We start from the raw sequence: 1,153,433 nt of genomic DNA on the forward strand, positions 1-1,153,433 counted from the left end.
TGCTCCTTGAGAAAATTAATAAAACCTAAAAAAAATCTTGGAAAGGAGGCATAAAATGTTATCTGCAGAGTTAACCACATTGTAAAATAAAAACCACTTCTGGCTTGCAAAGTTTCCCAGCTGACCACTCAGTAACTGGCCTACTGAAATTCAGCCTCCAGCATCCAGACTTGTTTAATTGTTCACAGTGGAGTGATTTACCTGGAGGATTAAAGAATGGGCTCACTAGCTAGGTTTGTAGACACCAGCCAAATTGGCCAAGGAGAGGTATACTTACCAATCAGTTTGAGGTAGAGAAAATCAATAAGAGTAAAAATAAAATAGAACTACCATGTATTAAGCACTTAACCATATGTCAAATAGTGTGTTCAGCACTTTACATGGAGGATCCTTGGACTTGGTATCTAAGACCATGTTTATGTCTCTTCTTTTACAATCTGTGACAGTGTGACTTTTATTAGGCCACTTAACCAGCTCCTCTATAAAATCAGGATGAAGAGACCTGACCACCCTGCTTCCCAGGACTATTGGAAGGATTGATATGATACTGTAAGTAAAGGTACTCTGTCAACTATAGGTTGCTACACAGAACACATTGTTTTATTTTGGTTACTAGTTCTTTATCAGTACCTGGAAAATCATTTATGAATTCTACTGGTTCAGTAATAGATGCTCATTAGAAAACACTAAGGTTAAGACGGCCGAATAGGAACAGCTCCAGCCTCTAGCTCCCAGCGTGAACAACACAGAAGACGAGTGATTTCTGCGTTTTCAACTGAGGTACTGGGTTCATCTCACTGGGGCGTGTTGGACAGTCCGTGCTGGTCAGCTGGTGCAGCTCAACCAGCGAGAGCTGGAGCAGGGCGAGGCATCACCTCACCTGGGAAGTGCAAGGGGGAAGGGAATTCCTTTTGCTATCCAAGGGAAACTGAGACACATAACACTTGGAAAAGTGGGTAACTCCCACCCTAATACTGCGCTTTACCAAGGATCTTATCAAACAGCACACCAGGAGATTATATCCCACACCTGGCCCGGAGGGTCCCACGCCCACAGAGCCTCCCTCATTGCTAGCACAGCAGTCTGAGATCTAACTGCAAGGCAGCAGTGAGGCTGGGGGATGGGTGCCCGCCATTTATGAGGCTTAAGTAGGTAAACAAAGCCGCCAGGAAGCTCAAATTGGGTGCAGCCCACCTCAGCTCAAGGAGGCCTGCCTGCCTCTGTAGACTCCACCTCTGGGGACAGGACATAGCTAAACAAAAAGCAGCAGAAACCTCTGCAGATGTAAATGTCCCTGTCTGACAGCTTTGAAGAGAGCAGTGGTTCTCCTAGCAGAGAGGTTGAGATCTGAGAACAGACACACTGCCTGCTCAAGTGGGTCCCTGAATCCTGAGTAGCCTAACTGGGAGACATCCCCCACTAGGTGCAGACCGACACATCACACCTCACATGGCTGGGTACACCTCTGAGATGAACCTTCCAGAGCAAGAATCAGACAGCAACACTTGCTGTTCAGCAATATTCTATCTTCTGCAGCCTCCGCTGCTGATACCCAGGTAAACAGGGTCTGGAGTGGACCTCAAGCAAACTCCAACAGACCTGCAGCTGAGGGTCCTGACTGTTAGAAGGAAAACTAACAAACAGAAAGGACATCCACACCAAAACCCCATCAGCACATCACCATCATCAAAAACCAAAGGCAGATAAAACAACAAAGATAGGAAAAAAGCAGTGCAGAAAAGCTGGAAATTCAAAAAATCAGAGCACACCTCCCCATCCAAAGGAACGCAGCTCATCGCCAGCAATGGAACAAAGCTGGATGGAGAATGACTTTACGAGTTGAGAGAAGAAGGCTTCAGTCCATCAAACTTCTCAGAGCTAAAGGAGGAACTACATACCCAGCACAAAGAAACTAAAAACCTTGAAAAAAGAATGGAAGAATGGATAACTAGAATAATCAATGCACAGAAGACCATAAACAAATGGATAGAGATGAAAACCATGACACGAGAACTACGTGACAAATGCACAAGTTTCAGTAACCAACTCGATCAACTGGAAGAAAGAGTACCAGTGATTGAAGATCAAAAGAATGAAATGAAGCAAGAAGAGAAGTGTAGAGAAAAAAGAGTAAAAAGAAATGAACAAAGCCTCCAACAAATATGGGATTATGTGAAAAGACCAAATCTATGTCTGATTGGTGTGCCTGAGACTGTTGGGGAAAATGGAACCAATTTGAAAAACACTCTGCACCAACCTAGTAAGGCAGGCCAACATTCAAATTCAGGAAATGCAGAGAATGCCACAAAGATACTCTTCAAGAAGAGCAACTCTAAGACACATAATTTTCAGATTCACCAAAGTTGAAATGAAGGAAAAAAATGTAACGGCAGCTAGAGAGAAAGGTCGGGTTACCCACAAAGGTAAGCCCATCAGACTAACAGCAGATCTCTCAGCAGAAACTCTATAAGCCAGAAGAGAGTGGGGGTCAATATTCAACATTCTTAAAGAAAAGAATTTTCAACCCAGAATTTCATACCCAGCCAAATGAAGTTTCATAAGTGAAGGAGAAATAAAATCCTTTACAGACAAGCAAATGCTTAGAGATTTTGTCACCACCAGGTCTGCCCTACAAGAGATCCTGAAGGAAGCACTAAACATGGAAAGGAATAACTGGTAATAGCCATTGCAAAAACATGCCAAAATGTAAAGACCATCAATGCTAGGAAGAAACTGTATCAACTAACGAGCAAAATAACCAGCTAATGTCATAATGACAGGATCAAGTTCACACATAACAATATTAACCTTACATGTAAATGGACTAAATGGTCCAATTAAAAGACACAGACTGGCAAATTGGATAAAGAGTCAAGACCCATCAGTGTACTGAGACCCATCTCACATGCAGAGACACACATAGGCTCAAAATAAAGGAATGGAGGAAGATCTACCAAGCAAATGGAAAAAAAAAAAAAAAAAAAAAAAAAGGAGGGGTTGCAATCCTAGTCTCTGATAAAACAGACTTTAAACCATCAAAGATCAAAAGAGACAAAGAAGGCCATTACATAATGGTAAAGGGATCAATTCATCAGGAAGAGCTAAGTATCCTAAATATATATGCACCCAATACAGGAGCACCCAGATTCATAAAGCAAGTCCTTAGAAACTTACAAAGAGACTTAGACTCCCATACAATAATAATGGGAGACTTTAACACCCCACTGTCAACATTAGACAGATCAACGAGACAGAAAGTTAATAAGGATATCCAGGAATTGAACTCATCTCTACACCAAGTGGACCTAATAGACATTTACAGAACTCTCCACCCCAAATCAACAGAATATACATTCTTCTCAGCACCACACCACACTTATTCCAAAACTGACCACATAGTTGGAAGTAAAGCACTCCTCAGCAAATGTAAAAGAACAGAAATTAAAACAAACTGTCTCTCAGATCACAGTGCAATCAAACTAGAACTCAGAACTAAGAAACTCAATCAAAACCACTCAACTACATGGAAACTGAACAACCTGCTCCTGAATGACTACCAGGTGCATAACGAAATGAAGGCAGAAACAAAGATGTTCTTTGAAACCAATGAGAACAAAGATACAACATACCAGAATCTCTGGGACACATTTAAAGCAGTGTGTAGAGGGAAATTTATAGCACTAAATGCCCACAAGAGAAAGCAGGAAAGATCTAAAATTGACACACTAACATCACAATTAAAAGAACTAGAGAAGCAAAAGTAAACACATTCAAATGCTATCAGAAGGCAAGAAATAACTAAGATCAGAGCAGAACTGAAGGATATAGAGACACAAAACACCTTTCAAAAAAATCAATGAATGCAGGAGCTGTTTTTTTGAAAAGATCAAAAAAATCGATAGACCGCTAGCAAGACTAACACAGAAGAAAAGAGAGAAGAATCAAATAGAGGCAATAAAAAATGATAAAGGGGATATCACCACTGACCCCACAGAAATACAAACTACCATCAGAGAATACTATAAAAATCTCTATGCAAATAAACTAGAAAACCTAGAAGGAATGGATAATTTCCTGGACACTTACACTCTCCCAAGACTAAACCAGGAAGAAGTTGAACCCCTGAATATATCAATAGCAGGCTCTGAAATTGAGGCAATAATTAATAGCCTAGCAATGAAAAAAGTACAGGACCAGACGAATTCACAGTCAAATTCTACCAGAGGTACAAAGAGGAGCTGGTACCATTCCTTCTGAAACCATTCCAATCAACAGAAAAAGAGGGAATCCTCCCTAACTCTTTTTATGAGGCTGATATCATCCTGATACCAAAGCCTGCCAGAGACACAACAAAAAAAGAGAATTTTAGACCAATATCCCTGATGAACATCGATGCAAAAATCCTCAGTAAAATACTGGCAAACCAAATCCAGCAGCACATCAAAAAGCTTATCCACCATGATCAAGTGGGCTTCATCCCTGGGATGCAAGGCTGGTTCAACATATGCAAATCAATAAACGTAATCCAGCATATAAACAGAATCAAAAACAAAAACCACAATATTATCTCAATAGATGCCGAAAAGGCCTTTGACAAAATTCAACAGCCCTTCATGCTAAAAACTCTCAATAAATTCGGTATTGATGGAAAGTATCTCAAAATAAAAAGAGCTATTTATGACAAACCCACAGCCAATATCATTCTGAATGGGCAAAGACTGGAAGCATTCCCTTTGAAAACTGGCACAAGACAGGGATGCCTTCTCTCACCACTCCTATTCAACATAGTGTTGGAAGTTCTGGCTAGGGAAATCAGGCAAGAGAAAGAAATAAAGGGTATTCAGTTAGGAAAAGAAGAAGTCAAATTGTCCCAGTTTGCAGATGACATGATTGTATATTTAGAAAACCCCATCATCTCAGCCCAAAATCTCCTTAAGCTGATAAGCAGCTTCAGCAAAGTCTCAGGATACAAAATCAATGTGCGAAAATCACAAGCATTCTTATACACCAATAACAGACAAACAGAGAGCCAAATCATCAGTGAACTCCCATTCACAATTGCTTCAAAGAGAATAAAATACCTAGGAATCCAACTTACAAGGGATGTGAAGGACCTCTTCAAGGACAACTACAAAGCACTGCTCAGTGAAATAAAAGAGGACATGAACAAATGGAAAAATATCCATGATCATGGATAGGAAGAATCAATATCGTGAAAATGGCCATACTGCTCAAGGTAATTTATAGATACAATGCCATCCCCATTAAGCTACCAATGACTTTCTTCACAGAATTGGAAAAAACTGTTTTACAGTTCATATGGAAGCTAAAAAGACCCAGCATTGTCAAGACAATCCTAAGCCAAAAGAACAAAGCTGGAGGCATCATGCTACCTGACTTCAAACTATACTACAAGGCTACAGTAACCAAAACAGCATGGTGCTGTTACCAAAACAGAGATATAGACCAATGGAACAGAACAGAGCCCTCAGAAATAATACCACACATCTACAGCCATCTGATCTTTGACAAACCTGACAAAAACAAGAAATGGGGAAAGGATTCCCTATTTAATAAATGGTGCTGGGAAAATTGGCTAGCCATAAGTAGAAAGCTGAAACTGGATCCTCTCCTTACTCCTTATACGAAAATTAATTCAAGATGGATTAGAGACTTTAATGTTAGACCTAAAACCATTAAAAAACCCTAGAAGAAAACCTAGATAATACCATTCAGGACATAGGCATGGGCAAGGACTTCATGTCTAAAACACCAAAAGCAATGGCAACAAAAGCCAAAATTGACAAATGGGATCTAATTAAACTAAAGAGCTTCTGCACAGCAAAAGAAACTACCATCAGAGTGAACAGGCAACCTACAGAATGGGAGAAAATTTTTGCAATCTACTCATCTGACAAAGGGCTAATATCCAGAACCTACAAAGAGCTCCAACAAATTTACAAGAAAAAAACAAACAACCCCATCAAAAAGTGGGCAAAGGATATGAACAGACATTTCTCAAAAGAAGACATTCATACAGCCAACAGACACATGAAAAAATGCTCATCATCACTGGCCATCAGAGAAATGCAAATCAAAACCACCACGAGATACCATCTCACACCAGTTAGAATGGCAATCATTAAAATGTCAGAAAACAACAGGTGCTGGAGAGGATGTGAAGAAATAGGAACACTCTTACACTGTTGGTGGGACTGTAAACTAGTTCAACCATGGTGGAAAACAGTTTGGCGATTCCTCAAGGATCTAGAACTAGAAATAACATTGACCCAGCCATCCCATTACTGGGTACATACCCAAAGGATTATAAATCATGCTGCTATAAAGACACATGCAAATGTATGTTTATTGTGGCACTATTCACAATAGCAAAGACTTGGAATCAACCCAAATGTCCATCAGTGACAGACTGCATTAAGAAAATGTGGCACATATACACCATGGAAGACTATGCAGCCATAAAATAGAATGAGTTCATGTCCTTTGTAGGGACATGGATGCAGCTGGAAACCATCATTCTCAGCAAACTATCGCAAGAACAGAAAACCAAACACCACATGTTCTCACTCATAGGTGGGAATCGAACAATGAGATCGCTTGGACACTGAAGGGGAACATCACACACTGGGCTTATTGTGGGGAAGGGGCAGTGGGGAGGGATAGCATTAGGAGATATACCTAATGTAAATGATGAGTTAATGGGTGCAGCACACCAACATGGCACATGTATATATATATAACAAACCTGCACGTTATGCACGTGTACCCTAGAACTTAAAGTATAATAAAAAAAGAAAAAGAAAGAAAAGAAAATACTAACGTTGAAAGAAGTGAGGAATTTCTACCTGGAAAGGGAAAAAAGTTTCTTTATTATAATAAATAATAGTAATATAATAATATAATAAAGAAACATTTTCCCACCACATATAGAATTTATGAAACATCAGCTTGAGGTTGTATAACCCTGGATAAGTCCGGTGATTCTTAAAGTCCTCATCTTTAAAGTGAGGATGCTATCACCTGTATTCCAAGATTATTATGAGAAGTAAATAATATATGACATATAAAAGCAAGTTATAAAACTGAAAAACATCCCAGAGTTATATGACATAATTATTATATCCATGTACCTGAATATTCAGTTTCTGTAATATAAAGAATTTAGACTTCAGAACTTCTTATAACTAGCACTTAAGCTGCTTCCATAAAGGATGTATTTTATATTCCTTTCAAGAAGGTATTTTTCTTAAGTTTTAATAGTCTGCAGCATTTCTAGACAAATCCAAACTGGGTTACAAAAAATGTATTATGTCATAAAGTGTTCTGCAAAGACCCTACCAAAGTAATATTTGCAGCTTGATTCCATTTAATACTACTAAGTGACACTAGTTGGAAATATCCCCCATTCCACAGAGGGAGCATTATAATTCTGCTGACTGAGACATCCCATTTGCAGGAAAAATTGCAATTGAGAAATAGTGGATGTTATCCTGTGTCCCCACCCAATATGCTTTTTAGGTTTATAAAATATGCTTTCCATGAAAATCAATCTTATAATGCAAAATTAGCTTTTGGAGGGTCACTCTGTAGCTGTTTGCCAATAAATATCTTTAGAGTTGTCTTGTACTGATGTTGCAATTAGTAAAACAAAGAAAGAGAAAAAGAGGGTAGGAGGAGAGAGAGAAGAGAAAAAAGCTGTAACAGCTTTTGATACATAAATTTAAAATAATTCTCTAAATATATTTCCTTTTTTTATATTTACTCTGTAATTTCTACTGCAGAAGGAGTATGACATAGCAGAAAACATATAAGCTTAAGTACTTAAGACCCTTGTTTGAATTTCACCTTCATCTCTTCACCTGGAGGCAACCTGTTAAATGCCCCAGCTCTAGCCTCATCTGTACAATGGAAATTGTGATCTTTTCTCCTTATTGAGAAGATCTGAATAAGTCATGTGAGCTCCAGCCCACAATCAGGGACAAATGAGTATGCATTATCATCTACTTCCCCTCTCTTTTTTCATTCAGTCATTACCTAATTATAACTCATCCATTTACTCATTTGCTATAAAGCAAGCCAAGTACAATATGTGGAGACACAAATTCTAATTTTGTTATTTACTACCTGTATGAACTGGCTCTGAATCTCAAATTCTTCATCTATAAAATGGTGATCCATGGAAGTACCTCTGAGGTTGTCTTAGGGTAATGTCAGGGTATCTGGAAGAGAAGGATGGATGAATGGTAAAGCTCTGGGCTCCTACCTTCTTGCTTCAACCGCAGCAGCTTTGCATTTATCTACTTTACAATTTGAGGTTTCCTGCAAGATTTTCTTGAAAAGAAATAATTCCATATATGTGAAATAAAGAAAAGAAAGAAAATATCTGGACCAGCCAAATAGCTAAACATAGGTTTCCATTTTTACTCTAATTTCTAATGTTTTTAAGTGTTCCTTGGAGGCTTATTTCGTGCTCAATCCTGAACACCTAGTTTTTCAGGGAGCTACAGAAGCTATGGGGTTTAAAACCTGGTTCCTACTCTAAAGGAATTCAATCTCCTAAAGAAGATGAGTTTTCTGCCTACATAACGGTTGAAAAATTATGGGATAGTGCAAGTACCACTGTGAATGATAAAGTGGTGAGGTATGGGAACTCAGAGACAGGAAATTTCCTCAAGGCCTGGCATGATGAGGGTTTCAGCTGGGCGGGGAAGGGAATGAGAACTAGGATTACAAGAAAGGAATAGGAAGGCCATATGCATAAAGAACATAGTATAAAGCAAAGATGTGGCATAAAGAACATAGTATAAAGCAAAGATGTGGCGTGAGAAAAGAACATGGGAGGTGCGGGAAACTCCAGGAGGCTGGCCATTCCCTGCTGGAAAGTGATGAATAGAGATGCTTTGCAAGGCCTTAAATGGCAAATTCAGGCATTTGGCGCTTCAGTGTATGACAATTAAAACCAACAAGAGTTGTTTTGAGTAGGACATGATAAAAAACATGTTTTAGAAAACTAAACATAATGATAATGAGAAAGTTGGGGTGGGAACACCAGGTTTCTGTTCAAGAAACCTTTCAGTTATCCTCATCTTACTTTGCAGCATTTAACAAAGTAAATCTCTTTCTTGAAACACTTTATTTGCTTGGCTTACAGGACACTATGTTCTGGTTTTCCTCCCACCTCACAGGCTGGTCTGATTTGCGGGTGCCTCTCATCTCTCCAGACTCCAGACCTTAGGACACCCTGGGGCCCACCCACTACTCCTCTTCATTCTTTCTTTCCATTTCTTCTTTCTATTTAATGCTCTTGATGATCTCATCCAGTCTCATGACTTTTAATACAGTCAATATGCTGACTCCCAAATGTAAATCTCCCACCTGAACCTCACCATTGAGGTCCATAGTGTTATAAACAGTTGCTACTTAATATTTCTAATAAGCATCTCAAACTTAAATGCCTCAAACATACTCTTCTTTCAAAATGACAGCTCAAATTTTCCAACTGCTTAGGCCAAAACCCCTGGCAATCATCCTTGAATAGATTTCCTTCCTCACACCCCATGTCCAGTCTATGAGCAAATCCTCTTGGCTCTAACTTCAAGATACATGCAGGACCCCCTGATACTCCTTACAGTCTCCACCAATCCTACTCTGGTCCAAGCCACCATTGTCTCTCACTCTGGCTACTGCAATAGCCTTCTAACTGGTTTCCTTACCTTTTTTACTTGCCCTTTTAGAGGCTGACCAGAGCAGCCAGAATAATTCTGTTAAATTATAAGTTAGATAAGGTCTTTCCTCTTCTCAAACTGTTCCAACAGCTGTGGCTCTTACTTAGCCTAAAAGCCAAAGTTAATGGCCTTCAGGCCACTGCCCTGCCTCTCCCATTTCCTACCACCCTTCCTCAGGCTCACTTCAGAGATTTTGCTATAAGTTGCTAACTATCCCTGGAGTGTTCTCCCACTAGGTATCTACAGGACTTGCTCCCTCAAGATTTTGAAGTTTTTAATGCAAAGATTATCTTCCTTTAAAGATAATCTTTATAAAAGTAAAGATTTCCGCCCTTAAAATTGCTACCCTTACTACCAGAAAAGGTATTCCCAGTTGACCTTCCCACCATGATTTTTCTCCATGGTTTTTAATTCTCCCCCCAGTTTTTTATTTGGTTTCTGGTTTACTTACGCTAGAAAGGAAGCTTCATGAAGGCAGGATTATATTACAGTTTTATTAATTTCTCTTTCATTTATTTTATTTTTTGCTGCTGCATCCTTGTGTCTAAAACAGTGACAGTGACAACAGTACAAACTCTATAAACATTTATTGAGTGAATGGATGTTTTTATGTTGATAAGAATTTGGACTGTGGTGGCAACAACTGTTTGAAAAGGAAGAAAGGAAAAAAATCAAAGGAGAAGGGAAACAGATGGAAAAAAAAATCACAAGTACTAAGTGGTATGCTGGAAAAAAGCAGTAAGGAAGGAGAAAGACTGAGGTTGTCACAGGAGCAGCCCATTGTCACTCATACTTCTTACTATAATTGCACAAAACTAACTCTCACACAGGCACCCCATCCCCCAAAAGTAACAATGACACAAATGAAGGGAACAAAAGCCTCCTATCATCAAGAAAAGATCACTTCTCAGAAGGTAAATCCTCTCAACACATTAAGGAAGACAAAAAGAAACTCAGCATGTCTCAATTTCAAAAAGGTTTCTATTTTTAAGCAAGACACAATTATTGGTAGGAAAATAGGTCTGAATGTTAAATGACTTGCCTGAAAATAGTGTAACCATTCCTTGAGCACAGCCAACTTGATAATTTTCTTGGTATATTTTCTAGTACCCAGACAGAGCCTAGCATTTAATTGACTCCTGATACATGCTTAGAGAACTGAGTAGGACTAAAATGCAAAGAGGAAGTTAAACATTCATCTAAATTGCTCTCAAACCTCTATGATCCCTGCTACTTTAGTTGTTTGACAAATAAGAGTTACATATTTTTAGATGATGTCACATACTACTCAATTTGTTGTCAACAGAGAGTTTTGGGAACACCTGAAACCTATGCTAAGTGCAGTACAAAAGATACAAATAAATTATACTATGTATCATAATCATAAAAATTGGTCAATACATATGTATTGAACTCAAAAGCCTGCAGTCTTTTGACCTCAAGAAACCTCCAGTCTAGTGGAAAGGTAAGAAGTGCATACTAAGAAAAACTATAGAAAAATCTGATATATAGTCCAATTACATTATTTTTAAAAGGAGAAAGTCAAGTTGTACAGATATTCATGTAAAGAAAAAAATAATGTAGACAGAAAAGCTTTATTTAGGTTGCGAAATAAACTAGCCCCTTTGGGGAAAACACAGCAAGGGAGAGTTAGGAACTGATCAAATGGCAGGTGGGGGAGGAGGGTTAAGATAAGAACATTCCAGATGAGAGGATCATTAAGGAAGGGTAGACTGGGCACAGTGATGCATACCTATTGTCCCAGCTACTTAAGAGGTTGAGGCAGGAGGATCACTTGAGCCCAAGGGTTCGAGACCAACCTGGGCAACATAATGAGACCCTGTCCCCCCAAAAAAGGGTATTCCAGAGATGTCACAAACAACATAATGAAAAAATATGACTCTTCCTCAATTCCAGAGTAAGACATAATAGGCAAGAAAACATAATAGGCAACACTTACTTGAGAAACAGCCTCTGGATCCTCAAGTCTTGATCATCCCCTAGGAGAGTAGATGATAGTCAACTCTTTTTAACTTCTCTGTGTTACAGAAAAGAGCCAGAGCCACAGAGAAAGATAAAGAGAATGGCTCTCTGAAAGTCCTTCTACAAACTACAGGAAATAAAATCATTGAGAAGGGAGGAAACGAGAGCTGTACACTTCTAAATCTTGACATTGCTCAGCAAAGCACCTTGCCTTAATAAAAATGAAATCTTCACAAGTTATACATATTTAATTTACTGATTCAAAGATGAGTCAGAAGAGGAAAACAATAGTTGTGAACCTTTCAGTGGGAGGAAGAGATGTTTTCTAAAGTGTTCTCAAAGCCTTTCCGAGGTCAAGCTTGTCCTGAGGTTGCAGTAAATGCATAGAATTTGTATTCATAGATGTGGCTTGATGAGACCAGAGTAGTAATAATTCTTACGTAGTAGATGTCATTAATCAATAGGAGGGGATATAAAAAGTCGCACTTCTCCCTCACTGTGCCAGGAAAGAGGATGGCAGTCCATTTCTGGGTGTATGCCACAGCTGGCAGTGACTCATCCTGTGCCAACATACCACAGGGACGTGAGGGGAAAAGGAAGAAGTGAGGACTGTGACAGCCCAGGAAAACAGTGGCCACCATAATCAATCCAACACAAGCCTTTTCTAATAGCTGCATTAATAAGGGTTTTGCTGAATCAGAGGCCTTTAAGCTGGAAGAGGCTTCAGTGAGCATGTAGTAAAAAATCCTCATTTTACAGATGAGCAAACTGATTCCCAGAGGAAGGCATGACTGCTCCAAGGACAGAAAGCAAGTGAATGGCAGAGCCCAACACAGAGCTAAGAGTCCTTGATCACCTCTCTGTACTACTACTCCTTTCATAACAATCACAATAACGATGAAAACATCCCAACTATCTGCAGTCCAGAAACCATTTGCAGGTTGGTTGGGGAGCTTATTGTCCCCATAAAAATCATGATGTGTGAGATGGGACTTTGGAGAGCAGTGATGAAATATTTAAGGGGGCTGGAGTTGGGGCAGGGGAGTAATGACAGTTTCCAGATTAGTCCTTAAAGCTTACTTCATCTAAAATCTATTGGAATAGCCACTCTACAAATGAAACATGATTACAGCCAAGTCCCTTCCATAGCATTCCTATGGAATAATGCAGTTGGAATATTGGTGCAGGACAAAAGCATGTACATTGTACCCTGAGTGCCAATGGCTCTTGCCAGAGAATCATGGATGGAGTATGGATGGAGGAGCTGTGTTTCAGCAGCATTAACGCTGCACTAATAGGAAAGGCAAGTCTTTCATTCAGTCACTCGCTAGTTGTCCTGATAAGAGGGTAAAAGGGAAGCAACAAAGGGTAGTGCTTTACTATGCCACTCCCCCATTCAGATGTAGGCTTTTTTAAGTCTGGTTCTCAAGATCCGGGTGTGTGACTGACCCACTGTGTGAGCTTTGCACTGAACTGGATTCTTTCATATGGTCTAGCTTGTAAACAAAGACTGACAGTTGCTGAATGGCTAGGGAGGATTGGATATGATTGCACTGACAACAGCAATAAAGATAACAGATAGCTAAATGTTACTGTTTATATATTACTATGTGCTAGGTAATAAGCTAACAATTGTGCATACATTGTTGATGATCTTTACACCATTTAGGTTGATATTATTCTCACTTTATAGAAGATGAAACTGAGGCTTAGGACAATAAAACAACTTATTCAGCACAGTTGATAAGTAAGAAATCGAGGATACTAACACAGGATTGTCTGACTCAAAAGTTTAGCCTTGCAAAAATGCCATAAAATAAAGCCCTTCAGGCCATATTGGATTCCACTTTGGGCATAACTAGCACTGGCTACCAGTCAAATGCCACAGCCTCAGGTGTCACTGAGCTAGGATGTGGCAAGGCTAAAATGTGACATATTTTCATTCATCAAATACATTTATAAAATGACTATCTATAAGGAAACATGCACCATAGAAGGCACTAGAATAACAAGATGCATAAAGTCCCTGACTTCATTAAGTTTCAGAATCATATATTTGCCAGTTGTGCCCACCAATACCTTCAACAAGAGCACCTAGATCATGTGTTTCTTTTTTAATTGACAACAATCATCTACCCCGGATTTTTTAGGCCAGTTTATATTCTAAAAAGCTACCACTTGGTCAGATGACTTTATCACCTTTTGTACACTGAGATCAGTTTCTCAACTGGTCCCTCAACCAGCACTTTCTCATTCCCCTCTAGACTATCATAATTATTTCTGCCAAATTTATTCCTCTGAAGCATAGCTCCTTATTATCCTGTATTTATAGCTGAAGAAACTAGGCTTAGAAAATTTCAGGAGCTTGGCAAGAGTATCACAATCAAGAAATGGGGGAGCATGATTCAGAGCTAGGTTCATCTATCATTGAGTCCACGTTCTTCCTCTCACTCCCTATCTACATTTTGGAAGCTGAAGCTGAATGGTCATAAAATCACCAGGTCATATTTCTTGGAGGAGCAATGTACATGAAGGAGTCTATTTTTAGCTGATTGGAAGAAGTGCACCTGTAACTTTTCAATAGGCCCACAATCTACAGGGAAGTTGCAGCAAGCATCAAACTACAGCATGGAAAGATAGAAGCTTCCTGGAGCAATAAAGAAGGAGGGGCAATGGATCAGCCATTCTCAGAGAACAAGGGATGGAACACAAGATGGCAGCTAAAACCTGTCTGAAAAAACGATCAGCATACCTCTGTTAACAAGATGTCACAGAGCTCTGTCAGAACCTTCATACCCAGCAGCCTGCCCTAGAAGCTTTTTGACCAAAGAAATTCACTGTAGCCTATTTAGCATCTGAAGGCAAGCTACTGAATCTCTGAGATCTGCATTTGACTGCTAAACCCAAGTGTTCTGTGGCTTCCAATGTTTATGTTTTTTTATGTAACAGTGTTATTATCTGTGTCACATCTTCCTGAGACTGGGGACTCTGCCTTTCACTTCTTTGAATCTCCATGATGCGAAGTTTACACAAAGTGAGGGAAAATTCTCACTAAATATTTGTTCTCTGATTTACACATTGATCTATTCACATATCAGTCAACATATGGAGCCAGATTATGCTCTGAATAGAAATACAGAGGTGGTCTACCAGCAATTATACAACAATGACCCTAACTTATTTAAAGATCAGATTTTTGGCAACGTCATCTGTCTGAAATATAGCCACAGAGCAGAACTTGGTGGAGACAGGGCTGAGAGAATAGTTCTCACAAAGGCTACATGCTGTCTGCCACAGGATGAAGTGAAACAAACCTAAGGTTACCATAAAGGGCTACAGGGTGTCAGAATTTCAAACATTTTTGTTTAGTATTATGTAACATAAACAAGAACATTGGTTTCCGAGATGCGGAAGTTTAGCATCAGCAAATAAGAGGTGGGAGAGGGGTGAAGTGAGAATGGAGAGCTAACAGCTTATCAACAGGAGACAGAAGTAGTAAAACTATCAAATAGGGATATAAGCATCAATAAAAATCACTCTAAAATCATCACTCAAACCAGAGGGCTTTTAGCATTGGTACAACTAGTTCTGCTTTACTCGGTAAAATCTGAGAAGATTATACCTGTGTACAGTGATTTTTAAAGTGTCTTAGGTCCTTGGAGATATGCTTCCTCCAGATCATTATGTAGGTGATAAAAATGAAGGTCAGAGGCTGGGAGAGGTGGCTCACGCCTGTAATCCCAGCACTTTGGGATTCCGAGGCGGGTGGATCACTTGAGGCCAGGAGTTCAAGACCAGCCTGGCCAATATGGTAAAACCCCATCTCTACTAAAAACACTAAAATGTATCCAGGCATGGTGGTGCACACCCGTAATCCCAGCTACTTGGGAGGCTGAGGCATAAGAATTGCTTGAACCCAGGAAACAGAGGTTGCCATGAGTAAAGACTGTATCACTGTGCTCTAGCCTGGGTGACAGAGTGAAACTTCATCTCAAAAATTAATTAATTAAAATTAATTATAATGAAGGCCAGAAATATAAGGATCTTATCCAACATCATCCTCCTAGTTACTAAGTCTCAGTATACTTTTAGCACAAATATACCACACACTGATATACATGTTAGATAGAGACACAAAAAATTTAAAAGTGAAATGCCATCTTTGCCCTCTAGGGGCTCAGGTTTGTTCAGCTGTGCATTTATACTCTTATACAATGCTCTGGCTAACAGTTTGGTTTCAGCATGGAGGAAGTGATGGTGCAGCAAGGAAAAAGCTATGAAGAAAAGGAAAGGGATCACAAAGCCATCAACAATCTAAATTCATGCAAAACCAAAGTAATCAACAACTGTAGCATTTCACTAATACAGGCTAGTAATTCTCACTTGAACTAGATGTACCATATGACCCAGCCATCCCATTACTAGGTATATACCCAAAGGATTATAAATTATGCTGCTATAAAGACACATGCACACGTATGTTTATTGCAGCACTATTCACAATAGCAAAGACTTGGAATCAACCCAAATGTCCATCAGTGACAGATTGGATTAAGAAAATGTGGCACATATACACCATGGAATACTATGCAGCCATAAAAAAGGATGAGTTTGTGTCCTTTGTAGGGACATGGATGCAGCTGGAAACCATCATTCTTAGCAAACTATCACAAGAACAGAAAACCAAACACCGCATGTTCTCACTCATAGGCGGGAACTGAACAATGAGATCACTTGGACTCGGGAAGGGGAACATCACACACCGGGGCCTATCATGGGGAGGGGGGAGGGGGGAGGGATTGCATTGGGAGTTATACCTGATGTAAATGACGAGTTGATGGGTGCAGCACACCAACATGGCACAAGTATACATATGTAGCAAACCTGCACGTTGTGCACATGTACCCTACAACTTGAAGTTTAATAATAATAAATAAATTTTAAAAAAAAAGAAAAAAAAAAGAGAAAATATTACAAAAAAAATAAATAAATAAAAATAAAAATAAAAAAAATAAAAAGAGATGGAAAGAGAAAAAAAAAAAAGAATATGGGGTTATTGGTGTTAACATATTTCATGTGTATATAGAGACCTATTGCTCCTCACAAGATCATTAGGTTTTTTTAAGTACACACAAACCACACTTTTAATAATCCACTTTGAGATTTTGCTGGGAATTAATGTGACATTATTTAATGTATACTTTCTAGAATCTATTTCTCTTTCTGTAGCGAGAACTAATACAAAATTTGAATGTGAGGGATTAATGCACACCACAAAGGGTTAAGGAGAGCACATTTCCCCTCCCCCAGTTCAAGTAGAGAGGTACTGTCACCAGATGCCAGCAGGGGGCAGCAAATAGCAGTTGAGGCTGGGAATTTAGGGAATTCGTTCTTGAATGAAGGATTAGGTAGAAATTTGGGGTACCCAGAACACTGTAGCTATTTTATTGCAGAGAGTGAGATGGAAAAAAATAAGAAAATAAAAACCCAGAGTTTAGGGATGTGTCTCAAAGTAATAACTTTTTAGTGGCAAAACTATAAAAGTTAAATTATATTCATCACACTTTGTTTAAGAAGGTAGAAAAGTGTGCCCAGCATTTTAGGAACATTTTCACTAACAGCAGTTAAGCTTTGTATAGAAGTTACTAAGTGACAAGCGGAACTTCCTGTTATCTAGAAAACTCACTTTTCTGGAATACTCCTATTTAAGTGAGGTTTCACTGAACTATGGCTCTATATGTGTGTAGACATGTGTGTGTGTGGGGGGGGTAATGGGAGGGGAGAGATGTAGAAAGAGAGAGAGAGGGAAAAATGAAGAGATACAGAGTTACAGATGAGAGAGAGAGAGGAAAAGAGGGAGAGAGAAAGGTGATGGAGGCAGGGAAGTGGGGGAGGAAGAAATCCTTTTGGGAATAACATAAAATAAAAGAGATTATTCACCCCAAGCCTATTTTCGAAGTTTTCCCATAGTCTCCTTAAAAATCAGTCCTTTTTAACCTAAAGATATCCACACTTCCTCTGAACTCTAAGGTGAATTTCTTTTAAAAAAAAAAATTATGGGAATTCATTCAGCTCCCTTCTCGGCTACATCAAGATAAATAAAATAAAATTTTCCATTCTATAAAAAAGCCTGCAATGATTTTTCTCCCCACTCTCTGAACTTAACAAATAGTCAAGGCTGGAAAGTTCAAGGCTAGCAGGATCTTAGCTCTCCTTGAAGAAGGAAAACCACATCAAATATTAAGAAAACAATGGTTATGTATTTTTAAAATTATTAATGTTCAAAATTCTAGATCTCCACAAAGGTAGAACACTGCCTTCCTGGTGTTGTTGCGGACCTTCTGTAAAGTCAATTCTGCTGAGATGTTCCATGGTTAGGGTGTCAGCTATTCCGGTAAAGTGCTACTAAAAGAAAAGGACAGAGATACTAAAAACAAATAATTTTAGGAAGGGCTGTCAATTGTGGATTTGCTGTGATAAATTGCCTTCATTTGGTTTCCTGAAATTATGAAAGCAGAAACATCTTGGTCATTAAAGATTTAGGGAGTTGTGGGAAAGGATCAGAGGTGAAAGGGAATTTGAAGTTGTTCAAAATAAATCCCCAACCTGCCCTTTCTGTTTTGTCTTCTACCACTTGCCCATGCACTCTACATTCTAACCACATTCCTCTTTCTTCCCACACTGTCACAAACTTTCCTGCCCTCTGGTTTTTCTCTGTATCAGTATCTAATGCTTCCTCCCCCAACAGACTCCCAGGGCTCTCTCCAGAAAACCCTGGAAATTCCTATTCATATTTCAAGAGCTAGTCTAAATGTCACTTTTTCTGGAAGAATTCCTTGATTTTATTGAGGCAGAAATAACCAAAGAACTCTAAATACTCCTTTATTATAATACCTAAAATAGGTTATTACAGTTATCTAGATATGTTGTCTCCCTGGTTAACTGTAATCAGTTTGATGTCAGAATTTTTGTCCCACAAATCTCTGTATCATCAGTATTGTATCCTGTGGTATGGCACACAGTAGGTACTTCACAACTTTTAAAATTATCCTGTTAATTCCTTAGTCTAAGTGTATAACCATGCAAATTCTATCAACCAATAATTCTCAACCATATTGGTAAGATTGTATATTATTAATATAATAGGAATTAATATTCAGCATTTTAGGCAGATGTCATTGCATCTCTCGATGAGTTGGATGGCTTCTTAGAAGACTGTGGTGATCTTGAAAAGTAGATGATCATATTCTAGTATGTAGAAGACTGAGGTGACCATATCCAGCCAAGATAGAAAACTTTGCCATATGTAAGGAGCATAACCAGAGAAGGAAGGTGGAATAAAGATGGCCTTGAATCTACACCCATCTGATAGAGGAAGCTCTTGTGTTCCTCTGCATTGCCGTTTCCCTGGGTGAACTGTCTATTTCCTTTTCCTTGCTTTACTTTCCTCTCTTTGTGCCTTCGATACTTCACAACACTTTCCAGTTTGCCAATCTGTCTCCCCTCCTCGATTTAATCTAGCACATATTAAGGGCTCCATAAATGATTGATGAAGGACTTAGATGCATGACTAGAGAAAAATCTGAGGAGACAGAGCCCTCTGTATTTTCTTCCCAGCCAGGAATCTAGGCAAAGATTCTTATCGTGGTCTTTGCACAAGATCACTGGCAAATATTTTGAACATTTGTCTGGCAAAGCTTTAGAATTCACCAGCAGAACTTGATCTACCCATTGAAAAGTCCTCAATGTACAATAGATGTGATCATGAAAACAGAGGATTATCCAAAATAAACTAGGCCAGAACCAAATAGGACAATGAAGTGTTTCATGTTAAAGTGTGAACTTGGGCAAGTCATTAACATCTCTGAGCAAAGACGTTCTCATGTGTTAAGAGAGCGCTAATGATATTAGCTAATGATATTAGGTTGGTGCAAAAGTAATTGTGGTTTTGCAATGGTTTTAAATTAAATTAAATTAAATTAAAACCATTGCAAAACCACAATTACTTTTGCACCAACCTAATAGTAAGGTTTATTGAGAACTAACTGAGAAAACCCATGTAAAGTTAGCACAGTGCCTGAAATACAGTGAGTGCTCAAGCAATAGCCAGTCTCACATTAACAATAATAATAAACCTCAGCTCTGAAAAATGCCTCTAATAGTTGGTGTGTCCTACAAAATAAAGCACAGTTGTTTTTATTAGGCATCCCTCAACAATATAATCCCAGTTTTCCTGTCATTCTAGGATCTGCTAGAATTGAAATGACTCCACTCTTTTGATTCTTTTCATTGACATGAACCTGAAGTTTCACATCACCACATGGAAACAGATTAAAGAGTTTCATGAGCCCTTCATTTTCTCCTAAATATGATTCCAAGTGCCATTGATAAGAAGGTGAGAATCCTCACCAGCTTGTATTGCTAACTGGGTAGTGGACTACCCCTCCAGCAAAAGACAAGGTTGTTTTTTAGTGTCTCTAAAAATCTTCCTTGGGGCAAACATTATGGGCCCGTAAACTGAATTTTGTTTTCACTTCCTATGGTGAAATTTTATTCCAACTTCCCTTTAACTTACAGGCATACCTTAGAGCTATTGTGGGTTTGGTTCTAGACCATCGCAATAAAGTAAATATCGCAATAAAGCAAGTCACACAAACTTTTTTATTTCCCAGTACATATAAAAGTTAGGTTTATACTATACTATAGTCTATCATGTGTGCAATAGCCTTATGTCTAAAAAATGTACATACCTTAATTGAAAAATGCTTTATTGCTGGAAAAATGCTGACACCTCTGTGCCAAAAGTGAACACATGCTGTTGAAAAACCTGGTGCCAATAGACTTGCTCGACACAGTGTCACCACAAACCTTCAATCTGTAAAGAAAAAAAAAAGTTAAAATAAAATAAAACAGTATCTGTGAAGTGCAATAAAGCAAAATATGATAAAACAAGGTATGCCTGTATTTGCTTTATGTATTTGGGAGTCAAAGAAACTGATTCTTCTTTGTATACTTAAGGAAATATATATACAAAAAGCAACTTAAACAAAGGAAGCTCTGCCAGGCGAGGTGGCTTATGTCTGTAATCCTGCATTTTGGGAGGCCGAGGCGGGCGGATCACCTAAGGTCAGGAGTTCGAGACCAGCCTGGCCAACATGTTGAAACCCCTTCTCTACTAAAAATACAAAAATTAGCTGGGTGTGGTAGCGGGCACCTATAATCCCAGCTACTCAGGAGGCTGGGGCAGAAGAACCGCTTGAACCCAGGAGGCAGAGATTGCAGTGAGCGAAGATTGCGCCATTGCACTCCAGAGCCTAGACGACAAGAGCAGAACTCTGTTTCAAAAAAAAAAAAAGGAAGCTCAAGTAGGGAAATGTAATATGTCACACATTCTCCTTTTAAGCATACCATATAGGAAAAAACATAATAACCACAGCCTGTTTAGCTGAAGGTATCAGTTAAGGTGGTATTCAGTTGTGTGTATGAGAGACCTGACAATAGCAGCTTAACTAAATAGGACATTATTTCTCCTGTAACAAGAAAAAGGAGGTTGGCAGGTGGAGTGCAAGTGCCACTCTTCAAGAACTTCATCAAATATGTGGGCTTATTCAAGAATCTTGCTCCATCATTCATAGTGCATGACATTTGTTTTTATAAAGCAAGATGGCTATTCCTCTGGCATTGTTCTTTTGTTCAGGGTAGAAGCAGGAAAGATTGGGATGGGGTAAGTGTAAAAAGTTCTTGCCCCATGAAACTATCCCTTTTTTGTCAGGAATATAATTGCTTGCCCAGAATCCTCCCCACCCTCTTTGGAATTTTGTTTGACTTTTATTGTTCTGGAACAGGGTCTATATAGCCATCTCTAGCTGCAAGGGATTAGAGGAGGTGAACATTTTTATTTATTTATTTATTTATTTTGAAATGGAGTTGCACTCTTATTGCCCAGGCTGGAGTGCAATGGCGCGATCTCGGCTCACTGCAACCTCTGCCTCCCATGTTCAAGGTATTCTCCTGCCCTAGCCTCCCAAGTAGCTGGGGTTACAGGCACCTGCCCCCATGCCCAGCTAATTTTTTGTATTTGTAGTAGAGATGGGGTTTCACCATGTTGGCCAGGCTGGTCTTGAACTACTGACCTCAAGTGATCCACCCACCTTGGCCTCCCAAGGAGGTGAACACTTTTAACTGGGCACACTGACACCCTTTACTAAAACATAGTTCTAGTGGTAAAGCAAGAGAAAGAAGGAAAATAATGAAATATGGTAGGCAGCTAACGGTATCTGATACACTTAAGAATAATAATCATCCATTTGTTCTGTAGGAAGGAAAAATTTTACAGTATAAGTGTTACTTGTGCAGTTTCCCTAGGATCCCCAATAATAGCCACCTTCTATTCAAAACAGAATGACTAAATGATGACTTTTCCTTATCTTGACATTCGTAATACTGGTCTCCTCCTCCTGAGAAGGTTTTTTCTCTCCTAGTCTCCACTGAAATCTTTCTCATGCTTCATGAGCCAAATCAAAAACAACTCTGAAGCCTTCTGCAAACATCTTACCCCGCTCTATTCATGGGGTCAGTATAAAGCTTCCCATCCTCTGCAGTAACTCCAGAACACACTAACATCTCACCTACACTGGGATTTTATTATAATTATTTGTTCATAATTAATTATTAATAGCTAATATTTACCGAGTGCCACATTCTGCTGCTGTATGCTTCATATGCATTGTTTTATCTTCACAACAAAAATTGGATACTCCAATGTTCATTACTGCACTATGTCCAAAATGTAAAAACAACCTATATTCCCATCAAAAAACTGAATAAAGAAAATGTGGTGTATAAACACAATGAATACACTATTCAGCCTTAATGAGAAGAAAATTCTGTCATGTGTGACAACATGAAGACTGAGGACGTAATGCTAAGTGAAATAAGCCAGTCCCACAGAGACAAATACCATATGATTCCACTTACATGAGGTGTCCAAAATAGTCAGATTTATAGAAACAAAAAGGGAAATTTGCAGGGGCTAGGGGGTTGGGGTAATGAAGAGTTTCTAATCAGCAGGTGTAAAGTTTCAGTTATGCATAATGAATAAGTTCTAGACCAGCGGTCCACAACCCTTTTGGCACCAGGGATGGGTTTTGTGGAAGGCAACTTTTCCATGGACTGGGGAGGGGGACCACATGGGGAAATTTGGGGATGAAACTGTTCCACTTCAGATCATCAGGCATTAGTTAGATTCTTATAAGGAGCATGCAACCTAGATCCCTCACACATGCAGTTCACAATAGGGTTTGTGCTCCTATGAGAATCTAATGCTGCCGCCCATTTGACAGGAGGTGGAGCTCAGGTGGTAATGCTGGCTGGCTGCTCATCTCCTGCTGCGCAGCCCAGTTCCTAACAGGCCATGGACCCGTACATGCCCGTGGCCCCGGGGTTGGGGACCCCTGTGCTAAACAACATTTGTACCTAGAGTCAACAATAATGTATCATATACTTTAAAACCTGTTAGGCAGACAGATCTGATGGTAAGTGTTCTTACTACAATTAAAAAAAGAAATACTTAAAGTAGTCCATTATTTTCTCGAGACAGAGTCTCCCTCTGTCACCTAGGCTGGAGTACAGTGGCACCATCCTGGCTCACTACAACCTCCACCTCCTGGGTTCAAGTGATTCTCCTGCTTCTGCCTACTGAGTAGCTGGGATTACAGGTGCCTGACACCACACCTGGCTAATTTTTTGTATTTTTTATAGAGATGGGGTTTCACCATGTTGGCCAGGCTGGTCTTGAACTCCTGACGTCAAGTGATCCACCCACCTTGGCCTCCCAAAGTGCAGGGGTTACAGGCGTGAGCCATCACGCCTAGCCCATTATTTCCATTTTATTGATGAGTGGTAGGTCTGAGTTTTGAACCCAAGTTAAACCGACTATAGGATCTAAGATCATCATCACTATACCATTCATAAATGTCTGAGAAAACTATTATCCTTTTTGAAGACAAAGACTATTTCTTAAACTTCTATTTCTTTACTAGATTCTTTATAGCACTGGACTTTGTTCAGTACAGGGGATCAATTAATGTTTCATTTCACAGACAAACAAATTGAGAGTGAGGGAAGTTATTAGTCATAGAGCCTGGGCAAGAACTATGTTATTTTTGCCCTGCTTCCAGTCCACTTGTCTTTGCACTGTAATCTACTATCCAATCTTTCAAAAAATATTGAACACCTATCATGGGCCAGGCAGATGCTATGTTTTGCCTAGGTCAAAGGTCCTAGCTTTAAGGACTACAATCTTGTTTATTGAGAAGAAACAAATACTGGAAAGGATCACGTGAAATATTTTCATCTTTCAGCCTGGGGCTGTGTGAAACTGTTGCTAGATCTGGGTCCAAGGGAATGCTAGGATGAAATCCATCAAGTCTGTCATCATTTATCATTTTGTGGGGTTTCTGCTCCGGTTTCTCCTCTGCTCCTTACAGACCATTTCTGATGTCATAACAGCAGCTTAGCTCTACAGAAGACATATGTCTGGAAATCCTCTGCTTTCATTCTCCTGGGTTCTGAGTCACACCGCTTCTTCTACCAGCTGAGGGATAAGTCTATCAGAGAACCTCACAAGACTTTCAATATGTCAGAACTGTCATTATTTGCTGTGCAAATTTTTTCTGGGCTCTGCAGTCTTTGAAACCATTTGCAAAAAAAAAAAAAAAAAAAGAAAAAAAAGAAAAGAAAACATAAACTTAAGATAAATCTAGATTTTATGATAGTGAAAGTATAGGCGTGGCACAGTGGCTCACGCCTGTAATCCCAGCACTTTGGGAGGCTGAGGCGGGTGGATCACTTGAGGTCAGGAGTTCGAGACCAGCCTGGACAACATGGTGAAACCCTGTCTCTACTAAAAATATAAAAATCAGCCGGGCGTGGTGGCATACACCTGTACTCCCAGCTGCTTGGGAGGCTGAGGCAGGAGAATCGCTTGAACTGAGGAGGCAGAGGTTACAGTGAGCCGAGATCATGCCACTGTACTCCAGCCTGGGTGACAGAGCGAGACACCATCTCAAAAAAAAAAAAAAGAAAGAAAGAAAGAAAAAGAAAGTGTAAAGAAAAAACTTTGCCCCTTGTCTTTGGGTAAGCCAACCCCTCCATCGCCTGTGACATTTAAGTGTGCCCCTCACCAGAGCATGGAACTCTGTCTGCAACAAACACTTCATGGCAGGGGATCTTGCTGGCACTGAAGTCAGCAATGAGGTTGCCCATTTTTTCATATCTGCTTCATATCTGCAGTAAATGCCCAGGTACACAGGGAGAAGGAAAGAGGGCGAAAGTTAGCCATGGCCAGTGGCTACCTGTGGCCCCAAACTTCATCTAGAGAAAAGAAACCAACCTAGACCAGTGGGCTTAATCAATTATGAAAATGACCTTCAAAGATCCTTTTGGGGCCAGTGCATAAGCAATAAAAATGCACTTCCTACCTCTACAACATAGACAAACTCTGACTTCTTTCTCCTGGCTTTTTTGTTGTTGAGAAGCTGAGGTGATATAAATGACCCTTGAAGAAGACATATTGAATTATTCATGCTTCTAGAAGTTCATTTTAACAGTAACTCTTTTCTTTGAATCTTTACATCCACTTCTGAGGATACAGGGATGTTTATGCAAGGCCAGTGTAGATGATTTTCCTTCAAATGACTGGGTTTGATTTGGTGCTTGCTCTGAGGGAGAAGGCATAAATAAGATGTGTAAAGATGAAAGTGCACATGTAGATGTCTTTGGTGCCCCTCTTCCCATGTCATGGGTATACCTGTGATTTTAGCTGCAGTTATAGTGCATTATTTCAAGAGAGCTAAGACTCTTCCTCTGCAAGTATCCTCTGTCTTCAGCTCCGTCTAGAGGTCTTTTCTGAGGCAACAGGAGTCCATTCAGCTGGAAAGGCAGCCCAGAAATGCAGGGGGATTCATGTCTGTGGGGGTAATTCTCAACCAATGAGGTCAAGAGTTGGTGGGTACACAAGCCAGCCTTCCTCCCCTAGATAGACAATTCTGGGAGACACTCTCACACCTCTCAGGAGGATTGAGCAGCTACCTCAATGCTTTACCCTTACGTTGGCCTTTCTGCCTTCCCTGTCTCTCTCTCTCCTGGTCTCTCCATCCCTGCTTCCTGGAACTACCTTCCCGGTTCAGAAGTCCCTGTATTAGGAGGTACTTCTTTCAGTGAAATCCAAACTCAGATGCTACTGATATCAAAACAGCTCATTAGTAGATTCAAGTCAGTCAACTGGATAAATTTGAGAGAAGAAAAAAATCAACTCACACTTATTGACATTATATAAGCTTAGGGAAAAAAAGTGTTTGATTAATTTTTTAGTGATTACGTTGACAGTGCTTGAAAGCAGACTACAGGTGATATCATACTTGAAACAACTGGTCTACTTTAACAAAAGGTTATGTAAAACTTATTAGCACAAATATTGCATACACTAAGCCTTCCTATCTCCTTTCTGTTCTTACCTAACGTAGACCTTTTTGCCAGGCAAAATGTCCTCCAATTTGATGGTCAGACAACAACAAAATCATGGCTCCTGAAATTTAACTAATTTCCATAGTATAGACATATTCTAGACTATCAATATATTTGCAGTTCAAAGAAGAAAATGCAATAGGCTTCACTTTGCCATGATCAGGCCCCTGTCACATGCTGGTATCATGCTCTAGGACTATGATTTAGCTGCAGCCTATCTGACAACATGTCATAACAGAGTGATTAAATGTGGTTCAGCTGGATATTGATAATTGTCATAATCTGGTCTGGTTTGACATAGTTATAGAAATATTATAATTGTCATACATAATTGAGTCATAATACATTGAAAATCAAATAGATCATGTATTAGTTAGGGTTCTCCAGAGAAACAGAGCCCATTGTACACACAGTGTGTGTGTGTATAACGTATGTGTGTGTATATACATGTATGTGTATATATATACACAGTTAGCCCTTGAGAAGCTGAACAACACAAGTTTGAACAGTGCAGGTCCACTTATATTATACTTCAATAAATATATTTGGAAAATTTTTGTTGATTTGTGACAACTTAAAAAAACTCACAAACTCTGTAGCCTAGAAATATGTTTATAATTATGAAAAAATTAGGTATGTCATGAATGCATAACATATATGTAGATACTAGTCTATTTCATTATTTACTATCATAAAATATACACACATCTATTATAAAAAGTTAAAATTTATCAAAACCTATGCACACAAACACAGACAATATATGGTATGTTATTCGCAGTTGAGAGAAATGTAAGCAAATGTAAAGATGCAGTCTTAAGTTATAACTGCATAAAAGTAACTGTAGTACATACTGTGCTACTGTAATGATTCTTTAGCCACCTCCTGTTGCTATTGTGGTGAGCTCCAGTGTTGGAAGTATTCACTTAAAACCCCCTGTGGTGCTAATCATCTCCAGTAAATGGTGCATTGCAGCAAAAATGATATTTCACAGTTCTTGTGTATTTTTCACTGTGTTTAGTGCAATACTGAAAAGCCTGAATAACATCATGGGACCCATATGAAGTGCCACTGGTGATGCTAGAAGACTCCCAAGAAGTGGGGAAAGCTCATAACATTACAAGAAAAAGTTGGGTTGCTTGATAGTTACCATAGACTGAGCTCTGCAGCTGCAGTTGCAAACCATTTCAGGAAAAACGAATCCAGTGTAAGGACCATTGTAAACAAACAAACAAAAGGCATTCATGAAGCATTTGCTAAAGCTAGGCTAGCAGCTATGAATACCTTGCACTTTTTACAAAATATCTTTTTAACTTGAATTGAAAATACAGTTCTTTTTGTGGCTGCAGGATTGCTATAAAAAAGCCATGCCTATAGACTCTAGTATGACTTGAGAAATAGTGGAGTCATCATATGACAACTTAAAGTGAAAGGGAGGTGAGGGATCTAAGCCTGGATAATTTAGTGCCAGTAAAGGATGGTTTGATAATTTTAGAAAGATGTTTGGCTTTAAAAATATTAAGATAACAGGAGGAGCAGCTTCTGCTGACCAAGAGGCAATAGAGTTCCCAGACGCCATTTACAAAATCATTGAGGAGAAAGAATATATGCCTAAACAGGTTTTAATGCAGACAAAATACCCTATTCTGGAAAAAAAGAAAAAAAGCCACAAAGGACATTTATTAGTAAAAAGAAAAGCAACCACCAAGATTTAAGATAGGAAAGGCTAGACTAACTCTATTGTTTTGTGCAAATGCAGTCAGGTTTACAATCAGGACTGCCTTTATCTATAAAGCTGCTAACCCCAAAGCCTTGAAGAGAAAGCATTAGCACTAGGTGTCAATCTTTTAGTTGTACAATGAGAAGGCCTGGACAAAGGGAACCCTTTTTCTGGATTGGTTGCATCAAGTCTTTCTCCTTAAAGTCAGGAAGTACCTTTCTAGTAAGTGACTGCCTTTTAAAGTTATCTTGATATTGGGCAACGCCCATGGCCACCCAAGTCCCCATGAGTTTAACACTGAAAGCATCAAAGTGTTCTACTTGCCCCTAAATAAAAACATCTCTAATTCAATCTCTAAATTAGGGGGTCATAAGGATCTTTAGGGCTCATTACACATGGTACCCTACGGAAAAAATTGTCAATGCTAAGGAAGAGAGCCCTGATAGAATATCATGAAAGTCTGGGAGGATTACACAATTGAACATGTCATTGTTATAGAAAAAGCGACAAAAGCCATGAAGCTCAAAACAATAAATTATTGATGGAGAAAACTGTGCTCAGATGTTGTAAATGACTTCAGAGGATTTATGGGAGAGCCAATCAAGAAAACCATGAAAGACATTGTAGATATGAGGAAAAAGGTGAGGGTTGAAAGGTTTCAAGATATAGATCTTGGAATAACTCAAGAGCTAGTAGACACTACAGCAGAGGAATTAACAGAAGATGACTTGATGGAGATAAGTGCTTCCAAACCAGTGCCAGAAAATGAGGAAAAGAAATAAAAAGGGAAGTACCAGAACAACCGATATTAGACAATCTGTCAGAAGAGCTGTGTTTATTCAAGATTGCTTTGAACTTCTTTTGTGACATAGATTCTTCTAAGATATGGGTACTGAAACTAAAGCAAACAGTGGAAGAAGTGCTACCATATAGAAAACATTTTTAGAGAAATAAGCAAAAGAAGTCAGAAATTACAATGTATTTCCATAAAGTTACACTGAGTATGCCTGCCTCTCCTGCCTCCCCTTTCACCTCCTTTGTATCTCTCACCCCTGAGACAGCAAGAACCACCCCTCCTCTTTCTCCTCCTCCTCCGCCTACTCAAGGTGAAGACAACAAAGATGAAGACCTTTATGATTTCCACTTAATAGATTATCGTAAATATGTTTACTCTTCCTTATGATTTTCTTTTCTTTAGCTTACTTTATTGTAAGAATACAGTGTATAATACATAGAACACACAAAATATGCATTAATTGGCTGTTTATGTTATCAGAAAGCCTTCCAGTCAACAGTAGGTTATCGGTAATTAAGGTTTCCTGAGCCAAAAGTTTTATGTGAACTTTTGATGGTGCAGCAAGAGAGTAACCCTAACCTCTGCATTGTTCAAGGGTCCACAAATATGTATGCATATATACATATGAGGAGATTAATATGGGAATTGTCTCATGTGATTATGGAGGCTGAAAAGTCTCATGATTGTCTGGAAATTGGAAAACCAAGAAAGCCAGTGGTGTAATTTAGTCCAAAATTGAAGGTCTTAGAAGCAAGAGGGCCACAGGTATAAGTACCAAGCCCCAAGAACTGGGAGCTCCAACATCTGAGGGCAGGAGAATATGGATGTCTCAGCTCAGAGAGAGAGACATTACCCCTCCTCCACTTATTTGTTCACTCAGAGGCCCTCCACAGATTAGATGGTGCCCACTCATGGTAGTGAGGGTATGTCTGATTCAAATGCTAATCTCTTCCAGAAACATCCTCACAGACATACCCCAAAGTTATCTTTTACCAGCTTAAACCTTAACAACAGCATTAAAGGGCATCCATTAATGCAATCAAATTGAAACATAAAATTAACTATTACAGACTAAAAAACGGAGACTAGTCTGTACGTTCCAGATCCACCTGTGAATGGCATTCCATAATATTAACACAATACATTTTAATAATTGTATTTACCTATCCTATATCACTAGATGCATGTTGAAGGACAACATGTTTTAGATGAAATTGGTGCTAAATAAATATATGTTAAATGATAAATCAATCCATCAAATACTCATTACACCAAAATAGAATTAGAGGAGCCGGTTATTTCATAAAAGATTTGGAAAATCTCAACCAAGTTCTGGATGATAAGAAAGAGTCAAAATTGCTATAATCTATGTATTTTTCCTCTACAGAGTAAGATGCAAAGTCTCCAGAACTCAGTTTCTCAGTCAAAGCACCATTTCCCTCCATCCAGAACTGCGAATGTATGTTCTCATCAGACCACAGAGTCTGCTCCCAGGCTGCTCAGTGATCCGTGGGCCTCCTTTCCCCCCTGACCCCAGGCCCTGCCCCCGCAACCCTCCACCCTGCCCTCCCTTGGAGCCTATCTGTCTGGGACCAAAATTTAAGTTAAATGAAGCCAATTGGCAATCCATTCTGCTACCGGCATGAACAGCTTTGTCATGTCAAAATGGTTCCTCTGCTTATGTCTCCTGAAAATTTATTTCCTTAAGTTTTTGTCAGTCTGGCCAAATCTGCTGATCTGGGAAATGCTTGGAAAAAACTGGGAGGAATGTTTCAACTCTACTACTGTTGAATTTTGTCTCCACTTAAAAAATCAAGTGGTATACCCCAAAGTACAGTATGCACATGAGCTTCTTGTAGCCACAGTGTAAAATCTGATTTTATAATCAGGTTACCAAATCCCAACAAGAAGTACAAGGGCCAAACAGCTCAAAAATCATGACACTTCATTTTCTTGCCATTATTTAGTGCTAGTCATAGCTCAGAGCTGAATGAACTTAATAAGCTGTATGGCTTATTCCATTTAATCTTCACAACAATCCTATACATTTTTTCAGTTCTTATTATTTCCATTTAGAAAACCCAGGCTGACAAAAATCAAGGTATTTGCCTAAAGTCATACAGTTAGAAAGAGGTGAAGACAAAGTCATGATGAAAAGGCAAATTTTAAATATTCTATTTTTAAAATATCACTAAAATAACCCATTAGTCAAGCAAAACTGGGTTTATTGCTCAATGCTGTGAGAATTTACTACCTTGACAGAGATACGGTACTGTTTCAAGGTAGGAGGGTAAAGCTAAGATATTTATGAGGTTGGGTGGGGTGGTGCTAGTTTAAGGTGGGCCTTTGATTTGATTGGATAAGGATTATAATACAATGGTTTATGATTGGTGAATAATATATCAAAGTAAGGATTTTAAAAGCAAGAGTATCAAGGAGTCTTAGAGGAAGTAGTTGTTTCATGCTATCTATTTAAAAACTGAGCAGTTTTAAATGAGTTATGGGTAACTTGCTGAAAGAAAGAGAAGTCATTCTTTGGAATTTTTATATTTATGGGAAAAAGTTTTCCAGAGTAGTAAAATTGTGTTGGAGAAGAATGTGGAAGGAAAAAAAGGCGTATTGATGTAGAACAGTAAGGTGTGTGGGTGCTGATGGTTTTGGTTCTCCTCCCATCAGACAACGGTCTTGACTTATATTTGGAAAATATGGTAACAAAACTTATCCTCAAAAGGTTAAAAAAGTATAAGGAGATGGAAGTTGCCTAGGTTTCAAGCTTGCCCCAACTACTCTGACTGAATTTACATACCAACCTTCAGAATGAAGATCCTTCATGGGAGGAAAAGGCCGTCTAGATTGAAGATTGGAAATGAATAAACTCCTGAGGGAGAAGGAAGAATTTATTGGATTCATTGAGGATTCCCAGACCCTACAACTATGCCTGCCATACAAGTTGTGCTTGATAAAGATTTATTGAATAAATACTATATTATTATTAAACAATATAATAATAAATAACAAAATTATTAATAAAAGTTCATATTAATATCTAATGAGTTCTTACTCTGTATCAGGTACCAGGCTGATACTATCTAATTCCCATTATGCTGGGGACAAACTTTCAAAGCCCACACTCAAAGATGCAGAGCCAGTATTGGAACCTGGACTGCAGAGCTGAGAATGCTAAGCCCAACATCTTACTCACAATCCTGTGAAGAAAAAAAGAAAGAAAAAGAATATTAGATTACAAATTGGGAAGAAGAAAATTATAAAGTGGAAACTTTGACTGTAGGATTGCTAGATGTGTTTGGAATGTGTGTAAATTCCCAGCCTTGCTGTTTCTATCATGACATGTTTGCTTTGTTTTTGCTTTTTAACTTTTCTTCACACTTCGTACAGATTTATACTGTTATACCGAATATCATAGCATAAGGAAATTCCTGTTTATGTGGAGTCCCACCTACTGACTCCTAAGTTCTTTGAGCTTATCTTTGTATCTCAAGAGTCTGGCATAATTCTGGGTACAGATTTGACACTCAACAAACATATCTGCTGAATAAATAAGTATCACTTTCTCATATTAAATAGCAATAGGCACTTTAAGTGCAAATGCTTAGGGCGTTTCTATTTTGGGAGACTTAAAAAAATTTGGGTCTAACAAATAATACAACTCTTCCACATCCCAACTCTAGAGACACTGACAAATAAGACAAAATAATACGGCAGATAGACACCAAAATATGATCCTTGTATTTGAGAAAGCTGATTTTGGAGAACATAGTTTACACCTGCTGGTGTGTTGGTTTCTTCATACTAAACTTCAGAATTAGCAGACATCTATGTATTCATAGATAGTTCTGGAAAGCTGCAGTCATCTGCCTGTAGGAACAGGGTCTTTGTTACTAAACCCATGCCGTCTGCAAGCAGGTAGTCTCCCCTGGAGGTAAAGGAGAGAAAGGGGCTGAGTTTTTCAAAGTCATCCATCAGATGAAGTCTCTCCTCCACCCTAGCCAGGAGTCAGTTAGAAGCAGGAGGACTGCACTAGTAACATTGCATCCATGTGAAAGAAAACATTAAGAAAAGGATGTCTGTGGTATCTCCCAACTGTATTCCAAGACAGCCAAGATAGAGGCCATCTTGAGATTACAATGAACTATGCAGCTAGCCTGATCAATCATAAGAAAATCAAGGAAAGGCTGACAAATTTTTTTAAAAGAAGCAGCCACTGAAATTCTAAAAGTTTGAGGAGGAAAGAAAACAACAATGCAGTTTGCATTGTAGGAATGGGCTCTTTTACAAATAGAAGACCTACGTAGTTTCCTGATAAAGCTAATTATCTATCAGTGCAATTTCCGACACTATGAGGCTTACAGTAAAGAGTTCCTCTTTAAGATTTTATATAAATTGCATAAAGGGGTGCCAAACCTGCCCTTTCAAGACTATATTCTCCCCAAGGTTATAGATGGTTTCCTACTCATCTTTATTGTAGGTGCTAAAGGAATCCAGAAACCAATTAATCCATCATTCAGTAGGCCAACCTTGCTTGTGATGAAAATGATCACAGACTAGCCTAGAGCTTGTATTTTCTCATAAGAGATGCTGCACAAAGAATTTGACCACTCTCCAAGATGATTCCCCATGTTTTCACAGCAGTGGCTTCAGACTGGGAAAAGCACTGGTACCATTTACTGACATTTCAGCAATTAAGTGAGTGAAGGAGAAAAAAGCAATTTTATTTTTAAGTTAGAAAATCCTAAAGCCAGCATCACAGAGAGACTTAGAATTCAACTGTTTGCCTTACTGGAAATCATCTCTTAAATAATGCAAAGGGAAAGCTGCATGTACATCCTCAAAGAGTGAGTGTTATGAAAAGGCAAGAAAGCAGGCCTACCAGATCCCGGAAAATCCCAGTGCTGCTCTAGGGCACACCCAGGCTGTCAGGTGGGCTCCGCCTGGGCAGAAGGTTGTGCGAAGGAGACAAGCCCAGGGCTACAGCCTGGAGGTAAAAAGCTCAACTCAAGCATTCTTATCACCTCAAGGTATAAGAGACATATGAAATTAGAACCACATTCTGGACACATCAGCCTTTGTTCTTGGGGTTGGTTTCTTTGTTCAGAGACTGTACCTAACACTTTGAGATTAGAGACATAAGAAGTCAGCACAGAGGAGGAAAAAAAAGCAATTTGGAACTCAGGATCTAAGTTCTGCCTATCTGTTGGAACTTGAGTAAATCTTTCACTTCTTTGAGTCTCAGTTTATACATACACAAAATGGGAATACCAGTTTCTGCCATGCAGGTTTATTGAGATGAACAAGTGAGATAATTATGTTGGTACATTTTGCAAAAGGGGAAGCAGTCAGTGTTCAGGGAAGGCCAAGAAAGCAGCTGCCTGAGAAACGGCCTGCAAACAGGTCTGAAGCCACAGCCAGCTCTGTCTTTAGGGATAAATGTAGTTGCTTTGTAGTAACTTTGATCTTCCCCCCTTTCCCTGCCTGTGACTGTCTCTACTTGTTTTAGCCTTCCTACACTTCCCTTCTTTCTTCATACACTTCTCTTTTTCAGGATCTGCTACCACTACCGCTTTCCCTCAGGGTTTTCATTAGGTGACAGCATTTTATTTTCATTGAGTAGCTTTCCCTTCTTTCTTTTCTTCACTCCATTTCCTCAAAGGTTTTATCCTTTGTTAGGAAGGGGGAAGGGATGCCTGACACGAAATAAGCTACTCACTAAACTAGACACTGTACTTATATTACCTGATGTAAGAATTCTCATAGTGACCAAGAGCTCAGCATCTCCTGGGAACTTGAGAAAAAATGCAAATTCTCAGGCTGCATTCCTGACCTGTGAAATCAAGAACTCTAGGATGGGGCCAGGACTCTGTGTTTTCACAAGTCTTCCATGTAACTCTGTGCACCCCTCAAATTTGAAAACCACTGATCAAATGCAATCCTCCCAACAAAATAATCATGATTAGCATTATGCAGGTAAGAAAATTGAGTCTGAGAGGTTAAGCAACTTGCTTGAAGTCACACTGCTTATAAACAGCAAGGCTGGGATTCAGATTAAAGGCAGTCTGGCCACAGTCTGGCTCAAGTCCACGCTGCCTCCCATAACACCATAATGACCATGACTGAAAATGTCATCTTATTCCTAAGAGAGAATAGTTGTATTCTAGCAGCCACACAGTACTGGGGCTAGAACACAGGGTTTGGGATCATTCAAACATTCAAACCCTGATCATGTATCTCTTAGCTATGTGACTGTGGGAAAGTCATCCTATATCTAAGACATCATTTCTTCATCTGTGTATATTTAACTTGATTTAATTTTCATAAGCTTTAGCAACAAAGATTCCAGGTAGTTCTCTCACAATTCATGCAAGAATGAGTGACATTTGAGGCACTGACATTATCTTAGCCTTACTCCTACAGGTAAACCTTTTGTGTTTTGAAGCTCTGGGCCTCTTTAGACTCATTCAAGTTCTATTGTCTGAGAGAGGGAGCATGACCAGCTGTTCTGTTTAAAGGAAAAGGAGAGGAAGCTATAAAATAGATATGTTACCCAACCCCCCATAGCCAGAGTTAAGAACAAACAAACTCAAGTCCTTAAGGACCCAAGCTCAGTTGGAGGCAAAAAGATCTCTTATCTGAAATGAAAACAAATGGAATAAATACTTTTGTGCTTAAAAACTGAAAAGGAAAATAGCCCAACTATTAGTTGAAATCAGAGAAATTGTGTGCCTGAGTCTGTAGTGGACACATACCTGAACGTAGTCTGGAAATAACCAGTCATATTATTTCCCAGATGGCTGGTCCTGTGGAGCTTGACCCTTAGACTCAAAGACTTAAGTTGTCATCTTGGGGAAATAAACAGAAGCACATTTTTCTTAGCTCAGGCCAAAGTGAAAGAAGTGTAATCTTTCTCCTTCAGTGAATCTCAATTTCCTCATCTGTAAAATAGGAATAAAACGAATGAATGTTTTTAAAATGCCATTAATAACAATAACATTTATCAATTCAATTTCATTGCCAACTTCTATTAATTTTTAGTGGCAACCTTAGAGAGTTATGTTTAGAAGGATTCTGAAGCTCAGTGTCACAGTTGATTAATAATGAATGGCATGGACATGGGGAGGCCAAAGGGCTACTTTTAAGATACAATCCAAATTCCTCAACATGCCTTAACACAAAGACCTTTGTGAGAGGGACTTCTCCTGTCTCACCTCATCTCATCTCTCAATCACTCACCTCATCTCTGACCACCAAATCTGCTCTAACCAAAATAAATAATTTTCACTGTCTCAGAGATAGCATTGTAATATTGTTTCTTCATCCTGGGATATGCTCTCTACCTTTTCTCCTCCCAAGCTTTATCATAGCCCCACTCCTTCTGCTCATGTGTGTACACATACACACATCCCATATTTTGCAAGAAGTTATGATATCCTCCTGTGATATGTTCCTTAGTATCCCATCCTAGCCTGTAAATTTGATTGGGTGTGATTATCAGTTTTCTTGTCTTTCACTGGATTATAATTGCTTGTGGTCAACAGTACTGATCTAACGAGTATTGTGTGTAAATACATACAGAATATTTAGAAAGTGAGTGGCATATAGTAAGCACAGCACAAATGTCAGTTACAACTGTCATTATTTGGTTTTAACCTGTTATTTTGAAATCACCAATATCTGGACAGTTTCTTAAATCTTGACCATAACAAATAATTATATTAAATATGTGAAAAAGTCTTTAAATTTAAGAAGTAAAACCAGGAATTACAACCTCAGCACTTAATTCTTAAGTCTGAGCTCTCTCTACTGATATTATAGCTGTAATAACTGGAATACCTCATTTCTTAAGCACTTAAACATGAAATATGGATCCTGTAGTAAACTGAAACTAATTACAGCATACTATATTACACATAATACAAGTACAGATGATTTTATTAACATTGAAACATATTCTAACTTTGCCCACTCTAGACTGATAGACAAAACTTGTACCTCCTATTATATACACTATACTCACACATTAAAATATTAAATAATTGTGACTGGCTATGACCAACAAATTATTTTGTCTGGCATATAATGCATTATTTATTATAACTTGCCTAATCATCATTTTGATATTTTTAAAAAAACAATTTCAGAACAATATTGAATACCTAGACCTACCTATTTATTTATCTAGTTCTAAACTGTAAAGAAAGTGGTTTCAGAGGTCATGACTGAAACTTGGTCCACATTTAACTCTCTATGGCTTTCCTTGCTTTGATGCTCAAATTCAGAACACATCGAAACTCTGTATTAATAACATGTTCTCACCTCATACAATACAGGTAAAAGAGTATCAGTTGAGAAGTATGGAACACCAAGATCTTTATTAAGCTTAAACTCAGAATAAGATTCTCATTTTTCCCTAAACCCACGAAAAATGACATAATATTCAGGTTCTCTGAAGAATCAGAAGTCAATATTGCCTCATATACCAACAACAAGTGAGTTGCTCAAATGTAGATCTACTCTTGTAGATCTACAAAGATTGCAGATTGTAAAGACTGTAAGAGAATGAAAACTAATGTTGGCTGTATATAATTGATAAAGCTATGAATTTATGCACTCATAACAGTATCTTTGCTTTAAGTAAGTATTTCTAGAAATAAGAGCTGTTGCCATTTTGTATACGTCAAGGTGTTGGAGAGAACTACTAGTTTCAAAACAATGATGGACAACCCCATAAACCTTGGGCAGAAATTATCTTATTGATCTTTAATTGCATGCCTAGCAAAGGAAGAGACACAAAGTCAGCCCTCTGGAAACATCTGTTGAGTTGATCTGAGCTGAAACAGAGCTGTCATCATGGAAGATACCTGATTCTTCACAAGTTTAGTCAATTTCAATCAAATATATATTTTATTTCAAAACATCTCTCAAGCATGTTTAGTATCATATACAGCCACATTTTATTTAGGGAATTGCTTTCCACTTGAAAATCCAAGCCTAAATCCAAAGTTCCTAATTTCATGTGAGTTTTCCTTAAAACAGCATAAAATGAACCAGAACTCATTGGCAGCTAAGGAACATAAGCAGAATTCAACTCTCAGAACAATTGTATTTGTAAAGGAAAATGCCTCTGCATCTGTACATTATTAAAGCAAATACTGTCAGGTAAATAAGCAATGAGTAGGGGATACTGATATTGTTCATGGCACCCCAGGAAGAAAGAATATAGAAGGAGAAGGATTGAATGAGTTTACTTCCTCAGAACTCTGCATATGATATTGACACCAGCTTAGTGAACACAGGACAAAAAAGAACAAAAGAGCTGTTTATTAAAAAATATCTGTGAGCCTGCAGTACCCTGCAGATCCTACAGAATCTACTTGAAAAGGTGCCGAGTAGTGACTCTGTCACCACACACACTCCAACGACATATGGCCAATAGGTTGTTGGTAAATATTTAATACACTGAAACTAGAGACTCTAATGCCAAACCACTAGGGTTACAAAGAAGGAGAGCCATCACGACAAAGCCTGGGCCTGCTGGTGACAGTGGTGCTGTGTTACTGAGCTCTGATCTGCAGACTAAAATTAAAACTCACTCCATTCACATAACACAACTCCCTGCAGGAGACTTTGGTACACTTTCTCTTTAGTTAAAACTGTCTTCTATGGTTCGGCAGCTTTAGTACAGAGGGAAATTATATTGTTGGACCTTCACATCTGTCTTACATACTCTACAGTGACTGAAGTTACTGTTTGGTCTTGGGGTTCCCAAATCCCCAATGCAATAGTAGTGTTTACTTTTTGTCAAACTTGTCATGCTCCCCTTATTCTGTTAATGTGGGATATTTTCTGTGTTAGCTAGTCCAACGTGAGGGAAACAAGATATCTGATTAGATATATACATATAGAGAGATATTTTTTTAAATCAGAGGTCTGAATTTTGGTAGATAACCATAACTCAATTGTTGCATAGTCCTGAAGAAGTTTTTTCAACAATCCACCAAATAGGAGCATTCATTCCTACTTCCTACCACCCAATACTGTTGACTCACACCAAAAATTCAGGTCATCAGGAAAATAACTGGAGAAGAGAAATGTTAATAATATTATTAGCTCCTATTTTTTTGACTGCCTATTTGCACCAGGTCCTGTGCTAAATGTGGTTTGTACATTATTTCCTTTCAACTTCACCATAACCTTGTACAGTAGGTATTATTATCTACATTTTGTTGAAGAGAAACTGAGACTCAGTAAAAGTCATCTGTCTCAGAGGGATAAGCCCAAAATTAGAATATAGGTTCCTGTGATGTAAAACCTGTGCTTTCTGTCACCAAACTATGATAACAGGTCTCTGAAAAGTCCTTCTAGGGGAAGGGTCCTATGGGACCAGGCAGGTAATACAGTGAGAAGCAGGATGAGAGTAAGACAGAGGTGTACCTATAAAAAACTATTTTTCTCTGTTGTAATACTAAAGAGGAAAAAGATTAATTGCAATGGACACTTTGTCTTTATATCAGGGATACATCAAAGGAAAGAAAAGTTTAGAAGTTAGTGAAGGGATATATCATACCAGTAATGAACTTTGGCCGTCCTGGAGGGGCTGGTCTGTACTTGATGTTGGAGGACTCTGCTGCACAGTCATCATCTTGTTTTAAGGAACATTTCCCAGGAAGGTCACTATACAGGGGCAATGATGTAGCCATGAGATCTTTCTTTAGAGTCAACCTTCCTTTGTTTATTGGGTACCAAATATTTGTAAGACACATATAAATGCATGAAGCTGCTAGTGGATCATACTATAGTCTTACATTGTATTGGACATTTTAACTTAATATTTTCATAAGCATTTTCATATACATGTTTCAAAACTTATTATTAAATACCTATAGAATATCTCATCAGCCTAGGACCACCTAAATGGATGAAGGCCATTACTAATTATATGTGCCCATCTTAATGTTTGGCCTTGGCATCTGTTCTGATCTTATTGTAAGGCACACTATTCTCCCCACCCCTAATACACACATGTTAATGCACTTATGCCTGAACTAGTCACCTCTGGTCAATGCAGTGGTCTTTAGGACATAATTTGATTTACAGTCTCAACATTTTCACTGGGATTATAGATCCTCAAAAACCAGAGTGTCTGCTTGGAGGTCAGGTGACCAAGTCTGTGTTGCATTACTCATTGTCAAAATTTCAGCCAAATGAGGAACATATGTAAAATTTATAGACATTCTGGCATCACTCTTAATTAGTAACCACGATCTGAGCATTTGTTATTTAAGCTCATTTAATTCCAGCCAGATTACAGTGTGTTGCAATGCAAGCTGCCTTCTGCATCATCATGCAAGGTTCCATTAGCAAGCTTCAGGGAAGCATGAAAAGTCACATTCAATCAGTTCTCAGAGCATACTGTCGTGAGCTGTGGAGGCAATGTGAGCTACCAGGGGCCACAGCTCTGGCATGGTGGACCACCAGGTGGCGCTATCAGTGAGGGGCTACTGGCCGGCACACTGTAGTGACTGCCACAGGCCTTTTTAATTTTCTGCCATATGTTACATAATAAACATTATTTAGGAATCATGCGTTTGTGAGTGTGTGTACTCATTCACCCATGTGAGCAGGGAGAAAGAAATTTTTTTTTTTTTTTTTTCCAGTGTAGATGGTGTGGTCTGGAAATGCCATTGTTGACCTGGGTGGAGAGTGGGATGCTTAACGAAGATGAATGGATTTTTAAAAATGAAAACAAGTGTCAAGTTATGGGTTCAAAGGTTCTCAGTGGCCATGTGGTTGCATGTCAGAGGGCTTGATGTACTGTGGTCGAAGTGTTACAGCTCTTTCTAATAAAACCTAAAACTTTTGAATGCAAAATCTGGCAGGGTTTGTCTCTCCACAAACACGCAGGGCAGTTTGTGCCAGTATGTGCAGAAAAGCGAGCAGAAGGGATCAGGGAAAAGAAAGATGTTCAGTAAACGAATGATCTCTCTCTCTCTCTCTCCTCTCTTTTCTTCTTTCTTCTCAGGGGGAAAGGAGGTTATTTAAGGACCTTTTGCATATAGGGGAGGACTTGGCGGGAAGGTCCGTGTTTTGGACTATAAGGAAATAAAAAGAAAACACTGGGGAAGCGTGGGGTGGAGCCCAAGGGAAAACGATGTCATCAAAATGTGGTCAGGAACAGTGCACTGTCATCCAGGCCATCTCAGCTCTCACCTGGGATTCTAGTCCCGATTCCCCTCCTGTCAGATTTGGGCCGGGACTGTATTTCTCGGGATCTCATTTTCTTCACTGATCCAATAAGGAATTGAATGACATGACCCTACAGATCTCTTCTCAATTTGAGTATTCCATTATTATTTTATGTGATGAAATCTAACTTCTCTGCAATTCTTATTGTTTGAAATAAATCCCTGTTTATTTAGACAAATTTCCTCTATTTTAAAGCACAAGCAGAAATATGTTTAGCAACAACTAACCTTTTAATAAAAAGCTTTGTTATTGAACTTAAAACTTGTTTCAATGGATCAATGTGTGTTCAGGACCTTTCTTGGGCTCAGTCCTCTGGTGAGAGCTGCTGGAGATATGAGACGTAAGAAGTAACTCCTGCCCCCAAGGAGTTGGCAGGTCAGTGGAGAGAAGACACAAATACACATGAAGCAATGAGTAAATGGGACAGCATGGGATACAGTGACACATTGTGAGGGGTCCTTGAGGGGAAGAATCTTAGCTAGATCTTGGAGGATACAGAATGCTACTGAGCTTTGAAAAATTTCTACAAAAGGGTAAAGGCAGGGGATAGCCTAAACAAAGAAAAGGAAGTCATTTATAATTTACAGGATGTATCCAAGCAGGGAAAGGGGCAGAAGGGATGGAGCAATAGCGAGGGCACAGCCTAGACTACGGAGAAGTAGTCACAGAATGCAGCAGTGGGAAATATGAGAACAATACTGAATCAAAAGACCTTAAAGGCCAGCAAAATGTAAAATATATACTATATCTGTCTATCCATTAGATCTATGCTAGCTTTTGAACATAGCCTTTAATCACCCTATAGTCTTACATTGTATTAGGCATTTTAATTTAATATTTTCCTAAACATTTTTATTTAATATGCTTCATCAGCTTATTAAATACCTATAAAATAGCTCATCAGCCTAGGACCACCTAAATTTGAATCTTTGCCTTACCATGTGCTACTTGGGGCTGACCTTGGACGAGTTATATACTCTCTTTGCCTCAGTTTCCTCATCTGTAAAATTAGAATATTAATAACATTTTCATTAAAGTTATACACATTAAGGTATCAAAAGTGTCTAGAGCAGTATCTGGCACAGGGTTAGTACTCAATAAATGTTAGTGCTTAAGTAGATTTACCCATAATTTATTTAATCATTATCCAGTTTTAGGAAGTTACATTATTTTCAATCTTTCACTACTGAAAGAGACATCACTGTGCACCAATTTGTGCAAAAATCTTTTTTGTTATTTAGAATTAGATACTTCTTTAGAAGAAAAGTTCCCAGAATTGGAATTAACAGAGTCAAAGCATGTGAATATTTGAAGATGCTTGTAACATATTGCCAAAGTAGCTCCCCAATGGACTGTACAGCCTTGCCTGCATGAGATAGGGCCTCCTTTAAAGAGAAATAGAAAAGTCCCCAATTTGAAGGAGGAGACTAGTATATCAGTGATGTCAGTTTGATTTGTATTTCCTTAATTATTAGTGAAAACCAACATCTTCCCATCTCTGTAAACAAACAATATTTTCACTTTTGTGAATTATCTTTCAGAATTTTTGCTTATGTGTCTGTTGAGGTCTTGATCACTTTAACACTGCTTCCTCTTGGCATTATGTATTCAGTTTGTACTTGGATGATATTTAACAGGCACTGATACATTCCTCCATAGTTGTCCTCATGTCATTTAATCCATATGTGTTTCCTTTTTGGTATAACAAGAACATTATCTCATTCCTTAGCATCAGTTTCTGACAATTCTTAGTACCTGAACCAATGCTTTGTATACAGTAGGTATTCAATAAATACCTGATGAGCCACCAGAAGAATGCCATTTTTCCACACTACTTTGATCAACAGTTTTCTATAATTTTAAATTCAGTATATATATATATATGTGTGTGTGTGTGTGTGTAATGCTCAGCACATGACTCTCAACTATACTCACATACTTTTATTAGAGAAAATGCCACACTTGTGCCTTTTTACAAACTGTATTATTGAAGCTTGGTCAAGGAAGAATAGTATTCATTGATAAAGCCCAACAGTACAATCAGATGATCTTGAACCAGGGAACCATTTCCTCAATCCAAAATCTGAACTCCGTTTTTCAACAAGATCTCAGACCTGAAAAAAGGAAAAAAGAGAGCGCACTGTTTTCCCCTCATACTTTTTGACCATGGAAGGTTTGATGGATAGCAGAGGAGTAATGAAGTGCATATTCTTCTGGACAGTCTGACGTCAGCAGGGAAAGCAAAGTGGCCTATATTTCAAGAAGCGAAACGTTGACAAGGGCCAAACTGCAAGCTCTCAGCACTCAGGTCATTTAATTAGCATTTGTTATTTTTATACATTGGGAGTTATGGATGTCAATGGCATTTTAATATCCCAGAATGGTCATAGCACCAGTACACTCACTCCCACTAATATTTCATGGCTCATGGATCATTTCTAAATCAAGAGCCTGGTTCGTAATATATTTTAACACTTTCCATAACAGAGCTAGAAGGAAGCAAAAAATGATACTCCCTCCTGAGTACACAACATACTCTCTCCCACTTAGTTTATGATAACTAACCTTATTTTTCATTTATTTTTATGAGATTTATAGGGCGTATTTGCTCCAGAGGATTCTGTTCAGAATTACAAGCAGTTAGGTGATTTGCTTGCATGCTATTAATTTTTACTTATTCTGTTATAGCTTAAACATATTTTAGACTCAGGAACTGATGCATCATATCCCTCTTAAACACCCAAATCAAATATTAAGCCTCTCTGTGAAGTCTTTGTTTTATGATCAATACTTTCTTAAAAGCAGAATTAATATAAATTAAGCTCTCTTCCCCCACTCTATCATATTGTTACATGATATGTAACAGCATAATATTAAGGGAGTTTAGTTCATGATAATTCTCCCTGTTTTGTAGAAGACATCTCTTGAATGGTCTACCCAACTCCTTACTATGTTAACCAACATCTTAGAGAGCAACAGATCACAGGGTAAGATGGCGAATGCCACTTTTTAAGTTGTAGCTCACCCCAATCTACTGCTAATTGGCTCAAAAGTAGCTATCTGACAAGTTAGACCAAGCAGAATCTTTCCTAAAAATATGAAATTAGGACCGAGGGTATGGGGGTTGCTTTTTGCCCTTTTAGCTAGGATCAAGTGGACAGAGAGGAGAGAAGAAGGAAAGACTGTGAAAGATGAGGAGGTGGAAGACTGAAGAATGGAAAGAAGGAGAGATTCAGAAGTCCAGTAAGAAATTTGACTGTGATTGATATGGAATAAAAAGCGGTGTGATAGGGCTACCCCTCTTCAGTCACAGCTATCAGAGGGGCACAGGTGCTGTGTGTGCAGGAAGAGCAGAAGAAGCAGACAGGTAGGGAGGAGCAGAATCCAAGGTAGAAAGAGGTTTAATGGCTCTCTAGATCATGTCTCCAATCTCCTCTTTAGTCCCAGTTATGTTCTTTTCTGCTTGTAATACATGCCCTGTTTTAAACTTAGATCAGATTATTAAATTGGTTTCCAACACTTTTGACTACAGCATCCCAATATTATAAGTATAAATGTCTCCCTAGTTCAACTATGGTTTCTTAAGGGAAGGGATTCTACTTTACCTGTCTTGATTATATCCTAAAATGTCTAAAGGAGTGCCTGGCAATAGTATATACTCAATTAATATTGGTTAAAAATGTTGAATCACTGAATCATTCAACACACACCCAGGAATAACACATGAAAAAGACCCATTGTGAATATTTTGGGATAAATTTAGCAAGTATTTTAACAATTGCCACTTCAGTTTAGTATATGCCACCCACCTTTGAATGAGATAGAGACTAGATAATTTCAGATTATTTCAAAGTTTCTTTCTGGCAAAAAAGGAAATAATGAGCCACAGCATCACAGTTTTTACTTTTCTCAAAATGCTCCAGTCTAGTGTAAAGTATTTTGAACCTAAATATATTTTTTTAAAGTAAGACTTTAAAATTTTCCAATTCATAATAGGTGGATAGCTATTCATTTATTCTACAAACATATGCTGAGCCCCTTATACTAGGTACTATGTCAGGTACCAAATTGGAAAGGAAAGAGAGTAAGAGTCTCTCATCTTGAATCTGTCTAGGGGGAAAGATAGTTATCAAAATACGTGATTGTACTATTTGACATGGTTCTACAGTGGAGGTCTCTATGAAACATAATGGAACGCAGGACTCCGTGGGGGAAAGGATAGGAAAGCCCTCCCAAAGGAAACAAGTTCTGAACTGGATACTAGATGATAAATAGTAGTTAGCACATCAGCAAATAAAAAATTATTTAGATTAAGTTGTACAAAATAGAATATAAAATAGCAAGGGTTGGGAAGTTGTTTGGGCCAGATTGTGAAGGCCCTATTAGAAGATATACCCAGAAGTTCAGATGTTCTCGATGACAAAATAATTGAGGGTATAAGACTATCACACATGTGTTTAAGTAATTATTTAATAGATACCATTACTGAGAATTTCATAAGTGACAGATACTGTGGTAAACATTTTGTAGATGCAATACTATGAATCTACAGGGAGAAATACAACTTTTGTAGAACTCTACGTGGTATGATATGAAATTATATACATAACAAGAATATATTAGCCCCCAAATGTTATTTCCCTTTTCCTTGGTTTTAACCTTAGAACCAATCCACTAAATAGCAAACTCTTAAGAGTAAGTGCCATGTTTTATTTTTCTTGGAACTGAAGGTACACAGTAGGAGAGTAATAAAATTTTTGATGAATAAATGGATTAACAAATTATACAATCACTAGTGCGTCGGGAGGCACACTGGAGGATGATCTTATTTAGAGTCAGAAAATCCTCACATCTGACTTAAAGCCCTCTCTTCTATCTTCTGCAATAATCCTTCATTCCTCTCCAAAAGACACTGCCATAATGATAATAGCAATAAAGTATAAAAGAAGGGGCAGCTCTTATGGGTCATCAGTGACCTTGGCTGTGATAGTGACCACTCTGGAAGTATTCCTTCATTCATAGGAGTTTGCTTACCATGGGGGTGGGAAAATTTAATAGTGTGAAATGTAAGGTATGGTATAAATGATAACAACTGTATGAAATGGTAAAGATTGAGTTAAAACAGACAGAATCATTATTAACCCAGGGCATTGAGTGACGCAAAAATAGGAGGAAATAATGAGGAGAAATAGGAGGAAGTAGGAGGAAATGAACAGGAGAAAACAAGATTTTAGGCATTTCTCAAATCTTCTACTACCTGTGTCTTTTCCTTCATCCCCAACTACAGGATTTCACCAGTTCAGACTCCATATTCAGGGATGAGATTTAACTAATACAATTTTTCCTACAAAATGCTTACAGTAGTGCCTTTTGGGGGAAAAGTCAAGATTAAAATAACATAGCTATTGTACCTCTTCAACCCAACCATCCTCAATCAATACTTAGGACTTATGGATGACCACTGGCTGTGGCCAGAAAGTATTCTCTCCCCATAGGTCTGGCATATTGGGCCAGGTGCACCAGAGGAGGAAAGATTCATCTTCTTTAGAAACATCTACAATAGGCACTTGCCAGAGGCAGGGCACCAGGCTGCAAGGCCCGTTGGCCTCCGAAATATTTTGAGAACTGATAGAAAATGTGTTTGCAAATATGACATTGGCCTAACTTTCAAAAGAATCTAGAAAACCACATTAAGGTTAAACAGAAAACTGAGGAACCATTTGATAAAGGCAACAGTACTTTCTGCTCATCCTTGAAACCAAAAGATCTAGAGTCCAGGTCCAGAGCCACCACTTATTTACCAGGTGTCCCTAGTCACTGAGGGTTTCCGGGACTCTGTTACCTCTTGTGCAAAATTAAGGTGTTGGAGTGAAAGTTGGGTGTTGGGATAAAGGACAGGAGTAGACTCTGGCTAAATTCAGTTTAAAATAAATGTATTAGAAGGATTTGGGTTGCTCACAGAATTGAAGGAAGGCCCAGATAACCAGGCCAGGAAAGGACAGGGACCAGAGATGCTCTATGGACCCCAGGAACAGGAACTCCTACAAAGCCTAACTAAGATGACCATGCCAGAGAGAATAAGCATCAACTTTTCTCTTCTTTTTTTTCTGTCTTTTTATCACATTATACAAAGTCTAGAGGGAGAGAGCCCACTGACCTGGCTCCTGACTCTGCCTGTCTATTGGCTAAGAAGGAGCCAAAGAAGTGTCCAATAAATCCAATTGAAGCTGCATGTGATCAGGGAGGGGTTATTCCCCAAAATGAAGTATGACCAAGGCTGAAAGAAGATAGGATGATCTCTGAGTTGCTGAAAATCCACGTTTCCAGTTCAGAGGGCATTAGATTCTTATAGAGCAGTAATAACCTGGCATTTCATTTAAGTTTTATTATACCATAAAAGAATATTGATACATAAGTGAAGGTAATCAACAACACAAGGGAGGTATATATTTAAAGGAAAATGGTGACTTTTCCAAAGAGTCCGATTTAGAAAGTCTTGGATGGGCCCATGAATGTGTATTTTCAGAATGTTCCCAAGGGGATTCTGATGCCAGGTCAGATTGAGAGTTACCACTCTCGTTTCAATGTGTTTAGATGGAAACTACACACACACACACACACACACACACACACACACACACACACACACAATTTCCCTTCCAAGAGTGCTTTTACATATTATCTAATGACAGCCAGAGTAACAGCCATACAGTCTAACATCACAGTTCCCTAACCTCCTCTACCTTATACTCTAGGCCTGGAGGGCAAGAGAGCGCGGTATTACACAGTACAGTTTAGCCCAAGCAAAAGCAGCAAATACTCTCCCACTCTCCTTTATTAGAAACACTCAATTTAGCAATCCTCCTCCCTCCTGCTGTGCTCACTGCTCCTTCTCCCCACCTCATACGCCATATGCTTTTAATCATGCCCCCACGGTTTCTCTTCCTGCAATGTCCCGGGCAAATTAAACTTGAAAAACAGAAATCTGAGAACTTGGAGCAAACATGGAAACTCGTGACAATGGTGGGAATCAGCAACCAGGCTGAAATCTCTAGCCTACAGGCGAGGAGATTGTTTTGGCCCTTAGCATAGCTAAACCCATAGTATACAGACTTCCCATGAGAGGGTTTAATTGTACTTCTTGTGACTTCCCTTAAAGATTTTCTTCATAGGCCTCTGAAAATTCATTCTAAAAGGTCCTCTTAGATCCTTACTCAAAATTTCACAATTTTAATTTTGTATTTTTTCCTTGAAGTTCCATTTAACTATATTTTAGGGGGTCTATGAAATCTCTGACACTGCCCCCAGAATATTGAGGGATATAATCATGCGTATTTTTCTAGGGATTTTCACAAAGACTTATCCACTTCAGAAAACACAAAATCCACCCATCTTAAAGGTTATAAATTAATGACTAAAGTGTTTAAATCTATAGGTCAGAGAAATCTGCTGCAATTCCTTTGTTCATCATTTCCAAGATATGAGACCCTAGGCAAGTTACTTCTAAATCTATGTGCATAGTCATTTGGCAATAAGAACATCTGGTTCATCACATTGTCTTACAAATTAGATGAATTAAAAATACAAGTTATCACACAGAACCTGCTACTCCATAAATATTGGATTTTAATATTATTATTAATATTATACATTTTTATTATTATTGCCAGATGCAGAATCTGAAAGCCACAGATGTCCAATATCATCAGGTGCTCACAAAAAAAAGAACATGAAAGCAGGTCTTTCAATTTCCAGGGAGATTCACCAATGGGAACAGATTCCTAATTACTTTGGATTTATCTGGATCCTCTGGCCCAAGAAGGGGAAAACGTTATTTTATTAGAACCATGTTTGCAACATGGCAAACATCAAATCTGACAGGCTTTGCTTCTGTTAAGGATGAATTAAACTAAAAATCTAACTAATGAAATTCACAGCTTCACAAAGATTCATGGCACCTTGGGAACCATTAATCCCAAACATTTCATTCCTGGGTGGAAAACCAAGGTTCAAATTGGTCAGGCAACTAAGAGACAACCGAAGTCAATTTGAAAATAAGCCACGGGGCCAGTTTATTATGGGCTAAAAGTTAATTCTGCATCCTCATTGCATTGCCTAAAATTATACCTGAGAGTCATAAGAATTGGATTTTAATTTTCAGCTGTAATATACATACTAAATGTTTATTCTCAGAGTATTTAGCAAGTACCAATTAGGTGTAAGGCATTGTAAGCATTAGGGAATTCAGCAGTGAGTAAAACAGATCAGATCTCTGACCTTACAGAGTTTACATTCTAGAAAAGAAGATATATACAATAAACAAGTTACAAATTGATGGTTTAATTATAATTGTGCATAACAACTCCGCGGATCTAAACACACCTGCCTCACACACAGGGCTACCATGATTACAATGTGAACAAATACCTGTTGGGCACATAATACAGTGAGTGTTTCATACTCATTAGCTATTATATCATCATATCAGCTTCCCCATTCCCTACATTGTTTGCCAGATACCGCTTTGTGTGTAAAATACAAGTCAAGAAATTTCATCTCACAAAGTGCGTTGAGTTTTGACTCCAGTTTGGTGGAGGTCACCATGATTTTTTTCACGGACACCGCTGAAACACTTTCATGTTTTAGAATACTTTAGTGATCTTCTCCAGGTTTTATTCATTTTTCCCCCAGTTCTGAGAAAGCCTTTGACAGGTAAAATCATGAGTGACTTAAAATGAAATCACTTTTTAAAAAATTTAAACACAAAAAGATGTTTCTTTTTCTTCACCATTTAAAGAGGTGGGGCATAGAGCGATGTTCCGGGAGGTTCTTTTCTTCATGCTGACCTGAAAGGCCAGGACTCTGTGAAGTTAAATTGTATCCTCACTGTATCTCTAGCAACCAGGTTGAAGCCCAGCCATCCCTGGCTCTACTCACCTTTAACCATCTCCCAGCCTCTCCTTTTTTCTCTCTGCTCCACACTGACACCACATATTCTTCCAATTCTTCTTTTGTGAAATACCCTGCCCCATGCCAGCCCCCGAGTTATCTCCTTATTATTGAAGGATCAAGTTGAACTTCTACTGACTTTCTAATCCCAGCTCTGCCTTGGACTCACTGTGTGGCCTTGGGTGAGCTCCTAATTGTTCTAAGCCTATTTTCTACGCGTGTAAAACGGGCAAATACCAACAGCAGGTGATTGCAGGATTAAATGAAATGCCATGAATTAGCTCCCAAGGCCACATTCAGTAGGTGTCCAAAAATGTTATGTCCCTTTTCTTCCTCTAACAGGAAACTTAGCCAATGACTGGGGTTTTCTGAGGGTGTTTCGTGGAGCCCTAGCTTTCTGCAGAGGGGCCTCAGGATTACCATGGCCAGTGAGAGGAGAGACAGCCAGCCAGATACTGAACCTGCAGCCCTGCTGCATCTAGAGCAACTTCTTTTACATCTGCTCTGTGTATTGTATTGGGATTCTGAAAGCATTTTGTTTTAATAAATAATTTTAAATGAGTTGAAAAGTGAGAAAGTTAGCCAACTGTAAATTTAGAAGGAAGAGCCCACAAAAGACTCCACTCACTTCTGACACCAACTGCAAGTTCATTGGGTTCTCAAAACCACCCTCAGGTACAACAGTTCACTAGAAGGACTCAGAACACACTGAAAGAAATTATATTCACAGTTATAGTTTGTTACTGATACAGGATAAAGATTGAGATCAGCCAAGGTAATAGGCACATAGCACGTAGGGCAGAATCCAGAAAGTATCAAACATGTAGCTTGAAGTTGTCCTCTTCCTGTGGAGTCAAAGTTATGTTATTCTTTTGATTTCATTGTGTGACAGTAATCCCAGAGTACTGCCATCTAGAGTAGCTTACTCGAGCCTTGGTGTCCAGAGTTTTTAGTGGAGTTTCATCACACAGTCATGATTGACTATACACATGGAGATGGTCTCAGTTTCCATGCCCTGTGAAGTTGGATTAATACTGTGTGACCCAAAACCCACACCCTAAATCTATTGTTGTCATCTGGTATGGGCAACCACCCCCTAAATCACTTTGTTAGATTATCTAATATGACCTAAGGCCCTAAGGCAAAGACACTCCTATCAAGCATGACATTTCACATGCTTAGAGATTACCTCCCAGAAGCCAAGGGCAAATATCAGAACTCTCTTTGAGCCAGGTTAAATTCTTTACTATACAAAAAACTATTCTCAAATGCACCCTATCTACTCTAGATAAGTCTGTCAAGATCTGCCTCACCTTGATGTTTTTATTCCTTCCCAGCCTAGAATTCCCTATCACCTTCATTCTGTTTACTCCCAGATCAAGAACTATCTCAAGTCATACCACTGCCGTCAAAGCCCTCCTTGACCACACTGGTCCATATTGACCCTTCACTTTTCTTATTTCCAGGAATGCATTTTATCTATGTACTTTCTAACTCTTCAGTTCAACAAACATTTATTATTTGTACAGTGATCTAGAAAAAAGGAGAGACAGAAATGACCAACACATTGATCTCTGATTTAAGAAAGTTTCACATCTAGTAGGACAGGCAGGTTATTTTCATTCACTTATTTAATAAATATTTATTGAATATCTACTCTGCACCAGGACCTAAACTAGTTTAACTAAGTGAAGTAACTAGTGAAATAAGTGAATGAAACCTAAATACAAGAATATATAGTTATCTATAATTACAAACAGAAAAAATATCAGACCTAATGAGAGAAGATGAGAATGACAAAATCTGATTCGTGTAGGTCTCAGTATCACATTATTTCATGAATGGTGAAACATTTACCCTAAGATGATTTTTAAAGTTAGTAGTTTTGTATTTATTTTAATGAATCTCTTATAACAACACTATGTGACCAAAATATTACAACCTGTGATTTCAGTTATTATGGTTTAAAACAAGGCAAATTATAAAGAGTAATTTTTGATTATTTAACAATTACTATGGCCATATTGCTGCATACCAGATGAATCATAGTTAATCTGCAGCTATGATTAAAGTCATGTAATCAGGATTAGAAAAGCTGGAGTTTGGAAATTGCTACATTGGTAAAGGGAATGACATGCTCAGATACGGCTTTCAGTAAAGTCTCCAAGGAACTGCCACGAAAAAAAAATGGATCAAGTTTGGATAAGCCAGTAGCTAGGGAGACCAGTGAAGATGCTATTGGAACAGTTCTGTTCAGAAATGAGTAAGATACAAATTAGAGCAGAGGAGGGGGATTGGAGAGGAGGGGATAGATTTTTAACACTCTTTAGGATTTTGAGGATGGACCAGAAGTAGGAGTTAAGAAAGAAGGGAAAATCTAGGATGACACCTGGGTTTCTAGCTCATAAAACTCAAAAGATTATTGTGGCGACCAAGATAAGAAACATGAAAAGAGAAACAGGTTTGGAGAGTAATCAATTGAGTTTTTTAACAAAGTAATATGAGTCTTCCCTATATTTAAATGTATGAAACTATCTAATTGTTTCATATGTATAAATTATATCTCTTCAATTAAAATTTAATCAAAAACAATAAATAATTTTTATCGTGGTACTCTTTATTCATAAAAAATAAGAAATGATATTCCTTTTTTATATTTCTCAGGATGTGTTTGGTGGAAGAACATCGTTTTTATTGGAAGGCTTTTAGAGTCATTCCCAATTAGCTGTGTGATCTAGACAAAGTTGCTTAAACTCCCTGAATCTCAGTTCCACATCTCCAAAATGAGATAATAACATTAATACCTGCCACCATATTGTAAAGAGCTGCACAAGTTTTAGTTGAGTCAGGGATGGGAGGTGGTCTTGTGCTGAATAAGAATTCCTTCTTACTTGGTTTGAATCTCTTATCAAAATATCAGTAGGGAGAAACTATCTGTGAGGAGGCCTTGTTCAGTAACCACATGTATAGTATTTTTCTTCCAATATAACTTTCAAAGAGCAAAGCTGTCTGATGACTGTATCTAGACATCAAAAGGAAATAAAGATTTTCCTATCTAACCCCATGTTTCCTTCATCCTTGAGAAAAACAAAGCTCCACACCTCACATTCACTTGCATGGTCAAGACGGCTTTCTGCCTTTCTTTTCCCTCATCCACTTGCCTCAGTCTTCTCATGCTATACCCAAGCCTAGTTGTGATACGTATTCTATATTTTAATGCCTAACTGCTGGGTAATTCTGTAATGTACAAAAAGGTTAGGCTCTCGAAGTGCAAAATGAAATCCACCAGGGTACAACTTAAACAGTGTGTTTCCAAAATGGGGAAAATGTCAATAAAAGGCTTCCCAGAGCTTCTACAAGAAGACAGAAGGAAAAGAACAGACTACAAAGAGAGAAGAACAAGAAGGTTTCAAATACCTCAGTGCTGAAGAACACAAGTGATTTCTAGTTGCCAGGTAAGTTGCACTGGAATTCTTTCACTTGACCCACCAGATCTGTGGTCCATCCTCCTACATCTGACCTTAGTAGATTACATTAACAGGCTGTCTCACCCTCTGGCTTCCTTTTGGGTCCAGTCAATGGGAACCCAAGCAGGAGATGGGAGGGAAAGAGAAGATTACTATGGTATTTTATTCTTTTGGCTTTCTCTCTGGGGAGGCAGGGAAAGTGGGGACAGCAGTCAAAGTGGCTGAATATCCTATCAAGTGCTCCTTTCTAAAACATTCTCCTCTGCCAGTTTCTATTAATCACTCTCTCCCCTTTCCTCTTGAGGCCTGGGGGTGGCAGCTGTGCTTTCTATGTCCTGCTATTGAGTAGTAAGTAGTATTTCTTGGGGGCAAAGCACTCATTCCTCATCTTTCTTTGCTGCATCCTTCAGTCACTTACCTACTTCAGGTACCTTTGCTCTGTAGATAACTCCCAAATCTTTGTCTCTAGCCAGAAATTATCTTTCTTAACATATTCATCATTCCTTTATTACTCTTTCAACAATTTTGAGTATCTACTATGTATTAGGTTTTCCATAACACATGGGTAAATAACAACATCAGCCTTAATAATGGCTCACAATTATGTGGTAATTTTATATGGCAGACACTGTTCAAGGGCTTTACATACATAACTCATTTAATCTTCATACAACAATGTAAGTTAGGGTTATTATAGTTCCCATTTAAAGGTAAATAAACAAGCACAGAAAAATTCAGCAATCACCAGAAGCCACACAGTTAGTAGGCAATACAGCCAGCATCTGAACACAGATATCCTGGCTCTAGAATGTAAGCTCCTTAACCATTATGTTATACTGCCAGTGTCACACTTCTGGGGTGGTCTCCATCTATCTCATGCCAGAAACTATGTTTTTCTTTTTATTATTTTTATTTTATTTATTTATTTATTTATTTATTTATTTTATTTATTATTATACTTTAAGTTCTAGGGTACATGTGCATAACGTGCAGGTTTGTTACATATGTATACTTGTGCCATGTTGCTGTGCTGCACCCATCAACTCGTCAGCACCCATCAACTCGTCATTTATATCAGGTATAACTCCCAATGCAATCCCTCCCCCCTCCCCACTCCCCATGATAGGCCCCAGTGTGTGATGTCCCCCTTCCCGAGTCCAAGTGATCTCATTGTTCAGTTCCCACCTATGAGTGAGAACATGCGGTGTTTGGTTTTCTGTTCTTGTGATAGTTTGCTAAGAATGATGGTTTCCAGCTACATCCATGTCCCTACAAAGGACACAGACTCATCCTTTTTTATGGCTGCATAGTCTTCCATGGTGTATATGTGCCACATTTTCTTAATCCAGTCTGTCACTGATGGACATTTGGGTTGATTCCAAGTCTTTGTTATTGTGAATAGTGCCACAATAAACATACGTGTGCATGTGTCTTTATAGCAGCATGATTTAGAATCCTTTGGGTATATACCCAGCAATGGGATGGCTGGGTCATATGGTACATCTAGTTCTAGATCCTTGAGGAATCGCCATGTTTTCCATAATGGTTGAACTAGTTTACAATCCCACCAACAGTGTAAAAGTGTTCCTATTTCTCCACATCCTCTCCAGCACCTGTTGTTTCCTGACTTTTGAATGATCGCCATTCTAACTGGTGTGAGATGGTATCTCATTGTGGTTTTGATTTGCATTTCTCTGATGGCCAGTGATGATGAGCATTTTTTCATGTGTCTCTTGGCTGTATGAATGTCTTCTTTTGAGAAGTATCTGTTCATATCCTTTGCCCACTTTTTGATGGGGTTGTTTGTTTTTTTCTTGTAAATTTGTTTGAGTTCTTTGTAGGTTCTGGATATTAGCCCCTTGTCAGATGAGTAGATTGCAAAAATTTTCTCCCATTCTGTAGGTTGCCTGTTCACTCTGATGGTAGTTTCTTTTGCTGTGCAGAAGCTCTTTAGTTTAATTAGATCCCATTTGTCAATTTTGGCTTTTGTTGCCGTTGCTTTTGGTGTTTTAGACATGAAGTCTTTGCCCATGCCTATGTCCTGAATGGTACTACCTAGGTTTTCCTCTAGGGTTTTTATGGTATTAGGCCTAACATTAAAGTCTCTAATCCATCTTGAATTAATTTTCATATAAGGAGTAAGGAAAGGATCCAGTTTCAGCTTTCTACTTATGGCTAGCCAATTTTCCCAGCACCATTTATTAAATAGGGAATCCTTTCCCCATTTCTTGTTTTTGTCAGGTTTGTCAAAGATCAGATGGCTGTAGATGTGTGGTATTATTTCTGAGGACTCTGTTCTGTTCCATTGGTCTATATCTCTGTTTTGGTACCAGTACCATGCTGTTTTGGTTACTGTAGCCTTGTAGTATAGTTTGACGTCAGGTAGCGTGATGCCTCCAGCTTTGTTCTTTTGACTTAGGATTGTCTTGGAGACCTTCTATGAGATATATTCACAGTGTACCAGAATCTAGAGGCTCTTATTTCCTTTTTACAGCTGTCTAGAAGCAAAAATGTCTGAATTAAGGTTAAATGTAAGAGTTTGCATGCATGGCTTTTTTTTCTAAAGTCATTGGTAATAAGTATTATTCATGTGGATCAAACCCACTCTCTAAATCTCAGAAAATAGTATCTGCACAGAGAAATCAGACATCAAGACAGAGAGGGATGATAGAAGGAATCCACCTCTTCCCACCATGGAAGGCAATTTGCACAATGTCTAAAAGGCTGTAAAAATATGCACATTGTCTGATTTGGCAATTCAATTCTAGTAATATATCCTGAAGAAATAATCAGAGAAATGTAGAAATATTGATAAAAAGCATGTTCATCTGGAGCATGAATTACAAGAATGTCAAACTTGAAATAACTGAAATGTGTAGCAAAAGGAAACTTCTTATCCATGGACTGTATATTAAACAGTGACTAAGAATGAATATATGTGTATGTTCACAGAGAAAATGCTCATAATGTGTTTATTTTTTAAAGTAGTTTAAAAAGAGTACATATAGTGTAATCACATTTTTTGTTTGAATAATTACACATATGTGTAAGATAATTTTAAGAACTTGGAAGCATATACACCATGTTGTTCTCTCCAGACTGTAGAGTTGTGGATGGTTGGTTTTTATCCTCTTCTCTACTCTTATCGCTACTTCCAATGTTATCTCAATTAACCTTTTTTTTTTTAATAAAAAGTCGCTAGTTTCTTTAATAAACAGCATATTAAATTTTCTCCCACAGAAGCCAAATCAGAAGTGGGTATGTTAGTATTTATTTGCTAGAACATGATTATTTCTAAGAATCATGATTCTCCAGAAATCAAATGCAAGTCTATTTATTGTACATTTACAGCCACCAATTCCATGATAGATTTCTTTTCTATTTAAATTGTCAGAGTCTAATTTACAGGTAACTCTTCTTGCCTTTTTCCTTAATTAAAATTTGATAAAGGAAGGTAGACCATTCCCTGATTGGATGGATGATGAAAGAAATAAGCATACACAAATAAATAAATAAAAACAATGGGAATACAGATCCCTGTTCTACTGTTTGCTAGATAAATGATCTCAGAAGAAGTTAATCTTTCCTCATCTCAAGTTATTTTCCCTATATGTGGGGATAAAAAATGATAAATAATTCAAATAAACTTAATGAGAGTTTAATAAAATATATGGAAGAGGCATTCTGTAAATCGAAAGTGTTATGTAAACGTTAATCAGGGATAGGTGATAGTATTTTGTCTGTTTTTCTGTCACTAACTCATTGTGAGACCTTGTGCAAGTCACTTAATCTCGATGACTGTCAAGTCCTTCATCCTTAAAATGAGGAAATGAATGGTGTTAGTGACCTTTTGAGTTCTTTTTGACTCTGTTATTCTATTACTTTGTGACTCTACTGGGTTGTTTGTGAGTCGTGACAGATGCTTGCAGAGCCCTGGAAAATGATATAAACATTGAAATCACTGAGTTTGGCAGGAAACACGAGGTGGCCTTCAGTGCTGATGTGGTGATGGGTAGGATGGCTTTAGAAGAAATGCTCAGTCCTGGTTCCTCTGAATCATTTTCTCTCCAAGTGAGGACAAAGATGAAGAGTGAAGAGATTCTGCAGCAACTGTATACATGGAAAATGACCCAGAGTAGATTCCCAAGGAGCCTCTTGGGAGCAATGCCCAGAGGACAAACTCTGTCCCCCTGGAGGTCTGCCGCTGCCTTCCCAAAATGCTCTGGCTGACTCTCCTGCACTGCCTGTCTTGGAAAGCCCTGTGGTAAAACTGAGTGGTAATGACTCTTTAAATGTATTTATGGTAGCAAAAAAAAAGTGTGTGTGAACACTGAGCAGAAGAATGCTCCTGACCAGAGAAATGTGTTACTTATAGAAAATAACTTCTGGAAAAAACATGCCATTTTTCTCACAGTGAAAGGTACAAAAATCTTCAGAAAAAACAGAATATCAGAAGCACAAAGGGATTTAATGATCAGTTGATTCAGTTCAGTCTACTCTAAAGGTGGAAACGGAGTCCAAGTAGGAAGAAGGGGGAACAATAAGGGAGAGGAGTTACTTAATACCTACTGTTTTCCACTGCTGAGCAAGATCTAATTTTTATTTTCTCCCTCTCTTTCTCTCTCTCTCTCTCTCACACACACACCTGATATATATATACCCATACATACGCATACACATACATACATATATACACATATATAATAGATACATATTACATATAGTATATTTGTGGGTATAATACTGAGATATATAAATAGATTTCATGATACCAACTCATGAAATGGATATAATTCATTCTCCATTTCTTTAATAAGAAAGCAGAGATTAAGCTAGATTGAATGACTTTTCAAGGTCACAAATATAATTAGTAGAAGAGCTTGGGCCTTTTGTCCTTGACAATCAGAATCAGAGGAAAGAAAAACTTTTTTTTTTCCAGCTTAGAACATCCGGCCCAGGGATGAGTAAGCAGACACTAAGGTACTTTTTTAACTTCCTAAAGATATAACAACTTGGATGCCTCTAAGTATCAGCCAGTTATTCCTTTATAGTCTTGCTTTCTATCCTGGCCACTGGCAAAGTGGCATTATTATCCTATGAGTCATCATGCTAATAAATATATCTAATTTGAAGATAACCCCTTCTTCACTTTGCAGCATGATTTAACCCTCCCTCCTCTTCATCTTTTTCCATTCCCAGCAACAGTCTCTCATGTCTAAAAACAAAATGTCACTGAAGCCAGTTTCATGAAATGAGGAGAGGATGATAAGATCCTAAAATATTTCAAAACCATGACTTTAGAATGGAACTTTTGGAGCTGTTTAAAATGACTTACAGAGTGAGTGCCTTTGATGACAGAAAGGATGCAGGAAAGAGTATGTTCAAGTACATACTAGAGTTTGCAAAGAGACTGTCTTCTGAAAATTACTGGTAGTGGTCAAGGAGTGATATGGAAGGGAAGCGGTCAGGTAACAAGTCTGTATTTTTTCAGTTCTTCTTCCAGTCTCCCAAAGCAATTTGTACCTTGGTTTGTGATTGCATTTATCTCCCTGCCTTTTGGCTGTTTCTTTTCATAACTGTATCTTCAAGGGCAAAAATTATTGATTAAAAAGATAATACTCAGGGACTAGCCCAGAGCTTGGCATAGAGAACATTTTTGCAAACATTTGCTTACTGGAAGAATAAGGTTCACAGAAGTAGAAGTTCGGTGAGGTTGTTGAATGGTTTTTATCTGTATAGCATTTCTTCCTCCTCTCTCCAATTCTAAAATAATTCTTCTCACTTTGAAACATTCAAGTGGGTATCACCCTCACCCACACTGAACCCAGTGATGAGCTTCTGAACCAGGCCTAACCAGCAAGAGCTTGCTACCCCTAGGCCTACTAGGTCAGGTAAATGTGTATGATTCACGCCAGACCAATCAGGGCTTTTCCCTAACATTCTGCCAGCATACTTGGGAAAGTTGGTTTTTTTCTTTTTCTGACTGCATGTGCTCTAAAGACCAAGACCATCATGGGGCCTCTTGCTAATGAGAGAGAGAGAGAGAGAGATTATATGAATATTCAAAGGCTAACAGAGTTGAGAGAGAAAACCTTAGTGCCATGCTATAAACACTGGAATCTAGCTTTTACATGAATTTTCCCTCTTTGTCTTTCCAGATACAAGAACCAGTAAATTATCTTACAATTTCAGTTGGTGTTCTTTCACTATCAATCAAAAGAGACATTTCCAAGACAATAAATCATGTGACTTCTCACAGTCCCTTTCCAAATGTTAGATTCTTTCATCCCATTAATGGAAAGGATGAGCTACTGGTTCATAAAAACTCAACATAAAGGTACCAACTAGGGGTTTCATGGGTGACCTATGTTAAAGAAAAATTCATATTAATGAGAGTTTTCTGGTTTTGTTTTGTTTTTGTTTTTGAAACAGTCTGGCTTTGTTGCCCAGGCTGGAGTGCAGTGGTACAATTATAGCTCACTGCAACCTCCATCTCCCAGGCTCAGGTGATCCTTCCACCTCAGCCTCCCAGGTAGCTGAAACTACAGGTGCATGCCAACATGCCCAGCAAATTTTTGTACTTTTTGTAGAGACAGAGTTTCACTATGTTGCCCAGGTCTTGAACTCCTGGCCTCAAGCAATCTACCTGCCTCAGCCTCCCAAACTGTTGGGAGCCATTGTGCCCAACCTTAATGAGAGTTTTCTAGGCCTGTAAAGAGATTCTCAGTAAAAGCAGTAAAAGAATATTTTCTTCCAGAATTTCAAGTTCTGGCACATATATTTAATCTCTCACCTGCTTTCCTTGTTACTGTTTCCTAGAACAGCCCATGTGTAATAGAATTATTATCAGGAGTGGACTCAGAAACCCTCGGCTTTATTATCTACCATGCAGTACCTCACTGCAACCTTGAATTAAGTCACACTAATCTTTCCATGTCTCACATTCCTTATTGCTAACAAAGGGATAATAATAGCTATTTCATGGATGGTCATAGGAGTTAAATGAAATTAATTACATACGAATATGGAGGCCTGATGTCAGGCATAAAATATCATTTGTGTTTTTTCATTCTAGCAATTGAATCATGCAAAAAATATTTAGTGAATGCCTACTATGAACCTACTGTGCTTACTATTTTATTTAGTTTTTAAAAAATATCCAGTGGACATTGACTAACATTTTCATGTGGACAAAAGAGAGAGGTTCAATGAAATTTTCCAGTGAAATTTCATCAAACAGTCTTCATTAGTTAATCTTGATTCTCTTTTTGTACCCTCATGAGATGGAAGGGCATCAGCTCCTGCCCTTCCTAAATAGCGCAATTCCCTCCAAATCTCTTTCCTCTCTGGAACCGTTTACCTTTGTGAGATTCTGATGTCTGAATCCTCACACTTATTATTCTGATCAGTCCATCAAAGATTTTCATTTATATCCCTACTTTTTAGAATAGAGAGGAGATGTATATAGTAATTTTTTTCCACTGTCACATTGATTTTTATCACATCCTTCTCAACTATTCCTACCATAGGTCTTTGAACCTAAGGTCTATAGTGTATCTTTTCCACAGACTTCTTGAGCTGGAGTTTTGTAATTATTACTATTGACTTATTACAAAACAATGACAATATTCCTGCTATCATAATTAAGTTATCAACATGATTGATACTCTTTTTTCAGGGTCTGGTTTAGATACTAAAGCCATGATCAAACCAAGACTGCTCCCTTGTGATATTTACATACCATTGTGGAAGTAAAAAAAAAACAAATATATAATAATATAATATGTAACAATATATCAAGAATTGATAAGCTTCATGAAGAAAAATAAAGCAGGGTAAAAAGTTACCACTTTAAATAGAGTAATCATGGAAGGCATCACTAAAGAGGTGGTTTAAGCAGAGAACTAAATGAAGTGAAGTGATAAGCCATATGATTATCTAGGGAGGAACATTCCAGGTGGAGAAAACAGCCACTGGCATGATTGAGGACCAGCAAGGAGGTCATTAAGACTGGAGTAAAGCAAACAAGGAAAGAGTGGTAAGAAACAGCATATATGTCTGGTTTTAATATAATTGTCCATTTATATATCTGTTTGCCACATTCAACTCTACTAAACTCCTACTAAGCAGGGCAGCATCTTTTGCATCCACATTTCCAGTGCCCAGCATAATACCAACAAAGAGTGGATGCTAAAATGCTCAGTAAATATTTATAATAAATGATACAGGCATGATTGAATTATTGGGAACTCTATAAGTGACTGTCAGATTTGGAATCGAATAATACATTCTGGTTAGGCCAGATGTGACATGTTTTAAACACATGTAACTACAGAAACTATATTGCATGGATAATAAATAGCAAGTCTTGTGTTTTGGTGCTTTTCCGTCAAATGAGATCACTCATGTGAAAAGTATTGAGATGTTGCAGAACTGCTATTGGGCATATTTTTGTATGTGACTCCTAATTAATTTCATGTGCTAAATGTGCTAAGAATGTTATCTTATGACTTCTGTGACTGAGAAATCTGAAATACAGGAGAAAACAGTGATGAAGGGTTAGGAAGTGAGTGAAGCAAATCCATTGTTGAAAAACAAACATGGTAATGACACCAGTGACATCTTTGGCATTGAAATGACAAAAGAAATTATTACTTGCCAAATTTTCTTGTTTTAACTAGATACTACACAAAGACATTTTTCTAGACACAATAAGAAATAGATAATCTTTTATACTTTTAGACATTTTGAAGTTTTCAATAATATTATAGTTAAATATCAAAGTATCCTTCATATAAAACACCCAGAAAAGTGATGTCACATGACTAAGGTCACAGGTGTTAGGGAATAACTTCAACTCAAGTCTTATAATTCTAAATCTAGTGTTCTTTCCACTTCAGAAGGATTCAGCCACTAATAAGAATTTAAGAATCATTTAGACTAAAGCAAACATGGAATTAAAACTTCTAAAACTGGCAAACTGTGTTTTCTTAAAAAAATGTCTGGGACAGGACTACTTTAAGGAGGAAATAGTCTTAATTTCATAATCGTATTGAACTAGCCATGAAATATATAAACATATATTGCATGCAAAATATAACAATTTACTTTTATTCGGGATCTTAACGGAACACAATAAAGTCAAATTTTAGTTCATTTTGAGGACATTTTTTTTTTTTATCTAGGCTAGACTTTCATGAATTTGCATGATTCCAAAACAAGAAGATGTAGAAGGTCCTCTTTATGTCAATATACATAATTTAAATCCCTATAATTACCAGACTATAGGAAAGAAATCATCATACAAAGGAAATACACACTTATTACCACAGGTAAAATTTTCTTGTACTTTAACGTCCCCTCTTTTTACTAATAATGTCTTTCCTACCCTTCACATTATTTATGTTAATCATTTTTTATTGTTTGTAAGATACTCAATATCCAAAAACATAATGTAAACACAATGCAAATTAACTAAAAATAAAGGTACACATCTTGTAAGAGATTTACAGCTCTATGAAGTATGTTAAATTTTCAGTGCAGAACTTCTCAAATCTTCCCACAGTCATTCATTGACTCAGGAGAATATAGTAAAACTAGATCAGCTAATTAATACAGAAGAAAAATCAGCAAGGATGATGAGATATGCATTTCAAAGTAGAAAAAGTTTAATACTAAAGGATTAAGAGCAGTCCTATGGAAAATTAGTGCCATTACAGAATATTTTTATAAAAGTGACCCTCTTAATTATCATGTTATAAAAGTCAAATGCAAACTAAAGCTTCTAATATTGTACTGTCATACGATTATGCTGAAAAAACTTGCAAAATGAAATCAATGGTCAGTATACTCTTTGTCCTAATACTGAGCACACAGTCGCAATAATAATTTAAGCATTATTAAGTGTAAGATAAACTGTTTTCAAGCTCTAAAATTGTAGAAAATATACAGTGGCTAATTTGTGATTCTTTTATAAATCACCTCCAAAGCAAGAAAGGAACAAAAAACAAGAACACAAAATCCTTCTTCACCAAAACTATAGCAACTAGAATGTAAATAGTCTACATATGTAAACTACACATATAGAATTCTACATACATAGAATGTAAATACAGAGAAGAATGATAATTGAAAATTATCCTAGGGTATGGAAAGACAATGAATGAAGATATCCATAGCTTTAGATCTCAAACACACACAGAATAGGTTATTTATCCAAAGTATGCGTCACATCTAGGGAAACAAAACTCATCAGAACAAAAGGTGAATGGCATGGGAAGCATGTAAGTTGTAGTGGGAGCTTCCTTAAATCAATTTAAGCATAAAGTCTAGATTAGCTGGGAAAACATGAGAAAATATAAAATATATGGAAAGCAACCTGTCAGTGAGACATAGAAAAGAGATACATTCTAAATTATCAACAGTATTAGAGTACAAATTTAAGGCTAAGTAAATTCACTCTTCGTTCTTGTCCAGACTAGAACTTTTGTTGCTCTCTTACATTAACCACCTGAAAAAATCTCCTAAGACCTAAAGATGCTACACGAGAAAAGGAGACAAAGAATAGGACTTTTGTAACACAAGAAAATTGTAACAAAATATATCACTATGAATTGTTTACAACATAATATAGCAACAACTTTTATAAAACAGGAGCACAAAGGAGATCTAAAAGAGCTCAGGAATGCTACAAAATGTAAGTAGAAAATAAAGCATTAGTATAAATAGCACAGAAAAGTGGAAGAAAAATGAAAGTCAAACTGGGCCAAAAGGAAGTTAGTTCTATGAATTCCAAAAAGTAGAAAAAAGTAAAGATAATATTCCCTAATCAAAGTATTAAAAAAGCAAAGCAGGGAAGGAGGGAAGGAGGGAAGGAGGGAAGGAGGGAAGGAAGGAAGGAAGGAAGGGAGGAAGGGAGGAAGGGAGGAAGGGAGGAAGGGAGGGAGGGAGGGAAACTATAAATTGACAAAAAGAAAACAACAAAAATCTACCTCCAGGAAATTCTAAACTTCTCTCGAACAAGTATTAGATGAAAGAAGAAGATGAAAAAAGTAAAGCTAAAAAATATTGTTAAAATAACCATAATTTAAAATAACCATAGTCTACATTTTGAATTTATGAAATATAGCTAAAACAGTGCTCAAAGAAAAAAATCATAGTCATAAAAACTTATGTCAATAAAGGGAAAAAATAAATGAATCATTGGGAAATAATCATTATTTAATAAATAATAATGAATAATAACATACAATAATATACAAATAATAAGGGTAAAAATGTATAATTATTTCCATAGATGTGGCAAAGGTGGGTTCATAAAATTTAACACCCACTCTTGAAAATACCTCTTAATAAAATAGGAATAGGACTTGGAGCTAGCATGTTAATTAATGAGGAAACAGTGGGACTAGTTGCATAAAGTAAAAAGCTAATTGAAAATGTCTTTATCGTCATTAGTATTTAACACTCTGTGGAGAAATTAACCAATGTGATTAGGAAGAAAAGAGGTATATAAACATTTAAAAGATAGAAGTAAAATTATTTGTACATATAAAAAATGATTTCATAGGAAAGTCAGAGCATGAATAAGAAACTATTACAAATTTAAAATAACTTAGTATGGTATCTATATACAAAATTTATATACAGAAAATAATAGGCTTAATATATGCCAACAAATTAGATGAAAATATCTCCATTAACAAAGGCAACAACATAGATAAATTTCAGACTTAAGAAAGCACATATATGATCAATATGAATACAACTTAAAAATGCTAATCATTGGCTCAGAAGTAGTAGACAAAAACATGAAAAGGTTTGTCATGATCTTGGATGAAAAATTCAAAATCACATACTTCAGTTGTGCTTTAATCAATAAACTTAGTGTATTTTCAATTTTTAAAATGGCAACAGATGTCTTTGGGAAATACAAAAGTAGAAAAACATTATTTTTATAGATAATAATAATCAGTATTTTTAATAAAGAGTATGAAAAATAATAATTGTATCAGATATGATATGTTATAGAGCTGCAATAATTTTAAAATGTGCTATATTCAGTGAAAAAATCATTCCTGGCTCTTGTCTTGGAAGTAGAATGAACTAGCTTTAGATTCAAATAAGCTGGGATCCATTTAGAAGGAACTCTGGGACTTAGAGACAAATAATTCCCAACCTTTGAACTGTTGTAGCTTTAGAGTGACTGCTGAGTTTGTTGGAAAACAAAAAAGAAAGAAAGTCAGTAGAGCCAATGATTACTGAGGAATTGGGTCACTTTCTTTCAATAATTATTTACTAAACAGTAGTAAGCCCCCATGTCAGGCTCATGTTAAGCACTAAGAGATGAGTTTTATGATATATTCTTAAGTCACCTATCCTCACAAAGCCTATTATCCTTCTCTCTTTTTTCAGCCTTTTGATGTTGTTGTTTTGCTGTTTGTTTGTTTGTTTTTAAGAATCAGGGTCTTGCCCTGTCACCCAGGCTGAAGTACAGTGGAGGTTGAGTGCACTGCAGCCTCAACCTCTTGGGCTCAGGCAATCCTCCTGCCTCAGCCTGCCAAGTAGCTAGAACTGTAGGCATACATCAACATGCCTGGCTAATTTATTTTTATTTTTTGTAGAGACAAAGTCTCATTATATTGTCCACGTTGGTTTCAAACTCCTGGCCTCAAGCAATCCTCCCACCTTGGGCTCCCCAAATGCTGCAATTAGAAGCATAAGCCACTTTGCCTAGCCCTTTTATATCTTTTATAAAATTGAAAAAGTCTATTACAGATTTTCTTAACCTCCCTTGTAAGGGCATCCATGAGTCATCATTAGGGGAAGGACAATGGGATGTTCATGAAAAGACACTTCTTTCCCAAATAAGAAAATGGCAAATGAGGAGAAAGGCTCTCACCACCATTGCAGTCCTCTTGCTTTCTGACTGTGAATGAATTCATGACTTCTGGATCTGTTGCAGCCATCTTGAGAGCATAAGTGATAACACTATGGTAGAAAAGCTCAAGAAAGGTAGACCAGAAAAATAAAGAATTGTCTAGGTTCTTGTTAATATTGTCAAATAATTGAACCAGACCAGCAGCTACCTATCTCCAAACTTATGAGAGAAAAATACTCCTATTTAGTTAAGCTACTGCTAGTAGGGCATTCTGTTATTTGAATGGAATGCATTTCTAGTTGAAAAGATGAATGTAAAAAGCAATAACAACTGAGCAGATATAGTTCCTGCTTTTACAGAGTTTAGAGTACCAAGGAACACTAAAATACAACGTTAAAATTGGTTCCAATTTTGTTAGTAACCCTTGTCTAGAATTTGCCTCTTACTGCCCATTGTTTAGAAATCATTTTTTATCTATTTATTTTGACTCACACAAACTCCACGAGTTAGTCTAAATGATGGGTGTATGTGTATGTTTGTGTGTGTGTGTGTGGATGTGTCTTTGTAGGTACATACACATATGCACTACTGCCATGGAACACTAAATTGAAAGACTAGGCAGGGAGTAGAATGGATGTGTGTGCCCCTAATTAAAATGGCATGGAGAAGATTGCAACTCTTAGGTTCTATCAGATGAACTCCAATTCAGTAGTTAGTGGGTAGCTAGAGAATTTGTCACTGAATTATCTGAAGGAAAAGATAGAGGCTGCCTTACATTTCATGTCTGTCATTAAAAAGGCATGATTGAGTAGTTCTAACTTCAAGCTGGTTTTCCTTCACATATGACCTGAGACTCCAACTAAGATGCTACAGTTTCTTGATTCTCACTGGACAAAAGGATTTGCCCCCAAGAATACAAGAACACTCATACATATGGGCAAAGCCAACCAGAATTCTCCATGTAAAAGTCTCCTCATATTCTTTGTCATGTTTATTAATTATCCTTCCATCAGCTGGAAGACAGTGGGCCCCCTGGAACGCCAAGTTGGCTGAGAAAGGCACCGCATTCATCACCGGACAACTGGTGGAGGCTGACATAATGTATACAGATGCGATTCCAGACAGAGATAACCTTCCGTCGCAAATGCTCACAGCCGTATGGTTTCCTAGACACCTAGTGCCTAAAAGACAGGTTGACCTTTTCAAGTTTAGATTATCAAGGTACTTGTTCACCTCATCAGGAAAAAAAAAAAAAAAAAAGAAAAGAAAAAGGAACATTCTGCCTATGAGTTCAACACAGGAAGTTTCTGCCTTACCTGTGGATATACCATCCGTCTTCAGATTTTTAGTATGAAGTGGAGCCAACAAGACACTACCTTGCATATATGGCTCAAAGTTTAATTCACTCACTTGCTAAAGCACATATAAAATATGATCATATATTTTTAAAAACCTTTATAAACACTAAAATACTGTCTCTATATATGATATGAATATTAGGAGTCCTAACATAAAACAGTGACGGTGTTATGACCTTGTTCAAAAAACATAAAAGTCTTCTATTTCCTACACAGTTAAGTTTTAACTCCTTATCATTAAAAGAGAATGGTTATTCCCCTTCCCATGGTCTCTATAAAAAAATATGAGGGTACTTTGGGTCTACTTTCCAAAAGACAGTCATACTGGAGGCACATTTGCTGTCCTTCTCTAGTAAAGTGATTAATATAATTGGTGAAAACCATAACCAGAGAGTGAAGCCACCCCACTGATCAGTTGGCAACAGATCCCGGAACCCAAGGGGAGACTTCTGCTTTTCTGCTCCAGCTTCATCTCCTAAAAACAGATGGAGGGAAATCTGGGTCATGTGGCCTCAAGATATAGGCTTCACTCTTTTCTATCTGTTTTCAGAAAGTCCTATCTAAAAGTGGTCCCTTGCCCCATCTGGCTCTTCAACCCAGAAACTTGAAAGTAAAAAGGGTGAGTAGGTGGAAATCAAGCACCAACCTACACTGAGGCCCCAACATCCTCAGGGCCCTCCAAAGTCCCTGCCTATGTTTCTAGCCCCATCTGTCCCTACATCTCCACAGGTTTTTCAATGCTATGATCATGCTGGATTAGTCAACATTCTGAAGTCGTGTCTCTTCTTTCCTTCCCATTGCCATGGTTTATGCTGTTTCTTCAACTTAGAATTCTCCTCCTTCTATTTCTGCTTTTTGAGGCTGTGTGATTCTCAATCCTGGTTGCATATTAGATTCACCTGTCAAACTTTGAAAACTGCAGAATTTAGAGCCTGTCCTTAGACATTATGATTCAATAGGATCAGAGTGGGACCCAGGCACTGGGTGTTTTTTTTTTTTTTTTTAAGTAAAGCTCTCCAGATTGTTTTAAGGTGGAGCTATACTTGAAAACCACTGATTTGTCTTTGCTCAAGTCCTACTTACTCTATGATGCCTTCCCAAAAATGCTTTTAGCCAAAAAAAAAGTAACATCACTTATTACAGGTAATAAATGTTGATATTTATTGACATATTCCATGTTCCAGGCAAGGATTATTCACAAGGGTTCTTCAAGGGTTATTCACGCAGACAAATTCTTTTTTGTTGTTTTTTGTTTTGTTTTTATTATTAATTTTTATTTTATTTTATTTTATTTTATTATACTTTTAAATTCTGGGGTACATGTGCAGAATGTGCAGTTTTGTTACACAGGTATACATATGCTATGGTGGTTTGCTGCATCCATCAACCCATCACCTACATTAGGTATTTCTCCTAATGTTATCCTTCACCTAGACCCCCACCCCCTAACAGGCCCTAGTGTACGGTGTTCCCCTCCTTATGTCCACGTGTTCTCATTGTTCAACTCCCATTTATGAGTGAGAACATGTGTGTTTAGTTTTCTGTTCTTGTGATAGTTTGCTGAGAATGATGGTTTCCAGCTTCATCCATGTCCCTGCAAAGGACATGAACTCATCCTTTTTTATGGCTGCATAGTATTCCATGGTGTATATATGCCACATTTTCTTTATCCAGTCTATTATTGATGGACATTTGGGTTGGTTCCAAGTCTTTGCTATTGTGAATGGTGCCACAGTAAACACAGGTGTACATGTATCTTTATAGTAGAATGAATTATAATCCTTTGAGTATATATCCAGTAATGGGATTGCTGGGTCAAATGATATTTCTAGTTCTAGATCCTTGAGGAATTGCCACACTGTTTTCCACAATGGTTGAATGAATTTACACTCCAGCCAACAGTGTAAAAGTGTCCCTATTTCTCCACATCCTCTGCAGGATCTGTTGTTTCCTAACTTTATAATGATTGCCATTCTAACTGGCGTGAGATGGTATCTCATTGTGATTTTGATTTTCATTTCTCTAATGATCAGTGATGTTGAGCATTTTTTTCATATGTCTGTTGGCTGCATAAATGTCTTTTGAGAAGTGTCTGTTCATATCCTTTGCCCACTTTTTGATGCAGTTGTTTCTTTTCTTGAAAATTTGTTTAAATTCTTTGCAGATTCTAGATATTAGCCTTTTGTCAGATGGATAGATTGCAAAAATTTTCTCCCATTCTGTAGGTTGCCTGTTCATTCTGATGATAGTTTCTTTTGCTGTGCAGATGCTCTTTAGTATAATTAGATCCCATTTGTCAATGTTGGCTTTTGTTGCCATTGCTTTTGGTGTTTTAGACATGAAATCTTTGTCCATGGCTATGTCCTGAATGGTATTGTCCAGGTTTTCTACTAGGATTTTTATGGTGCTGGGTCTTACATTTAAGTCTTTGATCCATGTCGAGTTGATTTTTGTATAAGGTGTGAGGAAGGGGTCCAGTTTCAGTTTTCTGCATAGGGCTAGCCAGTTTTCCCAACACCATTTTTTAAATAGGGAATCTTTTCCCCATTGCTTATTTGTGTCAGGTTTGTCAAAGATCAGATAGTTGTAGATATGTGGTATTAACTCTGAGGACCCTGTTCTGTTCCATGGGTCTATACATCTGTTTTGGTACCAGTACCATGCTGTTTTGGTTACTGTAGACTTGTAGGATAGTTGAAGTCAGGTGGTGTGATGCCTCTAGCTTTGTTCCTCTTGCCCAGTATTGTCTTGGCTATGCAGGCTCTTTTTTGGTTCCATATGAAGTTTAAAGTAGTTTCTTCCAATTCTGTGAAGAAAGTCAGTGGTAGCTTGATGGGGATAGCATTGAATCTATAAATTACTTTGGGCAGTATAGCCATTTTCACAATATTGATTCTTCTTATCCACGAGCATGGACTGTTTTTCCATTTGTTTGTGTCCTCTCTTATTTCCTTGAGCAGTGGTTTGTAGTTCCCTTTGAAGTTACTTCACATCCCTTCCAAGTTGGATTCCTAGGTATTTTATTCTCTTTGTAGCAACTGTGAATGGGAGTTAACTCATGATTTTGCTCTCTGTCTGTTATTGGTGTATAGGAACGCTTGTGATTTTTGTACATTGATTTTGTATCCTGAGACTTTGCTGAAGTTGCTCATCAGTTTAAGGAGATTTGGGGCTGAGACAATGGGGTTTTCTAAATATGCAATCATGTCATCTTCAAACAGAGACAATTTGACTTCCTCTTTTCCTAATTGAATACCCTTTATTTCTTCCTCTTGCCTGATTGCCCTGGCCAGAACTTCCAACACTACGTTGAATAGGAGTGGTGAGAGAGAGTGGCATCCTTGCCTTGTGCTGGTTTTCAAAGGGAATTTTTCCAGTTTTTGCCCATTCAGTATGATATTGGCTGTGGGTTTGTCATAAATAGCTTTTATTATTTTGAGATACGTTCCACTGATACCTAGTTTATTGAGATATTTTAGCATGAAAGGCTGTTGAATTTTGTTGAAGGCCCTTTCTGCATCTATTAAGATAATTGTGTGGTTTTTGCCATTGGTTTTTTATGTGATGGATTACATTTATTGATATGCCTATGTTGAACCAGTCTTGCATCCCAGGGATAAAGCCAACTTTATCGTGGTGGATAAGGCTTGTGATGTGCTGCTGGATTCGGGTTGCCAGTATTTTTTTGAGGATTTTCGCATCAAGCATCAACGGTCATCTGGGATACTGAACTGAAATTTTCTTTTTTTGTTGTGTCTCTGCCAGGTTTTGGTATCAGAATGATGCTGGCCTCATGAAATCAGTTACGGAGGATTCCCTCTTTTTCTGTTGATTGGAATAGTTTCAGAAGGAATGGTACCAGCCCCTCTTTGTACCTCTGGTAGAATTCGGCTGTGAATCTGTCTGGTCCTGTACTTTTTTGGTTGGTAAGCTATCAATTACTGCTTCAATTTCAGAACTTGTTATTGGTTTATTCAGAGATTCGACTTCTTCCTGGTTTAGACTTGGGAGGGTGTATGTGTCTAGGACTGTATCCATTTATTCTAGATTTTCTAGTTTATTTGCATAAAGGTGTTTATAGTATTCTCTGATGGTAGTTTGTATTTATGTGGAGTCAGTGGTGATGTCCCCTGTATCATTTTTATTATGTCTATTTGATTCTTCTCTTTTTTCTTCTTTATTAGTCTGGCTACCGGTCTATCTACATTGTTGATCTTTTCAAAAAACCAGCTCCTGGATTTGTTGATTTTTTGAAGGGTTTTTCGTGTCTCTGCCTCCTTCAGTTCTGTTCTGATCTTAGTTATTTCTTGTCTTCTGCTAGCTGTTGAATTTGCTTGCTGTTGCTTCTCTAGATCTTTTAATTTTGATGTCAGGGTGTCAATTTTAGATCTTTCCTGCTTTCTCTTGTGGCATTTATTGCTATAAATTTCCCTCTACACACTGCTTTAAATGTGTCCCAGAGATTCAGGTATATTGTGCCTTCATTCTCATTGGTTTCAAAGAATGTATTTATTTCTGCCTTCATTTCGTTATTTACCCAGTAGTCATTGAGGAGCAGGTTGTTCAGTTTCCACGTTGTTGTGCAGTTTTGAGTGAGTTTCTTAATCCTGAGTTCTAATTTGGTTGCACTGTGGTCTGAGAGACTGTTTGTTAGGATTTGTGTTCTTTTGCAATTGCAGAGGAGTGTTTTACTTCCAATTATGTGCTCAATTTTAGAATAAGTTCAACGAGGTGCTGATAAGAATGCATATTCTGTTGATTTGGGGTAGAGAGTTCAGTAGATGTCTATTAGGTCTGCTTGGACCAGAGTTGAGTTCAAGTCCTGAATATCCTTGTTAATTTTCTGTCTCATTGATCTAATATTGAAAATGGGGTGTTAAAGTCTCCAACTATTATTGTGTGGGAGTCTAAGTCTCTTTATACGTCTGTAAGAACCTGCTTTATGAATCTGAGCGCTCCTGTATTGGATGCATATATATTTAGGATACTTAGCTCTTCTTGCTGCATTGATCCTTTTACCATCATATAATTCCCTTCTTTGTCTCTTCAGATCTTTGTTGGTTTAAAGTCTGTTTTATCAGAGATTAGGATTGCAAGTCCCACTCTTTTTTTTCTTTGCATTTGTTGGGTAAATGTTCCTCCATCTCTTTATTTTGAGCCTTTGTGTGTCTTTGCATGTGAGATGGGTCTCCTGAATGCAGTACACTGATGGGTCTTGACTCTTTATCCAATTTGCCAGTCTGTGTCTTTTAATTGGGGCATTTAGCCCACTTACCTTTAAGGTTAATATTGTTATGTGTGAATTTGATCCTGTCATTATGATGCTAGCTGGTTGTTTTTCCCGTTAGTTGGTGCAGTTTCTTCATAATGTCAATGTTCTTTACAGTTTGGTATGTTTTTGCAGTGACTGATACCGGTTGTTCCTTTCCATGTTTCTTCCTTCAGGAGCTCTTGTAAGGCAGGCCTGGTGGTGACAAAATCTCTCAGCATTTGCTTGTCTGTAAAGGAGTTTATTTCTCCTTCACTTCTGAAGCTTACTTTGGAGGGATATGAAATTCTGGATTGAAAATTCTTTTCTTTAATAATGTTGAATACTGGCCCCCATTCTCTTCTGGCTTGTAGGATTTCTGCAGAGAGATCCACTGTTAGTCTGATGGGCTTCCCTTTGTGGGTAATCTGACCTTTCTCTGGCTGCCCTTACCATTTTTTCCTTCATTTCAACCTTGGTGAATCTGACGATTATGTGCTCTTCTCGAGGAGTATCTTTGTGGTGTTCTCTGTATTTCCTGAATTTGAATATTGGCATGTCTTGCTAGATTGGGGAAATTCTCCTGGATAATACCCTGAAGAGTGTTTTCCAATTTGGTTCCATTCTCCTCGTCACTTTCAGGTACAACAATCAAACATAGATTTGGTCTTTTCACATAGTCCCATATTTCTTGTAGGCTTTGTTGGTTCCTTTTTATTCTTTTTTCTCTAATCTTGTCTTCTCTCTTTATTTCATTAAGTTGACCGTCAATCACTGATATTCTTTCTTCTGCTTGATCGATTCAGCTATTGAAATTTGTGTATGCTTCACAAAGTTTTCATGCTGCATTTTTCAGCTCCATCAGGTCATTTATGTTCTTCTCTACACTGGTTATTCTAGTTAGCAATTCATCTAACCTTTGTTCAGGGTTCTTAGCTTCCTTGCATTGGGTTAAAACATGCTCCTTTAACTCGGAGGAGTTTGTTATTACCCACCTTCTGAAGCCTACTTCTGTCAATTCGTCAAACTTATTCTCAGTCCAGTTTTGTTCCCTTGCTGGCCAGGAGTTGTGATCCTTTGGAGGAGAAAAGGCGTTCTGGTTTTTGGAATTGTCAGTCTTTTTGTGCTGGTTTCTCTCCATCTTTGTGGATTTATCTACCTTTGGTCTTTGATGGTGACCTTCAGATTGGGTCTTTGAGTGGACGTGCTATTCCTTTCTGTTTGTTAGTTTTCCTTCTGACAGTCAGGCCCCGCTGCTGCTGGTCTGCTGGAGTTTGCTGGAGGTCCACTCCCAACCCTGCTTGCCTGGGTATCACCAGCGGATGCTGCAGAACAGCAAAGATTGTTGCCTGATCTTTCCCCTGGAAGCTTCTTCCCAGAGAGGCACCTGCCAGATGCCAGCCAGAGCTCTCCTGTATGAGGTACCTGTTGGCCCCTACTGGGACCCTTAGCAGAGCTTGAATGCTGTCCTGGGAGGTCCACTGCTCTCTTCAGAGCCATCAGGCAGGGACATTTAAGTCTGCTGAAGCTGCGCCCACAGCCTCCCCTTTCCCCAGGTGCTCTGTCTCAGGGAGGTGGGGCTTTTATCTGTAAGTTCCCGACTGGGATTGCTGCCTTTTTTTCAGAGATGCCCTTCCCATAGAAGAGAAATCTGGCAGTCTGGCCACAGCAGCCTTGCTGAGCTGCAATGGGCTCCACCCAGTTTGAACTTTCCATTGGCTTTGTTTACACTGTGAGCATAAAACCACCTACTCAAGCCTCAGCAATGGTGGATGTCCCTCCCCGCACCAAGCTCTAATGTCCCTAGTTGATCTCAGACTGCTGCAGTGCTGGCAGTGAGAATTGCAAGCCAGTGGATCTTAGTTTGCTGGGTTCCATGGGGGTGGGACCCGCCAAGCCAGACCACTTGGCTCCCTGGCTTCAGCACCCCTTTCCAGGCGACTGAATGGTTCTGTCTCACTGACTTTCCAGGCACCGAACCGCTGGGGTATGGAAAAAAAAAAAAAACTCCTGCAGCTAGTTAAGTGTGTCTGTCCAAATGGCTGCCCAGTTTTGTGCTTGAAACCCTGGGCCATGGTGGGGTAGGCACGGGAGGGAATCTCCTGGTTCTCGGGTTGCAAAGATGGTGGGACATGCTCAGTATCTGTGCTGGAGTTCCTCAGGCTTAGTCCCTCACAGCTTCCCTTGGGTAGAGGAGAAAATTCCCCACTCCTTGCACTTCCTGGGTGAGGCGACACCCCACCCTACTTCGGGGGGCCCTCTGTAGGTTGTACCCACTGTCCAGTCAGTCCCAGTGAGATGAACCAGGTACCTCAGTTGGAAATGCAGAAATTATCTGCCTTCTGCTGTCAATCTTGCTAGGAACTACAGACCAGAGCTGTTCCCATTCAGCCATCTTGCCAGCAATACCCAACAAACTCTTTTAAAGACAGGTATCATAGTGCAGTCAGTGAGAACTAGGATCCGGGTATCTTGGTTTGTTTCTTAGATCTTCCACTTAGTAGTTATAAGACATTGGGTAAGTTATTTAACTTCTCTGTGCCTCGGTTTCTTCACTTATAAGTAAGAAAAACAATAGCTTCCATCTCATAGGGATGTTATGAGGATTAAATGAGTGAATATTTATACAGGGCTTAGAAAAGAACATGGCATGAAGTAAACTGCTATATAAGGGTTTGTTTAAGAAATAAATTTAATTATTTAAAATTCACAACAATCCTATGATACTGCGGTTATTATCTCGATTTTACAGCTGGAGAAATTGAGGCAGTCTTACTTTAGAATCTGTGCTTTTTAACCACAGTTAAGCTACTCCAAACATAATGAATAGGAAGAGTTTCAGACCAGGAACTGAAGGAGAAAAAAGCATAGGGAAAGGAGGAGACAAATAAGAGCAGAAAGCAGAAGTGGGAGAGAAGAAGCAGAAAACCTAAGACAAAAATTAGGGGAATGCAAAATCAGTTTACTTGTTAAAGTCTCAAGAGGAAAGAAAGTTGTGGGAATGACCAGGTTTCCACTGTAAACAATGCATGGGTAACAATGGTATGATGAACTGACTTGAAGTTTTCCTTCTCCAAAAGTTCTGCAAGAATGCAGGGATTACAATTACTAGAGGACTCTGTTGTTTTCAATAATAATTTCAGGGGAATGCAAATATTCACCCCATAGCAGAAGGGGAAGGGTGTACTTTACAGAGTTCTCCCCAGAGCCACTTCAGGGAAAGTGCCCTGAAAGCATTGTGTAGGAGTGTGTCTGAGAGGAGCCTGAAATCCCATTTCTCATTGGGACATCCAGTTACTGTCTAGTTTTGCTAATTAGTTCCTGAGTTATTGAGATAAAGTAAAGAGCACAGGGAGATGATATAGTGATCCAATCTGGAAGAGGGTCCCAAGATTCCAAGAGGCACAAAATAAATATCTCATCCTTGCCCCAGGGTCCCTCAAAGGGTAGATGTTAGGCTGGAGATGCAAGCTTGCTGGAGTCTACCTTGTGGAGCAAAGAGGAACACTCATCAAAGGACTGTGCCCTGAAGGCACCAGCTGGAGGTTACCAGAAGACCACGTGGAGCTTCCCAAGTGGCCATTAGATTTCCTTAGAAAGATCATCGGGCACAGTGACTCACGTGGCTCATGCCTGTAATCCCAGCACTTTAGGAGGCCAAGGCGGGCAGATCACTTGAGGTCTGGAGTTTGAGACTAGCCTGACCAACATGGTAAAACCCTGTCTCTACTAAAAACACAAAAATTAGCCAGGTGTGCTAGCATGCACCTATAATCCTAGCTACTCAGGAGACTGAGGCAGGAGAATCACTTGAGCTGGAAAGGCAGAGGTTTTCGTGAGCCAACATTGTGCCCGTGAGCTGAGACTGAGCTACTCCAGCCTGGACAACAGAGCAAGACTCCATCTAAAAAAAAAAAAAAAAGATGAGCATTCAGTACTTAAGGAACAGAGACTATAAAACCTTTAAAGTAGACACTATTCGTATTTCTATCCTTGATATCTGATTAAACCAGTACCCAGATAGCTCAATAACTTCAGCCAGCTCATGCAGCCACCCAGAGACAGTCAGTGCTAAACCCATCTTCTGATTCCTCATTTAGTGCTAACTTGTTTCATTCCTACTCTTGGGGTCACCTTGTCTCCAGGTTGGAGCTACTGAAAGAATTTGGTAATTTATGTTATTGCAGCCGAGTTCTAGAGCAGGTAGTTGGACAAGCAGAACTGCATCCACTAACTAGAAATATTCTCCTCAAAGCTAATTCTAGGCTGCTGAGTATCTGGTCATAGCTACACCTCTCCATCATGCTGCATTACAAAATACAGCAGTGTGAATTATTTTCCTTTCAACAGCACCTACCAGGAGCTAAGTGGCAGTAAAGAATAGGCTCCCATCATGGCCATCACTGTGAAAATGCCAGCATCAGGTGCAGCTGGGGTGGAACTCATCAGGAAAAGGCAATGTGACCAGAAGCTGAACTTCAGTTCCAGAGTGGTTATGCATAATTAATTTGTGTTGAAAAATAAGGGAAACTTTTACCATATTATGTTGTTACCCAAACCATGGCAGTCTTCTGAGTCAGAGAACCAAAGAGAAAGCAGAAGCAGGATTTCTTTAGGCACCTAAGTATACCACTAGCCAGGCATTGCTAAAATACCTGCAAGTTATCTTCTAGACTTCAGGAGGGTAGGAGAGAGGGGCCAACGATAAAGGTGTGAGCCATATTAGTATTTTGATTTCTATCATTTATCTTATCTTTGAGGAAACTTCATAAACCAAAGCTATGTGGGAGGATTAAGTAATCTGACGTTGGAGCAGGATACTGTTCCTGCTGCCACTGCTACCACTGTACACCAAGCCCCACCAATTTCACTGAATAGTGGACACCGTCACTGGCATCACTACTGCCATGACTGGATATTGAATGCCATTTCCACCATTGCCATTGGCAGAATAAGTTCTAAATCACTGCTGCTTCTCTGTAGCATCTGGTTGGTCAAGGTTTAGTCACATATCATGGTCCTCAGGTGGTTACCAGATTTAGCAAATAAAAATACAAAATACACAGTTAAAAATTTTATATAAACAATGAATTTTTTCAGTGTAAGTATTTGCCATGTAATATTTGGAATATACTGAAAAACTGTTGTTTATTTGAAATTCACATGTAACTGAGTGTCCCTTAATTTATCTGACAATCCCACCCCAAGGGGCCAGCAGAAAGGAGGAGTGAATGTCTGGCTTTTCATGTCTGGCACGTAGGATGGCAAACCCAGACTTCTGCAAAGATGCACACTATGATGAATTTTCCAAATATAGAAAAGAGATTATTTTGTTGTGCTGCCAGTGACAGGGATATCTACTTTTCAAAGTCAAATTAATATGTCATCCCTTGTCATAACCAATATAAAAGAGTACTTAGTTATTCTAAATTCTCAGGGACACATTTTTAACCCAAACACCTAGAGGATGGGATGAAGCAGGCAGAAAGCCATGTTCATGTTTGCTTCTCATGAAAACTTTGTATTTGCAGATGTGTAAGTACAAGGCATTGGATATTTTACATATTTTTTAATGTCCAAGTCTGGGCTTCAGCCAGGAACAAAAACATGCAGAAGGCACAGATGTAACTGACTACAACTGCATCTGTGAACTCGACTGGGCTGTAGGGTTTTTTCTCAGTCATAGACCTTTTAAAGAATTTCATAGACAGAGAGCATGGATGCTTTGGGTAGGGGCTGTTACTCAGAGACTGTGATGAGACCATTTCAGTAAGCACCATATATCCATAGTGCTTCAGCAGGCCCAGCAAAAGCATGGCCTTAAGGAACCCTGCTCCAGTTTTGATAGAGAGGTGCTTCCACTAGGAAGGGCCATGAGCCCCTCTGATATATAGCCCAAATAAAGGGGAGGTGTTATTGTCCTTGAAGGCACCATCTCCCAGATAACCAGAACCATATGTCCCATGCCTGTGGGGCTTTGTTCTCAGCAGGAAGTCAGATGCTGTCCAGCCTTGGAATGTAGTTGCTCCATGCAACCAATACCAGGTGGGAGGAGGAATTCTCACTGAGCCCCTCCCCAAGGTCATCGCAGGCTTCAAAGTCACCCCAGGGCAATCAAATCATTCATCTCTGTCTTTTACACATCCCCTCCATCATCCTTTTCCAAACAGAAAAAAGGAAAATGATGTTTTCAAAGTGTTACCCCTTCCTACCTGACACTTTGTCTAGACAGTTTCCAAAAGAGCCTCTTTTTAGAGTCCTCTTTTGTGTGCTAGATGGGGAAAGGAAAAATATTTTCTAAAAGTCTCACTGTGATTTTACAAAAATGTTGAAGATCATTCTATTGCATAATATCCTCCCTACCCCATCCCCAACATACACACTCAGCACTCACCAGATATTAAATCATTTGTTAGCTTACTTTTATTTGTAAATATTTGTTAAGTATGTTGTTATCATGAAGTGCCAAGTATTATGCTATGCATGAGTGATATAAAGATGAAAAAGATAAAGTGATCTTGGCCTTCACAGAGTTTTCTTATTTATATACCCCACAGAAGTAAATATAAAGCTTTACATATAGTTCATTTCAATTAAACTAGTATTTAATGAGTAATTGGAATTCCTTGAGAGAATAAAGTCACTAGGAGAATTAAATTTTATTGAGAAGATAGATGTCCGTCCTTCCTTCCTTCCTTCCTTCCTTCCTTCCTTCCTTCCTTCCTTCCTTCCTTCCTTCTTATACATATTTATGAAATGTTCATCTTGTGTCAGGTGTTGTGCTAGAGGCTGAGTATCCAAGAATGAACAAACTCAGAGGAGTCACTCTTGTAATCACGATTACAGCCTAGTGGGGGTTAGGCACATTAAAAGATCATCTCCAAAATGAAATTATAACTGTAAACGGCAGTAAATTATGATCATCTCTGTTGACTGAATGAATAAATGAATAAAGGGTACTATGAAAGTATTCAACCGAGGAGTCTAGTAAAGCCCAGGGGGTCAGAGAGCTTAGACTGAATTCAGCATATGACAGTATCACGGTCAAGTGAGGAAGAGGAAGGAAAGTGGGGAGAGCTTACCATACACCAGGCACGGTGCTATGAACTGACAAATTTTGTTTCGGCTTTTTGAAGTATTCATTATTATCTGCATTTTGCGAACAAAGAAATTGAAAGTCAGAGATTTGAAGTAATTTGTTTACCATCATAAGGCTACTTAGTAATGGCAGAGCTTAGATTTGAAATCAGAACTGCTTGACTTCAGGATTCACATTGTTTTCATCACACCACATTCCCTCTCCCTACAGCTACTAGGGCACCACTTTTCAGCAGATAAGCAAAAGGGTAAACACGATGGTCTCATGTGCTAGCAGCCTGTGCTTTGCACACTTGGCTCCACCTTGGCCTTTGTGTTCTTTAATCATGTTCCCATCTCAGGGCCTTGCACTTTTCTATGTGTTTTTGTATCTCTGTCTCTCCCTTAGTCAGATGTTTGCTCAGCAGTGACCTCCTTAGAGAAGACTTATCTGACCACATCTACTAAAATGGTGCCTGTCACTCTGTTTACTCTGCTTTATTTTCTTTTATACCACTTATCACCATATAATAATGTATTTGATATTCATTTGTTGGTTGTCACTGCCCCACAAAATGTAAGCTCTAAGTAAGTTAGGGACTGTATCAGGCAGGGTCTGAGCAGGACGGGAATTCTACTCTGATAGTTTAAGTGAAAGGATTTTAAAAGAAAAAGAAAGGTGGACACTTTACAGAGGTATTTAGGCAGGTTTAAAGAAAACAAAGAAAAATGTCAAGACATCTGAAAGTGTGAAAAAAAAGCGGAAGTCAGTACTACCCCTAGGCTTAGAGGGAGGGGTAAGAGGAGGAAATACTGTTCCTGAAATCAGTTATTGCTGGAGTTTGAAGGAAAGCCTGGCCAACAGCAGCTGTGGTCATAGAGGAGATGGCCAATGCTGGGGCTATGATCTCTGAGCAGAGAGAAACCCCAGTCAAAAACTCCAGTCTCTCACCACTCCATCCTCGCATCTTTTGCATTGCCTATCACTGGATAAACCCAATTGGAATCCAGCCAGCAAGGTTACACAGGTGCAGTCTACAGTAATCTGACTCGCAGGCACATAGCAGGGAAGAGAAGGTAGAGAATAAATCTGAGACTAGAAGCAAATAAGGAATAACCAAATATAAGGACTTCATGTGTTTTGTTTGCTTCATTTTCCCAGCATCTAGAACATTACCACCCATACCTTGAATGGTCAATAATGTATGTGCACCAATTTTAAAACAAATGCCCTGTAAATGAGAAAGACATGAGATGGACATCAGAACACAGATTTGGTTCCATGAGGACTTCTAACCAGATGATGATTTTGAGCATGAAATGGAAAACCATACCTGAAAGCTGCTTCTAAAAAGTGACTAGATTTCTGTTTGTTCAGCGTAAAACACTTCTGTAAAGTCTAAAGGTCATATAAATCGCGAGACACAGATCATACCTATAAATGTTAAGGAATGCCTTCTGCATGCAATATAAACCAACATCCACCCATTCAGTTGGTCTGAGCTGGTGTCCAGGTAGGAAGGAGAAGGGAGGAGCTGAGGTTAAGTGCTCATGCTGGCTGGTGCCTCAGTTGTGGATCATCAAGATGCAAGTAATAGAAATGCACCTCAATGTGCTAAAAAACCAAACCAAGAATATATCATGAGGACACAGGGCTATCTAAAGGAACCTAAAGAAAGGAGATGTAGAAGAGGGACCACTGTAATTACTCTTTCCACCTCTATAAGGCTAAATGGTCTGTCAGTCATTCAGCAAATATTCTGAACTCCTACTGTGTGCCAGGCACTGGGTTAGATTCTGAGGTAAATACAACAAAGAGTCTCATCTCTACTTGTATGGTCATATTTAAATACTCTCATGTTCTCTGCCACTCTCTCCCTCTCTCTCCCTGTCTTGCTCCCCCACCCACTCTCTCATTGGCTTTACCTGGTTTTGTGCAGACAGCCTAAACTAGCAACTCTCACCCCTAACATATCTTTACTGCCTTCTGAAGTCTAGTGCCTGCAGAAATATGAAGTTTCTGTGTTTTGATTCTAAGCTCCAAGCAGAGAGACTCTAAGGAGCTAATTGGGGGTTCCTATTGTCCAGTCAAGCCATCAAGCAGACCAGTGGTGATTCCCGACCCATTCAGCATGCATAACAGAAGCATATTCTCTGAAGGGAACATGGGCAGCCTCTCCAAGAGGAAACTGGAGGGAGGAGATATTATTAATAAGATAGGACATCTCTTCTTCATCTCCACCCATTCAGCCTTCCCATGCCTTCTTTATTTGTACACTCCACAGAAAATGTATAAGGACAGAATTTGTAAGAGGATATGGGAGGGTACATAGGTGAATATAATGTGATAGCTCTGTTTATGAATGCCTTGTGAGTGGAACCACATCCTCTGATGATTTATTCTTCCAGCTTGTTTGTAGAATGTTCAAGCATAACTCATCAGATGACCTATCTACCCACAGACTCTGCTCTCTGGGACTGTCACCAACAAAACACAGCATGATATGTGGCAAAATATGAAAAAAGGAAAGGCATTTCTGCCTCTGATTTAGTTCTGACTAAATGAGCAACTACAGTGAAGACAGGCAGATCAAACAGAAATTTCTGACGTTAGTCCATACTAATGAAAACATCTATAGTGTAATTAAAGATACAAAAAAAAAATCTCTTGTAAAATGTGGAGCCCATAGAAAGATGAGGTGATTCACACTAAACCAGATATAAAGCAGTTTAGAATCTGAGTCATGTGGTACTGAGTTATCAATTCTTGCCAGTGGCAGTAGTGGTAATGTTCAGAAAGTTTAAAATATCAACTTTATTTAGTTCATTTATGCCTTGCCTTGAAAAAGCTGGAGAGAGGCAGAAATCCAGAGAAGATCAGAATCACATGCGATTGTGTCCATTTTACTGCTTTATTCCATTCAGGCTGCTATAACAAAGTACCAAAAACTAGGTAGTTTATAAACAACAGAAATTTATTTCTCACTGTTCTGGAGTCTAGGAAGTACAAGATCAAGATGCCAGCAAATTCAATGTCTGGTGAGGGCTGTCCTCTCATTTATATATGGTGCCCTTTCACTATGCCCTCACGTGGTGAAAGGGGTGAACAAGCCCTACTGGGCCTATTTTGTAAGGGGATTAATCCCATTCTCACGGGATGAAAAGACCCCCTCATAAGGCCTTAGCTCCTAATACTATCTCCTTGGTGATTAGGTTTCAACATATCAATTATTAGGGAAATAAATATTCAGGCAATAGCATCCACATAAAAATTGGCTCCCATAATGCCCCTAACCATGATAGGTGTCACCATGATAAATGTTCTCAAGATTAGAGGAGTTACAGCCATGGATGAACAGAATGGTCCATATACGTTTCTTCGTCTATGAAAAGAAGCTTACACACCAATAGGAAGTGGGCAGTGGCACTGGAATCAAAGGGCTTCACGTGGTACTGCAAGGGCAAGAGTGGCCCACCTGTTTCACCCCCAATCAGCCTGACCAGGAGAACCTTCAAGAGCTTCCAGAAGGCAGTGGACACAAATATGTTTCATATGAGTTCCAAAGACTCATAGAACCAGCAGCAACCTTAGCCTTATCAACAACAGCTCCTTCATTTTATAAGTGAGAAAAATTGGGACTCAGTGGTAAAAGCATATCACCCAAGGTTAGAGGTAGTCACAGGTCTGCCATGAGAGCTGATTACCCCCACTAGCATATGCCTTCTGCTATGTAGAATTCTTGGATGACCTCCAACGATTCTCATCTCTGTATAATCCCCTCCCCTTTGGGTGTGGGTGGTACCTGTGAAAATGATGAGCTATCACTCTCATGATTATGTTACATTTTGTGGCAAAGAGATATGATCCTGGGTGAGCCTGACCTAATTAAAATGCTGGCTTCTGGCTAGTGGCAGAAAATAAAGTCAGAGATGAGCTCTAGGTGGCCTAGAAGGAAGTATCTACTTGGTGAACTGCCTGTGGGGACCATGTGGCAAGGAACTGCCAGAGGCCTCTGGTAGTTGAGAGAAGTCCCTGGATGACAGCTAATAGGAAAATAGTAACCTCAGTCCTACAGCTGTAAGCAAATGAATATTTCTAGCCAACAAGTTAGACTGGAAGAGGACCCAAGCCCCAGATGAGAATCAAAGCCCCAGCCAACACTTTGATATTCAGACTGGTGAGATATTAAGCAGAAAATCCAGCCATGTTGTGCTCAAACTTCTGATCTGCAGGAATTCAAAGATAATAAATGGCTTATGTTTTAAACTGCTAAGTTTGTGGTAATTTGTTATGCAGCAAAAGAAAACTAATATACTCCCAAATGAATTTATCTGGGCAGGACTCTTTTGATTTCAAAGAACTGAAGCTTTATCAAATCAGCTTGAGTAGAATAGAAAATGGGAAAAGAGATAATTATTGTAAAGACAGAAATTGCATAGAATCCAAGGACAAAAACAAAATAAAAAACTGAAGACTAAAAAAAAATAAACTAAAAAGACTAAGTCTGAATTCTTGCAAAACTTTTACAACTGAATCAGCCACCCTTACTGTGAACCCCATGTTCCAGATACATGAACTAGTCAGTTATTTAAACTACTTGCCTGCTGCTATGTCAGGGTAATAAATACATTTTCTCTGGATGCCCCACCCATTTGACTAGCCATAGCTGTCTGTAGTGCTGCAATGAGGAAGATTACAAGATTGACGTTTGGGATCAGCAAGAATGATGAATTAGGATAGCAGGCAGTGGCTGCCTGAGCAAGGGAGGGACTAATAGCCTGTGGCCATCTATTTGCCAGCCCAGTGGTCTGTCACTTTTTATGCTCTCTCCAGTTTGAAATTGCTCTTCCTTATTTTATCCCTGCTAGCCCAAATTCTACTAATCATTCAAAGCTTCTCCAAGAAGCCAATCCCGATCACTCCTCACTCTATCCATCCACAATTAGAATTATTCCCTCCCTCCTCCTGGTCCCAGAGTACTTAAAAAAGTATTTAAATAAAGCACTTTCCTTAAAGTGCTGTAAATAAAAATAACTCAGTTTTTAAATGTAATACTGGTTGGAGTTGAATTATGTCCTTCACAAAGATATTTTGAAGTCCTAACTCCCAGTACCCCAGAATGTGATCTTAATTGGGAAACTGGGTCTTTGCAGATGTCATTAGTTAAGATGAGGTCACACTGGAGTAGGGTAGGTCATTCATCCAATATGACTGTTGTCCTTACTAGTAGTGAAGGAACAGAGACATGACACCCTTATGGAGAGATGACCAAGTAAAGACAGAGACAGAAATTCTAGTTATGCTGTCAAAAGCCAAGGAAAGCTTGCAACTACCAAAAGCTGAAAGAGGCAAGGAAGGATCTTCCTCCAGAAACTTCAGAGGAAACTTGACCCTGCTAACACCTTAATTTTAGACTTCTATCCTCTAACTGTGAGAGAATAAATTTCTCTCATTTTAAGCCACCCAGTGTGTGCTACTTTGTTATTGCAAGCCTAAAAATCTAATACAGATACTCTATTAGGGTTTTTTTGTAAATTTCTATCTCCTTTATTAGAGTCTAAGCTCCCTGAACACAAAGTCCATATTGTATTTACCTTATTTCCTTACACGATAGATATTCTCAGTAAATTTGAGATGGGGGATAGATTTTTTAGCACATTTGCTGATTCAGCAAATATATATTGAGTGTCTATTATGTGTCAAATACAACTCTAGGCCATTGGACATATAGCAGGGAACAAAATCAGTTTTTAAGATCCTGACTTCAAGAAGCTTTTCAATGAATGAATTAAAGACAAATGGATGGATAATGAGCAACTATTATATCTTCCAGTCTGGCCAGGATTGGTTCAAGTATCTGAAGCAAGCCAAATATGCAGAAGGAGTTTAATAGTTTAATACCTTCATCTTCTAAGGTTAATGCAATGGCACCTAACAGGGCAATTTTAACCCCCAGGGAATGTTTAACATTGTCTGGAGACATTTTTTATTATTACAACCAGGAGAGAGGGCTATTGTCATCTAGCAAGTAGAGGCCAGGGTTGCTGCTAAACATCCTACAATGCACAGGACAGACCCCACAGCAGAAAACAACAACAATAACAACCAAAAAAAAAACCATCATGTTGCCCAAAACATCAAAGATGCTGACATTGAGAAACCTTCAATTAGAATATACAGGGTAACCAGGGAATAGGTAGGAAAGCAAATGAATCGTAACATCTCCCATCAGCTAAGCACTGTGCTGAGATAGTTAGATATGTCAATATACTTCATCTCACTTTATAGATGAAGAAACCAAGGTTCAAAGTTAAATAACTTTCCCAAGACTGAACATTTAGTAAGTATTAATGCCAACATTAACCCAGGTCTGACTCCCAATGTTCCTTCCTCCACATCACAGCTGCTTTGTTCAGTACAACTTCCCTGACTTGAAATTGAATTGAAGTTGATCCCCAGGCGTGAGGACATTGAATCCCAATCAATAGACATAAAGGAGACTCCTGGGGCCATTGTTACACTGCCAGGCCTTCAAGAGAGCTCTGCAGGGACTATGGGTATCGTGGAGTAGAGAGCCCCATCTGGGGATCAACTCAAAGGGTGCATGGGGAGATTGAAGAGTTGACCCTCCCCTAAACTCGTAAGCTAGATAGAAACATAGGTAATGAAAGGTTATTCTCTGGTAATACAGGAGTTCCATAAACTAATGAGGACAATTGGGAAGTGGGGGCAGGAGAGAAATATCTAAAATGAAATAATGAGAATATAAAAACTACAGCAAATAGAAAAAGATAGAGACAAGAAATACCTGAAAATGGGGGGTTAGAAACACAGTTTTTTTATTTGTCCATTCAACTGATATTTACAAAGTGCCTACTTTGTGCTAGGTAATATGCAAACACTGGATTGTATATTGGTGAACAAATGGATGTGGTTCCCTTTATCATGAATTACAGTCTGATGGAACACGTCAAAACAATCCCATAATAGGGGTGTGTGTGTGTGTATACACATAGATTTAGATTTAGTCTCAATTACATTTAGTGGCAGTTTGGAGAATCAAGAGTCTATTATGTAACATTGAGTTTCCATGTTTTCTTAAATTATGCATCCTCTGTCAGCCTCTTTACATGCTTTCTTGAAGGGTAACAGCATAATGATGATAACGATCTTCTTTCTTGTGTTCAAAAAGATTGCTCAGCAGCCTCTGATGAGGCTTAAGCAGTAGGAGACAAAAGAAAAAAAAAAGAGGATTGGGTTTGGAGTGGCACATTAGAGAAAATTAGCTGGGAGGATTAAGGCTTTTCAGAAACAGAAAGGCTCTTTCTAGAGTGACCTAGTTGAAATGATTTAAAATATATCATATTTGGCACTCTAATAATTTAAAATCCTATTTTTCCTGTTGTTGTTACCATCTTCATACTCCCCTCTCACAGAGAGCTTCACAACAGTCAGCTCTAAAACAAGTGACTACAGTAACCTACAGATTATTGTGGGGAGGTCTCTGTTAAATCTTTGAAGCAGGTAAATTCTATCTTCAGAGTTCATTCATGCCCAATGCTTAGAATAGTTCTAGCCCATAGTAATTACTCAATAAATATTTGCTGAATGAATGAGTGCTCTTTTCTTTCAAGACAACCTCCCATCCTTGCAAGGTACTCAGTACTCTCTCTTTCTTTGATGACTGTGGGGGTCACCCTTGTAGTTCCTGATACCAGTCATCCATTTACGTATTTGATGAGTACTTACTATGTGTCAGACACTGTTCTACCAGACACTTCAGGACAGAAGTATTATTATAGTTACTACTGTTATTGGGTTATTTATCATTATCACCCAAGAAATAATATGAACTCAATGGAAAACATCAGTTTTTTAAAAGTTAATATATTTTAGCAAAAGATTCTATATCATTCAATCAACCCATTTACCTCTGCTCCTGATTCAAATGTCAGTTCCAAGGAAGGAAAAAACTTGCCTCTTTTATTTACAGCTGTGTCATCACTGTGTGAACACAGTCTGGCATATAGCAGCTGTTCAATAATTATGTATTGAAAGAAAAAATAAATGAGTAAATTTGTAAATGCATAGAAAGAATTTTGGAAGAATATAGTGGGCAGGGAACTACATAGATAGAAAGAAGGAATGAAGAGAATGTATCTCTTTACTTAATACACTTTTATATTTTTTAATGACCCACAGGAAGCTTGTATTATTTGTAATTTTTTAAATAATAAGGTTGTATAAAGATTTTTATAGCAAAGTTTGATCAGTTTATACAAATATTATAACTCAACTTTCTGCAGTTCACATGAAGTAAACCACCCTCAACAAAACATCATAGGATAAGAATACTAGGTACACAAATAAGACAAGACAGAAAATGAGCAGGGAATAACCCAGACTGCATTTAGTCATTGCTATGGTCTGAGTGTTTGTGTGTCCCCCAAATTTATATGTTGATATCTTAACCCCCAAAGTAAAGGTATTAGAAGGCGGGCCTTTTATGAAGTGATTAGTTCATGAGGGTGAAGTGTTCATGAATGCAATTAGTGCCTTTTATAAAAGAGGCCTCAAAGACTTGCCTTGCCCCTTACACCATGTGAGGACATAGTTAGAAGGCACGATCTATGAGCCAGACATTAAGTCCTCACCAGACACTGGTGGCACCTTGATCTTGGACTTCCCAGCTTTCCAAACTGTGGGCAATCAATTTCTGTTGTTTATAAGCCACCCAGACTAAGACATTTTCTTAACACAACCAGACTAAGACAGTTATCATCCACTAATAATTTTGTCATTTTTAGAAATTCTTGTGTTAAACCTTCTAGAGAAGTGGTTCCTTCTGCACTGCTATACAGAAGCTTCTAGAGCAAGAAGATGGTTAAAAAATATGACTGTCTTTTAAAGGCTTAATTTTGTCTGAGTGACACATTACATACATACATACATGTGTACATTATACATACACATTATACTACATACATAAGTTATAAAGGTATGTAAGGCATATCTTTCCTGTTCCCAAGAAAGAGCTGCCCCAAGAAAGAGTTTAAGGTTTGATGGGTAAGACAGATATGTGAATAGAAGAACTGTGATACAATGTACCAATATCTGAACAAATTGTTCTTGATAGGAGTTTGCTTGTTAAAGAAGTTAGGAGAGAACTAGGGGAGAAATATATGTCTAGTAGTTCTTGGTGAATAATCAGTCTTTCTCGTAGCAGCAACCAATGCTGTTGAATTTCTAACACACAAACATTGCGTGGTAACCTAATATGTGTTTAGCAGGGATGGGAGAGTATTAGAAAGTAATAGTTGAAACAGTATTTCACTTCCTCAAGCCCTGCTTGTTTGAATCATATGTAATTAGCTAATGATAAGGAATACATAACAAAGGCTAATAACTACCTTGATGACTACTCGCTTCAAGATAGTATTTCATTTTTGCCCCAAACCCTAGTCTTTTACCCATAAAATAAATATTATAAGATATTGAATAGGTAGACCTGTGGAGGAATAAAAAGTTTGCTTTTTCCCAAATTATATCACATGGATAAGTGGCCATGCTGCTACTTAGAATAAGTATTATCAATGGACAAAGCATCTTGCCAACACCTCTGACATTTTGTGTTCTCATTATACAGAGCTACTTGCAATTCTGCAAACACATCCACACTACTTAGGATTTTCACTCCCTTCCCACTTGCAGCAAAACCCTACTTAGAAATCACCTTCTCTCTGACTTCCCCAGCTCTCCAAGAGTCTGTCACCCATTCTTTCCTTTGAATTAATTATTTTCCTGTTATGTTCTTCTCTTACAATAACTAACTCATGATAGGGTAGTTTCTGGTTGTTATAGTTCTCCTTTCCTACCACACTATCAGCTCCTTGAGAACAGAGAGTATCATGGCTCACTTAACTTCACATTTTCAGCATCTAGCATCTTGTCTGGGACAATGGTGGTGTGAAGTCTGGACAATAGAAATTCTTGAACCAGAATAATCAGTAAAGAGATGATGTTTGTTTAAACAAAAAATCCAGGGGCACAGTTCATCTTTTCTCCACCCATCCTAAATATCAAATTCTTATACACAAAGTTCAAATGTACTAAGCCATTGTGTTTTAGACCTAATTATCAACCCCTCTGCTATGGTTTGGATATATCCCCCCAAAAGCATTTGTTGAAAACATAATTCCCCATGTAACAGTGTTAGGAGGTGGGGCCTGGTAGGAGATATTTAGGTCATGCGGGTTCCACCCTCATGAACAGATTAATGCTGATTATAAAAGGTCTTGAGGCTGCCAGTTCAAGACCCTTTATACATATATATGTGCTCTTCCTCTCTTTTGTTCTCTCTTTGCCCTTCTCCCATGAGACGACACAGCAGGAAGGCCTCATCAGATGCTGGACTCTCAGTCTTGGACTTCTCAGCCTCCAGAACAATGACCCAATGAATTTATGTTCATCATAAATTACCCAGTTTCAGGCATTCTATTATAGCAGCTCAAATGGACTAAGTCATGCTCCTACACTCAAAACTCACAAATACATTCCTATTTCTGCAGTTCTGATCTCAGTGAATGATACCACCACCCACAGTTACCCAAAACAGAAAATAAGACATCATATGAGGTGGACATCTATTGTTTTATCTACCCACTAGCTCCTTACTCTCATTCTGATGACCATGCCATGAACTCTCTTTGGAGGAGCTGTCCATGGCCAACTCTTAGCTCAAGTGCTTTGGGATAACACAGTCTCTAGGGGAAGTACACATACCTTGTCAAAATCAGGCATACTCATTTCACCAGTCACAGTGATTGACTCCAAGAAGGACAGTGGTCTAAGTTAGACAGACAACATCCATAAGGCTCAGTTCCATGACTGTTGTTTGACCCATTGAAGAAGTGGAATCTCTCTTCCTCAATCTCTCTTCTTCGGCTGGGTGCCGAGATAATGTCAGCCCGAGGTTACTAGGGGCATCACACTGAGCCTAAGAATAAAGCCTGGAGAAAACAGTGGACAGATGGTCCCTGAGAACATTTGACATCAGGAAGTTACACCTGAAGATTGTGTAGTTACTTGAGTCAAAACATTTCCTATTTGTTTAAGCCAGCTTCAGTTGGGTTTTCTGTAATTTGCAATAGAAATTTACATCATTATGGACTCTCCCTCTCTTATCCAATCAATCACTAAATGGAGTCCATTGCACCCATTTAATACCTCCTGAATCTGTCTAGTTTACAAGTAGACAGTGCCATATCCACTGGCAGGAGATGCTTGCTATCAGCATTGCTTACTGAATTTTAGCCTCAACTTTCCACTCTTGTTTATACCCTCTCCAAGCCAATCTCTATACTATAATCGAGGTGATTTTTCTAAAGTGCATAACACGATCATATTACTATGCTGAAACCACCACCTATGTTAAACTTTCCCTTACTCTTTCAGTCTACCAGGGTCTTTCTTTCTGTCCTGTCAACATGCCACTCATTGGTATTGTGTGCAGGCCACTTTTCCACAAACAACTCTAGCAGTTGCATGACTTTTTCCTCAACCTTCTGCCCTGGTCTTGTTCTTCCCCAGTCCAGTCTCTATACTGCCTGTATGAATTTTCTAAAATATGTCATAGGATAATATTATTGTCTTTCTTAAAAACTCTTCCATATGTCCCCATTGCCTGCAATATAATATCTGAAACTTATACTACATACAAGGTCTATGCTTACTTCTCTAGCTTTATTGCTAACTACTCCCCTAACCTGTACTCTTCTCTCCAGTCATACTAAACTCTAATCAATTTCCTTAATGCACTGACCTGTCTTATCTCCTGACTTTTGTTCATTCAGTTCCCTTGTTTTGGAAAGATTTTTCTACCGCTTCCTTTTTCCCCATCTGACTCCATCTAGCATCTCCTACTTGTTCTTAAAACAAGTGCTTAGGCTTCATTCTTAAAACAATCCTTAGACATTAGTATATCTGGAAGCCTTTCCTACTGCATCTCACCCAGGTCTGGGTGAGGCATACTCCTCCCAGGTGGTACGTAATAATCCTATGCATACCTCTCTTGTAGCACTGAATTGTAATTGCCTAGCTTAATTTGTCTGTTTTCTGCCTATATGAAAATCCCAAGAAAGCAGGAATTGTGTCTTGTTCAGTGTCATATCCTCAGCATCTGACACAGAACTTGGCACAAAATCAATGACCAATAAATATCTGTTGACTGCATGGTAAGTGTATAGTAACTTGAAAAAATATTCTACCCTAAAGTTGATAAATATTTTCTCCTAAAGATGGGAGTCAACCTTAGCTGCTGCCTCCCCCAGAGCTGAGAACAGGTCTCATTGCAGCAGAGGGAAAAAATAAGCAAGAACAGATGATGCGGCATATGCAGCTCCTTGCTCTTTTCCTGCAGCAAGAATTCACTTTCGCTTTCAGGTAGGCCCAGGCTGCTGTGCAGTCTATTCCATGGCCTCCTCAGGGAGCCTAGAGGAAAGACAACTTGGCACTGTGTGAATGAACTGCGTTCTGATGAGAAAGTGTGTGTTGGGGGGATTTTCCATCGCATTATCAGTCCAGCAGACGGCTAAGTGGCTGCATTTGTTGGGTGATGGGGAGGAGGAAGGAAGACTAATAGACCAACCCTGGCCAGTGGTGCAATGCAGCTTCCAGGAAACAGAACGCAGTGAATTTTCCCCGGCCACACACCGGGGAAGAGAAGGGAGGTGGGGAGGAATGGGTCCTTTTTGGAGGCTGATCTCGTCCCAGATCTGAGTAACTCCAGCCTTTCCTTACAAGTCTGTCCAAAGAGTGCCCTTTTCTACATGCCCACCCTAAACCCATTGCTTCAATTAAACCTTCCCTAACTCTCCAACATACAGCAATCTCTCTGGCTCTCCTACCAACCACCATACCACTTACTGACCATATATCCATTGGTACTAAGTACTGACCACTTTGCCACAAACTGCTATGGCTGAGTCGCCATGCATTTTCTTATTTAACAATAGAAGCAAGCCTTCGCTTTCCTCCCCAAACAAATTGAAAGGTCAGGGATTATACTGTACTTCTGTATATGTGCTTTATACTTTTGCAGCATTAAGTACAGTGCTGTTTGTGATTACGATATCAAGAATCTTGGTATCTCCTGCCTTTAATCCCAATGTTTTGGGAGGCTGAGGTGGGCAAGGTACTTGAGGTGAGGAGTTAGAGACCAGCCTGGGCAACATAGTGAGACCCCATCTCTTTCAAAAAACTTTTTTAATCACTGGGTGTGGAGCCACAGACCTGTAGTCCTATTTACTCAGGAGGCTGAGGCAGGAGGATCTCTGGAGCCCAGAAGTTCAAGGCTACAGGGAACTGTGATCCTGCCACTGCATTCCAGAAGGGGTGACAGAGAGAGATCTTGTCTCAAAAAAAAAAAAAAAATAGAGAATCAATCAACAGATGAATAAATAGATCAAGTCTGGCTCATTCATGGAAAGACTCAGTGTAAAGGAATCTACTAAATGGACACAGGTAAGGCTTCCTACAGGAATCAACTTCTCCTGACCCGAAAACCCCAGAGTATCAGTGGCAGATCTTCACTTTACCCTTAGTCAAATGACATTTGATAGACAGGATCAGGTGCTGGCAAATATGAGCTTCCATGGATTCTGTATCATATGCTATCTATCTATGTCCTCTTATATCTACACTTAGTTCATAATCTGCAATGCTATCCCCAGAGCTCCTGGGGTTATGTTTAGTACCACAGCTACTAGTCCCTATTTGGTTTAAATGGGATTGAGATGTAGGTTAAGTTGTAGTGAAGTGCCTGTTGTTTCAGAGAAAGAGTTTGGCCTCTGTGCATTTGACAAGTACCAGTGCACCCCCTTTCCTGTGATATGGGAATCAATGTAGAATATTCACAGTTACTATCACATTCAAGGAAAGATATTATAAGCCCTTAGGGCTTCAAGGACAATCAAGATATAAGTCTTCACTCTCAAAAGAGATTGCAGTCTAGAACTTGTGTTCAGCAAAGGGTCAGTTCACCAAACAATAGGAGTTTGGAAAAGGGAGTAAATATGTCAAAGGAAAAGGAACTTGAGTTGAGCACCAGTGTATCCATGGGATTTAGTCAGTGAAAGAGGTCAGTTAGTGTGAAGTCATTCTAGGCTAAAGAAACTGAGAAAGCCAAGTATCAAGGCAGAAATGTGCCAAACTCTTTAAGAAACAGTGTGAAAATCAATCATTTGCAAAACAGATAAGTAAATGGATAGTTATTCACATAACAAGACTCACAGTAGCAGTCTCTTTAACACAATTTGAAACCTATTACTACAGTTGTTTTAGAGAGTTGTTGGAAATCTACAGTTGTCTTAGGGAATTATTGGAAATCGGCACTGTATCTTTTTGGATTGCAGTATGAAGCTGCTTGTGAGGCTGCATTCATTGCTGAGAGCTGGAACAGTGCTTCTCGAATCTTAATACAAATCTGAGTCATCCAGGGATTGTGTTAACATGCAAATTCTGATTCAATAGATAAGGGAGGTAAGTCCTGAAATTCTATATTTCTTTTTTTCCTTTTTTTTTTTAATTATACTTTAACTTCTAGGGTACATGTGCACAATGTGCAGGTTTGTTACATATGTATACATGCGCCATGTTGGTGTGCTGCACCCGTTAACTTATCATTTACGTTAGGTATATCTCCTAATGCTATCCCTCCCCACTTCCCTCACCCCATGGCAGGCCCCAGTGTGTGATATATTTCTAACTAGCTCCTGACTGACATGGATGCTACTTGGCCCAGGAACCACAGTGTTAGCAGCAAAGTGCTAGAATACCTTTCACTTTGTTGAAGAAATTCCTATCTATCATTACAGATATTTCATTAAACATTCTAGATGAGAGAATCCTTGGAAGAAAAGATTATATGTAGCAAAATGTATAAAAGAATAACTGTGATCAACTTTATCCCCTATGTTGGTTCATACAGGGGCTGCTCACCATCAAATGTGTATTTCAATCAGCACAACAATGTAGGACTTTTACAGCCTATAACAGGGATCAGCAATCTACTGCCTCTGGGCTAAATCCAGGCCCCCACTTGTTTTTATAAATAAAGCTTTATTGGAATACAGATACACCCATTCATTTACACATCGTCTATGGTTACTTTTATGTTACAATGTCAGAGTTAATTCATTGCCACAGAGACCACATGGCTCCCAAAATCTAAATTATTTGCTATCTGGCCCTTTTTCTGTAATGCTTGCTGACTCCTGGGCCGGTAAGATTGAGGACATGATTTCTGACTGTCTTACTAGCTATGAATTTACACACTTAGCTATCCTTTAAGATTTCTGCCCTGAAAATCCAAATGTTCACTTTCTGCCCTGAAATCCAAATGTCTAGGACAGTGCTTAGAAGAAATATAAAAGTTCCCCCAAATTATCTTGTCCAGAAAATCCCCACATCATCTGGCTAGTTGGAGAGATCACAGGAGATCTGAACCAAGAGGGCTCATGTAAAACTCTTGGCAAATGCAAAACACTTTCAGCACAATTATATCCTTGGTGTTGGGTATGACCTGTGAATGAATGGTGTGCTGGTTCAGGAGTAAATTCAAGCAAAGGCAACATTAAACTGCAGGTATGTGGTTGTTTTCACCCATCCTGGAACCCAGATCAGATTTTGGGGTCTGACCCATCTTACTTGATAAAAAGCGAATCCTTTTGAGAATCCTTGTTTCAGTGTCTATTCCAATCTTGTCATAGAATTATGAGAGCTTCAAAAACACAGGAAGCAAATCTCTGCTAACTACCTGGGGAATTTAAACTGTCCCAGAAAAGAGGCATTTTCCTGGATACTCTTCTAACCTGTTCCATTGGCCTGGATTGGTAGATCATGAAGATCAAAAGGAAATTAGGAAGGATGCATGTGAAGGAGTGACAAGGGCAAAAGTAAGGTGCCCTTAAAAGTTCGGCATGAGGAAAGTAGAGGCCTCCTGAGAATTAAACTGTAAAATCACCAGAAACGAATCATACCAAAAATATGAGAAGTCATGTTAAAGATTCCGAAAAGCACTTCCAGGCCTGTAAGACTTGACATTAATCCAGACGAAATTATTTTCCCATTTAAAGGGGGAAAAATGTGCCTGACAACAGAAAAACTGCTCAGCAACAGAAGCCTGGAGTGGAGAGGAAGATGTGGGGAGTTAATATTTGTGGCACCCTTCTTCCCCCAAACCAGAGAAGAGGAGGCTCAGGACTTGTCTCTTTGGGGATTTCTTCCTTCCTTTCTCCCTAACCTCTCTCCTTCTCTCCCCTCTCCAAACCTCCTCTTTCCCTTTCACCCATTCCCCTCTTTCTACCTCCCTGTCTCTCTCTCATCTCCCCTTTTTCCTTTCCACAAATATGTATATAATAGATATTCTGCATTAGGCCCTGTGCTATACAGTCTGGGAATATAATGTGGAAAAAAAAATAGACATGATCTCTACTCTCAGGAAGCTCAGAAATCTAGTGGAGGAAGCAGGCATTAATCAAATAATGGTACACAGAAATGTATAATTGCTTTAAGTAATGCACGAGGTAAATGCTATAAAGCAGTAGCACAATGCAACCTTAGGGTCTTCGGGCTTGCTATTTCTCTTATCTAGAACCTGCTTTTCCTAGATACACTTAAGGCTATCTCCTTACTTCCTTCAGGCCTCTGCTCAAACATCATTTATCAGTGGAACCTTCCCTGATAACCCTGTATGTAAAACAGCAACTTCCTCCTTCCTCACATCCCTTGTGCCATTTACATTTTCTCCATCATATTTATTACTTCCAGATATTACATATATGCATATATTTCATATTTTCTTTTGGTGGTTATTCTTTTTTGTATGGCTCTATTCATGTAAGGAAGGAATGTTAGCTTCAAGAGAACATAGGCTTTGCTCTGTTACATTCCTAGTATCCATAGTAGACACAGATACATGTTTATTAAAAACATGAATAAAAAATATATCAGATCTCAAAGTGTTATTACTCATTTGTTAAAAGAGTAATAGGAGTTAACCAGGATAAGGAAGAGGAAAGCCATTGTAGGAAGAGAGGGGCAGGTCAGACCTTGGAGACTAAAAGCAAACCATGAAGCTAGAGGGAAGATGAGGCAAAATCATGTCTGACTTTATGGAACAAGCTCTTTTTTTCACTTTTATTTCAAGAGCAATTCAAAACAATGGAAGGTCTTAAACTGAGAGATGACATGTTCAGATTTTCATTTTTAAAATGTCACCCTGGCTACCAATTGGATGGTGGATCAGAGGTATCAGAAAAATGCCATAAAGCATTTGAATCATACAGCAAACTCCCCTTTCTCTGATTCCATGCTCGCTAAACTCTTAACTGATTTGAATTTGGCTTTCTGGAATTTGACAGAGAGAGACCATGACATGTGCTTTCGAATGTACATGAGGGATACGTGAGTCAATATAAAGCAGTAAATGCATATTCTGTGTTTCCTGTCAGTCTCTTCAAACCCAGGTTCTGTGAGACTCTCCTGTGAGATAGATCTTGCCTCTGCAAGCTGACATGCCAGGTTTCTAAAGCAGTAAAGCTAAGGGTCAGCCCTTAGGTCTCACCCACAAGGCTAAATTAAATATCCATCTTGCAGTGCCTCGGCAGTCCCCCAGAGAGCCTACCCTGATAAATCTCCAAACTCAAACCTTGCTGTCCACTCAAGTCTTTGGGCTACTAAGCAGAAAGTCATTGTTTAATTCTGAAATAGGCCTTTGAGGGCTTACATGAAATTCCAAACCAGTGCAAAACCCAGCTTAGCTGGTGGCTGATCTCAAAGAATGAGCAGTTATGCACAAGGAAATGTAGTGGCTTGACAACTCTGAATTTTGGGGGAGCAACTATGAACATCTACAAAGATCATTGTTTGAAGTGACGACAAGGTAATACATAAGGCATTTGTCTGAAAGCAAATAAAACTGGTCACTTTGAGGTTCTACCAAACTCATTTGGAAAGAAATTTGCCTGCTGAAAATGTGAAATGCAGCCAATGAACCAACCATACCCGTTAAAGAAAGGACTAAAAGGGACTTCCAAACAATGAAGTGCAAATGAAACTTCTGAAAAGTCAACAGCTTGTTCCCTTAATACAACCCCATTCCACCAGGTTTTTTCCTACTCAGACATCTGAAGAGCCCAGCCATCACACAGCTTCCCAAATGCCCCCACACCCACTCCAAATATTGCTCTAAAACCAATTTTTTCCAGGCTGGCAGTATAACCACACGGTCTCCTATAGAAAGTAAATAAAACAACATTATTTCCACATGTCATCCTTGACATTTACTTTTGTGGGTTTTTTTGTTGTTGTTGTTTTTGTTTTTTTTTGTGGCTTCTAATTTCTAACGAAAAAAGTCACTTTCTCCAGGATTCGGTGTTAAAGACATTAATTCTACTCCCAACTTTGCTACTAACTAGCTATGAGACCTTGAAAAGGATCTGAGCTATAGTACATGACATTTATTTGTTTATTCATTCAACAGACTTTGATACTTTACACAATGCCAGGCCCCATGCTATGCTCTTAAGAAATAAGGTGGACAAGAGAAATCCTTTTATAAGCTGTTCCGAGTTCCTTGGGGACAAGGAAAGCATTGCAACAACAGCAACATGCTGTTGCAGAAATATGCATGGAGTATTAAATGGGCTTAGAGGACAATGCAACTCTGCCCAAGGGAAACTGGAAATCCATCCAACAGGAAGCGGCAGCTGAATTAAGATTTGAAAGAAGAGGTGGAGTTCACCAGGGAAGTGGGGCGGGCCTCCTCTGGGGATAGAGGATATTGCAAGCAAAGACACAGCATGAGCAAGGGCATTAAAGTAAGAAAACAAATGTTTTGTTGCAGGAAACTGCAAATTTTCAAGAGAACCAAGGGTGCTATGAGTTGTGCAGGATAAGAATGAACAGAAGATAAGGGATAGGACATTGTGTCTTATACTGCCAGGCCTCTGACTGTATCCACTCAGTACTCATTGTTCCCATACATGCTGACTACTCTTTCTGCCAGCACCAGTGAATGTTTTCCAGAGTGCTTTCTCTGATCTCAGGAGCATGTTCTTCCTATTCACAGGGTGAACTGAAGTACTGAGGTGTTGAAGCCACACACCAGTGAGGAATGGTAGTTGTTTGATAAATACTCAACAAGCTCAGCCTCTGAGACAGTTTCTATATAGTGCCCTATAATTCCCAGTGTGCTCGTAAGCACACATATTAGCTTTCTTCCCTTCCCTGTCTCATTCTCCACTTGCCTAACATTGCTTCCTAGGATCACTCCCTGATATGGCTTGGCTGTGTCCCCACCCAAATCTCATCTTGAATTGTAGTTCCCATAATCCCCGTGTGTCATGGGAGTGACCTAGTGGGAGGTAATGGAATCATGGAGGTGGTTACCCTCATGCTGTTCTTATGATAGCAAGTGAATTCTCACGAGACCTGATGGTTTTACAAGGGACTTTTCCCCCTTTTGCTTGGCACATCTCCTTCCTGCCACCATGTGAAGAAGTGCATGTTTGTTTCCCCTTTCACCATGATTGTAAGTTTCCCGAGGCCTCCCCAGCCATGCTGAAGTATGAGTCAATTAAACCTTTTTCCTTCATAAATTACCCAGTCTTGGGTATGTCTTTATTAGCAGTATGAGAATGGACTAATATACTCTCCAAATAAACAAACAACTTGTACTGAAATTTTTGTCTTACTTTGGGTTTTCCTTAAAGATTTCAGTACAAGGAAATTATTTGGCATGTGTATGCCAATTGTGATGCATGTGCTGCATCACAATTACTAAGATGTTCATATCCTGAGAGTTGGGATGAAATGCGGGTAGAAAGCTTAGGCATTAGCTCTAGGATTTTAAAGACAGGAATGCAATATTAAGCATAAAAATGGTGAAGTTGTTTTGCTGTTTTAATGGCAACAGAAAACTTGAAAGTACAATGACAGATCAGCCAACTATCAACTCAGGGCATAATGTGAAAGGTGGAGGGGCTCCATGGCAGCATGAAAAAAGACTTAATTTCCTGCAGCTTGAAGGTAGTCTATGGCTGAAAATAACACCCAAAATCTGATTGTAAAAATGACAGAGTTAAAAAGGAGGCTAAATTCACAGCTCTGGCAAGACCCTTATGTGAGAGTCCAGGTCCTAAAGGGAAGGAGTGGGTTCTTGAGAACAGGAGTGAGAATATTCGGTGAATCTGCTTGAGAATATTCAAACCTCAGATTCTCCTCACCCTTCTGGGCTGGCAGAAGAGGCTGCTTCCCCATGGATAAAGAAGAGCATCCCTCCATGGCCTGGAAACCATGCAAAGTCCTTCATATGAGATAGACTCATTGTAAGATAATCTTGGCTTCTTCAGGATCTGCCCCTATCTTCCCTCATCGTTTTGAGATGAGTGAGAAATATATTTGACTAATTAGAAAATTTATTGTTAATTAACTTTTAGCATATGTGTGCCTCTCACTGTGTACACTTAAAATAACTCTTATACTTTTAAGTGTTTTATGTGAACTTACTGAATTTTAAAATAGATTTCATTATAAAGATTTATGCCCCTGTGTTTTACTTATTTTGTAAAGGTAGAAAAGGGACAAAGATAAACAAAATCTTAAGAAGTTTATTTTTCAAATAAGGTAGTGCAATTATGGCAAATATATAGAACTTTCAATCAATGCAGAAAATACTGGATAGCAGTGGCTCTAGACATATAGGATATATAGGACCAAGTCACAGCATGACCCAGGCAGAGACTTACTGAAATGAGAAACAAGACCAAAACGGCAACCATGATCCTTGAGCCACAGGGATCTAAGGTGACTGCTAATAGACCATGCATGTGCCAAAGGCAAGGTAGATGGGCAGCTAACAAGAACAAAGCTTAACCCATATAGCAAAAACATAAAAACAAAAATATGACTCTCAAAATTCAATAATAACTTTCAAAAGAAACCAATAAAACAGTGTACAAAACATTTGAACAGATGCTTTGCCAAGAAAGAAACGCAGATGGCAAATAAGCACTTGAAAAGATGATCAACATAATTAGTCAATAGGAAATGCAAATTAAAGCCACAAGGAGATACCACTGCAAACTTACTAAAATAGCTAAAATTAAAAAGACTGACCATACGAAATGTTGGAGAGGATGTGATGGAACTAGAACTCTCATAGAACAACCACTTTAGAAAAAAACTGGTATTTTTGTAAAAGGTTAAGACACACCTCTCATGTCATGCATCCATACACTCCTAGATGCTTAGTAAAGAGAAAAGAAAGAATACATCTATACAAAAACTTGTATGTGTATTTTTAAAGCAGCTTTATTCATGAAAGCCAAAAACTGGAAACAGTCTATATGTCCATCAATAGGTGACTGGATAAACAAAGCATATTATATACTTATAATGAAATATATAGGTGAATGAATAAACAAAGCATGGTATATCCTTATAGTGAAATACCAATGAAAAGGAGTACATTATAAGGACACACAACATAGATGACTTTCAAAATGATTACACTGAGTAAAAGAAATGGGGCTATATCTACCCTCACACAAAGAGCAGAATTGCTTTTGCTTGCTACAAAAGAAGTAACTCCCCAAGCTCAGTGTTCCCCAACCATGTTGCAAACCTACCATATGTGCAGCATTTACTCAGGCCTCTCCACATAATTCCCATGTGATTTTGAACAGTGGTAGTGGCAGGGATAGAGACTATGCATGAACCCAACACCATGATGTCCCACTCGCCAAGGCTAATGTAGTAATCCCCACTGTCAAATATTTCACTTGTTGGCTAATGCCAACAGGTTGGGATACCAACACTGAGCCCTTCATATAGTACCATTCCTCAAGGAAACCAGCCAGCCATTTGTTGGTAAGTCAATGATATTGGTCTCCGCTCTAAAAGCATAGTGAATCATCCTGAAATTGATCACATATTCTGTTTATGAATTTTCCTTTTCTGCCTGTAATATTTTGGTCAGCATCACTATTTGATGGTCCAGAGAATGTCTGTTTACTGAGATCCCATATAATATCACTTCAGAAAAAAAATGACTCACTTTAAGACACAGGAGATGTGAAATGAGCATGTGATGATGAGACTAACTTTTCCTATCAATACTGCATTATCTGGAAGCTGCTGGCCTGATAGAATGTTGGAATAGCCTCTAGAGATGTAGTTAATACACCAGCTTAGGGATTAACCTTGCAGAATTGGAGTACTGTTCTTCAAGATACAGTATATTGTTCTAACAAATGGTCATTATGTAGTGCTCCATTTCTAACAGAATATCGGAATCTGGGAACTCAAGGGTGAAACAACTATTTCCAGTGATCTGCTAAGGGCATTTGTGTTTCTCTTTTCCACAATTTCAGGTTCTACTGGTCTCCATGGGGAGGCACTTTTGCCAGCAGACAGTAAAGGTCCTTCTAATCCTAAAGCTAAACTTGCTGCCTGATCATTTGGGGCTTTCTATTGGTAGGAACAACCGGAAGTTTCTATATTGCCAGCAGTAGCTAACCCTAGGAAGCATGAGAAGGCTACTACTGCAGAGTTGGAGAGGTAGAGAGAATTGTATGGAACTTAGGGGATTCACTCAGGCATCTCTTGGTATTTCAAGACTGTTGATAAGCGTGAACTATCAATTCCAGATGCTACAGACTGACCAGGGCCAGTAATAAGGAAGTTGACCCTCTCAAGGATAAAGGTCTGGATTACTCAATAGGCCAAGCAACCTAGAAAAGCAGAAGTTTTGGATGAGGATGAGGGAAATCGAGATGGATGGTAGAGGAAGGAGACAAGTATCAATAGTGGCTTCAGGACGATCCACAGCAGTGGGTACTGTAACTTATGCCACTAAATCTCTTTTTATTTTTTCTTCCAAGAAATTGTAATAATCCACTATAATGAAGAACCAGTAAGGGAACAGAATAAACTTAATATGGGGCACTAGTAGATATCAGAGGGGAAAGGAAGAATCCACCTGGTGGGCTAGTAGCTATCAGAGCGGAAAGGAACCAATTCCACCTGGTCTCCTGGGAGCCCCCTTAGCCTTGAGCACAATTGCCTTGCAGCAGGAAGCTTCTCATTGATCAATCTTATGTTATCTTCCTTTCCCTCCTTCTCTCATTTTCCCACTAGATGAGGAATGCGAAAGAGTATATGACAAAAGTCGAACTGGATGTTTTCCACATTCACTTTTATTCTAAAGTTCTATACTTTGAAAACCAAATCTGAGACTCAACCCCTTTGAGATGTTTCCCCTCATGAGCCCCATATCAAATTGAGCACACCTTAATTCTTCTGCTTCTCAGTACTGGCAGTTTGGATGACAACTTTAATTCAGATTTACTTTACTTTCCAGTTGTGGAGTCCCAGTGTGGTCTCCACAACTAGATGCCTCGTCAAACCATATCATCTAAAGTAGTTAGTTTCTAGGTATTTTATCCTCAAAGTAATAATAATAACTTCACCCAAGTACTCCCAACAACCTTGTGAAGTAGGTTCTATTATTATTGTTCCTATTCTGTAGAAACATGAACTAAGACTTGGGGATATTAAGTTATTTCCCCAAAGGCACTCGGCTCATAAGTGGAAGCATCAGGCTTTGAACTCAGACACTCTGTCTTCTTAACCATTGTCCTCTACCACTTCTCAAGGACTATTGTTAGTCATGTTTTTCCTTTATGAAAACCTTTTTTGAAACATTTGTCTGTATAAACTAATTAAATATGAATTACCAAATTTAAATAATGAATTCATTTTCTTTTTTAATTAACCAAAGATGTATAGAATTTCCAACTATAAATTTGAACAAGTTAGAATAATAACAAGAATATAATCTCTACAACTGCTCTTTGTTGAATGAATGAATGAATGAATGAATGAATGAATGAAAAAGCTTAGCTTATATAATTCCAGCAAAAGTTAAATACACTTGACATTTAAGTTAGCCGCCTCTGTAGCTTAGTGGGGGGTATTTTCGTGTTAAGTTATTCCAGATATAAAATATCAAAAACAAATTCAACAAACTTCATTGTCACCTGCTGGACTCTAAGTGATCTAAGGATTCCAAATGGTTCCTCATCTGCTGAACTCTTTCTGGAGGGGTTTGGAGAAGAAGTGGTTGTTGTTTTGTTTTGTGTTTTTGATCTTTTGCTCTATTGGAAAGCCTTAAGACTCTTTCTCTGCAAAACAAAAAAAACTGATTCCTCAGTAATGTTTGAGCTACAGTGGTAAGGAATAGAGCACTCAATCTCATTCGGACTACTCCTGATACACTGATCTCTCTGGTTTCACACTTGTCCCCATATGTCACAGTTTTAATCATCACTTAAGAATACAGATCAGATCCTAGCTCTCTCCTACACAAAACCCTTATGGAGCTGCCAATGTTTACCTTAAATTAAATCTCAACTTTTTACCTTGGCCTATAAGACTCCATAAGACCTATTTTCCAAGAAAAATACTATATGTTTCTTTTTTTCCTCTTGTAAACTGAACAATCCCCAGAAAATCCATGAAATTTGGTGGATCGTCCTATTAAAATGTGTCGCTCACCATTCAATCATCTGATAGTAGTTCACTAATCCATTCTCAGACACAGAACTTTCAATTGGTCTCTTGGTGCCTCACACTTGAGTGGGAACTGACAGCTAAGGATCAGCAGGTGTTTTAGGAAGGCTTCCAACATGAAAGAAAAAGACTCAAACAGGCAAAAAAACAGAAACAAATCCATACTTAATAGCCTCACAATTAACAAAGGATAATGAAAATTTTGCATCCAAATAAGAAGAGGATTCCATGAAAACAAAGAAACAAGTAGCAAAGAAGAAATCACTCCTGGTAATTCAAAGCAGCCAAAATAAAACACACAATAGGAGGTTTAGAAGAAGGCATCAAGGAAATCTCTAGGAAAGTACACAAAACGACAAAGAGAAAATAGGAAAGAAGAAAAAAAACAGGAAAGGAGAAAGAGGGTCAAACAGGAAGTTTAACATCTCTCTAGTGTGAGTAGCAGGGAGAGTAAAAATACATAGAAGTGATAAATTTATTAGAGAAGGGATATAGCAAAATTTCCCAGAACCGAAAAGGAAATCTCCAGAAAGAAATGGAAAGGGGGACTATAGAAGAGGTAAATCTTGATTTACCTCAACACCGGCAGTTAATAACTAATGTCTAAAGTTAACAAGCATAAACAGCAGTATAAGCATATTATTTAGAAACTTGGAGGTAAATACCCAAATCAATAGGTATGAGGGTTGAAATGAATCCCTCTGAGAACAGGATCTGGAGGATAAGGTAGAACAGGGAAGAGTAAAGCAAGGGAGTGCTATTTATACGTATAGATATAAAATTACATATACTCTTTGGTATCTTAAAATATGCACATGTATTACTTTGACTAAAATATAAAGCTACAGTACATAAACCATGTAATAAATATTTTTTTCCAAGGCATGGTTTTTGTCCTGGGAATTTTGGCCTTTTGGCAGCACCTTTCAGGAATATTTTCCTCACAGTATTCCTTTCAAACTGATGTGCTTAACGTTATTTGTGATATTGTCCTGATGTGAGTTTTATGGAAGTGATCCAAGGACCATGCTTTGGGAAACTGGTCTATTCCAAAGGATTCCCTGCAATTGCAAGCATTACAGCTCAGCTAGGGGTACTGCAAGGCAACTTAAGGAAAAAACAAACAAAACCAAAAACAAAATAGTTAAGTGTGACTTTGGTCTTTTTCTTTGTCCTATATCTTCCATGTCAATTGTGGAATTCGTTGTGATTATCAGAAATGCTGGTTGAGTATTCAGGCCCCGGGGTCCCCTCATTTCTCCTATCTGTTCCCCATAGATATGGCTTACAGCATCCAACACAGTGGTTTGCCTAGTATTAATAACTAAGAAGGTACCTAATAGTTAGGGAAAGAAGGAAGAGACAGGAAGAATGGGATAGAAAAAAGATATGCAGGACAGAATCAATTTTTTATATCTGAAATACTGTACAATGAACAACAGTAATTCATTAGTTGGTGATTGGCTCTACATATAGAATGTAATTTAATTGTTTTGACTTTTATAATAAAAGACCTTCAATCTATAGTTATTGTGCATCTAAGCCAAGGACCAGCACAGGATGTAGAAAGAAAAATATCATAAGCATTGACTAATGTCCATAAGTACTTTAAATTCTCCTCTGGGATACAAAGTTGAGACACATGAAACAAACAAGTGTGTAGCTATTATGTGATGTCATTTGGTCAGGGAGTATAAGATAACTCATTGCCTCTCAAACAGACCAGAAATTATTACTTGAGTAATGAAACATGTATGCTACCTATATTGTAGCACTTTTCATGTATTCTTTTACATGCTACGCATAGCTGCTTTATAAGTAATTATTATTACTGCCTCCATATTAAGAAAGACTTGGAGGAATTACATATGTCGGATTCACACAGCCAGGGTGGTGATGGAGTTTTAACTGATTCTGGACTTAGGTCGGCTCACTTATTGTTCTAAAGAGCAGATAACACACGGAGAGGTGCAGAAGAGATGGGAAGCCATCATAAGTGAGAAAAAAGAATCCGAGCTGGGATGTGTACAGGAGGATGCACCGCAGAATCAGTGCTGAGAAAGAACTGACTGGGAGGGAGCCTGGACTCAGGCATTTACAGGCTTTGGAACCAGACAGAGTGAGATATAAATTATTGCTCTGTATCTTACTGACTGTACGGAAGAGCAGGAAACGTCTTCAGCCTCTGTTTCCTCATCCATAAAATGGAATAACTGCTTCTAAGGTTTCTTGTGAGATTTCAATGACACAACTTCTATTTTTAAAGAGCATCTCTCATAAATTCTTATTTCTCTTTTTTTTCTGATTGGAGCAGAGTATGATTGATGGTAGAAAATAGTGGTGGATTGTTGGTAACAAACACCTGGCCTAATCTATCATTCAAAACAATCACCTGCACAAAAGCAGGGCTGTACATTCTTCACTGGATTTTGACAGGTTCCTCAGTTGTTTTGTTTTGACCAGCTCGAGTCAGTCCAAACAGTTCGTACAGTTCTAGGAAACAAGCTGAGTTTGGCCTGTGCATTTTGGCATCCTGAACCACAGGATCATGGGGGGGAAGGGGAGAGGAGGGAGGATGGAAAAGTACCCGGCAGTGCCTCCTGAATCCAACTTCCTGCTGGCGAAATCCACCTCTCGCTGACTCTGAGTCACCAACAGCATGCCTTCCCTCCCCTGCGGCCCATCCGCCCATTAGGCCCGGCAGCTCCCCTCCTATGCTGACTTCCCTCGCTCGCTCCCACACGTGTGCTCAAGGTGGAGGCAACCCTAATGAGGAAACACGAGGCAGCTGCTGTGGCAGGCGTTTCTTCCTTAGCCAGCAAAAGGAGGCCTGCAGCAGCCTCGCCTGCAGGACCTGCTGGCCCACTGCTTTGCAGGTCACCCCTCAAACCCAGGCTCCCCTCAGCCCTGTAACCTGGAGCTCACCCCTAGGATAGGGAACCATAGGAATTCTGGGCTGGGCTCATAGACCCCAAAGACACCACAGCAGCCTCTGTGGTGAGGAGAAACCCTTAGACACTTGCTTTTGGGACTTTTCTCATGGATTAACACACTGGGAGACCTGAATGCCGTGTGATATGATGAGCATCAGGAAGACATTCACTGCAAACTCTTCTTGAAGCTACTGTCCATCAGCCTGATATCAACATTCTCTATAATCTGCCTCTTCAGTCTATTTTCCAAAATGGACCTCTGCTCTAGCACAGCATTCATTATGAACTTGACTAATCTATCATGACTGCCCTACAGCACTTGATAGAACCACAGACTGCAAGATTCTGATTCAGTAGATTGGGGTGGGGCTCAGGGATTCTGTATATAAGAAAGACCTTAGATGATTCTCCTGATCCAGCAATATGGGGAGTCGGCACTGGCCCGGTGGTTTTCAGTGTTCAGGATGGGCAGTCCTAAGGCTCGGTAAAGGTGCCTCAATGGTCACCTTAGAAGAGGGTACCAGTTGAAGCAAGGGGAGCTCAGAATCTCAAAAACCTTCCCTGTCATGGGTTGAACTGACAGTTTGAATCAAAATATATGTTCTAACACCAGGTTGCTGTGAATGTAATGTTATTTGGAAAGAGTTACTGCAAATGTTATTTGTTAAGATTGGGTCATACAGAATTAGAGTGTACCCTAAATGCAATATGACTGGTGTCCCAATAAGAGGAGGAAGTAGGAGATTTGGATGCAGATACAGACAGAGGCACAAGAAAGAAGGCCATGTGAAGATGGAACAGAGATTGGAATCAGATTGCCACAAGCTAAGGAGCACCAAGAATTACTGGAAGTCACCAGAGACTGGGAGAAGTGAGGAAGCATTCTTCTCTAGAGCCCTCAGAAGGAACATGGCCCGATTAACACCTTGATTTCATACACAGCCTCCAAAACTGAGAGAGGATAAATTTATGTTGTTTTAAGCCACCAAGTTTGTGGTAATTTCTTATGGCAGCCCTGGACATTAATATGTTTCCTCTAGTTGTCTTCTATCACACACAAACACACATATGCGCACACTCACACACACACACACGGATACATATTTACCCCTCATACACCCTTTAATTAGAGCAGCTTTGTTATTTTGATTTATGTTATATTTTGGAGTTCAGCATAACCTTTAATTTGGTGAAGGAAAAAAAAGACTTTTATTACTAACCAAAAATTGAAAATCTATCACTTTATCCAAACTGAACCATGACCTATTCCCCAGCCGCATAACCTGTAGTTTTTTAATGCTATAATTGTACTCACAACATTCTGTATATCTGGTACTTTACCTACTTTTCTCTTGTTAAAATATCTAACCATGAAGCTCAGCTTCAACATGATCTCCTTCACTAAGTCATTCCTGATATCCCTTGAATTACATGTGACTTCTTTGGATTTGAATTCCAACTGAATTTTGGGTCTTCTCTCATAGCATCTATCTTATTCAACATTGTACTCTAGCTGCATGGGAAATATCTTGGTCTCCATCTTGACTGCATCTTGGGTTCTGTGTTTTATCCATTTTGTATCCTGTTCTCCACTCTGACCCAGTGCTTTCTAGAGTATCTTTCACAGTGCAACTGTTATTCAGTGATCATTTAATCAATAGAAGTTGGTGGGAAAATTTCACAAAAGGCCCTATTCATTTGGATTACTTGTTTTGTGTAGATGTGATTATAATCACATGATAAAATAAAACTTTTGCAATGTTGCTTAACTAGATATTAATTTCAAATTCCCAAGCACCTTTTTCCCCCAAAATATGCCTAGCCCTCAAAAAGTTTCCTTAGGCCATATTCTTTGCTAAGAGATGGCTTGTTTTATCTTACTTTAAAAATGGCATATTTGATTTCATCCTAATAATCCAGGACAATGTGTTCTTACCATAGAAATCATGCAAGTAATAAAAAATGTTAATCCAAGAAATGGTAAGATTGCACTTGAATTTGATAATATCTTTATTATAGTTTGATATACACTAAACTGAGCTTTCTTAGTCCACTTTCAAACTGCTATAAAAAATACTTGAAACTGAGTACTTTATTTAACAAAAAGAGGTTTAATTGACTCAGTTCTGCATGGCTGGGAAGGCCTCAGGAAACTTACAATCATGGTGGAAGGTGAATGGGAAGCAAGGCAAGTCTTACATGGTGGCAGGAAAGAGAGTGCAGGGAAACTGCCACTTTAAAACCATCAGATCTTGTGAGAACTCCCTCACTATCATGAGAACAGCATGGGGGAAACCACTGTTATGATCCAATCACCTCCCACCAGGTCCGTCCCTCAACACATGGGGATTACAATTCAAGATGAGATTTGGGTGGGGACCCAGAGCTATTTCATCAGCCAACCAGAATCTAGCTTACTAGAGTTTTCAATCTGACATATTTGCTTCTCATATTTAGGAGACAAGAGTCTGATGATCATAAAAGATACTCTCTTAGGGTTCTTACTTTAGCTTCCAGAATATGGTTTCTGTTTCAACCTGCAGTCATCTCAATATGTTTCAGGTTCAATGGCTACATTTAATGTTCCTTGAATGTTACAAAGCAGGCTCCTTATCTTAATCATCTTTAAGATATCTACACCCACCATAAAACCTGCTATACTGCAATTGCTCGATGAAAATCGAGCAATTGAATGGATAAAGGAACCTTATTAATCCAAAGAAATCTTGCAGCATAGCAAGATTTTCAAGCATTCATTAGAAAGGCAGAAAATGAAATTTGGACATTTGTGAAACAAGATAAAAAATTAAACAAATAATCAGAAAATATAACTGTCCGGAATCCCACAAGCTTCAGACATCTGATTGTTTCAGATTTTCCATTACTTAAAGATAAAGAAGGAAACTCCAAAAGGCCTCCCTATGTGGAGAACACTGTTTTACACCAGCGTGCTACATAAAGAAAAAGAGGTCTATTCTGGTCAGTTGGCTGACAGCACTATTTTTCAGGTATCAACAATATTCTCTATTTAGTCATCAAATGATCTCCATCAGGTTACCACGTCCTGGTGCTATTCTATTTTCATAAGTGTTCTTTCGTCACCAACACATTTTCATCCTTCTTAATATTTCCAATGGCATCACTGCACTCCACTAACGTAAAAAAACAAGCAATCTAAAAATTACCCTCTGCTGTTTCCCACTCATCCACAGAGAGTGAAGTTGCCATTTATGGACACTTGCTGTTGCCATGTTTTTCAGAAAGTTTGCCATTCCACAAGCTGTTTTTAGCCCCCATACCCACGACACTTCTACAGGCATTTAGTATTTCTTTATCTGATGCTTTTCCAAGGCAATACCTCCGCCTCCTCATTGAATCATGCGGGCTGTCTCTTAATCAAATGATATTTTTTGAAGTGTTTCCTCACTGGAACCCACAAGGTTGTTTCTCATGTTTTCCCCCACACCTGCTTTGTATACTAACCTAGGGAGAACTACTTACGTGGTTTATTGTCTTTTTTGGAACAGAAATACGATATTTGTCATTTTCCTATTCTCCACAATCTGGCCCAACAGTTGAAAATGTCTAAAAATACCAACTAATACTTCGTTATTTTCATGCTCTCCAGAAAATAATATATTTTCTCTGTTTGTATCTGGTGTTCTATAAAAACTTGGCCAGATTCAAAACTCAATGGTACAGTAAAAACAGCTTGAAAATCAGCAGCAGAAAGATGGATTAAAATCCCGTTGATCAGAGATGTGACTTTGAGTACAATGGCACATAAACCTCAATATTCTTGCCTACAAAATGGGGATACAAAGATTTATATAACAAAGTTAGTTAAGAGTTAAATGAGATAATTATTCTGCAGTTCACATATCAAACACACTGCCTGACCCATATTAGGGAACCAACAGTGTCTCCAAATATAGAAAAGTCACAACTGTGGCAAGATCGTAGAGCAGGTACCTGTGCATAAGATGGTTGATCACCACCCAAGATATCTTAGTAAGATAAAAAGAAATTATTAAGATTAGAAATGGAATTCTTCTTAAGAGGAAGTAGTTTTTGTTTAAGAAAAAAATATTGATACATCTCTTAGAGAGTAGCAGTTGAAACCTATCATACAATGGCAGAAAGCAATAAAAATGTAGCTTAACTACTTAGCAAGATGAAGGAACCGAAATTTGGGGATGGGAGAAAGCAGAGAACTGAAAAGAAAAAAGAGAAAAATGAAGACAGCAGAGCATCATGGTGAGAGGTTAGAGTTTAAGTTAGTCAATGAGTTCAAGGGAATTTTTAAAGAAGAAAAATGGGAAATGTCCAATGATCAACTTGAAGCTATTGTTTTAATGTATAATCCCCCTCCATATCCTCAAAGCCTAACTCTTACACAAAGTTCTGGAAGAATGTTTCATCACTTGGGTTTTTCCCTGCAGTGGTTATGGACGTCAAGCAGTGAAGATAGAATTCTCCATCTGAGGTAATACAACAGGGAGTACACATGTGAGGTGGTGAAATAATCCTTTTGTGAGTACAAGAACTTGGATTTGGAGAGAACCATGAGAATATAAGCCTCTGGAAGATTGCAGAAAATTTAGGGAAAGTAAGGTCCTTTCCATAGGACAGGAGAAGGGGACTCCAGCACTGTTATCTAGACCAAGGTTGGCAAACTTGTCTTCTAAAGGGCCAGCTAGTAAATCACATAGACTTGTGGGACATATAGTCTCTGTTGCATCTGCTCAACTCTACATCATAGCAGGGAAGCAGCCATAGACAATGTGTAAACAAAGGAGAGTGATGGTGTGTCAATAAAATTTTATTTACAAAGACAAGCGCTTGGCTGGATTTGGTCCATGGACAATAGTTTGCCATCTGCTGATCTTGACCAAGGTTCAGCAAACTACCTTCCAAAGACCAAGTGTAGTCCCCTGCCTATTTATGGCCCTGTGAGCTACAAAATATATTTTACTTTTAAAAATGATTACATTAAAATGATTATATAAGTGCCTACATAATATCTACTATTTTGTTTCTTGTACCGAAAAGTCTAAAATTTTTACTGTCTGGCTCTTTAAGGAAAAGGTTATGCTACGGATTGAATAACTGTATCACCTCAAAATGAATATGTTGAGATCCTAACTCCCAATGTGATTATGTTAGGAGATGGGGACCTTGGGAAGGTAATTAGCTCATAAAGGCTAACCCTCATCATGGGATTTATGCCATTACTGAAGAGGAAGAGGCATGAGATCTTGCTTCCTCTCTCTGTTCTCCATCATGTGAGGATGTGAGAAGACAGCCATCTGCAAACCAGGAAGAGTGGCCTCACTAGACACTGGATTTGCCAGTGCCTTGCTCTTAGACTTATCAACTTCCAGAACTATGAGGAATAAATTTATGTTGTGTATAAGCCACCCATCTGTGGTATGGGTACAGTTTGGGCATAGTGTCCTGAAACAAGGCAATTTGCCAACACCTGTTCTTAACCATAAAAGTCAGTTGATACCTGTACTATACTGCTTTTTATACTGCTATAAAGAACTTCCTGAGACTGTAATTTATAAAGGAAAGAGTTTAATTGACTCACAGTTCAGCATGGTTAAGGGAGCCTCAGGAAGCTCACAATCATGGCTGAAGGTGGAGGGGAAGCAAGGCACTTTATTCACAAGGCAGCAGGAAGAAGTACCAAGCAAAAGGGGAAGAGCCTCTTATAAAACCATCAGGTCTCATGAGAACTCACTCACTATCACGAGAACACCATGGGAGATACAGCCTCATGATTCAGTTGCCTCCACCTAGTCTCTCTCTTGACATGTGTGAATTATGGGAATTATGGGGACTACAATTAAGATAAGATTTTGGTTGGAGACACAGCCAAACCATATCAACACCTGAGTTCCATGTACATTAGACAAGAATTTCTGTGCCTTTTATTAAGGCCCAAAGTTTACATCAGAAGGAAAACATGAAGAAAAAATTCTTGTTAACTTTTAAATATTCTCCAAAAGCCATCTCTGCATATCAGCAAAAAAGGCCAGTATATACGCAGTTACAGAAGCACATAACCTGGAAGTCTTCATTAACTGTCTCTCGAGCCCTCACTTAAGGATCCGCAAAGACCTGTCAGTTATATTTTGAAAATATCTACTCTAATCCAAGTTACTAAAATTATCGTTGATATTATCCCAGTCCATGCTATCATCCACTTCTCACCCAGATAACTACCACAGCCTCCTTCCTATTCTCTTCCTGCTTTTCCTTGCACTCCTACCACCGTATAGTTCATAATAGAAGTTGGAGAAGTGTTGTTTTAAATTTAAGTTCCATGTTACCTTTTTACATAAAGTCCTCCAATAATAGTTCCCCTATTTCATTTGGAACAAAAATCTAAACTCTTGACCATGGCCTGCAGCGTCCTGAAAGATCTGCCTCCCAAACATCAAATGATGTGATCTGAGCCCACTTCACTTGGTTCTTGTCTCCTTTACCTTCTCTCAGTCTCTAGGACTGGGCAAAGCTCTTTTTCAAAACAAGTTCTTTGGGCTTTGCTTTTCCCTCTGCCTGATATAATTTTCTCCTGGATTTTCACATGGATGACATATTTTCATCATTCAGTTCTCAAATATCACCTCATCAAAGAAGACTGTCATATCTCTCTAAAGGTGATCCTCTACCCCATTATTCTGCATCCCACACCTTGTTTAATCTCATATAATGAATTTACCTCATTAGTAAGCTCCATGCATACTATGCATTGCACCTGGCACAGTGCTCAGCACTCATTAGTAAGCACTCATAAATATGTGCTGAGAAAAATGACAGAATGCAACAAAGTTCATATTAATAATCACAAAACAACCCAACATTTTATTGCAATTTGGCAATTCATGAAACCTTTTCAGATCCATTAACTCACTTAATCTTCACAGAACTCTGTGAGGTAGTTATTTTATGATTATTTTTTAGATACGGATAATGAAGCTCTCAGAGGTTGAGTAAATTTTATGAGATCACACGACAATTAAGGGAAGAATCCAGGCATGAGAAACATATTCTCTCACTGTACATTTGCTGCTCTTTCCAAGACAACCATGTAAGTATCTACTAAGAGTCAAGTACCACTAACATGCTGTGGCTTCAGATGTGGTTCTTTGCAGTTACAGTTTTGCAAAGGCTAAGGGGTGAGACTCCTCAGGGGTACAAATCCTAGTAGGAGAGATGAAAGTAACCAAGTGCAGTATATTTTGTCAAGAGAGAAATAACTTCTGGGTTTAGGATCATTAGGAAAAGTATATTTGTTTCCTAAGGTTGCCATACCACAAACTGGGTGGTATAAAACAGTAGAAACTTATTTTCTCACAGCACTGGAAGCCAGAATTCTGAAGTTAGGTGTCAGAAGGGCCATTTTCCCTTTAAGACTCTAGATGGAGTCCTTGTTGGTGCCTTCCTAGCTTCTGGTAATGCCAATTAATCCCTGGCCTTCCTTGGCTTGCAATTGTATTACACTGATATCTGCCTCTGTTTCTACAGTATTCTATATCTCTATGTTTCTCTTTTTCCTTCTTATAAGGACACCAATCAAATTCAATTAGGGCCCATTCTAATCAAGTATGACCTCATTTTAACCTGATTCCATCCGTAAAGGTACTATTTCCAAATAAGATCACATTCAAGGTACCAGAGGTTAGAACTATATCTTATATTTTTTGGGAACACAATTTAACCTGCAACAGAAAGCTTTCCAGGGTAAAGAATAAAGGCAATATTTTAAAGTTAATCATTCTTAAAGTGGTATAAAAGAGGATTTTATCAGTTAGGTTTCTGCTAGGATAAGCCGCATAGTAAACAACCCCGAAATCTCAGTGACATACAAGAAATGTTTTCTTGCTAATGAGGCTGAAGTCTGGCTAGGGTAGCTTTTCCCACAAGTGTCAGGTCAGATTCAAGCCTTCTTTAAGTCTTTCATTATAGAACCAGGGGTCATCTTCTTACAGCGGATGGCCAAAATGCAAGAAACCAAGCAATCCAGGTAAGCACACATAAAGTCTGCTTGCCACACCTCTGCTAATGTTCCACTGACCAAAGAAATTCACATGACTTAGCCCAACATCCAATGGAGCCAGGAAGGATACTCTGTCCACTCTAATGAAAGGCATATGGCAAAAGAAATGAAGAGTCGTGAACAATTATCCAATATTTTACAAAGTTTATCACCAAATATTTACTCACTGGGGCTCTGATATTTTCAAGGAGCTCAGAGGTAGAGACAGGGACTGGGACTTTCTTCTAGGAGCCCTCATGAAGGTCTTACATATGGAGATTTTTATTTATACTGTGTAACAATTACATGTATCAGATATTAATAAAAATGTCCCAGGAATTTAGGTATCATGGAAAATTCTCTAGAGTTAATGAGAAATTAGTTTCCCCAGGTACTCATGCTCTATGTTTTTGTTTTCACAAATGGCAAAAATGGGTCCTGCTTGTATAAATACAAGAAGAATATTACAGGGACAATAGTCCAAGAGGCTGAAATGAAGGGAAAGATATCTTATGTGAGGTCACTGGGAAGAGAACAAGCCAAAGAAATAAGAGCCAGTCAAAGCACTTACAAGAATATTGAGAGTCAGAGCTGAGTGAAAATTACAAGAATCAAATCTAAAACAGGGCATGAGGTCAAGTGGAGACTAGTCAGGAAGAGTAACGGGATTCCTGGAAATGCCAAAAATCTCTCTTTCAAGCATCCTTGGCTTCCCTTCAGTGACTGGTATGTGTATGGCCTATTGGCACATCAAATAAGGTGAAATACACGTGTTACATCTGAATACCCAGACTGCAGAGTAACATGCAAAATTAATTTTGTTTTGTTTTGCTGCAAAAACCTGCTCCACTCAGGGAAAGAATGTACTATTGAAAGGTATTGACAGCATAGAGCTACAGGGGCGGGGAATGCCCCATTAGTATGAAGTGAGTCAAAGGGGCCTGAAATGGTTCAGTGAAGACTTTGTATTTAATTAAGTAGAAAGTTATCATGTCCCTATATTGACAGAGGTGCTTCCTAGAGCCAAATGAGTGGGAACCTCTAGGTTTTCTCAGAATATTTTCAGACGTATCAGGAGAATGAAAGTTCTTGAAACTGTGGCATCTGAGAAATGCTGAAGTCCCAGAAGATTTTTTAGCCATGGGGGCGCACAAATATTTAAAGTGTTTTCTGATAGACGGTTCCACATGTCTCCAAAAGGTAGCCCAATGTATGAATACTATATTATCAGTTCAGCCTATGGAATGAGAACTAGTGAGCTTCCTGTAAAGCTTAAAGTGGGGAGGGGCAGGAAAGGTGGGGCTCAGGAAGATAATCTGGTCTGGGTCTCATGTCGAAAACTTTTGGCTTTATTTCTATATGAGGTTTTGTGTTTAATTGTTGTGTTATCTTCCTAGTGTTTTCTCTATATCTGTCAAAAAATTAACATAAACATGACAAATGTAAGATAACTCTGGCTTGGCATTAAAAAAATACTTTATGAACCTAAAACAGAGAAATTACTCAGATCTCTCTCAACCTGTAAGAAGTTTTGATTCCCTGCCACTTACATCGTTTGAAAGGGAGAGGACATCTATCTAAAGATGTGGGAATTTATGTACTGGACATAGTATTGTACTAGATGTCTAAGACTCCATTCAATGTTGGCATTCTTTAATTCTAACTTACCTCGCATATATTTTTCTTGTCTGTAAAGGTGGTTGAGAAATTCTTAGCATTTCTCAATGTGGAGTATGAAACAACATTATCTATTCCTGGAATGCTCTTTGCTCTCTCCCCATCTCCAACTCCACAACCTCCACTCCCCAACACCCCAGTAAAGTTTACTAACTCATACTCCTCCTTCTGGTTTTAATTGGAATTTTAGCTCCTCATGATAAACTAATTTATTGGTTTAGGTTAAGATTTTTGTTTTGTTAGACACACAGCTACCTCACTTAAACTCCTTGAGGGGCTGGAATCATTTATCATTTTGCCAATATCTAGTACACAGCACGATGCCCTGTGAAAAACAGAGGCTCAACAAATAGTTATTAAATGAATAAATGAATTATTTGTAATATTAATAGGTATCAAATGAGAACAGCTGAATTAACTATTTTTAACAGGCTTCCTTTTTTTTTTCCTGAATTAACTATTTTTAACAGGTTTCTCTCTTTTTTTTTTTTTTTTTCTTTTGAGACAGAGTCTCGCTCTGTCGCCCAGACTGGAGTGCAATGGCGTGATCTCGGCTCACTGCAACCTCTGCCTCCCGGGTTCAAGTGATTCTCCTGCCTCAGCCTCCTGAGTAGCTGGGATTACAGGCACACGCCACCATGCCCGGCTAATTTTTGTATTTTCAGTAGAGACAGGGTTTCACCATGTTGTTCAGGCTGGTCATCATCTGCCCTCCTCAGCCTCCCAAAGTGCTGGGATTACAGGTGTGAGCCACCTCACACGGCCTGTTATTAACTCTTAATAATTATTTCCTACATTAGTGGTATCATAGAATTAAGGAAATCCGTTAGTGTACAATGCTTCTCAAATGTGGTTGATTGTGGAATTTTTTTATTTTTTATTTTTTTTGAGACAGAGTCTTACTCTATCACCAGGCTGGAGTGCAGTGGTGCGATCTCAGCTCACTGCAATCTCTGCCTCCTGGGTTCAAGAGATTCTCCTGCCTCAGCCTTCCGAGTAGTTGAGATTACAGGCATGTGCCACCACACCCAGCTATTTTTTTTTTTTTTTTTTGTATTTTTATAGAGATGGGGTTTCACCGTATTGATTGTGGAATTTTTTTTTTAAAAAGTTCTCCTGGGACTAGTGTTCTGTGGTGTACATTTAAGAAAACACTGGACTAGAACAACACTTCCAAATTTACTAACCTTTGAGTCTACTGGCCAGAATTGGGAAGCAATGTGCTATACATGGAAAGAACAACAAACTATAGCTACTGAGACTTGAATATTTCTCAGCCTGTTTAGTAACTCCAAACAACTCCTTTAAGCTCTCTGAATCGTGAGTGTTTTATCAATAATAGAGGGACAATGATATCTGCCCTGCTTACCTCATAGAGGGACAATGATATCTGCCCTGCTTACCTCATAGGACTATTATGAGAGGATAACAGGAAAATAAAATGTAGAGAGGTCAGATTCTGGTTAAAGATATTAGAATGAACAAAGAGTTTATATTCTCCTTTTCCCAAAAATACACTGAAATGACAGTAAAGTGATCTTTTTAAAAGGGCTAAGCTCACAAAAATAAAAAAAAAGGAAGAGGAGAATAAAGCAACATTTTGGAAGCTGGAAGGCAGATGGATGAGTGATAACTGATTCAACAGATCCTAAAATACTGAAACCTAAAGAGGAAAACAGATAAGTAACTTAATTTGCACTCCTCAGCCCCAGAATATAATTGTAGGAATGAAGTCTTTGAGAAGGCAAGAAAGAGAAATCTAGAGCTAAAACAGGATGTGAAGGTCTTCCCACTTGAGGAGAAAACACAGAGGAGGACATTACCCCCTCCAAAAAAAAGAGAGAGAAAGTGAGAATATAAAACAAACGTTCCAGAACTGACATACGTTTCCTCACTGAAAGTTCCTACTGGGTGCCCAACACAATGAATAAAAGAGAACTACCACCATAACACATCATCATAAAAGTTCAGAACTCAGCAGATGAAGATAACTGAAAAGTTTTCTGGGGTGGGGATAAGGAGACAGAATCAGAATGGAATTAAACTTCTCAATAGCAACAATTAGGTTGAGAGTTTGCCTCATGTGTTTGACCATATTTATAACAGAGTTACACTTATAAAGAGAGTTTGATGATGAATTAGTGATTGGTATATAGAAAGCAAATCAAAGAAAACCAATAATCCTGGAAAATAAAAATTTTGAAATAAATGAAATGTAACTGTACATACCATATCACTCACCTGCAAAAATGTGTTCACAAAATTATGACAGCATAAATATTGAACATAAATATAACCATAATTTTTATATATCTATATTCAAAGAATGGTTTGTTATTTTTCTATTGTGGTTATGAAAAATTATCATAAACTTGGCATCTGAAAAAGGTGCACATTTATTCTGTCATATTTTTGTGGGTCAGAAGTTCAGGCAGAGCTTAACTGAGTCCTCTGCTCAGCATCTTACAGGCTGTGATCAAGGTGTCAGCTGGGCTGCATTCCCATTGGGTGGCTTGACTGTGGAAGAAGCCACTTCCAAGCTCATTCATATTGTTGACACAATGCATTTGTGTTGACTATAGGATTCAGGGTAGCTTTCTTCTTCAAAGCCAGGAAGGGCCTTTGAAGACAAAGAGATGAGTTTGCTAGTAAGATGTAATCTTATGTAATGTAACATAACCAAGGGAGTAACATCGCCTCACTTTTGTCATAGTCTTTTGGTTAGAAGCAAGCCCACACTCAAAGGGAAGATAGTAAACAAGAATGTAAATACCAAGAGGTAGAGATCACTGGGGCCTCCTTAAAGGCTAAAATACCAAACCCAGTACAATGGGCAACCTCTTCTTTTTTGATACCACATAGTTACATGGTCTGGTGGAATTAGAGATTTTGATAGAATCTTAGTTGTTCCATTAAAAAAATAACTTCAGTAAATTTACAGAGTTGTGTAACCATTCTCAAAACCCAGTTTTAGAACACTTCCATCATATCAAAAAGATCCCTCATGCCCATTTACAGTTAATTTCTGTTCTCATCCTCAGTCAACTACTGATATGCTTTCTGTCCCCATAGATTTTTCCAAACTCTTCCATTTTTTTGCCATCAAAATGAGGCAGTCCTTCTGCACCTCTTTCCTTTTTTCGCTCTAAGTTGCAAAGAGCTAACTCCTGCTGCCTGCATTCTTGAGGTCCCTATATCACCAGCTTCTCAATCAGCTCTTGAGGTTCTTCCATAAGTCTCCAACTGGCACTTGACAAGCCCACTGGAGTTTCAGCTTTCCTCAAGGAGCCTTAATCCCTAGCCCCCAAGAACATAGCCTCCTTCCCTTCTGGCCCTGGGGGCAATTGTGTGCTGGAGTTGGCTCTTGCTAACTCATGAGAATCAATTTTGAAGTATTTGGGAATTTTGCAAGCCTGTTATTAAACCATTGGTAGCTTAAAATTGAACACAGTAAGAGTATTTATATCATGAAAACACTACGATCAGGATATTTTTGTTTTATTTTTTCAGAGAGCTGGTTTATTAGCACACCACTGCTTGGCTTCCAAAACTCGCTAATCTCTGGATTACCTCCTGTTGTATCCAGTCTTCAAGATGTCTCACAAATATCTTTGTATCCTAATATTCACACCTTTATTATGGGAGGGACTCCTCCCATAATAAATAGGGCTGATTTGTGTAACCATTAGGTTATTGCAGAAATAATGACACGTGACTACCAAGGCTAGGTCACAAACAGCCTAATGGCTTCTGCCTTACTCTCACCTGAATCACACTCTCTTGGAGAAGTTAGCTGATATGTTATGAGTAGTCTCAAGCAGCAGTATGGAGAGGTATGTGTAGGAAGGAAATGGGGCCTCCAGCAACAAGTCATTTAATTGAGCCAGCTTGGAAGCAGATCCTTTGGCCATGTTCAGCTTTCAAATAACCACAGTCCAGACTGGCATCATTACTGTAACCTAATGGCAGACTCTGAGCCAGCACCAAACAGCAAAGCTGTCCCTGGATCCTGACCCACAGAAATTCTATGAGACAATGATTATCATTGCTTAAGCCATTAAGTTTTAGTATAAATTGTTATGCAGCAACAGATAACTAATGAAGATTTCAGTACAAAGAATTATGTGCTACCATAACATAAGCCTAAATTATGAAAATGGCTTTGAAAATGGACAGTAGATGGCAGCTGGAGAGAATGTTAGAAAAATGTCAGTGAAATCCTGAAGCATCTTTAAGGGTCCACTACTAGAAGACTCTGTGGAGGCTGAAGGTGAGAGCTTATAGCAGAGTGAGGAAACTATTACTAGAACTTGGGTAATGGGATGCTTGTTATATAATGTCAGGAAGTTTAGAAGCACCGTCCCCTTTGATAACATGAGAAAAGGGAAATATACCTAATGAATTGGGTGATATAGTTGAGGAGGTTTCCAGGCAGAGTGTTGAAGGGGATACCTCGCTTCTTCTGCTGTTTATAGTAAAATGCAAGCAGAGAGTGAAAAGCCAAAGGAAGGACTGATTAGAAAAGGAGCCAAGAATTGTTGGATTTGAAAATTCTCAGCCTCTCTAGATAATTTATGATACTAAAATTAAGAAACACCTTCTGGACAAAGATCAAATCCAGGACACTTTCAGGAAAACAAAAGATGAAGCCAAAGATGTGACTTGCAGAAACATTCAAGCCAGTGCCTCAAAGAGCCATTCAATCAACTGAGTTTCTAAGCAGCTGAAGGATATTGACCCTTAGCAATCTCAGCAGCAGTCCAAGGAAGAGAAAGCCTCATCTCAAAGAGATTTGTGGATATACCTTGTGTCTGTTTAATACCTTAGAAATAATAAATAAAAGGACATCTTTGCTTCTTGGTCCCATAACAGTGCTTACATCAATCCTGACTCAGTACATTGGCCTAGAGGCTTTGCAATCCCTGAGAGATTTCCATCTCAAAGATAACTGAACATTGTATGCCCTGAGTGACTCCAGTGGGTATCTGGCCCAGAACAAGTCCCTGTACCATAAATGTAAACTTGCTTCTCAGATATGCTTTTGGAAATGTGTTTTTAGCTTGTTATGATAGTCTAAATTCACCTGCAGAGGAGCTTCAGTTCAACCACTGGCCATTCTTCCCTCAACGGCCCCATTTCCACATTGAAGGGAATGGACCCAGCTAGTATGGCAGAAGGGTCAGTTCCTGACTACCATATTTTTTTATGCACAAACACAAACTAGCATCCACAATGTTCCCAGAAATGACAAGAATAATAGGATAAAGAGGGAGTGGAAGAGAGACTGCAGATTAGGGGTTCCTGAAAATTTAAAAATAAACTGTCTTATCCCACATCCCCAATATCTTTCCCATACACTAGGAGTCCTTGAAAGAATAAATCAGCTTTAATCTAAGAGGAATTAAGTAATTCAGTGCAGTTTGAATTTCAGTGGAATAAGGGAGGAGTTTTTGGAGAACGTACAGGTGAGTGTAGGGAGGCATTGTTTTGTCATAGCAAATCATTACAAAGAATAGAAAGTTTGCCTTTCTTGGCGAATACCAAGACAGAAGGCTACTGAATGCAGGGTCAGTAAATTACCTAAACTGAGTATCTACTGTGGAGCAGATGTCCAAACCTATTACTTCATTACAATAGCAACTTAACCACCTAGCTATGTATAGAAGACTCTCTATTAGATAGAGAGTTAAATAAAAATGTCCCATGTGACTAACATAGCTTCTCTGAAAAGAGGGTATCTTGTCCACAGAATACAGAGTTTCATAAACACAAAATAATTCATAATTTTATAAATATATTATGATACTAAATTACCCAAGGATAGGCTCAAATAAGTATAGAGGTCTACAGGTAGCTCATGGAACAAAAACCATAGTGTAAGACCATGAAAGAGGACACCCCTGGGCTGCTCAGATCATTTTCACAGTCATAAATAACAAATGATAGACATTTGGGAAGGCATCCTCACAACATAATCTCATCAATTTTCTACAGATAGTAATAATAGCAACAGTTAACACTTAATGCTGCAATGAACTAAGAGCATGCACCAACTCATTAATTCTCACAACCACACAATAAACTAAGTGTCATAAGGATTCCCAGTTTGCATACAGGAAGAAACTTAGATGTTAAATAACTAGCCAAACATCACATGGCTAGTATTATAAATGGCCAAACCAAGCAAGGTACTTAAGATCATGCTCTTAACCGCATGAGACAGGAACTTAAACAAAGGTAAACTTTGAGTAATTAAAAATAAAAATATGAAGCCATTTCTATAAATAAAATTCAGAGCTGTGGTTTGAGAAGGTAGAAACCAGTATGAATTACGAAGAAGATGAGCCCTCTACAGCTTTTGCAACTGTTGGATGTAAATTTTAGTTAAGTGCACTGTGTAACTACAAACATACAAATATTTCATTCCAACACACAGATTCGTTTATGTATACACAGTTTGTTTTTTTGCCCTCATAAATCCTGTGTTCAAAACCATGCCAGACATAAGCATCTTTACATCTGAAATGGATAAAATAAGTACTGCTTAATTATTACAGTAAAAATAATGCTGCCCACAGAGGGCAAAACCAAGAAAGCAGCTACTTCTTACAGGACATTGTTTCAACAAAGTTTAGTTTTGTCTCAGGATGTAAAAGCAATGCAATCTAATCTGGTGTGACTGAAATAAAGTACTTAGTGCTCTAAGTTTATTTAACTGAATGTGCTCGGACCACTTACATGAAGCATCCTATTCTATTTTTACTGGTTATTTCCACTAGTGACACTTGCTAAAGTTGAACAATAAATCTAAAAAAGTCTAAGTAAATTCCCAAATGATCTGGTTTTTGAGTTATCTTCAAAATTCATGACTCTATGATTCTAAGTTGTTATATCGCTAAAGAAACATTCCATAAAAGTGAGACTGTTCTTTTAAATATACCTGTCACATTCTTCAAAATGTACTTTTGTACGTACCTTCCCTGACCCTGATGATCACACCATTTCCCCTTATAATTGAATGGACAAGGGAGTAATACACAGTCTCAAGGAAACACTCTCAAGAGTTTCATTTTACTTCCCAGACCTAACTGCTAGAGACTGGATGATTTGGAAAATAGCTGAAATAACAGTTGAGGGTTTTGGAGAAATTTTTGCCATGTGGAAAAGAAACAAACTGCAAAAATGATTTTTATCCCATCCATTCTGTTTAAGAAAAAACAACAACAACAAAAAGGATTGGGGTTGACCTTGTTCTGACAGAATGGTGTGAAAATTTCTTTGCTGGGGGAAGTAATAGTCAATGTAGATTCTAGTGAAATATTAAACTTTCAAATAGGACACCCAGAGACTTAATAGACACAGGAATACAGGTTTCAATTTCTTTTCTGTAAAATACTATAGATATGCTAATGCAAAACTTACATAAATCTAAACATCTAATTCTTTTATTCTTTTTTCATAATATGCAACTTTTTTTTTTCATTTAAACAAGGAAAGGCCTTAAAAAGCATTATATCAGTAACTGTTGTCCCTTCAAGAGTCACGTATTTGTTGCTGTCTTTTGGAGTTCATTCATTCTATCAGAACTAACAGCATACATGAGTGAATGAATGAAATGAGGAATGTATAAATTTAGGCAAAAAAAGCAAATTTGAAGGCAATGAAGTATATTGTTTTCTGTAGGCAAGTTACGGAATCCCTAATCCCTAAGCCCTTCTACTCTGAAAGTCTGTTGAATAAATACAACAGTTTCCTGGCCAGAATTTGATTAGTGACACTGAGTGGTCAGTGTCACTTAGTGACCATTCTTTGGTTGCATATTATATGTCAGGTATTGAGCTAAGTGCTGATAGCAATGACAACCATGAGCCAGTGAACTCTTTAAAGGTAAAACTATAACTGATACAATTTTGTATCCCAAGTGTCTAATATGTTGCTCCAAAATGTTTAATGAAATAAATGAAATAAAAACTTTTCTAAATTTTAAAACATCTGGTTATAATATTTTTTTATTGCTTTAAACACCAGATGGATGTTGCTTCTTTTACAGATAAGTCTTCATTGGACCTTGAATCCTTTGACACAAGAAAGGACAATCTAAAAAGTTGACAAAATTGGCCTCAGTAAGATGCAAACCTCAAGGCATATTAAGATGGATAAAATTATATTTTATCTTTCTTAAAACACAAGTGCTTAAAATAATTTGGCCTTGGGAGATTGATAGTAAGATAAGAAAGTCCAGCTCAAGAGGCTGACTCTTGACACTTTGGGATGCCAAGGCAGGCGGATTGTCTGACCTCAGGAGTTCGAGACCAACCTAGGCAACATGGTGAAACCTTGTCTCTACTAAAATACAAAAAATTAGCTGGGCATGGTGGCTTGCACTTGTAGGCCCAGCTACTCGGGAGGCTGAGGCATGAAAATTGATTGAACCTGGGAGGCGGAGGCTGCAGCGAGCTGAGATCGCACCACTGCACTCCAGCCTTGGTGACAGAGTGAGACTGTCGCAAAAAAAAAAAAAAAAAGGTTGACTCTTGGGAGGACATGTAGGATAGGCCCAGTCCTCTGTTGCCTCCCTCCTATGCCCCATTGGGAGCCTAGATATCAGAGAAGCCACTAGAGGAGCCAGGATGCAGTCAAAAGACCCCTGTCTAGAGATGAGGAGATATGAGAGGTATTAAGTGGAATATTCTATGGACATAGAGAAGAAAAGAAAAACCAAATGTTTGTGATTTTGAAAAGTGGGAGGAGTGGGGAGGAGCAATTGAAAGGGAAAAAGGTCTCAACCATGACATTTCTTTGATACGTGGATTTTTTTGGGGGGGCGTAGGTAGTAAAGCTTTGTTGTATAATTACTCACTCTTACTATTGTAAACTACAATGCAATTATCTATTCATCAGGTTGGGTCCCAAAGGGACATACAATTGAATATACTCATTAAGACAAAGGAAATCAGAATTATATAGCATCTTTGCCGTGACTGCAGTTATTTATATATTTAAGATTTACACTCCATTGAACCCAAAATGACTGAAAGCAACTTACTGGCTAGTATACAATGTGACTTAAAGAAAAACCAGGTATTCCCTTCACCAAGAGCAATTTCAAGGGAAAGATGTTCCTGTGTACTTCAAGCAATAGATTGGGCAGACTTTCCATTAAATTTCACAAAATTTAGCTCTAAATAGTCTAATAAATTTGACAAAAATGCAAAAAAAAAAAAAAAGAAAGAAAGAAACGCCATGAAATGATAGCAGTCTTATTTACTGCCATAAGGAAGGACTTAAATCTAGGTGCAGTCAAAATTTACATTTAGAATAAAGAATGTATTTATCCTAGCAAAAAGGATGCTGTTTAACAACAGTATTATGGGTGCTATCTTTAGCCTCAGTTCTACAAAAAATAGAGAAAGGCTACATTAAGTGGATAAGTTTAATATCAAATCTTTATAAAGTCATAGAGTATCATAAACTAAAAGTCACCTAGGATATTTCTACAGAATAATATAAATAATATAGTTCAAATAATTTGTTTGACTTAATATAGGGATAGAATATAAAGCCTCCAGTTCCACAGATAATTGACATGTTTATTTAAATGTCAGCTGTCTTTGGAGAGCATTTGGCTGATGCTAAATTTATGATCAGATGCCCTAGTAATTGCCAATAGCATAAACAGTCTATGTTGCTAATTAATGACAATGGCAACTAACAAATGTAGAACTTTTTATCAGTTTATCAAGCATTTTTATATCCATTATCACATTTCTTTTTTACTATAATAACCCTGTAAGACAGGTTCTAGCATTGGTCTTCTTTTAGGGAAAAAAAAAAAAAATCAGAATTGCTAAGGAGCAGGCCAAGACAGTGCACACAGTAGGAGTAGTCAGAACTCAAACCCACGTTTTCTGACATAAAATTTCATGTCCCTTCCACTAAATATTTTCTTGTCACTTCTAGTTAAATATCAACCCAAAGTAAAATTCTCTTACGGAAGAGGTAGCTTTGGTTTGGGGGCCTGATAAAAGTTTTATTTCAGCAAGCTTTAGTCAACAACATAAAGGAAGATGGGAAGAGGAAGGAAGGGGTGACCCGAAAATACAATTTTCTTGGATGCAGGCTGGATTCTGCCAACCTTAGTGGCTATTGTAAGAAAGAAAATTGGCCTCTCCACGACCATTTATACTAATCATTAAGAAGCCAGAGTTTGACATCATAGAATATATACCAAAATATTTTCTCAAAATGCCTAGGGGAGATTTAGAAACTACCTTTTTTCCTTAAAAAATTTCATCATTTTCATAATTCTATGTTTTTTATTGCCATCAAAACATCCCTTCCAGGCAGAATTACTAGAAAGTCCTCGTGGGGAAGACATAATTTCCTAACTCTCTTCTATTGGTTGGGGACAAGAAGGTTCTGCCAGGTGAAGAAGACTCCACTCAGTGTCACTAATCTAATTCTGGCCAGGAAACTGTTGTATTTATTCAGCAGACTGGCAGAATAGAAGGGCAATTAGGGATTCTAGAACTTGGCTACAGAAAATAATAAACTCATTGCCTTCTAATTTGCTTTTTTGCCTAAATGTATACATTCCTTATTTTATTCATTCACTCATGTATGCTGTTAGTTCTGATAGGAAGAGTAACTCCAAAAGGCAGCAACAAATATGTGACTCTTGAAGGGACAACAGCTACTGATATACTGCTCTTTAAGGCCTATCCTTGTTTAAACAACAACAAAAAAAACACTTTACCAGTGTCAAAGAACTTAGTCTTCTGAGGAGAGAATGTGCATGCTGGGCATATTAAGCCTATATATTCCAATACTATAAGTGCCAGGGACTTAAGGATTGATTTATCCCTGGGCACAATGACTCACACCTGTAATCCCAGTGCTCTGGGAGGCTGAGGTGAAAGGATCACTTATTAAGCCCAGGTGATCAAGACCTGCCTGAGCAACACAGTGAGACCTCATCTCTACAAAAAATAAATCAGTAAGTTTAAAATATGTATTTTATGTATATTTAAATATATCTAAATCTATGCATACATATTTTATAAAAATAATTTTAATTATTTTATATAAATAGAGAGATTTCATATAGATAGATATAAGTATAGATGATATAAATACAGATATACCCCCAAAAGAGAGAACGAAATACATTCTGCTGAGCAGTCCAGGGAATAAATACCAAAAAATATAAATAAGTAAATAAATAAATGGATTGATTTATGCATATTAAATAATGTTGTAATTCCTGAATTAAAGACCATTCTATAGACAAACTAAATTTTTTGACAAGGCAAATAGTAGAATGAGAAAGCCAAATGACCTAAGAAAATTTATAAAAATTTTCTCCAGTAAAATACCGTAGTCCTTGTGTATTTCTGAGAAAGCTTTAAATAAAGTCATTTAGGATGACTGAGGTTTTCTAGGTGCAAGTTAGTGATATTAACATTCTTTTCTCACAGGCTGATGGTGGTGCAATCTGAGGCACATGACTTTGTTATTTACCTGAAAGAGAAACCACTTGATTAGCTTGATACTACAGAGTGCCTTAACAATAGGTTAGAAAGAGATTGCATTAGAAGAGACCACTGTAATATTTACAGAATAATCATTTGTCAATCCAATGAATAACTATTGAATGGATGGCCATAATGAATGAGGACCAACATTAAGTGCTAGGGATATAGCAGTAAATCAGAGGAGTAATTTGCCCTCACTGAGCTTATGGTCTAGAAGGAAAGAGAGACATAAACGAATCACAGAGAAACTATATATTTAGAATTGCTCTGGATATTTTAATGGAAAATTAGAAAGGGGATATTAGCAGATAAGACTTGGAAGACAAAAGTCTGGAGGTCTTGGGAACTGAGTGGTCAACACAGGCTTCCTAAGTTCCTGAAACAGTGAGTAGGAGACAACTCAGTAAAGACTACAGGGATGTGTGTGTGCCCATGTATGTCAGGGCATGCCTCATGCAGAGGACGAGATGAGCATTCCAGAAATAGGGGATAGCAATGTTTAATGACACAATGGAAGAAAGAGAGAAAGTCTATGGGGCTGGAGTAGTAACTTGGTATCTGAGGGAAGAGAAGGTGGAGAATAGAATATAGAACAGATCCTGCCAGCCTTATAGACTGTTGTAAGAGTAATGGGTATCAACCTAAAAGCAGGCATAAACCTTTTAAGGATCTAATTAATGTCATCAAATTTGTATTTTAAAAAAATTACTCTAGCTGGAGACTGGATTGAGGAAAGCAACAGTGAACACAAAGAGACTAGTTGGAGTCTATTGCTGGAACCTATAAAAAGATTAGAGTTTGGACTGAAGATGTGGGAGTGCAGATGGATGAAAGTGGATGGACTGTACAGGACCTGGAAAATGATTGCCTATGAAGGTGGAAGACTTGTAGGTTTTGCACTAGTGACTCTTTGGAACCAGGTGCCATTTACTGAGATGGGAAACCCAGCAAGAGACATTCAGGGCTTAAAACAAGTCTTGAAAGTAAATTACACACACACACATGCACACACAAATTATAACTCTGGCAAAGTTATAGGAGGATTGCATGCAAAAACGAGCAATACTTAAATGTAAAAGTAAAAGTATGTCAATATATCAAATTTCTTTAAGGGTACTTCAACAACTAATATTTATGAGCAATTTGCTTTTTAAAGTGCTATTCTAATATGAATATTGGTTTAAATTTTCCAGGCACACTTTATAATACTCTCATAGTAAAAGAAAATGAGAAAGAGCTTTTAAACCTGTATCTCAGATATTGGCTTTCCAGATAAAAGAGACTCGGTCTTGCCCGTATTCAACAGGAATGGCAGATGTAATGTGAGAAAGTTCAGGCTGGTTTGTCCCAATGAGTATTTTTAATTATCTTGTTCCTCTCAGGGATGTAGATCCTAAAGAGCTTCCATCATTGAATGTAGCATTTAAATTTTAAAACAATGTACATTAGTAGGTAGTCATCTGACAAAATGACTAGGATCTGGAAAATGGATGTGAGTTGGGGAAGATTCCTAGGTTTTGATCATGAGTAAAAATGACAGTAACTTTATAGAAATTTTACAGTTTCCAGAACACTTACATCTTCATAATCTCATTTGATTACAGTTGGTATATTTCTCACAGGGAAAACATGATGATAAGCTAGAATCCTACAAAATGCAATGAATTTTAGAGCTAAATAACTTATGTGCCCCCTTAAAGCTTAAGAAAAAACAAGTAAGTTGAAGATAATTTAAAGACGTTCTGCTTGACGCAGTGGAGAGTAAACTTTGCCAAACCAAGAAACACTTTCTTCCCCAAGAAATAGCCCAAGCCAACATTTATTTAAAAGATTGAAATAAAAGATGACACATCTACAGTGACTTATTAAGGGAAACCCAGGATTTCGAGGGCATAGTCCCTAACATTTATGGTGGATGCCAAGGAAGATTAAAAACCTACTCTCCCACAACACAGCTGTTGATGACTCTGTCATCGATAGTTTAGGCTGGATGGACAAAAGGTCTGTTCCAAATTGGCAAGCCTTATGTTCTTATTATGTGTGTTTCATCACTGTGTTCTAGAAGAAGAAAGACCATCACCACCAACCAACATCCTCTCATTCTGGTGTCATCTAAAAATACCTGCAGACAGTATTACCCTGCGATTACCTCACACGCCTGCCCATCAGCCATAGCCACCTCCTACCTCCCGCTCACTAATAGCACAGTCCTGTATCACCTCCTACTCAGCCAAGCAACACTACTGTAGCTGCTTTAGATACACTCATATCTATATATATAGTCTCATATATAAATATATATTCAGACATATACTCATGTGCACGCAAAAATGCTTTTACAAAAGAAAAAGGGAAAGCTAGTTATGTGAAAGTAGCTGCACTTTGGAAAGTTAGTGTGATATGCCATTTGGAAAATAGTTCCTGTTCTGTCTGGGTGTTCACCCAAATGCCTACAGAAAAGCATTTAATTATCTCAGACATGAGCAGTATTTGGTTTTATTAACTCCTGACTCTTGAGCAATTGGAGCCCCCATTTTCTAAATCCATTGTATCACACCTTACATTTCCCTCTTTCAATATTATAATATTATGAACTTAATATTTATAATATTGTAGTACAATTTTGAACCAGTCTTTCTATTTTTAGAATGTATTTATAGATACTGTACTCATCATTCAACAAATATAGGTTCTACTGCTACCTGTTTTTACCGTTTTTTCTTTATTATTATTTAGTAAATCCCTGAGGTAACAGTGTATCATTTTGAGACAGAAATTAGTGAGATGGAAAGGAATCAGGAGCAGGCACAGGGGAAGGGGGAAAGGAATGAGGAGCAGGCACAGGGGAAGGGAAGCAGAAACAGGAATGGGAGAGATTTGTCTCTGATAGCAACAGCAGGCAAAACCACTATTAGCATAATCAGAGCAACCATGGCTTACAGCAGGGAGCACGGAGCCTGTGACTCTCAGCTCAGCTGCACCTAGCAACAAGCCCAAATGAGCACCATGGAGTAGCACCTAGGGCTGTGAGCAGGAACCGAGATCACAGCCGGGGAAGCACTTTGAGGGTGAAAATGGCATCAGCATGCAGGCGAAAGTCTCCATGATGGTCCCATAATATAATTTGTAGTGATCATTTGTATAATGGTGATTGAGCAGACAGTAGAATGGGCACTGTGCAGAGAGGACTAGGCTAATTGTCAAAAAACCCGGGACTCAAATCCTGACTCCGACACTAACTGGTTCCGTGATTTTGAGCAAATCTCTTCAAATAGCTGAGCCTCCGTTTTTCCCATCTGAGCAATAGCCACCTCTCCCATCTGCCCTACAAAGTCATTGTAAACAATTAGAATTGTATGTGAAATGTTCTAGAAAGTATTACATTTATGACTGAAAGACTATTAATCCTGAAAGACTCTGCATTAGTCCATTCTCATGCTGCGTGGGACTGGGTAATTTATAAAGGAAACAGGTTTAATTGACTCACAGTTCAGCATGACTGGGGAGGCCTCCGGAAACTTACAAACATGGCGGAAGGGGAAGTAAACACATCCTTCACCTGGTGGCGGGAAGGAGAAATGCGGAGTGAAGGGCGGGGGGGGCGGGAAACCCCTTATAAAACTATCAGATCTTGTGAGAATTCACTCACTATCACGAGAACAGCATGAGGGAACTGCCCCCATAATCTAATCACCTCCTAAAAGGTCCCTCCCATGATTTGTGGGGATTATGGGAACTACAATTCAAGAGGAGATTTGGGTGGGGGCACAGCCAAACCATATCAGACTCCTTCTGGATACCATCCCTATCCCAGACTAAAGTAAGTATCTTCCACTGCCCGCAGCTTTTCTCAGTTAATGACACCAAGTTACTAGAATGTAAGCTCCACAGGGACAGGTATTTGGAACAATGCCAGGCATATAGGGAGTCCTCAATCAATATGCATTGTATGAATAAATGAATCAACTCAATTGCCCAATAAGGGCATGTTATCTGTGATGTATTCTTGTTCTTCATTGTAACACATCTAATAAATCACCTCCAGGTGGCTATAACACCTGGTTTCCTCAGTAACACACAGTGGTGTACTAATAAATGCTTAACAACTGGCTCTCAGGGAACTATTTCTGGCATTTGCCACTTTTTATGGTGTATATTCCCACTATAGCTGAGTTCAAGCTACCACCATGATTACATGTGGAGTTGGGAGGAGACGCCCCCCATCGACGCTCGTGGGCTGGTGTGAGTCAGCTCCAGCTCACCACAGCCTCCGCTGCTCTCATCCTAGTTAAGACGCTCACCTCTAGCAGCTTGGCTTGACTCCTGGATGTTCCTCATTATACCCAACATCCACACGGCCGTCAGCATGGTCTTTCAAACACAAACGCCTGATCATGTTGTTTTCCTAATTAAAAAGCCTCTGGCTAACATAATAAATCTCACATACATAGTATGACAGACAAGAGGCTTCTGAAGGCAGTTTACTGAGCCTCTTCAGTCCCAACGTGGGTGCTAGCCACACTGAACACAGTTTCTGTATTTTTACGTCTCTCTGCTTTTGATCATGCTGTTCTCACTTCCAGGAAAAGTACCTCCCTTTCCTCTCCACCTGATAGAACACCTACCTATTTTACAGACCCAAATCAAGGAGCACTTCCATATCAAAGCTTTCTCTAATCATTACAGGTATTTCCTCTTTACCCCTCACCTATCATCCCCAGGTAGGATGAATTTCTCCCTTACTTGCATCTTCATATCTTTGTAATCCTACTTCAATGATAACAAGTATCAGCTTTTATTATAGTTACTTGCTTATTTCTCTCTCCCTTTTGCTGTTCTATGAGCTCCTCTTAAGCAGGACCTCGTCCTCTATGAACACTCAGCAGGTACTGAAGCACTTGGTTGAGGTCTTTCAATGCTTTGTGATACAAAATTCTCTGTAGTTCAGCAGCATCAAGTCCACCTAGGAACTTTTTCAAATGCCATGTCTCAGGCCTCACCCAGACCTACTAAGGCAGAATTTGCATTTTAAAAAGATAAGTTGTTGATTAATAGATGCATTAAACTTTAAAAAGTTCTAGTTCAAATAAAAATAACTAGGGCCGATTATTGATAAACTTGACAACTAGGCTAAGGTATTAACGTCTTTGGGAAATAGAAATCTATTGACAGTTCTTGAAATGAAGAAATATCGTAGCAAAAATACCATTGATTGATAATCTCTCAGCTTGGTGAAATGATTTAAAACAATAATATTAGAGCAATGGTTCTCAACTGAGGAAAATTTATTTCCTCCTCCACCCACCAGAAACTATTTGGCAATGTTTGGAGACATTTTCGGTCGTCACAACTGAGGAAATGCTCCTGGGATCTAGTAAGTAGAGGTCATGGATGTTGCTAAACATCCTAAGATGCACCCTTCACAATAAAGACTCATCCAGCCCAAAATGTTAATAGTGCAGAGGCTTAAAAGCCTCGGAATAGAGGAAGGAAAAACAGGAAGCTGATGAAATAATGCAGGCATATAGTTATGAACCAACATCAGTGTCAGGGCAGTGCTCGGTCAGCCCAAAGGAGGAAAAAGAATTAGAGTTGCTTCAAATAAATTGGCAGAATTTAGTGACAAAGGCTGAAAGAGAGGAAGCAGAAAATGTCTCTGTGTTTTTTCCTTTGGGTAAAAGCAAGAATGGCAGCAACACTGGCAATAATAGGAACAACTGTCATTTCTCTTTTGCACAGGAAGAGATGCGTTGAAGCGAGATGCAGAAAAAAGTTTACTAGGCAAGTCAAAGGATTCTGGTTTTACTACACTTATTTATTGAGCACCTACTATGTTACTGGAGCTGTGCCCTTTAATTCATGTGACTATATGCAATCCTCCTACAACAACCCTTAAAGTCGATATTGATAGCATTTTCCTGCTGAAGCAACTGAGGCTCAGAGAAGTTACTTAACTTGCTAAAGAAAGAATTAGGCCTCAAATCCACAACTTCTGACTCCCAACCCCAATATAGTCTTCTCTCTGACAGACATAGCAATAGAATTTTATCAGTTGCTGCTGATTAATCATGGTATGGCTGCCTATATGAATAGGCATTCAGAGGCAGGTCTGCGCTCATCAGCAAAGACCATAATTATTAATTAGACACACCTGTCATGAAGCAGGAGCGAGGCACAGTACCACATCTACTGCATGTTTTGGGTACTCATTCTGTACTATGAGCATTCAGAGTCAGAGATGGTAGACTCACTCTGTCATTCATTCAAAGGACCAGACAGAGTGTTTTGAATTAAAATTGTTATAATTCTGACAAGCAGTAAAATGTTTCCCTTTCAATGGATCATTAACTCTATAACCTATTTCTTCTTAGAAACCAATGAAAATGTACTCAAAAATGTGGCATTGAACACATTATTAATGTCAATTAATATTAATATTACTAATATTCAAAAATTATTGTCATCAAGCATCCACAAGGTTCTAGTTGTCTTTTTGTAAAAATAAAATCAAAATTATTCTCAGCTTATTTCAAAACTGTCGTGATAAAGTGATATTACACTGGTACAGAAGTGATCGCGGTTTTCCCATTGAAAGTAATGGCAAAACGGCAATCACTTTTGTACCGATGTGGTATCACTTTATGGGAACATAGATTGCCGATTGTGAGACCCATAGAGATCTGAGTCAGCATAAAGGAAGGGGAAGGTTAAAGTCATTTTCTTTTTCTACCCTTCCTTGCCCTAACACACTTGTACCTCAGTTCCCTGCCTGACAATCCCTACTGAAAGTTCAGGACTAAACAAAAATGATAGCTCCTTTCTGTATCCTTCCTTGATTTTTCCAGATAGAATTAGTTTTTCCTTCATCTGGGTCTCACAACACAGAATATACTGTTCTGCGTAACACACTATTCATATTAAACATGTTAATTATTTATTGACATGTTTATATCTTTCCTAGTACATCATTTTATTGAAATCAGGGCTGTTTTTTATTCAGTTTATAGCATTAGCACATAGAATAGTGCCTGACTCCCAGTAGTACTCAATAAATGCTTGTTAAATTTAATTAGCATAAACTCAGTCCTAGAAAGTGAGTGTTTTAGGTTGTATTTTTTGCTGCATCTTTTGTTCCTTTCAAATGTATTTCATCTTCTTAAGCTGTCTGTGTTGATGTACACTGTTAAAATGGTTTGATGAAGTATAAAAGAGATGAATATCTATGTTTTTAAGCTTAGAATAATGTTTTCTAGGTTCATCCACATTATAGAATGTATCAGTATTTCATTCATTTTTATAGCTGAGCAATATTCCATTATATGGACATATCACATTTTGTTTATTCAATTATCTGTTAATGGGCATTTTGATAATTTCCAGCTTTTCCCTATTGTGAATAGAGCTGCCATGAATATGTACACTTTTTTTTGTTTGAACACCTGATTCCATTTATATGAAATATCCAGAATAGGCAAATCATAAAGCAGATTAATGGTTTCCAGGGCCTGGGAGTAGGGGAAGGGAGAAATGGGGAGTGACTATTTAATGGGTATGGAGTTTCTATTTGGGATGATGAATAAGTTCTGGAGTAGACAGCGATGTTACTTATACAATGTTATCAATGCCACTGATATTACACTTTAAAGTTATTAAAATGGTAAATTTAATGTTATATATATTTTATCACAATACAAATATTTTAAATGACAGGTAGAAAGATAACATAATTGGGCCAGGAGTAAGATTCTTTTGTACATAAAAAAACATTCCATCTGCTGTTCTGCAATTCATCCAAGTTTGCATTCAGAAACTGAGATGCTATTGCCAATGCTGATCAAACCCTCATCTATTGCTGTGAGTGGTGTCAATGCAACCATCTTTTATAGTAATTTTATAATATATGTCAGCACACATAACAATGTTCATGCCATTTAAACTTGGAATACTTCTAGGGATTTATTTTAAGAAAATATTTCACAAGAACAACATAGCTGTGTGCATAAAAACGTTTATTACAAATATGCCTATATTAATTAAATGTTGGGAGGAAATCTTTGCCAACAGCATAGAGAACTGTTATTTAACACATGCAATATTAACATAATAAAATACATATGGAAACTATTTAAAGATTTAATGTTAGGTGAAAATAAGGGAATACTAAGTCGTAACTCAGTATGAATATGACTTATTTAAAATGTATGCAAGGGATTGATTGACATTAGAAAGTTGTATATTAATATGAAAAGTGTAATAGGACTTTTTTTCTTTTAAAAACTTATTTCCTATTCACTCATACAAAAAGTTATTCATTCCAAAAAGGAGTTTTGAGCAGCTGGAGTAGGCCAGGCACCGTGATAGGAGTTGTAGCCACCAAGATGAACAAAACAGGTTTTCTGCTCTCATCAGGTTTCCATTCTAACACAGAAGACAGAAGCAAATAATTACAAAAGTAATTGTTTAACTGCAATTGTGACAAGTGGTGGGAAGGAGATGTACAATGAGTCTTAAAAATATGGACATATTTTATTTGAAGTCTCTGTTGGGTATTCCGTGGAAATGGCTAGTAATGGTTGAATATAAATATCTAGGGGTGAGAAGAGAGGTCAGGATTATCAATACAATTGTGGGAGTTATTGGCCTTTTGATGGTAATTTAAGCCACAGGAATTGCCACAACTACCTGGAGAGGAAGTACAGACTGAGAAGATAAGAAGGTTTAGGAATAAGAGTACGAAGAATTTCAATTAATGGAAGCAGTTTAGTGTAGTTGTCAAAAACAAGGATGCCATAATTATATTTCCTAAGTTCAGATCCCCAACTCTAAGAGTTATATGATTTTCTTGGGTCTCAATTTCCTTATCTGTAAAGCTGGGATGACTTCTCATGGGCTGTTAGGAGGATTTGCTGAGATAATGTATATAGGGTGGTTTGACAAGTGCCTGATATATATTAAGCGCTACATAAGTGTTAGCAACATGAAGGTCAGATATAAGATGAAAATAACCAAAAGAACCCTGGGAAAAAAATAGGCAAGGAAGTAGGAGGAAAATAACAGGAGAGTAGGGTGAAAAGGAAGTGGATAAGAGTATCAAATGTTGAAAGTTTACATAGAATGAGGACTGAAACAGCTATATTTCATTAGGTTACAGAGATGCTGATGGAGCAGAGGATATGACAGCAAGAGTTGCATGGGATAAGAAAGGAACTCTAGCTTGTTGTCTCCTTTTCCTAACAACAGTAATAATATTGTCATGATGTTATCATTTTTTAAAGGAGATAGAGGGGGGAGCAAGGGAAAACCCACAGACAGCGTCTTAGAGCGCCATTGTGGCCTCCTACCCCAATCTCACAGAGGCTCCCACAGCATGGGAGAAATTACTCTTCAGCATGTTCTATGGGATCATAAACTTTTTTCTCTGCCACCAGACCCAAATGTAAAGGCTTAAATATTTCCAATATTGTCTTTAAAGGCCAGCCCCTTAATTGCTGTCCTGACTCTTCCCTGAAGCCCTTACCAATTCCCTTTGTTAGTGTCCAACTGATTGAGTTACAGAGGAGCTGGCCAGATTTATCATCACAATTGCTCTCACTGTAATCACATTTAGACCCAAATCTGACTGGAGTGAAAGTGTGAGTCTTAAGACCCTTGTGCTAATAATGAGGAGTGCTTTGGGCGTTTCAAGTTTGAAAAAGAAATGCTAACTGTTGACTGCCAAAAAGTAAAAGAGGCTCCATAACATGACAGTGGTAAATAGTGACTATGATGGTAACAGCAATGGGCAGTTACCATTACCTTCAGGACAATGGTGCTTAGGTCAAAAAGGCCACTCAAGTGTCCTGGGATGGGCAGTTCTATAGGGAGAGTAAGGAACTAGGAGCAGGTAATTCTGGATCTAGCATTACCATCAACATCGCAGGTGATGGCAGAGAACAAAACACTCGCAGATCTGATTAATTAAAAGAGTGTAGCAAATATGGAGTCCAAAAAGGCACTGAGAAACAAAGTCTGATTCAAAGTCTTTAAAAAATGCAATGAAATGGAACGGAAAGGAAAAGCAAGGGGAGGAAAAAGAAGAAAAGGAGGAAAAGGAGAAGAGGGGAAGAAAAAAAGGAAAGGGAAGAAAGAAGAGGAAGAAAAAAGAAGAGAGATGGGGGAAGAGCCAAAGCTAAAAAGGGCTTAGACTGCCTGGTAGCTTGAGCAGCAGAGTATTGTTTGTTTATTACCTAATCCATTTCCTCCTCTGTAAAATAGGGGTGATGTTAATGACTGCTTCAGAGGATTGCTATGGGAGAATTAAATAACGTAGGAAAAGTACCTGGCCCATAGCAGTTGCTCCTCAGATGTTGGTTTTCTGCCTTCCTCAATGACAGGTATAGCTCCATAAGCTGCCTGGGGATTTTAATGTTGCTATTTTTATCGAGGCAGTCAGGCCTACCTGTTGGGTCTACCCAGAAAGCCAAAATTTTAGTCTTAGAAAAGCTTTAACACAGATAAGGAATTGGCTCTCCTAGCTTCAAAAAACCTAATGATTTTGACTCTCTACCCCTGAAGCACTCCAGTCTTCTCAGCTAAGACTCCTTACCCCCACTCTCAGTTCCATTGCACCACAAGCTGGGACCGGGAACAATTCTATTCCTACTTAAAGCCATCTTAAGGATCTCTAGATAAGTAGCTTAGAAGTTCAATGTTAAGTCCTCCTGCTAATGATCATGCTTTAATCCTGCATCTAGAGCTCTTCAACTGTATCCTGGTTTTGCTTATCTTAGCTTTGGTTTTATAAGGTCTTCAATGAACCAGAACTTGTATTCATTTTCTCAACATCCATACTTTCTTCTTAGAGAACCATACAGCCTACAGTCATGGACTCCTGATATTCATAACCATGTCATCTTTCTTCTTGATCATGACAACTTGGACCAGAAGCAAACACTTGCCCAAGACCAACTACTCGTATTTCCTCTTCTATGTTTTTGGTATCTGGACATTAAATGGTTATGACACTTTGAAGAAACCTAAACAGAAATGTCATGGGGAGCACAGACTGCCAACTAGAAAATATATGAATCATTTGCTATAAGTGAGTGAATAGGAATAACCAATTTAAGAAAAAAGGGATAAAAAATTCTCAAGAGAAGAAAAGATGAGCTCCCATATGCGTTCAGAAACAGAGCAAGGACAGAGAAGAGGTGGCTGATGGTTTTCTGGGTTTCTTGAGGCTTGGCTGTAATTCCAGCATTTTATTTATGGGTGATTTCCCTATAATTATGCAATGCACTTCCTTGTTCTTAAGTTGTGTGAGTTTCTTTCTTTTTTCTGTTTTCCAACATGGGCAAGAATTCTATATTTGAGTCAATATCTTGAGGTAGAGTGTTTCCTACCAGACTATCTTAATTCACCTCCCACCTACCTGCAACAGTTTCTGTCCAAAGACAGCCTCTGCCCTCCAGCTGAGATATTTGCATTTGTCCCCAGACCTTTTTGACACAAACTGCCTACTTTCTAGACTTACTACTGTTGTCTGCTGTTTCAGTCATTCTGCTAACAAGGCTATGGATGACATTGGACCACATTTTTTTAAATAAAGTGGAAACTTCTGAGAGTTTTCAGGATATGGAAAGAAATGATACGCGCACACACACACACACACATTGTGACTTTTTTGTTAAGGGGGAAATTTTGAGAATTGGAAGAGTGGTTTTTGTTCTCTTTCTAGCTCTGCTGCATCCAAAATAATGTGATCTTGGACAATCACAACGTAGCAAAAGTTCAGCCTCTTAAACTTAAAAATCATGGATAATATTACCCATCCCATAATGTTACTCTAAGGATTAAATGAAGAAATGAATATGAAAGTATTCTGTAAACTATTCAGTGCTACACAAAAATAGAGAACCACCATTTCCTTTACAGAAAATAAACTTTAAAGGCCTGGACTAAAAGAGGCATCTCAATTTATAATGCAAGTGAACTTAGAAGCTACATTTGAGAATCCTTTTGTAGACACTTTAAGAGCAGCACATTTACTTTGCAAACAGTAGAGACAACCTTCCTTCCCCTCCCCAAAAAATCGATATATTCTATGAACATACCAGCCACTATTTTGCTGTTTAGACAGAGATGAAAAGGAAGGAGAGAAACTGGGCTTTTGTGCTGGTATACCATATTCCTGCACTATACAAATTACATAAAATATGTATAAAGCTTCATTAGATAGCGATTTCTATGACCTGTTCATTTATTCACACATTCATTCAATGAAGATATTTATAGGGGCTTAATGTTAGCTCAATACCATCATAGGCATAATAAGGGTAAAGAAGGAAATCATCCAGTTCTAGCCCTCAGTGAGCTTTTGCTCAAAGTCAGAAAACAGACAAATTTGCTTTAATTCAGTACTCATTCATGTACTCATCACTCATACATTCAATCATTCATCAACTGACATCCATTAAGATTCTAGTGTGTGCTAAGCTAGAAACAAACTGATTCAGCTAAAGTGATTTTTTGAAGAACATCCCAGTCCCTATCCTTAAGCAGCCAATAATTCTGCCAGGGATACAGGTGAAGAAATATTTTTTTTTTCTTTGTTTTCTCTGCTTCTTCCTTTCTTCTCTCCTTCCCTCTCTCTCTCTTCTTCCCCGACCCCCACCTCCTTCTTTATCTTTTTTCCTTTATCTTTTGGCTTCCGTCACTATTTATAGAGCTTCTACTATTCAACAAGCATTGGGGTCCGTGTTTGTAATCAGCAAGACAGACAAAGGCAAGTACAGGCTGTGGTAGCCAGCCTCCAAAATGGCCTCCTGGTAGTCACACACTAGTCCCTCCCGGACTGAATAGGAATGATCTGTGCAGCCAATAGCATATTGTGGAAACAATGGTTTGCATCACTTCCATCTTGCTATCTTGAATCACTCACTCCAGGGGAAGCCAGCTGGTGCTTCATGAGGACACTCAAGTAGCCCTAAGGATGGAGCCATGTGGCAAGAAACTAAGGCCGTTATCCAACAACCAGCAATAATTGGCTGGGTATGTGAGTGAGATCCACTGGAAGCAGATCTTTCAGACCCAGTGAAACCTTTAGAAGGATATAGCCCCAGCTGATATCTTGACTTCAATCTCATGGAAGACTCTGAGCCAGATATACAAAGAAAATGAAGGCCTTACATACGTAATTGCAAGTACAAGTAAGTAGACACATTATGAAAAATGTCATTGTGAAGATAGCAAGGTAGTGCACACATGCAAGTGAGTTACTCAACCTGGTGTAGCCAAATAGGAGACCATTTCCTGGAGTTAAAGAGTTTGTCAAGTAGTGTGACTAGTATATGTAAAGGCAAAGAGTTGTGAGAAAACTTGGAGGAATCCAGGTTACAAACTGATCAACATTGTTCAAAGAAAAGAAAATATAACTGTTCTCCAGTCATTAACCAATAAAATCCACACATTATGAACTGGAATTGAGACATTCAAAACAAACTTTAAGAGAAAGAATGACTCCTGTATCTGTAACCAGATTAAGAGTACGAACATAGATCAAGAAATAATCATAGGATATTCCCACAGATGAGTAAGGCAGTAGTAGTAATAGGTCAGTGCCAATCCAAGCCTTGTCTCAGAGTGGTAAGGCGAGGAGGTTGTTAGGCAAACGAAAGCACCCTGTCCACCTCAAAGGTATATCCTAGTAGTGCAGATGAATGAAGTAGGCTATCAGAGCTTGAAGTATAAAGCATATGAGAATTATATACCTATTTATCCTCCTCTGATACTGCACTTACAAAAGGACGATGTGTTTCTATGGTCTATCTAGTTCAATGGAGAGTTGTAGATCTCATTGTAACTTAGTAAATTGGCATTCTGGCTTCATAAATCAGGTCATTGTGAGTGTGGGCAGGAATAGCATTGAGATCAGATTTCTGGGCCTACAAGGATGTAGACCAGACTATGCCCTCCTTAGGCACCTGATTGGGTAGAGAGCTGATCTTTCTTTAAATACATTCTCACTTCATCAGCATACCCTACTTGCTTTTCCAAGCATGTTGGCAAAGAGCATACACTCTGGAGCCAAGACTACTTGGATTTAAATTTAAGTTGTGTGAAATTGGGCAAGTTACTTAATCTTCTTTGCCTCAGTTTGTAAGCCACTTTGTGCCTTGTGTGTAAAATAGTAATTACAGTAGTATAGACCTCATAGGGTTGTTCCAAAGATTGAATAGATTCATAACATACATAAAGACCTAATACACTACCTAGTTCCTTCATTATTATTGTTTTTCTATCCACACTGCCTACAGTGGGAATTCTGGTAACTGCACAAGTAATTCAATTCACTTATAAAGTAACAAATAGGGAAAGTAAGAGACAAAATATGAGAGGCCACATGATGGAGGACCCAGAAACATGATAAACTAAAGATTAATAATAACTGTGCATCCTAGAAAGGTCAATGTTGTAGCAGGTGGAGGATAATTTAGAAGGGGTGAAAAATTAGAGACAAGGAAAACAATTAGGTGATTGTAGCAAATTTCTAAGAAATGGCAATGGGAATTGGAAAAAAAAGGTATGGATTAGAAAACCATCTATAAAGTAGTATAAGTAGGACATGGTGATCAATTAGAAATGGGCCTGAGGATAGCAGTGGCCAAGCTGAGACCACATGCCAGTTACTTATTCAGTTTGTGCCTCAGTTTACTCATCTCTAAAATAAGTACATACCTCACAGGATTGTGTATTAAAGTTTAATCAAAATGTAGAATGTGAATTATAAGGATACAGACCCCATAAGGTTTTTATGATAAAGTGCTTAGGTTTTTAAATAAAGTGTGCAGCACCATAGTGTGTGCTATGGTAACAAGTTGTACCTAGGATGCATCTGATGTTACTGGCTGGAGTGAGTGGGTGGGTGGTAATGTGAATAACTGAAATAGGGGAGAAAAGAATAGGAGCTGGTGTTTCAAAATGAGTTTGAAGTGCTTGGGCTGCCCAAGTACATAGTTTCAGCATATATATATATATGTATATGTGTGTGTGTGTGTGTGTGTGTGTCTGTCTGTCTGTGTGTCTGTGTGAGGATGTCTATGTGTGTCTGTGTATCCATACAGGCCCACATATGCATACTCACTCATGTAACACACTGTGACAAATTTTTTGCATATATCATCTTATTTACCCACGAGGTGGCTATTACTGAAATCACAATTACTCTCCTCGTTTTACAGATGAATAAGTTAAGACTTTGACAAAGCAACAGAGCATCAACCTCATAAGGTTGTTACAATGATTGAATAAGAGAGTATGCATAAAATACTTGCACAATGGCCTGGCACACCATAAGAACTCAAGAAATGTTCATTATTAACACTGTTAGTGTGGTTGTGCTGTTGCTATTGTGATTTCTCAGGGTTAGACAATTATTGAATCACACAGCTGCGATTCAAACCCAGGACAGACCAACTGCAAAGCAAATGCCCCTAATCATTATTAGTGTTTAAGGCTGTGACCCCTACCATGTAAATGTCTGGCAACTAAGTAGTATAAAGAATACAGGCTGGGCGCGTTGGCTCACGCCTGTAATCCCAGCACTTTGGGAGGCCGAGGCGGGCGGATCATGAGGTCAGGAGATCAAAATCATCCTGGTTAACACAGTGAAACCCCATCTCTACTAAAAACACACACACACACACACACACACAATTAGCCAGGCATGGTGGCACTTGCCTGTAGTCCCAACTGCTTGGGAGGCTGAAGCAGGAGAATCGCTTGAACCCGGGAGGTGGAGGTTGCAGTGAACTGAGATCGCGCCACTGCACTCCAGCCTGGACGACAGAGCGAGACTCCATCTCAAAAAAAAATAAAAAAAACCAAAAAGACCTTACAGTCTTAAACAGTTGCAGCTGGATGATCTGGTTGAAAAGAAAGACTATAGTATGGGATGAAGATTGCCTAGACTAGAACAATGAACTAGGTTTTAAAATTCAACTGGTTAAGGAGAGCTGGGAGAGTACCCCAGGCAGGAGAATGCGAGTGAGCAGCGTCTTGGAGGTGTGGACAAATGGAAGGAAAGATAAAGATAATATGGAAAAGCCATGCTAGAAAGTGTCAGTTTCCCAAACGCAGATTTGCAGACAGGCTGGGTGCGAATCTAACCATTCCAACTCTGAAATGCCTACAATTAAGCCCGAGCATTGCCTCTAGGTTTGATTTGGAATGAAACCTTAGTTGTCAAAAGGAAAGCAGCCAGAGCTGTGTTTGCTTGGTGCTGCCTGCAGGAGTTACACTCGTAAGAAATCGTGGGAGGTGCACATGGGACTCCCCACCCACTGGGGTTGATAATCCGTGCTAATTGTACACATTTCCAAAGCCTCCCGTGTGAGAAGGAAAAAATAAAAATGTTCTCTTAACATTTTTGAAGTTCATAAATGTGGCAAATGTTCAATAACTATATTTAACTCCTGTTGCATATTCCTTAGCTCTTAAAATATGTTAAACCAACAATTTCATGCACTTGACAGTAAAGGCATACTTTCCTGCTCTTTTCTCCCACCTATCTAGGTGACCATGCATGTCCACCACAGCTTTGAAGAACTAGCTCAAGATTTGTTTTTTCCAAAGTTGTCCCTGGCCTCCCTGTCCCTTCCTTTGCTTAGCATTATACATTTGTGTTTGGTGTTGGATTCAAATGAGGTCCTGGGCAGCTAGCAGGGAGACAGAAGAACTGGAAGAGAGAGTGCAAAGTGTTTAGCATCCACAAGGCAGAAACTCAAAGGTGAACTCAGCAGAGCCTGCTGCCCCTTTATTTGCTCTCCACGTACCTATACATCCATTGCTCTAGGTTCTTGCTCTTCAATGTACTGTTTTGGACCAGCATCCCTCATCAATACCTGGGTGCTTGATAGAAATGCAGATTCTCAGTGTTCCCCTGCCAGACCTACTGAATCAAAATCTTCTTCTCCTTTTTTTTCTTTTAATAGATTTAACCTTTATTTTAGATTCGGGGGGGTGGGGACAGGGGTACATGTGCAGGTGTGTTACCTGGGTATATTGCAGAATGCTGAGGTTTAGATTATGATTGATCCCATCACTCAGAGACTGAGCATAGTAACCAAGAGTTAATTTTTCAGATCTGGGCCCCACTTCTGCCTCCTCCCTTCTAGCAGCCTCTAGTGTCCATTGTTCTCATTTTATATTATGAGTAACCAATGTTTAGTTCCCACCTATGAGTAAGAATATGCAGTATTTGGTTTTCTGTTCCTGTGTTGATTCACTTAGGATAATGGCCTCCTGCTGCATCCATGCTACTGCAAAGGACATAATTTTGTTCTTTTTTATGGCAGCATAGTATTCCATGTTGTATATGTACCATATTTTCTTTATCCAGTCCAAAACTGATAGGCACTTAGGTTGATCCCATGTGTTTGCTATTGTGAATAGTGCTGCAATGAACATATTAGTGCATGTGTCTTTTTGGTAGAATGATTTATTTTCTTTTGGAATATATATTCAATAATGGGATTTCTGGGTTGAAATGGTAGTTCTGTTTTAAGTCTTTGAGAAATCTCCAAATTGCTTTCTACAATGACTGAACTAACTTACATTCCCACCAACAGTGGCCTTCGCCTTCCCATGTCTTCACAGCCTCAGCATCTGTTGTTTTTTAAATTTTTAGTAATAGCCATTCTGACTGGTGTGAGATAGTATCTCATTGTAGTTTTGACTTGCATTTCCCTGATGATTAGTGATGTTGAGCATTTTTCCACATATTTGTTAGCTGCTTGTATGTCTTCTTTTGAGAAGGACCTGTTCACGTCTTTTGCCTACTCTTTAATGATTCTGTTTCTCTGTCACCTTTTTTATTTTTTTATTTTTGCTTAGTTAAGTTCCTTATAAAATCTTCAATTTAAAAAGATCCCCAGGTCATCCTAATGTACATTAAAATTTTAGAACCACTATACTAATATAGGCTTATCACCCCCACACTACAATTGTTTGTTTCCTTGTTTGCTTCTCCTTGCTCTGTGAGTTCCTTCAAGGAGGAACTGTGTCCTATGTGCCCCAGTAGCCCAGCACCTAGCCCAGTGCTCAGTACATAGAAATCAAATAGCTGCCACTTGTGTGCTTATTATTTGCCAAGTGCTATATATACATTGTTATCATTTAACCTTTGCAATAATCCTTTGAGAAGGTCACTGTTATATTCATTTTGCAGATAACAGGGCTCAGAGACTTTAACTCACCTAAAGTCACACAAATAGCAACAGAACTGTCATTCAAATCCAGCTGTATCAGATGCCACAAGATGTGCTCTTGATCGCTATTTTATATTATACTACTTTCATAGTAGACGTTTAATAGATATTTATGGAATTAAGCAGACTTGGGGCAGCAATGATTGAGCCTTTCCTTTGCTTCTTTCTGTCATGAAGTAAAAGGACAAGGGCTACAGTTTTAATCTGCCATGCAATTTCCAACGTGCAGAGGCATAATGTCTGCGTTCACGGAAATGGCCTGTAACTATACTAGGAATTCCGCATCCCCCACCCCTCTTCTCTTGGAAGATCTGCAAGTGTTAGTAAGCCCTGCAGACAAGCAATCCTGTCAGGCAGAAGGCAGCCCAGAGCCCTTAAATAAAACATTCTCGCAGCCTTCCGCGGAGAGCATGGAGACAAATACCGCGGATGTGAAAGGTGTCGCTGGGATTACCAATGACGTGCTAATGGCTGCTCAGGCAATCTCCGAGCCTCCTGCGCTCTGAGTCACCCGCTCCCTTTGGAGCCTGCGCTCACGTCATTAAGGGACCGAGAGCTATTCACAGATCACTGACTAATGGCAAGCTTGAGCCCGGCCTGCACTCCCCCCACCAGCCTTCTCCAAAGCACTAAGGTCATGGACAGGAGGCCCTGGAGCTTTTTATCACGGCCACAATGAAGAGAGAAGGAAAAGACAAAGTCTTCTGCCTTCCTTCTATCCATTCTGCTAGCTGTACTTTTGCAAATGAGGAACTTTCCTCGTGTTCCAGAATGTGTTGGAAACTCTTTGCGGGGAACGAGCAGAATCTTGAGTAGGGCGGTTTACTTTTGACAGTTTATTATTCTAAAACATCTTTCTGATGTTATTTTAATTCCACAGGCATTTCATTACTAATCAACCCTGGGGCTTTCAGTTTCTAGAGTACATACACATATTTCCTTTTTTGGATTATTTGTGTGACTGCTTGCTTGAATTTATTGTAATTTTATTTGTTTGTTTGCAACTGCCATAATGGGAGCATCTAAAAGACTAGGAAGTAATAAATGTAAAATTTTCTTTCAGACACTGCATTTTTCCCTAGCCTGCCTAAATCCTTTGAAATATAACATCACTTGGTTTTCCTGCCAGGCACTTCTCCCTGAAATAAAGTCACAGGTCTGCTTTGGTCACTCTGTCAATATCTGTGGCAGATATTTCCAAATTAACTTTTAGGAAGTCACAACTTGGCAAGTTTAAAAAGCACTATATTTAGTTGCAATTCTGGAATGATCTGGGAAAGAAAATTGAATTTGAAAAAGCAAGATGTGGTGGAGCATTTTGTGGAACAGGTAACAACCACAAAATTATTTTTTCCTGAATAAACCATGATCTGTTTGGTGGCCACTTCTATCCTTTTCCAAAAACAATCCAATTACTTACACAAGTTCGAGTTCTTCAAGATTAACCCCAGGCTTTATCCTGGAAGATAATTGTCTTGATTGGTAGAAGATAAGGCTATTCATGTATAAGGCAAACTGGTTGGAGATACATTTGAGCTCACTTTGCTTTCTATGCTAATATCGAAACATGAAGTTTAAGCATTTGGTTAGTGAAGAAAATATCTCATGCTGGAATCATGAAAATCAGTCATCAAAACGATAAAGGCACAATATTTTTTCCAGAATTCTGGAGCTCTGATACACAGTTTGAGAGTACATTTCTCAGCATGAATTGCATTGTTCAGTCTAAGAATGACCATGGAGCAAAAAATGCAACATGTTTCCCATTTCTGTTAAAAGTCAGGTTTAATACAGACACAGTTCCCTTAGATGTGGTCCACAGAATATCTTCTTTGGGAGATATCATTTGGAGAAAGCAAGATTTGTCTTTTTGAACCAATACAATTTTGATTGATAAAGGAGCTTTTATAATGGCATACTGGGATCAACATTGGTTGTGTTCATGAAAATAATCAGACTATTTAAGGAATTGGGAAAATCTAGTGTGTTGGAGAGCCATAAGACATTTCTTATTGCTTATACGCATCTCAAACTTTGGTTCTTGAGTTTGTTTAAAAACACGCAAACACTTATACATCTAAATTGTAAATGTTAATTGCTTCGGAGTTATATATGACTGTTACAGAAGGTCACCACAATTTATGTTCCTTTCTGTTTTCCCAGGGATTGATAAATCCTGGGAATAAAGCTTTGTTAACAGGCAGATTCGGACTATTCAGGAGTCACCTTGAGGATGATATCCAAGTGGTTGAAGGGAAGATGACAAAGCAATTTTGCACAACTCGTGGATTGACAATGAACTAATTTCAAGAGGCTCCTTGAAATTCCACTAGGATGGTGGGAAAATGGAATATCAACAAAGTTTTCTTAACATGTGACACCAAGGAATCGCTAGTAGGACCCCAAGGTGCTTGTCCTCTGTGAAGATCAGAGAGGGAAATCATAGAGAATATTTGCAATATGCAGACACTGTTCTAAACTCTTAACCACATCACCTTATCCAGTCTTTACAATAACTTTGTGAAGCAGGAATTATTATTCCTATGTCACTCATTAGGTCAGAAAATTTAAGTAATTCACACGTCATAGATAGTGAGCATTTCAAACCTACTTTGGGAAATGTGTGTATGTATGTGTTTGTGTGTATAGATAAGGGTACGGATAATGGGAGGTTGTTTATAGAACTTTTTGGAAGGACCTTGTCCTGCAACCCAGCCTTTTGCAAGTGCTTCTCTTGAAAAGAAATCAGATTTATTACAGTAGTTGTCTAGAGTATTTTTAACATATTTAAATATATTAGCTCAGGAGAGGAATTTTCCTGCTACTTTATTAAAAAACAAAAAAAACTGAAACTTACCATCAATCTATTTTACTATTTACCATACTTTCTGCATATTTTGTGTCTATTCTTTTAAATATGGAAGAGGAAGTATCTGGGTAAACGAACACACTTGTAGCTAGTCAGAGGCCTAAATAAGTAAATATTAGATGGCAGGAAAAAATGAGGCCTTGGGATAAGACAGACCTGGGTTCTATGTAAACTCTGCCACTTATATCTGAGTGATCCTGGTGGAGGTTATCAACCTCTCTGAGTAACAGCCTCCTCATCTGTAAAACACACAAAGACATAATACATATTCATGTATTAGTTATGAGGATTCATTGAGAAAAAGGTATATTTTTAAGACCTGGCATCATGCTGTTGCTTGACAAATGTCAATTCTCTTTCCTCCTGCATGAGTTTTTTTTTTTTTTTTTAAACTTTGTTTTTACCCAGTGATTGACAGAAGTCACAGGATCAGACCTAAGAGATAGCATTCAAAGAAACCCTGACAGATTCATGTCCAACTATGCCCAAGCTGAGTTTTAAGACAAAATTCACCCCTAACAGAGCAGAGTCCTGGAAATACAATAATATATGTTCTAATTCCTAAAGAACTTACGACAGTATCTTGAACTTTATATACTCAAGTTCTTTTAGCTGTTTTGATAATATTTTGGATAATAAATAATTGGAAATAATTTTGTCAAGGACTCAACTCCAACATACGGACTGGGAAGACTGACCATCTTTTTTATGTTATTGTTGTTACTATAATTAACACAGCAAAAGTTAACTTGGCAATAAGAGAGAAAAATATGTCTTAAAATAATTTATCCTCACAACCAAAAATTGATGAGAACCCATACATGGCCTAAAGAGAAAGTCTTACATTTCCAATGATAGAGATACTGTCATAGATCTTTCAGTCATCAGTTCTTCATTGTTTAATTCCACAATGAAGATTGATATTTTGGGCCAAAGCAAGAGTATTTGTTTACCTCTTCAATACACTGGGAACTCCATCATTACTGGCTTAAAGTGTGGTCATGCTCATTGGTCAAAGAGGCCATGAAGATAAAGTAAGAATCACTCCATTTCCTAAGCAATGTCATGAATTGCTAAAATGAAATTGTTCATGCATTCTTCCATTCAATCATTTAAGAAATAATAAGCACTTAATATTTCCCAGGCATTGTGCTATGGACTCTTAAGAAAATCAGATCCCCAACCTCAGTGAACTAACATTCTAGAGCACTTCTCTAAATCAGAATTTCTCAAAAATCGTACTATTGACATTTGGGGCTGGATGACTGTACTGTAGGGTGTGTCCTGTACAGTGCAGAGTGTTTAGAAGCATCCCTGGCCTCTACCCACTAGTGCTAGTGGCAACTCCTTTCCCAGCTTTGACAACCAAAAATGTCTCCAGATATTGACAATATCCCTTAGGAGAGGTTTGGGGACAAAATTGCCCCTGGTTGAGAACCAATGGTCCAGGCCTACATAACAATAAGTAACTGCAGTCAGTGGAAGTTCCTTGTACTATTCTTGATCTAGACCACCAAAATTCAAAAATGAATCCTAGGCTATTTTTGGCTTCTAGAAAAGTTGATGATATAACACCTTAATAGAATTCAGATGAAGTCGCTCTATCTCTCTCTCTCACACACATAAACACACACACATATACACACACACAAACACAAACACACACAAATTTGTAATCTATTATTTCCAGAAAAAAAAATAGTGTTAGAGTCAATTGCCTAGGAGGCTTTGGTATCTACCAGATTCAGTAATGAATACAGTTTAGGTGGCATTTTTGCCTACAGCGTGGCTTTTGTAGGAGGCATCACAGAAGAGCAGGTGTACTATGATCACTGGAGAAATTGCTTTACTCACCCATACAATTCTATAATGATCTATACATATCCCTTACTGGGTTCGGGAAGTTTTACATAACTTAAAATATGTTATTAGTCACCTGAAACTAAAACTAAAAGACCTTGAGAAAATTCCTCCATCATGTAGAATCATTTAGATTTGAGATATACCTTGTATATCAACTGGTAGTGATATCTGGAGTGCTGGGTTAGGGAAAATCCTAAGATCACACCTGTTGGTGGGAAATAATGTCAGGTTTGATGAGTGATGTCTATTCTATCTACTGAATGCAGAAACAGAAGTGCATGTACCTGGTATATGCCATCCTTGATCCAGATACTATGTTCAGTGGTGATGCCTATATTTGTCTGTTTTCATGCTGCTGATAAAGTGATATCCAAGACTGGGCAATTTATAAAGAAAAAGAGGTTTAAGAACTGACAGTTCCACGTGGCTGGGGAGGCCTCACAATCATGGTGGAAGGCGAAAGGCACCAACTTACATGGCAGCAGGCAAGAGAGAATGAGAGAGTCAAGTGAAAAGGAAAGCCCCTTATAAAATTGTCAGATCTCGTGAGACTTATCACTACCACGAGAACAGTATGGGGGAAACCGCCCCCGTGGTTCAATTATCTCCCACCGGGTGCCTCCCACAACACATGGGAATTTTGGGAGCTACAATTCAGAGATCTGAGTGGGAACACAGGCAAACCATATCAGTGCCTGTTATTTATATAGGCTGGATAACCCCATGAATGAAGTCTATAAATGGACTTGCTATATTCAGTTCCCTCCAGCTCTTCAATATTATAAATGTGATCGTCCTTGTTTCTATTCAAAAATTTGTAGGACTATGTTTTTTCTAATACATTATATGAGGAACAAGTAAAAACTAAATTTCAGATGTATATACAAAACCATTTTGAACCCTGATTAATTTTATATCTGAAGAAAATTGTTAGGAGTGATATAAGGCTTGTCACATGATATATTGATTTTTCTTTCATTTTTGGTTTTGTAGACAGGTATAATCTGGGGTCATGGATATATTCCATCAATATGAATTCTAGGGTCTTCTAGGTTAACAGTATTTTATTAAAATCTGTATATCTCTTCTTCCATTTAAATATTTACCTTTTAATTTATTCATTTAGCAAATGTTTATCTAAGGCCATCAATATACAGGTAAGATGCCAGATAGTAATTGAGTCAGACATAAACCCTTCCCTTAAGGATCTCAAAATCTAGCAGAAGATATAACAAATATACATAACAAATACATTATAAAGTTACAAAAGGTAAAATTACCAATGCCATTGCAGAAATTTTAAAAAAGAAAAAGAATTGCAGGAAGACCCAAGAGATAGAGATTTCTTTCCAAATGGGAGGTCAATAAGGAGATTCCCTTGAGTGGGCCTTGAAGTATTACTGGAATAACATGCATACTAGGCAACAGAGAAGGCATTAATAAAAGCACAGAATGGGAAACTTTTGGGATGTAGATAGAAAATAGCAAGCAGTTCTGTGTGAATGGAATGCAGTTAAAAAAAAAAAAAAAAGAGGAAGTAGCCAGAAATAAATTTGGAAAGACAGAGTCTAAAATCAGAGTAAGTAGACATGATCTTTTAACAGATGAAATTCCAATTATATTTAATAAAAGAAAGATTTGGGTCATAACCTCCTGTTTTTATTGATGCTTCATGAATATGATTCAGCTGTTAGAAAAATGGGCAGCTTGCTCACTTACGAAATGAAACAGGCAGCATCCTTTATGCTAATGATAGTTTTATTTTTTATAAACTGGGAGTGGCCTTTAAAAAAGAAGAGATTCATTGGCTAGTTACCAGAAACTTCCTTTTAAAAAATACTAGAAATCATTTTATTTGGTATTCATTATTTCATATTTAAATGCAGAGTTAAATGTTGAGTTAAAGAGTCGTACCTACAGGAAGGTTTTTCAGTTATTGGGGGCACATTTGTGGTCTGCTCTTGCAAAATGTTGGAGCCATTAAGACAAAAGTGTACTCAAACTGGTATTCTTCAGGGAATAAACAGGTGATTTTATGACTCAAGCAGCTAGAAGATAATAGTGGTAATAGCTACTATGATTGAGAGCCTACTATGTGGAGATGTTCTGTAAAGTTTTATTTGATTATTCATTCTGCAAATGTTAATGAAACATCCACAATGTAGAAGATGTGGTGCTAAGCACTGGAGATAGAGTCAGCAAAGGCAAACAGTTTCTACTTTCACACAACACAGAGTCCCCTGGAGGAATTAATCATATGACCACGGTAATAATGTACACAGTTATTCCCTCTTATCCAAGGAGGTTAAGTTCTAAAAACCCCAGTGGAGACCTGAAATAATAGATAGTAGCAAACCATATACTAATACTATTTTTTCCTATTTTCTATTTTTTTTCCATAGATATATACATATCTATGTTAAAGTTTAATTTATAAATTAGGCACAGTAAGAGATGAACAACAGTAACTAAATGAAATTATTATGGCTAAAGCATTATTAAGTAAAATAAAAGTAACTTGAACACAAGCTCTGCAATATCACAACCAGTTGATCTGATAACCCGGACACTTATGAAGAGACTCAAGTGCAGGGGGTGTATATAGCATGGATACACTGGACAAAAAGAGGGTTCACATCCTGAGCCGGGTGAAGTGGGATAGTGTGAGATTTCATCATGCTATGCCAAACGGCGGGCAAATGGGAAGCTTATGAATTGTTTATTTCTGGGATTTTTTTCATTTAATATTTTCAAACTGTGGTTGGCTGTGGATAACTGAGACTGCAGAAAGTGAAACCGCAGGTAAGTGGGGAATGCTGTAATTACGAATTGATAGCAGAGCTCTAAAGGGGTAACAAGATACTGAGAAAACACATTAAAATAAACTGACATAGGCTGTGACATAAAGGCTGAATCATGCAGGTCCCTAAATGAAAATGGGGTGGGGGGTGGGCGGAGGCAAAAGCATTCGATCAAAGGGAACACAAAAGCTCTGAAGCAGTAGGGAGCATGGTGTGTTTGAAGAATTCAAAGAAAGTGAGTTGGAAAGCAGAAAGAAAGGGGTGGGGAGAGAATCCATGATGAGACAAGAGAGTTAGGTAAGGTGGGACAAGGTATAGATTTGTGTATATATCTGTGATCAAAGAGAAAACAGTGAACGATATAAAGTTGTGAGTTTAGAAGAAGGGAACTTGATCATATTTTCATCATAAGAATGTTGTTTCAACTGCAATATGGAAATGAAGAGAAAGAAGGACAAAGTACAGAAATGAATCCACCTTTGAAGGCTATTACAGTAATCTAAGCAAGAGTTGAGAATCTGTACTAACAACAGTAGAGGAGACCCAAGGAGAAAAGATGGAAAGACGTAGGTGGCTTTGATAGATATGTAGGTGGCAGCATTGGCAGAATCTAGGCATGGGAAAGACAGAGAAGGTGAGAGAAGTGCTAAGGATGTGGCATAGGTTCTAGAATACAAAATTGGATGGATGGGAGTCCCAGTCATTGCCTAAGATGCAGGAAACAGGGGAACGGACCTAATTTCACAGGAAAGGAGCAATTATCTCATCAAAATCCCCTCTGATATAATCTGGTTGTCAAGTCCATTTTACAGGTGAAGAAACTGAGAATTATATGAGGGAAATCCCCTTAGTTTGTCTTTTTTTATAAATGACAGAGCCAGAATTGGAGCACAGGTCTACATGATTGTAAAGCCTGTACCCTTGAGGTTTTCTTTTCTTTTCCTTTTCTTTCTTTTCTTTCTCTTCTTAGATTAAAATAGCGAGTTCTGGTTTAAGGTGCAGAAATCTGGGAACTCGACCAATTACTTGTCTAAATTCTTGAGCAGACAGAAACTCTCTTTAGAAGAAAATGTGTGTATTTCGGTGTGGGCAGCTCGGGGCGGGGCATGTCTTTCCCATCCTTGTATTTACTTTTATGTGAAAGAGGAATAACTTGCCACTGTTTCATATTCATATATAATGTTGCAATAAATGCCATTATGCATAGTTCTTTATTCATAATTAGGATTTTATATAGGTGCCATATCATGGTCAATTTCTGATTGAATAGTCTGGTGTGTTCTCGAAAGACCTGTAATCTTTATCATATCATTGCTGCTTGTCAAAGTGAAGGCTGTCTTTTTATATTAAACATGCAGCCAGTGGGATTAAACCAACATTTAGTAGTAAAACTGTAATACCAACTACCCACGAGCATTATTATAAGAATTAAATGACTTAAAAAGTGAAGCAGTACCTGGCACATATTACTCAATAAACACTAGAAATTACTAATAGTTATTTATAGGGTCTGTGTCTCGCTCACTTCCAGCTTGTGTCTTTATTGGAATTAGCTCCCCTTCCAGAAGTGCTTCATTTTTCTCCTCTATCAATCCGAGCTCATCTCTTCATTCAAAACTTAGTGTAGGACTCACTACTTCAAAATGAAAGCCCTGCCAGAAAAATTTCATTTTTTGGGGGGGGGGGGGCGGATTTTATTAATCCCTTTGATAAATACATTTCCATTCCTTGTTCTAGGTACTGAGTGCTTCCGTCAACAAAACAAAGTTCTTGATGTCACATATTTTACTTACATTTTAGTGAGGAAGGACAGTCACTCGACCAATAAACATATAAATACATAACATGTCATTTGCCATGCAGGGTAAATGCTATTTAAAAATTAAACAAAGTAAGATCTCACTATTATTTAACATTTAAGTAGACAACCAAATGAAGCAACAGTGTAAGAAAAGAAGAGAAAAGGATGATGGAGTGCACTTTGTCTGTTCAAGGAAGAGCAAGGTAGTTGATGTGATTAAAGTAATATGAAAAAGTAGAAAAGATTGGAAATGAGGTCAAGGATTCAAGCAGAGCCAGATGGTATGCCAAGGGAAGGACATTAAAAGTTATTCTGGGTAAGATGGGAAGCTGCTGGAGTATATAAAGAAAGGAGTGATATGATGTGACTTGGGTTTCACATTTAAAATGAAATCACTCTGGCTGGTGTGTGGATAATAGACAGTAGCAGGGTAAGAGTGTAGACAAGGGGTCCATTCAGGGGAAGACATGGTTTTGCATTATTCCAGGGTGATGGCATTGTGAGTAGTGAGAGATGACCAGATCCTGGAATATCTAGCCCATGTGACTTGTTAATAGGTGAGATGTAGGGTGTGAAAGAAAGAAAAATATCAGGAGTGACACAAGGTTTTGGGTCTGAGCAGCTGAAAGAATGGAGCAACCGTTTACTGAGACGGAGAAGATTGAAAGAGCAGCAAGTTTGGGAAGAAAAAAGAAAAGTTCAGTTTGGACACAGTAGGATGGAGCTGGCTATTAGAAATGGATGTAGAGATGTACCAATGGCAGCTGGATAGAAATGACAAGAGTTCAGGGGAGAAATCAGGGCTGAAAACATAAACTGGAGAGTTATCACTCTAGACACGGCATTTATAGCCAAGGGACTGAATGAGATCAACAAGAATTAACGTGGTTCAGGAGGGAATTCCAAGGACTAGGTCCTGGGGCACCTTGGCATGCAGAATTGGGAAGAGGAGGGGCAAAGGAGACTGAAGTAGGAACACAACCAAGGGAGTGGTGTTCCAGAGAACATGTTTCAAGGAGGAGGGAACAATTAATTTTAGCAAATGCTGGTGATGACAAAAGAAATGAAGAGTTTTAGCACCACGTGCCTCAAATTCTGTCATTTTTCTACCTTATTTTTTCACCAGTTTTTAAAGAACCTATCTCAAGGCTCACATCTAGCAGCCAATGGGTCATATTTTACCCACAAGTATATTTTGTTTGGCCAGCACAGACTTTGTTTTAAAAAAAAACTGAATTTGAAAGGCTTTATGTTGGTCGTGTGCTCCACAGCTGACCAAAGTCCTCCCTGTTTTGTTTAAAACATGTATATATTCTTAGGTCTAATGGGCATTTATGATCATGATATCAAACACACACATGCAACAACAACAACAACATAGTTATTATTGTACTTAAACTTATCTCCCCAGTCATAATGTAAGAAATTCAAAGGTAGATCCTTTGGAATTTCCCATTCTGTCTAGTTCTGTGGGTATGGAAGGGAGTATTATGACCCCTACTCCCACCCTCCCAAGCATATTTCATGCCTTAATATCAGTACTTGGAATACGTTATCACTTACTTGGCAAAAGCAACATTGCAGCTGTGATGAAGGTTAATTGCTTGAGCTTAAAATAGGATTTATCCTGGATTATCTGGGTAGACCTGAAATAACCCCGTAAGCACCTAAAAACAGAAGAGAGAAGTTAGAGAGATTCAGAGAATGAGAAGAATTTGCTCTCACTAGCTTGAAGATGAAGAAGGCCACATGTCAAGGAAAAGGGGACCTCAGACCTATAACCACAGTGAACTGAATTCTGCCAACAACCTGAATAAACTTGGCAGCAGATTCTTCCCTGAGAGCTTCAGAAAGGAAAGCAGCTCCTCTAACACTTTGATTTTAGCCTTTGAGACCCTGAACAGAGAACACACAGTACACTGAACTTCTGACCTAGAAATCTGTGGAATAATAAATGAACATTGTTTAAGCCACTAAATGTATAGTAATTTGCTACCTAGCAAAATGTAACTAATGTAGTTAGTGTCCTTAATAAAGTATCAATATCAAAGTATATGTATGGTTATAACAAGTCTATCTTTTTCCAGAAAAAAACTTCTTAGATTACTGATTCTCATCCCTTAAAATCAGAACTTTTATCTGTACCATCTTATGGTCTGTCTTTTCTATTTAATTTTTGTTATTTAACTTCTCATGTGTATATTTATGACTTCTATTAAACTACTGAGAGCTGCTTGAAGGTAGGGACTGGGTCTTCTATCCTCAAAATTAACTTCTGAAAATCTGATTTGATGAGGTCACAAATGCCATTAGCACAAATAGTGTTTTCTGGGCATGGCCAACAAAGGTACAGAGCATGATTTGGCCCCTCTCACCTCCATAGTTTCGTAAGACATCATGGCACCCTCCTGCTGGAGCTCCAGCCACAGAGGCATCGTTGCAGTCTCTCTGAATGGCCATGCTCACTCCTACTCCAAGACCTCTGCATATGCTCTTCTTTCTTCGTGGGACTCTCCTCCCTTCTGCATCTGGTAAATTCCGAATGCTCCTTTAGATGTCAACTAAATGGTCACCACTTCCTGAGAGAAGCATTTCCTGGCCACTTTTACTAAGTCAAAAAATCTTTTTATAGTGTATTAATTCATTTTGTGTTGTTATAAAGAAATGCCTGAGGCTGAGTAATTTAGAAAGAAGAGGTTTATTTGGCACATGGTTCTGCAGGCTATACAAGCATAGCACTACCATCAGCTTGGCTTCTGGTCAGAACCTCAGGAAAATTTTCCTCATGGCAGAAAGTGAAAGGGGAGCAGGTGTGTAATATGACAAGAGAGGAGGTAAAAGAAAAAGAGGGCGGTCCCAGATTCATTTTAACAATTAGCTGTCACATGAACTCATGGAGTGAGAACTCATTCATTGCCGAGAGGACAGCACCAAGCCATTCAAGAGAGATCCACCCCCATGTCCCAAACACGTAGCACTAGGCCCACCTTAACATTGGGGGTCACATTTCAACATGAGGTTTGGAGAGGACACACTTCTAAACCATATTATACAGTGTATCATAATATCACTCCTTCCTTATTATGGTTGCAATTTAATGCTCATCTGTGATAAGAACCCATGTCATATCACTTCTTTATAAATTTCAACATGTCAGAGAATATTTCCATTTTTGTCCTTCTAGTCCATTCTCAGTACCTAACAAGGTGCCTGGCATATAATAGATGTTTGGTTTAAAAAAAAAAAAAAACAGATAAATGCATATATAACTGTCATAAATAGAATAATATCATCCCCTCAAAATATCTACATCCTTATTCCTGGAACTAGTAAATATGTTAGATTACATGAAAAGTGGAATTAAGGTTGCAAATGTAATTAAGGTTGCTTATCAGTCAACCTTAAGAAGATTATCCTGGATTATCTGGATGGCCTCGTATAATCACAAGGGTCCTTACATGTGAAAGAGGGAGGTAGAAGAAAAGAATCAGTCAGGAAAATGTGAGGAGAAAAAGAGTCACAAACAAAGATACAATGTTGCTGGCTTTGAGGATAGAAGAAAGGGGACATGAGCCAAGGAATGAGGCAGCTTCCAGAAGATGGAAAAGACTAGGAGATGGATTCTCCCCTAGAGCCTCCAGAACCAGCATAGCCCTGCAAATGCCTTGACTTTATTCCAGTGAAACCTATAAAGAATTTCTAACCTACGTGACTGTAAGACAATAAATTGGTGTTATTTAACCCTCCAAGTTTGTGGTAACTTGTTACAGCAGCAATAGGAAACTAATGGAATAACCTACACCATTTCTTTGCCCACAGAAATGCACTATACTTCTTGATTGACTTCAGCTCAAACAATGTTCATTGAGCAAAACTGAATTGTTAACAATGTAATGCATTGTGACAAAATATATGTAATTTAGAGCTAGAAAAAAAACTTTAAAAAATAGCAAGCACCTCTAACTTATCTCCCCCATTACAGATAAAAGCAAAATGAAGCTCAAAGATGTAAAATAACTAGCAACAATGTACATATCTAGCTGGTGAGAAAACTCCAGGGAGACCACCTATGTTGTAAGACAGTGAGAGAAAAAATTAATGAGAAGAATTAGGGAAACAGCTTTGGATAATCTGTTCTACATATGGTGATCGCGAGGAGTAACAAGTAGTGCAGCATTTTTCTGCCTTGCAGATTAAAAGGCTAGGAGGTCTCTACCCAATTTTTAAAAAGAATACTAAATAAAAAATACAATAACAAATAACAGATTGGCTGCAAGAGGAGAAAAAGTACTCTTTGAGTAGGATTTGCCACATGGGATTAGTAGCTGTCTCATTATCTGTTGCTTGAGTTTTAAAAAATTGCTCACATTGTATAAATAGATTCCTTTACTCTTTAGAAAAGAAATTATGTGTGTTTAGGTTGTAAAATGTAATAGAGCTAGCTACTATGTTAACAAATATCAGTGGTTTCTTTGTGTCATAATATAGTAGGCCATTGGTTCATGTCACTAGTGTGACTTGCTTTTTCCAACAGAATTTATGTTAAATTGTACTGTTCGAGGCCTAAATGCATGTCTTCTGTTACCTACTGGATCTGGAGCATTTTAAGTAGAAACTAGTGCAAAGCATCATCCTGCTCTGTGAATGAGGTAAAATAATGAACACAGAAATAATTTGCACATCAGTGACCTTTGATGTCAGCAGTGGACTTTAGTTGGAAACGGTCGTGAGAAGGAAAAAGCACTGGAACTTCCAAACAGTACACCTTCTAAATGAAGACAACCAGTCACTGTGTGTGGAATATGAATATTGTAGTCTTGGTTTTTCTGTTAAATTATTCGCTTTTTTTAACCTGTGACAAACTTTGGTGGAAAAGTTTCTCAGGTTAATAACAATCCTGCCATAACACAGGGGTTTTGCAAGTCTCATTAATGTTAGTAAAACCAACTCCAGTTAATAGAAAGTGCTATGTAAGTGCAAATGGTTATTAAAGAGACTGTGTACAAATTAGAGAAAAATGACTAATAGTAACATATTGTTCTGGGATGTCTTCCCCCAGGCAAGGCAAAAAAATATCAGTCAACTAGTCAGCCAGCCTTTATTTAGTACCTAATCTGTTCTCAAAAGTATCCAAGCCTAGGGATGCAAGAGAAGCAGGTGGCCAACACACTAACAAGAACAACTAATTCTGATGGCTAATGTTTATTGAGAACTCACTATATGCCAGAAAATTTTACCTGGATTAGTCACAATCTTCATACCAACTCTGCAACATGTAAATTTCCATTTCCATTTACAAATGAAGAGTCATGGGAAAATTGTAAAGAAGTTAAGTATCTTATCAAAGGCTACACAACCAGTATTGTGGAGTCCAGACTCACTCCAATGCAGATCTTCCTTCCGCTCTGTCATGTTTCTTTGGAAATGGTACAGCAAATTGCCAAGAATCATAGAAATAGGAAAATTATCAGAAAGTAAACTGTACACAAATGCTTGCACTGTTGGTCCCATCAGCAAACATATATGCTATCTTTAGAGACTAGAGCATGGTGGTTAAATGCTCAGACTTTGGACCAAGATTGCCCAGGTTCAATCCCACTTCCTCCACTTAGGAAAGTTGCTTGATGTGACTCAGACTTTTATCTCTACTACCACCCTCAGGCGGTTGTTAGGAGGAATCTCCAGCACCAGCTTCCTTAGAGGGTTGCAATGAAGAAACACATACACAGCACTTAGAACAGAACCTGGCCCAAAGCTGACACCATGTGAATATCAGATATTCATGAATATCTAATACTCATGTGAATTAAAGCATGAGGCGGCACAACTGGCAAGAGTTTTGATAGGCAGCATTGGATGAATAAAGCAGAAAAAAATTAAAAGATTGATAAATCTGTTATTTTGCTGGGCATTCATTGAGTGTGAGCCTAGAAATTAATGGAATAAATTGTTGGGCCTACCCTCAAGAGGCTTTCAAATCTTCATGCATTTATCATGGAAGCTAGACTAGGACAATGAGTTTGATGTCTGGTCTCAGGTGACTCAATCACACCCAAATATCAACGCTATGCTTATTTTTTACCTTCAGCCTATAGCTTATAGCCTGATTACCCTCTCCATTCTTCCTTACCTTCTTTCTGGAACATCCAGTTCTCTTCATCTATTCATATCTTCCAGTCAATCAAAATTGCCACCTTGAAAATTATAAAATACTTTGCAGTCCATATACAGAATTATTTTTCTGGTTATCTCCCAACCCAGCTCTCTCATACTCAACAGGTCTAAGTGATCTAGTTTTCTAAATACATACTACTTTTTTTGTCTCCCATGCTTTCTGATATCAGGGCTTTTATTTTTCCACATCGTTCTTTTGCTGTATAATGACCACTCCTTCCAGAACCAGCTCAAGCAGAACTCCTAGGCAAAACCATCTATTATTGTTCAAGGTAATCTCTCACTCTTCTGTACTCCTTCTAGCTTATATTTATAGCTATGCTTCCTTATCAAGTTATAAAGAAGCTGATGTTGATTTCTTCTTACTTCTAATACCTTAAACATGAAGATTATCCCTAATATCTGGCATTAGCATAGTTATTCAGACCATTTAATTAATTTCTACTGCACTCATGTTTTACACCATAAAATTTAGCCCTTGGCTTTGCGTATACAACTTGATAGTATTATTGCAGGGCCAAGACTCATCACTTGAGCAAAATAATAATCAGTAAATCAACAAATAGTTGATGGAGTCATTTCCAGCTTTCTGACTCAGTTCTCTAAAGCATACAAAGACAGTCTACTAAAAACTTAGTATCTAATTGGAGGAAAACAATACTGATCTAGACGTAGGTGACTAAATTCTTAATTATAAATCTCTTTCACACGTTTTTTCATCTGATACATCATCCATAGTGATGGTGCTTGGGAGATAAGCCCTAAAAAGTTGATTTATATTTTATGTCCTCCAGTTGGTTTCATTGGAGATAAAATTTTTCTGTGCTTAGAAACCAGAATTACAGGATGGCATGCGTATGCACAGATGGGTGAGCAACTATTAGCAAAGGAAGACTTTGGGGAGTCATTTTTAAAAACAGGATGAATTCTGAATGGAAAAAGGAAATTACCGTAAAGGGTAAGTATTAAAAAGCAGCATGAATGTTCCTTATATGAAATGAGAACATTTTATAAAAGGATTTAGGGACTAATAAAATCCAATCTTACACATTTTATTATTTTACAATCATCCTTTCTCTTTGATAATAATAGGAATATTATCTACAATCATTATTTAGCTCATTCATACAGAGTTTCCTGGAAAAGGGGGACAGAAGACACCTGAGCAAAAGTATACAAGTTTATGCCTTTATTCAGCCTTGAAGAAACTGTTAAGTATTTTCTGCCACACAGGAGACTAGAAAATCCTTCTCTGATTTCTCCTCTGGCTCTCAAGAAATCAAGATAACTTGCTAATGAAAGCTATGTTCTCCTCTTCTAAAACTGTATGGTCCATGGTAAATTCCAGGGTGGAGCTTCTAGATAATTAATGGTGACCTTCACCCTCAACTCTGAAGAGTAAAGTAAAATACGATGGATATCAATGAGCATTTTTTATTCATTGATTTATTCAACAATTATTAAACATTTCCTAAATGCAAGGCAGTATGCCAGTTGCTATAAATAAGAAATGGAAAACTTACAAAGATAAATAATACTAGTTAACTACTAAGTGCTAAGAACTTTACATGAATTATGTTAAATCTTGTGACACTCCTTCAGGTATTAGTATTCTCCTCATTTTACAGGTAAAGGAACTAAACCTTAGAAAGACTGAATAAATTTTCCAATGTCTCATTACTCACAAAGTGGCAAATTTAGGATCCAAATCCAGGGATATCATATTATAGAAATAAAAGATTTTGTAGAAGAAATAACATAAAATTGGGCTTTGAAGTATAAACAAGTGCATTAGTCAACGTATACTATCATGTGCTATGGTAACAAACAATCCCCAAATCTCAACAATAATTTCTTTTTTCCCTCCTGTATTGCATGTCCATTGTGGTTCAGCTGCATATCTTTTATTCTGCAACTAACTTGACGGAATAGGACCTATGTGGAACACACATGTCTGATGGCAGAGGAAAAAGAATAATGACAGAACCATGTAATACTTCATAAAGCTGCTGCTCAGAAGTGACTTAAGTAACTTTCCTTCACATTTCATCAGTCAAAGCAATTTACAGGTCAAGTTTGCCGTCACTGGAGTATGGAGGTAAAATTCTCTTATGGGGAGAGGTAGCAGTTCTTGGGAAATCTATTACAGCAAGGTTTAGACAAGTGGAAATGAGGAAGAACATTCTAAATAGAGAAAATAACTTGATTTCAATCACCATAAAAAGTAATCGTTTATGTATTTATGGCAAGTGGAGTTTCAAGTCAATATCGAACATTATTTAAGAGGTTCAGAAAAGGACAATGGTTTGGAAATATTTGTAGGCTGATCTGACAGAGTTTGTTTAACAGGGAAGCAGTTGAATAAAAGGGGAAGAGGAAAGAGAGACTGACTCAGGCTTGCAGAAGAATAGAAAATTTTCCCTCTCCTACTGTGTGCCTAAATGTCTGGCAATAATATCTATACAATTTAGACAGTGACACCAAACACCCCCATCTAGTTTCTGATCTACTCTCATGACTTTGAGCTGGGCTGGGCATTGAAAACCACCTGTCTATGCTCACAGCCCTCAGGTCTGAGTAAATTGGCCACTCACTGTCCACAGCATTGAAGTAAGAAAGGCAATTCTTCTATTAACACCCTTTTTTCTCTAAAGCAACCTACACAGCTGAAGTGATTTTCCCTTGGAGAGCAACTGAGCTCCTGAAGGGTTGAGATTGCCTTAAGGTTACTTTCTGAGTTTGATCCTGGGATCAAGAATAAAACACGGCTGTTTTCTCTAATTTTACAGTGAGCTTTCATTTCCAAGGAGACTTCATGTAAGCTGTCCATACAATGCCAAAATATCCTGTGAATATAGTGGAAATGTTAGGGAAATAGAAGGTTGGTTTTGACATAAGGTAAATCTGTGTTATCTACCTGGTGACTGATGACCTGGGATGAACTTCAACTCACCTTACCATGTTAACAACTCCTTTAACAAAATCAAGACCATCTCACTTAGAACTTTTCAAATCTCCTGCAGTAGCTTAGGTATATTTTAACACATTAGAAACCAAAAAAAACATAAAGTTTGTCATTAGAAAATCACCTGACTTCTTGGAAGTTCCATGGTCTTATTTGAAAGCAGCAAAATTGAGACTTAAGGCTAGGTAACCTGGGTACCATTTTTATCCTTTTTGTTTACATGAGAGAGAAGACCCCAAAGTGTATGTCACTTTGAGAAAGGTTAGTTAAAAATTAACTGTCCAAAATCTCAGTGATCAAACAAAAGCAGAAATCATTTCACATAAACTTCTAAAAAGAAGGAAGTAATATTAGAGGGAAAACCAAATGCCTAGGACATTGAAATGTCCACACCCTCTTCTTCAATCTGAGAGGAATTGCTTTGGATAAATGATGATTGTGACAGACCATTGGGGGAAACTTTTCCAACTCTAAGACTTCCCTTGAGCTTACCAAACAAGCAAAGCATTTGATAAAGAAAAAAAAAAGTAAAATAACAATAACAACAACAAAAATGGCCTTTACATCTGAGGCCCTCTGAACCTTACCCACAGAACAGTGTTCAAATCACAGAATTTTTAGATGTGTATTTAAACTAGAAATTCTATACCCTTGACTTGAAGGAACCCTCAGAAATACCATTTCAAAGCATCTTCAAGGTTTCCCAGTGAGCTCCAAGCCAGTGGATATCAAACATCTTCCCCTATGTCCCTGGATGGGGAGAGAAGGGAAAGCCAGGATTCTCAGAATCTGTTGTGTCTCTCCATCTCTTCCATCAGAGTATGCTGCTTTTATATGTAGTATTATATATTGAACTTTCATGAACTATTTCTCTCGAAGAATGAACTCTAGTGCTTTGGGGAAACAAAACAAAACAAAAAACTTTGAGAACCACTGCACCCAGCAGGAGAGATTAAAGAGAAAGCTTAACATGGCAACAAGGTCCATTGCCCCTGAGCTCCACCAGGCTTTCAGGAGCAGGGAGGGTAGGAGAGTGGTAAAATAATCCTCAGGAACAAAGGCAACAGGGAGGAGGAAAGAAAACAAATTCACCACCACATTGCTCTTGCTGCACTCCAGCAGGCTCTGGCAGCAGCTTAGAAGGGTCCTGTTCTTTGCTAAACATTGTAGGAACCCAGCTGGGCTTGTCATACCCACTTAATAGCAGCACTTTAAGAAAGTGTTGTCATTTTCTTGTCGTACTCATTTCTCTACCCTCTATTATCTTTTCAAAATCATATTACAAAATATTATGAGCTTCCTGTATCAGACACTCTGGGTCTTAGTCACTCAATTATTAAAATTGTATGATTTTTTAAATTGCCATTATGTGTGGGCTGTCTTTACCGAAGCGACAAAGCAATTGAGTTAACCCAAATGGTGCTATGATTGCAGGATCAGAACATGGAAAATTATAGCATTGAAGAGAGAGAAAAAAAAAACAGCTATTTCATATCAGTGCCAATAAAATCCTGGGAAACTCACCATGACACCATTATGTTAGACAGAGCAGAGCAAATGCTCCCAACGTATTACCATGCTGGGTCATAGAAAAACAAAATCATTTAGGGTTGTTAGTTTTATACCAAGTTCCTCGTCTATAGTAAACGAGGCCCTCTGGTAATGTGATGTGCTCCACGTGACACAACAAGGGCAATTCCGACCTGCTGTCAGCCGTTTCTCATTTCACCTGTGCCTGTCACCACACAGTCTGCATATGCCTGCTGTCAGAGCTGCCTCTCTCAATGAAGAACTGAGAGCAGAGCTCCATGCAGCCTGGGCTGTGCAGGAGTCTTCCATGCTGGCTCTGTGACATCCACTCTCCTGGCCTGATGAGCTACTGACAAAGCCAACTTGAAAAGGAGGTGGAATTTACAGGTGCTGCCCCAGGCTGATTTTTTTTCAAGAAGCCAAGCAACAACTCCATGTCCCATCATTCCGCAGATAATAGTTAGTATATGATCTGTAGAATGGGAACAAGGGTCCTGGCTCCCTTGTTTCTCCAATATAGACATCTGTGCTGGGCTCACCTAACGTTAACTTGCACGTTCAGCCTAAACCCAAACTATGGAGCCAGTCAGGTTGCTTGTCAGAGAGGATGATCTACAACAGTTCAGTCTAGGAACTTAAACACCAAAAGTGGTACATGGGATATAAAATTGGAGAAAGGCTAGGCACAGTGGCTCCAACACTTTGGGAGGCCAAGGTGGGTGGATTGCTTGAGCTCAGGAGTTTCAGACCAACCTGGACAACATGGTGAAACCCTGTCTCTACAAAAAATACAGAAATTAACTGGGCATGGTGGCATGTGCCTGTAGTCCCAGCTACTCAGGAGGCTAAGGGAGGATTACTTGAGCTCAGGAGATGGGGGCTGCAGTGAATGAAATCATGCCACTGTACTTCAGCATGAGCAACACAGCAAGACCCTGACTCAAAAAAAGATACATACATAAATACATATGGAGAGAGATGTCCCAATAACCACGACAATAGAGTGTGATAAAAACTCTGATGATATGGTTTAGATTTGTGTCCCCACCCAAATCTCATATCAAATTGTAGTCCCGAGTGTTGGAAGAGGGGCCTGGTGATTGGGGCCTAGGGAGGACTTCCTCCTTGCTGTTTTCATGGTAGTGATAACAAGATCTGGTGTTTAAAGTGTGTAGCACCTCCCTCTTCTCTCTCTTCCTTCTTCTCAGGCCATGTAAGCTGTGTCTGCTTCCCCTTTGCCTTCTACCATGATTGTAAGTTTTCTGAGGCCTCCCCAATTATGCTTTCTGTACAGCCTGTGGAACCATGAGCCAGTTAAACCTCTTCCCCAGGTGATTCTTCATAGCAATCCAAGAATGGACTAATATGTCTGAAGTCCATGCTCATCCAAAGGACACAGCACAGTGCAACCCAAATTACTCTTCCTAGGACAAACATAATACTAGCCTTGCCAGATGTTTTTAAGATATCAGACACAGAGACTTTCATGTGAAGTGAAATTTGTTTACGTTGCCAATGCTCTCTGTTTTTGAAAGCAAAATATGTTTGTTCATGACATTAATTTCCAATTAATGCTGTAACAAATGATCACAACATTAGTAGTTTAAAACAGCAGAAATAGGTTATCTTAAAATTCTGTAGATCAGAAATCCAAATTTTACTCCTGGGACTAAATCAAACTGTTGGCAGGGCTGTGTTCCTTCTAGAGGCTCTAGGAAGCAACTGGGGTTTTTTTGTTTTATTTGTTTGTTTTCCAATTTCTAGGGGCTATCTATGTTCCTTGGCTAATGGCTGTTTCTCTCATCTTCAAATCTAGCAGGAAAGCATCTTCTAATCTCTCTCTGACTCTGACACTCTGGTTTCTGTCTTATAAGGACACTTATGATAATAATGGGCCCAACTGGATAATCTAAAATAATCTCCACATCTCAAAATCTTCAACTTAATCACATATGCAAAGTTCCTTTTGCCGTGTAAGGTAACAAATTCACTAGTTTGGGGGATTAGGGTGTGGACATCTTGGGAGGCCATTGTTCTGCCTATCATACCACCATTTTGCAATGTTCTAGAAACTTTAAAGAGCTCAGACACTTGTCCTCAAGTCAGCCTTGAGCTAGTTCTCTTGCCTTTTATTTAATAACTAGATTCTAGTATCCATAATCATGTCTTTATTCTCTGCTCCCAATCTCCTTAACAACATTGCCTAGCTTTAAAGGTTCTACAGTGATAATCTTGATCCATAGTGCAGGGTTGAGGTCACACTGGTTAACAGGATCTCAGACTTCAAACTCCTAGTACTAAATTTGTCTACACTGCCTGGATTACCTCCAGAACCTGTCTTCTCCTCCCTTTACTAAATAAATCCCTGTCCTAGGAATTGTAGCTTCATGTTTTTGCATTCTGAAGTCAGTTACTCTCATCTTCAAAGCTTTGAAATTACGTATATTTTGTGAAGGATTATACCTTTTCATTTTGCAGACACTCATTAACTATCACTTGAGAGCTATAATAGAAACTAAGATGGAAGCCAGGGCCTGAGAAGTTGCCATGAAGATGGAAAAATGAGATGTTCAGAGAGCTGCTCCAAAGATACAGATTTCACTGCCTTTATCACATTGACTAGGTGGACCCAGATTTTGACTACAGTTTTCAGAATGAAAGTATTGCAACAGTAGATTCCTAGGCATGTATATATCTCTTCGAAACTAATGCAGGATCTTGCTTGGACCTCCCTGCTTATAGCAAAATCCTAGTCTCCTCTCAGGAAAATGGGGAAATGTAGAAGCTAAGCAAAGACCTGATTCCTGCAAGGGCAGAGAAAAAACAGTAAGCATTGCCAATGTGAGGTTTGATTTTCCCCTCCTAGTGGTGAAGAGTTTACTAAAAATTGAAGCCCAAGGCCATGGTATTTAATTTAAGAGTGCTGGATTTCCAGAGTGATTGAGGCCATAGCAGAATTTAACTTTGCCTAGGGATGGACAGAATCCTGCCTTCCCAGTCAGAGCAGGAGACTGAACCCTAAGTAGAGGCAGCTCCATACCATTTTCTCACTTTCTCTCCCTTCCTTCTACCATCCTTCCTCCTTTCTCCTTCCTAAATTTTTTCGTTGGGAACTTCCTCCTGTCTACCTGGGGGGTAGGAGTGCCTAATTGACAGGGAACATTTGTATTTGTATTGTCTCCATTTGAAAGTTGGTTTTGTTAGATGGCCTTTGACCTGTAGCCTGTCACTCAGAACATAGTTGTGCTTTCTTGGAAGAGCCTGTTCAACCCCATGAATATTCTTTATCTCATTCAGCCTATGTGTACAAATAGCAAAGACTATACAGAGACCATCACAGAATGCCGGATTCTGTGCTGCATCTGCCCCAAAGACATGTTTGGCTGCATTGTTTTACTTAACTGTCAATGCTTTGAAAATCAAGGCATTCCACAAGAAAATTCAGACAACCACTCTCTCTTAAAGCCTTCAAAAGATCTGGCTTATCTGGGTCTGCAGTTTCACAGACAGAGCACATCTACAACTAGGGAGCAGCTTACTCTTTAAACAGGTGCACCTCCTCTAGCTTAGGCCAGCAACCTGACTACCCCAGTAGTCATTTGAGTTTGTAACCCATGTGGTATCATGCAGTAAATAAATGTATGGAATCTGGCTGGCCTACATCTGATTCTTGACTTCATATGTAACAGCTTAGGCTATTCTTGACTCTGCATGTAACAGTTTAGGCTTCTGAAGGCACTGCTAAAGCCACTGGTAAGGGATCAAAGCCCATTTCCACACAATAGGAGACTCTAAATTCTTTTACTGCATCTGAATATTCTTGCAGTGAGGATTTCTAAAAACAAGCTGGCCATCAATTGGTTCTTTGAGATCACTTTGTCATCTTCAGATTAGTGATTTGAAATTGCTTCTATTTTCAATTGTATTTATTACATCTGGCCCACCTCCAGTGTTCCACGATGTGGCACCGTGAGTGGGCTGTTGCTTTTTCTGTTTAATACTTGCAAACTCATAGCATGGCCAAGATGATCATTTAGTAGTGAAGGATACAGTAACAGGGCCAGGTCACCTCACCCACACCACTGCTGGTGTCAGCTTCCTGGGGTATGGATTCCATTTCAGACACAGCATCTGTTCAATATCACTTTCAATACAGTCCTAAGATGCAGGAGAAACATGTTAGTGCCAGATAGATGTTTAAAATTTAAAAAATAAATGTTCTCAAGAGACTGTTCATTGAGCCATTTTATTTTCAGGATGCACAGGAAATGTTTGTCTTACCAATTTGAAATAAATGTAATTGACCTTTTAAACACAGAATCTGAGTGATTTAGAGAAAAGAGAGAGAAACAGTTCAGCCTAATCTTATTAGAATGAATAACAATGGTGACTCTTCTATAAGACCTTCAGCTAATAAAAGCAGAATGTCCCTTCTAATGGTTGTTAAAAGACTGGATATATAGATATATGAAGATAGAAGAATTAGTAGCAGGAGTCCAGTTACCGTATCCCAGAGAGAGACCATGAGAGGAGCATGACATTGCTAGGCAACGCTGTGCAGTTAAACAAGTTTTCACTGGCTCAGTGTGGTGTAGTAGGTAGGAAGCAAAATTCAAGAAAAGCACAGGGAAGAAAGAATGACATTGTTTATTTTAGTAGGATAGGGATGGAGGGAACAAAGGCAGATATACGAGTTAGTCACAGTCAAATTTTCCAGGATATGAATGTGAATTCTAGAAAAAATAAGAATTCTGGAAAATTTTAAACATTTATTTTACCAAATTAAAGATAATTTTTTAAAAAATAGAGTTGGAGGCATTATGCTTTATATACATTACATTATGGTAAGAGTAGTCGTGCTATTTTAAAGACAAGGAATGAAGTTCAGAGAGATAGGTTCAAGTACCCAGCATTTGATACTAGAAACAGAAGAAGCCAGGATTTGAATACACTCCTGTGTGATGCCAGAGCTCATGCTCTTTCCATTATTCCATCCTGGGGTTCTTTTACTGAAGAATAATTCCTTAGATTTCCTGAGTCTTCAGTTGAGGTTTCCAACAAAACCACATATTTTTTCAAGGAAAACACATTGGTGCAAATATTTATTTGTTTTATTCAATCATTCAACAAATACTACCTCTTCTCTCCCAAGCACTGTTCTAAATGCAGCAACTACAGTGGTGAAAAAATGAGTTCCCTGCCCTCTTGGGTTCAAGTGGAATTTGGAGAGACTAGCAATAAATGAGGGAAAAATAGATTATAATATTTTAGGTGGAGATGAGTGCTATAAAGAAAAATACAGCATGATAGGGGAATAGGGTAGGGTAGGTTAGGCAGACATACACAACCTCGCTGAGACATTATCAATCTACATTCATGTCTAAGGAAGACTGGCTTATAAGTTTGTTTGTTGTTTGTTTTTGCTATTATTCTGTTGTATTTATGTATGTATGTATTTTTTCATTTGCTTGTTTTTGCATTTCTACTTCAAGGAATTATAGCAATGTGTTTCTCTTCTAATTTATTGATTTCATCCTGCAAATGCATTACCCTTCCCAAATGAATATACTGAAACTAGGACTGGAAGTTCTTTGAGAGGAACTGCCTTATGTTAGTCATTGCCTCTTAATTGGTGCCTTGCTTCCATTCTTACCAATGCACCTTTGTTCTCCACACAGTCATCAGGGTCATGGTATCCACAGCATTCTTCTGCATGAAACCCTCCAATGTACCCCATGGAACTAAGAAGAAAATCTGCTCTCCTGAATTTGGTGCCGTGATCTAGCTCCCATCACCCCTCTAGTCTCATCTTGTACTTTTTCCCTGTGTCTTCTACCCTATTATTAGTCACTGCTATGATTAGAGGTTTTATTGTAACAAGGGGATATCATTGAGCTCATATCTAAATTGGTCATCTTAAACATCTTTCCAAGCTGCTTTTTCTTTACTCTTCTAGTAAAAAAAATCCTAGGGAGTAAAATTGGAATTCAGCATTCTATCTCTCCACCCTTACTTCTTACCTCCCTCTTATCACATAACATTCTTGCCACCCAAACTAACATATCATATGATCTATTCACACCTCCCAATCCCCCTTCATTCTTTTATTTCTGCCTCCGAGACATTTACCAACTCTCTGCCTCTCCAATTTCTAATTACCTATGTCTTATCTAATTTTAAAATATATCTGGCTCAGTTATTACCTCCTCCAATAAAATCTTCTTTGATTATCTCAAAGGAACAGAAGTTCTCCCCATCTCTCACATGTTACATCTCACTTTCCAATTTGTATTGTAATTTTCTGTATTTGTCTTGGTAGCTACTGTGCTAAATAACCCCATAATTTCAGTGGCTTAATAAGATAAAGATTTATTTGTGGCTCATATCATAATTCAGTGTGACTCAGTGGGGATGGGGCTGGGGGAAAAAACTCCAGGTTTCCCTGTTATTTAGGATTCCATGTTTCCCCTCAATCAAGTAATTGTGCCATCTCCTTGGACTCCTCCAAAGGACCCTCTGAATTTGAGTAGAAGCAAGAACAAAGGGCATAAAGAAGACCATACCCACTCAGCAACCTTGGCCTAGGAGTGACACACATTTCTTCCCACTTTCCATTCATGAGAAGTGGTCACATGTCCTTACCTCAGGAATAGTGAGCTGGGAGGATAAGCTAGCAGTGCATCCAGAAAGAAGAGAAAGTGTGTTGAGTACCTAGACAGTCTGCTAGTCTCCTAACTACAGATTTCACCAGAATCCCCCCAAAACCCATCGTATTGTCTTGAATAAAAATATATTCAATATTTATCCCCAAAATGAAAAGATTACGATGGTGAGAGGACTTTTGTGATAAACCTTTCATTTCCTATTCTCTAGTCCTGCTGCTTCTGTAAGCCTCAGATTTCCTATCCTTCCACATGGAGAAAGTTTGATTTCTAGCTTTCTAATTACTTATGTCCTTCCAGTATGGGCAATAGAGTCAGCACCATATGCGGATATTCCCTGAGATCTCTTTCCCTTGTCCTCTAGTATGGTGCCTCAAATGTATATGTTAGAGTCAATCACTCAGTTATGGTGGCTAGAACCAACATCACACAATCATATTCCTGTGAATTACCAGGATGTAATAAAATTAAAAATTAATAACAAATGATTTTTATATAAAAGACAAATATCACTAACTTATTCTTTGGTAAAGGAAAAATCATGACAGAAATTTTATAACAATTTGAGCAGAACTCAATAAAAACACTATATGCAACAATCTGTGAAATGTAGCTGGAGCAGTACATAGAAGAAAATGTATAGCTCTGAATACATTAATTGGGAAACAAGAAATATGACAGAAAGAAAACAACCAGGATGTTGAAAGAGACAGTCTGTGATAATGATAGGTGGTAACAGGAAGTGAATAAGGCTGTATAATCGACATGTTTGACTATCCCATAAATCAAGTGAACAGTATGGAAAGTAGCTGAGTGTGAACCACCTTACTCAGAAGGCCTACCTGCCAAGTTAAAGTGTCCTCCGGCAGGAGGCTGTGGGGTATATTTTGGAAAGTACAGCTGGGGAGGGTCAGATTATGTCATAGCATAACAAATATCCCCAATCAAGAACTAGTTCAGTGAGAAGCACCTTGTAGAGCTTCTGAAGAACATAAATAAGCAATTGAGAAAGAGGAAATAAGTATAAAAATAACAGAGATGTTCTTAGCATCATGAAAAAAACTAAAACTATAAACCACTCAACAGTCATATTGAACTATATTTTTAAAAATCTAGATGAAATTAATAAATGTATTGAAAAACATACAAAAGTCAAAATTAGCATAAAAAGAAATAGAACCCATGAATATGCCAAATCATTCAAAAAATATGACAGAAATTTAAAAATTTCCTTCTCTACCAACCCTCCTACTACCACCTAAGACATTTTAGGCCTGGAGAGTTGCATGGGGTGAGTGTAGCAAACAATATAAAAACAGATAACCACCATATGTTGTTCCAGAAAATGTAAAAGCAATAAAAGTTATCTAACTCATTTTAAAAGCCAGTTTCACCTCTATATTAAAACCAGATAAGTTCATAATAAGGACAAAAATTTAAGCCAATTTTACTTATATAATAGATACAAAAACAATCCTGGGAAAACTAACCAAATTTAATAGTATACTTAAAAAAATTATGACAAGATTTATTTTAGAAACTCCTGGATGGCTCAGTATCAAATAAACAATGTAATTTACTACATTAGCACTACAGAAGACAGTTCATATGATCACTTTAAGAGATGCAGAAAAAGTGCTTGATAAAATTAATACATTTTGTTTTATAAAAAATTCATAGAAACAAGAAATAGAAACTAATAATTTGATTTAAACAATAATAAGGATAATAATAGCCTATCAAGAACCTAGGAAAAACTATTATGATAAATTCTTAAATTTATATTTTTTAAAGTTAGGAAGAAGAAAAAGATGTGTGCTATCATTTCAGTTGTTTGACGTGATACCAGAGGTCCTGACCGACACAATAAGATGACAGTGAGAGAGAAAGAGAGAGAGAGAGGAGAGAGAAGGAGATAAACAGAGATAGAGATGGAAGGAGAAAGAGAGAGAGAAAGATAAACATAGTGGAAAGGAAGACACAGTGTTGTTACTATTTTTTATTTTTATTTTTACTTATTGTTTTGAGCCAGGGCTTCACTCTGTCACCCAGGCTGGAGTGCAGTGGCACCATCTCGGCTCACTGCAACCTCTGCCTCCCTTGTTCAAATGATTCTCCTGCCTCAGCCTCCCAAGTAGCTGGGATTAAAGGCATGCACCACCATGCCTGGTGGCTGATTTTTGTATTTTTAGTAGAGACAGGGTTTCACCATGTTGGCCAGGCCGGTCTCAAACTCCTGGCCTCAAGTGATCTGCCTGCCTTTGTCTCCCAAAGTGCTGGGATTACAGGTGCAAGCCACCATGCCCAACCATATAAGCTGCTGCGTCCGATCTATTTTTTAAAAACAGAATAGTACATTTCCATTAGGGACAGGGAGACAACAAGAAAATCCATAGCAGACCATTAGAATTCATAAGATTTGACCAAAGTAGCCAAAGGCAAGATCAGTTCCCCAAAATCAGTAGCATCTGTCTTATCAGTCATAACCAGTAAATAACATGGCAATTATTTACTAGGAATTAATCTAATAAAAGTGACCAAGACCTTTATGGAGAAAAATTTTAAATGTTTTAAAATGACTCATTTCTCTCCCCATAAAACTTGAATAAACAAAGAAATATACTTCTTGGAGGAGATAACAGCACTGTAAACTTGCTAACTTTAAACCAAATGACTATACACATTTAATGTAGTCCCAGCCTAAACAACACTGAAGACTTCAACAAGTTTATCCTAAAAATTTTTAATAAAAAATAAACATCTGTTAATAAAACAATAACAAATCACAGTAATCAACAGTGTGGTTGTGATACAGAGTCAACAAGTAGATCAATGAAACATGGTAGAATACTTAGAAACAGATTCATTTGTATGAGACCCTACCCTATGGTAGAGATGGCATCAAAGATCACTGGCTGATGCACGAATTATTTAGATAATGATGTCAATAAAAAATGTTATATTTCCCACTTCATATTATGCATCAAAATTCACTCCAAATGGATTAAATGCCTAAATGGGAAAGGAAAAATTATAAAATGATAAAAATTGAGGTAGAAAATTATTTTTGTTACTTTGACAATAGAAAAAGTTTCTTTATAAAGACTCAAAAATCAAAAGCCATGAGCAGAAAAACTAATGAATTTTCATAAAAATTAAAGATATCTGTTTAATGAACATCATTGTCAAAGTTGACAGATGAGTGGCACACTGGGACAAGATATTTGCAATATCAAAATCTGACAAGAATTTAACATCTGAAATATACAAAGAACTCCATAGAACCCACCAAAAAAAAAAATGGACAAAAAACACAAAGCTTAAATGGTCAAAATTTAAACTTGCACAGTTTGTGTGTGATTCAGATTTAAGATAAGTGAACAGGCATTCAGTCTCTATAGCACTTAGAAGAATCCTGAATAAAGCAATAATTATATTCCAATTTATACCCATAAGATTGAAATAAATTTGGAACAATGGATATGTAAAGTGTTGCTGAGAATGTCACAAATCAGAAGAATTACCAATCTGCTACAGGGAGGGTAAACTGGTATATCCACTATGAAGAACAATGTGTACAGTCTAGCATTCCAGTTCCTGAGTATATAAGCCAAAGAAATTTGCACAAAGGTTCACAAAAGATCAGTCCAAATGGGATAGCAAATATGATCCTATCCTATATCTAGAGTGAGGAAACTGACATTTTTTAACAGTCCTAATGACCATCATCATTCACCTTTATGAACTATGGTCACAAAAACTGGGTTTATTCTTCTTTCTACAAACAAAATACCTTCCAATCTCCTTCAGATGGGGGAACTTAAAGGTCTTATCTAATCACAACATCAGTTTCTATTCACAATAGGATAGGATTTGCTGCAGTAACAAGCATTTCCCAAATCTTACTGACTTCTATTAGCAAAGGTTTATTTCTCATGTATACTACTAGAACAACACTGTGTGACAGGGTGGCTTTGATCATGGGAATCATCTTGAACTCAGGACTCAGGCTAACAGAGCAGGAATTATCTGGAACATTGTTGGTTCCAGGTAAAAAGCCATCTGCAGACACAAAGACAAAGTACATGCTATACACACCTCCACCTGGAAGTGACATGTGTCACTGCTGTTCACTTTTCATCAACTAAAGTAACTCATGCCACTAAGTCTAAGTCCAACATAGTAGAAAAATACTGTCCTCCGCAAGAAGAGCCAATTAATATTGATGAACAGTGATAGTCTACCTCAGTGGATAATCACTGCAGCATTGTTTATAGAAGTAAAGAGTTCAAGTTATCCCATGTGTCTATCAAGAAGGGGAACAAATGAGTAACATGTGATATACTCATCTGTTATTTCATATGGCCCATAGAAATAATGATACATTTTAATATATCAGCAAAAATATATCTAAGTTTAAATATAAGAAAGAAATCAGAATTAAATATATAACAATATAATTTTTGTGTTTAAAAAATTCATTCACAAGGTAAGATATATTTTTCAAAGACAAATATACAGTAGTTCCCCTTTATTCATGGTTTTATTCCGTGCAATCTCAGTTACCCACAGTCAACCAGGAACTGAAAATATTAAATGGAAAATTCCAGAAATAGACAATAAGTTTTAAATTGTGTGCCACTCTGAGTAGCATGATGAAATATTGCATTGTCTCACTTGGATGTGAATCATCCCTTTGTCCAGCGTATCCACGTTGTATGGGCTACCCACTCATTGGTCATTGAGTAGTCATCTGGTTATTACAATAGAAAAACACTATATATATATATATATATGGCTTGGTACTATCCATGGTTTCCAGCATCCACTGGAGACCTGGGAAGGTATCCACTTCAGATAACAGGGCCTTACTGTATATCCAAATAAACATATGGAAGACTCTGTCTCAAAACAAAACAAAGCAAAACAAAAAAACCATGCCTTCCAATGATTGATGATAGTGTTCTATGTACTGAATATAATCAACTCAATTCTGTTCAACAGGTGTTTATTAACAAAAGCCTCTAGGTCTCTGTTCAAGTGAAAATATACAATTTCAGAGAGACAGTTTAAGACTTTTTAATATTTAATACCTCACACATATACCACATATGTACATCCCCCACAATAAATTACTAGATATGACCTTGGCTCTATCAGAATCTTAAGGAAATGAGACATTGGGCAATATATGTTTTTTATAGGGGAGAGGAGTGTCATGAAAATGCCTGGCACAGGATGGGTGTTTAATAAGTATTATTGGTTTTTGTACAAATAGTGTTTTGCTATGTATACATTACCTTATTTAATCATCATAATAAAGTAGATGATTTTAATTGCAATTTCATATACGAAGAAATGAATAGAGGGGGATGGTGAATTGTTACAAGTGTGCACTGACAGTAAGAAGTCAAGTGATAATAGAAATTCTTAACTTGTGAATTCTTGTTTAGTTTTCATTTGCCTCTTAACACTCAGTCTGACACAAATAAAAAGAATTCTTTGCATCTAAGGAGAATGTGGCTTCAGTCTGGTATCACAAGAGCCTCTAAATAGCCCTCAATCCTCTTTCTTATCAGCTCTTCCCACACTAATGTAGTTAGATGGGCATACAGACAACTTCCAGAACTTTTCCTTTCTACGCTCTGTGAAACATTGCCTGGAAATACAATTTATCCTGGTGCAACTTCGCACAGACACAGACAGTAAAGGCAACATGTATAAGCAGCTCACGTAGTTCAGATACTGCCACACCCTAACAGGGGAAAAAAGGTGTATACTGCAGACTGTTAAAAGTCATGCTACCAAACTTTTTCGATACATAAGAAGTTTTTTTTTTAACAGAGAATAAATACTTTTAAGGCAACATTTATGACAAAATGCTAAGCTAATTAGGCCACACAACGTACTATAGGATGGCATATTACTTGCAAGGAATAAAAGACAAAAGATATATATTATCAAGCTGGGACCAAAGAAAGATTTGGTGTTTATTAGAGCATGAGAAAGCCTTGAATTGTAAATATGTAAGAGAGTAAGTTCAGGGCAGTAAACAAATTCTGCTCAGATAGCCACACTATGCTGAGGAAAAACCAAAAAACTGTAGGTTCAATTTAGTCCCTTGAAGTGTGCCACCCAAATCTCTAGTATTTAACCCAAAAAATTTTGAAACTACTCTTCTACATCAGAGGTTACAGAACTATAGACCATGGCTTGTCTTACAGGGTCTGAAAGCTGAGAAAGTACTTTATATATATATATATATATTTTTTAATTTATTTATTATTATTATACTTTAAGTTGTAGGGTACATGTGCACAACGTGCAGGTTTGTTACATATATATACTTGTGCCATGTTGGTGTGCTGCACCCATCAACTCGTCATTTACATCAGGTGTAACTCCCAATGCAATCCCTCCCCCCTCCCCCCTCCCCATGATAGGCCCCGGTGTGTGATGTTCCCCTCCCCGAGTCCAAGTGATCTCATTGTTCAGTTCCCACCTATGAGTGAGAACATGCGGTGTTTGGTTTTCTGTTCTTGTGATAGTTTGCTAAGAATGATGGTTTCCAGCTGCATCCATGTCCCTACAAAGGACACAAACTCATCCTTTTTTATGGCTGCATAGTCTTCCATGGTGAATATGTGCCACATTTTCTTAATCCAATCTGTCACTGATGGACATTTGGGTTGATTCCAAGTCTTTGCTATTGTGAATAGTGCTGCAATAAACATACGTGTGCATGTGTCTTTATAGCAGCATAATTTATAATCCTTTGGGTATATACCCAGTAATGGGATGGCTGGGTCATATGGTATATCTAGTTCTAGATCCTTGAGGAATCGCCATACTGTTTTCCATAATGGTTGAACTAGTTTACAATCCCACCAACAGTGTAAAAGTGTTCCTATTTCTCCACATCCTCTCCAGCACCTGTTGTTTCCTGACTTTTGAATGATCGCCATTCTAACTGGTGTGAGATGGTATCTCATTGTGGTTTTGATTTGCATTTCTCTGATGGCCAGTGATGATGAGCATTTTTTCATGTGTCTGTTGGCTGTATAAATGTCTTCTTTTGAGAAATGTCTGTTCATATCCTTTGCCCACTTTTTAATGGGGTTGTTTGTTTTTTTCTTGTAAATTTGTTGGAGTTCTTTGTAGGTTCTGGATATTAGCCCTTTGTCAGATGAGTAGATTGCAAAAATTTTCTCCCATTCTGTAGGTTGCCTGTTCACTCTGATGGTAGTTTCTTTTGCTGTGCAGAAGCTCTTTAGTTTAATGAGATCCCATTTGTCAATTTTGGCTTTTGCTGCCATTGCTTTTGGTGTTTTAGACATGAAGTCTTTGCCCATGCCTATGTCCTGAATGGTACTACCTAGGTTTTCCTCTAGGATTTTTATGGTATTAGGTCTAACATTTAAGTCTCTAATCCATCTTGAATTAATTTTCGTATAAGGAGTAAGGAAAGGATCCAGTTTCAGCTTTCTACTTATGGTTAGCCAATTTTCCCAGCACCATTTATTAAATAGGGAATCCTTTCCCCATTTCTTGTTTTTGTCAGGTTTATCAAAGATTAGATGGCTGTAGATGTGTGGTATTATTTCTGAGGGCTCTGTTCTGTTCCATTGGTCTATATCTCTGTTTTGGTACCAGCACCATGCTGTTTTGGTTACTGTAGCCTTGTAGTATAGTTTGAAGTCAGGTAGCGTGATGCCTCCAGCTTTGTTCTTTTGACTTAGGATTGTCTTGGAGATGCGGGCTCTTTTTTGGTTCCATATGAACTTTAAAGCAGTTTTTTCCAATTCTGTGAAGAAGCTCATTGGTAGCTTGATGGGGATGGCATTGAATCTATAAATTACCTTGGGCAGTATGGCCATTTTCACGATATTGATTCTTCCTATCCATGAGCATGGTATGTTCTTCCATTTGTTTGTGTCCTCTTTTATTTCACTGAGCAGTGGTTTGTAGTTCTCCTTGAGTTGTAAGGAAGAAGATGGAGAAGGAAAAGAAAAAGTGACAGACAATAGGAGGCTCACAAGTGATAAAACATTTAGTACCTGACCCTCTACTGAAAAAGTATGCTGACCTCCGTTCAAAATCAATGAAGAAGTTAGTTGGCATGCTCCTACACTGGCAAGGAAAAAATGAGACCCACCCCCCCTACAAGAAGACTAACACAGTTGTATAGTATCTCTTACCTAAAAAGCAGGACTCAAACACCTATAGCAAATTAATTAAAGTTTACTGCGGCACAGATATACTCACTTGTTTACATGTTGTCTGTGGCTGCCTTTGAGCTGTAACAGCAGAGTTTAGTAGGCAAAAGTATTTACTATTTGTTCATTTAATATAAAGTTTTCTTGCTCTGCCATAAAGGACAAGTGGAAAACTTGCCACTCATTATGTGATGTCCCTTTTAGTACTGGTAGACTCTGACAGCTCAGAACTGAGGGACTTTTAAGCTTTTCCTAAAAGTTTTTTTGCCCATGATGGCTCTATTTCTTTTAATGGTTTTGTGCTTCTAACTACTCCTGTTCTGTGCTCCATTATGTTGCTCTATTCTTTGATACTAGAAATGCAATTAACTGTGAAGCCACAATCCTTGTTGACAGACATCAGACTTTTGTTAATCACATGATTGGTAAAATTCAATCAGACTTAGATAATGTCTACCTCAGGTAATAATCGATTAAAATTCTTTAGTTGAAATATTATGTGAATAAGACTTGCATTGAATAATTTCACTGCAGATAGACTGGTATGAGCATATTGAGAAAGGTACTATATATATATACACACATATATATGTATGTCTCACGTACATACACATGTACATAAATACAATACAGTCATCTTTTCTACATGGATTTTGTTGAAGACAGTGTTATTTACATCACAATATTACATCACTGAATGTCTCCTTAAAGGGGTTTTTATGAAGACACTTGAGAAAAAATGTATTAGAATTTTGTACTTGGAATGCATTTATTGTGTGCACAGTGTATATATTGTAAGTGATTGTTCTAGGTATTTATTTATCACCTCAGCTCTAAATTCATCATTGCCTGTTCTGCAAAAGTGTATCTAGGCCTTTTAAATGTTTCCTTTGCTTGCCATTGTTACACTTTGTCAGTAGAAGGCATTGGAGGGGCATTGTGGGAAGAAGGGTTTTGCTTTCTGGTTCCTGGTTTGGGTTTTTGGTTCCTGGTAGGGCTGCCTTGACTATGTACTTCTCATGATGTGAGCAGTTTTGTTTCCTGCAGGGGACCCCATCACTTAGATAGGAAAAGAAGTGGATTTCTCCAAAGATGCTGAGAGGAAAATAATCACCAAGGAATAAAGTAAACCCTATTTTGTGGTATTGTTTCTCCCTGTAAGATATACTCTGGTTACAACAAATGAGCCAGCTGTCAAAGCAACACTTATTCCTTTACCTTTCTTGCTGTTGGCTCTTTGGGAAAGGACATGCCAAGCAACCTTTTAAGATCACCAAATTCAGCAGCAGCATAGCTGTAAGTTCTGAGTCCTGTGCTTGAGAGAAGACATCAGGAGATTGGAGCAGCCCTGCATACTTCTACCTCTAAGCCATAAATTTAAAACCAAGCACCAACTCATAATCAAGAACAAGGATATACATCTCATCATGTTTAAATAGTAAAAATGGGAAATACTGTAAATGTTCAACACAATTAGTCAAATAAATCATGGTCTCTCCCCACCAGACACTGGCATACCATCACTAAGAATGAAATCACGGAGGAATATTGAAAGGCACGAAGAAATGATCTTTACCTATTATCAGATTAAAACAAAAGCTTTTATGAAGCAATAAATACAAATTTTATTTTTTAAACATATTTATACCCACAGATATACACATGTGTACTAACACCATGCATACACACATACATAGGAAATATGTGGAGGATTGTTTTCTCTGGTTTAAGAGTGATTTATAATCATTTGCGCTTTTCTGGAGAGGTTTTCAAACTCTATATTGTAAACTTGAATTATTTCCATAATTAGAAAAATTCTCATCATTTTAAAGGCACAGAAATAATTGAATTCTGACAAAATTTCCAAATTCAGGGAAAAATCACAATCCCTGGTATAGCTATGGAATAAAAATGTTCCCTTGCTTTGCTTTCTTGGTATTCATTTCTTAAAATATACACCTTGATCAAGACTGGTTGCTGATCTCATCAACAAAAAGTGATCCACCAAAATCCAAGGGTTTAATCAATTAGTTTGAGTTAATCAGTAATTCAAATATGTAAGTCCCTGAAAGTACAGACATCATGGAGATGGTTTCATCCAACAAATGGATGGATATAGATTACATAGCTGATGCCAGTGATGATGGTAGGTAGTTAGACAGAGAAAGACATGCAGTAATATAGTTGACATGGGCTATAAGAACAAAAAATTAATGTTTTCTAAAAGAGCTTCATGTCCATGGAGGCAGTGCTGCATTTACCTAATGTGGTATTTTCATCTATGAAAGAAAGATAAGATAGCCATGGAAATGGGTAAATGAATGCTAATATACATGCAATACTGAAAGGAAGCTAAGCATTTCAATTATTACTAAATTTTAATTTAATAACAATTAATTGTGAAATATTATTACTACTACCATTTTTCAAGTGTTCACAATATGTCAGGTATTTTAATAAGCATTTAATCAATACCATCTAACTTAGTGTACTCAACTTTACTGTGAGGTAGGCATTATTATTTTCAGAAGAGGAAACAGGATTAGAGAGATTCAGTGACTTGCTGAACGTCACACAGTAAGTATCTGAAGCAATATTCAAATAAAGATATTCCTGATTCACCAATCTGTTCTCCTTTCACTGTCTTAAACTTCTGATTTTCACATGGCTCAGTGGTTTGGGGGGGTCTTGAAGATACTAAACCTAGTTATGTGAGTTCCTTAAGTTCAAGGATATGAGGATGATTGGCAGAAATTAGAGTTATCAAGGATTTTATCCGCATTGCTCGAACTAATAAAAGCATGACACAAAGGAAAAGATAGTATAGAAAATATAATCAGACCCTCCTCTTGTTTTCTAGGTCCATGGGAGCTGGGATGGATGGTGGTTTTTGTCCTCATTTTAGAGTATAGCAGTGATAGCATAGAATTATATAGTAATCAGTTGCTTTATAAAATCAGAAGTTTCTTGAAGAGATAGCTTCAGATAATCCTTTTCTGCTTAAAGCAGAGTAAACACCACAGTTGAATGAAAAGCACAAATGCAATTAGAAACCAGCAATTTCAGTTGTGAATTTGCCACTTAGTATGTAAAACAAGGAAATAAACAGCTAAAAAAAACTAGAATTATAGCACTAGTTCTATAAGTTGCTTAAACCTCCTTAGACTTAATATTCCTTCCCTGTCAAGAAGCAGTACAGATATCTATTTTATCTACATTACAGAGTTTTTAAGAGAGACATAGTAAGTTTTGAAACATTGTAGACTGTATTAAACAATTTTTGTTAGAAATAATTTCTTCAGTTGAGGCCAATTTTTAAAATAACTTTTGAGTTTTTCTTTCATTATTACAAAAATAATATATATTCATGGTCCAAACTATGAAAGTTACAGAAAAAAAAATTCTAAATCTCTTATTTAGTGGCATTCTAGAGCTGCACTGTAGTGGTTCATTCTGAAAGTCAATTGTGCGCATGTCTTTAGAATAATATGTTCAGTGATGTTATGTTGGTAGCTTTAAATAAACCATGATGATATCATTTACATGATGGAAATTGGTAGATATTACCAAGCAGGGCTTTCTTTTTTGGAAACGGTCGTTATACATTTGTCAGTACACCGCTGCCCACAATTCTACAGCTTTGCCAATTTGGTAATTTAAATTAGATTGCTATCCTTTAAGTCAAAAATTGAAGGAGATTTAAAATAAGCAGATAGTCTGCATTCAGCCTTTAATGTGTCATTCTCCAAATAAGAAGATAGAGTCTGAATAAATGAGAAAACATGCTTTATAAGCCTTTACTGCAAAGACCTGCATTGTTTTATGTCTTTTGCATTATTTGGGCATGTAATAGTTTATACAACCCTTGTGGTTTTCTCTCTCTCTCTTTTTAAGAATTTAACCACCAAATGCCAACAGTCATAGATCTTTAGAGACTTTGCCTGTGCTTATGTTGTTTCATTAATGTCTCCTTCTTAATGAGAGCATTTCTAATCTCTGCATAGATGGCCTTAGACATTTGAGTTCCTCTTCAACTTCCTAATTATGTATAGTTCCAAGACACTACTTTAGTAGTAAAATAGGACCAGGAGTACCCACCCAGCTTGCCTTTTATCCTCTTATTTTATGGAACTATTTTCTGCTTTCACGACGCTTGAACATCAGAAGCTAATTTTTTATGGATTTCAGAAGTTCAATGAGGACTTTTGAAACATAAGACTTATTTTCTCCATACTTACCCATGTTCAGTCAATATACACAAACATTTTAAATGACATTTTGTCCACCAGAGGGCACTCATATTGTTTCAAGTATAGAGCTAAGGATTATGGCAATTTGAGGAGTTGGAGAAATGAAAGAACCCCCAGGACTCATCAAGTCTTCACTAAATGCCGAACAGAGCAATACAAATCAATTTTTTATTTCACTTTATTTCCACTCCTCCCACATTCCTACACACCCCCCCCACCCCCTGCTATATACACCAAAAGAATCTGGACAAGTATATTTCTCAATTCACAAAAGAAGTGGGGGGAAAAGGGAGAGAACAGGGTGAATTTCTGCATTCCACATTTTCAAGTACCAGCTTTGCAAAAGGGCATATTTTTCTTTAAAAAGTGGGTGTATGGAGAGTGTGGAAGAATAACAAGAAATTGATTTTCATAAAGTTACATCCTTTGTGCTTTAAAATGATACATCTCAAGTTGTTTTCCTGTATGAAGCTGATGAACTGCATGCTTCAGATGACACAGCTTCTGCCCTTCTCTGGGAACTTGACACTTCTTAAGCACTAGAAAATCCAGAGGCTGCCACAAGGCTGCGGTCTAGTGTGCTGACAGCTTCAGCCACAAGTTATTCTGACTTCTCACAAAAGCAAAATAAACTTGTGATTTCTGAGACATGTTGTATACCTCATTAGTGGTTTCAACTAAGTGCTGTTTATTGATCTTAAAGTCTTTCTCTTCTCAATGTAAGCAGATTTCCACCTATGTCTTCATCCTTGCTGAACGTTTTAGGATTATGAACCCGCTCCATTCATGGACCCTAGTAATTGCTAAATTTAAGCCATTACACCTGAGGTAAGGATTCTACCTCATTCCAGTTATATTACTCTTCCATGTCAAACATTTGCCTCATGTCATTTTGTTTCCTACAGGGCATTTTTTTGTTCATACATTTCAAAATTAGACAGATTAAAAGATGCATTACAATATTTCTGCTTCAGAATGGCTCATCAATTAAGTGTCTTAGCATTTTCTCTATTTTAAAGAGTGCTCAGTTAAGCCATCATGGAACTGAAATCTAGCTTTCAATATTTAGTATTTATGTAACACAAACAAGCATACCACAAGTACTATATTAATGGAAGGAAAAAAATAAGGTTTTTGTCCATTTGGAAAATCATGGCAAAGTAATTACCAAAGAATGACTAATAAATATTCATAAACCTGATCTCTACAACATGGCCCAAAGTGCTAGGTACTGTAAAATTTTGAAAACATTGGACTGTTGGCATTGCAAAGACCAAAAGCAAAATTGACCTCCCTTCCCCAATTCACATCTGGGTTCAGTTTGTTCTCAGTAAGAGCTTAACCAATCATGCTGACTTAGTCTCGGTTCAGATGGGAAAGCAGCAATGTTATATGAAAGGAGTAGGAAGAGGTGACTATTCCTTTAAGTCCTCCCCTGAGGGAGAAATGCTGTTTTATTATGTTTGGACAGTCCTTACATAATTGCTTAGTATTAGGGAATCGGCTGGTTTGTTGCTGAGTGGTGCCTATTGGGCTTAGATAGTCCCTTTTTGAAGTATGCAGTTTACTGGTCAGAAGCCTTCAAAAATAAAGTACATTATTACAAGGGCTTTGTACTGGGTAAGATTAAGCTGAAAAGAAATAACTTTCTTTCCAATACATGAGATAAAATGCAGAAAGAATTTCATAATTCAGGTTTAACATGGGAAATATAGTTGATATAAAAGTTATTATATAATATAGGCAGAGAATGGGAAATAGGTACAAAATTAAGAAAAATGTAAAATAATCATGATTTACACTGAGCCTTTTTTTTATGAATTTTTCCCGTGGATGCCACAGGTCACAATTACTTTGAAAGTCAGAATTTCTGTGGGCATATTATCTTCAAGTTTGAAAAAGTTTATTCCAGACAAGGAATTATGAAATAATGCCAGACCTGGAATTATCATAAGACTAAGTGTCACTTCACTGATGAGATAAAAATGCTAAGAAGGTCTCTATTAAATAACAGTAATGTTAGTAAGAAAATAGTAGCATATTTCATATCTGTTGCCTTGTTTTTAATCCTCTCAGTCCTAGTTAGCACCTACTTCTTTTGTCAGATCTTCGTTCAATTATCATTTCCTTGGGGAGGCCTTCAAATACCTCCTTGATTAAGTCAAATCCCTCTATAATATGCTTTCAAAGCACCATGCCTCTTTCCTAGGAGATAGAAAAGTTGCAATTTTGCATTTATTTTTATAGTTATTTTATAAATATCTATGCTCTCACTGTATTAATGCTCCACAAGGATACTGACTGTGGCTGGTTTTGATGTCCATTGAGTCACCAGCATCTAGTATAGTGCCTGGCATGCAGGGGGTACTCAATGCCTAATTATTTATTAAGTTATAAATGAATGGTCAAGTGAGGCAATGATAAAATTAACGTCATATTACAAAGTAGCTAACAAACTCAGAAAAGCCAGTTAGCTAACCCAAGATAACAAAGTCATTTAGTAACAGGGCTGGGTGGGATTCAACTCTGTGCTACTTTCTTTACCCAATGTGTCTTATAAGAAAAACTATGAGTCAAAGCATAATGCTTCAAATAAACACAACAAAAGGTAAAGTAACTAACTAAATTTGTTTTCCAACTAAGGTAGTAAAATAAATTGAGTGTTCTTTGCTATTTGCACATACCATTAGCAATATTCTGGGTGAAGAGCTATTTGCAAAGCTGAATTAAACATCATTCAACCAAGTGAAAATGTCTCCTCAGAAAATAGGTATGTATTTTTTGAAAGAGCTGAGAAAAGGATAGTATTTTATTTTGTTAAAAAAAAATCTGCATCTGCTTAAACATTTCCATTTAAAAATGAGTAGATCCGTTAAACAAAAACAAGGGTGTTGGTTTTCTTTGCTCATCTTTAAACAATAATGTACACATTCACACAGTTAATTTTCATCACTGATAATTAGAGTTTATTATAGAGGAGAAAATCATGAGTGAGAAAGGAGAATTAAGTTGCATAAAGTCTGTATCAGGGCTTGCATTAGTCTGCTTGGACTGTTGTCACCAATACCACAGACCGAGTGGCTTAAATAACATTTATTTCTCACTGTTCTGGATGTTAGACCCCAAGATTAAGGTATCGGCAAGCTTTGTTTCTTCTGAACCTCTCCCCTTGGCTACAAAAGGTTGTTGTCTCCACGTATCTTCATGTAATTCTTCTTTTTTCTAGACCTGGGTCAAAGACAAAGAGAGAATCTTGAGAAGAGCAAAAGAAAAGCGACTCATGTAACAGGGACTCTCGATAATGCTAACAGCTGATTCCTCATCAGAAGCTATGAAGGCCAAAAGCAGTGGGATGACATATTCAAACTGCTAAAAGAAAAATTAAAATAATCATAAAGAAATGCTATGAGCAATTGTATGTCAACAAATTAGGTTACCTGGATGAAATGAACAAATTTCTAGAAAGACACAAGCTACCCAAATCCTCTCTGTAACCTTTAAGCCCTGTATGTTCTTGTCCTTACCTAATGTCCTTCTCTCTCATTAGGCTCCCTTCAATTTACTGTATCTCAAATATATTTGCTCTCATTCAGTTCCTAACTTCAAGAACTACACAATGTTTTACTTCTTTACCATGGTGATTATTCCATTTTTAAGGACTCAGCTTAAATGCAATTTCCACAAAGACACTTCCTTAAAACCTTCACACTAAGTAACTACTCATTAAGGCAATACTAATGCTCTAACGAAGAAAATGTCTTTGACGATACCTTTCCCTCAAATACTTGTTGGGCTCCTTGGTAGGCTTTTAATCTAGTTACTAATCAGTTCCATGTTCTAGTGACTATGCCCAAGGTTATTTCCTAGATAAAATTCTCAAGCCCAATTTAGATATTTGCTTTCCATCTTCCAAGGCAATCTCTTTCACATTAATAGATGATATCTTGAGACCAGTGAAATCATAGACTTGGGCAGGAAGGCCACATACCTTTAATCTGTACTTCCAGAGCTCTGTCTAAATGAGTCACTGTTACTCAAAACCTCTTTAGATTTCATCTATTATGGTTCATGGTTGAAGTGGGACTGTTTAAAGAATCAAACATTTTCAGTATTCTCTTATTGTCTGGCAACTATCCAATTATTTCTGGATTTAGCTTTATTTTCCCAGTAACATCTTGGTAAAAGGTGGAAATGAAAACCAATTTGTGATTATTCTGAGTTTTTCCAATTGTATCCCCCAGAATATAATTTATCAACCCCAACACTATTGACATGTTAGATCAGATAATTAAGCATTTTAGGCATCTATCCTGTGCATTGTGGGATATTTGTCAGCATCCTTGGCCTCTACCCACTCTGTGCTTATAGCACCACCCCACCTTAGTCATGACAAACAAAAATATCTCCAGACATTGTCATATATGTCCTGGTATACAAAATCACTCATCAATTAATAACTGAAACCACAGGCTGAATAGGTCCATTTTCTGCCTTCAAGTTATCATAGCCAATAACTTTACCAAATATTTGGTCAAATTCATAGAATGGGCCTTCATTTATCCAACTTTTAAGAGTTTTACGGTTGCCTAACTTATTACCGATAGGTCAATGTCACCTATTTGAAATGTTTGTTATATGTAGATAGTACCTCATTTCAAGTTTATGTTGCATCGTAACTTCAGAATTAGTTTCTATATTAATTATTGCAATTCTAGCTTCATAATGAGCAAATATCAGCATCACTGTGGCTAAAGCCAATATAAAGTTATTTTCCACATGTAATAGTCCAATGCTGGTGTTTGGTAGGTGACTTCTGTGTGGTGTTTCAGAGAGCCAATCTGCTTCCAATATGTGGTTCTGCCATTTTTAACACATAGGTTCAAAGGTCATCATGTTCATATGTTTCAAGTCAAAGCAAAAAGAACACAGAATATTGTATAAGGGAGAATTTTATAGGCTAGACTGTGTAATGGCATATATTATTTTTGCTCACATTTTATTGATTATAATTCAATTATATTGTCATATCCAACTAAAAATGTGTCTGCATTTGGGATGGAAAATACAGATTACTTACGTGCCCAAGAGCACAAGGGAATAGGTTTGATGATGGCTCTCAGTGCCTGCTATTTTAACTAGTTATATCCTCTCATTGTACCATACCCTTTTTTTAACGTCACTTATTAGAATTATAATAAAGTAATTATTTAAACAACTATTGGTTTATTGTCCATCTTGCCTCTAAATCAGTATACTCCATAAAGGCAAGAACCGCATCCATTGTATTTAATGTTGTATCCTTAGCAAAGCTGCTAGTTTTCTGAACCTTGCAAAGTTCTTGGCATTTAGTACTTTTTCAATAAAAATGTATTAAATAAATAAATAAAATAATGTAAAAGTGGATGAATAAACAAATGATGACTTGGTCCTTGACATAGAACTAGCCTAGCAAGTTATCCTTTGCCAGAGACATATCTAGCTTTCCTCCTGACTTCATGGTTTCATGTTTATTCTGCTTAATTCAAGTAGTGGCAACTGGTTCTGTCCTTGTAACCCATGGTGAAGAAGTGAGATGGTCATGTAGTCTCCAGAGCCCAGCTTTTCCTAACTGTGTTGGTTCCGGAGGCTCCTTCTGCCTTCTTGTGATGGTGAATTTTATGTGTCAACTTGATTGGGCCATAGTGTCCAGATATGTGGCACCCAGATACATTATTCTGGGATTTTCTATGAGGGTGTTTTTGGATGAGACTAATATTTAAATTGGTGGACTTCGAATAAAGTAAGTTACCCTCTGTGATGCTTCCTCTAATCAGCTGAAGGCCTGGATAGAACAAAAGACTAACCTCCCCCAAGCAAGAGGAAATGCTGCAGGAGACAACCTTTGGACTTGAACTGTAGAGTCAGCTCTTCTTCGGGTCTCCAGCCTGCTAGGCCATTCTGCAGATTTTGCACTTGCCAGTCTCCATAATTATGTCAACCAATTCCTTCAAATGAATCTTTCTATGTACTGTATACATACATCCTATTGGTTCAGTTTTTCTGGAGTATCCTGACTAATATACTGCTCATATACATTATCAATTTTAGACTTCACTCTAAATAGAAGTATTGACCTTATAGTTGGCATGAATACCTATTTTCAAACAGTCTTCACAGAGTTGCATTCATGACCAAGATCAAAAGAAGTCTTTAAATCTGTAGGAATTAAATTACATTTACATATTCCCATACTTATTTATTTCACTTGGTTTTAAGCCTTACAAAGGCAAATACTGTATTATATCTTTTTCTGCATCCCTAGCATCTAGCCCATAGTAGATTTTAAAAATGCGTATTGAATGAAATAAATGAATAAATTTTAATACTTATATGCAAAAATACAGGACTTCATCCCAAACCATTCCTGTCATCTAGCACAAAGCAAGGGAAGTCCTGGTACAATCCTCGAATCATCACCTTTATCCACTTTCCCATGTTATTAATGACATTCTATATATTGTGGCTGCAGAGAAGTCTTTCACTGTGTCCTCCCAGCGACAAGCTCGGCCAGTCACACACATAGGGTGTGGGTTTGTTTTCCTATAGCAATGCTGTGAAGAGCCAAATAGTAAAGCACAGTTTGCCCACATAGGATGACCTGAGTTTAAGTTCTAGCTCTACTACTTATTAATCATGCAAGCTTCCTCAGCTGTAATGTGGGGAAAATAATAATACCTATATCATGATGTTGTAGTGTTGATGAAATAAAATTATGAATATAAAACATCTACTAAAATGCCTGGCCATAGCAAGAATACAACACACATTAACTATGAATAGTGATTATTGTGTCCTAAAGAGGTCCCAAGGTCAAAGTTAAAACAACACTCTAAACTGACTTTAATCAAAGGTAGGTTAAGAATAAATACTGCACTGTAATGGCATGTCAGAAGAAGAGGTGAAGGAGGCTGAGGAATGAAAAATTAGAAACTGAGTAAAATAGGCAAATAGAGGATGGTCTAAAAGAGATCCAGAAATAGACCATTATTGTCCTGATATTTCTATCTAGGGAGCCCTTATTTGAGCAAACCAGTCTATCTAAAAAGACCACAGTTAGATAGATTGTCACAGTGCTCTAATCACTTCTAACAGGTTATTGGGAGGGCTGGGCCCAGGGCCTAATATCCCCCAGATTCTCCTGTTCATATTAAGGCACAGAGCTTTCCTATTGTGTGTGCTCAGTTTCTGACCAAATTTTTAATGATACAGCATTAATTTCACTGCCTCATTACTACACACCTGTATTAGTCAGGGTCCCAACAGAAAACAGACAGAACACTCAAATTGGAAAAATTAAGGCAAGTTTAGTAAAAGGATTCTTGCTAGAGTTGTGGACAGTATATAAGGAAACTACAAGAACAGTGCATTACCCCCAAGGTGAGTAACAGATGATCACCTCCAGGTCTGAAGAGGCAAGAAAGGGAGTCAGTGGAGAACCTGGAGAGACAGCAAGAGTGGGGCAAATAAGGATACCGAAGAGCTATGACCTATACTTGAGAGAAACTCCCAGAGTAGGACATGGAAGGAACCAGGATAGTAATACACTGACCCTACTCTGCTTTCTCCTACCAGTCTTCTAGCAATGCCTTAAGCAAACCCAACCAGAAGCAGAACATGAGGGACCTCAAGGTCAGCTCTGGAGTTTATAGCAGGGAGGGGAAAAATAGAAAGTGAATCTGGTGAGGCCACAAACATCAAATATCCAGCACATGGCCCTACCTTCCTAAATGTCTGGCACTGCCCTAGAAGGAATAACTTCATATGATTTCTTCAAGATAAAGCCAACAGTCTGTCTTCTCTAATAGCCTCATCTACCTCTCAAACTTACACACTCAACTCTTCCATCAGGGAGAAATCCTTTTGCAGCTGGTATAGTGCTCTTTTGGCTTTTCTTTTCACAATTACCTTGTTTATTCATAGAAATAGTGCACTAGAGGGCCCATCCCTTCGGGCCTTTGAACAGGCCCTAACATGTCAGAACTGGCTGGACTTGTCCATGCCTGGAGCTCTATGACACAATAAAACCCAGTAAGATATACTTGGCACTAAATAGGGGCTGATTAGAATGGAATCCTCCATTGATGACACAGGACCTCAGGTTGTAATTCTGAATGTCAATAGTCATTATACAAAACTGTATAAAATACAATACTGGATTTTTTAAAGGAGTTGATTATTTGCATCCTGGGACATGCATCACTGCATATTCCATGTTAACAGTTCCTGAAGTTAAAAAAAAAAAAAAAAAAAAAGAAGTTTGATAGTTTTGTAAACCAGCCTTGAAATTCTTAGTTCTTAAAACTGGCCAAGACCCAAAATGGAAATAGAGAACAAAGAAAATAAACTGTTTTCATAAGTCAGAATCCAGCAGCATCAGAAATCTTGAAAGAGGTTGCAAAACATTTTTAGACTGGTTTTACAACTCCTGTTAGCCTAATTAATTGATATCACCACCCAAATTTACTTTAACTGGGCTTTGAAAACTTTTGAAATTCATCTTCCTAAACGAATACAGTTCTAAACTCTGTGAAGAATGGTGTATTTTCCTGCCCACTATTAAACAAACCTGAAATTTTATAGCATGCTAGAAATTCTAGTCAAATCTGAAGAATCACCTTGAAGCCATTAATTACCAGATAATCCTGAAACCAAAGAAAAGACTCATATTTATAGATGAATAAAAGAACTCCCAGGGTGGCCTAACCATAAGTTATTTTCTTGGGACCTTCTTGAAGGTAATATCTCTTGGGTGGCAAGACTGGCACCAGACAAAGTGATGAAGCTGTTTTCATTGCATGGGCTCCAGACGCCTTTGTTGTTTCTATCAGGCTCCCAGGGCAGCCTCGCCCAGGTCTTCCTGATTACCCAGTTCCCTTCTAGTTTAAACATTCCTAGCCCTCTGACTCTTTCTTTTTTTCTTTTTTTAAGATGAAGTCTCACTCTGTTGCTGAGGCTGGAGTGCAGTGGCCTGATCATGGCTCACTGCAGCCTCGACCTCCCCAGGCTCAGGTGATCCTCCCACCTCAGCCTCCTGAGTAGCTGGGAATACAGGTATGCACCACTACTCCAGGCTCACTTTTCTTATTTGTGGAGATGAGGTCTCACCATGTTGCCCAGGCTGGTCATTAATTCCTGGGCTCAAGCAATCCACCCACCTCAGCTTCCCAAAGTGCTAGGATTACAGGCATGACCTACAGCATTGGGCCAGGAAGTCATCTTTATGTGACTGAGTAAAAAAGTTTAAATACTTCCTATCTTCCTTCCCCAATGATATGCTAAAAACTGGTGCTTTAACTACAGTGTGTAGCTTTAAGGAGAATCAGCCGTGTTGGAAAACGCCTGGACAAACAATCAGGGGGCTTGGGTTCTTGCTCCTCCCCTACCACTAAAAGCTAATGTGACCTTGACAGTATCCCTTTACTTCTTTGGCCTTAGATTCCTCTTCTATAAGAAGGTAGTTGAATTATGTTAGTGATGTCCATGCTGTTTTTTTAGCCTTTCTGCAAAATAGAATATTACATGGGAGCTCAGTATGTGAAGCAGAAAAAAAGTAGAGCTGCTCTAGTTTGAAGATGATTTCTACTAACCCTGTGCACTTGACCGTCACACTTCCCAATATGTCTTAAGTTTACTCTCCTTTCACAGTAGGACCTTTGATTCATGCATGTGGCTCATGATCTCTGAGGTTCTTCTTCTTTTTTTTTTTTTTTTTGAGACGGAGTCTTGCTCTGTCGCCAAGGCTGGAGTGCAGTGGCGCGATCTTAGCTCACTGCAAACTCCACCTCCCAGGTTCACGTCATTCTCCTGCCTCAGCCTCCCGAGTAGCTGGGACTACAGGCACCCGCCACCATGCCTGGCTAATTTTTTGTGTTTTTAGTAGAGACGGGGTTTCACCATGTTAGCCAGGATGGTCTCTATCTCCTGACCTGGTGATCTGCCCACCTCGGCCTCCCAAGTGCTGGAATTACAGGCGTGAGCCACGGCTCCCAGCCTCTTGAGATTCTTCTTTGAAAAGCAGAACTCTGGATCCCACTCCAAAATCTGCTAAATTAACCTGTCTAGAGGTAGGGCTCGGGAATGTGCATTTAAACAAGCATCTCAGGTGAATTTCATCTACACAAAAGTTTCAACACAGCAAAGCAATTTGAAAAAGGACTGGGTCAAATATTTCTGATGTCCATCTCTACTCTAAAATTCAACAGTGGTTTTCAGTATTTAAGACTTAGAAAAATCCTTTAAGATCTGATAAAAGCAATGACTCTCCTCCCTGAGAAATATGCAAACAAACAAATATGCATACACATACATTCACAGATACATATATGAAATGTTCCTAGAATTTTAGCAAGCTTATGTACTCAGTTAATTATCCCTCTGATGTACATCCATGGACACCCTATAGCCTCATAGTTAAAACCCTTCCAATATTCATGACTTAATAGCGATATTTCAGGGTGAGTGTAGTGATTCACAGGAGCCCTTCTGGGGGGCTTCTGACATTGCACTAAGCCAAAGGTTGCCTCTAACTTAGGACTTCTAACTCAATTTTCAAATTGTTCAAAATAATTGGTATGTCCTTTTTGTTTGTTTTTCTTTTTTTTTTTTTTTCTTTTTTTTGAGATGGAGTCTCGCTCTGTCGCCCAGGCTGGAGTACAGTGGCCGGATCCCAGCTCACTGCAAGCTCCGCCTCCCAGGTTTACACCATTCTCCTGCCTCAGCCTCCCGAGTAGCTGGGACTACAGGCACCCGCCACCTCACCCGGCTAGTTTTTTGTATGTTTTTTAGTAGAGACGGGGTTTCACTGTGTTAGCCAGGATGGTCTCGATCTGCTGACCTTGTGATCCGCCCGTCTCGGCCTCCCAAAGTGCTGGGATTGTTTGTTTTTCTTAACTACCAGGATAGTGTTACCCTGAATTTTCCTTAAATACTTACTTCACCACAGGTATGAGGATGACATGGCTAACCCCTAGGCAAACAGCTGACACTTTCTGAAGACCCTTGCTGTAAGGGCTGTTCAGTTCCCAAACTGTTTCAATTATCAAATTATGCTTATAGACATTCCTGCCCATGGAACAAGAGGGTCATGTCTTCCAACAGGAATGATGCAGCCACCTCACTGCTGGAAATCTAGACATTCTTTTCAGAGGACCCGGGAGTGAGCTTGGAGCTGGTTTTCAATCTGCCAAACAATAAAACTGTGTGGTGGCGCCTGCTCCATAAATATTCATGGACCATGATAACAACCAGGATATTCCTTCCCAAGTCTGTCTTTCTCACAGTGACCCAGATGTGTCATGTGGAGGGGGGTCTCTAGCATCCAACAGAGATGAGGTCCTGTACTGCCTAGAAAATTTCTTTACACTTTTATTTTTAAAAACCTTTCTCCTGCAATCTGAGTGATTTTGGCTTTCATTTGCTATTGGCCTGCCAGCAGTAGCCCCTCTCCAAGTCAGCTCCCTACCTACTTCCTTCCAGTCGATAGGGAACCATCTTAACGACATGAACATTAACTAATTTGAAGTTTGCTTTTCATCCCAGCACTAATAGGAGAGGAGGAATGTGTTTCTGTTTGCAAGTTTTCCATGTGGGTTAAGTAAAGATTGTTTGCTCAAGTTTGAAGCTTGGAAGAAAAAGGAAAAACAAGGACCATGCCTCATCTTGTCCTTTGAAGGTAGGCAGAAGAGCCATTGTTCCCCGTGCAGCTGAAACTTGTGGGCTGAGAAACCACTGGAGTCTCCTCTCTGAGGTTTCTGAAAAATTCCCCACACATATCATTGTCAGTAACCGTGGCGGGCTGTTTTGTTTCGCCTTTCATTCCTTATTTATTGCCAAAGTAAATGGCAATGACAGTTGAGAATGGAAAGAGTGGCAAGGAGTGAAATATAGAAATAAGGCATTGATATAAACAAGAGAAGTTGCTAAAAAGGGAAAGGAGTCCCTTCTCTGAGAGCTCAAAAATGCGTTTCAGCATCCAGCAAGGCTGGACAGAAAGCAGTTATTTTTAAAGGTAAACAGGTAAGAAATGAAGCAGTGAGTCAACCAGAGCTCCAGGGTGGATGCCCACCCCTCTCACAATGAAAGGATTGCCTCTTAGTTCTTTATAGGTAAAACAGGGCCCAGAACAATGGAAAGAAATATGTTTGAAAATAACAATTAGGACATATCATATTGAAGCCAAAGCTAGATGGATTAAAAAATAAATAAATAAAAAAGAACCTACCTTTCAAAATCTCAAGGGAAAACAAACAAACAAACAAACAAACAAAAACACCCTTGGAGTGATTCCCTCTCCTTAGCTGTTCAACGGCCAAGCTAAGGATGCCACAATTGATCCGGGGTTTGTTGGAGATTCTGACTTCAAGCGTGGCTTCTTTGTTTCATGGAATATGCAGCATTTTTCATGCTTCTCCTTACATTGTGGTTTTCACAACAACTCAGCAGAACATTCTATTCTGAATGCCCTGAGTCTGTCCCATTTGCAAAGAAAGGGCAACAGAGAGATGAAGTGTTTCAATGTTCCCATCACTGAAAGGATACAATCAGAGGTCTTCAACATGGTCTAACTGGATCTCTGTCATCTGACCCTTGCTTATTGTTCCAGCTTCAAGTTCTAATACTTTGCCCCTTGAACTTTATGATCCAACAATTTCAGAAACATTAATGTCCTCCAAATCACTGCACTGTTTTAGATGTCTATGGGCATTCCGATGACATTCTATCTCCCTGGGCAACCCTCCCTTAGTGCCTTCTCTTCTCTCTGCCTAATCCTTAGCTATCAAGGCATAACTCAGGTGTCATCACATCTAGGAAGTTATTCTTAACACCCTAAACCAGTCCCTCACATGGGATTAAGCACCTGGGCATGACATTCACAGGAGAATTACCATATTTATTTAAACTATTTCTGTGTTTATCTCCTCCACTAAATCATATGTTCCTCGAGGGCATCTTATTTTCTCAGTATCCCCACTGCCAAACAAAAGGTAGGCACTTAATTGAATTTAATCAAATAAAGAGTAGTATAGAGTAGAGGAAAAAGCACTGAATTTAAATTACAAAGGCCTGATAGGCAAGTTTATCTTGACGCCTCAGCTCACCAGCTGAGGCTAGTTTTATTGCTGACAACTTCAATCTTCCTTCATTGCCAGCACAGTTCTTTGGTGAGCTTCATGGCATCGCCCATGTAACCTGGATCTCCATGCCCACTGATCCCCAATTCTGACAGTCTCTGCCCCAAGTCTTATAAGCAGAACAAAATCATTCTCCAATTCCCCCCACCACCCACCTGGTAATAGCCAATAGCTAATATCTAGGACAGCACTGAATCAAGAACCAGACTCCTTTCCCCAACCAGCCCATCATTCGCTCCACAATCCTTCTAGATGACTGTCTTGAATTTGAATTTTCTGTAACAAGCATGAAATAAATCTATATATGTGGTTTCACTTATTGGATTGAGTCTTATTCACCTCTCTTTGTAATAAGCCAACATGTTCAAAACATAGGGTACACTTGATGAATATGAACTAATTAAGTATAACTTCTGTGGTTCCTTTTGGGCTTATGATTAGATGTTTTGTGACAGAAACAGATAGTTGTCTATCAAGATGTATGTCTCACCCTTTCTGATGCTGAGATATTTCTGAGAAGAGGCTTAGCTAGAGACTGACTTAGAGACTTTCTAGCACTCCTTGCATCTATAGTGGCTATGTGTTTTTATCAATGAAATGGAAATAGAGGAAATATATGTCTTGCCTGATCCAAGGCTTTAAAGAAGTGGTTGTAACTTCTTCATGCACTTCGATTTCCTGCTGGTTCAATGTAGATGAAAAATGGGCCCTATAGCAAGCGTTAACAAACTTTTTCTGGGTAATAAATTCTTTATGCTTTATTGCCATATGATCTCTGTCATAACTGCTCAACAATGCCTTTATAGTGCAAAGTAGGCATGGCAATACATAAACAAGTATTTGGAACTGTGTTTTAAAAAATTTTTATTTACAAAAAAAAAGATGAAGGGCCATATGTAGCCCATAGGCTGTAAGTTACCAACTCCTGCCTTAGAGGATAGCAGACCATGAGATAGAAGGCTGAGTTCTTGAATCCCTCATGGAGAAAAATCAACAACACAGATCAGGATTGCCTGTCTTGGCTTGTTACATGAATATAATAGGAAAATTCTATTTTATTAGGCCATTGGAATTTTAGTGCTTATTTATTAAATAAGTTAGCTTTGCCTTTACTAATACATGATGCTAGTACAAGGTTTATAACTTGAGGATTAAATATGTAGAGTTAAAAGAGCCACCAAGATAAGCTTAAAGCAGAGCCACATGATTTGGTTCTCCTACTTACCAGTTCCCTGACCTATGCTGGCTCCTAGAATCATTTATTCTTTCTCATGTTTTTCCTCCTTTGCTACTTTCCTGTACCCTCTCTCATAGCTTATTAGGCAGTCAATTAAAAAGTGGTAAAACATGATATATTTTATTCCATAGGCCTGTGTTAAAACTGTACTAGCCATACTTAATGTACATAGATATCATTATATCTTTAAATTTAGATGTAAGATGTCACAGATAACCTGGTAAAGAAAAATAGCCACTACTTGCTCTTCACAAATGCATTGCTATCCTCTATGGCCAAAGCTGTGTGGATATCTATGGGCACAGTAAAAGATCTAGCCCCTTCTTTTGCATTAATGTCCATTAGATGTTCTTAAAGCAATGCAGCTTGAACCCAATGTGCCCCAGAGTGTAGTAAAATTCTCATTTAACTTCTAGTTACAAAGCTATCTCAGCCTAGGCATCAAACATGTGTCCAAATTTTGGTGGTGGCAAGGTGGACGGGGCTGGGATATAGAAGGTTGTCAACACTTCAAAAAGGAACAAGTGTAAGGGACAGGTACATTCTGATCTCATAAGCATACCTGTCCTCTGACAACTAAAGGATTGTAAGTGCGGGGGACGGATTTCTTAGCATGCTTTTAGTTGCAAGTAATAGCAATTCAAAACTCAGATCAACTGATTTAAACCACAAAGAGAATTATCTTATTTGTGTGAAAAAAGCTAGTATGGAATTTAGAAATAGTTCGTTCAGGACTCTGCCTCCATTTCCTTGTCATTCTCTTTTCTCTATCCTCCTATATATGACATCTATATCTTCAGGTGACTTCCCTTGTGGCTGCAGCAGTCTCAGATCTTATAAACACATATCATATCATTCAAGGTAAGAGAGGGGTCCTATCCTTTCTCCAGTCATGGATAAAATAATCCCAGGTTCTGACTTGACTAACTTGGTTGGGTGGATGGCATTTGTTGATTGGCTTAGACCTATGGTTTCTGCCCATCCCTGACACAATTACTGTGCCAAAGGGGATGAATGAATGCTGACTGGCTTATGTTACTTAAGGCCCACCCAATCTGCACGCTAACCGTGTAATGGGGGAGGGGTGGAATGGCTCTGGGAAGATAATTACAATGTCTACCACACTAAGCGAAGGTCAACGCATCATGTGCCTTCCCTCGAGTTTCTTTAAGATCCTCATGCAGGTAGATTTCATACTACTCTACTCTACCAACTCACCAGAGTCCCGGCTTTGCTGCTTTGTAAGAAATCAACCCCATTTTGCTGCTGAGGGAACTGATAATCAGGGAGTTAAATCAGTTTCCTAAGACGTTGCAGCTGGTAAGTGGTATAGCAAAGGCATAACCACAGCTCCACCAGACTCAGTCTCATTTTCTTATGCCCCACCCTGTGTCTCCCACCTAAAAAATACGCTGAAGTTAGAGGATGGCCTGCACATTAGGAGATGTCCCAGTCATATGCAAGCCCTAGCTGAACAGTGGGCTCTGTTCTGCTCTCTGACATGCAATGTTTACTGCGAGTATAGAACTTACAGTTTGAGTCTGGAAGAAAATGCGTAGTGAGTTATCGTAATCATCATTTCAGTGTCTAAGTACAGTTGACCTTTGAAAAACATGAGTTTGAACTATGCAAGTCCACTTACATGCAAATTTTCTTCTTCCTCTGCCACCCCCCAGAAAGCAGGACCAATTCCTCCTCTTTGTCTTCCTCCTAAGCCTACTCAACATGAAGACAAGAACAAAGACCTTATGATGATCCACTCCTACTTAATACATAGTTAACATATTTTCTCTTTCTTATGATTCTCTTAATAACATATTCTTTTATCTAACTTACATTATTGTAAAAATACAGTACATGTAATACATGTAACATACAAAATACATGTTAATAAACTATGTTATCACTAAGATTTCAGTTCAACACCGGGCTATTAGTAGTTAAGTTTTGGGGAGTCAAAATTTAAACATGGAGTTTTCTACTATGCAGGGGGTCAGCACCCCCAACACTGTGTTGGTCAAGGGTCAGCTACACCATCTTTGCATTGAATAGAGAATGTGTGTATATGAGTATGTGCATGTGTGTATAGTTTATTTCCCAGTATTTTTAAAATATTAACAACAGGTGGCCTTCCTGGGTTCTCTTTAATTGTAAAAAAAACTTTCAGAAGTCTATGATACATCACTAGCCTCCCTTCAGAAGCCCTCCAGTGTGTCTTATAAAATTATCCCAGGGTTGTAACATGCACCGACCCCAGCCTGTCCAACTTGTCATTTCCAAATTAGTGTCCAGACAGACCCACACTTAACACAGGCTTAGTACTTGAGGAAGGCTGAGATTATGCACCCTGAAACCTTCTCCAGCTTTTAACTGCATCATCTGCAATGATCTGGGTAGTAGTATGATGTGTTTAGAGTATGTGAGTACAGATTAAGGCTAAGTATAAGATGTGAGAGAGAGATAATCCCAAACTGGCTACTCAGTTTGCATACTTAACATGATTTTGGGCAGGTCATCAACCTCTCTAAACCTCTTACCTGTAAAACTGGAATAATAATAATAACATACACTTTATGTGTAAATCATAAACATAATGTCTGACACATAGCATTCAAAATTGTTCACTGATACTATTATTATAAATATTAATGCTTATTACTCATGATTATTTATCAGAATTGGCATTTTACTCAAATGACCAAATTCACTCCATTTTCTCACTGCTGGACATTAGCTAGATATAATTTCCTTCTGCTTAATATACTGCCTTTGGGAATCTAATCTTTAATTTAAATAAAGTTCTATTTTCCTCTTTCATATTGAAGGAAAATAAACAAACAGATGCAAAACATATTTTTTAATATCTTGGCTATTTACTTTAGTATCTAGTACTGTGCTTAAAGTTTTTATTCCATTTCTTTTTTTGTTAGCTAAAGTAGCAGATCTTCTTATAATTTCCTTCAGCAATTTCTTTTGATACTTATCAAGTCCAAGCAACTAAGACACAGGCCCTGTAAGGAAAATGTCATCTCTATATAGTCAATAGACCCAGGTTTCAATGGGCTTAACCTGAGCTCTGGCCTGCACAGCACTTCAGTGTTACATCCCAAGGGCCTCGGAGCTAATGAAACATGTTGCAATCCTAATATCTACTTAAGCAAATTGAATGTGGCCATCCAGGAAAATTACTCCGTTGTCATAGTAACTCTTTTACTACTTAGTTCAAGAAGAATAGAAACAAAGAAAAATAAAACCTGGCAGCCAACTTCACAACCCAAAATAAAGTTGCGGGAGGTACAAAGCAGAGACAAATGAGGGATTTAATTCAATATGGGGGAAAACACCTGAAATGCAATGAACTCCCCATAACACACACTACCTTAGCATGCTTAGACATAAGGTTGAGGGTGTCTAAGCAAGAAGCTCACAGAATGTGAAACATGGAAGAGCTCTTAGGAGATCTAATTTGAGCCCTTCATTTTACAAATAAAGAAACAAAAGTCCAGAGAGGTAAAACAACTTACACAAGTTCACACACTCCGTTATCAGCCCATACTGAAGCAGAAACAAGGTCTCCTGCTTTTCTGCCCAGGAATTTTCTGTCTTATCATTCTATGTCTGGGATGTAAAGGCAAAAAAAGTTGCATCCAAAAGATATTTTGGAGTCTTTGCTTTTTTTTTTTTGAATTATAAAGGATTGACTCAGTCAGTGCAGCAAGCGGAAAGCAGGTTAATTTTAAACCCATTCCAGAACTGAGCAGTTATTGAAAAAGTTAGAAAGACCTCACTCATCATACATCAATTACCCATTGACTTTGTGCTAAGCACTATGCCGGCTTCCTGAGATCAAAGATGATTTGGTCAAAATGCTTAGTATATTCATAGTTCTTTCAAAAGTAGAATACCTTATGTTTACACTGAAAGCCAAAAGTTTGAAAATCTCCAGCTCCAAGGGATTTATTCTCTATTTCACAAACCTTAGAACATAAGGCAAAGTTATGGTACTAACAAGCAACAGCTGCAGCCTGATTTTAACTCTATGATGCTTTCAATATCAAGAAAGCATAGAAATTGCAAACCTGTGCCAGAGAGGCCTTTTAACATTATCATTGATGAAAAGGGGGACAATACCTAGTCAAAAAAAAAAGGAGGCCCAGGAAATTTAGACAGTAAATATCATGGTCTAGAAACATGAAAACTGGCTCCTTTATGCACAACATTGCTCAGTCTACAGGTTAACATTACTATGGCATGCCCATCTTGACCTCATGCCAACCCATTTGATTTACCAACCAGGACCAGGCACTTTGGTCTTATCACTAAATGATGTCCCTTGACTTTTTGGTTGAACAATTTTTTTTTTTTTTTTTTGGGGGGGGGCAAGAAATAGTCCTTAAATTCTAAGTGATTGCAGAGGAAAGAGGTCTTGGTATCCCATTCTTAAATCAGCATCCCCCAAAGCCAGAAGCAACCTGATGATTATACAGAATTAAACCCAGTAGGCATTGCAATAATTAAGAGAGAGCCTATTAGTTGGTGGTCATGGAGAGAAGTGACTAAGGGACAAAAAGATCCCATAGAGATGTGGAAACATCAGTTTATACCAAGTGAAAATATGCTCCTGCCTGGGACTTGGTGGTAGATTTTGTTTCTCTAATTAGGCTATCAGTGGAGCACAAAATTGGTGCCAATCAATCTTCTTTGGGTGGATGGATAAGTAGGTAGTTGGATAAGAACAGAGTTATAGTTAACAGTGATGGTGTTGATAAATTCTAAAATAAGGACGACGGATGGATACATTCATGCAGTCATTCATTCACCTACTGAAAAGTATTTGTTGAACAGCTATTATGTAACAGATTCCGCTCTAGATGTTAGTTACAGCAATAAAATTGACAACGTACTTCTCTCATATAAATTCCAGTAGGCTTTACATTCTACTGACAGGAAGGAGAAAACAAAACCTGACCAAAAAACATTCCATGCGGTAATAAATGCTATGAAAAAAAATAAGGAATGAAGAGGGATTGGCTGATGAGGGTAGAGGCAGGGTTCTGAGCAGGAAATAAGTTTGAAGTGTTTTAAAAGCAGAAGAGCAAGCATTTTACAACTGTAGTAGAGGACAGGGAAAAAATGATGTTAGAAATTAGGCAGACACAAGAGTATGTGTCACTTTAGGGGACATGATGAGGATTTCAGATCTTTTATAATGGGCTGGGAAACCACTGGGAGGTTTTGAGATGATAAGTTGGGTGACTTGATTTACATTTAAAAGTATCACAATTTCTTTTTGAAAAATAGGATGAGGAGAACTGGAATGGGTTGAAGGCGCAATGTGGTGAAGAGTTATGATAATCCAGGAAAGGTGTGATGGTCTCAGGGACTTGAGAAGTAGCAGTTTGCAGGACAAGAAGTGGTCAGAGAAGAAAATAACAGGACCAATTGATTAGATATGAAGACAACAGAATAATTCCAAGATTGTTTCTAGGATTGGGAACTCAGCACATCTGAAAAAATTATGGTCCCATTTCTGAGATGAGAAAGACTAGGGGAGAGTTTTTGAAAATGAAAATCAAGGTTTCCGTACTAGAAGCATTAAGTTCAAGAAGCCCATTGAATCAAAGAAGAGAAGCCTTGTAGATGGCTGGATATATGTCTGGAGTTGAGGGAAGTGGTAAGGTCTAAAGTGATGATATAGTTTGGATTTATTGCCCTGCCCAAATCTCAGATCGAATTGTAATCCCCTGTGTTGGAGGAGGGGCCTGGTGAGAGGTGATGGGATTATGGGGGGTGGATTTTCCCCTTGCAGTTCTTGCAATAGTGAGTTCTCAGGAGATCTGGTTGTTTAAAAGTGTGTAGCACCACCCCCTTCACTCTCTCTTCCTCCTTCTCCAGCCAAATAAAACGTGCCTGCTTCCCCTTGGCCTTCCATCATGATTGTAAGCTTCCCGTGACCTCCCAGCCATGCTTCCTGTACAGTCTGCAGAACTTTGAATCAATTAGGCCTCAGGTAGCTCTTTATAGCAATGCAAGAATGGACTAATACAGGTGGTAAGGTCTAATTAATGTAGAAATTTAGAAGTCAGCAATGCATGTGCTGACTGATTGGTAATGGCTGCTGAAACACTGTGTTAAGAAGACTGAGGGCCAGGCCCAGTGGCTCAGGCCTATAATCCCAGCACTTTGGGAGGCTGAGGTGGGCGAATCACTGGAGGTCAGGAGTTTGAGACCAGCCTGTCTAACATAGTGAAATCCCATCTCTACTAAAAATACAAAAGTTAGCCAGGAATGGTGGCGCATGCCTGTAGTCTCAACTACTTCAGAGTCTGAGGTGGGAGGGATCACTTGAGCCCAGGAGGCAGAGGTTGCAGTGAGACAAGATTGTGCCACTGCACTCCATCCTGGGCAACAGAGTGAGACTGTCTCAAAAAAAAAAAAAAAAAAAAAAAAAGAAACTGAGATTGGTTAGCAATTCAGGTACCAATAAATCCCATGATTTTGGCACTTTGAACACAGCAAAAGGGATACAGGATACAACTAGGAAGTCTTACAGAATACATAATATTAAGTAAGATGTTTTATATGACAAGATATACCCTAAGATAAAAGTTTGGGTTAGGCATAAATATTGAACGAGGAATCTTTTATAGGGCAGGATATGTATAATAATAGTTACCACTCTTTGAGTGCTTATTTTATGCCATTTACATTATGATTTAATGTAATCTTTTTAATCAGTTTGAAAAATAGGTATTATTTTAAAAGTTTGTTCTCCAAGTAATAAAATGAAAATTTCAGCAACCAAGTTCATAAGGCTAGTAAGCAATGACACTGAAATTCAAAATCAGGTTTGTCTAATTTCAAAGTCTATGGTTATTCTGTTACATCACAGGAAATAACAAAATAGGGACTGAGTCATAATAAAGACTGGGCCAACATGGTGAGTAGAAACAACTTCAAATCAAAAGCAATGGGGCCTTCCAGGGATAGAGACCCCATGTCATTTGGATAACAGAGGCAAGGGGAGAGTATATGCTGATAACTCATTTTCATTTGTTTATGCAATTAATCTATTAAATTCCAAAAGGTAGTGGGGGAAGGAAGCCAGACAAAGACTGAGTTTATGATTTAGATTGCCTTGAGTATGAGGAATCAAAATGAGGGCTCTCACAAACTTATAGGGAAAGAGGGTTCTACCAGAGTGAAAGAAAATCATTTCCCTAACTATACCTTGCCTTTACAGCTGGAAACTGCAAAGGGTTAGGCACAGAAGTGTGTACTCTCTTTCCCAGTGTCTCTTCAAGGAAACCCTAGGAGCATACTAACACTCAACCCATCGTCATTACACAGTCAGTCAACTTTTTATAGGCCAGGAACCGACAATAATTTACAGATCATACCAGCTGAGTTATGGATCCACCCAAACAGTGAAATTCAAGACGGCAGATACTAAATTAAGTATCCAATATGTACCAGCAACTACCAGTGATTTCCAGATGAGTAAGACATTTCTGCTACCCTCATCAAGTTTATTATTCTATAAAGAAATGATATAATATATATGCACACATACGCATACAATTACTAAGAGGCATAATATAAATGTCTTCAGAGAGCTATGAAGAAAATGTTCTCAGAAAAACTAAAAACATCCTGTGAGGATTGGGAAATGGTTTATGGATTTGCTTGTTTGTTTGTTTTAATGGGGGGAGATAATAAGCTAGACAGAGCTGACCAGAAAGAACATTCCAGGTAAAGAAAAGCAGCGGGAAACTATGACCCATGTTTACACATCAGCGTCAGTAAATCTTCCTGCTTGGAATGCTTAGAAGATGGTCTGGAGATACTTCTACCCACTACTTGATGAGTTTCCAGCCTGAAAAGTTTGTTGGTGAGTATTTTGGAGGTGGCAAACCTATTAGAGAATTTCATGAAAGTGAGAGATCTTCACTCAAGAAAAATATACCCGAATCTCTAGGTTAAAAAAACACATACACATATACATATACACCCTGAGTTACACTTTTTTCCGGTTCCTTCAAAAATTCCAGTTATCACCTTTCCAGGAAAAGCCATGTCCAGCCAGTTTCCCACCAGGTCCAGTCCTGGCTCTTTACACCAGAAGCCAAGGCAACTAGCTTTAAATAAGACTGGGAATGGCCCTACCATTTGTTCAGTTGTAATTAACGCATGTCAAACTACAGGGCTACTTAGTCTGGTGGTGAAGCATAAACTGAACTGAAGGGCACTGAGCCACTGCCTCCTCAGCAAGGCTCCCTAGTGAATAATGACAGCTCTATACTAGCCAGAGAAAGAAAGAATTAGTGCATGCTACGTGGCAGCAGCTTGCAAAGGAAAATTGCTCTGTGGCTATTTAAACATTTGAATGAGTTCAAAGTAAAAATGTGTGCATACAACCATGCCCTTAACATATGTGCATCATGATTACCATTATTTGAATTCAGTAATTCAGCTTTTGCCACTGTAATTCTGTGGCAAAATACAGCCAGTAATTCTGGCTCTGCTGCTGTAGCCATGGGCATTACCTAATAATCTGAGTAGGTTTTTCTCAGTTTACTTGTTTCCCAGCAAGCTGGTTAGACTCTACCAGAAGACTTAGTTAAGAGATTGCAAACGATTGGTCTTGTTTGACCCATAGGTTTATTTTATTTAGCCTATATATATATTTTTTTTTAAATCTTGGATTTTCTTTAACATTTTGAAATTAGGAGATTATGCATGAAAATCCAGATTTATAATGACTTTTTAAAAATTCTGGAGATCTGACAATAAATGGCCCATTGGACATATTTCTTCATGGCAACAATTATCTTAAAATGAATTACAACTGCTCCTTTTAGGAATAGCATGGGTTATGTGGTTTGCCACAGCCCTACCAGCTCAAGTTGTGTTATGTTCAACATGCTTCATGCATTTATAGTACCTGCCTTGTCCCTGAACATTTAAGTATGCAATTTTTTTTCTTGTCTCTCTCTTTTATTATTATTATTATTATTATTATTATTATTATTATTTTAGACAGAGTTTGACTCTTGTCACCCAAACTGGAGTGCAACGGAGTGATCTTGGTTCGCTGCAACCTCTGCCTCTTGGGATCAAGTGATTCTCCTACCTCAGCCTCCCAAGTAGCTGGGATTACAGATGCCCGCCACTGCGCCCAGCTAATTTTTTGTATTTTTTAGTAGAGATGATGTTTCATCATATTGGCCAGGCTGGTCTCGAACTCCTGACCACCTGCCTTGGACTCCCAAAGTGCTGGGCTTACAGGTGTGAGCCACCGCACCCAGCCTAAGTTTGCAATTCTTAATCTAGTCAATACATCATAAATTATTGGGGCAGTGATATTTATGAATATGAGCTATAGAATCTGGCCTACCCAGGTTTGAATCTTTTTTTTATTCCCCTTGAGACGGAGTCTTGCTCTGTTGCCCAGGCTGGAGTGCAGTGGCACGATCTCAACTCACTGCAACCTCCGCCTCCCGGGTTCAAGCAATTCTCCTGCCTCAGCCTCCAGAGTAGCTGGAATTACAGGTGTGTGCCACCACGCCTGGCTAATTTTTATATTTTTAGTAGAGATGGGGTTTCACCATGTTGGCCAGGCTGGTCTCAAACTCCTGACCTTGTGATCTGCCCCCAGCCTGGGTTTGAATCTTTACTATCTGCTAGCTGGGTGAAATGAGTTACTTAATTTCCACAATCCTCAATTTTATCACCAGTAAAATGTTGGTAATAGTGTCTATCTTATACAGTTTCTGAGTAAGAGTAAAGTTAGCTATGTTTAGCACAACGTTCATTATGTCCTTACCTGGAAATAGTGGTCAAGGTATATTGATTTACCTTTCACTAATTACTGTTCCTCCCTGGGGAAGGATCATACTTTTACACCCCACTGAAACCAGGCTTAGTCATATGACTACTATGGGCAAATAAAATGTGAGCAGAAGTGAGGTGTGTCACTTCCACGGGAGTCTTTAAAGACAGTTTGTACTTTACCAATGCTGTATACCACTGCAACTGATGCTGCTTCAGATAGTGACCCATCTAACGCCTGGGTCCTAAGAGAAGTTCAAGGACAATGTGGAGGAGAGTCCCTAGCTGACTCTTGGCAGACATGGAGAGCGAGTGAGAAATAAACCATTTTTACTTGAAGCCATGGAGATTTCAGAGTTACTACAGCATAACCTGACCTGTTTTGACTGACATTATAGTGGTAATTATTATTTTATCATTATCATAATAATGACTACTATTCGAAGTGATTGCTCTCACCAAACCCTACCTTCCTTTTTTTCCAGAGCTCCTAGCAGAGAGAACAGAAGACCCATAAGTTCTGCTCTTTTTCTCGTCCCCTAATTCCATCATGTACCCTGAGCTGACCTTGCAGGTATCCACTTCTCACAGTCCTCAATATCCCAGTGGTCACAAGCCTTCAGAGAAAGGGAAAAAAAATATTTCTTTTTACACTAAGATTGCGTCTCCCTTCTCAATGTGCAAATAACCAAAATTGTATTCATATCTTATAAAAATATGCAAAGAAAATGTCAGTTTTTTCCACTTTTTATTTCATCTTTCTCCAAAGCTGCTACCCTTTTGGCTAGTAGGAGAAAATTCTCTTTAGTTGAATCCAGGAAATTTAGCCTGATTCAGTAATGTAAACCTAAAGGTGGCAAACTAGGACCTAAAAACCCACCATGGGTTTGTGTGTATAAAGTTTTGTTAGACCATAGTCACCTGCTCATTTACATATGGTTTATGGCTTCTTCCACGTTACAAGGGTAGAACTGAATATTGGCAGTAGAGTCCGTATAGCTCAAAAAGCCTACAATATTTGCTCACTAGCTCTTTGTAGAAAAGGTTTGCTGGGCCTCAATTAAAAACCTCTTTTTAGTAAATTACCAGTCTCTTTTTGGATAAAATTCTTAATCTTTCAAATTTCTCTCTCCTCATTTAACTCCTCTCTAAGAAGATAGCTAGACATAAAGAGGTGTATGGTGTCTGTACCCTTTTGGAAGAGCCTGGGTTCTTGAGTGCACATGGTACCCTCAGGGTTCTTGCTCATATCTACTGCAGGGTGGGTGATATGGACTGCTCTCTGGACTAAGGACCACTGACATGAGACTGGTCTTATTCCTGGGAGTTCTGCTGACATTCCAGGCTGAAGTTTGTGCTGGCAAAACTCATGTCTGTTCTCTTTTTGTCTGTCATAATCTGGTATCTTCCCTGACGGAGTGACTGTAGATGATGCTGAAAGCTCCACCAAAAGCCAGTTGTAACTTCCTTGCAATCATCCACTACAGAACCACCTTTATTTAATGCCAGGAATATTTTCTGGCAAACTCTTCAGATAAAATCTCAAGTAACCTCTGCATCCTGTCCCAAGCGCATATGATAAACTCTTCATGGGAGATACGGGTGGTTCCGAAGGGCTACACTCAGGCTTTCCTTCCACTTAACCATACTGGGATGCCATGTTTCACATTAGGTAGACTACCTATAAGGAAATTATCTTCTAGAATCTTAAGCGGAAAAGAGGGAGCAGGAATCTCTCAGCCCTCAGCGTTTTCTTTAAATCACCAAACATTCTTCCTGTCTCTGATATTCAATTCTAAAGGTAGTTGGGCACATAGTTGCCCATCTACTGTTTCTACCCCAAATGTCTTTAGCTGATATGAGTATTACCATTCTGCTTTTGCTGTCTATTCAGGATGTCTACTACTAAAACTACATAATCAAGCCTGCCAGCCAAGGCTCTCAATATATTAAAAGGCAGGATAGTGGGAATATGAGAAAAAAAGATATTTAGTGTATTAGTTCCTCTTAACAAACTTGGGCTTGAAGAACATAATATTGTTGCAGCTTTGAAAAATCCTAATGGGGTGTCAGAACCTAAATGTTATCTTTCTTTTCATTCCTGCTGAAATGTGATAGATATAGCACTTGGGCTTACTGAGGAAAAAGTCATATACACTGAAAATCAAAAGAGAAGAACACATTAAAAGCATTCAAGGCCAGGTGCGGTGGCTCACGCCTGTAATCCCAACACTCTGGGGGGCTGAGGAGAGTGAATCACTTGAGGTCAGGAGTTCAAGAACAGTCTGGCCAATATGGTGAAACCTCCTCTCTACTAAAAATCTAAAAATTAGCTCGGCTTGGTGGTGAATGCCTGTAGTCCCAGCTACTTGGGAGGCTAAGGCAAGAGAATCACTTGAACCTGGGTTGCAGTGAGCCAAGATCATGCGACTGCACTCCAGTCTGGGTGGCAGAGTGAGATTCTGTCTCAATAAACAACAACAAAAAAAGGCATTCAAAAAGTATTGGTCACATTAAATATGCACAGGATCAAACTCACTTGAAGAGAGCAGAATACAAGAGAAATTCATTATGAAAACCCTACCTGCCAATGCAGTAGGACCACCCTCAAGCCTGTTCTTAATCACGGTTGTTGGATCCACCTCAACAGATGTGGAATAGGCATTTTACAAAGGGAGATTTTCATTCATGTAAATGGGCATTTCTTGACCAGGGTCTTCCCCCACTTTAACCTGAAGTGGTTGGATTGGAAGCTGATCGAGGTCACTCTCAATTCTGAAACCAAGATCAGAATCAGGCAATGCAGCACAGTAGTAAGAGGACAGTCTTCAGGTAGTACAGCCCTGGATTTGAATCCTGAGTCCGTCCAAAAAAAAATTAGCAATTCCAACCACCTGCCCTTTAAACAAACAACAGAAAAAGTTATTACTTTTAACTAAAAGGACAATTGCTGTATCCAGAATACTACACGGATCAGCAAAGTTAGATTCCAGTTTGGCAGGCTGTCAGAATCTCATTGAACACACCCCTCTTCTTATTTTTTCTTATATGACTGTTGAAGGTCTAACCCAGTCCCTGGGTTTGAGCCACCCAAGAAATGTGGACACTGAAATTTTTGAGAGTCCCTGTGCTTACAGTTCCTGACCTCTGAAATGACCAACAGTGTCTTTCTTTGTGATCATTTTATGATTTCTCCAGACTAAGAGGCCATAACTCAAAATGATGTCTGGTCACTTATTCAGCAGTCACTCTCAGAAATATTTTTGTTAAGTACTGACAAGTTTGGAAGAGATGATTAAGTTACCAAACTTCAAGCCATGGAAAGAATCTCAGATTGGCTACAATTTTGATTGGTATTAGATCTTGGTACAGAAATTGAAATGATCAGTATTATCTAGGAATAAAGACAACTAATGGAACAATATGTCTGTTTTGTAGCTGTTTCTTAAGCATACCTAACATATTTATTTAGGTTATATATATAATAAATAAATAATATATTTATTTAGGACATATTTATGCCATTTGCATAGTTACAAAAACTTCTTATTCTTAGAGAAAAAGTGGATGGAAGTGTCATACCTAGAAGTTTTAATGACAATTATTGTATGAGTGTGTGTGAATGTATGTATACACATGCTAGCTAAATGTGTGAAATACCCCTCAAGTAGTATTACCCTTTGTGATCTTGGGCACACTGTACCTAAAAAACAGGTTGAGAAGAACATCAGTTATACAAGGCAAAGGTCCAAGGGGCAGGTTTCCTTGAGATCAGCAGACCCCTGAGAAAGACCCCTGAACCTGAGCAAGGCAGAAAGCTAGAGTTAGACAAGGCAAGGCCTATCATAACTAGATCTCATTTATTCCTCACACCAACCCTGTAAGACAGGAATAGACAAGTTCAATATCTTGTCCGTCATACAGCAGAGTTAGGGCGTATTAATACAATCAAACAGTCAAACTCTAGACCCTGCTTTTCTACCACTCTGAATATTCTCTTCTCCTGTAATCTTGAATACAAAATCATAAGAGAAGGAATAAAAAGTAGGAAAGACCAGACAAAAGTTGAGAAATACAGTAAAAACTTTAAGGCAAGATGCACCATGAACAATATCTAGGTATTAATGAGTGTACTTTGCTTGTAGGGATCTTACCGTATCACGAAGAATCTGAAATGAACTAATGATTAGATGATAGTTATTTCATAGACATTAGTCCAGGAACTATTGCCTTTAACCAAAGGACGCTGGGAAGTAGGCAGTGCTTACATAAAGGGATGAATCTCTAAATAAGGGGAATTTTATTCAGGTCAAAAGGAAGAGGACACATAGGGGGAGGAGGGAGATTTGAGGAATTGTTATTACTTTGACAATTACAAAGATAATTGCTCAGTTTTTCTGGATATATAAATAATTCAGAAAATGCTATTGAACTTCTCTGTTAGATCCCTGAGTATAAGAATTTGGAGCAAAAATTAGTAAGTAGTTTCCCCTTGCTACAGTCTAAATGTCCCCCAGAATTCACATATTGAAATGTAATCCCCATTGTCGTGGTATTTAAGAGGTGGGGACTTTGGGGAAGCGATTAAGTCATGACAGCTATGCCTTCCTGAATGAGTTCATATCCACCCTCTTTTTTGTGTGTGGAAACAAAACTTCACTTTAATGTCCAGGCTGGAGTACAGTGGTGCAATTTTGGCTGACTGCAATCTCTGCCTCCCAGGTTCAAGCAATTCTCATGCCTCAGCCTCCCAAGTAGCTAGAAACAAAGTCATGCACCACCACGCCTAGCTACTTTCTGTATTTTTAGTAGAAATGGGATTTCACCATGTTGGCTGGTCTTGATCTCCTGGCCTCAAGTGATCTGCCTGGCTTGGCCTCCCAAAGTGCTGGGATTACAGGTGTGAGTCACTGCATCCAGCCTTAATACCCCTATAAGAGAGGTTTCAGAGAGAGAGTTTGCCTCTCTTGCTCTTCTGCCATGTGAGGAAACATTGTCTATCTGCTCTGCAGGATGCCATCTTGGAAGTAGGCGCCAAGCCCTCATTAGGCAAAAAGCCTACCGGTGACTTTATATGGACTTCTCAGCATCTAGAATTGTAAGAAATAAATTTCTGTGGTTTATTAGTTACCCAGTCTGTGGTATTCTGTTACAGCAGCACAAACAGAGTAAGACACTCCTGCATTCAAAAGACTTATAAGCCAAGGAGACACATATAACCACAGAAAAAGCATCTGAATTTAATTTTTTTCTTTGAAAATGAATATATAGAAGGTTATTCAAAGTGTGTAGAATGTCATTCTTTCCCATTTTGGAGCACCGATGGAAATTAAGCTCCTTTTGCCTCAACACATAAGCTTGTATTACAGTTTCCATGCAGATTAAGAATTTATGTTGTGGCACCATGTCATTAGATTTAAGAATCTTTGTGCATGAAGCAAACACTCATATTTGCAAGCATTGGAGCCAACAGGAGAAGGTTTCTTGTAGATACAAAGCTAAAGAAAAAGTGAGCAACATTTCACTGCATTCCATAACAATTTGTCCTTTCTCTGAACTCTGAAACATGATTTAGCCCTTTATCATAGTGCCTGCTAACTATTCCCCAGTTGTTAAGTCAGTCTCCTTTATCCCTAAAACAGGTTACAAAATCCTGAAGGGCAGAGATGGAGTCTTCAGCTTCGTTTGTACTAGCCTCAATGTCCAGCTCAATGCCAAACCTGAATATGGTGCCTGGCACTGGCTCCCTCGAGTTGACATAAAGAAAAAGAATCTCAGTCAAGAAAGAGAAGGGGAAGGTTCAAAGGCATTTGGCTAAGAAAGACTGGAATAGGTTTTGCAGTTTTAATGATGCAGCCTGATATTTTGGAAAGACCTGAATTTTCTGAGAGGACCATACGGATTGCATACATCATAGACAAAGGTAAAGGCTGCCTAGAGTCAGTGGACTGGCTGAGCCTCAAGTTCATACTTACATTGTTATTTACTGGCATACATAGAGTCTATTGGCTTTCCTTTAGTGCTGTTTTTCTGTAGAAACTATTAAGCTAGAAAGGAAACAAACTAAGAAACTGAAATATTCACTGAGTCCCACAGATCCCCAGCAGGGCACTGATCATATGTCCATAAAACTCTCTGGTGGCCCCAGATGGCAGTAGAAGCCACAACTTCTGTCCTTGCAAAACCTGTAAACTTTATGGTGGTTCAGACAGCTTTTAACATATTCACCTGTGTTTCCCTCTGTCTTTCACTCACTCATTTATATGGTTTGTCTGTGTCCCCACCCAAATCTCACCTTGAATTGTGATAATCCCCAGGTGTCCAGGGCGGGGCCACATGGAGGTAACTGAATCATGGGGGTGGTTCCCACATACTGTTCTCATGGTAGTGAATAAGTCTCATGGAATCTGATGGTTTTAAAAATGGGAGTTCCCCTGCACAAGCTTTCTTGCCTGCCACCATGTAAGACATAACTTTGCTTCTCATTCACCTTCTGCCATGATTGTGAGGTCTCTCCAGCTATGTGGAACTGTGAGTCTATCAAACCTTTTTCTTATATAAATCACCCAGTCTTAGGTATGTCTTTTTTAGCAGTGTGAGAACAGATTAATACACTCATTAATCATTTATTTTTGCAGCATATTATTGACAGTCTGTTTGTGCCAGGATCAATGATTATGCCACATGACTAGGTAACACTAAAAAAAAGTTTGAAACTGACCCCCAAGCATTCAGGATATCTGAAGAATTCGCTTAGCCATGAAGAAAGACAAGCAGGGTCCAAAGGAAAGAAAGTGCGGCTGTATTTGGGTTCATTTCTCAACATGGATCTTTTCATCCCTAAATGTATTTTTCCTTTTCTCTGAGCTTTCCAGCATAGTCTCTTCTTTAGGCCTGGATTTTGCCTGATTTTTTTTTTCTATCAAAAAAACAGCAGAGATTCTGGTTTGAGGGCTTCACTTGGCTTTCAGAAAGATGGCTTATTTGGGTTTAATTTTTATTAGAAAAGACTATGGGTCTTTTTGCTTTTCTTCCACCCTCTCTTTTTTTCCCATGGATTTGCTTGGAAAATGTCTGAAATCTCAGAGTTATATGAATAACTGAAACATATAAGCAAACATAAACTTTCAAGCCCTGACTTGGCAAGAGGAAGTACATTATAATTCCTCACAATTGGATAGGAAAGCCAAGCATGATGAGAGGGAGGGGCCGAGGTGGTAGTGGACACCCCCCTTATCAATATGCTCAGCATCATTTATAGGGGAGAGCTTGCAAATTAGCTGGACTCTCCTTATTGAAGATCAAACCTAGTCTGTCCTTTTCTTCTTTTTCCCTTTCTGTCATCCTCTGGCCCATCCTCCAGCCCTTCTAACCTACCAAGAGATTCTCAAAAACCTTTCATGAGTTGTTGTCTCTTTTGCGTCAGCTCATCCCTCTGCCTATATTTTCACCTCCCTCAGAACTTAAGCACAAGTTACCATATGGCTTTACAAGCACTGTTACTTGTCTGTCTCTATGGTTTATATTTCCTACTAGCCTCTGATGTTCATGAGGGTTGGATAATGTTGTTTTCACTTTGAATCTCCGAAATTTAACACAATAACTGATGTAATAGATGCACAATAGATATTTGATGAATAAATGAACTTAAAAATAACTGATATTAGTTCAGCACTGACTCTGTGCCAGGTACTGCATGAAGTGTTTTATACATATGAATTCGTTTAGTTATCACAACACCTTATGAAGCAAGAACCATTATTTTCTCCGTATTAGTCTGTCCTCACGCTGCTAATGAAGACATACCTGAGACTGGGTAATTTATAAAGGAAAGAGGCTTAATTGACTCCCAGTTCCACATGGCTGGGGAGGCCTCACAATCACTGAAGGTGAATGAGGAGCAAAGTCACATCTTACATGGTGACAGGCAAGAGGGCATGTGCAGGGGAACTGCCCTTTATAAAACCATCAGATCTCATGAGACTTACTCACTGCCATGAGAACAGAATGGGAAAGACCCACCCCCATAATTCTATTACCTCCCACTGGCTCCCTCCCATGAACCATGGGGATTATGGGAGATACAACTGAAGATGAGATTTGGGTGGGGACACACCTAAACCATACCATTATCTGTCTCAACACCATTTCTATGTTTCAGGTTCTTCATCTGTAAAAAGGCAATGACAGGACATATGGTGAAGATAACTCAGAGAGAGTTATCTTCTGAGATAAGATGATAAAGCACAGAGAGGTAAAGTGATTTGCTCAAGATACACAGTAAGGGCTTGAGACAGGATTTGAACTTGAGTCATCTGACCCAAGAACCTACACTCCAACTCACCATACTATACTAAATGGGGATAGAATTGTAGAATCAAAAGAAAGATTGAAAAGTATATTGTCCAGTGGTTTTGAAACTTTCTTAGCAGTCAGACTTTTCTTTCCTGGGAAAAATCTTTAATAGCTCAAGAGGTAATACAAATGACAGTAGATAATCAAAGTGGTTGGTGGTGGACAGATCAACCCCTGTTGCATGGCCTTCTCTCCCTGCTCTGTGGGTGCCCCTGAAGCATCTCAATGAGTGCAGAGAACTGAGTTTGAACATTACTGCTCTAGCCCAGGTTCCTTCAATTAAAAAATGAGATATCCTTCATCCTAATTTGTTTGCTAAATGTTGTATATTTGCTAAATATACTAAATCATTTGTTCAAGGACACACAGCTAGTAAGTGGCAGAAACCGGGTCTTCTGGCTCCAAGGCCAGTGTTCTTTCCACTATATCATGCCAATGTAATTGATTTCCAATCCTAGTTTCATGCCAACGAGGCTGTCCTAGTTCTCTCATATTGCAAAATACGTAGCAAAATTCTCAAAGCAAAAGCAGCCATTTATTTTAAGAAAATTTATTGCCATATTTTTGTTGTTAATGAGCAGCGAATGGGACAAACTTATATAATCAAATGATAACAAGATAATGTCACTGCTAAGATACTGCAAATCTAAAAAGGTTGAAGTCCAGAGTGATATTCAACCATGCAAACTAAACCCATACATTCAGATTCTGACCTTGAACAACTAATCCTTAGAAAATCCACAATCTATTAGCTTTATGCAGTTGTATTTGGAGGGAACAGCAAGTGAATTGATGTTTTTCAAAACAAGGTAATGAAAGCCCAGTGTTTACTGTACTAACATGGGATCCTCTCTGCCCAGAATTTTCAGAATTTTAATAATAACCAGCGTCAATGTTTAATTTAAAGCTAGAGCACACTGGTTAAGAAACTGCTAAAAATAGTCTGCTTCATATTGATGGCTTTGGCTTTGTTGACTCATAAAATGTCAGGGTTGGAGAAAAATAACTAACGGAAGCTTCAGCTATGATTGTACCTTTAATTATTGATGCTCCATTCTTAGTCTTCAGGCCCAACAGCTAAGATGAGACATGACAGAACAGAGGCCATATGATGAACTAAGCACAGGGAGGCTCACTCCTGATCCTGCCCTCAAGACTCCCAAACTTAACAATAAAAACCCTGGGGTCCAAGACCAGCTGATTTCTTGGCATTCCTTCACATTGGATATTAAGAAAAAGGAGAGCAATGGGCATGATTTGTCAGATTTGGAAGGTAGAGGAGAACTAGGAGATGCCTGCGTCCTGAGCACTACCACACATGAAGGTCTGTGTTTGTGAATTCACAAGAATGCTTTTCAAACAAATTCCTCTTGTTTACAACAAAGACTCCAGAATCACCCAGGATATTTGGGATGTACCACTGTTGACATGGGACCCTTATGGGATTAAAAGTCAGGATAACTGAGTTCTAGTCCTGGTTTTGCCTTACACCAACTATGTATGCCTGAGCTACTCAACCAAATAGTATGCCTACTTCATTATGTACCTGATGTACCTGAAAAATCCTTACTGATCTTCAACTATCATTTCCTGAGGCTAGACGCCATGCTAGGTGCTTCACATACATTAAATTATTCCAGTCTATACTTACATAAGATACTAAGATACTAGCATTTTGTTATATTTTTCTCCAGATAATGCTAGTCAACTCTACAAACGCTGTACTTGCACTCAGAAAGTGAAAAGTTGGAATTGATTTCCAAAAATTACAAATAGAGACATGACATAGGCTTTCCAGGAGGTATCAACATGCAGGCGAATCACAAATTGCTCATGACAATAGGAATAAGTCAGCATTCAAGGTTGTCAAAGTTGTGTGTGTGCGTGTGTGTGTGTGTCTGTGTGTGTGTGTGTGGCTCCAGTTGCCTTTTCTAAAATTTTTCAATTTCTGACATTTCCACACAGCAAGAATACAAAGTCAAAGGAAACCTATGCACTCACCACCCCCCACGGGACCTGATTCAGTGGTTTTCAGCTTTGAGGTACAGCAGGCAGATAGAAACTTTGGACATTTCAACAGCAGTAAAAGAAGCACCTGCCACAAGATGTGCCTGTCAACTCTGCTGGTCTAACAATCCAATCCCAGACCCTCCATGGGGCAGGAAGACACCACAAACTGCTTCACTTTGCTTCTAGAAAGCTAGAATGGAGAGGGTGGTTCTCAATTACAAAGCTTAGACTAGCCCCAGAAATGTTTTCATGTAACACCAGTGTCAGCTGCACATAGAATTGCTTCTCTGATAGCAAAAAATCTTGTTCTAAACTAGCCACACTTTTGTGCTCAGACATATTTGTTGCCATCATCATTCCACTCAATTAACTTTTCCTGACAGCTTACTTGTGCCAGGCTCCTAAAGGCCTGTACCTTATGCAATGCAAAGGGGGTAAGGAAAGTTTTAATAGCTAATAGTGATACCAGGTGCTAAGTCCCATGTGAACACAGAAGAAAGGAAACTAAGGTAGATTATGGGGGAAAGGGAGTTCAGGGAGTTTAAAAAATTAAAATAGAAGGCATCTAGTTAAATTTGAATTTCAATAACATAATAAATACTTTTCTCTAATATAACTATTTTGGGCCAAAATAGGACATATTTATACTTTAAAGGTATTTGTTGTCTATCTGAAATTCACATTTAACTGACGTTCTGTATTACATCTGCTAATCTTTCAAGAGGAGGTTACCTGGCTATGTCTTACTTTAGGAAAAGGTTGGAGATGTTTTACTCATGGATTTGATTTCATTAAGGATGAGTCAGAAGTACTTCCTGACTATACACAAGAGTGACCTGTCACATTCTGCCCCTCTATTGTTGCAACTGCTGGTGCTGAATCGCATCCCCATTTATCAGCAGAGTCAATAGCCCAGGTGACCTAGCATTACCAGTTTTGCTATTGGCTCTGCCTAGACCATGCACCTGACATGACCAATAAAAGCTTTGTGGGATATAAGAATGAATGAGGGTCCTAGTTACTACCTGGATTTTTTTCTCTAATTCTTGTGCTCAAGCTCCTACCCTGTCCCTCAGTTTCAATAAGCGGGCTCCTTCTAGAATCAAGAATGAAATGGACATGCAATAAGCATTAAATATTTAATTCAGCAATATGACGAAATGGACTAGTTGGTCAAAGCTGGACTCCGGCTTTGTACTCTTATGCAACTTCTTCCAGTCCATGTCCTTGGTAAGATTATAGGGTCCAAACAGACAGCCAATCTGTTTTCCCAGCCCCTTTTAAGGCAAATCTCAGCTGTCTTGCCTATGGGTATATCCAGGGCCAGTTCTATATATTAAAAAGTCCACAAAGCTCTTAAATTTCCTTTTTAGGGATGCCAAGATTTAATGTGTAAAGATAATATTGAGCAATAACTCATTGGTAAATTACTTTTGCTAAACTTAGACAGTGTTTTTATTTCATAATTCAACACAAAATCCTTCCAAATTTTTAATCCTGGGACCAGTTTCAAATCCTTGGAGTGTCTCTATCTTTATACAATGCCCCAAATAATCAGCCAAACCTTTTGACAAAAATGTCTATTTATGTATAGTCTTGTCATGAATGTTGCCTTTTTAGCCTAGCTATTTTAAAAGGCTAACACTTGTTTCCAACAGATAAGGACTATTTTTTCTCCTTTAATTTTCTTCAATGTTTCTCTTTTTTATATATATTACAGTTGATAGGCAAATTAAGACTGAGGTTTCCCTCTCAAAATGTATTCAATTAAATTAGTGGTGCTCGACCCTAAACTGCACATTAAGAATCACCTGGGGAGCTTTAAAAATGACTGAGGCCAAGATCTACCCTAGATAAATTAAATCAAAATCCCAGGGGGAGGAGACCCTGCTTTGCTAGTGATTTTAGTTTGCAGCCAAAATTGTGATCTACTGAATTAAGCCACCAAACGTGTTTCCATGGCATTGGAGCTTTATATTATTCTTGCAAAATATGTGAGGCCAACAGTAGGTCATCCAGTCTGGGAGCATTATTAAGAGATGGATTTGGGGAAAAATCAATGTAAGAATGAATCTGAGGGTCAGGGAACATAGCTATCATGATTATTGGGTGCAGATGAATGTTCACTGAGAGGCCTCTTGGGGTTTAGGATGAGAACAATTCTACCACCATCCCTGGCAATGCCGGGTGAGAATGTAAGAGAAGTTAACATCTCTTTCCATGGACCAGATTGAAGAACCCCTTTCAAAAATCTTTCTCCGCCATGACACCTCAACTATTGAAAAGATAAGTAAAGTTATTCAAGAAAACTGATCTTCCTCGCTCTTTATCCATTGCAACTTCCTTCTGCTTCCTCCCCATCTTCCCTCTCCTTCTATTCCTCTTCTACCCCTACCACTAGCACCACTACACATGCTTCTGAAGGGAGAAAATGCAGTGATGGAGGAAGAGGCAGGAACAGGGTCAGCTGCACAGGGTGACCAGTAAAGAGAAGTTTCTTTTCTTTCTTCTCATGGTCTAACTCCAGGGACGCTCATATAATTAGCATTTATTGAACACTTACAGTGTGCCAGCTTGAATTTCTCTTCATTTTCTTCATCTAATCCTTCCTGAAATTCTTTGCAAAGTGACTAATATTATTCTCACATTATAATTGATGAACCTGAGACTTAGAGAAGTGAAATAACATGTCTAAGGTTACATACCTAGTAGAAGAGCCAATGTGCACCTCAATTGCTACCTTTCCCATGAGCAACTTCTCCAACAATGAGGGGAAAATGATCTCTCTCTCTCTCTCTCTCTCTCTCTCTCTCTCTCTCTCTCTCTTTCTCTCTGGGCTTCCATAGCACTCAGTCTCCCTTTCTAAGGCACATGGTTTGTTCTGCTTCATATTGTGATAAGTTTTACAACCCCTCCTATGGATAGCTCATGAAGTTACTACCTCTTTGAAGGTAGTAACTACGTGCTGTTTATGTGTGTTCCCCATTATGCCAGCACTATATTTGGTTGACATGTCCAGTCGATAACAGGTGAATGCTGAATGGATTTGGGAGTGAAGGAGTGCATCCTTCAACAGTTGAAAATTTTATTTAACAAGTCATGCTCTAAAGTACTAAGGAAGCTTTCGAATAAAGAATTGTTGAATAAGGAATCTCTTGTTTTAGAATCACAAGTTCAATTAATCAAAGATATCCACTGCATGGGAAGGGGCTGGGGCACCAAACATGTGGCCTGTGCTGGACTGATCTCTAAAGGCTTTAGAAAGGATATTATACCAGCAGCTGTCCAGAGCAAGAAGAGCTAGGAGCATCAGCCCAGAAATGACAAGTAGATTTTTGTCACACACATCTCACCCATTGAATTGGTAGTGATTGCTTGAAGAGCTCTATTGAGAGACTGCATTAAGGCTCAGAAGGAAAAGTGCCATGATGATTAGTAATGTCTGCCATGGGTAAGGTAAAAGAAGAGAGGGTTGTAGCCATAACACATAGTTGCTACCTCTAAGCTTATTCACCTTAACATCTCTTAGTGAAGGTCTGTTTGGCATTTGATTCACCACCAACTATAAACGCTAAGAACTAAGATCCAGAAGATTAGAGCTGGGATTCAGAAGCAAGACATGGAATAAAGAGGAAGTAGGAATAGCAGGTCTAGGAATATTCATGAAAAAAGTATTGTGGGGTCAGACCTATTTAGAATCAGTTGAGGTATCTGGGTGTATCTGACTGATTTAAAGGAACAGAAACAGAAGGGACAGGAATTATTCAATGCAAATTACAGTTATGTCACAACACAAAATCCAGCCAAGCTGGGCAAAGTAGAGCTACATCTTGAATTTGCACATCCCAGAGACCATCCCAGAACTGAGAATTCAACTCTTCACTAGGATAAGCAATGTAGTGTCAATGATGACATAATGAAATTAGTCCAGTTAACTTTAGTGGGTGGTAAATAGATTAGATCCTGTGGAGCACTAAGCTGATATTCATTTAAATTAATTCCAGATGAGAAAGTAGAAGTGACAGGAAACAGCACAACACTCTTATTACAAAACTGAGTTGTGTTATTCTTTAGAAACACAGAAATGGTTTTAAATAAATATAAGAATAAAAATAGCAACAGGATTTGAAGAATTTGTTATTCCTTGGTTTGAGATCACAATACTGTAAGTTAGCTCATGAAGTGTGCTTAATTTTAAACTTCTATTCTCAAAGCCAAAATTTTAAAATAGAGTAATTTTGCTTTAATTGGTCTTGTTACTGCAAAATATTTTCAGACTTGTTCCAGCAGGGAAATATAATTCATTTCAGAAATATGAGTGAAATAAGCATATTTTCATTGCTGAGTTGGAAACTGTTGTGTAAATAAACAATAATTATGGATCTACTAGTCAAAGTAGAAATCTAATTTATAGAATTCCTTATTGTCCTGTCCTCAGTGTAGACACTAGCTAGAGTTCTGATGCTAGCCACAATTCTCTTCTATACCTAAAAAAGTTACAAATTTTGGCTTTTTGTGATACAAATAAAAAAAGGTTTTCTGTTTTGTGGTTCCCTGCATTTAGTAAATGTTTGCTTCTTCTTACTTCCAAACTATAGATTCATGAAAACATTTCTAATACTTCATGCAATTCAACATTGCAATGCCACAGATGGCCAAGGAAAGGAGCTAGTGTCTGAGAGAAGAAATAGAAGATAAGACAGAGGTAGATGGTGATAAGGCAGTAGATTGGGCTAGATTCTGTACCTACATCTGTGGTCCTGTCTACCTTCTAAGCAATTGTTTCTTTCTACAGTTTAAAATAAAACTTTTTAAAAAGTTTAAAATAAAACTTTTTAAAGTAGATAAATGAGACTGTTTATTATAGGAGAAACATAATAGAAACATAGGAAGGCAATGAAAAACTGTGATCATATGCCTCTTGAACAATTTAAGTATATAATTTTCTGGACTTTAAATATCTAATACATATAGTATGCACAACAAATTATAGGGTATATACTAACTTGTAACCTGTTTTTTAATTTAAAATATATCGCAAGTATCTTTCTAGGTCAACAATTACTTAATATGTCAGGTTCTTTAAGTCTAGATATTATTTCATGGTATTAATGAACCATAAATTACTTATCTATGCTATTATTAGCTTTTAGTTATTTCAGTTTTCACAATTATAAAGGCTGAGATGAACGTCCTCATAGCAAAATATTTGTGAAGATGCACGATTCTCTTAGAATACATTTCTAAAAGTGGATGTGCTTGTTTCAGAAGGTATGTGCCTTTTAAAGATTTTTGAGACATGATGCCAAATTGCCCCCCAGAAAGGCTGTGCAAATAAATGTAATGAGATTTCACTGCAATCTCACCAAAGCTGAATATTTGAATATCTTAAAAAAAAAAACAACCTTTGCCAATCTAATAAAGAGAAAATGGCACTGTATTTTTTTCTTAATTTGCATTTTATGTGTACCTTTTTAAAGGTCGGTTTGCAGGAGATCTATTCTTAGTTTTCATGCCTGCCTGTCCACACCTAGCACTGAAAACATGTGGCCACGGCTGACCTCACCTGGTGCTTTCTTGTCTTCCTTTTCTAATGGAAGAACTGATTCTTCCTGACAAGGTGAACAGTGTGCACATGCATTCTTTCAGGCTGAATGGATAAAGAAGATAAGTTATCAGCTACCATATCCTGGCATGGCAAAATGACACTCTGAAGATACATTAGGAAGAAGACAGTTGAGGAGGTAAAAGTCCTTTCTGTCAGACAGGCTTCCAGCTTGGATTGATTGTCACAGACAATGAGAGGTTACTTCTGGGCAACCACATAGATGGCCTAAAGAGCAGATGGCCACCACTGCCACTAGAAATGTGCAGGCTTTATTAACAAACCTGGCAGCATCGGTCTAAACAGAAACATTGAAAGGTTTGTTCTCATTGGCACAGACAGTAGAAAATCATAGAAGTCCACTCAGTATCTCCAGAGTCTGCCAATTTCTCTAGAAATGGACAGAACATCTGTTTGGGAAAGATTAACATGGGAGCCTGATCCAAGATGTCTCACTTGGTCTCCAGGACTACCAAGGGGTCTCAAAGACTTTCCCATACCATCCCCCTTGAGTGAAGTGGCCTACGATGGAGGAAAGCCCAGGAATCACAGCTTCTGGGTTTGAACCTGGCTTTTCCATCCATATCCTAGATTTGCAGCCATGGACAAGTTTATTACCACCTCTAAGTGTTAACTTTCTCATCTAACAACTAAAATTGATAGTCCCCTTCTCATAGTGCTAGTTATGTACTAAATTGTGTCTCCCCAGAATTCATGTGCTGAAGACCTAACCCCAATGTGTCTATATTTGGAGGCAGGGCTTTTAGGGGACATTTGAAGTTAAATGAATTCAAAAGAGTCGGGTCCTAATTGGTAAGTTTAGTGGCCTTATAAAAAGAAGAGGAAGAGAGATCTCTCTCTACATGCACATGCATGGAAGAAAGGCCATCTGAGGACATAAGCAAGAAAGCAGCCATGTGCAAGCCAGAAAGAGCCCTCTCTGGGAAATGAATCAGCCTGCACTGTGATCTTGGACTTTCCTTCAGAATTATGAGAAATAAGTACCCGTTGTTTAAGCTACCCAGTACATATTTTGTTATGGCAACCTGAGATGGTTAAGACAGTGTTGTAAGGGGTGAATTAAATGAAATTTCATGTAGAAAATGCATATCACATATTAAGTTCTCAATAATGTTTTGGTTATCTTTTCTACTCTCTACTCTCTCTGCTCCCCATAACCTGCTCACCCCGATATTTGCCCAACATGTATCTGAGTTTCCAACAGTATGATTTATTCTGTCCCTGCCTCTTCTCTCTCTGCCCCTGACTTTAATGTTTCCATACTCATCCTGGTAACTAGTGTGAATTTCTGAATGTTCCCTCTTCTTAGCCATTTGGTTTTTATGTTTTTAATGCTGAGTCGCACTTGATCTTGACTAATGAATTTGTCATTAGTAAGAAAAGACTTTCAGTACCTTAGAACTGTGACTTAGAACAGTGCCTGGCACGTAGTGAACCTTGTAAGTATAGTTATTGTCATTATTATTATTCAGCATCCTGACATTATAATTAAGCTATTTTTCTTTTCTTTTCTTGCATTCGATAACATTAAACACAGTTAGTCTTACTTTCCCTCAAATGAACAGCTGAAACAAGAATGCCCATGCCAGCTATGGCTCTGTGGGGTGTTGGGTAGGGGGGTGGTGGGGGAAAGGGAAACTTCATTTTGGATTGTGGGATGTCACAGATCAGGAAACACTTCATTACCAGGAACTTAGCATCATAGCGAGGGAGAATCTGAAAATAATTCAAGAATAATTCCTCTCCAGGCCTCAGCTTAGCCCTTTATTTGTCTGGAAGAGATAGAGAAGCCATCAGATATACCTGACTCATGAGCAGGCACAGCTCTAGGCTGAGGCATGTGACCAACAGCAATAGAAGGTAGGCCGTTAAACCCTGGCATGGGACAGCTAGACTGTTTAGAAACCCTTTGCCAATTATCTTCAGGAAATCCTAGTTGAATCCTGGAGTCGAGTCTCACCTTCTGTGTTTCCCACAGCTCTACTCAAAACGATCGCATTCTCAATAAGAAGAGCAGATGAAGAAGTGAATGAGTTGGTAGAAGCCAGCATAAAGGTTGTCAAGATCATTATCAGAGCACTGAGGATGTTTTGAAATCAAGGGAGATACAGCTAGGATGCAGAGCCAAAAGCAGATACCCCAGAGGAACATCAGACTAGATGGCCTATATAGAGACTGCAAGGGAGAAAAGGAGGGGCAAGGCAACAAAGAAAATGGAAATCCCAAACAACAGCATACTATAGGCAGTCTGGGGTTGAAGGCCATGTAGGCTGGGCATCCACTGGAGCATTTCTTCTCCACAGTACTCACTGGGTGTCATCAGGGGAGTGTTGCATTTAGGGAGGCACTGTCGCCCAGTGGTTAGGAGAGTTGGCTCTGAAACAAGACTGCCTACATCCATATTCCAGTCCTGCAATTTAGAGCTGTGTTATCTCGGGCAAATTACTCAACTTCTGTGCCTTGATTTCTTTGTAATAAAATTAAGCTAAAAATAGTTCAGACCTAACAGGATCGTTTCTGAGAACTGAATAAGGAATAAAAGTAAACAGCCTAGAATAATTCCAGATTTAGAACAAGTACTTAATATGTGCTATTGTTGTTATTATTATCACCATCACTGTTATTATATAATTATTGCTTTGTTCTATATACATATATATCCTCTAGCTCCTAATATGGTAGTTCATTAAAAACAAGATGTAGAATCTTGTTTTTACTCAAATTGTCATTCCTACCATCTCACTCTCTATTTTTAAATATATATCAATATGCCATTTAGATATAGCTTATAAAAATAATAATACCAATTGTTTAGTAACTACTTTACACTAGGTACTAGGTGTACACATTATATTATCACATTAATCTTCATAATAAATCTAAAAAGAAACACTATTAGCACCTCCTCTTAGAGCAGGGTTTCAGTACCTTAGAACTGTGAAAACTACCTTAGAAAACTACCAAATGCAGTGCAAATCCAGCCCACTGCCTGTTTATAAGTAACATTTCATTAGCACACAGCCATACCATTTATTGACATATTGCCCATGGCTGTGCTCATGCTACAATGGCAGAGTTGATTAGTTGAGACACAGGCTATGTGGCCCACAAAGTCAAAAATATTTACAATCTGGAACTTCACAGAGAATGTCTGCAGATCCCTCCTTTAAAGAGATGAAGACATTGAGACTCAAAAATAAACCCTGGGTCCAGGATCATGTAGCTAGCTGCAGGGAAAAAAAAAAAAAAAAAAGATTCAAATCTAAGTCTGCCTGGCTTACAGCTCAGGCTTGATCAGTATCATAAGCCTCCAAAGTTACTGATCTTAATGTCAAGGCCAAAGGAAGTCTCTGAGGTTTGATGAAATAAGCAGATGGAGCTATGAACATCAATTAGTCGTCTAAATATCCGACATCAGGTCCATGAGTCAACAGTTTTTCCCGCCATTGCCACCCACCAGATATGGTGGCTGTCTTCTGTTGTCTTGTCAAATGCCAGGCAACATGTAGTGAACTCAAAGTGCATAATACCTCCCATTATGCCCCATGCATTGCTGCAGCATGTCTCTCTTTTTTGGTATTAAATCAAGCAATGAAATTCCTATTCGTGCTTTTTTCTATTAAAAAATACAGTTCCTGGTTTGGGACTGGTTAGCAGCATTTTTTTTCCACGTTCACTGGAGTATGGTTCTGTGGGGGCAGGAAAAAGGGAAGAAGAGGAGAGAGGCTGATCCGGATTGTGTCCCACAGTGGTCAGTCTTATCCTATTGTCGAGAAAGAAGGATGTCTTTGAAGTTGGGGCTGAGATGGCAGTATGCTATATTGATGAGAGCTCTCTGAATCACAGTTCAAACAGTGCTACTTGAAGTTTGGTGTGCCCATAAATTACCTGGAGAACTTGCTACAGCAGATTCCTGGGTTTCATCCTGAGAGATGCTGACTCCGTAGGCAGGACCAAGAAATTTGCATTTCTAGCAAGCTCCCAGATGATGCTGAGCCACACTTTGCATGTAGCCCTGAGCCAGACAAACTGGCTCTGGTCAGTGGCACATTATCTACTAACCAAGTCACTAAAACATCTGGGCTTTACCTTCCTCATCTGGTAAGTGGAGCTAATAAACTAATACACAGTGGAAGAGGAAACTGTAAATACAATTTGTTTTAATATTTACTAATAACGAGAATTAGGATTTCCTGAGCAACTACTCAGTTCTGTGCCAAGTACTGTGCTAGGCACTTTACATGACACACCACCTGTGATCTTCAGAAGAACCCTACAAGGAAGATATAACCCCCCCATATAACAGACAAGAACTCAGAGGCTCCTAAGGGTATCTTGCCTAAGATGTACAGCTAGGAAGTAAAAGAACTGCAATTGCAACCATGATATGAATGTTACCAAAGTATGCTTTTCAATCCCCAAATAGGCATAAATGAGTTGGTTATAAATTGCTTAAGTGGTAACTCCTATCCAGTATGCAGAAAAAGGCTAGGGCTTCTGATGACAAGTAGTAGCCACAGCTTCCAGCCATTAGAGAAGTGAAGACAGTTTCCCCACTTGCCTTCTGCTGATGATGCTATTTGACAGAGTGCTTGAGACCAGTGATTATCCACTCTTGAAAGCAATCATTTTATTCTTCATCCTTCAACGGCCTGCAGCTGGGGTGTCTAGGGCTGAGAGAGCTTGCAGCCAAGGGTGGAAAAAAAAAAGTTCAAAATCCAGGGAGCTCAAATGAACACCTCTTGAGAAAATATATTTTGGAATTAAACATTTAATGCTGGGTTTTCATTTTGTAACAGCAATGGGCTGTGGAAACAAGTGCCAAAAATCAGGAGGAAACTTGCAGCGACCCCGCCAATAACAGAAAATTATCTGTTGCTTCCCAAAGTGGTATTTGAGCCCAGCGGGCTGCACTTAAGATGTGACTGGATAATGGCTGTGTGATACACCCCTCTACTGGAACTGTCACACAGGCAGCGCTGAGCAGCCTGAGCTGCGGCTTTGAAGAAACTCCCTCCACTACCAGGCTTTTGCTCGGGTACCTCTGGGCCAGGATGGGATGTGATCCTGCTGGCCGCTTCAGTGACTTGGGGGGATATTACGCCTAGGTGCCAAGAAAAGCTACCCCTCCCATTGGATATGTGGGAAATCAGAGAGGAAAAGTCAGCTGAAGTCACCAAACCCAGAGATGGAGACAGAATCCCTTTGCAGGGACACTGAGTGTGCCCCCAACAATAGGAACAATTGGGAAGTGGCCCCATTGACAGTCTCCTACTGCCTTTTGTGTTCTTGGGGAGCCTACACATAAAGTCCCTGCAGAGGGACCAGAAGGTGTATTTGTTTCCTATGGGCTGTAACAAATTACCACAAATTCAGCAGCTTAAAACACTTTTATCGTCCTGTAGTTCTGGAGGTCAGAAGTCCAAAATGGGTTTCACTGGGTTAACATCCAAGTGTCAGCAAGACTGCATTCCTTCTGGAGCAATTTTCCACATGGATATGAGTTAGGGAGACTAAATAAATTCTTCTAAAGTTCAGAGCGGGAGGTAACTTTAGTGACATCAGGGTTACAATTATATCAATAATGTGACACTTCCTCCCCAGAACTACCTGATTATTAGTGCATTCCTTAGTCATGCATTTTCAAGTAGATCGAAATTATGAAAATATAACATTTCTAATATTAGAAAATAATACCTTATTCCTTCTCTCTCTTCTTCCTCCTAAATGTTACCTTCTTGATCAGGTAAGCCCTGCCCTCCCCATATGCTATGACTCCTTTTTTGTCCCATTAAAGGGACAAGGCTTCAAAGATCTCCTCAGGAGCCAAGATCTATGCAGCAGGGGGGTAGGAGTGTGCAAATTGAATCCACTGTCTTTTCCTTCTTTCTGAAACTGCTGCAAGGTGAAAAGCTTACTATCAAGAAAGCACATCCAAAGTCTCTCTACATAGCCTTCAAATTAGAATTATGAATAGCTTACAAATTGGAATTCTAAAACCTTAATATCTCAATAGCGGAATGAAGACGTGAAACGATAATATATGGTTGCAAAGCCTTACCCCTGACTGTAGTCCTCTTATTCATTCTGCTCACCAGGATTAAGAGCCAGGAGCACCGCTAAAACCAAAGGGCTACTTGCAGTAGTCAGCTGGAGCCAGCTTGTACTGCTTACGAGAGCTGTCATTACATTTCCAGGTATTGGTGAGTCGATTGTTAAACACAGCCATTAACAAAAATTTTATTATATAGATTTATAGTTTAACAAGAAACAATAAAAGCAACATAAATAAATACTCTTCAATAAATACATGCTCTTAAGGTTATTTATATCTATTGTATCTGTAAGATGGAAATACTATATAATGGTACACTAAGGCACATCCCTTTCCAATTCTGCATTCAGTAATGTTGTGTTGGTAGCTTAAAATCAGTCACAGTGGGAGTATTTACAACATAGAAAATGGCAAATGCTACAAATCAGTGTTTGCTGTATTGCTTTGTTGAGTATATATACTTAAGAATACGATGAAGAAAATGTTAACAATGCAGATTATACTTTAAAAACATGTCATGTCTGTAATGGTATGAGGAAATAATCTTCCAGTATTCTGAAATTTTTATCTAATTCAGCAAATAAGCTACACATAACACTGACAAATGAGTAGAATTCTAGCATGTTTTCATTTTTTCACTTTCATCTTAATAGTTAATGTAGATGGCAATACGAAGCAATATTCATGTTGGAACTATACTCATTCATCAATAACAATAGGTCGGGTGAGGATAAAAGGGTTCAGCAAAAATCAACAAAAGCACTTTCTTAGATTTAGTCAACTAAACGTCATTTACAATAAAGAGTATTGCATATTCTATTATGTGTAGTGCACATACTTATGTTAGTAAAATATTTAATAAACTTATAAACATGTACATATTTATATCCAAATATACACACATTTTTTTGATAGAGCTGATGATTAAACATTTATTGCCACATGGCTGGTTATGTTCTTCAGAAAGAGGAACTTGCAAAGTAAGGCTAGTGACAAATAAGAGAATACTCTAAGGCCATATCATTTATCACTATTTGAGGCTGATGAAGATGAACCTCAAGATAGGAAAAGATATTACAGGCAAGCTGGATGGAATCTATATCAGGATTACTACAAAACCTTTTGTATGCAAAGCAGGCAAAGTTCAAGAATATAAGAGTATGACTTGGAATAAAATCTTCTCAGGGCCCAAATACTAAGGCTCTTCGGAGAGACAACTCTTACAGAAAAAAAAGCCAATGGGAACCATACAAAGATCTCTCAGTTTTTAGTCCATTAATTGTCACTTCTCTCTTTGGATTGGGTCACTTTTACATTACTCTTTTGGCTGTCTGTCCTTCTTCCTCAACTTGTCCTATAAAATATTTGTGGACTGAAAATTCCACAAGGGCAGGGCTTCTATCTGTCTTATTCATTCTGTTAACACTAGCATCTGACATAGTCATGACATATAGTAGGCACTCAATAAATATTTATTTAAAGAACGAATAGATAAAACAAAATCGAAACAACTCTTTCCTTTATTCTTAGTTCAACTGATCATGGCTGGAATTTTATAACAACATTACAAAAGCAAACACACACACACACACAGACACACACACACACACACACACACAATGAGAAATAAGCAAAAAACTAGAGTTTTCAAAGTACGAGTTTACATTCTTATAGTAGTAGTAAGAATGCCTGCCAAATACAACTCCCTGTTGTTTTCATACTCAGTCTGCACCTTAACCATGTGGTCTCCCTTGTCAAGTGTCATGTTGCTTTATGATTCCTAGGAGCTAATGGAATTTAAGCTTTTCACAAGTCAAAAAAATATCAACACCAAAACTCCATTCTGTTCCGAGTCACTTATGGCCCCTAGGAACCTCCCAAAAATTAGAAGATCATTTGTAAAATGGTAATAATAGCATATTGACCTTTCTTCAAGTTGCCACTGTTGCTTACCGCTTCATGTTTTTTTGTGTTTCTGGAGAAAGGGGAGGTGAATGAACGCCAGGTGGTTACCCTGAGCATCCAGGAACAAAGCAAGCCAAAGAATGCAAGAGATGTTCCCAGGCATCCCAAGCATCAAAAGCGGGGATACCAAATCTGCTGGCACATTTGAAACATAAAAAAATTGGAGGTAAAGACAAGAGGCTCTGGAGGAAGGTAACACTGAAATTTGGTAGATACAAACAATACAGACAGAAACCATGCAAGAGAGGTGAGATAATCACCATGATTGAGGCCACAGACTCGCCTAATATTTGTCTTCTGTTGACTACTATCTGAGTGATGGGGTGATAAATTGTCTAATTTAAAGGCACGAGGTTATGGTAGGCATAGACTTATAATCACCGTCTCTGTGAGTGGTCTTTAGGTTCATAGCTTTAGGATATAAACAGAGCTTGAATTCATAAAAACAGCATGGTCAACATTTTTACCAAGATAAGAGGAAATTTACTCCTTCACAAGGTATCTCCTTAGGATTTACAGCTTATTTAATAACTAGAGATTCCAGGTTCTTCCAGATGGTCTATTCTATTCTTTATCTGACTAAAGTTTTAAGATCATGGACATATGTCTAAAATAACAAAATAAAATATAAAATAAAGTTTTATAGCTGGGGTACAAGAGAGTTTGGCCATGATAATAGATAGGTAAAGGATAAAACAACTTTGAAAAGAGAACTTAGGATCTGGTGTTAGTATGTGGTCAACAGAGACCACTAACATGTAAGAACCATAACTATATAGAATCAGTTTCCAGGGGATGCATTCTAAAATGGAAAGGAAAATTAAAGGCTAGCAGCAACTTGAATTTAATGCTCAAAAAATTCCATACAGAAAAATTTTAAGTTAAAAAATAAATATTGAAGAAGAATTCAAGGATAACGAATGGCTCAAGATGAACACTAAAAACAATGGAGGGGCTGGATAAGTTGATAATGGCCTCAAGATTGACTCTACAAAATTATTTAAAATGAAATGAGCATTCTTATAATATAAAACACCCAATCTTTGGGTCTTTAAATGACAGTGTATAGATTTTTTCCAGGGATGCTACAAGGGGAATCCTTATATTGGATGAGGTAGGAAATGAAGAAGGCTACTTTAGTTAGTTGCAAGACAGAGTTCCACTCAGGCTAACTCATGTTTGTTTAAGGACAGTTGTGGCAATACAGTTATCCTTACAACAAATAACTTGCCAGATATTCAAGAATAGAAATTGCAATATGCCCAGCACTTTGGGAGGCCAAGAGGGTGGATCACCTGAAGTCAGGAGTTCGAAACTAGCCTGGCCAACAGGGTGAAACCCCATCTCTACTAAAAAAATTATAAAAATTACCCAGGTGTGGTGGTGCATGTCTGTAGTCCCAGCTACTTGGGAGGCTGAGGCAGGAGAATTGCTTGAACACGGGAGGCGGAGATTGTAGTGAGCCAAGATTGTGCCACTGCTCTCTAGCCTGGGTGAGATGCTGTCTCAAAAAAAGAAAAGAAAAGAAATTGCAATATGACCATACCTAAAGAAACTGGAACATAAAGTTATTCTGTATTTATTGAAGCTCTGGACCTCAACAGCACAAGTTTGGGGATTTTAGTCACAGGCAGGCTCTCATTAATGCGGCTAAGCACTATGCTACCCTCTCTTCCTGCTTCTCTTTCTGTCTCTTGCTTCTCCTATTACTACTTGACTTCTTTTTCAACCCCATTCTCAATTTATCAGTAATTTCTGCTGCTTCATAGTTTTAAATTACTCACAACTTTGCTCACTCATATCTGTTATGGTCCTTCTCTATGATCCCACTGTTCACAATATGATTTATTCTACAGTACTAAGAAGTGTAGTACAGAGAGGTAACTGATTATCCCGTAAGAGTCATTGGTTGAACTTTTAGCACTAAGCTACATCATAGATCACTGGTTAGCTTAAGGTGTGCCTAAAGTCAGATTCTCACATCTGATGCCAACATGTGACCAGGGTAGGATCCTGGGTCCTGTGGTAACAACACAGCATTCCAGGGCTTGCCTTTCAACATGGTCTGTAGGAAAGACGGTTTCTCTTAGGAAAGAGCAGGGATATCTTGATTAACCTGTTTAGAATAATAGGAAGGAATAAAACGGAATAAATAAGCCTCTAAGGTCTGTCTCAACTCTCAGTATATAATTCAGACAAATGGAAACTGGCATGCAAGGAAGATGAATACAAATACCTCACAGCCAAGCTCAGAAAGGAAACTCATCAATAATATCAAATAAGAATTCTGGTGGTCTTGTTAGAGTCACCACTATTGCCTTATCTGCCATCTGGGCCATTTCAACAACAACTCAACACTCAGAAAAATGAGGTTTTACCCATGAATGATAGAAAGCATTCCCTCTTCCCAGGGACAAAAATAAAGAGGCAATAATCAAACCCAGCAGCCTGATATTTCTGTCTGGTTAATATCTCAGTCAGTGTGAAGAGGGGGACAATGGGCTGGGCTTGGCACATGCTCTCACACTGAGACAGCAAGCCAGGAATATTTTTCCTAGAAAGCAATCCAGTGGGGAGCCTCTGTGAGAGAGTCAAATATAAATTATTCATTTTCTGTTCTTTGTCTACTACCCCCAGCAAGCCTGATTCTGCAGAGGCAAACAGAAGTCAGATGAAGGTATCATGACAGGGTGCCGTGCACTAAGCCCAGCTGAAGATCACTGTTTCCCAAAAAGTGTGCATGCCACAGAGAACTGCAGGAAGCCTAGGTGGTAGCAGGAGGAGAGAACAGTCACTGTCTGATTGAGAGGTAGGCCCCCAAATTTGCCATGGCTCAGCCACTTAGTGGATAGGCAAATTCTTCAATTATGTGGAACTAAGTTTTATTAAATGTAAAAAGATGGTAACTGAGGGTGATCTGGAAGGTTGGTTTTGGAAACGCATACGATTAAGGTTGCAATTTCCTTCTGACTACTCAGGTTTCCTAGCTCAGGGGAATGCTGTAAGTAGAAGAAAATCTCACCTGGAGAACTGCAACCTTGGGAGCCTCAAAAGGGAATACTCTGAACAGAACATAACACTAGAGGCAATGAAGAAATTTACTCTTGAAGAGTGACTACAGCCTGTAGAAGATCTGGACCACCAATGGCAACACTGAACAAGGGTACCAGGATGTGTCAAACCATGAAAACCATTTTTCAGCACCCACACCATGAGGCCATGACCAGACGAATCATTTTTCTAGTTTTCTACTTTCCTGAAATTTAGAAATAGGACTGGACTCTTTGGACCAAGTTAGTAGAAATCTTGGACAATAGATGGAGGGAAATCTCAGAATAATTCTGTGATACCTGAATATTAAAAAGGAAAAAGAAGTGACTTCACACCACTAAGTTGGTGAAGAGGATCATGCAATTTTCATTTGATCATTTAGATTATCAACATGAATTACCAACATGAAGCTTGGCTGTGAGCTTAGCTTCATGGTTTCCACTCACTGTCAGAACCACAGTCCCTAATAGGGCCTCTAGCCTTCCATAGCTTCTTTCTAGCGGGTTTACCTTCCCTCTACACCTTCCAGAACCTTTGTTCAGATCAACTCTGGCGCAGGTGAGTACAACTGCTTAACTGACCCATAGGTGTCTTGCTTACCCAGATCCAGTTCAAATAATCACCTTTGGCTATAAAAATGATCTGATTAAATAAGAGAGAGACTGGATTGAGGATCTCTGCTTCTTAGTCACCTGTATCACCAGCAAGTCAGGTTGCCTTCATGGCCTCCATGTGTTAAATATAGGGCACTTATCCTGAGACCCAGGAGGGTCAATGATCAAGTACCACCATTAGTGACTGCATGGGAGTTTAAAATGGTATTGACACATTCACCCTCACTTGGATTATGTAGAGCCCACTCTTCATTATCTGGTCAAATCCCACATATAGGGAATATTTGTGTTAATAGCATTTTCAAACCAAATATGGACTTTTGTCACAAAAACGTGATGTTTGTCTAAACTTTTGCACCATCTACTCTTCTCTTGGTGTGGGGCCTTACCAGGCTACATCATCCTTGAATACCTACAGATTAGACCAGGAGTCTTCTCATAGTTTCATTTCTTAGTAACCTGCCATCCACTTTAAGACTGTCAGGCTGTTTGTGAATATTCTCCCAAAAAAGCTGGATTTTGCTACTTGGATCACCTTCAACTATTTTTAGGAGCTTACTTTCTCATGAACACATATATATCCAAATTCATGAATATCTATTTATTTCTATAGCATTTTGAGGGTGCTTGCTCATATTTTTCAACAAATAGTCATAGTGACCTATTTTACAGAGAGGCATTATCATTATTTCTTGGGTTAAAGAAAGGAGAATTAAAATTAGCACCTTAAATTAGTGTATATTTATCACAAGGGGGGAAGACAGCCAGAGAAAAATGGAGATAAATATTTATAATAATATTTTCTCTTATATAGACATATTTAGTATGTATTAAATATTTGTAATAAATATTTTCTATTATTAAGGATAGATTTATAAATATTTATTATAAATATTTATATTTACACTTGTATATACATATACATCTATAACTATGAACATACATGTGTATTTGTGTGCATATCTCCATGTACAATATGTGGCAGTAGCTGCCTTGGTGCTCACTGCTACTGGGAGAATAGATAGGGAAACAAGTGACGTACTCTAGAGTCTTTCACAGAAGTAGAGTAAAAGCATGAAGAGGAAATATCAGTTCTGCCCTGGGGTATGGGAACGAAGAAAAGGAAACGGTGTGGAATAAAAAATTCAGATGAAGTGGTGCAAAGAAGTTGGGCCCTGAAGAAAACATAGGTTCTCACCAAGCAGACAGAGCTGAAATGCAAACACCCTGCGAGGTTAGAGTCTGCAGGTGGTCTTTAGCATTAGATGAGTGTGAGGGTCAGGCCAAGGAGAAAGATAAGGTTGGTGAAGCAAATGCAAAATTGTGGAGAAGATTGAATGCCATTCTTTATCTCCTGCGGAGAAGTTCGGATTCTATGCTTGGGACATCCAGAGTCCCCATTCTGATTGGCCCATAGTTGCTGCTCCAAAAATTGCACAGTGAGGGGGATTATGTGAACTTTTCTGAGCTCTCAAGAGAAAAGAGTCATGACTTCTTGTAACATGAATGTATCCACATCCAGCATGAATGCAGGAGCCAAGTATGGCCACACATCTGCCAACTATTGATCTCTGCAGCTGAGACAGGTTAGACATGTAATAAATATGCCTTGACTGGGGGACAAAAACAATGTCATTAGACTTGCTCATCCTAGAAACATGAAGCCGTAATTAGCCAGGATTGGTTTTACGTGCAGGACCTATTACCCTGCAATTTTAACTGTATTCTCCCAGGTGATTAATTTTACTACACTTGTTGGTGGCATACTACCATTTTCCAGGCACTCCTGGGAATACTGAAATTCAGGACCAATATTCTCTCCAGAAAAGCCTATTAAATATTAAATGGAATAAAATTCCTAGGTAACCCATACTTTAAACAATACCATCTATGTTACACACAACCATGAGTATTGAAGAACCATCTCAGCTATTGCATGCCACTCACACCACTCTCATCCACTAGCACTAGACGCTCTTTCCTAATTTAGTCTCAGAGGAAACTTGTTAGCTGGCCTGTCTCCTTTATCCATTTATTCCTCTACATTTAGTAAGAACTTATGAAGTACCAGACTCTGATCTTCCAGATAAACAGACCTAGACCTAGTCCTCTTGGAACTCAAATTTTAAAGGGAAAAGCAGACATTCAAGCAAGGAATTACATTTTCTACTGAGTGCTCAGTCTCTAGAATTCTCTAAGGTTCATGTCAGGAATAGCTTCACAAAGAATTTCTTGTTTATTGTTTTCTTTCAACCAAATGAACTCTTATTCATTTTATTGGCAGTTGCCATGATTTTTGTTTTCTCTCCTATTTAATATCTGCAATACCCTCTTGGCTTTTTAACCTTGAAAGTGACATCCAATCTCTCCTTGAGATTATTTCCCCAGCTAGTCTTCCAGAGGCCTTTCTCTGTGTAATTTTTATTATTATCATTACTGGCCTGATATAGATTGATACATAGTCCAATCCACATATTCTTTTATTCTTGTTTTTAGCCCTGTTGGACTAGATGTTTGCCTCTGATGCCTCTGGGAATCTGTCTTTTGAACTTCCTCATGGAATCTACTTCAGAAGTACCCTAGATAACTTCCCTAGCCCTGTAATACCTTAGGTAGAATACCTGACCCAGCATGCCCCTTGAAATCCAACACCAAGTTGGCCTTCCTGAGCCCCTTAAAGATAGGGATTCACGTTGGGTAAATTACAGTTTTATTAGGAGATTGATGACTGCCTCATTAAGTGCTTTGGAAGCAAATAAGCCCCCAAACTGTAATCTATCGGTGGTGAACTTCCAGGCATGCTTGGCCTCTAGTATGAAATATTCAAAGTAAATAGGAGACCAAAGACTTATAACAATTCTATTATCAAGTTCTAGTTAACACCTCCATGTGTTAATTATGGGGACTATTTCTTTTATTCACTGTCTCAATTTAAATGGCTTTACTTTCCCTGGAGAACTTGTACTTCAAAAAGATCATATTTTCTCAAAGTTTCTATTGCCAACCTGTGACTAGCAGGAATCCCAGCTGGACATTTTAGTCTTTTTCAACATCTTAGTCTCTTTTGCCAGATTTGATCTGCCTCTCCCGAGCTCAACCTTGCGTCATTCAGAAAAATCATTCAAATAGCTTTCACCTCAAAGTGGTTCATTGAGAGAGTTTTCCCCCAACAGAGAATGATGTCTGCTCTGATTAGCATAGAATCCAGCCAGTTCTTTTTCTATGACCAAGGACATTTTTTTTTTCAACTGTGCCAGGAGATTTATAATCTACCAGCTGGAAATATTTTTTTTTCTAAAAACAACAATGTTAAAATCTACAAGGGTGGGGTTATAAAGAAATACCTAGCACACCCTCAGAGAAGCTTGCATTATATCTAGACCTTGGTTCAGAATGTGTTATGTTCTGTTCCAGAGATGACAAAAGATTTAGCAGAAAAGCAACCTTGCATGATGGGGGAGCTGGAAGGCCGTAACCCCCACATAAAGAGAGGGCTACAATTGGAAGCATACAAATCACAGAAGTTCTTTCAACCACTTGTGTCTAAATCTTGCCTTGCAACTCAGAGTAATGACGAGTTATTCTACTGATTCAGATCATAAAAAGGAACTGGACTTTTCCTGAGAAGAAAAATGGAAAAAAGAAAATTTGTAGCAGCCAGTGTTTAAAGACGTCCCACAATGAACCACACCTTTCAATATCCATGTGTTCATGAGATCCTTTCCCCTTGAATCTGGATTGGGATTTTGATTTGCTCGAAGCCAGTAAAATACAGTGCAAGGAATGCTGTATGTCTTAGGAGGCTGGGTCAGAAGTCTTGCAGTTTCCAACTCGGTAGACAATGTGCTTACTCTGGAGGAAATCAGCTTTATACAACAGGTCTGACCTGTTGAGAAAAGAAGTCACCAACTTGTGAGAAAAGACCCAATTAGGATGTCCAGTCTTGTTGGGTCTTCTGATGGCTCTAGCCCCAGGTGACGTCTGTAACACATTGAAAGAACCAAGTGAGAACTATCTTGAACCCACAGAAATATTAGAGGTAAGAAGTTGCTGTTTTAGGCTACTAAAACCAGCATGGGAAGAATGAGGTGATGGGGTAGGAGGATTGTGGTTACACCAAAATAGATAATAAGGAGAAATTATCTTAAAATGAGGGATGCTGACTCTAGATGTTACATCACATCAGCCCTACATTATACAGGAATTTTTCATGGAAAATGTCAAAAACAAACATGTATGGTCTTAAGTAACAAAAAGGAAATTTACTGGCTCAAGTAGCTGAACATGTTAGTTGTGTGGAGTTAAATGGAGTGCTTATATTAGCTAGGATACCACTTCAGTTTCCAAAAATTAAACATGGCTTAAATAATAAGCCCATTTGTCTTTCACATGTAAGTTCAAGGAAGATAGCACTTCTTTTCCTTGAAGGCATCAGGAACCCAGAATTCATTTATCTTATTGCTCTGCCATTATTGATACAAAAGTCTATCTCTTCTGTTAAAATGGCTGCTGCAGCTCCGTTCATCACAGTCACATCCCCTTAAGTAGGAAGGGGGAGAAAGGGAATGAAGGATGTGTTTCTTCTCTTTAAGGGCAGGATATAAAAGTCACACATATAACTTCTGCTGACATTCAGTTCACTATAACTGAGTCACTTTGACACATCTGGCCACAAGAGGGTCAGGTAAATATAGTCTTTATTGACGGACTTCTGCCCAACTAAAACTTCTATTACTATGTAAAAAGATTTCTGGGAGACAAGTAGCAATCTCCAATACATGCAGTCCCCAGTATAAGGGCGTAAAAGGACTGAGTAAGGGGAAAAAGCATTCACTGCAAATGTATTGATGAAATTTTTATGATTCTAAGATTTTTTAACAATACAAAGATTGTTTTTCCCTTGAACATTATTACCAATGGCATTGCTACCACTAATTACCTTCCATTTCTCTAATAAGAGAGTCTACATTGTGATTCTGAGGTTTTTTCTTTTCTTGCTTTTGTTTTTTTTGAAGTTGTGCATGACTTTTCAATTAAAAAATGAGTTTAACAGGTAAGTTAGAATATATACATGAATATATTAGTGAGCTTGACATTTAAAATTAGTAAACACTGCTGGGCACGGTGGCTCATGCCTGTAATCCCAGCACTTTGGGAGGCTGAGGGGGGCAGATCATGAGGTCAGGAGATTGAGACCATCCTGGCGAACACGGTGAAACTCCGTCTCTACTAAAAATACAAAAAATTAGCCAGGCGTGGTGGCAGGCGCCTGTAGTCCCAGCTTCTAGGGAGGCTGAGGCAGGAGAATGGTGTGAACCTGGGAGGCGGCGGAGCTTGCAGTGAGTGGAGATCACACCACTGCACTCCAGCCTGGGTGACAGAGCGAAATTCTATCTAAAAAAAAAAAAAAAAAAAAAAAAAAAAAAAAAAAAAAAATTGGTAAACACTAATACGTTTTAATAGAGGCTATAGACCTTTTCTCTTTCTTTAGAAAGTAAAATATTACATATACATTGAAAACCTCTGCTACACTCCCCTGTCCTGTTTGCCTCCCTTCCTCTCTAAATGAATCTCATTTCATGAATTTTCTGTGTATCAATGCACATCATCATACTTTCCCTAACAATAATAGGAATTATAGCAAACATAGTGTTTGTTATGTGTAGACATTCTTGTAACAGCTCTGCAAACATTAACTCATTACATCTTTATAATAATGAAGAGGTAGTTATCGTTATTATACCCATTTTACAGATGAAGAATCTGAAGCATATAAAGGTTAAATAACTTTCCCAAGGGCACACAATCAGTAGTTCAGTGGTGGAGTCAACATTCAAATCCATGCCTCCTAACTCTAGATCAAATGCATGGTGACTACAGTTAATAATAATATATTGCATATGTGAAATTTACTAAGAGAAATCTCAAGTGTTCCCACCACACAACAAAAAGAGACTACTATGTGTGCAGATGGGTGTATATATGCATACCTTAAATATATACAATTGTTACTTGTCGATCATAACTGGGGGAGAAAAGGTCAATCAGAAGTGACACAAATTTGTTGTAAGTGTTAAGTCAAAAGCTAGAGACTCCAAGATGGAAGCCAGTTATCAGAAACTGACCCAACCAAATAACATCTAAAATATTATCGCCCAAAAGTTGTATCACATGGCACTAAAAATGCAAGATCACACAAACACACACACACACGAAATAAGTCACTGAACCCATGAATAAATTTGGAAAATGATGTCTGCTACATCATTCTTTTAAAATCTTTTAAAAGGTCCTGGAGCTTTTGAAAAAGTTACATTATCTGTACAAAGTAGAAAAAATTAAAATCAATTCTCAGCCCAATTTTCTATCTATGCCCCCAAATTGGTCTTGTCTCTGCAATGTACAATAGAGCTCCAACTGAGTGCCGCCTGGGATTCAATCTTTCATTCAACCATGAAGCATTTATCGATCAAAAGACATTAAGATACAAAGACAATTAAGTGAGGTAGAGCCCTGGAATCATATGTAAATTGTGTGCTAAGACCATGGCCTGTATGAATGCCCCTATCATGAAGCTCCCTTTGCTGACTTTGGGACCCAAGGAGTTATTTGCAAAGGTTCATAATAATCCTCTCTCACACTCCAAGAAACCTACACTAGAGGCACTTAGAGAAATTCAAGTGCTTTGGCAATTTATGACTGTATATATTATTAAATAATACTGTTTTGCATAGAAATAGAATTTCTTCACAGATTTATGAACAATCCCTTGGCCTCTTAAAAAGACATGCACTAGACTAAAACAATATTATATAAAAATGTAGTTGATAAACCAGTTAAATTAGGTGGCCTGACATGCTTTGCTGTCCCAAATTTTCATGCTTCTAGCTTCTCTGGGAAACAAAATTGTGTTTTAATGAATGTACTGTCATCTCTTCATTTCTCCTCACTGTGTTTTTATCCCTGGTGCTCTTTCCTTGGAGTTACCCTCAAGTTGTGAGGGAAATATCTCAATTATAGAATTTGTGACTAGAAAAAAAAATCCTAATAAAATATGTAGTTTAATTTCCTCATTTTATAGACTAAGAAATTAAGACAAAAGAAGGCTGAGGGGTTATCTGAACTTCCTAAAGCCAATTAGAGTCCAGGGCAAGACTGGAAAACAAATCACTTGGAGTGTGTCACCATTAAGATGCAAGAGGATGTCAGCAGCATTGGAACAAAATGGCTGAGATGTGGTTTAAGTTTTATGCTTAGATTGTTATGTTCAAGCATTTGAGGGGTGGTTCATGCACCATCTGCCAGCTAGACAGTCCAGTAGCAAAATAACCATTTCCTAAATCTTGATTTATTTAGAATGGTGAAGTGCAAGAGATAAATATATTTTGGAAGGGAAATTAATATCTCTGGTTCCTTCTCCTTTTTGGCCATGCTACTAAAATATCTCCCATGGCTCTATAGTTTAGTATCCTCTTTATTTCCTTCATTGTGCATATTGCACCCAAAAAAGTTAATTTATTTACTTATTTATTGTCTTTCTTCCTCATCATTCTCCATTGGAACAATTCTTCCAATTTGTCTATTTCATCATTGTGTGCCTGGTCCCTACTATAGCACTTGGTACAGAGAAGACACTCAGTACCTGAGTGGGTGAAGCCAAATCCAAGTGGCAAATGGGAGAGAAGAGGGCAAGATAGCTACAGAGCCCTCTGTGGTTTCTGCTGGAGAGAGGTGCAAGGAGCGTGTTGAGGAGGACTTCCTGACAGTGAGGCAAATACTTAATAGAATGTGAGCAGTTGAGAATAAGTTAGACAGCAGTAGCTGCACTGGAGGGAGATTAGATACATGCAGAGTGGAGTAGGAGGCAGTTTGGAGCCTCTTGTCAAAGGCCTGGGAGCTGAGCTCTTCCTGAGTCAGCTGGGTGGGAGTTGCCTACGGAGGTGTTATGCAGCTTGATCTTTGTTTAGGCTGAGAATAAAACTGAAACACCAAAATCCTTTTATCAAATCTTTCTGTTGCCACTACCCGGGTCCCCTTATCCCCTACCCCTCTACTCCTGCCATTATAAGAAGCCACCATGACCAGAGGGAGAAGTCTAGATGGTTAAGATGAGTCCAGTCACATTTCAACTTTTCCGCAGTGCCTCCTCCATGAGATGCCCTCTGCAGCAACTGAAATAACCAATGACACTGTGCTAACGATCATTTAAAATGGTATCTAGGGAGATTCCGAAAGGCAGCATGCCAGAATCTGGGAAAGGGATATTTCAGGCCAGGCCACCAGAATTCATGTGCACTTTTCCCAAAAAGGACTTCAGGTTTAAAACAAACAAAAGAAGCCTTCCTAGGGCAGAAAGTATGTGTGCTGTTGTAGTTTTCTGTACTCCCTCCTCCCCAGCAGACGAAAGGCTCCACATGTGTTGCCCAGACAAAGGCCCGTTTTGTCAGTATCCAAACCATGGAGACTAGATGCTTCTGTTTTGACCACCTCCAATGGCATGCATTCCCCACACCAACCCTCCTAAAAGGATAAACTAGCCTGCGGCAGAATAGAGGAGTAACAATTTGCAAATAGCTGAGGGTAAATGAGACTGTGGAGTTGCTGCAAATATGTAGACAATCAGGCGCCGTGTGATGTACCGAGGCAGCCGCAGCACCTTAGCCGGATGGAAGGAGTGAGGCTGGGGTTGACACTGGTTTTGGATCACAGAATTACATAGTTACTGCAGACAAAAGGCTTTCTTGCCTGTTAGAACTGCGCTAACACTTCCCACGTATCTTGTGGAATGGGTTGAGCTGTGGTGTGGCCATGGTCTCTGTGCTGCTCTTGTTAACTGATGCCTGATGGCTGGGCCCCAATATTCAACTTAAGAGAACAGTTTTTTCCACTCAAGGAAGCTATCCTGCTTTCAAACTCTTTATTAACTGAATTTCTTTTATTGTGGGTTTATCTTATGGAAAGTTTTGTTGGAAACCTATTATATATCTGCCAGGCACCTTCTTTTAAAAAGTCTTCCAATTTGGCCATTTGTCAATTTATCCACCTGATTCCTGCAGAAACTCCCCTGCCGGATCCTGCTTTCTGACACTAATCACAGCTGACTGATTCAGATGTAGATATCTGACCCAAACTGGTGTTTGGCTAACAATGTTGTTGGCCTGGCTGTTCCTGAGACCCAGCCAAATTCATATTCTTGAGTTCCTTAAGATCCCCCCCACTTCAATTGAAGGTAGCTCAAGCTAAGTTTCTGTTCCATGCAATAAAATGTTGTAATTAATACAGGAGAGAAGGGGAAGAAAGAATTAACATATACCTACCATATAGCTATAATCAATGAGTAAAGATGTTTGAAAATAGTGATTCTCAACTGGGGGCTATTTTGCCCTCTTAGAAGACATTTGGCAATGCCTAGAAATATTTATTTTTGGTTACAAGTGTGGAGCGTGGGTGATACTGGCTTGTAGTTGCTGCCAAACATCCTACAGTGCATAGGAGAACCTCCATAACAAAGAATTATCCAGCCCAAAATGTCAATAGGAGAATCTTGCTGTAGTACAGGATAAATCAGGAGAGAAACAGATGAGTAGTGAGTCAAGAGAGGCACACAATGATCTGGGGCTGGGGGATAGAGGCAAAACACCTGCTTACTAGGTTTCTGATTGGCAACGATTAGATGGTGGCTCCATTCACCAAAAAAAAAAAAAAAAAAAAAAAGTTTGGATGCAGAGCAGGTTTGGGTTTTAGCCTTAGAGATACTGAGTATGAGAGGCTTCTAAGTTATGTAAGTGGAGATGTCTCAGAAGCAGTTAGTTTATAGGTGTGGAAGTCAGAAGGGAAACTAGGCAAGAAAAATAGATTTAGAGGTCATCAGGATATGGAAGTCGATTGAAGATATAAAGGTAATAATATTGCTCAGGAAAAATGTACAAAATAAAAGGACAAGACATAGGACTCCCGAAAGAGCATCAACATTGAAATGACAAGAAGGGTAACAGAAGCAAGGAGACTGAGAAACAATGAATGAAAGAAGAAAAAACACTCAAGAGAGTGTGGTACCAAGGAAGTAAAAGAGTATATTTCAGAGGGAAGTGGTTATTATCGTTGTAAGACTGAATCTTTCTTATCTGAATAAGGAAAGAGCAAATGGTTGACTTCTCATAAGAACATGCCAGTGGGAAATTGTCAAGCACGAGTTCCTTGGCCATGTGTTAAGGGGAGGTTTAGGGTAATGGTGAAGGTAGGATCCAGATCATACTAAAAAGATGAGTAGACAGAAGAGAAGGAAATAGAAAGAGTGAGTGTGACTAGATCTTCCAAGAAGCTTGTATGTGATTAGAAGGAAGATTGAGGTGCATCTCTTTTTTGTTAGGAAATGAAATTAAATCCAAGACATTGTTCCTGCCTAACTGCAAATCCAGCAGGAAATACAGCACTTATCTTTTTCTATAAGGCAAAGAGACATCTGAGCCAGGGAGACTGGAGTTTGGAGGAAATAGTTCTCATTGGTGATCAGAGTCTTTAGGGGAAGATTAAAAGAGGTAGTAGAACTTAACCTGGTCCCCAAAGAAGGAGCAGAACTTAGAAGCATGGAATGCAGATAAAAGCACAGACATACAACAGCATTTGAGGAACAGAAAATAGCCTATTTTGGCTGGAGCAGAAAGATAGATTTAGGAAGGATTCGCATATCATCTGTTTCATAGTTTTCAAAATGTTCTCTGGGGAGCCCTAGGGTTTCTACAGAGATGACCACAAGTGAATTTTGTAGATTAGAGATGGTAAACTATGACCCTTGGGTCAAATTCAGCCTGCCATACATTTTTCTAAATCACGTTTTACTGGAACACAACCACACTCGTTTATTTACATACTCTCTGTGACTGCTTTCCACACTGCCCTAGGCAAGTTGAGTAGTTGAAACAGAGACTGTATGGCCCACAAAGCCAAAAATATTTACTATTTGGCCCTTTTCAGAAAAAGTTTGCCAGCCCCTGTACTAGGTAATGGAAGCCTTCCCATTCACATGATGTATTTTTTTTTAGTTATTTTCACCATTATTGGTATAAACTTTTGTAGAATGCATTAAAAGGCTTTATGTAAACACATGATGATACTGTTACATGAACTAAGGCTTTCTGCATCTTACCACAAATAAGTGAAATAAACACTTTATATTCTTTCCTTTCTTCTAAGGTAAAATGTAATCAAACACAATTCAACTTTGCTGAGATGACGCCAGCACTGTTGTGAAGTTAAATCATCACCCTAGGTCATAGCGCAAGAATGACTGCAAGAAAGCTCCCTATGCCCACTCATCTCTAGCTTTACTTTGTTTCTGACAGGAGAAAGGATTACATTTGCCTTCACTCTGACAGGGTTGTGTTTAGTTCTACCCAGTGGTGGAAGTACACGTGTTACTTTTCCCCTGCCATGACATTCAGTGATGAACACGTTGAGAATCAGGTGTCACATATGCAGTAGTATAAATTAATGAGCTTCTGTGTGGAGGTTAGTATCCCACAGAAGCCACTGACACCAGAAGTAGTCTTTGCATAATAAATCATCTTTTGTGGTACTAAGTCCCTGGAATTTTGGTATTGTTTCTTAATATAGTATAACCTACCCTATTCTGATAAATACAGTGGCCTCTTGGAGTCGTTATCTGCATAAGAATGCTTTCCTCATGCTATACAGTTTCAGAATCATATGCCTTAGAGCCCTTCAGTATTCAAAACTTTGTATTTTCTCTTTCTTTAATATAAGGTTATCATTTTAAACAGTTATCAGCATGTCCCACATTCACATTCATTTATAATTTGCTGCTCCTAATCTTCTATAAGCTAAGTAGTTACTTATAATTATTATAATCATTCTAAAGTAAAATTAGTTGTCTCTGAGAGATCTTGAGGGGATTTCTTGTGACTAAAATGTTTTCGTAGCATGAGTTCTATGATACCAATTTTGACATGCAGAGGTCCTTTTGACTTCATTTCTTGTTTTGGGTGGTATTCTAAATAAGAGAGGCTCTTGACCAGTACTTTTTGGATAAGACATGTATGGATTACCACGTTTAATAAAACTGCATGGAATTGTTCTGGAAATTTTCAGACTTATTTGTAGGTAGATGTGATATATATGTGTTTTAAAACTATGTTTACATATCTGTGATACATCTTCACCCTAAATATATGTTTAGCTTTTCATAATAGACTTGTCACCCTCCTCTAACACCTATCTCAGTTACAGGTTTCATTATCCACGTATTCATCTGAGGCAAAATTCCGTCATTTTCTTGGACTCCTCCCTTGTCATTCCCCAAACAAACAATGGACCATCAAGTCTTGTTGATTCTGCCTCTACAATATGTTTCAAAACTCTCAGCTTACATACAGAACCCTTCATAAATTGGCACTATCTTACTTGTAATGGACATCTGATATTTTCCTTACCAATAACTGTTCCTTACTATTTGAGTAACAGCAACCAAGTTTGATTTGGGAACTCTAACTTTCTTCCATTGTTACAGCTTGATAGGACTCTCTATCAAGGGATTTTTGTTCTCTCTAAGCCAAGAGGTGTCCAAGTTGTACCATTCAGATGCTGTCCCACTGGTCTTCAGTGTTTAAATGAATTCACTGAACATAATTCATCCCATGAGGCTGCCTGAAGAGACCACCATCAGTTTCTCAGGGCCCACTTCCTGTCTTTTTTGGATCCTGGCTCTTCAGTATTTCCTATAATTCTGAGTAGTGCTAAGTTCTTACAATAAATTGTGTGTATGTGTAAGTGTGTGTGCTTGCAGATGTGTGTGTATGTGTGTGTGGTTGGCCTATTTCATCAGTTTCTGTTGCTTGTAACCAGAGAATTCTAACTGATAAGCTACCTTCCAGTCTCCTCCCAGTCCTCTTTTTCTCACACCTCCTAGATTCCAGGACCGTAAGAAGCTGAACAGTTTCCATAGCATGCCCTACAGTTCCTTTCTTCTTGCATTAGCCAGTACTCTTCCTTATTCCCATAACAGCCTTTCTTCATTTCTGGAAAACTCCAATTCATTATTAAAGTATTAGGTCAGATATGGAAGTATTTCTATGTCAAACCCTTCTCTGGCCCTAACAGGTAAAATTAAGCATCCTTGTCTTTATGTACTCATAGCATTGTATATATCTTTCTGACTTAAAACATGGTATCATGGATAGTGAGTCATGTGTTCAGTGCTTCAAGGAAATGCTGAAATCCTTAAGGGTACCCAGGCAAAGTTCAACAAATATTTGTTGAATTGAATGAACTGAATCACATCTACAGAGAATACAGATTTTTTTTTCTCAAAAGATGGAACTCATTTTATTTATGTTTATGTGTTTTAAAATTTCCAATCCTGTATGTCTTTTAAAAATTGTTTCCATTTTACTTAAAAAAATGTATTGTCCTTGAGTGATGGACACCCTGAGTACCCTGACTTGATCATTACACAACATAAACATGTAACAAATCTTCTCTTGTACTCTATAAACTTATACAAAAAAAAGGAAAATTGCACTATTAATGCTTTATAAAGCTTAGAATTAATAACTGATGAGAAGTAGAAAACAAAAATAGTTGCCCCACATCTCTTTTTTTCTGTAATTCTCTGCCTCTCCCTTTTCCACTGACACATCACATTCCAATGCTATGTTTTGTTTGCTTCCAAACTTCCTTGGTCTCTATCTTTTCAGAAATATGCATTGACCCATTATGCAATGAGCTACATTGCATAATAGACAGGATTTCCCTCCTGTCTTGAGACCCTGTGGAAGAAGGAAAAAACATGAAATCCTTAATAAAGTTGCTAATGTGAATAAAGGACAAGGATGCAATTTCTTAGGAAATTCTGGAGATGGATACAGTTTGGTTCCTTATGATAAATCAATAGTGGGCTATTCAATAAAAACAAAATATAGAGAAGAAAATGCCAGACGTCCCATCTACTTCCCTAAGAAGACTGATACAAAGCCCCACTTGTCAATTGTTAAAATGAATTAACTTTAATCAGGGAAGAAAAATGCTAATCAAAACGAGGGAGAAATAAACGGAATTGGGTGTATCTTTGTCTTATCTAATGATGCCAACCCTATCTCACCTGCTGCCCTTCCTAATTGATCAGAGGGTTAATAAATATTTCTATGGTATTATCTGTCCCCATTCTTGGGGAAAAAAGGGAAATAATCTTCCTCTCTTGACTTGAATCTCTGCATCCTAACCCCTCTGCCTATGAAATGAATTCTAAATTCCTGACCTTGGTGCACAAAGCATATAATAATTCTATCTACTCCCAACCTACCTCCTCTTTCTCTCTCATTGTAGTCCAAAAGACTGTGAACTTTTTCAGGTTATCCATATACTTTTTGTTCCTCCTACTTTAGAGGATCCTCCTACTTTAGAGGAGCCTGCTGTACCTCTTAACTAGGAAACCTAATCCTCTTTGTCTACCAGGAAAATCTTCTCCACCCTTGCTTACTCTTTTCAAATATTTAGCCCCTCACTCTTCTGAGCCCCCACAGTGTTGTAAACACATCTCCACATCATGTGTAATTTATCTTTGATCTACTTCTCCCTATTCTGAGCTGCTTGAGGGCAGGGAGCATATACCAGTCACAGTTTCCAACATATAGTAGATATTCCAATATTTATTAGATGAGTTGATTACTCACTTCCAGAATAAAGCCACAGAAGGTTGTTGCTGAGGGAAAGATAAATGTCTGGTTAATTATAACATATATATTTTTCCTTTCTTTTCATAATGTTAAAGGAAGCCAAAAGTTAAGTCTTGTAATACAAATTATCCAGTTCTGTGCTAGGCCCAGTTTGGACACCTCCTAGCTTTGGGAGAACACAGTCCCATGATAGAGTTCTATCAAGCTGTAACAATGGAGGAAAGTTAGATTTTTCAAATTATGTTTTTTTCCTATTACTGAAATAGGTAGAAACAGATATTGGTAAGAAAAATGACAAATGTCCATTATAAGTAAGAAGGTGCCAATTTATAAAGGATTGTGGATATAGAGATACAGTCTCACATTTGAAAACTCACAGTCTAGTGAGGCAGAAGCCTCCAATTGGTAAATGTTATAAAATAATAATAAAATATTATTTTAATGATAAATAATTTATCCTATTTAAATAAAATGAAATGATAATAAAAATGTGTTTATTTAAACCTCTCTTATTATGGGAAAATAAATTTGCTATCTCCAAAGTTCACTAAAAACACTTCAAAGACACATAAATAAATGGGCCTCACAGTACTAGACAGAATTTCATTCATCTTCACCATGCCAGTAAGCAATCATGGTATCTAGAAATTAACACCAACAGAAGCCACAAGAAATTTCTCTACATACACATAAGGGCATAAAAACAGTTGATCCATAAAACCGTTGTGGACACCAACAATAAATGACAAGGGACAAACATATACTTATCTCCAACTGGTTCTGTTTAAGGGAAAAAGAAGAAAAACGAGGTCAATGATTTCACTCAAAAAGCTATTCTAGGTTAAGCCTTTCTAACATGAGCATAGATAGAAATTGGTTTTTTCAGCCCAGATTCCAACAGCTTTAAAGAGCTTTTCTCTTTAGGGTAACATTCATTTAAAGGATCTTTCAACCTATACCATTTCCCAACTCCTAAAATTGATCATAGGAGTAACTTGATTCCAAAAGAAGATAACATTTCAGCAATGATGGTGGGATAACAAATAAGGAATTGCTACACATTATTTTACTGGCCCTGAAATTAAAAGGTAAGATGGCACTATGAAAAAGGCATAGGCTTTAGAAAGACACAATTTCTTCTCCTGATACTGTTTCTTCCTGGCTGTCATATTTTTGCCTGTGGGACTTTGTATAATATTTAAATCCATTGGGCATCAGTTTATCTTCATCTATAGAATTTAGATGGAAATATCCCACTCCATAGAGGCTTACGAAGATTGAAAATGATATTGTAAGAGACTTAGCCCAATACACAAAACATGTAGTTACATATCAGCTAATATATATGAACTTTATAAAAGTATACTAATTACTCAACTGCAATTAATTTGCTTGCTGAATTACCATTTTGGGTAGAAAATACCAAAAGATATGGAAGACAGTTCCATTGCTCTTGATATCAGGATATAAGGACACAGTAGAAGCAAAAGCTAGAGATAAAGAGCCAAGGTAAAGACCAAGACACAAAACGACAGACTGAGAATGAAGATACGAGAATTTCAATAATGCTGGATCATTGGGAGGAGGTATATAAACATGTCAGGTCGATTAAAAAGATCACAGTCCTTTTTTATGGCTGCAGAGTATTCCATGGTGTATATGTGCCACATTTTCTTAATCCAGTCTGTCACTGATGGACATATGGGTTGATTCCAAGTCTTTGCTATTGTGAATAGTGCCGCAATAAACATACGTGTGCATGATGAGTTTGTGTCCTTTGTAGGGACATGGATGCAGCTGGAAACCATCATTCTTAGCAAACTATCACAAGAACAGAAAACCAAACACCGCATGTTCTCACTCATAGGTGGGAACTGAACAATGAGATCACTTGGACTCGGGAAGGGGAACATCACACACCGGGGCCTATCATGGGGAGGGGGGAGGGGGGAGGGATTGCACTGGGAGTTATACCTGATGTAAATGACGAGTTGATGGGTGCAGCACACCAACATGGCACAAGTATACATATGTAACAAACCTGCACGTTATGCACATGTACCCTAGAACTCAAAGTATAATAATAAAAAATTAAAAAAATAAAATAAAATAAAATAAAAAAGATCACAGTCTTAGGGAGAAAAAAAAGTGACTACATAAAAGAATAAATTTCTCAACATTCTAGTTGAACTTTCCTTCTACCAATGGACATTCTTCCTTTCTTCAACAATAATCCTCCAAATGTCCTGCAACTACACTGGCATAAGAAAAAGACAGATTTATCTAGCCATGGATGGCTACACAAATGGATGGGAATACCCTCTGGATAGATGTGGGCTGTGTGTTGTTCAGAATAGCATCAGATATAAGTAGTACAGGCAATCACCTTGTGGACCCAAGTGGAAGAGTAGTTCAGGATTTCCACACGGTGACACATGTTTCTGCAGTAAGGCCCTGGGCAGATGAGAAACAGCAGTTTCATGAAGATAGCACATTGTGCCATGAACTCTCCTATAATTTTCACTTGAAAGAGATGCATTATTGTCTCTCAGAGCAGCAGTGTTAAGATCTCCAGGCTTTGGAGGAAGAGAAGACTAGGTTCAAATCTTTCCTAAGCTACTTGGGAGCTATAAAATATTGGGCAAGTTTTATGGATATTTAAGTCCCAGTTAAATGAGTAGAATAATTACCTCACAGAGTTATGATAGAGGTTAATAACATAATTATATAAATTATATATCACAACCGCCTAGTAGTTAGAAAATAACAAATGGTAGCTGTGATTTTATGTGGAAGAAAAAAAGAATAGATAAACACGGTCATTTGTTCATTTCTGCATTCTCTACTAAATCCTACAGAATACTACAGAAAACTGAAGATGAGGCTCCATAAAAATGTACCAGTTACAGTTTATACCACCAAAGCCAAAAGATGTATTTTCTGCAAAGGCTACCAGAGAATATTAGACTGGAGAGGTTTTACTGGGCACATCCTCGAAAGTCACCCCATTCCCTCACGAAAGATACGATATATTCAGGGGTGGTGATGTCCTTCTGCCTCTACAGGGTGAGGTCTTGCCAGCTGTGGGATGCCCTGAGGGGGAGCTTTGCAACATTCCTATATTCCCAACTACAACACTCTAGAACTCTAGCATAATTGACATACATAGTCACAAAAACTGTCAGCTAAAAATGACATTAGGTCTAAGTACAAATCCTTATCCTGCCACCAGCTCACCTCACTTCATTGTCATCAGATTATGTTGTGATGATTCAGCACAACTCTTGCCTATCTCTTGGCAATTATGCAACAACGTCCAGCCTGTGGGCGTGTACAATAAGTGATCTCCTCCTTACAGCACCTAAGAAAGGCAGAGTACCCTGATGACGGCCCAGTGACCTCAGCTCTGCAGGTGGCTGTGGCAGTTGATTCCTACAGGACATCCAGAAGATAAAAATGCTATACGTGGTGGTATCAGAGCCCTTATTTGCCGTGTGAGTTTTGGATGAAGTCACGTAGCAACTAAAAGCTTCAGTGTCCTCACTTAAAGTGGGGTAGAAAGTTTTGCCCTATCAACCTTTCAGACTGCTTGAGTGGATCAAAATATAAATAGCTAAAATTTGCGCTAGTTCTGTATAAATTATAGAGTGCTTAAGGATTATGATAATATAAACAGTATTGTCATGATCTTCTCATAGGTGCTTAAAGATGTCTTAGAGGATTTTTTTTTAAACAACAACAACAACAACATACAATGCTGCATTCAAGTAGGAGGATTAGACATATGTAAGGATGAAATCTATTTATTTAAGTCTTTTCTAAACATTCTATCAAACCCATTTGCATGTTGGGCTTACACTGCACATATGCGCAATACCCTTTCAATGAATTCCTTCTATGCTTAAAACATCCAGAGCCAGTCATTTTTTTCTTACAACTTAGAACCCAAGAACTTTGATACAAAAAATTAGTACCAAGAATAGTTGTAGTAACATTATCTAGTGTTCCAGGTATTTATTGCTGTGTAATAAATCAGCCCAAATTCAGTGGCATAAAACAACCATGATTTCCTTATGCTCACAGATTCTGTGGGCCAAGAATTCAGATAGAGTACAGCAAGGATGGTTTGTCTCTGCTCTAGAGTGTCTGTGGCTTCATCTGGGAAGAATCACATGGCTTAGACTTAATCAGGTCTTGAAGGTTAGAATCATCGGCCGGGCGCGGTGGCTCAATCCTGTAATCCCAGCACTTTGGGAGGCCGAGACGGGCGGATCACGAGGTCAGGAGATCGAAACCATCCTGGCTAACTCGGTGAAACCCCGTCTCTACTAAAAAATACAAAAAACTGGCCGGGTGTGGTGGCGGGCGCCTGTAGTCCCAGCTACGCGGGAGGCTGAGGCAGGAGAATGGCGAGAACCCGGGAGGCGGAGCTTGCAGTGAGCTGAGATCCAGCCACTGCACTCCAGCCTGGGCGACAGAGCGAGACTCCGTCTCAAAAAAAAAAAAAAAAGAATCATCTGGAGGTTTCTTCACCCACATATCTGGTGCTTAGGTTGGGATAACTTAAAGGCTGGGATTAATTGGGACTGCCTACCAGATTACACACATGTGGTCTTTGTATGTGGATTGAGCTTCTTAAAACATGGGGGCTATGGCTAGGTGCAGTGACTCATGCCTGTAATCCCAGCACTTTGAGAGGCCAAGGCAGGTGGATCATGAGGTCAGGAGTTCGAGACCAGCCTGGCCAGTATGGTGAAGCCCTGTCTCTATTAAAAAATACAAAAATTAGCAAGGCATGGTGGCATGCACCTGTAGTCCCAGCTACTCAGGGACTGAGGCAGGAAAATTGCTGGAACCCAGGAGAAGGAGGTTGCAGAGAGCGGAGATCATGCCACCGCACTCCAGCCTAGGTGATAGAGTGAGACTCTGTCTTCAAACAAAACAAAATAAAACAAACAAACAAACAAAAAACAACCCTGGGGGCTGTGACATAACAAGTAGCATCCTGAACAAAACATCGGTCAAGAGACCAAAAGAGAAGCTCAAGTGCTGCTTCTGACCAAGCACTAGAAACCGTGCAGTAGCAGTGGGACACGACAGTCCATGCCTGTAATCTCAGGCCTTAGGGAGTCAGAGACATAAGGATCACTTGAAACCAGGAGCTCGAGACTAGCCTGGATAACATAGTGAGACTCCATCTCTACAATTTTTTTTTTTTTTAATTAGCCAGGCAGGGTGGCATGCACCTGTAGTCCCAGCTTCTCAGGAGGCTGAGGTTGGAGGAACACTTGAGCCCAGAAGTTTGAGGCTATAGTGAACTATGATCATGCCATTGCACTCCAGCCTGCATGATAGAGTGAGACCTTGTCTTTGAAAAAATAAATAAATAGGCCAGGTGCAGTGGCTTATGCCTGTAATCTCAGCACTTTGGGGAGCCGAGGTGGGCAGATCACGAGGTCAGGAGATCGAGACCATCCTGGCTAAGACGGTGAAACGTTGTCTTTACTAAAAATACAAAAAATTAGCTGGGCGTGGTGGCGGGCACCTGTAGTCCCAGCTACTCGGGAGGCTGAGGCAGGAGAATGGCAAGAACCTGGGAGGTGGAGCTTGCAGTGAGCTGAGATAGCACCAATGCACTCTAGGCTGGGTGACAGAGCGAGACTCTGTCTCAAAAAAATAAAAAAAATAAAAAATAAAATAAAATAAAAATAAATAAATAAGAAACCATGCACTATCACCATGGCTAGTCCAGTTTCACAGGGACAGGGGCAGACTATAACAGCAGGTCACATTGCAAAAGGGATGTGTTAGAATATTAGATATTTTTTACAACCATCTCTGGAAAATACAATGTGCCATGCTGTAAGTGGGTAAAATCAAGGATTGGTTCTCTGGCCTGAACAGGGCTGAATGACATTTTAAAAAATCAGCTAAAATTATAGGACAGGTTTTTACAGACACAATACACAGGGACAAAATGGCCTTAATGCATTGTCTATGGTAATGTGGAATAAATTTTCCATTGAAAGGAAGATTTTGGGGAACCAATTGCTATATCATGGAACAACATGAAGGGCATAAAACGTTTAACACTGTTGGGATGAAGTGGCTACTTCCCAAAGACTGATAAATTGATACCATTGGCTAAAATAATCTCTGTCTTGCTGCTTCACTGAAGAAAGAAAAAAAAAAAAGCTGAACTCATTTGTTATTGAGTTATATATATAGTCAGTTGAGTCCATTACCTTGCTAGTACTCTTGTATGAATTAGAACACACACCAGGAAGTGATGCATGATGAAAATCCAAATGGATACATATGGGAGGATTCAGGGGACTCGAGTACCTTGGAACTCCAATTCCCACTGAATCACTATTTCCTGAACAAATACCACCTCTTCTGTCTCTTAAACCAGTCTCTGACTCATTTTAAGGCATTCTAATGACACCACCCGAGAGAGTTACCTTGCAAGGGATAGGCAGTCTTCCTCATGCTCCACTCCAACTCCCTCTCCATCCCTTGTGCTTTCCAAATCTTTAGAGTCATATTCCAATGTGCTCCAGTGAAGGAAATTACAAAATCAAACTCCAGAGAAGAAAGCTTATACAACAAGATGATTTCCATATATGGCTAGTTTATGTTGGTGAAAATATGAGATACATGTAAGAAGAAGGAAAGAAGACAGTTGTTGTTCAGTCTGAATATGTTGATAAAAGCATATTTACCAAAGACTATAGGTTAAGTATGTTAACTCCAACAACCAAGAGAGGTTCTAAGTATTGGTTTGGTGAGGAGACCGAAACCTGGACTCTCATTAGTGGCCCACGCTAAATGACTTCGGATGGCTTAAATTTCTGGTATAATGTAGAGAAAGTAATCCTAAGACATGGGACCTGAAACATTGAAATGGGTATTTTCTATGTGACTTGTACACGAAACCCTAAATATGTCTCCCAAGAGGCCTCAGAAGGACTTCTATTAACAAGACTATTAAGAAATACACTGATTAGAAGCACATCAGTACAGCTGAAAATTACTTTTGCAGCTGTTTTCTATAAGCCAGAGATGTTGTTGAGAGATACTTCAGTGGACTCCTTAATTCCAAGATTCTGAAGGTGGCAGATGTCAAGCGGCCATTAAAAGTTAGAGTCAGTTTTTATGTGGTCACCATAATACCGTTAAAGCTGGAGGATTAATTGGAATGACTTACACTTACAGAAATCTTTGGTATTGGCTAACTGATCAGGGGTTCCTGGCTCTGAAATAGAACTAAACAAATTCTACTTGAGTGATACAATGAAACAATTCCAAGTCCAAGGATTTACTTGGGGCATCACAATAGAGTGACATCCCCTCATCAAATTCTCAGTTTACTCCTCCAGAACCACTGAATGAAGAAAAGTCCAGATATTCTCAATAAAGGACCCCACAGTATGATTAAAATTATGTACTGAAGTGTGACACTTCTTCCTACACCTTCCCATGGAATCTGTGCCAATTAAAGTTGCAATGGGGAAATGAAAACAAACAAACAAACAACAAACAGATTTTTCAGGAGTGGTCTAACACTGGATCTGTGCTAACACTAATCCTTGAATCCCAGAGTCAGCTGTAGTACTTGCACATAGTGAAAGCTAATGACGGTGAGGATATTAATGGAATTTCGATAAAAAACCATTCCCATGAATAAGCATAGAGAGAGATCCAAAAGCCATCTTGTGTTTTTTTTTCCTAGTTCTTGATTATGTAGTTAGAAGGGATGTCAACTATTGAAATCTTCACAGAAATGCATGGTAGAAAGGCCCAGTAGAAACACATGCTCTACTGAAAATAAGTAAATCTAAAGTAATACCATATCCCTGGAGGAAAGTTACAGATTAGTGCTATCATCAAATATGCAGGAATAAAGATTTTTTTTTAACACATTATCATTTAACTCAAGTGTCTGGCAGAACAGAAGAGAAGTAATACTTAAAGACTGATAGGAGGTTAAGAAAAATGTATCAGCTATTGTTTCCATTTGCTGTTGCTGTCCGAAATGTGGTCTCTTTATTGGAGCAAATGTATTTGGCTCTTGGAACCTGGTAACTACAATCCAGCTGGATTTCTTTTATGGAAGGTGGCAGGCAGAGCCGGAGGATGCTATTCTCTATGATGAGTTTACTGACTGAGTAGGAAAAAACTTAGGCGTGGTTTACATAAGTTGCTACATACACAATATTCTGGCAGCAGTCATAAGTGCTTTGCTATGGCGCTGTAAAGGAGTAGAGTAGGGAAATTTTGGCATTAAAAAGAAAAAACATCTCATTGTTTACTCTGAGGAGGTGTGGCATCATGTAGGGATCCATACTGTATCATGGGAAGGCGTCAGTAGGCTGGTCAGGTGAAAAATGGCTTCTAAGGAGCAAGATTAGAGAATCTATGACAATGTGATTTAGTAAAGAGGTTAATGAATGGATTTTTCAGAATGGGCCACAAGTATAGTATTTGTGTTTCACATCAACATTCACCAAAAAGCTCCACTACAGAATCAACTCTTGATAAACAAATGGATAAGACAAACAGCTTTGTGGACGTCAATTGTTCTGCTTTCCCAAACACTCCAGTGGCTACTCAAAGTGCTCAACAATAAAGCACTCAATGGGGGCAGTGATGGAGGCTATGCATGAGCTCAATGATATGGACTTTCCCCCTCACTGTCTGGCCTAAATCCTGTAGCTGGGACAAAATTGAATCTCTGTCATGGCATCATAACCCTAGATCCCAGTGAGTGCCTGGGTTACATAAAGATGATGTGATTTTTTTTTTCTTTCTAAAGTAGACATGTCTTCTAGATTTGCTTTTCCTATCTATCTTATGTCTGCAAACATTACCACGATGTGATCTTACTTAATGTTTTATATCCTGTTATGTATCACATACAGCATTGTTTCTCACCAAGTAAACCACTTTATATATATAAATTAAGATACAGTTGCCCTGGAATTGTATTGCTCTCATTAAATATCACCCAAAAGCAATTGATCTTACAGAATCAAGGAATGGGAAACTGAAGACCATTTATAACACCAGCTGGAAGAAAAACACATTGTGAGGCTGGGGTGCTATCCCGAAGAACGTAGTAAATAATATTGGACAAGCAGTCAGAATATAATGTCTCTTTCAGGTTGAAGACAGGTGCTGAAACCAAGGTGTGAAAGTAGAGAAGCACCTCTTCCTATTATTCCAAATGGCTCTCTCACAAAATGTTTGCTTTCTCTCCCCTTGACTTTGGACACTACTTGCTTAAAGTTTTCTGTATTCCAAGGTGGAATATGTCTACCAGGGTCCCCCAAAACACTTCCACTCAACCATAAGCTAAGACAGCTAAGTGGTCATTCCAGGCTCTTCATTATACCAACTAACCACTAACAGGCTCATAGGCTTACAGGGCTGGTTGAAGCCACTGATCTGACTATTCAGTCTACATTATGAGGGCAGATGGGAGTTTGGAAGAACAAACAAACCAAAACCAATAACTCTCCTGGGCTATCTTCTGTCATTGTAATGTAAGTCAAAAACTTTTGCTTGAAGCCTGTCATAACCCATAACCATCAGGAGGTTCAGTCTCTCCAGAATGAAGGGATCTTGGCTAACCTCACCAGCAGAAGCTGCATAATAGAATGAGCAGTGAAGGGTAGCCATCAGAAACACCAACTAAGGTGCATGGGCTAAAGCAGAAATAAGAACTATAAGCTAGCTGTATTTCCTTATTTACCATGCCAAATCCATTCACTATTATACACACTGTATTTTCTTTTCTTTTTCGTTTTTGAGATGGAGTCTAGCTCTGTCACCCAGGCTGGAGAGCAGTGGAGTGATCTCGGCTCACTGCAAGCTCTGCCTTCTAGGTTCATGCCATTCTCCCACCTCAGTCTCCCAAGTAGCTGGGACTACAGGCGCCCACCACCACACCTGGCTAATTTTTTGTATTTTTAGTGGAGACGGGGTTTCACCATCTTAGCCAGGATGGTTTCGATCTCCTGACCTCGTGATCCGCCTGCCTTGGTCTCCCAAAGTGCTAGGATTACAGGCGTGAGCTACCGCGCCCGGCCTGTATTTTCTTTTTCAAATTAATTTTCCTTTCCTTTTCTCTCTTGTTAATCTCCAATTGATGTTGGCAGTGTAAGCTAAAGTAGCCATTCCTCAGACACTGTGGTAGTCTGGGACATGATTTTGGTTCTCCACTCTTCCCATAAGCTTTTTGAGCTGTGGTATCATCCCAGTGCAATTTCCTTTTTGATTAAATGAGCATAATTGAGTATTGTAGCTTTCAACTAAGAATCCTGACTGATACATATGGTGCAGTAGAAAGACCTTTGGAGCTGAACATAGCTGACCTGGAATCCCAAGCCCATCAATTACTAAACTTGGATAAGTCGCTTAACCTGTTTGAGCCTTGGTTTTTAATCTGTACAATGGTGATGAGAGTCCTCACCTCACAAGGATTGTATAGATTAAATTAGTATAATGAAAATACTGAATAGGTAGTTGGCTCCTAGAACATGTTTAATACACTACAGTTGCCTTTATTCTATAGAGTAATGGTTCTTTACCTTTCAGGATTACTATCGCCTTTGAAACTCTAATGAAAACATTAAGTTTCTAATAAAAAATACATTGTGCATATACATATCCACACAACTTCTGGCTTATCATTTCAAAAGTTTACTGGATCCACTAAAGTCCAATGAGGAGCCCAAAACCAAAACCAGATTAATAACTCTTGCTATAGGTAGTTACTTATGACTTACACATAATGTATTCTCACTTAGAGTGTTAAATACCTGCTTTAACTTAGCTCTTCTGCTACCGCTACTACCATCAACACTCAATAAGCTTTCACCTTTATAAAGGATACATACCAAAGGCTTTTACATTCATTATATCATTTAGTCATCACAAAAGTCCTGTGAGATCAGTATTATCATATTTTATAGATTAGAAGAAGAGAATTTACTTTGCATTTCCCCATTGTAAATAAGCCTCATGAGGACATTGTTTTAGTCACCACTGTTTCTTCAACACTTTATACATTGCCTGGAACATGGTAGGTCCTCGATGTGTTTGAAATAAATGGAAACAAAAATGTTAAAAGGGAGTCTCATTTCTTGAATAAGACTCCATAATTTGATGCTAAATCAGGGTAAAGCTAAGAACTTCTCTGTTGGCTTAGCCCAGTGTCACTGCAAATACAATGAACTCTTGGTAAGTTGTTTGGTGGATGAGTAGGTTGATAGATCAATCAATAAATAAAACCTTATTTCTAAAATGTTGAACCTTGAATTCAAACAAAAGTTTCCATTTCTTTTATTGATTACTGCCCAAAATATAGCAACTTAAAACAACCATTTTATTTTGCTCTCAATTTTATGGGTCAAGAATTTGGGAAAGTCTCAACTGGGTGGTTTATCACTAGACTATGTGACATCAGCTGGGGTAAATGGGACTGGAAGATCATTTTCAAAATGACTTTTTCATTCACTTCCCTGTGCCTTGCCAGGAACAACTGGAAAGCTGGTCTTGGCTGGGCTCCTCTCCCTTTTCATCCTGTGTGGGTGTCTTCCCACATTGCCCCTCTAGAAAGGTAGTCAGACTTCTTACACAGCAGTTCACGGCCCCAAGATGAAGAAACAAAACCTTCAGATCACTTAAGAGCTATGTCTAGAACTGAAGCATCACTTCCACTGTATTCTATAGGTCAAAGTAGTCACATACTAGCCTGTGATTTGAGAGTGGAGAAATAGATCCCATTTCTGTATGAGATGACTATCAAAGAATATGCAGCCATCGTTAATCTGCTACGGTTTCCTTAACCAAGGCAGAAGATTCATAAACAGTAAACTATGGAGTTGCTCTTGTTGCCACCCTCAATCAGACTTTCCTCATGGAATAACTTGCATTTCCCAAATATCAGTAAATAGTTCTATGAACCCTTACATTAAAATTAAATGAAGCCTGATGCATATCTGAATTAATTTCCATGCTTCAGTGAGCATGTCTCAGGGGTAACATAGGAGTGTCTGTGTTCTAATTATTTAAGGTAATTCAAACTTCTCCAAATCTGGTGGGATCAAACAGCCCAAAATATCATTACAGCTAAAAATTTACTCTACAGTAAAGTGTCATTACAAATCAACCCTGCACTATCCACCTCCTGGGCATGCAAAACTTTAGCACTGCCACTTTCAGGATATTTTAGCATCTCAACAGGGAGTATGGCTAAGTAAGAGCTAAAATAGCACAATGATCCCAGAAACCACATAGAAGAAAGAAAATACAAATAGCACAAACAAGCACAGGGCATCTCAGACAACCTCAAAGAGAACTGAAGTTTATTCTCAACACTAGTTTCTGGAGATTCCATATTTTAAGGCATTTTACTTCAGAAGGTTTTGGCCACTCCAACCCTCCCAAATGCAAATTATTTCCACAGGCACAAAAATTATTTTCTCACTGTGTTATGATCTTAACCTCTACCTGTAACAAGCATAATAAATATTATACATTTGTTTTCAATGACCTGGAGCTTTTGCCATCTATTAACTGATCCAAAAAACAGTGGTGGGGGGTGGGAACTGGCTGGTTCTGTCAAATGCAAATACGCATTTGGATCATTTTGGCCCACAGGAACTTTCAGAAGAAGGGATGCACATGCTGAGGAAGAAAATATTCTATAAATGCAAGGTCTGCCATAACTTAGGTAGATTTAGAGACAAAGCATGTGAGAAAATGTAGAATACAAAAGCAGAGGAAAATAGAAGCAAGATGAGATTGGTGGAAACTACCAATGTTAACCCCAGAGCAAGTAGCTGGGAAAACTGCTTGGTGTCTGATGGGGCATGATGGTCCCAGTCCAAACATAGCAATCTCTCATTCCTGAAGCATCCACTAGAATGCAAGACCCATGAGAAGCAAGATGTTGGTCCTTTTGTTCACTCGCATATCCTAGAAACCTAGAATAACACCTGGCACATAATGAGCACTCAATAAATATTTGTTGGCTGAAAAGAATTCAGGAAGCTAACTAAAGGTGGGTGTAGTCACCAGAGGTTCATGCAGCAGGAACCTGCCCAAGGCATAAGAGAACAGAACAAAGATACCAAAAAATACTGGGAAAATCTCAGGGTCTATGCCCAACAGGTACAGTATAAGAGAGGATCTACCATATTAAATGGAGTGACCAGCCAGAGATGAGAAGAGAGGACCCATGCAGAAACCCTATTCTGTGATGAAAGTGAGAAGGATGAGCAAAGAAAGTAGTTATGAGGCTGCTGCAACCTTGTTATCATTTGGGCACTCAGATCCCAAGCCTGATGAGCAGAAAGGGGCATGGGGACAGAGTGGAGGGGGGAAAATGATCCAAGGTGTGATTTGTGACACAAATTCCAAGATTCACTATACTTAAAGGATATGAGTTGTGTGGAGAACATTACTATTTGCCCTCTTTTTCTCTGGATTGTCTCAGAATACTGGGCACTGTGCCTCAGTCCACATGAAGGGGTGGGCAAGCATAGAGAAACTGATATGGCCATCCTAACCCCTAAAGCAAGGCATTCACAGTCTCCCTCTCCCTGAGATATTCTGAATCTGAACAATTTTTCAGCAAGACAGTACATAACAGCCATTCCGTAAAATTTTGAATGCATCAAGAAGAAATGATTTGAAAAATTATTCATGGAAAGTTTTGCATCCGAAGACTCACAATGTAAAACAAGAGAAGAAATAAAGTCTCAAAATCAAGGTAGACCACAAAATAATGAGATTCAGCCGTTGGTTTCTGTGGCACAAAAAAAGAAAAACCCACTAAACTGTGAAATAAAAAAGGAGGTCAAGGTTCATGTTTTTGTTATTCAATACTTTATTACCAGGACTCCCCACAGTGATGACTTAGTAACAAATGAGGAATCTGGCCTTAGACATAGAAGACACTGTCTTAATGCTATCAGAAGACCTGTTCATTGAGTGGTTTATAGGTAATAGATGCTGTGTTCCCTTTTAGGACATCTGTTGCTTCCTGGAAATACTTCTGCATGCCTGGTCTCTTGACTCTGCCAGTCTGTTGTTTCTCTACTGCCTTTCATAACCTAATCTCATCAGATAATTTCATTCAGTTGGGTCCCAAACTAAGAAGAAAAACATTAAATAGCCTAAGATGCTCAAAGTTAATCCAGGAAGAGAATAACATTAAAGAAACTAAGTGGTAATACACACGTATTAAAAAGAAGTCTAAGAAAATATCCAAACACTAAAGAGGTGAGTGGTGGAATTATGGGTGTTTCAAAAATAATCTCTTTTGTGCTCTTTTTACCTTTTCCACAGAGCACGTATATTATTTTTAAACTCAGAAAACATCATCAAATTTAAATACATATATATGATCCCATTTTAATTTTTATAGCGTGTGTGTTTCTGTGTGTGTATATATATGTGTGTATGTATTCTTGTATTTCTATAGAAAAATATCTGGAATTGCAGACATAAAAACTATAAATAGTGGTTCAGTTTGGGGAAAGTGATTAGGAGTATGGAAGAAGAAAGGAGAAGGAATTTTCTTCTTTTCTTTAACTCATCTATAATGTTTGAATTTGTACTTTATAATAAACATTCATTATTTTATAATAAAAAAGAAAAAAAGATGACTAAAAAAATGTTATAACATATCCCCTTGGTAGTCAGGTCTATGGAAAACAAATCCAATGCTAAAATCAAATGAGTTACTGCTATGATGATGTGTAATTACTGATATGACAATATATTGTTAGTACACAGGTAACAATACTTTACCCTGTATGTGTGAGGTTTTTTTTCTTTAGCCTAACCTAAAGAAACCTGAGGGCGAGTGATAAAATACAATTCTTTATACGGAATGAAGGGCTCATGTCTCACAGACAGCCCTTCCAGAAAACAGGATGAGAAAAACGTGTAAGATCTGCTCCTTGAGGAAGTTAGTGATCAACAGAAAAAACTTCACACAGCAAAGGCGAGAGCACCAGTGTGGAAGCTACACACAGAATTACTTTCCCTGGAGGGCTTTAAAAATAGACTGGCACATCTAGAAGAGTAGAAATGTTCATTTCTGCTGAAGTCCAAGCAGATAGCCTTGGTGACCCCTCAAGGATCCTGCCAGTCCACTGACGGGAGCTTACACCCCAGCTCAGGCACAAGGGTCTCCACCCCACCCTACGGCCTTCACCCCTTGCATTCACTAGCTGCTTTATGTCCAGTGGTTACAGATGCTCCACACATCCTGCTATATCAAGAATTCTTGAGCCCAGCTCAATCTGGACAGAGAGTCTAATTGCAATGTCTTGCAAGAGACATGTTATTCAAAAGCAGATTTAAAATACGAGCTTTGCAAAATCCAAATTCAGGGACATAATATAAAATAACAGACCAGGCTAGGCATGGTGGCTAAAGCCTATAGTCCCAGCACTTTGGGAGCCCAGGCAGGAAGATTGCTTGAGCCCAGGAGTTTGAGACCAGCCTGGGCAACATGGCAAAATCTCATCTCCACAAAAAATACAAAAAATTAGCCAGGCATGGTGGCACATGCCGGTAGTTCCAGCTACTTGAGAGGCTTAAGTGGGAGGACTGCTTGAGCCCAGGAGGTTGAGGCTGCAATGAGTCGCGATCATGCCACTGCACTCCAGCCTGAGTGACAGAGCAAGACCCTGTCTCAAAAAAAAAAAAAAAAAAAAAAAGAAAGAAAAGAAATATAATAACTGGTTTATAATCTTCAAAAATGTCAATATCAAGTAAAACCAAGTAAGGACAAGACATATTCCTGTTTAAAGGAGACTAAAGGGACATGAACACTAAATACCCTGCACAATCCAAGACTGGATTACAAAATGTTATAGAAGGCATTATTGAAACAATTAATAAAATTAGAATGTGGACTATAAATTAAAGTGTTGTATTAATGTCCATTTTCCTGAATTTGATAACTATACTGTGTTTATATAGGAGAAAATCTTTCTTCTTCAAAAAGACACTAAGGCATTAAGTAGTAAACACACACACACATACACAGAGATGAGACAAATATGACAAAATGTTTAAAACTGGTTAATCTGAAAAAGGGTCTATGGAAGTTCTTTGCACTATTCTTACAAGTTTTCTACACATTGGAAATGATTTCAAAATAAAGAGTTTTTAAAAGTGGACGTTGTTTTTTAATGATTGCCATTCTAACTGGTGTGAGATGGTATCTCATTGTGGTTTTGATTTGCATTTCTCTGATGGCTAGTGATGATGAGCATTTTTTTCATGTGTCTGTTGGCTGCATAAATGTCTTCTGGATGTGGAGAAATAGGAACACTTTTACACCATTGGTGGGACTGTAAACTAGTTCAACCATTGTGGAAAACAGTGTGGCAATTCCTCAAGGATCTAGAACTAGAAATACCATTTGACCCAGCCATCCCATTACTGGGGATATACCCAAAGGATTATAAATCATGCTGCTATAAAGACACATGCACACGTAGGTTTACTGCGGCACTATTCACAATAGCAAAGACTTGGAACCAACCCAAATGTCCATCAATGACAGACTGGATTAAGAAAATGTGGCACATATACACCATGGAATACTATGCAGCCATTAAAAAGGATGAGTTTATGTCCTTTGTAGAGACATGGATGCAGCTGGAAACCATCATTCTCAGCAAACTATCGCAAGAACAGAAAACCAAACACCGCATGTTCTCACTCATAGGTGGGAATTGAACAATGAGACCACCTGGACACAGGAAGGGGAATATCACACACTGGGGCCTGTTGTGGGGTGAGGGGAGGAGGGAGGGATAGCATTAGGAGATATACCTAATATAAGTGACGAGTTGATGGGTGCAGGACACCAACATGGCACATGTATACATATGCAACAAACCTGCACGTTGTGCACATGTAGCCTAGAACATAAAGTGTAAAACAACAACAACAAAAGCAAAAACAACAGAAAACCATTAGGAGAAATAGCTCAAGACTTTAACCCTGTGCCAAAAGCACAGTAGACCCAGCAGGAATCCCTGGCTCTGTGTTCTCAGGTCAGAATGGAGAGTGGCTGGATGTCTGAACTGTGTAAACAGATGCAAAAACAGTTGAGGAATAAACATCAACTGAAAAAATAAGTGGCGACAGGCTCTGAATCATAATCAAGATCTCCAATAAAATCAAATTCCCAACCAAGGAAAACATCATCAATATTTCAAGCCAAAGAGCCTTCTACATGGAAGCTGCCTGAGCTAAAGCGAAGGATGGAAGGAGGGTTTGGTCGTTTCACCTCCTACATCATCATTTCCATTCAGTTGCCACCATGTCCTTATAATTCCCCGTGACACTATGATAGACTATCTCCAGGGAGTGATGAGATCCAATGTTTCTGAAGACCACTCCAGCCATGATACGGAGGATGGACTGGAGGACTGGATGGACTGGCTAAGCTGGAGGAGTTGTAAGGCAGGGTGCTGCAGAAGTCCAAAGTAATTGCGGCCACAAAGAATGGCGATGAGAATGGAAAAACAAAAAGACATCTAGGATGTGGCAGCTGAGGGTTATGTTGAAAACTGCTTGAATATGGGAGGAAGAGAGAGCAGGATGAGGACGAGTCTCAAGTAATGATAAATGGTGCAGGTTGTAAAAACAGAGTACGTGAATCCAAAAAAAAAAAAAAAAAAAAAAAAGTGGACGTTAATGTTGGTACGCTGACTTAGGTGTGTTGCTCCAGGATTCCTGCCTTCTCATCTGTACCTCACCACTAGGAATAGCATTCATCTTAGCCAGCCTCAGACTCCTGCTCCACTTCATCCTCATCTCTGGAGCTGTCACAGTTGTGCCCCTCAGCTTGTCTCTCCTGTTTGCCCCTTCCCCTCTCTAACCCCATCTTCTCAGTGTCAGGACTCCAGCCAGCTCTTCGGTCCCAGTCCTCATACAGCAAGCCCCACCTGATGCTGTTCACATCTTGAAATGACACTGTTTATCTTGCACTGAACAAAGCAAAATAAGAAACTCTTACATTCACAGGAGTTCAGAAAGCCAAGGAGAAATGACTTGCTTACAGTTTATTTCCATGTAGGCTAGGGTGAGAATGTAAACCTAGGACCGGAGATGACTTTGGAAGGGAGGATAGAAACTATTATTTATGAGAGCCACCCTCATGTTAAGTGATTTATGAACATTATCTCACTTAATCTTTGCAACATTTCTGCAAAGCAGCTTTTATTATCCCTATTTCATAGATGAAAACATGGAGGCTCAAAAATGGTAAGTAATTAGATCAAATTCATGGCTACTAAGTGATTAAGCCATTAATCAAACCCAGGTCTTTATGTTTCCAAACCTCAGCAACTTTACTACATGGCATCCCGATTCTGTGCCATACAGTTGAGTAGTACTATTTGCACTAACTTATAATTAATAATAGCAAATGGACTCTAAATTAATTTATGTAATATATTTTGTTAAATTCCAATAAATATAAGCCATGTTGGATTCATCTTTTAGTTATATTTTCTATAAAGTTGTAAATAAAATTCAATCTATTTAGGGAAAAAATATAAATGATTTTGTTGTTAGTACTACTAGTGGGAGTATACACTGGTCCATTCCATTTGAAAAGCAACTCAACAGTATGTAGCTACAGCCTCCAAATGTCTATACCCTTTAACCCAGCAATTCCTGGCTATGGATCCACTATTATAACCATAAGGGTTGAGCAACTTTGTGAACTAAGATATTCTTTACACTATTATTAACAATAATTAAAGGAATAGTCAAAATGTCCAATGATAATGAGTTGTATAAACAAATCATGGTGTATCTCCCCATATAATAATTCAGCCATTGAAAATTATGTTTATAGTTTGTAATGACATGAACAATTGAAATGACATGGAATTGAGTGAAAAAAGCAAAATGTAAAATTAAATATAAAGAATAATTACAACTTTGGAGAACCTTTAATATTTTAAAAGACTGTGTCTACCTGCTGCATGGAAAATAAATTACAGAGTGGCAGGTCAAACACTTATAAAACTACTACATTAGTCGAGAGGAACAATGATGAAGGTGGATTGGATTCAAATGTTAGTGTGATAATCACTAAGAATCTGTCAGATTCTCTACACACTCTGAAGTGGAGTGGACAGGATTTCCTAATGGGTTTGTCACATGTTATGAAAGAAAGAGTGGAGTCAAGAATGCCATCATACCTTTTTTCCAACTGGAAATCTCATTTTCTGAGATGAGGACTTTGAGGAGCAGGTTTGGGGTGTAAACATCACGGCTTAGATTTGGAGTGTGTTGTCTTAGAGGTCTGGTCGGTTAGACATTCATGTGAGAATGTGAGGAAGTTCTTGGGTATAGTACTCAAGTTCAAGGGAGATATGAGAGTTATGGGTAGAAACTTGGGAACTGTCTACTTGGAGATAGCACTGAAAGCCGTCTGACTTGATGATATTACTATGAAGAGCGTACAGATGGGGAACAGAAAAGGGCCAATTGCTGACCCTGTTCAATTAGAGGTGAGAAGATAGGGAGAACACAGCAAAGGACCCAGAGAAGTAGCAGCCAGGAAGGTGAGCAGAATAATGAGAGAAGACTGTGCCTCAGAAGCCAAGCCAAGGTATGGAATTACAAAGGGAATAATCAGTGATGTCAAAAGATGCTGCTAGGTTAACAGTGATTGATTGTCGAGTGGTGGGACTTCAGTACTTTTTCAAATCCTACTTTCCTAATAAAAATAAGAACAGAGGTTGCCTGGAGTGAGAAAGGCAGGATGGAGACAGATAGAAAACTGATGTCAGGGTGATGGCAACGTTCTGCATCTTGACTAGCATATGGGTTACACAGGTGTGAACACTTTTCGAAACTCATCAAACTTTACACTTAAGATCAGTGCATTTCACTGTATGCAAATTATAGTTCAATAAAAATAAAAATAAATTATATTTTTCATATTTCTGCATTTTCCAATATTACTATAATGAACATTCATTACTTTTATAATAAAAAATAAACATTTAGAAATGGAGGTTGGATTACTGCATATGTCAAACTTCTTTGAATTGTAAAGGTAAGAATTAGCAGGATATTATTTTTCCCCCAACCAAAAACCAATGTAAATAATATTTGAATAGTGTACATAATGAAAACTTTGCCATGGATTTCCCAGGGGAAACTCACCTCTGCAAGTGAAAAGCTAATTCTTAAAGATAAACCAGGAAACATCTACTTCACAGGTCAAGACTGGACAGTTCAGGCAAGGAGTGATTTTTGCATTGTGCAATGTAACACAATATAAAGAACACTGAAATCAGCATTGGAAGGTAATATCAAAATGTAGCTTTGTGTTATTGAAAAAGTCGGCTAAATTCTGTGTATATGTGTTCTCCAAAATGGCAATAATATTGTCCATCATATGTCACTCATGGTCTTGAGATAATTCCATGAGCTAGTGATCAGGGAAAAAAAAAAACTATTTAGAAACCATAAAGAGTTTCACAAGTGCAAGGCCTCAGAAATAATTCAATTTGAGGCCATAGGCAGTTCCATTTATCCCCATCACCCTTCAGGAAATATGCCCTTTGAAGGTAGACATCAAAAACTCCTTCCTTCCTGGAAAAATAGCCCAGAGAAAATCCCAAATAACTCTAAACCTGAAACATCATCTTTCTATAGTCAGTGCATTTTGGAGAGTAATCAGAAGCTTGTAACTTGAGGAACTGTCCAATGACTCTCCAGTCTTCTTTTTCTATGCCTCTTCCCCTTTCTCAAACCCATTATAGCAATAACCTCTTGTCTTCCTCAGGTAAGTTGGTTGAAAAGAAAATTTTAACTTATCTAAAAGGCATATCGACTTCCATATGTCCACAATTGAAATCTCTTCTTCCTACACTCAACCGGTAAAAATCTATTTCTTTTCCTGTGTAAAAAGCATTTTGGAACATTTTTATCATCTCCATAAGTTATGTTTGAAGGCTAGAGAGTAATTAGTATTTTCTAGAATGAAAACCTAGACCAAGAAATTAGAGAGAAGACCAGAATGATAATCTGGGTTGATTGGAAGGGCCCCAAGTACCAAGCTAAATGTCATGGGTTTTATCTTATGGAAAAATGACTGCCACTGAAGGTTTTCCACTTTTTTTTAATAAGTGATGTTTTAGCAAGATTAGTTTGGATTTGGTGAGCAAAATGAATACAAATGGAATCAAGTGATAGGAGAGGCCCCAGATGAAAATCTATTGCTGTCATTCAGGAAATTGAAGTGAGGTCATAAGGACAGTGAGAACAGAACTGAAATAGGAAAATCAGAAATAGAACACAGTTGTGAAGAAAATAAAAATACATTTTAGGATATTATCAGTTTAAGGTGACAGTAGAATCCAAACAGAAACATCAGGAAGTTACAACTGAAAATTCAGGAGTAGGAAACAGAAGTACTAGAGTGGCTTCAAACATAATTACGTTGGGAAGAATATTCCATTCAATGTTGTCATACAGGGTTTGTGTCTTTGCCTTTCCCCCAAAATTGTGATTAATTTATTGTTTAATAACATATTTAACCTAATCTATCAGAATATCAAGACCAGTCTGGCCAACATGGTGAAACCCCATCTCTACTAAAAAAATACAAAAATTAGCTACTCAGGAGGCTGAGGCAGGAGGACTGCTTGAACCTGGGAGGCAAAGGTTGCAGGAAAAAAAAAAAAGTAGACATTTTCTACGTTTTTCATACTGTTCAATAAAATTTTTGTTAATGTACCACATTATTATATAAACCCTACAACTACAAAAAAAAAGTAGTGTCATCAGTAAAAGCCACCCAGAATGCCTCCTGTACCACCGCCACCCCCTCAAAAAAAATTGTTTCTATAGTTTTCAAAATCCAATGTGAATTTTGTACTTAACAGTACATCTCAGTTTGGGCTGGCCATATTTCAAGTGCCCAGTGGCCACCTATGGGTAGTGGCTATGGGACTGGACAGTGTAATTCTTGATGGTACCTTTCCTCCCCTCATTGCTTAGCATTAATGGCAGAGGGCTGGAGGAGAAAGAAAAATTGATTATCAAGACAGAAAATGTTTCAACGAGACATATAAAAGAATGTCTGTGTGTGTATTTATGTGTGTGTTTGCACTTATGTGTGCACGTATAATGACATTTATCAACCTTTTATTGTGTACCAGGCAATGAATTGAGCACTTTAGATAGATAAGCACCTTAAATAGTTGAAATAAGTCTATGGAGTAAGTGCTATGAACATTATTTCCATTTTATAAATTTAAAAATAGTCTTAATAATGTTAATCAGCTTTTTCAAATCATGCAGCAATTAGGTGACTTTGAGAAAGTTACCCAGGCTTTTAAAACAAGGCCCAGTCTGAATCCAGAATCTTTAAACTTAATTTATATAAAGATTTATGAGATTTATTTTACTTTTTTTCCTGACAAAAATGCCACTCAGAATTTTTTTCTTTTGTGGCAAAAAGTTAAATGCCATAGATATTACTACTTAATAATTCATAGTAAGCAATTTTTATATTATTAAATAATATTCAAAGTCATTATTGTAATGATTGTGCACTAGATATCATATAGATGTACAACTACTTAACCATTTCTCCTCTAAGTCTTAGTTCCCTCCATATTTAGTAATACAAATAACTTGTTCACTGGTTTAATTGGGCATGCAAGAAGATACAACAAAATATATGCTGAAAACGACATCCATCAGTTCCCCAGTCATAGCTTTCTATGGGGACCACCAATACAGTCATACTCCCTCCTGCCTCATGCAAATTGCCACAGTCAGGGTCTTAGCCAAGGTAGCTAAGAGACTTGGTAAAAGCCTCCATGTCCACCCAACACAGAAACAGCTGACAAATAAAAAGCCCTAGGAGCAGCCTTGAAGACAGTTAAGCCAACTAAATGCCAAAATTGATGCCAAGTCAGAGCATTCTCTTGTATCTGTCAACTCCACAGGTGAGCAATGAACCTACACACTCTGCTAACATGTGGCAAGTTTCCAGACCCAAGGCATCTTCTCCAATTGAGAACCAATTAGGCTGAAAGTACTTAACAATTAAATCCCTCCCCTTGGTATGTCCACAGTCCTATAAAATTCCAACAGATAATTGCAGTAGGAGTGAAAGAGATCAAACTTAGCAGGGCTTATAAAACACATCTCCAGTGACTCAAGGCTATGTGATGTTAGGATTATTTAGTACTCACAGAGTACCTTTTTTCCTCCACCCCGCACTGGGCCCACCCACAGGGATAATGAGGGAACACAAATATAGAGCTCTAAGTGAAACTGCACCATAAGTCCAAGTTTAGGTACATGATGAGACATGATACTCAATAGACAAAATTTGGTTTTTCTAAATTGCATTGACTGCTTGACTTGGAAACAGAATTTTCTTGAGATCTCATGAAGCACATTTGTCCTGCGTAACCCTTTCATTTCTGCTGTCTTCATCCTGGGTACGTGCTCAGCATAGTGAGCATTTATTATTCTTTTGCTAGCAGGAAGGTTAGTGGAGATATTCTCAGAACTATATAACAGACAATGGGCACCCTCCTGGGATTTTTCTAGGAAAGAAGTAGCCGTAACAAAATTGTCAACCTCCACACATATCCTAGTACCTTTAGGACTTCAATTGTTCCCTCTATGGATTCTAAAATTGTTACAAGTTATTGCAAAAGGGAAAATGCTCATTTAAGACTGAACGAAAATCCAGAGATCTCTAGCAAAGGGTAACAGCTTCTACTTTTCTGTCTCTGTTGGATCTTACACAGACATCCATCACAGCACTTATAGCACTTTTTTTTTTTTTTGGCATTCTTCTCATACACACACAATTAATGTTTTCAAAAATGTGGTCTGGCCGGGCGTGGTGACTCACATCTGTAATCCCAGCACTTTGGGAGGCCGAGGTGGGCGGATCACCTGAAGTCAGGGGTTCGAGACCATCCTGGCCAACATGGTGAAACCCCGTCTCTATTACAAAAATTAGCCGGACATGATGGCATGCACCTGTAATCCCAGCTACTCAGCAGGATGAGGCAGGAGGATTGCTTGAACCTGGGAGGCAGAGGTTGCAGTGAGCTGAGTTCGTGCCACTGCACTCCCGTCGGTGCAATAGAGTGAGACTCTGTCTCCAAAAAAAAGAAAAAAGAAAAAAAAAAGTGTGGTCTATGAACCACCAATATCAAAATCTTGGGAGTGGGTTGGTTGATAAAATAGTTTCCTGGGACTCGGCCCCAGGCCAACTAAACTTGAATGTTCACAGGGTGGGAAGTGGGATTCAGTCAGATGATTTAAAGTCTGACAACCACTTCACTGAACCCTAAGTCTCTCAAGCACAGGGAATATGTCCCAGCAAGAGAGAAAATATTTGGGACCAAAAGAAGGACTAAGATCTACTAGACAACCAGATATAGGACACAGGCACTGGCCGTTTCTGCCTACAAGGACAAGCCCAGTCCTACGTGGCCTGAAAAGACTCTAACAGCCCATATGCCTTGTTATAAACTCTGAAATAGTTCACTTTATAAACGAAGCTCCTGGAGAGAATAGTGCACAATTTCTCTTTCTCACTGCCTGGGAAAAGGTCTTTGAGCAAGAATGAAAACAAGGATAATAATAGAATTGAGTTCCTGGGCTGTTCTAAGGAATTATCATTAAAATCAATCATGAAATTATTTTCTAATATAATGTGAAGTGTAACTTCTTAAAATAGGAATAATAAGTCTGAATTTGCTTTTTCCCCTACTTTGTTCATTAATTCATTTAGTTATTCAATGATTCATTTTCTTATTCAGTAAATATTTATTGAGCACCTACCATGTACCAAGCACTGAACTAACAGCTAAGGATAAACAAGATAGACAAAGTCTCCACCCTTGTTTGGTAGAAATTTGTTTCATTTATTCACTCATTCATTCAACAAATGTAACTAAACACATCATTTGGAAGAAACTGGGCTGGGTACTGTGAAGAATGTTTAGACAAATGATGTGTAAACCATGTCCTCTAGCAGTTTTCAATCTAGCTGGGATGTCAGAGACCCAGATAGAAATGATTCATTCTAGTACTAGGCAAAAAAAATGACCAAGTAAAAAATGAGATTGCTTCTGACTCAGGTTGACTGAAAAGGAGGGACTTAAGCAAAGTCATAAACTGAGGCAAATTTTGACATTCAGGTATGAAAACAGCATATTCATCTGCTGAAATCACAAGGGCAAAAGCAAGTATGCCCATCTAAATATCTGAGAAAGTGTAACAAGCTGAGTGCTGTATATGGTGTGTTTAAAAACTGAGGAGAAAAACATCTGACCAGTTGAAGGATACCTGGCTAAAAATTTGGTCTATGTTGCATCCCTATATGTGCATCTTCCTTTTCTATTTATTTATTCAATTATTTATGCAAAATATTTATTAAGCACCTAATATTTGTCAGGCATCATACTAGGTGAGTGTATTAGGGTTTTCTAGAGGGAAAGAACTAATAGGATATATGTATATATGAAAGAGAGTTTATTAAGCAGAATCGACTCCCACGATCACAAGGTGAAGTCCCACAATAGGCCATCTGCAAGATGAGGAGCAAGTAAATCAGTAGTGGCTCAGCCTGAGTCCTCAAACCTCAAAAATAAGGAAGCTGATAGTGCAGCCCTAAGTCTGTGGCCGAAGGCCTGGAAGCTCCTGGCAAACCACTGGTGTTAAGTCCAAGGGTCCAAAAGCTGAAGAACTTGGAGTCCGATGTTCAAGGGCAGGAAGCATCCAGCATGGGAGAAAGATGAAGGCTGGAAGACTCCGCAAGTCAGCTTCACCCTCCTTCTTCTGTCTGCTTTATTCTAGCCATGCTGGCAGCTGATTAGATGGTGCCCACCCAGATTGAAGGTGGGTCTGCCTCTCCCAGTCCATTGACTCAAATGTTATTCTCTTTTGACGACATCCCCACAGACACACCCAGGAACAATACTTCGCATCCTTCAATCCAATCAAATTGACACTCAGTATTAACTATCACACTGAGCATATATAAATGAGATCTCTGATTTCTACCCTTGAAAACCTAGGAAACAAGAGAGAAATAGTGAGCACATGGCGTATGTGCTACCTTTTCTATCTCCCTTGCCCATGGCCCAAATCACTAATTAACAGAGTAGCCTTTTCTGCTGAGCCTATATACAGCCTCTGAACATTTAAAAACAGTATTCCAAAAAAAAAAAAAAAAAAAACTCAGTATCAGAGATATGTGGAGGAGGGCTGAAATTTCCCAACCAAGGCGACCTTGGATTAGTTTTGCTAATGGATCTGCCAGCTGACCACAGATGCATGAGCACTGATGCATTTGGCTTAGCTCAGATCTGCAAAATCTTCTATAAATCCATAGACTTGTGAAAAATAATATACAGTTGTTATTTTAAGCCACTAAGTTTTGGAGTGGTTTATAATGCACAAGAGCAAACTGATAAAGAACTTGGTATTGCACTTTGGTTCTGTCATAACTAAAACTTAAAAGATGTGACATTGCCTTTGGGTCAGAAAAGTTGGCAGAAGCTAGAATAATGGTGAGGAAGCTGTTAAAGGAGACTGGAGAAATGGCGATCCATTTCATATAACGGTGAAACCACTGTTAAGACTGCCACCTGTTATAACTAAGACAATTTTAAATGTACTAATGAACTTTTGGATTTAAGCAATAAGATTTCCATGCAGAATGTTGAAAGTGCCAGCTGGCTCTTATTGACTGTATTTGATACACTACTACAAGAAAGAGATATTCTAAAGAAAAGACTAGTTATTCTACAAGGAGAACATAGAGAAAATATGGAGTTCATGATTTTCTGGGAGGGACATAAAACTATTTTTTATCTCTAGCCCCTCTAGGGAGCAATATAATTCTCAAAACAAATTTAAGCTTGGGGACAAAGATAAAATCACAGGCATGGCTATAAGATCTTTTTTGAAGATCTGTGAAGGAATTCAGGCAAAGTCTAATAGAGCTTCTCTACTATACAAAAGAGATTAGAATAATAGTAAAAGTGTGACTTTTATCTCATGAAGTAGAACCCAACCATATTCATAGGAATTCAGAATATTTTTAATTCATCTAGATGGGCAACATTTTGCCAGCCTGGAGGAAAAAAGAATTGAGACTCTATAGAGGTGTCTCACACTTGTAGAAAGACCTCTCTGCCCCTAATTTTCTATACGCAGGAAGCAGGAAAATCTTCCAATATTCTTTTCTGAAGTGGACAAGAAAAGTGGAAGACACATACCAACAGCCATGGAAAACAATGAACTGAGGAGCATTCCCAGAAAGCAGAATGAATCAAATAACATTTCCCAGCTCCAGAGTAGGGGAAATGGAAAGCATCTGCCCAGAAAGAGTTCAGAGTTTCCATGGACCAGTGACTGCTATGTAGTTTCAATTCATCTCCTTTCTAAATGAGAATACTTATATAAGTTATTCTGTCCTCATTTCACCATTCTATGTTGAGTATGTTTAAAGCAAATTTTTGCCAGCAAATTTTGTTATTTTTTTTGCCAGAACTTAACTTTTTTGATCAAGAGGAGCATGTAATGAACCTAATATAGATCACAATGCCCTGGACTTCAAGTAGGATGCCCCAACTTGAAGAGATTTTGGAAGGTCCTGGGATAGGAGGAATGTATTTCACAAGGGGAAGCATGTTAGTAATCATGCTCAGAAGGCAGAATATGGCAGATTGAGCGAATTAGGGGATCCAGGTTTTCATAACTGCTATATCTTTCCCCTTTGGTACTACTGTCACACTCTAACTCTAGGCTTAACCAAGTGACTGTTTGGATGAGTGAGAAAAACTTGAAACCAGCAGAGGCTTGAAAATTTGCTTGTGCATTTCTGCCTTTTGTCTTTGATTCCTGCCGCTACCATGAGAACCTACCAGGCTAGCCTGCTGAAGGGAATGAAAGACACATAGAAGAGAGCCAAGTTGTTCTAGCTGAACCTATACTAGACTAAACCATCCCCAGTCAACTTGCCAGCTAACTGCAGATGCCCAAGATGGCAAAATGAGCTGAGCCTATCCTAGATCAGCAGAATCTTTCAGCCAGACAGTAGACCCACAAGACATAATGATCACTAAGTTTATGTTACACAGCAAGAGTGAACTGATACAGACAGCATGTGTGATGAAATCTATTTACCATCTCAGTAGTAGAGTTCCTTTTAAAGAAGTTGGAGGCACATTTGAAGGATATTCCCTCATTAATAGATTCGTCTTTTTAGTGATATTCATAAAATCTCAGCTCGATGGACATCTCTAAATTGACAAACAGATAGAAAGAATAGCAGTGAGGTGATACCAATATGAGAATTCAACAAGTCAGTGTCTGAATCATTGAAAACAGCCTTGGTCAGAGATGTGATTATGCCATCTGCCTTAGTCTATTCTCACATGGCTAATAATGACATAACTGAGACTAGGTAATTTATAGAGGAAAGAGGTTTAATTGACTCACAGTTCAGCATGTCTGGGTAGGCCTTAGGAAATTTACAGTCACAGTGGAAGGGGAAAGAAACATGTCCTTCTTCATGTGATGTCAGGAAGGAGAAGAATGAGAGCCAAGTGAAGGGAGAAGCCCCTTATAAAACCATCAGATCTCGTGAGAACTAACTCACTATCACAAGAACAGGATGGAAAAAACTGTTCCCATGATTCAATTATCTCCACCTAGTTCCTCCCCACAACATGTGGGGGTTATGGAAACAACAATTCAAAATGAGATTTGGGTGGGGAAACAGTCAAAGCAGATCACCATCATAGACCAGCTCAGCCTCTTAAATGCAGAATGATGCCCAAGGAGACCACCCTTCACTTAGGAAGGAGTCTAGTTTAATTACATTTGATAATTAGATAACGCTGCAATTAAAAATTACACGTTAGATGAATGGGGGGATTCTCAGTGGTATTGGAGAAGAAAGCACTGATCTATGAGATGAATCAAGGACAACCCAACTAGTTGTAGGGTCTAGTTGTAGATGGGGAAATGTGAAAAAGGAGGCATCAAAGGTCATCACAACCTAGTCATTAATCTACTTAAAAACCTTCAATAGCTCCATGAAAACTTACGTGATGTCTCTACTAAAGTCTAAGTTCCATGAAGAACCAAATAATTAAAGATAATCGTCATCATCATCACCATCATCAAATCTAACACTTATTGACTGCGTATTCTTATTACATGTCAGGCAGTGTACTAAGAAATTTGCCTTCATTAATTATCTTGTTTACTTTTTACAATATCCTTGGAAAATAGAAACTGATATCATCCCCATTTTACACATGAGAAACTGAAGTCTAGGGAACTTGAAGTGATTTGCCCATGGTCAGGCAGTTAAAACACAACGGAGTCAAAGTTCAAACAGAAGTCGTCCTCTGACTTGAAAACATTCATTCTTAAATATTATCCTATTCTTCCTCTCTTATTGGGATACGTGCTAGCTCCCCCGTGTCAACTCCGCTTTGTTATGGTATATACGATACATATTTGTTGAGTTAATGAATGAAGAAATGAGAAGAAAATAAATGAATAAAAGGATAAATTGACCACAAATGAGTAAGAGAATAATAGTACTAATATTACCTCTCCTAATTAACAAGAACAGCTGAGAATTCATTGATTATGTCCCTATGTGTATTACTCACTCTGCCAGACCCTTGATAATGGAATTCATAATTTAATCTTCATGGAAACACTCTGAGTTTGATATTATTATTTCCATTTTACAGATGAAGTTCAGTGAGAGAAAGATCCTTCTGCTAAAAATGGTGGAGAGGTACAAACTTAGATCTGTCTAACACTAAAACTCTTACTCGTTTTTCTGTATCGGGCAAACAGAACTGCCAGACCCTGACTGAAAGAGAGCATTCACCCCTCTTGCCTTCAATGGACAATCTCGAAGAAGAAACTTCTTTTTCCTCCAATACATTTTTCCAAGGAGAGAAAGAGTAATAAACATGAATGACCATTTCCAATCATGTGTACGTAAGTAGACTTAGTTGAATGATTATAGCAATAATTATTGATTCTTTTATTTAATTCCTTAAAAAGAAAGACATATACCTAACTTTGATTGAACTACCATAATATCATGAAGACAATATAAAACAGTTTAAACAGCAGTAAGTTGCCTTTTCTTTTCCAGCTCAGTGTCTTTATTCTTTTCCATCCTCAATAACTATCTATACCATTTTTGTCCATGTCAGACTATAAGGTTTGACTAAGAATTTGGTCAGCCCCATTATAACTCCTTGCGTGGCAAACAAAGGTATTCTCCATGAGATGGAGTCCAAGTCACAGAAGGTTTTGCAGTGGAAAGTTGGAGTCTTTTCTTCACCCTTAGTTACATACTCTGGTGTTAATGGAAGGATTCCTCCATTCCTAATAGAATCTGGGAGAGAGTTAAGAATCTTATGATGGGCACCATGTGGAGACACAATTTGCTTGTTGTCCAACTAGCTGTTAGTCTACCTCTTTTCTGGAGTGTGAGTATAGATTTCACCAAACAAAAGCATTATCTTTCCCCTGTCTAATTCCTGTTTACTCTTTAAGGTTTTATAAGCAGGCACTTTTTACCAATATTTCAAGTTACTCCTGACTTTTGATCTTCTTTAATTGTCATCTAAGGATATGCATTATCTCCCCCAAGACATTGCAGTTTCTTGTAAGCAGGGATGCCCTAAACACGAGTTTGGGTGATGGCAAAACAAAATTGAGAAGAGAGACTCAGATTGAGAAACTTATTACACAAAATAGGGTAGGATAAGTAATAGGAGGCTGACCCAGCTATACTCTGAATGTGTCAGCAGAGCTTGGTAACCATGCAGGACAGAGGTAGCAGCAGTCCAGTCAGGCAGGCAGTGTAACAGGGGGTTAAAAAGTCAGGCAGGGAGAACATGGTGACGAGCCTTCCAGATAAAGGTAATATGAATAGGTGGTCAGCACCAGAGGATAAGAATGGCTCCAGCAGGGCCTGGGCTTTATGAACAGGACGCCAGGTATCACGTTATAGGAAGGGGATCTGCCGGTGACAGATGCAGGCTCCAGAAGCATCAGAGTCCTGGAAAAGAAATAAAGACAGGAGAAAACAAGACAGAAACTCTAGAAGTTATTGAAGCTCAGAAATTTGGAGAAGTTGGACGAGGTCAAGGAGAATATGCCACATCAGCAGTCAGAATGATAGTCTTGAGCCCCTATGCCAGATATAGAGCAAAGTGCCTCCCATGTTAGTGTTAGTACCCAGATTGTCTCAGGGAGCCATTGATGAGGTTTACAGAATTTAAGCCATAGTACCCAGCTTGTCTCAGGGAGCCATTTATGAGGTTTATAGAAATTAAGCCAGTCCCTGAAATGACTGTAGATTACATATTTTTAAATTCCACCATGGGTTTACATCTAGAGCTCTGCATGTAGAAGACACTTGATTACAATCACATAGAACTAAGTGTATTATATGTGCTAGACACTAGTCTAAGTGCTTGACATAAGTTATGTCATTTAACCACATCCTAGGATTGTATATACAATTATGCGCCAAATAACATTTTGGTCGACAATAGACCATATGTGACAGTGGTCCTAAAAGACCATAACATCACATTTTTACTGTACCTTTTCTATGTCTAGCTATGTGTAGATACACATATACTTACCATTGTGTTATAATTGCTTACAGTATTCAGTACAGTAACCTGCTATACTGGTTTATAGCTTAGGAGCAATAGGTTATACTATATAGCCTGAGTATGTAGTAGGCTACACTATCTAGGTTTGTGTAAGTACACTCTATAACGTTTGTACAAAATTACCTAATGACACATTTCTAGAAATGTATCCCTGCCATTAAGCAATTAATTATTGTACTATTATTCTTATTTAATAGAAAGAAAGCCAAGGCCCAAGCAGATGAAATAAATTGCCCAAGAGCTGGAAGCACTCCCCTTGAAAACCAGCACAAGACAAAGATGTCCTCTCTCACCACACCTGTACAATGTAGTATTGGAAGTTCTGGCCAGGGCAATCAGGCAAGAGAAAGAAATAAAGGTATTTGAATAGGAAGAGAAGAAGTAAAACTATCTTTGTTTGAAGATGACATGATCCCATCTTCTCAGCCCAAAAGCTTCTTAAGCCAATAAGCAACTTCAGCAAAGTCTCAGGATACAAAATCAGCATGCGAAAATGGCTAGCATTCCTATACACCAACAACAGGCAAACTGAGAGCCAAATCATGAATGAACTCCCGTTCACAATTGCCACAAAAAGAATATAATACCTATGAATACAGTTAACAAGGAAAGTGAAGGACCTCTTCAAGAGGAACTACAAACCACTGCTCAAAGAAGTCAGAGAGGACACGAACAAATGGAAAAACATTCCATGCTCATGGATCAGAAGAATCAATATTGTGACAATGGCCATATTGCCCAAAGTAATTTGTAGATTCAATGCTGTTTTCATTAAACTACCATTGACATTCTTCACAGAATTAGAAAAAACTATTTTAATATTCATATAGAACCAAAAATAAAAAGCCCAGAGAGCCAAGACAATCCTAAGCAAAAAGAACAAAGCTGGAGGCATCACGCTATCTGATTTCAAACTATACTACAAGGCTACAGTAATCAAAACAGCATGGTACTGGTTCAAGAATAGACACATAGACCAACGGAACAGAATAGAGAACCCAGAAATAAGACCACACACCTACAACCATCTGATTCTGACAACCTGACAAAAACAAACAATAGGGAAAGAATTCTCTATTTAATAAATGGTGCTGGGAGAACTGGCTGGCCACATGAAGAAAATTGAAATTGGACTACTTCCTTATGCCACATACAAAAATCAACTCAAGATGGATTAAAGACTTAAACATAAAACTGGAAACTATAAAAGCTGTGGAAGAAAATCTAGGCAATACCATTCAGGACATTGGCATGGGCAAAGACTTCATGACGAAAACATCAAAAGCAATTCCAATAAAAGCAAAAATTGACAAATGGGATCTAATTAAAGAACTTCTGCACAGCAAAAAAAAAAAAAAAAAAAAAAAAAAAAAAAAACCTATCATCAGAGTGAACTGTCAACCTACAGAATGGGAAAAAAGTTTTGCAATCTATCCATCTGACAAAGGTCTAATATCCAGCATCTACAAGGAAAAAAAATAAATAATGCCATTAAAAAGTGGGCAAAGGACACGAACAGACACTTCTCAAAAGAGGACATACATGCAGCAAATAAACATACGAAAAAAAGCTCAAAAGCACTGATCATTAGAGAAATGCAAATCAAAACTACAATGAAATACCATTTCATGCCAGTCAGAATGGCTATTACTACCAAGTCAAAAAACAAAACAAAACAAAACAAAAAAAACAGATGCTGGCAAGGTTACAGAGAAAAAATAATGCTTTTGCACTTTTGGTGGGAATGCAAATTAGTTCAACCATTATTGAAGACAGTGTGGTGATTCCTCAAAGACAGAGAGGCAGAAATACCATTTGACCCAGCACTCTCATTACTGGGTATATACTGAAAGAAATATAAATCATTCTATTATAGAGATACATGTAGCACTATTCACAATAGCAAAAAGATGGAATCAAACTAAACACCCATCAGTGATAGACTGGATAAAGAAAATGTGGTACATATACACCGTGGAATACTATGTAACCATAAGAAGGAATGAGACCATGTCCTTCGAAGGGACATGGATGAAGCTGGAAGCCATTAACCTCAGCAAACTAACACAGGACAGAAAATCAAATACTGCATGTTCTCACTTATAAGTGGGAGCTGAACTATGAGAACACACGGAAATGTGAGAGGGAATAACACACACTGGGGGCCTGTCAGAGTGTGGGTGGGGAGGAGAGAGAGCATTAGGAAGAATAGCTAATGCTGGGCTGAATATCTAGGTGATGGAATGAACTGTGCAGAAAACCACCATGGCACACATAATCTATGTAACAAATCTGCACATCCTGCACATGTACCCCTGAACTTAAAATTAAAAATAAATGAATAAATTGCCCAAAGTAATGCATTGTGCAAATAGTGAAGCTGGAATACAGATTCAAACAGCTTGTCAGTAAAACCCAGTCTTAAAACTATATTGCCAATCTTGGTCATACAATTTTATACAAAAAAAAATTTGCTGAAGTCTTATGTGGCAGACTCTGTGCTAGCTATTAGTGTCTCAACAACAAAAAATATATATAGGTAACATCTATGCCTGTAAGGAGCTTAAAGTATAATGCATATACGATGCATTAAAGGTAGAAATACTTACTACAGCACTCTGATAGGAGGCTAGAGGGTGCTATGAGAGCACTTAGCACAGGAACCAAATACTCCCCAAAGGTGAGGCCGCTTAGGTGAAGTGATGAATGATTAGAGGTCATAAAAGCAAAGGATGGAGAGGAAGGGGAAAGAACAACTTGTTCAAAGCTCCAAAGGCAAAAAGGAGCATAATTCTTTCAAGTTACTGAAGGTCACTCTGCATGACAGAAGTTAAGAGTATATAAAATGATAAGAGAAATCAAACAAGAGATGTCACTAGAGAAGTGGACAGAGGCCCGATTATGATTATGCAGGGCCAAGGAGGTGACATTCAGGAGTCTGGACTTCACGTTGAGGGAAAAACTAGTAAAGGATTTAAAGAAGGCAGTAATGTGACCAGATGTGTATTTTGGAAAAATTACTTTGACTTCTGTGTGGAAAGAATGAATAGATGGAAGAGTGAATAGATGGAGGGATGGACTGATGGATAGAAAACCAATTCTTGTTCTTCCTACTTCATGAAACAGATTTAAGTTGGTTTCATTGTTCCTACAGCCCATCTGCCTCTCAGTCTTCTGATAGAAACTAGAGCCCAGAAGATATCACCAGAGGCCAAGTCTACCAGCAGGAAAATGATCTTATAAAAAAAGAATGGTTTTCACTTAACGGTGGGTTATTTCCATGCTCTGTATGGACTCTTATGCTCCCATCCCAGCAAGGAACTTGCTATAGTTCCAACAAGTCTTCTACAACCAACCACTGCTATTGCAGTAACTGTAAACATATGTTTTCTGCTTTTCCCACATGTACCACAACCTGTACCACAGGTTGAAGCTCAATGCAGAGAAAAAGGGGCACAGAGGAAGTCTGGAATGTCTGGTGTCATAACGGCCATGCAAAAGGTCTTGGCCTTATGTGATAAATTATACTTTCCACATCTGTTGGTGGGAGAATTAAAAGAGGGCACATCTCTTCTGTGTGTGGCCTAATGGTTCTCTTCCAACACTAAACAAGTCCATTTAAAGCACAGGCTGGCAGGGGTCACCTTCACCATGACACATGTTTTAACAATCCAGGTGCTCATAGAACATAAAAGTTCTGTGACTGTAAAGAACCAAACAGCTTTGAAGAGCCTATGCTAATGCTTTTCTGAAGGGATTATGTGTAGACAACTCTAATTGTTGCATTGAACCTATGCCCCTCTTTGCTTCCCTCCTACCTGTCTTTGTCATATGTACATGCCTTCTCTACCCTTTTACCTCAGGTTGTCCTCCACGCAGAAAACTAAGTGGGAGAGAGTGGCCTATAATACTGACTCACCTTAAGCACCAGCAGACAAAGCAAAAGGTGATTATTTTAGATCTCTTTCACAAGAAAATGTGCAGCCTAGAAACAGAAAGGGCAAAAGATCAGAAAAAAGAAAACAAGAAACATGCTAGACATTTTTACTTTTCTATAAGATGAAGTTAAGACATTTTTACTTATTAGCAAGACTAGTTTAAGAAAATTCTTCAGTCATTACGTCTATAAAAATGATGCAATATTAACATCATACCAAAATGACAGATGCAGATGTCAGTAGGGAGAACATATTAAACAGTATAAAGGGCTCTAAAAATGCAAAGCATTATGGCTAGGTTTTGTGGGGTTTTTTTTTTGTTTATTTCTTTGGGTTTCCATAAAAAATATTTTATGAGTACATAGTAGGAGTATATGTTTATGGGGTATATGGGATATTTTGATATAAGCATGCAATGTGTAATAATCACATCAGGGTACATGAAGTATCAATCACTTCGCACATTTATCTTTTGTGTTACAAGCAATCCAATTACACTTTTAGTTATATTAAAATGTACAGTTAAATTACTGACTACAGTCATCCTGTTGTGCTATCAAATACTAGATCTTACTCATTCTTTCTATTTTTTTGGCCTCTTTATCCCCACTACTCTCCATTCCCCTGGTACCCTTCCCAGCCTTTGGTAATCATCCTTCTACTCTCTATCTCCATGAGTTCAACTGTTTTAATTCCTAGGTCCCCAAAATAAGTGAGAACATGTGAAGTTTGTCTTTCCGTTCTTGGATTATATCACTTAACATAATAACCTCCAGTTTTATCCATGTTGTTGCAAATGACAGGGTCTCATTAGTTTTTATGGTTGAATAATACTCCATTGTGTAAATATACTGTATTTTCTTTATTCATTTGTCTGTTGAGGGACACTTAGGTTGTTTCCAAATCTTGGCTATTGTGAGTAGTGCTGCAGTAACCTTGGGGGTGCAGGTATCTCTTCATTCAATACATTGATTTTCTTTGTCTTGGGGGGCGGGTATCTACCTAGCAGTGGGGTTGATGGATCATATGATAGCTCTGTTTTTAGTTCTTTGAGGAACTTCCAAAATGATCTCCATAGTGGTTGTACTAATTCACATTTCAACAACAGTGTATGAGGGTTCTCTTTTCTCTTCATCCTTGAAAGCATTTGTTATTGATTGTGTTTTGGATAAAAGTTATTTTAACTGAGATGAATTGAGATGCCATTATCATTTTGATTTGCGTTTCTCTGATAAGTGATGCTGAACATTTTTATATGCCTCTTTGCCATTTATACGTCTTCTTTTAAGAAATGTTTATTCATATCTTCTGCTCATTTTAAAAATTGGATTATTGTTTTTTTCCTATAGAGTTTGCTTGAGCTCCTTATATACTCCATTTATTAACCCCTTGTTAGATGGGTAGTTGCAAACATTTTCTCTCATTCTGTGGGCTGTTTTCTTTACTTGGTTGATTGTTTCCTTTGCTATGAAGAAACATTTTAGCTTGATATGATCCCATTTGTCCGTTTTTGCTTTGGTTGCCTGTGCTGGTGGGATATTACTCAAGAAATCCTCACCTAGTCAATGTTCCGAAGAGTTTCTCCAATATTTTCTATTAGCACTTTCATAGCTTGTGGTCTTAGATTTAAGTTTTCAATCCATTTTGATTTTATTTTTGTATATGGCAAGGGATAGAGGTTTAATTTGATTCTTCTGCATATAAATATCCAGTTTTCACAGCATCGTGTATCACACAGACTGTCCTTTCCCCAGTGTTTGTTCTTGGCACCTTTGTGGAAAATGAGTTCACTGTAGATGTATGTATGGCTTTGTTTCTGAGTTCTCTATTCTGTTAATTTCATTGGTCTATGTGTCTGTGTTTATGCCAGTACCATGCTCTTTCTGTTACTATAGCTCTGTAGTGTAATTTGAAGTGAAGCAACATAACTCCCCCAGTATTGTTCTTTTTGCTCAGGATAGTTTTGAATATCTGGGTCTTTTGTAGTTCCACATAAATTTTAGAATTTTTTTTTCTATTTCTGTGAAGAATGTCATTGATATTGTGATAGAGATTGTAGTAAATCTATATATTGCTTTGGGTAGTATGGATATTTTAATAATATTAATTCTTCCAAACCATAAACATGTAATACCTTCCATTTTTTGTATCCCCTTCCATTTCTTTTATCAAAGTTTTACAGTTTTCATTGTATAAATATTTCACTTCTTTTGTTAAATGAATTCCTAGTTATTTAATTTTATATACAGCTATTATAAATGGAATTACTTTCCTGATTTCTTTTCAGATTGTTTGTTGTTGGCATATAAAAATGCTACTGATTTTTGTATGCTGATTTTGTATCCTGCAACTTTACTGAATGTGTTTATTAGTAATAGTAGTTTTTTGGTTGGGTCCATAGGGTATTCCAAATATAAGATCATATCATAAGCAATAAAGGATAACTGGACTTCTTCCTTTCCAATTTGGAGGCCTTTATTTATTTCTCTTGTCTGATTGGCCTAGCTAGGACTTCCAGTACCATGTTGAATAATAGTAGTGAAAGTGGGCATCCTTGTCATGTTCAACATCTTAAAGGAAAGGGTTTCTGTTTTTTTCCCATTTGTTATGATACTAGTTGTGAGTCTGTCATATATGGTTTTTATTATGTCTATGCCATTTTTTAGGGTTTTATCATGAAGATGTGGAATTTTTTTCAAATGCTTTGTCAGCATCAATTGAAATGATCATATGGTTTTCATCCTCCATTCTGTTGATATGCCATATGACACTGATACATTTGCATATGTTGAATGATTTTTGCATCCCTGGGATAAATCCCACTTGGTCATGATGAATGATCTTTTTAATGTGTTGCTGAATTCAGTTTGTTCGTATATTGTTGATTATTTTTGTATTAATATGCATCAGAGATATTGACCTGTAGTTTTCTTTTTTTGGTGTCTCTTTGGTTTTGGTAGCAGGGTAATATTGGCCTCACAGAATGAATTTGGAAGTACTACTTCCACCTCTATTTTTCATAATAGTTTGAATAGGATTGGTATTGGTTCTTTAAATGTTCAGTAAAATTCAACAGTGAAGACACCAAGACCGAGGGTTTTTTCTGCTGGGAGATGTGTTTTATTATAGTCTTGATCTTATTACTTGCTATTGCTCTGTTCCGGTGTTGAATTTCTTCACGGTTCAATCTTGGTAGGCTGTGTGTACCTAGAAACTTATTCATTTCTTCTAGGTTTTCCAATTTATTCACATATAGTTGCTTAAGTAGTCTCTAATTTGACCACTAATTTGAGTTTCTGCAGCATAGGTTGAATGTCTCCTTTTTCATCTCTAATTTTTTGGGGGTCGTCTCTCTTTGTTTCTTAGCTAATCTGGCTAAAAGATTGTCAATTTTGTTAATCTTTTTCAAAAAACCCAACTTTTAGTTTCATTTATCTTTTCTATTGTTTTTCATTTCAATTTAATTTATTTCTGCTCTGATCTTTGTTATTTCTTCTACTAACTTTGGATTTGGTTTGCTCTTGCTTTTCTAGTTCTTTAGGATGCATTGCTGTGTTGTGTATTTGAAGTTTTTCTTCTTTTTTGATATAGGCACTTACAGCTATAAACTTCACTGTTAGTACTGCTTTTGCTGTATCCCATAGCTTTCGGAATGTTGTGTTTCCATTACAATTTGCTTCAAAAAATTTTTCAGTTTTCTTATTAATCTCTTCGTTGATCTACTGGTTATTCAGGAGTACATCATTTAATGTCCATTTATTTGTATAATTTCCAAAAGTCATCAATATTGATTTCTAGTTTTATTTCATTGTGGTCAGAGAAGATGAGAAGATACTTAATATTATTTTAATATTGTTGAATGTTTTAAGACTTGTTTTGTGGACTAGCATATGGTCCATCCTTGAGAATGTTCCATTTGTTAAGGGAAAGAATGCGTATTCTGTAGTCATTGGATAAAATATTCTGTAAATAACTATTAGATCATTTGATCTACAGTGCAGATTAAGTCCAATGTTGCTCTGTTGATTTTCTGTTTGGAAGATCTGTCCAGTGCTGAAAGTAGGGTGATGAATTGTGTAGTTATTACTGTATTGGGGGTAATCTCTCTCTTTAGCTCTAATGGTACTTGTTTTATATATCTGGGTGTTCCAGTGTTGGTGTGTATATATTTTCACTTTCTTGTACTTGAATATTGATATATTTCTCTAGGTTTGGAAAGGTCTCTGTTAGTATCTCTTTAAATAAACTTTCTACCTTTGTCTCTTTCTCTATCTTTTCTTTAAGGCCAATAACTCTTAGATTTATCCATTTTACGCTATATTTTCTAGATCTTGCAGACAGGCTTCATTCTCTTTTATTCTTTTTTCCTTGTCTCTTATGTGTATTTTTGAATAGCCTGTCTTCATGCTCACTAATTCTCTCTTCTGTTTGATCAATTCTATTAAGAGACTTTGATACATTCTTCAGTATGCCAATTGCATTTTAAATTCCAGAATTTCTGCTTGATTCTTTTTAATTATTTCAATTTATTTGTTAAATTTGTCTGATAATATTCTGAATTCCTTCTCTGTGTTATCTGGGGTTTCTTTGAGTTTCCTCAACATAGTGATTTTGAATTCTCTGTCTGAAAGTTCACATATCTCTATCTCTCCAGGATTGGCTTCTCACACTTTATTTAGTTCATTTGGTGAGGTCATGTTTTCCTGGATGATATTGATGCTTGTGGATGTTTGTTAGTATCTGGGCATTGAAGAGTTGTGTATTTATGGTAGTCTTTATAGTCTGGACTTGTTTGTATCTGTCCTTCTTGGGAAGGCTTTCCAGGTATTCAAAAGGACTTAGGTGTTGTGATCTATGTTTTTCGTAACTGCAGCCATATCTGTTTTAGGGGGCACCCTACACTCAGTAGCACTCTGGTTCTTGTAGACTTGTAGAGGTACCTCTTTGGTGGTCTTGGACAAAATCTGTAAGAATTTTATAGGTTACCAGGCAGAGACTCTCGCTCTCTTCCCTTACTTTTTCCCAAACAGTCTCTCTCTTTCTCTCTGTGCTGAGCTGCCTGGAGCTGGGGGAGAGGTCACACAGGTGACTACTCCTGTGATCACCACCACTGGGACTGCACTGGGTCAGACCTGAAACTGGCATAGCGCTGGGTACTGCCCAAAGCTTGCTGTAATCACTCAAGGCTCTAGGGCTCTATAATCAACAGGTGATGAAGCCAGCCAGTCTTGTGTCCTACCCTTCAGGGCAATTGTCTCTCCTCTGGCCCAGGGTATGTCCAGAAATGTGATCCAAGAGCCAAGGCCTGGAATTTGTGACCCCAAGAGCCCAGCTGGTACTCTATCCCACTAAGACCAAGCTGGTAGCTAAGCTGCAACACAAAGTCTTCTTTAGTCTCCCTTCTTCTTTTGTCAGTCTGAAGCAGTCTCGTCTTGTAGCCACCACAGCTCTGAATATGCTGGGTCACACCTGAAGCCAGCACAACTCAAAGTCTCACCCAAGGCCCTTAGTTTGTACTACCTGTAACCACTGTTGATTATTCAGGGCCCAAGAGTTCTTTAGTCAGCAAGTGATGAATCCTGCCAGAACTGGGTTCTTCCCTTCATGGCAGCAGGTTCCCTTCTGGTCCAGGATATATCTAGAAATGTTGTTCTGGACCTAGGGCCTGGAAAGGGGGCCTCAGGTCTCTGCCTAGTGCCCTGTCCTATTGTGACTAAATGGGTATCCAAGTTATAAGACAAGGTCCTCTTTACTCTTCCCTCTCCTCTTCTCACATGAAAGGAAGGGGTATCTTTTGAAGCTGTTAGCTGTACTGCCTCAGGTTCAAAGAGGTGTGATACAAGCAGTCCTTTAGCTACCTTGGCTGGTGTCTCACTAGGTCGCATGCCCCCTGCCCCAAGTCCATTTGCTCCAAGCAAAGCACAGCACTAGGACTTGCCTAGGAGTTGCAGTCCTTTTTGGCCTAAACTGCCTTTCAAGTTTATTTAGAACCCCAGAACACTTTAGCCCACAGTGGCAAGGCTTGCTGAAACTTAAGTTCTGACTACTAGAGTGGGTGATTTCCCTCTGGCTAGGGCGGGTCTAAATGTTCTTTCCATAAGTCTTGGCTGAGTTCTGCATGATATTGGCAGCACTGAGTTCCAATGCAAAGTCCCACATTCACCACACTTTCCCTGCCCTAATTGCCACAGATCTCTTTCTGCACCATGTAGCCACTGCAGGAGGATGGGGGAGGGGTGGTGTTGACAATTCAAAACTGTCTTTTCTAACCTTTTCAATGCATCTTTCAGGAATATAAAGCTAAAACCAGGTACTGTGATTGCTCACCTGATTTTTAGTGCTTATGAAGGTGCTGTTTTATATAGACAGTTGTTAAATTTGGTGTTCCTGCAGAGAGGACGATTGGCAGAGGCTTCTATTGAGCCATCTTCCTCTGTCTCTGGCTAGGTTTTTCATTAGCCCCATCTAACTATGGCATCCAACCTCTAGTCAATATTCTATCATCCATCTTCAAAATAGACCTACTGAAAAGAAGCACTTCACCTACATGAAACTCAGTAATCCAGCAATCCCATTTTACTGAGACATAAAGAAAGAAAGTAAAATGGGCCACTGATCAGGCAAAGGTGCTATAATAAAGCTCGTGGACTTTTCTCACAGGAACGCTCCTGGAGGTAACAGTTGGAGTCAATTTGCTTGTATTTTAGGCACAAGTTTAACGAGCGTGATTGTCTGGTTTTCCCAGTTCAAGGAATCCCAGAGGCAGCAGGTCATCAGAGAGATACACACTGGCAGTATCAAAGAGTGACAGCTGGCAGTATCAAAGACTGACAGCTGGCAGCCTGAGAGTTGATGAAGAGGACAGAAAAACTCTGAAAAGTTGATACCAGAACTCCAAACCGGATCCCCTACAGGTTCAAACACAGAGCCCTGCACTCAATAGGCTCTATTAAAGCCTGTTAGAATAATTTATGATTGAGTCATCAAGACAAGATCAAATTAGAATGTTCTATTTAATAAAACAGGGAAGTATATATATATTTTCAAAGATGTTCACCAAAAATAGTGTAGATGAACCTATTTTTATACAGATGAACTTTGCAACCAGAACAACTCATTTCCTTAATGTTCCAGATAGATAGTTGACATTTGACTGTACATTGGTCACGTTCCAATTTTAATCCTGAGCCACCTGCCCCTCAATGGCCAGGGAGCCACACTCAGGAAACACAAAGGCATTATGCTAACACTATCCTAAGTTTAACAAAATTAGGTAGGTAAATCTGCCACCCCCTCCAAGAAAAATTACACACTGCCACTCTAACCTCAAACATATGACTCCAGAGTTATCTATGCTACTGCCTGCTGCCAATCATATGTAACGTATGTTAGCATGTGTGCTGACCAAGTTTAAATCAGATTTCAGCTGACCACTTAAGAAGACATTCTTCTAATCTAACAATCTGAGCTTTTTGTGATTCAATTTATCTTTGAGTCCCTTGAGCTAGATTCTCAAGAAATCAAATAATTGCCATCCCATATTACTGAACTCTTGAACCTGAAAGACAAAGACAATAGATTGGGACTTAAAATATGGAGCAAAGACTACCATAAGTGATATTTTATTTTGCATTATTCTTTTTGCAAATACTAACAATGGAAAAATTAGGGTCACTAAAATCAGAGCAAACTTGAGATAAGAATTTTGTTGGACAGAATGCTTTTTATGCCTGTTACATATGTCTAAGACATAGTTCTGCCTCCAGAGATGGCATGTGCAACACTCCTGCTCTCTCCCATAACCATGGAAGATATTAAAAAATCAAGAAACTGCTTTTTCTCACTAAGTCCAGACATAGCCTCAGAATCCTTTACAACAGAGTTCTCCAAATAGCTGTGATTAATAAATCCACAGTGGTGGTTTTATTACAGATTGCATGGGTTGGGAGGTAAAGCAGTAGTATCCAAGTTGTTTCTATTTTTATCTCAACAAATGATTCTTTCCAAAGATGTTACAGAGGTTTGGGTTTCCTGTGGTCACACATTTCAATCTATGTCTAATGTGTCTTCCTAAGTAATAGAAGCTGTAAAGCCCAAACTGCATTTTCAGCTATGTTTCCACCCTGTTTTAGGTTCCTTCAAGAGATGGTGGCCTTGCAGGAAGAGATTGAAACTCCTGGCAAACACAGGGTCAGAAGAGGTTGTTTCTCCTGAGGCAGCTGGGAGCAAAGTTTGACAGTCCAGTCCCTGGTATCAAAGCTACAAAAGAGCAAAATATCTGTGGCAGCCAGATTTATTTTTAACAAGTCCCTTATGGTGCTTGGGCAATTCATTGGGCTGCATTATTTCTGAATGAGCAATTCACCTATACTTGGTTTCACTCTTAGATACAGGCAAGAGAGGCTCCTGTTCTGGTCCCAACATGTTAGAGGTTCCTCACTGACTTGACCCTTTACACGGAGTGAGGAGTATGTGAGACTAAGGGAACATACTTAATTGGAGCTCTAGCCCCAGATGGTGCCCCGGGAAACATGGACCCATATTGTTTACCCCAATGGCCCTGAGCTTGCTTCCATGGTCTGTGTGGATCTCTTTCCTGGGACCATTTTTCTCGGAGTGTCCCACTCCACCAGTGTGGGCATCTTTAGATCTGACAGTGATGACAGGGCAACTTGTCGCCAGGCATATAGATAGAGCTTGGACACGTGAGCTGTAGTTTCCACACACAGGCACACAAGGTGCTTGCAGCACAGAATGAAGTCAGAGATGGGCAGAGAAGGGCTGGGAACCTGGGTTGGGAGCTGAGGCTATGCTTTCCCCAAGGCACTACGCTTTGGTAAGAAACCCAGAGAAGTCTATTGTAAGGTCAGTCTGGACTTTCCAGGTCATTTCAGAGGTACCTTTCTCAAACGAGAATAGTAAATATTTTATTTAATTATTTGAAGATTTGATTTAACTTTTAAGTATTTAGACATATGTTATGTGGGTCTCTACTTATATCACAGGCCCCACAAATTTTACAAGTAAGACTGCTTAGTTCTTTCTCCATCCTGTAAATTCTGTAAGCTACCTTGTACCCTATAATAAACCCTGTTCTGCCTAAGCTACCTAACATGGATTCTATTTTCTAACACCAAGAATCCTTGCTACTACAGCTCCCTAGGTGTTTAAAAGGAGATGCTATTGTCCTTTTCCTATACCTAAGTCTATATCAGCTCAAGGAATTGATGTAGATTTCATCAAATCAACTCTTCCAGTATCAACTGTAGCTTCTATTTGTTGTGAGTGACTCTTCCCATTCCCAAGGCTCTGTACTATAGTAGAAAGAGTACTGAAAGTTGAATGAGAGACTGGGTTGGAGACCTAGCTCCAACACCAGTAGTGCCACTTTGAACAAGTCATTTTTAACCTCTCTGAAACTGTTTTCTCACCTGAGGATTGAATAAGATAATGTGTATACATATTCTTCATTGAAAAGCACTGTGAAAATGTAACATTTCCATTTCTAATGCTGGAACTAAGAAAATAGCTAATAATAGCTGGATTCGTAGGTATATGCCCTGCGGTGTGTTCTCAGATACCTTTTCTTTTATTTCCTTCAAAAACTGCTCTAGCTACTTTCCCCTAGAAAGCCAAATCTACTGTCCTAACTATGACTCCATTAGAAAATATTTCTAGAAAGTCATTCAGATGTTTCCATTTGCCAATTCCATTTTGGTACTGCAAATTCTAACTCTATATATTACAGAAAACCATTTCTCCCGTGCTTGCTATTTAAAGTCTTCAAGAACTTGTCAAGCATTATTATGTCATACTCACCCTACTCTGGGATTTAATCATATACTTCATCTACTTCAAAACATATTCATTTTCTGGAGTGCCCAATGACATGATCCACAATAGCAGAGATAAGGATTCAAGCATTTAAGTTCCTCTTGGGTTTTCTTGGTTTTCTGAATCTCAAGGAATCTTCTGCAGTTAGTCCTACAGCAATGCAAGCTTCAAATGGCTTTCACAACATAATGTATAGAATCTACTACAATAGTAGTCTATGCTAGCAAGAAGATGAGTTTTCTGTGGCTTATAATCTTGGAAAAAACACTTCAAAAGTCATTTTGATGGCATCTTTTAATTAAATGCCTAAGTGTCTATGATATCAGCAAGAACTGCATTAGGTAATTTCTATTTTCAAAAGATTTGTCTAGTTTCCAATTTTCTTCACCAGATAGTTCTGTGAAGTTCTCAAAAACAAAAAGTAAATGATTAAACAGAAAATTGAAATTGTAGAACCATTGAAACATGGCATCAAATAGTTGAAACTACATAGAACCTCTGAGAAAATGCTTTAAACTTTGAAACAATTAATATTGCCATAGGTTCTGTGGCTGGGAGCTTGCGTGTGTTGGCTCTATGCCTTGCCTCTCTTCAGATCTGGTCTCTATCATAGGGTGGGGGAGAACCGAGCCCTGCAGTCTATATTTTCCAGCATCCTAGATAAGCTGTTTTCTAATTGAGTTTTAACAAAGGGAGGCACGGGCAGGAGATTGAACAGGTTGGGAAAGAGAAGTTAGGGTATTTCTCTTTCTGTTTGCTTGCATTAAGTACCTTCTCAGAAGTTGCTTCCCCTGTGTGTTTCCTGCTCCTTGCTTTCGTTGGTTGGCAAGTTTGTCTTAGCTCCAGGTTCCATCAGGTGACCCCTGCTCCTGAGCAGTAACACTGCCTGCATCTTTTATCTTTCCAGCATATACATGTGGTTTCTGCTGTTTAACTTTGGTTTCCCTTAACACTCCCTCTTTGGTCCTCACCAACTTCATCACCTGTATAATAATTTCTCCAAATAAAATTCACCCTGTTGAAAAGTCTTAAAGTGATTTCCACTTTCTTGGTTAGACTGATGGTAATATAATGCCTTGAACTTTGAAACAATGCATATAACTATTAGTGCACAAATAGGAAAGTTAAGAAACTCTGCACTACATGATATGGAACATAAGTTTTAGAAAATCTGCCACTGCAAGAAGACTAGATCAGAGGGACCACGGAAAAGAATACGAATCTAGAGATTTGATTGTCTTTTTTTTTTCTCTCTCTCTCTCTCTCTAGGTGAAACAATATCTAAGTAAGTACTGAGTGCACTGATAGTCACTAGCTATTTTAAATTCTGATATTAGGCCAGTAGGTTTATTGTCTAGTATGAACCACATTAAGATGTTCATTAGAACAGTTAAGGGACATTGCCTCCTATTCCTTCAAATTCATCTGACCAACCTTTTCTCTTCCATAAAAATGACCACTTCTAGAGACAGGAGAAAAGGGGTAGTACAAATGCTCAGCAATTCAGAAGTCATTAGTATTAGAACGTGAGACCCATTTCATCCTTTTATTTCAATAAGAGTGTTTTCTATGTAGGGAAACCACTGTGCAGATTTGCATACACGTTATTTTGTTTTACCTGTAAAAATTATATCTTGCAGGAAACGAATAAAATCTTTGTTTAGGTGGAAATATGTCTTTCCAAAATCAGTTTATAAAACATCTTAGTCCAAAAGTTTAGTTTGTTAAAAGGAATTTTAAACAATTTTAGGGAAGGAATACTATCACTTTCAGGGAAGCTAAAATTAAATGAGGAAGTAAGAATGGTAATTAGAGGGCAAAGAAGAAAAACTACTAAATATCTGTTTTAATGAAATAGATATGATGGGTAACTGAGCTCATATATAAATGGTATTAAATGGGTATAAATGGGTATGTCAGTTTGAGACAGAGATGGAAAACCACTTATTTAATAGTATTTTTTTGTCTTAAAAGGAAAACATATTTGTTCTAAAAAACTTTTAATGAATTTTATTGTGTATAGTTAAAGCTTACAAATGATATTATGGGATGTATTATATTTTATGCATAGATACATAGATACATATAGATAGTATAATGGTTACTATAGTGAAGCCTATTAACATATATATCATTTCACATAGTTACTATCATATATGTGACAAGAGCAGTTAAAATTTACTAATTTAACAAGATCTTGAATACAATACAATTTTTTTAACTTGAGTCCTCATGTTGTACTTTAGCTCTCCAGACTTGTTCATTCTATGCATCAGCTATTGTGTATTCTTTGACCTAAATCTCCCCATTTCCTCCCCTCTGACCTCCACCCATGGGACCAATGTTTCATTCTCTGTCCCTGTGCTTCTAAGCAATCTTTTAAATATATTTCACATATCAGTGAAATCATGCAATATTTTTCTTTCTGTGTTTGATTTATTTCACTTAGTATAATGACTGCCAGTTCCAGCCATGTTGTGGCAAATGTCAGAATCTCCTTTTTTAAGGCTGAATAATCTTCCATTATTCCATATATATTCTGATATTATGGAAAGTGATATATGTATCACCTTAATTGTATATCACCATAACAAAAAATGTGAGCTTTCTCTCTCTCTGTGTGTCTCTCTCTCATATATATATAACATTATCTTTATCCATTCATCTGTTTTAGGCATTCATTTCCATATTTTGACTATTGTACATAATGCAGCAATAATCATGGGCATGCAGACATTCTTATGAGGTGGTAATTTCATCTCCTTTGGGTATATATCCAGAAGACAGACTGCTGGGTCATAAGGTAGTTTTATTTTTAATTTCTTTGGAAAATTCCCTACAGTTTTGGCTATATAATGGCTACATAATGTACATTCCCTACATAATGGCTATACCAATGTACATTACTACCAGCAATATACTCCAGTTCCCCTTTCTCCATACCCTCATTAACATTTCTTATCCCTAATCTTTTTAATAATAGCCACCCTTACAGGTGTGAGGTGATATCTCATAGTGGTTTTAATCTGCATTTCCCTCCTGACTAGTGCTGCAGAGTACCTTTTCATATACCTGCTGGCCATCTTTATGTCTTCTTTAGGGAAATGTCTGTTCAGGTCCTTTGGCCATTTTAAAATCAGGTTATTTATTTTCCTGCAATTGAGTTGTAAGAGTTCTTTATAAATTTTGGATATTAACCCCTCATCAGATAGGTGGTTTGCAATTATTATTTTCCAGTTCAGAAAGTTGCCTTTTCATTTTGTTGATTGTTGTCTCTGCCATGCAGATTTTTAGTTTAATATAGTCCCATTATTTATTTACTTATTTATTTGGTACCTGAGCTTTTAGTATGATATTAAAGAAAAAATCATTGTGAAGGCCAAGGTCAAGGAGCTTTTCTCCTATGTTTTCTTGTAGGAATTTTAGAGCTTCAAGTCTTACGTTTATTTAGGTCTTTTATCCATCCATTTTGAGTTGATTTCTGTGTATAATATAAGGGTTGAATTTCATTCTTTTACATGTAGAAATACAGTTTTCCCAACATTATTTATTAAAGAGACTATTGTTTCCCCTTTGTGACCTCTTGATGCCCTTGTTGAAAATTAGTTGTCCACATATGTTTGAATTTATTTCTGGGCTTTCTATTCTGTTGCCTTGGTCTATATTTCTGTTTTTAATGCCAGTACTATGCTATTTTGATTACTATAGCTTTGTAATATAATTTTAAATAAAGACGTGATGCCTCCAACTTTTTTTTTTTGGTATTAATTTTGCTATTGGTGAATTTTTGCAGTCCCATATGAATTTTAGAATTTTTTTTTTTTAGAATTTTTTAGATTTTTTAGAATTTTTTTTTTTAGAATTTTTTTTCTATGAAGAACACAATTAGAATTTTGATGGGGATTATGTTAAATCTGTATATTGCTTTGGGTAGTATGAATATATTAACAATATTAATTCTTCTTATTCATGAACATTGATATATGTTTCCATTTATTTGTGTTCAATTTCTTTCATTAGTGTTTTATAGTGTTCACTGTACAAATCTTTCACCTCCTTGGTTAAAGGCATTCCTGGCTATTTTTTGAAGCTATTATAAATGGAATTAAAAAATTTTTTTCTTTAGTAAGGTTGTTCATATCTATTGCTACTGATATTTGTATGTTGATTTTGTATCCTGTAATTACTAAAATCATTTATTAATTCTTACAGTTTTTTATGGAATCTTTGGGGTTTTCTACCTATAGAATCATGTCATCTGAAAATAAAGACGATTTTGCTTCTGCTTTTCCAATTTGCATACCTTTTATTTATTTTTCCTGTATAATTTTTCTTGCTAGTATTTCCAGTACTATGTTGAATGGAAGTGGTTGAAAGCAGACATCCCTGTCTTGTACCTGATGTTAGTGGAAAAGCTTTCCATTTTTCCCTGTTGATTATCACGTTAGCTGTTAGTTTTTCTTAAATGGCCTTTACTATGTTAGAAATATTCCTTCTATACCTAAATTGTTGAGTTTTTATCAAGAGAGAATGCTGAACGTTGTCAAATATTAATGTTTTTTCTGAGTCAATTGAGATGATCAAGTGTTTTTACTTTTTATTCTGTTGGTGTGATATATCACACTGATTGATTTGCATATATTAAATCAGTCTTGCAGGCTAGGGATAAATCCCACATGGTCATGATGTATAGTCTCTTTGATGTGTTGTTGAATTCAGTTTGCTACTATTTTATTCAGGATTTTTGCATCAATGTTCATTAGAGATATTGGCCACGTGTTTTTCTTTTCTTGCAATGTCTGTCTAGCTTAGGTATCAAGGTGATGCTGGCCTCGTCAAAATGTGTTTAGAAGTATGAGGTATTACTTCTAACTCTATTTTCTGAAGGAGTTTTGAAATTATTGGTAATCATTCTTCTTTGTATGTGTGGCAGAAATCAGTAGTGAATCCATCTGGTCCTGGGCTTTTCTTTGTTGGAAGGTTTTTAGTTACCTCTTCAATCTCTTTATTTGTTATTGATCTGCTCAAGCTTTCTATTTCTTCCTGATTGAATATTGAGAAGTTACATTTTTGAGGAATTTATACATTGTCTCTAGGTTATCTAATTCATTGGCATAGAGTGTTTCATAATAGTCCTTTATGATTATTTTCTGATTCTTTTATGATTTGCTTTCATTTCTGATTTTATTGAGTGTTCTCTCTTTTCCTTAGTCTAGCTAGGGTTTTGTTGATTTCATTTTTTCCAAAAACCAACTGTTGGTTTTGTTAATTTTTTTCTATTATTTTTCTATTTTCTATTTATTTCTGTTCTGATTTTTATTATTTCCTTCCTTCTGCTAACTTTGGGCTAAGTCTGTCTTTCTTTTTCTAGTGCCTCTATAATGAGGTGTAACATAAGGCTATTTATTTGAGGTCTTTCTTCTTTTTAAATGTAGGAATGTATTGCTATAAACTTCCCTCTTAGACTGCTTTTGCCGCATCCCATAGATTTTGATATGTTGTGTTTCCATTTTCATCTGTCTTAAGACACTTTAAAATTTGCCTTTTGGTTCCTGCTTTGATCCATTTGTTGTTCAGGGGCATGTTGCTTAATTTCCACATATTTGTGAATTTTCCAATATTCCTCTTGTTATTAATTTCTAGTTGATAACATTGTAATCAGAAACCATATTAGATATGATTTAAATATTCTTAAAATAAAAATTGTTTTGTGGTCTAACACATGATCTATCCTGGAGAATGTTCCGTATGTACTAAAAAAGAATGTATATTCTGCCGCTGCTGGATGAAAAATTCTATATGTTTGTTAGGCCCATTTGGTCTAAAGTGTAATTCAAGTCCAGCATTTCCATGTTAACTTTGTGTCATTGTTGAAAGAGAGTGTGGTAAAGTTTTCTTTAAAAACACTTTAAAATATAAAGGAAAAATTTAGTTTGCTCAGAGATACATACCTGATCATCTTAAGGTATTTACTTCAAGATTTGATATATTATGTATATGTGTGTTTGTGTTTGTGCATGTGTTTGAAACCATATTTATATTATAAAATTGAAATGATGCTATAAATATAATGTTGTGTATTACATATGTCAGTAAAATATTACATGGGCTTTTCCACATCATTAAGTAGTCTTTGAAAAATGTGATTTTGATAGCGATATGACATTTTATTGTATGATCATTTATTTATCCATTCCCCCATTATTAAATATTATGTTTTTCCCCATCTTTATTAACTATTTTTATAATTAATACATTTAAAAATTGGTCTTATACATGATTATTTTCTTATAATGATTTCTGAAGTGGAAATGGTAGAGTGAAGGTTGTAAATAGACTTAACCTGACAAGACATCAAGCCAGTTTAACAGAGAGAGAAAAGCTTGAAATAGAAATAGAGGTGGTTTTAGCTAGCATGGTTTTCTTGTTATTTTTTTTAATTTAATGTAATTATATTTTACATTCTGGGATTCATGTACAGGACGTGTAGGTTTGTTACTTAGGTAAACGTGTGCCATGGTAGTGTGCTGTACCTATCAACTCATTATCGAAGCATTAAGCCCTGCATGCATTAGCTATTTATCATGATGTTCCCCCCACCCCACTCCCTGCACCAACAGGCCCCAGTGTGTATTTTTCCCCTACCTGTGTCTATGTGTTCTCATAGTTCAGCTCCCACTTATAAGTGAGAAAATGTGGTGTTTAGTGTTCTGTTCCTGAATTAGTTTGCTGAAGATAATGGCTTCCAAGCTCCATCCACGTCCCTGCAAAGGACACAATCTTGTTCCTTCTTATGGCTGCATAGTATTCCATGGTGTATATGTGCCCCATTTTCTTTATCTAGTCTATTATTTATGGGCATTTGTGTGATTTCACATCTTTGCTATTGTAAATAGTGTGGCAGTGAACATATGCATGCATTTATCTTTATAATAGGATGATTTATATTCTTTTGGATGTATATCCAGTAATGGGATCACTGGGTCAGATGATATTTCTGCTTCTAGGTCTTTCAGGAATCAACACACTGTCTTCCACAATGGTAGAACTAATTTAATTCCCACCAACAGTGTAAAAGCTTCCTATTTCTGCACAGCCTCACCGACATCTGTTGTTTCTTGACTTTTTAGTAATTGCCATTCTGACTGGCATGGGTATATCATTGTGGTTTTGATTTGCATTTCTATAATGATTAGTGACGTTGAGCTTTTATTCATATTCTTGTTGGCTGCATAAATGTCTTCTTTTGATAAGTTTCTGTTCATGTCCTTTGCCCACTTTTTAAAGGGGTTTTTTTTCTTGCAAATTTGTTTAAGCTCCTTATAGATGCTGGATATTAGACCTTTGTTGGAAGGATAAATTGCAAAAATTTTCTCCCATTCCACAGGTTGTCCGTTCACTCTGATGATAGTTTCATTTGCTGTGCAGAAGCTCTTTGGTTTAATTATATTCCATTTGTCAGTTTTTGCTTTTGCTGCAAATACTTTTGACGTTTTCATCATGATATCTGTCCATGCCTATGTCCTGAATGGTATTGCCTAGATTTTCTTCCAGGGTTTTTATAGTTTTGGGTTTTACTTTTAAGTCTTTAATCCAGCTTGAGTTATTTTTTGTATAAAGTGTAAGGAAGGAGTCCAGTTTCCCTGATGAACATCATTGCAAAAATCCTCAATATAATACTGGCAAACCGAATCCAGAAGCACATCAAAAGCTTATCCACCACGATCAAGGTGGCCCAGAATGCAAGGCTGGTTCAGCATATGCAAATCAATAAACATAATTCATCACATAGTACTAAAGACAAAAGCTACCTGATTATTTCAATAGACACAGAAAAGGCCTTTGATAAAATTAAACTTTCCTGCACGTTAAAAACTCTCGATAAATTAGGTATTGATGGGACATACCTCAAAATAATAAGAGCCACTTATGACAAACCCACAGCCAATATCATTCTGAATGGGCAAAAGTTGGAACCATTCCCCTCGGAAACTGGCACAAGACAAGGAAGCCCTCTCTCACCATTCCTATTCAACATAGTATTGGAAGTTCTGGCCAGGGCAATCAGGCAAGAGAAATAAAGAAAGCATATTCAAATAGGAAGAGACGAAGTCAAACTGTCTCTGTTTGCAGATGACATAATCTTGTATTTAGAAGATCCCATCATCTCAGCCCAAAAGCTTCTTTTATTATTATTATTATTATTATTATTATTATTATTATTCTTTAAGTTCTAGGGTACAAGTGCACAACCTGCAGGTTTGTTACATATGTATACTGGATTAAGAAAATGTGGCACATATACATGAAAAGCTTCTTAAGCTGATAAGCAGCTTTAGCAGTCTCAGGATACAGAATCAATGTGCAAAAATCACAAGTATTCCTTTACACCAACAATAGGCAAGCAGAGAGCCAAATCATGAATGAACTCCCATTCACAAATGCTACAAAAAGAATAAAATACTTAGGAATACAGCTAACAAGGGAAATGAATAACCTCTTCAAAAAGAATTACAAACCACTGCTCAAGGAAATAAGAGAGGACAAAAACAAATGGAAAATACTGTGAAAATGGCCATACTGCCCAAAGTAATTTATAGATTCAATGCTATTCCCATTAAACTACCATTGACATTCTTCACATGATTAGAAAAAAAAAAAAAAAAACTATCTTAAAATTCATATGGACCTAAAAATAGCCCAGCTAGCCAAGACAATCCCAAGCAAAAAGACAAAGCTGGAGGCATTGTGCTACCTGACTCCAAACAATACTACAAGGCTATGTTAATTAAAATAGCACGGTACTAGTACAAAAACAGACACAGAGACCAACGGAACAGAGTAGAGATCTCAGAAATAAGATTGCACACCTACAACCATCTGAACTTTCTTCAACAAACCTGACAAAAGCGAGGATGGTTTTCATAATTGATTTTGAGAGGTGGGTATGCCAAAGCAATAATACTTCATAAAATAGTGGCTATGTATTTCCAACAATCATTTGAAATGGGAGCTTAGACTAAAGACTTGTAAAGCTACAGCAGAGTTCTACATAGAATGTGCTGCAGAATATTCATCATGTGAGATTTTCATAGATACTAACATTTCAAAAGTGTTCTGAGGTATAGTGATTTTAGAGTCAAACAGAATTTGTTGCTATTATGGTTTACTGAAGGTCTTCCCAGAGTCCTTAATGTTCTTATATACTTTAGAACACACCAAAAGGAGAATATTATATGGAACATGTTCCAGATTTATTTGACCACAAAAACTTCTGTGCACTAAGCACCCTGAGAAAAAAGTGTTCTGTGGAACAGAGGATTGAGCAAAATTACTCTGAATGGAACTGAGAAAAAGTAAATTATAGTTAAGGCCAAATGGGAAAACCATGTCAAAATAAGTTAGATCAAGTTTAATGATCATATAGCAAGCATTGCATGTCTTGAAATCTTGCTTTTAATTTGAATTCCTTATTTATCTCTTTTAAAACACTGATTGATCTATATTCCTGTTAGTGCATAGCTCTAAATAAAAGTAATATTTGTCAGACTGTGAACTTAATCTCATCATGACATGCTTTTGAGGAGGGCACATAATATAGTGAAAAAGTCCTGGACTAGGAGTTAGGACAAAGTGGCCATTAGCTAGTTTTGTGAGCTTAGAATATTAGCCCAAGCTCCATGAGCTTTTGTTGGCACACTGTAGCTGTACAATAAATGTTTGTTCAATGAATTATTTAAACTAAATGTTCAGAAACTTTTAAATCATTCTTATTTGGTATCATTTATGGGCTTGAAAAAGATCTAATCAGCCTTTCTATGACTGGTCTTACAAATATTAAGTTCTGATATCTCTACTTAAGATTCACAGTATTTTTAATAATGATGCTATCAAGAGGAAGACAGATCATTATTCAACTTCTTATTAACAATACAAAAATAAATGTGCCTCTGTCCTCTCTTTTGCCTGGACAGACATTTGCACTCCAAGGATCAGAGGCCTTGCTCATCTACATTTTTGCATTATCTTTGCAGTGCCACATTGGCCTACGGCTTATTTGTCTTCCAAAATATAGATGTTTAACCTGGGGATACTAAGCTTCAAAGGGTCTGTTATAATCTGAATGTCTGTGTCCCCTCAAAATGTATATGTTGAAACCTAATCACCAATGTGATGGTGCTAGGAGGTGGGCGCCACTGGGAGATGATTAGGCCATGACAACTCCACCCTAATGAATGGGATGAATGCCCTTATAAAATCGGCCCCAGAGAGCTGCCTTGCCCTTTCCACCATGTGAACATACAGCAATAAGATGCCATCTGTAAACCAGGAGGTAAGCCCTAACCAGACAACAAATCTGCTGGATCCTAGATCTTGGCTTTCCCAGCCTCTAGAACTGTGAGTAACAAATATCTATTATTTATAAGCTATTCAATTTAGGGTATACTTTGTTATATTAGTAATAACAATTTATGGTAATTTTCTGTTATAGTAGACAGAATGAAGTACAGCAGGATCCTTGGACCCCACGGAACTGTGTGTAGCAATTTCTTTTTATATGGGCACATTTATTTTTCTGGAGAGAGACTCCATAGCTTTTAATAAATTTCCAAAAGGTATCTTTAATCTCTCAAAAAATTAAAAAATATTGCTTATAGGTTTTTTTTAAGGTTTTTTTTTCCCTGTAGACCTTCTCTGTGGTCATGTTTTCTAGGGTTGAGGGAATACATGAAGAACAAAAAAGCCACAAACTAAAGCTTATGTTTAACACAGTGGTCTAAGTTATTGCTACAGTAATTTACCCATCATCAGAATGTATAAGAGCAGAAATCATAGGATACAGAAATCAGCATGGTTTAAAAAAAAAGAAGCGGCAGCGATTTAGAGTCATTTTTACTCCTCTTTGCTTCCCCAAACATGAGGAAAAATAAAACTTGCAAGAAAAATGTCCTAATGATATGTTATAAAAACAGCTTTGCCATTATTGGCAAAAAATGAGATAACAACATTAACCCATTTCTTAGTCATGTTCCTGAAGTCCTTAAAGAGAAACAGTTATGTGAAATTGTCTTGTGTCATGAGAGCATCTATGACATGGTTTATTGTGTGTGTTTTTTATGGAGAAGATTTCTGGGAAAACCTATGCATGGGATAATTGGGCAATATTCCACCTAATCCTGACTAATGTTGGTCATATATTGTTTTCTGTATGCTCCTGAGCTCCAAGACCCAAGTTATTAACCCTATTCCAGATTCAAATCCCACATATACATGCACCTCTGAATATCATTGTGTGACACTGATGACGATAAAATGTGGATGACAATGATAGCTAATACTGACTTAGTATTTAATATGTGCCTCAGAAAGCTTTTGAGGTCATTACTATTATTAAAAAGTTTACAGACAAGGAGATTAAACTGTAGAAAAGTTAGTTAACTTATCCTGGAGCACAGAGCTAGCAAATGGCCAATGCAGGACTCACACTTAGTCATATTCCAGCACTTATCATGCTATTTGGCCCAGGTCGGTAGTGTCAGACTTGAATTGAATTAAAGAACACCCAAGCCAGTGTCCACTGGAGAATCCACTGGAGAATTGCTTGGTATGTCGGGAAAAGCCCCATACATCTGCTGTCAGAAATGTCGAATGACTGAAAGCAGAGATCTTGCAGTAACATTTAAATTGATTCCTGAACTATGAACAGAAGATGGATGAGCAATGAGTAAGAATGTTCCAGGCAGAAACAATGATTTCTTTTCCTTTGGGTGGATGGGACTGCAGGCCACTGAGTTATTTCACTCAGAAACAGAAAATAAAATATCATATGTTTCACTTATAAGTGGTAGCTAAAAAATATGTACATAAAGACATAGAGAGTGGAATGACAGACACTGGAGACTCAGGAGGCTGAGAAGGTTGGAGGGGGTGAGGGATAGGAAGTTACTTAATGGGTACAATGCACACTATGTGGCTATGGCTACACTGAAAGCCCAGACATCATCACTATGCAACATATTCATGTAACAAAACTGCATTTGTATCCCTTAAGTCTAAAATTAGACTACAAATTGAAATTTTAAAAGGTTAGAAATTTTAAAATTAAAAAAAATTAAAATTAAAAAAAATTAAGCATTTAAATATGGCTCTGCCTCTGAAAGTGACAGATGCAAGGGTCCAGAAGCAAGAGCCATATTTGGGAAATTCCCAGTGATGAGTGTCACTAGATTTCAAGATGGGAGTGGTAGTGAGAGACAATGAAAAAGTAGTAAGTAGGGTGTAGATCCAGAAGGATTTGGGGTGACATTTTAGGATTTAAACTTTATCCTGAAGTCAGAGAAGCACTGGAAACTATAAATTGGGTCCAGGGAGTAGTGATTGGACTTAGCTTGGCTACAGAGCAGAGAAGGAATGAGACAGAGCCAAAGCTGAATGATGATAGCAAGGGGATCAGCTGGGAGACTGTTTCAGCAATCTAGGCTAAGGAAAGGAAATGTACTGGAGAGATATTTAGGAGGCAGAATCCACAGGTTGGATTGACTTGTTGCCACTGGTGAGGGAAAGGAAGGAGGCAGAATGACATTCCAGGTTCTGGCTTAGTTGGCTATTGTATAATGGTGACATTCCCTAACATAGAGACCTGAGTAATACAAACAACTGTTCGCAATGTTTTTGACCTATCTAGAATATTTCATAAAAGTTATAGAAACTACCAAAACACTCTTGGATAGGTTTTAGAAGGCTTCATGCACATGAACTGAATGCTTGCTTTAGGTGAGTTTTTATGTTAATTTTATATACACTAACAAGGAAAAAAATAAGTCACTAAGTACATTTATTAAAGTACACTTTTGTAGCTTAAAATTATAATTTTTTTCATAGAGACCTTGAATTACAATGAAAGTAAAATAAAGTTGTTGCAGGAGTGACTTCTCTGAGCTATCTTTGAAGTATCTTGCTATCGAAGTAATTTGGCCTCAAGAGCTTACGAAGTACAAAGGAGTAGTGGTTTCTTTTTTTAGTCACTCTTAACTAGCCAAATGAGGATTGAGATCTTCATCAAAGCCAAATAAGTGCTTCCCTCTGGAGTTCAGCAAGGGCCAAATGCAGGCCTGCTGTGCACTCTGAAGGCATTCAGTTATTTATCCCTGTGTGTGGGCTTGTATGGGCTTCACTGGTATTGCTACTTACAGTCCTCATTGAAAAGAAGAAGGATTAGAAAAGCTAAATACATGAGATAGAAATCATTAAAACGATTGCTCACTAAAAGCACAGAGATAAAAACAGTATGGTCAATAAAAGGAAAAAAAACATAAATCACACACATATGATAGAGGACCAGAAAGTTCTCTAAATTTGAAAAAAATTAAAATGATGAAACAAATTCTCAGTAATAATTACTAAAAAACAGATTAAGGGATTACTTCTTAATGGAAGTCTATGGGTAAAGTCCCCTCCAAATGATTACCCCAGGAAGGTATTTGTGGACAGTAGCCATAGGCAGCTGATTCTTTCTCCAGGCAAGTCATAATGATCGTAGTGAAGATAATCAATTCCCTAACTTAGGCATTTTATTAAATTGAAACCACAAACAGCACTCTCACATCCACTGAAATCAGTAGATTTTTGACAAAATTAAAATGACAACATTTGCCACTGGCATGTCATTTATTTTAGGAAGAATTATGCCAAGTACAAATCTATCTTTTGCTCTAATGAAAACTTGCTGGCTATTTTTAAAACAGAGATTGATAATGACTTCTTCTTGACAGCTGTTCACATGCACAAATTTTTGTACACCACATAGACTTAATGTTCTTTGTCCAATGGAAATCTTGCGATTAACAAGACAAATAAGTCACTGCTCTTCAGTGTTTTCAATTCTGTTCAATTCAATGGTGATTGAGGCTGGTTAGGGGGAAATTGCTTGTTTTTCCAATTTCAATGTTATGAAAACACACTGTTGTGGTTAGGAAACATTACAAGACCCATCTAAATTTAGCAAACATTTTCAATCCCTTGACCAAGCCCACCCACAGTACTGGATGAAACTTTGATTTTATCCACACTCATGTGAGTAATGTAAACCCCTCAGGTTCTGCATAGCCCACTGAGCAAGAAAGCTGAATGCAGAAATGTCAGGAAAATATGTAACCTTTGGACCTAAACAGGGGTGAGGGATGGGGGGAACAGAGACCCCATTGACAAATTCAAGTTGGTTTTAAACTGTTTCTCAACTTATCCACATCAGATCTCCTTTGTTTGCTCAGAAAGCAGCTGGAAGGATGACTAATTAAGGGAAGCCAGCTTGATGTTTATCTGAGGTGCTGGACTCAGCAATCTCTATGGCTAACATCTGAGTGGGAGGTCAGTCCAAGGTGTCATATCTCCCCTCCATGTTAATAACTTTGAGTGCAGTCATGCTTTCTTAAAGGCTTAAAAAATGTGTAAGCTTAAAATTAAGCGTGGGTGACTAAAGTCGAATGGAAGTTGCCTTGTGTGGTATAAGACTGCCACAGAGAAAAAAAAAAAGAGAAAATTTGCTTTATAAAATGCTACACATAGTAGATGATCAATAAATGATGGCTGAATAAATAAAGTGTAACCATTTAAACAAAAGGCCAAATCTATGATCCCAAATCAAATCTGTATGGCAAGATTTCCCTTTCTTTACTGCCTAAGTACAGTGAAGAATGTGAGAAGGGGGAGAAAGAAAGGGTGATCTAAGATGAGGCAAATCCAGCTAATTGCAAGAATTGCTTTAAAGTCTTATTATCTTAAAAGTTCATACAAATATTACATACTATGTTGAGGCATATAAACATTTATTTTATGGCTTCAGGTATTCCCTTCCTAAATAGTATGAGAAGCATGACAAACTGTTATTCTCCCTGATTATGTTAACCCAAGAAAAGTTTAGAAAAGGACTTTGGGAATGACTAAATACCTAACTTGAATTTATACATCCCTATATTTGTGCAAATTATATATAAATATTTTTTTAAATTTTATTTTTGGCATTTCATTATCAATAAGCAAATGTATTTTGATAGTAGATTAGAAAGATTTCATATCTAAAAATATGGAATTGTATATTAAGGGAGAAAGGCATGTGACAAATAAATGTGTACTAACCACTTATGTGTGTATAAGGTGTGTATATGTCACTACTATACTGTAGAATTAGAGGTTATAAAAATTAGCTAATATTCTAATATACATGCTATGATGATAAATGATTATTTAAAAACCCTCTTGAAAATTAGACACATTGCTTTATGATCACACTTTATGCAAATATGAGTGTGTCTTATACAGAAGTTTTCTGCAGAGAGATGAAAGGAGAGTTTCATTTTCCCTAATAGCCACTACAGGTAAAAGAGATTGAAATTTCCTTAGCCTTGATGCATGAAAAATAATTCTAGGGTTTTTATGGTTTTAGGTTTTACATATATGTCTTTAATCCACCTTGAGTTAATTTTTGTATAAGGTGTAAGGAAGGGGTCCAGTTTCAGTTTTCTGCATATGGCTAGCCAGTTTTCCCAACACCATTTATTAAATAGGGAATCATTTCCCCATTTCTTGTTTTTGTCAGGTTTGTCAAAGATCAGATGGTTGTAGATGTGCTGCATTACTTCTGAGAGCTCTGTTCTGTTCCATTGATCTATATATCTGTTTTGGTACCAGTATCATGCTGTTTTGGTTACTGTCACCTTGTAGTATAGTTTGAAGTCAGGTAGTGTGATGTCTTCAGCTTTGTTCTTTTTGCTTAGGATTGTCATGGTTCCATATGAAATTTAAAGTAGTTTTTTCTAATTCTGTGAAGAAAGTCAGTGGTAGCTTGAGGGGAATAGCATTGAATCTATAAGTTACTTTGAGCAGTATGTCCATTTTCAAGATATTGATTCTTCCTATATATGAGCATGGAATGTTTTTCCATTTCTTTGTGTCCTCCATGAAAACCCTAGAAGAAAACATAGGCAGTACCTTCAGGACATAGGCATGGGCAAATAATTCATGACTAAAACATCAAAAGCAATGTCAACAAAAGCCAAAACTGAGAATGGCATCTAATTAAACTAAAGAGCTTCTGCACAGCAAAAGAAACTATCATCAGAGTGTACAGGCAACCTACAGAATGGGAGAAAATTTTCGCAATCTACCCATCTGAAAAAGGGCTAATATCCAGAATCTACAAAGAACTTAAACAAATTTTCAAGAAAAAACAAACCCATCAAAAAGTGGGCAAAGGATATGAACAGACACTTCTCAAAAGAAGACATTCATGCAGCCAATGGACATATGAAAAAAAGCTCATCATCACTGGTCATTAGAGAAAAGTAAATCAAAACCACAATGAGATATCATCTCATGCCAGCTAGAATGGTGATCATTAAAGTCAGGAAACAACAGATGCTGAAGAGGATGTGGAGAAATAGGAACACTTTTACACTGTTTGTTGGAGCGTAAGAGCGTAAATCAGTTCAACCCTTGTAGAAGACAGTGTGGTGATTCCTCAAGGATCGAGAACTAGAAATACCATTTGACCCAGCAATCCCCTTACTGGGTACACACCCAAAGGATTATAAATCATTCTACTATAAAGACACATGCACACGTATGTTTATTGTAGCACTATTCACAGTAGCAAAGACTTAGAACCAACCCAAATGCCCATCAATGATAGACTGGATAAAGAAAATATGGCACATATATACCATGGAATATTATGCAGCCATAAAAAAGGATGAGTTCATGTCCTTTGCAGGGACATGGATGAAACTGGAAACCATCATTCTCAGCAAAATAATAGAGGAATAGCAAACCAAACACCACATGTTCTCACTCATAAGTGGGACTTGAACAATGAGAACACATGGACACAGGGAGGGGAACATCACACACCAGGGCCTGTCAGGGTGTGGGGGGCTAGGGGAGGGATAGCATTAGGAAAAATACTTAATGTAGATGACAGGTTGATGGGTGCAGCAAAACACTATGGTGCGTGTATACCTTTGTAACAAACCTGCATGTTCTGCACATGTATCCCAGAACTTAAAGTATAATAATAAGAAAAAATTCACACTCAAGCCATAAGTACTGAGCTCTAATACTAAAGCAGTATTAGGTATACCTTCAGTATTGAGTTCTAGTACTGAAACCTAGGCAAGTGTAATACATATTAAAGCAAATAAATTATATTTCTACTCTTCAATTAGATTATGTTTTATTAGTGTTACCCAAAGTTCTTGGCTAAACTTAGGTTCTTCCCTTGAAATATATATAAAAAGATTTTAAATGAGGCATAAAATTAATACATATTTTCATGGTTTAATCCCATTGCAGGAACACTAACTGTACTGACTTTTATAGGTAATGTTCACTAAGAGGCAGAAAACGTGATTTATTGGGGAATGCTCTCAAGGTCAACACTTATGAGTGAGTTAAGAAAGCAGAATATAGCACAGGGAGATGTTGAACACCAAAGCAGTCACAACAAAGGCCCAGTTGATCCCACTGAGGGTTATTCTACAGCAGGAATGACACTGCAGAGTTGTCCCACATCAGGACCCAGGAGGCAGACCTTTATACTTCTATATTGACCAGTCTATAAACATTGGCTTCCCCAGGAAAGGCGACATAACCTTGGATGAGGCAGCTCCCTTTAAGATTAGGCCAATCTCCCAAGGGGCCTCCGTCACAAGCTATTAGTCACCAACACTCAGTAGATGTGGGAATTATTGCTTTACTCCTGAAATAGGTGAAGTGAAGAACCTGGGCAATGCACTACAATGTCTACCACAGTAATCTCTGTTCAGTCTCCAAGGATTATACAGGAACTCACCGTCCCTCAGAAAGTAGACACAGTATTAATTATCTGGCCATCCCTATCCCTTAACACAGTGCCTGACTCCAAGCAGGTGCTCAAGAAAAGTTTGCTTACTGGCACACCTCTGAAAATCAGAATCTAGTCTCTTGTGCTTCACCGAACACTAAACACAAAAGACAAAAAATCCTGAGTCCCCAGATTCTGAAAGCAAAATCAAGTCCCTTTCGAAGCAAAAGGAAATTGTGGGCAAAAGATAATTGTCAATTGATGGCAGAGAATTCTGCAAATACAATAAACTCGTGGAAGAAACTATCCAAAAATTGATTTCATTAATTTTTATTGTAATTATGACTGATTAGTAAGGATCAGTTCATCATTACTTCCAATTTCAAAAACTGTTGTGTATAGTAGGGAGAAATCAGTTATTGTGGGATCTTAAATATGATCGTTTTGAACGAATGTTTTAATTCATTAGGCTTATACTTAATAAGTGTCTACTATGTATCAGACATCATGGTGTGTAAATAAAGGTAAGTAACACATGACTCTTTCATAGCCCAGCATAGAGACCAGCACAAACTAAGAATTACAGAAAAGGAATTAAAGGAAAGGTAAGGATTTTGTTGGAAAAGTCATAGGAGCCACTTCCAGTAGACAGCGGCAATAATGTCTTTAAAAAGATAAAGAATCATTAGTGTCTTTATGTATACAACTCTTTTTCAGTGGAGAATCTTGTCATAAGATAAATCTAATATCTTCAGTGCATGTGGACCTCCCAGCAGAGGAAGATTTGAACTGAAAATGTCCGTGAAACATTTTAAGATTTTTTTAGTATTGAGAACTTTCATTCTCTGCCACCTCCAAGACCACACTCCTTTTTACAACTTCAATTCCCCCCAGCTTGTGAGCCAGAGTGTGAGTGAAATAACAAAAAGAGGACAGAAAAGAAAATTAGGCCTAAATCTAGACTGCTAGGCTGTGCAAACTGAATGATGCCGAAGTTCACACACATTCCTCAGCATTTGTGTTGTGAATGAAAGCTTTTCTAACTCTTCCTGCTCCTTCTTAACTTCCCTTATGGAGATATTTTTCTTTGTTAACCATCTGTTAATTAACAGAAATGGAACTCTTATATGTCATCGACCCTGTGACAATGAAATATAACTGCTCAAGATTATTCCTTCCTTCCCTTACTGCCTTCTCTTCTCCCCTCTCTGCCCTGCCACTTCTTTCATTAATCTTTGGGCAAAACATGACGCACAAAAATAATAAGGCACAAACCCTACTTAGAAGGTGCTCAGCCTAATGGAAAAGTCAGACACATAAAAAGGTAATTATAGCACACTGTATAGGATGCAGCTGGAAACCATCATTCTTAGCAAACTATCACAAGAACAGAAAACCAAACACCGCATGTTCTCACTCATAGGCGGGAACTGAACAATGAGATCACTTGGACTCGGGAAGGGGAACATCACACACCGGGGCCTATCATGGGGAGGGGGGAGGGGGGAGGGATTGCATTGGGAGTTATACCTGATGTAAATGACGAGTTGATGGGTGCAGCACACCAACATGGCACAAGTATACATATGTAGCAAACCTGCACGTTGTGCACATGTACCCTACAACTTAAAGTTTAATAATAAATAAATTTTAAAAAAAATAAAAAATAATAAAAAAAATAAAACTACACATACAAACAGAAACACACACAAAAATAATTTTTAAATCAGGAGTATGGATGGAGGAGAAGCAGTTGTGCAATTTGGGAGATAATTTAAAGGAAGGCTTCCCAGAGGAATAACACCTAAGTGATAAAGAATAATGTGGTTGTAGCCAACCTTCAAGACGACTTCCAATGATCTTCATCTTCTGGTGTTCACATCCTTTTATAGTCTCTTCCTACAGTGAACCAGGGCATACCTAAGTGACCAAAAGTGTACTGAAGAAGTAATGATGTGTAATTTCCAAGGGTAGATCATAAAAGGCATTACGGCTTCTGCCTTGGTCTCTGAGATCACTTGTTCTGAGAGAAGGCAGCCTCCATGCTGTGAAAACTCTTGAGTAATCCTGTGGGTAGGCCCAGGTAGAGAGGCTGTCTGCCAACAGCCAGCCCCAGTTTGCCAGCCATGGGTCATATTATCATTTTGGAGCTAGATCTTCCAGCCAGCTAAGCCTTCAGATAGCTCCAGCTGGCATCTAACATCAACACCAAGCCAGAAATGCCCAACTGAGTCACTTCCAAATTCCTGATCCATAGATACTGTGAACAACAATAAATGATTATCACTTCTTTAAACCACTAAGTTTGGGGGTAATTTGTTTTTCAGGATTTCCATTTTTAAAGGCTAAATATTTCATTGTATGTATATACCACATTTTCTTTATCCATTCATTTATAAATGGACATTTAAGCTACTTCCACCTCTTGAAACTTTTTTGAATAATGCTGCAAAGAGCAAGAGTGTGTAAATACCTCTTCAAAACACTGTTTTCAATTCCTTTAAATATATACTCAAAAGTAAGATTGAAGGATCATATGGCAATTTTATTTTTAATTTTTTGAGAAACTTCCAGGCTGTTTTCCATAATGGCTGCACCATTTTACATTCCCACAAAAAGTGCACAGGCATTCCAATTTCTCCACATCCTTGCCTGGTTTTCTGTTTTTGTTTGTTTGTTTGTTTGTTTGTTTTCAGTTGTCATTCTAATGAGTGTGAGGTGATATCTTACCATGATTTTGATTTGTATCCCCCTAATGATTAGTGATGTTGAACATCTTTTCATAAGCCTGTTAGTCATTTGTCTATCTTCTTTGGAGAAATGTCTATTCAAGTACTTTTCCCAGTTTTTAATTGGTTATTTGTTTGTTGTTGTTCTGAGTTGTAGATCTTTATATATTCTGGATATTGATTCCTTTTGAAACAATGTGGTTTGCAAATATTTTCTTCCATTACATAGTTTGCCTTTTCACTCTGTTGTTTCCTTTGATGTGCTAAAGTTTTTAAGTTTGATGTAGTACCATTTGTCTGCTTTTGCTTTTCTTGCTTTTACTTTTGGTGTTATATCCAATAAATCACTGCCAAATCCAATATCACGAAGCTTTCCCTGATATTTTCTTCTGGCATAGTTTCACATCTTACGTCAAATCTTTAATCTGTTTCCCATATCATTTGTTGATGAGACTGTCCTTTCTGCATTATATAGCCTTGGCACCCTTGTTGAAGATCATTTGACCATATACCAAAGGCTCTATTTCTGGGCTTTCTATTCTGTTCCATGAGTCTATATGTCTGTCCCTGTGCCAATTCTACACTGTTTTAATTACTTTAGCCTTATAACTTGTTGTGAAATCAGGAGTGTGAGGCATTCAGCTTTTTCTTTCTCAGAATTGCTTTGGCTTTTCAGGGTATTTGTGATTCCATATGAATTTTAGAATTTTTTATTTCTTTGAAAAGTGTCATTGTGATTTTGATAGAGATTGCATTGAATCTGTAGAATACTTTGGATAGGTATGGACATTTTAACAATATTTTCTTGTAATCCATGAACACAGAATGTATTTACATTTACATGTTTCTTTTATTATTTCTTTCAGCAATGTTTTGTAGTTTTCAGTGTAAAATATTTTGCTTCCTTGGTTAAATTTATTCCTAAGTGTTTTATTCTTTTGATGGTATTATAAGTAGTATTATTTTCTTAATTTCCCTTTTGCCTTGTTCTGTGTATAGAAATGCAATTGATTTTTTGTGTTGATTCTATATCATGCAACTTTCTTGAATTCATTGATTAGTTCTAACAGGTTTTTCTTGTGTGGAATCTTTAGTGTTTTCTACGTATAAGATTACATCATTTTTAAATACAGATAATTTCACTTCTTCCTTTTCAACTTGCATAAGTTTTATTTCTTTTTCCTGGTTAACTGCTGTGGCTAAGACTTCCAATACTATATTGAATAGAAGCGGTGAGAGTGAGTATCTTTACCTTTTTCCTGATCTTAGGGAAAAAGATCACTAGAGGAAAGGATGCTAGTTTTTCACCACTAACTATTACGTTAGCTAGGAGTTGTTTATATATGGCATTTATTATGTTGAGGTAATTTCTATTTCTAGTTTGCTGAGTATTTTTATCACAAAAGTGTGTTGGGTTTTCTCAAATGCTTTTTCTGCATTAATTGAGATGATCATGTAAATTTTGTCCTTTGTTCTATTAACACAGTATGTTACACTGAATTGACTTTCATTTGTTGAACCATATTTGCATTGCAGGACTAAATCCCACTTGGTTATGCTGTAGAATCCTTTTAAAATATTTGCTAGTATTTTGTTGAGGAAATTTGTCCCAATATTCCTCAGGGTTATTGGTATGTAGTTTTCTTTTCTTGTAGCATCTTTGTCTGATTCTAGTGTCAGAGTAATGTGGGCATCAAAAAATGAGTTTAAAGCATTCTTTCCTCTTCAGTTTTTTGAAAGAGTTTCAGAAAGATGGGTGTTAATTTTTCTTTACATGTTTTCTAGAATTCTCCAGTAAAGCCATCTTGTCCTGGGCTTTTCTTTGCTGGGAGACTTTTAATTACTGATTCAATCTCCCTACTAGTTATAGGTCTGTTCAGGCTTTTTTTTTTATGATTCAGTTTTGGTAGTTTGTATGGTTCCATAAATATATCCATTTCTTCTTGGTTATCCAATTTTTGGTTTATAATTATTCATAGTATTATATCATGATCTGTTTTTTTTTATTTCTGTGGCATTAGTTGTAACATCTCCTCTTTCATTCTGGTGTTTGTTATTTGATCTTCTTTTGTCTAGCTAAGGCTTTGTCAATTTTGTTGCTCTTTTCAACAAAACAGCACTTAGTTTCATTGATTTTTATCTCTTGTTTTTATATTGTCTATTTTATTTATTTCTACTCTAATATTTATTAGCTCATTTCTTCTCTTACCGTTGGGCTTATTTTGTTATTTTTCTCTTTCTCTGAGGCATAAAGTTAAGCTGTTGATTTAAGATCTTTCTCTTTTTTAATGTAAATGTTTATGACTATAGCATTCCAGAGCTCTTAGTACCGCATTTGCTGCATCCTATAAGTTTTGGTATGCTCTGTTTTAATTTTCATTTTTCTCAAGATATTTTCAAATTCCCTTGGTATATGTTCTTTGATCCAATGATTCTTCAACAGTGTTCTTAATTTTCACATACTTGTAAATTTCATGGTTTTCTTCTGCTACTAATTTTTAGTATTATTTCACTATAGTTGGAAAAGATATTTGGCATGACTTCAATCTTGTTAAATTTCTTAAGACTGATCTTGTGATCTAACATGTAATCTATTTTGGAGAATGTTCTGTATGTATTACAGAAGAATGTACAATGTGTTGCTATTGGATACAGTGTTATATATGTGTCTGTTAGGTGCAACTGGTCTATAATGTTGTCCAGGTCCTCTATTTCCTTATTAAGCATCTGTCTGGTTGGTCTTTCTACTACTGAAAGTAGAGTATCCTAATATTAATTATTCCCATTTATTTCTCCTTTCCATTCTGTCAATATTTGCTCATATATTTGGGTGCTCTGATGTCAGATATGTATGTATTTATCATTGCTATATCTTCTTGGTGAATTTATTTTTATATCATTATATAATGTTTTTCTTTGTCTCATGCAACAATTTTTATCTTAAAGTCTGTTTTTTTCTGATGTAAGTATGATCAGCCCATTCTCTTTTAATTACCATTGTCATGGAATATCATTTTTCACCCTTTTGTCAATGTTTATAGTGAGTCTCTTGTAGACACCTTATAGTTGGATTTTATTTTTGTTTTTATCCATTCAGCCTGGGGCATTTAATTTATTTACATTTATTACATTTAAATTTATTACATTAAATTACAGTAATTACTGATAGGGAAAGATTTAAAACTGCCATTTTAAACTGCTTTTTGTATAACTTGTTATTTTGTCATTCTTTACTCTCTTACTGCCTTTCTTTGTGTTTTGTTGATTTCTTGTAGTGACATGCTTGATTTCTTTCTTTTTTTCTGTGTACATCTTCTATAGGTATTTATTTTATGGTCACCATGGAGATTATATAAAACATTTATAGTTACAATAACCTATTTAGAACTGGTAACAACTTCAATCAGATACAAAAACTCTAGTCATTTATTTCCCCCATACTTTGTTTTTTATATATATTTTGTATTCATTAACATAATTTTGCAATTACAGGTATTTGTTAGCTTTTATCTTTTAAATTCTATACACAAATCAAAAGTGATTTATGAGACTTCTGGTTCCAAAATGGCAGCATAGAAGTACTGGCCTCATTCCCTATCCCCTCACACACACACAGAAAATTAAAAACAAATATATACTGCAAAGAGTATCATCACCTAGAAAGAATGAATATTGTTAAAGTGGCCATACTGCCTGAAGAAATTTACAGATGCTATTTCTATCAAACTACCAATAACATTCTTTGCAGAATTAGGAACAACGATTTTAAAATTCACATGGAACCTTTTCTAAAAAAGTTCAAAAAGCCAAGACAATCCTAAGCAAAGAGAACAAAGCTGCAGGTATCATGCTACCCAACTTGAAACTATACTACAAGGCTACAATAACCAAAACAGCATGGTACTAGTACAAAAACAAACACATAGACCAATAGAACAAAATAAAGAGCTCAGAAATAAGGTTGCATATCTACAACCATCTAATCTTTGACAAAGCTAAAAAAACAAGCAATGGAAAAAAGACTCCTTATTCAACAAATTGTACTGGGATAACGAGCTACCCAAATGCAGAAGGTTGAAACTGGATCCCTTCTTACACCATATACAAAAACCAACTCAAGATGCATTATGGACTTAAATGTAAAACCCAAAACAATACAACCCTGGAAGACAATCTAGGCAATACCATTCAGGACATAGGAATGAGCAAAGATTTCATAACAAACATGTCAAACGCAATTGCAACAAAAACAAAAATTGACAAATGGCCTCTAATTAAACTAAAGAGCTTCTACACAGCAAAAAAAACTATCAACAGAGTAAACAGACAACCTACATAATAGAAAATATTTGCAAACTATAAACCTGACAAAAGCCTAATATTAGCTTCTTTAAGGAACTTAAACAAATGTACAAGAAACAATCAAACAATTCCATTAAAAAGTGAACAAAGGACATGAATAGCTACTTTTCAAAAGAGGACATATATGTGGCCAGCAGCATATGAAATAAAGCTCAACATTACTAATCATTAAAGACATGCAAATCAAAACCACAATGACATAACATCTCACACCTGTGAAAATGACAATTATTAAAAAATCAAAAAATAACAGATGCTGGCAAGATTATGATGAAAAAGGAGTGCTCATACATTGTTGGGAGTATAAATTAGTTCAACCATTGTGTAAATCAGTGTGGCAACTCCTCAAGACCTAAAAACAGAACTACCAGTTGATCCACCAGTCCTATTACTGAGTATATACCAAAGAAATGTAAATCATTCTATCATAAAGACACATGTGGCTGGGTGTGGTGGCTCATGCCTATAACCACAGCACTTTGGAAGACCAAGGTAAACGCATCACCTGAGGTCAGGAATTTCAGACTAGCCTGGCCAACATGGTGAAACCCCATCTCTATTAAAAATACAAAAATTAGCCGGGAGTGGTGATGTATGCCTATAATCCCAGCTACTTGGGAGGCTGAAGCATGAGAATTCCTTGAACCTGGGAGGCAGAGGTTGCAGTGAGGCAACATCATGCCACTGCACTCCAGCATGGGTGACAGAGTGACACTCTGTCTCAAAAAAAAAAAAAAGAAAGAAAGAAAAAAGAAAAAGAAAGAAAAACAAAAACATCTGTATGCATATGTTTAGTGTAGCACTATTAACACACTATACACAATAGCAATGACATTGAATCAAGCAAAATACCCATTAATGGTGGACTGAATAAAGAAAATGGGGTACATATATACCACGGAATACTTTGCAGCCATAAAAATGAACAATATCTTATCCATTGCAGGTACATAGATGGAGCTGGAGGTCATTATCCTTAGCAAACTAACACAGTGATAGAAAACCAAATAACACATGCTCTCACTTATAAGTGGAAGCTAAACAATGAGAACAAATGGACATACAGAGGGAATAACAGACATTGGGGCCTACTTGAGGGTGGAGGGAGAAGAGAGAGAATCAGGAAAAATACTAACAAATACTATGTTTAGTAACTGGGTGACCAAATAATCTGTACAACCAATCCCCATGACATGAGTTTACCTATCTAACAAACCTGCATTTGCATCCCTGAACTTAAAATAAAGTTAAAAAAATAATAAAAGTAAAAGTGGTCAAAGGACATGAACAGACACTTTTGAAAAGAAGACATACACATGGCCAAAAAGCGTAAGAAAAAATGCTCAACATCACTAAACATTAGAGAAATGCAAATCAAAACCACAATGAGATACTATTTCACACTAGTCAGAATAGCTATTATTAAAAAGTCAAAAATAATAGATGCTGGTAAAGTTGTGGAGAAAAAGGAATGCTTATACACTGCTGGTGGGAAGGTAAATTAGTTCAACCATTGTGAAAAGCAGTGTGGCAATTCTTCACTTTTGCCATTAGTGAATGGCAAAGACTTACTATTCAACCCAGCGATACTATTATTGGTTATATACCCAAAGGAATATAAACTATTCTACCAAAAAGACACATACACACATATGTTTATTCCAGCACTATTCACAAAACCAAAGATGTAGAATCAACCTAAATGCCCATCAATGTTAAACTGAATAAAGACAATAAAGTGTGTATACAACATGGAACACTACACAACCATAAAAATAATGAGATCATTTCCTTTGCAGCAACATGGATGGAGCTGAAGGCTATTATTCTGAGCAAACTAACACAGTAATAGAAAACAAAATACTGCATGTTCTGACTCATAAGTTGGAGCTAAACAATGAGAACACATGAACATAAAGAAGGCAACAATAGATACTGGGGCCTACTTGAGGGATAAGGGTGGGAGGAGGGAGAAGATCAAAAACTACCTTTTGAGTACTATGCTTATTACCTGAGTGATAAAATAATCTGTACACCAAACCCCCAAGACATGCAGTTTATCTATATAACAAACTTGCACATGTATCCCTGAAACTAAAATAAAAGTTAAAAAAAAATTGTCACCATCATCAATATACTAGAATTCAAATCTGAGGATGAGACAGGACCCAGGGCCACAGAGAAGTATAAAAACTCCAAAAAAGCATAAGATAATTGACCTTTCTTTTTCCTTTTGACAGAGTTTCACTCTTGTTGCCCAGGCTGGAGTGCAGTGGTGTGATCTTGGCTCACTGTAACCTCTGCCTCCCGGGTTCAAGAGATTCTCCTGCCTCAGCCTCCCAAATAGCTGGGATTACAGGCATGTGCCACCATGCCTGGCTAAGTTTTTGTATTTTTAGAAGAGATGGGGTTTTCTCCACATTGATCAGGCTGGTCTCGAACTCCCAATCTCAGGTGATCTGCCCAGCTCGGCCTCCCAAAGTGGTGGGATTACAGGCGTGAGCCACTGTGCCAGAGAACTGAACTTTCACATTCACAATACCCCTCCCCTCAATCTGCTGGCTCCAAGCATATGCTAAATTTCCCTCTGACTTACAGTTTCTACATGGAAAAAGTGAGAACATGGATGACAATCATCTATCCCAGCCATTTTGGGTTTTCTCATAGGATACCTGCCTCACCTCACCTACAGGAAGCATCACAAGCGCCTAAATGGAGAAATATCCCTGAAGACAGCCAGAGAGAAAGTGTGGACACAAGACTATCATCCCCAGACTTGGAAAATCTGCTCTGTAACTTGTACAAATGCATGCCAAATCAGAGTGGCTGTTCAGTGGCACCACACTGTAAGCAGTTTGCTCGACATGTTCCCTCAGCAAGAACCCTAGCCAACCTTTTGGAATGGGTAACAAATTTGGAATGGGCAACACTCTGATTGTTTAGTATAACTGAAGTAAACCTGGGCTTAAAGAGGTAGTGATCTATTGGGGAAAACACCAAATAAACAAAAGAAAGAAGATCCAAAGGTAAACTGCAAAGAATCTCTAAGCAAACATATCCAATAAAAATCAAAACAAGTCAGACAGAGAAGACTTGAATAAATAATCCTCCAGTGCAAAGACATAAATGTACAACCACAAAAAAACAAAAGGAAACAGGAAACCATAAAATTTGACCTTCTCAAATGGCAAAGCAAAGAAACAGTGATTGGCCTAATGAGAGAGTGATATGTGAATTCTCTGACCAAGAACTCAAAATACCAGTTTTAAGGAAGGTCAGTGATTTCCAAGATAACACAGAAAAGTGATTCAGAAATTTACCAGAAAATTTTAATAAAGAGATTAAAACAATTTAAAAAATTAAACACAAATCTTAGAACCGAGAAATGTCACAGGAAGTCAGGGACCCCGAACGGAGACACCGGCTGAAGCCATGGCAGAAGAACATAAATTGTGATGATTTAATGGACATTTATCAGTTCCCCAAATTAATACTTTTATAATTTCTTATGCTTGTCTTTACTGCAATCTCTGAATATAAAATGTGAAGATTTCATGGACGTTTATCACTTCCCCAAGCAATACTCTTATAATTTCTTATGCCTGTGTTTACTTTAATCTCTTAATCCCGTCGTCTTTATAAACTGAGGATGTATGTCACCTCAGGACCCTGTGATGATTGTGTTAACTGTACAAACTGTTTGTGAAACTTGTGTGTTTGAACTATATGAAATCAGTGCACCCTCAAAAAGAACAGAATAACAGCGATTTTCAGGGAACGAGGAAAGATAACCATAAGGTCTGACTGCCTGCAGGGTCGGGCAGAATAGAGCCATATTTTTCTTCTTGCAGAAAGCGAGTAGGAGAAATTTTGCTGAGTTCTTTTCCCAGTAAGAAATAACCCTGGGGAAGGAATGCATTCCTTAGGGGAGGTCTACAAATGGCTGCTCTGGGAGTGTCTGTCTTATGCGGTTGAGATAAGGGATGAAATACGCCCTGGTCTCCTGCAGTGCCCTCAGGCTTGCTAGGATTGGGAAATTCCAGCCTGGTGAATTCTAGTCAGACCAGTTGTCTGCTCTTGAACCCTGTTTCCTGTTAAGATGTTTATCAATACAGTGCATGCACAGTGGGTCACGGACACTCATCAGTAATTCTAATTTTGCCCTTGCCTTGTGATCTTTTATTGCCCTTTGAAGCATGTGATTGTTGTGACCTACTGCCTGTTCGTACATCCCCTCCCCTTCTAAAATCCCTAATAAAAACTTGCTGGTTTTACAGCTCGGGGTCGCCATCACGGTCCTACCAATATGTGATGGCACCCCTGGAGGCCAAGCTGTAAAATTTCTCTCTTTGTACCCTTTCTCCTTATTTCTCAGACCAGTCGACACTTAGGGAAAATAGAAAGAACCTACGTTGAAATATTGGGGGCTGGTTCCCCCGATAGAGAAATACATTTGCTGAACTTAAACATTCATTAGAGGCTCTCAACAGAAGAATGAACTAAGCAGAGGAAAGAATCAGTGAGCTCAAAGACAGCCTATTTGAAAATATTGTCAGAGGAGAAAAAAGAAAAAAGAATGAAAAAGAACAAAGATTGCCTATAAGATATAGAAAATCACCTTGAAAGACCAATGCTAAGAATTATTTGTGTACAAGAAAGAGTTGAGCAAGAGCAAGTAATAGAAAGCTTATTCAAAAAAATAATTAGGAAGACTACAAAACTTGCAAAAGAGATAAATATCCAATTACAAGAAAGTCAGAGAACACCAAAGAGAATCAACCAAATAAGAGTATCCTAAGTCATATAATAATACAACTCTCAAACAACAAAGACAAGGACTGAGCACAGTGGCTCATATTTGTAACCCCAGCACCTTGGGAGGCAAGGATGGGAGGATCACTTGAGGCCAGGTGTTCGAGACCAACCTGGTCAGCATAACAAGACCCCATCCCTACAAAAATAAAAAATAAAAATTAGCCAAGCACATGCCTGTAGTCATAGCTACTTGGGAGGCTGAGGAAGGAGGATCTCCAGGCTAACTTCTTTAGCCTAGGAGTACAAGGCTTCAGTGAGCTATGAACATGCCACTGGAATTCCGCCTGGATGTCAGACCAAGACCTCATCTCAAAACAGAAAAGATCAAAGACAAAAGGGACACTAAGAGTAACAAGAGAAAAGAAGTGAATGAGATATGATGGAACTCCAATTTGTATGACAACAGACTTCTCAGCTGAAACCATACAGGTCAGAAGGTAGTGGAATGACATTTTTAAAGCGTTGAAGGGGAAAAATAAATCTTTCATCTAATAATACTATGTCTAGCAAAGCTTTCCTTCAAATGTGAAGGAGACAGAAAGTTTCTCCTAGATGGACAAAAGCTGAGATAATTCACCAACAGACCTGTCTAACAAGAAAGGCTAAATGGAATGATTCAATGTGAAATAAAAAAAATGCTAACATACAAAATGAAAACATGTGTAGGTACAAAACCTACAGGTAAAATTAGGTCAATGGACAAAACCAAAATACTCTCATACTGTAACTGGAGTAGGTATGCAATCCACTCATAACCCTAGTATAGTATGAAGCACAAAAGGCAAATCTGTCAACAATTACCTCTACAGGAACCTATTAAGAAAGAGGCAAATTTAAAATATGTAAATCAAGATGACAGAAAGTCAAAATATGGAGAAATACAGTTAAAGTGTAGGGTTGTATTTTTGTTTTCTCTTTGTATATTTCCATTCTTTTTAATCCAAGATGTGCTGTCATCTTTTAAAAATAATTTTTATACCAATAAGATGTTTTAAATAAGACTCATCACAATTACAATGCCGAAACCTATAATAGATTTACTAAACATAAAAAGCAACTAATTAACAAATTAAAACATGCTGCTAGAGAAAATACTTATCCACAGATGAAAACAGTAAGAAAGAAAGAAAGAAAGAAAGAAAGAAAGAAAGAAAGAAAGAAAGAAAGAAAGAAAGAAAAGAAGATACGAGTTACAAAACATCCAGAAAGCAAGCATCAAAATAGCAGTAATAAGTTCTTAATTATCAATAATAACACTGAATCTAAATTGATTCAATTCTCCCATTAAAAGGCATAAACTGTTGGGAGGCTGAGGTGGGCGGATCATGAGGTCAGGAGATCAAGACCATCTCGGCTAACACAGTGAAATCTCGTCTCTACTAAAAATGCAAAAAACTTAGCCAGACATGGTGGTGGGTGCCTGTAGTCCCAGCTACGCAGGCTGAGGCAGAAGAATGGCGTGAACCCAGGAGGTGGAGCTTGCAGTGAGCTGAGATCATGCCACTGCACTTCAGCCTCGATGACAGAGTGAGACTCTGTCTCAAAAAAAAAAAAAAAAAAAAAAAAAAAAAAAGGCATAAAGTGGCTGAATGGATAAAGAATAAGATCTAACTATATGTTGCCTACAAGAAACCTATTTCACTTGTACAGATACACATCGACTAAAAATGAAGAGTGGGAACAAATATTCTATGCAAATAAACCAAAAAAGAGCAGGAATAGCTATATTTATATCAGATAAAAAATATTAGAAGTTAAAGACTGTAAAAAGAGACAAAGGTTACCATATAATGAAAAAGACAATTCAGCAAGAGAATATGACAATTATAAATATCTACACAACCATCACTGGAGCACCCAAATACATAAGGCAAATATTAATACATCTAAAGAAAGAGATAGACTGCAATACAATAATAGTAGGATGTTCAACAATCCAATCTCAGTAAGGGACAGGTCATCCAGACAGAAAACATCAACAAAGAAATATTGGAGTTAAACTACACACTTAGAACAAAGAAATCCTAACTGACATATTTACAGAATGTAACTGAAATATTTACAGAATATTGCACCCAACTGCAATAGAATAACAATAGTTTCATCAGCACATGAAACATTTTCCAGAATGGAACACATGGTAGGCCTCAAAACAAGTTCAAATAAGTTATAAAAAGTAGTAATAATATCAAGTATCTTTTCTGATAACAATGGAATAAAACTAGAATTTAATAACAAGAAGAATCTTGGAAACTACACAAACACATGAAAATAAAACAACATGCTCCTGATTGATCAATGGTTCAATGAAGAAATTAAGTAGAAAATTAAAATATTTCTTAAAACAAATGAAAATTGAAATACAACAGATCAAAATCTATGGTATAGAGCAAACGATGTACTAAGAGGGACATTTATAGCAATAAACACCTATATCAAAAAAGCAGAAACACTTCAAATAAGTAGCTCATGCACCTTAAGGAACTAGGAAATAAAAAATGAACTGAACCCAAAATTAGTGGAAGAAAATAAATAATAAAAATCAAAGCAGAAATAAACATAATTTAGACTAAGTGAACAATACAGAAGATCAATAAAATTAAAGGTGAGTTTCTGAAAAGATAAAATTAATAAACATTTAGGGAGAAAAAAGAGTACAACAAAAATAAATAAAATCAGAAACAAAACGAAGACATAACCACTGGAACCACAGAAATACAAAGTATCATTAGAGACTATTATGAAAATTTATGTGCTAACAAATTAGAAAACCTAGAAGAAACGGAAAAATCCCGGACACATGCAACTTACCAGGATTGACCTATGAATAAATAAGAAACCTCACCAAACCAAAAACTAGTAATGAGATAAAAGTTGTAATAAAAAGTCACTTATTAAAGAAAAGCCCAGCACCTGATGGCTTCACCTGAATTCTACTAAACATTTAAAGAAGAACTAATACTAACACTATTCAAAATCTTCAAACAAACAAACAAACAACAACAACAACAACAAAAACTGAAGAGGAGGGAATACTTCAAACTCATTCTAAGACACTAGCATTACCCTGATATCAACACCAGATAAGAACACAACAAAAAAAGAAAACTACTAGCCAATGTACTAATGAACACAGATGCAAAAATCCTCAACAAAACCAATCAAATTGAATTCAACAATAGATTTAAAAGATCATTCACCATGATCAAGTGAGATTCTTCCCAGGGATGCAAGTAGGGTTCAACATATGCAAATCAATTAACATAAAATATCACATTAACATAACCAGGAACAAAAACCATATTATCATTTCAATAGGTGCTGGAAAAGTATTTGATAAAATTCAACATCTCTTTATGATAAAAATCTCAGAAAAGGAACATACCTCAAAATAATAAAGGCCATATGTGGCAAATTCACAACTAACATTGTACTGAACAGGGAAATCTTGAAAGCATTTTCATTGAGATCCAGAATAAGATAAGAATGCCTACTTTCACCATGTTTATTCAACTTAGTACTGGAAGTTCTCACCAGAAAAGTTAGGCAAGAAAAAGCAAAAAAGGAATCCAAATAGAAAAAGAGGAAGTTACAGGATCCTTATATGAGAATAACATAGTTTTATAATTAGAAAAACCTAAAGTCTCTAACAAAAAATTGTTAGAACTGATAAATTCAGTAAAGTTGCAGTAAACAAAATCAACATACAAAAATCAGTAGCATTTGTATACACCAACAGTGAACAATCTGAAAAATAAATTAAGAAAGCAAACCCATGTACAATGGCTTCAAATAATATAAATTATCTAGAAATTAATTTAAGCAAAGTGAAAGTTCTATACAAAGTAAATTATAAATGACTCATGAAGGAAATTGAGGAAGACATAATAAAATGGAAAGATATTCCATGTTCATGAATTAGAAGAATTAATACAGATTCAATGCAATAGCTTTCCAAATATCAATGTCATTCACAGAAATAGAAGAAAACATTCCTAAAAAGTATACGGAACCACGAAAGAGCACAAATAGCCAAAGCATTACTGATCAAAAATAACAAAGCTGGAGGCATCATGTTACTTGACTTCCAAATATGCTACAAAGCTATGGTAAACAAATAAGCATGGTACTGGAATAAATACAGACACAGCGACCAAAGGAATAGAATAAGTAACCCAGATGTAAGTCCATACATTTATAGCCAACTTATTTTTCACAAAGGGGCCAAGAACATACAATAGTGAAAGATAATCTCTTTAACAAATGATGCTATGAAAACTGGTTAACAATATGTAGAAGAATAAAACAAGACCCCTATTTCTCAAAAATCAAATCAAAATGGATTAAAGACTCACAACTATGAAACTATTAAAATAAAACATTGGGGAATAGGTGCTTCCCCAATTGGTCTGAGCAAAGATTTTTCATGTAAGACCTAAAAAGCACAGGCAGCTAAATCAAAAATAAAAAGGATTACAACAAGTTAAAAGCTTCTGTAGAGCAATGAAAACAATGAATAAAGTGAAGAGCCAACCCACAGAGTAGGAGAAAAAAAAACTGCAAATTATCCATCTGACAAGGGATTAATAACCAGAATACATAAGGAGCTCAAACAACTCAACAGCATGAAAACAAATAATCTAATTTAAAAATGGGCAAAAGACATTGAATGGACATTTTTCAAAAGAAGATATATCAATGACCAACAGGTATATAAAAATGTTCAGCATCACTTACTATCAGAGAAATGCAAATAAAAATGACAATTACATCTCATTTCACACTAGTTAAAATAGCTTCTATAAAAAAGACAGGGAATAATGTATGCTGATGAAGATGTGGAGAAAGGGGAACCCTAGTACACCATTGGTGGGTATGCAAATTAACACAGTCATTATGGAAAATGTATGAATGTTTCTCAAAAAAACAAAAATAGAACTACTGTATGATACAGCAATTCTACTATTTGGTATATATCTCAAAGAAAAGAAACCAATGTACCAAAAAGATATCTGTACTCATACATTTATTGCAGCACTATTCATAATAGCCAAAATACAGAATCAAAATAAGTGTCCATCAGTGGAAGATTAAAGTAAATATGATATATAGACATCATGGAATATTATTCAGCCATAAAAAGAATAAAATCCTGTCATTTGCAGCAACATGAATGAGACTGTAGGTAATTATGCTAGCTAAAATAAGCCAAGCAGATAAAGACAAATATTCTATGTTCTCACTCATACGTGAGAGTTAAGTGGATCTCCTGAAGCTTTAGTATAGATTGGTGGTTACCAAAGGCCAGGAAAGGTAGGAGAGATGGGGGGATGTAGTGTGGTTGATTAATGGGTAGAAACATACAGTTTGATAAACAAGACATAGTGTTTGATAGATCAGTATGTAACTACAGTTTATAATAACTTATTCTATATTTTATTTTATTTATTTATTTATTTTAAATTTATTTATTATTATTATACTTTAAGTTGTAGGGTACATGTGCACAACGTGCAGGTTTGTTACATATGTATACTTGTGCCATGTTGGTGTGCTGCACCCATCAACTCGTCATTTACATCAGGTATAACTCCCAATGCAATCCCTCCCCCCTCCCCCCTCCCCATGATAGGCCCCGGTATGTGATGTTCCCCTCCCCGAGTCCAAGTGATCTCATTGTTCAGTTCCCACCTATGAGTGAGAACATGCGGTGTTTGGTTTTCTGTTCTTGTGATAGTTTGCTAAGAATGATGGTTTCCAGCTGCATCCATGTCCCTACAAAGGACACAAACTCATCCTTTTTTATGGCTGCATAGTATTCCATGGTGTATATGTGCCACATTTTCTTAATCCAATCTGTCACTGATGGACATTTGGGTTGATTCCAAGTCTTTGCTATTGTGAATAGTGCTGCAATAAACATACGTGTGCATGTGTCTTTATAGCAGCATAATTTATAATCCTTTGGGTATATACCCAGTAATGGGATGGCTGGGTCATATGGTACATCTAGTTCTAGATCCTTGAGGAATCGCCATACTGTTTTCCATAATGGTTGAACTAGTTTACAATCCCACCAACAGTGTAAAAGTGTTCCTATTTCTCCACATCCTCTCCAGCACCTGTTGTTTCCTGACTTTTGAATGATCGCCATTCTAACTGGTGTGAGATGGTATCTCATTGTGGTTTTGATTTGCATTTCTCTGATGGCCAGTGATGATGAGCATTTTTTCATGTGTCTGTTGGCTGTATGAATGTCTTCTTTTGAGAAATGTCTGTTCATATCCTTTGCCCACTTTTTAATGGGGTTGCTTGTTTTTTTCTTGTAAATTTGTTTGAGTTCTCTGTAGGTTCTGGATATTAGCCCTTTGTCAGATGAGTAGATTGCAAAAATTTTCTCCCATTCTGTAGGTTGCCTGTTCACTCTGATGGTAGTTTCTTTTGCTGTGCAGAAGCTCTTTAGTTTAATTAGATCCCATTTGTCAATTTTGGCTTTTGCTGCCGTTGCTTTTGGTGTTTTAGACATGAAGTCTTTGCCCATGCCTATGTCCTGAATGGTACTACCTAGGTTTTCCTCTAGGATTTTTATGGTATTAGGTCTAACATTTAAGTCTCTAATCCATCTTGAATTAATTTTCGTATAAGGAGTAAGGAAAGGATCCAGTTTCAGCTTTCTACTTACGGCTAGCCAACTTATTCTATATTTTAAAATAGGTAGAAGAAAATAACTCAGGTGTTTCTAGCATAAAGACAAATATTTAAGGTGATGAATATCCCAATTTCACTGATTTGATCTTTATAAGTTAAGTAAATCTATTAAATTGTTACATGTACCTCCAACATATGTATACCTATTAAGTATTAATAAGGGAATAAAATTTTCAAAAGTGATTTATGCACTACCATTATGGTATTACAGGATTCTGTATTTGTTGATGTATTTACCTTTACCAGAGATCTTTATTTTTCTCTTATGCCTTGGTGTTACTGTCTCATGTCTTTTTCTTTCAACTTGAAGGACTCTAGCACTTCTTGCAAGGCAGGTCTAGTTTTGATGAACTCCCTCAGCTTTTGTTTATCTTGGAAGGTCTTTATTTCTCCTTCATCTTTGAAAGACACTTTTGCCAGTTATAGTATTCTTATTTGGCAGGTTGTTTTCTTTCAGCCCCTTGATTATATAACCCCACTCCCTAATGCCTCTGCTGAAAAATCTACTAATAATTTACAGAGTAACCTTGTATATGACAAGTCAATCTTCTCTTTCTGTTTTCAAGATTCTCATTGTCTTTGCCTTTGGACGGTTTGATTATAATGTATCTTATTGTGGACCTCTTTCAATTTATCCTAATCAGGTCCTTTGAGCTCCTTGAATTTGGATGTCTCTCTCTCTCTCTCTCTCTCTCTCTATATATATATATATATATTTTGCATATTTGGGAAGTTTACAACCATTATTTCCTCACATAAGCTCACTATTCTCTCTCTTTTCTCAATGTATAAGTTCTATAATGCAATATTTATTCACTTGATAGTGTCCCACAAGTCCCTTTGCTTTTTCTTCTTTATTCTTTTTTCTTTTTGTGCTTTTGACTTAATAATGTCAAAGTACTTGTTTTCTGAGTTTGTTCATTCTTTCTTCTGCTTGATTAAATTTTCTGTTGGACCCCACTAATAAATTTTTATTTATTTTTATTTATCTTAAATTATGCTTTAAGTTCTGGGATACATGTGCAGAACGTGCAGTTTTGTTACATAGGTATACAGGTGCTATGATGGCTTGCTGCACCCATCAACCCATCACTTACTACATTAGGTATTTCTCCTAATGTTTTCCCTCCCCTAGTTCCCCACCCCCTGACAGGCCCTGATGTGTGATGTTCGCCTCCTTATGGCCATGTGCTGTCATTGCTAAACTCCCACTTATGAGTGAGAACATACGGTGTTTGGTTTTCTGTTCTTGTGATAGTTTGCTGAGAACGATGGTTTCCAGTTTCATCCACGTCTCTGCAAAGGACATGAACTCATCCTTTTTATGGCTGCATAGTATTCCATGGTGTATATGTGCCACATTTTCTTTATCCAGTCTATTATTGATGGACATTTGGGTTGGTTCCAAGTCTTTGCCATTGTGAATAGTGCCTCAATAAAACATACGTGTGCATGCGTCTTTATAGCAGAATGATTTATAGTTCTTTGGGTACATACCCAGTAATGGGATTGCTGGGTCAAATGGCATTTCTAGTTCTAGATCCTTAAGGCATCGCCACACTGTCTTCCACAATGGTTGAACGAATACACACTCCCACCAACAGTATAAAAGCGCTCCTATTTCTCCACATCCTCTCTAGGATCTGTTGCTTCCTGACTTTTTAATGATCACCATTCTAACTGGCATGAGATGGTATCTCATTGTGGTTTTGACTTGTATGTCTCTAATGAAGAGTGATGATGAGCATTTTTTCATGTGTCTATTGGTTGCATAACTATCTTCTTTTGAGAAGTGTCTGTTCATATTCTTTGCCCACTTTTTGATGGGGTTGTTTGTTCTTTTTCTTGAAAATTTGTTTAAGTTCTTTGTAGATTCTGGATATTAGCCCTTTGTCAGATGGATAGATTGCAAAACGTTTCTCCCATTCTGTAGGCTGCCTGTTCACCCTGATTTTAGGTCCTTTTGCTGTGCAGAAGCTCTTTAGTTTAATTAGATCCCATTTGTCAATTTTGGCTTTTGTTGCCATTGCTTTTGGTGGTTTTAGACATGAAATCTTTGCCCATGCCTATGTCCTGCATGGCATTGCCCAGGTTTTCTTCTAGGACTTTTATGGTCCTAGGTCTTACATTTAAGTCTTTGATCCATCTTGAGTTGATTTTTGGATAAGTTGTAAGGAAGGGGTCCAGTTTCAGTTTTCCACATATGGTTAGCCAGTTTTCCCAACACCATTTATTAAATAGGTAATCTCTTCCCCATTGCTTGTTTGTATCAGGTTAGTCAAAGATCAGATAGCAGTAGATATGTGGTGTTATTTCTTAGGCCTCTATTCTGTTCCATTGGTCTCTATATCTATTTTGGTACCAGTACCATGCTATTTTGGTTACTGTAGCCTTGTAGTATAGTTTGAAGTCAGGTAGCATGTTGCCTCCAACTTTGTTCTTCTTGCCCAGGATTGTTTTGGCTATGTGGGATCTTTTTTGGCTCCATATGAAGTTTAAAGTAGTTTTTTCCATTTCTGTGAAGAAAGTCAGTGGTAGCTTGATGGGGATAGCATTGAATCTATGTATTACTATCCATGAGCATGGAATGTTTTTCCATTTGTTTGTATCCTCTCTTACTTCCCTGAGCAGTGGTTTGTCGTTCTCCTTGAAAAGGTCCTTCACATCCCTTGTAAGAGGAAGATATTCACCAATCAGTCTGGCTAGAGATTCTAGGGTCCTCTCAAACATTTTTCATGAATGTGTTTTCTCTTATCTTGTGCATTTACTTTCCTAATTAGAGAGGTTTTCTGGTTTCTTTTTTAGATGCCCACAATATATATATTTTTCCATGGTATCTGTCTGTGTACTGCAGGTTTGTAAGATGTAGCAACAAGCTGCCTAGCTCTGTCTCTCTTTTTCTTCTTTTTTTTCTCAGTGGCTCCGAGACATCTAAAGTACACCAGTTCCCTGTCAACAGTCTGAGTCAGATGAGACAGAAACCAGTCCTTCACACAGTCCCCTGAAAAGCTGAAACATTGGACTACATTTCAGTCTTCTTTCCTGAGACAGAAGCCACAGTTTGGACATTTTTTTTTTTTTTTTCCTGATTACACTAAGCACTTGGCTGTGCTAGCTTGGAAGGAAGGGTTATCATGAGTGAAATGCAATGGCTTTTATTATCCATTTAAATACAGCTATTCTTGACTTTATGCTTACTTGGGGTACTGTAACTTCTTAATTGATTTGTGGAGTTATCATAAAGACCTTTTGGACTATATATTGTTGTCAGGGTCTCTGGGGAGGAATGAAGTCTGGGGCATTTTATTCTGCCATCTTGATCTGACTTAGAGCTTTAAGATAAACTCTATTTAAATATGGGTTGGCAGAGCATGCTGTGCCAATTTAGCCCCACCTTCATTCCTCCTCTTGTCTTATATATAGCCTCAAATGATACAGAAAATTCTTACAGGCTCCTACAGACATTTTATATCCACATTTTTTAGTCTTTGAAAATACAGTATTAAATACTACTTGCAGGAAGCCCTACTAGGTGGGCTCCTCTCTTCTTATGGGTGAAGGGACTCACTGCTTCATGAATGAGCTCATTCAATTGATGGCAGTCGTAGTCTTCAGAAAACGAATTTTTTTCTTCTTTATTGAGCTGTAATCTGGATCTTCATAGTTTCTACTCATTGCTCGTAGTTCTACCCTTAGTAGAAATGAGAATGAAACTTATTTGAGGTTTTATTTTTATTGTTAATTACACAGGGCAGTATTTTATTTAAAGATGGATATAATGCCTCACCATACTCTGGTCTGTTTTTGTATTAACATCCATAAGCTCTTCTGCCATATGGACTCAAGGCCTTCTCTCCATTCTTTACCTCTCCACTGAGTCAAATTTGCTCCTGTTCTTAATACTTTTTTTTTTTTTTTTTACAAAAGAATCCCTGAGCTAAATCCAAGATTCCAGATGATGTATGACCACTGCAAAGTGGAAAGGAACAATTACTGTCTGAAATTAACTCATTGTGCTCCTGACAATGGGATCTTTATTTATTGAGATGGAGTCTCACTCTGTTGTCCAAGCTGGAGTGCAGTGGCACAATCTCGGCTCACTGCAAGCTCCGCCTCCTGGGTTCATGCTGTTCTCCTGCCTCAGCCTCCCAAGTAGCTGGGAATACAGGCACCCGCCACCATGCCTGGCTAATTTTTTGTATTTTCGGTAGAGACAGGGTTTCATCATGTTAGTCAGGATGGTCTCGATTTCCTGATCTCATGATTCGCCCACCTCGGCCTCCCAAAGTGCTGGGATTACAGGCGTAAGCCACCGCACCAGGCCCATTTTTTATTATTTCAAAGCAGTTAGCTCAAGTTAAATCTGCTTTTTCAAAAATCCCTAATACATTTTTTTCACATACAATTATGCCAATTCAAGTCTTCCTCATCCTATACTTATGAATGGATTCCCACAATTTCTAGACCCAGAATCCAAAATGAGGAACGTAATTAACACAGAAAGCAGGTTTAAAGAAAAAAAAAGAGAAGATTCAAACAAGTGCAATCAGATATGACAAAGATGACATTTCAGCCAATCCCACAGAAATACAAATGATCTTCAGAGACTATTATAAACACCTTTATGCACACAAATTAGAAAATCTAGAGGACATGCCTACATTCTTAGAAACATAACCTCCTAAGATTGAATCAGGAAGAAACTGAAAACCTGAACAGGCCAATAATAAGTTCAGAAATTGAATCAGTAATAAAAAACCTACCAATAAGAAAAAGCCCTGGACCAGATGGATTTACAGCTGAATTCTGCCAGGTGTACAAAGAACTGATACCAATCCTATTGAAACTATTCCAAAAACTCAAGAAAAAAGGGTTTCTCTCTAACTCATTCTATGAAGCCAGCATCATCCTAATACCACAACATGGCAGAGACACAGTGAAAAAAGAAAACTTCAGGCCAATATCCCTGATGAAAATAGATGTATAAAAATCCTCAACAAAATACTAGCAAGTCAAATCCAGCAGCACATCAAACAGTTAATTCACCATGATCAAGTAGGCTTTATTTCTGGGATGCAAAGTTGGTTCAACAAACACAAATCAATAAATGTGATTCACCACAAAAGCTCATCAAAAATAAAAACCTTAAGATTATCTCAACAGACATAGAAAAAGCCTTCTTTAAAATCCAACTTTCCTTCATGATCAAAACCCTCAACAGATTAGGTACTGAAGGAATATACCTCAAAATAATAAGAGCCATGTATGACAAAGTCCAACATCATACTGACTGGGCAAAATCTGGAACCATTCGCCTTGAGAACTGGAACAAGACAAAGATGCCTACTCTTACCCCTCCTATTCAACATAGTACTGGAAGTCCTAGCCAGGGGAATCAGGCAAGAGAAAGAAATAAAAGGCATCCAAGTAGAAAAAGAATAAGCCAAAATATCCCTCTTTGCTGATGCTATGATTCCATACCTAGAAAATTCTAAAGACTCTGCTAAAAGGCTCCTGGATCTGATAAATGAATTGAGTAAAGGTTCAGGAAACAAAATCAATGTACCAAAATCAGTAGCATTTTTATACACCAATAATGTTCTATCTGAGGGTCAAATCAAGAAAACAATCCCATTTACAATAGCTATGAGGAAAATGAAATATCTAAGAATCCATCTAACCAAGGAAGTAAAAATCCTCTACAAGGAGAACTACAAAACACTGCTGAAAGAAATGAGAAGTGACAGAAATAAATAGAAAAATAGTTCATGCTCATGGATTGGAAGAATCAATATAATTAACATGGCCACACTATCCAAAGCAATTAACAGATTCAACACTATTCCTATCAAAATACCAGTATCATTTTTCACAGAATTAGAAAAATATATTGTAAAGTTTATATATAACCAAAATAGAGCCCAAATAGCCAAAGCAATCATAAGCGAAAAGAACAAAGATGGAGGTATCACATTGCTTGACTGCAAGCTATATTAGAAGCCTACAGTAATCAAAACAGCATGGTATTAATACAAAAACAGGCACATAGACCAGTGGAACGGAATAGAGAACCCAGAAGTAAACTCACACACCTACAACCATTGGATCTTTGACAAAAATCAACAAAAATAAGCAATGTGGAAAGGACTTAACATTCAATAAATGGTACTGGGATAACTGGCTAGACATATGCAGAATAAAACTGGACTCCCACCTCTCACTATATGAAAATGAACTCAAAATGGATTAAAGCTTTAAATCTATAACCTCAAACTATAAATATCATAGAAGAAAACCTAGGAAATACACTTCTTGACATTGGCTTTTGGCAAATAATTTATGTCTAAGTCCCCAAAAGCAATTGCAACAAAAACAAAAGTTGACAAATGGAACCTAATTAAACTAAAGAGCTTCTGCATAGCAATAGAAATTACCAACAGAGAAAACAGACAACCTAGAGAATGGAAGAAAATATTTGCAAACTATGCATCTGGAGAAGATCTAATATCCACAATCTACAAAGAACTTAAAGCAACAAGGTAAAACAAACAATCAAATTAAAAACTGGGCAAAAGACATGAACAGATTCTTCTCAAAAGAAGACATACAAGTGATGGCTGGATGTGGTGGCTCATGACTGCAATCCCAGCACTTTGGGAGGCCAAGGCGGGCAGATCACAAGATCAGGAGTTTGAGACCAGCCTGGCAAACATGTGAAACCCTGTCTCTACTAAAGATACAAAAAATTAGCTGGGCCTGGTGGCACAAGCCTGTAATCCCAGCTACTCAGGAGGCTGAGGCAGAATAATGGCTTGAACCCAGGAGGCAGAGGTTGCAGTGAGCCGAGATCACACCACTGCACTCCAGCCTTGGTGACAGGGTGAGACTCTGTCTCAAAAAAACAAAAACAAAACAAAACAAAACAAAAATTACATACAAGTGGCCTACGAACATATTTTAAAAATGCACAACATCACTACTCATCAGAGAGCTGGAAAAAAAATCACGATTAGATACTATCTCACATCAGTCAGAATGGCAATTATTAAAAGACAAACAATAGATGTTGGTGAGGCTGCAAAGAAAAGGGAAAGTTTATACTACATTGGTGAGAACGCAAACTAGTTCAGCCACTGTGGAAAACAGTTTGAAAATCTCTGAAAGAACTTAAAATAGAACCTCTGTTCATTTGTGGGTATATATACTCCAAGGAAAAGAATTCATTTTATCATGCACCCATATATGCACCCATATGTTTGTTGCAGCACTGTTTACAATAGCAAAGACATGGAATCAACCTAAGTGCCCAACGACAGTGGATTGGATAAAGAAAATGTGGTATATATACACCATGGAACACTATGCAGCCATAAAAAAGAACAAAATCATGCCCCTTGTGCAATATGGATAAAGCTAGAGACCATTGTGCAATATGAATAAAGCTGAAGACCATTCATTATTCTAAGTGACCTAATGCAAAAACAGAGAGCCAAATACCACATGTTGTCACTTATAAGTGGGAGCTAAATATTGAATATACATGATCATAAAGATGGGAACGATAAACACTGGGGTCCACTAGGTGGGGGAAAAAGGGATTGTGGCATGAGCTGAAGAACCACCTTTTGGGTACTATGCTTATGACCTGGGTGATGGGATCAGTAGGACCCAAAGCCTCAGTGTCACTCAATTTACCCACGTAACAAATCTCTATGTGTACCCTTTAATCTATACTAAAAGTTGAAATTTTAAAAAAAGAAAGCAGTAGGTTTTAATGTTTCACTGATACCCAGTGCACTATGATATGTGATCTTCCTGATACACCTTTCCTTCTACTTTTGCCTTCTGTTTTTCTTAATATCACAATCAGGACTGTTTGTTTAATTGCAATTTGTGTAATTATTTGTCTAATGCTATTTCTACCTGGCTGTAAGCTTCATAATGAAAGGAAGTATATTTTGTTTGCTGATACAACTGGTGTTTAGGATAGTGCCCAACCATTATCGACAGCCAATATGTATTTAGCAAATAAATGAAAATGCTCCCTCCACTTTTCTTTGAAGGCCATCCACGTTGTTTGGGTCTTCTAGGAAGCTGACACTGAGATGAAGTTGGAAGAATAAGTAGTTTATTGGGGGAAAATGCCTTTAAAACATAAGAAATATAAGAAAGAAGCAGAACTGCACAGGGAGAGCCTCTGATACTAAGGCCAGTCTTACAAAGGTTTGTCTAACCCATTGAGGAGCTCTAGAGTGAAGACTACTCATTAGAGGAGTCCTGTGTTCAGGGGAAATGTGTAAGCTCTAGGACTCCAAACTCTTGGGAGCCATGAATGGTTTGGTAGTCTTTACTGATATACAATAAGTATTAAATAAATATTTATTAAATAAATAGCAGTACTATGGGGCTTTTATACCCCTCCCCCTACCCAGAAAAGAATTATGTGATTAAAAGGAGAAATTTCAGGTAGTGTATTTATTAGAACTCCTCATTAAGAGGTAACAGAAACCAAATCTAGCTAAAGTAAGAGTAAAAGGCAGAGGGAGATATTTTCTTTCTTTCTTTCTTTCTTTTTTTTTTTTTAGAAATCAAAGTTCACTTTATTTTAAATAAAATTTCTGCGATATATCAGAAAATTAGGCAGGATGTTCTCAGATAACTGACATGACAGTTTGGCGATATTTTCTAAGGATAAAGAGACACTTTACACTTCCTGAAAGCACCATGAAATCAGGCTTCCTAGATTCTAGAGAGCCTCTGGAACCCAGGCAGTGTTCCTTCTCTAAATCAAGCCTGAGTTTCTTTCTGTAGCTCTGACTCATTCCATTTCTCTGCAGACTAGCTTTCTCCACTAATTGTCTTCCAAGGGGAAGTGACTATCTCATCGATCCTTGGTTTACATTGTATGGTTATAGGACAAACTAAGGAGCTGCCTCTCAGTTCCACATATCAATTCTTATCAGAAGGATTAGGAAGAAGAATCTGCTTGGCACCTCTTGGGCCCTGTTTAAAACCTGATCCAATCTGCCATGGCTGGGGAGTGGAGTGGGATGGGAGGTGAGGTGGCAGAATAATGCAGTGCAAATTTGGATGGTAGGCCCATCTTACACTTGTGTATTGGGAAAGCACTTTTAAGAGAAGGCAAATAGCAAGTGAAAGAATGAATGGACCACTGTAGATGAGCTAGGAAGGAATGTTATACTGTCTGTATCCCCGGAGATTTTAAAGAAGCCGATCATGTAGTTTAGTTACTTCCTTAAAGGCAAAACACTCTCTTAAGGCCCCTTCCAGTTCCATGATTTCAAGAATCCTGCATTCTCTCTCCTGAGGGGGTGGGCTTCTTTTGTAAGTCCTTTAACAACATACCCAGAATTAAATTTGTTTTGTACCCAGCAGGTAAACGGACACAGGCATCAGAGTAACAGTTTTGAACCTCTCAAAAACCACTCAAGTGAAATGATATTAACGCAGCTTAGAAGTTAATATCTATATAAACAACTCATATAATTAAAGTTACTTCAGATCACAGTGCAAATGATCTGGTAACACTACCAGAGTTATTATATTACAGAAAACATACTTGGGCATGTTTCTGATGGGCTGCAAAATAGAACACAGCATTTAAGAATTTCTTGTACAAGGACACACAAGTGTATGAAAAACTGCTCATTGTCACTAATCATCACAGAAATACAAATAAAAACCGCCATAAGATACCATCTCATACCAGTCAGAATGACTATCACTAAAAAGTCAAAAAATAACAGATGTCAGCAAGGCTGCAGACAAAAGGGAACAATTATATACTGTTGGTGGGAATGAAAATAAGTTCAGTCACTGTGAAAAGCAGTTTGGAGATTTCTCAAAAAATTAAAATTACAACTACTATTCAACTCAGCAACCCCATTACTAGGTATATACCCAAAGGAAAATAAAACATTCTGCCAAAAAAATACATGCACTCATATGTTCATTGCAGAACTATTTAGACATGGCATTAACTTAGGTGCCAATCAATGGTATATTGGATAAAGAAAATATAGTACATATACATCATGAAATACTATGTAGCTATAAAAAATAACATTATGCCATTTGCATCAACATGGGTATGGCTGGAGACCATTATCCTAAGCTAATTAATGCAGAAACAGAAAACCAAATACCACATGTTCTCACTTATAAGTGAGAGGTAGACAGGTGGCACCAAGATGGCCGAATAGGAACAGCTCCAGCCTCCGCCTCCCAGCGTGAGTGACAGAGAAGACGGGCAATTTCTGCATTTCCAACTGAGGTACTGGGTTCATTTCACTGGGGCACGTCAGACAGTGGGTGCAGACAGTGGGTGCAGCCCAACGAGTGAAAGGCAAAGCAGGGCGAGGCATCGCCTCACCCAGGAAGCTCAAGGGGGAAGGGAATTCCCTTTGGTAGCCAAGGGAAACCATGACACACAACACTTGGAAAATCAGGTTACTCCCACCCTAATACTGCACTTTACCAAGGGTCTTAGCAAACTGCACACCAGGAGATTATATCCCGCACCTGGTTTGGAGGGTCCCACACCCACGGAGCCTCCCTCATTGCTAGCACAGCAGTCTGAGATCTAACTACAAGGCGGAAGGGAGGCTGCGGGAGGGGAACCCGCCATTGCTGAGGCTTAAGTAAGTAAACAAAGCAGCCTGGAAGCTCGAACTGGATGGAGCTCACCATAGCTCAAGGAAGCCTGCCTGCCTCTGTAGACTCCACCTCTGGGGACAGAGCATAGCCAAACAAAAGGCAGCAGAAACCTCTGCAGATGTAAATGTCTCTGTCTGACAGCTTTGAAGAGAGTAGTGCTTCTTCCAGCATGGTGTTTGAGATCTGACAACGGACAGACAGCCTGCTCAAGTGGGTCCCTGCCCCCGAGTAGCCTAACTGGGAGACATCCCCCACTAGGGGCAGAGTGACACCTCACAACTCACATGGCCAGGTACACATCTGTGACAAAGCTTCCAGAGGAACGATCAGACAGCAATGTTTGCTGTTCAGCAATATTCACTGTTCTGCAGCCTCTGCTGCTGATATCCAGTCAAACAGGGTCTGGAATGGACCTCAAGCAAACTCGGACAGACCTGCAGCTGAGGGTCCTGACTGTTAGAAGGAAAACTAACAAACAGAAAGGACATCCACATGAAAACCCCATCTGTACGTCACCAACATCAAAGACTAAAGGTAGATAAAACCACAAAGATGGGGAAAAAGCAGTGCACAAAAGCTGCAAATTCTAAATATCAGAGTTCCTCTTGCCCTCCAAAGGAACGCAGCTCCTCGCTAGCAATGGAACAAAGCTGGATGGAGAATGACTTTGACAAGTTGAGAGAAGAAGGCTTCAGACGGTCAAACTTCTCAGAGCTAAAGGAGGAAGTACACACCCAGCACAAAAAAACTAAAAACCTTGAAAAAATTTTTGACAAATGGCTAACTAGAATAACCAAAGTAGAGAAGTCCTTAAATGACCTGATAGAGATGAAAACTATGACACGAGAACTATATGACAAATGCACAAGATTTAGTAACCAACTCGATCAACTGGAAGAAAGGGTATCAGTGATTGAAGATCAAATGAATGAAATGAAGCGAGAAGAGAAGTTTAGAGAAAAAAGAGTGAAAAGAAAAGAACAAAGCCTCCAAGAAATATGGGACTATGTGAAAAGATCAAATCTACGTCAGATTGGTGTACCTGAAAGTGACAGGGAGAATGGAACCAAGTTGGAAGACACTCTCCAGAATATTATCCAGGAGAACTTCCCCAACCTAGCAAGGCAGGCCAACATTCAACTTCAGGAAATACAGAGAACACCACAAAGATACTCGTCAAGAAGAGCAACTCCAAGACACATAATTGTCAGATTCACTGAAGTTGACATGAAGGAAAAAATGTCAAGGGCAGCCAGAGAGAAAGGTCGAGTTATCCACAAATGGAAGCCCATCAGACTAATAGCGGATCTCTTGGCAGAAACTCTACAAGCCAAAAGAGAGTGGGGGCCAATATTCAACATTCTTAAAGAAAAGAATTTTCAACCCAGAATTTCATATTCAGGCAAATTAAGTTTCATAAGTAAAGGAGAAATAAAACTCTTTACAGACAAGCAAATGTCGAGAGATTTTGTCACCACCAGGCCTGCCCTACAAGAGATCCTGAAGGAAGCACTAAACATGGAAAGGAACAACCGGTACTAGCCACTGCAAAAACATGCCAAAATGCAAAGACCATCAATGCTAGGAAGAAACAGCATCAACTAATGAGCAAAATAACCAGCTAACATCATAATGACAGGATCAAGTTCACACACAACAATATTAACCTTCAATGTAAATGGACTAGATGGTCCAATTAAAAGACACAGACTGGCAAATTGGATAAAGAGTCAAGACCCATCAGTGTACTGAGACCCATCTCACATGCAGAGATATACATAGGCTCAAAATAAAGGGTTAGAGGAAGATCTACCAAGCAAATGGAAAACAATAAAAGTCAGGGGTTGCAATCCTAGTCTCTGATAAAAGACTTTAAACCAACAAAGATCAAAAGAGACAAAGGCCATTACATAATAGTAAAGGATCAATTCAACAAGAAGACCTAACTATCCTAAATATATATGCACCTAATACAGGAGCACCCAGATTCATAAAGCAAGTCCTTAGAGACCTACAAAGAGACTTAGACTCCCACACAATAATAATGGGAGACTTTAACACCCCACTGTCAACATTAGACAGATCAATAAGACAGAAAGTTAACAAGGATATCTAGGAATTGAACTCAACTCTGCACCAAGCAGACTAATAGACATCTACAGAACTCTCCACCCCAAATCAACAGAATATACATTCTTCTCAGCACCACATCACACTTATTCCAAAATTGACCACATAGTTGGAAGTAAAGCACTCCTCAGCAAATGTAAAAGAACAGAAATTATAACTGTCTCTCAGACCACAGTGGAATCAAACTAGAACTCAGGATTAAGAAACTCACTCAAAACTGCTCAACTACATGGAAACTGAACAACTTGCTCCTGAATGACTACTGGGTACAAAACAAAATGAAGGCAGAAATAAAGATGTTCTTTGAAACCAATGAGAACAAAGACACAACATACCAGAATCTCTGGGACACATTTAAAGCAGTGTGTAGAGGGAAATTTATAGCACTAAATGCCCACAAGAGAAAGCAGGAAAGATCTAAAATTGACACCCTAACATCACAATTAAAAGAACTAGAGAAGCAAGAACAAACACCTTCAAAAGCTAGCAGAAGGCAAGAAATAACTAAGATCAGAGCAGAACTGAAGGAGATAGAGACACAAAAAAACTCTTCAAAAAATCAATGAATCCAGGAGATGTTTTGAAAAGATCAACAAAATTGATAGACCGCTAGCAAGACTAATAAAGAAGAAAAGAGAGAAGAATCAAATAGACGCAATAAAAATAATAAAGAGGATATCAGCACCAACCCCACAGAATTATAAACTACCATCAGAGAATACTATAAACACCTCTATGCAAAAGTACTAGAAAACCAAGAAGAAATGGATAATTTCCTGGATGCATACACTCTCCCAAGACTAAACCAGGAAGAAGTTGAATCCCTGAATAGACCAATAACAAGCTCTGAAATTGAGGCAATAATTAATAGCCTACCAACCAAAAAAAGTCCAGGACCAGGGAGATTCACAGCAGAATTCTACCGGAGGTACAAGGAGAACCTGGTACCATTCCTTCTGAAACTATTCCAATCAACAGAAAGAGAGAGACTCCTCCCTAACTCATTTTATGAGGCCAACATCATCGTCATACCAAAGCCTGGAGGAGACACAACAAAAAAAGAGAATTTTAGACCAATATCCCTGATAAACATCGATGCAAAAATCCTCCATAAAACACTGGCAAACCGAATCCAGCAGCACATCAAAAAGCTTATCCACCATGATCAAGTGGGCTTCATCCCTGGGATGCAAAGCTGGTTCAACATATGCAAATCAATAAACATAATCCAGCATATAAACAGAACCAAACGTAAAAACCACAATATTATCTCAATAGATGCAGGAAAGGCCTTTGACAAAATCGAACAGCCCTTCATGCTAAAAACTCTCAATAAATTCGGTACTGATGGAACGTATTTCAAAATAATAAGAGCTATTTATGACAAACCCACAGCCAATATCATACTGAATGGGCAAAGACTGGAAGCATTCCCTTTGAAAACTGGCACAAGACAGGGTTGCCCTCTCTCACCACTCCTATTCAACATAGTGTTGGAAGTTCTGGCCAGGGCAATCAGGCAAGAGAAAGAAATAAAGGGTATTCAATTAGGAAAAGAAGAAGTCAAATTGTCCTTGTTTGCAGATGACATGATTGTATATTTAGGAAACCCCATCATCTCAGCCTCAAATCTCTTTAAGCTGATAAGCAACTTCAGCAAAGTCTCAGGATACAAAATCAATGTGCAAAAATCACAAGCATTCTTATACACCAATAACAGACAGAGAGCCAAATCATGAATGAAGTCCCATTCATAATCACTTCAAAGAGAATAAAATACCTAGGACTCCAACTTACAAGGGATGTGAAGGACCTCTTCAAGGAGAACTACAAACCACTGCTCAATGAAATAAAAGAGGACACAAACAAATGGAAGAACATTCCATGCTGATGGATAGGAAAAATCAATATTGTGAAAATGACCATACCGCCCAAGGTAATTGATAGATTCAGTGCAATCCCCATTAAGCTATCAATGACTTTCTTCACAGAATTGGAAAAAACTACTTTAAAGCTCCTATGGAATGAAAAAAGAGCCCGCATTGCCAAGATAATCCTAAGCCAAAAGAACAAACCTGGAGGCATCATGCTACCTGATTTCAAACTAGACTACAAGGCTACAGTAACCAAAACAGCATGGTACTGCTACCAAAACAGAGATACAGACCAATGGAACAGAACAGAGCCCTCAGAAATAATACCACACATCTACAACCATCTGATCTTTGACAAACCTGACAAAAACAAGGAATGGGGAAAGGATTCCCTATTTAATAAATGGTGCTGGGAAAACTGGCTAGCCATATGTAGAAAGCTGAAACTGGATTGCTTCCTTACACCTTATACAAAAATTAATTCAAGATGGATTCAAGACTTAAATGTTAGACCCAAAACCATAAAAACCATCGGAGAAAACCTAGGCAATAACATTCAGGACACAGGCATGGGCAAGGACGTCATTTCTAAAACACCAAAAGCAATGGCAACAAAAGGCAAAATTGACAAATGGGATCTAATTAAACCAAAGAGCCTCTGTACAGCAAAAGAAATTACCATCAGAGTGAACAGGCAACCTACAGAATGGGAGAAAATTTTTGCAATCTACTCATCTGACAAAGGGCTAATATCCAGAACCTACAAAGAACTCAAACAAATTTACAAGAAAAAACCCCATCAAAATGTGGGCAAAGGATATGAACAGACCTTTCTCAAAAGAAGACATTCGTACAGCCAACAGACACATGAAAAAATGCTCATCATCACTGGCCATCACAGAAATGCAAATCAAAACCACAATGAGATACCATCTCACACCAGTTAGAATGGCAATTATTAAAAAGTCAGGAAACAACAGGTTCTGGAGAGGATGTGGAGATATAGGAACACTTTTACACTATTGGTAAGACTGTAAACTAGTTCAACCATTGCGGAAAACTGTGTGGCGATTCCTCAAGGATCTAGAACTAGAAATACCATTTGACCCAGTCATCACATTACTGGGTATATACCCAAAGGATTATAAATCGTGCTGCTATAAAGACATATGCACACGTATGTTTACTGTGGCACTATTCACAATAGCAAAGACTTGGAACGAACCCAAATGTCCATCAATGACAGACTGGATTAAGAAAATGTGGCACATATACACTATGGAATACTATGCAGTCATAAAAAAGGATGAGTTCATGTCCTTTGTAGGGACATGGATGAAGCTGGAAACCATCATTCTCAGCAAACTATCTCAAGAACAGAAAACCAATTACCACATGTTCTCACTCATAGGTGGGAACTGAACAATAAGCACACCTGGACACAGGAAGGGGAACATCACACATCAGGGCCTGTTGTGGGGTGTGGGGAGGGGGGAAATATAGCATTAGGAGATATACCTAATGTAAATCACGAGTTAGTGGGTGCAGCACACCAACATGGCACATGTATACATATATAACAAACCTGCACGCTGTGCAGATGTACCCTAGAACATAAAGTATAATAATAATAATAAAGGTGATCTTAGGAATAAAAAATAAGTGAGAGTAGGTACACATGGACATAAAGATGGGAACAAGAGACACTGCAGATTACTACAGTAGGGAGAGGGTGAAGAGGGCAAGGGTTGAAAAACTACCTATTGGTTACTATGCTCACTACCTGGGTGACAGGATCATTTCATACCCCAAACCTCAGCATCCTGCAATATACTTGTCACAAACCTACACATGTACCCTCTGAATCTAAAATAAAAGTTGAAAAAAAACAACCACCAATAATCTTTATGCATGTAAATTTAAAACTAACATTTTCTCTGTGACCCTAACACATGCTACAAATACTTTAGCTTTTAGGGTCTTGGTTTGTATAGTTTATTTATCCTTTCACATATTCATTCATGGTTTCATTTGACAAACACATCTTGAGTATCTTTACTGTGTGAGATTCCGTGACAGATTTTGGAGAGACAAAAGGAAATCACATAGTGTCTCCCCTTAAGACATTCATACATTGTGAAGATGATCACATAAATAATTACAAGAGACTGAAAAGTACTACACTGAAACTACATAATGGTATTGAGGGAGTTCAGAGGAGGCAGTAGCAAAGAGTAATGGGAAGGTTTCAAAATCCTAATCTCTGGGAATCTGGGTAGAAGTGTTCCACTGTCCACCTCAGATCCAAAGTACTACATTCATCCTGGGACAATTCTCTGTTCTGTTTAATTTTTCATTGTTATATTTTATGCTTCCGGGAGTTACAAACGTGGTGTATTTGGTTTTCTATTGATTCAATACCAGATTATCATCAACTTACTGGCTTAAAAACAAGAGCCTTTATTACTTTGCAGTTTCAGTAGGATAGAAGTCCAGCATAGTATGACTGGAGTCTCTATTTAGGGTACTACAGGGGTAAAATCAATGTGTCAGCTGGGGCTGTGGTTCTCAGTCTCTCCAGGACCAGAATCCTCTTAGAGGCTTATTGGGTGTGACAGAATTTAGTTCCTTGTGGTTGTAGAATTGAGGTCTCTATGTCTGTGAAACATGTCTCCTTCATCTTCAAGCTAAGAACAGTAGATAGAATCCTTCTCATGTTTTTAATATCACAGATTTCCCCCTCTGCTTGAAAGGAATCATTCAATCTCTCTATCTTAATATCCACTGATTAGTAACCTTATTTAAATCTGTGAAGTCTCTTTTCCCACATAATGTTAACATTTGCATGAGTGTAACACTAGATAGAGAAAAGGTCATGGGGGTCCAAATTCTGCCTATAACACTTGACATATTACATTGTTATTCTCTCTTTGCTCTTTCATTTCTTTTGAATCACTACACACACACATACACAAAAAAAGATCAGGGCCTTGGAGAGAGGATATACTAAATCCAAGGCAATGCCTAAAGAAATGAAGATTTCTGTGCACCAGATCAGAAAATCAAAGCCACTTACTCCTAATTTGTAGTTTGCCTTCATTAAAGTCTCCCTCCATGTCTTTGGATAGTCAGTGAAGGTACAGGTTGGGGACTGAGATGACTGATATTTATTGAGCACTTTGAGTCAGGCACCTCAAATCATGAGATTCTTAGAATACGCTTATAAAGTAGGATTATCACTGTGGTTATCTGACCGAGAAAACAATGAAGGTACAAAGAGTTTAAATGGCTTGTTCAAGTGTGTAAGCTAGGATAGAAAATTTTGGGATATAAACCAAAGTCCACTTGGCTTGAGAGCCAAAGTTTCTGACCACTACCCAATGCTGTCTCCTGGTAATCAGAAAGGAACTTTCTTTTATGTGAAAACTAGGTGGAAAAGAAAGAAGAAAGGGAGAGGAGAAGGAAATATTTATGTGTCAAGCACATTCACATGTACTATCTCATTGGATCTTCAGAAGTATTCTATTTGGTAATATCTTCTCCATTTATTGAGGAGAAAACTGATACTCAGTAAGGTTAAGTGATTTTGCCAAGATTCTGGAATTCATACGTGGTAAAGCCAAAGAACTGTTTGTAAACTGAAAGTATACTGTCCTTCCAGTCTACTCTCTCAGCCTTACAAGTGACACACCCCTTCCAAAGTAAAAAGCAAAGGTTCTGCGTACCAAGAGCAGGAAATAAAATGCAAAGAACTGTTCTGTGTGCACTGAGCCAGGATGTTAATAGCAACTGTGAGGTTCTGGATATGCCTACGGAGTCAGGCCCAAGTGTGTGGCTAACTGTGCCCAGTCTCCTCGAGAAATGAGTCCTGAGGCCAGCACACCTTGGCCTGTGTCAGCCAGGGCCAACCCAGATAATGCCTCTTCTTCCCAGGAGCACATCCTGGTTCAGCCAGGATGCCATATGGGTCTCCGATTAATTTGAAAATGAAAAATTATGGCTTGAAGATGTTTTAGCTCCAAATACCAAGAAATGATGGTATTAACCTGTGAAATAATTTCAGCTTGTCCTATGAAATGACATAATTCAAATGGTGTTTTGTTTCTAGGCCTCCGGTTTGGCATAGTTCATCTGGTCTGAAAATGTTTTGCCAAATGAGAATTCATGCCACTGCCTTGACAGAGTCACCTTTGGGGTCAGAGAATGCCAGGATATTGTCTGCCCCAATTAGAATGGCTGGCTTGGCTTTCTTTCTAAACAAATCCTGGCCTTTGAAAGCTTTCCTGCAGAGAGTTTTCTTTTGCCTCCACTTTGTGCCTCCATATAAATAAGCTTGAACAATTTTTCTCCCATATTTCTTAACTTGTTGACTATTTTGAAATGTTCAATCTAACCGTCCCATATCCTTGCATACAGAGAAGACTCATGCCACTCATTTGACAAATGTTGAGTGTCTACTGCAGGCCAGGCACTGTGCTAGCTACCTTGAGCAGTAGGTAAACAAGATCAACAAAGTTTTTATCTCAAAGATCTTGAAATCCAGTGGGGGGAGACCAAAAATAGTGAAGCAAATACATAAATGGACAAAATAATTGGACTGTAAAACAACACTAGGAGAGATATAAGCAAGGTTATGAGATACCAAATATCCAGCAAAGGCAACTTTAGGTAGAAGATCAGGGAAGACCTCTTTGAGAGGGTAACATTTGAGCTGAGAGACAAGAGGGAACAAAGAGCTGAAGTCACAAAATTGTATGTTCCCTAGCAGCCTAGTGGTTAGGAACAAAAAATTACATGCAGAGACAACACATGCAACAGCCCTGAGGTGGAAAATAGCTTTGTACGTTTGAGCAAGAGAAGACAGCTAGAGTTCCAGGAGGATAATGAGCAAAGGAAAAAGATGGTATAAGATAAAGTTGGAAAGGTATGGGGACTCCAAATCATCTGAAGCCCTGTAGCAATGATATATATTATTTTATTCAATCCTTCCACAAACTTGTTAAGTACAGTTGTCCCTTGGTATCCCTGGGGGACTGGTTCTAGTACCACCACCCCCTCCCCTGGCAAATGCCAAACTCCAACAATGCTAAAGTCCCTTATATTAAAAAATGTAGTACTGCATATAAGTTATGCAAATCTTTCTCTATACTTTAAATCTCTAGATTACTTATAATGCCTAGTACAATGCATATGCTATGTAAATATTTGTTATACTGTATTGTTTTTAATTTGTACATTTTACTGTTTATTTCCCAAATATTTTCAATCTGTGTTTGGTTAAATACATGGTTATGGAGCTCATGGATACACAGAGCCAATTGTATTAATATATCTTTTCTTTCAATGAAAAAACAGAGGTGTGGGGAATTTAATGTAATGGTGAATTTTCTCCAAAGACCAAGAAGACCTGGCCTTTGCAGAACTACTATTAACCTACAAAAATTTCCAAACTGACATACTTTAAATAAAATTTTTCCCTCAGGCTCTTGGATTGAGTGGGCCTAGAAAAACCTCAACATTTATTGAAATGTATGAATTTTTGCAGTTTTTCAAAAGAGCCACCTTTAGAACAGTGACCTAGGGATAAGGTTATATGATTAACTTCTACCTAAAGGTAGTAGCTGAAAACAGTAACACAAGTTGGGATAAAGGGAGAAGGTGCCATTGAGCCTTGTCTTTGTGTAGTAGCAGGCAAGTACTTTGGGGGTGACCCAGGAACATGTGGACACTTTGTGCTCTGTGGGAGTGCTTTTGTGGGTCCTTCAGAGTTCTCCTGTAGGGACCTTTCCTACTCCCAGAGATGCACTCTTCACCTGCTCTCTCATTATTTCTTTGTTAAGGGAAAGGTCCTCCCACTCACCTCTGTACTGATGATTTTAAAAAACTGCTCAGCCTCAGTATCCCACGCATTTCTAGTTCCATGTCTCCTCCCTTCCACAGTGATTCTCTACACATTTTTGTTGGCAACATACTTTGACATAATTCAAAACATACACGAAGGGATTAAAAGTTCAATACTGGATTTAAAATAAGTTTTGTAAATTGAAAACATAAATTTACCCAATTATTACACCACTCACCGATTTCCCTTAAGCTTTATGTCACTATGTGAGTAGAAATATTCACTGCCCTGACCTTTCTTGCTTCTGTTGTTGAATGAGCTGAACTAAGTAGGATACAATAAAGTCAGGTTTTTTTTTCATCCACTGCTGCCCTCAAGCCATTCTGCCAGATCTCTATTCTCTGTCCTCTCAGACGAATTCAATAAGCTTTTTTAGCCGTATCTGAATAATAACAGAATAGAATCATTTCAGATATTAAAAATAAATCTAAAATGACATCCAATCTCTCACACAATGTTAGGTTCCTCTCTTAGTGTGCCATGACCCAAAAATTCTATAGATTAGCAGTTAAAAAATTGGCAAAGCCCACTTTTCCACTGCTCCAACATACTATTCTCCCCCCCAGTATGTTACTCTTGGTAACACCAGGTTGGGACAGGGAAAAGATGAAGAGGCAAAGGGGAGAAAGGTTTCATCCATGGAGAGTGCTATTGTTATCCGGTACTGGTGTGCTCTGCGGATATTTTGTGCTCTATGGGAGTGCTTTTGTGGGTCCTTCAGAGTTCTGCTGGAACGTTTCCTAGCCCCATAGATGCATTGTTAACCTATTCTCTCTATTTCCCTCTCAGCTCCTGCTCCAATGGTACATTCCGTAGTCTCATTTCTTTGCTGCCTTTTGGAAAGTACTGAGATATGTCCAGCTTCTCTCTTAGAATATGGGGTTCTTCTCAGCCATTGTCTTCAATCGCAATTGCAAGATAGAAAAAGTCTCGCTTGACATCTTATTAAACTTACATACTTATGAGGAAAAGATCTCTTGCATCCCAGTTAAGCCCCCCATTTTTACACAAAGATTATATACCTCTTACCTCATCTTTCCCTCATTCAGTGGCTACCTGCTGTTTATCACATGGTAGGAACTCTTATTTTGATACTTCCTCAGACATAATCATATGAGCCTCTGTTAGAGCTAAGTAAATTTTACACATTAATAAAGGTCTGGTGGCACACCCTTCAAAATTTTGATGTACTCCTGCCCTCCTGTATATTTCCACTTGGATATCTCTTGTCACTTCAAACTTAATATTCTCAAAGTAAAACAACATTCTTCCCTTCAAAATGGCTCCTTGTCAACAGGTAAGATATTCTTCCAGGCATTTATGATGAAAAACGGTCAACTTTTTGAGCCTTTTGCTATCTGCCAAGCGCAGTTGGTCATCACCCCCATTCATACTTCTGGGGCTCTTCTCCTTTAGGCCTCACATTACCTCACTCTGAAGAGCTGCAGTAATCTTCTAACTGGAGCCCCAGAATTTGGGCTTTTCTTTTCTAAGTTAGGCTGAATATGGCTGTATGACACTTAAATCCTGCTTTCATAGTGATGTTCTAATTTTACTGCTCAAAAGCCTGTTTTCCTACTGATGCCTGACAAAATTTCTAGACTCATATCTGACTGTCTCTTAACACTTTAGCCTTTTCTCCTGCTTTTCCATATCATGCAACTGATATTATAAACTAGGCCATTGTTCTATGAATACATATTTTGATGTGACCATTTTGATTCTAGGATATTTTACTGTAAACATCGAACCATTGAGCTGTCAGTTTTTGCTGTTGCCTGGATGCCCAATTATCTTTCCTCCCTCAATGAGCTTCACCTCATCTTGACCTCAATATATCCATGACCCTTGGCGGTGGGGTGAAGACTGGGGTGAGGGAAAGGAAGGGCTGAGGTACTGGGAGAAATCAGATTCTGAGATAGAAGAGTTCAAAGACAGGGCAAGGAGCAGGAATAAGGTGAAACTTTGGGATGGGAAGAGGAAAAGGAATGTATATAATATTCTGTGGTTGAAAAATGTTAGAATGGCGATCATTCAAAAGTCAGGAAACAACAGGTGCTGGAGAGGATGTGGAGAAATAGGAACACTTTTACACTGTTGGTGGGATTGTAAACTAGTTCAACCATTATGGAAAACAGTATGGCGATTCCTCAAGGATCTAGAACTAGATGTACCATATGACCCAGCCATCCCATTACTGGGTATATACCCAAAGGATTATAAATTATGCTGCTATAAGGACACATGCACACGTATGTTTATTGCAGCACTATTCACAATAGCAAAGACTTGGAATCAACCCAAATGTCCATCAGTGACAGATTGGATTAAGAAAATGTGGCACATATACACCATGGAATACTATGCAGCCATAAAAAAGGATGAGTTTGTGTCCTTTGTAGGGACATGGATGCAGCTGGAAACCATCATTCTCAGCAAACTATCACAAGAACAGAAAACCAAACACCGCATGTTCTCACTCATAGGCGGGAACTGAACAATGAGATCACTTGGACTCGGGAAGGGGAACATCACACACCGGGGCCTATCATGGGGAGGGGGGAGGGGGGAGGGATTGCATTGGGAGTTATACCTTATGTAAATGATGAGTTGATGGGTGCAGCACACCAACATGGCACAAGTATACATATGTAGCAAACCTGCACGTTGTGCACATGTACCCTACAACTTGAAGTTTAATAATAATAAATAAATTAAAAAAAAAAAAAAAAAGAAAAGAAAAATGTTTCACATTTGACTCAGTATGTAAAAATGTCTGCACTAAATTTTGTTCTTTCCATCCTGGACACATGAAGTTTATGATACTTCTAAGCCTTTGCTGTTCCTTGAGTGCCCTCTATTCATATTCAGGTTCACAAATATTTACTGAGTGGCTCCCCTACTCTCCTGCCCTAGTTGTTAGAGTGATAGAGGTGAGTAAAACATGAGGGAAAGTCTTTCCCTGAAGGATCTCACAGACTAGTGGGTAGACAGGTCGGCTATTAAGTTTAATATGAAAAATGCTTCAAGTTGTTGTGGGAGCACCAAAGTGACACAGCCATGTTGGTGGCTGATTTCATGGGTCACTCATTTTTGCCTAAACATACCCTCTTCCCAGCAGAAAGGTCAGACAGAATTTTCTTGCCTATGGTGTGAAGAGGTGCAGGTTAAGCCTTGGGACATCTCCAAAAGAGTTTAGATTCTCCAATGCAACCTGCAAAGAAAGTAAGTAGATTTAAGGTAAACAGAATAATAAGTTACATTACCCAGAATCACAATACCTATACTATATATACTTGCCTCACAATTTTTTTCTACAGTGCCTGTTTTCACCTTTGTAACTATGATACCTGATTGGGGGAAATTAAGGCAGAATGGGTAAATGATTTGCTTCATGGTTTCAGGCAAAGTGAACTGCCTAGCTAAGTTTATAAAACTTAAACAGTAAAGCTGCAAAACTTAAACTTGTAAGCTTTGGCTTTAAAGCCTTCCTAGCCATAAGCTTTCTTTATTTAAGACCTGTCAATACTGCCTATGATTTTGCTCAGCTGTAAATTTCCTGCCACATCTTATTTCATCATTACACATGACTGGTGAATGTTGTTCTTGTCATACTTAAATTGCCTTAAGTTTACACTTAATTTATACTCAAATGCAAAGACACATGTACCATACTAGGGCATGGGCAGCAAGCTGTTCAGACTCATGGAATTGTGTACAACCTTTCACTTGGATAGTATGGCAAGGTTTATAAAACACTTTCTCACATGAATTAACTCATTGACTTCCCAGTGAAGCAGATATTGGTATAGAGATGTGGGGCAGGGAGCTAAAAAGAAGATTCCAGAAGTTTATGCTCCTTGTTTGTGTTGATAAATAATTGTTTCTAAATTCATAGCTTTGGGCCAGGTGCAGTGGCTCACACCTATAATCCTAGCACTTCGAGAGGCTGAGGTGGGCGGATTGGATTGCCTGAGCTCAGGAGTTTGAGACCAGCCTGGGCAACATGGTGAAACTCCGTATCTATTAAAAACACAAAAATTAGCTGGGCATGGTGGCGCGTGCCTACAGTCCCAGCTACTCAGGAGGCTGAGGCAGGAGAATAGCTTGAACCCGGGAAGTGAAGGCTGCAGTGAGCTGAGATTGAGCCACTTCACTCCAGCCTGACAACAGAGCAAGATTCCGTCTTAAAAAAAAAAAAATTAATTTTTAAAAATTCATAGCTTTAAGCAATCTATCTCAAATTCCATTTAGTTTACAAGTAAAGTAGACCCTGCTGCTATTGCCCTACCCTCCAGGGAGAAATTAATGGAGCTCATTCTACTTTCCCACTGGATAAACTTCTCAAATCTGGGTACAATATGGGAGAGTGAGAGATCCTTGCTCTGAAAAGTTGCTTGGTAACCAGTGACATAGCATAAATATATTTTAATAGTTAAGGCAAAGAATTTCTATGTGGGAGTTTGTCATTTCTGCTTCACGAAATTCCCCAACACAGCAGAAGCTCTTGGGGACAGAGATTTTTGCCTTATAGTGCTCAGTCAGTGAGTACCTATTGATAGCATCAATTTTTGAATTATATTTATCCCTTTTCACAATGTGCCAACTGCAGTACAAAACGAATTCCCTATTTGGGGTCAGGTGCTTGCCCATAAAAAGACAAGAAGTCAAAAACAAGTAGAGAAAAAGGAGTGTATTAAAATTTAGAAAGACCAGGCTCTTATCCAAAAGTCCTCAACCCAAAGTAATTTTGTTTATAACCTGATTTTTCCATTAGAGGAACAATTGTTTTAGTTTACTTGGATTGATTCAGTAGTTAACGTGCTCAAATTGTAGAGTATGGGTGGCCTTTTTGTTTTGTTAATGCCAGATGTAATTTTGTAATAAAACTATTTTTGTTTATTTAAAAACCACATTCAAATTGTGAAATAGGAATTCTACCCTCTTTGCTCTTCCTTTTTCTCATTTCCTTCAAATTTCTCTAAAATTATCCTCTTGCAAATCAATGGATTTGTGAATTTTGGCCATCATCCATAAGGAAGCAACAAGAATTTGTGGCCCAGATTTGTAAATATTCCCATGGATGAGATAATGGTGGCCATCTCTCTTTTGGATACAGGAACTGTTTCTTATTTTTCTACAGGCCCTAGAGCACATAGCATACAGAAGGTATATAAATAGTGCTTAAAAGAAAAGTATATATGGAAAGAGTAGAGAGGAAAGGCCAGAGCTTTTATTTAATAGCATGTCTAATATGGGTGGCTATCTCCACTTTAGCAACAGAAATATTTTTAAGGGAAAGAGAAAAACTCTGTAAGACATCCATGAAACAAGTCATTGTACCCAACTCTCATCATTTATGTAACACCTTCTTGCAATTCTATACTGCTTAATCATTGTTACCATTTGTAATTTTGTTACCATTTGTAATTTTATTTAATATTTTTATTAACTTTTTTTTCTAAAAATATTTACAAAGGAAGCAAAAGCAATTCTGACACAAATCAGAACAGTAGCTGCCCACAAAAGATGGAGATTGACCAGGACTTTCTGGGGAGATGAAAATGTTCTAAATCTCAATGTGGAAAATATACTTGTTAAAACTCATTGAATTATGTGCTTAAGAACTGGGCAGATTAAATAATTTAATTTTTTCTGCAATTAAAATATATTTAAGGTAAATAAACAGATCAAGTAACTAAAGATACTCACAATTAAAGCGAATAGTGTTATTAAATTCTAGATACTACTCCTTAGAGAAGGCTCTAAATCTGATACCTGCTTTCTCTTTTTAAAACAAATTAGTAAGCAAGTAAAAAAGAATAAAGACATGTTAGTAGCTCTATATCTTCTTCTTCCCTTTCCTTTATTTAGGCAATATATTAGTATCTTGCCTTCCATTGTCAAATAGCCCTATGTGAGGCCGGAAAAGGTAGGCTGCTCAGATAAGGAAGGCAGACCTGTGCAGAGGAGGCTAATCTGAACACAGGGCAAGTCTGCTTGCCAAGAGTGTGGTGACCTAGCACTATCAGAAGATTGGCCACACCCAAGGAGATTGAGCAGTTAATAAACATATTGCGAATAATGAGAACAAGGTTTTTCACTATTGGAAAGGGAGTTACAATTAAGGAAAAGATAAAGCAATAATAAACCCAACCAATACTAGATTAAAACTGAAGGTACCAGAGTGAGCTACTAGTTTTAGTTGTAGATGTATATAGAGATAAATATAAATACAAATGTGTGTGGTTCCTAGTTATCTGCAGAAAAAGCCTAAGAGTAATGGTACTCCAATAGTAATGATCACCTAATGCTCATATCTTCGTTTGAAATACTGAAATGAACAAAGACTCCTTGAAGAAATGCCTGAATCCAAGGCTGCGGCTGAGAATGTGATGAGCCTGGAACACCTTTCATAATAGAAAGAAAGAAAATACTCAAAGAATGCGGATGTATTAAAAGAATACAGAAGCAAGCTTGAAGGAACTGGCTCCCAGTGACCAAAGTACAAATGAAACATTAAAATAATGCTAAAAGAACAAATTATAACCCATTGAATAATCTAGTACCCCATTGATATAAATAAACAAATACATATATACATACATACATAAATGGATAGACCAGGTGCAGTGGTTGCTCATGCCTGTAATTCTAGCACTTTGGGAGGCTGAGGAGGGAGTGTAACTTGAGTCCAGAAGTTCGAGACTAGCCTGGGCAACATAGTGAGACTCCAGAATCTACAAAAAAATAAAGTAACTAGCCGAGCATGGCAGCATGAACCTGTAGTCCCTGCTACTTGGGAGGCTGAGGTGAGAAGATCGCTTGAGTCCAGGAGGCTGAGGCTGCAATAAGCCATGATTGCACCACTGCACTCCAGCCTGAGTGACAGGGTGAGACCCTGTCTTAAAATAAGAAGAAGAAATTAAATAAATGGGTAGAAGAGTAAGCTCTTCCTCACAGCAGAAAGCTTCCAATAAGATGTGGAAGGAATATTGTTTTAAAAATTCACCATTTGGCAATAAACATAATAATAATTAACCCAAGCAAAAAACTTCAACAGATACTAAAACTAGTAGGTCAAAATGAGGTAAAGAAAGAGTTTTACATAGTCTCAAAGTATCTCAGTTCAAAATATTTGTTAATTACAAAGGGAACAAGAAGTAGAGAAACCTGGTGGACGTAATCTTAATCAAGTGACCGAAACAAACACCATCAGTAATGGGACACATAGATATCATGTGCAATCTGATAGGATGGTAATGAAAATAAAATAGCAAGTGTGACAGTCTGATCAAAACCTCATAACCTGGGTCTAACCATGAGGAACCACTGACAAACTCAAATTGAAGGATATGTTGAAACACAACTGGCTGATCTTCAAAAATGCTAAAGTATCGGTTCAAGAAGAGAACACTGTCTAAATTCTGCTTAGAGATGTTAGGAAAGGCATACTAAAGGAGATAACTTAGATATATAAAATGAAGCAGTTGTCATAACTTAAAGAGGAAGTCATTCTAGGCACAGGAGACAGCATTTTCAAAGGTGTGGAATTCTGGGTACTATAGTGAGTTCGGTACCTAGAAAGCATAGAAAGATGGTAGCTGCAGCCAGGGAGATGGGCTGGGGCCAAATTATGAAGGATCACTTTCCTCTGTATTTTGCACAGTGAAATGAGTACACAGAAATTGAGTGATTAATTCTGGAGGAGTTGATGGGTTAGTCCATGTCTGAGAAGCAGTTGCCCAGTCAGGATTGAATACAGAAGCAGTTTATTAAGAGAAATGCATGCATGAAAGAATATATGATAGGAGCTGGAGAGGGCTGGAAGAGTCATGAGATTGTAATGTAAGTCTGACCCCAAGTGAAGATGAGAGGTAAAGATGGTTGGGTCGTATGTTCAGCAAAATCATTCATGAATCCTTCAGCCAAAGTAAATGACAGAGTAGTCCCCTTCTCTCCCAAGAATCAGGCCGCCTTACTATTCCTACCTCACTTTATCATTGGTAGCAACTACCCCTTGGTAGGCCTCAGTGGCAACACAAGACTGGACTTCAAAGTGCAGTAGCAGGTACCGTTGGTCCATTATGCTGTCTGCAATAGAAGGGAAACAAAGCACATTCTCATTACCACCACTTATTTTATTTATTTATTTATTTATTTATTTATTTACTTACTTATTTATTATACTTTAAGTTCTAGGGTACATGTGCACAATATGCAGGTTTGTTACGTATGTATACATGTGCCATCTTGGTGTGCTGCACCCATTAACTCATCATTTACATTAGCTATATCTCCTAATTTTACCCCTCCCCACTCTCCTGACCCCATGACAGGCCCCAGTGTGTGATGTTCCCCATCCTATGTTCGAGTGTTCTCATTGTTCAATTCACATCTATGAGTGAGAACATGCGGTGTTTGGTTTTCTGTTCTTGCAATAGTTTGCTGAGAATGATGGTTTCCAGCTTCATCCATGTCCCTACAAAGGATATGAACTCATCCTTTTTAATGGCTGCATAGTATTCCATGGTGTATATGTGCCACATTTTCTTAATCCAGTCTATCATTGACACACATTTGGGTTGGTTCCAAGTCTTTGCTATTGTGAATAGTGCCACAATAAACATAAGTGTGCATGTGTCTTTATAGCAGCATGATTTATAATCATTTGGGTATATACCCAGCAATGGGATGACTGGGTCAAATGGTATTTCCAGTTCTAGATCCTTGAGAAATCGCCACACTGTCTTCCACAATGGTTGAACTAGTTTACAGTCTCATCAACAGTGTAAAAGTGTTCCTATTTATCCACATCTTCTCCAGCACCTGTTGTTTCCTGACTTTTTAATAATCGCCATTCTAACTGGTGTGAGATGGTATCTCATAGTGGTGTTAATTTGCATTTCTCTGATGGCCAGTGATGATGAGCATTTTTTCATGTGTCTGTTGGTTGCATAAATGTCTTCTTTTGGGAAGTGTCTGTTCATATCCTTTGCCCACTTTTTGAAGGGTTTTCTTTTTTCTCCTAAATTTGTTTGAGTTCTTTGTAGGTTCTGGATATTAGCCTTTGGTCAGATGAGTAGATTGCAAAACTTTTCTCCCATTCTGTAGGTTGCCTGTTCCACTCTAATGGGAGTTTCTTTTGCTGTACAGAAGCTCTTTAGTTTAATTAGATCCTATCTGTCAATTTTGGCTTTTGTTGCCATTGCTTTTGGTGTTTTAGACATAAAGTCCTTGCCCATGCCTGTGTCCTAATTGGTATTGCCTAGGTTTTCTCCTATGGTTTTTATGGTTTTAGGTCTAACATTTAAGTCTCGAATCCATCTTGAATTAATTTTTGTATAAGGTGTAAGGAAGGGATCCAGTTTCAGCTTTCTACATATGGCTAGCCAGTTTTCCCAGCACCATTTATTAAATAGGGAATCCTTTCCCCATTTCTTGTTTTTGTCAGGTTTGTCAAAGATCAGATGGTTGCAGATGTGTGGTATTATTTCTGAGGGCTCTGTTCTGTCCCATTGGTCTATATCTCTGTTTTGGTAGCAGTACCATGCTGTTTTTGTTACTGTAGCCTTGTAGTATAGTTTGAAGTCAGGTAGCGTGATGCCTCCAGTTTTGTTCTTTTGGCTTAGGATTATCTTGGCAATGTGGGCTCTTTTTTGGTTCCATATGAAATTTAAAGTAGTTTTTTTTTTTTTTTTAAATTCTGTGAAGAAAGTAATTGGTAGCTTGATGGGAATGGCATTGAACCTATAAATTATCTTGGGCAGTATGATCATTTTCACAATATTGATTCTTCCTATCCATAAGCATGGAATGTTCCTCCATTTCTTTGTTTCTTCTTTCATTTCGTTGAGCAGTGGTTTCTAGTTCTCCTTGAAGAGGTCCTTCACATCCCTTGTAAGTTGGATTCCTAGGTATTTTATTCTCTTTGAAGCAATTGTGAATGGGAGTTCACTCATAAGTTGGCTCTCTATTTGTCTGTTATTGGTGTATAAGAATGCCTGTCATTTTTGCACATTGATTTTGTATCCTGAGTCTTTGCTGAAGTTGCTCATCAGCCTAAGCAGATTTGGGGCTGAGACGATGGGGTTTTCTAAATATACAATCATGTTATCTGCAAACAGGGACAATTTGACTTCCTCTTTTCCTTATCGAATACCCGTTATTTCTTTCTCTTGCCTGATTGCCCTGGCCAGAACTTCTAACACTATGTTGAATAGGAGTGGTGAGAGAGGGCATCCCTGTCTTGTGCCAGTTTTCAAAGGGAATGCTTCCAGTTTTTGCCCATTTAGTATGATATTGGCTACGGGTTTGTCATAAACAATTCTTATTATTTTGAGATATGTCCCATCAATACCAAATTTATTGAGTTTTTAGCATGAAGGGCTGTTGAATTTTGTCAATGGCCTTCTCTGAATCTATTGAGATAATCATATGGTTTTTACCTTTGGTTCTGTTTATATGCTGGATTACATTTATTGATTTGCATATGTTGAACCAGCCTTGCATCCCAGGGATGAAGCCCACTTGATCGTGGTGGATAAGCTTTTTGATGTGCTGCTGGATTTGGTTTGCCAGTATTTTATGGAGGATTTTTGCATCAATGTTCATCAGGGATATTGGTCTAAAATTCTCTTTTTTTGTTGTGTCTCTGCCAGGCTTTGGTATTAGGATGATGCTGGCCTCATAAAATGAGTTAGGGAGGATTTCCTCTTTTTCTCTTGATTGGAATAGTTTCAGAAGGAATTGTACCAGCTTCTTCTTGTACCTCCGGTATAAGTCAGCTATGAATCTGTCTGGTCCTGGAATTTTTTTGGTTGGCAGGCTATTAATTATTGCCTCAATTTCAGAGCCTGTTATTGGTCTATTCAGGGACTCAACTTCTTCCTGGTTTGTCTTGGCAGAGTGTATGTGTCCAGGAATGCATCCATTTCTTCTAGGTTTTCTAGTTTATTTGCATAGAGGTGTTTATAGTATTCTCTGATGGTAGTTTGTATTTCTGTGGGATTGGTGGTGATATCCCCTTTATCATTTTTTATTGCATCTATTTGATTCTTCTCTCTTTCTTCTTTATTAGTCTTGCTAGTGGTCTATCAATTTTGTTGATCTTTTCAAAACACCATCTCCTGGATTCATTGATTTTTTTGAAGGGTTTTTGTGTCTCTATCTCCTTCAGTTCTGCTCTGATCTTAGTTATTCCTTGCCTTGTGCTAGCTTTTGAATGTGTTTGGTCTTGCTTCTCTGGTTCTTTTAATTGTGATGTTAGGGTGTCAATTTTAGATCTTTCCTGCTTTCTCTTATGGGCATTTAGAGTCATAAATTCCCCTCTACACACAGCTTTAAATGTGTCCCTGAGATGCTGGTATGTTGTATCTTTGTTCTCATTGGTTTCAAAGAACATCTTTATTTCTGCCTTAATTTCATCACAGACTAGCAATTGCTTCGAGATTTTGTTATCACCAGGCCTGCCGCACAAGAGGTCCTGAAGGAAGCACTAAACATTGAAAGGGACAACTGGTACCAGCCACTGCAAAAACATGCCAAATTGTAAAGACCATTGATGCTAGGAAGAAACTGCATCAACTAATGAGCAAAATAACCAGCTAACATCATAATGACAGGATCAAGTTCACACATAAGAAAATTAACCTTAAATGTAAATGGGCTAAATGCTCTAATTAAAAGACACAGACTGGCAAAGTGGATAAAGAGTCAAGACCCATCAGTGTGCTGTATTCAGAAGAATCATTTCACGTGCATAGACACACATAGGCTCAAAATAAAGGGATGAAGGAAGAGCTATCAATCCAATGGAAAACAAACAAAGGCAGGGGTTGTAATCTTAGTCTCTGATAAAACAGACTTTAAATCCACAAAGATCAAAAGAGACAAAGAAGGCCATTACATAATGGTAAAGGGATCAATACAACAAGAAGACCTAACTATCCTAAATATACATGCACCAAATACAGGAGTACCAAGATTCATAAAGCAAGTCCTTAAAGACCTACAAAGAGACTTAGACTCTCACACAATAATAATGGGAGACTGTAACACCCCACTGTCAACAATAGACAGATCAACGAGACAGAAAGTTAACAAGGATATCCAGGAATTGAACTCAACTCTGCACCAAGTGGACCTACAGAACTCTCCACCCCAAATCAACAGAATGTACATTCTTCTCAGCACCACTTCACACTTGCTCCAAAATTGACCACATAGTTGGAAGTAAAGCACTCCTCAGCAAATGTAAAAGAACAGAAATTATAACAAACTGTCTCTCAGACCACAGTGCAATCAAACTAGAACTCAGGATTAAGAAACTCACTCAAAACTGCTCAACTACATGGAAACTGAACAACCTGCTCCTGAATGACTACTGGGTACACCACCACATCTTTTAGAAGAAGAGGTGAAGGAAATTCCAGGGAAATGTGTGAAAGAGTTTAAATGCAAACATTTGGTATTTCACCTTTGTTCTTATTTAAGTATCAATTTCCTCTTAGTTACAAGAGTCATAGACATTTTTGAGTTGAGCCGTGACTACATTTGTCCATCTGTGGTTAGTAAACACGGACATCTAATCTGGGAGAGTCTATCATTTTGCTTTGCTTAATATGGTTAGTCTTCTGTTTTTAGTCTTTGGTGCACCTGTGGAGGCTAACCTCAATAATACATAATTCTCTTTTCTCTGGAGTTACTTGATGTATTATGGAACACAAGTTGTTGTACACAAAACACATGCTGGTTAGTAACTACATATGCCTTAAATAAAAATAGGAAAATAAATTCGACTTCTATTTAGTAGGAAGACACATTTCTTCTTAAATGTTGTTATTGTTGCAGAGAAAAGTATTTTTGATTTTGAAAAGGTTGAGAAAATTGAAATCAACAAATTTTGTTGTGATTCTGATGTTGAAAAGACTATAAATCCATAACAAAATTTCAAGTTGCTTTAACCTATTCTTAACTGCAAATTTTCTAAACCCCATTAAAGAAATGGTCTTGCTAGACTCATTTTATCAGGTTTGGAGTATCTTCCTTCTTTATCAAGTGCCTAAAAAGTCCTCCAAATTGCATAAAAAACACCCATAAAATATGACTCATTGCATTTTTGGTGAGTAATGCAATTAACACTGTAATATGGTAGCTACATTTAAAAAATTTTTATTTACATTTATTAACTGCTAGCGTTGGGAACTTTTTTTAACTCTGAGAAACAGATTGAAGATGCCCAGTGTAGATTCAAAAAAACTTAACAATGTGCCCTTTCCTCAAAAGATAATGTGTCTGTTCCAAATGATTCCATTTAAAAACACAACAGAGCATTTATTTGGGTAAAAACTGGTGCCTAAATTTCAGAACATATTTTCATTCAATGGCAAGAAAATTGTTATTCCAAAAATGAGATGCATATAGGAGGTAGCTTAACTGAGGAATCATGCTAAAGATGTGTCTTTAAAATAGCTGCTGCATAGGAGTGATAGCTTTGACATTTGGTCTTCAAGACTACTCTGTTAAATGCTCTACTATATCTGAATAGTGTAGCAATATTTTTTGTGTGATGAAGGCGGTGAAGAATTTCTATGTTTTAGAAAATAATCATTTAATAGCTTTCATTATAAATGTCATTCCTGGCCTCATATATGCTGTGGTTACTTGTTCCTGGTCAGGAATGCACTGATTTATGCAGAATAGACACTCATCTTTTAATTCGAATCTGAAAAGCAATCCTGGTATGGTCAGCCTGAAGCAATTTTTAGAGGATGTTGCTATGAGTTTTCTTGATTTTGGATGTGGGTACAAAGGTCTGCTTTGGTCATTTTATTTTAAAGGTTGTCTTGTAGGTGCACCAAATCCACTGGTCCTTTACAGAAAAGGAATGAAAAGATGCAGCTTCTTCATAGGTCAGGGTTGCTGCATTGCAGTTCAGAGAACACAGATTCCATCTTATTCCATGTGTGATGCAGCAAAGTATTATACTCCTTTTTCTTCAAGCTAGAATCGTATTTCCCAAAATTACATATGACTATGCTGAGTTAGAAAAGATAAACTAGGCAGGGTGCAGTGGCTCACATCTGTAATCCCAGCAATTTAGGAGACAGAGGCGGGCGGATCACCTGAGATCAGGAGTTCGAGACCAGCCTGGCCCACATGGTGAAACCCCATCTCTACGAAAGATACAAAAATTTAGCCGGGCGTAGTGGTGCACGTCTGTAGTCCCAGCTACTCAGGAGGCTGAGACAAAAGAATCATTTGAACCTGGGAGGTGGAGGTTGCAGTAGGCCAAGATCACTTCATTGCACTCCAGCCTGGGTGACAGTGAGACGCTGTCTCAACTATAACAATGACAACAACAAAAAAAGAAAAGATAAACTATTCATTTATTGCCAGATACTTATGGTGGGGGAGTGGAATTATTTTCAAAAGGTGAAAAATTGATTATTTCTTTAAGAAAGCCAGATATACCTGTAGTGATTGAGTTATTAAAATGTAGTCCAAAATGAGATGTGCTGTAAGTGTAATATAAACACTGGATATTGAACCCTTGAACAAAAAAAGAATATAAAACATTCCATTTTTATATTGATTACATGCTGAAAAAATTTTGAATATATTAAACAGACTATACTATTAAAATTTATTTCACCTGTTTCATTTTACTTTTCTCAATGTAGCTTCTCAAACATGTAAAATTACAACGTCGCTAAAATTTGTGGCGTGCATTATATTTATATTAGACCGCATTAGTCTAGAATATTCAGTCTATTCAAATCCTGACATCACTTAATCTCTTCCATTCTTTGTGCCCAGCACAAAATTTCTGTGAGGGTCCAGCTTAGCTTTGCAGGGACACTGGCCATGTTAATTGATGACAAAATGGAAATCCTCTAAGACAGTGTATGGAGCTTGAAGCACCCAGGTATGAAAGAACCAGATGAGGTTAAAAGGCAGAAATCTTAGCCTTTGCTCGTTGACATATCACTGAGTCACATGTGGGGAATGTGACTTGAATTGAGAGAAGTTTCTCTAGTACAGGAGTTATTGGACTGGAGCCCATGATAGAACTGAAGAGTTTTCATAAACCTCTTGATATTATAAACAAAATTAGTGTGCATGTGCTGTTTTCCTTAGTGAGCCTGTCCTTTCAATTAGATTTTTCAAAGGTTCAGGAACTATTGCTTCAAAAATATTAAGAATCTTACTTCCAGGAAGATATGGCTCATTCAGACAGGTTATTATCTCATAATTACTGTTATATAGTCATCCATGTCTCTGAATATTAGTATTCTTAATAATGTGAATATATGCATTCATATGTCAGGGAGACCTAAATGGTGCTTGGTCTTCCTAGAGAGAGCATTTGGAGAAAACTATGTCATGGAAGTCAAAGTGCATGGCTATTGGTGAATAAGAATAACTAACAGTAAGGGTGAGACAAGTAGACTATCAATGGCATTACAAGAAAAGGCCACCTCATTGAATTATGTACCAGGAAACTAAGCTATTGATGATTCAGCAAAAAACTTATAGTTCTCACCCTAAACAAATGTTATAAACCCAGCTCTTTTTGGAAGAAAACTTCATTCATTTCTTTATTTGGGCTGTCATAGTACTTACCTTGTATTACAGAATTTTCCCTGTTTACATACTACCTTTTCAAAATTGACATATCTGTCTCACCCTATACTAAACAAGGGTCTTCAAGAACAAGAAGCACTTTTTTTACTCTATTGTCCCCAATGCCTTGCAAATAGACACTCAACAGAAGTTGAGTAAAATAATAAAATAATGGTTGTTGCTTGATTTCTATACATTTCAAAATAAAAGACAACCTATGAACAAATACAACTTTAAATATTAGAATTTATTTGGAAGGCTAAATAAAAGGCTAGAGCTGTATACAGTTTTAGTAAAACTGACTAGATTTAGCATTTGACCCTGTTCAATGCTCAAAAATTGAACTGATCTGAAGAAAGATTGCACGCAGGACTGCAGCTGCGATACACTTCTCCCAGGCCCAAACAGCGTTGAGTCATTCACCACAGTTAGTTTGTGAGTGAAGGAAACAATTTTTTTTTTTTTTTTTTTTTTTTTTTTTTTTTTTGAGACGGAGTCTAGCTCTGTCGCCCAGGCTGGAGTGCAGTGGCGTAATCTTGGCTCACTGCAGCCTCCCGGGTTCATGCCGTTCTCCTGCCTCAGCCTCCCGAGTAGCTGGGACTACAGATGCCCGTCACCACGCCCGGCTAATTTTTTTGTATTTTTAGTAGAGACAGGGTTTCACTGTGTTAGCCAGGATGGTCTCAATCTCCTGACCTCATGATCCGCCCACTTCGGCCTCCCAAAGTGCTGGGATTACAGGCATGAGCCACTGCGCCCGGCCAGGAGACAAACTTTTAAGTTAGAGAAGTATAAGCAGTCGTAGATCTGGGAGTCATCAGGAAATGTTTGCTACTTTAAAGAACTGACTGAAAGTTAAACAGGTTAATGTGACATTTCAAAGGGATTTTGAAATTCAATAGCTTTCTCTAGCAGTTGATGTTTATTCTCTGGTTGTAAGGCAAATGTTGAATTTCTTCTAAGGAACAAAAATAGATTCTAGAATAACTAGATAGGTTCAACATTCACCATAAATTTTTTTTTTTTCTTCTCCCTGACCTTCCCCACTCCATGAAAAGATATTATATATGTATGTTTACAATGGGAAATGAAAACAATATCTGGCTGGCATTTAAACATGGTTTTCTTCATCATCAAAGGGGTTTGTATGAAAACAATAATTTTACAGTTAGAAGTACATTTTCATCCAAAAGAGAAAAGCAGAATCATAAAGAATATACATAAATTCAGGAAGAGGACATATTCTCTATTTCTTACCAAAACAGCACTCCGTAGGAATGTAAGATGTTTGCCATGATTAAGTGAAAGTTGTATGAGTCAAATAATCTCTTTCAAAAGCACATTATCAAATGTTGGTTAGTAAGGCTAATGACAAAGATATGTCACGGAGCATACTGTATTACTTACAGACTAGGATATGAATTGTACACCTGTGCATACAAAACAATTTCACAAAGCTTTATTAGGATACTGAAAAATTCCCTTTAGGTGAATCAGTTACCAAGTAAAGGTGAAGAACATACTTTAACTTAATATTCAGATGAAAGAAGGCTTTAAAGTCATCTATTCTAAACCTGTTATTGATTTGGTTATAAATAACAGAAATCCAATCTGAACCTATTCCATTTTCTAAACAGGGGGAGAGAGGACAGAGGAATTTCGTGGCTTATAAAATCTAAGAATGGGGCCAGGTGTGGTGGCTCATGCCTGTAGTTACAGCACTTTGGGAGGACAAGGTGGGAGGATCACTTGAGCCCAGGAATTTAAGACCAGCCTGGGCAACATAGAGAAACCCTGTCCCTACAAAAAATTTAAAAAAAAAAAAAAGTTAGTCCAGCCTGCTGCCACATACCTGAGAGACTGATTCCAAAATCTGTGCTTTCAAAATAACGCTGAAATTAGACTGCTTTTGTAAAATGGATATATGTTCACTACAAACATTTTAAAACAGAAAAACATTTTCAAAGAATGATTAAACATACCAAATCCCTCCACCTAGAATTAAACATCATTAATAAAGAATATCTTTCTTGTATCACTAATGCCAGAAAAGTAAATAGAACAGCAAATTTTTTTTTTTTAAATTATACTTTAAGTTTTTGGATACATGTGCAGAACGTGCAGGTTACATAGGTATACATGTACCATGATGGTTTGCTGCACCCATCAACCAGTCATCTACACTAGGTATTTCTCCTAATGCTATCCCTCCCCTAACCCCCCAGCCTCCTACAGGCCCTGATGTGTGATGTTTTCCCCCCTGTGTCCACGTATTCTCATTGTTCAACTCCAACTTATGAGTGAGAATATGTGGTGTTTGTTTTTCTGTTTCTGTATTAGTTTGCTGAGAATGATGGTTTCCAGCTTCATCCATGTTCCTGCAAAAGACATGAACTCATCCTTTTTTATGACTGCATAGCATTCCATGGTGTGTATGTGCCACATTTTCTTTATCCAGTCTATCATTGATGGGCATTTGGGTTGGTTCTAAGTCTTTGCTATTGTGAATAGTGCTGCAATAAACATACATGTATGTGTGCCTTTATAGTAGAATGATTTATAATCCTTTCGGTATATGCCTAGTGATAGTATTGCTGGGTCAAATGGTATTTCCAGTTCTAGATCCTTGAGGAATTGCAACACTGTCTTCCACAATGGTTGAACTAACTTACACTCCCACCAACAGTGTATAAGTGTTCTTATTTCTCCACATCCTCCCCTGATCTGTTGTTTCCTGACTTTCTGATGATCGCCATTCCATCTGGCATGAGACCATATCTCATTGTGGTCTTGATTTGCATTTCTCTAATGACCGGTGATGATGAGGGTTTTTTCCGTATGTTTGTTGGCCACATAAACATCTTCTTTTGAGAAATGTCTTGTTCATATCCTTTGCCCACTTTTTGACGGGGTTGTTGTTTTTCTTGTAAATTTAAGTTCCTTTTAGATTCTGGGTATTAGCCCTTTGTCAGATGGATAGATTGCAAAAATTTTCTCCCATTCTGTAGGTTGCCTATTCACGTGATAATCTCTTTTAGAACACCAAAAATTTTTATAGAGAGGGCACATTGGAATATGTAGCTTATTTTTGAATAGAAGCATAACTTTTAAGTTGAATTTAACTGACATTAGAGAGTAATGGATTGCTGAATCTAGATTTTTAGTACAAAAATGACTTGTCACAAAAATTATAAAATGCACAAAGATGTTGGAATCATTTTTAAACATTTAAAAAATTTTAGATTATAAAATGTTTAAAAATGATTCCAACATTTTGACAGAATTGAATCCTTGCTTCCTAAAAATAAATTAGTGTACATTTACTTCTCTATCTCCTGACCCTTCAGCTTCATAATTTCAGTGAGTTGTTAGTTTTGTATTTTCAAGCCTTATGTATTTTGTTTTGTAACTGTAATTCTTGTGATTGTTTACTCTCATTTCCATATTTACAGGGATTCTGAGCTTATCACAGTTCCTTTTATCAGACAACTTCTCCCTTACTGACTTTTTGTTTTTCACATCTTGATTTGCTGGATTTCATCATCAAATAGTTCCCCTCTCCCTGCCCGGCTTTCTCCTCGTCATGGCTAATGTGACTTATATTCCTTGAGAATGCCTCTTGCCTTTCCACTCACAGGGTTTTTTTGTTTGTTTGTTTTTTGTTTTTTCTTCAACTTTGATTTCCAGCAGGTTTTACTATGCTGTTCCTCGAAAGTTTGGGAGCTTCTCGGATCTGTAATTTGATGTCTTTCATCAGTTTTAGGAAATTCTGTCACTTTCTTTCCAAATATGGCTTCTGCTACATTGTTGCTGTTGATTTTGGTCATCTCTCTTTTTGGAAGGCCAATTACACCTGAGTTAGACTTCTCATTGTAACTCTTATGTCTTTTGTACTTTTTTTTTTTTCCTTTTTCTTCATGTCTCATTATGCTTTATTCTAGATATTTCCTTCCAAAATATCTTTTAGTTGATGATTTTTCATTGTGTCTAATCTGCTCTTAAATCAATCCATGGAGTTCTTAAAGTTGAGTACTACTCAGTTCTAGAATTTTTATTTTTTATAGTTTTCAGCTTTTTAATTTCCCTGAACATATTTACAGCATTGTGTGTGAATCCCTCATGGGTCTCTTTTTTATTACATGTATTCTTCATCTTTTAAAAATCACATCACATTTCTTCGTGACTGGTCATTTTTTTTTTTATTTAGTGATAGACATTAAATATGAACAATTACAGAAATTATTTTAGAACTTTTCCCCAAAAGAAGATTTTAAATAGCTTTTGAAGGCACTTAGGGACTCTAGCATCTAGGATCAATTTAATCCAACTTCAAGGGCTAAGACGATTTAAAACTGAGCTGCAATTCCTTCAAGGTCCAGTTTGGTTGCAAGTTTACATGTACTTCCCAAAAGACTATCAAAAGTTCCTCTTAGTTTCTCAGCTGCCTCTTCTGAAACTCACAACTGGCAGCTACAAATGCTGATCTAACCTCTAGGTTTTTTCCTGCTCCAAGATCTTTTTCATTCCTTATTAGCTCTCTGATGCTTTCACCTAGACTTCTTATAAAAAATATTTTGTCGAGGGTTTCTAGTTGTTGTGAGATGGTTAACCTGAATTACCTTGTCATTACCAAAGTTGAAGTCCTGGTTTGTAATTTGATGTCAATTTTAACACCTTGATTCTTGCTGGTTTAATACCTACACTATAATAAAAAGTTTCTTTTATTTAAATCTAGGAAGACTCCAAACTGTTTCTTCCATTATTGTCTTGATATCTCTCATCCACTCTTTGGATGATCATGAAGGGATTTCACAGTGTTACCCTCACTACATGCCCATTCCTAGGACTAACTACCTTGTAAACAATTCACATAAGTCATGGTCTGGCTATGAAATAGAGAGAAGATGATTCCATGAAAGAATCGGTGTTAGAGAGACAAACTGATTTTGGAGGATGCAATGGAATAAAACATTTTTATGGAAGGATAAACACTATCAAATCTTGTAGAGATCAGGTAGCTAAAGACGGTGATGAGGGTGTTGGGCCTGGTAATTAAAAGCCAACATTAACTATTAAGAGAACATTTCTACAAAGAACACCCTAGAATGAATTAAAAAATAGATGAAGAGTTGGAGGCAGTGTAGATTCTTTAAGAAATCAAGTTATGAAAGAAAACAGAAAACAGGTGGTATTTTGGTAAGAAAAACAGTCAATGGTTTGCTTTTAGCATGGGGCCCTTTCGAAAATCTTTGCAGACTGAGGGAAAGACACTAGCAAAGAAAGGCTTAAAGACTGTAGGCACAAGTAAAATGGACTGAACCAAGTCTTGGTGAAGACAGGGAAAAAAAAAAAAAAAAAAAAAAAAAGGAAGCAAAGATAGCTTTCTGCTGAAATACAGGAGTACAAAGTAGGGATAAAGAGATTTATAAATGCCCAGATGAAGGTTAAGGGGGTGGGAATTAGAAGAATCCAGTTCGATAACATTTATTTCTGTGGTCTGTAAAAGGAAAGATCAGCTTTAAGTATAAGTACAGGCATGTATTGCTTAATGATAGGAAATAAATTGAGACATGTGTCATTAGACAATATCATTGTGTGAACAGTATACTTACATAAACCTAGATAATATAGTCTTCTACACACCTAGGCTAAATGGTATATAGCCTATACAAACCTATACAGCATGTTCCTGTACTGATAATGTAGGCAACTGTAACACAATCGTATTTGTGTATCTAAACATATTAAAGATATAGTAAAAATACTAAAAATACTGTATAAAAGATAAAAAAAGGTGCACTTATTATGAATAGAGCTTTTATGACTGGAAGTTGCTCTGAGTCAGTGAGTTGTGAATGTTAAGGCCTAGGTCATTACTACACACTACTGTAGACTTTATAAACACTGTATACTTAGGTTACACTAAATATATTAAAAAAATTTTTTCTGGTTTGGTGTGGTGACTTGCAACTATAGTCCTAGCACTTGGGAGGCTAAGGTGGGAGGATTGCTTGATTGTTGATAAGGGTATTGGGCCTGGTAACTGCTTTACATGCATGTCTCAGTCCATTTTTATTTCTACACAAATTTTATTTATATAAAACTCAGGAGTTCAAGACTACAACAACCTATGATCCCACCACTGCACTCCAGCCTGGGCATCACAGCGAGACTCTGTCTCTTAAAAAAAATTAAAATTAAAACCTAAAAATTTTATTTCCTCAATAATAAACTACATTAGCTTAAAGTAAGCTTTTTACTTTATAAACTTTTTTACTCTTTTGTAATAACACTGAGCTTAACACTCAAACATGCTGCACAAAAACATTTTCTTTATATCCTTATTCTATAATTTTTGTATTAATTTTTAAAATTTACTTTTAGTCTATTTACATTTAAGGTTAATATTGTTATGTGTGAACTTGATCCTGCCATTATGATATTAAAAAACTAAGCCACAGACACACACATTAGCCTAGACGTACACAGGGTCAGGATGATCAATTTTACTATCTTCTACCTCTGCATCTTGTCCCACTGGAAGGTGTTCAGGGGTAATAATGTACATAGAACTGTTACCTCCTATGGTAACAATGCCTTCTTCTGCAATACCTCCTGAAGGACCTGCTTGAGGCTAACAGTAACTTAAAAAAAAATATGTAAAGGAGTACACTCTAAAATATGATAAAATATAGTAAATACATAAAAAAGAAACATAGTCACTTATCACCAAGTATTATGTATTGTACTGACTGGCAATGCAGGTTAACAGCAGCATCATCATAAATATGTGACTATTACATTGCCCTGTCACATTACAATGGTTAAGATGTCACAAGGTGATAGGAATTTTTCAGCTCCATTATAATTTCATGGGGCCACCATTGTATACGTAGTCCATCGTTGACTAAAATGTTAAGTGGTGCATGAGTGTAGTCCACCTACCTTTCACCAGTTATTTTCCCTTTAAGACCTGCAACACACACTTTTATTGGTCTTTTTTATTGGCCTCTTCTCACTGGCTTTAGAGTACAGAACTAGAAAACTTTTTCATAGTCCTGCAACAATCTTCCATCTAATATCTCACAAATCACTAATTTCCTTTTCCCCCCTCAATATGTATTTTGGAGAATCTTACTATAAAGACTCTGTAGGTTGGCCACTTACTGATATGAAGGTGTAGGAGGACAAATACTTTCTCTTACCTAAATGAATGCCAAATAACTTCAGCAGTTGATTCCTTCTATCCCATTTTTTTCTTATAAATGGAAACTCCACAAGAGCAATGACTGTGTTTTATATACCCTGTCAAGGTGTAGCAAATACTGGGAGTGTTTAATAAATAATAAATAGGAGTGAAATTCCCAAATAATAAAACAGACTATAACCCTATCAATTGCTGCTAGTGATGCAGGGGCTGCACTTAAAACTACCAAGGAAAAAAGAAGACATCCTTAACCATAATGTTCAGAAATGTAAGTTACATTTTGGTAAATCTTTTCCAGCAAAAGAATAGCACTATGTACTCACTGAGTATTTACTATATGCCCAGAATTGTGCTAACTGCTTTACATGCGTGTCTCAGTCCATTTTTATTTCTACAAAGAATACCTAAGGCTGACTAATTTACAAAGAAAAGAGATTTATTTCGCTCATGGTTTTCTAGGTCATACGAGAAGCATGGCACCATCAGTTCCTGGTGAGGGCTACAGGGTGGATCCTCTTATGGCCAAAGGCAAAGGGGAGCTGGTGTGTAATCACAAGGCAAGAGAGGAAGTGAGAGAGAAGAGGGAGGAACCAGGTTCTTTTTAACAACCAGCTCTCTGGGAACTGATATAGCGAAAACAATTGTTACTATGAGGAAGGCATTAAGCCATTCATGAAGGACTCTTTCCCATGACCCGGACATCTTTTATTAGGTCCCATATCTAACACTGGAGGCTAAATTTCAACATGAGATTTGGAGGGGTCAAATAAACCATCTCCAAAATACAGCAGTGCATTATCTCATTTCATTCTTACAAGTTTCAGTTCATAAAAATTTATCTTCTGTTTGATTCACAGAAACATGAGAAAGTACCAATAATATCCACATCTTAAAATGAAACAAATGAGAATTCAAGAGATTAAATAGGATGTCCAAGTTCATACATTCAGCTATTATATGCAGACCCGAATTCAAACCCTGTGTTTTCTGAGTCCCCAGTCAATAGTGTTATTCACAATACTACACACTCTTCTCCTCAACTTAGCACCTATAACACTTGAATAATAATACTTTTCCTTGTGAAATTATGAGGAATCATATCATTTGATGGCTTAATAATACAAATCTTCACCTGTGCAAGGCAGACAAGTATTATTGGTCAAAGCATAAAGATGGGGTTTAATGAACAGAAATAATTATTCAAGAATCAGAAATGGAGCATGTCCTCTTGCTTGATTTCAGCTTTGTAGTCTAACATTTGAGCAATGATATATTTGATAGGACACCTGCCAATGGTAGAAAACTTGTTCAGTATTTAAGGTAACATTACCAAAGAGACAATCTTCTGCTGTGAATATTGAAATATTAAATTTTCCTTACTTTGTTGCCTAATAATTTGGGCAGATTATAAGAGAAGGAAGTGAGGTGGTCAAAAAGTCAGTGAAAAGCTTTATAAACTATGACCATTGTATGTTGTGCAATTCTGCATTTTAAATGTTTTTTAAAATTTATGCTGTAACTAGACTTTAAAAAAATAATTTATATGTAAACTTTCTCTTAGCATTCCTGCAGATCATCCTGTGTTACCAAACATTAGCTGGAGATAGTAGCTATAAACAGATAAAATTTGAGAAAATAATATAAAAATAGTTGTGTTTATTATACAACCCAGCATCTTTAGAATAGTGTTGATTTTTACAAACCATGCTTCAATCTACATCAAACATATGACATTGTGGTTATGAGAAAAATATATCGTTGATCAGAGTTTCAGATTTATATTTATCAAGCACCTCACAAAATTCTCTTTATGTTTAAATGCTTATCCCTCTCTATTATAGAATGCTGCTACACAAAAATATCAATTAGAATATTGAAGCAGTTATGAAAACTAAATAGAAAAATAATTGCAATACAATAAATTTTACAAAATTTTAACCAGAAGCAATTTTTAATTTAGTTTTTAATCTATTAAAAAGATTCTAACATGTAAGGCTTAGTTTGTCATGGTATGTGCCAAAATTACCTAATACTTCTTTTTCTAGAGATAAATTGAAACATAATTAATGTCACCTCAAATTTACATACCAATGTGAACAGAGAAGGAGAAGGGATGGTATATAAAATGAGGGAGAGTGGTTAGAAAGGTATTTTTAAATTTTTTTCCTAAATAGTTAGCTTCTAATACATGCTTGAGTATATACATATATTTTTCTCTTTTTTAGCTATTAAGTCCCATTAAGAACTGTCCCATACTTTTTGAATGAGAGATTTCAAATGAAAGTAAAATTATTTTTTAAAAGTCTGCAGTACAGACTCATTATCTCTACTTCTTAAAAACAAAAATTAGAAACAAACATTTTAAAAACCTCTGGTACGTAATACTCTGCAAAGACTAAAGAAAATAAGATTTTCAAATATTTGCAAGTGAATTTTAAGAAATATTAGTTCATTTCAAAAGTCTAATTAGGCATACTGTATTCTCTTATAAACTACTGCTTGTAGCACAACAAATAGTTTACTACAAATGAATTTAAGCACAAATAATATATCATATACTACATGAAATAGAAAAGACATATAGATATAATTATTGTCTTTCAAGAACACCTCTACAAACTTCAAAGAACATAGTAATTAATAAACAATTTTAAAAATAAAACAAAAATAGAGATATTATCTAAAAATTGTAGTTATTAAATTTTATTTCTTAAGTAATGAACTAAAAACTGTTAAGAACTGATGTACTACACAATGACACTGATATTATGTTAAAATGATTCATAGAAGGCAGTCAAGACAGAGATTCAGAACTATTTTATTAGAAAAGTAATGCGCATTCATAGCAACGTTAGCTTTTATTTCTGTGTACTGTATGAACTTCCTAAAACCATTCTCCAAAGCTAACCATTTAAAACTCATTCATGTATTTTATTATGCATCCTACAACAAAGACTAAGAAGCAGGCAAGAATTACTATAAAACACAGTCTAATTACAGAAAAGTTAATTTATTTTTACAAGAAAACATTTTGAAACCAATTTTGTGTTTACTGAAGGATTTTTTTCATGCACATTATTCAAGATTTTTTTCTGTCAGAGTATTAGCTTCCTAGGATTGCTATAACAAATTACCACAAACTGGGTACCTTAAAAGAGCAGAAATATATTCTCTCACTGTTCTGGATGCTAGAAGTGCAAAACCATGTTAGTAGGGTTGGTAACTACTGGAACTTTGAGGGAGAATCTATTCCACGCCTTTTTCCTATCTTCTGAGGGTTCCCACAATGTATCACTCCAATCTCTGCCTCCGGCATCATGTGGCATTCTCCCCTGTGTCTCTATCTTCTCTTTCATTCTTTTTCTGTTTTTTGTTTTTGTTTTTTTTTGAGACAGGGTCTCGTTCCGTTGCTCAGAGTGGAGTGCAGTGGTGTGACCTTGCAACCTCCACCTCCCGGGTTCCAGTGATTCTTGTGCCTCAGACTCCTGGGTAGGTGAGATTACAGGCACACACCACCACGCCTGGCTAATTATATTTTTAGTACAGATGGGTTTTCACCATGTTGGCCTGGCTGCTCTTGAACTCCTGAGCCTCAAGCGATTTGCCTGGCTTGGCCTCCCAAAGTGCTGGGATTACAGGCGTGAGACACCATGCCCGACCTATCTTCTCTTATAAGGGACACGAGTCATGTTGGATTAAGGGCTTGCCCTGCTCCAATATGACCTCATCTTAGCTACTTGCAACCACAATCACAGTATTTTCAAATAAGGTCACATTCTGAGGCTCCAGGAAGTAGATGAATTTTGGGGATGACACTGTTCAACCCAGTACCTTCAGTTTCTATTTAACATAAAAAATAATTCCCATACTATACTGGATGAAAAAAATGACTTAAGAAATAGGTGAAAGATTTTTGAACATACAAATATGATCTTTTATTTTCCAATCACATAGAGATAAGAATTTTTTGGGAATATGTCTCATTCACAAACACGTATTATATGCAAAGAGAAATTTATATATTGTTCAAGTAGGATTCAGGGAATTAACCTAGGTGCATTCTCTTGTTTCTCTTTCAACCATATTGTTCTCCAGACTTTTTTTCGAATTCTGATTTCCCTGTAGGATTGTTCAGATTTAAATAAAGCCTGTAAAGCAGAAGTAGTAAACAAGCCTGGGTACTAAAGTTAAATATTACAGAGGTAGATAAAATAAGTCTGAGGAAAATTCATGTATTTAATTCTTATCTATTTTGCCAGTGCAGTTATGCTGATATTTCATTCACTTGGATTCACCAACCAAAAATTTGTAACTATAGTGGAGAATCTTTTTTCTGTATTTGAAAAAAGCACACTGAGCAAATTAACAGTATAAATATTATTTCAAGGATAACTATTTAAGAGAATATTTATTTCTATGTATGGTTAATCAACATGCCCCTTCCATACCCCATGTGCCCTTTGACTAATTATCTCCAACTCATCTTTCAGGTCACAATTCAAGTATCATGTTCTCATACCTCATTTCTGACAATGGATAAAATCCTTACTAGATGCTCTTACAGTACCATATACGACCTGTTTGTAGTATTTACCACTGTGTCCATTTTATATTGATTTTTGTGGTTATAACTAACATAATTTTCCCCTACTAAACTCTATAGGACATGTATTGTGGGCCATGTATATTGTACTTACCTTTGCTTTTCTAATGACAAGTGCAGTACTTGCTGAATTGCTGAATAAATCAGAAGTATATATTACTATAAAAAGTTGACATGTGAATTATGAATCAATCTCATCAATTTGTTAAAGAATCTTCTACCAAGTACTCTTTTCTTAAATAAACTTATACCCTTATTACAGTTATAATATCTTTGTAACAACATTAAGGGAGCATTGATTTTATTATATTAAATAGATAGTTTTCTATTTCAAATAGACTTGGCTGAATTACTTTGATTAGCTCAATTAAAAAATACAAGATTGTAATAAGAGACTTTATTACTTACAAAAGGCATTGTGAGCTATTATTAAAATAAATACAATTGACATGAAATATAAGTTTTGTGAAACAACTCTTTGTAAGGATTTGACATGTTTACCTTGAGATATACAAACAAAATGGCCCATATGATATGGAAAACTCCCTTTAAAATAATAGACTATAATTTGAAAGATGAAATTTTATCAATATAACACATAGTTAAACTAATATTTTAAAATTTAAAATTTGTAAAAAGCGTACATTTGAGAAAACTATAGTAATTATTCACAAGTAGGGACATTAAAATTCATTCCATAATCATCATTATTTGAGCCAGAGAAAGACTGATGCAAATTGGAATATCTAAATTCAAAATTTAGGACATGCAGATATGATTATAATATCTTTCTCTTTGGCAGCTTGAGTTTACATATTTAGATAAACCCAACTATTATTTTTTTAAAATGTTCCTGGCCAGAGGAAGGATTGCATTTCAAGAATCCAATATGATGCAAAGATTAACACATTTTTCCAGTCTTGAGGTGCTGCTGCTCCCTGAGTGTAACTTTCTCTGCCATGTATTTCCTACAGTTTCTTTTTGAGGGGAAAAAAATGCTAAATGCTATCAATTTTCAGACTGTCCCACACTTAAACCTATATCAAGACATTCAGGAACACAACATGAGTAAAGATTAGAGAAATTGTGAGAAAAAATTTGAAGAATAAGATGATTGTAACTTATAATTTGACAGCTGCTCTAAGCTTGGCTGAGCGCCCTCTGGGGTTATCTTGTACATCCTGATCTTGTGGACTAAGTACCTTCTTGTGTATCAATTCCCACATTAAAGGAGCTCTTCTCATAGAGACTTCTTCTGTGTTTTCGTGACCAGAACCCAACTGCGATGTTTTCATCACTTGCTGTCTAACACTTAGGTTAAATCTTTCTGTCATGCTTATTCCAAGCAAAAATCTTTTGACGATGCGATCCTCTAGTGAATGGAAGGAGAGGGCAACAAGACGACCACCAGGTCTCAGAAACTTCTGAGCTGTCTTCAGTCCTGTGTAGAGTTCATTGAGCTCATTGTTCACAAATATGCGAAGAGCCTGGAAAGTCTTGGTGGCAATATGGGTAGATCGCTGTAGTAAGTCTTTCCGTGCATAAATAGCAGAGGGAGGAAATGCACCTAGGAACACATTTTGTAAAGATAGGAAAAGAAGACCGGTAATATTAATATTTTTCACTGTAAATCTAATGAATTGTGTAATTGTGTGCATATTTAGTGAGCTAAGTTTTCTTAGAAAATTGTGGTGGCATTTCATTCATACTTTACCCTATTATTCCCAAGCATTCTTCCAAGGTTTAAAACTATGTGGCAAAAAAAAACCTTTCATAACTCATAAGGATAATTGGAATTTAATAAGGAGCACAGAAAGAGAAATGGTGGACATACATTTAAAGAAATGATAACAAAATCCTTCTCAAATTTGGTGAAAAACATTAACTCAAAGATGGCTCAATGAACCACAAATATAATAAACAAAAAAAGGCTGCACATAGGCACATCATAAAACTACTACAGCGAAAGATAAAAACAAAAAAAAAATCATGCCAACAGAAAAAATTCATTACCTAAAGAAGAACAAAAATATTATTAACAGCTAAATTTTTATGAGCACACTGGAGGCCAGAAGATAGTGGAATAACATAAACAGTGTTGAGAAGAAAACTGTTTACCATGAAGGCTAAGTCTACTAAGATATTTATTCAAAAATAAAGGTTCGAAGACATTTTAAAAGAAATAAAAAGTGAGACAATCCACTGTGAACAGGTCTGCATTCAAAAAATTGAAAGGAAATACGTTAAGCTGAAATAAAATGAGGGCAGGTGATCATTTGGATATACAGATGAGAATGAAGTGATTAAGGCCATAGGTGTAAAACATTTTTGAAATAAATTAAAGACTTATATAAATGGAAAACTACTGAATGTTCAAAGATGGGAATACTTAACTACTGTATGTTCAAAGATTGGAAGATGGCAATACTACACAAACTGATCTAAGATTCAACGTAATCCCTATCAGAATTCCAGCTGACTTCTTTGTACAAATTAACAAGCTGATTTCAAAATTCATATGAAATTACAAGGCATCCAGAACAGCCCAAATAATCTTGGAAAAAAAAAGAATAAAGTAGCAGGACTTACATTTATGAATTTGAAAGCTTACTACAAAGCAATGATAAGACAGTGTGGTACTGGCAAAGCAGTAGATATAGAGAAAAACAGAATGTAATTGAGAGTCAAGAAATAAACCCATACCTATACAGTCAACTAATGTTTGACAAGAGTGCCAAGACCATTCAATTGGGAAAAGCCTTTTGAACAAACAATGCTGAGAAAATTGGATAGCCACATGTAAAAGAATGTAATTAGACTCTTACATCACATACAAAAACAAACTCAAAATGGATCAAAGACCTAACTGTAAAAGTACGAACTATAAAAATCTTAGAATAAAACATAAGGCTAAATCTTCATGACTTTGAATGTTGCAAAAGATTCTTACATATGACACCAAAATTGTGATTAACAAAAGAAAAATATAGATAAATTGGACTTCATCAAAATTAAAAACTTTTCTCATTCAAATGACACCATCAAGAAATGAAAGACAGGTCAGAGAATGGGAAAATATTTGCAAATCATAAGTCTAATAAGGGACATATATCTAGAATATATAAAAGAAGTAAACTGCAGAATACATGTATATTATTTATATCATATTTTAAAACATGCATATCAAAATAGATATGTTCCATCTACTTCAATAATTGAGATAAGAAAAAATTACTAATTTCTAAATAAACCCATAAATATAATTTTCCTTAAGCTTATAACCACTGGCACACAAACAAGATATTAAAGTATAATGTTCAATATACACAAATTTTTCCTTGATTTTGAACCATATTCCTGAAGAGTATTATCCCGTAGAGAAGCAATGTTTCTAGTACAAATTTGTTCTTAATGAAGATCTCAGAAGATAACTTCAATCTTGGCATTTTAATCTCCTTAGCATGTTTCTTAAAGAAAAGTTAATTATACAAGGCTGGCACCTTAGTTCACATTTCAGTAATCTAAACACCTAGTAGTAAAGTTCAGACATAGCAGATTAATCTTCTATGGGAACTAAATCAGAGAAGGAGAGAAATCTTGCATGTATCAGAGAACTGAGAACCTGGTGGTTTAAAGTAAACCAAATTGGTGTGATGGTTTTCTCTTTCCTCTACAAGAATTACTTTGCCAAAAGTGTAGAGAATGTTAGACACTAGGGGATTTATCTTCCAACAACAAGGTCTCTCAGGAACATGAAGTCAACATCAAAACTGAAGAGGAAGGTCAGCTTCTTACCACTTGCTATTCAATTCCTCCATTTTCCTGATAGAGTATGGGTCACTGGGAAATGTGTTTCAGAGTATTCTAAGAATCTGAACAAACATGCAACTATTTACATTTTGAAGCCTGGACTCAGAGGAAGTGTCAGAAAGGTTGCATTCCTTTCTTTATTTATGTATTGTTATTTTTATTATACTTTAAGTTCGAGGGTACATATGCACAATGTGCAGGTTTGTTACATATGTATATATGTGCCATGTTGGTTTACTGCACCCATTAACTCATCATTTACATTAGGTATATTTCCTAATACTATCCCTCCCCCATCTCCGCACCCCACGACAGGCCCTGGTGTGTGATGTTCCCCTTCCTGTGTCCAAGTGTTCTCATCGTTCAATTCCCACCTATGAGTGAGAACATGTGGTGTTTGGTTTTCTGTTCTTGCGATAGTTTGCTGAGAATGATGGTTGCCAGCTGCATCCATGTCCCTACAAAAGACATGAACTCATCCTTTTTTATGGCTGTATAGTATTCCATGGTGTATACGTGCCACATTTGCTTAATCCAGTCTGTCATTGATGGACATTTGCGTTGGTTCCAAGTCTTTGCTATTGGAATTAGTGCCGCAATAAACATACCTGTGCATGTGTCTTTATAGCAGCATGATATATAATCCTTCGGGTATATACCCAGTAATGGGATGGCTGGGTCAAATGGTTTTTCTAGTTCTAGATCCTTGAGGAGTTGCCACACTATCTTCCACAATGGTTGAACTAGTTTACAGTCCCACCAACAGTGTAAAAGTATTCCTATTCCTCCACATCCTCTCCAGCACCTGTTGTTTCCTGACTTTTTAATGATCGCCATTCTAAATGGTGTGAGATGGTATCTCATTGTGGTTTTGATTTGCATTTCTCTGATGGCCAGTGATGATGAGCATTTTTTCATGTGTCTGTTGGCTGCATAAATGTCTTCTTTTGAGAAGTGTCTGTTCATATCCTTTGCCCACTTTTGGTGGGGTTGTCTTTTTCTTGTAAATTTGTTTGAGTTCCTCATAGGTTCTGGATATTAGCCCTCTGTCAGATAAGCAGATTGCAAAACTTTTCTCCCATTCTGTAGGTTGCCTATTCACTCTGATAGTAGTTTCTTTTGCTGCACAGAACCTCTTTAGTTTAATTAGATCCCATTTGTTAATTGTGGCTTTTGTTGCCATTGCTTTTGGTGTTTTAGACATGAAGTCCTTGCCCATGCCTATGTCCTGAATGGTATTACCTAGGTTTTCCTCTAGGGTTTTTATGGTTTTAGGTCTAACATTTTAGTCTCTAATCCATCTTGAATTAATTTTCGTATAAGGTGTAAGGAAGGGATCCAGTTTCAGCTTTCTACATATGGCTAGCCAGTTTTCCCAGCACCATTTATTAAATAGGGAATCCTTTCCCCATTTCTTGTTTTTGTCAGGTTTGTCAAAGATCAGATGGCTGTAGATGTGTGGTATTATTTCTGAGGACTCTGTTCTGTTCCATTGGTCTATATCTCTGTCTTGGTACCAGTTGCATTCTTGAAGACCTTGCATGATTCAAATTTTGCATAATTCTAAACTACTTTTCTCAAAGAAGAAATGTAATATAAAATACATTTTAATGTACATATATTTTCATGTAAAATAGGAAGTAAACATTCATGGAGCACATAAATTAATAAGTACTGTAGGATTTTTTTGCTATATATATACTTTTAATTTCTTAGCATTATCTCTAACATTTTGCAGAAATTAAAAGCATGGTTCAACATAACTGCTTAACTTTCTTGACATTTTAATGCAGAATTTCTTAATTCATAAAATAATAGAAAGGCAGAAAGCTCAATAAATGTTTGCATACTATTGTCAGTAAATATGTTTTTTAAAATTAATGAAAATGGAATGTTTCATAACAAAACCAAAAAAACAACAAAAATTGTCTGAAATCACTACGTAGTTCTAATATAAACAACAGCATTGGTTAATTTGACATTAAAGTTTGTTAGACATTTTGGCTTACTAGCTAAAATAGCACCTTCTTGTGGCAGAAGGATGGACATAATTTATAATTCATTTAGTTAGCTAGCTGTGAAACTATGACATTCCTAATTCCTTTCATTTGATGAAATCGATTTTCAAAGCATTCACCCAAAGTGAGATTTTATTAGTATTTTATATTACACAATTTCAAGTTTATATAAATCATGTTCACATTAAGTATATCCCCTAGTATATATGAATCTGCAGCTGACAAAACCACTGCAATCAGAGAAGCTTTTCTTTATAAGATCTAATTTGGCCTTGCCAATGTCATAAAGTCATGCAGAATGGACATAACAACTCTCAGCTATATTTGGGAATAGATAGTCTTCAGGATAATAGGGGAACCTTAATTTATGAAGCTTTCCTTCTGGGGCCTTCTTACTCTTATTTGGGGAATTCTGACCTGGATTATGTCTGATGGATTTCCTGGAAGATATTTCTAGATGTGGTCTTGTCAACCTCGCTAAGTCTCATCTTTAGGGACCAAGAGATGACAAGAGGTCTGCAATGAGCAATGTGTTTTGTGGAGCTTTTTCGGTACTTCTCTGGGGGGATCAAAGGCACATATCTTCCCTTATTTTAGATAGGTTAAATTTCCAGGGCCATCTTTCCTTTGTACTGGTACCTCATGTCTCTAATTTTTAGGAAGAAAGGTTGTCAAAGCAGATCGTGTAAAATGAAATTAAAAAGAAACAAAAGAATATAAACAGCATGTGATGCCAGGCACGATGGCTCATGCTTGTAATCCCTTTAGGAGGGAGGGATTTGGGAGCACTTTGGGAGGCTAACGCAGGCAGATGGCTTGAGACCAGGAGTTCAAGACCAATCTTGGGCAACATAGTGAAACCCTGTCTCTCAAAAACAAAAACAAAAAAACCAAAAAAACAAAATAAACAATAAAAACACCTACAATTTAGCCAGGCATGGTGGTGCATGCCTGTAGTCCCAGCTACTCCAGAGGCTGAGGCGGGAGGATCATCTGAGTCTGGCGAGGTTGAGACTGCAGTGACTATGATTGCACCACTGCATTCCAGCCTGGGCAACAGAGTGAGACCCTGTTTCAAAATACATAAAAATAAAAATAAAATGGCATGTGATAATGGAAATTACAGTAGTAAGAACAAATCATCAACTGGCAATGGGACACATGGATAAGAAAAAACAATCCAACCATAAAAGATTAGCAAGGTTCTATGAATTATTAAGCTTAAAGACAATAAAAGTCCTGTGCCTCTGAAGAAGCAAAAATGGTTTTCTTGTGAAAGTCACTGTTCAGAGAGCAAGGAACAGAGTTATCTTAGGAATGCACAAGCTAGGTAAGAACAGCTGGCTCCTGATTTAATCAAGAAAACAAGATTAAAAAAAAAAACTAACAGATTCAATGCCTACTCTTATGCTGGACTCTGAATGAGGCCACAGGGAGAAAAATATTAGTAAGACAGAAAAATGGTCCCTGCCTTCGAGGAACTCACTGTTTTGCAATTCTTCACTTCCTTCTCATCTCTCATATGCTGCTATCAGAAATAGAAACTTGTTGTTCTGCTTTTTCGTCTGCTGAGTTTCACTACAGAGTCTAGTATGGCTAATTCATCTGATTAAGGAATAGAGTAGGTAAGGTGGAAAATCACAATTTGTGTCATTAGGTTTGATGATGAGAGAAAATCTCCTTTTTGTGTGTTATAGTCCATGAATGGACTTAGTTAACCTAGTACCAATGTATATGAGAATAGGTGTGCTTACCCCTAGTAGAGCACTTACCATACTCTTCTGTAATTACTCATTTACTTGTTTATCTCACTCATTTGACTCCGATCTCCTTGTGAATAAGAACTATTTCACGTTTACTCTTATAACCCTAGTACTTGACAGAGAAGCTTGTGATTCTTAATTCTGACTGTGCATCACAGTCACCTGTGGTGCTTTTGACAAAAATGCCTGGCTCCACTCCAGATCTACTGAATCAGTTTCAGGGGTTTATTACTCAGGAATCACTACTTTTAAAAAGCTTCACAGAGAATTTTGACATGCAGCCAAGATTAAAAACTACTTTAGAAAACACTCAATAAATGTTTGTTGAGAAGATAATGAATAGATAATAAATTTAAAAAATGGTAAAAATCCACGATCATTAGTGCAGTTTCATTCACATCATCGGGTGTGTACGCCCTGTGTGCCAAGCCTGTATATTAAACCTATGTGCCCAAAACTTATGTATAAAGCCTGTGTGTGTCTTTCATACCTATGTACTCAAAGCTTATATATATAACCTGTGTATCCAAGACCTATGTCTTCCTCAGCCTAGAGGGTAGAGTTTAAGGAACATGGCTGTGCTTTGGTCAAGGATAGGCCGAGGTAGGATGTTTACATCCTGCATTACTCAGTGAGTTCAGGGAAAACGCGTATAACTCCACTTATTATCACAGCCATGTAGCCGTAACATGGGAAGGCCATCACTTGGTTCTATGCTAATATTGTCTGTAAAAGGTATAATTGCACTGCTGATACTGCGCAGGTGTAGGCACCCAGAGAAAGATAGAGAGTCAGAGCTATCCATCCTTGCAGACGGACAGAGGAGAGCCAGGACAAAGCTCGGCTCACTCGTGCCCAGAGAGAGAAAGAGTTAAGTTGCTGACCCTGAAGCCAAGGGAGAGTCAGCCATGCAGCTGCAGGCATGGGGGCAGCAGGAGCCACAGAGCTGGAGCAAACAGCTGAAATAAAGGCGAACAGTGTAGAGTGTGAGTATAAGAAAGCTATCGATGAGAGCTGCTGCTAAATAAAATCATCTTTCACCTGCCTACGGCTCCGAGTGTTCTTTCTGCTTATTCACCCACTCCCTTCAGACCTCAACATGACATTTGGTGTAGTCGTGAACCTGACAGGGTGGGTCTATAAAGAGCATAATATTCAGTCATATCAGTAAGTGACTAAATGAGCAGCATCATAATTTTAGTCACAAAAAGCATTATGAAAATACTTTTTAAATGTCATGATATAGGTCCAGTCTTCTATGCTACTTTTTGGATAAATGTGATCATGGGAACCAAAGTATGATTTTTGTTGGAGCAAGTGAACTCTCAAATTTGCAGCAATTTCACTGTCTCAATATAACTGATTGCATGCACTTAATTATACCTGATAACGATTGAGAACATCCTTAATTAATCAATTATTTGTACATGCAACGGAGCACCTGCAAATAATTTTAACCTCAGAAAATCCAAGCGTGGAAGCCTTTATTACCTGACATAGGGGAAATGTGCAAGGTGAACTTTAGTTTTGCATATTTCTTTTGCAGAATAAAATGAGACATGATAATATAATGTTAAAATTTGGAAATTTAAATTTTAAAAAGTCCTCAATATCTTCAGTGATTTAAGTTCAAGTTTTTCCCCAAAGATTAATGTACAATATTGTTAAGATTTTATGTAAACTCTTTTCACTTAACAACTATAAAATCCTAAACCACAAATTTTCTCAATTCTTCAAAAGAGCAGAACTGTTTTCCTCCTTATACTTTAAAATAGAAAAATTTGTTAGTAAAACTGACTACAAAAGGAAATTAAAGGCTAAGGAACATTTAATGGGAAGATGCTTTCATGTTAAATACACTTTCAAAAGAAAGTATACACTAAACCCAGCATGGGAACAAGTTCTAATTTCAATACAATTTTGAGACATTATTTGGCACTTACTTCTCTCACAGTAATGCTGGGAAAATTCATGACATAAGGGATTGATCCTAGCTGTGAAAGAAAATTGTTAAAGAGTTCTGCCTTATTAGAGGCACTCCATTCTCACATTGCAGATCAGGTTTGTTGATGGTGGTGTATTTTAAGACTCTTGACAGTTTGATATCCTTTCTGTTTTCTTTGTCTCACATCAGCAAATTGTGATGCCTCTCTATCTGGGATATATCCAGAACCCCACCACTTCTTACCAGCTCTACCACTATGACACTAGTCCAAGCCGTCATCATCTTTTCCACACATCCACCACCAGACTGATCCTTTTAAACATAAAAATTAATCATGTCAACAACTCCAACATCCCCTGACCTTGCTCTTCACTGAACCTTGGCATGGTCCCACCTAAGTCCTTTGACCTGTACTTAGAAGATCTACCTTCATAGCCCTGGGTAGCTTACTCCCTACTTTATTCAAGTATCTTTTCAAATACTACATAATTCAAAAGGCAGTCTCTAACTATGCTTATGAAAAACAGCTCCATGTCACTAGTCCCCTTACCTTGGTTTAATTTTCTTTGTAACACCTTATCAGAAACAAATATTTATTTCTTTGCCATCTGTCTTCCTCTACTAGAATACAGACTCAGGGAAAATAGAGACTGTATTCACTGCTATAAAACCTTTGCACCAAGAACAGTTGGTGGATTGAAAGAATGACTACATTTGTACTTCCAAGTTATAAACATAGTCATTGTTTAAAAAAAGAAAAAAGAAAAAAAAAAGCCAAAGGAAATCTTATCATTTGTATATGAAGTCAACAGTTAATGTCACTACCCTTTACATTCTACCTCAAGAGGCAACCAAAAGGCATACTTCCTTTTTTCTTCATACACATGTATGAAAAAAAATATATATATGTGCATATATAAAAAATATAAGCATATATTTATAAGAAGAGAATCATCTGTAAAATAATCTACAACTTAGTTTACTTATCTTTACAAATAATTTCAGTTGTATAAATGCATTATAATTCATTTTGTTTGTTCATTTAACAAATGTTTGTAGTGTCAAGCACCAGCCAACTGGAAACACAATAGTAAATAAGATAGAAGTGGTCTCTGGTGGAGCTCACGCTGTCACCACAGCAGGAACATTTAGGATGGTTTTTATTTTTTCCATCACACACAAAAAATGATGCAATAAACAGGTGAACTGTACATTTTAAAATTCTACATAACAGAAAAACTCTACAAAGTAAAATGACAGTCACAGTCTGGGAAAAATATTTGCAACTGTATGTGAATCTTACAGGTCTCTTGGAGCTGTTAGGTCAAAGGGTAGTTATGTCCACTTAAATTTGGATCAATATTTCTAAATATACTCTCTAAATAGATTATACCAATTTACTTCCTTCAATAGTATATGAGAGAGTCCTTCTCCTCACACCCTTACCAGTACTAGAAGCTATCACTCTTTAATTCTGATAGTAGGTCTATCAGATAGATAGTCTGATAGTAGGTAAGTCTTAGCTTACTACTGTTTTAATTTTCATTTCTTTGGTAATTAGTAAGGTTGGACATCTTTTCAAATCTAATAGCCAGTTGATTCCAGCTAGAAACTGCTTGAACAAATCCTTTGTCCATTTTCTTGATGTGATGTTGGTCTCTGCTTTATTGATTTGGAAGAGCTGTTTATAAAATAAGGATATTAACCCTTTGTCAACTATTTATATAGTTGAAAATATTTTTTCCTGAACTGTGAATGTCTTTTAATTTTGTAGAGTTTCTGCCATTCAAAAATTAAACATTTTTATACAGACTTTTTTTTATAGTAGTTTTAGGTTTTATTAAATTTAGGAAGGCTTTCCCCACTCTAAGACTACAGATATAATCAACTCTATTTTTTTATGTATTTCTGGTTTTATTTATTACATTTGAATATTTAATCCACACAAAATTTGTTTTTTAGTATATGAGGTTCAAATCTAACTTTTTTTTTTTAAAAATGACATAGTCAACTATCCTATTTATTAAGCAGTACATTCCTTTTGTACCGATTTGAAGTACCCTCTTGATCATATACTACATTTCTATACATAGATGGATCTGCTTCTGGATTTTCAATTGCATTCCATTGATGCATTTCTTCTATTTTTCTGCAAATACCAGGTTATTTTAATTATTACTAAATATTTTTTCCAGTAAGTTTTGCTATCAGGTGGGACAACCTTCTCCCTATCATCTTCTCCGTCACCAGCCCACAATCATCTTTCAACATTCTTTTCAAAATTATCTTGGGTATTCCAATATATTTATTGCTCCAAATTAAATTTAGAATCAAAGTATATAAAAATAAAAATTTTGATTGGAATTATAGTAAGTGGGTAAATTTATTTGTGTAAAATTTAATTATAATGTTGAAGCAATGCATCCAGGGAACATAGTATTTCCATTAATATTTTATGTGTCTGTTACTGAAGTTTAATAGTTGTCTTCACTTAAGTCTTGGTCATGTTATGTGCAAGCGCTATGTTTATGCATATACATTTTATTCACTCCTATGAAAAAGCATAAAAAATGACAATACTTCTGCTAATAAAACATTGTGTAATGGAAATGTCGCTGACCTTCAGAGAAAGGGCTCTAAGTTCAATTTTCAGATCACTCACTTTTTCTATGGCTATGTGATGTGGGGTAAAACACTTTACTTCTGAGTTTCTCCATTCTAGGATGAAATCATAACACTTCTCACAGGATTATTGTGAAAATCAGGTTAAAAAATGTTCAGAAGCATTTGGTGCATACTTGGCATAAAGTAGTCATTTTATGAATGGCATAATACAGTTACTCTTCTCAGTTGTAAAATGGAGTAGGTAGGAAGGGGATTTGATATGTTAAAGGTTCTGCCAAGCTTATTCCACTTTCAGCCTGGACTAAAGAGAGTGGGTAAGATAAAGGGTTATTGAAAACCCCTGAAGTATCTGAGTAATGCTTATTCAAGTTAGGTATTGGACTAAAAGATTTCAGCATCCGAAATGAAGTATAAAATTTTCCTAATGTATACAATAATGGAACATTCTCGAATTTACAAAGTAGTACTTAGGTTCTAAAAATATAAAGACTTAGAATGACTTAAGTATGAAAAAAATTGTCTTTAAAAAAAAAAATGTAGGCCGGGCGTGGTGGCTCACGCCTGTAATCCCAGCACTTTGGGAGGCCGAGGCGGGTGGATCACGAGGTCAGGAGATCTAGACCATCATGGCTAACCCGGTGAAACCCGTCTTTACTAAAAATACAAAAAATTAGCAGGGCGTGGTGGTGGGTGCCTGTGGTCCCAGCTACTCGGGAGGCTGAGGCAGGAGAACGGCGTGAACCCAGGAGGTGGAGCTTGCAGTGAGCGGAGATCGCGCCACTGCACTCCAGGCCACTGCACTCCAGCATGGGTGAGAGCGAGACTCCGTCTCAAACAAACAAACAAACAAACAAAATGTTAGTTTTATCCTATTTAGTAACTGATGCTAAGGATTTTAACAGACCAAATTTCATCAGCCTAAACCTTCCAGGCTGTATTTAAACCATCTAGTCAGAAGTTTATTTTCCACAATTAAACTTCTAGATTTCTCTTGCCACCTGAGTTATACAACTTGTATTTGGGCATTTTAAGAATGCATTTTTGTTTTTTCTCTATTCTTTTTTTACACCTGTGTCTAGTTTTCATAGAGCACCTTTCTGCACAGGTACTTTTTTTTATACTAAGAAACAGGGTCTCACTATCACCCAAGCTGAAGTGCAATGGCATGACATAGCTCACACTGCAGCCTTGAACCCTGGGATCAAGTGATCCTCCATTTTAGCCCCCTGAATAGCTGGGACTATAGGTGGGCACCACCACACCCAGCTAATTTTTAAATTTTTGTGTAGAGATAGGGTCTTTCTATGTTGCCTAGGCTAGTCTTGAGCTCCTGAGCTCAAGTGCTATTCCTCCTACCTTGGCTGCCCAAAGTGCTGTGATTATAGGAGTGAGCCACCATGCCTAGCCTTACTTTTTAAGCACGTTCTACAAGGCTAAAATATATTGGAGTGATTTTAAACCACTCCCTTTGTTTTCACAGCTCAAAAAAAAAAAAAACCAAAAAAAAAAAAAAAACTATTTATTTAGTAACTGAATTGCATCTGAGGTTACCAGAAATTGTATAGACTAAAAAAGTGTATTACCCGCAACGTACTAAACACTGGGGATTAAAACATTTCTGAATACATAGTCCTTGCTCTCATGAAATTCAAACCTAATGAAAAGAATGATATGTAAATATTGTGATAAGTGCTATAAAGAATTTTACATGCTCTTATGAGAGTGAAGAAGAAAGAGAGAAGAACATTGACTCTGTATCACACAGCATTTTCCAAACTTCAATCCCCAACCAAATACCAGTGTATCTGTTGTCAAGTAAGTTTGGGAAATGCAACATGTTACACTCCTTTTTCCAGGATTCACAATGCCCCTTAACATGGTAGAGTTCTTAAGATAACTGTATAACTTTGTTTACCCAGAATTTTCCAACTTTTTGATAAGAAACTTTTAATTTTAATAACCATTCCATAGTATTTATTTTCTGGATAACACACTTGGGAAAATACTGGAGGTAAACTTTGTTTTAATCACGTTCCACGTATTTAATTCTTACAAAAATTCTGAGAGGTATGAAATAGATGTTCTAATTTTCATTCAAAGGCACCAAACTGAGGGGTTAAATGTCTCTTCTCAAGTTCGCAGGGATTGTAAGTAGTCTTATTTGACTAGTTCATCTCAGATACATTCTAGGAAGTCTAGATCAGTATGAGTTTTCTCACCAAAAAAACTCTTATTTATTTTATACATATATATATATATTTTTCAGTGTCCTAAGAATGTTGTTGAGCTTCTTTCTGTTTATAGATGCTCAAAACAAAGCAACAATTTTAAGATGATATGTTCACCAAGCCATCTCATCTTTTTCCTGATCAGAATTTAAGGAAGTTAAGATGAGATCACATGGCTTAGAGTGATTTCCAGAAGCTCTAATTCCATGTCTGCTGTTTTACACAATGATCTCATTTTCTAGGAGAAAATGAGTGTGGAATCTTTAAACCTGAATAGGCTTTTACTGAGAGATGTTTTAATGGAAGCCAAATCACTATGCATCGAATTGCAAGAGTTTTGCTTTCTCCCTACATTTCCCTTGGGGAGATGTGCATTGTCAGACCTAAAGACAGCGCATCTGGTGAAGGCGGCAAGCACCCTGGTCTCTCATTCTGGGAATGGTAATGAATACCTTTGGCTTTTGTCCTTTTTGCTCTATTGAAAACAACTTATTGTTAGCTCAGGTTATTGACTGTACATTTGTCTCTTTTTCATCTGCTTTCTTGATAGTGGGTTTAAAAAAGAATCAGCTGCTACTGCTGCCATTGTCAAGATTTTGGGGCAGGTAGTGATTACATGTATTTGACTAAGAATCTAGACTCATCCAATGCAGTACATATGGGCTTTTCTTGACTCACTTACTAGGAAGGGAGCCTTTTACAGTTGTTTTTATATTTGAAAATTGAGTGCTTAATATTCCCCAGTTAAGCAAGATGAGGAGAACAAGCTTGTATACAAGTGTAATAAAAGGTTGAGATGGCTAAAACCTTAAAAAATTAGGCCCAGCTTCTTATATTTTTGTTTTATTTAAAGCTTCTTAAGAAATGTTGATAGATAAGACTTTTAAAATACATTTGTTGTTATACATTTCTTATACAGTATTTTAGCAATGAAAGAACAGTGCTTCTTGTTCTCATTTCTGTGCTTCTGCACATACTGTTCCTTCAGCCTAGAATGTTTCTCTTCTTGTACTTTACATCACTTAATACTCAGTGATGTGCTGTCTTCTCCAATTTGCAATTTTTTATATACATAATATATATTATATATTACATATAATTATATATTATATAAATTATATATATGATATATATGTCATATATATAATATATATATAATCAAATTATGTACCACCGTGTACTACTTGTCTATCAATGTCCACTAGGCTGTAAAAGGCCCAGAGATCTTTTCTTATTTTCCTTTACTTCCCCAATCCCAGTTTTAAGGCCTAGTGCACAGTAGGTGGCAAAGAAAAAAGTCCTCTCAATAAGGGATACCCTTCCAGTCCCAGACAAAGATCAAGATGTATCATAAACAATATTCTGAATGTGAAAATTCATGAACTCCCTGAAATCTTCGTAAGATTTTGCTTGTACATGCAATTTTATGTGGAGATGCTCTGCTGCTTCCATCAAATTCTTAAATGACCCACAGTAGGTAAATTTCTGGTAAACGCAAATTGGGAGTTAGCTGAGTTTTTAGCTTACAACTTACCACTTCTAATGATATCACCCAAAAATCTTCTGTATTTGCTTAGTTTTGTTTTTCTTTACCTCCAGAAATATTCTACCACTTAGCATTACTGGAAGCACTGATTGAAAACCCTGTTTCATGTATGATATCAGAAGTTGGAAACTCTATCAGTGATTCCTTGGCTTTCTTATGACTCACAAAGAATTTCACATAAAGTAAGAGAAAATCTTGCTTAGTAACAGTCTGCACTACATATAATAATAGAACACAATTAGTATGTGAAAGTAGTAAGATATATTTCATTCATAAAAAGCACCATGCTTCTGGCTAGATAAATGATTTGAAGTCCCAGAAAGAAATTATAATTTTTAGTTCTGGGATACCCTTATGCTACTTACACTTTTTAAAATTTAATACATTCACGTGTTTAAATGTATTGAGATTTTTAAGCTTGTGAATGAAATTAGCAACGTGCTGTGGCTGTCAACGTGATGCATTGCAATTCCCCCTGAGTGGTACGGTTTAAATATTAATTCAGCTCTTGCACCTGTTTGCCGGCATTCAGCTGTTGAATTTCCATCACATTTAATAAGTCTTGGTGACGCAACTCATGTCCTTTTGCCTAGGCTCCTTTAATATAGTGTTAAATTCTCACCCATCTGAAATTCAAGTAATATTACAAATTTCAAACTGTTAATTAAAATTTGTGAACTTAAATGGTTCCGGATAAAACTGGCTTTACTCAGTGAGGTTCTCTGTAAACTTCTTCAGAGTCTCATCTAATCTCCAACTCCTACCAGGTTAAGTCTGATGACAACATGATCTCACTATGGGTGGTTGAGATTTACAAATCCTCATACAATAGGGAAAAAAATAAAGTCATAAGTTTGAACAGAAAGGTAATGAGGAACATTAACCAAGTCCTGGCAATGTACAAAAGAAAAAGGTTTAATTGGACTTACAGTTCCACGTGGCTGAGGAAGCTTCACAATCATGATGGAAGGCAAGAAGGAGTAAGTCATGTCTTACATGGATTGCAGGAGGCAAAATGAGAGCTTGTGCAGGGCAACTCTCATTTTATAAAACCATCAGATCTCATGAGACCCATTCACTATCAGGAGAACAAACGGGAAAGACCCACCCCCATAATTCAGTCATCTCCCACCAGGTCCCTCCCACAACACATGGGAATCATGTGAGTTATTAAATGAGATTTCGGTGGGGACACAGAGCCAAACCATATCATTCCACCCTGGCCCCTGCCAAATATCGTATCTTCACAATGCAAAATCAATCATGCCTTCCCAACAGTACCCCAAACTCTTAACCTATTTCAGCAGTAACTCAAAAGTCCACAGTCCAACGTCTCATCTGAGAAAAGGCAAGTAAGTCCCTTCTGTTTATCACACTGTAAAATCAAAAGTAAGTTAGTTACTTCCTAGATACAATGGGAGTATAGGCAATGGGTGAATACAGCAATTCCAAATGGAATAAATTGGCCAAAACAAATGGGCTACAGGCCCCATGAAAATCCGAAAACCAGTAGGGCAGTCAAATGTTAAAGCTCCAAAATGTTCTCCTTTGACTCCATGTCTCACATCCAGGTCACGCTGATGCAAGAGGTGGGTTCCCATGGTCTTTGGCAGCTCCACTCCTGTGGCTTTGCAGGGTATAGCCCTACTCCTGGCTGCTTTCACAGGCTAGTGTTGAGCGTCTGTGGCTTTTCCAGGTGCATGATGCAAGCTGTCAGGTGGATCTACCATTCTGGGGTTGGAGGATGGTGGCCCTCTTCTCACAGCTCAACTAGGTGGTGCCTCAGTGGGAACTCTGTGTGGGGGCCCCACATTTCTCTGCTGCACTGGTCTAGCAGAGGTTCTCCATGAGGGCCCCAGACCTGCAGCAAACATCTGCCTGGGCATTCAGGTGTTTCCATACATCTTCTGAAATCTAGGCAGAGGTCCCCAAACCCGAATTCTTGACTTCTGTGCACCCACAGGCTCAACACCACATAGAAGCTGCCAAAGCTTGGGGCTTCCACCCTCTGAAGCAACAGCCTGAGCTATAACTTGGCCCATTTCAGCCATGGCTGGAGTGGCTGGAATGCAGGGTACCAAGTCCCCAGGCTGCACAGAGCAAGGGGACCTTGGGCCTGGCCCATGAATCCATCTTTTCCTCCTAGGCTTCTGGGCCAGCAATGGAAGGGGCTGCTGTGAAGACCTCTGACATGCCCTGGAGACATTTTCCCCATTGTCTTGGGGATTGACTTCTCATTACTTATACAAATTTCTGCAGTCAGCTTGGATTTCTCCTCAGAAAATGGGATTTTATTTTCTATCACATTGTCAGGCTGCAAATTTTCCAAACTTTAATGTTCTGCTTCTAAAACTGAATGCCTTTAACAGCATCCAAGTCACCTCTTGAATGCTTTGCTGCTTAGAAATTTCTTCCCCCAGGTACCCTAAATCATCTCTCAAGCTTGAAGTTCCACAAATCTCTAGGACAGGGGCAAAATGCTGCCAGTCTCTTTGCTAAAGCATAACAGAGTCACCTTTGCTCCAGTTCCCAACAAGTTCCTCATTTCCAACTGAGACCACATTGGCCTGGACTTTATTGTCCATATCGCAATCAGCATTTTGGGCAAAGCTATTCAACAAGGCTCTAGGAAGTTCCAAACTTTCCCACATATTCCTGTCTTCTTCTGAGCTCTCCAAAGTGTTCCAACCTCTGCCTGTTACCCAGTTCCAAAGTTGCTTCCACATTTTTGGGTATCTTTTCAGCAATGCCCCATTCCCAGTACCAATTTATTGTATTAGTCCATTTTCATGCTGCTGATAAAGACATACCTGAGACTGAGTCAATTACAGAAGAAAGAGGTTTAACTGGACTTACACTTCCATGTGGCTGCGGAAGCCTCACAACCATAGTAGAAGACAATGAGGAGCAAGTCACATTTTACATGGATTGCAGCAGGCAAAATGAGAGCTGCAGGGCAACTCCTGTTTTTTAAAACCATCAGATCTTGTGAGACCCATTCACTATCACAACAACAGCATGGAAAAGACCTGGCCCCATAATTCAATCATCTCCCACTGAGTTCCCTCCCATAATACATGGGAATTATGGGAGCTACAAGATGAGATCTGAGTGGGGACACAGAGCCAAACCATATCAACTACCTGTGTCTTAATTTGCTCAGCATAGATGGGATACCTCAAATTGAATCATGATTCCTATTACCTATTTAGGTGGTCACAATTATATTTAATTACTGGATATTTACGGAGTAATTGAGGTCTATTTGCCAGATGCAGAAGTCTAACCAGGAGATTCTAGCATATTTGAGACTCATTACAAAATATTTTATTTGCACCTTTTATGAATATTCTACAGGGCATGCATTATTGCTCCCAGAGTTGGGCCATTTGCACTTCCCAGAGTTGGAAGATGGTAACACACAGGTGATTAACAGTGCTGCCTTTTTCTTGAGGTTAGCACATAATCATAATCAATCCTTGCACTCAAAGATAAAGTTGTCTGCCTTTCTGTAGCATACTTACCTGCAATAGAACACTTCTCAATTGTATTACAAATGTTCTTCAAAAAGTATTTATCTCTCCTACTGACATGTAAGCTTCCAGAAGGTAGAGGTCATAGGTTTTCATCATTTTTCTCATAACAGGCTTGTTGAAAGACCAATAGACTATCTGACTGAATTAAAGATTACATATAAAATTCTCCAACATCCAATAGCATATGGATTTTAATTAAATCATAAATTATAAATATATTTTTTCACTCACATCCAAATTCAATACTGAACTTCCTCCTCCAATTTTTATTTTTCTACCTGCTCTATACCACTAAATTGTTCTAGAAATAATGCCCAGTAAAGGCTTTTGGTTTCTAGAGGACATGTATACATTTTGAAAACCATGTTTCAAGGGCTAAAGGCATATATGTGCTATTAATTGCACTTTGGGAATTCAGCTTAGAAAATATCCTACTTCCCAAAAAAATGCCTTAAATATGCCCAAATTATTTATTATATGGCTTTTAATAATAGCTCCCACTTGGGGGCCAACTATCTAATGATAAGTAAATGAATAAATTATGCTATCTCTACTGATATCTGGTTTATTAGCATAAAATTTAAGTAATACAATAAAATAGTATGTAAAGAAATCTAAAATTATATACATCCAATCATTCACAAAAAATGTGAGAATAAATAAAGAGATAAAAGTAAAATGCAAAAGCATATTTACGTTTTGGTGGTAGAATGGTATTACAGGTTTTTAAGTTTTTTTTTTAAATTTTCTAACAATTTTCTATGACATATAAACAAAGATACTTTTATAATAGAAAAATAAAACTCCTGTACTTTATAATCTTGAATTTTAATTACTAAATCATACATTCATTACTCATTAATTATTAATAATGAATTCATATTTATGAATTCATGATCTTTATGATTATGAATTCATGATCTCAATGATCATGAGTATTAATTATTTTTGCATATGTTTGTGATATAGATTTTATGCACAACTAGACAAGGTAAATTCTTTATATTGTTTTTCTTTTGTCAAGTACCTATCACATGCCCAGAACTAGCATAGGTAGTTTTAAAAGATAATCTCTAAGCATTACAATAATCTTGTAAATCAGAAACCATTATCTTATTTTAGAGAGGCTTAGAATAGTTATGTCATTTGTTCAAGTTCACAAAGCTAGTAAATGGTTGAGATGGAATCTGAACTTAGGTTTTTGTATGACTCCAAAACTAACTTATTTTTCTATTACTCAGTGATATAATAGAAAACAGGGACATGAACTTTGACTAATAATACGAGAGTGAAGGGGCTTTAAAAAAATAAAAAACAAAGACAAATCCTATGGTTGGAATGTGTTCCCCAAAGTTCATGTGTTGAAACTTAATGCCCAATGCAACAGTATTGAGAGATGAAACCTTTAAGAGATGATCAGGTCATGAGACTCTGTCCTCATGAATGCCACTATCTCAGGAGTGGGTTAGTTTTTGAGGAAGTGAACTCCTGATAAGAGGATGAGTTTGGTCCCCTTTCCTCTCCTGCATGCATGCTGTTTTGACCTTCTGCCTTTCTGCCATGAGCTGACATAGCTAGAAGGCACTCACTGGATGCTGCTCTTTGATTTTGGACTTCCCAGCCTCCAGAACCATAAGCCAAATACATTTCTTTCAATTATAAATTATCCAGTATCAGGTATACTGCTATAGCAGCACAAAAATGACTAAGACAACAAGAGAAAAGAACAAAGCAATAAAACAATACAGCATACTGGCTTGGTAGTTTGAAGGAAAAGTCCATTTTTCATCAAAGGAGTATACCGATGAAGTCAACAACTTTTAGGTCCTACCTGGTAGATTATCATTCACAGCTTTAACTTCTGAGATAGACACCTGAAGCCCACAGGGCTCTAGACTAATGTTTTCCAGGAGACTAGGCATAACTGTCAAAATTTTTTCTTCTTTTTAGGAAACAAATGTAGTAATTTCTATATCATTGTTATATATATGCTGTCTCTAAAACAGTTTAATGAATAATAATAATTGGGCAACAGAAATCTCCATTCAACAATCATAACTTAAATTATAATAAATAATAAACCACATTATCTTGCCAAATTCCAAGCTTACAGTTTATTGTGTGAGGTTTAACATGTTAACTGGGTAATGAGCTGCTGGTGTACCTCAAATGAGTTGGCAGCCCATCCTGAGTTCTTTAATGTGATGAAGAAAAGGGTGGGGAGGATAAAGTAGCAGCTGGGAATAACAACTTCAACAACAAAAAAAGGAATGCTTTCCTCTGTCTTAGTTTTCTTACATTGCTTCTTAAGATTTAGGTTCTCAATCCCTTGACTGCCACTGATACCTCTGCTTGCTGACATCTTAACCATCCCTTCAAAGAGCAATGTAGCTGCTAGTGGTATAGGAAGTCTTTACTGATGAATCCATTAATGAAATTTGTATAGCACTATCCAATTCACTCAATTACCCACTAACTCACTCCTTCTTATGTGTTCATTTGACAAAGGTTAAAAATAAAAAGATATCTGTAGACATCTAAAATATGTTATCGGATTTAGTTATCCAAGAATCATTTGAGGTAGCTATTACTATCTATATTTTGCACATAAAGAAACAGATTCAGAGAAGATAAATTTACAAAGCTAGTAAATTACAGAGTCAGCTCAAATCTATGTGACTCAACAATTCTTGCTTTTTCTAGGGCAGTCTATTGATTCCTTTAACACGTGTTCTAAGAGATGTAAAGTATTCAAGTAAATTACATATGATTGCTCTATCCTTGAAGAGCTCACACAGTTTATAAGGTAGACAAAGTGTAATGAAGCAAAGGCTAGTTAGGCATATGAACACATAAAGAAAAAGTAAGCAACTTCAGAAGGATGGCAAGAAGGTAAAGTTTAGGGCAGGATCTAAAGTAATAATATATTAACTGAATCTTGAAAGTGAGTATGAATTTCTCATTTACCCTGTACTTTTTGTTCATGACATTTCCACAATTGATAATTATACATTTATTTGAATGATGATTTGAATGTTTACTGCCTGTTTCTCTCACTGAGAAAGAGAACGGATTAAATAACTTTCCAAAGTCACATAACCATTAAGTAGCAAAACAAAGATTTAATTGCTGCTCTTTCTGATTGTATAAAGCCTGCCATGCCACATTGCCAAGAGAAAGATAAAAGATAAATAAACTGCTGTGCTAGTTTAAATCAAAGACCATGCCCAACTTGGGAAATAATGGATGGAATCTCTCTCTCTCTCTCTCTCTCACACACACACACACACACACACACATATACATACACACACACACCACTACCATCACCACCACTAGCAGCAGCAGCAGCAGTAGCAGCAGTAGCAGCAGCAGCATTTAAGCAAGGTCTTAAAGATGAAAATGTTTTCAATGGTGGAGACAGGAAGATATTTTTTTCCAGGTGGAAGATATATCACAATCAAAGATACATGAAATACAATGTAAGACATGTTTAGGGGAAAAGGACAGAACAATTAAGCCAGAATGCAGGAGAATAATAACAGAAAATATGAAACGAGAATAGCTCAGAGTAGAAAATAGGCCTTCAAACATCAAGCTCAGGAGTCTGGGATCAAATGCATCTGTAACTGGAGTCATTGGAAGTTTTGAGCAAGTAAATGATATGATTAGTAAAGCTGTGATATCTTAGGGAATTGGTTGGATATTAAGGAAAGGAATAAAGCCCACTCAAATTAAGTTAAGATTCTAAAAAATTGTTAAAAGGAGGTACAGGGATCACAAAAAGCCAACTGCAGGAAATATTACTAGGCCTTTAGGGAACTGAGCGGCAATCAGACAAGCACTCTTTCCATGCCTGTGTTTGGTTATATATTCATGGGTGCATGCGTGTGTGTGTGTGTGTGTGTGTGTGTGTGTATCTGAACATTTCCTCCATTTTCTAGACATTTATTCTTTCCTCAAACTAATTTCCTCCATTCTGCTCTTGTCCCAGTTTTCCTAACTCTGACTTTCACCTTGCTTTGGACTGACAATGAGGCAATTCTGTCCCCAAATCTGTATTTCCAGTATCATCAACTTACAGTTTCTAAGTTTCCTGGCTCACATTTTGAGAGAAGTATCTAATTTACATGACTCTCCAATTAGTTGCTTCTGGAGTAAACTGGTATAAACATAGGTACCTAGGTTTCTTTATCAGGTAGCAGGAGTTGATGGGGGGTGGTCTATGAAATTCAATGGGAAGAAGATATGTGTTTGGTAGAAACTCTGAAATATGTGTAATGCAGATGGATCTGAGAGGAAAAAGTGGATGTGAATAGGCCTCTAAGAAGTCTATTGTAATAGTCTAAATAACAGATAAACAATGGTAATGGTGGATATGGACAAGAGAAGACTGAATTAAGAGTCACCATCAGGACAGAACTTAAGTGATCAAATGCAAAATTGTGGAGGAGGGGAGGCACAGAAAAAAAATTACTCAGGGATATCTCTGGTTTCCATCCCAGAGACTAGGAAAATGCTGTTGTAGCATCATAAAACACAGGAGATTGAATGCTCTAATAATACACTTACCCCTTACAAGAAAGAAAATTAAATGAGAACCAGAGAGAAAAAGTTATTTGTCTTGAGTACTAGTTAATTATTGGCAAAAGAGGAATCAGACTTAGGGAAACTGGACTTGGCTAGAGGATGGTGATAAAAAATCTGGACCACGGGTTATGGGTTGTGCTTCAAGATCCCCAAAGCAATGGAAAAGAATACTACTCAATGGGAATAATTTAAAATGCAAAGTGAAAGGTACCCATGTTAGTAAAGCAAAGATGAAAGGTAATAGGATTAGGCACTAAATAATAAGAGATGAAGTAGAAGTTGGTCAGGACTAGAGCTAGTCACAGTTGGGCAGGTATAGAACAAGAGAAAAAACAAGTTAGCTGGGAACCAAGAACAGTTTTAAAGAGGAGGTTTGTCAGCCAACAATGGAGGGGTGAATCAAAAGTGAGATTTGTGATGAGTCAAAAGAGAGATTTGTGTGATCAGCCAGGCAGGTGGCAGCAACCAAATGGAAGCCAGATATTACTGTAAGGACACCAAAGCCAGGAAGAGATTATTTTGGTGGAGAAGATAATGAAAATTTCAACATTATATATTTTGAGATTGAAGTATTGACATGGAATTTCGGCACAGAGCAGGCCACTACAAATGAAGAAGTACAGCTTGGAAATGTAAGTCTGAACCAGAGTCATTTATCTATTATCTATCGATCTACCTATGATTAATCTATCTACTGGCTGATTGATATAGAATGGCTATCCATCTTGCCATCCATGACTGTCTGTCTATCTATCTAATCTTTCTTTTTGGTGAACCTGCTAAGGGAGACATTCTATCTATCTATCTATCTATCTATCTATCTATCTATCTATCTATCTATCTATCTATCTAACTATCTATCTATCTATCTATCTATCTATCTATCTATCCATCTATCTATCCATCCATCCATCCATCTATCTAATCTTTCTTTCTATCTGATGAACCTGCTAAGGGAGACACTTCAGTGATGAAGAAGCTTCAATGCAGCCTCATATATGGTAAACAGTGGGGAAAGAGAGTGGTTTTCTGCCCCTGGAGATTTGAGGAAACTAAATGTTATCATGCTTTGGTGATATACCATAACAACTGTCATTTAAAAAGCTCTGTCAACAAAAGATTACTAAAAAAGACATAAATTATAGGGTGCATCTGGCTCATATAAGAAAGTTGAATTATTTTAAAGGAGAATAAGAACTTTATGATCAGTTATAGCTAATTTCAAGAACTATCTCTTCTTTGAAGCACTACATAAACAATTACAACCCTGGGGAGGAGTCCATTCTATGAGTGGAACTGTATCAATTAAACAAATTAACAAATGAGTCAAACAGTAGATTAGATACATCTTAAGAGTGAACCAGTAAATTATCTTACCTAGATTATAACACAGAGATAGAAAGACATGGGAAATACAAGAAACTAAGTGTGGCAAAAGAGTAGAGAGAATGAGAGGAAAAAATATGGCTAGAAATAAAGTCCAACATTTTCAGGAATATAGAAATATTAAAGAAGCTCATTCTGTTCCTTGAAGGACAAATAAAAACAAAGTCAAAACCAAGCACATCACAATTAAATATGAATGACAGGAAAATCTGAAAGGTAACCAGAGAAACAGAAAGAATAACTATAAAATAAAGACAAGCAGACTTTTCATTAGCCATAATAGACGTCAAAAGATAATGAAATGATATCTGCAAAGTACTAAGTGAAAATAATCATAAATCTATCAATTCTATACCCAACTAAGCATCATTCAAAAGTTAGAGAAAATAAAAATACAGTTAGACAAATGTAGCAACATACTCTCATAATTTGTCTGTATCTTTATCTTCATTGAAAATATCTGGCCGGGCGCGGTGGCTCAAGCCTGTAATCCCAGCACTTTGGGAGGCCGAGACGGGCGGATCACGAGGTCAGGAGATCAAGACCATCCTGGCTAACCCGGTGAAACCCCGTCTCTACTAAAAAATACAAAAATCTAGCCGGGCGAGGTGGCGGGCGCCTGTAGTCCCAGCTACTCGGGAGGCTGAGGCAGGAGAATGGCGTGAACCCGGGAGGCGGAGCTTGCAGTGAGCTGAGATCCGGCCACTGCACTCCAGCCTGGGCGACAGAGCGAAACTCCGCCTCAAAAAAAAAAAAAAAAAAAAAAAAAAAAAAAAAAAGAAAATATCTTAAAATACGTATTTGGGTATGAGGAAAATTAATTCCAGAAATTAATGGGATTCATGAAAATATTATAAGCTAAGAAATCAGTAAACATATATATGTAGCCAAATAAATACTATGACGTCTGCTACGCAACTAGGAAAGATCATTTTTTGTTAATTCTTAGAAAGTAAAACCTTTGTCTTCATCTTCATCAGTGCCCAGCACAAAGTTGACTTAGAATAAATACATGATGGCTAAATGGATACATAATGTGTGTATGAAATAGGTGTTTCTAGGTCAAATTCACTATTTTGCTACTGAGAAAACTGAAATTACAGAAGACCGATCCTGTATTTTATGACATATTTAGCTTCATTTGCCCTTTAAGAGAACAGGAAAGATACTACAAGTGCAAAGACAATTATTACATTTTCTCTTCCTTTTGTAGGTATGAGTCTACCTAATAGTAAGTGCCTATACATGCTGCAGAAACTAGTTGATTAAAAGGCCTTCTTTACTAGTTGTCCCTAGTTGAGCTCATTGTATAAACATCAAAACTATGAAAAAAAGGCTATTCATTTATTCATTAAAGAAATATTGATTGAGCATCTATTTTAAGACAAATAACATATCAAGTTTTGATGATGCACCAATGAAGAAGTCACATCTAATCCTTCCCCTCATATAGTATTGTAGTCCAATTGATAAGAAAGTCATTAAATAACTAATTATGTATTAGGAGAGGTAGGAAGTCAGCAAATATTTCTTGTTGTTTACTGTGTTCTATATGCTATCGCACACAAAAAATGTAAAGAGAGGTGATCTATTCTACAGTTTATAATACAGCAGAAGTGACTCTAAGTGATTAGAAATATTTGAGGCAATATACAGTCATCTGAAGATTACAGTGATAAAATAAATTAAAATTTTTGGGAAATTATGAAACTGCTAATATTTTTGACAAAAGTGAAGAGTTACAAGAAAGATAAATACTAAAAGTTAACAAATTTCTATTTTAAAAATTCTAAAAAACACATTTCCTAGATATTCCATAATTTTTCAAATTCAAAAGATACAATATATAAAAGATACAAAGCAAAAGACACAATATATAATAATTTGGAAGTACTATTCTTAATTTTTAGTAACAAAGTTTAAACACCAAAACTATTCTTTCTTCCATTATTCCCCTCCCAGCCCCAAAAATATAATCTTTGATCTTTGTCAATCCATTAAAATTGGGAATTCTCTCTCTTTGACATAAATAACTTGAACATTTTAAACTTTAAAAATGAAAGCATATGCTTGTCTTCAAAGAACATTCTGAAACATACAAATATAATAGCTGATGCGTGACACTACTACTTTAAGGAGTGGAGCTGCATACTGTTGATTCAATATTTTTGAGTGAAGAGAACATGTTATTGTATCTACCACCTAGACAAGATCTCAATCCATGTAAATATCAAAAACAAGATAGTACAAATAACATATAAACCTGCCTGATCTAAATTCTCAAATGGAGAGCTCAGATAAATATCTGCCACCAACTTGTTAAGCCTTCTGAATAACTAGTTATGGAAACAAATAATCTTTCTTCATTTTTAGCAAATAAAAAGGAGAAAAAGGTGGCCTGGCTAGTCATATTTATCTTCACAAAATTAATATCAATGTGAAAACTGCTGATGTGTCAAACATACAATGCCAGCAGGTCCCTCTAATTTTCACTTGCAGAAGTACTAAAAGTATAAAATAACAAGAAATGGAGCAATGAGGTAACAGGATGCATTTTCTTTTCTCTTTCCCTAGAAGCAGTCTGAAATTCATCCAGAATCAAGAAGATCTAGAGTACGTGGTTACTGTCCCAAAAATCTGAGCCAGCTCAAGGTGACATTTAGAAAAAGGTATTCTAAGATAATGAGGAATTTTAGGAATTTGGAATTATATTAGGTCCTAGAATCGGACTCTGATTGCCTGTCTTCTACTCTCCTCAGCCCCCTGAAATCCCACCTATTTCTTCATTTATTTGTTCATTCATCTTCTCATGTCTGCAATTCATGAGTTTCTATTAGTTACCAGGAACTCTTCCAAAAATAGGCATCACTTCTGCCCCTAAAAGGCCTAACTCAAAGGTCTCCTTGTCTATAACTTCTACTTGACTCCTCTCCTCATTAAGTCCTCTCACTATATTAAAATAAATTTCTCTTTTTTCTGGGTTCCCATACCTTTTTGTTCATGGCTCCATTATTTATGGTATTTATCACAAGATACAAAGTGCTGGAAGTATGTGATATCCTTGAAGACTGAGCTGTCAGCATTCTCCAGCAACACTGCCATACCTTAATCATAAGAAAGGGATCTAGAACAGAGTTATAATCAAAAGCACAGAGTGTAAAATGAGATTACTGGCTTCTAATCCCAGCTCTAGTTGAGAAGAGGAAAGTAACCTAAGCTTTTTATACTTCAGTTACCTCATCTGTAACATGGGGATAAAACCAGTACCAGCCTCATGGATTACTATGAAGATTAAGTGAGTTAATACAGGAAAATGATTTCACATAGTACCTAGTATTTGCTCAGTAAGTGGTAGCTAGCATTACTATTTAACATTATTATTATCATTAAATTAGGGTTGGGCTACAGTCAGCTGCGATTAGAACATTCCCTGCTCCCATTTGGTGCTACAAACTAAGAACAGCTAGACTTTTTTAGGAAAAGTTATTCAGGTTTTCTTTCTTTTTTTTTTCCACATTCCATTCCCTTCTGAGTTCATGTACAGAATGTCTTTTGAACGGATTACTTATTAAAATAAGAAATAAAACATGAGTTTACTTAAGAAATGCCATTTGCTAATTTAGTTGGCATGTCACTATATACACAGTGTGTAATAGACTGAATTTGAGAAATTTGAAATGACAGAAGAATAAGTGTAATTTTCATAGCAGCGGCAATGACAACTATGATATATCGGCGATGGCGAGCCATCCAAATTTAACTGTAGGTTTGACCATACCATTTTCCATCAGAGTGATAACTGAACACTCTAACACTTTTCCTTCCACTTCTTAATCAAAGCAATGTTAGTGTAAAGAGTACTTTTTGAGAAAAATGAAGGAAGCAACATGTAAGTTATTAAACAATAAAAGGATGTCAAATTATCTTGATCAGGAATAAGTTTATGTTCCAACCAAAATGACAATGACTATTTCTTAATAAATGTTATTATTTTATTTTCTTATTTTTGAGACAGAGTTTTACTCTGTCACCCAGGCTGGAGAGCTGTGGCACAATCTCAGCTCACTGTAATCTCCAGCTCCCGGTTTGAAGTGATTCTCCTGCCTCAGCCTCCTGAGTAGCTGGGACTGCAGGCATGTGCCACCACACCTGGCTAACTTTTGTGTTTTTAGTAAAGTCAGGGTTTCACCATGTTGAACAGGCCAGTTTTGAACTCCTGGACTCAAGATCAGTTTGCTTTGGCCTCCCAAAGTGCTTGGGGTATAGAGTGAGCCACTGAACCTGGCATAAATTTTATCTTATCATTGTCTTTTATTTTGAAGGTTCTCTCTGGATTAACAAAATGATGCTGAAAACAGATGATGGTTTCAGATACAGGTTGAGGCATGAGCCATCAATGCCACTGTGGAAAGATATACCTTACATGTCCCAGTGCAGAAAAAGATAATTATTCTTCTCTTTCCTACAAGTCACATAACTCCTAAGGGAAAAGCATCTTGGAATGAAGTGATCAATCTATCACAAATCACACTATTTGGTTATGGACAGGAAAATAGAATTGGAAATGGAAGTCCATACTCAGAGTTCCAACTACCGCATTCCTTTACTGTCTGAATTACCTTAGTTCTGAATACAGAGGAGCAAAAAAAAAAAAAATGCTTACAAGAACATTTGCATTTTAGATTTCACAGATAACATTCCTATATGCCATCTCATTTATTAGTCATAGCAAGATTTGTTATTCCTATTTTCCAGATGAGGAAATTGAGGGTCAGAGAAGATAAGTGAACTTACTCAAGTTCACAGAACAAATAAGTGGTACAACCAGAAACAAAACTTGAGAATTTTTGATTCCATGTCCTGGAGAGTATCACCTATTCCTCAAGCTGTTTTAATTTATACTGAAGACTTTGATGCTCAGGTTGTCTCCCTCTTCAACGTGAAGGAAAAAGTACAGTTTATCCTCAGTAACACCTAAGAACTTATATATTTGTTCCCTTGAATTTTCATTTTTACTTTGGCTGGGAATGTACGCATCTTTTTACTGATTTATTTTTTCAGCAAGCATTCATTGAGCTCTGGCTATGTACCCAGTTCATGAGTCAGAATAAAGGTTACACAGAAGTTTCGGGAAAGGAATCAATCTATACATTAATCAACATAAGTCACAAATATCTAAAAAGTGTCTCCCCCTCTTTTCTCTCATTCAAATAATTATATTATAAGCCTTTTGTCACTTTTTGATTGTTTAGAGATCAATTATCTATTTTATCAATTATTTCATTTTTATTTAATCTAAATCTCAATGATCTGAAAAGTGATTGGTATACTTCTTTGATTTTTAACATAAGCTCTGAGACTACAAGTGAATTTCAACATTGGTATAAGCAAAACATAAATGGCATGGTTATGTTTATTAAAGAAAAATAATGATTATTATCATAACTATTATTTGTCTCCATTTTAAGATGAGAAAGATGAGGTCTAGAATTATACAAGTTTACACAAACAGCAAGTTGAAGAACCAGGACTTGAACGAAGATGTTTTCATTAAACTAGTTAGCATTTAACTGGTAATTTCCTTGATGTAACTGGAGAATGAAAAGAGCACTAGAATATGAAAAAGCTCAAATATAAAATATGGACAGCCAGCCTCTTGAGGAAAATACCCATATTTCTTTATTCAAAAGGATGTCTAGAATCCATCTCATTTTTAACACTATGCAAAACATCAATACGTCAAATACATCAATTCTGCAAAATCCAGACCACGGCCATTTTTTCAAAATTAAGTGCATAAATTTTCTTTCTCCTGAAGAGATCAAGAATTTTTATATGTGTCATTCATCATATGAATGATTTTTAATTAATAAAAATTTCTATCAAAGCATTATTATTCTTCACAGCATTCCTAAAGAATAAGATAGGAATTGCTATCATTTCAACTTACAAAGATGAATAAAGTACTAGAGGGCAATGGAGTTTTCCTAACTTACCTGCATATGTTAGTGTTAATGTTGTGGGGGACGTAGTAGTCATTTTCATGCTGCTGAAAAAGACATACCCAAGACTGAGCAATTTACAAAAGAAAGAGGTTTAACTGGACTTACAGTTCCAAATGGCTGAGGAGGCCTCACAATCACTGCAGAAGGCAAGGAGGAGCCAGTCACCCTTATGTGGATGGCAGCAGGCAAAGAGAGCTTGTGTTAGGGACTCAGGTCTCCTGAGAGCCATTCATTATCATGAGAACAGCACAGGAAATACCTGTCCCCATGATTCAGTCATCTCCCAGTGGATCCCTCCCACAACACATGGAAATTATGGGAACTACAAGATGAGGTTTGGATAAAGACACAGAGCCAAACCATGTAAGAGGACATTTGCTTTTTATGACCTACAAGACTGAACATCAATTTTTAAAATTAATGTTGAAGTTATTTTACTGAATCCAAACATTCTAAAAGCAGAGCTTTTCTGACTGAATGTGCATTTTGTTAACTGTATAAATTAACAATGAAAAAGTATTGCCAGGAACAGTTGCTTACACCTGTAATCCCAGCTACTCAGGAAGTTGAGCCAGGGGGTTGGGGATCACTTGAAGCCAAGAGTTCCAGACAAGCACAGGCAACATAGGGAGACCCTATTTCTAAAGATAAAAATTTAAAAAATTAGCCTGCTGTGATGTTGGGCACCTGTAGTCCCAGCTACTCAGGAGGGCAGCTTGAGCCTCACAGCTCACTGTAGCCTTCAACTATGATTGCCCACTGCACTCCAGCCTGGGCGACAGAAGGTGACACTGTCACTTGAAAAAAAGGTTTTTAATAAAAAAATCTTAAAAAATGTATTTACTAAATACCTTTCAAGTGTTAAACATTAGGCTAAATGCTAGGACACAGTGATTACTATAAAAGTCACAGCAGCGCTTATAATCTTGGTGCTTATAGTCTGGAACAGTATTGTCCAATAAAGATGTAATGTAATTCATGTTATTTAAAATTTTCTATAGCCACATTTAAAAAGCAAAATATTAATTTTAATACCATATTTGACCCAATAATGGTAATATCTAAAATATTACCATTTCAACATGTAATGAAGATAAAATTATTTTTGTAATTTTTTTTTTCAAACTAAGTCTTCAAAATCTGGTGCATATTTTAGATTCATGAAACCTCTTAATATGGAGTAACTACATTTCAAGTGCTTTATAGCCACATGTGGCTGTTGGCATTGGTGTTGCACAATATAAATCTAAGGGAATATTTAAATAGTAAGCAAGCAATAAGATATAGCATAATAAGTGCCAGACAAGGGAATGCAGTGCAATGGCAGCACATAGGAGACCATCTCAACCAATCTGAGTAGGGTTGGAAAAAACTTTGTGAGGAAGTGGCATTTCAACTGAGCTCTAAAGGATGAGCTGAAATTAGCCAGAGAAAAGGGTAGGGGTAGGGCAGGGAGAGGAGAGAACAGGAAGGTCAATATTCCAGGCAAAAGGACATCCAAGGCCTGCAGGTGAATGACTATGGTGTGCTGGGAAGACTACAAGAACTTCAATATGGCTGGAACAAAGACTATTATGTGGAAAGGGGAAGATGAAAAGACAGGTAGGAGCCAGTTCATGGAGGAAGTTGCAAACCATGTAAAGGAGTTATGCTTTTATTCTAAGAAATCTATCCTTTCTAAAGTCTCTAGGCCTGTATTATATGTATGCAACTGGCAACTTCAGGCTGAAATGTGCTCGTCTTCACTGGAATACAACGGGGAGTAAGAGAGATGAAGATGAAGAGGCTAAAGCTAGATGACCATTTATTAGAGGTGATGAAGAATCTAGTTCTGGATGAGATGAGTCCCTTAGGCCATTTTCAACTCTTAGATTTTACAACTCCAACTCTTTAGCTAGAACATTAGAATAAACATTATGCTTAATAAAATGTGGATTTGTTATTTATGAATCATTTTTGGAAGGAACACTGTATCTAACACTGCATTTGTGTTAAGTATTTATATTAAGATTCATGGCTGGTAGTTCTGAATAGTGTATGTATAAACATGTGTGGTAGTAAGAACAGTGAAATCCTACAGGTTGTTTTTGGAATTCTCTTTGATATTACTGCTTTGATAATTTGCAAAGTAATTCATAATGCTTGTAAGTGCTCTGTTCCAACTTGGAGCCTTGAACCTGTCTTTTGGAACTCCCATGATATGGAAGAGTACTGGAACTGTAGTTATTTATACCAGCAAAAGGCACCAAACTTTAGATTTTACAATTTACAACTTAATCGTGTGACTGACAGGATCCCACTGAGGGTGTGATTCCAAGTGTGTTGTTCTTCCTTGTCCTACTGAATTATTAGTTTTTGGAAAGCAAAGAAAGTGATTTATATTTCCATCGATATGGATTTTAATATGTGTCAGGAACTGTGCTGCATATTTCCTAGAGTGCTTGATAGTTTTGAACATATTTAGTATGAATTTATCAGAATCAGAAAACACATTTAAATATAGTCATTGCATATTATAGCTTGCCAAAATACATATTTGTTAAACAAAGATACTGCTTAGGAATTGTATTGGGTTTATAGAGTCCCCCACAATTCATGTCTACCCAGCACAATTCATTTCTACCCAGAACCTATAAATGTGATCTGACCTAGAAATAAGGTCTTTGCAGACGATTTCAAGTTAAGATGAGGATATACTGGATCAAGTGTGGGCCCTAAATCCAACATGACTGGTGTCCTTATGAGAAGAGGGAAATCTGGGCACAAAGACAGATGCCCAGGGAGAACGCCAAGTGACTATGGAGGCAGAAACAGTGACAAGCCAAGGAACACCAAGGATTGCTGGCAACCACCAGATGCTAGGAATAGTAAGGAAGGATTCTCCCCTAGCTCCCTTCTAACATCTTGATTTCAGACTTCACATCTCCAAAACTGTAAAAGAATAAATTTCTGTTGCTTTAAGGCATGAAGTTTGTAGTACTTAGTAACAGCAGCCCTAGGAAACCCATACAGGAACCTGTGCCCTTCCAATTACATCTCATATTTTCTTTATGTAGTACCTCTTGATTTATTGGACTTGACAGATTTAACCCTTTTCTCTGTTAAACAAATTGTGTGAGGGTTGGATTCTATTCTTTGGATTCTCTGGTACTTCTATACAGTTCTAGTCCCATCAAAAGAGCTGTGCACTTACAGCCCAGAATGTTCACTGTTGTCATTACATAATTTAATTACATATTACATAAACTGAGGAAATATGAATGTAAAAGGAAAGACAGCTGCAGTGTCCAAGAAAACTAAGTTGGAAACTTTGGAAACTCTTGTTAAAGGTGAATCACTTAAAAAAATTCAATCAAATTACGTATGAGTGAGGCAATTGTAAAAGACTAAAATGAAATCATGAAAATCTAGAAAAACTTCTCATTCAGATGGATTTGCAAATGCCTTTCAAGTCTTACTTCATTTTACTAAAACTATAACCAGAACTTATAGGACATATGCCATGGGTGTGGTTTGTTAAGAATGAATTTTGTGGAACTGCAATTAAAACCCAAGCATACAAATATATGTAGATTTGTATAGGTTCTATAAATCTCTGCTTTTATCAAATTTTCTATTGACCATACTATCACAACTCTTGATTACAATAAATAGGAAAGAGAATTTTCACTGTAAATACAGGTTATTACATGATGTTTTCATTCAGTTCCCTGACTGTATAATCTATTAGTCTATAAACTTTGTAAGCACAGAGGTTATATCTGATTAGCTCCTTTTTTAACTTTAGTGTTTAGGATAGTGCCTAGTATAAAGCAGCCTCTCTCAAAATATTTTTTGAATAAATGAGCACAAAATGAAAACACATTTTTGTTTTTTCCTTTTCCAAAAAATCATATTATCATTAACAAAGTTGTATTATTACAGACTGATATTTATGATATAAAAATGGACTTGTTCCAGATAACTCAGTGTTTTAATGGCACTTACTAAAATGAGGTTTTATTTACCATATATGAGTATTTTCACTTTTACTGTATCATTTCTCATAGCTCTAATATGCTTTTCATATCATAATCTTTCTGAAAGTACTTAAATTGTTCCTATTGTGAACCTTCACATAATTTCTACTTAATGCCAAAGTGTTATTTCTGCAAGTTTACAAGGTAGGATGCACAGACAGAAAAGGTAGCTTAAAGGCAGATTCCCAGTTATGCCTCAAATTCATGAGCTTCCAAATTCTAGATTACTATTGCAAACTACTCCCTGAGCCTCAGTTTCCTTAGTAATCAGAAGAGGTTTTCTGACTAGATAATTTCTAGGATGCTCTCCAGCCCCAACCCCTCATTTTTAGCATGAATTTTAGATTTGCTTATAAATAAAAAGTATCACTTCTCACTGCTTTTCTTTCCAGTACAGGAGACAGAAAATAATACGTAGGTAAAGAATTACAGAAAGGATATGGTGGAGACATGTTAGTGAGTACGGAGTGGTTAAAGGAACATCAGACAGAAGATGAATTTAATCAGCATGCTGGTATAAACTCTTTTTCAGGGGGGAAGAAATGAAATATTTTATGTTCATATAACCACAAGAATTCTCCTCTTAAGCTTGCATAAAGAAATCTCAATAGTAAGTTCGAAGGGCCCTGAGATATGTGGCTTAAAAAATTAAAGGCTAGCCAGCTCTTTATATTTCATTATAATAACTAGGTAGAATATAGTCTTATTTAATTATATAATAAAACAATTGCTATGTGATCTGTAAATACTAAAGATCTAAATGAATTTATAATTAAGTTTTACTTTTTAAACTATGGATAATATTAAGAAAGAGACAGTCAATATCAAGTTCTATTTATAAGTTACACAAATATTCCTTTTTAAAAAACTTCTTAAAATTTACTTAAGTAATTTAATAGGAATCACTGGAAACAAATCTTAATACATTTGGTAAATAAAAATGATACAGGGTTTCAGATGGTCCAACAAGACGAAGAATTTATCATTGGAATTCTGTTAAATAACTGCAGGAGTTATATTTTTGCCTTGGAAAACTTTCATCATGGAACACAGCTGTGAAACAACTTTGGCTTCAAATAGAAAGGCTATAATAAAGCGCCTCCTAGCTAGAGTTAGGTTCAAGAGGTTTATGGTGGTGAATAGCGAAATAGCAGAAAAGATGAAATGTTTCAATAAGCCCCTCAGGCTGATTTAGTTAGCATTCACAAAGTGGAATAACCTATACATCATATACCCTTTGTTAGTTGGTTGTTTGGAATAGATATATGAGTCACTGGATTTTATTTTAGCACTTGGGCAATGCAATTCTCCTTTTGCCCACAATATTAAAATGCAGAAATGTGAAACTAAGAGAAGTAATGTCAGATCTTGTACAGGGTGCTTATCAACCACTGTGATGGATCAAGAAATCCTTTCACTCATCATTTCATGTTTCACCTTGGTAGGCACAAATGATAAATTATCTTGTGTAAAATAAAAATCTACTATTACACAAATTAGTAAGCTACAGTATACTTTTTTAAAAATTGTATTTGGGGGAGAGGTTTTGAAGGGGAGAAGCTTGCACAAGCAAAAGAAAGCTGACATTAAAGAAAGATAGGCAAGACTCTATCCTGCATGATTTCAAGTACAAATGAATCCCTCTGGGAGTTTGGGGGATTAATGCACACACACATGTGCATGAGTGCACACACACAAACACATGCACACACATAAATATAATTTTTTCTCTTAGACACTGTTGAGAATTAATGAGGCTACCTGCAACGATGCTGGCAAGCTGCTGGGTTCTGGTGATGGGGTAGATGCTGCGTGCCTGAACAATTGCTGAAGCGATTTTCTTGGCATGCTTCTCCTCCCCATATGTTCTTAGGATAGATGCAAGTGCCGGTTGATCTAAAGCATTCACAACATCAGCAGCAGTGGGCATGTCAGGGTACCTACGCACAAGAAGAGCCAATTAGTTCACTGACGTCAGTTTTCATTGACAAGAGGTGAAACTTCAGAGTACTGAGACATAAAGTCAGACATATACACATAGTCTAGGAGAACTGAGGTTTTAAAGTCAGAGACTGAAACACTAAATAAATGAAATAGACTTTCTATTTCAAATACCCATCATTATGGCAAATGGTGATGGTTTGTAACATTCATCAAGGTCAAGGCAGCAGGAAGTTAAAATATTATAATAACCTTAAACTAATAATTCACAAAGAAATGTTTATTGTTTTCCGTGTATTTTTCTTGAACTAAAACACTGAAAAATGGTTAAATTTAAGTTGTTCAAAATTTAAATTACTGCTTGAATGTTTTTTTCAGTATAGAAGATACAAGGTTTGCTGATGATATTTAAACAAGGCTAAATCTCAGTAACTTGACTAAATCTGAGGCTGTAAAATATCTGATTACCTGTGAAGACACAAATTAAACTTAGAAAATCTATTAAAAAAAAAAAGATACTGCTGGTCAGTTTCCCTCACAAAAACTCATACAACCTTAATGGCAATAATGCATATTATTCAAATGTTTAACAATATTTGGTCATTCATCCATAACAAAGGTCACAATATGACAAAACCAGGTAATCAATAAGCAGTATTGAACAAGCCTAGATAGTAATTTTAGGTGGAGGAGGAATAAAAATTACCAACTTCTAGTCAAATAGAATAAATTATAGTTAGACACAGCATTTACTCTGTTCAGACCATTCCTGTTTACCTTAGGGAAATGGGCCAAAGAATTCTAAGTGATGAGCTAATTGTGACTTTACATATTAGAAAAATAGCTTTGCTAATGGTGCAGTTACTGCTCTTACAGTTAATATGTTGGATTGATTGTTGGTAACATACTGTGAGGATCTGTAAGTAACAACGGTATGGTAGCTTTAAGAACTGAGGGTCCAACCAGAGTGGGGCTGCCAAGAAACACCTGAAACTCTCCTTAAAAATACTAAAATATACATTGTTAACATGCTTAGTGCCTCCAGGAGAAAATCTTTTTGCTGTCTTTGGCTTGTCCCTAGATTTGTCATGACTTTCATCTCTTCTGATGTCTCTTTGTCTCTTTTTTTCATCCATAGCTCGCTTTTCAGATTTTTTTTTTTTTGAGACGGAGTTTCGCTCTTGTTGCTCAGGCTGGAGTGCAATGGTGGATCTTGGCTCACTGCAACCTCCGCTTCCTGGGTTCAAGCGATTCTCCTGCCTCAGCCTCCCAAATAGCTTACAATAATTGTTTTTATGTCAGTCTGCCATTAAACTCACAGAACAATGAATGTCTTATAAGGTAGCCCTATTTCTATCTCAGTAGGCTTTGCTTCTTCAGCTTTCAGGATGAAGATCTGGTTTTTGGAGTTCAATTGATCTGGATTAGAATCCTGGCCTTTTTACTCATATTGAGTAAGATTTTTAACCTATTAGAGCCTGAATTTTTAACCTGTGAAATGAAAGTAACGATTCTTAACTCACAGAATGGTTTGGATAATTATTGGTGCACACAATTGCAAAACAGAAATATAATGCCTACAATATAAAAGATGCTCAATGCATGCCACTGTCCTTTAGATCTCCCCCATTCATAAATTTGCAAAGCATAATTTGTGGCTTAAATGACAAAATCCCTGCTAAACCTGACCTATTTGTGAATTCAACTGCTTAAACCAGCGAGCATCTGAATGAACTGTGTTAATGACGGGAAATTTAGAAATTTATCCATGGGATACAGTCCAGTTTACCAAGAGAATTTTATGATGAGTATAGATGTACTTAGCAGTTTTTAATGATATTTTTCTATCTTTAAATAAGAAAATTAAAAAGCATTTTGTTCCATACACATAATTTTACTTTAAACAAGTAATTGGAAAATACACATAATTTTATTTTACTCTTATATTAACAATGATTGATGGTGTAGAAGTTTCCATAGTGCTACAGTGCAAAAGGTGCAACACTGGAAGGTTTGGCAGGCTGCTAGGCAGCTTCAGAATAGGCATTCATGTGGTAAACGAGTCAAGATCCAAGAGCTGCCCCCCGACTAATATATTTGATCTTGTCAGTCCTTCAGAGTTCACTGACTTACAGTGACTAAACTTAGAAAGAAAATATAAACACAAGTGATAATTAATTACCTTCTAGTGAAGACTATAACTGCCAACAGAACTAGACTCTCAAATTCTTGAAGCTATGAATTTCTTTCTATGGCTTCTACATGAGAAACCTTACTATAATCTGAAAGCTGCTGTTGAAATTACAATCAGCAAAGAATAAATTATGTTTTTTAAGACTCCAGTGTTAAATGACAACTGGTTAAGAAAGCCTTTTGCATCCGTCTTCATCACACGGATAATCTCCCTTCAGGAACTAACAGGCCATATTTTTTTGGCCTGGATTAGCCAAGGCAAACATATACCACTTGGATTAGCATTGCACGTGTTTGAATCTATGACTTTTCTTCTTCAATGAATTCATGTGAATCAACTCCCCCTTTTCAAATGTTAAATATTTTCTTCAGAGCTGTTAAAATCTTTGATTAAGTTACAGTCTATACCATCTACCCGAAAGCCATTCAACATTTTAAGATATATTTACTCAATTCTAATTTTCATCCATTAGGTATTAATTTAAGAGTTTAATTCTCAGTGTCAACATTATTTTCAAGCTCTTGGGAAAACCACAGGGACCCTGATTCACAAACTACAATTTGCTGATAAGTCTTTAAATTAACAATATGGGATTTACTACTAGTAACTAGAAGTTTGGTTCATTGTATTTCAGAAATTGGCTTGATGTTTTATTACCTCTGCACAACCACTTCCATCTCCACACGTGAGACTATATTTCACTTTTACTATTAGTTAGTTGTTTTTAAGGGATTTTTATTATTTTCTTTTATCATTACATTCTTCATTCTGTGAATGCCAACAACATGTGCAAAAGAAGGTATAACATTTAGGAACAACAGAGTCCTAACAAATATAGGTCACAAGCCAAGTTAACAGGTTGTATCACAACATAGGGGAAAAGGCTATATGTGAATAATTACCACAAAACAAAGCAGTTTGTGGTGGGGCATGATATGAGAGAGAAAAACCACAGTTAAGTTTTACAGGTATAGGCTGTCCATTTCCTAGGTCAGTATTGAGAATAGACACAGGTCCTAATCTAAGCTTTTAACATTAATTTAGACAATTAATATAAAGAAATTGTTGGCCAGTAATGGTGGCTCATGCCTATAATCCCAGCACTTTGGGAGGCTGAGGCAGGTGGATCATGTGAAGTCAGGAGTTTGAGACCAGCCTGGATAATATGATGAAAATCCGTCTCTACTAATACAAAAATAATTAGCCAGGCATGGTGGTACATATCTGTAATCCCAGCTACTCAGGAGGCTGAGGCATGAGAATGGCTTAAACTCGGGAGGTGGAGGTTGCAGTGAGTTGAGGTCATGCCACTGCACTCCAGCCTGGGTGACAGAATGAGACTCTGTCTCCAAAAAAAGAAAGAAAGAAAGAAAGAAAGAAAGAAAATAATTTTTTCTATACTTTCCTAGAATATGATTGTTTTTGTGTTATTTAATCTATTTGAATAATGGAGAATAAATGTTGGTATTTCCAGGAAGAGGAAGTGTGGAGGATATCTTATTATAGTACTGTGTTTGATATCATATCATAAATTACAGTTTTTCTGGAGAAGGTTCAAAGTGATTGTATAAGACAGGACAAAACACACTTACTGACTCTAAGATCTTGCCTTTTTTTTTTTTGTATTCTAAAAGAGGATGCCTTAAATATATATAGTTCTTTTTGCTTCTCACAAGAGGCATAGTTGGGCATGAATAAAAATGAAATAGTTATTGCAGTATCGTGATATTTACTGATATTGGTTAACATTCTAAAACCCATATTGTATAAGTAAAAAAGATAATCAGTATGAAAGTTATACTCTTCACTATTTTGTGTAAAGGCAGTAATTGTTTTTCTTTAAAAATCCTAAATCCAGAGAAATACTGATGTGTATAATGAGTATCAAACAAACTGGTTTATTATGTATTGGTAGTTTTAGGTGTAGGCATGTAATGGAAATTCTGTAGTCTTAAAAAAAATAAATTCAGAGTGTTTTTGACAAATTGATTTCTTGTTGTGAGAAGTGCTTTATGAATACTCACCTGCCACCATCCATTCTCATGTCCAAGGGGCCATCTTTCCAAAGGGAAAAACCTCTTTCAGGAGTATCAAGTTGCATGGAGGAACACCCAAGATCCATAAGAACTCCATCAAAAGTTCCTGGCTGCACCCCAGCTTTCATTAATAAGGCTTCTGCCTGGCTGAACTGGCCCAGCATAGCTCGGATTTGTTTACTGTGAGTAAACCCAGGAGATAGAGAAAACACTTCTGTTAGATAAAAGTCTTTCTAAAGTCTATGATCAGTGGAAGGGAGCACATTCTATTATTACATTATTTAACTAATATATATTTACCAAGTGCTTAGTGTTGTATAAAGACATGGATATGGAAACTATACATCTTCGGTCTCAAACACCAGAGCTAGTTTAATGGAATTTTATTACTGCTGATAAACACAATTTATCGTATATCTTTGTGAAGGGATACAATATATTCATAAGTTAGAAAAATTCCTTTGTCAAACCAGGTCTTTCATATTTTCTTAAAAATTCTTACATCTATGGGTACAGAAAGAAGCATATGTCATTCTATCAAAAAAATAACAAGTAAGCCAATTTAAATACAGTAAATAATGTAATATAAATCAAAAAAAGATGTCAAATATGTTCAAACCAATCATTTTAGCTTTCTCCATGTTTTCCCTATAATTTAGAATACGGTGCTATGCAGTTATAAACTTGAGGAATGAAACTGTAACTAAATAAATGCCTTCTTGCAGAAGGGATTATCTCTCAGCAGGGATTCTGAAGTGAATGGAGCATTCAGAACCAACAGACAGGCAGGAGTTGGGATCACCTCGCAGCTATACTAATTCTTCCTACACAAAGTGAGATGCTGCCTTCAGGGTTCTTTAGAAGCCTTAAGGCAACTAGCATGCATTTTGGAAGGTGAATGAGAAGAGAAAATTGGGCAATACTCTCAAGAAGTCATTCCTTCTGTCTAAAGGTGGGTAGAGTGAGTTTGGATTTCAACAGTGTTGGATAATTTACATTTATGATATTTACTTATATGTATGTTGTTTAAGGTGAACTTCACAGCTCAATAGTAATTTTTTAATAAAATTCCAATGGAGAAAGTAATTGAATATCTGCTATGGGTCAGGCATGATGTTATTTGGAGTGTACATAAAGATTAATAAGGCATGACTTTCTGTGCTTTGAGCTGAGAGGAAAAGATCTACAGTTTACAAAATACTCTGATGGGTGCCACTAACAGAATGATGAACAAATTGCCCTGTTCTTATTTGGAAAATAAAAATGCTAATACTAGCACTGGAAACACAGAAATAACAGAATATTGCTATTGAAAGGCAACTCACAAGTCAATTATTACTATCACATAACTGATATTTGAATTTTTCCCCAATCCAACATCACTGCTGGGTGAGTGGACAGAAAGGAAAGTAATTGTTTTAACTACCTCCTGTATATACCATTGGTGAGAGAGGGCTTCCAATTCTAAGTTTGTGAAGATGGGCAAACACAGGATTTCATTTGACCCAACATTGGCCAGAAGAAACAAAAGTTTGTTTTATTTTACTTATTTTTTAAATTTTATTTAACTTTTAAGTTTGGGGTACATGTGCAGGTTTGTTATATAGGTAAACTTGTATCATGGGGGTTTGTTGTACAGGTTATTTCATTATCCAGGTATTAAGCCTAGTATTCATTAGTTATTTTTCCTGATCCTCTCCTTCCTCCCACCCTCTCCACTCTGGCAGGCCCCAGTGTGTGTTGTTACCCTCTATGTGTCCATGTGTGGTCATCATTTAGTTCTCACTTAAAACCACGAGCATGTGGTATTTGGTTTTCTGTTCCTGCGTTAGTTTGCTAAGGATAATGGCCTACAGCTCCATCCATGTTCCTGCAAAGGACATGTTCTCATTCTGTTTTATGGCTGCTTAGTATTGCATGGTGTAGATGTACCACATTTCTTTATCCAGTCTACCACTGATGGACATTTAGGTCGATTCCATGTTTTTGTTATTGTGAATAATGCTGCAATGAACATATGTGCACACGTGTCTTTATAATACAACAATTTACACTTCTTTGGGTATATACCAGTGGTGGGATTGCTGGGTTGAATGGAATTTCTGACTTTAGGTCTTTGAGGAATCATTACATTGTCTTCCACAATAGTTGAACTAATTTACACTTCCACTAACATTGTATAAGCATTCCTTTTTCTCTGCAACCTCGCCAGCATCTGTTATTCTTTGACTTTTAAATAATAGCCATTCTGAATGGTGTGCGGTGGTATCTCATTTGTGGTTTTGATTTGCATTTCTCTAATGATCAGTGGTGTTGAGTTTTTTCCCATACGGTTTGTTGGTTGCATGCAAGTCTTCTGAGTCAAAAGTTTATTAATCACATATATTCCCCTCCCAGCCAAAGGGAAGAAGCCATTACTTGCCATACAGGGTCACATAGGGGTTGCACTCAGGAAGAGAGTGGAAAACCAGGGGCTGTGAGAAGCAGATTTTAAGAGGCTGGGTTGCCCCCTAGTTCCCAGAAGAATGTGATTGGTTTGTTTGGATAATCCCTTGAGTTGGCAGGAATTGAACCTGCTAATGAGGGATAAGCAAAAATTATGCCTGATCCCTTTGATAGAAAGAGTTGTTTGGCTAGGTAACTTTATCTGCAAGAATATAGTGGGGAGAGGAACTCGTGGCTATGCTATTTGAGAAAAAATTAATTTCTTTATATATACTAAAAACATAAATTATAGCTCCTTCCACACCACCAAAATGGTGCACATGGGTGTCCTGGCTGATGCTCTCAAGAGCATCAACAATGCCAGACAGAGAGGCAAACACCAGGTTCTTATTAGGCTGAGTTCCAAAGTTATTGTCCAGTTTCTCACTGTGATGATGAAGCATGATTACATTGGCGAATTTGAAATCACTGATGATCATAATGCTGGGAAAATTGTTGTGAACCTCACAGGCAGACTAAACAAGTGTGAGGTGATCCCTCATCACTAAACAAGTGTGGAGTGATCAGCCACAGATTTGATGTACAACTCAAAGATCTAGAAAAATGGCAGAATAATCTGCTTCCATCCTGCCAGTTTGGTTCCATTGTAATGACAACCTCAGCTGGCCTCATGGACCATGATGAAGCAAGAATAAAACACACAGAGGAAAATCCTGGGATTCTTTTTCTAGACATGTAATTTCATTATTTCATTTACAAATAAAATGCCTTATACACACACATACACACACACACACGCATTGTCTCTCTCTATATATACACACACACACATATGTTTACACATATATATATACACATATAGGTGTGTATATATATATACACACATATAAAATGTGGAGAGTACATATATATGCACACACACGTATATACATAGTGTGTGTGTGTGCGTACATACTACTTGTTCTGGAGAATCCTGGCAGACATAATATCTCAGGTACTATTTGATATTAATATAAAAGTAAAATAAAATTATGCCTGTTTTCTAGTGAACTCCACTTAAGCAAAACACTACTTTCCCCAAAAGTTAAGGAACACATAATAACTGGGCCTTAATCTGCGGTGTTACACCACAGTCCTTAGTTCACATTTGAACATTTTCAGTAACAGGAACTCACTACTGTTTTGTTAAACAGTTCTTTTTTACTTGATAGCTATTTTATCACTACTTCTATAACTTTTGTCCCTAGTATTCCCCTATGCCAAGCAAGTTGAAAACCTATTCCCCAGAGCAGCCGTTCATACATGTACTGTTAGCTACTGTAAAGGATATTTGTTGGCTACCTTAGTTTCCAATCTGTCAATTCCAAAAGGAACTCATAATTTCAGTTAAATATTTTGGGAAAGATTGATCATATCAATGATAGTTTATACATCAATTTGGCTAAGCTTTCATGCCCAGTTATTTAATCAGACCCTAATTTATGTGTTGCTGTGAAGGTATTTTATAAATATGTGTAATATCTACAATCAGCTGACTTTAATTAAAGGCAATTATCCTTAATAATGTAGATATGCCTCATCCAATCAGCTGAAAGCCCTGAAGTTTCCCAGAGGAAGAAGAAAATTCTGCCTCAAGACCGCGACATCAGCTTCTACCAGATAGTTTCCAGCCTGCTGGACTGTCCTACAGATTTCACATATGTCAGACTCCACAATCAGGTGAGTCAACTCCTTGAAATAAATTTCTTCATGTAATAAGATATCATATATATATGTGATATATATGCATTTATCTACTTCCTATTGATTCTGTTTCTTCTAGTAGTCTGACAGATACAATAGCTCTGCTCAAGAGGTAGATTTTTGATTAGCTACACTACTTTATGCACAAAGTATGTACATAAATATGTACACTACTTTATGTACATTATCCGAATGGCCCACTATAATTGGTTCAGAAATTGGCAAAAGTCACAACTCTGGCCAATGAGATACAAGAGATACTTCCTGGGGTCAGGGGAAAGAAGATTCTTCTTTTTTCCAGCAAGCTACTGGGGAAAGAAGGTTTTTCTAACACTTGCTTGATATGAAAGCAGCAGCACATAGCTCTGATGACTGCGAGTAAACCAGCAGCTAAACTGTCCCAAGGAAGGAGAGAGTGGCAGCCAATTTTGGCCAACATTATAGAAAGCAAAGTAGAGAGAAAGATTAACCAGGCCACTGAATTGAGCCTCACCTAAAATACAACATACTCTTGAAGTTTTAAGTTACAAGAACCCATAAATTATCTTTGTTGCTGAAAACAGTTTGATGGGTTATTATTTTACTTGTAATTGAAAACATGCTAAGTACTATAGCTATCATGTTCTTTAAGTCTTCTTTACTCCAAACCAGGGGCGTACAATCTTTTGGCTTCCCTGGGCCACTGGAAAACGAAGAATTGTCTTGGGTCACATATACAATACACTAAGACTAAGGATAACTCACGAGCTAAAAAAAAATCACAAAAAATCTCATAATGTGTTAAGAAAGTTTATAAATTTGTGTTGGGCCACATTCAAAGCCATCCTAGGCTGCATGTGGCCCTTGGGCTGCGGGTTGGACAAGCTTGCTTTAAACCATGTGCGTTAGTCCATTCTCATACTGCTATAAAGAACTGCTCAAGCCTGGGTAATTTATAAAGGAAAGAGATTTAGTTGACTCACAGTTCTCCTGATTGTAAGGAAACTTATAATTATGGTGGAAGGCAAAGGGGAAGCAGGCACCTTCTTCACAGGATGGGAGGGAGGATGGAGTGAGTACAAGCCAAGGAAATGCCAGATGCTTATAAAACCATCAGATCTTGTGAGAGCTCACTCACTATAACCAGAACAGCATGGGGAAAACCACCTACAAGACCGGATTCCTTCACCTGGTCCTGCCCTTGCCAAATGGAGATTATGGAGATTACAATTTGAGGTGAGATTTGGATGGGGACACAGAGCCAAACCACATCACCATGTATATTTTGTTTCTTTAGACATACCCTGTAAAAAAAAAAAAATCTCACGCTGGCTGCTCTTTTCTGAATGTGTTCCAGTCTGCCTATGTCCCTAGATCTGAATTCCACAATGATCAGCAAGAATAAAGTAAATTCTTGCTCCCCTTGTTCTAGTTATATTAATAGAGCTCAAGATGAAATTAGTTTTAGAATTTATTTGAGACTGTTGACTTACACTGCCTAAATCCCTTTAGTCTTTTTCATGTACACTGCTGCTAAGCCTATTTCCTCCATACTGTACTTGGGCAGTTTTGCTATTTTTTTAATGTAAGTATAATTTTTGGCTTATGCATTTTCTACAGTCCTTTTAGGATTCACAGATTATCTTCAACTACAAAAATTTTCTTCATACTGCAGCAAAAGCCTATAACAAATCACTACCGTCCAGTCTTAATTCCTTAGACATTATAGCTATTACCCTGCTTACAGCTAATGTACTTGTAAAATAAACATAAGATCTTATAGAGGATGTTTGCATTCTTGGATGTCCTCAAGCTTAGCTGTTTAACAGAAAATATTCATATAGTTTCAGAACTCACTATGAGTAAATAATGAAGTTGTGATAATCATTGTGGTACAAAGCTCAACATTATAATGTACAAGTACGAAAGTATAAAAAAAAATGATGCACCACCACAAAATAAACGTGTTTAAGACAGTTTTCTGACGCTATATCAGTTATGTGTTTCTAGAACTGAATTGTTCTCAGAGTAAAGGAAACATCCATGAAGTTTGCTGACCAGTTGTTAAAAAGTCAGCCACAACTTTAGACTCTGCTCTTTATCTCATATATGCAATTATGTTAAGGCTAATTTTCCTAGATAGGCAGATTACATGCCCACTTTTCCCTCACTCACTCCCCTTCCATTGCTCTCTTCTTTCTTTTACTTCTTCTTTTCCTCCATTCTTCATTTTTCCTTTCAAGCTTTAATTTTCAGTATTTTTGCACGTGCATTTAACAAGTGTTAAAAGTAACAGAAAAGTATCATCCTATGTTCTCCAGGATGTAAGCAGAATGTTGCTTGTGATCCAGAGCACCTGCTAAATGAGAACGCTTTCTCAATCCAACCCCAATAAAAGTAAAGGGACGCAGCAGTAGAATGCAAACAATATCTTGGTTGTAGGTAGCCATTTCTAAGGTTCTCTGACTATAATAAGTATTGTTAATATCGACACTGGCAAGTCATTTGCACTGGTAGTACAAGTTATGAATCTATTTTGCTATAAATGACTAAGGTGCTCTAGTATATACCTAAGACTGGTGATATAAGAATGGCTACCACTCACTGTGTACTTATTAGAATTGAACATGGAACATGGAACTTCATCATTCTTCTAATGGTATACAATCTAATAAGAGGAGTTAAGAACAAACAGCTTCACAAATTATAAAGTCAATCCACTCACAAGGTTGAGCATCCTGTAGTTAATAAGTGCTCATCCATCTTGGCTACAGAAATCCAAAATTCCCATGGTTTCTAAGATGCTTGATATAAAAGGATACTTTTGCTATCCAGGAATAAATCATTTTGTTTCATGGACAGAAGACTTATTTATGTAGAATCAGGGCTACTGGATAAAGCAATTTAAAAATATAAAATCTGTTCACAAATTTTCAAGAAAAACTTTGAATTTGGTACTAACCTTCTGAGACAGCACAGGAAGAAAAACATCTAATATGTTTATCCTACTAGGATGTAACACTCTTCCAGCCTAACCAATAGTATTAAATAAAGGCTTTAAGTAATTATATATCTTTAATCTCACGCACAGTAATGAATACTACTATAATATGCAAACAAATGTAGAATGCAGACATACTCAACTGACAAAAACATAAAAATGGTCCATGAAAATAATTAATAATGATGGTCATGATTCTCTCTGGATCACTTAATTTTTGCTATGTAACAAACTACCCTAAAATTTAGTAGCTTCTGATTCTATGGGTTAGCAATCTAAGTTGGGCTCAGCTTGGTGATTCTTTTGACAGTGGGTTGACTGAGGTCTAGTTGGTTCCACATGGCCTCACTTACACATTGGGAAGTTGGTTGGGGTAAAGATGATGACTGGACCATATGTCTCCAGCATTTAGCAAGTTAACCCAAGTTTTTCCAAAAAAAGAATGTTCTTGTTTCAAAAGTAGCAATGTAGGGCAATTCCAATGCACAAGAACTTCTAAAGTTTCTCACTGTGCCCTGTTTTCGAATATACTATTAGCCAAGGCAAGTCAAATAGCTCAGTTTAGATTCAAGGGCTATAGTAACAAACTTCACCTCTTGATGGAAAGCGTTGATGGACATCATGAAAGGAATGCATACAGAAAACAGACAAATTCTAGGAAGCATTTTTGTAAATAATATAGCATACTCTTTTCATATTTAGCAGTTAATTTGTAATAAGGAAGGAGAAAGTATACTTTTTTCCTCTAATCTAGATTCACTTCTGCTGATTGAGACTTTTTATTGTTATAAGGTAGCTTCTTTTTAAAAGCATTAAGAGAAACATACAGTGTTGGTTGGTGATTGACAGTACAACTCATAAGTAGACTTAAGGGCAAGGTTCCAGTGCCAGAAATATAAATATGGGTAGAAACCAAACAGAAGTCTGTGGCAAAGGGATCTGTCAAAGGTGAATACGTGACAATCTGGGAGAGAGCAGTATGTTAGCAGTAAGGGTTCTATAAGAATATAATGTGTATAGACCTAGTCATATTAGCAACAAGTAATACTCTGAAAGCATTATCTTTACTAACCATTGTCCTTCCTTCCCTTCAAGAAACATTTTTAAAAAATTGATTTAGTCATTCATTTGTAGCTCATACATTGACTTTAACAAAATACATTTTAGAAATAATAAAACACAATTATATTTCTCTGTCTCAGTAACCCTTTTAAAATTTATTCAGTGAAGTAATCTTTCCCTGTTCTGGAATAACAATCTAGCAGGTCCCAAACCTTTACCACTCACTCATATGTAATAGTCCCATGGCCACTGAGTTGCAGACACAGTCAGCTCAGGAGTTAAGACTGTCCAGTGCTCAACTATAAAAACAAACAACAAATAAATATTTACTGAGCTACTACTAAATGTCAGGCACTTTTCTAGTCACCTGAGATACAAAGAAAATAAAGTACCAATGATTGTAGAACTTATATTCCAGGAAACAATAAAAATCAATACATTTGGAAACATCTATTTCTGTTTCCAGCAGTTTAACTTGATCAGACCAACTCTTCAACAGAACAAAACTAGGAAAGCTAGATAAGACAATTATAATTACCCATTTGAAGGAATCAGAGAGCTATAAAAACAGCTAAGACCTGAGGGGAAAAAAGAAAAGTGAAAACAGGTGAGCCCAACATTGGAGCAGGTATTCCACTAATGGCCTACTTATTTGCAAGTGTATGCTGAGAGCTGAAGAAATCAAGAACTTTCGGCGGCTTCATAGGATACAGGAGATAAATATTAGAGTTCAGGACCCATCCACGTGGATATGACCAGGAAATAGCCCTAGAATTTCAGTTGGGGTGCTAAAGGGCTAAAACTGGGATTAAACTAGTAGAAGGGTCAACAAAAAATAGATCATTATACAAGTACTGAAATTCAGTTTCCAATCAACTCAAGCCTTATTGCATTAGAGTAACATAGTCTTAGATGAATTGCCTGCCAGAAGTAACATTAAGTGGTGTCTGGAGGAAGACACCTTCAAGACTCTCAAATTATCTCCATAATTTTTTAAAAACAATGTGTGAAATAAAATAAAAATTACTAGACAGACACAGGGATAAGAACACATACCAAGCTTAAGGAATATATGATAGAAACGGACATACAGAATACAGAATAGAGTTATCAAAACGGACTATAAGATAACTGGTTAATATACTCAAGGAAACAGAGGACAAACTAGATAATTTTATCCCAGAAATGGCTCTATAGAAAACAGTTAAATAAAATAAAAATCAGACCAAATGGAAAACAGAAAAGTATAATAATCAAAATTAAGAATTCAATAGATGTGCTTAAGAGTAGCTTACAAACAGCCAGAGAGAATTAGGGACATGAAAGACAGTTCATTAGAAACTATTCAGATTGAGGAAGAGATTGGAAATAATTTGGAAGACACACACACATACACACAAAAAAAAAGATCAAAAGAGACATGGTGAGAAAACCTAACATACATATGACTGGAACTCCAAAAAAAAAGGAAATAAAGAATGGAGTAACAGCAATATTTAAAAACAACGGCCAAGCTTTCCAAAATGATTCAAGATTTCAAACCACAGATTAAAGAAATACAATAAACTACAAAGAAGATAAACATACATACAAAAGCAAAAATGCAAAACTAGGACCATCATAGTAAAATTTGAAAAGACAACGGGAAATAAAATTACTAAGGAACAGCCAGAAGAAAAAAGACACATTACACTCAAGGGAGCAACAGTCAGAACTCAAATAATGGAAGCCAGAAGACTAACAATCAAATTTCCATCAAAAATTAAAGGCAGATAGAGATATTCTCAGCTAAAGAAAATTGAGTTAGTTCACCTGCAAGAGACCTATATAAAAGAAATATTAAAAACAGTTTTCTTCCGGCAGAAGAAAATAATCACAAATACAACCAAAGTAATGAATAACGGGAAAAAAAGCAACGGAAAGTGTAAATATATGCTAATTTCAGATTAATACAGACTGTACAAAACAATACTTTTTTGGGAGTTCAATACATATGTAGAATTAAAATATATGGTAGTGGCACAAAAGGAAAGAGTAGAATTAATGTAGTTAACATGATCCAAGGTCCTTGCAATTACAATGTCCTGGAAGAGGTAAAATTACTATTTACTAATTTATGTTAGCCTTTCCTTTTTTGTTTTGTTTTGTTTTGTTTTGTTTTTGAGACAGAGTGTCACCCTGTCGCCCAGGCTGAAGTGCAATGGCGTGATATCGGCTCACTGCAACCTCTGCCTCCCAGATTCAAGCGATTCTCTGCCTCAGCTTCCCGAGTAGCTGGGATTATAGGCATGCACCATGATGCCCAGCTAATTTTTTGTATCTTTAGTAGAGATGGGATTTCAGCATGTTGGCCAGGCTGGTCTTGAACCCCTGACCTTGTGATCCGCCTGCCTTGGCCTCCCAAAGTGCTGAGATTATAGGCATGAGCCCCTGCACCTAGCCATGTTAGTCTTTCCTAAGACAATCATGTGGGTTGTGATCACCAAAGAAACCTCAAAATGAATAAAATAATGTATAACAAATAAGAAAGCAGATGATGAAATGGACTAATTTTTAAAAGACAATAAAGAAGAGAAAAAGGAACATAGAATATGTTGAACAAATGGAGAACAAACAGAAACATGGTGGGTAGATTTAAACCCAAATACATAAGAAATTACACCAAGTATTACTTAAGTAAATAATTAAAAGACAAAGGAGTATCAGATTGAATTTTAGCAATCAAATTATAGACTGCCTATAAACACAATTCAAATGTTAGTATCAAAAAAAGGTGAAAGTAAGAAGTCAGAAATAGATGTCATGCAAATTTTAAACAAAGGAAAGATGGTGGAGCTACACTACTATCAAAATACAATTCACCAGGTCATCATAACCCTGACACAAAATTCAAGAAAGACAGTACATGATAAACTAAAGGTCAGTCAGACACAGTAGCTCATGCCTGCAATGCCAGCACTTTGGGAGGCCGAGGCAGAAGCATTGTTTCAGCTCAGGACTTTGAGACCATCCTGGGCAACATGGCAAGACCCTGTCTCTTTCAAAAATACAAAAAAATAGCCAGACACGGTAGTGTGTGTCTGTGGTCCCAGCTACTTAGGAGGCTGAGATGGGAGGATCGCTTGGGTCTGGGGAGCGGAGCTTTCAGTGAGGAGCCAAGACTGTACCACTGCACTCAAGCCTGGGTGACAGAGCAAGACTCTATCTCAAATAACAAGAACAACAAACCTAAAGGCCAATCTCTCTCATGGATAAAACAAAGTAATGAAAATTAACAAAATATGTACAACCAAATTCAACAACCTATACAAAAGATGATATTATCAGGTTGACATCCACATGGCAAGATCTAAGTATGCAGTACTGAAGACAGGACAGAGGTGAGAACTGAAGAGAGCTTTTGTAATTGCCTTAGAATAGTAAGACTTAGTAAAGGTTTATTAAATGAATATATAACAAATTTTTTAAATGGAAGAATTCTTTGGTCTTAGATTTAGGTCAACACCCTCAGGAGACAGATATCTGATACTAAAAGAAATATCAAATAAAAATGTGATTTTCTCAAATACAAGGCCTAGAGGTTTCATTACTCTTGGGCCCTCATGGGGAAGTTTATTTACTTTAATATTATAAAACAGATTAGAAAATGAATAAGAAAGAATTTTTAAAAGAAAATTTCCTTGGTGAGAACTGCTTTATCCCTTGATTTTTTAACATTTAATTTTATTCTTTTTACATGATGTTCAAATGCTGAATCCTTTATTCCACATAATTGTCACATAAAAATATCTACTTCCTCTGTGCTTAAATTCCACTGCCCCAGTGTGTGCCTGCTTCTGACACCCACGCGAATTCTCTCTCATATAAAGTTTATACAATGCTTGGTGATAATTTCTCCTTCTAGACACCCATAGAGATTTTTGGGGGTGTTGTTTCTGTACAAGTTTATGGGGCAGACGTGAAATTTTGTTACAAGTATATAATGCATATCCTTAAGTCAGGGCATTTTGCGTGTCCAGCACCAGAGTACATTTTTTTTTAAACTATACTCACTTTATTCTGCAATCAAACACTGAATTTATTCCTTCCAACTGTATGTTTGCACCCTTTAACCCACTTCTCTTCATCCTCTCTCCTCCCCAACGCAGTCACCTTTCCTGGTCTCTGTTATCTTTCCATTCAACCTCCATATGATCAAAATTTTTAATTCCTACATATAAGTGAGAACATACAATATTTGTCTTTATGTGCCCAGCTTATTTCAATTAAGATAACGACCTCTAGTTCCATCCACATCACTTCAAATGACATGATTCCATTTTATTTGTTTTGTTTGTTTGTTTGTTTGTTTTGAGACCGAGTCTTGCTCTGTCAGCCAGGCTGGAGGGCAGCGCTGACTCACTGCAACCTCCGTCTCCCAGGCTCAAGCAATTCTCCTGCCTCAGCCTCCCAAGGAGCTGGGATTACAGGCGTGTGCTACCTTTCCCGGCTAATTTTTGTATATTTAGTAGAGATGGGGTTTCACATTGTTGGCCAGGCTGGTCTCGAAATCCTGACCTCAGGTAATCGGTATTGCTGGATTGAATGGTAATTCTATTTGTAGTGTTTGAAGAAATCCCCTTACTGTTTTCCGTTACGGCTGAATAGTTGTTAAATATTTTCTCCCATTCAATAGGTTGTCTCTTCACTCTATTGATTATTTCTTTTGCTGTGCAGAAGCTTTTCAATTTAATTCCCATTTATTTATGTCCGGGTTTGTTGACTGTACTTTTGAGGTCTTTGTTACAAATTATTTGCCTAAACCAAGGTACAGGAGTTTTCTTCTAGCCTTTTTAATAGTTTCAGCTCTCACGTTTAACTTAATTCATACTGAGTTGATTTTTATATATGAAGAGAGACGGGTCCAGTTTCATTCTTCTGCATATGGGTATCCAATCTTCCTATCACCATTTACTGAACAGGGTATACTTTCTCCTACAGCTTTGTCAAAGATCAGCTGGCTGTAAATATATGGCTTTATTTCTGAGTTCTCTATTTTGTTCCATTGATCTATGTGTCTAGTTTTATACTAATACCAGGCTGTTTTGGTTTTGTAACATGTTTTCAAGTCAGTTTTCAAGTCAGGTAATGTGATGCCTCTAGCTTTGTTCCTTTTGCTCAAGATTGCTTTAGCTATTCAAGCTCTTTTTGGTTCCATATGAGTTTTAGAATTGTTTTTTTCTAATTCTGTGCAGAATGACATTGGTGTTTCATACAGATTGTAGTGAATCTGTAGATTGCTTTGGGCAATATGGTCATTGTAATGATATTAGTCCTTTAGATCCATGAGCATGGGATGTTTATCAATTTGTTTGTGTCATCTTCAATTTATTTCATGAGTGTTTTGCAGTTTTTCTCATAGAGATCTTTCAGCCCCTTGGTTAAATTTATTCTTAGGTATTCATTTTTTTCTAGCTATTGTAAGTGGGATTGCCTTCTCAATTTGTTTTTCAGTTAGATCACTACTGCTGTATAAAAATGTTACTGACTTTTGTATGCTAATTTTGAGTCCTGAAACTATACTGAATTCATTTATTTAATCTAAAAGGTTTCTGGTGGAGTCTTTAGCTTGATCCAGATATAAAATGATATGATCAACAAAGAATAATAATTTGACTTCCTTTTTTCCCATTTGGATGACTTATTTCTTTCTCTTGCCTGCTTACTCTGGGTAGGACTTCCAGTACTACGCTGAAAGGCAGTGGTGAATGTGAGCATCTTTGTCTTTTAACAGTTCTTAGAGGAAAGACTTTCAACTTCTCTTTATTCAGTATGATGTTAGCTGTGGGTATGTAATAGATGGCACTTAGTATTTTAAGGAATGTTCCTTCTATGCCTAGATTTTTGAGAGTTTTTAACATGAAGGGATGCTGAATTTTACTAAATGTTGTTTCTGTGTATATTAAGATTAATATATGGCTTTTGTACATCATTCTGTCGATGTGATGTATTATGTTTATTGATCAGTGTATATTGAATCATTCTTGCATTCCAAGTATAAATCTCACTTAATCATGGTGAATCTTTTTGATGTTTTTTGCATTATCTGCTAGTATTTTCTTAAGAATTTTTGCATCTATGCTAATCAGGGATACTGGTCTGTAGGCTGTTTTTTTTTTTTTTTTTTTTTTTGATCTTTGCCTGGTTTTGATGTCAGGGTAATTCTGATCTTGTAGGATTGGTTGGGGAGAATTATGTCCTCTTTGATTTTTTGGAATAGTGCTAGGGAAATTTGTGCTAGTACTTCTTTGTGTTGGCAGAATTCACCTATGAATCCATGTAGTCCTGGGCTTTTCTTTGTTGAGAAACTTTTTATTACTGACTCAACCTTGCTACACATTACTGGTCTGTTCAGGATATCTACTTCTTCCTTGTTCAACCTCAGGTTGTATGTTTCTCAGAATGTATCCATTTCTTCTAGGTTTTCTAGTTTGCAAGCGTAAAGTTCTTCATAAGTCTCTAATGATCTTTTTCTTATTTCTGTGTTATAAGTTGTAATGTCTCCTTTTTCCTTTCTGGTTTTATTTGGGTCTTTTTTTTCTTGCTTAGTTGAACTAGTGGCTTATCAATTTTGTTTATATTTTTGAAGAATCAACTTTTTGTTTTACTGATCCTTTATATTGTTTCTTTAATCTCTTACTTAGCTTCACTTTGATCTTTTTATATATTTTCTTCCACTAGTTAGGGGTTTGGTATATTCTTGTTTTTCTAGTTCATTGAGGTGCATTATTAGATTGTCAATTTGTAATCTTTCTGATTGTCTGATATAAGCCATATATTGCTATAAACTTCCCTTTAAGGACTGCTTTTGCTATATCCCAAAAGTTTTGGTATGTAGTGTTTCCATTTTTATTTGCTTTAAGAAATTTTTTGATTTCCATCTTAATTTCTTCATTGATCCATTGGTCATTCAGGAGCATGTTGTCTAATTTCCATGTATTTGTATCATTTCCAAAGTTCCTCTTGGTATTGATTTCCAGTTCTATTGTGGTCTGAGAAGACACTTGATATGATGTTGGTTTTTCAAAACTTTGTTGAGACTTGTTTTGTGGCCTAGTATATGGTCTATCCTAAAACAATAAAAAAGAAACATTTACTGATGATCTCTTTATCAATATGTAATGACTTTTTTGATTGACTTATTTTTTATTGTTTTTGACTTAAAGTCTGTTTTATTTGATATAAGTAGCTAATTCTACTCATTTGGTTTTTGTGTGGAACATATTTTTCATCCCTCTACTTTCAGTTTATATATTTATTTCTTTTTTTAACAAAAAACTTTTATTTTAGCTTCAGTGGTACATGTGCAGGTTGGTTATATAGGTAAACTCGTGTCACAGGGGTTTGTTGTACAGATTTTTTGTCAACCAGGTACTAAGCCTAGTATCTAATAATTACATTTTTCTGCTCCTTTTTCTCCTCCCATCATCCACCCTCAAGTAGGACACACTGTCTGTTGTTCCTTTTTTGTTCATGAGTTCTCATCTTTGAGCACCCATTTATAAATGAGAACGTGCAATATATCTCTTTACTGGTTTCTTGTAAGCAGTATATAGTTGGTTCATTTTAAAATCCATTCACTCATTCTATATCTTTTAAGTGGAGAATTTAATCTCTCTATGTACAAGGTTATTATTGATACGTGAGGCTTCATTCAACACATTGTTAATAGTGTTCTACTTGTATTATATATTTTTGATTTTTTTTCTTATTATTTGTTGTTCCAGTTTGGTGGATTTCTATAGTGGTACTATTTGAATCCTTCCTCTTCTTCCTCTGTGTGAGTGGTTTCCTAGTTGAGCTTTACACGTTCATATTTTCATGATGGTAGATGTTGTCCTTTCACATCCAGGATTAGGACTCTCGAGCACTTCTTGCAGGGCTGCTCTAGTGGTAACAAATTCACTTATCATTTGCTTATCTGAGAAAGGCCATTTCTCCTTCATTCATGAAGGCTCATTTTGCTGGAGATAGGATCCTTGGTTTTCTTTTTCTTTCAGCACTTTGATGATATCATCCCATTCTATTCTGGCCTGTAAGGTTTCTAATGAGAAATCCAGTGTTGGTCTGATGAAGTTTCCTTTATAGGTGAATAGACACTTTTACTGTTTTTAGAATTCCTTCTTTATCTTTAGACAGTCTGACAATAATGTACCATAAAGAATTTTTTGTTTTGTATCTTCCCGGGGATCACTGAGCCTCCTGTATCTGAATGTCTAAATCTCATGCTAGACTTGGTACATTTTCAGATATTATTGATTAAATAGATTTTCTAATCCTTTCATTTTGTTTGCTCCATGGGATACCAATAATTGTAATATTCAGTTGCAGTATGTTGTCACTAATGCCACAAAGGCTTGGCTTATTTATTTATTTATTTCGTCTGATTGGGTTATTTCAAAAGAGCTGTCTTCACCTTCTAAGATTCTCTCTTCTGCTTGATCTACTCTATTGTTAAAGCGTTCAATGTATTTTGTATTTACTTCAATGAAATCTTCAGTCCAAAATTTCTATTCGCTTCTTTAAAAAAAAAAGTGTCTTTGGTAAACTTCTCATTCATATCCTGAATTGTTCTGATTTTTTTGTATTGTTTCTCAGAATTGTTTCTCTGTCGTATCCCCAATGACCTTCTTCAAAATCTATATTTTAAATTCTTTATCTGGGATTTCAAAAATTTGTTTTTGATTAAGATTTACTGTTGGTGAATTATTATTTTCCTTTGGAGTTATCAAATTTATTTGCTTTTACATATTTTCTGTGTCCTTATGTTGCTATCTGCACATCTCAAGTGACAGTCACTTCCTCCTATTTTTGAATTTATGAGGTTGGTGGAAAAATAACTGGAGTTTTTGTCATTACAATTATTTATTTGTTTATTTATTTATTTATTTATTTATTTATTTATTTGACACGGAGTCTCACTCTGTCTCCCAGGCTGGAGTCAGTGAGGCGCGATCTCGGCTCACTGCAACCTACGTCTCCTGGGTTCAAGTGATTCTCCTGCCTCAGCCTCCCACTGGTATCTAGCTCCTGACCTCATGATATGCCTGCCTCAGCCTCCCAAAGTGCTGGGATTACAGGCGTGAGCCACTGTGCCCAGCCTGTCATTACTTTTAGATGGTAAAAATCGCAATTACTTTTGCACCCACCTAATATTTTCGTAGCGGAGGATTTTTTTCCTAAAGATATATCTATGATGTTGGTTGGGTAGGGCACTTTGGCTTTGATTCTGGGTATATGCAGTAGTACAGTCTCTGTGATTTCCTCAGTGGGTTAGGGTACAGTTGGAGGTGGTGGTTAAGTGGTGCTGGGTGCTGGGTACTGGGATGCCAGGTGGGCCAGTCTTCAGGCTCAAGTGGTGGCTGCAGTGAGCTGGGTGTGCTTATCCTTGCGCCCCAGTGCAGTTTATACTCACGTTAGTGTTGGCTGTTACTAGTGGGCTGATTCTTTGGCCTACAGGTGGCTTGCTTGGATATTGGTAGCAGCAGCAAAAGACCAGGTGGGAGGGCAGGTTCTTAGGCCCTTGGGCAGCAGGCATGACATAGGCCATGGTTGTAGCAGTGGTAGAACAATTCTCTGGGTCCCACATGGTGTATGTTGATGTTGGCAACGTCTTCAATGGGCTGGACAGGCAAATCTCCAGGCCTTCAGGTGGTGCTTCCAGGTAGGTGCCAGTTGAGGCAGTAGCACCTATCTTGCATCTCAGCCCTGGCTGCAGGAGTCCCAAGCCAGAAAATAACTTAAGTCCCAACAGCAACTAGTGCCCCTCTCACCATTCCAATGGTGCTCACTTCCCAGTTCCACTAGCTGCAGCCCAGTTTGGTTCTCTCTTCTCAGCCTTGGCTGCAGCAGTGCTCCCACCTTGCTTCCAAGTTTTAGTAGCAACAGCCCAAGTTATCCTAATGCCTCACATCTAACACTTCTGGGCTCCAGGACAGCATGCAGTCTGCCAAAGGACAGTTTTAAAAATGGCACCTTTTTATAGCCATGTAGGTCTCAGAAAGAGTGCAGGACCCAGCATTAGCTCCCTCCCTGGAGCAATTCTATCCCATGGTCTCTTGTCAGCTCCCTGTGTTTCTGGGACTGGGAGGGTCAAGGGGCTCTCCTGTGACCAGGATTGCACGTTTCGAGGATGGAGATGTGAGCTGCAGGATGTTTCTCACATACCCTTTCGCCATGTTGGGAAGTTACCTGGCTCCCAGCCAATCTCATACAAGCAGGCTGCCCTTCTTCTCTTTCCTTGCTTTTCGTGTTTCCTGTCGAATTCCTGAGTTCTCTCTTGACAAATGTATTCAAATTACGCTTGTTTATACACTATTTTGATTCTTCTAAGTAGAGGAGGCAGGCACGAAATGCTTCTAGTCAGCCATCTTGAAGACCCTCAGTAGAGCTTATTGATGATTCATTTGGCACTCCTTATATGCTACTTTGTCATGCTTCTATTTATCTTTCATCCATTCTGCTGCCTCTGCAACTAGTACAAAAATCTCTTAAGGGTACTGTGGACCATATCATACACTTCTACTGTCTTTAGCACTGAAAAGATTGTAAGTGTTCAATAAGTACTTTCTAATGATGGAGACTGTGATGACTTTGAGAGGCATAAAAAATTTTTGAATTTCAAAGTTTTCTTTTCATCATACTTTGATGTGATCAGAGTGCTAAGGAAAAGACATAAGCAAATGCATATTCATAACAGTTGTTTTGGAAGGGCAAATATATAGTTATGCAGTATGTATCTCATAATTGTTACAAGAACATAGTCTTAGAAATTTACCTTTTACAATTCCATGTTATGAGAAGCTTTATGAAGCTACCTTAAAAATACAATCAGTTTCAAAGAGTGTATGTGTTTAAAATTTTTGTTTATGATATATTGCCACCTACAATATCATGGAAAAACTTAAATACACTCAAAGGAAAAATGCTAGCATGTTCCACTAACAAAGAAAATAAAATTCACAATGCATACCAACCAAAGCCAGGAAGTTCAATTAAAGTTAATTAATACATTGAAGAAAAAAATTTTGCGGGATTTTACTTTGAAGAATGGCATTACAATCACAATACACCATTTAAACAAAATTCATTTCTGAGTATTCTTTTTTTTCTTGCTAGTATATTTTTCCCAGGAAAAAATACATTTTTTTTCATATGTAGAAAGGTTTATTTTATGTATAATCTGATTTTCTCCAAGTAATAATTATCAGACAATATTTGCAAAAAGGCCTTTAAACTGATTCTTCTCTGATTTCTAATATGTCTGGTTCCTGTATATTGGAACCTTGCTACCTTCATATCATCCTCTTATCCAATTTTCTATAAGCCTTACTGTGATAAGAATAAGGAGTGTCCATCTTTCTGAGGCATCACTTTCTAATACTCATGTCTTCCAAAGTGGTTTAGGTAAATTCAACCGCTAAATAATCACTATGCATATAAACTGCCAAGGTAACCCCACTGATTCTATCAGTTATTCAGGAAATTATATCACAACTTACATACTAATAGTTTTGAGTGCTTGACACTGTTGAAGCAGGGTGTTTGGATGACTGCCTGAATCCTAGTATGAAGGGACTGGATGATTTAAACCAGTGGTCTCTAAATAAGAGTGAACAGTACAATCATCTGGGGAATGTTTATAAATTGTGGATGTTTCACTACTGACCCAAAGAATCAACATTAATACAGCAAGCTGTATTCTGGGGATTTTCCTGTGGCGTTCTCATTCATCTCCTTTTAAGGAGCCATGGTTAAGTACACCAAAAAGAAGAAGAGGTTTTGGCAGGTCTGTCAAGACCATCAGGAACAGCATAGTTCTAAGACTGATGATAGTTTTCATACAGTAAGTATGCACAATAAACATGAAGTAATTGAGTAAAAAAAAAATTAAATGCTAACTATTAAGGTAAAGGATAACAGTTGTCACATAAAATTAGAGACGGCAGCTGCTAGAAACACTGAGCCTTAGAAAGTAGGTGTGTGTGGCCGGGCACGGTGGCTCATGCCTGTAATCCCAGCACTTTGGGAGGCTGAGGTGGGTGCAACACAAGGTCAGGTGATTGAGACTATCCTGGCTAACACGGTGAAACCCTGTCTCTGCTAAAAATACAAAAAATTAGCCGGGCAAGGTGGCGGGCACCTTACTCCCAGCTACTTGGGAAGTTGAGGCAGGAGAATGGCATGAACCCGGGAGGCGGAGCTTAGAGTGAGCCAATATCGCACTACTGCACTCCAGCCTGGACAACAGAGTGAGACTCCGTCTCAAAACAACAAAAACAAAAACAAAAAAAAACAGAAAGTGGGTGTGTGTGTGTGATCCACCTCCCAAAGAGAAGAGAGAAACTGCACTTACTGACAGTAAGCAATAAGGTCACGGACACAGAAGAAATGGTGTGAGGGCACTAATCTGCCTTCATGCATCAACTTGGCCCTAACTCTAGTGTACAAGTCTGAAATGACTAAATCTTACCCTAGTATCCAATAATGGATGGACTTTAAAATGGCACTCTAAATTCAATTTAAATAAAGAAAAAGCAAAACTACATACAACCAAGTATCTAAAAATGAAAGGAAGAGGTATGATGGAAGTCAGCAGTGCTATTCAAATAAATAAACCATACATTAGTTCAAAATTACAGCTCATATAGTCTGTGGTTTGAATTTTAAAATTAATGAACATTTTTTATTCTACTCTATATATGTATTCATTTGAATTTAAAATAAGTTTAATTTACTTGTTAGCAAGTCAAACTGATGCTCCAGGAAGACATACGTCTTTCCTTAGCCTTGAATACTCACTGACAATGCTGCTAAAAAGTACTAGAATACTGAAATGATGCATCCAGAGAAAGAACAGAAACTATGACAAACCTTTCCTCCTGTTGGCAGTTCTCATTAGCTTTAAAACTCTGAAGTTATTACATAAGAAGAATATTATGGCAAATAGCTAATGGTTTTAGTCTAAGGAAAAGAAAATATACCCTTTTATATCTCTGAAAAAAGTTCATTAAAACTTAAAATTGGTAGTACGAGTTTTAGTGGATTTTCATTTCTTTTTTTAAGTTCAGTAACAGTAAGAAAAATTCATTCCTTCTGTAAACGCAAATTAATTAGCATTTGTTTCAGAAGAAAATTTCTGAATGTGTTTCTGTCTGGGTGTGTTTCAGAAGAAAATTTCTTTTACCCACACTATATTGTAGTGACCTCTCTCTGAAAGGGTTTTTCTCTGCCTTCCATTTGCTGAGTTTTATTCCTGTGAATACTGTGTATTATTTCTCATTTTAAAAGAATATGCAAGTGTATATTAGTATGAAATAATCTCCCCAACTAGGCATTAGTTTCGTTTATGTAGATCTTAATTGCCATTATTTTGCAAAAGGGTGATTGGTAATTAGACTGAAACCTGGAAGTGCAATGCAAGAATAATCCTTAGGATCTGGTATTTTTGTTGAGTTAATGTTACCTAATACAGCATTACTTTTTGGTCTGTAAGATTTCACTTCCTATATTACTAAAAAACACATCACAAAATATTTTCAGATGTGGTCCAGTATACTGAAATCTGTATCTTTAGTCCATTTACTAACATTAATAAATATATACAGTGTCCCAATAATTAGAAACATTTTAGGTAGTTGACTATTGTGACAACTAACTAGGTTTTATTATTCAATTATTATTAATTTTAGGTACAAAATATATTTTCAGCCACTCAATATATATATGTGATACCTAAAATAAATTATTCAAAAATCTGAAGATTAACTACAGCTCTAGATGTACAAAAATAGCACCAGTTGTTGGCCATAGTAGACTTAATCAACTTTTAACAATTTCTTTTAATTCAAACCCTACACTACCCTGCAGAAAATAGGGCCTGCTGATAATAGGGCACATACAAAAATGATTTTATCTAATAACACATTTTCTTGCAGTAAGTACCTCAGAAATGTTCCAAATAATTCAAACTATATATGAATACCATTACAAAATCAAAAGAATAAATCATCTGTATTTTAAGCTTAATTTTGGTAATAATATCCTAAATACAAATAGATATTTTTGAGATCTTTAAGAAAATCAGTCTGCGGCAGACATTTTCTGAATACTTCTATGTGTCAGGTACTATGTTAGATAATGAGGTAACAAAGGAAGACATAGTCCCTATTCTCATACAGTTCACAGCAAATAATACTAGTATACAACTTTATAATTCACAGAATATTTTAAGAGAGATGATCATATTTTGACCTGTATCACAATCCTATAAATTATATAATATAAACATTTTTATCGTTATAGAAACGTTGCCTTAGAGAATATTTTTTCTATTAGGTTAGTTAGTAATAGAGGGTAGAATAAGTGCTCAATAAATATTTGATAACGATGGAGTGAAAAAGTTGCTCAAGGTCACACAGCTAGTAGTGGTAAAGCTAAGAATTAAACTCAGGTCAAGTTAATTCCAAAACCATGAAGTCAAAGTATTACTATAGATAGCTTTAAGCAATTCAGGGAATGTGTTTGCACTCCCCTCTGTGATGAACCTGATTCAACAACTGCTTAATATAGTAATTCTTTTTTCTTTTATTAATAAACTTTAAGTTCTGGGATACATTTGTAGAATGTGCAGGTTTGTTACATAGGTATACATGTGCCATGGTGGTTTGCTGCACCCATTAACCAGTCATCTACATCAGGTATTTCTCCTAGTGCTATCTCTGTCCTGGCCCATCACCCTCTGACAGGCACTGGTGTGTGATGTTCCCCTCCCTGTGTCCATGTGTTCTCAATGTTCAACTCCTACTTATGAGTGAGAACATGCGGTGTTTAGTTTTCTGTTCCTGTGTTAGTTTGCTGAGAATGACGGTTTCCAGCTTCATCCATGTCTCTGCAAAGGACATGAACTCATGCTTTTTTATGGCTGCACAGTATTCCATACATGTATAAAATAGGTGTAGTTGTAACTACTACATTTTCTTTATCCAGTCTATCACTCATGGGCTTTTGAGTTGGTTCCAACTATTTGCTGTTGTGAACGGTGCTGCAATAAACATATGTGTGCATGTGTCTTAATAGCCAAATAATTTATAATTCTTTATAGCCAAAAAATTTATAATCCTTTATAGCCAAATAATTTATAATCCCATTATAATCCAGTAATGGGATTGCTAGGTCAAATGGTATTTCTAGTTCTAGATCCTTGAGGAATGGCCACATTGTCCTCCACAATGGTTCAACTAATTTACATTCCCACCAACAGTGTAAAGACATTCCTATTTTTCCACATCCTCTCCAGCATATGTTATTTCCTGACTTTTTAATGATCGCCATTATAACTGGTGTGAGATGGTATTTCACTGTGGTTTTGATTTGCATTTCTCTAATGACTAGTGATGATAAGCTTTTTTTCATATGTTTGTTGACCGTGTAAATGTCTTCTTTTGAGAACTGTCTGTTCATATCCTTTGCCCACTTTTTGATGGGGTTGTTTGTTTTTTTCTTGTAAATTTGTTTAAGTTTTTGTAGATTATGGATATTAGCCCTTTGTCAGATGGATAGATTGCAAAACTTTTCTCCCATTATGTAGGTTGCCTGTTCACTCTGATGATAGTTTCTTTTGCTGTGCAGAAGTTCTTTAGTTTAATTAGATCCCATTTTTCAATTTTGGCTTTTAATATAGTAATTCTTGACCTATATATTTATTATTTTAAAAGGCAGAATGGCATGCCAGGAGAAAAAGTCTATTGATTGATTTAGTTTCAGCATCCAACCTTGGGCAGAGGGGGCAGAAGACAGTGGAAAATAAAAAGAAATTATAGAGCTCTTGCATTTTTGTCACCAGTGTGGATCGTTAGGCCACTAAATTATAAGACAGCAATCGTCTGCCTGATAACAAACTTTATTGTGTGCTTGAGAATATTAGTATCAACCAAATGTCAATCTTAAATTAGAATTAACCAGATTAGCCTTATGCCAACTTAACTAGGTTTCCTAGCATGACCACATATCTTAACTTAAAAAAGAGCAACGACAAAATCTGAAACAACATGATTTTATACAAGTATTTAAATGAATTCATTCAGATTTAGGGTCAATTATTTGGGTTAATTTGCGTTAAAATGAGCCTTATAATAAATATTTATCGTAAGGGTATTTGTAGGGTTGCTAGGTAGGATGTCAAAATGTCCAGAAATGCTGTGTGACCAGAGAAATCTTTTCTGCAGTTGGGCCTGTTTAATAATTACAAAATGCCAGGGCTAGACTTAAACAGATTTCTAAAATACCAGGAAGCTCACATTCAGTGATTTTTGATATAATAGCTAACATTTATTGAGCCCTTACTATGTGACAGGCATTGTTTTAAGCACTTTCCTTGTTCTGATGCATATAATCTTCAGATACATGTATTAAATATGTAATATTATATTCCCCTATTCTACAGATGGAGAAACTGAGGCAGAGAAGTTAAGAGACTTCTTGAAGGTTACACAGCTAGTAAATAGTACAGCTGGGATTCTAACCCAGGTAGTATAATTCTAAAACCTGTACTATTAAGCACTATGCCATACGACCCCTGCAGACAAGGAGAATTACCAGGTCTAATACCACAAATGATTGATAGCTACCATTTGAGTTATTACTGTGTGCCAGACATTGAGTTAAGGGCTTTCTGCTTATTTCATTGAATCCTTATAAAAACAAAAATTGTTGAGGTAGTTACAACTACACCTATTTTATACATCAGATAACTGACTCAGAATGTTGAAATAATCTGTCTATTGTTACAGGTAGTGGCAGACTGAGATTCTAACCCTGGTTGTTCCGTTTCATTGCCTCTATTCTTGATCACTGCATAATATTACAATGTTCTGGAAGCAATATACTACTTTTAGAGTTGGAACTCATCCTACATATTTTGCACCTCAAAAGACTCTTGATAGGTTTCAGGGAAAAAGATGGAGCTGGAAAAGGTTATAACATGCTGAAGGAATTACCAGTATGGAGTTCTCCTATCAAATTTATGTATAATGTTTAGCTATTCCACAATGTATACATATTTCAAAACAACATGTTGTCCATGAAAATTATATGCAATTTTGTCAATTAAAAATAAATATGTCAAAATATAAAAACGCCAATATGGGAAATAATTATCAGATGCCATATTTTAAAAATTACATAAAAATCGGAATTTTCCAAAGAAAAATAATTCAACAATATGTGAGGATTACTAAGTAGATAATTCATAACAATAACAGTAGTAATAATTATTGAATTTAAGGTGTCACTCAGGAATTTGAGAGAATTAACAATCTTTCTTTATACACAGGCATCTCTTAAGCTGACAGAAGTTAGTTATTCCATAAACACAAGTTTAGCAATGTTTTTATACAGGGTTTGAAGAACAACTGGCTTACTAAATAAAAATCTAAAATCTTTTCCTCTGCTTAATTCCAAATGGTGGTCCCATCAGATCTAATTTAAAATACACTGGTAGAGATCAGCATGTAAGCTGGCACTAGGCTGGCTCAGGAGTCAAGGGACTTTAACTCCATGCATGGATGCACAGCACATATTTTAATATTTTCAGGGGAAAAACATTCAAAGCTAAGCAGGAGAAAATCCTGTCTTTAACTGATTATATTAAATGTGTACAAAATAGTATTGCCCCTATGAATTCCCAAAGAATCTACTGCTGATAGTAAACAAATGTTAAGGGGCCCTTTTAAAATAATAACAACAGCATTAATACCAACAAACATGGTAGCACTATGCAGCTAATCAACATCCATATCTATAGCAATAACAACAACAACATGCAGTTAATTCATTTCCATAAAACAATAATCAGGTGTGAAAATAAGAAAAATAAAACTATGACACTCAGTTTTTGAAAAGAAACTTTTAAAAAAGCTTGATATGTGTAATGTTAAAATAAATATACATACATAAACATATATTTAAATATATTACACATTTTAAGGATATAAAGCATGTGCATGTTACATATATGCACATGCATATATATTCATGCGTTTTATATATATAATTGCTTAGTTCTAAGAGGGAGAGAAATCTAATTGGTCAAAATCAGTCATAAAATTTTAACCATGTTTCTGGCAAAAACAGCAGTGCCAAAGGGTAATGCATCGCTAATGGTTTCCAGTAGAATAAATAGCTACTCTGACGTCAAAACTTTGTTACACTCCAATAACTGGCTCACTTGGGGTTTCAGGTACAGCAAGTTACATGTCAGTTTTAAATAAAGTTATAAAAATAGAATGCCTGGTGAACCATATTGTCGCTATGCAACCTGATACAATATGATTTATATCCAATAAAATGTAACAGAACTGATAGATTATACCAAAATAGTACCTGGTGGTTTAAGATGCCCGGCTTTCTAAATTTCAAATGAAAAATACCATATTTCACTCTCTCATGTTCTAAAGCAGTATACAACTGAGTTATCCACTGTTAGCACAAGTGTCAAATTAGGAATATTTACATATCCCAAGACAAAATGATTCTTACACTGCTAAATCTTCCCTGATAGATATAATAATAATATCCTAATTAGGGACATGAGATGATAAGAAAAGGTAAGTCTACAGAATACAAAAAATGATTTATGTTATTTCATATAAGAATATCAATCATTTTATAGAAAGGATATTTCTCAAATAAACATATAAATTTACAATCAAAACACAACAATTGTACTATCTTATCCTAAAACTAGACTTGAAACTGTTAAATCAAAAAGGCCCTGAAAGATATACCCCATTTATATAGTATATATAATAATGAAAAGATGCTAACTGAAACAGTCAGTGTTATCTTAAAGAGAGTACAAATTAGATCTTACACAGCTTGAACAATTCCATCAAACACAATGTACAATCAGAACGATAATGGATTCTCTATACCAGTGTCTTGCTATGAACTGCAGAGAGGATATATTTGTGTAGGTGAAGCAAGAAAAAACTCCTAATCATTTCATCATCAATACTTATTTAAATAATATCAAAAAATGGTAATTATATTTAAGTTGCTGATAAATACAGCAATTTCTGTGTAAAAAACATTTAAATTCTAGTATTATATAGTTATTATTTCTATGCTAAAATAGAAAATATTTTATTCTTATATGTAGACATTTATATAAAGGTGTTTATAAAATATCATACAAATTCATCCATATACATGCATTATTCTTTTCCCTTGTTTTCACATACTTTGTATAAGGAAGGCAAGGAGCAGGAGATGTATACATGTAAATCTCAGTTCCACTTTTACCAGACACTGACTTCAGCCAAGTTAGGTAACTTCTGTGAGTTATATTGTTTCATGGATATATGTAGAGAAGACAATGAAATGAAATAATATTTGAAGTCTGTAGAACAGAGCCCATAACACGCAATATTCTAGGCATTGTACCAGGCTACAAAACAGAGTTCTACCCTCATGGAGCTGATATTCTAATGGGAGTGGGAGATAGTAAACACCATAAATAAGTAAATCATAGAGTTTAATACGTGACAAGTAATATCAAAAGATACAAAGTAACATAAAGTAGAGAAGAGTGAGATCAGTAGTGCTGGAATTATGATTTTAATAAGGTGGTAGGGTGTGCCTTACTGAGAAGGTAATGTCTCAGCAAATACTGAAAGGGAAGAAAAAGTGAGAGAAGAACATTCCAGATAGAGAAAAACAGCTAATGCACTGACCTTAATTCAGAGGCATGCCTGCCAATTTTGAGGAGTTGAACAAGGAAGCCAGAGCAACCAAAGTGAACAAGGGACAAAGAAGTAGGAAGAGGCTAGACACTGTAGGGCCCTAGAAGCCACTGTACATTCTTCATTCTCTCTTTTTTTTTTTGAGACAGTTTCGTTCTAGTTGCCCAGGCTGGAGTGCAATGGTGCAATCTTGGCTCACTGCAACTTCCACCTCCTGGGTTCAAGCGATTTAGCTGTGTCAGCCTCCTGAGCAGCTGGGATTAAAAGTGTCCGCTACCACGCTCGGGTAATTTTTGTATTTTTAGTACAGACAGGGTTTCACCATGTTGGCCAGGCTGGTCTCGAACTCGACCTCAAGTGATCCACCCACATTGGCCTCCCAAAGGGCTGGGATTATAGGCATGAGCCACCACGCCCAGCCAATTCTTCCTTCTTTGTAAAACAGTTACCACTACAGAGTTTTGAATAAAGGAGTGGCATAATCTGACATGTTTTGAAAGGATCATTAATGGCTGCCATGTTGAGAATAGTTTAAGGAGACATAATTGTCTGGGAAAGAGACTGCCGCATTGATCTAGGTAAGAGATGGTAGATGGGACTAGGGTGGTACCAGAAGAGGTGGTGCAGTTTATGTCCTAATAATATATTTTGAAGTTAGAGGCAATAAGATTTCTGATGGACTGGATGTAGAGTGAGAGAAAAAAAGAGAAATTGAGGATGACTATAAGGATTTTGGGCAGAGCAACTGAAAATGTGAGAAAAGCGGTAGGTAAGTAAAGCAGGTTTCAGGTGAAGATCAGGTGTTCAGTTTCAGTCATATTAAAATTAAGATCTCTTTAGATATCCAATATCTATCAAATGTGGAGATGTCAAGAAGATATTTGGGTATACAGGTGTGGGGTTCAAGAGAAAAGATTTGTATGAAGACAGTGCTTGAAATCATTCAACTTGATGACTTCACTAACAGTGCGAATCTCGATAGGAAAGAAAAGAGAGCCAAGAAATTCTAATATTAATACTGAGGAAGAAATGCTGATGAAATTATGATTAACATGGTGTATGTATGTTTTAATATTTATTAATTATAAAAATAATAATATTCATTAATATGTTCACCCAGATACTACTGTATTTGGGGCTTTCATGCAGGCGTGTCTACACTCCCTGTAAAAGACAATAAAGAGAAGGCCTAAGGACTGACAATTTCATTTTCTCACCACCTCTTTCATGCTTTTCTCAAAGTTCTTTCTATCCTTTCTATGATGATGCCAGTGAGCATCTACTTTTAGCAAGGCATAGGCTTCATCGTCACATTCTATAGATTATCAGTTTAATTGAGTAGCTGAGACCTTGTGAATTTAGGGAAAGAGACAAGGAGAAAGGGGGGAGAAGTGTGATGGGAATGAGGATCAAGCCTCCCTATGATCCACTAAACAGGATTTGTTTCTAAACTTTTATTTGTAGATTTAAAAATTTATGTGTTGTTTTGTCCTTGTATTCTATGGTATTAGCCACCTTTGGTAATTTGCATTTACACACTCTTATCACACCATAGAATCATTTCACAAAGTCTCTGATTGACTCATTCCATATTTTATAATTGCCTTGGCTACCCTCAATCACATAGAATTGTATATAGGTGATGAATAAATTATAGCTATTATTTATATGAAACAATACTATAAGTTCTTAGATTAATAAAAAAAAACTTCCTCCCATATATATCACTTATGCATAATCATATCTTTCTACAGTCAGCATTTACAGCTTAAATATTACAAAAGATCTCTTTGATTATATGGCCGAAGTTACTCTTCATTGTACACATAAGGAGAGAAATTCAGACAGGAATGGTAATTTGGCCAAGCTCAAATCGTTAATTTGTGGAAGAATCAACTCTATTCAGAAATGAGGTCGGCAGTATTATTAGAAAGGGCTGTGAAGAGGGTACAAAAATGAATATAGTAAGGAAATTGCATTCTAGGGCACTATAATGTTTTACATGTTCATCCTCTAGTACCCAGGGAAAATCTTGATACATAATGATTTTTCTTGGCTTCTGCATCAGAGGATTCCTGTATCACAACTGATCCTTAAATTGACTGATAATCAGGTGACATGTAACTATAGAATCTGGGAAGACAGTGGAGTGAGGCTCTTCACACACACACATATATATATATATATATATATATATATATATATATATATATATATATTTTAAGCTAGGGTTCTCATTCTACTTTGATTTTTGAGTAATTATTACATTTTTAAAAACAGACAACTACTAATTACATTGCTTTAATTGTCAAAGCACAGAAAATTCTCATTATAATCAATGGGGGAAATAGTAAAATGACAACAAGGATTTATCAAATGTAAAGTACCAATTCAGGTAAGGAGTAAAAGTGAATTGCAATATAAATAGTAACATAAATACAAAATAGTCTATGGTGATTTTATCCAAAATACTATACTGGAGAATTAAGACAAACGAAATGCTTTCATGTTTTTAAAAGAGTTTTTTTTCCACAATGTGAACCACAATATTTGAATGGGGATTATGGTGGCAGAGAGTCAGCAAGCTGTGTGACAGGCATGAAATTGTGTAGGCCTAAATTTTAAGATTCTATGTAGTTAAACAGCTGAGAATACAATTCAGGTGTACAAAGTTAAATATTACATGTGTAGCATTGAGCTGAGCCCTGTGGAAGACACATAGGAGACATATTACATGATCCTTGCTCTCAAAACACTTACCATCATCTTGGGGGGATAATAAGTTACGTTCATAGTAAAGAACAATATATGACAGAATACAACCATACATTTAATATGTAAAGAAAATAGAATGAAGGAAAAAGAAAGGTAAAAATGAAGCCAAGTATCAGAGATATTCACATATATAAAAAGGCTATATTAAAAATTACTGTTTTCATTAAATCTGATAGAGCACCTTCAAAAGTATACTTTTGAACAATTACTCAATTCAAAAAAGGTCCATGAAAAATATTGCACATCTATTAAGTTCCAGAAACTGGGCAAGACATTATGGATAAAAACATGAAACACATCTTTCTAGTGGAAAGAAATGCAATTACAATAGAGAATGATTATATAATAATATTTCAAAATTCAGAGACACCTAACTTCTTATCCTATTCTCTATAAAAATAAATCAAATCACATATTCAGGTTTCAATAAAACTGAAGCTTAACAAGACATATACATTTAACCAATTTTCTCTCTGATTTAGATTTTTCTTTATCACCTTGACTACAAAACTAAATTACACTTCATCAATGTTATCTATGCCTATAAGACCAAAAGGTAAAAGGTATGCCAGTAACATGTAAATGATAGACAGCCTCATTTTATATTATTACATCTAACTTGACAGAAGTGGCAATAGCTAATAAGAAGTTACATCCTACGTAAAATGAATCAATGACATTTCTCCATTTCTTACTAACAGAAGGCTCAATTCCAGAGGACAGGAAGACAGGATGTCAACATACTGTATATACTCTACTGAACATACAATGTTCAGTTCGGAGCACATTTTTAAAAAAACGTACTGACCAAGAGGTCAGTGAAGTAAAGCATTTGGAAATCATTTTTTAAGAGATTAAAACGGAAGAAAGTGGAAATAATCGAATTTTAAAAAAGAAAACAGACATGGATTGAAGTACTCTACTCATGAACATTAAAAATACTAAAATCTCAAGATCTATAAAAACATTGTACATTAGTTTCCTCTTTGTGGATGTAGTTTTGAAGTTTCATGTATGTGAGACCAAGACCTGGACATCTGGATGACTCTGCCTTTTTTCCCTATGACCAGTGAAAAGTCACAATAGCAAGAAAAGGATCCAGAAATATGAAGGAAACTATAGTGCTTAATCTGAATGACAAGGGCTACTACTATGCAGAAATACTGTTTTGGCTCAGGAAAGATGGCACATCCTATAACAATACTTGCCCAATGAAAAGTTATTTCTCCCTAAAGAATATGGCAAGTAGGATCCAGTAACTCTGATTAACCTAGAAAGTGGGAAGACAAATTTTTAGACTTGAATTTCTATTACATCTCAGTCCTGAAAATGTCATCTCTGTGAATTCAAACACAATACTTTTTCACCCTAGCAGAATTATGCCATCTTTTATTACTCCACAGTGAAGTAAATGTTTATGTATACACATATACATATGACTATGTAGTAACTATGACTATGAAAATACATATCTGTGTATATAACATATATATAATATATACTATACAGTTATACTATACACATATATCTGTGTGTAGTTATTAGTGTGTATATATATCTGTATGTATAGTTATTATATAGTAGTCATATATATGTATATATACATATACATCTATCGGTGTGTAGTTATAGTTATTGCATAGTCAGTTCACATGTTAATCTTCCCTTGATAGACTGTGAGCCATTCAAAATCAGAAAACTTTCTAGCACTAGGTCATTCCTACAATACAGTAAACAGTCAAGACTTACTTTTTACAAAAATGTACAAATCCACTGGTTTAGTGATTTGTATTAAATCTGCTCTCTTATGGCCTGCCTTTCTTAAGTGTTCTTCTAATAGGCAAGACATTATAGTGGCTTAAGAGTAGACTTTAGAGCCAGACTGCCTTGGTTTAGATTCTGGCTCTGCCAATGATCAGTTCTCTGCGACCTGAATAAGTTACTGAACCTCTTTATGTCTTAGTTTTTTCATCTATAAAAACATAGATAGCAATAGTGGTCTATGTGGTAAGTTTATTATGAAGATTAAATAACACTTGCAAAGTGTTACAAACATTGATTAGCACATAGTATGCGGTCAGTACATAGTAGCTATTATTATTATTAACACATCAGATGTCAATGTCTTCAGTGTATAGGAGAAATGGGTGTAATTATAATAGCCAACTATTTTTACTCCTGACTCTAGAAAACTTAAGAACTGTAGTCGATGTTGCTCCTTTCAAAAGTTATCTTCAGTTAAGGGTAGTATAAAATATTTATCTCTTACATCATGAGCACAGAGAGTGACATTAAAGAAAAATACTTTGCTACTACTACTAAAATACTATTTTAATTATTTTAAAGAGCTATAATATACAAAATAGGAAACATGAGGATGATCTGGCTCTAACATGTCAACCCATTGATCACCAGAGTTGATTCAGCTCATCTGGCTGAGGAGGTGGGAGTCCCCTTCCTCCCTCACTGCTCCATGTGTGTCCCACCTAGATCTGTGTACTTAGTCAAAGAGGACAATTTTCCCTGAAAGAGGAGGACCATTCCATAGTCAAGGGTATATGAGTAGCTGTGCTTCCCCACTAGAACCTCCAAATCTCTCAAAGTAGGGAGCTTCTAATGTAATTTTGTTTTATTTTGGTTGGTGTTTTTATTTCTTTGAGCAAGAGAAAACACAGGTCTTGGTTAATTGGGATTTACTACAGTCTGCTTTACCAGCAAGTAAATTAAAATGCCAGAGATTCAAAGTTCAAGGAATCTTTAGATGTTATATTCTGATCAAGAAATGGTGTGAAATATGCCATTTTGTTTATGGATTCCAGATGATAAAACACAAACATATGGCTTTTCTATTGCCACCCCTGCTTCCCACATTTACAGCAGGTCTTCCTTCGAAGCCCACAAACCTTAAAAAAAAAAAAAAAAAAAAAAAAAAAAAAGACCCAGGTGCAGTAACTACCAACCAACAGGTCTTAACTCAAACTATAGTCTACTTGTCTACTTGCCATTCCTACTCTACGGCCTATGGTTATGGCTCAATCAAAGTAAATTTCAGATTCTTTTGGTAATCTCTGGGTAAGAAGTGAGCCTGACAGCACAACATCTATGATTCCTCAAGGCTCCAGTTGCATAACATGCGTTCGCATAATCCTAGAGCCCCCATATTCTTCCCTGTTTTAACAAAAATCTTGCTATTTTGCTTAGAAAAGGTTTTCTGTGTCTACAATACTTTTAGTTTCCTCTTCAAATGCATTTATCTGCTCACCTGTAGAGAGACTGGGGGTAGTAGCTCTTTTCTGTCTTTAGTTTGCCCTGGGAAAGCGATCAGTCAACAAATAGTTGTTGATCACTTACCATATCCCAGAAAATAGAGGGAAGAAGTAAATAAGACAACAGACTTATTCCCCCTGACAGCTGTAATTCTAGTGGCAGGAAAGAGGTAATAAGTATTTAAAGACATAAATAAATAGGATAATTCCAGCTAATGATAACTATTATAGAGAATATAAAATATGGTAAATGGAGGAGAGTGATAGTGGAGGAAGTGAAAAAGGGGGTCATTTCAGCTGCAGTATGAAGAAAAAGCCCTTAGCTAAAGACTGAAATGTTTGAGCCTGAATGACCAGAAAGTGACATCTATGAAACAGGGAAGAATGTTCTATACAAAAGAATAGCAAGAGCTAAGTGCCTGATATGGAAATGAAACTGATATGTTCTTAGTACAGAAAGGACAGTGTGTTTGGAACACTGTGAACAAGAAGAAGCTTAGAGAAAGATGAGGTTGAACAGATAGCCAAAGCCCAACTGAGGCAGACAGAAAAATTAGAAGATTTTTGCAGTAAGCCAGGCTACAGATGATGGTAGTTTTACTAAATTTACAGCAGTAGGGATGGTGAGAAGTGGCTGTATAAGGAGTATATTTTAAAGTAATCAGAAGTATTGGTGAGGAAGAGGAGCCAAGAAGGACTTGTTGGGGAAGTGGAGCAAGATGGCAGAACAGAAGGTTCTACCGATGTTCCCCGACTGCAAGGGCACCAATTTATCTACACAAGAAAAACACCTGCATAAGAACCAAAAGTCAGGTGAATACTCACAGTTCCCGGTTGTGACTTCATATCACTGAAAAAGGCACTGAAGAGGTAGGAAAAACAGTCTTGAATCACCGATACCACCCCTCCCCTACGCCCTTGCAGTAGAGGCATGGTGTGGAGTGTTTCTATGCTCTGGGGAGAAAGAAAACGCAGCATTTATGAGGCATTGAAATCAGTGCTGCCCTTTTATAGCAGAAAGTGAAACCAGACCAAACTCAGCTGACATGTGCGATGGAGAGTGCATTTAAACCAGCTATAGCTAGGTCAGAACTTGAGTACCTATGCACGAGTCTCACCAACAAGGGATAAAGTGCTCTGGGCCCCTACATGAACTTGAAAGGCAGTCTGTGCCACAAGGACTGCAACCCCTAGACACGTCCTAGTGCTGAACTGGGCCCAGAATCACTGGACTTGGGAGGTACATGATGTACTCAGACACAGGCCAGGGCGGCTAAGGGACTGCTGGCATCATCCCTCCCCTAACCCCAGGCTGCATACCTCATGACTCTAAAGAGACCCATCCCTTCTGCTTGAGGAGAGGACGGGACGAATGGGAAAGACTGTCTTGCATCTTGGAAACCAGCTTAGCAACAGCAAGATAGGGTACTGGTCAGTCATAAGGCCACCCTCCCAGGCTCTAGCTCTTGGATGACATTTCTAGACACACTGTAAGCCAGAAGGGAACCCGCTGCCTTAGGCAAGGACCCGGTCATGGTAGGACTCATCACACCTGTTAACTGGAGAGCCACTGGTCCCTGAATAATAAACAGTGATACCCAGGTACTATGTCGAGAGCCCTGGATAAAACTATGAGACTTGCTGGCTTCAGCTGAGACTCAGCATATTCCCAGCTATGGGGCTAGACTCCTGCTGCTTGAGAAAAATAGACATAAATGTAAAGTGGACTTTGTTTTGCACCTTAGGTACAAGCTTAGCCATAGGAGGGTAGAGCAGTAAGTAGGCTCTTAAGGTACCACATTCTAGGATTTGGCTCTTGGACAGCATTCCTGGATCTGCTCTGGGCCAAAGGGGAGTCCACTGCCCTGAAGGGTGAGTCCTAAGCCAGGCAGCTTTCAGCACAAGCTGACAAAAGAGCCCTTGCACCTTAAGGGAATATCACGGTAGTCTGGCAGTATTCCCCATGGGTCCATGGTTGTGGTGGCCATGGAGTGAGGCTCCTCTGCCTTTGGAAAGGGGAGAAAATAGTAGGAAGTACTGTGTCTTGGGGTTTCAGTGCCAGCTCAGCTACAGTACACTAAAACACCAGACAGGCTTCCAAGATTTTTGACCATAGTCCCTGGCTCCTAGATAGCACCTCTGGATCAACCCAGAGGAAACTCATTTCCCTACAGAGAAAGACAAAGGCCTGGGTAGCTTTGCTACCTGCTGACTGTAGAGTCGCAGGGCCTGAAGCGAACATAGGCAGTAGACAGGGAGTAGTTATAGGAGGCCTTGGGCAACATCCAGTGTGTGTTGGCTTCAGGTCTGATCCAGCATACTCATAGTGGTGGTGGCAATAGTGATGCTTATATCACACCACCCCCAGCTCCAGGTAGCTCAGAACAGACAGAGATACCCCATTGTTTAGAAGAAAGTAAGGGGAGGGAGTGAAAGTCTCTGCCTAATAATCCAGAGAATTCTTCTGAATCTTGTCCAGGACCATCAAGGCAGTACCTCTTTAAGCCTGCAAAAACCAGTTTTACTTGGCATGGGGTGCCCCTTTAAGCTGATATAGCTTAGATCACAACTTACAAGTCTGTTCAAATATCTGGAAAGCCTTCCCAAGAAAGATGGGTACAAACAAGCCCAGACTGTGAAAACTATAATAAATACATAACTTTTCAATGGCCAAATACAGAAGAACATCTACAATTATCAAGATGATCCAGGAAAACATGACATCACCAAATGAAGTAAAGCACCAGGGAACAATCCTAAAGAATCAGAAATATGTGACCTTCCAGACAGAGAATTCAAAATAGCTATGTTGAAGACACTCAAAGAAATTCAAGATAACACAGAGAAGGAATTCCGAATTCTATCAAATAAATTTAACAAAGAGATTGAAATAACTAAAAAGAAGCAGAAATTCTGGAGCTGAAAAATGCAATTGGCATACTGAAGAATGCATCAGAATCTGTTAATAGCAGAATGGATCAAGCAGAAGAAAGAATTAGTGAGCTTGAAGACAGGCTATTTGATAATACACAGAAGAGACAAAATAAAAAAGAATTAAAATCCATGAAGCATGCTTACAGAATGTAAAAAATAGCCCCAAAGGGCAAATCTAAGAGTTCCTGGCCTTAAAGAGAAGGTAGAGAGACAGATAAGGATAGAAGGTTTATTCAGAGGGATAGTAACTGATAACTTCCCAAATCTAGAGGAAGATATCAATTTTCAAGTATGAGAAAGTTATAGAACACCAAACGGATTTAACCCAAAGAAGACTACCTCAAGGCATTTAATCAGCAGACTCCCAAAGGACAAAGATTTTAAAAAGGATGCTAAAAGCCACAAAGGAAAAGAAGCGAATAACATACAATGGAGGTATCCAACAGAACTAGCAGCAGACTTTTCAGTCGAAAACTTACAAACCAGGCAAGAGTGGCATGAAGCTTTAAAGCGCTGAAAGAAAAAAAACTTTTATCCTAGCATAGTATATCCAGTAAAAATATCCTTCATACATGAAGAAAGATTTTCTCAGATAAACAAAAGCCAAAGGATTCCATGAACACCAGACCCGCCCTACAAGAAATGCCGAAGGGAGTACTTCAATCAGAAAGAAAAGTGGAATTCTGGAAACTATACAAATATATGAAAAGTATGCAATATACTCCTAAATGGCCAGTGGGCCAATGAAGAAATTAAGGAAACTGAAAAATTCTTGAAACAAATTATAATGGAAACACAACATAACAAAACCTATGGGATAAAACAAAAGCAGTACTAAGAGGGAATTTTACAGCTGTAAATGCCTATATCAAAAGAGAAGAGAAACTTCAAATAAATAACCTAATGATGAATCTTAGAGAACTAGAAAAGCATGAACAAACCAAACCCAAAATTAGTGGAAGAAAATAAATAATAAAGATTAGAGTAGGGATAAATGAAATTGAAATAAAAAAATATATAAAAGATCAATGAAACAAAAAGTTGGTTTTTTGAAAAGTTACATAAATAGACAAATCTTCAGCCAGACTAACTAAAAAAAGAGAGAATCAAGTAAATAAAATCAGAAATGAAAAAGGAGACATTATAACTGATACAACAGAAATCCAAAGCATCATTAGTGGCTAGTATGAACAACTATATGCTAATAAATTGAAAAATCTAGAAGAAAAGGATAAATTCCTAGATGCATATAACCTACCAAGATTGAACCAAGAATAAATCCAAAACCCAAAAAGACAAATGACAAGTAATGAGATTGAAGCCATAATAAAGAAGTCTCCCAATAAACAAAAAGCCTAAGACCCTATCAATAGCTTCCCTACGGAATTCTACCAAACGTAATTTAAAGAAGAACTAATGCAAATTCTACTCAAACTATTCTAAGAAAGAGGATAAGGGAATACTTTCAAACTCACTGTGTGAGGCTAGTATTACCCTGATACCAAAACAAGAGAAAGACACAGCAAGAAAGACTACAGGCCAATATGGCCGATAAATATTAATGCAAAAACCCTCAATAAAATACTAGCAAACTGAATTTAACAATACATTAAAAAGATCATTCATCATGACCAAGTGGGATTTATTTCTGGGATTTAAGACTTACTGAACATATGAAAATCAATCAGCCAGGCATGGTGGCTCATGCCTGTAATCCCAGTACTTTGGGAGGCTGAGGTGGGTGGATCACCTGAGGTTGGGAGTTCGAGACCAGCCTAATCAACATGGAGAAAACCCGTCTCTACTAAAAATACAAAATTAGCTGGGCATGGTGGCGCATACCTGTAATCTCAGCCACTTGGGAGGCTGAGGCAGGAGAATCGCTTGAACTTGGGAGGTGGAGGTTGTGGTGAGCCAAGATCACGCCATTACACTCCAGCCTGGGCAACAAGAGCAAAACTCTGTCTCAAAAAAAAACAGCCACATGATGATCTCAATCAATGCTGAAAAGCATTTGATAAAATTCAATATACCTTTATAATAAAAACCCTTTATAAAACTAGGTACTGAAGGAACATATCTCAACATAATAAAAGCCATATATGACAGACCCACAGCTAGTATCATACTGAATGGGGAAAAACTGAAAGCCTTTTCTCTAAGATCTGGAACACAACAAGGATGACTACTTTCACCACAGTTATTAAACACAGTACTGGAAGTCTGAGATAAGAGCAGTGAGACAAAAGAAAGAAATGAAGAGCATCCAAATTAGAAAGAAGTCAAATTATCCTTGTTTGCAGATAATATGATCTTATATTTAGAAAATCCTAAAGATTCCACCCAACAAAACTATTAGTACTGATAAACACATTCTACAAAATCAACATACAAACATCAGTAGCATTTCTATATGTTTGTATATAGAAACAGAAAACAATCAGAAAAAGAAATCAAGAAAGTAATCCAGGCCAGGCGCGGTGGCTCAAGCCTGTAATCCCAGCACTTTGGGAGGCCAAGACAGGCGGATCACGAGGTCAGGAAATCAAGACCATCCTGGCTAACACGGTGAAACCCCATCTCTACTAAAAAATACAAAAAACTAGCTGGGCGAGGTGGCGGGCGCCTGTAGTCCAAGCTACACAGGAGGCTGAGGCAGGAGAATGGCATAAACCCGGGAGGCGGAGCTTGCAGTGAGCTGAGATCTGGCCACTGCACTCCAGCCCGGGCGACAGAGTGAGACTCCGTTTCAAAAAAAAAAAAAAAAAAAAAAGTAATCCAACTTACAACAGCTATAAATAAAATTAAATACCTAGCAATTAATTTAACCAAAGTAGTGAAAGATCTTTATAAAGAAAATTATAAAACACTGATGAAAGAAATTATAGAGGACACACAAAAAATGGAAAGATATTCCATGTTCATGGAATGGAAGAATCAATATTGTTAAAATGTCCACAGTACCCAAAGCAATCTACAGATTCGATGCAATCCCTGCCAAAATACCAAAGACATTCTTCACAAAAATAGAAAAAAAAACCTAAGATTTATATGAAACTACAAACATCTTAGAATAGCCAAAGCTATCCTAAGCAAAAAGAACAAAACTAAAGCAATCACCCTTATATCACTTCAAATTACACTACAGAGATAATAGTAACTGAAACAGCCTAAAAACACAGACACACAAGCCAATGGAAGAGAATAGAAAATCCAGAAACAAATCTGTATATCAACAGTGAATTCCTTTTATACAAAGGTTCCAAGAAATATACTGGGGAAAGGAGAGCCTTCAATAAATGGTGCTAGAAAACTGTATATCCATTTGTGGAATGATGAAGATCCCTATCACTTGCCACATACAAAAATCAAATCAAAATGAATTAAAGATTTAAATCTAAGACCTCAAACTATAAAGCTAATAAAAGAAAACATCTGAGTAACTCTCCAAGACACTGACCTGGACAAAGATTTCTTGAGTAATACCTCATGATCAAAGGCAACCAAAGCAAAAATGGACAAATGAGATCACATCAAGTTAAAAAGCTTCTGCACAGCAAAGTATACAATCAATAAAGTGAAGAGACACCTACAGAATGGGAGAAAATATTTCACAAACTACCCACCTGACAAGGGATTAACAACCAGAATACATAAGGAGTTCGAATAACTCATGGAGGAAAAAATCCAATAATCCGATATAAAAAGTGTGCGAAAGATCTGAATAGTCATTTCACAAAAGAAGACATATGAATAACAGGTATATAAAAAGATGCTCAACATCAGTGATCATCAGAGAAGAGCAAATCAAAATTATAATGAGATGTCATCTCACTCCAGTTGAAATGGTTTATATCCAAAGACAGGTAAAAAAAAAAATGCTGGTGAGGATGCAGAGAAAAGGGAACTCTCATATACTGTTGTTGGGAATGTAAAGTAGCACAACCCTATAGAGAACAGTTTGGAGGTTCCTCAAAAAACTAAAAATAGAGCTACCATATAATCCAGCAATCTCACTCCTGGGTATATACCCAAAAGAAAGGAAATCGTTATATTGAAGAGATATCTGCACTCCCATGTTTGTTGTAGCAGTATTCACAATAGCCAAGATTTGGAAGCAACCAAGTGTCCATCAACAAATAAATGGATAAAGAAAATGTGGTACTTATACACAATGGAGTACTATTTAGCCATAAAAAAGAATGAATGAGATTGTGTCATTTGCAATAGCATGAATGGAACTGGAGGTCATTATATTAACTGAAATAAGCCAGGAATATCACATGTTCTCACTTATTGTGGAACGTAAAAATCAAAACAACTGAACTCGTGTAGATATAGAGTAGAAGGATGGTTAACAGAGACTGAGAAGGGTAGCTGGTGGTGGGGGGAGGGAGGGTGGGGGTTGGGGCCATGAGGGGATGGTTAATAGATACAAAAGAAAAAAAAAAAAAGAAAGAATTAATAAGACCTAGAATTTGACAGTAAAACAGTGTGACTATAGTCAATAACTTAATTGTATATTTTTAAATAACTTAAAGAGTACAATTGGATTGATTTTAACTCAAAGAACAAATGCTTGAGGGGATGCATACCCCATTCTCCATGATGTGCTTATTTCACATTGCACACCTGTATTAAAACATCTCATGTCCTTGATAAATATATACACCTACTATATATCCACAAAAATTGAACAAACAAACAAACAAAAGAATGACTTGTTGCTTTCTTGGCCTAAGCAACTGGGTGCCAACTACTGAGATAGGAAATAGAGGATGGAGGTGAAAAGGAAAACATCTTTTGGTTTTCAGCCTACTGAGTAGCAATTTCAAGTAGCTAATTAGACTAAACTTGAGTGGAGCTTAGGGGAAAGGTTAGGGCTGGGGATATAAATTATAAAGGTATCAGTCAAGAGATGACCTCAGAAGCCATGGGATCATATTCTGCAAAAGTGTAGACAGTGAAAAAGGCCAAGGACTAAGGCTGGAGGCACTCCAAAATTAGAAGTCTGTTAGAGGAGGAGGAGACCAAGAGGCAGAGTTAATGAGGGAAACCAGTGACTGAAGTTACAGAAGACCAGAGAAAACATTGTAGCTAGAAGGAAAATGTAGTTATTTCAGTAAAGTAATGAGGATGAAAACTCAATTGGAGTGATTTCAGGAGTGGATAGAAAGTGAAGAGCTGGAGGGAGTGGACGTGGACAACTTTATTAAGGAGTTTTTTTTTATAAAGTGGAAGAAAAAATAAAGCCAAGCTGCAAAGGAATGTGGGATCCTGAGAGCATTTTTAAAGTTGTGATATTAAAAATGTTAGTTTATTGATGAGGATGCTCCCATAGACAGGGAAAGACTGATAATGCAGACAGGGAAAAATTCTAGAAGCAAAGTTCACTAGAAAGGAAACAAACCATAGGATTCAGTGCTTAAGTGAAGAAATTTTCTTTAAAAAAGAGATACTTCATTACAACTAAAGGGAAGACATAATAAACACGTACAGATACAGGTAGGATGGTGGAGCTAATGGCAGAAATGTGAGACAGTTAATATTTTATCGTATTTCTTTTATCTGTGAACTAGGTAGGTAGCTGAGAAATAAAAATAAGAGAGTTAGAGATTTAAAGAAAGTCAAGTATAAAATGGTTGTCTAAGAGAACGGGAATGGCAATTTACTGGCAATACTAAATGTTCTTTGAAATCTGTGATGCCTTCCCTGCTAGCTAAAATTGCAATTCCTCACCACTCCTCCCACCAACACTTCCTATTCCCTTTCCCTCCATTATATTTTCCTTAGCACTTGTTGATAACTTCACATATATTTTATATTTCATTCACTGTCTGTCTCCCACTTGAGCACATCCCTTATGAGGGCAAAGACATTTTTGTTGTTGTTCACTAATATACCTTCACATTGAGAGCATGCCTTGCACATGGTTGGTGCCAAATAAATATCAGTTGAGCGAATGAATTTGTAGAAACAAATTTGAATTTAGTCCAGCAAGTACAATCACAGGGTTTTCTCTAGTAACGTTCAGCTGAACATATACATTATGGAGTTAGGTAGGTTTAGCAAAATGTGACAGTTTTGCCAAGCAATATTAAGGAAGTCAAGGGTACTTACAAAGTGTCTCACCATGGAGTGAAAAAGAATTATAGTCATTGGGCAGTGACTAGAGATGGGAGGTCCCAAGGGGTTAAAGGATAGTGGATGTATTCTTTAAGGGATCAAGTGGTACCGGAAATGATGATCAGAGTGTGAAATGTTAGAGATCTAGATTATAATCATGTTAGTAGATTGCTAAGGTAGAATAGAAGAAAAATTCATAGAGTTATGGGAGCCAAGGAACCAAGAGACTACTGTGTTGAATAGAATAGATTGGTTAGCAACATAATGCTAATGTTGATTCCTGGAGCACTTGATACTACCTAGTATATGTAACAAATGGGGCTTTGTGAGTTATTATGAAAAACGTCTTACTCATTCCAGATGGCATAGAAATCTCAGAGCCCTGTAGTAATGAATAATTTATATGAGAAAATTGATGACCTAGCCAAAAATAAAATTAGCCTGCAACAATTTCTTGATAGAAATGTTTAGGAATTTGGAGTTAGTTAAAAGGAATATTCAACCTAAAGTTAGCAGCTTTCTTACTTAAAAAATTTACTGCTGAGAGGGTTACTTGTAAATTTTGAAGTAAAACTCTAGTCAAAATAGCATGTTTCTTGTTTAGCAAAAGGAGGCAGGACCAAAAAAGGAATTCTCATTCACTCCTTTATTTCAGAATATAAGATTTGGTAGGATGGAAGAATAATATGAAAAGGGAGTAATTTTGCCATCTCTTCAAATTTGCTTCAAATATTCCTCTAGTTAATAGAAATACCAAAGATCTGCACTACTGAGAAACAAATGGCAAGTTAGAAAGTCACAGAACCTTAGAAAAATAAGATATATTTCAAAGGTGATTGAAGGAAAGCTTTGTTTAAAAGGACGAAGAAAAATCCAGATCTGACAGTGTTGATTCAAGAATTATCCTTTCCCCAAAATAGCTACAGAAATCCCTGAAATTCTTCTCTTACACTCCCAGCCACAAATAATGCAAGGAAAACAGGGAAAAAAAGAGCTGAAACTGACAAGGTGGTTGACCTGATATATTTTATTAGTGATGCAGAAATAGCAAAGTTTTGAATGCTACTGACAAGTCAAAGGTCATTGATAACAAGAGAAAAGATGCTTTTTCTGGGAGGTAAAAAACAGAATTGAAGATGATTTTCCGGACAAAGAGAACCAACTAAGAGAAGGTTGATTTGGCTTTTGAATCAATAATTAATTTTGCTGAATCAGCCATGCACACTGCCTCTAGAATGTTACATAGGCTACTCTGTGCCTACTTTTCTGAGAAAGAAGCAAATGATGTAGGAAAAACATCATTAAAAAAAAAAAAAGAGAGAGAGCAACTTCTAAAACATCTCCTACATGAACATTTTTCAAAAGAAGAGATATATGTGGCCAACAGCATATGAAAAAATGCTCACCATCACTAAATATTAGAGAAATGCAAATCAAAACCATAATGTGGTACCATGTAACACCAGGCTATTTTTTAAAAGTCCAAAAATAGCGGATGCTAGATGCTAGTAAGGTTGTAGAGAAAAGGAAATGCTTATACACTGCTGGTGGTAATGTAAATTAGTTTAGCCATTGTGGAAAGTAGTTTGGCGATTTCTCAAAGAACTTAAAACAGAATTACCATTCAACACAGCAATCTCATTATTGAGTATATACCCAAAGCAAAATAAATCATTCTACCATAAAGATACATGTACACTATGTTCATCACAGCACTGTTCACAATAGCAAAGACATGGAATCAACCTAAATGCCCATCAATAGTACACTGAATAAGGAGAATGAGGTATATATATATAGATCATGGAATACTATGCAGCCATATAAAAGAATGAGATCGTATCTTTTGCAGCAACATGGATGGAGCTGGAGGTCATTATCCTAAGCAAACTAACTGAGGGATAGAAAACCAAATACTGCATGTTCTTACTTTTAAGTGGGAGCTAAACACTGAGTACACATGGACATAAGGGAACAACAGACACTGCAGCCTACTTAAGGGTGGAGGGGAGGAGGAGGGTGTGGATAGAAAAACTGCCTATCAGGTACTATGATTATTACCTGGGGGATGAAATAATCTATATGCCAAACCTCCATGACATGCAATTTACCTATGTAACAAACCTGCATGTGCACTTCTGAACTTAAAAAAAAAAAAAATCCCTTAGTGTAGCAGCAAATTAGTACAAGATCACACAACAGCATTATCTGTGTAACAGGGTGATGGAACTAAATTATATAACACGATATACATACTGACAAGTATTAACTCTTTAGTGATGTAAAGACATGACTTACCCATTCATGAATACATACTGACCCTCCTTTAAAATACAAGACAACAAGAAAATACAATATTTAAGAAGCATAAACCTTCCCACAGAAACTAAAACTTAATTTAGCAATTAATATATTTACATATTATAATATAGTATCGGGTGGAGTCACTGGAGTAAACAAAAGGATATTTCAATTTTTAGCTAAGTATGTAATGAAATAAGGTAAAAGTAGCAATAAACATCTTCCTTATCTTAATTATCTTAATTTGCTGAATGTGTACTATGTGTAACATGTAAAATTCTTAGCTAAGTACTTTATAAGTATCTCTGCCAAATCTCAGAAAATGCTTATGAAGATAGGTACCACTGTTATCCTTATTTTTAGATGTAAAAGCTCAAGTTTGAAGAGATTAGATAAATTACCTAAGGTTTCCTCATGTGACCCTGTGAGGGAGTCAGTCTAACTCCTGAGTCCATGTTTAATTCTTGACTAGTACCTCATATGATCTCACTTATCTAGTCAAATAATAAAGCATTACAAGATTTCTAGGAAAGAAAGGTCCTTTTTCTGGTAGGAGACAGCCTCATAGAATGGCGAGTTTAATACAGTGTAACTGAAGAAAGTAAAAGAGAAAATAACAAAGAAAGGGTGAAGACACAGCAGTCTGAAAAAAAGATTATCAAAACATGATTTGTGTTCAAGATTAACTTAGAGGTGCTGAGTTTTTTAGGAGAGTGGCATGTTGGAAGATAAATTACTTAACCTTAGTGATGCTTTTTTTTTCCTAATAATAAAAGAGAAATAAAAATGCATATCATAAAAGTTTACTGTAAAGATTAATGAAAATAAATTGTAAAACACCGTTAAAAATAACTTTCATTTTGTGGAATATAAAAGAAACAAAGAAAATAGGGACTTTCTCTAATATTTGTTATTTAAATGCCAAAATAAAGATAAATGTCATTTGTTATAAAATGCCAAAATAAAGATAAATGCACATTCTCTAAAAAAAATTATAGTTTAGAATAAGTGGTTTAAAATGTGCATGGATGTTATATTTTTACTTACAAGGCTACTACAATGGACTAAAATTAAAGGGAGGTGTATCTTTCACTTCAGGCAAAATGGAGAAACAGAGGGCAGAATTAACCACTGGCCTGAATCAACGAAAAAACTGGACAAACTCTATGAACAAGGGATTTCAGACACTGAATGACAAGCAAGGCAGAAGGGTGATCGTTGACAGAAGGGAAACCAATTAGGTCAGCCAAAAATTACCCCAAAATTTACCCCAGGGGAAATTCTGATGGAGCTTCCTTGTCTCCCTGAGGTGAGTATTAAGTGGAAATATGAGGAGGTCTCATTGTTCATGGGGCAGGAATACTGGATAGAAGGCAACTATGCAAAGAGAAGAAAGACAGAGACCATATCATGAACGGCTTTCAACCTATTACAAAGGATTTTGAATGTCATCCTGAAAAGTATGAGAAGTCACTGAAGGTTTTTAAACCAGTGCGTAAGATTTATAGAACAAACCAACAGTGTTTTTTTCCCCAAATACTCTTACTGCTATCTTCAACTAAATACAAATTACCAAGAATTTGAAAGTCCAAAGACTTATTTTGACAAGTTAAAAACTTTAAAATCAATATTATAGCTGCCCTATTTTGATTTATTTTAACCAGCAATTGTTGGTTAAAATAAGTTGCTCAACAACTTTTCTTTGATTACTTGTATGGTTGATTCTAAACTGTTGGGTAACTTGTTAGTAAATGATTTGAAAATAAAACATAATGCAAAAAATCTTGTAAAGCCTTATTAATTGTTAACTCATTTTGCCTTTAAGCCACCTGCTGTACCTCTAAAAGTTGATTATGGGACAAAGACATCAGCAACCCAATAATGAGAGAATGAGTTTTTAGTCCCATATTTGTAAATGGTACTTTCATTCCACACAAGAAGCTCAGTTCAAATTACCAATATATCTTAAGTGTTCTTAGGTTGTGAACTTACATAAAGCTTCATTTTTGGGTCAAATTGCAAAAGATGCAAATTGACATTTATGACATTAAAGTATGAATTCATTTCATAAAGCAGTGAAAGGTAGGCATAAAAGCCTCCATTTTTCAGAAAGATTTCTTTTCATGAACAAAATCTGCGTCCTAACAAATTATGAAAATCAGTCACGAAATAAAATTAAAACTATGTTATTATAAATTGCCTAACTGTGGCAATACCTACAATTTCAAATATGTAGAACTTTTTAATTCATTTATTCAATTTTCAATAATTTTTTCTCCTGATAAATTATAGAAATGAACAAATTTATGTCTCATTAATAATTTTTATATTCAGATATACCATGATGGACATATTCATACATATAAATTGGTTTACATTCTTTATTTATACTATTTGAAATCTCAAATAGTGTATTTACAGCACATCTCAATTCAAATACCAGCATTTCATCAGAAATACTGGATACAGTATTTAGAAATATTATAATATTCTAAATAGTATATAGCATATAGAAATACAGTATTCTATTATATAGCATACTAATACAGTATTTAGAAATACTAAGTATAGCATTTATATTTCATAAAATATACAGTTGAAAGAGGCAATTTATATGCTAAAGTTGTTCAAAAATGCTTAAAAGTTTTCCAATGACTAAATCAAGCATTGTTTTTATATTTAAATTAAAATTTAGAATTTAGTTCCTCGGTCATATGAGCCACATATCAAGTGCTTAACTAGCTGCCACAAGTGGCTAGTAGCTACTACATTGGACAGTGGAGTTCTCAAATATGGTAATCCTTGCTCACAGACATTACCCATGTGTTACACTAATATATCTTAGTAGGAGATGTGAGCATGAAGTACTGTTTGGTATCCCCTACCAATCCCATAAAAGCCCCAGGACAGTTTTCCCTTGTTGTCATGGCAATAGCAATATATTAGCTAGAACTGCAATTATATTGATCATTTACTTTGGCCCATAATAGGTAACACTTACATAGCACTTTTTACCTGCTAGGCACTTTTCTAATTATTTAACATTTATTAGCTCAGTTAATTCTCCTGACAATGTTATGATGTACAAAAGCTGCTCATTCACTGCACTCCTAATGTCTCAGTAATATTTTCACATGACCCCCAAGCCAAAATAAATATCTAAGAGTTCCATTTATTATGTAGTTAGGGCCTAATAAGTACATATGTCTTAATAATTTGGAGCAGTCATTTGAAATACATACCAAACAAAAGGAGAAATACTTTTTATTGATACATAATAGAGATACATATTTTCAAAATACATATGATATTTTAATACATTCATAAAATGTGTAAGATGAAATTAGGGTAATTATCAATTTCCTTAAATATATTTTCTTCATGCTAGGAACATTCAATTTATTTTCTTCTAGCTATTTTGAAATGTACAATAGATTACTATTAACTATAGTCACAATATTGCTTCAAACATTGTCTTATTTCTTCTACATAGTTGTATATTTGTATCCATTAATCAACCTCTCTTCATCCCTGCCTCACAAGAAATAATATTTTAATTTTATTCTTAAATAATCACAATTACTTACTGATATGGTTTGGCTCTATTTCCCCCACCAAATCTCATGTCAAATTATAATCCCCATGTGTCAGGGAAATGGTCTAGTGGGAGGTGATTGGATCAGAGGTATGGATTTCCCCCTTACTGATCTCACGATAGTGAGTTCTCATGAGATTTGGTTGTCTGAAACTATCTAGCACTTCCCTCTTCACTCTCTCTTCTTCCTGCCAGCCACGTGAAGACATGCTTGCTTCCCCTTCACCTTTTGCCAAGACTGTAAGTTTCCTGAGGCCTCCCCAGCCATGCTACCTATACAGCCTATGGAACTGATAGTCAATGAAACCTCTTTTCTTCATAAATTACCAAGTCTCAGGTATTTGTTATATTAATAGCAATGTGAGAATGGACCAATATACTTACCATAGGTATATATGTAACTGTTAGACACTGCACGACTTTTCCAATTTTGAAAATCAAGTTGAATACTATCACCTTTTTTGCTGTTCTATGTTGATTTTCATGTGATACTCTTTTTTTTCACTCTTTTTTTCACTAAAAAAAATCAACTTTTGTAAAGATATGACACCACTGAAGGAAATAATACATGATCTAATGTTAAAACCACTAACCACCTTGAAATAGTAGTTTGGCTGTGTACAGCAGGTTTTGGGTACCACTGTTTCTCTTGAAAATTTCAAATATCCTTTTATGGCCACAGGAATTTGCTTAGTCTTCTTGGTGCACAGTTTTTAAGAGACGAGGTAGATAATTATTCTCATCATTTTACAAATGAGGACACAAGCATAGAGATTAAGTAATTCTCCCAGAGTCACACAGTGAGTAAGGATAGAGCTGGATTTTGAATACAAGTTGTATAGCTCCATTGTCTGTAATATTTAGCATTTTGAATATTTGATTTCCAACAGATACAGTCCAAAGTATGAGAAGTAAATTAATTAAGAATTAAGACATTGCCTGTCTAGCTTATCAGTTCAGGTCCTAGACCTGCCTGTCTTCAGATCTATCTTCTATCCTCTTCCTGCTCTGCTTTGTATTTCAGGGGGTTAAACCCTGCAGGCTGCACAAACAAAGATTTTTATCAAGGTCAGCCAATAGAAGATATTAACAAAATATCAGAAGAAAGGAAAAAGAGAAAAGTCAGGATATCTCTACTAATTCCTCTCAGTTTCTTTTCCATAGCTTTAGCCCCAGCCAGGTGACCCAGGTCCTTGAGCGCTAGTTCCTCCAGCCCAGAAATGTAGCAGCTTCTGACTGTGCCTCCCTGTTTGACTTCTCAACTATTCAATCACTGCATATAATACTGTCACTGACAGAGTATCCTTTTGTCCCAGAATATTCCTGACACTTGCTAATACTTATCCCAACAAGTATAAGGTTTGGATAACAGATACAGTAGTTCTCAAACCTGGATATATGTCAAAATAACCTGTAGGCGTTTTCTTAAATGCAGATTCCCGAGCCATACCAAAAACAAACTGAACTGGAAAATCAGGAGTTAGAGCCTAGGAATTTATATTGACCTGAGAGACTGGGGACAACAAACACAAATTTAAAAAGAAAACAAACAAACAAACAAACAAAAAATCTTATGTAGCTGAAATTGGAACTACTTAAATACCAGAGTGTACAAAATGATTGTTAAATTAACTCTTATGTACATAATGTCATGTTAAAATTCAAGCAGAATTTTTAAAAGTCAGGACAAAAAATTACAATAAATGTTTCTTTTGAGATTAAAGAATAACAATTAAATGGATACTCTTGCATACACCTACCAGGCAAAGAAAAAGAAAATGATCTTATCTTCTGCAATCTGATTTCCTTGACTAACATCAAGATGAAACCAAGATCTAGAATTCTGCACAAAGAATTCCCTTGCTTTTTAGTTTTACGTTCTTGGTTTTTGTTTATTTGTTTTGCTTTTTACAATCTATGAATAAATCTTCAAATAATATTATTAGGTTGCCTGTTTTGGAACTTAAAAAAACATCTGTTTTGAACTAGCTGTCCCGGCAATTCCAGCCAATTGACCCAATCAGCTAAGGCATCAGTCATTATAGAGCAAAAATGAAATATTCCTCATTGTGTCCTGCCCAAATTTGTGACCCACAAAATCATTAATATAACAAAATGGTTGCTTTATACCAGTGTTTTGTAGTAGTTATGTGGCCAAAGATAACTAAAACAAAGATTTACTGAAAACTTATTTTTTCTTTGAATATGACATTCTCCCGGGGAAGACTCATGAGGAAACAATGTTCCCTCAAACATATGTATTGAATTATATTAGGATGTGCATAGTTGAGTTTTCAATGATTAGTAAAATCGATAATTTGTCATATACTTTATACAATGCTATCATAATGTACTTGGAGATCCTGGGATGCTACTCTTAATTTGAAATAAACTTTAACACTAACATCTTGCTTAGGTATTTGAATGCCGCAACATGGGCAAAGAAGAAAAAATAAAACAGAATAGCTTTCCTCTCAAAAAAGTAGCTGAAATGCCAATAATTATGATACATACAATTTTATTAAATCAGGTAGGAAGACAAAAGGGCCTTCAGACACAAGAAATCCAGGGAAGTAAAAAACATGGTTTTTTGCTTTTTTTTGTTTTTTTGCTTGTTTTGTTTTTTTTTAGTATTCTATACATTTGACTACTTTAATTTCACCAACTATCACACTGCATAAACTTCTACTGCTAAGGAAAAAGATATGACCAGAAGAGGTCATGAGACTAATTCTAATTTTACCACTATTTCCACAGCTGACTTCATACTCTGCTTGGAATAGTGCTGCTGAGAGACTGTTACACTTACATCAATGACGGCAACAAGTTTCCATATTATTTTAAGCTCCTCTTTGGCATTTATCTTCAAAATCATCTAAAAGTCCCTCTAGAATGCCAGTTTTTAAACATACTATTTTTACTTCCACACTGTCTTTTTTTAACACTCCAATTATCAGGCAGAATTATATTTTTCCCTCAATAAGGTCTCTCATTATTAAGGAGATTATACAAATACATAGGGTTAGTTCTGGCTAGAAAGTTTAATCTCTATTAGCACCTTTCAAAGGAACACTCGCTCAATGACGGACACTTATGTCATCAGAATTATTAAAGCAATATGATGTCTAGAAGACAATGTAAGAAATTTGGGGCCGGGCGTGGTGGCTCACGCCTGTAATCCTAGCACTTTGGGAGGCCGAGGCGGGCGGATCACAAGGTCAGGAGATCAAGATCATCCCGGCTAACACGGTGAAACCCTGTCTCTATTAAAAACTGAAAAATTAGCCAGGCGTGATGGCGGGCGCCTGTAGTACTAGCTACTCCGGAGGCTGAGGCAGCAGAATGGCGTGAACCCAGGAGGTGGAGCTTGCAGTGAGTCAAGATGGTGCCACTGCAAATCCAGCCTGGGCGACAGAGCCAGACTCCATCTCAAAAAAAAAAAAAAAAGAAAAAAAAGAAAGAAATTTGGTCTCTGCCACTAACCAACTCTTGAAGAAGGCTGGGCTAGATCTGTGAGATTTAGTTATCTGCCCACTTAGCACACCCTTCCCTCTTAGTGCAACCAGAAAAACATTCCTCCAGGGTTCATGGAGAATGCTTTGAAAATCACTAGTCAGATCGATAGGCCTTAAGGTCATCTTTCCTAATTCTTCAAACTGTTGTTATCATTTAAAATTAAAATAGATATAGAAACCCAAATAAGGAAAAACTAGAGCTGTGTCCATAAAATAAAGGAAAGACACTGATTAAAGTGAAAAGCAATAATATAGTAAACTCAGAATAAAGGAAACTACCATATGACTTTATAATTGGATGCATTTTCTTACTTTTAGAAAAATGAGCATTTTTATATTCTAGGAATGATATTCTCTAAATTATCATTGACTGAAGTTTACTATTTAGAATTTGCCCTTTAGTTCACTCTCAATAATTTTTGCATACTAACCATGCATTCAGGCTTTTTAAATTTAATTCAAGAAACAAACTTTGAGCACTGAGAATGCAGTGGAAAATAAGACATCATTTCTATCTTTGAGCTCATATTCCAGAGTAGAGATGGAGCATGAGAGGAAATCAATAAACCTAAATATAGTAACAGAAGAATTTTAACATGAATACTTAATGATTGACAAATAAGTATATGCTAATAACATGCAAACATATGTACAGTTCTTCTATACAAATACTACATACCTGATTCTGACATTCTCAAAATTTTAGTCAATATTATAATCTTAAACAGAGACTTTTATTTATATTTTAATGGACCCCTGTTTCTAGCTTCCCTGCTTTTGCCCTAGGCTCCTTGAGTGTACTCAACATAGCAGTCAGAATAATGCTTTTAAAACATGTCAGACAATGTCACTCACTCAAAACTCTGCAATGATTCCCCATTTCACTTAGAATAAAAGCCAGTGTTCATTCAATGGCCTAAAAAGCTTTTGCATGATCTGTCATCTGAGCACTACCACCCTCCCCTACTCCCCATTAGTCTTCTGCCATCATCTCTTTCTCTTACTACTCTTCTTGTTCATTATGTGCTCCCCATATGGGCATCTTTGCTTTTCCTTGAAAACACCAGGCACACGTGGTATAACTTTCAGGACTTTACCTTGCTCTAGCTTTTCCTCTTCCTGAATGCTATCTTCTCAGATTCATCCCATTCTAACTCCTTACCTCTTCCAAGTCTTTGCCAATATGTCTTATTCTTGAGACCCTATTTATCCTTTGCAAAACTGGAACAAGCTTTATCTACAATCCTCATGTTCCCAGTCCCCTTTGCTTTTCTCTGGTTGTTTTTCTTTTTTTTTTTTTCCCTCGTTTTTTCGTTTTTTTGTTTTTTTGTTCTTTTGAGGTCGAGTCTGGCTCTCTCGCCTGTCGCCCAGGCTGGCGCGCAGTGGCGCAATCTCGGCTCACTGCAAGCTCCGCCTCCCGGGTTCACGCCATTCTCCGGCCTCAGCCTCTCAAGTAGCTGGGGCTACAGGCGCCGGCCACCATACCCTGCTAATTTTTGTATATTTAGTAGAGACGGGGTTTCACCGTGTTGGCCAGGATAGTCTCGATCTCCTGACGTCGCCACCCGCCTGCCTCGGCCTCCCAAAGTGCTGGGATTGCAGTCATGAGCAACCACGCCCGGTCCTCTGGTTGTTTTTCATAGTAAGTATCACTTTGTTACATACTAGACAACTTACCTATTCTGCTTATTACAAGATCGGCCCTGCTAGAAGTTAACTCCCATGGTGGCAGGTTCTTTGGTTTATTCACTGATTTATCCCAAGCACTGAGAAAAGTGCCTGGCACATTGTAGATGTTCAATAAATATATGCTAAATAAATGAGCAAATGACCTTTTTCCTAGAATAAAACAGTACTTCAAGAAAATACTGAGTATATCATTATTTTCAGAAATACATAAGCTCTTTAAAAATACAGCTTTTATTTTCTAACAATCAAATCTTCTTAAATAAGTCCACTTGGCTTTTTAAAAAAAAAGTTTGAAACACATCAGACAATTAAAAGGGTTATCCCTTATTCAATTTTTTTATCCATATTTCGCTATTCAGAAAACTTGGCTATCCCCTTTGCCTTTCCTCTATCATCTATGTTTCCCATCTTTTTAAATTTTCTTAACATCTGATAAGAAATTGGTTAAGACTGAGTCAAGTTAAATGTTGGGAAACCTAAGACAAATTAAAAGATTGCCAATACATCAATGCAAATCAATCATTTAAAAGTTTAGGCGTATTTTAAAGGAACAAGCACTAAGCTCTCAGGCATAAATTTAAGATTTTAATCCTAGTTGAACAAGCTATTTGCTGTATGACTGGATCTCTGTTACTTCACCTCAAAAACTGGTATAGAAATCCTAATCTACATTTAATCCTAATATTCTACACAATGTGATGATCAAATGAAATAAATGAATGTGAATGCACATTAGAGATTAAGTTTTGATGAAATCTTGTTAGCTATTGTTATTTCTACAACTATAGTTTCATAGTCTAATCCATATAAAGGACACGAACAAAGTATAGCTGATCTTTACATGATACTTAACAGTTGAATGAACGAATCAATGTGTTATATGAATTTACTTAGTTTTAATGAAACTGAAGCAGCTCATGAAAAGTCAAGTATTACAGGGCAGCTTTATTTAAAGAATATTTGCAACTGCCATCATTTATAATCCAATAGATCGTGGGCATCTCTTCTATTTTACTTGCTATGTTTGTTGCTTGATTGATCCCTTTACTTCTTCAACAAATATTTATTGATACCCTATTATGGCCAGCAACTGTTATAGGTATTAGATCTATATCAGTAAGGGAAAAATATTCCTACTGTCATGGTAGTTATATTCTAGTTGGGGTAAATAAACAATAAACTAGTAATTATTATTTATAATAAATATGTACTATGTCAAAGGGCGATAATGCTGTAGAACAAAATAGAAAGCAAAGGTAACGAATTACAAAATACTAGAGTTGACTTCTAAGTTTGATACTTTATATAGAAAAGTCTGACAGAAGACATTTGAGAAGAGACTTGAAAGAAATAAAGGAATGTGCCACAGAACATCTGGGAAGAGGAAATGGCTTTGAAGTGCAAACATGCTAGGAGTACAAAAACAGAGTAAAAAAACAGGGTAAAAAAAACAGCGGTCAATATAGCAGAGGAAAAACATGATCTAATTTGCTTTTAAAAAGGATAACTTGTCCTGGGGCTGAGAATAGACTATAGAAGTATTTTAATGGCAGAAGCTGGAAGACAAGTCAAAAGACAAAACTCCAGTTAGGAGATGATGGTGGCCTGGACCAGGGTGGTAATGCTAAGGTGATACGTAGGGTCAGATTTCATATACACCTTGAAGGTAGAGTTAATGGGATTTCCAACAGAATTGTACTGGCATATAAAAAGGATGAGTATTCCTTTTTATTATTAAAAGAATTTTATTTTGCACATAGAAAAACAGAATTGCCCTTACAGATGGGTTGGAATCAGGGCAAAGCATGTTTTGAGGAGAAGATCAAAAGTTTTGTTTAAACATATTAGATCTGAGATTTCTATTAGCCAGCTAAGTGGAAATGCCAGCTAAGCAGCTGGATGGAAAAGGCTGAAGATAAAAATCTGGAATCATCAATGTGCAGATAGTTTTTAAAGCTCTGAAACTAGGCAAGATTACTGAGGGAACGAGTGTAAATAGAAAAGAGGCCTGTAGAATGAGCCCTGAAGAACAACAAATATTAGGGGGAAAGGAGCAGGCACACGTGAAGAGCTTGAGAAGGAACAGTACAGACAGGGGAAAAAAAAAATCCAAATAAAATCATTTGAAGGAATAAGAAGTAGTCAACTATGGCACATGATGCTGACGGCTTATGTGTTTATCTAAGTTCAGAAATGAGAACTAACCACTGAATTTGGCATTGCGAATATCACTGGAGTCTTTGACAAGAGGAGTTTTGGTAGAGCTGTGGGGTGAGGCAGTTGAAGGCCTTATCTGGGAGAGTCTAAGAAAGAATGGAGGGAGAAAAATTCAAAAAAGTGAATATAGACAACTGATGGCCTAACTACAAAGTAGAAGTATTCCTCACCATTCATGTATTTGTACTTGGATGTTAGCTTAGTGACTGATTCCAAATTAATAAAAGCAGGAGAAACAACTGTTACGGTAACAATAATCAGCATTTATTCAAATAACTATTATTTTATCACTTATACCTCACTCACCATAAGGAAGATGAGGTGACTGAGGCTTGGAGTAACTTGCCCTACAATAGAGACTTAAGAGGGAAAACAATGTAGTGTTGTATTCCAGAGAGACTTTTATCCTTTAAGTTAAAAAAAAATAGCCACAGTCTATACATGAGTACTTGGTTTTCCTCACAAGGAAAACAAAAAAAGCTAATGGTTTATATAAACAAAGAAATGTAATCATTTATACAAGCGAAATTACTTTAAACATATATTTTCCTATTCTGTCTTATAACTATCCTGATTACTTCCAAAGGATTCTACTAGTATTACTATACAAAGTTTTAGTCTTCTTTTAATTATTATTTATGTTATTAAGCAGTACATTGTGTCCTAAAAATTGAGTACAAAGAACTCCTGATTTATAGTGCACTCCATTTTTGGCATTTATGTTCACTGCATTTAAGAACACAAATGTACATTTTAAGCCACTAAAAATAAAACTATATTCATGAAATTAGATGTGATTCCTTAATGTGATTAGATTGCTAACGTAAAATTTTAATAAAAAAAAAAAGGGCAAATTTTGTTGTCCACTTCAATTCCTTGCATACAGGTAGATAACTTTTTGAAATTCCAAGCTTAGACTAACTCTTACTCTATTTTTCTTCGTGATGTGTATGCTGCTATATTAATAAGAGAAAAAAAATGGGTCAAGCTCTGTTAGATATTCAGAGTGTGGGTGGAAATCCTTTCACGAGCTTTCTGGGGATGCCTATAACATGGGAGTAGCTGTTGAGATTCCAGGAGAAAAAGATAAAATTCTGCCAGTGGCAATATCTCTTACAAATAAACCCTTTCACACTCACTAAAAAGGATGTTAGAAAGGTGCCTGAAATCTAGCAATTAACCAATATCATTGCAAAATTTTAGCATAGACAATCCTACACTGAGTCTACACATTGCACACAATATGTTCCTTTTAATACACTTGCTGATATGAAAACTGCTAGAAGATACAAAATAAATAAAAGTGTTCATATAAAAAATACTTTTTAAATTATTCCATGAATCCTAATATCTTTAATTATTACATAATAACTTAATATTATATAGTATACCTTTTTTCTTTCAAAGAAATGATTAATTTTATGTTATATATAGAAGTTTGCATGACAAATATGAATTTTTTAGATTCAGTGAACAGAGACTAGCATTATTCAAAAATAAAGTTTATTTATAATATAGAGTATCCAAGCATCTTTTTTCTAGTGATAATATACATAATTCCCATACAGATTCCCTTGGCACAGGACTGCAAGTGGAAATAGTACTGAAAACTAGTTTCTCCATAGTAAAAGCTAGTAGTAAGGATTTGAGCTCATTGGAAGATATGATATGGTATATCTAATCAGGGTTTATCACTTAACATTTCTACATAAATATTTACTGAGGAAGTGAATCTACAGTTTACTCCACAATTCTCTCTAGAACTTAAATCTAGACTTATAACGTATTTTAAAGAGTAGTGTGGATATTTTTAAAGGTTCTATTTACATTGTAAAACGCAAATTAAGATAAACTCAGCCCATTATATCTAATTTCTGTTTTATACATTTGATATAGAAAATGAAAAAAATCATCCATTCATTTATTCATCTAACCATCCATCCATATGATATTGAGCATGTACTATATGCCAGGGACTATACAAAGTTTGAAAGTACAAAGTCTGTTAAGACATAGCAATACTTTAAGGAGCATATAATATATGGAAGTAAACCAAGAGAATGATGAAAAGCTTGGATAAAGGTAGCACAGGGTGTGCCGAGGAACAGAAGAGAAAAATTTTAATCCATTTGGAAATATCTGGGTGATTTTGCAGAGATAATAGTGCTAAGTCTTGAAACATAAGTGAGGTAAGTACTAAGTAAATGAACAGCACATAGACATGAAGAGAGGTATGACAAAACATTGTGAGTTAATATGAAAGTAGTTTAGATTTCAAGGAGGCTATGAGAAGACTGCTGTACAGTTATAAGAGATGAATCTAAAGAAAAGAAAGGCCATATCCTCAATGGCCTCCTGTGGTAAGTAGAAAAGTTTAACTTTATTATGAAAGTAATGGTTCACCATTGAAAACTGTAAGAATTTTACCATAGGAAAAAAAAGTCTGTTTTATAGAAGTAGTCCTTGAATAGCTAACTTAACTTGATCAATGATATCTTAATCAGTGATATCTTATTATTTTATTTGTCCGATGAAATGTCCATAATGTGTCCTATACAATGAGTACTCTTCCTTCTTATAATTATTTGTTGTAATGGTATTTTATTTAAATAACATAGTTATTCCATGCTATTTAAAGCATATTGCCTTGGTATTTAATGTTTTTGGGTCCTGACACTTATCTTAAATAAATACTTGTTAATTATCTATCTTTCCTGATAAAGTAAGAAGGCATTATGTTGACCTTTTTATCCAGCTGTAATACCAGAATATGACTTAATATCTGCCCCAAAACAGTGTCTGGAATTGAATTAAATGAGTAACAATGCTAACAGAGAAAATAAGAATGTATATTCCTCAAATAATTTAAATTTGAATTTAGAGTGTGTTTGGTATTTTCCCTGCAAGGAGATTTACTTATCTGATTTCATAGAGGTTTACTTGTCTCTTTATTAGATAATGAGCTCTATCTTGTGGTACAGAGGCGTTATCTTGAGCTTCTGAGCATTCCCCACGCCAAGTCTATTTCCCCATACACAGCAGGCACTAAAATGTACATTGAACTGTGTATTAAATTTGGATTGTATTCTCTCAGGAAAAAAGGAATAAAATACTAAAGTAGATAATCCAATCCAGCAGCTGTTTGTCTCAGTTTTACTTTAAATATCAGGCAAAAATGGGGGTGTCGAGAACAGAGGATTATACATGTAATTATAGCAAACTCATTTGATTTAATTAGTTGATGATTTAGAGAAAATACAACTATTGTTTTCATTCTTTTAATAACTCAGAAGCCCAAATATGAAGGGTTCTACTAAAATTTTCTCATATGTAATAAAATATATCTCTAAATATGTATTATTTACCCAAGATAAAATGAAATCTTTCTAGGTATAGTCATTCTTGTACTGAACAAGCTGCTATTCTTATCCTGTACCATATGGATATGCTCAAATGACGTAGGCAATAAAAATGGATTATCTCAAGTTTGTGAAGAGGTAATTCATTTTCTCATAGTTATCATAATATAAATATCATTTGCATTTCAAATATACACGTTGACTTTCATGAATCAGTTTTCAAACTTTTAAGCCAAATATTCTAAGAATAAATATATAACAGTACTTAGGAATGGATGCAGAGGTGTTAATAATAATATATAGGTCTATAGTTAAATTTGTATTTGTCAAAAGACAAAAAAAGAGTTTATTTAAAATAAATACTTGCAGATTCTGTCTCCTCATGTCAGTAATAAGCTAAAGAGTCAACAATGAATTTAAATGTACAGGTAATGAAGGTGACTCAAGATTTAGCCTTGCAGAATTTTCAGGCTTCAGAACAAGAAATGGCTAAAAATTAAATCTTGTACCTTCTTTACTGAGAAAAAAGTAGCTTTCAGAAATCCAGCAGCATATGAATATAGAAGAGAGTCAAAGAATAGAAGACAGATAAGAAAGAACTTCTGATTGGTTGATGACATTTGTATGATATTAGTTATTTTTATCTAAAGCCAAGAAGTGTGGAAAAACCACAATCAATAAAAAGTAAGTCTGGGGTTAGAAGAAGACAATAATACAGCTCAGTGCAGGAGTGTCTGTAACTGTGACAGGCTGTCTCAGTCCATTTAGGGTGCTATAACAAAACATCTTAGACTGGGTAATTTATTGAAACAGAAATTTATTTCTCATAATTCTAGAGGCCAGAAAGTTCAAGATCAAAATGCCAGCAGATTCAGTGTCTGGTGAGGGCATGTGTTCTGCTTAAAAGGGATACTCTTGCTGTGTCCTCACATGGCAGAAGGACAAAGCAGCTCCCTGCAATCTTTTATAAGAGCATTAATTCCATTCGTGAGGGTATAACAGTCATAACTTAATCACTTCCCCAAAGACCTCACTTCTTAATACTATTAGGTTTCAACATAGGAATCTGGGGGAGACACCAACATTCAGACCACTGCACAGATACAGCCTTCAGTATTTACACTGACAAGGGAAGAAAGTCTATAACAAAAGGCAGATGCCACATCACTTTGCAAGGTGAGAGAAGTTGAATGGTGTCCCAAGCCTCAAATCTTAAAACAATTCTATCTGTGCATATTAAGGAACCAAGCAGGTAAAGACAGGAAATAATTGCCAATCATCATCTTGGTGTATGCCAGTGAAACTTTCCAAAATCTTAGCATAATGACAATAATAATTAATATAACTATGTATTATCCTACATGATAATTCTAACAACTATAGCTAATATTTATTAAACAATTTTATGATATATAATCTAATTGCATAAACTTATTTAATCTTCATAACATCCCATAAGGTAGGTATTAATAGTACCTCATTTTAAAGGTATAAAAATACAGACTTAGAAAGATTAAGTCATTGATCTAAAAATCTAATAGCTAGAAAGAGGCAGAACTAAGACTCTAAATCAAGACTGTTTGATTCTAAAATCTAAACTACTTTCTCACCTGTGGGGATGGATATTTGAAATAAGCCAGATCCAGATGAGTTCAAAGAGGGAGGAACCAGCTAGAAATAAAGTTTCAGATACCTTGTAAGTCTGCAAAGTTTTTGGCAAAAAATTAAAAATTAAAAAATAACATACCCAAGCAGGGATATGACATGTGTTATCCAAGCAGGGATATGACATGTGTTAGACATAGTTTTTTTCTTCAATGAACATTTAATATACAACATGAACAATATATGTGGAATATAGTCAAATAGCATGGTGGTTTTCAAAAAATTTTGATCAAGACACATAGTCAACAATAAGTTTAACTGCAGTCACATATACACAGAAACTTACAATACATATGTATATGTATACATGTATATATAAAATTCTTTCATCAGAAACAATACTTAATTTAACTTCATATGATGTACTATGATATTCTTATTCCATTCCATTAAACTCTGATCAGGACCCAACAAAATGATTTCATGACTCATTAAAAAGATATGCTAGACAGTGTTCTAAGCCTAATCCTATTATTTTTAGGAAGTATGTACTATTATTATCTCCATTTTTAAAGATGAGAAAACTGAGTAGCAGAGTGGTTAAGTAACCTATTCAAAGTTTTATACTGAGTAAATAGCAGAGTTGAAGTTAAAAAAAGCTCAGCAGTCTGTTTCCAGAGTTATATGGAAAAGAAGGAAAAGAGCAGTCAGATACTAAAGCGGGTAAGCCTTGAGGTAGACATGAAAAAGCCTTACTGATTACACACAAGGGAGGAGATTCTGAGAAAAAGATAATTACCGAAAGTCTTCTGTAAGAATAAAAATACACGCTGGACTTGAGAACACGCTAAGACTGAACTTATTCCTTGTCTCCTTCCTTACACTGGCTAAGTCAGAAGAATGGGAATTCTTGAGGGTCTCACAAAATGTAGTGTCATAATATTAACTTCAGTTTCACTTATAAACACAAAACATACTTTTATCTTGGAAAAAAATTGTTTTAATTATTTAGAATACCATTAAAACAGGAAGCCAGAGATCATTAAGACAAAGTAGAATTTCTAATAGAATGATCAGGAAACAAAAATCTAGGACCAACTATCCTCACTCAGTTTTCAGATACAGCAGCAATTCCTAGCCTTCTAATTGATCTCACTGAATCCTTCCCAATTTTGCCCTCCTCCTACTCATTCTTCACACAAACAAAAAGACGATTCCTTTGAAAATGCAAATATGATCATGTCAGTTCCCTGTTTCAAAAACTTTGGTGCTTTCCCTTTGTTCTTAAGATGAAGTCCAAAATCCCTAACAAGGTCCTGTATAGCCTAGCCCTAACTTACCACTCTGGCCATTCCTCTCCCTTTCTATCATCCATTCACATTACAGTTCTTTCCATATGCCATTCTCAGTTCTGCCAAAGATCTTTGAATATTCTGTTTTCAACACCTCAATTCTCTCTCTTGCCAGATCATCCCTCCCTCCTTCACCTAGCTAACAATCATTGATCTTTCAGGTTCTAACTTGAATTCACATACTCTGGAAGTCTTCCTAGAAGTTCTAAACTAGATTAGATCCTGATATCATATTCCTTAGATCTACTCATTCATAGCCATGATCACAATTTTAATTAAATAACTAGTTGTAAAATTATCTGTTTTCTATCTAATTTCTATCTAATTTCTGCTTACATTGTAAACTCTATGAAGGCATAGCTATAGGTCTTAATCCCTCTGGAACCGTCAGAACTAGGAGATTGCCTGAAAAGTAGTTAATACAATACAAGTTTATGGAAAAAACATATATTCCTCAAGCCTTGGGACTATGTTTGGTAGACTAGAGTCAAGTTTTACCTCCTCAAACAAACAGCTTCAGCTTACAAGGCTAACATCTCCTGAGCAAAGGTTATATTTAATAATATTAAAAGGGGCAAAATACAATATCCTGTTTTAGTAATGTTTGTGTTACCAAAAATAATGAACAGGTAACAGATCATCATCAATAGTTCAAAACGGTCCAGTTAATTTTTGCAAGATGTCTTTTTCATGCTTGTTTATATTTGTGAAAATTCTTTCACTTTTGACAGTGTATGACAGAACTGACCTCCCATGGTTAGTAAGATTAATAACAACTGTGTCTCATATCTAATCCTAAAAGTCTAAATTTTAGGTTGATAGGGCTGTTTAAGATCATGTATTCTTTTATAAGATTTTTAAACTGGCCTTAGGGTCAAAATGCCTGGGTTTCAGTCTTGACTCTGTTCAACAATGTGACTAAATTGCTTCTTGAATAATATTGTAGTGATGTAGAAAGAATACAAGCAGCAAACCTCATGCTGAGTTCTAGACTTGCCATTGCTCTGGCATTCTGTGTAAGTATGACCGAAAATTAAAAATGGCGGCTTAAAAGAAAGAGAAGGAAAATGACAAACTTCAAGTGCTAGAAAATAAGACTACACAACTTAGATAATGTGGGTAGTTTAGAATATATCATATCATATGAATAAATAGTTTTATAACTCTCTAATTATATTACTATGTTAGCTGGCTTCCCTCTTTTTGCTCCACAGTAATATAATTTGTTTGTTTAATCTTTTCTGAAAACAAAAAAAAAAAAATGGAAGTTCAAATAGTATAAATCACTAAAAGTAGTCCCCAAGGATATGGCAGAATACAGAAAACCTAACTCTTCTTACCAAATGTAAGTTAGAACCCTGATTGAAGGCGTGGAGTGAGTTAGGAAAAAGGTTAAGAATGTTCCGCTCACACCCATTGCCTCAGAGACACAGGAGAGCACCAGAAGGAACCTATTCCTTGATGTATATACTCTGTTCACAAAGAAAACATAGAAATGAAACGATAACAGAAGAAGAAATAAAAATAATTTGGCAGAAAGGAGAAAGTCAACAAATTAAATAAGAAAAGATTTTAAGCAAAGATAACTTCTAATTAGCGGAATTAAAACTTGAACAATATTGACAGTAAAAACCATAAACAACACTACAGAAAATAAAATCCTTAACCCAGAGAATAATCTCAAAGAGATTTTGCAGAATACTGCAGTAAAGTGAAAATAGCTGAAGACACTAAGAGATTAAATAAAACACATGCAGGATAGATAATATATATCTAACCAACAAATAGTGAAGGCTCACAGGGCAGAAAACAGAAATAAGGGTAGAGAGGTTACTAAAACAAAAAGTCATCTTTGTAGACGAAAGACCTGATCCACAGGACAAAAACTGTTCATGGAGTATACAGAAAATTAACTAAAAGTGACCAATCAGTAATATTTCTTAGTACGATTTATAAATATCAAAAATTTTCAAAGAACTGTATCTAATAAGCATCCAGCCTGGGGGTGAAAAGAACAAGTGAGAAACAGATTTCCAAGAAACAGAAAAAAAAAAAAAACTGGGTTGACCTCAGACTTCTCCACAATACTACAACCAGAAGAACATGAGTGATATCTATAAAATTCCCCAAATTCTATACTCTATCAAGTTATTGCAAATGTAAGCGGGCATGAAAAACACTGTTTTCTCAGGTAAATAAAAGCTCAGATATATCCTTTCTGCATGTTTACAGAAAAACTACTTAAAGATGTAATCAATTGACTGAGACATGAACCCACATAAGGAATGCAAAATGGAATTGAAAGTATTACAAAACAGCTAGTAGGCTCATTGAAATAAATTAAAATGGCCTAACTATAAAGAATTATTTTAGATAATACAGCCAAAAATGTAAATGCTAACTAATAGTTATCATAAGAGTAGACATTAATATCTAAATCCCAAGATAGTATTTAAAGAGCCAAGAAGTAGGGTAGCACAAGAAGAAAAAAAACAAATAAAGGAGTATTACTTTATCACCTTACATGACAGTGGTTAATCAATAAATATTATTTTAAAAGCATACTTAAAAAAGTATTTAAATACTTTTTATCTTAAAAAATACTAAAGTCAGTGATGAGCAAATTAAAAAAATAAAAGGAATGTCATTAAATCACTAGTGAAGAGGTAAAATCAAATATATATAATGGACATAAGAAATTATAAAAGTTCAATAAAACACAAAAATTAAAAATACAAAAGAAAGTAACAGCGGTGTATCCTGATATAATTACCCTTTTACAGAAAACACACTCAGATTTGTTTGCCCAAAACATATCGGATATTTGCTGCTTATTAAATCATCAACAATATGAATATAGAGTATATAAGAATTAGGGTTTTAATAAATTAAGTTACAATTATATGATAAAAATACCCTACAATCAATAAAATCGTGTTTTAAAATAATTTAATTAAAGAAGAATGTGCTGATAATATATAAGTAGAATCCATTTAGCAAAATATATATACATGTGTCATATATGAACATATATGCATAGATAACCAAAGTAATTAGAAGGAAGTATTCCAACTTGTTTACACTGGTGTTAGTTCTATGAATTATTTTAATTTTTTTCTCAGTACTTTCCTGTATTTTATAATTTTAATTTAGAAAAAAATTAACTAAGAAACACAAAATACCAGATTAAGTGGAAAGATATATCAGTCTTCTGATTGCGATACAGAATAAAGATATCATTTCTTTATAAGGCAGTTACGCATTTAATACAATTAATCAAAATGGATTTTAAACTTTGCCATGATATTCTAACATTTTACAAGTACAAAAAGTGAAAGTGCCCCAAAAAAATTCAAACAGGAAGGAGTATACATAATGAAATACTGACGATCAGAAACATGGAATGAAATACACAAAATCACTAACCCTGATTACCTAAAGTGGTAGAATTATGGGTGAGTTTATATTTTTCTATTATAAATTTACCCCAGTACACATAGCTTCTTTTATGAAATGTTGAAAATAACAGCTTATTATCTTTTTAGAAACCACTTAAAATTATAGTAAAATGATGGAATGCTTTTTATTTTCTTTATAAATATCTATATTCTGTAAACTTAGTATACATAGTATGTATTATTCCTAAATTCAGAAGATAAAAAACTTTGGTTTTTAAAATTGTCTTCCAATATCCATCTTCCACTACATTAAAAAGTCAACCAACACCTCACTGTTCCAATTTAAATGTGTTTCCTCTTATACAGTCTTCAGAGGCAATAGCAAAAAGTTTCAGTCTTCAAACAACAGGTGATCTGACATGTCATCTTTTCTGAAAGAGCTAAAATGGGTTAGCCTAAAACTCAGCCTTCCCATGAATTGCTCAGTTTTCTGTAAAAATGTTAGTTTCTATTTCTGACTTAGTTTTGACAGAGTAAAGGACAAGGGATTTTTTTTTAAGAGAAACTTAACTCCTCTTTTAGAATAATAGCAAAATAAATAAAATAAAAAAATTACTATATTTCTTCAAAAGGTGTTTACTTTAAAATGACGAAATGTTTCATTGTGTGCTCTGCTACAGGTTGCAATTACATAAATACTTTTACAAAGATACGTAATCTATCTATCTACCCTTTCAACCAACTATCCATCTATCCATTACTCCCAGAAATACTCCCAAACACAAATGTTTGTTTTTCTCTCTCATGCATACTTTATTTTACTACTATATATGTGGATATGAACAAATTATATATATATAGCATTACTCTGAATTTTCTATTTTGCATAAATATGCAGAGATGTAATCATAAAATCTCTGGGTTTTTCTTAATCATTGTTTTCTCTTTCCCTGAACCTCCCTCCATTGTTAATCCTGTCTTTCTCAAGTTCTCCATGATTATATACACACAAGCAATGTATGTATAAAGTTTGTAGGAAATGTAAAAACATGTTTCCTTAGATATTCTTTTACTTAGATGGAATAGATTCTAGGCAGATTATGTACTTTATATTAAAAGATGTCCACCCAAATTAGATGAAAGTATCTTTTTCTGCATATCCTCACTAGCAAAATTATGCTTTTTAGTGTATTGCACCATTATTATTTTGATTGCTCTCATTATTGCTACTGAATTGGAGCGTCCTTTCACAGTTTAATAATCACCCTTCTGTATGTTTTGTTGTCTTCTCTCTAGTTTTGTAAGAACTTATCCTATATAATAGATATCAATCTTTTTCCTATCTTCTATATTACTAACATTTATTTTTCAAATTAGCTGTTAGAAATTAGCAAACTATTCTTGCTTTATGTTTTTTAAAATTACATAAACATATTTACAGATTTATGATTTCTAGTCTTAAGAAGTTTTTCACTCCTAGATTGTGTATATAGTCTCTCCAATTTTCTCATAGAACTTGTATATTCAAATTTTCACAAATTTTTTACACCATCTAGAAGTTATTCTTGAATCCAAATTTTAATATGGGTCAATTTTATTTTCCTCAAATCTGACAGGCATTGTAACAGCATCATTTTTTAATAATGCACCATTTTCTCAATGAATTAAAATATTTTTATCTTCAATTAAATGCCTTTATTTAGCAGAATCAATTTTTGGATTATTTCCTCCACTAATCCACTTGCCTATTCTTGTATCAATATTGTATTGATTCATTACAGTGATTTTATCATGCAATCTTACATCTAGTAAGGCAGATTTCCCCTTACTTTTTAATTCAAAAAACATCTTGTCACTTTTTGCCCCATATAAACTAAGGATCACATCATCCAAATTTAATGAACAAAGTAATTTACATGTACAATACATGTATATATGAATTTTGGGAGTATTAGCTCTTTTTATTTGTATTCTTTCTGATCTATCTATCCATCCATGCATTCATGCATCCATCCATCCATCTTGAGACAGCATCTTGCTCTGTCACCAAGGTTGGAGTGCAATGGCATGACTAGGGCCCACTGCAATCTCAACCTCCTGAGTCCCACCACAGCCTCCTGAGTACCTGGGACTACAGGTGTGCACCACCATTTCTCTGTAAGAAACAGTGTCTCACTATGTTGCCAGGACTGGTCTCTTAGCTCCTGGGCTCAAGAGATCCTCCGGCTTTGGCCTCACAAAGTGGTGGGGTTGCAGGCATGATCCTCTTCACTCCATTCTCTTTTTATAATATTAATTCTCTCTACCTCAAATATGTCTTCCCTTTTGTTCAAATCTTCTATGCCCTTCAAAAAATTATAGTTTTCTTTCACTTGGAAGTGTGCTTTTTGTTAAATTTATTACTAAATATTTTATATAATTTTAGGTGCTTTTGTGAATAGAATATTTTTTCCCATTTCCCTTTCTAGGTACTGCTGGGGCTCAGAAAGCAATAGCCCCAAGTGAAAGCCTAAGAAGCAGCCTCAGAAGCAGTTACCTTCTGACCACCTCTTTCCCTCCTGTCTCTCATTCTCCTCAGAGACAAGCCACACTAGAATCCCACTTCCCCAACGTGGGTCATAGAAACCAGAATCCCTTTCCTCCAAAGCCAGATTTAAAGCATAAAATATTACTCTAACCTCCCCCATAGAAAACAGAACCTTTTTTCTCCAAAGCCAGCTTCAAAGCCTAAAATACTACTCTAACTTCCCCTACTTCTTTCTGTGTAACAGAATAGATGACCATAAAGAAATTAAGACCCTCATTCCACAGGAGTCCTACCTTCATACCCAGGAGAAAGGAATGATGCATAGAGAGACCTTATTGAGTTCCCCCAACTCAGTCAGTTACTGTTAGACCATATATCCTTTTTGTCCAATCATAGTTCTACATGCTCTCCATAACTTTATTGAATTTAAACATAAAAAATGGATAGTTCTCGCTATATCTTTGCATCTTCTTTCTGAAGGACCTTGTGCAATGTAAAACTATGATCAAATAAATTTGTTATTCTTTCCTCTTGTCAACCTCTCTTTGTTATAGGGGTATCAGTTGTGACCCTTATAATAGAAAGGAAAGGGCTGACTTTCTTGTTGTACCTAGAGTTCTTCTATTCTGAATAGAGTTTTAAATTTTTAGCTAAGCATCATCTTATTAATTTTATAAGTATTTGGAGTTTTTAACTATTCAGTAAATCATTATAAGAAGAATATTCTAATTAGACTTTGTCAGATCTTGAAAAAATATTGAGAAATATTATTTATAGAAGTTAAATCCTATTTACATCCTAATTTTGTCTTAAATAGTTACAGTACTTCACATTTTAGGAAAATACTGCTTGTCCTTGATTGAGAATATTTTACATTTAAGTAGTTTCCTTAAATGAAATTTTAATAAGAATAGCTAGTTGATTATTATCATGCTTATCAATCTATCATTGATTAACTACCTGACATGGAACATCCCATCTTCATGAAATAAACTTCATCAGGCCATAGGTATTACTATTTTAATTAAATGAAAGGTGAATTAGATATACTAGTATTTCCTTTTCAATTTTTGTATTTCTATACTTCAGCAAACTTAGACATTTTTCCTTTTTATACTATCTCGATCAAGATTTGGTATTAGGCCAGGCATGGTGGCTCATGCCTACAATCCCAGTCCTTTGGGAGGCTGAGGTGGGATGATCACTTGAGCTCAGGAGTTCAAGACCAGCCTGGGCAACATAGGGAGCCCTCATCTCTACTAAAAATAAAAAATTAGACAAGTGCATACCTGTAGTCTCAGCTACTTGAGAGGTTGAGGCAGAAGGGTCAGGAAGCAGAGGCTGCAGTAAGCTATGATGGCATCACTGTACTCCAGCCTCGGCAAAACAGTGAAAACTTGTCTCCAATAAAAAAAAAAAAAAAGATGGGTATTAAAATTATGCTAGATTCATAATATTAATGGAAATAATTTTCCAAATTTACCATGGTCAGGTTTCGTGTAAAAGGCATTGCTATTTCCTTTTTTTTTTTTTTTTTTTTTTTTTTTAAGAATTAAATAACTGCAAATCCATTTGGTCAGGGTGTTTTTTTCTATATACTTCAGCTACCTTCTGATTTCTATTATGGTGATGACATTCAAATTTTATAACTATTAATCAAGTTTTAATAATTTATATTTTGTTAGGATATCATTCATTTCATCTAGGTTTTGCAAGTTACCAGAGAGTTGCAGTTTTATTATCTTATGATGAACTTGTCTTGTGTCTATGGTTGGTCTTCTTTCTCAATCTTAATCACACGTTTTAGCTCTAGAAATCAGGCTCAAAAGTGATTTTGCTATTTTCAAAGACTGATCTCTTGCGATTTCTTTATCCTTTCAATTTTTTTCTTTTTTTTTTTTTTGTTTATAGTTTCCTTGATTCTAGCTTTTATCTGTATTAATTCCTTCTTCTCGGCTTACTCTGATCTGCTTCCTTTTTCTTATCTAATTTATTTTGTTTGACAAAGAAATCATTTTGTCAATGAAGTAAAAAAAGTCTCAAGATTTGAGCCAAAGCAGTAATATTTAATAAAATGAGATTGTGAGGCTAGGGATTAGAATACATGTCCCAGGTCTGTCCCCATAAAGTCACTTATGCCTTCTAGCAAATCACTTCATCTATCTGGCTAATAGTTTCCACATCTATAAACTAAAAAGAATATACAGCCTGATAGTTCCTGTTAGGTTAAAAAAAATTACACATGGTAAAATTTATAAACTTTAAGCTACATTTGAGAAAGTGGAGTGTTTAAAGGAATAAGAGCCATTGAAATCACTGGATTGGGAATCATTGCCTTAAGAAACAACAATATCTTAGGAAAATTCAGTTTTTCTATGACAGTAAAATATGACTGGCCCTCTTTATCTGTGGATCCCACATCAATTGATTCAACTAACTGCAGATCATAAAAAAAGATAGGTGCATCTGTACTGAACATGTACAAAACTTTTTTCCTTGTCATTATTCCCTAAACAATAAAGCATAACAACTGTTTAAACAGTATTTACTTTGTATTAGGTAAGTAACTTAGAGATGATTTGAAGTATGTGGGAGGATGTGTGTAGGTTATATGCAAATACTGCACCATTTTATATAAGGGAATTGAGCATCCATGGATTTTGGTATCCACTTCTCCTCAGGTACAAAGGGACTGCTGTATAAAAGAGGTCTATAATTCATGCATGTTCACATCATAACCAAGTGAACTCATACAATGTTTCACAAATATGAATGCTCTAATAAAACATCTTATTAAAGAAGGTACATCTAAGTTACACTGCAGAAGATAGATAGATTTAAAATATTAAAAATTAGTACCATGTAATTAAACCACATCTTCATATTATTCTTGGAAGAAATAAAATAATCTGGGGTCAAATGGTAGGCTTCAGGGACTCCATAAATTCTGTGATCTTGCAAACAAAAGCTTATGTGTATTTATTTATAGTTTTATGGGGAGAGTTAATCACATTCATTAGATTTGCAAAGAGTTTGGGACCAGAAAGAGACTGTAAATACTATTCTAGATGACGAATTAAACTTTCTATTCTTAGTGTCTGATTAAACTTTTCCATGGTCATACTTTTGGAATTTCACCAAAGAGACCATTTTGCTGTTGAATAGCTACAACTAATAAAAACTCTACTCCACATCAAGTCAAAACTTCAACTTTTGATGGGAACTATAGTTCACATCAACTCAAAATTACCTCTCAAATTCCCATCTATTTTCTTGACTCCAGTCTCTGATGAATGACAGAATAAAACAATTTCCCATTCCTGAAGACAGTCCTTTATGTATTTGGAGAGACCCATCTTAGCTCCAAGATATTTTTCTCTTTTAAAATGATGGCTTTAAACAACAAATCATGTAAACTCTACTCCCTAATTCAAAATGTTTCTTTAAAGGCAGATGGTTTTACCACTCATTCATGTAATATTTTATATTTTTAAAAAGTTCTTTAGTTGTACATCACTTTTTCTTTTTTTTTTTTTTTTTTGGATGTCAACTTGATATATTTTTTTTTATCATTATTATTATACTTTAAGTTGTAGGGTACATGTGCATAACGTGCAGGTTTGTTACATATGTATACTTGTGCCATGTTGGTGTGCTGCACCCATCAACTCGTCATTTACATCAGGTATAACTCCCAATGCAATCCCTCCCCCCTCCCCCCTCCCCATGATAGGCCCCGGTGTGTGATGTTCCCCTTCCCGAGTCCAAGTGATCTCATTGTTCAGTTCCCACCTATGAGTGAGAACATGCAGTGTTTGGTTTTCTGTTCTTATGATAGTTTGCTAAGAATGATGGTTTCCAGCTGCATCCATGTCCCTACAAAGGACACAAATTCATCCTTTTTTTATGGCTGCATAGTATTCCATGGTGTATATGTGCCACATTTTCTTAATCCAATCGGTCACTGATGGACATTTGGGTTGATTCCAAGTCTTTGCTATTGTGAATGGTGCTGCAATAATCATACGTATGCATGTGTCTTTATAGCAGCATAATTTATAATCCTTTGGGTATATACCCAGTAATGGGATGGCTGGGTCATATGGTACATCTAGTTCTAGATCCTAGAGGAATCGCCATACTGCTTTCCATAATGGTTGAACTAGTTTATAATCCCACCAACAGTGTAAAAGTGTTCCTATTTCTCCACATCCTCTCCAGCACCGGTTGTTTCCTGACTTTTTAATGATCGCCATTCTAACTGGTGTGAGATGGTATCTCATTGTGGTTTTGATTTGCATTTCTCTGATGGCCAGTGACGATGAGCATTTTTTCATGTGTCTGTTGGCTGTATGAATGTCTTCTTTTGAGAAATGTCTGTTCATATCCTTTGCCTACTTTTTGATGGGGTTGTTTGTTTTTTTCTTGTAAATTTGTTGGAGTTCTTTGTAGGTTCTGGATATTAGCCCTTTGTCAGATGAGTAGATTGCAAAAATTTTCTCCCATTCTGTAGGTTGCCTGTTCACTCTGATGGTAGTTTCTTTGCTGTGCAGAAGCTCTTTAGTTTAATGAGATCCCATTTGTCAATTTTGGCTTTTCCTGCTGTTGCTTTTGGTGTTTTAGACATGAAGTCTTTGCCCATGCCTATGTCCTCAATGGTACTAACTAGGTTTTCCTCTAGAATTTTTATGGTATTAGGTCTAACATTTAAGTCTCTAATCCATCTTGAATTAATTTTCGTATAAGGAGTAAGGAAAGGATCCAGTTTCAGCTTTCTACTTATGGCTAGCCAATTTTCCCAGCACCATTTATTAAATAGGGAATCCTTTCCCCATTTCTTGTTTCTCTCAGGTTTGTCAAAGATCAGATGGCTGTAGATGTGTGGTATTATTTCTGAGGACTCTGTTCTGTTCCATTGGTCTATATCTCTGTTTTGGTACCAGTACCATGCTGTTTTGGTTACTGTAGCCTTGTAGTATAGTTTGAAGTCAGGTAGCGTGATGCCTCCAGCTTTGTTCTTTTGACTTAGGATTGTCTTGGAGATGCGGGCTCTTTTTTGGTTCCATATGAACTTTAAAGCAGTTTTTTCCAATTCTGTGAAGAAACTCATTGGTAGCTTGATGGGGATGGCATTGAATCTATAAATTACCTTGGGCAGTATGGCCATTTTCACGATATTGATTCTTCCTATCCATGAGCATGGTATGTTCTTCCATTTGTTTGTGTCCTCTTTGATTTCACTGAGCAGTGGTTTGTAGTTCTCCTTGAAGAGGTCCTTTGCATCCCTTGTAAGTTGGATTCCTAGGCATTTTATTCTCTTTGAAGCAATTGTGAATGGAAGTTCATTCCTGATTTGGCTCTCTGTTTGTCTGTTACTGGTGTATAAGAATGCTTGTGATTTTTGCACATTAATTTTGTATCCTGAGACTTTGCTGAAGTTGCTTATCAGCTTAAGGAGATTTTGGGCTGAGACAATGGGGTTTTCTAAATATACAATCATGTCATCTGCAAAGAGGGACAATTTGACTTCTTCTTTTCCTAACTGAATACCCTTGATTTCTTTCTCTTGCCTGATTGCCCTAGCCAGAACTTCCAACACTATGTTGAATAGGAGTGGTGAGAGAGGGCATCCCTGTCTTGTGCCAGTTTTCAAAGGGAATTTTTCCAGTTTTTGCCCATTCAGTATGATATTGGCTGTGGGTTTATCATAAATAGCTCTTATTATTTTGAGGTACGTTCCATCAATACCGAATTTATTGAGCGTTTTTAGCATGAAGGGCTGTTGAATTTTGTCAAAAGCCTTTTCTGCATCTATTGAGATAATGATGTGGTTCTTGTCTTTGTTTCTGTTTATATGCTGGATTATGTTTATTGATTTGCGAATGTTGAACCAGCCTTGCATCCCAGGGATGAAGCCCACTTGATCATGGTGGATAAGCTTTTTGATGTGTTGCTGAATCCGGTTTGCCAGTATTTTATTGAGGATTTTTGCATCGATGTTCATCAGGGATATTGGTCTAAAATTCTCTTTTTTTGTTGTGTCTCTGCCAGGCTTTGGTATCAGGATGATGTTGGCCTCATAAAATGAGTTAGGGAGGATTCCCTCTTTTTCTATTGATTGGAATAGTTTCAGAAGGAATGGTACCAACTCCTCCTTGTACCTCTGGTAGAATTCAGCTGTGAATCCATCTGGTCCTGGACTTTTTTTGGTTGGTAGGCTATTATTGCCTCAATTTCAGAGCCTGCTATTGGTCTATTCAGGGATTCAACTTCTTCCTGGTTTAGTCTTGGAAGAGTGTAAGTGTCCAGGAAATTATCCATTTCTTCTAGATTTTCCAGTTTATTTGCGTAGAGGTGTTTATAGTATTCTCTGATGGTAGTTTGTATTTCTGTGGGGTCGGTGGTGATATCCCCTTTATCATTTTTAATTGCGTCGATTTGATTCTTCTCTCTTTTCTTCTTTATTAGTCTTGCTAGTGGTCTGTCAATTTTGTTGATCCTTTCAAAAAACCAACTCCTGGATTCATTGATTTTTTGGAGGGTTTTTTGTGTCTCTATCTCCTTCAGTTCTGCTCTGATATTGGTTATTTCTTGCCTTCTGCTAGCTTTCGAATGTGTTTGCTCTTGCTTCTCTAATTCTTTTAATTGCGATGTTAGAGTGTCAATTTTAGATCTTTCCTGCTTTCTCTTGTGTGCATTTAGTGCTATAAATTTCCCTCTACACACTGCTTTAAATGTGTCCCAGAGATTCTGGTATGTTGTATCTTTGTTCTCATTGGTTTCAAAGAATATCTTTATTTCTGCCTTCATTTCGTTATGTACCCAGTAGTCATTCAGGAGCAGGTTGTTCAGTTTCCATGTAGTTGAGCGGTTTTGACTGAGTTTCTTAGTCCTGAGTTCTAGTTTGATTGCACTGTGGTCTGAGAGACAGTTTGTTATAATTTCTGTTCTTGTACATTTGCTGAGGAGTGCTTTACTTCCAATTATGTGGTCAATTTTGGAGTAAGTACGATGTGGTGCTGAGAAGAATGTATATTCTGTTGATTTGGGGTGGAGAGTTCTATAGATGTCTATTAGGTCTGCTTGCTGCAGAGATGAGTTCAATTCCTGGATATCCTTGTTAACTTTCTGTCTCGTTGATCTGTCTAATGTTGACAGTGGAGTGTTGAAGTCTCCCATTATTATTGTATGGGAGTCTAAGTCTCTTTGTAAGTCTCTAAGGACTTGCTTTATGAATCTGGGTGCTCCTGTATTGGGTGCATATATATTTAGGATAGTTAGCTCTTCCTGTTGAATTGATCCCTTTACCATTATGTAATGGCCTTCTTTGTCTCTTTTGATCTTTGATGGTTTAAAGTCTGTTTTATCAGAGACTAGTATTGCAACCCCTGCTTTTCTTTTGTTCTCCATTTGCTTGGTAAATCTTCCTCCATCCCTTTATTTTGAGCCTATGTATGTCTCTGCGTGTGAGATGGGTCTCCTGAATACAGCAGACTGATGGGTCTTGACTCTTTATCCAGTTTGCCAGTCTGTGTCTTTTAATTGGAGCATTTAGTCCATTTACATTTAAGGTTAAGATTGTTATGTGTGAACTTGATCCTGCCATTATGATATTAACTGGTTATTTTGCTCGTTAGTTGATGCAGTTTCTTCCTAGCCTCGATGGTCTTTACATTTTGCCATGTTTTTGCAATGGCTGGTACCAGTTGTTCCTTTCCATGTTTAGTGCTTCCTTCAGGGTCTCTTGTAAGGCAGGCCTTGTGGTGACAAAATCTCTAAGCATTTGCTTATCTGTAAAGGATTTTATTTCTCCTTCACTTATGAAACTTAGTTTGGCTGGATATGAAATTCTGGGTTTAAAATTCTTTTCTTTAAGAATGTTGAATATTGGCCCCCACTCTCTTCTGGCTTGGAGAGTTTCTGCCGAGAGATCTGCTGTTAGTCTGATGGGCTTCCCTTTGTGGGTAACCCGACCTTTCTCTCTGGCTGCCCTTAAGATTTTTTCCTTCATTTCAACTTTGGTGAATCTGGCAATTATGTGTCTTGGAGTTGCTCTTCTCGAGGAGTATCTTTGTGGCGTTCTCTGTATTTCCTGGATTTGAATGTTGGCCTGCCCTACTAGGTTGGGGAAGTTCTCCTGAATGATATCCTGAAGAGTGTTTTCCAACTTGGTTCCATTTTCCCCGTCACTTTCAGGCACCCCAATCAGACGTAGATTTGGTCTTTTTACATAATCCCATACTTCTTGCAGGCTTTGTTCATTTCTTTTTCTTCTTTTTTCTTTTGGTTTCTCTTCTCGCTTCATTTCATTCATTTGATCCTCAATCGCTGACATTCTTTCTTCCAGTTGATCGAGTCGGTTACTGAAGCTTGTGCATTTGTCACGTATTTCTCGTGTCATGGTTTTCATCTCTTTCATTTCGTTTATGACCTTCTCTGCATTAATTACTCTAGCCATCAATTCTTCCACTTTTTTTTTCAAGATTTTTAGTTTCTTTGCACTGGGTACGTAATTCCTCCTTTAGCTCTGAGAAATTTGATGGACTGAAGCCTTCTTCTCTCATCTCGTCAAAGTCTTTGGCTAGAAAAGTGACAAAACTGAGCTGGGTGGGGCATAAGTTACAGGGGTGAGAGCTTCAGTGGCCTGTTTATCGGGAGGAGTTGGAGCTGGAGCAGCTCCTGTGGTGGCGGGGACCCGGGGAGCGTGATCTCCAGCGCACAGGGGACCTGCGCCTCGGGTAGCGGGACCTTCTCCTCATCCGTGGGGGAGACCTGCGCCACATGGGCGGTGGTGGCAACATTCTCCTGGGAGGGCTAAATCTCCTGGGGGGTGGCCTAGGCCAGGGGGCCAGCACGGCAGTAGCAGTGATCTCCTGGCCATCGATTTGTCCTCCATCCATGTGCTTCAGCGCCTTCTCAGCTTCATCTGGATTCTCAAACTCTACGTATGCATAGCCTTTGGACAGATGGGGATGCATCCTTTCCACGGGCATGTCAATCATTTTAATTTTCCCATAGGTGGAAAATATCTCCATGATGTGATCCTTTGTCACATTCCTGGTGAGTCTCCCAATATGCACTTTGGTGGGCTTAGGAGATGGGCTCCACCTTTTCCTCTCCTTTTCATCTCTTTTAGGTGGTTTGGATTTGGAGCGGGAGCACCTCCTGTTGTCGTGTCTGCGCCAAGAAGGACTTGGAGAGCCGGAAGAGCTGCTGGAGCTGGAGCTGCGGGAGGTGCTGGAGCTTCCTGAGCGGCTGGATGCTGAGGAAGAGCTGGAGCCACTGCTTGAGCCAGTGCTGGTGCTGGAGCCTGAGCTGGAAGTCGAGCTGGACCGAGATCTGGTACTGCTGCTACCACTGGAAGCACTGCGCCTCTTTCGGGTTTTGTCCCTGCCGCGATCCTTCTCACTTGACTCCTTGGTGGCCCCTTTATCTTTTGAGCGATCCTTGGACTTCTCATCTGAGCGGTCCTTGCGTTTGGTGGGTGAAGGAGCCCTAGTGCTGGACTTTTTATTATTTTCTTTGACTCCTAGCAAGCTCTTCTTTTTCACTCCTGATAAATCCATTCTCCCCTTCTGAGGTGTTCAAAGCAGCAATGGCGGCCTCACTTATCTGAACTCTCACTTCTAACTTGATTTTGAGAAACGATCCCTAATCGATTGCAATTTACGCCAAAGAGCAGCATCTTCCCGCCGCCACCACCTCCTCCTGCTTTCCTCAGCCTCCCGTACATCACTTTTTCTGATAGAAGGATGGATCATTCTAGATTTATTTGTGAATTTCAGAAAATTCAAAGGAAACAAGTATATTATGTTGATGTATATGTCCCCATGAGTTCTACAGAATTCTCACATACTTATTTACTCTGCTAAATTCTTAGAAATAAACTCATAAAAATATTTAAAAATTATTTTTTGACTATGAGTTATTGTCAAAATATTATTTGTGGATGGATTCCAAAACATTTTCAGTCTTGTAAGTGGAAGACATTTTTGTATTTCTTTTTGTGGATTCAGAAAGGATAACTGAAAAATAGCATTATTTTAAGTGACACTAAAAATATCACTTACATTAATTATTTTTGGGGAAAAAAATTGAGAAAATATTTAATGGAGTAAAATATAGTCCATGCAAAGCAGAACAAACTCCAAAGTGGTAAGCCAAGCTCTGTAAAACTAAGAATGAAAATCAAATAAATATGCAACGGTATTACTTACGGATACAACTCTGAAAGATGTTCAGCTAATGCATAAGCTGTTGGGTCTCTGTCCAAGGCATACAAAACAATATCTGACTCCTTCTGTAGAATGGCTTTTGTGTGCCCTCCCGAACCAAATGTCATATCTAGAAAAATCTAGCAAACACAGAAAAAGAAAATTACAACTTAGCATAAACAAAACTTATTCTTGACAACTATCTCAATTTCTAGAAGCACACAATGATTTTCAGAGTTGACAATAAATAGGAAAATAATTACAATGATTTTGCCTATGGTTGAATTTGTTATATGTGAGATCTGGCTCAATTATGAGTGATAAGTCTAAAAGAACTGATCAGACTATCAGTAAAATAACCTCTGACACAGACTGGCTAATTCAAGACAAATTTATATTTCTCTCTATAAGGTCAAACTGGTCACACTGTTGTGCCCCCAGCTCTTTCATACTTTCCAGCATCCAGCTGGTAATAACATTTTCAATAGTTTCTCATTTGGAAAAGGCTTACAATTAGTGTGGCTCATTTTATCTCAATTTCTCTTAATGCTTTCTATGAAAATGATACTCAAGAAGAGAAAAGACAGAGAGATAGAGAGAATAAACATCCATAATAATAAATAGGCACAGGACAAATCAGATAAAATCTTGAAAACTGACAAACTTACAGATTATATCTGTAATAACAAAATAACAAATATGAACTGAGAAGAAAAAAAAGCTTTTCAAGTCAAAACACGTAGGGTAAATTCTAGGTTTGACATGAAGTATTTATGTCTTTGGGATTGTTACTTAAAGCTGCAAAATTCCAGTGTCTTTAGCATTTAAAAAGAAAATGAAGAAGAAAAGAAGATACTATCACCACCTGCCTAATTGGTAAGGTAACATATCATTTCTTGTGTAAATCAAAATACTTTTAAGAGTGAAACATCTGCCAGTAATAATTTTGCCAGGACAACAGGATAGGATGTACTTGAGTACATATCACTCAATGCTTGGCTCATTCCAGATATACAGTATGGTTAATTGAATCTGAATCTATTTCTTGGCTATTTGGCCACACTCCAAAGAGAAAAGTCATGTCACAGTTGAGCAAGAAACCAGACCTGGATCATAAGAAATACATGTGTGTACTAGTTAGTTGATTGTGACTAGTTTGCAACTCAAGACATTCTCCACGTATTCCCTTCAAGTTATGCTCTTAGTTTAATAGGACCTTTCAGTAAACTTCATTGGTGTTATGAAAATAAAAACAATTACTCTAATAATAATGACTACAATGACAAATCACATAAGTCTATTGGCTAGATTTAAAAATACCTAAACATACAATTTTCTTAAAGTTCATGTGCATAGTACATAAGAAGGGAAATTCCTGTCATATATTTGAATATATTTCCCTGCTCTGAATGTTTCCACTTATTTCAGGGACAGTAATCGGAAACTGGGCACGCAATTATGCTTTGATGTTTTGGCTCCTATCTACCATGCTGAGTCCCATCCTCTGATCATGTCCTCATAAAAGTTAGCCTGCTATTGAAAGAATAACATGGAAGAAATCTTCTGATCAAAATTGGAGGATGGACATAAAATAGAAAAATATGTAAATGTAAAAATGTACAAGCATTGCTTTTTAACACAAATGTTTTAGTGTGACTTAACTTTGTACTTCTATCGCTGTCACCATAAAAGGCATGGCTAAATATATTTTTCACCATTTTAAACAATATCTTTTTATTTTTAGAAACACTTAAATCTCAAGATGAAATAATTTCCCTTGCCAGTAACTTATTTTATACATCTATGAATTGGTAAAACTCTTCCACTATACATTACATCAATTTAAAAATTTTAAGAAGTTCAACACAATTTAACCAAAGAATTTTTTCCCAGGCAAAATCATAAACTACTTCCTTGTCATGGTATTAATACCAAGCCTTGCTATAACTCTGGATTTAAACTAAAAGTAGATTAAATAAAACAATTTAGATATGATTACCCTTATTCCAAGACAAGAAAGTCCCAATCAGTATTTAAAGAAAAATCATCATCATTAGCAATATTCTGAAAAATGTGATTATAATTTACATGATTATTTTTAATATATCATTATTATGCCCTTGTAGATGTACTGACAATCAAGAAAGTTTCCACAGGGGGAAAAAAAATCTGATATACCAGTCAAGTGTAACACAGAAAGCAAAAAGCGGCAGACAAATGGAATTTGTGAAACTAGAGGTAAAACCCACCATATGTCCTGAGTTAATACGTGATTGGAGCCATCAACTCTCATTTTTACAATTCTAGTATTCATTGTTCATCACATGTAATAGTGACATCTAGGCCTCATGAGCCAACCAGCACTACAATTGAAAAGGGAGCCAATTAGTTTTCGTCTTCCTCTAGGTCACTAACATAAGACCACAGTTTAAAATCTGTATGAGTTGCAAATAAAAAAAGCAACTGGTCAATTTTTGTGGTTAACAAAAAAATGCACAAGAACAAATAAATCTGAATGTTTCCAAGTAACCCTTCTATGGATCTCATCTATACATATATTCCAAATGTATATTTTGTGCTCCAAACATACGTGGAACTCCTTCTTTGAAATTACCTGATATAATTTATCCATAAAACAAAACTCACATTGTAATACTAAGTTTATTCTGGTTATTTAACCGACAACCTGTATAACCCTAAACAAATCACTTGAATTCTTTAAGTCTCAATTGTTTCATCTAAGAATAAATGGGAATAAAAGGTACCCCTGTTTATCTCACAGAGATTTATAAAGATTACCTTATGTCATCATTACAATCACGAATATGTCATTAGATGTTATATATACATTTCACAAACTAAGACTGCACTAAACTAGTAAGTGGCAAATGCAGGAATTGAATAAAGATGAATCTGGGCTTAAAACCTGTGTTCTTTCACACACCTCTCTGTCTTATTAAGTCATGAAGTCTATATCTGCATACTGCTTTATGGTTTACCAAGCATCGATGTTTTCCTACTCCACTAAAAAATGCTCCATGAGGGAATTAGACAACTGGCATTATATCCATTTTTACAAAAAAAGGGGGAAACTTAGGTGCAGACAGAAAATGTGTCTTGATTAAGATCCTATTACTAGTAAGTGAGGGGAAGTGAACTCTAAACTAGGTCTCGCCAACACTAAATTCTCTGTTCTTTCTGAAGAGAGAAAGAGGAAGAAAAGGCAAAAGTGAAAGAAAGAACAAAAAATGTAAGACATGATTGGGGTTCAGAATCAAAATGAAAGTGAATTAAAGTAAAAAAAAATTACAAACCAGCATTTGAGGAAAATGATTCCTGATTTCTACAATCCCCCAACTTTACCTCCAACTTAATATGGCAGCATCAGTGCAAAACAGTAGGTGCTAAGTAATGTGATATGAATAAAGGAGCTCAGTCTCCCAAGGTAACTATGTTAAAGGTAACAATTTTCATTTGTGCATTTGAGTCTAGAAACATTCTTCAAAATATAAGACTCATTACCACAGGACCATATAAAGTAGTTATAATTCAGCTCGAGATGTCCAAGATTTTTAGAGTCATTTAACATCAATGTATTCCTAATATTGCCAATTGATTCATTAATGAATAGTTCTCTCCTAGAACACAATTAATGATGTTATTAATTTTATTATTTAACTCTTTTGCACCATGTTATTATTTGCTGATCACTCTCCTTTACATTTGAAATAAGAAAACAAATAGGCTAGTTCTTTTTAATCAAATGCAACTAAATGTCATTTTATCCCCTATGTTCTTCAAATATGGACAGACACAGACACCATATTTCACAGGTCAAAGGGACATAACAGACTATTCCACCCCCTCCTTTTACTTATGAGGAAATCAAGGCCTGGAGAGGTTACCTGGTAGCTAGTTGGGGCAAAGCTAATAGTAAAATGTAGATCCTATGTCCTTTCTACATCATCTCCTAAAACTTACCCACTGAAATTATATAATCACATTGAAATATAAACAACTGTTTCTTCGAAAAGTTTTCTCTTTCTTAATATGAAGATACATAGGTAAACATTGTTCCTATACAATGATTCTTCCAATACAGTTAAAAACAACCAGTGTTCTACCAATCTAATTTTTTAAGTCTTTTAATTCAAACCTGTTAATTAAGTCTCCAAGAAAGATAATTATTTTGTATATGGTTTGGTATAAATGTCCACCTATTATCTGTAACAGTTACTGATGAAGACTGACTTACTGACAGGTTACACATTCCAATTGGATTTTGAAATTTAAAAATGATTTTTAAAATCATAGACTCATAGGTGGTTAGAGCAATCAGGACCCATAGAAATAATGCACGTTTAATTCCTTTACTGTACATACTGTTCCACCTTTCTAAAGAATACATAGCTCTATAGTTTCACATCTCTCAAATTTGATATCCTTTAAGACTCATCTCAGACTCCTCTCTGGAGTTGGAGATTGACAGAAATCAAGGCATTGGCCCAAGATCATCTTGCAGAGACTAGATAATTATTTTTTTCAATCCAATCATTCTAATCACTGAAATTTTCACACTGGTATTAGGTCTAACGTTTAAGTCTCTAATCCATCTTGAATTAATTTTCGTATAAGGAGTAAGGAAAGGATCCAGTTTCAGCTTTCTACTTATGGCTAGCCAATTTTCCCAGCACCATTTATTAAATAGGGAATCCTTTCCCCATTTCTTGTTTCTCTCAGGTTTGTCAAAGATCAGATGACTGTAGAAGTGTGGTATTATTTCTGAGGACTCTATTCTGTTCCATTGGTCTATATCTCTGTTTTGGTACCAGTACCATGCTGTTTTGGTTACTGTAGCCTTGTAGTATAGTTTGAAGTCAGGTAGCATGATGCCTCCAGCTTCCTAGAGGAAAACCTAGGTAGTACCATTCAGGACATAGGCATGGGCAAAGACTTCATGTCTAAAACACCAAAAGCAACAGCAGGAAAAGCCAAAATTGACAAATGGGATCTCATTAAACTAAAGAGCTTCTGCACAGCAAAAGAAACTACCATCAGAGTGAACAGGCAACCTACAGAATGGGAGAAAATTTTTGCAATCTACTCATCTGACAAAGGGCTAATATCCAGAACCTACAAAGAACTCCAACAAATTTACAAGAAAAAAACAAACAACCCCATCAAAAAGTGGGCAAAGGATATGAACAGATATTTCTCAAAAGAAGACATTCATACAGCCAACAGACACGTGAAAAAATGCTCATCATCACTGGCCATCAGAGAAATGCAAATCAAAACCACAATGAGATACCATCTCACACCAGTTAGAATGGCGATCATTCAAAAGTCAGGAAACAACAGGTGCTGGAGAGGATGTGGAGAAATAGGAACACTTTTACACTGTTGGTGGGATTATAAACTAGTTCAACCATTATGGAAAACAGTATGGCGATTCCTCAAGGATCTAGAACTAGATGTACCATATGACCCAGCCATCCCATTACTGGGTATATACCCAAAGGATTATAAATCATGCTGCTATAAAGACACATGCACACGTATGTTTATTGCAGCACTATTCACAATAGCAAAGACTTGGAATCAACCCAAATGTCCATCAGTGACAGACTGGATTAAGAAAATGTGGCACATATACACCATGGAATACTATGCAGCCATAAAAAAGGATGAGTTTGTGTCCTTTGTAGGGACATGGATGCAGCTGGAAACCATCATTCTTAGCAAACTATCACAAGAACAGAAAACCAAACACCACATGTTCTCACTCATAGGTGGGAACTGAACAATGAGATCACTTGGACTCGGGAAGGGGAACATCACACACCGGGGCCTATCATGGGGAGGGGGGAGGGGGGAGGGATTGCACTGGGAGTTATACCTGATGTAAATGACGAGTTGATGGGTGCTGACGAGTTGATGGCTGCAGCACACCAACATGGCACAAGTATACATATGTAACAAACCTGCACGTTATGCACATGTACCCTAGAACTCAAAGTATAATAATAAAAAATAAAAAAATAAAAAAATAAAAAAATAAAAATAAAAATAAATAAAAAATAAATAAAAAAAAAGAAATTTTCACACTGGAACAACACTGTCAAAAATGAACATGAATACATTTTTAGCCATAAACAGTATGAGGGCAGATCTTCCAATTTCATTTTCCTAATGTTGATTAGTCATTTCCAATCTGTGGAAGATTTTTAATAGTAAGTTCCCATCTTAATTTGGAAACAATATGGCCTGACTTCACTTTAAAACTTCATCCTATGAATATTTTCTGGTAATTGCTAATTTTGAATTTTTAGAATTAAAGTGCTTTTGAAAAAATTTCACTTAAACTTCACCTATTTACAACTAGTTTCATTTTGGAGTACTGAAATGTGAGAAGCGCATGCTTAACTGTATGGATTTTTTTTTTCAGGAGGTAATTAAAAATGTTGGGCATTAATTAATCATCTGTGTATTTATTGAGCATTCAGTATAGAAGAGACGATAACAGGTAGATACTACATTATAGGCCTTCCAGTCTTGTGAGGGACTTTAGACATGGAAACAAACAGCTATAAGCCTAGTTTAAAAAAAAATCAGCAATATAAGAAAGATATACATAACATTCCATAAGGAGTCAAAAACCAGAAATTTATTCCAGTCAGTGGCAAGATGGACTAAACTGGAGGAGGGTACAATTCAACTGATCTTTGAATGCTAAGCAGAACTCACAGTTCATCCTATCTTCTCATTCTCCCATATACTCCAAACCCAACTGGTTACCAAATCCTGATGATTTTACCAGATCTTGAATACTTGCACCCCCAGTTTAATTTAGGCCCCCATATTCCCATGCTTTACTATTGAAATAGGCCCACAATTCATACCAGTTCCTCTAATTTCACTTCTAATTTTTCTTACTACACGTTAACAGGCTATCCTATCTTACATAAAATTTTAGCATGTCACATCTGCATTTAATCCCCTCAATGGCTCTCCAAAGCTACAGGATAGAGTCTAAACTTCTAGGCATAATGGGTAATATTCTTCATATTCTAGTCTTTGCATTTCTTTCCAATATCATCTCCTACTACTCTCAAAAATGAATTTTACAACATATTTTCTAGCCATACAGAATATGTGAAATTGTCAAACATGCCAAGATGTCTCATGTCTTCTCTCCCTTTTTTGCTTTGTCCCATCTTTGTCAAATTTTATTCCCAAACAATTATGACAGGCCTAATATATCCACAGCATTGTTCTAAAAACTAGAAATACAACAGTGGGCCAAAGTAGATATGGTCTCTGGTCTCATATAGTGATCCCCCAGAAATACAAACTACCATCAGAGAATACTATAAACATCTCTGTGCAAATAAACTAGAAAATGTAGAAGAAATGGATAAATTCCTGGACACACACACACACCCTCCCAAGACTAAACCAGGAAGAAGTCGAGTCCCTGAACAAACCAACTGCCTCTGAAATTGAGGCAGTAATTAATAGCCTACCAACCAAAAGAAGCCCAAGACCACGTGGGTTCACAGTCAAACTCTACCAGAGGTATAAAGAGGAGCTGGTACCATTCCTTCTGAAGCTATTATAAACAATTGAAAAGTTGGGACTCCTCCCTAACTCATTTTATGAAGCCAGCATCATCCCTGATATCAAAACAAGACAGAGAAAAGAAAACTTCAGGCCGATATCCCTGATGAACATCGATGATAAAATCCTCAATAAAATACTGGCAAACCGAATCCAGCAGCACATCAAAAAACTTGTCCACCACGATGAAGTTGGCTTCATCCCTGGGATGCAAGGCTGGTTCAACATAATCCATCACATAAACAGAACCAGTGACAAAAACCACATGATTATCTCAATAGATGCAGAAAAGGCCTGTGATAAAATTCAACATCCCTTCATGTTAAAAACTCTCAATAAAATGTATTAATGGAACATATCTCAAAATAATAACAGCTATTTATGACAAACCCACAGTAAACATCATATTGAATGGGCAAAAACTGGAAGCCTTCCCTTTGAAAACCAGTACAAGACAACAAGATAAGGATGCCCTCTCTCACCATTCCTATTCAACATAGCATTGGAAGTTCTGCAGGGCAATCAGGCAAGAGAGAGAAATAAAGGGAATTCAAGTAGGAAGACAGAAAGTCAATTTGTCTCTGTTTGAAGATGACATGATTTTATATTTAGAAAACCCCATCATCCCAGCACCAAAACTCAAGCTGATAAGCAACTTCAGCAAAGTATGAGCACACAAAATCAATGTGCAAAAATCACAAGCATTCCTTTACACCAACAACAGACAATCAGAGAGCCAAATCATAAATGAACTCCCATTCACAATCGTTACAGAGAGAACAAAATACCTAGGAATACAGATAAAAATAATTTCTTAAGGACAAAAAAATATTTAACTGCTCACAATATTACATGGCTGGTAGGGTGTGAGAAAATAGTGAAGACCTGAAGGCTTCCACTAGCGTAAAGTGCACAGATAAGTAGAAACAACAGCTGAATGGGCATCAGGAATGAAGAGTAATAATAACGACTATGTATGTTACATTTATTGAAGCTTATTTTATGACAAGCACAATGCTAAATATTTTATCTGTATCATTCATTCATTTTATACATAGGCATAAAAACACACACATACACACTTTCAGTTAATTCAGTAATTCTCAAAGCTATACTCTGAGGTAAGTCACTATTATTATCATCACTATTTTACAAAGAAAGGGAGATTTAGGATGAGTTAAGTAAATTGTTTGAGGTACAGCTAATGAGTGGCAGAGACGGATTTCAAAAACAATTCTGTCTCCTGCCCACCTGCATGAATACCTACTTTGCTTTTTCATAGAGGTAGAATGAATTAGATGTGGTGAATGGAGAAATGAAATAAAAAATAATCACAAAGCATGCCATCTGGATAACTTGGAAGATAACAGATACAATTATGCAATTACTATGTGCCAGCACTCACTATGATAAACCCTTTAAAAAGTCAACTTTGGGAGGCCAAGGCAGGTGGATCACCTGAGGTCAGGAGTTTGAGACCTGCCTGACCAACACGGTAAAACCCATCTCTACTAAAAATACAAAAAATTACCCAGGCATGGTGGTGGGTGCCTGTAATAACAGCTACTCAGGAGGTTGGGGCAGCAGAATCGCTTGCTCCTGGGAGGAGGAGGTTGCAGTGAGCCGAGATCGTGCCATTGCACTCCAGCCTAGGCGACAAGAGCAAGACTCTATCTCAAAAAAAAAAAAAAAGTCAATTTAATTCTTACAACAACCTGAAAGATGGATAATGTAATCCCATTTTACAGATTAGTATATTGGAGCCACTTACTTCAAAAAACATGACTTGATAACACAATTAGAGATAGACGCAGAAATAAGCATTTTTTTCCCTCCCAGCTGCCACCTCTCAATTAGTGTTACAGTAGCCAAGAAGCAAATTCTTACTCCAGAAGAGAGAAAATTAAGAGCATTAAAACATATAGGCATATTAAGAGAGAAAATTAGGCATTTTAAAAGAAACCTCTTAAAGAGGTTTAAGAATTTCATGTGGCAATAGAATAATTCTTTATAGTAAACTTGGAACCGTGAAGTGAAGGGATTGCTGGATAGAGATTTTGAAGAGAATCTACAAATATAAGAAAAATTGAAATCTACAAATATAAGAAGGCTAACTATAATAGCATTAATCCACAGTAAGATCAAGAAGGTTGGTTTATAACGATGCTTAAAAACACCAAGTTCTAAGTATACTTTTAAAAGATCATCCTAATCAAAAACATTGATTCATGTAAAAAACAAAAAATTAAGTTAAATTACCTTCACTATATATACAATTCATGGGATTCAGCCTTTAAGAATATTGCGCCTCCAAACAAGGTCAACCTGGCACACATTTGACAACAGAGGCACGCTCCTTTGACATAATTAGTGAGGTAAATGTTAAGAGAGAGATGAGCTAGTATGACAAGTTTATTTGGATATTTTAAAAAATCACTAAAAAGAGTTCATAATGCCCCTGAAATGTTTGTAATTGCTAAGGCAAGCTATTGTTCTATCATTGTGTGCTGAATCACTCAAGACTATATCACTGACTTCTCTTAAGCTTTACATGTTTTTTGTCTAACATGTCGACAACTAGACATCTACCACATTTGATACATTTGTCAGACCTGAAATAAATTAGAACATGTAACTGTAAATACAGAAGTCCAGCCTTATAGTTAGCTAACATTTTTTAACAAACATTTCTCCTACCAAACCCCTTGATTTGTTATTGTCTTGTGAAGCTCTGTCAAGTATCTGTTTGCTAACACTTACTTTGTTTTATTGGTAACTATTATATGGGCTTATACAAAAGAGAAAAAACTCTCAGAAGCAAATAAAAGTTTTACCACAAACAAAACAATTAATGCATTGCAATAAATTTATACCTTTTCCCATTTTATCAGAAGTATTGGTGTTACTATGATGACTCATTCTGCCTAATTCTGCAAATTTTTTCTCTTGAAGCTTAAATCCTTTCCTATTCACAAAATAAATCTTTACTTGTCATAAAAGTAAAATTTATTTTCTCTTATTTTAAAGTATGTCCTTCAATTATATTAAATAATTGAAGTATTTATCATTCTTTGTGGTGAACAGCTTTCACTCTTACGTGTAACATAGGATGTATTTAATCATAGTCCAAGTCACGTACAACAAAACTGTCACTTAATCTATCTGCAGATAGAAAGGCTCAACTAACACAAGTAGCTAATCTCAAAAATCTAATTTCACAGAGGTCTCTGTCTGAGAAAATGCCAATCTGTCCACGTCTTTTTTAAAAAGACAAACAGTTTTTATCTACAGTATCAAGAAATTCACATAACCCATACTGGACAAATGCCAATGAACATACTAACTACTAAGAATGCTGGAGAGGTACTTTCTTTTAAGAATTATTAAATATGTAGATTGTTTATAGCATTTGGAAAAACAATGTGAAAACAAAGAAATACTGAATTCTTTAGTCAATGTGTTCAGCAAATGCTCTTTTCAAAAAAATTTTTTTTGGCACAAGTCATTTTAGGGATGGCAGTTTCAACATGGTTCTAATAATTAAATTCTTCTCATAAGCAATAATAAAATTAAAATGAATGATGGTAAGATTTTCTACGATTTGGCCTCCAAGTAACATTGATTTTACACAAATCAAAGCAAATCAATACATACAAGTGTTGGTGTACAACCCACAGCGTCTATGCGTGCATGTGCAAGCATGCATGTATATGAACATGCTTATGCATGTGTAATTATGTATACGCACATATGTGCATATTGCAGGGAGAAATAGAAACTTACATATTCCTGAAAATATTTAAACATGTGACTTCAGATAGCATAAGTTTCAGACAGAGAACAGGGTACACTATACCACCAGGAAATCCTTGTTAGGCAAGTGACTTAACTTCTCTGAGTCTCAGTTTCCTCGTGTGTAAATGGACCATCCTAGTCCACATCACCAGGTTATTGGGATATGCAAATAAGACAATACACATGAAGGAAATCTGAAAAAAGTAGTGTCATATAAATAAATAATATTATTACATGGATTTTAATCAAGAAAATAATTATTCACAAAGGCCTAAATTCCAAAAAATTTTATCTAAATCCTAAAGTAATTTAGCAATACAAAATATATTTTATGGTTTCTGAATTTGAATAAACAGTAATAGAACCTTTGGTTGGCAGAAGGTTTTTTAAAAAGCAGACTCTTGATAACACATTTCCAGCAGGAGAAATTTTGAAGAACTTAAAATTCAATAAAAATTACCATTGTATATCTGCACTATGGCAAAATTAGTCCAACTATGCTGCATTTCTTAAAACTAAGAAAACAACTGTGAATTAACTTTCATTTAAGCCCAAATTGGAAAAAAAAAACAACAGATGATCTTTTAAATGCTTTTTAAAACTATATTTTCAAAATGTAAATATTATTGCTTTTCTTTCTCAGATACTAATACTTAAAAGACTTTATAAAATTTCATCACACCACTAATCATAGTTTGGAATTTGTAAACAACTCCATGGAGGGACAATGAATTGAACTATAGGCCAATTTAACTACATTAGTACTCTGACTTATTACTAGAAACAAGCATTTGAAATATCTCAATTTTCTACTGACCAGAAAGACTTTATACAACTTTCAAAGTGGCCAGTTGACTTAAATGAAGTAATATTCATACAAAGATCAATTAATTACTTTAACAGTAAAATTGTTTGTTCTCAGGTCAGTCTTCTCCTTTAAAAAAAAAAAAAAAAAAAAAGTCTTTCTTACAAGGGAATCAAACTATTTCTGTTTGCCAATGATATGATCTTATACACAGAAAAACCTAAAGTATCCTTCAAAAGACCCCTAGATTTGATAAATGAATTCGGTAAAGTCTCAGGTTATAAAATCGATATATATACATCAGCAGCACTGCTGTATATCAATAAGCTGAGAATTAAATGAAGAACTCAATCCCTTTTATAACAGCTACAAAAACAAAAACAAAGAAACTTAATAATATATTAACCAAGGAGGTGAAATATCTCTACAAAGTGAACTACAAAACACTGCTGAAAGAAATCATAGATGACACAAACAAATGGAAATACATCCTACATTCATGGATTGGAAGAATCAATATCATGAACATGACCATATTGCCCAAAGCAATCTATATATAAATGCAACTGCTATCAAAATACTAATGTCATTCATCATAGAATTAGAAAAAACAATCCTAAAATTCGTATGGAGCCAATAAAGAGCCCGAATAGTCAAAGCAATCCTAAACAAAAAGGACATATTTAGAGGCAACACATTACTTGAATTTCAATTATATTATAAGGCTACAGTAACCAAAACAGCATGATATTGGTGTAAAAGTAGAAACACAGACCACTGGAACACAATAGAGAACCCAGATGTCAGGCCAAGTATTTAACAACCAACTGATCTTCAACTGAGCAGACAAAACATAAACTGGGGAAAGGGACACCCTATTCAAGAAATGGTGTTGTGAAAATTGGATAGTCACATGTATCCTAGAACTTAAAGTATAATAACAATAATAATAAATAAATAAATTTTTTTAAAAAAAGATAAATGAAACTGGATCCCTATTTCATTTCAAATCAACTCAAGACAGATTCAAGACTTAAATCTAAGACCTGAAACCATAAAAATTCTAGAAGAAAACCTAAGAAAAATTCCTCTGGACATCAGCCTAGGCAAAGAATTTATACCGAAGAATCCAAAAGTAAATGCAACAAAAGCAAAAATAAATAAATGAGACCTAACTAAACTAAAATGCTTCTGCACAGCAAAAGAAAAAATCATCAGAGCAAATAGACAACCTACAGAATGAGAGAAAATATGTGCAAACTATGCATCCAACAAAGGAATAACATCCAGATTCCACATAGAACTCAAACAAATCAGCAAGAAAAAAAAAATCCCATTAAAAAGCAGCCAAATATCATGAATAGATTATTTCTCAAAAGAAGATATACAAATGGGCAAAAAACATAGAAAAAAATGCTCAACATCACTAATCATCAAGGAAATGCAAATTAAAATCACAATGAGATACCACCTTACCTCAGCCAGAATAGCATTATTATAAAGTCAAAAAACAATAGATGCTAGTGTGAATGTGTGGAAAAGGGAAAACTTACACACTGCTGGTGGAAATGTAAATTAGTATAACCCCTATGGAAAACAGTATGGAGATTTCTCAAAGAAGTAAAAGTAGATCTATCATTCAATGCAGCAATCCTAACACTGGTTATCTACCTAAAGGAAAAGAAGTCATTGTATCAAAACAATACCCGCAAAAAGGATACCTACATGTATATGTTTATTGCAATACAATTCACAATTGCAAAGATATGGAATCAACTTAAATGCTCATCAACCAAAGAGTGGATAAAGAAAATGTGGTATATACACCACTCAACCAAAAAAATGAAGAAAAAAATGTCTTTTGCAGCAACTTGGATGGAATTGGAGACCATTATTCTAAGTAAAGTAACTGCGGAATGGAAAACCAAATACTCCATGTTCTCTCTTATAAAGGGAGATAAGCTATGGGTGCATAAAGGCAGACAGAGTGGTATAACAAACACTGGAAACTCAGCAGACAGAGGTTAGGAGGGCGGTGAGGGTTGAAAAAAAAACCTACTGGGGCACAAGGTACACTACCTGGGTGATGGGTGCACTAAACTCTGAGACTTCACCACTATACAATTCATTCACGTAGACAAAAACCACTTGTACCCCTAAAGCTAGTGAAATAATTTTTTTTTTAATCTTTCTTTCGGACAGTGGTCAAAAAATTTAAAAATAAAGTAATCTTTTATTTTTTCTTTTTCAACAAAGATATATTTTGCTTAATAAAAAATGTATTTGTCTCTATGAAGTTAAACTCATCTACATATGTCATCATGCTTGGTCACGAGAGAGAGAGAGAGAGAGAGAAAGAGAGAGTGAGAAAAGAACAACCATCAAAGGAAGTAAAGTCACTGAAATAGGGCACTGTGCAGTAAGTTAACGGACAGAGCTATTTTGGAGATTGGGAAAAGGAATCAAATAAAACAATAGAAAGAACACATTAGGGATAATTAATGTGTAGGATTTAAATGTCAAACTAAAGAGTCTGGACTTTGATTTACAGCCAATATTCTTTAGAGATCTAGTGCCAAGGGGAGTGATAAAATTTGAATGAAATGAAACATAAAAACTTGAACAGGAGATACAGTTATAGCAATTTTTTATATTGGATTTATTTTTTCTCAGTCATCCTGAAAATAGCTAATGATATGATTTTCAGTATATAGAGATAAACCTTTGGAGATGTCAATTTGTTGAGATCACAGTTCTAACAGTATATAATCAATTATAGAATGGGGGTGGAAGGTGATATGGTTTGGACCTGTGTCCCCACCCAAATCTCATGTTGAATTGTAATCCCCAGTGTTGGAAGTGGGGTCTGGAGGGAGGGAGGCAACTGTATTATGGGAGTGGTTTCTAATGGTTTAGCACCATCCCCCTAGTGATGTTCTCATGATAGAGTTCTTACAAGATCTGGTTGTTTAAAACTGTCTAGAACCTCCACCTTCTCTCTCTTCCTCCTGCTCTGGTGATGTAAGATGTGCCTGCTTGCCCTTAGCCTTCTGCTATGACTGTAAGTTTCCTGAGTTCTCCCCAGCCATGCTTCTTGTATAGCCTCCAAAACTGTGAGCCAATGGAACTTCTTTCTTTATAAATTACCCAGTTTCAGATATTTCTTTATAGCAGTGTGAGAACTGACTAATACAGAAGGTAAACATTGATATAAATATATCCTTTAAAGAATTTGGAGTCAGGCCGGGCGCGGTGGCTCAAGCCTGTAATCCCAGCACTTTGGGAGGTGGAGACGGGCGGATCACAAGGTCAGCAGATCCAGACCATCCTGGCTAACCCGGTGAAACCCTGTCTCTACTAAAAAATACAAAAAAAAAACACTAGCCGGGCGAGGTGGTGGGTGCCTGTAGTCCCAGCTACTCGGGAGGCTGAGGCAGGAGAACGGCGTGAACCCGGGAGGCGGAGCTTGCAGTGAGCCAAGATTGCGCCACTGCACTCCAGCCTGGGCGACAGAGCGAGACTCCGTCTCAAAAAATAAAAAATAAAAAAAAAAAGAATTTGGAGTCATGGAAGGAAAACTTTTAAATTCAATGAGAAATATAGTGTTGTATTCTCCTGAGATAGAATGGCTTAAAATCCAGTATAATTTAGTAATTAGTCTAAAAGTTTGGTCTTCTTATAGTAATGCTGAAAGCCTAAGATTTTAATTATAAGCACACATAAGAAAAAGATAAAGTATTAAGGTTGTACAGATAATAAAAGGAGAATAATGGAATACTATGAAAAAGTCTACACACATAAAGTCAACAACTTAGCGGAAGTGAACAAATTCCTTGTAAAACACAAATTATCAAAATTTACTCAGAGAAGAAACAGCTAATCTGGGATTTCTCAGTCTTGGCACCTTTGATATTTGGGGCCAGATAATTCTTTGTTATCAAATATCAAAGGCTGTCCTGTGGATTATAGGGCATTTAATAACACTAGTGGCCTCTACTATTGAGATACCCTAAAAAGCTCTATATCTATTTTTTAAATTGAGTTGATGGTTAAAAACCACCTAACGAAGGAAAGTCCAGTTCCAGATAGCTTCACCAGTGAATTCTATAAATTCTAAGATTTAATGAAGAAGTATAACCACTATTACAAAAGTCTCTTCAAAGAAATAGTAGAGGAGTGAATATTTCCTAATTCATTGTTTGGGATCAGCATTACTCTGATACACAGTCCAACAAATTATAAGAAAATTACAGATCAATAACCTTCACAGAACATAGATGTAAAAATCTGCAAAAAAAAAAAAAAACAACTCAAATGCATTAATATATAAAAGGAATACTACATTGTGGCCAACAGGGCTAATCCCAGGAATGCAAGGCTGGTTCAACATTCAAAATCAACAATTAATTATTTTGGAATTGTTGCAATAAATGAGATTCCAAAATAAGTAGATATTCACTTAAAGCCTGGAAATCCTTTTGATACATCAAGTTGTATATTGCAGAATGTGTTATCATTTATTGTCAGACAATATTATTTCTGTATTCATAATGCAAACTACCAAGTATTATATGACATAGTCTTAGAAGAAGATACCACAAGATATGAGAGACATGATCTCAGAATGAAAACCTCATCAGGAGAAGACATACAGATAGACACAGAAGAAACTTTAGTTGTCTATGTTTGATATAAAACATAGTAACTCAAATAACTTGAGATTATCTGGTTAATCATTATTTTAAAAAGGCTTTAAATACATAAACACTGAGTATACCAAACAGAGGTCAGGAACAGGCTGATGAAAAATAATAATTATTAAAATATTAACCTCAGTTTAAGAAAATTCTTATTACCTTTGCTAAAGGGGGAAAATTAGGCAGAAACAACTAGCACTTTCTGTTAATTATTTTAGGAATTTTACTGTCAGAACACAATTCTAAGCTCTTTTCTATTAGTTTTCACAATAGGCTTAAAAATAAATCAACTTTGCCTTTCAGGAGTTTAACTAGTATCAGACTTGAAGTTTTGGTTACTTCTTAAAATATTTCTGTGCCAAAAGAACTCATCTATAATATATCACCACTTGCTTATGATGCTTGGAGTTCATAATTAGACACTATGTTACTAACTATAGAACCTGAAAAAATACAACAGATTTATATCCATGTACAGTTTTATATAAAGATTTTTTAAATTGAAAAGATACTGTCACTGACTAAATGTTGTACTGAAAAAAAGCTTTCTGGAAGATGCAACCCTTAAAAGGTAGATTTCTTTACATTTATATAAAGCATAAATAAAACTCAGATCTTTTATTTTAATCCCTTCAACTTCTATTTCAGGATTTTTCTAAGTCTTCCAATTTTAGTTGACTATTAAATTCTCAGGAACATCCCAAAGTACAAAAAGCTGTAAAAACAAGAAGAAAGGGCAATTTAAATTACCTTGATACTCTAATCAGATAAAGACATTATAAGAAAAAAAAAACTTTCACAAACTTCAGTTTATATATAGCTAACATCTGGTTTTAAATTTCAGACAAAATTTTAAGTAAAAGTACTGTCATCAATATTGAAATTCTATGGGAAGTTGCAAAATCATTCATGCTAGTTCCATTCTAAAAAACAATTTATAAAAAAGGGATAACTCTAAAATACAAACCTTCTAATAATCATATGAAATAAGTATCACTTGCCTTCTGGGAGATACACAGTATCTCCCTACTATCAAGCAAAGTTATTAAATAGGTTTGGTGTTGTAACTTCATTATACAGTATAATGTAAGTGAAATCTAGGATAATGCTCATCAGTGCCAGTCCACACATGTTACTTTGGTTGAACAAGTTATACCTAAAGCAAATGAGCTAAGTACATAAAGTACATAAAATACTGCCTTATTCCATGATTACAAATGTTTTTAAAAGATCAGTTAATTTTGCTAATATTTTAATTTGTATTAATTTATAATTCTAAGTTAACATTGTTTCCCTCATCTATCATTATAATTTACCTATGTTTCGATACATTTCTAATTAAGTAGATAATTATTAAACACTTCATATATAAGCATCATACTAAGCTCTTTATTTAATAATATGGCTACCTGACTTCAGGCAAGTCATTTATCTTGCCTGAAGGTAAAGTTTATACCTTAATTTTCTCAACGATAAGGCCAGGAGTTTCAAAACGACAATCTCTTCACACTCAAATAATCTGTAATTGTAACATAATTCTAAAACAAGATAAAAACATGTCTGAATATAAATTAAGAAAGATCTTCTTTGCACTCTTAATAGAGTTACATAGCCTTGAAATAATTCATTTAACTTAACACCATGTGAAGTAAATATTACATCCAAAGAGTAGACAAAACTTAACAAATGTTTGAAATGATGATTCTGCCTACAATTTCTGAAAATTATAGTTGACCTTTATTCATTATTTATAAAAATATAAATTCTCTTTGTTATTGCAAGGAATTTTATCTATATTCTAAATGCAAAAAGACACCACATATTTCCCCTCTCTAAATAAATGGTTATAGTCACAGGCAAGAGAAGATTAAGGGAACTTAGAAGTCAAAGATTTATCTTTATGAGAAGTGACCTTAAAACCATTACTAATAAACAGCACTAAATCAACTTTTGAACAACTATTGATCAAGAAAAAATTAAAGTAGTCAATAAAATATAATCACCAGTTAAAAGCAGATCAATAGCATTAACTCAAAATACAGAGCACTCTATGGAACTCTAGCAGGAGCCCTGAAAAAAAGAAATTATAAATCAATAGCATTGCAAATATATATGAAATCTGTTTCAGTGAATTTTGTAGTAATGGCTTCATAACTAAGTACTGTCACAATGAAAACACAGCTGATTGTGATCAATTTGCTTCCTTCATTTTGTTGAAATTTCGATTACAATGTTATTTGAACAAATTATAAAATATTCTTGTGTGGCATCGTAGTGAAATTTTACAAAATGTGAGATTGACTGCATTGGCTAACTAATCACCACAGGGAATCATCAAATGGACATGATTCACTCATGAAAGCTTACTCTTGCAACTATTCACCAGTTGTACATTTCAACTGATAAAGTACTCAGAGTCAAGAGGGTTTTAAACTGGCCTGTGTTATTTACTACCACTTGCTCCATGGTTAATTGAGACTCTGATAAATTCAGATTTGTTCACATTTGTCAAAGTAGGCATTTTAAAAAATGCTACTTAGAGCTTATAAACAAAACTACATTATTCCAATTAGTGCTTTAGCTAAAATCCTTGGCAGTATTTCATGGTATCTTTAATTTCAAAAATAATATTTGATATTGACTTTAGCCATAATCCTATATTTATCTATTGTAACATTCTGTAGGCTTCGTTCCATTCTTTGGGAAATAAAAAAACAAAGATACACAAGACAGAATGTTATTACATTCAACACACAAAAACCTCATTTTGTAGTTCAAATTAGTAGTGACTTTGCAGCAATTTTTATATGCCCAAATTTCAAAACAGTATGTTAAAGAAAGAAATGCATCATGGAACTGTGAATTAACACTATTTAACATTTCTTGTGGGCTTCTGAAGGAAATGAAAATTCAACAATATATTTATTGGAAAAGTATTTCGGTCAGTTTATAATATTATATGTTTTTGCTTCATTGCAAGTTCAAATGTGTTCTAGAAAATAAAACAAAATAAAAAAAAGCTACATACCTACATTATACATTGAACACATTATGGTAAATGATATTTTACAAATGTAAACATTAAAAGTTACCTAGGATGAATGGATTACTAAGAAAGAGGCTTACATATTTTTAGGCCACCATTTAAATGAATAATCAGAGTTTCCTTTAGGAAATAAACATTATTATGTTACAAATAAAGGAGTTTGTAATAACATTTTCCAGTATAAGAAGAGAACAGAAGAATTGGCATCTATACTTATACCATTTACATTGGCTTTGGGGAAATAATAATAAAACTATGCTACCAAAGATGTTCCAAAAGGTATAGTTTAGCTAAATGAGTGTACGCAGGGCAACAAAACTCTAAAACTAGGCAGCTGATTATGACTTCAGGTGAGTTCTAACATTAGCTTTGAAAGTGATATGATATATATCAATTTTTGAATGATAGTACATACCTTCCTGTTTCTTCAGTACTTAGATTCAACAATTACTTACTGTTAAAAATATTAAAATATTATAAGCTATTAAGTAAACATGTAGGCATGAGTCAATTTTTTAAAACATTTGTTCATTACCATTACATCATTAATTCTTCATTCAGAGCAATAAAATTTCAGTAAATTAATAATATCTGACTTGACATTTTACATTCTTAAACATCCAAATAAAAGGTGAAAGCTATTTCATAATTTTCATTGTTAACAATTACAACAAATGTAATACTATATATGCCTTGGTTTAAGACTTTCTTGGAGTATTAAAATATCTTTTTGATATGTCTGAGTTTTTTTCAAATAATACATGTGATTCATGTACCGTTTGGTGAACCAAATGTCAGAAATAGGCTGGTTCAACTATGATATGTCCCAGAATGTCTTTCCATTTAAATAGCTAATTGGATAAAATTTTGTAATGTGATATTCACTGTATTTTTAAATGCCACAAAAACTAGTGGAAAGAAAGGCAATGAACAGAATTTCACCCTGATCTACTGGCCATGAGCCAGGGTTGAGGGAAACCTCTAAGAGTACATGGCTAGTGGTAAAACACATCCAAGAGAACAATGCTTGCATATTTAAATAACATATTTGCAAGTACTATAATATCTAAAGGTCTTTTCATATCAGAACATAAAAATTCATTTTTTAGAAAATTTATTGGAACATTTTTATTTTCTTAAAAATAAAACGATTTTCTTTTGAGATTACAAAATACTTTTTGTTGTTACCATTTGCAACATTTCAAATAATAAATAACAATGAAAAGTTCATTATAATTTTTATCTCCTCCATCCAGCCTACCAATATAAATTTAGATGTGCTTCTTTTTCATACCTTGTTCTATACATGAGCAAACATAAATACATTCAAATATGCATACATATATTTTTCCCAATAAAGATAACAAAACAAAATTATACTATATGTCTAGTATTGCAAGTATGTGGTGTCTATGTTTCTATCGGTTCATGTTTAAAAAAAAAAAAAGAGCAAACATTTATTTTGTTCTTATGTACCACGTACTGTCCAACATGCTTTCGCTTTTTCAGTCCTCCTTAATGACCCTGAGTTATACATTATTAATATCACATACCTCCCCTACCAGGTCTACCTCATCCATTTTAAAAGCTATATGGTATGCCAATGTACAATCTTACTACTGAATTTAAGCACTTCATGAGTGATGAATTTTCAAACACTCTAAAAATCTCTAGCAACTTAACAACAAAGATACTCAAAGAAGTGATTTATTTATTTAGTCAATGAAGGCCATAGCACTGGGATAATTATCAAACTCACCTACTTTTGTTCAGAACAACCTCTGGATTTCTGGATAAATTTAGTTAATTTTACATTTACTAATTTTTAATTTTAAATAGCTATCATATCTCACAGAAATTTGAAGCTTTCTATTATTTACTTCTAAGAAGTTTCCAGGAAAGATTTGTTTAAGGTTATTCCAGTTTAATCAAGCTCATGAAGAAAAACATGGCTTTTATATTTTTAAGAAGTTTCTTTACAAGTATATTAACACTGTAGTTATTTTACATTATCTGATTAAGGAAATGAAGGGATGTGTTTGACAGTGATTTAGTTCAAAAATAAAGATTAACCCATATGTGCGTCTCTTCACAAGATCCACTATCCTATGCTATCCAAGGAATCCTCTTGCTATTAACAGACATATTATGAACACAGATTAAACTTACTTTACCACAGCACCCTCTTTTTAAAAACAATGTTATATTACAATATTGGCTGGTAAAATTAAAAGGCAATTATTAAAGAAACATGTATTGTTTTAACAAAAATTTAATATAGCGTTATTATCAAGCTAAATATGATCAAGTTTGTAAAACGTCCTTCTCACTTTAACAGTTGCTATTTTCATCTATAACACAGTACTATATATTTTTGTATATGATGAAAAACTAGGCATTTATAGTTATTTATAATTAAGTCAAGTTAAGCTTTATGAAATAACTTATTTTTATCCCAAGGGGTTAACCAGTAAAATAACTTTTATTGTAACTATAAAATTCAAAGTTATAAAATTAGCCCTCCAAACAAATCATAAATAATGCTGTAAAGAAAGATTATTAAGATATACACAAAAAAATTCTAAAGACATAAATCATTTTTTGTTGACTCTAAAATATTTTGCAAATATTGATAATACACAAAATCCCATGATATATGTTGGCTATACTTGCTGTTCTTATTCTTTCATTCTAATCAACTTTTCAAACTCAATCACTTCCCTGAAACATCTTATAAAATCAGCAATGACTTCTATTTAGGCAAAATACAGTTCTTATCTTACTTGACCATGGCATTTATTATAGTGGACGATTTGTTCCCTGAATTACTGTCTTTCATGGTCATAGCTTTAAATAATTTCTATCGCCTAACCTTTCATTTGTTTGTTAGACCCCCCAAATCCAAATCCAAAAATACCATATTTAACATATCTCTACTTGGATTTCTATTATGTATCTAAAACTTAACATGGCTAAAGCAGGACTCTTGATTCCACTATATATTTTGAATGCACACATATTTTTAAAAATATGTATATATATTAGATACGTGTGTATAGTTATATATTTATATTATATCTCCCCAAATAGATCAGAAACTCCACAAAAACACAGACATTTTCATGTTAACTGTTACATCTTCAGAGCTGCAAACAAGACCTGAAACATGATGAAAGCTCTAAAAATATTTATTAAGTGAATAAATAAATAACATTCTAAATAACAATTACTGTTAAAAAATTAAAATATTATAAGCTAGTAAGTGAACATGTGGGCATGAGTCAATTTTTTATAACATTTGTTCATTATCATTATATCATTAATTCTTCATTCAGCACAATAAAATTTCAGTAAATTAATATCTGACTTGACATTTTACATTTAGAATAAATAAATATTCTAAGTGAATTAGAATAATTCACTTTGCTTTGGCCTGGGACTTTAAAATATAAAACAATTTAAAACCTAAAACCATCAAAGGGTAATAATCGATCCATTATTTTACTTCTAAGTAGATTAAAGAACAATCAATACATTTCTTTTGTTTCACCGCAAACAAGTTGATCCTGAACTATCAATGATAAAATTGATGATGACAGCTACTAATTGTTTGACAGTTATAATATGCTAATAACTTTTGAAGACTATTTGTATATATTTAGTCTATTCTGAAAGATAACTTTTACTATCCATCCAAATAGTAATAATAACTTACAAGCACAGGCACAGTAACCAAGGTTCAACCAAGCAATCTGCCCAAGCTTTTAAGGAAGCAGAGCTGGGATTTGAACCTAAATCAGTCTAATGAAAAATTCAGTATTGTTTAAAAAAAAATCTGTAATCTAGCTGTCTTTCTTTTTAATTCTAGTGTTTAGTTATTTAAAATGGGATTCAATTTAATACAGAAAACAATCAGTGAACAGCTAATTATACCACATTATATTAAACAAATATAGAAAAGATACGATCCCTGGTTGTACAGAGTTTATATATAACTTAAGGGACCACTGTAAATTGACTTCAAAATTAGAAAGCAGTTAAAGACTCTATATAAAACAGTAACCTTATAATTTTTTAAAATGCAATATCCATTTTCTTACATATGTTAACATTCAACACATTATGTAAAATGTGGATTAGGTGGGACTCATAATTAAAAATAAACTTTCAATATATTTCCTTTACTCAGGAACTGTCTATCAGATCATTCTCAATGGTCTGGTATTTTCCTTGGATACACGTAATAGCAAATAGCTTTCACAGAACACACACACACTACTAGAGGCCTAATCTGTAGAGAATATAAAATATCCTGTATTTTTAATTCTTAAACTGGTCCCTATTATTTAACATTTTCCTTTCCCATAAAAACAGATACGGAAATATCTGCAAGTTATTAAGTGACATATTAACATGGCATTTAACTAGAATAAATCATATTTTTTGAAATTTTAAAATGTTTCAATGTATTACTATACATAATGCTTGTTGATAATTGTAAGCTAAGTACTGTACTAAGTATTTAAACGTGTTATCCTTCAATAATAAGAAACTCACTCAAAACTGCACAACTACATGGAAACTGAACAACCTGCTCATGAATGACTACTGAGTAAATAATGAAATGAAGGCAGAAATAAAGATGTTCTTTGAAACAAATGAGAACGAAGACACAACGTACCAGAATCTCTGGGACACATTTAAAGCAGTATGTAGAGGGAAATTTATAGCACTAAATGCCCACAAGAGAAAGCAGGAAAGATCTAAAATGGACACCTTAACATCACAATTAAAACAACTACAGAAAGAATAGCAAGCAATTTCAAAAGCTAGCAGAAGACAAGAAATAACTAAGATCAGAGCAGAACTGAAGGAGATAGAGACAGGAAAAACCCTTCAAAAAAATCAACAAATCCAGGAGATGGTTTTTCGAAAAGATCAACAAAACAGATCGCTAGGCAAGAAGAATAAAGAAGAAAAGAGAAAAGAATCAAATAGACGCAAAAAAAATAATAAGAGGGATATCACCACTGATCCCACGGAAATACAAACTACCATCAGAGAACACTATAAACACCCCTACGCAAATAAACTAGAAAATCTAGAAGAAATGGATAAATTCCTGGACACACACACCCTTCCAAGAGTAAAACAGGAAGAAGTTGAATCCCTGAAGAGACCAATAACAAGATCTGAAATTTAGGCAGTAATTAACAGCCTACGAACCAAAAAAAGTCCAGGATCAGACGAATTCACAGCTGAACTCTACCAGAGGTACAAAGAGGAGCTGGTACCATTCCTTCTGAAACTATACCAAACAAAAGAAAGAGGGAATCCTCCCTAACTCATTTTATGAGGCCAGCATCATCCTGATACCAAAACCTGGCAGAGACACAACAAAAAAAGGAAATTTCGGGCCAATATCCCAGATGAACATCAATGTGAAAATCCTTAATAAAATACTGGCAAACCAAGTCCAGCAGCACATCAAAAAGCTTATCCACCACTATCAAGTCAGATTCATCCCTGAGATGCAAGGATAGTACAACATATGCAAATCAATAAGCGTAATCCATCATATAAACAGAACCAGTGACAAAAACCACATGATTATCTCAATAGATACCGAAAAGGCCTTCGACAAAATTCAACACCCCTTCATTCTAAAAATTCTCAATAAACTAGGTATCTAAGGGACGTATCTCAAAATAATACAAGCTATTTACAACAAACCCACAGCCAATATCATATGGAATGGGCAAAAACTGGAAGCATTCCCTTTGAAAACTGGCACAAGACAAGGATGTCCTCTCTCACCACTCCTATTCAACATAGTATTGGAAGTTCTGGCCAAGGCAATCAGGCAAGAGAAAGAAATAAAGCGTATTCAAATAGGAAGAGAGGAAGTCAAATTGTCTCTGTTTGCAGATGACATGATTGTATATTTAGAAAACCCCATTGTCTCAGCCTAAAATCTCCTTAAGCTGATAAGCAACTTCAGCAAAGTCTCAGGATACAAAATCAATGTGCAAAAAATCACAAGCATTCCTATACACCAATAACGGACAAACAGAGTGCCAAATCGTGAGTGAACTCCCATTCACAATTGCTATTGAGAGAATAAAATACCTAGGAATCCAACTTACAAGGGATGTGAAGGACCTCTATAAAGAGAACTACAAAACACTGCCCAAGGAAACAAGAGAGAACACAAACAAATAGAAAAACATTCTGTGCTCATGAATAGGAAGAATCAATATCATAAAAATGGCCATACTCCCCAAAGTAATTTATAGATTCAATGTTATCTCCATCAACCTACCAGTGACTTTATTCACGGAATTGGAAAAAACTAATTTAAACGTCATATGGAACCAAATAAGACCCCACATAGCAAAGACAATCCTAAGCCAAAAGAACAAAGCTGGAGGCATCACGCTACCTGACTTCAAACTATACTACAAGGCTACAGTAACCAAAACAGCATGGAACTGATAGCAAAACAGATATACAGATCAATGAAACAGTACAGAGGCCTCAGAAATAACACCACACATCTACAACCATCTGATCTTTGACAAACCTGACACAAACAAGCAATGGGGAAAAGATTCCCTATTGAATAAATGGTGTTGGGAAAACTGGCTATCCATATGCAGAAAACCAAAACTGGACCCCTTCCTTACACCTTACACAAAAATCAACTCAAGACGGATCAAAGACTTAAACGTAAGGCCTAAAACCACAAAAATCTTAGAAGAAAACCCGGGCAGTACCATTCAGGACATAGGCAAGGGAAAAGATTTTATGACTAAAACACCAAAAGCAATGACAACAAAAGCCAAAATTGACAAATGGGGTCAAATTACAATAAAGAGCTTCTGCACAGCAAAAGAAACTATCAGAGTGAACAGGCAGACTACAGAGTGGGAGAAAATTTTTGCCATGTATCCATCTGACAAATGACTAATATCCAGAATCTACAAAGAACTTAAACAAATTTACAAGAAAAAAAACAACCCCATCAAAAAGTGGGCAAAGGGTATGAATAGACACTTCTCAAAAGAAGACATTTATGCAGCCCACAAACATATGAAAACATGCTCGTCATCACTGGTCATTAGAGTAATACAAGTCAAAACCACAACAAGATACCATCTCACTCCAGTTAGAATGGCGATCATTAAACAGTCAGGAAACAACAGATGCTGGAGAGCATGTGGAGAAATAGAAATAGTTTTGCACTGCTGGTGGGAGTGTAAAGGAGTTCAACCATTGTAGAAGACAGTATGGCGATTCCTCAAGGATCTAGAACTAGAAATACCATTTGACCCAGCAATCTCGTTACTGGGTATATACCAAAGGATTATAAATCATTCTACTATAAAGACATATGCACATGTATGTTTACTGCAGCACTATTCACAGCAGCAAAGGCTGGAACCAACCCAAATGTCCATCAATGATAGACTGGATAAAGCAAATGGGGCACATATACACTATGGAATACTATTCAGCCTTAAAAAAAATGATGATTTTATGTACTCTGCAGAGATATGGATGAAGTTGGAAACCATCATTCTCAGCAAACTAACACAGGAACAGAAAACCAAACACCACATGTTCTCACTCATAAGTGGGAGTTGAACAATGAGAATACATTGACACAGGGAGGGGAACATCACACACAGGAGTCTGTCAAGGGGTGGCGGACTAGGGGAGGGATAGCATTAGGAGAAATACCTATTGTAGATGACGGGTTGATAAGTACAGCAAACCACCATGGCACGTATATACTTATGTAACAAACCTGCATGTTCTGCACATGTACCCCAGAACTTAAAATACAAAAAAAAAAAAAAATTAAAAAATAATAAATAAACGTGTTATTTTTAGTATTAGCAAATATTACTTAAAACTGATTGTGACTCATTGATATCCCTGTGTACATATGTATAGAGACCATATGTTTTATAATCAACTATTCATTCCTCTGGGCATAAATATTTTTCTTTATTATTTATCTTGACTTTTGGTTATTTTCTAGCTTCATAGGACAAAGAGGAAAGGACAGAAAACAAATTGGCATCAATCAATATTATTACCTCCCAGTAGCTACTGTCAGAGTTGAGAAGTAGAAAACTAAACCTAGCAAAAAACCTGAAAGTTTTAATGTGCGTGTACATCTCATTTATTCATGTTTTTACTTTCTTTCCCAACAATAACTGAAAATAAACTGATAACAAACACTAATAGCAGTTGTCAGAGTTCATTTTTCTTACTTAAGTCTGAGAGTCTACCAGTTGAAAACCTAAAAAAATTAAAATACCAGTACCAGAGGACTGGGGAAATTGGTATTCCAAATATACTATTCATTTGTATTTCTTATAAAAATCACCTTGTTCCCACCTCACTTTTTGTCATCTCAGAAAACAAGACTACTAAGAAATTGCATGCTAATTCTCTAATAGGGAAGATAAATACAAAGAAAGGGTTGCCATGGTTTGTTAAATATGTTTCTGATAAACACCAGCATCCTTAAACGACAGATGTTTCAGGCCCTCCTTAGTTCTAGTCCTTATTTAAAAATAGTTCTCAGTGACTAGACCAAGCAAGTCAAAAGGGAAGGAAAAGCAGACAACTAATCACAGTTTTAGATTACTTTTCAAAAAGTAATAAATAAAAACAGACTATATTTTAGACAGCTCTAGGTTCACAACAAAATTGGCCAGATTATTTTAATTCACTTTTTCTGAATCCAGGATTGTACAAAGATTAAGGTGATAGCAGTGACACCAGAGAGAAAACATTTTAAAATGTTTGTTATATAAAATTATAAAAACACATCAATTTGAAAAGGATGCATAGGAGTCAAGGGTTCATTGGCTCATTCATTCACCCAACAACAAAACATAATTTGTACTCTTACAGAACATTATGGTCTACCATAGTACGCAGACAAGACAATACAGATTCCTAGTTTAACAACTGAGTATTATTATAGGTTTTTTAACTGAAAAGTAGAAGATATGGGTGAGGGATAATAAAGATCCCAACTCTAGACCATTTGAGTTTCTTGGGGGTACTTAATATCATCATTCATCAAGTAAATTCAAATTAATACCAATGACATACCATACACCAGAAAGGATAACACTAAAAACATTGTCAATGCTAAGTAGTATTGCATATGTGAAACAACTGGAACTCTCATGCGCTGCTGATACAAATGTAAAGAGATTTAACCACTTCATAACACTGCTTGGCTTTATTTTCTAAAGTGAATCAATAATTCTACTGTTAGCTATATGCTCCTGGAAAATGAGTGCCTATGACCACCCAATAAATACATATGAGGATGTTCATATGAGCTTTAATCATAATAAACAAAACTAGAAAAGATCCACAAGCCCACCAACAGGAGAATGGACAAATAAATTGCTGTATAGCCATATGATAGATTACTGCAATTTTTAAAAAGAATGAACTACTAATCTTATCAACAACATAGATGACTATCACAAACATGTTGAATGCAGAAAGCAAGCCATAAATTAGTTTATGATTTCATGAAAATGAAATTCAAAACCAAGGAAAAGGAAGTGACAGAGTAAGAAAAGTAATTACGTTTGAGGCAGCCTTTCCGAGTGAGAGATGTTACATATCTTCATTTGAGTAGTAATTGTAAGTGGTTATTCATTTGTAAAAATTCATAGAATGGTACACTTAAAATGTCTGTATTTGTATACATGCATTCTAGACTTCCCTTAATAAAAAATGTATAGAAAAAATAATGCATAATGAAAAATTGACAGAGGGTAAATATAATATGTATTTAAGCCATACAAATAGGAGGAAAAACATAAGATTATAGATTTCAACCCACATTGATCAGTGATGATATTAAATGCAACTGAACTAAAAACTCGAATTAACACATTTCCAGATTAGATTCAAAATACACACACAAACCCATGTGTACATGCAGGTGTGTGCATTCTCTCTCTTTAAATCAGAGAGGGAAAAGGTTTTCTTTTATCATGAATTGGGTAAAAATAACAGATTACAGATAGTATAAAAACAAAGTGCAAGAAATACAACTGAGTATCAATCATTATGTTCTGGAATACAGAAAGTCTACACTAGTTTGAAAACAATTTGTACTTTTTGTTTTCTTGATGATGTCAAAAAAATCATCAAATTGGTTCATAAAAATGAGAATTTCTGAAACACACATATATGAAACCTATAAGGAAAATTTACACATAAATCTTTTTAAACTGGGTAAAATATTTGCGACGAATATGTTTTGAAAGTATTAATGTAAATAATGTTAAGTTTTTATTCAATAAAAAGATTAACACTTAAATTTTCAAAAATGGGACTGTCCAAAAGTAACACACACAGACGAATGAATAAATGCTATACTTCACATATGCTAAGGGAATGCACATTAAAATGTAAAAATAGTGTTCTTGACCAAAAAAAAACAGAGTATTAATATCTGGCCTTGTAGGGAAAGAGTAATGATAATACTAATAGAATGTCCACTGGTAGATATTTTCTGGAGGGCAATTTAGCAACATATATCAAACACAATAAAATGTACGTTACTTTTGGTGCACCTCAAATAATTAATCCCAGTGAAATAATTACATGAGTTAATAATTTTGATTGCAACATTATAGATAACACCCAAAATGGAGACAAAATAAATTTCTAATAGCAGTGAATTTTTGAAAAACTGATATATTTTTATGGCAGAGCATTCTCCAGTAAACAAGTTTTGCTTACTTATGTTTACTAATATAAAAATGTTAATGATATACTGCCACCTAAAAGAATGCTGGTTTATGAGCAGTAAATGTGTGTATATGTATGGGTATTCATAATGGTATATTCCTGAACAGAAAACCACGCTGTCTGTAAACTTCTCAGTAGAATGGGCAGGCAAATGATAACTCATGCAAATCAGGCAGTCACTCATCAAAGCACTTCTAACCTCCATGGAAAGTAAAAAGAAGGTAACTTGGGTTAAATATTCCTTCTTTTCCTGAGATCAAAAGTGTTTTAGTCCCAATCAAATCAGCAATGTAATAATATAATAAGAGTAATAGTCTTTGATTATACATATGTCTTCAATTTTGTCCCATACTCTTACAATAAACTCATGAAGGGTTATTAAACTTTTGTTTTTAATCCATCTATCTATCCATCTATCCACTCAGTTATCTCAAGTAACTAGAACTATTGACCTCTCTTCAGGATTTCACATTAAATGCTCCTGCTCAGGACCCAAAAAAACTCTAGGAGATCTAACTTCCAATAGACTCCAACATGTTCATTATATCAGATGAGGAAACCAATGCCAAAACAATCATGAAAATTACTAAATTAAATGTAGAAAACATTCAACATCAAATACTTTCCTAATTCGTTTCATCATGTAAGTAATAGAACTTCCCAATCTCCAGAGTTCTGTATTCTGATTTTCACAATAAAATCACTTTTTCTTACCTAATCCATACAACTTAAATGTTGGGCCTACATTGCCATATTTCACATTAAATACAGCTTTTTACATGCATAGAAAACATTTTACTTGAAGTCTTCACACAACCTAAAACACTGTCTCAAATGAAACATCTGCTTTGCCAGCAAATGTTTCAAATTTGAAGACATTTGTTTCAATCATCTTTGGAGAAACTAACATTTTTCTTGATTTCAGGCCAAGTACTTTTTAAAAAATCTAACTCTACTAAATCTTTTCAGTCGTAAGCCTTATTCACTGATGGAAATCTGTATTCACAATGAGATGTCAGATGCTAATTCCTTCTTTCAAAAACATATATTGCATTTTACTTTTTAACACAAACTTTACATATGTTCAAACTCCAAGTATATATATATATATATTCTTTCACACACTGTCAGTGTTTATTTATAAAAGTACTTACCAAATATCTTAAATTAACAATGTGGAACATTAAGAAACTACTACAATGGGAATTCAGCTTTTATTCATACAGAACGACATGTCCTTCTAGTATATCCATCTAAGAATTATTATATTTATAAAAGAAAGGCAAAAAGTTTATCAACTTATGCCTTCTCGATTTTGAAAATATTATTGAAAAGTTGAGACTTTTGATGTCCACTATCCAGCGATTCCACTTTGACAAGAATAACAGGTAGTATTTATCAAGTGTGTATTTCACGCCAGGCAGTTCTCTAAGTTGTTATTTCACATGGATGTTTTCTTTTTTACAAGAACCATACACAGTAATATCATAATTCCATTTTAAACGTACGGCAACTAAATCTCACAGAGCTAAGGTCAACTGTTAAAGGTCAGATAGGTAATAACTGACAGATGAGCCAAGTCCACTTGGCTACAAAGACCACACATAATACTGTCTCCTGAGACTGCATACCATATGATGCAATAATATACAATCAATAAAAATTAATAGTGTAGAGGAGTGAATTGTAGTGATAGGAAACACTTATTAGGTACCAGGTGCTATTCTAACATTTCCCAATATTAACTGATTTAACCCTTATTAATCTCCTGTACTAATTTTATAGATGAGGAAACTGGTACACAGAGGAGTAGAGTAACATGCCCAAGGGCATAGCTAGTAAAAATCATAAGGCAAGGATTTTGACTCAGACACTATGGTTCCAGAGTCAGGCTTTTAATGACTGTGTTAGAGAAAAAGACATTTAAAACTTTTGCTAAATATAACAAAATACAAGCAGCATAACTGTAATTCTGTAAGGAAAGAAAAACTACATAAACACAAGCAGCACCTTGGAAAGATACAAGCCAAGAGATTAACAGTTTAACAGCAGGATTACAGGAGAAATTTTTTTTGTCTTCTTCAAGTCTATCTGTATTTTTTAAATTTTCTAAAATTAATATATTTCTTTTGAAATACCAAAATACAAATTTTTATTTTTTAAAAATCTATGATTTCCTTCCACCATTGCCATTATTCTAGCCTTTATTACTTTTTATTCATTAACTGATCTTATGTTCAGTCTTCTTTCCTCTTTCTAAACTCCTTATTAATATTAAATTGACCTCCCTACAGCAAAATGTACAACTTTGATTATAGTATCATCTCATCATCTAAAAAATTATATCTCTATACATATTTATATATATATATATTTGCACATTTATTTTCTATCTCTCACAACAATATATGAGATTCTTGAGGGCACGAATTTGTCTTGTGCATCAAGAGCAGAGCAGAATTACAGTGATCTAAGAAAATGATAGTAGTGGACAAGATTAGGGCAATGGCAGCAAACAAGAGCTAAATATATTTTAGACAATTGTAGATACAAGTTCAACAGGGATTGGTGATTTAATAGGAGAAGGAGTAAGAAACAAGTTTGAAGGTGATACTCAGATTTTTGACTCTGGCAAATTATGTGCTCATACCATTTACTGAGATATGAGGAGATGCGGGTTTAAGAAAGTTAATAAGTTGTTTGGGCAATTTTTAACTGATGCCTGTAAGAATTCCAAAGAAAATCTTCAATACATAGAAAGATGTATGGTTTTACAGTTCAAAATAGAGATTTTTTTTTTTTTTTTTTTTTTTTTTTTTTGAGACGGAGTCTCGCTTTGTAGCCTGTAGCCCGGGCTGGAGTCTCGCTCTGTCGCCTGTCGCCCAGGCTGGAGTGCAGTGGCACAATCTCGGCTCACTGCAAGCTCTGCCTCCTGGGTTCACACCATTCTTCTGCCTCAGTCTCCCGAGTAGGTGGGACTACAGGTGTCCGCCACCACGCCCAGCTAATTTTTTTGTATTTTTAGTAGAGATGGGGTTTCACCGTGTTTGCCAGGATGGTCTCGCTTTCCTGACCTCGTGCTCTGCCCAGCTCGGCCTCCTAAAGTGCTGAGATTACAGGCGTGAGTTACTGCGCCCGGCCCAAAACAGAGATCTTAAAAAAATATGTCTGGAATTAATATTTGAATTCCTACTTCATGCTGTATACATTATAATAAATTTGAAATAGTGCTGCATATTGCAGCAAATTCCAAATAGGATCGGTATTTAAAGGTAAAAATAAAACAATGTGGTATTAGATAAATCTTGGTTATAATAAAATGTAGTGGGAAAACCTTGCTAACTATGATTCAAAATCAAGAAGCAATAAAACAAAAAGAATCCTTCTTAAGTATAAATAAGTATCCACGAGTCCACACTGATATAAATAAAAGATTGGACAAATAAATAAATGGAGAAGAGACAATTGCCTGTGTAGAAAAATTCCAAATAAATTATGTAGATACTCCACCCGCAATGAGGGCAGCATAATTCCCTACTCCTTAAGTATGCACTGTGCTCAGTGACTTCCTCCCAAAGAGTACAGCATGGCAAAAGGAAAAAATGAGTAACTTTACAATGGAGAAATCTGTAAACACAGCCAGGTGATGGAGGTTAACATCAACAATGATAAATCATATTGATAGTACATACCCTTGACACGACATAATGAAAATGGCACTTTACCTCTGTAGTCTTCCTCCCCCAAATCCATAATTTAAGTTAACCATGAGAAAAACATCAAGCTAACTCAATAGAGAGGCATTCTACAAAACACCTGATGGTATATATCTCAAAACCATCAAGATCTTCAAAAACAAAGTCTGAGAAACTGTCATAGCCAAGAGGAAGCTAAAGTGACATGACAACTAAATGCAGTGTGATATCCTGGATGTGATCCTGAAACAGGAAAAGAACATTAGGTAACAGCTGAGGAAATATGAGCAAAGTACAGACTTTAGTTAATGATTGTGCATCAATATCAGTTCAATAATTACAAAAAATACACCATACTAATGTAAGATGTTAAATAACAGCAGAAAATGAGTATAGGTTATATTGTGTCTTAGTACTCTTGGGTTGCTATAACAAAATACCATAAACTAGGTGGCTTATAAGCAACAGAAATTTATTTCTCGCAGTTCTGGAAGCTGTGAAATCTAAGATCAAGACACCAGCAGATCTGATGTCCGGTGAAGGATTTTTTCCCGGTTCACAGATGGTGCCTTCTTGTTGCATCTTCACTTGGTGTAAGAGACAAACAAGCTCTCTAGGAATTCTCTTAAAGGGTACTGTTCCCCTTTATGATTGCTTCACCCTCACGTCCTAATCACCTCCCAAAGGTCCCACCTCTTAAAACCATCACACTGGAGGTAAGAATTGCAACATATAAATTTGTGGGGAACACAAATATTCAGACCATAGCCTAGGAAACTCCGTGGTATCTTTACAAGTTTTCTTCAATTCTTGAACTGTTCAAAAAAACAAAATCTACACTTAAAAATTGTGTCTTTTTTAAAAAATAAATATCAAAAAAAGTTAAAATATGCTAGAAATTTTTCATCAGTTACTATCAAACCTCTTTATAAGAGTTTCGTAAGTCTTTATGATTCCTCATATTCAAATCAGTTGTCCCAATCACTCATTAATTTGTACACAGTCTCCTAAAATAACAAAGTGAAATGTGAAAGAAGAAAGGAAAACAAAAAAAAAAGTAGCCAACAAAAGGAGAGATTTTCTTCTAAGCTCTCCATACTTTGCTCTTCTTTCCTTGAACAGTTTGCTGATAGCTCTGTATGCTATTTTATGTTTATTCATTTTTCAGAAATACATATAGGCCTGACATTAGAGAATCAGAATATAAAAACTTCTCAGCTCCCTCACAGGCTACTAGTACCTAACGCAATGTCTAAGACAATGAATAAACTGATTCAATCTTTCTTTGCATCAGTCTCTTTATCTCAAAAATGAGGATTTAATATGTACTGGGCGACTGTGAGGACACAATGTAAAACAGAATGTAAGGCAGTTAGTAGAGAGCTAAAACAGGGTATAATAAATAGAAGCTATTAGGAACAATAACAAGGTAGAATATAGGAATGGAGTAAAGAAAATTAGCAATCTCTAAAGCAATAAAAAAGTAAAAAGTTAATAATAGTGAGCTTTAATTATCAAATTAGCAACCTGAGCTACAGCTGTTGTGATGCTTTTGAAGCTAAGTTGCCCTATCTTTTTTTTTTTTTTTTTTTTTTTTTTTGAGACGGAGTCTCGCTCTGTCGCCCAGGCTGGAGTGCAGTGGCCAGATCTCAGCTCACTGCAAGCTCCGCCTCCCGGGTTCACGCCATTCTCCTGCCTCAGCCTCCCGAGTAGCTGGGACTACAGGCGCCCGCCACCGTGCCCGGCTAGTTTTTTGTATTTTTAGTAGAGATGGGGTTTCACCGTGTTAGCCAGGATGGTCTCGATCTCCTGACCTCGTGATCCGCCCATCTCGGCCTCCCAAAGTGCTGGGATTACAGGCTTGAGCCACGGCGCCCAGCCTAAGTTGCCCTATCTTAAATAAAACATAGTGACTCTATTAATGAAATTTCATTCAGTAAACTAATCATCCCTAGAATAATACAAGCTACCAGAAAATAGGAAAAAGGGAACTGATCTATTTATCCTCTCTTTACAGATCAGCTCCAGTTCATTTAAATGGAATTTATGCTAAAATTGTGCTAAAATTTGTGAACCCGTATTTTGTCTTGTTTTGAAAGAAAAAAAAATCACATAATCCTGAATCAGAAATATTAACTTATCTGATTATGGTAGAAGTAAAATTAAGAAAACATGGCCAGGTACAGTGGCTAACACCTGTAATCCCAACACTTTGGAAGGCTGAGACAAGAGAATTGCTTGAGCCCAAAAGTTTGAGGCCAGCCTACGCAACATAGTGGAACCCTATCTCTTCAAAAAAAAAAAGAATTTCAAGAAATTTAGCTGGGCATGGTGGCACGTGCCTGTAGTCCCAGCTACTGAAGAGGCTGAAGCAGGAGGATCGCCTGAGCCCAGGAGACTGAGGTTGTGGTGAGCCACAACTGTGTCACTGTACTCCAGTCTGGGTGATACAGGTATACCCTGTCTCTAAAAAAAAGAAAAAAAAAAAAGAGAGAGAGAGAGAGGAAAACAAAGATTTGAAAATTTTTAAAAATATATAAATCTCAAATTATGAAGTATCAAAGAAGTAAACAATCAAGAATATGAGGTTTTCTCTTAGGAACCCTATAACATCACTATATTTAGCATTGTTCAAATGATGCTAGTTTGCTAATGATAAAAATGTGTTAAACCAAAATGTCACCTAAAACGTTTTGAAAACTGTTCATTCTCATTACTGAAAAACTGAGATTAAAATAAAGTCAAAATTACCTACAACTAAGACAAATTGTTTTATCTCACTTTTCAGTTACGTTTTTAAAAAATTATTTAAGAACATTTGGCAAACCTTTTCATATATATCCTCTCTTGTGAGCCTCACTACAACCTAATGTGATGGGTAATATTGCCTCTATCATGGAAATAAGAAACAAAGGCTCTAAAAAGCCAGATCACTTACCTAGTGCTGCACTACAAGTCACAAAGAATCAAGACTGATTAGAGGTCACTTGATCTCAAGTTCAGTGTTCTCTGCATGATATTTCAACTACCATTCACGATTTCTTTATCTTTCTCTCATTTTATTAATATCCACTCCCAAAACTCCACTTAAGCTTAAAGAAATATAAAAAGGTATAAATTCCCGAGAATAAAGATGAGAGATGTCAACAAGTGCTCAAAGATGGAACAGAACATAAGTGGAAACCTAACAGTCCAAGGGAGCTGAAGTAGTGGCCAGTTTCTCCAGAAGATTGGAGAAGAGATGAGATAGAAAAAGCAGTAATGGTTGGAACTCTGTGTAAGGATTAGTTTTGTCAGAGGTGTTTGAACCAGAGCGACTCCATCTTGAATAGGAGCTGGGTACAATAAGGCTGAAACACAGGAGATTAGGCATTTTAAGTCACAGGATGAGACAGGAGGTCAGCACAAGATACAGGTCACAAAGACATTGCTGATAAAACAGGTTGCAATACAGACGTTGGCAAAATCCGACCAAAACCAAGATAGCGATGAAAATGACCTCTGGTCCTCCTCAGCGCTCATTATACACAATTTATAATGTATTTGAATGCTAAAAGACACTCTCACTAGCGCCATGACAGTTTACAAATGCCATGGCAATGTCAGGAAGTTACCCTATATGGTCTAAAAAGGAGATGAACCCTCAGCTCTGGTAACTGCCCACCTCTTGCCCAGAAAACTCATGCATAACACACCCCTAGTTTAGCATATACTCAAGAAATAGCTGTAAGTATTATTAGTCAAGCAGCCCAAGCTGTTGCTCTGCCTATGGAGTAGCCATTCTTTTATTCTTTTATTTTCATAATAAACTTGCTTTCACTTTATGGACTCACCCCAAATTGTTTTTGCACAAGGTCCAAGAACCCTCTCTTGGGGTCTGGATTGAGACCCCTTTCTGGTAACAGTTTCATCCCCAACCTCTTCCTCTCCTCATGCTGCTTCCTAAGAGACAAGAAATTCATGATCTGGAGAAACCAACCAGGAAAACCTAGGTTTTAGGTTACCAAGCACAGCAGAGATCAGAGAAAATGAAATGAGAGCTATTAAGTGCAAGTCCCCATCCTATGCTCTGTGATCACAGGGACCCTCCTCAACTTGGTTCTGAGCAGCCTATTGCTACCTTCTGGTGAGACATTAGAGAATTCTCTGGAAAATCTGATCAGCAGAAGAGAAAAGACCTACAGTCAATAAAATTTAGAATCTCCCAAACAAAGTAACCAGCTGTCGGCCTAGTCACTCAGTAGAGAAGCCCAACAAGACCCACATCCTACCCCCACACCGGAGCATACTTACTCAACCACTCACTCAACCAGGGTTATCAGAGTAGAAGAAAATCATTAGTAAATAAGCAAATACAAATTTTGCTTGTGATCAGGCTTTAGGAAAAATTTTCAAAATCACTTTCTTTAAAATAACAATACTCTGCTGCAAAAGTAAGAGAATAGAATTATTCTTATCTAGTAGGAGTTTGCATTGGGTTTTCAAAACCGAGTGTTTTGTGAAAGAAAGGCTTATATTAACTTTGAATTATTTATATTATTCACATAGTCATAGATTTATGATTAATACAGTTATCTAAGTAAGGCTTCACAACTCTGGTAAATAGCTCAAGAAACGGGAGTGTTTACTATGTGTTTCTTATGTTAAAAACAAGTTTTAATGTTAAAAAAAAAGTGTTCATCATTCAAAAAAATGACTAAGGAATTTCAAAAACAAAACAGAAATCACCTCCTGTGATTCCACAGCCAGTAATTTTGGTACATCATCTTTTAGATCTATAGATCCAGATCAACATTTTAATGTTTGTTTTCTTCTATATCAGCTTGCTTTTAATTTCTAATATAATTTTTTAAATAATATATATTATAGAAACATGAAAGTAGTAAAAATCTTCAAATTGTAATATCAGCTTTAAATCTAAAGCTTTCAAATATTTGAAAAACCAAGATAAAAAATATCTGGAGAATCTTTATTGTGTGAAGTTGTCAAAGTACTTATAAAATAGCAGCCACGGCTCCTGAATTTGTCCACTAATAACCATATCTAGTTTTTGAATACAGAATTCAAATTTCTCTGTCAAATCTATTCCCCTCTCACAATAGTAATGATGATTGCTTTATTTAAACTTTCACCACCAATTACCTACATTAATTAAACAAACATTTTAATCAGTTTTCTCTATCAGTCTCTCTCCATTTTGGTCTAATCGTCACTTTACCTTGTGAAACATCATCTTAGCATCTTATGGCTATGTCTCTCTTCTGTTTCAAAACCTTTAGTGATTTCCTGTTGTCTACAGGTTAAAGTCCAAATTCCTACTGTGGCCCAAAGGTCATTCTAATCTGGCCCTGACCTGCCTCCAGTCACTTGCTTCCATCTTCTGTCTTACACTCTGGCTTCCCTGAATTGCCCTCTGATTTCAGTACCAGCATCTTCCCACCTGCTGTTTTATTTGTTGCAATGTCTTCTCCATATAAATTTTAAAATGGTGTGATAAATACCACTTCATGGTGTGGAATGCACTAACATTCCACAAATATGTTATAAATTATATAATTCAGGTACATGAGAACATGGCTAATATTTGTACTACAGCTTGTGTTTTTCTGTATTTTAAAATTTCTCTTTAACAAAAGGCATACTTAAACTACTGATTCTGTTTGCTCTAAAAGAACAAGAATGAATGCAAAATTATGTTCATTACTTACTCAATGTGATCTATTTAAGAAAGAGTTCTGATCTTCATAGGTTTTTTTTTATTTCTCAATTGCAGCAGTAATTGCTTACTTGCTAACGAAATTAGTTTACATATGCTTGTCTATCATTCTACACTGGACTGTGAGCTTCCTCAAGGACGAGGATGAGAGGATGAGGGTGACAACGTCTTATTTTTTCTTTTAAATATCCATGCCTGAACATAGAAGTGTTCAATAAATATGGACAAAGACAAAGAGGGCTTAATACAGGATGGGAGGGAAGAAAACCAGAGGAAGAGAAAGAAAAACAAAGTAAAAAACTGATGTCAGTACAGGAATCTTTCCCTAAACGTATATAAAAATAATGAATTACAGATTTTAAATAATCTTCATTTCAATCTTCTAATTTTAATTCTAAAAAAAAAAAAACATGGACTGGTACATTCCTGTCTTTTAGAATATAAAAAGGTTTTATAAAATCAATGCAATTTTTGTCCACCGTTTCAAAGGCTAAATATTAAACCAAGGAAAGAACCTTAAAAAAAAGTTAACTTATGTTGGATAAAATAAAATCTAAGAAGCAGATGATAAAGTTGATGAGGTGTTGATTATAGGATTTTGTCATTACAGTATAAATTTATGTATCTTTTCATATCTAGTATCAAAATACCCTCCATATACAGGTGAATCTCTTACTATGGGATTCCGTGGTAGGAAGCGCTACTCCATCTCATCTTATGCAAGCCCCAGGGACTAAATGATCCATTAGGCTCTCATTCCTTAGCATCAAATGATTTACACTTACATAATTAGATGTTACCAACTGGAAAATTGAATCCTGGAGGGCTGCTACGACTCAGGGACAGTTAAAAAATTATCTGCATGGAGATAAAAGTACTATGGTTGTAACAGTGTTGAGAATTCAGCAGCAACAGATTGAAAATCGAGTAGAGCTGAATCAGTGACAGATTCCCACAGTGGACTATTTGGTGGTATGACCCTGGTTGTGTTCGTCACTGCTCAGCTTTCTTTGATTTCTGCTCATTTTCAGAGCCTGGTTCTCCCATGTTCTTGCTGACTCTGAGAGCTGCCCAACCTACTTCAATAAATTCCTTTTCTGCATAAGACAGCCAGAGTCCGTTTCTTGGTTACAGTCAAGAGTTCCAACTCATAGTCGCACAAAATATACCCATCCCAACTCCCACTATAATAATTAGCCACATTCATTTGTTTAAATAAGCAAAGATCACTCAAAGTTCCTGAAAGCTCCATTATTTAATGACTGCGCCTATCAATACCAAACTTCCTAATTCAGAAGGACAAACAAAAGAACAAAAGAATAACAAATATAATCAAAAGGTTAGGTCAAAAGTGCCGGGTATAGAAAGAAGAGATGAAATATGCATTTTCATTTTCAGTATTTTATTTATTTATTTATTTGTTTATTTCGAGATAGAGTCTCACTCTGTCACACAGACTAGAGTGCACTGGCGTGATCTTGACTCAATGCAGCTTCCGACTCCCAGGTTCAAGTGATTCTCCTGCCACAGGCTCCCGAGTAGCTGAGACTACAGGCATGCATTACCACACTTGGCTAATTTTTGGCTTTTTGATAGAAACAGTTTTCACCATGTTGGCCAGGCTGGTCTTGAATTCCTGACCTCAGGTGATCCGCCTGCCTCAGCCTCCCAAAGTGCTGAGGTTACAGGCATGAGTCACTGTGCCTGGCCAGTTTCAGTACTTTTTCATTGTGAAGTCCCAACCTAAGATTTCAGAACCACTTAAAAGTAATTTAATAAAACATCACAAGTGAATTTTGAACCAGAATGTAAGTTCTCTAGAATTGAGAATTTAAACTATACATTATAGCTCATAATATCAAAAATGAGGATGATAACCAAGAAGAAAGCTAAAAAGATATAAAACAGGATAGGAAATTTGTATTCTGTACCTCACTCTACTTTTACCATGATGTTTCTTGTGTATTTACATTGCTTCCCAGACTAACCAAATGAAACCATAAATTCACATTATCTTTGAAAACACAGAAACTAATCCTACATCATATCCAAGCACTAATTGCAGAGACTTGATAATCAGCATAAAGACTAGTGTTTGTACAAGGAGGGAAAAGAAAAAATGCAGATTAGTTAAGTATACCACCAGACTCAGAAAACGCTGAGTTTACAATACAATCTATCAAAATTCTAGTGTCATTTTTTTCACAGAAATTAAAAATGCAATCCTTAAATTCATATGTAACCACAAAAGACCCCGAATAGCTGAAGCAATCTTGAGCAAAAATAACAAAGCTGGAAGAATCACATTCGCAGATTTCAAAATATATTAGAAAGCCATTGTAATCAGAACAGTATGGTACTGGCAATAAAAACAGACACATCAACCAATGGAACAGAATAGAAAGTCCAGAAATAAACCCATGCATTTGAGACAAAGGTGCCAAGACCACACAATGGGAAAAAGATAGTCTCCTCAACAAATGGTGCTGGAAAAACTGGGTATCTTCATACAGAAGAATAAAAGTGGATCTTTATCTGAGACTATATGCAAAAATCAAGTCAAAATCTGAAGACTTAAATATATTATCAGAAAATATAAAAACTATTAGAAGAAAACATATGGGAAAAGCTCCATGACATTGATCCAAGCAATTTTGTTGATACAACCCTGAATCATAGGCAACAAAAGCAAAAACAGACAAATGGAATTGTATCAAACTAAAATGTTTTTACACAGCAAAGGAAATAATTAGTTGTAAAGAAACAACCCAGGATGAGAGAAAATATTTGCAAACCATACATCTAATAAGGAGTTAACATCCAAAATATATAAGAAACTCAAAAAACTCAATAGCAAGAAAACAAGTAAATCAATTAAAAAATGGGCAAAGAATTTGAACAGATATTTCTCAAAAGAAAACATATAAATGGCTAAAGAGTTCATGAAAAAAGCTCAATGTCATTAATCATTAGGGATATGCAAATTACAGTGAGATATCACCTTGTAACTGTCAGAATGGCTATTAACAAGAAGATTAAAAATAACACAAGTGTCTTCAAGGATGTGGAAATAATAATTCTTGCCCTTTGTTAGTGGGAAGGTAAATTAATACAACCATTATGAAAAACCATATGGATTCCTCAAAAAACTAAAAATAAACTACTATATGGCCTAGCAATCCACTTCTAGATGATACAAGATAACTGAAATCAATATATCAAAGAGATACCTGCATTCCCATGTTCATTGAAGCTTTATCCACAATAGCCAAGATATGGAATTAACCTAAACGTCTACCAATGGATAAATGCATAAAGAAAATGTAGTACATACACATAATGGAAAAATATTCAGCCTTTTAAAAAGAAGAAAATTTTGTCATTTGTTACAACATGGGATGAACCCAGAGGACATTATGCTAAGTGAAATTAGCCAGGTACTGCATTATTCCACTTATATGTAGAATCTAAAAACATGTAATTCATAGAGTTAAAGAGTAGAACAGTGGTTACCAGAGGCTTGGGGAGGAGGGAAGAAATGCGGAGTTGTTGCTCCAAGGGTACAAAGTTTCAGTAAGACAGGAGGAGTAAGTCTCTGAGAACTACTGCATAGTAGGATGACTAAGTTAATAATAGTGTATATTTCAGAATAGCTAAGAGAGTTAATTTCGAATGTCTTACCATAAAAAATAAGTGACATGCTAATTGGCTTGATTTAATTATTCCATATTGTACATATGCAGCAAAACATTACACTGTACTCCATAAATATATATTATTATAATTGGTCAATTAGAAATAACACTTTTTTAAAAATTGAGATAATTATAAACTAATTTTCTAAAGTGAAAGAAAATCATGTATGGCTAAATATGGGGGAAAACCTATAAATTATGGCATGATGTCAGTTTCACCCACTTTCAAGCAGAAACATACAAATTCCTTTTAAATAAATACATTCTATAGTATCAATAGTGAATTAAAACAGTGGTCATAAAGTACTTACAAACCCTGGAACTGAACGCAATGGTTAAGTATTTCTTGTTTTATGACATCCCAGTAGAATGATCACATTACGATAACATCACTTCTTAATGTGTGTTTTTAAGTAATCACTTTGTTCACAGATAAGCAGTTGTGTGTGTGAGCTCCTGCATATGTTGTGTTTGCATATGTAATAAGTTAAATATTAACATAAAGTACCAAAGAGATATAGCGATTTTATTTTGGCAATAGTCAATCTCTAAAGATAATTAATGTTCATATTTAAAGAGCTATCCATGTGATATTTTGATGTTCGCATTTTCTTCTGAATTACAATTACCTCTAAAATTCATATTTAACTTAAAAAATAAATGTAAGCCCATTAATTATAAAGTAAGAAAAAATTTTGGCTTGGTTCTTTAAAAAACAAACAGAATCTCTCCTAAAGAGACAAAAATCGTAATTTGAAAAATGTATTAAAATTATAACTCTTTCTAATACAAGAGGGGACATATGTTCAGTTGTGGCAAGTTTTCAAATTGAGGTGCCTACTTTAATGATCAAGGAAAAAGCTTCCAGGCTACAGAAGAAAAGGACTTAAAAAATTAACAACAATAAAAATAGCTCACTAAATTTTAAAGATATTTTTAAAAGTATATTAAGTTCTCAGGGTATAAGCCATTTTGGGGCAATTGATTCTGGGGGAAAATTAAATAGATAATGTTATTTTACCTAAGTCATTGAGGTGAGGAAATATATTTGATTGTGTATTCTCCATACAACACACACACACACACACACACACAGAGAGAGAGAGAGAGAGAGAGAGAGAGAGAGAGAGAGAGAGAGAGATCAGTAAGAAGCATCTTATTAGAAAGGTCTATACAAAATTAGATAACTAAGTAACAGCATGGGGCGAGAGTTACAAGAGGAAAAATTTGGAACAGATTTCAAAGGACAGCAAAAGCAGTGCTGCTGTAGAATGAAGTTCTGGCAACAGGTGCAGAAAGATGAGCACATGGGAAAAAGACCATGAAGCCTGACAGAATTCTGGGAATAAAATAATAATATTTAAAACTTATGCCATACTTTTTTTTTCTTCAAGCATTTTACACAAATCAACTAATTAATCATCAAAACACCCACACAAATATTTCTCAACTCATTATCACACCCAAGAATGAGTTGCTTCTTCTTGACTACATATTACAAATCAAAGCTTTTTTCACTTTTCACATTAAACTTTTCAGCAATATCTGCCTTTTCATCTAGAACTAATTTAATCATTGCATTTGATATTTTCAACAAATTCTATTGCCCCAAACAAATCCAAAATTAGACTGCCTGTTTCTGATAGATTTCCCTTGAGAATAACACAGGATTTATTAAAACAATCTACACCATGTTTGCTTAAGTTCAAAATACTATCTAGCTGATAGAATACAGATAGTCCCCAATTTATGATGGTTTGACTTACAATTTTTTAACTTTACTGTAGTGTGAAAGTTATATGCATTCAGTCAAAACCGTACCTTGAATACCCAAACATTGTTTTTCACTCCCACATCACATTCAATAAATTACATGAGCTAATCAACACTTACTATACAATTACAAAATTATTTATATTCATTTATTGTAAAATTGGCTTTGATGACTTTGCCCAACTATAGGCTAATATAAGACTCCAGAGCACATATAAGGTAGGCTAGGTTAAGCAATGATGTTCAGTAGGTTAGGTATATTCAATACATTTTTGACTTATGACATCTCCAACTTATGATGGTTTTATGAGGATGTAACCCCATCATCAGTCAAGGAGCATTTGTATATTAAAGTCCAGAATAGCTAATGGACAAATAAAAAGCATATTGAAAATTTCTAGAAAGTATCATGAAAACTCATGCTTAGGTCATTTTCTCCAGCTTTGCAACATTATTGAATAACCATTTCCCAAAAGGTTACTAATCACCAAATCTAGTGGCCTTTTCTAAACTGCTCTGAAGCCTGTGATACTACCTACCATACTCTGATTCTTAGCCTTCCAAGACAATGTACACTCTAATTTACTCTTTTACCTAACAGGTATTTGTTTCTTGTTACAGATGCCTCCAAAATTAATGAGCTCCTCAAAAATCCTTTCTTTGGAAGAAGGCTCTAGAACCAGGCTGCCTGAACCTCTATCCAAACTCTACTACTTGCTAGTTGTCTGAACTATGGCAATGTCTTGATGTGTCAGCAGTTTCACCTGCAAGAAGGGTATGTTGGTAATAACGGTACTTATTTTACAGAGGATTTGAGAGAAATATGTCAAAAAATATGTCAAAAAGAGGAACAGTGCCCAGTATATCATAAACATCAACAAATGTTAGCAGTTATGATGTTAAATTTTATGATTACTATTATCCTCTTTATTTGCGATATCATCTAATCTAATGGCTTCAATAATTTCTGCTCTGTAAGTGACCCTCAAAACTAAATCTTGTTGACATAACCTTATCTGAAATTGTAATTTTCATTTTCAACCACCTGCTGAGTATTTCCATCAACAGTGCCTTCCCAACAGCACATATTCAAAAGATCCCAGGCTGAACACACCATCCCAAAATTATCATTCATCCTATGTCCCTTTTTTTCAGGATGTAAAGTTTCAAAATACAAGTCATATTCTCTATTCGATTTTCATTATATCACCCTTTGTGACAACCTAGACAATTAGTATAATATTACAATTAAAATAAGGCCCAACTCATTTTCTTCAATTTGACAGGATATAATTTGTCTTCTCGTGGTTTTCCTTCTTTGCCTAAAATTATTTCCCTTTTGCTTAAATCAAAAACTAATAAATGTGACCTGTTATTACTTATTCTAACATCACTTTTTATTCTAGTGTCCATTTGTACAACAGTTCTTTCAAATTAGTACCCTTTTTGTAAGAAATGATTTATGATCTTCCTACTTTTCTTAACTCCAAACATTCATAGGTGCAAGCAGGCCAAGGCAGGTGGATCACTTGAGGTCAGGCATTCGAGCCAGCCTAGCCAACATGGTGAAATCAATCTCTACTAAAAACAAAAATTAGCTGGGGTGGTGGCCTGCACCTGTGATCCCAGCTACTTGGGAGGCTGAGTGAGGAGAATCACCTGAACCCAGGAAGCAGCAGATGCAGTGAGCTGAGATTGTAACCCTGCACTCCAGACTGGGCAAGAGAGCAAGACACAGGTCCAAAAACAAAAAAACAAAAAAAAAGGAAGGTGCAAACATCTGACTATATCACTGTCACCTTTCATTTGTGTACTATAATACTTAATACTTAATGTGATTTACTTTGCTTTTATTTCTTTCAATTATAGCTAGTATATTATATTGATATTTTACTGTGTATTTCTGACTGTATTTTCAAGGTAAGGGGGTGCCTACAAAATACTTATTATAAAAAAAGGATGTTGGGTCTGATATGATTGAGAATCAGTGTACTAAATGAAGAGCTACAAAAGTAAGTAATATTGTCTTGCTAGGCTTATTAAAGGGAGGAAAATGTTACTATTGGTTTATTTATTTTATTATGATTATGTAGTACATTTATATACAAGAAATGGAGCAATGGTAATTGTTACCATTATCGTTAAGATTATCAAATAACTATAATATGTTATCATTGCAAAATCTCACTCACATATTGATATCATAGGTACAAGTTCTTCGGCAAATTTAAGTATACCAACTCCAACGTATTACAATGTTTTTAAAAAGTAATCAGGATTGCCTTTAAGAAGCCAGAGTCACACAAAAAATAAACTCAGCAGATCAATATTTAACCATGATATTGTATTTATAAAGAATATCAAGGAAATCATTCTTGAAGAAATTAAGCTCTACCCAAATCGTAATCCTGAAACTTAAGCCAAGTCTTTAGCTGTAGAATCCTATTGTCTTATATAAATAATTCTGAAAGTAGTATAATACCCTTAAGAGAAGGATTGTGTCATTATTTCCTCCTTGATCATTTCCCAACAATAGGCTTGTATTAGTCAGGGTTCTCTAAAGGAACAGAACTAATGGAATATATATACACACACACATATATATAATGGAATATATATACACACACATATATATATAATGGAATATATATATTCCAATAATTAATGGAATAATATCCAATAACTAATGGAATATATATATATTCCATTATATTGCATATATATATTCCATTATATTGCATATATATATTCTCCATTATACTGCATATATATTCCATTATATTGCATATATGTATATTCCATTATATTGCATATATATACACACACACACACACACAGAGAGAGAGAGAGGCAAGTATATTAAGTATTAACTCACATGATCACAAGGTCTCACAATAGGCCATCTGCAGGCTGAGGGGCAAGGAGAACCAGTTCAAGTTCCAAAACTGAAGAACATGGAGTCCGATGTTCAAGGGCAGGAAACATCCATCATGGGAGAAAGATGTAGCCTGGGAGGCTAGGCCAGTCTCTCTTTTTACATTTTTCTGTCTGCTTTTTTATTCTGGCTGTGCTGGCAGCTGATGAGATGATGCCCACCCAGATTAAGGGTGGGTCTGCCTTCCCCCAGCTCACCTACTCAAATGCTAATCTCCTTTGGCAACACCCTCACAGACATACCTAGGATCAATACTTTGTATCCTTCAATTCAATCAAGTTGACACTCAGTATTAACCAAAGCAAGTCCACCCCTTGTCAACTTGAACCCATACACATCTCCTGAAATCATACATAATCTTTAAATAAAGACAATAATAAGGTCATAATTATGCCTAACATAGTACAACTATTCTTCGTACAACCGGAAACGCACCAATCCCCAACCCAAAGACTATTACATAAAGTTAACAATACTTAAATGCCAATGTGAACTCAATAAATCTTATGTCACATGATAAAGGATAAAGGAAATAAAATGACGATAATTTCTTAGTACAAGTGTATATATACACAAACATGTTTTTAACAAAAGAAAGGGGAAAGACTCATGACAATTACAGTCCTCATTTCTGCAGCTGGCCACATGGTCACAGCTAGTATTGATGACTACCTTCTTCTACTAAGTATTCTGTATTCCCTTTCCCTTCAGCAAGCACCAGGTTGTATTTTTTTGTTTTTTTATTTTTCCTGGTGGAGTGATTCAAACCTTCATTCAGGAAGGGCCTGGATCATTTGCAGTCCTGCCTGGATTGGGCTGCTATAATTTCCCATTGACCTTAATCACCGGGCATGGTAATACTAAGAGATGCCCTAATGGATCTCCTGTATTCCATGCACACTCTTCCTTACCTCCGTTGCAGTGTAGTAGGCTGATTTCATCTTGATAGTCCAGGTCAATCACCCCAGTCAACACTGTATCTCCCTTCTTAGCCTGTTCACTTAAAGGTGGGAGGAACCCAAAGTGTCCAGGTAGCAATCTTAAGTTCCAGTTTAATGGAATCATTGTTGTTTCTCCTGGTGGCAGCATTCCTCCCTCCAGAACTAAGAGCTCTGCGCCAGCAGAACGTAATGTTGCAGGAACAGGAAGCAAAAATTTTGCCAGTGGATCACTAGGGTTGATGGTAAGTGGTGCCACTTCCACTTCTACCCTTGATTCCTGGACCCATGAATCCCGGCTATGAGAGAAACAGTACCATATATTGGACGCTGATTCATAGTATACAGGGCCTTCTGGAGAGTTTTGCCCCAGCCCTGCAAAGGATTGTCACCTAGTTGGCATTGCAATTGTGACTTCAAAAAGCCATTCCTCCATTCTACCAATCCAGCTGCTTCAAGATGATGGGAAAGATGGTAAAACTAGTGAATTCCATGAGCATGAGTCGCACTTCTGAAGTCATAAAGTGAGTGCCTTGGTCAGAGCCAATGCCATGTGGAATACCATGACGTTGGATAAGGCATTCTGTAAGTCCATGGATAGTAGTCTTGGCAGAAGCATTGTGTGCAGGATAGGCAAACCCATACCTGGAATAAGTGTCTATTCCAGTGAGGACAAACCTCTGCCCATTCCATGATGGAAGAGGTCCAATATAATCAACCTGCCACCAGCTGGCTGATCACACCAAGGAATGGTACCATATCGAGGGCTTGGTGTTGGTCTCTGCTGCTGACAGCACTCAGCAGTGGTCGTAGCCAGGTCAGCCTTGGTGAGTGGAAGTCCATGTAGCTGAGCCCATGCATAACCTCCATCCTTGCCACCGTGGACATTTTGTTCATGGGCCCATTGCATGATGACAGGAGTGGCTGGGGAAAGAGGCTGAAGGTTCCCACAGAACGGGTCATCCTATCCACTTGATTGTTAAAATCCTCCTCTGCTGAGATCACCTGTTGGTAAGCACTCACATGAGATACAAATATCTTCACGGTTGTTGACCACTTAGAGAGGTCCATCCACATACTTCTTTCCCAAATTTCTTCATTACCAATTTTCCAATCATGCTTCTTCCAAGTCCTGGACCATCCAGTCAAACCACTGGCTACAGCCCGTGAATCCATATATAATCATACACCTGGTCATTTTTCCTTCCATTCAAAGTGCACAACCAGGTGCATTGCTTGAAGTTCTGCCCACTGGGAAGATTTCCCTTCACCGTCGTCCTTCAGGGATGTCCTAGAAAAGGGCTGTAGTGCTACAGCTGTCCAATTTCAGGTGGTGCCTCAGTATCATGCAGAACTATATGTGAACCAGGCTCTAGTCTTCTCTTCCGCTGTCAACTGATCATAGGTAACTCCCCAGGAGGCCATCGGTGCAGGCTGGAGGAGAGAAGGCTGGGTGGCAGGAGTGGGGACCATGGGCATTTGCACCACTTCCTCATGTAAATTATTTGTGCCTTCAGGACCTGCTCGAGCCCGATCACGTAGATACCACTTCCATTTCATGATGGTATGCTGCTGTGCACGACCCAATTAATAGCTAGATGGGCCAGAAAGCACCCAGTTCGTGATAAGCAGTTCAGGTCACATGGTGACTTGATGACTTATCGTCAAATGTTCAGTTTCCACCAATGCCCAGTAACAGGCCAAGAGCTGTCTCTCAAAAGGGGAGCAGTTATCTGCAGAAGATGTCAGGGCCTTGCTCCAAAATCCTAGAGGCCTCCTCTGTGATTCACCTATGGGGGACCCGCCAAAGGCTCCAAACAGCACCCCTATCTGCCACTGACATCTTAAGCACCATTAGATCTGCTGGATCATATCGCCCAAGTGACAAAGTAGCATGCACAGCAGCCTGGACCTGTTGCAGAGCCTTCTGTTGTTCTGGACCCCACTCAAAACTGGCAGCCTTTCAGGTCACTCAATAAATGGGCTGGAGTAACACACCCAAATGAGGAATGTGTTGCCTCCAAAATGCAAATAGGCCCACAAGGCATTGTGCCTCTTTTTTGGATGTAGGGGAGGCCAAATACAGCAACTTATCCTTCACTTTAGAAGGAATATCTTTCCCAGGATAAATACTTTGTATCCTTCAATCCACTCAAGTTGACACTCAGTATTAGCCATCACATGGCCTGCAAGTAAGATAAAGACCTTTCACAAATAAAAAAATAAAGAGTTTATGATTTCAGGAATAAGGGTTAAATACCGGCCGGGCGCGGTGGCTCAAGCCTGTAATCCCAGCACTTTGGGAGGCCGAGACGGGCGGATCACGAGGTCAGGAGATCGAGACCATCCTGCCTAACACGGTGAAACCCCGTCTCTACTAAAAAATACAAAAAACTAGCCGGGCAAGGTGGCAGGCGCCTGTAGTCCCAGCTACTCAGGAGGCTGAGGCAGGAGAATGGCGTAAACCCAGGAGGCGGAGCTTGCAGTGAGCTGAGATCCGGCCACTGCACTCCAGCCTGGGTGACTGAGTGAGACTCCGTCTCACCAAAAAAAAAAAAAAAAAAGAAAAAAAAAAAAAGGGTTAAATACCATTTATCTTATATCTATCACAGATTAAACAACCATGCTTTCAGAAACAATTTAAAGTGTCTGTTTCTGCAATCTTTTGCTGTCAAAAATATTTTTCTGTGCCTTTATTTGTGTTTCAAGGCCATTATCTCCTGGGTGGATGCACTGGATTTGTTAGTAAAGCTACCAAAGTATAAAATAATTGTCTGTACTATCATTTATAAATTTTTCAGTTAATATACATAATCTTATAACAGAAATGAAACAAATTTGTCTAAAGGAAAATTTGAAAGCTCATAAAAATAATAATTTTTGGAGTTTGTATCATCTAAAAAATTAACCTTGTATACATGTTTGGTTATCTCATTCCCTTTCCCTTCTCCCTGGGAATAAGGCCACTGGTAATTTTTAACACTTCAGAAGAAAAACAAAAGTGACTTAAAACACCTACAAAGTAATGACATAAATGTTTATGGGCAAAGATATTTATCTATTTGAAAGGGTCATTTTTAAAGGCTTCAGATATTCTATTGCATTGAATATCTACCGTCAGGAACAATTATGGAATTCTGAACTAAATATACACTTTCTTAACACACTGAAATCTACTAATGTTAAAGTCTCAAAAATGAAATACATTTATGACATGAATAGAAAGATGAATTTCTAACCATTATAGTCATTTTAAAAATAGAAAATGTCTCCAATTGTATATAACTTAATAGGGATTTCAGGTCCTCAATTCCTACTTCTTCCTCAACTGGGTACCTTTCAGGATCATGTCTTCCATAAAGGACAAGGGATGAATGAGATTTTTTATGAGGTGACTTCCAAATCTAATTTCCTATCATAGGGTATATTTTAGGCTCTAAAGTATAAAGAATAACAACACATTAGACACACATGGGAACATACAAAACATACATGTAATAAGCAAAATATTAATCTTAAGAAATTTACATTTATTCAGTCTTCAACTTCAGTCGTATTAGTTTCTGCTAAGTCACATTTACCACACAAAATGAAGATCGTGCTATTAATTACTGTACTTACGCTCAAATGGCATATAAGTGATCTTACAGGGACAGCCTGCTTCCTGATGTAATCCTTATAAGGTTCTTAGTAAAAATCCTTTAAAAAAATAATTGTTAATACTAGCTACCATTTATTTAATGCTTACTAATAATGAAGCATTGTCTTAAGATCATTACCAAATACATAATCTCATTAACACAGTCCTATGGGAGTTATTATCCTCATTATACTTAAAGAAATTGAGGCACACAAAAAAGCCAGAATTTGAACTCACACAGTCTTTATCCAAGACCTAACCTCTTGTCCTCTTCCCTGCATTGCCCTTTCCTCCTTGGCCTTCACACAAACCTGCAGATCCTATATGCAATATGGTCTCCCTACCCTCTGCCTCTCATCTCTGCTAAGAGGGTCCATAGGCTGTTAATTCAAACAGAGCACTCCAGAAAGCTGGCAGAGGTGGGAAGGAAAAGACAGTGAATTCTAACAAAGGTAAAAGTAAAGACAGAAAGGATGGCATTATTGAGGCTGTAAAGTAATAAGCTCCATGTTCCTGGATAGATCAAGAATTGGCTCTAAAAGCAATTTAGTTGGAATAAAGGTAGCATTTTCTAAGGTTGATTGAATATGTAGAGCAACATACTTAGATTAATAATAGGAACCATAACATTTTAGAGCTGGAAAACATTTAAATCATCTAGTTTAATCTCATTCTCTCCTCCACCCCTTGTAAAAGAAGATGCTGAAACTTAGAAAAGTTAGTTGTTGTTTCTTCAAGGCCTAACAAAACCAGTTAAAGAACCAATGCCATATTTCTATGGGAGAGCATTACATTCTAAAAATCATTATGAATGGGGAGGATTTATTGGATATAATACAATCCTAAACCAGAGAAAAACCTTAAGAAAATAAAGGTATGAGATAGAAAGAAGCTGGGACCAGTTTTCCCATAAAATGCTACCTTAATGCTGCAGACATCAAGAGATCACCTTACCTTTAACCTGCTTTCTTAATTCTCTTTTCCTTGTATTTTCAATTCTGATCCTGCCAAAATAAATCCCATTAGGAGAAACTTCTATATTTTGTATCTTCTTAATGGCTCTTCCTTTCAAAAAGAACTGGATAAAACTTGCTCCGTTGTGTCTCACAAATTCACTTAATTCATACACTAAAATCATCCCATATTGAGAATGGCACAAATTTAAATGTATAAATTAGAGAGACATTCCTTTGTGAGAGAGAACTGAGAAAAATAGAGATCCTGTGTAAGAGGGATTTAAGGGTAGTAGCATTATTAACTACATACTATATAATCAGGCATTATAATTGACATTTTGCAGGTATTATTTCTTAAAATCAGCACAATTGTTGTATGAGAGAGTTCTTATTATCCTATTTTATAGGTAAAACTAATAAAGCTTAAAGAAGCCAACCAACTTGTCCAAAGTGATACAGTACTAAGTCACAGACCTCTGACATTACAACTTTATTCAAGTACTTAATAATAAAATTTATGTATTTTTCATACGCTTATTCTATAAGCTGTGATATGCCTATTTTATTCTATTAAAATCAGTTCTAGAACTAGAAGGTAAACTAGAGCTTATTTATACCCTCATACAAAAATTAATAAACAAAGCCCAAAGATATAAAGTCACTTGCCAAAGATAACAGAACATGTTAATGGCAAGGCAGAAACTACAAATTGTTAAGATTTACCAAGAACTTACTACCATATAAGGTAGGTATTATACTATCCACATTGTACAAATGAGAAAATAAAAGCAATGGGAAATCAAGTGGCTTTTCCAAGATCATAAAGCAAGTAACAAGAAAGAGAAAGAACATAGATTTGTCCTCAAGCAGTCTGGCTCTACAGCCTGTGTTGTTAACCACTATGCTAGAATCTCCCCTTTAATTAAAAATTGTACCTCCTAATTTCCTTTCCAGCTCCTCTGAAATTAAGATAAACTTTGCACTTATGAGTTACACATGAAAGAATCAATAACAGAAAAATCAAGTAATAACCTACTTTGAAAATTCAAACAGCTCCATTATTTCAATTGATATTTAGAAATTTACATTTCTAATATCTCTATAAATTGACAAATGTAAATGAGTCAATTTATAGAGATTAACAGAGGCTCAAATTTTAAACCTGAACTTATCCCAGCACTACTGATATCTGCACTTAGCTCATCCTTCCAACTCTACCACATGGATATTTGTAAAATGAGCCTAACGATTAGATCCTCTGCCCAGAATCTGGACAACTTAGAATGCTAAATTGGGACCTTAATTGTTTCTGTTTCATGAGTCAGTGAGTATAATATTTTATCTGTTGGATTTTCTAAATGCCAATTCCATCATGTTCTAAGCACATTCCTTGCCCACTCAGTAGTAGACTGGGTCACTCAAACAAAATATAAGTATAACAGTAAAATGAAGTTTTCTAATTCTTTATTTTCTCTTACAAGCAACCAACAGACCAATACTTTGGTGGGCTCATCTACCTATGTATCTCAATTTTTTCTTTTATCTCTTCACTCTCTCTCCATTTAACCAATCCCAACTGCGTAAATCACGCATTAGAATACAGTCAGCCCTCTGTATTGATGGGTTCCCCATCCATGGATTCAACTAAGCAAGGATCAAAAATATTCAGAAAGAAACATTCCAGAAAGTTCCAAAAACCAAAACTTGAATTTGCCAGCATGGAGAGTACTATGTTGAATCCACTGGAATAAAGGGATAGAGAGGCATTGTATTAGATATTATAAGTAATCTAGAGATGATTTAAAGGGAAGACGTGTGTAGTTATGTCAGAGGTATTTGAACCAGAATGAATCCATCTTGAATAGGAGCTGGGTGAAACAAGGCTGAGACACAGGAGGTTAGACATTGTAAGTCACAGGATGAGGCAGGGGGTCAGCACAAGATATAGTCACAAAGACCATGCTGATAAAACAAGGTGTAAAGAAGCTGGCCCAAACCCACCAAAACCAAGATGGCCATGAAAGTGACCTCTGGTCCTCCTCACTACATTATATGCTAATTATAATGCATTTGCATGCTAAAAGACACTCCCACCAGTGCCATGACAGTTTGCAAATGCCATGGCAATGTCATGAAGTTACCCTATAATGGTCTAAAAAGGGGAGGAACCTTCGGTTCTGGGAATTGCCCACCCCTTTCCCAGAAAACTCATGAATAATCTACCCTTGTTTAGGATATAATCAAGAAGTAACAATAAAAATAGCCAAACCGCAGCCCTGAGGGCTACTCTGCCTATAGAGTAGCCATTCTTTTATTCCTTTACTTTTCTAATAAACGTGCTTTCTAATTCTTTCTTGCACTAGATCTAAGAACACCTCTCTTGAGGTCTGGATACAGACGGACCCCTTTCCTGTAACAGCTATATACAAATACGACATCATTTTATATAAGGGACTTGAGTGTCTTTGGATTTTGGTATCCAAGGGGATCCTGGAACCAATCCCTCATGTACACCAAGAGATGGCTGTATTTCACTTTTTCTAAATTATTTTCCAATGTACAAAAAAAAAAAAAGGCCCTCAAAAACTGAGAGTTAAAAAAAAGAAATGTTTCATAACATTTTTCCCTTTTTGTCTGTCAAACTATATTTAGAAAACAAAATTTAGTGACCATAATATGGCTATTACTAAATACATAAAAAAATTCCTTTCATCAAAATGGACGAAAAAGAAAAAATTTATATCCTAAAGCCCACTTCCTCCTTGCCATCCATTTGGAAATGAGAAATGAATTCAACATAAGGGACACTAGTAGATAATTTAAGAGAGCAGCTTAGGCCTAGTGCTTATGAGGTTAGCAGTGTGCTGCAATTAATTTAAAAAAAAAAAAAAAAAAAGCACACACAGGCTTTGAGGACATATAAAACTAATTATATCACTTCCTAGCTCCATGATCTTGGACAACTCATTTCACTCCTCCAAATCTCAGTTCACCTGTCTAAAATGTACATAAAGTAGCAGGTGCGGTACAGGAGACAGAAGGGAAAGTCTAAAAGTCTCGGGAAATAAAAGCAGAAATGCCAGATCCACTAACTAGTGTTATATAATATAAATAAACCAGACACTCATGCTGGGAATTTACCTTCTTTATTTCAGAGGCAAATAACTGTATCTGATTATTGAAATCTGAAGGAAGAGGGTGGGACCAATAACAGTGGGTATAAAAATTAAAGAATTTTTGAGGGGATTACTCAGGAAATTGACAGGTCTTAAAGAACAGCTATAAGCCTACTTAAGATCCTAAACCTTGTTGGGCTGAGACACCCAGAAAATTACAAGATACAGAAGGAGGGACAGTCATGCAATAAAGTTATTGAATGAGGTACTGTGCTAAAAGCCAGAAATATATAAAGTAGGTATGAATCCACCATAGTTTTAAAGAGGAAACAGGCAAGTTAAGAGACAATTACAAAAAGTGTAGTAACTCCATCCTGGAAGAAAGAGCAAACAAGGTAGTGAACAGTGCAATAAATGCCATCATGGAAGAAAGAATGGACAGAGGCATGTGCAAAGTCAGAGACCTGAAAAGAAAATTATGTGCCTCATATGGGTATCAAGTAGGAAGTAGGGCATGTTGGCAGAAGGGGAGGTTGAAGGGGTAAAATGGGCCTGGTGGTAAAGGAACTTTGTACATTTTGCCAGTAATTTGCAAACCATTACACTATAAAATGATGTGATCAGATCTAAAGTGAGATCCATATAATAGCAAATTAAAAGATGTATTGAAAGTAAGTGCCCAATTAAGAGGTTCTTGCAGTCAGCATGGTAAGAGATGAGAAGGTGGGGATAGGATGTTTTAAAGAAGGGAGAGGGGTGAATATTAAGCAGTCAAGTATGCTAATAGAGTTAACTCATCCCAATGAAAACTTGTCATCACAAAAAGCACGGAAAACTTTTCTTATTACCTTTTTTTTTCTTTTCTTTTTTTTTGGTCACTGTTGCCTCTGAACAGATGGGAATTCCCTCCTCTTAGTCTAATTGACAGCAAAAACTTCAAATGGGAAGAACTTCCTGGCATGGGTTTACAAAGAGTGCTTAAATCTATTCCAATTTGCAATTGGAAACACTCATTGAGACAACCGAAGAATTTAGTAAAATAAATTGAATAATATTTGATAAATTTACACTCTCATGGTGTGTGAGTATTTCAGCACAGGCTGGAACAGTTTCAGGTTCATCATTACCTCCTGAGAATACTTCTGATAAATAAAAACTCACAGAAAAGTAAAGCTAAAGTCTCAACTCTTGAATAGGCAGCAATGATTTTCTTGGTTTTAACATTCCGACCCTAATGAGCAGGATTTCTAAACTGATAACTAGAAGGCAACAAAGCTCTTTCCTTTACAATGAAATCATATAAATTTTAGGGGTTTTCTTTTTTTTTTTTTTTTTCTATCACACAGGGGATATGTGTATAAAGGAGAGGGATTTTTCATTTTTTAAAATCACCCCCATTTTAAAGTTAGTACAGATATTTTTAAAATACCTTTTCCAATTCACTATCTTCACCTTTTCTCCTTTTAATTGTCTTCTCATTGTTTCCTCCCTCTCCATATTCAAAATAATAAATAAGTTAGTTTGTGTGTTTGAGGAAGAGGTGTTAGAAAAGTTTCATCAGTCCAATTCCTTTGTTCCCTCAATATCTCTCACACAAATCCATCTCAATTTCATGGCCTAAGTAGACAGTAACAAGAAGAAAGAATATAGAAAATAGGCAACAGAAAACAGAAAACAAAAGAACCAATGAAACACAAAAGCCAAACGAAAAAATATCAATACTATACTAATGCAGTATAACTAATAAATTGAAAGTTATCTTGGAAATCTTCTAGCCCCACTCTGTTGACAATAAGACACAAAACAGCATTGTAGGAGATTGGAGGGCTGGGGCGCAGTGGATAAGAACTGATTAAACCTTTCAAACCTAATCTGACCAGGAGTTTAGGACTGCCTGCCCAAGAGATGTACCCTGAGTAATGGCAGGCCTATAGTTTCTATATTTGAAATCCAAAGAAGCTACATTGGGTCCTGGGTTTGCTGAGAGTCTAAATTTATCAAATATTATTCAATTTATTTTTCTAAAATCTTCAGTTGTCTCCATGAGTGTTTCTAATTGCAAAGCATCTCAAAGATGCTTTCTTGCCTCAGAATTTTCTTTATTGACTCTCAATTTGAGAAATGCAAATATATTTTAAATAAAATTTAAGTACTGTTTTGTTATAGTGCTTTTTTACATAGGCCTTTTTGTATTGAAAATAATTTTTCTATGGGAAGCAAATGAATTCCGAAGTCATATGCCAGTTTGGTTTTGGGTAATCCATCAGAAACACTGCAATGAGATAAAAGAGATGATCCTACTTACATGTTCTCCTTAATGGATCTTCAGCCACTCGTTGCCTATCCCTAAAGAATCATATATTTTAAATCTAATAATTACCTAATCCAAATTCATTATTTTATCTATGAAGGCACCATGGCCTAGAAGGAAAGGTAACCTGCAAAGTAACACAGAGTTGGTGTAAGAACCCAGGTCTCTTGATTTCCAGTCTAAAAAATGTAAACTGCAAGAATGACCCTGGTGTAGTACATCTGATACATGGCAGTTTGGCTAGATGAGAGCAGATTTGGTAGTTCAACAACCACCACTCACCCCTTCCACACAAACACACACACACTTCAGCTACATCCATAATCCAATATTTTTGTCATTATATTATCATCTCTGTCTGTACCAAGTACTGTTTGTTAAACACTTTATGAACAACCTCTAATCTAATTATCAGAAAAATCCTATTACATAGGTTCTTCAAAGTAGAAATGGCTAAAAAAAAAAAAAAAGAAAAATTAATTGAAGTCCAGAAGACGTGATGATAAAGTACCAAGCTCCTACTTGAAATAATTCAAGTGTTTAGGCTAACTACATGGCAGAACAAGAAAAATAAAGTGTATTATTCCCTTTCTGAAAAGCTGCCTTAACCTAGCAGTGTCTTAGTCTGGCAGTCAAACTGCTCACAATGTGGTACCAATCCATATTTCTATTCTCATCTCCCATCCTTTTAATGCAGTATTAATATGCTATGAATGCAATAAGTTACAAATTAATGAGTTTTTCCTCACTGAGATCAGAGTGTTTAAAAACACAGAATATATAAAGTCTAAGATGGTTAGCACAGTGATAGGAACAAAACAAACTTAAGAATACTACTTGACAGGTCTATACTACAAGCATAGACCATGACTACAAATACCATAGGTAAGGAAGAATTCTGAAAAAGCTGAAATAAAATCAGCTTATCTCAATCCCTTGGTGACTTAAATGTGATAAACTACTGTGACAATCAGGGAGATTGGTAAATAGTAGCTCATTTAGCTTAGGTATAAAAAGCCAAAGACTTAGACAAGTTCTCTTGTTAAGTGCTAAAAGTAGGGCTAGAAAAGCAAAATTATAAAAATGGAAAATATAATTAGAAATAAGCATGACCCAATATTAAACAATTAAATAATGCTGAAAGAACATAGAATCAGTAAATAAGTTGAGTCCAGATTTTTGAGAGAAGGTAGAGGGAAGTGGGGAAGGAAGATGTGACGGCCAGGGAGTGAAGAAAGAAACAAGAAAAATAGCAGGGAATAGAGATTCACTCTTCAGAGAATCTTTGTAGATGAAAAATGTTGTACCTGTGAAGCAATCAGCGTAACATGGAAATAAGGCTACCATAACCTACTGACTTTTAGGTATCAAAATGTCAGAAAAATTGATTTTTTTTCCTTTCCAATTTATACATGACCATTAATTCTCTATTTAGAATCTTTAATGAAACTCTAAATATCCAGTTAATAAATTTCAAATATCACAATTTACTAGTAAATGAAAAACTATATACCAAGATATGACTCAAGAAGTAAAAGTTGAAACAAAAAATAAGAAATTAGTAATGTGGGTCTGGCCAACCTATGAGCAAAATATACATGAATAAAATGAGGTTGGATAAGAAGACTGGAGAGAAAACTGTGTGGACCCTCAGAAAGATTTAGACTCTAACTGGTAATACTCAATTTTAGGTAAAAGACCAAGTAACCCAGCATTTCCCAAAGTTAGATAAAGCATTAAACTCCTCAGGCACATGCATAATGTCCTTTGAAAACTAGGTAAGTAAAAAAGAGTTTGTCAGGGTGGAGGAAATATATGATCAAATAAGTTTGTACAATGGGTTAAACAAAAGTAAAAATGTTAGGTTTTTTTGTTTGTTTGTTTGTTTGTTTGGCTAGAATTCTTATATGTTAGTATGCACTGAAAATCTCCAGGAGAAGAATAGATTATGCTGTATTTTTAAAACACATTTGACCACAGAATTTTTCAAAGATCATCTCATCAGAACTTAGGGATAATGAACAAAAAACCAATAGGTTACCATTGTTCTTAAAGTTTTCTAATGAGTGATAAAGATCATATATGGTATTCCATCAAAGACTGACCATCTACTGTACTCTATCAAATCTAAGATGATACTGATTATGAGATGCAGCATTAATTTTACATATCATGAAGAAAAGATACTTCCAATTAAATTATAGCATGTCATCAATTATAAAATGTGTCTCAATTTCAATCAATAACTTCAAAAGAAATATTTCAGAGGAATGATTGAAGGATGTATAATCCACTTATTGCCCTAAAGATTGTCTACTTTGTAACTAGATCAAATGCTTTTCCTGAATTTTCCTTTAGCATAATGCCTGAATCTGGCACTAGACAGCACACTAAAATGCTGTTGTAGATTGCCTTAGGTGTTTATTATACAGATATTGTTGAGGCTTCAAGATCCACATTTGATTATAGGTAAATAATTTCCATCTCATAGATGCTGGGAGGATTTAGAGAAATAATGTATGTAAAGTGCCTAAAACCTATCAGGTCTTTAATATGTGAGTTCTCTTCTTTTCTTATTTTATTCAGTAATCCATTCTAGCATTTTATCATTTTGCCAGCACATACTTGCTCTCTTCAGCCAAAATACCTTCCTGGTCTTGATTTCCTTTTGTTTATTCTTCCGTAAACATGAAGAACACCTAATCAATCCCTCCTTGCAAAATTCTTTATATAAATGAAATACTTTCTTTCGAATACTTTATTTTAAACAAATATGAACCTAATGAAGGAACAGACTTTTAAAAGTGTCATTTTTAATGAATTTATTAAGGTCAAATTAATGCAATGTAAAGGAATGTAAGCAAGCCACTTAATTTGTTTTTTATTAAGTAAAACATAATGTTTAATTGGATACTGGGCTATTATTGAACAAATCAATACGCTTTTACTTATGAACTAGTTTGTGTGGAGCATAACAGACTTTCTCATAGACTGATAAATTAGCAAGATAAAAAGAAAAGAGATTATATTGAATATTTTTAAGAGAAAAAAGGCATCAAGTAAGGAAGAAATTAATCACAATGACACAGGGTTCATAACAGGGTTCTAAAAAATAAAAATCAACATGGTAACTATAGGTCTATTCAACAGATTTTTAAAAATCTATAAAGCAAAACAAAAATCTAAATACCAAAGAACAATTAACCAAGTTGCCAAAAGACAAAATACTTTGGTGGGATGTCAATCAGTAACACTGAGCTGACAACTGTGCCTTAATTAATTTTGAAACTGTTTCCAATTAGTTAGTATAGAACACTAGAGGCTTCATGCTGCCTATGACTCAGTGCACTGACTCATCTACCAAAACTTTTCTTACACAAGAAATATTCAAGCACTCGCCAGGATGCAAGATCAAAAGGAAAGAGGGTTCACCAACCTTCTTAGTTAAAACCTTGTGATAAATTTAGATGACCGGAAGGATATGGAACAACTTTCCAGAAAGGTTTAACAGTCAGAAATAGCTTGAAAAGTTTGATTTGTTAACAAAACAATGAAAACATATTATTTTAAAATCAGTCTTGCAAATATATCTATAAAATATGCTAGTTGTTTTTTAAACTATATAGAGGATATAAATAATATAACCAACATTAAAGTGCTCAATGAACTTCACCTCATCATATTTAAATATCTCATATTTCCTAACTCATTAAAATAGCAGTGGAAACAAAATCCAGACTTGAAGAAAAGCCTAAAATCATCATACATCTATCCCATAGAAACTTTCTTACATTTTCAGATTTAGCTTATCACGGTATGATTCGATTACAGACTTTTCTAGAATAAATCTAAAGCTTTAAATGATTCTTCAAATTACAAAACATAATATGAAAAAGAGGACAATAACTTTTATTACATAGTTTACCTCAGTTTATTAAATCAGAGTAATAATATTAATAGTTTTATTAATAAGCAATTATAATAGTTTTTAATAAGAATTATAATTATTATTATTATTATAGTTTTATTAATAGGCAATTATATTAATAGTTTTTTAAAATTTTAAATAGTTTTGACATGCCATTGGGTTGGGAGAATGGGTAATGGACCACAGAAATGAGGAACAAAAGACCACTCGTTGCAGGGAAAACAAAGAAGACCCTTTATTCAGAAAACAGAATGTACAAGACGAGGTGTTCCACAGGCCACAGCCTGTCCTAACATCCTGGAGAGTCTAGGAATCCAGTGAGAGAAATCAAAGTTAGTACCAATTAGTACCAAGTCAGTTCCCAAACAAATTACCAATAAAAGATCCATTATGTTATAGATGTCTACAAGTAATTTTTTCATGCCATATGAAAACTTTAAAAAAATTTTAAATTCAAAAAATTCTGAGATGACTTACAAAGTACAGAAAGTACAGAAAGTAAAACAGTAAAGAAATGGAAATAGGAACGAGATGAAGGTAGCAATAAAGATAAGAGGAATTTTAAAAGTATAATTAGCTAGCCATTTGGGGCCATGGATTTTTCATCCTAAAATCATGGTCCGATTTGTCTGAAACCTGGAGGAAGAGGCTCCAACACTAGTGAACACTGCTGTGACTTATTTGAAGCCTACATTGGCCACATTTAGATACTAAGCCAAAGTTGAGCTAACTCCTCCAACTCCTACTGAGATCCTGACAGCTATTCAGAGCCTGAAAAAAATAGTCAACAGTGCTCACACTGCTAGCTTCTAACAGCTGACAGTTAAGGAAGCTGTGCTGAATGGTTCAGTGGCCACTGAGGTGTAAATGTGGTTTTATATTGGAGCAATCATAAGTAAGCATTGCCTCATTGCCTATAACATTTGACAACAAGTCTTTAACATCTGATTATATTTTATTTACTATTTGAGTGTTCTTGGATCATGTGTGATCAAACTGCTATCTGAATAAAATGTGTCCAAAAAAATGTATAATCAGTGGTATGACTGTCACTCAAAAGAAAGAACATACAATGTTTACATCCTTTAATATAAGCAGGCCACAAAATTTACCAGTGAGTTCCCTAAAAGCCACTGCAAAGAGAGAAACATAAATGGTTGCGTCATTCACTATATCCACCAAAAATTACACACACGCACATATACATCTAAACCCTGGTCATTCAAAATAAGTCTTCCTGCTACTGCACTTTGAAAAAAAAACCCTGGTCGGGCGCGGTGGCTCACGCCTGTAATCCCAGCACTTTGGGAGGCCGAGGCGGGCGGATCACAAGGTCAGGAGATCGAGACCACGGTGAAACCCCGTCTCTACTAAAAATACAAAAAATTAGCCGGGCACGGTGGCGGGCGCCTGTAGTCCCAGCTACTCCGGAGGCTGAGGCAGGAGAATGGCGTGAACCCGGGAGGCGGAGCTTGCAATCAGCCAAGATTGCGCCACTGCACTCCAGCCTGGGCGACAGAGCAAGACTCTGTCTCAAAAAAAAAAAAAAAAAAAAAAGAAAAAAGAAAAAAAAAAAAAATCTTATTAGTCTTCATAAACTGGTAAGATAGTAAATTACCACTTCCTCCTCCATCTCTGGAGTAAACACAATAATCAGTTTCAAAGTTGCATTACTTTTAATATTCCTCTATATAAGCTATGGAATATCAGTGAAACATGTGTAAGAGTAATTCTAAGAGTGTGAAAATTATATGGTCTAAGTACATTGCAGTCCTTCATAAATTTTATTTCCCCCAAAGTTTTTATAAGTATTAGGTGACAGAGAGGTCAAAGTCATAATCTGATATAAGAAGCTGGAGTACAGCTATTTTATGTTGTTTTCTAAAGAGCGGATCTATATATTTTGACAGTAAGCTAAGTAGAAAATATTGACATACACATATGAAACCTAATGAGCCAAATGAGAATACCTGCCTGAATTAAACAAATGCTTATTGCGATCCACTACATAAAAGATTACACTTACTGGGGTTAAAATGAAGAACTTGTCTCTCCTCCTCCCAGAGGTTAGAGTCTATTGGGGACCACATGCAATTAAATAAATTATAGCAATGATAAGGACCATAATGAGCAATCAGTGCCTGCTGGAGCAGAACCTAACCTGGAAATGAAATGTCAAAAAAGGGTTTTCAAAGAAACAAATGCCTAGGCTGCAGCCTAAAGCAAGAGTTAGCTATGAAGTTCCAGTCAGATGTCAACAGAGATCCTAATCAGTCTCCTCTATGCTTATCTTCCTAAACTGAGTCATTAAATGACGGAACTACTCAAGGATCAGGATGTGTTTTCTCAAGGCAAAATTCATCTAGGCTCATGGTTTTCGTTTTTACTTACGTGCTGATCATTCAGTTACATGACAAAAATCATTAATGCGTCTTTGTTCCCATAAGTGTTCCCTGACTTTCCTCTTCCTAAAGCATCAAAGGAACATCTGGCTTTATGCTACCAGCTTCTTTCCCTATCATCCACTGCAAGGAAGGTCCTATGTTGTCAAAATAGTAACAGTTACATCAACGTAAATAATACAGAGCAAAGTACAAAAGAAGAAGGATGAATTAGAATAAAAGCTAGCCTGGATGAGAGTAGAGGGGTAGCTTCTTCAGTAGTTTTTGAAAAAAGAATGGCACACCAGCTGCATCTGATGAAAACAAAAGATGAGAAAGGGAACAAGAGCAATACTAGAGAGTACTGCTGGGAATTAAGAGTCCCTTCATGGTTTTGAGAAATGCATAAAGAACTTGCATTATTTTTAAATAATTGTTTTAATGGACTATGTTTTTCTGACTATAAGACTCCTCAAGGATTGTATCACGTGGGTTATGACTTAATAAGAATTAAATCTGGTAAATTTTTGTCTCATGCTCAAACATTACCTCTGAGCTCCAAAACACTGTATCTAACTGACTCTTGAAACTCTATTCTGGCTGTCTGAAAAGCATCTAAAAACATGTCCAAAACAAAATATGTGATCTTCTATTAAGGAAAAAAAAAAGAGTCCTAGTTCATCCTACGACAAGGCCACACACTTACCTTAACAGTTCCCTCTCTTCACTTCCCATATCTAGCTCTTCATCAGATTCTGTTTATTTTATATTCAAAACCCCTCATATCTGCCCACCTCTGTCCATTTAAACTGTTACCACTCTATCTAAACTATCACCATCTCTTTCAATAAATACAGTTGCTTTCTAACTGGTATCCTTTCATCTACTCTTGCACAACCCACTCCCAGCCTACCACTTCTATTTTCCACAAGGCAATCTGAATGTTCTTTACAAAATATCTATCTAATCTAGTTAGCCCACATCCTCTGATCAAAATGAATTTAATGAATTTTCAGTGAATTCCCACAGCTTTTAAAATAAAGACCAATATTCTTAATATGGTCTAAGGCCTAGCATTTTTGTTCTTCTTAACTTCATCTTTTTCCATACATCCTTGCTGTCTACACTTAGCCACACTGTGCTTTCACGTTAAATAAAAATTACAGAAATCTACTGTTTTGGGTGAAGCTCCTGCACTAGGCCCCAATACACTAGACTAAAAATCTAAATCAAAGCATTGAAGTTCCCAGTCACCAAATCAAAACTAAGTTGTTATTTGACTTTCCAATAAATCAGGAGAGAAAAATGACAGCCAAATTTCCAAAATAGGCCAGTCAGCAAGATAATGAAGTTCCTTCTTCCTTTAACACTTACCCAAAAATAAGTAAACTTAAGTAACCTGGTATTAATATTTTTTATTATGCTGTTTCCCTGTTCTTGCCTTACTAGAAAAGTAACTTTCAAGTGACCAATCTACTCTTCGTTCTTTGTTTCTCTTTTCTTCGGCCCTTTTCTATCTATAAAACCCAACCTCCTCTGGTCCACTCTCTGTAACACTCATTCTGCTTTATGGAATGAAGTGTTATCCAATTCTAGAATTGCAAATAAAGCCAATTAACATCTTTAAACTAAATTTGTTTTCATTTTGGCTTTTGACATTTGGTTTCTCAGAAGTGTCCTGCTTTTTCCTACAACAGTAAAACTGCCTTTGCAAAGAATATGACTGAGAGAAATCTAACATAGCCGACTTCATCTCACTTCTAACCTCATAAGCTGTTGGTTCATTCCCCCGTGTAGGCCAAGCTAACTATAGGAGGAATTTAGTTTATACTTTAAAGCAAGGATGATAACAGTCCCTGCCTAAAACTAACCCTCCTCTTTGTTCAGGATGGAAACTGCGTTCGTGAAAATAATGAGAGTCCATAAGGTTAAAATTATGGTAAGGACTTGAATTCTGTTAAGCTATAAGCGTAATTAAGCAATCACCAGCCATTGTTCCCTAGCTTGCTTACTACTCAGGAGTCACATAGCTGGAGGTCACAAGATTTATTTTATTTTATTTTTATTTTGATACAGGGTTTCAGTGTGTTAAGCACGCTGGAGTGCAGTGGTGCAATCTCAGTTCACTGCAGCCTTGACATTCCGGATCAAGCGATCCTCACAATTCAGCCTCCCAAGTAGCTGAGACAACAGGTGTATGCCACCATGCCAGAATAATTTTTTTTTTTAATTTTTTGTAGAGACAGGGTTTCACCATGTTGCCAAGGCTGGTCTCCAACTTCTGGGCTTAAGCAACCCTCCTGCCTCTGACTCTGTCTCTGTCTCCCAAAGTCAAAGTCTTCCCCAGTTGCTCCTTTAGATAATAGCACTATTATCAAAATGTAAGATTGATCTTTAAGATACTTTTCAGACTCGTGCATTCGGCCATACCACCTGATACCAACAGGACCGTGATTCATACCAAGGAACTGACTCAACCAGTCCTGTAAACCCCGCACCCAGATACTCACTCAGCACATGAAGACAGTTTGGACAATCCCATGATTTCATCCCCAATCAATCAGCAATACCTATTCCCTAGTGCTCTGCCCACCAAATTACCCCTAAAAACCCTAGTCTCCACACTCTTAGGCAGATTTGAGAAATATCTCCCATCCTCCTCCCAATTAAAGTGTTATGAGTAAACACTATCTCTGCTGCAACTACTGCTGTTCTCAGCATATTAACTTTCTGGGCATCGGGCAAGAAGAACCTATTTGGCTATAATAATGAAAGGAGTTAGCCAGCTTCAGGCATACAGTAAGGAAAGGGTCCCTAGACAACCTCCCACAGGTGTTTGGTCCAGATGAGGGAACTTGAACAGAAGCTTTGACTAAACATGCCACAGCAGAATAAGGGCCCACATGCCCACGGAGGAAATGGGGTGAATCCACCAGGAATTCATACCTTATACAAACAGGAAACACAGTCCCATCAGCATGTATGTAAAACACCCTTGTATTCAACTGTGAAGGGGGTAATCAGCAACCTGCTTTCAGGACCCTTCTTTTTGCTGAGAGCTTTCCTTTTCATCTAATAAATTCTACTCCACTCACTCTTTGATGTCCACATGGCTCTTTCTTCCTGGTAATGAGACAAGAACCCAGACCTAGTTGAGCTAAGGAGCAAAAAAATCCTTCATCATTTTGGGGACAAGTTCAGAATACCTGGCGGATGAGTAAATTGCAGATCCAAAACCTTTCACTTTCATTTCCGAGCCTTCTCCTCCTCAGACTTTTTCTGAAGGTAGATGCAGCACCCAACCTCTGGTGAGCCAAAGAATTAATGGCACAGCAACAGAGGACAGGATGCTGGAGAGTACCCCAAAAACCCCCCATCACTCTCAAGGGTTGGGAATGTCGGCCTTATTCCAATCTAGTCTTTCCTACAGTATTTTCCTTCTTTTGTTCCAGGACTATCATGGTACCTGTCTCTTCTTTTATAATGTTAAAGATGTTGCTGCAAACTGCAGATATTACTAGCTAGAGTGAGCATTTAGCCCAGCCATCAGAAATGCCATTCAGAACAATGAGATTTCCGTCTGTTCTTAGAGGCACTTCCCACACCCCTACCCCAACAGCCCGGGTGCACACTCGGAACAGAAAGGCAAGCGGAGGTGCCCATCCTCCCTGCTTCCCTCCCAGCTGGGGTGTATGGCCATGTCTGCACATGCACATGCTACATCCAACAACCACATGGGGCAGGAATGAGCTGCAGCCGCCACCTGGGCCCCAGGGCAGTCTCGGGTCCTGCACAGCCAGCTGGCCAGCAATTCCTGCTCACCATCCACTCCTGCCATGGGCCCACAGAGTCTTTCCACTCCTGGCCTTGCCAAAATGAGGGTCCAATGACTAAGAGTTTCTCTCCCTGTTGGAGGAACCCATTTGTATAGAGCTAGAGGATTTTCCCTCAGGCATTTTCCCCATCCTGCATTTAAGCTGTATTTTTGGGTTTTTTTGGGTTTTTTTTTTGTTTGTTTTTTTCTTTCCTAACATGGCCCTGAGAAAACAGGGAGCTTTTCTATGTGAGAGTTTTTGTTTGTTTGTTTGTTTGTTGTCCTTTTGGAAAACATTTTATTAGGCCAGGACCCCAACTCACAAGACATCTTTTACTCTCCCTTGTTTGAGGACTCAGCACCACAGATTTATCTTAGCATGACTCATTCCTGCCAATTATGACCCCTCCCATTTCACGAATAGAGGTCATGCTAGCATCCATGGCACAGACAAGGTCTAGGAAACTCAAAGGTTACTGACAGCAGCTGAAAGGCAGCATGTGGGTAAATGTGGACAATTCCCACCTCCTAGGCCCCCTGTTAACAAGGGTGAAAAGCCACATTGGCACCCATGGTCTGCACCCTCCCAAGGTTACAGGGACTCAGGGATGTAAGGACAGAAGAAAGAAAAGAGGACGGCTCTTCTCTCTCTCCCTCACATATCCCAGGTATTCACTGGGAGAAAAAAGGAACTACGGATGCCTTGTTCCCCTCTTTCTAGATGAGTAACCGATCATCTTCAGTCTGTATTTCTCTCAAATGCCTCCTAAATCACTGGGATTCTTTTGAGGAAAAAAAGAAAATCCTTACTCTGTCTTCTCTTCACAGATGGGTAATTGTGCCCCCATACCACAGAACACTCCCCTCAGATGTATCCCCCAAAGTAGGAAAAGCTAGTTTCCCCAAACCTTAAACTGCTTGACTTAAAAGTGAGCTCAGGGGAAGGAAACCCAGAAGACTGACATGCTGGTAAAAGGGTGAAAGTTCTTAACAGTTGGACTTCGGGCCTCCCTCTCCCTGTGCAGACTGGTTGAAAAAATGATAACATTAATGTTTGCATCCTCTGTAAAGTCTGGATTAATGGAACAAAACGATTTGTGAGGCTAGTCTTAGGCTGTAGTCAATCTGTTGTGTTTTTTGTGTCTTTCTGCATGGTTCCATGATAAGGAGGACTATCTTAGGATAGAATGCAAGCCTAGGACCCCATAAGCCTGTTGTTCAAGCCAACCAGCAAACTGAGCAGTAACAAACTTTGCAGCAGGTTTCCATTTTCTTTTACGTTCTTGGGAGCTTGACCTTGTAAACACATGGCAGTACTTTCTTCTGGCCTCTGCCATTTTAAAATGGTGGACTGGGTTCAATTTTGGCATAGGGAATGAATACTTTCAGGTTAGTATCCATGTGACTTAGAATTTGCTGATTGTCTTCCCCTCTGTGAACAAATTCTAGCTTCCTTTCTTAAATTTTTCTTTCTCTGAGCCATCTTTTAATACTCCAGATTTTGTAGGAACTGCTCACCACTTCTTTGAAAATACCTTGTACACTCACAGTTAATCCATAACCTTAATTGAGGCTTGTTGGTTTCACCTGTGAGGTTACTTTTGGTAGAAATATTGGCCACTTGGCATGGCTAAAGTAGGGTAATAAGGGATTTCAAAGGATTTTCTTAAAAAGCACTCAGCTTAATTAAAAGTGGATATCCAATCTATAGGTATATGTAAAAGGCCTTTATGTTTTACACTTCATGGGATCTTGTTTTTCTGGAAAAAGGACTTTTTCTCAGTCACATGAATTATTTTTCTCCATTTCGTGTTGCTACTCTTAATGCACACGAGAGGCCCTAAGATAAATAGCCTAGAACACCTGAGGAGAAACAGAGAGAGAAACAGAGGAGAAAAATGCCACAAACCCCATTTTGGAAAGAAAAAAAAAAAAATTCCCTCTGTTTTCCACCTGAAACTCCAGGAATTAAAAGTGGATAGAGTCCTCTCAAAATCTGTTTTTGTCTTCCAGCTTTACCCATTTATTGTGCCCTAGAAACTGTATGCTTTCCTAGCCCTGCTCTTGAAGGGCACCACCCTGAGGCCAATAATCTGACTAGGAGATTGGAAAATGAAGAATCTTACAATTACTGGATCTTCTTCTGTCTGTGTCTGTATAATTATACATTTGTTATGTGTGTGATGGTTATAAAAAAAAAAAAAATAGTTCTGATGGCCTAAAGAAAAATAAGTGCTTAGATCAAATATTTTTTGAAATAAAAAAAAAAAAAAAGCTGTTATGCCTGTTCGTTCAAGTGACTTTAATCTTTGAGAAATAGAAACATTTTTGAAGACAAATGGTAAAATACAAATGTCTTCAAAATGTAAATATGTGATCTAAATTATGTGGGTCAGATACTAGGTTTGCTACATGTTTGAAGGTTACAAACTGCTTCTTTGGCTTTGGAGAACTGACTTGCCTGCTTTACAATTTGATAAGGCTTGAGGGCATACAGAATTAACCACGCCCTTAACTATGCTAGAAGGAGTCAGACTTTATCTGTACCTAGTACATAATTAAAACAACTTATCAGCCTTTACACTAAAATTAAAAATTGCTAACAGTTACTGTTAAAACATATAATTGAGACTACTGAAAATAGGTTCACCTGCAAGGTGTGTAACAAAAGTAATACGTGCTTTTAGTAAAAGATTATCAGAAGGCATGGGAATGTAAATTTTGGACTAGGGTTAAAGGATTGTTTTGAATTAGATAAGATAAAGCTGAAAGTTTAAAAAAAGAGTGGAAGGTTTGTAAAAATTAATCTTCCAAAAGAAATTCTATATAAGAACATATTGATTAACTTCAAAAAGGTATTATACAGTCATTCCATAAATTGAGCATTGAAATACAAGTACAAGGTTTTCTTAAGGCACTGATCTGTTATTTAACAAAAATTTGTAAAGTATTATAAAAGGTTTATAAAAATTTCACCTCATGGTCAAACTGGCTAAGATTGGATAAAATTATCTGTAAGGTTCCACTAAAACAAAAAATTGGGGTTGGCATTAATAGTAGACTAATGTAAGGGTGTAATCTGGCATTTTCTCTCTAAAACAAGATTTTCACGTAACAGTAAAAGATAATGAAAGCTTTTGCCTTTTTTTATTTTTGAGTCACCATTTTGGCTAAAGAACTTATGGTAAACTGGAATTCTATTTCATAATATCACATGATTTGAACCTCTAACATATATATTTAACAAGTTTCCCAAATCAAACTTCAGCTTCAAAAATTGTCTTTCCTGACCCCTAGCTTTTGGATGCCAGAGGACCCCTAAAGCATCCAAGAGAGAGGTAAACAGGATTATTTGACATGTTTAGTTATGGGGGATTGCCAAAGTGATGTTTAATCTTTCATAGGTTATATTTTAATGAATAATGTTAATATATGTTCTAAAATTGTATGGGATGTCTACAATTCTAATGTCTGAGTATATGCTATCAATAATAATTAAGGTTATTATGTTACTGTAAACCACATGTATTAGTCTGTTCTCATTCTGCTAATAAAGATATACCCAAGACTGGGTAATTTATAAAGGAAAGAGGTTTAATGGACTCACAGTTCCACATGGATGGGGAGGCCTCACAATCATAGCAGAAATCTAAGAAGAAACAACGGCACATCTTACATGGCGGCAGGCGAGAGAGCTTGTGCAGCAGAACTCCTATTTATAAAACCATCAGATCTTGTGAGACTTACTACTATGAGAACAGTATAGGGAAAACCGTCCCCATGATTCAATTATCTCTACGTGGCCCACCCTTGACACAAGGGGGATTATTACAATTCAAGGTGAGATTTGCGTGGGGACACAGCCAAACCATATTACTACAGAAATGAACAAATTTCTTTGTCAATCGTCTTTTTGAGGTAACTACCCTGGACATTTTGTTATTCACAGACAATTGTTGTCTAGCTTTGATCCTTTTCAAAAGATGGCTTATAATCAGATATAGGAATTTGACAGGTGCTCCTAGAGGCAGGTTTCTGGTATCTTTGGAGATCGGGACATTGAAATAGAGAGAAACATATAGGACTCATGAAAAGCTGAAATGTTCATGAATATCAAGTAGAACAAGAGTTAACAGAGTGGACTGAACTAACAGAAAACTGAAGTAATCTTTTTAGCCTTTTGTGCTTAAAATGTTGCTAATCCTTGTTTTGTTTTTAGAGTCAAGGAAACTTATTTTGAGCTATTTACAGCCTTCAATAATTGAGTAAGGTATACTCCTGTGAACAAAATTTGGAGGATATTTGTTCCTCTCCACCTGGCATCTCCAGAATTTGGAAACTATTTGTGAGTATTCTTAACTTATGGCAACATAGTTATTTGCATCTATGCAATAAGAATTCATTTTCCTTTGCAACAGGACACGACTGGAGAAACTGGTTGTTTCACCAAGGTTTTAACCGGAAGGGTTTGCTTCCCTTTAAGGAATCAAGCACGGCTTGCAGAGCCAATAAAAGCACCTTGGGAAATCTGGTCTCATACCTTGTCTAAACAGTCCCCATGAAGGGTTACTAACCTGTAGTGAGTAAAGAATATCACCTTCTAACAGGCCCAGGAGCCCCAGGTTCTTGTGACCTCAAGAAGGAAGGAATTTACCCACTCATAGGTATTTGAGGGTACAAACCCATGACTGGGCTCAGCTTTTAAAGGTCTTATCTGAGATTCCTCGTGGAACAGAGTTCCATCAAAGCCAACTTAAAAGCCTATGTGAAAAATAATTATTCTTGCTGCACCAATAATCTGGCCAAGTATAGGACTAAAGTTTATTTTACCAACAACTCAGTCCTATCACGATTTGTTTTTGACAAAAATGAGGACTGGAGAGAGAAAAATTATGCTTCAAAACTTAACATACACTTGTCATTAAATTCTAATCTCATCAGTTGTTTTTAAGTTTTTGCCTACATTTTAAACTAACCCGGTTTATTCCTGTGAACCAACCAGCAATCTCTGGCTGTAGCTCAGAAGAAACAAAAGGGATGGGTGATAAAAATCTGGATCAATATTCTAGTTCTGGGCAATTACCCTGCAAATCCTACCAGGTGATAAGAATAAATACAGTGCCCATAACTCGAGGTTTCTTTGTTTGGAAAAATAAGACCAAAAGAGCTAACCAAAGCCAAGCCCCATGCACCCAAATCTTAGCAGGCGTAACTATAGCTAGTTACCAGCTATCTGAGCACATTGGCAGCCTTGGGATTTTTCAGCAGTCCTTATCCCCTTGTTTCGTTTTGATATATGTCTTCTAATAACCCGAATTCTTCCTTTTTGCTTGGAGGCCATTAAACTTCAAATGGTGATGCAAGTGAAATCATGCATGAACATGCCATTCTTCCCAGGACCCTTAAACTGACCTCAGGAGGAGCTCTAACCGCCGCTTTTCCAAAACACCACCCCCTGTCAGCAGCAGGCAATTAAGAGGGGTCATCGTCCACTTTTTTGCAACAGCAGTTGCTGAAGCAGGGAATGAAAGGGGTTAGCCAGCTTGCTTTCGACAGACAGTATGGGAAGGATCCCTGGAGAACCTCTAACCCACGTTTTGTGCAGATAAGGGAACTTGCACAGGGACGTTGCCTAAACATGTCCACAGCCGACTAAGAGCCCACATGCGCACATGGAGAATGGGGTGGAGCTATCAGGAATTTGTGCTTTATACAAATAGGGAACCCAGCCCATCAGTATGTATGTAAAAAGCCCTTTTATTCAACTGTGAAGTGGGCAACCGGCAACCTGCTTTCAGGACCCCTCTTTTTGCTGAGAGCTTTCCTTTTTGCCTAATAAATTCTACCCCACTCACTCGCTCTTCAATGTCCATGTGGCTATTTCTTCCTGGTCATGAGACAAGAACATGGACCTTGCTGAGCTAAGTAGCAAAAAAATCTTGAACCAACAACAGGGCCAGTTCACATGTTGCTCCGTTAGGAATGTCTTTCCTGTTCTTTGAATCTGAGCTCACAAGCTTTTCCCAAACTTCCATATTAAAACAGCAGTCTGTTGGTCACTCTTACAGTAGTGCATACCTTTCCTTTAGAGCAGTCAACATAGTGGAAACTTTGCTTTTATTTTTGTGTATATTACTTTTGTATCCTGCATAAAAAATTACCCTAAAATGTAGTGGTTTAAACCAAATAAATATTCATTATCTCATGGTTTCTATGGATCAGGAATTCAGTAGCAGCTGAACCAGGTGATTCTAACTTGGGGTCTTTCACAAGGTTGCGGGCTTGGTTAAAACTAGAGGATATATTCCCAAGATTGCTCAACTACTTGGTGCTGATCGTTGGTAGGAGCCTCAGTTCCACTCTACATAGGCCTCTCCATGGGCTGCTTAAGCATACAAATGAGCAAGCAATCCAAAAGACAGCATGGAAGAAGCCAAAATTTATTTTATGACTTACCCTTTGAAGTCACGCACTATCGTTTTTGCAGTATCTTACGGATTACACTGGTCAACCTAATTCAATGCAGCAGAGAACTACATTTGAGCATGATTACTAGGCAGTGATAATCAATGGAACCCATCTTGTAGACTGGCTACCATCGTATGTTAAAAGAAATATATTTTTTTTCAAAATCTTCCTCAACTGATCAAATGCCAAGACCTAGACTAAAGTGACTACAGTAAGCCTGAATTTGTCTTGAAGGCTTTTAATATGAGTCACATCTCCCATCTATAAGGCATCTATTCCCTGCTATTGTAGTAAAAAATGTTCCCTTTAGAAGATTCTACAATCTCCTTGCACCTTTGAACCACCATTTCTAGCCTAGCTATTCCAAGAGACATTCTAAAATCAATTTTTCTAAATAATCCAAGAAACAAAAAGTTATAAAATTACAATACCCTAAGATCTTACTTTTTGTCTTTTTCTTAAATCAGATTGCTCTTAAGCAATACCCCCAGTTAGGATATTGTTCTTTATGACACATTTTAAAATAACACCAATTAATACTTTTTATTTTGTGAGACTTAGAAACTGTAATTAAATTCCTTATGCATCATAATTCTAAAATGTTTTTGGACTGCCATCTAAGGAGATAAAAATTAAAATGCAAAAAATGTATCTTCTTGTTAACAATACAAACACCAATTTTAGAAACAAGTATTAATTCAGTACTGTTTAAGTTCAAATAAAAGATATTAAGATTATAATATAATGCAGTGGGAAAATAGAAGATTTTGAAATTCAGTGTTCACAAACTTTTCAGGAGTCTGTGGTAATGAAAACAAAACAAGCAGCTGTATCATATATCAAAGATGATGAAATAATTCTCCTCAAATGTATTAATACCATAAGCTACCCCAATGTGAATTTTCAAAGGATAATTAAACAATTCCCTGTAGGGTAAATATAAACTCAGTTATAGTTTATGAAAATCTCATGGAAGAAACCCTCCACAAGACAACTTAAAAGCAGCTGAAATTAATTAACTGATTTAACTGTTTCATTTTCAAGATGATGATAAAAACAGAGAAGAAATTATTTTCTACCAGTTTAAAACACAGAATAAGTAATATATTAAAGTTAAGGTTAAGGGACAAGAACAAATTGGATTTTATGAAATATTTAATTTTTCTCACATAAAATTCTATATATTTTAATATGAAAGAAATATAACTTAATGAAAGATATCACCCATACAATATAATTGTATATTATTTTGTATTACCATTTAAACCAGTCAAGAGACCATTATACTATTCCATTTTAATACAATGTCTGTTGCTATGACCCTTACAGGGCAAAAAAGAGGTTCATTTTTACAAGTCTGGCTTCTTTGCAAGGAAACCCAAGAAGCATAACAATTAATGCTAATCATAGTGATTTCCATAGCATGGGCATTTCCCCTAGGAAAGATACTGAAACTAGAAATATATTTCACAAGGCATGCATACTTCAGGAACTACTTCTAATCTTCACTATGGGTTTTACATCACAAATGAAGCTAAAAACCTCATCAGATTTGATTTAATGCCCCAGGTAAATAATCATTTTTTTATCACTCTAAATTTTTATTTAAAATGAAGAATACTGTTCCACATTACAAACGTCACCAAATGTAGAACAAGCACAACATCTAAATATCTCAACAAGGCTAGACTTTATAATATTAATCTTTTGAAAGTAATACTTCTGATTTATCAGGATCATCAGAAGTAAATCTGCTGCATATGAGATGATTCTTCCAAGACAACAAAAACTGTTAAAGTTGGCCAAAAGTGGCTCTATTAAAAGTTTACCAATTTGAACAAAAGATAAAATTGCAATGATCATCTTCACTGATTCCAATGTATTTTAGTGCATTTGGATATGTTCACAATCAAACAGAAATACAAAGATTACATTTTATGCAACACATTTACCTAATGGCAAGAAAAAAATAGAGAAATAAACATTTACATGAGAAAGATCAGGCATCTTTTGTGACTGCCTTCAAGTGGCAAAAAAACGAAATGCTTGGAAGTATAGCAGAAAGGAAGAAAAATGCTAATTTAGTTAGAAAGTATGCTGAAATTATACGCTTTACCAAAACCAGTCAAGAATTCTCACTTCAGCCACCAGTGTTAACATAACCAGGCTACCAGGTACACCTGGGCTAGAGATGGTGTGAGGAAAGAAGTTAAATGTGGACAGGAGGCTGAGAGAGTAAGAAAACTTTACCACCTTGCCCCACAGCAATTCTATTTCTATTTCAGGAATGTACTTGAATTCTGTTGCCCTGCTTCACATCTCTATCATATTGGTCACTGTGCAAAATAGAAGCCTTCTCCTTGGGTCTAATCCACATACTGCTCTGTGCCTTCTTTCGTCTAACCCAGAAATGCTCAATGGGGGAATTCTGAAAATGTGTTCAGACTATAATTAAAAAAAAAAAAAATTGGAGGATGCCACTAGCACTTAATGGGTGAGCTATAGGAATGCTGGATATCCTGCAATGCACAAATGCACAGCACATGCTACAAAATAAACTGACCCAAATTCTCCATGACTTACAGTGACTATTCATGAAGGAGAGGGGGCAGCAACAATCATCCAAGCCTAAACCAAAATGTCATTTTTCATATCACACAGTACTTTTTACAAGGATTTAATTAATATAGACTGAATTTTCTATAAATATAACTATTGTATAAATTAAAAGAAACTTAACCAAGAATAGCTCTCTACTTCAGAAAATCAAGTCATATTTTGCAACGCCATATGTCATATTTAAGTGGTCAAGTTTAAGTGTTTGTACTTAGAATAACTGTGACTGCAACATCTGCACATGTAGACCGACACAAAGTCTCATACTTTGACAATACGTACATCTCAAATCCAATGACCTTCACCTCTCTGTCAGTTGCTAGACCTTTCCATCAGCTCAACATGTTCTAACTGAAATTTTAAATACTGTTCTTTAAAGATCCAGTCCTCACATGTACACATCTGCTTGTGTTTTCCCTTCTCTAATTTGAACAGCACGCCTTTCTTATAACACTTATTTTTTCAAATACTACTACTATTACGGTTATGTGCATACAAACTATTCCTACCCATTGAATTATAAACCCTGATATTTAAACCCATCCTCACACATATCACCTAACACAAGGCTGCCAAGAAGGTGTGTTAGTTTTTGTTTGTTTCTTGAGACCAGGTCAAACTCTGTCACCCAGGCTGGAGTGCAGTGGTGTGATCATGGCTTACTGCAGCCTTGACCCCCAGGGCTCATGTGATCCTTCCACCTCAGCCTCTCAAGTAACTGGGACTGCAAGTGTATGCCACCATATACAGCATTATTTTTTTAGTTTTGTAGAGATGGGGGTCTCACCACCTTGCCCAGGCTAATCTCAAACTGCTGAGCTCAAGCAATCCTCCCACCACAGCCTCTCAAAGGGCTGGGATTATATGCGTGAGCCACCATGCCAACCCTGCTATGCTCTTTAAATGAAAGCCCTCTTGTCTTATCCCCATGAATTGTGTACCCTAGCTTTTTCTCCATCATTTATAGATTTAGGTGATCAAATCGTATTCAGTGTCTTCTTAATACTGGTATTCCACAAAATAAGCCTTTAATTATAAGATAAATCTTCTGGGCATAGTTTATCCCCTCCACATTTATTCACTCACTATTTTGGTAATCCCTAGCTCCCCCAACACAATGCAAAATACATAAAAAACATTTAATATATGTTTATTGAATTCAACTTTTTAAAGTTCTTTCATAGCGTATTTAAAAAGTAATTATAAGGAGCTGAGTGCAGTGACTCACACCTGTAATCCCAGCACTTTGGGAGGCAGAGACGGGCAGACCACTTGAGGTCAGGAGTTCGATATTAGCCTGGCCAACATGGTGAAATCCCATCTCTACTAAAAATACAAAAGTTAGTCAGGTATGGTGCCGTACGAGGCTAAGGAGGGAGAATCTCTTGAACCTGGGAGGAGGAGGTTGCAGTGAGCCAAGATCGTGCCACTGTTCTCCAGCCTAGGCAATAGAGTGAGACTCCGTCTCAAAAAAAAAAAAAAGTAATTTTATATGATTTAAAGATTTTTCCCCAAGTTTTATATTTTAAAAAAGTACAAAAACCAATATCAAAGTATGAGTGTGCTTTTCTTCTGCAATGTCACAAAATCAATATACAAAATGTTAAGAAAATTGGGGGAAGTCTAAACAATTTCAAATATTCAAGATAACCACTTATTCATAGACATGTTGACCTAGTCTACTGAGTTGCTATGTAAATGAATAGCATCGAAAAGATCCCTCAAGTGTTTGACAGAGGAATACCTTTGCAAGCTAACCTTGAGAATATGTTATTAGAATATGTTTCTTTCTCCATTATATCCTATGAGGACTTACTCCATTATGTCCTATGAGGACAAGTTGAGAAATCCAGCAATAAAAGGCCCATATAAACAACAATGTTAGAAATTTTAAAAAAAAGACCCCAGTCTGGGTCATGAGAATACATTAACATAACAAAGAGGAAAACCATCAAAGGCTAATTGATACAGTAGAGTCAATTTAATATATTTGTACTCTCCTAAAACACCATTAGTACCACTTTAGATTACAGACTAAAAAATTTAGTTGATGGTCAGAATATCCCAAATCACCTAAGGCTAATTAAATAATAAAGCCTTAACTACCAAATCTGAATGATCAGAAAACTCATTTTATAGAATTTAGTTTCCCTACTCACAATTTTACAGAAAATCCCATATCCCTGAATTCAACAAAGGGAAAAATAGTGATTGCATACTTTCTACTCACTTTTCAACTTTTACGCAAAACACTGCAAAATAAAACCACAGTGAAAGATTCATATAAAATGTCCATTGTAAAAAATTTAAATTTCTATCACTAGCATTGAAAGTATTTTGAGGAAAAACTATATGAACTACAACATGTCCAATTTTTAAGAAGCTTGAAAATAAATATATATAGCATACATACATAGTTTATGTCAATTTTCAGCAAATAATAACACATTTACAAAACTGTACTCCCTGAATGTCTTTTTCATACAAACTCTTTCAATTTCTAGCATTATATTGATTTAAACTAAATTATTTATATGATTATTTTAAATATTCTTACAGAATATTAATGTAGCATATAGTACCTAACAGCAACACACATTCATCTAGAGATTATACTGTTATTTCCGGTTAATTTTTTTTTCTATCGTTAATTTATTTTTTACCCAACCTATAAAACACCATTAATACATGAATAGGGAAACAAAGTTTCTGTCTTGGCTAAAACGGTTGCCATATGAAAATGCCCACAGAGCATTCAATGGAAATTTACACGCAAGAAAATCCTTCCTTCTTTTCTATTAGGCATTATAATTCACAAATAGCTATGAAAAGATACAAGTAAGAAATCACATTCAGACTCAAGTGGGTGTTACCTGACACTTAATTTACCAGTCTGTGAATGGTAATAAGCCAACTAATAGGTTGAATATTAGCCCAAGGCAATGAAGCTATAGACACATGAAAAGAAACAGCAAATTTCAAATAATGTACCAAGATGAATAATGTCATAGTTACCAAGCTGGCAAACTTTTAACTCTCGCGGTGATTTCTTTAGTACACTTTTATGTAAATAAGAGTTTACGTAAAATTTTTACACAGAAAAACTTATATAATTTTATATAGACTAATAGTTCTAATAGTATTAATTGGTTCTATGTGGTAATGCTTATTCTACATAAAATAGCAATAAAATGTTTCTTTCAAATAAATTAAAGTCACTTTACTGATACAAGTTTCTAAATGAAATAAAATAATGTGTATACAGGGGATCAGCAAGTGGGTGTTTTGGAATTTAAATAAAATATTATTAACAATAGCAAGGAAAAAGTTAAGAATAAATATTAAGAAAATAGCCCAAGTATTGAAAATATCATAAACAATTTACCTTTCACTCCAGCTTCATGGCACCAGAAAACAATCTTTTTCTTCAAGTCCTAGGTCCTCAACAGATACTGGATCTGCGGGCACCTTGATCTCAGACTTCCCTTCTCCAGAATTGTGAAAAATAAATGTCCATTTTTTTTTAAGCAACCTAGTCATTCTAGCAGCCTGAACACAGTATTTTATAAATGTCAGCTTTGTCCTATGCTTTTTACCTCTTAAATTTCCCTCAAATCTGCCCATTCTTCTCCAATGTCTTAACTATTACCACTCATTATCTTTTGTCTGGACGAAAGTCTCATAATTAATCTGGACCAATCCATCCTCCATAGTGTAGAGAGAATTGTCTTTTTAAAAAGCAGACTTAATCATCTCTCACCTCCACCTGCCTCTCCAGCCTCATCTTGCACCATCTTCCTCTGCATTTTCAGCACACTCACTCAGTGGTTTGCTTACAATCTTTCATTCTTACCAAGCTCCCTCCAGCACAGAACCTTTTGTACATGTTCCCTTTCCTCTTTGAAATGTTCTTTACCCTCCTCTTAACAGATTTAATTGTCTAGATTCTTTGGCCTTATGATTACTTGCCACTCAAGAAAACCTTACCAGCTTAAATCTTCCTGTTCGGAGATCTAAGAGCACCATACACTCTTTCATGGCAGTGGAAATTTCATATTCACTTGCATAATTACTTGATAAATGCCCATTTCAACCACTAAATTGTAAGCTCCTTAAGAGATAAGACCATGTCTAATTTTGTTCTATATTGTATAGCCAGTACTAAGTGCATTGCACCTGATATACAGTAGAAACTCAATAGATATCTTCTGAATAAATGAGAGAATGGTCTCATTTTCACACTAAAACTCACATTTAACAGTTCACTGCCATTTTTTCATTTCTCCCTATCCTTGCTTCTCTTCACCCAGTCATTGTCACATCTATCTCCTCAACGCCTCTTTCACTAGGACCTTTCTTTTCATTCCTCCATTCAGTAATTATTTCAACAAATATTTATGGGGTATCTTCTACATGCCAAATGCTCTTAGCACTGAGGATACAGTGGCAAAAATCACACAAAAATCCAATCTTTCAAGATAGTGTGCCACGGAGGAAGGTGGCAGAGAAGAGAGTTGGGAGAGGAAGGGGCAGACAGTTAAGAAGCAAAAGAGAATGGTATATATAGCATATCACTGTTAAGTGCTAAGGAGAAAACAAGCAAGGAAGGAGGATACCAAACATTTGAAGATGGCAGTTGAAATTTCAGACAGGGTGGCCAGGGAAGGCACCCCTGAAAAGGTATCATATGAATAACAACCAGAGTGAGAGAGTCAGCCATGTGTAGATCTGAGGTTTTCTGACTTAATATGCTATCTACTTTCACCAAGAAAAGCCCACCAATTTGCTTAGATTAAATGTATTAGAAAATTTTGTAAACAAGACTCAATTGCTGGAGTGAGCATACTAAGATACAAGCATTAGCTGAAAAGAAATAAAGGCACCCAAAAATACACAGCCATGTGTGGATTTGGAGAAATAAGGAATTAAGTCACTTAGAATTCCACTGATGCATAGAATACGGAAACAAAAAATATTCAAAATTACTACCTTAAGTCGATCAAGAACAGTTTAATTAAGATGCATAATAAGTTTACATTTCAGAAAAATAAGATTTTAGAAGATTTTTTATCTAAAAAAGAAGTTAACAAAACAGTTACAGCAATTTAAGTTGTACCTGTAATACGCAATCATTCTAACTCAAAATCTAATTTGTTAAAAATTGATTTATAGTTACTTTATTTAACCAATAAATTATTCTAATTCCCTTTACCACAGAAGTACAGTGAAAGGTGTGAGGGACCTCGAACATCGTGGTTTTGATTTTTTCCATATGTAATCATAAAATCAAATGTGTAAAATCAGCTAGCTTGGTTCCAAAATTCAGAATAGAATACACTGAAATAAAAAAAAAATGAAACAAAATTTCAGAGTTTTGGATATATACTTGTTCATCCAATTGCATAAGACTCCGATATAATATCGCCAGCACAATCAAACCAAGAATAGTGTCCATCTATACACAGATTTCACAGGAAATGGAGAATTTGACACTATACAACTTCTTACTCCTGGCTTTCAGAAGGCATACTTAAACAAAACTGACATATCCCTGATATGAATTGCTCAAAGAAGTATTAATATCTACTCTGAAGAAATCTTGAAATAAAAGTATTTATTTTATATGCTATCAATCATGCCTTTAAACTCCTCAGGGGAAAGCTTAATAACTTTAGAAAAATCTGGATGGTTTCTACTACTGACATGATGTTACAAAAATAAGTACAAAAACAACAAAACATTATAAAACATTCCTCTCTCACAGTTATCTCAATTCTCTGAAAAATCTGTCTGTATTTAAATTCTAAAACAGGCCCTAGCAAGAGAAGTTACTTACATGTTCATTCATAAAACTAGTTCACTATTTCGGTAGTTTTAAATTGGAGAAAAATCAAGTTTTTTCTACTAAAAAATGTTGGTTTCATATGTATTGCTCAAAGAAGAAACTATCTTGGCGATGATATTCTATACTGGTAGAATATTAAAGTATTCATATAACCATCATACAGATCATTTAAAATAAGGGGATATAAAACTGAGGTCAGTTTTAATTCTTTCATATTTCTGCTACAAAGTTAAGGGTAATATTAAAGCCATAGAGAAGAGACTAATGGTACCTCAGTGCTAGAGAAAGCAGGGAAAACATACAGAGAGGACAGAAATTCACGGAGTTTTTGTTTTCCTTTTTAGTATTAACACTCTGTTTCTTCAAGTCATCCTCTTACAGTTTTTTATTTCCCTCGACACAACAGTTTCTCTCCATCCTCATTTCTAAGCCTCAGTCACTTACTGGCTCTAGTCGGCTTATCCTGTATCTTTCTTTGAGCAATTTATCTTCTGATACTGTTATTATAAATATAAGGTTTCCTTGCAAGAGTGAGAGATCAATCTGGGATCAAGCTCTGAAAAATTCAGTGATCCAGCCAATTAGATGTGTCTGGCCTCCTCTGCAGAGGGTTATGAAGACAAGAACAGCATAATGTGCTCTAAATGACTGAGCTCGGGCATGGTCACAAGTGCTCAGGGGGCTAGTGATCTATTCTCTAGTAACGTTAGGCCAAATAGCTGTCCTAAGGGATTAAGGGGCCTGATACAAGCTCTGAAGTTCTTCTAGGGTGTCCACTAGAATGTAAGAACACTTAGGTTTGAAGGAAAAAAGCATACTGTATAACCTGATTATTAGCTAGAAGCATTCAAGTCCATACACTGTCATTTATTACTATATGGTTCCAGTAAAACATAAGCATCGGAGACATTTCCTGTCCTTCTTTCCATATCTGACACAATACTTTACACAAAATACTACTGAAATTAGTATTAATGAAAAGCACAGTCAATAATATATAAAAGTGCTTCATAAACTGTAAAATCTTATACAACTCTATGTTGTTATTATTAATAATATTCTTCCCAGTATATACTCGCCTCAAGTGGGAAATTCTCCATCTTTATGAATATATTAAATATCCATAGTTTATTTCTATATGTAACAAAAGAAAGATTTCCGTTTTATCTTGAAATTTAATTATACAGAAAACTATTACAGATGACACAGGCCAAACAAATAGGACAAAAATAAAAAATATATGCCTAAATTAGCGTATAATTTGATATAATGACATCTCAAACATTGAAGAACAAAGCAAATAGCTTATACAGACCAAGAGAGAGAAAATAAGCAGCTATAAAAAAATGCACATACTTTCCAAAGCAATATTCAGCAGGAAAAATAAAATATTTAAATGCATATTACCTCCTGGTAAATGATATTTGCTTCACCCAAAGGGGAAAACTACTAGCAACTGACCACAAAGGAAAAAAGAGAGTTTACAGAACATTATAAGATGAGTCACCATAGGCCTTGCAACTTGTTTTATTATAAAACAACATTTTAAATATGCTACTTACACCTCAGTTCAGTAGTTTGTTATATGAGGAGAATGTAGTGGAAGAAGAGTAAAATAAAATGTTACGAGAACTCACAAGGTCAAAGTACATTTCCTACCACTCTTCATAAAACAACATGGGACTTAGGGGAACAATGGGAAAAGACGGAACCACTGGGCCTAGACTCTTGCAGTAACTATGATTAGACTATTTATCAGGGACTAATGCTGACCCAGAGAGTAACCAGTACCGAGGATGACTCGTGTGTATGTGCTTTAGGAACAGAAAAACCTCACTCGTTTCTCTTTTTTCTTTCTATGAGCTTCTCGTATACAATGAGGCTGTTTTCTGCTGGGGTGATCTCTATTTACTGAACCAGAAGAATGGGTCTAAAGTAAATTTAAAATTTGGATTCAGTATATATGTCTGATTTTTAAACATGAGAGCGTATCATTTTTATCAACTAAGAAACCATAATTTTTTGGCTAATTTTAAAAACTAATTTATAATTACCTTGGAAGCCTGATTTTTTTTAATCTTAATTCTTATATTTTAGTAGCAAAGAATTAGCTTGGGACCATGAGAAAGACCAACTAGAAAAAAGATAATTTAAAGTCACTGGATAGGAAAAACAATTGAATAAGTTGTCGGTCTTAATTATTTGATGTCCTCTAGTAATAATTTGCTTCACAATTCAAATAAAGAGAATTATATAGTGATAAAAATGCATTAATTCAGGGGTAGAAAACAAGCACATTTTCATGAATGTTGAATTTACTAAAAACGATGTTATACATTCAATATACACTGTAATTATTAGATTTGAATATGAAAACCTAATTATACAGTTACTTATATTTATACATAAATGTATGTATACACACCTATATACATATATATAAAAACAATTTTTAAATGGTAACCCATCATTATGAAAAAAATAAGCATGAAAAAACATGCTATTTTCATTTAGTTTAAATAATGTTTACTTCTAACATTCTAAAAACCTGTTAGATTAAGTAATACTTTAGTCATAACTATCTCATTTACCTGAAACACTATATATACTATATACACTATACATACACTGTATACACATATATACTATATACACACTATATATATACTATATAGTTTAAATATTTAAACTATATTTAAATAACATTTAAATGGTGAATACTGCTTTAGAAAGTATGTGCATTTCTTATAGCTACTTATTTTCTCTCTCAGTCTGTATAAACCATTTGCTTCATTCTTCAATGTTTGAGACGTCATTATATCAAATCATATGCTAATTTGATATATATACATATATACTATATATACATATATACACTATATAGTGTATATATATACACATGGGTATATATACATATATACACTATATGTAGTATATAGTATATATACATATATATGTATACATATAGTAAGATTTGAAGAGATAACCAAGAAAACTCATTTCTGCATCAGTTTTTATTTTTATAATATATGATATGAACAAGCATTTTATTAAAAATGTAATCCATAAACATTCTCATTAAATAAAATATGCTAAATTTACCTGTGGGATTCATATTCCCATATCCCTCACACCAAGACTCTCTAAGAGGAATTTCTAAACTTGATACTTTGAGTGAGTAAGATGGAGTTAATACACATTAGAGTTTTAATAAACTATACTTTTTATAACTAAAAATACTATATAAAAATTATTTATTAAATGATCAAATATAAGAATTCAACATTTAATTGTTGTCTAGTAGATTTACTTTACTTTGACTCCCTAAAGATTTTAAATACCTTAACAACAGTATGCAAAATATTCATCACATTGCTAGGCAATGCAGGTTACCTATAAATGCTACATTTATCCCAAATAACAGATAAACATGCCACTCTTAAAATATTGCATATAATAAACCTAAAGCTAATCACAAAATCCAATACTAATGAGATTTTTAAATACATATCAAAGATAAGCTTTAAAAGTTTTCATAGAAAAAATTTTCAATATAGAACCTTCAACAGTAAAATAATAAAACAATATTCATTTTGCTTAAGATATCATCATAAAACAATTGTCTATTTCTAAAAACCATAAAGTAATATGAAAAATAAATTGTTCTCTTCAAAAAGGTAATCTGCTTCTAAAATGTTGTATTATAATAGTAATAATATGTTGTTATTCTCAAGTTACGTTATAAATCATTAATAGTTATATTGGAGAGTTCAGGTTAAGAATATTTTGAAACCCTTTAAAGACATATTAGAAGTGTCAAAATTTCTTCTTTCTAAATCTATTACACAAATGAAGCAACAAATTTTTGTATAGCACAGGGCCCAAAGACAGCACTATCCTCAGATCCCAGTGCATAAATAAAAAAGCCAATTAAGTTAAATCAACCGATAACACTAATAAATTATCAGTTCAACTACAGTTAAAATAAATATTTATTGCCCTCCCACTAAGAGTCAGGCACTATACTGGTGCTGGGGAAACAAAGAAGAAAAAGACATAGCCTTTATTCTTAATAAGCTTCCAATCTATAACAATGAACAAATAATTATAATACAATGTAATACACTCTATAATTTTAAAAAGGACAAGGTTCAATATAGTTAGATAGAATGAATAAGATTATTTGAAAGCACAACAGGTAACAGTCAACAATAATTTATTGTACATTTTAAAATAACTAAAAGAATATAATTGGAATGTTCATAGCACAAAGAAATGATAAATGCTTGAGATGACAGATGACCCATTTACCCTGACGTGATTGTCACACACTGAATGCCTGTGTTGAGATAGCTCATTTGCCCTATAAATATATATGTCTGCTATGTACTCATAAAAATTAAAAAAAAAGAAAAAAGGAGAAAACAAGGACAAGGTTCTGAAGCAGTCAAGAGAAGAAAGAGTGAATAACTTTGAAGAGAAACTTGAAGAAGGATAAGTTGACTAACCCAGATACTGAAATATGAACAAGATGTTCTTAGACCAAGTCACAGGGAAAAGAGCAAGTGTAAGGGAACAGAAGCATCAAATACTATAAACTGTATGGAAAACTGCATTGTGATTGATATAAAATTCAAGAAGAGGGAAACAGAAATTGAAGAAATAGGCAGAGACTAAATCTACATTCCGTGACATCAGGAATACATACACCATGGAAATTTGCAAATACTAAAATCGGGTTTTTTATTTTTTTTTTAATTCACATCCCACCCCTTACCCCCAGAGAGCCAGTTGTTAAACCTTTACAAGCACAGCACTGGCAGTGTCAAATTTCAGAAGATATTTTAATACAAAGGTCACTTAATGTGCTACATGATTTTTAAAAACGTTCTCCAAACAAAGGAAAAATGCAATGTAATATAAAATTTGCCTCAAAGAAGCCTGTTTTTTAAAAAATAAGAGAGGGAAAACACAACATCAACAGTCCATCCCATCTGAAATTTTAAGTATTTTCTTAAGACGAAAAAAAAAAAAAGGCCAGGCACGGTGGCTCACGTCTGTAATCCCAGCACTTTGGGAGGCTGAGGCAGGCGGATCACGAGGTCAGGAGATGGAGACCATCCTGGCTAACACGGTGAAACCCTGTCTCTACTAAACATACAAAAAAATTAGCTGGGTGAGGTGGCAGGTGCCTATAGTTCCAGCTACTCGGGAGGCTCAGGTAGGAGAATGGTGTGAACTCAGGAGGCAGAGCTTGCAGTGAGCCAAGATCGCCCCACTGCACTCCAGTCCAGGCGACAGAGTGAAACTCCGTCTCAAAAAAAAAATGTTTTTAAGTATCTCCCTCTAGATGCTATGCCATTGGTCCTATCCCTTAGGAAATCTTCTCTTTAACAATTTGGAGTCAAACAAAATAAACTCCTGTCATCAGTCTCCAATATTTAAAGAGAGCAAACATATAGTTTCAGTATTTTTCTCTTTGACGTCTGCTCTCCATTAAAGATTGCAAAGATTTTTAAATAAAACAAGTAAAATACTGCTACTGATCTTAAGAAAATTCCATTGTACAGAGCATAATGCATTTAATAAAGAAAATTATCAAAGCTAGTACCATAACTATAGAAAATCTAATAGTTATAAAAATACTAAACATTATAACTTAAAATAGGTAAAATACTCACTGTGAAATATTTATAAACTAAACCTAGCAAATTTAACCTATTTGTCATCATAATCTCTTTTACTTGAGTTTAGGTGCCAGCTTATTTTCTCAGTCTTCGTATCTGTTTTTTCAGATCAGTTACTTGATCAGACCTGGCCTGCCTACTGACACTGAAATTATATAAAAGTCTTGAGCCAGAGAAGCTACCTCAGTACCCAAGGGACATTCCTCTTATTGGTGCCTCACATCTGTCTTCTAGTTTACTGACTTTTACTCATTCACTTAAAACATCATTACAAAATCACCATGTGGCAGGCCTTGTGCTAAGCACTAGAGATATAATGGTAAGCAAGACAAATATGTCCATGGCTTCATGGAGGGCAATCTACTAAGAGGGTGTCCATTGAACAAATAATCTCATCAAAATTATAATTATGACATTAAGCTGCTATGAACAAAAGTACATATGTAACTGGGATACCTGTTTTCTGTGGAGGCTCATCAAAAGTTCCCATAAACAAGTAAAACCTGACTCCAGGCCTGAAGAATGAAGATGAGGAGAGTTCCAGAAGGAGGAAACAGTACTTTTTCATTTCCAGACAGGTTGGTTCCACCTTTGCTCTCTCCTAGCATTTTTCTCCTGAATTTCTTTTTTAATCTGGCTAACAACTTTGGCTCTTGCTATTCCCATAACAGCTAATATTTATTGGGCTCAACTACTTGGAAGATACAATTCTAAATAATTTATGTATATTCACTCATCTAATCCTCAGAGTAACCAGAAGTGAGATAGGTTCTATTTCCTCATTTTACAGATGAGGAATCTGAGGCACAACCATGGAAAGTTAATTGACCAAACCGCACAGCTACTTGTACTAGTGGGGCACTTGTACCCTTATAATAACACTCAAAGAAGCCCCAAGGCACCAAGCTAAATTAGCACTACTACTGGGGCAAGAATATCAGGTTTCCTATACTCTCCAAACTGCTACCATCTTAAACTAAGCAGAATTTAGTTATTTAGAAAATCACTAAACTTTTTTTTCTCCTGTTTTCAGAAATCAAGAATAAAAAGTTAATCTATTAGCCCAGAGTAAAATATCTCCAGGAGAAAAAAAAAAAATGTTCTTAGGATAATACATTTTCACAAGAAGTTATTCACCTAGAATATGAAATAATGCAAACTAAGCAAGGAGAAATAGTATCTTTAATTTCTTCTTAACAATTAAAATTTTAAATACTTTCCAAGGGAAAGCGGATATTTTTCTCATAATTAAAACTAGTAAATATTTTAAGTGCATTTGAGAACAAATTTGTAGTAAACTACATAGGTAGTAAACTAGCTATGATGCTGAAGAAATTCCCAAAATCACTATTTTCTTTAGGTGAGCACCTTTCAAGTATTAAAGAAAAAAGAACCATAAAATGCCTTGCACCTCACTTTAAATAAATTCAGATATTTTTTAAAGTTCCTGTTACATCAAAGCTTTATCTGGAGAATGGAGTGAACCCACGAGGAGGAGCTTGCAGTGAGCCAAGATCGCACCACTGTACTCCAACCTGGGGACAGAGCGAGACTCCATCTCAAAAAAAAAAAAAAAAAAGTTTCATCTGTAAATTCACCATTGAAGTCAATGCAGAAAAAGGTAATAGTAAGTAAGTGACTGATGCAAGTGAGTGTATGACTCATAGTTTGCAAAGGAAAATGATTTGGGGGAAAAGGCTCAGGAAGAAGAGAAGCAAATAATGGATTATGGATGATATAAAGACCTTTCCTGTCCAAGGACTGTCACCAGTTCTTTATTACTTGAAGATTAAGGGAATACTGAATAAAGCTGTCTGCCAGACAGCAGAAAGGGTAAGAAATAACATTGTCTCTAAGTGTATCTCACAAGAAAAGTTTTCAGAAATAACATTGATAAAATTAAACTTTCTATAAAAAGTTACTGGAAAACCCAACTCAAATCAGAACAAGGAAAATGTCAAAATAAACCAACATTCCATTTGTAGGTACCTGAACAGAATGAAACAGTAGTGTAGGTCAAGTTGTAGAATTATCTAATTTTACTCCACTTGGTTTTGGAAAAAAGTTGTATACAATACTGATTTGCTAGAAGATGTAGCGCAATTTGTTTTTGTTTGTTTTTCTACTCCATGGCTTACGGCAAAATAAGCATTTGGCTTTGTTACTAGAGTTTAATAAATTAATACAATGTACTTTGGTTTTTAGCTTCAGAAGTCAAGTTCAAGCCACTGAATTTAGTTCCAATTTTTACTAACTGCCCCATCCTTTCAAATATATATACATATGTACATATACATATATACATATATGTATGTACATATACATATACATACATATATAGGTGTATATATATTTGAAAGGTTGGGGCAGTTACATATATACATATGTGTATATATATACACACACACACGTGTATATATAGCTGTATATATGTATGTATATACACACATTAAAATATATCATATATATTTCAATATACATTTTTAAAAACTCACACTTGAAGATGGCCGAATAGGAACAGCTCCAGCCTCCGGCTCCCAGCGTGAGCGACACAGAAGATGGACGATCTCTGCATTTTCAACTGAGGTACCAGGTTCATCTCACTGGGGCGTGTCAGGCAGTCGGTGCTGGTCAGCCGGTAGAGCCCGACCAGCAAGAGCTGAAGCAGGGCGAGGCATTGCCTCACCTGTGAAGCGCAAGGGGGAAGGGAATTCCTTTTCCTAGCCAAGGGAAACTAAGACACACAACACCTGGAAAATCAGGTAACTCCCACCCTAATACTGCGCTTTACCAAGGGTCTCAGCAAACGGCACACCAGGAGATTATATCCCACACCTGGCCCAGAGGGTTCCACACCCAGGGAACCTCCCTCATTGCTAGCACAGCAGTCTGAGATCTAACTGCAAGGTGGCAGCAAGGCTGGGGGAGGGGCGTCCACCATTGCTGAGGCTTAAGTAGGTAAACAAAGCCCATGGGAAGCTCAAATTGGGTGGAGCCCACCGCAGCTCAAGGAGGCCTGCCTGCCTCTGTAGACTCCACCTCTGGGGACAGGACATAGCTAAACAAAAAGCAGCAGAAACCTCTGCAGATGTAAATGTCCCTGTCTGACAGCTTTGAAGAGAGCAGTGGTTCTCCCAGCACGGAGGTAGAGATCTGAGAACAGACAGACTGCCTGCTCAAGTGGGTCCCTGACAACTGAGTAGCCTCACTGGGAGACATCCCCTACTAGGTGCGGACCGACACCCCACACCTCACACGGCTGGGTACACCTCTGAGACGAAGCTTCCTGAGCAAGATTCAGATAGCAACACTCGCTGTTCAGCAATATTCTATCTTCTGCAGCCTCTGCTGCTGATACTCAGGCAAACAGGGTCTGGAATGGACCTCAAGCAAACTCCAGAAGACCTGCAGCTGAGGGTCCTGACTGTTAGAAGGAAAACTAACAAACAGAAAGGACACTCACACCAAAAACTCATCAGTATGTCACAATCATCAGACCAAAGGCAGATAAAACCACAAAGATGGGGAAAAAGCAGTGCAGAAAAGCTGGAAATTCAAAAACTCAGAGAGCATCTCCCCCTCCAAAGGAACGCAGCTCATCACCAGCAACGGAACAAAGCTGGATGGAGAATGACTTTGACGAGTTGAGAGAAGAAGGCTTCAGTCAATCAAACTTCTCAGAGCTAAAGGAGGAACTACGTACCCAGCGCAAAGAAACTCAAAACGTTGAAAAAAGAATGGAAGAATGGATAACTAGAATAATCAATGCAGAGAAGTCCATAAACGAACAGATAGAGATGAAAACCATGACACGAGAACTACATGACAAATGCACAAGCTTCAGTAACCGACTCGATCAACTGGAAGAAAGAGTATCAGTGACTGAAGATCAAATGAATGAAATGAAGTGAGAAGAGAAGTCTAGAGAAAAAAGAGTAAAAAGAAATGAACAAAGCCTCCAAGAAATATGGGATTATGTGAAAAGACCAAATCTACGTCTGATTGGTATACCTGAAAGTGACGGGGAGAATGGAACCAAATTGGAAAACACTCTGCAGGATGTCATCCAGGAGAACTTCCCCAACCTAGTAAAGCAGGCCAACATTCAAATTCAGGAAATACAGAGAATGCCACAAAGATACTCCTCGAGAAGAGCAACTCCAAGACACATAATTGTTAGATTAACTGAAGTTGAAATGAAGGAAAAAATGTAAAGGGCAGCCAGAGAGAAAGGTCAGGTTACACACAAAGGGAAGCCCATTAGACTAATAGCAGATGTCTCAGCAGAATCTCTACAAGCCAGAAGAGAGTAGGGGCCAATGTTCAACATTCCTAAAGAAAACAATTTTCAACCCAGAATTTCATATCCAGCCAAACTATGTTTCATAAGTGAGGAGAAATAAAATCCTTTACAAACAAGCAAATGCATATTTTGTCAACACCAGGCCTCCCCTACAAGAGATCCTGAAGGAAGCGCTAGACATGGAAAGGAACAACCAGTACCAGCCATTGCAAAAACATGCCAAAATGTAAAGACCATCTATGCTAGGAAGAAACTGCATCAACTAACAAGCAAAATAACCACTTAATATTATAATGACAGGATCAAGTTCATGCATAACAATATTAACCTTAAATGTAAATGGTCTACATGGTCCAATTAAAAGACACAGACTGGCAAATTGGATAAAGAGTCAAGATCCATACATTTGCTGTATTCAGGAGACCCATCTCACATGCAGAGACACACATGGGCTCAAAATAAAGGAATGGAGGAAAAGCTACGAAGCAGATGGAAAACAAAAAAAGTAGGGGTTGCAATCCTAGTCTCTGACAAAACAGACTTGAAACAATCAAAGATCAAAACAGACAAAGAAGGCCATTACACAATGGTAAAGGCATCCATTCATCAGGAAGAGCTAACTATCCTAAATATGTACGCACCCAATACAGGAGCACCAAGATTCATAAAGCAAGTCCTTAGAGACTTACAAAGAGACTTAGACTACCATACAATAATAATGGGAGACTTTAACACCCCACTCTCAACATTAGACAGATCAACGAGACAGAAAGGTAACAAGGATATCCAGGAATTGAACTCAACTCTGCACCAAGAGGACCTAATAGACATCTCCACTCCAAATCAACAGAATATACATTCTTCTCAACACCACATCGCACTTACTCCAAAATTGACCACATAGTTGGAAGTAAAGCACTCCTCAGCAAATGTAAAAGAAGAGAAATTATAACAAACTGTCTCTCAGACCACAGTGCAATGAAACTACAACTCAGGACTAAGAAACTGAATCAAAACCGCTCTACTACATAGAAACTGAACAACGTGCTCCTGAATGACTACTGGGTACATAACGAAATGAAGGCAGAAATAAAGATGCTTTCTGAAACCAATGAGAACAAAGACAAAACATACCAGAATCTCTGGGACACATTGAAAGCAGTGTGTAGAGGGAAATTTATAGCACTAAATGTCCACAAGAGAGAGCAGGAAAGATCTAAAATTGACACCCTAACATCACAATTAAAAGAACTAGAGAAGCGAGAGCAAACATTCAAAAGCTAGCAGAAGGCAAGAAATAACTAAGATCAGAGCAGAACTGAAGGAGATAGAGGCACAAAAAACCCTCCAAAAAAATCAATGAATCCAGGTGCTGGTTTTTTGACAAGATCAACAAAATTGATAGACCACTAGCAAGACTAATGAAGAAGAAAAGAGAGAAGAATCAAATAGATGCAATAAAAAATGATAAAGAGGGTATCACCACCGACCCCACAGAAATACAAACTACCATCAGAGAATACTATAAACACCTCTACGCAAATAAACTAGAAAATGTAAAGTAATGGATAATTTCCTGGACACATACACTCTCCCAAGACTAAACCAGGAAGAAGCTGAATCCCTGAATAGACCAATAGCAGGCTCTGAAATTGAGGCAATAATTAATAGCCTACCAACCAAAAAAAGGCCAGGATCAGAAGGATTCACAGCTGAATACTACCAGACGTATAAGGAGGAGCTGGTACCATTCCTTCTGAAACTATTCCAATCAACAGAAAAAGAGGGAATCCTCCCTAACTCATTTTATGAGGCCAACATCATCCTGATACCAAAGCCTGGCACAGACACAACAAAAAAAGAGAATTTTAGACAAATATCCCTGATAAACATCGATGCAAAAATTCTCCATAAAATACTGGCAAACCAAATCCAGCAGCACATCAAAAAGCTTATCCACCATGATCAGGTGGGCTTCATCCCTTGGATGCAGGGCTGGTCCCACATATGCAAATCAATAAACATAATCCAGCATATAAACAAAACCAAAGACAAAAACCACATGATTATCTCAATAGATGCAGAAAAGGCCTTCGACAAAATTCAACAGCCCTTCATGATAAAAACTCTCAATAAATTCGGTATTGACAGAACGTCTCTCAAAATCATAAGAGCTATTTATGATAAACCCACAGCCAGTATCATACTGAATGGGCAAAACCTGGAAGCATTCCCTTTGAAAACTGGCACAAGACAGGGATGCCCTCTCTCACCACTCCTATTCAACATAGTGTTGGAAGTTCTGGACAGGGCAACTAGGCAAGAGAAAGAAATCAAGGCTATTCAGTTAGGAAAAGAAGAATTCAAATTGTCCCTCTTTGCAGATGACATGATTGTGTATTCAGAAAACCCCATTGTCTCAGCCCAAAATCTCCTTAAGCTGATAAGAAACTTCAGCAAAGTCTCAGGATACAAAATCAATGTGCAAAAATCACAATCATTCTTATACACCAGTAACAGACAAACAGAGAGCCAAATCACGAATGAACTCCCATTCACAATAGCTTCAAAGAGAATAAAATACCTAGGAATCCAGCTTACAATGGATGTAAAGGACCTCTTCAAGGAGAACTACAAACCACTGCTCAGTGAAATAAAAGAGGACACAAACAAATAGAAGAACATACCATATTCATGGATGGGATGAATCAATATTGTGAAATTGGCCATACTGCTCAAGGTAATTTACACATTCAATGCCATCCCCATTAAGCTACCAACGACTTTCTTCACAGAATTGGAAAAAACTGCTTTAAAGTTCATATGGAACCAAAAAGACCCCGCATTGCCAAGACAATCCTAAGCCAAAAGAACAAAGCTGGAGGCATCACGCTACCTGACTTCAAACTACATTACAAGACTACAGTAACCAAAACAGCATGGTACTGGTACCAAAACAGATATATAGACCAATGGAACAGAACGGAGCCCTCAGAAATAATACCACACATCTACAGCCATCTGATCTTTGACAAACCTGACAAAAACAAGAAATGGGGAAAGGATTCCCTATTTAATAAATGGTGCTGGGAAAATTGGCTAGCCATAAGTAGAAAGCTGAAACTGGATCCTTTCCTAACTCCCTATACGAAAATTAATTCAAGATGGATTAGAGACTTAAATGTTAGACTTAAAACCATAAAAACCCTAGAAGAAAACCTAGGTGATACCATTCAGGACATAGGTATGGGCAAAGACTTCACGTCTAAAACACCAAAAGCAACGGCAACAAAAGCCAAAATTGACAAATGGGATCTCATTAAACTAAACAGCTTCTGTGCAGCAAAAGAAACTACCATCAGAGTGAACAGGCAACCTACAGAATGGGAGAAAATTTTTGCAATCTACTCATCTGACAAAGGGCTAATATCCAGAACCTACAGAGAACTCAAACAAATTTACAAGAAAAAAGCAAACAACCCCATCAAAAAGTGGGCAAAGGATATGAACAGACACTTCTCAAAAGAAGACATTCATACAGCCAACAGACACATGAAAAAATGCTCATCATCACTGGCCATCAGAGAAATGCAAATCAAAACCACAATGAGATACCATCTCATACCAGTTAGAATGACAATCATGAAAAAGTTAGAAAACAACAAGTGCTAGAGAGGATGTGAGAAATAGGAACACTCTTACACCATTGGTGGGACTGTAAACTCTAGTTCAACCATTGTGGAAAACAGTGTGGCGATTCCTCAAGGATCTAGAACTAGAAATACCATTTGACCCAGCCATCCCATTACTGGGTATATACCCAAAGGATTATAAATCATGCTGCTAGAAAGACACATGCACACATATGTTTATTGCAGCACTATTCACAATAGCAAAGACTTGGAATCAACCCAAATGTCCATCAGTGACAGACTGGATTAAGAAAATGTGGCACATAAACACCATGTAATAGTATGCAGCCATAAAAAATTTGTGTCCTTTGTAGGGACATGAATGCAACTGGAAACCATCATTCTCAGCAAGCTATCGCAAGAACAGAAAACCAAACATCGCATGTTCTCACTCATAGGTGGGAATTGAACAATGAGATCACTTGGACACAGGAAGGGGAACATCACACAGCGGGGCCTATTGTGGGGAGTGGGGAGGGAGGAGGGATAGCATTAGGAGATATAACTAATGTAAATGACGAGTTAATGCGTGCAGCACACCAACATAGCACATGTTTACATATGTAACAAACCTGCACGTTGTGCACATGTACCCCAGAACTTAAAAAGTATAATAATAATTAAAATAAATAAATAATAAAAATAAAACTCACACTTATTTATGGATTTTAATTGATATCCCTGCATTATGGATCTTTTTTAAAACACCAAGAGAATTTCATTTTGACGAAGTCACTCACATTCAACAAGAAGTTTTATCCAATTTAATACTTTAATTTACATTTTCATGTATATTTGGAGTCCCACTACATGACAGCATTGAGCTAAATACTTTATACACATAAATTCATTTAAGAATACAGGGTTTAGCTGGATGCAGCAGCTCACACCTCTAGGACCAGCTACTCAGGAGGCTGAGACAGCAAGGATCACCTGAGCCCAGGAGTTCCAGACTACAGTGAGTTATGATCACACCAGCGTACTTCAGCTTCAACAACAGAGACAGACTCTCTCTAGAACAATTAAAATTTAAAAAAATTTTTTTAAAAGAATGCTGTATTTATTTTGTGTGTAAATTTGCCTGTGTATACTACCTGAGGAGAAGGTAAACAATATTTTTATGAAGCAACCCACATCATATCCCTGATGGCTTTTGTATGAGCAACATCCAGCCATTGTAGTACACCTTATACATATAGCTTAAATTTAGTTCATGAAAACTGCCTGACCCAACATGAAAGAGTTTCAGGAAAAAGAAAAGCTGGGTGTGTGCACACATGCACATGTTTCCTAGACAAGAGCTTCGAACCTAGGCAGTCCAGTTCCAGAATCTTTGCTCTTAACCACTAAGCAATATGTTGGAAAAAGAAGAAAGATGAGATATAAAAATAACTGATTTAGATAAAAACAGTAGCTGCTAGAATAAGGGATCACATTTCTGAAGTCAGTACATTAAGAAATATAAGCATTAAATTATCTTTAAAAATGGAAAACAATCTACAAAACCTTTTTCTCTTGTGAATGAATATACATATCAGAAAGTTTCTAGCTTTTATGTTTTGAATATTATATCAACCAGTATTTCTTACATTGCTTTAAAGAGATCACACTTACCTTACTTACAGTATTTCTGGCAGGATTAAATAAGGTCTTCGATTATGACTTTAAACAATAATCTTAGACCTTATTTAATTTAATCTAAATTAAATATCTAGATTATGATCTAAGGTCATAATTGAAGATCTTATTTAATCCTTTAATCCTCTCTTTCTATAAAGAGAGAGACTTATGTTAAGGAATTGGCTTAGAAGATTGTGGAGCACTGGTAAATCCAAAATCGGTAGGGTTGTGTGTTTGTGTGTGTGTATACATGCATATATATATATGTGTGTATGTGTATGGGTATACACACACACACACACACGATTTATCCTTGAACAACACAGGTTTGAACTGCAAAAGTCCACTTATTTGTGGATTTTCTTCAGCCTCTACCACCCTTGCAACAGCAAGACCAACCCCTCCTCCTCTTCCTCAGTCTACTTAACAAGACAAGGATGAAGACTATTATGATGAGTTACTTCCACTTAATAAATAGTAAATATATTTTATCTTCCTTATGATTCTCTTAATATTTTATTTTCTCTAGCTTACTTTATTATAAGAATATAGTATATAATACACATAACATATGAAATATGTGTTTATGGCAGGGTGTATTGGTTCACACCTGTAATCTCAGCACTTTGGGAGGCCAAGGCGGGTAGATCACCTGAGGTCAGGAGTTTGAGACCAGCCTGACCAATATGGAGAAACCCCATCTCTACTAAAAATACAAAATTAGCCGGGCATGGTGGTACATGCCTGTAATCCCGGCTACTAGGGAGGCTGAGGCAGGAGAATCAGCTGAACCCGGAAAGCAGAGGTTGCAGTGAGGTGAGATTATGCCATTGCACCCCCGCCTGGGCAACAAGAGCGAAACTCCATCTCAAAAAAAAAAAAAGAAAAGAAAAAGAAAAAAAGAAATATGTGTTTATGTTTCCAGTAAGGTTTCTGGTCAACAGCAGATTATGAGTAATTTTTTGGAGAGTCAAAAGTTACACATGGATTTTCAACTCTGTAGGGGTCCACACCCCAAATTCCCACATTGTTCAAGGTTCAACTGTCTGTTGGTTTTGTTTCTCTGGGGAACTCTAATACTTCAGGGTAGTTGAAAACCAAGGCTTAGAAAACAGGGAACAGGAATTCAGATTCATATCTTTGTGTCCAGCCATTCCTGAAAGGATTATGAAATAAAATTCTCAAGAAGCTCTGCTAGATTCAGTTTTCATACCCTAACTATTCAGCCAGTGTAATGTTCTTTTTCTTTTAAGACTGTCATTTGACAAAACTAATCAATTCTGAGAAACAGTTTTTCACAGCCTCAAAAAGTTAAGCCTAGAGGAATTCCACTCCTAGATATATATAACCAAGAGAACTGAAAACATATGTCCATACCAAAACTTGTACAAGGCCGGCCATGGTGGCTCACGCCTGTAATCACAACACTTTGGGAGGCCAAGGCGGGAGGATCACCTGAGGTCGGGAGTTCATGACCAGCCTGGCCAACATGGTGAAACCCCATCTCTACTAAAAATACAAAAATTAGCCAGCCACGGTAGTGTGCACCTATAGTCTCAGCTACTTGGAAGGCTCAGGCAAGAGAATCGCTTGCACCCAAGAGGCAGAGGTTGCAGTGAACCAACATCATGCCACTGCACTCTAGCTTGGGTGACAGAGCAAGACTCCGTTTCAAAAAAAAAAGAAAATGTGTACACGAATGTTCATAGTAGCATTATTCACAACAGCCATAAAGCAGAAACAATATAAATGCTCATCATTTGGTTAATGGATAAACAAAATGTGGCAAATCCATACAATGCAATGATTCAGTAATAAAAAGGAACCAAGTACAGATACATGCAACACCATGGAATAACCTTGAAAACATGCTGAGTAAAAAGAACGCAGATAAAAAATGCCACATATCTATGAATCCATTTAAATGAAATGTCTGGAATAAGCAAATTCAGAGAGACAAAAAATAGCTTAGTGGTTGTTAGGGGTTAGGGGAAGGATGTCAATGGGGAGTGAATACTAATAGGTATGGGGTTTCCTACTGTGGTGATAAACACATTCCTCAATTAAACAGTGGTCATAAGCTTATGAATACAAATTCTCCTCAACTTACATGGGGGTTATGTCCTGACAAACCCTTCATTACTTGAAAACACCATGCGGCAAAAATGCATGTAAGTACTTAACCTACTGAACATCATAGCTTAGCCTAACCTATCTTAAACATGCTGAGAACACTTACGTTACCCTACAGTTAGGCAAAATTAGCTAACACAAAGCCTATTTTATAATAAAGTTATTGACTATCTCATGTAATTTATATGAATATTGTGCTGAAACTTTAAAAAAGCATGGTTGTATGGTACTCAAAAGTACAATTTCTACTGAACGTGTATCACTTCCGCATCAACCATCAAAAGTTGGGGTTCATCTGTATACTAAAGGGCACTGAACTGTATACCTTAAAATTATGACTATTACAATAAGCGAATTTTATCTCAACAAAAAATGTGTTAAGAAATAGAAATTCAACTCACCTGTCCTTTTTGTGGTGACAAACAACGCACAACTTCATCCACCATTACTGGAATATGTAATTTAGCCATAGTTTCAAAATCTCTATCTTGAGATCTGTGTAACTCCTGGGCTTGAGTTTGATCTGTTTGCTCCTGGGCTTCATATTCTCTATATTTTTCTGCTGTAGTATGTATTCTCTTTGGCCAGACACCTAAATTAGGTATGCCAGATGCCAACCAACATGAAAGGCATTCTTTATACATTCTACAAAAATATGGAGACCGAAGCATTCTGTAGGTAAACAAATCTAGAAAAAAAAATTAAAACATGATCGTTGGATTTTTTTAAAAGAATGTTCTAATGCTTGGGGAAAATCAAGTTAATATGCAATATTTAGCACATCAAAAGAAACTTAAGACTCATGCTCTGAACATCTTAAACAAGTAAAAGTAACAAACCCTTCTTATATATGCAAAGCAAGGAACCTAAGAGGACCCAGAGACATAATTTAAATACAATTTTTAATGTAGCCTAATACGTTCTAATATCATTAACATTTCAACCATTAGGGATATGAAAATTGATTATTAGGTCAACATTTTAATGAAATATACTTTTTTGAATTTTAATTAAGGCTAAAAAGTAGATTCAATGAATTAAAACTGTCTATTTGAAAAGTAATCAGGATGACTGAACAGATTATAAGTATCATATTTTAGGTTCAGATGGTCTTCTATTTCAAGGTCTTCTATTTGTTTTTCTCACAATGCTAAATTCTCATCTTCAGAGACTATCCCTGAGAAAAGACTACGCATGCACATCCAAAAAAAAAAAAGATAATCAGTCTGTCAGTCTGATTCTCTGGTGAGATCATCTCCCTGTACCCTGTATCAGTGGAGTGTACATCAGTTTAAACTGTAACTGTATAAACACTCAACTGAGCACACTTTGGTATTTCATGTCTACCTTTAATTATCTGTCCTCTGCACCCAAAAAATAAATACTTGATATATTCCTTGGATTTACCATATGTGCTCCATTTTCTTAAGCAATCCATAACTCTTTAAAATGCAGAAGAAAAAAGGGATTTGTATAAATATATTACTAACAGACCTTTTGAAAACATCATGCATTTTATACCCAGTTGGTTTCAAGCAAAGTTTTTGATACTACCACAGTAAACACCATTTGATACTATCCAGTTAACGCTATTCTTTCCTCACAGGTTATTAGTTATTTAAGAATATGACCCACACCTTTTATACACAAAATAAGATGCATACTCAGTGCTTAATGACTGTTTTCTGAAGAAAATGAATGAATGGATTAATTCCAGACTCCACAGAATTAGTATTGTTATCAATCCTCACTTTGGGAAATTTCACCTGTATGACTGACCCCACCAAAAACCATATGTTCTCAAAATACTACAAGAAGCATAAATCCCATTTAAATATGTCTGTCTTTTCTTTTGCAATTAAAAAAAAAATTAAACACGTTGAAAAGCTGATCACATGTAATAAAACACAAAGAAATACAAATATGATATAACATCAACAAGATGTTACCTTGAGAATATGTTAACTTTACCAAAGCTATAATCTGCAGAATTGTGTGACAAATGTAACACCGAAAAAATGTGGGGGGAAAAAAAATGAGTGATCTAAGTACATTTTTGGTTGCTTGGCAGCAACAAAATAGCCAAATTATTAATTATGCCTAAGGTTTCTGGAAAGCTTACAAAAGTAAGCTCAACTACCCTCTGACAATTTATTGTTTCTAACAGTTTACAAAATAATAGCTAACATTTATTGAGCACTTACTAAGCACCACTTACTATTATAACCACATTACATGCACTACCTCATTCAATCCTTTCACAACTCTTGAAATATTATTATTCCCATTTTATAGATAGGGAAAACAGAGAAGTAATTTGCCAAAGGCTACATAGCTAGAGAGCCATAAAGCTAAAATTGTAACACAGTCTATCCCCAGAGCCTGAACTCAATCTCCATGCTATAAACATAGCCCAACGGAACTATTTAATCCACTTATGTAATTTAATAGTACTTCAATTAAATTGACTATATATTTGTAATATCTCATAAATTAGATTCATTTTATTAAGGAACCGACATCCTATGGCTTGGCTCTGCTCCACTTAAAAATAACAGTATGCTGCAGGGTTCCCAGTAACGAACGTACAATGTATAGGCCTAAAAAGTGAAATCTGGAACAACCATATCCTATATGTCTAGATTTTGATAACTAAAAGTAAAGTAGTGTCATCAATTCTAACATAGGAATAAGAACCATACGGGAAAAAGCAGAGTAGCGGGGGGAAGAAAACAAACAAACAAACAAAAAACGCTATCACTTGCATTTAATTCTTTTTCTACTGCATTCAGCTTCTATGTGTTTATTCAGCTATGGTCAAGGCACAAAGCCTGAATATTTTATTATGAACTAATTACCTGCCAACTTGGGTCAACCTGGAGAAAGGGTGACAAATAGTTCATTTTCCTCTTGTTTCCTGCAATACCTCCCTAAAAAATGGAAGGTAGGGGAGTGGTATGTTCTAAAGAAAATTATATTCTTCTCTTTTGTAGCCCAGTTTCCTACCAGACAACTTAGAGCTCTCCTGCAGTCTGCTAGGAGCCAGCCACCCTAAATGATTTAAGATTAAGTTCCCTCTGGTCATAAGGAAGGAAGCAGGGAGTCAGGAAAGCTGCCTCTGTGATCTCCTAGTTAAGTAATTTAACTTTTCTCTACAAGCAAAGTTCACTTTTGGCTGTTAAGAGCACAAAATTGGCCAGATTACTCTTTTAATTGTGAAAACACACAGGTGAGTGATGCCCATGAAGGATACTCCCTCAAGGGCTCTAACAATTACAATCATTGCAGTCAATTTTCTCCTGCAAGGAAATCCTGTTTGAAAACGTAATTTTTAAGGACAAAAACGCGACGTGGCGGCTGGCACACAATCACTGAGAAAGTGAAAGAGGTTCTAAGGAAAGAGAAAAATACACGCTTCTGCCTAAGAATTACACTGTGACGACGAAAAACTATTCGGAAACTTCCAAACCCAGGTTGAAGGCGTGCTGAAGAGAGGGAAAGGGGACAGGGGCGTATATATCCTTTGCTCCGGGCGAATCCAGCGACCCCTGTGGAGTACCCCCAAAGGTTTGGTGGTTTCCAAAAAGAGTTCCCGGGACTTGGTCACCTTCTTCTCACCTGAGGCAGGAAGACTTCTCAGCTGGCCTCTAACTTGGGCCAGTGACTACCACTACGGTCCTGAAGAACCTGAATGTGCCACACGTCTAGGTCCTGCCCCTGGGGGAAACTTGCAAGGACGGACAGATTGGGTCCACGTCCGCCCCAGCAACTCAGGACCGTCTGCCTTTGGTTCCGCTGCTTCCAGCCTCAGCTGCCAAAGGGTCCTGTTGGCGCTGGGGTTTCCAAACGACTTTCCTGGGGGAAATAAATAAGACCTCACTATTGCCATGTTTCAATTCACTTTTACTTTTTCCCTTTTTTTTTTTTTTGGTCTGAAACAACTTTAAATCTAACTTTTAATTTATCCTTATCTCTACTCTTCGGTTTACAATGAAAGTATATTAAACTTGTGTTCTGATAACACAGCACTTATACTACAATTTTTAACTAAAAGTGGGAATTTCTGTCTCATTAGCTCTGTATGTTTAGAAATTACAAGCAGCAAGGTGGCATAGTAGTGGGATTGATTGTAATGTCAAAATCTGTCTGCTCTAACCAAATGTACAATTCCTTTAAAATACGGACCTCATCATCTGAACACTGCTAAATGGCAAGTGTAACACTAAATTTGAAATCTAAAGTACTTGGATTAGGTATGAAAATATCTGTGGCTCTGATAAACCTTATACAACGTGGATGTCAAAAAATACAAAATTTAAAACACTTCTATTCTTCACCAATGATCCATGCAATTTTACAAGCAACTGGCAAAATATGCATATTTTCAGACTGGATTAAGATAGTCTCTTAATGTCACTTAATCCAGACAGTATCTCAGAGACAAATGATTCAATTCTGAATTGCCTTGTCTGTATAGTTCAAGACAAAATTTTGTGTTAGGGATTTTCTGAAAACTTCAGTTTTCTCTCAGAAAAATTAAAACAACAGTACCTATATCTCATGGGCTGTTTTGAGAATTAAATGAGAGTCCATATGTAAAGGGACAAATAAAATACCTGGGAAGTCAAAACATAAAGTACTATACAGTGAGTTCTTACTGGAAATAAAGACATCTTGATTTTATTACCAAGCCCAGCAGCACACAAATAACCATTTCATTAGCTAAGATACACGTAATACAGCCAAAAATCAGTAGTAGCTTTATTGATCCTGTCTAGTGATCAGAAAGAATAATATAACATGCATCATATACAATACACAATACTCCCTATTTTCCTCAACAGGAAATAAATGTCCATAATACAGAGGTTTCCATACATTGTTGCATTTATAATGTTCTTCATGGGTAAGAGTCATCCTATTTATAAAGTGATATTGAATCATCAGAATATAAGCTCCAAGATGGAAGAAAGTTTGATTCTATTGTATACTATTGTGTCTAAAATCTAAATAATTGCTAAATGAATAGATACAATAACAGTAATATATAGAACAATGAAATTCAGATACTGTTATTAAAAATAACCTGCCAAAGTTATTTTAGCAAACATATTTCCCATTTGTTCCAGGTATTTTCTCTCTTTTTAAATTGTATATTCTGAAATATCTGTAACCTGGGACTTAAAAAAAAATCACTTCACCTAATAACAAACCAAGCCAAAATCTTTAAATAAATTTATTGTTATGCCATCATTAGACAGAGAATGTAAAAAGCAACCAAACAGAAAATAGTTTCACAGTCAGTACTAATGGGAGTAGGCCTGGAAGTCCTGAGAAATGAAGCCTGAGGCCTCAACCCAAAAGATCTCCAATTAATTCAGGTGAAGAGACCCCACATTTTGGCCCATATGAATGTGTCTGGAAGGAACAGGTCCCTACAACTTCCTGGAGGCCTCACTACTCAGAGAAAAGAAAATAAACACCCAGAACCCATTAATCCACACCCAAACTCCACCTCTCCCCCTAGTAGAGGGAATAGGCCAACCCCTGCCCGCACCAGTCTCACTCACACCCTGAACTCTGGGACCGGGCCCTGCACCCGCCGGTCCAGAGAAGGCCTGGTGATCTCAAGTAACTGCCTCCCACAGGCAGCTCGGGTCTAGCCCCGCCCACTTTGGCCACCGCCTCCGGAAACGGCCTCGAGCGTTGCCACGGTGACGAGAAAGCGAAGAGCTTCCCCAGCGCCGCCAGGCTGAGCTTCTTGGCGCCAAGCTGCCGCGAGCCGTGACAGCGTCCGACGTGATGACATCACGCGGGCGGCAGCCAATGAAACGAGGCGCTGAGGAAGGTGGCTTGGGTTTGAATATTGTGGTTGAGTCTGAAGCGCCGGGAGGCGGACATTAAAGTGAAGTGGTTGCGGTATGCTGGCCTGGGCCTGAAGTGAGTGAGAGGCACATGAAGGTAAAACTGGACTCTGGGACACTGCTTTTGGTGATCTGTATTATTGGGAAGAGAAGATCCTGCCGCTTCAGGTCTAGAAGACTAGCTGGGCTTCTTGACAAACACAGAAGCGTTGAGGGGTGGGTGGGGGATCAGGGTCCCTGGGGAGAAAGTGAAAGGAAAAAGGAATTCAGAACCTGCTAAAAGCACAGCACTGCTTGACCGTAATCCTCCACTGCTCAGCTGGAAGGGCAGGAATCTCCTTCCTTAAGTTCTGAGAGGAAGGTCTTAACTTTTAAAGGGCATCTTGGCCCCTTTCCCAGACTTTGGCAGAGAACTTGAACTGTCCAGCACGTTGCAGTGTCAACTTTTTTCCGGACTCCAAAATCGGGCTGTTTCCTTTCAGACGCGCATATAAGCGTACCCCTGGGTTACTTATCAAACGAGGAGTTTTTGTTCATCACTGCATAAAAGTTTTGTCTGACGAGCTTTAACTGTTAGTCTTGCACTGGTCAATCGGGAACCCCTCCCGAGCCCCAGTTGTAGGTAGCATCAAGATAAAACTCGCTCTGCCTAACGGGATTGCCGAGGATCAGATGAGGTACGGAAGAGATAGTGTTTGGCAAATGTTCTGCAAATGAAATTAAACTGTAAACACAGAATCCGCCCTATAGTCTATTCTTGGTTTCCGCGGGACCTTTTTTTTTTTTTTTTTTTTTAAGGAGCTCATTAGTCTCTCAGTTACAGAGAAGCCAAGACTGACTACTGTTTATTATATGAGAAGACAGTATTTGACCAGAACGGACTGATTTTGTGGTATAATATATAGTTTAGATTATGGAATAATTAGGTAGAAATTTAGGCACACTACAGATTTTAATTGTTAGTGTCATTCCACCACATCTAACCTCCTATTTCGTTTTTGGGAGGTTTTTATGAACTTTGGTGCTAGAGACTGTGATATCCAATGACTAGATAGTGCTTCTTATTAAGTTCGTATTATTTTGTAAGAACTATTTCAATAAATAAAGATTATCTACAAAGCACAATCACAAAGAAAAAAATTTTTAAAGATTATCTGCCTTTAATGGTAGTAATTAATCTCTCTTCTATTACTTATTCATTTATTTGAGACAAAGTCTCTCTCTGTGACCCAGGCTGGAGTGCAGTGGCGTGATCGCCGCTCACTGCAACCTCCACCTCCCGGGTTCAAGCAATTCTCGTGCCTCAGCCTCCCGAGTAGCTGGGATTACAGGCATTTGCCACCACACTTGGCTAATTTTTGTATCTTTGGTAGAGACGGGGATTCACTATGTTGGCCAGGCTGGTCTCGGACTCCTGACTTCAAGCCATCTGCCCGCCTCGGCCTCCCTAAGTGCAGGAATTACAGGTGTGAGGCAGGGCACCCAGCCCTTCCTCTTCTGTTGTTGAAAAGTATTTACAAATACATAATATTTTTATATTAAAAGTGCATCTTGTCACATCATAGAAATACTCCAATTAAAGGACACAATAAAAATGACTTTTTTTTTTTTTTTTTTTTTTTTTTTTTTGCTGACAACTGTGAAAACTAAGAGGAAAAAAAAATAGCTCAGCTCTCAGTGCCGGCCTTCCCTCCAGTTGAACTTTTTATTCTTCCCTGATGGTTGTAAGTTAGTGGTAGTAGTGCCCCCAAGACTGATATTCCAAAGATAGCTTTAAGATGGATGAAGACTGTAGATGATAATGTTGAGTATCGTTTTCAGTCCTATACAGTGTTTGTTGAATCTGAATCTAATTCAGGTTTGAGTTTGTATTTAATATATCGTAACTGTCACTCTACTTCTTTTTCATTGTTTGGAAGCATTCTCTTCTAGTTCCAGTAGAACCTAGTTGTTAAGAACATGGACTTTGGTTTTGTACCTGGTGAGGAGTTTGTGTTTTATTCTTATGGTGAGAAGTCATTGGAGACTTTAGAACAGGTGAATGCCATATGATGCATCACATGATCTGAATGCTTTTGATTAAAGTATCAGTGAATACAATCAATGAATTAAATTTATTGTAATACTTTCATAAAATTAGGGGTGAATCTTTGACCTATTTGACTTATATTTGACATTTGGTTCCCCACTTGTTATGTCATCTTGGAAAAGTTACTTATCCTAAGGCTAAGTCTTTGTTTTTGTAAAATGGAAATGATACAACCTTACGTGATTATTACAAGGATTGAATGCAATGACAAATGTCAAGTGTTTACTATAATGCCTGACACAGAGTGTATGTACTCAAATGATAAGCACTGTTGTTCATTATTAATAATTATCACCGTATCAACCTAATCTAAGCATTGTTATATAAAAGCATACTTATTGAGAATGGCCACTGTGTGATATCTGACAAGTACAGAGAAATCATAATCAGTTTTATTTTAACATTCAAGAGCTCCTGTGTCAGGCCCTGAGGTTTCTATCAAAAGTAAGCAAAGATAAAAGAGTAGTACCAGAAGCTGAGTTTTGGGGGAAATAGGGAGATTTTGGTCAAAGGGTACACTTTAAGTTATAAGATAAATAAGTTCATGGCATTTAATGTACAGTATGAATGGTGATAGATGTATTAATTTAATTGAGGTATTCATTACATAATGTGTAAGCATATGAGATCATCACATTGTACTGTACATCTTGATTATATACAATCTTTGCCAATTAAATGTTTTAAAATTTCTAAAAAAAATAAGCAATATATATTTTTAACTTCCATAAGAAAATTTCTGAGGATTATATATTTACATGAGGGAGAATAGTGATTAAGTACTTGGCCTTTAGATTCAGTCAGTCTGAGTTCAAATCCCATGTCATGTGCTTCCTTAGTTGTGTGACTTTAGCCAGTTAATTTCTCTGTGCTACACTTTCTCCCTTAATAAAATAGGAATGACAGTACAGTGTTTATGTCATAGGGTTGTTATGAAGATTTAATAAGAGTATGTCAATTGTTTAGTACATTTCTATTTGTGGGATATGAGCTCAATAGAAAATATAACTTATTGTTACTAAATGAAATGTTGTGATTAAGGTAAATTTTAATAGTGGTTTTGTTGTTGTTGTTTGTCTGTTTTAAAATAAAAATACCTAGACCTCGTTTAAAATTTAAACAGTACAAAAGAGTATGAAATGGAAAATAAACCTGTCTCTTACTCAGACCTTCGTATTTCCCCTCCACGGGGAAAGTGGTATTACCAATTTCTTGTGTACCCTTCTGGGAATGACCATGCATATACATATATATCTTTTAAAAATACAAATGCTAACATGCTATAAGTCTATTAAATCTGTATTGGTTTATTCATTCATTTATTCAACAAGTATATATTCGGTCCTAAATATTTGACAAGCAGTGTCCTAGGTGCTAGTGTACAGATGAACTCTGTGCTCTCAAGTGCTTACATTCTAGAGGGGAAACAAGCAATAAATAGTAACCCGATAATATATACTTTCCAATTACTGCTAAATTCGAGGAAGAAAAATAAACCTGGTAAGGGATTGGAGAGGCAAAGGCAGGGTGACACTATTTTGGATAGATTCTTTAGGGAAAGCCTCTGTAAAGTGGTATTTGAACGGAGACCTGAAAAATGAAGTGAAGGATTACAATTTGCAAATATCTGGAGGTAATGCCTACCAGTAAGCAAAAATGCAAAAGCCAGGAGGCCAAAACAAGACTGAAGTGTTTTAGGAATGCTAAGAAAGTCATTGCAGCTGAAGCAGAATAATGAAGTGGAGAGGCAACAGTAGAAGTCATTGTCAGAGACGTAGACAGGGCCATATGTGGAATTTATAGGCCATGGTAAGGAGTTTGTGTTTTATTCTTATTGTGAGAAGTCACTGGATAGTTTAGAGCAGGTAAATGACATGCAATACATATCATGATCTGACAGCTTTTGAAGAAAGTATCAATGCATACAATCAATGAATTAAGTAAAATTTATTATTGTACTTGCATATAATTAGGGGTAAATCTTTAATCTGAGATGAGCACTAGCTACATATAAGTTAAAAATTGACCTGTTTAACTTGGCTTATTACCATGCAAGTATTCAGAATAAATAGATTTTAATACCTCATTAAACATTACAGAGGCATGAGCTGTTCTACGTAAATGAATCTTCCAGAAAATTGAATATTAGCTTTGCTAAGTAATAAAGTATTTTAACCACACTCAATGATGAAAATAAAACATGATCTTCCCATTTCTTTAATTTTCTAAACAAGAAATTGGGAACATTATTTCTTTCCTATTTTTTTCTTTTTGATGCCTCAGGATTCTCATTGTGATTGCCTGTTGTTGTCAACTACTGTACTCTAGTATGTTGTTTCTCTTGGAGATATACGTTTTCTGTTTCCCTCTACTCTAAATGAGTAAATTGCTTTTTGGGGTCTGTGAGCACTTTTTATAGTTTATTAATTCATTAATTGGTATATTTGAAAATTTACTATATACTAGACTCTCTACGAGAGAATAGGGATATAAAGTAAAAGTCTATTACCTGTCACGTCTTATCATTCTCTTGTACCCTTTTCTAATCATGCATAATAATCATAAAATTTTGGAGCTAGAAAAAGACCTTCCATATCATATAATCTAACACTTTTGTTTTATACATTAGCAAGTGAAGCCCCTTCCTTAGCCCCTTCATTCTTCTTTTTTGATACGCTACTCTCTCTAGACTAGACAAATATTCTTCTTCAGGTTTAGTGTCTATTATATAAAATGTTTGGTACCAGAAGATTTTTTGAATTTTGGTATTTTTTTTTTTTTATATTTTTGCATTGTGCTTACTAGTTGAGGATCTCTAATCTGAAAATCCAAAATACTCTAGTGAGCATTTCCTTTGAGTGTCATGTTGGTACTCACAAAGTTTTAGATTTTGGATTTTCAGATTTGGAATGCTCAACCTGATTATAATGAACAATGATGTTGGAAGTATTTGTCTTTCATGTTTTAGTTCCACCAATGAAATCCTACCAGTTTGCTCTTTTGATTCTGTTCAACAAATACCACTTAGGAGTAGATGTGGCAAAATTGATCAGAGGCTATAATACTATCTTCTTAACAGCTGTCTGAAAAGAATTTGTGAATCCACATGTTCTTGCACAGATAACAATATTTAGGCTTTTCTTTTGCTGCTTCATATTAAACATGGTTAAAGAATTTACTCTCTGTGTGCCTTATTCAGAATCAGCTAAATGCTCATTTCTTTTAGCCATCCTAGAAAACAAAGAAGGCACCACATAATAATATAGGAACGATCTCATTAATTCCTGTAGATGTAAGTATATTTGAACATAGATTAATTTTTACATTTGATGATTCTGTTGACCTTAGGCATTTTTATTAAGAAAATTCTATCCACTTATTTGTTTTTAAAAGGTAGAGAAATACATGATACTTTAAAAATTAACATCAATGTCTTTGTTAAAATATGCAACTAGTTGTGAAACAAACTTATATTTGACATTATACTTAAACTCTGTTGACTAAAAGAGTCCAACTCTGTAAAATATTTGAAAAGATTTATTCTGAGCCAAATATGAGTGACCATGGCCCATGACACAGTCCTCAGGAGGTCCTAAGAGCATGTGTGCAAGGTGGTCGGGGTACAGCATAGTTTTATATATTTTAGAGAGGCATGAGACGTCAATCAGATACATTTAAGAAATACATTGGTTTGGGTCAGAAAGGCGGGACAACTCAAAGCAGGGGCTTCCAGGCTATAGGTAAATTTAAACATTTTCTGGTTGACAATTGGTTGAGTTTGTCTAAAGACCTGGGATTGATAGAAAGGAATATTCAGGTTAAAGATAATTGTGGAGACCCAAGTTTTATTTTGCAGATGAAGCTCTCAGCAAACTTCAGAGAGCAGGTTGTAAAATGTTTCTCCTCAGAGCTAAAAGGGTACCTGGCTTTTAGTTGATTATCTACTGGATCTGCAAAGAAAAGAGGAAAACAAAGAAGGAAGGGGATTCTCTATGGAATGTGGATTTTTCCCACAAGAGACTGTGAGGGCAATTTCAAGGCATGGCAAGTAAATACATTTTGGGGGTTAAATATTTTTTCCTTGTCTCAAAATGTTATGCCAGAGTCAGATTGAAAAGCAAGTCACAATATACGGGGTCAAATAAAATGCATCTGATGAAAATCCATTATTTATAGGGCGTGACTCTCCAGACCCCTTAGGTAGGAGTTTGGGCGAAATAAAAAATCACAGCTTAGTCCTCACTCCTTTAGGTAATTGTCCAATATTTCTCCCTGGAATGTTGCTTAAATAATCCCCTCATTATAGTCTTATAAAGCACTATAAACCTTTTCCCTATAATAGCACTTGTCACAGTTATACCTTTACATGTTTGTGTCAATATTTATTTTATTAATAGCTGTTTCCCTCACTACACTGTAAATAATAATGGCAAACACTTGTAGTTCATACTCTGTACAAAGTATTGTTCTAAGTGTGTACTCTTTACAACTTTATAGGGTAGGTGCTGTTGTTAGTCTTACTTTACAGATGGGGAAGCTGAGCCACAAGGAGGTTAAGTAACTTATCCACTATCATAGTCAGTACATCATAGAGCTGGGATTTTAACCTAGGCTGCCTGTCTCCAACATGTAATAGTTGTCATGAATTAATTAACTAATTAATTAGGGAGGGATATCCTCCAGCCTCGAGATGCTAAGGTTTATTTTGAAATAATCACTTAATATTTTAGGTTTACTTTGCTAACACTTTTATTTATGTATATTTAATCTATCATTTAAAAATAGTATATCTGTTAAAGTTAAAATATTGTTGAATATTTCTAAAAGCTTTTAGAAATGTGTGTAGGAGATAGTTTCTGGTATCACAGGAATATGGGACACTGCTGGCCTTTAGTAGACAGGGGAGAGAAATGCTAAACATCCTCTAACACAGCAGTTCTAAATGCCCTATAACAGGGCAGTTCTAAACAAGGAAGAATTGGCCTACCCAAAGTGATAGTCATAAGCCTATTGAGAAAAACTCGAAGATGAACCCAGTCTCTTTGGCAAGAAGAAGCAGGAGGGGGGCAGATAGGAGAATTGATATTTACTGAATACCTTAATACTTATCTCTTTTAGCCTTTGCAACAAACATTGAAGTATTATCATCTCTTTTATACAAATAGAAACCTGAGACTTATGGGGTTAAGTAATTTGTCCAAGGTCATAAAAGTGAGGTGTAGGTGCTTTGTGAGACTTGGCTCAATAAAAGCTCAGGGATGAAGAACAAGTAGTAATTCACCTGGGACCTGACTGTTAGAATCCAAATGACCATCCCTTCCTTTTCAGTATTCTATTTTTGGCTAAAGACAGAGTCCGAAAAAGGCAAAGATATGTCTAGCATCTGCTGCTTTTAGATTCCTTTGAATTCTGTCCCTATTTGAATTCTGTCCAAAAGTATATGGTTAAGTGGTTTTGTGACATATTTCAGCTTTAATATTGCTATTTCTCCCATTTAAAAAATACAAACAAAACATCTTTTGACACACACACTCCCTTCACTCACACCATTTTTCTCCTCCCTTTGGAACAGTCCTTTCCATATCCTTTGTCTCTGAATCTTCTTTCAGGATTTTTCACCACCACTGCCCCAAAATTGCTTTTCTCAATGGCCTCTGTGTTACTAAATCCCATGGTTTATTCTCAGTGAGTACTTGACCTATTAGCAGTATTTAACACAGTAGATCGCTGTTTTCCTCCTTGATTTAGGATTTCTCAAAAGTTTTTAAAGCTTAATACTGCATTAAGACTGAAGACAGCCTTTATTTTCTTATTTTCTTAACTTCCACCTGCCCTGACATTTCCACCTGGATGTCTGTCAAAACTCTGAGACTTAAGCTATCCAAACCTGAACCCCTGATCTGACCCTGCCTCCCACCACCCCCTGCCCTGCCAAAAAAAGCCCTGCTTCTTATTTCCATCTCAGTTAGTGACTACTTTATCCTTCTAATACTCAGGCCAAAAATCTTGGAGTTATTCTTCAATCCTGTCTTTCTCTTTCACTCTACGTCTACCTATCAGTAAATTCTGTCACCTTTACCCTCAGAATACACCCACAATCTGACCACTTACCACCTCTGCTGCCACTACCCTATTCTGAGCTGACAGTTGTCTCTTGTCTACATTACTTCAATAGGCTAGTCTATTATATTATCTATATAGCAGTGAGAGTGATAGATTATGTCACTCCTGTGCTCAAAACGACTTCCAGTGGTTCTTTGTCTTACCCAGAGTGCAAGCCAAAGTTCTGTTAATGGCCTCCATTTCTCATCTCATGTCTTACTACACTCGCCTTTGTTCACTCCATTCTTGCCAACATATAAAGTAGCACCCTGGGTCTTTCTCTCTATGGGGAAACACTTCCTACAATATCTGTATGACTAACTCCCTCACCTCCTTCAAGTCCTTACTCAAATGTTGTTTTGGGTGAATTTATTATTTTTGTCTCTTTTGTTTTAATTTATAAATGACAAAAATGTGTAAGTTTATAGGATGCACTGTAATGTTTTGATACATGTGTACATATTGGAATGAGCATATCAGGCTAATTAACATATCCATCACCTCACATAACCATTTTTTTGTTGTCAGAACATTTAAAATGTACTCTTAGCAATTAACCATGGTCACCTTACTGTGCAATAGATGACCAAAACTATTCCTCTTGTGTAACTGAAACTTTGTACCCTTTGACCAACATTTCCCCTTTTAACACCCACTCCACCCTCCTCAGCCACTGATAACCATTACTCTACTTCTCTGCATTCATATTTTTAGATTCTGCATATAAGTGAGATCATGTGACATTTGTCTTTTTGTGCCTGGCTTATTTTACTTAGCATAATGCCCTCTAGATTTATTCATGTTGTCACAAATGACAGAATTTTATTCTTTTTTAAGGCTGAATAGTATTCCATTGAGTGCATACACCACATTTTTTCAATCTATTCATCTGTCGATAGGCACTTAGATTGTTTATATATCTTAGTTATTGTGAATAATGTTGTAGCGAACATGGCAGGGCAAATATCTCTTTAACATACTGATTTTAATGCTTTTGGATATATACTCAGAAGTGGGATTGCAGGATCATCCTAAGTCTCTCACCTCCTTTTGGTCCTTAAACAGATCTTGTTGTTTTGGGGTGTTTTGTTGTGTTTGGGGGTTTTTTTGTGGTTTTTTGTTTGTTTGTTTATTTTGGTTTTAGGGTCTTCAGATTCTAGATTATTTTCTGGATAGTTGAGACTTCCAAATTGTTGATCTTTGTTACTTTGTTTACTTTTCTTCTTTGCATGTGAAGCAGTCATAAAATCAGACCATAATTTTTAAACCTGCTGTCATTGATTCCTTAAACTTGCACACAGTTAGAAAGCGGAGACTAGGATCTATATTCAGAGACTAGGTCTCTGAATACACCAAGGAGTCTATGCCATCTTTTTCACCTTCAGACCTGAACTAGCTAGTTGAATGCATCCTTGGAACTATTATTAACCCTATGGGCCTCTGAGATACAGGTAGAGACCAGCCTGGATGTATCACTTTCCACTGCCAAGGGGCTTGCAGCCAAGATCACTTTACTAAAAATAGTTCACAAGCTAAGGCTCTCCAATCATACCTTGATATGGTTCTGAGAGATCCCTTTCTATTCATTCCAATGACCTAAGCTAAAATAGTGCTGGAGGGCTTGTGAAAATCAAATCTGTGTTTTAGGATAGCATATCTGTGATTATATATGGTTCAGCTATAGTATTTGAGTTTAAGTCAAATATCTTAATAATATTTCAGGTAAAGAGATTTTTATCATAGTTTTGTATATGTATGTGCCATTTAATTGTTTGTTTTAGGGTAGTCAAGTGCATATGTGTGTATGTGTGCATATATGTGTATGTGTGTTGTGTGTGTTTATGTGTTTATGTGTGTATATATATATATTTTTCCCCCAGTGTTTACCAAGTGAGTGAAACAGAATTATTAACATCTTTTTTGAATGAATACTACATGCCAGTTGCTTTGCATGAAAGTAAAACTGATATTAAAACTTTATTTTCTTTTTTAATTTCAGAGAAGTATTCAAGCATTTATACAGATAGGAATCAAGATAATCAACAATGTCTGTCACTGAGGAAGACCTATGCCACCATATGAAAGTAGTAGTTCGTGTACGTCCAGAAAACACTAAAGAAAAGGCAGCTGGATTTCATAAAGTGGTTCATGTTGTGGATAAACATATCCTAGTTTTTGATCCCAAACAAGAAGAAGTCAGTTTTTTCCATGGAAAGAAAACTACAAATCAAAATGTTATAAAGAGACAAAATAAAGATCTTAAATTTGTATTTGATGCTGTTTTTGATGAAACGTCAACTCAGTCAGAAGTTTTTGAACACACTACTAAGCCAATTCTTCGTAGTTTTTTGAATGGATATAATTGCACAGGTATTTGTTCCAATTTGGGATTTAATTTCTCTATCTGATTTCACTTGTACATTAGGAGAGACATCTACTTGAACCTTCTAAATATAATCAAATTTAAGGTGCTTGTATACAAAAAATTCTTAAGAAATTCAATAGACTTGAACTGTAAATATAGACTTTCTTTGAAATTTTAGTTATCGTATATAACTTATATGTCATTTGTGAACCTTTCTCTTTCAGGGCCTTACTGTGGCCCCTATAGACATCTGTCCTTTCAGTTGCCCATGTTATTAAACCACATGCTTATTGCAATTAACATCAGTTTTCTGATAATTTGTATTTATAACTTTTCCTACAGCTTACCTGTGTAATTATCTATTCCTGGAGAGTAGTCAGACATTTCTGAACATTTGACAGTTTCTTTGCAGCAGTTTTTCTTCATGGCACACTGAAATAAAAATGTTTAAGTTGGTAAAGGATAGGAGGAGACTAAAGATCAAAAAACTACCTATGGAGTACTACACTCCTTATCTGAGTGATGAAAAAATCTGTACACTAAACCCTGCAGCATGCAATTTACCCATGTAACAAACCTGCATTGTACCCCCGAACCTAAAATAAAAATTGGAAAGGAGGTAAAAGTGTTAAGATCCCATGTTAATTATCTCATACCCTTTAGCCCATCGTTAGCGCAAGAAGCATCTTTAATGCTTTTTTCCACCTTTCAAGAAAGCCACGTTGATTTCCTTAAAAAAAAGAGAGAGAGAGAGAGAGACAGAGAGATACCCAAGATGCAAAATGGCCAGTTATTCAATGCTTACCAGGCACTAAACACCATTATTAATATCTGATTTTTGTAATTACTAGTGACATTTTCCCCAAGACAGCTCACAACTATAACATGTTTCACTGTCTTTTCCCGATTCCTTTCAGTTTTATCATGGAGGACATACCCTCTTGGTCAAGTAAGGATGGAATGTGGTTTATTGATTGGTACTGCTGTGATTCCCATTTTTAAGAAGATATTCTTTTCCTCATTCATGAAACTTCATATGTCTCTAGAGATTTTGAAAATTTCGTAACTCAAGACAAAAAGTAGACTCTCTATCAAACTACTATTGAATTTTTGGTTTCTTTTTGGCTTTCTTTATATTCTTACCCTGCCTTTAAGACAGCTTAAGAATATGCTGTCTTAAAGCTTCCTTATATACTAACTTACATAAAATAGAACACAGTAAAACATACACCATGTTAATTCCTACTGAAAAGTATTTTTGTGGTTTGTTAACATTTGGTTTAGCAGACAGATTGAATTTATAAAAATATTTTCAACCAGTAATGATATGAGAAGTTATTGCCTTAACTGATTATTGTATTGGGTGTTTACCATATGTAATTCACAAAGTGGATTTTTCTCTTTTCTTTTTGATGGAGTCTTGCTCTGTTGCCCAGGCTGGAGTGTGCTGGTGCAATCACAGCTCACTGCAGCCTCAACCTGCTGGACTTAAGCAATCCTCCCATCTCAGCCTCCTGAATAGCTGGACTACAGGAATGAGCCACTGCCCTCAGCTAATTTTTTGAAAATTTTTGTGGATACAAGGTCTCACTGTGTTGCCCAGGCTGGTCTCAAATTCCTGGGCTCAAGCAATCCTTTGGACCTTAGCTGTCCAAAGTACTGTGCTTGTAGGGATGAGCCACCAAGCCTGACCCACAGAGTGGATTTTTTATACATTTGAAGAAACACATGACTTTCTTGTACTGAATAGAATCTTGGAAACAAAGTAATTCACCTAAAACATAAAAGGGAATCTTATAAATGGCATCTATCTGGTATTTATTCGAGTCTCTGCTTTGTGGCAAGCTATTTGTTAGGTGCCAAGGATACATGGCCTCTGCCTTGGTGGAGCACTTAATTGGAAATACAGTGTGATACATGCCAGAAGAGCGGGGTGTGGATATGCAGCATATACTGAGGACTGAAGTGAAAGAGTGGATGTGTCTGCCTAGAACAATGAGGGAAAGCAGAGAAAAATGATATTTGTGCTGAGCATTTAGAAGCAGGTGGAAGTTTTCCAGCTGGATCAAGTAGAGGGACTCCTCAGAACAAAAACAGCAGAGTAGAAAGGAGCAGCAAATGCTGAGAATTTTGAATAATTAAGTATCCCTAGATCACAGCAAGGAAGCAGTAGACTGGCAAAATAAGCAGGCACCCTCTGAGTGCTTTATAATATTCCAAAGTGAGGAATTTGAACTTACACAAACCTGGAACAATTAAGAAGGTTTATTGTATTCCAATTTTTTTTCATAAAGATGACTACAAGTTGCAAAGGATAAAGAAGATGAAAGATGAAGACTAATCTGTAGGGAGATTTTAAGATTGCTTTGAAAGAGTAGTTGTTGGAGTGGGGGGCCGGGGGTAGTGATACCATTTATCAGAATAAAGAATATAGGAGTAAGAGTAGATTTCTGGTAAGATTCACAGGTTTTGAGGATAAGACTATAATTTTGGATTTGTAGGGTTTAAAGATACTGTTCGGGATATCCAGATGGAACTATCCACTAGATAGTAGATATAATAGTGTTATATGTCATAACAAAGAGTTTTGATTCCTTTCTTAAAAACTCAGTACTTGCCTATGGTGCCACTGGCGCTGGGAAGACCCACACTATGCTAGGATCAGCTGATGAACCTGGAGTGATGTATCTAACAATGTTACACCTTTACAAATGCATGGATGAGATTAAAGAAGAGAAAACATGTAGTACTGCAGTTTCATATCTGGAGGTAAGTTGGCAATTTAATCAATAGTTTTGAGAAGTCATTGACGTGATTCATTCAAATGATTTTATTACATAAGAGTTTTCCGGTGAATATACAAAATCATTAAAATTCTTTGTCTTGAATATTTGTTATGCATCTTTTTCTGTAAACCTTTTTTTTTTTTTTTGGCAAAATTTCAGACTTAGAGAAGTTGCAACAAGAGTATAAAGAACTTCCAGATACCCTTCACACAGATCCCCCATATGTTAACATTTTACTGCATTTGCTTTATATGTGCGTGTATACATTTCATTCTTTCTGAGCTAGGTTGCAAACTTGTAAAAACAGGACTTTTTTTAAATAACTGCTAAATAGGTACCAAAATCAGGAAATTAGCAATGATACAATATAATTACCTGTAGATCTTAGTGAGATTTTGCTAGTTATTTCATTAATACTGTTTATTGTAAAAGAAAATTGTATTCAGTTGTTGTATCTCTTTAGTCTCCTTAATCTGTAATGTTTTGTCTTTTATGACACAGCCATAAAATTCCTCAGTTTGGATTTGTCATGATTAGATTCAGATTATACACTGAGAGTAACACAAGCAAAGTGATGTTGACTTCTTACTGCATCACAAAAGGCTTAAGCCATTGATTAGTCCCCATACTGGGAATGTTAACTTTGATCCGTTTTATTATGCTGATGTCTGTAGAGTTTCTCCACGTCAAAGATACTGTTTTGCCATTTACAATTAGTAAGTGCTATGTATGTAGACAATGTAAATATTCCTTACTCCTCAAACTTTTGTGTATTGGTATTAGCATCCACTGATGATTGGTGACTGAATCAGTTACTATTATGATGGTAGATAGTGGTGATTTTTAAATTCCATTATTTCTTGTACATTTCTTTATTGACTTTCTACTATAAGGAAGAGTTTTCCCCTTATTTTATCAGCCTCCTGCATTTTTACTTTATTCAATATATTATAATCCCTTTCTGTAATCATTTTTTGTATGTTCAAATTGTGTAAGATTTGGCTTGTTGAGGCTTCTTCATGTTGTCTCTTGTGTCCTTTTGAAATACCCCATCATTCTTTGAGGCCTTCTACCCTCTTAATAGTCCACAAATGGAAACTAAGTGGCAGACACTCTAACTTTGCATTCAAATAGTGTTTCAGAAACCAGTACAGAAACATAAAAACCCTGATTTCACTGCCTATTTATTTCTGGTGCCAGAAATTTTCTCTGTTATTAACATCTTGTAGTTTGGTCCCTACTGAGAATTTCATCCAAAGATTGACTAAAATCATGTATGTTGCTAAAAATTTCTTCATTAGAACTTACAGAAAAAAAAGAAGTAAAACTCATTTTCTTTGGTTAAGTGTGAAAAGAATTTTTCTGAACTCAAATTAGGAAAAGAGGGTGCCAGCATTCATTATTTCTTCCTTAGATCATTTTTATAACTGGGACGATTTTGAAGTTTGGTTATTTTCACAATTTTTATTTTTTCTTTTAATCTGCTTTCATATTATTAATGATAAGGCAGTGTATAATGTGGTTTTCTACTCAAGCTATACACCAGAATTGCCTATAGATCTTTTTAAAAATAGGCCTAGGCCTCACATTTTGGCTATTTTAATTTAGTAGGTCTGGGGTGTGGCTGAGGCATCTCTGTTTTTTAAATGCTCCCAAGTGAGCCTCATACATAGACCAGCTTGAGGGCAATTATTCTAATTATTGATTTGGTATGATTGAAGTAGATAAGGGGAAGCAATAGAAAAGTGCTGCTCATCAAAAAGATATGATTAAGAAATATTTCTTCATATTATCATTTTACTACTTTTAAGGGTTTATCACATTCTAATGCCTATCATTCCTTGTAAAGAATTGTACCAGCAATGAATTATCACTGTGAGCTACTTATTAGAACACAGAAGGAAATAACACCAAATAATTTTTTAGAGACTAAATTTTGTTATTTTTTTTTCTTAAATCTTGTCAGTAATAGTTGTAATTCTCATTTGGTTAGCAAGTAATAAACTTTATACCTTTCATAAATTCATAAAATCAGGCCAATAGTACTACATAGAAATGTGTGTTACTTATAAAAATTACTTTTTAAACAATGACCAGAGATATAAAATACAGATGTGTATTCAGTATGATGCAATAGAGTGAAGCTGTCTAGGCTCCAGTTCCTACTCTGCTAATACCTTTATGACCATGGACAAATCATTTAACCTCTCAGAACCTTAGTTCCCTCATCATTCAAATGGGTCTCCTTTTGAAATTTATTATTAGTAATTATATGTCAAAATTAATGTAATTGAAGGATAATTGAAACAAATGCCACCTGTCCTTGAGTGTGGGTTTTCTGTAACATTTAAGCTCCAAAATTTAAAAAGTTTAGACTACTTGGACATTGTGAAATAACAAATATTTTCCACAGTAAGAACCATGCCATCTTCATACAACCTGCATTTCAGTTTCCCAGAATTTCTCAATGCCGTGTGTTCCTTGTATTTCCTGAAAATAAGAAAATGCACTTCAGCTATCTTACTTATCTGTGTTTCGCCATAGTCATCAAGGCAGAAATTATGAGTGAGGGTATAATGACTCCAACTTTAAGTTTCAATTTCAAACCTAGGTAATCAAACTCTTCAATTTTCTGGAATGATAGAAAATTAATGGCAACATGAGATTGAAGGTATGAGGTGAATAAAAGTGAGGTGCTGCTTGTCTTTAGGATAAAATTCTAATAATTTCAAATCAGCAATGTATGTGTGATGTAATCACCTTTTTTTTTTTTTTTTCTTACATCAATACTAAAGCAGTTCTTTTTATTTTAAGGTATATAATGAACAGATTCGTGACCTCTTAGTAAATTCAGGGCCACTTGCTGTCCGGGAAGATACCCAAAAAGGAGTAGTCATTCATGGACTTACTTTACACCAGGTATGTATATAAACATCTTTTTCCCTGTTAGAATAGCAAATGTGACTATTAAGCCATTTTCATCAGCCATACACTTGGTTTCCGTCCTGTTTGAGAAAAAAAAAAAAAAAACTAATGATGTGCAGAATTTAAATGATTAGGATATATTTTTAGTGTTATTTTGTTTTAAAATACTGAGTGAGCTTTTTAAAAACATTTTTTAAATTTCATTTTTAAATTTTAATCTACATATGTATGTATGTATGTATGTATGTATGTATGTATGTATTGTGACCGAGCTATGAGACTGGCTAATTTTTGTATTTTTGGTAGAAAACGGGATTTCACCATGTTGTTCAGGCCGGTCTCAAACTCCAGGGCTCAAGCAATCTGCCCGCCCTGGCCCCCAATGAGTGAGCTTTTCTTACAAAAATCTGCTTGAACATTTAATGTCATATTATTCTATTTAACATAGAGACTAGACTGTAGATTTTATCTTTTATTCTTCATATAAACACACACAATACTAAGCAGATGAGACACAGTCAGTATTTAATAGGATTGAATTTATAGAAAACATTTTCTTTCACCTTTAAATATTTTTGTTTTTGAACATTTATTGAAAAATTTAAAGATATATTGCTGATTTTTAAATTTTTCTTCTGCTTAAACTTCTCCAGCCAAAATCCTCAGAAGAAATTTTACATTTATTGGATAATGGAAACAAAAACAGGACACAACATCCCACTGATATGAATGCCACATCTTCTCGTTCTCATGCTGTTTTCCAAGTAAGAGGCCACTAGACTATCGCTCTTAAAATTGAATTTAAAATAAATGAAGCTAAATTCATGAATGATCATTTTCATATATGTGAAAAAAATCTGTCTGTAGACTTCACTTGTCAGTACTTTTCTTTCTTTGTAGCTTTGAGAAGTTTCTGTCACCAAGAATATTTATAATTTAGATGTTTAAAACAAAAATAGAAAATTTCTACCTTTGTAAACATACAGGAGGATAAAGTTGTAGTTATAAAAGTTGTTTTGTTTTTGCTGAAAATATTTAATCTTTCCAATAGATAATCTTATATTCACAGTAAAATTTATCTCTATAAATCTAGACTTATAGAACTAATAATTTGGGAATATACTGATTCATCTTTAAAAGATTTCACCATAAGGACTATGTAAATAATTGCATTCCTTAAGGAAGTATGATTCAGTTGGCACAGTACCTCTTAGGAATACAATTCCAGAAAGACCTAAAGCATAGGTTAATAGCTATTATTTCTTATAGTTTCTAGTCCTGTTAATATCCAAATGATAATATAAAGCTTCTTTTAGTATTATGCCATCTGAGATTCATCTTATAAGAAAGAAATTGTTTTAGTTGAAAGAATTCATATTGAAAGCAATCAAACCATTCATATAGTCCCTAGTCAACAAAAATTTCATTTTTCTTTTTTGTTCTTACCACTAACTCTTCGACTATTAATAGTCTTGAGAGAAATATTTCTCTGTGAAACTGAGATGTCTCTGAAATATCTTAGATCCTACTTTATAAAAACATTTAATAAATGGGCTTTATAATTAAGTAATATCTTACCTTCCTCATCTTTTGTTTGCCACCTAATGTAGTTCAGATAATTCTTACAGAATTATCTGTAATTGTAAGCTACTTACAGAGTAGCTTAAAATATTTGAATAAATTGTGCTTTACTAGGCAGTTGAAAATGACAAGTAGACTTTACTGTAGTCATGTGCCATGTAACGACATTTCAGTCTACAACAGTCTACGTATACAACAGTGGTCAAATAAGATTAGAGCAGAGCTGAAAAGTTCCTATTCATCTAGTGATGTCATACTCATCATAATGTCGTGGCGTACCACATTACTCAAATGTTTGTGGTGATGTTGGTGTAAATGAACCTGCACTGCCAGTCATATGAAAATATAGTACATATAATTATGTACAGTACATAAGACTTGGTAATAAATGACTGTGTTACTGGTTTATGTATTTACTTTTTATTATTATTTTAGAGTGTGCGCCTACTTATTACCCCAAAAGCAGTCTGCTACTTTGTTTACCAAGTCTGTTGATTTCATCATTTTTCTTGTATTTGATTTATGATATTTTCACAATGAGGAAATCACCTAACAGTGCATTTCTCAGAACATAACTCTGCTGTTAAGTGATGCAAGACTGTACTGCTTTTTTTATATATAATATTTTAATTATTAAGACATATACAAGTTTGAGGTATTAGAATAAATGTACTCTTCAGTTTGGATCAAGATTCAAATTCAACTTGTCTTGAGGGGCGATCTCCGGATAAATGCAAGGCATTCTGACCAGTAGCTTTGGTTTTTTCTTAGGAATGTTATTTCTATAGAACCTGTGTTTCTAACCATCACCTCTGATAATTCCATGTTCTGGTTCAAGGGGTACCAGAATACAAATGCAAGTTTTGCTCTTCTGTCAGGTCAAGAGTTATTTTTCCTCTGGTACACATATAGAAAGTCTTTTCATTTTTGTATTTTTCTCAGCTATAGTGATTACTTCTAGTGCTCTTAAGTATCAATTAGATTATACCTTGTTCAGTTGTTTTTTAAAATGAAAATGATTTTGATTTTGTGCTCTATTAAAAGATATATTTCTCTTTTAGTTTTGTTAAATCTTATCCTCATTTTTTTCTATTTTGTAATTTCAAAAAGATTTATTTGCGACAGCAAGACAAAACAGCAAGTATCAATCAAAATGTCCGTATTGCCAAGATGTCACTCATTGACTTGGCAGGATCTGAGCGAGCAAGTACTACCGGTGCTAAGGGGACCCGATTTGTAGAAGGCACGAATATTAATAGATCACTTTTAGCTCTTGGGAATGTCATCAATGCCTTAGCAGATTCAAAGGTAGGCATTATATGTCTATTTGTCAAATAGTTTGAAATATTGAAATAGATAAGAAAGATACTATTTAATATGATTTTGTTTTAAACATCTGGTATATATCACATTTCAAGAGTATATCAGTAATGTTAATATATAGATCAAAGACCTCAGAAAACCTAGTGTATTTAAAAAACTGATTTTATTTCTTTTTTAATTTCTAGTTTTATAATCAGAATTGGTTAAATGGAAAGTAATGAATACCAGATTGATAGTTAATATTTTATGGTACATTCTCATCACTTACTTTGAACTTGGTTTTTAAAGTGATCATTTAATGATCACTACACAGCAAATATGATAATTAAATTGGCATGAAGACAAACTAACCATATTTTAGAAAAACTAAATTCTGTTTGGTATTTTATATAATATAAAATAGGGTTAAATATTAAAGGGTGTTGATTATTTTTTTTAAAAAGGAGTTTAAGTTATAAAACGTCATGAAATCACCTAATAAGATAATGTTTACTAGATGCTTTTGGGCATATTTAAAAATAGTTTACATATGCCATATGCCAGAAGTGCTTACCTAGAACACACAAATGATATTTATAAAAATGACATCCTTTCTAAAAGTTATAATACAGCAATTTAAGTTAAACCATCCTCGAAAGCTTTAGCTTGTTAAACTGTTCAAAAAGCTCATCACTGGTCATTACAGAAATGCAAATCAAAACCACAGTGAGATACTATCTCATGCCAGTTAGAATGGCGATCATTAAAAAGTCAGGAAACAACAGATGCTGGAGAGGATGTGGAGAAATAGGAATGCTTTTACACTGGTGGTGGGAGTATAAATTAGTTCAACCATTGTGGAAGAAGTCAGTCTGGCAATTCCTCAAGGATCTAGAACCAGAAGTGCCATTTGACCCAGCAATCCCATTACTGGGTGTATACTCAAAGAATTATAAATCATTACTAGAAAGACACATGCACACCTATGTTTATTGCAGCACTATTCACAGTAGCAAAGACTTGAAACCAACCCAAATGCCCATCAGTGATAGACTGGATAAAGAAAATGTGGCGCATACACACCATGCAATACTATGCAGCCATGAAAAAGGATGAGGTCATGTCCTTTGCAGGCACATGGATGAAGCTAGAAACCATCATTCTCAGCAAACTAACACAGGAACAGAAAACCACACACTGCATAGCATGTTCTCACTCATAAGTGGGAGTTGAACCATGAGAACATCACACGCCAGGCAGGGCCTGTCAGGGACTGTGGGGTCTAGGGGAGGGATAGCAATAGGAGAAATACCTAATGTAGATTACAGGTTGATGGGTGCAGCAAACCACCATGGCACATGTATACCTATGTAAGAAACCTGCACGTTCTGCACATGTATCCCAGAACTTAAAATATAATTTAAAATTTTAATTTTTTAAAAAAAGCTTTGGCTTGTTAAATTGTTCAAAATGTTACCTTTTGATTTAGAATAAAGTATATTAAAAGAATTGGAGCAGGTTTTAAAAAAAAAGAATGGCAATTTACTGAAATCACATGAAGATTGCAAAAGCAAGATGTCTTTTATATTCTAAGTTAAAATCCCAGACTTATAAGCAGACAGCATGATATAGAGACAGATTTTGTAAACTTAAGCCATTCATAAGATTTTTGCCATGTGAACTAATCTTTAATTTTTTAATAATGACTCCTATTGAGTCATTTGTGAGTCAGTGTTTAATGTATGTCTTGTACATGTAAAATCCCTTAAAATAGCACCAGCAGTGCATATTTCACACTGTTTGGGAAAGACTGCTGTGGTGGAAAGCATATTGCTACTGAGAATTGGGGGAGCTGGGACGTATTTCTAGCTCTGTGAATACCAGCTTTGTGACCCTAGTCAAACCACTTCACTTTATGCTTAGCTTCAATTTCCTCTTCTGCAATATGAAAGATATATGTTGGATAACATTAGGTTGCTTTTAGCTTAACATTGTAAAGAATCTGTTTTTATATAAAAGTTCTACTTTCTGGAAAATTTATTTGTTACTTCAAAATTGGAAACAAAACTTAGCAACACTTATTTGTTACTTCTACTTCTTTCTTTTTAGGTAAAAGAAAATCTTGAAGTATTAGGTTCTTTTAGAACTCTGTAGTGATTTCAGGAGAAATGTCTGCAACATTGTAATTATAATTTATTTCATATCTATATTAGATGGTTATTTAAGGAGAGAAGTAGCGCTAAGCCATGCAGAGTTCTTATTATTCCTCTAGTATGTTTGTATAGGACATCTGTTTACTTTTGTGTTTTAATTTTTTTCAATGATTGGAAATATTTTTAAATAGACATTTTCAAATAGTTTTAGATTTACAGAAAAGTTACTAAGATGATACAGAAAGATTTTGTTAAATATACTTCACACCTGGTTTTCCCTATTGTTAATTTTTTATATTAATATGGTCCATCTATCACAACTAACGAACCAGTGTTAATGTATTATTTTATTTTGAACTAAAGTTCATACTTATTCAGATGGAGATATTTTTAAGTATGATATTTGTTTCATATATTCACTGAATAATCCTGTAAGATTCATTGTCATCACCTCAATCACAAATTGTAAGTCTGGACAAAATTGGGTAGTGCTTAAGTTCTTATAGTGAACTGTAGGGTCAAGCCCTATGGGACTTGGCGGGTGTTCTCCCCGTGTGCGGAGAGGAGAGTTTGTAATAAATAAAGACACAAGACAAAGAGATAAAGAGAAAACAGCTGGGCCCCGGGGGACCACTACCATCAAGATGCAGAGACCGGTAGTGGCCCCGAGTGGCTGGGCACGCTGATATTTATTGCATACAAGACAAGGGGGCAGGGTAACGAGGGTGATTCTAAGTGATTGACAAGGTGAAGCAAGTCACGTGATCATAGGACAGGGGGCCCTTCCCTCTTAGCTGAAACAGAGAGAAGAAGGCAGCATACCTCAGTGTTTTCTTCTATGCACTTATAAGAAAGATAGAACTTTAAAACTTTTACTGTTTCTTCTATCTCTATCTACTATGAACTTCAAATAGGAACCAGGAGTGTGGGAGGAACATGAAAGTGGACAAGGAGCGTGACCATTGAAGCACAGCACCACGGGGAGGGGTTTAGGCCTCTGGATGAGTGCGGGCAGACCTGGATAATATCCACCCTTCCACAAGAAGCTGGTGGAACAGAATGTTCCCTGTCTCCTCCAAGGAAAGGAGACTCCCTTTCGCGTTCTGCTAAGTAATGGGTGTCTTCCCAGACACTGGCACTACCGCTTGACCAAGGAGCCCTCAAGCAGCCCTTATGCGGGTGTGATAGAAGGCTCACCTCTTGCCTTCTAGGTCACTTCTCACAATGTCCCTTCAGCACCTGACCCTAGACCCACCAGTTATTCCTAGGTTATATTAGTAATGCGACAAAGAGTAATATTAAAAGCTAATGATTAATAATGTTTATAATAATGATTGATAATTGTCCATGATCATCTCTATATCTAAGTTGTATTATGACTATTCTTATTCTAACTATTTTCTTTATTATACTGAAACAGTTTGTGCCTTCAGTCTCTTGCCGCAGCACGTAGGTAATCCTCTGCCCACAGTGAAGTGTTAAAAGTGGTAGCAGGTTTGCATTTAAATGTGGAAAATGACATTAGGTCTCTTTTTTTGTACTTTCAGAGAAAGAATCAGCATATCCCTTACAGAAATAGTAAGCTTACTCGCTTGTTAAAGGATTCTCTTGGAGGAAACTGTCAAACTATAATGATAGCTGCTGTTAGTCCTTCCTCTGTATTCTACGATGACACATATAACACTCTTAAGTATGCTAACCGTGCAAAGGACATTAAATCTTCTGTAAGTCTGTTTACTCTGCCTTTGTTTTGAAGGTATTGGCTGCATATGATTTTTATAATTCTAATGAAAGTATTAATTAGGGTTATGTTTCTACATAATGAGTTAGGCAGCTGAGGGTTAGAAGGGTCTTTGCTAACCTGCTTAGTCGAACATTAATGTAGACAGTTAAAGCATAAAGCATCTTGATTATATATATAAAGTAGATACTATGATTCGATCTTTTGGGTACTAGGTACTTTAGTGGCTTTCTTCCTAACCTCTTTCATGTCATGGCATATTGTATTTGGATGACACCTTGGAGTAATCAGTCAAAGCTTTAACACATTTGTTGCAGCCCAGGATGATGCTCTGCTTTAGCTGAGAACCAAAACTTTCTACCTGAAAATCTTGGATATGTTAATCTTTCCAAGCCTATTATTTCATCTGTAACATAGGTATAAAGCTTATTTTTAAAAATGTCTTTTCTACATAATTTATAGTCCACATTCATTATGTTGATGTAGCAATCTCTGTATTTCTCCAGAAATATAATAATAGTAATTGGTTAACATTAGTATTTTTGCCAAATATGTGGTGTACTTAAAAACATGCATATCAAAACATGTATGTTTAAAATTATAATATATCAGGGTTGAAAAAACATAGAGTTAAGCTGTTGTGATGACTCCTCCTCTTTTCCCTTTCCCCTCTGCCACTTTCCTTAAGTGTCTGAAGATGAGCATGTTATTGTCATCTTAAGAAAAATATTCCCAGGCTCTTTATATAATTAATTGTAAAAGATCATACTATATGGGTATATGGAAAGGTTTCCAGCACACGATTTTCATGTAGCCCTTACTCTAGCCCTTTGAGGAATGAATTCTTAGCTCCACTTTACAGATGAGTAACCCAAACATCAAACAGTTAGAATTCTAAGTCAGGTTAAGTGAGAAGTAGGCAAGGTCTCAATATCAAGTATTTGGATTTATATGTTTCATATTATCTCTACTATACCATAAATGTCAAGGGGCCCATACTATGATAAAAATGTTAAAATATAGTAAGAACTCAGTGAAAACTAATTGAATTCCTGAAAGGGTAGCATGAAAAACTATCTCTGCATTTCTTAGAAGTCAAAGGAAAAAGAAAGTAGGGAATTTTATTGTATTGTGATTACATGCTTATAAACACCTTTTCTCAATAAAGTAATTTCTTTATAATTTTATTTACATTATTAATGTGCTCAGCAGCAGATCCTCTTGTCATAGATTTTAAACATGAGCATAATTGTCACAAATTCTGAATTCATGAACTCAATGAAAATACAATGTCATTTTATTCATGTATTTATCTATGTGATTATTATCTCTATATAAACAATCATAATTTCTATCTTTCAACAGTTGAAGAGCAATGTTCTTAATGTCAATAATCATATAACTCAATATGTAAAGATCTGTAATGAGCAGAAGGCAGAGGTATGTCTGTTTACATTTTATGCTAGTCTTGCTCAGTTCTTCATTTATAGAATTTTATAATCATAATTGTCCAAAAATTTAACATATTTTTCTGTTAAAATTAAAATCTGGTTAATTCAGTTATTTTTTACAGCTAAAATTTGGCTGTGGCCATGTAAATGACTTATTTTGTATTTTATTTTATTTATTTTTTTTTTTATTTTGTATTTTAACTAGTGATTTCTCTCTACTAGATTTTATTGTTAAAAGAAAAATTAAAAGCCTATGAAGAACAGAAAGCCTTCGCTAATGAAAATGACAAAGGAAAGTTAATGATTTCAAACCCTCAGGGAAAAGAAATTGAAAGGTAAACATTACATTAAGATCTAATTTTGAGGAATTTATTGTTTTAAAATTTTGTTAAATATTTTATGTTAATTATCTTTTGTTCTGTCTTTTATATGTATGTTTATAATTTACATAACGTACATATGTATGTTTATAATTTTGTATATACATACAGACGTGCATACATAACAAGCTTGACTCGGAGATATTGCAGATTTAGTTCTCCAGACCACTGCAATAAACAAAATATCATAATAAAATGAGTCACAAAAATGTTTTGGTTTTCCAGTACATATAAAAATTATGTTTACACTACACTATAGTCTATTAAGTGTGCAATAGCATTATGTCTGAAAAGATAATGACCTTGCTTTAATTTTAAAAATACTTTATTGCTAAAACATGCTAATGATAATCTGAACCTTCAGCAAGTCATAATCTTTTTGCTGGTGGAGGTCTTCCCTCAATGTTTATGGCTGCTGACTAGTAAGAGTAATGGTTGCTGCAAGTTGGAGTGGCTGTGACAATTTCTGAAAATAAGGCAACAATGAAGTTTACTGCATAGATTGACTCATCCTTTCATTAGAGATTTATCTGTAGCATGTGATGCTCTTTGATAGCATTTTACCCACGGTAGAACTTCTTTAAAATTTTGAGACAGTCCTTTCAAACCTTGCCACTGCTCTATCAACTACATTCATGTCGTATTCTAAATCCTTTGTTAATTCAACGTATGTAGCATCTTTATAAGGAGTAGGTGGCAAACTTTCTCAAGAAACCATTTTCTTTGGTTATCCATAGAAGCAGCTCTTCATTTCTTCAAGTTTAATCATGAGATTGCAGCAATTCAGTCACATCTGAAGACGTGACGTCTGAAGCCTGAAGGCTCCACTTTCTAATTCTAGTTCTCTTTCACGTATACCACATCTGCAGTTACTTTCTTCACTGAAATCTTGAACCCCTCATAGTTATCCATGAGGATTGGAATCAACTTCCTCCAAATTCCTATTAATGTTGATGTTTTGACCTCCTTACACATACCACAAATGTTCTTAATGGCATCCACAATGGCAAATTCTTTTCAGAAGCTTTTCAATTTATTTTGCCTAGATCCATCAGAGAAGCACGATCCATGAAAGAAAGAATCTATAGCAGCTATAGCCCTACAAAATGTATTTCCTAAATAAGAAGACACAAAAGTCAAAATTGCATGATCCATGAGCTGCAGACTGGGTGTTGAGTTAGCAGACCTGAAAACATTAATCTTCTCGTACATCTCCATCAGAACTCCTGAGGGACCAGGTGTATTGTCAGTGAGCATTAGTATTTTGAAAGGAATATTTTTTTCTGAGCAATAGGTCTCAACAGTGGGCTTAAAATATTCAGTAAACAGATGTGCTGTCCTCTACGCTTTGTTGTTCCATTTATAGAGCACAAGCAGAGTTAGATTTAGCATATTTCATAAGGGCCCTAGGATGTTTGTAAATGGTAAATGAACATTGACTTCAACTTAAAGTCACCAGCTGCAAAAGCCCCTGACAAGAGAGTCAGCCTGTTCTCTAAAACTTTGAAAGTACGTATTTACTTCTCTCTAGATATGAAGGTCCTAGATGGTATATTGTTCCAATAAAAGGCTGTTTTGTCTATCTTGAAAATCTGTTGTTTAGTGTAGCCACCTTCATCAGTGATCTTGGCTAAATTTTCTGGATAACTTGCTGCAACTTCTACATCAGCACTTGCTGCTTTACCTAGACTTTTATGTTCTAGAGAAGGCTTTTTTTCTTAAACTTTATGAACCAACACCTGCTAGTTTCAAAGTTTTCCTCTGCAACTTCCTCACCTCTCTCAGCCTTTGCAGAATTGAACAGATTTAGAAGGCTTGCTCTGGATTAGGCTTTGACTTAAAGGAATGTTCTTGCTAGTTTAATCTATCCAGACCATTGAAACTTTTTCCATCTCAGCAATAAGGCTGTTTCACTTTCTTAGTGTGTGTGTTCACTGGAGTAGCACTTTTAATTTCCTTCAAGAATTTTTCCTTTGCATTCACAACTTGGCTAAATGTTTTGTGCAAGAGTCTTAGCTTTTAGCCTATCTTGGCTTTGTAAAAGCCTTCCTTATAAGCTTAGTAATTTCTAGCTTTTGATTTAAAATAAGAGACATGCAACTAACTCTTCCTTTCACTTGAACACTTAGAGGTCATTTTAGAGTTATTAATTTGCCCAATTTCAATGTATTTCAAAGAATAGGGAGGGCTGAGGAAAGGGAGGGAGACAGCCAGTCAGTGGAGCAGTCAGAGCACACACAATACTTAAGTTTACTGTCTTATATGGGCACAATTTGTGACATTCTAAAGCAATTACAATAGTAACATCAAAGATCACTGGTCACAAATCACCATAACAGATATGTAATAATGAAAAAGTTTAAAATATTTCAAGAATTGCCAAAATGTGATACTGTAAGCTCATGCTGTAGGAAAAATGATGCTTATAGACTTGCTCACAGCAAGATTGCCACAAACCTTCAATTTGTTAAAAAAAAAAACAAAAAAGCAGTGTATGCAAAGCACAATAAAAGAAGGTATGCCTGTATATATATTCTCAACTGAATTCAAGAAGTCAGTGATTTCTCTTTACATTTCACACTTTGTAGATCAAGTAAATTTAGTTTTTATTTTACAGATATTGAAGAAAACCAGAACTTAGGTATAAGATAGTGAAGACAAAACCAGTTATGTCACCTGTAGACTTAGTTTAATTTTAGTGGTGCTCATAACTGTTCTTTTCTGACATAATCATTATTTATATATTTCATGTAAATCTACTCTATTCTTCATTTTATTAACTCTCTATAGCTTAACTAATCTGCTTATTGAGCCTAAATGGGTAATTATTTGAATGAACATCTTTCAGTGATGTAAACCGATACAGAATTTTGAGAGGTTTCTAGTAAGCTTCTTAGCAGGTAAATTTTTAAAAACAAAGCAGTTAGTAATATAGTATGCAAAAGTACTTTTTCCTCAAGCAGCTAAGACAGTCTTCCAAATTGACCATTCAGACACTGGATCGAGATGTTAATTTTGAGTACTTCTAGGAAGACAATAAGGAATTCCTGTATTAAACAAGTTTGGAAATTACTCCATAAGGAATCTAGGAGACTTCCAAAGTACATCAGCTTATTAAAGTCTTTGAGAAAACCTGTAGTAAAGGAATCTGTTCGACTTTGATTAAAGTTGAGTAAAGGTAAACTTATTTGACATTCTCCAGAACCAATTATCTGTTATTAGTATGAGAAACCAACTACAACTTAAACCAATGATTATTCATACTGTTTTGGAGCTCTAGAATTAGTAGAAAGTGTCTCAGTATCTATAAGGAAAACAAGATTATAGTCAAAAGTGGCTGTCAGACGTGATCCAGCTATAATTTTTTTTAATTGCATTTGTGTGTTGAAGTTTTATATAAAATATTTTATAGTATTGCTTAAGAAATAAGTAAAAATGATTTCTGGTTTTTCATCTCATCAAAGAAAACTTTTAACTCTGATATAGTATTATTAGTTGTTGTTATTTCATTTTGTTGATTAAATGTGGGAGCAGTCCTCATGTAATTGGATATCTATTAGAATTCACCAGCTTCTCAAATTTGGAGTAACTGATTCCATAAAATTATTTAGCACTGCTTAACCAAGTCTATACCAATTAAAACCTTACAGATTAGTAAACTTTTCTGGAGTTGATGGCTTTAAATCATTGAACCTTTCTTTCTGGTAAGGCCCTCCTTTCAGGAGGGAAGGGCCTGAGCTATGAAATAAGTATTTATTTGGATGTTTTTCATATTTCAACCTGGCTTTTGACCAACAATAAAAACTTTGATTTTAATTCTGGCAATATGTTAAGTAAGTTACTTGTATTTATGAAGAAGGTAATGATAAAATTATGTACCAAATAACCTTTGTCATTTCCCCTAAAAATTACTGCCTTTTGAAATAAATGTATGAAATATCCTTTATTGTATCTATCATACTGTTACTTGGGACTTTTTTAATGCTATGAATTTTCAAAGTGTCTTTTGTTATAACATTTTTATGACATTTAAACAGATAAAAGGAAGAATCTACAGTATTTTCTATCAAAGCTATTTGGAAATGTAATTCTCAAAAGGAAATCATAAAAAGAAAACACAATTGTTCTTTTATAAAGAGTAATTATAAAACTTCACTTATGACTATACCAAGAAAATTGTGGAGTTTAATACTCATTTTGTAGTACCTAAAAATATTGGTGCAGATACCTTTAACTTGAATGTTTGCTTAGAACTCTTTCAGTTTTAAAATGATAATTTTATTGTTGTTGTTAAGGAGCTCTCTAGAAACCTTTGATACTAATTCCCTTCCTTCCATCCTAATCAGTGAACACTACCAACTAAAATAAGTCTAGACCACAAAATTGACAAATATTTAACTTTGTCCTTGAATAAAAAGTTATAGAAAAACTAAGAAATGATCTTTAAGTGTAACCTAAAGATAACTTATCAATTCATTTACTGGCATTACCATTGGTATAATATAATGCAATGAAATCACAATGTCTGTACATATTTCCTGTGAAATATTTATCAGTTTGACAAAACTGCAGTAAAGTCAGTGTTTTGTGGCTTATATTCATTCCCAATAGAGTTTCATTAAGAACTACTGACATAAATTGGCAGTGTTTTTACCACTGATCTTTATGAGTGTATCTTAAATTCTGGCCAGTTTAGACATTTATTTTTAAATGCATGTACTTGATTTTACTTTATTTTAAAATCTTCACAGTTATGAATGTTTATACTGTTATTGTACCTCAGAGCTGATCTATGACTTAAAACCATGAATATACTTTAAAAAATTAAAATATTGCAGTGACCAGTGTTCTACTGACCCAGAAGGATACAAGATTGCAGGTTCTATCCAGAATTTTCATAAAATTTAATCAGCTTGAAGTCTATGGCCATTTGGAAATCTGAATCAAACTCCTCATCTTTGATATTCTAGACCTATATTGCCCTTAGGAGGAAGCACACTGCAGCAGCTTTTCTAGGTTTACCACATTATAAACTTGGATGTTTTGAGTCCTGGAAGTGTCAGTTGATTCTTAGCCAGGCTGTAGGGGGTACCTAACCGTATGGTCTGTTTTCACTATAACAAATTCTGAAGCTAAAAACTGGCTCTGTCACTTTCCCTAGGGGGCCATGGAGGCACCATATGATTATGCCTCCTACTGCTTATTCCTTCACAGTGAGCCAACACCAAAACAACACATAATGCTGTATTGCTAATAGGGCCTTGTGAATTTGGATAGTGCACGTCCAGGTTATCATCCTTTTCCGACAAACAAAAATTATTTTATTTTTGCTAAGCAGTTATATTACATATAGATGTAAGCATAGACAAAATGCAGTATGTTAGCAATACCAGACACCTTATGATGCCCATATCTTTCAGCAACATGATCTTCCTTAGGTGAGAAAGAGAAAAACCTAATGTAGTAGAAGTTAATAACTTTTTCTAAACATCTTTTATAATAGGAAATAGTCATTTTTACCTATTTGCTGTTTATCATTGAGTGTAGTTCTGTGAATTACATATATTCCTTTGTTTATGCATTTCTTTTAAGTAAACTTTGTATGATTTGTACAAAATTAGTGAGATTCTGTAATGTGTTTTAATTTTGGTAGATTTCAAGAAATCCTGAACTGCTTGTTCCAGAATCGAGAAGAAATTAGACAAGAATATCTGAAGTTGGAAATGTTACTTAAAGAGAATGAACTTAAATCATTCTACCAACAACAGTGCCATAAACAAATAGAAATGATGTGTTCTGAAGACAAAGTAGAAAAGGTAATTAGCAATTTTATAATTAAATTTTAGGCAGTATAAAAACATGGGGGCTTCCTCTGTTGCCCAGTCTGGAGTGCAGTGGTGCGACCTCAGCTCCCTGCAACCTCTGCCTTGCGGATTTAAGCAATTCTCCTGCCTCAGCCTCCCAACTACTTGGTATTACAGGCATGCGCCACTATGCCCGGCTAATTTTTGTGTTTTTAGTAGAGATGGTGTTTCACCATGTTGGCCATGTTTGTCTTGAACACCTGACTTCAGGTGATCCGACCACCTCAGCCTCCCAAAGTGCTGGGATTACAGGCGTGAGCCACCATGCCCAGCCTGGTGGGGGTGCTTCTAACTCTAGAAATTTGATAGTCAAGCTACTTACTCACCCATTCTTTACAAACATCTGGAAATGTTGAAGGAAATGTAGCAAACATTTTTTTTTAATACATAGTTAAGTGCACAAGAAAGAAATTTTAATTCCTGGATGTCAGTAACAAAAAGGAAACAGGCCGGGCGCGGTGGCTCCAGCCTGTAATCCCAGCACTTTGGGAGGCCGAGACGGGCGGATCACGAGGTCAGGAGATCGAGACCATCCTGGCTAACACGGTGAAACCCCGTCTCTACTAAAAATACAAAAAAAAAAACTAGCCGGGCGTAGTGGCAGGCGCCTGTAGTCCCAGCTACTCAGGAGGCTGAGGCAGGAGAATGGCGTAAACCTGGGAGGCGGAGCTTGCAGTGAGCTGAGATCCGGCCACTGCACTCCAGCCTGGGCGACAGAGCAAGACTCCGTCTCAAAAAAAAAAAAAGGAAACAAACAAAAACAACAGAATCTCAGTTACAACTGTTGTTTTTCTGGGCATTTTATGGAACTTTTAACACGAAGTTCACCCACTCAGGGACAGCCAGTTACTAAAGGTAGAGCAATAGAAGCAGTGTATCAATAGAAGCAGGATGCAGGCAGTAGCTTACAACTTAGACCAACAGGAGATTTTTGTGTCAGAGAAGAATTTTATCGTTGAAATTGTTAGATATTCCAGTGCAGGGGCCTAATGAAAAGCAGACCAAACATTTAATCAGTTTTACTTTTTTTTTTAATACAATAATATACTGTCCTCTCCCCTCCATACACAGACCACTCCCGCTATTCTACCTTTGATGTACATCACTACTTAGATAAGAGACCCAAAGAAGACAGTGAGTTAGAAATGAGAGCTCCTATCTAGAGCCTGAAATTTCAGAGGTCTATATCCTTTATACTAGGGGTACACCAGGAAAAAAAAAATTCTTGCCAACCATCACAGTTGGCAAGGATGGTTGCTTTTCTTACCCCAAGTAACCATGCCTGGGGTAAGAAAAAAAAAGTCATTTGAACACTACCATTATAGGCGTGCTTTTAACAATGATTGAGGTTTAAATTATTACAACCCATGTATTTTGTTTAGAAAACCCCTAAAGTTGGTCAATTAAAATGCACAATGTTATCAAACCAATGATACCACTAGAAAACCTGGCAGAAGCAATGCAAAAATCAGCCTCTTAAGAGAAACAGATTCTCAACTCTAGCCACTAATGAACTCACCATCCAAAATTACAAAACACATGGAGAAATAATTCACTCTAGACAAGATTCAGTACTCTCAGCAAATATGACAGAACTCTCAAATCTTTAGATACTAGAGCAATCTAATAGAAGCTATAAGAATGAACAAAGATAAAGGAATCAAAGATAAAAACACCACAAAAAAAGAACATTCAAATGTGAGGAAAAACACATGAAACTTTCAGAAATTAAAGATTTATTCATTAAAATTAAAGCCTCACTGTATTGATACAATACCAGAAAATGTTAGAGCACTTTACATATACTGACTCTTTTAATTCTCAGAAAACCCCATAAAATATTTAGTAATATTACCCTAATAATAATAATGAGGAAACCAAAATACAAGTTATTTTGTCCAAGGTGACACAGCTCGTAGGTGCTGAGTTCTGATTTGATCTGTAGCATGCCGATGCTAGAACCTGTGCTCTTATGTTTATGCTTTTTTACATGAACTGGGAGACGGATATGAGAAAATTACACCAAATGCAGGATAAAGATAACACATGTAGACAAGATATTGTTATATAAAGGATAGACTTCATGTAACAAGAAGAAAAGTCATACATTCATCTAATAGGCATTTCAGAAGGAGGTATTTAGTGAAAAAGAGCAATATGCAAAAATTTATGGTTGAGAATTATCTAGAACTAATAAGATGTAAATTCAAGAAGCATGAGTTCTAAGCAGTATAAGATAAATATATACCTAAACGTGTGAAACTATGGAGCACCAAAGATCAGAAAAATAAATATTTTGAAAATGCTGACAGTTCTCCCTACTTTTGATATTCATTGGTGATGAGTTTCTTTGTATTTTTATGTATTTTATGTAATTTAATTGCATAGACATATGATATTCAAATACTACTTATTAAAAAGCTTTATCTTATAAGTAATTGCCCATTCCTCTCAAACTACCACCCCAAACATGTTTTCTTCTTTTCCTACTTTGACAAAAGTAATAATTATATAGAAAAATTTTCCTTTTCTTAATGTCCAGAAGCTGTCAAATTTTAAAGAGTGCTTTTCAAAGCTAACACTTTAGTTTTTTGTTAGCGTATGAAATGGGAAAGATATGCTATACTGGAAATTAATCATAAAGCTTTCAGTAATGTATCATTGATAGCAGTTTGTCAGTAGCTATTAAACTATATTATCGAATTAGTAATATATTTATTGTTTTATGCCTTAATGAAATTTTCTTTTCAATTTTATGTTGTGAGATGCATTTAAGATGTTCCTCATATTATTTTAAGGCAGAAAGGAAACTGAATTTATTTCTTTGAATTTATATATTGCTGCTATATTTGTATTTTCACTTTCATGAACTTCAAATTGTTGCCAGTATTCTTTGATAAATGCAATGATTTCCAAATAACAATATCTTATTGGATTAATTTATCAATTTGTTGTTGTGAACTTCTTTCATATGCTTGCGAAACAAATTTCTAAAATAGTACCATATTATATAAGAAATATATATTTTATTTCAAATTTTTGAGATGCTTTTCTTCTTTTCTTTATTTTTTATGTTTATTTTATTTTATTCTTGGAGATGAGGTCTTGCGCCACGGCTCACACAAACCTCCCAAGTAGCTCAGACTCCCAAGTAGCTGAGACTACAGGTATCCACCACCATGCCCAGTTTATTTCAATTATTAGCACTTCTTATATTACATAGTAATCTTCAGTGGGTAATAATTCTTCTCAGTTTTGTAAAGATGTCATTTATATAAGTGTCAATTATTTGAATGTACAGTTATCTGATTTACTTTTTGACAAAAGGCAAGAAATGCAGCCATAGGAAGCTGGTATTGACTTAACATCTCAACTTTAACAAAACTTATTGAACACTTGTTTATATATAAAACCTTGTGCTTGAAACAATAGAGGTAAAGAAAGAGAATTTTGCCCTTCAATTATTTACACACTAGTTGGAGCAATAAAAATAATAAAAATGATAAGGCACTATATGATTGTCATATAAATAGTAATAATAAAAACAGCTGATATTATCGAACACTATTTGCCAGACATTTTTCAAAGTGCTTTGCATGGATTAATTAGGTTTTTTTTTTCCCCCATACTTTAAGTTCTAGGGTACACGTGCACAATGTGCAGGTTTGTTTTGTTACATATGTATACATGTGCCATGTTGGTGTGCTGCTCCCGTTAACTCGTCATTTACATTAGGTGTATCTCCTAATGCCATCCCCCCTCCCCCCACCCCACAACAGGCCCCAGTGTGTGATGTTCCCCTTCCTGTGTCCAAGTGTTCTCATTGTTCAAGTCCCACCTATGAGTGAGAACATGAGTGTTTGGTTTTCTGTTCTTGGGATAGTTTGCTGAGAATGATGGTTTCCACCTTCATCCATGTTCCTGTAAAGGACATGAACTCATCCATTTTTATGGCTGCATAGTATTCCATGGTATATATGTGCCACATTTTCTTAATCCAGTTTGTCATTGATGGACATTTGGGTTGGTTCCAAGTCTTTGCTATTGTGAATAGTGCCACAGTAAACATTCATGTGCATGTCTCTTTATAGCAGCATGATTTATAATCCTTTGGGTATATACCCAATAATGGGATGGCTGGGTCAAATGGTATTTCTAGTTCTAGATCCTTGAGGAATCGCCACACTGTCTTCTACAGTGGTTGAACTAGTTTGCAGTCCCACCAATAGTGTAAAAGTGTTCCTATTTCTCCACATCCTCTCCAGCACCTGTTGTTTCCTGACATTTTAATGCTCACCATTTGAACTGATGTGAGATGGTATCTCATTGTGGTTTTGATTTGCATTTCTCTGATGACTATTGATGATGAGCATTTTTTCATGGGTCTGTTGGCTGCATAAATGTCTTGAGAAGTGTCTGTTCATACCCTTTGCCCACTTTTTGATGGGGTTGTTTTTTTCTTGTAAATTTATTTGAGTTCTTTGTAGGTTCTGGATATTAGTCCTTTGTCAGATGAGTAGATTGCAAAAATTTTCTCCCATTCCGTAGGTTGCGTGTTCACTCTGATGGTAGTTTCTTTTGCTGTGTAGAAGCTCTTTAGTTTAATTAGATCGTGTTTGTCAATTTTGGCTTTTGTTGCCATTGCTTTTGGTGTTTTAAACATGAAGTCCTTGCCCATGCCTATGTCCTGAATGGTATTGCCTAGGTTTTCTTCTAGAGTTTTTATGATTTTAGGTCTAACATTTAAGTCTCTAATCCATCTTGAATTAATTTTTGTGTAAGGTGTAAGGAAGGGATCCAGTTTTAGCTTTCTACTTATGGCTAGCCAATTTTCCCAGCACCATTTATTAAATAGGGAATCCTTTCCCCATTTCTTGTATTTGTCATGTTTGTCAAAGGTCAGATGGTTGTAGATGTGTGGTATTATTTCTGAGGGCTCTGTTGTGTTCCATTGGTCTATATCTTTGTTTTGGTAGCAGACCATGCTGTTTTGGTTACCGTAGCCTTGTAGTATAGTTTGAAGTCAGGTAGCGTGATGCCTCCAGCTTTGTTCTTTTGACTTAGGATTGTCTTGGCAATGTGGGCTCTTTTTTGGTTCCATGTGAACTTTAGTTTTTTTGAATTCTGTGAAGAAAGTCATTGATAGCTTCATGGGGATGGCATTGAATCTATAAATTACCTTGGGCAGTAAGGCCATTTTCACGATATTGATTCTTCCTATCCATGAGCATGGAACGTTCTTCCATTTGTTTGTGTCCTCTTTTATTTTATTGAGCAGTGGTTTGTAGTTCTCCTTGAAGAGGTCCTTCACATCCTTTGTAAGTTGAATTCCTAGGTATTTTATTCTCTTGGAAGCAATTGTGAATGGAAGTTCACTCATTATTTGGCTGTTTGTCTGTTATTGGTGTATAAGAGTGCTTGTGATTTTTGCACATGATTTTGTATCCTGAGACTTTGCCGAAGTTGCTTATCAGCTTAAGCAGATTTTGGGCTGAGACAATGGGGTTTTCTAAATATACAATCATGTCATCTGCAAACAGGGACAATTTGACTTCCTTTTTTCCTAATCGAATACCCTTTATTTCTTTCTCCTCCCTAATTGCCCTAGCCAGAACTTCCAACACTATGTTAAATAGGAGTGTTGAGAGAGGTCATCCCTGTCTTGTGCTGGTTTTCAAAGGGAATGCTTCCAGTTTTTGCCCATTTAGTATGATATTGGCTGTGGGTTTGTCATAAATAGCTCTTATTATTTTGAGATACATTCCATCGATACCGAATTTATTGAGAGTTTTTAGCATGAAGCACTGTTGAATTTTGTCAGATCCCTTTTCTGCATCTGTTGAGATAATCATGTGGTTTTTGTCTTTGGTTCTGTTTTTATGATGGATTACGTTTATTGATTTGTGTATGTTGAACCAGCCTTGCATCCCAGAGATGAAGCCCACTTGATCGTGGTGGATAAGCTTTTTGATGTGCTGCTAGATTCAGTTTGCCAGTATTTTATGGAGGATTTTTGCATCGATGTTCATCAGGGATATTGGTCTAAAATTCTCTTTTTTTGTTGTGTCTGTGCCAGGCTTTGGTATCAGGATGATGTTGGCCTCATTAAATGAGTTAGGGAGGATTCCCTCTTTTTTCTGTTGATTGGAATAGTTTCAGAAGGAATGGTACCAGCTCCTCCTTGTACCTCTGGTAGAATTCGGCTGTGAATCCATCTGGTCCTGGCCTTTTTTTGGTTGGTAGGCTATTAATTATTACCTCAATTTCAGAGCCTGCTATTGGTCTATTCACTGATTCAACTTCTTCCTTGTTTAGTCTTGGGAGAGTGTATGTGTCCAGGAATTTATCTATTTCTTCTAGGTTTTCGAGTTTATTTGCATAGAGGTGTTTATAGTATTCTCCGATGGTAGTTTGTATTTCTGTGGGGTCGCTGGTAATATCCCCTTTATCATTTTTTATTGCATCTATTTGATTCTTCTCTTCTTCTTTATTAGTCGTGCTAGCGGTCTATCAATTTTGTTGATCTTTTCAAGAAACCAGCTCCTGGATTCATTGATTTTTTTGAAGGGTTTTTTGTGTCTCTATCAGTTCTGCTCTGATACAAGCCTGTGAGATAGATCTAATATTATCACCATTTTGAGGCACTGGGAACTCAAGTAGGTTGTCTGGAGTTACTTACCTAATTAATATGGCTGAACCAATGTTAAACTCCAACTGTCTGGCCTCAGAGCCTGCACTCTGAATCACTCTGCTGTACTCTAAGTACTATAAATGCTACAGCTATTCAGAAAAGAAAACAGCGGCTTCCTATTTTTATTAAGAAAGGCTTCCTGTTGGAAAGATGAAATCTGTACTGGGCCTTGCATTTCTATACATATTGTCCTACAAATGTGACCTGCTTTGCTGAGTTTGACCAGAGCAGGTCACATTTGTTGGACAATATGTATAGAAATACATAATTATACTCAAAACTTCCTGCCAATTCCCACTCCCTTACCCACGGCAAATTTCACTGGTCTGTGGCCATACCTTCTCTCAGAATTTGAAAGTAGCCAGAACCACAATGAATGGACTGGAGTTGGCGCATGATGTTAGACATATTTGCCATATTAGTAATTATTATCAATAGATTGGGAAGATCGGATATTGGTACAGATTGTGGAATTATTTATTGCTAGGAATGTAAAATCTGTTTTTGTAACCAAAATGCAATCTTTCAAGCAAGGGAGTAGCGTTATCAGAACTTCGAGTTCCATTTTTTAAACATTTAAATATTATTTAGTATAATTAATGAGTTTGGACTGTGTAACCCCAAAATAATTTAGATAATTGTTATTTTAGTATCTTAATTCCTCCATTGAATTTTGAATGGTTATCTAGGAAGATTAAGACATAGAGTAATGGAATGGGTTTGACTGGTTTTATGTTTTGTTTTGCTTTGTTTTGTTTTTTCTGTTTTAATCCTTATTTTTCTGCATAGTAGCTTAGACTTTTTTCAACCCAGTCACCTTTTCTGATCTCTTGCTTTTGGTCATTTCAATCCTCAGATTCCCAATTATTATAGCTTTTCTTATGAGACTAGGTAAGCAGTGGAGATAAAAAACTCTTAAGTTATTGGTTGTAGTTAACCCGCTGAAAAACATAGGAAGACATCTAGAGGTTGATTTGTTTTGTTTTTATATAGAAGTGTCAAACTGTAGTATGAGTAAACTGCTTTTCTAAGGCAAGGAATCTTACATGTTTTGGATTCCCTCCAAAAGAGATTTGTTATCAGAAGTGCTGAAAGAATCTCATAACATTGATTCAGCTATAAATAGTTCTGGAGTATGGACTTTGAAATTACTATTAAAGGGAAGCTCTTGGGTAATTTTATGGCCCCATGAAAATAATCTGTAAGATTATTTTTAATGTAAAAATATGAGTTACCATATTAGCAATTATTTTACACAAAGCAGTAGTAACAACTAAAATTGTAGAATTATGTTTGTTCTCTCACAAGACTTTTGTGGTGTGCAGGGGATTTTGTTAATGAAATATGTAAAGTTTTTTAAAACTTAATGGGAGACATTTCACTCTAATGTTGGGGTTTAACATGCATATTTTAGAATGTATTCCCAAACACTAACTTGCCATTTTAGAACAATGGGTGGTAGTAGTACTCTGATGGAAAATGTCCTCTGAGAACTATCGTAGAGGATACATTTGATGGACATTAGAAGTAAAAAGTCAAAACAGACTTTTGGAGGTTTTCATTTAGGATTTTCTGATATTAAATATTGCTGCCATCAGACCCGCATACCCTGGTTTCTAAGAGCCCCTACAATTGTAAACGCTAAAGCAAAATAAAGATAATTTAATTAGCTGCCTGCCTTCACTTAGGTACAATATTTTCGCCTTCATTTTTCAGACAAAGTAACTGAAGACCCACTAAGATCTGCCTAAATTTGTACACCTGCTGAATGGCAGAAAAAAATCAATAGGTCACACCTCCCACCTTCTGTTATAGCAGTAGCTCTAAACTTCAAGTTTCAGGATCCCTTTCCACTTCTAAAAATTATTTAGGTCTTCAAAGAGCTCCTGTTTATATGTAGTCTCTCTACCAATATTTCTATATTAGAAATTAAAACTGAGATGTGCAAAACCATATTTATGTATTGATTCATTTTAAAATAATATTAAATAATAAAGAAATAATTATATTAATAAAATATAATAAATAGCAATAAATTATAAATAATAATTAAATATTAAATAATAATTAAAAATTTTGTGTGGTTACATAAATAATTTTATTTTCTCAAAAATAGTGAAAATAGAAGAGTGGCATTGTTTTACATGTTTGCAAATTTCTTTAATGCCTGGCTTTTCCTATCAGCTGTATTCTCATAACTGCTGAATTGTTATTCTGTTGTGATGTTACACATCATTTAGCCTCTAGAAAACTACTGTACAACTAACTGTATGAGCAAACAACAATTTAAAAAGACTAATAACATTTTAGTGTTATTATAAAAATGGTTTTAATGGTTTTAAAATTGTGAACTCTCTGAAGGGATCTCAGGAATCCTTAGGGGTCCCTGTACCATGCTTGGGTAACCTTTGCATGATAGCATTCTTTTTTTAGTTTTTGCTGACAGAGTCTCACTTTGTTGCCCAGGCTAGAGTGCAGTGGCACAATCATGCAGTCATGGCTCGCTGCACTGCAGCCTCAACCTCCCGGACTAAAGTGATGCTCCCACATCAGCCCCTCCACCCTACTAGGTAGCTGGGACTACAGGCACATGCCACGAAACCAGCCTAAATTTATTTTTTAATTTTTGTGTAGAGACACGGTCTCTCTATGTTGTCCAGGCTGATCTTGCACTTCTGGCCTCAAGCAGTCCTCCCGCCTCAGCCTCCCAAAGTGCTAGAATTACTGGCATGAGCCACCATCCCAGCCTGCATTGTAGCATTCTGTCACAGTTCTCTTCCTAGTGCTGTGGTCAGTTTGATGGGTTACGTTTTGTTTTGTTTTGTTTTCTTTTCTTGACTATCCAGGTTTTTGTTTCTTTGAGACATTTGTTTTGTTTTTGTTACTGTCTTACCATGACAGAGAGAGACTAGGATATTATAATTAACCAGAGAAGCCATAAAAAAGAATCAAGAACTTTAGTTAGAATGACAGTGGCTATCAACTGTTTTTCCCTTATCTATGACTCTAGCCTGAAATGGAATCTGCTTCTCTCTGACTCTTGAATTTCCCTTGAGGGGAAGGTAAGTAAAAGTTTTAGAATATCTGAGATTTGGTTATGACTTCTTGATAGCCACCTTTGCCTGACCTTAAATCATTTATTAGCTCATATCCTCTATCCAGATGAAGATAATCATATTTTTCTATTATATGCCCTAGTCTCAATAGTACATCTTTTGTCAAAGTTAAGAGACGTTTATCTCCCAAAGAGGGGGAGTTCTTTGACCAAATTCAAATCTAGTTTCTACTCTTCTTTTTTTTTTTCATTTCCTGCTCCCAGAACCAGCTGCAAATGCTTATTCTAACCTCTGGGGATCCATTGTTTCAGGTCTACCCATCCTATCTGATAATTACTGACTTTAGTGTCTATGGGCAAATACCCCAGAGAGGACAAGATGTTCTGGCCCGTTGTTTTCATGATAGTGTGCAAGACTCTTAGGGTAAGAAATCAAAGATTAATTGTAATCTCAATTTGTGCCTAGGTAAAACACCAAAAATATTTTGAATATTCATTATGGCTCCTGAACCAAGCTACAGGCAAGATCAGATACTGATAAGCACTCTGATATAAGCTCTTTTTTCTATATCAGTCAATTTGTGGCCTTATAGGCAAACACAGAGCAATAGAACACATTATTTATTCACATCAAAGATAAGAGCAATATATGCATCTGCTTTGATTTTGAATATGGAGATCGTGGAATATATCTGACCTTGTATGAACTTTTCAGATGAAACGTACTGAAAGGACTGTACTTTAACACCAAAAAAACAAAAGTTATAGTCTTCGATTTGGTCGTTGTATTTCTGAAAGCCATAAACTCTCAACCTGTAATTTTATAAGAATGACTCACAGCTCAATTTCCTATTTTTCTGCAAGCAGTAGTATGAGATTTCAAGGGGGAAATAGCTTTAAATACAAATATATAGCCTAACTTAATTTACTACAATAGTACACATAAGAAAATATACTAGTTTACTAATATCACATACATCAGAGATCATAAAAATTAGATTCACTGTTAAATAAATTGCGTTTCAGGCCACTGGAAAACGAGATCATAGACTTGCAATGTTGAAAACTCGTCGCTGCTACCTGGAGAAAAGGAGGGAGGAGGAACTGAAGCAATTTGATGAGAATACTAATTGGCTCCATCGTGTTGAAAAAGAAATGGGACACTTAGGTCAAAACGGTCATATTCCAAAGGTACAAATATCTCTGTATGTTCAGATTTAATTTGTAAGAACTGAGCTCCTAAAATGTGTTCTCTTTCTTATTGAGTAAATGTCTTTCATAAGACAACTATTATTGCCTCATAACTCTGAGATTTAATTTACTTTTAAATGTTATTTCTAAGTGATTACATCCTTTTATAAGGTAGCTTTTAGGTTAAAATAAATAATTCTATTTCAAACTGTACTTGAGGATTCATTATGTAGGTAATTTGTTAGAAATGTTGATATTTTATGCAAAAATAGCTTAAATGAGGTCAACATTAAATGTGTTATGGTTAAAGTTGATTTGAAAGGGTGTGTGTGTGTGTGTGTGTGTGTGTGCATGTGTGTAACTGAAGATATTCCACCTTAGAATGGCAAAAGGTTTTATTTTTAAAGTGTAGTAATGGGTAATGACAGTATCATATTAGAATTATGTTCTGCTACAAGGTTGCAGTAATCTAACTTTAGTGCCTTAACTAGTGTGGGCTGTCTTTTGTTCTCTTAACAATAAGTCTTGGAAGTATGCAGTTCATTTCTAATGCAGTACCTTTAAAATGTCATTATCATGCTTGTCGTTTCATGATTGTAATATTACTGTTTCATATCTAGTCTCAAGTTTACACAACTAAGCCAGAAGAAGAGGAAAGAAAGTGGGGGGGATGGCTATATAGGAGAGCAAAGATGTTTCCAAAAATTCCTAACAGACTAATGTGTTGGCTAGAAATATGTCACATGGCTATCTGTAGATAGAAGACATTCTGAAAAGATGACCTCCTTTTTTTTTTTTTTTTTTTTTTTTTTTTTTTGCATACTTACTCTGAACAATATTGGAGCTCTCTCTCTTTTTTTTTTAACTTTAAATTCTGGGATACATGTGCAGAATGTGCAGATTTGTTACATAGGTACACATGTGCTGTGGTGGTTTGCTGCACCTATCAACTTGTCCTCTAGGTTTTAAGCCTGGCATGCATTAGGTATATTTGTCCTAATGCTCTCCCTCCCCTTGCCCCCTACCCCCGACAGCCTCCGGCATATGATATTCTCATCCCTGTGTCCATGTGTTCTCATTGTTCAGCTCCCACTTATGAGTGAGAATGTGCAGTGTTTAGTTTTCTGTTCCTGTGTTAGTTTGCTGAGAATAATGGTTTCCAGCTTCATCCATGTCCCTGCAAAGGACATGAACTCATTCGTTTTTATGGCTGCATAGTATTGCATGGTATATATGTGCAATATACCTTTTCTTTATCCAGTCTATCATTGTTGGGTATTTGGGTTGGTTTCAAGTCTTTGCTATTGTAAATAGTACTGCAATAAACATATGTGTGCATGTGTCTTTATAGTAGAATGATTTATAATCTTTTGGGTATATACCCAGTAATGGGATTGTAGATCTCTTAATAAGAAAGAAGAAGAAAGTAAATATGGACTAAGCAACGAGGAGCAACTGCTATGAAATAACTAATTTTCACCCAAATACTTAATAGTTTAATAAAAGAACAATTTCTTTTCAGTCTTCTTCTAAAAGGAAAAATATCTACAGTCTCTACTTTGGTGATGCTCTTCTGAAATTCTATAACTCTGTGTCAGCTAATTGATATGGAAGCTTCTAAAATCTTTTAATTCCTAGAAGGGCACCAGACAGAAAATACAGGTGAAAGAAAATATAAAATATTTACCAACAAATGCCAGAGATCTTTAATGTTCAAAAGTACTAATTTTTTATAATTCAAAGATATTAGTCAATGCATTATGACTGGGGAATGGATTCTCTGATGGGTTAGCAATGGCTGTAAATGATTATTCTTTTAACATGAAAGCTCAGACATGACTAGAGAGAAAAGACTAGCAGTAGTAGTTAATGATGACAGTTCAAAGTAGTGAAAGGAGCAAGCAGCAGATATCCTGTTTGCTAAGAAGGAAGCCAAAGACAGTAGTTCCTTAGTATGGATATTTATTGAGCCAACAATTTAATCTGCACCTCAGAATATCTTGATAAAAGCATACCAGTCAGTTAGTTAAGTAGATTAGGACATTAAATATTGTATACAGCACATTCTAGTAATATTTTGCAATAATGTAACTTAGTCTGTAAGGCACTTTAAAATATTCCCCACAAAAAGAATGTAAACACTGGAAAGAGGATAGATTTTGAAGTTGGAGTGTTTGGTAATTCTGGCATATAGTAGTTGTTTTGAATACCAACTCTAACACTAATTATATGACTTTGGACAGTGCGTTTAACATTAATGTCTTAATTTGTTATCTATAAATGTATTTAAGATATTATGAGCTTAAGTGGAGTGCTATATTCAAAGCCTAGCAACACTTAACAAATAATAATGGATGATAAATAATAGTTTAATACTATTCTAAGCTACAATAGCATAGACATCAATAGCTAAGCAAGTTGTACAAAGAATGAGTGTACACAATTAACAAAAGAGTTAACTGCATCATATAATATAATATAATTTAATATAATATATAATATAATTTCTCTTCCAGAACAGTGATTCTGACCTTTTTGGGGGTCATAGATGCCTTTGAGAATCTGTTCAAAGCTGTGTGGATTTTCTCCCAGATGGGAGATTGGAGAGGTCAAATTCATACAATTTTGCATATTTCCTAAGTCATTTGGGTTTCCTAAAACCCTTCCATTGACACAATATTAAGAATATCTACTTCAGAAGGAAACTATAGCACATTTTTTAAAAATGTTGTATCCATCTTAAGATGATATAACGACTCAAAAGGAGTAAGCAAAAAAAGACAAGATTCATCAATAAACTATAATATGGTTAGCTAGGATCAGAGGATATAACTTCTGAAATTCCATATAAAGCCATAGAGGCTCATCATTGAATGCAACAGGCTCTATCACAGTACCTGTAGGAATACTGAAATATGGTTATGTCATTGATAAAATCGTTTCAAAGAAAACGACTGATAACCCTGGCCAAATGAGTGTTTCTCATTTAATGCACAAGAGTTGCTTCTCTTGGATTGGTAGCAGGTGTGGAATGTTGACAGTACTTTTCAATTTATTTCACTTATTATTTAATTGTTTATTTGGAGACTGTTTTTCTAAAGCAGTCATATTCTCAAGACCATCATTTTCTAAGCTATATAAAACTCTTAAGTCTTTTGGTTAGTGTTAAACTTTGACCTCATTTAAAAATAACTACTGAAGATTCCTTAATTTGTTTGGTTACTTCGGGCTATGATATTCTCATAGATTATTTACCCCTTCTAGTCAGCAAAAATTTTCTCATGAAGAGTCTTGAAACAACTTTTTGTGTGTAGTAAAATATAACATAAAATTTACCATCTTAACCATGTGTAGATACACAGTTCAGTGGCATTAAGTATATTAATTAAAAATTTTAAATATGTATGTATATAAGTTTTAAATAATATTCCTAGAGTATTTTCACCTCTCAATATCCTAACTTAATTTACATTATGCTTGTATTATATGTTTGTCCATGTAATCAACATTCCAACTGCAGAAGTACTTAAGAACTTATGAAATATTAAGGAGGCAAAAAAGTCATTTGTAGAAATTTACTAGTTTGCCTTTTCTATCCCACATTACCATAAGCTTCCAGTTTTTAAAATGGTATGGTATTGTTTCTGATATCATTATTATTGCTATTTTGTGTTTGCTTTTTTGTCTACTTTTTAGTGTTTATGAAGTTAATCAATATTGTCTAGATTATTTTTAATAAATTAAAACTTTTTCAATATGGTCAAATTAATTTTTCTACCAATCTGTTGTCTAGATTTCTCTTATGAAGAACTTTTGTATACCTGAATGTGAACCTGGAATTGATTTTTACATCTTTTTTTTAATGCATTTTATCACAAATAACTTGAACAAATAAAATTAAAACCATTTTCATTGCCATCACCCAAATCTAACCCTCAATTCTTTTTTGTGCAGATATTTATAGCTGAAAAACTAGCTGAGAAAATTATCTAGTTATAAGCCATTATTTTTTATATAAGCAAATTGAGACATAGCTTTACGATAAAGGGACTTATCCAAGGTCAAACAACTCTGGACAAATACCCAGAACTTCTGACTTTCAAATTGCTGCTGTTTTCTCTATACTCTCCTGCATTATTTACTCTTCAATATTCTGAATCTGTCTACTTCTCTTTATACCCCTCTACTGCTATCCCTAATTCAGACTCCTGTGCCCCATTATTGGACTGATACATTTGGTCTTTCTTCTCTGATTCATGTTCTACTGCAATTCATTCTCTCCACTGCAACCAAAGTGAGTTTTAAAAGGTAAAACTGATCATGTTGTTCTTCAGTGCCTTCTCCCTAGAATAAATTCTCCATTGTGAGTTACCAGGCCTAGCATGATCTGGCACCTGAATACTTCTCAAGGTTTATATATCACCTTTCATTATACTCTATGCTTTAGCCATTACTGGCCTACTTATAGTTCTCAAAATAAGCCGTGTTCTTCCAATCAGATTTAGTCATTAGTATGTCAAGAAAGACTCAAATTGTAAACTTAGTTTTCCAAAGTTAACAGGCTAGCCAAAGACCCATTATTGACTAATATAATTATATAATCAAGTCTTGTCTCTTTAAAAGACTGACTCAAGAAGATAAAGGAATAAGATTATCAGAGGATGTGTATAAAGGAGGGATTTTTTTTCTTTATACTTTAAGTTTTAGAGTACATGAGCACAATGTGCAGGTTTGTTACATAGGTATACATGTGCCTGTTGGTTTGCTGCACCCATCAACTCATCATTTACATTAGGTATTTCTCCTAATGCTATAAGGAGAGGTTTTTTTTAAAGGAAAAAAGATGCAATGTGTGGCAAACATGTTCACACTATTATGATCATCCAATTTTCTAACTATTAATAGAAAGAACCAAAGAGATCATCTGATCCAGCTCTTAAATTTTAGTCAAGTAAACTGATCTCCATAAAGAGCATATATTTGGCTTAAGATGACATTTGTTTCTAGGTTAAACCCATCTCCGAAATCACATGACTCTAGCCATATCATCCTGCCTCCAAAGATAAATTTTTTTCTAAAACATTTGATATATTTCTTGAAGTATAATGAATTACATAAATAACTCCTAACTTTAATATATCCAGACAAACAGGATGAGTGACATTGTTCTCTGTCATAGTCTCAATAACTGGCATTGGAAGTACTTTTTAAAAAGGAAAAAAATAACTTTGACATTTTAGAAAATTATTGGTCAACTGCACATTGGAATGGAGTTTTATTAAAATTGATTTAATCTTAATATTCTTTAAAAGAATCTGAAGAATACTTTACATTGTTTCCACTCACTAAAGCTAAGATGGATTATGGGAATTGTCCCTAGGAGGAAGTGTCCAGTTTCCAGGCATAGCTCTCCTGCATATAGGGTTCCTGTCTTAGCCATTCAAAGTGTCCAAAGAATTTAAATTTTTTTCATTGTATTGACTGAAATTTTTCCAATAAAGTTTCTGAGAATATTTGATTATCACCATTTATACTTTGGTGTAATCCCTTCGCTGATATTTTCTGTAGATAAGGTTTAGTAGGTTTAAGGAAAGACAAGTAACTTTAGGTAGTAGATTACAGGACACCTGGCCCTATGGCCCTAGGCAGATGAGGCTTAGGAAAATGGAGCCTACAAAAAACATTTTCACACTTTTGCTAGGATGAAGCTTGTATCAAGAGTGGGTCTCAAGTCTTGTCTCTTTAAAAGAAGAAAGATTCAAGAAGATAAAGAAGATTATCAGAGGACGTATATAAAGGATATTTTTCTTTTAAAGGAAAACAGATGGAATATTTGGCAAACATGTTCACACTATTATGATCATTTAATTTTCTAACTGGAAAGGACTGAAGAGATCATCTGATCCAGCTCTTAAATTTTAGTCCAGTAAACTGATCTCCATAAAGGCTGTATATTCAACTTAAGGTAGCATTTGTTTCAAGGCCTTATAAGCCCATCTCTAAAATCACATGACTCATAGGCCAGTGCCCTAACCATATCATCCAACCAAAGGTGATATCAACCATATGATCTTTTGTTTCATGCAAAAAAAAAGAAATTTTTATTGCACACAACTCAAGACTTAGTACACTGGAGCTTTAACACTGAACTAACCTGACTCGATGCCTGTGCTGATGGTAAACTGTATGTTCTGGTATGAACAGATAAATTATAAATAAATGAATACATCAGTGAAATTGTTACTGATCAATGCAGTCAATGCTATGACAATATTGAGGGGTGGAGAGTGTCTATCCAAATACAATGCTCAAGGAAAGCCTTTCTGAGGAAGTGACATTTAAGCACAAACTGGTCATATTTATGTATTTTTACAACATCGTGAACAAGTTGGATAGACCAAGAAACTGTCATCACAGTAAAATTTCTTCTGAATTCCTAACACTCAGTTTCTGACGAAACATGAAAACTTATCTTGCTTGTAAATTATAGACCACCTTTTCCAGAACTCTTATTTTTCAAACTATTTCTAAACATACCATTTAATATCTAAAAAGAATTAAAACTATTGGCAACAATATAAAATAAGTGTTATTAAACTGATTTAATTTTAATATTCTTAGAGTAATCTGAAGTACATTTTATATTGTTTGTCCTAGGAACTCAAGAAAGATCTTCATTGTCACCATTTGCACCTCCAGAACAAAGATTTGAAAGCACAGATTAGACATATGATGGATCTAGCTTGTCTTCAGGAACAGCAACACAGGCAGACTGAGGCGTGAGTACATACATCTACCTATTTTCCGATTGTAACACTATATCTGAAGCACAGAAGTTCAATTTTCCACTGCCAGAAAATTGAGTTTCATGTGTTACAGGATACATTATTTTTAAGTGTCTGCCTGAACCAGAAAACATTAAGAGAGTTCTTTCCTTCCAACAAACTTTTTACATTGCTTTATAAATTTGAAAGTGTTTTTCTTTAAAAGTACGTTACTTTTACTTAATATATGCTATGGAATACAAAATTTCATAAGTACCTACACATTGAAAAGAAATCTGCCTTCTACCTCTATCTTCTAGCCATCCATGTCTCCTCTTAGAAGCAAGTGCTGTTAACATCACTTGAATTTTTAAGTAGGCAATTGTTAATTATTCATAATTTCAGAATTTTTTGCTGTCATTACAGTGAAGTTGCTAAATATCAGGTGTCCTGATTTTTATGGGATGCTATAAGAGACCTTTTATGTTCTCTCTTCTAGCTCAGTAGTAACATTAGTCATTTATTTTTTAAAACATAAAAGTAAAAAAGAAAAAGTATGGCTTAATCTTTTTTTGTCACATTGGATACATCAGTCAACTCCTTAGGCATCACTTTGATGTTCCATGCAAATGAGAAATTTATTTCTCTAACTGCTTTCTGCTACTCTAAGAATCTATTCATGTTCTACTAGTATGTTCAAATAACTGATAATTAATTATCTTGATTTAGAGGAAATCATGTTAGTATACCTTTTTTTAAAAAAGAAAAATGAAAAACTTCAGGGAGTTATTCTTATGTGGCTGGAAGCTCAAACTAATCTCTTTATACTTTCTGTGTCTATTCCTAGAGCAGATATTGAATATTCATTTGCCAACATTCAAACCACTTACAAGAGCTGAAGTCGTCAAGAAACATTAATTTCTTTTAACCATACTACATTTGCTATATCAGACCCTAGATGAATACACTATCTTAAGATAAATAGTAACCTTAAAATGGGGGAAAAAAGACTAACTCAATAATTTAGAAAATTGGTGAACTACAGCATCACAGAGGCAATGTGGCATAGAAGAAAGAGGATGAGTTTTGGAATCAATCTTGAATTACAGCTTTTATGAGCAATATAACCTTATGCTGATTATTTAGCTTTGCTAAGCCATGGTTTTCTTATATAAAAATAGATTATAATACATTTCATATAAAGGTTATGAATAGATTATAATACATTTCATATAAAGTTTTTGAAAAGATTAAACATGAAAGTAAATAACATGATATAATTCCTGTGTTATAGGTCCCTAGGACTACTTTCAGGTTCAGTGATTCATTAGGAGGACTCACAAGACTCATCATATAGTTTTATTATTAGTTGTGCTTTATTTCAGCAAGAGGCTACAAAGCAAAATCGGCAAAGGGAAAAGGTACAGGGGGCAAAGTCTGCAGGAACCCTGACACAAAGTTTCAAGAGTCTTCCTCCAGTGGAATCACACAGAATGTGTACAATTCCTCCAGCAAAAAGTTGTGGCAGCACATGTGAAATGTTGTCTGCTTTGGAAGCTCTTTTGAGTTCCGTGCCCCAGGTTTTTATTGGAAGCTAGTTGCATAGGCACTTTCTGCCAGGATGTATCAAAATTCCAGACTTTTCAAAAGGAGAGAAGGTGTTTTAGCATAAACCACATTGTTTGTGCAAACAGTTTAAGCACAGTGAGCCACTCTTGTCATATGAGTTCTGGAAATGCTGGGAACCCTCCTAAAATCCATATTTTAAAATACCAGCCAGGTGTCAACCTTATAACCAAGCCTTTCTTAGCAGTGTCAGGCCTACTATGATAACTTTCCTGCACAGTACCTGATTAGTGTAGATGCTAAATAAGTAATTGTTTAATTGCCTTTGATTAATAACTTCTTCTTGTACTTGTTACCTACTTAATTGCAGTACCCTCCAGCAACCCCCACCAAAAGGAAAAAGGTCACAATTTTTTGTGCTGCTATTGAAATATTTAAGACTCATAGGTTAAAAGGTGGTATTTCCTTGTGTATGAAAATTAATGCCTGATTAGTCTTTTCCCACTACCCTATCCATAATTCTACTGGTTCTCTTCTCCTCGATGTTATGAGACGACTGGAACATCATCTTGATGGACTCAGGATTCCAGGACTGAATCACTTCAAGATCATTCATGTTAGACATCTTCCTTTATAGAAAAGTTGGGAACCACTGATTGAGTGTATAAATTTATAACTGTTTAGCTGTGGCATTTCTTCAGTGACCACTTACATAGAGGTCTGATACATAAAAAATTACATTCAGTGCTGCTCTAATTGTTACTAATAAGGAAGATTTTGAGTTAGAGCCATGAATCCAGTGCCCTAACGATTATTTGTACTCCCCATCCTTATCCACAACTTTTCTCCTTAAAATCCTTTTAAGTGCCATTCCAAAAGCCATTTCTTTAGGTCATTTAACTTAAAGGAGAGGTAGGTTTTGTTCTTTTGTTATGTGTTTGTGTGTGTGTGTGTTATAATATTGTATACTTAAAATATATCTCATCATTTCACATAGTATATAAATTTTTCATTTCAATTTTATGATAATTAGTAGCAGTAACAACATCTGTGGTTTGGAAATCACATTATGTTTTGCAAAAAGCTTTTATGTATATTTAATTCATTTAGCCAGGCACAGTGGCTTATCCCTGTAATCCCAGCACTTTGGGAGGTGGAGGCAAGAAGATCTCTTGAGGCTAGGTGTTTGAGACCAACCTGGGCAACATAACAAGACCCCATCTCTACCAAAAAAATTAAAAAGTTAATGTAGTGGCTCACATCTGTGTTCCCAGCTACTCGGGAGCCTGAGGCGGGAGGATCAAGTGAGCCCAGGAGATCGAGGCTGCAATGAGATGATCATGCCACTGTACTCCAGCCTGGGCCACAGAGTGAGACCCTGTCTCTAAAAAATAAGTAAATAAATATACTTAATTCATTTAGTCCTCAAAGCAATCTCCTATTGTAAGTAGTGGCTATTTATCTGTCCCTCACATTACAGAGGAAAAACTTCAGTTTTTGCCTTGTCCAAGGTCATATGGAAGCAAGTGAAGACAATCTGAGACTAGAACTTAGTTCATACATGGGAAATTATTTTAATGATATGCTAAACTTTGGGTGTTACATAAAAGAACTAAAATAATGTATTTAAGATATAACATTTATCTCTCCTTTCTTCTCGTCTTCTGTATATAGAGTATTGAATGCTTTACTTCCAGCCCTAAGAAAACAATATTGCACATTAAAAGATGCTGGCCTGTCAAATGCTGCTTTTGAGTCTGACTTCAAAGAGATCGAACATTTGGTAGAGAGGAAAAAAGTGGTAGTTTGGGCTGACCAAACTGCTGAACAACCAAAGCAAAATGATCCACCAGGGATTTCTGTTCTTATGACCTTTCCACAACTTGGACCAGTTCAGCCTATTTCTTGTTGTAAGTATAACTTTCGTTTTAAGTAAATAGTAACATTATTTCTAAAGAGAACCTTTGTATATCAATCTATAGAACAGTTAATTTTTAATAGATTTGGCTATTTTATTAAAATTAATTGGGACCAGGCGCGGTGACTCACGCCTGTAATCCCAGCACTTTGGGAGGCCAAGGCGGGCAGATCATAAGGTCAGGAGATCGACATCATCCTGGCTAACACAGTGAAACCCCGTCTCTAGTAAAAATAAAAAAAATTAGCCAGGCATGGTGGTGAGCATCTGTAGTCCCAGCAACTCGGGAGGCTGAGGCAGGAGGATGGCATGAACCTGGGAGGTGGAGCTCGCAGTGAGCCGAGAGGGCGCCACTGCACTCCAGCCTGGGCGAGAGTGCGAGACTCCATCTCAAAAAAAAAAAAAAAACCTTAATGGGAAAATTACCTTTATAGTCATTTCAATTCACCAGTATCGTCCAAAGATCTAGAACAAGTATGCATTGATGTTCTAATTTTACCCTCTTTTTTTTTTTTTTTTTTTTTTTTTTGAGACAGGGTCTCACCCTGTTGCCCAGGCTGGAGTGCAGTGGTGCAATCAAAGCTTGCTGCAGCCTCCATTTCCTGGGCTCTAGCAATCCTCCCACTTCAGCCCCAGGAGTAGCCAGGACTTACAGGCATGCACCACCACCCCTGGCTTTTTTTTTTTTTTTTCCTGTGGAAACAAAGTATCACTATGTTACCCAGGCTGACCTCAAACTCCTGGACTCAAGCAGTTCTCTCCCTTGGCCTCCCAAATTGCTGAGATTATAGGCATGAGCCACTATGCCTGACCCGTTTTACCTATTTTTGATGGAATAATTTTGCTTCCTATCCTTCCTTAAAATGTAACCTCTATTAAGGGCAGGGAATTATAATTAATCATATCATATTCTATAATAATAATCTGTTCTTAAGATCAACTAACAATGTAGAGTTTACTATTTTTCTATTAATAAATCACTTGATATTTCTCTTTCATAAAAGTATGTATGAGACATTTTAATTGCAAAGCTAACATATAATCTTAGTTAAGAAAAAAATTCAGACAATGTAGAACATAAGAAGTAGAGTGCCATCTTCAACTCTTCTCAGAACCTCAATTTTATGCCCTATCTCAGAGATTAAATGCTGTTAAATATTTATTTTTGCAGTATGTGTATAATACAAATGTATTTGTATTACATAAAGCTTTTTGATAAGTTTCACATGAATGCTAGCACATTACACATAGTGGTCTGCAACTTTTTTGTCTAGTTTATTATGTTTGTTGGTTTTATTTGTTTATTATGAACATTTTTAGGGTACATACATGAAGAATCTACCTCATTTTTGTATTGTTTTTGAGAATCCAGAGAATAGACATACCATAATTTAATTAACCATTTTCTGTTAGTGAACAGTACATCAGAGAACATATCTGTATATTTCCATTTGTGCGTGCATAGCAGGATCCTAGAAGCTGATTTGCCAGGGTAAAGGACATGGACATATCTTTTTTTTTTTAATGCCTCATTTTAAACTGCTTTTTATAATTTTTTTCTATGCTTAGTACACATAGGAGTACCTGTTTAATCCTCACCTAAACCAAAAGTAGTAACAACAGCAATAATAATAATGCATAGTCTTTTTTTTGTTTTTTTTTGTTTTGTTTTGTTTTGTTTTGTTTTTCTGAGATGGAGTCTTGCTCTGTCACCCAGGCTGGAGTGCAGTGGCACAATCTCTGCTCACTGCAAGCTCCGTCTCCTGGGTTCACGCGATTCTCCTGCCTCAGCCTCCCAAGTAGCTGGGACTACAGGTGCCCGCCACCACACCCGGCTAATTTTTTGTATATTTAGTAGAGACGGGGTTTCACCGTGTTAGCCAGGATGGTCTCAATCTCCTGACCTCATGATCCACCCACCTCAGCCTCCCAAAGTGCTGGAATTACAGATGTGAGCCACCGCACCCAGCTGCATAGTCTTTTAAAATTTGTAACTCTCAGATTATTGATAAGACCAATTCATCCCCTGTGAGGTATCCTTTGCTCATTCGCACTAGTGAAAATTTTTGTTTATTTGTTATGGGTTTGAGGGGCTTTTTGTTTGCTTAGTCTTTTGCTTGGCACTTCGTATCTAATAACTCTTTGTTCATTTGGTGCTTTATATATATATATATGTTAAGCAATAATTGATCAATTTATTGGACTTTTAACTTTTATATAGTCAAATCTGCCTATATTTTCCATTATGGGGAATTTTCTTGAGATCTGGTGTTTGTTAGCCCCTCATTCCCAACTAGAGTTCATTTTTCTTATGTGAGCTAAATGTGTGCTGGGACATTTGGCTCAAATGTGTCCCAGCACACATTTAGCTCACCTAAGACAAATAGACAAATAGTTGGGAATGAAGGACTAATATGTAAGACCTTATTCACAGAGAAAAATAATCTGTTGAAGTCAGATTTTATGTTAAGTGTTGCACCTGTGAATACAATCTGACTTCTGGCTTATTGAAATATTTTCCCAGTCTTTGACTTTTAATAGTTTTATTATATTATGCCTAGTTGACTTTATTTTTACTTCTCTTAAGTGGGTTGATGACTTTCTGAATTTATTTCTGCATTATCTTTCATTTGTTTTGGAAAGTTCTTAACCATTATCTCCTCACCTATTGCTTTTGTCACTTTTGCTCTCTCCTCTACTTTTGTGACTCCAATTATATTGCATGGCACTTTCTCATTGTATTGTATATGCCTTTTACTCTTTTGCTTTTAATGTGTTTTTCTCTCTCTGGATAATTTTGTTTCTCACATTCTGCAGTTTATGTTCTTTTCTCAGCTTTATCAAATGATCCTTAAATCCATAAAATTTTTAATTTCAGTCACTACATTCCAATTCTGGAATTTCCATTTCATTCTTTTTTATAGTTTCATATCTTTGCAAAAATTGTTATTAAGTACAAAGGTTATAATTACAGTCAGCCATCCATATCCATGGGTTCTGCATCCATGGATTCAACCAAGTGATCAAAAAAAAAAAAATGGATGGTTTCATCTGTACTGAACATATAGACTTTTTTTGGTCATTATTCCCTAAACAGTGCATCATAACTATTTACATAGTATATATATAGTATTAGATATTGTAAGTAATCTAGAGATTATTAAAGCATATGGTAGGATTGTATAGGTTGTGTGCAAATGCTGTATTATTTTTTATGTAAAGAATGTGAGCATCCATGAATTTTAGTATGATCATGCAACCTATCCCTCACAGATACTGAGAGACAACTATAATTTAAAGTCTGTGTCTGAGAATTCCAAAGTCTGTAACCACTGAGTCTGTTTAAACTGATTTTCTTGCATGTGACCTTAATTCCTCATATGCACACAAATTTTTTGTGTGCCAGTCAGGTATTTGCAAAATTGTTTGCAGAATATTTTGATGCATCTGATCACAATATTTAAACTGTAGTTTCCTGAGGGCCTGCCTATTTCTGATTTGCCCTCTGCAGTATAGCTGCTCAGAGTCCCAACTCAAAGCAAGGAAGATTTACAAAGATCCTAATTTCCAATTCCAGCACCCTATTCCCACAAAGTTCTTAACACTGTTGCTATGCTTTTCTGCCAGCTCTTCCAGCATAAGCAAACAACCTCAAGGGGAAATTAGCTGAAATTGCAGAAGTTACTTTCCTGAGCCTCCAACTTCCTCCTGATACTCACCTATAGTTTTTCACCATCTTATTAATAATCCAGTGCCTTCAAACAGATGTTTTTTATCTTTTGTCCAGACTTTTGGTTGCCTTCAAAAGAAAGGTTGGTCGGAATTATCTCCATCTTTATTATTAGCAGAAGTTCCCTATATTATACATTTACATTAAGATAATAGGGAAAGTTGGATAGATTATCTTAAAACATATATATTGTATGTACACATATATATTCTTTTTCATTTAATAAAGCATGTGACCTGATCTAGTTGCGATCTCTGGAGAACAAAACTTAAGTTTTTTTCAGATTCTCTTATACCTTTTGGGCATAATTCTTTTTTTATAATGTACTCAAGATGTTAGAAAGGAAATAGGATTTTAACATCAAGATCGAGAAATACTGACCACCTGCTATATGATGCTCATTATTCCTTATTTAAAAATCTGTATTTCACATACAGTATAATTGCATAGACTATACTTGTCAACAATAAAACAAAAGAATTTACTTGACTCTTAATTCCTTCTCATAGTGTTTTTGAAGGAAAGACTTGAAGCCATGTTACATTTTATAATTACGTATTTTCTCTTGAAAACATTAGAAGGTGGGTTTTGTTTTTATAAAGTTTTGTTCTTGGCTTGTTACTTTACTCTTTCATTCAAATTATTTTAGAGATGAACTATTTATTTATTGTGTATTTTCCATTTCATGAATTATGTATGTTGTATACATGATGAATAGTGTCAAGGGGGAATAATAGGAACGGTGTTTATAAGTGAGTTCAAGTGCCTTAGGGACCTTTAAAAGTATTTACTAGATTAACTATATTCTTTTTACTTAAATACACACACATGCAGTGCTTTTAAGAATCTGGGGCAGGCACAGTGGCTTATACCTGCAATCCCAGTATTTTGGGAGACTGAGGCAGGCTGATTGCTTGAGCCAGGAGTTCAAAACCAGCCTGAGCAACATGGCGAAACCCTGTCTCTACAAAAAATGCAAAATTTAGCCAGGCATAGTGGCCCATGCCTGTAATCCTAGCTACTTGGGAGGCTGAATTGGGAGGTTCACTTGAGCTTGGGAAGTTGAGGCTGCAGTGAGCTGAGATTGCACTATGGCACTCCAGCCTAAGCAACAAAGCAAGACTCTATCTCAAAAAAAAAAAAAAAAAAAAAAAAAAAAAAAAAAAAAATCTGATGAGATTAACTATAATGAATGTAGGCTCTACTCTATTGTTGGGCATTTGGGTTATTTAATAAATTTTCACTATTATTGCAAATAATTTTTTAGTAAGCGAATATGTATATTTATCTTTGTACTCATATCTGATTATCCCTACAATAAATTCTTTAGAAGTAAAATTTCTGGCTCAAGATAAATTATGAAAACATTATGCAAAATTTGCAATATATATTGTCAAGTAACTCCCCTCCTTTAGGTGATTTTAACCCCCATCCAGCAGTATAAATGAATGAGCTTTTTTTTGTTTTAGCCTCACCAGCTTTTGGTGTTAAAATATTTTTAATTTCTGCTTTTAGTAAATCAATTACAAACATGTATATAAGCACAAAGAACACTATGAGTACCATATGTCCAACACACCTAACTTTAAAGCTTATCAGCTCATGTCTAATCTTGAAAACCCATCTGCTTTCCTCCATCCCAGCTCTTACACTAGATTATTTTAAAGTAGATCTCAGACGGCACATCATTTCTTCCATTTACATCAAGTATGTATAAAAGAAAAATGTCATCAAATATCTAATGTGTCCAAATTTCCCCATTGTCTCATAAATTGTTTCTATGATTTGTTTGAATCAAGATCCAAACAAGGTTCAGGCCTCTGCAGTCTTTTTTAATCTTGGACACTCTCTCCCACTTCTGTCTTTGCTAATTTTTAGGTTGGGGCAGAAGTAATTGTGGTTTTCATCATTGAAAGTAATGGCCGGGCGCGGTGGCTCACGCCTGTAATCCCAGCACTTTGGGAGGCCGAGGCGGGCGAATCACAAGGTCAGGAGATCGAGACCACGGTGAAACCCCGTCTGTACTAAAAATACAAAAAATGAGCCGGGCAAGGTAGCGGGCGCCTGTAGTCCCAGCTACTCGGGAGGCTGAGGCAGGAGAATGGCTTGAACCCAGGAGGCGGAGCTTGCAGTGAGCCAGGATCGCGCCACTGCACTCCAGCTTGGGCGACAGAGCGAGACTCCGTCTCCAAAAAAAAAAAAAAAAAAGAAAGTAATGGCAATGCTTCTTGATACTTTGCCAATAGTCATAAATACTATCTTTTTTCCGTTTTCATTGCTAATATAGTTGAGTGTGTTTTTTTTAATTGAAGACTCTTTTTTCTGTGAATTGCCCAGCCATCCTTTGTACATTTTTCTGATATAGTCATCTTTTTCAACAACGGTTACTTTTTTACAAGATCTTAAGTGTACGGGTTTTTTTTTATTCATTCAACAGTGTTTAACTTATAGCAGTATTTCAGGCACTTGTCTGATGATAGGGATCAAAGTATGAAACAAACTCCACCACCCTCAAGGAGCTCACTTCTAGTAGAGAAAGACAATAATATAGTAAATAAATTAAACAGAGTGCTAGAAGGTACTACATTCTATGAGAAAGAAATAAAGGGAGTTCAGGAGTGTGGCCAGGGAGGAGAGAGATTGCTATTTTCAATAGCATGGTCAGGGAGGATCTCACTGATTAAACTTGAAGGAGTTCACAGGATTAGCTGTATGAATATCTGGGAGAAGAAACTTTTTTAGGTAGAGGGACACAATCACAGTGCAAAATCTCTAACATAGGAATTTGCCTGACATATTCAAAGGCTGGTGAGGATACATAACTGGTACAAAGAAAAAGAGAATGAAAGTAGTGAGGAGATCAGAGAGCTAAAGGGAAGGAAGGCAGATCACATAGGGCCTCCTAGGTTACTATAAAGGACTTAATTAGTCTTTTACTGTGAATAAAACAAGGAGCCATGACATGGTCTGAGCAGAAATGTAACATATCTCAATTGTGCTCTTAAATCTCTCTGACTGCTGTGGTGAGAATAGATTATACTATGGCAAGGGCTGAAACATGAGGAGGCTACTAGAATAACCCAAGCAAAAAATGGTGATGATTCAGACCAGGATAATAGTAACGGAGCTGGTGAGAAGTGGTCAGATTCTAAAATGTTTTGAAGGTAGAGCCAGCAAGATTTCGAAGAAAATTAGATTTGGAATAGGAGATAAGGAAATGCCTAAGATTGAATCTAAAATTTTTGAACTTAGCATCTAAAAGAATTGAGTCACCTTCAGAGAGATAAGGAAGACTTCAGATGGAGTAGGTATACAGGGTGGAGGTTGTAGAAAATTAGGAGTTCTGTTCTAGGCATGTTAAATTTGTCTAAGATACATCCAAGTGGAGACCTCATGTAGGCAGTTAAGAATCTGAAGTTCAAGAGAGAAGTCTAAGCTAAAATATAAATTTTTGAGAGTTGTTAACATTTAGATGATATTTAAAGCCATAGGACAGGATGAAATCACTAAGGGATATTGACTTTTTTCCTGTAATATACATAGTATAACTATACCCTTCAAGTTTTACCACTTATTCTTGCTTTTGTTTGAGGTTTCCTTTTTAATGCTGAAAGTTAAAACATTTATGTAGTAAAATAGCTTTTTTCTCTCTCTCAATGCCTTCAAGATCTTTCCTCAAAAGGCCTTTCCATTCATAAGTTTTTAAATTTTCCTTTCCACTTTCTCCTAATTTGTGTTGGTGTTAAATGATAGGCAAGAATCTAAATTTATTTTTTCCAAGGAGACTAACATTCTTATATAGATATATAGGCAATGCATCCTTACAGCAACTGTGTTTTTTGTACAATAAGTAGTCATATATAATTCTGTTTACTCGATTTCTACTCTATTGTTTCGCCTGTTTGTCTGTCTTAGGGCCAGTAGCTATTATTTTAATATGTGATACTTTAGAGTATTTTTTTATACAGTATGCTAGCCCTTCTTCATTATTCTTTGTCTGAAAAATATTATTTGCTTTGTCTAGGAAATGAATATCAGAATAATTTCCAGTTTCAAGGAAATTTTTTTAATTCATAAATTGACTTCATATATTTCCAATATCAAATCTTCTTACTCTAGAATAGTTTGTCTCTCTATATTCATATCTTTTTGTATGTTCCTCAGCAAAGTTTCAGAGTTTTCTTCATAAGTATTTTATAAATTTGCAGAGATTGTTAGATACAATATTTTGTATTTTTGTGACATAGACTACTTGTTACTTTTCTTAAATTAATAAGCCTAAATTCTTATGCAGGAAGAAGCTAATTTTGTACATTTTATGAATTTTAATTATTTTCTAATAACTGGACTTGATTTTTGGATAGATATTTATTTGACTTGAAATCTTTACCTCCAAACAAGTGTATTGACTAAGAGTAAAATATGTACCTATTTTGGGGTCTGAAAAACAGATAGCACACTCACTGAGTGTAGTGCAAGACGGGGGTGCTGACAGCACGATTTATTTATGGAACTGATAAAATTTCTGACATTAAATGAAAAGTCAAGATTTCCTCATTATCCATCTGGAAACTCACATTTGGTAATATTTCTGTCTGTAACCTTTCCTTTTTTAAAATTTTGCACCCAATGTCGGTGATTTTATCTTAAAGTACAATAAAAGATACTAGGAAAACCAGTCTCTTATATAGTACCAATATTCTGATTGAATATAGAGTTCACACATAAGCTTAAGTTTCCCCTAAAATTACTTGAATCCAAGGAAATTTCATTTGAAAAACAGGAAATCTCTATACTAATTTCTCATATAACAAATATAAAGCAGAAAATGTTAATAAACCAAATCTTGCATATTTTTTCCATTTGGCAACAAAATTTAATCATGAAACAATGGAAATCATGCTTGTAGACCTAAATACGTTTTGTTTGACTCATCGTCCCCATGTACATAAGACAGTATTTAGTTATTCATCTATAGCTGCAAATATTACTGTGAACTAAAAGGTTCTTTGTATTGTCCCTTTTCCATCTTTGGTAAGTATAAATACTGGGAAAATGAGACTGAGAGAGAAACATGGTATCTGCTATTTCCCACAGAGAAATATCAAAAGGTTACAGGTTGATTTATTATTCAAACTGCTGGATTAATTTAAAGGACTATAATAGTTCTCTATGTATTAGGATAATAGTTCCCTACATATTAGGGAACTAATACGTAGGGAAGTATTATACATCCCTAACCATGATAATGTCTCGTAAGTGTATTATAAAATGTTTATTAGTTTGATTAATTTAGTGGTACCTTATCTTATATTAGTTTGGTTAATTTAATGGGACTTTATCTTAGAAGTTTACATATCTTATAAATAGTAAAAATTCATTTACCTGTATCATTTACAACTATGAACTCCATGAGTCATAAGGCTGTTAAAAAGAATCCAGATTTATGATGAGTACACTAATTGTATCAATCGTTTGTAGCCTAGAAGTGTTTATTGAAATGCATACATTAATATTTGATTTCACTTTAGAACTTTGCCAACTAATTTTGATTTAGCATAGTTTCCCAGAATTTCTCCTCACGTACATATTAACAGGAGTGCTTGCTTGCAAAAGAAGAATCCTTGCCATCGTTTTGTACCAAACCTCAATTAGATCTAATCACATTCATCAATGTCTCCCTGTCCTGAACCCTACTTTGCAGCCTATGACTCATGTTTGCTAAATACTGCATTCTTCCTTTACAATAACATACAGCTCCGTAAATCTTTTAACGTTTGCAGTCTTAAACTTTTGATAAATTAGTTCCTCTGGGTAAAATCATTCAGAACACATGATATGGCACATCAAAAGATGACCCCAAAAGTCCTGCCCATTTTTAAGAGAGGGATTTTTAGCGCATTAGTGATAAATTATCTAGCCTCTTTATTTTATGTAAAGGAACCATCTGTGAAATATTTCAGAAACCTGAAAAATAAATATAAAGCCCCCTCTACTTAAGAAACCACATGAATTGCCATTTAGTAGTTGTGTTTTAGAGATTTATTTAAAACAAAGAGAAAAAGATGTTTCTTAATTTATCTTAAAATATTTTTAGAAAAATTGCCATAAGAAAGGAATAATGTAGTGACATCTAAACTAGCTTTAATTTCTCTTGTCTCTCCACTGCAGTCTACACTTCACACTGCCAACAAAGTGATCTTCCTAATAAAGTGTAGACCTCTCAGAAGGGTCTTCAAAGGCTTTCCAAGTCCAGTGTCAAGCTATAGGCATACTTTGGTCCAGCACCTGGTATCCCAACCTTCTGTTAACATGATTTCTGTTTCTGGCCTCTGCAATTTCCAGGCTTTTCCATCAATTTCAAATGCTGCTTTCTCTACCTCCATCCCACTTCTTGGCCTAAATCTTTCTCCACAATGAGAATCCATTTCAGATACTTCCTTCTTTATTAAACCGTCCTTTTAATGGATCATCTTTCCTTTGCCTGCATATATTTCTTTGTATTCCCATGGCTTTTAAGTTTTTTATTCCTTTCACTAGTGTTTTAACCTTACTACTGTCTTAGCAATAAATATTTGTTTATTTTAATTTGGAAAAAAGTCGAGCCAAAAGAAACAAGATATACTTTATTAACTTATATTAGTATTTAGTTTTAATAGCCTACTGGACTTTTTTTCTAAGCATACATTTGTGGTTTGCTTTTTTAAAACAAAAACAATGGAATCTATTATACATATAGTTGATAACCAGCCTCTTGTTCACTGAACCACTTGCTGTAGACACATTTTCCTATCAACAAATATGAATTTAAGTCATTTTTAGTAACTGCATATTATATTTACCTAATCTCCTGCTAATTAACATTTAGTTTGTTTCCACTTTATTGTTATAAGCAACACCCCACTAAATGTCTGTGCATGTGTATTTATTTTGCAACTTGCCTAATTATTTCCTTAGGCTAAGCCCCTAGAAGAAGAATAGCTTAATCAAACAGTATGTATATTTTAAAGGCATTTGATATGCATTGTCAGATTCCTCACCCCCAGACTATTAAAACTGTAGTCTACCATTGTAAGTGGATAATGAAGGTGAAGGTGAACAGTTTTTCATGTGCTTTTTGTCTAATTGTAATTTGTTCTGAATTAACTACCTCTTCCTTTGCCTTATTTTGCTCTTATCTGTTTTATTTTGTAAGAATTATTTCTCTCAGAGACAGACCAGCCAAGCTATATACACATATGTACATAGACATACATACACACACATACACAAGCTCTAAATCCTTTGCCAAATGTGTTAGATGTATCTTTTTCTGTCTTATTCATGGTTGGTTTTGATTTTGATATAACCCAATTTTAAGTTATGAAGATATTCAGATTTTATTTGCTTACTTTCTCTTTTCAGTAATAATAGGCGATAGCATTTCATTTTGGGAGCAATGAAGTAGTATGTTGCCTCCTATTCATATTTTTGAGTCTCCGAAGAAAGTTTTATTTTTTTAAATATCCATTATGTTAATTATATGTGTTATTACTGTGTATTACTTGCATTACTTTTTACCTGACTTCTACCTGGAAAATAAGAAACATGACTCCAACTCTGGCAACAACAAATATAATTGCTATCATGACTCTGAACATGTCATTTTCTTGCTGTGAGCAATGAATTATAAAATAATGAAGTTTAAATAAACACTAAAACCATCTAGTACTAAATTCCATTTGTGTGTATAAGATGATCCCCATTGTAACTTTCCTGGTAGCCAGTGGTTAGAACCACTCTTTTAAAGTACAGATTCAGTGAAAAATAGATATAGATTGTTAAACTATATAATTCCCATGACATAGAAATGTCATAGTTAAAGTAAGTAAAGGCCTTATCTTACTTGAGCCTTTCAGTTTTTGCTACTAGGAAGCATTTGTGTGTAAGTTTATTCCTTTTTTCTTATTGTAGTGATGGACTAAAACCAAGCATTTGGTTTAAAATTATTTGGATTTGACTTGTCATTGACAACTGTTTTAAGGACATTTCCAACATTTCTTAAAACTATCATTAGGAAGATATAAAATTACTGGGGATTTATCTTTTTTCTATTGGAATATATGCTGGATGATTATATATAACAAACTTAGAGTATTTACAATATTTCTTTTTTTTTTTTTTTTTTTTGAGACAAAGTTTTGCTCTTGTTGCCCAGGCTGGACCGCAATGGCATGACCTCAGCTCACTCAACCTCCGCATCCCAGGTTCAAGTGATTCTCCTCCCTCAGCCTCCCAAGTAGCTGGGATTACAGGTGCCCGCCACCATGCCCAGCTAATTTTTTTGTATTTTTAGTAGAGAAGGGGTTTCACCGCATTGACCAGGCTGGTCTTGAACTCCCGACCTCAGGTGATCCACCCCACCTCAGCCTCCCAAAGTGCTGGGATTACAGGCATGAGCCACCGTACCCAGACAGTATTTACAATATTTCTAAACAGTATGCTATACTGCTGTTTCTTGATTCATTAGTGTTTAGATGTTATAACTTCTAATCATGAGAGCTGAAGAATTAGCTCACTTGAAACACCACCACCTTATTTCTTCTCTGGTTTTGCTAATGTATTTTAGTAGGATCAGGTAAGAAGTGACATGTGTATGTTATATAATATATATATAAAGTATATAATTTCACATTATATTTATACATATGTTAATATGTGTAACTTAATTTTAGGGCCTACTTAAGGAAATATTTTATAATCAAATAAAACATTATTAAAAACATCTATTAGAAGTAAGAATATACTGACATTTTTTAAAACTAATTTTAGGGAAACAGACATGAAGCAATCTCTTCCCCCCCCTTCCCCTTTTTTTCTGCTTTCTACTGGAAATATTTCACAGTCCTCAGCCAAATCTGTGAGATGGACTTCCTGGAGAACTGAAATGTTTGAAAGATGCAAATACCGAAGTAGACTAGATTGTGCTTATAGGTAGACTTAAGTAGCTTAAAGAGCAATACCACCAATAAATACATTTGTACATGTTTCTCTTGAGGTATAGGCAGTCAATTTATCAAACCTTTTTCAAGTCTTTGTTACGTACTTCATCAGATTCTCCTATGTTTTACTGTCAAAATCAAAATGCCCAATTTATTGCTTTTATTACACTACCATTTATCAATTATATATCTTAAAATCCTACACATTTGAGAGATAGTGAATGGCAGATGAATATCCAAACTTTGTTTACTTTTTTAACCACTTAACCACTCACCAAATATTTATTTATAATTTTTATAACCACTTAGCAAATGTAATTTAGTTTGTCATGCCAATTAATTATGTTTTCATTACGATTTCACTGTTTTTGTTTTTATTTTTAGCTGTGGTTTTATTAATAGCAAATTTAATACTCTATAATGCTGTACAAGTACACAATGTTAATATACTTATGTTGTAATCCATGTTACATTGTTTTAGAATCTGGATTATTAATGATGAAAATATTTGTATTTCTTCTCCATCTAATCCATGATTTCAATGCATGCATTTACAGTTAATTTTAAAAGTGGTTTTAATACTTAAAAGTCTTTTGAGAGGCTTCTAAAACTTGGCAGTCTCAACAAAATGTTTCTGTCTAACTTCCTTTTTAAGTCTGTCTTTGGACTTACAGTAAACAAACTTTTTGAAGCAGGAATCTCTAGCCATAATACAGGAACAGATGAATAGAACACTCACCACTTTATCCTGAAACGGACATTTTCAGTTTTTTATAGGATGCCTTAAAGCATCATATAAATATTTTAAAATGTTTCCTAAACTATTAATGAGTATTACAAAAACTAGAGTTGGACTTATTAAACAAAGCTCTGCTTTATAGCTATCTCCAGAAAACTAGTCAATCTGGGGGAACCTACAAATGCCAGTCTTTTTTATTTTTATGTTTCATTTACAAAGAACTTTTTAATTTCCCATTTAGGGGGTATATGGGCCTGGCTACCAGTATTATAGAGAAGTGGGAGAGAAATCAGCATAAATTTATTATTAAGAAATTGTTTAATGCACCTAGTGTCAGCTGTGCATGTTGGCCCCAGTCTGCAACCTGTCCAGAGAGTAAAACTTCATGTCTTTTAATGGGGTAACAAAGGAGCAGTTACCTGGCATTGTAGGTGATGGTAATGGGGTAAGGGAGATCTGGGAATCCAACTTCCTTATACAGACTTCCAAGAATTCTCCTGTTTTAACTCCACCCTGTGCTTTCAGAGACAACCTCATGCCTTCAGTTCCTGAGATCTTCAGAGGTTTGAAAGAGCTGATTTTTTATTGGCTTCCTACCCACTACCCCAAACATTATTCCCCCTTTTTTTGGTCATTTATTATTTTACAGAGCAGGATTATATTTATTATATAAAATAATCAAATGTACAAAAAGGAAAATAAAATAATTCATTATTTTCCCAGTGAGCTATAAGCCTGTGTTAACATTTTGATGAATTGGGTTATATTTCCTTCTCTGTTTTCTATTACTTTTCCCCCCTTTTTTGCTGAGGAGGTTTGTGTGCTTTGATTTGTTTTTGTTTTGTTTTGTCAAAATTGTGATCATACTGTATACTACCTCATTAATGAACATTTTTTCGTATCGTCAAATAATCTATAAAATACAGTTTTAAATATCAGTGTAATTGTGGATGCTCATGTTCATTTAGTTATTTAGTCATTGCTTAAGTGATTTAATTAACTTCTGTGGTAGGGGCTCAGCATTGTGTGGTGGTGAAGAACTTGGCATCTGGATTAGCAAAAAGTCTGAGTTTGTATGCCAGTTCTGTCATTTCTTTATAGATTCTTTTTATAGGTCCAGTGAGTTTTCTGTTTGCTTATTATAATTATGCTTTTTCCTGTAAAATTAAGGGGAAAAAATATATTCCTGTCCACTAATCCAGCAGCCCAGGGAATGTAGAGAAGGAACCAGAGCCACAGGTAGTCTCAGCTGCAAATCTGCCCCTTTGGGCAGATTTCATCCATGTGTGTATCTCATCCATGTGTGGTATAGCCACCAGTGGTGGGAACAAGCCTGATAACATTGGGTACTTTCTAGTATTTTTTTTTTCTGCACTGAAACAGCTGAGCCAGGACTGAATTTTAGAGCCTCTTAGCACTACTTTTAGTGTTCAGATGTTACCATTTTACTATATTGCATAGCTGTATCTCGCTCATTCTCCCCAACTCCCACCTACCCCATCATCCCTGGTTCTAATTTAAGGGCCTTTACTGACATCTGCCAGTGTCTTTTACTTAACTCCTTGGGATAGCAGTGAAGGGTAAAGGATAGGGACTACTTTAAGTTATTATCCTCCATGCCTTCCTTTAAGAGTCTGAGCTATACAATATTCTTCAGAAAGTCCTCTGATGTTCTGGCACTCAGATGATAATTTTTTCCCATTACCAACATTAGGTCAAGTTTACCCTTTTTTAAATGATATGATCATTTTAAAGGGAATCTGAATGGGAGCTAGATGCCTCTATTCAGGTTATCACTTGGGTTAAAATTGTCTTTTGCAGTTAACCTTCAAATGCCTTCTTGTACTATGGATATTTCTCAAGTGTGCCAACCAAGTACTGTTTCTAGTGAGAAATTCTTCAAGCAGCCATTGTCTTTTTAAATTCCGTCCCTATCAAAAAGAAAAGATTCTAATATGTATATTCTTTTATCAAAACTCATTCAATTACAAGTTTGTATTTTGCATTTGCGAGGTTCATTAAACATGGATCAAAATGCATTGGCTCCTTTTGAAAGAATTGAATGCTATATTAACAAAATATTAGAAGAGGAGCAGTTAGGCCTTGTATCTGAAAACATAGTGTGTCTATGCCTGAAACGGTCTATAAACCTGTTTTAATTGTTTAGGAGTCTCTAGAGATGAATATGCAGAGGAAGTAGGGTATCTAACCTAAAAAGAGATGCTGTTTTTAACATCATTCTACCAACTTAAATCTTACCCATTAATTGCCCTTGGTACAACTTCCTAGGAGCTGAACTTCATTTTCAATACCGTCTCCATCTGCTACTCTTGTTCTAGGACCATTTCCTACTTATCCTTACTCTTTTTCCTTCCTTTCCCCTACGTCAGCATAATAATAACACTCATCATCTCTGAATAAGAAATTACAACCTCAAACCCCAAAGAGTTTCTGCTGCCTCAAGTCTCTATGAGTGTCCAAACTAGAAAGGGAAAAATGCAGATTCCAAGACTCCTACAGTTACATGGATCAGAACTCCTGAAGAGAGGACAGAACCCCAAGCTTGATAAGTGGGAGTAGGGGGAAGGGGATGTCACAAAAAAGAATGCCAAATTTGAGGGAATGACATGCATAAATGGTTCCTGGTTTTATAGAGCACTGTCAGTTCTCTTAATTTACTTATGTAGAATTAATATATACTACTTTCTGTGAACTCTTTATTATAAGGCAGCTAATTACATACATAGATATTATAATACCCTTCTCACATCTCTCCATCACTGCTCCTACCACTCTTACCCAAGCTGTCATTTCTTGCTTAAGCTATAGCAATAGCCTTGTTACTGATTTTTCTGTTTTCTCTCTTGACCATTCTTGACACAGCAAGCAAATCAATCTTTTTCCTAAACATCAATCAGATCACATTATATCCATTCCTGAAACCCTCCACAGATCTCCCTTTGCACTTGAAATAAATCAAAACCCTTAGCTTGTCCATAAATCCTAACATAAGTTACCCCTTTTGATCTCTCTAGCCTCTTCTCATTCCGCCTGTCCCTCTAACTCACAGCACTTCAATCAAACTAGCCTCTTTTCCTCGAGCTCAACAAATTCGTTGTTGCTATTGGATCTCTGCACATGCTATTTTTTCTGCCTTTTTCCCCAGATCTTCATAGAACTGGCTCCTTAGCCATTGGTCTCAGATCACATATCCCATCCTTAGAATTGTCATTCTAGCCATCATAGTTGAAACATCCTTTCTATCTCCCACCACTGTCTATTCCATTTCTCTATTTTATTGTCTTTACAGTTAATTTATTATCATCCTAATTTATTTTATTTGTTTATTTCATCTGCCTTCTCCCCTCAAAAATGTAAATTCTTAACTATCTTGTTTACCACTGTACCTAGCATGGTATGGTAGGTACTTAATAAATAATTAGGTGGATGAACAGTGGATTCTTTTTATGCAGGTGTACTCCTCTTATATTGTTGCTTTTGTACCATAGCTGACTACAACTTTTTCTTCATAAATAAAACATATGTTGATCCTGGATTTAAAATAGTAGTTATTTTTTTCTTTTAAATTTTTTGACATTATGCTTCTTGTTATTATTTGGACATAAATTTCAAAAAATCCTGTTCACTTATAAATCCCATGGGTCATAATCATTCAAGGTAATAGAAATGGAGCACACTTAACAATATGTTGAGGAGTTAAAGTCCCAAGAGATGTTGCGGAAATAGTAAAATTACTCAGAAACCATAACATACATTGCTACCCACTACCTCTTATATGTAAGTATATGATACACTGAACTAGTTCCTTAAATAGACCCTAGAGAGATGTCTTTCCAAGTGACTGCCAGTCTTCCCTATTCCAGTTTGCAAGAGCGTGCCTTATAACAATGCATTTTTAATTTCCTATTCCCTTCTGTGTAGCACCCACATTGCTAGGGTATTTTATTGACTATCATCATCTATATGGTCTCTTGTTCTGCAAGGCACAGCCTGCAACTTTGTGATTCATTTTCTCATTTTATGGGGCCTTTCTAAAGGAATTATAATCTGCCTCCAAGTTCCTTCTTATCACTTCTACTCTATAAGCACAAGAATTACGGAATATTGTTAGATAGTGTTTTCTAATCAGGGCTGAATCAGGGGAAACTACAACTGTCCCATGCCTGCTCTTCTGGAAATTTACTGTACACCCTTTTCCTCTAATGGAAAAGTACAGCAGATCTCTTTTATAGACATAGACCTAACATATCCAACAGCTCTTATAGCGTATTAAACTTTCTGATTCCCCAACTCAACCCTCTCCAGTTGCCATACCCACATAAAGTTCTTCATTACCTAACTTAGCTAAAGGATAATAATTATTTATTTATTATGTAATTGTATTTATATATTCCAAAACTTGGATTCAAAGTAAAATTTAGTTGTTTATTCTTTTAGCTTTCATTAAGTGGGGTCATTATCCTTTTATGTTTATAGTTACAGAAGGTTGACTGAAATTTTTATTTAAATATTTAAATTTTGTTTTTGCTCTGGTTAGCTCCTGAAGCTTTCTAAGCAACTAATCAGCCTAAGTAGTTCTGAAATGACCATCTGCCTTCTGCCCTTTTATTTTATCTGAACTTAAGGAGAATGAAAAGAACTCTTTATATTTATATCATATACATGCTGTGTGTCTGTAGCATCTCTTCTTCTAGGCCCAGTAAAACACTTGTATGTAAATCCACATTAACTACCACATCTCCATGCTATTCCTTCAGCTTATATTCTGCCAAGAGAGCAGGATTATAGCTAAAGATATATCATTGTAACACCACTATTCCTTTTACTAACAAATTATTAGTCAGTCTGATCATACTAAATTTGATGTCGGGTGTATGCTTAGATTATCCCAGAGGACACGTGGATATTTCTTCAGTGTTCTACCGGAAGACTGTGATTTTTATCACGCTTTACTAGCAGTAGGGAAAATGTGGTCCACCATCATGGGAATTCGCACAGTTGCCACTCCCAGAGATTATACCTTCTAAGTATATATTTAAAAAAATAATGACTCTGTATAATTCTTGTCCCTTGAGATTTCATGTTCCATTGTGTCTTAAAGTTTAAAATGTTATTATAAGGTCTACATTTGCAAATAACATACATACCTGTTTCAATAATACCTGTGGTTTATATTATTCATCAGCCTTGATAAACCGGCTATCTTATAAACTGAAAGTGAAGCATTGTTTGAAATATGTTTTAGAGATAACAGTAAGTTAGTTTTTGATGATTGGAAAGTAAATTACAACTTTCCCTGTAAAAGATGTAATATTAACAGTTGAAACATATTTGCATTTCTAGAGCCTTTCTTTGAACCCTTATCGTATAATCCTATCCATATATAAAAAGGTAATATCCTCTTTTTTCTAGGGGATATTAATGCCCACACTGCTTAAGTGAGTTGCCCAAGGTCACTCGGTGAGCTGTTGGTGGAGCCAGAAATAGAATCCAAGTCTCCTAACTCCCAGTTCAGTCCTCTACCTTCCATGTAGTTTTCTATCCTCTATACCCCTGCTGCCTCTCATGGGAAAAGAAGTTAATCTTCCAGCTATTAATAGCCACCAAATTGGTGGTAGCAGCACAGTGGAGAAAAGTAACTGTCTTTACACTGCAGCATTAGTATAAAAATATCTGGTAATGGAAAATTTGACAAATGTCATGTTAAAGGGAGTGGAAAATTATTTTAAGATCTGGATCTCATTTATCTAGTTCTCAGAAAAGTAAAATTCCTTAGTAGAACAGGGATCATATTTTTCTTCTGTTTTTAAATTTTGTTTCCTAGAGGGTAATTGTCAACCTAGCCATAGCAGAACATGTTGTCAACTAATATAATAAGAATAGTGCATGTATTGTTGCTAATTGCTTTAAGTGTATTTTCTAACTTGGTTGAAAGTTTGGATAGCTTTATTGAAATGCATAACACTTATCTTATTCTGCTTTGAATGTTCTTTAAGTTAGTATTATATAGTATAGTAAATATCAACTGGGAATTTTACTTCATGATTAGACAACATGAATGGAAATACACATTATAGTTTCTTCCATTGACAGTACACTCCAAGCAAAGGTATTCCATGTCAGATACCATGAAGTTCACCAGAATAGAGTAGGTAAAGTAGAAAAAAATTAATTGAAAAATATAAGATAATCACACTGAAGTTGATCACGTGTATTGTTACATATGTCATTATTTGGGGCATTAATAAAAGGTGTTTGCCAGATGTTTGTGTTTTTAAATGTTAAGCATTAAATATTAAATCTAGTATTGTGGGGTAATAAGTTCTAATGAAACAATTTGTTTCTTAATTTTGGACCAATGACCAAGAATTCCCCAACTAAAAATATCAGCATATTTTGTTTCTATTTAAAGATTACTAAAAAGTCTTTAATCAGAAGGATAATATGAACAGAATTATGTTTTAACTATAAGGAGAAAAAAGACAGAATTGGTAGAGCTTGGGAAATCAAGGGAAAAGGAAAAGGTTAAAAAAAAAATGTAGTAATTTGGAACCCAGGTGACAGAGAAGGTAAATGGTAAAAGGATAATTAGAAATATGAGAAACAGTGTAGAACAAGACACCTAGAGGGTCAAGTACAGCTCCTTAGGGAAATGTGTACACTTACTGGATGGAAGAAGAAGAATAACACAGATGTTAGAATAGTACAGATATAATCTTGAAAAGCTACAGGAGTTGTCAGATAAGGCTGAGAAAGATCATCAGAGTTGGTGACCTTTTGACATTTGGGAGACTGACTTCACCAGAGTGATGAGAGTGAAAGTACTCGGAACTCTTTGAATTATTTCATTTATCTTTAGTATTAAATCTTGTTTTTGCAAACCTCTGAGTTATGTATGATATAGGAGACAAATAGTTAACTAGAGTGCTTAATTGACTACAGTTTTTATCTCAATATCCTGGGGACAGGCAAGTTGATTCCAGGAACCCTCCCAGATACCAAAATCCATGGATACCCAAGTCCCTTACATAAAATGGCATAGTATATAGCCTACACTTATCCTTCTGTGTACTTTAAATCATCTCTAGATTACTTATAATGCCTAGTACAATAAAAAGGCCATTAAATGGTTGTTATACTGTATTTTTTTATTGTTTATTGTTTTGGTTTATTTGTTTGTTTGTTTTGTGAATATTTTCAGTCTCTGGTGAGTTGAATCCACAGATGCAAAATCTGCAGCTACCGAAGGTCAACTGTGTATACCTGACACTGTAACAGAAACAATGCTTTCATTCACCCAGAATTTTACTGGTTATTGCCATTCTTGTTCGTTTAAACTAGACTTCCACTCAATTAGTAATAAACTGATCACTGACACCCAAACCCTAGCATCACCAAGTATACTCATGTAACAAACCTACACTTGTACCCGCAAATCTAAAAAACAAAACAAAAGTAATAAACTGGTAATATTTTACAATGGAACAAGTGTTAACCTCTGTGCCTATAAAAGTTTGATACTGTTTTCATCTTAAACGCAAATCAAACGTGAAAGCTAGAAATTGTGAATTTTCTTGGAATTGATTAGTAATTTGTTTCCTAATTACTTAATATCTCAAGAAAGCTATACCTAAAAATTAATATTGATATTAGCAATGTATTCATTTGCTGTTATAGAATTTCTTTATAATGAGTTTATCTTTATTTAAAGTTTTTAGCAGTAAACTGTTATATTTTCCTTTCCAACTTATATTTTTCAGATTTTTATCAATTGGCATAAAAATACCTTATTATTCAGGTTTGTTCATTTTAAAAGTAATGGGGGTTATTTTTTAAAAAAAAAAAAACAACTAGGAAACATTATTGAGTGTCTTTAATTTTTTTGAATAGGCTCATCTTCAAGTGGATCTAATCTGGTTAAGACTCCCACACAAAAAAGAACTCGGAGAAAACTAATGCCATCTCCCTTGAAAGGACAGCATACTCTAAAGTCTCCACCATCTCAAAGTGTGCAACTCAATGATTCTCTTAGCAAAGAACTTCAGCCTATTGTGTATACACCAGAAGACTGTAGAAAAACTTTTCAAAATCCGTCTACAGTAACCTTAATAAAACCATCATCGTTTACTACAAGTTTTCAGGCTATCAGCTCAAATATAAACAGTGATAATTCTCAGAAAATGTGTGAAGTAGCTATCCCTCATAACAGAAGAAAAGAATGTGGACAGGAGGACTTGGACTCTACATTTACTATATGTGAAGACATCAAGAGCTTGAAGTGTAAATTACCCGAACAAGAATCACTACCAAATGATAACAAAGACATTTTACAACGGTACAAAAAAATAATATTTGCCAATTCTTTTTTTTTTAAAATAGACTTTCAACTCTTGAGGTTTATTTCATAAACCAAGTGTGCCATTTTGATTATAAAACAGTCTGTTTTACTTTCATTAAATTTTAATTGTCTTTCTCTCTGAATATTAATTCACTAACAAAATATTTTACAGTCTTAAATTTAATATCTTAAGTCAGTTGACCCTCATTAGTCTAGGAAAGACCTTAAGATATGTTTAGTTTGTTCTTCTTACTCTGAAGTTGGATTATACAAGCTATTGTTGGAGAATTATCATGTTTATTATTCATTAATATTTTCACTGAAGAAATTCCACACTTTCTATTGATGTTTAGCAAACCTTCAACTTACTCTGAAATGGTCATACCCCTAAAGTATGGTTGAATGTGTGTCATCCAAGCAAACATATCTTTCTCACTCTATCTGCATAATCATACCCAATCTAAATATGGAAAGAAAAATACCTTCACTCTTCTATGCCATTGGGAATGCAGAAATCTCTCGATAGCAACTTTACCTATGTTATAAAGAGAAAAGAATACCCCGGGGCTAGCAAGGGAATCTTTACAGTACAGCAGAATGTTTTTCTTTCTATATTAATACCAAATGGTTTTCTAATTATGGACACATTTACTTCCTTTTCTCTTCATAGTTTAAATCAAAATTATTATTTTTTATTTGTCACTATTTCATATACAGGCTTGACCCTTCTTCATTCTCAACTAAGCATTCTATGCCTATACCAAGCATGGTGCCATCCTACATGGCAATGACTACTGCTGCCAAAAGGAAACGGAAATTAACAAGGTATGATTAAACATAAACTGGTTTGGTTCTATAGTTATGTAAGTTAATCTTTATATGTTATTTTCTATTGCTTTTTTATTTTTTGTAATTAGACTCTCAATTCATGTTTAAGCATACTTAGGGTAAATTGCTCTGAATGGGGTACTGGATTTATATTATCAAAGGGAGATCTTGAAAAACTCACGTATTTCACTTGATATTTATATAAAATATTTCGTATTTCAGAGTTTTAAAAATAAATTGAAAAGTTTTCTAGCTGCCAAAAATACTTAATTTTAACTTTTCTGGGGTGACAGTTTTTACTTATTTGGTTATTTTTACTTATTTCATTATCCTTTTTAAACATTACCAAATTTCTTACATCATAGAATTACGTTATTTTAATGGATTATGATATATGATTAAAATACAATGAGTGAAGAGACTTTTATGTCTGCCTAAGACAGTATAGCTTGTATCAGACCACCCCACCCATCAAGAACAGTTGTAAAAAGTGCATAAAATAGAACCAACAGCTGCTTGAAGGCAATGGAGAACAACCATTGTAGCCAGGATTGAGAGCCTAAGATCCCAGAGAAAAGGGAAATATGCTATAGATAGCCAGACTTTCTCTGCCTCTGTTTTTTATTTAGCATTTGCCACTTTATGGCATAAGACATAGAGGCCAAACAGAAAATGGAAACTTAGAGCTATTAGCTGTCTTACTGAACTACGGAATCAAAATTATTCTGTACAGGTTTTGTCCTCAAGGTATTCGCCAAGTACTCAACTTTATGGAATGAGAGGCTAAGACACCAAGCTGAAAGTAGCTGCTAAGAGGCTAAAGTATTAAGCAGAGTGTTGATGTTCTTATGAGGCTTTCACAGAAAAATTGGAGTTCAGGGATCACCATGAAGAAAAGGCCCTGTTAAACACATCAGAATTTTATTTGAGATCCCTGAAGGCTAGTTCACTAGGAATAGGGCAACCCAGAAATAGGCCAGTTCTTGAAAGTCTGAAACAGACCTTAGACAAACTCAATCCTTGATTGGATCAAGGTGATTTATCTTTGCTCTCCTTGCCACAGGAAAATTAAATTATCTCTGGAAGAATATACCATCTGGAGCCTCTATAGTTTTTTTTTTAATAAATCAGTGTTTGGCACTTAAACAAAAATTACAAAGTATGCCAGGAAACAGAACCAAATGACTAAAAATTAAGAGAAAAAAGCATCATAGGAGCAGTGATTCATACATGAGGCAGATATTGGGATTATCAGATAGGAATTCAAAAATTTTAACTGTATTGGTTTCAAATACTTTCCCAAAGAACCAGATTCTATTAAAATTAATCAAATGGATATTCTAGAACTGAAAATATAGAATTTACTGAGATAAAGAACTCAATAAATCAATTCAGCAGATTAGGTACAGCAGAAGAGAGTATTAGTGAACTGAAAGATAGATTTGTTTTTTATTTTTTATTTTGTGGGTACGTAGTAGGTGTATATATTATGGGGTGCATGGGATATTTTGATACAAGCATACAATGTGTAATAACCACATCAGGGTAAATGGAGTATCCATCCATTTATCCTTTGTGTTATAAACAATCTAATCATACTCTTAATTATTTTTTAAATGTACAGTACATTATTGTTGACTGTAGTTACCCTGTTGTGCTATCAAACACTACATCTTATTCATTATATTTAGATTAAACATCCCCCCATTAACCATCCTCCCCAATCTCCCGAAAAACCCTTCCCAGCCTCCGGTAACCATCATTCTACTTTCTGTCTCCATGAGATCAATTTGTTTAATTTTTAGCTCCCCAAAGTAAGTGAGAACATGTCAAATTTTGTCTTTCTGTGCCTGGCTTATTTCACTTAACATAATTACTGTCAGTTCCATCCACGTTGTTGCAAATGACAGGGTCTCATTCTTGTTTCATGGCTGAATGGTACTCCATTGTGTATACGTACCATATTTTCTTTGTCTGTTCATCTGTTGATTGGCACTTAGGTTGCTTCCAAATCTTGGCTATTGTGCATAGTGTTGCAATAAACATGGTAGTGTTTATATCTTTTCAATATGCTGATTTCCTTTCATTTTAGTATATATCTAGCAGGGGGATTGCTGGATCATATGATGGCACTATTTTTAGTTTTTCGAGGAATCTTCAAACTTTTCTTTATAGTAGTTGTACTAATTTACATCCCCACAAACAGTATATAAGTGTTCCCTTTTCTCCACATCCTCGCCAGTGTTTGTTCTTGCCTGTCTTTTGGGGAAAAAAAAAAACATTTTAATTGGGGTGAGATGATATCTCATTGTAGTTTCGATTTACATTTTTCTAATGATCAGTGATACTGAGTTACCTTTTCATATGCTTGTTTGCCATTTATATGTCTTATTTTGAGAAATAAAATTTTTTTTATTTCACCCATTTTAAAAATCAGATTATTAGATTTTTTTCCTAGAGTTGTTTGAGCTCCTTATATATTATGGTTATTAATCCTTTGTCAGATAGATGGTTTGCAGATATTTTCTCTCATTCTGTGAGTTGTCTCTTCACTTTATTGATTGTTTCTTTTGCTTTACAGAAGCTTTTTAACTTGATGTGATCCCATTTATCCATTTTTGCTTTGGTTGCCTGTGTGGGGTGTTACTCAAGAAATCTTTGTCCAGTCCAGTGTCCTAGAGAGTTTCCCCAGTGGTTTTTTTTTTTTTAGCAGTTTCATAGTTTGAGGTCTTAGATTTAAGTTTTTATCCATTTTGATTTGATTTCTGTATATTGCAAGAGATAGGGATCTAGCTTCATTCTTCTGCATATGGATAAACAGTTTTTCCAGCACTGTTTATTGAAGAGACTGTCTTTCTCCCAATGTATGTTCTTGGCAACTTTGTCAAAAATGAGTTTATTGTAAATGTATGGATTTATTTTGGGGCTCTTTATTCTGTTCCACTGATCTGTATGTCTGGTTTTATGCCAATCCTGTACTGTTTTGGTTACTATAGCTCTGTCGTGTAATTTGAAGTTAGATAATGTGATTCCTCCAGTTTTAATCTTTTTGCTCAGGATAGCTTTGGCTATTCTGGGTCTTTTGTGGTTCCATATAAATTTTAGGATTGTTTTTTCTATTTCTGTGAAGAATGTCATTGGTATTTTGATAGGGATTGCATTGATTCTGTAGACCACTGTGAGTAGTAAGGACATTTTAACAATATTGATTCTTCCAATCCATGAACATAAAATATCTTTCTATTTTTTTGTATCCTCTTTAATTTTTTTACATCAATGTTTTATAGTTTTCATTATATTTCATTATAGAGATCTTTTACTTCTTTGGTTAACTCCTATTTTATTTTTAGCTTTTGTAAAAGGGATTACTTTTTTTCCAAATTATTTCACTGTTTGTAGAAATGCTACTGGTTTTTCTGTATTGATTTTGTATTCTGCAACTCTACTGAATTTGTTTCTCGGTTCGCATAGTTTTTTGGTGGAGTCTAGGTTTTTCCAAATATATGATAAGATCATGTCATCTGTACACAAGGATAATTTTACTTCTTCCTTTCCAATTTGGATGTTCTTTCTTTCTTTTCTTTCTCTTGTCTGATAGCTCTACTTAGGACTTCCAGTACTATGTTAAATAATAAATACTGGTGAAAGTGGGCATCCTTGTCATGTTCCACAAGTTAGAGAAAAGGATTTCAGATTTTCTGCATTCAGAGTAGTACTAGCTGTGGGTCTGTCATGTATGGCTTTTATTGTGTTGAGATATGTTCCTTCTATACCCAGTTTTTTTAGAGTTTTTATCATAAAGGGATGCTGGATTTTATCAAATGCTTTTTCAGCATCAACTGAAATGATCATATGGTTTTTGTTCTTCATTCTGTTGATGTGATGTATCACATTGGTTAATTTGTAAGATGGTTATGTTGAACCATCTTGCATCCCTAGCATAAATCCCACTTGGCCGTAATGAATGATTTTTTGGGTTTGTTATTGGATTCAGTTTGCTAGTATTTTGATAAGGATTTTTGCGTGTGTTCATCAGGGATATTGGCTGGAGTTTTCTTACTTTGATGTGTCCTTTTCTGGTTCTGGTATCAGAGTAATACTGGCCTCATATAATGATTTTGGAAGTATTCCTTCTGCCTCTGTTTTTCAGAATGGTTTGAGTAAGATTGGTATTGGTTCTTTTTTAAATGTTTGGTAAAAATCAGCAGTAAAGCCATCAAATTCCAAGCTTTTCTTTGCTGAGAGACTTTTTATTATGACTTCGATTTTGTTACTTGTTATTCATCTGTTCAGGTTTTGGAATTTTTTCTGAAAAACAGACTGGTAGGAAAATATCCAAACTGATGTGCAGAATGATAAAAAATATGGGAAGAAGTGAAAGAGACATGGGACACAATTTTTAAAAGGCTAGAACGTATGTATTTTGTGTCTCAGAAGGGAATGAAAGAATAGGGAAAAATAATATTTGAGATGATGGCTAATACTTATTCAAAACTAACAAGACACTAAACCATGGATTTGAGAAGCACTGCAAACCAAAAGCAGGATTAATATAAAGAGAAACATACCTAGGTATATAGTAGTAAAACAACTAAAAAAGATAAGGAAAAATCATAAATATATTGAGTTATATGACTAGAAGTTCATGATACATTCTTTATATACTATAAATTGAATGCAATGACAAAATACACTGAATAAATATAAAATGGATCTGACTTCCTCTACCTCTTTTTCTTTGCTATGTGATCATGGGGAGAAAAGTTTATAGAAGACCTTAAAATGACTCTTTTTAAATGTATTTTCCACCAGGAGCCTATTATCATTTAAGCAACAGGAAACGAATTTACAAGTAGCCTACTTATTTGTGCTACACAGAGTATCTTCTCATAAGTGAATTTAATATCTGTCTTTGTCCCTCCTAAACAAAGTATAACAGAGACTTGGAATGTATAAATTTAAGATTTATGGATTTTTTCCTAAATGTCTTATCTATGACATTTAAAATTTTGTATTTGCTAAGGTACAAATTTGATTGTACAATTAGTCTGGTTTATATACAGAAGTCAGTCACTTTATGAGTGAGCCTAGCTAACCACAATCATCTGTTTTGTCTAGTTTTATCACTAATTTGCATAATGTCAGTTTTGTCATTTGTTCCATTAATTAGTTTTAGTGAGTTTTCTTGTGCTTCACTGGTAGTATGTTGTGATTACTTAGATGTCACAAATGTTTATAGATAAGAATAATTTTTAAATGTGAACTTAGCTATTATAAAATCAAATGGTTTTTCAGGAAATGTCCAGGTATGTGAATTGTGTCTTTGGAGTGATTTTAGATAAGTTAAAGGGCTTCCACATGAACAACTAATATTGTGAAATAATATTAAAGGACATGTAAAGAAAGTAACTTGATTTCTTATAGCCTATTAATTGTTATATTACATTCCCTCTGGTACCAGTAATTAGATCCTGCCATTAACTAAGGTTAAAAAAGATTAATGCTAGAAATGTACATGATTACTTTTTTTAATCTTCCTTTTCCCCAATTAAAGTTACATGAGCTTCAGAGTAATAAACTGTGGTATTTTCCATTTAGCAGCTTTATATACATATTTAGTTGTGTATTTTTCTAATACAGTTTTAAAAATAAAGAAGGGGAAGCTCTCTATATATGTATTTCATTTATTTTGCATAAAATAGCATTAGAGTTTGAAAGCACTGGATATTCCAAAACCTACCCAACAGATTTTTTTAAATAATTGAGACTATTAGATTTTTAATCTTAACAATTTATGTAATATTTCTGTAGCAGACTATTTTACTAAATTGATTAGCCTATCAAATATTTAAATATAATACATACATAATGTTAGCTTTTACTTCTCAATTATATTAATCAGTTTTGGATTGTTTGTTTTGTATTTATTTGGTTAATTGGTTTCTTGTTTGTTCCACAATCTTTTAAGCACCCTATAGCAGTTTCATACTTGCCATACATTTTTATTTTGTTTTGAAAGATGTCTAATTATTTCAACTAGAAATTATTTCAGACAAAATAGTATAAGAGGTATTATGTTAATTGAGTAGAAACATTCTACCCATATAAGGGAGCAAAAGGTTAGTTCTTCACTTTATTTATAGTTATGGCAATATATTTTGCACACAACTGGAAGTGTCTTTGGATTTCTCAGTATAGTCTTTAACATAATTTGAATTTGCACTCATATCAGTTTTAAGTCTTTGTAGTTTATGACCTAAAACATAAATGTTAAACATTTCATCAATGAACTATTTAACTAAATCGTAAAAATGTTTGGGTATATTTTACTTTTATATAAATACGCAATTTATTAGGGTTGGATTTTATTTCTAGAAATATGAGTTCTAATCAAATAGCTTTATTCAAAAGCCTAATTTTCAAGAAAGAACATGCTATGAGTAAAAAGTAGGGTCCTGGAACTAGCCAAAGTGAATAATCGTACTGTGAAATAATAAAGACAACTTTGGGATAAATTTAAGAAAAAACAATGTTTTATCAAAAGTAACTAGTAACATTGATCTTTATATTTGAAAAAATAAAATCACCAAATGATCAAAAAAGAATTTCTGCCTTGGACAGCTGATTTGTACTAAAAAGCATGTTTAATATTCAAAACAGAATCATAGTAATTTATCACCATTTAGGAAGTGGGGACTATTGTAGTTGATATATTATTTGTGCATACAAATTTGTGATTTTACCTTCTTAAACTGTGTATTTTTCATTACTTCCACTGAGTAGTCACCCCTTATTCAAGTTTTGCTTTCTGTGGTTTCAGTTACCCATGGTCAACTGCAGTTCAAAAATAGGCGATTGTAGTACAATAAGATATTTTAAGAGAGAGACCACATTCACATAGCCTTATTAAATATTTTGTTATAATTGCTCTATTTTATTATTGTTAATCTCTTACTGTGCCTAATTTATAATTTAAACTTTATCATAGATATGTGTAGGAGAATACGTAGTATATATCCTGTTTGGTACTATCCTCGGTTTCAGGCATCCACGGGCAATCTTAGAAGATATCCCCCACGATGATAAGGTTACTATATAGTATCTTTATTAGTCAGAATTTCCCTCAACTTAGGTTGTTTGAATCAGTGTGGAAGGTTGTTCTTTTTCCACCCAGTGCCCAATCCTACCTGTTAAAAATTGATTCACCTTAGGACTAGGAAGTATTGCTGTTTTTCAGGGCCCAGATCAAACTCATTGTATCCACAAAATTTTCCATTATTCTTTCTTACTCCACACTCAAGAATCTATAGCTCCTTGTATTATGAAAACCTTGGCACTGTATTTTTGCTTTATCTTATATTATTTCATGTATTTATCTTATTTTTTTCTCATCTCCACTGTATGTCTATTCTATAAGCTTTAGGACAGGAATTTTTGTGCCTTATTTATTTGTATATCCTGTAACACAAGGCCATAATAGGTGTTTAGTAATGTGTCAACTCAAATTGAGTAAGAAATTTGAACCATCAGCAGTGTAAGACTGATTAAATTTTTGAAGCTAGAGCAAATGAAAACAGGTCATTCTTTTTATTTCAGTTTCTGTGATTGTAATAATTAGAGATTTTTATTCTGTTACCCTGCTTTCATTTTAAAACAAAGTTTTTCAAACAATCTCACTTGTTTATACCTTTCAGATTAGGGTTCTTGGTCCAAATTTGTAACATGAGCTTAGGTTTTTTTTTTGTTTTTTGTTTTTTGTTTTTTACCTCTTGTGACTATGTGCTACTGATCTCTACATTTTGAATAATAGTGCTTGAGTGCTTGCTTATCTGCCAGCAAAGCACCCTGGAATATTCTGTTACAGAATTGTAACATACACCTACAGTCATAACATTCAATTTGAATAAATATTAAATATCCAATTTAAAATCACACACAGCTAAATTTCTCTGTGGGCCAAAAATGTATTTAGTACCTCCACTTCTGTGATATTTCACAACTTAATATTTTTGTGTTTTATTTCTTTAATTACTGTTGCATGTAGAATGTGTATTAGAACTTTGAGAGATTAAAAAAAAAAAAATGCTTAACTAAATTAAAAACTTTTCCCCTCAAGTTCTACATCAAACACTTCGTTAACTGCAGACATAAATTCTGGATTTGCCAAACGTGTTCGACAAGATAATTCAAGCAATAAGCACTTACAAGAAAACAAACCAACAATGGGTATGTCTCAGCTTTTAATCTGATATTTAATGGTATGACTATGTAACACACTTATAGTACTTTAGGTTTTTTATTGTGTTTTCGTAAGAATCTCCCTTTATTCATCACCTTTACTATATGGTAGAACAAGTATGATTATCCACATGTTATAGATAAGGAAACTTTAAAACACAGAAAGCATTTACCCAAGATCACACAGATACTATATTGGAGGAACCAAAACTCAAGAATCAGATCTTACAGCTCTACATTATACACCCTTTTAGTTATCCCTACTGCCTCATAATAATTGAAGTAATTGGCTAAATGTATTATTTAATGTTACTAATTAAGTATATTTTACAGAAAAACTATACCCACGTTAAATTTTTCTCTTAGCATAATATTTTGAATAATTTGGCCTCTAACTCAATGTATAACTACTACACATATTCCAGTCTGTATCTAGTTATAATCATATTGTAACTCCCATTGGCAAGTTGGAAAAGATACTGATGGATCTTTCCCATCAGTTTGAAAGATACTACATTCCGTCAACCACATATGGGAGTGACATGAGTTCATGATAACAAAACCACTTCAGTTAAACTAGTGATATATATCATGCCAGCCAGTTTCCAGGCCCCAGCATCTAGACTTCTGTCTCTTTAATACTACAGTTCCTAAGACTTCATTCAGAAACTATTTATTTACTAGGCATTTACCATGTCTTGTGACGAATACAGAGAGCAGTAAGACATAGTTTGATTGTTCTCTGTAGGAACTTATAATTATAGCAGATGCAATTTAAAGGTGTCTCATGATACAATGTTTCTAAGAATAACAAGAAAGCTATTGTTACTTTTTTCTGTCAATGTCCTTTGATTAGAGTAATATAAAATTCCTCAGTAACTTTGTCAACCTGTATTGGTAAATGCTTGCTTCCTGTAGTAGCCAGTGTTTACCTTAAGTTCAATGGAAATTGAAACATCAGACAGCAAATTGAAACATCAGACAGTAAGGTAGTAAAGTATAAAATTTACCTTGATTATTTGGTTTGACATGTTTTACTTAATAATGCTTAAAAATGTGTATCTGTAGTTAGTGTAGATGTGTACTGCCCCATTGATCTTCTGAAAAAGTTCTTCAAGAATCATAATTCTACAGCCAAATAATAAATTTATAAAAAGTCTCAAATCATAGAAATTGGGTTTTTCTAATATGCTTATTATCTGAAGATACAAATGCATCAAATATCTCATGTATAAAGAGAAGTGAGTAAAAATATCAACTACGGGGAAAAAAAAAGTGGGAGATGATACTAAACCACAAGGCTTGCCAAAGAGGTATTCGTTTGTAAGGAAAGATATTTTATATACATTATAATGTTCAAGTGAAAATGCCCAAATGCACAGCAGAAAAAAGTGAGAATTGAGACTGCCTTCCTTAGAACGTATTAAGCCAAGTTTTCTAACAAACAGTGTACCAATGTACAAATAAAGAAACATACGACCATCAGTAGGGAAAAAGGCAACTCCTGTTAACTGAGCAATTAGAGAAATAAGAAACACAGTGTTAAGCAAATATGTCCATCTAAAACTCAAACCTAATGTGGCCAAGAAAGTGGATAAGCAATTAAACTGATCCTGAAAATAGTCAATGGCACCTTGTTGTAACAACACTTTGTTGAGTAGAAAATGATGGGGAAAGCTAATGAAGAACCGGAAGAATGGGCATAAATAGAACATACTTGAGAGGTGGCAGTAGGGAAGAGCTACAGGATTAAGATCAGCCCTTTAGGAAGTACTAGATGCAAATGATAATTTTAAATTGAAAAAGTTTGGAAGTTTAAGTCCCTGGGGAAATAATCCAAGGAATGAGAAAAAAATGGTGATACAGCAAAGAAAGGAAGAAATGCTTGTAGAAATGGTCTTTTATTAGTCAGAAAGAAAGAAAGTGAACATAGTAATTAATTCAATGACTTCGCCTGATGTCTGTGTATGTGCACACACTCACTGAAACTTCAGTTTGCAATATGAATTTGAACAGCTTTTAAAAACCAAAGGTATTAATGTCTCTTTGTTGTTGTTGTAGTATTTTAAATTACGTTAACTAACAACTATGAATTTCAAGAGTAAATTTTTCTTTCTATGGTTATGATTTTTATAAGTTGAATGATGAAAACTTTTTGAATGATACTTATGCCATATTTATGCATCTTTTTATTTCTTCTCTAGAACATAAAAGAAACATCTGTAAAGTAAATCCAAGCTTGGTTAGAAGATTTGGAAGAAATATTTCAAAAGGAAATCTAAGATAAATCACTTCAAAACCAAGCAAAATGAAGTTGATCAAATCTGCTTTTCAAAGTTTATCAGTACCCTTTCAAAAATATATTTAAAATCTTTGAAAAAAGACCCATCTTAAAGCTAAGTTTACCCAAATACTTTCAGCAAGCAGAAAAATGAAACTCTTTGTTTTCTTCTTTTGTATTCTAAAAAAATAAAATTCCGAAAGAAAAGGTTGTCTTTTAAGTTTTTTAAATATTTGTTGCCTTTTAAAATCCCTGAGTGTAAGTTACCATGGTGGGAGCTTAGTTTTACTATGCTACAACAAGTTGACTAGGACATTTTAGTAAATGGTAGTGAGTTAAATTATCTTTATTATTTTTTGAAAATAAGAATTTAGAAGTGGTAAAATTATGGCCCAAGATGTATTTGGCTCACTATTATGTTTCAATACATTGTTTTAATCATATATATGACTTTCCTTTTCAAAAATAATGTATGAGTGTCAATATATGTGCCCATAAAATCATTGTAAATATTACTTAAGTAGTCATCACAAATAAAATATTGTTCTTGCTACTTGATATATTAAAGATGTAGATTTTAAAGTGTTTCATTTTCTTGTCTCGTTACTACCCCTTACATACTCTAAACCAATGGTCCCCAATCTTTTTGGCACCAGGGACCAGTTTTGTGGAAGACAAAACCACAGACTGAGAGTCAGGAGATGGTTTCAGGATGATTCAAGCACTTTACATTTATTGTGCACTTTGTTTCTATTATTATTACATTATATATTATATATATTATTAAATAATTACATAACTCACCATAATGTAGAATCACTGGGAGCCCTGAGCTTGTTTTCTTGCAACTAAACGGTACCATCTTGGGGTAATAGGAGACAGTCACAGATCATCAGGCATTACGTTCTCACAGGGAGTGTACAACTTAGATCCCTCACATGCACAGTTCACAACAGGGGTCACACTCATGAGAATCTAACACTACTTCTGATCTGATACGTGGCAGAGCTCAGGCAGTAATGCCAACTATGGGAGCGCTCACCTACCACTCGCCTCCTGCTCTGCGGCCTGGTTCCTAACAGGCCACGGTTGGGGACCCCTGCTGTAAACTATTATTTTATAGAAAATGTGAATTTTGTAGATTTGTATTTCAGATATGATCAAGATATGTGGTGCCAGAGTCAAGTCTGAAAATAATCCACAGGCCTCGTAATGATAATGGGAAAAGATGTTTCAGTCATTCTTGCTGCTCTAGGAAGTACATGGAGCTGCAACTTAATTATACAACCTTGTTTTCTTGCCTTGCCTGTCCTGTTTGTTTGCTGAATGTAACACATTTGGCCAAATGCACTTTTAATTTTATGCAGCACAGGACCCTTCACACCAAAGCAAACAAGCTGAAACATTTTAAGCCTTTCAGCTAATCAAGTTTTTCCACTTAAAATCTGGTTGGGAGAGTGTGAGAATAATCTTTAAGGTCCCTTTCAGCTCTGACACTGGTGATTCCATATTTATAGAGCATCTTCAGGATCTGTCATATGGAAAACCACCATACACACTGGTTTTTTTTTTTTTGGTCCCTTCGTCATTTGGTTTTTGAGTGTGTTGCCTGTTTAAAAATCACTTTCACCTCTGTATTCCTTTCCATTTTAGGTAAAAGAAATCTTTTTACCAGATAGTGATGCGTGGTGGCTACCATGATTAATAAGTGACTAGACCGCATGGTCCTCCTCATATCATAAGGTATGAGCACAATTTTCTTATATACCATTTTTATCAGGTAGAGATTTGGCCTTCTATAAAAATTAACAAAAGGGCCTTTGTCATAGAACTATATTAACGGGAAGTTAGGGGGAATAAATCATAATGAATGTGGGGAAAGAAGGCGATTAACTATGTGAATTTAAACTAAAACAAGAATGCTATTTGATAAGTCACTGTGAAAACATTTTTAAGTGGGCCTTATGTAAAAAGTAGATCAATCATAAGTGAATATATAACCGTGAATTTTCACAAAGTGAACATGCCCATGTAACCAGCACTCAAATGATGAAATAGAAAATTATCCATACCTCCCAAGACTCCCTTACACCTTCTCCCAGTCACCACCTCCCTCAATGGTAACAGCTATCCTAACTTCTAACAGCACAGTTTGATTTTTAATTGATTATTTCTTAAAAAATTAATATATGTACTTTTAATTAGTATAATTAGTACGTAATAATTGTACATATATGGGGTACAATGTGATATGTTGATATATGTATACAATGTGCAATGATCAAGTCAGGATTTTAGCATATCCATCACCTTAAACCTTTATCTTTGTGTTGGTAACATCAGAGAGATATTTTAACTAAAATAACTAATTTTTATTTTAAAAAAATGTTCTTCTAGAAAATGATACAGAATGGTATGAAGTAAATGTGCTTCCTCCTCATCTCCTACTAATATCATTCCCAGGTGTAACCACTGTTAATATTAGGTTGGTGCAAAAGTAATTGCGATTTTTGTCAGTACTTTCAATGGCAAAAACTGCAATTACTTTTGCACCAACCTAATAGTTTAGGTACCATGCCTAGACATTTACTTTTGTCATATATATATATAGAGAGAGAGAGAGAGATCTAGATCTATATTCCTATATTCTTGGGGATTTTTTATGAAAATAGGATCATACTTTTTATATTGTTTTGCACTTTTCATTTTTTTTTTTTATACTTTAAGTTCTAGGGTACATGTGGATAACGTGCAGGTTTGTTACATATGTATACCTGTGCTATGTTGGTGTGCTGCACCCATCAACTCGTCAGCACCCATCAACTCGTCATTTACATCAGGTATAACTCCCAGTGCAATCCCTCCCCCTACCCCCTCTCCGTGATAGGCCCTGGTGTGTGATGTTCCCCTTCCCGAGTCCAAGTACTCTCGTTCAGTTCCCACCTATGAGTGAGAACATGCGGTGTTTGGTTTTCTGTTCTTGCGATAGTTTGCTGAGAATTATGGTTTCCAGCTGCATCCATGTCCCTATAAAGGACACAAACTCATCCTTTTTTATGGCTGCATAGTATTCCATGGTGTATGTGCCGCATTTTCTTGATCCAGTCTGTCACCGATGGACATTTGGGTTGATTCCAAGTCTTTGCTATTGTGAATAGTGCCGCAATAAATATACGTGTGCATGTGTCTTTATAGCAGCATGATTTATAATCCTTTGGGTATATACCCAGTAATGGGATGGCTGGGTCATATGGTACATCTAGTTCTAGATCCTTGAGGAATCGCCATACTGTTTTCCATAATGGTTGAACTAGTTTACAATCCCACCAACAGTGTAAAAGTGTTCCTATTTCTCCACATCCTCTCCAGCATCTGTTGTTTCCTGACTTTTTAATGATTGCCATTCTAACTGGTGTGAGATGGTATCTCATTGTGGTTTTGATTTGCATTTCTCTGATGGCCAGTGATGATGAGCATTTTTTCATGTGTCTGTTGGCTGTATGAATGTCTTCTTCTGAGAAGTGTCTGTTCATATCCTTTGCCCACTTTTCGATGGGGTTGTTTGTTTTTTTCTTGTAAATTTGTTTGAGTTCTTTGTAGGTTCTGGATATTAGCGCTTTGTCAGATAAGTAGATTGCAAAAATTTTCTCCCATTCTGTAGGTTGCCTGTTCACTCTGATGGTAGTTTCTTTTGCTGTGCAGAAGCTGTTTAGTTTAATTAGATCCCATTTGTCAATTTTGGCTTTTGTTGCCATTGCTTTTGGTGTTTTAAACATGAAGTCCTTGCCCATGCCTAGGTCCTGAATGGTATTACCTAGGTTTTCTTCTAGGGTTTTTATGGTATTAGGTCTAACATTTAAGTTTCTAATCCATCTTGAATTAATTTTCATATAAGGAGTAAGGAAAGGATCCGGTTTCAGCTTTCTACTTATGGCGAGCCAATTTTCCCAGCACCATTTATTAAATAGGGAATAATTTCCCCATTTCTTGTTTTTCTCAGGTTTGTCAAAGATCAGATGGCTGTAGATGTGTGGTGTTATTTCTGAGGACTCTGTTCTGTTCCATTGGTCTATATCTCTGTTTTGGTACCAGTACCATGCTGTTTTGGTTACTGTAGCCTTGTAGTATAGTTTGAAGTCAGGTAGCGTGATGCCTCCAGCTTTGTTCTTTTGACTTAGGATTGTCTTGGAGATGCGGGCTCTTTTTTGGTTTATGAACTTTAAAGCAGTTTTTTCCAATTCTGTGAAGAAACTCATTGGTAGCTTGATGGTGATGGCATTGAATCTATAGATTACCTTGGGCAGTATGGCCATTTTCAGGATATTGATTCTTCCTATCCATGAGCATGGTATGTTCTTCCATTTGTTTGTGTCCTCTTTTATTTCACTGAGCAGTGGTTTGTAGTTCTCCTTGAAGAGGTCCTTTACATCCCTAGTAAGTTGGATTCCTAGGTATTTCATTCTCTTTGAAGCAATTGTGAATGGAAGTTCATTCATGATTTGGCTCTCTGTTTGTCTGTTACTGGTGTATAAGAATGCTTGTGATTTTTGCACATTAATTTTCTATCCTGAGACTTTGCTGAAGTTGCTTATCAGCTTAAGGAGATTTTGGGCTGAGACAATGGGGTTTTCTAAATATACAATCATGTCATCTGCAAACAGGGACAATTTGACTTCCTCTTTTCCTAATTGAATACCCTTTATTTCTTTCTCTTGTCTGATTGCCCTAGCCAGAACTTCCAACACTACGTTGAACAGGAGTGGTGAGAGAGGGCATCCCTGTCTTGTGCCAGTTTTCAAAGGGAATTTTTCCAGTTTTTGCCCATTCAGTATGATATTGGCTGTGGGTTTGTCATAAATAGCTCTTATTATTTTGAGATATGTTCCATCAATACCGAATTTATTGAGCGTTTTTAGCATGAAGGGCTGTTGAATTTTGTCAAAGGCCTTTTCTGCATCTATTGAGATAATCATGTGGTTTTTGTCTTTGGTTCTGTTTATATGCTGGATTACGTTTATTGACTTGGGTATGTTGAACCAGCCTTGCATCCCAGGGATGAAGCCCACTTGATCATGGTGGATAAGTTTTTTGATGTGCTGCTGGATCCGGTTTGCCAGGATTTTATTGAGGATTTTTGTATCGATGTTCATCAGGGATATTGGTCTAAAATTCTCTTTTTTTGTTGTGTCTCTGCCAGGCTTTGGTATCAGGATGATGTTAGCCTCATAAAATGAATTAGGGAGGATTCCCTCTTTTTCTATTGATTGGAATAGTTTCAGAAGGAATGGTACCAGCTCCTCCTTGTACCTCTGGTAGAATTCAGCTGTGAATCCATCTGTTCCTGGACTTTTTTTCATTGGTAGGCTATTAATTATTGCCTCAATTTCAGAGCCTGCTATTGGTCTATTCAGGGATTCAGCTTCTTCCTGGTTTAGTCTTGGAAGAGTGTATGTGTCCAGGAAATTATCCATTTCTTCTAGATTTTCTAGTTTATTTGCATACGGTGTTTATAGTATTCTCTGATGGTAGTTTGTATTTCTGTGGGGTCGGTGGTGATATCCCCTTTATCTTTTTTTATTGCATCTATTTGATTCTTCTCTCTTTTCTTCTTTATTAGTCTTGCTAGCAGTCTATCAATTTTGTTGATCTTTTAAAAAAACCAGCTCCTGGATTCATTGATTTTTTGGAGGGTTTTTTGTGTCTCTATCTCCTTCAGTTCTGCTCTGATCTTAGTAATTTCTTGCCTTCTGCTAGCTTTTGAATGTGTTTGTTCTTGCTTCTCTAGTTCTTTTAATTGTGATGTTAGAGTGTCAATTTTAGATCTTTCCAGCTTTCTCTTGTGGGCATTTAGTGCTATAAATTTCCCTCTACACACTGCTTTAAATGTGTCCCAGAGATTCTGGTATGTTGTATCTTTGTTCTCATTGGTTTCAAAGAACATCTTTATTTCTGCCTTCATTTCGTTATGTACCCAGTAGTCATTCAGGAACAGGTTATTCAGTTTCCATGTAGTTGAGCGGTTTTGATTGAGTTTCTTAGTCCTGAGTTCTAGTTTGATTGCACTGTGGTCTGAGAGACAGTTTGTTATAATTTCTGTTCTTGTACATTTGCTGAGGAGTGCTTTACTTCCAATTATGTGGTCAATTTTGGAATAAGTGTGATGTGGTGCTGAGTAGAATGTATATTCTGTTGATTTGGGGTGGAGAGTTCTGTAGATGTCTATTAGGTCTGCTTGGTGCAGAGATGAGTTCAATTCCTGGATATCCTTGTTAACTTTCTGTCTCGTTGATCTGTCTAATGTTGACAGTGGGGTGTTGAAGTCTCCCATTATTATTGTATGGGAGTCTAAGTCTCTTTGTAAGTCTCTAAGGACTTGCTTTATGAATCTGGGTGCTCCTGTATTGGGTGCATACATATTTAGGATAGTTAGCTCTTCCTGTTGAATTGATCCCTTTACCATTATGTAATGGCCTTCTTTGTCTCTTTTGATCTTTGATGGTTTAAAGTCTGTTTTATCAGAGACTAGTATTGCAACCCCTGCTTTTTTTTGTTCTCCATTTGCTTGGTAGACCTTCCTCCATCCCTTTATTTTGAGTCTATGTATGTCTCTGCATGTGAGATGGGTCTCCTGAGTACAGCAAACTGATGAGTCTTGACTCTTTATCCAGTTTGCCAGTCTGTGTCTTTTAATTGGAGCATTTAGTCCATTTACATTTAAGGTTAAGATTGTTATGTGTGAACTTGATCCTGCCATTATGATATTAACTGGTTATTTTGCTCGTTAGTTGATGCAGTTTCTTCCTAGCCTCGATGGACTTTACATTTTGGCGTGTTTTTGCAATGACTGGTACCGGATGTTCCTTTCCATGTTTAGTGCTTCCTTCAGGGTCTCTTGTAAGGCAGGCCTGGTGGCAACAAAATCTCTAAGCATTTGCTTATCTATAAAGGATTTTATTTCTCCTTCACTTATGAAACTTAGTTTGGCTGGATATGAAATTCTGGGTTTAAAATTCTTTTCTTTAAGAATGTTGAATATTGGCCTCCACTCTCTTCTGGCTTGTAGAGTTTCTGCCGAGAGATCTGCTGTTAGTCTGATAGGCTTCCCTTTGTGGGTAACCTGACCTTTCTCTCTGGCTGCCCTTAAGATTTTTTCCTTCATTTCAACTTTGGTGAATCTGGTAATTATGTGTCTTGGAGTTGCTCTTCTCAAGGAGTGTCTTTGTGGCATTCTCTGTATTTCCTGAATTTGAATGTTGGCCTGCCCTACTAGGTTGGGGAAGTTCTCCTGGATGATATCCTGAAGAGTGTTTTCCAACTTGGTTCCATTTTCCCCCTCACTTTCAGGCACCTCAATCAGCTGTAGATTTGGTCTTTTTACATAATCCCATACTTCTTGCAGGCTTTGTTCATTTCTTTTTCTTCTTTTTTCTTTAGGTTTCTTTTCTCGTTTCATTTCATTCATTTGATCCTCAATCGCTGATACTCTTTCTACCAGTTGATCGAGTCAGTTACTGAAGCTTGTGCATTTGTCACATATTTCTTGTGTCATGGTTTTCATCTCTGTCCATTCGTTTATGGCCTTCTCTGCATTAATTATTCTAGTTATCAATTCTTCCACTTTTTTTTCAAGATTTTTAGTTTCTTTGCGCTGGGTACGTAATTCCTCCTTTAGCTCTGAGAAGTTTGATGGACTGGAACCTTCTTCTCTCATCTCGTCAAAGTCATTCTCCGTCCAGCTTTGGTCCATTGCTGGCAATGAGCTGCGTTCCTTTGCAGGGGGCGATGCGCTCTTATTTTCTGAATTTCCAGCTTTTCTGCCCTGCTTTTTCCCCATCTTTGTGGTTTTATCTGCCTCTGGTCTTTGATGATGGTGATGTACTGATGGCATTTTGGTGTGGGTGTCCTTCCTGTTTGTTAGTTTTCCTTCTAACAGTCAGGGCCCTCAGCTGTAGGTCTGTTGGAGATCGCTTGAGGTCCACTCCAGACGCTGTTTGCCTGGGTATCAGCAGCAGAGACTGCAGAAGATAGAATACTGCTGAACAGCGAGTGTACCTGTCTGATTCTTGCTATGGAAGCTTCCTCTCAGGGGTGTACTCCACCGTGTGAGGTGTGGGGTGTCGGTCTGCCCCTAGTGGGGGATGTCTCCCAGTTAGGCTACTCAAGGGTCAGGGACCCACTTGAGCAGGTAGTCTGTCTGTTCTCAGATCTCAACCTCCGTGTTGGGAGATCCACTGCTCACTTCAAAGCTGTGAGACAGAGTCGTTTGCGTCTGCAGAGGTTTCAGCTGCTTTTTGTTGTTGCTGTTGTTGTTGTTTAGCTGTGCCCTGTCCCCAGAGGTGGAGTCTACAGAGACAGGCAGGACTCCTTGAGCTGCTGTGAGCTCCACCCAGTTGAAGCTTCCCAGCCGCTTTATCTACTTAAGCCTCAGCAATGGCAGGCACCCCTTCCCCAGCCTCGCTGCTGCCTTGCCGCGAGATCACAGACTGCTGTGCTAGCAATGAGGGAGGCTCCGTGGGCGTGGGACCCTCCCGGCCAGGTGTGGAATATAGTCTCCTGGTGTGCCCGTTTGCTAAGATCCTTGGTAGAGCGCAGTATTGGTGTGGGAGTTACCCGATTTTCCAGGTGTTGTGTGTTCAGTTCCCCTGGCTAGGAAAAGGGATTCCCTTCCCCCTTGAGCTTCCCAGGTGAGGGGATGCCTCCTCCTGCTTCAGCTCTTGCTGGTCGTGCTGCAGCAGCTGACCAGCACTGATTGTCAGGCACTCCCTAGTGAGATAAACCCAGTCCCTCAGTTGAAAATGCAGAAATCACCTGTCTTCTGTGTCGCTCGTGCCTGGAGTTGGAGACTGAAGCTGTTCCTATTCAGCCATCTTGCTCCGCCCCCGCACTTTTCATTTTCTTTTTTTTTTTTTTTTAATTTATTTATTATTATTATACTTTAAGTTGTAGGGTACATGTGCATAACATGCAGGTTTGATACATATGTATACTTGTGCCATGTTGGTGTGCTGCACCCATCAACTCATCATTTACATCAGGTATAACTCCCAGTGCAATCCCTCCCCCCTCCCCCCTCCCCATGATAGGCCCCGGTGTGTGATGTTCCCCTTCCCGAGTCCAAGTGATCTCATTGTTCAGTTCCCACCTATGAGTGAGAACATGCGGTGTTTGGTTTTCTGTTCTTGTGATAGTTTGCTAAGAATGATGGTTTCCAGCTGCATCCATGTCCCTACAAAGGACACAAACTCATCCTTTTTTTTGGCTGCATAGTATTCCATGGTGCATATGTGCCACATTTTCTTAATCCAATCTGTCACTGATGGATATTTGGGTTGATTCCAAGTCTTTGCTATTGTGAATAGTGCCGCAATAAACATACGTGTGCATGTGTCTTTATAGCAGCATGATTTATAATCCTTTGGGTATATACCCAGTAATGGGATGGCTGGGTCATATGGTACATCTAGTTCTAGATCCTTGAGGAATCGCCATACTGTTTTCCATAATGGTTGAACTAGTTTACAATCCCACCAACAGTGTAAAAGTGTTCCTATTTCTCCATATCCTCTCCAGCACCTGTTGTTTCCTGACTTTTGAATGATCGCCATTCTAACTGGTGTGAGATGGTATCTCATTGTGGTTTTGATTTGCATTTCTCTGATGGCCAGTGATGATGAGCATTTTTTCATGTGTCTGTTGGCTGTATGAATGTCTTCTTTTGAGAAATGTCTGTTCATATCCTTTACCCACTTTTTGATGGGGTTGTTTGTTTTTTTCTTGTAAATTTGTTTGAGTTCTTTGTAGGTTCTGGATATTAGCCCTTTGTCAGATGAGTAGATTGCAAAAATTTTCTCCCATTCTGTAGGTTGCCTGTTCACTCTGATGGTAGTTTCTTTTGCTGTGCAGAAGCTCTTTAGTTTAATGAGATCCCATTTGTCAATTTTGGCTTTTGCTGCTGTTGCTTTTGGTGTTTTAGACATGAAGTCTTTGCCCATGCCTATGTCCTGAATGGTACTACCTAGGTTTTCCTCTAGGATTTTTATGGTATTAGGTCTAACATTTAAGTCTCTAATCCATCTTGAATTAATTTTCGTATAAGGAGTAAGGAAAGGATCCAGTTTCAGCTTTCTACTTATGGCTAGCCAATTTTCCCAGCACCATTTATTAAATAGGGAATCCTTTCCCCAGTTCTTGTTTCTCTCTGGTTTGTCAAAGATCAGATGGCTGTAGATGTGTGGTATTATTTCTGAGGACTCTGTACATTTACACTCTTCCAAGACTAAACCAGGAAGAAGTTGAATCCCTGAATAGACCAATAGCAGGCTCTGAAATTGAGGCAATAATTAATAGCCTACCAACCAAAAAAAGGCCAGGACCAGATGGATTCACAGCTGAATTCTACCAGAGGTACAAGGAGGAGCTGGTACCATTCCTTCTGAAACTATTCCAATCAATAGAAAAAGAGGGAATCCTCCCTAACTCATTTTATGAGGCCAACATCATCCTGATACCAAAGCCTGGCAGAGACACAACAAAAAAAGAGAATTTTAGACCAATATCCCTGGTGAACATCGATGCAAAAATCCTCAATAAAATACTGGCAAACCGGATTCAGCAACACATCAAAAAGCTTATCCACCATGATCAAGTGGGCTTCATCCCTGGGATGCAAGGCTGGTTCAACATTCGCAAATCAATAAACATAATCCAGCATATAAACAGAAACAAAGACAAGAACCACATCATTATCTCAATAGATGCAGAAAAGGCCTTTGACAAAATTCAACAGCCCTTCATGCTAAAAACGCTCAATAAATTCGGTATTGATGGAACGTACCTCAAAATAATAAGAGTTATTTATGACAAATCCACAGCCAATATCATACTGAATGGGCAAAAACTGGAAAAATTCCCTTTGAAAACTGGCACAAGACAGGGATGCCCTCTCTCACCACTCCTATTCAACATAGTGTTGGAAGTTCTGGCTAGGGCAATCAGGCAAGAGAAAGAAATCAAGGGGATTCAGTTAGGAAAAGAAGAAGTCAAATTGTCCCTGTTTGCAGATGACATGATTGTATATTTAGAAAACCCCATTGTCTCAGCCCAAAATCTCCTTAAGCTGATAAGCAACTTCAGCAAAGTCTCAGGATAGAAAATTAATGTGCAAAAATCACAAGCATTCTTATACACCAGTAACAGACAAACAGAGAGCCAAATCATGAATGAACTTCCATTCACAATTGCTTCAAAGAGAATAAAATACCTAGGAATCCAACTTACAAGGGATGTAAAGGACCTCTTCAAGGAGAACTATAAACCACTGCTCAGTGAAATAAAAGAGGACACAAACAAATGGAAGAACATACCATGCTCATGGATAGGAAGAATCAATATCATGAAAATGGCCATACTGCCCAAGGTAATTTATAGATTCAATGCCATCCCCATCAAGTTACCAATGAGTTTCTTCACAGAATTGGAAAAAACTGCTTTAAAGTTCATATGGAACCAAAAAAGAGCCCGCATCTCCAAGACAATCCTAAGTCAAAAGAACAAAGCTGGAGGCATCACGCTACCTGACTTCAAACTATACTACAAGGCTACAGTAACCAAAACAGCATGGTACTGGTACCAAAACAGAGATATAGACCAATGGAACTTTTCATTTTCATTCACATTTAAAACCATAGTGGACATATTTCTAAAATTTTTAAGTGTGAATTTCATAATGCTGCTGATAACAATTTTTATATAGTAAATATATCGAGAGAAACATAGATGATGGTCTCTTTTGAGCTACACTGTTCAGCATTTCTGAAAATATTGGAGTAGTCAGTCACTGTTATTTCTACATCATGATGTGTTATGCATGTTCTACAGAACACAGCTTACCTGGGATTCCCTGCTAAGGAAAGGGTTCCAGGTCAAAGAAGAGTGGAAAATGCAGCATACTGGGAGACTGATTGTGCACATTGACAATATAAGCCCCTGAAGTCTCATAACCAAGAGTCTTGTTTTACTTAACCCAGTAATTTTCGAATTACTTTTAAAACACTGAAGTTTTTAAAAATTGTGTGAGAGTACTATATTGAACCCTCATTATTATAACACTGAATACAATTATCAGATTTTGTCCAGGGTATTCTTTTTCTTATTTTTTTCCTTTAGTGGAGTATTTTAAAGCCTCATTTAGTCACTGCATACTTGCTTATGAATCTGAAAAAAGTGATATTTCTTTATATTTTAAAAAATCCTTTCATTAAAGAACTAGTGCTATCCCTAAAAACATACTTGGAACAACAATGTTCTAAATTAATAATGGTTATAAAATTGACAGAAATTAGAAAGTTATGATGGTAGAGATTTAGTGGAATATATTCAAGAGAGTCATTTTATTTATCATATTGAAATAATCACTTTCAATACATTAATTCTAATTCTACCAATCTTTCTCATTCACTTTTATTAAGACCTAAGTAAAACAAATTTTGTTTTTTGCAGAGTAACATTTTAAAAAATAAGATTATATTATGCTTTCCTACCTTTTAAAATTGAAGAACATATTCTTACATTCCTGGATGTTATACTTGACTTTGCTTACATGCCAAAGGTAGGTAAAGTACACACCAAATGTCGTGAACAACAGCACTGCTATAACATGGCGTATGTGTTCCTAAAACACAAAATGCTATGCAAAGTTATGCAAGGAGGGTGGTCCGATTTCAGACAGGAATTTATAATGCCAGATGCGGATGGCTGTGGCCCACTGTCATGAGGTATGTTCATTTTGAATATTCTGATGTAGCTTGGTACCACTGAGTACAGCTTTCTATTCACCTAATGTTTCATCCAGATGAAAGCTTGTGTAACCAGGTACAAAACTCACATTAGGCTCAAATGGTTTCCTAATGTACCAATGCCATAGAAGCAAATTTGTACTTTAAAAATAGTTACAGCAGAACTGACTATATACACACACACACACACACACACACACACATATATACAGCAAAACTACATTTATATGTATACATGTATACATATACAAGCATCTACAGAAAACATGCTATATAGATATACATGCTGTATATATATATATATAGCAGAACTGACTACACATATATACACATATACATGTATATGTATATATCATTGTTGAACTGAAGAGGGATTCATATTTATAACAACTGCATTTTGTTTTATGCTTTGACTCTTTCATATTTAAATAACTTGGAAATATCTACAATAACTGCTCAACAAGAGCTTTGGTGTTAATGAAGTTGCAAATTCTGGAATCAGATAGGATAGTCTGACCTTACTTTGAGACCAACTTCCAATCACAAGCCTTATAAAGTGACCCCTTATTTGCAAAGGGGCCCTCAGTCCACATTTCTTTATGAGCACATTATAATAGTCATACTTTTTTGAGCTCTTACATAATAAATGTTTTAAATGTATTTTTCACTTATTCCTCAAACAAGCGTTTAAAGTAGATGCTACATTTCATGTTGAACATGATAAATATGTGTAAGTTTTATCAATTAAATAATTTTTAAAGTAATTGTTACAGATGTTCAACTTCTTATTCAATTCCAAAACTTCACAGATTTTGAAAATCAGGTTTTGTATAATTTTTGTCAGTAAAACCTGACTTCTACTAATATGAGTCTATTAATTGTCTTTACCCTACTTAGTACAAACATTCAGAGGCTTTGCTGCAGAAATGTTAATGTTCAGTTATAGAGTATTAGCCCAGACCCCAGTGGGGTGAGGGTGTTATATATAAATACAGTATATGCACTATATTGCATTTCGGAAACAAAAAAAAAAAATACTGAATTATAAAACACCTAGCCATGAGTATTTCAGATGATGATTTCTAAATAACATAGTTTTCTAATAGAAAAAGATGCTTGGAAAAATTAAGTAATTTGCCAAAAATTCCACAGCTGTGAAATTCCACAGTAGCAGAATTGGGATTTTTGAACTACAGTTGGTATAAAATACCTCTATCTACAGTGTGGCTAACACTGCATATGGATGGCTATACAAAAAGCATCTCTACTACAGAAAACAAATTTGAGTCACCTGTTGACTTGTGACTGGTAATTAGCTTTAATTTGTGGGTGAAGTTCAGTAAATTATATCCAGATTTGAGATTTATTCAATGCATTTTATAATTATAAGCAAATTATATCTAGCTCACATTGTTTATATTGAAAACAAAAATGGGCTGGACCCAATGACTCACACCTGTAATCCCAGCACTTTGGGAGGCCAAACCAGGTAGATCACTTTAGGTCAGGAGTTCAAGACCAGCCTGGCCAATATGGTGAAATCTCATCTCTACTGAAAATAAAAATTAGTCAGGCATGGTGGCAGGCACCTGTAATCCCAGCTACTCAGGAGGCTAAGGCAGGAGAATCACTAGTACCCAGAAGGCGGAGGTAGCAGTGAGCTAAGATTGTGCCACTGTACTCCAGCTTGGGCACAGAATGAGACTCCATCTCAGAAAATAAAAAAAGTTAAAACAAAAATAAAGTATTGTTATTAGTACATGTAGAAAAGTCATTAGTATCCCTGAAGGCATTCACAAATCCTATGGACTGAGTTTTCAAGGATGTTGTTTCTTTTACAATCAAACTTTCACACATATAATGCTTTTTGCATATTCACAACTTGCCCATAAGTTGTTAACCACTCAAGGTAAGATATGTTACAAAACCACTGGTTTACATCCTGAATTTTTTTGTGTTAAGACTCCATATTCAAAGTCTGAAGACACAACTGGGATGTTAAGACAAAATATAAACGTATGTTTCAGGAATTAGCACAGGGCAGTTGTTTTTTTAATGCATATGCTGAGTACTAAGCTTATCGCCTCCTGTGACTTCCCCCAAAAGGTAGTAATTGATAGATAGTCCATACTTCTCTGAATGAACATCATCTTACAAATCACTCAATCCTTGTAAATGGAAAGTTCTACATAGCAGTCACTATAGGGATTAGACCCTGAAGTTAAGACCTGTTGGGGAACTTTAGTTCTGAGGTATTTCTGTCATTTATATGTACATACAGATGCTCCTTGGGTTATATCCTGATAAACCCATAATAAGCTGAAAATATTGTGAGTCAAAAATGCATTTAATGTATCCAACTTACAAACATAACTTAACCCAGCCTACCTTAAACGTACTCAGAGTACTTTTATTAACCTACAGTTGAGCAAAATCATCTGACACAAAGGCTATTTTATAATCAAGTACTGAATATCTCATGTAATGTATTTAACACTGTACTAAAAGTGAAAAACAGAATAGTTGTACAGGTTCTCTCACAATGCTGGGCAGCAGCAGCAAGCCGTAGCTCCCAGTCAGCCACACAGTTCGCCTTAACAAGACTTTAAATTTACAATGGGTTTATCAAGACGTAACCCCTTTAAAAGTGGAGGAGTATCTGTATTTTTTCGGAAGTCATAATTTAAAAATATATATGCATTCTTATACTTTTAACAAGGTGGAAGGTGACAGGTATCTGTATAATGAAGAAGAGTAGACACATGAGAGGAAAATAGTTCTATGATCAGAACCTTGGACACAAATACTATGTCTTCAGCCTTATTTCTCATCTGCAGAATAAACTTCCCCTCTGCAAGCCACTTCTCAAATATGAAATGCTGGAAATCCTTTCTAATATCACCACCCTTGGCACACATCCCTTTACCATTATCTCCTTTAGTGTGGTTATTTCAGAATCATTTTAAGTCTTTTTAAAAATTTTTAACCCCTCCTGTTCTTCCCAATAACAATTGTTAATGTAGATTCTTAACTTCCACCACAGTTCTTAATCAATACAAAATGCTACTTCAAAATGTTCTTTTCTCCCAAGTTCTCTCTGTTCCCCGAATTCTTCATATCAAGTTAAAAATATTAATCTACTCAAATTAAGTCTGAAGGATCAAACTATTTTATTAGTCTTATATTAGCTCTGCTCCTACTCCTTGAAGAGAATCTTCTCACTCAGTGTACATCCCTGGCAACTAACAACCTCTTCACCATCTTGTGCTACAGAGTATTACCTAAAATGATCCCAACTCAGTAAAACGTCCCCATCTACCACTGAGCTTAATAATCATCACAGTGGGCTTTGGGCCTATATAAAGGTATTTTCTAAGTTTGAATGCATACATGGGTTTTTTTAATTATTAGATCAACATTAGACTGCCTGTACTTTTTTTCTAAAACTTTAACCTGTTTCAACTACTAATCATTTTACATATAAAACCTTAGTTTTCTATATAATTTAAAGACTATGGTGAATTTCTGACCATCTTCACTTACAATACAATGGTGAGATTAATTTTGCCACTCATCCTGGAACTATATTTCTTTTAGGCTTTGGGTTAATTACTAAATTTTGTTCCGTCTTTCCAGCCTTTTCTTTCCAAAAGTAAGTAAGATTTAAACCTGTAAACATTCTTTGTTATATTATAGTAATATTTAAATGTTTTACAAGTTAGAGTATCAAGTATTTGTTCATATTTACACTGTGATATTTGAGTAGTATAGTAGATATCTGCTATTTTGCCAGGTCCATGTAACCTGACTCTGATTAAAACATCTCACTTCTTTGGGAAACCATTCCTTTCCTCAGTGAGATCCCAATGGAGCTATCCTTGTGTGCACACACACGTGAAGACACACACTCCACTCACACACACACACAAACATACCTGTTTTTCCCCAGCACATTAAGGCCCATCAATGTAATAATCATAAAAGGTCTTCCCGACAACAGTGATTGGTTCCAAGAGAATTAATCCAAAATTTAGTCTTCCCTAAGATTGTAAGAGACTTTGTGTCCCAGGTTACAAGGTATAAGAATCATGTAAGCCTTAATCTCTGGTGTCTTTCCCAGCTTTATGGAGAAAGCTGTCTAGAGAATTAAGTCAACACAGAAAAGTGAGCAGAACCTAGAAAAGGAAAAAGAGAAAAAGCTCCAGATGACATTGTGTGAGCTCCTGAATCCAGGTTTGCCTGAGGCTAGCTAGATTCAACTCCTGCACTGCCAAATTCCATAAACCAAGTAATTCCCTTTTTCATTTGAGCCAAATTTTTAACTCTATGCTAAGGTAAGTATAGATTCAAACAAAGTTGCAAAAAGAGTACAGAGACGTCCTGTGTACACTTCACCTAGTTTTTCCCAGTTGTTCTTAAGTAACCATAGAATAATATCAAATCCAGGAAATTGACATTAGTGCAATATGTGTGAATCGTTCTATGCCATTTCATCACGTGTGTATATTCATGTAACCACCACCAAAAGTGAGATGCAGAATTATTCCATCACCACAAAGTTCTTCCTGTTGCTCTTTTGTAATCAAATCTATCCATTCTTACCTTTGGTAATCACTAATCTGTTCTCCATCTCCATAATTTTGTCATTTTGAGAATGTTATATAAATGAAATAATATAGTACACGACCCTTTGAGACTGGCTTTATTTTTCAATCACCTTAATGTCCATTAGATTCATCCAAGTTGATGCATATATCAATAATTCATTCCATTTTATTGCTTAACAATATTCTATGGTGCAAATGTACCACAATTTGTTTAACCATTTACCTATTGTAGGACATCTTGATTCTTTCCATTTTGGGGCTATTACAAATTAAATTGCTATAAACATTCATGTACAAGTCTTGTGTGTTGAGCTACTTTTATTTTCTGTCCATTGCAACTAAAAGTTTTAAATAATTCAAGCAGGAAAATGACAAAGCAGTGTAAGGAATAAAAATTTTCTTCATCTTTATACATTCTTTCATTTACCCATGAAATAGAAAGTAACATTTCTTCTCTTTCTTTAAGAAGAAATAGAGAATCTTCTTTCTTTGCTTTCTTATTCACTCTTCCCAAAAAAGAAAAGATTTATGTAATCTGGGATTGTAAAATACCATCATCCATTGTTCCACATTGCTCTATTGGGTTGAGTTAAAGTATAGAGCATTACTACTCTATTACTCTATTTCATGTATAGCCATCCCTCTTGCTCCATTTTCTCAAATCTCTTTTTGCCTTCTCATGGCCTTTGTTCTCCCAGTTTTTACTTCCATACAGTAAACAGCCAGTGTCGGTACACACGCCAAGAGCCCCACTGTCCTCCTCTTAGCATTTCCATTTTTGCTCATTTGTGTTCAAAGCACATTGGGTAGATCATGTTTCTTCATGGGGCTGGCTTGATAAGAACCAAGATTTAAACTTGGTGAAGAAGTAGTAGAAAACCCTGTATTTTGTTAGTATGCCCATCCCAGATCTTATTTATGTCTATTTCTCAGTTGGTTTTGAATCCAGAAAAGAGATGTGAGAAATTCGTTTTTCCCAAACCTCCCAACATAAAACGCTTACATATACTATATAAAGTTTCAAAGATATGCCACGTTTAAATTTTTTATTTGTATAAATGTAAGGGGCACAACTATAGTTTTGTTACATAAACATATTGTGCAATAGTAATGTTTGGGCTTTTAGCGTAACCATCACCCAAATAATGTACACTGTGCCCATTAAGTAATTTCTCATTCCTCTTTCCTCTCCCCCATTCCACCTTCTGAGTCTCTTCGTTATTTATTCTTTCTCACTCCATACCCATGTGTACACATTATTTAGCTCCCACTTATAAGCAAGAACATGCAGTATTTGGCTTCCTGTTTCTGAGTTGTTTCACTTAAGATAATGGCCTCCAGTTTTATCCATGTTGCTACAAAGGATATAATTTCATTCTTTTTTATGGGTTTTGTAAGAATTTTATTTCTTTATGACTTTTTGTATTTCATTGTGTATGGAATGTCTAAAGGACAAGAACTTACAATATATATGTATACACAATAGAGTACAAAAAGTAAATGTGGTATGTATATATAAATGTGATATACATATATCACATTATTTATATTATGTGTTAGGGTGATGGCTTAAAGTCTAATGTGTTAATATTCACTCCCTCCCCTGCCCCTCCTACTTGATAGGTATAGATACAGATAGGTATATCTCAAAATTAGAACATTATTTTGAGTTTCTCAATTAAATTATTTCCTGTGCACAGATGATCCATAACTACATTATTCAATTCCACTGACTCCAACTAAGTACCTGTCCTCAAGTTTTCATCCTAGCCCAAACTATCTTTATTATAATAATTAATGCTACCATATTTTTACATTTTTACACTACAGCATACATTTTTACATTACTGTTTTTTACTCATGCATCTTATAAAAATCTACCGATTTTCCCTTATAACCAATCTTCCCTCTTTTCCTAATAAGCTTTTTTTAAATTAATAAAAAGAAGCCAAAAATTGGTATCAAAAAGACTTGCATTTCCCTGCCTGGCCATCACTGGCACATGAGCAGCCAAGCCAGGAGGAATTGGAAGGTATCAAAAAGAGATATACATGGTAGAAAAAGACAGGCAATCTATTGGTAATTACAGCAACACAAGCCTATGTATCTTGGCCATCCTTCACGTGGACTTTTTAAATATCAGTGTTTAACTCCACTAAATACAAGTATTGGCCATTAATTTGATAAAGCCCCCCTTATACTTGCACTCTAGAGTATAAATCATTCAAGCAATTTGGTGCTTACACTGCTAAAGGCTGAAAGTCCATGATCCTAAATATTGCTTTCAAAGCCTATGATGAGAGAGTCTTCCCTGTTGGTTATCTTGTCTGTTTTAAAGTAGTAAACAACCCTAATTGGCTCTTTGTAGTACCCAGCCAGCCAAAGGTACTCCCTTAAATACTTCAAGTACTTTGATGATCTTGAAGAAATGTTTCATTGCTGTCTTTCCTTTCATGGGAAGATTTAGAGGACAAGCCTTGAGAACAAATTGAACTAAATAAACTCTGTGCAGGTGAACTTTAGCACTTCTTTGTAACTAACACAATACATTTTGACTCCTATAACAATTATTTTTCTATGGAAGCTGCTTCCTCATGCTTGTAAATTTAATTTGGCAGGCAGTATTATGTGAAAAAACTTTGATTTTATTTAGTAATCTTCATATCTCCCTTCAGATCGACTCATTGTATCTCCCAAAAAAAGAAATTATGGATAAAAATTCATGATATTTAACATCTTTTGTAGATATTGGGTAGGTTTCATCATCTTTTTCCCACTATTGGAAGTTAATTTTTAACCAAAGAGGGTGGGAAGTGATGGCTGTCAGAATTAGTTGGAACTCTTTACAAAATTCTCCATCTGTCTGTAATTCAGCATCATTGCTCATAGACCCAAGATGATACAGTCGATTGCATAGAAATGGCATTTCCAGGTGAAATTCATTTATAAAAGTAAGCTAATCCCCTGTCATGACCTTAATGACCATTAGAGAGTCCCTTAGCAACCAAAATTAAACTGTGAAGAAGAGATGAATGCAATTATTCATTCGACATGTGCCAAATACGAAAATTTTCTAGTTTCTTCCTTCAATTCATTTAATGCTCATTTAGAAATGCACACCCAAAAGGACTTGATATTTAATTCTTTTATAAACTGTAAACACATCACAGTGGTATTTGGATATCTTACAGACTTTGTCTGTAAACAGAACTTGCTTCAAGGCATATTCCAGATTCTAGTGGGTACAAAATTTTATATACTTAACAAGTTCTTCAATTGAATGCCAATAATTTGTAACATTCGGATGGGAAAAGCACATTTAATACAATGAATGTTATTTATGTGTAGTCTTAGTGGCCATAATAAGGGTTATCTGTAAAAGACATTTGCCAGATAAATTCTGAATTATAGGAAGCATCTTGAAACATATCTATAACTAAAACATATATTTAAATGAAAATTAAATATTCTACATCTTATCATATTAACTAATGCCAGATGGAATGTAACATAATATTGCACAACTTAGCATGACTCAGCAATGTAAGTGGCTTGGATTTAAAATATTTTTCAATTGGAAGTGGTATTAGAAAGAAAAGTGATAGGGTTGGGGAAAGAGAAAATCTGTTCCTGAATAATTAAGTCTTCAGACTATTACATTGCTGAAGCCAGTTGCTGCTTTAGTTACCCACCTGTAGCAAAATGGACCTTTTATATGAAGACATGTCTAGTTTTGAAAGGGTCAATTAGCCTCTCCACAGTTGTACATTAAGAAATATTCATAATGGTAAAAATTTCAAATGAAAAGAAATCGTTGATGCAAAGATGAAACTACCTGTACCTTAGAAGAAAACAAAAAACTGAGTGGAAAAACATTCATTGTAAATATTAGTGAGACAATCACAGACTTTGAAAACTTATATTTTGTATTATAAAATTAACTTACATACAAAGAGTTTGGAAGTGTAATCTATGTTTATTTTACTTAACTAAAATCAGAACCAATAATCCAATAGGTTTATATAACCATAAATGTTGGGGAGAAACTATTGACTTATTTATAGGTAAGCTTGCATTTCTTGAGAGTAAACCTGTCTCTACTTAGGATGTGAAAAACAGTAAAGAAAGTATTTCCCTTAGAAAGAATAAACCAGCAATGTCATATTCCATTGCATTTTGGTTATGTGATGTTCATGGCAACAAGACTAATAAGGTCTATGAAATCTAGGATCACGTTGCATTTGTTTACCCTTATACACCAACACCTAACACAGTACTTCATCCTATATTTGCCTGTGTTCAATAAATGCAATGGGAGACCCTAATATGGTTGACATGGCATTTGCCAGAGAGAAGCAAATTGCTTAATCTAGGGGAACACAATTTGAATGCTGTACAAATAGCATGGTGAATTTATATTGTTTCCACAGTAATTTTAAAAGTGACTTATTTCTTATAATTATCTTTTAAAATATGTTCTAACTCCTCCAGAGTGGCCTAGGTCATATGTTCTATATCTCTCAGGTAGTGAGTGAATCATATAATTTGAAAGGTATATGCTATTTCCCCTTTGTGTGGGTAGAGGGATATGTGGTTATGCGATTCTTGGCAAGGCTCTCATTGTAGGCCTAAACATTGAGTTGTTTTGTTTTGTTTTAAATTATAACTTTTGTCAAAATTTTTTAAAAATCACATCTTAAAATATTGGACTTTAATGTAATGTCAACATTATGAAATAATTACCTAGAGTTATAACTGTAATTGTTTGCATAGTATTTTTAGCTAAAAGTAAGAATTTCTTTCTTTTGCTAAATTAAAACTCATCCAGTAGGCAGCTTTTATTAGTCCTATGTAAATTTACCCTGTCAATATATTTTAAAGTCTAGGTTTTGTAGTAAACCCATAAAAGAAAGAAAAAATAATCATACTTTATATGTAAATTAAAGGTTTTATTAATATTATTATGAATGAGAATTGCATGGAATTACTATTAGCTCTAATTGGCCTGCCTGAATAATCTCAATTAGAAATGAGGAATTGGGTGTTCTGGTCATTTTAATTGGGATTTAACAGTTTTAAATAAGTTTTTTTGTTTGTTTGTTTTTTGTTTTTTGTTTTTTGTTTTTTGTTTTTTTTGAGACGGAGTCTGGCTCTGTCACCCAGGCTGGGGTGCAGTGGCCAGATCTCAGCTCACTGCAAGCTCCGCCTCCTGGGTTTACGCCATTCTCCTGCCTCAGCCTCCCGAGTAGCTGGGACTACAGGCGCCCGCCACCTCGCCCGGCTAGTTTTTTGTATTTTTTAGTAGAGATGGGGTTTCACCGTGTTAGCCAGGATGGTCTCGATCTCCTGACCTCGTGATCCGCCCATCTCGGCCTCCCAAAGTGCTGGGATTACAGGCTTGAGCCACCGTAAATAAGTTTTTTTATTTAAAGCCTTTTTGATTTGACCCTTTAAAGGAAACTGTATTTTCTTCTCTGAAAGAAGAACTCCTTGTTTATCTTTATTCTAAATACTCATCTACACTCTCAAAATTTTACTCTGACACCATATATGTGGTTGTTTTACTCTTACTAACCAATTCTCCAACTCTCTGGGTACCAACTGAGTGTCCTACAATTGAATTATCACAGTGACTACCTGAGGTTAGTACACATCCCACAGGTTAAGGGCTTAGTCCCACAAGACTACTTCCCATTTCATATACCAATTGCAAGTAAAGGTCCCCAGGTTACCCATACAGCTGTCCAACTTGGCTACAAATTGAGGTTCCCAAGACCCCTCTTTGGGTTTGGTAATTTGCTATCAAGACTTACAGGACTCAGATAAACACTTTAATTATGTTTACATCTTCAATCTAAATAACAAACAGAAGATTCCTATAGGAAAATGATACACATTCAGAAACAGAGCATTGCAATGGGAATATGTTTGCTATAATAAACTATGTATATATTCAAGGAGGTAAATGAAGACAAAAGTTTAAAAACAATTGAAGTGAATTGTATAATTGTTTCGAGATAATTATCCTTAACTACAAGGAGCAATAAGAAGGGTGATGCTAGTCAGAAATTAGATATGCTATTGGTGGGCAAATGTCCTCACTGAAGTATCAAAAAATAGTTTTCGATGGCCTTTGTGCAAGTTTGCAGTTTTGGCAGTCTTTGGTGATAGTTTTGGTTAGCAAGCATTTATGCATAAAAACCCTTTCTTTATAAACTTCGTAGCTCTATTCGTCAGGATTTTTTTTTTCAACACAAGTGACTCCATTTTGATCTGACAATGTTCACATTTCCGTCTTTTGATCAATATCTTTCTTCAAAAGCATCACTGATCAATCATCTGTAGTTAGGTTTTTATTGTCCCTTGGGATCAGGATGGATCTATAGTAGTTTGTTAGTCTAGCCCCACAACAGAGGGAGTGACTGATAGCTTTGGATTCAGTTTCAAAACCCTTTTAGCCACATTTGAGCAACATGAAAGGTTTGAAGGGAGTAGTCCTGAGGCTAAGTCTACCTAGAGTCCATTAATAAGTTTAATTTTGTCTGTTTCATAGTCTTTTGCTATCAAAGTGCTGGCCCAGCATTATTTTGTTAAGGGTTGTAATTCTGCAAAAATTTAACTAGTAACAAATATAAAGTCTAAAAAGGGAAAATACAAAGTAAAATTAATAGTAGTATGTCAATCTCAGTTTGCATAATGTTTTTGAGCCTAAAACCTCTGCTTAATGGCAACCAATTGAATAAATCAAATGACTATTACCCTGCCAGGTAGAAAAGATAGACGTTGAGAAGGGTAAGAGTTTTGTTACAATATATAGCCTTGTTTTGGTCTCTTGGAAAAAGTTGTCCACAGCATGAAAACATCAATTTCTCATCCTGGCTTGTAGTTTAAATGTCTCCGGTATGACATCAGATAGTTTGGTGAACTTTTTGTGTGGCCTATACATCAGACACCATACTTGTTCCTTAAAATTCATCTAGTATTAGCTTGCAGGGCTTCATGAGCACAGCAGTTTCCATTTTTAGTAACTTCATGAAAAAATGTGTTATTGGAGGAATATAGAATGATTAAGGATCTAGCCTCATTTATAGGTAGATAAAAACATTTGAAAGCAGTATATAGAATTGCAATCTAATAACAGGTGTATTATAGCTTTTCTTTAAAAGCATAACTTTTTCTCTCTACATAGATCACATAGGAATCTCAAATTTTAAAACGTTTTGAGATTAGGAAGCCAAACTAAGGCAGATTTTAATTTTAGCTACAGTCTTAAAGTTCTGAGCCTACACAGAAGTGACAGTTTTTATTTACTCACTGTGAGGCTGGGAACCCTTGAAGCCAGGTGTTCTATAAACATGCTCAAATATAATATTTTATGCAAAATTTTGGTAATATCACCAGTTGTATATTGCCACAAAGAAAGAGCAGATTGTTATTAGACATGCAAATAACCATATTGATGTAAGAATACAAAGGAATAGTTTTCAAATTTTAGAGTAATCAAGTAGGCATATAAATCAAATGTTTCTATCTTTGTTTAAAAAAGTATACTTTACAAAACTGCTGTAAACTATAGATAGCTTACTAAAGAAAATTTTCTTAAATATGAAAAACAAAATGTTTAAGTAAGGGCCAACAATGTTTCAATTAAATGTCATAAAACATTATCAGTTATTCACTGTCATGTAATTATTTTTTATCCTGCTTGAGCATGATTAGAAGTTTTATGAACCCATCAGCTTCTTCATTAGAGTTTTGAAAAAACTTAATTTAGTCCACTGATCTTAAAGTTAGTGGAAAACTGTATTTTAGAGTACTTTTCAGAGTCTCTTCCAGGAATTTGATTGCTAACGCCTTTAGAGAAGAATTTAAAGCAATAACTGTGGATGACAAAAATTTAGAATAGCCATGGTTGAAAATCTGATGGACATTCATTATAATAAGTAATTGACAAAAAAATTAATTTTTTGTGCCATAAAACATCATATCCAGAATAAGACTGATTACATAATTGATTACTAAAAGTTTTATGTAATTTTAGGACATACCCATAAATGTAACTGAAAGAAGGTTTGACATATCATTTGTCATATGAAGGTTGGGCATATCATTTGACAATGCTTCCCATACAATTTACTAAATAAACCTAATAATTTAATATGTCTACAAGATGAGAGATATATTCTCTGATGCTCTACAGGAGCCCAAGTGGATAATCTCAAAGTTAATCCTTGGTCAAAAATACTTAATTTAGAATGTTTATCTTGGGGAAGCCTGTCTAAGACATCAAAACATTCAAAATATTTGACTAAAGTGAGAGTACACATCACTATGAAATAATAGTCATTCAGTTAACTGAATAGTAATTGGAAGACTTCAAAAGAAGTACAGAAAGGTGCATGGATGTAGAAACCTTGAGCCTTTCAAAGTTCACTATTTCTAAGTAATCAAAAAACTAATAAATATAACACAGGAAATTATCCTGATAAAACATGTGTTATATTTTAGTCCAGTTACCAAAAAAAGTTTTTTAAAAAAAAACTCCTTTTATGTGATTGCCCCTTCTTTTGGGAAGCCTATTTAGATAAACCAGAAGTCAAAACTGATGAAAAGGTACTTTAATTTAATGAGATACAGGAAGAGTATGTCCAAGTTTACGAGTGCTAATTATAGTCAACTTGGTCCCACACAAAATCCATTTTATCCAAAGTATCCTTCATGAACCTTATTATGACTTGCTCAAACCTTTGACAACATGTTTAGACTTTCTCTTTGTCCTGTACTTCCTCTTTCTTAAATAATCAGTCATTCACTTAAGGACAAAAATTTATCATACAAGATTCTTCCTCATTCAAAATTATTTTTTTAACCTTCCTTACAAAAAATATATTTTCATGTCTGTAACTTTCTTTACTTATTTTTCTCCTATTTTTTTCCTTTCAACCTTTATTTCCTTCATAAATCTATATTTTTAAACAACCTTTAGATAACCTCTGAATTCGATGAAATTATTTTTTCTCAATGAGGAATACATTTGTATGCCTTTCTTATAATTTTTCTGTCATTAAAAAATCTCATTTTGGTACACTTTAACTACAGAATTACATATATAATAATTAGTTATAACTCTCAATAACCTTAATTTTTAGCAAGCAATTTTGAACTGTCACATATCAGTATCTGATAGATAAAAACCATTTTACAGCTTTTAGAAACCTGTTTCCTCGTAACATAATTGTTATATGTATAAATACACCAAATAATGTGATATATTTAGTCTTGTTATAAAATTTTAAGAAGTCAAGAACATATTACTATCAGTAATATGTTTTAGTTTTTATCTTATTTGGAAATTATCCAGATAGTTAATCTATCACTTAATAAAACATAACATAATTTAAGATTTTTTTTTTTTTTTTTTTTTTTTTTTTTTGAGACGGAGTCTTGCTCTGTAGCCCGGGCTGGAGTGCAGTGGCCGGATCTCAGCTCACTGCAAGCTCCGCCTCCCGGGTTCCCGCCATTCTCCTGCCTCAGCCTCCCAAGTAGCTGGGACTACAGGCGCCGCCACCTCGCCCGGCTAGTTTTTTGTATTTTTAGTAGAGACGGGGTTTCACCGTGTTAGCCAGGATGGTCTCGATCTCCTGACCTCGTGATCCGCCCGTCTCGGCCTCCCTAAGTGCTGGGATTACAGGCTTGAGCCACCGCGCCCGGCCAAGATTTTAAACTACATGAAAAGTTTATTTATAATATTTAGTACATTTACATTTACTTACTTTATTTTTAAGTATTATAAGTAGATTACTTATGAAACCTAAGATATTAGACAAAGTTAGTCAACATTTCAAGTTATTTTCCTCTTAACCATTTTTATACCCTGTGAATGTCAGGTGTTTACCTAAGTAAAAAATATATGGATATTTTCTGGTAACTCAGAAGATATACCTGTTCTTGTTTAAAACCAACAATATTAAATTAGCCTTAGTTATCAAATAATTATACAATCAAAGATCATTTAGCATTAGGCTAAATGTATAGTTTTATAACCTTTGTATCAAACATTGACACCTAAAAAGAGACAAATATATAATTGTCTGATGAGTAAACCCAGGCAAAAATGTATTCTATTTTGAAGATATTTATTTTTATTTTACCAACAATATAAAAACCAGCTTTTTAAAGATTTACTCAAGTCGTGTGAACAAAAAGCCGTTTGGGTTGGTGACTATACAGTTTATATAAGCACTAATGCATTAAAGCCAATCTGAATAGAATTTCTTAAGGGATTTCTGGTTGACTATAACAGTTTTTACCATGAAGTCACAATACACAGCTTAATACATGTACATGTCCATAAATGTACCTAAACACATGTACACACCCAAAAATAGCATTGCTTTTATTTAGAATGTTAGTCTTGACACAGTAAAACATATTAACTCACCTGTTTATAAAAGATATTTGGATACAAATTATATTTCTGTTAACATTGTATATTAGTCCATTTTCAAGCTGTTGATAAAGACATATACAAGACTGGGAAGAAAAAGAGGTTTAATGGACTCTCAGTTCCACATGGCTGAAGAGGAAGGCAAGGAGGAGCAAGTCATGTCTTACATGGATGGTGGCAGGCAAAAGGAGATCTTGTGCCCTATAAAACCATCAGATCTCATGAGACTTACTCACTATCATGAGAACAGCATGGAAAGGACCCACCCCAAAGATTCAATTACCTTACACCAGGTCCTTCCCACAACACATGGGAATTGTGAGAGCTACACTTCAAGATGAGATTTGGGTGGGGACACAGCCAAACCATATCATTCCACCCCAGCACCTCCCAAATCTCATGTCCTTATATTTCAAAACCAATCACGCCTTCCCAACAGTCCCCCAAAGTCTTAACTCATTTCAGCATTAACTCAAAAGTCCACAGTACAATGTCTCATCTGAGATAAGGCAAGTCCCTTCAGCCTATGAGCCTGCAAAATCAAAAGCAAGTTAGTTACTTCCTAGATACAATAGGGTATAGGCACTGGGTAAATACAGCCACTCCAAAATTCAAGTCCAAAATGAAGCAGGGCAGTCAAATCCTAAAGCTCTGAAATGATCTCCTTTGACTCCATGTTTCACATCCAGGTCACATTGATACAAGCAGTTGGTTCCCATGGTCTTGGGCAGCTCTGCCCTTGTGGCTTTTCAGGGTACAGCCTCCTCACCTGGCTGCTTTCATGACCTGGCATTGAATGTCTGCTGCTTTTCCAGGTGAACAGTGCAAGCTGTTGGTGGATCTATCATTCTGGGATCTTGAGGATGGTGGCCCTCTTTTCACAGCTCCCAGTAAGGTCTCTGTGTCAGGGCTCCAACCCCACAATTCCCTTTTGTACTGCTCTAGCAGAGGTTCTCCATGAGGGCCCCACCCCTGTAGAAAACTTCTGCTTGGGCACCCAGGCTTTTCCATACATCTTCTGAAATCTAGGTGGAGGTTCCCAAACCTCAATTCTTGACTTCCATGCACCCATAGGCTCAACATCACGTGGAAGCTGCCCAGGCTTGGGGTGTGCACCCTCTGAAGCTACAGTCCAAGCTGTTTCTTGGCCCCTTTTAGCCATGGCTGGAGCAGCTGGGATGCAGGACACCAAGTCCCTAGGCTGCACAGAGCAGAGGGGCACTGGGTCTGGCCCACGAAACTATTTTTTTCTTTTAGGCCTCTGGGATTATGACCAGAGGGGCTGTTGCAAAGGTCTCTGATATGCCCTGGAGACATTTTCCCCATTGTCTTGGTGATTAACACTTGACTCTCTGTTACTTATGCAAATTTCTGCAGCTGGCTTGAATTTCTCCTCAGAAAATGGGTTTTTCTTTTCTATCTCATTGTCAGGTTACAATTTTTCTGAAATTTTATGCTGTTTCCCTTTTAAAACTGAATGCTTTTAACAGCACCCCAGTCACATTTTGAATGTCTTGCTGCTTAGAAATTTCTTCCACCAGATATTATAAATCATCTCCCTCCAGTTCAAAGTTCCACAAATCTCTAGGCCTGGGGCAAAATCCCACCAGTCTCTTGGCTAAAGATAGCAAGAGTCACCTTTATTGCAAGTCCCAACAAGTTCCTCATCTCAATTTGAGACCACCTCAGCCTGGATTTCATTGTCCTTATTATGAGCATTTTGGTCAAAGACATTCAACAAGTCTCTAGGAAGTTCCAAACTTTCCCACAAACTCTAGGAAGTTCCAAACTTTCCCACATTTTCCTATTTTCTTCTGAGCCCTCCAAACTGTTCTAACCCCTGCATGTTACCCAGCTCCAAAGTTGCTTCCACATTTTCAGGTATCTACAGCAGCACCCTACCCTAGGTACAAATTGACTGTATTTAGTCTATTTTCACGTTGCTGATCAAGACTGGGAAGAAAAAGAGAAGTTAATGGACTTATAGTTCCACATGGCTGGAGAGACCTCATAATCATGGCAGAAGGCAAGGAGAAGCAAGTCATGTCTTCCATGGATGGCAGCAGGCAAAGGGAGAGCTTGTGTAGGAAATTCCCTCTTATAAAACCATCAGATCTTGTGAGAGTTATTCACTATCAGGAGAACAGTACAGTAAAGACTGAACCCCAAGACTCAATTACCTCCCACCAGGTCCCTCCCACAACATGTGGGAATTGTGGGAGCTGCAATTCAAGATGAGATTTGAGTGGGGACACAGCCAAACCATATCACATGGTTAACCTTTATTTACCCCATTAGGCAATCTAATGAAGGATATGGACCAAAATTGGGCAAAGCAGTTTCCATTGTGGTTTGGTTTTGAAAGACCTTTTTTTTCAGTTTCAAATGAGTGGAGGTTTCAGTTTTCAATATTTACATTTTAGCTAGGACTGGCTGAATTGTATAAGGAAAATAAAATCTCTAAATAGCCATAACTTTTAGTAGCAAATCTATTTTTTGTTGGCTAGTTGGATTTGCTTGACTAATGAATGCAGATGGAGAAGTATTTTAGCAGGGTCATTTTTTTTGTTTGGTTGGTTTTCTTTTTGGCTCCTATGAGGCAGACAAAGCAATTTTTATGATAGATAGAGATACCTTATATTATTACTGTGAGCTGAAGGTTTTGACCTGTTTGATCATGTGTGATCTTAACTTCTTTAAGCACTTATCTACTTATTTTCTTTCATAGTATCAATCCTTCAATTAGCTATTCTGTCATCCTAAGCAATTGTTAGGCAAACCTGACTAACAGGTTTATTTAAATTTACATTTAAAAATGTGCCTAACTTGTTGTTTATAATAGAAGTGTTTTAATTTGTAAGACATTAATTTGAAAGCCCTTTAAGACTGTTTAAAAGTCTTAACTGAAAAGCTATAAGCAGAAAGTTTTATCTCAACACCAGTAGAAAAGTTAGCAGATTCAAAGTAGGCAGAAAAATAAAACAGAGGGATAGAGAGAGTTAGGAAGCTTCTACACATTAATTCTGTAATTACAGGGAATTTTTAGAGAGTTTGAATAATGACCAATTGAGCCTTGAGTTTTTCTTGATGTAATTTGCCCATCAGTTTAAAAATGTGCATGAGAACAGGTCATAATATGTAGTCAGCTAGAGTTCCACAAACCCTTGGCATGCCTTAATGTTTGAGAATTCCATTCTATTTCTCATTAATCTCTTGAAAGCAAAGATAATTTTATAAATCCTTTGGACCAGTGTTTTAGATGGTAGTGGCCATGGCAGTGACTTTTAATTAGCCATCCTGCACCCACCATTTAGAATATTCATTTTTGCTTTCAGAAATTTTGAAATAAGTAACGGAAAAGAACCAAATTATTTACAGATACACATAACCAACCCAAAATAAAAGCAAAATACCAAATTAGGCAAACAGAAAGAACTAAAAGTAAATTCACTAAGAACGATACTACTCAAAGACAGAATGTAAATTATGTGAATCCAGAGTGCTCAAACCAGAATAACGCTTGTCCTTATACCCTAAAGGACTTGTCAGAAAGATAAAAAGTATTTTATTATCCCAGGAAGGATGCAAGGTTCTTCATTTCAGTTGGCTTATAACAACAACAACAATAATAACAACAACAACAACAACAGCAAAACAGTCAGGAGCTTCTAACAAAAAGAAGGAAGCTTGGCCTGACAGAAGACTCACAATGGCAGAATAGCTGAGTTGTGGAAGCAGAGAGCTGAAAGGGCTCAGATGAGTACTGCATACCAGTTCCAAATATTAACAATTCCTTTTGATAATAATCTTTCTTCAGATCCCACTTCTGACACCATTTATGTTCAACCTAAAAAACCAGAGAGAGGCTATTTAAAAGAAAATGATATTTATTTGGGAATACAGTATTGCAATGAGAATACATGTGCCATAGTAAACCCTGTGCATATTCAGAGAGTTAAAAAAAGACAAAGGACCCCGTCTCTACTAAAAACACAAAAAATTAGCCAGTCATGGTGGCAGGCACCTGTAGTCCCAGCTACTGGGGAGGCTGAGACAGGAGAATGGCGTGAACCCAGGAGGCGGAGCTTGCAGTGAGCCGAGATTGTGCCACTGCACTCCAGCCTGGGTGACAGAGCGAGACTCTGTCTCAAAAAAAAAAAAAAAAGATAAAGGATTTTAAAGAAAAAATGAGCTAGATTACACAGTTGTTTTGAGGTAATTAAGATAATTATCCTTGTCTATAAAGATCAATAAAAACAGCGATACCAGTCTGAAGTTAGCCAGTTGCTAGAAACATGTCCTTGCAGAAGTAGTTTTTGTGTAAGGTTGTGATGGCCTTTATGCAAGGTTGTTTTTGAAAGTCATTTGTGACAGTTTTTGTCATCAGGCATTTATGCATATGAACTCTCTTTTCATAGCCTTCCCTGGCTCTAATTTTCAGATTTTTAAAAAATAAACATGAATCCATTTTGAATCTGATAACTTTCACAATCTGTTTATCTTAAAGGATACAACTCAGAAACACCCAAACAAGAGGGGGTATGGGGAAGGCAAGTGGAGCTCCAAGGTACCCTTCAGGTATACCACCCTCCCGCACAACCACCCTGTTCACCAACATGGAAGCTCTCCAAATTTCATTCTCTTGCGTGTTTATGGAAGCTTCATTATGTAGGCTTGATTAATTAAATCATTGGCCATTGGTGCTTAATTTAATCTCTAGGCTCTCTACCTTCACTTCAATTACATGGTTGGGTGCCCTGGCAACCAGCCTTCATCCTGTGATTATCCAGGGGCTTTCCAGAATCACCTCATTAACATAACCCAGGTGTGGTTGAAAATAGCTTATTATGAATAACAAAAGATGCTCTATTCACCCTTCTCTTATCACTTAGGAAATTCCAAGGGCTTTAGGGGCTCTGTGACAAAAATAGGTACAGACACCAAATATATATTTCTTATCACAATATCACAGACCCTATTTGTTGAAAATTGATATTAGAACCTTACAGTAAAATAAACACTATGTGTTTCTTTCCATCTCACTTAACCTTCCGTGCAGTGCTGGAATCTCTTCTACGGTATTCCTACTTCTTTCTGAAAATTGTAATGGATAGGAAACTAATGTCTTTGGAAGGTGACACACTCCATTACTAAAATATTATAATTGTTAGAGAGTTCTGATTTCTATTAAATCCAAATCTGGCTCACTGAGACTTTGGTCCACTGGTTATAGTTTTGTTCTTGAAAGAAATAAAAATTACATATCTTGCCCCCAATTTAACACTTATACCTAACATAAAATCTGCCATGCAGTACTATCAATGATTTCTTATATAAAAATTATAGGAGGTCATTGTTTTGGATACAGCTCCTGTACTAGGCCCCAACAAACCAGATTAAAATTAAAAACAGACTCAGCTATGCTGAAATACCACTTTATCAAACCTGAACTAACTTGATAAGTGACTTAGTAATTAGAATAGAGAAATAACACTTACCCAAACAGACCAGTTTAAAATCTTTAATCAGCATAATAATTAAGTTTCCTCTGCTTTAATCCTTATTCACCGAAAAAACGGTAGCGTAAAATAACCTGTTATTTAATGAGTTATTTTTCTATTCTTCTGTCTAAAAGTAACTAATATATTCTTTGTTCTTTGTTTCTGCTTACTTCAGCCCTTCTCTGTCTATAATGGTAAACTCTTCTGCTCAGCCCATTGGAACACTTATTCTATTTTATGAATTAAAATGTTGTCCAGTTCTAGAATCACAATTAAAGCCAATAAAAGTATTTAAATTAAATTTATTGTAATTTTTGTCTTTTGACACATTCTTACAAGGGCTTGATAATGTCATTGGGAATGACCCAGTTCCCTAATGTTTGCATTTCTTGTATTGGTCAGAAATGCCTTCAGCTGCAAGGAAAAGCATACTCAAATATAATAGCTTAAGAAGTGAAGACATGCTCACATAATTAGAAATCTAGAGATAGGCAATTGCTAACGTTTGCTCAACAGTTCAGTGATGCTCAGGGATATTTTCTCTGCAATTCTCTAGGTCTTTATGGTCATCTCCTTTGTTTAAGGCAGGAAGAAAAAGGAAGTGCTATATCTTTTATTTTCTCATGAAAGCAAGTGCTTTCCCAAAAGTCCTGCAACCAGACTGCATGACTTACTTACCATTGTATTTCCAGCCCTTAATAGAATATGGCACCTATTATGTGAGCACTAAATGTTATAAAATTAATAAATGAATGAATGTCTTATATAAACACAACCATATGAGCCAAACTCTGGCTTTAAAGGTATTCTGACCAGAGGAAAGATAAATATAAAATTAAAATACAAAGCAATCAAAAAGCTCTCACTTGTCTTTAAAGGGAGAGGAAAACAATCATAAGGAAACAAAGCAGACTTATTTAAGTGTTTATTCTTGCTTGCTAGCAATTTAAAATTGACAAAGGGAGCTCCAATGGCACATATTTAATGATTATTATTTTCAAATAAAATAATAATAGAAAACATAAAATAAGTGATCAATAAGTTGGTGTTGTGAAGGCTTCCCTGGTAAAATCTCAAAACACCAAAGCTAAAAAGTAAAATAACCAAAGTTTTAAGGAAGGAAAAAAACCTGAAAGCTTGTGAGATATCCAAAAATCTCAGACTTCATCCCATATCTCCTGAATCAAATCTGTACGTTAGCAAGATTTCCAGGTGATTTGGAATGTGCACATCCTTTCATTTTTTTCCTCCCTTCACCATCCATTTCTCTTAATTACATTATTATGTAATAACTGTTCTATTCTTTTACATAATCCTATTGAGGCTCTCAATATTATTATTATTATTTTGTACATGTCATTGATATAGAACTAAGTAATATGGTTTGGTCCAAGATGAAGGAAATGTGTACTTTACATCAGAGTTTATCTGCCTTGACACTACTAACATTTTGGGCCCCACTGTCCTTTGCTATGGAGAGCTGTCCTATGCACTGTAGGGTGTTTAGCAGCATTCTAGGCCTCTACTCACTAGATGTCAGTAGCAATCTCCACTCCATTGTAAAAACCAAAGGTGTTCTCAGACATTATCAAATTTTTCCAGGAAACAATATAGTCCTTGATTGAGAAACAATACTCTACATTAAAACTTTGCCATTTGATAGGAATCTTCCAAGCCATGTTTCTAAATTTCTTTCTATATCTTTTTTAATCTTCAGTTTATAACCAGCTGCCACTGTTTACTGTATATTATATTATTCTATTACAGGCATATGTCCAAGATATTTTGGGTTCAGTTCCAGACCACTGCAATAAAGCAAATATCGCAGTAAAGCCATCATATGAATGTTTTTGTTTCCCAGTGCATATAAAAGTTGTGTTCATACTATCCTGTTAGTCTATTAAGTGTGCAGTAGCATTATGTCTAAAAAACAGTGGGCATGCCTTAATTTTAAAATGCCCTATTGCTAAGAATGCTAACAATTATCTGAGCCTTCAGCGAATTGTAGTCTTTTTGCTTGTGAAGGCTCTTTCCTCAATATTGATGGCTGCTGACTGATTAGGGTGGTAGTTGCTGAAGGCTGGAATGGCTGTGGCAATTCTTAAAATAAGATAAAATTTGTCATATCAATTGACTCTTCCTTTCATGGAAGATTTCTCTGCAGCATGTGATGCTATTTGATTGCATTTTACCCACTGTAGAACTTTCAAAATTTTAGGCAATCCTTTCAAACTCTGCTGCTGCTCTATCAGCTATGTTTATATCATTTTCTAAGTTCCTTGTTATCGTTTCAACAATGTTAATAACAGCTTTACAAGGAATAGATGGTGAGCTTTCTCAAGAAACCACTTTTTTTGTTCATCCATAAGAAGCAACTCTTAATTTGTTCAAGTTTAATCATGAAATTGCAGCAATTCATCATGTCTTCAGGCTCCACTTCTAGTTTTAATTCTCATGCAAGAAATATGCCCACCATATCTGCAATTAGTTTCTCCACTGAAGTCTTGAACCCTTCGTGGTCACCCATGAAGGTTGGAATCAACTTCCTTCAAACTCCTATTATGTTGATATTTTTACCTCCTCCCCAAAATCACCAATGTTCTTAGTGGCATCTAGAATGGTAAATCCTTTCCAAAAGTTTTTTCAATTTACTTTGCTCAGATCCATCAGATGAATTACCATTTATGGCAGTGATAGCCTTACAAAATGTATTTCTTACACAAGAAGACTTGATAGTTGAAATTACTCCATGGTTCATGGCCTGCAGACCGAATGTTGTGTAAACAGACATGAAAACAACATTAATCCCTTTGTACATCTCCATTAGCAATCTTGGGTGATGAGGTGCATTGTCAATGAGCAGTAGTATTTTGAAAGGAATCTTTTTCTGAGCAGTAGGTCACAACAGTGGGCTTAAAATACTCAGTAAACTATGCTACAAACAGGTACACTGTCATCTAGGCTTTGTTATTTCGTCTATAGAGCATAGGCAGAGTAGGCTTAGCATAATTCTTAAGAGCTCATGGATTTTTGGAATGGTAAATGAGCATTAGCTTCAACTTAAAACTCACCAGCTGCTTTAGCCCCTAATGGGAGAGTCAGACTATACTTTGAAACTTCAGAACCAGGCATTGATTAATCTCTAGCTATGAAAGCTGGCACCTTCTTCCAACAGAAGGCTGTTTTGTCACCACTGAAAATCTGTTGTTTGGTATAGCCACTTTTGCTAATGATCTTAACTATATCTTCTGCATAACTTGCTGTAGCTTCTCCATCAGCACTTGCTGCTTCACCTGGCACTTATATGTTCTGGAGAAGTCTTTTGTTAAACCTTATGAATCAACTTCTGCTACCTTCAAACTTTTCTTCTGCAGCTTGCTCACTTATCTCCCAGCCATCACAGAATTGAAGAAATCTAGGGACTTGCTCTGGATTAGGCTTTTGCTTAAGGGAATGTTGTGGCTGATTTGATCTTCTATCCAAACCACTAAAACTTTCTCTATGCCAGCAGTAAGGCTGTTTTGCTTTTTTATGATTCATGTGTTCACTGGAGTAGCATTTTCAATTTTCTTCAATAATTTTTCTTTGCATTCACAACTTGGCTATTTGGCACATGAAGCCTATCTCAGCCTTCAACATGCCTTCCTTGGTAAACTTCATCATTTCTAGATTTTGATTTAAAGTGAGAGATGTGCAACTCTTCCTTTTACTTGAACACTTAAAAATGAGGCGATTGTAGGGTTATTAATTGACCTAATTTCAATATTGTCGTGTCTCAGGGAATAGAGAAGCCTGAGGAGAAGGAGAGAGATCAGGAAACAGCTGGTCAGTAGAGCAGTTAGGACACAAACATTTATTAATTAAGTTCCCCATCTTATATGACTGAGGTTCGTTGTGCCCCAAAACAATTCCAATAGTAACATGAAAGATCACTGATCACAGATCATTATAACAAACGTAATAATGATGAAAAATTTTGAAATATTGTGAGAATTACCAACATGTGACACAGAGATATGAAGTGAGCACATGCTGTTGGAAAAATGGACTTGCTCAATGTAGGCTTGCCACAGGTCTTCAATTTGTAAAATACACACAATCTGTGAAGCTCAATAAAGCAAAATGTCATAAAACAAAGGAAGTCTGTACCTGGGTTTGCTTTTTCTTTGGTACTCTATCTCCTTGGGTAATTTTTCAATAGAGGGTGTGTAGACACAGACTTCTAAAGTTCTTCTTTGTCCAAAAATATCTCAACTTGGCTCTTAGTGGCTTGGCTGATTAAATAATTCCAAATTTAGCATTTTTTCCACCCAGAACTCTGAAGATATTGCTTCACTGGCTCATCCAGTGTTGCCAATGTGAAGTCTGATACCTGTATTATTATTCCTCATAGACTCTGGGATATATCTACTTACTACATGATGAGTTAGATAAAATTGGCAATGTATGACCATTTTTTTTCTTATAAAGCAACAAGTTCAGGTAGTTTAACCTAATATTTGCTTTCTATTTGTCTTGTTTTTATTATATTTATATTATTATATTTCCTTTCATCCCTTGGTCAAATTCTTTTGAATTTTTTTGTTACATTTTTCTTTACTAGTTTGAATGCAACCCTTCTTTTATTGTGAGTAATTACACTAGAAATTATAACACGCACCGTTGACTTACCAAAATCTAATGGTACTTGGTAATTTTACCTCCTCCGGGACAATACAAAGACTTTTACACACTTTCACTTTGTTTACCTTCTCTTGACTTACATGTTTTTGTGTATATATAAGTTTGCTCTATATTTTAACATGAAACAAATTGTTATCATTATATACAATGTTGATTTAGCTTTATTCCCATCATATTGCATTTTGGTTGCTTTCCATTCGTCATGTGTCTTCCGGATGCCACTAAGTACTCTTTAGAGCAGTTTGTCTTGTGGATTTTATGAGTACTTATTTACTGGAGACTATCCTATCCCAGCTTTATTTTATTTTATATTTTATTATTTTATTTTTTTGAGACAGGGTCTCACTCTGTAGCCCAGGATGGGGTGCAGTGGCACAATCACGGCTCACTGCAGCCTTGACCTCCTGGGCTCAAGCAAACCTTCCCCTTCAGCCTCCCGAGTAGCTGAGACTACCCACCTAGCTCATTTAAACAAATTTTTTTGTAGACACAAGGGCTCACTATGTTGTCCAGGCTGGTCTCAAACTCCTAGGCTAAGGTGAATCTCCCACCTTGGCCTCCCAAAGTGTTGGGATTACATGCCTGAGCCACCGTGCTGGCACCATCTTTATGCTTGATAAATATTTGATTGGCTACAAAATTCTAGGTTGGCAAGTGTTTTCTTTTAGTGCCTTAATGACATCCATTCCACTGATTTTAATTAGGAGGAGTCAGGGTCAGTACTACTGTTACTCCTTTAAAGATAATGTCTTTAATGTTTTTTTCTCTTTGTTTTTGGCTTTTTATTTCTACACTTTCACTATATTTGGATGTGGATTTCCGTCTTTTCTTTCTCCTTTCTTTTTAAATCATGCTTGAAACTCAATGGACATTTGAAATCCGTAGATTGAGATCAGGGAACTTTTCAATCATAATCTCTTTAAATACCTTATTTCATCATGTTCATAACACCGTCAATTATAACTTGCATGACTAATTCACGTATCCAAGAAAAAAAAAAGAAGAGACTCATGGCTGATTACTTAAACTATAACGTATACCCTTGTCACTTAAGAATTTGGATCTTATTCTTGTTGCAGAAGCTCTTTTTCTAAGACAAAGTTGTGTTATATGTCATTGTTTAGATCTATATTTGTTGGAGTTCTCCAGAGAAACAGAACCAATAGGATGTGTATACAGAAATAAATATATTTATTTTGAGGAATTGGCTCATGTGATTGTGAAAGCTTAGTCAGTCCAAAATCTAGCGGGGAGGCTAGCAGGCTGGAAACTCTGGAAACAGCCTCAGTTCGAGTCCAAAGGCAGTCTGTCGGGAAATCAAGAAGAACCAATATTGCACATGAAGTCTAAAGTTAGTCTGCTGGATAATTCCCCCCTGCTTAGGTGAGGTCAGCCTTTTGTTCTGCTCAGGCCTTCAATGGATTGGATGAGGCACACCCACATTATGGAGGGCATTTGCTTTACTCAAAGTCTACTGATATAAATAAAAGTAAGACTCATCCAAAAATACACCCATGGAAACATATAGAATAATGCTTGACCTGATATGTGGGCACTGTGGCCAAGCCAGGTTGATATATAGAATTCATCATCACAATACCCAATAAGGAAAATATATGCAAAACAATTACCAACATAGATATTCCCACAACTTTTTCCCACTAAGAATCCAAATTTTCCTAATCACATTTTGACTACTGTCTGTGTATAGCATATTCTCAAAGATTCCATAAAGGAACAAAAAGCTATAGTGATAGACTCTCAATCTGGCTTTGAAATTACGTAAAGCTAGCCTACTACTGACCTCTTTGAGAACACTGTTAAACAATTCTGATTGATGTCCTTCATTCTCTCCCCACAAACATTTGTTTCCTAGGGAGGTGAAGAGAGTGTTGCATTATTGTCCTTGAGATTTTCTTCCAAATAACTGACCTCCCATTCTGGAAGTTTTCATGGTTATCCTTTTGATATTCAAATATGCACAAGAATGAGCATTGATAACTGATGCCCAGCTTCAGTAAAAGTGATATGTAAGATATCAAACTGTGGCCGGGCGCGGTGGCTCACGCCTGTAATCCTAGCACTTTGGGAGGCCAAGGCGGGGGATCACAAGGTCAGGAGATCGCGACCATCCTGGCTAACACGGTGAAATCCCGTTCTCTACTATCAATACAAAAAATTAGCCGGGCGTGGTGGCGGGCGCCTGTAGTCCCAGCTAATCGGAGGCTGAGGCAGGAGAATGGCATGAACCCAGGAGGCAGAGCTTGCAGTGAGCCGAGATCGTGCCACTGCACTCCAGCCTGGGCAACAGAGCAAGACTCCGTCTCAAAAAAAAAAAAAAAAGATATCGAACTGTAAGATACATCTTTATTTCAGAAAAAGTTAAGTATGAAAAATGAATATGCAACTCAACATCAATTAAAGAATTTATAACCTCTTTCCTTTCCCTTTTCTCCTTTTGGGACTCCAATTAAATGCATGCTAAACCTTCTATGTATTTAAGTATCTTTCTCCTCAAATTTTTTTTTAAATCATTTTACTGCTGCTAAATTCATCCTATAGGTCCTTACTTTTTATTCTTGCATTTTCAGTTCTAGAATATCTAGTTGATTCTTTCACAAATAAGCGATGTTCCAATTTGTATGTATTCCAGGTACGTCTTGAAATTTGTATGTTTGTCTTTTATCTCCAGGAGTATTTCAGGTATTATTTTAAAGTTATATTTTATGAAAGAAAAAAGTTCAAATAAATGAATAAATGCATGCTAGGGAATAAAAACATTATATGCGACTTGCAACTACAAGCAGCATACACACCACAGATCGTAAAGGGTCAATGATGAATTTTTCTATTAGTTTCCAGTTCCTCCCTGATAAAACAGTACTTGAATATAGAGGTCACAAGCAAACTCAGTTAGAGAGATATACCTTTGAGTTCTGGCCAGGTAATCTTGGGCAGTTACGTTTTTGTCTGTTGTTTTTAATTTGTATAAATTTACGGGGTACAAGTGCAATTTTGTTACATGCACAGATTGCATAGTGGTCCAGTCAGGGTTTCTTGTGGATCCATCATCTGAGTCTAACATACATTGCACTCATCAAGTAGCTTCCCTTTATCCACTACCTTCCTCCATCCTGTAATTTCTCATTATCCACTGCCTTTCCCTGCCCTCTTCTGAGTCTCCGCTGTTGATAATTCCATTCTCTATGTCCATGTGTACACATTTTTAGCACTCACTTATGAGTGAGAACATGTGATATTTGACTTTTCTCCATCTGGCTTATTTCATTTAAGATAGTGACCTCCAGTTTCATCCATGTGGCTGCAAAAGACATGATTTTATTCTTTTTAAAGACTGAATTGTGTATATATATAGATATATCTATATATACGTATCTCACAATTTCTTTATCCAGTCATCCACTAATGGACACTTAAGTTGTTTCTATATCTTTGCTATTGAGAGTCTCATTATCTTTATTCATAATTAAGACAGTAATTGTAGTGAATTTAAAGGGTTGTCTTGGATCAAGTTAGAGTAAGTATGGATTGAGTACATAATGCACTAACATAGCACCTGATACATAGTCAACATTGAATAAATGTACTCTACCATCATTAGGGAAGTGATGATAACCAACCCCTTATCTGGGACAGTCTGTGTCTTCCTTAAGAATCTCTTACTCTAGTCACATGTGTGGCACGGATGCTGGGGTGTCTGCTGTTTCTTTTAAGCCCTTTCTACTGAGTCTAAAGCGTTGCTGATGCATTTACTCAAAAGTTTGTACTTATGGTACATCCTTAATTTCTAGGGCTTTATCCACTGATGTATAATCTACAAAACCTTGATTTCTTCTATCTTGCTCTGCAAAGTGCTGGCCATGCATCATGTTGCAGCTTTCTCTCTCTAATGAAAGTATTTTTGTCTTCATGAGCTTTGGCAATTGTGGGGTAGGAGAGTACAAAGGAAGAAGGATGCAGTTGTGGGAAAAGTTGAAAAGAACATCTAAATTACCTCTGGCAATGCAAACCATTTCCTGCACGAGTCCAAATTAGAAACAGATCCTCCAATGCACAAAAATAAAGGTTCTGAGACAACTTGTGGAACAGTCCACACACCTGCCCCTCTTAGACTTGCTCAGAAGTGGTTAACAGGTGTTTCTGTTGTGCTTTTTACTTATATAACATTTTAAATCTCCACGAAGGGGAGCATATGCCCACCAGTGCAGCCTGGGTTACATGGGAGCGCTGGATAATCACAAAAGTGGAAAATGTTAGCTAGGTATATGAAAGATTGGGCTCAATCTTGATTAGCCCCGGGAGATGCCTTGCTACTGTAAAAAAAAAAAAAAAAAAAAAAAAAAAAAAAAAAAAAAAGCAGAATCGTCAAGTTTACCTAACCGTCTCTTATTGCCTTCTTCCTCCTTAAACCTGATATCAATAGCTGGATGTGAGTTAAGAAAAAGTGTAATTTTTTATGAGGGCAGAGTCATGCCTCAATTATCTCTGTATCCCCAGGGACAACCCTGTGTCAGGAACATTATTGCTGCTGCTTAATTCAGGAACAATGGTATTGTTGAACTTGGTTTACTACAAATGATTTGATCCATGATTAATCCATGTTTACAGAAGAGTAACAATACATGCTTTGTTCCCCCCAACACACCTAATGGTAAAGAAAAAATGAAATATTTCTAAAAATACTACTAGACAGTGTCAAGGTATTTATTACAATTTTTATTAATGTAACTTGGGAGCTTATGAAACTTCTGTCGCTTCTCTGTTGAAGATGTTCCATTCTCACAATACTGTATTATGTAGCGAGGATTAATATTAAAGACATATCACGATTATCTCTTTAAAAAGTCATTTTCAGTTTCATCTGTAACATAAACATGAATTCACTGGCCCCAGCCCCTGTGAAGGAAAGTTCACTGTGATATTTTTTCTGTTACAAATGTTTTTAGTAAGCTTTGCTGTAGTCATAGTCACTGGGAAATATTTAGTGCCTGGCTGTGTGCATAGCTCTGAAAGAAATGTGATGATGGTCATTTGGGGGCAGAAATTGGATCCCACTGGTTATTAACCTTCCTCATTTCTGAGGCTAATCTCCACCTGGGCTCTGGTCACTTCTCCTTCTGCCTGCCCCTGAAACTTAGTCCATTAGTTATGCTTTTTCCAACACTTAACTCTTTATTCTTCTTCTCAGGCTCGTTTCTCACAAGTTAATTCTTTAGTTCAAGAAACTTCAATGAAATACCTGCCATACGCCTTACACAATGCTGGACATTGGGACACTAGGACAAAGAACATTAAGACATGGTCTTGCCTCCTAAATTCTAGAAGCTCACAGGAGGTTGACAGGTAAACAAAGTGTCGAAATACATATGCATGGTAACAGAAGCATCTAAAAGTTGCCACGGGAATAAATATGGTCAGATGTCTCATCTAAAACAATTACACTCCTCCATTCTTCATTGTAAAGTTTCTTAAAGTAATGTTAGATCATATGTACTAATGTCTTACTATGTGTTGGGTACTATGCTTGGTGCTTTTACCTACATTATTTTTTAGTCCCCACAACAAATCCAGAGCTAAGTTGTATTATTATCCTCACTCTAAAAATGAGGGAACAGAAGCAGAGTTCAATGATTTGCTTTAGATCACACAGATACTAAATAGTATCTACCTGGATTTGTTAAGATGCTTTCAGTTGCAAGTAACAACAACAAAATCCTTCAAGCTAGATTAAATAATCAAGGGAATTTATTGGTTTATATAAGTGAAAGAAGTAGGATGAGCTTCAGGCAAGGCTTGGTGCAGCAGCTCACTGATGTAACCATAGGCCCAAGTTATTTCTCTGTCTTTTGCCTTCTTTGAAATCTTACTAATTTCAACCTTACATTGATCCAGCTTGTGGTAGTGAAATGGCTGCTGGAGTATCCTGTATCATGTGCTTTCTGCTTCTTATCCAGAAGAGAGAAATCTCTCCTCCAGCCATCAGATAAAGATTCTGGGCTTCCCTTTGATGCTGTCACTTCTACCCCTGAACCAATATAGAAACACTGCCTCGAGGAGAATGGAATGCTGAGAGATAATCCTCATTGCCTCCTTTACCATAGAGTTATTGGGAGAATTGGATAGGATGATGTATGTCAGTACTTAGAATAGTGCTAGCATATAGAATGGCTCATATAGGTTACCTATTACTATTATTATTATTAACTATAGTTATGTGCTGCATAACAACTCTTTGGTCAACAACAGACAACATATATGACAGTAGTCTCATAAGATTATAATACTGTAATTTTACGGTCCCTTTTCTATGTTTGCTATGTTTAGATACACAAATACTCACCAATGTGTTACAACTGTCCACAGTATTCAGTACAGTAACATGCTGTTGAGATTTGTAGTCTAGGAGCAATAAGTTATATCATACAGCCTAGGTGTGTAGCAGGCTGTACCATCTAGGTTTGTGTAAGTACACTCTATGATGTTCACACAATGACAAAATTGCCTAATGAAGCATTTTTCAGCACATATCTCCATTGTTAAGTAATACATAACTATACTTCATTATATGTGCACGTATTCAACATTCATTCATTCAACCAACATTTACTGTGTACCTTTAATGTTGTAGGCACTCTTCCAAGAATACCACAGTGAACAAAACAAAGTTCATGCTTTTTGGAGCTGACTTTCCAGTAGAAGATCAATGAGTAAATAAACCACATATTAAAAAATAAAAATTGAATATGTACAATGATGAAGAATAGGAAAGGGTGTGGGGGATCAAGTGACACGAAAGAGTGCACATTTATAAAGAGTGATCAGAAAGTGGTATTTGAGCAGAAGCATGAATGAAATGAATCTGTGAACCATGTGTGTGTCTGAATGCAGAACATTCCCAGAAGAAGGGACGACACATGACTTTAACCCCTGTGTTGCCTCTAGCATTTAGGGTCCCAGGATAATGCAAGGATCACAGAAAATTTCTTACAGTGTTTTCAACACCAAGGTGAACACTTACAGCAAAATGCCTGGAAGCCACACGACATTTCATGAGTCTTAAAACCCACTGACTGCTATCTGCCAGTGCCAGAGAAACAATAATATACCTTCCACTATTTTCCCCTCCTTTTAACTTTGCAAACTAGTGCTTTGGTATAATCTGCTAGCAAGTCCTCTGGTAGCAAGGTTTACGACAAATGTAGTTTTCAGGCTTGCAACCTCTTCATTAAATGGGACAGACCTGAGGAGGGAAAATGGAGCTGAGCTGTCAAAGACATTTATGGGCACATTTATGAATGCTATTTTTGTCATTTTGTATATGGATCCTAGAGGGGTAAATGGAGACTATAGCCCCTATACTTCTTGCATGAACACCATTTTTCTCAGCTAAGTTTTTGGCGGGAACTAGATTGCAGTCAATTTAATGTTAAACTCTGGTATGTGCCTGGAATATTCTGGGACCTGGAATTTTGGGTGACTGTTTGAAGGCTCATCCATTTTTAGTTATATCTGTGAGAATGATAAAGGCCAAGGTCTCTCACAAAAATTAAAATGCATAGCCAGCGACCTCAGATGTTGGGCCATTCCACTGCCATACCTTAGGCATGCCAGAGAGTTGGAGTAACATTGATTCTATGTAAACAGCTGCCAAATGTCAGGAGTTAGTCTTACAGGATTACAGGATTATGAGGGACTCTAAACAGTCTTCAGGTGTGTGGAGGTAGTAAAGCCTGTGAGATGAGCTTGTAGGTGGTGACAACAGATAGATCGGGGTTTATGTGTGCACTTGACTCTTAGTATGTATTCAGAAGACAGAAGATGGTACCCTCTGAAATTGTGATAATGTGAGGATGATGTCTATAGAAGTTCATTTTGCTTATTTTGCCTGACTATAGCTTCCTGTTGTTCCCTGACTTAAAATATCTGATCTTTCATTTAACATCACTCAAACAAGATTGATTGTTTTTAAATAGGATTAGTTGTTCTGAGCTGGACTTTTGAGCAGCTTTACTTAGTCTATGCCATTAAAATTAAGGTCCTGATGTTAAAATATGTTTGGTGTTTATCATTTTATTATATAAATCCTTAAATGATCGGTGGGAATTTCTTTGCAGGTGTTTTGATAATTGCTTCCATATTTAAAAGCCATTGCCTCCAAAAGCAGGAGACTGGGTTCTAACTAAACATATTTTTAAAAATCTGGAGAAAGAAACACTTGATCCTCAACTTGCATTTGCCACCAAGAAAAGCAAATCATACAATATGCTGTCAACTTCCTGACAAAACTCAAGTCCCAGTTCAAATGTGTGTTTCTGCTGAAGATTTTTCCATCTGTTCAGGCCAATACTAACTCTCTACCTATACAACTAATAATGCTCATGATTACTATAATAATGGCAATAGTTGACATAAATTGCAGACCTTGACACAGATGGTCAGGTTCTATTGTTGCACCTATAGATGCAATTATCTTTTGATTTACTTTTTACCACTAAAAGAGAACTCAGTAAATATAGGATTAAAGGACTATTCCTTTTGAAATGCCCTGCACCAGAATGGTTTCTAGCACTAAGTAGATGTTCAACACATGATAAATATATGATGAATAAATGAATGAATGAAGTCTGAGTCCCAGTGATAAACATGAGGTTTCTTCCAGTTAGACTGGAGACATGAATGTGTTTAAAATTCCTTTATAGGAGACACAGTATCTGCTGATCTCTGTTCATTGACCCAGATGTGGCCTCTGGACCTCTCATCAATCTTCTTGTTACCTGATATCCTCTAGTCAATGGGCTCTTGAGGAGGGAGAAATGGGCAAAGACCCTGGAGTAAATGAGTAAAAAGTAGAGTGGGATAATATTATGGGACTAAATCCTAAAAAATTGGCTGGTATCAGTTGCTTAAGAGGAGAAAAAAAATCATAACTTCAGATCTGGGGACTATTAGTGCAAAAGAGATGGTAATGTTTGGGATTCCCTTCATTGGTTCCAAGGCCCTTTCCTATCTATTTTCTTATTTGTACTAAGACAGAAATGATCTGCCCTGAGAAAGAGAGAAGAGGTGATTTTACAAAGAGCTATAATAAGGAAGGTAACTGAGCTGCAGAAAAGAAAAAGAAAAGGCAGCAGCACTAGAGTTGGAAGACAGGAGTTCTAATTCTGGCTCCACCCATTTGTAGTTGGTGATCCCAAGTAATTTTCATATGCTGTATAAGCCTCAGTTTTCTCATCTATAATATAAGGCTAGATTCCTATCATTTTAAGTTATCATTAGGACTAAATAAGACAGTAAACACACACACATACACACACATACCATTGAAATGATACAGTACTACGAAAATGTAAGGATTTTTTTTTCACTAAACAGGTGTTACAATTAAGACAGACAAAATTTTTATAATGAACGTATGTCTCTATACAAATCAGAAAAAAATAAATAAACCTACTTAATTGTAGGCACATTGTACAAATTTCAGTCCACAGGCTCAGGAGCACAAAAGCTCACCTTCCCTATAGCTGAACTTAATGTGTAGGTAGGGCTCTTCATTCCCCTTTGTGACAGGAAACTTAATTTTGATCAATTTAGGGTAAATCAACCAGTTAAGTGGTTGTGTCTGTGTTTCTGAAGGGGCTTATGAGGTATTAGCATCAGAGGTGGTTCCTGGTCCTCAGCCATCACCTGTCCCTTATGGCACCCACAGAACCATGTGCCACCCATCTTCATGCCTCCACCTGGCTTCACTGCCGTGGTTCCCTTCTGAAATCTCTTTACAAGAAAAGACCTGCTGACAAGAATCCTCATTGCTCTGGATGTTGGAGCCTGCATGGGAGTATTCCCCACTGGCTTGTCCAATAGGGGCTGGTCATGAGATTTATTTTATCTAGAACAGAACCGGAGCAACATTTAAAACAAGCCACCCATGAAGTCTCTGCTCCTCCAAGCACCTTAGAGAAGATCTGGTGAAGAATCACCCTGGTCGTGTCAAAGTAGACCTGGAGTTTAACTTTCACTTGCTCAGAGTTCCTGATCTGGGTCCTCTGATTCCAGGCCATGAGTCCTTCTTTTAAACCATCATATAGCGTGTGAGCTGTCATCTGAGAGAAGCCCAGTTAGTACACCAGTTCTCAGAGTGCAAGGAGGCAGTTATTTCATAAATTACATGCTAGGGTTTTATTCTGGCCTTTTATTTAAGCAACAACAACTTGAGTTTCTTGAGAATAATATTTATATTATTGGTTTGAGTAGTCTTAAATCCTTTGTAACATGTGGTAAGGATATAAACATATAAACAAATGAATGTGTAAATGAATTTGTGCTCTGAGCACAATCTGAATTCTTACAGTGGAATGCAGCATAATAAATCAATTAAATTTAACAAACTTTTACTTAGTGTGTTCATGGTGACTTCTTGTACTAGCTTCCAGATCTAAACAAAATAAAAGACACTGATTTGACCCCAAAATGCTCATAGCATAGCGTGTGAGTATAGCATCCATAATACCTTTTCTGGCCAGGAATGGGGCATAGGGTACAGTGGTGCAGGAATAAGAAAGAGAATCAAAGCTACCATGGAATGAGGACTAATGAGGTACTAGGCACCGATCATTTAATCCTCACAACATGTTCATATGGAAGGTACAAGCATATTGTTCCCAGGTTCTCCCCAAAAGACATCAAAGCAAACCCTCCACTTAAAAAAGCTAGATATAAACTTTTATTACATCCCAATGCAAGATGTTTCCAATACAATCTATTTCCTTCAAAGATGGGGTAGAGAATGAGGGGTGGGGTTTGGGCCACATATTTTCATTTTTACATTTTATTTCAGATTGGAAAATTGTTTTTCACTGTCAAATCAATTAAGAACACATTTATTACTTAGTGTTGCTTGAAATAATATCTACAATCTTTAAAGTTTCAATTAAAAGCATACACTTCTTTCAAGCTCAACGTTAAAACGAAAACACAAATATAAACTGCGTTTCATGTTCTGTTGATATTTAGCTGTGTGGCAATGGATGAGTAATTTTTCTCTGTGAGGCTTTGTTTTCTCATCTGGCAAACGAGGAAATTGATGCAGATCATCTTCAAGTTCCCTTCATGTTATTTAATACGACTATTTATGTCATGCTTGTAAAGAGTAGGTGATGATGAAGGTTACTGCTCCCCACAGATGAATCCTGCAATGATCATTGGTAGGATTGTTAGGCTTTGTTTCTCAAGGGGATAATCTGGGAAAAGAATAAGAATGCAGCTGCAGCCCATCCTTGTGAAGAAGGTACCAGTGTGTGCTCAAAGCCAAGTCTTGACAATAATAGTGAATGTTGTATTGGATAACAGCCATACCAGGTGCTTCATAGATTTACCTTATTTAATCATGGTAAGAAGTTTCCAAAAGAGTTTTCTTTGATGCTGAAACTAAATAAATATTTAGAAAAGCCAAATGACTTGCTCAAGGTGATATAGCTAGTAATTCACAGACATTCACACTAGAAATTCACACTCAGAAGATGTTCAAAAGGGTTTGCTTTGATAGGTTAGGCTAGGGCTGACTGAGCCCTTGACTCCTGTAACTAATCCTGAAATTCTCTAGGAGGCAAGGGTTATTAATGCCCTCACCTGTGGCCTTCTAACAACAAGCTTGTATATTGGTGTTATGCTATCCCCCCTTTTCCTACCACAAAAGACTCACGCAGTGACAGTACAAAGCCTGATGGCATGGATTCACTGGCCCGTGCATAGGGTTTCAACATTTGTACCTAAAATTAGGAGATCACATATGAAGATGCATATTTCCAGTTTCTTGTCAGAAATGCAAACATCTGGAAATACAGAGCCTACATTCTAGACTGCCAGTAACGAACTGCGGCCAGGGCTGCTCTCTGCCTACACTGCACTTTTGCATAAATTATTAAAAAGGTGCCCCACTGGGCTGAGGGAGGCCAGTGGGGTCACAGCTTGGTGAGAAGAGAGGAAGCTGAATTTCACTTGCTTTTTTGACTCCATAGCCAAAGCCCTCGTGCACAGTTACCCATGGCAGTTTCAGCCATGTGGCTCTTTCTGCAGACAGGGCATGTGCTCTTTTTTTTTTTTTTTTTTTTTTTTTTTTTTGAGATGGAGTCTCGCTCTGTTCAGGCTGTAGTGCAGTGGTGCGATCTCCACTCACTGCAAGCTCAACCTCCCGGGTTCACGGCATTCTCCTGCCTCAGCCTCCCGAGTAGCTGGGGCTACAGGCGCCCGCCACCACGACCGGCCGGCATATGCTCTTTAGTTTGATACAATCTCTAACACTCCCTTAATCCTCCCTAGCACTAAGGCCCAGTACCAATTAAATTACTAAAAATCTATGGACTTTCAGAATTCTATACCCACCTCCCTTCACTCATTTCTCTTATTTCCTGGCTCCTGCAGGTCTTTTCATTTGCAACCCTTGCGCTAATGAGTCACGGAAGAAGGGTAGCATGGCGGCTTTCATATATATTTGCAAGAATTCTCAAAAGATAATGGCAAACAGGCAGGCATAGGCTAGAGTTATCAATCTTGAGGGCAGCTGATCCCAACCATTTAAATATTTCCACAGATGAAGTTCCTCCCTTCCATGGGCCTACTTGGTCTTCCAGCAAACAACTCTCCTCTTGAGGTGTGTCTGAGCCTCAGGAACTACTCACCTGCTCCCACCATTAGCTTTGCCCAAACTCACAGCTCAGCCACTGTGGATTTATCCTCACCTTCTCTTAAATGCCCTGAGCATTCCCTTTACTGCCCTTTCCTTACTTCTCATGGAGCACTGACTCACAAATCAATGTCAAAAGTGCCACATTTGATCATTCCAACTGGACACAACCAACCCTCTTCTCAATTAAGGAAGCAAGCCCGTTGCTCAGTTAAGCCCATTGCTCCCTGTTATGGGCTGAATTTTGTCCCCCAAGAAAATATGTTGAAGTCCTAACCTTCAGGACCTCAGGAGGTGACCTTGCTGGGAAATAGGGTAATTGCAAATATAAGTAATAATATGAGGTGATACTGGGGTAGAGTGAGCCCTTAATCCAACATGAATGGTGTCTTTATTACAAGAAGAAAAGAGCTGGGTGCAGCAGCTCATGCCTGTAATCCTAGCACTTTGGGAGGCCAAGGCGGGCAGATTACCTGAGGTCAGGAGTTCAAGACAAGCCTGGCCAACATGGTGAAACCCTGTCTGTACTAAAAATACAAAAAATTAGCCGGGTGTAGTGGTGTGCACCTGTAACCCCAGGTACTTGGGAGGCTGATGCAGGAGAATCACTTGAACCCAGGAGGCGGAGGTTGTGGTGAGCAGAGATCGTGCCACTGCACTCCAGCCTGGGTGACAGAGTAAGACTTTGTCTCAAAACAAAACAAAACAACAACAACAAAAAGAATGAGAGGCACAGACATACAGACATGAGGAGAACCATGTGGTGACAGAGACAGAGACACAGACATATAGACATGAGGAGAACCATGTGATGACACAGACAGAGGTTGGCATGATCCGTCTACAAGCCAAAGAATACCAAGGATTGCTGGCAACAGCCAGAAGCTGGGAGAGGGGCATGGAACAGGTTCTTTCTCAGTGCCCTCAGAAGAAATCAACCCTCCCCACACCTTGATTTTGGATTCCTAACCATCAAAACTGCGAGAGAATAAATTTCCATTGTCTTAAGCCATCCAGTTCATGGTAATTTGTTATAGCAACTATAGGAAACCAACAAGCTTCAGTTAATAAAAATCAGTGTAAGTCTGGCAGCCTAGGCCTGGACTGTTAAAATAATGCAGCTGGTATTTGTTTCAAAAGGACAAAGCCCAATGGCTGACCCCTTCGATTTGGCCTGCTCTTGATAGCCTGGGTGAACTGAGCAGATCGGAGATTACACATTTTTCTTTCTGTGTCTTAAATATGAAAAGTCTCTTGATTTCCCCTAACTTGCTATCTGGCACTCTACTACTCCCTTTCTCTCCATCCCCTGACATCTCCACTGGTAGTGTGTTAAGAGCAATGTTTCCCTGCATGGATGGTGCTCACTTCTTTTCAATAACACTCACTTCTTTTCAATAACACTCTCTTCCTTAAATAAACAATACCCTGACCAAAGTGATGGTGTATTTAGATCATTAAGCAAAGTAGCTATGGCAGTAGAAATGAGATGCAGCTTTGTTTCCAAGATATTCTTGCTTTTGGTCCTATTTATCTGGATAATGTAGTACAAACACAGCTTCTAAAAACTAACAAGAAAACTGAGACTACAGAGCTGTTGCCATTGAGCAAGGAAGTCAAGAAAAGGTGGAGAAGGAGCTCTCAAAGGAAGAGGTGGATCATTTTGGGTAAATCACATCCCCTCTCTGAACTTCAGGTGTCTTAGGGTGAAGAGTAGAACAGATATTGTCTTCTCTGAATCTCTGTGCAGAGTTCTATGACTCCATTGTCTTAAAAATGACAATGTCTAAAATATAAGAATATGCAATAGCCTCGGGCTTCAGGTTTGCTCCTTTTCAGGGGCATGTTCGTTAAGAACGTAAGGGCCTTTGGATGATGGCTTTTGTAATCCCTGAGGGATGCTATGGACATTGACTTACCATGCCTTTCTACCACAGATACAGAGAAGCCACAGATGGCATTGACACCAGAAAATGGAAGCACAAAGCGCTTTGGGTAACAGCAATTCAGGAATGACTGCAGAGAAAATCTATTAAGAAATTCGAATGCAGGTTTCAATATTTACTCCTTTTCATTCTCTTTCTCTCTCTCTCTCTCTCACTTTTTTTCTCTCTCCCACCTTGATTTTCTCTGTCTCTCTCTTTTTTTTTGCATACAGTTTCTCAGTAAAATACATTTTATTAAATTTTATAACAAGTCTATGAAATGCAGATATACAAAAAGGAAAAAATAAGAAGCATGCATAATTCTACCACTGAAAAATACTACTAAAAGTTGGTATTTAAACTTTTGAATGTTTCTCACTGCACTTGCATGAGCGTGTGTGTAAATACAATCTCCAACTCTTCAGAGAAATACAAGAATTGTTATGAACCTTAATAAACTTCCAAAAGATTTCAAGAGCAACTTCTCATCCATTAGAATATACTCAGAAAGTCAATAACATATTTTAATCCATTCCAAGAGCCCCATATTTTTTGGGTCTCTGAGAAAGCAATTTATAGCCTTGGTTTTTTCTAAGAAGAGTAGATGGCCATTTGGGGGCAAGTCATGTGTCATTTGGAATAACCACAATAAGTGGAAAAAAGGCCTCAGATTCTGCTGCAAGACTAAGAGCCACAGGGAGCTTTTAGTTCCATCACTAGTTGGGCATTTATTGGACATCAATTTCATATACAATCTTATGGTCTGCACTGGGGAATGACAAAAAAGTATTAGAAATTATCTCTCACCTGAAGAAATGCATAGTGTAAATTTCTTAAAAATTAAGTTTTAGAACTCATTTTTCAAACTAAAATCTTATGCTAAAAATAATATATAGAATATATCAAAGCAGACTATTATGAAAGATGCAAATATAGATGGGCCTAGGGACCCATCCATCTGTTTTCCTCAAGTACCACTTAAGGCCCCCACAAACTATAGAGTGGAAGCCAATAGCTCCAGGAGATAAATGAAAACATTGACAGGTCAAGGTTTGTGAATATAAGTGTGGTTGGTCACAGTAAAGAAACCACAGTTAATATGCTCCCTCTGTGTGCTGGGCACTCATCCTGGAGCTTTGCCTCTATCAATTAACTTAATCCTCACAACAGTCTCGATCTGTAGGTATAACAAATCTAGGTTTAAAAATACAAAAATGACTTGTTCAATATATCTCATAGCTATATTTAGCAGGTCTGAGTTTCAAATGCAAGTCTAGCTGATGCCGACATCCGTGACAACTCTTACACTTAAATAGAATGCAAGATTTGAATAACTATACACACACACCTGCGTGCACGCACACACGCACACACATGATAGACGTGATTAATTGTGAAATGAGAGGTTAACAGTCAGGTTTGATGTGTCCTAATTAGTGAGGGGAAGCATTTACCTAAAAATTCTGGGTGTAGTCATTTAAGTATGACATAAAAGGAAATGGATTGCCAGGTAGATCATGATGAATGAACAAAGATAGAGATTTGTGGATATATTACACAAACTGTGTGTGAGAAAATCAGAGGATGGAAATCTTTATTGTTAGAATATCTGCCTGGAGGAAGAAGGACTTGATTCAGAGTTAAAATAATGCCTGGTAGCCTCAAACGATCTCCTCCCCAATATTTATTAATTACTGTGTTGTTTTAACATATGTCCACAAATCCTTCGATACTCCTCCCTCCAGGTGGTAGAAATTAACGTTCCTTCCCTTGAGTATAAGCTAAACTTAGGGTCATGCTTCTCTGAACACAATATAGGGAAGAAAACACAGTAACAAACTGACAGACACCGTCTTAACCAAGAGATCAAGGTTAACACCACCAGCAAGGAGTCATATTAATATGATGCTGAATGATGCTATGAGAAAGGCCTTTGCCTAGGTGGCATTCTTCCCCCTCAATCCATAACTTCAGGCGAAACATGAGAACATCAGTCATGGTACTTCCAAATTGAAGTACATTGTACAAAATACCTGACCACTACTTTTCAAAAGGGTCAAAGTTATGAGAGACAAGAAAAGACCAAGACACTGTCCAGATGGGGGAGACTGGGGACACATGGTGATTGATACAATCTGATATTCTGGAATAGGACAGTAGTAGAAAAACTGGAGAAATATTAATAAAGTAGTTTAGTTGATGGTATTGATCTGTTGCTATTTTCTCGGTTTTTTAAAAAAATTATAGATAGATTTGTATTTCAAAGATAAAACAAAGGTGCTTCTTAAGATTACTGACATAGGGCATAACAAATTTCCCTGTAACTAGGGATTTAATTTTGGGCTCTCTATTCTATTTTCTTAGTTTTGATTAATGTAATATGTTACGTAAGATATTAATATTAGAGGGAAGCTGAGCACAGGATATATAAGAATAATCTTTGTAAATGTTCTATAAATCTAAAATTATTTTACAGTAAGAAGGTTAGTTATTTTTTTTTTTTTTCAAAAATTGGTGCTTGGTATATGAATGCACCTCCTCTGGAGAAGAGTTAGAGAATGTTTCCAGTTGGAGGAAGAGCATGCACAAAGGCACAGAGGCTGAAAAGTGTGAGACGAGTTTCCAGAATGAGTTCATTTAGCTGGTTTAAAAGCAGCCCAGGAACCAAGTATGTATAAGGATTTAGCCAACCTAAACCCCAAAAGATGCTCTGGGGGCAGATTGTAAAACATCCTGTGATTAAGATTGAGAGTTTTGCCTAAAAAATATTGTCTAAACCCCATCCACTTTTAAAAGTTTGGGAGGCCACTAAATTAATAACAAAAAGGAGACAGAACCCACAAATGAAGCAGCAGAATGAATGTTACGAGATATAGGTAGTAAGTTCAATACCATAATAGGGCACTGAATTATGTTTTTCTGACACTTAAAGCATAAAAGAAATAGATTATATTGTTGCCATTTCCTGATCAAAAAAAATGCTAAATCGTTCCTTTGCAGAAGAAAAAAAAATGTACGTTTTTTAAGGTAGGAAAAATCATGTAGGCCATTTTATAGTTCATTAGTGACCAGACGAAGAAGTTGTAAATGTTGTGAAAGACGTGAAGAGGCTGTTCAGATAGATGATCATTGTAAAGTCTTTGCAAAAGTGCTTCATGTTTACAATCAAATTGTAATTCATTGAAGTCATTCCTGCAATATCTGAGATAATGTAAACCAACTGGTTTGTTTTATGACCACCTAAATTGATTCTGAGAAAATTGCCTTGAAGAATTGAAAAGAATAAATACATCATTTGATCACACCTCTCTCTTACTAAAGAGCTTACAATGATTCTCCATTACCTGCAGGTTTATAACTAAATATTCCATAGTAGAAGAGCTGTACCTCTGAGACATGTAGAGCATTCCCTCATAAACTATTTGTAGCATTTGTCATAGGTTTTCATATTACTGACTTTGGTTGGCAAGCATCTTCATCCATTCCTGCTGCTACAACAAAATATCTCAGACAGGGTCACTTATATGTAATACAAATGCATATCGCTCAGTTCTGGAGACTGAGAAGTCTAAGATCAAGGTGCTGCTAGATTTGGTGTCTGGTAAGGGCTTGTCCTCTGCTTCCAAGATAGCGTCTTGTCTTTCCATCCTGCAGAGAGGATGAAAGTTGTGTCCTCACATGGCAGAAGTTGCAAAAAAAAAAAGCCACTTTCGTGCCTTTTGTAAGACACTAATCCCATTCATGAGGGCAGAACTCTCATGACTTAATCATCTCCTGAAGGCCCCACCTCTTATTCCCATTGCACTGGAAACTCCATTTCAACACGAATTTTGGAGGGACAAAAACATTCAAACCATAGCAGCAAGTATCTAGAGGATTTGTTAAAGGAGACATAGAAAGAGGCTTGGCTGAATGGGACTGAGAAAGGTGTGCATGCCGTAGAGATAATGTGTGATGCTACTGGGATGTTCCTAGCACCAGGTGATATATGTTTGCCTGGGAAAGTAATGACAGGACTAAAAATGATGATAGACATTATAGAACTTCCTTCATATATTAAAAAATAGGCCAGGCATGGTGGCTCACACCTGTAATCCCAGCACTTTGGGAGGCCAAGATGGGAGGATCACTTGAGGTCAGGAGTTCAAGACCAGCCTGACTCACATGGTGAAACCTCGTCTCTACTAAAAATAAAAAAATTAGCCAGGCATGGTGGCACATGCCTGTAATAACAGCTACTCGGGAGGCTGAGGCAGGAGAATCACTTGAATCTCAGAGGCAGAGGTTGCAGTGAGCTGAGATTGTACCATTGCACTCCAGCCTGGACAACAAAAGTGAGACTCCATCTCAAAACAAAACAAAACAAAAATAAACAAAAATTGTTGAGAACTTCCCACTGCTCTGGATTCTTAGGATATGTCAATAAACAAAATGCATAAAGACAGACTGCCCTTGTGATACTTATATTCTACTGAAGGGAAACAGCAAATGATTAGATGAATAAGTAAGTTTTATAGTGTATCATTTATAGATGATAAGTGCTATGGAAAAAGAAAAAAAAGCAGAGGAAGGTAAAGGAGCTTGGAAGTACAGTGGGGTCAGGTTGCAATTATAAATAGGTGTTCAGGGAGGCCTTGCTAAGAAAGTGAAATTTAAACAAAGTTTAAAGGAAATGAAGAAGTTAGCCGTGTAGATATATGAGAGAAGGTTCTCATCAGAGGGAAAAGCCAGGGCTGAGGTGCAACCAGGAGTTAAGAGCCACAGGAGAGGAGTAGGACACAAGGTCAGGGAGGTGACATGGGGTCTGTGGGCCAGTGTAGGAGCTTTGGCCTTTACTCTGAGGCTAACAGGTAGCCGTAGGAAGCGTCTGAGTAGAGGACTTGATCTGGGTTAGGTGTTAAAGGCTTCTGACTGGGGAATAGGTAGACACAGAAAGAGCAGTTTATGAAAGAAGACCTATGGAGCCATGGAATTAAACAAGGTCTAGTGCCAAGGACTGCTTATGAATGACCTCATCTGAGTTGGCCCAAGAGACTTGTCACAACATAAAGATGTCCAGAGGAAGTCTCTTTCCTAGTTTTCCCAGTTGCATGTTTCTTAGGCTGGTAAATTGGACGAGAGATCAATTCCTAGATGTCCTGGTGATCACAGAGCTGGCTGACTTCCTCGCTCACTCAGATTTTAGTCTTGTGGTCCTATGTGGCTGCCATATTTTCTTTTTCTTTGACGATATGAAGAGCCTTTAATATCTCATGTATGGCTTCTTTTTTTTTTTCCCCCCCCCAAGGCAGAGACATTCACGGAGGACTCTCTCCCTAGAAAAGGGTCTATTCTTTTGTTCCTTGGAGCCTTGGAGTTCATTGCCAGACTAGGGAATGAGAACAGTCAAGCCTTCATTTGGACAAGGCCCGTCTGTTTCCTAGATTCTTTTAAAGTGATTCCAACACCATCATGCTGGGGAGAATCATGTCTTTTTAACAATTAAAGAGGAGTTAAGGAGGCTAGAACTAGCTCACTTCCAGACAGGTCTTTAGAGAAGTGCTGCTCAATAGCAATATTATATATGCAAGCCGCATGTGTAACTTTAAGTTGTCTAGTAGTCACATTTCAAAATGTAAAAAGAAACGGTAGAATTAGCCTTGTTTATTTACTTTGAAACAGGGTCTCACTCTGTCACCCAGGCTAGATTGCATTGGCGTGATGATAGTTCACTGCAGCCTTGAACTCCTGGGCTCAAGCTAATTTTTTAGCCGTTTGTAGAGACAGGGTCTAATTATGTTGCCCATGCTGGTCTTGTCCACCTGGCCTCAAGCAATCCTCCCACCTCAGCCTCCCAATGCATTGGGATTACAGGTGTGAACCACTATACTTGGTTAATTTTAATAATATATTTCATTCAATTCAATATGTCTAAACTATCTTTTTAATATGAAATATAATCAATATAAAACTATTAAGGATATGTTATTTAAATTTTTTTTCATGCTAAATCTTCAAGATCTGTTATGTATTTTATACCTCCAAGCACCTCGCAATTCACCCTGGCCCCATTTCCAGTGCTCAGCAGGCACAGATGGCTAGTGGCTATTGTACTGGATAGCACGGCCCTAGAGCTACAGATCCTAAGATGCTTGTGTTTCTCTAAGTTGACCAGCTTTGCACAACTGTTTGTGCAGCAAGTGACTAATGATCTAAAACTCTGTGAAAGCGGAATTTGGTATCACACAGTGGATGAGTAGAGACACCTTGATCACATCCTGTCCTCAAATGCAAGTTATTTCCTGCTCCCCACAGTGAGAACATGTATAAATGAGAAAGAACTTTGTAAACAGAAAACTGTTTTGCTCAAGCTTATTACTATTATTAAAGTACTTGCTCTATCTTTGGAGTGTACACACTGTCTCAGCCAGTATGTACTTGAGGAGTGAAAACGCACTCAAAGAGCAGAAAGTCTGCCCGTGATAAGAGTGGTTGACTCACTCCAGGGGTTTAGCTCCAGGAAGATGGGACACTCTAACATGGGGCAAACAGATCTTTATGTGAACCAGGTTTTCTCTACTTGCTATTGTCAGAATAATTTATGGCTAAGGTTTGGTTTGTTTTTCACCAGGGCAATTTATTTCCAGCCCCTGTCAAGGGTCTCCATATTGCCTGTCAATGATTACTGGTCCTGGCTGGAAGAAGTTTCTCCAGCAAACACAGCCTGCAGAGTGACAATTCGGGCTTCAGCAGATGCTTGCACTAGGTGGGCTGCATGCCGTGGGGTGGAGAAAAAGCAGCTAAGAGGTATTTCCATACCGCATATAGCGTTCTTTTTACTTCCTCCTACAGTCAAATTCAGGCTGTTGAACAAATTCAGGACAAAGTGCTAAAATTGCCAAGCAGGCTAAATCAATAACAAGGATGTTGAGGGCAATAGAGGAAAGAATTAAGGAAATATACAGGTATTTTACTGGACTGCAAGCATCTTTAGGATAGGGTCTATTTTGATACCTCCCCCTCCTCCTTTGTTGAGTGAATAAATTATGTAACTAATACATTGTATTATTATTATTTGGCCCAAGACAACAATTAACTCAAATGCTTATATCTCTCACAAAGTCAAGTTATAGAATTCTGAACACTGTATAATAGGACTAGATGACCTTTAAAGTCTTTATGAGGCTATGATTCTGTAATTTGATAGGAAATGTGCTAATGATTATCAAATGTCATTAGGCCTGAAAAATGCAAGCTTTGATTGAATTTGGGGATAGCTATTAAAAACAACACTTGTTCATTTTTTCATGGCCCACTCTAGTCCAAGAACTTGGCCCAAACTAGTGTGGATATGAGACTACTGAGTGAGGAGGATCTTCTGTGATGTGGGTTAGTGAATAAACACTGGATGACGAAGTCCATGATATTAGGCACGGGCCCTGAATTTTTGTGTCTTGGGCAATAACTTCACCTCTGTGGGACCCAGTATTTATAACTGGACTAGATGATTTGTCAAATCCCACAGGCTCTGACTTTTTAAATGAGTTTCAGTAGAAAAGCTGCCCAGGACCACAACTTTGCCCAAGCATTATGACACATACCTTTAGATCCCATAATTCCCCAGGCATCGAATGGGATGCTTTTGCTGTCTCCAGGTTCTCAGCTCAGTATAAACGTGGAGAATGATTCATATTGGCACAGTGAAGGTCATCAAATTCCAGGAAGTCCAGTACATTTGGGGAAGCTCAGGAGGGGACCCATTTATTTGAAAAGTGAGGAGTTGACAGGCTCCAGGGCAGACATTCCCAAAGGTGGGTAGGGGAATCATTTTTCTCTAAACAGTCTCTCCTCACCCAATCCACCATACAGCAAGAGTAGTTTTTTTTTTTTTTTTTTTTTTTTTCTGCCCAAAAAACCAAAGTCAGATCTAGTGATTCCCTAATTCACAAACCCTAAATGGCCCCTCAACACCTGCAAAATGAAGTATAAACACCTTCATGAGGGATTTCAGGCTGTCACCATCCGACTCCAACCCATCATTCCAACCTCATATCATGTTACATCCCTCCGTGTACACTGCGTGATGTCTCAGTCCACTGGACATCTCATTATTCCTTAAATTCAACATGCATTTTTCCCCCTGCATCTGTGTTTTTGACTGCAATGCCCTTCCTTGCCTTTGTGGGTCTACTGAAATCTTTCTCATTCTTTGGCCCATTGTAATAACTCCCCTGATGTGTGCAGTCTACCTAGTACTCCAAACCCTTATAACATATTGCTTATATCTTATTATTGCTCTAATCTAATTATGCCTTTGATTAGAGTTCATTGTATAAATGTCTGTTCCCCTTTCCTCTGCAATTTTATTTTATGAGAGCTCTAGTGACATGGATTACATCTTGCTAATTTTTTTTCCCCACAGTTCCTATTATATGGTCTTGATCATGGTAGGTATTCAGGTAATGCTTGTCGGATAAGGGAATGGGAAGCTGACTTATGTCTCTTACTTGAGCTAGCTTTCCATCTGGCATTAGTGAGACAGGATTTGTGATAAATTCTTCACTGATTAAACAATTGGAGACCATTTGGAAGAAGGTCTTTGTGAGAGAAAGAACACTGGAGTAAGATTCAGAAGACTCGTGTTTGGATGCTGGCTAGGGAAGCAATGTACTCAATGGATGCGGCAGAGAGTGTAGGTAGTCCCCTAGTATTGTTCCCACTTTCTCTCTTGGTAATAGAACACTCAAGTTTTAGCTGGGTTCATGACTATCCAGCTGAAGACTACATTGCTTAACCACCCTTGAAGCCAGGTATCGAAGTTTTGGCCCAAAAAAAGGTGAAAGGAAGACATGAGCAACATTGGAACTGTGCTCTTAAAACACAAAGGAATGTCTTTCACTTCATTTCCCTCCCTTCTCTTCCCACATGCAGGAACGCAGAATTAGAAGGTGTGGCAAATTATGTTTGGCCATGAGGATGAAGGCAACTTCCTAGTGTTTGATGGAACCATCCGTTCCACCTACAGTCTTTTCTATCTTGGTGTTTTAGCAGTCTTATCATTCCAGTTCCTTAGGCTTAAAAACCTTAGGAGTTACCCTTGGTTCTTTATTCTCTTGAAGAAAGGTGTCTGATCCAGTAAATCCCATTGACTCTACCTAGAAATCAATCCAAAACCTACCCACTTCTCACCACCTCTATTGGTCCCAGCCACTATTACCTTTTGCCTGGATTACTGCAATAGCTTTTCATGACCTCACTGCTTTCACCCCTGCATCCCTATCAGCCTGTTTTGTTTTTTTTAATAGAAAATCCAGAGTGATTCTTTTAAAATCCTAAGTCAAATAAATTCATACCCCTTCCCACCCCTTTTCAAATTCTCCCAAGGCTTCCCTCAGAGATAAGAAATTCTAGCAGAGGACCAAAAAGTCCTGCATGGTCTGGTCTCATTACCTCTGACTTCATCTACTACTTTCCACTCACTTAGGTGTTCCAGCTGCTGAATAACTAACTACTTGCTGTTCTTTGTATGTTCAGCACACTGGCTCCTGGGCCTTTGCGTTGGTAGTTCCTTCTTGCTGCTTCTAGTCTAATGAAGGAGCCAAACAATAAACAGAATATCAATATCTATGTCATATATTTATATGTTTTATATTTATTCATATTATGTAGAATTTATTTCTTAAATGTGTATGGTATGAGAAATGGAGGTAGGTGCTATAGAGAACAAACTAGGGAAGGAGGACAGAGAGTGCTAGGGGATTGCAATTTCAAATGGGAGCTGTCAGAGAAGGCTTTACCTATAAAGAGAGATTTGCATGATGACCTGACAAAGAAGAGGAGGCGAGCTGAGAGTTCTTGGAAATTACATATTTTGTTTACCAGTCAAGATGTGCTACAAATACCTTATGGCTCTAAATACCAAACATTTATTTCTTGTTCAAATTTTATGTCCATTCTACTTCATCAGGGAGCTCTGTCTGATGTTGTCCTCACTCAGGGGCAAAAGCTCTACTGCTTGGAATGTCATAGGTTACAGAGGTAGAGGATAGAGAGGGCTGGAGAGTCTCATGCTGGCAATTAAGTGCTCCAGCCTGAAAATGACACACATCACTTCTGCCTACACCCATTAACCAGAAGAGGTAATATGGCCCTGACCAACTTGAAGGTGGCAGGGAAGTATAATCCTCCGATGTACTTGAAAGGGGAGGGAAACAGGATACAGACAATAGAAAATCCTACGACATCTAATTGTCTGCTTTTTCCACATGATAAGATATCACAAAAAATATTTCTAAGATCATCTATATATATATATATATATCATCATTTAAAACATCCTTTAATTAAATTTAATTAAATTAAAACATCCTATTAATTTCCCTTAAGAAAGAGAAATTTCAAATACAGGATACAAATGCAAAACAGGATACTATAATGAACCCCCAGGTATCCCTCGCCCTTCAGCTCACCACTATTTCTAAGCACTGAAACTGTTGACATTGTACAAACAAGCTTTATTTATACAATCACCTGCATGGGACATTTAAATATTGCCAAATTTTTGTCACTATAAATTATACTTCCCTGGACATTCTTACTCATAATTTTTTCGTCATTGTGCAATTATTTCTGTATAATAAAACCTGTGGCCCTTTTAATCACAACTTCCCAGACTCACCTTGCTTTCTACCAACTGACTTCCTGAGTCACTCAGTGCTTATTCCCACAGCAGGGTACAGTCCCAGGATAAAGGAAATGGCAGGGCAGCAGGTCATGCCCAAGCAATATATTTTTCTGTCTTCAACAATGCTCTACACCAATATATATTTCAAGAAAAATATGATTGATTAATACATAACTTACCAGACTGAAGTAAAATGATTTGTTATTTAATTAGAAAAACAAATTTTAATCCCAAAATGCTCTACTTGCTAACATAAACTCCCTTATTGGAATGAGTACTTTGAGTGAGGGCAGCCATGCAGTTTGATGGAAAGACATGGACCCCGGTGTCAGGCACAAGCTCTATTATGTGTAAGCTGTGAAACCTCAGTCAAGTTACTTGGCTTCTCCAAGCCTCTATTTTTCCCCGTTTGTGTAGTGGTGATTCTAACTCAGAGGTTTGTTGATAACAAGGTGTTTGTAAAAATATCTATGACTGGGGTTGGCATATGGTAGATGCACAATATGGAGGTGTATGATTAGTGCACTCTTTTATTTTTAGGATATACTCAAGGCATGAGTACTGCAGTGATTTTCAATGAAGGTGTTCATGTTACAGTTCTTAGTAAGTACATGTCCTCTAGGGGACACGTTTGACAATTGTTAAAATTTGTTCGAAATTAGTGTTTTTCCATGACATCAAAATTTGGAAAATTCTTTCAGGTAAGCCCTTTATTTGGAAAATCCCCATTCCCTCATTTGCAGGAGCCAAGTGCTATTTACCCCAGGACCCAACACCTTTCAATATGTTATTTTCAATGTTAATAAATGATTTAGTTCATTTCCTGTTTTCCTCTGTTCACCAACCTGCCAGCAGCAGTCACAAGTCAACCTTAAAATAACTGCACTGGTAAACAACTGATTCACATTATTAGTAGGATATCTGTAATTGTGTTACACAGTCAACCCCGTTGGAGATAGGCAGACAGGCTCCAAGCATGCAGCTGTACGATTTTGTGAATGTAAGTGAAGAATAGTTTAGGAGGACTTGGAAAGAAAGTTGTCATAAAACCTTAAAAGATGTATTCAATGAAAACCTTTTTTCCTCTTTTCTTCTCCTCAAAAAAAAATGAATAAATAAATAAATTAATAATGATGGTTACACAAGCTTGTAAATGCACTAAAAACTACTGAATCATATACTTTTTTTAAAAAATGAATTTTAGGGTATGTGAATTACATCTCTTTTTTTTTTTTTTTTTTTTTGGAATTTAGCCTTTTGGAAACTGATGTCAGAAAAACAGACTTCTTCTCTTTGTCTTGTCACTCTCCTCCCCTCTGTTAACACACAGCACCAAGTGAGGTTAATTCTGTTAAATTGATCAGTGTTAATGCTTACTCAGGCAGTTTAACTCCAAAGAGTAAGACCACCGCCCTCCCTTTGTTTTTACAGCTGTAACACTACTGAGTCATCATCAGGGGTTGTGACTTACTTCTTTCTTCCAAATGCCTCTCAGATCTACCTGTGACTTTCTGTCCCCATTATCATAAAAAAAAAAAAAAAAAAAGACGTATTCGAGGTTGGTGAAAACAGAAGGCTCTGTCTTGCCTGGCACACATCTGGTCCACAGTAGGCATTAATAAGTATACCTGGGTTGAACAGATGCCAGAAGAGCAAGTGTTTTCCCTCCCTGAATTATCTTTTCAAGACCATTCTTACATTTTTGGTAGTCTTCCTCATTTCGGGTTTCTTTACTCCCATTACCAAACTCTTCTTTATATTTCTCACTATACCTAGTGGAGAGGTCAGCCGTCACAGAGAGTTCAGTAAATATTTGTTGAATGAACAAAAGATACAAAAATTTTTCTGCAAAATATATAAGAGGCTAAGCTTTGTACACTATACGAGAAAAAGAAGGAGATGTGGGGTTGAGGGGAGAGAGGAAAGGCGTGCCTTTGTGCACAGACATGTACAGATATGCACTTACATATGTGATTTTAAGGTGCTCCCCCACCAAGTGGGACGCTAGATCACACTTACATACTAAGATGTGTATTCATTACTCATAGCTTTGTGATGCCGAAACTTAATTAAGAAAACTTGAAGCATTATTCAAACCTGGTTTCTCAACAGTGATTTTGATGATTTGAGTTGTGTTTTTTCATCATTATTGCTTTCAGATATACATAAACCTTTTCCCTGCTCCATTTTTTTCCATGCAGGTGAAATGTGATACTTTTTCATATTCTTGGGTTCTTTTGGAATCCAGACGTTTCACTTCCTCCACATCTGCTATGAAACCAAATATTGATTAATGTGACCTGTAAACCTAATCACTTAAGAAAAGTCAATGAACAATTTCTACTCCTGGATTTTTAAGAATTTTATATTATTTTTTCCAGTATCTCTATTCATGTGTCTTTTTTAGCTTATGAAAAGATTAAAGGAAAATTATACCAGCAGTAAAGTTCTCAGCTATATCTAAGCATTAAATTCCAAGCCTTTGGACTAACATTAACCTAGACCATTTCACTAACTTCTGGATAAAAATGTTTCTAACCTTGCCTTTTTTGTCCTATAAAAATTACAATGTGATATAAAAGTATACAAAACCTAACCATCTCCAAAAGGTAGTTCTTATTTCTTTGAAAGACTCATAAGTATGACAAAGAATAATTAGCAATAAAACAAGGCCATCAGTCAGTGATTCCATAGGAAGAAAATATACTAAAGAGAAAAAAAATTGTAAGCCTAAAGGGTCTGATATTCTGACTTGGACTGGTGAAAATGATGCTTGCTGAAGACTTGGAGAACAATTCTTCAGTGATAGGACTACTTTGTCCCAAATGGAGTAGGCTATACAAAGAGGCTCAGCATTACAAAATTCCAGGAGGAGCTATTTACATAGAATACAATGAGACCAGGACTTTGTAGCTGTGGAATGTGACCTGAATGTATGCATACCAATGAGTGGAGTAGCCACCTCTGTAGACAGCATACTTAATCCAAAAATATCATCTTGTTCAAAACTTTGGAATTACCTCAATGTCTATGTTATATTCTTTGGAATGGCCTAATAGCTGCAAATAATCCTTCAGTAATACATTTGACATTTGTAAATTTAAAAAATGTTCAGGCACCAAATCTCATCTAAAGAGTACAACCTAAGGAAATGTCATTTTTTGGGTTAAAAAAAAAAAAAAGAATTCTGAGGTGTTTGAAATGATTTTTCTGTGTGATTCCAGTGACTATGAAAGCTTTTCCCAAGAAGGTAGGAGAAGCCTAGGAGCAAAGGAAACCTCAATAGAAACAGCACATGGCTTCCCAATCTAATTTTGAAGGGAACAATGTTCATTTGAATATTTTATATATTTTTCCAATTCTTATTTTGTTAATACCACATACAAAATTTAGTTTGAGTGCAAGTGTTGGGATCTCAGTCTTCGCGGAGGAGGGGCAGGGAATGGGAAGAATGTGCTTTAAGGAGACTGTTTCTGAGAATGTATAAATTAAGAGGTTGTTCTGGGGATTTCAGATGACAACGTTGATGGAGAATTTTCTTGGAAAAGCCTCTGACTTGCAGCAAAGTACTTGCTCCCCTGCCCCAACTCATTATGGGCTTATCAACACTAAAAGTCTACATTCAATATCACCATTTTGCAGAAGGGATGTCCAGGGGGAGCTATTATGAGTTAACATGATTCCTAGAAAGTTGTATTTCCACACTTCACCTGTTGATTATAGATAACGATTCTGCACAACAGTTCCAATGGTGGACAAAAACAATCAATCAACGGACATCTTTCTCTTGATTCTTTTGGTTCAATGATGAATCCAAGCACTAATTAAGCTGAACATGCTGGACTTCCCTGAAACGCAGGAAAGCACCCTTGCTTTGAGAAAGGACAGCCACAAACTCAGTAAATAAAACCAGTCTTTACGCACAGCACTATTTCTTCTACCAACTGAGAAGCTTCCCTATTTCCTAGTTTGCTTCTTTGGGAAATAAAATCTGTTAAGATTAGTCAGGGCAGGGGGAGTGGTATGGGGCATATGTATTCTGTCTGTCTTGTGTTGGTCTACTATTGTCGTGGAACTCACAGGATCATGGGAGGCAGTGTTGAGTGACCCCTTTCATGTCTAGACAGATATTCATAATGAAATAGATGTCTGGCTCTTGAAGCTAAATTCTTAGTCTGGAGGTATTTTGGTTCACAAAGGTCCAAATAAGAATGGATAACATTGTCTTGGGTGAAGCCACAGAAACTAAGAGGAAAAATGAGCAGGGTATGTGGATAGGGGAAGGAGATCTCCTGTTGAAAGTTAAAATGTTGTCACCTAAGGCAGAATACTGACTATAATAAGAATCCTGTGTGTTCAAATCATATCAAGCTAGAAAGTTTATTATTTAACGCCAACTTTCCCAGACATCCAAATAACCTGCCTTGATCTTAATGCCCCAAAGTAATTGCAAGTTTTCTTAACAGCTCGTTTTCTTTTGGTATTCTTAGAACCCTCGATTTTTGCAGAAGCTAGAGCAAGCCTCTGGGGGTTCATATTACACAGCTTCTATCATCATTTTATGCATTTCTTCATAAGGAAAACCAGTTGGGTGCTTGCCTTTTTCCTATTCACCCCCATCCCCACCCCTTGCCAATTTTCCATACTGTAGAATAACATTTGAAAAGCTTTTTATCGTGACTACTTCTGTCTGTTAATGAAAGTGCAACATCCGTTGCTTGGGCAAATTTAATGACTCTGCTTTATCCACAAATAAGGGTGTAACAGATTAAATAAAGTTAAAATTGAGTGAGCAGAGATGATAGGACTTTGTAAAAATTCCTGTCATTTTTTTTTTCCTTTTAAAGCCTTACAGTCATCTACCTGCCAGGTGGAACTTATTTGGATAATACAGCACAGATGTACCTTGTTGTACTCAACAGATGAATTCCTAAAGAGCCGCATTTGATAGAATTTTTATAAATTGAATCACATTTTCCTGTAGACTTGCATTATAGTAACAGAAGCCATTATCCACATTTGACTGATTTTCAATTGGCAGAGGCCTCCAACACTTGAGCTTCAAGTTTCTCAGCCAAATCTCTATGTCAAACAGTTAATGATCTGGAAATAATAAGCACTTATGTGAGCTAGGGGAGCACTATACTTAAAGGAAATTTGATTGTGTTCGTCCGAAAGTAAAGAATCTTTATTCCATGATGTGAATTTTTACTCATGGAATCCTAGGTTATCAAGAACATTAGAGAGGATGCAGACTAAACCTCTCTTTTTGCAGATGAGGGAAGTGAGAACCTGAGTGTTGATTTATCTGTGGCAGCAGGTAACAATGTAATATAAAGAAAGAATACTCATGTTGAGGTTCACAGACTTGAATTCAAATGTTCCCTTCCAACTGTACTAGCTGTTTGGCTTTGGGCAGGTTTTCACAGCTTTCTGAGCCCAGTTTTCTCATCTTTAAGACAAGGGCAGTATGACCTACCTCTTAGGAGTTTTGCAAGAATTAAATGAGATGATGTTTATAAAGTAAAAACACAGTGCCTAGAATATAATAAGGGTTTATGAATGTTTGTCATCTCTTCTCCCCAGTTTATCTTTGGATTTTTAAAATAACATCTTTTTTAAACATGCATTTCTTTGCAAATTACAAAGATAATAATGCATGTGGTTGAAATTTAAAGATCAAAGAATATAGAATAAAAAGCAACTTGTCCCTTTTTGTTCTCCCACAGCCCCTGCCCCTTTTCCCAAATGACTTTCTAAAGGAAAGCGCTGTTGATAGTTTGTTTTTCTTATTGAGAATCCTGGTCCAGGAAAGTCCAGGAAACATATACCAGGAACACTGCCCTCAAATGGTATTTGTGTATATTTGTGAAGTTGTCACTTTTCCTCTAGAGCTTAACATGCGTTTATCAAAGCATGAGGTTGGCAGCCAAAATTCAGAGCAGACCAGAGGTTCTAGAGTTGGCCCTCTGTCAGTCAGCCATAATTTTTATGGCAGTGTAAACCTTTGCTTAACTGCGCTGGCCTGACCATCTTAGAATTACAAGCCCATCAGTAATGTATGGAAATAAAGAATGCAGTTGCCTTAAATGTCAGTGGTGTGGCTGCAGTGTTGGCCTGACATGGGATCCAACCCAACTGTCCTTTGTAATTTGTTGTGTTAATAGGCAGAGTTGGTAAAGGGAATATTTGGGGGCCATCTGAAGAAAGACCAGTCCACTGAGGCTGTGAAGAGGACTTGATCCTGTGCAGGAAGGAGGGGCAGCCAGGTGGGGAAGCAGGTGCCTTTCCTCTTAGGGTGGTGCTGTGATTCCACAAAACTGCCTTGATCTCCCTCCCATTCCCCTCCTCTGCTCCCTCAGGTTTACCTCAGGGCTGTCCCATCCTCTTTGTGTGTTACTTAATGTTATCTTTCAGATAATCATAGTGTATTTACATAATTAACCTAATTGTGGGTAATTGTGTGTCACACCGTGTAATTATGAAACCTAGCCTCCAACACTATGGCACAGCGTGTAGTCAAAGAGACACCGTACATGCAAAGCAGCCATTTGATCCTTCTTTCCATTAAGGAATTTTTATCCTTTCAAGGTGCCAGAAAAGAAGAACAGACCTCTTTGTAAATCCGTTATCTGCAAAACAAGGCTCCTGACAAATACGTTTGCAGAAAAACAAGGGCTTTGTAAAGAGTCTTGTGTTTTGGCACTGGAAGTCAAAACCACGTGCAAGAGGAATGCTGTGTTGTTGCTGGAACTGGCAAAGGTTTTATTTCTTACACTGAGCAACAATGGGGTGGAATTCCAGTCTTGCAGCGGATTCTCTCACCCTGAGCAGTCTCATTGAGGGTGACTTTGAACCCAGGCCTTGAATATGCTGGTATTTATATAAGCTCATTAGCATGGATTTGGATGTGGGATGGTCCTTCCTCTCCCAGAACATCTCTGGTCTCAGCCTGGCTACAAATGGCATATTCTGGGCTTCATACTGGTCATAATAGCAAACATATGTTGAGCATTTAAAATCTACCAGATCAGGCACTGTGCTGACCATTGACATGAATTATCTCATTGAACCCTCTATCTTTTTTAAAATTTACTTTTGATCTTAAAATTTTTTGTAGAGACAGAGTCTCGCTATGTTGTCCAGGCTGGTCTCAAACTCCTGGCCTCAAGTGATCCTCCTGCCACAGGCTCCCAACGTGTTGGAACTACTGATGTGAGCCATGGCGCCTGGCCAGAACCTTCTATCTCATACCACCCTTGTTGGGTGGGTACTACATTTATCCCCATTTTATAGATGAGGAAGCTGAGGCTTCCAAAGGTTAAGCAGGTAGACCAAAGTCCTAAAGTCAATGAGTAGCTCCACAGCAATTTGAATCCACTTCTCTTGAGCCCAGAGCCCTTGCTCACACAATTCTTTTGGGATGAAGGATTATACATTAGTGCATATTTACTTTAATATTTACCATCAGCTGGGCACAGTGGCTCACGCCTGTAATCCCAGCACTTTGGGAGACTGAAGCGGGCGGATCACCTGAGGTCAGGAGTTTGAGACCAGCCTGGCCAACATGGCAAAACCCCATCTCTACTGAAAAAACAAAAATTATCTGGGCATGGTGGCAGGCACCTGTAATCCCAACTGCTTGGGGGAGGTTGAGGCATGAGAATCGCTTGAACCCAGGAGGCAGAGGTTGCAGTGAACCAAGATCACACTACTGTACTCCTGCCTGGGGGATAGAGTGAGACTGTCTCCAAAAAAGAAGAAAAAAATATGTACTATCATGTTTTCCTTCATTGGCTGCCTGCAGGGGTGGGGTGGGAACTAAGTAAGTACTGGTGTGAGTTGGGGCATGGGGCACAGCTAAATGGACGTAAGGGTGCTGGGGACACTGGGAGGAAGCCAGAGGAAAGGATGACGATAAAGTGTTGAAGGGGAATGTAATGAGGGATGAAGAAAATCGGGTGTGTCAGCACCCAGACTTAGTGTTATACATGCCATAGAAGAATCATAGATTTCAGCAGAAAGTTAGCTTCCTTGAGCCAGTTAGCTTCCTTGAGCCAGCACTCTTCTCTCTCCATACCACCAACTGTTAGAAAAGTCCTGGTACTCCCACAGATGCTCAAAAGATATAAGTTGAATGAATGAAAATCTTGGGTGATCGATAACATACCCACATGCCCACAGAATCCTAGTGCTTACGCAAATGAATGATGCTGGCCAGATTAAAAACAAACATGAAAACAAACAGCACAGAAGTGACAAATGCTAATAGGGACAAAGTCAAGGAGCGTGTGTTTGTGACTCCCCAAAGTCACAAAGCTAATGAGTAGCAGAACTGTTAATAGCACCTGGGTCTCCCAACTTTCTGTCCAGTATTTTTTCCATTACTGCTGCTACATAAGCTTATCAAATGTGTTCTTGCATCCATAATTACAGAGTTTAGACTTTGAACGATTATCTTCAATTTATAATAAAGAAACTAAGGCCCAGAGAGAAAAAGGGAGCTGGCCAGGATTATACAGCAGTTAAGTGGCATAGTCAGGTCTCCTGGCTAGGGCTACTTCTACCAATCCACAGGGCCTCATATATAGCCAGAAAGTATCCTGGCTTTGTGGGCAGCCAAAACACTGTGAAAGTACAGTGGATTGTTCTCCTACCTGAAAATTAGGACGCATTTTAAAATATAACTTGAGAAGTAAAACATTCTTATGCCAAAACTTGCCTTTAAAGATGGTTCCCCCATAGTGTCAGAGAATGTTAGATCTGGAAGGACCATTAGAGAGCAAAGGATCTACCACTCTCATATTAAAGATGAGAAACTGAGGCCCAGAGCGATTAATATGCAATATTAGGGTAACTTGCATTATACTATTGTCTCATCAGTGTTATTTGGAAACCAGGGAACAACAGAAGCCTAGTAGACAAAAGGAAGTTCTCGGCCCTTGTAATGAGCAATTTTTCCCACTCACAAATGCCCTTTTTCTTGGAGCACTTAGGGCACAGATAAAGTGAGGTTTCATAAAGGGACACCAGCAGGAGTAAATGATACCCATTATCATTATTCCTGCATGAAGGAGGAAGGACTTGGTCTTTGTAGAGGATGCTCTTCAATACTTGAGGGAAAGGATTCAAACCAGGAAGGGAAAGCCTTGAGCTAAACTTTAAAAAAGAAAAGCAGGAAAGAGGCAAGTTTGTGGACAGTGCTCCTGCAAGCTCTCTTAACCATATCACAGTCAATGGGAAGTCTTCAGTGGCGACACCCAGGCTGGAAACTCAGAAGCCTACAGAACCAGCAGGAACATAAAAGGAGGAAATGGAGAGTGTCTCATCTCATCATGAGATCCAGGACTGTAGCGGTATTGACTCTATTTTTTTTTTAAGAGAAGCTAGAGACCTTCTCTTAAAATACATACATACATATATATATACACACATATATTTAAAATGCAGTATAGGGCAAACCCCACAAACAAAATTCCACATCTGAGGTCAGAGTTGACTGCTGGCCTGCCTCCATGTAACCTCAGTTTTGGAACTTAGCTGAGCTGACCAATTGAATCAGAGGTTGAGTCCTCAGTAGCTAAGGTAGGGCCAAAGAGCAAGGCATGTGTGAGGTTTGTTTGGAGTCTCTGCAGAGAGTCAAATTGTTTTGAAGATCCAATTCCTCTTTCCCACCAGGAGGAAAATGCAATATCTAGGTGATAGTCAGTGGTGTTATATAGAAAGAGCACTGGCTTGGGAGACACGTGTTCCATTCCTGGTGCCTCGTTTTTGGTTTTGTGACTGTATTAGTCCGTTTTCATACGCTATAAAGAATTGCCTGAGACTGGGTAATTTATAAAGGAAAGAAGTTTAATTGACTCACAGTTCCACATGGCTGGGGAGACCTCAGGAAACTTACAATCATGGCAGATGGGAAGAGGAAGCAAGGCACCTTCTTCACAAGGCAGCAGGAAGGAGAAGTGCTGAGCAAAGGGGAAAGAGCCACTTATAAAACCATCAGATGTCATGAGAACTCACTCAGTATCATGAAAACAGCATGGGGGAACCACCACATAATCCAATTACCTCCACCTGGTCTCTCCCTTTTTCTCATGGGGATTACGGGGATTATAATTCAAGATGAGATTTTGGTGGGGACACAAAGCCTAGCCATATCAGTAACCTTGGGAGAATCATTTCTCTGTTTGACCCTCCGGTCTATAAAGTGAGGACCCTCTCCCTGCATTAACTACCTCACAGGTTTGTTGGTGATCAAGTAAGATAATGGTATAAAAGTACTTTATAGTCTGTAACATGCTATAAAAATAAGGAGTCTTAAAAATCTGATGGATCTATTTTTAATATGAGAAAATGGTGATTATAATGAAAAAAGCACAAATTTTGAGTCAGAGAACATGAAGTCAAGTTTTGGACTTCCCACCAACTAGCTGTACAGCCTTGAGCAACAGTTCTTTGTCTTCAGGCACAATTTCCTTATCAATAAAATGAGATAATACTGCTTCTCTATATAATATTTTTGTGAAGATTAGAAGAAACTATGCATGTGAATAATGCACCTAGTGCAATAGCAGGTGCTCAATAAATGTCATTTTCTTTCTAAATATATAATTAGAAGTCATTGACTCAGAAGGGCATGACATTACAAAAGAGAACTAGTAATTAGTATTTTTCTACTATTTCTGGCAGGATAGGATAGTGAACAAAGGAGAAAAAGAGATTTAGCAAGTTAACTTGGTCTCTTGAGCATGAGAAGACACTCAGGCTTACCATGGGCTCTGGGAATGAACCTGCTGATATGGTTTGGATTTGTGTCCCCATTCAAATCTCATGTTGAATTATAATCCTCAATGTTGGAGGTGGGGACTGATGGGAGGTGATTGGATCATGGAGGCAGATTTCCCCCTTTGGTGCTATCCTCATGATAGAGTTCTCATGAGATCTGATTGTTTAAAAGTGTGTGGCACCTCCCCACTCTCTCTCTCTTGCTCCTGTTCTGGCCATGTAAGACGTGCCTGCTTTCCTTTCCCCTTCCACCAGGATTGTAAGTTTCCTGAGGCTTCCCCAGAAGCAGAAACTGCTATGTTTCCTGTATAGCTTACAGAACTGTGAGCCAATTAAACCTCTTTATAAATTACCCAGGGTCCCATATTTCTTCATAGCAATGCAAGAACAGACTAATACATTATCCAAGTGGGATAGCATGGGCAAGGTGCTGGAAGAGAGATAGAGCAAGCTGCATCCAGGAAAGGGTGGGGTGGGGCACTCAAGGTGTTAAGAGCATACATCCTGGGGTGGTGGAAGAGAGTAGGGACAGCTATAAAGGTAGGCAAGCTTGGTTTTCTTTTCTCAGGAGTTTGCTTTATTCTGTAGACCATAGGATACCATCCAAAGGTTTGACACAGGGAGGAAACATAATCAAACTCATTTTATAAGGAGAACTTTCTGGATGGAGCATGGAGACTGGATGGGAGAAGAGTAATAGCAGAAGTGGAGTAACCCATTAGGAAGCAGTTGAACTAGGGCAGGGGCAGTTAGAAGAGTGTAGTCAGGGAAGACACTATAGACATCTCAGAGACTGATGCTGGATTTGGCTTATACCCTTGTAATACAGATAAATTTTGGTGTATTATTTCTGGAGGAAGCATTTCCTTTTCCCAATTGAACTGCTTTTTAAACCATTATTATTCTGGCCAATGAAGAAGAATGTAGGAGGCTTTAATTGGCTTCCTGAGCAGACCAATTTTTAAGAGGGTTGACTAGGGAGACGAGTGATAGTAGATTCCTTCTTACTAACTTATATCTGTGTCTCTTTTTCTGGTAGCCTGTTTTGAAATAACAGTATGTGACTTCAATGTGTTCTCTCATTCTAAAATACAGTCAAAATGATGCTTATTGTATTCTAAAACTTAGAGCAATCAGGCATCATTAGTAATATCAAAAAGGATTATATTGAAGTTTAATATTAAGATGTTAATATATGGTCTCAGGGTTTATTGAACTTTTCAAACTTTTAGATGAAGTTTTAGTAAAGAAATATCAAACTTAAGTGAAAGTACCTTGAATGAATAAAATAACTTTGTCCTCCTGACAATGCTGGAAGAGAATGGGAGATATATTCAATCTTCATAGAGAGATAAAAAAGAACACAGTTAAAGAGAGATTTTGCACTGAGCGTATGAAGGTATCCATTTAGGATTGGTCTGTGCCACATAAGTTAATTTTGTTTTAAATTAACAAAATAAGGAAATAACTTTGCCTACCAAGTTCTTAGGCTCCCTTTCCCAAGCTGTAGCAATCGTTTCCCAATACAAAACAGATGGCCACTCAAATGAGGGTATTTCAGGAGGGGTTAGTGAAAGGATTATTACAAGGGTGTGGGCAAGATTAAGGAAAACCAACAAGAGATGGTGAAGCACCTTGCTTCTATTAACAGCCTAAGGATTTAGAGTCGTTACCATCTGTAAATCCAAAGGAGCAGGAATGGGGTAGTTAACGGAACCCAGAAAAAACTATAATTCCAGGAGAGAGTCATCTGCTAAGAGCGATCCACGGCTTTGGTAAAGAAATATGGCCACTACTAAGCCATGATCTGATAGGATATGAACTGGGGAAATGATTACTCTGACCTCACTCTGCTCTCTTCCATCCTACCTCGCCTAGTCTCCGGTGGGTATTTCTATTGGCCAAATCCAACTGGAAGGCAGTGTACAGGGCAGCCTGATGATGCAGTTCATGAACATCAGCATCTCTGAGCACAAGCAGGGTGGAGAAGGGTAGAGAGTGGCTCTGGAATGACAAATGTGGAATACCCAGTGTAGAAGATCCATAAGTTGTTGATACCAGATGTGCTGAGGAGGTAGTTGATGTGGTAATAATCTTGGGTTTTGAATTATGCAGCATGCATTTCTCAGTTTTGACATTCATTATCTATTAGCCATGGAAAGTTTTCTCATGTTTGAAATTTTTAGGTAGAACCCATCTCTTAGTGTTAGAGTTTTTAATTCTCCAATTATGATTTTCCCATCTTGAAGAAGTCATTAGCCCTTCGGCTTGTCTTCTGTATAACAGGATACAAATATCTACCCAACAGGAATGTTATAAAGATTGAACCAAATAATATGCTGGAAAGCATTCAGCACAGTGCCTGGATCAAATGCTAGAGAGAGAAAATATTAGATCCAAAACTTCCTTGAGTTCAGACAAGATGAGTTTTTCAGAAGGAGCCTAAGATTTTAGTATTTGAATGACTTCTCCCATAGACACAGTGGGTTGGTGTAATTGACTGATACTTGTAGGGTAAAAAGTCTTTCTAGGTTCTAGAGTCTGGAAATTCATTTAAGCTCATTGTATATTGTGTTATTATTATTCTTTAGAGCTAGCAGAATATTTACTTTGGATGTTCACCTCAATTTTTTTCTAGCCAAGAGCTGAGGGAAAAATAGAGTGAATCTGTATTTTCCCCAATAGGATGTAAGTTTCCCAAGGGCATGGACTTTGTCTTGTATTCTACCCTATCTCCAGCTTCTAGCTCAAAATTAACACTATGTATGGATTGCTTTATGGTGAATGAATAAAAAACTATTTAAAATACATTGAGAAATCAAGACATCTCTGCAAACCACAGCAATTTCCCAGAAATACATGTTAATTTTTTGTCCTCTTTGGGGGAGTTTAAGGAGCTAGAGAATAGTGTTCAAAGATATTGGGTTTTTCTGAAATTGTCTCCAAAACTTTAACTTTGACTCTTATCACTACTGATGGGCACAAAATTCAGGGATCATTCCAAGGCCTCCAGTGAAGCCTTCCACAGACCTCATTGTTACAACACAATTGTGAGGCCTTAGTTAGAAGGACCTCCAGGGTTTTCTGGGGATTCTTCCTCCCTATAAGAGATGCTTGTGGATGTACCATCTAGGAGGCAGAGACTTAGGCCTCAGATCTAGGAGCCATGGCTCCCCAGGAGAGGAGAGCTGAGCACTGTGAAATATGTAAGAATGCCAGTGTCTCTGTTGGCTCCAGTCCTGGAGATGTGTCTAGCTTTATGGTTGGGCCGCTCTTCTTTCTGGGCTTTCAAACTCTCTTTCTTTTATGTTGTTATGTTTTAAGGGTTACCAAAGATTAAATTCTGTGTTTAACCCGGGTTTATTGATAAATTAAAAACTTACTGCTGTTTTTAGTCTAGTCTATGATGAAAACAGTGATTGGATTCAGGTAGATGGATTTGGTTACCTACTCATCAAATTACAGGTATTGATTGCAAGTTACTACACCTTAGCATCTGATACCCTAAGGATGTTTAAATAGGCACTATCTCATTTCTTCAGGGGGCTAGCATTCCATAGCAAATGTATTTTCAAACTAGTTGCTTCCCAGATAAACAGCATTGGACGCATATTTAATGAGGGTCTACTAAAGAACGTTCTTTCCATAAAGCATTCTATTTCTTTCCCATAAATTGTTTTATAGTTTTTGATGAACATCATTATAAACACCTAAGTGTGATGCTAGTTCACCTTGTGGGTTAGATAATTCCCTTTAACTACATACAAATTTCCAGCTTGTTCTCTTCCCTGAAATCTATACTCATATGTCCAACAACCAACCTAATATTTTGACTTAAATATGTAACAGGTATTTTGAACTCAACATATCAATAATTGGACTCTTCACTTTTCCCATTTCAATAAATGACAACTCTGCTCTTCCATTTGTTCATGTTGGAAAACTTGGAGTCATATTTGACTCTAATCTTTCTCTCACACCCATATTCAATTCCATAGCAAATTCTCTCAGCTTTTGCTTCAGAATGTAACCAGAATCTGCCCACTTATCACTACCACTGCTACTATGGTAGGCCAAATGTGATTACTTCTCATCTAGGATGGCCTCCGAAGGTATCTCTTTGCTTTCATTCTTGAGCACCCCGACCCTATTCTCAACAGAGTGACCAGAGTCATCCTTCAAAAATCTAAATCAGATCATACCACTCTTTGCTCAAAATCATCTACCAGCTTTCCACTTCCCTTTGATTTAAAGGAAAATCCTTAAAGGGGAAGGAGGCATCATCTGTCTCCTTCTCTTATCTCTGAGTTCATTTATGCCTGAGGTTGCAGGTTTTTGAATTTTTGCAATGAGACCTTGGCAATGACCTTGAGTAGTAGTATATAAATAACTCCCACATGCTTCATGGTCCAATAATGGGACACTAGGCATAAATGGGCTATTAGACATCTCCTTCTTTCTTCATTAATTATACCTCTTTTGCTACATTTTCCTTCCTACAGTTCTATGAACATTCCAAAGAAGACTCTGCCTCAAGGTTTTCTACTCTTGCTTTTTCCTTTGGCTTTTCTTACTCCAGATACATTTGTTCATTTTTTTAAAAGACTTATTACGACAGAGGCCTCTAGCCATTCTTACAGTCCCTATGCTCAATATCCTACTTTATTTTTATCCCTGGAACTTAACACTACTCGATTCAATCTGTATCCTTCATTAGATTGTCAGCTCCATGTGAGCAAGAACTTCGTTTTGTTCACTAGCTCTGGTATACACTGAGTGCTCAGTAAAGATTTCAGGGGAAAAAAGAATGATTGGATACACTAAAATTCTGTGAAAAACTACTTCCTGAAGCTCTTAATAAAGTTGCCAAATGAGAATTGGAGAAATTGCTAAGAAAGTACATTCATAGCCATCTATCCATATAGTGACAACGATTAAATGACTGAAGGAATGTTGGAAAAGCAACTAAAAGTCCTTGGATTAAAATATAACTAGAAGGGGTGTATATATGACATGAATGAGTGAATGAATCAATGTACAACTTACTATCAACTGGTTTGTTGAATGACTGTTTCTTTCAAATGAGGAATGTCTATGATGTTTTAAATCCCTCAGTGATGAAAAAAGATCCTCTTTTTCTTCCCCATTCAACCATTCACCCTCCAAAAGAATATTCTATTTTACCCTCCCAGCTTATGTTTCTGCTCTTTAACCTGCCTGACATTCATAATTTCCTTTCTACCTCACTTCTACTCATAGGAGCTGAGGCCTCCTATATCAGGACTCAGCTTAGACATCATTTCCTGGGTTCTTAGGAGGACTGACCATCCTGATCCCTTCCTGGTGAGGTGGGGCTGGAACCAATTTAGCCAATGAGTTGTGACCAGAAGTGACATGTGTCACTTCCAGGCTATGGCATTCCATTGGTAATTTAAGACTCCCCTAAGCTATATTACCTCTATAATTGCTGGTTACTCCATTAGTGTGGGTTCCCTGACAACCTGCAGTGGACCTGTAACATGGGGAGAAACAAGCCTATGTTGTTTTAAGCCACTGATGTTTGGGGATCGTTTTTTTACCATAGCATAGTCTGGCCTACTCTGACTAAGTCACAGGGCTATGTGCTCATCCTATGTCCCTCCACAGTATTGTGGACTTTTCCAGTTCTTTATATTTACAACCTATTTACTGACCAGGTGTGTGTTATGTCTTCATATTCACCATCATATTCCCAGTAGTTGGGACAAAATATGCTTAATAAGTATTTGTCGAGTTGTCTTCTGTAGTTTTCCCTAAACAACTCTGAGGGTTTGAGCTTATAAAGGAGTAGCAATGCTTTAAAACTCATAGATAATGCAAAACTTCACTTTGATCCTTTACTTGAACTCATTCTTCACACATCCTATTGACCAAAACCAAATCGACCAGAATGGGATTCTTCTTTCCTCTCCAAGCCACCTCTAGCTTTGGGGGAAAAAAAGAAAAACCCGGCAATCCCAGTACTGAAGGAAAGACCTAGAGGTGAAGATTGATATCCACTACTGTTTAGAAAGAGGTGAATGACCATAGACAGGCTCCAGAAGTAATAGGCAGAGCATGGACTTTGCAGGAAAGTCCTCCTCATTTGAAGATTTAGGAAGAATAAATATTACACTTAGCCTGCATCATTTGGCAAAATCTCAGCATCTTCTCAAGAAGCAAAAGGAGCAAAAACAAAGTGGAGAAATTAGCTGCCAACTCATCTGAGGGACAGCATCGTTAATAATCTCGAGGAAATGCACAAATGAGATGGCTCATTTGATAAAGCTTGGTTTATAAAACCAGAGATGACAAATGGAAGGATTGGGACAGGTTAATTACCCGAAATGTGTCCTTTCCTTTCTTCTCTTTCCTTCCTTTCCTCATTAAGTCGACAAATACGTACTAAACAGATACTGTGATGGACACTTTGTATACAGAGAGGAAATAATCCACAGTTTAATAAGAGAGACAAACAGGAAGCATCACATCAGATTTGATGAGAGCAATTAAGTGGAAACTACAGAAAATGAAGCCACATAGGAAGGGTCCCCAACTCTGTCTAGTGGGTCTTGGCTTTCCCTGAGTGTTCTGTGTAGGGAACCATTTTCACCATGATCTTCACACCTCTGCAGCCCCATGACCCGACTGTTCACATGTCAAACTCTTTTCCTTTGCACTTGGTGTTCTCTCCTTGCACATCCCTGATTATTTATTTATCACAAACAATCTAAATTTTACTCATTTGTTTAGTAATTGTTCCCCAGTCTTGAGTTTAAGGTCCTGAGGGCAGGAAACATGCCAATTTTGGTCACTCAGCCCTGGTGCCTGGAATAGACCTTGAGAGCTGAAAAGCCCTCAGTAAACAGGTACTGTGACTGATTGGAGAAATGAATGAAGGATCCGCTCAAACTAGATCAGAAACAGGAGTCTGGTTAGATGGACATGGATCAAGTTAATCAAGGTTAGGTAAAGCAGTAGGAAGGGTGGGCAGTAGCCCAGGCATGGCAAAGATTCCCAGATTCTGGAAGGGCCAATAGTAGGGATTAGGGATCCAGGCAAAGATGAGAGAGATCAAAAACTGAGACAGAATGCTAAACAATTAATGATTCAGATCTCACCAGAAAGCTGAATTCATAGGTCCAGGTACCCAGTAGCAAAAATGAGCTGGCTAGAACCAGAAGCCTTCTGTGTAGGGCCTGAGTTCGTCTAAAGCACACAAGCTGAAGCTGGCAGGACCCCTGGAGTGTGATGCCTGACAAGCCTGGAGCAAAGAACTTCTGAGTATGCAGCCACATTTACTCTCAACACCTTTGGATTTTTAGGCAAAACACCAACAGCCTCAGCTGAGCCAACTGTGGCTGGCTTTTTACTGTACTAGAATGGCAAGAAGGGATAATGCTGTGATTTATGTCTGTGTATATAAAAAGCAAACAAATTTTTGCAGGAACACTAATCTTGGATTTAATCCTAGCTTCACTACTTACTTGCTCAGTAACTTAGGAGAATTTACTCATACTCTCTGAGCCTAAGTTTGTTCATTTGTAGCATGGGGGTATTAATGCCCAGCTCTCTCAGTTTTTGTAGGGAGAAAAGAGACAAGATACAACCCACTTAGCATAGTGCCTTGCCTGTGGCAAGCACTCAACAAATGGTAGCTATGTAAGATGAAAGTATACTTACATAAGGGAATGCAGTCATTTGCTTGTTTATAGTGGGGACGCATAACCCAATCCACACCCTTGTGTAGGATTCACATTCTGCATAGTCCTCTCCCTGAATATGGGTTAGCCCTGTGACTTTAATCAGTAGAATGCAGAAATGACACTGTGCCAATTCTGAACCAACACCCTAAGAACTGATAGCTTCTACTTTTGGGAGCCCTGGACCACCACATAAGAAGTCCAGCTACCCTACTGAAGAGATCAGATAGAGACTCCATGTGGGAAGGCATAGGCCTGTCTGATTTAGAGTCCCAGCTAAGCTCAGTCTTCCAGCTGACCCTGCCAAGGTGGCCAGCATGGAAGTCAGTTATCTTGGATATTCCAGATGATTTCAGTCCCTGCCACCTTTTGATTTCAACAGCATGAGCAGCCCCAAACAAGACGGCAGATGAACTGCCTTGCTGAACCTAGTAGATATACAAGTGTGAGAGATAATGAAATAGTTGTTGTTTTAAATCATTAAGTTTTGGGGTGGTCTGTTTTGGTTCCCTGCAATAGATAAGCAAAAGGCTGAGGTACCCAAGATTTAATTATCAGGAACTGGTTTTCTCTTGACTCTTTGCCTGACCTACGACTAAGGCATGTTTTATGGGGGCACGTTCCATGTTGGATCCACGCTGGCCAACTGTATTAGCAGGCCTGATTAATTAGCCAAAGCCTCCACATGGTCTGCAAACTCAAACAGAACAAATTGAGCCAGTTGCCTCTCCACGTTCAGTAGGTGGTGGCTTAACAAAATGGGTTTCAGCGAAGTTTGCAGCTTCTGTTCTCAGCCTGAAAAGTAATCCTGTGATCATATCCTGAGTGGGATGTGAGAAACAGAAGAGGGGTTAGGGGGATGTCACAGATTGCTCCTGTCTAGCAACTGGTCAGTAAACCTGAGACTAAGGGACCCTGTGGAGATGAAAACCAAGTTGTAAACTAGGATCATCCGGCCGATATTAGATTTCAGCCTGCAGACAGTAGAGTGAGTGTTATTGGAGTTCAGCCCTTTCTGAATGACTTCAGAAGCCCATCTTGCTGAAAAGACAGTCAGGGAGCTATTATATTCATTGGGCAGCAATTAGACTAAAAGTGCCAGGGAACCAGACATCCATAGTTTGCTCCTATTGGGGCAGGTTTAATTTCATCAGGCGTCACAGGGTCGCTCGGAGAAAGGATGGAGGGAGGGTGGTGTCTGTAGCAGGGATGGGAGACAAGTTGGAAGGCTCTCCAGTCAGCCCTCTTTCAGTTTTCCTTTCTTGTCCTCTGAAACCTCCCGCTTTCAATAGATGTCCCCACTAGCCCCGATGCTGCCCAGCACAGTAGTTGTCAGCCAATGAGACAAGTCGAACAAGTAGAGATAGGCTGATGGACAGGCTCTGTACATGGCTAGGTGTCAGATTCAAGAGGGCCAAACTCTGAGAGGTCAATAATTGTGGGTGAGTCCGAGAACCAGTCGCATATAGCTTGATGATTTAAAATGTTTATCTGACATCAAACATCATCCATTCAAGTCCTACTTCTGTAGGCTTCTACGGCTGTGTGGCTTTAGGTAAATTATTTAACTTCTCTGGGTTTCTATTTCTTATATGTCCAATGGGACTAATAGTAACAGTGCCAACTTAATTGAATTACTATTGAGATAATTAAATGAGACAGCCCACAGGCCAGGCGAGGTGGCTCATACCTTAATCCCAACAGTTTGGGAAGCTGATGCCCAAGGATCACTTAAGCCTAGGAGCTTGGGACCAGCCTGGGAAACATAGTGAGACCCCACCTCTACCATTAAAATAAAAATAAATAAATAGCGAGAGAGTTCACATTAAGCACAAGCACAGGGCCTGCAAACAGTAGGTGCCCAATAGATGGTAGTGAGTTTTTTTGTAGTTGTAACAATAGTAACATCTGCCCTCATTCTGCCACCTTCTGGGGAAAAATCCTAGTCATATTGCTAAACCCAAGAAGCCTTCCCCGACCTTCATTGCCCTGGAGAGAATTCACCATTCCCTCCTCCATGCCTTGGGTTTTTTTATTACTGTACTTCTCACCCTGCCATGTAATGCTTTCATGGTAGCTCTTACCATGTGTTACAGATTACCATGTGTTAGAGATTGTTCTAAATACTTGGCACTTATTATTTAATCCTTGCAACAATAACACATAAGGTCAAAACTAATATTATCTCTTCCACTTTATAGATTAAGCAACTAAGGCACAGAGAGGTTAAGACATTTGCCCAAGGTCACACAGTAAAGGTCAGAGCAGATTCCATTCAGGCTGTCTGACTCCAGAGCCTCTAACACTTGCATTTCTTCATGCCCATTTTCCCTATTAGACTGAGGGCAGACATGGTCTTAACTCATTTTTGTCATGTCAGTGTATAATGCAGTATCTGACCAAGAGATAGCATTGTGTAAAGGTTTGCTGAATTTAGTGGCATTCAGTCTGAACTGAGGAGCATCTTTAGGAACTTTCTTCAATGCAGCCTGGACCTTAAAATTCAGCTGTGAGACGTTAATGTTGATTTTCCCAAAAGTTCCTTATTTATTTTCCTAACCCCACATCTTGACAAGAAGGAAGAGTATTAGTCCTCTCATTTAATGCATAAATTAAAGAATGAAAATTAAATGAATCCATTACTTAAGTAGCTTCAGGGGGATCAATTCTGATAGAGTTTATGCAATAATGGAAGTAATGCCCTGGAACACAGGAGGTGATCAGTGAAATCAGTTCTTCCTCTTCTTCTGCAGTCCGTCCTCTTCTCAGAGCCCACTGCACAGGTAGCTGCTTTGCACACATAGGTGGAACCTTCAAGTCTCAGCTCAGGTGTTTCTGTAAGTACGTGTTGAACACAGAAATGATCCGGCTTTGGACCCAACTCTCCCACTTTTAATCTAGGTAACTTTGGGAGAGTTCACTGGCAAATGTAACGGGTCCCTACCCTGAGGGGATTTTAAGTCTACTAGGACTCTGAGTTTGTTTATAAAATGGGGTGATAATGCCTACTTCCTAAGGCCATTGGGAAATTGAATGCTATAGCATGAATAAAATATATCTGCATGTGGTACTTTCTATGTGCTTGTTATCACTGGTACAAAGAGCATCTGGCCAGGAGTTGGCAGATCTGGGTCTCAATAGAGCCCCTCACCTGGGGATTACGTGCATGCCACATAATATCCCTGTATATTATGTGCATGCCACATAATATCCCTCAGTTTTCTCATTTGCAAAATCAATATGATGATCTCCAATATTTTTTCTTCATAAGATGGCTGTAATGATTGACAGGTTACCTATATGAATGTAAAAGGCAGAGGACTATGCAAATAAAAAAAATAATCATTGAATGCTTCAAACAGTTCAGCTTGACTGTTTTTACTTTGAGCAGGTACATCTCTGTATTTGCAGTACTCATTTTCCTGGCTGTAGGACAAATTAATAGGATGAGAAACACTGACTTCTGAGAGTAGCTGAGGCCATAACACTTGAGGCTGCAAGAAGGAGCACCCAGAAAGGCTTCTAACAAGGCAAGTCTCCTTCCTTTAGTTCCTGAGTTTTCCCTGGTGGAGGTGGCGATGGGATAGAGAAAAGAATGATGCCTGAAGGGATCTTAGAAGTTGCAGTGCTTTACAAATGCACTAGCAGAGGCCTGGAGAATTGAGGTGACTTGCTCAAGGTCACAAGCAAGTTAGAGGCAGAGCCAGGAGTTTTTTGTCTGCACTCTGTTCTCCCCTAGAACCAGCATCAATTTTATTATTATTATTATCATTATTATTATTACTATTATTATTATTATTTTTGAGACGGAGTTTCGCTCTGTCTCTCAGGCTGGAGTGCAGTGGTACAATCTCGGCTCACTGTAACCTCTGCCTCCCAGGTTCAAGTGATTCTCATGCCTCAGCCTCCCAAGTAGCTTGTATCACAGGCACCCAACACCATGCCCAGCTAACTTTTGTATTTTTAGTAGAGACAGGGTTTCACCATGTTGGCCAGGCTGGTCTTGAACTCCTGACCTCGAGTGATCCTCCCACCTTAGCCTCCGAAACTGCTGGGATTACAGGCATGAGCCACCGCACCCAGCACCCGCTTTAAAAATGAATAACTGGTGTAGTGTTGGGGGATGGGTGAAACGAAGTGTGCTTCAAAACTGTGAAATGCCCTGGCCATGGTATGCTATGGGGTGTGGTAATGGGCAGCATCCCAAACAAAGCAGGAGAGGTGGACCTTGACAGATGAACTTGGATCCAGGTGAAGAAATTTCAAATCTGCCTAAGGCAGCTGAAAAAGAAATGCTAATTATTATTACAGCTAATAATCACGGGGCCTTACTATATACTAGGCACACTTTTAAGTGTTTTAACCAATTTAATGCCCATAATAATACTCTGAGAATGGATACCATTACCTTCATTTTACAGGTGAGTAAACTGAGGCACAGAGCAATTAAATAACTTGTTCAGTGTCACACAGTGCTAAGATAGAATCACAATTTGAACTCTGAGTATAACCTTGGTGTTATACTGCTTTCAATCGCCCTCCCATCTCCCCTGACCATACTTTGAGAAAGAAAAATAGCACAGGGATTGGCATCAGGAAGACTTATCAGATCTAGTAACCTCTTTAACCTCACCATAAAAGAGGAAATTATGCCTTCCTAACAAAGTCCTTTTATAGAGATAAGAAGTGCAATGGGCTTCACATAGGACCTGGTGAGCTGGAACCAAGCAATATCCAGTGACTCCTGCCCTGTTCTTTGCATGCGTCTCTCACTGTTGGGACCAGGATTTTGTATGGAAAAACAAAGAGCTAACCTTTTCCATGGGGCACAAAATTTAGCCATATACCAACTTGTTTTCCAAGTAGGAAAAAAATGGCCTAAATACTCCCCCACTTATTTTCTGTCTCAGGAAATATTTGGAAACATATTGTTGGGACAATGAATTTTCTATTTCCAGTTTTCTTGCTCATTACCTAAGGGCATTCATTACAATACAAAATTTAACTGTAAGACAAAATGTAATTTATATCATAGTGGTTCTCAAACGAGGCAATTCTTTACCATGGGGGCGTTTTGGAAATTTGTCGGGATGTTTTGGTTGTCAAATTACTGCAGGAGGCACTACTGGCATTTAGTGTGGGCTGGGACCAGGGATTCTAAGTGAATTTTAATATGTGGGCCATGTATGAAGAATTGTTACCTGTTTTGTAGGACTTTTGAATGTCCCACTAAGCCATCATATAGGTAAATCAATCAATCTACTTAGAGTTATTTGAGTTTAAAATTGAGCTGAATTTTACATATTAACATAGGGTGTACACTGAATTTTCCAGCAAGGCAGCTACCATGCAAATGAAAAAGACTTCTTTATCCTGTGTAGAACTTTACCAAGAGTAGTTCACCCTTTAAGAAAAATCACATCATTGATAGCAACACCCCTCAGGGTATTTGAGTTATAAATACCACACCTTCTTATCGGTCTGTATTTGTTGCTGTCACATTCCTAGAGATTTAATGTATAAGTTATAAGTGCAAGTGTCTGATTACTTCAGTAGATGTTCTAGCATAGTGGGAGCTAACCGTTTATAAATTTAGATAGATGTTAATTTATTTTAAATTATTTTACTTTTATTTCTGTTACGGTTAAGGTATAATATGAATCTGTTTTGAAATTTTATGGGTAGGTAGCCTACATTATCTATGACTTTCATTTTAGGATGATAAAGGAAATGTTATGAAATATTGTTTATAGAAAGAAATCACTCTGTCTGATATGCTTGGAATGCTGTGACGTAGTGGAGCTAGTTGTGGACTCCTATTTTCTGTAGCAAAACACTACTAATAGAGACTGTTTCTATTAAAAGTTGAAATCCTTTGACTTGGTTGAAGTTTACTACTAATTGCTAATTTAAAAAATTTGCTGATGAATTGAATGGTATAGCATTTCCTCCAATGAGTTTTGCAGGACTCTAGTTCCAAATGAATGGATAGTTATAACCGAGGAGAATATAAGACAATTTCATTTTAAAGTTACTTTGGGAAATGGTTGGAAAAATAAGCTAAACAGGGTTCTTTGCTTCAGAAACTTCTCAGAGCCTTTAATATGAATACACTGATCTGTAGTATGTATCTCCAAGTGGACAGTCAGCATGGTATGTTCATTTGACCAAGGGATATTTGGAATTATGTCATAATCTTTAAAAAGCAAATTTCCTAAAGGACTTTAACACATTTTTGTTCTAAAGTTAACAGGTATTGCTAATTACCAATGGATCTTCATCTTGAGGAAATTATGTGTAACAATGTCTTCATAATGATACAGTTCTGCAAATGTAAAGTGTTATATGAAGACAGCCTGTGGTGAACATGCACTGCTTTTGTCTGGCCAGTGCTCTTTCCTTTTCTTCTCATAACTGTGTTCAGTCTCCATCTTTTTGCTTTAGGGAGCTGCATCTTCCTCTCTTCTACCTGTGATTCTGATGGGACTTCATGGTTAGGCACATGACCCTAGTCTGACCAGTTGCAGTTCCCACCCCTTTGGCTATAGAGGTAAGTCTAGATTTTGGTGTGTATCAAATATGGGCCAATCAGAATCATTCCCTGGGATGTTTTTTTACACTAAAATTGGGTAGAAGAAAATCCCTCCACCTAAGCCACAATACTTCAGGATGGAAGGCTGAAGCTACCAATGGATGGACTTCCCACCATGGGGAAACCACCTTCTGCAATAAGTAGAAGTCTTGGCAGCACTGGCCTGGTTGCTGTGAGTTGATCACTCAAGCCAGTGTGATCTTCACAAGCCCCTCTAAGACTCAAGCACTTTATTCATTCATAAAACCTTACAAGATATCTGATCTGCTTATCCCTCAGATTGTTGGAGGGTACAAATGAGACCCATCCTAATTTGCCCCCAGCATATACTGTAATACCAGTTTTGCCAGTAAAGCAAGTCCATTCCAAGCATTTATTTGACAAAGTCACAAATGCAGATGTGTTTCACTGGAGCCAGTTGGAGTTTCTGAAGTTTGTATGTCAGAATGGATTATTTCTATTCAAACGAAGGAGGGACTTATACTGGCAAGATACAAAGAGGAAGACTAGACTTTGTTTTCAAATTCGTATGGTCTCAAAATCACTTCCATCTATACTCCCCTAGAGAAAAAAAAAAATGTGTTCATAAAAAAAAATCTAAATTCTGACAAACCTTTTCAGTAAGAATCTATAGATCAGTCAAACTCTAAAATCCTTGGTACCAAAGAATATGTTTTGGGTTTTGTTGTTGTTGTTGTTGTTATTTGTTTGCTTGCTTTTGAGACAGAGTCTTGCTCCATCACCCAGGCTGGATTGCAGTGGCGCTATCTCAGCTCACTGCAACCTCTACCTCCCGGGTTCAAGTGATTCTTGTGCCTCAGTCTCCCAAGTAGCTGGGAATACAGGCGCCCGACACCACGCCCAGCTAAATTTTTTTCTTTCTTTCTTTCTTTTTTTTTTTTTTGTATTTTTAGTAGAGATGGGGTTTTGCCATGTTAGTCAGGCTTGTTTCTAACTCCTGACCTCAGGTGATCCCCCTGGCTTGGCCTCCCAAAGTGCTGGGATTACAGGCGTGAGCCACCACACCTAGCCAGTACTTTAATGCACTCCCCAAATGATACTCATGCTTGCTGAATTTTTAGGTCCACCATGTTAAGGGAAAGAGCACCAGCAATAAATTGAGAGACCTGATGTCCATTTATAAGGTACCAGTTAATTCAGAGTACACAGAAAGTTCAGTCAAACTCAAATGTATAGTTCATAAAATTGTGTGATATATTATTAAGAAAACAACCTTGCAGAACAGTATGTATAATATACTTCCATCAAAAATTATGTTGGCACAATTATGCATGCCAACAAAAATTATACATGGCATAAGCATAGAAAAATTGGAGGGCTCTACACCTAACAGTAGCAATTATTGCAGAGTGCTTGCAAGGCACTATAATTTCATATATGTCTATAGTGCTTGAGTGTTTATGGTAAGACTGTGTTACACATGTCATCATGAGACATTTATAAAGAGTCTGTCATCTATCTATCCATCTACTTGCCTATCTACCTACTTACCTAACTACCTATTGCTTCAACCATCCATCTCTGTGAAAGAATGCCAAGTTGGGTTTCAGATTTAAGTCCTCGTTGGGCTTTCAACTAATAGGGCTACAGGAAAGCAATGTGATGGTTAAGAACTTGATCTCTAGATTCAGAAAAGACTTAGGTTCCAAACCTGACTTCATTACTTATATTAGTGACATGACTTAATTCCCCTTATTTCACTAAGTGTTTGTTTTCTCATTTGCAAAGGAGGATAAAAATACCTATCTCACCTTCCAAAAACCTATAACCCCAGTCCAATCATAGAGAAGAAGATCAGACAAATTCCAATGAAGTGGCATTCTAAAAAAATACCTAATTGGAGCTCTTCAAAACTATCAAGGTTATCAAAAAAAGGAAAGTCTGAGAAACTGTCACAGAAGAGCTTACGGAAACACGACAACTAAATGTAATGTGATAACCTGGATGAGATCCTGGGATAGAAAAAGGACATTAGGTAAAAGCTAAGGAAATCATTGGAATGAAGCATGAACTTTAGTTAATAATAAGGTAACAATAGTGGTTCATATAATATAATAAATGTACCACACCAATGTAACCTGTTAATAAGAGAAACTGGTTATGGAATATATGGAAACTTTCTGCACTATCTTCTCAATTTCTCTGTAAATATAAATTGGCTTAAAAACATAAAAAAGACAATTTCCCAGAATGTCCATGGGGCTTAATCAATACAAATGTTACAAATTAGTACCTTGAAGGCACAGAATGGGGGCCTAATAAACAGTAGCGGTTACTATTATCATCTCATGTCTCTGTTTTCCTCATTTCCCATCTCTAGCCCATGGGGATTGGACTCAACCTCTGTGAGATCTCTTCCAGCTCGAAGATTCTGGGCCTCTGTGGCTTAAATTCCTCAGGCATGATTCGCTGAATGTGAGTCATGTTCACCATCCTTCCGACTTCTGTGGATTTGTCTCAGTAACGCCGTACCTTGCTATTTACTTTCTTCATTCTTCGGCTGTATGAGGCACTTAGGATCATTCCGCAGTTTCTTTCATAAAATGATTGAGACTCAGAATGACTAGCCACACACATTCCCCACAAAAGACCTCCAAGAGTTTCCAACCAGATCCAGATTCTGACATCAGAGGGGCTTCTACTGTCGCTATCACAAAAGTCAGTGTATCTATGACTGTGACAAGGCCCCAGAGAGGAATGAGAGAGGCGGGGGGGGGGCCACTAAAAAGTGTTCCAAGAAAGAAAGAACTCCCCCTGCTCCTCTAACTAAACCCAGGATCCTCAGGCAGGGTTCCTATCTGTGTGTTTTAGGACTGCTTCGCATCCCATCAGCTCTCTTGGAACCTAATTGTTTGCAGGGCCCCATCAGCTCTATCCAAGCAGAGAAATTAACTACGCTCAAGCTGAAGTGTGCATGCTCTTCTGTGTGGCCCCAGAATGACTTGAGTCTACTGAATGGAATTTCATACATGTGTTGGGTGAGGTGATTTATTATAGGCGGTAATGGAAATTAATTTCACTTTGAACCCTGGGGCACCAGAAAATGCCTAAGTACTGAGCCATTTTCTTTAAGTAGGCTGTAAAGCTGCTACTTGCTTCTGACTGGGCAGCGAGGTGGCGATGACCACTTGTAAAACAATGAGCTGGAATAGGAGGTTAATGGGCCCTGGCAGTAGGCAGGCAGTCTGTAGTGCTCATCCTACCAGTCCCTGCTGTCACGGGATGCAGTCTTCCTGGCGCCACAGATAACAGAGATGCTGGAGCAGTATTTATATGCTAAAGCAGAGCCAAAGAAGGGGAAAGGGAAACATTCCTGGGGAGCCAATGACTGTTCTTTGACCGTGAGTATTTGGCTGAAAGGGGTGGCCCTGTCCCTAGAAGTTCCCTTAGTAGGAAGCAGAATGGCTCAGAGCTATAAATGGGCCTGAGGAGATCCTGTTTCTAAAGATGGCCTCGGCAAAGGCTCTTACTGCTTAATATGAGATAGAGAGTATTTTCCAAGACAGCTTCTGGGTTCTAAGGCTTGCCATCATGGTCTTCTGATGTAAAGTTTTATAAAGGCATTTTAGTCACTATTGAAGGGCACAAAATTCAGGGACCATTCTAAGGCCTCCAGTGAAGCCATTCCACAGACCTTGTTGTTACACCACAATTATAAGTTTAGGTAGAAGATCTTTCAGGGGGAAGATCCTTCTGGGAGATGGGGCTCCTCTTGTAATTCATACAAAAGCCACACATGTACTTACTATATTTAAGGAGCTATTGCTGTGTAACATCATGGATTAATATAAATACATATAAGTAAAAATTAGTTCTTGCTTATTTCCTCATTAGAATTTTTTATTTACTACCATATTAGATTGTTTGCTACTATAGAGCTTAGATGCCTGGCACGTAATACACCTTCAATACATTTTTTTTTTGAATAAATGAACTATAGAAAGTATTATAGTGACTATAAAGATGGACAGGGCACTGAACAGGTCTTTAAATAATTTCCAACTTACTGAAGAAAGGAAGCATTCATTTTATTTATTCATTTATTAATTTTTTCAACAAATACTTAATGCATGTTATACTAAGTACCAGGTGATACTCTGGGATTTAGACAGTGAATGAGATCCATTCTGGGTTCCACCTAATGACTACTAAATTGGATTATCCAGTTTTTAAGTCTCAGGAATCAGTATTTTTTAAACATTCCCCAACCCCCAACAAACGATTATATAGAACAGATGGTTTGAGGAGTCTCAACCCAGTATCACATAGGACTGTCAGAGTTGTTTAAACCAGAGCAACTCCATCTTGAATAGGAGCTGAGTAAAGCAAGGCAAAGACCTACAGGACTGAATTCCCAAATAGTTAGGCATTCTAAGTCACAGCATGAGATAGGAAGTTGGCACAAGATACATATCATAAAGACCTTGCTGATAAAAGAAGTTGCAGTAAAGAAGCCAGCTAAAACCCACCAAAAGCAAAATGGTAATGAGAGTGACCTCTGGTCATCCTCACTGCTACACTCCCACCAGCACCATGACAGTTTACAAATGCCATGGCAACATCAGGAAGTTACCCTGTATAGTCTAAAAAAGGGAGGCATGAATAATCCCCCCTTGTTTAGCATATAATCAAGAAATCACCATAGAAATGGGCATGGAACAGCCCTCGCTGTTCTGCCTATTCTTTTACTCCTCTACTTTCCTAATGAACTTGCCTTCACTTTCTGAATTCATCTCAAATACTTTCTTGCATGAAATCCAAGAACCCTCTCTTGGGATCTGGATTGGCACCCCTTTCTGGTATCATCTTTCTCATGAACCCCAAAGGGACAAAACTGAAGAAACTCCTGATCCAAAGGAAAATCATCTGCATACACGTATTGGCTGACTTTGGGTAAGTGGGGTGCATTTACCGGGGTAAAGGGGATTGGGTTAGAGGCCCAACTTAGGTAAGTTAGAGTCCCTCCTAAAACAGAGAGGGTTAGAGGCCCCTCTTAATAAAAGGCAAGGATGCTTGACCAAACCTGGTTTGGAAGCCCAACTTAGAAAGGTTAGAGTCTTTCCTAAGATGTAAAGGATTAGAGGCCCCCTTCATTAAGGTTCCTTTTAGCTTAGAATGGGTTTGGCACCAGGGTATGTTAACTGCCATGCTCTTTGTATTAACCTGCCTTGTCCTCTTTGCTACATGAATCAACTTCTTGGTTGCTGTCTCCGTTTCACTGTCATATTCTGGAGACTTCATTTAACTGGCCAGTTATGTCTTTGGGAACTTGACCTTGTAACCATGTGATGGTACTTTCTCTTGATTTCTGCCATCTGGAGGACAGGAATTTTGGGTTCTTGTCAGTAGCCCTAAAAATTGTCTTAAGCAATTAAAGGCCTTTGAAAGCTCAAAATTAGCTGCTGTAGGCTCCTGGGAAGGGCAATGGAAACTGTCCAATGCTGTAGCTCAGTGGTTAAGACTTTGCCATTTTGTAGTGGCAGCCTGGGTTCAATTTCTAGCTTAGAGAGTAAGTCCTTTTTGGTTTGATATCTGTTTGACCCTTACCATTTTATGATTCTCTTCCCCTCCATGAACCATCTTGAATTTTTCTTTCTCTGAGCACAGAAATATTGGCTGTTTGGCCTGGCTAAAGTTGGGTAATAAGAAATTTAAAAGGACTTTTTTAAACGACTGCTATGGTTAAAAGTCAGCTTAACGAAAAGTGGATATTCAAGCTCTAACAGCCTGGGACTCCCTGGGAAAAACAGGAGGTGCTATAAACCCCGTTTTGGGAAAAACCTCTGTTTTCCTCCTGAAACCTCAGAAATCGGAAGTGGATAGATCCCTTTCAAAATCCTAAGGCTTTCTTCTGTTTTGCATTGTGTTATCTGATGTTTTCGACTTTTGGGAGTGTCAGAAATTACTTCGCATTATGAGAGAGATTTGTTGTGTAATAAGTAGGAAATATACTTTTGGGAACAGCTAACAGCAGTTATGGGGAATACTCAACTTTTCACACGTTTGGATCAGAGAAGCATGTTTTTGGCCACCTAGAAATATGGAGATGTCCCCACCCCTTATTGAGAGATAAGACTCCCATGGGATGGGCTGATTCCCTCTTTTTAGGATCCAAGATCTGATATAAAAATGGAGCCCTTCACTGGGGGGATCTGTTCTGCCTTTCAGCTGTGCCTGCTTGCTATAGAAACTGCATGCTTTCTTGGCTCTGTTCCTCCTAGGGCTCCACTCTGAAGCCAGTAATCCAATTAAGAAACTGGAAAATGAAAAATCTTACAAGTACTAGATCTCCTTCTGTCTTTGTATTGTTTATATATGGAAGAGCTTTGATTGGCTTAAAAATAATAAGTGCTTAAATCACATATTTTGTTAGAAAAGTAAAAACTGTTATGCTTTTCAGTCCACGTGACTTAAATAATCTTTGGGAAGGAAAAACAGTTTTATAAGCAAGGAGTGTAAGGACAAAGAAATGTGTTTTTGGTAAAAGATTATAAGAAGTCATGGGAATGTGGACTTTTTTGCCTAGTTTAAAGAGGATTGCTTTAAGTTAAAAAAGACCAAGCTGAAGGTTTAAGCAAGTTGTGGAAGGTTTGTGAAAAATTAATTGTAAAAGCAACTATGTGTGTGGACATATTGGCTAAAATTAAAGGGATATTATTCAGTTTTTTCCATTAATTGAAAACTGGAATAAAAGTACAAGCTTTTCTTAGCACTGATCTCTTTAACAAAAACTTATAAAGGATTATAAAAGGCTTATCAAGAAGAACATTAAAATTGGGTAGATATGTCTACAAAGTTTTATTAAGGATAGGGTTTAACATTAATAGTATACTGATGTAGAAATAACATTTGATGCCCAGGTGTGGCACTTTGGGAGGCCGAGACAGGTGGATCACGAGGTCAGGAGATCGAGACCATCCTGGCTAACACAGTGAAACCCCCGTCTCTACTAAAAAATACAAAAAACTAGCTGGGCGAGGTGGCGGGCGCCTGTAGTTCCAGCTACACGGGAGGCTGAGGCAGGAGAATGGTGTGAACCTGGGAGGCGGAGCTTGCAGTGAGCTGAGATCCGGCCACTGCACTTCAGCCCAGGCGACAGAGCAAGACTCATTTCAAAAAAAAAAAAAAAAAGAAAGAGAGAACATTTGACTTATTTTTATGACTTATAAAAGTCATACAGGAAGTACTGTCAAATATAAAATGGTGTTTGGCTTTCTTTGGGGTTTATTTGTATAAATGTGTTATTGGTATGTGTTCCAAAATTATAAGTAACTCCTATATTTCTAATATGACTTAGCATGTGTTATTAATAGTTACAATTGTTACATAAAATCTTTTTGACTTTTTGCTTAAAATGTTGCAGATCCTTTGTTTTTCAGAGTCAAGAAAACTTTTATTTTTAGTTATTTACAGCTTGTAGTAATTGAGTAAAATATACTCCTGTCAACAAAATTTGGAGCATTTGTATTTCTCTCCTCCTGATTTCTCCAGAATTTGGAAACTAGTTGTGAGTATTCTTAGCTTATGGCAATAAAGTTATTTGCATAAGTGTAATAAGAATCTGTTTTCATTTGTAACAGGACACAGTAGGAGAAACTGTTTATTTTACTAAGGCCTTGACTGGTGTGCTTCCCTTTAAGGAATCAAACTTGAATGACTTGTAGAGCCAGTAAAAGTCCCTTGGGAAAACTGACCTCATACCTTGTCTACACATTCCCTGTGCAGGGTTTCTGATGTGGTAAGTAAAGAATGTCACTTTCTAACAGGCCCAGGAGCCCCAAGTTACCTTTAATTTACCCAAGAGGAGAGGAACTTACCCAACTCGTACAGGTATTTGAGGGTACAAACCCATGGCTGGGCCTGGCTTTAAAAACAGTCTTATCTGAGATTCCTTATGGACCAGAAGTTCAATCAAAGCCAATTAAAAGAAGCCTATGTGGCAAATAATTATGCTTGCTGCACTTTATACAAATAATCAGGCCAAGTATGATAAAACAAATTGGTCTTACAATTGTTTGTCTTTAGTAAAAATGGGAGACTGGAGAGAGAAAAATTATGTTTCAAAAACTATGTTACACCTGTTATTAGATTCTAGTCTCAGTTATTTTTTAGTTTTTGTCTTCAGTTTAGACTAACCATGCTTATTTCTGTGAAACAACCAGTAGTTTCTGACTGCTGCTCAGAAGTAACAAGAGGGTTGGGTCATGTAAAAATCTAAACCAGTATTCTAATTCTGAGCTCATATTGGAATCAGCTAGTGACTCCATATCAGCTTGGTTCCAACAGTTGAACAGTTCATGGAAAACATTCTAATTTCATTTACTTGGGATACTTTTACTTATTTTGCTTTACTGTTGTGGAATATATTGTGGCTGTACATTTTGTGTAGGAATGCAGAATACACTTCCTAAATATTTTCTTAAATACTTATTACTCTTCCAGATATTACCTTTCATTGGAACTTAAGAGTTATGAATGGCCTTCACCCATGCTGATGCTTTCTGACTGAGCTGCTCTCTACCTTGAATACAAGAGACTCTAATAGTTAGGCAGGAATATCATTACACCTATTCAGCATGAAGAAGTTACAGAAGATGGATCTGTGTCCTTCTGCAGCCCTTAGGATTAAGGGTTCTCCTATAAAAGCAAGAGCGGAAATATGAGAGGCGTTTAAACCAGAGCAACTCCATCTTGAATAGGAGCTGAGTAAAATAATGCTAAGATCTACTATGCTGCATTCCCAGATAGGTAGGCATTCTAAGTCACAGGATGAGATAGGAGTTTGGCACAAGATACAGGTTATAAAAACCTTGCTGATAAAACAGGTTTCAATAAAGAAGCTTGCTAAAACCCACCAAAAGCAAAATGGCATTGAGAGTGACCTCTGGTTGTCTTCACTGCTACACTCCCATTAGCGCCATGATAGTTTACAAATACCATGGCAACATCAGAAAGTTATCCTGTATGGTCTAAAAAGGGGAGATATGAATAATCCACCCCTTATTTAGCATACAATCAAGAAATAACCATAGAAATGGGCAACCAGCAGCCCTCAGGGCTGCTCTGCCTATGGAGTAGCCATTCTTTTATGTTTTGACTTTCCTAATAAACTTGCCTTCACTTTATAGATTCAGATCGAATTCTTTCTTGTGTGAGATCCAAGAACCCTCCCTTGGGGTCTGGAACAGAACCCCTTTCTGGTAACAATCATGCTTGCATTTTTATGTATGAGCTTTCTCTTTCAACCATTCTACATCAACTTCTGTTTTTCTCTGAGTTGTATTTTTCATTGTCTGTTCTACTTTTTTATTTGTAAAAGAAAAACAGAAAAAATATGTGTAATCATAAACTACTTCAAATCCTTTAGGGAAAGATACAAGGCATAAAACTGTACAACTAAAAGTGCATTTTTGGGCGGTGACTCATGCCTGTAATCCCAGTACTTTGGGAGGCTGAGGCCAGCAGATCATGAGTTCGAGAGATCAAGACTATCTTGGCCAACATGGTGAAACCCTGTCTCTATTAAAAATACAAAAAAAAAAAAAAAAAATTAGCTGGGCGTGGTGGCACGCACCTGTAGTCCCAGCTACTCAGGAGGCTGAGGCAGGAGAATCACTTAAACCTGGGAGGGAGAGGTTGCAGTGAGCAGAGATCGCGTCACTGCACTCCAGCCTGGCGAAAGAGCGAGATTCTGTCTAAAAACAAACAAACAAAAAAAACCACTGCATTTTTGGTCTATTTGTAATTACATCACATGAAAACAGCTGATCAGATTTTCACCAAATTTGGAGAATCCATTTGTGATCACTAGACCTCAAATAGAAGCATTGTGCTTGTTTTACATGGAATTTACTTCAGAGGGTCATAAGGAACTTCAAAGACATGGACAGATATCCTCCTGAGGAGCTAAAACAGAGGTGCATGAGCCTAAATTATTGACTGACCATAAAATATGTACCATGGACATTAAGATGTCGTGGTCAGAGGTAACAAATCTTACTTTCAAATTTAAGTCCCAGATTGAAAGTCAGAAGCACGAGACCCTTCCAATGGCTACTTCTCCCACAGCCAATTCTCTGTAATAAGCGTGAGGTTAAATAGTAGGAATTCATTATTTAAATGAAAATTAAATCACTAATGATCTGTTTCACAAATCTAGGAATTAAAAAATAAAATAAAACACATATTTTGGCAACTTTAAAGGCACAAAGAACACTGAAAAAAATGGACCATGTAGAGTAAGAAGTTCGTACACACTAAATGCAAGGCAGAGACAGATGGGTGAAACTAATGGAGCTTAAGTTTCAGGGCTCGTTTGCATTAGTCCCTTCCAAGTCTCTGGGGAGAGCTCTAGGAATGTGTTTATGTGGTCATATGTCCTGTTAATCTGCAATATTTTACACTCAACTGCACTCAGTCAAGACCACTCTGTCCCCCTCCAAAGTTCCTGTTCCCATACTCCCCTGCATGTCCAGTATTACTGGTAACTGGTACAGCCACAGACATTCCTGGGACCTTAAGGGTAAGTTGGACTGGGGGCACAATGAACTTGAGATTGATGGTGGATCTTCATGTGGTTTACAGTCACTTCCCTATATGGTTGAGTTACAGTTAGCTATCCTGGTCTAGAGATAGCTTCCAGGAATAACCCTATTGCCTTCTATGCTGACTCATCCAGTGTGGTAAAATGAAGGCATAAGGCCTGAGGCCATATCGTGACATAAATGTTTCCTGTGGCACTCAGCATCGGCAGTATGTGGGGAGTGGTGGAGAAACAAGGTTTAGAATGTATAGAGCCAGGAGCTGGTCTGTGGAAAAACCTTCCCAATTTAACAACTTAAAGTTTTTTCTAAATTTGACAATTCTAAAAATTTACATGATGATACCTAAAATGAGTTGCAAAACTGAAATAAACTTGCCTAAACTCTCAATATTTTTGAAATATTTATATTAACTGTGAGCCACAAAAACCACATCCAACCTTAACAATGGGGTGAAGCCACTGTTAGAGACATTAGTGCCCCTTACCCTGCATAGTAGAGAAAGGCTGGAAGAACCTAGACTTGGAGGAACCAGGCTCTCAAGTGTCTCTGAGAGCCTCTAGGGAATGCTGCAGCAGCAAAGCAGAAGAGACTAGATAGCATTTTTGCAAAAGTGGACTCTGTATTTGGGAACTGGGCTTTTTGAAAAGTGGGGGCCTGGGAATGTCTTGGCTCTAACTTACCATGTGAACATTTGAGGATGAAAAGTTTAGCATGTAGCTTTCTAGTAGAGAAGAACAGGAAAAATGTGAAACCTTGGGTGGAGGGAGAAAGAGGCACTGTGCTTTCTTTCTAACATCCTCTGTATTCTGGGAGAAAATGATTCTCCCAGAATTAAGACGTGGGCACCTCTACTTCTTTAGCAGAAAATGATATGTAAACCGAGGAAGGGAAAGCCTATGTTTCCCAGGCATATTTGGATCTATAATTATTTGAGGTCATGAACCCACTTATGAAAATAAATGACCAGTGGTTCTTCCTTAACATAATTGGGTTAAGAAAAGAAAGAAGCTTCTGGTAGAATTGCTCTTCCAGCTTAAAACTGCATCTGGAGCTGTTAGGATACTGAGAGCCAGCCCTCTCTAGCTGATTTGCCAGAAGGTGACTGTATTAGTCAGGGTTCTCCAGAGACACAGTACGAAATATACGTGTATATATATATACACACACACGTGTATATATGTAATATATAAAGATATATATACACACATGTAGTATATGAGGATATATATATATATAGAGAGAGAGAGAGATATTTGTATATTTATTTATTCTAAGGTATTGGCTCATGTGATAATGGAGACAGAAGTTTCATGATCTGTTGTGTGCAAGCTGCAAACTCAGGGCAGCCAGTGATGTAGTTCAAACGCCTGAGAGCCACAGAATCAATGGTGTAGATTCCAGACTGAATCTGAAGGCCTAAGAACCAGGAGTATAGAGGGTGGGAGAAGATTGATGTCCTAGGTCAAGCAGTCAAAGTTAATTCAACCTTCTTCCATCTTTTTATCCTATTCAGTCCCTCAGTGGGTTGGATGCCTGATGGCCATTCACACTGGGGAGGGCAATCTGATCTACTCAGTTCACCTCTTCAAATATTAATCTCTTAGGGAAACACTCTCACAGATGCACCCACAAATAATGTGTAACTAGCTATCTGGAGAACCAATGGCCCAGTCTAGTTGACATCAAATTAACCATAATAGTAATCCAGCTGGCAGGCTTCTTCCCTCTTTGCGTTGGAAGCTGAGGAATGCTCAGAAGGGCCTTTCCAGTCTTCTCAGTCCAAAAAGACTTCCATTCTAGAATTTCTGGGCAGGAGTTCCAATCATAGATCTTCATCTCAGAAGTCACCTGTGGCTTTCAGAAATGAAGCTGTAGTACAAAAAGATGAGCTTCAGAGCTAGGCAACCTGGTGAGGACCCCGGCTCTGCTACTTTCTAGCTCTACAACCTCAAACAAGTAATTAACTTCCTTGAATCACATTTTCCTCATCTGAAAGTTGCAGCACTCTTACACAGAAGGTGGTGCCTGGCACTTAAAAGTGTTCAGACATTTTTTAGTTCTGCGTTACCTCATCTACATATCCCCCCTCACTTTTCTTTTATTGTAGGTACTTAGACTCTTCAAAATGTACCTTCTCCCAATTTCATACTTTGGATTTTAAATATGGTGACTGAGCCTCCCTGATGGTTTGGATCTGTGTTTGGACCCAAATCTCATGTTGAAATGTAATCCTGAAACTGGAGATGGGCCCTTTTGGGGGGTGATTGGATCAGTGGGTTGGTTTCTCATGGTTTAACACCATTTCCCCTTGGTGCTGTTGTTGCAATAATGAGTGAGATCTGGTTGTTTGAAAGTGTGTGACAACTCCTCCTTCTCTCTCTTCCTCCGGCTCCAGCCATGTGAAGTGCTGGCTTCCCTTTGCCTTCCACTGTGATTGCAAGTTTCCTGAGATGTCCCCAGAAGCCAAGCAGATGCCAGCATCACATTTCCCGTACAGCTTGTGGAACTGTGAGCCAATTAAATCTTTTTTCTTTATAAATTACCCAGTCTCAGATATTTCTTTAGAGCAGTGCGAGAGCAGACTAATACACTGGTCTTTGGTATAAGTGGCCTGTTTCGTGTTTTGCCCATTTAGAATTACCACTAGAGATAGTGCTTCATTAGGAAAAGAAGTGGCCTCACTATATCATATAGCTCAAATTTGAATAATGTATGGACCAACTTTAAAGGGAAAAGTTATCTCATGAACTTGCAGTGTTGACAAATTACTTTTGGTAGCATGTTATTTAAATACGTACAATATGAAACTAAACATAAACTCCATTTGCTTCTACTTCTCAATGATGTATAAATAGAAACTCAATTTGTTTAAATATAAGCAAACTATAAATGTAGTAAAATGTAAATCAACATTAACATTAATATGACAAATTAAGTTATTTTGCTGAAGCTAAATGGCCACTCTTTATGTTGTGGTGCATGCTTACGGTACTATGTGTCATATAATTACTTCATTCTCTCACCACTTTTCTCTATTACAAGTACTGCTAATCCTTTGTACGATGTGCTGTGGTGGTGTTTAGCCTTCACATGGTACATAATGATTAAAGTACATATTAAGTCTGCATGCCTTTGTTACTAGCTAGCTATAATTAAATTAGTACTATTTAATGACACTACCAAACATTTATATATTTACTTATTATGAGCTAAGCATTGTTTCAGTATATTAATTTATTTAATCCTCCTAACATTCCTATAAAAAGATATTTTAATTTCTTCATTTTACAAATGAGGAAATGGAGGCATAGAAAGACAAAGTAATTTGCCCAAAGTCACACATACAGTAAATTGCCGACTTGGAATTCCAAACCAGGTGACCTGAATCCAGTATTCTTATTCTTAACATATACTATTCTTTCGAATACACTGTAACATAGACATAAAGTGAATATGGACATTTAAAATATGTGGTTGAAAATACGTGATAGTATTCTGTTGTAAGTACTCCATGATCATGGAAATCATCTAGAATATGTCGTATTGCTTTTACTTAAGAATGCTATGAAAATAAACATTTTTTTCTAATTTCCCTACAGAACTCATGGAATTCTGAAAATACAGCCATAGGAATTTGCAGTGTTAAAAAAATTTAAAAAGAAAGGAAAGCCATTGAAACAGATGGACCTATAAATAATGACCTTTAGCACTGCTCAGGAAAACTAAATCTCCAACTGTAAGAGCACCTCTTCTTAATCTGTTTTATTTTCTTAACTTCTTTTTATTTGAGAAAGCAGGATGTACTGGGTTTCTTGTTTCAAGTGGTCTCAAGCTAAGGATGGATGACAATTTAACAGAGATATCGTAGCAAGGATTCATGCATTGGCAGGAAGGTTACCCTATGTAATCTCTAAAGTATCTCCGTGTATGAGAAGCCATGATTTTATGAAAGCGTGATGGGCCCTAGGGCTGGGAAGAAAAACCGAGGAGGTGAAATTAGCAGAAACTAGTTGCTCAGAAAATTGGCAATGAGTAGTTGATCCTCAGACCTTCTGAGCTGCAGACAACAGGGCTCAGAGGAAAGGCCCTGTAGAGCTGTTGCTCAGACTTCTGAGGAAGAGGCTCCACTTAGCTGTTGCTGGTACCTCTGTTGGGGCAGCACAAGGCTAGTCTGGAAGTACCACCAGAAGCTGGGTTTATCTTAAAAATTCAAATTTGGTTTAACATTTGAAAATCAATCAAATTTATTCATCACATTAGTGAACTAAATAGAAGAAGTCATTTGATTATCTCAATAGATGTTTTTTAAAAAGCATTCAACGAAATCCAACACCTATTTGAATATATAAAAAAATTAGGCTAACATCAAAATTAAAATTGAAACAGCAAATTATTTCACATTCAGAGCAGGAATGAAGCAAAAATGTTCTCACAATTTCTATTCAACAATGTACTGGAAGTCTTAGCATGTGCAATAAGGAAAAAGAAATAAAGAGGATACAGATTGGGAGAAAAAGTAGTAAAACAAAACTGCCTTTATTCACAGACAACATGATTGGGCGCATAGAAAATCCTAAAAATCTACAACACAGCTACTAGGACTAATGAGGGTTTTAACAAGGTGTTAGGAAATAATGTCAATATATAAAATTCAACTATAATTCTATATACTAACAAAAAATATTAGGCATTAAAAATTTTAGATGGTATCTACAAGAGTATCAACAAATATTAAACGCTTTTGGATAAATTTAATAAAATATGTAGAGGGGGACATGTACAGTGAAAACAGAAATACATTGCTGAGAAATTAAAGACCAAACTAATGGGAGACAAAAATATATGTTTGTGTGTTGGAATAACTCATTATTATTAAAATGCTCATTCTCTCCAAATTGAATCATAGATTTAACACAATTTTAAGCAAAATCCTGGCAAGTTTTTGGGAAATGTATAAGCTGATTTTGAAATGTATATGAAAAGGTAAAGGACCTAGGATAGCAAAAGCAATTTTGAAATAGAAGAATAAAATTGGACCTGAAGTCTTACTTGATTACTGTAAAGCAACAATAATCAAGATGGTATAGTATTGACATAAGAATAGACGTATAGAATAATGGAACAATAGAAATTCAGAAATAGAACAACATAAATATGGTCAATAAATTGTTGACAAAGGTGCTGAGTGACTTTTCAGTGGGAAAAGTTTTTATGACTACATGATGTTGAAACAATTGAATAGCCACATGTACATGCAAAGAAAACCCAATGGTGTGAGGACTCTTACCTCATACCATACACAGAAAATAACTTCAAATTAATCATAGACTTAAATGTAAAAACTAAAACTATGAAAGTTTTAGAAGAAAGCATAGGAGGAAATGTTTTCAACTCTGAAAATTCTTAGAATGCAAAAATCAGTAATTATGAATGGGAAAAGTAATAAACATGGACATCAGTAAAAGTAAAATCTTCTGCTCATCCAAAAATCCAAAATCAACAAGAGGAAAAGAAAAGCCATGCGCAAGGAAAAAAAGTTAATACATACATTGGACAAGAGACTTACATTCAGAATATATAAAGAATCCTGATAACTTAATGATAAATCAAACCCAATTAAGTAATGGGCAAAATATTTGGCCAGACATTTCTCCAAGGAAATATTCGGTAAGCATATGAAAAGATGCTTAACATTATTAGTCATCAGGGAACAGTGAAATTCAAACTACAGTGAGAGACTACTATATACCCATCTGAATGGCTAAAATATCTAAAAACCCATAATATTAGGGTTAGCAAGGATATAGAACAACTTGAACTCTCATTCATTATTGGTGGAAAAGTAAAATGGTAAGTTCATGATTTAAGAACATAAAAATTCGTGCATAAGTAAAATACCTTGAAAAAGTTTGATAGGTTTTTCTTTTTCCTTTTTTAACAAATTAAGAGTACACTTACCATACAACCCAGCAATTCTACTCCTAGGTATTTACCCAAGAGAAATAAAAATAGATATCCATGCACAGACTTTTACACTAATGATCATGGCAGCTTTACTTATAGACAAAAACTGGAAATAAACTAAATGTTCAACAACAGGTAAATGAATAAACAAATTGTGGTTATCTAAATAATGGAATGCAATTTAGTAATAAAAAGGAACAAATCATATATACATAATATGGATTACTCTCAAAAACATGCTGGCCAGGCACAATGGCTCACATCTGTAATCCCAGCACTTTGGGAAGCCAAGGCAGGCAGATCGCTTCAGTCCAGGAGTTCAAGACCAGTCTGGGCAACATGGTGAAACTCCATCTCTACAAAAGACAGAAAATTAAAAAAACATGCTGAACAACAGAAATTTGGCACAAAGGAGTGCATATTGTATGATGCTACTCATATGTAACTTTAGAACTAGCAAAATTAATCTCTTGTAACAGAAAGCAGGTCAGTTTTTGCCTGTAAATAGGGAGTAGAGATTGACTGCAAAGGGACATGAAAGAACTTTTTGGGGTGCAAGAATTGTTTTATATTCTTCCCCGTGTATCTGTGTCCTAATCACCTCTTATTATAAGGACAATAGGCATATTGGATTAGGGCATACCCTAATGACTTCATTTTATCCTAGTTAAAACTGTAAAGGCCCTATCTCCAAATACAGTCACATTTTGGCATACTAGGGGAAAGGACTTCGACGTATGAATTTTGAGGGGACACAATTCAGTTCATAACACTTGTACAACCCAAAACATATTTGTATGTAATACATTTATAGAGGCTATACTATCAGTGAGGCCTGACTGGGATGTCACAGGAGTCTCAAAAAATTATTGGTCAAAAAACTGTTTCAGACCAGTCATGGTGGCTCACACCTGTAATCCCAGCAATTTGGGAAGCCAAGGCGGGAGGATCACTTGAGCTCAGGAATTTGAGACCAGCCTGGGAAACAGTGAGACTCCTTCTCTACAAAAAAATTTAAAAATTAACCAGGTATGGTGGCATGCACCTATATTCCTAGTAACTGGGGAGGCTGAGGCGGGAGGCTCACGATCCCAGGAGGTTGAGGCTGGAGGGACCATGATTATGCCACTCCAGTCCAGCCTGGGAGACAGAAGGAGACCCTGTCTCGAACAAACAAGCAAAAAAACCTTGCCTCCATGCTGTGGATCATAGACCAAAATTTAAAAATTGAACAGATAGAGTGGGGAGGCTGGGTTTGGGGGAGAGATGGGCAAGAAGATAGTTGCTTGAATGGCAAACTTTCAAACAAAAACTATCAAGTAATAAAAAAATCTTTACTTGTTTATTTGTGTCAAGAATTTGGGTACTGTATTACTTAGATTTTGAAAGGTTAAGAGTAGTCTTTCTATGATTACCCTATTGTAAGAAGATTTGGAGAACACACCTTTCTGAACTGCAGCTTTCTCAAGTGTTTAAGGCTGACACTGCTGAAGTTACACCTGCTTGAACTATTTTTTTTCCGAAAAGGAACTAAAAAGGTTACACTTACATTTCATGGCATAAATAGAACTTTTCAAAAAGATGTTTCTTGTTCAAGAGAAATAATATAAAGATAAAGATCATTTCAGATGTCAAATGGGAAACCCAATGAGTTGATTTCCTGTGACAACATTCCCATGGAGGAAAGAGGGAATGCATCTGAGAAAAACGAATGGGGCATAGCAGTATAAAGGAAATCTCTCTTTTATTGGTAGTCTCTTCAGAAAGGGTACAGATACATTCACCCTCTTAGAAGAATAGTTTGGGCTGAGCAATTACCTTCACAGCAAAGGTTAAGCAATAGTGAACTCTATCTTTAGAATGAAATCATTAACAAAATCCTCTCTGAACTCTCAAATATGCTATTTAAGACCAATTAAGATTTCTCAGCCAGTGACATTAATCCTCTAGTACCTCTGAAAGAGCATTAGCAAACATGCATGTGTATGTGGGGATGTTCGATGCTTCCCAATAGCTGTTGGAAAGTAGAGAAAAATCAATCTATTCTGAGACATAGCAAGGATACAGGAGACACCTTCACCCCCATTCCCACCACAAATCCTAGAGTCCCAATGTAGCTCACTAGGAAGCATACCTGAATAAATGACCTGCTAGGCTTCCTGACAGAGAAAAGAACATAGGGTGCACAGTGGGATGCCTGTGAGTATCTGCACCCACTTGGGAATTTCCATGCTTGGAGGAGCACAACATTATATAGCAAATAAAAAATACCATGAAACATTGAGAGGGAGAACATAAGACAGAAAAGAGTTACAGTTTAGTACATTGTGTGATGCACTTTTTTTTTTTTTTTTCTTTTTTGATAGGGTTCCTCTCTTTCATGCAGCCTGAAGTGCAGTGGTTTGATCTTGGCTAACTGCAACCTCTGCCTCCCAGGCTCAAGTGATCCTCCTGCCTCAGCCTCCCGAGTAGCTGGGAATACAAGCACATGCCACCACACCCAGCTATTTTTGTATTTTTATGTAGAGATGGGGTTTGCCTTGTTGCCTAGGCTGGTCTCATACTCCTGGGCTCAAGCAATCAGCCTGCCTTGGCCTCCCAAAGTGCTGGGATTACAAGTGTGAACCACCATACCTAGCCAGTTTAATATATTTAACAATGCTTTTTTTCCTGCTTCTTGGACAAGGGGCCCATATTTTCATTTTGCACTGGGATCCTCAAATTACACAGCCATTCCTGCATATTTCCCTTAAGAAGCCAAGGTGGTAAGTGCCTTTCAGAGAACAACCTGAATTCCCTGGCTGACAGGCAAGTGCACACCCATCTGGTGGTCCTGGGACTTCTCTCTGAGGTGGATCCTGCCTCTGAATCCAGACCCCTTATCCAACCTCCTACATCTATATGCCTTTCTGTAATCCTCCTCTACATCTTTACTGCCTGCCTGGCTCTAGCCCTTTTCCATTTACTGTCACTCTGGTTTGTTCAGTTGGTTCACATTTGTTTTTTAATCTGGGAACTCACCATTCTCCTTTCTCTTCAGACATTTGTAAAACATTTGGTGTAATGGAAAGGACATGATATTTAGAGTCACAAGCCCTGAATTTAATCCTGGCTCTGTTATTCACTAGATGTGTGAACTTGGGTGATTTATTTCAGGTTCCTGAGCCTCAGTTTTGTGATCTGTAAAATGGGAAGATAAATCCTGATCTCCAGTTCCTTGATTACCCAGCCAGGTGGGGCATCTAGAATTAAATCCTGGCATCTTTGCAAATCAAGTCAGTACTTCTATATCTGCTTTACTTGACATGATCAAAGCCTTTGTCACCATGTTCTTTAGGTCAGAGAGTATATCTGAGCTTCCCATTCTCTTTTCAAATTCTCTTATTCCTAACCAGTCTTCTACTCTGCCTCCCATGATCAGCATGTAGAGTCTCCCACTCATTATATTTCTACCCAGATGACCCATGGTAAGGACAGTCTGGTAGCATTCATTTTGGTTTGTCCCCAAGACGTCTCTCCTTAGATAGCAATTCAGTTCCATGAAGTGGAAGAGGCAACAAGCAAATGATGTTTCCCCTGGATCCACCTCTCCTATCCTGAATCCTTGCCTAGCTCAGATTCCCAGGCCCTGCCAGGAACTCAGACCCCGAGCCTCCTCTTTCCATGAAGAGACACTCAATGTCATCACTGTGCTTTCCTTTTGCACTTTCTGCCCAACCTCCTTGTTACCTTTGGCCTGTGTAGACAAAAGACATGATGTTTAATTATATCGTCATCATCTTTGTAAAAGTAAAAATTTTGAAACAAGAATTTCACCAGAAGACATGGATCCAAGAAGCACCCTCTCCTAATGAGCTCAGCGCTGCAGATGGTGGAGGCATCTTTCTCCTCCCCTGGGAAGAGAAGCCACAGCCAGCAGGCTGTACCCATGGTTTTATAGGTGGGGAACCACAGACATCAAGATGCTGAGTGAAGCTCCTGGAGATCAGAGAGATTTTGTGAATGAGGCTCCAAACGTAGGCTGGCTAACTTCTCTCATAGTTTTACAATGGAGGGGATTTATATCTTGGCTTTTCCTGTCAAAAGCCTCCGAGTCATAATATGATGATGGGTCTAATCCCCAGGGATTTGGGTGTGAAGACAGAATGGTTTTGGCTGTCCTCCTCCCCAATCACATCTCTGCTTTACAGCAAAGGCAGTGTTCTCAAATCAGGCAGGATTCGGAAATGAGGTGTGCACCTGGTTGAAAAACCAGCTAGGGGAAATCCGCCTGATTATGGGTTTTAAGAAATGACCTTCCTGTGGTTTTGGCTCTCAGCTAAAAAAACCCCACAAGTTAGTGGGTCAAGATTATTTGTAGTCTTTTGACTATATACAATAAAATAATTCTAGGAGAGAATAATCACAATCTTCACTTTTATTGCCTTGCACAGGGCCTGCCACATAGTAGGTACTCACTCAAGAAATCTGAGTTCAAAGAATGAATCTGTTCAGTCTGGTCTGAGAGACAAGACAGGGAGACACTTGCAGTGAGGAACAAAGAGCCCTGCCAAGGACTTAAGAATCCAAGAGTATTCAGCTACTTGGAAGCTTTTATTACCTACTTTATCCACCTATTCTGCCATGAAGGCTGTGCCCCCTCCTTTCTATCTCCATTACCACTTCCTTAACTAAGGCCCAAATAATCCCTTGCCTGGGTCATTGTAGCATTCATCTATTCATCTATTTTCTTCCAGCACTGACCAGTGTCTTCTGCCATTCCTATGCTCCCTTCAAACTGCCACAAAAGTGATGCTTCTGAAACGCAAGGCTAATCCTTATTCTCATCTGATTGTAACCCTTCAGTGACTTCCTATTTCCCAATGCAGGGTTCTTAGTCTTTTATCATAATACGCAGCTCCTCGTATGACCTGCTTTTTAAAATCTCAGGCCTGCCACAGTTTGAATATGCTCCATAGTGGGATCTCCTCTCTCCTTTCTCTGAAATTGCAGATCATCAGTGCCCTGAAGACAGAGAACCTTGTGCATCAAGAAGAATTTGCTTATCTTTGTGTTTGCTAGTGTGCATTACCAAAACAATGGGAATTTACGATATCAAAAATGCTCTGAGAAAAATATACTGCCTGATATGGTTTGGCACTGTGTCTCCACAGAAATCTCATGTTGAATCATGATCCTGAGTGTTGGAGGGGCTGCTGGTGAGAGGTGATTGGATCATGGGGGCAGTTTCTAATGGTTTGGCACCAGCACCATCCTCCTAGTGCTGTCTCATGATAGAATTCTCATGACATCTGGTTGTTTGAAAGTGTGTAGCACCTGGCTGGGCATGGTAGGTCACGCCTGTAATCCCAGCACTTTGGAGCTGAGGTGGGCAGATCACCTAGGGTCAGGAGTTCGAGACCAGCCTGCTCAACATGGTGAAACCCCGTCTCTACTAAAAATACAAAAAAATTAGCCAGGTATGGTGGCAGGCACCTGTAATCCCAGCTACTCAGAAGGCTGAGGCAGGAGAATTGCTTGAACTCGGGAGTTGGAGGTTGCAGTGAGCTGAGATTGTGCCACTGCACTCCAGCCTGGGCAAAGAGCGAGACTCCTTCTCAAAACAAACAAACAAACAAGCAAACAAGCAAACAAAAAATGTGTAGCATCTTCCACTTGGCTCTCTCTTCCCACTCTGCTATGTGAAGGTGCTTGCTTACCCTTAGTCCTTCCACCATGATTGTAAGTTTCCTGAGGCATCCCAGTCATGCTTCCTTCCTGTACAGCCTGCAGAACTGGGAATCAAATAAACCCCTTTTCTTCATAAATTACCCAGTCTCAGGAATTTCTTTATAGTCATGTGAAAACAGACTAATACAGTGCCCAAACAGTGACTCTGCTATTTCCTCCTAGGAATTCATCAAGGTGAAGTATAACTACCCTGGAAAGTAGAATCCACACATTGCGTATAAGGTTTTTCATAATCTGGTCCCTGTTGACCTCTCTAACTCCTTGTCAGCTTACTCCATCCCTTGTGTCCCCATCAACTCCTTGTGCTAGTCACTGTGAACTGCTAGCCATTCACCATGCTGTTTCTTGCCCTTATACCTTTGCACATGTTATTTTACCTGTAAGAGCCAACATTGACTGCATGCTTGCAATGTACTGGACTCTATTTTTATTGCTTTACATGTTTTAATGTTTTTGACCCTCAGAACAACTCTTATAAGTTACAATTGTTAACATTATTATAAAAAATGAAACTGAGGCTCAAAGAGGTTAAGTAACTTATCCTAGTCTATAAAGTCAATGGTGATAGAGCCAGAAATTGGGTACTCCCAGATTGCATGTATTTAATCACTGTGCTGTAGCTGCCTCTCCTATGGCTTCCTGGTAAACTCCTATTCATTCTTCAATACTTAACGTTAGCACCACCTCCCCCATGAATTATTTCCGAGCTCTTGAGATAGAGTTGAATGTATGCTCTCTTGCACTCCACTGAACTCTAGACCTAACCTCTGGGATAGCTCTTAATAGAATGGAAGGGAATTATTGGAACCACCCCTCCACCCATGCACCCATGGGGATTTCACCTGTGCATCTCCAGTATCTAGGCTGTATGTGCTCAATAAAGTTTTGTTGAATGGAATTTCACATCTTTCACATATGAATCATTTCCTTTTTTAGCCTCAGCTTTGTGAATCAGCTCTGCCTCCCAGTTATACTCAGCATCCCTCTTCCGGAATATGTTTTTAGCTTTAGCAAACACAAAAGCATCTTTACAGCAATGGGAGAAATATTGAGGTTCAACTCTAGTTAGATCAGCAACATACAGGCAGACAGCTGAATTGCTGAGGCCAGCTTTACCCTGCTTCATGGAATGTATACCATTTTTTCATGATGACATACATGTGCTGTTTGATATATGACTCTACCAAAACTCTTTCCTGGACTGAGTTTATGCACTATTATTCCATTATCTATTGCTACAAAACAAAATACCCTCAATCTTACTACTTTCTCTTGCTCATGAATCTGTAGTTGAGGCCAGGATGGGCAGGGATGACTCATCCTGCTCTACCTGATCCCTGGAGTATCATTTTGAGAGAATGGCCAAGAGCAGGAGTTTTTGGGAGCTGCCAGGCCAATCTCTCCTCGAGCAGTCTCAGGACCTTGCCATGTGGTCTCTCCACATGCTTTTTCTAGCATCATGGCCTCAGGGTGGTTAGACTTCTTACAAGGAAATTGGCTTCCCCAGAGTGCCTCCTCGATGCCCAGGCAGAAACTCCAAGGCTTCTTCTCAGCTTGCATCTCCATTTTAGGACATTATTTCTTTTTTTTTTTTGGATTTTTTTTTATTTATTTTTATTTATTTTTATTTTTTATTATTATACTTTGAGTTCTAGGGTACATGTGCATAACGTGCAGGTTTGTTACATATGTATACTTGTGCCATGATGGTGTGCTGCAGCCATCAACTCGTCAGCACCCATCAACTCGTCATTTACATCAGGTATAACTCCCAGTGCAATCCCTCCCTCCTCCCCCCTCCCCATGATAGGCCCCGGTGTGTGATGTTCCCCTTCCCAAGTCCAAGTGATCTCATTGTTCAGTTCCCACCTATGAGTGAGAACATGCGGTGTTTGGTTTTCTGTTCTTGTGATAGTTTGCTAAGAATGATGGTTTCCAGCTACATTATTTCTATTGTATATTTTTGCTCAAGCAAAATGCTAAGCAAAGATGCTAAGTAAGATACTACTATATTCTTTTGCTCGAGCAAAAGGCTAAGCTTATTCCAGAGTCAAAAGAACAGGAATTAGATTCTGCCTCTCAATAGGATGAGTAGAAAAGAATTGGAAGCCATTTTGCATTTACATTAATACCCAAAGCCAAATAACAAGTAAAGCATGAATTAAAAGAGGCATTGGCATACAGAAAGTGATAATTTAAAAACCGAGAACAACAGTAGACTCAAATAGTAGGAGGAGACCTGAAACACAGAAGAATGGACACACCATGAGCCCAGAGAAAGAAGAGTTTAAGGACCATTCCTTAAAGCTGTATGTTGATCTGAGGAATTTTCTCATACTGAGAAAAACAATAAGAGCTAACATGTATGAAGTGCTTGTTATATATTACTTTCTCTTTTAAGAGGTTTAAATATATTCACTTATTTAATCCTCTTAACTGAAAACCGAGGTCTTAGGAGGTTAAATGACACATCCAAGGTCACATAGATAGCAAGTAGCAGAGCTAGAGTTCCACCCCTGACAGTCCACTTCCATTGCCAGTGTGCCGAAGTCCCATTCCATACACAGCTCTAGCTCTGAAATGTAGGGCTTTTTGTTGTTGTTGTTGTTCTAGTTTATGGGCAGATGTGTGTGAAGGTAGAGCATCTTCCAAGTCTTTGGTTCAGCTCTAAGTCTCTTAGTCTTTAGCTTAAACAGAGATTTCAAAATTACATTTATCAGGAACGAGCATATACACTCCCAGATGACACTAATGGGCAGCCAAGGTAGAGGATAACTGGGCTAAACCGGGCTGAACTGGCAGATTCCAAAAGGTAGCACTGGTTTTGATTTGATTTGACTATGACACACAGGACCTTAACTTAGGTCCTGGTTTACTGAGTGGATTAGAGAATGCTGTAAGTGCCACATGAGTGGGCGAGTCTGTCTCCCCATCCTGCCCTGCGTCAGTTCATCTCTTTACAACACCTTCTCCAGAGGCTGGAAGCCCCATGATAACAGGAACTGTACCTGACTTGTTCTCCACTTTATCCACAGCATCTGGCAATGTTCCTGGCATATTGCAGACATCGAATAAAGAGGTGTTGAAGTAATGGGCCGATGAATCACAAGCACTTGTCTACAAGGGTCTACGTGGCGGAAAAATAAGGACTTTAGAGTCAGGAAGACCCAGGTCATAATCTCAGTCCTACTTTCTAAGAGAGTTGCAGCTTATATGGCAGTGATGTTCTTAAGTGCATTAGACAAAAATAACACATAATCAGAATCACCTTTGAAAATCTTTATAAAGGTGACTAACACAGCCAGTGTGTCTCCCAGAACCAGATCTCTATTTCTCCAACCTAGCACCAGACCAACATGTCATAAGAGAAGTATTTACCTTTAAACTTTGCAGCTTGTCAAGTTGCTGTCTCTCTCAGCAACATACAGGAATGGAGACCGCCATCCCCACCCTCCCCGAACATCAACATTATAGCTCCTTGAGTGCAATGGTGGGCACAGTTAATGGCTCACACTATTTATATTTTTTATATGTATGTCATTTTATGATACATATTTTATATTAATATATAATTTTAACATAACAGGTACTTTTTATTTTTAAAATTATCTTATTTTTTATTTGCATTCCTGCAACTTAAATGCTCATATAAAGCCCCAGTTTGCTTCTTTGTCAAGCAGTATGACTACTCTGGTCAGTCAACAAAACAAGGAAGGAATGGGGGAAAGGGAATCATAAAAAAGATCAAAGAAACCAGTGTGACACAAGAGAGCAGAGACATGCTTTGCACAGTACATGGTCTCCTTTCTGACTCACTCCAACAAAATTCCTCTGGGAATTCTACCCTGTCCTCTCCATTTAGTTAACCAAATGCTCTTGTGGTGTTAATATGTACCAGGCACTATTCTAAGTGCTTTATAAATAATGTCTCCCATGAGCACATTACTCTCATTGTACAGAGGAGGAGACTGAGGCATGGAGAGGTGAAGCCGTTTGTCCAAGGTCATTAACTAGTAGGGAGCAAAGCTAGGGTTTGGGTTCAAACCCAGAAGGTGTGGCTGCTGAGTCCCTGCTATTATCTGCTGCTCTAAGCCACCTCCCTTCTTCCTGTTGCCAGTGCCCTGGACACTCAGTGTCTGTCACAAGCCAAGCACCACTGCACTGGCCTCTATTCTGGTCTCCTAACTTCAGTCTTGACACCCAGAATCCATCCTTCAAACCTCCTTTCTTCACATTGTTTAATGAGTCTCTTAAATGGAGCTCTGAACATGCCACCTCTAATTTGCTTGACAGGATTTATCAGAGCTCACCATTGAGGTTGTGGGATAAATGTTTCCAGGAAATGCTCTATACTCTTCTCCTTCTCATGGGGAGAGACTCCCTAATATGTTAAAGTATGCAAGAGTCCATGAGTAAAGAGCTCACCTTAGCTCAACCCAGCACTTCCCAAATTTACTGGTGTGCTGGTTTTGTTCATGAAGCGGCTTGTCACATCTTCCATGGTGAGTGCTTTACAGAACAGGTCTTGGGAAAAGTTGTCCTGCAGGATAAAGTATAAACTCATATTTTGTCAAGAAATGCCTCCCTTATGGCCTGGCCTGATGTACCCTTCCCTCTCTCCCTTGCTGCCTCACTGAATCTCCCTTATTTGAACATGCCATCTCCTTTCTTTCCTCTGTGCCTTTGCTTCTGTTGTTTTCTCTGCTTGGAATGCCCCTCCTTTCTCTCCTGGTTGACTCCTAATCATTTTTAAAACCAGTTCCAATATTCCTTCCTCTCTGCTGTCTTTGCTACTCAGATTCTTTTTCCCCACCTCACAATGGGATGCCTTCCCACCTCTTTTGCTCCCATAGTTCTTTCTTCATACCACTGTTTCTTTTAAAGCTGTTATGTTTGCTATCACTTTACTTTACATCACTTTTTTTAAATCTATTATAGCGCTTTTCTTTTAAACTATAATTGAGTGTATATTATGCATCAAGCTCTTCATTAAGCATCTTATGTGAATTTTCTCATTTATGCTTTATCAAAACTTTATGAAGTAGATGTTGTTATTATTATTTGCAATTTTTTTTTGAAACAGGGTCTCACTTTGTTGCTGAGGCTGGAATACAGTGATGCGATCGTGACTCACTGCAACCTCTGCCTCCCACGCTCAAACAATCCTGCTACTTCAGCCTCTTGAGTAGCTCGGACTACAGGCATGTGCCACCATGCCTGAGTAATTTTTTTTTTTTTTTTGTAATTTTTGTAGAGACAGGGTTTTGTCATATTGCCCAGGCTGGTATTGAACTCCTGGACTTAAGCAATCTGCCCACCTCAGCCTTCTAAAGTGCTGGGATTATAGGCATAAACTACTGTATCCGGGTATTATTTGTATTTTAGAGAAAAAAAATCTGAGGTATAGAGAAGTTATAAACCTAAGGTTACTCAGCTCCTCAATAGTTGGAGCCAGCATTTGAACCCAGATATTCTTGGGAACTCATTATATTCATGTTAATTCTACATGTCTGTCTTCTTCCCTAAAATGTAATGATATCAACATGGACCCTTCTTACTCATTTCTGTACCCTTAGCTGCTAGCACAGGATCTTCGAGGAAGAATGTAATAACTACCTGTGTTCAGTAAATTAACTATTACATATATGGATGGCATGACTAGATAGATTTCCAAATGATGAAAATCAGGACCCTTTAGGTTTATCAGTTCTTTCACCCTGACTTCTAACCCATCAAGTGAGACCCTTTGCTGCCATGTAACCTCTGGTAGCAGGAAAAATTAATCTGCAGAATCTTGGCTCTGCAGTCCTCATCAGAGATGGGATGAGCTCTGGATCTCATACATTTTGCTGAGACTCATGTTTTACAGTTAGTATTTACCAAGTACTCCCTATATGCCAGGCACTGTTCTAAGTGTTTTACAAACATTTTCATCACAACAACTCAAAGGAGGTGCTATTATTACCCCCACCTTAAAGATGAGGAAACTGAAGTACAGAGAGATTAAGAAACCTATCCTAGCTCCCACGGCCAGGAAGCAGTACAGCCAGAATTCCAAGTCAGACCATCTGGACCCAGAGCCCACACTCCTACTCCCCACTCAATACTGTGTCCCCAACAGACCATGCAAAGAGAAAAATCATAATTCCTATTCCAGAGAATAAGAAAAATGGGGTTTCTGTTCTGCTTTGGAATTTGAGTGACCAGTTATCTGATGTCCTCAACAAACCTGTTGCTGGCTTAACTACATTTTCCCAGGAATCTCACTGAGGAGAGTGCCCTGTCTAGCATCTCTTTTCATTTCTCTCTTTCCCCCACTCCCTTCCCAATCCCACAAAGGTGTATCAGCATATGCCTTTAATAACTTGAGTGGTTCACTCCTTTAAAAAAAAAATAGAGTTCAGGCTTTACAAGCAAACTCATTTTGATAGAGGTGGGGGGTGGGGGAGGAAATCTTCCTCTGTTTTCAGAGAGATTATGTTGGAAGGACAGAAGCAGGAGCCACATCAGGTGAACTAAAGACTACTAAGCCAGAATGAGCCTATAGCCAATTGGATAATAATTGTATCATTTATTACCTTATTGTCTAAATCATGTCTTTTGAGTTTCCTGACTCTTAATCCAAGAAATCTCCTCTCAGTGCTCAGGTGGTAAATTATTTATCTGCCTTTCTTCCTCTTTTATTAACCTCGTCTCCCTATGGGAATGCAGCAGTTACTAGCAACTTGCCCCAGACAGAGCACAGTGGAGCAGAGCCAGGAGAGGTTAACCTAGAGCCCTTCCAGTGATTTCAAGGCACGGTGATGAGTTCCAGGGAGGCAGTGCTGAACGGGATGTCAGAGCCTAGCTTTCAGAACCAGAATGTGTAGGTTCAGATCCTAACTCTGCCCCTTACGAACCATGGGTGCTTGAATAAATTATTTCATCTTGCTTTGGTTCAGTTTCCTCATCTGTAAAATCAAGATGATAATATCCACCTCATAAGGCTGTGAAGATTGTATGCATTATGCATTTATAACATTTAGAAGGAAGGTTTGGTTTTGTTGTTGTTGTTGTTGTTGTCATTTTGATTGCTGTTGGTAAATGAGTAGTTGTTGGCAAGAGGGGTTGGTTAAAAGGTAAGAAATTGATTGAAAGCCTTCTATTTATTTTCATTGACTCTCGTTGGTTTTACTCTATCAAACATTTCTTGATCAGTATCTGGCCTAATGCTGAGAATTTCAAAAGAAATAAGACAATAAACTGATGAATGAATAACCAGATGAAAGATAGATAAGGCTGTCCTAACACCCAGAGGCATAAATCCTCCTTGGGAAGTTAGATACAATAACAGGAAACTTCCATAAAATGTGTTACCTGCTTAGATAGACAAATGTAAAGCATTTAGGGAGACTTCATTAAGAGGAGAACATTGAGTTTCAAACTATACCAAGGATGAGTAAGATTAAATAGGTAGGAATGGGATTCAGGGGGAGACCACAGCATGAACATAGCATGGGGCAGTAAAACAGGCCACCTGTCAGTGAGGCACAGAAGCTATGAGGTTTTGCCACATCACAGCAGAAAGCTTAGGGGATGGGGCAGGTAGCTAGGGGGGCAAGTTATGGATGGTGTGCCAAGTATCCTTGGATTTTTACCTTGTTTTTTCAATGGAAATATACTCTTCCTCTTAATGGAAGAGTGAAAAGAATGCATTTTAGAGCAGTATGTGAAATGGAAGATACAACTGCAACCATCTTTTGAGAAAATAAAATTTATGAGGCACAAGAAGGACACTCCCAACAAATGTTTTCAGAATATACAGTAGTCCCCCTTGTCTGTGGTTTTGCTTTACATGGTTTCAGTTACTTGTGGTCAACCACATTCCAAAAATATTACATGCAATAAGATATTTGAAAAAAGAGAGACTACATTCATGTAACTTTTATTATGGTATGTTATTAGTAATTATTGTTAAGCTTTTAGTGTCCTTAATTTATAAATTAAACTTTATCGTAGGTAAGATGTATAGGAAGAAAACATACTATATAGGGTTTGGTAGTATCATGGTTTCTGGCATCCACTGGAAGTCTTGGAAGAATCCCCCATGGATCAGGGGGTACTGCTGTACTCTCGTTAAGAATATTTGCTCTGAGTGGCCCTGGTGTTTCAGACAGGCAGAAGAGTCCTGAGATCACACTGAAAGAGAATCCATACTTCTGAGGGCTATTTCATGCAGAAAAGAGCACTAGAGTAGGAGACCAGAGACTTGGATTTGAACCCAGCTCTTTTACTTCTCTTCTCTTCCACTTATCAGAGGAGTGGTCTTGGGCTTTTGTTGCTTTCTAGACCTCAGTTTTCTCTTCTGCACATTGAAGACACAAAAAAAAAACCACTTCCAATTTTTTTTTTTTTTTTTTTGAGAAAACTGCAATTTCAATAAGATACTATAAGAGTTTCACCACAACTGCATCCAGCCTCCTTAATTCTTCTGCCAATTGACTCTTCTTATGGAGGTAGTGTGACCATAGACGGCCCTGGGTTCTCCAGTACAGTCTTGGATCAAGCTCATAGTTTTGCGCAATTATGAATAGCATCCACCTTTACTCTCAAAAGTGTTGCAATTTAGATAATTTATATATGATCTATAAGTTAGATCATATATAATTTTATGTATGGCAACTTATTATATGATCACCATCATGACAGGACACATGGCTTCTTCTTAAGGAAAGAGTTACTAGCTATCCTTTGTCTTTATATGTTAACATTTGGCTTATTTTGTGGCTAAAGCTTCATTAGGTCTGAGAGCTGACTCTCAGTCTAGATCCTTCTGATTGCAAGCAACAGAATTCAACAGCTTAAGCCCAAAAATAGAATGTATTGGATAGGTTCTAAAGTATCTTGCAGAAGCTAAGGACAGCCAGACATCTGGGTACCTAGAACAAAGGACAGTAATGTTATCAGGTGCTCAGGGAGTACTATCTTTAGGTCTCTGCAGCCTGCCTTCCTTCCTTTCTTTGCTTGCCTGCCTTCCTTCCTTCCTTCCTTCCTTCCTTCCTTCCTTCCTTCCTTCCTTCCTTCCTTTCTCTCTTCTCTCTCTCTCTTTCTTTCTTTCTTTCTTTCTTTCTTTCTTTCTTTCTTTCTTTCTTTCTTCTTTCTTCCTTCCTTCCTTCTTCCTTCCTTCCTTCCTTTCTTTTCTTTCTTTCTTTTCTTTCTTTCTTTCTTTCTTTCTTTCTTTTTCTTTCTTTCTTTCTTTCTTTCTTTCTTTCTTTCTCTCTCTCTCTCTCTCTCTCTCTCTCTCTCTCTCTCTCTCTTTCTTTCTTTCTTTCTTTCTTTCTTTTTCTTTCTTTCTTTCTTTCTTTCTTTCTTTCTTTCTTTCTTTCTTTCTCTTTCTTTCTTTCCAGACTGTCTTTCTCTGCATCTCCAAATACATCATGGTCAGAAGATGGCTGCTTATGGCTACCATTTGTTTTCCTCAGTTAGAGTCAGGCCCACAGACTAACTTATTACCTGTGACTCCTAGTTTCAAATTCCTTGAAGAGAAGATGTGATTAATCTACCCTAGTCCAAATTGTTAAGAGTAGAGTGAAAGACAAACAAGACACTTGAGGGCCCATCCAGTGGGTGTAGAGGACACTCTCATAGAAAGTAGTTGTGTCAGCCCAGGTCCTCCAAGAAGCAGATGTGAAGATAAGATAAAGGTAGATAAAATATGTTCAGGGAAATGCCTATGAAATAGAATGTTAAAGGGAGCCAGTGGATTACATTAGTCGTAAATCTGACCTCAAGTGAAGAAAAGAGGGAGGGTGGGAAGAAGGAATGGAGGAAGGAAGGGAGGAAGGAAGAAGGAAGGAAGGTAGGTTGGATGCATCTTAGACTAGTTCTAAGTTCTAAGGAGAGTTTAGCAAGACCATTAGAGAATTCTCAAGCCAAGGTTGCTCATCAGAAGATCCATGACTCCTAGAAACAAGTCTGCCTTTGTACCCCTGGTAGACACAGTCGCTGACTGGAAGTAGCCATTGGGAGGAGTGCCTTGAAGCAAACATAGCAATGAACTTCAGAGCTCAGCAGTTTAGGCCCTCAGTTGATTACACTCTCATAGTTGGACATTTGAGAGGCACGTTCCTATAGCCACAACAATAGACTCATTTTGGTCTCATTCAGAGACCAAAAGGTGTCTAAGTAGCTGGTTCTCCAAAATGGCTTGACGGTTACTCAAAGCTCAGGTAGGAATTTTTATTCTAGACCAAAGGAGAAAGCAGAGGAAATAATAGTGGAGAGATGAGACTGAAAACTGGAATGGGAATACTCTAAGATAGTCATGCTTTCTTTCAACAAATGTCTATTGACTACTCGCTATGTGCAGACAGTGTTCCAGGTTCTAGGAATACAGTGCTGAATAAGGCAGTGATTCTGCCTATAGTCTTTGAAGGGCTTATAGACCAGTGAGGCCATGATGAGATTTTGTGATGTGTCATTAAAGGGATAAACACAGAATGCTAAGGTTGCACAGAGGATGGATACTTAGCCTTGTTGAGTATTGGGCTGTCAAGGAAGGCTGGTTGGGACCTTAACGCTGTCTAGAATAATTCTATCCTCATGCCAAATCTAAGCAAACAAAAACACAGGTTGGTAAGGTGCCTTGCTCAAGGTCAGGTCTCATGCTCATTATTGAAGGATGGGTTTTAGAATTCAGGGTTCTCGAATTTCACTTTATTTCTAGGCTCTATGCCTGATGGCAACTTAATTATTGCTGGTCGTAGGTAAGCATCCATTGCTCCCAAAAGAGCCAGGGGTTGTTATTATTTGCTTTGAACCTATTAACAACAAGACCAAAAATATGGATGATTAAAAAATCAAGTCGATGATGCTGCCTTTTAGAACTCTTTGAGGGTTTCTGAACAATCAGGAAACTTTAGCCCGTATTTTCAGAGTATGCTGTCAGGGAAGGTCATCTGAATCATATCCATCAAATGTTGGGGATGACTCACTGTCAAACAAATCTCACTTTAAAAAACTTGTCTTTATAAATACACAAGAAGAAATCTCTTCTGTTGCTTTTGAGAGGGTTCTTCATTTCCTTTACCGTCCCTCTGGCCCCCACCCTGAGCCCCTCAAACAAAAGGTCCTGCAAAAGAGGCACATGCTCCCTAGCTACCCATAGTCTGACTGCCTTTGGGCGCCCAGTATCCCCCAGAGCAACTGCCCTCCCCTCATTTTGTTCTTCTCTGGCCCTACTGGGGCTGACTCACTGAAGCCTGAGGCTTTTCCGCTTTAGGGTTATGGCCTGTGGGGAAGGGAAAGAGCTGTTTGCTGGAGCCAGTGGGTAATTTAAGATATGCATGCAGCCCAATAAGAGGCTGTTACTCAGAAGAGGCTTCCAGCAAATTTACGCCAAAGAGTGAATGTTCCAAAAGAGAAGCCTGAGGCTGTATTTCTCTTTATTCGGTCATCAGTGGGAAGGGGTCTTCCAAGCCATGTCCTGAGCACCTTGTCTTCCAGCTTCTTCTTCTGGATGAGTGCCTTGTCCCAACTCCTCCTTGACAGAAGAAGATGTTTACAAGCACAGCCCAATTTACCCATTCTCCAGCCTTTAAACAAGCTTTATTCCATTTTGCCAGAAAAACCCACACACTAAGTTTCTCAAGGAGCTGCAGCAAAGGCCAAATTATGGCCCCTCTTTGGCATATAACTTCAGGACCAAAAACAAACAAACATAAATAAACCAACCCCATCGTTTTAACCTAGAAGTAGCAAATCCCTCTCCCGGCATATCCACCTTTTAAAAAAATTATGTATGCTTGTAGAAAATACAGAAACAAAAGATGGCTAAAAGAAAAGTCTATCATTCTTCCCACACTCCCCTCACCTCCAAGATTTTTACTGTGAACATTTTGGTGTACATCCTCTCATGCTTTTGTGCCAAGTCCAAATATATACACATAGATACACATATATGCTTCTTTTCAATTATTCTGGAGCATATTTTCATGTTAATATAGTTTTATAGAATAATTTTTAATGGCTACATAATATTTTATTATTTAAATGTACCATAATTGATTTGATCAATATTCTCTTGAATATTTAGGTTGTTTCCTATTTTCAGAAAAACCCCTTTAAGCTTCACCTCAAGCCCCTCCTAGCACCATGGAAGTTTAGTTTAACAAAATGGAAATATGTTGGCTACTTCTCTCAAAATCACTAGTTCTCAACTAGGGGTGATTTTGCTCTCCAGGGGACATTTCACAATGTCTGTAGATATTTTTGGTTGTTAAAACTAGGGGACTGCTACTAGCTTCTAATGGGTAAAGACTAGAGATGCTGCTAAACATTCTGCAGTGCTCAGAACAGCTTCCCACAACTGAGAATTATCTAGTCTAAAATGTCAATCATGCTGAGATTGAGAGACTCTGCTCTAAATATTGATCTAATTGTTGTTATAAACTCAAGTGAGCTGTCCATCAGATGCTCTCCACGCTGGTCCCCTTTCTCAGAGTTCCTTGTTGCCACTTTTTCACTTCCATTCATCAAATACAAATAGAGCACTGTGCTGGACACGGAAGTGATAAAAATTCAATTCCTTCCCTGCACTGAATCACACCTTGTGTTGCAAAAGTTCTTTTTCCAGATCAGTAAAAACTGTGCTTTTCCTTGTCCATGTTGCTCTTAGCAACCAAGCTCTCAGTCTTTATTCAATTACTCAGTCTGTAGTCACACGCTTTTGAGTTACAGGATCCCTCTTACAGCCACACCATTCTCTTTTCGGGCCTCACAGATAATTCCAAGGACTTCACTTTACTTACTGGTTGCTCCATTCCCCATTCATTTAGTCATTTTCCCCTCTACAAGGCTGTATAACTTCCCCCCTCCCTTCCACCTATGAAGGTGTCAATGGTCACATGCATGCTTACCACCTCTCCTTCTAAGAATTCAGAATCCATTCTCCTGTCATAGGCTAATCCTTCCACACATGTCTTATGTAGCACCCCTTGATGCCTCCTTTAGTCACTACCACAATGCTACAGTGTTGCACATTGCAGCATCCTCAAGGGGCCTCTGCTAGAGCAAAGCTCTACTTTCCTACCCCTCCACCACCCCCCATCCCCATCCATGATGGGCTGTGTTTTGTCAATTTGGCTAAGGCTGGAAGCCATGTTTCTCAGGACACTCTTCCCTTCATAGCTGGGTCATTGTTTGCCAGTAGAGGAGCTGGTGTGAAATTTGGAGGGCAGAGACGAAGCAGAAGACATTGTTTTCAGAAGGTCATCACAGATATGGTGACAAAGGAACAGATGCAGGAGTGCTAAGTGGGTGCCAACTTGTTCTTGCTTGCCTCCACTTTGTGTCTAGCTCATCTTCATGACTGCTAGCCCTCCTGACCAACAACTGCCACAGGTCCACCAGTAGACCCACAGAGGCAGCAGGTATGCAGAGCCAACAGCTACCCCAGAAGCAGCAGTTTCCACAGAACTCCCTGTGAGCTCCCACTTTGTGGTCCCACTTCAGCAGCCAGACCGGCTCGTAGGATTTTCCTGAAAGCTCCAAGTGGCCTCCTGCACCAGGTCTTTAGGTAGTCTGCTGAAGGACAGTTTCTCTGAGCCTCCTTCTCTCCAGACCTTCACTTCCCCAGCTCCTTCCACATTTGTATAGGAGCCAGTTTCTATAATGAATCTCTAATTTCTATATTACTTATAGTAGCTATGTTTCCCTGAGTGAACCCTGTCTTATATACCTTAACTGATCATCTTATTCAAAGAACTGTATTGGGCCTTCACATGGTTAATTCATGGCAAGATAATGAAGCTTCAGCTGCAGATACAATCATATTCCCACCTCCTGGCCCTAGCTCACGTGGAGTAATCCACCTCAAAAGGAAATGACCTTGGGCAAGTTTCTTAACCTCATTGGTTTTAATTTCATTACCTGTAAAACGAGAATAGCATCTCCCTCAATGGTTTGTTGTGAACATTAGAATAGTGCCTAGCTTATAGTGAGTACTATGAAATTGTTTGCTATCGTGATTAGTATTAATAATATTATTATATATTTTCAAATGACACTGCTCTTTCATGTCTACTGACGTTGCCATAGTTTCAACTTTCAATATTTTTGACTATTGCAAGAGCCTCCTAACTGATCTTAACTCCAGTTTTACCTCCATAAAATTCATCCTCCATGATGTTGCCAGAGCAAGCTTCCCAAGATAAATCTTTTCTGTACAAAACTCTTCAATGGCTATCTATGATCTAAAGAATAAAGTACACAGTCCTTTGCTTGCCTTACATAACTCTACATATTCCACCCCAATTTCTCTACCCTTACCTTCCCCACGTATAATTTTGCATGGTTTGTCGACAATATCCTGGGTCTCTATTAAAGACATCTCTTACAGCATCCCCTACTCTTCACTAACATACTCCAATTTGAAGTTTTGTTCAACAGTCTCCTCCCTGAAAAACTTTCCTTAAAACCTCAATCCATTTCCCTAGGCCCATCACAGCCACCCCTTCTTCAATGTTCCCAGACCTTTAGTGTATAGTTTTAATAATAATGACCTGTTTCCTTACCTCTCTCCCACATTAGACAGTGAGCTCCTCCAGGGAAAGTACAATGTCTCATTGATCCCTAGATACCCCAGTGCCAACCCAACACCTTAATAAATGTCTGATGAATGAACAAATGATTGAATGAAAGCTCTTTGGAAACTTAGATATTGCTATTTGACTCTAAGAGTGACGACTGAGACTTAGCAGGGAAGTTCCTTTTATAATAATGTTTGATGGAATTTGTTTCAACACCATGTAAGACCAGGAGGATTTTGTCTTGTTTTCTACTTGCATTATCCAGCTTTAGCATTTCCCAGTTGTCAGTATTTGCCTGAGCAATGTTCATGGGAAATTCTCTGGAAATGCCCCCATGTAACCCCAAAGGCAATCTGACTTCTACAACAAAATCCACAGGGCTATTTAGTGTTTGCTTATCTGTTTCCACGGGTAATATGACATTGACAACTGAGATTGGGACACTCCAAAAATAAAAAACCTGCTGTGGATTGAGGTTCCCAGAGATGAGCTCAGAAATTAGCTCCATTTTCCTACATCTAGGCCCATCCCTCCACTCCTAGTTATACTTGTCAAGCACTTGTCCAGTTTGTTACCTAATTATGGTCCTGTTCCATCTCTCAGGCCCCCTGAAGACCAAGTCTCAGACAGCATAAGCATGACCAGCCTTCTTCGTAGTCATCGCAGGGTAATAGTGGAAAGGTCTGGAGTATGAGGGGAAGAGCCTAGAAAGCATAATTTGCAAACCCCATAGTGCCTCTCATTTGAAATATTCCCTCTCTAGAAGGCCCTTGCTAATAATACAGAAATGTATTCCCTGGAGACGGTGGATTCTTTCGAGGGAAAGGGATAGAATAGTATCTTCAAAAAGAATGAATCTTGCAAACTGTTTTAAGGCATGAAGTGTGGACAGAGATCCTGGCATGGAGGAGGTGGCAAGATAGACAGGTGGGTGTAAATTGTGAGCAGGATCAGAAGTAGTTGGGATAAGAATTGGAGTAGAAGACAATTTTCTTTTCTTTTATTCACACATTTTTTACAACTTTATTTCATTTTATTTTTTCATTCTCTTATTTTATTTTAAGTTCTGGGACACATGTGCAGGATGTGCAGGTTTGTTACATAGGTAAGTGTGCGCCATGGTGGTTTGCTGCCCCTACCAACCCATCACCTAGGTATTAAGCCCAGCATGCATTAACTATTTTTCCTGATGCCCCCTACCAGCCCCAGACCCTACTGACAGGCCCCAGTGTGTGTTGTTCCCCTCCCTGTGTCTATGTGTTCACATTGTTCAGTTCCCCCTTGTAAGTGAGAACATGCAGTGTTTGGTTTTCTGTTCCTATGTTAGTTTGCTGAGGATAATGGCTTCCAGCTCCATCCACATCCCTGCAAAGGACATGATCTCATTCCTTTTTATGGTTATATAGTATTCCATGGTGTATATGTACCACATTTTCTTTATCCAGTCTATCATTGATGGGTATTTCGGTTGATTCCATATCTTTGCCATTGCATATAGTGCTGCAATGAACATACACATGCATTTATCTTCATGATAGAATAATTTATATTCTTTTGGGTATATACCTAGTAATGGGATTGCTAGGTCAATGGTATTTCTGGTTCTAGATCTTTAAGGAGTTGCCACACTGTCTTCCACAATGGTTGAACTAATTTACATTCCCACCAACAGTGTAAAAGTCTTCCTATTTCTCTGCAGCCTCGCCAGCATCTGTTGTTTCTTGATTCTTTAATAATCACCATCTGACTGGTGTGAGATGTTATCTCATTATTGAGGTTTTGATTTGCATTTCTCTAGTGATCAGTGATGTTGAGCTTTTTTTTCATATGTTTGTTGGCTGCATAAATTAGAAGACCATTTTCAATATGGAATGAATTTAGTGCCTAGGTAGTAAATGCAAATGACCACAGACCCCCATTGAGCCTATTCTTGCTTCCAGGTTAGGAGTGACTGTATTAATAACAACAGTTAACATTTTGGGAGCTGATATGTGTCAGACATTATACATACAAGCATTATCTCATTCAATGCTAATTATAACTTTATATGGTGGGATTATAGTTATTTCCACTTTAAAGATGAGGACATTTAAGTAAAGAGGTCAGGAAACTTGCCCCAGGTCACTTAGCCAGACAGTGGTAGAGTCAAGTTGTAAACCCAGGGCATCAGATTCCAATTCAACAGCTTTCAACTGCTGAGCTCTACCATAAATTAAGTCTGGAGTCCAGTTATGAAATAGTGCTCTCTCCCTCTAGCAGAAGCCAGCAAATCTTTGCCTCCTCAAATAAGGTTAAAAGAAGAGCACAGGCTCTTTTTCCAGGTTTCTGTCCTGCTTACTCTGTTTTTGCTGGCTTTCTGAATTGTTGAAGCCTGCCTCAACCTCTTCCCACTTCTCCTACATAGTAGGAGGACCAACTTGTCCCATTTTGCTCAGGACTTTCCCAGTTTTAGCACTGAAATCCCTGGTTCCAGAAAACTGCTCTGTCCAGGGAAAACCAGAACGAGTGGTCACCCTACCCTCATGCTTCATTGCAATCCCTTGCCCTTCCTTGTATTTAATTTTATCTAATTTCTTATCCTCTGACTTGCCCATGTGTTTGGCAAAACTTAGTTCTACCTACACTGACCACTTTGAAAGTAATGTATTTCCAAAAATTTTACACACAAAATGCCAAACTCTCTTAGTATTCCTATAAATATATTTCCAAGATGATTATAACCTCCCTAACATATATGTGTGTGTGTGTGTATCCATACTTTTTTTATACAGCTACAAATCCTATGCATTTGCCTTGTGGTTTTCTTTTGTTCTTAATTAGCATTCTTTCCTGTTGTGTCCACAGACCCATACGTATTTAATGTGTCACACTACATCTTATTGATGTTTCAATTTGCTTAACCTGTTGAGTGTTTAGGCATACTATTGTGCTATTTTCTCATGGGGCAATGGGAAGAGTACTGGCCCTAGAGGAAGAAGACCTGGTGATTAATGCCAGTTTTATTCCTTATTAATTCTGTCCATTTTCTTGTGAGTAGGAGTAGATGGTGATAGTATTTTCCCTCTTGAACTCCCTGCAGTGTTACACAGCTCAAATGGCATCATGAGTATGAAAGCTCTGGGTCAACTCTAAGTCATTGTTGAAAAAGGTATTGTTATCATAAAAGGTGCCACTGTGAAACACAATCAAAAGGAGAAAATGAACGTCAAGCTTGATATGGCTTGGCTCTGTGTTCCCACCCAAATCTCACCTCGAATTATAATAATCCCCACATGTCAAGGGCAGGACCAGGTGGAGATAATTGAATCGTGGGGACAGTTTCCCCCATGTTGTTCTCATGATAGTGAGTGAGTTCTCATGAGATCTGATGGTTTTCTAAGAGGCTTCCCCCTTCGCTTGGCCCTCATTCTCTCTCCTGCCACCCTGTGAAGAGATGCCTTCTCCCACAATTATAATTTTCCTGAGGCATCCCCTGCCATGTGGAACTGTGAGTGAATTAAATCTCTTTTCTTTATAAATTACTCAGTGTCGGATATTTCTTCATAGCAGTGTGAGAAGGAACTAATGCAAAGCTTATTACTGAAAGAAAAGCATATCACTCAATACCGTGTTACGAACCCTTCCCAACTTTTTTTTCTATGTATATAGAGATATATGTTAATTTGTAACAACTCAGTACACTTGCTTTTCATCTTGCCATTTCTTACACCATTGTGAATGTCTTTGCATTTGATGCTAATAAAATACTAACTTACATTATAATGAATAATGACTACATACAATTCTGAAGTATGAAAGTAGCATGATTTATTGTAACAATATTATAATTTGGAACATTTCGATTATTTTAATATTATTCATGTTAGAATGAATACTTTAAATTGTATTCTTAATTATTTCCTTAGGATACGTTCCTAAAAGTGGAATTTTGAGGTTAAAAGTTAAAGTACATTATATAAATCATGGCTTTTGGCAAACGTTGTCAAATTTCCCTTCTAGAAATATTGTGATGATATATATACACACTAGGAGCTTATGTCTCCATACTCTAGGTAACATTAGACATTAACATTTTTGTTTGTTTTTTTGTTTGCTTGTAAATTAAGTAGGACAAACATGTCAATCTTGTTATTGATTTAATATCATTACTCTTTTCATTGAAGGAGCCTTCCTATTTCAGTTTTTGTTTCTCTAATGGGGAGCTATATACTATCAAAAGGTCTGAAACTCTTTCTTTTCATTTTGTTTTACTATACTTATTTGAAAAGTATACATTTTATGTCCATCTTTCTAGTGGTTATCTTGAACATTTTACTATACCTATTCTAATATGTGTTTCTAATGTGTAGAATTAATATATTTCTATCTCCCCCTGACAAGCTAAGGATTTTAGCTTACTTTTACATCCCTCTGATTTCCCTGCCCTCATCCCCCAGGTCAGCTGTTTGTTTTCTAACTATAGCTATTAAGTCTGTATAGTCCATTAGGCTAAATGAAATTCTTCCTGTCCAGGATGAAAGCTGATCAGGAGAGACCATGCACTATGCAAATTATCTCTAAGGAGGCAACTTAAGCAAAATAAAGAAGACTTTATTATCTCATTATCTCATGTATCCAAAAGTAGGAAGAAAGTCAGGCATCTATAGGGAATGAAACCAAGAAATCAAAAAAAAATTGAGAACTCAACATGCACTTCTTATCTCCCATCTCCTCTTCTTTCAGTGCATCAACTTTTTTTCTGAAACTTTTCTGTTACTCAGTGTTACAATGCGGAAACCTCCCTTGAGACTCATGGGAATGACTACAGTGAGACTGGAATTTCTTTATCCCACTTCCAAATTTCCAGGAAAGTGGCTATAATTGACCTATTTTGAGTCAGGTGACAACTCCCAGACAAATTGGCTACAACTAAGGGTGAGATTGCAGGGCAGAAATTTGGCTTCCTATCTTTGTGGGGTATGGCCATTTCCCAGAGAAAGACCCAACCCAATGAGTATCAACCACAGAGTGAAACTCCCAGAAAAACAAAAGCATTAAAGCATTACAGTAAGAACCTTGGCATGTGAATGAGATATAGAGGTCAATGAGCACTGTGATTCTTGCTTGAGTAGCTTTTTAAAAATACACCTGCCTAGGCTGTACCCAGATCTACTAAGTCAGAATGTATGGGGCAAAGAAGAGGGTATATAACACCAGCTGAATAAATTGAGGCCCATAGAAGGAAAATAATTTGCCTTGGGTCATTTAGCAATTATAGATGCAACTGGGATTAGAACTCAGGACTTTTTCCAATAAAGATCTGTCTGTGTCAACTATGCTAAACCCATACAGGCAAGAGCCAGGGAATGGAAGAGGTAGAGGGCTGGGAAGTTCGCATGTGTTCTTGCAAAAGGGAAATGAAGTTGGAAACATGCAAATGTTCTGGGGATACTAAATTGCTCCAGGAAGGAGATAAATTTTCCTATATTTTATTATGAAAATGTTCTAAGCTTTAGAAGCTTTGTTGACTCTGTAAAGTCATTCTCTGGGCTCAAACCGGTTAGCCTTGACCCAGAAAATAGAAAAGTATGGAATACTGGTGACCTTCTTAGAAGCATAAACTCTACCACTGTGGTTGGGGCTGGGGACAGTGGTTATTGGAGTGATTTTAGAAGTTCTTCTCTTTCACTCTCTGGTATCTCTACACTACCAACCTATCAGACAATCTGTTCGGTTTTTTGAAATTAGACCCTAAGTATACAGAATTAAATTAATCATAATCCATGGTTCTCAAGTCACTCCTGCATTGGTCCAAGCATGGCCTTCTTTTCCTTCTCACCTTGTTGATTTTTAAACAATATATGAATTCACCACCCAATACAGACACCAGGAACTTTGGAATAACCTGCATATACTCATGTATTCCTTCTTCCTTCTCCACACCCCCTTCTATGTGATGTATTTGCCAACCTGAATTCTGTGTTTGTCATTCCTTTGCTTTTCTATGTGGTTTTATCTCATCTATATTTATTCCTAATAATAATTTTTTTTAATTGAGTTATTTTTAGCTTTATAAAAGGGTTATAATCTCTGGGCTTACTATTTTTATTTAAAATCATGTTGCTAAAGGGGAAAAGGGTAACTTCACAGTGCAGAAGCCTGGCAGACACCATTTTAATCAAGGGATCAAAGTGAACCTCATCAGTAATGGTACAAATCAAAATCATGTGCTTGATAGGATGCAATGAAAAGAACACAGCATTGCTTCTGGAATATCCTTGCCAAAAATACATAACTTGAATCTAATCATGAGCCTCATCAGACCAAAGTCCCACATTGAGGGACAGTCTATGAAATAACTCTTGTGTAATCTTTAAAAAATGTAAAGGTCATGACAGTCAAAGAAAAATTGAAGAACTGCTCCAAATGAAGGAGATTAAAAGGACATGACAAGCAAATGCAAAGTGCAATTCTGAACCAGACTCTTTTGCTCTGAAAGGTATTTTGGAATAACTGACAAAACTTAAATGAAATTTAAGAGTTACATGGTGGTTGAATATTAACACAATTTCCTGATTTTGATGGTTGTATTGTGGTTATTTAAGAGAATGCCCTTGTATGTAGAAAATATATCCTAAAGTATTCATGGGTGATGGAGCTGCAGACTGGCAACTTATTTTCAAATGGGTCAGAAAAAAAAAAGGCATTTGTACAGTACTTGCAACTTTTTTGTAAGTTTGAGATGGTTTCAAAATAAAACAAAAAAACATAAAAATATATTGCTAAGATTCATCCAAATTTTTTCATATTACTATAGTTCATATATTTTGACTGCCAAGTAATATTTTATTAGAGTTCATTCATTCACTCTCTCAGTGATGGATTTTCAGTTTTCTTCATTATTGCTATTGTGGCCAGTGCATCTGTGAATGTTACCCTATGTCTCCTGGCATGGATCTGAAAAAGTTTACCTTAGTTATGTACCTAGAAGTTAAACTGCTAGGTCATACGGCTTATTAGTTTCCTATGGCTGCTGTAAGATTAACTACAAACATAGTGGCTTAATGTAACAAAATTTTACTCCTTTATAATTCTGGAGGCCAGAAGTCAGAAATGAATTTTACAGGGTTAAAATCAATGTGTTGGCAGGGCTGATTCCTGCTGGAGATTCTATCTAGAGGAGTATCCATTTGTTTGCCTTTTTCGGTATCTAGAGAATGCCTGTGTTCCTTAGCTCCTTAGCTTGTGGTCCCTTCCTTGATCTTCAAAGTGCATCAGTCCAGTCTCTGCTTCCATCATCACATCATAGTCTCCTATTACTCTGACTCCCTTGCATCTCTCTTGTAAGGTCAGCTGTGATTACATCAACCCCATCCAGATAGTCCAAGATTATCCCTAATATGGACAAGTATTTTTGCCATATAAAGTAACATTCACAGGTTCTGTGGATCAGAATATGGACACTTTTGGGAGGCCATTACTCGGTTTACCATGTAAGGTATACGAATATTTAAGTCTATTTGAAATTATACCATTATGGATCATTTTCTTTGAATTGTTAAGTACCTACTTTTAAATGACGAGTACCCTGGGAAGGAGAAAAATGATAATCCATTACATATGTAAAATATTTGAAGCATCTCAAAGACATCCCTCATGCTCACTGTTTCCTTTACTCCTCACAATCCTACATGCAGCGAATAGGGCAGGCACCATTAGGTTGAAGCATAGAAGCTGCTCATATTAGATTATCTTTGACCTGCAAAAATAAGATTTTCATATTTTCTAACCTAATATTATATCCTCATTTTATAGAGGAGGAAACAGCTCTGAAAATTTAGGTGACTGTCTTCAGGTCATGCAACTAGTAAATATCATAGCAAAACTTTACACAAGGCCTCTTGACTCCCCAAATCAACGCCTCTTCCACCAGGTCATATGGAAAACGCTTGTTGGTGTGACTATTATCACAAGATAATCTTTATGATAAACTGTGGTAAACTACTGATTAATCAAGATATGGGGAGTAGAGAGGGAAGAAGATCATCATGGAAATCTGAGAAGAAATGAAGAATTAACAATAGTTCTAAGTCAGGCTTAAAGCAATTCCACTGTTAAACTTCTATTATGTGAGATGGGAAGGGCTCGGGGATTAAAGATGAGGCAGAATAAGGTGGAGATCTAGATCCTGTTCCTATTCAACTAGAGCAGCGACTCCAAATTTTCTGAAGCCCTTTGGGGAGACGAGCTCATTTCAGGTTCCTATTGCACCTTAGCCATGGTTCATACACACCTAGACAACTAAATTTTGAATACAAATGCACTGACAAATTGACCTAACATTTGTCAGGGTCTAAAAAAGAAATACAGGTTCTGCTGGTATAGGAAGGCAGGTTAGCCAAGAACATGTCAGAGGATGGGCATGTGTAGTGTCAAAAGGACCAGTGCATATACTGTAGATGACATAGTATCTGGCACATGACAAAGTGGAAATTTGGGACAGAATAGGAGGGTGTTGCCTATTGCTGCTGCCTAGGAAGCTCTGCTGAGGGAAGCCCTGGACATCCATCAGTATGGGCCAGAGCCTAGACTCTGCCCAACCTCAGTAGGTCACTTTCTCTCTCTGGTCATCTATTTTCTCATCTTCTCCATCAGAGAATTTAATAGCTTGGTCTTTTAGGAATCTTCCAGTTTGGATATTCCTTTTTCTTTTTTTTTTTTTTTTTTTTTGAGACAGAGTCTCTCTGTTGCCCAGGCTGGAGTGCAGCGGTGCCATCCAGGTCCACTGCAAGCTCCGCCTCCCAGGTTCAAGCCATTCTCCTGCCTCAGCCTCCCAAGCAGCTGGGACTACAGGTGCCCGCCACCGCGCCCAGCTAATTTTGCTTTTTTGTATTTTTAGTAGAGACGGCGTTTCACCGTGTTAGCCAGGATAGTCTCGATCTCTTGACCTCGTGATTCACCTGTCTCGGCCTCCCAAAGTGCTGGGATTACAGGCGTGAGCCACCGCACCCAGCCCCAGTTTGGATATTCTATGAGTGCTTCTATACATTGCAGAATGGGATCGAAATGACCCAATTCTTCCAAAGGAAAAAGGGGAGACTTCCTCCTCCGTTTCTTATAGGGTCTCTGATTGCTTTGTGGAAATGTCATTTTCCCTCCAAGGACACTTATTATTTGGAGTACAGAGGATGCACAAAGTCACGTAGAATTTCCCAAAGTGGTCCCACAGATCATTAGTCCCAAAAGACTTCCTTCAAAAAACATTTTATATTATAGCAGAAAATATCCCATTTATAATAGCAACAAAAGATGAAATATCTAGAAATAAATTTAACAAGAAATATATGAGATCTACAAGATAAAAAGTTTATAACTGTGGAGGGAATAAAAAAAAATTTAAACAAATGGAAAAAGTATCTTTTATTGTGGGAAAGGAAGCCAAAACCTCTAAAAGATGTCAATTCTCAGTAGGTAATATGTAAGATTAAAAATAATCCCATAAATACACCAACTATATATTTTTTGAAATAGATAAGCTAGTTTTAAAATTCATTTGGAAAAATAAACAAAAATGTACATCCAGGAAAAGTCAGAAAAAACAAGAATGACAAGAGAACAAGACCTATCAGATATTAAAGCATACCATAAAGCTTTAAAAATTAGAACAGTATGCTACTGATGAATGGAAAATGATCCACATAATAATTAAAAGTTTTAAAGTAGATCTAAATATGCATAGGAACTTAATAAATAATTAAATTGGTGGTATCTCAAATCATCGGAGACAAGATGAATTATCCAATAATTGTTGCTAGTACAATAGAGTGATTATCTGGGGGAAAAAAAAGGATGTATAAACCACACCTTGCCCTAGTATAAATTTCAAAATAATCAATTACTCAAATGTAAAAATGTAGACAGCACTTTAGGAGGCCAAGGCGGGCGGATCACCTGAGATCAGGAGTTTGAGACCAGCCTGGCCAACATGGTGGAACTCTGCCTCTACTAAAAATACAAAAATTAGCCAGGCATGGTGGCAGGCACCTGTAATCCCAGCTACATGGGAGGCTGAGGCAGGAGAATCGCTTGAGCATGGGAGGCAGAGGTTGCAGTGAGCCTAGATTGTGCCATTGCACTCCAGCCTGGGGTACAAGAGCAAGGCTTTGTCTAAAAAAAAAAAAATGTAAATAAAAGTACTAAAAAAATGGTGGGAGAATTATATCTTCAGATCGGAAAAAGATTTCTAACTATAATTTTTAAAATTTGAAAGCCTAAAACAATTAATTTTGATGACATTTAAAATTCTATACGGTGAAAATACCATAATTAAAGATAAAAGGCAAAGAACAAATTGGGAAAAATGTTTTTCAACATACATAACCGAAGGCTAATTTCTCTAACACATAAAAAGTTCTTACAAATCAATAAAAACAAAACCAACAACTCAATGGAAAAAGGACAAAGTTCATAAAGAGTTCACAGAAAAAGATATACAAATGGCTTTAAACATGTGAAAGAATGTTCAATTTCATTCACAATAAGAAAAAATACAAATTATGGCTACACTGAAGAAAACATTCTTCACCTACCATTTTGGCAAAGCTCCAAAAATTTGATATGTGGCTCATACACTTTATATATATATATATACCTTAAAGTGTCAGGATTTTTGCTGTGTTGCTCCATCCTTTCCAAGATGGTAAAAGCCTGCACCTTGGAGTCAAACAGACATGAGTTTAAATTCTGATTGTGCTGCTACCAGCTTGTCATTTTGGGTAAATGACATCGTTTCTTTAAGCCTCAGTTTTCTCATTTGCAGAATGAATGAGATAGTTCTGTGGGTCTGTTTTGGACAGCAAAAATTCTGACAGGAGCTACCACTTTCTGACTACCTGCCAGGTGTTCCACATACATGATTATCTCAATTCATCCTGGAAACCACACATTGGGATGAATCTCTTTTCCCCATTTTCACAGATTAGGAACAGCCCCAGATGGGCTAAGAAATTAGCCCAAGGTAAGTGGCAGAATCAGGATTTTCAAAGTCAGGTTGAATCTAGCCCCAATAGCCACACTGTTTCCACTACGCAGCACTGCCTTTCACAATGTCTGACACAATGTCTGAGAGGAGGTGCCTGTGCTATTTAAGCTTTCTTTTTCCTTCTTTCCTGCAATTCCCTTCCCTTTACACTCACGGTCTGGCTGAAATTCCACCCCCTTACAGGTCACACTTGTCCAAAGTAATGTCCTTTGCTCTTCCAACAATGATGGTCTACACCACTTGTAATCCTTTTTTTTTTGACTCCTCATCTATAGCCCATCTACTGTAGCCAGGTACAACTACTTGACGTTTTGACCGTGTATGCCTTTTCTCAAGTGTATGCCTCTTTTTTCCCATCAGCTTGTAGACTTTTCATTTCTGTATTCTCTATCCCTGGGGCTTCTCTGGTGCCTTGCACATTCTGGTCAACTAAATCTGTTTAGCTCCTCCTCATCTTGTGTATTGAACTGTAGGTGGGAGGACTTGGAACTTCTCCAACTGCCTGGCTCAGGAGCTCTTGGTCCTCCTCCATAGTCTCTGCTTTTTCTGCCTGGAGGCCCACAGTGACAGATCCCCTCACTTGTTCTCTGCCTCACAGGATTCACGGCTCAGACATACCCAGTAATAAATAACAACTTAGATGATTGTGTCTGGTAGCTAATTGACTGTGTAACATAGGCTACCAGGCTCTGGGGCAGCACAGCATGCTGCTTGTAATTAATCACCCTCATCCCAGCCTGACTACCCAGCTATGTCGAATCACAGAGCAATTAGGCATTTTCTGAGTGGGTTTCCCTGCCTAGGTTGGGAAGGTGGAAAACATCCTATTAATGTAGCTTTCTGTAGGTTCTCAGAACCACATTGATTCTATGAGAAGTCAACACTGTGCTGGCACTGTTAAATGCTGTAGGACCTAGCAATACAAGGAAAAAATAATCTATGCCCTCCAGGACTACATAACTAAGTTGGAAATATAAGACAAAATTCTAGTAAGAATAATTTTCCACATGTCATATGAGACGTATAAATACATTCCTATGAGATAGAAGGTATCTTTTGACTAAGAAATGGGGAAGTTAGCAACATATAGTGCAGAATCATAATATAGTATGATGGTTCATATTAGGATCATCCGTGAGAACAGTTCAAAGATATAGATTCCCAAACTCTACCCAATACCAACTAAATCAGAATCTCTGAAGAGGCAAAAAAAAAAAAAAAAAAAAAAAAAAGTCTCTATCTAGGTATCTGAGAAATCCTGATGCCAAATATGTTTAGTGCAGCTACCCAGCCCACATTTATTCTCTAAAAGCTTTGGCTCAGTCCTATAAGGGTGGGTTGCTACAGCTCTCTGAACCATGTAATCCCTCCATCCCAGCTTTCCCTTGCCACAGCTCATTGTACTAAGGGTGTGTACCAAACTGAAGCTGAGTCTCCTTGGAGTTGAAAGTCAGAAATTCTGACTGAGTAATTGAGTGTGCTGGATCTAGAAGGTGAATTGTATTCTGAGTCTAAGGGAGCCATTTGAAAGCTGTACACAATAAGAGAGAGAAATTACTTCTATCCTTGAAAACTCTTTGGTCTCCATTCCCTGTCCTTTATGTGGCACTTATACTTTCTGTAATAAGTTTTACAAGAATCTTTGTTTTATTGTAGGATGCCTCCATTAGTTAAATGTGCTTGTGTGAGTTTCAACTTTTTCTCATAGACAGTATAATTTATAGGAGAGTGACCTTCTCTAAACAGAAGAGATTTCAGAGGCCAGCTATTCCAACCTCCCACTTCAGGCAGGATCTATCCTCTCCACTTGATTCAAAGTTAAATTGCTTATCACAGTGTTTAGCAAACTAGATGCTCAAAAAAGCCCCTGGGCCTTACACCTTCTGAGATAGGAAACTTGGTACCTCCAATTTAGATGCTTTGACTGCTAGAAACTCCTTGTTATTGGGCCGAAATCTCCTATTCTATAAATTTGTATCATTGAATCCTCTCTCTGAAACCAAACTAATTCCATCCCCCTTTCATCGTAATAGTAAACAAATTTTTTAAGACAGTTTTCTCAATTTCCCCTCCCCATCTTTTCTTTTTCAAGGTAAGTATCTTGGCTTACTCAAGATATTTACTGTTCTTTCAATGACATCTACTCCAGACCCTTCATCGTTCTATTTCCCCCCAAACTGGTTACTCCAATTTGTCAATGTTCTAACATTAAAGTATGATGCCAAAATGAGACAAAGATTCCAAGGGATGTCATCATCCCTGTTTCTATTGTAGTCTTGAGAGGCAAAATAAATTTGCAGTTCAAATGTAGTGTAGTAGTTTAGTCTCCTTTGCCTTTGACAATAATCCTTTGAGGTAGGTCTTACTCTTGTTCAATTTTACAGATCAAGGAACAATAAATACTGGAGCAGTTATACGTATTGTCTAAAGTCATACAACTAAAAAGTGATGGAGCCAGGTTGTTAGGAGGTGAATTGTGCCCCCACCCCTGCCATAATTCATGTTAAAGTCCTAACCTCAGAACCTTAGAGTATGTGGTTGTATTTGGATACAGGGACTTTAAATAAGTAATTAAAGTAAAATTAGGTCATTAGCATGGTCCCTAATCCAAGATGACCAGTGTTCTTATAGCAAGAAGAAATTTAGACATAGACATGCACAGCAGAAGACCACAGGAAGATGGACGGAGAAACCACTCAGCTAAAGCCCAAGGAAAGAGTCCTCAGAAGAAACCAATCCTGCAACTATCTTGATCTTGATCTTGGACTTCTGGCCTCAAGAAATATAAGGAAGTCAATTCCTGCTGTTTAAGCCATCCAGTCTATGGTACCCCGTTATGGCAGCCCTAGAAGACTAATACGTAAGTGTTAAACCTCATCCTTAGATTCCAACTGCCATGTCCTCCTCTTTACTACAGACTCTTCTGCCCAGGTTTTCTTCCTAGACTAGCCTCACCTCAGGGCATGCTGAAGATATTAAAAAGGCTCAGCTGCAAACTCTCATGAGTGAGTTCTCTCACTGTTATTATAGAAATGAATGCCTCAGAGTAATGACAAAAATGGAGCTCTTTGATTCAGGTCCAGGCATCCAGACATAGGACAAGTCCAGATGGGACATAGGAGAGTGAGCTGGACCTGAGACTTGGGGACCATTTTGAGTTTTCTGATGGAACATGTGCTCAGGCAGAGCTATAGCACCAAGGTGGGTGTCATTTCTGATTTTGTTTTCAACAACAACAACAACAAATGATTTATTTGCAACAAGCCCTGTCTCATCATTTAAATATAGCACAGGAGAAGAAAGGAGTCACACTGCAAGCATCATTTATTTCAAGGCATAGTTCCATGTCTCCCAAAGACGACAAGCCTATCTCCCTCAGAGACCCATGTCCAGATCCAAACTGAACATATGAAACAGGCAAGCCCAGAATAAAGTCAGCTCCAGGCCTTGGCAGGTTTCACCCTTATCCCATAGTCCTTCCTTCACAGCCCTCCACTCCCCTGCACCCCCAATCAGGCCAACTCCTAGCCTCTGAGCCACCAGGGAGCTGTTTTTGAGGGGTAATTGATAGGGGTTTAAGCATCACATAAGGAAAATACCATGAACTCTATTTTTCAGAGAATTGTTTGGCTCTGTGTCCCCACTCTGATCTCACCTTGAATTGTAATAGTTGCCATGTGTCAAGGGCAGGACCAGGTGGAGATAATTGAATCGTGGGGGTTGTTTCCCCCATACTGTTCTCACAATAGTGAGTTCTCACGAGATCTGATGGTTTTATATGAGGCTTCCCTCTTTACTCGGTTCTCATTCTCCTTCCTGCCGCCATGTGTTTACTTCCCCTTCCACCATGATTGTAAGTTTCCTGAGGCCTCCCCAGCCATGCTGAACTGTGAGTCAATTAAACCTCTTTCCTTTATGATGACCCAGTCTTGGTTGTGTCTTTATTAACAGTGTGAGAACGGACTAATACAATCTCATGAAACATCTAGATCATGAGCATTAGAAACAGACAGACTTTTCTATTACTCACTAGGTGTAGAGGCGTTACCTGTGACCTAGTTAAGAGTGTCAGCTTTGGAGTTAAGCTATTTGCATCTGACCCTTGGCACTACCACTTAAAATAATTGCTTGTTTGTTTGCAGCCTTCATTTACAAAATGAAAGGTTTTCATTTGTAAAATAGAGGAAACACTTATCTTACAGGGTTATTGTTAGGATTAAGTGAATAATGCACATATAGGAGACCCTGCCTAGCACATAATTTTTTGTTTGTTCGTTTTTTTTCTGAGATGGAGTCTTGCCCTGTCACCCAGGCTAGAGTGCAGTGGTATGATCTCAGCTCACTGCAACCTCTGCCTCCTGGGTTCAAGCAATTCTCCTGCCTCAGCCTACCGAGTAACTGGGATTACTGGCGCCTGCCACCAGGCCCGGCTAATTTTTGTATTCTTAGTAGAGACAGGGTTTCACATGTTGGCCAGGCTGGTCTCGAACTCTTGACCTCGTGATCCGCCCGCCTCAGCCTCCCAAAGTTGCTGGAATTACAAGCGTGAGCTACCGTGCGTGGCTAGCATTTAGTTTTAACTTAAACACTGATATTGTATTCACTATGTGCCAGACAGTGTTGTAAGCACTGTACAAATTAACTCATTTAATTCTCATGTCTATGATGTGGGTGCAGTTGTTATCTCCACTTTCCAGGTAAATAAAATGAACCATGGAGATGTTAAGTGATTTACTCAAGGTAAATGACAGAGTTGAGAAATAAACCCTGAGGTCTTGGTTTTAGTTGATTCTAAACCACTACACTGTGCAGCACTCAGTAAGTCTTTCTTATTGTTATTAGGGGTGTAACCTTGAGCAAATCCTTTGGTCTTTGTAAGCCTCAATTTTCTCACCTGTAAATTAGAGACAGCACCAATGTATGTTGTAAGGATATAATGCATGAGAACAATATAGCATAATATGCAACATATACAGTAGTATTCAAAAGATGTTTCTCTCTCTCTCTCTCTCTCTCTCTCTCTCTCTCCTCTAGATCTTCTTAAACTTCTTTCTGTGGTTATAAGAACATCTCCAGCCTGAGGAGGCAGATACTGATCTAGCACAAAACCTGACTTGGTTCCAGTTTTTCAGTACTCTACTGAGGCTGTTTAGTCTATTCTTTAGACCTTAGGACACCTTGCTTCAACTTCAGGGCATGTTAAATATTATCCCTCCCCTTTCCAAAACTGGAATGGCCCCAAGGCTGAACTTCGGCAGAAAGACTTTTCTAGCTCTGAAGGGTGTGTCTGTCCATTTACTGCATTTCTGTTTAGATGAGAAACTTCTGAAATGACTGGAATGCTCCTTATAAACATTCTTAATTCTCATTTGTTTGCTAAAATTTTTTATCCGGTGGCCACACCCAAATCTTTCAAAGTGTTTTTAAAGTTGGCAATTTACAAAGGATCCTAGATTCATTTGTTGCCACTTTTATGATTGTCCAGGCTTTGACAGGAAGTTTAGAGGTGAAAACAAAGTGCTAGTCATACAGTTTGTTCTCGATTTTGCTACTCTGACATGGTCAGAGAGAAGGCTAGCTGCAGATTTGGAGTGTAACTGTATCATACATACAAAAGTACTCAGAATCATCCTTCCTCATTTCCCTTCCCACCTGTTCCCTCCAAGCAATTGACAGTAGGAAGACCAGGATTCTAGTTATCTGATTACCCTAACAAGTTCAGTGATGAATTAAATCAAGGGTCAGCAAACTTTTTCTATAAAGAGCTAGATAGTAAGTTTTTTAGAGTTAATGGGCCATATGACTTTTGTCTCAACTACTCAACTCTGCTCTTGTAGCTAGCGCAGCTACATAACATGTAAACAAGTAGGCATTTGGTGTGTTCTAATCAAACTTTATTTGCAGAAGTAGGTGGCAGGTTGGACTTAGCTGGCAGGCCATAATTAAGTGACACCTAATTTAAATCATAGTGAAAAGCATCTTCATTGCAGAAAGTTCAGGAAGGAAAAGAAATAAGTAATAAGAAGAAATAGGCAGTTTATTGTAGCCATCAAATACAAGGACTCTGGAGGCAGCATGCCTGGATCAGCATTGTGGGACCATGAGCAAGTAAATGCAAGCTTCTTTATCTGTACAATAGGAATAACTATAGTGTATTCCTCATACAGTTAATGGGAGAGTAAAATGAAATGATGCAGGTAAGAACTGGAAACCTAGTCCCTTGATCAATTCAGGCAGCTATAACAAAATACAAGATTGGTGGCTTAAACAACAAATATTTATTTTTCACACTTCTGGAGGCAGGTAGATCTCGTGTCTGATGAGGGCTTGCCTCCTGGTTTGTAGACAGCCGTCTTCTGGTTGTAATCTCACATGGCAAAGAGAGAGAAAGAGGAAGCAAGCTCTCTCTTGTCTCTTCTAGCAGGGTATTCATCCTATTATGAGGGCTCCACCCTCATGACCTAATGACCTCTCAAGGGCCCTACCTCCTAATCCCATCACATTTGGGGTGAGGATTTCAACATATGAATTTTGATGGAGGTGCTTAGGAGTGTAGTGAGCACAAATATGTCTTCATAACACCTGGTAAGCACTCTGTGCTTGTTAGCCATGACAGAAAGAGGCAGCAGAGTATTGTGGGCGAATGTAGAGTCAGAGACCAGAAAGCCTGGGTTTGCAGCCCTGCTCCGGCTGGCATTTACTAACTGTGTGACTGTGGGCAATTCCTTAACCTCTCTGTGTCTTAGCATCCTCTGCAGTAGCAGTCCCTGTCTTATAGGGGTGTTATGTTAGATGAATGAATACATCCAAACTGCTTAGAACAGTACCTGAAATTTTGTAATTATTGCAGATGCAACTTTCAAAATTATCATCATTATTATTAATAAGTCATTTCACATGCCCTGAGGCAATTACTATTAATACTTTGGACCCTTTCCTTTCAGTAATTTTATATGGTTGTGGCCACACTACTGATGTATACATAATTTATTTTTTATTTGACATTTTCTGTGATTACTTACCCCTCTTATTAAAAACCTTTTGCTGAAAGGCCATTTTATTTGCTCTGTAATAGGCTATGGAGTAAGCATGCCATAATTTCTTTAATTTTTGCTCTTGTCCTGGACATGTTGTAGTTTACAGCTATTGTTATTTGAAATAATATTGCTATAAATATCTGTGGGCACATAGTTATTTGCATATTTTTTATTCTCTCCTTAGGACAATTTCTCCAAAGTGGAATTACTGGGGCGAAAGAGTATGCATATTTTTAAGTTGGTATATATGTGTGCTCAAATTACTTTCTGTCTTAGTTCATTGTGTGCTGCTATAACAGAATGTATCAGTCTGGGTAATTTATAAAGAACAGCACGTGTATGTGTGCATGAGATAAAGAAGGAAAGAGGGAGGGAGTTGGCTGAGCTTATCCTTTTATCAGGGACCCACTTCCTCCCACTCCCTCAATAACAGCATTAACCCATTTATTAGGGCAGAACCTTCATGACCTAATCACTTCCTAAAGATCCCACTCCCAACACTGTTGCATTGGCGATTAAGTTTCCAACACATGAACTTTGGGGGGACGCATTCAAATCATAGCACTTTCCAACATGGATGTACCCATTTACAGTATTTCCATCACATTCCCATTCACCACGTTAATTTCCTCCTCAGTCAAGTGAGGCTAATAAAGCCAGGTTGAGGCTAATGAAGTCAGCTTGATCTTCCTTATACAGTTATTATAAGAATCAATATGTATGTAGACATGCTTTGGAAACAACCATGTGATATAGCACTGTAGTCATTTCTCTTGGATAAAAGCATCTGGTTAGGCCAAGTGACATCCAAATGTTGGGATGTTGCACTAAACGTGACTCCTCCATGTTGAGCCTACCTGTGGTGAAAACGGCCAACACATCTCATTCAATTAAGATTATAGGTACATTATGGTCCTGACCAGCTTTTTAGGCTAACCACAGTAAGCAATCATTGTTATGATTTCATGACTTAAGTAACTACGATCTTAATTTGGGCTTTCCAAAGAAGAGCACTGCTCACTGATGATGTGAAGCTTTTTCCCGAATGGGAAATAAATACACAGTGGCCTAGGAACAAGCACCTTCTTCATTTCAATATGTGACAGTGGCTATGAGTTTTTCATACTTTATTGATGTGTCAATATATAAATTCCCTACAAGCCAGCCAAGGTATCATGGAAAAAGCACTAAACACTGAAAACAGAGACCTGTGCTTAAATCCCAAGACTCTGACTTATTTGTTTGACCTTAGGTGAATCACTTCTCCTGTCTGAGCTTCATTTTCTTGACATTTAAAATAAAGATACCAGTACTAATCTTACTAACATTTTGAAGTTTAGAGGAGGCTTAAGTAAGATTATATATGTGAAAGCACAAATTAAAAATCTATTCGACTGCCACATAGTAGGTGTTCCTTAAAGGAAAGTAAAAATACAAGTATGTCAAAACACCTAGTATATTGCATGTCACTCAGCAGTTGATCAGTATTATTTGTCAACTCTGTTTCTGGTATAACCATTTGTTTATTGGCCCAAGACTTTGGTTACTTGGCAACTTTTCCAGGAAGTATTCTGCAGCCTTTTCCAATTCCTATCTTAGATAGAATTGACCTGATTGAGTAGAGGCACTATTATTTTTTAAGCAATTTCAGTTGTTTTCCAATTGGAAAGGGGGTTTGTAATAAATAATGTCATGATAAAATCTTTTTGCATAAAGCTTTCTACACATTCAGGAATTTATTTTCCCCCCATCATTTAGGATAGATTTCCCAAAGTAGATTCACTGGGTTAATGGGTCCACTGTTAAAGCTTTAGTTACATTTTCAAATTGCTTTCCAGAAAGTTTATGCTAATTTTCACTTATATATTACTTGTATGCCTTGAATTTTACTTAACCCTCATATGGGTACCACCTACACACATCATTTATAATATCAGCAACACAATGTCATACTTTTCATATACGTGTTAACCCTTGCAAATTGGGAGCTCATGGGGACAGATTTGTTGACATTTGTTGAAGCATGAATGAAAAGGGAGAAAAGAAAGAAGAATGGAGAAGGAAGAAAATAAGGAAGGAGAAAAGAAGAAGAGAAAGAAATAGAGACAGAGAGAAAAAAGAAAGGAGAGAAGAATATATAGACATAGAAGACCATGCAGGACAAGATAAATGAAGTATGGAGAGGAAAGAGTTTCTGGTTTTAGCTGCCAGCACTAATTAAAGCCTCCTATGGAGCACTTTTCCTCGAAGAGAGGAAGGGCAGCATGTCACATACTATAAGGTGCATATACATGAGTAAATAAATTGCCAACCAATACATTTTTAAAGGGAGCCCATTATGCTTATTTATTGAAGCTTTCAAGTGTTACGTCGGATCCTGCAATGAAGTAAATTATTAAGCATCTCTGTATCTACTCTGGAAAATATCACGGCTGCTTCTTTTGAGCCTTATTTCTATTTCCACTCTGAGTCCTTCTTTTGGGGCACTTGGAGTAATTCTTTGTGATATGCATCACTAGAGTACCTCTTAAGAAAATGTCAGAGACCACCCGCTCCCAGTTTTTACAGAACTCTAGTAGACAGAAATTATCTGTGACTAATTAAAATGGATGTTGAAAATCAAAGTAATGTTTATCATATTCATTTTTCTGTGATCCCTTTCTCCCTTCTCGAAGTTCACCTGATTTCTACCACTTTTTCTTAATCTTGCCTCAAAGAAATGTGTGTGTTTGTTGTTTTCTTTCAGAAACTAGAAATTGGAAATAGTTGACCTGGAGTTTGAATGTAACTGAAGTTGTCAGTCATTTGACTGCCTCCAAAACCTGCAGAGATTTTACTTTCAAAGTGAAGGCAAAAATAACTATACAACTCAGTCAAATGAAAGCAAATGCAGGGGCTAGTAAATTAGAAAAGAGTTTCAATCCTATTTTTGTGAATGCTCTAGCTCATTGATTTCAGTGAATTCAAGCTTCCTTTCCAATTCTATCACCCTCAGCTCCTCTGCACGGAACCAGGTGGGGAGAGAGTGAACCTCCAAATCATGCAAAGGGCTTCTTAGCCTGGCTTGACCACTTTGGAACAGACTGTCTGTGGGCAAAGGATTCAACCTCACTCAATCTCAATTTTCTCAAATGCAAAAAGGGTATGTGGCAGTACTTAGATTGTTATGAGGATGAACTAAAAATAAGATATTCATGTCAAATATCAGCATAGTTCCTCAATTTTCCCTATGGCTCACACTTTCTGCATATGGAATTCTATCCATTTTTCAAGATACAATTCAAATACCACCTTCCAAGTGAATCATTCCTGGACCCGCCTCTGATATCTTATATATACCATCAGTCACACACACATCTCATATGACTTATCACTTTTACTGCCTGGGATTCTTTGAGACAGTTCTAGACCCCAACACTTTTTATTTTTAATCCAGAGTGATGGGAATGTAGGTCCATCCCAATAAATCAGTATTTTTAGCCTAACCAACTCATTTAGCAGGGCAACACTACTTAAGAATGGAAATGGCAAAGCAATCAAAAGCTCTTGCAGGGAGGCAGGTTCCAATTTTATCAAACATGAAACCTACCATTTCATTTTTTCTCCCTGTATGAGATCTTTTTGGTGGGTCTAGGCCTTCTTCCCTCAACTAGAGTTTAAGTTGTTGAGGGCAGACAGTAAGTCATGTGCTTCTTTGCTTTTCTCCTTCGTATCTGGCATAGCATTTGCAGTAGATTTATTGAGAGTATTGCAACTGAATTTTTAGAGTTGTCTGGAATGTCAGAAAAAAAGTACTTATTAAGCAAGGGGACAAACTTGGATGCAATGTATGGGATTTATTTGGGAAGACAATCACAGTACTTACCATATTATGAAAGCAACCTCAGGAAAACTCTTCCACAGGAAAATTACATTGCTTTTCCTTCATGCCTTCATCCAGCAAATACAAAGTGAGAGCCTGCTACTATACAGGTCTCTGTTCTCAAAAATCTTACATCCAAATTGAGGAAATAAGTCTCTACACCCATAAAAATGATCCTGGCAGCAGTCCCTAGATTAATGAAAATGAGATGCCAGCTCTCATGCTTGATAAATGATATGACTCATCTCAGATTAGGTTGGATTCTCATTAACTGGTCACAAATCTGTGTCCCTCATTTATCTAGGAGCTATTCAAGGGCAAAAGCCATGCATTAATCATCTTTCTATTCCAATGTGTAGAACAGTGCTTAACATTCATTCATTCATGCATTCATTCACTCAATGTATTTTTAATGAGCATCTACTATGTGCAGGCCATAGTAGGTGTTCCTCCTGTCTCAAATCTTTCAAGACCCCTGTCCTTCTAAAGTACATCAAAATCTATCTCAAAGGAATGTCATCCTTTTAATTCAGTTAACACATTTTTAAAAAGCTCTTACTATGTGCTAGGCATTGAGGAAACAGCAAATCAGATGGACACAATTCTTGCTCTCCAAAGGCTCTCAGTCTAGCATGAAAAGACAGATTATTCTGAAAAAATATCATATGCCCTGAGGGACATCTGACTCTATGCATTCATATCTAACTGCCTCCCCTCTCCTTTCCCATTACCTGTTCTATCCTTACAGCTTTCTCTGCTACGTGACTCATCTCAGTTTGTGCTCCTCCTAGTCCTTCCAATCCGACCTACTTCCTGCCCACAACCCAGCTTCACACACAGGCTCCTGGCTCTGGCTCCCTGTTGGTTTGTAAACCATAAACCATCTTTGGGGTAATGCAAGTCAGTTCAACTTGGCTCTGGAGACCTCACCCACTCATTTACCTTCCGGGTGTAGCCCCCAAGGCTGCCTAGGAAATAGTGTACGGTAGCAGACACTCATTTTGTATTTGCTAAATGAAGGCATGAATGAAGAGGCAACATAACTTTTCTTTCAGCACAAAGGTTTGCCAGGGGTCAGCCTTCATGTTATGATAAGTGTAAGTGCTGCAATTGTCTTCCTGGCAATGGAGCCTTTCTAGAACTCGTGGTCGAGGGGGAGGAGTGCTTTAAAAACCATTTTTAATTAGGCAATTATGACAATTAAATATTTGAGACTCGGGGTTCCTAATCCTTATTTGATTTCCACTTTAATTTCCTAATAATGCACATCTCTGTTCTCATTGTAATCTTTCCCTTTGAATCTGTGTGGGATTCATTTGCTCGAGATAATTGCTTCTCTATAAGGCTCTCTCTTGTCATGTTCACAATGATCTAATATTAAGTGGGGGAGGGGCACACATTATTTACTGTCATGAGAAAAATTTTTAGAAGAGTGGTGAATACCGGTTTTCTCATTTTGTTCCATCAGAGACAATGAAATAAAGAGGTGACAAGAGGAAAGCAGCTCTGACAGTTCTGATAAGAAATTACATCAGCGTGTTTCCTCTTTGCCAGGGTTCCTGAACTCAAGATAGAACTAGAAGGGGCCCAAAAGAGGAGACACAGCAGCAAATATTTACTGAGTGCCTACTAAGTGTCAAACTCTATGCTAGACATTTTAAAGGCACAGCTCACTGGGTTGTGATCACAATAAGAGAGGTAGCTATTGTTTTCCTTATTCTACAGACAAGGCTCCAAGAGTACATTCATTGTCCAGTTTAAATTATCAGCAAATTAGTGACCAGGCTGTAATCTAGGTGCTCCTAAGCCCGTAGTCTATGTCCTTTTCACCCCACTGTGCTACCTCCATTGATCTTGACTTCAGAAACTATGTGACCTTGAACAAGTTTTTATTTAACCCCTCTGAACCTCAGTTTCTTCATCTGCAAAATGGAGGATGGAGGAACCTTCTCTGTGAGAATGAAACAAAATATGAAAATTCCTTGGCACTAAATACACAATAGCTTTACAATTCAAATAACTGCTATTATTATCCTTTATCAGAACAGGAGCTTGCAGCTCCATAGACACCTGAAATATTAGTGAGTAACAATATGACATGACTATTGAGACTTAGTGTAGGCATCTACAGGGCTGGGGCCTCAGACCAGACAGCAGGTTCAGTGTCCTTGCCCCTCACACTGTGCAGACCCTAGGTGGTACTCAAAGTGTGCTCTCTGTGTTTGCTTTATGGCATAGGCTGGGAAGCAGAGGCAGGACCTCACCCTCTGCTGAAACTGGTAGGAGTCAGGAAGGGCACTGACTGGCATTCAGCAGAAAAACCTGGGGTCCCAGATAGGTCACTAAGCAGGGACACCAGCAAAGGGGGCAGGGTGATGCCAGAAGGCAGGAAACTGGGTATTAAAGCTCTAGGCTTCCAGGAAAGGTTTGGTTATAGGAGCAAGGCCCTAATTCAAAATCTATCTGGCCTGCTGACTGGCCATCACTTGTATTCCAGATACAGGGCTAGGGACTGAGAATGCATCAGTAAACAAGAAAGAGTTACTGCCCTCAGACAGCTCCAGGACTAAGAGGCAGGAGAATCAGGCACAATAACAAATTTCTGTAAGAGAACAAGACAAACAACTCTCATCGAAACATATATATATATCAAAAGCCTCGGGAAGAATGAGAGAGATGAGAAGTTGCTGGAATCACCAGCAATTAGTTGTTAGACTAGGACATTAAAGTCAGACTGATGAGTAGCCAAGTTGCCAAACTCTACTGCGTAGAGCTTTTTAAAATCACCTCTCCCTACTTCAGCTGGAAATAGTCCCACAGAGAGAGACTCAAAGCCCAAAGCTGGAGGGATGAGAGCGATGGGAAGGCAGCTCCCTTTGGCAGGTGATTCTCTGTCCCCCACACCCTTCTTTGATATTGTTTCTACAAATACCCTCACACCTACTTGGCCGCATCCTTTCCTCTTACAAATACTATGGCAGACAGGAAGCCTTTGATCTTCACAGAGATCTCAATGCCCATTGTGACTGAAACACAAAATATTTACCAAGTCACCAGGTTGATGGCTCCATGTCAAGTCTTGCTCAGATCAAATATGAGATGTTGGCTTTGTAAATCACCAAGCGTAGCATCAAGAATGGACAAGAAGCTTGCACAACATCAAAGATGCTTCCTGCCTCTGCAAATCTGCGTGTTTTCTGTAGTATAGGATGTAATGGTAGCAATGAACACATACAGAAACAGATGTGTGTGTTCACGTATTTCATAGGCACACAACCATGCATTTGGGGCCACAGGTAGACACTTGCACTCATGTATTCATTATTTCAGATGCACACCCTCACATGCACACACATCAGTAAACACAGTCACAGCAATCCCAGTTGCTGTTGAGGCATTTGGCTGGTACGGCAGATGGAAGTCCATCCTAAACCCAACAGCCATCTTCACTTAAATACCGTGTTCAGTGCAACCTTAAAAGCACAGCGGGCTCATTATGATGCTATTACCTGCATTTGTACAGAGATGGTGTGATCAGCCCATCCACAGAGGCAGTGGAGCCTGTCTGCCTGCCTGCTGCGGCCCACCCAATATATCCTTAGAGGAAATGGGCAGCACCGTGTCTCCACACCTGAGATAAATCAGTCCCCAGCTGCCCTCCTGTTTTCACATCTGAACTCCACTAATAAATCTGGGACCTTGGGACAAGAGCCTTAAAAACTCAGTGCCAGAACTCTTGAGTGCGTCTTTCTTTTGTCCCCACCTTGCTTTGTGCCTTAAAGGGCCACTTCCCATTTTAACATTGTTTGATCTGTAAAATGAAAATGTTTATCTAGATTCAAAACTGTCTGTTCATCAATAACTACTAGAGAACTTAAAACATCCAGATTATTGGGTTCCAGACCTCATGAATCCAGATTTCCCTGGGTAGGACCCAGGAATATGTATTTCACAAGTTCCCAAAGAGATTCCAATAGATATTTGTGAGCCGGGGTTGGGAACACAGTATTAAATGTTTCTAAAGCTGCTTTTTGGCAGCCTTTCTGATTCTCTAAATGTAGCCCCTTCAATACCAAGTGCTTTCCACTAACATAGGAGTATATATGTGGAGTTTTCTAGAGATATTCTATATTAGTTATCTATTGCTGTGTAACAGATGATCCAAAGGCTTAGTGGTTTAAAACTACAATAAATATTTATTATCTCTCATAGTTTCTATGGGTTAGGAATTTTGAGAGAGGCTTGGGTGAGTAATTCTGGCTCAAGGACTGTTATGAAGTTGCAGTCAAGATGTGGGATGCAGTCATCTGAAGGCTTGACTGGGGCTAGAGAATTTACTTTCAATATGGCTCACTCACATAGCTGGCAAGTTAGTGCTGGCTCTTGGCAGAAATTCCTAGCTTCTCTCCACAAAGGCATCTCAACAGTGAGCTTGAGTATTCTTACAATATGGCTAGTGACTTCCCCCACAACAAACTATCCAAGAGATGAAGATGGAAGTGATGATGACTTTTATAGCCTAGCCTTAAAAGTCAGACCCTCTCCCCTTGTAATAATCTATTGCTCACACATATCATCCCTGATTCAGTGTGGGAAAAGACTACACAAAAGGGTGAATAGCAGGAGGTGAGGATCACTGGGGGCCATTGTGGGAAGTTTTGTGAAGGCCAAGCCTTGCAGACATGCAGAGAAGACATGCAGATATCAGTGTGCTAATGGCACCAACAAGATGAGACTGGGACAAGCTACCCATGCTGTTTCCTGAGCTCTGAAAATTCCTATCTTTCACTGGTCTGCTTAGGAGATCACAGATAAGCTCCTATAATGTGTTTATCAGCCGTCTGATTTACATACACATCCAAGAGGGCAGGGTGTTTCATCTGCAAACACAGACATTGCTGGGGTGAGTGAAAAGTTCATTCCATACCCTCCCATAGGCATCAACACTGAATTTGAGATACTGCCCCAGCTCTCCTTAGCAGAGGGAGAAACCAAATTCAACCTCTATTTCTCCTATTATTTTGGTAGTCTTTTGCTCACCCCTGATCTTATCTACAGATTTTGCCCTTGATCCATTATGCACAATATTTGATTTAACCCTTATATTAACCTTGACAGCTTGATATCTGTATCCCCATTTATGAACAAAGAAACTGAGACTCGGAGAGAGTAAGTGGCTTTACAAAGTCACACAGCCTTTCAGAGGTAGAACTCCAGGCAGCTTGGCTGCAAGCCACAGGCAAAAGAGACTGTGTCTGAAACAGGCTTTCAGCTGGCTCAACATCAGCAGACCACCTACCCAGCATCTGACAGGAGTACTGATGTCTACCCAGCAGGGAGGTCCACCCAGAAGTCTCTCCAGCATAACGGGTCATAGGTGAGCAAGGGGTTCAGAGTTCCTCTAAGGCAACGGGACCTCCCCACGTAGCCTGGCCTCAGACCTGGTGGCTGGAAGGTCCTCAGTTGCCCAGCTTTGAGGGGCCAGGGCAGAGGTCAAGCTCTCTTGTAACCAGAGAGCCCTGCTCCGCTGGGGCCACGCGTGTCAACATGCTAATGTTTCATGATTGCGACTCAGTCCCCCACTTCCACACAACCTCCCAGAGCAATCATTGCAAAGCGATACCTGCCGGCTGCCCTCTGATTATTTTACAGCCCTCCCCGGCTCCAGCTGCACCAGCCTCTCCTCTCTGGTTTCTTTTCCCTCCCTGTTCCTGGCAGGTGGGGAGGGGGTTTAGCACAGAGGGGTAGGAAAGGGGAAAGAAATTGCTATCTTTTTCCTACTACCCCCTAACCACTCCAGCCTGGGCTCCCTCAGGGAGGGACATCTGGTGGACGTCTGCAGCAGCTCTGGTGGGAAAAGATGGCTGGTATCTCCCCAGCACCTATGCTGTGCCAGGCATTGTGCTGTGTACTTTATTTATATGATATGGCAAATCCCAACAGTAGCCCTGGAAAATTGGGAAACTTTCCTGCTGGTGGTTGCTGACCACATGCTCTGGAGAGAAGGAGGACCCAAGGTGGCAGACTTGAAAGAGCCTCCGGGAGACCATTCTTGTCCAGGGATCTCATTTTTCAGCGGCAGCTGGGAGCCTCCTCTCCCAAAGTCGGATGGTTTTGTATCTACACAGTCAGGCTAAGAAGACAGCTTTTCCTTCCTCTGTTTTCAGGTCTTTCCAATACCCCAGGCTGTCTGTCATCATCCCTATCATTAGAATCACATCTGTGAAGAACGACGAGAAAAGCTGAGGGCAACACTAGCACCTGGATAAATGTATGAAAAATTGATTTTAACATATATTAGAAAAATCAACTGGTATATCAAACCTATGATTATCTTATATTTTATAATTCAGGATGAGGCAAGATGTAGTAAAGTAGAAAATATTAAAAGTGGGTTGTTTGAAAGAAAAATATTAAATTATAAGGCTAACATAATGAGACTACAGGAAAAAAAAAATCATGAAAATAGCAAAGAGATAACCAGAGTTAGGAGAATGCCTGTGCAGGGCGTGGGATGGAAGCCATATCATTTTTGTTCAAATTCCAACTGTTTACCAGCTGCCTGATTTGGGGAAAATCTAACCTCTACTTCCAAGTATATAAAATGAGGACAAAAGCAGGATTATTGTGAGACACAGATTGTGTAAGGCATGTCAGGTCCCACAGACTTACTCTCCCTTCAGGAGTGTTCTAAGAAGTCAGGGCCAAGCTGAGGTGGGCAATCAAGGTCCAGGCTGTGGTGGGTCCAGCAGGCCAAGCTTGCAGTTGGAGTAACATGAGCTGTGGAAGCCAAAGAGGTGGCCCTGGCTCTGGTCCTGAGCTGGGTTGACCTGGTTGCTATGGACCTCTTAGAAATGAATCAGACAGTGTGCACTGGATAGAGCAGGCTGGGTCCCAGCATATAGACTGTGACCTTCATCCAGAGAGAGAAGGCCAGGGTCTGGACTGTGATCTGGAGGCTGGGGAAAGGATTCAGCCAAGGGGTAGGGTGGAGAAGGCAGCAATGGGGCAGCAGGTGGATGTAGAAATCTATATGGGCAAGTGAGGCAGGGATACCAGGAGCCCAGCCAGACCTTGGAAAAGAAGGCCCTGCTGGCAGTCCATGCCTTGGACAAGAGCAGATGATGCAGTGTACTGCTGAAGAGCAGGAGCTCTGAAGTCTGGATGCAACCCTAGTCCACCTTTTCTGAGCATTCATTTCTTTACCTATAATATGGGGGTAATAATTATATCTACTTTGTAGGATTGCTGTAAGGATTAAATGAGGTGATGCATGTGAAACACTCACTAGGCATATGATAAATATTTCACAAGTGTCATCTTTGCTAGGTACCTAGCATAGTACCTGGAAAATAGGAGACATTTAGGAAATTTCATTTAACAAATGTCTAAGTGACCTTTTTACCATTGACCACATCCAGCCGCAACCTTGTTTAAGTAGAAGTGCTCATTGTGCTGCAGTTTAATGTCAGAGAAGAGAGCAAAACTGTCCAGGCTGACCTAGAGTGTGAGACAAAAATGTACCCTCCTGCCCCAACCATAGCTTATCTGGGATGCCGCCCAGATGGTCTGACATCCAACATTTCTAGGATCACAGGCTCTTGAAGAGGGGCAGGAGGCTTCACACTGTTGTTGGTGAACCACTTATGGTGCAGATGGACCACACAGAGGCCAGGGACTTGCTGGAAGTCAGCAGCAGAGCAAGGAGTAGAACCTGGATCACTCATTCCAAGCCAGAACTCTTTCTCCAATGCCAAATAGTCTTCTTTCCAGGTGTCATTTGCTCCAGAGAGCTGGGTCAAGGCCTGAATCCCTCCCTCTAGCAGCCACAGACAGCTGGAGTCCCTCCCTCCCTGGATCCTTCTAGTTGGGAGCCTTGTTTGTTTTTTGATTTTGAATAGAATAGACACCCTATTCAGAGACCTCAGAGGGTTTAGGGAGGAGAGAAAATGTTTTGCAAATGGAAAATACCAATCCAGGTGCAGCAGGAAGCAAGTGCTTGCTGCTAGTCCTTATTCTGTGGGGAAGGAGAAGGGAGTAAAAGTCCTGCGACTGCATCTGCAGGAAAGAGGCTAGTTTGAAGCTTAGCACGTCCTGTGGCTAGAGAAACCTGACTGGGGGGGGGGCAGGTGTTGGGGAGGGAAAAGCTGTAGCAATAAGGTAAGAAAGTATGACAAGAGGTTGTGATATTTGATGTAATAAGAAATATATATCTTCTTCTGCAGATCCTGACACAAAGCTCCTAAAACCCTTGTAAATAGGGGTGCTAGGAGTGTCTTTTATTCTAATGTTTGGTCTTAGACCTTGGTTCTTGACCCAAAGCTCCTAAATCCCTTGGAATTTCCTGAGTGATAGGAGCTTCTGACCCACAGCTCCTAAATCCCTTGGAATTTCCTGGGTGGTAGGAACAGCTTTTGCTCTAATGAGACCACACTAGGAGGGCTCCTGGATAAGGGCTGATCACCAGAAAGGCCAAGCCATGATTAGAAGCTTGGAACTCAGTTCCACCTCTCATCCTCCAGGGAGAAGAGAGGAGTTGAGTTAATCACCAAAGGCCAGTGATTTAACCAATCTTGCCTACATAATAAAACTTTCATTAAAACCCAAAAGGACAGGTTTCAGAGAGCTTCTGAGCTACTAGAAGGTGGAGGTTCTGGGAAGTGGCACATGGAAGCTACATGTCTCTTCTCCCATATCTTTCCCTGTGCCTCTCTTCCATCTGGTTGTTCCTGAGTTATGTTCTTTTACAATAGATAAGTAACGTAAGAAAAGTGTTTCTCTGAGTTCTGAGAACAATTCTAGCAAATGATCAAACCTGAGAATGAGGTCATGGGAATCTCTAATTTATAGTCCATCAGTCAGAGAAGTACAGGTGACAATATGGACTTACAACTGGCATCTGAAGCAGGGGCAATTTTGTGGGACTGACCCCTTAACTTATGGAATCTGATGGTATCTTCAGGTACATAGTGTCAGAACTCAGTTGCAGGACACTCTGTTGGTGTCCACAGAAATTGGAGAATTGCTGATGTGGGTAAAAAAAAAACCACACATTTGGTCACATAATTGTGCTGTGTTGAGTCTAAGTACAGAGGAAAAAAGTTTGTACAAACAAACAGAGTTTTCTGCATTTTAATGTTTACTAAGCTTCCTCAGCACCATTCCTTGTAATAACTTAGTCTAGGGTGGACCATGAATTTGTATTGTATCAAGCACCCCCGATTAGTTCTGATCATTGAACTCTGCAGATCACTCCTGAAGAAACCCGAGCATTTGAGACCTGGGTCTGACTTTCATACTTATTGGCCATATGATCTTAGGCATAATCTTTCTGAGATTTAATCTCTCTGAGCCTAAAATTTCTCATCTGTTAAATTAGTATATCAGTAATACATTTCTAGCAGGGCTATTGTAAAGATACAATTAAATACTGTCATGCATCACTTAACAAAGGGGATATGTTCTGAGACATTTATCGTTAGGTAATTTTGTTGCCGTGTGAACATCATAGAGTGTACTCACACAATCCTGATGGTATAGCCTACTATGTACCCAGGTCATATGGTATTACCTATTGTTCATAGACTACAAACCTGTACAGCTTTTCCTGTACTGAATCCTATAGGCAACCATAACACAATGGTATCTGTGCATCTAAACATGTCTAAGCGTAGAAAACAATACAGTATTGTAAATTTATGGAACCACTGCCTTGTATGCAGCCCATTGTTGAATGAAACCTTATTATATGGCACATGACTATAGCAAACTTGAAGGACTTAGCACTGGGACTGCCATGTTGGAGATCCTAACATATGATATTTATTAATGTAACAAGCAAGAATTTTGTTTTCTAGAAATTTTCCAGGAGAATTCCTCATAAAGAAATAGTCCAAGCAAGAAAAGAACTAAACTTCCTGGAAGGTTCTGTGTCTTCTGCAGGGTTTGTGCAAGGAACAGAGGACCCAAAGCTACCTAATCATTTAATAGCCATAGGAAGTCTATCTCCAGATGCCACTTCTGGGAGGAGGATGGCATGGGTGTTGAGGAGAGTAGGAACAGGGCAAGAGAGAAGCACTGCAACGGTTTGGGGGTATGAATAAATTAAGGAGGAGAAACAAAAGGATTTTTAAAAGTCTGTGTGATTTATGAAATGCATCCCATTTAATGTTTTTTGAAAGCAGCAAAAATTTCTTGAAGCATTTTCCTTGTCTCCCTCATTTTGTTGTGGATCTACTGGAGAGCTGTTTTGAAGCTTCTTGGACAAAGGACTTCTGAAAGCCTGTCCATGAGCTCCACAGAAACCCTGGCAGAGATGGCCTAGGCTTAGCTCAAATACTTCCTCCAAACATATGAAGGGTTTTTATAAAGAATCTACTGTGTAGGTGTTTTTGCCAATCCTTCAGGCCAATCTAGGGGAAAATAACATGGATTAAGCTGTAACAGTAGAACAATGAGCTCAAGACACAATTCGGTGTAGAGGTTAAACGCACTCTTCTGGAGACAGATCATTGGGATTTCTATCCATTCTCTGCCACTTACTAATCATATGACCTTGAGAAAATTCCTTAACCTCTCTGTACCTGAGTTAACTGTAAGACAGCATAATATTTGCACTTACCTCATAGTATTGCTGTAATGAGTAAATGTCTCTATGGCACTTTGAACAGCACCCATAACACAGTAAGCATTCTATTAGTGTTAGCTATTAATTTAATTGATTGCCCAGGTGAGAAAAACAGGAGACAAACCATCAGTGGAGGCCACAGTTGATGAACGCCCTGCTGCTCTCCAAGAAATCAAGAGTGTGTTTTAGACTAGGGTTTGACAAGCTGTCGTCCACATGCCTGAGCATGAAACTATTATCGGTGCATCATGACCAGAGAGGGACCTGCATAACTACCGCTTTATGTGCACAGTTTAGGGAATGAGGTATTTGCATTTTGTGCATATTGTGCCTATGTTTACCCCCTATTTCATTTCTTTAAATTAAGCTAATGATGTGTCAACGGTGTCATGCTCTTATCAGGAAGCCAGGAAAAACCAGTTAGGAGCTCCCAGGCTCAGTTTTTGGTCTTGGTCTCACCCACATTCTGTTCCTATTCTACCTGATTTTTGTTTGTTTGTTTGTTTGTTTGTTTGGAGACAGTCTCACTCTGTCACCCACGCTGGAGTGCAGAGACATGATCACTACAACCTCCACCTCCTGGGCTCAAGCGATTCTCCTGCCTCAGCCTCCCAAGTAGCTGGGATTACAGGCACATGCCACCACGCCAGGCTAATTTTTATATTTTTAGTAGAGATGGGGTTTTGTCATGTTGGCCAGCATGGTCTCAAACTCCTGACCTCAAGTGATCCGCCCTCCTTGGCCTCCCAAAGTGCTGGAATTACAGGCATGAGCCACTGTGCCCATCTTCCACCTGATTTTTTATTGTTTGCTTTCTCTTGTTTCCAGCCCTGCTCTCCCCTCTTAGAATTCAGCCTCTACCATTCAGAGCCACCCAAAGGAATCAGCTTTTGCTCACTCAACATTTCCTTCTACCCCTTGCTGCCTTGATTAACATGCCCCCTTAGTCCCTGAGCATCAAAGTTTGTCTATGTCTACACAGTCCCCCACGTGGAGATCAAATGTTCACTACCACCTCCCTCACCCACATACCAAGTAATGAAGAAAAATGAGAACCACTTTGGAAAGCTGCCTGCTCCCTGATGGAGATGTCCACCTGCCTTAAAGTTCAAGGTTGGGCCAGATGTGCCCTAGCAGCTCCAGGGTTTGGTGGAATACACTCCCAGACATCATCTTCATTGCCTAGTATTAAGACTTTCCTACACACCTTCCACTCCAAAGAGCCGGCCAGACACCCCATGAAGACAGTCCACAAACGGCAGTGCCTGCCTTCTGGGGCTCAGGTTCGGGGAATTGTGATCCTAGCAGTCTTCATGCCAAGTGGTCTTGGACAAGCCACAGAAGCTCTTGGCATCTAACATTCCCCCAGGTGGTCAGTTCTCACAGCTTGGCTGCTGTTGCCAAAGGGAATTGCCAAAACTGGTGTCTCCCATAAATGCCTCTTGGAGGCAAACACCTGGCATAACAGGATTGTGAAGGGCATCTTGGTTCATTCCAGGGTTGGGTGGAATCCAAGGCCTCATTAACTCTGTTTTAGGTGAATTTGCAGATGCTGGAAACATCCTCTAATTTAACTGAGGCTGACATCTAGCCACAGCCACCCCAGACAGTTGTTTCCTCCCCCTCCTCTAGCTTTGGCTTTGCAACCAGCTCTAGGGGACTCAGGAGTGGTTTCCTTTAGCAGTACTGGCTGTAGGAGCTGGGAGGGAGTAGAAAAGTTGCTAACAAGCAGTCCACCTGGCCCCATTCCAAATCCTGGAACTCCAAAAGGTAAAGCTGAAAGGGGCAGGTTGTTTTCTTTCTTACAGAAAGCAAATACTGTAGCTAGGGCCTATTCTCCATGGCAGTTACAACTTGTTTGACATTTGAGTTAGTGGTGCTGAAAAGAGGAAAATCCACCCTCCAGGAAGGAATGCCGTTTCTGTGGCTAATTGACTGGATGACACCTCCCTCCTTTGTTCCCTCCCTCCCAGGCCCGCCAGGCAGCCTAGCTGGGTGATTTGCCACGGATGATGGCCTCAGCAATTTATCGCACCAGGCCAGAGGAATGCCGGGCTGCCAATTCTGCAGTGTGTTTGCTTTGGTTTACCGGAGCCATTCTCCAGCTCACGGTGGACACATTTGTTCCCCATTGAAAGACTGTCTAATTGCAGAACTGGGATCACCTGAAGGAGCCTTTGCAGGAACTACCCTCCCAAACTGGGGCTTGAGAATTTGCAAAAGAAAGGTATGGCAAGGCAGTTCTTGAGGCTGTCCCTTCCCCTTCTTCGTGGGGGACATGAAATGAGAGGATTTGTTGGCCCAAGAGACAGGCTACTATGCAAGCCTGTCTTCTGCCCATAGAGGCATCAGCCCATTCTCCTCTCCTCTGACTGGGACTGCTCAATATAATCCCCCACTGATTAGAAGGCCCAACGGAAATTCCAGCAAAAACGTAAGTTCCCTAGCTTCTCAAACTTTGCCTATGTTCAAATTACCTAAGAGAAGATCTTATTAAAGTGCAGATTCCAATCAGTAGTTCTGGAATGGGGAATGAGATTCTGCATTTCTAACAACCTCCTTAAGTGCTGCAGAGGCTGCTGGATCTCAGGCCCCAGTCTCTGAGTAGCCAGGGTCTAGAGCCGTTTTCCAAATCTACCCTATCATTGCAGACACTTGGGCCCCCCCAACCTCCAAGATTCTAATTTAATTAATCTGGAATTAAGCCAGAGGAAAGTTTTTGTTTTAAATCTCTTCAGTATTTCCTAGGGAGACACTCATATACTATGGGTTTAAATATATTTAAACTATTTCTGGAAAGATGCACAAGAAATAGTAACAGTAGTTGTTCCAGGTAAAAGAAACTGGAAGGCTAGTGTGATTATTCACTGTATACCATTCTGAACTGCTCGCAATTTTTTTTTGAACAAGTACATATGTTACTATTTTAAACGTATTAAAACAAAGAGAAAAAAGAACTCTCTAGGTGGTCTCTACAATCACCAGGTATTAAGGACTGAATTGTGATTGCGTGTTCCCGCCACTCCCCAAAATTTGTGTGTTAAAGTCCTAAACCACAGTTACTTCAGAATGAGGCTGTATTTGGAGATAGGGCCTCCAAAGAAGTAATTAAGGTTAAATGGGCTTTTATAGATGGGCCCTAATCTAATATAACTGGTGTCCTTAGAAGAAGAGGCAATTAGGGTACAGACACTCACAGAGGAAAGACCATGAGAGGATAAAAAGTGGTGGGGAGAAGGAGATGACAAGCCAAAGAGAAATCTCAGAATGAAACCAACCCTGCCAACACCTTGATCTTGTACTTCTAGCCTCCAAAACTGTAAGGACACAAACTTTCATTGTTTAAGCCACCCAGTCTATGGTATCAGTTATGGCAGCCCGAACAAACTAATACACTGTTTCACCATCACTGATTTGGTAGAGGAAGCAATTGACCTGTAATAGTCAAAAGACTAAATTTGCTCAGTCACTAACTTAGCATAAGGTCCTGAACAGGTCTCTTCTGCTTCTGGTCCTCAGTTACCTCACATGTCAAGGAAAGGAAGTTACCTAAGTGATCCCTAGGATTCCTTCATTCAGAAAGGCAGATTCTCTAATTATGTAAAAGGAGGCAGAAAGGGGCAGCATTGTTAAGTATCAGTGATTATCTGTTATAGTCCAATGAGCTTCCAATTTTTTTAAAGCATGAATCCATTTTTAAACATAAACCAATATGCAAAAGTCCAATACATAAATAATGTTATTGAAATGAAGCTACTCTGGCTGAAGCAGCTAATGTTCAAATTTGCCTTTGCTTTTGCAGTGGACTCTGCCTCACCTCTCCCTGAACCATCAGGGAACCTTGGGTTATAGTCTGAAAACAACTTATCTGGTCTCATCCTTAATATTCCAGGCATGGAAACTGAAGCTCAGTAATGTTGAGTAACTCAGCTCAGAGTCATCCAGTGAGTCAGTACGAAAGCTGGGCTCTATTCCTGACTGTCTGGCTCATTAATCTTTTCTCTGTATTTTGTGAGGCATTAAGAATAATTTGGTATTGCTAATAGCAAACTATAACTTCTATTTTTTTCCTGTAAAATGCACTCAATATTATTCGTGTGAGAGGTAATATTCCACCAGAGGAGCCCATTATATTCACCCCAGGTGTAGACACAGGTGAGGTTGTATACTACCAAGAATAGCAAAGTTTACCCGTATTAAAATTCCTCTTTCTCTTCTGAAACTCAGCAGGCTACCCTAACTTCTAAGGCTAACCTTCATCAGCATCATGTGACTATGTTGAGCTAGAGAAAAGTGGGGAGAAAGAGGCAAGAGGCCAGATAAAAATGCTCAAATAGATTTGAAAGAAGGAAAAAAACCAAAATATATCATAAAAAACAAAGAGACCTTGAAGAAAGAAAATATCACATAATACGGACTCTGTGATTCTTGGCTCCAGCATCCACTTTCATACCTTGTTTCCTTCAAGAAAACCTAATTTTCCCCCAAGCTGTCTCCTGATTGACTTTCACTTGATATGGTTACTTGATAGCACCAATCAGTTAATCCTTCCATATGGGTAAAATTAAACCACCAATCCATGCTCATTTTCCCCCTTACGGTTGCTAATTTCTTGTGAAGATTATCCTTCCAGCTAAATTACCCTCATTCCTTTATCATCACATCCATATTTCCCCTGGAAATTGTAACCGTTCTCAGGGAATGGGAGGCTTGTTTGTTGGAGCACTTCCTCTTTCTTGATGTCCTGCACACTTTTGTGTCTTTCCCAGATTAGGTGACAGCATGGCCTGGGGTAGGGGCTTTGCATCCAGTGACCTCTTAAATTTCCTGTAACCTAGGGACTTGTTATGTGAGACCTTTGCTATGATGGGGATCTTACTCTCAGAATTCTTCACTTTTCCCCTCATCTCTGAAGCTTAAAGCAAGACAAATAATCTTCTGTGTCATCCTGACCCTGAAGGCCAATGCCCTGAAATTATTTCCTTTCCATGGTCATGGATTTTGATTCCTAATACCTCACTGCAGTTGTCCTGAAAGAATCTGATCTGGTTCTGTGGTCTAGCTTTCATTTTTAGAATAAGAGCTTGTCATAATCTAAGATTATCAAGCAAGATTTGAATATAGGTGAAGGAATAAGTTACCCAAACCTTTCTGATGTGTAACCCAACACCTTGCCAAATGACAGTTCTATTAGTCGGTTTACACATTGCCGATAAAGACATACCTGAGATTGAGTAATTTATAAAGAAAAAGAAGTTTAATGTACTCACAGTTCCACATGGCTGGGGAGGCCTCATAATCATGGTGGAAGGCGAAAGGCACATCTTACATGGCAACAGACAAGAGAGAACTTGCGCGAGGGAAACTCCCCTTTATAAAACTATCAGATCTCGTGACTTATTCACTATCATGAGAACAGCACAGGAAACACTGACCCCCATGATTCCATTACCTCCTCCAGGGTCCCTCCCATAATAAGATGAGATTTGGGTGGGAACACAGCCAAACCATATCAACAGTTTTACCAATCAAAGTGACTAGCTTTTTGATGGAAAGCACACAATTTATGAGTTTTCAGGTTTAGCTTGAGTCCTACAAAGCCCTTGACCCTGAAGAGTCACAGGAGACACAGAGATGCTGAACCCCCAGGTGGAGTAAGCTTTGGGCCCTAATGAGTGTAGATCTTGAGCACTAGTTTCAATTTTCTGTTCCCAGGGTTGTTTTCCATTCAGGCAAAACACCCATTGGCATCAACAGGAGCAGCCCATTATTTTTGTTCCTTTTATGACTCTTGTTGTTGTTTCTTTCTGCCCAACTTGGCTGCACACAAGCCCAGTCCCACACAGTGCAAGCAAAGATAGGATTCCTGCCCCAAGGGTTCAGCAACCTCATATTTTCCTCTCTGCTGCCTCTATTTTTGTTCCACTGTACCATGAGTTCTGAAGCCTTGGCGGTCCTAAAACACTTTACTGTGTTTTGTTTTGTAGGAAAGACTTGAGTTTTACGGCTGCGGGTTATAAAAGGTTTTTTTCTTCCCCCACTTCGACTGCTTCTCCCGGGAAATTTGATGGGTGTGACCGTTACCAATGAGCCCTGCTGGGAAAGTCCAGGCCATGGTCAGCTTTCAGCCTGAACCATGACTCTTTCCGTTTTGGCCATGGCCTGGTCCTAATTTTGTCCCTCTCTGGCTGGTTTTGTTTATTGGCATTAATGTTTCATATTAAAATTTAATATTTAACTTTTGCTTTCAATATTTAATGTTCTGCACTGCATCTTACATTTGGATGTCTCCCTTCTAGGAGCGGTCAGCTGCACTGCATGATGCAAGAGCTAATCCCTTTGACTTCCAGTAAAATGACCCCCCCTCCTTTCTTTCATTGTACACCATCACTCTGCATTCAAATCCATCATGGTAACTACCTGGAGAACAGTTCTTTCTCCCATGCATTCATTCAACACATATTTATTGAATGCCAACTCTGTCAGATATTATAAAAGGTGCTGCTAGGGATGCCCCAAAAGGAATAAGACCCAAGTCTTACCTTGAGGTAGTCAGAGAGAGAGTATCATATAGTTGAGGTGACTGGTGTTAAACAGAGCTTTGTGGGAGCACATAGGAGGGACAGACTAGCTCGGTCTCAGGAACTAGGGAAGGTTTTTCTGGAAGAGAAGTCATCTGAAATGGGTCTTAGAAGCAGCAGAAGAGCTTATCAGATTGGGTAGGGGAAGGAAAGACATTCTATACACAACAGGCAAAGTCATCAACACATAAAAGTATAATGAATAATGATGATTAATAATGATGGTGATGCTGTATTTGTGGAATGGTGAAAAAATTAATTATGACTGGAAACTGGGCCGCGTGTGTGGGAGAAGCAAACAGGATGCAAGATGAACCTGGTGACATAGTTTGGTACTCAATTATGAAGGACTTCGTAAACCATAATAAATAGTTTGAGCCTAATCACTTATCATATAAACCTGTGATACAGATTCTCAGCAAGTGAGAGTTCTGGGAAATGTCTTTTGCAAAATACTGCTGGGAAACGCCCTTTAACAGGGAGAGAATCTGGGTCCAGGGCATAGAAAACATATTTAGCTCCTTCTAGGTAAGATAAAGAAAACTATTACTTAAGATATCTGCCTTTGAGGAATTTAAAATACAGTTGGAAAAATAAGGCAAATACCAAGAACCCATGAGAGAACTATTGGGTATTTAACCTAATGCCTAAGGGTGTGGCAAGAATATGAATTCCTATGGAGTCAGAGCAGGGAGCTTTATATACCAACCGTCTTTCCTTTGGGGCCTAATTGCCTGGATCTTCCCACTTGAAGAAGTTCACCTTCAAAGATCATTGGCCCATTGACCAGAAAGGGAGTTCTAGGGCCTCAAGGAGGTATGAGCAAAGGGAGAAGAATGAAAATAAACAAGGGAAGAGATCAAAACTAGGGCTTGGTAACTTGAAGGAACCACTCAGTGAGCAAAGCAAGAAGTGGACAAGTGAATAGGGTGAAACAATTCAAGACAATTTGTGAATTCTGGTTGTCTGCTGAGGCATTTTCAGTATGTCTCACTGAGCTGATGACAAACATTTTTTTGTAAGAATCTCTATGAAATTATCTTCATTTTTGCTAATTATAAAAGTAATAACTACCTTTGTCAAAAAAATTTTTCATTTCACAAACACATCAAGTAGAATGTGTTTCCCATAACTTTAGACAACCACTGTCAAATCATATGCTGTATATATACATAGTCCAAAGGGTTGACTATAGCAGACTTTATGAAGAAATGATACTATAGCACTGGGTCTGGGGTTGACCGAGGGATTAGTAGTGCTAGCACAGTCAGGCATGGGTAAGAGAATGTGCTGGAACTGGAAGCCAAGAGTAGAGCTCGGCAGGCTTCCGTATTGGCAAATTAAAGACCAGGTTGGTATCTGAAGCTGAGGCAGGGATGGAGCCTGAAATAAGCAAAACCCACACCTTGAATCAAGAAGCCACTATGAAGAACAACAGAGTGTGAGCTCCACTTGGAGAAAGCATCTGTCTTCACAGAGGGGGCTTCTCAGACAGACTGCCACTGAGGGGCTTCAAACATAGCTGGGAAAATAAACATGGAGTTAAGCAGGGGTTTTTAGAAAGATGATAGATTTAGAGACTAAGATTAAGGTCTGCTTCTTAGCTTTGCTGCCTTTCAGCTCCCTGACTCGAGATATTTATGCCTCTGAGCCTCCTTCACTTCTTGTTATAGATGTGAATGACCAGAATAACACCTGCCCCACCAAAGTCTCAGAGCAGCAGTGGGAATCACGTGACACAGTCATTCTCTCAGCAAGTGTGTATGGAGTGCCCATGACACGCCAGCCCCTCTTCCAGGAGCCAGAGATAGAGAGTGGAGATCCAGGTATGTGAGAGTGTTGTGTGCACTGCAAATTACTGATTTAACCTGAGCTGCTATGCCCCGGGCTTAAGAGGGTTCCTATGTGCTGCTGAGTAACTTGCTGCACCTGAACTGTGAGTAAATTGGTATGTAAGATCTCATTGGGGCTTTGAGTGGATAGGAGCTGAGTACACAGAAAGGAGAGAGAAGAATTTCTGATAAGTTGGCCAAATGGATGTAACCATAGGAATCAACAGAAAAAAAAAAAAAATCTAGAAAACAATACTGGCTTTGAATAGGGTGAGCCATGTCTTCACAAAATCAGTTCAGCAGTTTACCCAGGTACCTGTTCTTAATCTTCTCATAGGAGGCTGAGATCCCTGGACATGAAGCTGGATTTCCCATAATAACTGGTATATTAGATGGCCAGGAGCTATGAGCAGTGTGGCACTGCAGGAAGGAAGCCATGCAGATTTGGGAAAGAATCCACTACCACCCAGGGCAGTGTGCCAATCTCAGTGCCCTTTGTCTCATATTCATTGGACAGATTGATTTTACATTGACTTACAATTTTAACTGATTTTAACCTGTGGAGATTTCTGGGTGGAGGTCAAGGCTAGGTAAGACAGTTTTGAAGAGTCATTTCCAGAGCTGGAAAAGGAAGGAAGGTGGGGGAAAGCTAACACTGAGTAAGCAACAGCTATTGCACTGTTAATTTACATGTTATTCCATTCACTCTCTCCTGTTATCTGATAATAATGCTAATCTTTTTGAATGATTATTATGTGCCAAGCATTACGTTTAGCTTTTTATATACATTATCATCTGGAATCCTTTCAACCACCCTCATTCATTCAACAAATATTTATTGGGCCTTTACTATCCAAGTCAGGTACTGCTACTATCTCCATTTGACAAACAAGAAAACTAGAGCTCAGAAGAGTCAGTTTTTTCAGGTTTGCTTAACTATTTAGTCACAGAGTTAGGACTCAAATCCATATAGACAATCTATGCACACAACTTTTGTCCATCATACTAGCTAATATATTATGTTTCTGGCATATGTCAGTGTGCCAAAACATCAGCTATCTTATTTTATTAGCATCCTTATTTGACAGATGATGCAAATAAGGCCCAAATAGGTGACATAACTGGAAACTGGCTGAGATGGGATTTGAACCCAGGTCTCTCTGGGTCAGCTCTTTTTGTTACACTATAGTGCCTTCTCTAGGCTAGATCACACCCAACACCACCACCAATTCGGGAATCTTTTCCTTTTTTCATTTATTCCCCCGGTACATCTGTAGATGTAGTCATAGCCTCTCATGTACGATTGCAAACACTGTGGCCAATAATAGTCAAGGATGTCTACCCTCTGTGGCATTCTTATCCTTCTCACAGCGTATCTTTCTTCACACCCTTTCTTACAGACTTGCACTTGGTTCCCACTGGTGGAAGCACTAGGAGTGCATTGAGACCACACTGATTTTGCTGTCCCCAGTGGGAGACTGAGGCTGATATATGATTGGTCCTGACTTGCTTACCAGCCTGCAGCTTGTCCTCAGGCCAAGCAATACCTGTATCCAGTGGGTTTCCTCTTCTTCTTTCTCTCTCTCCAAACTACTCCCTCTTACCCACCCTGCACCCCAACTCCAGTTTTTCCCAGTGTGTTTGCTGTGGTGGGACTGAATCACAGAGGAAGAGAAGCAGGAAAAGGTGCCTCGGGGTGAATTGACCCCACAGGTCATACCACCAGCCTGGCTCCACTGTCAGCTAAGCCAGCCTACTGCAGGGCAGCAGACACTCTAGGTTCTGAATTCCCTCTGGATTATTCATGAGTGCACACCATCCATTCTGACAGTCACAGGTAAATCCCAGATCGAATTTTTCTCTTCCCCTGAAAAGGACCCTATCAGTATCCCCAGGATCAGGCAGATCCTCCATCTAGCCTTTCTTACCTAGGCTGGGGGGTACTCGAAGGCCACTTGGAACTTACCAGCCCTGATTAGGTTACCTCCTACTCATTGTGTCCTGGTAAGTGAGATCCGGTGGTGGGAGGTGGGGCTCACAGAATTACCTGATGGTTTGAGGCAACTCTAAGGTAGTTTCTGTGCTTTTCCAACATATTCCATAGCCCACCCTGCACCCCAACCCCTGTCCCTCCAATCTTTCATGCCACACTCATCTTCCTTGAATGCCTTTGCATGCATCACCCCACACCTAATGCCTTGATAACTCTGCATTGCCTCCAGGTTTATCCCAGTACACTGATGTATTCCAATCCCAATCACATATCACATATGTCTCTAGTAATTTATGCTTAAAATAGTAAGAGTAGCCACATTGGAAATAATTAAATTATTTAAATTAATTAGGACAAAGTTAGGGTCGTCCCTATTGCCTCATGCTTACATAACTGCATTTTGATTTCATTCCTTATCACACTGTTTTTAACCAGAAATCTGTGTGTGCTTACTGTATACAATTTGGTGAGTCTGGAGATACTGATACACCTGTAATACCATTGCTACAATCAAGGTCATAAACATATCCATCACACATTTTAATATGGCATCATATCACATGTCCTAGCCATGCAATTCTAGGAAAAGGACTAAGCCTCAGTTTCCTCATTTGCCAAATGAAGATTAAAATGGTACACAACCCATGAGATTAATTTTTTGAATAAATATTTATTAAGTTTCTACTATGTGCCAGGCACTGCTGCTTATAACTTTTTGCATAATTGTGCCTGTTACAGTAAACAAAACAAGCATCTCTGGATTCATAGAGCTGTCTCCCAATAGATTTCAGTGAAAATTAAATGGGATAATGAGAGCTAATGCTTGCTGAGGGCTCAGAACAGAGCCTGGCAAGTGGTAAAACCCGACTGAGTATTGTACTTGCTTAATCCTTAAAATAATCTTGTGAAGTAGGTGCTATAGTTATCCTTATTTTGTATTTGAGCCTAAATGGAGAACAATGGTTTAAATAATTTGTCCAAGTTTAACACCTAGCAAATGCCAGACACAATTTGAATCCAGGAAACCGCTATATGTACTTTGCTACATCTGGGTCTTAGCTTAAAACACCTACCATAACGCCTGCCACATAATAAGTATTTAGTCACAGCTATTATTCTCAGGCTCATTTTCACTATTGTGTATCAAACTCAGAGAAGTGCTTATAACTCACCTAATCTGTTGCTTATATTCTTTTGCATAATTATTCCAATTACCAATTATGGTAATGCAAATATGCTACTATTTGTTTACTTTCATGCAAAGTATTGTTTTTCATCAAACTCTGAGTACACCATGAGAATGTACTGTGCATATGAGTGTCTTCTGCCACATTTGTTATGGTAGGAGAGAGAGAAAAAAACTGCTTCAAATAAAATCTTAAGAAGGAACCTGCCTTTCAAGGTCACAGTGAAGAATTGTGATAAAATGGGAAAGACATTGGTTTTGGTATTAAATAAATTGGTGTTCAAGTTTCCAGCTCTGCCACTTATTAGCTGTGTATCCTTCTGTAAATGGCTTATTTTCTCTGAGCCTTCGTTCCCCTGTTCTGCAGAATCACAGGGTTGCCTCGGGTTATCACTCTGGTCCTTTCCAGCCCTCAAGTATATGATTTGAGATGTAAGTACAGAGTCTCATAAAGCTTTTCCATAATCCAGTTTTCCTCAAACAAGTTGTTATAGAAAGACTATTCGGCTACAGGAAAAGAACATTCAGTGACAACAGTTCTGAATTCCATTACTAATAGAAAACCAATAATGAACATTTAACTTTTTCAGGTACCATAAAAATAATTGATCATGAATTTTCCTTTAAAATGTAAGAATTTAACCTCATACCTTGTGAAGTAGTATTTGAAGTTATTTTCAAGTGGAAAGTGTATACTACAGGATCGTTCATTCCCATAGACTTCCTCCCGAAGATCTGGCACACTGAGATGAGAATGAAAAGAAGTAAACGGTAGTTTATCTGAAAGTAGAATCGGGGTTCAAATGTATGATAGAGCTTTGAGACTTCACTTTCTTCCTTTGAGTTATGGGTAAACAAATGAGTCTTTTCAAACAGAAAGACATCATTATCTTAGAACTTATGAGGGGGAAAGAGAGCTTGAGATTATTTGGCCACAACCTTTTCATTTTGCAGATGATGAAATTCAGCCTCAATGAACCTCATCCTTAAAAGAAAGGTAGTAATAGTAACTGCTGTGAGGATTAAATGAGGTATGCTTCTGAATTACTTAGCACAATACCTGACATGAAATTTGTGCTCAGTCAATTACAACATCTATTTATTATCATTTCTCCTTAATACTTTATACTTGCTTAAAGTCACATAGGTTGTCTTGACATAGTCAAATAAGAAGCTAGGACTCCTCAAACTCAGACTAGTGCTCCTTTCAAAATCTCATTCACTCAACAAACACTTATTATCTACTAAGTTCCATGTACTTTTATAAGTACTGGGCCTACAGCAGTGAGAAAAACAGATCAACAAAAACATCCTGGCCTCGTGAAGTGTAAAATCTAATAGTGGAAGGTAGATAATAAACAACATAAATATATCTAAGATGGGAAAAGAAAGAGGAGAAGCAGTATGAAGTTTTTGGCAAGTAAGAATGCAATTTTAAACAGGATGGTCAAGAAAGACAGGAAGTAAAGAAAGAAGCCATACGGATTTCTGGAGGAAAAGCATTGCAGGCAAAGGGAACATCAGGCATAAATATCTTGGCCGGGTATGGTGGCTCAAACGTGTAATCTCAGCACTTTGGGAGGCTGAGGCTTGAGAATTGCTTGAACCTGGGAGGTTGAGGCTGCAGTGAACCATGATTGTGGCACTGTACGCCAGCCTTGGCAACAGAGCAATACCCTGTGTGTTTTTTTGTTTTTTTTTTAAGCTTAAATAAATATCTTGAGGTTGAAGTGGGCTACCCATATGGGGTCCATCAAGAAGGCCAGTGAGGCTAGAGGAGGGTGAGCAGCCGTGTGGTAGGAGGATGTGCACAGTAAATGTGCAGGACTTTGCAGACCATCAGCAGCACTTTTTCTTTTATTCCTAAAGATCTGGAAAGCCACGAAAGGGTTTGAGCAGAAGAGTTACTGAAGGAGACAGACTTGATGAAACTGCTTCTGAACCAGAATACCTGGGTTCCTTGGGTTGGCAAACAATATTAAAGAATATGAGACCAAGGAGGGGAGTGGAAAAAAAGAATATGAGACTGAGATCATATGTGTTCTGCAAAGCCTGAAATATTTATTATCTGGCCTTTTTCAGGCCAGATAATCTAGTCTGATCTGATCAAGCTAGATGAGGAAGGAAGGAAGGAAGGAAGGAAGGAAGGAAGGAAGGAAGGAAGGAAGGAAGGAAGGAAGGAAGGAAGGAAGGGAAGGAAGGAAGGAAGGAAGGAAGGAAGGAAGGAAGGAAGGAAGGAAGGAAGGAAGGAAGGAAGGAAGGAAGGAAAAGAAAAAGGGAAGAAGGAGGGAAGGAGGGAAGGAAAGAAGGAAGGAGAAGGAAAAGGAAAAGGAAGGAAGGGAGGGAATGAAGGAAGGAAGGGAAGAAAGAAAAAGGAAGGACAGAAAGAGGAAGAGAAAGAAAGGAAAGAAGGTAGGTAGGTAGGAAGAAAGGAAGAAATCTGTGTTGGTTATCTATTGCTGTGTAACAAATTATCCCAAAACCTAAGGGCTTAAAAAACACATTTTTTTCTCCCCTTATCTTGCAGCCTCTATTATCTGCAGCTATTTGCACAGCTTGGCTGGGTGTCCCTGGCTCAGGGTCTCACAAGGCTACAGTCAGTGTGTCAACCAGGGCTGCAGTCATCTCACAGCTGCTCTGGGGTGTGATCTACTTCTAAGCTCACTCACCTGACTGTTGGCAGGCCTGAGGTGCTCCCCAGCTGTTCACCAGCAATATTAGTTCCTTGGCTCAAGAGACTCTCCATAGGGCAACTCACAACTTAGAAGTTGACTTCTGTCAGAGCGAGAGAGAGAAAGAGAAAGAGAAGACACCCAAAACTGAAGCCACAGTCTTTTATAAGCAAATATTAGGGATGACATCCATGGCTTCTGCCACATTCTACTCATTAGAAGTAAGTGGATAAATCTATCCTCCTGTCAAGGGGAGAGGATTATATAGGACATGAATTTCAGGAGATGGGAATCACTGGGGGCCATCTTCAAGATGGGTCACACCACAAGTTCAGGAAACAACCACTTTTCACAAAAAGAGGAGAAATAGCAGATAAAAAATTGCAAGAATTCCAAGATCAGTCTCTTCTGATTTCTGAAAATAATCAATTTGGAGAGTGGGCCAGGGTTCTATGACCAGCCGTAGCTGCCAGCGCTTCATTTAGTGACTCACAGACGGGGATTCCAAAGCACACACTTAACTCCATGTCACAGGCAGCCAGTCAGTTGAATATGACAAGGTGACCATCAGAGGCAGAATAGTGACCCCCAAAGATGTCCACATCCTGATCTCCAGAACCTGTAAATATGTGACCTTACGTGGCAAAGAGACTTTGTAGATGTAATCAAGCTAGGGGTCTTAAGATGAGGTGGTGATCTTGGATTATCCAAGTAGGCTGGATGTAATCACGAGGGTCCTTATATGTGAAAGAGGGAGGTAAGAGTCAGAGGAGACATGATGACAGAAGCAGACGTCAGAGTGATGTGACTGCTGGCTCTGAAGGTGGATGGAAGCTATGAGCCAAGGAATATGGGCAGTCTCTAGAAGCCAGAAAAAGCAAAAAAATAGATAAAATGAATTTTCACCTAGAGCCTCCAGAAAGACCACGGCTCTGCTGCCATCTTGATTTTAGGCCTGTGAGACCCATTTCAAGATTTCCAGTCTTCAGAACTGTAAGATAAATTTTGTTTTCATAAGCCACTAAGCTTGCAGTAATTTGTTACAGCAACAATCGGAAACTAACATCATAGCCTGGTTCTTTTCTTTTTTAATTCTTCCTGATCTTTGCCACCAGTTTTTCTGTTTATAAATAGTCATTGTCTTCTTTTTTATATTTAAAATATTTTTATTTTTCATTATACAAGTAATATCAAAATACGTATGAAAATGAAAACATGTGAAAAGTGAAAACATAACACATACAAATGAAATTTCTTATGATCGCTCCCTCCAACCCATCATTCCACCAAGTAATCATGGTTGTTATTTGGATGTGTATCTTTCTAGACCATGTTCTATGTTCTCTCATTCCTGGATAAAATGCACACCCATTCAATAATTAGCTCTTTCAGCAAATATTTATTGTGTCACTAATACATGCGAAGCACTATTCTAGATGCTGGAGATGTACCCCCAAAGCCCTGGCTTCATAGAACTTCCATGCATAAAAAATAAACACTAGATGAGGAAGATCCTGCAACGGAAAACAAGCGGTTTTGAGCAAGGACCGTCAGTTGCATCTGTAATGTCCAATATGGTAGCCACTGGACATATGTGCTATCAAACAATTGAAATGTGCCTAGACCTCCTTGAAGTGTGTTGTAAGTGTAGATACATACTGAATTTCAAAGACCATATAAAAAAACAGAATGCAAAATATCTCATTAATTTTTATACTGATTATATATTGCAATGATAATATTGTGGATATATTAATGGGTTGTAGAAAAGATATTATTAAAATGAATTTCACATTTCTTTTTACTTTTACTAATGTAACTGTTAGAACACTTAAACTTACTCATGTGCCTCACATTATGATTCTGCTGGGCAGCGCTGTGGTACATGATTTGTAAAGAGGGCTCTGGCAGCTGGTGAATGGACAGCAGGAAGCAAGAGCAGATGTGTGGGGACATGCGCTGGAGGCTCTTGCAGTTGCCCACACGGTGCCAGGTGAGGCAAAAGGTTGGAGGAAGCCCCAGAGAAGTCCATTCGATAAACTTTGCCCTCCAGTTCTTTTGCCCTGTCTGAATGTCAGTAATGTATGAAAGACAATAGACTAAGTTTCTTCTCTCTCCTAATCTGATCAGAATTTCAGTGGAGTAAGGAGAGGAAGGAGTCTAGTCTAGAACTTCTTAATACATTTTCTTGATCATTAGTTAGAGCCCAGAAATTAGAGGCATTGAGCAGGTGGGGTCCCTTTCTTCACTTTGATTGGGTCCATCCCAGGTAAATTCCTTAGCAATACCAGGCTCTCCATCAAATTTAGGCTCCTCTCCTCCACCTATAATGCCCTTTGTAAGAATTCCAGCATTCATGACCCTGATCCATGAAAATCTGGGGCTTCTGACTACAACAGATTTTTAGCCCCCTTCACCCAAACCCAGCCAATCTCCAGGCTCTTTCAGGGGCCATGTGCAAAGCCTATATTCACAAATTCTTCACCACCTACGTTGATGATTCCATGCTCTAACAACCAGTTTTCCCTGCTTCTTAAAACAATACAAAATTACTATACTGTGAAATTCACAACAAACATTTGCAAAGATCAAATTTTTATAATAACTCTCTGAAGCAGGCAGAGAAAGAGGAAAGAAAGAAGGCATTGAATAAGTGACTTTTTCTTAAGCCTTCAGTATTTCCCAGTACATTTCAGATCTGATTTGGCAGCAGATTATTCAATTAATCATTTTACAATTCACCTGTTGATTTTTCTGTGATACAATCACCAACTTCCTTGCACTGAAACACCTGGGCAGGTATGTGAATCTCTAGCACAAACACACACAGTCTCCTGGTGTTGGATATGCAAATCCATCCCAGCCCTCTGGTCTCTCTCTTAGTTTCTATTCTTTAAGAAACTAAAGAGACTGTAAACTATAACCCTCCAATGAAGAAACTGCATATGAGGTTAACTATATGGGCTTCATTTAAGAAAGGAATAGCCCTTTGAGCCCCAGATGGGAGACATGAAACTGCTGTTCCCTTTGTAGTCTCAGTACCCTCTGGCCTTTCATGGTGTGGGAACCTTGCCTTTCTGAGTTTTATTCTAACCAAGATATATATTTTTCTTTCACAGTTGTCTTTATTACATGCTACTGCACCTTACCAAATACATTATACATTTATAAAGACGTATACATACATACGCAGGGTTGTCCACAGCAAACTATGTGCATTGTTTTATGTCAATTATTTAAGGATTCTTTTGAGAACACGTTTGACCACATGCAATTTTGCCTTAGGTGTTAACTTTGGAAACTAGCTTGACATAAAATGCAATGCCTCGAACTTTTCTCCAATATTCCCCAGGCTTAACACAGGCCCAGGTATACAGCAAGAAACTGCATGATGAGTGCCATGCCTGTTGGACCACAAAATCTTCAGAGCTCCCCTAATACCAGTGCCCTCTGGCCTGATGGGTCAATCAGACCTTTGCTTGGTTCCTGTTCAGGTGGGCCTGAGAAACCTACTACTTCCCTTTTAGCGTCTCTGAATTCTGGGGTAAATAGAAGAAATTATCTAAAACAGGGTCAAAGAGAGCCAAAACAATGAATGTTCTTTTGATACACTTGGAAAATGAATTGATCCCCTATCTCCAGAGGAAAAACACATGATGTTTTCCATCTGGCAAGGCTGTGGAAGAATAATGTTGTGGAAACAAGAGCCTATTCACTGAAGCCATTGTGGCACAGTCCTGCAGCTGGGAGTGGTGAGTTTACATCACCCCGACCACTTACAAAAACTGAAATGAGGAGTTCTGTTTACTGGCAAGTGTTTTCAAACTCCCTCCTCCTCATCCCTTTGAGTGACTTTCGTCTAATAAATGACTAAATGTCATTTTGTTATCTCAAAGTTAGAAGGGCGGTCAGAGGTCCTGTGGCCCTCAGACCATACAGTGTTTGATAAAGAGCTAACGCTCTTCCCCAGGTCCTAATTGTGATGCTTTGGGCTACATGTAACATTATGCCCTGACCTAGACCTAAATATTGGAGGAAATTGCCTCCTATAGCCAGGAGCAGGAGATGAGTCTTAGGCATGGTACAACAGCAGTTCCACAATGTCATCAAAGACCTTTCTTCCTCCCAGTTCTCTCCTCTGCAACAGTTTCTTTCTAGGGCTGATTCCCCGTTTAGTCACAAGATACTTGTGTAGTTTCAGATGCCACAGCCAGGATCCAGAGGCAGGAGAGGAATGGTTTCTTCTCATGCTTCTTAAAAAGAAAAATATTTTCCCAAGCCCCTTACCAACCCCCAGCAGAGCTTCCTGCTTATCTCTTTGGCAAGAACTAAGTTATGTGTCCACTACAAAATCAGTCGCTGCTTGGGGTAGTGGGACACTCCATGACTGGTTTGACTAGTCTGAATCCAGTTGAACTGGGAGTGGGGGCAACTGCCATTGAGGCATATGACTTGTGGAGGAGGGAATGGATCACTGGGTCGGGGAAGAGGAAGGAGATGTTCTATCAGTAAGGAAAAAAGAAAGAAATGAATTTTTGAGTAGAAAACAGTATCTTCTATATTTAGCCACTTGTAGAACACAGATGATGGGATAGCCAAGTATATAAGATTTTCATTACAAACATAGAGGTTTATGTCACTTGATGTTGAAATTATCAAGATTCTTTATTTGACTTATTATCCCACTTCTCTCACTCTTGGATCTCAAATTATAGGCTTTCACAATCACTTTATTATTTAAAATCACTGAGCACTTAATACATGCCAGGCCCTGTGCAAACTTCCTCTCATGAAATTCTCCTTTAATTTCTCACAACAACCATATGAAATGCATGCTGTTATCCTCATTTTACAGTCAGGCAAACTAAGGATGTGAAAGGTAAGTAACTGGCCCAAATTTGTAAAATTAGTAAAGTGGAGGAGCCAGACCTGGAATCAGGTTACTAAAATTCCAAGTGAATAATCATTCCTTCAGTAGATGAGTCTCCATGCTAGGTTCTGGGAATAGTGGTAATCCAAACAGACACAGTTCTTGCCTTTGTGAAAGCTACAATCTAGTGGAATAGAAAAATAGGAAACAAATACATTACACAAACGCTACAAAATTCTCTTAGGTATTACAGAAGAAAAAGAATGAAGGATTGAACAAGGGCCCTTCTTTATACTGTGGTGATCAGAAAAATCATTTCTGGAAGGTGACTTTATGCTGGATCCTAAGCAGTAAGAGCCATATGAAAAGAGAGATGGAAACATTCCAGGGAAAGGACCTGAGCTGGAAAAAGGCTGGCACATTTAACACACTGACCAGAACCATTGTGACTGAGTGAAAGCGAGAGCAGTGTAGGGGAAAGGAGAGGGAGGCACGGGGCAGTTCATTTGGGCCTCCTATGTCCCTTAAGAATATCGGATTTTATTCTAGATGCATTCTAAAACTACTGAAGAGTTTTAACCAGAAAACTAAAGTGATTAGATTTGCATCTTAAAACTTGATCACTCAAACTATTGTTTTGAGAAGAGATGAGTTGGAAAAAAAGATGTGAAGAGATTAGTTGGGAGGATATTGCAGATACCAGGAAAGCAGTGATGGTAAGTGACTGTGGAGATTGAGAGAAAAAGGTGGATTCAAGAGATGTGCTACAGGTAGAAGTGGCAGGAATTAGATGGGCTCACATGCGACGATAAGGGGAAGAGAGGAGCTAAAGATTATTCTTAGCTTTGGATCCTACAACTCGGTGCTAAAAAGGCAGGTCACTGAACTCAAATGAAAGATCAAGGTTTAGTTTGAGACACGTTAACTTTGATAGATAAGGTGTCAAGTAGGTTATTGCATATATTACGTGGAGCTGAGAAGTTTGCTAGAGATGTGTTTGAGCATAGTTGGCACATAGATAGTATTTAAAGCCTTGAGATGAAAGACCATATTGATGGTATTTAAAGTCATTTAAGGCATATTGATGGTAATTAAAGCATAGGAAAATACTTCTAAGACAAAGGAAAACAGAGAGCCAAGAACCATCATTTAGAATACTAGTATCAAAGGAGGCTGGAGTTGGCAGAGAGCTGGGAGGAAAACTGGAAGAGTAAGACATTAGCCACGTCAAACATAGGAGTGTTTCAGGAAGAGTAGCCAGTTACATTGCTTGCTACTGAGGGTCAAGTATAAAGCCTGAATTTATGTATGGAAAGGACCCATCCATTGGTCAGCACTCTGAATTTAAAAGGACCCACACCAAGGCACATCCTTATGAAATTCCATTACATTGCAGACTGAAAATAAGATTCTAAAATCTTCAGAAGTGGTAAGAGTGAGACAATGGGAACAAGCCACATACAAAGAGTTGGGTTTAGGATCACGTAAGACTTCTCTAGAGGAGTAAAAGCTAAAATACAAATATACGATGTCTTCAAAATTCCAAGAGAAAATTATTTACAACATAGAATTATAGTCAAGTAAAATTGGAAGAAAAATCCATTTAGACATGCAAGATTTCAAAAAGTTGACCTCCCATGTGTACTTTTTCAGGAAGCTACTGAAGGATGCTGTCCTGCAGAATGAGGGTATAATCAAAGAATCCATAATATGGGATAAGAAAAAAAAGAAGTGAAGGAGATTCAGAGTAGTGATAAGAGAAGTTCCAGGATGATATCTCTGTAGCAGCCTTAGAGGATATTCATTCCCAACTGTAGCAGCAGAATTGAGGGCTCTAGGAGAAATGTCTTGGGGAGAAAATATGGTTGATAAACTACTTTATATGACTTACATATTGAATGGAGTTTCAGAGAGAAAAAAAATTTGAGGCTGAATGAATAACAGGCACACAGAGAATAACACAAAAGGAAAAAAAAATGTTCATTCCAGTGTTAAAGACTAACTTTAAGAAAAGATGAAGCCTACTATAATATAAATATAAAATGAACATGTACCAAAGATTTTATTAACTCATCACTTTAGAAAGGAACTAATAAAATTCTACAACCAGTGCAAAGGGTGAATTCAAAGAGCAGAAGCACAGATAGGGAACAAGGACTTCTAGAATCAATTTACAAGTAGAAGCAAAATGGTCTATTCAGAAAACAATAATCAATTGAGTCCTATTAGTTTTCTATTGCTGTGTAACAAATTTCCACAAATTTCACAGCTTAAAACAACACACATTTGTTATCTCACAGTTCTGTAGGTCAGTAGTCTAGATGGCTCAGTTGAGTCCTCTGTTTAGCATCTCTTGAGGTCAAGATCAGCCTGGTCAGGCTCTATCTGGAGGCTCTGGGAAAGAATCAGCTTCTAGGTGCATTCAGGTTGCTGGTTGAATTCAGTTTCATGTGGGTATCGGACTAAGGACACTGTTTTCCTTGTTTGTTGCTCAATGAGATTGCTGTCAACTCCTAGAAAGCCCTCTCTGGTCCTTACACACACGCCCCCTCATCTTCAAAGCCAGCAACTGCCTGTCAAATACTTCTGGTGCTTCGAATCTCTCTGATTTCCTCTTCTGCCACCAGCTGGAGAAAACCCTTTACTTTAAAGGGCTCATGTGATTAGGGCTTATGTGCTTAGATTAGGCCCACTGGGATAATCTCCCTTTTGCTCTATAATATAACATAATCATAGGAATGATATCTTCACAAGTTCTGCCCACACTCAAGGGGAAGAGATTATCCTAAGATGTGGGTCACTGGGAGGTCATTTTAGAATTCTGCCTACCCCAGCATTCCACCATACACAATCAATTCGCATTTCAATCGATAACAATAACTTGCATTCATACTGGTTTTCTATAACTTACAGAATTGTTAAATAGGCCAAAGAGAAAAAAAAAAAAGGCAAAGACAGCCTGGATGGGTGAGCCATTAATTCTTGTTTTCCCATTTGAAAGTTTTTCATAATTCTTTGACACTTGTTATGCAAGAAAAGAAATATAATCCATAACACAGCACATGGCTCACTTTTATCAATATTTAGGTAACCACTGAATATCTATGTAACCAAAACTTGTGGTGTAGCTAATATGTGGAGAATGAGGATGAGGGACCCAAGGTGGTGGGGGCAGACTGGTAGGGCAAAAGTGAAAATCTTCCCCTTTCATAGTAGCAAGTCAACAGGTAATGGCTAAACTAAAAAAAAAAAAAAAAAAAAAAAAAAAAAATTAAGAAATAAAGTGAAAAACGTATTTTTTGGAAACATGATGGTGAATACAAAAGAAATAGCTTTAAGACTTGCCTCTGAAAAGTGAGAATGGGGCAATAAGTGGTAGGGCATAGGACTGCTATGTTTCCTGTATAGCCAATGCATAAGTAAAGCCTGAATATGAAGAAGCAGAAAGAGTGAGAATGATGTTTTACCTTCCTTATACTTTACCTTTGTTTCTGACATTTCTATTCAGAGCTGAAGGGACTTTTATCATCATGGCTGGGAAATCCCAAACCATGGGTAGAATTATCAGTTGATCAGCGACACAGCTGCTGCAGTTGTCCTTATTTCAGACAAGATGCAATAACATGTCTCCTCTGCATTTTCAGTGATCCTCTTGAGGATATGACTCAGGGAAAAGAAGAGAAATGACAACGAAGGAGGTAGAAACACTTATCCACAACTATATGTTGGGCTTTTCATGATGATATCTCATTTAATGCTATTAGCAATCCTGTGAGGTAGAAAATATTGTCATCATTTTACAGAGGAAGAATCTGAGGTTCAGAAAAGTGAATAATTAATAATATGAACAACAATATCAGTTAACATTGATTAAGTACTTACTAAGTGCCAGGTCCTGTGCTAAGGACCTTGGATTAAAAGGATTATTTCAAATCATCCCCATAGGAACCTCTGAGATGGGTACTAGTTCCCATTGGACAGAGGGGAAAATTGGAGCTCAGAAAGCTTGCATTGGGTCACATAGCTGAGAGTGTAAGAGTCAGATGGTCCTCACCTTTCACTTTTCATATGAGACACAGAACAAGGTCTCTTTCTGCTGTGCACATGAGCCTCCATTAAGAGTGGGGAAAACAACCTGCCTAATCCTACTGTATATGGCCTCCCCATTCCATTTCTAGCTATGTGTCTTGGCCTCAATGACTGCTTGTTAGTTGGTTTTGCAGAATAACCAAGGAGCTGCAAAGACTAGGCATAGTCCCTATGAAGACATTTATTGTTTTCCTCCTCCTGGAATTCCGACCCCTTTCTCTTAGTAATAACACCCTGATTTCCAGTTGGAGACTCACTCTTCTTCCATTAAGAAGGGTGGCACAAGACAGGGATGCCCTCTCTCACCACCCCTATTCAACATAGTGTTGGAAGTTCTGGCTAGGGCAATCAGGCAAGAGAAAGAAATCGAGGGGATTCAGTTAGGAAAAGAAGAAGTCAAATTGTCCCTGTTTGCAGATGACATGATTGTATATTTAGAAAATCCCATTGTCTCAGCCCAAAATCTCCTTAAGCTGATAAGCAACTTCAGCAAAGTCTCAGGATACAAAATTAATGTGCAAAAATCACAAGCATTCTTATACACCAGTAACAGACAAACAGAGAGCCAAATCAGGAATGAACTTCCATTCACAATTGCTTCAAAGAGAATAAAATACCTAGGAATCCAACTTACAAGGGATGTAAAGGACCTTTTCAAGGAGAACTACAAACCACTGCTCAGTGAAATAAAAAAGGACACAAACAAATGGAAGAACATACCATGCTCATGGATAGGAAGAATCAATATCGTGAAAATGGCCATACTGACTAAGGTTATTTATAGATTCAATGCCATCCCCATCAAGCTACCAACGAGTTTCTTCACAGAACTGGAAAAAAACTGCTTTAAAGTTCATATGGAACCAAAAAAGAGCCCGCATCTCCAAGACAATCCTAAGTCAAAAGAACAAAGCTGGAGGCATCACGCTACCTGACTTCAAACTATACTACAAAGCTACAGTAACCAAAACAGCATGGTACTGGTACCAAAACAGAGATATAGACCAATGGAACAGAACAGAGTCCTCAGAAATAATACCACACATCTACAGCCATCTGATCTTTGACAAACCTGAGAGAAACAAGAAATGGGGAAAGGATTCCCTATTTAATAAATGGTGCTGGGAAAATTGGCTAGCCATAAGTACAAAGCTGAAACTGGATCCTTTCCTTACTCCTTATATGAAAATTAATTCAAGATGGATTAGAGACTTAAATGTTAGACCTAATACCATAAAAACCCTAGAGGAAAACCTAGGTAGTACCATTCAGGACATAGGCATGGGCAAAGACTTCATGTCTAAAACATCAAAAGCAACGGCAGCAAAAGCCAAAATTGACAAATGGGATCTCATTAAACTAAAGAGCTTCTGCACAGCAAAAGAAACTACCATCAGAGTGAACAGGCAACCTACAGAATGGGAGAAAATTTTTGCAATCTACTCATCTGACAAAGGGCTAATATCCAGAACCTACAAAGAACTCAAACAAATTTACAAGAAAAAAACAAACAACCCCATCAAAAAGTGGGCAAAGGATATGAACAGACATTTCTCAAATGAAGACATTCATACAGCCAACAGACACATGAAAAAATGCTCATCATCACTGACCATCAGAGAAATGCAAATCAAAACCACAATGAGATACCATCTCACACCAGTTAGAATGGCGATCATTCAAAAGTCAGGAAACAACAGGTGCTGGAGAGGATGTGGAGAAATAGGAACACTTTTACACTGTTGGTGGGATTGTAAACTAGTTCAACCATTATGGAAAACAGTATGGCGATTCCTCAAGGATCTAGAACTAGATGTACCATATGACCCAGCCATTCCATTACTGGGTATATACCCAAAGGATTATAAATCATGCTGCTATAAAGACACATGCACACGTATGTTTATTGCGGCACTATTCACAATAGCAAAGACTTGGAATCAACCCAAATGTCCATCAGTGACAGACTGGATTAAGAAAATGTGGCACATATACACCATGGAATACTATGCAGTCATAAAAAAGGATGAGTTTGTGTCCTTTGTAGGGACATGGATGCAGCTGGAAACCATCATTCTTAGCAAACTATCACAAGAACAGAAAACCAAACACCGCATGTTCTCACTCATAGGTGGGAACTGAACAATGAGATCACTTGGACTCGGGAAGGGGAACATCACACACCGGGGCCTATCATGGGGAGGGGGGAGGGGGGAGGGATTGCATTGGGAGTTATACCTGATGTAAATGACGAGTTGATGGGTGCAGCACAGCAACATGGCACAAGTATACATATGTAACAAACCTGCACGTTATGCACATGTACCCTAGAACTTAAAGTATAATAATATTAAAAAAAAGAAAAAAAAAAAAGAAGGGTGTTGCATAACCTAGACATTTCCAGTCAAAATTTTCTAACCTTCTGGCTACAAGGATTGATTCAGAAATGGTCACCGTGACCAAGGACTTTACTGGAAACATTGAGAATAAGATGCTGTCTTTCTGCTGGTCTTAAAAAGATCACTGGATGTGGTTGGAACCAATCCTGGGAATATGGGGACCAGAATATGAAGAAAATTTCCTGAGAATAAAAGCCTATCTGGGGAAAAACAGAGGTAAGAAGACTAAATTTTTAAGGTGTAGTTGAAGTATCTGGTTTCAGCTTTGTCTAATGATTCCACTAACAAACTTCCTTCTATCATTTGGGATGGTTATTTTTTCCCCAGCCATAATCTGGGAAGCTCCTTGAGTTTGGGATTACCAAGGAATGTGAGGGAAAGGGAGAAGGAAATGAAATAGATCAAGGCAAGGAAACTGGGGATTAGTAGGAAGAGAAAGGAAACCCTAAGGTGTGCTTTGTTTTCTACAAAGGTGAAAATTTTAATTTTCTTTAAAATGTTATCAGCTGCCTAGAAGAAACTGAGAATGTGGTGGCTCCCCAGAATCATCACTATATTTTTTCCTTTTTTTCAGCCATATTTATTGCAGGGAGGTTCCTTAGCAAACTGAAAATAGGATTACTATGTGATCTAGCAATTCCACTTCTGGATATATATTCAAAGGATTTGAAATCAGTGCATTGAAGAGATATCTGCACTCGTATGTACATTTAGGCATTATTCACAATAGCCAAGTTATAGAATCAACCTAAGTGTCTATCAATAAATGAATGGAGAAAATGTGGCATATATACACAAAGGAATACTTCTCAGCCTTAAAAAAAGAAGGAGATTCATTTGTAACAACATGGGTGGATCTGAAAGACATTATGCTAAGTGAACATTATGCTAAGCCAGGAACAGAAAGTCAAATAATGCACGTTCTCACTTACACAGGAAATCTAAAACAATCAAACTCACAGTAGCAGAGTAGAATGGTGGTACCCAGAGTCTGGGCACACGGGGAGAATGGGGAGATGTCGGTCAAAGAGTTCAAAGTTTCAGCTAGATAGGAGAAATAAAGACTAAGCATTTGAAGTGATCGATATGTTTATTAGCTTAATTCAGTCATTCCACATTGTATACATATGACATCACTTTGTACCTTATAAATATATAAAATTATCATTTGTCAATATATAGTAGGGAATTTTTTTAAATTAAAATTTGCGTTTCTAACAAGTTCTTAAGTAAGACTGCTGCTACTGCTCAAGGGACCATATTTTCAATTCCACTGTGCTAGGGTAGGAGTAATCAACAACATAGGGCAATCTGGGACTGGTCACCACCCACCCAGCTCTTTGCTTCTAAACCTAAACCAGCCACAGTGATAAACTGCTGTGGTAATTGGCAGATCACCCAGGGATGGAACCACCGAGTGGGGAAGCTGGCCTGGGGAAAATCTCACCATAGCTGATGGGGAGAAATTCAATATCTGTTTGAAATGAAATCAGTCTGAGTCAGCCTGAGTCTTGCTTCTCTATACATTAAGACAGAGCAAAAAGCTAACAATCTGGAAAAACTGTGCATAGAAAGTATGCATGAAAAGATATATCTATACATATATATGTGTGTGTATATATATATATACACATGTGAATTTATTCTTTGGTATCACCAGAAAGAAACTCTTAATAACCAAAATTCTTTTTGTTTTTATGGTAGTCTTTCCTGAAGAATTTGAAAGTTACTGACAGAACCCATTAATCTTTCAAAACCTCTAAGGGGCTTCTGGGTGTTGCTTGATTTGTCTTTCCAATTCTTTTTTTTTTTTTTTTTTAAACAGCAACAACAACAAACCATAGAGATACTAGGTTTTTCTCCATGGTTCTATAAGACAGAAAACTTTTTACCATGTCTCCTACATTGTATGTTTCCCATTGCTTTCAAATAACCCAGCTTGAAAGCCTACAAGCCATATTTTGCAGATCCTAATTTAAATATTTATTTCAGATTTTTTCCCCATGAATTGAAATTTGATTTCTTCACATTCCCAGTTCTCATTTCCACATAATTCTGCCCACTGAATGCATAATAAAAATGCATTTTACAAAAGCTTCTTTTTAAGAGTTAAAAAATCTTGACACTTATTAGACGTCTATCTTATAGACTAAGAAAAGTCTATCAGAAGCTGCCAGCTTCATCCTCTTTAGAAAAGTTGGAACTATATTCCAGAACTCAAGAGTGTTGAGTGTGGACAGACAATAAAAAGACCCAGGACCCAATAATTGGCAAGAGAAAAAAATCTACGCAACAGAGCAATTCCTTATGATGAGTTGTAAAAATAATACAATGGATCAAATGCTTTGTACCACAAGGTTTTTTCACACCCTCCAGGGAAATTGCCAAACTTACTTAAAAACGTGGTAAATTAAAGTTGGTTATATCCATCCCCTTCACAAAATTTCTCTCACCGCTTCTAATCTCACACAGATGTGGCAAGAGTATCAAAGATCGGGTTTGACACATTTGGACCTACTTAAAAAGAAAGCTGAATTTTAGAATTTTTTTGAATTTCTGCCACCTACTGGCAACTGGAAGTGATAGAATTGAGCACCGGCTAATCACACTTCCTGGTTGAGGCTGGTTGTGGTCCTCATCTGGGGGATAGCTAATTAACACATACTTTAATGGGTCTTTAGCACATGTAGCTGATTTAGTGAGAAAACTGTGGATTGAATTATTTGGAGGCTAGTTTCCAGGCCCTGGAGCAACTCTAACCATCCCTGCATGGTAAACCTGATTACAAAGTGAACTTGGCATTTGGGATTCCCTTCCTTGTTGATGTGAATCATATGGCTTCAGTGTTGTTGAGAGCTGGTGCTCAGATGGCCCTGTTGTTTGTACACGTATTGCATAAACTTCACTGGCAAGACCAGTTTGTAGGTGTAATTCTAGAAGGCAGATAGTGTATGTTTGTGGACTGTGCAAAATGAATCTGAATATTGATATGCGTGGCATCTGGAATTCATTCTGGAAAGTTCTTACAGAGACAATACGTAATGACTTGGAATTGCCACCCTGTGCACACAGCAGGATAGTAGGGGAAGATCTTTCAGCTTGAATTATTAACTAGTTCTGATGGTAATTTTGACAGCCTAAACCTAAACTAGATTCTTGGATAATCTCTCCAAATCCATCCTTTAACAAAATAACCTACATGCAGCATCATCCTTGTCTTAACCTTGTAACTCCCCTGGTCCTGTTTTGTCATTTCTTGGTGTGACTAACTTTAGTTCAAAGGGTTCATTTCATTCCAAGGGGCAACCAGAGAGGGATCAAAGACTTTACTTCATTTTGCAAAGGCCAGGCTGGAGAGTTTATTACGCTGGGTCAATCTCTCTTTGAAGATTGCTATCTGTGAGTGTGAAACCTGAGTCCCATGAAAGACAGATGCAAAAAGCTCTGGGGCAGCCACCAGACAAGAAGGTGTCATTTATACCAAGATTGGAAAGCAACGTCAGAGACGCTGGAGAAGATCAAAAAGTTGAAGGTGCATTGGACATATGGCAAAGAGTAGTGACCATCTGGAAAAGTGGATATTGTAATGGAGCAGGCAGCAATCAAAGGAGAGTTGAAATTTAAAAAAAGAATGAAATGAAAGTAAAAAGAGAAAAGAAAGGAAAGAGAGAGAGAGAGAAAGAAAGAAAGAAAGAAAGAAAGAAAGAAAGAAAGAAAGAAAGAAAGAAAGAAAGAGAGAGAGAAAGAAAGAGAGAGGAAGGAAAGAAGGAAGGAAGGAAGGAAGGAAGGAAGGAAGGAAGGAAGGAAGGAAGGAAGGAAGGAAGGAAGGAAGGAAGGAATTAAAGAAAGGGGGGGAAGGGGAGGGAGGGAATTAAAGGCCAAGAAATACATTGAGTGATAGACCAGTAAGCATGTTGAAAAATAAGGGCTGTTATAGTGACAGAACCAGCTCTAGGGTCCAGCCATACCCAGTTTCTTTTACTTCTGCAAACGTGGTATGCTCTCTGGTTTCTATGCCTTCATGCATGCCCTTCTCCCAGCTGGAATACTGTTCTGCTCCTGACCTCTCTGCATTTTCTTTTCACTGAACCGACTCCTCCAACTTATTGTTGAGATGTCAGCTTAAGTCTTTCTTTCTCTGGACAGTCCAGGAAAGTCCCCTTTAGACCTGAGTTACTCTAGCTCTCATGGTAGAGTGCTTACTTCCTTTGTCATAGGACTTTTCATACTTCCTCTTACTGTTTAACACATTTCTTTCCTGAGAGCCCTATGCTCAATGACAGTGGGAACTTGTCTGCCTTGTTCTCCTCACCACTACAACCTCAGCACCCAGCATGATACCTGTAGTATGGTAGGTTGTTACTTCTCATTTGTGGAAAAAATGAATAAATAAAAACAGCTCGAGGGGACCGGCCCAGGTATTCCTTGTGAAAGAGCATTCTATCAGTTTGCCATTTCTGGAACAAGTTCCTTCCCATTGGGTAAGCAGAGATGAAGACTGACACTATCTTAATGCCTCACATTTTGTAACTGCAGTAGAACACTACGTCAAAGACACTGGTGATTTTAATAAATCACGACTGCTCTCTCTTCCTTCCAGCTGGATCAAGGGTATTCCTTCAAATAAGTCAAACTTTGCTGTCTTTGCCTATGTTTGGAAATGGATGGCATCAAATCCTATCATGTACTAATCAGAGTAGATAAGCATGGTCTCAGTCATCTTCTCCAGAAAATATACTCTATTTTCAAGTGAAATCTCTCCTTAGGGCTCCAACAAAGCGATGAGATATTTTGCTAGTATAGCTTTATATTACAAATTTAGATCAGATCATTTACCAGTTTTAAAGTCAACGAGAGGAAGGCAAGTTGCACTGGTGTTTTGCTGTGTGTTAATGTTGATATGGGACAGTTTTGAATGTGTATCCTTTTGTAAATTGCAGTTTTTAATATAATTTAGAGTATATTATACATATCAAATTTTGGGGAACCTCTGTAGTACTGATTTGAAAAACACCTCTAAACAAGACACAATTCTAAATGTTTTGCCCATATCAACTCTTCTACTCTCCAGAACAACCCCATTAGGCACATACTAGTACCCTGACTTTATAGATAAGGACATTGAGGTACAGTGAGGCTAAGTAATTTACTAACTCATAGTTGGTAAGTGGTGTAACCAGGATTCGAAGGCAAAAGTCTGACTCCATTTATTCATTCTTTTAACTAATATTTAATGTGTGTCTACTATGTACCATGCACTGTTCTGGGCTATAGGCACACAGTGATGAACAAAACACAAAAATCCCTGCCCATGGAGCTTCCTGTTCTGGTGGAGCTCCATTCCAGCATCCTCATTCTTACTCATTACTATTGCACTCCTCTCACAGGTTGCCCTCGGCTCTATGGGAGAAAGGCAGGGTGATATGAGGGTGAGAGTCAGGAAGAGACAATTGGGCTGAGACTAGGAAGGTGAGTAGGAGTTGGCAAAGAAGGCAGGGTGGGGAAGGCCTTGCAGGCACAGGAAACAGAGGGGAATTGTGGAGCTGAGTGGCATCCTCAGCATCATACCACCCTCCTTGTCATTGTCCTAGTCCAGAAAAGGGGTCAAAACCTTTGGTGAAATGGACTGCTGGGGAGCTTCCTATCTGACAAAGATTAATCAACCGGCCCCAATTTCTTTCCTCCTCAGTGTCCTTACGGCTGCCTACCATTGTCCCTAGCCTTGCCTCCTGCCTCCTGCCTCCTGCCTGCTCTACTTTGATGTCTAACTAAATCCATTTCCCCAACTCTTGGTTTTCCTGCTTCCTTCTCCCAGCCCCCACCCCAATTCCTATTCCATATACTCTCCACACAAGTAATATGCAACTCTCTACATACTCACCCATGTGTTCTCAGATTAGATGTGACTTCACTCACTCCTGTAACATTTATTGAGTGCCTGCAATGTGCCAGGCACTGATTCTCATGGTGGGTCCCTGTGGGAGGCTGAAAAATGGCTCCCCCAAATATATCCGTGTGCTAACCCCTGGAATCTATAAATGTTACCTTACATGGCAAAAATAAACTAGAGATGTGATGAAGTTAAGGATGCTGAGATGGGGAGATTATCCTAGATTCTCCAGGTGGGCCTTAAATGCAATGATATGTATCTTTATAAGAGAGAGACAGAGGGGGAGATTTGACGCACATGGGAGAAGGAAAGGAGAAGACAGAGCAGAGAGAAACCTGAAGATCCTGGCCTTGTGGAGAGTGACACAGCCACAAGTCAAGCATTTCTGGCAGCCCTCAGAAACCAGAAGAGACAAGGTACATATTCCACCTTAGAGCCTCAGGGTTGAGTGTGGCCCTGGCTGTGACCTTGGTTTAAATCCAGTGATACGGATTTTGGACTTCTGGACTCCAGAAATATGAAAGAAAAATTTTCTGTTTGTTAAAGCCTCCAGTTTGTGGTCATTTGCTACAGCAACGTCAGGAAACTAACACAGTATCCCTTTTCTAGGTACATCCTGGAATTCCCAAGGTATTCCAATCGGTTCCCACAGCATCCTATATTTTCTCTACTCTACGACTTACCGCATTGTATCTTAACTGCATGTTTCTGCATTGTCTATTAGACCAGAAACTCCATGAAGGCAGAGACTGCACCTCATTTATCTTTATATATCCCCAGCATTTATTTCACATTGTTCTTGCATATAATAAATGCTCAATAAATTTTTGTTACATGAGGCCAGGCCCTGCATCTCACGCCTATAATCCCAGCACTTTGGGAGGCCGAGGTGGGGGGATCACTTGAGGCCAGGAGTTGAGACCAGCCTGGCCAACATTACAAAACCCTGTCCCTACTAAAAATACAAAAGTTAGCCAGGCCTTGTGGCACATGCTTGTAATCCCAACTACTCAGGAGGCTGAGGCAGAGAATCGCTTGAACCCGGGAGGCGGAGTCTGCAGTGAGCCAAGATCGCGCCACTGCATTCAGCTTGGGCAACAGAGAAGACTCCATAAAAAATAAATTAATTAATTAAATTAAAAATAAATAAATAAAGTGTTACATGAATAAATAAACTATGATGAGGGCTTTTACTGTTATTTCATGTTATTTCATATTTTAAATGTGAAATAGTTTTCTTTTCAGTTAGACTGTGAAAACCAAGGTGCGTTGCTCCTAGCTGAAGGAGGGCACACAGGTTTGAGCTCTCATGATTAGTAATGGCTGCCTGGACACTCATGGAAATAGGACACCTTGAGCAATTCATGATGTCTGTCATAGATGTGATCATAGGAAGGGGTGATCTATGTACACTTACTTTGCTATCCCTGACACAGTTTTTGTCCACGAATAAGGGTTTTTATATCTAGACATAAAATGAATGATGTTGCTGCCCTGTAGAATCTTAGCACTGAAGTTTGACATTTATAACTTATCCATGGTAGCAGTGTCTTCTCATATTCTTAGTTCCTGCTGTGAAAACTGACCAGTGTGTATGTTCTTCTTTCATCCAACATTTTCAACATCAGACACTGTTCTAGGTGCTGAAGCTATACAGTCCCTGCCCTCAAAAAGTTTAAAGACTGATTGTGAAGATGAACATGTTTTTGATGAATCCAGGTCAGCAGTGTGAAATGGGCTACCGTGGTGGCCTGTGAATGGTGTAGTGTGGCTGTGGTGGAGTGAGTGTCTTAGGAGGGAGGGAAGAGGAAAACCTTCAGGCAAAGACCTTGGATTAAATTTGGAAACTGGCTCTTGAGGCACTGACCAAAGGGAGGAGGAGAATTTGCCCACTGTGGATCAGAAGGAAGGGTGTGACTCAGTGGCTCTCTACCTTTAGCTCTGGGTCCCAAAGGAGGGCTGGGCTGTCTGGCTGATCTTGCAGTGAGCCTGGTAAAAATTTAGCATTTTGGTCACTCCCTGTCCCCTGAGCAGAGCTCCGGAAGCAGGATCAATAGGGAAACATCGTCAGCAGCTAAAGGATGCTATAAATCTTTTCAGCCCTGAATGGAACAGAACAGGACTGGCTGAGGCTCTGGGAGGGGCTAAGGCAAAGTTTGGGTTTCCATTCTAATGAGCACTTTGTGCTACTGAAAGCTGTGCTGTTGGAGAAAGACAGCAGGGAGATGGTGTCAGTGATTTTCTATTTTCTGTAGATTATGGGGTGGAAACAAATGATTTCACAGCTATAAAAGTGCCCTCTTTTTCAGCAGGTATTTGCCAAAACCATCATACGCATATGTCAAGGTGCTGGGTACCTCCACAAAGGTATATGCAACCCACCCACTCACCACACAAACATAATGATGTGGTGAAGAGGACATGGACTATGGAGAAAAAAAAAAAGATCTGTAGTGGAGTCTAGCCTGCATTTCAAAAGCTGCGTGGTCTTAAGCAAGTTCCATCATTGCTCTGAGCTTCAGTTTCCTCCATCTGTAAAATGAGAATAATATTATTGCCTGTAATACTGAGTGCATGTTAGCATATAGGAACTTAGGCATAGAATATAATTAATGTTAATTACGCATAACTTCTTCAGGGGAGCTAAGGCTTGCCCTGGAGGCTAAGATGTAAAATCCTAGCTTTTCTAAGGGACTCTCTTAGGGGCTGAGAGTTGATCCACTTATGGTAAGAGTGGAAAGCAAGAGTGTGATTAATATCTGCTACACCTCATTCATTTATTCAGCAGACATTTGCTGAACTCCTAGAGTGAGCCAGGCATACGCTAGGTCCTGGAGGTACAGAGATGATTGAGTATTTCCAGCTGTATCTTAAGTTCTGTGACAGCAAGGATCATTTCTACACGGTTCATTGTTGTAGCTCTAATACCCAGTATAGATAAGCAGAGGTGGATTAGTAGGTGTTGTTTCTATTTTTTATTGATGTATAATATTTTACATATGTATGGAATACATGTGATTTTTTTTACATCTATAGAATGTGTAATGATCCAGTCAGGATATCTGGGGTATTCATCACCCTGAGTATTTATCAATTCTATGTATTGAGAACATTTCAAGTTCTATCTTCTAGCTACTTTGAAATGTACAATACATTATTTGATTATTTTTTTCTTTGAGATGGAGTCTTGCTCTGTTGCCCAGGCTGGAGTGCAGTGGCATGATCTTGGCTCACTGCAACCTCCATATCCCAGGTTCAAGCAATTCTCCTGCCTCAGCCTCCCGAGTAGCTAGGATTACGGGTGCATGCCACTATGCCTGGCTAATTTTTGTATTTTCAGTAGAGAGAGGGTTTCACAATCTTGGCCCGGCTGGTCTTGAACTCCTGACCTCATGATCCACCCACCTTGACCTCCCAAAGTCCCGGAATTACAGGCATGAGCCACTGTGCCTGGCCAAAAAAATTATTTCTTAATGAGAAATGATGTTTAAGAATTATTTTTAATTCAAAAAAGCATTAATAGAAATAATATCTATCAGAAACTATGCAAGTACAATTTGGTGAAATACTGTCAGATAGTTCTGAAGCACTGTGCTACACTCCCCACCGGCAGTGGATGGTCCTACATCCCTCATCTTCACTTGTACTTGGCACTTTCCAGCTTTCTAATTACTGCCAGTATAAAATGGGTGAAGTGACAACTCATTTGTTTTAATTCATTTTTTTAAATTACTAATATATGTGAGCAAAACTTCAAATACTGATATTTTGGGTTTTCTCTTCCAGAAATTGCCTGTTCATGTCCTTTGCCCAATTCTGTTCCTGGGTATATATTCCAAATAGATTCTCAAACGTTAACATAAAGAGTAGTGCCCAAGAGTAGTCACTGCTGTTATTTGTAGTGGCAGAGAGCTGGAGACAACATAAAAATCCTTCACTCAGAGAGTTAAGTGGTAAAGGTGGCGAATTCATATCCTGAGGTACTGTGCAACAGTTCTAAGAGATGAACTAGATATATGAGTAGTGCACAGATGAAACACAGAGATATATGCTAAAAGAAATAATACCATTCATATGTAAGTTACACTTCCGTGCATATAAAACACGTGTGTGTGTGTGTTTTTTAAATATTATATTAAACACATTAGAGTGATTAATGGAAGCAGGTAGTGTTGGCAGGGAACAGAAGTAAAGAAAGGGAACCAAAAAGAATAAAGAAGTAAATTAAATAACAGTCCAGTGATAACATATCAAGAATGGAGAAGTAAAAGAAATTCAATCCTGTGTACCTGAGATTTGAAAATAATAATATAAAAAATGATAAAAGAGTTGTTAATAATCATAAATATAATGATATAATGCTTTCTATTTCTATGGTTTTTTGAATCTTTCAAAGCATTTTATAGCTATTTTATTTGGTGGTGGAAATAGGGAAGGCATCCTTCTCCCCAGCGTAGATGGAAGAAAAACAGATTTTGATTTTTGCAGGGAAGACGCTAGGACCCAGGAGCTTCCCTTGTGAATCTGTCTTTTTTCTGCTACAGTGGATTGGTCAGCTGCTGTCACCAGGCTCCCTAAAGGCTAGTGAAATTTGAATAAAGCCCTTCATTTATCTTTCTTCATGTTCCTTCCTGCCAGATAAAAATGCATATGCTTTAGTGGGCATCCCATTTTCCTACTACATCTCAGCTATTAACGTTGTTCACACATAGGGCTCCCATTGACCCTGGCTTTCTCCCTAATTGAACCCGAGGACTAAAACATCCTTTACAATAAGCACTTCTTTGCAATAGACAGATTTCCTGGACCCATAAAACAGCTTTTAGAAAAGGCGAGCCGTATTTAAGGAAGACATTAATATAGTGCCACAAAATGAGGTTTGCTGACATATGACTCTCTGAATAATTTACTTTAAATAAATTAACACTAGAATTTACATTTACCTTTGAAAGTCCAATTTACTGGAGACACTGAGGATGTGTTCCCTGGAGAATGGAAATAATGAAAAACACCAGCCTTTGTTTGACTGCTTTGCTAAGAACCATAATGATAAAATGACTTGTTTTTCTGGAGAAATTTCCCTTTTATCAACACTTAGACCCATCTATTGAAGGGGCTCCCCATTTCTCCCAGCAAACCTTTTGTAGCCAACAAGGTGAATTTAGCACCCAGGTGGGGGCAAGAAACTGGGGATGGTATGGAGTAAAAAAAAAAAAAAATCAGTATAATTGAAAAGCTAAGAATCATCATCATAATAAAATAGCCAGAAGTTACTGCTAAATTGTTTGCATGTATTAGCTCATTTAATTCATGTAAAAACTTGACAGAGGTGGATCTCATGTTAACTCCTTTTGACAGATAAGGAAATTATGACTTAAATAGTTTGCTCACAACCACATAGCTAGTAAGTTGTGGACGTAGTATTCAAATGCAGGGAGCCTTACTTCAGAGTCCACACTTAGACTTGTCTTTTAAATGACTGTCAAATTATCAATAATTATTAACAGTAATTTAAGTAGTTATCAAATTTACATGATCGTTATGAAAATTGGAAAAGACAGAAAAAAAATAAAGAAACAGAAGAAAAAAGCACCCATCCTCTTAAAATCTAGGGTTAATTATTACCCAGGACCCTCAAGGTTAATTATTTTGGCATATTCTCTTCTTATGAGAAGACTTGATTTCTGTTTTTTGGAGACTGAGAACATTTCTCTATGCTTTGGGGTCAAGAGTGAGTAAGGAGTGTCTTTTATAGAGTAGAAAGGTAAAGCAGCGACCTTTTGGCCTGTGAACATGAGGACATGAATTTCTCTGTCCTTTCCAACTGGCTTCCAATCAGAGATGCTGATGAGCATAGCAGGATGCCTGGGCACATGTGGCTCCAGCATATGGAGCTGCAGTGCTGCCCTGGGCCTGGGAATGACGTCTCCTCCTCATTGCTCAGGGGCATGAAACAGACCGGGCCAGCATGAGAACAGTGACAAGAAAGCCACCTGAATCCCTGGCCTAGAAGTGGTGCCTGTGGTCAGCAGATTCACCCTTAGTGGCTTCTGGCCCCCAGCCAGTCCTTTGCAGGCCACGTCAAGGGAGTTCGTATCTGACACCATCCATATTCACACATATGTGATCCAATAGCACAGCATTAGGGTGAGGAGCTTGGGCTTTGGAATCAGAGCTGGGGTCCAATTCTGGCTTTGCCAAATTAGAGCTATGTGAATCATGGCAGGTTATTCAACCTCCTAAATTACAATGTTGTCAACTATAAAATTAGGCAGTAGAGTGCAACTGTTAAGCATGTGGGCACTGGAATCTGACTCTGTGTTTCCCAATCCTAGCTCCATTACTTACCAGCTGGGTGACTGTGGGAAAACTATTTAACTTCTCTGTGTCTCCATTTTTTCAATGTATTAAAATTAAATAGGAATAATGACAACACCTACTACACAGGTGAAGATGAAATGAGATAGTACATGCAAAGTGGCTAGTATGAATACTCAGAAAACATTAGTTGTTTTTATTATTACTGTAATGAAGTGATTATAGTACATGCCTTATAATATTGTTGTAAGAATTCTTAAAGTAATATAAATGAAGTACTTTAGAAAATATATTCTGTTGGAAATATAGTTGCTTAGGTCAAACACCTTGAAGTCTTAATTTCATTTTTTTGCCTCCTAAAATTATTCTACCAGCAAATATTGCCAGCTGTACCGTAAACAAATTTCCAGAATCCAACCACTTCTCATCTCCTTCCCTGCTATGCCCTTGTCCAAACCACCATCGTTCTCATCTGGATTATTTCCATAATAGCTTCCTAACTGGTTTTCTGGCTTCTGTCTTCGCCCCTATACAGTGTATTCCCAATACAGCAACCTTTACTTGAAATTGTTTTTAGTTTTTTATCATTTAAATTTTTAAGTTTTTATTTTGGAATACTGACTTTTAGAAAAATTCCAAAAAGACTACAGAGAGCTCACATATACCCTTCACCCAGCTTTCCCACAAATTACATATGACAGTGCAATGATCAAAACCAGGACACTAACAAACATGGGTACAATACTATTAACTGGAGTTGTTTTTCAAAGTTCACTATTTCCCCCATGTTGTGTGTGTTTGTTTCTGGTCTTAGAAGCAATCTGGGATCCTATGTTGCATTAAATTGTCACTCTTTCAGCCTCCAGTCTTTGAAAATTTCTCAGTTTTTTTCTTGCCTTTAATAATCTTTTAATAATTACTGGTTAGATATTCTGTAGAACACCCATAAATTTGGGTTGGGTTTGTCTGTTTTGAGATGGAGTTTCACTCTTGTTGCTTAGGCTGCAGTGCAATGGCACAATCTCAGTTTACTGCAACCTCCGCCTCCCGGGTTCAAGCGATTCTCCCAAGCACAGAGGTAGTGCTTGTTTCAGTGCCTTATCTACATGATACGTAATGTTGTCTTATTGGTGATGTTGGCCTTGATCACATGATTTAAAGTGGAATTTACCAGTTTTCTTCATTATAACATTACAGTTTTGTTCCTTTGTAACTGGTTCGTGTTTTGGAAGGATGTCTTTGAAAATGAGGTAATATTCTATTCTGTTCAAGTTTTTACCTTCCAAATTTAGTATTCATTGGTGGATCTTACCGGCAGCAATTACTACTGCAATGTTCTAACTGTGATTTTTTATTTTTCAATTCATTCTACATTACTAATTTAGATTCTTCTGTAAGGAAGAACTATCCTTCCCCTATTTATTTATTTATTTTTTCAATTATGTGCTTATATCACTATACTTATTTTATTTTGTGGATTTAATCAAATTTATTTATTTCACACCTTAAATTTTCCTAGATTTGATCTTTAAGTTGACTTCTATCTTTTTGCAACATATCCCCATCTTTCTGGGGGACATTTGGGGGCACTTCCTTTGTTTCTGGCACCCTAAGGTATCTTCATCTTATGTTTTTCCTACCCAAGCCCTGGAAGAAGCTTCTCTAAAAAGCCCTTGTTTCTTCCATTGAAATATGGTCCCGCAGTCCAAATCATCCAAGGCAAGATGGTGCTAGATATGCTTATTAGTAAGAGGGTGTGATTTCATCTAAGCCCCATCAGTGGAGAGAACTAGGAATCATATGTGTGTACACTAATATATACACAGCAGCTTTTAGAATGTAAGTCAGAGATCAAAATCCACCTTTGACTTCTCACTCATCCTGCACAATGGCTTACAAGACCATCCCTAGTTGATCTTGGACCGTCTTCTTCTCTGACCCCATTTTCTTCTATTTTCACTTCACTCTAGCCACATTGTTTTCTTTGCTGTTCCTCCAGTGCCAAGCATGTTCCCATCTCAGGGACTTTCCTGTAATTCTCCCTCACTGCAACTCTCCTCACCTAAATGGCTCACTCCCTTAATTTAGGGCTCTACTTAGATCTGCTCTGAGGTATAACCTTCCTTACAACCCAATAGAAAATGACAACTTATCTTCTCTCCACCCCAATATTTCCTATACTCCCTACCTTGCTTAAGTTTTTATCCTGCATTTATCAACATCTGGAATACTACAGTTTCACAAGTTCATGGAGTTTTGTCTGTCTCTCTGTTAGAACATAAGCTCTGTCCTATTCAGTCCTACATTCCTTGTACCTAGAAGACTGCTTATCACACAACACTAAATATTAGTTGCATGAATGAATGAATAAACGGTCAAGAATATGAGCTTTAGAATCAGAAAAAAATCTGTGTGCCAAGTATACCAACTATACTACAAAAACCAGCTGAGGGAAACTGGGTAAGTTTTGTAAGTGCTCTCCCGTCAGTTTTATCTTCTGGACAAAATAATACTTAAATCATAAAGGCTAGTTGTGAGAATTAAATAAGACAATGTGAAGTGATCTTTATTGAATAAGTGACTGTTAAGTTCTTGGCAAATAATATACTCAATAAACTGTAGCTATTAACATCATCATCATCATGATTAGCTTTTAATGAATCCAGAACTGGGTTCACCGTGGACTCTCCCCTATCCCTTCTGGGGAGCCATGTGTCCTCCTCCAACCGAGGGGCTTCTCAGGCAAGTCCTTGGTCTCAACTCCTGCAGCTGTTCCAGAGAGTGTTTTTCCAGAGGGCCTGGGACCACTGGAACATTCTCCAGAGCCCTCAGGCATGTTTTAATGTGCTGACCTGTATGAGGAAACTCAAAAGGTGTAATTAATTTGTTTAGCAAAAATATAAAACAGGCCCCTTCTAGTTACACCTGGAGAGAACAAGCAGGGAACAAAGAGGGGCCCAAGGTTTGCCAGGGTAACACCAGTTCCCTGCAGAGAACAGCTCCATGTCACCCTCCCTCAGAGGGACTAGGCTGGGTTGGGGGACGCTAACCTCATCCCCAATGCCACTCCATGCACTAATTCCCAGACAATCCTTCAGGGCCTCTGAGGGCAGCTGAGAACCAGGAGGGGTTTGGCATTTTGGCTATTACCTGGATCAGGGGCTCTCCAGGGCACCCTCCAGACAGGTTCCCATCCAGGCTTCCCTGTGGGCTTTGGTTTGCTTCCGTCTCTCCTGACGCTGACACAAGGAGAGTGTTTCCATTTGCCAAATTCTTCCTCATGCAGTTTCCCCGTCTAATGCTGAAACGTGTTTGTAGGCTCTGTCACAGCAGCTGTGTGCCAGGAAATGGGCTGAGACACCTGAAGTAGGCCTCCCAGCCATCCATCCTCAGGCAGTAAGAACACTGGCTCCTTGCCATGCAGTGTTGATCCATCTCATTGCAGCCTTAGAAATGTGTGGCATGAACCCTGGGTGGTATCTGGACTCTGACCGTGAATGAGGAGCCATACAATATTCTAGGTGCACAGGACCCAAAGTAGTGATTGTAAAGAATTTCTAGAAGATTTAAGGCAGGAGAGGAGACTGGAGGGAGTGTGTGTCTGATTTCCTAAAGCAACAATCCAGTGGTAGAAAGAGCTGTAAGTTGACATGAGATGCCCAGCATTCCCCTCCCAGTAGGCCACTTGGTTAGCAGTAATAGTACCTACCTTGAACAAATTATTATGAGGATCAAATGAGATTAACGTATAACAAATCTCTTTATAAAGTACTACATGAATACAAAAATCCATCACTACCACCTCCCCATCGCTAATATATTCTAATCTGTCTGTTCTCTGTTACAGCTCTTTCTCTGTCTCTCTGCACATACACACACACTCACTCATCCCATTTTTCCAGTTAAGTTGTAAAATTGACTGTTCTGAGAATTGAAAACCCAGAAATAAAGCCAACTACATAAAGCCAACTGATCTTTGACAAAGCAGACAGAAACATAAATTGGGGAATGGACACCCTATTTAATAAATGAAATAAAAAGTTTTCCCAGTTTGCTGGGAAAACTGGCAAACTACATGTAAAAGAATGAAACTGGATTCCTGTCTCTCACCTTATATAAAAATCAACTCAAGATGGATCAAAGACTTACATATAAGACCTGAAACTATAAAAATTCTAGAAAACAATGTTGAAAAAACTCTTCTAGACATCAGCCTAGGCAAAGAATTCATGACTAAGACCCCAAAAGCAAATACAACAAAAACAAAAATGAATAAATGGTACCTAATTAAACTAAAAAGCTTCTGCACAGCAAAAGAAATAATCGACAGAGTAAACAGACAACCCACAGAATGGGAGAAAATATTTGCAAACTATGCATCTGACAAAGGACTGGTATCCAGAATCTATACGGAACTCAAACAAATCAGCAAGAAAAAAAAACCAAATAATCCCATTTAAAAGTGGGCAAAGGACATGAATAGACAATTTTCAAAAGAAGGTACAGAAAAGGCAAAAAAAAAAAAAAAATGAAAAATGCTCAGTATAACTAATCATCAGGGAAATGCAAATTAAAACCACAAAGAGATACTGCCTTACTCCTGCAAGAATGACCATCATTAAAAAGTCAAAAAACAATAGATGCTGGTCTGGATGTGGAAAAAAGGGAGCACTTATACACTGCTGGTGGAAATGTGAATTAGTACAACCTCTATGGAAAACAGTATGGAGACTTCATAAACAGCTAAAAGTAGATCTACCATTTGATCCAGCAATTCTACTACTTGGTAGCTACCCAAAGGAAAATAAGTCATTATATGAAAAAGACACTTGCACACATAGGTTTATAGTGGTACAATTTATTGTTGCAAAGATGTGGAATCGACCTATGTACCCACTGACTAATAAGTGGATAAAGAAAATGTGGTATATGTACATGAGAGAATATTACTCAGCCATTAAAAGTAACAAAATAATGTCTTTTATAGCAACTTGGATGGAGCTGGAGGCCATTATTCTATGTGAAGTCACACAGAAGTGGAAAACCTAAACAGTATGTTCTCACTTATAAGTGGGAGCTAAGCTATGAGTACGCAAATGCATACAGAGTGATATAATAACTTTAGAGACTCAGAAGGGGCAGGGTGGAAGTGGGGCTAGAGATAAAAAGCAAACAAACAAAAAAACTACACATTAAGTATAATGTATGCTGCTTGGGTGACAGATGCACTAAAATCTCAGAATTCACCACTATATAATTCAACCATATAAAAAGAAACTGCTTGTACTCCAAAAGCTATTGAAATAAAAAAAATTAAATGGACTGTTCTAGAGGATTCATCCATTCAGGATTGGTGGTGTTGTTAGTAAACATGTGGGCTTGGTGCTGGACTCTCTGGTTCAAAGCACGATTTTGCTGCATTCCAGCTGAGTGACTTCTGACACATTAGTTAACCTCCTTGTGCCTCAGTTTCCTCATCTTAAAATGCTGATGGCAATGATAATAGCCCCTAGCTACACTAGGAAGTTGTGGGTTTTGAACTATGTTTGTACATATAAATATTCAGTGAATATAAGCGCCAATTTTCTCATATACAAATCAGTGATTTTCAAAAAACAGAAATGTAATCACATTTACTTTATGCGAAAACTACACGGTATGAATCTGAATCTTTCTGTTTTGGTTGAGAAGCTGTCCTAAGGTCGTAGAGAGCCTCAATTAACATTATGAACATAAATCACCATTATGTGAGATGGAGAAAGAGTTGGTTGTTTGAGCTCTTGTATTGTGTGGATTCTGGCTGCCAAGATGAACCTTTTGGGTCACACTCAGTGATTTTAATCTGAAGCTGAAAGGAATAATAAGAACAATATTATTGCTAAACTGAAGTCACTAGACAGTCCCTTTTTTGAATGCCTGAGGCTGACATTCAAAAATCTTGTCATTACTTGCGATGTGACCTCTTATGTAGCTGGAAGCCTTGTTTCAAAAAACAGAATTCCATTGGTACACTGCATTTCCCAATGCCAGTTATACGAAACATTTGTTTCCTAGGATGTTAACAGATGTTGCATGAAAAACAAGCACATGTTGCATGTTTAACTACAGGACTTCTCAGGCCTTTAACATGCTAATTCATGCTATGAATCTTCAAGATTAGACCATTGTACAAAACATGCCTCAGACCATCCTTGACCCCAAGCATTTCTATTGTGGAGTTATAGGGCCTTGAGAAATAGTATGGAAGAATATGGATTTGGAGTCAAACAGAACTGGAAAAATGAAGTCTCAGTTCCATGGCTTACTACCTGCTATTGTAATTTGTAAGGCAAAATATTTCATTTCTCCTAGCCTCTGTTCTCTCACCTATAAAACTAGGGTAAAGTACATACTTCCTGATTTGTTACATAGATAAACCATATTTTATAAAGCAAAATGCTGTGTATATGTATGAGCTGAGGATAAAAATTAATGCTGATATTTCTTGCCAACAGGCTCTGAAGGTAACAAGTTTCTCCCAACTCTCCACATCTGTTCTGTCTTATGTGGTGATCATTAACCATGTGTGCCTGTGTGGTTATTAAGTACTTGAAATGTGGCTAGTTTGTAAATGTAAAATATGTACCAAATTTTGAAGACCTTGTTTAAGTATACACACACACACACACACACACACCTCAAATCTTTTACACTGATTACATGCTCAAATGATAATATTTGGTTATAGTAAATTAAATAAAATATATTATCAAAATTAGTTTTACCTGTTCCCTTTTACTTTTAAAAATAAATACACTTCTAAATAATTTAAATCGTATAGTGGCTTGCATTTGTGGGTCACATTAAATTTTTATATTGAAGAGCATGGTCCAAATGGCTGAATGGGGCTTAGAATTGTTCCACTTTCTAGCCTTGTTACCACCTCTTAACTCATTGTACAGCAACTGCATAGAGCCACTGATTGCTTACTAGGCTGCCCAAGTAGTTATTTGAGGGGCAAGTGGCCTGACTGAATTTCCAGGAGGTGGCCAGCATGTTTCCTGCCACTTAAATGCTCAGCTGGGTTTAGAAAGAGTTAATGAATTTGCCTAAGAAGATGAACAAGCTATTAATGATAGAGAGAGATTTTAAAGTCAAGTTGGGAGACAGCATGATTTGGTCTAGAGTCCACTGTTTTGGTCTGGACTTGATATCATAACAGCTCTACACTTTATCGGCACCTCGCAGACAGGCCAGCACTGCCAATTTAATCACCAATTGAGAGTATCTGTGTCAACTGGATCTTTTCTAAGGGCTGTTACAGAGGTAAGTTAAACAGATCATTGGCCTCAGGGGCTTCAAATAGGTATTTGCTTTAAGACAAAGAGTTTCTGGGTCCACTAATGTCAATCCATCCAAGAGGATCAGGCTTCAAGATGTATTAAGTACCTGAATATAGTCCAGGTCATTGTACAGAGTGGGCGATGTGGCAATAGCCAAGATGAGGGCAGAGAAAGGAATAAAGAATTCCACTAGGGCTTTGACTGTGTCTGTTTCAAGACGTATACCACTCTCTGCCCTCTATATTTGTATGTGTGAATATATCTGATCTCTAGAACATAGCACTGAGGGGGATTCCGGTGAAGACTCATACTTGTATCTGATTCATGTTTATGTTACCATCTATAATACAGAACCTTAAACTTGAATTCTCTATAAATGTATAAGGAAGTAAGTGAGAAAAAGAGGAAGGGAGGAATGGAAGGAAAGAAGAAAGAAAGGAAAGGAGAGAGGGTGGGAGAAAGGGAATAAAAAGAGGAAGGGAGGAAGAACCAAGAAACACATTATGTTAGAAAATATTAGTCTGAGAGCTCCAGACAGTCCCCCAGGCTACTTCAGGCTCCCTGAGCTTCTCAACTAAAATTAACCATTGAACTTCTGGAGTTGCTCTTACAGCAAGCAATCTCCTTAGTATTTCCTCAAAGGAGGTCATCCATGTTGGATTTGTAAACATCAAATAAGTCCCCTTTTAAATTGTGCGACACACACACACACTCACACCAGTTTCTCACCATCATATCATTAAGCTTTGGTTTTTATTTCAACTCAAATAATTGCAATTTTGTTTTTCATATTTTTACCTAATCTCATTCCATAAAGACCTGAGAAGATTTACTACAGACAGGGACACCTATAATGAAATAACATACCTATCAAATGAGAATCAGACTTTGGGAAACTAGAAATTGAAAAGGTATGTCAGGTAGAGATCAACGTGCGAGCTAGACCGTGTGTCACCTGGGGACTAGAGGGGAGCCTTAGATTTGGGTCTGAGCTCAGTCAGGTAGTGTTCTGGCTACAGAACTATTTCTGCAAGCCTTTTCTTTACCAGGCATTGAGGTCTTTAAGCCTCCTCAAGACAATTCCCTTTTCTTCCCTGGCCAGCCCCAAAGGACAGACTGGTCTCCTGGTACTACTGGTACTACACTGCAGTGGACAAAGTCAGGAGGAGGGGCAGGAGACAGAGCAGGAGCAGCAATTAAGAAATACCGATTACTGCCTTAATTGAGCTGAGGGGAAGCGTGGGACAGCCAGCAGTGTGGTTTGCGCCAGCATCCTTCCAATAAGCAGTGTCTGTGTGGGGAGGAAGTCTGGGCCTTCCCCTCATCCATTCTCAGCATTCCCATCAGAAGTCCCGGAAGCACAAGCCCAGAGCTGTTGGCAGGGCCAGGCTTGTGTGGGTAGATGGTGTTCTCTGCTACTTACTCCCTGCCAGTCTTGTCTTTCCCTACCAAAGCCCAGGCCTGAGCACGTCTCCTCTTTCCTGTAAGGCCGGTGGCATTCTGGTTGGCAGTGTTTCCTAAGGAACTCATGGCACTGTTGGGGGCCTAATTAAGGCCTTCAAGCACAGGGGCCATGGAGGTGGCTGAGGACGTCCAGAACTGCTCACGGCAGCTGACTGCAGCTGCCCCCGGGAACCCCATCACAGCAGCCCCAGCCCTGCCCTCCCAGCCCACATCCCTGTTAAGAGGGGTCTGAACCCTAGCCCACTGCCTGATTAGAGATGATGACGCTATTTTTAACAACCATTCCTCCCTAATGAGCTTATACATCCCTGTTTCCAGTCAGAGCCCACGCAAGGTAGGCACTGGGCAGGGCCTGTGTCCGTAGCAGCTGGCTCAGCCCAGAGGCCCTCAGCAGCCTCATTATCACAATTCCCAGAACCCATGCAGCCCTTTGTCTAGGAGCTTGTAACGTGTTAGTGGCTTGAGGCTGATTCATATCTTTCCTGCCTAGACGAGAATGGCGCAGGCCCCAGAAAAGTATTTATCTGGCTCCATATATGTCAGGTACTAGGCACTGGAGAAGCTGAGACCTTGTTTTCAAAGATCTCACACTTGGGGTAGGGGTAGCTGAGAGGAAGACTGTATGGATACCCACAGTTATGATCCAACATAATTCATGCTGTCAAGCATGTAGCACACCCAGTCTAGAATAAGACAAGTATAACCCAGAGGTCATGGTTGGGGGATTCTTCTTGTTCCTTGAGATACAGATAAGATTGGTCTGAAACTCCCCATTCCATGGCCCTAGACCTGCCCTAGATTTCTGCAGATCCATGGAGGACTTACGTTATCTTGTCACCTCTGGGCTCCTATATCCATGCGGGGTGCCTGTATTTTACAACATGGACCCAGGGACAAATTCAGATATCTTCCTAGAATTTTACACTGAAACGAACACACAGGCATACCTCAGAAATATTCTGGGTCTAGTTCCAACCCACTGAAATAAAGCAAATATTACAACAATGTGAGTCACATGAATGTGTTGGCTTCCCAGTGCCTATAAAAGTTATGTTTCTACTATATCATAGTCCATCAAGTCTGTAATAGCATCATGTCTAAGAAGACAATGTACATACCTTAATTTAAACATACTTTATTGAAAAAAAAAAGAAAGCTATATTCTGAGCCTTCAGCAGGTTGTAATCTTTTTGCTGGTGGAGGCACTTGCCTCAGTGTTAATGGCTGCTGACCAATCAGGGTAGTGGTTGCTGAAGGTTGGGGTGGCTGTGGAAATGTCTTAAAATGAGACGACAATGACATTTGCCACACGAATTGACTTTTTCTTTAATGAAATATTTCTCTGTAGAACGCCCCATGTTTGATAGTATTTTACCCACAGTAGAATTTCTTTCAAAATGGGAGGAAATCCTCTCAACTCCTGCCACTGGTTTATCAGTTAAATTTATATAATATTCTAAATTGTTTGATGTCATTTCAACAATTTTAATGGCATCTTCACCAGGAGTAGATTCCATCGGAAGAAACCACTTTCTTCACTCATCCATAAAAGCAATTCCTCATTCGTTCAAGTTTGATCATGAGACTGCAGCAATTCAGTGGCATCTTCAGGCTCCACTTCTCATTCTGTCCTCTTGCTGTTTATACCACCTCTGCATTTACTTTCTCCACCGAAGTCTTGAATCCCTCAAAGTCACCCGTGAGGGTTGAAATCGACTTTTTCCAAACTCCTATTAATGTTGATACTTTAACCTCCTCCCACAAATCACAAATGTTCATAGTGGCATCTAGAATGGCGAATCCTTTCCAGAAAATTTTCAGTTTACTTTGCCTAAATGCATCAGAGGAATCACTCTGATATGGCAGCAATAGCCTTACAAAATATATTTCTTAAATAATAAGACTCAAAAGTGCAAATTACTCCTTGATCCAGAATGCAAAATGGATGTTGTATTATCAGGCGTGAAAACAAGATTCATAACCCTGTACATCTCTGTCAGAGCACTTGAGTGACCAGTGCATCATCAATATCTGTAATTTTTTTAAATGAATCTTTTTTTCCCAAGCAGTGGCTGTTAACAGTTTAAAATATTTAGTAAACATGCTGGAATTCAGGCTTTGTTGTTCTATTATTAGATCACAGGCAGAGTAGATTTAGCATAATTCTTAAGGGCCCTAGGATTTTAAGATGCTAAATGAACATTGGCTTCACCAGCTTTGTTAATCCCTAACAAGAGAATCAGCCCGTCCCTTGAAGCTTTGAAACCAAGCATTGACTTCTCCTCTCTAACTGTGAAAATACCAGACGGCATCTTTCTCCAATGAAAGGCTATTTTGTCAACATTGAAAACCTGTTGTTTAGTGTAGCCACTTTCACCAATGATCTTAGCTAGATCTTCTGGATAACTTTCTGCGGCTTCTCTATCAGCACTTGCTGCTTCACTTTGCTTTTTTGTGTTATGAAGATAGCTTCTTTCCTTAAACCTCATGAACCAAGCTCTGCTAACTTCAAACTTTTCTTCTACAGCTTCCTTACCTTTTTCATTCTTCATAGAAATGAAGAGAGTTGGGGCCTTGTGCTGAATTGGGCTTTGGCTTAAGAGAATGTTCTTCTATCCAGACTGCTAAAGCTTTCTCCATATCAGCAGTAAGGCTGTTTTACTTTCCTATAATTCATGTATTCACTGGAGTAGCACTTTTAATTAACTTCAAGGACTTTTTCTTTGCATTCACAACTTGGCTAACTGTTTAATTTGAGAGATGTTTCCACAATCCACTTCTCTGACTCCTCTCTTCTATCTGAGGCTCTCACCTCCCTGCTCTCTCTCAGCTTTTGAGAAACAAACCCAAAATAAAACATAATTTATCTTATTGCATCTTGAAAATAAAGTTTAACTGTGTCATTTTATCACGAAGCCTCCTGTTGCCTCTTATGATCTCAGTACCTAACAGTCCCTCTTGAAGTTTTCGAGATATTTTCTCAGAGACAGGTCCCTCCCTAAGATGAATTCTATGCTTACTATTCAGGTAGTAATATTTTCATTTTATTACATTTATTAAGGTGCCCTTCTACAAGGAAGGTTGCTTGCTAATTCTCCTACTAAACCCTAGAATTCATTGCTTTAACAAATATTTTTTGGGGCTACTTACTCATGGACTGAATAAGAAGAATCAGCATTGGACAAGACAAAAAAAAAAGAGATTGCTCTCCTCATGTAGCTAACACTATATTGAGGGAAAACGGAAAAGAAATAAGTAAACTAATTCTTTATTTTGAAAACACTGAATTGTAGTAAGTATCATGAAGAAAATGAAGCAGAGGAATGTATTTGAGAATTTCTAGTTGAGACTCCCTAGATGTGGTGATCAGGGAAGTCTTCTCTGAAAAGGTAACATGTGAGCTGAACTCTGAATGACACAGAAAAGCCAACCATGCACAAGTCCAGAGAAAGTGCAGACCAGTGAGAGGGAAGAGCAAGTCAAAGGTTTCCAGGGAGAAAGAGAGAATGAGGAGAGAGTCACAGTGAGTAAAGGGGAAAATGATAAAAACTGAGGCCAGAAAGGAAGACAGAGGGCCGGTCCCACAGATGTTATAGGCTACTTGTAATAGGGAGGCTTTGAAGAACTTTAAGCAAAGAAATGAAATGAGCTAATTTGTTTATTTATTATTTTGTATTTATTTTTGTTATTGTTTTTGAGACAGAGTTTCGCTCCGTCGCTCAAGCTAGAGTGCAGTGGTGCTCTCTCTGCTCACTGCAACCTCCACCTCCTGGGTTCAAGAGATTCTCCTGACTCAGCCTCCTGAGTAACTGGAATTACAGGTGTGTTCCACCATGCCCGGCTAATTTTTGTATTTTTAGTAGAGACGGGTTTTTGCTGTGTTGGCCAGGCTGTTCTCAAACTCCTGACCTCAAGTGATTCACCCACTTTGGCCTCCCAAAGTACTGGGATTACAGGTGTAAGACACCACACCCAGCCTAGTTTATATATGTAGAAGATTACTCTGGATACTGCTTGAGGAATTTTATATTAGATGGAGAGACCAAGAGTGGAAGCAAAGAACCAGGTAGGAGGCTATTACTATTGTCCAGGCAAGAGATGATTGTGGCTTTGACAAGGTTGGAAATGAGATGAGGAGAAGACAGATTTGGGGTAAGTTTTAGAGATAGAACTGCATTTTTGCTATTAGTGGATTGTGGGGGGTGGTCAGCTAGGTCTGCCCAGTCCATAAGCATTTTTATTTCAACATCTGGAAGTGATGTTATACATTTAATGAAGGAGATGTAAATGCGATTTACTGAGCAGCTAAACAAGCAAGCATTACACAGAGAAAACTAAAAGCACTAAAATATGGCTCTGGAATTAACTTCTAATAGCTCCTTCCTAGGAATCAGTTAAAGATATTATGTGAGTTTTTTCTTTTGTTTGTGTTTTCTGGTTTCTTCTAAAATATAAGATCCTTGAGGGCCAGGACTTCTGTGTTCTAATCAGTAATGTATGTCCAGCATCTAGTATAGGCTGCCTAGCAGAAGAAGGTATTCAATAACTCTTGATTGCCTTTTTTACTCAGTACCATACTGTATTCTTCTGGTAACAGACCAATCAACATCACACTAAGATTTCTACTAGTGATAAAAGAATATTTACTGAGTGCTTACTACGTACCAAGCACTGTTGTTAGCCCTTTGCATTTAGAGATGGATAAAATCTCCATCACACTAGAGCAGAACAGAACTTGTGAAATAAGTGCTGTGTTCTGATTTTAAATATGAAGAAACTGAGGCACAAAACGATTAAGTAACTTGCCCAAGATTGTTCTGCTAGAAAGTGGTAGAGATAGGATTTTATTCTAGATCCTCTTCGGCTTGCATTTACTACACTAGACATTCCCTTTCTTCCTCAATGCTTTTAATACAAATTACAGGGCATTCTTAGTTTCTTGGGTGCCACAGTTAAAAGTCTAAGCTCCGTGAAGTATGGGGTACTGATTGTTACTGAGACTCACTTTCCTCTGGTCCTGTGACTGTTGGGGTTTTTTTGAATGAATTCTTGCTGTGTCAGCTCCCTATTAGCCTTTTCTGTTCTGCTCTAGTGGGATGGAGATTTTATCCATCTCTAAATCTTGGCAGGACTCAGATCTTCCAGATTGAGGTTGGGCTTGAGGAAAATCTCCCGAATGTGCAGAAAAATGGCCGCTGGAGGCTTCCTATGCATCACTCTCAAATGTCCTCTTGGGCTCCAGCTCTGTGGGGTTTTGCTCTAGAACCACATCAGAACCACTAGCCCAGGTCACAGGTGCTCAGAGGTGCAACAGCAACCCACAACTGGGGAGATACTGGTGAAAGATGTAGGGAGAAAGAGATGGAAGCTGGGCCTTCAGGGATGCAGAGGAGGGAAACACTGGTCCCTTCCTCTCAGTTCCAGATGTCACCGATCCCTGTTTGCTTTTTATCTGTTTCATGAGCAAAGAGGGTTGTGTTAAAGAATGTCTTTCTTCTTCAAGGACATAGCAAAGGCCTGGAACTAGTTGCTGGGTAGTGAGTATTAATGACTAAAGCATGGGACACATTAAGCACGTTGCCTGACACATAATAAATGTTCGATAAATGTTAGCAATTATTGTTATTGTTAATATTTGTTAGAATATCATGTTAAAATGACATATTACATTTTTAAGCATAAGTGTGTGCCATCTGTGATAGATAAAACTCTGCCTCAAAGCAGGGTTTGGCCCTAGTTCCTGTGGAAAGCCCGTTATTCTGGGAACTGATTCTGCCATCCATGATAGGGGCTTGCTCTTGGATCCCAGTAACAGGCTTCACAAGAAATGTTTTCTTACTTCATGTTTAGAATCATAATTTTACAAGATTGCAGCTGACGTTAGAAGTCATTTCTGTCTAAGTTAGGTGGCCTCTGATGTGCTTATAGAGCACCTCGTACTTAGACCTGCTCTGCTGCTAACATTACTGGGATAGAATTAACATGTTAGTTAGCAGTATCCCCCACTAGACTGTCAGTTCTTTGAGAACTGGGACTGCATATTGTTTACCAATATGCACAGGTGTTATACCTGGCCCATTTCAGGAGCTCAAAAAGTATTGATTGAGTAAATAAATATGTGAATACCAGCCACCACTTATCTAGAAATGAAATTTCTCCGTAAAACATCCTTAATTTGTAACTATGCAGCTGTTTCTGGAATCCTCTAGAAACAGGGAAATCATAGTTTTCCTGCTGCTAGAAAGTTCTTTTTGTTTAATCAATACCAAACCTACTACAACTTCTACCCATTGGTACCCATAATCTGATGTAGCCAAGTAAGTTGCATTCCATTCTGTTCTATTAACAGCTCCTCAAATCGTTTCCTTCTCTGGCCTTCCTACATGTTTCTCTTTCTATCAAGGAGACTTTGTCACCACTTTTGGCTTCACAAAAATCTATTCCACTTTTACGTTCTAACTTTAATGTCATTTTTCTAACAACTTCGTATGAACCATGTTCTCACTGTTATTCTCTTTCATAGTCTTTTGTTCATTTCCCTCTCTGTACTTTTCACAATTTATAATTATGTATGTATCAATCAGGACAGAAATCCAATACAAATTAACTTAATCCATAGAAAGAAATCTGTTGCCCTACCTAACCTGAAAGCCATCTTTAGATCCAGAAGTTAACTTGCAAATCCAGGACTCTTTCTCTTTGAATCTCCTAAATTCTGCCTTATTCTATGTTACCATCATTTATTTTTAAGTAGCTTTTTTCCCTATGAGATGGCAAAAATGGTCATTGTCTCTTCCAGTATTATACCTCTTTATGGACCATGGTTCCTAAGAAAAGAGTGTAATTGTCTGCCAAGTGACTTATGCAAAACTTCTGGGCATGAACTAAATGTCATATCTTAGATCACGTGGCCATGGTTAAACCAATCACTGAAAGCAGAGGTCATGGATGGACCAGGTCTGGACCACCTGCCCATTTTGGGCTCAGTGGATATGTAGGGAAATTTGTGAGACCAGGACTTTAGGAAACTATGCGCTCCTTTATGAAAAGTAATGGACCATTTCTCAAAGGAAGAGATCCTGGGCAAGCACAAAATATGGGGTTTTTATAATAACCCCCTTTTGTTGTTGTTCTTATTAAATACTCATTTTCCCCTCAACTAATACATGCTATATTAGCAGGAGTCATTTCTGTTTTCTTTGTCTTTAGCCAGAGAACATAGCACATAGTGGACACTCAATTTATTGAATGAATTAATGTTTGAAATGTGTCTTCTCTTCTTTAGACTAAAGCCCACTCCCACTCTGTTCTTGAAACCTTTCTTCATATCACCTTGTTTTCATCATTGCCTGAAATTACCATCAAATTTTGGATCAACCCCTACCATGAATGAAGTCTTGGACTTTGGGAAAACAACTCTGAGCCAGAGATTCCTCATCTGTCAAGTGGGATAAAAGATTTCGACATTAGCTTTGGAGAAGATTCAATGAGATAATAAAAGTGCTTTGTAGATTACTCCATATGAGAGTTAAGGTAAAAGTAGTATGACCTGCTAATGGGCTCTCCTGAGAGGTGCTTTCAGATTTGGTCGTCCAGTGAATGCGTGAAAATCAGAGGTTGAAGATTCCTTATATTGAACTCAAATTTAGTACCTCTGGAAAGCTTTCCAAACCCTTTTCTGGTGTTGGCATTGTATTTTTCAAGATCCCACTGCCTACTGGAGATTCCCAACTCTGACCCAGAGATCTGAAAGAAAGGACCATGCTCACTTCTGCAACATGCAGCACCATGGAGAGAATGGGAAGCCCATGACACAGATTGGCAGGGATACCACTGCACATATACTGCTTCATAGTTAGTTCTTTGCTTTAACCTTCTCTCTGTTATAAATGATGCCTAATCCATGTAATGAAAGAAAAAAAGCCTGTAAATCTTAAGACAGGTTGTTTTTGTCTTGGTATGAAAATAAAAACCCTAATGCAAGATAGGTTCACCTTCCGACGTAAACATGTTGATTAAATATATTCAAGTGTCTAAGCACTTAACAAAAGCTTTCCTAACTTGAATCAAACATCTCTTATCACTCTCTTGAAGGTTCTGGTCTAGCCTTGGTGAAATGCTTGCAGTTCCTCAAACTTGTCTTCTATATCTCTGTTCTTTCTGGGTTTTAATGTTCCCTCTGCTGTCCCTTTTTCCTCACTATCTCTTCTTTTTTCTGTAGTTCATTTCTTCCAGGAAGTCTTCCTTGGTCATCACCACAAAGGATGTGGTGATGCTTGTACTTACCATCTTGTCAATGAGGGCAGGACGCCTATTTGTCTATATTTTTCATCCCTCAATTTTCAATACAAAAAGTGTATGGCACATAGTAGGTACTCGGGTATTGTTTTTCCAATAAGTGAGCTTCCAACTCCAGATAACAAGAAGATACATCTTCTACTCAGAAATAAAATTTCAAGCATAACCCATTTTTTGTCCCTCTATCAATCTGGGTCTTTTCAATAAGGTCATTTAAGAGTCATCATTTTCCACCCACACACATGGAATTTGAACAGCGGCTTGTGACATTTGGAACGGATTTAGAGATCTTGGTGATTATTTGGATGGATTTGTATTATGTTGCAGTCCCCATAGCATGTCAAGCCTTTGATCAATATACAGAGTAGACGTGGGCCAACCAACTGATAGGAGCTAGCAATGGGCCCAGAGCATCCTTTCCTAGGAACTAAGATACATGTGGCCTTTTCTGTACTACTTTGGCCACATTCTTGAGTGCTCATGTTCTCTACAATCAGGGTCATGACTTTTTTAGGGATGCTGACAAATACAAACTCACCAGGGAAATTCTAATCATCCCTAAGCTAGCTGGAGCTCTCTAACCATGAGTCGTAACCTTAATAAGTATAAGTAGATGCCATCTGTCCATCCACCTCCGCACGGCTGCACTAGCCCCTTCTTTGTCTGCTCTGTCTGGGACAGTTGCCAACTTCCTATTAGGGGCCTTTCTTAGAGCAAGGAGAGGGCCTCATGTTTCTCACTAGGTCCAGGTCTTGTCCTTCAAGTGAATGAAAAAGCAACAATGTGTCTCACTGATTTGAGGGTACTTCCCAATCTATCCCCTTTTCCAGGGATTCAAAGATTTACACTTTTGAAATCATTCCCTTGGGTTATAGTAGTATTCTACCCAAAGATCCCTGAAAATGTGTTCATCAAATAGGACTCTTTTACTTTCAAGTGATTGAAAACCCAAATCAAACTGCCTTGAGAGAAAATGGAAACACATTGGTTCATATCACTGAAAAGACTGGGGGTAGTGCTGGCTTCAGACAGAGCTTGATTTAAAGGACCTAACAAGTTTTCAGGAACCAATTTTCTTTCTACATCTCCTCCTTTAGCTGCTCTGTGTTAACTTCCTCCCAGCCAGCCCCCTTGGGGGACTCTAGTAGCAACTGACTTCTGTTTCTTCCAGTTCCATGTGTAGCTCTTGTGCCCTTGTGCTCAAGCAAAAGTGGCATAATTGACCTTGATTGGAGGTAAATGTCTCATCCTGGGTCACATGCCCATCCCTAAATGAATCACTGTGATTGGGGAAATAAGATGTCCTATTGGGTTAGGCCTGAGGTCATATACCAAAGGGCAGAGTTAGCACCAAAAATGTGCATGGAGTGGGAGTGTGGCACTAATTGTTCCTCAAAGGACATTCAGAATGCTACTTCTAGAAATAAAAAATAAAAAAGCAAAATAAAATAGATACTGTGCAGCAAAAAAAAAAAAAAAAAACAAAACAAAAATGGCAAAATTTTACCACAGAATGAACCCATGCATCAAAACCCTTAAAAATGTTTATTCTTTCTCCCTACTTCACATTCTCTCTCATAGGTAATATTATATGTGTATGAATATATACCTACACATACACACACACATATATCAACACCAGATATACAAAGATTTATGTTCAAAGCCACAGAGATGATCATTGCATTATTATCTAAACAAGAGGGAGTTGGCTACTTATATTATGAGAAAATCAAATAATGAATTGCTAAAATGGTATTTCTCAAGAACATTTCATGGCATAAAAAAGTGATCATAATATAAAAAGAGGTAAATTAAATGAATATAGTATGTGGAAATTATGTTTTAAATACGTATTCATAAAAATATAGACGTTAAGAGCAACATGTTAGCAATGGTTATCTATGTTTTCAGGGTTTTTAAAAAATATTTTCTTAATTTCTTTTACAATCAGAAAAAATAAGCTAGTTCATTTTTAAGGTAAAATGTTACCTGGGGTTGTACAGTCACATTGCTCAGATTACCAACACCAAGCAGGGTTTTGAGGTCAGATAAATTTTGACGAAGAGAATATTTCAGGGAAGGTTTATTATATAGAGGTGTTCCCTGAAAGGATATACAGAAAAATATTCTGTGAGTCGACTAAAAGAAAGAAGAACCAAAAACCTGGGGCGGGTAACAAGAAGCATAGCAAAGAGGAATAGCTGTATGCTGAGTGGGCTCAAATTAGTTCTGGGTGGGCCCAGATTAGCTTGGCCAAAATTATTTCACTTCAAAAGGCTTCTACAGAGGTGGACATCATCCTTAGCTCATTAGAAAAAGTGATATGTAAAGCATGACTGAGACTAATAAGCCCTGTGATTCAAGGCATGTGAGGGCAGCAGTATTGTCCCATGAGCTTTGGGCATGGGAGAGACTTCTCACAACTTTCCCCAAACCTGCCATTACTCTGAGGAACAGCTTGAACAATTATAGAAACCACAATAATTAAATGCCTTATGCATGTGTTATAAGGCATTCTATACTTTTCAAAAGTATCCTACCTCTTCTAATCTTTAAAAACTCTGTGACCTAGAAAGTACCCATGTTCCCATTTATCAGATAAGGAAGGCAAGGCTTTGGAAGAGAAGAAAGCTTAGTTGGAGAAAATTTTAATTAAGATGTTGGATTTGCATTCAAGCTGATTTGGGGGTATGTTGTGAGAAGAGGGCAGGCAATTTTGTGGACCCCACAAGGTTAGGAGCTAAAGTATAGCCATGCCTCATGGAGCCTACAAAAAAAGGATCGAGTACTCAAGCTCTTCTCGGGAGCAACATTATACGCTTTCTCCTCTCTGCTCCTCTCTACCAGTGGGTCTCATTCTTCTTCAGATCTTCCTCTACTTCATCATCTTGCACGTGGCCCAACATTGTCCACCTGCCCTGAAAACTTGATGGCCTTACAAATCCAGGGGCCACCACCAACCAACCTCTGTGCATCTTAGTTCAAACCCCCAAGGGCAAGAACCTTGCTGGCTCAATACAGCCTTTGAATAGGACCAAGACTAAAGTAAGATATTCTGAGACCCAAAATACTGAAAAGATCATATTGCCCACCTCCATGAATAATTGAAAATAAAGACAAGACTATTTCATAAAATACTATTTTATATACTATTACATGTGGCAATGTTTTGACACACACACGCACATAAAAAACCTTTAGGACAGGCATCCCCAACCTCCTGGCCATAGACTGTTACTGGTCTGTAGCCTGTTAGGAACTGGGCCATACAGCAGAAGGTTAGCAACAGGCAAGTGAGTAGTCTTCCTTCCTTCCTTCCTTCCTTCCTTCCTTCCTTCCTTCCTTCCTTCCTTCCTTCCTTCCTTCCTTTCCCCTCCCTCCCTCCCTCTCTCCCTCTCTCTCTCTCTTTCTCTCTCTCTCTCTCTTTCTCTCTCTCTCTCTTTCTCTCTTTCTCTCTTTCTCTCTCTCTCCTTCCTTCCTTCCTTCCTTCCTTCCTCTTTCTTTTCTTTTCTTTTCTTTTCTTTTCTTTTCTTTTCTTTCTTGCCTGTTAGGAACTGGGTCATACAGCAGAAGGTTAGTAATAGGCAAGTGAGTAGCCTGCCTGCCTGCCTTTCTTTCTTTCCCTCCCTCCCTCCCTCCCTCCCTCCCTCCCTCCCTCCCTCTCTCTCTCTCTCTCTCTCTCTCTTTCTTTCTTTCTTTCTTTCTTTCTTTCTTTCTTTCTTTCTTTCTTTCTTTCTTTCTTTCTTTCTTTCTTTCTTTCTTTCTGCCTCTCTCTCTCTTTCTTTCTTTCTGCCTCTCTCTCCCTTTCTTTTTTTTTTTCCTGACAAGGTCTTACTTCATCACTCAGTCTGGAGTGCAGTGGTGCAGTCTCAGCTCACTGCAACCTCTGCCCTCCCGTTCAAGCGATTCTCCTGCCACAGCCTCCCAAGTAGCTTGGTTTATAGGCACGTGCCACCACATCTGGCTAATTTTTGTATTTTTTGGTAGAGTCAGGGTTTTGCCATGTTGACCAGGATGGTCTTGAACTCCGAACATCAAGTGATCCACCTGCCTTGGTCTCCCAAAGTGCTGGGAGTACAGGCGTGAGCCACTACACTTGGCCAAAGCTTCATCTGTATTTATAGCCACTCCCCATTGCTCGCGTTATCCCCTGAGCTCCAACTCCTGTCACATCACTGGTGGCATTAGATTCTCAAAGAAGTACAAACCCTAGTGTGAACTGCGCATGCAAGGGATCTAGGTTGCACACTTCTCATGAGAATCCAGTGCCTTATATTCTGTCACTGTCTTCCATCATCCCCAGATGGGGCAGTCTAGTTGCAGGAAAACAAACTCACGACTCCCATTGATTCTACATTATGGTGAGTTGTATAATTATTTCATTATGCATCATGATTTAATAATAATAAAGTGCACAATAAATGTAATGCACTTAAATCATCCCGAAGCCATCCCCACCCAACCCCAGTCCGTGGAATAATTTTCTTCCGTGAAACCGGTTCCTGGTGCCAAAAAGTTTGGGGACCGCTGCTTTAGGAAAGAGGGAGTTTCTATATATTCAAGTTCTTTCAAAATGCCTCATATTATGGAACAGTCTCTCAACTTCATTTTGAACATAAGAGGACTGTTTAGGGAAGGTATGTTAGGCTATAACTGCCTGAGTTAATGCTGGCATGGGATAACTCAGAGGTTACCTGGCAGAATTGATTTAAAAAAAAGGAGACAAAGAAATTCAACACAGGTTTACTACTTATTATGATAATGAACCCATAATTATTATGAATATGAGCCCATAATTCTAAATGTTCAATATTGCTGTAAACAAGCTTTTTAAAAGTCATTTTAATGTGCAACGGAATAAGTGCTAACATTGTGGAAATTGTAAATATACACATATAAAAACCTCAAAGATCCTGGTATTATGAAAATGGGTCCTAGTATGCTTAAGATAAAATATTCAGTGACCGGTTATATGAGGATTCAATAAATGCTCTATCACTAACAAAACATGCAGAAATGTAAATGATGTTCTCTAAAAATGAACTTTTTGAGTTTTAAATGCATAAGGGATTCAAAAAATAGTTCTAGTGAAAACAAAAGTATTCATGTCAAAGATACTTTTTTGCATAAAGGAAAATAAAACTATTTATTGACCACTGTTCACAAGTATTTACAATAAAGTAAACAATATACATTTACATAACATTCTGATTACTGCAAAGTTGTTTTTCCTCACTTTTGCTGAATCAGTAAAGCAAATACTGAAAAGATTGAGCCTACATGTAAGGAATGAGTTGGGATAAGAAAAAAAAAAAAATGCAGGTCAGCTGAGTGCAGTGGCTCACGCCTGTAATCCCAGCACTTTGGGAGGCTGAGGTGGGCAGATCACAAGGTCAAGAGATCAAGACTATCCTGGCCAACATGGTGAAACCCCATCTCTACTAAAAATGCAAAAATTAGCTGGGTGTGGTGGCACGCACCTGTAGTCCCAGCTACTTGGGAGGCTGAGACAGGAGAATCACTTGAACCCGGGAGGAAGAGGTTGCAGTGAGCTGAGATCATACCACTACTCCAGCCTGGCAACAGAGCGAGACTCTGTCTCAAAAACAAACAAACCCAAAAAAAGAAAACCCATGCAGGCCAATAGGTTGGATTACAAACCATTATTCACACATTTATGGCAGAAGGTCCTAAACTGCCAACATCTCTAACCATCTGATTAGGTTTCTATAAGCCAAATCTTAGATATTCCATGAATCTGACCTTTTAGTCAAGGTAGCAACAGGGATTTCAACATTTGTTAAGGAATGTCCCAATAGAGACATTTTTAAATGTTCACTTAACTTAGTTGTGTTTAGCTAATTAAAACACACTGGCATTTGTCTAGTTTCCTCATCTGGATGGGGAAACCTCCTGTGATGGCAGTGATAAAATTTTTCCTTTTAGGAATTTTGCAAGCAAACCACTGAATTTATAGATATAGATGCTTTAAAATTATCCAATTTAAATTGTCCTATTAATTAGAATCACTTATTTCACTTGAAGTTTATGACTTCAGGAAAATTTTCAATATAACTTGAAGTGATTATCTCTTATTTTGCTCAGAATAATGGCATCTCAGAAACATGGGTTTACCTGTGATTTTTCATTTTGGTGAATGTTTAAAAATTTACATGTGCATTTTATGTATACACACACACACAAACAAAAAACCTAGAATGGTCCTTAGGCTTATGACAACACAAGTTCTCATTGAGTAATGACTATGGACATAACCCTCAACATTTAGAAAAGCTGTCCTTTAATGCGGAGGAAACGATATACCATGGTATCAAATGTTCTTTTCTGATAAAGGAAGCAACTACAGGAAGCTTTTATTTATTTGTTCAAAGTAACCAGTGCTACGGATGAAAAAAACAAAAACAAAAAACAAAAAACCAACAACTCTTCCAACGCTACTTTCAAAATGAACATATCAAACTGGATTTCCATTAGAATGTAGTTATTTTGTCACACTAGTAAATAAAAAACCAAGACCCAAATTATATATATATATTTGTGTGTGTGTGTATATACACGTGTGTATATACACACACACACGAGAATCCATATATGTATATACATAGACACACACATATATATACACAAAAATGTGAACAATTATTGAACTTCATCTTCTGGACAAGCTTGTCAAGTTAGTCTCTCTTCATAAAAAGCAGCTACAATTTGAGGACATTTCATATTCGCCTCTTTTGAGGCCAGCACTGAGTCTGCCTCATCTGAATCTTTCCATTTCATGAGAAACATCAATTCCCCACTGCCGTCTGTGGCACCAATTATTCTTTCAGGATCAGGACCTCTGGCAAATCCTCTTGGTTTGTCAGCAGTGTTTCTTTTCTTCTTTGATTTGCTGTCATCAGATTCACTGTCAGATAAAGATTTTCTTTTTGTACCATCTTCTTTGCCAGCTTTTTGAGAATTAAGAAAGGCTTCAATCAACTCTACACAATGTAAATTTTCTTCAGGTTCCCAAGTATTGTCAGCATCTGTAAATACCTTCCACTTCAGAAAATATTCCACTTTCCCATTCACTACACGTTGATCTAGATCTAGTACTTTTTCCATCACAAGTTATACAGGCTCTGCCACTTCAAGTTTTTCATTCTTTCCATCTGTTTCTTTCCCATTTTTTGCCATATAGTTTTATTGGAGGCTACTTTATTCACCGCCTCCGAGCTGCTATGGGGTCTCAGGTCTGCAGTGTCTCAGGCCCTGCGCCACTCCAGCTCCAGCCACAATCGAAGTCTGAAGGAGCCTGTGAGCTGCATGCGGGGCGGCACTGGGGAGGGGTGGCACCGCCCACGCCGGGTGGCCAAGGAGCGGGGCCTGATGTCAGAGATACTTTTGAAGAGTTTGGACAAGAGTGTTTTGTGATCTATGAGAAAGAAGAACATACTTCTAAATTGATATATTTTATATATAATTTATAATATGTAAATATAACTACTTAATGAATTAGATACAATATGCATGCATTTAATTATTTCATCTACATACATACCTAAAAGTTTATCACTCACATTGACAAATAAAACTTTCTTCTTGACTTTCTCAATGGGAGAGTAGGGAATGACCTCATATTAGGGCACTCATATTCATGCATATACGACAAATATAAAGAATTCAGGAAAACTTCTGATTTTTGTCATGACTACTATTTTATTTCTTTTTTGAAATATCAAATATCAAAATATTTCAAAAAGATTTTGGGGGTATGTTTGTCTTTGATTCTGCTAGTGCACTATGTGTATGCTTGACCTACTTGTTAACTCTTCTAAGTCTCCTTGGGTCTGTTGTCCAAATATTATCCGGTAGCTGAAATCTAAGAGGAATAGGATCATGTGGTACAAAAGCAGCCACATAGACTTCCTTTTCACGGTCTGGGATAGATCCTTATCCCCTCTATCACTCTCTATAGGGATTAGAATCCCTTTATCCTAGTTTTTGGCCTCCTTTCTACTCAAGGAGTGCAGTAATAGCAAAATCTCATTAACCCCTCTAAGTAGTGTTCTAGTACAAACACTTGGTGGCTTAAAACAACAGGAATTTCTTTTCTGATAATTCTGGAATCCAGAAGTCTGAAATCAAGGTGTTGGCAGGATTAGTTCCTTCTGAAAACTTTGAGGGAAAATCCATTCCATGCCTCTCCTAGCTTCTGGCAACTGCAGGTAATCCTTGGCATTTCTTGGCCCGTAGGCACATGGCTCCACTTTTTGCCTTTGTCGTCACATGGCCTTCTCCCTTGTGTAACTACATTTCAAGTGTCCCTTTCCTTTCTCTTATAAGAACACCAATCACTGGATTAGGACCCACCCTAAGTCCAGGACGATCTCATGGTCATTCTTAATTTAATTGCCCTAAATTAAGAATCTACGAGATTCTTTTTCTGACTAAGATAATCTTCACAAGTTCTAAGTGTTAGCACTTGGACATATTTTGAGGACCACCATCCAACCCACGCTACCTCCCTTACTTTCTAGACAGTAATTAACTATTTTTTGATAATGATACTTTTGAAAACAACACCCAGAAAGCTGCATTTCTACAGCACTTGACTGCTGGGGTAGGCACCTTTTTGATTCGTTATGGAAGTCCGAGCAGTTCCTGGATAAGACAGATAGAGAAAAGAGCCGGTATGGGATTTTACCCAGATTTTTTAACATTATTTTGACTCTACACTGGGGTTAGATGGGGAGCATAGAAATGAGCAGCTGAAAAGGTGAATTTGACTTAAAAATAAACCACAGGCCTGGATTGGATGCCCTTTCCCTGTACTTTTCCTATAATTTACTTGTATTCTTCACAAGACTGAGGTCTGAGAGGGCAGAGGCTGTCTTGTTTACCGTTGTATTCCTAACACAAGCCTGATATAAAGTAGGCAGTCCACAAATATATGTTAAATGGAAAAACAAATGAATGAAAGAAAGGAAACTTCTTTAGCACATTGGGCCATGTATCTAAGACTTCGCTTTCACATGGGGTCCTATCTGCCCAGTCCACACTTCCTCTCACTTGAAGTTCTAGATACTCAAGTTTTAAACACTCCCCAAGAGATTGGCTGTCTATAAGACTGAGGCACCCAATTCTCCATTTTTCTACTGTTTTTTTTTTTAATATGCTTTCCATAAAACAAAAATTAAAATGGGGCTAAGTCAAGAAAACTCCTCATTAATGAAGTCCTAGATTCCCAGATACATATACAAAGAAGAGTGAAATGTAAAGCGCCTCTGTAAAACTTCTAACAGAAAAAAACAATTTTATTAAGGAAGCTGTCCTGGGGAGTGTGTGTGTGTGTGTGTGTGTGTGTGTGTGTGTAGTGAGGGGTGTATTCCTGAATATCAAAACTGAGAGGCCATAGGAGAGATGTATTTTCTAGAAAATCATACTAGAAGTTCAGGTCCCAAAGATAAGATCAAAGTTCAGTCTCACTGGCCTCCCTCCCTCTTCTGTGACCTGTTCCTCCATGGCCTTGACATGCCTTTGCTATTAATTAATGTAATAATTAATAGCAAAGGCATGAGCAGTTATTGGATAAGATAGGTAAACTTATCCATCCCTCCTAGAAGTATTCAAAATTTGATAAGATAGGTCAATGAAGGCCCCATAGCCTTCCAGCTGCAAAGGAATCATTCCTTGTCATTCCTCTGAGTAGCAGTGGAAGTGGGGGTGAGAAATATATTTTCCATGCCATCTGGGTAGACATAGACTCTGCCAATTTGCAGGATCTGTGCAGATATGGACTCTGCCAATTTGTAGGGCCAGCGCTGGGAAACAATATTCTCTCTTCTATTCTATTCTCTTCTCTTTTCTATCTCCTTCCTTCTATGTCTAAATCAACAGTCGCTAGTTTCTGCTATGCTTCTTCACGACATTTTATTCTGTAAATACTTCCTGCTTAGTCCAAAGATGATTAGACAAATCAAACATGACTTACCTTTCTGGCTAATCTCATCAGAACGCATTCCAAATTGGGCAATTAAAAAATGGCACCCAAATTTTATCTCAGTTGTCTTCTTCCCTTTAACCTAGTATAGTTCTGGGCAGAAAGGAGATTCTCAATTTATTCTTAATGTATTGTAAGAGATTAGATTGTCTCTAAGATAAGCAATGAGTTTAATTTAAGTAAATTGTAATTAAAATAGAGAAAAAGAACATATTATTTGAAGAAGGATGGTTCTAGGCTCAACTTGGAACCACAGAATAGTCTGTCACTTTGGGGAAAATTATATAAATTGATTTTCTCATCTGTAAAATGGAGGTGTTAATAAGTAACTTACAGGGTTGTGGCAGGTCTTGAAAGAAAAAAGAAATATATGGGGCTGGGTGCAGTGGCCAGTAATCCCAGCACTTTGGGAGGCCGAGGCAGGCAGATCATGAGGTCAGGAGTTTGAGACCAGCCTAGCCAACATGGTGAAACTCATCTCTACTAAAAATACAAAAATTAGTTGGGTGTGGTGGCGCACGCTTATAATCCCAGCTACTCAGGAGGCCGAGGCAGGAGAACCACTTGAACCTGGGAGGTGGAGGTTGCAGTGAGTCAAAATCATGACACTGCAGTCCAGCCTGGGCGACAGAGTGATATTTCATCTCAAATATATAATATATATACATATTCTATATTATATATAATTATATATAATATACACATATTTTATATTTACATGGTTATATACATGTTATATATTATATATCATATTATATTATATATTATACATATTATATATTATATATACTATATTATACATATTATATATAATATATTATACATATTATATATTATATATAATATATACATATTATATATTATATATATGGAAAATACCTGGCACATAAAAGCTGTTCGTTAAATATAAGCTATCTTTCCTTCTAAGCCCTGAAACTGTTTTGATTTTGAGTAAGAGATTTTTTTTCCCCATAATAAATGTTACATGTAGACACATTTACTCCAGATTTCAATACAGCTGTATTCAGACCCAGACTTGTTTAAAATATCGAAAAAGGAGCATGTATGATTTTCAATATGGGCTTATGCTGTACACATAAGACTTGGGCATTTGACTGTATGTAAATCGTATCTAAAAATTTTTTTTCTACTCTCTCACCTCCCAAAATAGTGGGATCATGTTTCTATTCTCTGGAAGGCTCTCTGACATCCTATCCGAGCCTCCAGCTGCAGATATGCCCCAGCTGGGAAAGGTGAAGATAAGGTGCTTAAACGTTTATGTACTGCATTTCCTCAATTATAAATCCACATTTTCTCATTTTAGTATTTCCGGAGAAGCAACTTATATTCAATGTATGTTTGATATAGTGTTTCTTCTCTCCACTGCAGCCTCAAGCCACTCACCCTTCTATTCTCTGGAAAGTTACTCTTAAATTAACGGTGTATCTCTGGAATTTGTAACACATCTTGGAAACAACTTGCATTTGCCCTCAAGGAGCCAATGAGCTAGTTATCTGCTACCTGAATGTAGATAATCTAAGAATAAATAGTAATGAATACATTTTGAGCGTTTTCTAGCTGCCAGGAACTGTTCTGAGGTGTTATGTATATGAATTCACTTAAGGCTCAAGACAAAACCCATTGTAATGGTAAGATCATTCACCCCATATTATAGATAAGGAAAGTGAGACTCAGAGAAATTAAGGAGCTTCCATAAATTCAAAATGTGTAAGTGGAGCCCTCGCAACATGGTGAAACCCCATTGCCACAAAAACAAAACAAACGAACGAAAATTAGCCAGGCATGCCTGTACATGCCAGTACATGCCAGTACGTGCCTGTAGTCCCAGCTACTCAGCAGGCTGAGGCAAGAGAATCACTTAAGCCTGGGAAGCAAGGCTACAGTGAGCCAAGATGGTGCCACCGCACTCCAGCCTGGAGGACAGAATCTCAAACAAAATAAAACAAAATGAAAACAAAAACAAACAAACAAAAAACCAAAGTGTGTAAGTGGGAGATCTGCCATTTGAGTTCAGGCAATCTGGCTCCAGAGGCTATGCCTTTTACCACCACATCTCACTGCCTCTCTAAATGAGATAATGTCAGTAACAGGAAAATTTAAGTGTATTTATCAAAACCTGTAAATCAAAAATTCTAAATTCTAAGGACCCCCAACCATCTGAATGGACCCCTCCTCTCAGCCAAGGGCATTCAAAAGTTAACCTGCAAAACTTGTTCAGGCCATGATGGGAAAGGGGGAGTCAAACACGCCTCATTATACCCTCCTTCCTTTTGGAATTTAGGAAAAGCCAACCAGAATTAACATCAACACAGACCTTAAGTCTGATAAGAAACATTTAGAATCTATTCTCTCTGAAGCCTGCTACTTGGAGGCTTCATCTGCATGATAAAACCTTGGTCTTTACAACCCCTTATCTTAACCTAGACATTCCTTTTTATTGAAAATAACACTTTCAACCAATTGCCAATCGGAAAAATTTTAAGTCTACCTATGACCTGGAAGTCCCCTCACACTTTGAATTGTCTCACCATTCCAGAACAAATCAATGTAAATCTTACATATATTTGATTGATGTCTTGTGTCTCTGTAAAATGTGTAAAACTAGGCTGTGACTCAACACTTTGACACGTGTTCTTAGGATATCTCGAGGGCTATGTCATGGGCCATTGGTCACTCATATTTGACTCAGAATAAATCTCTTCAAATATTTTACAGAGTTTAACTGTTTTCATCAACAAGTCCATTGAGTGCACTGAGAACAAGGGAGTGGCACGTCATCATTCTGACCCTTGGGGGTGAATTGTCTTGGAATACACACACATGAAACCTAAACATGAAAAATGTGGGGCTCAGAAAGCACCTTCCATATCACAGTATAACTCTAGTGTGGCTGAGTCAAGAGGGGCTCTGTGGAGGGCTCCATTCATGGACTGGTCACATTACTGGAAAGTGGCCTTGAGGGCTACCTCTGAGTTAAGAGGGGTGTGTGTGTGTGTGTGTGTGGAGCAGATAGTACTCAGTTGGCTCCAGCTACCCCTTCCCACTGCCACTAGCAGAACCCAGTCACATCCCAATCTGACTTCAACCAGAGAGGTCCCATTTTTAGTTGACCTGCTCTTGTCAAACTCAGCAAAGACTTTCATCCTGTCAAGTCAATTCTCAGTCCTTTCCTTAACTTGTCTTTTAGCCCATGCCTCCATCCTTGACCATCTCAGCTGGGAGTGACTATGTTTGGAGCTTCCATGGCTATTTCCTATAGTATTGTGGTACTTATCACAATTACCAGCTCTGTGTAAATGTGTCTTACCAGTAAAAGTCCCCCACTGGACCCTAAATTATTTCAGGGCAGTAATACCATTCACCTCTGTGCCCCCAAAGCCTGGCACACAACTGCTGCTCAAATGCTCAATGACAGTGGTTGGACACCTGGTATATTAGTCCCTTCTCACACTGCTATAAAGAACTACCAGAGACTGAGTAAATTTATGAAGAAAAGAGGTTTAATTTACTCACAGTTCTGCAGGCTGAACAGGAAGTGTGGCTGGGAGGCTTCAGGAAACTTATAATCATGGTGGAATGCAAAGGGAAAGCAAGCACATTTTACCATGGCAGAGAAGGAGAGACAGAGAAAGCAAAGGGAGAAGTGCCACACACTTTCCAACAACCAGATTTTGTGAGAACTCACTATCATGAGAACAACAAGGGGGAAATACATCACAGTGATTAAGTCACCTCCCACCAGACCCCTCCTCCAACACTGAAGATCATAATTCAACTTGAGATTTGGGTGGAGACAAAGAGCCAAACCATATCATTCTGCCCCTCCCAAATCTCATGTCATTCTTACATTTCAAAACACACTCATGCCCTTCCAACAGTCCTCTGAAGTCTTAACTCATTCCAGCATTAACCCAAAAGTCCAAGTCCATAGTCTCATCAGAGACAAGGCAAGTCTCTCCTGCCCATGAGGCTGTAAAATCAAAACCAAGTTAGTTACTTCCAAGATACAATGGGAGTGCAGGCATTGGTTAAATGCTCCCATTTCAAAATAAAGAAATTGGCTAAAACAGAGTGCTTACAGGCCCCATGCAAGTCCAAAACCCAGCAGGGCAGTCATTGAATCTTAAAGCTCCAAAATAATCTCCTATGACTCCATGTCTCACATCAAGGGTGCGCTGATACAGAGGATAGGCTCCCAGAGCCTTGGGCAGCTCTGGCTCTGTGGCTCTGCAGGGTACAGCCACTGCAGCTGCTCTCATGGGCTGGTGTTGAGTGCCTGCAGGTTTTCCAAAAGCACAGTGAAATTTGTCAGTGGTTCTACAATTCTGGGGTCTGAAGGATGGTGACCCACTTCTCACAGATCCACTAGGCAGTGCCCCAGGGGAACTGGGGGAAGCAGACATGTTTTACCATGGCAGAGCAGGAGAGAGCAAAGGCGGAAGTGCTACTGACTTTTTTTTTTTTTTTTTTTTTTTGAGATGGAGTCTTACTCTGTCGCCAGGCTGGAGTGCAGTGATGTGATATCAGCTCCCTGCAACCTCTGCCTCCTGGGTTCAAGCGATTCTCCTGCCTCAGACTCCTGAGTAGCTGGGACTATAGGTGCATGCCACCATGCCCAGCTAATTTTTGTATTTTTAGTACAGATGGGGTTTCACCATGTTGGCCAGGATGGTCTCAATCTCGACCTCGTGATCCACCTGCCTTGGCCTCCCAAAGTGCTGGGATTACAGGTGTGATCCCCCACACCCGGCCTGTGCTACATACTTTTAATCAACCAGATCTCATGGAGAACTCACTATCATGAGAAGAGCAAGGGGGAAATCCACCTCCAAGTTCCAATCACCTCCCACCAGGCCTCTCCCCAACCCTGAAAATTATAATTCAACAAGAGGTTTGGGTGGGAACACCAAGTCAAACCATATCACCTGAGTTCTTATCATCTTCTGCCACTAAACCTTAGGCAAGTCACTAGACTTCTATGCCTCAGTTTCTCCATCTGTCAGGTGACTAGAAACATTGTCTAGCATATAGTAGGTACCCAACAAATACTTTTGGATAAATAAATGAATGAATACATTAGTGACTATAAACACATATCTATTTCTACCTGCAAATAAATTGAAGATTAAGTAGGCTACTGTGGTCAAAAGCCTGCTGGAGAACTAATAACTACGCAGTAAGCATCAAATATTTTTTAATTTCAGAATGTAGTAGGCATGACCAAGATGCCTAACAGAATGGCTATTGCAGTATCCTAATATGACTCCCAATGATCTCCATCTCCTTGTATTCATACTTTTGTGAATCTGGGATGAACTGTGTGATTAACAGAATACTGCAGAAGTTACAGTGTGTGATGTGTGTCTGCCAACACGAGATTTAAAAAAAAAAAAAAATGCATGGTCACCTCTACCTTGGGTTTTGCATTGCTTCTTCTGGGGAAAGCCAGCCACCATGTCAGGAGAAGACTCAGCTCTGTGGAGAGGCCTAGAAGAAAAGAAACTAAGACCTCCACCAACAGCCAGTACCAGCTTGCCAGCCACGTGAGGGAGCCACCTTAGAAGTAGATCCTCCGGCCTCCATCAGGTCTTAGAGCAACTGCAGCCCCAGCTGACATCTTGAGTGTCACCTCATGAGAGACCCTAAGGAAGATCATGCACCTAAACTGCTCCTCAACTCCTGACCCAAAGAAACTGTGAAATAAGATAATTTTTTTTTTTTTTTAGATGGAGTCTCGCTCTGTCACCCAGGCTGGAGTGCAGTGGCGCAATCTCTGCTCACTGCAAGTTCTGTCTACCAGGTTCAAGCCATTCTCCTACCTCAACCTCCCAAGCAGCTGGGACTACAGGCGCCTGCCAGCACGCCTGTCTAATTTTTTGTTATTTTTAGTAGAGATGAGGTTTCACTGTATTAGCCAGGATGGTCTCGATCTCCTGACCTCGTGATCTGCCCGCCTTGGCCTCTCAAAGTGCTGGGATTACAGGCGTGAGCTACCGCGCCCAGTCAAAAGAGGATAAATTTTAATTGTTGTTTTAAGCCACTAAGTCTTGGGGTAATCTGTCATGCAACAATAGGTAACTATTATAAAGAAAAAACATAACCACCCCCCAAATGGTAAGAATATGAAATGAAGCACACAGAGGTCTTAATATGTGGTAGTCTATTTTACCCATCAGAGAATCTTCACAGTATAAGAGAAATCATCCATGTCAGCTGCTGGATACAGGTGGCCCAGGAAGCTTCACAGTGGGTACAAGTTCAATCAGAGGTAGAGAACCCTGACTGAGCTGGTTTGAGAATATGCTCTGGGCATGCACTTTCTGCCTCCACTCCCTCTCACCTACAAGCCCCCAGTGGAGAATAATGACCTCACAAAGTGATCTGAAGAAATAGAGGATACAGTGCCAGCCCCTCAGAAAGCTGAGACAAATTTCTTGCATTGGCCACAGGGCTGAGATAGTCCATATAGTAACTTAATGAAAATAAAGGAAAGGTACCCCCTCCTCCCTGCAGGTACAGCCCCACTACAGGGCACTGACACAAAGAACAAAATATGGCCTGGGTTTCACTCCCTGTGAAATCCTTCTGCAGGGCACAGCCAGCCCCTAGACTGATTATATTGATTGACTGGTGCACCCAATTTTGATGCTTTATCCCCAAGCCCTTCTCCCTTACTCCACCATCTCCTACAGAGCAAGTGAGTGATCCACAGACAGCTCCCAGACTTTGTGTCAGCACTTGGAGAAGGGTGGAGGCACGTTCTGCCCACACTAGAAGCAGAGTAGGCACTGCAAAGCAGAGCACACAGCCTCGTGCTGCCTGGGACTACGCCAGATTTGTGAGCCCTGGCTCTGAGGGGCAGCCTTTATTTTTAGCAGGTAATCAGCCCTCGTTTTGTTCCTTTAGGCGAAGCCCCACCCTTGTCTAAAGGGCCCATGTAATTAGTACCTCTCTAGCTCTAATTCCCTCCCTAACTGCCTGTAATTATCATCCAGCTGACCTTTGTTCCCTTAATTGCTGTTTGACTCCTGATCCCTGAATACCACTCTGCCTTCTCGCCCTCCCCTCCGTTCTGACTCAAGGACCTATTGTATACGGTACAGTATTTGTTTTTACTCACCCTAGGGAGTCTTTGGAATCCCCACTTCTCTGCTATTTGAAACACCTCTTCCTGAAAACAACTCTCATTTGCAGAACACTACTTTAAACTACTTTCTCCTGCTTAGCCTTGCCGGCTTCTTAGAAATCATGTTTCAAGCCAAGAGAATGAGTATTACCAGACTCCTTTTATAGGAGAGAAAATGGAGGCATAAAGTAACTCAGGGACTTGCTTATTATTGTGCAGCTAGTTACCGATGGAGAAAGACCATATTGCAAGGGAAAAGCTATTTGCACTTGACACTGTATCCTGTTGCTTCCCTGCTTCTCCCAGTTGGAGAAGTTGAACTGCCTCAATGATTCTAATTTCTGACCTGTACTCTCTTACCACCAGTCATGCCACTTACACTTGTTTCTAATCTCAACTTTGAGTTTTCTGAATTTGAGGAGTCCTTTTACCCTCTCACCTGCCCCAAAATACTACATAATAATAGTAAAAGGTATCGTTTTCTGACCAACTGTCATTCATCAGGTATCATTCTGAGGTCTTATACAGAGCATTTCATTATAGCCTCCCCTCAACTCTATGAAGCATTACTATGTCCATCCCCTCTTCATATTCAGAGTCTCTACTCCAGCTATTGCTATTGCTTCTCCATCTCTGCATTTTCAACTTTTCTCACTCTAATGGGTCATGCCCATCAGCAAGCAAATGTGACTATCTCCCATCTTCAAAAAATGACCTTTTGACTTACATCCCTCCAGTGATGACCTGTTATTCTCTTTCCACTTACAGGGCAATTTCTCAGAAAAAGTAGTCTGTATTTTGTATGCTAATTTCTCCCCTCCATTTTCCACTGAAGCCATTCCAAATCGTCTTTTCTGCCTACCACCCTTTTGTCAAGGTCATCAATGGCTCCTATGTAGCTAAAGCCAATGGTCAATTCTCACTCTTCATCTTACTTATCAGCATAATTGGACACAGTTGATCTCTCCCTTCTTTTTGACACACTCCTAGACTCCCAGGCTTTCAAGACATCACTCTCTCTTGCTTCTCCTACCTCTGTGGTCATTCGTTTTTAACATCCTATGCTGAATCCTCCTCATCTCCCTAGCTCAAGATTTAGATCTCAGTTTTCCCTTTCTATCAGTGCTGACTCCCCAGGTCATCCCAAGTCTCGTGGTTTTATATACCATCCACATGCTGATAACTACCAAATTTTCATTTCCAGCATTGACCTTACCTATGAACTTCTATGACATGCCCCCTCCCACTTCACCATTAACCACAAGTAAAAGCTACCTGAGACCTCCCCAGAAGCCTAGCAGATGCTAGTGCCATGCTTATACAGTCTGCAGAACTGTGAGCCAATTAAACTTCTTTTCCTTATACATTGTCCAGTCTCAGGTATTTCTTTATAGCAATGCAAGAACAGCCTAACACACTGGGCGACATTCCTTTCTGAGTATATCTGTGATCTGATTATGTTTCAGGCTGACTGATACTTTTACTATCTTGGTCTAAGAAGCCACCACTGTTGCCTCTATCATTAAATAGAAACCTAACTGCTCTCTCTCCTTTTCTTTGCCACCTCTTCACATAGTTTATACACCACAGGACAGCCAGACCATGACAGCCCTCTGCTTTAAACCCTTTAATCATCCCATCTCACTCAAATTCCAAAGTTCTTATCAAGTCCTACACAGCCCTATATGACCTGGCTCTGCAGTATCCCTCTGAGCTCACCTCGTATTACTCTCTCCTCTGCTCAGTCTGCTCCAGCCAATTTTTTTCCTTGACATATCAAGCAAGTTCGGTCTCAGGGTCTTTAAATTTACCATTCTCTCCGCTTGCATGTATCTTTCACCAGGTATCTATATGGCTTTCTCTTTTGCTTCATTTAGGTCATGGCTTTAACATTACCTTATTCTGGCCTTCTTTGGCCACGGTGACAGACATGAAGTAGGCCCTCATGATGCCCACCTTCTAGTGTCCATGCCCTTGTCTAATCCTTCCTATAGAGGGTGGGTGGGATCTGTGATGTGCCTACAGAAAATGGAATATGACACTACTATGATTATATTACATTAAATAAGACTCCATCTTGCTATCAGACTCACTTTAGAAACTAGTTCCCTTGCTGGCTTTGAAGAAACAAGCATCTATGTTAGGAAGTCCAGTGGCAAACAGCTAACGGCAGCTTCTAGGAATTTGAAGGGGACCTCTGACCAGATCAACAAGAAAACAGAAGTCTCAGTTCTAGAGCAGTAAGTAAATAAATTTTACCAAAAATCAGAGTGACTTTAGAAATGAATTATTCCTCAGTTGGGCCTCCAGATGAGAACACAGCTTGGCTGATACCTTGATTGCAACATTAGAATACTCTAAGTAATGGACTCATCTAAGTCATGTGTGGATCTTTACCCATAGAATCTATAAGATAATAAGTGTGTATTTTTAAGCCATCCAGTTTTTGCCAATTTGTTGTACAGCAACAGATAACAAATACAACCTTCATATGAAACCTCCTTCTCCATCATCTCTTTTCTCTTCCCTTGTTTTATTTTTCCCTATATTTACCTCCATCTGATACTGAAAATTTTTTTACTTGTATATTGACTTATCATCTTTCCCCTCCAGCAAAATCCAAAAGGATTCATAACTATATCTCCAACCTTGATGACTGATTTATGACAGAAATTCAATAAGCATTTTTAAATGAGTGTGTGAACGAATGAATGATTTTCCAGTAATAATAGCTACAGTTTTATGTGTACCATAGCTCAGTGCTTCTGTGGTAAATGACCCAAGCTTTTTTTCCTAATACATCATAGAGCAATTCTTTTGTAAAGTGCAGCTAAAACAAATTAGTACAAAAATGAAATAAAATGAAGCCAATTTTAAAATTATTAGATTCAACAGACATAAAATTACTGTCAAATTTCTATACAAATTTCTAAATGCATACTATCAATTTCTATATTTATCTCATTGCAGATCTGTAACAATCCTTGGACAGGTCCAGGGAAATATCTGTGGTCCAGGGAATATACTGGTCCAGGGAAAATACTTTATCACTACTGAGCAAATAGTCAAGTCTTCTCAGATTATTTTTACCATTTTTATGTGTTCTTTCTCTTAACTTAGGTGTGCCCTTCCTCCCAAAGCCTGTACCCATGACTCTTCTGAGACTATTGGAACCCAGTTCCTCTGTAGCAGATTGGGATAAGGCAAAATCCAAAAATCTCCTGAGATCAGACTGAAGCTACCTTTTTTGAAACTTTGCCTGAAGTTATAATCTTGCTAGGCTACTTCTCCTTCCCTGTTCAGCTTCTCTTCTTCCTTTATTGTTTCTTGTGGGAATACTTAGTTAATAAATCACTTGCATACAAATTCTCATCTCAGGGTCTAGCAGACCTATGACAGGCATTGTACTATTACCCAATGATTATAATGAGGCAAGTCTCTCATTGACCATTTATAGATGGTGTAACTAACGTACCAGTGTGGAAAACATTTCAAATTTGTCATATTATGTATAGTTTACTTTAAAACACATCAGCGTAAACGTGGTGACAAGTATGTAGGTAATTAGCTAACTAGGAGTGGTCAATTAAACAAATGAAGTGCCCTAAAGAGAATTCATAGTCTAGAATTCGTTAGTTTGCATTTGAAGGAAACAAATCAATAGTACTAGAAAGGTAATGGTAGAGAATTTGTTAATTAGCATGAGAAGTGTTAGAAATAATTTGTCACCTGTGAAATGAGTGTTGTTTAAAATTTATATTTAGCTAACACAGTCAGCCCTTCTTATGCAAAGATTCTACACCCAAGTATTCAAACAACTACAGATTGAATTTTTTTTTAATGGATGGTTGTGTCTGTACTAAACATGTGTAGACTTTTTTCCTTGTCACTATTTCCTAAACAACACAGTATAACAATGATAGACATAGCATTTACATTGTTTCATGTGCTATAAATAATCTGGAGACTAAAGTATATGGAAGGATGTGCATAGGTTACATGCAAATACTACATCATTTTATAAAAGAACTTGAGCATCCATGAACTTTGGGATCCTTGGGGAGTCCTGGAACCAATCCCCCATGGACACCAAAGGACAACTGTGTGATAGTTGTGTACAGGCATCTCTGTGAATGAATGTGATATAAGAATTGGGAAGCACATCTTGCTATTAAAAAAGTGTTGCGTTTCTCAGAGTGATTTTTTTTTTTCACAAGAGATGGCTGTTGGAGTCCACTAAGGGTAGCACATGTTTTCAGCTAAATCATTTTATCAGCCTTGTGGCTTGCATGTAGACTTTTTGGAAGTCCAATAGCCTTCGTTTATTTTATCTTCCTTCTGTCCCTTTCAGTCCAAACTGGAAGTGTTACTGCTGCTATAACATTCTCCCCTTCTATCCCACAGGGATTTATGCTATTAGGCCAGAGGGCCCTCCACAGATATTCCCTAAATAATCACATTTTCAGTCTCTGTAGCCATTACAAAAAGTTGTCCTGTCGCACCCTTGGCCTTCTCTCCAGAGTGCTCTTTCCTAACAGTAAATCTCCTAATTTTAGCATCTTTTGTAACCTGAATAGACTGAGAATTTTTAAAAGCAACAAATCCTGGTTCATTTTTGCCTAACAATTCTTTATCAAGTATCTCTTTCTTCTCATATTATACTGTAAGCACCAAGAAGAAATCAGGCCACATGTTAAACACTCTGTTTAGAAATCCCGTCAGGTAAATATCCACGTTTATTGCTTACAAATTCTGCTTTTCACCTAACAGTAGCACACAATTTAGTGAATTTTCTACCATTGTATAAGAATCACCTATTTTCCAGCTTCCAATACCTGTTCTTCTTTCCAGAAACACCTTTAATGTTCATATTTCTGTAAACTTTTTTTTAAATGATAATACATTTATCCTCTAAGATGATACAGGCTTTCTCTACCATGTGCCTTGCTTCCTTCTCAATTCTCACCAGAAATGCTGTTAATATCCATATTTATACTCTGTTTAAGAACATTTAGGCTTTTTCCAGCATGTGCCTTAAAAATTATTATTCAACTCCAAAGTCACTTCCATACATTTAGGTATTTGTTAAGGCAGCTCCTCCTTCCCAGAGCCATAATCTCTATGAGTTTCCTAGTCTCCTGTAACACAATACCACATACTGAGTGGTTTCAAACAATGGAAATTTATTCCATAATATTTCTGGAAGCCAAAAGTCAAAACTTAGTAACACTGGGACAAAATAAAATTGTTTACAGGGCCACACTCTCACTCTGGTGGCTCTGGGGAAGAGTCTGTTCCTCGCCTCTTCCAGTTTCTAGTGGCTGCCAGCATTTTTTGACTGGAGCCCTCATCATTCTAATCTTTGCCTCAATCGTCACATCACCTTCTCTTTGCTGTGTGTGTCTTCTCTTCCTCTGGTTGTCTCCTATAAGGACAGTTGTGATTGCATTTAGGGCCCACCTGGGTGATGCAGAATAATCTTCCCATCTCAAGATTTTTAATTTAACCACATCTTCAAAGACTATTTTTCCCTTTAAGGTAACATTTACAGGTTCCAGAACATCTGTTTAGGACCCGATATCTTCAGAGAGGTTTTATTCAGGCTAGTACCCTCAGAGAGGTCAAATAACTAGTCTTAGGTTTTGCCTGGATTTTTATAGTTGCCTCCTAACTTGTCACCACACATCAGCTACAATAATTCTTTTAAATGATAAGCCAGAGTGTGTCACTACTCTGCTAAAAACCCTACAACCGTTTCCTATCTCACTTGAGGTAAAATCTGAAGTATTTGTAATGGCCTTCTGCTTTCTCTGATTCCAAGTTCATCTTCTTTAATTAGGGCCCTATTTAGCTTTTAAAACCTTTTAAATGGGTGGATGGGGTGACTGTATCTACTGTTGCGGAATCCAGAGCAGAGCCATTCCCTAAAGGAATGTCCCAGCTTTCTGCACTTTACTGGAAATGAGTGGGGAGGGGCTCCCCATGTTGCTGCAAGGGACTCTGGGAAGGAGGGAACTGAGGGTGGTAGGAAGATGGTCGTAGACTAAAAACCTGGCAGTGCTTATCTCTCCTGTGAGGTTATATAGTATTCATATTTTCTCCTCTCTGCTTTTCTGTAGCTTCCAAAGTTTCTGTGATGAATATGTATTAGATTTGAAATAGAAAATAAAAGGTATTATTTGAGGGGAAAATGGGTGCCATATAAATAACAAACAGCACAAAGAGTGGAACTATATTTCTTTCTCCCATTTTACCCCACACATCTTCAATCTTGACCTCCCTCATAATGCCTATTGCTTTTTGTTGTTTACTATCAAGTTTTTTCCTTTATGGGTGGCTTTAACATTTCCAGGATCTAATACATAGTAGGTATTTAATTATCACTATTGAAAGAATGAATGAATGTGTTAGTTGATCACTGATACGGATTTCAAACCAGATGAAAAGTGCATGACTAAGGATGTCCCTACTTGAAATGGGCTCAACCTTGACCCTAGGGCCCCGTACCCTATACTATCTCATAGCTGACTCTATTCACAGTAGCTTAGGGAAAGGATTTTGGGAGAAAATCTGGCTTTCCAGAGTCCTAAATGTGGTTTCACTCAAGTGGCCTCTATCTGGTTGTTGACTGGAGTCTTTCCATCCAATCTCTGTGGAAGAAATATTGGTAATATTGGAGATATTGGATGCACCCTTCCCCATCAGCTCTCTTCTCTGTCCTGAGAAACTCCGAAGGGCCTGGTCTAGATGTCATCAATGAGAATCATACTCTGGGGGCCCACAGAAGGAGACCCAGCATGAGCTTGGCTCCTGGCTCTGGATCTCTGAGATGATGAGGTCAGCCTGATTGTTTTAAGAGCTTAGTTTAATTTATCTAACCTCATCCCTGGAATGAAGAGTTTCCAATCGTTTAAAGGAGCCCCTATGACCTTTGCTTCCTCCTAATACAGATCCCTGATAATGATTACTACAAAAATTGCTACAAGATGGATTTAATTGAGAGGCAATTGGCCAAGGGGTCACTTCTCTGTCTGCATGCCCTAACTGTTTAGCTTCTAACCTATTTAAGATGGAATAGGTGAGAGAAATAGGAGAGAAGCAGTAAGAATTACATGCGTTAGTCTGTTGCTGGTCTAAGCCTTGACTCCTTTCAGCTTTCATACATATCATCCAACATCTATGAAATAAGGAGGAATGGAACAAGAGAGAGAACTGGCACCCACCATGCACAAGGCATTTTACATACATAATTATACTTATTTCCATCAATTAAGCACCTATTATATGCTAGGCACTTGGGCATACATATATTCTTTAACTCTCTCAAATCCTAATGAGGCAGATAATATTAGCCCCATGTATTAATTAAGGCATGAAGGGTCAAAAAGCTACTTATTGTGGCTAAGATTGTTAATTGTGGCCCAATATCTGCCCTCCTCTTCCTTCTCAGTAATAGAACCCCCACTTCTTAACTAGACAAATGACTGGCCAGAATAATGACTACATTTCTCAGCTTCCCTTGTAGGTATGTGTGTGCACATGGCCAAGTTCTGACCAATGAGATATAAACAAAATAAGTATGTTCTACTTCTGGATAATGTTTTTATATGGAGGAAAGCAATTTCTTCTCCTTCTTGTCCTGCCTTACTGCTCATTGGGATGTTAGTTGTGATGGCTGGAACTAGAGCAATTAATTTGCACTTTGAAATGGAAGTCACATGTGAAAATGGTAGAATAGCAACAAGATAGATGGGATTGGTGTCCCTGATGAGTATGGCTAATATACTAGTGCTAGATGGCATGCCCTTACATGAGAGAGAAATACATTTTCATTTTGTTTAAGCAGTAATTATTTGGGCATTTTCCTAAATCACAGGCCCAAGATCCCATAGCTAGGAAGAGGCAGAACATGTATCTCAACCCAGATGTGACTCCTGACCTTCTGATTTCTCCAGTCTATTCTGTTACCTCCTGGGAACTCTGGGTGTCTGATAGTAATAGTGAGAAATATGGCTAGGTGGGCACTTGGAACATAGCTTCTCCTTGAGACTAAGCCATTGCTTAACTTTTTCTCATGTTGATTAGAGTCTGAGGCAAACAACCAATCAATCAGTAATGTAACAGAACGCACATTTCCAAATCTAGTGCTCTTCCCAAATTGCCAACCATGAAGTCATCAGTCTAAAGGACTTGTGAGTAAGTGGCAGAACTCAGATCAGAGGCTTAGTTTCCTGATTTTCAGTCTCACATTCTTTGCACCACACAAAGTTGCCTTGGTGGTGTCTGGGTCAAATCTGAGAATATATTATCCTCTATCATCTCCAAGGAAAACACAAAGAGATCATGAACAGACTAGAGAGAAAGTTAGAAGGCAAACATCACTGTCTGATTCCTTAAGGGCAAGGATTGCTTTTTATTTATTTAGTCATCCTCAAGGCCTCATACAGGACACAGCATATACCTAGCATTTAATATAAGATTTGGGGGAGGAGAAAAAGGGAGGTGGGTTAAAAAGCTGAAATTAATTACCCAAACTTACATGAGTCTATTGTTTGCCACAGCATGTGGGTGGCAACAACGATAGTTCTGATTAGGCTCTAAGCAATACACTTTGTTGGGCCAGAAACCAAGGCTAGGGATTTAATAAAACATCTAAATTGACATATTGATCTCTCTTGATTAGGCTCCTTGCTTTCAGGCTGTTCTCCTAGGCAAAGCAATCCTGAGAGTACCATCCATCTCTCACTTCTGTCCCTTGCTGACTACTTGACATGTTAGCCATAGAGCCCAGGACAGTTAGGGTTAGTGTTTACTGGGTCAAACACAGTATGTGCTGAGCATGGCCCACTGACAGAGGGACAATAAAGCAATTAAATACCGACTTACTTTCCTGTCTCCTGGCCGAGTCACTCTGCATTGATCTTGGTAAGGGTGCTTAACCCATCTGCAGCTCAATTTGCTTCATCTGCAGAATGGGACATTAAATAGCACTTGCCTCATAGAGTTGTGAAAAGATTTAATGATTTAATATATGAAAGCCACTTAGTACAGTGTCTGCTCTATAATAAGTACTCAATAAGTATTAGCCACTATTGTCATCATCATATCGTTATCATCATCATCATCATCATCATCATCATCATCATCATCACAAAGTCTGTTGAATTTTATTGTTCAAGGAAGGACAAATCAATTTCAGAGTCTTTCCCTGTGGGTTCTCATTCTCCATTACCTATGAGCTCACAATTGAGACACCATGAATGTCCAGACACCTGAAATTATCCAAGATTATATCCATTTTAAAATTTCACATGCCTTACCAACATGGCAGATATTCTAATACTTTATTTCATTTTGCAATTTATAATTTGTCTCTTCTTCCAGCTTACACTGCTCTTCATCATTAAGCTAACACTTACTTCTGCCCCTTTTTTCATCATACCTTTTCTGTTTCTCAAAGATCTTACCATTCCCTGCGGAATTTACCACCATATCCTCTCATACTGTTCTTCCTTCGACTCTTAAATTCTGAATCTTCTGGCTTCTCCCTCACCACTTCCTTGAGGTTAACTCATTCTTAAGGACTCAGCTCAAAAAGCACTTCTTCTGAGAAACCTTTTCTTACCCTCTAAATCTGAGTTAGTGTGGGTGACACTCTAAGTTGCCAACCCAACAAACATTTCCAAACCTCTCTTCTTGCCAGAGCACCTCTCACTCAAAAGAATGAAAAAGCCAGATGCTTGCTTTCCTGGCCTGTCTTTCAACTGGAGTAATCATATGACCTAACTCTGATATTGGAAATTCACAGGGAAATCTCCTGGGAGTATTTTATGGCAAGATTTTCCTTCCTGGTCAAGGCAGAGAACATGCAAGGATAAATATATTTTGTCATTCTGCCCCATATTCTGCCATTGAAAGTGATCATGTAAGGATACTTAGAACTGTGACAATTAACTTGTGACCATGAGAAGAAAACCTGCAGAATAGCCAAGACATAGACCCATGGACCCATAATAGACCATGGAACTATGGTATCAACCCTGGATCCACCTATGAATACCTTCAGAACTTTTGTTAAGTAAATGGTAAATGTCTTATGGTTTAAGCCACAGCTAACTGATTTTTCTATTACTTGTAGCAGAACATACCTTATTTGACTTAGCCACCTACCTAGTAGCATCCCCTCCATCTGTGGCCAAAGGCACCAGATCAAAACTTTTAATTTCCAGGTCAAGCTGTATTTTACAAGCTTTGTGCCCTGAGTTGGGCTGTATTACCCACCATACTCCCCTCCCCCCATTTAGAATAAGATTTAGAATTAGAAAAGACACCCTTTCCAATTCTCATAAAAGCAGCATGTAGGCTAATGGAAACAGTACGCCCTCTCCTCAGGTGTGTTCCTCTAACCATACACTGTATTTTTCATCATAGCCCTTATCTCACACTGTAATTGCTGATTTATTTTCTGAATTCCTGACAAGAATGAATTTCTGGAAGACAAGAAGCATGTCTGATTCATCCTACACTCTCAAAGCTAAGCAAAGCACCTCACATGGAATAGCTAATAATATTTTTAGACTAACTTGAATTCAGGTGACAAATTAATTTTTGTTTGGTTGGATATTGTTCTTATTTTTAGCTTAGGAAATGTGGTCCCATATTTAATTTAGGAAATATGAGGATAAGGGCCCAGGGATGGATCATGTAGGGCCTGTTCAGGTGGGTCTCCTGTTACACAGAGTACATCTTGGTGGTGGCAGGAGCGTGTGCAACTAGTAGCAAAAGCTTGACTTCAGGCCCCATCATAACATACCACTCTTCTTTCATTTATTCACTAAAAATGTTTTGAGTGCCTAGATGCCAAGTGTGTGCTTTCCATCCTCAATCCATCCAATTTTAGACCTCCCCACCCTACCCCTGTAGAAGAAATGCACACATTTTGACTTATCTTGGGCATTTAATAAAGAATCCATCCTCTAAACTTCTTATGTATTTGATTCATCTCCCAGAAGTATTTGTGTTTTTCAAAGAAGCCCAAGAGAAAGAAGCTCAATGCAGAGAGTCACAAGTTCAAATGCCTACAGAGACCAGAAATGCGAATAAGTGTAATGCAATAGAGAGTGATGGAAACTGGGGGATTGGAGATCTCACATCCCAATCACGTTCAGCCAATGATTGATGGATAGGAGAAGACCCCATGTAGCCAAATCTTCTGATATTTCAAGAAAAGTCAAAACTCTGTATTTTGTGTGAAACTCCTCAATGTTAGGTGCTGGTAATCAATTCAAACTTTTAAATAGATACCTTATTAGCCAGACAAAGTATATCCATAGTCCAGAGCTAGTTGTGGGCCACCATTTGGAGATCTCTGACTTAAAAGGATGAATGGAGGCCTTCCTCATGATCCTATGGTTCTGTTTGGAAAAGATCTGGGATAGGGCATGAGTACAAACAGTAGTATAACACAGAAGGACAAAAAACAAACAAAGGTTTGCTTGAGGTCAGGAAGAAGACAGTGGTGGCATGTGAAGGCAACTAGCTCCTGCTGAGCACTGGATAATGAGCTACTGTCTCATATAAATAGTCTTGTTTTAATCTTCACATCACCCTTAAAGTGCATGTAATCTCTCCATTGGACAGATGTGTGAGAGAAGCTAGGACTGCAACTCAAGTCTCCTGACTTTAAGTTCAGGCTCTTTCCAATTGATACCATCGACCTTGCAATTAACATCTCCCATTCTTTCCTCCACCCCTCCTTTTGTTCTCATTTACTCTTCTCTAAGCCTGTGTAAGGTGGCTAATCTCCATGAAGTTTAACTTGAGATAGCAGCTTTCTCATCCATGAAATGGGCATAGGGTTGTTGCACCTGGACAGAGTATGCACTTAATAAATATTAGCTTCCTTCTTTATTATATTCATATTATTATTTCCTTTACTTTATTTTTTCAAAGAAAGATTTTTTTAAGAAAAATTATTCTTCTCTGTTGCTATTATTCCTGGGAAAGAGTATACTTTCTGGGTCTCCCTCATTTAGAAATGATGTATTGGTAATGTTGCCAAGATTCCCAATAGAAAAAAAGAAGGGAGGGAGGGAGGAAGGGAGGAAAGGAGGAAGGAAGGAAGGAAGGAAGGAAGGAAGGAAGGAAGGAAGGAAGGAAGGAAGGAAGGAAGGAAGGAAGGAAGGAAATAAGAAAGAAAATGTCCATTTCCAAAGCAGAATGTAGCTGCTAGGAGAGTGCCAAGTTCCTGTGCTCACATCTGTCTCCCTAACAGCCTGGGGTGTTATGCCAGAGCCGGAAATGACCCTGAGAGCTTAATAGAAGCAAACAATAGTGATGTCTTCCTCTAAGGAAGCCCATTCTCATGCAATAAGACCCACACTAAAAGAATAGTATCAAAAATGATACATTTTGCTTTGGGAAATAATTCCACTACATGTTTATTTTAAAATTCACCACGGGGTCCCCCTAGTGTATTTGAAATACAATTTTATTTGCAGAATTTAATTAAAAATCTGTAATTCTAGAGCCAAGATGAATTGCTGAGATAAACTTCTTCACTTTATGTATGAGGGGAAATGAGTCCCAGAAAGAAGGGACTAGCCCTTGTGTAATATAGCCAGATGTGGCAAACTAAGAAATAAATTTCTTGCTGTTTCTCTTTTTGGTGGTGGTGGGGTTGTTATTATCACGAAGAGATTGAGCCAAAGTCCTAGAGTTTGGGGATGGGAAGGAATCATACCTATCAGCTAATAATAAAAACAACAATAATAGCTTCCACTGGGCACTCGCCATTGCCAGATACTGTGTGCTGGGTGCTGGAGAGACAGCAGGGAACAATTCAGACTCAATGTCTTCTCTTATGGAGTGTACAGTCTGTCTTCATATTACGGAAACACACCCAGCCTGATGGATGATTTGCCTGAGGTCACTCAGCCTATTATCAAGGGACATCAGAACTAGTATCCAGGTTTCCAAATGTCCAGTCCTGAGATTTTTGCAGTATACTATGTTGTCTCCTAGGTGTCTAGGATGTACGTATTGAGTTAAAGAAGAAACATAGGTATCTCCTACCTCCTTCCCAATTCTATTAGGAATTAAGGGACCCAGCATTATTAGACCCACTTCATTGGGCCCAAACATTTTGCCATGAGGACACTGGTTAAGTGAATATTGTTGCCGTTCAAATATCAGCTCCTAGGTCACTATCTCAGACACAAATGATCCCTAACAATGCAGTAGACATCCTCACTGACCGCCCCAGACAGATAGCTTCCTACCTGCACTTCCAGTCACCTATCAGCACACATTACATTGCTTTATTCTTTTCTTAATACATTTCACTATAGATATTGACATATATGTTGACCTATTTATATACTTACTTTGTATTATGGAAATGCCTATAAGCAGAACTCTATGTACCTTGTTTAATATTATAACTTAGCAGCTAAACAATGCCTGGCTCATAGTGGGTGTTCTGTAAATATGTACAGGTACAGGGTAAATGAGTAAATCATGGTTCTTTATTTCAGCCATTGGATTTATGCTGGCTGCTGTGACAGAGCCACCCGTTACCTAGCACTCTATCCTTTAGCAGCATCCCCTAGTTGAGAGCCAGTGTCAAACCCAGAAGTGGAAAGAGTTTGCTGGGAATATCCTTAACATAAATGTTCACTGCCTGTCAACCTTCCTGCTGCATCCAGCAACCTGTTTCCATGTCAGTATGGTTGTAGAGTTTTGTTTGTCTGTTTAAGACTACATCTATAGAACTGAGAAGCGTTAGAGTGATTTCCATATTAGCCAGTTTCTTACCCCACTCTTGCTAGTTTACATGAAGTGACAATGTTTATTGTGTAGGATAGGTACATTATGACTCCGAAGTCATTTCTTGGATGTCACCCACTCTGCTTTGTTTCTGCCTGTTGCTCTAGCAGAATGATTCTCTCAGGAGAAAAACTAGAATTTTTAATAAAAACACAACACTGTAAAAACTGTTTTAAGGGAAAGTCATTTTTTATGAGCTCTGTTAACTGCCAAACTGCTGAATACATTCCATTTCTTTTTCAATGCTTTGTCCCTTCCTGGTGTAACTGCTGTGTGGGGAGCCTGTTGTATGTCTCTGTGGATCCCGCTGCCTCAGCATAGACCTCGTGGCTAGGTGATGCTTAATTCTTATTGGCAGAACATGAGAAAATAAACATGTCTCCCTATTTACACCTGGTAAAAGATGGAAGCTGCCCATATTTGCTGTCCTCGCCTACTCTCTTCAACTTGGACTTAGCAAAGAAATCTATTCATTGTACTAGCATCATGGAAATTACTGTTTTATCAAAATTTACTTTTTGTATCCCATTCATTCACGAGATTTTTTAAAACCTATCTACTATATGCAAAGTAAAAATTTAAACCTTTCAGTGATATGAAATCATGCTTTATATCAATAGTTTTCAATAGAAGCAGTCCCATCCCTGGGGTAATATTTTGGAAAATTGTGGGGACATTTTTTATTGTTATAGTGATTTGAGAGAGTAATATCAACATTTATTAGACAAGGGTCAGGGATGCCAGGTACTTTGAAAAGTGTAGTATAATCTTGCCCAGTAAAAAACTGCTAGTGTTCCACATAATTTTCTAATGTTCCGCTCATTATTCATATATGTGAGAAAGAAACCTGTTTATATGTATGTAACATTCAATTCCATTTTGCATATGTAAATATTCATTTATTTTCAAGGTTTTAATACACACTAAGTGTTCCAGGAACACAGTTTTCATGTAAATCAAAAGTTGTTTGTAATTTAAAAGAATAACTCTATTAAAAGTTGTTTATCATTTTAAAAAATTACATGATGGAAGGTGACATCATTCATGGAATTTAAGAATGATATCTGTGTCAGTCTGCACGTATTACATTCCTGGAAATTCTTTGTATCATTGCAAGTATCTGACTCCTGCATAGAGTCTTATAGTGTGCTTACATACTAGCAATCTCATACTAAAATATGTATCATGTTATCATTTACTTTTCTTTTAATTAGTCTTTTCCTCACACTTAAAACAATACAATTGATTTTTTTTTTGAAACTGTGAGTATAGGCAGATTATGTTATCCATGATTTTCATTTCAGAATAGGAAAGTTGTGTTACAAAATACTTATTATAAGAAGGGCATGTTGAGTGCTATTGGTTTAGATTAAAAACCTTACAGAAACTTCTTCTATATCCCAGATCCTCTACTAATAGTTGGAGGTATAAGGATGAACAACACAAAAGTCTGTCTTCATTATGTTTGGAGTCTAGTGGTGAAGATAGACAGGAGGTTATAATTGCTCCAGTGAAGATCATTTGATTCCATATGTGGTGTCAGGAAGGAAGATGCAGGTGCAATGGGAACAGATTATAGAGGAGCCTAATTTGGTTTGTAAAGTTGGTGGTTTCTTTAAGGAAATGATGATTTCAGCTGAGTCTTAAAAGATACAAGATATCTGGAAGAATACAGTTGGGATAGAGCTTTCCAGGCTGATAGGACAACATGTGTGAAGGCCCTGAGGTATTCAAGAAGCAGACAGAAAGCTGGTGTGACTCAAACATAAAGAGTCAATGAGGGAAAGTGTGGTGTGAGATGAAAGAGCACATGTGTTACATTAACCGGAGGCCTTGAAGTTGTTTTGAAGACTGGAACAACTGGAAACCTCTGGAAGATTTGGAAGGTAATGACCTTTTCAGCTTTGTGTTTTAGAACAATCACTCTGAATGTAGAGTGGAGAATCAATCAGAGGTAGGCAAGAGGGGATGACAAGTTAATAGACTCAGAATATTCCACATGACAGATAGCAGTGTCTTGAAAATGGTTCTGGAGCATGGTGGAAAGAAACAGTTGGCTTTGAAACCCATTTGGGAGATAAAATCAATGGAACTTGTGACGGATTAGATATGAAAGTGGGGAGAGGTAGTTGTCAAAAATGTTTCCTGGATTTGATTGTGAGCCACTGAATGGGGTGCTGATCAATGAAATGGCAAACACCGAGTGAGCCAGTTTGGCAGAGCTAGTGAGTTACACGGTGGCGACATTTACCTTCACAGCAGCACTTCAGATGAGAAAGAATGAGGTTCGGGGAAATTAAATGACTCCTTAATTTCACCATTTAGGGTAATACCGATCAGGTGGGAAGTTCGGACTTTCTGATTACAAAGTCCCAAGTTCTTTTTCTATAACAAATTGGTTGCAATACGTTTCCTGTCTTCCAGAAAGTTATAATCACTAATGATTTTGGGACAGAGGTACCGAAGACATGTCTACAGATGACCAACAAGCTAGACCTCAGATAACAAGTTTGTGAGATGCCGTCACTCAATACCATGAGACCTCACAAGGCAAGGGAAAACAGCTGCCTAGAATGATCAGGGAGGGCTTCACCAGGAAGCTGGCTCAGGAGACGTGTGATGAAGGATGGGCAAAATTTTAATAAGTGATAAGGCAATCTACATAGCCGGTGGTCTCATGTGGAAAAAAGGACATCAGTGGGAAGCAATGGCTCGAGTATAGATGAAAGCTATTTGCCGCATTTGAGTCCCTAGAACTTGATTGGTGCTCAATAAATGTTTGTTGAACAGATACTGAGTTCAGAGCTATTTACAACTATCAGAAAACATCTTTTTTAAAAGTATAGATTAGTCTCTTGGAATGACTTCAACAAACATGCTTTCAAGAAACAAGAATTCCAAGCTAGCTGTCGTGGCTCATGCCTGTATTCCCAGCACTTTGGGAGGCCAAGCTGGGAGCATTGCTTGAGGCCAGGAGTTCAAGATCAGCCTGGGCAACATGGTGAGACACCATCTCTAAAAAGAAAAAGTTAAATTAATTAAAAAGAAGGAAAAAAAACCCACAAATATTCCCTAACTCACCCATTGTTTTTTTCAGATTCTTTGTTCTTTATCAAAGCATCACTACTGACCTGTCCCCTCCCGGAACCCATTGATGTTCCAGCCACCTGCTCCCTGTTGGATTGTTTTCCTGTTCCTTTTGAATGCACTTCTGAAGTAACCCAGCTCTGTTTTATAGTTTAAATATTTGTTTCTGTATCTGTTTTACAATCCTAGCCATTCTTTCCCCCTAGTTTATGTTCAGTGACTCATTTAAAATTTTGCCTAATTGGATAAATGAACATTTATGCTTCTGAGAAAATGGTGTAGGATGGTGAGGGCATTTTCTCACTAGAGAATTTTGATCTATACAGATCCATTTTTCAAAATCTAGTGACAATAACATCTGAAGCTGCCCCTTTTTTCAGCTCTTTGTACAATTTCAACCACTACCGTTTTGTGTCTTGGAGGACACTAATTACCTAAAAGGATCAGAAAAAGGAATGGGGTGTCTAGTTAATTTGATATTCTAGTTATCGTAGGAGAAATCCAAATATACTTTTGTTTTCTAAAAAAATGTTTAAACTTTTTAAAAATAAAATCTTGAGTTGTGCTTTCTACTTTAACAATAGTATACAGCTACCTAATTGAATCTTAGAAACTCAGATAATTGAGCAGTTCCCAGGAACCTGAGTTATCCTTTTGAATGTCAATGCACCTTGCCCAGGGAGATGACCTTAGTATGTATTTGCCCTAGGACCTAGCTTGGAGATGTCTTCCATCATCAGTTAGCAATGTTTCTCATGAAATCCCCAATGTCTGCCTCATTTTTTGTCACCTATGAGAGAAAAATCTTCCCACAACTTGAAATTTCTATAGTCTGCTTTTTAATTTTCATATTCATAATTGCATTCCTGTTTTAAGGAGTTAATATTGGAGTTACTAAATATCAGTCCCTGGACTCTGTCACTCTTATCCTAAATACCATAGTGGATATTCTTACTATCTACCTTCTTCCCAGTCTAAAGATGGTGCCAGTCCAAATTGGCATCTGTTGTTCTTGTTACAAATATAGACATTCATGTATGTATACTGCCTACAAGATTGTCTTCCAACAAAAAGGCAACTTGGAAGCATTTAATGTGAAGTCTGGCAATGTCAGCATAGCTGGTAGCAAAAGCAATAGTTTCACCACTGTTCTTCAGCTAAGATAATGGAGCAGAAGAATCTAGACATCTATAGTCAAATCTAAGCCCTACCATGAACTAGGTGTGTGACCTTGGGCAAATCCCCTTGATTCTCTTTGAGTCACTTCCCAAGTCTATAAAATAAGGAGGTTGGATTAGATCACTTTTAAGGCCTTTGCTTGATAGCAGATTCTAAATCTGAACTGCCTTATCCCTAATTTGGGGAACAATTTCCCATTGCCTCTTTCATTTCAGCAGCATCGTCTAAGGCACCCTATATAAAGACTGATAGTATTTTGTTGTTGCTATTTTTTCCATGCTTTAGTGCTATTAAGTGGGGTGACTCACAGGGCTGGGTTCCAGCTGGGGGTTCAAAAGCTATTCATTTCTAAGTGGGGGAGCTCTGAGACTTTGAGGGAGGAAGAAAAACAAGGAGCATTAGTTTGCCACTCCCATCTGGTTGCCTCCTCTCCTGATTCCCATGAAACGTGCAACAGGCAAAAGTAAGATCCTCTGAGCAAAAAGACCCCCATCTCCAAGGTTCCAGACCTTCCTGAGAAATAAGGACCTTTACCCCCAGGGAGTAAAGTGGCACAGTAAAAAAGGGCTCTTTGGAGAAATATTTAAGTGGTATTTGTCTTGTTGTTTGCTATTGGGTACACATTACAAATCTTCTTTTACTTGCACTCTACTAATGAATTTGTGCCATATTTACCCTGCAGGAGTCACTTTGCAATAACTGTCTCCTAATGTTTACTAATAATAGTTTTTCTGATTATAATAATAATACATATGTAATGTGGAAAAACAAGAAAAATTTAAAACAAATTTTAAAACAAATTTTTAAAAAATATCCACAATGTCACCAGCAAGCATTTTGGTGTATTTTATTACAGCTTTTTTCCATATGCATAATTGTAACCCAGACATTGGGTATTTCTTCTTACTCATTTTGAGCCTGAAATAGGCTCACAAAAGCTTTTTGTGTTTGTCAGAACTCTTCTAAGTAACAGAAAACTCACCTCAAACTGGTGTAGCAGAAAACGAAATTTATTGGATCATAGAAAATTTCAGTGTAATAACCTAAATATCCATCCATGGGAGAAGGAATAAATACACTATAGTATATCCATGCAAAGAAATATTGTAAAGCAGAGAAAATGAGTGAATTAAAATTATACATTGGAATATAAACAATTATACAAATATAACATTGAATGAAATAAAGCAAATTGCAAAATAATGCATATACTCTAACACCATTGTACGTATAATTGTTTAAGGATACATACAAATGTAGCTCCCAAATACATATATATCTTTAAAAAAGAAAAGAAAAGAAAAAGGGAGATTGCAAGAAATAAACCTCAATTTGAAAAGGCAGGGACATGATTGTGATTAGTAAGAAGTGAAAAGAATGCTTTAACCATGTTGGTGATATTTTATATCTTAGTTGGGTGGTGAGGCACATCTAGGCTTTGTTATACTCATTCTATGTATTTTTAAAAATCTGAATTTTTTTAGCAAAAATCAGACAGCAACACTCGCTGTTCAGCAATATTCTATCTTCTGCAGCCTCCGCTGCTGATATCCAGGCAAACAGGGTCTGGAGTGGACCTCAAGCAAACTCTGACAGACCTACAGCTGAGGGTCCTGACTGTTAGAAGGAAAACTAACAAACAGAAAGGACATGCATACCAAAACCCCATCAGTACGACACCATCATCGAAGACCAAAGGCAGATAAAACCACAAAGATGGGGGAAAAGCAGTGCAGAAAAGCTGGAAATTCAAAAAATCAGAGCATATCTCCCCCTCCAAAGGAACACAGCTCATCACCAGCAACAGAACAAAGCTGGATGGAGAATGACTTTGACGAGCTGAGAGAAGAAGGCTTCAGTCAGTCAAACTTCTCAGAGCTAAAGGAGGAACTATGTAACCAGCGCAAAGAAACTAAAAACTTTGAAAAAAGAATGGATGAATGGATAACTAGAAAAATCAATGCAGAGAAGACCTTAAAAGAACTGATAGAGATGAAAACCATAACACAAGAAATACGTGACAAATGCACAAGCTTCAGTAACTGACTCGATCAACTGAAAGAAAGAGTATCATTGATTGAAGATCAAATGAATGAAATGAAGCAAGAAGAGAAATGTGGAGAAAAAACAGTGAAAAGAAATGAACAAAGCCTCCAAGAAGTATGGGATTATGTGAGAAGACCAAATCTACGTTTGATTGGGGTGCCTGAAAGTGACGGGGAAAATGGAACCAAGTTGGAAAACACTCTACAGGATATCATCCAGGAGAACTTCCCCAACCTAGTAAGGCAGGCCAACATCCAAATTCAGGAAATACAAAGAATGCCACAAAGATATTCCTTGAGAAGAGCAACTGCAAGACACATAGTTTTCAGATTCACCAAAGTTGAAATGAACGAAAAAATATTAAGGGCAGCCAGAGAGAAAGGTCAGGTTACACACAAAAAAGGTCGGGTTACATTAGACTAACAGCAGATCTCTTGGCAGAAACTCTCCAAGGCGGAAGAGAGTGGGGACCAATATTCAACATTCTTAAAGAAAAGAATTTTCAACCCAGAATTTCATATACAGCCAGACTAAGTTTCATAAGTGAAGGAGAAATAAAATCCTTTACATACAAGCAAACGCTTAGAGATTTTGTCACCACCATGCCTGCCCTACAAGAGATCCTGAAGGAAGCACTAAACATGGAAAGGAACAACAGGTACCAGTCATTGCAAAAACATGCCAAAATGTAAAGTCCATCGATGCTAGGAAGAAACTGCATCAACTAGTGAGCAAAATAACCAGCTAATATCATAATGACAGGATCAAGTTCACACATAACAATATTAACCCTAAATGTAAATGGGCTAAATGTTCCAATTAAAAGACACAGACTGGCAACTTGGATAAAGAGTCAAGACCCATCAGTTTGCTGTATTCAGGAGAGCCATCTCACATGCAGAGACACACATAGGCTTAAAATAAAGGGATGGAGGAAGATCTACCAAGCAAATGGAAAACACAAAAAAGCAGGGGTTACAATACTAGTCTCTGATAAAACAGACTTTAAACCATCAAAGATCAAAAGAGACAAAGAAGGCCACTACATAATGGTAAAGGGATCAATTCATCAGGAAGAGCTAACTATCCTAAATATATATGCACCCAATACAGGAGCACCTAGATTCATAGAGCAAGTCCTTAGAGACTTACAAAGAGACTTAGACTCCCATACAATAATAATGGGAGACTTTAACACCCCACTCTCAACATTAGACAGATCAACGAGACAGAAAGTTAACAAGGATCTCCAGGAATTGAACTCAATTCTGCACCAAGCAGACCTAATAGACATCTACAGAACTCTCCACCCCAAATCAACAGAATATACATTCTTCTCAGCACCACATTGTACTTATTCCAAAATTGAACACATAGTTGGAAGTAAAGCACTCCTCAGCAAATTTAAAAGAATAGAAATTATAACAAACTGTCTCTCAGACCACAGTGCAATGAAACTAGAACTCAGGACTAAGAAACTCAATCAAACCGCTCAACTACATGGAAACTGAACAACCTGCTCCTGAATGACTACTGGGTACATAACAAAAAGAAGGCAGAAATAAAGATGTTCTTTGAAACCAATGGGAACAAAGATACAACATACTAGAATCTCTGGGACACATTTAAAGCAGTGTGTAGAGGGAAAATTTATAGCACTAAAAGCCCACAAGAGAAAGCAGGAAAGATCTAAAATTGACACCCTAACATCACAATTAAAAGAACTAGAGAAGCAAGAGCAAATACATTCAAAAGCTAGCAGAAGACAAGAAATAACTAAGATCAGGGCAGAACTGAAGGAGATAGAGACACAAAAAAACCCTCCCAAAAATCAATGAATCCGGGAGCTGGTTTTTTGAAAAGATCAACAAAATTGATAGACCACTAGCAAGACTAATAAAGAAACGAGAGAAGAATCAAATAGACACAATAAAAAATGATAAAGGGGATATCACCACCGACCCCACAGAAATACAAACTACCACCAGAGAATACTATAAACACCTCTACGCAAACAAACTACAAAACCTAGAAGAAATGGATAATTTCCTGGACACTTACACTCTCCCAAGACTAAACCAGGAAGAAGTTGAATCCCTGAATAGACAAAGAGCAGGCTCTGAAATTGAGGCAATAATTAATAGCCTACCAACCAAAAAAAGTCCAGGACCAGACAGATTCACAGCCGAATTCTACCAGAGGTACAAGGAGGAGTGGTACCATTCCTTCTGAAACTATTCCAATCAATAGAAAAAGAGGGAATCCTCCCTAACTCATTTTATGAGGCCAACATCATCCTGATACCAAAGCCTGACAGAGATACAACAAAAAAAGAGAATTTTAGACCAATATCCCTGATGTACATCGATGCAAAAATCCTCAATAAAATACTGGCAAACCAAATCCAGCAGCACATCAAAAAGCTTATCCACCATGATCAAGTGGGCTTCATCTCTGGGATGCAAGGCTGATTCAACATACACAAATCAATAAATGTAATCCAGCATATAAACAGAACCAAAGACAAAAAGCACATGATTATTTCAATAGATACAGAAAAGGCCTTTGACAAAATTCAACAGCCCTTCGTGCTAAAAACTCTCAATAAATTCGGTATTGATGGAACGTCTCTCAAAATCATAAGACGTATTTATGACAAACCCACAGTCAATATCATACTGAATGGGCAAAAACTGGAAGCATTCTCTTTGAAAACTGGCACAAGAGAGGGATGCCCTGTCTCACCACTCCTATTCAACATAGTGTTGGAAGTTCTGGCTAGGGCAATCAGGCAAGAGAAAGAAATAAAGGGTATTCAATCAGGAAAAGATGAAGTCAAATTGTCCCTGTTTGCAGATGACATGATTGTATATTTGGAAAACCCCATTGTCTCAGTCCAAAATCTCCTTCAGCTGATAAGCAACTTCAGCAAAGTCTCAGGATACAAAATCAACGTGCAAAAATCACAAACATTCTTATACACCAGTAACAGACAGAGAGCCAAATCACGAATGAACTCCCATTCACAATTGCTTCAAAGAGAATAAAATACCTAGGAATCCAACTTACAAGGGATGTAAAGGACCTCTTCAAGGAGAACTACAAACCACTGCTCAGTGTACCCTAGAACTTAAAGTATAATAATAATAATAAATAAATAAAAATAAAAAATAAAAAATAAAAAAAAAGAGGACACAAACAAATGGAAGAACATACCATGCTCATGGATAGGAAGAATCAATATTGTGAAAATGGCCATACTGCCCAAGGTAATTTATAGATTCAATGCCATCCCCATTAAGCTACCAATGACTTTCTTCACAGAATTGGAAAAAACTGCTTTAAAGTTCATATGGAACCAAAAAAGACCCTGCATTGCCAAGACAATCCTAAGCCAAAAGAACAAAGCTGGAGGCATCACGCTACGTGACTTCAAACTATACTACAAGGCTACAGTAACCAAAACAGCATGGTACTGGTACCAAAGAGATATAGACCAATGGAACAGAACAGAGTCCTCAGAAATAATACCACACATCTACAGCCATCTGATCTTTGACAAACCTGACAAAAACAAGAAATGGGGAAAGGATTCCCTATTTAATAAATGGTGCTGGGAAAATTGGCTAGCCATAAGTAGAAAGCTAAAACTGGATCCTTTCCTTACTCCTTATACGAAAATTAATTCAAGATGGATTAGAAACTTAAATGTTAGACCTAAAACCATAAAAACCCTAGAAGAAAACCTAGGTAATACCATTCAGGACATAAGCATGGGCAAGGACTTCACGTCTAAAACACCAAAAGCAACGGCAACAAAAGCCAATATTGACAAATGGGATCTAATTAAACTAAAGAGCTTCTGCACAGCAAAAGAAACTACCATCAGAGTGAACAGGCAACCTAGAGAATGGGAGAAAATTTTTGCAATCTACTCATCTGACAAAGGGCTAATATCCAGAACCTGTAAAGAACTCAATCAAATTTACAAGAAAAAACAAACAACCCCATCAAAAAGTGGGCAAAGGATATGAACAGACACTTCTCAAAAGAAGACATTCATACAGCCAACAGACACATAAAAAAAAAATGCTCATCATCACTCGCCATGAGAGAAATGCAAATGAAAACCACAATGAGATACCATCTCACACCAGTTAGAATGGCAATCATTAAAAAATCAGGAAACAACAGGTGCTGGAGAGGATGTGGAGAAATAGGAACACTTCTACACTGTTGGTGGGACTGTAAACTAGTTCAACCATTGTGGAAAACAGTGTGGCAATTCCTCAAGGATCTAGAACTAGAAATACCATTTGACCCAGCCATCCCATTACTGGGGATATACCCAAAGGATTGTAAGTCATGCTGCTATAAAGACACATGCACACGTAGGTTTATTGTGGCACTATTCGCAATAGCAAAGACTTGGAATCAGTCCAAATGTCCATCAGTGACAGACTGGATTAACAAAATGTGGCACATATACACCATGGAATACTATGCAGCCATAAAAAAGGATGAGTTCGTGTCCTTTGTAGGGACATGGATTCAGCTGGAAACCATCATTCTCAGCAAACTATCGCAAGAACAGAAAACCAAATACCGCATGTTCTCACTCATAGGTGGGAATTGAACAATGATATCACTTGGACACAGGAAGGGGAGCATCACACACCAGGTCCTATTGTGAGGAGGGAGTAGGGGGGAGGGATAGCATTAGGTGATATACCTAATGTAAATGACGAATTAATGGGTGCAGCACACCAACATGGCACATGTATATATTGTAACAAACCTGCACATTGTGCGTATGTACCCTAGAACTTAAAGTATAATAAAAAAAAAAAAAGAAAAGAAAAAAAAGAAATTGGCTCATGCAATTATCAAGGCTGGCAAGGCCCCCCAAAAAAAATCTGAATTTTTTTATTATACTGTAAGTTTTAGGGTACATGTGCACAACGTGCACGTTTGTTACATAGGTATATATGTGCCACGTTGGTTTGCTGCACACATCAGCTCGTCATTTATATTAGGTATTTCTCATAATCCTGTCTCTCCTCCAACCCCCCACCCCCAGCAGGCCCCAGTGTGTGATGTTCCCTGCCCTGTGTCCATGTGTTCTCATTGTTCAACTCCCACTTACAAGTGAGAACATGCGGTGTTTGGTTTTCTGTCCTTGTGATAGCTTGCTAAGAGTGATGGTTTCCAGCTTCATCCATGTCCCTGCGAAGGACATGAACTCATCCTTTTTTATGGCTGCATAGTATTTCATGGTGTATATGTGCCACATTTTCTTTATTCAGTCTATCACTGATGGACATTTGTGTTGGTTCCAAGTCTTTTCTATTGTGAATAGTGCCATAATAAATATATGTGTGCATGTGTCTTTATAGCAGCATGATTTATAATCTCTTGGGTATATACCCAGTAATGGGATGGCTGGGTCAAATGGTATTTCTAGTTCTAGATCCTTGAGGAATTGCCACACTGTCTTCCACAAGGGTTGAACTAATTTAGACTCCCACCAACAGTGTAAAAGCATTCCTATTTCTCCACATCCTCTCCAGCATCTCTTATTTCTTGACTTTTTAATGATCGCCATTCTAACTGGTGTCAGATGGTATCTCATTGTGGTTTTGATTTGCATTTCTCATACTGCTCACTTCACCCTGCTTTATTTTCTTCATTGCACTTACCTCTGTCTTAATTAGTCATAATCTTTCGGTTGTTGTTTACTATTTATTACTTGTATCACCCATGGAAACTACATGACCAGTGATGATGAGCATTTTTTCATGTGTCTGTTGGCTACATAAATGTCTTCTTTTGAGAAGTGTCTGTTCATATCCTTTGCCCACTTTTTGATGGGGTTGTTTGTTTTTTTCTTGCAAATTTGTTTAAGTTCTTTGTAGATTCTGGATATTAGCCCTTTGTCAGATTATTTCATAGTATATTTTTAAGAACCATTGTCCTCTCCTGCACATACACATAACATTCCAAAAAAGGTCCAGTGATAATGCCGGCATATAGTATGACTGTATCCCTGTCTCAGTTCATCTCTTAGCTCCATCTTCCTTCAGGTTAACTTCATTCATAGGCAAGTTCTCTTCTTGTGGTGGCAAGAGGGGTAACAAAAAGCTTTAGGTTGATATCCTTATAATTCTGGTTGATAAACTCATACTTTCCCCTTAAAAATCCAGGGAAAAAGAGAGAGAGCACACCACTCTTTCAACAGTCTTAAGGAGAATGGCATGGTTCCATTTCATGAGATTCCATGCCCATCCTTGAATTGATCACCTTGAGGGAGAGACATGTGGTGTTCTCTTTAGCCTGGTCTGAGTCATTGTACCCATCCCTGGATTTGGGGGTGAGGGGGTGGGTCAGTAACACCAAAACCATGTGGACTGGGAGGGAAGGATGGGAGTTTGCTCAGAAGAAAACCAAGGTGTTGTTAGCAGAAGATGAAATAGATTGTGGATGGGCAGAAACAACAGATGTCCAATCTAATTAGTGAAAAACAGATAATTTACTGAAGATACCTTAAGGGACATGGAAGAGAGGATGTACAACAAAAAGCTTACAGTAAACAACCTGACAGTACCACTTAAACATTTTGCCAAGGTTCCCTTCTCACTATGCTGCCTCACCCAACCACCACCTTCCGGATGTCCTTTCTCTCTCTCCTATGTGACACGGTAGACTTCCTAACTGCCCTGTCTCACTTATGCAAAACAATGCTGTGCTACCCAAAGATGTGCATATTTTCTCTATCTTCTGCTCAGCAAATCCTACAATCAATAGAATGTACCTCTTTAGAAAGCAGAAGAGTTTAGGGATTACGGTTTATTACTTGAGTATACCCTTGGGGGTCTTACACCTATCCAAGCAACTTATCAAAGAACAGCTTCTAAATGTCTGCAGTACTTTAACCCAGAGAAATATTAATACCAGCTGGTAAGATTATAATTTTCCCCTATCGTCACCTATATGCTTATTTACAGAATAGAGATCATTTTATGGTTCTGTACTCTGCTTTTGCATTTTTCTCGTCATTAATTATTCCACTAAAATTTCATTTTTGTAACAGATATCTACTATAACATGAACATATCACAATTTTTAAGGCAATCATCTATTGTTGGGCATTTAGGATGTTTCCATTTATTCTCATAAGTAATGTTGACATTAACATATGTTCTTAATAGTTATGCTTTTCTCTGAGTGTTGCCTTAGGATCTATTCCATGAATTGAAATTTCTTAGCCAACGAGGTGTAAACACTTTTACAGCTTTTGATATCATTTGCCAAATAGCTCTCCAGAAATACCATAACCATGTATTTTACCTTAGCTGTGTATGAGAATGGAATAAGGTCATTCTTATTTCCAGCATTTCCTTCTGTGCCCTTTCATGCAATACCTCCTGGGCTCTGAAAAAACCATGAAGAGTCCTTGGAAAGCAAGAATGGTGACATGGCACTTCTCCCACTCTATTAAATGTTAAACCCTTCCAGGGTAAAACGTAGTATATGTAGTATATAGATAGTAATTATGCTCTTCTTTGCCTTTTTTTTCTTTTCATCCACGTAGTTTCTCAATCCATACTTACAAATTAGTCTTGATTCCTCTTTTTCCCTGCCACTCCCATATTTAATTTTGAATCTATTCCAATCACTTCTACTTGCAGCATATATCCTGAATTTGCAAGCTTCTTTTCATCTCCTCGGTTACCTTGTTAGGTCAAGCCACCATCAGCTCCAGACTAGAATATAAAGATAGCCTCCTAACTGATTTCCAGTCTATTCTCCAAGTAGCAGCCAAAGTGATCTGTTCAAAACATAAAGCAATGAAGGCATCCTGCTGCTGAACAGTCTTGGATAGTTCAGAATACCTGGAACCGTGTTATCTCCAGCCTCACCCACATCACCTTCCTTTTACTCCCCAGGGTTCAGCCATGCTGGAGCCTTTCTGTTCTGAAAGCTCTTTAAGTGTCTTCCACCTTAACGCCTTGACTCCCTAGATCTTTGCATGGCTAATTTCTTCATATATTCAGATCTCAGCCCAAATATCCCCTCCACAGTCAGTCTTCTATGGTTTTCCAATCTTGTCTTGTCTCCTCCAGGTACTTCCTTAGCACTTCACCATGTTTTATTTTCTTCATTGCACTTATCTCTGTCTTAATTAATCCTAATCTTTCGGTTGTTGTTTGCTATTTATTACTTGTATCACCCATGGAAACTACATGAGGGCCAGGGTTTTTATCTGTCAGATTCACCACTATATCCCAGAGTCTTGAATAATGCCGGGCACATAATAGATACTTGTTAAATATATGGCTTCCTCCATCTCTTGTTTCTTTCCTTCCTTCCCTCTTTCCTTCCTTTTTCCCAACTGCCAGCGTTTTGATTCAGACCTATATTTTCTGTTATCTAGAATTTTTAAAATTCTTACACCTCATGGAAACCTCTCTCACTTTTTCTGTACTGTACTGCCAGAAGTGCTATTCTAGAACACATCTCAGCATGATGCTTTACAACTTATGAAAGAAAGAATAGCTATCTTAACATGATTTTCAAGACCCTCTGTACTTTAATCCAATTAACTTCTCTTTTTTTCCCAAGGACCACAATTCCCATTCCCTTCCCTAACACACAAACACTCACACCAGATTACTCATTGTTCCTAAGTTTTTCTCCCTCCTGGCCTCCCTAACTTTGCTTATGCTGTTCCCTTAGGATGACCATTCCCTACCCACTATCATACTGCTCATTTCTCAAGATATTTCTCAAATATAGCCTCTTCCAAGAAAATTGTGTTGCATCTTTGAGGTGAAATTAATAGCTTCTCTGTAAGACAGGAATGGTGAAGAAATGAATAGCTTCTCTGTCAGACAGGAATGATAAAAAGATTCCAAATTAATTGGTTCCTGCTTCCTGAGGAGAATTTGAGGACTCTGAGGCTGTACTTGGGTTATGGGAGAAGGAGTTCTGTGATCAATTAATCATGTCTGTTTTGAGCTTAGGAGTAGGAGTTGTGGTATACATATTTACTATTCTTGCTCAAAGAATTTGCATTATAAAATATAATGCCTCCCCTTGGGCATGTTTCTTTCATGCTTTATATAATATTTATTGATTCACATTCTTCCTTTGCCTTTGGATTGTCAGAAACTTAAGTTTAGTCTGCATAACACAGGATTGTCAGAAACTTAAGTTTAGTCTGCATGATTCAGATTAAATATATTCTTATTGGATTTGGTCTTTTCAATAATGATCTTCCAGTATGGACCAAGGGAGACAGGAGAGCTGGAAAACAGGTAAAACAGGTAGAGTTGTAAGGAACTGACTGAAAAGTAAGTCTATCCCCTGACTCTTGGCTGAACATACAATGCTGATATGAAAGTGTGATTTTCTCGGAAAAAAAAACCCAAAAACTTTGAAATCAGATGTATCTTGGTTCAAATACCAGGTTTGCCACCTCTTAGCTGTCTGAACTTTGACAAACTCCTTAATCTCCCTGAACCTTAGTTTCCTTAACTGAAATGGGAACTACCACACCCATCCCATAGGATATTGTGAAGATGAAGGAGAGAAGGTGTGTAAATCAACAATCCTAGTGTGTGGTGCCTCACTGGCTCTTAATAGGTCTTAGATCCCTTCTCTTCTCATTGGTCGCACTAGTGTTTGATGGCTCTCCGACCTAATATGGAGAAGCCTGCAGTATCTCAAATGAGAGAGAAAGAAAACATGCCGGCCAGATCCCCAGACATAGAAGATGCCCAGCACAGACGCAAATGATGATACAGAGGTTAGACCTTCGGAGACAGGATTTGGCAATAAAGGATTATGTTTTTCTGAGTTCTGCTTCCATCCTACCAGGCATCCTTTGCTTGGCTCCTCCACCTCTCTTTTCATGAAATAACTAGGCTATAAAGCGACATCAGCACATTTGATACCTCAAGGAAATTCCCCACCTGCCCATGAGCAAGGCTCACTTCAGGCTCTGGACAGCCAGGGAGGAAGGGAGGCAGTAAAAATAGCACACATGCCAATCTATTTCCTGAGTGCTCTCCTCTGGAGCTTGCGTTACCTGTGAATTAGTCATAACTCTGTCACACTTAACTTTCTGATCATAAGAATAAAGCCATTTCCATTTCCCATCTCTCTGTTGGACTTCTAATTTAAAATACATGCACACACATCCCCCCCACACACAAAAAAGTCTGCTCTTGAATCAGATGTTCTTACGTCTCCCATGCCTCAAACACAGGCCCTCCTTTGCCCCCACCACTCATGCATTTGCTCAAGGGAGAGGCTGAGAAAATAGGCAGCTCTTAGCACTGATCAGCATGGACAACTAACTCTAATTCTTCAAATACTATTCCCAATGGCTTGCTGCATCTCTAAAAACTGGGGCATAAAATGTAAGTTACAGAAGGACCTCAGGGAGCCTTCATTTTACAGATGGGAATACTAAGACCTGAAATAAAAAAAGATTTTCCCCAGGTGAGACAGAAAGGCATCAACAGAGTAGATTCCTAGTCCAGTGCTTTTTTTTGTTATCCCATATGCAAAATCACGTAGGCCTTCAATATATTTCCCATTTTCATCTCACACTCCTTGGGAAAGGAAAATGAGTTGTTAATCACATGTTACCAATGGCTAACATTTACTGAGCACTTGCTATAGCACCAATTGCTTTATGTGTGTTATTTTTTATCCCTATTTTATAGCTGAGAGAGTGGAAGATTAGAAAGGGTAGATAACTTGCCAAGGGTTCTGTAGCTATAAGGATAAAGTAGGATTTAAAACCAAAAAGTTTAACTTTAGGGAACTACTGCTAAACCACTACTACCTGATCCTGCTTCCTTACTAAAAGACCTTTCCTAATGGCTTAACCTTTAGGATCTTCAGACATCAGTAGAAACCAGATTGGTACAATGGAAAATGCACAGTGCTGGAGGTCAAGGCCAGTGAACAAGCCAGGTCAATGCAACTGGTGCATTGCCAAGGGATGTGGGGAGGTAAGAGGCTCACCTCGGCTCAGTACTGCCAGCATTGGAAACAGTGGGAAGCACAGGCCTGTACCATTGCTCTTCATCTGTTCCATTGTCTGATCTACAAGAACAGACAGCTGACTACCAGAGCAGGGCTCAATCAATTGCAGGGTTTCCTTGGTCATCAAGGATAGCTGCTATGGCTATGCCCAGGGCTATGAAAACTTCATTACCCAAGATGCTGAGGCAACTGTTTTCTTTGATCTGGGTATTTTCTCTGAGGAAAGAAACATTTTATCCCTCCCACCCTTTCTGCACCCTGCCAGTGGACCTCATCCTTGCTTCGAGCTATTTCTCCTGCTTTCATTAGAAAAGAAAGAAGTTCTTCTGGACAAATATAAGGAAACAGAGTCCAGCTTTGGCCTTGACAGTACAGACCAGTTTTGCTGGGTTAGCTGATTTAACCACTGATCAGGGAGCTTGCAATTTAATTTCATTCTATCATTTATTCCTCTCTCCATTCTACCACTTCTTCTCTCTGGCCCTGTTCCCCATCATCCTGAAGCAGCTGGACTGACAGAACAGTAGAATGGCCTATCAGTCCTAAGATTGCCACCTGGACACTTCAGACTCCTTCTACCTTTAAGTCAACAGGCTAAGAAGGGAGTTACAGTGTTGGCTGGGGTGATTGACCCGGACCATTAAGATGAAATCAGTCTACTACTCCACAGTTGAGTTAAGGAAGAGTATGTGTGGAATACAGGAGATCCCTTGGGGCGTCTCTTAGTATTACCATGCCCTGTTGATTAAGATCAATGGGAATGTAATCCCAGCACTTTGGGAGGCCGAGACGGGCGGATCATGAGGTCAGGAGATTGAGACCATCCTGGCTAACACGGTGAAACCCTGTCTCTACTAAAAAAATACAAAAAAACTAGACGCGCGAGGTGGCGGGCGCCTGTAGTCCCAGCTACTCGGGAGGCTGAGGCAGGAGAATGGCGTAAACCTGGGAGGCGGAGCTTGCAGTGAGCTGAGATCCGGCCACTGCACTCCAGCCTGGGCGACAGAGCAAGACTCTGTCTCAAAAAAAAAAAAAAGATCAATGGGAAATTACAATAGCTCAATCCACGACCCAGACCCTTTAGGAATGAAGGTTTAGGTCACTCTACCAGGAAAAATCCATAACCTACTGAGGTGCTTACTGAAGGTAAAGGGAATACAGAATGTGTAGCAGAAGAAGATAGTCATCAATACTAGCTAAGACCATGTGACCAGCTGCAGAAATGAGGACTGTAATTATCATGAGTCTTTCCTCCTTCTTTTGTTAAAAACATGTTTGGCATATATACACTTGTATAAAGAAAAAAATCTTCATTTTATTTCCTTTTTCCTTTATCATGTGACATAAGATTTATTGACTTCTTATCATCATTTAAATGTTGTTAACTTTATGTAATAGCATTTGGATTGTACAAACTGGATTGCACAAATGGCATTTCCAGTTGTGCAAAGGATAGTTTTATTATGTTAGGCATAATTATGACCTTATGATTATCTTTATTTGAATATTATGCATGATCTCAGGAGATGTGTATGGGTTCAAGGTGATAAGGGGTAGACTTATTATGGTTAATACTGAGTGTCAATTTGATTGGATTGAAGGATGCAAAGTCTTGATCCTGGGTGTGTCTGTGAGGGTGGGGCCAAAGGAGATTAACATTTGAATCAGTGGGCAAGGAAAGGCAGACCCACCTCAGCCTCGGTGGGCACAATCTAATCAGCTGCCAGCATGGCCAGAATAAAAAGCAGGCAGAAGAACATAAAAAGACTAGACTGCCTTAGCCTCCCAGCCTACATCTTTCTCCCATGCTGGATGCTTCCTGCCCTCAAACGTGATTCCAAGTTCTTCAGCTTTGAGAGTCGGACTGGCTTCCTTGTTCCCCAACTTGCAGATGGCCTATTGTGGGACTTTGTGACTGTGTGAGTTAATACTCCTTAATAAACTGCCCTTTATATATGTGTTAATATATAATATCCCCTATTAGTTCTGTCTCTCTAGAGAACCCTGACTAATACAGGCCCTCACCTTTCCCATTTGTTAAAAGGTATGTGTGGGCTCTGATGAAGCTGCATTTACTGTAGACATGTGTGGCTGTCCTATGTTACCTTCCTCAAGATCTGGGTTTTGATGGTAGAGTAGGAACTGTCATGGAGGCAGTGACCCAGACACTGCGCTGATGGCAAGGAAAGGACTAGTGGAGAAGGGTGAAGCAGTCAGGGAGCAGCCCTCAGGAAAGATGCCAAAGAGGAGAGGGGCTGCAGAGGACCGTGGAGAACACAGAAGGGCAGATTTTGTCATAAAAAGTTTTCTCTTTGCTAAATTTCAGGGAAAGTGCAAACAGGGCTTGGGTGCTTATATTTTTAGCCCCACCCATTCCCTGACATCTTATATTCTCAGAACCACCAGGAACACTTCTTCATTGACAGCATTGAGAAGAATGAGGAGGGAATGTCAAAGCCTGCTTTGCTAGAGACAGGTAGTTTTCAATTCTGAAAACCACACAGACACATACACACACACTTGTCTTTAATGGTGCTTCAATAGGAATTTTACCTAATAGTTCTGTAGTCTAAGATGGCCTCTAGAAAACTTCCTGGAGCAATGGAGATGCAATTCCTATCATGAGGTTAAGGAAGCAGGTTTATTCACCAAATTAGGATTCAAAACTACCTAGACAAGCTCAAACAGATGGCAGAAAGGAAAGGTAGAAGAGATAAACATCATGTCCAGAATTTGGATCCAAAAATTAAATTTCTCACCATACAGAATCCTTGCAGCAGATCCTAGGAAACAGGCTCCAAGGTGGACAACAGCCAGCAGTTCCACACACCAGCTTGGGCTGAGCTAATGGAAGAATGTTTGTGTTTGTGAATCAGGCTGGCACAAAAGTGTTCAAGAGTGGAATCCTCTGCTTTACAGAAGACTAAAGTTAGATTCTCAGATATATACTCATACATATTATCTACAAAGGCAGCCCAGAGTGTAGTGGAAAGGAGTTGGACAGATCTAGATTCAAAGCCAAGTCCAACTTACTACCTTGGAGAACTCGGGCAAACTACTTCTGAGCCTCTGTTCTTGAGCTGTCCCCAAATAGGCTTCTCTTGCCTGGTTGTTGTAAGTAATAAAGATAATATATGGCCACACTTCTCAGATTAGGTTGGCAAATTCCTAGGAGTATTTGGCAGTATGATTGGGAGTATGGGAGGCCATGGCATAAACATAAGGCATGTTCCCAGTGTTTCTATTTTACTCAATGGCAAATCATTTACAACCTATTTTTACATTAAGCCAAACAGGGAGCTATTACTGAGTAGAAAGAAAAACCCGATGCTGTTTTTAAAGCTCAAAATGGTATAGAACTTTCAATATAGCAGACAGATTCTGCATGGTCTATGCCCTTTGTTTCTTAGCAATACACATTCACTTTCTCTGTCTTCAGGGTATGTCAGCAGAAAATTTGAGAAGCTTTGGTGTGCATACAACACCTCACATGGGGTTTAGCACGTAGTAAGTGGTCAATAATTCATAAATATCTCTATTTGGAATTTGTGAGATGTGATTATCCCACTGACTCTTCACTGGTCAGACCACACGTGTGTGTAGTGTTATGTCCAGTGAGAAGCATCTCTTTTAAAAAAGAGAAAGAAACAGGCCAGGCGCAGTGGCTCACGCTTGTAAATCCCAGCACTTTGACAGGCTGAGGCGGGTGGATCACAAGGTCAGGAGATTGAGACCATCCTGGCTAACATGGTGAAACCCTGTATCTACTAAAAATACAAAAAAAAAAAAAAAAAAAAAAAAAAAAAAAAAAGAGAGAGAGAGAGAAAGAGAGAGAGAGACAGAAACAAACTAGAGTGTGTCTAGACTAAAGGGTAATGGTAAGTGGTCTGAAAACCCCAATATCTGAGGAACGATTCTAGTGATTGTTTCTGAGGTGTTCTTTAGCCTGGAGAAGAGAAGAGAAAAGAGAAACAAGCGAGATTCTTCCAATATTTGAAGAGCTAACAGGAGGAAGACAGAAGAAACATTCTGAATAAGCAGACCACTAACCAAGGTGAAACAAATAAGGGGGAAGATTAAACATCTGTAAAAAGAAACACTTTTTAACATTTGAACTCTCTGGCAGTGGGAAGCAGACTATAATGCTTAAGAACTCAGGCTCTAGAGTCAGACTGGGTTCAAATTGTGGCTTTGACCTGTAATAGCTCTATGATTTCAGGCAAGTTAAGTATCTTTGGCTCAGTATTCCCACCTGTAAAATGATGATAATAATAAGGCATTCATCATAGGATTGTGGCAAAGATGAATTAAAATATGTGATGTGTCCAGAATAGCGCCTGATACATCGTAATTGCTTAATACCTTATTTCATGCAGAAATTGACTATAGTTACACATTTGGAAGTCATCAGTGTACAGGGGATACTTTAAGCCAGGGATGTTAGAATGCATTCAGCTGCAAGTAGCCAAAAATCCAACTAACAATAGCTTAATGTATTAATAAAGCCCTGTAATGATCTTGCATAGTTGGAATGATGGAGTTAGTTGGTTCTGAGGTTAGTCCAGAGTTCAATAATGACATCAAGGACCCAGGCTCCTTCTGTTTTTTTAATTCTGCCATTTTCTGCATGTTGATGTTTTGCCTCCAGGCTTGTTGCCTCATGGTCTCAAGATGGCTGCCGTAGCCTGAACTCCATGCCCTCACCCAGCCAGGTTCAAGGGAAGAGTGTTAAGCAGGGAAAAAATTTTTACTTTTTGAGATTCTGTCTGATTATATGAAAAAATAATTCACTAGTGAAGGAAACTGGGATTAATATTCCTTCTTACACCTATCATTTACCTTCTCTAAAATCAATAGATCTCTATTCCTAAGAGCTGAATAAAATTTAGCTGTCACTTGTCACGTTTGGGCAACATATTTAAGGGGGCTAGGAAAAGGAAAATAGACAGGGCAAGATAATGAGAAAGCATATCATGGAAGTTGGAGGAAAAGAAGGAGGAAGTGTCAAGGAAATGATTAAAGGAAGAAAGTTTTAAGGAAGAGAGAAAGTTCACCACACTCAAATGCTTCAGTCTTCGCTAGGATCAGAACTGAAAGGGTCAACTGAATTTGCAATTGATAAACTGAGGAAGTGCAGTTTCAGTGAGGTGGTAGGAGGGTAGGAGCCAGAGAAAACAGTCATAAAAAGCTGAATGAAGTGAGGGGAGTGTGACAGGGAGCAGAGATAACCCTCCACTGCTTGACTGTAAAGGAAAGCTAGTGTGATGGGAGCTAGAAGGGAACACAGGGTCAACAAAAACGTAATTCTTAAGACAAAAGAATCTTGCAGTAAACTTATAGTTTGTGGAGATAGAACAAAATAAAGGAAGATATTAAAGAGAAAAACAGGGAAGAAAGGAGGTGAAGATAGGACATGTAGGAAATGATAGGGTCAAGACTGAGGGCAATGGTCAGCCCTTGATAAGAAGAATAACATCTTTACCTCTGAGATGTCACAGTGAGAAGGTGTCATAGAATTAGGAGAAGGAAGAAAGGACAGGTATAGAAACAGATACAAATTGTGTTTTAGGTTTCTGAGAGGTACTCAGAAGGACCTGTAGCCTGAAAGGCATGGGGAAAGTGCACAGCTCAAAAGAGATTTCCATAAACAGAAAATCCAGTTATTCCCTGCTCTGGACCTGGAGGGAATAAGGAAAAGGTCAAACTTTCCTATATTTCTTGGGAAAGCTTAACATCAGTGCCTTAGATTCTAAATGAAAAATGGCCATCATAGCACCAGCCAGGCATACAGCAGAATTGTTTCTCCAGAAAAGGCCTCTTTGCCCAGAAAGGCATTTCCTCCCTTCAGTATCAAGGGAAGAGCCCAACACTCCTCTGCTGCCCTTGGCATTTCATCTAGGGGGAGTTTCTGGAGCCCTCACCATTGACAAGTGTTCTAAGTGATAGCTTCATTGTTTCTGGTAGATCAGGCCTCATGAGCCTTCCAATTAAAAGAGATCATTTTTCTTCCCATTCCCAAACATGTTTTAGGGAAAATGCCCAGACCACTAGAGTTAGTACTGGCTCATCTTTCTCAGAAGGGATGCCTTCAGCCCAGTGTTCCTGTAAAATCACCTTAACTCCGATAAAATACTTTATCAGGGACCCCAAAATGAACCATCAACAGAATTGGAATCAAAATGCAGATGAAAACCAATTTTGTTGAAAATTAATTTTTACATGTTGACTTGAATGTCCTCTAGGATGGGAGGGTTTTCAGGCTATAATTGTCATCCCTTTGAAACACAGTGAATTTAAAGTGAATTAAAATGCATAGGGTTATCTGGGGGATAAAGTCACAGTGATAAAATAACTTTTATTTAAGATATGTTTTATAACATTTAAACTATTTTGCCATATATTTCATCCTCCCAGCAACCCTGAGAAATAAGTGATCACTGTCTTCCTTTCAAAGACAAGCAAATGAAGACTGAGAGAGGTAATAAGATTCTCCTAAAATCCCAGAGCGAAGTATCAGAATAAAGATCTGAACACAGGTGTTCTTACTTATTTCTAATAGCTCCAGTTTCCTCATCTTTGAAAACTGAAGTTATGGTGATAGATTCCTCACAAATAAAGACATACTATAATGAAGCACTTTAAAATGAACTCTTCGGTGGATTGTTGTTAGGGAAAATGTTGGAATAAGTCAAACAGAAAATTGTTGAGAAATTCTAGCAGGGAGCAAGTAGGGAGCCATGTGTGGAAAGGCACATGGGCCAAGATTCTTTGTTGCAAAGGATATAAACTGATTCTGGCTAAGTGAAGCAGTGAAGAAAATTTTTACCTGGCCATTGAGTGGCTCCCAGACTCAGTGGGGAGGCTGGAAAGCCTGGTTCGAGCAAGGGTCAGTAGCTGAGGGAAGCTAAGTGGCCATGTCCACAGCCAAGAGTGCATCACAGAAACAGCCTGCTTAGACACTGAACACAGTCTCTGCCACTGCTGGACCTTGGATGCCTGACTTCAGTCACCCAGTTGAATTCCAAGTATCAGTTGATTAGATGTACAATCTGCTTGGGAATATCTAATTGTCCACCATGTCTATACACTAACTTCCAAAGGCAAAGAGTGCAAGTATCTATAAAGCCTCTTCCACTTCCATAGATTTACACAGAGCAAAATCACCAAATATGGAAAGGTGCTTCATATTCTGGGTAGTAAACAAAATGGTAAATCCTTACAACAATTCTCTCTCTTTCTGAAAATACCCCATATTTGATTCACAATTCTGAAACTCTCCAAATCCTACTTACTGAGAACGAAGAGCCTGGAATGTTAATTGAACATTGTTGAATGTAGGTCTATCCCCATCCAAGAACCTTCCCTAATGAATCTAGTCCTCACTAATATCCCAGTACCCCCACCCTCAAAGCAAGGCAAGGCACATCATCTAGTTCACAGAATTAACGACTTGACCACCTACGTTGCTGGTTCATTAATCAATTGATGGACATTGGTAATATGGGAAGATGACCAAGGATCAAGTTCTGGTGTACCATCAACTTGATGCACTTCTGTAGGCAAAGCGCCATTATTTTAAGCTGCTGCTTTTTAAGAAACAGGATAGATGAGACCCATGTTTTCCAACTTAGGTTTGATTAGAATCACCTGAGGGTGGGGGACTCCATAAATTTAAATTTCCAGGGTCCAACATAAACCTTCTAAACAAGGATCTTTTTTGCTTTGTTTCGTTTTTTAAGTTCTGCTTTAAGCTCACCAAGTTATTCTGATAATAAGCCAAGTTTGGGACTCTTGAACTGAATGATTTCTTGTCCCTCTTAGCTTTTGGTAGTGGTGAAATAGTAGTGACCAGCCGTTAAGAATTCCATCTCTGGGGTTAGAAAGCATCTGATTCTGATTCTGGCTGTGTAACTCTCTGGCTCTGAAACTACTCACCATCTCTAAGCATTAGTTTCCTCATTTCAAAAATGGGAATGCACCTACCCCCATGAGATTTTTGCAATAATTAAATGAGATAAAGCGCTAGATGCTCTGGGCCCAGTGTCTGGCCTGTGAACAACACCCAGTAATTCTAAATGGATTATTATGAGGACAAAGGGAGGAGAACTAACTCATCCGGCTGGTGAGCGTGTGTTGGGGGAGGCTCAAGGAAAGCTGGTGGAAACATGACTTTCTTTTTTTTCTGTTTTTGTACTTGATTTAACTGTATAAAAATATAACCGATGAACTTAAAATGTTCAGGATGTTGGCATTTTTCCCCCTTTTTTTGGCTGCAGCTTCTCAGAAGATGAGCTCCCAATGAGGAACCATCTCAGCGGCCCTAACCAGTAACTGACTCGCTGCTGTGTCTTGGCTCAGGCCTGAATGTGGTCCATAGTAAGCTGCTTTGCCTTAGTGACTCAGCATAGTAGGCCCTTTTTAATTTCTCTCTCATTCCTCAGCCAAGAAACTCTCCCACCTCTCTCTGCCGTATGCTACTGAGATTGCATTTTGTACCATCTACTGGGAGATAACACAGTTAAATTGATGCTAGGAACCTTATAAGGGTATAAACACTTCTTTGCAGGATGGACGTCATAATAGCAAATCAAGGGCGAGTGCCAATAATAGATTTCTTTGGGTTTCTTTTTTCCTCTGCACATTCTTCAGGGCTCTTTGAGGGGGACTGAAATGACATGGCAGCCTCGAAATAGTCCAGGGAGTCAGACTGAGGAAGGAGTCTTGAACAGGCAGGCAAACCAAATACAGCCCACACCTTCTCAGCCCAAACTTATCTCTTGGGCCTTTTTTGTAACCCTTAGTTGGAGCAGCAGAAAGATGTCTTTGGTGTCGGACAGCTCTGCCTGAGCTGGGCAAGCTATCTACTTGAGCCTCCTGTTCCTTGTCTTTATGATGAGTGAGAGTGTCATGATAAAATGAGGCAATATTGTAAGACTACCTGACACACAGTAGTACCTGACACTCAGAACGTGTTCGCCCCTTTTGCGTTCTTTCTGTCTTAAAGATGCCCTAAGTTGGCAGAATCAGTACATTTCAAATGTGCAGCTACCACAAAGGAACGATTCTAGATAGTTCCAACAGGAACAAATTCACTCCCCCCCAGAGAGTCTTGAGATAGGCTGTATGGTGGAGTAAAAAACATACTTGGCTCAGAGTCAGACTCTAACTGTAGTCCTGTTTTGTAACTTACTTACCATTGTTTTGTCCTTGAACATATTATCCAGAGTTTCTACATTTGCCGAGGACTTCCTATGTACCAACACTGTACCGAATGCTTAACATGGCTTTTACTTAATCTTGCAATGATCCATATAGAGTAGAAATTACTATCCTCACTGTATTGAAAATGGAACTGAAGAGCAGAGGAATCTCTTAACTTGCAGAAGGTCACATCGACAATAAGGGATAAAGCTCCCATTTGAACCCAGTTCTGCCAGACCCTGGAGATCATGTTACTAATAACCATGGCACCTGGCTTCCACTTGCTATTTCTGAGCTCATTTTCCCCATCTGAAAAAAAAAAAATAACCCATGCCTACCTTCCAGGATTTCTAGAGAGGAGCATATGAAACCGTTGATCGAAGGGACTTTGTACATTAAAAGAACACTTTAATGTAAAAAATTTTTACTTGTAATCACAAAAGCTGTAATGGTCTCTTTGGTCCCTAGAAAACAATCCTTATCCCAAGAAAAATTGGAACTGTAAGGCTGACGGTTCTTGTCTGCACCCAGCAATGTGAGACTGAGAACAAGGTGGCTTTTGCAGATACACGATCGTATATTGAGTAGGGTAGAGTACACACTAAATCTGTATTTATACTTGGGAAACCACACTGTGCTTAAATTAGCATTGAAGAATAAAAGCTTTTCTAAGATAGGCTGCCCTTCTAAGCAACACAGACTAACATTTCTATCACTGCAGACAACAGTATTTTGAAAGCACTTGCTGGATGCCTTTAATTCATCCTAAAACCTTATCCACCCTTCTGCAATCACACCTCCCAAACTCACACCCTAGGTAGCCAGCATCCATCTTAAATGGAAGCTCTTTTCCAACATTTGTGGCCCAAATAAGCTATAAATAATAAGGATACGCTATAAAGAAAAAGGACCATCACAAATTTTTTTCAAGATCCTCTAGTTTATTCAATGGTATGTTACACAGAAGTCCACAAGATTAGTCACAAAAGGAGCCTAGAGGGGTTTAATTAATCAGAGATGCCCAAGGCATCATCACACTGGCAAAGAAATCAATTTTCCAAATTCAGGAAAACTACAGAAATAGTATCCAACCTTGGCCCTGAGCTCTGTCCTAATTTACTAAGGTCACTTCTCCTACTGCCTAGTGACCCCAAAATTCCACCTGGCCACGTTTTTGGGCTTTGCACAGATCAGCATTTGCTCTGGGGAGGCATCCTTGCCTGGCCTTTTTTTCCCCATACACACACACATGCATACCACCCCCACCCCACGCCCCCACCCCGGCCCCCCCCAACACACAATGCACTCCACCAATTCCCATGGCAACAAAACAAGGGGGAAAATATCAAAAAGCAGTCCAGAAACTGCAGAAGAGCTCTCTGACTCAGTTCCCTGATTCTTCCCAGATCTACAGCTCTGAGATCTCTCCCAGCCCTTAGATTTCTGTAGGTCTGAGAACATTCTATACATTTAATTGACAGATGAAGGGTGATTTGTTTGAGTTGAGAATAATTAACCAAACAACTGAGCCTCACAGCGAATAACTAAAATAGATGCTCGTTTTAAAGCAACCATGTGGCCCCTGGAGTAAACAGAAGTCAATTCTGACTTTCAATCCAAAAATCACCTTTGCTCAATAAAATAGTATAGATGTGGGAAGCAAAAAAAGAAGAGAGAAAATAAGGGGAAATATAAATATTAAGTATTTTTCTCACTTCCTGAATAGCTGTTATCAGGGCTGAATAAATAAAGTACACCCATAAAATGGAAAATTGTGCAGTTTGTACAGAATGAGAGAGAGCTCTAGGCGTTGACAGGGAAAAATGTGTAAGATACATCATTAGGAAAAAAGGATTTCAGAGCCATGCTATTGTATTTGTTCACTTAGGTAAAAATAATTATATGTAGAAAAAGCATGCTTTTACTTATGTTAGCATACATGTATAGAAAAAATATTGAAAGAATATAAACTAAATGACTTCCAGTGGTTATATCTGTGGAATAAGATTATGGAGAAGTCATTTGGTTTTGTAAAGTTCCTTTTTTTTTTTTTTTTAAAAGAGTGAGAATCTACTACATTTATAATCATAATAAAGATAAGGCAAGTAAAAGTATCTTCCTCTGATCTAGGGGAACTGACAGCATTGAAATTTGGAGGACCCCTGTAATGACATCTACAATAGCATGCCCTGGGGCCTTCATCTCCCTGTATAAGCAGATATATCTGGAAATCCAGACATGCCACATTCTAGCCACATCTCTTTTCTTCTATTTTTGAAAAATGAAAAAAACCACAGTGACCTATGTTCATCATTTCTAGTCCAGCACTGGCCAAGTGGGTGGGTGGCAGAGTTCCAGGAGCCGATGGATGACAAGACTTTGGATGGCCAAAATGTTAAAGACCTTATCCTTCGTCTTCTCCTTTTGTGGTATTTTTTCCCCTTTTGTGCTGGCAAAACACATGTATAGAGTTGTAATAATGAGTCATCCGTCATCAGTCTGTAACATTGCCAAGGACCAGTCCTCCTGTCCAGTGTGGACTGTGGGCCCTTCTCAAAAGAGAATGGCATCTGAAACATATGAAATATTTTGACTGAGAAGAAATGTAAGGGGGGAACACTTGATCTGAGGTTTTTGTTAACCCAATTTCTTAGCAGAACTGCTGATTAAAGAATGAAAGCCTTCCTCTTCTTTGGACAGCCAAGAAGCTATTTAAATGTTTAAAGAAATTATTTAAATGGGTTTAAAAATATGACAACAAGGAGCCATATTGCATGTTAAAGTCTTGTTGTGAACACCTTTTGGTGGATCTACAAAAAACTCAAGAACCCCCTTTCTCTGAAGTCCACCATATCTACTTTGGGCAGCCATGTTTGTTCCCTTTGGCCATCACACAGCTTCCTGGCCCAGTTTCACAGAGGATGGGCAGCTGACCCACCAGGGACAATCAGATTTTCCTGGGAATTTGTGATGGGAATTCAGATTCAGCAAGTTAGTTTTTGAGCCTAGAGTGAACAAGCACAAAACTCAGGAGCTGTGGCCATATCATGTACAACAACCAGCAAAGTAAGCCAATCTTCAGAAAGGATGAAAACAGAGGAGATGCCCAGAGATAGGAGATATCAAAATAAGATACCATAGGACCCCAGACCCAAATTCACACACTGCCTGGCTATATCTTATTCAACTTATTCCAGGGTTCTTTAAGAGCTCCCTCCCCTGCCGCATATCCCTAAGATACATTCCCCATTTTGCTTACACCTGTTTGAGCAGGCTTCTCTTACTAGAAACCAAAAGAATCTTAGCTAAGGCAACATGTGACAAAACTGTGATATCTGAATAAATTCTGTGCATCAAGGTAGATACCTTCAGGAACTAAGCACTCAATATCACTGTTAATCAAGCCAGTTTGAAATTTCTCTCTGAGAATGGCTTTCAAAATCAGTATCTGGGCCCATCCCATTTTTAATTATTAGTATTGTATGATTTAATTACTACATTAATTGGATGTTTACTTTGCCATGCCCGGCAGTGAGAACTTTACCTGCACTATCCTATTAACTTCCACAGTCACCAGAGAGGTGAGTTCTATTGTTATCCTCATCTTATAGGTGACAAAACTGAGACTCAGTGAGGTAGAGCAATTTGCCAAAGGCCATACAGTAAGTAATAGCAACAGCATTCGGAATCTAGGCCTGTGTGGCTTAGGCCATGAACTCTAAATCTCTACACTGACCTGCCTTACATCTTTTTTACTGAAAGCTGTCATCATAGGCTTGATCGACTGTAATAGACATGAACCAACATGATACCCTGGAGGATGCATGTGATGTTAAAATCATACCCATGCTCTGTTCTCACTCATAAGTGGGAGCTGAACAATGAGTGCACATGGACACAGGGAGGGGAACATCACACACCGGGGCCTGTTGGGGGTTGGGGGTAAGGGGAGGGAGTGCATTGGGACATTTACCTAATGTATGTGGGGCTTAAAACCTGGATGATGGGTTAATGGGTGCAACAAACCACCATGGCACATGTATACCTATGTAACAAACCTGCACGTTCTGCACATTATCCCAGAGCTTAAAGCATAATTTTAAAAAATAATAAATCATACCCATGCTCCAAGTTCTGAGATTTGTTGCCACTGGTACAAGTCAAAAGAATGTGCCAATGGTGTAGCCGCTGTGAGAAACAGTATGGCAGCCCCTCAAAAATTAAACATAGAATTGTCATATGATTTATTGGTTCTACTTTTGGTTAAATATACAAAACAGTTGAAAACAGAGACTTGAACAGAGATTTGTACACTGCCGTTTAAACAGGATCATTCACAATAATCAAATGATGGAAACAACCCAAATGTCCATCAATGGATGAATGGAAAAGCAAAATGTGGTACTTGCACACAATGGAATATGAGCCTTAAAAAGAAATAAAATTCTAATACATGCTACAACATGGATGAACCTTGAGGACCAACTGCCATGTAAAATAAACTAGATACTAAAGGACAAATATTATATTATTCCACTTACATGAGGTATCTGGAGTAGTCAAGTTCATAGAGACAGAACATAGTATGGTGGTTGCCAGAGGCTGTGGAGAGGGGTAAATGGAAAGTTATTACTTAACGGGTACAGGATTTCAGTCTGGGAAATTTTTTAAGTTCTGGAGATAGAATGGTGGTAATGGTTGTACAACAATGGGAATGTACTTAATGCTATTGAACTATACACCTAAAAATGGCTAAAATGGTAAATTTTATGTTGTGTCTATTACAATAAAAAAAGGATGTACCACACGCTTTGGCTAATATTGGAGCTCCAGGATAATAACTTTGAACAAAATTTATTCAGTTCAATTCCAAGGCTATTTACTGAGTGTCCATTGTGTGTAAGGCCCACTAGAGGTTATTCAAAGAAATGAGGAATCAATGAGACCTGTGTAATCCTCAAGGAGCTGACACTCTAGAGAAATCTCAGAAAGTACACAAACACAAGACAAAGCATGATTAAAGCCATAAATAAGAAACAAATAACCTGGAGGATTGAGAAATCAAGGAAAACATTATTGTAGATTTGACATTTGAGATGAGCTCTTGGGTATTGGTAGCCAGGAAAAGAGCATGCTAAGCAGAGAGAATATGGGTTAAGGCTATGAGCCAATTGGAGGAATAGTAAGTGCAAGATGGGATGAAAATCAGAGCAGAAAAGATAACATTTAACATTTATTTGAAATTTATGATCTGCCAGAAACCAGGCATGGTGTTTTACACATATCTCATTTAATCTTCACAGCAGTCTTAGGTAATGTTATCAAAGACACTTCTGGTTGCCTACCCAACAGCTTCTTTCCTCCTCTTCCCTTGCCACCAAGCCCTGATTTAATTTTGGCTATTCCCCCTGGACAGACCTGTCCTGGTAGAAGAGCACCTCCTCAGTCCTCAGTCCCCAGGAGGTGTCTTTATTCATCTAAGTCTGTAATACTAATTCCAATCCTGCTGGCATAGATTGAGCTAAGGGAAGTTGAGATTTGACTAAAAAAGAAATTATCACCCTCCCCACTTGGATGTCGGCCAGAGGACTTGTGGAAAGACTTTATTCCCTGATTAAAAAAACAAAAGCTTCACAAAGAGAATGACCCCTCTTTCTGCATCTGTTTAAGAACGTGAAGCCTGCGGCTGTGGTAGCCTTCTTGGGACCATAATCATATGAGTCTAAAGATGAAACTAACTCGCTAAAGATGAGAGAAAGGTGAAGGGAAGCTGCTGACTTTAAGTCTTGGAGTTAATCAATCCTGAAACCACTTTCCTCTCTATTTCTTCTTATTTAAGATTTTTTATATATATATAATTTAAGCCACTTTAAGTTGGTCCTCTGTTAATTGCAGGCAAAATTTTACATATGAGTTTCCAAGTAGGTAGGGGATATATTTCCTATAAGTTAGTGGTCAATGTGTCTGACTCTGGATTAGAAGAATACTGAGCAGGCATGAGGGTGGGGGCAGGAGTTTAAACAGTAGTTTGGAACCTCAAACCACAAGGTGAAGTGGGTGAAGAGGGACAATTCTCTGGCTATGTGAACAGCTCAGGAATGCAAAGCATCGGTTGCATTATCTTAGAGTCACACCTCAGTTGTCTACACCCTGGGGGAGGCAAAGTGATGGTGTTTCCGTGGTGACTCAGCCCTTCCCCTTGAAAACCCAAGGAAACATCAAGTGTGTCCTTGTAGGCAACCTTCCCCCTGCCACGGCGGTATTTACATAGGGCAGTGCTTGGAAGGCCTCCTCTTCCTTTATGCTTGACTTGTCGCAATGTCTCCCACCTCCTCAACTCCCACAGTGTGGGGGACCAAATGTCATTCAACCCTCTCCCTCTGCCTCCCACACGTTTCCAGGCCTTCGAAGCAGCCGCCAAGGTGGAGTGACCTCCCTCACCAGTACTTTTACCACCTATTGAGAGGAGACTAAAATTGTCTTATATAAAAATACAGCTCCCCAGGCTGGGGGAGGATAGACAAAGGTTTTAACAGGAGGCAGCCAAAGGAGTCAGATAAACTTCTATTTGCATTCCAGTCCAGACACCATGAGCTGCATGACCTTGGGCAAGTCACTTGACTTTCCTGAAACTCAGTGTTATTGTCTGAGGAATGGGAGTAACATCACCTGTTCTGCTTATGTCAAGGAGCCAACGTGAAGATTTTTTTAAAAAGACAATCACTTTCAAATACAGCTGTTGTGCCATCTAGGGAACTGGACCTTGAGGGGCTAGGATTAAATGGAAATGTTCGTGTGGGTCAGAGGGAAAAAGACCAGAAACAAGAATTTAGTACACCCAAACGGGGTGGATCCCTAAAAGGAACCTGGGAAAACAGAGGGGCACATACTCCCTGGGAAAGGAGAGGGTATATCTAATTGGCTAAATTTCTTCTGCAAGGATGGACCACAGGCCTGGGGTAAGCATTATTTCATTCAACTCTTCCATTAACATTATGAGAAGAGCATTTTCATCTCCATTTTATAAATAAGAAAAGTCACACCAAGAAAGGAAAGGTACCAGTTGAAGATTGATTCTGGCCTCCTCACAACTCAAGTTATGAGGTATTTTTTTCTGGAAGGCTTAAAGGTTTCTTAAGCCCTTTTGGCTCCTTAAGAGGAATGAAAGAGAACACGACCTTGGAAAGTGATCTTTTAGCATTGTGGGAATTTTCGTGCCTATGGTGGTAGCCCTATTCTAAGCAGAGGGTTCTAGAGCGTACATAGAAATAGTGCTAAAAGTGACTGAAATGTAGATGTTCTATAAATAGTGATGAATGATGAATAAAAGGAACCCACATTACAGTTCAAGCAACTTTCTAACTGCATAGCCTCAGATAAGTTATTGAAAAGACACAAGCTTCATTTCAACTGGAAAATGAGAGTTGACTTATGTCTCACTTATGTCTATCTAATGGGGTCTGGGTTATAGCCAAAGGGTGAGAACAATCAATTTTGAGAGGTAAGTCAGGACCACAGCTGGAAAATTGAACAATCACTGAATGTAAGTATCAGGAGACCTCGAGTCCTCAGTCTTCTCATTTGTAAAATGAAAGATTTTACTAATCCATTGTTTTCATTTTTTGTTGTTGTTCTTAGCCATCAGCTGAAAGGTGTTGCTACCTGCAATCTGACATGGAACCCCAAACTATTAGGTGAGTAAGTATGCTGCACAGATGAAAATAGCACAGGAATAGAGAGCTCTTCCAATGGGACCAAAGCCTTGTTGTCCTTCCACCTCTCCCACCAAGGCCACTTTGCAAGATATGGGACGGACCCCACGATCTCTGTGCAGTCTCCCAGATTTGACGTTTTTGTTAAGGAAAGAAGATTTCCTGGGGACCTCCAATGAACCTTTCTGTGTGCTTTCCATACCATAACTCCTTATCCTCACAATAACCCTATGCAACAGGTGTATTATTATTAACCCTTTTTTACAGAAGAAACTGAGGCACAAAGGGCTTAACACACCCAAGAATGAAGACTTCTCACAGTGAGTGTCTCCTTCCAGAATGCAAGAGATTTCAGATCCTCAGTGATATCTAGTCTCCTAATCCAAAGGGAACTAAAATCAAGCAGAGAATAGTGTCTTGGTTTTGAAGAAAATGCCGGTCACAAGTGAAATGTTGTTTTTTCAGAAAAACTTTTCCATGATGGTCCTTTGTGAGAGCTAAGCCAAGTTGGTTACATGGCCTTAGTGACTGGGTAGCAAAGGGAGATGTCTAGAAAAATCCATGACATCACAGGCTCATGACATCCAATGTGTCAGAACTCTGCCATGTGGACTGACACCAAGAATCTATGTGCACGAAGAGAGCACTCTTTAAGCATTTGGGGGGAGAATGACTTTTCTGGTGGTTCTAATGAGTGTGGACGTGTCAGAAGCCTGGACCATACCCTTGTCTTAACGTGTGAACTTGGATAAATGAGTGTCTGTGTGCCTCCAAGAAGTGGTGAGAAAAGAAACAAAGCTGTTACTGCACAAGTGAACAGCCCAAGTTTCTGTTACTGCTATGGAATACACAGAGACTTACTTAGAAAGATATGTTCCAAGCATAAGGATTCTGCTCTCGGGAAGTAGCCCAGTGTCTTTCCATTATACTCTGAGCATTTTTGTGGCAGAGAATATGACTGATTGTTCATTCTGGTGTCTTTTTTCGACTACCTGCCATGTGCCAAGCATTTGTCCAAACCTTCACTCAATATTCACTGAGGATCTCAGTAGTACTTTCTTAATCAAGAAATGTTTGTTGAATGCTTATCATATGGCAGATATAGTGAGAATCTTTCCCTGGTTCCTTCTTTTATCGAATCAAAAACTATTTGTTGATTTCCTATGTATGTTCAACTTCTAAATATTCACTCCACAGAGATTTTTTAGGTGTCTACTATGTGCTAGGTATTGCACATTAGGGCTGGAGACACACATGATTCAGACAGTGTCCCCTTTCTCTGATAACTCGAAGCCTATTGTCTTTGCTTTCTACAAGTCTAATTGTCCTGTGGCCAATAGCCACCTAAAAGCAAAACTTCAACAGTAATATTAACACCTTGGATCCTTTAGAAATCCTCCATGCATAAATGTCCATCTGTAAAGATATCAGCTTTAAGCAGAAATTAATACAACTGTGATTTTGTCTACATTAGAGACTTAAAGCATATTTGTCTCATGAATGCTTGCCTCCCTATTACAAGGGAACTAAAAAATAAGAAATGGATTGATGTTGCTATAAAAACCAAAACAGAAAGGAATAAGGAGGAATTGGAAAGGCCAGTTGACGTAATTTCCCCATCAATATTCATGGTTAAATTGACCAGATTGCTGTAGCATAATTTTAGGAGTTTGCTGTTTGGGGTTTTGTCTGTATGTGCTCAGGGTGTACAGTTCCAAGAACAGCTGTGACTCGACTTCAGAAGTATATGTATTTATATATTTCCATCATCATCTTCTCCATCACCATCAAATGTCAGTTCTCTTCCATGAAGGCAGTGGGGCCCATGTGATTTGCTGAGCCCACAATTATTCATCCTTCCTGATGTCCAAGTCAGGCTTTTGACAGCCCACATCCAAAGTCCACAAAGCTGCTGTTTCCGAGGTAGAAAAAGATGGGGCTCATCAAGGTCAGCTAGAGCCAGTATCTCCGAGTTGAAGCCACGAGAATGAAAGAGCATCTACTTCCCCTTTTGAGGGTACCCTTGATGTCAAGACCCACCATTCATCATTTCCAAATGTGGAAACTTGGCATTTGTTTCAGAAAATGCCAAATGTGTTTTCCTTGCATATCTGCTGGCACATCAGTGATCTGTCCTTAGTTAGATCTCTTTGAAAAAAGGAAAGACGCAAGCAGATCTTTCTGTCTCTTTTTTGCTAGATGATCTTGGATAAATTACTTAGATGCCTACATCTCAATAATTGTATATAAACAATAGATGCAATGATACTGAACAGAATTATTGTGTAGATCAAATACAGCATATGGCACAGTAGGTAACAATACAATTACAAATACTATTATTAATACTATTTATTGGGTGCTTATAATGTGGCATTTGGAAATAAATGTTAGTTCTTTCTCATCTGAACTATGTTACCTTTCTAAAATGTAACCTTCTTATCTGTACAACAAACCTAATAATATTTTACATGTTTGTTTTAATGCAGTGGTTCTCAGCCTTAAGCATGCATCAGAATTTCCTGGAGAGCTTCTTAAAACAACAATTGCTGGGTCCCACTCCTAATGTTTTTGATTAAGTATTAATAGGTCTAAGTTAGAAACTGAGAATTTGCATTTTGAACAATTTCGCAGTTGTTTCCGATGCTAACCGTCCAGGGTCACACTTTGAGAACCCCTACTCTAAGGATTAAATGTATTGAGCATATTTAACACACATTTATTGAGTGCCTACTGTGTACCAGGAACTGTTTTCAGTATGAAAGAAAAAGCAGTGAACAAGACAAAGCCCCTGCCTTCATGAAGCTTTCTTTCTAGTGGTGGCAGTAGACAATAAGTAAACCCATAAATAAACAATAACATTTCAGATTATGTTAAGTTCTTTGAAGAAAATAAAGCAGGTTAAGGGAATAGTGAGTGACTCAGTCTAATTGAGAAAGATTATTTCGGATTCGGCAGTAGTTAGGGAAAGCATCTCTGAGGAGGTCATATCTGATCAAAAACGATAAAAAGAGAAGAAGACATTTGATTTTGGGGAAGAGCACTCCAAGAGGAAAGAACAACAGTGCAAAGATCCCAAGGGGGGAAAAAAAACATAATTGGACTTACACTGTTCAAAGAACATTCCAGCTACAGAGCAGAACAGGAGTGGAAGCAGGTGATAAGTTAGGTGACTGCTGAGATCTTGCAGGTGAGGGATGATGGAGGTGTGACCTGAGGTAGTGGCAGATAAGGTGCTGAGCAGTGATCAGATTCACATTGTACTTTAAAAGTCAAGCTGACAGGACTTGCCGTTGGGTTGGAAGTAAGGCTAGGGGAAGAGGAAAATCAAGAATGGGTCTTGAGATTTTGGGCCTTTCTTAATAAACTAAGATAATCTCTAAGCAAGTCTTTGGTACATAATAAGGGTTCAATACTCATCTATGTATTTTGGAATCAGAAAGTTTTCAGTTTAGAAATGCTAATGATGCCCTAAATGGTCACACAACCCATGCCCTGCACAACTCTAGGGGGCTCTATTATATAGACTGTAATATGAATGGAGTTGTGTAAAGAGGTTCTTCTGGGAAAGGTTTGACTTTCACAACTCTCTAACTCTGTATCAATATTATCCTTAGATTTTTTCATCTTTCTTCAACCAAATATCACTCCAATAAACTGAGTTGAACATTCATCACAAAAGCCACTGTGCCAGAGGCTGAGCATGTGTCACTAATTTGGGAGTATTTTAGAACTCAAAGACTTACATTTGGAGTATGAGCTTATACCAAGAAAGAGAGTCATCATGTCATCAATGATCAATATTAATGTCGAAGTCTTCTTTCTTGGCATTTTCCCAAGATTCCTTGCTCAAGAATATTGGGCCAGTTGCACCCCCTTGATTATGGGGGTAGCATTAGAATGATCGTGATATGTAACCTAGTCAAGTATCACCAGCCTGGATGCCCACCCCCTCCTGAGTGGAGTTGGCAAGCTTGACACTACACCAGCAGAGATAGAGATGCATGCATTCTGTGGGAGCAATCACGTCTGGACCCTAAATCTCTCCAAATATCATCAAGAAAGAAATATGACTCATGGAAATTCAGTTGTATTTTTTAAGTTTATTCTTGTCGATTATAGCTTAGGAGATTCAGTTTGTGTTTTTCATGCATCAAAATTATAAAGAGAGCAGAGTTTGTCACCACCAGCTTCCTTAGCCCACGTTGCTCTCTGTGCCTGCTTATTGAATTTACTCTGCGTCGGTTCCCCATTCCTCTGCCCCCTGATCTTACCCAGTTGCCCATGCTCCAGATCTGAATTTAGCAACTCCATCAGCAGTTATTCATTGAGAAAGTATTATAGATCATTATAAGACATATAGTGTTTCACGCAGCACCCACGCTGGGTACTGCTTTAGTCTATAATAGCCAATATTTATTGAGTCCTTATTATTTGTCAGGCACTGCGCCAACTGCTTTCAGTAAATTATCTCATTTAATCCTGATGGTAATCCTATAGTTTTAGTACTATTATTATCTCCATGTACAAATGAGAAACCTGGGAAGAGGTGAAATAATGCCTAAGATTACCCAGGAAGCTTATAGCAGGATGGGATGCAAACCCAAACCTTTCTGACTCACAGTTCGTGTTTGTTGTTGTTGTTGTTTGTTTGTTTGTTTTTGTTTTTTGTTTGTTTGTTTTTTGAGATGCAGTCTTGCTCTGTCACCCAGGCTAGAGTGCAGTGGCACGATATCGGCTCACTGCAACCTCCTGCCCTCTGGGTTCAAGCGATTCTTCTGACTCCCGAGTAGCTGGGACTACAGGCACGCACCACCATGCCTGGCTAATTTTTCTGAATTTTTAGTAGAGGTGGGGTTTCATCATATTCGCCAGGCTGGTCTCGGACTCCTGACCTTGTGATCCACCTGCCTCGGCCTCCCAAAGTGCTGGGATTACAGGCATGAGCCACCACGCCTGGTCAAGCCCATGCTCTTAAACACTACCCACTGCCTTGCAAGGCAGGAGAAAACTAACATTTATGAAGCACCTATCATATGCCGTGTTCTTTACAAATACCATCTCACTTTATCCTCTCAGTACCTCTTCAGGACGGGTATCATTACCGCATATATGAAAACAAGGATCTCAGAAAGGTTAAGAATCTTATATGAGATGCACAATGACTGCCAGTGACTGAGCCAGGATACAAAACCAAGTTTCCTGGATGCCGATGCCCATGGGCTTTTCATAGCACCAAACAGCCAAACGCCATAGCTTCATCAAGGAGCTGTGGTTTCTGAGGGTTTCTCTGAAGGTTGGATAGGATTTCAACAGGTGCAGATAGAGGGACTGTCTCTGAATACAAATAACAGCATGAGTAGGCCGGGCACAGGGGCTCACGCCTGTAATCTCAGCACTCTGGGAGGCTGAGCCCAGTGCATCACCTGAGGTCAGGAGTTTGAGACCAACCTGGCCAACATGATGAAACCCCATCTCTACTACAAATACAAAAATTAGCTGGGCATGATGGCATGCTTCTGTAATCCCAGCTACTTGGGAGGCTGAGGCACGAGAATTGCTTGAGCCCAGGAGGGGGAGGTTTCAGTGAGCCAAGATCATGCCACTGCACTTCATCCTGGGTGACAGAGGGAGACTCCATCTCAAAAAACAAACAAATATCAGCATGTGTAGACAAACAGCTAAAATATGAATCTCTTTGCTAGGATACACATAGGAACAATCAATGGTCTTGTTTCTCAGGAGTGCTAAACCAAGGAGAGGACATCCTCGCTTTCTGTACCTCTATACATCTTGTCTGCGTTCACCATTTGAAATCCTTCAGTGACGTTTTATAGTACAGTACTTGCATGATATGTTTCCTGTCTGCTTCTCTTTCTTCATGGAATTTGTTTACTCACTCTACTCCAGCCCCACTGACTTCCTTCTGATCTTCAAATTCATCTTTTGCCTGTAGGGCCTCTTGCATTTGTTCTTTGCTGTGCCAGTAACTTCCTTTTTGCTCATCTTCCCATGACAGGGTTTAGCTCAAACATCACGTCTTCTGAGAGGCCTTCTCTGGCCATATGTCACTATGATATGTCATTATGACTTTCTGCTTAAGTATTTCTGGAAAAAAGAGGTCCATACATTCTCATCCATGTTTGCAATTTAAGAGAAAAAAAAATACAGTTATAGGCCTTTTTCCAAAGTTGGCTTATCTGCAGATAGATCAGTTCTGCCCAAGTACTGAAATCAGCATTCAGCTGAATCTTCAGACACTTTCAAAGCAGCTTCTTGACATATGAAGTGTGAAACTGAGAGCAATTTTGGTGAAAATCAAAAATCAAGTAAGAAATCCCATTAGAAAAAAAGTGATTTTAAGTATTCAGGCTATAAAATCTTGTTTTGACAGATCACAAAGACAAAAGAACTGCTGCTCTTTAACCTAAAACATTGGTCCTGCTGACCTGAAACCATACCCACATCCCAATGGTTTGGAACAGCCCCCAGTACTCCCATAAGGTCAGAATTCATGAATCCCTTTGCTAGGATACAGAAGGGTCTCTTTTCTGTAGGTGGTTCACACTGCAACACACTCTAACATTCTCTGGACCTGAATTCTTTCACTTATTGCAAGTCTCTTCCTTATTTTTGGATTGGGGGGGTAGGGGGACTATTTTGTCCAAAAAAAACAGAGAGAGAGAGAGAGATTACTATTGGCCAAAAGACATCCCCAATTTCTCAAGGTTATAATATTTTTCTGTAAAATGCAATACAATATAAAGTCTCTTTCATTTGAAAGTGATTGAGACCCAACTAAACATGACCTCAGCCAAATATATATATATATATAAAATGTATTTTGGCTGACGTCATGTTTATATATATTTTGTATAGAAATATATGTTTATATATATTTTGATATATATATTATATATATGTATATAATATATATATTTTTTGGCTGAGGTCATGTTTAGTTGGGTCTCAATCATTTTTTATATATATATATAAATTATTGACTTGTATAATTCAGAGGTGCACAAATATTTTGGCTCCAAAATCCGTTTACACTCTTAAAAATTATTGATGACCTCCCAAAGACTTTTTGTCTATATGGGTTATATTAATCAATATTTACCATATTAGAAATTCATACTGATAATCATTTCTAAATATTTACTTATTCACCTAAAAATAACAACTATACACCCATTATATGTTTATATAATGCATATTTTATTTTAAAAGTGGCTATATATTCCGAAATAAAAATATATCATCAGAAGAATGTTATCATTTTACATTTTGGTAAATGTCTTTAATGTCTAGCTTAATGGAAGACAGCTACATTCTTCTATCTGCTTCTATATTCCATCAACTGCACTGTCACATACAACTTAGCCTGTAAAGCTCCACTGTATGCTCCTGGGGGGATGACAGTGAAAAATATAAATAACATCTTATTATTGTGAAAATAATTTTAACGCTTTAGGCACCTACAAGGCTCTCAGGGATCCCTAGGGTTTCTCACACAACAATTTTTAGTTACATGCTAGTGTGTATTTTTCAGAGATAGATCTGGGTTCAGGTATGGCTGAATCCAAGGGCTTAGGAGGTATCATCAAGCATCTGCCTATATCTTTTGGCTCTGCTTTGCTCTGAACTGGCTTTGTTCCCAGGCTGATTCTCTCCCATCAGCAGCAAACATGGCCATTCACAGCCCAGTCTTACATCTGAGTAAATTAGTAAACCTGTGGTAAATACTACCTCTTTTCTGGGAGTGCCAACCAAAGTCCTAAGGCTGACTCTCATTGGACCACTTGAGTCATGTCCTTATCCTCCAAGCACAATGTCACAATGGACAGGGAATAGGACATGCTAAGCGACCACATCTAGATTGCGTGTTCAACCTTAAGCTGAGGAAATGAGTTCAGTACCCTTTGAACCACATGCACAAAGAGAGATGGCTTTCCAAAAAAAAAAAAAAAGAGTTGTCATTATAAAAAGGGAGATGATCTGGGAGTGGTGGCTCACACCTGTAATCACACAGCACTCTGGGAGGCCAAGGTGGGAGGATTGCTTGAGCCCAGGAGTTCAAGATCAGCCTGGGAAAGTGAGACCCTATCTCTACAAATAAAAAGTTGAAAAATTAGCTAGATGTAGGGGCATGCACATGTAGTCCTAGCTACTGGGAGACTGACATCTGGGGATTCCTTGAGCCCAGGAGTTCAAGGAGGCTGCATTGAGGGGGTTGTGAATCTGTCACTGCACTGTAGCTTGGGCAACAGCCTGGACAACAGATGGAGAGTCTCAGAAAAAAAAAAAAAAAAGGAGATGAAAATAAGTGGTCAATTGCACTATTTGTTTCTAAGATGCTAAGCTACCATAACAAGAAGAAAGGTGTGTGTATTTTCCCTCTTTCCTTTTATCATTCATTCAGCCCATTTTGAGTACTTGCTCTGTACAAGTCCCTGTGCTGGGCACTAATGATAATCAAAAACTGATAACATAGCTGATGCTCATGGAACATTTCCTATGTGCTAGGTCCTTTTTTAGGAGCTCTGCAGGTATTAACTCACTTAATCCTCACAACAACCTCTAAGGAGACACTATTTTAATCCCTAGAGATACAAAAATGAATAAGGCAGTGCCTATCTCTGGAGGAGCTGACAGAATTTGGGGCAAGTTATTGATTTCCAAAACAGGTTTACTAGAATGATAAGAACAAAAAGGCTGAGGATACCTGGAGAAAGAAGGAACTAACTCTGATAGAGTTTGGGAAGGCTTCATGGTAGAATAAAAAGAATATGCAATAATATTGGGGCTTGAAGATATGTTCTGGAAATGGAGAATTCAGTGTCACTAAAGGGAAATCAAACCAAACTCTTATTTATTTATTTATTTATTTATTTATTTATTTATTTATTTGATAGGGTCTAGCTCCATTTCCCAGGATAGAGTGTAGTGGCATGATCATGGTTCACTGTAGTCTCTACCTCCTAGGCTTAAGCTATCTTCCTGCCTCAGCCTCCCCAGTAGGTAGGACTACAGGCACATGCCACCTTGCCTGGCTAATTTTTAAATATTTTGTAGAGATGGAGTCTCACCTTCTTGCCCAGGCTGGTCTCAAACTCCTGGCCTCAAGCAATCATCCCACCTCTGCCTAACAAAGTGCTGGGATTACAGGCATGAGCCACCATGCCCATCTTTTTTTGTCTTAACCAGGAACCATACCGAACATTTGGCATACATTATCTCAGTTAATTTTCCCCATTTCATATTATTAGCCTATACAGCAGAAACGTGAAAATTCAAATAGCAGAGCTAATAAGAAAGTGAAACAAAATTGAATCCAGGTCTGTCTGAAAAGTGGGGTATATATGAAGAGAGTACGGGCATCCAAGATGGGAGGAAAGATTGTAAAGAGGCTGAGGAAACATTGTTCCCTTTACACGACTATTGGAGAAAGATGGAGCTTCTATATATACAGCCACAGGATTTGCCAAACCAGAGATATAGTTATATATAGTTATATAGCTTGACAAAGGGTTTTTGAAAAGTTTGTGAATTTACTTATACCTTTAGAAGTTCTAAAAATGAATTTCCATTTAGGGAAGCATTTAACACAATGCCAATGTAGAAAAATATAAAATTACATGAAATTTTAACTCTACTGGAAAATCTGGGATTGGCCTAGAGCAAACACATTGGTATGCTAGCTTCCTCTCAATTAAGCCTGGTAAATGTGATTGACTGGGACTCTCTGCTTACAAAAAGATTCTTTCCCCCTTATTCAATTCAGTAAATACATAGACATGGGTAGCACATGGGCGTAGTGATTAACAAGAGTGGTTGTCTCCAGAAATTAAACTCAGAAGTAGTAAAGAAAGAGAATATCTTAAAATTTTTGAACTAAATCCACCTTGAACCTATCACACCTCTCTACTCTTGTCTATAATGATTTGCAAAAAACATATGCTTAATTCTAAACAGAATATGGATCCAGCATAAGAAGCCAAGATATCTTTCCAATGTATTGACCTATTAATAAAGATACTTAATAGACAGCTAAGAAGTAACCACAAATGGCTAAAATAAAGCATTCTTGAGAAAGAATGGTCCAGAGGACAGAGGAATAAGACCCCAGGAGGTGGACTGTTGATTAGATAGTAGGCTAAATTTGGACTTTATCCTAAAAGTAATGGCAAGTCACTGAGCAATTTTAAGAAACATGATGAGTTTTGACCATGGAGATCAAGGGTACCATGAGAGTACATGGTTAACATTTCTAAACGAAGTGAAGAAATCAGGGAAGGCCTCACAGAGCAAGTGACATTGAGGTTGGGAACCAAAGGAAGAGAAGAGCTAATGGATGAAGAAGATGATGATAGTGTCCTAGGCAGAGAAAATGTAAGAATTGTACATTCAAGGAATTGAACAAAGTTCAAAAATGGCTGAAGCATGATTGAGGAGATGAGAGAGAGGGATGCGACGAGAGAAGTAAGCAGTGCACAGATCGTACTTCCTGCTGCCTTGGAAGTAGTTTTCAGAGTTTAGACAAAAAGAAAACAACAGCAAAACAAACAAACAAACAAAAACAAAAACAAAAAAAACAAAAAACAAAAAACCTATGTTTAAAAGAAAGATGATTCTAGCTACAACCTGGGGAAGGGTTGAAAGCCTCTGGATGTGGTCCTTATGACAACAAATACATATTTCCATGGAATATCTTATCTCTGCATAAACTTACGTAGCTTAAAAAATATTTTTTGCCCACTGATTTTTCTTGGTTGACAAAGTGGAGCGTGGGATTAAAATAACAGCGGTCTCTCAAAGCTTGCACAGAAAGAAACAATATTGTCTGAAGATTTAATTGTATGATCCAGGCAAGCCAGATGAGAGCAGAGATGGAGAAAGGTTACCTAAAATTAAAAGGAATCTGGCCAGAGTATGTATTTATCTAGATGCAAAAACCTATTTAAAAAGAGAACTGATGTCCCTGAGACCACAGACAAAGGGAAATAAACAAATGCTGGTGGTGTGATTCTACATACTATCCAGGAGGGAGGGAATCTTGCCCAGCGGACGTTGAATAATATGGCACCATTGCAAAAGCATTTCTATAGTGGAGACAAATGCTTCAGACCAATGATCTCAAGCCTGATGACCAAGAGAATCACATGTTTTTTAAGAGAAAACAAATACAAATGCCTTGCCCTAATCTTGGGTCTGAAATGGGTCCTAAGCTTCTGAAAATTTCATAGACTCCAATAGTCCCAGAGACATAGCCAGAGTGGAGAACCACCACTGTGTCAGATAATCTTAGCCTGACATTGAAATAAATTTAATCTCTTTACACAGACTCTATGATCATGCTACAATCTTCTGCTTATAATTTGGTTTCACCTGCAAGTCTTCATAGAGGGAAAGAATGTGCTGATTCCTGCTACACAATTATTCCAGGGCAAATGATAACTACATTTCTTTTTAAAAATTTGATCAACTGATATTGGCAATTTATATAACAATCTTGATATGTCCAGTTAATATAAATCTGACTTTGAGAGAATAATACTTCTCTCTGTGTAATGACAAATCAGGTTTCAGAGGCTGTAAGTCTCAAAGCTCAGACTCTGGACCATTGAACTTCACTAAGATAATGTCATCATTTGAAGTTTTGTAGGGGTTAGCTAGCAAGAGTTACTAACTGATTTTTATTAAGCTTACACAAATGCTTTATTTCCCCCCAGAAATTATCAATCAACAATATTTTAAATTCAAGCACAAATGGTAGTGGTTTAGAAGTGAGAATTCAGGTACTGGGACATTGAACACATTCTTTAATGAGTCCTCTGGTTATACTTAAACTATAAGCCCTACTTACCTTAAAAATATTGTTTTCATCATCAAGGGAAAGTGTTCCCTGCAGTGTATTAAGCTGCTCTGGGGTGAGAGGGAAAATATTATAATTTAAACATGGAAATGAATGTAAAAGATGCATCATAAACTTCACAAATGTAGCAGCAGGTACTAAAAGAGGTCTTTATTTTATTAAAATATTAAACGACTATTCAATTGAGTAAGCTCAGCTTCAGTGGGTATTGTTCTGACTTTGTAACAGTAGTCACTACCCTTTTTCAAATGTAAATGGCGGGTATCTTTTGTCATCAAGAAAAGTTGCAAGAAACAATGGAGAATGGAAGAAACATCATAAAATCAAATGGAAGAAAGCACAGAGGTGGATAATTCAGCTGCAACATCCTTGAAAACATGCCAAAAATCTTTATCTACTGAGGGAGCTGCAATGGGGAATGAGAAATCTCTTATCCCAGAAAGGAAGGCTTCTTGTTTTCCTGCAGAGCTGGCAATGGGCCAGAGTAGCCATCCAGAGGAAGAATAGAGTTTGCTAGAAGGAGGCCCAGGTGAAAGCAAAGAAACTTGTGAGTGAAAGGGAAGAAAACAATCGCTTGCTGTTTTCCACCGCCTTCTAAGGAAGGACAGTGCTAGATGCAGGCAGGATACCTGCAGGTCCTTAGGACTTCCATAGGAGACACCCCCAGAAGATAAAAGAAAAGCTGACACCTCTGTAATGGCTCAGACAGCAAAAAGAAGCTTGATCTCTTAACATTCCAGCTATGTGTGCACCCTTACCACATAGTCCAGGTCTAAGCCTAAAAGAATGGTCACCCCACAACACCAATTTGTATGAGACCTCCATTTAACCTGATGTTAGAAATATAGAAATAAAGTAAGGGAGGGGACACAGCATTTTTTTTTTTTTCCTCAAAATGCATCTCTCTGGGCTTGCAATACGGCTAGCGAATGAGTGGTCTTGCACACAGATCTGGGAATTAGACAGCCCTGATTGTGAACACCAGGTCTGCTGCTTACTGGTTGTATGATCTTGTACACATTACTTAACCTCTCCAGGTTTCCTTTGCCTCATCTATTAAATCAGAAAATAGTATCTTTACCACTGGGTAGTTATAAAAGTTAAATAAGGTGCCTGATACAGGGTTTGGCATAGAGCATCCTAACCAAGAATGAAATGACAGTAGGGCAGGAGAATATTTTGAACTGTGATCTACTCTCTTCCCCACTCCACCTCCACCACTTCCACCTCAACTCCCCATTTCATTTCTTCACATAGACGCTGTGACCCTTTCCTCAGCCCTGGCAGCTGCAGTAAATTCCCCCTTTGCCTTAGAGAAAGTTGTAAGTATGGAACCAAGGAAGAAAGTAACTGATTGGCTCTCAAGTTTCAAGAACCGTGATCTAAGTGTTACTCAACAAAATATTTATAAGAATAAATGATTAAGTTTAATTTTCTTTTTCCACACCAAGTAAAGATTCCAGAACTGAGAAGAGAGGATGACTGTTGAGACAGACAGGATTCGAACAGAATAGGGAGAGATGGCTGAAGTTGGCCAAAGTACCATTTGTTGTCAGCCCAAAGGAGTCACCAGCAGAGAACTGGCTCAGTGCCCACATATAGTTCCCTTTCCATTCCTGGACCCCTGTGCATCACCTGACTTGAGCAGCTATATTAGCTTTCTTCTCATCAGCTAGTGAGGTCCACTAATGACAGCAGCCGACATGTCATCCAAGGATCGCCCAATGATTGTCTGAAAGTGATCCCCATTTGTTCCCTCAAGACTTTGTTCCGAATTATCCAACCCACTCTGCAATTCCCCTCAGTGACCAGAACACTCATTGGTCCAGTCAACTTAGATGGGTGATAGTGGTTCAAATGGAAGTCCTTCATATCTAGCCAATATGTTATTTGGTGGAACCAAATGGAAAACTAGTACTGAACGAGGATAGTGTGGCACTCCTGAGCTTCCTATGTCATAACAAGTATTGTCATCTTAATTTATACCCATAAAATCCCCAGACAAATTCTGACCATCCTCTATTATGAATTTAATCTCAAGAAGCAAAATAAATCTACTCAGTATTATATGATTATAGGAAAAACCCACTAGCTAATAAATAAATAAATAAATAGTATATCTTCTGACTCCTTGAGCCATACAGCTGGAAATAAAAAGGCCCATTTTCACAGCAGCAAAATAACCAATTACTGTCCTAAGCCATGCCTAACATGTCAATGAGTCTTTAAAGGATCCTGAAGCTGACCTTTGCCCCTCTACTTAGCAAGGGTCCTACAATGGCTTCTTCACAGTTCAAAGTGGCTGGAGAACTGTCCATAGATTAAGAAAGGAAAATGCACCCGGGCATGGTGGCTCACGCCTGTAATCCCAACACTTTAGGTGGCCCAGGTGGGCAGATCGCCTGAGGTCAGGAGTTCAAAACTAGCCTGGCCAATATGGTGAAACCCTGTTTCTACTAAAAATACAAAAATTAGCTGGGCATGGTGGCGTGCACCTGTAGTCCCAGCTACTTGGGAGACTGAAGCACGAGAATCGCTTGAACCCAGGAGGCAGAGGTTGTAGTGAACCAAGATCATGCCACTGCACTACAGCCTGGACGACAGAGCAAGAACCAGTCTCAAAAAAAAAGGAAAAAAAAAGAAAAAGGGAAAATCCATTATCACTAAATCAGCTTTAAAAAGTTATGCAGAGCCAAGTGCAGTGGCTCACACCTGTAATCTCAGCACTTTGGGAGGCTGAGGTGATCAGATCACCTGAGGTCAGGAGTTTTAGACCAGCTCAGCCAACATGGCAAAACCCCATCTCTACTAAAAATACAAAAATTAGCTGGGCTTGGTGGCACACGACTGTAATCCCAGCTACTTAGGAATCTGAGGCATGAGAATCACTTAAACCCAGGAAGCAGAATTTGCAGTGAGTCGAGATCATGCCACTTCACTCCAGCCTGGGCAACAGAGCCAGACCTTGTCAAAAAAAAAAAAAAAAAAAAAAAGGCAAAAGAAGAGGGTCAAGGAGGGCTCAAGATTTTTCTGTGGGGAAATGGAAAATAATTTTCAAAATTTCCAACTTGCCCCTGATAATTCAGGTAGACTGTGATGCTCCTGGGTTTTGCTACACATGAAACACTGGACATATGAACAAGCCAGAAAGAACAAGTAGATATTCAGTGAAACAAAGCAAATAATAAGGTGTGAGTTTTCCATGCAGAATGTGCTCTAAGAATAATGTTGGGTAAAGAAAGCATTTGTGGCGAATACCTGTGAGATAAAAAATTACCAAGCAGTTTGGCTTGACTTCTATCTTCCTTCCCTTGATGGGCATTATAAAGAGAGTCCACAGGGCAAATTTTGGAACAGGATGTATCTGAAGCCTTCCTAAATGAACTCCAGTATTTATGACACTAATATAGTACAGAAAGTGTTGAAACTCTGTAACACATTGTACATTAAAATCTTGACCCTCTTCTTTCCTTAACCAGTATCATACTGTACCACTGTATCTTTTCCCCACTTTTTCTTCACTCTGTTTTCAACTGATTGTAAAAGGAATTTGAGCTACATTTTAGAGAAAATAAGAATGCCAATAACCGGTAGAGTATGAGCATCATAAAGCCAGTAGCCAGGTCTGTCTTTCACTGCTCTAACCATAGCAGTGTCTAGTTCATAGTCAGTCTCTATTCATTTATTCACTCATTCATTCATTCATCAGTCACTGCAAGTATTTATGGGGTACCAACTAGACACAAGATACTGTTCGAAGAGATTAATACACAACAGGGAACAAAATAGATGAAGTCCCTGCCTTCACAGGGCTTGCAGTCTGATAGAGTGATTCAAACAATAAGCAAAGATATAAAATGTCAATCATTGATAAATACTTTAGAAGAAAATAAAGCAGAATACCATTCTAGGAAATGCCAAGGGGTGCAGGGCAAGAGGAGAGGACAGACAGTGGGGATAAGGTGCATTTGAGGTGGTCAAAGAAGACTTCTCTGACAAAGCGACCTTTAACCAAAAATCTGAGAGAGTAAGAAAATGAGACATGTAGTTGTCAGAAGCAAGTCTCCAGCAGGCTAAGAAAAGAACTCATAGGTACTGAAGAGGGACATTATTAAACAATTGTAAGATAGTCAGTGTGGTTGGAACAAAATGAGCGATGGTGAGAGTGGAAGGATATCTAGTCAGATAAGTAGTGGGAGACTTGAGGAGGAGGAAAATAACGCAGAGCCTCACAGATCCTGTAAGAACCAAGCTGTAAGTCCTGTAAGAGTGCCAGTTTTGTGCCAATTGAGGTTAGAAATCCCTGGAGAGTTTGAATAGAGGAGCCACTTGACCTGACTTCTGTTCAGAAATGATCTCTCTGAGTGCTGTAGACATACTACTGAAAATGGGCCAGGGTGGGAGCAGGTAGGCTGATGGAGAGCTGATGAAATAATTCAGGTGAAAGCTAATGGCTGGTGCGGTGGCTCATGCTTGCAATCCTAGCACGAAAGGCTGAGGTAGGTGGATCACTTGAGGCCTGGAGTTCGAGACCAGCCTGGGCAATATGGTGAAACCCCAACTCTACTAAAAATAAAAAAATATCCAGGCATGGTGATACACGCTTGTAACCTCAGCTACATGGGAGGCAGAGGTAGGAGAATCACTCTAACTTGGGAAGCAGAGGTTGCAGTGAGCTGAGATCATGCCACTGCACTCCAGCCTGGGTGATAGAGTGAGGCTCTGTCTCAAAAAAAAAAAAAAAAAAAAAAAAAAAAAAAAAGAAAGAAAGAAAGAAAGAAAGAAACAGAGAAAAAGAAGGAAACGGTAATGATAGTATGGACCAAGTGAGTATGGGGGTAGAAAGTTGTTGGTTCAAAGATAGAGGGCTGGTAGGCTTTGTTGACGGATTGGAAATGGGATGTGAGAGGAAGAGAGGAGCCAGGATGACACCAAGGCACTTGATGGTCAGCAACTGATAAAAATAAATAAATAAATAAATAAATAAATAAATAAATAAAAATTAAGCCTAGAATTCCCTCAAAGGAAAAAATGAGCTAGAAAACAACAAAGCTCAAAATTGTCTGCTTAGTAGTACATATGCCTATTTTATCTTTTTAACAAATACTATACCTAGGGTGCTTTTGCTGGTGCAATGTTTCTCTTTGCATTGTGTGGATATCCATTGTCTTTTAAAAAATTTACGGTTCTAAGGAAAGTCCTTGTTAAATTGAAATGACTCACTTTAAAAAATACTCTTCTATAATTTGTTTACCTGTTAAGGATTAGATGTTCTTAAAAAGCTGATCTGAAAGACAATCAGATTTCTTTCCATTAAGGTAGAAGAGGAAAATCAATATTATTTTTTCCCATGTCAAGTGGAGGGGAGATTCATATAATAATTATAATTTCCATATTCTTTCCATTCATTCCCAGTGGGTGCTTTAATTTTATTTGTTTTTTTACTTTCAATTGTTTTTCCTTGAAAAACCACTCCTTTCTTTTGTCCTGCTTCATCTCATACTCCAGTGAAGACAATTGATATTGAACCCTATATCCCTTCTTAGGTGTCTGGTACACAAAGAAAATTCAATACACAGTTGACCTCAGAAAACAGACCAATCAGAGGATGGTAACTTGCTTTCAAAATAGTTCTTTGCTTTTCAAAAGGAGGTCCCAGTAGGATTTCTTTAAATAGTTTTTATCTTCTGGACGTTGGTACTACAATAAATTGTTGAGAACTTGATTCAGCATATAGTAAATACTTAAGAAATATCTATTCTTGTGGATGATCATAATTTCCTTGATACCATAAGTATTTGTGTATTTATCTGTCCCTCTCCTAGAGTCAGGATACAAATGGATTTTCTTGCTTGTGCCTATTCAGAAGATTGATTGGAAACTGCTGCTCAGAGCATTGAGTTTAAAAAGATTTTGAGACTGAATTTAGGTTCAGACAAAAAGATCACCAGGATCGATTGGAAATGTCTGATGTGGGAGCAAGAAGGGAGCATGCCTGCATGTGTGCTTTCCAACTGTACTAGCAGTAAATATCTTCAGGGAATGATATCTTTGAGTCACTCAGTGCATAGCACAATGTATGGCATGTGTGGGCACAGTGTATATTCATTGAGTTCAATTAAATAAAAGGATGATAACTTTCAAGACTATTTTCAATAAAGCAAATGGCTTCCTTATACATATCTGGTACTTTTGTCACCCAGTTAACACACTTATTTAGTATCTACCAGTCAGAAGAAGTCCTTCTATAAATGCATTGTGAAATTCCCTCCCTCTCTCCTTAAAGGGATCAAAGTGTATACATACACACACACACACACACGCACACACCCCTCATTCATAAACCCATGTTAACAGAGATTTCACTTTTGCCTTGGTTTACCTGTAAGATTTGGGTGCCTCTTGGATTCTGCCTACAGTTATCTACAGAGCTGGCCTAGAAGTTGTATAAATACCATGTGACACCTCTGCCTTCAGTCTCCTAAGTTAAGGGATAAGTATTCACAGTTCTTTAACTAAACTACATCACAATCACTGAAGAAGTGTATAAGCCAAAGGCTTCCTAACTATAAATAAAATGGTCACAAGATTAGGAGAATTTTCACTACCTATTATAATAATAATGCACTTAAGGTCATAACAGGAAGCTCCCTGTCTTGAGTGACATGGCTAAGCAATGCATAAAACTCTGGCACAAAGTCAATAACCACATGGGAAATCTTTCAAGGGGCACATTGCCTGCTTTGTGTGACCACTTGAATGCTTCCCCAACTTCACCCAAATATACTGTTATGGAGCTGGGTTGCTTAGAGGGGCTTCTGTGAGTCTGTAAATATGCCAAAATTCTAAGCAAAATTTGGAAAGTGCATATGTTTTTTAGAAAAGAGATTCCAGAAGTCCAAAAATAGTTAAAAAGACCTCCTACAGGAACTTTACTTTCTAATTCATGACCATACCTTTCCTCCTTTCCTTTCCTTTCCCTTTCTTTCCTCCATGTCCCATTTTTATTTATTTTAGCTCCAGATATAATTTATGAAATTGTTAGTTTTTTCCAAGATATACACTATCCATGTCAAGAAGGAGCAAAGTAAGAGGGTCACATTGGTATAGCAAGTTTTTTAACACCTGTACTTGGCCAAAGGAAGTACTCAGTAAACATTTGGTGATGGAGGGATGAACCATCTATTTAAAACAGCAGGGTCGGCCGGGCGCGGTGACTCACGCCTGTAATCCCAGCACTTTGGGAGGCCGAGACGGGTGGATCACGAGGTGACGAGATCGAGACCATCGAGGCCGACACGGTGAAACCCCGTCTCTACTAAAAATACAAAAAAAAAAAAAAAAAAAAAATTAGCTGGGCGTAGTGGCGGGCTCCTGTAGTCCCAGCTACTCGGCTGGCTGAGGCAGAAGAATGGCGAGAACTCAGGAGGCGGAGCTTGCAGTGAGCCGAGATCGCGCCACTGCACTCCAGCCTGGGCGACTGAGCGAGACTCTGTCTCAAAAAAAAAAAAAAAACAAAACAGCAGGGTCATTCAGCTGTTAAGCAAACCTCAGGTTTGGGTTTGATTTGCTGTCATTGTATTCACAACCTGGCTTTTTAAAGAGCTACAGATGAAGGAAGAAACTCATTTTAATTCTGAATTTAAATATTACAATAGATAGTAATTAGTACAGACATCAAAGGAGTGGAAAAAATCTCATCATTATGAGGAAAAGGATGTTATTATTATAACCAAAGTAAAATTATTAGATGCAAACCTATTACAGCAGCTTCTAATAAAATAAAGCCCAGTAAAATGGGTTAAATTACCTCCCTAATATTAAACAAATGATTTTACAGAGCTTTATAGCTGTAACTGGGTATGAGGGCAAGTCATGGCACATTAGTGCTTCTGTTACTGCATTCCATGACAAAGACAGAAAATAAACAAATAAATGTCATCGTGATCCCACAAGTATTTATGGAGCTGCCTCACTTTCTAATACCTTTCACACATGTTCTCATTCCTTTGTTAGACTGAAAGTTTTATCAAGTCACGTTGGGGATGTTTGAGTCGCCAGTGTACAACCCATTAGAATGTATATTTATTCTACTGACTAGATAACACGTGTGGCTCTTGAAAACTTTTAGAACCAAGATGGTGTATCTACGAGAAAGAGTATTTGAATTTTTATCTCATTTCATTCTCCTCCTATAAACACTGAGATCATTCACTATGATAGAGTTTTCATATCATTCAAAGTAACTGTCTTCAGCACTGGAGAACAAGTTATAAGGTCCTAAAATAGTTTGGATATAGTATCCAGGAACAGCCTTTCATCCAAGGGAATTACCTGAAATTATACAATGCCTTAATTGTTAAAAATTATTGAACCTCAGCAAAAGTACATAACCCTTTAGAAGAAAGAACAAAACAGCTTACAAATGAGGTGACATCTCTGTTTAAAGGCCAAGGAGAGCAGTGCAAAATAATTTGGGGTGGGAAGCGAAGTTTACCTTATTCAATTGAAGAGTTCAGGGGAACTCGAAGTTGTCAGAATGCAATTATCCCTGCTGAAATTTGGTCAGGCCAACATCTAACACTTCCAAGGAATGCCAAAGGCCTCTTTAATGAACATGAGGCTTCCAGATTGGATTTCACCTCAATTCAAGGCATAAAACGTGCACTCTGAGAATATAGAGTTCGGAGATGTTAATTAGTTCACTACTGTCAGCTGTCAGGTTCACAATTGCCCTCCTAGAGATCAATAGATCTAATGCCTTCATTTCACAGAAAGAAACTGAGATCTGGAAAACATCATGCAATAAAAAAATGAGTTAGTAACTTTGCTTTTGTGCACCCTTTTACGTTCCTAAATCCACAGATTCCTCAATTCAATTCAATTCAACAACTATTTATTGGTTCCTGGTTTGCAACATGCCCCTTGCTGGAATCTTGGTACAGAGATGAAGGATACCTGGTTTCTGCTTTCTGATAGTTGGTACTCTGGGTGGAGGGATTGATATGGACATGAGTAATTTTTCAGAAGGCAGAATGTACAATGAGCTAAGGAACACTTACAGGGCCATGGGAATATGCCAGAGGGAAAGAGTCCCTCTCTGGAGGAATCTGGAAGAGATCCCTGGGGAAGGTCTGTCTTTCTGTGTTTCCAGAACTTCACCATAGATTCCTTCTGAGTTTGTCGTCTTGGTCAGGGTCTCTGCTCTGCCATTTCTGAGACCTAAATCTTAGTCAAAATTTAAGATAGTTCTAAAATTCATTCTTTTAAAATTTGCTGAATGTTGGCTTGGCAGTAGGGATGGATCCAGGTTTCGTGAGAGCTGAAGTATATATAATTTGGGGGGACCCTATTTAAGAAAACAATACACTGTTACAGATACAACTGTAGGTCCAAACACAAATCTTGCAGATATTTATTTAGAATAAGAAAAGAGACCAAATGTGATGGCTCACACCTGTAATCCCAACACTTTGGGAAGCCTAGGCGGGAGGATCACTCAAGCCTAGGAGTTCAAGATTAGCCTATGCAACATGGTGAGACCCCCATCTCTACGAAAATAAAAATAAAAATAAAAAATAAATTAGCCAGGTGTGGTGGTGTGTTTCAGTAGACCCAGATACTTGGGAGGCAGAGGTGGGAGGATCACTTGAACCTGGGAGGTTGAAGCTGCAGTGAGCTGTGATCATGCCACTGCACTCCAACCTGGGTGACAGAGCTAGACCCAGTTTCGAAAATAAAAATAAAAATAAAAATAAAATAAATCACAAAAAATTGTTGTAGGCTTAGAGGTTACGTCTCTTTCTTCTTGAGCCTATTTGTCAATCTGCAAGAAAGGCTTACATAGAAATACTTACTGATTGCTACCTGGCTTTCATCCCTCCACCCCACTCTCAGTACTCTGCAGCTCCTGGAAACTCCTATCTCATCAGGAGTCTGTGTAAGTGAGATGTTTCATTAGCTTCACAGTAAAGCTGCCTTTGCTTGGGCAGATGACTGGCTCAGTGTCACATAGTCAGTGAAGTCATCAAGCCAGGATTGGAACTAGGGTTTTTTTAGGGAAATGAGTATGCACTTTGGATCACATAGACCTGGGTCCAATCCCGGCCTGGGAACTAACAACCTGTGTGACTTTATGAAAATCATTTCTCAGTTTCACTTTCTTTCTCTCTTATATAGGGATGATAATAATAAGCTCATAGGCCAGGTGCAGTGGCTCATGCCTGTAATCCCCACACTTTGGGAGGCCAAGGCGGGTGGATCACCCAAGGCTAGGAGTTCGAGACCAGCTTGGCCAATATGCCAAAACCCCATGTCTACTAAAAATACAAAAATTAGTCGGGTGTGGTGGCGGGTGCCTGTAATCCCAGCTACTCAGGAGGTTGAGGGAGGAGAATCGCTTGAACCCGGGAAGTGAAGGCTGCAGTGAGCCGTGATTGCGCCATTGTACTCCAGCCTGTGCAACAAGAGTGAAACTCCATCTCAAGAAAAGTACCTGAATTGCCTACCACCACTCCTGACTTGAAATAGTGCTCAAGAAAGTGTTAACTGTCACAAAGATTACTTCTTTTCCCCAGTAAGCATCTCTTCTTCCTTGATAATGGAATTAATGTGCTAGGCACATGGATGTCAAGTTCACATTTCCCACCCTGTGTAGGAGCTAGATTTGGCCTTATGACTAAGTTTTGGGCAATGGTGTATAAGCAAGAGCAATTTGTCTAACTTCTAAGAAGTGTCCCTAAAGTAATAGATGCGTCCTTCCCAACCAGTCTTCTTTCCTGATGGTGAAGAACAGCCATATTATATCATGAGATGAAATGGAGAGTAAAACTACATACAGCAGAAGATAGAGGACAGATAGCGCTTGGGTCCCTGACACTATAGAACATCATATGGCTCCAGACCTACTTGTAATTTACATGAAAGTCAAATTTCTAACATATTTAACCCACTGTTCTTTTAGATCTGGAATGACTTGTAGCCAAAACTAGTTCTACAATTTTTTAAATCATATGCTTTTTTTCACTTTGCTATGCTGTCTCCAGTTTGTAATGTTTTTGCCTGTGTTAACCCTGCCAGGTGTAACTGGAAATTTAAAGGATATTGAGTCCTTACACTGAAATGCCATAACTTGAAAAAGCCAATGGTGAGATTTTAGCCCTATAGCAGACCAAGGAAAGCTGCTTGTTTGGAAGGGGCATTTCATCCAACTCCACTGGCAGTCATAGGCAAGATAACCTGGTTTCATCATGATTATCAGCAGCAGCAGTAGCATTACTATTGCAGTAAGAGTGGTTACCATTTATAGGATACTATCTGCCTAGCAATAAAATATCTAATTAACACATTAAGTCCTCACAAAACTCCACACAGCAGGTGTGATTATCCCTATTTTACAGATAAGGAAAGTGACACTCAGAGATGTCAAATTACTTGTCTGAAGAAAACAAGTGACTTGTTAATGGCAGAGTTTACCCGAATCCAAATCTCAGTCCAACCCCCAATCCCTTCATAATAGCACCTTACTTTCTCCGTGGGCACAAAATAAGATCTGGTAAGAATGGGCCTGTATAGAATTAATATGCTCATAAATGTCTAGTAAATCAGTTCAGAAATGTTTATTACATCACTGTAACAAGTTAACAAGCATTGTAACAAAACTTAGTGGCTTACTCAACAACCATATTAAATCTGATGAATAAGAATTCTGGCAGGTCTTGGCTAGGCAATTCTTTCGTTTCACATGGCATTGACTGGAGTCACTTAGTGACCTTTGGCTGGTGGCTGGTCTGGTCTGGAGTTTCCAAGTGAGTTGTACTCAAATGCCCAGCATCTCAGCAGGGCAAACTGGAAGGCTGGGCTCAGTTGGGCCTTTCACTGTCTTCATGTAGTCTAATGACTACTTCACACGGCATCTAAAACAGGGTAGTTGGACTTTTTACATGGTGATTCAGGACTCCAAGAGCAGGCGTTCCATGACACAGGAAGAGGAAGTGAAGAGTCTCCTAAGGCTTGGAACCAGGAAACTAGAAGTGTAACTTTTGCCTTATTCTATTGGTCAAAGCAGTCACTGAGTCCACCCGAAAGCGGGGGAGGAGCACATAGACCCCCCCCTCCTCCTTCCTGATGAAAGAACTATCAAAGAATTTGCAGTCAACTTCAGTCCACCCCAATACTAAGCCTGTTGAAGGAAGTTTCACAGAAATAGAAAGGCAGATAATTGGGTCATTGGAAATCTGTATTTATTTGCTATATCTGCCAAAACAGAAAGCCACACACTGAATGTCAATAACAGAAACTCATTTTCTCACAGTTCTGGAGACTGGAAGTCCAAGATCAAGGTGCCAACCAGGTTGATTTTTTCTGAGGCCTCTTTCCTTGGCTTGCAGATGGATGTCCTCTTGCTGTGTTCTCACACAGTCTTTCCTCTGTGCATGTGCATCCCTGGTGTCTCTCTCTTCTATCTACTTTTCTTTTCTTTTCTTTTCTTTTTTGACAGAGTTTCACTCTTATTGCCCAGGGTGTAGTACAATGGCACAATCTCAGCTTACTGCAACCTCTGCCTCCTGGGTTCAAGCAGTTCTCCTGCCTCAGCCTCCCAAGTAGCTGGGATTACAGGTATGCACCACCACACCCAGCTAATTTTGTATTTTTATTAGAGATGGGGCTTCTCCATGTTGATCAGGCTGGTCTTGAACTCCCAACCTCAGGTGATCTGCCTGCCTCAGCCTCCCGAAGTGCTGGGATTACAGGTATGAGCCACTGTGCCCAGCCAGTCTCTCTCTTCTTATAAAAAAATTAGGCATATTGGATTGGAGCCCCACCCTAATGCCTCATTTTAAGTTAATCATCTCTTTAAAGACCCAGCTCCAAATATGGTTACTTTCTGAGGTACTGGAGGTTGAGACTTCAACATATTAATTTAGAGAGGACACAATTCAACTCACAACAAATATCAAATCTAAGGCCATTACGTTAGTGGAAAAACTGAGGCCCAGAGAAAGAAAATGGTTTGCTGAGGTCAGACAATCCAACCTGTAACGTAGTCAGCATGAATGCTCTTTCCCTCACAGCCCCCTTCCAACACATCAGATGATTCCAAGAGATGTTCTGTCTTATAGGAGGTAGGAAACAGACTGCAGAGACAGGGGACACTAAGAAAGCCCCAGCATTAGGGCCAGAGATTCCTCTTTTTCTCTGGAAATTTCAGGCATCTCCCAATTATCTTTATTCCAAGTCACTGGGTTCATAGGCTTCTCAACAGACCCAGATCTCTGGGCTGCCCATTCCTTTTCCCATTTCTTGTCTGACATTTCTGGCATTCAGGTCACTATTTAGATTCTGAATCACAGTAATATTAGAGAGTATGATGTCCTTGTTTCTGCCTTAACATAGATCTGTCAAGACTTCGGGAACATCTCCACAGTGATTTGCATACTCAGACCCATTCTGGGACTCTGAATCATTGCATTAGTGCCCCCTAATTTGCAGCGTATACCCCATCTTTGATTTGCAGCTCGTAGATTTCAAGAATAACCTGCATCTTAGAATCGAATTGGCCTATGTTCTGTCGAGGCTTCTTCCAGGATGCATCTGCTACGTTCTAGGATGGAGGTGGGGGAAAAGGAGGCTCCAGAAGTGGTTTAAGCCTCCCAGAACATTGGGCAATTGGTGATCACCATTGTTCTTCAGTCTCTCCTTGCATTACAATCTATGCTGCTATGCTGGATAAAGTTAGAAAACAAGTCTTCCCAGAAATAAACAGAAGCAGTTTGATTCTAACTCATATAGGAAAATTATATTAAGTTTCTATTATATAGCAGTCAAGGTATTGGGAGAGGGGGAAGCTGTATAGATAAGTGAGACTGGCTTGTTCCAATACTCTAACACAAACTGCAACAAAAGCAAAAATGTATGTATTCAGAAAGAAAGATGGCAAGGGGTACATATGGTCCAGTGCTTAAGAGCATAAACTTTAGATCTGAAAATCCTGAATTTTAATTCCTCCTCTACTACTTACAAGCGGTGTGACTATGGAAAAGTTGCTTAACCCACCTAAAGTTAGTTAACCAAATTTCCTACATTTGGGGGAAGTTTGGGTCAACTACCTAAAGCAGTGGACCTAGAGCAACTCCCTTCAAAGGTTGTCCAAGTAAAAAGACACAGAGCTGAAAATCAATTTTGACAGAGGACCAGAGTACTGAGCTAACTCATGGATAACTGACATTTTCCAGATAGCTCATTGGGGAATTTTCAGAGTTTCCAGAAAGTATATATGCTCCAGTGCATTACAGATAAAATCTGTATGATTACCAACTCTATGAGCTTTATATTCCCCTGCTGTAAAATTATGGGATGGCCCAGGATGGTCTGCAAGTACTTTCATCTCTGAGCTTCAGGGATCAAAGGAAGATGTTGGGGTCTCATATGTGAAGTCATGGGCAATGCTTTTCTACCAACTGAAAAGAGAATCAGCCTGGGCACAGTGGCTCATGTCTGTAATCCCAGCAGTTTGAGAGGCTGAGGCAGGCAGATCATTTGAGTCCCAGAGTTCAAGACCAGCCTGGCCAACATGGCGAAACCCTGTCTCTACAAAAAACAAAAAAATTATCCAGTGTGGTGGCGTGCACCTGTGTTCCCAGCTACTCAGGAGGCTGAGGTGGGAGAATCACTGGAGCTCAGGAGGCAGAGGTTGCAGTGAGCCAAGATCGAGCCACTGAACTTCAGCCTGGGTGACACAGCAAGACCCTGTCTCTAAAAATAAATAAATAAAACAAAAAGAGAATGTTTTCCAGGATGGATGAAGAGGAAAAAATAATTTAGAGGGAAAACCCTGCATATTACAACTATTTACATTTTGTTGCTGAATTGATGGACAAAATGCCATTTTGGGATGAAGAGGAAGCAGAGATGTGATGTGTTACAGAAGAACCCTTGAGCTTGGGGAATGTTGGTAAAGTTCACCATATGCCTTGAGTGCAGGGCTTCTATAGGATTAATAAATGCCTGTTTGAAAATGTTCTCAATGAATAAAGAGATAAGATCCCCCCTGCCTCCTCATTTTCTCTCTCTCTCACTTATTTCCTGATCCCAATCTAGAGTTTACCCCTCCTTTTGCGAGCAGTGGAGTTCTGCCAGTAGGAACACTGCTAACTGAGGGCCTTTAGAAAAGCTAGAGCCATTCTTCTGGCCTTCATTCCTTGCCAGAATCCTTCTACTCTTGTTTCCATAAGGCACTCTTGTCTCATCCTATTACTTCCACTACTTTTAGAATGATATCACCTCACTGAGGTACCATCTTTTCTCTCCTTACAAAAGAAAACAGACCTAGTTTCCTTAACCTTTCAGCAGAAGCAAATTCCCCAAATCCCTCTGTCATTCTGGTTGCCTTCTGCTGTGCTTTCTCTAGTTCCAAAATATCCTATTTATAGAAAGAAACCCAGAATGAGCTCAGGACTCAGAATATGACCTAACCAATCCTCTTTACATGACTAGAATAATTTTCCCTGACTTTTCCATTTTGCAATGTGCCCAATATATTCCAAATGGATTCTCTTTTCTTTCACTCCAATAGGTACCAAACGATAAATGTTCAAACTATAGCCAATGTTATTCATAATAAGAGGTTGATGTCCACTGTGCTTAAGAACTTTCTAGAATTAATGGGTTCAGGAGCAAATTACAGTTTGTGGTATGTGCAACATTAGAGTTAAAGGAACAGGTCTTTTCCTTGAATTACTTTTTTGTTATATAGCATTCACTTCAGTTACTAAAGAGATCAGCTAGTTTTCAATGAAGCCATAATGCAAATGAAACCATAGGCTGGGGCAGCAAGCTTTAGTATTTTGCTGTGCAAAATGTGGCACAACCTCATTTCACCTGGGAATTTGTTGAAAATGCCAAATGTTGATGCTGACCCCAAACTTAGAAACTGCTTTCTAAAGAGTTGCCCAGGAGATTCATGTGCACATTAAATTATAAGAAGCACAGTTTAGCATCTGTGAAAGTTTCCTTCCAGATGTTCTAGGCAGATTAGATGTCAAGCATACTTGGTAGGCCCTATCATGATATAAACTTGGCTCCTTTTACTAGTTTTCATTTGCCTTTCCATGATCCTAAGTTTTGTGACTCCTTGGAGTTTTTATATCTCATTTATCCAATTCCTAATATGAACTTACATTTAGTTAAGTACATCTTGCAAGTCTTGACCTCACATGCTCTTGAACCATCTTAATCTCCTGTTAACTTTTCATATTAACAACGTCACTTCTCTCTTACTTGCTACCCATACTTCCTCTTATTCATCTCTTTTCTGTAAGACAGTTTAGAAAGAGTTATTCAGTTCTTCCTCAGTATTCCATGTGGTCTTGCTTCAGCCTCATTATAGGGTTGTCTGGTTTTCTGAAATTGAGTTAAGTCATGTCCAGATCTTCTGTCTCATGCTTGCTTGTCAGGCTCAGAAATGCACAGAGGTTATTGCAAACTAAATCATGACTTTCCCAAGGCTTTCTCTTGCTTGCTTCTTTTTGAAGTTTTGATTGTTTCCTTTATAACTAAACTAGGTTTGGTAGATAGAATATTCTTTGAGTTCTTTTTAAATATGAGCTCAACACCAGGTTCTTGGCAATCATTGCCCATTCTTGCTTTCAGAAGGCTTTCCAAACTGTGTGTCGTGATTCTTTGCCTCTCCTTCTATTACCTGTGGAGAACCATTAGAGATCAGAAAGTGACTAAGAGAGCCAATCTTTCTTCCTACCTGGTCAGAAGCATTTCTTATATCATACACAGAAGGCTTCTGCCACCTGTTTTTTGTTCTTTAGCCTCTAAGATAGCAATTATGTCACCATCAAGAGCTTCTCTGTGACTACTCTTCTGCATTGATTATAACAAGTGATCTTGAGGTAATGAAGGGGAAGGTACTGTTGACCTCTCAGCTATTATTAACCAAGCACTCTTTAACTTCTGACATACTTCAGGTAGAGAATTGTTAACATGTGGATCACTAGTCCCATCAGAGTCCCTGGCACAGAATAAGTACTGAAGAGGAAGGAGAAGTAAGAGTAGGAAGGAAGGATGGAAATAATCTATCCAACACCAGGTGAGATGGAGAGCCTGGAAATTAACTACAACCAAATAGATTTGGAAAGACTAGTTGGGAGAAGAGAATGGAAGTACGATCTCATCTTTGTCTTCCTTGATATGTAGTAAGGAATACACAAACCATCCTATTAAAAGTGACTTACGAATTTCCTTTTAGAAATAGATAGTGGACTTTGTCTGAAGAGGTACTCCAATTATTACTTAGTTTTCTAAGAAAAAGGAGTTCTCTTTCATTTCTGACTTTGTAGACTCCTGCTCTGTTACCCATCTCTCATCAATTCTAAGACTTTACACATCTATTTAGTGAAACTTTTGTACCTCCTAATATTGATGAGCCTCATATTAATTTTTAAACCTATCTTCATCAAGATGTTGGCAATGAACAAGCTTTATAACTGTAGCATAGGTAGAAAACTGTGAATATTGAACAGCTCATCTATAAGGAGTGCAATACCCATATTTTGAAAGCAAAAATTCTTCCTTCTGGGTTGTATTAATACATTTTGCTTTAAGTTTGGTTATGTTACATAGTGATCCTTAAGGGACAAGATTTGTTCACTGTTCAGTCTGAAATGTTCTTACCATTACTAAATATAAATGGGGTCAAATGAGCCTACAGAAGTGTGACATCCATATCACAGCTGATTGGGATTGTATAAAAAAATAAGATAACCTCAGGAATAAGTGCTACTGAGATTAAAATTGTGGCAGATACAGTGCTTGGCATCTATCTTAACAAATGAAATGATTGCAACCTTTACTTACATTAGACATTGAATTTCTGCAGATGGAAAAAAATTATGTAAGTGAGTGGATGGAGATAAAAGGTTTGAGACTTGATAGTGCACCAAGAGAAGATAATTGTCTATCAGATCACTGAGAAATCCAGAGTGAGAATAGGTATATACAGATATATGGCAAACACCATATCTTCACCACTCTCCCTAGCTCCCTATGTCAACCCTTATTATTTAACAACTCTTGTCCATCATTTTGGTCCCTGAGTTGGAGGTTTTAGTAATGGTTCCAAGTAATAAGAGCAATGATCAAATATATTTCTTGGGAATTTTCTTCAGAACAATCATGTGTCTAAATAATTTCAAACTAATCAGTCATTCATATTCTGAATTCTCAGGTACCTATACCAACAATTCAGGGTATCCCACTACAAGATATAATTTTCAGAATACAGATCCATCACAGGATTAGCTGATAGTTTCTATACAGACCACAAACTGTTGACAAAAGAGTCAGAAAAATATATCACATTGATGGCAATGGGGAACAATATGTTCATATACAGTGGTCATCTTCTTATGTCTCTTCAAGATTGCAGATCTTCGTCCTAGTCATTGAATTTGTCAGTAGGCAAGGAAGTTATTAACAGCATTATGGATTCCATTCTCAGAAAACCAGTTTTGTCCACAAAGCCTGTACCCCAAGACCTCTGAGAATGGTATGTACCAGCTGTCCCAGTCTTAGGGCAGCATCTGCTGGCTAATTCATGGATGGACAAAAAATGGCAGTTTGTGGGCAATTGAGCAGTCCTTTCAGTTGGTGAGAACTGTTGTGTTGATGACTGTGAGGATGTCTGAAATCTTTCATGGTGACCCAGCTCAGGTCTCCAGAAGCCTGGCAAACCTAGAACTATTCCTAATGAGAACCAGGAAGCCTTTGTATACAGATACTTTATCTGGAACCTAAGATAAGCTGGGTTAGATCTTGGAAACATTTCTAGAGAAGGATGAACTCAACACTGGACATACTGCTAATAATAATAACCCAGTACCAATGGGGGCTGCAATGAACAGAGGTCCATGCACATAATTGGGAAGTAAAACTTATTTTCCATAAGGAAGGCATTTCTGGGATGGGAGGGGGAGGACCTTGAAGCAGCCACTGAATGCTAATGTTCTGTTGCTTCTAATCATCCTATCGTGTAAGTAAGATGTTTATACATAAGCAAGCAAGAATGATATTCAAATAAAGCACTTTGGATTGGAATAAAGAAACTGGAAATTGGAAAGGGCTGGGTGGTCTGAAACTTAAGAGCTATCCACCATCTTCTGCAGCATCGCTGTGCCTCATCCCTGCAGTCAATAGCGCCACAGCCAGGGCCTGTGACGCCGTTGGTGGGCTCCCCTTGGTGGGAAATCAGAGCGAGTAAAATCTCGGTGTCAGTGCCAAAACGACAAAACCTGAAATGCGTCTAGGGACTTCCCAGGGCACTAGCGCTCCTCAGAGCGACGGGCATCTCCATAACAACTGGTCTACATTCTTCCCCGGTTCCTCTGCTCGGCTGTGCTAGCAATGGCTGAGGATAGGCAAAGGGCAGCTTCAGTGGAAAGATACCTTGCGTTAGCGCCTCCCTGGGCTGGGGGACGTTGCCAAAGCTCGACTTATTGCCTATTTCCCGAGATTTCCGGAGTCGTCCGCACGTCTCCAGCGGAGAGCGGCGCCCCTCCCCCATCCCCTCCCGCCTCCCCCTCTATTTGACACTCCAAGGGGGTGGTTTGTTTCATTGTGCTTTTTTTCCTTTTCTCAAAGTTCATCCTTTCGCCTCCAAGTTACTTTCCGCCAACACGTGACCTCTCCGCTTCCCAGCCTGCGCAGCCACTGGTGGTGAAGCGCGGGCGCTAACCGCGTGGCTTCCTGGGAGAGCCCCCTCCGAGGCTCGCCACCCCAGCCCCGGCTCCCGCCGCGCTCACCCCGGCACCCCGGCGGCGGGGCAGTCCCCGCAGGATAAGGAACCGACTCCGGGGAAGCAGCACCGAGCAGCCGCTGAGCGCCCAACCTGCCGCCTCCCCTCCCCTCCCTGCCTTGGCCGGCGGCTCCGCTCTCCGCGTCTCGCCTTCCGACCTAGCTGCGCACCGGGGCTGTTAACTCACATTTGGGAAGCCATAACCCATTAAAGCAAACGCAGTCATAACTTCCTTCAACTCAGCCGCTCGAGAGCTCGGCTTACACAGGTTTCTGTGGGCAACTAGTGGCTCGCCTTGGTGCCTCTCTCCTAGTCATCAGTACCTAAGAGGAAACGGGAAAGTTGTTGGGCTGATGAGCGCTTCGACGCATGCAGATGTTCCCAAGGACAAGTCACTTACTCGCCCCCCTCCCCCCAGTCCCCATTTGATCATCACTCACGACCTCATCGGCTGGAGACCCTTAGTCATGATGGGGGAGGGGGAGGGGCACGAACTTTTCTAAGAAGTTTCCTTTTTTTACCCAGGGAGTCACAGTGAGTCGGTCACGTAAACAGCAAGGTTAGTCGTCGCCGTTACCGCCCCCCACCCCCTCCCTTCTGCGCTTTTCTGGTATTATTATTAAAGCGGTAGTCCGCTGGCGCTGATAAGCAACAAGTTCCCCAGCGGTCTTCCCGCCCTAGCCTGACAAGGCGAAGGTTTTCTTACCTGGCGACAGGGAAATCTCCCGAGCCGAATTCAGCTTCGCCGGAGCCCCAGGTGTGACCTGGGTAGTGGGCAAGGGAGCGGTGTGCAGGCTGGGTTTTTGTTTTTGTTTTGTTTTGTTTTTTTGTAGGGGTACCCTGAAACTCCTCACTTTCTCTAGGAACTTTCTGTGCCAGGACCCAGTGACGGGCGGTTAGAAGTCAGCCCTAGGAAACACCTGCTACATACATAGCAGGGCAGTTGGACAATCATTGGTAACCTCGCTCATTCATTAGAATCACGTAAGAACTCAAAAGGAAACGTGTCTCTCGGAGTGAGGGCGTTTGCGTAAATCTATAGGTTTTTCGACATCGATGCCAGTTGCTTTGTCTTCTGTAGTCGCCAAGGTGGTTGAGAGTTTAAGCTTGCGGATATTGCAAAGGGTTATTAGATTCATAAGTCACACCAAGTGGTGGGCGATCCACTGAGCAAAGCCGAACTTCTCACATGATGACTTCAAACAAGACACATTACCTTCCAGCATCTGTTGGGGAGACGAGATTTTAAGACACTTGAGTCTCCAGGACAGCAAAGGCACAATGGTGAGTAGCAATAAACCCTGCATTATAATTGAAAAATCTTGACATGTTGCTTAACAACGGGCATATCACGGCTCTTCCTAGCACTTCACACGCCAAAGAACAGCAGCTACTCAGGCCAGGGGAATCGGGTTTTTACACAGTGCAACTTTAATTGGAATCATTTGAGATTTAACACAGCTATGTGGAGCTGCGTGGAACAAACTTGGAGCTGGGGCGGGGGGGATGTTATATTGGCTGTTCAAGGCTGATGCTTGTCTCTCAGCCGTCTTGCATTCCATTCTTTTTCTTTATGTGTATGGTGTATGATCATATTCTACGATTTATATGTGGGCATGTAATTGACATTTGCAAGGGGGTTAATTTCCATCTAAAAACAATAATGCCGTTAGAGGTTGGGGTTAGGGGGTGGAGTGGGGATAAGGGTGGGGTAGAGACTGGGAGTTTAGGTGTAGATGGGGGTTGGGGTTGGGGGGAGAGAAATAAGTCAGAAGTGCATATCACCGGTAATGAAATAGGTAATCCTCTCGTAGAAGAAAAGGTTCTCATCAACATGTGATCAACTATTAACCGGATGGCTTTGGCAAAGCCATCCGCACGTGACAAAACGTACGGAAGTGGAAGAAACCGTCTAGAGCAATATCAAGTATCACTTAATTAGAGATTGTAAAGCCTTTTCCTCCTGCTGTGCCGGGTGTGTAATCCGGGCGATCGGAGTCCATTCAGCACCTTGGACAGAGCCAACGGATTTGTCCGAGGTGGCGGTACCCCCAGGTAGTCTTCTTGGCCCCACTGTAAAGCCAACCCCGTGTCGCCCTTAAAAAGCGTCTTTTCTGAGGTTCGGCTCACACTGAGATCGGGGCTGGAGAGAGAGTCAGATTTTGGAGCGGAGCGTTTGGAAAGCGAGCCCCAGTTTGGTCCCCTCATTGAGCTCGCTGAAGTTGGCTTCCTAGCGGTGTAGGCTGGAATAGACTCTTGGCAAGCTCCGGGTTGGTATACTGGGTTAACTTTGGGAAATGCAAGTGTTTATCTCCAGGATCTAGCCACCGGGGTGGTGTAAGCCGCAAAGAAGGTAAGCACCGGGGCGGGGACCCCCTGCATCCCCAATTCTTGAGCTATTTTGATACTCTGTCTTCCGGAGAGGACGCGTGGTGGAGGGGAGGAGGTAGAGGGCGAGCATGAGAGGGGGTTGTTTCTTGGTATTTGCTCAGTTTGAATTGCTCTAGGTGAGAACCCTGGGGCAAAGCGAGAAGGAAAAAAAAAAAAAAAAGAAACTCAGTCTTCCTGCGGATATAATGAGTTTAGTTAACTTGGACCTGCAAATGTCTGATTCAAATGTAAGATTTATCTCTCTTTTTCTCCCCTTCACCTCCCTCTTTTCCGTTCCCTTTGCTGGTGTGTGTGCGTGCGCGTGTGTGTGTGTACAGTAGATTCATTACTAATTATGAAGCTTTTGCACAACATTCGATTTCCTAAGATTTGACTTTGTAGCATTTAGAATTAGGCGGTGGAGGTGGTGTGCGGTGGGGAAACAGGAGGTGGAGGTTGGGAAGAGGGAAGGAGGTAAAGCTAAACCTCCAACACAAAAATGAATCAAGGTAATTTCAGCTCTTCTAGTGAGAAGGATTCATTCTCTCTGTATCCCTCCCTCCCTCTCTTTCCCCCTCCCTCCCTCCTTCCCGCCCCCCTTCTTCCACCCCGCCCCCTCCTCCAGCCTCCATCCCTCCCTCATTCTATCTCTTCCTCTCCGTCGCCCTCGCTCCTCGCTGGATGTTTCTTTCTGTGTGTGTGTGTGTGTGTGTGTGTGTGTGTGTGTGTGTGTGTGTTTTCCTTCTGTCCTCCCTTCCCGCGAGTTTCGGGCGCTGGCTTAGAGGGCTCCCGCTTTCTCAAGGGAAGGGGAGCTGCCGAGACCGCGCTCCGCTCCCCAGCCGGGCCGGATGCCTCACTGAGCCCAGGTCCGAGTCAGTCGGGGTAACTCAGGGAAAGGGGGGCCTCCGCCTGGGAGTAGAAGGTCCTTTCCGGACCGAAGAGCCAGGGAGCGGGCCGGGCGAGGGGGCCTGGGCGGCTGGAGGCGGTGGAGAAGAACATTCGTAGCTCCGTGCGGCGGCTGTACAGAGCCACCAATCAGCTGGGCGCGTAGACCGCCCTGCCAGGGCGAGGTTGCGTCCAGAGGCATCGGTGTAGGGTGGCTGGCTAGTCGCTGAGCCACCGCCGCCACCTGGGTGGGCCTGGGGACTGGAGTGGGGTGGAGGTGGGGGGCTTGGCGGGTGAGATGGAAGCGGCGCGGAGCCGCCCAGCCAGTGTTCTACCTCTCCCGCCCCCGCCTGCACCCCCGAGGGACCGCGAACTGCCGGAACGCGCGGCTGCGTTGTCCTCTTGCCACTCTTCGGGAAGCTCAGGGACTTAGGCGCCCCTGGGCGGGGGCCACCAGCCTCTCCACAATTCCTATAACCCTCACCCCCACCCCCTTCTCAGGCCTTTTGTTCCGGCCACAGAGCCGTGCCCGGTGGCAGTTTTCGCCCCAGGGCTTGGTGGTTCTGGACTCCTCCCCGGATCAGCTCTTCTTAATTAAAAGGCAAGGGCTTGGGGTAGAGGTGAGGGGAACGTAGGAAAAACCTATTTCCGAAACTCAAGACTCGGCTGTTTTAACGAACGAAAGAAAGAATCCCAACTCTGCGCAGGTGGATTCATAGGCGACGCGAGGATATTGTGGAAATTTAGAAGGAAAAAATAAAAAACAGGCGCTAGGATCAGATGACGGTGATAGGCTGCTCGGCACACAAAGGGAGCGTAGGGCAGGGTTTACGGAGCAAGCCTGCAGCGAATGGGGCACAGATTGTTCCGAGATCCAGTCGTTTTCTCAGTCAGATCTACGCGAAGGGAGGGGAGGGGAGGGGCGGGCCAAGGAGCGTGGCGGGAGGGGCTGGGCTTGGGGGCGGGGGGATTTCTGATCAGTCTGATGCAATTCCAAGCGTGCTGCAAAGGAACTCCAAGGCGCCCGCATCACCATCGCCACCCACCCTTCCCAGATGGTGCTGTTTTAAATACGGATCTGCAGGGCTGAACGCAGAACTGGGAGATTTATTGCAAAATCCCGGGAAGGGGGGGGAGGTTCGCGGAACGGGGAATGGAGGAGCAGAATTTAAAGGTGCAACGCTTGCTTTTCCCAATCAGGCGGCAACCGGCCGGAATTATTACTTTTTTCTTTCTGTCTGCTTGTCTCTGGATTCTAATTCACCAAGAAAGAGGTGTAAATATTGTGACATTTTGAGGCAGCTTGATGGATGGGAAAGAAATCATCTGTCACTCTAAATTGCAGAGTTCCCTCTCCCCGCGCCATCCCTTGCTAGAGAATACTCGCTGCTGCCTAATACAGTTGCTAGGGCTTCAGATGAATGCATCGTTAAGGGAATATTATCCTTTTAGTTGACTTGCCAATTTAGCTGACAATTGAAACGAGAAAATTGTAGATTTCGTGTCCCTGGGAGGAAAAATGCTTAAGTCTAAGTCTTGTAACCTTGAGATCTTTAACAACTTAAATAAACCTCAAAAGTGTCACGTCATCCTCTACACACACACACACACACACACAAACTCGACTTGTAAGATGACATGGTTTCACCTAAACTGTTGTGGAAATGAATATCACTTTAAGAATGCTGCACCTGATATTCACTGTTTATGTGTATTTACCAAGAGCTCTTCAGCATGAAGGCAAGACATTCCAATTGTCCTGCTTGGAATCAGTCAGAAGACTAGAAGGTGACAGAGAGAAGGGAAGAAAGAGGAAAGAGAGAATTTTAACCTAGGTGCTATTAAATCAACAGTAACCTAGCCTACTTTTATACCCCCTGGTCTTGCATATTAATATTTCTGTATGTGAGATTTTAGCTTGGTCTAGCTCCCCCAATGGAGTATACCAGTATTGATTCAGATGAGAATATATGCATCCTGCCAGTAGCTTTTTCAGTGTCATTGATAGTAAGACCTACAACACAGCAATTTTTGGAGGATTGAAGAGAATGTCCATAAGGGCTTTGCAAACTGGGAAGCAGGCACTCCATAAATAGGAGGTATCATTATGACATTCTCTTTGCATATAGCATTTTCATTTGATTGAACCAGAGTACTAGTTATTTTAAAACATAATCTAATGTATATGCTCAAGGTAGTAAGTGGGGATTTTAAAAGCAAGTGATTAGTTGGCTTATAAAATACTATTTTTCAATTGTCTATCGTACATTGGAAAGAAGGCTTTTAAATATCTAAAATCAACATACATAAGCTTCCCGTTTCATTTGCCAGACTCTTTCCCCATCAAATCTCTGATCTAAATTCCTAATAAGAAGAGAAGCTGGTGAATTTAGTTTCTTTCCTTTTCCTGGCCTGTCCTCTAGGGGAAGCTTTAGTAAGAAACAACATTCCAAAATCAGGCAGTGAGAGAAAGAAAGCAAGGGACTGGATGACCACAAAATAGATAATCAGCCAACAAACAGAAATAAGGGAAAACCAGCATTAAAGCATGATTTACAAAGGGTTTTTATTTTTTAATTCTGTGATTTTTGGGACCAGACTCAAACTTGCTCAAGTAACATTCACTTGATCATATTGCTTACAATCTGTCAGTTAAAATGATGTCTAACTGAGCATATTTTTTATTAAATATACTTCTATCAAAGGCCAGTAAAGCTACTCTTTGATTTTAATTAAGACAAACTAGTCTAACCATTTAAATAACTCTAATGAATATGAACTGATATCATCAGATTTAAAAGCTCTGCTGAAAACTAAATTTGTTCTGAAAAGCACTGACTTGCCAGAAAAATATCTATTTTTGCAGCTTTCTTTTCACTCTATGGATAATTTAATGAGTTGCTTATTTTAATTTTACAACTGCTACCTCAGAAGTATCTCAAATTATCTTTCTTTGGCTGGTGTCTTTCTCTGCTGATCTGCTACTGCTCTGTGTGTGTGTGTGTGTGTGTGTGTGTGTGTGTGTGTATGGGCGTGTGTGTCTCTGTGTGTGTTTTCTAGTGGGAATTTAACAAGCAGTGAGTCTCTTAAATTTACATGCCATAATCTATGTCAAGAACATTGCGTAGTACTTAGCAATAAAAATAAACATTAGCATCTAGTGAAAGCTTGCCATCATTGAGTGCTATGGAAATAGAGGTCTTAAAGCAAGAAATATTAAATGTTTCAACAACAAAAAAATTTCTCCCCTTTTTGGCTTAAAGGTGATTATAGTTTCAAAAATATGACATCTTTCCTCTTTTACTTTGGAATGTAGAGCTGCTGCTTTAACAAGTGTCTTTTGAGAAAGATACACGTGTTTCATAAAGATTAATACCCCTAAAACACTATGGTGCAGAGATGGAAGGATGAATTCTTTATCCCTGCCTCTAATCTCATTTGGTAATTTTTAGAGTGTCCATTCTGAGTTTTAAAAAATTCTGCTGGATATTTTTTTCTTCGTTCTTTCCAACATTATAAAATAGTCCTAGAAGACATTTTTCTGCGGCAGTGCAGACTTTATTTGTATTTCCTAGTAATAACACTTTAGATTCATTCATATAGTACTTTGACAGCTCTTTACAGGTTTCATTTGATTTCCTTATCAGTCATGTAAGGTAGGAATCACCAATCACCTTTTACAGATGAGAAAAGTAAGGTGCAGAATTATCTAATACTACACTACCAGTAAGATGTAAAGACTGACTCAGAATCTTTCTTCAAATTTTAAGGAAATTTGTGTTTGTTCCTCTCTAGACCATGCTGCCTTAAACTCCACTAAGGCATCAGAGGAGCTGTAGACATTATTTTCTCCTATTTTGATTTATTTAATTAAATTAAAAACATTGTCTACAAATAGTTTTCGAAATTTTCAGGCCTAATGGAAAGTTTTAACTAGCCTTCCTAAGACAGTGTTTCCCTCTGCCACAGTTAGAAACTCAAAGACAGCAGAACTCTTCCTCTAGTTGACATACCATCTAAGTCATAGTTGCTAATTCCCCAAAAAAACAAATACAGAGAATAACAAGAGCCAAAGCCAAGATGTGCATTACTTTTACTTGTGAGTCACAGAATCTGGGGTCTGGGAAGGTTCTCAGAGGTCACTTAGCCCAGCCCATATCTGATACATGAATTCATGCTGGCTTGTTTTCTTTTGACCCTCTGGAATTTCATCCCAGTCTTGAACGCTGGGTACTTGTTTATCTTGGTAGATGTTCTGATACTTATGTGGATCATGAGCTTGGCTGACCATTTCCCGTTTTGCCCAAAAGGTATACTTTCTATAGAGACTCTAGCATTCATAATTTTATTTTGTAAGTATTAATTTGCAACACATTATTTGCCATTATGTGCCAGGAACTGTATTACAATCTGGAGATTCAAGAATAAATAAGACCAAATGATCCCTATCTTGGTGGATCTTGCAGCCTAGAGACAAAGACTAGTCTCTTTATTTGTTCCAATCCTTAGAAGGGGACAGACTTCTAGACTCATAAGATTCCTTTTTTAAAGAGAACACAGTGAATAAGATTAAAAGCCTGAGTTTAGGTTTTACTTCCAACCGCTTGTCAGTATCTAAAAAAGTCAATCAGTCACTCTTGATCTCTGCTTCCTCACACATAAAACAAAAGAGATGTTCTCAGAATAACCTCCATATTCCATTTCCATCCCAGGTTTGAGTGATATAAAAGATATAGTCTATAACTATTTCTTGCAGTGTTGGGGAAAGTAAGGCTAAGTTACCCTAACTTTTGATGATTTACAATTTGGAGTACCACAAATTTTTAACTTGTTAAGAAGTATATCATGAAAAAAATCAAAGTAATATATTCAAACCCAGAATAGAAGGAATCTTGGTGTTGAACCTGTTCATTTATGGAATGATGACTGAGAAAGTTTTAATTTAGAGAGTGATCTCAAATTTCTGCAGATTATTTTTAAAAACAGGTGGTGCGATGGAAGACCCACTATCTAATTTACTGTTTATTTTCTTTGTGCAAGCAGAAGTTCTAATTTTTCAGGTCATTTCCTTTTAAATTCAAAGATATTACATCCTGAAATGGCTTGGGTCTCATGAATAATGCATTATATACACATGATAATAGATAATTAGATGGACAAACCAAAAGAAACATGAAAGGGAGCGGGTAACCCAAGGATTGCAGAAGGTGTGTGGGCATTTTGACATCCAGGAAATGCTATAGATCTGTCCTTAACTAACTCAGCCTGGTGGAGATAATTAAGAAAAAAAATGTGGGTGTAGGAAGACTGCAAGCCATTCCCTGGGATTGGCTAGATTGCTGCAGTAGTTCAAAAACAATTGGCACAGCCACCCACACTAGACATGATTGCCCTTTGATGAGGCAGCTATTGACTTTTATAAAGATGCCATATTTAAAATAACTTCTGATGCACTGGGGATAACAGACATCGTTCTTGAATTCTATTTTAGACAAATGGCAAAATATATTACAAAATATTAATTTAAAAATAAAAAATCTTTAAAGTCTAGTTTCTAAAAACCAGCAGTTTAGTGACATGTGACCTCTGGATTTAACAGTTCAGCCAGAAGCTGGGAGAAAGCTGTAGCTTGTATGGGACATTTTGACCCACTGTGGGCATTTCCGAGACCACTACAGGAAATAAAATGTACTTTGTCAAAGTTTTTAACCTCTGAGTGAATATTAAATCCACTCCAAAATCTTCGCATCCTTGGAAAGGCGATCCAACAATTTTCCTAAACAGCAGCAGAAAATGCTCTGAGATCTTTGCTCCCAAAGTGCATGTTACAATGTTATCTTATCTAGAAATTTCCTTGGAGCACCTTGCTCATCAGTACCAAAAGGAGTTAGAATTGATTCCTGCAGCTTTAAGGAAATATATCAACCACCTCCTGTCTCTAAGTAATAAGGTTACTATGGGGAAAAAATTCACAAATTAGGTGATTGCAGAAATGTGCCACAAACATCCAAAGCCTTTGGGATAGGGCATTGCAGGGTGAGTGAATAGAGAAAAGAAAGGGAATGTGGAGAAACTTGAGAAATAAAAAGGGAAGTCGCGATGGAGTTCTTATTATACAGGGGCTCTTGAATTGACTGTTCTCCACCTTGCATGCTCATTGTTGTTCTGGCTACTTTAGTAGGAAACAATGATTTCTTCTGCTTTCACCTTCCTTCTCTGCTAAGGACTTCTTCCTTGCCAATAACTTCCATAATCAATGTTTAAGAATTGCTCTGATGCCCAGCACGGTGGCTAATGCCTGTAATCCCAACACTTTGGGAGGCCGAGGTGAGTGGATTACTTGAGGTCAGGAGTTCCAGACCAGCCTGGCCAACATGGCAAAACTCTGTCTCTACTAAAAATACAGACAATTAGTGGTTCATGCCTGTAACCTCAGCTACTCGGGAGGCTGAGGCAGAAGAATAACTTGAACCAGGGAGGCAGAGGTTGTAGTAAGCCGAGATCATGCCATTATACTCCAACCTGGACTCGATATGCAAAAAAAAAAAAAAAAAAAAAAAAAAAAAGAATTGCTCGTTGTAATGACTTTTATGCCATGGACTCAACTATCTTGGCAGTCTGGTAAAGCCTATGTAAACCCTTCTCATAAAAATGTCTAAATGGGGCCAGGTGCGATGGCTCATGCCTGTAATCTCAGCAATTTGGGAGGCCAGGGCGGGTGGATCACTTGAGGTCAGGAGTTCCAGACCAGCCTGGCCAACATGGCAAAACCCTGTCTTTACCAAAAACAAAAAATTAGCTGGATGTGGTGGCACGTACCTGTAATCCCACCTACTTGGAAGGCTGAGGCACGAGAATCACTTGAACCTGGGAGATAGAGGTTGCAGTAAGCTAAGATCAGCCACTGCACTACAGCCTGGGCGACACAGTGAGACTTTGTCTCAAAAAAAAAAAAAAAAAAATCTAAGTGAATGAAATAAACGTGTAAGATTACAAAGGAAGCCAAAGGAATTGATGTACAGTCATAAAAACATTTAAAATAACATATGTGATATAGTAAATATATATGCTTTTTAATGCATTAAATAAGGTCTAACAGCAAGAAAAATATTATGATTTTGAAGTAATGACAAGTATCAATGTATTTTGAAGTATCTATAAAACTGACATGTGATATGAAGGTGTCTGTGATGTATACTGGTGAGAAAGCACGCAAATACTACTGTGTAACATTTTCCACACATATTTAACAACAGAATATTTGATAAGCACTTATTAACACAGCATAGATTCAGAAATGTTAATTTAGTCAATGTCAACATTAGCCATTGTGGTTTCCTTCCTGGCAAAAGGAAACTGGCATTGGGAGAAAAGGTTTAAAATTCACATTTGCCATTAAACAAGCTGCCAAGTGAGGAAAGGACCAAATACTGAGAAGGCCAGGGCATGGTAAGCATGTTTCTATTGACTGAGCTTGCTATTACTCTAACGTTTATCTTTAGTATCACCAGCACAACCCCATTACCCTAGCAATCCATAACTCCATTGAAAAAGATAAAAAGTTCAGATTCTAGTCATTAACTCAGCATTGCTTAAAATACCTGTTCTGACCTCACTAACCCAACAGATTACTGAAACTCTTCCTGTTTGTCATTACTACACCATGGGAAAGGATATGCACATTGTAATTATGTGGGATGACATTTATTCTGCATTCATCCAGTGCTGTTATTTGTTTTGCATTTGGCATATATTACTTAGCCCTCAAAGCAACTCTCAGAGATAGATTAAGAAAACTAGAGCTCAGAGAATTTAAGTAACTTGCCCAAACTGACACAGAAAATCTGAAGTGGGGAAGCTAAACTTGAAACCCAAAGTTTTCTGATTCCAAAGTCCACTATAAATGTATGCCTCCCCATCTTATAGCTACCACCCAGATTTAATCTGGGTCTCCCATTATCAGATGGTTTACATGCACATTTTCTTACAAGATCTTGACCACAACTCTTGAGATGGCCATGAGTCTCACAATTCATTTCCAGGATGCTACTTTAGAATCATTTTGATCTTTGCTAACCGATGAGAGATTTTCAAATAGCTAATTGTCACCTATCCTTTTTGAAGCCCAGTTTTCATAATCATAAAACAGAAAAAGTGTTAAAATGTTTGGTGAGGATCATATACATTAATAATAAAATCTAACCTTGTTGAGCTCACTATGGTGAGGATTCTGCATTTCCATAGTTCATTGAATCCTCACAACAATCTTTCTAGGCAAAGATGATTATTTTTCTTTTAAAGATAAGGAAACTGAGGCATCAGTAATTAATTTACTATCTTAAATTAGCAGATCCAATAAGTGGCAAAACTGGGTTCAAACTTAGGTCTGTCTAATGTCAACGCCCTTCTTTTAATCACTAATCAACAAATCACTGTTCAGTCTTAGCTGTTATTATTATAATTATCATCACACTTAAAACACTATCAAGATACAGAATTATCCAGACATAAGTATATAGTCACTGAAGAGATTAGAATCTGAAACTTTTCACCTGCATGTTCTTCCTTCCACTTTAGTTTATTAACCCAATGGATGATGTCTGACTCCTTTCTTAACTTGTTTAGGGCAGTTCCAAGTTAGTTGACTTCTGAGAGTTATTGAGTAAGAAACGTTATAAATTGTTTGGATTAGGATTTAGTATGTTTAGAAGCCATTTCATAAGTTTGCCTTTTCGAGCTGTTACTGGCTATAATACTGCAGATGCTGTGATGAGGAACACCCTCTCCAACGACACACAGTGGATGACAAACCTCCAAAGCTAACATGTTGTTTACAGATACGGAGAAGAGGATGGACAAGCACAGTCTAAAACGTAATTACAAGGCTTATAGTCCCTGCTGGGGACTAAAAATGTTTATTGGCTTTCCTTGTGCAATTCAATGCTCTTCCTCCAAAGGATCCACTCCAAACTTGCAACTTTCCTGAAAATAGCATCTCATTTGGGAGCATGCCAGGAATTGGTGTCTGGGTCCTTTGTGTCTTTGCACCAACTCAGAATTCTGGATACTAGCTCTAGAAACTAAGCTGGGATATATCCTGGGTAAGGGAGTCATGTATCTACTTGGGCATCTTCCTGATACATTTACTTCATCCATCTTCCTCCTAGAAAGCAGCTCCTAGAAAGATGTGGTTTTAAATGAGGGATTGGATGCATACCGTTATGTCTTAGATAGCACACAAGTCAGTGGTCTCTGCAGAGCTGCCAAAGTCATATAAGTAATCAAAGATGCGGAAATCCATGGAGAGCCTTCATCCCACCTCCACTCTGATTTATTCAGGGAAGGATACCATGAACACATAATGGATTTGATATGTCCCAGAGCTCTGAAAGCAGTCTAGCAGAAAGGGATGATCTTGAAGGACATTTTGATGTATGAAAAAGTCCACCTAAAGCTTTGTCAGAGACAACTAAGTAATATGATGGCTGGAAGACTATAAATCCTTACCTTGGCTCAGGAACTGTAGATCATTTGGTAAATTAAACTTGAAATTCATGCAATTATTTCCCCTAAAATCACGGGAAATAATTGCATGAATTCCAAGTTTAGTTTCCAAATGATCTACAGTTCCTGAAAGGAGTTCAAATTTAGATAGAAAAAGTACCTTACAAATGATCTAGCTCACTGATTCCCCTCATGCGTTGAAATCACCTAAATCATCTCTTCTTTCTGAGATAAGGTCTGAATGTGTCACCAGGTTTAGCAAACTCAGTTTGTAGCCCACTGACCTCATTTTATTGATTGGACAACTGACGTGCACAGTGGTAGATCTCTCAATTTATTCAGTAAACAATTATATGGCCCTTACGGTATCTATCTGAACAATCCTGGGCTAGTGAAGTCACTTGCCCAGGTTACATGACCAGAAACTGACAGTTTAAATTAGGACCCAAGTTCTTTTGACTGCTATCTGGGCCTTAAAATAATATTATACGACAGGCCAGGCGCGGTGGCTCACACCTGTAACCCCAGCACTTTGGGAGGCCGAGGCAGGTGGATCACGAGGTCAGGAGATGGAGACCATCCTTGCTAACACGGTAACCCCGTCTCTACTAAAAATACAAAAAAATTAGCCGGGCGAGGTGGCGGGCGCCTGTAGTCCCAGCTACTCAGGAGGTTGAGGCAGGAGAATGGCTGAACCTGGGAGGCAGAGCTTGCAGTGAGCAGAGATCATGCCACTGCACTCCAGCCTGGGCGACAGAGCAAGACTCTGTCTAAAAATAATAATAATAATAATAATAATAATAATAATAATAATATCATATGACAAAGATATTTACAATGGACAGTCTGTGCAAAATTTTAATTATTTTAATATTCAAAATAAAATTAAAAACAGATTAATTACTAAAACATAAGTATAACAACACTTTAATAGCATTCTACTAAGATATTATTAATTTTAAAACGGTAGGACAAAACTAATTATACTTTATACTTCTTAAATATACTGTAGTTACTTTATGACTATTGAGACACGAGCTAAAATTTGAAACTTCAAGTTTTCATTGATTCCTATATTATTACTTGTTTCAGAGTTACTTCATTTGGTTCTTTTATCTGAGATTTGACAACAGCTTTATTTGATTTTCAGTGACAAAATTCTTTTCACTCCTGGTCCTCCACCCCAAGAAAACAACAACGACTACTACATTTTCCCCAAAGTGATCAAAAATAAAAGAGGAATTCTAGCCAGGCACGGTGGCTCACGCCTGTAATCCCAGCTCTTTGGGATGCTGAGGCGGGTGGATCACCTGAGGTCAGGAGTTCGAGACCAGCCTGACCAATATGGTGAAACTCCGTCTCTACTAAAACTTAAAAAATGAGCCGGGCATGGTGGCATATGCCTGTAATCCCAGCTACTTGGGAGGCTGAGGCAGGAGAATCGCTTGAACCCAGGAGGCAGAGGTTGCAGTGAACCAAGATCACACTACTGCACTCCAGCCTGGGCGACAGAGTGAAACTCTGTATCAAAAAAAAAAAAAAAAAAAAAAAAAGAGGACTTCTAAAATTAATTGTATTTATTAATATCCCTACTCTTAAAACGTTAGAAAACGTTTGCTCATTTAAAATTTTTATTTTTAAACCCTCCTTATGTTACAACGAAATACTCTTTGGAGCAATTTCTTTGTTCCTCATATAATATCCATACATATAATTCTGCTTTTGTGATTAACTTTTATTACTAAATACTCTTCTAAAATTGTGCTCTTATAAACATTGATTAACTAAAGGGTAAATCTGATGTTTTATAAATGCTTTCTAGAAACAGAGAGCAAAATCATATAAATAACGATATGAATTTCCAAAAGTACAATGATAAAAAGTAACATTAGAAAACAAAATTAATCTAAGAAATAGTCAAGAATATGTCAAACTTGTACATACTTTGAGATAAATTGGCATCATGTAGATTAGCATGATTCTTCTTTATAGAATTCAACTTATTTTTACTCACTTTGCTCTAATTAGTTTTTATGTGCAGACAAGATGGAAGGTGATGGAAATCTGGCTTGCAAAGTAGTTCTAACATGATCTACATCCACAATCTGGTTATAATGCTGTAAGAATATGTTTATTATGTGAGAATAGTAGTTCAAATCAGTATTTAGTATCAACATAAAGGGATGAACAAAGCAAAGCTAACTTCGCTGTTTACACTGGGAACTTATTTAAATTAAAAAGGCCAGTGGATGGTCATATGTTTGGCTCATTCTTTTCAAGGCCTTCAGGAAAACATGCCTATGAAATAAAAGATCCTCAATATTAAACATTTTACTGCATTTGGGAGACACATGAAATCTGGTAATAAAGGAAGTGTTGGTTTTCATTTTTCTAATTCAGCATGGAAACTGTCTTGAGGAAAACTGACTATGGTCTTAGTTTGTGTCTCAGAAATACATTTAGTTTGAATTATGGCATCGACATCCGACTTCCAAAATTGGATATCTAGCCATATAATATCTCACCTCCCACACACACAACCCCCCATTCCCAGGTCATGACTACTGTCCAAGCAGCAAAAAAGAAGTAATTTCCCAGAGTACATACACGGCAGTGACTACCAACCAAACAAAAAAACAATTATGGGGGTTGGAATTTAAATTCATAGCTGTACTCTCACCAATTCATTCCTCATTCCACCCCATCTCTCTGTCTTCAACTTTTATGAAACATTATATTTGTCCTATTCATCTGTATCAGCATTAGCCTTTCCTATATCCAAGTAGACTTACCACTCCTTGGTCCCTCTCACTGGCTGACTAAAGTTTCAGTAGTACCTACTTACAGCAAACACTTGTAGTAGTCTCTTTTTGGTTACAAAGTCCCTAGACGATTTCTCAAGGTGATTTTTTTTTTTTTTTTTTTTTTTTTTTGAGACGGAGTCTCACTCTGTCGCCCAGGCGGGAGTGCAGTGGCCGGATCTCAGCTCACTGCAAGCTCCGCCTCCCGGGTTTATGCCTCAGCCTCCCGAGTAGCCGGGACTACAGGCGCCCGCCACCTCGCCCGGCTAGTTTTTTTGTACTTTTTAGTAGAGACGGGATTTCACCGTGTTCGCCAGGATGGTCTCGATCTCCTGACCTCGTGATCCGCCCATCTCGGCCTCCCAAAGTGCTGGGATTACAGGCTTGAGCCACCGCGCCTGGCCTTCAAGGTGATATTATGAAGAAGAAGTAAACATTCTCCTCTGCTACCCCATTTTTTTTTAGAGTGCTAAAACTTTATTCTATATCTGGCTTCATATCTTCTTGGACCAACTGGATTGATTTTACCATAGAATATCTCCTGAACAGACAACCATGGGTAATGGGAACAATATCTCTGCTGATCCCATGATTTGGTCACATTGGGTTGTAAGGCCATAATGGAGACATACTTGATGAGTTTATGAAGACTTGATTCTAGGTATCATGTAGGTTAGCATAATTCTTTTTTACTGAATTCAACTTAGTTTTATTCACTTTATTCTAACTGGATTTTGTGTGCAGACAAAATGAAAAGAAATGCTTCAATTTAGGTGAAAGGTAAAGCTTCCAAAGTAGTGTAGTATTTCATAGACCTTATATTTGAGAGAAATTATATCAGTATATAATAAGCACCTGAGAATATGAAAGCACAAATCCAATTTAAATGTTAAAGGTTTACAACTTGGGATTTTAAATGGAGTACAGAAAAGCCACTGGTTCTTAAACAATTTTGTTGAGGAGGAAAACAGTGAAAGCTAAATGTTCTATTCAAGAGTTGTTTGTTTTGAAAATAATGCTTCATTTAAAAGCTAAAGACAGAAGACATAGCTTTGTTATGAAGGCTCATCTTTTTATTAAACAACCACTACTCTGTCTCCAAGTTGCAAGGGGAGGATTTGTCAATCTGATTGAATCTTCCCTTTAGTTTTTCCCAACAGCTGTGTTCAGATAATTCATGACTCCTGTGTTTCCTGAGCCCTGGATAATTTCACACACATGTCTGGTTTGGGGCTTCACATTTTCAGAAAAATATAGAAACCTTGGAGGAGGTCCAGGGTAGACCAAGGGAAATGATTAATGGGTTGAAAGTTGGAGTTTATGAAGAAAGGTTGTGAGATCTGATCTTTTGCTATGAGAAAAGTCTGAGTGGTGACTTAATAACACAAGGAGGTTAGTAAGCAGCTGTTCTCCATCTTCACTAAGGTTCAATGAAATGAAATAAGATATAAATTGCAACAGGAACAAAAAATGCATTACAGGAGGACTTCCAAGCACCAGCATTGCTGGATTCTAGATAGCTCCCCAGAAGAAGGATGTGTAGTCTACTTCCCTGGTCTGCCATGATAGGCCTACAAATAGTGAGGAAGATGAGATAATCTCTTAAGATCCTTTCTGGACCTATCTTTTATTGGTCTATCTATCATATTTAGAAAAATTATTTGTCTCAAACAAAAATTGTCCCATTTCCTCCCTCCCACCCTATCTACTCCTTCTCCTTTGTCTACCTTTTGTAAAACACTGCTAACCAAAATAACTGGGGACTGATTAACTGTGGTGGGCCCTCCCCAGTCTCTAAGTGCCACTCCAGCTTTGGGAGCAAGTTTCCTATCCATCACTACCACTCTCTGGCCACAAGGGGCATGTTTACCATCATCTTTCTACACACCAAACCTACGGCAAGGGAAAAGAAAACAAAACTTCCTAGGCTTAAGAAATTTGCAAGTGGCACCATGGATTAAAATACAACTCTTACATCCTAGAATATGAGCATGTAAAGGACTAAAATGGATTTCATGCATCTGCCTGTATCAGCCCATAGAATAGCCTCTGATGGATAGTAGATACTCAGCAATCTTTCATCAACTGAAAGACTGTAGCTATGAAGTGAAAGGAAACTAAAGTTGAGAAAGTCAGGAGTTTCGGATGTTTCCAAATGATTCTGTATGCGAGACCAATCTAAAGCCTAACCCATTCTTCACACATGTACTATTAAGGATTTCATTCTCACCATGCCTGTGCTATCTGGAGGTAGAAAGAGGACCAGTTGCACATCCTGCCCACGTCCTTGATCAAAAAGACCACTAAAGAGAGGTGCTATGTGGATTCATATCAGAATCACATGAAAGTAGGCCAAATTCTTAGTGTGTGTTTTTAAAATCTGATTTTAGGAAGTTCAGTTTTTGGTTTTTTTTCTAAATTGTCTTTTTGCATATTTTTCTTTTTCCATTTTTTTCATGAAGAATATAAAATTTGGCGGTAGAAAATCTCTCACTCCAGTCATCATACAGCCTAAATAGGTGAGTCTCAAAAATAAGCTAATGTTCATCTTTCATCTGATTCAACGTCCTGAAACCCTTTGGTTTAAATTTGTTAATTCTTCTCATGGCTTTTCTCCTAGAAAACCAACTAATACCACAGCTATTTATTACTGTCAGCTCTAACTTATGTCCACAATCTCACATCCCTTTTGACCACACTTATAGAAATATTACAACAAGTAAACCAAATTTGTTCTTCATTATTAATTTTTAAATGTTTTCAGCACAAATCTGGTAACTTGGAGGGCTACAAGTTGATGATTCTCATATGTTTGGGGGTTTAGTCTCAACAGTTTCTTAATGGTTTCTATGTTGTTTTTCTTGATCCAACTAAATATTATTCCCAGATGGAATCAGTTTTTGACCCTCTTGTCCTACTCTCCTAGTCTTGGCCCTTCTAAAAGTTTCTTGCTGTGGTTCCTTTCTTTTGTCTGCCTCTAATGACTATGCCTGGTTACATAACTCCTGTAACAGGTGTTGACCAATTTGAACACATTTGAGTATGGCATAGAGCTATTCTTATGGTCCATAAAAAGCTTAGTGAGAACATACCATCTAATGAATAGGGAAATTACGTCTCCCTTAAGCTTTTCTCAGGACAGGCCTTATACAAGAATTTCAAGGATTGTGAGTGACATAGTTTAACATTGGACTGGGCCTTTCAAATTATCCAGCATGAATTTGAAAACACCTCTGCCACTCTGCTCAGTAGCAGAGTTTTCTGTTTACTTAGTATTTTCCCTATGCTAAATACGGAAATTTTCAACAGTATTTTTAGGCCAACTTATTTGATACTAGACTAGACAACTTTTTTTTTTTTTCTTGCAAGGAAGACTGAAGGTAGGAGTAACTAGGAAGCTTAAATAAATATAATTAAATATAAAATGCTTATAATGATAGAATTGACCTCAGCCAATTAAAATTATTAATAGAAAAAACATGTCAATGTCAAGCCTACTACCTCTGTTCCCACTTGGGTAATGAGGATTAGTTTATATTTCCTGACAAGAATAGATGGGAATTCACATTTCTTCCTGACCTTTGTCCCCACTGGAACATTGGGTTAGGATCATATTAGAACATAACCAAAAAGAAATAAAGATTCAGATGAATTCACAATTAATTTTTAAGCCCCACAAAAGTGAAATAGGTAGCATCTTTTTTTCAAGCTGTGAAACTTTCCCTCATTTTAGTAATAGAGAAAATGTCCAGATTATAAACTTGGAAACTTTGCTCCAAACATATTAATCATGTCACATGCCAATCTTTAAGAAGAATTAGAAATGCATGCCCTATATTCTCAGCATCATCTTTGCCCACAATAGGGAAATAATTTTGTACAAAGTTTGATTTTAGATCTCCAGAATTATCTCTATATGCTACCTGAATTAAGCAAATAAAAAATAATATTTAGAATTCCATGCAAGGCACTGGTACAACTTTTGTTTACTTTGGCTTCATTGTTTTTGAATGTAAGATGTACTTTTAAGGCAAACAAGTATGTGTTTTAAGTCTGGTCGCATACAATTTTGCTAATGCTATAATCACAGATCAGAAAGTTTGGAAATGCTTAGAAGTGTTAAGAGGTGTGATTCATCATGGTTATCTGAATTGGCATTTGATCTTCTTTTCTTTCTAAATATCCCTGACATTTCTGACTCCTCTGTCTTTTCCTCAGTAAAACTGCACCACACACTGGAAAGCGAAGATACACACATTTATTTATATAATGTCAAGGGAGAGTAGGAAAAAGAAGATTGGCCATAGACCCACCCAATCAGAGTCTGGGAAATGAGAGCACTTTTTCCTTCAGCAGAAATGCTGACGTGCCAATGTGAATTTAGCAGGAAAAAGATTTGCCATAACTTCTAAGTGAGCAGCATTCAGAATGCTAGCTTAGATTCCTGGCATTAACTTGCTAGGTATTTTTCAGAAAGGAAATAAATTACAATTGAGCTGAAAAACCTGAGGGTAGAACTCATTTTCAAGCAAATGTGAGGCATCAGTTTGAAGTTAACAAAGTTAAAGTTTGGAGTAGGGTTCCTCCAGTCCTTTATAACGTAGTACAAGTATTTATTTATTTATTTTAGTTTGTAACACTAGCCTTTTAAATTGTATTGTGCTACTAAAAGAAATTATGTCTGCATTCAGCTTACAACCTGGGAACCAACACAGAGGATCTCTGGGGTAACGGTACCCAGCTTCATGCCCTCTGTCCTTTACTGCTTTCTGGTTAGCCTGCGTATTTCACATACATTAAATATTCCACAATAAACTCCACCATCTGTGCTGTAGGGTAGTTTGTATTGGTCATGTGCTCTGTCAAGTTGACAGAGGTGCAAAGCTAAATGTGTGACACTCGAAGAATATGCATATATTTGAATAATTTGACTATTTAGTCCAACAATTTGCAAAGGCGCTCTGAATGATCACACATTCTGATAACACTTCCAAGAAACAGATAGCTTCACTTAGAGGATGGGGGAGATGGAAGCAGGGTTATTTCTAGCAGGAATTCTTGAGTTCACTGAAGTCTTGTCCCTGGTACTTCACTGTGTGAACGTGGGTAAATTATTTCCTGGCGAGGATCGGATTCTTCCTTTATAAAACGGGTAAATAATTTCTGTCACTAGTCTTTAGAAGTTCTGAAATAGCTAATGTTAGTGAATTCTTTTTGTTAACTGTAAACCCTTAGGTAAACCGAACTGAGTATGTAATAATATTATATATTCAGTTCAACAGCACATTCTTGGTAACCACAAGAGGGTCCAGGAAAGGAAACTGTTTATAAATCTTTCCCTTTAGCAAAATTAATGTTGGAGTCTTTAGGGAAATTCTTACAGCAATGAGTCTTAGCAATTATTAGGTCAAACCCCTTTGAGATTACAGAAAAGTGCACGTACACAGAAAGCTGCCTGCGGAATTTGGGTGTGGACTTGGTGGGAGATTCCTCTGATACCCAGTGTTGTACCCCCAAGAGAGTGTTTCTGAAAGTGTGACTTCGGATTGTCTGCATTCGAATTGCTTGTGGTATTTATTAAAATTCTAATTCCTGGACCCTACCCCACCCCTACTAAATCACAATTTCAGGGGGAAGGACCTTCATTTTAACACTCACTCAGGTGATTTTTATGCTCCGAGGAGGTCCAGGGACTCCGAGTTAAGTACGGTACTGCTGTCTTGTTCTTTATTCTAAATTTTAAGGTCTGCACAAATTGGTTGAACTAATGAGAAGAAAATTTAGCCTTAAAGCAGAAACACAGGTAGACGGTTGACAGAGTTCATCAAACGGATAATTGAAAATGTCCTCTGGACCCTAGCCATATAAGTTCTCTCCATGGGTCTTGGCTACAGGCAAATGAGAACCCAAAAGACTATTTGCTCTTTTGCTGCGGGCAGTGGTGGGGGTGGAGGGCGGGGGAGGATTAACTGAGCCAGTTCTGCCCCCACCCTCGAATCCCCTACCCCCACTCTGGTTAAAGCAGAAGATTTTTTATTTATCTTTCCTGCCCTGGTTCGTTATTAAAAGGGTTAGCTTATATGTGTGTTTGCTGGGGCTGGAAGTGAAAACATCTGCAAAAGCATGCAATGCCTTGGAACGGAACTCTTCTAATAAAAGATGTATCATTTTAAATGCGCTGAATTTTGATTCTGGTAATTCGTGCACTAGAGTGTCTATTTCGAGGCAGCGGAGGTATCATATGACAGCGCACGTCAAGGCACCGTGGAGCCCTCTCGTGGACTCCCACCCACTTTCCCATTCACCGCGGAGAGGGCTGCTCTCGCTGCCGCTCCCCCCGGCGAGCTAGCATGAAATCTTCCTGCCTCTGCCGAGATCAAATGGAGCTTCTCGCTGATGGGGTGCGAGTATTACCTCCGCCATGCAATTTCCACTATCAATAATTTAACTTCTTTGCTGCAGAACAGAAGGAGTACATACCGGGCACCAAAGACTCGCGCCCCCTCCCCCCTTTAAGCAAAGGGAACGTGAAGAAATAATAGAGTCTGGGAGTTTTGGGGCCGAAGTCTTTCCCAGAGCAGCTGCCTTGATGGTTACTTTGACAAGTAGTGTCTGAAAAGGTGGGTTTGTTTTCTTTCTTTCTCTTTCCGTTTTTCTGTTTGGTCTGCTAGAAAGCGTGTGGCTTTAGCGAGGTCTGTCATTGCCTGGGCTTCCTGGCTGGAACAAGTAACTTGGTGTAACGTTATCTGGGGGCGTTCATCAATAAAAAATGCTGTTATTAGCTTGATTGAATTCCTATTAGGCAAACTCTAGAGAGGTCAGTGCGCGAACTCTGTTTAAGCCGGCGTGTTTAAGGCAGCGGAGTAAACCAATAGCCCCCATGCTCTGTGCGATTTCATTGTGTGCTCGCGTTCGCAAGCTCCGTAGTGCGGGAAGGTGCGGGAAGGTGTGTCTGTGGCCCGGGAAAAGCACGCCCATTCCCAGAGAACTTAGGTGCTGGGATGGGGAGGAAGGGGAGAGTTGAAAGCTAGGGGAGCAAGACCTCAGGGCGTGCGATTCTCACTCGCTCCCTCACGCCCCAGCGCGCACAGCGGGGGTTTCTGCAGAGGGCGCGGGACCCGGGGTTCCACGGGGCTGGGGCTAGGGCTGGAACACCCCTCGAAGCTGCGGGCGTACTGCCCAAGGCGCCCCGGGAGGGCGCAGGACTCGCAGGATGATGTCGCGGGGACCCGGGGGAGGACGTGAGGACAGGCCCTGGGGGAGCGGGGAGTCCCGGGCGCCCCTCGGTCCCCCGGGCGAGAAAAAGGCGCGGCGTTCCCTTTAAGCAGCCGCCCCGAACGGGTATCGGTAGCGCGGGCGAGCGGGGGGAGGGGGGCGGGGGGGTGGCGCCGTTTGACCAATCGAAGCTCAACCGAAGAGCTAAATAATGTCTGACCCGGGCGCAAGGCGCAGGCTGGAGCTCCAGGTCCCAGCCGCTGCCGCCGCCGCCGCCGCCGCCGCCGCGCCCGGGCGCACCCGCCGGCTCGTTGTCCCGCGCACCCCGTAGCGCCTCGGGCTCCCGGGCCGGACTGAGGAACCGGCCCGGTGCGCCTCCCATCTCCTGCTCGGGGGGCTTTAATGAGACACTTGAATGCAGCTGCCACCGCTGCTGTGGGGCCGGCGGGGAACAGCACCGCGACGGGGACCCGAGCTGGGCGCTGGAGCCAGAATCGGAACCACGATGTGACTCCGCCGCCGGGGACCCGTGAGCTTTGTGTGGACCCCGAGGTAGGCAAGCGCCGGGCATGGGGCTTGGTACGGGAGCTGCCGGTCCGCAGGAGAAAGTTGACTGGGGGACCCCCGAAAGTTGTGGGACGAGGCCAGTCTCCTTCTTTCCTCCCCGCCGGTAGAAGGGAGGATTTGGAGTTGCTCCTGGGGAGTTTTCTCCCCCATTCCACAACCCAGAAGGTCAGCCGGCACTACCAGGGAAAAAGGGACCCAGGGAAGGCACGAAGTAGAGGTGAGAAGGCCTGGAGGAGACCCAGAGCTGCGTGATGGGAGCCAAGACGGCGACCCGGGGATCCCTCGCAGTCCTCCCCCACCCCAGGAGGAGTCGAGAGAGACTTAGGGGGCCAGAGCTGTCGGGGGCCCTGACTGAGGGAAGGGTGCTGAGGCTAGGCTAGGAATCCTTCCAGGGGTTGGGTGGTCCCCGCGCCGACCTGCGGGGGGAGTGGGAGGGAAGCTTGCGCCTTGAGTCCGCATCGTCCCCGGGGCTGCACACGGCTACCTGCTCCCCAGGAGTTGAGACTGAAGTGGATTTACAAGTCCGAAGCCAATGTAGCTTAGAAAACTTGGGAGGCGGAATTACTACCGCTGGGAACTGAAAGGGTCTGCGAGACTCCCGGGCGGGCCGAACCCACATCTCTACCCAGCCTGCGCCCCTCTTCTGAAGCGCCCTCCAAGGAAGTTAAGAGTTTTGACTTTCGGGGACTAGGTGGGATATACGTGGGGGGATTCCTTACTCGGGTTAGTCTGTGGGGATGCAGAGCCGGGAAGAGGAATGGGTGAGAGTGAGTTGCGCCTGGAAAGAAATAGCTGAGGATTGGGGGCTCTGTGCCCGACGGGCAAGAAGAAGGGGACGTTACAGACTAGGGGCAGCCCTAAGGAAGAAGCCTTGGGGCTGCGAGGGTGAACTGGAGGATGCAGTGTTCTTGTGTTGGGGGTGGAGCGGGGATGAGGGACCGAGGTGGAGGGGAGGCAAGGAGGAGGAGGGGACCCGGAGAAGGAAGCTAGGGAAGGTAGAGGGTGCCCTCTGCCGGCCATGCTGCCAAGAGCAGCTACTGGGGGCGGGAGGCTGGGGGTGGGGCAGTGGTAAGGGAAGGTTTTGCGGGATCCCTTAGAGAGCTGGTAGGAGGGACTTGTTGAATGGTGCTGCTGACTCCAGCTCGGTGGGGCATGCGACTCGTCGTCGGTGGATTTTGACTCCTTGTTCTTGTTTGGCTTCTATGCAAGTTTTCCTCGCGCTGGGGGAGCTCTGATAAGCCTCGATTGGTGGTGTGTTAGGGCTTCTTGGATCTTATTTTAGGGCCCTCTAGGTATCTTGCACTTTCTCCTCAATGTCAGTAGCAACCAAAGAACATTTTCCAACAAGCACGCAGGAATGTTCTTGGCCAGAAGCGAAGAAAAGCATATTTCTGAGTGTTTATTAATCCTCCTAGTACAGTTATCTTTTAAAGCAAAGTAGTATGTAATTGGGAACGTTGATTTTCTAACTGCATATACAAGGCGATATGCTATTAAATGAGACCCCTCCCTACTGGCTCAATATCCTGAAAAATCTCTCTCTCCCCTTTATTATTATCGAAAAATCTATTTTTATATGAGTTTGTTGTAAGGTCAAAAGTCATTTCGGTCTTACAATTTGATATGTCTTTACATTTTAATTTATTGAGCCATAATTACAGATTTAATTTGTCTGAACGTGTGTGCCTTCAGTGCTTACCCCATGCAACCTAATTTTTAGGCTGGAGATTTCTGATGTTATGACATGTAGCGATTCAAGACATTACACATAATAGGTAACATAGCATGTTGAAATTACACCACAAAGTTTTGACCCTGGGAACAGCACCTTTTAAAAACCATCACTAAACACCTGTTCGTGTTTTCTGATTTTTGCAAATGCCTTGCTTAAGACTTTTTATTTTTTTATTTTTATTTTTTGGTAAATTTACCTCTGGGTGAGCAGGAGAGGTAAGAGAAAGGAAAGAGACACTTGTTGAAATGTAACCATAACCTTTACTGGAATTTAAAACATGTTGGTCACCATTACTGGAATTCCAGCGCCATAAAGTCATTGTCTTTTTTTTCTTCTACTTCATTTTGTAAAATGTGATAAATGTTGGTAAATATAGACCAGTAGTAAGTATTATGACACGAAAAGCATTATGTATGTGGAACTATTTTAAGTTATTACAGAACATTTTCTATTTATAAATGATATAAGCAGAAAGAAATGATTTCCAGATAAACAAGGCTTACGTACATGTTTTGAAGCATTAGAACATTGCAGACACACTTAGACATCACATTTTTAAAAGCAAAATAACAGTAATTTTTCACATACCTTTGGAGCCTTTCATAGCCCATTCAGAGCTGAGTTAGTAGCTGGAAGTTTCGTGTATTTTAAGGTGATATTTTAAAGCCATTTAAGATGTACAGTAGGTCAACATTGGTGTATCCAGAAAATGAAGCATTTAGGAAATGTTTCAGAGTGTCTTTTCAATGTGTGTAACTTTTACTTGTAAATCAAGGGAACCAAGAAAGTCGTCATTTGCCTAAAATGCAGTCATCACCTCAAATGATTCATTTATACTATGCGAGTTAATTGCCTTAATCTCATTAATGGCCAAGGAGGGAAGGGAGGTCCTGGGATATTTCTTGTTCATTTTGACTCACCAGGAGGGGAAAATCTTGTTAAAAAACAACAACAACAACAACAACAAAATGCAAATTTCTAAAATCCTGGCTCAAAGTCCTTGGATTTCCTATTTAAAGGGGGCACCGTGAGAATGTAAGCTATTTCCTTTTTCCTGGTATCTTTAAGAGTCCCAGCTTTTCAATAGTCAAAATGTAGATGATTGATATCATTTCTTTCTCATATGAATAGCACTAGTTTGTAGTTCAGCACACACAGTGAGCTGGGCACGCCCACCTGATCGTAAAGCAGAGAACTTGTTTACATTCTTTGTACATTCATCTTCTAAAACCTGGGGCGCTCTCTTCTCTCTCTCTCTCTCTCTCTCTCTCTCTCTCTCTCTCTCTCTCTGTGTGTGTGTGTGTGTGTGTGTGTGTGTGTGTGTGTGTGTGTGTAGAGGGAGAGAAAGAGAGAACTGTGAACTGTGAAATATAACACAGCCAGCAGCTTTGGGTCTCAATCGTAGACTTAATCTTAAGAAAATTGAAGAGGTACAGAATGTAAAGGTCATGTTCAAGTAGTTTATTAACATTTTGAGATGTAGGAAATTAATCCCAGAGTAGAGAAGAACAATTTCAGACTTCCTGAATAAAAATAGACAGCATACAGAGGGGATGATAGCTAAACTCTGAATATCTTTTAAGAAGAAAGGCACTCCCATTTCAGGTGCCCATAATACGGATTTGATTTTAGTGATTAAAACATTGATTTTCAACTTGTATCTCCCTGCGTGGAAGAGTTCAATTTGTGTGAGGGGGCTCGCCTATCCAACAAAAGTGAACATGTCCCTTTTATAGGGTAATTGCTAACTTGTCTCAACTTGTTTTCAAACAATTGTTATAGAGCACTCAGTTTCCACTAATTGCAAAATTGCTGCTTAATTGAAGGACTCTTAGCCATCTAGTGCAGCCATTCAGCCACTGGCAAGCTCTACGATCTCAAGCTGTGAATTGCATTTTAAAAGAGGAATCGAGGAGAGAATTCTGTGGAATTCTAGGTTTTAAGTGCTGGCTGCTGTTCAATGGAAGAAGAAATCATTTGAACGAGAATCGCATCAAGTTGTGTTGTGATAAATTTTTCTTTATTAGGATGAATAACATGCACAGATGAGCTTCAAAAGTGAATGAGCAAACACTGGTTACACTCTGCAACCATTTACTCTGTTTAGTATGGGGTAATGTTAAGCAATAAATGATGCTGGCAAATGAAATCCGTATGTTATTTGCATGTGTGATTTAAACCTAAGAAACATAGAGTGGCTTTGGTATTTGTAGGCTTAGTCATGTGTGTTCTAAAAGTCCTCTTAAACTTCTACTTAAGGCATAGAATTATTTAATCTTAAATAATTTTATACTGAAATGCATCACTGGATTTCCAGAATATTTACACTATAAAGACTTAGAAAGGTCATGGACCCAATTATTGACTATATGGAATCATTACTGATGGCAGATGCAAAATGGAGCTCACGAATGTACTGACATTGAAAACCTTTCACAGGGGAGGTGGGGGAGTGGTAAATGTGTGTGTTCTTTAAGCGGAAGAGTAAGGTATTCTCTTTTCTGTAGAAAAATTTGAGTATCTGGTCAGTAAGTGTGGAAGCTTTCATTTAAATTAAGTATTTAAGTTCAAGTACAAGCTCTGGGGCACTTATCCTCTTGATGAGACAAATCTTACCAAAAATACTAGATGCTAAGAAGTGGCTCATTGCCCCGATGTCTCATTTATAGATTGATGTTTGAGGATGGGTTGCATTAGGTGAGTTAGGGGGCTGGGTGTGGGACAGGAGAATGATTGGAGGGAAGCAAAGTAAATTTACAAGCTTTAGTGACAGCCATAATAAAGTAAAAGTTTATTTCCAGAGAGCCTGGAGAGTAACGAATGTTATATAGTTTTCCCCAAAGGTTCACTTGAAAGAACTTTTCATTGGTTGTCATGATAGTAATGTCCTGACTTTGAAATCTCCCAGAACCTAGTAGCTCTTAAACATGCTTTCATCTTGGTTCCTTTTGTCTGACAGAAACTTTATGACGACCCTCTGTGTGTTTGACATGCCTCTGCATTTTTGGAGACAGGAGGTCAGGCAAGGGAGGATTTCTTAAATCTAAGACAATATAGTAAGGAAACATAAAATTATACGATAAAAAAATCACTGAACTTCAGATTGGCTTATTGAAATAAAACCTAGAAGGCAACCTGTGGTTTAATTACAACTAGCTTGTATAAAATTAAAATTTATAAAATGGGAATTCAAAGAAAATAAACGGGCAGTTCCAAGTAATTTAAGCAACTCACCAAAAATTGAAGTAATAGTGCCACCTAGAGAACAAAATCACCAGCTTTACCAGCCAAATGGCTTATTTCCATATGAACCATTTTTCCAACGCTACAGTTACTAGGATTTCCTTGTTACCATATTCAGATCTGGTGAGTGTGTATGGGGGTGGGGGGTGCATGTGGAATTACAGATGAAATTTTAAAACAAGCAGATCCACAATTTGATATATGCACTGAATCCTTTTAATGTTGTAATGTAGCCAAATGTAGAATAGCATGCCAGGAATCAACGGCTAGCCTCCTTTTTAACATTTATTATTTTCAGGGATATGTACCGAAGCATTGAGTATAGAGGTTCTGATGTTATTTGTTTGCTACAGGCAATTCATTACACTTTCTGAGATACAATAACACCAAATAATTTGAGTAGAGAGACCTTTAAGAATGTTTTTGATTTATGATCTACCTTTAACTTTAATGATTTCAGAAGATGTGAGAATAAAATAAAGTTATATATAAGCAGGATTTTAAACACCAAACAAACAAACAACAACAACAAAAAAAAAAAACAAACAAGAAAAAGTAAGAGAATTATAAGGGTTGCCTTAACCTTAGAATAGATGAAGATATACATCTGAGCCAGCACCAAAAAAAAATAAAATAAAAATAAAAAATAAAAAATAAAGTTATGGAACTAGGAACCAATAATTACAAATTGACTTAGGAAATATAGATGACAAAATCTGTATTTAGTTCATTTTTGCATGTGCCCACAACAGCATCCAAAACAGTTCTGGTAGCAGGGGAGGTACTTTGATAAATGTTGCTGAATGCACTAATAGATTGATTAATGGCTGCTTCAGATTATCACTAGTGATGTAGACAGAAACTTCATAGAAAATGGCTTATTTGTCTTGCTGGAAGAAAGGCAAAAATTGGAGGAAAAGGTTTAATAATATTTTCCCCCAGTACCTATTATAAAAGTCATTTAGTTGGCTTAGTTCTACAATTTCTTATGTGTAATTTGATTTACTCATGAAATTGTGAATATATGAAATGTTAAAGTTGATTTAGACAGCAACTATAAACTTGTGGATTTTCTTTTAAATGTCTTCAAATTTTTAAATGCCAGTGGAGATGCCAGCTACTGTGCTTCAGGGAGTAGAATATAGTATATCTTAGATTTGTGCCAATTTCTTGTAAGCAGAGAAAAAATTGCATGATAACCAAAGAAAGTCATATTGTTTGTACTTTGTGTCATTCGTGGAAGCAATCCGGTGTAGAAAACTTTCTTTTTCAGCAAAAACAATTACTACAATAAAGGTGCATGTGTGTATGCACATATATCTAGAGGGAGAGAGAGAGAGAAGGAAACTTACTAAATAAAATTTTTGCCACATGGGATTTAGTCTAATCAGTCTTGGTTTTGGAGTTGCTATCGTCAGTAGTTCCATTTTCTGATTCTTTCTTTCTGCCTTCATGTGCCTTTGAAAACTGAAACTATGCCCAAATTAAAACAAGTTTTTCTGTCTTTTCACATGTTCACTTATTTCTTGAATGTGTTTTTAAACACAGACAAACTTCTTTTACATCATGTAGAATCTGAAGGTCGAGAAATTTGCAGTCATTTTGCTGGAGAGAGATGCTTGGCAGAGTCCCAGGCCACATTCCTAGGCCAAACTCTCGAAGGTATTCTCTCTTATGCAACATTGGGAAAATACATCCAGCACCGACATGTTGGCTGATAATGTGTCTGAAGGCACAGACGATATGCTTATCATATGAAACATAAAGCCAGCAGATATTGCAGACATTCTGTTGAATGATAGAATTTGGATCATTTACATTTACTTAAATGTAAAATACGATGATTAAGTCCAAAAAAATCAATTTAGAAGAGAATAGAGAGTTGGGGGCACAGTTTTAGGGGATGACTTACCAGCAGATTGTAAAAAGGAAACCTGAATGTTTTAAATTAACTGCAAGTTCAGTATAAGCCAGTGGTGTGACAAGAGGCTGTTATCATAGCTACTGAAATTTTGGGCTGCACCACTAGAAATATAATACTGAAATGCAGAAGCTAATAATTCTTCACTTTTTAAATAGACTGTATCTAGAATGTTATCATCAGTTCAAGGAAATGAAATAAGTTGCTTTAGGTACATCATCGATAAATTAGTGTACATCCAAATCACTGTGACCAGGATGCTAGAGAATTTGAAAGCATTGCATGTGAGCAATGGTTGAGGGGACTTGGAATGGATGATTTAGGGACAAGAAAACTTTGGCTGGAATGGCAAGCGGTTTTTGAATGTTGGGTTGAGAAGAATTCTGAAACTGTGAAGGATTAGTAAGAAATAACATTCAGATTGCTAATGCATACTGTGTGGCTGGGAGATTAGAGCGTCGGCATGTGTGATGTATTTTTGACATCCTTATTTTGAGGAAGAGCTTCAAAGATTTGACGAACTGTCATAGGTATAATTTGTGTTGCTTCAGAGAGCAGTTCTAGAACCAATGACGTAAATTTAGATACTCTACGTGGTAGTTAGAAGAACTTTCCATTAATTTAAGCAAATATTGAATGCCCACTGCCTACAGAGCACTCTATTAGAGGAATATATAAAAAAGAAAAAAAAGATGTGGTGTGGTGACTCATGCCTGTAATCCCAGCACTCTGGGAGGCTGAGGTGGGAGGATCACTTGAGCCTAGGAGATCATTACCAGTCTGGGCAACATAGCAAGACCCCATCTCTACAAAAGACGAAAAAATTATCCAAGCTTGGTGACAGGCACTTGTGGTCCCAGCTACTTGGGAGGCTGAGGCAGTAGGATCGTTTGAGCCCAGGTGGTTAGGGCTGCAGTGAGCTGTGATTGTGCCACTGCTCTTCCGCCCAGGTGACAGAGTGAGACCCCATTGGAGGGAAGGAAGGAAGAAAGGTAGGAAGGCTGAAACAGTTTTAGAAATGACACTAAAATGGGAGGTTGGAGTTAGGTATTTTCTGAAGTGCCTTTGTGCTTGTTTTTTCCTAATGCATTGGCCATAAGTTTACTCCTTATTTATAGTTCATAAACAATCCTAATGAGAACAGTTATATATTTCTGCCTTTGAATCATCTACTTGATGTGTTTAGCATCATGAATTGAGTATCAGAAATCCCTCCCATTTCTTTGCAAAGTGCTGTATTTTCCTTTTCCTTATTTATATACAGATTCTCAAAATTGATTATTTTTCCTTTGGGTTAGACAGAACAGAATGTCTGGAAAAAAAAGAGTTCTTACCAAATTCAGGTGCCCAAATTGCTTAAGAAATTAACTTTTGAGATTATATTTTTTTAGAGTTCAGTAGCTAAACTAAGAAAACTTCTCACCATTCACCTTCACTTTTTGGAAACCACAAAATCTTTGGATATTACAGTTTTCCAATGAGTTTCTCTTTTTAAATATAAACGAAAAGAAATTGACTCCTCCCCAACTCCCTCAGGCCTCAGCATGGATAGAGTTACTTTTTTCTTTAATAATTTATTTATAACTTATTTTGCTCTTCTGTAGAACACTTGGAGATTAAGCAACATGGACATGTCATAAAATGCAAGTTAGACCATAAGATGAGCAGCCCACTCCAAGTATGAATGAGTATTTATTCTTTGTGATCTCTCATACTGCTTTTAGGTATTAATAGCGTCAGTCAGCAAAGCAAACAGTTTAATATTTACGTCTCCTTTAGGATATCATATATTTTATAGTTTGTGTGTGTTCTTACATGTATGTTTTCTTCTGTTTCAAAGTCTTTTTTCTTTTTTTTATTTTTTATTTTTTATTATTATACTTTGAGTTCTAGGGTACATGTGCATAACGTGCAGGTTTGTTACATATGTATACTTGTGCCATGTTGGTGTGCTGCACCCATCAACTCGTCAGCACCCATCAACTCGTCATTTACATCAGGTATAACTCCCAGTGCAATCCCTCCCCCCTCCCCCCTCCCCATGATAGGCCCCGGTGTGTGATGTTCCCCTTCCCGAATCCAAGTGATCTCATTGTTCAGTTCCTACCTATGAGTGAGAACATGCGGTGTTTGGTTTTCTGTTCTTGTGATAGTTTGCTAAGATTGATGGTTTCCAGCTTCATCCATGTCCCTACAAAGGACACAAACTCATCCTTTTTTATGGCTGCATAGTATTCCATGGTATATATGTGCCACATTTTCTTAATCCAGTCTGTCACTGATGGACATTTGGGTTGATTCCAAGTCTTTGCTATTATGAATAGTGCCGCAATAAACATACGTGTGCATGTGTCTTTATAGCAGCATGATTTATAATCCTTTGGGTATATACCCAGTAATGGGATGGCTGGGTCATATGGTACATCTAGTTCTAGATCCTTGAGGAATCGCCATACTGTTTTCCATAATGGTTGAACTAGTTTACAATCCCACCAACAGTGTAAAAGTGTTCCTATTTCTCCACATCCTCTCCAGCACCTGTTGTTTCCTGATCAAAGTCTTTTTTCTTAAAGTAACAATGTTATATGTTGTAAATGGTTCTTTCATTAATTCATTTTTTAATTCACCAGGCATTAATTGAGTGCCCAGTGAGTGCCAGGCACTGGGCTACTTGGATTTCTTTTCCCTGTATTGATCCATATATCTTCAGGTGCTCCTTGATACGGCTCTCCATTGACTCTCTCATATAAGGCTTTCATTACCTATTCACATACTCTCTCCCAAAGAAGACTGGTCCAAAAGTAAAATCTTGAGCAAATTCTCTGAGTTATTTCAGAACTTCTTGCCCCCAAACTGAATTTTTAATTATTGACTGGTAGCATTTTGGAAAAACTTACCTCTTTTTTTTAAAGATTGAACTTCTTTATCCTCTGATTTTCAGGTGTCAGTTTGTGTTCAAATTGAGACAATAAAAATGCTTGTTAGACATTGTCTTAAAGCATTTTGCTGTCTGAGAATCTTTCATGAAGAACTCTTTTTAACAATGACTGTACAGCAGAAGCCACAGTAGAGGGAGAACTTCTGAATCAAAGATGGTGTTTGAGTCTATGATTTTATGATGGATTTTTTTTTTTACATACAAAGATATGCATTGGTCTTTTAGTACTCAGGAATCTGTTCTTCACTTGACAGTATTTATAAATTGTGTGTTTCCCCCTAAAAACACTTAAATTGTGAGAACGCTTCCATTTACTAGAACTTGGTTAATGATTATGCCAAATAAGGAAAAGAAGACAGAAAAATCAGTTTAGTGAATACTATTTTGCTTTAAATTTAGTAATTTAGTAAGGTATCTCTGGGGTTTACTAGAAACCACTTCTTAATCCAATAGGTCTCCTTTCATGGTGAAGTCAGGAGGTGATTTTGCTCAAATGTGTAGTATAGGAATCTGTATGTGGTGTTCAAGGATCATGTAAATATGCTGATATATTCGGAGCACAATTTGGCATTATTAACTCAGAAATATTTAAACTCTTGCTATACAACATGGAAGCAAACTTGTGCATAGTTTGTGTGTGTGTGTGTGTGTGTGTGTGTGTGAATCTCAAAAAAAAAAAAAAATCACAGGATCAGGAAGTCAGAATAGGTCCCATTTTCCTTCTAATACCAAACCTACAGCCATGTTCCTAGCTTTCTCTTTTACTCCCGAGCAGGACAGACAGGCAAATGACCATCCTGCTGCCCATTTCTGTGCATATTCACTTGCATTGAGAGTTGTATTCACCTGCTTCTTGAGAGTATTCACAAATAGTAACCTGATAAAGTACATACCTCTTTAAAAATGTGAATTTTTTTGCATTGTATAATATTTAGAAATAATCATGTATAAATGGTTGAGTATTAATACAGGATGGCCTTATCTTAAGTATTTTATTAATCATTAAAATGTGGTATCATTAATACAATTTATTTTAAGTGCTTTTCCTAAAATACCAGATTATTTTTCTGATTTTCACATCTCTGACAATGACTTTCTTAAACATGGTAGCCAGGAACAGAAAACCTAACACTGCATGTTCTCACTCATAATTGGGAGCCGAACAGAGATAACACATGGACTCAGGGAGGGGAACCACACACACTGGGGCCTGGGACAGGGGGCAGGGGAAGGGAGAGAGTGCATCAGGACAAACAGACAAATAGCCAATGCATGTGAGCCTTAATACCTAGGTGATGGATTGATAGGTGCAGCAAACCACCATGGCACATATTTACGTATGTAACAAATTCTGCACATTCTGCACACGTATCCCAGAACTTAAAGCAAAATAAAATAAAATAATAAAATAAAATAAACTTAGTAGCATCTATTATTCCAGAGCCTGTAATTGGTCTTCAGGCAGTCTCACATAAAAACCTAGGAGAACCCTCACTGTCACTGTTCCATGAGGTGTTAGGAAAACTTGCTCTACTGCAGTGCCCCAGTAGGCATTGGTACTGAGACCAAAATTCAGTTAGTTTGTTGTTACTACAATTCCTATGTGATTTCACTTGTCACGTAGACAGATTGCACACCTCAATAATAATCTTGTCCAAATGTGTGGTATTCCATACGTTCAAAAAATGCATTCACATATCTTATTCCATTGGATTACAAATAACCCTATAAAAAAGATTGGGCAGACATTATTTCTATATAACAGAGGAGGAAACTGGAGCTTAGAGAAGCTAAATAGCAATCCAAATTGCACAGCTATAGAACCAGAGCAAGGATGATAGCCCAATGACTTCACCTAACCTAGTCCCCTTACCACCACTCCAGTGGTCTATAACCACAACCTACAGTATCAAGTAAGAAACCGTATCTTGCCCTTGATGCATTAATGTGAGACCTGGAGCAGGACAGGCTGATATTGTCACCCTGGCCTAGTATCCACTTTTCTCTCCAGCAGAGACTAGTACCTTTCTGTGTGCCAAGGAATAAAGTGGTAATGGGAAGATTAAAAATGTTTATTCCAAGGAGTTTTTAAATTTTTAAATTTTTTTTAAAAAACAACTCTTAGAAAGAGGGAAAAATGAATATATGACTTTTGATGTATTGTTCTTTAGTAACTCAGTTATACTTTTACTTAAACCTGAGAATCTTGCTAAGTGAATGATTAGAAATACTAGGTGGCGGCCGGGTGCGGTGGCTCACGCCTGTAATGCCAGCACTTTGGGAGGCCGAGACGGGCGGATCACGAGGTCAGGAGATCAACACCATCATGGCTAACACGGTGAAACCCCGTCTCTACTAAAAATACAAAAAATTAGCCGGGGGAGGTGGCGGGCACCTGTAGTCCCAGCTGCTCGGGAGGCTGAGGCAGGAGAATGGCATGAACCCGGGAGGCGGAGCTTGCAGTGAGCCGAGATCTGGCCACTGCACTCCAGCCTGGGCGACAGAGCGAGACTCCATCTCAAAAAAAAAAAGAAAAGAAAAAAAAGAAATACTAGGTGGCTGGCAAGATGGCAAATAGGAACAGCTCCCGTCTGCAGCTCCCAGAGAGATCAATGCATAAGGTGGGTGATTTCTGCATTTCCAACTGAGGTACCTGGCTCATCTCATCGGGACTGGTTAGACAGTGGGTGCAGCCCACAGAGGGCGAGCCAAAGCAGAGTAGGGTGTCGCCTCACCCAGGAAGTGCAAGGGGTCAACTCCCTCCCCTAGCCAAGGGGAACCCTGAGGAACTGTGCCATGAGGGACTGTGCTATCTGGCCCAGATACTATGCATTTCCCACAGTCTTCACAACCCGCAGACCAGGAGATTCCCTCAGGTGCCTACACCACCAGGGCCCTGGGTTTCAAGTAAAAAACTGGGCGGCTGTTTGGGCAGATACCGAGTTAGCTGCAGGAGTTTTTTCTCACACTCCAGTGGCACCTGAAATTCCAGTGAGACAGAACCATTCACTCCCCTGGAAAGGGGCTGAAGCCAGGGAGCCAAGTGATCTAGCGCAGCAGATCCCACCCCCATGGAGCACAGCAAGGTAAAATCCGCTGGTTTGAAATTCTCACCGCCAGCACAGCTGTCTGAAGTCAACCTGCAATGCTCCAGCTTGGTCGGGGGAGGGGCATCCGCCATTACTGAGGCTTGAGTAGGCTGTTTTCCTCTCACAATGTAAACAAAGCCGCTGGGAAGTTTGAACTGGGTGGAGCCCACCACAGCTCAGCAGAGCCCCTGTAGCCAGATTACCTCTCTAGATTCTCCCTCTCTGGGCAGGGCATCTGGGAAACAAAGTCAGCAGCCCCAGTCAGGGGCTTATAGATAAAACTCCCAGCTCCCTGAGACAGAGCTGTGGGTGCAGCTTCAGCAGACTTAAATGTTCTTGCCTGTTTGCTCTGAAGAGAGCAGTGGATCTCCCAGCACAGCACTCAAGCTCTGCTAAGGGACAGACTACCTCCTCAAGCAGGTCCCTGACCCCCGAGATTCCTGACTGGGAGACACCTCCCAGCAGGGGTCGACAGACACTTCATACAGGAGAGCTCCAGCTGGCATCTGGTGGGTGCCCCTCTGGGACAGAGCTTCCAGAGGAAGGAACAGGCAGCAGTATTTGCTGTTCTGCAGCCTCTTCTGGTGATACCCAGGCAAACAGGGTCTGGAGTGAACCTCCAGCAAATTCCAGCAGACTGGCAGCAGAGGGGCCTGTTAGAAGGAAAACTAACAAACAGGAATAGCATCAACATCAACAAAAAGATGTCCACACAAAAACTCCATACAAAGGTCACCAACATCAAAGATCAAAAGTGGATAAATCCACAAGGATGAGGAAAATCCAGCACAAAAAGGCTGAAAATTCCAAAAACCAGAATGCCTCTTCTCCTCCAAGGGAGCAGAACTCCTTGCCAGCAAGGGAACAAAACTAGAGAATGAGTTTGATGAATTGACAGAAGTAGGCTTCAGAAGGTGGGTAATAACAAACTCTTCCAGGCTAAAGGAGCATGCTCTAACCCAGTGCAAAGAAGCTAAGAACCTTGAAAAAAGGTTGGAGGAATTGTTAACTAGAATAACTAGTTCAGAGAAGAACATAAATGATAGAGCTGAAAAACACAGTACGAGAACTTGGTGAAGCATACACAAGCTTCAATAACCGAATCAATCAAGCAGACGAAAGGATATCAGAGATTGAAGATCAACTTAATGAAATAAAGCATGAAGAAAAGATTAGAGAAAAAAGAATGAAAAGGAATGAACAAGGCTCCAAGAAATGTGGGACTATGTGAAAAGACCAAAGCTACATTTGATTGGTGTACCTGAAAGTGATGGGGAGAATGGAACCAAGTTGGAAAACACTCCTCAGGATATTATCCAGGAGAACTTCCCCAACCTAGCAAGATAAGCCAACATTCAAACACCACAAAGATACCCCTTGAGAACAGCAACCCCAAGACCTGTAATTGTCATATTCACCAAGGTTGAAATGCAGGAAAAAATGTTAAGGGCAGCGAGAGAGAAAGGTCGGATTACCCACAAAGGGAAGCCCATCAGACTAAGAGTGGATCTCTCAGCAGAAATCCTACAAGCCTACAAGCCAGAAGAGAGTGGGGGCCAATATTCAACATTCTTAAAGAAAAGAATTTTTAATCCAGAATTTCATATCCAGCCAAACTAAACTTCAGAAGTAAAGGAGAAATAAAATCCTTTACAGACTAGAAAATGCTGATTTTGTCACCACCAGGCCTGCCTTACAGGAGCTCCTGAAGGAAGCACTAAATATGGAAAGGAAAACCAGTACCAGCCACTGCAGAAACATACCAAATTGTAAAGACCATGGACACTATGAAGAAACTGCATCAACTAAGAGGCAAAATAACCAGCTAGCATCATAATGACAGGATCAAATTCACACATAACAATATTAACCTTAAATATAAATGGGCTAAATGCCACAATTAAAAGACACAGACTGGCAAATTGGATAAAGAGTCAAGACCCATCAGTGTGCTGTATTCAGGAGACCCATGTCACATTCAAAGACACACATAGGCTGAAAACAAAGGGACGGAGGAATATTTACCAAGCAAATGGAAAGCAAAAAAAAAAAAAAAAAAAAAAAAAAAAAAAAAAAAAAAAAAAAAAAAAAGCAGGGGTTGCAATCCTAGTCTCTGATAAAACAGACTTTAAAACCACAAAGATCAAAAAACACAAAAAGGCATTACATAATGGTAAAGGGATCAATGCAACAAGAAGAGCTAACTATCCTAAATATATATGCACCCAATATAGGAGCACCCAGATTCATAAAGCAAGTTCTTAGAGACTCACAAAGAGACCTAGACTCCCACACAATAATAGTAGGAGACTTTAACACCCCAACGTCAATATTAGATCAACAAGACAGAAAATTAATGAGGATATTCAGGACTAGCTCTGGACCAAGTGGACCTAATAGACATCTATAGAACTCTCCACGCCATATCAACAGAATATACATTCTTCTCAGCACCACTTCACACTTATTCTAAAATTGACCACATAATTGGAAGTAAAATACTCCTCATCAAATGCAAAAGAATGGAAATAACAACAATCTCTCAGACCAAAGTGCAATCAAATTAGAACACGGGATTAAGAAACTAACTCAAAACCATACAACTACAGTGGAAACTGAACAACCTGCCCCTGAATGACTACTGGATAAATAACGAAATTAAGGCAGAAATAAATATGTTATTTGAAACCAATTAGAATAAAGATACAACATACCAGAATCTCTGGGACACAGCTAAAGCAGTGTTTAGAGGAAATTTATAGCACTAAATGCCCACAAGAGAAAGCAGGAAAGAGCTAAAATCGTCACCCTAACATCACAATTAAAAGAACTAGAGAAGCAAAAGCAAATACTTCAAAAGCTAGCAGAAGACAAGAAATAACTAAGATCAGAGCAGAACTGAAGGAGATGAGACACAAAAAACCCTTCAAAAAAATCAATGAATCCAGGAGCTGGTTTTTTGAAAAGATTAACAAAATAGACCGCTAGCCAGACTAATAAGAAAAGAAAGAAGAATCAAATAGATGCAATAAAAAATGATAAAGAGGATATCACCACTGATCCCACAAAAATATAATCTACCATCAGAGAACACTATAAACACCTCTTTGCAAATAAACTAGAAAGTCTAGAAGAAATGGATAAATTCCTGGACACATACACACTCCCAAGACCAAACCAGGAAGAAGTTGAATCTCTGAGTAGACCAATAACAGGCTCTGAAATTGAGGCAGTAATTAACAGCCTACCAACCAAAAAAAGCCTAGGACCAGATGGATTCACAGCCAAATTCTACCAGAGTTACAAAGAGGAGCTAGTACCATTCCTTCTGAAACTATTCCTATCAATAGAAAAAGAAGGAATCCTCCCTAACTCATTTTATGAGGCCAAAATCATCCTGATACCAAAACCTATCAGAGACACAACAAAAAAAGAAAATTTCAGGCCAATATCCCTGATGAACATTGATGCAAAAATCCTCAGTAAAATAATGCTAAACCAAATCCAGCAGCACATCAAAAAGCTTATTCACCATGATAAGTCGGCTTCATCCTTGGGATGCAAGGCTGGTTCAACATATGCAAATCAATAAACATAATCTATTTCATAAAGAGAGGCAATGACAAAAACCACATGATTATTTCAATAGATGCAGAAAAGGCCTTTGATAAAATTCAACACCCTTCATGCGAAAAACTCTCAATAAACTAGGTATTGATGGAACATATCTCAAAATAATAAGAGCTATTTATGACAAACCCACAGCCAATATCATACTGAATGGGCAAAAACTGGAAGCATTACTTTGAAAACAGGCACAAGACAAGGATGCCCTCTCTTACCACTCCCATTCAACATAGTATTGGAGGTTCTGGTCAGGGCAATCAGGCAAAAGAAAGAAACAAAGTGTATTCAAATAGGGAGAGAGGAAGTCAAATTGTATCTGTTTTCAGATGACATGATTGTATATTTAGAAAACCCCATCATCTCAGACCAAAATCTCCTTAAGCTAATAAGCAACTTCAGCAAAGTCTCAGGATACAAAACCAATGTGCAAAAATCACAAGCATTCCGATACACCAGTAATGACAAACAGAGAGCCAAGTCATGAGTGAACTCCCATTCACAATTGCTACAAAGAGAATAAAATGCCTAGGAATACAACTTACAAGGGATGTGAAGGACCTCTTCAAGGAGAACTACAAACCACTGCTCAAGGAAATAAGAGAGGACACAAACAAATGGAAGAACATTCTATTCTTATGGATAGGAAGAATCAGTATTGTGAAAATGGCCATACTGCCCAAAGTAATTTACAGATCCAGTGCTATCCCCATCAAGCTACCAATGACTTTCTTCGTAGATTTAGAAAAAAACTACTTTAAATTTCATATGGAACCATAAAAGAGCCCATATGGCCAAGACAATCCTAAGCAAAAAGAACAAAGCTGGAGGCATCACGATACCTGACTTCAAGCTATACTACAAGTCTAAAATAACCAAAACAGCACAGTACTGGTACAAAAACAGATACATAGACTAATGGCACAGAACAGAGGCCTCAGAAATAACACCACACATCTACAACCATCTGATCTTTCACAAACATGACAAAAACAAGCAATGTGGAAAGGATTACCTATTTAATAAATGATGTTGGGAAAACTGGCTAGCCATATGCAGAAAACTGAAACTGATCCCCTTCCTTACACTTTATACAAAAATTAATTCAAGATGGATTAAAGACTTAAACGTAAAACCTAAAACCATAAAAACCCTAGAAGAAAACCTAGGCCATACCATTCAGGACATAGGCATGGCAAAGACTTCATGACTAAAACACCAAAAGCAATGGCAACAAAAGCCAAAATTGACAAATGGGATCTAATTAAACTAAAGAACTTCTGCACAGAAAAAGAAACTAACATCAGAGTGAACAGGCAACCTACAGAATGGGTGAAATTTTTGCAATCTACCAAACTGACAAAGGGCTAATATCTAGAATCTACAAGGAACTTAAACAAATTTACAAGAAAAAAAAAAAAAAACATCAAAAAGTGGACAAAGGATATGAACAGATGCTTCTCAAAAGAAGACATTTATGCTGCCAATACACATACGAAAAACAGCTCATCATCACTGGCCATTAGAGAAAGGCTAATCAAAACCACAATGAGATACGATCTAATGCCATTTAGAATGGCGATCATTAAAAAGTCAGGAAACAACAGCTGCTGGAGAGGATGTAGAGAAATAGGCACACTTTTACACTGTTGGTGGAAGTGTAAATTAGTTCAACCATTGTGGAAGACACTGGCGATTCCTCAAGGATCTAGAACCAGAAATATCATTTGACCCAGCAATCCCATTACTGGGTATATACCCAAAGGATTATAAATCATGCTACTCTAAAGACACATGCACACGTATGTTCATTGCGGCACTATTCACAATAGCAAAGACTTGGAACCAACCCAAATGCCCATCAATGATAGACTGGATAAAGAAAATGTGGCACATATACACCATGGAATACTATGCAGCCATAAAAAAGGATGAGTTCGTGTCCTTTGCAGGGACATGGATGAAGCTGGAAACCATCATTCTTGGCAAACTAACTCAGGAACAGAAAACCAAACACCACATGTTCTCACTCATAAGTGGGAGTTGAACAATGAGAAGACATGGACACAGGGAGGGGAACATCACACACTGAGTGGGGCCTGTCAGGGGGTAGGAGGGTAGGGGAGGGAGGGATAGCATTAGGAGAAATACCTAATGTAGATGATAAGTTGATGAGTGCAGCAAACCACCATGGCACGTGTATACCTATGTAACAAACCTGCACATTCTGCACATGTATCCCAGAACTTAAAAGTATAATAATAATAATAATAATAATAGAAATACTAATAAAATAGAACATAGCATACAGCAGTGATTCTCAAACACACTAACCATCAGAATTACCCTTGAATCTTTAAAATATATATACATATAAGATCTTAGTCTCCAAGATTTGTAAGTTTGGTATTGGGTCCCTGGGCCTATGTCAGGTTTAGAAACTTCTACAGGTGGTTTGGATGTATAGGAAAATTTAAGAATTGCTGAACTAAAATCAAATAAACTGAATATTCTGTGATTTAGAGAGACTTATTGTTTGTTTCACTATCCAAGTACTTGCATTAGAGCATGGCTAGAAGGGATTTGCAGTCTTGTAAATAATCAGAAATTTAGACACTTTGAGATGGGAGAACTGCTGAAGATGACTTGAAAGAAATTTTCTAATTAGAAACTTCCAGGTAAGAGCAAAGGTCTGGAACAATATTCCTGAGCTAGAGGAGGAGGATTGAGTTTGACTCCGGCCTAACACTTACTAGGTCTGTGACCTTGGGCAAGTAATTTAAATTCTCTGTATCTCAGCCTCTCAACAGGGTATTGGTAGGGATTAAATGTGTTAGTGCCTGTGAAGTGCTTAGAGCAGTGCTTGGCATAGTAAATGCTTAATGAATTTCAGCCACTGTTTTTATTAGTAGTACTTTCCAGCTCCCCCAAAAAGATACTTTTTTTTAGACTTGTACTAAAACAATAAAAAGTTTGATCAGCATGCTTCATACCTAAATATGCTTCACTTTATAGCAAAGTTTACAAGACTAAAACTGTTCTGTTGTAATTCTCTGAGTCTCATTTGTTTATTCATGACTTTTTCTGCTCTTATTCATCTTAATTCTGCTCATTCTTCAAGACCCAGCTGGAATTCTGTTTCTAGAAAGACTCTTGCCCATAATAATAAACCTGCCCCATCTGAGTTCCTAGGTGGTCTGTAACTCACAATTTGGTAATTAATTGTATACGCAGTTCTATAACAAATCATTATTGTGTGTCTTTGCTGTATCAGATTCTAGGCTGGAAGTTGTGGATATGATGTTTTTGTCTAGAAAAGTGTTCTAGACTGTCCTACTCAGGACAGTCTATTGACTTGAAAGACACATTTCCTAAATAGAAACTTCATGAGGCAGCCCCAGCCTGTACCTGTGTTCCTTGAGCTGATGATTAAGTTTGATTTAAGGCTCACCACTTACTAGCTCTGTGATGTCTGGCAAGTTACTTGAATTCTCTGTGCGTAGGTACAACAATGTTGAGGGAAATCCCTTTCCCCCATCCTTGTGTTTCCACAAGGGAACTTGCTTCCTAATAAGTAATACTTTCAGGGGAATAGTCTAGGCCCTTCTCTTATCTCCATTACTTGTTCTTCCCATGAAAAGAGGAGAGGTTAATCTGATTGATGAAATCCTTAATCTTTCGTTTTCTGGACTGTAGAGGCTGTGAACCAAAGCAATGGACCACTTGCACTGAAATTGAGGCTGACCCTGTATTTTGATTCTTATTTGGCAGCTTGTTTCTATTCTGTTCCCAATTCAAAATCCCAAGGGGAGAAGGAAGATAGTTGATTACCACAAGTATGTAATGGTGGTAGGAAGTTGAATAAATGGTAATTTTTTTAAAGTTGCATGAGATATAGTCCTTATCCCAGAGAAGCTAAGTTTGCCTTTTTTCCTCTCATGTATTTTAGTATTATCTCTACAATTAGATTGTAAACCCTTTGAAAGCAAGAATATTTCTACATTTTCTTACTCCTGATAGCACACAGTAGACTGCTGGGCACATAGATAGTAGGTGGCTCTGTAGGTACTTGCTAAATGATTCAACATGTTTTTCCCTCACGGAAAAGAAAGATTTCAGTATTGTTCTTATCAGCTAGGAAGGCACTCTGCATAGGAAATCAGTTCTAGGTAGGTATCCATAAATGGGTTATGATTTCCAACTTACTTGCCCCAGAGGCTCACTAATGTTGAACTCTTCATGGGAACTTTGTCTTGCTTCATGAGCTATACATGCTAAGGGGTTAGCAGATCATATAATCTTTTGATCTACAAAATATGATTTTTATTGAACAAAAACTTGGGCCAAAGGCTCTTCTCCTCTGCCACTTTCCTCCCTCTTTTCATTCTCTTTTTTTGGGAATGTGCTTTGTGCATGTTAGTTACAGCATGTACCACGTTGCACTGTATTGTTGGTTTTGGGATCTAACCCACCTTTAACACTGCAGTCCCCAAGGGCAGAAATTCAGTTTTATTTATGTTGATGTCCTCAGTGCCTGTCCTCGGAGAATGTCTATTATATGAACAAATAGTGCAAAAGTAAATTTTAGGAGAAGACTACATCACACTCATCTAAACTACAAGTTTGACAAGTTGACATCCAAAAGAAAGGCTCTCCTAAATAACCTCGTCACAGAAATTTGGGTGACCTTTGTAGCTCTGGAGGAAGCAGAGGCAAAAATGAAACCTAAAAATTATTTGTGGGTTTAAAAATTTTTTTTCTCATGGAGTAAAGAAGGTCTACAGCTGAGTTCTTTTCATATGAGGGAATGATAGAAACAGCTGGTTCTGACTTTCAGCTTCAACTGACCAACCAGAGCTCTGCTGGTGAAACAGGAACTTGTATTTCTGCCCCTGACATGCACCTTGAAGGTGTCAGCTCATTGTCCCTGTGTTCACATAAATAGTTTTTAAAGAATTGTTTTTGATCTTGTGAGCCTCTAACTAAATGATTAACCATGCAAAGTTGGCCATTTGGGGTAATACTGAAGCACTTCTCTTGAGGGCTATTGACAGATGGCAATGTGTCCACCTCCTTGGGTCTCTGGTTTTCTTGTCATACTTGAAAATCAGTGACAATTTAAACGTGGGGTAATCACTTAGCAAATCCACTGAGATACCAAGTTAATTATTCCCACTTTGCATGAAGCAACCTTGAAAATATTTTCCTAAAGCAAAGTACATCCAAACTTCCTTCCTAATAGTACATCCTTTTTAATAACCTTTGGTGAATGTATAAATGAATAATTCACAAAAATATAACTATCTTTAATTCTTACTTAGAGGCAGTTTAAGGCTCTTGTGTAAGAGAAGGCCCTGGCTTGAGATAACATAGGATAGTAAGCCTCTTAAGAGAAATTTCTATACGGAAACATGGTCTGCTATGAAGCTAGAAGTGAGAAGACATTATATTTGGCCCAGAGTGGCTTCAGAGTTTCTCACCATGGGGCCCGAAGTCAAGATCCCTTGTTTCATTAACAGGAGGTCCAGGAGTGCATGACACCATCAGACTACTGAGACCCAGCTGGAACTAGGCACCTTTCACAGGGACCTTGCCTAATCAAAATAGTTCTTATTTTTTCTGAGTTCCAAGTAACTAGTTTCTTAACTAGCATTGCCAGTGGGAGTGTCTGTATAGCATTGCCAAGTGGGAGTACTTTCAATGAACTTCCTCATGAGGTTATTTCTAGCCTACTGGGATGTTTCATTTTAGGAGGGTGAGGAAAGGAACTCTTGAATTTGTGTGCTTACTTTAATGTTGTGGTACAGCTTTGACCATCTGTTTAATGGGAGATCTGTTTTCCAGATGACAATACATGTGGAAAGGAGAAGTTTTTTGAGTGTGTGTGTGTGTGTGTGTGTTTTTTTACCCTCTTTAAAGAGTGGTTTTTCATTTAATCTCTACATTTGGGGTAAAAGGTCCTCTAGGGAGCCTTTTCAAAAGTATTTGAAGTTTGCATCTGATTTCAGAGGTGAGTTGGAGGCCTATCTGTGTATGACAGACACATGTCTCCAACAACTATATGTTATAAGGACTAAGAGCCATCCTTTTGGGTTCATCTTTCAACACTGATCTCACATTTGTGTTCATATCAGTATCTTTACAGTAAGCTCCCAGTTACATCTCCCTAATTTCCCTTAGTAGGCTTTACAGAATTTGCAGTGTATTCAATGGCAGATGACCACATGTGGAGTCATTTAACCACATCTTCCACTGCAAGTCCTGCTCTTGATGTCTGTTTATGTTTAGATTCCATCTTTTGGAAGATTTTATTCCTCTGCAATATCTCAGTATCTCAGATGCTTTTGTGGCTGGGTTCTTTTCCCCTCCTGTGTTTGGCCATGGCCACCCCCTCAGGGTTGTGTTATGTTTCACAGCTGCTGTTTGTGGGGTTGACCTTTACAGTGTACAAAGCTCTTTCCCATATGTTGACAATCCCTGGTGTGATGCTGTGAGTTAGGCAGGGTGGGTGAGTATATGTGTCCTCATCATATCATAGTGGTGAGGCAACAGGGTTTTTAAATTTGTTCACCCATGAATTTGTTTAATTTGTTGGTAAAAAATGGTCATGTATCAGCTGTTTCACAGGGTCAACTTAATAGAAAGCGGGAGTTAGGCAGAACCAGAACTCAGGACTTCAGCCCCGGGTCCCAGGGACTATTCTCTATACCCAATTGTCCCACCTTGAATCAATTTCTTCTAGGGAAATATCTCCCAAACTGAGATGGCACCCACAGGACTTCTTAATTGTAGTCACTACCAGGAAAAACTAGCAAACGAACTGGTGTAAATCTCTGTTTTTGGTGATTGGTGGAGATTTGGCGGTTCGGTGGAGATTGCCTTGTGTCAAAAGTAAAGCCACTAGATTAAATGTTTGGTTAAAAAAATGGTTATTTTTAATTTAATTATTTGACAGTTAATTTACATTATTCAAAAATCAAAATAAAATTTCAAAGAAGTTTACACTGAAAAGTCTTGCCTCACTTATACGTTGCTCACCCCAGTATCCCCCAATACATACCATCTATAAGATGATCATTTGTATTAGTTTCTTGTGAATCCTTGATAGTGTGTTTTATATAGATACAGGTAAAAATGAATATGTACCATTATTCCCACACCCCCCCACACACACTTTTATTTTTTTTGGGACAGAGTCTCGCTCTGTTGCCCAGGCTGGAGTGCAGTGGCATGATCTCGGCTCACCGCAAGCTCTGCCATTTTCCCCCATTTTTAAAACAAAAAGTAGTAGCCATATATACACTATTTTACACCTTGTTTTATCACTTACTAATATATTCCAGAGAGCTTTCCATCATTTTGTACATATGCAACTATATCTGTCAGTTTATTCCCAGAAGTGGAATTGCTGGGCCAGCAGGAAAAATCATGTATAATTTTGATAGATATTGCCTAATTGTCCTGCAAAAGGCTTGAATTGTTTGTACTCCCACCATTAGTGTATGAAAAGATGTGTTTCTCCATAGCCTCATCAAACAGAGTGTGTGAGATGAGATGAGAAATAGGAGGTGAGAAGTTATTTACCTCATCGGTAGTTTGCAGTGGGAACACTGCACAGTTCCAAGAGCTGGTGCAGGTATCAGATTAGTTCCAGGGGAAACAGTGCCTCACCATGGTCATGGGCTTGCACCAGCTCTAGTGACACGCACAGAATGGACCCATGTTGCCACTTGCAGAATTTCCTGTAGCAGAAAATTGAATATGCATTCATTATTCACATAACTAGCCATGCTGGATCTAAAGAGCACAACAGTGTTTTTAGAACCAAAAAGAAAATTGTCTCACCACAACACACTGTGTATGAGGCTTTCAATGCTCTTTTCTCAGCTATTAACATTATTTTCGGCCGGGCGCAGTGGCTCACGCCTGTAATCCCAGCACTTTGGGAGGCCGAGGCGGGCGGATCACAAGGTCAGGAGATCGAGACCATCCTGGCTAACACGGTGAAACCCCATCTCTACTAAAAATACAAAAAATTAGCTGGGCATGGTGGTGGGCACCTGTAGTCCCAGCTACTCAGGAGGCTGAGGGAGGAGAATGGCGTGAACCTGGGAGGCAGAGCTGGCAGTGAGCCAAGATCGGGCCACTGCACTCCAGCCTGGGCAACAGAGCGAGACTCCATCTCAGGAAAAAACAAAACAAAACAAAACATTATTTTCAGGACTGAGTTCAAGAGATGTATCCCAAATCACAGGGATGTCTTGCGAAGCTTGGAACTTTCATACTCAAGGGATGCTTTTTTGAGGAATGATTTTACACTTACCCAACATTTGCAATTAATCAGTACTTTATAAGATAAATTTAAACTGCCCAAGTACAATATAAACATTGAACTATGATGCAGTATTGCTAGACTTCTTCCTTAAAGTTGCCAAGTGGTTTCCTGCATTAGGCAAATAGGGGATCATATTAAAACACCATGATTTACGGCCTAGATAACATATCCGCATTTTGAGAAGCCTATATTTCAGGTCATCCTCACATAACTCCTTACCATTCTCATTGGAAAGTTTGATTCTCAGTCTTATTTTTCTCTGAGGACAGAAAAAAAAATCCCCTTCAGTTCCACTGCATAGAAAAGTGTGGTAAATGGAGCCGGGCACAGTGGTTATTCAATTTAAATGGACAATCTTTTCTTGTGGAATTTTGATAGGGCCACTTTACAGGGGAAAGTCACTCCTCTTACCCTTTATAGAACAGTTGCACCTGGACAGTTGCATTGATGACTGTATCAGGCCTATACAAGAGGTCATTCCTGGGCATAAGAATGGACTGCCAAAATCTAACTGACACATCATTTACAAATACACATTTTCTTTTGTTAATAATACCTGTGAAGGCTTTCATAACAGGCATTTCCAGTTTTGTTCTCAGGCTCCTTGCAGCTGCTCCTCTAAAAGTCTGCTGTCTACCAAGAGCTGACAATGGCTAGAAGCAAAGTTGTTCTGTCTTTTGTGCCATCATCATCTAACTTGCCACACATATTTGGGATGTCAGCCCAGGTATAGGTTTTGTATTAACTCAGTATGGCTTGTGGGACTGGTTGCCTTTGTTATTCATGCCAAGGGCCTCTGGACATCAGTTTGGTGTGAGAGAACCCAGTCCATGATCCTCCTTCCTTTGGCTGTTTTGACTTGATGGCTCTTGTTGGCACAGTCTGTGAGTGTCTGATGCTCTATCCACACCGGACCATCTGTTCTGCTGTCTCTGTCGTCTGAAGTAGTTGTCTGAACTATTCCTTGATAATAAATTTGAGATTATCTTGTTCTACCATTCTTTTCAAGTCACATCTCAGCCCCTCAGGCACATTCCCAAAGAACACGACAAATGGGTGGATCACAAGTCACGTAGCATAGGGTGTTAGACCACCAGGCTTTGAAGGGATTCTGTTGGGCACTAAAAAGAAAGATTTTATGTCACCACAATGTTTTTAAAGGCATGTTGACACTTAGGTCTTAATTGAAAGCATTCTTACTCAAGTAGAGTTGACAGAAGAGTATTTGGTAGTCGCGGTTGCTGGTCTGAAAAGCATGTGGTTCTGTTTCAATGCCCAGTGAGATCTTCTCAGGGGAAAATGTTCTGACATCTCAAACAAATGACCCTCATGCATAGTTTTGACAGGATGCCCTATTAAGTATGCATGTATGGTTGGTACCTTGTGGTAATAATTCAATACTGGGAACAGAGGAGCAACAAAGAAACATTAGGATTATATTTAACCTCTGTGGAATTAGTGTGTAAACAAACTGCTTATCAGAAATGCTCATAGGGGGCTTTATTTAAATAAATAAAAAACTGGCATACAGAGTCTGAAGGATATCTCTGCCAAGTAGACCTCCCTCACAAATAAGACACCACATCCATGTCTGACCCCATATGGAAAGAGGCATAGCAAGCCAGCACTGGTTCATATTCCCTCTCCACCACATGATGGGTATGTGATCTTAGGGAATCCACCGAAACTCTCTGGGCCTCAGTTTCCTCAGCTATAAGTGGTGGATAATCAAATTATCTACCTCACCATTAATAAATGTTAGCTATTTTTTTTTATCAAAGTTAATACAAAGAGAAAGATTTTACTTATTTTTTCCAGCTGCCCCGAGCATCTTCCAAAATCTTATCACCAGCAAATATTGTATTTATTATAGCAACTATGTAAAAATGGAGTCCCTGTCCCATGCTCAGATGAAATATGTTGGTATTTGAGTTCGCATGTCTTCTATAGGAACCAGTGTTTAGTGAAAATGGGTGGAGACAAACAGATGTTTTCACAGTCCTGTTGTTCACAGTACCGCCAAATTGAACGTTTCCATATAGGTGCATTCTAATGGCTTAAATGATGCAGATATTTTCTGGCCAGCCATATGGATCTTTTGTCATCTAAGATGTTAATATTTTCCTTATATTTTATAGTGATTCTGGAGTACAGCCAGTTTCTTGAATAGGGTCCACATGGCTCATTATGCACAGGGCCTGGAAACTGCCTTACTCATGCTGTTGAGATGAACAGTGACACTTCAGAAGAGCTGGGAGCTGGGGTAGAGCAGTGGCTAGAAGAACATATTCAATTATATTTCCTCCTGCATTAAGCTACAAGTAATGAGCACTTTCCTGTGCTTTACAGTAAGTAATTAAAAGAAATTATAGAGTGGGATGCAAAAATAACCTGAAAGACAACTGGATGTGTGGAGCCACCAGTATTCTCCATGTGTGTACAAGGTTAATCCTTCTTACTACTCAGAATGCTGAGTTTCTACAGAAAGGGTTGCAGGTCCACACACGTTTTGGTGTCTCTACCCACACCCTTCTGTATGGCATGACTGTGCATCCCAGAAGAAGGGCTGTGCTGTGTACCTCCGCGTTTCAGTGGAATTTAACAAACTGATCCCTGAAAATGGTTTCATAAAAGGTGAGTAACAGAGAGCTATTAACCTTCTCTTGCTAATTTTATCTTTCCCCCAAGATTTCTTGATAATAGTTTGAAAAAGAGTGTTATTTTTTGGTCTCTAGAGGCAACTTACCTTTCCAGTTTCTTCCACCACCTGTTTTCACCTCTCGTTTTTCTAAATTTAATGTTTTATGTATTTCAGAGGATAGGATCTAATCTAGTGCAGTCCCTTCAGCAGGTGAGAATTATTCATCTCATTTTCATTTTAGCCTTTCTGAATTAATGACATTGAAGCCCAGCAGTTTGGTCCTAAGATGGGTTTAATTATGTAGAGATACTCTTTCTACAATGGAAATTGCTCAGATAACTAATTAACCACAGGAATACACTGACTATGGAAAATTTCAGGAGCACCATCTGTGGAAAAACTGGGAAGGGCATGCCGTCACCACAGCTCTGGGGTCTATTAAAAGCGTGGTTATGCAGCTCTGGTGTCTAGTGGGGTGTTGGCTCTCAACTGTCAGAATTCCCATAGCATTTCATGGCAGAAAGTCAAGATGTCCAGCAATACTCTGAAAGTAACCTGTTGATTAAAGTTGTCAGTTCTGAAGAAAGAGACTGAAATAAGACAGATGGGTCTTAACTTTTTTTCTCTCTCTCTCTTTTGTAAAAAAGTGTGGTTGTTCTGGCATGCTCCCAATCCCCACATAATGCCAACGTCTTTTCTTAAAGGGGGATTCCCTTTATCCTTGGATCTGAGAGTTAGTGCATGTTCTCCATTTAGGGACAATGAATGCAGTTGCATCACCCTTGCTTTTTTTTCTTTTTTTTCTTTTCTTTTCTTTTTTTTTTTGGTACAGAGCATGCTTATTCTTGGATGCAGGGACTTGAAAGACAAAGCCCCACCTGGCTTTCCCAACATCTCCTATAAGTAGGTGTGCCTTGTGTGTAATTTGAAGGAGGCGGTCCCTTAGCTGTGTTTACACTGTACTTTTCAATGTAGGGCTGAAGGTAGAATCAACCATACTTAAGATGCCACCTGGGAAAATAGGGTCCTGCGTCATCTCAGCCCCACCCCTTTGCAAATAGCAGCACTATTAGGGTTCCTAGTGTGAGTCATTTGCGTTTGGACTGGTGAACTTGGTGACTTCTTGGTGTTTGGAAACAAACAACCTTTGCAGTCTTTTGTAAAAAGGCTAAACGGTGGACCAGTCTCCAGTTCTACTTGCAAAGCTGCCCCCATCAAATCCCTCATAATGTTCAACTTAAAAAATGTTACACTTTTCTCTGGAAATCTAACCTTTTTTCCTTCTTTAAAAGCCATTTTAAGTACTTCAGTCTTGAATCAAATGATCCCAAATATTGGATACCAATCTAGAAATTGGGTTCCTCCTGGGAACTTTATTGAAGAAGAGAGATTTTGGTTGGAGAGGGGGTTTCGATGCTTGAAACTTATATTTACTATTTTAAGATTTCATTGTTGTTGCTGCTGCTGCTGCTGTTTTATTTTGTGAGTATTGTTTGTTTAAATTTCATGGTATTTAAAGAGAGAGCTGGATCTGTTGGTTTCAGGACAAATCTAGAAATAAGAAATCTGCCTTGAGTGAGTGAGTTGGTTCTCTCTGTTGCTATTTCACCATATAGGACTAAAGGAACTCACAAGGACCAGAGACATCTGGCTAAAAGCAATAGTAGTGTGACTGGACATCTACTACCTGCCATAGTTGGTCATATCATTTCCAGTATGATTCTGATTGAGTGAATGATACTAGGCTATGTTCAGGGATCAGGGAGGCTAATTATGCTTATATTGCCTTGTAGCATTTTGGTAAGAATTAATGATTGTGTAGATGTCCAGATTTAGGTCAGCAATACTCTAAAAGTTCTCATTGAACTAATCATGTTTATAAGTAGCCTGTACTTATCATAACAACAATAGTGGAAAAGCTAGTTGACATAAAAGGAGCCCAGATTTTACTTAAGTAAAATTACAAAAGCAAAGATATTTTCCCACATAAACATCCCCATAAAACAAGTTGAACTGATGAGGAAAGATGACAGGTAACTGTATGACACGCTAAGAAAGTATCATAATACTTAAGTTAACTTTAACCTTTTATTTCCCTATCCTAAGCAGCCTCTTTTCTCTTTATCATTTAGTCTAGTGCTTCTCAACTTTGATAAGTAAAAAAGTTATTGCACTAAATAAATCTTATTGAAATGCAGGATCTGATTGAGTGGGTGGGGTAGGTGGAATGAGGGTAGGGAAGTTGAGATTCTGCATTTCTTAGAAGCTTCTACTTTATGTTAAAATGGCTAATCCATCTCAACATTGAGAAGCAAGGTTTCACTTAATTTCAGCCTATGTAAGTTTATCCCATATGTACATTTCCTAAAACTCTAATCTCAGGCCCCATGAGTTTCTCCTTTAGTTAAAATATTTTTAGGAATAAATTTGAATTGCATTAATACACAATTTATAAATGTAACACTCAAAAAATTATTTGAACTTTGAGACTTTTAGGTTGCATAAAAACAATTTCATACTTGAAAATTTTCTATAAATTCAAAAGTCTGTATATTTAAATACAATTTAAATACCTGTGTTACAATGACATTTGTTTTTCTATCTCTGTCCGCACCATTTCCAGAGTCATCATCCCTGTACAGGAAACTTTTTCCCACAATTCCACCATAGTTAAATTCATTAAATATGATGCTTACTTGATAATTTCTCCAGGTTCTTTTTTTTTATTATTATACTTTAAGTTCTAGGGTACATGTGTACAATTTGCAGGTTTGTTACATATGTATACATGTGCCATGTTGGTGTGCTGCATCCATTAACTTGTCATTTACATTAGAGATATCTCCTAATGCTATCCCTCCCCCTACCTCCACCCTACAACAGGCCCCGGTGTCTGATGTTCCCCTCCCTGTGTCCAAGTGTTCTTATTGTTCAGTTCCCACCTATGAGTGAGAACATGCGGTGTTTGGTTTTCTGTTCTTGTGATAGTTTGCTGAAAATGATGGTTTCCAGATGCATCCATGTCCCTACAAAGGACACAAACTCATCCTTTTTTATGGCTGCATAGTATTCCATGGTGTATATGTGCCATATTTTCTTAATCCAGTCTGTCATTGATGGACATTGGGGTTGGTTCCAAGTCTTTGCTATTGTGAATAATGCCGCAATAAACATACATGTGCATGTGTCTTTATAGCAGCATGATTTATGATCCTTTGGGTATATACTCAGTAATGGGATGGCTGGGTCAAATGGTATTTCTACTTCTAGATCCTTGAGGAATCGCCACACTGTGTTCCAGAATGGTTGAACTAGTTTACAGTCCCCCCAACAGTGTAAAAGTGTTCCTATTTCTCCATATCCTCTCCAGCAGCTGTTGTTTCCTGACTTTTAAATAATCACCATTCTAACTGGCATGAGATGGTATCTCATTGTGGTTTTGATTTGCATTTCTCTGATGGCCAGTGATGATGAGTTTTTTTTCATGTGTCTGTCGGCTGCATAAATGTCTTCGTTTGAGAAGTGTCTGTTCATATCCTTTGCCCACTTTTTCATGGGGTGGTTTGATTTTTTCTTGTAAATTTTTTTAAGGTCTTTGTAGAATCTGGATATTAGCCCTTTGTCAGATGGGTAGATTGTAAACATTTTCTCCCATTCTTTAGGTTGCCTGCTCACTCTGATGGTAGTTTCTTTTTCTGTGCAGAAGCTCTTTAGTTTAATTAGATCCCATTTGTCAATTTTGGCTTTTATTGCCATTGCTTTTGGTGTTTTAGTCATGAAGTCCTTGCCCATGCCTAAGTCCTGAATGATATTGCTTAAGTTTTCTTCTAGGGTTTTTATGGTTTTAGGACTAACATTTAAGTCTTTATTTCATCTTGAATTAATTTGTGTATAAGGTGTAAGGAAGGGATCCAGTTTCAGCTTTCTACATATGGCTAGCCAGTTTTCCCAGCACCATTTATTAAATAGGGAATCCTTTCCCCATTTCTTGTTTTTGTCAGGTTTGTCAAAGATCAGATGGCTGTAGATGTGTGGTATTATTTCTGAGGGCTCTGTTCTGTTCCATTGGTCTATATCTCTGTTTTGGTACCAGTACCATGCTGTTTTGGTTACTGTAGCCTTGTAGTATAGTTTGAAGTCAGGTAGCGTGATGCCTCCAGCTTTGTTCTTTTGGCTTAGGATTGTCTTGGCAATGCGGGCTCTTTTTTGGTTCCATATGAACTTTAAAGTCGTTTTTTCAAATTCTGTGAAGAAAGTCATTGGTAGCTTGATGGGGATAGTATTGAATCTATAAATTACCTTGGGCAGTATGGCCATTTTCATGATATTGATTCTTTCTATCCATGAGGATGGAATGTTCTTCCATTTGTTTGTGTCCTGTTTTATTTCGCTGAGCAGTGGTTTGTAGCTCTCCTTGAAGAGGTCCTTCACATCCCTTGTAAGTTGGAGTCCTAGGTATTTTATTCTCTTTGAAGCTATTGTGAATGGGAGTTCACTCATGATTTGGCTGTTTGTCTGTTATTGGTGTATGAGAATGCTTGTGATTTTCGCACATTGATTTTGTATCCTGAGACTTAGCTGAAGTTGCTTATCAGCTGAAGGAGATTTTGGGCTGAGACAATGGGGTTTTCTAACTATACACTCATGTCATCTGCAAACAGGGACAATTTGACTTCCTCTTTTCCTAATTGAATACCCTTTATTTCTTTCTCTTCCCTGATTGCCCTAGCCAGAACTTCCAACACTATGTCGAATAGGAGTGTTGAGAGAGGGCATCCCTGTCTTGTGCCAGTTTTCAAAGGGAATGCTACCAGTTTTTGCCCATTCAGTATGATATTGACTGTGGGTTTGTTATAAATACCTCTTATTATTTTCAGAGATGTTCCATCAATACCGAATTTATTGAGAGTTTTTAGCAGGAAGGGCTGTTGAATTTTGTTGAAGGCCTTTTCTGCATCTATTGAGATAATTATGTGGTTTTTGTCTTAGATTCTGTTTATATGCTGGATTACGTTTATTGATTTGCGTATGTTGAACCAGCCTTGCATCCCGGGGATGACGCCAACTTGATCGTGGTGGACAAGCTTTTTGATGTGCTGCTGCATTCAGTTTACCAGTATTTTATTGAGGATTTTTGCATCAGTGTTCATCAGGGATACTGGCCTGAAATTCTCTTTTTTTGTTGTGTCTCTGCCAGGCTTTGGTATCAGGATGATGCTGGCCTCATAAAATGAGTTAGGGAGGATTCCTTCTTTTTCTATTGATAGGAATAGTTTCAGAAGGAATGGTACCAGCTCCTCCCTTGTATCTCTGGTAGAATTAGGCTGTGAATCCATCTGGTCCTGGACTTTTTTTGGTTGGTAGGCTATTAATTATTGCCTCCATTTCAGAGCTTGTTATTGGTCTACTCAGAGATTCAACTTCTTCCTGGTTTGGTCTTGGGAGTGTGTATGTGTCCAGGAATTTATCCATTTCTTCTAGATTTTCTAGTTTATTTGCATAGAGGTGTTTATAGTATTCTCTGATGGTAGTTTGTATTTTTGTGGGATCGGTGGTGATATCTCCTTTGTCATTTTTTATTGCATCTATTTGATTCTTCTCTCTTTTCTTCTTTATTAGACTTGCTAGCAGTCTATCAATTTTGTTGATCTTTTCAAAAAACCACCTCCTGGATTCATTGATTTTTTTGGAGGGTTTTTTGTGTCTCTATCTCCTTCAGTTCTGCTCTGATCTTAGTTATTTCTTGTCTTCTGCTAGCTTTTGAATGTGTTTGCTCTTGCTTCTCTAGTTATTTTAATTGTGATGTTAGGGTGTCGATTTTAGATCTTTCCTGCTTTCTCTTGTGGGCATTTAGTGCTATAAATTTCCCTCTACACACTGCTTTAAATGTGTCCCAGAGATTCTGGTATGTTGTGTCTTTGTTCTGATTGGTTTCAAAGAACATCTTTATTTCTGCTTTCATTTTGTTATTTACCCAGTAGTCATTAAGGAGCAGGTTGCTCAGTTTCCATGTAGTTGAGTGGTTCTGAGTGAGTTTCTTAATACTGAGTTCTAGTTCGATTGCACTGTGGTCTGAGAGACAGTTTGTTATAATTTCTGTCCTTTTATATTTGCTGAGGAGTGCTTTACTTCCAACTATGTCATCAATTTTTGGAATAAGTGCGATGTGGTGCTGAGAAGAATGTATATTCTGTTGATTTGGAGTGGAGAGTTCTGTAGATGTCTATTAGGTCACCTGGGTGCAGAGCTGAGTTCAGTTCCTAGATATCTTTTTTAATTTTCTGTCTCGTTGATCTGTCTAATGTTGACAGTGGGGTGTTAAAGTCTCCCATTATTATTGTGTGGGAGTCTAAGTCTCTTCGTAGGTCTCCAAGGACTTGCTTTATGAATCTGGATGCTGTATTGGGTGCATATATATTTAGGATAGTTAGCTCTTCTTGTTGAATTGATCCCTTTACCATTATGTAATGGCCTTCTTTGTCTCTTTTGATCTTTGTTGGTTTAAAGTCTGTTTTATCAGAGACTAGGATTGCAACCCCTGCTTTTTTGTGTTTTCCATTTGCTTGGTAGATCTTCCTCCATCCCTTTATTTTGAGCCTATGTGTGTCTCTGCACGTGAGATGGGTCTCCTGAATACAGCACACTGATGGGTCTTGACTCTTTATCCAATTTGCCAGTCTGTGTCTTTTAATTGGAACATTTAACCCATTTACATTTAGGGTTAATATTGTTATGTGTCAATTTGATCCTGTCATTATGATGTTAGTTGGTTATTTTGCCTCTTAGTTGATGCAGTTTCTTCCTAGCATTGATGGTCTTTACAATTTGGCATGTTTTTGCAGTGGCTGGTACCAGTTGTTCCTTTCCATGTTTAATGCTTCCTTCAGGAGCTCTTGTAAGGCAGGCCTGGTGGTGACAAAATCTCTCAGCATTTGCTTGTCTGTAAAGGATTTCATTTCTCCTTCACTTCTGAATCTTAGTTTGGCTGGATATGAAATTCTGGGTTGAAAATTCTTTTATTTAAGAATGTCAGCTATTGGCCCCCATTCTCTTCTGACTTGTAGAGTTTCTGCCAAGAGATGCCGTTAGTCTGATGGGCTTCCCTTTGTGGGTAACCTGACCTTTCTCCCTCACTGCCTTTAACATTTTTTCCTTCATTTCAACTTTGCTGAATCTGACAATTATGTGTCTTGGAGTTACTCTTTTCAAGGAGTATCTTTGTGGCATTCTCTGTGTATCCTGAATTTGAATGCTGGCCTGCCTTGCTAGGTTGGGGAAGTTCTCATGGATAATACCCTGAAGAGTGTTTTCCAGCTTGGTTCCATTCTCCTCATCACTTTCAGGTACACCAGTCAGATGTAGATTTGGTCTTTTCATGTAGTCCCATATTTCTTGGAGGCTTTGTTCATTTCTTTTTACTCTTTTTTCTCTAAACTTCTCTTCTTGCTTCATTTCATTCATTTGATCTTCAATCACTGATACCTTTTCTTCCACTTGATTGAATCAGCTACTGAAGCTTGTGCATGCATCACGTAATTCTCGTGCTATGGTTTTCAGTTCCATCAGGTCATTTAAGGTCGTCTCTATGCTGTTTATTCTAGCTAGCCATTTGTCTAATGTTTTTTCAAGGTTTTTAGCTTCTTTGCAATGGGTTCGAACATTCTCCTTTAGCTTGGAGGAGTTTGTTATTAGCGATCATCTGAAGCCTTCTTCTCTCAACTTGTGAAAATCATTCTCCATCCAGCTTTGTTCCATTGCTGGTGAGGAGCTGCATTCCTTTGGAGGAGAAGAGGCACTCTGATTTTTAGAATTTTCAGCTTTTCTGCTCTGGTTTCTCCCCATCTTTGTGGTTTTATCTACCTTTGGTCTTTGATGATGGTGACGTACAGATGGGGTTTTGATGTGGATGTCCTTTGTGTTTGTTAGTTTTCCTTCTAACAGTCAGGACCCTCCACTGCTGGTCTGTTGGAGTTTGCTTGAGGTCCACTCCAGACCCTGTCTGCCTGGGTATCACCAGCAGAGGCTGCAGAACAGCAAATATTGTAGAACGGCAAATGTTGCTTCCTGATCCTTCCTCTGGAAGCTTCATCTCAGAGGGGCACCAGGCCGTATGAGGTGTCAGTTGGCCTCTACTGGGAGTTGCCTCCCAGTTAGGCTACTCGGGGGTCAGGAACTCACTTGAGGAGGCACACTGCCCGTTCTCAGGTCTCAAACTCCATGCTGGGAGGACCACTACTCTCTTAAAAGCTGTCAGACAGGGATGTTTATGTCTGCAGAAGTTTCTGCTGCCTTTTGTTCAGCTATACCCTGCCCCCAGAGGTGGAGTCTACAGAGGCAGGCAGGCCACCTTGAGCTGCAGTGGGCACCACCCAGTTCGAGCTTCCTGGCTGCTTTATCTACTTAAGCCTCAGCAATGGCGGACGCCCCTCCCCCAGCCTTGCTGCTGCCTTGCAGTTCGATCTCAGACTGCTGTGCTAGCAGTGAGCCAGGCTCCATAGGCGTGGGACCCTCCAAGCCAGGCGCGAGATATAACTCCTGGTGTGCCGTTTGCTAAGACCACTGGAAAAGCGCAGTATTAGGGTGGGAGTGTCCCAATTTTCCAGGTACCATTGGTCATGGCTTTCCTTGGCTAAGAAAGGGAATTCCCCAACCCCTTGCACTTCCCGGGTGAGGTGATGCCCCGCCCTGCTTCGACTCATGCTCCATGGGCTGCACCCACTGTCCGACAAGCCCCAGTGAGATGAACCTGGTACCTCAGTTGGAAATGCAGAAATCACCCGTCTTCTGCGTCACTCACTCTGGGGGCTGCAGACTGGAGCTGTTCCTATTCGGCCATCTTGGAACCTCCCTCTCCAGGTTCTTTATTACAGAGTGGGTCACTGAAACTTCATGGAACAAATTGGAAATTATCTTCTTAATTAATGTCACTGTCTACCATGTATGGGAATTTGGTAAATATTATATGGTTTCCAATAACATAATAGATAGAACATTGTTAAATCTAAACTTCAGTGAATTGTAGTGGATCCCACCTGAAATTCTAAAAAAAACAGAATCCGGCCGGGCGCGGTGGCTCAAGCCTGTAATCCCAGCACTTTGGGAGGCCGAGACGGGCGGATCACGAGGTCAGGAGATCGAGACCATCCTGGCTAACACAGTGAAACCCCATCTCTACTAAAAAATACAAAAAACTAGCTGGGCGAGGTGGCGGGCGCCTGTAGTCCCAGCTACTCAGGAGGCTGAGGCAGGAGAATGGCGTAAACCCGGGAGGCGGAGCTTGCAGTGAGCCGAGATCTGGCCACTGCACTCCAGCCTGGGCAACAGAGCGAGACTCCGCCTCAAAAAAAAAAAAAAAAAAAAAGAAAACAGAATCCTAATTGAAGAAGTTAAACTTTTACATGGAATGTCAACTGCCATTTGGGTCCTGTAAATGTAAAACTTTTTTTTTTTTTTTTTAAATAACCTTTAAAAGTATTTTCAGATGACCTCATTTGCTATGCAAGTGGCTTGAGTATGCTTGATGCTAAGACTTCTTTGTTATAGACTGGAGATGTGTACTATTCGTGCAGTGTTGTCTGTGACAAGGAGGCAGAGGATGAGGGCAAGGTTCGATGTGACTGTGAATTCTGGGTGACTCTAGCTATCAGGAACCTTCATTGGTTACAGAGAAACAGTTGTGTTCCTAGGGCAACAGTGTCTCTGTCGCCCAGGCTGGAGTTCAGTGGCATGATCAGTCACTCACTGTAGTCTCCACTTCTTAGACTCAAGTAATCCTCCTATCTCAGCCTCCCAAGTAGCTGATACTACAGGTGTGCACCACACCTTTTTTTTTTTTTTAATTTTTAAGTTTTTGTAGAGACATGGTCTCACTGTGTTGCCCAGGTTGATCTTGAATTCCTGGGCTCTAGTGATCCTCCCGCCTCGGCCTCCCAAAGTGTTGGGATTACAAATGTGAGCCAATGCATCTGGCCCTTTGCAACCTTCTTGATGATGCATTCCTTTATTCCCTAACTGGAAGTAACTTGTTTCTCTTGATGGAAGCACTAAGTGCCTGGGGTCAGGAGGCCAGATGGGATGTTCTCTGCCCAGTTCTGGCCCTTGTGCCGGGCATTTTTTATTGTTTATTCCAAAATTAATGACAAAATTTCAATTTACCTTAAGACTTACTGCTCTTAGTTTAATTGCACTTCCCTAAATACTTTACAAATATTTCTAGCACAAGGAGAATTGAGTACTTAGTTTGTACATGGTACTGTACAAATTGTTCTAGTTGCTTATTCAGAGGAGAATATCCAATGTCAATCCTTATCCTTTGCTCTTTATCAAGCAAAAACAAATGTCTTTGTAACACAGGCATTTTAAATTTACTCTTGAAGAAAGGTAGAGCATCTGCCAATAAAAAAAAATCCTTATATTTTCAGAGATGGGGAGTAGGGGTGTAGTGGGAAGTAACAGAGGGTCAGAGCTATGGTGCTTTCTAACAAAGATGCATATAAATTTATCCATCAAATTAAAGACTCTGGAAATTATACATTTTTTCTTATGGTAGTTACGTGTTGGTATCACTTCAGGTATGAATTAAGAATCAGCAATTTCTCTGAAACTCTTAGTGAGTTTAAGTGATGTCTGCAAGTATCAATCAACACCACAGACATACCAGGGACTTAGAGTATACTGTGGTATGAAGGACTGTGTTTTGTAGGACATGTATTTGGATGTTCTCAGACATAAGCTACATTATGGCTAAAAACTATATTTTTAAAGGTAGCTGCAAAGCTTTGGAATATCTGCATTTTCAGATATCATTTACTAAAATATTTATTAATTTCACCTGAATGGCCATCCGGATAAGTAGGTGAGTATCTGTGATGACCACTACTTTTTTTTTTTCATTTTATTTATAGATTTCAATGGCTAATTATTTTCTTTGAGGAATGTGTGGGTGGTTTTTGTTGTGATGGTGTTTTCTTGTTTTAGTCTTCTTGGCTAAGCAATACATATATGATGGGAAAATAATGTGGAAATAATATAGAGGAATGAAACAAACCAGTCCCTATAGTTTAAGGCCTAGTTTCCTTTGGAATCTGGGGTTCTGAACTTGTTCTATCAAGGGAACCACAGTGAGTAGATTAGTTGATTAAAAACTCTTGTCCTCTCTCCTCCTGTACCAAATGGGGATAATTATAGTTACCTACATCTCTAGGGTCTTCTGAGTCTTAATTAGTTAATATTTGCAAAGTGTTTGGAGATATTTGAATTAAAAGTACTGAGCAATGTAATCAAAATTCTTTGTAATTATAATTGGAATCAGTTTGTGGTACCACCTTTCCTCCGTTTTTCTCTATCTTGTTCTTTCTGCCAACCCAGATGTTACTGATGGTTACTGCTCAGCTCTGCACATTCTCTCGACCACTTCTCTTTTTGCAACTCACTTCAGCTTATAAATAAATAAATGGATTAATTAAAAATATATAGCCAGGCCTTTAACCCCACATTTAAGTAACTACTTAATATTTGTTTTTAAAGCTCCATAGTCACTAAGAGTAAAGTCAGCCAATTATTTTCTTCTAGTGTATCATTTTTTTCAGGTCTTCCTTCACATGATGATAAACTGGTCTTCTTGCAGAATTCCCATGCTCAGAAACTCTCATTGGCTCTTTGGCACCCATATGGCAACATCCAAACTCTTTGGCATCCCCAGAGGCTTTCAAAATCTGGCAGTCATTCAGTCTTATTTTTCACTGTTCCCATTCCATACTCTTCTCTCCAGACATTTACTCTATGCCCTCCCACCTTCCTGCCATTCATTAAGCTGCCATTCACCCACTGTAGGGTACATTCAGACTCTTTACAATCTTCTTATTTATTTATTTATTTATTTATTTATTTATTTATTTATTTTTGAGATAGAGTCTGTTGCCCAAGCTGAAGTGCAGTGACATGATCATGGCTCACTGCAGCCTCAACTTCTTGGACTCAAGTGATCCTCCCACCTCAGCCTCCCAGGTAGCTGGGACTACAGTTGTGCACCACCACATCTGACTAATTTTTAAGTTTTCGTAGAGACCTGGTCTCACTGTGTTGCCCAGGCTGATGTTGAATTCCTGGGCTCAAGCGATCCTCCCACCTCGGCCTCCCAAAATGTTGGGATTACAAGTGTGAGCCACTGCACCTGGCCCTTTGCAAACTTCTTGACAATGTATTCCTTTATTCCCTAACTGGAAGTAACTTCTTTCTCTTTATAAAATTTTATCTGTACTTTTTCTAGGTCATTTCTACCTTTATATTCTAGTTACATATTACATATATCCTACCTCCCTCCTAGACCATAAGACTGGAAAGTAGACTTCATGTGTGATGAATGAATGAACAAAAGGAAGCCTAACATATGGATGTAGTCAACTGGATGCAAATTAAAGATTTTTAAATATTGATTTGCAAGATTTCATTAAGGTCAACTCTTAATCGTTTGTATCATATATGTTAGGAATGAAATATTAATAACTTCTTCAGCATTACCATTATCTTTATAGGACTGTCTAAAATGAGCAGCCATATCTTTAAACTGTGTTTTCTCTGATTACATGCTCACAGATAAAACCCAAAGGGGCTGGGAACAAACAAGACTTTTTTTTTTCTTTTCTGTATGCCTGAATTATCTGTACTATTGTTTGTTTTCCCAGCTTTGGTCATAGAAACTTAGTCCTAACATGCTAAAATTTTTGTAATTCTCTCTTAGAGAAAGATCACATTGTCTGAAATTTCATCCATTGAAGTAATCAAGCCTTAAAGTTGAAGGATCTTGGTCATGATTAATCCAGCCCTACAAAGTGGTATCTTAATGGCACTCCCTTTAGAAAGTTGGGTTCCAGGACACACATAGCTGCAGAAAACTGTGTCCACATTTTGTAAGCTCCTTCGTTGTCATAGCCACTCTCTTCTCTGTGGCTGATATTCTAAAACTGGCAGCACATCCTGATGGTAAAAGCTTGGTTCAGGAGACAGGTAACCTGTTAGCTTTACGGCATTTGGCAGGTTACCTAACCTCTCTGACGCATAATTGCCTCATCTATGTAATAGGGATAATAATACCCATCCTGTCTCCTTGTAAAAATCAAATTAGATGATGCCTGTGAATGTTCTGTAGTCTCTGAGACAAATGTAAGTTATGACTACAGCAAGAGTAAAAGAGCATGTTGTTATGGACATTCCTTCAGTGAAATGTCTAAGACTTGTGAGTCATGATTAAAGCTAAACTTGATATCTACTTCATTGATTTTCTTTTTAGTTTTATGTACTATATTGAATTTCCTGAGAGTGGGGCTAAGAAAGCCTTCCTAGCATTTTATAGATGTGGTTGAATTAATGGTTGTAAGCCTTAAAGCAGAATTAGACAGCATCAATGAATTTATTAAGTATAAATAAATATATAATCTACTTAGCAATACTGCACAGCCTCTTTATCTTATGTGTGATAAAGAGTCATCCGAAGGCTGAAAATGAAAATTGTCCTGGAAGCTGTTGTTTAATCTTTGATTATTTCCTAATACAGTATATAAAATTACTCATTGAAAGCTCAGCAGAATAGTAGGAAATTAAAAGGCTGAAAACTACAAATTTTGCTATTATTATTACTATTACTGATTACTTCCCAAGTCTCTTATTGATCTGTTAGAAACAGAGCTACACAGGAAATAATAGGACAGTTAGTATGTGGTAGTGTTATCTGCTTTTTAATTATTCAAGTAAAGTTTTATCCCATTAAAGGAACTCAAGAAGTTGGTTGTGGCTGATAATTGCCATCTGTCAAATTCCTTAGAGCAGGGGTCCCCAACCCCCAGGCCATGGATTGTTACCAGTCCCTGGCCTGTTAGGAACCAGGCTGCACAGTAGGAAGTGAGCGGTGGGCGAGCAAGCATTGCCATCTGAGCTCTTGTCTTCTTTCAGATAAGCAGTGGCATTAGATTCTCTTAGGAGCGTGAGCCCTATTGTGAACTGCACATACAAGGGATCTAGGTTGCATGCTTCTTATGAGAACCCAACTCCTTATGAGAATTTAATTGATGATCTAAGGTGGAACTGTTTCATCCCAAAACCATCCCCCCTGCTACCCCCAGACCGTGGAAAAATTGTCTTCCACAAAACTGGTTCCTGATGCCAAAAAGGTTGGGACTGCTGCCTTAGAGTTTATAATTTGGGGTTAGCACAGCCTGTATTTACCTAAGAATTTCAATGAGTTCACTGATCTTTCCAAATGAAAAGCCTTCTTACAAAAATTATATTCAAACTGTCTTTTCTCTTAGTTTAATAAACCTATACGTAAGTTTTTACTGAGTACTGCTATTACATTTTTCTCAGTTAAGCATTTTGGGGGCTCAGACATGATCCATTCCCTCAAAGAACTTATCTTCCAGCTGAAGACTGACCAGAATGAGCAAATATGGTTAACAATTAACAAGTGAGCAGGCCAGCCTGGCCAACATGGTGAAACCCCATGTCTACTAAAAACACAAAAATTAGCCAGGCATTTTGGTGGGTGCCTGTAATCCCAGCTAGGTGGGAGATTGAGGCAGGAGAATTGCTTGAACCCAGGAGGCGGAGAATGCAGTGAGCCGAGATCACACCATTGCACTCCAGCCTGGGCAACAGAGCAAGACTCTGTCTCAGGAAAAAACAAAAAACAAAACAAACAAAACAAACAAAAAAACAAGTGAGAAGGGAATCAAGTACTACGCAAGATGTGGAATTTTAGGGAAGGAAGGCAGTGTATGCTGGAGTAATTAGAAAAAGGGGCATGCATGATTTGATGTTTGAACTGGATTATGAAGGATAAGCAAGATTTAGGCAGCGAGTGAGGGGGAGAGAGAAAAGTTTGTCAGAAGAATAGAATAAGTCAGGAGGCAGTAATGTGTATGGCACTCTAAGGACTCTGTCCTTATCAGACTGGAAGTGATAAAGCATTGAGTAGTTTGAGAAAGTTAGCTAAGAAGGGTGAGGGCAGATTTTGGAGAGTGTTGAATATCAGAGAGAAGACATTAGATTTGAGCAGATAGAACAAAAAAGCCATTGCCAGTTTTTGTGTAAGAGAATAATAATATGAGAGTGGTTAGCCAGGAAGTGGTCATCAGAGTTGAATGGAGCAGAAAGAGTGTCTGATACAGCATGGAGATGTTGTGGTCACAAAATGAGGTGGTGAGGGCTGAGCCAAGATGGTGGCAGTGGGATGGATAAAAAGGGATGGCCAGGAGAAATATTTTAAAGGAAAAATTAACAGGACATCTTTACTGACTAGATTGGAAGGCTATACAGGAAATATATTATCAAACTTGATTCCAAGATTTCTGTCCTATGCCTGGGTTGCCCAAAATATCAGGAAACCATTGTTAGAAACAGAAAAGGTAGGAGATACCACTGTTGTGACAAAAAGTATTGAGTTTGGTGTCGCACCCATTTGACTTCAAGGCCTTGCAAGTGAGTAGACAGAATTGCAGAAGTGCCACTCAGAGAGCAGGGCTTGCAATGTGGGGTTGGACTTTGTTACCATTTTATTAATTCCTAATTCTATGCAGATGCTCAGCTTGAGGAATGCCCATGTTTGGGCTTCAGAATGAAAGCCAAGTAATATTTACTCAGATGCCAATTTTCCCTCTGAAATATTTGCTTGTGGAACTGAGAAAACAACATAGAAAGCATTACTTATTTTTCTCATAAAAAAGTTATTAATAAAAAGATAAGATCAGTGAAAGGCAGAATAAACTAGAAGCCAAGTATAGAAAATGGTATCATTCAAAGACTCATTACTGTAGTGGTGATAACAAAACAATTTTCCAACAGCTTAAGATGCCTCAGTACTTTGGACCATTTTTAAGTAGTTAGTGTGGGCACTTAGTAAATGTGTATTACACTATAGTTCATTAATTCTTTTTTATTTTTATTTTTTTGAGATGGAGTTTCACTCTTGTCACCCAGGCTGCATTTTTGCTTTCTTAGTGGTATGTAAAATGTTGTGTTTCACAATGATGGTATCTTAGATTTGATTAAATATGGTATTAAAAAATAGCTGATCACAGAAAGTCTCTACCAGTGTGACGTAGATGGCTAAAGTATTCCAAATTTGCAACCTTTTGTTGACCTAAATAAGAGGTGCCCCTTGGGTTGTTTTTGTTTGGACTGGGAATATTAGGAGAAAGCTTTTTTCATTCAGTGGTGTAAGTACCATCTACCAGAAATAGAAACCCCCATGGAGGATCTATTTCTCTGATGGTACAGGACTCAGAACATTCACAAAGATTTAGTTATTAGCAGAACAGACATCTGTATTTTATTCAAACGAATTTGCCCTTCCTAATCTGAGAACATTGTGCAATCTAAGCAGTTCTAAGCATGTTTGCTATTCGTGCAAAGTGAGAGTAAATCTAAAATAAATTTTTTTGTGTGTTTAGGGATGGTAATAAAGTCTCTTAGTGGTTGAAAATGTTATTTCTTACAAAAGTGGAGAATATTTGCTTTTCAATACCAGAGTTTTCAGCCATTTCTGCATTCTGACCTATTGACTGGAGGTAGGTTGCCTTTGAATTCAATAAAACTTCATGGGCAGAAACAGTTCCTTTTCCTACTTATTTGGATAGCATGACAGTCATTGCATGATGTGTCTTTTTGTAAGTCCATGCCTCAGAACTGAGAAGTAGGAATAAAATTAGTGTCAGGGCTGGGAATGCTACTCTTTGCTGCTGAGAGACACAATACTTCAGGTAAGTGATTCTGAAGTCCTTCACCACCTGACGGTACCCTTGGGTTGGTTCATAGGTATGTTTTCATTTTGCTTGTTCATCCATTTTAATTGGCTTCCTAGAGCATGCTTGTAGAGGTAGAGCCAAATTTAGAGTAGAGCAACCCTCTGGCAAACAGGAAGAGATTAATTTTGTGGTATGCTTTTAAGGGACTTCCCAGGAAACTTCAAAAGCAGAAAAAGCAGCACTAGCTGCCTAGTCCAAAATGTGTAAAATACCACTCAGCTTTTTAAAAGTAGGAGAAACTCAGAGCACACACCCACACACACACACACAAACACACACACACACACACAGGACCACTTCTCCAGTAAAAAGAAAAGTTGAGCTTTCTTAGCTAGATATGTGTATTAGCCAGAAAAAGCCAAGGAGTGAAGGGTTTTAGAGAATTGGAGGACATAAAGTGGAGTATGCATATGGGAAGCATTTGAAATTGACTTAAATGCCTTTTTAATGCTGACTTTTTCAGTTTTCTCCTTACCAGACACATTGTTTTCATGATATCAGCCCCAGGCATAGACACATCATTAAAATGAACATGTCAAAAATGATTTCTGTTTAGAAATAAGCAAAACATTTTCAGTTGTGACCACCCAGGTGTAGAATAAAGAACAGTGGAATTGGGAGCCCTGAGTTCTAACATAAACTTTCTTCATGACATGAGGCAAGTCTTCTATGGCCTTTGGTTTCCTTATCTGTAAAACAGGATGGCTCAATGAAATTATCTTTCTTCTTTGCTATAATAGAGTATCTCTGTGGGAAGAGAAAAAGAAAAGTCAATTTAAAGGCTCCTTATAGTTCCCCAACTGCTGTTTTATTGTGCTATTCATGCCTAGACATCACATAGCTAGAAAGGCCCATCAGACCCCTCAGGCCGCTGCTGTTCCTGTCACACATTCCTGCAAAGGACCATGTTGCTAACTTGAAAAAAATTACTATTACATTTGCAGTTGTTGCTTAGTAACATTTTGTGTTTCTTGTGACAGCATGAACAGAGATCATTAAAAATTAAACTTACAAAGCTGCTAAAGTGGGAGGAAGGAGAACCTGAAGCCACAATTTTTGCACTTGCTTAGAAGCTCTCTAATCTCAGATTTATATGCTAGATCTTGGGGAAACACTGCACGTCTCTGGTTTATATTAAACCACATACAGCACGCTACTGACATTGATTTGTGTCTGGTGCAGCTGGAGTTTATCACCAAGACATAAAAAAACCTTGACCCTGCAGAATGGCCTGGAATTGCAATCAGATGGGCCACATGGCATCCCAGTGAAAGAAAGCCCTAACCAGTTTTTTGTCTTGTTTCTGCTTTCTCCCTACAGTTCCACCAGGTGAGAAGAGTGATGACCATCCTTTTCCTTACTATGGTTATTTCATACTTTGGTTGCATGAAGGCTGCCCCCATGAAAGAAGCAAACATCCGAGGACAAGGTGGCTTGGCCTACCCAGGTGTGCGGACCCATGGGACTCTGGAGAGCGTGAATGGGCCCAAGGCAGGTTCAAGAGGCCTGACATCATTGGCTGACACTTTTGAACACGTGATAGAAGAGCTGTTGGATGAGGACCAGAAAGTTCGGCCCAATGAAGAAAACAATAAGGACGCAGACTTGTACACGTCCAGGGTGATGCTCAGTAGTCAAGTGCCTTTGGAGCCTCCTCTTCTCTTTCTGCTGGAGGAATACAAAAATTACCTGGATGCTGCAAACATGTCCATGAGGGTCCGGCGCCACTCTGACCCTGCCCGCCGAGGGGAGCTGAGCGTGTGTGACAGTATTAGCGAGTGGGTAACAGCGGCAGACAAAAAGACTGCAGTGGACATGTCGGGCGGGACGGTCACAGTCCTTGAAAAGGTCCCTGTATCGAAAGGCCAACTGAAGCAATACTTCTACGAGACCAAGTGCAATCCCATGGGTTACACAAAAGAAGGCTGCAGGGGCATAGACAAAAGGCATTGGAACTCCCAGTGCCGAACTACCCAGTCGTATGTGCGGGCCCTTACCATGGATAGCAAAAAGAGAATTGGCTGGCGATTCATAAGGATAGACACTTCTTGTGTATGTACATTGACCATTAAAAGGGGAAGATAGTGGATTTATGTTGTATAGATTATATTGAGACAAAAATTATCTATTTGTATATATACATAACAGGGTAAATTATTCAGTTAAGAAAAAAATAATTTTATGAACTGCATGTATAAATGAAGTTTATACAGTACAGTGGTTCTACAATCTATTTATTGGACATGTCCATGACCAGAAGGGAAACAGTCATTTGCGCACAACTTTAAAAAGTCTGCATTACATTCCTTGATAATGTTGTGGTTTGTTGCCGTTGCCAAGAATTGAAAACATAAAAAGTTTAAAAAAAAATAATAAATTGCATGCTGCTTTAATTGTGAATTGATAATAAACTGTCCTCTTTCAGAAAACAGACACACACACACACACAACAAAAATTTGAACCAAAACATTCCGTTTACATTTTAGACAGTAAGTATCTTTGTTCTTGTTAGTACTATATCTGTTTTACTGCTTTTAACTTCTGATAGCGTTGGAATTAAAACAATGTCAAGGTGCTGTTGTCATTGCTTTACTGGCTTAGGGGATGGGGGATGGGAGGGGTATATTTTTGTTTGTTTTGTGTTTTATTTTTTGTTTGTTTGTTTTGTTTTTTAGTTCCCACAGGGAGTAGAGATGGGGAAAGAATTCCTTCAATATGTATTCTGGTTGATAAAAGATACATTTGTATGTTGTGAAGATGTCTGCAATATCAATCAGATGACTGGAAAGTGAATAAAAATTAAGGCAACTGAACAAAAAATGCTCACACTCCACATCCCGTGATGCACCTCCCAGGCCCGGCTCATTCTTTGGGCATTGGTCAGAGTAAGCTGCTTTTGACGGAAGGACTTATGTTTGCTCAGAACACATTCTTTCCCCCCCTCCCCCTCTGGTCTCCTCCTTGTTTTGTTTTTAAGGAAGAAAAATTAGTTGCGCGCTCTGAAATATGTTACCACTGCTGTGAACAAGTGGACACATCGTGTCACATCATGACACACTCATAGTATAAGCATGGAGAACAGTGATTTTTTTTTTTTTAGAACAGAAAACAACAAAAAATAACCCCAAAATGAAGATTATTTTTTACAAGGAGTAAACATTTGCGTAAATCATGGTAAAGCTTAAAAAAAAACTCATGGTAAGGCTTAACAATGTCTTGCAAGCAAAAGGTAGAGCCCTGTATCAACCCAGGAACACCTAGATCAGAACAGGAATCCACACTGCCAGTGACATGAGACTGAACAGCCAAATGGAGGCTATGTGGAGCTGGCATAGCATTTACCAGCAGTGCGGGAGGAATTTCTGAGTGGCCATCCCAAGGTCTAGGTGGAGGTGGGGCATGGTATTTGAGACATTCCAAAAGGAAGGCCTCTGAAGGACCCTTCAGAGGTGGCTCTGGAATGACATGTGTCAAGCTGCTTGGACCTCGTGCTTTAAGTGCCTACATTATCTAACTGTGCTCAAGAGGTTCTCGACTGGAGGACCACACTCAAGCCGACTTATGCCCTCCATCCCACCTCTGGATAATTTTGCATAAAATTGGATTAGCCTGGAGCAGGTTGGGAGCCAAAAGTGGCATTTGTGATCATGAGATTAATGCAATAAGATAGAAGATGTTTGCTACCTGAACACTTATTGCTTTGAAACTAGACTTGAGGAAACCAGGGTTTATCTTTTGAGAACTTTTGGTAAGGGGAAAGGGAACAGGAAAAGAAACCCCAAACTCAGGCCGAATGATCAAGGGGACCCATAGGAAATCTTGTCCAGAGACAAGACTTCGGGAAGGTGTCTGGACATTCAGAACACCAAGACTTGAAGGTGCCTTGCTCAATGGAAGAGGCCAGGACAGAGCTGACAAAATTTTGCTCCCCAGTGAAGGCCACAGCAACCTTCTTCCCATCCTGTCTGTTCATGGAGAGGGTCCCTGCCTCACCTCTGCCATTTTGGGTTAGAAGTCAAGTTGGGAGGCTGAAATAGTGGTTCTTGGAAAAATGGATCCCCACTGAAAACTAGTGCTCTAAGCCCATTCAGCCCATTTCACACCTGAAAATGTTAGTGATCACCACTTGGACCAGCGTCCTTAAGTATCAGAAAGCCCCAAGCAATTGCTGCATCTTAGTAGGGTGAGGGATAAGCAAAAGAGGATGCTCACCATGACCCAGGAATGAAGATACCATCAGCAAAGAATTACAATTTGTTCGATCTTTCTTTTAGAGCTAGTCTGTCTTTCACAGTACCATCTGAATACCTCTTTGAGAAGGAAGACTTTACGTAGTATAGGTTTGTTTTGTGTTATTTGAAAATATTATTTTTGTAATTATTTTTAATATGTAAGGAATTCTTGGAATATCTGCTGTATGTTAACTTTATGCATCTTCCTTTCGAGGGACGAATTTAAAACAAACCCCCATCACAATCTTAAAGGATTGCAAGGGCCAGATCTGTTAAGTGGTTTCATAGGAGACACATCCAGCAATTGTGTGGTCAGTGGCTCTTTACCCAATAAGATACATCACAGTCACATGCTTGATGGTTTATGTTGACCTAAGATTTATTTTGTTAAAATCTCTCTCTGTTGTGTTCGTTCTTGTTCTGTTTTGTTTTTTAAAGTCTTGCTGTGGTCTCTTTGTGGCAGAAGTGTTTCATGCATGGCAGCAGGCCTGTTGCTTTTTTATGGTGATTCCCATTGAAAATGTAAGTAAATGTCTGTGGCCTTGTTCTCTCTATGGTAAAGATATTATTCACCATGTAAAACAAAAAACAGTATTTATTGTATTTTAGTATATTTATATAATTATGTTATTGAAAAAAATTGGCATTAAAACTTAACCGCATCAGAAGCCTATTGTAAATACAAGTTCTATTTAAGTGTACTAATTAACATATAATATATGTTTTAAATATAGAATTTTTAATGTTTTTAAATATATTTTCAAAGTACATAAAATCTGGGGGTTCTGGGTTTTTTTCTCTTTACTGTAAAACAAACATGAAAACGTGTTTTATTATAAATACGTGTGTTCCTTGCTTTAAGACTAATCTGACTAGTTTTAGCAATTAAACAGCCCTCCAGAGAGGATACTTATTTGAAAGCCTGGGAGGCCAATCCTGCAGTCTGTGAGCTTCTGAGAAGTTGTAGGATTGGATCTGTCTTCCATGTTGTAAGATGGGAGTGTCATTTTCTCGGACACTTGAAAGTTTTACCCCTTTGAAGTGATATACTTTCATCAGATACCAAACCATGTATCCTAGCAACATCAGGATCCATGAATCACGGCTGGCTGGCTGGCTCTATCTGATTATAAAATAACTGTTAAAAAAAAATCAAAGTAGGTTTACTTAGGGATAATGAGAATAAATTGGCCCAAATTTAGAAAGTCAAGTACTGGAAAAAGAAAAAGAAATTCAATATTTGGAGACAGGTCACATACTCACAGTTTAGCAATGGTGCCATTTGCAGTATGTATTTGTATCCATAGCACTGATTTAATTTTTGTACGTGGAGCACACAGATTTTATATCATAGTACCCACAATCTAACAGATTGCTAGGATTTCTAAAAGGATTTGTCTTCGTGATGGCTGCCAAGCCGCTGGGTAATTTAGTTAAAGTGTTTAAAGTTATCACTAAATCTTAGGGAAATAAATGGAAGGATTTTAAATCAGAGAAAGGGCCATTAAGGAAAAAAAGCATCTGTTCTTACTCTTCAGCCTCCCCATTTGAACACTGACAACCCATCCCATAACGTGGTGAACTATATCTGTGCAATGTATCATTTCTATTTCTAAACATACACACATGGTTTCCTCTTGTATTGTCTTATAAATAAGGATCAGGAAAGTCATAACAAACATTGACTTGTGTTGTGTATACGGAAAAACAGATCGAATGAGATGAATTACTCTATCCTAATCTGTCCAGTGAACTTGAAAAGTACTCTAAACTCTAAGAGAAGCCCTTGACTGCCAGTCATGACAGCCTAGCCATGGAATTAGAACTTTGATAAACTTCAGGCTTGACCAATTTTCATAGTCAGAGGATCAAAATATTTTTTAAATGGTTGAGTAAAAAAAGTAAAAATTAAACATGACATCCAAATTACTTGAAGTTAAACGAGTTTGGTAAACATGACTGAAAGTTTTCATTAGAAGATGAGGTTGGAGAAAAAACCAAAATAGAGACATCTACTAAATTATCCAACTTGGAGTTAATAGGAGTAACCAATGTGTACTGCATTCATTGAGTAAGCAGTTAAACTTGTTTAATTATTAAGATGCCTGGAAATAACTCAGATCATTGCTTTGATCTGTTGTTTTTCACCATACTGATAAGCCTCTGTGGTGATTAGCTGTGTCTATGAAATCTTTTTATGAGCTGGACTAATTCTATGAATAATAAGACAGTTCCGAATGAGAACCTGGACTAAATCTTAGAATGGGTCAGTGTTAAATTGTTCCTCATTCATTTAAGTGACTTCTAGATCTGGATAAAATGTCAAACACTTTTTGAACTGCAACAAATGGCTTCAGGCATTGCCTCAGTTCAGCCAGCACCCCCAGTAGTGTTAAAGTTTAAGCTTATTGTAAAACATACATGTCTCCCTCATGTTCTAACATCAAGCCTGGTCTATAAGTTAAAGTGGAAATGGCTGCATATTTTGACAAACCATTGTTAAGTAAAGACTTAATTGGGATAAAAAACAATATATGTGTACATAAATTTAGGAAGATGAAGTGTTTAGCTTGCAAAAAGCCATTCACAGATTTGATCCAACCTCAAAATGTTGACCAGCAAAATTAGTGTTTGATGGAACACAGGCCATCCTTTTAGCTGTGGGTTTTTAAACTGTGGTTTTAAAGGTTGGTTGGCTGCTTGGTTTGGGGACAATCGGGGGTAATGGTTGGGAATCTGACTTTTGTTGGTTACATTGAACTAACTGGTGGTTGGTGAACTCCCCACCTAATAGCTAAACTTAGCAACTAGAGTGGGTGAAGCCACTCCAAACCAGCCCACGTTTATGGACATTCCTTCTAATAAACACCCTGCCTGCATGTCTATCCCCAGCCTTGTGAGTATGATCATCCATTCTCTCAATTCTGGCCACCATTTGAATTATTTGTAGGGAATAAAAGGCAAAGTCCTTTTTAGTAAGTGATTATTTCCAGTAAATTACTTGAAGACTATGTTTAAATATTAACAGAAAAAATACTGTGACCTTACACATTATCATCGAGAAGACCCATTTCTGTGGCACTCTGTAGGATTTCTATAGGCCTTTACCTCACCCCCACCCCCTAATTATTTACAAGGCACAGAGCACCAGATTAGGAGCTCTTTAGCCTGGCATTTGCTTTTCTAAGAACAATCCTGTGTGCTTGGTAACGTCAGTACCATGGAATTGTAAAGAGCAGGCCTTCCAATTAAACCTCACCACACAAACAATAAACAAGACCTTTGCATTTAAGTGTGAACTGCTATTTTATATCTGGCAAAACAAAAGTCCTTTCCTTTAGAAAAATAAGCCTATCTGTCCTGAAAAAAGCCTCACACACAATGTTGTAGTTAATGACAGACTTGTCTCAAGTCTGTAAATGACCAAAAAATGTTAGTTGAAATCCTGAGCTTGAGGTGTATGTTCTACATTTAGAAAGGACATAAAGATGCTTCTGCAGCTCTGCACTTTGGTACTGTATTCTATTTCAAATGGTTCCTTAGAAACCAGGGGCTGGTCTGCATAGAATGTCTGAACCCAGGGGAAATATTTTCGTCTGGCTTAAGTGCTCACAATTTGAAAAAATCCATATCAAGTACTGCAGTACACATTTAAATTTATTTAGTCAAGCTGCATTCTCCATTGAGCCCTAACATTTAAAAAATAGTTGCTAAGCTGGGATTTGGTGCATATCAGGAAGGAAAGAGGAAAAAGACATAAAACAGAAACCTTACCCAGCAGAGACCTTCTCCAACAGATACCAAGCAGTGTTTACTTGGAGATAACAGTACCCACACTCTCCTCCAGTTAGACTCATGCAATGATCTCAAAGTGTGGACTGCAACCAGCATCTGCATCTCTGGGAACTTGTTACAAATGCAAATTCTCAGTTCCCATCCCAGACTTACTAAATAAGAAGCTCTGGGGGTAGAGGACAACAATCTGAGTTTTAACAACCCGTCTAGGTGATTCTGTGCCCACTCAAATTTGAGGATCATTCGACTAAGGGGATTAAACAGCCTTTCACATGTTCTAGATAATAGGAAGATGGCACATCCCAAGAATTTGGAACTTTGAGATCTGATCCCAATCATGTCACTACCTCTTTTCTTGGCCCTGAAAACATCAAACCATCTATGTTTACATTTCCTAAACAACGCAAAAGTGATGGGTGCTCGCAGGTGGAGCAATGCTTAGTGTTGTAAGAGAAGAGTGCACGATGGTTTGAAAGTGAGCACGCAAATATGAGCCAGGAAAGCCCAGTGCCATTCATATTCAACAATTTTTTTTTTCTTTCCTTTCAAAGCAACAGCAGTAGTGGATTCAGGACCCAGAGCATGTAGTCATTTGTAACACATTTGGAATGACTGTGAGAAATGAGAAGCAACATACAGCAAATTAATAAGGAAAAGATTATTCCATCTGGGGAGCTGGGCTCTGCATATGCCAACACAGCCCATTCTCTGTGAAAGAGCGTTTTATAGGTCACAAATTAAATCAGCATCCTGAATTAATCAGATATTAACATCCAGCTGAGGAAATCTAGGTTCATACCTCCAGAATGACCAGATTATACATTCAAAGGGCTTCCCCAGACTTTGTGGCAAAGCTTTTCCATATTGTAGGAACTGGTTTCTGAAAATGAGGACCTCAACATAGCTATTCCCATCTCTGTGTGTATGCGTATGTGTGTGTGCACACTCCTGCACATTTTACACTGCAAATTGCATTAGAAGATTTTTCTGTTTCTGGGATGGACAGGAGGGTGTCCAATCCATTAGGCAATATGGAAGCCTGAATTCTAACAAGCCTACCTTGGAGAGCCAGGTATCTTGGTAGTTCAATTGTTAGGTTGGCCAACCCTTTCCAGTATCTGAGCCTCCATGCCCTCTGTCAGAGGAAGAGGCTGAACTTGGGGGAATCTCCCAAGAGGATGGTCTTGGAGGTAAATTTCAGTTTTAAGACTACAATTTCATTCTTCCTACTTTATTATTTGCCATTAAAAGAGATTAAAGAGGTTTCTGAAGCACTTAAAGGCTGGGATGCATTCTGAGATAATTCACTGTGCATCGCCTGCCTCCCTCCATAGTTGGTGTCCTTATTTCTTGGCACTTGCCACAAGATTAAAAGCAGGAGGCACCTCGAGTTAGTGTGGTGGTTGGGGAGGATGTGACCCAAGGAATGTTTCTACTTCATATGCAACTATAAAATTATTACCAACTATCTGACAAGCAGGCAGAAAATACCTTGGGGAAGGTGCCCAAATATTCTTCAAGATGCAAACTTTCTACCGGGCTCTAACCTTACTTTCAAAGCCAGGCAATGCATTTACCTTTGTTTTATGTCACTCATTCAACTGTATGACATGGTGCCTGGCAAGGAGAGATTCCTTGTGTTTTGCCAAGTTGCAGAGTCAGGAAACTCTGAATGAAACTGCTGAATTAGCATCCTGTAGAGTCACTGTTTATAGAGCTCTCTGAATGAAATGGGTTTGCATCTCTGTTCTTTGGGGCTTTATAAATTCACCAAGGATGTACAGCTCCCAGCCTGCTTCACCACCACCCCCGAGCACTCTGGATAATTCCTCCTCTTGAGAGGATGGCCTTGAGAACAAAAGTGTCTCATAACAAATCACAGCAACACCACATTCAGCAGCAGATTTCCTCAAAGGAACAGCAGATATTTCAGAATGGTAAAGAGGTCATTCTGAGTGGAGCTTTAGCTAGCTTAGGAGACAAACCTCACTGGCATGCCAGGGTTTGAAACTCCTCATTTCAGCAATCCAACTTTGGTTTATTCCTGGCCTTGAGTCCTTTTTGCCTGAATCTCTGAGAAATCTATGTTTTTGTTCAATCCACCTCTGCTCCCACTTCATGCCCTACTTCCCTTCCTGATGACCTCAGAGCTCTGCTTCCTCTGGGATCCAATGTCTCACCTCTCAGGGGGCACATAATACAGTGAAGAGTGGAGTCTGAATCCCAACTCTGCTACAAGAGCTGTGTGACTGTAGGCAAGTCACTTAACTTCTCTGTGCCTCCATTTCCTCACCTGCAAAGGACAGGTAAAAATATTCCTGCTTACCTCATGGGATTTTGTGATAATTAAATTAGGTAATACATATAAAGCACTTAGGAAAGTTATGGACCCATGAAAAAGCCTCAGAAAGTGTTTACGAACTCTTGGTAGTCACTCTGCTGACTGGTAATAAGCTGGGCTCATCTAGTACACACTTCAGAGACTTTTTTCTTATATTCAGAATCCTGGAAGAGATCACATCTCATCTGTGCCATTAGCATGCAGGATCACTTTGTCTTTTCTGGAAGACTCAGAGAGATAACTCTTGTTTACCCACTAGCAATAATATTGCTTGGCAGTTAAGCTGTGGCCACTACATACACTCAGGCAAATGGAAGAGATATACTACAACAAACGGTGTTTTTCTAGACCGTACATTCCAAATGAAGCCCGTTATCCCTAAGTGTCTATCCCAGCTGAATGGCAATGACTGAAGCCAGGATGCAATAGATGAACTCATGTAGTCTGAAAGAAACAAGGGGCTACAGTCACATTTCTAAAAATAGACATGGCACATCAGGAAAATCCTGCCTTAACCTCTGCCCCATGTTCTTGACATACATTTAACCCATTGCACAATTATAGTGACTAGTACTTACTATAAGCAGGCAGTGTTCAACGCATCTTATGCAGATTTTCTCACTGCACAACAATCCATAAACTAGGTGGTAGTTTTAGTACTCCCATTTTAGAGATGAAAAAACTAAGGCACAGATAATCCAATTAAGTTGGCAAAGGCTGCAATACTTGTGAGTAACAGGGCAGCCTGAATCTGGAGCCACTCTTAAACCACTGCAAAATTTAAAAGTGTAAAGGGCATTGAGTACAGAAGGAAAAAAAAAAAAAAAAAAGGTGGTGGTACGGGGGAGGGGAGTGGAATAGCTAGTTGCATGTCCAAGGGATTTGGCTTCCATCAGAGAGAGAGACCACTAGTTGTGCTTAGAATTTTTAGCTTTCAAAAGAGTACTGGATTGCGCTTTTAAGGGTTACCATGCAAATAGTCTCTCATTGCATGGGGGCCTTTCCAAAAGTGGATACAACCCTGCTCTGTGCTGAAAAACCTGATCGTAGGGTTTCTAGAACTTCATGCCAGCTGTTTCCAATACTTGGATATGGGGCAGTTGTCCCCTTTAACCTCATGGCCAATCTGAAGAGCTTCCTGTGAATTGCTGGGATTGGGAAGATAGGCAGAGTGTGTGGAACCACTTGCAAAACTCAGGAATGCCCAATCCTCTCTAGGTCAATACTTTATAGTTATTTTGTGTTTGAGATTGGTGGAGAAGAGAAAGGACAATGACTCAGGCCTGCTGGGTCTGCAATAGCCCTGGCCACCAGCGCCAGCCTTCTCGCCCCCATTCCTCCATGTATAGCAGACATCACTTGTAAGTCCTTGCTGCACCTCAGCCTCAGAAGTCATCTCAAGGTCATGCTCCACTGCCAGTTGAATTGAATTGAACCAAAAGATGAACTCAGTTTGCTATCTTGGCTTCCCCAGTTTCTTAAGAACAGGTCCCATTGGTGATGGGGTAGATAAGGTAGTAAAGTCAAGGTACTGAGGACTGGATGTGCCCCTCAGGTTGAGCAGAAGTTAGATGCGAAAGGGTGAAGAATGTTCTATAATGAGTATAAAGAGTTCTATCCATGGGCTTCAGACAGATGATCCATATGCAAAGAATCCAAGTAAAGGGTAAGATTACCCTAGGAATTGGTTGAACACAAGGACAAGTGTTTGGCAATAGGCAATACTATTACATCCCTATTTTGTACCAGATGCCATGCTAAATGCTTTGCATGCTATCTAAAATACTCATCAATCACGAGATAGATGTAATTTGAGAGACAAGAGAACTGACAACACAGTAGCCTAAATAACTTGCCCAAGGTCACACAGTTAATAGATGATATAGTCAGGTTTGAAGCCACATCTATATAATCCCAAGGCCTCAAATTTTAACCACCAGGCTGTGGCTCTCAATCTTGACCTGTACATTTGAATCACATAGGGAATTTTAAAAATATGTCTATACCCAGATGAGTTAAATCAGAATCTCTGGGAGTGGGGCCCAGGAATCTGTATTTCTTAAAGATCTTTCCAGTGGTTTTATTGACCAGCCAGGGTAGAAGTGCTGCCCCAGATTCTTCTTCCTCCAGGTAAATAGGAGTCAGAGGTATCAGAGATTTCTACCCAAGGGACTCAGAGCCCTAACCTGGTTCCAAATTTGGGTGTGGGATTCTAATGACTGGGAATTAACCAGACAGGACCCTAGTTCTATAGGAAATTTAGTAGGACCCTAGCTATAGAAACAAGAAAAATGATTATAGATAGTAAAATCAACATTCAGAGTCAGAATGGACCCACCAGAAAGCTCAATCTAACACTGAGCTCCTGAACAAGGCTTCTTAAATTTATTAAGATTCCCTGTGATTAGAAACAGGAGAGGCACTAATGGCTGCAGGAGGGCTGAGTCTACAGATGAGGATCTCTCATCTACAGATGAGGATCAACTGACCCAGTGCTGAGGCAAAGAGAGCTCTATGGTCTTCTCACAGGCAGGTCGTCACCTGTCCCACCTCCAAGCAACCTGCTTTGAGCCAACAACGTGTTTCCACACATTTCACACTGCTTGGCTCATTCTGATGGACTCAAAAGGCTTTACTAAGTTGAAGCAATGAGAAAAAACAACAATCCATGTTGACTGGAGTGTTTTCTCTGTTTTCAGAAGTGACTGTTAGATTAGTGTTTGGCTTTATCTTCTGCATCTTCTAATAATTTTATCTCCTTCCCATCCCTACCTCAAACTTGCAAGCAGTGAGTCTTGCTTGACAGTAGGAAAAAACACCTCCGAGTCTCACTGCCCCTTCCTGGAGGGCTTGTTTTAGAAGCAATGCAGGACATGCCCAGCTTAGCCAGGCCACGGGGCTAATCAAATTTGGCAGATGCTCTGCGTCAGCAGGCACCAGGGTGCTAATGCCCCGGGTCAGCTGGTGAGAGGGTAAGTGGGCAAATGCCTGGCTTCTTCCCCGTGTTTTCAGGACAGGAATCTGAGTCCCAGTAATCACTAGCCTATGGGACCAGAGGTTATTTTGGGCCTTCTTTTATCCAATGGAAAGTTAGGGGTGTGACATCTGAAACTGCCAAGGAGCATCCGGTTTCACCCTTATCCAGGACATGTCCCTAGAGGAAATGGAAGCAATGTCAAGGAGACCAAAATGCGGGTGTCAGAACTTCCCTTTGTTTTTATTTCTGTGCCATTTGTTTTCATCCATTCCTTTCACTTTCAGCTCACCTTTCCACTAGTCTGGTTCAGGTCTTCATTGTGTCTTGCCCGGGCTATCACAGCAGCCTTCCAACCATCTCTCTACCTCCAATCTCTCTACCCCCACCCACTTCCAATCGATCCTCCCATGATAGCAGAATGATCTCTCTGAAGGTTCAATGAAAATAATGAATGTGAAAACACTTCGTAATACATTACACAAATAGCAACACCCACCTATACACAAACGTACCAACGTGGCAGGAGAGACAGAAATACAGTCTTTACTCACTGTTGACTATGCAGGTGTAAAGGTCAGTGCACTGCAAGGAAATGAAATAGACTGAGAGGAATGTTTTTGGGAAATAATGGTCTAAGTTGGCACACACAGTACTGGAACCCTCAAATGAGTCCTCAAAAAGGCCTTCAAGGTGGCCTTGTCCGCTTGGTAATTGTATATCACTGTGATAAACCTGATGAGAGATGTAAGATGTACATCTAATTATGCCCATTTTTCAGGGAACTGAGGCTGAGAGAGGGAGTAATTTGCAGAAGATCACTCAGTGAGCATATGGCAGAACTAGAATATAAATTCAAAGAATATATGCTTTTCGAGTGTGCCATATTGATACAGATACATTAATGTGGGTGGATGGATGGATGGATGGATGGATAGATGAATGGATGAATAGAGCATATGATTTCCCCCCTTTAACATATCACACAGCTCTCCATTGCTGACAGAGTACCAATTGGTGATATTGACATTATGGCTTTATAGGACGTAGCTTTATTTTCCTACTTTAATGTCCAGACAACTTCCAACACACTTGAGAGTGCACTCCAACCCTACTTCTCCCTATTTCCTAAATGTATCTTGCATTCTACCTCTTCTGCACCTTTGTCCATTTCCTGTCTCCCTCTCTGATTATAAAATCCCTACCCAACCATAATCCATAATAAGGCTGCCAGAAAAAACATCAAACCAAATGAATAATTGTTTAATATAAGTATGTGCAAATACTCCATGGAACATATTTATAGTAAAAAATGATTTGTATTCATTTAAATTCAAATTTCACCGGGTGTCCTGCAATTTTAATTGTAAAAATCTAGCAAACCCACACATCAGGCAGTTGTCCCATGTGCACCCTCTGGTTTTCTTCTGCCATCTCAAGGTGGGATTTAGCACTTCTTTGAATTTTTCATACACAATTCACTCTCATTAAATAATGAGCAATGTTTATTTTATGGAAGACTTCTTAATAAATGTGAAAATGAAGTTTACATTCCATAATTGACATTTTATTTTTAACAGTTCTTATTAAAAATGGCCTTATGGCTGGGCATGGTGGCTCAGGCCTGTAATCTCAACACTTCGGCAGGCTGAAGCAAAATGATTGCTTGAGACCAGCCTGGGCAATACAGCGAGACCCTGTCTCTACAAAAAAATTTTTTTTTAATTAGCTGGGTGTAGTGGCACGTGCCTGTAATCCCAGTACTCAGGAGGCTGAAGCGAGAGGGTCACTTGAGCCCACAAGTGTGAGGCTGCAGTGAGCTATGATCATGCCATTACTCTCCAGCTTGGGTGACAGATTGAGACCCCATCTCTAAAAGTCATTAAGTGTCCTTTTGACCATTTCCCTACATAGCATTTCGTGCTGATCACCTACTCTCACTCTCTGCACAGAAGCTTTCACTTTTCAGACCCAGGCACTAGTCCACGGCTTGTTTGTATACCATGGTAGACTTGTCAAAGCAAATTTTCCATTAGGCAAGTTACTCTCTACAAATGAATTTTCTATGAATATAAAAAATGTTTCTATATGTTTAGAATCTTCAAGGTTCAATTGCATGAAGGCTTTAGCATTTTCTTGGGAAAAATAATTGCTCCCTTACTAAGCCACAGTTACTTGTATAAACTCTTCTAGAGCAGAGGACACTCATTCACCTACGTACCCACTGCAGTTCACCTAGCCATGTACCAGAAAGCACTAAACAAGTGTCTATTAAATTGAATGAATGCAGTGTAAGACCACATTGTAAATGTACTTAGCCCTAAATGGCTACAACATTGTTTGCAGCAGCCAAGGAATGGATCCCAGCAGTCAGGGAAAGCTACTTGATAGTCTAATTGAGTAATTCTCCACAGTAGTTGCACATTAGGCATCTGGGGAGATTTTTAAAAATCGTGATCTGTACACCCCATCCCACATCAGGTATATCAGAATCTCTGGGGGTGAAGCTCAGGCATCAACATTATTTTCAAAGCTCCCAGGTGATTTTACCAGGCAGAAAAGGTTAAAAATGAACAGTTGCTGGAGAGTTGGACTAATATTATTCTCTGGGTCTAATCCATGACAGAGGGGAGAGACCAAGACCATCAGAGGGAGAGATACGGATTTCTTTTTTGCTTTTCCCTGTTGTAGATGTTTTAGAGTTTACACTGTTCTTTCACATGCATGCACACCCGCCACATCCCACCCCCACCACAGAGTCTGGCCACTGAGCCTTGTGCTGTGTGTTCACTTTGAGAGTGTGAAGAACAAAATGGCTACAGCCATGCTATGTAAATATGCAATCTTAGTTTTGGCTTGGTTGAGTGTTGCTTCCCCAGGTTCCCAACTCCACTTTTACTGTTTTAGGTTCTGGTTTCACCAAGAATTCAGTGGCTGTGGTACTTCCTGGGTATGAGAAAATAAAGAACTTGTAAAGCGGAATTAGCCAGCTTTCCACACCCCCACCTTCACCACACACCAACCTGCACTGACAGTCAGAGGAAAACCAAGGGAATTGTTTCCTCCTGGTTTGGACACATTCCACTTGAAGCTCCTCCAGGCATTGTGAAGCAGAATTCCTTTCAGTATATGTGACTGTAAAGGGATGAATTTTTTAACTGGAGACTTTGAAAATAAGGATGAGCATGTACAGAGTGAAAGCATGGGCCTCAAGTCAGCAGATTGGAATCCCTGACCTTGCTGTGTACGTCTCCAGCCACATAAGCTAAGCAGGTCACCCCTCACTTCTTTCAGCTTTGGTCTTCTCCTCTGCAAAAGAAGTTTCGAGACTGGGTAATTTACAAAGAATGGAAATTTATTTCTGACTGTTCTGGAGGCTGGAAGGTCCAAGATCATGGCACCAGCAGGTTCAGCTGTCTTGTGAGGGCTGCTCTCTGTTTACAAGATGGCACCTTGATGCTGCATTTTTCAGATGGGAGGACACTATGTTCTCACATAGAAGAAGGGATGGGAGAGTGAGAACGAGCCAAACTCCTTCCATCAAGCCCTTTCACAGTGACATTAGTCTGTTTACCTAAACATGTCCCAAAAAGGCCCACCTCCCAACACTGTTGCACCGGGGATTCTTTTCAACACATGATTTTTGCAGGGACCATTTAGACCACAGCCAGGAGGATGCTGAATTTCAGGACCTTAAGGTTCCCTCCAGCTCTAAATACTTCATAGATTCTAAGTCCTGCAGCAGTACATGAGAAGTCTATTGAGACTCCCTAAACCATTCTCAAGAAAGTAAAGGCCCAGAGCCCTGCTTACACATGTGCTCAGATGGTACACTGAAATGAGCACTAGATAGGAGCCAGAAAACAAGTGCAAGTCCCATTTCTGCCTTGAACTCACTCTGTGTTTTTGAAAAAGTCATGTTCTTTCTCTGAGCCTTCATTGTCTCAGCTGTAAGACGAATGTTAGAATAGATCATCTCTACTGTTCCTTTCAACTCTGCCATTCTAGGGATGTTGGATGTCCTAGTGGCTGAGGGTTCATGTTACAATAAATATGAAATTGAAACATAAAACAGCACTCAAAACATGAAGGAGAAATTGGGATTAAGAAACGAGAAAATACCTATTGTCTAAGAGAGAGAAGTGAACCAAACACAAATGCAAGCAGACGGAAGGAAGGGAGAGGGGGAGGGAGGGAGGGAAATAATTCACAAATAAAATTTAAATTCTAGATCTGTTTTATCTAACCGATGAAAAATATCTATAATTGCATTTTAACTTAAATATAAAAATTATATTACATTTCAGAAAGAATGCTTCAACTCTTCAAATGAACAAGTATGTTGTTTGCAAAATTAACTTTTTTTTTCTGTAAACTTATGTGGCTTTTTCTGAAGAGAACTAACTAGGTTAATAAGACCATATTCTGTCAATTCTTACTGACAAATAATCACCATGTCTCAAAGTCTTAGGTCTTATTTTTTCCTTTTCCCATTTGGTCTTCTTTTTTTTTTTTTTTTTTTTTTTTTCCATTTAGTCTTTTAAAAAGCTATTTAAAGACCTTCAATTTTAGATGCACACTCTTTGGCTTGGTACTTGAAGCCCCTTGTGATCTGACTTCATCTAGGGAGGGTTGCAGGCCTCACCTTTCTCTGCTCTCCTGTACATATGCCAGGGTCCACTTTTATTGAACCAGCTACTGCCTGTTTCCAAACTATACCTCACCCCTCTCATCCCTGGTTTTTTGTTTGTCCTTTCTCACTCCTGCTTCTGCACAAATAAATCATTCAAGACTCAAATTCCACTTCTTCCTTAAAACTTCCTCTGATTTTCTAAGCTGGAAACAATTTCCCACAGGCCCTGTTGTGAAATCCCCATCCACATTATTTCTATGTCTCTAGTGGCACTTAGTGTTTTCCGTCCTGCAATAAGGCTTCTAGAATACGACCTTCTGGAGAGCAAGGCTTGTGTCTGAGGACAGCACACGGAACAGTGTTTACGGGGCCAGGCCTGGCTGTCGGACAGACCTGGGCTTGACTCTTGGCTTTGTTGCTGGTTGCAGGGTGACCTAAGCAGGCTACTTGACCTCTTAACTTCGGTTTACTCCTCTATAAAATGTGGATGGTACCTACTTCATAGGCTTAGAATGAAACCCAGGGAGATAACAAATGTAAAATAACTGTTACTATAGCACTTATTATATGTCGGACCCTGAAAGCACCTGACATTTGTTGTTTTTTTTTTTCACTGTTAAAATAACTTTAATTTATCTTGCATTTTATAGAAGTCTATGAACGATTTTTAAAAAGCACCTGTTTACCCCATATTATGTTTCTCTGACAGTTGTTGAAGTAGGCAATGAGTATGTCAACAGCTTGAGCATCAGCGTCTTGCAAAGATTTCAGACTAACCAACCACTCACCAAAGAACTTGGCAGCTTTTTTTAATCTTGTTTTTAATACAACGGTATATCGACTCTGATGGCAAACCTGTCCAGCCACATCTCCATAACACACTTTGCAAAATCAGTGATTAGCAAATTAGTTAGCTTTGGTAAGGAGCTTGATCGTTATAAAATTCACAACTTCACAGAAACTATTAATATTAAGTAAGCCACACTTTATACATGAAGAACCTGACTCGCAAAGAGCTTAAGGGTCTTGCTCAAAATTAATCATTCTGTTAGTAAGTAGCCAGTCTGGTTCCATAATCCATGGTCTTGTCCACTGTGCTATATTGATTCTATTCTCTGATTGTTATTTATTTATTTATTCATTCATTCATTTATTGAGATGGAGTCTCACTCTGTTGCCCAGACTGGAGTGCAATGGTACGATCTTGGCTCATTGCAATCTCTGCCTCCCGGATTCAAGCGTTTCTCATGCCTCAGTCTCCTGAGTAGCTGGGATTGCAGGTGTGCGCCATCATGCCCACTTAATTTTTGCATTTTCAGTAGTAATAGGGTTTCACCATGTTGGCCAAGCCGGTGTCGAACTCCTGACCTCCAGTGATCCACCCTGCTCAGCATCTCAAAGTGTTGGAATTACAGGCATGAGCCACCGTATGCATCCTGATTGTTATTTATTTTTATCTGTGAGTAATTCACGTTTATTTTCTTATAGAACCTAGCACACCATTGGCATGAAGTAGATGCTCAAGAAATAATTACTTGAAGTGTCTCGAAGAAATTCACCTAGTTAGATGCATTTGTGCTGTTGTAAGATTAGCCACTTGAATGACATGTTTGTAGGGAGCCAACAAACAACTGGTGAGCCTGGGGGGCTCTTCTGGTTTCCCTCCTTGGGCTCATTTCTATAACCTCCTTAAGTGAGTGAGCCTAAGATACATTGCTCTAGCCCTGGAAAGAAAAGATTTCATTTTAAAAATTGTTTTTCTAAGGAAATGTCAACAATACTAAACACACCCACATATTTCAGAGAACGAATCATGACAGAAAAAAGATTACTATTTTGCTGTATGACCTTAGGCAAGTCATTTGGTGTCCCTTAGACTTAGTCTCCTCATCTGTACAATGGCAGGGCTGAACATAATAATCTTTAAGCTCCAACCTTTAGTGATTCCATGTTGTTGTATGTTTTTTTCTTCTTTTGATATCTCAAGATATGTCTTAAGGCACACAGGATGCAGAAATGTAGAAATTTGATTTATATAGGCTGTATTTGTACAATGCAAAGAACAAAACCGAAATAAAAGCATTTTTGCTCATAGAGTTATTTCCACAACTACTCACAAATTTGCACAGTATTAGTAGTAATAGCACCTCCTGTAAATTTAAAATACTTTTGCATTTATACAGGCTTTTAGAGATTTTTCAAATCCTTTCACTCCATTGTTAAGAGGTCCCCAGACTGTTGAAAAGCATCCCAACAAAAACATGAAAGACAGATGCATAGAAAGCTTGAATGTTATCTGTACATCTAGTGTTTATTAAACACCCATTATTTCTAAGTTCTGTAAAGAAACTTGAAAGACACACCCTAGACTCAAAACTCCTGCCACTTAAAAAGACATGCAAACATATGCAGTTACAAATTAAGAGTATGAAAATACTGTGCAAACAATGGCCTTCCCGAAACCGCTTCTGCAAAATTATAACTAAGGAAATTATGACAGTGAAAGGTATTAGACCTAACCAACTCCATCTTGCTTCTAACCTCTAAACTGTCCTTCTCCATTCCTGGGCGTAGGCTGAACTAACCTTGGGAAGGAACTTACTTTATAGTTTAAATAATAGCCCTTCCCCAAAACTAAACTGTTCTTGTAAAATGAATGAAAGGCCACCAGCCACCAAGTTAGAATGGGAGGGGCTGGAATTCTAGATATTACCAGCCATTATTCCGGAGGTCATAAGATTTGCAGCTTCCCCAATTACTCTTAAAGGTAACATCACTATTTTGAATCTAAGATGGGCCTTTTGAGATGTCTTTTCAGGTTTTTGTATTTCTACCAACTGGATGGTCCCACCTGGACCTGCCAACCAGTTCTGTGGCCTCCACCCAGGAACTGACTCAGCATAAGAGAACAACTTTGACGCCCTATGATTTCATCCCTGAGCCAACCAATCAGCACTCCTGATTCACCAGCCTGCTACCCACCAAATTACCCTAAAAACTCTGGTCCCCGAGTTTTTGGGGAGACTGATTTGAGTAATAATAAAACTCCAGTCTCCTGCCCAGCTGGATCTGGGTGAATTACTCTTTCTCTATTGCAATTCCCTTTCCTTGATAAATCAGCTCTGTCTAAGCAGTGGGCAAGGTGAACCCTTTGGGTGGTTACAAATTTAGAGGCTCATCCAGGATTGCCCTTGTGGCTACCTACCCATGGTTCAGTAGCCCCCTCCAGCAATGGATCCAGAGGCCAGCTCAAGCAGCCACCTAGTTCACCTGGACTGGGAGCTGACTCTGGTACTCACTCCACTGATGGGGCACTCCCGACCCAATGGGCATGGATTTAATTGCAATAGAGAAATAGTCCTAGGGAGACATCCCATAACTAGAGCCCTATCACAGGGTGTCTGTCTATAGCCCTACTGCAGGTTGTCTGGGTTGGTGAGTATCCTAGGTGCTGCCACCGTCTCCTTCCTTTTCCCAACTAGTTCTGTAGCTCCATTGTGAGGTGTCTGTAGCTACACCATGGGGTGTCTGTCTTGGTTTGGCTCCTGGGGGGGTCTCAGTTGGCTCTCCCTAACTAGTAGAAAGAGTCTTGGTTCAGGACAATTCTCAGTCAAGAAGATTTCAGGGAGATTTCTCAAACAGAGAATAGGAGGATAGTTTGGAAGAGAGACTCTGGAATTCTTGGTTAGGAGTCTTGACTTGGAAAGCCTTCTGTCTGTCTTGTCTATATGCGTGTATTTGTATATGTGGAGGGGACCTCTGAAGGAATTGCTGATGGAAGTCCAGCAGGCCTAACTCAGAGAACTCTCATTATCTCTCTAGTCACATTCAGTGAGTCCTGAAAGAAGTTTAACAGCCCTGGATCGGGGTGACTGCTCTTCATCTTGCCCAGAGACCACCCATTGAATTCCTGGATGGAGGTCACCATTCCCCACTTTATGTAGATGAAAGACAACAGGAACCAACGGGAAAAAGTTTGAGCCTTGCCAGGTCGATGTTGGGTGCTGAATAAGGTGACCAGTGTCTGTTGCATTATGTGTATTTTGCTTCCACTGGAATGGAAAATGTTGATTTGGTTCCCCATGCAGCCCATCAGTCAGCATCTCACAACATTGAGAAGCCTTTGCCTATGGTTCCATAAAACAGAAAAGGATCATTTTCTTTTGTAATGGGGCTTGGTCCCCCACAGCTATGGCACAGTGAACAGGGCCATCAAACGCTGCTCCATTCTTCTAGAAGCTGCAGAGAAAGGGGACCCAGAAACCTGATATGCTGGCACAAAGGGTAGGAATTCTTACCAGAAAAGTGTCTGGCCTCTCTCTCTCTCTCTCTCTCTCTCTCTCTGTCTCTCCGCATTGTGTGTGTGTGTGTGTGTGTGAATGTGTGTGTGAGTTGTGTGCGTGTGTGTGTGTGTGTGTAGGGGGGCAGTGGTAAGCGATAAATGTCACTGTGTGTGTCCTCTGCAAAGGTTTGATGAATAGTAAAAAAGGATTTGTGAGACTAGTCTTAGGCTGTGGCAAATCTGGTGTACTTTGTGCTAAGAATTTGTCTTTCTGTAATGGAGAGAAGGGTGTCACAGAATAGAACATGAGTTTAGGACCCCTATAATCCTGCTTTTCAAGCCAACCTGGTAGGCTAATCAGTTATAAACTTTGCTGTGGGCCCCTGAAACCAATACCAGATGAAGTTTCTGTCTTGTTTTGTGTCTTTAAGAGCTTAACCTTGTGACTATGTAGAGGTACTTTATCTTGGTCCCCACCATCCAGGGGACAGGAATTTGGGGGTTCATATCACAGCCCTAAAAATTATCTTGAGCTGTTGAAAGGCTTTTCAAGCTTGAAATCAGCCGCTCTAGACTTCTCTGGGGAAGAGCAGTAGAAACTGCTCAATGCTATGTAGCTCTGTAGCTAAGGTTTTATCTCTTGACAATGGTGGCCCGGGTTCAATTCTTGGCTTTCAGAATGATTCCTTTCTGGTTTGTTATTTGTGTAACTTTGCCATTTATTGAGGGTTTTTTTGTTTTTGTTTTTGTTTTTCACACCATAGATAGCTTCTGATTTCCTGTCTTGAATTTTCCTTTCACTGAACTACCTTTGGGGATATTCTAAAACTTGTTTAAAAAAAAAAATGCTTACCATCTCCTTAAAACACCTTTTGTATCCATGGTTAAGTTATAACCTTAATTAAAACTTACTAATTTCATGTGGGCTGTTATCTGGGGCCAGAAATATTGGCTGTCCTGACTAGAGTCTGGTAATAAGAGATTTGAAAGAGATTTTCTTTAAACAAAAGAGCTCTATAGTTAAAATTTGCTTAATTAAACATGAATATCCAAGCTATATATATTTAAAACACCTTTATCTTTTTTCTGTTTGCTCTGCATTAAGTACTCTTTCTCTATTGCAATTCCTCTGTCTTGATAAATTGGCTCTGTCTAGGCAGTGGGTAATGTGAACCCACTGGGTGGTTACATTTCCAAAACATTCTGAGAACCAGGCTATAGGACAAAAAGTCATTCTAGAATTTTTCTGCCTTAATAAGAATTGAGAGAGGAGAAAGAAAGAAACCAGTCAGGCAGGCAGTTAGGATGGGTCCTGGATTGAATTCTTAGAAACTTCTTAGAAACAAAAGAACAGCCTCCAGGCACAGATAAGGGAACTTGCACTGGGGACCTTGCCTAAGACATGCCCACAGCCGCACAGATAAGAAAGGCTACACAGGTGATTTGCCCAGACATGCCAGCAGTGGAAAATTTCATCCCCTGACACATGCATAATAAGGGCAACAAAGCAATATGGGTAACTCAAGCTAAGGGCCCACATGCGCCTTAGGAGGATGGGGTGGAGCTACCAGAAACACATGCCTTATGCAAATTAGATGCCCAGACCTCATCAGTTTCCTGTAAAAGCCTTTGTATTCAACTGTGAAAAATGGCAACTCACTTCCAGGTTGCCTCTCTGCAGCAGAGAGCTTTCTTCATTCACTTATTAAACTTTCACTCCAACCTCACCCTTTGTGTCCACACTCCTTAATTCTCTTGGTCTTGGGTGATACCTCACAAGGAAAGACTACTACGTTGTGGTGCATTGGTGAGTCTGTAACAGAATCCTTTCCAAATGTATGGTGTCTTTGAATTTTCAGAACATTTGACATGCATTTATTAATTTAATGCTTAGAACAGACCACCACCAATAATAACAATTCCACATCTTATTTTTCAGATGGGAAAACTATGATTAAGAATGATAAAAAGGCTTGCCTTAGGTCAGACAATTAATACAAAGCTGAAGCAAGATTCAAATACAAGTCTTCTGACTTCAAATCCTACCTTCTTGCCCCTTTTTAAACTATTTGTCTGATATTGGCAATTCATGGCAATAAGAGGATGGGTGAAGGGCTCTGGAGGTTTTGGTTACAGTCAGGGAGCATTAGAAAGAACAAGTGTGCTTAGATGAGGCAGGAAAGCCCAGGTACATGATTGAAAAGAATAATTTGCCTAAGTTGCCTAGTTTAAAATCATTTTTAATTTGAAAGGTATTTTTTTATTATTATACTTTAAGTTCTAGGGTACATGTGGATGAAAGGTATTTTTATCTTCATTTACAGATGAGGAAACTAAGATTCAGAATGATTATTCAAAAATCACATAGCTAGTGGCAACCAGGTTTGAAACCAGGTATGTCTGTCTCTAAATATAGTGATAAAAAGCGTGCATTTTGGTTTGAACTCTGTTCTCCACATAGATTTTGGTCCAGCCAGCCCCCTAACCCTGGTGTCCTCATGTGAAATGAGGCTAATAAAAATAACCAATGGTAAGATCTTCTTGTATGTAATAGGTGAGATAATTCCTGTGATGCACTCAATATAGTATCTGTTACATAGGAAATGCTTAATAAATATTAGTTACTACGATTTTTTGTTAGGGTTGAGTGCGGTGGCTCATGCTTGTAATCCCAGCACTGTGGGAAGCTGATGGGGGGGATCACTTGAGGCCAAGAGTTCGAGACCAGCCTGGCCAACATGGCAAAACCCCATCTCTATTAAAAATGCAGAAATTAGCTGGCGTGGTGGTATGCACCTGTAATCCCAGATGCTCAGGATGCTGAGGCATGAGAATCACTTGAACCCAGGAGGCAGAGATTGCAGTGAGCTGAGGTCACAGTACTGCACTCCAGCCTGGGTAACAGAGTGAGACAAGAGAAAGGAGAGGAAAGGAAAGGAAAGGGGGAAGGGGGAAGGGGGAAGGGGGAAGGGGAGGGAAGGAAGAAGAAAGAGAGAGAGAGAAAGAAAGAAAGGGAAGGAAGGGAAGGAAGGGAAGGAAAGGAAGGAAAGGAAGGAAAGGAAAGAAAGAAAGGAGGGAGGGAGAAAGGAAAGGAAAGGAAGAAAGGAGGGAGGGAGACAGGGAGGAAAGGAAGGAAAGGAAAGGAAAGGAAAGGAAAGGAAAGGAAAGGAAAGGAAAGGAAAGGAAAGGAAAGGAAAGGGAGGGGAAAGGAAGGGGAAGGGGAAGGGGAAGGAAAGGACACTATTATTAGGCTTCATTGCTTCTCTTGAGTATCGCCCCTCTACTCCTCAGTGCCTTTCCAGAAAGGTACAAGCAAATGTGAGAAAATGGGAAAAAAATATGGTCAAGTAGAATGGATGTGTATTTGGCTGTCCAGCTCACTGTAACCTCTCTGGTCTATCTTTGATCCTTAGACACAGACTTGGTGGATGCAACACAGTTGATTGAATCAGAGGTGAACACTGACCTAAACAGAAACAATCAGGCTCTTCCTCTTGGGAATTTAAAATTGGGATTAGAAAAGTCTTGCATATTTCTGGAACTATTATATGTAAACCTGAAAAGAATGGGATGGTCATATGCCGCCTTGTGAACTGATAGGCAAAGGTAGACAGTCTGCATGGAGAGAGAGAGGATGAAACCAGCCGACAGAGGAAGGCAGGAACCAGAGAAAGTTCACTGCCTCAATCCCTTCTTCCCAAGACCTAGCCATAATCCTTTTCTTGGATTCTACTTCCATTTCCTCCCTGTGGCTTAAGCTGGCTCAAGGAGTCCCACCTATTGCAGTAGTGTCTGTAGCCTTATAACCGTGCTACTCAGCTCACATCATGCAAGAATCTAAATTTCAAAATCTCCTTTGAGTCACAGGCTTGCTTCTTTAGGAAAGAAGACAAGGAAGCTGCATACCCAAGCACCCAGAGGAACACTTAAGCCAATCTGTGTCTGGGTTGAGGCTGTATGATAAAACTATTTCAGATGATTTGGGCTTTAAGGACACAAGATTATATAAAACACTGCCACCTAAGATTTCAGGGGTTCTGGCCAGCTGTGTGGCTCCTGTCTGTAATCTCAGCACTTTCTGAGGCCAAGGCAGATGGATCGCTTGAGCCCAGGAGTTCAAGACCAGCCTGGATAATATGACAAAAGCCCACCTCTACATAATATACACAAAATGAGCTGCACATGGTGGCATGCGTCTGTAGTGCCAGCTACTGAGGAGGCTAAGGTGGGAGGACCACTTGAGCCCCAGAGATTGAGGCTGCAGTGAGCCAAGAGTGTGCCGCTTCACTCTGGTGTGGGTGAGAGAGTGAGACCTTACCTTAAAAAAAAAAAAAAAAAAAAAAAAAAAAGCCAAAAAAACAGATTTCAAGGGTTCCAATTTGACTCTGAGCCACCAAGCCATATCCATCACTTAGAGCCAGTCATGCCCAATGCAGGCAAGATAGCAAGGGTTGCACAGGGTGTAAAGAACTCCCTGGGAGAAAACTCAGCCTAAGGGAAGAGGGTACAAGGCAGATAGTCTTGGTGCAAAAGAAAAGCCTTAGTCATCAAAGGGAAGAAGCAAACCCTAGCTCAGTATTATATTTCCCAGCCCAGTTCCCCATGGCATCTCCTCTGAATCCTGTGGAGCAATGCAAGGATATATAGAGGCAGAGAGATGTTGTGACAAAAACCAACCAAGCTAAGACTCCGTAAGACATGGCACTACCAGCAGTTTGGTAGCTATGTGAAACATAGACCATGAGAAAGAAATATTAATTCTACCCACCACTGCATGCAACCCCACATGACCTTAAACACCTCTTAGCAGTGGTGTCTGGTGGGAGACCGTGGTACCCAGCAAAAAATAGCTCACAGGGAGCTTTGAAAAACCAAGGTAGAAGCCATGTAGAAACCCAGAGGACACAGTGTCTGATACACATGCAGTAACCCCTGTGGGTTCTTGGAAATAATTGGGAAAGGGAAGATTTAAAAAAAAAAAAATACCAGAAGTACTGCAAGATCAATTAAGGGTGGTGGGAGGTGGGAGCAGTTAAGCACAGGTTAGAAATGGCAATAACTCATGGGATATAAATATACACTTGGGCAACCATAAAGATTGGGGCCAGATGACCTGAAAGAATTTAATGAGGCTGAAAAATCAGGCCAGTGATGTGAAGTACAGATGGCTGCTGAATTGCCGAACTGAGAGTCATAGAACCTCTTTTCCCTTAATGCAAATGGTAACCTCAGTGATACACAAAGAAGTTTCTCCTATCCTGTTTGAATATCACTGTACACATTCTCATTAGAGACTCAGGGAACAGAGAGGATGCCAGCCAGCATCAGAGATAAACAAGACTCCTCTTGAATTTTCTTAGTATCAAGAATAGTGACTGATATAACATTAACTCTTTAATACCTGACAGGGCATTGGGTGCCCCGGGTATGCAGAACTGTGAGGGCATCCTATTCATAAAAGGGAAGCAGATTCTGGGAGAGGCCACTGTGGCCAAGTGGGATTTTGTGGTCACACGACTTGGAGTCAAAGAGACCAAACCTCAAATTCTGGTTGTACCATTTACCAACACCATGCGACTTTGAGCAGCTTAATTCGCTTCTCAGGTCTCCAATTTCTCTTTCTGCAAAACTGGATGTTTTGCATGATATGTAAGGGAAATAGTTATCTGAAGCACCTTTTACTTTTCCTGTTATTAACTATGTTAGGCTGTAAGTCTTATAACTCTATTGTTATTTTCCTTCCCGTTCCTTCTGTCAAAACTCAAATGCCCAGGGAACAAGACAGGTAACCTAAGGAAGCAAGGGGTCAGGTGGGGACTGGGGCATACAGGACTGCACCTGGCTGACCTGAAGAGGCTTCCCTAGATCCAGCCTACTCTTGTCCATAGAAATGCTAGCCCAGGATTATCAGGTGTGATTTTTCAAGACAAGCCAGAAATCTGGAGTTTCATGTGAAGTCTCCCATTTTAAATGTTGCACCTGATTCAAATTTTTAACAAACACATTAAAAGGCAAATCCATAATAGGCTTCAATCAAGCCATGGCAGCTGGCTTGCATCTTCTGGCTCCGTTTTGAGGAAGGAGATAACCATTAGATCCCATCCTCAACCTCTCATCAGAAACCAGCTCAAACTTTCCAAGGCATTGCTGCCTCCGCCCAACAGAGAAGGTCATAATGAAGGAGAAAGAAAGACATGACTCAGGGATGGTTTCTATGGCTCTCTAACAGGGCTCCTTATTATCCACATTGGACCAAGGGCTCTTATGTTCCACCTGCAGTTTCCAGAAGTCCCAGGGCATGACACCTCCTCAGTTCCCATCTTCCCACACTAGGACTCAGACGCTATGAGGCTGACATCCCCCCATGCATGAGATTTCATGTTCTAGGATGTGTTCTAACCTCCTGATTCTCCTTTGGGTGGCCGCACTGCTCCAGGAAGAACTGGGCAACAGAGATATCCTTTCTGCAAAACCAAGGAATTGTATTTACAAAGCTTGTTGGAGGATTGGTTGATTTTGACATCATCTCTCAGGTTGCTGAAGCTCAAATGAAAAACAAATTATCTTGAGAATCAGGTAAAGGAGGAAATGTCACAGAGAGAGACAGCCACAAACAAATGCAGATGGAGGTCCCTCGCGAGAAACACTGGCGGCAGAGGAAGTCAGCACATTATAAGAAGGTCATGGCCTTGGTGGATTAAAAGGCTATCAAATTCACAAAGAACATGATGATAGTTAAACTCTAGTCCAGCAGAGAGGGAGTGCTCTTCAAAGGGTTTTTTCTTCAAAAATCGGACAACTTTAAAATTTTCTATGGCTAGCATTGCAAGCAGAGTGAAAGGAGAAAACTCACATGTATTAAACACCTACTGTATTCCATGTGTGATGATGTATATATATTCTTTAGCTATGAGACATGGCACAAGTTACTTAATCACACTGAAACTCAATTTGCAGCTGTAAAATAAGAATCTATAGTACTTGCCTTGTAGGCTAATTTTAGAAAATAAGACTAAAGTATGGGAAAACCCTTGGTACCGTGCCTGGAAATATTAAGTATTCAGTAGACCATTGCTGTCATTATCTTCTTATCTTAATAATTCCTCACAACAGCCTAGAAGTATTATGTGTATTTCATGATGAAAAGTTAAATGCAGAGAACTTGCTTGTCCAAATTGTTTGCCCAAATTCTTCTGGCTATTAACTCAAGGAAACTGGATTCAAATCTGGATTTGCTCTTTTATACATATATCAAATATATATACATATTTGATAATTTTTTTCTGGTTTAGTGATACTAGCAAGCCTCTGTTCTAAAATATTCTAACCTGAATTATTTTTCTTTTCAAGCAAAATTAAATGAGGCAATGTTTAATATCTGACTAAACCCTCCCAAGGCTCATGGTTCATCATCAATGCCGTCTTCTCCACCATCTCCAACAGCTTCACCCACCTGATGTCCAGGGCCAGACCCTGTACTGCTAGTGTCCCCTCTGCCATGGATCTTGGTTTTGGGGTATCCATTCCAGGCCAGCTCACTGTCATCTAATGCAGGATAACCTCTTGGCTGGGTGTACATCTCTGTGCCAGGTTCCTACTTCTCATTCTTTTGCTACTGTCACTCCATTCCTCAACTGTGTCCCCTATTGCCCATTTTGTTGGTTCCTCCATCCTGACATCTGATTTGGCATCTCTGTCTTGACCTTCCAACATGGTATCAGACTAGTTCTTCTGTCCCTTCCCACTCCTAGGACCTACCAGTCTGCCCTGCTCATCCTTGATCGGGTTGAGACGGATACCCTGCGAGACGCAACAGAATCAGGTCCTGGGATTGTGTTAGCAGAATGACGGGAGTATGAGATCCACCACATGGCGAGGAACTCCAGGAACCTGCTTTCTTCTTGAAGAGCAACTGAGAACTATTCCCAAGTTATCCTTCACTTTGATCTCTAAACCATACATTTGTCAATTTTAATACTAGAGTCTAGCATTTATTTAATCATTTATTTAATAATAGCCAACTTTGTGAAAGAAAGGCAGATAAAATGAAAAAAAAATCTCAGTATTAAGACTCACAACCTGATTTCAGAAATACTAAGCAGTGGTTTGTATGTGCGCGTGTGTGTGTGTGTGTGTGTGTGTGTGTGTTTTAAGGAAGCACTATTGGCAATGTATGTGTTAGGATAAAGGAAGTGTATTATTACTAGAGTTTGATGAAATTTACGTTTTACTCAGGGTGAATCTTAAAGCAAAAGGTTTATTTATGAGTGAATGAAAGCAAAGTCTCTGTTTATTACTCATTCACAGAATGGCAGGTTAGGTCCTGCAAGAATTGCAGAGGACACAGACTTGAGTAAGCCACAGTGATGCCTTCCTGGACTCACTGTCCATAGGAGAAGATAAACTTGCATATGGAAAATGTCATCATCATGTGTTAAGAAGGGGCCTGAGCCCTTAACCCAGCCTAGAGTCCCAGGGATGCTTTCTTCAAGGCACTACCACTTTAAGTAGCTATTGAAGGATAATAAAAAATATGACATTTACTGAAGACGTATTAAGTGGTAGGCACTTCCATAAGTGCTTTCCACTATTACCATTTGATCCTAACAACTGTTTAATGAGATGAGAATGACCACTATGCCTATTTCCAGATAAGGAAACTGAGGCACAGAGCACTTAAGTAACATGCCTAAAGTCACTCAGCTAGGAAGTAGCAGAGGCAGGACACAAACCTAGGAAGTCTGAGGATTTGAAATTGATCAGAAAGGGAAAGGAGGGAAGACAACCTGAGCAAAGACACAGAAGAGTAAAGCAAGGCTGGTGTGAGGGGAACTGTGAGAGTTACACAGTAGACACTGTGGCCATGCCCACATTCCAGAACACTCTTTTTGCACTCTTGACCTGAAGGCTTTTCCCTAAACCAAGGCAAGCTGCTCAGCCTTTGCATGGCAGGCTAGATGTGCTGATAATTAGCACATTAGCACATTAGGGTGTGCTGATGGAATTTCATGTATAAACACCCCAGCACCCTTGATCTAAAGGCAGATAACTCTGAAGCATGGGTTTTATGCTTTTTCTCAGCATTGCCCTTCAGGATTAAGCCCAGTGACAGCTGACTTGATAACATACCTTATATCAGCCACCTCCCTTACTGGTCTTTCCTGCACTTTCCAAATATAAACCTCTTAAACTTGAACCCTTGTCCCTGGGTCAGCTTTTGGAGGAACACAAGCTAATACAAATATATTATACTGTTCCAAAAATATAAAGTAGGAAACTGAAGAGGCATTGCAAAGTCAATATAGCCCAAAGTCTGTCATCAATCCACAGACAGACACTTGTTACCTGCCAAGGACATTGTATGTTTATGAATGCAGAGGACATATGATAATATGTATGATATCACTTCAGGAAGTCTTTAGGAGATCGTCTGTCTGTCCCATCTCCATTTTACATGATCTACCTGAGACCTCAAGTGGGACATGGTTTGTCCAGGGTCTCTTAGCTGGTTAGTTGTAAAGCCCAGATTATTGTTTCCTATACACTAATAGTGAGAGTCCTATTCACTGAGGCAAACTAGAAAGATGTTTAGAATAATCTTTGCACCAACTCCACCAACTTTTTCAAATGCATGAAGACTAAGATCTTGAGAAATGCATTTTCAGGCTCTTTCTCTAAAACCAGCATGTGCTAACCAACCCACCAGAGTTGGCCGGGGCCCACAGTGCAGAGAAACAGAGAACTATGCTCCTGTTTGCAAATAAACCTGAGTATTGATTCACTAGCCACTTGGTCAACCTCGTCAGTTCACTTCTAGAAAGTGATGATAGAAAAATAACACAGAGATGTACATGTATGTGCACAGTACAGCATTGTGTGAAAGAGCAAAACAATGGAAACCACCTGAGTACCCATGAGTGGAGCAGTAACCAATGTTACAAATAAAATAAGGACACTCTAGGAAGATACCCACATTATACTATGTGAAAAAAAAAAACAGCAAGCTGTAACTACATATATATATAGTACAATCCCCTTTTTGCTTAAAAAAGAAAAGCTTATGTGTAGAGATTTTTGCTTTATAAGCACAAGAACATTCGGGAAAGAGACTTAGCAAACGGTCAACAGTTTGTGGTGGTATAATTTTTGGAATATTAACTTGTGTTTGTCCTCCCAGTGTTTCTTCCCCTCCTCCCTTGTAAGCAGATGGTCAGGGCTTTTTTGTGGCCTCTTGCCACAAGGGAGATGTTTGTCATAGGGCCAGAAGCCAAAGTTGTCTGCAAGACACTTCCGATTCTGGTCCCGAATTTTGTAAAACCTAAACCCATTGAGGAGATTATGCTTGGTGTCCTAGAGGAACTGGAGAGAGAAGGGAAGGTGTTTGGAGTGTAAATGGAATCTTAGTCTGAGTTCTGGAGCACTCTGATGAGGAGGAAGACCCTAGGGAGGCTGGGCTAGGGATCTGGGAATTCCAAAGTCTCACCAAAGATTCTCCTGGTTTTAAAAGCAGCAGCAGAGGAGCCAGAACCAGAAGAGACCTTGTAGTCTGAGACCATGGACACCTCAGCAGTAAATACTGTAGAGTAAGTTCAATGGCTGAAGAGATCTTATTAGGGTTTGGTGCTACACAAAACCCTGAGACCCTTGCCCATCCCTGAGGGTGACAATATCTGAGACCAAATTCCTAAGTACCTAATAGGATAAAGAGAGTTGCTATAGGCTTAGAATTAATTTTATGTAAAAAGCAAAGTGCCATTTTTTTTTCTTTTGCACATCTGAGTTTGTGGAATAAGATTCATATTTACTACAAGTAATGGAATTGGAGATTCAGAGGGGAGAAAGTCACTTATCACATTAATGTAATTTTCTGATGGTAGGAATATGGAGAGTTTTAGGTTTTCCCCTTTTTTTCCACCTCCTCTCCCCTCAGTATTTTAAAAATAACATTGTGTGGGGTTTTTTTGTTTGATTGTTTTTTGTGTTTCAAACAGGGTCTCACTCCTGCCCATGCAGGCTAGAGTGCAGTAGTGCAATCTTGGCTCACTGCAGCCTTGACTTCCTGAGCTCAGGTGATTTTCCCACCTCAGCCTCCCGAGTAGCTGGGACTCCAGGTGTGTGCCACCATGCCTGGCTAAATTTTTGTATTTTTATTAGAGACAGGGTCTCGCCATGTTGCCCAGACTGGTCTCAAACTCCTGGGCCTGCCTACCTCAGCTTCCCAAAGTGCTAGAATTATAGGCATGTGCCACCATACCCGGCCTAATAACATTGTTTTTAATGTTCATTAAGTCATCCCACCCTCTCAGTCTTGTGGAAGCCTCTCAAGAGGGACAGAATCAGTTGCAAAAGTACCATTTCTGACCCTGAGACATGGATATTGTTTATTCATTTAAATATCACCTGAAAAACCCACTCATTCAAATGGTCTGTGATGCTTGCATAAACAGGAATGCTTACCTTCCTCGGTCCTGAATTTTTGGTTCTCTTAGACTCTTTGAAATTCTCCTTTCTCAGAAAGGGGCTCTCTTTCTATTTCCCCTCAAAGTTGTGACTTGACCCTCATATCCCTTTCTTCTCCAGGACTCCTTGATAAGATTCTTTTAAAATTTCTATGGAGGGCATCCCTTTTAGGAAGAGCAAATGCCTTTGGGGATGGATATGAAAGACAGAAGATATGGTGACAGCTGGGGGCAGCTGCACAGTCTGAAGTGGACTCTGTTGTAGAGTACTATAGAAAAGATGACTCAGTGTTTTAAAAAATGCAATAATTCTAAGCCCCCTGCATGGAAAAAAAAGAAGAGGTTCTTTTCTACACATCAGTTCTTGGGTCCTACCAATCCATCCAGTCTTAGTACCCACCGCTCTCTAACACACAGTCTCCCAACTCTCAGGCTCTCTCCCTCCATTCTCTCCCTCAAAGGCAGAGACCCCATCTCCTTCGTCTTTGTACAAGCTGCTTCCTCTTCCTGATGGACCACCTGCACTGCACTTCTCATAGCCTAGTCCTATTTATCTCTCCATGATTCGACTTCCTCCTGGGTACAGTCACCTTCTCTGAATCCAGATGTTACATATACACATGTGGACTAGTCAAGAGGGAGAGGAGAGAGAGGAGATTTTAGAGAATTGGCTTATTCAGTTGTGGGGGCCAGCCAGTCCAAAATCTGTAGGGAAAGCTGGCGGTCTGAAAATTCAGATGAGTTGATGTTTCAGTCAGTGTTGAGTCCCCAATCTGCAGGTCAGGCCAGGCTGGAAATTCTAGTAGGGTTTCTATGCTGCAGTTTTGAGACCAATTTCTTTTTTCTTCAGGAAATCTTAGTCTTTGCTTCTAAGGCCTTCACTTGATTGAACTAGGCCCACCCACAATATATAAAGTAATTGGCTGTACTCAAAATTTACTGACTTAAATCAGTAACAGAGAACAGAGTAACAGGATAAGCTTAGGCAGAGACATATTGATTGAAAGTCTTTATATCTGCACAGTTCCTGTGACTGTGAACTTAACCATCCAGGGATAGAAAATGTGGATTTCTCATTCTTTCTGCTACAGCCTCTAGGATTCTTGATGTAGGAATGGCATTTTCACTGGGGGTGAGTTCAACAAGGGGACAGGAAGTAATTCTCTGCTAAGCCCGGAGTTATCAACTGTCATAAAGTGCCCATAGGAGTAGATTGTTAAAAGTTGTGATTGAAATGAAATTCATGATTTTTCTCTGGATTTCTTTAAGCCATGCTAAACATAACGGCTTAAATGGTTGGTCAAATGCTAATTTGACCAATGGCTGGTCAAATAGTTGAGGAAATGCTAACTGGGTCATCCTCTCTCCTCTCTACACCCCTGCCTTGAGAAACGACAGCAGACAGACACCACACACACACAAGCATGCACGCACGCGCGCGCGCGCACACACACACACACACACACAGATATGAATGAATCTTTGTCCCAGTTAACTGAAGGCTGACCAATGAACTTAAACTCAAGTCTGACGTATTAATCTTAGAATATACCTTCATGGAAGCTCCTGAGGATCTGAGTCAGAGAAAAGAAGGATGCCAAAAGGGGAAGCAAAAGGGACAAACATATCTGTCTCACAGTTTTGCCTCTGCCGGCCTCTAGAGTTAACCACAATAAATAGCACTTAAAAAAGGGTCCCCACTGCAGTTGACAGTGACCATAAGACATAGCCCTGCTTATAGATAGAATATCTCTGGTATGGTAGGGTTGAAACATCTCTTGGTTGTTGTTGATTTTTTCCCTGAAACCTGTCATCTCCGAGACGAATGGTATATGTAATATTTTAATATTTAATATAAAACACATATAAGTAGTACTTCATCTGCCTGTATCATGTTCCTAGAAGTATATTTAGAATTTTAAGCTGTTCCAACTATTATACATTTTGCCAAATTTTAGTCATTGAGGGAGTTGTGTTTAAACATCTGTTGACTGCAGATGTTAAGTAGTGTGAAACATTCTTTTAAGATGCCAAAATGCAATTAAAATCATAATATTTTTCCTAGTAACAAATCATGCTAATCAGTGAAAATTTAGAAAGATAAAACTCAATGAACACTGAATGGTAATAATTCTCTAAATAATCAGCTGTGGCTCACAGCAGGGGAGAACTAACTTTTAACTAAATTATGTTAAATCAATGCCAATTTTCTCAGCTCTTGAAAAGCGTTCTCTTTTTTCCTTCAAGCCAGGCAATGGTCAGGTGGAGAAAACCTAAGGAAGAGCATCTTTTTGGTTCAAAGGATGAAAAAAATTGGGTAACACACTTTCCTTACATCTAGCTGGGCCATTGAACCAGAATATGCCAGTGTTTAAAACACTGAAATGCCAGCTCTTTTTTTTTTTTTTTTTTTTTTTTGAGACGGAGTCTCGCTCTGTCGCCCAGGCTGGAGTGCAGTGGCCGGATCTCAGCTCACTGCAAGCTCCGCCTCCCGGGTTCACGCCATTCTCCTGCCTCAGCCTCCTGAGTAGCTGGGACTACAGGCGCCCACCACCTCGCCCGGCTAATTTTTGTATTTTTTAGTAGAGACGGGGTTTCATCGTGTTAGCCAGCATGGTCTTGATGTCCTGACCTCGTGATCCGCCCATCTCAGCCTCCCAAAGTGCTGGGATTACAGGCTTCAGCCACCGCGCCCAGCCTACCAGCTCTTCTCTTAAAGGACAACATGGAAGTGTCTGATTTCTGCCTGGGTTGAGGATTCAGAAGATGTGTGGAACACAGCCTGGACATGCCCCAACCTGGTTGGTGAATTCCACCGCAAGTAGTGGAAGAAACACACCTACAACATGAGCAGAGAAGATTTTTCTTCTGTATTTTCCAGGACTTGAAGCTGCTTTGTTTTTTGGTTGTTGGGTGGGGAAGGAGGAACAATAGTGTAGCTTCCAGAAGAGAGAAGAGAGTTATTTCTTGAGTGTGAATTAAGCAGTACCAAGAGACCTCAAACTAGCTCTCTCTCCTGATAGAAATTTTACTGTTAAGAGTTTTTCTTTAGGTTTAAAACCTTGAAAGCTCCATAATGCTCCTGAGTAGAACAATAAAGCCATTAGTAGTCAATGGCTTTCTTTAATATTTTTCCTCCATTTCAATTTTAGTTCTAATTTTATCTGACTTCTAAAAACACGTTTCATATTCTCATGAGGACTGGGCCCATATGTGTAAATGGTTCAAACATCTTAATTTGTTGACTGAACTAGTCTAAATAGTCAAATTTTTTTTCAGGCAAAAGTGAATTTCATCAAATTCGTTAACCTACCATTTCTTTAATTCATCATTGATTGATTATCTGTTATGTGCCAACCCCTGTACAAGTTCCTAGGGCAACAGAGGTGAAAATCCATAATCTCTGTTTCCAGGACTCTATCAGTTTGATAGGGACACAGGCACATAAGCAGACAATCATAATGCAGTGGTAGTAGGGATATGCCACGCTCATCCAGGCAGTGTATTGATGACCATGTCCTTGAGTTACTAAGTACATTGAAAAAGGTGTAACAAGAGATGCTAAATTAGCAGGTAGTACTTATATGAAGTTCTACTGTGTCTACTCCTGTGCCAGGTGTTTGGGTTGGGAATGGGTATTGGGTAAGAGGAGATAGAAGTTGGAAAGGCAGAAAACACCAACTCAGCTGATATGGTTGGGATGTTTGTCTCCTTTAAATCTCATGTTGAAATGTAATCCCGTGTTAGAGATAGAGCCTAGTGAAAGGTATTGGATGAGGGGAGTGGATCCTTCATGAATGGCTTAGTGCCATCCCCTTGGTGATGAGTGAGTTCTCACTCTGTTAGTTTACACAAGATCTGGTTACTTAAAAGGGTGTGGTACCTCCCCCTCTCTCTTACTCCCTCTCACCATGTGACATGTTGGCTCCCCTTCCCCTCCATCATGACTGTAAGCTTCCTGAAGCCCTTTCCAAAAGCAGAAACCGGCACCATGCTTCATGTAGTCTGCAGAACCATGAGCCAATTCAACCTCTTTCCTTCATAAAGTACACAGCTTCAGATATTTCTTTGTAACAAAGCAAAAATTGACTAACACATTACCCATTAAAGAGTTTACAATTTACTTAAAGGAAATAAGATGGAAGTGTAGGGAGTTATTAGAAAGCAAGACAACCTACAAATCTGTAAAGTATAAGCATCAAATTTTGTGGACAAAGAGTATGATGTAGGTACTGAGAAAAGAAAAATTGGGATATAGGGTGGAACAGTCTCAGAAAAGTCCTCCCAAAGGTTACAGGTAAGAGAAAGACATGGAAGGACTGGTCCAACTTACATTGGTAGAAGCAGAGGACCTAGGCCTAAGTTGTTTTTTTGTTGTTGTTTTTGTTTTTGTTTTTTTGAAACAAAGTCTCTCTCTTGTGCCCCAGGCTGGAGTGCAATTGCGTGATCTTGGCTCACTGCAACCTCTGCCTCCTGGGTTCAAGCGATTCTCCTGCCTCAGCCTCCCAAGTAGCTGGGATTATAGGCGCCTGCCACTACGCCCAGCTAATTTTTGTATTTTTAGTAGAGACGGGGTTTCACCATGTTGGCCAGGCTGCTCTTGAACTCCTGACATCAGGTGATCGGCCCACCTCGGCCTCCCAAAGTTCTGGGACAACAGGCGTGAGCCACCGTGAGTGGCCGGGCCTAGGTCTTCTAAGCAGCGGAAATGGCAGAGGCAAGTGTCCAGAGCTGGGGATAAGGGGATGTTATGTGCGTATCATAGGGATAGGGGCAAGGGACTTCACAATAAGACACCAACCAGTCTAAAGTTGAGTTTGTGTAGGATTTTGTACTCATCTATTATTGAGGGCCATGCACCGAACTACATACTGTGGATAAGGAATTAATAAATTCCTGCTATCTTGAAGTTTATAATCTAGTCCTAAAAAGAAATTTATCAGAGAGATTTCTCTGAGCCTTAGTGTGTTGGGGTCTATGCCTTTTCATTTTATCCTTCAAATACTGTCTACTCAATGAAAGTTACCTGGCCTGTTCAGCCAAAGTAATTTATAAAGGCAATAATAGCTAATATTATTAAGAGTCTCCTAGACCAGTATACTGTACTAAGTACTTTGCATGCCTTATTCATAATAAGTTAACGTCTTTACAAAGATTACATAGTGTAATCTTTACACCAAATTTGCAAGGGTGCACTACTATTATCCCCATTGTCTCTATGAGAAAGCGGAGGCTCTGCAAGGTTAAATGATTTCCCCAAGGTTCTTTTTAACTTTGTAGGGGAAGATGGAGGATGCTTAGAGAGTGGTATGATCAACATTGTGTGCCTCCTGATGTGGTACAATGTGCAGCACATAGCACCACTTTTGAAGTACTGCATGCTTGCCAAAAGAAAAATTGAACATAAACTTTCAAGTTTATTGAAAATGGAGGGTCCAGGAGTAGTGACTCATGTCTATAATCCCAGAACTTTGGGAGGCCAAGGCAGGCAGATCACTTGCGCCAGGAGTTCAAGAGCAGCCTAGCCAACATGGTGAAACCCTGTCTCTACTAAAAATACAAAAATTAGCTGGGCATGGTGGCTCATGCCTGTAATTCTAGATACTTGGGAGGCTGAGACAGAAACACTTGAGCCTGGGAGGTGGAGGCTGCAGTGAGGTGAGATCGCTCTATTGCACTTCAGTCTGGGCAATAGAGTGAGACTCTGTCTCAAAAAAAGAAAAAAAAAGTAAGAAAAGAAAATGGAGGGATAAAGGATTAAGATAAATGATACCACAAAGAAGTAAAAAGAAAAATTTAGAATTTTGGAGTGCAGGGACTGCAGGACAACTGACCGAATTTCTTCAACATGTCAAATATATGTGTGTTTGTGTGTGTTTATTCTATAAATACAATAAAAATATTTTTATATAAAAGTACATTATATATAAAAGAAAATTTGTTTGGATTGGATTAATGTAATGTTTACAGTTATGGTAATGGTTATGCTAATGTAATGTAATGCTGGGCCTTGTTTAGCTCCTGATTTGAACAAACTAATTTTTAAAAAGGCATTTTTTTAGTAAGTAGGAAAATTTGAATATTGGCTGGTTATTGGAGGCTACAAGGAAATCTTCTCAATTTTCTTTGGTGTGACCATGGTACTGTAGTTATGGGGAAAAAATGCTAATATTATTTAGAGATATGTACAAATGTGTTGGGAAGTGACATCAAATGTGGGATTTGCTTAAAAATATTTAGCAACAATAACTACAACAGAAAAGAATAAGTGATGCAAACATGACGAATGCTTGCTAACTGTTAAAGCTAGGTGATGACTATATAGAGTATCATTGTATTAGTCTCTCAATCTTCCTGTGTTTGAAATTGTTTTAAATAAAGATTCATTTAAAATGCATGGCTTAAAATAGCCAATGAGGCTGAAAACAGATTCTCTTGTACCACTGAGCCCAGTTCTTTGCACACAGTAGGTGTGTAATAGGTGCATCATGAATTACTAGAATTGGAGCATGGAAAACAGCTACAGGATGAATGAAAATCACCCTGTCCTCCTAAACATACAATCACAGCAGTGTGGGCTCCAGACAGAAAACCTCTCTTCTTTTTGGGTATGTTTATGCTGCATGTTCTTTTTTTTTTTTTTTTTTTTTTTTTGTGGAATCTTCTCATCTCTTTTGGCTTTCAAAGCTTCCTTTAATGTTAATCTTGATCAAAATTCAATAGATAAAATTTTAAATGTGAGGAGGTAGAAGGGCCTTTGCAGTGTGGTTCACCTAGTAAGTGTGACTTGCTTGACTATCGAGAGCTTTGAATACAAGCTGACATTGGCCTTGTCTCTGAAAATAGCAAACTGCAGCCACAACTTAAACACAGACATGATGAAATCAATGTTTTAAGGAGATCAGTTTCCAGCTTCTCTGTCCAACATACCTCCAAATCTGCCTTTCACAAAAGCATTTCTCTTGTACTAGGATATAGAACCACTTCCAAACCGTGACTGCAGAGGAATGAGGGCTCCCACAGGCTGAAAGACACTACCAGAACTAATCTATTGCTTTGAACATGACCAGGGTATTTTTCCATATCGAATCCATGAGGGATATAAAAAATGACGTCAGCAAATATTCTTCCGGAAACTGATTTATTAGACCAAATATGAAATTACTGGTGCTTTTCCAAGGGGAAACAAGATTGAAAGCTCCTGCCTATAGCCTGTTTATATTAAGACATTTGTGTCTCAATTCCAGAAGCTGGCAATTAAACTCCCAGAAATAAACTGGCACCAAGTCCCATGAATGAAATGACTATGAATCATTTCATTTTTGAAAATAAAACAAAGATGTGACTTAACAGGTGATGAGTTGGGTGGATGTGCAATATTTCCACAAACACTCAGCCATAATATGTGCTCATATTATTGGTATGATTCGGAACCTTTTAAACATTTCTATATCTGAGTCTTATGAGAGAGAAGAAACCCAGCATGTCTGTTTAAACAAGCTTAGCAAATTATTTTTGTGGAAGTCTGTCTTTCAGTGTTTCTGATGAGGTGATTTGTAGTTTTAGGGCATGGAATGTCTCACCATAGTCAGGACATCCTATTAGAAACAAGTGTCTGCTTGTGAATTGTCCCCTCACCTAAATGAGAAATGAGGAGAGGACCAGAATTAACAATCACTCTTTTTTTTTGTTTTTCTTGTCGCGATGGAGTCTCACTATGTCGTTCAGGCTGGTCTCAAACTCCTGGTCTCAAGCAATCCTTCCACCTCAGCCTCCCAACGTGCTGGAATTATGGGCATGAGCCACTGCGCCTAACAGTCCCTTCCTGACTCTCTTCTTTTACAAATCCAGAAGCCCATTTATCCATCACTTTGAGCATAGAAAGCTGTACTGTGATATACGCTAACCATTAGCCACATGTGACTATGTAACCTTAAATCAATTAAATCAAATTAAATTTAAAATTCAGGCTCTCAGTGCACTAATCACATTTCAAGTGTTCGACAGTCACATGTGGCTAGGGCTACCATATTGACCAGCCAAGATTTAGAACATTTTCATTGCTCCAGAGAAAAGTGGGCTATTGACATAGTCCCCATTTCTTCATTTTTTTGAAGTCAGAAGAGAAGTATTTGTCCTATATCTCTCATAGAAAGATATAATAGGATCAGTAAGATTATACCTGAAATTAGTTTCTCTAAAACTCATCCTGAAACTCTGTAGTCTCAGTTTAAACCATATAAAATTTTGACTCAATAAATCTTGAAATATTCAGTAAGAATGGCCAAACAAAAAATTTTGGAGTCTACTTGAATAGCTAATTGGATTTTTGATATTTGGTATAAAATAGCATTTAATTACATCTCATTTGAAATGAACAGAATGCATTATATGCATGTATATATTTGGAATACTGATTGGAAAAGGCCAGGCATGATGAAGACATGTTTGTGTAATACTTATCTTTTATCCTGTGTCTTGTCCTTAAGGAAAAGAAGACATCAAACAGGATCACAAAGTAGCAAATGGGAGTTTCTTGTTAAATGTTATGTGAATGACTCACTTGTTAGGCAAGTGAGATGATTAAGGACAGGAGAAGACAGCAAAAGAGCTGGAAGTAAAGTCACTTCCAAAGCTCTAGAGTTGGTAGTTCGTGTCTATTTCCAGGAAGACTTCTAAATCTAATGAAATGATTTGAATGCAATGCTTTATCCAAAAATAAAAGCAATGTTAGATTATGCAGCACCTGTCAGCCAGTGAAGATTAATGAAAAACAGCACTGCTGTGGAGAAAAAATATCCACCGTTATTTATCCAAAAAAGAATGGAGCATCCACCAGTACTAATCATTGTGTTAGGTGTTCAGAGTATGTTAAGAGAAATAAGCATTCAAGAGATAATAGAATGGATAATTAATTACAACTGAAATAAATATTGCAAAGGAAAAGTAAAGGGTCCCATAAAAGCACATAACAGGAGGACCAAAGCTTTTGAGAGTCAGAGGTTTTTCTAAAGAAATTACATTCAAGGAAACACCTAAAAGAGAAGTAGAGTTTGTGAAGAGGTGGAGAAAGAGCATTTTGGGTGGAGGACAAGTGTATGGAATTTCTAAAATAGGAAACAGCATTAGGCATTTGTTGTGTGGTAAGGCATAGCAAGCAAGAAAAAGGAGACTGTGACACAAGACTGGGAGGCAGGTGGACATCTGCTCATGTAGAATCTTATAGACCATGATCAGTCAATAAACTAATGAATGAAACATTCCTTGATATTAAATATTGCTAGTTTGTGTTTTTATGAACAGTTATAATTCACAGAAAAAGACATAAGTATGCAGAAGTATATGGTATAGAATGTTACTTAGTTATCCAAATCTATGAAAAGAAAGATTTCCAGATGGAAAGAGACAGTGTTTTCAAAGTTGTGGAGGTAAGAAAGAATATGGTGTTTTCTAGAAATAGTAAGGGGAAGGACAAGAGAAAAAGTTAAATTGTAGATGAGGCCAGATTGTCGAAAATTTCAAATGACAGGATAGGGTGAATGAATGTCACCTGTTATGCAGCCAGGACTCAGACAATTTTCAGTAAAGAAGGGGCAAAGTGAGAGCTGTTTTAGGATAATAGATCAAGTGGTGGTGAATGGTTAGGAAGAATAAAATTTAAATGGATATGAGAGTTTGGGTTTGATGTTGTGGCCAAAAGCAAGTTATGTTAGATTCTTAAAGTGGTCATAAAACCTTAATGAGGAAAATAATTCAGTAGGTAGGTGGAATAAAACTGTTGCAACAATGAAGGAAGAGTTAAGAGTGACAGTTGGGAGGGAGGGGGTACTGGGGGGTGGATATAAAAGCCAGTGAGAATGACTGGATTCCTAGCCTTCATTTTCCTCTTCCTCTACTAACAGCAGCCAAATTTCCCTTTGGAGACCTACTCACCCACCTCAGCTTCATGGTAATTAGTATTGAGTGATGAATTTGGTATTTAGTAGTTAGATATTTAGAAATTGGTTCAGGAATTTACAGGTGACCCTATTTGGGCAAATAAGAAACAGACATTTGCTGAGGTTTCTCTGGGAAAGAAGTTTCTTCATGGTTTCCCAGGAGCTATCAGGGGTGATGGTCTTTCTCCCTCTGAAGAGTGGAAGGTTAAGGATGTGAAGGCTGTAAGAGCTGCAGCTTTTTAATACAGGGATGAGGAAGCAGAACACGAATGAGCCTATCAAAGTGGGGAGAGTAGAGGGAAAGGGATCACAGAGAAACTGTTTCAATTCCCTGATGACACTGAGAACCTCTGACTCAACCTCTGCACTCCAGTTATAACTCAGTACATTTCCCTTTTTCATACAGGTCAGTTTGTGCAGAGTTTTCTGTAGCTTGATACCACTACGATTTAATGACACAGGGAGAATAGATTAAAATGAGTTAATCTTTAAAAATAGAAAACTGATGAGAAATTATTGCCAGGCAGGATTAACTTTGTCCCAACTATTTGATAATATGAGAATTGGCTTTATAATCAAAAGTAGAAGGAAGAAATAAAATGAAAAAGATTATCATCTATAAGTGATACAGCAGCACATGGTATTAAAACCAAAGATCTCAGGTCTGGCCATGTGCTGCTGCTTTCCCCCTTCCCCCGCGCCTCCCCCCACCCCACCGCCAGAGTTGTTGCTTGCAATAAAGAACCATGACTGAAAAATGCTCACTGAAAAGTGAAATCCAAAAATTTAAAGAAGAATATTTTAAACCACTGGGAATTGCTATTAACATTTAGGAATCTATCTTTCCAGCCATTTTTGTACATACGCAAATTTATTTTTAAAAGAATGGGATCCTGATGCTTACCCTGTATTACAATCTGAGTTTTTTACATAACAATTTATAATAGACATATTTCCATGTCAACCAATGAAGATTTATATTATCTTCTTACTAGCAGTTTCACATTTATGTCTTTATAAAGAATATCGGCAGAGTGGTAAAGGGAAGGGGTTTTAAAAGCCAAAGTGCATGCTCAGATATTGGCTCTGCCTCTTGTCTCTCAAATACTCTGTGGTTCCTCATTTCTGTTTCACAGCTTAAATGAAAAGTTACCTCTACAGTCCTGAACACAATGCCTGGCACAGGGAATGAGGGTTACTATCATCATTTTTTAAATTTCTAATATAGGGTATGCTGCAGGGGACAAAAGTGAGGAGATTTCATAAAAGATATGTATGAGGTACGGAGATAGAATAAAATTGGGCCCTATCTACACAATACACAGTACATGACAGAAAAAAAAATCAGTAAGATAAGTAACAAGAAATAACCAGAAATGACCATATGTTTTCATATAAAAATTACATTACTGATTTGAGGGTCAAATAATTTTTAGAGCATAATTGATATAAAATTTGAGTGATGAGATTATTAAAACAAATAAACTCATATGCCCCCCTATTTGATTTCTTCCCACTTTCTACAAATTAAAATGAACAGAAACATGAGTGGAGTTTATGGTCTTTATGAAAAAGTGATTTTCTCTGTGTCCTTAGGCAAAATGCCTTCAATTGACACAGGCTCCATCTGTACTCCAGGCAAAACTGCACGTTCTTCCTTTTTTAAATGTGTGTTTTTAAAATACCATTTGGCACCTACCCTACAAAGCTTAAAAATTAGATTTTGAAAAAAAAAAAAAAAACACCCAAAATGTTGCCTCTCATATAGAGGCAAGCAAATTGGATTCATGTAAATGATCCTTAAGAAATGTCTTTAAGTCTGTATTCCAACAATTGCATTTTTTAAAATACACATTGATTTGCTTTTAAAATTTAGCCTCCTCATTTTTTTCTCCTGTATTAGAAAAGAATCTGCATTATGTAAGTATATCTTGCATTGAGAAACTTAGTAAATAAAAACTCTTATTTGCATCGTAGAAAAATTAGGGAGTCATTATTTACCCTTTAAGATGATTTTCAAAAATAATTCAAAGTAAAATCCCTTTAAAGAGAACACTTGCCAGGGGAACTAAAAATATGATTTTAATTTAATACAACTTTTCTGAAACTCATCTACTATGTATAGTAACAAAACAATGAACATGAAAAAGTTGATTATATATCCTCCATTATTTTCCCAACAGGATATGTATTTCTGTAAATATTTTCAGCTAAAAGAGATGGAAGTATCTCTAGCATGGATAGCCCTGGTGATTCAAGAAGCTGACCGCATCCAGTGCAGACTGGTGAGACAGTAGTAATAGGGGTCAGTCTTGCTTTGGAATATTTTATTAGTGTATTAGTGTTCTTTTCCCTATCACATATTGAGTATTTACATTCTAAAACTTCCATTCTGTGAATTATTCTATAAATAGTGTTGTTTTGTGTTTACTGGATGGCTTTGAAAAAATAAAACAGGATCCCTACCACATCCTTTACTATATCAAAATTAAGTCTGTATGGATCAAAGATGTTAGTGTAAAAAAACGTTAGTCTCCAAAGGCACTGCCCAAATAAACAAAGCAACCCCCCCCAAAAACAAACAAACAAACAAACAAAAAGATACCATAGACTTCTATTTCAGCAACATGAAAGACTAGGTTTTTGGAGACTTCCTCATGGTTCAGAACATCTACAAATTTGAATTAAATTTTTAAAAAATTTAATGCATGAATGAGCTTTCAGGAGATTAAAGGGAATTCCCAAAGCCCTTGAGGCCAGAATCAACAATAAGGAGGAATAATCTAGTACTAAAATTCCTTACTCCTGGAAGCAAAAAGCCTTGGTTTTATTGGGGCAGACATGAGATGTGAGGGAATAAAGCAGAATGAGAAAGTAAAGCAGATTCTAGAATAAAGTTTCCCACAACCCAAAGGTTGACATCCTCATTAGATGATTAATGAACTTGCAATGAGAAGAAAGTCATGGCCTGTCTCAGACTTGAGACAGTTGGAGCTGGAAAGGAGGGAGTATGGGAGGAAGGATCTCTCACCAAATCCCTAAGCACAGGCTCCCATTTACACTAGTTAGGAGGATAAAATTAACATGACTTGTACCACCTGCCCTTTCCACCTCCCAAAAAAGCCTCTAGTTAAGATTTAAATGGAAATGATAAAATGTAGTTATTGGACTAAATAAAATTATATTTAAATAATGACTAACCATATGAGGGAAAATGAAATTGTATTTTCCTACCTTATACCATAGGCAAAATATCAATTATTGATGGTTGGAGGACCTCTGAGACAAACTTTTCAAAACTTTAGTAAAAAATAAATAAGTATATATTTTTAACCTTGATCTAGGAGAGAAGTTCTTAAACAAGGTATAAAATGTGCAAACCAAAAAGGAAAAGGTTGATAGATTTGATAATTAAAATTAAGAGCTGTTCATAAAAAGCAAAATATACAACATGGAAAATGGCAATCTCTACATGGAGACTATGATGAGCTTACAAGGGAGCCTTCCAACGACTACTATAGAGCCCTTTCTTCAGTTCAATATGGGTCTCTTAACCTGTATTCTTCAGACAGAGGCATTCATTTGGTTATAATGCCACTATGCTCAGGCTATCTTATCTTAAATATCACCATTAGAGTTGCTATAAATACAGCATAAATTAAATTTCTATGCAGCATGATATTGATCTAGTTTGACAATATCCTTTAGGGAATTATTTTACTTGTTCAATAAGAAATTGCTTATTCATTCATTCATACTAATTAGTAAACATTCATTAGGCATCTACTCTATGCCTAGCACTGCACTAACTCCTGTACATCCTCAAAAGAATCAGATCAGATTTTAAAAATGTATTCATTCTTTCAACAGCTATCGATTGAGCAACTACAATATACCAGGCACTGTTCTAAACATTGAAATACAGCAGGGAAAAAAAGGGAAGTGTTCCTGTCCTTATGGAGTTTACCCTCTAGTGATATCTATCAATATCACATTAACATTAACATCAAAAGCTCTCTACACCCACCCCTTAGATGTTGACTCAAGAATTCCAATCCCTTGCAAAAACTCCCCCACCATCAATGTATTTCTGGTGGCCGCCAAGGAGGTATCATTCATTCCCATAATTCAGGGCAGGCTGTCAGTCACCACCTGATTATGTCATTTAATTCTATGAGACATTCTATGTGGTCTTTAACTTTAAAATGTATCAGCATAGACAGCAGTTTGTCTGTGAGAGAGTGTTTGCATATGTATTTTAATCTACATCTTAGAGTAGTTAATTAACCTGGTTAATTGCCTTAATTAAAACCACCTTAGGATGGTCAATTAATATTCAAAGAATTCTAATCAGGAAAACACTCTCCCAAAATGACTAGCTTTTGCGAGACCCTATTAGAATATAGTATTCCAGAAACAGTTCCTACAGAACTACTTTATTCTTTAGCTATCATGATTTCTGGTCAACACCAAAGGTTTATTCATTAGTATAAAAATGTTAGAAAACATTTTTCATTGGTGAAATAAATAAAAGTGTTCCAGGCACTGCACTGTCTACAAGTATCATACAGACACTCCCCCTTTACTAAAATAGCCCAATTGCTTCAAAAAAGAATCCCTAGATTTAGGATTCTGAAGAGACGATGGTGTTACCTAGAACCTACTAGAAATTTAAGTTGAAACCTACCTCTAAAAATTGTCCTATTAACCAATAGAGAATTACAGAGAGCTGGGATTTTGTCACACTTACAGAATGATGACTGTTTTTGTGCCTACCTATCTGGAAGATTTTGAGAATTTGGCCTGAGACTTGCTTTCTGGCAAAGTAACACCTGGTAGAGAAATTTTGAGGAGGAAACTGATAGCCTTCTGCCTGCAATGATTATAACATCTACCATCTACCTACCATCTACCAAAAAGAACCCAATCATAATCCTCGAAGGATCTAGTATTTGTGAATGAGCAAACTGGCTTACGTCCATTTGACACAAGTAGGCATTATTATCCCATTTTAAAGAGGAGGAAACTAGTAAGATTTAGAGATGTTAAATCACTTCATCAGGTTTTCAAAATTAGTAAGTGAAGGAACTGAAATTTGAAAAGCAGATCTGTGCAATTCCATAACCTTTATTTCAAACCCTTAATCGTTATATAATTATGAAAGTCTGCCTCATTATTGGCCATCTGGCCATTTTTTACACTCTAGCCTTTGCAGGCAGAGATTGGCTCTCCATTCATGGGTGAGTTATAAGCACACTCATTGCAAGGTTTACCAACCAAGAATATATATTCATCCTATTAAACCACCTGTCCACAATACCACTCCCTCGACTTTGGGCACATTTCTCTGGCACATTTTGGAGTATACAGGTGGTTCTAGTTGACATGAAGGTCTTTTTTTAGCTGTATCTGCCTCAGGAAGGCAGATGCAGGGCATTCAGAAATCCTGCTACTTCCCTAAGACACTCTTCTCCAGAGGATTCTGAATGGAATCCTGTAGAGAGAAAACTATAGGTAGGGGTCAAGTTGCTAATCTTATTAAAATAGTCCAATTGTTTGAACTCAGATGCTTGACAGCATATGAAGATGCACTGATCAGTTTACAGACATGTAATCCAATCTAGATAATGTTCTGCCTAAAAAGGGACTGCTTATACCCACTCTGGCAGCAGCCCAGGCTGGGAGCTTTCCGGTTAGAGCAGCAAGATGCCCAAGCCAGTAGACTCTAGGACTTCATCGCTGCTGGGTAGGGTGACTGGCTTCTCCCCACATTTTGATATTCCATACATGTGCATAGGCATGCCAGGATGACATTGCCTTTCTGTTCATTCCAGCACTGCGCATCTGACTTTTGTTCTACTCAGCCCTTTATCCTTCCTCATCACCCATACAAATGGCCCCAAAGCTCCCCAACTGGTGCCTGCTGTTGAGCAGAAGGATCCATTCACTTTGGGATTAATAATGTCTTAGTCCATTTGGCTCTCATAACAAAATATTATAAACTGGGTACCATATAAGCAACAGAAATTTATTTCACACAGCTCTGGAGGCCGGGTGGTACAAGACCAAGGCAGATTTGGTGGTGTCTGGTGAGGGCCTACCTTCTGGCTCATCAACGGTGCCATCTTGCTGTGTTCTCACATGGCAAAAGGGTGACCAGAGTTATTAGCACCTTATAAGGGCACTAATTCCATCATGAGGGCCTTACGTTCATGACCTAACCAGTTTCCCACAGCTCCACCTCCTAATACCATCACCTTGGGGGTTAGGTTTCGATATATTAATTTTGAGGGGACACAAACATTCAGTCTATAGCAAACAGTAATAATAATAATAATAATAAAGCAATCATTTACTAAATATTTTCTCAGGGAGCAGCCTATATCCAATGACAACTGATATGAAGATGCAAAGACCAAGATTCTGTGATTCAATCTGGGACAACTCTGAGGGCCCTTCCCAGCAATCGAGCTCTCCATAGGACAGCAAGGCCTGAGTTAGAACTGCCTTATAGGTTAGCTTTTCCCTTTGCACAATGCAGCCTTCCTCATTTCCTTATAGCTGTATTTCCCAAGAGCACTTTCTAATAAACCTTCTGCATGCAGCTCTCCATCTCAAAGTCTGTTTCCATAGAACTCAATCTAAGGTAGAACACATCTTTTCAAAGGACAGATCCATTGTGAACTTTAGCAAGTAGGATCCCTCTGTGTATCACAGGGGCTCAGGGAGCCATGGAGGCTTCAAGAGGTGGGACAGCTATGAGACTGAGGCTCTGACAATTGGAAATGTTCATTAGTGAAACTATGCAGTATAATTTCATAGAAGATTATTCTATCTGGAGGCTAACAGATGGCTCTGAAGCCAAATTCGGGACTCTAATTCAACAGAGAGATTCTGCTGATGTCACCAGCACTTGAGCTGTGTGTTCCAGTGTGGGCTTTTTAAGGGTTTTGGTTGTCTTTTTTATTTTTTCTTTCCACAAACAGCCATAGAGACTCGAGAGTTAATTCAGCCTTGTAGTCACTCCAAGGCCATCTGTTGTTCAAATTAAAATACATATTTTTAACTTTAACCTTTCAATCTCTAAAGTTTTAAACCTTTGCAATAGAAACAGTCATTTTGCAACAGCTTTTCGGCTTCCTGATTCAGTGACATCAATGAAAGGGGAATGTCAGTTTTGGGAACGTCAGTAAGGAACTGGCAGGGCTGTTGGCAGGGCTGACATTGGTAGAGGGACATGGAGAATCTACCAGGTTATTTTCTGTTCTTGCATGACATGGTAACTAACGTGCTGTGCTCTTGTTTGTTGGAGTCCATCGAAACTCTGATTAGATTTAATGAAGGATAATTTAAGAATTCACATTGCTTCTGAGGCATAAATAAATAAAAAAGGAGCTAGAAAAAATGCTGCAGAATTTAGGCTCCTTTGTTAGTTCTATTAATCTGCTGGCATACTCTAATGTGGAAGCCAGAATAAAATATAACCAAAATGCTAATTTCTTTTGAATGATTTTTTTTCTTATTTTAAAAGTCATGTACATTCATTGTACAAAATAAGGAAAATGTGGAAAACTACAAAGATACTTCTCCTGCTGTCTAGAGATTAATGCTTTTAACATCTTGGTGTATTACATTCCTATTTACTTATTTATTTTTATTATTTTAGAGGCAGAGTCTTGCTGTGTTGCCCAGGCAAGACTCAAACTCCTGGGCTCAAGCAATCCTCCCACCTCAGCGTCTCAAGAAGCTTGGACTACAGCTGTATACCCCCCTATCTGGCTGTGTTCCTGTTTTTAAAGGTGAATTTAAATATCTCTTTTAGGCAGAGATCAGGTCATTATAATCCATGAGGTGTTGTCCTTGATATTTGAATATGCTATTGCTAATCCCTGATTAAAAGGAGCATATGTTTTGAATCTGTTTGATCTTATTTCTTCTTACCAAAATGTATGAATTTTTGTGCCATCCACTTTATCTGTGACAAATGAATACATTTGCTAAAACTATTTTAAACTACACAAATTAAAATGGTATATTACCCTTCTCAGTTCAAATTAATTCAACAACCCTTTTTAAATGACAGTTACTATGTTTTCTGCACTGTGCTAGGGAAAGTATAAGGATGGAGTTGGAACAGGGAGATACAACTGTGAAGACCACAAAGTCCCAGACTCTGGGGGCTCATATTTTGTTATTCATGCAACAAATATTTATCGAACACCTACTTTGTGCTGGCAGTATGGTCGTGAACAATAAGGACATGGTCCCTACCTTCATGGGGCTTACCTTCTGTTAAAGTAGATAGACAAAAATAAATGAGATTATTTCATATAGTTTGTATTAATCATATTTTTTTATTTTATATATCTTATGACATTTTGACACCTGAAAAATCTTGTTGTCTGGAAAGAGGCTTTTCCTGCAACATTAGCCAAATCTTAGAGATAGTTAAAAGCTCAGAATTGAGCTCTTATGAAAAGCATACCTTTCATATGCCAACCAACCAATCCAGAGTCTATATCCCCAACTACCCCCTTTATCTAACTCTCACACACCAAGCTAATATTTTCCCTGCCCTAAATTATCCCAGAACCATGTACGAGGCAATTAGAGACCACCTCTATAGCCCAAAGCCCACTGAAATTATTAAAACCAGCCAATTCTAAAGTATTTATTCTGCTCTGTCTTGACCTTCCCATGGAATCCCTCATACAGACTGTGACCTAGACTCTCCCCTTTCCAGCTTCTGCCTCATATCAAAACCTGATGCTTTCTCTGTGGCCCCGTGTGGTGTGGTATATCCCCTTCTCTTGAGAAATATAAAGTATTAAGTCTTCTTCCAATGGCACTGACCTCTACATGTTGTCACCTCCATTAACTAAAATCACTGAGACATAGTGGTAAATACCATTGGCCCTCCACATCCGTGGGTTCTGCATTCATTGATTCAACTGCCTGTGGGTCAAAAATATTCGGGAAAAAAAAGTTCCACAAAGTTCTAAAAAGCAAAACTTGAATTTGCCACATGCCAAGTACTACGTTGAATTCAAGCAAATGAAGTGACGTGTAGGCACTGTATTAGGTGTTATAAGTAATCTAGAGATGATGTAATGTATACAGGAGGATGTGTGTATGTTATATGCAAATACTATGATATTTTACATAAAGGACTTGAGCATCTTGGGATTTTAGTATCCTCCAGGGGTCCTGGGACAAATCTCTTACAGATACCAAGGGAAGACTGTACAATGAAGGCAAAAAAAAAAAAAAAAGAAGTATGTGATAGAGAAAAGCTGAGGGCTGCTACTTCATAGTAGTGATGAGAAAATGCTTCTCTAAGGAGGTGGTATTTTGGCTGAGACCTGTATGGTGGAAGGAGCCAGTCAAGCAAAGGATATTCTAAGCAGAATTAACAGCAAGTGCAAATATCCTGAGGCAAGGCTAGCTTTGCTGGTTCAGTGAACAAGAAGGCCAGGTGGGCTGAAGCAGAGACGGACAGAAAGAGATAGGAGAGGCAGGTGGGACAAAGTTCATGAAGGGCCTAGGAATACAGCAGACCAGATACACGTGCAAATAAGCATGACGATGCATTGTGAACAGTACGTAATTTTTGCACTTCTTTCAAAGTCTTTGGGGATACAATACTGGTACATCCAAAAGTTTAAATGTCTGATGCAATTCCAGGAACTGTGTCACAGCAAAATTGGTGATACTTTCAGGTGGACGTATTTGATAGCATTCATTAATCTGTACTCTGGCCTTTCTCCTACATTTCCTGTAAAGTGGGGTTTTGTAAATTGAAGAGGGCTGTTTTCATCCAGCAGTGTTGAGTCAAGTAATAAATGTTACACTGTGCATAATAACGTCAAAAATCTAGTGCAAGGTGCATATCCCTTTGTGGTTTGTGGGTGGGGGTTGAGGGTGGTAATACATGGGGGCTGGAAGAGGGTGGTTCTCCTTAATTAAGTTCTTTGTTGAAGCCCAGTTTACCAACTGTTGGGTTCAGAGCCTGCACATGACTCACAATTCACAAGCTGGGCCTGAATCCTGATTAGAATGAAATCTAGGTGACTTAGACCTGATAGCTTTTTAAAGTCAGATGCAAGAAGATGCATTCGCCTTTTCAGTTTGGTGTGACATAAATTTTGTTTTTACTTACCTGCCAAGTTGATAAGAATATTTAGTTTCTAGGTTCATAAAACAGACTCCAGGTATCATAAAGAAGGGACTTTTCTTAAATTCCCCCTTTCCCATAATGCAAAATATGTTCTTTTGAGTAAAGCTTGGGTTGCAGATTTACTCAAATGAAGGAAGTGGGTGGAGAATAGTTTATTAACAACAATAACGCAAGCCAAGCTTTAAGTTTAGGGCTGTACAACTTTATACATTCATTGTTATTACAACCCTGTTCTGTAGCTACTATTATTTTCCCCACTTAATAGATGAGGAAACTGGGCTCAGAGAGTTTAAATGACTAGGCCAAGACCAGACAGGGAGAGTGGACCCAGGTGCTTGGTGGGCCTTGCATTCAACCCAGGTCTGTTTGGCTTCAGCCTGCATTTCCCACTGCACAACACTGTCTCCCCATGTGCCATCTCACCATCTGCAGAACAGGAGCTGGCCTACCCCACCTTTCATGGCTGTTGTCAAGAACAGAGGATACAAATGGTGGCTTCCAGAAGACTCTACAGATGGCCATTTTAAAACAAGAAAATAAAAGGAAGCCACATATTGGGCTGTACCCTAACTCATTCACAGGCCTCACCTCAGTGGTAAAGCAAATGGCTTTCCTAGTGCTGAATAAGAAAGAATGTGCATCCTGTAAACATGAACTCTGCAGCAACTCCTGGTGAGTTCTCCTTTTTATGGAACTGGGTTTGAAATACACATTTCAAGGTAAAGGAGTTTCCCATTTAGTAGAGAAAGTAGCACCTTTAAAATGCTTTGCGCCAAGGCCCAGACCAGTAATATCATATATTTTCTCTAAAACACATTCTCTCTATAATATTATCTCTCGACAATAAATTCTATACATAACTCCCCCAATATATTTCCCCAAGACAACAGTAATCATAACAATCCATTAAATGTTGATTTTATGTATATTTTTGTTTATTCCACACCATATTTCAAAAAGGAGATGAGGCACCTTAAAATATCCAAACAATTTAGCATTATACAAACAATTATAAATAAGTTTTGAAAGAATGCAAAGAAAATAGACAGGTGGAAACACAGAGAGGTTATGTTACTTGATATCTGTGCTTTAAAGCCCTTTCTCCTTTCTAGAACTCATATGCATTACCCTATTTGATCCTTGACACAACCCTGTGAAGTGGGAAGAAGACTGGGTGTGGCATTATTAATCCAGTTTTACAGATGAGGAGACTGAGGTTCTGAGAACTTCAATGATCTTCTCAAGGTGACAGAACTAGTAAAAACAAAAACAAAAACAAAAGCAAACAAACAAGCAAACCAAAACAGGGTAATACCAGATACAAGTTTTTCTAAGGGCTAGCCCAGAGCTCAGTGAATTCTGATGCCCAAGTCTCCGGGGTGGGAGAGATCCTAGAGAAGGCAGGAATGAATGCAACTGAACCATGTCTTGGCACACCTTGTTCTTCTATGGTCTGTCTTCCTGTCTTCAGGTGTCTTTCAAAGCCCTCTTGGTGTTGTTGACTGCCCAACGGTCCCTGCCAGAGCTGCTGCCCTCCTCCACTCCTCACCCAACCCCCACCAAGAGTTTCACTTGAAACTAACATAAAACACTCTTAAATAGTTTGGCTGTGTCCCCACCCAAATCTCATCTTGAATTGTAATCTGAATTGTAATCCCCATATGTTGAGGGAGGGAGGTGATTGGATCATGGGGGTGGTTTCCCCCAAGCTGTTGTCGTGATAGCGAGTGAGTTCTCATGAGATCTGATGGTTTTATAAGTGTTTGAAAGTCTCTCCTTTGTTCTTTTCTCTCCTGCAACCTTGAGAAGGTGCTTGCTTCCCCTTCCACCATAATTGTATGTTTCCTGAGGCCTCCCCAGCCATGTGGAACCGTGAGTCAATTAAACCTCTTTCTGTATAAACGGCCCAGCAATGGGTATTATCTTTATAGCAGTATGAAAACAAACTAATACATACTCCTGTGTCATGAAAGGCACCCAATCCAGTGTGCAGGTCCCTTGGTGCCAATTCTTGGCTAGGTGAGCACTAGCTGACATGTACACTCAAGATTAGACATGTGGGCTGGGCTCAGTGGCTCATACCTGTAATCTCAGCATTTTGGGAGGCTGAGGTGAGAGGATCACTTGGGGCCAGGAGTTCAAGACCAGCCTGGGCAACATAGTGAGACTCCCCCCATCTCTACAAAAAATTTAAAAATTAGCCAGGAAGCATGGTGGCCCACGGCTGTACTTCCAGCTACTCAGGAGGCTGAGGTGGGAGGATCACTTGAGCCCAGGTGTTTGAGGCTGCAGTGAGCTATGATTGCACCACTGCACTCTTGCTTGGGCAATGAAGCAAGACCTTGTCTCAAAAAAAAAAAAAAAAAAATTAGATATGATTAAGGGAAATTATAAGCCAAAGGTGATGTTTATGGAGAAAGTTTTGTTCTCAATAAAACAAAGATTTTTCTAACAACAAGGCTGTCCCAAACCAAAGTGGGTTACTCAGGTAAGGGGAGGCATGAGTGGGTCTTGAGCTCCCATCCCTGCAGTGGCTCCAGCAGAGGCTTCATGCCTGCGTGTCAGGGACTGACGGTGCAGGAAGCACATGGGGCATCTGTGTTGATGAGTTACTATAGCCCCACCTCACTCTGCTCAGGCAACCATTTCACAAGAACCTTTTGGCATGAATGCCAATCAAGTGTCACTACACAAGGGAAAATTCTCCTGGCCTGCTGGGTATAAGGTCAGAAAGACTTTCATGTTCTTTAGTTATACCACAGAAGAAGCCACCATGTCCATATAACCTTACCTCCCGGGACAACCAGGCTCTGATTTATAGGTTCTTTCCAAACTTCTCTTTTTAGATTGCTGTGTAAAGGTTTTCCCTGAAAATCACTGAATTGTATCTCTATATTTTAAAGCTTAAGGGCATTTTTCAGTGAATTTGAATACTGAGAAACTTTTCACTATTAAAGCAGCCTTATATTTTAATCTACTCTGATCCCATAGTGGTTGTCTCCACCAAGAACAGCAGTTGAGGCTGGAATAGGAAGGAGAGGAAAACAAGAAGAGCTATTTTCAGCCTGTGTGTCTCCTCCCAAAGGGGCGTCTTTCAGCATTTTCAGTGTAATGTATGTTGACGGTACTGTTATTAAAATGATCATTAAAAAGATGTTGGGGAAGAAGAGTAAATGCAGGAGAACATATAGATAAGATTACCAAAGGCTTGGACACAGGGACACAATGTTCCGTGTTCCACATCACCCCTAGGCAAGGTGCAAGGATCCCCTGCCTCCCCACTGCATTCACCTCACCTACAGGTTAGAACTGGGTGTTACTCGTACCAATGAACACATGTGTCAAACATCTCCTTTGTGCTAAACATGTGCTGGACACTATCTTTAAGGAGCTTATTGTCTTATTGAAGATGAAAACTATGAATGTATTTAAGCTGCACACTGCTCATAAAATAATTAAAGGCAGTTTACAGAGAAAACAAGGGCAACAACATAAAATTGGCTAATACAAAAATGGAAACCATAGATGAATAAACAAAACGTGGAATATATGTAAATCAAATATTATTCAGCCTTAAAAGGAAGGAGGTTCTGACACGTGCCACAACACTGATGAATCTTGAGGACATTATGCTGAGCAAAATATGCTAGATGCAAAAGGACAAATCGTATACAATTCCTCTTATATGAGGTATTTAGAATAGTCAAATTCACAAAGACAGAAAATAGAATGGTGGTTGCCATGGGCTGGGGAGAGGCGAGTATGAGGAGTTATTGTTTAATGGTATGGAGTTTTCTCTTGGAAAGATGAAAAAGTTTTGCTGGTAGATAGTGGTGATGGTTGCACAACAATGCAAATGTACTTAATGTCACTAAACTGTATACTCAAAAATGGTTAAAAGGTCAATTTTATGTTATATATATTTTACAACAATAAAAAACACATTGGACTACAAAAGTTTAGTACAAAAAATGAAAAATATCTCATTAATACTTTTTTCTGCATTGATTGCAAGTTGATACGATAACATTTTGAATATGATGGGTTAAATTAAACATATTATTCTTTTAAAACTTTTTAATGCAATCTATAGAGGAAGAATAATAAAATCAAATAACTTCAAGGGGGTCAGTGTGTGCATACATATATGAAGTGACAAGTGGTGTTTACAACAGGAGGTGAGTATGTTTGAGGCAACCAAGACTCTATGCCCAATCCTAATGCATTCAGGTTAATTTTTTTTTTTAGATGAAGTCTCACTCTATCACCCAGGCTGGAGTGCAGTGGCGCAATCTTGGCTCACAGCAACCTGCAACTCCTGGGTTCAAGCAATTTTCCTGCCTCAGCCTCCTGAGTAGCTGGGACTACAGGCGCATGTCTCCACATCTGGCTAATTTTTTGTATTTTTAGTAGAGATGGGGGTTCATCGTGTTGGCCAGGATGGTCTCCATCTCCTAACCTCATGATCCGCCCATCTTGGCCTCCCAAAGTGCTGGGATTACAGGTGTGACCCACTGTGCCTGGCCCAGGTTAAATTTTTAAGAAACCCCATGCATTGGTCTGTTCTCGTGCTGCTAATAAAGACATAACCAAAACTGGGTAACTTATAAAGGAAAGAGGTTTAATGGACTCACAGTCCAACATGGCTGGGGAGGCCTGACAATCATGGTGGAAGACAAAGTTGGAGAGCAAAGGGACATCTTACATGGCAGTAGGGAAAAGAGCTTGTGCAGGGAAATGCCCCTCTATAAAACCATCGATCTCCTGAGACTTATTTACTACCATGAGAACAGTAAGAGGGAAAGTGCCCCCATGATTCAGTTATCCCGACCTGGCTCCACACTTGACATGTGAGGATTATTACAATTCAAGGTGAGATTTTGGTGGGGACACAGCCAAACCATATCAATCTACTTAAACAAGGAATCATGTCTTCAGTCTCAATGACCTGGAGACAACAGTTACTGGCATCTGACATAGTATGTTACATATTTGCTAAGAGTGTGAAATTTGGCTTGGGTTCTTTAGCAGCCAATGTGAAAAGAGAAATTTAGCCAGGTGCACAGTTCACAAGGTAGTGAGATAAAAATCAAGCAGTTATTCAGAAGCACATATGGTATTGATACTGAGATAGAAAAGAAATATCTCCTGAGGGTCTTGTAGAAAGAACACTGCAATGTAGTGAACAACATCCTTAGAGGTTGGGACAAAGTCCCATGGAATTTTTCTCACCCCATCCCTCATTTGAGGCCCATTATTTCATAGCACAGTGTCACAAAAAACAGTTCTGCCAGAGGCCAGCCATCCAGTGGAAGACAAAGTAGTGCTGGACGAATGGTAGAGATGATGAGGAATGTGAGTGCTATTGTCATTCAAAGGAGAGCAGATTTCATAAGGAGTCATGTGCGAAGAAAGGCAGTGGTCTGAAGCTTTAGGAAAGGGAGGGTTTAGATTCTTGCCTGATCCATGGTGGGTACACTGGAAGTATTTGTTGCATGAATGACTGTATAGATGTCCTAGTCCATTCAGGATGCTGTAACAAAACACCTTAGACTGGGCAGTTTATAAACAATAGAAATTTATTTCTCACAGTTCTGGAGCCTGGGAAGTCCAAGATCATGGTGCAGCAGATTCAATGTCTGCTTCATGAACTATGTCTTCTACCTGTGTCCTCATGTGGCAGAAGGAACAAGGGAGTCCATTGAAGGCTGTTTTATAAGAGTGCTAATCTCATCCATGAGGGTGGAACCTGCATGATTTATTCACTTCCCAAAGGCTCCACCTCTTTTTTTTTTTTTTTTTTCCCTTTTTTTTCTGAGATGGAGTCTTGCTCTTTTTGCCCAGGCTGGAATGCAGTGGCACAATCTCGGCTCACTGCAACCTGTCTTCTGGCTTCAGCGGTTCTCCTGCCTCAGCCTCCCGAGAAGCTGGGATTACAAGCGCCCACTGGCATGTCCGACTAATTTTTGTACTTTTAGTAGAGATGGGGTTTCACCATGTTGGTCAGGCTGGTCTCAAACTCCTGACCTCATGATCCACCCGCCTCGGCCTCCCAAAATGCTGGGATTACAGGCTTGAGCCTCTGCGCCTGGCCAAGGCTCCACCTCTTAATACTATCATATTGGTTTTCCAGTTCCAACATAAGAATTTGGAGAAGGCACCAACATTCAGACCTTAGCAGTAGAGAAAACACACACACACACACGCACATTTCTAAACCAAAAGGATAGAAGAGTATTCTGGAGGGCAATCTGGCTGAAGGACATCCATCAGGATGTTAATAGCAAGTGACAAAAATCTAACTTGACCTTGATTTTTTTAAAAATGGAAATGTATACCATCCAGGACACAGGCATAGGCAAAGACTTCATGACTAAAACACCAAAAGCAATGACAACAAAAGCCAAAATTGACAAATGAGATGTAATTAAATGAAAGAGCTTCTACACAACAAAAGAAACTATCATCAGAGTGAACAGGCAACCTACAGAATGGGAGAAAATTTTTGCAATCTATCCATATGACAAAGGGCTAATATCCAGAATCTACAAGGAGCATAAACAAATTAACAAGAAAAAAAATCAAACAACCCCATCAAAAAGTCAGTGAAGGATATGAACAGACACTTCTCAAAAGAAGACATTTATGTGGCCAACAAACATATGAAAAAAGCTCATCATCACTGATCATTAGAGAAATGCAAATCAAAACCAAAATGAGATACCATCTCACACTAGTTAGAATGGTGATCATTAAAAAGTTATTATACGGCCGGGCGCGGTGGCTCACGCCTGTAATCCCAGCACTTTGGGAGGCCGAGGCGGGCGGATCACAAGGTTAGGAGATCGAGACCATGGTGAAACCCCGTCTCTACTAAAAATAGAAAAAATTAGCCGGGCGCAGTGGCGGGCACCTGTAGTCCCAGCTCCTCGGGAGGCTGAGGCAGGAGAATGGCGTGAACCCGGGAGGCGGAGCTTGCAGTGAGCCGAGATTGCGCCACTGCACTCCAGCCTGGGCGACAGAGCGAGACTCCGTCTCAAAAAAAAAAAAAAGTTATTATACTTAAGTTCTGGGATACATGTGCAGAACGTGCAGGTTTGTTACATAGCTATACACGTGCCATGGAGGTTTGCTGCTCACATCAACCCATCATCTACATTAGGAAACAACAGATGCTGGAGAGGATGTGGAGAAATAGGAACGCTTTTACCTTGTTGGTGGGAGTATAAATTAGTTCAACCATTGTGGAAGACAATGTGGCGATTCCTCAATGATCTAGAACCAGAAATACCATTTGACCCAGCAATCTCATTACTGGGTACATACCCAAAGGATTATAAATCATTCTACTATAAAGACACATGCACACGTATGTTTATTACAGCACCATTCACAATAGCAAAGACTTGGAACCAACCCAAATGCCCAACAATGACAGACTGGATAAAGAATATGTGGCACATATACACCATGGAATACTATGCAGTCATAAAAAAGGATGAGTTCATGTCCTTTGCAGGGACATGGATGAAGCTGGAAACCATCATTCTTGGCAAACTAACACAAGAACAGAAAACCAAACACCACATGTTCTCACTCATAAGTGGGAGTTGAACAATGAGAACACATGGGCACAGAAAGGGGAACATCACACACCAGGGCCTATAAGGGGGTTGGGGGGCTAGGGGAGGGATAACATTAGGAGAAATACCTAATGTAGATGATGGGTTGATGGGTGCAGCAAACCTCCATGGCACGTGTATAGCTATGTAACAAACCTGCACTTTCTGCACATGTATCCCAGAACTTAAATATAATCATAACAAAAAAAGAACGCCAAAGAACAACAACAACAACAAAGGAAATGTATTGGAAACATATTGAAGTATCTCACATCATTAAAAGAAGAAGTTGAAGATCAAACATGTTGAAGGCAGGGTAAAGGTGGGCCTATATGGTGGACATGGAGATGTGCTGCTCAGATACCCTTTCACAGAACAATATGTTTTCCCAGATGCTGGCCATGTGGTCAGTAGACAGCCTTCATCTATCATCTACTTCAAGGTTTGCTTCAGCTGCTGAGAGTTGCCTTGTCTGAGAACTTGCCCTTCCCTGGGTAGCCCATATTCAGTGACCAATCACTGTGGAAGTGTAAAGGCCAGGACATCTCAGCCCATGCAGCACAATTTCAATGGGCCATTTATGCTCAATGGACTCATTATGGTCAATAATTCTCTGTGGAGTTGTCAGACTTGCATTGAGTTCAGTTTCTCCCTCTACCCAATCTTGCTTTCTCCTCCTCCTTTCCGTAAGTGTTGGTCCCTAATAAATATCGTATACCCCAAATTCTATCACAGGGACTGTGTCAGTAGAACCCAACTTTTGACAGCCTTGGAAATGAACTCAAATACCAGTAGGATGCTCTCTCTCTCTCTCTCACATCTCCTTCTTTCTGGATCTTTGCTTCTGACTCTTCCACTCCAGATTGCTTCTCCAAACACTGGGAAATCTGATCATGAAGAGTTTCTCTTAATGTTAGCCACCGGGAGAAAAATGTTAGCCACAGAAATGATCAGATTGTTATTGCTTGGTTTCTGATAAAAACTGTTTAAAATCCCAGTAAAGGATAACAAATAGCCCAGCTGGGGTCAGGTACCTACCCACAAACAAATTCAGGCCTGGATGTCAAGACATTACAACTGGCCAGACCTGGGTCAAAACCTGTTTCTTAGGAATGGGATTATATACTAACAAATATGGCAGCCCCATAGACCCATGGGGTTTTGGAGAGGATTGCTGGTCAAAAAAACAGCAGCAGCAACAACAACAACAACAAAACCACATTATATTCTCTGTATTTTGGGGAGTACTAGCAGGTTCCTTTGAAAGATTAATTTAGGATTTTGTATGTCAGGTGTAAGAGTTAAAATATTTTTAGTTAATTGGCTTTCATATACTTAGAGCAACAGAACTCTTTTCCAGACAAAACTTACTCAAAACACCTAAATATTAAGCAGATAATAACAGAGCTGTTGATTTGAGAGGAAGTAGGAGCCCCAGAATCCAATTTCTTGTCTTCGTCTAATTCCATTTCCCAGCAACCAATGAGCCACCTCGTTCACTCATTCGACAAATATTCATTGAACACTTCCTCTGCCTCCACGTTGTGCTAAGTGCCAGAAAGATATTCGTTGAATAAAAACAAACATAATCTCTCTTTCTGGAGCATACTATGTATGATTGTAGGACACAGTTTGAAACCCACTATTCTGGGTAATATTGGGGGGTTTGGGAGAAGGACAATGAAGGATTAAGATAGAAAAGTGCTGTTTTAGAACTACTGACCTAGTGGTTTTAGTTGTTGTCAACCCAATTTGGGGAATACTACTCATGTTAATTGGAAAACTATTGAAACAGCCAAGACATGAAATGTGTGGTCCAAACTGGAGAAAAGGCAGAGGAAATGAAGAGTGAATACAAGAAATAAATAGTAAGAAAAATTGATGAGTCTTGGTGACAACCTCTTAAGGGATCTGGCTAGTAGCTATTAATGCATGATATTAAAACAATCCCACACACATTTAGAGGCACTAAGTCTCCCCTCCCACTTTTCCCACTCAATCAAATTTGCAATATATTCCAATCCACATCACTGCACTTACATATTAATCATCCATGCATTCTTGACAGCCCATTTCAGCCCTATTCTTTCAGCACCCTGACCACTCACACATGTTTCTTATGGTTCCAAGTATAACAGTCTCTCCTGGCTGATGGCAGCCCATCACATTCCTCATGTCCTCTTTGCATATAACTGTAATCAATATTAAATTCCTAAAAATTTACAGTTCAACTAACATCAAATACTCCTTTAGCTAAGATACCATTCTCTGGCTTCTCAGGGACTTGTTTTGTGTAATATGCAAAAAAATTTTAATTTCCCTTTACATATTTTGAGTTCATGTATAGTTCAATGTGTGGTTATATAAGATAAGGTCTATTTTTCTGGCCTTGGTGATGATTCAGTATTTTTGAAGCATCTTGGGCTGAAGATGCTTGCACAACTACTCCCTTGTATATTCACTTTGCAATTTAGATTTTTCTAAGAATTTTGCAACATTACTTCCAGAAAGATCCTTTTGAATTATTGCTCCCCACTAACCTGTCACATTTGAGGGAAACTGAAGAGACTACATGCTGGACTTTTAAGTTGCAGCCTTGTGTTCTTTTGCTACTAGAAGATACAAGAAAAGGCAGGGGCACATATACTTTATGACAACTCACCATAAAGAGCAGGGTAATTGTTACTGGTCACTGAAATCCTATTCATAGCCAAATCACTGGGGGCAAAGATTTGAACTCAATTTCTGCTTCAGTGCCTTTTTCTTTGTGTATTAGAGTTTTGTCTGCATATTCGTAAGTATCTACCTAGGCTACAAGCAATTTGAAAACAGAGACTGTGTATTGCATGTCCTAATATCTCATACACTACTTTATTGGGCACATACAGATTCTAGACCACATTTCATTTATTTATTTATTCATCTCACAAAAATTTATTGAGTACTTACTATATACCAGGCACTGTTCTAGGTGCTCAGGTAACAGAAATAATTAAGGAAAACATGGTCCCTACCCTCATGGAGCATACTGTATAACAGGAAAACTAGAAATTGAACAAGGAGGATCTAGTAGAAAAGACAATATTCAACAACTAATAAGAAGTATAATGAGGTTTCTAAAAGGTGAGTGCAAAGTCTGAAAGAACCATATCAAGAGATTACCACCCCTCCTTCACTTACCTTCTGAACATCCTTCCTCCCCTGCCTCATCCCTCCCTTGATCCATGAGTGAAACTGGAATCAGCGACATAAAGCATGAGTGTCACCATTCTGTCACTTCTGTGTCTCTTGGGGTCCCTATTGGTTAACATATTTTGGCACTTCAAAGCAAGTGACTCAAGCACAAGATTGGTAATAGCTCCCAGGAGGGAACAACTGAGAGTGACAAACCTACATTCATTCATTCATTCATTCATTCATTCATTCATTCAGCAAACCTTTATTGAGCATTTATTCTGTGCCAGGTACTATGAACAAAACAGTCACTGCCATTATGGGGACGGGGGAGGGGGAGGGATGGCATTGGGAGTTATAACTGATGTAAATGATGAGTTGATGGGTGCTGACGAGTTGATGGGTACAGCACACCAACATGATACATGTATACATATGTAACAAACCTGCACGTTGTGCATATGTACCCTAGAACTTAAAGTATTTAAAAAAAAAACAATAGTCACTGCCATCCTTGGAGTACTCATGTGCTGGGAAAGATGTATCTTAAGCAAAAGATCGTACAAATAAATGTAAAATAAGTCCTACACCATGCTCTAGAGGGTTAGGAGTATATATAATGGAGTGATGTGACTTCTGTAATATATTCAACACAAGTAACCGTGATCTTATGATCCCAAAGCCTGAACTCTCAAAATCTATGTAACAATGAAAAATCAGCAAGTGCATGATCACCGCCAGGCCATTTCGCCCCATATTTAGGCAATTCTTGATTATTAAAAAAGTTCTTCTTTCTATGGAACCTGAGTTGGCACTCTACACAACATCATTGTTCTAACCACAAGAATCACACACAAAAAGTTGACATGACTTTTTTTTTCAAATGTAAAAAAAAAAAAAAAACCCTAGCAAAACTTCCTCCATACCAAGCCTGGATTTCAAACCTTCCATTCCATGGCATGCTTACAAGTTCCCACCCCATCTTTGTCACTTCCCTTTGGACTTGTTGTATAGCTCAAGGTTGACTAACAGATAGCTGGCACACCCCATTTCCCTATCTTCATACTCATGGAAAACACTGCATATTGATCCCTACACACTTTGCTAATATGCCCAGATGAAGTCTTGTAATCAATTTCAGCACAGCTCTCTAGCTCTGATCATTCAATTAGTGTTAACAAGAGGGTGAAATCTTTTTGCTATCCAAGCCTAGCCATGTCCCTCTAAAAGTGAAGTGTGCAGAACTAAATACTAGGCTCAAGCACTGGGTTCTAATACTGGATCTAGGCTAACCACCATTCTAGCCTCATTCTGAAGATTTTAAACTTTATTATCAATGCTTCCTTCCCTAGATGTTCCATTACCTGGCATGCTCTTGCAAATAATATATGGAGTGGAAATATATAGGCACATAAATTTATATCCTCCCTTCACTATTGACCACTTTCTATTTATTTAACACTTAAGACTCATTATAACCATTTATAAAATATAGTTAACAATACCTACTTTACAGAGTGGTTGTGAAGAACTTTGAGACAATGTAAGTAGATTTACCAGATCCTTGATACATTTTCTAGTGTATTTTTTTCTTTCCTGACCACTTAGGGCCCAGGACAGTCTTTTCCTACTTCTAGATCAACCAAAAGCCTCCACACAAAAAAAAATTGTAAATTACTCCAGAAAAACTAAAAACTAAAAACTAAAAAATAAATAAACTGTTTTTGGTTTTGGTAAGTCAACATTATAAAGATGTCAGTTTTCTCACTGCTGAAAGAAATCATAGATTACACAAACAAATGGAAAAACATTCCAACCTCATGGATTGGAAGAATTAATACTGTTAAAATGGCCACACAGCTCAAAGCCATCTGCAGATTCAGCACTTATTCCTATTGAACTACCAATGTCATTTTTCACAGAATTAGAAAAAAACTATTCTAAAATTCGCGTGGAACCAGAAAAGAGCCCAAATAGCCAAATCAACCTTAAGCAAAAAAGAACAAAGTCAGAGGCATTACATTACCTGACTTCAAATGTACATTACCTGACTATAAGGCTACAGTAACCAAAGCAGCATTGTACCGGTACAAAAACAGACACACAGAACAATGAAACAGAATAGAGAACCCAGAAATAAAGCTGCACACCTACACCATCTGACCTTCAACAAAATCAACAAAAGTAAGCAACGCAGAAAGGACTTCCTCTTCAATAAATGGTCCTGGTACAGCTAGCTAGCCATATGCAGAAGAATGAAACCAGACCACTACCTTTCACCATTTACAAAAATTAAAATGAATTAAAGATTTAAATGTAAGACCTCAAACTCTAAAAATCCTAGAAGAAAACCTAGAAAACACCATTCTGGACATCAGCATTGGGAACGAATTTATGACTAAGTCCTCAAAAGCAATTGTAACAAAAACAAAAATTGAAAAGTGGGACCTAATTAAACTAAAGAACTTCTGCACAGCAAAACAAACTACCAATGGCATAAACAGATAACCTACAGAATGGGAGAAAATATTCACAAACTACGCATCCAACAAATGTCTAATATCCAGAGTCTATAAGGAACCTAAAAAACTCAATAAGAAAACAAAAAACAAAAAACAAAACCTCAATAAAAAGGGGGCAAAAGACATGGACACATCTACAAAGAAGACATATAAGTGGACAAAACATATATGGGAAAATGCTCCATATCAGTAATCATCAGAGATATGCAAATCAAAACCACAATGAGATATCATGTCATAGCAGTCAAAATGGCTATCATTAACAAGTCAAAAAACAGCAAATGCTGGCAGGACTGTGGAGAAAACGGAATGCTTACACACTGTTGATGAGAATGTAAATTAGTTCAGCCTCTGTGGAAAGTGGTTTTGAGAATTTTCTTTTTTTAATATGGAATCTCACTCTTTTGCCCAGGGTGGAGGGCAGTAGCATGGTCTTGGCTCACTGCAACTTCTGCCTCCCGGGTTCAATCGATTCTCCTGCCTCAGCCTCCTGAGTAGCTGGGATTACAGGCGTGTGCCACCACACCCAGCTAATTTTTGTATTTTTGTAGAGATGGGGTTTTGCCATGTTGGCCAGGCTGGTCTGGTCTGGAACTCCTGACCTCAAGTGATCCACCTACCTCAGTCTCCCAAGGCACTGGGATTACAGGCGTTAGCCACTGTGCCCAGCTGAGATTTTTCAGAAAACCTAAAACAGAGCCACCAATCAACTCAGCAATGCCATTACTAGGTATATGTCCAAAAGAAAATAAGTTGTTCTACCAAAAAGATACATGCACTTGTGTGTTCATCGCAGCACTAGTCACAATAGCAAAGACATGGAATCAACCTAGGTGTCCCATCCAGACTGAATTACATAAAGAAAATACAGTACATGTATATACCATAGAATACTATACAGTCATAAAAGGAATGAAATCACGTCCTTTGCAGCAATGTGGATGCAGCTGGAGGCCATCATTCCAAGAGAATTAATGCAGGAACAGAAAACAAAATACTGTGTTCTCATTTATAAGCTCAAATCACTGGGGTAAAGATGGACATTCTTAAACAAATGGTCCTGGGTAGCCATTTGGAGGAAGACAAAATTAGATCCATCTCTCACATCATCCATATTAATAAACTTCAAATAAATTAGGGATCTAAATATTTAAAAATAAAACTGTAAAAGTACTAGAAGAAACTATGGGTAAACTCATTTTTAATCTCAGTGTCGGGATAAGTTTTCTAAGGATGACTCAAAATCCCAAGGCAATAAAAAGTAAAAAAAAAATCACAGGCAATAAAAAACAAAATTAATAAATTTTACTACTTGAAAATAAAAAATACTTTACATAACAAAAGCACCACAAAGAAAGTCAAAAAGCAACTGACAAAACTGAGAGAAAAGATTTACAATATATACCACAAAGAGCTAATAGTTTTAACATATGAAAAACTCTTAATAACCGAGATACAAAAGACTGAAAACTCATTAAAAAAAAATAGGAGGACAGGCGTGGTGGGTCATACCTGTAATCCCAGCTCTTTGGGAGGCCAAGGAAGGAGGATCACTTGAGCTCAGGAATTCAAGACCAGCCTAGGAAAAATAATGAGAACCCCATCACTACCAAAATAGTAATAATAATAACACAACACGGTGGTATGTCCCTGTAGTTCCAGCCACTGGGGAAGCTGAGGCAAAAGGATCACTTGAGCCCAGGAGTTGGAGGCTACCATGAGCCATGATCACACCAGTACATTCCAGCATGGGCAATAGAGAAACTCTGCCTCAAAAAATAATAATAAATAAAATAAAAAATTAAACTACATTGAAAAAATTTTAAATGGGAAAAGACATGAATGGGCAATTCACAAAAACTGGACATTAAAAATGGCCTTCATATATATGGGAAAATGCTGAAATTCATTCACAATTTGAGAAATACAAATTAAAACACACTAAGTATCATTTCTCACCAGACTGGCTAAAGTTTAAAAATTTGACAACACATTCTGTTGGTGATGCTATGAGGAAAAAGTTATTTTTATGGGTTTTAGGTACCAATTATGTAAATAGTACAACTCTTCCGGAAATAAATTTGGCAATGTCTAACAAAACTACATACATTTTAACCTTTCAACCCAGCAATCCCACTTCTAGGAATCTACTCCGAAGATACACTTTCAACAACACATTAATACATATATACAAGGGTATTCATTGCAGCTTTGTTTGTAGCTGTACAATACTGGAAGCAATCCAAATGCCCATACATAGTAAAGTGGTTGAATAAACTATGATACATCCATACCATGAAATCCTATGCAGTGGTAAAAAAGAATGAAGAAGGTCTCTGTGAACAGGCATGGCATGATTTCCAGGACATACTGTTAAGTGAAAAAAGCAAGGCCCAAAAGAGTATCTCTAGGGCATAAGAAGACAGAAAATACAAAGGTGTCTGCTCTTTTGTGCAAAAGATTTAAAAGAAGGATAAATAGAAGCTAATTAGTGTGGTTACCTAAGGAAGCAAGTGGAAAAAGAGGAGAAAAGAGGTGAATGGAAACAGAGTTTTAGGAATGAGGAGGGAGTCACACTTCTCCAAGTACGTATTTTTGTATAGCTCCGACTCTTAGAACCACAGTTTCACAAACCCTTCACATATCCTCAAAATAAACAAAAACTTAAAATCAACCAGGATGCAAGGAAAGGAGAACCCAGAACCAAGTAGAAATACTAACAAATGAATCTAATCATACTAAAAATGAATAACATAACCACACTGAAATGGATGGGTAAGAAAAAGAACTAACCTAAGTAAGTACAGGAGATAGTGTCTTGATAGGCCACTGTGTGGTTAAAAACCATTAATTTTGCCTAACTGATCAGACACCAACTTAAACAACTGATCAAGATAAACATCAGCAGCAATGAGACATATCAAGATCATTACTCCTGGATAATGACACCTTGAGAAAGATACAGGAGTATTTTTGTAGTGCTCTTGCCAAAAAACACACAGCCTCAATCTAATCATGAGAAAACATTCCAAATTGAATGACATTCTACAAATTAACTGACTGGTACTTATTAAAAGTGTGAACATCACAGAAAAAAAAAAAAGGCAAGACTGAGGAACTGTTATAGACTGAAAGAAACTAAGGAGAAATAACAAATAAATTCAATCTGGGATCACTGTTAGCATACTAGCACAGAAAACAGGCATTAATGGAAACATTGATGAAATTCAAATAAGGTCTGCTGTTTAGTTGCCAGTATTGTACTAATGTTAATATCCTGTTCCTGATCATTTTATTATGCTTATGTAAGATGTTAATTTTAAGGAACATGGGGTAAAGAATATAAGGAATTCTGTACTACTTTTACTATTTCACAAGTCTAAAATTGGTTTAAAATTTTAAAAGTATTTTTTTAAAAAGACTTCAGTGGGAAGTAGAGAGGGTCATTGGGTCTTACAATGTTGCAAACTCCCAGCAGAGCAGGCATCCCAGTCCTTGAAAGTCTGTGGCCTTTTGTGCCTATGTTCATATGACAGCCCTAGAGCTCAGTAATTATTTCAACCTCACTACTAGAGCTGAGGTAATGCTCTTCAACCCTGTGGACTGTGGCCCAAACATGGGGATTGGTTAATAACTTATGGTATATTCATACACTGAAATGCCAAAGGCCAATTAAAAATAATGTTGTATACTATTTAATAATTCCATATCATGTTTTCCAGAAATTAAATAGGTTAATATAGATAGAGAGACAGATTGAGGGAGAGAAAATTTGGAAAAATATTCTCCAAAATGTTAATAGTAGTTACCACTGATTGGTGATCATGTATCCTTTGCTAAATAAATAAATAAATAAATAAGTTATTTTAAAATTAAGCAAGGAGACTTCTGGTTTTAAAATGGTGGAATAAAAACATTTGTCTCCTTTCTCTTCTCCAAAGTCACACAGCAACAAGCAGAAGAAGGAAAACAGAATGCAAGTTCCATCCTTGAGAAAACTAGGAAATGACTGTTCATCTGAACCATGCTCTGTGAGGAAGGGGTTGACTAATGTAGAGTCTACTGAGAAGAGCCCAGTGGGAAGAGCCCATTAAATTGGCCCATGGGGAAGACAAAGCCAGGACCCACCACAAAATGCAAAGCCCAGACAACCCTGCAGAGCATGTGCTCTCCTAAGAAGTGGGACAGCAACCACCAATTCCTTGTCTAAACAACGGTGTTGGAACACGCAGGCTTAGAGGGGAAACTTCTTTGGTGCTTGTTTGGCACCTTAGAGAAGTAGGGAAGCTGGGGCTGAAAGCAGAACCACAAAGACATGACATTTCAACAGGAAGCAAGTTATTGGTGAGATGAGGCAGGATAGAGGAAGATCCTGAACTCCAAGCTGGCAGTTTTGGTAAGCAGTGAAAAAATAAAGGCAAAGCGATTCTCTTGCACACCCACATACTCACACTCACACAACTCTGTGTTATAAAAAGCTTTATTACCATATCAGTTAAGATGAAGTTCAACTACGTAACAAAAAAAAAAAAATCCAAAAAACTTTAACATGATTATTTTTTTCTCACTTAAAAGAATTTCAAATGTTCTAAAACTGATTGTGGTGATGGTTGCACAACTCTGTGAACAAACTAAAAACCATTGGATTGTACACTTTCAAAGGGTGAACTGTATATATAAGTTATATCTCAAAAAAGCTATGTTTTGTTTAAAAATTTCCAGGAATAAGACTTGTATAGTGGCTTCATGGTGCCATCAGGAAGCCAGGCTCCTAACTTTCTGCTCTGCTACCCTCTGTACATGGCTTCCATCTTCAAGCACCCCTCGTGGTTTTAGATGGCTTCTGGAGCTCTGGTCATTAAATCCATATCCTAGGCTGCAGAGATGAGGAAGAAGGCTCTATTCTCCTCTCACATTTAAGGTGCTTACCCAAAAGCCAACTCAACACTTTTGCTTTATATATTCTTGGACAAAGATTAGTCACATGGCTATAATCCCCTGCAAGGAAAGTTGAGAATTTTAGGGCTATAACTGAGCACAGTGACAATGAATAGAACCTGATTTCTATTGTATTAGAAGAAAGGAGAAATGAGTGTTGAAGGATGCAATTAGTAGTTTATGCCACAATCATGAACCATAGAAAATTCTTTATAGCTCAGAACATAACCCTGTCCTATCTCCTGCAAATAGTCAGAAAGAACGTATCTCATTGAAAGATAAGTAGTAATTAAAAAGAAACCAGTATACAAACTATGTAAAGATATTGCAAGAAAAAAAGGAGGAAGGAAACAGAAAAAACAAATGGCAGATGAAAAAGCAACATCTATTTAAAAAAAAAAAAATGTTGTCACCAGTCAGACAAAATTGTGATCAAGCATATTGTCATATATTTTAAGAATGTTTAACAATCTTAAAGCAGAGTTACGAGAGCCAGGGAAAAGATGAATAGGCATTACTGAAAATACTATAAGATATACAGAATACGGGGCTAAAAAAGTAAGCGATAGGAATATATATGAAAAAAGATAGAACTAAACAAGCCCATCAAAGTTAAACGAAAATGTGGATAACTGGCATCCTTGGATTATAGGTGTTCAAAACAACATTCAAAAATAACAAAAAAGAATCAAATATACAGTGTGATAACAAAAACTGATTAACAATAAGTGACACTAAGACACAGCCTAAAAGTTATGAGATTTCAGAGATAAAGGAAAAAACCCTTTAATCATGCAAAAAGATCAACTCATTAATGTAGGTAATGGAAGTGTAGGTGGGAAACATGTTGACCTCTGATATCTCTACAGCTTTACTTACCTTTAGAAGATAGAGGCGCAATGCCTACAAATGTCTTGCAGTCCAGAGAGTTTAACTAGCTAACCAGTCAGAAAACTTTTAAAGTAAAGGACCGGATGGTAAATATTTTCAGCTTTGTGGCTCGTACAATCTCCGTCACAGCTACTCAATTCTGCTGTTGTGCCTAAAAGCAGCTGTGGACAACATATAAATCAATGGGCGTGGTTGTGTTCTAATAAAACTTTATAAAAACAGGCAGCTTACTGCACGTGGCCCTTGGGCCGTAATCTGCTGACCCCTGAGCTAAACTATCACTCAAATATAAAGGCAAAACAAAAATATTTTTGAAGTTTGACATCTTCAGGCATGTAATCCACATAATCTAAAGTGTTGAAAGACAAACTTTAATGGACAAAAGATAAATGAAGAAACTGAAGCAAGAATACTGGCAAGAAATAAAAAGCTAAAATATGCTCTACTACCTGGAGAACAGAAAAAGAGGCATACCTTCCGGCTCCTTTGGCAGCAAGTGCCTTAGAAGCCCCATGACGTGAAAGGATAATTCAAGAAACCAAGACATCTGTTGGAAGCCATAAAAATTATGATCAGTTCTAAATAAAGAAGGTGATGTCACATTTGCAGAGCCCTTTTAAAAACATCTAGAGATTCACAGGGATATTTAGATTGTTAACCCACAGTGACAGCTAAGTAAGAGGGGCCTCAATTTTCTCAGATGTGAAACACCAGGGTTGAATTAAATCAGAGAATCCTCAGCCCTGACTGCTCATGAGAATCACCTGAGGCATTTTTGTTTAAATGTCTACACCTGGGTTCCATCCCAGACCACTTAAATTAGAATTTCTGGAGATAGGAAAGACAGTAGTTTTTTTTAAAGCTCCCCAAATATTCAGATACGCAGCCAAGGGGGAAAACCACTGAATTAGATGGTTTGTGAGGTAATTATCAACTCAGATATTCTATAAATATATATGTGTATAATGTATAAAGAATTATCCAAAACTTAAAAATTTAGAAATTTATACATAAAAGAGGCAAAACTACTTAGTCAATTTTGGATGCATGTTTCTATTACAGAATTTTAAATTATGGTCCATACTGGACTACATCACAGGGGCTTTGAAAAAAAACCCTAAAGTCTTAATGCCATCCTAACGTACATAAACTAGTAATTATTTGTGAATAAAGATAAAAGTAGGTATCTCCTTCTGACAAGGTAATCAATTCCTTACTTTTAAAAGAAAAGTGTCCATGTCAAGTATTTCTAAAATGTCAAATGTTCCTTAATTTTGAAAGTCTAAGGTCCTTGGATGGTGTTTGTTTGCTTTTAAAGAGCATTTCAGTAAGACTGATCTCTAATTCTACTTACTGAATTGCTTATTTCCAGAAATTAGTAAACTCAAGAGATTTAAACACATGAATAAAAATAAATGAATCTCAATACAGAAACAAAATATTTTCCCAGAGAAGCCAGATAATCAGTAATGATTAGGGTAACAATAGTCCCAGTTTGCCCAGAGCAATCCTGATGTGCACCTGTTATTCCAGAGCAATTATTAATAGTGTTCCCTTTCACCCTTACATTTTTTCTGATGTAGGTAAGAAATTATATGGTAACTCTACCATTGATGCTAGTAATAATAAACGAGTTGTATCTCTTCATTAGGGCAGATACAAAGATCCATGCTTGGATATATATTAACGATGAACAATGAGGCCGGGTGCGGTGACTCACACATGTAATCTCAGCACTTTGGGAGGCAGAGGCAGGCAGATCACCTGAGATCGGGAGTTCAAGACCAGCCTGGCCAACATGGCAAAATCTCATCTCTACTAAAAATACAAAAATTAGCCAGGTGGTGTGGCATGCGCCTGTAGTCCTAGCTACTTGGGAGGCTGAGGCAGGAGAATCGCTTGAACCTGGGAGGCAGAGGTTGCAGTAAGTCGAGATTGTGCAGCCGCACTCCAGCCTGGGCAACAGAGCGAGACTCTGTCTCAACAACAACAAAAAACAAACAAACAAAAACAATGTATCCTCACAAGTGGGAACCAAATCTTTACCAGCAGTGCATAATTGGTAATCAGTCTTAGTCTGTAGTGTGAGGTGGAGCTAAATCATGTAGTAGAGGCAACAATTAATGTTTTCACAAAGGGATGTCAAGAGATATTTAAAGATAGATGCCAGAAAGCCAATTGGAATTGTTGTTAATGGGACCAGAAGAGTTTGAGTGGGAATCAGAAAGGACTTGCTAAGATGCTGGGAGGAAAGTGGATCCAAAGACCAGGGTCCCAAGGACCAATTCTGATCAGGAATAAAAAGGGGAGGGAAAAACCTCAGACAGAAGCCAGGGAGGGTCTGGTATAGAACAATTGTGCCAAGAAACTTCTGGCTGTTTTCTCCAGCTTTTTATTGACCTAATCTTACCACAAGGATGTCACTCAAAGCATTAAATTCCTGGCACTTTTGTAATTTCTACAAAAAAATTTTAAATGAAGCCTATTCTGGCAGATTTTCTTAATTCAGACTTTTAATCAATTCAAACTGCTCAAATATTTTTTTAAAAAAAATTTTTTTCAAGTCAGTAAGCCTGACTTTCAAAGAAAACAAATCAAATGGTTTTTGAAGATAATTATCCTGGACTAGAGTTATTTGATCTTCTAAGATTTTCATGTGTTAGGTGGAAAATTAAAGTCTGCAGGGAACACAAAGATAAGGTGTCAGATCAGTCACATCAGTCCTGCCCAGGGCAATACCAATGTGCATAATCAGTCAATGGAGGGACAGATGTCACTGTCACATCTTCATATCCAAGAAGGAATATGACAGCACTCTAAAAGTGAGTTATAATACTTATTCATTCAACAAATGTTTACTCATCATCTATTATGTACGTGGCAGCATGCTTACCTGGCAAATTATGGGCGTTTATGAAAACGTGAAAAATGAACTGTGACAGCAATAAATATTTATATACTGGTAATGGAAAGACACCTCATGGCATGCTTGATCTATTCATTCTGAGAATGATTCATTACTTATGGCTCCTAAAGAAGGCATGGACTTAATCACTAAGTTAGTAACCTATGGCCCCTCAAAAGCAGAGAGCAGCACGTCAAGTTCTTGGCTTTCCATGTGCTGGGTTCAGATCCTCAAAAGTCTCAGCTTCATTTCTTATCCTAGGGTTTAATAAGCCATCCCCATTCCCTTCCAATAAATTCCTCATTTACTTAAGTTAATTTTAGTGGATTTATGTTTGTTGCAAATAAAGACCCTAATTAAGACAGATAACAAGGGTGAATTTGATATTCTAATATAAGAAAGTAACAATTAATAGTGTTTCCTTTCACTCTGATGTAGGTAAGAAATTATATGGTAACTCTACCATTGATGCTAACAATAATAAATGAGTTATTATTAATATTTGGTATAATTCCTGTGAAGAATATGACAACTAAAGAGAATTTCTTCTGGAAAAGAATGGATTAAATATAAAAGGAAGGGAGAAAGCCCAGTGATACATAAGATATAATCTTAATGAGAATTCTTAAACTTGTCACCAGAAGCATAGTGAAGACCATTTGGGTTAAGACAAAGTGAGAGAGAAACAGAGTTAATCATTATAGAAGAATGCTACAGCCTATTTAATCAAATAAAAATTACAGATAATCAATGCCTTTCTAAAATATACTGGAGGCCTGAGTTTTAATAATGACATATTTATACTCCTAAATTTACTTTAATACTTGAATTTGGGCCTTCATCCAGGAACTTTTTAAAATTTTTAATTTAATTTTAAGTTCTGGGACACATGTGCAGGCCGTGTAGGTTTGTTACATAGGTAAACTTGTGCCATGGTGGTTTACTGCACCTGTGAACCCACCACCTAAGTATTAAGCCATCCATGAACTTTTGAAAAATGTTTCAAGCTATCATTGGGTGAAATTGGCTGTTCGTTGGCCAAAACAGCTTAGTTTTAACAACGTAGCCACTTTTGACCTCAATACAGTGTTTATGCAATTATGAGTATCTATTCTATTTCTGTAGTTATTTTCTAAAATATGAGTGTGGAATAAAAGGGTGAACATATTAATGCTACTAATAAAGAATATATTTTCCTAAACTTATTACAATTAAAACCAAGGTTGAGGTCATTACATATGTCAAAAGTAGCCCATCCCAGCCTGGGCAACATAGTGAGACCCTGTTTCTACAAAAAATAAAAAATTAGCCTGGGGTGGTGGCACATTCCTGTAGTCCCAGTTACTCTGGAAGGTGAGGTAGGAGGATCACTTGAACCCAGGGGGTCAACGCTGCAGTGAGCTGTGATCACATCACTGCACTCCAGCATAGGTGACAGAGTGAAATCCTGTCTGAAAACAAACAAAAATAGCAGAGCCTTTGCCATCAATTGAGGTCATTGGGGTCAAGGTGCAAAATTGAAGCTTGGTTATAAAGGAACAAATTAATATTAAAGAAAATGAATTAAAAAGTAGAACATCATCAACTTTTATCTTTTCTTTCACTTTGTTATCCAGGTTGGAGTGCAGTGGTGCAATCACAGCTCACTGCAGCTTCAACCTCCCAGGCTCAAGCAATTCTCCCACCTCAGCCTCCCAAGTAGCTGAGACTACAGGAATGTACCTCCATGCCCAGTCGCTTTTTTTTGTAGAGATAGGGTCTTACTATGTTGATCAGTTTGGTCTCGAACTCCCAGGCTTAGCCAATCCTCTCATCTCAGCCTCCCAAAGTGCTTGGATTACAGATGTCAACCACTATGTCCCACCAACTTTTGTCTTTTCTAAAAGTTGTAGTATAATTAAGGATTCCTTATTCTTCTGGAAACAGAGTCCTCCATTATAATGCCTAAGTCTACTATTCAATTTGTGTGGATCTGACTTCCTGCACAGTCTTGGGGACATTCATGTACTAAATATAATGGACTGCTTCTATGACAAAACTGGCACAGAGGTAAGCTATGTGTTCATGGGAAACTCTCACAACATTTACTAGAAGACTTTGCAGCTCAAAGTAAAGTAGTTAAAAACTGTTTTACTTACCTTACTGACAATATAATCTCTGAAATGATAGCAGATACAGCAAAGAAACTGCTATTTTTGGACCAACGTCTATCTTACAAGGAAGAACTGAATGGTTACCATGCCATCTTGGAATTTGTAATAAGAAAGAAAATATAGGGCAGAGGCTGGCATGTGTTGAAGATGTTAAGAAAGCAGATATCAAGACCTTCAAAGGAAAGGAAGGAGCTATAGCACAGAGGGTAAAAGCTCAGACTACAGACTCAAGGAAACGTATAGGTTTGAATCCTAGGTGTTAGACTTACTAGTTGTGTGACATAGAGCAAGTTATTTAACCTCTTTAAATCTCAGAGTTTTCTTTTGTAAAGCAAGAACAGCAAAAAGAGCACAAACTGCCTAGGAAAATCACTTAACCTCTCTAAGCTTGTTGTTTTCACTTGGAAAAATGAGGAAAGTAATAGTATACACCACATAGGTTTGTTGGGAGAATTAACTAAGAAAATGCACGTAAAATACCTAGCACCGAGTTTAACAAAAAGTGAGCATTTTTAAAGACACTCACTCACACACACACACACACATACACACACACACACACACACATTACTTACCGTATTTCATGGACTCTAAAATTCTAAGAAAGAAGAAATTCTAGCTCCAATTTAAAATAAATAGAAGGTGAAATAAAGGAGGATACAACTAATAACACCAAGGACTATCATTGCTATTATTATCTTCTAAGAATAGAGTTTTAAAAAGCTAGTGCTTAGGTAGAAATGAAGTTGGTCAGGCACGGTGGCTCACACCTGTAATCCCAGCACTTTGGGAGGCTGAGGCAGGTGTATTGCTGGAGTCCAGGAGTTCGAGACCCGCCTGGGTAATATGGCAAAACTCTGCTCTATAAATAACACAAAAATTAGCTGGGCTTGATGATGTGTGCCTGTAGTAGCAGCTACTAGGGAGGCTGAGGTGGAAGGATCGCTTTGAGCCCAAGAGGCCAAGGCTGCAGTAAGCCGAGATTGCACCACTGCACTCCAGCCTATGTGACAGAGTGAGACCCTGCCTCAAAAGGAAAGAAAGAAAGAGAGTGAGAAAGGAGGGAGACAGAGAAGGAGAGACGGAGAGGGGGAGAGAAAAAGACAGAAAAAGATTATATTTCTCAAGACTAAACGATTTCCTCAGCATTCAAATACTTCTTGGGAACATCTATGCAAAATTACCAGATGAAGAGAAGGCGAGGTTGCATAATTTCTATTTGAGGTCTACATTTTCCAGCAAGAATGGTCTTCAACTGGATATGGAAGAAGAAGCCAGGCAGAGTGTATGTATCAACAGGAGTATGTTAACAGAGAGAAAGGGAAGACATAGTTCCTACTTGACATGCATTCAAGTCTCCAGATCTCTACACTAGGTGGTATCTCAAGACTTTTTGCAGGATAATAAATGCAATTGTTTGGAATAAAAAGATTTGTTGGAACAATGAAGATCTGAAATTATTCTGACAAAGAAGCATATATAAAGATAGATCTATGTTTATTTAAACAAATTGGCCATCTAGATTTTTCATGGATTTTATTGTGCTTTATAAAGCACACATAGTTTACTTTGATGCATTCTTATGTAGAATATTTAATTATTTAAGCCAAATAAGATGTTTCTAAAGCCAGTCAACCATTAGTAGTTATCATTCATTACAAAAATTTGCTCCATCATTCTTAGGACTGACAAGGAGGTCGGTGAAACTAATTCTTAATCATCCAACAAGGTTTTGAGTACTTATTAT

General features: G+C 37.8%; 4 protein-coding genes, 2 long non-coding RNA genes and 2 pseudogenes across 17 annotated transcripts; 4 read left to right on the plus strand and 4 right to left on the minus strand.

Moving 5' to 3' along the window:
* Positions 1–189,152: 189,152 nt before the first annotated feature.
* On the minus strand, positions 189,153–611,062 carry METTL15 (methyltransferase 15, mitochondrial 12S rRNA N4-cytidine). 7 transcript variants are annotated; one of them, XM_037999553.2, is made up of 8 exons: positions 610,966–611,062; positions 609,014–609,250; positions 605,797–606,083; positions 503,371–503,507; positions 424,472–424,663; positions 420,074–420,252; positions 363,396–363,498; positions 358,514–358,618 (listed from the first exon to the last, which is right to left on the minus strand). In XM_037999553.2, the coding sequence occupies exons 3-8, from the start codon at positions 606,064–606,066 to the stop codon at positions 358,600–358,602; spliced, it is 900 nt and encodes a 299-aa protein (XP_037855481.1). In that variant the 5' UTR covers positions 606,067–606,083; positions 609,014–609,250; positions 610,966–611,062; the 3' UTR covers positions 358,514–358,599. The 7 variants fall into 7 exon arrangements, 6 of the variants coding, with proteins under 6 accessions (XP_072873772.1, XP_008001866.1, XP_037855481.1 ...); XM_073017662.1 differs by lacking the exons at positions 358,514–358,618; positions 363,396–363,498 and adding exons at positions 381,041–384,408; positions 414,399–414,430; XR_012093474.1 differs by lacking the exons at positions 358,514–358,618; positions 363,396–363,498 and adding exons at positions 384,316–384,408; positions 389,594–389,738.
* Positions 501,720–502,909, minus strand: LOC103238508 (RNA-binding protein with serine-rich domain 1-like). Of its 2 annotated transcripts, XM_008003625.3 has the most exons (2): positions 502,032–502,909; positions 501,720–501,901 (listed from the first exon to the last, which is right to left on the minus strand). In XM_008003625.3, exons 1-2 carry the CDS (start codon positions 502,717–502,719, stop codon positions 501,735–501,737), a joined length of 855 nt encoding a protein of 284 aa, XP_008001816.3. In that variant the 5' UTR covers positions 502,720–502,909; the 3' UTR covers positions 501,720–501,734. The 2 variants fall into 2 exon arrangements, with proteins under 2 accessions (XP_008001816.3, XP_008001807.3); XM_008003616.3 differs by having other exon boundaries at positions 501,728–502,909.
* Positions 566,997–568,308, plus strand: LOC140713355 (ATP synthase subunit g, mitochondrial pseudogene; annotated as a pseudogene).
* Positions 611,063–611,182: 120 nt separating the features above from the next.
* On the plus strand, positions 611,183–696,921 carry KIF18A (kinesin family member 18A). The gene is made up of 17 exons (XM_008003604.3): positions 611,183–611,356; positions 621,450–621,820; positions 624,427–624,584; positions 627,416–627,520; positions 628,180–628,290; positions 630,218–630,415; positions 634,110–634,286; positions 635,669–635,743; positions 635,977–636,089; positions 641,788–641,950; positions 652,771–652,935; positions 659,593–659,714; positions 662,940–663,175; positions 684,545–684,989; positions 685,710–685,817; positions 693,937–694,046; positions 696,263–696,921. Exons 2-17 carry the CDS (start codon positions 621,496–621,498, stop codon positions 696,343–696,345), a joined length of 2,694 nt encoding a protein of 897 aa, XP_008001795.1. The 5' UTR covers positions 611,183–611,356; positions 621,450–621,495; the 3' UTR covers positions 696,346–696,921.
* Positions 696,922–787,869: 90,948 nt separating this feature from the next.
* On the plus strand, positions 787,870–800,362 carry LOC119624478 (uncharacterized). Of its 4 annotated transcripts, XR_012093479.1 has the most exons (5): positions 787,880–789,671; positions 792,419–792,516; positions 793,221–793,526; positions 797,718–797,830; positions 798,922–800,362. It is a non-coding gene; the product is annotated as an uncharacterized lncRNA (long non-coding RNA). The 4 variants fall into 4 exon arrangements; XR_005240649.2 differs by lacking the exons at positions 797,718–797,830; positions 798,922–800,362 and having other exon boundaries at positions 787,874–788,119; positions 789,541–789,671; positions 793,221–793,903; XR_012093478.1 differs by lacking the exons at positions 797,718–797,830; positions 798,922–800,362 and having other exon boundaries at positions 787,870–789,671; positions 792,359–792,516; positions 793,221–793,903.
* A 115,359-nt stretch (positions 800,363–915,721) lies between these two features.
* LOC103238535 (chromobox protein homolog 3 pseudogene) lies at positions 915,722–916,215 on the minus strand (annotated as a pseudogene).
* Positions 916,216–1,027,843: 111,628 nt separating this feature from the next.
* BDNF (brain derived neurotrophic factor) lies at positions 1,027,844–1,078,544 on the plus strand. 2 transcript variants are annotated; one of them, XM_008003712.3, is made up of 2 exons: positions 1,027,844–1,028,165; positions 1,074,970–1,078,544. In XM_008003712.3, the coding sequence occupies exon 2, from the start codon at positions 1,074,991–1,074,993 to the stop codon at positions 1,075,732–1,075,734; it is 744 nt and encodes a 247-aa protein (XP_008001903.1). In that variant the 5' UTR covers positions 1,027,844–1,028,165; positions 1,074,970–1,074,990; the 3' UTR covers positions 1,075,735–1,078,544. The 2 variants fall into 2 exon arrangements, with proteins under 2 accessions (XP_008001903.1, XP_008001894.1); XM_008003703.3 differs by lacking the exon at positions 1,027,844–1,028,165 and adding an exon at positions 1,028,994–1,029,312.
* Positions 1,052,462–1,142,378, minus strand: LOC140712043 (uncharacterized). Its single transcript, XR_012093488.1, has 3 exons — positions 1,142,312–1,142,378; positions 1,054,769–1,055,333; positions 1,052,462–1,053,619 (listed from the first exon to the last, which is right to left on the minus strand). It is a non-coding gene; the product is annotated as an uncharacterized lncRNA (long non-coding RNA).
* Positions 1,142,379–1,153,433: the final 11,055 nt, after the last annotated feature.

This window comes from Chlorocebus sabaeus, chromosome 1 (assembly GCF_047675955.1).
Source record: "Chlorocebus sabaeus isolate Y175 chromosome 1, mChlSab1.0.hap1, whole genome shotgun sequence".
Classification (NCBI taxonomy): domain Eukaryota; kingdom Metazoa; phylum Chordata; class Mammalia; order Primates; family Cercopithecidae; genus Chlorocebus; species Chlorocebus sabaeus.

Excerpts from the sequence above, each read along its gene's own strand:
- BDNF (XM_008003703.3), top strand. The coding sequence starts at position 1,029,163 with ATGAGACACTTGAATGCAGCTGCCACCGCTGCTGTGGGGCCGGCGGGG. Across the intron at positions 1,029,313-1,074,969 it reads AGCTTTGTGTGGACCCCGAG|TTCCACCAGGTGAGAAGAGT; the intron begins GTAGGCAAGCGC and ends TTCTCCCTACAG.
- METTL15 (XM_008003640.3), bottom strand. The coding sequence starts at position 606,066 with ATGCTTCGGTCTCCATATTTTTGTAGAATGTATAAAGAATGCCTTTCA. Across the intron at positions 503,508-605,796 it reads TGTCACCACAAAAAGGACAG|ATTTTTCTAGATATGACATT; the intron begins GTGAGTTGAATT and ends TGTGTTTGCTAG. Across the intron at positions 420,253-424,471 it reads ATGAGAATGGATGGTGGCAG|GTACCCTGACATGCCCACTG; the intron begins GTGAGTATTCAT and ends TCTTGTGCGTAG.
- LOC103238508 (XM_008003616.3), bottom strand. The coding sequence starts at position 502,719 with ATGGATTTATCAGGAGTGAAAAAGAAGAGCTTGCTAGGAGTCAAAGAA.
- KIF18A (XM_008003604.3), top strand. The coding sequence starts at position 621,496 with ATGTCTGTCACTGAGGAAGACCTATGCCACCATATGAAAGTAGTAGTT. Across the intron at positions 621,821-624,426 it reads GAATGGATATAATTGCACAG|TACTTGCCTATGGTGCCACT; the intron begins GTATTTGTTCCA and ends TTAAAAACTCAG. Across the intron at positions 652,936-659,592 it reads AAAACGGTCATATTCCAAAG|GAACTCAAGAAAGATCTTCA; the intron begins GTACAAATATCT and ends TGTTTGTCCTAG.